At 40.7% G+C, this 1,075,278-nt stretch overlaps 162 protein-coding genes, 30 long non-coding RNA genes, 1 other non-coding gene and 2 pseudogenes across 285 annotated transcripts; 108 read left to right on the top strand and 87 right to left on the bottom strand.

The window, feature by feature from the left end:
- Positions 1-19,371: 19,371 nt before the first annotated feature.
- On the top strand, positions 19,372-29,404 carry LOC130686459 (uncharacterized). 2 transcript variants are annotated; one of them, XM_057509596.2, is made up of 8 exons: positions 19,372-19,551; positions 23,292-23,549; positions 23,920-23,977; positions 26,022-26,156; positions 26,252-26,468; positions 27,958-28,169; positions 28,249-29,230; positions 29,308-29,404. In XM_057509596.2, exons 2-8 carry the CDS (start codon positions 23,385-23,387, stop codon positions 29,348-29,350), a joined length of 1,812 nt encoding a protein of 603 aa, XP_057365579.1. In that variant the 5' UTR covers positions 19,372-19,551; positions 23,292-23,384; the 3' UTR covers positions 29,351-29,404. The 2 variants fall into 2 exon arrangements, with proteins under 2 accessions (XP_057365579.1, XP_057365578.1); XM_057509595.2 differs by lacking the exon at positions 19,372-19,551 and adding an exon at positions 20,996-21,321.
- A 3,628-nt stretch (positions 29,405-33,032) lies between these two features.
- LOC130686498 (biogenesis of lysosome-related organelles complex 1 subunit 1-like) lies at positions 33,033-33,645 on the top strand. Its single transcript, XM_057509641.2, has 3 exons — positions 33,033-33,165; positions 33,226-33,298; positions 33,367-33,645. Exons 1-3 carry the CDS (start codon positions 33,039-33,041, stop codon positions 33,602-33,604), a joined length of 438 nt encoding a protein of 145 aa, XP_057365624.2. The 5' UTR covers positions 33,033-33,038; the 3' UTR covers positions 33,605-33,645.
- Positions 33,600-34,589, bottom strand: LOC130686482 (partner of Y14 and mago-like). The gene is made up of 3 exons (XM_057509623.2): positions 34,432-34,589; positions 34,261-34,357; positions 33,600-34,196 (listed from the first exon to the last, which is right to left on the bottom strand). The coding sequence occupies exons 1-3, from the start codon at positions 34,550-34,552 to the stop codon at positions 33,695-33,697; spliced, it is 720 nt and encodes a 239-aa protein (XP_057365606.2). The 5' UTR covers positions 34,553-34,589; the 3' UTR covers positions 33,600-33,694.
- Positions 34,590-40,290: 5,701 nt separating this feature from the next.
- Positions 40,291-42,160, top strand: LOC130686470 (actin, clone 403-like). Its single transcript, XM_057509608.2, has 4 exons — positions 40,291-40,437; positions 40,805-41,000; positions 41,065-41,304; positions 41,394-42,160. Exons 2-4 carry the CDS (start codon positions 40,875-40,877, stop codon positions 42,156-42,158), a joined length of 1,131 nt encoding a protein of 376 aa, XP_057365591.1. The 5' UTR covers positions 40,291-40,437; positions 40,805-40,874; the 3' UTR covers positions 42,159-42,160.
- A 1,011-nt stretch (positions 42,161-43,171) lies between these two features.
- LOC130686462 (male-specific lethal 1 homolog) lies at positions 43,172-45,906 on the bottom strand. Its single transcript, XM_057509599.2, has 5 exons — positions 45,354-45,906; positions 44,471-45,220; positions 44,279-44,403; positions 43,814-44,056; positions 43,172-43,481 (listed from the first exon to the last, which is right to left on the bottom strand). The coding sequence occupies exons 1-5, from the start codon at positions 45,753-45,755 to the stop codon at positions 43,388-43,390; spliced, it is 1,614 nt and encodes a 537-aa protein (XP_057365582.1). The 5' UTR covers positions 45,756-45,906; the 3' UTR covers positions 43,172-43,387.
- Positions 45,907-46,557: 651 nt separating this feature from the next.
- LOC130686518 (uncharacterized) lies at positions 46,558-48,077 on the top strand. The gene is made up of 4 exons (XR_008999902.2): positions 46,558-47,463; positions 47,521-47,615; positions 47,876-47,938; positions 48,036-48,077. It is a non-coding gene; the product is annotated as an uncharacterized LOC130686518 (long non-coding RNA).
- A 919-nt stretch (positions 48,078-48,996) lies between these two features.
- On the top strand, positions 48,997-55,207 carry LOC130686449 (neprilysin-1-like). The gene is made up of 8 exons (XM_057509578.2): positions 48,997-49,612; positions 50,593-50,646; positions 51,317-51,478; positions 51,632-51,715; positions 52,134-52,351; positions 52,598-53,614; positions 53,672-53,975; positions 54,073-55,207. Exons 1-8 carry the CDS (start codon positions 49,048-49,050, stop codon positions 54,294-54,296), a joined length of 2,628 nt encoding a protein of 875 aa, XP_057365561.1. The 5' UTR covers positions 48,997-49,047; the 3' UTR covers positions 54,297-55,207.
- On the bottom strand, positions 55,020-67,964 carry LOC130686438 (uncharacterized). Its single transcript, XM_059494155.1, has 15 exons — positions 65,311-67,964; positions 65,015-65,249; positions 64,776-64,939; positions 64,296-64,478; positions 60,020-60,204; positions 59,431-59,954; positions 58,549-59,227; positions 58,281-58,482; positions 57,851-58,217; positions 57,587-57,791; positions 57,260-57,519; positions 57,027-57,189; positions 56,847-56,963; positions 56,682-56,769; positions 55,020-55,806 (listed from the first exon to the last, which is right to left on the bottom strand). Exons 1-15 carry the CDS (start codon positions 67,922-67,924, stop codon positions 55,589-55,591), a joined length of 6,204 nt encoding a protein of 2,067 aa, XP_059350138.1. The 5' UTR covers positions 67,925-67,964; the 3' UTR covers positions 55,020-55,588.
- Positions 56,009-56,853, top strand: LOC130686516 (uncharacterized). The gene is made up of 3 exons (XR_008999901.2): positions 56,009-56,143; positions 56,221-56,449; positions 56,655-56,853. It is a non-coding gene; the product is annotated as an uncharacterized LOC130686516 (long non-coding RNA).
- LOC132087769 (uncharacterized) lies at positions 60,108-75,143 on the top strand. 2 transcript variants are annotated; one of them, XR_009420552.1, is made up of 15 exons: positions 60,108-60,232; positions 60,362-61,731; positions 61,819-62,286; positions 62,376-62,442; positions 62,519-62,724; positions 62,783-62,893; positions 64,018-64,123; positions 69,352-69,784; positions 71,383-71,616; positions 71,903-72,427; positions 72,488-72,775; positions 73,064-73,314; positions 73,383-73,509; positions 73,595-73,904; positions 74,355-75,143. It is a non-coding gene; the product is annotated as an uncharacterized LOC132087769 (long non-coding RNA). The 2 variants fall into 2 exon arrangements; XR_009420551.1 differs by lacking the exon at positions 74,355-75,143 and having other exon boundaries at positions 73,383-73,530; positions 73,595-74,340.
- Positions 75,144-75,708: 565 nt separating this feature from the next.
- On the top strand, positions 75,709-79,163 carry LOC130686454 (thioredoxin reductase 1, cytoplasmic-like). 2 transcript variants are annotated; one of them, XM_057509585.2, is made up of 13 exons: positions 75,709-75,866; positions 76,067-76,283; positions 76,341-76,401; positions 76,638-76,885; positions 76,942-77,134; positions 77,200-77,342; positions 77,403-77,636; positions 77,716-77,862; positions 77,926-78,053; positions 78,113-78,242; positions 78,311-78,541; positions 78,605-78,739; positions 78,806-79,163. In XM_057509585.2, exons 1-13 carry the CDS (start codon positions 75,769-75,771, stop codon positions 78,866-78,868), a joined length of 2,028 nt encoding a protein of 675 aa, XP_057365568.1. In that variant the 5' UTR covers positions 75,709-75,768; the 3' UTR covers positions 78,869-79,163. The 2 variants fall into 2 exon arrangements, with proteins under 2 accessions (XP_057365568.1, XP_057365569.1); XM_057509586.2 differs by having other exon boundaries at positions 75,737-75,760.
- Positions 79,150-80,491, bottom strand: LOC130686478 (polyglutamine-binding protein 1-like). The gene is made up of 7 exons (XM_057509619.2): positions 80,276-80,491; positions 80,129-80,211; positions 79,895-80,070; positions 79,775-79,830; positions 79,608-79,705; positions 79,380-79,549; positions 79,150-79,318 (listed from the first exon to the last, which is right to left on the bottom strand). The coding sequence occupies exons 1-7, from the start codon at positions 80,382-80,384 to the stop codon at positions 79,177-79,179; spliced, it is 834 nt and encodes a 277-aa protein (XP_057365602.1). The 5' UTR covers positions 80,385-80,491; the 3' UTR covers positions 79,150-79,176.
- A 1,576-nt stretch (positions 80,492-82,067) lies between these two features.
- LOC130686485 (BCL2/adenovirus E1B 19 kDa protein-interacting protein 3-like) lies at positions 82,068-84,375 on the top strand. 2 transcript variants are annotated; one of them, XM_059494153.1, is made up of 6 exons: positions 82,068-82,389; positions 83,051-83,225; positions 83,330-83,417; positions 83,491-83,564; positions 83,627-83,791; positions 83,862-84,375. In XM_059494153.1, exons 1-6 carry the CDS (start codon positions 82,344-82,346, stop codon positions 83,911-83,913), a joined length of 600 nt encoding a protein of 199 aa, XP_059350136.1. In that variant the 5' UTR covers positions 82,068-82,343; the 3' UTR covers positions 83,914-84,375. The 2 variants fall into 2 exon arrangements, with proteins under 2 accessions (XP_059350136.1, XP_057365612.1); XM_057509629.2 differs by having other exon boundaries at positions 82,070-82,389; positions 83,039-83,225.
- LOC130686484 (nuclear receptor-binding factor 2-like) lies at positions 84,297-85,395 on the bottom strand. Its single transcript, XM_057509628.2, has 4 exons — positions 85,353-85,395; positions 85,170-85,265; positions 84,790-85,112; positions 84,297-84,729 (listed from the first exon to the last, which is right to left on the bottom strand). Exons 2-4 carry the CDS (start codon positions 85,191-85,193, stop codon positions 84,414-84,416), a joined length of 663 nt encoding a protein of 220 aa, XP_057365611.1. The 5' UTR covers positions 85,194-85,265; positions 85,353-85,395; the 3' UTR covers positions 84,297-84,413.
- A 710-nt stretch (positions 85,396-86,105) lies between these two features.
- Positions 86,106-87,180, bottom strand: LOC130686496 (uncharacterized). 2 transcript variants are annotated; one of them, XM_059497686.1, is made up of 6 exons: positions 87,135-87,180; positions 86,660-86,969; positions 86,527-86,589; positions 86,356-86,445; positions 86,236-86,301; positions 86,106-86,166 (listed from the first exon to the last, which is right to left on the bottom strand). In XM_059497686.1, exons 2-6 carry the CDS (start codon positions 86,963-86,965, stop codon positions 86,137-86,139), a joined length of 555 nt encoding a protein of 184 aa, XP_059353669.1. In that variant the 5' UTR covers positions 86,966-86,969; positions 87,135-87,180; the 3' UTR covers positions 86,106-86,136. The 2 variants fall into 2 exon arrangements, with proteins under 2 accessions (XP_059353669.1, XP_057365622.2); XM_057509639.2 differs by lacking the exon at positions 87,135-87,180 and having other exon boundaries at positions 86,660-87,053.
- Positions 87,181-87,767: 587 nt separating this feature from the next.
- Positions 87,768-89,355, bottom strand: LOC130686947 (uncharacterized protein UU046-like). The gene is made up of 5 exons (XM_057510107.2): positions 89,128-89,355; positions 88,238-89,049; positions 88,116-88,178; positions 87,977-88,045; positions 87,768-87,905 (listed from the first exon to the last, which is right to left on the bottom strand). The coding sequence occupies exons 1-5, from the start codon at positions 89,339-89,341 to the stop codon at positions 87,831-87,833; spliced, it is 1,233 nt and encodes a 410-aa protein (XP_057366090.1). The 5' UTR covers positions 89,342-89,355; the 3' UTR covers positions 87,768-87,830.
- On the top strand, positions 89,325-89,905 carry LOC132087770 (uncharacterized). The gene is made up of 3 exons (XR_009420553.1): positions 89,325-89,449; positions 89,613-89,750; positions 89,834-89,905. It is a non-coding gene; the product is annotated as an uncharacterized LOC132087770 (long non-coding RNA).
- A 961-nt stretch (positions 89,906-90,866) lies between these two features.
- Positions 90,867-93,846, top strand: LOC130686453 (TBC1 domain family member 12-like). 2 transcript variants are annotated; one of them, XM_057509584.2, is made up of 5 exons: positions 90,867-91,175; positions 91,247-92,345; positions 92,406-92,825; positions 92,895-93,231; positions 93,302-93,846. In XM_057509584.2, the coding sequence occupies exons 2-5, from the start codon at positions 91,257-91,259 to the stop codon at positions 93,493-93,495; spliced, it is 2,040 nt and encodes a 679-aa protein (XP_057365567.1). In that variant the 5' UTR covers positions 90,867-91,175; positions 91,247-91,256; the 3' UTR covers positions 93,496-93,846. The 2 variants fall into 2 exon arrangements, with proteins under 2 accessions (XP_057365567.1, XP_059353577.1); XM_059497594.1 differs by having other exon boundaries at positions 90,868-91,175; positions 91,251-92,345.
- Positions 93,847-94,232: 386 nt separating this feature from the next.
- LOC130686465 (V-type proton ATPase subunit B) lies at positions 94,233-96,273 on the top strand. The gene is made up of 7 exons (XM_057509603.2): positions 94,233-94,469; positions 94,559-94,713; positions 94,783-94,954; positions 95,013-95,152; positions 95,211-95,688; positions 95,747-95,934; positions 96,001-96,273. Exons 1-7 carry the CDS (start codon positions 94,376-94,378, stop codon positions 96,271-96,273), a joined length of 1,500 nt encoding a protein of 499 aa, XP_057365586.1. The 5' UTR covers positions 94,233-94,375.
- A 902-nt stretch (positions 96,274-97,175) lies between these two features.
- Positions 97,176-99,148, top strand: LOC130686512 (uncharacterized). Its single transcript, XR_008999897.2, has 5 exons — positions 97,176-97,764; positions 97,823-98,197; positions 98,381-98,527; positions 98,637-98,758; positions 98,824-99,148. It is a non-coding gene; the product is annotated as an uncharacterized LOC130686512 (long non-coding RNA).
- Positions 99,149-101,434: 2,286 nt separating this feature from the next.
- On the bottom strand, positions 101,435-102,003 carry LOC130686514 (uncharacterized). Its single transcript, XR_008999899.1, has 3 exons — positions 101,872-102,003; positions 101,634-101,710; positions 101,435-101,554 (listed from the first exon to the last, which is right to left on the bottom strand). It is a non-coding gene; the product is annotated as an uncharacterized LOC130686514 (long non-coding RNA).
- A 13,680-nt stretch (positions 102,004-115,683) lies between these two features.
- Positions 115,684-117,827, bottom strand: LOC130686520 (uncharacterized). The gene is made up of 4 exons (XR_008999904.2): positions 116,856-117,827; positions 116,110-116,715; positions 115,919-116,027; positions 115,684-115,793 (listed from the first exon to the last, which is right to left on the bottom strand). It is a non-coding gene; the product is annotated as an uncharacterized LOC130686520 (long non-coding RNA).
- Positions 117,828-118,964: 1,137 nt separating this feature from the next.
- On the bottom strand, positions 118,965-131,741 carry LOC130686456 (early growth response protein 4-like). Of its 2 annotated transcripts, XR_008999884.2 has the most exons (3): positions 131,530-131,741; positions 130,391-130,717; positions 120,610-120,747 (listed from the first exon to the last, which is right to left on the bottom strand). XR_008999884.2 is itself a non-coding variant. In XM_057509588.2 (2 exons), the coding sequence occupies exons 1-2, from the start codon at positions 123,037-123,039 to the stop codon at positions 118,997-118,999; spliced, it is 1,998 nt and encodes a 665-aa protein (XP_057365571.2). In that variant the 5' UTR covers positions 123,040-123,299; the 3' UTR covers positions 118,965-118,996. The 2 variants fall into 2 exon arrangements, 1 of the variants encoding a protein (XP_057365571.2); XM_057509588.2 differs by lacking the exons at positions 130,391-130,717; positions 131,530-131,741 and adding an exon at positions 122,793-123,299 and having other exon boundaries at positions 118,965-120,747.
- A 1,665-nt stretch (positions 131,742-133,406) lies between these two features.
- On the bottom strand, positions 133,407-137,556 carry LOC130686452 (KAT8 regulatory NSL complex subunit 3-like). 3 transcript variants are annotated; one of them, XR_009420550.1, is made up of 14 exons: positions 137,396-137,556; positions 137,201-137,322; positions 136,941-137,139; positions 136,436-136,881; positions 136,137-136,368; positions 135,828-136,069; positions 135,522-135,767; positions 135,374-135,457; positions 135,248-135,300; positions 135,058-135,185; positions 134,910-134,979; positions 134,661-134,840; positions 134,400-134,587; positions 133,407-133,998 (listed from the first exon to the last, which is right to left on the bottom strand). XR_009420550.1 is itself a non-coding variant. In XM_057509581.2 (13 exons), the coding sequence occupies exons 1-13, from the start codon at positions 137,462-137,464 to the stop codon at positions 134,487-134,489; spliced, it is 2,172 nt and encodes a 723-aa protein (XP_057365564.1). In that variant the 5' UTR covers positions 137,465-137,556; the 3' UTR covers positions 134,187-134,486. The 3 variants fall into 3 exon arrangements, 2 of the variants coding, with proteins under 2 accessions (XP_057365564.1, XP_057365565.1); XM_057509581.2 differs by lacking the exon at positions 133,407-133,998 and having other exon boundaries at positions 134,187-134,587; positions 134,661-134,844; positions 134,914-134,979; XM_057509582.2 differs by lacking the exon at positions 133,407-133,998 and having other exon boundaries at positions 134,187-134,587.
- Positions 137,557-138,871: 1,315 nt separating this feature from the next.
- LOC130686483 (interferon-inducible double-stranded RNA-dependent protein kinase activator A homolog) lies at positions 138,872-142,155 on the bottom strand. Of its 2 annotated transcripts, XM_057509626.2 has the most exons (10): positions 141,891-142,155; positions 141,658-141,796; positions 141,399-141,595; positions 141,142-141,335; positions 140,799-141,038; positions 140,546-140,721; positions 140,302-140,475; positions 140,198-140,243; positions 139,231-140,130; positions 138,872-139,161 (listed from the first exon to the last, which is right to left on the bottom strand). In XM_057509626.2, the coding sequence occupies exons 1-4, from the start codon at positions 142,138-142,140 to the stop codon at positions 141,253-141,255; spliced, it is 669 nt and encodes a 222-aa protein (XP_057365609.1). In that variant the 5' UTR covers positions 142,141-142,155; the 3' UTR covers positions 138,872-139,161; positions 139,231-140,130; positions 140,198-140,243; positions 140,302-140,475; positions 140,546-140,721; positions 140,799-141,038; positions 141,142-141,252. The 2 variants fall into 2 exon arrangements, with proteins under 2 accessions (XP_057365609.1, XP_059350135.1); XM_059494152.1 differs by having other exon boundaries at positions 140,198-140,475; positions 140,782-141,038.
- On the top strand, positions 140,168-141,058 carry LOC130686948 (protein obstructor-E-like). The gene is made up of 5 exons (XM_057510108.1): positions 140,168-140,210; positions 140,283-140,507; positions 140,572-140,718; positions 140,777-140,871; positions 140,930-141,058. Exons 1-5 carry the CDS (start codon positions 140,168-140,170, stop codon positions 141,056-141,058), a joined length of 639 nt encoding a protein of 212 aa, XP_057366091.1.
- Positions 142,156-142,792: 637 nt separating the features above from the next.
- Positions 142,793-143,675, bottom strand: LOC130686494 (bolA-like protein DDB_G0274169). The gene is made up of 4 exons (XM_057509637.2): positions 143,523-143,675; positions 143,164-143,439; positions 143,024-143,092; positions 142,793-142,954 (listed from the first exon to the last, which is right to left on the bottom strand). The coding sequence occupies exons 2-4, from the start codon at positions 143,422-143,424 to the stop codon at positions 142,874-142,876; spliced, it is 411 nt and encodes a 136-aa protein (XP_057365620.1). The 5' UTR covers positions 143,425-143,439; positions 143,523-143,675; the 3' UTR covers positions 142,793-142,873.
- A 486-nt stretch (positions 143,676-144,161) lies between these two features.
- LOC130686501 (lysosomal alpha-mannosidase-like) lies at positions 144,162-149,484 on the top strand. Its single transcript, XM_057509645.2, has 24 exons — positions 144,162-144,372; positions 144,481-144,529; positions 144,603-144,656; positions 144,731-144,812; positions 144,894-144,929; positions 145,003-145,152; positions 145,222-145,324; positions 145,400-145,502; positions 145,576-145,712; positions 145,769-145,865; positions 145,958-146,211; positions 146,289-146,391; positions 146,461-146,499; positions 146,563-146,626; positions 146,697-146,890; positions 146,985-147,232; positions 147,343-147,562; positions 147,768-147,885; positions 147,938-148,223; positions 148,292-148,316; positions 148,390-148,452; positions 148,537-148,691; positions 148,832-148,981; positions 149,106-149,484. Exons 1-24 carry the CDS (start codon positions 144,265-144,267, stop codon positions 149,322-149,324), a joined length of 3,057 nt encoding a protein of 1,018 aa, XP_057365628.1. The 5' UTR covers positions 144,162-144,264; the 3' UTR covers positions 149,325-149,484.
- A 10,324-nt stretch (positions 149,485-159,808) lies between these two features.
- On the bottom strand, positions 159,809-175,106 carry LOC130686441 (uncharacterized). Of its 2 annotated transcripts, none has more exons than XM_057509559.2 (4): positions 174,958-175,106; positions 169,653-171,823; positions 169,400-169,564; positions 159,809-162,355 (listed from the first exon to the last, which is right to left on the bottom strand). In XM_057509559.2, exons 2-4 carry the CDS (start codon positions 171,798-171,800, stop codon positions 159,815-159,817), a joined length of 4,854 nt encoding a protein of 1,617 aa, XP_057365542.1. In that variant the 5' UTR covers positions 171,801-171,823; positions 174,958-175,106; the 3' UTR covers positions 159,809-159,814. The 2 variants fall into 2 exon arrangements, with proteins under 2 accessions (XP_057365542.1, XP_057365543.1); XM_057509560.2 differs by lacking the exon at positions 174,958-175,106 and adding an exon at positions 173,614-173,649.
- A 16,921-nt stretch (positions 175,107-192,027) lies between these two features.
- LOC130686491 (uncharacterized) lies at positions 192,028-193,136 on the bottom strand. The gene is made up of 3 exons (XM_057509633.2): positions 192,948-193,136; positions 192,673-192,855; positions 192,028-192,603 (listed from the first exon to the last, which is right to left on the bottom strand). Exons 1-3 carry the CDS (start codon positions 193,021-193,023, stop codon positions 192,383-192,385), a joined length of 480 nt encoding a protein of 159 aa, XP_057365616.1. The 5' UTR covers positions 193,024-193,136; the 3' UTR covers positions 192,028-192,382.
- Positions 193,137-193,378: 242 nt separating this feature from the next.
- Positions 193,379-194,268, bottom strand: LOC130686492 (uncharacterized). The gene is made up of 2 exons (XM_057509634.1): positions 194,161-194,268; positions 193,379-193,947 (listed from the first exon to the last, which is right to left on the bottom strand). The coding sequence occupies exons 1-2, from the start codon at positions 194,228-194,230 to the stop codon at positions 193,553-193,555; spliced, it is 465 nt and encodes a 154-aa protein (XP_057365617.1). The 5' UTR covers positions 194,231-194,268; the 3' UTR covers positions 193,379-193,552.
- Positions 194,269-194,433: 165 nt separating this feature from the next.
- LOC130686458 (ring canal kelch homolog) lies at positions 194,434-197,886 on the top strand. 4 transcript variants are annotated; one of them, XM_057509593.2, is made up of 14 exons: positions 194,434-194,681; positions 194,743-194,850; positions 194,918-195,061; positions 195,125-195,353; positions 195,446-195,621; positions 195,688-195,784; positions 195,848-196,004; positions 196,067-196,176; positions 196,261-196,373; positions 196,445-196,622; positions 196,691-196,831; positions 196,896-196,988; positions 197,045-197,207; positions 197,358-197,886. In XM_057509593.2, the coding sequence occupies exons 2-14, from the start codon at positions 194,792-194,794 to the stop codon at positions 197,528-197,530; spliced, it is 1,833 nt and encodes a 610-aa protein (XP_057365576.1). In that variant the 5' UTR covers positions 194,434-194,681; positions 194,743-194,791; the 3' UTR covers positions 197,531-197,886. The 4 variants fall into 4 exon arrangements, with proteins under 4 accessions (XP_057365576.1, XP_057365575.1, XP_057365577.1 ...); XM_057509592.2 differs by having other exon boundaries at positions 194,746-194,850; XM_057509594.2 differs by having other exon boundaries at positions 194,746-194,838.
- A 244-nt stretch (positions 197,887-198,130) lies between these two features.
- On the top strand, positions 198,131-211,354 carry LOC130686436 (ankyrin repeat and KH domain-containing protein 1-like). 5 transcript variants are annotated; one of them, XM_059494148.1, is made up of 16 exons: positions 198,131-198,726; positions 199,939-200,146; positions 200,209-200,365; positions 200,702-201,479; positions 201,541-201,792; positions 201,864-202,099; positions 202,171-204,242; positions 204,315-204,607; positions 204,673-204,844; positions 204,904-205,203; positions 205,272-206,554; positions 206,618-206,995; positions 207,121-209,639; positions 209,718-210,019; positions 210,097-210,896; positions 210,984-211,354. In XM_059494148.1, the coding sequence occupies exons 1-16, from the start codon at positions 198,331-198,333 to the stop codon at positions 211,008-211,010; spliced, it is 10,173 nt and encodes a 3,390-aa protein (XP_059350131.1). In that variant the 5' UTR covers positions 198,131-198,330; the 3' UTR covers positions 211,011-211,354. The 5 variants fall into 5 exon arrangements, with proteins under 5 accessions (XP_059350131.1, XP_059350132.1, XP_057365536.1 ...); XM_059494149.1 differs by having other exon boundaries at positions 209,721-210,019; XM_057509553.2 differs by having other exon boundaries at positions 207,121-210,019.
- A 3,274-nt stretch (positions 211,355-214,628) lies between these two features.
- On the top strand, positions 214,629-218,716 carry LOC130686469 (progestin and adipoQ receptor family member 3-like). The gene is made up of 9 exons (XM_057509607.1): positions 214,629-214,854; positions 214,939-215,064; positions 215,151-215,953; positions 216,744-216,909; positions 216,982-217,134; positions 217,739-217,936; positions 218,001-218,091; positions 218,168-218,199; positions 218,302-218,716. The coding sequence occupies exons 3-9, from the start codon at positions 215,568-215,570 to the stop codon at positions 218,470-218,472; spliced, it is 1,197 nt and encodes a 398-aa protein (XP_057365590.1). The 5' UTR covers positions 214,629-214,854; positions 214,939-215,064; positions 215,151-215,567; the 3' UTR covers positions 218,473-218,716.
- Positions 218,717-219,143: 427 nt separating this feature from the next.
- LOC130686526 (uncharacterized) lies at positions 219,144-220,404 on the top strand. The gene is made up of 5 exons (XR_008999911.2): positions 219,144-219,208; positions 219,262-219,531; positions 219,602-219,774; positions 219,835-220,179; positions 220,283-220,404. It is a non-coding gene; the product is annotated as an uncharacterized LOC130686526 (long non-coding RNA).
- A 2,886-nt stretch (positions 220,405-223,290) lies between these two features.
- Positions 223,291-224,915, bottom strand: LOC130686521 (uncharacterized). 2 transcript variants are annotated; one of them, XR_008999906.2, is made up of 3 exons: positions 224,059-224,915; positions 223,637-223,995; positions 223,291-223,561 (listed from the first exon to the last, which is right to left on the bottom strand). It is a non-coding gene; the product is annotated as an uncharacterized LOC130686521 (long non-coding RNA). The 2 variants fall into 2 exon arrangements; XR_008999905.2 differs by having other exon boundaries at positions 223,625-223,995.
- Positions 224,916-225,585: 670 nt separating this feature from the next.
- On the top strand, positions 225,586-225,935 carry LOC130686533 (uncharacterized). The gene is made up of 3 exons (XR_008999918.1): positions 225,586-225,686; positions 225,773-225,798; positions 225,856-225,935. It is a non-coding gene; the product is annotated as an uncharacterized LOC130686533 (long non-coding RNA).
- A 74-nt stretch (positions 225,936-226,009) lies between these two features.
- Positions 226,010-226,613, top strand: LOC130686519 (DNA polymerase delta catalytic subunit-like). Its single transcript, XM_059494154.1, has 3 exons — positions 226,010-226,133; positions 226,195-226,331; positions 226,397-226,613. Exons 1-3 carry the CDS (start codon positions 226,095-226,097, stop codon positions 226,458-226,460), a joined length of 240 nt encoding a protein of 79 aa, XP_059350137.1. The 5' UTR covers positions 226,010-226,094; the 3' UTR covers positions 226,461-226,613.
- Positions 226,614-227,405: 792 nt separating this feature from the next.
- Positions 227,406-228,791, top strand: LOC132087772 (uncharacterized). 2 transcript variants are annotated; one of them, XR_009420557.1, is made up of 3 exons: positions 227,406-228,023; positions 228,087-228,457; positions 228,521-228,791. It is a non-coding gene; the product is annotated as an uncharacterized LOC132087772 (long non-coding RNA). The 2 variants fall into 2 exon arrangements; XR_009420556.1 differs by having other exon boundaries at positions 228,087-228,445.
- A 2,917-nt stretch (positions 228,792-231,708) lies between these two features.
- LOC130686525 (uncharacterized) lies at positions 231,709-232,480 on the bottom strand. Its single transcript, XR_008999910.2, has 3 exons — positions 232,340-232,480; positions 231,934-232,278; positions 231,709-231,830 (listed from the first exon to the last, which is right to left on the bottom strand). It is a non-coding gene; the product is annotated as an uncharacterized LOC130686525 (long non-coding RNA).
- Positions 232,481-233,622: 1,142 nt separating this feature from the next.
- Positions 233,623-236,586, bottom strand: LOC130686474 (D-beta-hydroxybutyrate dehydrogenase, mitochondrial-like). Of its 2 annotated transcripts, XM_059494151.1 has the most exons (11): positions 236,427-236,586; positions 236,219-236,362; positions 235,371-235,540; positions 235,169-235,253; positions 234,929-235,107; positions 234,786-234,866; positions 234,619-234,721; positions 234,446-234,549; positions 234,282-234,377; positions 234,129-234,209; positions 233,623-234,063 (listed from the first exon to the last, which is right to left on the bottom strand). In XM_059494151.1, exons 3-11 carry the CDS (start codon positions 235,533-235,535, stop codon positions 233,908-233,910), a joined length of 1,050 nt encoding a protein of 349 aa, XP_059350134.1. In that variant the 5' UTR covers positions 235,536-235,540; positions 236,219-236,362; positions 236,427-236,586; the 3' UTR covers positions 233,623-233,907. The 2 variants fall into 2 exon arrangements, with proteins under 2 accessions (XP_059350134.1, XP_057365598.1); XM_057509615.2 differs by lacking the exons at positions 236,219-236,362; positions 236,427-236,586 and adding an exon at positions 235,961-236,100.
- Positions 236,587-237,584: 998 nt separating this feature from the next.
- LOC130686500 (midasin-like) lies at positions 237,585-264,805 on the bottom strand. The gene is made up of 18 exons (XM_057509643.2): positions 264,343-264,805; positions 263,884-264,280; positions 263,735-263,818; positions 263,559-263,676; positions 263,320-263,492; positions 262,037-263,264; positions 261,666-261,976; positions 258,276-261,602; positions 257,775-257,903; positions 244,451-248,369; positions 240,251-244,098; positions 239,815-240,184; positions 239,584-239,750; positions 239,395-239,517; positions 239,177-239,325; positions 238,947-239,111; positions 238,100-238,883; positions 237,585-238,010 (listed from the first exon to the last, which is right to left on the bottom strand). Exons 1-17 carry the CDS (start codon positions 264,708-264,710, stop codon positions 238,436-238,438), a joined length of 15,324 nt encoding a protein of 5,107 aa, XP_057365626.1. The 5' UTR covers positions 264,711-264,805; the 3' UTR covers positions 237,585-238,010; positions 238,100-238,435.
- On the top strand, positions 251,248-258,202 carry LOC130686467 (uncharacterized). Its single transcript, XM_057509605.2, has 5 exons — positions 251,248-252,070; positions 253,928-254,225; positions 254,988-255,322; positions 255,783-256,401; positions 257,138-258,202. Exons 1-4 carry the CDS (start codon positions 251,889-251,891, stop codon positions 256,393-256,395), a joined length of 1,428 nt encoding a protein of 475 aa, XP_057365588.1. The 5' UTR covers positions 251,248-251,888; the 3' UTR covers positions 256,396-256,401; positions 257,138-258,202.
- A 295-nt stretch (positions 264,806-265,100) lies between the features above and the next one.
- On the top strand, positions 265,101-268,287 carry LOC130686503 (polypeptide N-acetylgalactosaminyltransferase 1-like). The gene is made up of 8 exons (XM_057509647.2): positions 265,101-266,332; positions 266,442-266,678; positions 266,746-266,791; positions 266,859-267,005; positions 267,074-267,306; positions 267,366-267,479; positions 267,545-267,688; positions 267,771-268,287. Exons 1-8 carry the CDS (start codon positions 265,505-265,507, stop codon positions 267,903-267,905), a joined length of 1,884 nt encoding a protein of 627 aa, XP_057365630.1. The 5' UTR covers positions 265,101-265,504; the 3' UTR covers positions 267,906-268,287.
- Positions 268,074-291,980, bottom strand: LOC130686447 (integral membrane protein GPR155-like). Of its 5 annotated transcripts, XM_059494150.1 has the most exons (14): positions 272,816-272,946; positions 272,256-272,407; positions 271,619-271,747; positions 270,918-271,530; positions 270,729-270,850; positions 270,337-270,658; positions 270,183-270,266; positions 269,769-270,120; positions 269,537-269,704; positions 269,358-269,469; positions 269,104-269,296; positions 268,880-269,040; positions 268,678-268,818; positions 268,074-268,608 (listed from the first exon to the last, which is right to left on the bottom strand). In XM_059494150.1, the coding sequence occupies exons 3-14, from the start codon at positions 271,723-271,725 to the stop codon at positions 268,386-268,388; spliced, it is 2,598 nt and encodes an 865-aa protein (XP_059350133.1). In that variant the 5' UTR covers positions 271,726-271,747; positions 272,256-272,407; positions 272,816-272,946; the 3' UTR covers positions 268,074-268,385. The 5 variants fall into 5 exon arrangements, with proteins under 5 accessions (XP_059350133.1, XP_057365559.1, XP_057365555.1 ...); XM_057509576.1 differs by lacking the exons at positions 272,256-272,407; positions 272,816-272,946 and adding an exon at positions 291,976-291,980; XM_057509572.2 differs by lacking the exon at positions 272,256-272,407 and having other exon boundaries at positions 272,816-272,944.
- On the top strand, positions 272,924-274,298 carry LOC132087771 (uncharacterized). The gene is made up of 3 exons (XR_009420555.1): positions 272,924-273,032; positions 273,685-274,022; positions 274,083-274,298. It is a non-coding gene; the product is annotated as an uncharacterized LOC132087771 (long non-coding RNA).
- LOC130686466 (transcriptional adapter 2-alpha-like) lies at positions 275,242-277,239 on the bottom strand. Its single transcript, XM_057509604.2, has 3 exons — positions 277,120-277,239; positions 276,813-277,007; positions 275,242-276,636 (listed from the first exon to the last, which is right to left on the bottom strand). Exons 2-3 carry the CDS (start codon positions 276,877-276,879, stop codon positions 275,264-275,266), a joined length of 1,440 nt encoding a protein of 479 aa, XP_057365587.1. The 5' UTR covers positions 276,880-277,007; positions 277,120-277,239; the 3' UTR covers positions 275,242-275,263.
- LOC130686446 (high affinity cGMP-specific 3',5'-cyclic phosphodiesterase 9A-like) lies at positions 284,138-295,671 on the top strand. The gene is made up of 12 exons (XM_057509571.2): positions 284,138-284,425; positions 287,102-287,254; positions 287,371-287,419; positions 287,539-287,639; positions 288,399-288,525; positions 288,594-288,831; positions 289,551-289,673; positions 290,107-290,370; positions 292,165-292,416; positions 292,493-292,755; positions 294,237-294,457; positions 294,586-295,671. The coding sequence occupies exons 1-12, from the start codon at positions 284,167-284,169 to the stop codon at positions 295,311-295,313; spliced, it is 2,778 nt and encodes a 925-aa protein (XP_057365554.1). The 5' UTR covers positions 284,138-284,166; the 3' UTR covers positions 295,314-295,671.
- An 82-nt stretch (positions 295,672-295,753) lies between these two features.
- Positions 295,754-323,944, bottom strand: LOC130686443 (uncharacterized). 5 transcript variants are annotated; one of them, XR_008999882.2, is made up of 20 exons: positions 320,851-321,059; positions 315,595-315,686; positions 315,107-315,454; positions 314,892-315,027; positions 310,674-310,783; positions 310,340-310,397; positions 309,246-309,382; positions 307,122-307,798; positions 301,729-301,880; positions 301,200-301,594; positions 300,986-301,108; positions 300,392-300,680; positions 300,078-300,301; positions 299,337-299,642; positions 298,809-299,266; positions 298,576-298,721; positions 298,320-298,481; positions 297,910-298,223; positions 297,484-297,814; positions 295,754-296,949 (listed from the first exon to the last, which is right to left on the bottom strand). XR_008999882.2 is itself a non-coding variant. In XM_057509565.2 (20 exons), the coding sequence occupies exons 3-20, from the start codon at positions 315,640-315,642 to the stop codon at positions 297,617-297,619; spliced, it is 4,281 nt and encodes a 1,426-aa protein (XP_057365548.1). In that variant the 5' UTR covers positions 315,643-315,683; positions 323,109-323,232; positions 323,915-323,944; the 3' UTR covers positions 295,754-297,616. The 5 variants fall into 5 exon arrangements, 4 of the variants coding, with proteins under 4 accessions (XP_057365548.1, XP_057365545.1, XP_057365544.1 ...); XM_057509565.2 differs by lacking the exon at positions 320,851-321,059 and adding exons at positions 323,109-323,232; positions 323,915-323,944 and having other exon boundaries at positions 295,754-297,814; positions 315,595-315,683; XM_057509562.2 differs by lacking the exon at positions 320,851-321,059 and adding exons at positions 323,109-323,232; positions 323,915-323,944 and having other exon boundaries at positions 295,754-297,814.
- On the bottom strand, positions 323,387-324,155 carry LOC130686949 (uncharacterized; annotated as a pseudogene).
- A 93-nt stretch (positions 324,156-324,248) lies between these two features.
- Positions 324,249-326,416, top strand: LOC130686476 (uncharacterized). Its single transcript, XM_057509617.2, has 7 exons — positions 324,249-324,465; positions 324,544-324,621; positions 324,714-324,985; positions 325,097-325,172; positions 325,517-325,747; positions 325,814-325,900; positions 326,004-326,416. The coding sequence occupies exons 1-7, from the start codon at positions 324,411-324,413 to the stop codon at positions 326,087-326,089; spliced, it is 885 nt and encodes a 294-aa protein (XP_057365600.1). The 5' UTR covers positions 324,249-324,410; the 3' UTR covers positions 326,090-326,416.
- Positions 326,417-326,636: 220 nt separating this feature from the next.
- Positions 326,637-330,203, bottom strand: LOC130686461 (homeobox protein SIX3-like). The gene is made up of 5 exons (XM_057509598.2): positions 329,603-330,203; positions 329,288-329,536; positions 329,021-329,221; positions 328,238-328,521; positions 326,637-327,596 (listed from the first exon to the last, which is right to left on the bottom strand). The coding sequence occupies exons 1-5, from the start codon at positions 330,086-330,088 to the stop codon at positions 327,143-327,145; spliced, it is 1,674 nt and encodes a 557-aa protein (XP_057365581.1). The 5' UTR covers positions 330,089-330,203; the 3' UTR covers positions 326,637-327,142.
- A 5,267-nt stretch (positions 330,204-335,470) lies between these two features.
- On the top strand, positions 335,471-337,605 carry LOC130686505 (uncharacterized). Its single transcript, XR_008999887.2, has 3 exons — positions 335,471-335,615; positions 335,977-336,652; positions 336,717-337,605. It is a non-coding gene; the product is annotated as an uncharacterized LOC130686505 (long non-coding RNA).
- Positions 337,534-340,413, bottom strand: LOC130686464 (5'-AMP-activated protein kinase catalytic subunit alpha-2-like). The gene is made up of 14 exons (XM_057509602.2): positions 340,280-340,413; positions 340,005-340,165; positions 339,803-339,944; positions 339,615-339,708; positions 339,388-339,532; positions 339,118-339,324; positions 338,942-339,047; positions 338,772-338,877; positions 338,569-338,704; positions 338,400-338,501; positions 338,244-338,324; positions 338,086-338,156; positions 337,850-338,012; positions 337,534-337,763 (listed from the first exon to the last, which is right to left on the bottom strand). Exons 2-14 carry the CDS (start codon positions 340,120-340,122, stop codon positions 337,663-337,665), a joined length of 1,572 nt encoding a protein of 523 aa, XP_057365585.1. The 5' UTR covers positions 340,123-340,165; positions 340,280-340,413; the 3' UTR covers positions 337,534-337,662.
- A 221-nt stretch (positions 340,414-340,634) lies between these two features.
- On the top strand, positions 340,635-342,285 carry LOC130686475 (ubiquitin-like-conjugating enzyme ATG3). Its single transcript, XM_057509616.2, has 7 exons — positions 340,635-340,848; positions 340,940-341,128; positions 341,195-341,323; positions 341,383-341,514; positions 341,571-341,723; positions 341,818-341,945; positions 342,019-342,285. Exons 1-7 carry the CDS (start codon positions 340,777-340,779, stop codon positions 342,167-342,169), a joined length of 954 nt encoding a protein of 317 aa, XP_057365599.1. The 5' UTR covers positions 340,635-340,776; the 3' UTR covers positions 342,170-342,285.
- A 304-nt stretch (positions 342,286-342,589) lies between these two features.
- LOC130686477 (large ribosomal subunit protein mL46-like) lies at positions 342,590-343,772 on the top strand. The gene is made up of 4 exons (XM_057509618.2): positions 342,590-342,770; positions 342,825-343,029; positions 343,093-343,229; positions 343,288-343,772. Exons 1-4 carry the CDS (start codon positions 342,683-342,685, stop codon positions 343,713-343,715), a joined length of 858 nt encoding a protein of 285 aa, XP_057365601.1. The 5' UTR covers positions 342,590-342,682; the 3' UTR covers positions 343,716-343,772.
- Positions 343,773-343,827: 55 nt separating this feature from the next.
- On the bottom strand, positions 343,828-346,636 carry LOC130686504 (growth factor receptor-bound protein 2). The gene is made up of 5 exons (XM_057509648.2): positions 346,515-346,636; positions 346,328-346,425; positions 346,140-346,259; positions 344,731-344,896; positions 343,828-344,639 (listed from the first exon to the last, which is right to left on the bottom strand). Exons 1-5 carry the CDS (start codon positions 346,590-346,592, stop codon positions 344,466-344,468), a joined length of 636 nt encoding a protein of 211 aa, XP_057365631.1. The 5' UTR covers positions 346,593-346,636; the 3' UTR covers positions 343,828-344,465.
- Positions 346,637-347,285: 649 nt separating this feature from the next.
- Positions 347,286-350,089, top strand: LOC130686457 (protein brambleberry-like). Of its 2 annotated transcripts, XM_057509591.2 has the most exons (11): positions 347,286-347,663; positions 347,743-347,871; positions 347,935-348,120; positions 348,177-348,328; positions 348,389-348,576; positions 348,634-348,801; positions 348,862-348,933; positions 349,023-349,157; positions 349,226-349,637; positions 349,709-349,847; positions 349,958-350,089. In XM_057509591.2, exons 1-10 carry the CDS (start codon positions 347,355-347,357, stop codon positions 349,824-349,826), a joined length of 1,869 nt encoding a protein of 622 aa, XP_057365574.1. In that variant the 5' UTR covers positions 347,286-347,354; the 3' UTR covers positions 349,827-349,847; positions 349,958-350,089. The 2 variants fall into 2 exon arrangements, with proteins under 2 accessions (XP_057365574.1, XP_057365573.1); XM_057509590.2 differs by lacking the exon at positions 349,958-350,089 and having other exon boundaries at positions 347,287-347,663; positions 349,709-349,945.
- Positions 350,090-350,467: 378 nt separating this feature from the next.
- LOC130686950 (beta-1 adrenergic receptor-like) lies at positions 350,468-351,490 on the bottom strand. Its single transcript, XM_057510109.1, has one exon. The coding sequence runs from the start codon at positions 351,488-351,490 to the stop codon at positions 350,468-350,470; it is 1,023 nt and encodes a 340-aa protein (XP_057366092.1).
- A 368-nt stretch (positions 351,491-351,858) lies between these two features.
- LOC130686440 (probable chitinase 10) lies at positions 351,859-359,390 on the bottom strand. 2 transcript variants are annotated; one of them, XM_059494176.1, is made up of 15 exons: positions 358,887-359,390; positions 358,460-358,642; positions 358,167-358,370; positions 356,779-357,864; positions 356,494-356,697; positions 355,725-356,420; positions 355,281-355,649; positions 354,791-355,201; positions 354,418-354,723; positions 354,176-354,340; positions 353,713-354,113; positions 353,179-353,643; positions 352,814-353,111; positions 352,544-352,731; positions 351,859-352,452 (listed from the first exon to the last, which is right to left on the bottom strand). In XM_059494176.1, exons 1-15 carry the CDS (start codon positions 359,338-359,340, stop codon positions 352,405-352,407), a joined length of 5,478 nt encoding a protein of 1,825 aa, XP_059350159.1. In that variant the 5' UTR covers positions 359,341-359,390; the 3' UTR covers positions 351,859-352,404. The 2 variants fall into 2 exon arrangements, with proteins under 2 accessions (XP_059350159.1, XP_057365541.1); XM_057509558.2 differs by having other exon boundaries at positions 352,544-352,728; positions 354,176-354,349; positions 358,887-359,389.
- Positions 359,391-370,581: 11,191 nt separating this feature from the next.
- LOC130686488 (uncharacterized) lies at positions 370,582-371,934 on the top strand. The gene is made up of 2 exons (XM_057509632.2): positions 370,582-370,938; positions 371,148-371,934. Exons 1-2 carry the CDS (start codon positions 370,813-370,815, stop codon positions 371,532-371,534), a joined length of 513 nt encoding a protein of 170 aa, XP_057365615.1. The 5' UTR covers positions 370,582-370,812; the 3' UTR covers positions 371,535-371,934.
- A 2,535-nt stretch (positions 371,935-374,469) lies between these two features.
- Positions 374,470-379,165, top strand: LOC130686502 (dynamin-like 120 kDa protein, mitochondrial). The gene is made up of 19 exons (XM_057509646.2): positions 374,470-374,893; positions 375,074-375,218; positions 375,278-375,394; positions 375,521-375,655; positions 375,722-375,879; positions 375,942-376,105; positions 376,165-376,303; positions 376,367-376,492; positions 376,562-376,697; positions 376,762-376,856; positions 376,931-377,076; positions 377,148-377,312; positions 377,382-377,569; positions 377,626-377,840; positions 377,910-378,167; positions 378,240-378,440; positions 378,518-378,617; positions 378,783-378,893; positions 378,969-379,165. The coding sequence occupies exons 1-19, from the start codon at positions 374,582-374,584 to the stop codon at positions 379,031-379,033; spliced, it is 2,976 nt and encodes a 991-aa protein (XP_057365629.1). The 5' UTR covers positions 374,470-374,581; the 3' UTR covers positions 379,034-379,165.
- Positions 379,166-379,297: 132 nt separating this feature from the next.
- Positions 379,298-383,579, top strand: LOC130686481 (protein hairy-like). The gene is made up of 3 exons (XM_057509622.2): positions 379,298-382,455; positions 382,538-382,624; positions 382,719-383,579. Exons 1-3 carry the CDS (start codon positions 382,402-382,404, stop codon positions 383,274-383,276), a joined length of 699 nt encoding a protein of 232 aa, XP_057365605.1. The 5' UTR covers positions 379,298-382,401; the 3' UTR covers positions 383,277-383,579.
- A 1,702-nt stretch (positions 383,580-385,281) lies between these two features.
- Positions 385,282-387,228, top strand: LOC132087749 (solute carrier family 4 member 11-like; annotated as a pseudogene).
- Positions 387,229-387,612: 384 nt separating this feature from the next.
- LOC132087743 (uncharacterized) lies at positions 387,613-389,964 on the top strand. Of its 2 annotated transcripts, XR_009422088.1 has the most exons (6): positions 387,613-388,152; positions 388,236-388,434; positions 388,504-388,602; positions 388,666-388,968; positions 389,054-389,356; positions 389,526-389,964. It is a non-coding gene; the product is annotated as an uncharacterized LOC132087743 (long non-coding RNA). The 2 variants fall into 2 exon arrangements; XR_009422087.1 differs by having other exon boundaries at positions 389,054-389,964.
- Positions 389,965-391,368: 1,404 nt separating this feature from the next.
- LOC130686952 (uncharacterized) lies at positions 391,369-394,600 on the top strand. Its single transcript, XM_059494133.1, has 10 exons — positions 391,369-391,404; positions 391,584-391,659; positions 391,717-391,789; positions 391,848-391,923; positions 391,984-392,204; positions 392,274-392,357; positions 392,421-392,502; positions 392,563-392,814; positions 393,288-393,477; positions 393,546-394,600. The coding sequence occupies exons 1-8, from the start codon at positions 391,369-391,371 to the stop codon at positions 392,602-392,604; spliced, it is 690 nt and encodes a 229-aa protein (XP_059350116.1). The 3' UTR covers positions 392,605-392,814; positions 393,288-393,477; positions 393,546-394,600.
- A 2,828-nt stretch (positions 394,601-397,428) lies between these two features.
- Positions 397,429-400,872, bottom strand: LOC130686953 (uncharacterized). The gene is made up of 10 exons (XM_059494134.1): positions 400,837-400,872; positions 400,582-400,657; positions 400,452-400,524; positions 400,318-400,393; positions 400,037-400,257; positions 399,884-399,967; positions 399,739-399,820; positions 399,429-399,678; positions 398,766-398,955; positions 397,429-398,697 (listed from the first exon to the last, which is right to left on the bottom strand). The coding sequence occupies exons 1-8, from the start codon at positions 400,870-400,872 to the stop codon at positions 399,637-399,639; spliced, it is 690 nt and encodes a 229-aa protein (XP_059350117.1). The 3' UTR covers positions 397,429-398,697; positions 398,766-398,955; positions 399,429-399,636.
- Positions 400,873-402,279: 1,407 nt separating this feature from the next.
- LOC130686509 (uncharacterized) lies at positions 402,280-403,972 on the bottom strand. 3 transcript variants are annotated; one of them, XR_008999892.2, is made up of 6 exons: positions 403,873-403,972; positions 403,636-403,782; positions 403,443-403,502; positions 403,279-403,382; positions 402,888-403,200; positions 402,280-402,718 (listed from the first exon to the last, which is right to left on the bottom strand). It is a non-coding gene; the product is annotated as an uncharacterized LOC130686509 (long non-coding RNA). The 3 variants fall into 3 exon arrangements; XR_009420554.1 differs by having other exon boundaries at positions 402,280-403,200; positions 403,279-403,348; XR_008999891.2 differs by having other exon boundaries at positions 402,280-403,200.
- Positions 403,973-404,040: 68 nt separating this feature from the next.
- On the bottom strand, positions 404,041-405,475 carry LOC130686511 (uncharacterized). Its single transcript, XR_008999896.2, has 5 exons — positions 405,296-405,475; positions 405,033-405,159; positions 404,606-404,974; positions 404,288-404,422; positions 404,041-404,165 (listed from the first exon to the last, which is right to left on the bottom strand). It is a non-coding gene; the product is annotated as an uncharacterized LOC130686511 (long non-coding RNA).
- A 1,078-nt stretch (positions 405,476-406,553) lies between these two features.
- LOC130686439 (cadherin-23-like) lies at positions 406,554-421,665 on the bottom strand. 2 transcript variants are annotated; one of them, XM_057509557.2, is made up of 26 exons: positions 421,070-421,665; positions 416,410-416,805; positions 416,181-416,273; positions 415,855-415,980; positions 413,862-414,551; positions 412,792-413,058; positions 412,398-412,654; positions 412,072-412,220; positions 411,874-412,006; positions 411,208-411,800; positions 410,935-411,123; positions 410,700-410,864; positions 410,470-410,633; positions 410,320-410,398; positions 410,161-410,249; positions 409,934-410,091; positions 409,263-409,854; positions 409,054-409,186; positions 408,830-408,987; positions 408,593-408,770; positions 408,265-408,521; positions 408,020-408,156; positions 407,760-407,958; positions 407,346-407,674; positions 407,151-407,282; positions 406,554-407,078 (listed from the first exon to the last, which is right to left on the bottom strand). In XM_057509557.2, the coding sequence occupies exons 2-26, from the start codon at positions 416,707-416,709 to the stop codon at positions 406,832-406,834; spliced, it is 5,814 nt and encodes a 1,937-aa protein (XP_057365540.1). In that variant the 5' UTR covers positions 416,710-416,805; positions 421,070-421,665; the 3' UTR covers positions 406,554-406,831. The 2 variants fall into 2 exon arrangements, with proteins under 2 accessions (XP_057365540.1, XP_057365539.1); XM_057509556.2 differs by having other exon boundaries at positions 407,151-407,285.
- Positions 421,666-428,513: 6,848 nt separating this feature from the next.
- LOC130687144 (uncharacterized) lies at positions 428,514-433,919 on the top strand. Of its 2 annotated transcripts, XM_057510295.1 has the most exons (7): positions 428,514-429,476; positions 429,931-430,188; positions 430,611-430,781; positions 430,908-431,111; positions 431,291-431,365; positions 431,867-431,935; positions 433,730-433,919. In XM_057510295.1, the coding sequence occupies exons 1-7, from the start codon at positions 429,356-429,358 to the stop codon at positions 433,900-433,902; spliced, it is 1,071 nt and encodes a 356-aa protein (XP_057366278.1). In that variant the 5' UTR covers positions 428,514-429,355; the 3' UTR covers positions 433,903-433,919. The 2 variants fall into 2 exon arrangements, with proteins under 2 accessions (XP_057366278.1, XP_059353603.1); XM_059497620.1 differs by lacking the exon at positions 431,867-431,935.
- Positions 433,920-434,927: 1,008 nt separating this feature from the next.
- LOC130687149 (apolipoprotein D-like) lies at positions 434,928-436,382 on the top strand. The gene is made up of 5 exons (XM_057510298.2): positions 434,928-435,122; positions 435,591-435,718; positions 435,789-435,877; positions 435,962-436,057; positions 436,117-436,382. Exons 1-5 carry the CDS (start codon positions 434,988-434,990, stop codon positions 436,242-436,244), a joined length of 576 nt encoding a protein of 191 aa, XP_057366281.1. The 5' UTR covers positions 434,928-434,987; the 3' UTR covers positions 436,245-436,382.
- A 2,125-nt stretch (positions 436,383-438,507) lies between these two features.
- LOC130687145 (apolipoprotein D-like) lies at positions 438,508-439,600 on the top strand. The gene is made up of 6 exons (XM_057510296.2): positions 438,508-438,677; positions 438,739-438,866; positions 438,949-439,034; positions 439,123-439,147; positions 439,216-439,286; positions 439,365-439,600. Exons 1-6 carry the CDS (start codon positions 438,543-438,545, stop codon positions 439,514-439,516), a joined length of 597 nt encoding a protein of 198 aa, XP_057366279.1. The 5' UTR covers positions 438,508-438,542; the 3' UTR covers positions 439,517-439,600.
- Positions 439,601-439,912: 312 nt separating this feature from the next.
- LOC130686954 (lazarillo protein-like) lies at positions 439,913-440,897 on the top strand. Its single transcript, XM_057510111.2, has 4 exons — positions 439,913-440,064; positions 440,291-440,418; positions 440,491-440,672; positions 440,735-440,897. Exons 1-4 carry the CDS (start codon positions 439,930-439,932, stop codon positions 440,869-440,871), a joined length of 582 nt encoding a protein of 193 aa, XP_057366094.1. The 5' UTR covers positions 439,913-439,929; the 3' UTR covers positions 440,872-440,897.
- An 829-nt stretch (positions 440,898-441,726) lies between these two features.
- On the top strand, positions 441,727-445,861 carry LOC130687150 (apolipoprotein D-like). Its single transcript, XM_059494168.1, has 6 exons — positions 441,727-441,844; positions 444,908-445,035; positions 445,131-445,213; positions 445,451-445,469; positions 445,559-445,629; positions 445,710-445,861. The coding sequence occupies exons 1-6, from the start codon at positions 441,752-441,754 to the stop codon at positions 445,844-445,846; spliced, it is 531 nt and encodes a 176-aa protein (XP_059350151.1). The 5' UTR covers positions 441,727-441,751; the 3' UTR covers positions 445,847-445,861.
- Positions 445,862-448,276: 2,415 nt separating this feature from the next.
- Positions 448,277-450,503, top strand: LOC130687151 (uncharacterized). Of its 4 annotated transcripts, none has more exons than XR_009000059.2 (7): positions 448,277-448,862; positions 448,927-449,060; positions 449,136-449,275; positions 449,358-449,434; positions 449,538-449,697; positions 449,762-450,284; positions 450,353-450,503. It is a non-coding gene; the product is annotated as an uncharacterized LOC130687151 (long non-coding RNA). The 4 variants fall into 4 exon arrangements; XR_009000060.2 differs by having other exon boundaries at positions 448,927-449,046; XR_009000061.2 differs by having other exon boundaries at positions 448,927-449,046; positions 449,136-449,212; positions 449,354-449,434.
- A 5,185-nt stretch (positions 450,504-455,688) lies between these two features.
- LOC130687152 (uncharacterized) lies at positions 455,689-457,098 on the bottom strand. Its single transcript, XR_009420538.1, has 4 exons — positions 457,025-457,098; positions 456,703-456,971; positions 456,449-456,632; positions 455,689-456,386 (listed from the first exon to the last, which is right to left on the bottom strand). It is a non-coding gene; the product is annotated as an uncharacterized LOC130687152 (long non-coding RNA).
- Positions 457,099-460,446: 3,348 nt separating this feature from the next.
- LOC130687148 (lazarillo protein-like) lies at positions 460,447-461,672 on the top strand. The gene is made up of 5 exons (XM_057510297.2): positions 460,447-460,632; positions 460,948-461,075; positions 461,149-461,234; positions 461,310-461,411; positions 461,472-461,672. The coding sequence occupies exons 1-5, from the start codon at positions 460,498-460,500 to the stop codon at positions 461,597-461,599; spliced, it is 579 nt and encodes a 192-aa protein (XP_057366280.1). The 5' UTR covers positions 460,447-460,497; the 3' UTR covers positions 461,600-461,672.
- Positions 461,673-463,266: 1,594 nt separating this feature from the next.
- Positions 463,267-464,350, top strand: LOC130687064 (apolipoprotein D-like). Its single transcript, XM_057510229.2, has 5 exons — positions 463,267-463,490; positions 463,586-463,719; positions 463,828-463,913; positions 463,980-464,075; positions 464,152-464,350. The coding sequence occupies exons 1-5, from the start codon at positions 463,362-463,364 to the stop codon at positions 464,277-464,279; spliced, it is 573 nt and encodes a 190-aa protein (XP_057366212.1). The 5' UTR covers positions 463,267-463,361; the 3' UTR covers positions 464,280-464,350.
- A 589-nt stretch (positions 464,351-464,939) lies between these two features.
- On the bottom strand, positions 464,940-465,696 carry LOC130686537 (uncharacterized). The gene is made up of 3 exons (XR_008999922.1): positions 465,581-465,696; positions 465,278-465,390; positions 464,940-465,045 (listed from the first exon to the last, which is right to left on the bottom strand). It is a non-coding gene; the product is annotated as an uncharacterized LOC130686537 (long non-coding RNA).
- Positions 465,697-465,844: 148 nt separating this feature from the next.
- On the bottom strand, positions 465,845-472,105 carry LOC130687137 (dosage compensation regulator-like). 2 transcript variants are annotated; one of them, XM_057510288.2, is made up of 16 exons: positions 471,975-472,105; positions 471,798-471,896; positions 470,872-471,027; positions 470,760-470,798; positions 470,529-470,699; positions 470,282-470,474; positions 470,093-470,133; positions 469,796-470,025; positions 469,227-469,403; positions 468,975-469,172; positions 468,650-468,910; positions 468,275-468,577; positions 467,551-468,221; positions 467,063-467,492; positions 466,462-467,001; positions 465,845-466,380 (listed from the first exon to the last, which is right to left on the bottom strand). In XM_057510288.2, exons 3-16 carry the CDS (start codon positions 470,957-470,959, stop codon positions 466,153-466,155), a joined length of 3,570 nt encoding a protein of 1,189 aa, XP_057366271.1. In that variant the 5' UTR covers positions 470,960-471,027; positions 471,798-471,896; positions 471,975-472,105; the 3' UTR covers positions 465,845-466,152. The 2 variants fall into 2 exon arrangements, with proteins under 2 accessions (XP_057366271.1, XP_057366272.1); XM_057510289.2 differs by lacking the exons at positions 471,798-471,896; positions 471,975-472,105 and having other exon boundaries at positions 470,872-471,143.
- Positions 469,585-469,701, top strand: LOC130687156 (U4atac minor spliceosomal RNA). The gene has a single exon (XR_009000066.1). It is a non-coding gene; the product is annotated as a U4atac minor spliceosomal RNA (small nuclear RNA).
- A 629-nt stretch (positions 472,106-472,734) lies between the features above and the next one.
- On the top strand, positions 472,735-474,841 carry LOC130686749 (26S proteasome regulatory subunit 4). The gene is made up of 6 exons (XM_057509907.2): positions 472,735-472,886; positions 473,207-473,496; positions 473,559-473,700; positions 473,759-474,109; positions 474,168-474,365; positions 474,431-474,841. Exons 1-6 carry the CDS (start codon positions 472,884-472,886, stop codon positions 474,773-474,775), a joined length of 1,329 nt encoding a protein of 442 aa, XP_057365890.1. The 5' UTR covers positions 472,735-472,883; the 3' UTR covers positions 474,776-474,841.
- A 311-nt stretch (positions 474,842-475,152) lies between these two features.
- LOC130686770 (transcription factor CP2-like) lies at positions 475,153-486,598 on the bottom strand. 3 transcript variants are annotated; one of them, XM_059494160.1, is made up of 14 exons: positions 486,457-486,598; positions 483,655-485,152; positions 482,890-482,968; positions 482,301-482,445; positions 478,332-478,406; positions 477,876-478,265; positions 477,634-477,778; positions 477,203-477,568; positions 477,017-477,127; positions 476,788-476,948; positions 476,637-476,703; positions 476,335-476,570; positions 476,022-476,266; positions 475,153-475,956 (listed from the first exon to the last, which is right to left on the bottom strand). In XM_059494160.1, the coding sequence occupies exons 2-14, from the start codon at positions 484,432-484,434 to the stop codon at positions 475,904-475,906; spliced, it is 2,853 nt and encodes a 950-aa protein (XP_059350143.1). In that variant the 5' UTR covers positions 484,435-485,152; positions 486,457-486,598; the 3' UTR covers positions 475,153-475,903. The 3 variants fall into 3 exon arrangements, with proteins under 3 accessions (XP_059350143.1, XP_057365918.1, XP_059350144.1); XM_057509935.2 differs by having other exon boundaries at positions 476,637-476,715; positions 486,457-486,597; XM_059494161.1 differs by lacking the exons at positions 482,301-482,445; positions 482,890-482,968; positions 483,655-485,152; positions 486,457-486,598 and adding an exon at positions 479,003-479,689 and having other exon boundaries at positions 476,637-476,715.
- Positions 485,452-535,013, top strand: LOC130686725 (probable serine/threonine-protein kinase dyrk2). 2 transcript variants are annotated; one of them, XM_059494159.1, is made up of 10 exons: positions 485,452-485,455; positions 528,513-530,292; positions 531,312-531,390; positions 531,935-532,007; positions 532,286-532,399; positions 532,532-532,622; positions 532,700-532,870; positions 533,231-533,360; positions 533,440-533,584; positions 533,662-535,013. In XM_059494159.1, the coding sequence occupies exons 2-10, from the start codon at positions 528,607-528,609 to the stop codon at positions 533,960-533,962; spliced, it is 2,790 nt and encodes a 929-aa protein (XP_059350142.1). In that variant the 5' UTR covers positions 485,452-485,455; positions 528,513-528,606; the 3' UTR covers positions 533,963-535,013. The 2 variants fall into 2 exon arrangements, with proteins under 2 accessions (XP_059350142.1, XP_057365850.1); XM_057509867.2 differs by lacking the exon at positions 485,452-485,455 and having other exon boundaries at positions 528,076-530,292.
- Positions 487,103-489,019, bottom strand: LOC130686753 (carnosine N-methyltransferase-like). The gene is made up of 8 exons (XM_057509911.2): positions 488,651-489,019; positions 488,383-488,581; positions 488,164-488,324; positions 487,961-488,101; positions 487,730-487,892; positions 487,546-487,654; positions 487,363-487,487; positions 487,103-487,293 (listed from the first exon to the last, which is right to left on the bottom strand). The coding sequence occupies exons 1-8, from the start codon at positions 488,728-488,730 to the stop codon at positions 487,195-487,197; spliced, it is 1,077 nt and encodes a 358-aa protein (XP_057365894.1). The 5' UTR covers positions 488,731-489,019; the 3' UTR covers positions 487,103-487,194.
- LOC130686756 (protein quiver-like) lies at positions 489,479-491,235 on the top strand. Of its 2 annotated transcripts, XM_057509915.2 has the most exons (4): positions 489,479-489,675; positions 490,138-490,182; positions 490,254-490,406; positions 490,474-491,234. In XM_057509915.2, the coding sequence occupies exons 1-4, from the start codon at positions 489,621-489,623 to the stop codon at positions 490,713-490,715; spliced, it is 495 nt and encodes a 164-aa protein (XP_057365898.1). In that variant the 5' UTR covers positions 489,479-489,620; the 3' UTR covers positions 490,716-491,234. The 2 variants fall into 2 exon arrangements, with proteins under 2 accessions (XP_057365898.1, XP_057365897.1); XM_057509914.2 differs by having other exon boundaries at positions 489,483-490,182; positions 490,474-491,235.
- LOC130686729 (probable nuclear hormone receptor HR3) lies at positions 493,493-507,942 on the bottom strand. Of its 5 annotated transcripts, none has more exons than XM_059494164.1 (11): positions 507,812-507,942; positions 498,161-498,388; positions 496,610-496,778; positions 496,101-496,369; positions 495,162-495,413; positions 494,848-494,934; positions 494,553-494,692; positions 494,238-494,370; positions 493,941-494,165; positions 493,682-493,835; positions 493,493-493,617 (listed from the first exon to the last, which is right to left on the bottom strand). In XM_059494164.1, the coding sequence occupies exons 1-11, from the start codon at positions 507,828-507,830 to the stop codon at positions 493,512-493,514; spliced, it is 1,782 nt and encodes a 593-aa protein (XP_059350147.1). In that variant the 5' UTR covers positions 507,831-507,942; the 3' UTR covers positions 493,493-493,511. The 5 variants fall into 5 exon arrangements, with proteins under 5 accessions (XP_059350147.1, XP_059350145.1, XP_057365858.1 ...); XM_059494162.1 differs by lacking the exon at positions 507,812-507,942 and adding an exon at positions 504,068-504,669; XM_057509875.2 differs by lacking the exon at positions 507,812-507,942 and adding an exon at positions 498,728-499,262.
- LOC130686773 (uncharacterized) lies at positions 510,726-517,159 on the top strand. The gene is made up of 15 exons (XM_059494169.1): positions 510,726-510,925; positions 510,995-511,076; positions 511,259-511,448; positions 511,519-511,872; positions 511,959-512,029; positions 512,101-512,592; positions 512,670-512,783; positions 513,960-514,112; positions 514,179-514,435; positions 514,501-514,647; positions 514,711-515,205; positions 515,272-515,733; positions 515,819-516,199; positions 516,266-516,506; positions 516,596-517,159. The coding sequence occupies exons 1-15, from the start codon at positions 510,865-510,867 to the stop codon at positions 517,104-517,106; spliced, it is 4,011 nt and encodes a 1,336-aa protein (XP_059350152.1). The 5' UTR covers positions 510,726-510,864; the 3' UTR covers positions 517,107-517,159.
- On the top strand, positions 518,522-560,179 carry LOC130686735 (TAF5-like RNA polymerase II p300/CBP-associated factor-associated factor 65 kDa subunit 5L). 2 transcript variants are annotated; one of them, XM_057509889.2, is made up of 9 exons: positions 518,522-518,526; positions 557,321-557,429; positions 557,492-557,634; positions 557,696-557,905; positions 557,965-558,133; positions 558,203-558,814; positions 558,878-559,046; positions 559,125-559,421; positions 559,945-560,179. In XM_057509889.2, exons 2-8 carry the CDS (start codon positions 557,328-557,330, stop codon positions 559,412-559,414), a joined length of 1,695 nt encoding a protein of 564 aa, XP_057365872.1. In that variant the 5' UTR covers positions 518,522-518,526; positions 557,321-557,327; the 3' UTR covers positions 559,415-559,421; positions 559,945-560,179. The 2 variants fall into 2 exon arrangements, with proteins under 2 accessions (XP_057365872.1, XP_059350149.1); XM_059494166.1 differs by having other exon boundaries at positions 559,125-560,179.
- On the top strand, positions 521,423-566,073 carry LOC130686759 (uncharacterized). Its single transcript, XM_057509919.2, has 3 exons — positions 521,423-521,430; positions 565,315-565,414; positions 565,475-566,073. The coding sequence occupies exons 2-3, from the start codon at positions 565,333-565,335 to the stop codon at positions 566,020-566,022; spliced, it is 630 nt and encodes a 209-aa protein (XP_057365902.1). The 5' UTR covers positions 521,423-521,430; positions 565,315-565,332; the 3' UTR covers positions 566,023-566,073.
- Positions 536,553-542,033, top strand: LOC130686748 (uncharacterized). 2 transcript variants are annotated; one of them, XM_057509906.2, is made up of 5 exons: positions 536,553-536,766; positions 537,803-537,952; positions 539,974-541,056; positions 541,269-541,417; positions 541,691-542,033. In XM_057509906.2, exons 2-5 carry the CDS (start codon positions 537,928-537,930, stop codon positions 541,799-541,801), a joined length of 1,368 nt encoding a protein of 455 aa, XP_057365889.1. In that variant the 5' UTR covers positions 536,553-536,766; positions 537,803-537,927; the 3' UTR covers positions 541,802-542,033. The 2 variants fall into 2 exon arrangements, with proteins under 2 accessions (XP_057365889.1, XP_057365888.1); XM_057509905.2 differs by having other exon boundaries at positions 536,554-536,766; positions 541,688-542,033.
- Positions 542,800-543,939, bottom strand: LOC130686758 (glycolipid transfer protein-like). Its single transcript, XM_057509918.2, has 5 exons — positions 543,691-543,939; positions 543,573-543,628; positions 543,352-543,470; positions 543,133-543,283; positions 542,800-543,064 (listed from the first exon to the last, which is right to left on the bottom strand). Exons 1-5 carry the CDS (start codon positions 543,815-543,817, stop codon positions 542,882-542,884), a joined length of 636 nt encoding a protein of 211 aa, XP_057365901.1. The 5' UTR covers positions 543,818-543,939; the 3' UTR covers positions 542,800-542,881.
- Positions 544,741-550,469, top strand: LOC130686956 (uncharacterized). Its single transcript, XM_057510113.2, has 8 exons — positions 544,741-547,288; positions 547,356-548,396; positions 548,454-548,767; positions 548,834-549,143; positions 549,210-549,386; positions 549,447-550,009; positions 550,096-550,262; positions 550,324-550,469. Exons 1-8 carry the CDS (start codon positions 545,123-545,125, stop codon positions 550,467-550,469), a joined length of 4,884 nt encoding a protein of 1,627 aa, XP_057366096.1. The 5' UTR covers positions 544,741-545,122.
- LOC130686774 (atos homolog protein A-like) lies at positions 550,688-557,074 on the bottom strand. 2 transcript variants are annotated; one of them, XM_057509938.2, is made up of 8 exons: positions 557,017-557,074; positions 553,736-554,314; positions 553,536-553,657; positions 553,124-553,355; positions 552,281-553,057; positions 552,012-552,208; positions 551,735-551,944; positions 550,688-551,663 (listed from the first exon to the last, which is right to left on the bottom strand). In XM_057509938.2, the coding sequence occupies exons 2-8, from the start codon at positions 554,060-554,062 to the stop codon at positions 551,498-551,500; spliced, it is 2,031 nt and encodes a 676-aa protein (XP_057365921.1). In that variant the 5' UTR covers positions 554,063-554,314; positions 557,017-557,074; the 3' UTR covers positions 550,688-551,497. The 2 variants fall into 2 exon arrangements, with proteins under 2 accessions (XP_057365921.1, XP_059350148.1); XM_059494165.1 differs by lacking the exon at positions 557,017-557,074 and having other exon boundaries at positions 553,736-554,471.
- Positions 559,668-562,108, bottom strand: LOC130686742 (transcription elongation factor B polypeptide 3-like). Its single transcript, XM_057509899.2, has 7 exons — positions 561,783-562,108; positions 560,858-561,708; positions 560,699-560,793; positions 560,425-560,624; positions 560,216-560,359; positions 559,973-560,144; positions 559,668-559,900 (listed from the first exon to the last, which is right to left on the bottom strand). The coding sequence occupies exons 1-7, from the start codon at positions 561,849-561,851 to the stop codon at positions 559,824-559,826; spliced, it is 1,608 nt and encodes a 535-aa protein (XP_057365882.1). The 5' UTR covers positions 561,852-562,108; the 3' UTR covers positions 559,668-559,823.
- On the top strand, positions 562,801-564,602 carry LOC130686750 (protein disulfide-isomerase A6 homolog). Its single transcript, XM_057509908.2, has 4 exons — positions 562,801-562,959; positions 563,023-563,228; positions 563,289-564,040; positions 564,124-564,602. Exons 1-4 carry the CDS (start codon positions 562,947-562,949, stop codon positions 564,446-564,448), a joined length of 1,296 nt encoding a protein of 431 aa, XP_057365891.1. The 5' UTR covers positions 562,801-562,946; the 3' UTR covers positions 564,449-564,602.
- LOC130686762 (UPF0488 protein CG14286-like) lies at positions 566,062-567,010 on the bottom strand. Of its 2 annotated transcripts, none has more exons than XM_057509924.2 (4): positions 566,736-567,010; positions 566,505-566,670; positions 566,301-566,435; positions 566,062-566,235 (listed from the first exon to the last, which is right to left on the bottom strand). In XM_057509924.2, exons 1-4 carry the CDS (start codon positions 566,754-566,756, stop codon positions 566,081-566,083), a joined length of 477 nt encoding a protein of 158 aa, XP_057365907.1. In that variant the 5' UTR covers positions 566,757-567,010; the 3' UTR covers positions 566,062-566,080. The 2 variants fall into 2 exon arrangements, with proteins under 2 accessions (XP_057365907.1, XP_057365906.1); XM_057509923.2 differs by having other exon boundaries at positions 566,727-567,007.
- Positions 567,011-567,485: 475 nt separating this feature from the next.
- LOC130686765 (uncharacterized) lies at positions 567,486-568,194 on the top strand. Its single transcript, XM_057509926.2, has 4 exons — positions 567,486-567,607; positions 567,666-567,805; positions 567,876-568,059; positions 568,122-568,194. Exons 1-4 carry the CDS (start codon positions 567,544-567,546, stop codon positions 568,184-568,186), a joined length of 453 nt encoding a protein of 150 aa, XP_057365909.1. The 5' UTR covers positions 567,486-567,543; the 3' UTR covers positions 568,187-568,194.
- A 2,647-nt stretch (positions 568,195-570,841) lies between these two features.
- LOC130686776 (uncharacterized) lies at positions 570,842-571,819 on the bottom strand. Its single transcript, XR_008999971.2, has 5 exons — positions 571,675-571,819; positions 571,361-571,529; positions 571,228-571,298; positions 571,054-571,140; positions 570,842-570,995 (listed from the first exon to the last, which is right to left on the bottom strand). It is a non-coding gene; the product is annotated as an uncharacterized LOC130686776 (long non-coding RNA).
- A 4,462-nt stretch (positions 571,820-576,281) lies between these two features.
- Positions 576,282-579,598, bottom strand: LOC130686732 (uncharacterized). 3 transcript variants are annotated; one of them, XM_057509884.2, is made up of 9 exons: positions 579,324-579,598; positions 578,517-578,822; positions 578,366-578,440; positions 578,104-578,295; positions 577,960-578,046; positions 577,661-577,888; positions 577,421-577,599; positions 576,895-577,360; positions 576,282-576,836 (listed from the first exon to the last, which is right to left on the bottom strand). In XM_057509884.2, the coding sequence occupies exons 1-9, from the start codon at positions 579,334-579,336 to the stop codon at positions 576,562-576,564; spliced, it is 1,821 nt and encodes a 606-aa protein (XP_057365867.1). In that variant the 5' UTR covers positions 579,337-579,598; the 3' UTR covers positions 576,282-576,561. The 3 variants fall into 3 exon arrangements, with proteins under 3 accessions (XP_057365867.1, XP_057365864.2, XP_057365866.2); XM_057509881.2 differs by lacking the exon at positions 579,324-579,598 and having other exon boundaries at positions 578,104-578,292; positions 578,517-578,848; XM_057509883.2 differs by lacking the exon at positions 579,324-579,598 and having other exon boundaries at positions 576,895-577,357; positions 578,517-578,848.
- Positions 579,599-579,980: 382 nt separating this feature from the next.
- Positions 579,981-583,554, bottom strand: LOC130686738 (plexin domain-containing protein 2-like). Of its 3 annotated transcripts, none has more exons than XM_059494167.1 (11): positions 583,352-583,554; positions 582,931-583,150; positions 582,723-582,875; positions 582,498-582,597; positions 582,167-582,433; positions 581,965-582,100; positions 581,549-581,888; positions 581,408-581,490; positions 581,251-581,322; positions 581,004-581,146; positions 579,981-580,934 (listed from the first exon to the last, which is right to left on the bottom strand). In XM_059494167.1, exons 1-11 carry the CDS (start codon positions 583,431-583,433, stop codon positions 580,866-580,868), a joined length of 1,665 nt encoding a protein of 554 aa, XP_059350150.1. In that variant the 5' UTR covers positions 583,434-583,554; the 3' UTR covers positions 579,981-580,865. The 3 variants fall into 3 exon arrangements, with proteins under 3 accessions (XP_059350150.1, XP_057365875.1, XP_057365876.1); XM_057509892.2 differs by having other exon boundaries at positions 582,723-582,885; positions 582,938-583,150; positions 583,352-583,553; XM_057509893.2 differs by lacking the exon at positions 581,251-581,322 and having other exon boundaries at positions 582,723-582,885; positions 582,938-583,150.
- A 253-nt stretch (positions 583,555-583,807) lies between these two features.
- Positions 583,808-585,020, bottom strand: LOC130686760 (uncharacterized). Of its 2 annotated transcripts, none has more exons than XM_057509920.2 (5): positions 584,839-585,020; positions 584,560-584,706; positions 584,404-584,501; positions 584,221-584,342; positions 583,808-584,162 (listed from the first exon to the last, which is right to left on the bottom strand). In XM_057509920.2, exons 1-5 carry the CDS (start codon positions 584,912-584,914, stop codon positions 584,009-584,011), a joined length of 597 nt encoding a protein of 198 aa, XP_057365903.1. In that variant the 5' UTR covers positions 584,915-585,020; the 3' UTR covers positions 583,808-584,008. The 2 variants fall into 2 exon arrangements, with proteins under 2 accessions (XP_057365903.1, XP_057365904.1); XM_057509921.2 differs by having other exon boundaries at positions 584,777-584,890.
- Positions 585,021-585,302: 282 nt separating this feature from the next.
- Positions 585,303-586,674, bottom strand: LOC130686757 (E3 SUMO-protein ligase NSE2-like). 2 transcript variants are annotated; one of them, XM_057509917.2, is made up of 4 exons: positions 586,539-586,674; positions 586,322-586,471; positions 586,079-586,257; positions 585,303-585,988 (listed from the first exon to the last, which is right to left on the bottom strand). In XM_057509917.2, exons 2-4 carry the CDS (start codon positions 586,431-586,433, stop codon positions 585,590-585,592), a joined length of 690 nt encoding a protein of 229 aa, XP_057365900.1. In that variant the 5' UTR covers positions 586,434-586,471; positions 586,539-586,674; the 3' UTR covers positions 585,303-585,589. The 2 variants fall into 2 exon arrangements, with proteins under 2 accessions (XP_057365900.1, XP_059353587.1); XM_059497604.1 differs by having other exon boundaries at positions 586,551-586,659.
- Positions 586,675-586,802: 128 nt separating this feature from the next.
- LOC130686751 (vacuolar protein sorting-associated protein 72 homolog) lies at positions 586,803-588,461 on the top strand. The gene is made up of 5 exons (XM_057509909.2): positions 586,803-587,077; positions 587,133-587,262; positions 587,318-587,577; positions 587,636-588,037; positions 588,104-588,461. Exons 1-5 carry the CDS (start codon positions 586,935-586,937, stop codon positions 588,405-588,407), a joined length of 1,239 nt encoding a protein of 412 aa, XP_057365892.1. The 5' UTR covers positions 586,803-586,934; the 3' UTR covers positions 588,408-588,461.
- Positions 588,462-588,605: 144 nt separating this feature from the next.
- LOC130686761 (uncharacterized) lies at positions 588,606-589,609 on the top strand. Its single transcript, XM_057509922.2, has 2 exons — positions 588,606-588,826; positions 588,921-589,609. The coding sequence occupies exons 1-2, from the start codon at positions 588,709-588,711 to the stop codon at positions 589,292-589,294; spliced, it is 492 nt and encodes a 163-aa protein (XP_057365905.1). The 5' UTR covers positions 588,606-588,708; the 3' UTR covers positions 589,295-589,609.
- A 181-nt stretch (positions 589,610-589,790) lies between these two features.
- LOC130686723 (uncharacterized) lies at positions 589,791-597,962 on the top strand. 4 transcript variants are annotated; one of them, XM_059494156.1, is made up of 7 exons: positions 589,791-590,137; positions 593,518-593,960; positions 594,282-594,570; positions 594,650-596,419; positions 596,484-596,726; positions 596,785-596,890; positions 596,957-597,962. In XM_059494156.1, the coding sequence occupies exons 1-7, from the start codon at positions 590,059-590,061 to the stop codon at positions 597,603-597,605; spliced, it is 3,579 nt and encodes a 1,192-aa protein (XP_059350139.1). In that variant the 5' UTR covers positions 589,791-590,058; the 3' UTR covers positions 597,606-597,962. The 4 variants fall into 4 exon arrangements, with proteins under 4 accessions (XP_059350139.1, XP_059350140.1, XP_057365848.1 ...); XM_059494157.1 differs by lacking the exon at positions 589,791-590,137 and adding an exon at positions 590,513-590,807; XM_057509865.2 differs by lacking the exon at positions 589,791-590,137 and adding an exon at positions 592,427-592,580.
- Positions 597,963-598,299: 337 nt separating this feature from the next.
- LOC130686747 (XK-related protein 4-like) lies at positions 598,300-600,292 on the bottom strand. The gene is made up of 5 exons (XM_057509904.2): positions 599,697-600,292; positions 599,408-599,628; positions 599,198-599,353; positions 598,893-599,128; positions 598,300-598,834 (listed from the first exon to the last, which is right to left on the bottom strand). The coding sequence occupies exons 1-5, from the start codon at positions 600,146-600,148 to the stop codon at positions 598,505-598,507; spliced, it is 1,395 nt and encodes a 464-aa protein (XP_057365887.1). The 5' UTR covers positions 600,149-600,292; the 3' UTR covers positions 598,300-598,504.
- A 100-nt stretch (positions 600,293-600,392) lies between these two features.
- Positions 600,393-603,427, top strand: LOC130686772 (glycine--tRNA ligase-like). The gene is made up of 9 exons (XM_057509936.2): positions 600,393-600,725; positions 600,825-601,171; positions 601,230-601,608; positions 601,670-601,837; positions 601,898-602,140; positions 602,204-602,653; positions 602,740-602,833; positions 602,903-603,090; positions 603,170-603,427. The coding sequence occupies exons 1-9, from the start codon at positions 600,453-600,455 to the stop codon at positions 603,275-603,277; spliced, it is 2,250 nt and encodes a 749-aa protein (XP_057365919.1). The 5' UTR covers positions 600,393-600,452; the 3' UTR covers positions 603,278-603,427.
- A 1,188-nt stretch (positions 603,428-604,615) lies between these two features.
- LOC130686769 (unconventional myosin-Id-like) lies at positions 604,616-612,650 on the top strand. The gene is made up of 17 exons (XM_057509934.2): positions 604,616-605,759; positions 606,799-606,905; positions 606,994-607,189; positions 608,236-608,455; positions 608,671-608,886; positions 608,989-609,192; positions 609,260-609,461; positions 609,534-609,813; positions 609,888-610,038; positions 610,314-610,472; positions 610,532-610,617; positions 610,676-610,838; positions 610,898-611,064; positions 611,131-611,296; positions 611,365-611,643; positions 611,706-611,860; positions 611,924-612,650. The coding sequence occupies exons 1-17, from the start codon at positions 605,671-605,673 to the stop codon at positions 612,135-612,137; spliced, it is 3,054 nt and encodes a 1,017-aa protein (XP_057365917.1). The 5' UTR covers positions 604,616-605,670; the 3' UTR covers positions 612,138-612,650.
- Positions 612,651-613,685: 1,035 nt separating this feature from the next.
- Positions 613,686-614,862, top strand: LOC130686766 (uncharacterized). Of its 2 annotated transcripts, XM_057509930.2 has the most exons (7): positions 613,686-613,745; positions 613,798-613,869; positions 613,928-614,067; positions 614,138-614,321; positions 614,384-614,477; positions 614,588-614,615; positions 614,720-614,862. In XM_057509930.2, exons 1-5 carry the CDS (start codon positions 613,718-613,720, stop codon positions 614,389-614,391), a joined length of 432 nt encoding a protein of 143 aa, XP_057365913.1. In that variant the 5' UTR covers positions 613,686-613,717; the 3' UTR covers positions 614,392-614,477; positions 614,588-614,615; positions 614,720-614,862. The 2 variants fall into 2 exon arrangements, with proteins under 2 accessions (XP_057365913.1, XP_057365912.1); XM_057509929.2 differs by having other exon boundaries at positions 614,384-614,615.
- Positions 614,863-616,911: 2,049 nt separating this feature from the next.
- Positions 616,912-618,088, bottom strand: LOC130686767 (uncharacterized). Its single transcript, XM_057509932.2, has 7 exons — positions 618,029-618,088; positions 617,905-617,976; positions 617,707-617,846; positions 617,453-617,636; positions 617,297-617,390; positions 617,159-617,186; positions 616,912-617,054 (listed from the first exon to the last, which is right to left on the bottom strand). Exons 1-5 carry the CDS (start codon positions 618,054-618,056, stop codon positions 617,383-617,385), a joined length of 432 nt encoding a protein of 143 aa, XP_057365915.1. The 5' UTR covers positions 618,057-618,088; the 3' UTR covers positions 616,912-617,054; positions 617,159-617,186; positions 617,297-617,382.
- Positions 618,089-619,346: 1,258 nt separating this feature from the next.
- On the bottom strand, positions 619,347-624,118 carry LOC130686721 (protein transport protein Sec31A-like). Its single transcript, XM_057509864.2, is given in 9 exon segments — positions 619,347-619,721; positions 619,790-619,861; positions 619,925-621,211; positions 621,296-622,285; positions 622,287-622,661; positions 622,717-622,911; positions 622,984-623,407; positions 623,467-623,677; positions 623,975-624,118. Coding segments are annotated over 8 exon segments (3,735 nt in total). The 5' UTR covers positions 623,670-623,677; positions 623,975-624,118; the 3' UTR covers positions 619,347-619,532.
- A 1,165-nt stretch (positions 624,119-625,283) lies between these two features.
- LOC130686740 (cytochrome P450 4c3-like) lies at positions 625,284-631,217 on the bottom strand. Of its 2 annotated transcripts, none has more exons than XM_057509897.2 (11): positions 630,947-631,217; positions 629,589-629,819; positions 629,060-629,175; positions 627,569-627,863; positions 627,418-627,487; positions 627,210-627,336; positions 626,725-626,839; positions 626,541-626,647; positions 626,229-626,466; positions 625,963-626,142; positions 625,284-625,760 (listed from the first exon to the last, which is right to left on the bottom strand). In XM_057509897.2, the coding sequence occupies exons 2-11, from the start codon at positions 629,788-629,790 to the stop codon at positions 625,570-625,572; spliced, it is 1,641 nt and encodes a 546-aa protein (XP_057365880.1). In that variant the 5' UTR covers positions 629,791-629,819; positions 630,947-631,217; the 3' UTR covers positions 625,284-625,569. The 2 variants fall into 2 exon arrangements, with proteins under 2 accessions (XP_057365880.1, XP_057365879.1); XM_057509896.2 differs by having other exon boundaries at positions 630,716-631,217.
- A 1,642-nt stretch (positions 631,218-632,859) lies between these two features.
- On the bottom strand, positions 632,860-733,951 carry LOC130686741 (cytochrome P450 4c3-like). Of its 2 annotated transcripts, XM_057509898.2 has the most exons (13): positions 637,143-637,318; positions 636,989-637,076; positions 636,810-636,922; positions 636,555-636,645; positions 636,309-636,491; positions 636,183-636,252; positions 635,631-635,757; positions 635,473-635,566; positions 635,293-635,399; positions 635,162-635,230; positions 634,928-635,096; positions 634,678-634,857; positions 632,860-634,614 (listed from the first exon to the last, which is right to left on the bottom strand). In XM_057509898.2, exons 1-13 carry the CDS (start codon positions 637,293-637,295, stop codon positions 634,448-634,450), a joined length of 1,611 nt encoding a protein of 536 aa, XP_057365881.1. In that variant the 5' UTR covers positions 637,296-637,318; the 3' UTR covers positions 632,860-634,447. The 2 variants fall into 2 exon arrangements, with proteins under 2 accessions (XP_057365881.1, XP_059350183.1); XM_059494200.1 differs by lacking the exons at positions 636,989-637,076; positions 637,143-637,318 and adding an exon at positions 733,948-733,951.
- LOC130686744 (cytochrome P450 4C1-like) lies at positions 639,723-642,643 on the bottom strand. The gene is made up of 14 exons (XM_057509901.2): positions 642,507-642,643; positions 642,355-642,442; positions 642,180-642,292; positions 642,031-642,121; positions 641,705-641,887; positions 641,558-641,627; positions 641,372-641,498; positions 640,955-641,045; positions 640,768-640,874; positions 640,635-640,703; positions 640,400-640,568; positions 640,156-640,335; positions 639,881-640,092; positions 639,723-639,799 (listed from the first exon to the last, which is right to left on the bottom strand). The coding sequence occupies exons 1-13, from the start codon at positions 642,612-642,614 to the stop codon at positions 639,932-639,934; spliced, it is 1,557 nt and encodes a 518-aa protein (XP_057365884.1). The 5' UTR covers positions 642,615-642,643; the 3' UTR covers positions 639,723-639,799; positions 639,881-639,931.
- Positions 643,203-646,017, bottom strand: LOC130686739 (cytochrome P450 4C1-like). The gene is made up of 14 exons (XM_057509895.2): positions 645,887-646,017; positions 645,742-645,829; positions 645,549-645,661; positions 645,377-645,467; positions 645,122-645,304; positions 644,988-645,057; positions 644,588-644,714; positions 644,433-644,526; positions 644,241-644,347; positions 644,105-644,173; positions 643,866-644,034; positions 643,621-643,800; positions 643,387-643,557; positions 643,203-643,310 (listed from the first exon to the last, which is right to left on the bottom strand). Exons 1-13 carry the CDS (start codon positions 646,007-646,009, stop codon positions 643,388-643,390), a joined length of 1,584 nt encoding a protein of 527 aa, XP_057365878.2. The 5' UTR covers positions 646,010-646,017; the 3' UTR covers positions 643,203-643,310; position 643,387.
- On the top strand, positions 657,910-673,738 carry LOC130686726 (uncharacterized). Its single transcript, XM_057509869.2, has 8 exons — positions 657,910-658,519; positions 660,817-661,142; positions 668,612-670,392; positions 670,485-670,583; positions 670,734-671,255; positions 671,351-671,479; positions 671,823-671,934; positions 672,342-673,738. Exons 2-8 carry the CDS (start codon positions 661,058-661,060, stop codon positions 672,617-672,619), a joined length of 3,006 nt encoding a protein of 1,001 aa, XP_057365852.1. The 5' UTR covers positions 657,910-658,519; positions 660,817-661,057; the 3' UTR covers positions 672,620-673,738.
- On the top strand, positions 674,751-680,469 carry LOC130686733 (cytochrome P450 3A24-like). The gene is made up of 7 exons (XM_057509887.2): positions 674,751-674,938; positions 675,882-675,970; positions 677,436-678,119; positions 678,184-678,702; positions 678,778-679,022; positions 679,091-679,228; positions 679,422-680,469. Exons 3-7 carry the CDS (start codon positions 677,610-677,612, stop codon positions 679,537-679,539), a joined length of 1,530 nt encoding a protein of 509 aa, XP_057365870.1. The 5' UTR covers positions 674,751-674,938; positions 675,882-675,970; positions 677,436-677,609; the 3' UTR covers positions 679,540-680,469.
- LOC130686731 (protein Dok-7-like) lies at positions 680,573-684,117 on the bottom strand. Its single transcript, XM_057509878.2, has 6 exons — positions 684,006-684,117; positions 683,517-683,793; positions 683,301-683,451; positions 683,045-683,238; positions 682,016-682,983; positions 680,573-681,952 (listed from the first exon to the last, which is right to left on the bottom strand). Exons 1-6 carry the CDS (start codon positions 684,072-684,074, stop codon positions 681,581-681,583), a joined length of 2,031 nt encoding a protein of 676 aa, XP_057365861.1. The 5' UTR covers positions 684,075-684,117; the 3' UTR covers positions 680,573-681,580.
- On the top strand, positions 684,258-688,667 carry LOC130686728 (uncharacterized). The gene is made up of 10 exons (XM_057509874.2): positions 684,258-684,622; positions 685,452-685,640; positions 685,708-685,751; positions 685,818-685,890; positions 685,971-686,315; positions 686,397-686,708; positions 686,803-687,561; positions 687,662-687,877; positions 687,951-688,098; positions 688,168-688,667. The coding sequence occupies exons 1-10, from the start codon at positions 684,444-684,446 to the stop codon at positions 688,375-688,377; spliced, it is 2,475 nt and encodes an 824-aa protein (XP_057365857.1). The 5' UTR covers positions 684,258-684,443; the 3' UTR covers positions 688,378-688,667.
- On the top strand, positions 689,131-703,600 carry LOC130686734 (protein phosphatase 3 catalytic subunit alpha-like). 5 transcript variants are annotated; one of them, XM_057509888.2, is made up of 14 exons: positions 689,131-689,373; positions 695,542-695,745; positions 697,283-697,407; positions 697,816-697,927; positions 698,005-698,150; positions 698,253-698,392; positions 698,478-698,555; positions 698,656-698,876; positions 698,948-699,028; positions 699,719-699,739; positions 700,399-700,483; positions 700,576-700,673; positions 700,790-701,282; positions 701,362-703,600. In XM_057509888.2, exons 1-13 carry the CDS (start codon positions 689,325-689,327, stop codon positions 701,143-701,145), a joined length of 1,716 nt encoding a protein of 571 aa, XP_057365871.1. In that variant the 5' UTR covers positions 689,131-689,324; the 3' UTR covers positions 701,146-701,282; positions 701,362-703,600. The 5 variants fall into 5 exon arrangements, with proteins under 5 accessions (XP_057365871.1, XP_059350179.1, XP_059350180.1 ...); XM_059494196.1 differs by having other exon boundaries at positions 701,365-703,600; XM_059494197.1 differs by having other exon boundaries at positions 700,408-700,483; positions 701,365-703,600.
- LOC130686743 (cytochrome P450 4c3-like) lies at positions 704,939-707,490 on the top strand. Its single transcript, XM_057509900.2, has 13 exons — positions 704,939-705,160; positions 705,225-705,283; positions 705,345-705,466; positions 705,529-705,619; positions 705,675-705,863; positions 705,926-705,995; positions 706,056-706,182; positions 706,247-706,337; positions 706,404-706,510; positions 706,604-706,672; positions 706,740-706,908; positions 706,968-707,147; positions 707,221-707,490. The coding sequence occupies exons 1-13, from the start codon at positions 705,018-705,020 to the stop codon at positions 707,385-707,387; spliced, it is 1,584 nt and encodes a 527-aa protein (XP_057365883.1). The 5' UTR covers positions 704,939-705,017; the 3' UTR covers positions 707,388-707,490.
- On the top strand, positions 707,929-718,136 carry LOC130686720 (phospholipid-transporting ATPase ABCA1-like). The gene is made up of 45 exons (XM_059494180.1): positions 707,929-707,943; positions 708,022-708,134; positions 708,203-708,264; positions 708,342-708,373; positions 708,458-708,593; positions 708,656-708,920; positions 709,002-709,178; positions 709,257-709,384; positions 709,452-709,625; positions 709,687-709,836; positions 709,907-710,164; positions 710,226-710,286; positions 710,349-710,515; positions 710,574-710,948; positions 711,011-711,080; positions 711,148-711,369; positions 711,433-711,637; positions 711,708-711,818; positions 711,899-712,073; positions 712,131-712,262; positions 712,340-712,531; positions 712,593-712,678; positions 712,747-712,937; positions 713,001-713,255; positions 713,336-713,402; positions 713,594-713,656; positions 713,790-713,953; positions 714,052-714,278; positions 714,334-714,564; positions 714,625-714,811; positions 714,871-715,040; positions 715,102-715,279; positions 715,358-715,473; positions 715,548-715,692; positions 715,763-715,886; positions 715,956-716,101; positions 716,180-716,293; positions 716,365-716,478; positions 716,538-716,631; positions 716,696-716,799; positions 716,859-716,993; positions 717,063-717,259; positions 717,318-717,519; positions 717,601-717,703; positions 717,811-718,136. Exons 2-45 carry the CDS (start codon positions 708,066-708,068, stop codon positions 717,897-717,899), a joined length of 6,663 nt encoding a protein of 2,220 aa, XP_059350163.1. The 5' UTR covers positions 707,929-707,943; positions 708,022-708,065; the 3' UTR covers positions 717,900-718,136.
- Positions 718,792-728,042, top strand: LOC130686719 (retinal-specific phospholipid-transporting ATPase ABCA4-like). 2 transcript variants are annotated; one of them, XM_059494182.1, is made up of 41 exons: positions 718,792-718,854; positions 718,927-719,016; positions 719,085-719,178; positions 719,252-719,390; positions 719,450-719,510; positions 719,599-719,900; positions 719,974-720,153; positions 720,221-720,361; positions 720,436-720,675; positions 720,739-720,799; positions 720,866-721,035; positions 721,102-721,549; positions 721,608-721,829; positions 721,894-722,098; positions 722,158-722,265; positions 722,339-722,519; positions 722,582-722,713; positions 722,789-722,980; positions 723,042-723,127; positions 723,194-723,390; positions 723,454-723,708; positions 723,764-723,833; positions 723,910-724,070; positions 724,135-724,364; positions 724,469-724,705; positions 724,813-724,882; positions 724,962-725,125; positions 725,198-725,375; positions 725,443-725,558; positions 725,624-725,768; positions 725,832-725,955; positions 726,025-726,170; positions 726,245-726,358; positions 726,422-726,535; positions 726,602-726,695; positions 726,760-726,863; positions 726,926-727,060; positions 727,125-727,321; positions 727,392-727,593; positions 727,675-727,768; positions 727,835-728,042. In XM_059494182.1, the coding sequence occupies exons 2-41, from the start codon at positions 718,954-718,956 to the stop codon at positions 727,915-727,917; spliced, it is 6,255 nt and encodes a 2,084-aa protein (XP_059350165.1). In that variant the 5' UTR covers positions 718,792-718,854; positions 718,927-718,953; the 3' UTR covers positions 727,918-728,042. The 2 variants fall into 2 exon arrangements, with proteins under 2 accessions (XP_059350165.1, XP_059350164.1); XM_059494181.1 differs by having other exon boundaries at positions 723,907-724,070; positions 727,835-728,040.
- On the top strand, positions 728,072-737,864 carry LOC132087708 (serine-rich adhesin for platelets-like). 3 transcript variants are annotated; one of them, XM_059494179.1, is made up of 10 exons: positions 728,076-728,574; positions 728,661-729,574; positions 729,644-730,154; positions 730,233-730,463; positions 730,536-730,661; positions 730,723-730,866; positions 730,941-736,205; positions 736,271-736,462; positions 736,518-736,625; positions 736,686-737,864. In XM_059494179.1, exons 1-10 carry the CDS (start codon positions 728,328-728,330, stop codon positions 737,807-737,809), a joined length of 8,862 nt encoding a protein of 2,953 aa, XP_059350162.1. In that variant the 5' UTR covers positions 728,076-728,327; the 3' UTR covers positions 737,810-737,864. The 3 variants fall into 3 exon arrangements, with proteins under 3 accessions (XP_059350161.1, XP_059350160.1, XP_059350162.1); XM_059494178.1 differs by having other exon boundaries at positions 728,072-728,574; positions 736,524-737,864; XM_059494177.1 differs by having other exon boundaries at positions 728,074-728,574; positions 736,518-737,864.
- Positions 737,865-738,001: 137 nt separating this feature from the next.
- LOC130686755 (uncharacterized) lies at positions 738,002-743,182 on the top strand. Its single transcript, XM_057509913.2, has 6 exons — positions 738,002-739,121; positions 741,778-741,941; positions 742,009-742,111; positions 742,181-742,428; positions 742,491-742,672; positions 742,742-743,182. The coding sequence occupies exons 2-6, from the start codon at positions 741,792-741,794 to the stop codon at positions 742,866-742,868; spliced, it is 810 nt and encodes a 269-aa protein (XP_057365896.1). The 5' UTR covers positions 738,002-739,121; positions 741,778-741,791; the 3' UTR covers positions 742,869-743,182.
- Positions 740,261-741,696, top strand: LOC130686754 (uncharacterized). The gene is made up of 4 exons (XM_057509912.2): positions 740,261-740,683; positions 740,754-740,986; positions 741,080-741,261; positions 741,332-741,696. Exons 1-4 carry the CDS (start codon positions 740,305-740,307, stop codon positions 741,474-741,476), a joined length of 939 nt encoding a protein of 312 aa, XP_057365895.1. The 5' UTR covers positions 740,261-740,304; the 3' UTR covers positions 741,477-741,696.
- Positions 743,183-743,594: 412 nt separating the features above from the next.
- On the top strand, positions 743,595-745,713 carry LOC130686746 (keratin, type II cytoskeletal 6B-like). 2 transcript variants are annotated; one of them, XM_057509902.2, is made up of 7 exons: positions 743,595-743,737; positions 743,815-743,944; positions 744,027-744,179; positions 744,242-744,374; positions 744,465-744,963; positions 745,014-745,432; positions 745,493-745,713. In XM_057509902.2, the coding sequence occupies exons 1-7, from the start codon at positions 743,717-743,719 to the stop codon at positions 745,632-745,634; spliced, it is 1,497 nt and encodes a 498-aa protein (XP_057365885.1). In that variant the 5' UTR covers positions 743,595-743,716; the 3' UTR covers positions 745,635-745,713. The 2 variants fall into 2 exon arrangements, with proteins under 2 accessions (XP_057365885.1, XP_057365886.1); XM_057509903.2 differs by having other exon boundaries at positions 744,465-744,957.
- A 796-nt stretch (positions 745,714-746,509) lies between these two features.
- Positions 746,510-751,586, top strand: LOC130686736 (6-phosphofructo-2-kinase/fructose-2,6-bisphosphatase 1-like). Of its 2 annotated transcripts, none has more exons than XM_057509891.2 (11): positions 746,510-747,390; positions 748,999-749,059; positions 749,136-749,200; positions 749,354-749,511; positions 749,572-749,860; positions 749,928-750,031; positions 750,113-750,331; positions 750,400-750,499; positions 750,569-750,703; positions 750,777-750,904; positions 750,976-751,586. In XM_057509891.2, the coding sequence occupies exons 1-11, from the start codon at positions 747,279-747,281 to the stop codon at positions 751,057-751,059; spliced, it is 1,455 nt and encodes a 484-aa protein (XP_057365874.1). In that variant the 5' UTR covers positions 746,510-747,278; the 3' UTR covers positions 751,060-751,586. The 2 variants fall into 2 exon arrangements, with proteins under 2 accessions (XP_057365874.1, XP_057365873.1); XM_057509890.2 differs by lacking the exon at positions 746,510-747,390 and adding an exon at positions 747,886-748,369.
- Positions 751,587-752,262: 676 nt separating this feature from the next.
- On the top strand, positions 752,263-757,732 carry LOC130686727 (ATP-dependent 6-phosphofructokinase-like). 5 transcript variants are annotated; one of them, XM_057509873.2, is made up of 20 exons: positions 752,263-752,380; positions 752,748-752,888; positions 752,956-753,107; positions 753,162-753,351; positions 753,410-753,507; positions 753,569-753,681; positions 753,953-754,061; positions 754,678-754,773; positions 754,842-754,934; positions 755,005-755,195; positions 755,294-755,378; positions 755,466-755,483; positions 755,604-755,624; positions 755,729-755,875; positions 755,933-756,091; positions 756,156-756,244; positions 756,306-756,369; positions 756,456-756,685; positions 756,756-756,853; positions 756,920-757,732. In XM_057509873.2, exons 2-20 carry the CDS (start codon positions 752,771-752,773, stop codon positions 757,279-757,281), a joined length of 2,433 nt encoding a protein of 810 aa, XP_057365856.1. In that variant the 5' UTR covers positions 752,263-752,380; positions 752,748-752,770; the 3' UTR covers positions 757,282-757,732. The 5 variants fall into 5 exon arrangements, with proteins under 5 accessions (XP_057365856.1, XP_057365855.1, XP_057365853.1 ...); XM_057509872.1 differs by having other exon boundaries at positions 752,309-752,468; XM_057509870.2 differs by having other exon boundaries at positions 752,312-752,547.
- A 463-nt stretch (positions 757,733-758,195) lies between these two features.
- On the top strand, positions 758,196-763,913 carry LOC130686957 (CREB-regulated transcription coactivator 1-like). 4 transcript variants are annotated; one of them, XM_059494189.1, is made up of 15 exons: positions 758,197-758,608; positions 759,046-759,159; positions 759,320-759,734; positions 759,807-759,933; positions 759,991-760,147; positions 760,224-760,463; positions 760,692-760,748; positions 760,896-761,045; positions 761,295-761,378; positions 761,473-761,643; positions 761,721-761,810; positions 761,945-762,010; positions 762,216-762,360; positions 762,432-762,545; positions 762,618-763,913. In XM_059494189.1, exons 1-15 carry the CDS (start codon positions 758,486-758,488, stop codon positions 762,719-762,721), a joined length of 2,157 nt encoding a protein of 718 aa, XP_059350172.1. In that variant the 5' UTR covers positions 758,197-758,485; the 3' UTR covers positions 762,722-763,913. The 4 variants fall into 4 exon arrangements, with proteins under 4 accessions (XP_059350174.1, XP_059350172.1, XP_059350173.1 ...); XM_057510114.2 differs by having other exon boundaries at positions 758,199-758,608; positions 760,227-760,463; XM_059494191.1 differs by lacking the exon at positions 761,945-762,010 and having other exon boundaries at positions 758,196-758,608.
- Positions 763,914-764,036: 123 nt separating this feature from the next.
- On the bottom strand, positions 764,037-769,299 carry LOC130686768 (histone-lysine N-methyltransferase EHMT2-like). Its single transcript, XM_057509933.1, has 13 exons — positions 767,633-769,299; positions 767,382-767,569; positions 767,117-767,311; positions 766,966-767,036; positions 766,667-766,896; positions 766,430-766,599; positions 766,207-766,365; positions 765,928-766,137; positions 765,717-765,861; positions 765,542-765,650; positions 765,291-765,462; positions 765,150-765,228; positions 764,037-765,077 (listed from the first exon to the last, which is right to left on the bottom strand). Exons 1-13 carry the CDS (start codon positions 769,115-769,117, stop codon positions 764,736-764,738), a joined length of 3,555 nt encoding a protein of 1,184 aa, XP_057365916.1. The 5' UTR covers positions 769,118-769,299; the 3' UTR covers positions 764,037-764,735.
- On the top strand, positions 764,931-766,162 carry LOC130686775 (uncharacterized). Its single transcript, XR_008999970.2, has 3 exons — positions 764,931-765,377; positions 765,501-765,654; positions 766,068-766,162. It is a non-coding gene; the product is annotated as an uncharacterized LOC130686775 (long non-coding RNA).
- A 236-nt stretch (positions 769,300-769,535) lies between the features above and the next one.
- LOC130686724 (vacuolar protein sorting-associated protein 11 homolog) lies at positions 769,536-774,586 on the top strand. Its single transcript, XM_057509866.2, has 17 exons — positions 769,536-769,694; positions 769,895-769,963; positions 770,045-770,218; positions 770,296-770,494; positions 770,579-770,835; positions 770,892-771,229; positions 771,291-771,591; positions 771,649-771,840; positions 771,908-772,015; positions 772,106-772,186; positions 772,261-772,544; positions 772,606-772,709; positions 772,777-772,978; positions 773,051-773,146; positions 773,212-773,299; positions 773,366-773,615; positions 773,760-774,586. The coding sequence occupies exons 1-17, from the start codon at positions 769,680-769,682 to the stop codon at positions 774,263-774,265; spliced, it is 3,264 nt and encodes a 1,087-aa protein (XP_057365849.1). The 5' UTR covers positions 769,536-769,679; the 3' UTR covers positions 774,266-774,586.
- Positions 774,587-775,040: 454 nt separating this feature from the next.
- Positions 775,041-776,372, top strand: LOC130686764 (transcription initiation factor TFIID subunit 10-like). Its single transcript, XM_057509925.1, has 4 exons — positions 775,041-775,164; positions 775,447-775,656; positions 775,783-775,847; positions 775,914-776,372. The coding sequence occupies exons 2-4, from the start codon at positions 775,459-775,461 to the stop codon at positions 776,119-776,121; spliced, it is 471 nt and encodes a 156-aa protein (XP_057365908.1). The 5' UTR covers positions 775,041-775,164; positions 775,447-775,458; the 3' UTR covers positions 776,122-776,372.
- Positions 776,373-777,499: 1,127 nt separating this feature from the next.
- On the top strand, positions 777,500-779,866 carry LOC130686752 (6-phosphofructo-2-kinase/fructose-2,6-bisphosphatase-like). Its single transcript, XM_057509910.2, has 6 exons — positions 777,500-777,733; positions 777,812-777,936; positions 778,277-778,464; positions 778,534-778,812; positions 778,886-779,479; positions 779,541-779,866. Exons 2-6 carry the CDS (start codon positions 777,867-777,869, stop codon positions 779,598-779,600), a joined length of 1,191 nt encoding a protein of 396 aa, XP_057365893.1. The 5' UTR covers positions 777,500-777,733; positions 777,812-777,866; the 3' UTR covers positions 779,601-779,866.
- A 1,021-nt stretch (positions 779,867-780,887) lies between these two features.
- Positions 780,888-782,632, top strand: LOC130687055 (FMR1-interacting protein NUFIP1-like). Its single transcript, XM_057510217.2, has 6 exons — positions 780,888-781,467; positions 781,526-781,623; positions 781,678-781,878; positions 781,965-782,102; positions 782,173-782,351; positions 782,416-782,632. The coding sequence occupies exons 1-6, from the start codon at positions 781,025-781,027 to the stop codon at positions 782,515-782,517; spliced, it is 1,161 nt and encodes a 386-aa protein (XP_057366200.1). The 5' UTR covers positions 780,888-781,024; the 3' UTR covers positions 782,518-782,632.
- On the bottom strand, positions 782,353-783,224 carry LOC130687056 (uncharacterized). The gene is made up of 4 exons (XR_009000023.1): positions 783,104-783,224; positions 782,941-782,998; positions 782,610-782,846; positions 782,353-782,545 (listed from the first exon to the last, which is right to left on the bottom strand). It is a non-coding gene; the product is annotated as an uncharacterized LOC130687056 (long non-coding RNA).
- A 68-nt stretch (positions 783,225-783,292) lies between these two features.
- On the top strand, positions 783,293-784,146 carry LOC130687141 (uncharacterized). The gene is made up of 5 exons (XR_009000056.1): positions 783,293-783,383; positions 783,437-783,508; positions 783,560-783,716; positions 783,787-783,970; positions 784,033-784,146. It is a non-coding gene; the product is annotated as an uncharacterized LOC130687141 (long non-coding RNA).
- A 3,880-nt stretch (positions 784,147-788,026) lies between these two features.
- LOC130687154 (uncharacterized) lies at positions 788,027-788,917 on the bottom strand. Its single transcript, XR_009000064.2, has 3 exons — positions 788,825-788,917; positions 788,656-788,761; positions 788,027-788,580 (listed from the first exon to the last, which is right to left on the bottom strand). It is a non-coding gene; the product is annotated as an uncharacterized LOC130687154 (long non-coding RNA).
- Positions 788,918-789,110: 193 nt separating this feature from the next.
- On the bottom strand, positions 789,111-790,348 carry LOC130687142 (uncharacterized). 2 transcript variants are annotated; one of them, XR_009420540.1, is made up of 3 exons: positions 789,919-790,348; positions 789,699-789,852; positions 789,111-789,292 (listed from the first exon to the last, which is right to left on the bottom strand). It is a non-coding gene; the product is annotated as an uncharacterized LOC130687142 (long non-coding RNA). The 2 variants fall into 2 exon arrangements; XR_009000057.2 differs by lacking the exon at positions 789,111-789,292 and adding an exon at positions 789,529-789,635.
- Positions 790,349-793,374: 3,026 nt separating this feature from the next.
- Positions 793,375-797,884, top strand: LOC130686936 (sarcalumenin-like). Its single transcript, XM_057510096.2, has 10 exons — positions 793,375-793,536; positions 794,093-794,204; positions 794,267-794,360; positions 794,429-794,483; positions 796,188-796,328; positions 796,402-796,564; positions 796,671-796,767; positions 796,844-797,027; positions 797,089-797,222; positions 797,285-797,884. The coding sequence occupies exons 1-10, from the start codon at positions 793,419-793,421 to the stop codon at positions 797,534-797,536; spliced, it is 1,350 nt and encodes a 449-aa protein (XP_057366079.1). The 5' UTR covers positions 793,375-793,418; the 3' UTR covers positions 797,537-797,884.
- Positions 797,885-797,906: 22 nt separating this feature from the next.
- On the bottom strand, positions 797,907-800,066 carry LOC130686958 (bumetanide-sensitive sodium-(potassium)-chloride cotransporter-like). Its single transcript, XM_057510115.1, has 9 exons — positions 799,988-800,066; positions 799,704-799,915; positions 799,403-799,644; positions 799,147-799,328; positions 798,939-799,083; positions 798,648-798,872; positions 798,420-798,580; positions 798,242-798,353; positions 797,907-798,169 (listed from the first exon to the last, which is right to left on the bottom strand). Exons 1-9 carry the CDS (start codon positions 800,064-800,066, stop codon positions 798,034-798,036), a joined length of 1,494 nt encoding a protein of 497 aa, XP_057366098.1. The 3' UTR covers positions 797,907-798,033.
- Positions 800,067-802,078: 2,012 nt separating this feature from the next.
- LOC130687155 (uncharacterized) lies at positions 802,079-802,930 on the top strand. The gene is made up of 3 exons (XR_009000065.2): positions 802,079-802,258; positions 802,321-802,665; positions 802,770-802,930. It is a non-coding gene; the product is annotated as an uncharacterized LOC130687155 (long non-coding RNA).
- A 4,568-nt stretch (positions 802,931-807,498) lies between these two features.
- LOC130686944 (adhesive plaque matrix protein-like) lies at positions 807,499-811,625 on the bottom strand. Its single transcript, XM_057510104.2, has 6 exons — positions 811,465-811,625; positions 811,206-811,380; positions 809,341-809,476; positions 808,669-808,839; positions 807,867-808,586; positions 807,499-807,783 (listed from the first exon to the last, which is right to left on the bottom strand). The coding sequence occupies exons 2-6, from the start codon at positions 811,367-811,369 to the stop codon at positions 807,667-807,669; spliced, it is 1,308 nt and encodes a 435-aa protein (XP_057366087.1). The 5' UTR covers positions 811,370-811,380; positions 811,465-811,625; the 3' UTR covers positions 807,499-807,666.
- A 4,812-nt stretch (positions 811,626-816,437) lies between these two features.
- On the bottom strand, positions 816,438-823,126 carry LOC130687143 (uncharacterized). The gene is given in 4 exon segments (XM_057510294.1): positions 816,438-816,853; positions 816,994-819,106; positions 819,109-820,669; positions 822,596-823,126. Coding segments are annotated over 4 exon segments (4,356 nt in total). The 5' UTR covers positions 822,895-823,126; the 3' UTR covers positions 816,438-816,470.
- Positions 823,127-835,454: 12,328 nt separating this feature from the next.
- Positions 835,455-838,615, bottom strand: LOC130687054 (scm-like with four MBT domains protein 1). Its single transcript, XM_057510216.2, has 4 exons — positions 838,472-838,615; positions 838,325-838,404; positions 838,115-838,230; positions 835,455-837,927 (listed from the first exon to the last, which is right to left on the bottom strand). The coding sequence occupies exons 1-4, from the start codon at positions 838,485-838,487 to the stop codon at positions 835,587-835,589; spliced, it is 2,553 nt and encodes an 850-aa protein (XP_057366199.1). The 5' UTR covers positions 838,488-838,615; the 3' UTR covers positions 835,455-835,586.
- Positions 838,616-838,847: 232 nt separating this feature from the next.
- Positions 838,848-841,029, bottom strand: LOC130687003 (ester hydrolase C11orf54 homolog). The gene is made up of 5 exons (XM_057510158.2): positions 840,630-841,029; positions 839,785-840,240; positions 839,632-839,671; positions 839,417-839,543; positions 838,848-839,273 (listed from the first exon to the last, which is right to left on the bottom strand). Exons 1-5 carry the CDS (start codon positions 840,811-840,813, stop codon positions 839,100-839,102), a joined length of 981 nt encoding a protein of 326 aa, XP_057366141.1. The 5' UTR covers positions 840,814-841,029; the 3' UTR covers positions 838,848-839,099.
- Positions 841,030-841,225: 196 nt separating this feature from the next.
- Positions 841,226-859,506, bottom strand: LOC130686924 (neuropeptide CCHamide-1 receptor-like). Of its 3 annotated transcripts, none has more exons than XM_057510084.1 (10): positions 859,367-859,506; positions 848,271-848,431; positions 848,124-848,206; positions 847,862-848,060; positions 847,614-847,753; positions 845,549-846,238; positions 844,604-845,019; positions 844,448-844,529; positions 842,541-842,621; positions 841,226-842,238 (listed from the first exon to the last, which is right to left on the bottom strand). In XM_057510084.1, exons 6-10 carry the CDS (start codon positions 845,894-845,896, stop codon positions 841,840-841,842), a joined length of 1,326 nt encoding a protein of 441 aa, XP_057366067.1. In that variant the 5' UTR covers positions 845,897-846,238; positions 847,614-847,753; positions 847,862-848,060; positions 848,124-848,206; positions 848,271-848,431; positions 859,367-859,506; the 3' UTR covers positions 841,226-841,839. The 3 variants fall into 3 exon arrangements, with proteins under 3 accessions (XP_057366067.1, XP_057366065.1, XP_057366066.1); XM_057510082.2 differs by having other exon boundaries at positions 841,226-842,352; XM_057510083.2 differs by lacking the exon at positions 859,367-859,506 and adding an exon at positions 848,549-848,937 and having other exon boundaries at positions 841,226-842,352.
- LOC130686961 (N66 matrix protein-like) lies at positions 852,595-853,805 on the top strand. Its single transcript, XM_057510120.1, has 3 exons — positions 852,595-852,616; positions 852,692-852,980; positions 853,028-853,805. The coding sequence occupies exons 1-3, from the start codon at positions 852,595-852,597 to the stop codon at positions 853,803-853,805; spliced, it is 1,089 nt and encodes a 362-aa protein (XP_057366103.1).
- LOC130686962 (uncharacterized) lies at positions 854,684-855,333 on the top strand. The gene is made up of 2 exons (XM_057510121.1): positions 854,684-854,764; positions 854,844-855,333. The coding sequence occupies exon 2, from the start codon at positions 854,851-854,853 to the stop codon at positions 855,331-855,333; it is 483 nt and encodes a 160-aa protein (XP_057366104.1). The 5' UTR covers positions 854,684-854,764; positions 854,844-854,850.
- Positions 856,497-860,927, top strand: LOC130686921 (sucrase-isomaltase, intestinal-like). The gene is made up of 18 exons (XM_057510078.2): positions 856,497-856,804; positions 857,115-857,218; positions 857,275-857,439; positions 857,516-857,679; positions 857,752-857,800; positions 857,871-857,993; positions 858,069-858,165; positions 858,224-858,462; positions 858,545-858,805; positions 858,862-858,978; positions 859,051-859,144; positions 859,201-859,342; positions 859,409-859,545; positions 859,623-859,923; positions 859,980-860,121; positions 860,196-860,317; positions 860,383-860,521; positions 860,600-860,927. The coding sequence occupies exons 1-18, from the start codon at positions 856,642-856,644 to the stop codon at positions 860,837-860,839; spliced, it is 2,799 nt and encodes a 932-aa protein (XP_057366061.1). The 5' UTR covers positions 856,497-856,641; the 3' UTR covers positions 860,840-860,927.
- A 517-nt stretch (positions 860,928-861,444) lies between these two features.
- LOC130686963 (maltase-glucoamylase-like) lies at positions 861,445-865,598 on the top strand. The gene is made up of 19 exons (XM_057510122.2): positions 861,445-861,719; positions 861,784-861,887; positions 861,956-862,120; positions 862,183-862,349; positions 862,409-862,457; positions 862,515-862,641; positions 862,718-862,810; positions 862,867-863,105; positions 863,189-863,342; positions 863,447-863,562; positions 863,637-863,759; positions 863,822-863,906; positions 863,975-864,113; positions 864,186-864,322; positions 864,387-864,687; positions 864,766-864,907; positions 864,981-865,102; positions 865,162-865,300; positions 865,361-865,598. The coding sequence occupies exons 1-19, from the start codon at positions 861,464-861,466 to the stop codon at positions 865,586-865,588; spliced, it is 2,886 nt and encodes a 961-aa protein (XP_057366105.2). The 5' UTR covers positions 861,445-861,463; the 3' UTR covers positions 865,589-865,598.
- Positions 865,599-867,018: 1,420 nt separating this feature from the next.
- Positions 867,019-871,066, top strand: LOC130686920 (maltase-glucoamylase-like). Its single transcript, XM_057510077.2, has 16 exons — positions 867,019-867,318; positions 867,442-867,588; positions 867,663-867,832; positions 867,909-868,080; positions 868,136-868,232; positions 868,301-868,445; positions 868,510-868,603; positions 868,663-868,959; positions 869,032-869,148; positions 869,210-869,333; positions 869,406-869,544; positions 869,628-869,761; positions 869,828-870,125; positions 870,210-870,476; positions 870,537-870,693; positions 870,766-871,066. The coding sequence occupies exons 1-16, from the start codon at positions 867,049-867,051 to the stop codon at positions 870,985-870,987; spliced, it is 2,850 nt and encodes a 949-aa protein (XP_057366060.1). The 5' UTR covers positions 867,019-867,048; the 3' UTR covers positions 870,988-871,066.
- A 1,581-nt stretch (positions 871,067-872,647) lies between these two features.
- On the top strand, positions 872,648-875,833 carry LOC130686927 (uncharacterized). The gene is made up of 5 exons (XM_057510088.2): positions 872,648-872,684; positions 872,766-874,369; positions 874,430-874,555; positions 874,617-874,943; positions 875,017-875,833. The coding sequence occupies exons 1-5, from the start codon at positions 872,675-872,677 to the stop codon at positions 875,668-875,670; spliced, it is 2,721 nt and encodes a 906-aa protein (XP_057366071.2). The 5' UTR covers positions 872,648-872,674; the 3' UTR covers positions 875,671-875,833.
- Positions 875,834-876,089: 256 nt separating this feature from the next.
- Positions 876,090-876,916, bottom strand: LOC130686932 (uncharacterized). The gene is made up of 3 exons (XM_057510093.2): positions 876,805-876,916; positions 876,431-876,559; positions 876,090-876,370 (listed from the first exon to the last, which is right to left on the bottom strand). Exons 1-3 carry the CDS (start codon positions 876,849-876,851, stop codon positions 876,232-876,234), a joined length of 315 nt encoding a protein of 104 aa, XP_057366076.1. The 5' UTR covers positions 876,852-876,916; the 3' UTR covers positions 876,090-876,231.
- On the top strand, positions 876,910-878,390 carry LOC130686929 (ORM1-like protein 3). The gene is made up of 4 exons (XM_057510089.2): positions 876,910-877,133; positions 877,321-877,506; positions 877,567-877,718; positions 877,788-878,390. The coding sequence occupies exons 1-4, from the start codon at positions 877,002-877,004 to the stop codon at positions 877,927-877,929; spliced, it is 612 nt and encodes a 203-aa protein (XP_057366072.1). The 5' UTR covers positions 876,910-877,001; the 3' UTR covers positions 877,930-878,390.
- A 1,708-nt stretch (positions 878,391-880,098) lies between these two features.
- LOC132088592 (uncharacterized) lies at positions 880,099-881,088 on the bottom strand. The gene is made up of 3 exons (XR_009422094.1): positions 881,009-881,088; positions 880,526-880,926; positions 880,099-880,463 (listed from the first exon to the last, which is right to left on the bottom strand). It is a non-coding gene; the product is annotated as an uncharacterized LOC132088592 (long non-coding RNA).
- A 127-nt stretch (positions 881,089-881,215) lies between these two features.
- On the bottom strand, positions 881,216-915,947 carry LOC130686935 (uncharacterized). The gene is made up of 4 exons (XR_009000006.2): positions 915,780-915,947; positions 915,443-915,493; positions 888,641-888,763; positions 881,216-881,335 (listed from the first exon to the last, which is right to left on the bottom strand). It is a non-coding gene; the product is annotated as an uncharacterized LOC130686935 (long non-coding RNA).
- LOC130686930 (actin-binding Rho-activating protein-like) lies at positions 886,194-888,776 on the top strand. Its single transcript, XM_057510090.2, has 5 exons — positions 886,194-886,679; positions 887,937-887,968; positions 888,053-888,171; positions 888,294-888,386; positions 888,662-888,776. The coding sequence occupies exons 1-5, from the start codon at positions 886,465-886,467 to the stop codon at positions 888,773-888,775; spliced, it is 573 nt and encodes a 190-aa protein (XP_057366073.1). The 5' UTR covers positions 886,194-886,464; the 3' UTR covers position 888,776.
- LOC130686922 (5-hydroxytryptamine receptor-like) lies at positions 898,365-912,308 on the top strand. The gene is made up of 6 exons (XM_057510079.2): positions 898,365-898,747; positions 906,580-906,952; positions 908,890-909,023; positions 909,786-909,895; positions 910,479-910,542; positions 910,625-912,308. The coding sequence occupies exons 2-6, from the start codon at positions 906,652-906,654 to the stop codon at positions 911,552-911,554; spliced, it is 1,539 nt and encodes a 512-aa protein (XP_057366062.1). The 5' UTR covers positions 898,365-898,747; positions 906,580-906,651; the 3' UTR covers positions 911,555-912,308.
- Positions 915,948-917,133: 1,186 nt separating the features above from the next.
- On the bottom strand, positions 917,134-925,689 carry LOC130686923 (5-hydroxytryptamine receptor-like). The gene is made up of 4 exons (XM_057510081.2): positions 925,239-925,689; positions 919,982-920,225; positions 918,709-918,898; positions 917,134-918,271 (listed from the first exon to the last, which is right to left on the bottom strand). Exons 1-4 carry the CDS (start codon positions 925,462-925,464, stop codon positions 917,408-917,410), a joined length of 1,524 nt encoding a protein of 507 aa, XP_057366064.1. The 5' UTR covers positions 925,465-925,689; the 3' UTR covers positions 917,134-917,407.
- Positions 925,690-927,073: 1,384 nt separating this feature from the next.
- Positions 927,074-929,559, bottom strand: LOC130686925 (glycylpeptide N-tetradecanoyltransferase 2-like). The gene is made up of 9 exons (XM_057510085.2): positions 929,364-929,559; positions 929,131-929,233; positions 928,948-929,068; positions 928,761-928,885; positions 928,600-928,691; positions 928,421-928,537; positions 928,185-928,355; positions 927,927-928,107; positions 927,074-927,720 (listed from the first exon to the last, which is right to left on the bottom strand). Exons 1-9 carry the CDS (start codon positions 929,459-929,461, stop codon positions 927,298-927,300), a joined length of 1,431 nt encoding a protein of 476 aa, XP_057366068.1. The 5' UTR covers positions 929,462-929,559; the 3' UTR covers positions 927,074-927,297.
- A 91-nt stretch (positions 929,560-929,650) lies between these two features.
- On the top strand, positions 929,651-932,581 carry LOC130686933 (uncharacterized). Its single transcript, XM_057510094.2, is given in 11 exon segments — positions 929,651-930,007; positions 930,067-930,230; positions 930,297-930,517; positions 930,576-930,691; positions 930,755-930,816; positions 931,479-931,561; positions 931,616-931,743; positions 931,807-931,904; positions 931,966-932,112; positions 932,179-932,291; positions 932,356-932,581. Coding segments are annotated over 11 exon segments (1,617 nt in total). The 5' UTR covers positions 929,651-929,700; the 3' UTR covers positions 932,534-932,581.
- Positions 932,582-933,068: 487 nt separating this feature from the next.
- LOC130686934 (serine/threonine-protein kinase grp-like) lies at positions 933,069-935,138 on the top strand. Its single transcript, XM_059494202.1, has 6 exons — positions 933,069-933,220; positions 933,300-933,417; positions 933,480-933,703; positions 933,763-934,287; positions 934,370-934,794; positions 934,856-935,138. The coding sequence occupies exons 2-6, from the start codon at positions 933,317-933,319 to the stop codon at positions 935,072-935,074; spliced, it is 1,494 nt and encodes a 497-aa protein (XP_059350185.1). The 5' UTR covers positions 933,069-933,220; positions 933,300-933,316; the 3' UTR covers positions 935,075-935,138.
- On the bottom strand, positions 935,125-936,019 carry LOC130686931 (histone H2A-like). The gene is made up of 3 exons (XM_057510091.1): positions 935,859-936,019; positions 935,543-935,750; positions 935,125-935,482 (listed from the first exon to the last, which is right to left on the bottom strand). The coding sequence occupies exons 1-3, from the start codon at positions 935,878-935,880 to the stop codon at positions 935,287-935,289; spliced, it is 426 nt and encodes a 141-aa protein (XP_057366074.1). The 5' UTR covers positions 935,881-936,019; the 3' UTR covers positions 935,125-935,286.
- A 2,091-nt stretch (positions 936,020-938,110) lies between these two features.
- Positions 938,111-941,632, top strand: LOC130686926 (tyrosine aminotransferase-like). Of its 2 annotated transcripts, none has more exons than XM_057510087.2 (12): positions 938,111-938,240; positions 938,515-938,682; positions 939,209-939,313; positions 939,663-939,730; positions 939,790-939,948; positions 940,031-940,222; positions 940,291-940,373; positions 940,436-940,505; positions 940,582-940,710; positions 940,790-940,873; positions 940,955-941,053; positions 941,114-941,632. In XM_057510087.2, exons 1-12 carry the CDS (start codon positions 938,231-938,233, stop codon positions 941,309-941,311), a joined length of 1,365 nt encoding a protein of 454 aa, XP_057366070.1. In that variant the 5' UTR covers positions 938,111-938,230; the 3' UTR covers positions 941,312-941,632. The 2 variants fall into 2 exon arrangements, with proteins under 2 accessions (XP_057366070.1, XP_059350186.1); XM_059494203.1 differs by lacking the exon at positions 938,111-938,240 and adding an exon at positions 938,296-938,426.
- Positions 941,633-942,360: 728 nt separating this feature from the next.
- On the bottom strand, positions 942,361-945,016 carry LOC130686964 (putative uncharacterized protein DDB_G0291608). The gene is made up of 4 exons (XM_057510124.2): positions 943,445-945,016; positions 942,963-943,382; positions 942,707-942,883; positions 942,361-942,642 (listed from the first exon to the last, which is right to left on the bottom strand). Exons 1-4 carry the CDS (start codon positions 944,805-944,807, stop codon positions 942,386-942,388), a joined length of 2,217 nt encoding a protein of 738 aa, XP_057366107.1. The 5' UTR covers positions 944,808-945,016; the 3' UTR covers positions 942,361-942,385.
- Positions 945,017-945,414: 398 nt separating this feature from the next.
- LOC130686790 (NADH dehydrogenase (ubiquinone) complex I, assembly factor 6-like) lies at positions 945,415-946,624 on the top strand. 2 transcript variants are annotated; one of them, XM_059494204.1, is made up of 4 exons: positions 945,415-945,571; positions 945,645-946,081; positions 946,157-946,263; positions 946,335-946,624. In XM_059494204.1, exons 1-4 carry the CDS (start codon positions 945,438-945,440, stop codon positions 946,518-946,520), a joined length of 864 nt encoding a protein of 287 aa, XP_059350187.1. In that variant the 5' UTR covers positions 945,415-945,437; the 3' UTR covers positions 946,521-946,624. The 2 variants fall into 2 exon arrangements, with proteins under 2 accessions (XP_059350187.1, XP_057365934.1); XM_057509951.2 differs by having other exon boundaries at positions 945,645-946,263.
- LOC130686801 (trafficking protein particle complex subunit 6b-like) lies at positions 946,578-947,397 on the bottom strand. The gene is made up of 4 exons (XM_057509963.2): positions 947,189-947,397; positions 947,068-947,129; positions 946,802-947,003; positions 946,578-946,738 (listed from the first exon to the last, which is right to left on the bottom strand). Exons 1-4 carry the CDS (start codon positions 947,273-947,275, stop codon positions 946,613-946,615), a joined length of 477 nt encoding a protein of 158 aa, XP_057365946.1. The 5' UTR covers positions 947,276-947,397; the 3' UTR covers positions 946,578-946,612.
- Positions 947,398-947,640: 243 nt separating this feature from the next.
- On the top strand, positions 947,641-954,665 carry LOC130686781 (golgin subfamily A member 4-like). The gene is given in 19 exon segments (XM_057509940.1): positions 947,641-947,802; positions 948,003-948,107; positions 948,361-948,642; positions 948,705-948,902; positions 948,967-949,122; positions 949,183-949,333; positions 949,402-949,547; positions 949,637-949,835; positions 949,900-950,003; positions 950,072-950,187; positions 950,245-950,413; positions 950,480-950,654; positions 950,657-950,717; positions 950,801-953,183; positions 953,250-953,480; positions 953,548-953,627; positions 953,691-953,865; positions 953,927-954,016; positions 954,344-954,665. Coding segments are annotated over 19 exon segments (4,935 nt in total). The 5' UTR covers positions 947,641-947,712; the 3' UTR covers positions 954,368-954,665.
- On the bottom strand, positions 954,648-958,161 carry LOC130686799 (NADH-ubiquinone oxidoreductase 75 kDa subunit, mitochondrial-like). The gene is made up of 13 exons (XM_057509961.1): positions 958,041-958,161; positions 957,511-957,663; positions 957,337-957,444; positions 957,051-957,274; positions 956,844-956,985; positions 956,563-956,784; positions 956,287-956,496; positions 956,096-956,225; positions 955,881-956,032; positions 955,441-955,819; positions 955,210-955,385; positions 954,999-955,133; positions 954,648-954,935 (listed from the first exon to the last, which is right to left on the bottom strand). The coding sequence occupies exons 2-13, from the start codon at positions 957,661-957,663 to the stop codon at positions 954,786-954,788; spliced, it is 2,181 nt and encodes a 726-aa protein (XP_057365944.1). The 5' UTR covers positions 958,041-958,161; the 3' UTR covers positions 954,648-954,785.
- A 136-nt stretch (positions 958,162-958,297) lies between these two features.
- LOC130686792 (transmembrane protein 47-like) lies at positions 958,298-962,462 on the top strand. 2 transcript variants are annotated; one of them, XM_059494205.1, is made up of 8 exons: positions 958,298-958,584; positions 959,480-959,547; positions 959,636-959,705; positions 959,784-959,970; positions 960,038-960,109; positions 960,174-960,251; positions 961,068-961,159; positions 961,232-962,462. In XM_059494205.1, the coding sequence occupies exons 3-8, from the start codon at positions 959,655-959,657 to the stop codon at positions 961,364-961,366; spliced, it is 615 nt and encodes a 204-aa protein (XP_059350188.1). In that variant the 5' UTR covers positions 958,298-958,584; positions 959,480-959,547; positions 959,636-959,654; the 3' UTR covers positions 961,367-962,462. The 2 variants fall into 2 exon arrangements, with proteins under 2 accessions (XP_059350188.1, XP_057365936.1); XM_057509953.1 differs by lacking the exon at positions 959,480-959,547 and having other exon boundaries at positions 958,299-958,584.
- A 3,303-nt stretch (positions 962,463-965,765) lies between these two features.
- Positions 965,766-969,883, top strand: LOC130686782 (aromatic-L-amino-acid decarboxylase-like). Its single transcript, XM_057509941.2, has 11 exons — positions 965,766-966,064; positions 966,311-966,543; positions 966,796-966,909; positions 967,854-967,905; positions 967,972-968,042; positions 968,117-968,353; positions 968,419-968,518; positions 968,582-968,753; positions 968,827-968,917; positions 968,978-969,151; positions 969,223-969,883. The coding sequence occupies exons 2-11, from the start codon at positions 966,343-966,345 to the stop codon at positions 969,880-969,882; spliced, it is 1,872 nt and encodes a 623-aa protein (XP_057365924.1). The 5' UTR covers positions 965,766-966,064; positions 966,311-966,342; the 3' UTR covers position 969,883.
- Positions 969,884-969,892: 9 nt separating this feature from the next.
- Positions 969,893-971,359, top strand: LOC132087776 (uncharacterized). The gene is made up of 3 exons (XM_059494206.1): positions 969,893-970,895; positions 970,978-971,052; positions 971,126-971,359. The coding sequence occupies exons 1-3, from the start codon at positions 970,786-970,788 to the stop codon at positions 971,265-971,267; spliced, it is 327 nt and encodes a 108-aa protein (XP_059350189.1). The 5' UTR covers positions 969,893-970,785; the 3' UTR covers positions 971,268-971,359.
- On the bottom strand, positions 971,296-972,736 carry LOC130686791 (glyoxal reductase-like). The gene is made up of 6 exons (XM_057509952.2): positions 972,592-972,736; positions 972,401-972,481; positions 972,223-972,330; positions 971,876-972,156; positions 971,588-971,798; positions 971,296-971,511 (listed from the first exon to the last, which is right to left on the bottom strand). Exons 1-6 carry the CDS (start codon positions 972,635-972,637, stop codon positions 971,369-971,371), a joined length of 870 nt encoding a protein of 289 aa, XP_057365935.1. The 5' UTR covers positions 972,638-972,736; the 3' UTR covers positions 971,296-971,368.
- A 259-nt stretch (positions 972,737-972,995) lies between these two features.
- On the top strand, positions 972,996-974,092 carry LOC130686795 (translocon-associated protein subunit gamma-like). Its single transcript, XM_057509955.2, has 6 exons — positions 972,996-973,108; positions 973,177-973,327; positions 973,408-973,535; positions 973,594-973,685; positions 973,746-973,877; positions 973,942-974,092. The coding sequence occupies exons 2-6, from the start codon at positions 973,198-973,200 to the stop codon at positions 974,006-974,008; spliced, it is 549 nt and encodes a 182-aa protein (XP_057365938.1). The 5' UTR covers positions 972,996-973,108; positions 973,177-973,197; the 3' UTR covers positions 974,009-974,092.
- A 6,430-nt stretch (positions 974,093-980,522) lies between these two features.
- LOC130686788 (transmembrane protein 19-like) lies at positions 980,523-982,593 on the bottom strand. 2 transcript variants are annotated; one of them, XM_057509948.2, is made up of 8 exons: positions 982,441-982,593; positions 982,152-982,334; positions 981,971-982,081; positions 981,399-981,536; positions 981,190-981,339; positions 981,031-981,135; positions 980,755-980,970; positions 980,523-980,696 (listed from the first exon to the last, which is right to left on the bottom strand). In XM_057509948.2, exons 2-8 carry the CDS (start codon positions 982,288-982,290, stop codon positions 980,536-980,538), a joined length of 1,020 nt encoding a protein of 339 aa, XP_057365931.1. In that variant the 5' UTR covers positions 982,291-982,334; positions 982,441-982,593; the 3' UTR covers positions 980,523-980,535. The 2 variants fall into 2 exon arrangements, with proteins under 2 accessions (XP_057365931.1, XP_057365932.1); XM_057509949.2 differs by having other exon boundaries at positions 982,415-982,545.
- Positions 982,594-982,895: 302 nt separating this feature from the next.
- On the top strand, positions 982,896-984,905 carry LOC130686789 (2-amino-3-carboxymuconate-6-semialdehyde decarboxylase-like). The gene is made up of 7 exons (XM_057509950.1): positions 982,896-983,040; positions 983,140-983,574; positions 983,632-983,720; positions 983,779-983,921; positions 983,981-984,114; positions 984,175-984,270; positions 984,332-984,905. The coding sequence occupies exons 1-7, from the start codon at positions 982,984-982,986 to the stop codon at positions 984,395-984,397; spliced, it is 1,020 nt and encodes a 339-aa protein (XP_057365933.1). The 5' UTR covers positions 982,896-982,983; the 3' UTR covers positions 984,398-984,905.
- On the bottom strand, positions 984,473-986,254 carry LOC130686786 (GTP-binding protein 10-like). The gene is made up of 7 exons (XM_057509944.2): positions 986,115-986,254; positions 985,965-986,052; positions 985,858-985,905; positions 985,626-985,790; positions 985,333-985,551; positions 984,907-985,269; positions 984,473-984,839 (listed from the first exon to the last, which is right to left on the bottom strand). Exons 1-7 carry the CDS (start codon positions 986,151-986,153, stop codon positions 984,580-984,582), a joined length of 1,182 nt encoding a protein of 393 aa, XP_057365927.1. The 5' UTR covers positions 986,154-986,254; the 3' UTR covers positions 984,473-984,579.
- Positions 986,255-986,543: 289 nt separating this feature from the next.
- LOC130686793 (NECAP-like protein CG9132) lies at positions 986,544-988,295 on the top strand. The gene is made up of 5 exons (XM_057509954.2): positions 986,544-986,752; positions 987,164-987,569; positions 987,641-987,755; positions 987,816-987,912; positions 987,984-988,295. Exons 1-5 carry the CDS (start codon positions 986,667-986,669, stop codon positions 988,015-988,017), a joined length of 738 nt encoding a protein of 245 aa, XP_057365937.1. The 5' UTR covers positions 986,544-986,666; the 3' UTR covers positions 988,018-988,295.
- A 41-nt stretch (positions 988,296-988,336) lies between these two features.
- Positions 988,337-991,155, bottom strand: LOC130686800 (rac GTPase-activating protein 1-like). The gene is made up of 11 exons (XM_059494193.1): positions 991,130-991,155; positions 990,855-990,949; positions 990,590-990,792; positions 990,202-990,525; positions 989,917-990,127; positions 989,635-989,854; positions 989,288-989,561; positions 988,981-989,231; positions 988,778-988,910; positions 988,594-988,715; positions 988,337-988,524 (listed from the first exon to the last, which is right to left on the bottom strand). The coding sequence occupies exons 1-11, from the start codon at positions 991,138-991,140 to the stop codon at positions 988,473-988,475; spliced, it is 1,896 nt and encodes a 631-aa protein (XP_059350176.1). The 5' UTR covers positions 991,141-991,155; the 3' UTR covers positions 988,337-988,472.
- A 2,447-nt stretch (positions 991,156-993,602) lies between these two features.
- LOC130686797 (calmodulin-binding transcription activator 2-like) lies at positions 993,603-1,031,965 on the bottom strand. 4 transcript variants are annotated; one of them, XR_009420565.1, is made up of 28 exons: positions 1,031,602-1,031,965; positions 1,029,166-1,029,383; positions 1,025,257-1,025,366; positions 1,024,539-1,024,606; positions 1,024,271-1,024,406; positions 1,018,622-1,018,693; positions 1,018,194-1,018,335; positions 1,018,022-1,018,068; positions 1,016,977-1,017,369; positions 1,016,386-1,016,894; positions 1,015,832-1,016,318; positions 1,015,627-1,015,759; positions 1,015,318-1,015,550; positions 1,014,504-1,015,210; positions 1,014,290-1,014,429; positions 1,012,649-1,012,809; positions 1,012,407-1,012,576; positions 1,012,206-1,012,338; positions 1,011,626-1,011,820; positions 1,010,698-1,010,951; positions 1,009,309-1,009,383; positions 1,008,640-1,008,664; positions 1,008,286-1,008,477; positions 1,004,751-1,004,919; positions 1,004,517-1,004,684; positions 1,004,298-1,004,358; positions 994,452-994,991; positions 993,603-994,313 (listed from the first exon to the last, which is right to left on the bottom strand). XR_009420565.1 is itself a non-coding variant. In XM_059494183.1 (24 exons), exons 2-23 carry the CDS (start codon positions 1,029,305-1,029,307, stop codon positions 1,008,304-1,008,306), a joined length of 4,506 nt encoding a protein of 1,501 aa, XP_059350166.1. In that variant the 5' UTR covers positions 1,029,308-1,029,383; positions 1,031,602-1,031,965; the 3' UTR covers positions 1,005,102-1,007,668; positions 1,008,286-1,008,303. The 4 variants fall into 4 exon arrangements, 1 of the variants encoding a protein (XP_059350166.1); XR_009420564.1 differs by having other exon boundaries at positions 994,452-994,624; positions 994,750-994,991; positions 1,004,298-1,004,684; XR_009420563.1 differs by having other exon boundaries at positions 1,004,298-1,004,684.
- LOC130686796 (ly6/PLAUR domain-containing protein 6B-like) lies at positions 997,387-1,004,820 on the top strand. 2 transcript variants are annotated; one of them, XM_057509956.2, is made up of 4 exons: positions 997,387-997,943; positions 1,002,528-1,002,608; positions 1,002,752-1,002,888; positions 1,003,226-1,004,820. In XM_057509956.2, exons 1-4 carry the CDS (start codon positions 997,802-997,804, stop codon positions 1,003,403-1,003,405), a joined length of 540 nt encoding a protein of 179 aa, XP_057365939.1. In that variant the 5' UTR covers positions 997,387-997,801; the 3' UTR covers positions 1,003,406-1,004,820. The 2 variants fall into 2 exon arrangements, with proteins under 2 accessions (XP_057365939.1, XP_057365940.1); XM_057509957.2 differs by having other exon boundaries at positions 1,002,755-1,002,888.
- A 1,184-nt stretch (positions 1,031,966-1,033,149) lies between the features above and the next one.
- On the bottom strand, positions 1,033,150-1,035,396 carry LOC130686785 (AP-2 complex subunit mu). The gene is made up of 8 exons (XM_057509943.2): positions 1,035,260-1,035,396; positions 1,034,699-1,034,902; positions 1,034,457-1,034,619; positions 1,034,276-1,034,391; positions 1,033,840-1,034,207; positions 1,033,531-1,033,764; positions 1,033,349-1,033,460; positions 1,033,150-1,033,287 (listed from the first exon to the last, which is right to left on the bottom strand). The coding sequence occupies exons 2-8, from the start codon at positions 1,034,873-1,034,875 to the stop codon at positions 1,033,153-1,033,155; spliced, it is 1,305 nt and encodes a 434-aa protein (XP_057365926.1). The 5' UTR covers positions 1,034,876-1,034,902; positions 1,035,260-1,035,396; the 3' UTR covers positions 1,033,150-1,033,152.
- Positions 1,035,397-1,035,732: 336 nt separating this feature from the next.
- LOC130686798 (polyhomeotic-like protein 2) lies at positions 1,035,733-1,043,569 on the bottom strand. Its single transcript, XM_057509960.2, has 16 exons — positions 1,043,237-1,043,569; positions 1,041,664-1,041,878; positions 1,040,705-1,041,058; positions 1,040,518-1,040,640; positions 1,040,200-1,040,226; positions 1,039,980-1,040,070; positions 1,039,754-1,039,914; positions 1,039,434-1,039,685; positions 1,039,206-1,039,374; positions 1,038,920-1,039,137; positions 1,038,644-1,038,859; positions 1,038,295-1,038,584; positions 1,036,978-1,038,233; positions 1,036,697-1,036,907; positions 1,036,235-1,036,631; positions 1,035,733-1,036,171 (listed from the first exon to the last, which is right to left on the bottom strand). The coding sequence occupies exons 2-16, from the start codon at positions 1,041,838-1,041,840 to the stop codon at positions 1,035,944-1,035,946; spliced, it is 4,170 nt and encodes a 1,389-aa protein (XP_057365943.1). The 5' UTR covers positions 1,041,841-1,041,878; positions 1,043,237-1,043,569; the 3' UTR covers positions 1,035,733-1,035,943.
- Positions 1,043,570-1,046,232: 2,663 nt separating this feature from the next.
- On the top strand, positions 1,046,233-1,049,153 carry LOC130686783 (solute carrier family 28 member 3-like). Its single transcript, XM_057509942.2, has 10 exons — positions 1,046,233-1,046,656; positions 1,047,182-1,047,335; positions 1,047,395-1,047,613; positions 1,047,672-1,047,833; positions 1,047,893-1,047,986; positions 1,048,062-1,048,221; positions 1,048,305-1,048,473; positions 1,048,544-1,048,702; positions 1,048,771-1,048,951; positions 1,049,058-1,049,153. The coding sequence occupies exons 1-10, from the start codon at positions 1,046,298-1,046,300 to the stop codon at positions 1,049,084-1,049,086; spliced, it is 1,686 nt and encodes a 561-aa protein (XP_057365925.1). The 5' UTR covers positions 1,046,233-1,046,297; the 3' UTR covers positions 1,049,087-1,049,153.
- An 89-nt stretch (positions 1,049,154-1,049,242) lies between these two features.
- LOC130686787 (rac GTPase-activating protein 1-like) lies at positions 1,049,243-1,051,107 on the bottom strand. Its single transcript, XM_057509945.2, has 7 exons — positions 1,050,988-1,051,107; positions 1,050,653-1,050,745; positions 1,050,390-1,050,592; positions 1,049,975-1,050,334; positions 1,049,678-1,049,895; positions 1,049,456-1,049,599; positions 1,049,243-1,049,398 (listed from the first exon to the last, which is right to left on the bottom strand). Exons 2-7 carry the CDS (start codon positions 1,050,735-1,050,737, stop codon positions 1,049,356-1,049,358), a joined length of 1,053 nt encoding a protein of 350 aa, XP_057365928.1. The 5' UTR covers positions 1,050,738-1,050,745; positions 1,050,988-1,051,107; the 3' UTR covers positions 1,049,243-1,049,355.
- Positions 1,051,108-1,051,320: 213 nt separating this feature from the next.
- On the top strand, positions 1,051,321-1,054,342 carry LOC130687139 (rac GTPase-activating protein 1-like). The gene is made up of 10 exons (XM_057510292.2): positions 1,051,321-1,051,424; positions 1,051,653-1,051,772; positions 1,051,850-1,052,052; positions 1,052,117-1,052,437; positions 1,052,495-1,052,723; positions 1,052,788-1,053,016; positions 1,053,090-1,053,363; positions 1,053,433-1,053,686; positions 1,053,751-1,053,883; positions 1,053,947-1,054,342. The coding sequence occupies exons 2-10, from the start codon at positions 1,051,694-1,051,696 to the stop codon at positions 1,054,007-1,054,009; spliced, it is 1,785 nt and encodes a 594-aa protein (XP_057366275.1). The 5' UTR covers positions 1,051,321-1,051,424; positions 1,051,653-1,051,693; the 3' UTR covers positions 1,054,010-1,054,342.
- Positions 1,054,343-1,054,674: 332 nt separating this feature from the next.
- LOC130687138 (solute carrier family 28 member 3-like) lies at positions 1,054,675-1,058,523 on the top strand. Its single transcript, XM_057510291.2, has 11 exons — positions 1,054,675-1,054,999; positions 1,055,840-1,056,381; positions 1,056,457-1,056,610; positions 1,056,669-1,056,887; positions 1,056,949-1,057,110; positions 1,057,172-1,057,265; positions 1,057,324-1,057,483; positions 1,057,546-1,057,714; positions 1,057,776-1,057,934; positions 1,057,998-1,058,178; positions 1,058,258-1,058,523. Exons 2-11 carry the CDS (start codon positions 1,055,852-1,055,854, stop codon positions 1,058,350-1,058,352), a joined length of 1,923 nt encoding a protein of 640 aa, XP_057366274.1. The 5' UTR covers positions 1,054,675-1,054,999; positions 1,055,840-1,055,851; the 3' UTR covers positions 1,058,353-1,058,523.
- A 1,258-nt stretch (positions 1,058,524-1,059,781) lies between these two features.
- LOC130686965 (glutamate receptor ionotropic, kainate 2-like) lies at positions 1,059,782-1,061,789 on the bottom strand. Its single transcript, XM_057510125.1, has 11 exons — positions 1,061,734-1,061,789; positions 1,061,529-1,061,667; positions 1,061,358-1,061,464; positions 1,061,210-1,061,300; positions 1,060,991-1,061,149; positions 1,060,791-1,060,935; positions 1,060,513-1,060,730; positions 1,060,421-1,060,454; positions 1,060,276-1,060,367; positions 1,060,069-1,060,217; positions 1,059,782-1,060,010 (listed from the first exon to the last, which is right to left on the bottom strand). The coding sequence occupies exons 1-11, from the start codon at positions 1,061,787-1,061,789 to the stop codon at positions 1,059,782-1,059,784; spliced, it is 1,419 nt and encodes a 472-aa protein (XP_057366108.1).
- Positions 1,061,790-1,064,116: 2,327 nt separating this feature from the next.
- Positions 1,064,117-1,066,577, bottom strand: LOC130687135 (uncharacterized transporter YutK-like). Its single transcript, XM_057510287.2, has 10 exons — positions 1,066,072-1,066,577; positions 1,065,851-1,066,004; positions 1,065,566-1,065,784; positions 1,065,329-1,065,490; positions 1,065,165-1,065,258; positions 1,064,948-1,065,107; positions 1,064,718-1,064,886; positions 1,064,496-1,064,654; positions 1,064,258-1,064,438; positions 1,064,117-1,064,203 (listed from the first exon to the last, which is right to left on the bottom strand). The coding sequence occupies exons 1-10, from the start codon at positions 1,066,536-1,066,538 to the stop codon at positions 1,064,151-1,064,153; spliced, it is 1,818 nt and encodes a 605-aa protein (XP_057366270.1). The 5' UTR covers positions 1,066,539-1,066,577; the 3' UTR covers positions 1,064,117-1,064,150.
- Positions 1,066,578-1,067,066: 489 nt separating this feature from the next.
- On the bottom strand, positions 1,067,067-1,067,732 carry LOC130687136 (uncharacterized). Its single transcript, XR_009000055.2, has 3 exons — positions 1,067,595-1,067,732; positions 1,067,424-1,067,526; positions 1,067,067-1,067,361 (listed from the first exon to the last, which is right to left on the bottom strand). It is a non-coding gene; the product is annotated as an uncharacterized LOC130687136 (long non-coding RNA).
- Positions 1,067,733-1,068,142: 410 nt separating this feature from the next.
- On the bottom strand, positions 1,068,143-1,071,969 carry LOC130687133 (solute carrier family 28 member 3-like). Of its 2 annotated transcripts, none has more exons than XM_057510286.2 (11): positions 1,071,825-1,071,969; positions 1,070,198-1,070,745; positions 1,069,984-1,070,137; positions 1,069,706-1,069,924; positions 1,069,474-1,069,635; positions 1,069,313-1,069,406; positions 1,069,091-1,069,250; positions 1,068,863-1,069,031; positions 1,068,641-1,068,799; positions 1,068,403-1,068,583; positions 1,068,143-1,068,331 (listed from the first exon to the last, which is right to left on the bottom strand). In XM_057510286.2, exons 2-11 carry the CDS (start codon positions 1,070,701-1,070,703, stop codon positions 1,068,225-1,068,227), a joined length of 1,911 nt encoding a protein of 636 aa, XP_057366269.1. In that variant the 5' UTR covers positions 1,070,704-1,070,745; positions 1,071,825-1,071,969; the 3' UTR covers positions 1,068,143-1,068,224. The 2 variants fall into 2 exon arrangements, with proteins under 2 accessions (XP_057366269.1, XP_057366268.1); XM_057510285.1 differs by lacking the exon at positions 1,071,825-1,071,969 and adding an exon at positions 1,071,132-1,071,198.
- Positions 1,071,970-1,075,278: the final 3,309 nt, after the last annotated feature.

The following is a 1,075,278-nucleotide window of genomic DNA, read 5'->3' on the forward strand; positions in this document are numbered from 1 at the left end:
ATCAAACGCAAATAAATACGACCCAAGAACAGCCTTCGTTTTGCCGAATAAAAGTTTCCGAGGAGATCGAATGAGCGCCGCTCATAAAAAAAATATATAAATAAATACGAGAAGCCCCAGGAAATTCGAATCGTCTGGTCTTCCCTCCTTTTTTTTTTTTGGTCAGAATTCACAGAGTTCGTCGAAAAAGAAAGGCACAACCCGCAGCAGCCATGTCTAAGGAAATCTTTTATGTCGAATGCGTATGTCGGACGCCAGTCCGGATATACAGTACATAACGCACAGTCGAGTGGGGAATCCACCCGCCAACGTTTAAAGCTTGCGGGAGGGGGAGAAAGCACCACAGAAATAAATAAAAAAAAAATACATATCCTACCGCTACATAGCCGTCCATTGTGTTATTCTATCACGCCAATCTGTCCCCCCTCCCCTCTCCACTCTATAGGGAATCGAGACGGAAGAAAACATTTAAAAAAAAAAAAAAAAAAAAAGTACAAAGATGCGGGGCGAAAATCAAAACTCCAATGTGTCGATATCCATAAGGAAATCAAAATGAGATGTGGAAGAGTGTTTACCGATGGTGGCCGGTTCGACATATAGGGGACCGCAAAGGACGTTGGGGAGGGAACGGTCACCCAGCGCATGTGTTGATAATTACAAACACACAAGAAAAAACTGTGTGTGTGGATGACGCCAGCCGGATGCGAAGTTATACGAAATGAGGGTCGTTAGATGTGTATATAACGTAGAGTGGGAGCAGGAGCAAGCCGAATTTTATTTTCTCTCTCTTATTTTTCTGTGTGTCTGGTTCAAGGATAGAGAACGTGAAAGAAAAAACGGGCGGCGCCGTTTGCGTTGTCTACGGTAAACAAAAAAAGAAAACGCTCCCAATGGGAACACGGACGCTCAACAAATAACGAAACAAAACGCCGCCAACCTTTTTTTTATGTTTTAGTTTTTGTTTTTCCGCTAGCGCTTCTGTTCCCTCTTTCTTCAGTTCGACTGTCCAGATAAAATGCCTATACATCGCAAACGCTGATAGGTAATTTTTTGTTTTCCTTCTTTTCATGTGTTCCAGCTCCTACCGACTTCCTGTGTCCATTCGTAACGTAAAAAAAAAAAAAAAAAAAAAAAAGAGAAAGAAAAAGCGAAGTTGAAAAATGTTTGACCACAACGCGTGGGCGGCGGCCTTTCATTTCGATACGTAGTGTCTCCTCTATGTGTGGAATTATTGCCGCCTGTCATTGTATCCCTCTACTGCAATTGCCTCAACTCAACTGTTGAAAATTTTCAGGGATTGTACCGAAAAAAAAAAAAAGATTCAACCGACCGTGTAATAGTTCGCTTCTTTTCTCTTTCTAAAAGAAAAAAAAAACTGGGGAAACGATAAACAAGCGCTCGACCGTCAATGGATGAGCACTTGGTGAGGACGGGGCGAGGGGAGAGAGAGAGTTATAACACGCGCTCCTGCAAGTCTTTTTCTATTTCACCAAGGATTATTATCTACCGGACGAAATCTACTAGCCACCGAAGGGAAAAAAAAAAAAAAAAAAAAAAAATATGAGAAACGGAAGAGACATGAAAAATAAAATTAATTGTTTTTGAAAATAAAAAAGTTCGGCCTTGTTTAATGCGCTACGGTTTAGCAGTGGGGTTATACAGTTGCTGGATTATCGATCGCCTGTTGTGATAACCGAAGGGAAAAAAAAGTGTGTGTGTGTGTGTAACGGGCGAATTGCCCAAAAAAATAGTCCGGCAGGTCCAAAAAGGCACGGCCAGTTCTTGGCCAGTTGACGATAATTAGACGCAACGAAGCATCAAGAGAAACAGATCGGACTCGATCAGCAAAAAGAAAAAAAAAAAAAAAAAATCCTCAACATTTTGATCTCAGAGGAAACCCCCCCCCCCCCCCTCATCGGTTCTCTTTTCTCTTCCCCAAAAAAGTAAAGGGAAAAGTGGACAGAAAAATATTAAACCCAATACTTATTGGCATTAAGTCAACAAAAGATCTGATTACAATCAGCTGCCAGAAAACATTCCAAACAACCAAACGGAAATGTTTATTCTCTCTTCCCTTTTTTTTTTTTCATTTCCTCTTTTCTTCCCCCCCCCCCCTTTTTTTGTCACCCTCCAAAAATACACCACTAGGTGGTGTCTTTGACGGCCATAAGTCCGTTAACACGACCTTAATTAACCCCAGGACCCAACAAAAAACAAAAAAAAAAAACATTTCAAAATAATAATAAAAAATGGAAGGAAGACCCAGTAGAAGAAACGGCTTGACTTCGGGATCGTCACGCGCTAGCCGCAAAGAGGTTAACTGCGTGTGAGCAAATGATTCATTGCTTTGGCGATACGCCGGCAGGGGTTGCGCACTTACACGCGCGGGAAAAGATTTACACTCAATTTAAAAACCAACAAAAAAAAAGAAGAAATAGCGACCTTCATTATTTCGAAAAACATGAAAACGCAGCCTATAAGCCAAGATGATCGTCTATTTCTTTTGAAAAGAAAAAAAAAAAATAACTGGATACTTTACGGCTGTGTATATTATGCAACGAAGAAAAGAAGAATGGGGAGATCGCGACGTAAAACGATTAGGAGCGGGACTCGCGAGTTGTTAAGTTTGTTCATGTTACCGATAAAGTTCCATTAATCAAGAATAACGAGAGTTGGCAGAGAAGCTGAGGGACTACGTCAACTGCGACGAACGAACGAGGTGTGTCCTCTCACGTTCAGCAAAAATGGAAGGGGAAAAAAGGGGACAGGCAAATACATAAAAAATATAATAATAAAAAAAAAAGAGCGAAAGAGATCGTATTTCGAAACGCTTTGGCGTCCATAGAGAGGCCACTGCGGCCGTTCATTAATCTCTTTCGTAACATGGGAGTCGCACAGACAGAAAATGGAGAGACCTCTCCAGGACGAACTTCATTATTCTTCATGAAATAGTTCCAAGTCATCAATTCAATCAATTTGATTGCCAGCAGCTCTTTACACAAAACATTTCCATCCACTTCTGTTCTTCTCTCTCCCTATTTTTCAAACAGCCTACACACACACATCACAATTTCTGATGGCATTATTCGAAATGCGCATAAAAACAATAGAAATATCTTTTTGACACGCCTACATCCTCATCTCTGATATTCCCCCCCCCCCAAAAAAAATGTATAAAAATAAAAGACTACTGATAAATCAAGAGGATTAAACGACGAGTTGAGAGGAGAATTGCATCTAAGAAAAAAAAAAGAAGAAAAGTCTATGACGGACGTCTTCCTCTTTCTCGTCAGTAAAAGAAAAAAACGTCTTACATAATTCAAGCATAGACACATCATTGGACGTGTTCGTTTCCCTTTTTCCTACCTCCTACACTGTGTTCAAGTTTCTCTTCAGCCACTGACAAGCTTTTAAAAACCGAGGTCGATGCATTAACAAAACGATTTGACCATCTGGAAAAAGAAAGAAGTACTCGCTGCACTGCAACCCCTCGAAGATGAGAGGGTGCAGTTAAGACTTGTGTTACGAAAAAAAGAAATAAGGGAAATTTCAAATGTAATATACAGACGAACCCTCCGACTTGCACACCCCCATTTTTCGTGTCCCTTATCCTGCACGATCAAGATACCACAAAATATATGTTAATGCGACTGACAGGAGAACAACAATCGGATGCGCCAGAGACTGACGAAAGCCATAAATGTGTTTCGTTTACTGTATTACAATACTTAAACGTATCCGACGTGAACGACAGCGACAGTCAGAGGGCGCCACCAATTTCCATTCACCCTCCCCATTACTCAATTCAAAATAAAAAAAAAAACACTATCCCTCCCCCCCTCACACTGAGAGAAAAAACGAAAGGAAATCCTGCTTTCGAGAGTCACTTGTTTTTTTTTTTACATCTCTATTCATCCCCCCTTCTCTTCTCTTTATTACATCTGACTCGTGTGTAACATCTAATTGAAACATTCCTAGTTTTGTAAGCAGGTGAAAGAGGGTCGGCGGGAAATAGAGAATGAAAATTTAAAAAAAAAAAATTGTTTTTGATGTACACAATTATATACTAGTCATTTTTAGGGGGCGCGGTCAAACACACACACATGTACAGAGAATTGGAACTTGATGAGTTCCACCTTTTTCTTGTTTATGGCCCGTGCCCGGTGCGTATCGAACGAGCACCGGAACTCTGCAAACGGCAGCTTGCGGGATAGAGTGAACGAAGGGGGGGGGGGTTGCTATTGGCTTGGTGATCCATCAAGTGTTTCCTAATGTTCAGCCAAACTCTTCTTTCTATCTTATTTTTTTTTTTTTTTTTTTTAAGAGTTGCAAGTAAGAAAAGAAGCAGGAGGCTATCGCAATCTCGACAGGACGAAAAGGAAGAAAAGATACACGACCAACATAAATAGAGCGTCCATTTTATCTTTTAGGCTACGCACCAAAGAGTCAAGTTATGCTATTCTTTCTTCTTTAAAAGTTTCCTTCTTTTTTCTCTCTCTACTCTCGAATGGATTGGAAGCCCACACACGGAAACTCGCCTCCCTTCCGGTTGAACAAGAATCGCTCGATACGTAGCGTTTGGCGTCGAATCGACGATCGTTTCCTATCTGCGCAGCCAACCCCTTTACGTCAAGCCAGAACAAATAGATCAACCTCATCAAGTCAAACTCATTAATCTCATCATACACTCCCCCCCCCCCCCACCTTCTTTTTTTCTATCCCAATTTTCTAGTTCACCAGTTTCAAAAAGATTCATGTTCTTCTTCATAAAAAAAAAAAAAAAAAAAAATCAAAATTCAAACTCATAAATTATACGCCTGTCTCTAACTTTCATAGTCCTTTTGATCGTCTCCAGTTTCCCGCTAGGTACAGGGATGTGCGCCTCGTCGATCCGAGGCCGTTTGACGTCAATGACTGGTGACACATTCCGCGGAAGTTCCGTCGGCCCTGCGAAGCGCTGGAACGCGATGACACTTTTTTTTTAGTGGGGGAGATTGTGAGACTAACGAAGCGAAATGCCCTCTCATCGGTAGGTATACAAACGCACCCCGGGACGGTAAACATGACGCCGTTGCTTGGGATAAACCGATGTCGAAATACAAACTTGGTAGATCGAAAAGAAAGACACCCCTCATGATGACAAGTTATTTACAAAAAAAAAAAAAAAGGAGAGCGAGAGGAAGAAAAAGGGTTTGTGTCAACAAGCTCCAGTTTCTGTTGATTGACAACAGTATAAAGATTAAATTCAAAAATCGAGAGGAAAAAAAAAAAAAAAAAAGGAAATTTTACAAAATTCAGCACGATTCAAAAGCCTATAGACGAGTGTTCATGGGAGTTTCGATCAAGTTTCTAATTAGTAACAGGCTGAACAGCCAACAGGGAATAAAGCGAGACTTCCTTTTTTTGTTAAAGAAGCAGCAGCAGCGGCTGAAGCTCACAAAATGTAAGGCTTCATTAGCGTTGCTGGTCCCTGTCGATGATTAAAATCCTCCAAGGCGTGTACCAACAACGGAAACGGGAGTCAGTAGTCAAGGAAACAGGGGCAGAGAAAGAAAGAAAAAAAAAAAAGGGAAACACGCGCGCATACACAAATTGATGTCTAGCGATATAAATATACAGTGCGCTTTCAATCAAGTCAAAGAAGCCAAAGTTATTCTCGTTTCATTAAGAATAAATAGGAAACACATCAACAACCGACCCATCGTTGCACACGAAAAAAAAAAATAAATAAATAAAAAATAAAAATACAAAGTCCCGCACTTTGATCCGGCACTCCCGAGGGCGGTTCCGGTAGTGTTCGGGCGGATGAGGAGGGGGTGGAGTAAAGAAGAAGGAAAGAAAAAAAAAATGACATGATGGCAAGCGGAAGAGGTTTTAAGCCTCTAGTGCACCTTATCTTTCGAGCCAAAGAGCTGTGCCATAGATTGTGTGTGAGTAAGCAGTAGCAGAAGAAGATGACTCATTGGGAACGAATAGGAGGAGCATTGACGAAGCCCAGCCACTCCACCTTCTTGAGCCGCAGTGAGCCGTACAACATTTCTTTCTTAATCCACTCTACTTAAAAGATTACCGAGCCATGTGTCGATTCTGTCCTTAAGACTGTCGACGTCGTTGCCAAAGCGACGAGGAAAGAGGCAATTGATGGGTAATTTTATAAGCTGATCATCAGTTTATATCCGCATTAGCCAAAACGACGGACGCATTCCCCCCTTCTCCTCTTTAGCCCGGGAACACGTGCGTTCGAGCCTGAGACAAGATCAAATTTCTCTTTTTTTATTATTATTATTTTTTCTTGATCGACGGCAACAAAATGGCGAATCGTATTTTCTCCTTTTTAAAAAAATCAATCAAGGAAATCTACTCTGGCGCCAGGATGACATCAAAACGAAATGAATCAGCAGCGTTAAGCCCGACGTTTGCCGAGGACGATTCAATTAAACAAATCCCTCGTTTCCCGTTGTGCCTTAGGCATAAACGGAACTGTGAACGGTACAAAATTCAATCCAACTCATCCTGCTTGAAAAAGGGAAAAAAAAAAAACGACAAACAAATGCTCGAAAAAGCATACATGACTCGATTGGAACGACTTTTCCCGATTGAGGTGTTGAAGGGATTCAAACACAAATAACAAAAAAAAAAAACATGGAAAGAAACGGAAACGCGTTACGGCTTCCTTAAACATTAGAAAATAGTGATAATAAGGATAACCAGAGTTCGGTGCCATAATTAAATACAGGACGCCTCGTGTTACATGGCACGCTCAAACCCACCGTAACGAACAAAAAAAAAACATACGTTGGGTATTCACAGTTTTCAAGGGGCGGAAAGAAAAACGATTTCTTGACTTTGAACGCAAAAATTTCTAAGTTCTCTTTCGACGCGGGCATTAAGTACAAGAAATTGTTAGTCTTTTTTTCTTTCTTTTGATTTTTCGAGTTGATGTAAGAGCCGGTGCAACGGAAGACGCTTGTGGTTAACGAAAGACAACTACTGGGGGCGAGGGGGATGTCGGAAGCAGCATAACTGCTTCATTTAAGCACTTGGTGCTACTTCTTATTGAAGGGTCGACTAAATGAGAAATTCACTTAGCTAAGCGGTCAATCCCCTTGTTATTATTATTCGATCAACTTTTGCCCCTGTCCCTTTCGACAAGTCCCGTCACGTCTGACGTACGTGACATCAACGACGAAGTTTCACGGCCACTTCCGTTTTATTTCGAGATCCTGATTCTGATCAGGTACACTAGAACTTTGTTTTCACATCGAGCTTCCCAAAGAAAGAACAGAAACTCAATTCTTTGGTTTCTGAAGAAAAAGCAAAAAAAAAAGGACGTTTCCTTACCGAGACTAGGAAAAGACTAGTTCAAACATCGCAAGGTGGCAGCACGAGCCAAAAGAAATTTTTACAAAAATGCTGTGCATGATTGAAAAAGAAATTCCCCGCCAACATTCAAACGATTTCCTTCAAAATTAAATCACAGGACGAAGGAAAACTGATAAACTAATAGTACAATTCATGTACTGATTTAAAGAAGGTTACTTCATTTCACAGATTTGCAAGATGAAGGCTGAAAAAGTTGCCTACCTACGTCAAGATGTAAAATAAGGTACATTTGGTAAAGATTGTGGTTGTGGATCATTAGGCAAGCTTTATCTACCGTGAAATGGCATTGGTTAGGATTTGCTGTTTGCATCTTACCTTGTGTGTTGTCTTCTGGTTCCCATTTTTTGGTATTCAATGACACGAAAGCAGAATGGAATTGTTCTGACCACATGATGACTCTTTCAGAAGGAGAAGGACAAGCAAAGCAAGGGCAATGCCGAAGGCGGTCATCAGTTTGACGAGCACGTTGAATTACAGTCTCCATAATCACTTGCACAAATAGAAATATTCAATTCTTCCTGCCAATCAATACAATACAAAAGAAAACCAATTAGAAACTGAATAGGATTAAACCAGGGTAATTGGATACAAATGAACAAATGAAAGCTTACCTCACACACTAATGCACGAATGCCTACGTGTGAACAAGATCGTAAGAGACTAAAATCTAATTGGGGGCTCGACGACTGATAATGAAAAATGGAGGGAAAAGAAGGGGTACAGAGTTGCCGTCCATTAAACATTTTGCAAAAAAAAACCTTTTTTTTGCAAAAATGTAATTTAATTAATTGAAAAAATTGCCACTGTAAATACGTTGATTTTTCTGTTAATATGAAAAATAAAATGGATAAAAAATTTAAAAAAAAAATTATAATTCGAATTTCACTCGAGATAATGCAACAGCTCTCAGTTCCGTCCAATTGTGTGAAATTTTTTTACCACACCTCCAGGTTATTAGCTGATCACCGTAATGGCGGCCATATTTCGACACTAGAAGTATAGTTAACAAAACCCCCATCAAGCCATTCGTTTCATCACTATCAATTCTTTTGGTATTGGAGAATAATTAAAACCATGCATGATCAATGGCGTGAGTGAACCATGTATAGCATACTAAAAAAAAAAGATTTCTGAATTGTACTTTCGTTTTTGTTTGCATGGCCCAGAGGGTAAATAATGATTATACCAGTGTCTTGTGGCAATTATTTGTCTGCGCTTTTACTTCTCGATAACTTTTGGAAACCCTTTTGGCGAAAAGAAAATCACTGTGAGTTTTCGTTAAAATCTTTTGCCTAAGTATTCCACAATTACAGATATCATTCAAATTTTTAGTATTACCCTTCTTCATCTGCATAATCGTTGTAGAAGTGGTCTTGCGTCGTCCTATTACATCCATGCACTCCAGTTTCACACACGATCGCCATTGGCAAGAAGAAACTAAGCAGATGACCAAACAACGTGATTTCATGATGGCCTGGTAAACAGTGAGCCAAGATGAGACTGCCCTCTTACACAATCTTAAACGTCTTCTTGACATGTATTTATCTCCACAACGATTGAAATTCATTTCTCAAAAGTTAAACAACCATTCTTTCACAATGTTTAGACTCATTTCGCGAATATGAATTACAAAATTAGAAAAATACTGAGAATTGTCTGCTCGCCAGCAGTGCTCCAACCGGCCATTTCGCTAACTAGAAACGCTTTTTCATGGATCTGCAGAGACTTAAAATTCCTTCTGCTCAAAACTGGTAAACAAATCCGCTCATCAATAATTCCTCACCACTTGAATCAAACGTCGACCAGCTGACAAAACAAAATGGGCTTGTTGAAAAAGGATAAATACTATTCCAGCACAAAAAGCTACAGCTTGAATCGTAGGGCTAAGAAACCCTTCAAGTCTATGTCCTACCGCAATTTCGCCAAAAGAAACAATGGAGCTTCATTACTTCTCTCACTTGTCAAGAGCTTAAAGCGACGTGCAACCCCCCAGCTGCCAGATGGTACTCAACAGATAGATTTCCCTGCTGGAACTCGGATAATGTTCGAGACGTCTGAAATCCCGCTAATGCCAGATGCCGTCGAGGCTTACTCGGATCCGGATCGTATGCCACTCAAGATACACGATCATAATTACCAGTCTTGTCCCCTATTTTTCTCCGGATTACACAAGTATCCATGGGATGATGAAGCCGCAATCGCGTCGCGATTGGCAGACGGTATGTGGCAACCTGTCCGCCAAGAGATTCCAGATGTTGAGATCTCTAAAAATGCCGCGAAACCAGAATTAGCTTTTCTTCCATCTCGTCGTCGTAAGACGTGGTTCGTTGAAGCTGGACGAGTGGTCAGACAAGTCAATCTGCCCAACTGGGCACATGGCGAATCTACCAAATATGTTGATGAGGTTCCTCACTGCGAGCTGCGCCTAAAGGAGACAATCGAATCAGAACGGAAAGATACAAGAAAACATGACCGTAAGAAATGGGTACTCGACTTGATACCTGGTTCACAAAGTCCAGTGGAACTGCCCAATTGGGCGAGAGCCAAGTCAAGCCAGTTTGTCCGTTGTGTCAAACCAGCTGGCCAAAAAGATGGAATCGGATTGTTCGGTGTACATTCGCAATCAGCCATCAAACCTTTTCGAGCCAGTCCTGTTCCAGCCACCACCTACAAAGCTTCTCTACCTGTAGCAATGAAACGCCACCAGTCACCAAGAGAAAAGGTCAAGGCAGACATGATCACGGGGATGTTGGAATCGAAACCTTTCCGGGCCCAGTCCTGCTCTCCCTCAGCACTTTTCAAACCCTTTCCGCGTCGATAAGAGAAGGCCGTCATTGGTGACGAGGATCCCCCCCTGTCAACCTATAAAAACATAATCGGAAAAAAATAAGTTAATCTTCAAAAAAGACTTGAATCCTTGACCGTATTTCGAACGCAATTTTCTTTAAATTCTCATTTAAAATTTTGAAATGATTAACTGTTTGGTTTTGTTGTTGCATCAAAATTCGTTTCATACACAAATTTTTTACGCAAAATTTCTTTTTTCGTTGTTCACAATTATTCATAAAGTCAGGCAGCCCAGCACTGTTAATAAAGCAGATTGCGATGGTATCTCATTTTGGAGAATCGTTTTCGCTGAAGGCGATTGGCATCGGCCAGCTAGACGACGAGACACTTAAAACATTTCAGAGATGAGAACAGAAAGGGAAAACGATTGTCTCGCCTTTAAAGACACAGCACACTTGTAAAAAAAAAATGTGATGGCGCCAAACTTTCGTTGGTACTACCATGTTTCGCCGAAAGCTATTCATTTCCAAGGTATAGTTTTTGTTTTTTCTTTTGTTTCACCTGGTCGTATTTTTTCGGAGAACTGTATCCACTTTTACAAAACAAATAGTGTGGTTTTATTTCACGTGAAATATATTCTTTAAAAAATTATTTAAAAAAGGCCCATCAATTCAGACGTATACCCAGGGTCTTGGTTACATCCCTGCAGACCTACTGGCCCTCGCCACCCTCTTGTGGTTGAATGAAGTTATTGACAAGAGGATTGAGAACAAAGTAAAGGCCGAGTCAAACGAAAAAAAAAAAGAAAAAACAAGAAACAAAATATGCGTTTTACACAACACACATTTGGCAAAGATTAGGTACATGTCAAGAAATGCGCGAAGGGCGCGCATAATTCTCCATTGAATTAACGAATGGTACGAGGACGCGAACGGAAGGCCGATTGAAAATTGAGAACCATGGGGACATTGTCACTAAAAAAATCGTGTCTGCGGTTTAGGTCTTTTTCTTGTTTTGTTTATCTAAAAAAATATATATATATATATATGTCGATTGTCTGTAGGGGATTGTGTTCCAGTTATACACTGTTTTGTTTGTTTTTTTGCGTCCTCGCATTTTAAACTAAAAAGGGAACGTCGCATAATGGATTGTTTTTGATGCAAATCTTTTTTTGTTTTTTTGTTAAGAAAAAAAAGGAGGGCGCCTGAGGAGCAAGTCATCAATCTTCGATTGACTTGTGAAATTTGCCAAAAGACATGATATGTGCGGACAGACGACGTTATCGACATAACGCAACACGCAGATTCGCAACCAAATGAGTCGGTTGAAAAAGGCATTGGGTTACCAAATGGGAACAATGTTGTACAACAGCTGCGCGAGGTTATTATTAGAGGCAGAAAAAAAAAATAAAATAAAAAGTAGATGCCAGAAAAAAAGTGGTCCACTCCACAAAAGGGAGTAACCAATAAATCACGTGCAACACGATGTAGTTATCACGCGCACGTTGAAAATCTTGAGAATTACGAGTCCATCTCACGAATGAATGATTTCTTTCAGTGGCATGACAAGAATTCATGAACAAGTTCAAGAAAAGGGCAATTATTATTCGAAATAAAAATATATCATCCATACTCCACAATTACAATATGTTAAAATATGCAATGGGCTTCACTGGAGGTGAATAACCGGGCGTTGCATTTACCTTGACATCGAAATCTCATGATCCGATCGAGTTTACAAAATCTGTTGTGCGTCGTTTGGAAATTCAGTGAGTGTCCCTAGCAACCTTAACAGCTTCTAGTTTAACAGCGTTTTTTTTCAAAAGAAAAAAAATTTGTGTTCTTTTAAACATTTTACTTTTCCCTTGTTTTGATTTCACAATGACGTACATGGACTGAAGCAATTGCTTAAGCAACACTGGCCCTCATGTCGAAATGTTTTTTAAACCCATTTTGAACTTGTAGCACATTAAGATTGGAACTTCCACTTGTATTTACTCTGATGCGTCGTTCATGTCAACCGGACCTTTCCCTTCTCCGCGATTGATTCCCAAACAAAAGAATAAAAACATCGATTGCCTAATGAAAATTGACTAACAGACTCTCTAACAAGACAACCTAATAGGATTGGATAGAAAGCAATCGCAGCTCTCGTTTCTCAGATAATCACTGGCATAATAAAGTGTTGGACCGGTTTTCTTAAAACAAAAACGATTTCGAGTTTAGACATTTAAACGGCGATGTCAGGGTGTCGGCCATTGAAATTTCGGGCAAGGATTTCCCAGTCCCTTCGCTCTGATGTTTACATTGACACGGGTCTATAATTTTTTCTCCTATTTAAAATGCGAAACGGTGGAAATAAGGACGACGAACCCAAGAAGAAAGACATTAATATTATCTCAAAATCAGAAAAAACGTATATACATCGGAGGTCGCACATCAGAATATACAAGCCGCTTTCGTCGCCGATAGGGAATTAGAAATCCAAGGTATGGGCGCTGTCAAACCGGCTGGGACGGTAGTGATCCATTGCTCCCGAGTCTATCGATAAAGATCATTGATGTATTCGTTGCGGAATGTAGGTTGAACGTTACGCTTGGCCAGACAACGAGAGCTCCGAATCTATTTTCCAAACCAAAATAAAAAGGAAAAAAAAAAATGAGGATTCTTCTCGTGTTCCATGGCCGTTAAATGCAATCGTAGCTCACGCACTTTCACTGTTGGACAACAGTTATGGCCTAAAGGTGTGTTCGGTATGCTAACTTGGACATGCGCATTATGAAATATTTAAAACTAACGAAAGATCTACCGGTTTGGGCCTAACGCACAGTTATCATTGTTGATTGGAACACACGTGATGTTAAATCGAATCGTGAAACATTTAACATCAAGGATGACGACCGTCATTGCACCACGTCTTCCATGTTAAACGACGGCCCGCCTGACGTCATTGTTTGACGGTCAACTTAACTCTTAACGCACGACTGCACGACAAACTGTAAAGGCCTTAATTGTAACGAGGTGTGTCGTTAATGAAACGGGGAAAAAAAAATAGCGGACAAGTTACGTACGTTTTTCAAAGCTATTAAATCCTATTTCTTGATGCACAAGTTCATCCAACTTTCACTTTTGTTCTCTAATTACTGGAATCCCTAAGCCTTTTGGTTTTTTTTTTCGTTTTTTTTTTTAAGGCCGATACCTTCTCGGAAATGTATGAAAAATATTTGTTAAACGTTGGTGAACTTACAGGGTGTCACGTAGGCAAAGAGAAAACATTCCGCTTTCACCAAGGGGTTTTCTTTTTCTTTTTTCTCTTTGTTTTGCTGTTGTTTTTAGTTCGCTTTGTCGCTCGGGATTATGTTGGTTAAACTTCCATTCGTCCGTGAAAAAAATTTAAATGAGTCATTAAAAATAGTCGCATGTACATTTCCCTGACTCGTTCAAAAAAAAAAAGAACTGTTGTAATTCTTTCGACCTTGTTCGGATTGACCTTAATTATCATTTCAAAAGGAAGGGAAAATCAAGTGCAACATTATCTCCAAATGCAATTTAAAAAACGTCCAGGGCACATACGTGACCACAACAATTGCTGTTGAGCGCTTTTTAAAAAATAGATTCATTTATCTAGGTAAGTCAATTACGGTAAAAAAAAAAAAAAAATATGCAAACGATGTGCAGTAGGTCAATGTTAAATGCTTAACATTTTTTCGTGATATAAACAACGACGAGGAAATTGAAAAATGATCCGGCCTAAATCGATCGTTCACGACAAACATCAAATGTCTACACCAGACGGATTACATTCAACCTAGAAGAACACGCAACAAATTGAACAGATCATAAGATGTTAGAAAAAAAAAGGGGGGCACACGTGAGGTAATATAACCATCGACCAAGTTCATCTACACATTGTGATGTGGAAGGCGAGCGCAAACAACGCGGAACATTCCGGCGCATAAATTGATTGAAGGGCGCGTAGTCTACAAGGCTAATTGCTGGCCTCGTTCCGGAAAAAAATAAAATAAAATTCGGAACAGTTGCTCCAAGTTCTTTCTTGTGCGTGTTCAAGCCCTAGAAATTTCGTGAAACGGGAAGACTTCCTCAGCCACTACACAAAAAAAAGATGATGAAGTATTAAAAAAAAAAAAAAAAAAAAAAAAAGAATTCCATTTCTTTCTTCTTCTTTTTTTCAAGACCATTAAAAAGTAAGATGGAAAAAGAAAATGCTCACGACGCAGAGAGTAGGTTAATCTGCTGTCTTGAAGCGGTACTCCCGCTGCGTCGGGACTCATCGTCCTTGCCGCCGGTTAGTTCCCCAGTTTTCGACGGAGGTAAAGAATAACAATTACGAAAAGGCGAAATAATAAAAGCATGATGTGTTTCTCTTCCCTTTTTAAAAAAAAAATCCCCTTTGCTCATAGAAGCGAGACCCTCACAAAAAAGAAAAAGATGGTTCGTATGAAATTAAAAAAAAAATAAGAAGCCTAATAAGCGACGTGATTCGAGATAAGGAAGTCAAGGTCGGTAACATCGCTCCTATTTTGTTTTCCTCTGCAAGTCTACCTTTTGCGGTTGATGTCACGATTTCTCATGGATACCATTTTGTTTTTTCAACGGAACAAACTGAGGATGAACTCTATAAAAAAAAAAAACCACACGTTCTAAAAAGAAATGGGCCAGTCACGATGACGGCCGATTTCCTTCATTTAAATTAAACCGCTTTATCGTTACTTCAATTACGATGAGTCAGCAACTGGTTCGATTATTCAATGCAAATGATCAGTCGACGTGCATATTCTTGCCAAGGATTTAAAAAAAAGAAACTATTAATGAACAACCCGGTTTGATCATACGGAACTGTTATCATAACCTTAAAGACAATGCAACAGCAAAAATGCAAACCAGTTTGTTACAAAGAAAGAAAATAAAAGCGAGGGGGAATGCTACGTGCCACCGGATTTCCCACTGTTCTACATTAACTTCCCTTTCCTTGCTCCGACGTGTTCACTGCTGGCGTTTGGCATTCTACACGAAACATTCCGCATTACACCAGACACCTCCCCTTGAAAGAAATGGAAAATAAACGATCGTCGGGAATTTAACGAAAGGGAAATTGGGTGAAGGTCACACTTTCGATAGCGCTGGCCATAATTCCATATCAACATGTTGCGCGCGCGCGCGTTCCGTGTTTCGAATTTTGTTGGGGTTCCTCTACTCTCCGCCTTAGCGAAGACCGTGTAACGCTAGAGTAAGCACTTGAGCCAATTCACGCTAATGAAATTTAGATCAAAGGCTAGCGGCAATGTATTTCACGTCCGGTATGATTTGTGTTTCATCTCGCCTGATATCCGCCTTTGAAATGACATTGTTTTAAACTCTTTTTCTTAACACGTCGATTAGATTTACTGTTGTATATGTTCCAGTGGCTAGTTGTCGACTTTCTAAATCAAGCTGATCAATTTAATGAGCCAATAGCAATTAACACTGATTTCTCTTATTCGTTGCGCGCTTGTCCGACACCCGTTGCCAGTCCCAGAATTTGAATCTTCCAGAAAGAGAGAGGCAACATGGTTTTTTGTTTTGCAATAAACGACTAAAACAAAACAAAACAAAAAACGACATAGACACAATTTCTCTTTCTTTACGAGCGCGATCTATTGCACAACATCTTCGTCCCGTTCACGTTCGTACAACTAAAAGCGACATCTTCATTGGATCTTGTCTTTTTACAAGACGTGTTCCAGTGATATGCGCACAATCAAGCATTGGGTGGTAAGAGCCAATTAAACAGTTAAAATGAATCTCGAATGTAGTTAGTGTATCGTCAACACCTGCGATCTGGGCAGCCAACTGTAATTAAACTTGATTGGGAATGAGGTGTGCGTAAATCAAGTCGCCTCGGGTTAGAAATCAATGGATGACTTTCTCTCATAGATTTTTTTTTTAGGGTCCCTACTTCTTTCTCTCACTCTCCCTTTAGGTGCAAACAAAAAACAAAAAATGATTAAGCGAGAGAAAGAACGAGACACTCAAATTAACAATCATTCCTGGAAAGTTACAACAACAAAAAAATAAAGTCTCAAAAAAAAAAAAATAATAATAATAAAAAGAGAAGCAACCAGTAGAGGTGAGCAGAGATTATCCCCAACGGGAGAAAGAAAATGAAAGTAAAAAAAAAAAAACTTAACAACCATAGACATTTTGTTTCTCGTCTTGTTTTTTTTTTTTTTTTTGCTTTGTTTTTTGTTTTAACGCGTCGTGTGCCAATCACGTAACGTTTTCTTTCGGGAAAAGGTTCAGTTGTCCCATCTGCTAGACGCGTACCGAAAAAAAGAGATTTACTTTCATAGGAGCTTCTTATGTGTCAAAATCATTTAACGCAGCAGCATCAGAAAGTTCTTTTAGTTGGGGCAAATGACTTTCGCTTGTGCGATGTTATTTATCTGGTTGTAGCGCTCCAATCTTTATTTTTTAACGATTCACACACATCATGCTGACCAATGTTTTATTTTCTCTCATTTCAACCCGTTTAACGTTAGCTCTCTTCCACTAGTTAGAATTCATTAGGTCTTTGACCAGCAAACGAAAAATGAAATTAAAAAAAAAAAAAAAAAAAGAGGAAACTTTCGAAAATGAAAAATCCTAACGCCCATCTACGGATGCCACTCTCCTCATCTTCGATCTGACAAACAAGTGGGTCTCCATCAGGAATAACTCTGCCCTTTGCCACATTTGATATTTCCCCGCCCGCCTTCTTCAAAAACGTGATTCACGTAACGACAAATCGAAGGGAAGAAGAAGGAAAAGAGACGATGAGGAACAAGACAGTAGCCAGTTTTCATACGTGTTTTAAGAAGAACGTCAAAGAGTGCGAGTCATTCTTGTTCCCAAACGCAATGTTTTTACCTTGGCCTACATTTGTTTGTTTTTTTCTGGCATGGCGTTCCGCTAGTGTTGCACGATAGCGCCCCCTGACAAGGACGATCAGACGCAGTAGCCTCCAACAGAGAAGCAAAAAAAAAAAACACATACAGACGCGTTTACTCACGACCGTGTCCGATCTAAACAAACCGATCGATATTTAGCTCCTCCCAGCTGCCCATTTTTTTTTACATCCTGCTTTGCATTATCTCAAGGCATTTTTTTAAAACGTGAATCTGTATTATTGTCTGCCTTGAAATCTTTGAAAGATAACAAACAATCAGTCAGATGTTAAAGACAGGCGATGGTCAACCCACTGCGGAAATTGAAACTGAATGTCGGTCAAACGTATCGCGCGAAAAATTCCTGCGTTGAAACCCATTTTTAGTGAGAATAACGGTCGAAAACAAAAATGTTAAGCGTTTTGAAAAGTGTCAAGTACAATCCGGAACAGTTTTCGATTTGTCCTACTTCTTTGTCTTTTCCGCTTCTCTTGCCATGTCCGGGGAGAAACTGGTTTTCGAGAAAGGAATAATATTTGACCCATTTCCTCAATTGCCTACCCGTTCGCTTATGAAGTTCAGTGCACATCGTTTTAGATGAACGTTAAGTCTTAACTACGTATTTGGCTGATATTTGGCACGTACATTGTTGCGTCGTTTAACAGATGAAACATATTTTGTTTTAAAAGGGACATGAAATCAAACTATTACAAGTCGATTAACTCCCCATTTTCAGTTTGAATATTGAATAACTTTGAAAAAGAAAAAATTGTGAATGTTCCAGTAATAAAACAAAAAATGGGAATACATAAAGATGAATTAAAAAAAAAAAGATGCAAATATTAGCCAATGACGTAGATACTTATTGGAACCGGGCCGGAATCTTGGCCTTCAACGGGACTTTCACTAGGCAACTGGCCGCCCATTTTTGCTTTTTTTTTTTTAAATGGTAATATAATAATAAAAAATAAACTGCAGCAGCAAATTCATTTCACTTGGATTTTCTCTTTATTATGTTTCATTCGTCAACCATTTCCCTTCGGCCTCCTGATATTTTTCCCAATCAAACACAGAGCTCCAAAATAACAAAACATTTCGTTCGATACGTGACGTTTACTGGCCATTCAAAATTCATTTTGATTTTCTCCTCGACTAAGTTTGAATAAAAACTTTATAGCAAAAAACAAAAAAATATCAAACGTTCGGAAACGACTTGGTGCGGATAAAGCACACACACACACACACGCCCGTTATTATCAAAAGCAATTGGAGTGGCAAAACAGGAGCGAACAAGGAACCGCAATTGAAAAGAAATGGATTGTTTGATTGATACTTACGATAAAAACAAATAACACAATCGAGTATTGTCATGCCTTTCTCCTTGATAAGCACGTAGGCACTGATCACGCAAACTGACATTTCACCGATTTCGCGAGTCCCGAAAATGACGAATAGCAAATTGCGCACGAAAAATTTAATGTTTCATTAAACCTCAATACGGAAATATCCTTGTAAAAAAAAAAAACTGACTGTTCCGGTGAATAATTTAAATAATTCAATTCCTATTATTCCATGCCACACCACACCGCTCTTATTATTTTTTCCTATTCAAATTGGTTTAATTCTTATTCTTTCTCAATACAAACATAACAGCGGGGGGTGTCAAGTTCCGCCCCTCGGTAAACTTTAAAAAAAAAAACCTCCCACACACACACGTACATGTTTTCTTTTTTTTTTTTTTTTTCTTTAACACGAAAGGAAGAAAGAAGGGAAAAAAATCACCTTGCCTTCGATAGGCAGTGGCAGCTTCATTCCGCTTTGGGGATGACCTTGCCAGAGTGGTGGTACCAGTTTGATTCCCTCCACCTTCTTTTGCTCAGGTGTAAGGCTCCGGTAGTGAGGAGAGTTTTTCGGGTGGGAGGACAAGTGGGGGAGAGCAACACCACACATCCAATCGTCCGTCTAGAAAGACTCGCAACGAAACAAGGCAAAGAAAAAGGGGGAAGAAGAAGAAGAAAAAGAAAAAAAAGAACCTCAACCGACAAACCGACGGGCCAACCCACCTGGGAGAGACCTCTAAACTTCGGGCTCTCCTTAAGGTCTCTCTCTCTCTCTCTTTTTTTTTTCCTTTCGTCTCCTTGCTGCCTGTTTTACTTCTCTTCCCCATATTAGAGGCCGGTAGTGACATTGCCGAGCTCAGTCTCGATAAACTCGTCGTCCCGGATTGTTTAACTCGACCCGTTGTCGGAGCTCGTTCCACACACCGGCTCATTTTCTTTCAATTTAAAAAACATTGCCTAATTTTTTTTTTTGAAAAACCCCACAAATATTTTAAGGGAAAACAAAAAGTGAATTGCCATTTTTGGACAATTTTTTTTATTTCGTGATTGTCTTTGACGAGTGCAACTTTAAACATAAACAAATAGGAGAAAATAACACGTGGACTTCTCGTACACAACGTAAGTTTTGTTTCTTCTTTCATTTTGCGCGTTCTTCACAAAAAAACAAACAGAATATTACATGACATTCTAACGGGGTTTTTATCGTGCAAAAACGGTTAACGTGCACCGTATTTGAAACAAGAAAACAATTCATTCTTTATTGGATTTATTTAAAAAACGAACCCGAAACTCTGACCCACATCTCGGCGGTTTGTAAAAAAATAACGGAAACGGACTGTCATTTTCACTTTCGTTTGATCCACTTGACGACGAAGAATAGACTCGCGTTGCTAACGTTATACATTGTGTTCTGCCTGCTGTGCCAGTTCGTCAATAGGCATCAAACCGCTAAGCCAGCAGTTGCTCGTTTTTATTCTCGTATTTTGAAATATTAAAAACAACATCGATGCGAGTGAGAGTTAACATCACCCAAAAATGGTGTCAACTTTCGTTTTTCATTGGAAGCTCAGTGGAGCATAATCAGATTGGTATAGAGTAATAGGAAAAGTGAGGATGGATATTTGCATCCAATTGTTTTTTGTTTTTTTTTCTCTCTCTGATTTTTTTTATTTCGATACGGCCAAGAGCGAAACAAGAGCAAACGCCCTTTTTATTAGATTGTTTTTAAACAAGCCTGGCACCTCCATCCTTTTCTAGATGTGCGTGATTCGTTTCGACTTTCATCTCTCGTTGATTGCACAAGACCCACTGTCACCTCATCGGTTCGATAGGGAAAAGATCCATTTCGTTGTTCTAGTTATGGATTAGCATCTCGCCGACCTTCGATTCAATGTCAACGGCACACCTTTAACCTTTATCTCATTATTTCTTTATTGCTTCATTTCCGAATTAATTTTAGACAGGTTTATTCAACGACCTCCAGTCTTTTTCAGAATCAAATAGCGGGAAAAATAAAACCATCATCCAAGGATGATGACGTAAGTGCGGGGGGGAAAAAAAATTACAAGATGGGGACACCGGTACAACATTTGCTGATGAGTCAGCTAACCCGTTCTTTTTCTTAAATTCAAACGCGGATCTGACGTACACCTTCGGGAGTTTTAAAAAAACCCGCACGTTCGTGCGCTTCTCTTAGACAAAGTCGACAAAAATTACAACCCAGAAAAAAAAGTGTTATAGCATTTAAAAAGTCGGTCATATTCTGGCATAGTCCCCCCCCCCCCATTTTTTCTTTCCCCTTTCTCTCTTTCGCATTATAATCGCGCTTTTCCCTTTTTTTTTTCCTGGCCATTTTCTCTGGATATATATTTATACCTTTGCACACAGTTGCTATCTAAAAAACAAAAAAAAAAGCTAGCAGTAACGGAGCACCCTAGCGGTGGAGCCTGACTTCTTCGACAAATTCCGGTCAGCTGAACCAGCCAGTTGCAAGTCAGCCTTCGGCTCGCTTTCAAGTCTTTTTCCTTAACTCTCGTTTTTCTCTGTGTTTAATGTGTATGTGTGTGATCTTTTTCGACGTTTCGTGGTAGACTGATATTAACTTCATCTTCAGAAAGTCACCAATTCGTAGTTGACATTTTTGGGGTTTTTTTATAGGAATTTTGTTCTTTTTCAAATTGGTGACTTTGAGAGTGAAACAAATTTTTTAAAAAGGGAAAACAAAAAAGATTTTGATGTGATGTGGATAATCGTCGGCTTTGATGTGATAGAATCTGCCGTCGTCGTGACGTGCGATTCGACTCGCTGAGATGGCTTCATCACCAAGCGACAACAACAAAAACATTTCCTTCCGGATAGTCTCGTTCGCCAGAAAATCGTCTGCTAGTGGTAAACATCTCAATTCAATTCAACTCCCCCTCCCCTCCCTTCGAACTCTTATTCATTTTTTCTGATGTAATTCCTTTTATTTTCTGTGTTTATTAATTTAGCCAATGAAAACGCTAAGAATTCCCCTTTTTAAAAAAAAAATGTCTGAGAAAATTGTCACTTTCCGCTTTCGGTCAAATTCGTTTAGAACTTCCTTCATTCTCCTTTCGGTTCGTGGCAGCACGACACACAGCCTCAGGCAAGAAGTGAAAAGAGATTTCGGGTCCCGATGACTTGAGCTGAACGAAAGGGGCGACGAGAACAAGAGAGTCCAGGAGAAAGTTCCAAGCCGAAAGAGAAAGAGAAATATCATCTTTTGTTTGGGCTGCAGAAAGAAACAACTCTGTTCGGGAAACAACCAAATGCCCGCAGGCCTCCAAAAAATCAAGGGTTAAAAAAAAAAAATGGTTTGAAAAAAGAAAAGAATTCACGTACTAATGGAAGCAAAAGATAGACGTCGTGCGCCAATGACCTGGAGTCACGCAGACATGTTTTTTTAAGATATGCATACATGTCTGGATGATTTTTCAATCCAAAAGATGAGGGCTTCTTAAAAAAAAAAACATTCGGGAAAAAGAGAAAGTCGTTTGGAGAAGAACTCGGCCACTATTGAATGATAACGGGTTTAGCAGCGACGTGAGTGGGGCTACACACGAGTCGTTCAATTTCATTTTTTTTTCTCCCTCTAGAATTAAAATGACATGAATTTTCTTTTTATGTCCAAACCCAGACGACATACGTGAACGCTAGAAATCACCTGATGCTCAACTAACATTTTCTCCAAACATAACGAGACGTTCTTTGTTTATTCTATTCAGGACGCAGGTCTTTCTCAATTTGATTTGCGTTAGAATATACGCCAAATATTTTAAAGATTCAAGACGAACGAAAATAAAAGAAAATGGTTTAACAATTTTGGCCAAAAGTCCTTGGTAAGGGCCTTTCGGGCCATGCATAATCCTTAGCATTTATTGTAATCCCTCCTTGTATTTTTCGCCCTCGTGTAAACACTAATTCATTCGGGGTTACATCAGCTCATCCCGCATTACGAGATTCCATCAGGATGATCAAACGTCGAAAACACGACAGCTTAACCTTCACGTCATCCCACCCTCGTTTGGTTAACGAATTAAATCGTGCGACAGCTGTTTACCTTAACAATTACGCCTTCGTAGCCATTAACAGGTGTAGGCGGCCGGCCACACCCAACATCCGCATTTTTTTTTTAAGACTTGAGCTTCGTTCATCACGCTCGAATTCGTTTAACGACAGCTTCGCCAATCCTTTTGAAAGATTGTTCCGGGTTCAACAAAATCCCAAACAGAAACGTCATTGAAACGTTTACTTTGAAATAAGAAAAATCCTTAAACAAAAAGGTGGGCCGTCGAACGATGGCGGCGGGGGAATTCTAAACACAAGACAAAGAACATCTCGTATAGTCAACGTGGGCAGAAACCATTTGCCCAGCAGAGGTTAAAGCAAAATAAAAGGGGGAGGATATTCCTTCCATTCAACGGGGTCATCCTGTCGCTTTGACGTTAGGGAATACGGATAATTATTGAGTCGCACAAATAGGAAAACTGTCAGAAGGGCTAGAAATCGGCGAGTATCCTGTCGCAACTTGGAATCCGCTTAACGGCATTTCCAAACACATTTTTTTCAGAGAGGGGGGGGGACTGTGCTTGCTCTCGATCTTTTAAGAAACTAGTACCAAAAATGGTCAAAGGTAAATGGACACAATGAAGCAATGGTTAACAATTCGTCTTGGATATCTTCCCCCCCCCGCGCGCTCCGAAATCTATTTCGATTTAGTTTAACAAGGATATTTGAAGAAAATCGTCAAGGAAACATCCATGACGTGATTCTTTTTTTTTTTTTTTTTTGGTTACAATTGTTTAATTTGCCTAATTCTTTTTTTTCGTTTCGTGCAGCCGGTTGACAAGCAATTCACGACCCGTTAAACTCGAGTGGAGTATCAAAGCTACAAGATTAACGTGACGGCCACAAAAATTGCGCATCAAAAAATGAAAGGCTGGTTCGATGCGTTTCGCCACGACGGTGGACCAACACTTTACGACCGCGCCAACCGGACGGCCGTGACTGGCGATTATTCCACCATCACATTTTGCGTCATCTTCATCACTCTCTTTGTGGCCTTCCTCATCATTTTGCCCGGCATTCGTAAAGAGGTAAGTTCCTACCAACCAAGAAAGTGTGGCCGTGCGCACTAGACGCGTCCGTCATGTTGCACGCGGGACGCACACACACACAAAAAAAAAAACGGTCAGCCTCACGATGGCCACCACCAATGATCTTGTCAAACCCTCCACTTTCCCTAGACGATCGTGCAGTCGCAAAACCCTCCCTGAAGAAACGGCGTCCCCCTTTTTTTTTTTGGCGGCGTCGTGTGACGGCTAGACATTTTGGTTATTGCTAATGTCTTTAAAGACGAAAAAAAAAAAATGTATGAAATAACTCTCGTATTACATCATCGTCCATAATATTTCTGCTTGATAAATTCTCGCGAGAAAAAACTCATTTGAATTTTTTTGTTTTTAGCGCTTTACCACATTCACGAGCGTCACCATCAGCCTGTTTGTCGGTGCCGTCATACTCGGTAAGGCAAACATTTTCTTCTTTTATTTCGACACCTTTACATCACACCAACATTTTTGTTTTGAAGAAAAAAAAAAGAAAATATCCCGTTGCGAGACGATTATGCGGATTAGAGCGGCTGTTGCATAGAGAAAGTCCCGACTCATCTGAATTAATAAATAGGATGCGGTCGTATTTGATTTTCGTTGTCGCGGGAAAAATGAAACCCGAATTTAAATTGAAAAAATACTAAGCTCATCTGATGCAAGGCTCTTAAATCGCTCCCCAGTGAAAATTCATTTATTTTTAACGTCGCTTATTTTCGCATGCAGTCGAGCTAAACCGATCAATTCCTTTTGTGTTAAACATAGCATTTTTTTTTTTTTTTTTTTTTTTTGAGAGAGGGGGGAACTAGTTCCATGGTGTGTAGAGATAATAACGCAATGTAGATAGGGCAGATCGTTCCTTTCGTTTTCTCGGGGCTGTTTGTTTTCATTCCGCAGTTCTGCTCAACGATTTCCCGATTATTGCGTCACTTCCCAGGAAAGAAATACGAAAATTATCCGAGGGCAAAAAAAATGGGGGTTCTTTAAACTCGCATTGGCACGGTTGGCAAGATCCCAACACTGCGGTGTGTAATGAGTATTTGCACGTGCCCAATCTCATAATAAAGTTCTTAAACAATTTCGAAAAAAAAATACGGATGACCAGCCAACTCTTAAGTAGGCCATTTCCTACATCTTTTTTTTTTGTTTTTTTGTTTGTTTCTCATGCTTAATTTCGCTATTATTAAACAAAAAAGAAAAATTATGGATTTACTCGATTAAATCAAACAAATAAAAGTCGGGACCCGTTTAAAACGCATTACACGCAGGGGGGCTGGCCCTCGTCGTAGCTAATGGAACCCACCGTTCGTGAACACAACATTTCGTGCAAAACTCTCAAGAACAATAAGCCTTTCGCCCTTATCTGTCGGTAATCATTTTTATTTTTTCAAGTTTATGCCGAGTTTCTTGTCATTTGTTTAGCTTCCCTAGACCGGAAAACGCGAATTTTCCCTTTTTTTTCACCCAAAAAGGCGTTAATTTACTGTACATTTCTGAAATCGAAACAAAATTCTACTTTCACTAAACAGTAGCTTATACAGTAAGAGAGAGTCGCTTTGCTGTACAACTGGTCGTACCTCTAAATGACGTGAATATCAAGACAGGTTGAAGAAGAAAAAAAAAGGGAGGGTGGACTAAAACGCATGTTTTAAGCGCAAGTGTACGTACCAAAAAAAAAAATAATAAGGTACTTGGCCTCGAATCAAAATTATAACACAAAAAATAAAGAATGGTCAACTGTGCCTCTTGGCACACGTTTGGATGAGCCAAACCTTTTAAGAGTCTGTTATTCAAGAGTGAGCTATTGTCCAATCTGTTGCTTTTTTACCTATTGAACACGAAATTATGTAAAGGGAGAAGTTGGTAAATACATTCCAACTAGTTGGCCTCGACAAAACTTGGGCACAATAACACAAAACAAGGAACCTGGTTGTTTGCCGTTGCCGGGGCCTCAAGCTTCAAAAAAAAAATCTCTTTTTTATTTTTTAAAGGCAACAAGAACGACCGACGCGGCCTTCGAAAGGTGTAACATAGGCCCAAGTATTATGAGAAAAGGGGGAAGAGGTTGTGTGGGGGGGGGGGGGACAGGAGGAAAATAACGGAGGAGATAGTCCGACATGGTATACAAGATATATACAGACACAAGAGGCCGCTTTTTTTTCGAAAATGAAAAGAGAACTTTCAAGGTCGTGCTCGCTCCCGTCCCGTCAAAATTTACCTTGAAATCGAATATAAACACCTTCTCTAGGCCAGCGCGTTAGGCCGATGCCTCCCCACTAGCAGCAACGCTGCTCAAAATGTAGGATACAAAAGAAAACAATCACCTGCGACCCGAGGTCCCTGCACTGCCATAACTAATTTGCGCGTCAGCAATCATGCGTGACTCCCCTCCGTTCCAAAAAAACCCGGATCTTCCAAAGACAATTTCAATCATCCGCATTTCTTTTGTTTGGGGCACAGTGAGCAGTAACGGTTGCGGATGGCACACAGCAGAAGAACAAATAATAAGCAGTTATCGAGCCTTCTCGAGCGAAAAAATTGTCGCCAGACTGGGCATTCACATCGGATTCAATCATGTCAATGTCACCCTCCGCTGTAAGTCTTTTTTAAAGTTCAACACTCCCTAGCGAAATCGAATTGTGAAAAACAAAATGAAAAAAAAACAAACAAAATGTCTTTTAATTGTACAGCTTCGGGCGTGTTCAATATGAGCGACCGTATCGATTACAACGAACGATTCGGCTGGAAAGGCCCAGACGATATGGTCGAAGGATACGAGGCTGCATTACGAAAAGGTTTACCGTATCCAATATTAACGGTGGCCGAATACCTCAGCTTGAACGACGAAGGTTTCGGATGGGGAAGAACTTACCGCAAAGCCGGTTACTACAGCTGCATCGCCTTGTGGTAAGTGCAACCATCGTTCACGTTCGAATATTTTCACCTGTCTATCTCTCACTCCCGTTCCCCCTATGTTTCTTTTTGTGGTCTTTTACGATCCTTTCTTTTACGACGTCCAATCCCACCTGTAAGTCATTATTCGCAATCGGCATTACAATCCCAGAAGAATGTCGGTTATACCCATCGTTAAAGAAATCCCACAAAATTGCTTTGTTTGTGACTCAATCGCAGACAGTCTATAATTTCAACCAACCAGCCGTACATACCTTAGCAACAAGCCTCAAAGTTTGAAAACAAAACAAAAAACATACGCGGAAAGAATATTGAAAAATTTGCACCATCCCAGGTGCACGAAATGTCTGGAACAAAGAAATGTTATCCGCCCCTACAGCGCACGCATACTCTCTCTCTCCGGCGTGCATGACGTGAATTGGGGTCGTTTATAAACTGCTGACCGACTCGTGATCGAATCCATCAAAATGTTTGACATTTAACCAGGAAATGAAAATTTCGTTGCCTCAAGGGCTCGTTGGTTCTTTAACGTAATGGTTAAAGACGTCAACCTGTGCCAAGTTTTTTTTATTTTTTTGCACGCAAATGGCGATGTTTAACTTTAAACGCACAGTTTACTTAGGGGAATGTAAACAGAGTTTTTAAAAAAGAAATAAACAAACGACGTGCGAAAAAAAAACTTGGTTCACTTTCTAACAGCCGGCGGCCGCCATGAGCCATTTTCACCTGTCCCCCCACCCCCTCTTTAAAAATAATGAAAACAAAAATCTTAGAACAGCAATTTTTTTTTTAGACTGTCTCGTTATTCTTTTGATAATTTGCGAATCGCTGGGAAATACTGGCAAGCTCAAATGATTAAAAAAAAAAAAAGTTCTTTCATCATTTCGGAATTCGTTTAACGAAAAATGGTTTGGTGTTCAACACCACCCGTAATGTCGATGCGCTGCAACAAGCGGAAAAAGAGTTTCGCTTTTTTGTTTTTTACACGGTGGTTTAAATAGATGGTGTATCACATTTCATTGAGTCGACGGAAAGTTATTATGAATCCGCAAATAAAAAAGCGAACATATTCCAAGAAAGGAAAGCGTATAGTAGTTTTTGTTTAGACTCCTTCGTTTTCATTAGCATTTCCGTAGCAACGAGAGTTAATGCGGATTATTCGGATGACCACTCTCGAAAGGGAAATTGTCTGTTGTTGAAAATGATCCAGCCGCAACTGAACCACAAAGCCCGCCCACCCCCCGTTCACCACCTTGTTTTATTCCCAGCATATTTATCCCTTCCTCTTTTCGGAAATGAACTTCCCTCCCCCTCCTCAAAACAATATACCACCGAAACTGTGGCTTTCGTGAAAACGCAGCCCGTTTTCTTTTCTCACCTGCTTAACAAACGAATGTGTTCCACTCTCACTCTCCGTTATCTCTCACTGACAAGTTACACCATTTTTCAAAACGGGCTTGGCCCACATTCGTTTCTCACGCAGGGCGGCATTTGCTGCGTGGCTTTTGATGAACATCATGTTGGTCACCGTACCCGTTTACGGAGGCTACATGATGCTCTGCACTGGCGGCCTTATGCTGTTAACCAATCTACTGTACTACATGAACATCCCAAGTCGGCCGCTCGTCATCCGCTTCGAAGACTCCATCATCAGTTTCAGCTTCGGTTGGAGCTTCTGGCTCGTCCTTGCCGCAGGTCATTTTTTTCTTCTACTTAAAAAAAGAAGTCCTTTCGATCTTTCCTTCAATTCTATTTTTTTTTCCCCTCCCTACAGGGTTAGTTGTCTCAATTTTCGGATTGGTCATCACCTTAGTGGAAATAGCCTTCCCGCACAAATTCTCAACCGTCATCGAACTGGATTATGACACGCCCTACGACCGTCACATCATCATCGAGGAAAGTCGCGACACCAAAGTTGGGAAAAGACGATCGAGATTCGAAGAGCCAATCAGCAATTTCGGATCGAGAATCTTCCGCCGCTTCTCCAAACGTCTCAACGGCGGAATGGACGGCCCCAACAACGACACCAAATTCGGTTTAGATAACCCATCCATGGAACTTGACCCACCGAAATCACCGTGGAGGTACCCGCACCGAACGTTCAGCAATGGCCCGACGAGACCAACATCGCGATCCGAATCTCGAAAATCGACGAAATCAGTCGGATTCCGCGACGTCAACGTCTACGGCAACACGTTACATCCATCGAGCGCTGCCTTAGGGCCGTCGTTAGACACATCAGAAGTGGAAACGATTCCAGATGTCCACATGACGCCAGAGCCACCTATTATCAAAACATCTATAGCAGAACCGGCTTGGGAATCGGATCCTTCATCGTCCAGTGAAGATGAAGGTGAAGAAATCGAGCGGGTGCAGAACATTCCAATTACGACGATCAATTTCCGGACGTCGGCGTCGCGGCAAAATTCACACGAATCGCGTTTCAGCCGGAACAGTTCGTTGCGGCAATCGCAAAGAGACGCGCTCGAAGATTGGGACGAACCAGAGCGGCCGGAGCGGACGAGTATCGTCAGCATCATCAAATCGGCTCTTCACATGGGTCCATCGTCGGCCAGCGGTTCAGCCCCGTCCACCTCGACGACAGGCAGCTCAGGTGCTTCGACACCAATGAGACGGATATCAAATGAAGAAGCCGATGCCATCCATCTGGATAGGACGGGCAGCTACATGCAACGATCTGCATTAGCCACCGTTTCGGCCAAAATCAGTGCAGCGGCTGAGGCCGATCGTTCCAGGTAACGCATTTTTTTAAAATTTAATTAGAAAAAAAAAATTTATGGTTTTTTCAAATGGCATTTTTCTCTATTCGTAGACATTCTAGCAACGATGACGTTCATCGTGTAGATTTGTGGTAAACGTACCCTCGAGGTTTCTGCAACCCAAACCCTCCCTGCCTTCCTAATTGAAAACAATGAGATAAAAACACACAAAATGCCTAGCTTCAAGATTTTCTAAATCGACTGGGCGTCGCGCGCGCAATTCGAAAAACTTGGCCGCAGTCGTTCGAAAGAACAATCTAAAAGAATTTTGTTAGTAATTTTATTACAGTGTGTACACCAAATGGACTTCTCGTCGACCAACCCGGAAAAAGAGAATTGCGGCTACATGGAAATTAAAACGAAAAGTCGGCCATTGGTCTTGATTGCTAGTGTTCGTGTGCTTTGTGTACATTTCTTTACTACTGCGAGTTCTTTTATTTTTTTTTTTTTTGTACGTACTGTTTTTTTTTTTACTTTTAATTAAATGCACTTTGTGGCAATCTTGTTTTCCCCTCCCTTTTACGTATGTTTGTAATTAATTAAAAGAAAGCTGTTTTGAGTTGAGCCAATTGGTATTGGCTACTTTCCTTTCGAAATTCGGGAATTTAAACTACGAAAAAAAAAAAACGTGATGGTTCTTCATTGTTTCATAATTCTATTCGGGTCTTCGTTCTATGAAGTTTTGACCGCTATATCTCTTGTGTTTTCTCCCCCTTTTTCTCCAAGTGTTGCTAATTTCAGAGGGACTTCTTAACGATTGACATGTATAACATAATTATTGAATTTTTTTTGTAATTGGAATAAGGGCTAACCAGCCATGTTTCGTCAGTTGTGATTCTATTTTCAATAAAAGATGGTGTTTTTTACATGATCATCAATTCTTTTTCTTTTTTTTCTTTAAAAAAAAAAACAACCTTTGATTTCATTAAAAAATTATTCGAATGAAAACAATTCAACAAAAAAAAAAGCCTGACATTTGCGAGCATGGAAATAAACAATCAATGAACTGAATTTTCGGTTTTATTTCCCCGCATAATAAAACTGAAAATAGCCAAGAGTCAAAAGGATACCCATATTTGATGCTTCAAAAAATTCAAACGCAATAAAACGGGCACAAAATGGTTGCCTCAGTGAAACTGGAAACACAAAACTTCCCCAACGCAAATGGTTTTTCAAGACAAAAATTGGGCGTCGTAAATTGCCGATGCAACGTGCCAGACCAACAAGTGAATGCAGAACAAACAGAGCCTTACGTGGGAATTCAACAGTTTCAGAAAAATCAATTGCCGGATATTAAGAAAGAATCTAAAAAACAATCCTACTATTTAAGCAAAATCGTTTTAAATGGCGCAATTCAGCAACGGATGGCAGAGATTTGAAGCGATAACAAAAGCCATCAACGCGGCGAGCGCCAAGAAACATGAGACTCAAGGATACCAATCCACGTTACTCCAATTAATCAAGCGAGACACGAAAATTAGACAAAACGTTGGCAAATGAAAACTCCCACAAATTGAAAACAACAAGGGAAAACCTTGCGTGTAAGAGTTTTCAGATTCACAAATTCAAGGGTAATCAGCTTCAACAAGAAAAGAAAAGCAACATGGTCGAAAAGAAATTAGCAAATGCCCGAACGTTGTTATTTGAGCTGCGGCAGGTGCTAGCAAGTAAATTACATCTCAAATGAGACATTCAATCAGTTAGTTCCCTTTCCCTATTGCCTAATCAAAGAGTATGTGGGTAATTAACGAGGACGCACAACGGCGAATGCCAGCAAAATTCAACCGCCACGATAAAAAATTTCATTCCTTGGGGACATCAGAACACGACATTCGACGCACCGAATGCAGACAAGCATGGAAAAAAAAATATAATAAATAACTAACCTGGAATGGCAGGTAGTCTCACGCTGATGACGACGTAATAAAAAAGGATTTCGGCACACGTGTCTTCGGTTCATCATGGCCGTGCTCTTTCCCTGCTTGCCGCCTCGCTGTGAAGGACACGTAACAGCCATCTCGTTTTTCCACTCCGCACCAATGTTCTCTCAAGTTCAAATAATAATGCAATCGAGCAATATCACAAATTTATTCGTGTCAGTTCAAAAGTAGTAGTTCTTCTCCATCATAGTTAATGAGTTCACCGTAAATGAAGCAAAAAGAAACTCAGAAACAAAAGGATCTACTTCAGATGTTCTGGCCATCAATGACCACCATCATAGCGAGCGAAGTGACGATTAGATAATGGCGCCTAAAATGTTCTAGATCAATAGACCTTATCCGATTCCCGTCCCAGTTCAAGGATACGACCTACCCCTCTCCAGTTATGTTGCCAAATTTTCATTATTTTACACGGAATAAAACCACACCAAAAAATAAAAAACAATTAAAAATTCAAGTTGAAAAACAATTGCATTTTGTTGTTGAACAAAATTTGATAATTTTGTTGAAATTTCTGCTTTTATTTTTACAGGCAATTGCAATAACAAATAGTTTCGTTTGGAAATGAGAGCATGAAAAAATTGCCAAAGATTTTTCTGTGCAACCTGGCAAACGTAAACGTTCATGCTCGAAATGGCTTTCACACTCGAGACACTACAGACCAACAAAATCTAATCTCAATCTTTTGATTTCATGAGATTTCAGGTGGCTGAATTAAACGAAAGACAAAACCTTGAATCACACAATCTTAGCAAGGAAGAGCATGCTTCAAGATGCTCTGTCGTTATTCCAAGTCATTAAGCATACATAACGCAGATGGTTACTCATAACATAGCCATTATTCTGAACAAAGGAGACGATTTCACATAAATTACGTCTTTTGTACTATCAGTTGCCTAAGAAGGATGAAGCAAAAGGTTTTTAATGGGGAGAATTTTTAAACATGAACGAAAGGTAATTGTTATTCTTTCCAGGAAGTCGCTGGATAGCCGCTTAGTAACGAAAATGTGGCATTTTGAATCGAATGCTACTTGACCGACCTGGTGACCATGAACCTAACTTTTAGTTCTTCACGTCACTTGACCACCCGCCAAAACCACCTTGAATAAAAATAAAAAAACCCAATTGCTTATCATCGTATTTCCGCATGTACGCTTAAAGTGAAAAATTTTTCTATTGATGTGGGAGCGTTCATCAATTTGACACGCTCCAACAGATTGTTTCCTGGCAGCAGACCGTGGCCTTTCATGGGCTAATTAGCAAGCACATAAAGAGTGCCAGCATCTACCCAGGGCTAAACAAATTGCAGTTTCAGAATCACGAAATTTTAAAATTCACTATTAAAACTTCCCGAGTAGAAAAATAGGCTATTATAAGCTGACCATGGTACTTGCCAAATTTAACACCTGTCGTATGTAGTTGGTAAGCCAAAGGCCAGCAATCTCTCTCCTTGCAGTAGAGGAAGCAATTGTGAAAGTCCTTGAAAATTTGTCAGCAGTAGAGCTTTCACATGTAATTAATCTCTTTCTTTACTAGAGCTTTTGTAGAAATTTAGAATAAAGTAGTCAAGGTGAACAAACGCAAAACTGTTATTAGACTTTTCATTATCTCAGAAGGGTTTCTAGTTGTACGTGTATATAGCCTAATTACCGCTATTAGGATTGGACAGGCATGCATCCAAGCTGACTATTGCTCACTTCCGCAAAAGGAATAGATGCGCAACAGCAATCAAATGCATTGTTTCGTATTTTTTCTTTCCGGCGATTCTTTTCACTGATAAGTGCCCTGTGTAAGCGGGCTTCCCCGCCAAACTTTGAAATAATAATCAGTTTTGTCGTCGCTAGATGACGTTGCTATTCAAGATCCTGTTGGAAAGAAGACGTACACAAAACAAAGTCATTTTTAGAAAAATGCTCTCCAGTTTGCTGAAAGAACATCAGGCAAAACAAGCGGTAAAAAAAGAAACGAGAGGTAAACATAACTTATAATCTGAACTAGACAAAACATACCTAAATTTACGTTTTTCTAAAGAGGAGTTGAGAAAAGAAGCGCTTACAGCTGCGGGTAATCTGACAGATGCATTAGTCGATCATCTGAACGTTGGGTACATAATCCTGATTTCAAACAAAACTGTTGGATTTCTCAAATGACTCACATGACAGTTTTTTCCAGTGTTGCTCAGGCTTATCTGAATGAGAAGAAATTGGACCATGAAGCCCGTCAGTTGCAAAGCAATGCTGCAAATTTTTCCAAACAAGCTCAGCAGTGGCTGCAGCTTGTGGAGAACTTTAGCTCTGCATTGAAGGAGGTTGGTGATGTAGACAACTGGGCTAGGAGCATTGAAAAAGATCTCAAAATTGCTGAAACAGCACTGGAATATGCATATAAAGTTGGTCCTAGCAATCCTTGAGTTGTGTTTGTGTATTTCTTGTTAATAAAATGATCAACAATTGGCTTTGCACAAAGGTGTCTTGAGAATTGCCATGTCCAATATCGAACATCACTTTATTAGTTTTTCGGTTTCCTTAATTTCTTTAACAACATCCTTTTTTCGCTTGATTTTCTCTGTCTGGTCTTTGTCAGGATTTTTCAATTCACCACTTTTAATTTTGGCTTCAAGGGCTTCGATTTCCTTAAGCTTTTTCTTAAGGTTTTTCAGCCTCTTGGCTGGATCTGCAGTACTAGGTGGTTCTGAGGTGGTTTCGGCTATAGTAGGTTTAGGCTCTTTAGGTGCACGAGTAGGAGCTGGGACACCAAAGTTTGGTTCCTGGATGGTAAAACCTGCAAGTTTTCCTGTTACCTCTTTGATTTCTGTCTCTGGTTTAGCTTTCTTTTTTTTTTTCTTGGCAGCCTGCTGGGCTGCTGGAGGTAGTCCTGGTATTAAAGGTTGTTCACTTTTCCCAGATTTATTCTGTGCTGCTTGGGCAGCAATCAGTGCAGGACTCATACCCACAGGATAGGTAGGTTGGGATTTAGCCCATTGTTTCCCCTTACTTTCATAGCTAGAAAACATATGCAAGATATTAGAGGGTACATTCAGTTACTGAATCAGTATATATACAGTACACAGGGACTTCTTCTTGTGGGACATAACCTTCCTTCACCCTTCTCGGTTTCCTCCAAGTGCCATCGGGCCGTCGTGATGCGGGTAAGAATAAATCACCTGCAAGATAAGGATGGAAGGAAGTTTTTGTTAGTCACTAGATATATTTTATTAATTTAGATATTTAAAAAAACCTGTTGTGTCATCCCTAACGGGCTGAAATTCCCCCGCAGCCGCCATTAAAAACAGACTAACAACATTAGACATTCGAATAATAGATGGCGCGAAATTATGTAGCACAGAATCTAGCGTCATCTACCGCCTATAAAATTAAGCTTCTCATTCAAGAAAAAGGGCGCCGCTTTTATGATGATGAGCCTGACACATATTGAGCAACGTGAAGATCGTTAAGCACATACGCACGTTCTGAGCGACGCATTTCCGTCCAAATGAAAAGCATCACGAACGTACTACGTTTGCTGGATTTTAAAATGCTCTCGGTTGATCGTCACTGAAGAAAGTTTTAATTTTTTTTGTCTGTAAGGGTGAGAGGCGAGGGCTTTTGTGCATAGCGCCTGTTTTGGTCTTGTACGAGCCGGTGCACGCGAGGTCATAGAGAGAAAGGTTTTCTCTACAGAGCAAAAAAAAATACAGATCCATAATAAGACCGAACAATGCCGCGCCTGACGTGAAATCTCTCTTTCGCACAAGTCAACAATGATTCCAAAAGTTCCGTTTATTGAGAAAACTATTTTCACTAATAATAATTACTATAACGGTAAAAAGTTCAAGCTTTCTATATTTATTTTTGTAAGTCAGTCGAATATCATGTCGAAGAATCTGTTAACCCCCTATCGAAATAGCAGACGACTTTGGTCAAGCGACACGATTCTTACCCTGTATGGAAGTTCCTCCTTTTCTTTCTCTTTTTTTGGAGGGGTTTTGAGGAGGAACTCTTTTTTCTGTAGACCAAAACAAGAGAAAAATGGGCTCCTTTTCGAAAGACCCTTTCACCCCAATATATGTGTGTCTGACAGCAGATTGTGAGTCAAATAGATTTTCCTTCCCAAGACTATCTGGTTGTTGTTCTTCCACGTGGAGAAGTATCTCTTGACGTTGCGTGTATGGCAGAAAAAGAGAGAGGACTAGTTGGTTTTCTTTTTTTTTCCACGAGCAACCAGTGGAGGAATCCTTGTAAGGTAATCTACAGGGCGCGCGCGCGCGTTCGCGTCAGCCACTTTCTCGCTCGTTTTCGACGGTGCTGCATATTGTAGACACCGGCGTTCCAAAAAGTCTCCATAGAGATTCGTTTTTTTTCTTTCGTGGCCCTTTATGGTCAACCTAACGAAACAGAGAGAAAAGAGTTTTCTTTTAGAGAGAGAGAGACGAAGAAATCATGATGACTTGACGTCTCGCCCTTTTTAGGATCTAACTCACTTCTTTTGACGAATAAATACAATAAACAAATAGAAAAGAGTTAAAAAGAAGGTAAAAATAACAACAGGGTAGTGTTCACCTTGACGAGGGATTTCCTCTAACTTATTTTGGAAACCTCCATCAACCAACGAATGTTAGTCTGTGTGTTACCACCAAATTCAGTCATGTCTTATGATATATTTTTTGTTTTTCCCCTACTCAATCGTTTATGGAATGAATGCATTCGCCCATTTTTATTTTTTGCCGATTCAAATATCTTTTAACTATGGAACGAGGACAGCCGTCACGGAATCCCGTATCAGGTAACGTTGCTGTGTCATTCGATCACGACTCGATCGCCAGGCGAACTTTGGATCATGAAAGGTGGTTGGGTGGTGGAATAATAGTATAAGGACTCCCGACCGATGAAGAAACGAGAGATGACCATATAAGGCAAGTAGAACTTTATACGGTAAACAAAAATACTGAACGAGAGATGCCCGTTCGTGAACCATCGTCTTTCGTATGTGTGCAAAGGCTGCCAGGCAGAAAATGCCCTATCCTGTTGGCAGCCTCTTCGGGCCGCGTGTGCAGTGGCCTCGTCCTACTTTTTGTTCTCATTTTTTGTTGAAAAAAAAAAAGATCACGGGCTCATCCATCTGTGATGTGAATCTTCACGAGCCCAGGTTGCGGGCATCACATGGTGTAGTGGCCGATACACAGTCAAATGTTCTGTTATAACAACTCGCTCATGGCCATTGGGATGATCAGCCAGGTGTTTGTTCTTTTTAGTCTTTCAGGTCGCGTCAGCAATCTGTCGCGTTATTAACAATAGCTACCTGTACTTAGTTGTTCCTGTAAGTCGATTGGAACGGATCATTCAGTTCCATCAGCATAAATTGTTTCGAGCAAAACCTCGACACGGTAATTGGCAGCAGTTCGGCAGCTAGGAAACTGACGTTTGAGTACATCAACTGCTGCAAGTCTCACGCACGAAAAATCCTCTATTTCAAGGTCACGTGACTTTGTGTGTCAAATGTGGGCCATCCCGAATGGAGGTGTGGCCTTCTTTTATGATTTTTTCTTTCTATGTCGTATATACATACGCACCCAGTACGAGAAAACAAAACAAAAAAACTCTGTTACCTTATATGGTCAAGCGACGCGGCGTGGGAGCCGGCGTGAAAAACGACTGCAGCGCCACACCGTCTCGCCTCGTTACCTACATTTCTTATTTGGCCACCTGGACAATTCGTCTGCTAAGTGTTTTTTTGGCTTCTTGGCAGCAATATCTAAGATACGATACAACAATTAAATTCTTGCAATTCGTTGTGCAATGGATTTACTTAATTTCAAACGGAAGTGACGTCACTCGCCGGCCTCTTAGTCCTTGATGACTCATGTCAGATTATTGACATCACCCACGATGGCCACCAGACCCAACAGAATCGATATCTTCATATTTCCGACTGTTGGCTTTTAAGTGGGCATGAAATGTTGACAGGACATTTCAAAAGATAATAATAGTTATTCATCTGTTTCGTTAGTGCATGTCTAATGTTGATATCTTAGTCATTATGAAATGCCTGGATCTTCTAACGATTGTGTCGAAAACTATCTCAAGGCAGAACATTGAGGATCTCACGAAGGAGCTGGAAGGAAAACGTTCACAAGAGAAAAAAACTGAAACCGGTGCCCGCGCTTTCTTTCGTCTCCTTACGTCGGACAAACACGAAGTTGACCATATTAAGTCACGTTCTTCTTCTTCTCAACGCACCACCAAAGTCGGACTGTTTTTTCTCCTGCTGTTTTCCCCTAGTTTTAAAAATAATGATTTTAAAATATAAACTCTTTGAAAAATGATTCTCATGTTTCCAACGGCCGTTTTGAACTTTGTTTTAAACCAGATTAACAACACAATAAACGTTCTTTTTTCTCTCAAAGACTTTGATAAGAACAAGCCTTTGCTTCATGTTCTGCTAGACGACGAAATCTCTTTAGTTCAAAGTGTGAGTGGGGAACAAAAAAGAAAAATAAACATGTCCTTACATGGTGTTACAGAGTGCATCCAGATCCCCATAGTCCCAAAGACCAAGGTCAATTTCATTTATTTCTTAAGTTGATAAAAGAAAAAGGTTTTGGTCTCACGCTCACTTTATGATCTTGATATGTGCGTCAACCCATTTTCAAAATGGCGTACTGAAAATGGCCCTTTTTTTTTCCCCATTGCCAAGTCTTGGAAAAATAACAAAAAAAATTCATTATTAGTCTTCGACAGTTATTCGACAGCTGGACAGTTTATTTACAAGAAAAAATAAAAAAAACTATCCGGACATGAAGATGACCTGAAGCCATACACTACCCCTCGTCAAATTACCACACAAGAGTGTGTGTGTGTGACGTGTACACGAACTACCAAAGAAAAAAATGGCCGTTGTTGTCGGTCGGGAAAAAAAAAACAAGGAATTGTCGGAAAGCGTCTAAATAGTGAAAATTTCTTGAAGCGTAAAAATAACGAAACAAAAACTTTTAGATTTTCTCCTGGAGGACATACAAAAGAGCCGGCCACGACCGTTTTAATTCGTTTTTCGCCAAAAAAAAGATTCGGTTGTTGCTCTCTTTCATCGCTTCTGGCTGCCACATAGTAAACTCGAACGGAGATTTTTTTTTTTTTTTTTTAAACACATTGGCCGGAACACAACAATGAACATCCCGGCCATTTTGACGGGTGAACCAACATCCATGTGGTCGGTCAGTCACATTTTAGTTGTTTTAAGAGGGGGAAAAAAGTTGATGATGTACATTAGTCGAACAGGAAGGAAGAAACGAATCATGTCCTTGGCAAAACGGGACAGTTGTCTATCGTTCTTAAATTCTTCTTTAACAGAGCGTGATTCAAGATAAACATTTTTTTTTTCTGTATGTGACACAGAGAGATAGTCAAATTAACATGGTACGAACTCGTTCTGTCTGTAACCAATGCGACCAAGTGATGGGAACTTGTCATACGTAAAATCCACCTGTCCCACACGATTAGCCTCACTGCCGAAAGAATAATGAGAGAAATTGGTTCCGAAGAATAATTAAGGACGAAAAGAAGAAGATCGAGAAGGAGAACTCTTGCCAGACGACGTGAATTTAGTCTGTGCGTCCGCCGTTGGGGGTTTCAACAAGCTGTTGTTATAATCAAAGAACAAAAAAAAAAGATGGACATTTGAGTCGAACAAAAAACACACACAATTCATTTCTGCTTTAAGGTATGGAAAAAAAAGCCAAGCTGAGGCCATCGAAACGTAACGAGTTGTAACGACTCTAATGATCAAATATTTCAAAACAGTAGCAATAATCGTCCATCAACGAGAATTCGTACAAGTTTCAAAAATATAAATCATGTGACCAATATTCGGTTGAATGACCAGCCATCTTGCTTTGTAGTTGTAAATAAAAATATTACCACTAAAACGTGAAAGAAAAAAGACCATTTTTAGAGAGAAAAAAGCAAAGCAGCGGGCACTCCAGTCAGTGTGAGAAGAAACGCCACCTGACGGATTGAACCGGCTTTTTCTTGGCTTTTGGGAAGAGGGGGGAAGCCGGTCGGATTGCCTTTTATGGTCATGTACTCTCTGATTGGCTGAGAGAGAGCTTTACAGACGGGAGAGCAAAAAAAAAGAAAAAAAAAAGGCCCACCATCGGAATGCCGAATAGAATATGATAAAATAAAAAAAAAAAAACAGTTCGAGTGGAGGGGGAAAAAGAAGGAAATGATGATGACGGGGGGAAGAGGGAGGAATAAGATGAAACAAGGGGAAGAGTCCCGAGCTCGAAAAAGTTCAGCCATTTTCTCTTATTTTCCCTCCAAAGTCTTAACCCCCCCCCCCCTCAAACCTTTTGTTGTAATCAATTCAGGTGAACTTTCTCTTCGTCGCGCCAAAAAGATGTATAACACACGAGCCATCTTCTTGATGATTAAACTTAATTTTAAGGATATTTAAAAACTATTATACCGAAGTAGTCAGTCTAATAAATCTAAAGGGATGTAAAAAAAACCGTTGAAAAACCTCAAAGCTTTTTTTCCCGTTCGTGTACATTATACTTTTTTTCCTCAGTCTCTCTCCCCTCTCCCCTAACAAAATCAAAATGGCCGCTCTCAGGTGAAGCACCGAGCACGATCGGCGACAACAACCTGTTGCGTGTGTATTTTTTTTTCTTTTTTTCTTCTAGAACGAAAACGACTCGTCTGCTTTTTGCTCATCATCCCGGCGGGCCACCTCAATTTCAAAATGGCGATTAAATTCATTCAGGTCAAATGAGAATAAAATATACGAAAAACATTCGTGTAGTGGAGCTTCTCAATTTGGCTACTCGTCATGTCCTTATCTGGGTTATTTCGCAGATGATAAGCAGTAAGATAAGAAGATAATCATATAATTGAAATAAGGAGAAAAAAACCAAGAGATGATTGCTCAAACCCACGGAAGGATTTGATTGCGAATATCAATAAATACGAAGAAGTGTCCGTTCTTGTCTCATTGTGACGTCACACATTTTCAGAGGGCTGATTCAGGACCATATCTGTGTAGCGTGTAAAAGTCTTTCCCGATATGGGCAAACTGTAGTGGCTGTGTGTGACTGCCATAGCTTTAGCCCCCACACGCCAGTGGGGCAGGTCTCTGTCTGACTCTGCTGCGGATTTTGATAGCAGCGCCCCCTATATAAAGCCGGCAGCCGGTGGTGAGCGAGCGCATTAGCACCGGCACCCCGGCACGGAATAGTTCGATACCAAGGTGGGTCCTCTCTTCTCTTTTGAGAACAACTCGATTCTTCTTTTTTTTCCTTTTTTAAAAAACTTATTCACATTCTGTCCAACATTTTCTGTACAGAATTGTCAGACGCGTACAGTTCATTTTTCGATTTCTTTGAAACAAAATTTTTAATATTCATTTTGTCAATTCAACGGAATCGTCGAAGTGTGCCTTCACAAGTGAATAGTAAAGGGAGAATTGTTAAAAAAAAAAAAAAAAAAAAAAGAATTGGGTGTGAATCGAGCCAACAAGTGGTTGCACGAGGGGCGTTAACCGAGTGCGCGTCATTTTGAACTTCTTTTGTTTTACGTTTCCCTATATCTAACCATTCTGTTTTATTTTCATATAGGGATCCCCTCCGTCGAATCCTTTTTTACTTTTACGTCTCGTCCGTCTCAAGAAATCCACAAAAAAACAAAATGTGCGACGATGAAGTAGCAGCGTTGGTTGTTGACAACGGATCCGGTATGTGCAAGGCTGGATTCGCCGGAGATGACGCCCCTCGCGCCGTCTTCCCATCCATTGTCGGTCGCCCCCGTTACCAGGTAAAATACTCGATTAAATTGTGTCAATCTTTTAGTTCGGTGAGCTAATGCATTTCCATATTAGGGCATCATGGTGGGTATGGGCCAGAAGGACTCGTACGTCGGTGATGAGGCCCAATCCAAACGTGGTATCTTGACCGTCAAGTACCCGATCGAGCACGGCATCGTCACCAACTGGGATGACATGGAGAAGATCTGGCACCACACCTTCTACAATGAGTTGCGTGTCGCCCCCGAGGAACACCCCGTCCTCCTTACCGAGGCCCCCCTCAACCCTAAGGCCAACCGTGAGAAGATGACCCAGGTATGTTTCATTCTTCGGTGTTAAATTCCATCTTACCCTACAATTTAACGTTTTTTTTCTTTTTACCTGTTATGAAACACAATAAACAGATCATGTTCGAGACCTTCAACACACCGGCCATGTACGTCGCCATCCAGGCCGTGCTCTCCCTGTACGCCTCTGGTCGTACCACCGGTATCGTGCTCGATTCCGGCGATGGTGTCTCCCACACTGTCCCCATCTACGAAGGTTACGCCCTTCCTCACGCTATTTTGCGTCTGGATCTCGCTGGCCGCGATCTGACTGACTACCTGATGAAGATCCTGACTGAGCGCGGTTACTCTTTCACCACCACTGCCGAGCGTGAAATCGTTCGTGACATCAAGGAGAAACTCTGCTACGTCGCTCTGGATTTCGAACAGGAGATGGCTACTGCCGCTTCTTCCACTTCATTGGAGAAGTCGTACGAGCTTCCCGACGGTCAGGTCATCACCATCGGCAATGAGCGGTTCCGTTGCCCCGAGGCCCTCTTCCAGCCCAGCTTCTTGGGTATGGAATCTTGCGGCATCCACGAGACCACTTACAACTCGATCATGAAGTGCGACGTCGACATCCGTAAGGATCTGTACGCCAACACTGTCTTGTCTGGAGGCACCACCATGTACCCAGGCATCGCTGACCGCATGCAGAAGGAGATCACTGCTTTGGCTCCATCCACCATGAAGATCAAGATCATCGCTCCCCCCGAGCGCAAATACTCCGTCTGGATCGGTGGCTCCATCTTGGCCTCCCTCTCCACCTTCCAGCAGATGTGGATTTCCAAACAAGAGTACGACGAGTCCGGACCTTCCATCGTCCACAGGAAATGCTTTTAAACGGCAGCAGCAGCAACAACTGCGGCACCGAAACAGCAGAATTAAGAGCAGCATCAACGGCCAATCAACGCTTCCGCCGGATGATTTACTATTCTGTCTTATATCTACTGTTTTCTTTCTAATAATAACCCCTGGTATGGAATGTTGCGTTTCTTTTTTACATTAAAAAAAAACGCAACATTCCTTAATATTAATAAAAAAACGCAACATTCCATGCCGCGGGTTGCCTTACACCACCACCACCACCCTTATTTTTTGTTTTTTTTTGCGATAATTATGAAAAAGAAAGATTTACAAAAAAAAAATTGCTATTTGGCCTCATTTTTCGCTCTCAATTTCTTTCTGCCCTTTTACAGCTAATAATTCGCTTTCTTTTCGATTGGGAATTCTTTATGTGTCTCTCTGTCCACGCTTTTCCTTTCCCCGTCTGGACCGCTGCTGACGTGAGTTACCCATTGGATGTGGTGACAACACAAGGACACCCCAACACCTGGAATGGTCAAACAGGCCAAGGTAAAAATGAATTTTTAGCCACCGCATTCAATCGCCGTAACTCACCTCACTTGCCAGTACGAGAAAAAGAAATGTGACGCAAACAAGACTTAATGCTAGGTGCCTTCTCTATACCAATTTTCAAAAATAAAAATGAAAAAAAAAATTTAAAAAAGATTTCGGAAAAAAGGAAATATCCCGGAGGAAACGGGGACAATTTTGAAAAGAACAAGAACAAGTGTAACTTATTGTGATGGAGAATATGAGGACGGACACGAAATACACCAAAATCGTTTCCACAAAAACATTCGTCATTTCTTTCTTGTTTTCAAAAATGAAATAATTCATTCAAGTTTGGCAATTTAAAAAAAAAAAAAAAAAAAAAATGAAGTGAAAAAAATATCAAAGGTAAGAAAGAAAACAATGGAAAATGAAATTTCAACAAAAAAAAAAACGTTAGGCATTTTAAATGTAAGAAAAGAGAACCCCAAAAGTTTAAGCAAAATGTTGGGTGTTGTGTGAATACGAAAATAGGTAGACCGTAAAATTCACAGACTTTGTCAAAGAAGAAAGATCTTTTACTTTTAACGAATTTTCGAAATGTACGTGTGAGATTGAGCCTGTCGTTATTTATTTTTTAATTTTAAATGATCATGTTGTGTGTATGTAATCTTATAAGTGGAACAACAATTCAACGATCGGTGCTTGAGAGGAAGATGAATATTCTTCTTTTGTTTTCAGTCTGCTTTATAGGAACGTCGCTGACGTCGTTTGGTTAATGGTTCTTGTAGATCGCCGGACCGACTGCTACTCCATGGCAATTGAAACTCTCTAAAAATAAATAAAACACAAAAATTAATAAATAAAATTGTTTGTTTGTTGTTTTCTTCTAGATGAGACGTCACGCTTTATGGCCTAGGCTTCCACGTCAATTATTCAAATGCATTCTTAGCGTGATGTCACCGATCAGCAAGAAACAACTTCTAGCGTTCATTTTCTTTCCAAATGCGAGACTGACCGGGCGGCTTTCTCAACTATGTACAAAAATTTTGTCCTTTTAAGGTTACATCAGATTTCCCCCCGCACATTTTCTTCCCGTCGGGTTAGGGTGGACCGGTCATTTAATTGGTTAGAAAGGATCAACGCCGTCTGGGCAAACTCACGCTGGCGCGATGTTTGGTAAGGGAGCACCAAAAACGGAGACCGGTAGCCATGGCTCCACCTGGACATGGGTGACATCTTCCGGTCCGGCCCAGAGTGTACTACAACTGGCGCCAAGGCACGAGGACGAAGAGACTTCTACGGGAGCATGAGTTCGGACACGGTCCTGGGACCGATCTTCGCCCTCGTAACGTGCACGCAATTTCTCGTACCGACGCTGTTCGCGGAACCTTTGCAGATCCCATCTATAAATCAAAGGTAATAAAAAGATTTAAAAAGCTCTATGGACTTTAAAGCACCAAAAGTTTGCCAGACTTTAAGGGCCCATAAATTAAGGGATGTTCGTGTGGTTAATCGTCACTTGACGTGGTGTGAAATCAATGGGACACAAGCGAGGAGTTACTATCTACACGATTATGTTTTCGTAACACGCATGCAATTTAATCTATTTTTATTAGTGTTTGTACCGTTTTCTCCTTTTCTCGTCCGTTTCGTGCTTCTGATGGCGTTTGGAAAAGACTTCATCATCCAAGTTTTCGATTCCATGGGTTGAGGTCCGTCCGGAAAGCGGTTTGATAACCCAACGAGGAACCTGTATAGTTAACAAGGAATTTGATTACATTCAACTGATGGCATTGGTGATTCGGCTAGTATACTACCTCCACTTGAGCTTCATTAGTTAAAACTTCCGGTTGGTTAAACCATTCCCCGAGATGGGTTAAATAGGGTTCTTCGGTTGTTAATAATGCTTCTTTTTTCAGATGGGCGGATTCACGAAGAGGAGGTTTTTGAGACAGGCATTCCTGAATTCGCTTGTGTTCTGAATGAATAGGAGCCTCCAATACATTAGGTTCTGCGGGAGTCGATTCAATTGCGCCAATGGGTGATAAGGCAGGTAGAGAACAGGGTTCCAAAACAACTTTTGCTTCAATAATATGGTCACTGGGAACATTTGTGTCGGTCAGGTTGATGATGGCGCCTTCTTCGACGGCTTGGTTAATTAAATCATCTAGGATGTTATCATCGAGATGCGTTGTATGTTTCTGATCTTCTTCCGTTTCTAATGATTTTGCCGTTCTTCGCCGTTTCGCCGGAGGTGGACTTGGGCAGGATTTTGTTCGCACTGGCAACAATGTTTTGATACGTTTTCGGGGGATTTCTTCAACTGCTGAAATTTTGTCACAGTTGGGGGAGGATTGCTGTTCAGGTATGTGAAATGAAGAACTACCTGAAACTTTGGACTGTGTTTGTGTAGCAACACTGTTACCCACAATTACACTACCACCCTGAGGTAGAGAGGTGTCTGTAATTTTGCCATATGCATGGTTCTCCTCAACAGGTATGTCATTCTTTTGTTTCGTATTCTGCATTTGCACTCTTCTTTCCATTCTTTCCAACTTTTGCCGCAACTAAAAAAGAAAAAAACATTTATTTTTGAATTCCTGTCAGAAAACATTACTTTTGCTTAATTGGCAAAATGGGAAACGAGAACTTCCCCGTTAGTGTATGTAAGAGGTGAATATGAACCTAAACCTCCATTACCATTTCATTTTCATGTCGCAGAGCAGAAAGTTGCTTGTCTTTTGCTGCATTGCATTCAGATTGTTGTTGAATGAGATCCAAATGGAAGAGAACCAATTCTTTTAGGTGTGCAACTTCATTGGCAAGTTCCTGATACTTGCTGGAGTCGTCAGCAAAGTTGGTGTGGTACATGTGATCAGTTTCACAAGGAAGTCCAACATATTTGATAGCCTTGTCTTCCGATGGCGACTGAGACTTAAAATTATCACTTGGTGTATTATTATTCTTGTTAGCCGGCGTGTTTTTGTTTGTTTTTCGAAAATTTGTTCCTGTATGCACTACAGAAGCTGATGATCGAGACACCGCATCGACAGATTCGGCCATAACTTTCAAATCAGATGCTGCTCCACGCATGAGTAGCATGCCGTGATTAATTTTAATACTTAGGAAAACAGGGCGAGTTCACAAAAGAACATGGGTTTTGAAATTATTTGAACGAAAATTGATTTGGCAAAATAAAGTGAAGCCAACTATTACTGGAGCTATAAAGAGATGGTGCGTATGTCAACACGAGATTGCGTTTTTCGCCATCTGTCAACGGAATTGTAAGCATTCTGAGCATTCCATTTGGTATCTAGCTGGTATTTAGCTTTTTTTAAATTCTCTAAGCAGTAACTACCTAAAACGAAAAAAAATATGACTACAAGTACCACTGGGCAGATATCAGTTTAATAACTGTTTCAGCTAAGCAAAAATTTACTAATTAGTGCCATTCAATGAAGAACACATACGATGGCTTAAAAATCGTAAGGGTACTGAATACGTTTCTGAAAGCACACTGAAGTTATAATCGACTTAAGAATATTTTTTAAAAAATTTTCTCGACGACAATCCAATTGTGAAATATAGTCCGTTATGTCGGAGTGCATAGGGTTTTCTACTTACAGCCAACAATGGCGAACGACTTTGTAAGAGTTCAGTACATCCACGAGGGTTTCTCAATGACACACCTAAACCTAAGTATCACCAAGAATACGAGTTCTCGAAAGATATGCATAGAGCCATGATTATATAATTTTATTGTTGAAGCAGCTCAAAACACACTAAAACAAATAGTTTTCAGTCATTTTATGTAACAAATAGCAGGGACGAGTGTTATTTTTCATTTAATTACTCTTTCAGTTATCCCAATATTCCAAGTGATCAGTCAAAACCATCAGCAACGTTGCACAACTTCAAAATTACAGACGTATTTTTTTTTTAAAATTTATTTCTCGAGATGAAATGTTGCCATGTGAATGTACTGACATGATTGCATTACTTTTGACCCATTGTGCATTAAGCCCATCATTCAGGAACGTGCCACGTTGTGTTAATGGTCATGTACTACATTACTTTGACAGCTTAAGGAGGAAGTGCCTCGCCAGACGTGAAACGAGTACGTGAAACATCCACATCAGTCGTCAGACCAAAGTTTTTCGTGAAGATGGCCCCCATCAAAAGTGGAGCCTTCATCCATCACTTTGAGATCTTTCTTCGAGGCGGACAGAGAGGGATGTATACTGTAAACACTCTCATCAGTCGGTTGTGAACAACAAATAAGGAAGATCGTTGCTTGGCTTTGATCATAGCAACAACAACACAAAATGCAATCTCCATTGAGTGTTACAAGTTTTAGTTTTTTTGCCAGTCTGATGGATATTGCAAAGTACGGCATAGAACTAAATCGAACATTCCAAGTGTTGTTGATGAATACGTAATGAGATGTTTTGAATATCCAAGGAATATGGATGAGGAATATGTGCTCACGTATGGAGTCAAGATGTTATCTATATAAAGGCGGATGCATGAGAGAGATTTGTCGAGGCGTATGATATGCAAATGATGAGCCCAAGACTTTCTGACTTGTCTTTGTCTCTAGACGGAATCAAACGAGATGCTATAAACATCTGACGTTTTGTGGTTTTCAAAGTTGGAGATCGAACAGACCGAAAACAGGAAACTGAAAGGTGAAGGACAAACGTCACCGTCAATCACATCGTTTTTCGTTCAGCCATCCACCCGAAAACTTGTTGGTGAATGACAAAAATCCAAGATTGAATTTCAAAAGAAAAGAAGAAAAGCCCATACGGTATTTTAACAAATTTAATTCTTTATTTTCATTTTCAAATTCCGGTGTCATTTTCAGTTTGGTCTTTGCAATCCACTCGACCGGAATTCACGTTCCTCTACACAAACGATTGCTATCTCTCGTTTTTGCCCAACACAACATCAGGATAAAAGGTATATAGTAAACAAACAAATCACAAAAAAGCTACCCAATCTGGTTTTTGTTGACACACAATGTAACAACAAGTCATCTGATACTATACGCCATAGTCGTACACCCAACCCCAACTATATACACATGGCGTTGTGTGTTTAGAGAGATGACTATATTCTCTGTTTACTTAATACCTTAAAGCTTTATGTTCTCGTGTTATGAACAACATCTAGACGGATACACGCATCGGTATTGATTGCCTCTTTTTTTTCGTTCCCAGGCTAGAGGAACTCGGGATAGCATTAGACCGGAAGTCCACCAGTAACTTTTTAGGACATTACAAGTAAGAAACAGATTGAATAGTAGAAATAATTCGAGTTTGATTACAGCTTTTTTTCCCCTCTGTGTGTGTATTGACAATCTTATTATTATTATTTCAGCTATCAAAACAGAGAGGATGTCCGACTCGATCATCCGGTAAGTTTTTTTTCCTGATCTTGTTTGAACAAGAACTAAAAAGCATCCAAGTAGTACAGGGGAAAAAAAAGGTCAAACCTTTGAACAGAAATCGATTACCCATTGAATCACGTAGATATGTACACTGTGTACGCTTTATAAGCTCCATACTTGCTGCTGTGTATATGTACCTAACAAGATTACTAGTTATCTGCAACATTTTTCTTCTTTTGAATAACGGCCGTGAAGAAAGAAAACCCTAAGGGAGTCGACAGGGGGAAAAAAAGATGAAAAAACTAATAAAAAAAAAAAATAAAATAATAAAAGGCCAACCGGATAAAAAAAAAAGAAAAGGGAAAATCGACCCAACATCATCTCAGGTTTCTATAAATAATTTTATTTTCTGTTCAATGATATCTCTAACGGTGTATCCATATTACAGGTAAAAATTGAAGTGATACATCTAAATAACTAATCACCAATTGTTAACAAAGTTGAAAAGAATGATCAGAAGGTAAACAAAATTGTGCGAATACAAGTTTTAGTTGATTAAGCGATTAAGAAAGCAACCAGTGGATTCCAACGTGATTGTTAAAGAAATCTTGTTTTTCATGTTTATTCAGGCGAAAGAATGCTACACCAATTGCCCACGTCCGTGTCACGGGGACATTTTTTTTTTTCTTTTGCCCGATGAAGACCGAAGATAGCGACAAGCAAGGCAAAAATACTTCAACCAGGGCACCCAAAAGAATAAAAAAAGGCGGAGTTGAATCCAGTTGGCTCACGCTCCATACCGAAACATGGGTAAGAAAAAAGTTTGCCTCTGTATACACTCTCTACTACTACACATACCATACAGATACACTCACAATACGTCTACACACACACACACACACACACACACACACACACACACACACACGCAGAGAGAAGAAGACGGGACTCTAGGCGCCTTGTGTAGTAAAAGCGTCAGTCGTTCAGCGAGTCTTGGATACGATGGCTGCTCCGCTTTTGGTTCCCGCAGCTCAGTCGATCCCGGCTCCTCCTCCATTGATAGTCGTGTCGATGGACAGTGTCGACGACGGTATCATCCAAGAAGAAGAAACGGTGAACGATGCCCTGCTACCCAAAACGTTGAATGTCGTTGCAATTCCGCCCACTAATGTGGCCGATGGCGGATGTGCAGCCAGTAATTCATCGCCCAACAGCCATCCTCCTGTAGCTCGTCGCTGGTGGGACGGATGGTTGCGGACGGATCCACCAGAAGCGATCAGTGATGTGACGCAACAAAACGGGCCCAAAAATCACAGTAAAAAGAGAAGCAAGAAAAAATCATCCGAAGTTCGAGTTGTTAATCATCAAAACAATTACGTGGCTGTGACGCTATCGGAAAACGATCCGGCAGCGGCAACAGCCGAGCCGTGTCCATCACCTACATCGTCGTCACAGCAGCCAAGAAGAAGAATATGCTGGTGGTTCCTCTTTTTGCTGTTACTCGTTACCGTGGCTTGCCTTGCTTTTGTCGCAGTTTCACTCGTCTCTTTACTCCGCAACGGACAAGGTAATCACATTCTATTTTTTGCCATTTTTTTCTTATCTCCGTGAATGCACGGTGAGCTAGTTCGGTTCCACAACATCTGACTTGAAGCGTTTGGAGAACGTCACAACTCGTTTTCGAGTGCAACTGCTGGAATGGAAGGGCTTCCGCCCCTTTCTCTCGCTCTTTTCAGGCCATGGATCTTACCGTCCTACTCTTAGCCCGTCATTCATTTGCTTCGTAAATTTTTTGTGAAGGGCACCTCCGAAAAAGAAAAACTGTTTTTAAACAGTGAGTGAGTTTTGGGTTGGTTACATGACGTGGATGTGTATACAACGAGCGTGAGCGTATACACACAACTGATTGAGTAGCTTATAATACCCACCTTGATCCAAGGTTGAACACTTCCTGTCTTTGCTTAATGAAAACAAAGTTTTTGCCGAACGAAAATCGATAGAAAATCCAATTTGAGGTTTACGAAGAGATAAAGCCCTTTTTCTTTTGTCCAGAGACAAAAACAAAGGGCAGATCACGAAGCAAAGCAAACGAAATAAATAAAGTAAAAACGCGTTCGTTCCATCAGAGATTTCAATACGCTGGTCACGTACTGTCCAAAGCATCTCCTTCTTGATGTGTCCACTCTGATAGATCGGGGCAACCGGACATGGGAGTGCGTATTGCTGTTTTATTGTGGCCCGTTCGGATAGAAACCTTTTTCTTTTCGGGGCTTCAAACTTTCTCCAACGACAAGAACAGAAAATTGGGTACGCGTGGAATTAGCAGATGCGTTCCTACATGTATTTGCAATGACCTTCCCATTTCGGGACGGCCCCCCCCCCTTTTTTTTGACATTGAAGGATTCCTCCTTGTGTCCAAGTATATTTTCGTATTCTGAAAATGGTCATTCAACAATCGAAAGAATGAAAACAATAGAAAATAACCGCTGCCGTGGGCTTTTAATTTCCGAAATAAATGTTTGTTTGTTTTTAAATTTCGATTTGTAGGTCCATTGACAACTGATCCGACGGTTTGCTTCACAGAGGAATGCGTCCGTACAGGTATGTTTGATTAAACCCTTACCTACACCACCAAATATTTAAGAGGTGACATCTCCTCTGGCACTTTCTAACTGTAAGCTATAGAACCAAATCGCAGTGCAAAACGTAAGTGAAAAGCGAGAAAAAAGACCGTGATTGTGCGTGGACTCTCTCTTTCCCAGTTGTCGCGCCCTTCCTTTTCAATTCGTCGTCTTTATACGGACGGGCGTGTTGTCACGCTCTTAAGTTTTTGGTGTATATCCTTGGCCAAGGTCCTATGTAAATCATTCGTCTTTTCTCTCGACAGTGCAACTTTTAACAAGACATTTTTTTTCTTTTTCTTTGGGAGTTTTCTGTTCATGTTGTTTTGATTCGCCAAAAAAGAAAAAGAAAAACGAAAATCCACTACTACACTTCTCTCTCTTTTTCCTTTTTGTCCGGTTGTCCCGCTTTCGACTTGATTTACTTTGGCATTGGCTCTGGAAAAGTACCAAATGGTACAAGTTAACTGCGTCATAATATTCTCTCTTTTTAAAAAAGTAAAATTAAGCCGATTACATAGTCCCCTTAGTTAAAGAAAATTTGACTTCAATATTAACTTCCATATTTGTAAAGCATTAAAAAAATGTAATTGGATGGTTTAACGAGGTTGATTTTTTGTTTTTTATATTAACGATGTGAACGTACACAGCCGCCTCGTTATTATTGGCCATGAACCGGTCGGCCGACCCGTGCCAGGATTTCTTCCAATTTGCCTGTGGCACGTGGAATAAGAAGCACCTGATCCCGGAGGATCGATCCAGTATTAGCACTTTTGAAGTCCTATCTGACCAGCTGCAAATCATCCTGAAAGGTAGTCCCAAACGTTTATTATCGTGCAATCGTGTTCATGATTTATTGGCATTTTCACGCCGCGTGAATGTTTCACATTCCCTCGCGCCCGTGTGTAAATGTTCAAAAGGGATACAGAACAATCCAATCATCGCGCTTGATTATTTTATTATAGATTTACTTCAGGAGGAGACGATCCCCGAGGACAACGAGACTACCATCAAAGCCAAATTATTCTACAGTTCGTGCATGAACACAAGTGAGTACCAGACCTCATCTATTAGGCCCATCTGTATGTATGTACGTTTTTTTTTTTTTCCTGTTAAAGCCGACATGGTGTCGGTGTGTGTGTGTCTTTTTCTTCACCTAAAAGGGAAATAGTGTGCGGAAAGGCTGAACGGGCTTTTTGGCTGCTGTTGCTGGCTTATTGATTTATTGATCCTCTTGGCCTCACTCTCTTTTGCCTTCCCCCTCTTGACTGTCATCGTTCAGCCCCTCCAGTGCGTGACTTAATCTCCTTTGGGATACACGCAGACACACAGCCTATAAGCCTTTTTTGTGGGGAGGGGAAGGGAACGCTGTCTTAGATATTGTTGTGTCTATGTTAACCAGATGGCCTAGCGAAATGATGTGCTAAAAAAAAAACACAGATTTTCATCACATTCTGAAAAACAAAGGTCATATCAGATCGACAGGCGATACCGTCCTCCGCGAAACGCTGCGATCCCTGGGCGGATGGCCCGTCCTCGACATGGGCTGGTCCACCGGTCAAGGTGCCAGTTTAGAATCGGTGGAAAATCTGCTCGGTCGACTTAGAGGGGACCTCAACCAAGGAGTCTTGATCGAACAATGGGTCGGTCCCGACGATAAGAACTCATCCGTCAACATTATCCAGGTAAATTTTTATTATCGCTGCGTATTAAGAGAGACACGTACTATATCTGTGATTATTAATTCAGTGAGAAACTCGATACTCGCTGTTGCTAATAAGCTGTTCGTCAAAACTTGTCTGGCTGCAAAGAAACAAAAATTTCGCTCTCTGTAGACATAGAAAATTAATTGGATCAACGTATTCTTTTTTTTTTTACGTTGTCACGCACGTATTTTCAAAACATCTTGGATTTGCCACTATTTTTTGAAGCTCGACCAAATGCAATTAGGCCTACCCGGTCGCGATTATTACCTGAAATCCAGCAGCGCTCGCGACTTGAAAGCCTATCATCGCTACATGACCGAAGTGGCCGTCTTGCTGGGCGCCGATAAACGCTACGCATCGGATGAAATGAAAAAAGTCCTCCATTTCGAGACTCTTCTGGCCAACATTTCCACTCCGGAAGCGGACCGGCAAGACACGGGAGCCATCTACGATCAGCTGACTTTAGTCGAGCTGGAACGTCGCGTTCCAGAGATTCGTTGGCGTGAATATTTGAACGCTTTCCTTCCCAATTTAACAGTCGAAGATTCGGAACCGATTGTCAGCTACGCTATGAGTTATTTCGAAGAACTGGGCAAACTTCTAATGCGGACGGAGCGTCGCATCGTTCAAAACTACGCTCTTTGGCGTCTGATCATGGAACTGGTACCTCACCTGTCTGATGATTACCTGGAGAAGAGGGCCGAATTCCGGCGGGTGCTGACCGGTGTTTTGAGCGAGCGCAACCGTTGGAACCAATGCGTCGACTGGACCAATAAGAAACTGGGCATGGCCGTCGGCGCCATGTTCATTCGCGACAACTTCAACCAGGAAAGTAAAGCTGTGGCCCTAGAGATGATTCACACTCTTCGAGAGGCTTTCATTGACATTCTGGACGAGATTGAGTGGATGGACGGCGACACTCGTCAAGTTGCCCGTCAGAAAGCCCTGGCCATGAACGAGCGCATCGGTTATCCGGAGCTGCTGACCAAAGCGGACGCCCTAGATGAAGAGTACGCTTCTCTCAATGTCAGCGACGGACATTTCCAAAACATTCTCAGTGTCAAGCGCTACGAAGCCCAGTATAACCTGCACAAACTGCGCCAGACCGTTTCCAAAGATAAATGGTCAACAGAGCCGGCCGTCGTCAACGCCTTCTACAATCCAAACATGAACGACATCGTCTTCCCGGCCGGAATTTTGCAACCTCTTTTCTACAGCAGCCAATTCCCGAAGTCTCTCAACGTAAGTGACATATTTTTTCAAAATAAATCATAAAAATAACTTGTTTCCCACGATTAGTATGGCGGGATCGGCGTGGTGATCGGTCACGAAATCACGCACGGATTCGACGACAAAGGCCGGCAATTCGACAAAGACGGGAACCTGAAGCAGTGGTGGAATAATGCAACGGTGCAGGCCTTCCGGCAGCGCACTCAGTGCATTATCGACCAATACTCAAACTATAAACTAGATGATGTCGGACTTCACATTAACGGGCGGATGACACAAGGAGAAAACATCGCTGATAACGGTGGCCTCAAGCAAGCCTATCGAGCGTATCGCAAATGGGTCGGACGTCATGGCGAAGAGCCTCTGCTACCAGGTTTGTTACTCTGATCTATGCGCCTTCATCCTATTGAGGTGCACACGCGAGCTTGATATTTTATGGATAAAGAGCAATCGCATCAATACATTAACAGGTCTGAATCTGAGCCACGATCAGCTCTTCTTTCTCAACTACGCCCAGATTTGGTGTGGCACTATGAGGCCGGAAGATGCTTTGACCAAAATCCGATCATCGGTACACTCACCGGGGCCCATACGGGTCCTCGGTCCGTTATCCAACTCGCCCGAGTTCGCTAAAGCCTATCAGTGTCCACTCGGCTCTCCGATGAATCCGCATCATAAATGTTCCGTATGGTGAACATTTTTGGGTTCGTTTTTATTATTATTATTTTCTTAATCCGCACACAGTGTCCTCTATTCTTCTTTTATTTGTCTCTTGATTTTTTTTTTGATTTTTTTCCACCGAAATCGTTTTGGTGAAAGTTCGAGGGGGAAACAAGAACAAATTAACAACAAGAAAAAAGAATATTTTATACAGGCTCGACGTAGAATGCGAACCCAATGAATTTTTTTCAGAAATTATTTTTGTACATAGAAGTGATAGCGGATACATTTTTTGTTTATTGGAGGAAAAAACAAAACGGGGAGGAAATGAAGTAATGTGAATTTTCTAGCTACGCCATTTCTTAGCACCAAAAAAAAAAGAAATTAACAAACGTCCCTTTTTCCTCCGTAATATTTGGCAATGGCGTGCGAACTTTGCTTTCACAGGACCCACTAAAAGTGCCGTACGTCTCTCTTTTCCTGTTCTTATTATGTATTCTTTATGACAATGTTGTGACTCTTTCTTTTGCAAAACCAAAAAAAAACAACAAAAAACTAATCAAGAAAAAAAGATTATTCACACACAATTGAGAAGAAAGGAAATGAGATTTGCCCTCCAACCCTTTTTTATTCTATCATATGTTCACGTACCGACACACAATTCGTCCAATTTTTTATAACTCAAATAATAATTCAAAAAAAATTGAAAAAAAAATTCTATATAAGAAGTTAATAACCAAACCTTTCGGCAAGTATGTATAACAATACACGTCGCGTTGTTTATTATTTCATCACATATCTGACAAACACACTCGGCTCTTTTGCTCGCTTTGCCTCTCGGTAAGGATAATATGAAAATATTCACAGACGTACACAAATACATTTCTAAAAAAACATTTCCAGCCTCTAGCAGAAACAAATTATAGCTTTACAGTGTATATAGCGCGAAATCAGAAAAAGAATGCATCAATTATAATTGGTCTAAACGATTTAAAAAGTATTTAGAGAGGGATAAAAAATGAGATGTTAACAATCTCTTGAAGTAGTTAGTAACTCTGATTAGTGGTTTTCTTGCATTATGGATTTTCGTCTGCTATTTACACACACACACGTAAAACAGTAATTTAGAGATATGATTTTTTTTTGTAAATACAGTTGACAATTCCTTTTGACTGATGGATATACAAAAATAAAACCAATGAAAAAAATAAGGAATATGCTGAAAAGCCCCGTCTGATAAAGAAAAACAGACAAAAATGAAAAAAAAGACGTAAACGTTGATTTACAGCTATTAGTGTCACAACCGATATCAGCAACATGTTTCATTCATTCGTTAAGAATAATGCTGGATTTTTTACTCTTTCTTTTATTTTCTTCCTTGTCTTTACGAGCTTGTTCCTCGATAAAGTTGCCAGATAGCGCCAGCAATCTGTAGCGTTGACGTAGATTACGCGCTCGAACGTGAGATGAGGCGATTTCCACTGTGTAGTTGCCCGGGAACCAGCCGCGCTGATCGTCTCGCATCCGTTCGCCTTGATACCAACCTAATATATAGGGGCATTGAGTGGTAGGGAAGGGCAATCAAAAAGAGAAAAAAAAAGTGTCAATGTCTCCATAGGCAATTACAGAAAGAGAAAAAAAGAAAACGTTGGAAAATTTTGAAACAAAGAAAGAAAAACCAAATCGAGAAAAGCATCGAGCACGTGGGCAAGCAAACGCCATCTACAAAGAAATCCGCGCCTTAAATTTAGTTGAAAGTGAACTCGCACACTAAAAAGGTGAAACCAAAATGGCTTAATGGTAATAACCCTTTTTTTTCTTTCTGTTGTGACCATAGGGAAAAGAAAAGAAAATCAAACTCCAGCCCCATACACCACACAGGTACATAGAATGGGATTTTCCACAGAAAGAAAATGATTATTACATCATAATTTACCAATGTGTTTCTTAAACCACAGGCTGTGAACATTCACCTGCTTTGCTTTTTAAAAATGGTGAGTGGAAAAACAATTAGATGAATGAGGCATGCACACATTCTGATGCATGCAGTCAAAAGCTGGTTAATAATACCTAAATGGAGTTAATCGGTCACTATACAAGTTTCCCTGCTGTGTGTTACCCATCTCAAAGCGCAGTCATTTCAGCAGAGCCATCATCTTCCTCATCTACACAACCAAACCATCACAGGTATTTACATATCCAAAAATTAATACCAGTTTCCAGTACTCCCATAACACACCCACAATATTCGATATCCAAAAGTGTTAATAAAATTTGAATGTTAATGTTGGTTAATCAAAAATATTGTTAATACCACATATCAATGTTATCTGTAATTAAAGCCAACACTATTCACTGGAATAACTTACAAACAACAAATAATTTTCTTTAGAATTCAAAACTTGGTGTGTGACATTACCGTCTGCCATTTTACGTAGGACGTTGACTACGTCAGCGACTTCCAGAGACAGTTCATCCGGCTGAGTGGCAACATAAGGATGAATGACCTGAAAACAGAAACAGAACTCGTTAATATAAGAACAGCTTCATGCGAGCGAGCTATTCATCAAACTGAAGGTTTCACCTGAACTTGGGGGCAATCCCACTCTTCGTAAATCTTCTCCTCTGGATTGTCTGACGTCCGCGGAGTTACGGCTTCCAGCCATCGAGTCCGATCGGATTCAGACGAGCAAGAGAGAATCTGTTTACAAGTAAGAACAAAATTTTACAACCAACTCGCCTTACATAACCCAAATCAAATTACCATTTCTACTGTTTTGTTTTCATGGTTTTGCAGCATTGTCAAGAGGATCAAATTCTTGCCCAGCTCGGATCCTGGTTTCCCAATGGGTTTTTCCGTACGCATGTGTTCATCCACTTGAACCATATTTCGAGGGCAGTAATCCAGCACGGCGTAAGAATCCTCTCTGTAAGTTTTACGACATCAATTTGGTTGTGAAAATTGAAGCCATTAAAATATTTATGCTTACGAATTACCCTTTCTTTTTAGTGATGACCAAGAGATCTGTGAACAAGAAAACGTAGACCGTCTGCTTGTGGATTTTTCGGCCGAACGTGAGACGAGCGTCAATGTCTCGCCACATGAGACGCTGCATCTCACCTTTCTTGACCAACCAGCGTGAAGCGGACATGATCGAAATGGCCTTGACGTCGGCGAAATCCAGCTGATTAGATACGACCAGCATCTCGTGGATGCGTTCGGCCTTGCGCGCCCCTTCGTTGCACTCTTGCACAATCTACTCATCGTAAACAAGAAACTAAATTATTATATGGCTCTTCGCAAACAATTCAAGCAAGTCTGACCTTGTTCAAGGTGGCGAGAGTCATCCGACAGCGTTCAAACTCTGCCGAGCCGCTGTCTAGTCGATGAAAAATGGCGTCGACGAGCAATGGCAATCGAGTGATTCGCTGCATTGGCAACATGAGGAAACTGTGCATGGCTAATGACTGGCACACGGGACTGGCCTCTAACCGACGCAGACAGTCAACAAACATTGGCTTGGTCTCCCTGGAAAAGGAGACGAAGAAGAATGATTAATTGGCATCTAAATTTCGTGAACACGTTACTTGAGCTCCCTCAGCATGCGCTCCTGATAGAGCTGATTGGTGCAGTACTTGATGTAGACTTCGAAATGTTTGGAAGCGTGTTCCAAAAGGATGTCGCAAATCTCGCGAATGAAGACATTCTCTTGCCAGCGCCGCTCCAAGTCGGCTAGAAGAGCTTCTGAGCATTCGCGTACCGGCACAATATCGGAGAAAAGAGTGTGGCGCTCCAGACGAGTGAGCAATGCTTCGCCGGCCGTTTCTCCGGAAAATTCACAACTCTGTATAAAGTGGGTCGTCAACACATTCAGCGATCGCAGGTACGAAGCTTCTGACGTAATCAATTCAAATTTGGCTTCTTGAAGTTTGCGCTGTTGCGGTGAAATGGTTTCTAATAACAAAAAATAATTATCACCATCTTTCTTTTGCTACGTTTAGGGTTTATGTAGCTCACCTAAAAGGCCACTGTTGATGACTTGAGGTAATTCACACCACAGAGTTCTCCGACCGCTTGATGGCATCACCAGTTCCATGGCTGTCGGCAATTTGGCATTGTATCCCTTAATGTCTTGATGTTCGTCCTCTTTGCGGCGATGTTCACCAATGACTTCGTAGTCATCCTCTTCACTTCCATCCCCTTGGTTTTGCGTGGCACGCTGAATTTTTAAAAGGACAACAATGACAGTAAGAAATGAAATTCAAGACATGCTTTCACGAATTACCTCAATAATGGCAGCTGTGTAAAATTGATACAGGGGCTCGTCGGCGAAATGACTACTGATATACAATTCCTCCGACTCGATTGGCGATTGCAGATCCAGATAATTGCGGACATTGTCCTGTTGTGTTGAACGCTCTGGCGCAGAAGCCAAATCACCGACGCCCATATAAGTTTCGCTGGAATGGCGCGAAGAAGTCACGCTAGCCATGGACAGTCGGCTGTAAGGTGTGCTCAACGAGGTAAGTGGAGCACTGCTTTCGTCTTTGGACCTCTGTCCATGTGTAACGAAAGCAATGTCGCTATAATTCATCGATTGATCCATTAACAGGGATCGTTCAGCGGCTATCCGGCTCTCACTGAAGGCCGTTGGCAGCCTCGAAAGAGGCTTTTTAGCTGGAACGCTGGCCAGCGGAGGAGGTGATGCTGCCAAGGCAGATTCGGCCGCCGCATGTTGTTGCCATACCGGAGATTTAACTGGTGGAGCAGGTGGAGCAGTTTTAGGTCGAACGGTTGATTGATATTGTGGACCAATAGAGAAGGCGGAAGATATCCTCTTTGGTCGAACGGGCACTTTGGAAGAATCGGGAGACTGAGGACTTATCAATGGTGGCACTGGACTGGGCGTCGACACCGGTTCGGGACTGGACGCCTCGCTGACTGCAGGACTTTTGTTATTGGTTCTGTAATTTTAGAAAAACAAAATAATAAGGTCATCATATTTTTGCCTCTTAAAAACCTTTGATTAAAAAAAAAAAAAGATATGGTGAGTGACAAGTTATTCTAGTTGATAAATTCCTTATTTTTTGTTTTCAAAACAGGTTTTTCTTTTTCTAAACAGGAGAAACGACACATGTCTTTTGGTGTGGAGGGAAGCAGCACGTACTTGACTGGTGTCGTTGGCTGCTCGATAGTCAACGTCAGATAGAAAGTCGAAGCTTTTTCTTTGTTTCCAGTGACACCATAAGTGGGTGACACGATAGTCATCCGCCGTCGAATTTGGCGCATCGCCCATGTGCCTTTCTTCTTGTGGTCACTGCTGTTTGGACGAACCTCCGGATGTCCTGGAGAAGTTGGCGATGATGGCGAATAGATTGGCTCTTTATTGGCTGCTCCATTGTTACTCTTATCCGGAGACATTTCCCGCCTCGAAGCGGATGGTTTAAAGACTTCACTCAGATCTGCTACGCTTGCCGTGCTCTTCTTTTTGATGCGCGTGATGGATTTACCAATGTCCGTCTTGGTCGTAGTCCAGTTACGACGCAGTCGGCGCATTTGCTCACCAGCCAAATCAGCGAATCGACCGATTTTCACTTGACCCGACCGTAACGATGGATCTTCGCTCTCTTTGGACCGTTCCGATCCGGATCTCGATCCAGGACGTTCTCTCGATGTATCCGATGTTGCATCCTTTTTTTGTTAAATATTTAAATAAATTTTATTTTCATAAAATAGATATGGATGAAAGTACATACCAGTCCTCGTACGACGACCTCTTCGAAAGCGTCATCCGAATCGAATGAATCGTCGAAGCTGTCGTCGTGATGATCCAAAAGTGTCACAGAAGCCGCGGCTCCCATTGATGTCAATCGCGGATTAATAACTTCGTAAAGGGCCTCGTAGTGATGGTCGTCCGCCAGATCATCGCCATCGCTTTCACCTGGATCCAGCGATTTAATCAAAAAGAGGTAAATATGTGAAAGACGTGGTAGGTAACAACAAAGGGATATAAACAGTAAAGAGTCATTGGTCCCGTTTTGTTCGTTCGCTTTCCCCCTTAAATTTTTAAAGAGCTATCCTCTTTTTCTACTTATCAGATGGTCACGGATACAAACGGAGATCCCCCGGAAGAGGAGAAAGTTCTAGGACGAACAAAAATTCTTTTTCTTCGTGACCGCAGAATTGCGAAAGATGATGTCCGCCTGCGTGCGAAGAGAAACAAAAGAGGACAAACCTTCCAACCAGCAAGCTACTGACTGCATTTCTATCGTGTCTTCAACTGTGACATTCCTCATCGCTTGAATGTTATTCCTACCACCGGAAGGCGGCAGGGGGGCTGGTGGACGACATCCGTCCAACTTGGGAGCAACTGGCTCGACTAGACCTTCAAGGGAATTGGCCAGGCAAATACGTGACGTGGACGACACGTACACTTGATACGGATCGTTGTCCTTTTGGCTGCGGGATCGATCCGTTTTCACGTTCCTCATCAACGCTCCTTGGAACTCTGAAAGCTGAGCAGGGAGTGGCTGATGGCTGATGGAGCGGAGACGAGCCGGGAGTGGCGGTCGGGCCGGAGGCGGCCGCTTCTTGACAGAATGTTGGCCAGCGCCATCGTTACGGACAGACTTGGCGACGGGTTTTTCCGTCTCTTTACGCTCCAATAGAGCGGCGGCGCTGCTGGCGTGTCGACGCAACAACATGATCTGTTGCGGAGACATGTGATCCCGATGGATGTAAATCTACGCCACGCTGCCGTTGTTCGCAATTGTAGCTGCAGCGACCCGTCTCCAATGTCGAATTATGAGCGACGAAATGAAACATTACAACCGATCAGGTCCGGCAGCGAACACAACGACGACCTTGGTGGGCAACACAAAAAAATTCTGCCTGCCAGCCAACACCGACAAATTCTTATCCTATGGCAACCATAGTACGCACGGTATACTTTCACTCTAACACAAAAAAAAACTCTCTTTTTACTGTTCTCCAGACATGAGTCAACTTTTAGAGGTTCTGAAACCACGATGAACCATCGGAGGAATGGAAAAAGGGCACCATCTGCTTTCTTAAAAACTATTGTTTTTCGGCTGATGGTAAAGACAAATCGGATATTACGATGGCTACATTTAATTACAAGAACATCCAGAGAAACACACAAAAGGATGGTCACACTGGAAGGACACGACCAAAACAGAACGGAGGTAAATTTTTTTAAGACTTTGTTTTGTTTTTCGTTGCTTGTGTGTGTTGAGCGAACGAAAAACTTTCGCTTCGGCTCTGGCGCCGAGTTAGAAACTCTCTGAGAGTGAGACACACACAAACATACGTCCTGGCCACCAATCTCTCGGCTCACATACGTAAAAAGAAAACTTTCACTCCCGACGCTATCGCCATCTCTTGTGTGGAACTGACAATTCGATGGAAAAATTGCCTAGGACCTCCTGTCCGCGCACACATTCCTTTCGTAGGCACATTGTTTTTTAGAATGTATATTATTATTATTAATATGATTATTATTATTGCGTGGGTTTTGAAACAAAAAAAAAAAAAGAAGGACTCTATGGCAGACTGACGTCACCCGCCTTTGTGGAAAAAAGAAAGACCTTGGTGATGGCGCCGGCGGAATTGATTAGAAAAACAGATGATGGGCAAGCAAGAGGCAACCAAACCAGTATATGCCATCTACACACCGACCCTGCAAAAGTAACCCAAAAACCGTGTGTGTACCTTTGACTTAGACAACGTCCCTGTGTGCAAAATAACCCTGCGGGCTCTCTTGTGTTATAAGCCGAGATGTTATTTTATTTTGCCTGGCGCACCTTTTTCTACCTCATTTCTTGCCTCTCTTGTATACGTGTCATTTAAACCAACTCGTTTTCCTTTTTATTTTTATTTTTCCTCCTGGAACACTCCCAACCGGAGCCGCGGATGAAACCAGACCCCCCTCAAGCTATTACAGCTATCAGTTGGGAAATCGCTCGAACGAAAATCTCCGAAAAACGTTTAAAGAAAAGAAGGCGTAAGGAAGTTTATGTTCTTAACACGAATCGCATTGTGTTCAAATCTAAAATTATTTTGTCCCTAACTAAATTATTATTTGTTTTCCAGGCAAACGACAAAGTACAGGATAATCAATAATTGCGGAATCGTCCTTGGAAAGTTCAAAATCAACCGAGTAAGACACAACAGCTGGCCATACTAAAATGCCCGGTTAGTACTACGCAATTACGCATTTCTTTATGATTATTCAGGAAGATTCAATGCTGTGAAAACACCCGCACGTTCTTGAAAAACGAGAGGGAAAAAAATTGCGGTGGGAAGTAATATGGTAACTTCCGGTGGACGCCATCACCATAGTTTTTATCTACGAGAGAACAGGAATCCCACATGTCCGCATCTTGTTTTGTTTTTTTACCACGCAAAAATGAAAATGCTCCACCAATTTATTTTGGTTCAGGTATCCATTAATATTTTCGAGGTTTATTATTATGATTTCTGACGCTTTCGTTCTTTAGTTTTATAGTTCATTCACGATCTGAGCTGCGTGATGATGCGAGAGCTCCTATGACTGATTTCGACATTCTCAGCTTTTTATGGCGAGCTTTCAACTTGGAAAAGGTGAACAGGTAAACATTTTTTTTTTTTTTTACCTTTCTGAGTGAGAAAAAATTAAAGAAAAAGGTGCGTGTAAAGAGGGGCCGTGAAAGAACTTTTATCTCTTCCGAGTGTTATTGCGGTTCGGCTTGGCAATCGCTGATGACCTAGATGACTGTGAGTAATGAGTCCGTTTGTTTCTTTTTGATGATTACGGCTGCATTACGTGCTTACTGCTATTACAGCTAAAATTAGACTTTGCAAAGCTGTTTTTGAAATATAAAAAGAAAGATGAAGTCGCGTGAGGCAAAAGGGATACTCGCAATCTCACGATAAAAATATTCGTTATCGTTTGTTGAATGGGGAAAATTCTTACAGGGGATTCCATTGTGTCAAGCGATTTTGATTTAGTGCTTGTCTTATCTGAAAGATGTAATACGACGATGTTAATGACGAAAGGTAGGGCAAGACGAGAGAAATTTGATCGGCACTTCCGGATGCGCGCTGTAACGCATTTTTAACTTTTACAATCGCATCCGCATTTGACGCAATACGTCCTCGTTATTATGTTAATATTTCATGCGTCATCTTTCGAAAACGATAGTTAGAGCCATCTATCGACAGTTGATTATAACTAAAGCGAACAGGTGAAGGGAACGGAGAAAAACAAAATCGAACCGGAAATGAACCAATCACAAAAAAATACAAGTTTTTTTTGTGGTTTTGGGCGTGGATTCTTGCGAGAACAGGCTTTTTCTTTCTTTTGTTTGTCTTTTTGATTGCGGTCTTTGTCTTTCCCGACCAAGATTCAGTGACAGATACGCCGATTGTTTTATTTGCAACCGGTTGGTCACGGCCGCCTAGTCACACTTTCCCGAACCGGCTGAAAGCCACGAACGCAGAGGCAAACAAAAGAACAAACACACAAACAAAAAGGGAGTGATGTCATAATATCAAAAATTGACGGTGCATGATTTTTTTTTGTTTTCATTCGCCCAAGGAGCCACGACATTTTCTGCTCTTTTCCCTACTGTTCAACTTTCAAAAGGACAAATGATTGGAGCTCCTTGCCCACCGTTTCCTTCAAATTGCCAATGCCTTTCAGTATCGAATCAATCAATAACCATTTTTCTTTTCTTTTTTTTTGCTTGTTTAGTTTCGTCATTCAACGAATGCCGCGGCTTCTAATGGCCTTCGACAATATCTCACGCAACACACCTGACTGTTGTTGGACAAAGCTGTGCAGCACGTTTTGGATAGACGTGAGTACCTAACCCAAAGTAATTATAAACTAAGAAAAAAAAACCTTCGAAAGCTATAACTAATTAACTGCATAGTAGCAGTTGAACGCTCCCACTAACGGCGCGGGAATGTGAAGGGGGAAAAGAAAAATAGCTAAACGCCAAAAGTATTAGTCAAATAAATTAAACTAACCGTAGTCCTCCCACGTTTGGCTGCTGCCCGTTCCACTGGCCTCCGTTTCGGCTGAGGGTAGCCGCCTGGCCGACGACTTTGTCATATGAACAGCCGACGTAGCAAACGTATCTGCATTGCTTGTTTCGGCAACGGCTACAGATGGCTTTAATTTGCCGGCCCGCTGTACTTGATGCCGCACATCTTTGCCGACCCGCTGTACTTGATGCCGCACATCTTTGCCGACCCGCTGTACTTGATGCCGCACATCTTTGCCAGTCCGCTGTACTTGCTGCCGCACATCTTTGCCGGCCCGCTGTACTTGCTGCCGCACATCTTTGCTGGCATGCTGTACTTGCTGTTGCATATCTTTGCCGACCAGCTGTACTTGCTGCTGCACATCTTTGCCGACCCGCTGTACTTGCTGCTGCACATCTTTGCCGACCCGCTGCACTTGATGCTGCACATCTTTGCCGGTCTGCTGTACTTGCTGCTGCACACCTTTGCCGACCTGCTGTACATCTTTGCCGGCCCGCTTGGAAAGCGTCGTCGCTTTGTTGAATCCATTTTTGACTAGGGTGCGCATTGTTTGCGACCATGATTGCTGACCACTTGCCTTTGGAATGGACAGTTTACGCCGGCTGGCTCGATGCCCTCGACGCACGCTGAAAAAACGGACATTTAAAAAAAAAATTCCCATCGTTAAAAACAAAAAAAAATTGAGTTGTTGATTAACTCACAAAGAAGCGTTGGTCACTTCGTGCCTTTGTCGAATCCGCGTTACCGTCCAGGCCGGCTCTTCTGGATCGCTAATATCTATCCATTCGTCACTCGTTTCGCTACGCCTTTCCGTTCCCGTCCGTGTTGATGTCGATGTTCCGGCTAAACTAGGCGCCGGAGAATCTGGAACTGCACCGCTGCCCATCTGGGTCAATTTGTAGGAGCATACTTCGTGCACGCCCTCCACCGATGAGTCTGTTTAAAAACAGGAAATGCAAATCACGGCCATTCAAAATTATTCATAACGGAATCTTACCTGACAGTGTGTCGCTAGACTTGTCGTTTTGACCGACCAATGAGGAAGACATGGAAGAAGGTGAAGAATTTAATCCACCCATTTTACTGGTGGCTTCACCCAGGTGGGCATAAATGGGCTCGTAGGAATGATTGGAACCGCTATAACATCCGCCATAGCCTCTGCTGTTCCTTCCCAAATCGACGGTGCGGATGTCGTCGTAAAGGTAGCTGATGCTATCCAGCTGATCTTCGCACACGATAGCGGGCATAGCTGTCACTGTGACGACGGATGAAGATGCCTGCCCAGAAGGGGATCCGCATTCTTCGTAACGCAACGTACTTCCGTCTTCGTCTTCCGTCTGTTCGGCTTCCGGTGGCAAGATTCTTTCGTATCCCAACGCGGAACTACTGCCCGGATCGATGTACCCGCCGGAAGAGGTGGTGGATAGAGGCGATCGCATCAGCTCGTCGTAGCCGTTGGATTGTCTCCGGCCCGTGAGGTAGGACAGCTCGTCGTAAGTTACGCAGTTGGGCGTCAGTTTCACGTCGTCGTACTTGACGGATGTGGCCGCATCGGACGGATTCGACGTCAAACTGCAAGGCGATTGGATTTCGTCGTATCCACTGGATGAAGACGACGATGATTTGCTCTGATTTCGATGATGAAGCGTGTCGTAAGCGTTCGATTGTCGGGAGCGCAGCGTGTCGTATTTGCTGCTGCCCATTTCGTAATAATCGCAAGGCTCGGCGTTCGTCCGCGTCGTTCCGCAAACGGCCGCCGTTGTCGCCACTCGTTCGTTGAAACTAGTCGCTTCGTAGATCAAACTCTGCATACTCTTCTGATCCCGCCACAGGAAGGAATTGTTTGGCTCGATTCCTTCCGGAATAACGGCCGTCGGTTCTTGATAGTGAACCGAACATGAAGAGGCAACCAACTGACCATCCACACCAGCCGCCGGAGCCGATGGATGGCCACTAGTTGGATGGCCACTAGTTGGATCGCAACCCACCACTTTGCCATCCTCGAATTTCTCAAACTTGCGAATGGCTTGTTTGACGATGCTCATCACCGTTCCGTAGACACTTGCACCGTTCTTCAACGAAGAAGATCCGGCCGGATCTGAAGGCAACGGCCTGGCTACCGAGTGAAACCTTCCACCATAAGGTTGAGAGAGATCGTGGCTCTTCCGCCGCGCTTTATCGACGCTGCTCGACTTGTTGTCCGACTCTTCTGGCGGCGGATCGAGGATTTCCGGAATCGTATCGATCGGCCGGCTTCGTCCAACATTTGACGTCAAGTTATTTCGCTTGGGGCCTATGCTGACGGATTCGCAAGAGACGGTGGGTGCAACCAAACGCCAAGACCACGTAGAGGAAATTGGGCGCTGATTGGGCGCCGGAATTCCCCCCGTATCGGCCGCAATCGGTTGACCGACGCTATCTGATGATTTATTATCCCGTCCATCGCCTGTGACGTTCGTATTGTTATTGTTATGATTAGCGGTGATCGAAGCGGTGGCGCTAGTGTTGCCCTGCCGTCGACTTTCGTTGATGAGCGAGTTGAATTTCGAGGCCAAAATAGCTACTTTGCTGGGGGGTATGGCCATCGAGACGCTAAAGCCGGGAACTTTTTTATGGAACGATGATGACGAAGGTCGCCGCCGGACGCTGCGGGGCCGCTGAGCAATAAAACCCGCGCCGCCGCTGGACAAGTTGGTGGACAAAGACGGAGTCGATCCGGAAGAGGATGCCGACTTGGTGCTGGAAGCGATGCTCGTCGCATCTGCAACGTCGGCCTGTTTGCATCTGCGCTGAGATGAGCGTTTCGAGTTGCGATGCAGACGACTGTTGAAACTGTTCTTACGTGACGTCATCACCGACGATGTGGCCGATGAGCAGCAAGAAGAACCGGAAGGAGGCGCCAAGGTCACACGGAGACTGGCCCTCGTCCCGTCCCGCCCGATCAGCTCAATCAAACCGCCGTCCATCACTCCGTTGGCGTCCAGCAGCTGGACCAGCTCGGGTAGCAAATCCAACGCTACTGACGTTGATGAAGCTGGCGGTTCTGTTGCAAGAAGCGGAGGAGGAGGGGAAGGCTGTTCCGCTCGGCTAGATCGCGAGTCAAGGCCGACGGCCTCTTCGTCGTCTAGCAAACTATGCAGAAAATTATTTTTGGCCGACTCGAGCGCCCGAGTGTCGTGTCCGGCACTTTGTTCCACACCTTCGCGTTTCGTGAGTGCCCGGTTGACGACATTCTTGCGGAATAAATTCTGGTTGGCGTTGCAATCGAGCGCAGGTGGAGATCGCCGAGACTGCTGGGCGCCACCGTAGACTGTGTGTAAGAAGGACTTCCTCTGTTGGACGGGTTGTTTGGTTTCGGCCGCACTGTGCACCTTGTTGTTGCCGACTATGACGGCCGAGTATTCGACACTACTCGCCTTGTTCGCACTTATCGTTGCGTGACTACTATCCGCTTCCAAACCGGCCAAGCTGCTCACGCTGTCCACGCCACTGTCCTCTGTGTCGTAATCCCACGGACGGGAATTTACCCGCAATTGCTGATTATGTCTTTGGCCTTGGGCCATTTCGGGACTGGACGTTGGACCTGCCGACGTCTTTTCGATCAAATGCATTTTTCTTCTCAATCAAATAGCGGCAATCACCAAGAAGATTGTGGCCGTCTGACGCTTCAATGGCTGTGTACACGATGCTAGGCCATCCGGACTCGGTGAACGCGCCACCTGCCGCAAGCAATTAAAGAAGAAATAAAGAAAAATTCTGTCGTGAATTTCTCAACTTGTAAAGTAATAGTAAAGATGACGTGCCAGGAAAGGTATGGGAAACGAAGATAGCAGTACGACAGATGATGAGTGCGTAATAATGGAAGTGATTATGAACGTCTCGGTTGTATACAGCGTTCGCTGCCAGGAATTTTTTTGTGGCGGCAATAAGGGACGGGGTACGGTCGAGAGCAATCTACGTGAAAACAATGCCAAGAGCTCTCTGAAAAGGTCAGATCGTGAGTAACATTGGGGAAGAAGAAGGAATGACAAGAAGAAATTGAGGACGTAATAACATCCATCACGACGTTGGTACTTTGGTCGGTAGCTGGTGTTTTATTCGGACAATTGCCCGCAAGAAATGTGCGTACAAAGAGCCAAAATAAAAACGAAAAGAGTCCCAGCCAACGTTTTTTACGGAATTAGAATGGAATATTCCACGAAAAGAACAAACAAGACACTATCGTAAAGACAGCGGTACATTTAACAACTAAAAAAAACCATCAAGAAATCCGCTAAATGTTTTAAAAGGGAAGATTTCAAGTTGGGAGCTTTCCGCACAGTAAACCGATGTTATGAGATTCACGGCGCTACGTACAACTTATCAACAACACCTGTGCTCTGGACTGAGATTCTTCGGCGGGCCAAGAAAAGAGACTGGACCCGTTTGTCAGCTCGCCCGCTCGTTTTGAATTCCACGGCCGCCCCTTTTTTTTTTTTTTTTTCCACAGTGCTCTGTGAAGTTTTTCTTGTTCTAAATATTTTAAGAGCGACAATAGTTTTCGTACAAAGACGTTTTGTATGACCGGACAGAGAAAAGAGAGAGTTTATGTATTTAGCCGCCATGACTCCCCGGAAATCAAAGCGGCCAGTTACTAAGGGCATGTTAACGTAACAAACAACAGATGCGAAAAGAAACAAAAAAAAAACAACATTTGTTTTCTGTTATCTCTCGTAGAAAAAAAAAACAGTTATTATATCGTGCTCATTTTTTTGTTGGGAGGGTTTCCCTGTAGGTCACCACCTTTTCACGAGGGGGGTACGTTAAGTGACCTCCATTGACCTCATGGGAACTAGAGGTCATTTACCTGTTGTATGGGAATATACATTCCTGCGATTTCCATCTGAAACAACCGGTCAACCCAAATATTTTTTTTTCTTTTGGTCATCCCGTTGTTTTTCTGTATAATTATTTCTACAAGTCAAATGACTTAATTTTAATATAGCGGTTTTCTTCTTCCATCTAACTCGTTTTTTTTTCATTTTTTTTTTATCTCTAGAGAAGGATGACAATCGTACTGGTAAAACAACTGGAGCTCTCCGGAATTTGTATAGTTGAACCGATGTGGCGACCTTGGATTGGTGCGAAAAGATTTTTTCGAAGACGACAATGTACCGAAAAAGGAAACCAAGCCGTCACTAACGACGTCGTTGGAAACAATCAACAGGGAATGACTGCCTCGTTAAACCACAGATGCGTAAGAGCTACCGACAACAGGATAACTGGGTGGAGTGAAAACCGAAAATGCACCACAAGGAAGAAAAACGAGGACTGGATCACGCGCTAACGAGGAATGATACGGTCGGTAGGAGATGGAAAAAAAGAAGAAGATTTAGTTCCCACGATTGTGCCAACCAACTTTTTTTGTCGACGTGTGCGGCGCTTCAGTTTTTAGCTTTTTTGGAAATGGATGAAAAACGGGAACGCACAAGGTAAGGACACCCGATCTTTTATTTGCCGAACAATATTATATTATAAAGGTATTTTTTTTCACGCGTGAGACAAGTTAGATTTCACATTCACGCCGCGGGTTATTTTGAAAACAATTTATATTTTTTTTTTTTTAGAAAATGAAATTGTACGTGAAAAGCTTCGTTTTCCGCTTTTCCATAGTAGCAACCTTTGACCCGCTCCGCATGTTTAGGTTGTTCATTTCCCAACATATCTGACACATAACAAATAGCAAAAGAGGATTCTATTATATAAAAAAAAAGGCCGTGATACCGTTGGCTTGTCATCCACGCCTACAATCCTTCCGATTTTCATTTTTTTTGTTTTCCCTAGCACAAAATGCGATCTTGAAGAAGAAGAGTTTTGGGATTTTTTCATTCTCTTCCTACACGAACCCACACTGTGAGAACAGGTGAACGTAATCTGATGCCAGACACATACTGGCTTTTTTTTTGTACGTCGACGGGTCATCATTCTTCGTTTACAATTCGAGTCAGACTTTTTGCATTTTTCTATGCTTAAAAAAAAAAAAAAAATTTTTTTAAATGGACGTGCTTGGGCTGTATTTGCTGCATTCACAGAGGGGGGGAGTAGGAGGTTCGTTATGTTTCTCTTCTTGCTACTTTTATGTACATGAATATCCGCGTACAGCTCTCGGGAAGGTCATCTGACCAACAACAACAACAAAAATCTATAAATCCGCGGATTTGTCCGGTTCGCTTCTTGCAATTTATGAACGCAGGTGCTGCTGCCCTTGTCGGCCACACAAGCGCGTGTATCGCCGTGAATTTCGAATGAGTATCGTCGGCAACTCGCTCTTTTGCTGTTCGCTTCATTTTTCTTTTTCCCAATTTTGGTTCCATTCGCCAAAATGGCACGTCTTTGACAAGACACGTAGTGGCAGAGAGACTACATCTCAATGGATGTGTAATAACAGCCCGTCCGGGAAACCCAACCAGCTTTTAATCTATGCCGTTAAAAAAGGAATGGACGCGAACACTTTGGACTTTGTTCTCGAAATATACAAATGAAAAAAACGTGTTTCTTATCACGAAAAGATGATGGACAAAAACGATGATAATCACGAAGGTCAAAACGATCTAGAAAGAAAAAAAAAAGAATTGATCGAAAAGACGCTGCCGTATGTGCTACAACGTTTATGCACCACGGATTTCAAGAAGTAAACAGCCACCTGATCGCCCTCTGGCCGTATCTTGTTTTGCATATATTTTTTTTTTCTTACCCGTAGCTCATTCAACATTTATGACCGCAGCCAGTACTTACTAAAAGCGCAATAGTAGTATAGTGTGTGTGTGTGTGTACGCACTGCGCATAGCAAAAGAAAGGCCCGTCCCGCGTGAACAACTCTCACGCCGCAGGTCAATAAGACTCAACATTCTTGAGCGATGACGCCATCCGTCTATAGACAGACATCTTATTTGCCACAACGATGACACAAAAGCTCCGTTCTTTCTTTTCTGCCAATGTCACTCGATTCCGATTTGTATTATCTGCTATCGTGTTGTAGCGCTCACGTTTGACCGTCTCTCGTTCTTCTTTTTTACTCCCGTTTTTCTAGTAGCTACAAGCTGCGCATATGCCTAAAAATGGATTGTTTCACGGCAGAGTGGTCCACAGCGATTTACAACGTCCCACGATCGAACATCAAACGAGAACTGGTTCGTTGTTTTCCATTCTCGTTCACGAAGAGGTGCAGCCGAATTGTTTTTAAACTGCATCCCGTTCAAAGGTCAACGGCCAGCATTCGAATGAGTTAGAAAGAGAACCAACAGCAAATCTTAGGCGGACCAAGGTAAAAGGCCATTGTTTATGTGTGTCGTGTTAACACCAGCGCTGCAGGACCAACATGCGTACGGTTGCGTGCGTTCATTTCTTTTAATTGTATCTTTTTTTTCTGGCCAGAATTTTATTTTTTTTTTTTTTGGGTAAAGTGTGGTTAGAGAAGAAAAATTGAGCTAATAAAACGAGGAAAGGATGTGTAATGGGAACCCGGACGTTCCTGATCGAGAAAAAGCAATCGACGTTGTTATTACAAAAATTTCAAAAATTTTTCTCTTTTCTTTTCCCTGTAAAAATAGATGACGTCAGAGAGGCTATTCGGGGAAACAAAAACAAAAGGAATTGCTGAAAGAGGAAAAAAAAAAGCGACCACCCTCGTGTTATGCGGAACTACCGTACGCTGGAGAGAAAGAGAAATTGGCTAATCAGTATCAGCTGTATCGAATTCCAAACAACAAGAGTGAGATGATGGCCTCCCCATTTTTTTTTATGTTGTTATCTATTCTATACTTTCAAGGTTCTTCTAATAATGCTATTATTTATTATTCCCCTGTTTATTCAAGAGCGTATCCGCCACACAAGGCGGAACAAGCGCTTACGAATGTTGGCCAGATTGTCATATCCAACGGCCGGCTATTGCTGCGAGCCAAATTACATTTCCAGGAATTAGTGAAACATATTTGATCTCTTATCATTAAATTTTTCTTTTCTTTTTATTCATATGCAATCTTTTACACATGTCAACGTTTCCTAACGGATAGTGCGACCCAACTAAGCCACCACGAAAGTTGAGGAAAAGACAAGAAAACTCGGGAAACAGGAAGGTATATAGTTTTTAATCGGTTATTTTTCATCTATTATTCTCCTATTTTTCTGGTTTTTAGAAAAATGGTGGGATGGCGTGTTGAGCTTTAGAAGCGGAGAAAAAAAAAAACTGGTTGCTGGCCCTATCTTCATGGATGACCTTCTTAGGGTTTGCCGCTGTTGCACTTGGCATCTTATATCTTTAGCATTTTTATTCAATGGGAAAAATGGAAAGAAAAAGGAAACAAACTTACCTTGCTGGTCGAATCACGTCAGCCAACACTCGATGGGAATGTTCAACTGGAAGAATGTTCATTTTTCACACACACACTAAAACACGGCGGTGCAGCAAAACGAGAAAGATCCAAGTGAGAAACCTTAATGTTTTTTTTTTTTAGGAAAATTGTTCCCTCTCAATATATTTGTGGTATATCGGATCGATAAGAAGCGCAACAGGATTTCGCACGGTGACACACACCTGTTCTTTTTTTCTATTTCGTTTTTCCTCTTTCTCTTAATTTCTTTTGGTTAAAAAAAAAAACTAATAAAAAAGGATCCCGCACTGGACGCTAATCAGCAGAATCTGATGATGACATTGAACTTGAATTCCGAAAAGAATTGGAAAATCGTCCTATTTCTTTTTCTTTCCGCTTTAGATATCTTCCAGGAGACGAACGTGAATGGCAGTCAGCTTCTTTTACACGAAAGGAGATGTATAAGCAGGTTGAACGCCAGCCACACACACACGCGGTTATCGCTGTCAAGGTGAAGTCATTTCATTTGCAGTCCCAACTATAGAAACGGACCGGCTCTTCTGCCTCGGTGTGTCGTGTTTTTTTTATAACACATTCGAGCGACACACAACACTGTGAGATGGGTTCCGACTCAAGAAAGGGCATGAAACCATGTACGTATGCACGTCCCACTCCACCCACTACAAACAGCACTTAAGATACAGCCTCTTATTTTTTACAGGGTCTTTGCTCCTGACGACCAGGCGTCTGACAAATCTTTCGGGCACAGTGTTTCTTGGGAGATCCCGTCAGCTGATGTGGGATGTTGTTGTCTATTGGAATGTCACAATTTGGAGCGCAGTCTCGTCGTGCTGGAACAGTTTTGCGAAGTAAATAATAATAGGTGAGTAACGAAAACGAGTCATTACTTGGTTTGTTATTTTTCTTTTTTAGTACCAACCAAAATTTCGGATAGAAGCGCTGCCCAACCAACCGCCCGCTTCACCTCCTCTTGGTCGACTGTTGATGGCCACAAGACGTGCGCTTAGTGTTGAGCTGGCCAACGGGTGAGGCTGCTATCCCCTTCTCTTCGAGGAAAAAGAAGGAAAAAAAAAGAGAGGTTTACTGAAAGACGGAAAGAAAATGCAAAGGGAATCGAATAAAACGTACACAAGGCGAAAGAAGGAGAAGCAAAAAGGAGGAACTTCGTCCCAAAGTCGAGGTAGACGCTCTTTGGCTGGCCAGCTCTTTTCCATCTTTCAAGGTAAAGCAGGAGATACGCCTGGAGGTTCTTTCCATTAAGCAAAAGCACAGATATATATATATATATACGTATTTTTATTTTTCTCTTCTTCTCCTCATCTTCCTTCTTTTTTATTCTTCTTTTTCGCCTTGACACGATGCCATTTTTCTCTTTTGATTCAACTTGTCTGTTAAATCCCGTTTCGGGTTCTCGCATATATTGTTGTTGTTCGTGGCCGTTTCACAATATGTACTACCTATTGCCCCAGCAATTGCCTGCCAGGTCACTTGTAACACCACTTTATTTGTAAACATTTTCTTTGTATTTTGCTTTCTTCACCTCTTTTTTAACCGCCGTTTCGTCATCGTTAGAAATCGATAGCACAGTTGCATTTCGCCTAATTATTACCAAGTCAAAAACGAAACTCACTTGCCCAATTTCCCCCCTTTTTTGTTTCTCGTTCGTTTATAGAAGCTGTGGGATACCAAAATGATGCATCCCGCTCGGCCAGGGTCAACTTGATTTTCCTTTTTTTTTAAATTATTATTTACATTTGTGGCTGCCTTTTTTTTTTCGGCTCGTGTGTAATCGCCCACACGTTCGGGCGACCAAGAATCCGATACGAAAAATTCGCGATATTGAATGGCGTGCCCTGATCATAACTTTGGCGGACGCCTAGTCGGCCGGGCAAGAGGACGGAAGAGGTGATGGCGAGCGATACGGCAAGATGCTGGTTTACAATGGCAAAGGTCGCATCGCAATAGTGTTGTATTATAAAATGCTCGATGGGGATATTTTTTTATGACTGGGGCCGTCGCTGTTGTTGAATTATTCATCTACTCTGCCCTCTATAAATGTACGAGGTGAAAAGTGGGCGATCATCAAAATATACCCAAAAATACTTAGGTTTATTTTTGTGTTTTTACGATGGGGACGTCGCTTAAGGTTGAGATGCTTTTGCACGATCTTGTAGATGGCCGACAAAGCTCGTGGAAACGCACTCACCTGGCTCCATTCAAATATTTTTCCATACGTGCGCTGTCATAATGGCATATCGACCGAATCTTAGCCTCCTGACAACAACAATAATTTTGAAACAATTCTCGCCAAAGTGATCGTTTCATAGGCGGGTAAAAAATAAGTAAACTAAGTCGATTCGGATGAGAAATTCTCCGAGAAAGTTAACGAATGTATTACAATGACAGTAGACACTGTATAAAATCACGCTTTTTCCTTTATTGCATAAGTTGGCCGAGGAAAATGGGAACGCAAATTTTTGGTTCAGATTTTTGTTTTTTATGTTATTTATTTTTTCACCATTTAGGTTTTAAATGGGACGAAAGTAGCTGAAAATACAGTTATTACGACAAATTTACGACAACTGTTTTAGTTTACTTACCGGGTAGCTAGCATTTTTGCCAAGTCTTGAGAAGTATGGCTGTAGTTTCGAAGTGAAAGGTGAAATTAAGAATAGTAATCAGTGTGCTCTCGAGAATTTAACAGCAGAAGTCAACCGTGAAAAAGAGAGCAAAAAACATTATATAAAATTTTTGTATTTAAAACTCTTAGATGTATTGTTGGACCTGTTTGGTTTTCTTATCTAACCAGGAGTTTTTTTTCGCGTAGATAGAATGCACCAGTGAATTATTTATTATTTATTTAATCAGCAAATGGTTTTGATGATTTTTAAGAAACAGGTTGTAATTGGAGATTTGGCAGCCTAGATAAATCTCTCGAAATTTCGAGGTCGTCTGCTAAAACTTTACCCAACGACTCGACGAACGAGCATTGGGAGTGAAAGTTGCTCTGTCATGCTCGTTGCAACAAGTGAAAAAGTAACGCCTACGATTTCCAGAATGTGGTAGGAAAAAAAAAAGGTAGGGAAATGTCTACTCGTTCACTTTTACCCCAGTTTTTTTGCGCTGTCGAACGACGCCTGACGCTCGGAATAGCGCACCGAACAAGTTGTACCAAAGCCGTCATGTGAGTTGACATTATCTATCAATATCAACTCGTCATCAGCATGATCTGCTACTTGTCAACGATATTAAACTAGTGACCTATTTTTAATTGCATTTTCTTCAATTTATGTTCAAATCTAGTTAAATTAAATTTATACTTTTGTATCTTATGTAAAGTGTGAAACTAAATAATGAAGGTGTGTTTTTTAATTATTTTTTTAGAAGGCGAGTTTCATACTTAAAGCAGAAATCAGTAATTGCTTTAACTAGAAGACACCTTGTATCTGATATACAGGGTTTTATCCCCTGTCAGAGATATACAACTAGTACTATGGCTCCAGTTATTCCTAAAGGAGACCCCATCCAAATTATAGATAATTTGATAAAAAACAATAGAATTGCTATATTCAGCAAAACAACATGCCCTTTCTGTCTTAAGGTAGTTGGTTAAATATCTTCAAACCTGTTCCTTTCTCTAATGACTTTATCATTTCAGGTGAAAGAACTCTTTAGTTCATTGAATTTAGAAGTTGCTGTGATTGAACTTGATACCAGAGGTAAGAAAACATAGTCAGAAATTCAAATCACAGTTGAGTTTTGGTAGCCATTGTAGAGGTGGTGCTGCTGAAGTATTGATCGAATTCTTTGTTGACACTTCACAGCTTGTTGCTAGGGTATCAGTAGTAAAAAAAAATGAAAGATGGGTAGTGGTTGTTTAGGACATCACTTAGGTTTTAACCACAGATAAAGAGCTTTGCTTAATAGTGTATCTGTCCCTTGTTCATATTTGCAGAGGATGGAGGTGCCATTCAGGACGCCTTATTGCAGAAAACGGGACAGAAAACGGTACCCAATGTTTTCGTGAGTGGTCAGCACGTTGGTGGTTGTGATAGTACCATTGCAGCCCATCGCAATGGAAGCCTAGAATTTCTATTAAGTAAATCAGATGCCGGTCCAAAAGCCGAAATGCCTGATGAAGTTAAGTATGATTATGATCTTGTTGTGATTGGCGGTGGATCTGGCGGCCTGGCGGCTTCTAAGGTATTATCATATTTACATTTTAACAGCACAAAAATCACGATGACCTGTATCTGTAGGAAGCTGCATTGCTTGGAGCTAAAGTGGCTGTATGTGACTTCGTCGTTCCGACGCCAATCGGCACGACGTGGGGTCTTGGCGGTACTTGTGTCAATGTTGGATGCATTCCCAAAAAATTGATGCATCAGGCTGCCATTTTAGGCCAATCAATCAGTGATGCCAAAAAATTTGGATGGGAAGTAGACGATTCTGGTTCGTGAACTCCTCTTGCACATCTAAAAGCCCAATTGAACATTGAGCCTATGTATTTGATATAGCAAAACACAACTGGCACACAATGGTGGAAGGCATTCAGGCTCACATTGGTTCCCTGAATTGGGGCTACCGCGTTGCCTTGAGAGAGAAGAAAGTGAACTATTTGAATGCATACGCCGAGTTTGTAGACCCACACACCCTGAAGGTAAAGCCTTTCAATGCGTCTACTTTATTCTAGTTTCGCAATTTTTTATTTTGCTCTTAGACTACCGATAAGAAGAAGAAAGAAACTACAATCACGTCTAAATACATCCTGCTTGCCACCGGTGGTCGCCCACGCTATCCCGACATTCCAGGTGCTCGAGAGTTTGGCATCACATCAGACGATATCTTTTCGTTGCCACATCATCCGGGCAAAACTTTACTTGTTGGTGCTTCTTACATCGCTCTCGAATGTGCTGGATTCCTCGCCGGCATTGGTGTCGATTCGACGGTCATGGTAAACATGTTTTTTATCAAAATAATTATGAATGTGCTATAATTGATATTGTCCATGTTCTCTGACAAATGTATAAAAGGTTCGTTCGATTCTCTTGAGAGGATTTGATCAGCAAATCGCTGAGCTTATTGGATCATATATGGCAAAACATGGCATTCGATTTCAGCGAGGATACATACCGATTAAGTTGGAGCGCATTGAAGAAGGTTCGCCTGGACGAATTAAGGTAGTACTTCACTGTGCCGCTATTAAAACTTAAATTTGTTAATGCTCCCTCTTGCATCTCTAGGTGACATCGCAAAATGAACAAGGTGAATTGTTGGAAGAGGAATACAATACTGTTCTCTTTGCAATTGGTCGTGACGCTTGCACGAATAACATTGGAATCGAAAAAGCCAATGTTATGCTTAACCCGAAGTATTATATTATTCCATGACTGCCTTAAATCTATATTTACACGAACGTTTGAAATTCAGGAATGGAAAAGTGATCTGTGACGAGAAAGAGCAAACTAACGTTCCTCATATCTATGCAATTGGAGATATTTTGGATGGTAAACTGGAACTAACCCCTGTTGCCATTCAGGCTGGTCGTCTGCTAGCTAAGGTGGTGTGATTTATATGTAACTATAAATAGCAAAATTCAATTAATTTGCATTTTTTATGGGGGTTTAGCGTTTGTTTGGAGGAGGAACCCTGATTACAGATTACGTCAACGTACCAACTACGGTCTTCACTCCACTCGAGTACGGCTCTGTTGGTCTTTCGGAAGAGGATGCTATTGCTAAATACGGCGCTGACGACATTGAAGTTTACCATTCCTTCTTGACACCACTTGAAGTTACTGTACCTAAGCGTGACGATAATACGGGATACGCTAAGCTGATCTGCGTTAAATCGTTGAATGTAATTAGATTGTAATTCATTTCTTCCGTCGCCGAATCTAACCCGATTTCTATTACGTCACAGGAAAAAGTGGTTGGGTTTCATATTTTATCACCGAATGCGGGCGAGATAACGCAAGGTTTTGCGATCGGCCTTAAGCTTGGAGCCACCAAAGCGGATTTCGATAATTTGATTGGAATTCATCCTACAATTGCAGAAGTAAGGCACTGTTTTCCCCATTTTCGATGAAATGTTGTTTTACTAAAACATGCTTTCTTGTGATAGGTATTTACTACATTGAGTGCAACGAAGAGTTCGGGAGTTGACGTTCTCCAGAAGGGTTGCTGAGGTTAAGTTCTGCTGTAGCGTTGTCAAAGCACATCTCTAACTGAGTATTCTCGTACGATGTAAAGAGAAGTCTAGACAATCCGCAGCAGCCGTTTTCATCGATTTGAATTGAATGTCTTGTAGAGGAAACAAAAAGCGTATGCGTCGAATCTTCTCATTATGATGGACTTGTTCCTTAAACCAATGTTTTTTGGCGGAACAGTTCTGATGTTGGCATTTCTAATCGAATCACTAATCTTAATTATTATAATATAATGTAGAATATGCTAGTAACAAATAAATATCGAAAATTCTATTTTATTGTATCGTTAATCTTTTGCATTGCCATTAGCACGTAATACAGCGCCGGGATTAGGATACGGTCTCATTTGGAATAAAGGACCACTTGCTGTAGCATCTACACCAGATTTTGCTTCATCGCCGGTGGCCAAGCCAGTGGACCAACTTCCCCTTTATAACAAGAATAAAGCTTATCGAAGACGACTCGTTTCTAAGCCAGTAAGTAAATTACCTTGGGATGTCTGAATAGGAGGCAGGGTCCATTGGGTCCAAATCATTGAATTTGACTCTGCCTTTGCCCTTGGTTTTGTTTCGGTCCTCCTGCTGTTTGTCACGTAAATCCTTTACAAAGTTTGGGGGTTTCCGTGAAGGTTCCATATCTCTCACCTCGTTGTCGCACCCCTAGGAAGAATATTATTGTAATTAAATTAAAGAAAAACAAACTTATCTGAAATCCCACCATTTCAACATCTGTGTCTTTTTCTTGGCTATTGTTCTGGTTACTTATATTTTCTCTAACTTTGGCAGCTGCAACAACTGGGCATGATTTTGGGTGGCCTTGATTCATCAATTTATTATTGATAAATTAGATTTTAAATTTAACATGTAGACCCATAATATAATTACCAGGAGGGAACCAAGAGACTTTATCTGATTCTAAACACCAGTAATAGTGTCTTGCCCTAAAAATTATGTTAAGTTAGATTTTTTTTTTTTTTTTGTAAACAGAGAATAATCACTACTTACGTTCCTGCGTCATAAATATCTTGCCAGCCATCTGGTAAGGGATATATCATCAACATTTTCTGTCTTCGTCTTTCATATTCTGGATCTGGCACACTTTTACCCTCACCCCATTTTTCATTGCAGAAAGGTGTGCACGAATGATATGGATTCCACTTATTTGGGCAGCCGTCATAACCCTTCCAACACAATCAGAATGATTCATATGAAAATGTTATGTGAACTAGCATTTCTTACTTTCAATTTAATTTCTAATAATTTTTCTTCTTTCTCTTTTATTGCCGCTGTTTCCTCTGCCAATTTAGCTTCTGACTCTCGAGCTGCAACAAACAGTTGTTATGAAATGTGTAAGTCTAAGGCGCTAAGATTTAAATGAATGCATACTTTCGGCAGATTTCGTGGCTGTTTTCGCGGCCGTGCTTGCATTAGTGTCGGCCTGCTGTAAAATACCTCGTTTTGCTAACTTGGCCGCAAGTGCTGGGGGAAGAGGCATTTTTGTTAAAAGTAAATTTTAGTACTGAGCGTTGCTTCTTTTTGTTTATACGTAACAATTCACAAACAATCTTAGATGTCACAATGATCAATGGAACGTCGTCTGCAATGAAAATGTTTTGAAGTGCGCTGGTAGATGGCTTTTCACTCTACTTTTATCCAAGAGTTATTTGCTATTTCATACCAAACAGAGTTAGCAATTTAAAAAAATGTGAAGTGTAATTTTGAAAAATCTTAAAGTGCTTTGGCTTACTGCTTCTTATACAAATTTTTATTTTTCCCTTTTCTAGATTTGGCACCGCTGTCTGGAGTGGCGTGATGTGACGTCATTATACATAAACAGGCCTGTACACTCACTACCAAAAGACTAGGTTCTCTTTACAAGTTATCTTACCTGGACGTGGATCTCAATGTCCTTGCACAGAGGCCCCCAACGTAATCGTAACAGGTTCCTCAAGGTTCCTGATTTCTGGTTTTCTTGTTTAGTTGTTCAGCATTTAAATTAGGTATGGGCTTAAGTTATTTAAAACTCAAGTAAAGAAACCACCTTTTTACAGGAATCTTAATCTAATGATAACCATGTTCATTCTTTTGATTATGTCAGTTTTGCCGTGAGACAAATACTCTTGAATTTTTGTAGAAATTCCACTCTCCATAAAAAAAAACCTGATGACTAGTCAATTCATGACGATTCTTGCAATGTCACGATTCAATTACGCTGCATATCGATTAAATTTAGATACACATTTCAAGTCATATTTGGGAAAACGGCTCATTTTCAATCATGCAATATTTGGGGGCTAATATCAGTAAAATATCCATAAGCTTGTGTGGCAAAATTTTATGTAACACATACAGTATGTTCGAATACTGCGCATGCAGTTCTGGCTTCACTTTGGGCCTTACAATTACGAGCTGCCAACAATTTAATGCACACACCCCATTGTCGGTAACCGGTTTTGAAGGCAAGCCGTCGAACGCGACTGTTTCGTCGTTCGTGAATTCGGCGCCCATTTCATTATTGTTTGCTTAAACAACTTAGTTGCGAATTTGAATATTACAATCAAATCATATAGAACTACATTTCTTGCTCCAATACGATGCTTAGACCTACACAACTAGTAAAACGTGAGTGCTTCTGTTTGTTATTCAGAATTTCCAGCGTACAAAAGGAACAACATCGAATTCTGCTATAACTGATCCTACTTTCCCAAGCGATTCCTGATTCTATGATTTTCACACTCTCCTGGGGATGCAATCAATTATATGAAAAATTTCGAAATTTGTGCTGATTGAAAGAGTTTCTGCATTTACGTAAAGGTCTAGGATTTAGATCTTGATAATAACCGGTGGCTCAGTTCACAATACTTATCATTTTTTAAAAACGGATCAGCTACTTTTTTTATCGCAGTTGAATACAGTGGAGCAATCTTTGTTGTTCTTTGGACTAGTTTATTGAACTAGCGATTTTCTCTGTATCTTTCTGATCTTTAAAACAAGTTTGGATAGGTTATTACTGACGTCACAAATCACTCAAAGGACGATTGGAAAGCTCAAAAAGGAAAGCTACAGTTGCGCCACTAGCGGAGTTTTTAAAAGAAGGTTGGTGGACAAGTTGTTGGTGCTCTGGCCTTTTATTTCTATGTTTCACAACACACTAGAGCATTGGGGTTTTCTGTTGACATCGCTGGTGGAACGTCAACAGAACAACGCCACATCTCACCAGTCAGTTGCTGCATCGAGATCCTTGCACTACAGATAGCCTTTCTCTTGCTTTGCAAAAGAATTACATGTCTTTCAATTTCATTTTTTGCGAACTTGTCCAATTTTGATTGACTGTCAGTCCTGTCATTCAAAATCACCTATTTCATATTTTTCGAGCGAAGACGCGAAAGTATTTTCAGTATATTGCCAAACCAGAACTGCTCGATTGGCTGTTTCCTCAAGTGATACAATAAAAATGGCCAGTCTCCGTCTGCTCGCCGATGATGGTCCCGTTTTGGGAGGTAAGTAGGCAATTGCATGACTTGGATTTTTTGCGTTTTACTCATTTTTTGATGCATCAGACGTTGTGCTTTTATGTTCTAGACTTAAAAGTCTTTTGTTTCTTTGTTGGCTCGAGTGTTTTGCCAAGGCTGTCACGTATCAGATTTAATACGCACTAGCGAATACCTAAAGGCTGTAACAATCGGGCATGTTAAGCTGCCAAATACGCATCCTTGATTTTGCTGAATTTGAAATACGATAGAAAACCTTATTTTTTCGAAGCCCTTTGACGTACAGTTTATTTTTAGGCTTTCGTTTCGATGTCACTGAACTATTGGCATCCAACGTACGCATTGCGTGCGTCTATGTTTAACTTTTGAGAAGTAACTTTGTGTGGTAGGGGCGGGTAAAACGTTGTCATGAAAATAAACAAGACACTTTCTGTCGTAAGTGTCACGCTTTTGGCCTTGGGATTACGCAACGGCTTTTCACAATTTTTCAGCGAGAGAAGTAGGGGCGAGGGTAGGGAGGAGGGAGGATATATTGACTACTTCCTGGTGGCGTAAAAAATATACGCCTGTTGAAATTATAATGACATTCGTTGACGATTAATATTCGGCTTTTTGTGGTTCTTTGTTTTCTTTGGGAATTTTTGAAATGATCATCAAGAAATTGTTGCAGAGTCATGGGTTGAAGTATCGGATCCGCCAACGAGTCCAACTCCCGAGCGTACTACTCATCTCCCCCATGGGTCTGAAGATTATCTTAGATTGCTAAGAGAAGCCCAACGCGATAGCAATCAGTCCTCTGCCCTCGTCTCCTTGGCTTCTACGCGCAAAAATTCACCACATAGCTCGTAAGTAACCAAATGGTGAAACCACAGTTTCGATTCTATCAATTTTTTTTTACGTATTTTTACACGTACGCTCTGCCTCTTACTCACCGCTGACAATGAAAAAGACCTAAGTCACCTCCAAATAGTCCCAATACGGAACCAGTTGGCGAAGGAGAGGAACTGAAAGGATTCTACATCAATTATTGCACTAAAGTATGCACACGTATTGAAGATTTCAGTGAACTGAAATGCCCAATCGTTTATTTTTTTTATATTCTTCCATTAGGAAGGCACAAGTCTTGAGACTAACACTGACTGGGTTTGGGACTGGTCCAGTCGTCCTGAGCAGCAAGCGCCAAAGTGAGTCTCCGTGTCATTCGTTTCTCAACGGATGTTATTTTACGTTTCTTTGTTAATATCAGAGAATGGAAGTTTATACACCCGGAAGGTCGCATTCCGATGAAGAAGCCCTACGGCTACAGCATCCGCTTTGCCAAAGTTGGGGGTACCAGTGTTTTTTCTAGACAAGTTTTGTATACAATGGTCCTCACCAACTTGGTGACGCTTCTGCTCGGCACCGGCATTGGGTAATTCTTTAGTTACAAAAATTCTAAAAACACTGTTTCTCAGTGTTTTATCTTGCACCACCATTTACAGATTCTGGCTAAGTCGGCGCAGTAACGACGTCTTACAACTGAACTTGGACTAAAACGGATATTGGCAAGTTTCATCTTGGCAACCGCCGGCGACCTGAAAGCGAATGATACATACATGTACAGCTAATGTCCGTTTAAGCATAGAGAGGCTTGGCTGTGACGTTCTTCTTTTTTATTGCATTCTACCTTTTTGCTTCATATTCTCCGAAATTTTGTCTTTCTGGCACTATGCCTAATAATCGTAAATTGATTTAAGGTTTCTTTCGTTTCATTCTTTGAACGTTTGAAAAAAAGCTTCCATTGATTTCTGATATTTAAAAAATAAGGAAGAAGACAAAGCGGAAGCGAAATTTATCTTAAACAAAAAAGAAGTGGGTTTTTTTATATCAGGCACGTACAACAAGCAATCATTTTTTTTCGGAGTGTTGGTCAAATGTTTCGTCCCGTATTCACAGTTTACGTTAAACAATACATTTGCGTCATATTCATACAATTAAAATTCTCTATGGATTAAACCCTAACACGAAATCAAATCAAATATCATCTTCAAACGTTACATCGGAAGCATAGAAAAATCAAAATGAGGAACCTCGAGGGGTGCAAGTGCGGGCAGTTCTGTTTCCAAGTCATTCGATCCCTTTTCTGTTTCTGGGGAGATGGACTGAGACGATTGTGCGAACTCATCGATAGGTTCAATGGCTTCTAGTTGTAGGTCTGTAGTTGTATCCGACTCTCGGCTAAACTGAAACAGCTGCTCTAGCTGCTGCCTCATTTTTTGAAGGCACTCAATCACCTGGTTGAGGTGTGGGTCCATACTTGTGCATGTATCGGCATGCAAATGCAAGGCTGCATCAGCTTCTGATAATGTCCTTTGACATTTGAAAAACATCAGGTATATTCCATTCCAGTCATAAAATCATCATATTTACCTCAGAATTTCCATTTGTGTGACTTTAAGCTGCTGCTGTGTTTCCTGTTGACTTTCCACTGAGCACGAAACTGATCCTATCTTACCACCTGAGCTATTCATTTTCTTTTTGTATTTTTCCAGTTGGGCAATCTTAGATTGAAGAAGCCACACTTGACGAATATGATATTCTTTTTGACAAAGCAGTGATTGTTTAACTGTTGTTAAATCACTCAAAGTCATTGCAGAAGATAGCAGTGTAGAGGCCTTTTCGTGACACTCAATGGCATCATCAAGCTTTCCCTGTCGGACCAATTGCTCTGCTCTTCTGGTCTCATAATGTGCCTATAAAAGGAAATGAAATTATAGTTTGGTTTTGGCTTTATATATAACTAAACCTACCTGGTTTAAACTTGAATCTTCCATATCAGCTGCTGCACCATGTTCATTTTAAAACAATTCAACGGTTATCTTTCAAACTGTGATCCTTTCCAGAACCTTATGTTTGATATAAAAAATGAAATGAATTTTTATTAGTAATCAGGTAAAAACAAGGGAGAGATCTGTTTTGTGCAGTTATTTTACCTTTTTGTAATATAACACTTGAAGTTGTCAAAACTGAGCACTGAATTAGAGATTGAGAAACCGCCAGTTTTCGGCCATAGATGGAGTCCATGTCTGAAGTACCCTCCTCCATTGGTATTCAAAGCAAAGCATGGCTCGCAGCATGCTTGCTGTTTCTTAAGTTAGTTCTCACCCTCGGTGAAAAACCATGGCGTAACAAAGATGGCAAGGTTTCTGCCAATGAATCTTAATGAAATTCTAGCCATGTGAGGGAACGTATCAATGCATTCATGAGTAAACATGAAGCTGAATGATAACTGTAGCTCACCAAATGTGTTTTCCAGTTTTGCTAGTGTTCTTTCTTACCAGCTGATATAATGCAGATGGCATCCCTTAACCAGAGAAGACTACTGGGCCATGGTGATGAGTTACTGTCAAGGTTAGCAAACATTTTCATTTTCTTATTCAACCAATGAAAATTCTATCCCTGTGTGAGGTAACCATTCGGTGGGATTCACTCCCGTTTTCGTAACACGTAATGATAGCCTGCACGTTTCTCTGGTCGACAGTTTATCGATTGGAAGGAAAATGTGTTGTGCATATTTTTTGCAAGAAAGAAAATCAAGGGGGGGGGGGGCTAAATTGGTAGATGTTGAAAAGGATAAGGTTTGCATGGAACCTTACACAGTATTTTACCAAAGAATAAGAAATATTAGCGTATTTTAAATTTGCAAGATGGGAGAGGAAATGGCTGCCAATAAGTTTTCATTTTTTTCGCATAATATAAAAAAGGGGCGTTTTCAGTTCACGGTCGCTTAGGCCTAGCATATGGATCCTGTTGAAGAAAGAAATTATGTTATCGAGTCAAGATAAATTATCACTTAATATCTGTTTTAGTGCTTACTTCGAAGTCCAACCTCTGAATTCTGATTTGATAAATTACTAAGCCTTCAGCTCCCATGTCGTCGACCTTGAAAAGAAGATATTTACAAAATGAATGCGATCATTGAATTTTAAATTTTACTTCCGTAGTTAGGAATTGCGCTCTAGTGGCTTCCACTGGCATATTTATGCTATCCCTCCACGCGCACTCTTCTTCAAGTTGTTGCGAAGCCTGTCGAACAAATAGGGCACGGTTAATCAATTTTCCACTGGAAAGGCCCCCGAAGAAAGACAAAATATTATATTTTTTTACATTTGTAATGGCTCTTTCTATCTTTCTTGCGGTGGTAAGTGTAGCGACGTCATTGTCACCTGCCTTTAAAAGAAAAATATGTTAATTTTAGCATTTCTGTCTTACGTTTTTAAATGTTGTGGAGTATTCTTACTGGCTGTGGAGCATTGGCGGTTGTTCTACGAAATATTGTGGTAAGATTCTGGACCGTGTTCTTGCAATTGAGATTTACGTTCTGTAAGCGATTTGCGTCCGGAGCTGCAGTATTACGTTTGTACCTCTTGACTTCTTTGCACCATTCCTCCATCTCGTTGAAACGGGGAGAAATGCCTGATGTTATGCCAACTTTTTCTATTACATTGATCTCCTTAGTTTCAACTTGATAACATAAAGTTGATGTAACAAAGAAAAACAACGCCACTAGAAACGTACTCCGCATCGCCAAAGAAGATTCCATCATGAATCTATAGGTTAATCAAACAATATTAGCAATTAAACTTTGAAACATAATACCGAGAGCAATTCTAAAATCCATTTTACTAATTGCTTTGGAGAAAATTATCGCAAAGCACAATAGGGATTCATCGCTAAAGTTTTGCATTAAATGGACGAAGAAAATTTTTCTTTACCTGCTTTTACTGTCAGCGCACTACAGTTTAATGAACAGCTTCTGACTTTCCGTGATTGCTTCATTTACGTTTTCCGGTAACATCCACGTTGGTCGTTGGGGGTGTATCGATATTTGAGAAGGCAAAGCCACCTCATCATTCCGTGACAAATCGAAAGATTTCTAAGCATGTCATACAATCCTTTAGTTTAAACGTGATTTGTTCTTCCTACTGACTGGAAATAATTATATCTGATACGTTTGTGCGACGCGTCCTTGGTATGAAATCTATACACTCTAATTGTGTCAAAACATCGCAGTTAAAAGAATTTTTTGTTTACCCAAAGTTGCACTACAAAATCTCTATTTACACGAGCATCATTTTGTATAGCAATTGGAGAAAAATGAGAGAAACCAAGATTTGTCACCGGAATTTTAATCTATTATTAATTAAATTTTGGTTTATCCCATCAGCGTGTTTATTACGAACATTGAATTAACTTGTTTATACGAAGCGTTTTTCCCGTTTCCGGAGAAAAAGTATAGCGCAGAACAGAATTGATTATTTGCATCGAAAATAAAAACAAAACTTATGTAAACTGAATTAGGCAGATCAGTGTATTTTTTGGGCTATGTACTATTGCCGTTCACTTTATTGGATTAATATATTTAAATTTGTATTAGATGTAGGGAAGAGAAGCCTCCTGTTCCATGGATACTATGGGAGTGCGTAATCTATAGTTTGAATTCCAATTTGGTAAATTATCATACCACCATCTGCCGTATGCTCGACCTAAATCATTGACAAATAATTGATATTTTGAATCATTACAGAAAAAAATTGGATTAACAATCGAGCCTTACTTCTGTGGACAACCATTTTGTCCTACCGATGTCGACCTTCGAACAATCATCAAAAAGTTTACTTGCAGCCTATTGAAAAGTAAGTGATTAGTTGCTGATTAAAAAGTCATCTTTTAGTTGGTCTAGTATTCCAAAATACCTCATCAATAAAGTGTCCAATTTTTTTTTCTGCTGATCTTGTCGCATTGTCGTGCATGCTTACCTACAGTAGATAATGTTAACTCTATAAGCTACGATATAATGCAAATGAACATTTCCTACCGGTCTCGGAACTCCAGCATGCTGCTGAAGGTACACTCCAGCAAGCTTGTGTAATCGATGGCCACAGGTTAATTGATCATTCTGTACATTTTGCAATTGCTTTTGCGCTGCCTGTATTTCTATTATTCCCGGAGCTACATACCGAGCAGGCTCCGATACTGGAATTGGGATAGTTTTTTCCGTTGTCACCTGGGTTATTGTGTTCGATGTTATTTCTTCCGGAGTAACATTATTAACTCCGGTACTTAATATTGATTGAATTGTAACGTTTTGTTTTTCCGGTGGTGTTGTTGCTACAAGTACGATAGGTTGCACGACAGGAACAGGTTGCGGGGTAGTGACAGGTTCCGAGACAGCAACAGTTTGCACCATAGGATCAGTTTGCACGACCGGGACAGGTTGTGGCACAGGAATAGGTTGCGGATCAGGGACAGGTTGCGGGACAGAGACTGTTTGTACCACAGGATAAGTTTGCACGACTGGGACAGGTTGTGGAACAGGGACGGGTTGCGGGACAAGGATAGGTTGCGGGACAGGTTGCATGACAGGGGTAGATTGCGTGATGGGGACAGGCTGTGTTACAGGAACAGTTTGCACGACTGGGACAGGTACGTTTAGTGGAACGGCCTGTGCCTTGCCTGGCGAAAATGCTGTGCATTCTTGGTCGCACTGCTCTTTTGTTTTAAAATTGTTTTTTGTACCACTACAGCTTCCGTAGGGTGATATTGCGCATTGTTCAGTTTGTATGTTGTAATACCAAGCTGTTTCCGTCTTGATGCATCCTGGAACCTCGTGCGTTACATTACATTTACCTGCAAGGCAATAAAATCAATAGGAAAAATAACAATAGAGAATCCAGCGACATACGTAAACCTATGTTGATTGCTTACCGTTCCATATTTCTTCTTCTCCTGCTACGTAATTCAGATAGCCCACGGGGTTCATTCTACCGCGAGCTTCTGGAGGGGAACCAAATCTACTCACCGGATATAGAGTTCTGTTGACGTACCACTGCTCGTAGGGAACCTTTGATTGACATAAACTTGGGGTGACCAAAAGCAACAGAAGACCTAGCGTCGTGCTTCCCAATGTAAATTCCATCATGGATCTTGCTGCTCGTTGAACAAGTAAAGCACAACAATATAAAAAAAAATGGAGGAAGTTCAAATTATGCTTTTTTGTTTGTGCAACTGAAAAGGTGGAGCGGAAAAGGTATACATGACGAAAAGTTCTACTTTTTTGTACTTACAAGTTTTCCTTGTTCAAGTGCCTTAGTCTCCAGTCAAACAGCTTATGACTGCTTTCTTAAGGTTTCTGCCTGTTTAATATCTTTAACCAATAATTATTTTGTAAATTTTTTATTTGATTAATTTAGATAAACAACGTCAGCAATAACGTGACAACTAGAATTTTTTTAACGAAATGTATCGCGTGTGAACGTGATTTTTTTTCTTCTTCTTGACCTGAAACCGTTGCAAGTGGTATGACGTCAGTGGTGTCAAAAACTTGCGAGGTCGGTAGAATTGCTTTTTACTTATGGTTTCGTAAAAATTTTCAAATATATCTCGCAGAGGTTTATTGCCCGCATTCTAATAGGAACACCTTGAAAATGATTTCGCTACCCGTGAGCAGGTGATTCTGACTTAGGTTTCAGTAAGCTACGTGGTAGGAACAGATAATCGGAATACGCAAATCTTATTCCGTCGCTTTTATTCCGCCCCTGACATCATCCAGCAACCATATTTTCCTTATATCGCAGCAAGCTGACTGTTTACCTTTGGCCACGGCCTGCAGAAAAAGACCAAAGGAAACAGGTATGATGCCCACATAGATACGTTATTGAATCTTCCAATTCTTCGACTAATTATGCGTTCATTTCTAACTTCTTTAAACATTTTTTTTTACTGGGCATTAACTTCGGCTGTACCGCCCCGACATTTTACCTTAGTCTGGCAACTCACTAGACTAATAAGATGGGTATAGAAACCCTTTCCAATTAAGATTTCATTAGTTGGAAAAGGAGGGCAACTTTGTTGCGTTCGTTAAACTGGGAAAAGTGTATAGATAATTCCACCATGTACTTTCTTCCGTTTTATTTTGAAGAAAGAAAATTTTTAGCTTTCTCATGAAAAAAAAACAAAAAAACTTTCACGTATTTTGTGGTACCGTTACTCAAATCCTGTGTGATTGAAGTCTCCAGCAATGGACTTTGCAAGAAACTTTCTAAGAGTATTGACTGGAAATTTTAAAGTAAATCTATAATAGAAAATGGCTGCCTTCGGAACTCATATATTCAGTAAATGTCGTAGCTTCTGTTTGCAATAATTTTTTAGTGTCTCAACCCAAGGAATCGTTCGAGATCTACCTTAAGTTAAAACCAAAATTAATTTTGTTACAAATTTGTTAACAATTGCTAATTTTGTTTGCAAAATGAAAAATGTTTTCTTTGTTTCTTTAGTGTAAAAAAATATCTGATTGTTGGTTACTGATCTTCCATAATGTAAGTATGGAGGTGGCGGATGGCCTACTTATTTATTTGTTTTTATATGTTTTTTAATAATTTTGTTTCTTTTATTTTTCTCTTTTTGTTTTATTTTTATGTTCAACCAGAGTCAGCACTCAGCAGTCAGGTACGGCGAAAAAATGCGAATGAATGTATGGCAGAACGGCAATGTGGCACGATGGTGGTTTAGTTATTGAGTGGGCGTGACCCAAATCTTCGTATCAGGAGACGTTTCTGACACCAAAAAGAGTGATATTTTCAATCAAAAGAAAGCTAAACTCATTACAGCTTTAAGTGAGGCACCCTTGTGTGCAGGTATCTAGGTTTCACCAGAAGCCTCCCTCTTAAGATTTTCGGCGGGACTTTAGTAGTGCTACCAATACCAACATGCCTCATCTTTGTTTATAGTCGCATTTCATCGATCGTGTCGCGCAGGTGCCCTATATTCCTTCTGCTATAAAGTTTATTTTATTAAGTGTGGAAGTGTATTTATTGTTAATTTTTAGTTAGTTTGAAATGGAAGAAGAAAATGGATACTCAACTAATACCCAAATTTATGAAATTTGCCATACTTGCAACAACCAGAAGAAGAAAGGTGAATATCAACTCGTCATTCAAGAGTCAACTGAATCAGGTGTAGCCCAAGGCCAAACAATTAACAAAGAAAAGGTTAAAGCAAGCTTAACAAATCCGTTTAGCAACAAATTGCACAATTTCAAACAGATCTTCGAAAGCACCAAAAACAACAGCTCTAGCACAGAATGCCTGGAAAAGAAAGGGCTCTTGCAAAGGATGCACAGCCTCTCTCTAATCAAGTCTAAGGAAAAAATAACATGTCCAGTTAGTCAAAAGCTTCCAATATGTCAATGTGACAGTGGGATAGCTGAAAATACTGACACAAGGTTTCACACTTGGCCGGAAAGAGGGAGGGACAAAGTGAAAAGTCCTAAGAAGACTTCAGTAGAAACTCACAAAGAAGTAGAAGATTGCATTCCGGATGATGTTTTCCAGGAAGAATTGCCAGTTCTACAGGAGCCCTACTCTAAACAACTAAAATTTATTCAAACTGAAGTGATTAAGGATGAACAACTCTTCAAGAAAGATATGGGACATAGAAGACAACCTAGCTTGCTTAGTACTGTAAGCAGCACAGGAAGTGAAGCTCATTTGCCATTGATGCCATTGAATAGCAACCCTCATTCACACACAAGTTTGTCAAGCTTGAGTAACTATAGCTCATCCACTGACTTTACTGAACACACAAATTCTTTGGAACGTTCTTGCGAACCTCCCCGATTTGGACTTGCTTCATTTTGGCAGCGGGCATTTAATCGCAAATCAGAGAGCGATAACTCGGCGTCGTGGAAACTCTTTAGCCGAACAAGTTTTTTCCAAAAGTCGCGGAGTGGCCAGAGCAGTTGCAGTAGTCTCAACAGCGGTAGCAGCCCGACTTTGAAGGCAAGAAGTATTGGTTCTACTGGCTTAATTCTACATAGCCGTCCTTCGTTCCTGCCGGCAAAATGCCCAGAAGAGGAGCTTCATCACCAGTTCTTACATCATAAACTGTTAGAAGAATCCCAGCGTAGAGAACAAACAAAGATTCAAGTACGGTAGCGCTCCATCTTTTATGACCATATTGTGTGTTTTATTTATTGACTTGATCAGGAAGAAGAAAAGCGGTTAGAAGAACTGTCCAAACAAGAAGAGCAAGTTGCCGCTGCCACTAAAGTCTGGACAACAGAAATTCTGCCACAATGGGAGGTTGCCCGTAAATTGCGCAAAACCCGAGACCTTTGGTGGCAAGGACTTCCACCTTCCGTTCGGGGGCAGGTGTGGAAGGTCTCCATTGGCAATGACCTTAACGTTACTCCTGAACTGTTCTCGCTATGTCTTGAACGGGCGAAAGAGAAACTGATCCATTCGGACGGCGTAGGGTTAGAGAGCAGTGTTGAAGGGATCAAATTAGATTTGTCCAGGACTTTCCCTCATTTAGGTATATTTCAAAAAGGAGGGCCCTACCATCACGTTCTTGGCGATCTGCTGAGCGCTTACGTTTGCTTTCGACCAGATATTGGATACGTTCAAGTATATTAGTACAGTTGTATTGGTTATTATCTGTTTGTTCTTGGTTGACATACTTCTCATTATTTTTAGGGGATGTCCTATCTTGCTGCGACGCTCTTGCTCAATCTTGAAGTTTCAGATGCCTTCATCAGTTTTTCCAACCTCCTCAACCGTCCGCTGTTGCATGCTTTCTTCCGTCTGGATCATGCTAAAATGGCTGATTTCTACGCCGGTTTTGAAACCCTGCTCAAAACTCAGCTGCCCAAAATCCATTCGCACTTTCTAACGCTGAACCTCACACCAGATCTGTACCTCCAAGAATGGATTTACACTCTCTACTCTCGTTCATTGCCCCTTGATCTTGCCTCTAGAGTCTGGGATGTATATTGTAGAGATGGAGACGACGTGATATTCCGAATAGCAATTGGTATATTTCTCATTGGGAAATTCATGTTTGGAACATTCGCGTAATTGTGTATTATACTTTCATTTTGTAGGAATATTGAAGTTGTACGAGTCTACGTTACTGGACTCGGACTTTATCCATTCCGCACAGTTACTGACCAATCTACCTGAAGACATAGATGGGATCAAGCTCTTCAAAACAATCGAACAAATAAGTGCTTGCCAAGAAAAATCTCGTTTTACACAAATACTAACTCATCACTTTAAAGTGAAAGGGCATACGTAATTCAAATAACGTCACAACCTCAAGAGATTGGTAATGCTAAGCTTGTACTCAAATTAGTGTCTTCCGTCAAATACTCTATGATTGACGTTGAAAATACTATAAATGTCAATCGTTCAACTGTAAAAAATGTTATTTTTCAGAAGTGTTTATGTTTGTATCAATTCGCTTGAATTTTTTAAATGTAACGTTTGTACTGATATACGATCATGTTGCGTCAACAGCTATGATCGGCAATGGGTTTTAGACAGCAACTGTCTCTATAGGCCATTCAAAATCCTGGTCGGGCATACCATTAAGATGGGTTGGTTTTCTGTCCGGTCTATTTACCTAATACATGAATTTCATCACCTATTGCCTATGTAAAATATTATTATCGACCACTGAATCACTACGCGGCTTGCTATACAGAAAAAGTGCCTTACAACGACAAAGAAGGAGATTCACTGGGAATTTAACAAAAATATTTTATAGTGCTCGGAAATCGTTAGGTATATATTTTACTATTATGCAGTTTTTGTTCCGTTCATTTTTCAAGTTTAGTACGCAACACAGCATAGAAATCCATAAATCTATTTGACACCAGTGCAACTTCAACGTTATAAGGATGTTCTGCGCTTTCCGTTTACTTTACGATTTGAGTATTTATATTTCGCGGGTTTGGCTTGAATCGATTCTTAGTCATCGGTTGTTCCCACGATGCGATATCTTATATTCGATAACGATAATAAAGTCTGTCATATGACTGACAGAACCCGTGACTCGAGCCCTATTCGTTTTAGAAGTTCGTCTCTCGACTCCCGAACGAGTTCTTTTCAGGTTCTGCCGAAGTTCAGTACTTGATTTCCGTATTTCCAATAAGTCTGGAAAACCGAAACAGAAAATGGCTCATAGAACGGGTACATTAAATGAAGCCCAGGCTCGTCTTGAGCATAAAATGGCTGTTAATCGCGACTACATTTTCCAGCCGCGAATGTGTAAGTAAATTAGTGGTAGCAAGATTTCCTTATCTTCATATATATAGTTAAGAATTATACTAACTAATATTTATTGGTGTATGTCGTAGCATACAGGACTGTCTCTGGTGTAAATGGTCCATTGGTCATCTTGGATGATGTGAAATTTCCAAAGTATGCCGAAATTGTGAACCTGCGTCTCCATGATGGTACCATCAGATCTGGACAAGTGTTGGAAGTCAGTGGAAGCAAAGCTGTAGTTCAGGTAATTAAGCTGCTTCTTTTTATTTGAAATGAAATGAAATGTGAATCAATGTACAATGTATGTCTATAGGTCTTTGAGGGAACTTCTGGTATTGATGCGAAAAACACAGTGTGCGAGTTCACTGGAGACATTTTGAGGACACCTGTCTCTGAAGATATGCTTGGTCGTGTCTTCAACGGCTCTGGCAAGCCAATTGATAAAGGACCCACAGTATTGGCTGAAGACTTTTTAGATATTCAAGGTAATGTTAACCTAATATGTACATTTAGAACTGTTGTGCAAATTTTGATTGTTAACAGGTCAACCAATCAACCCCCATTCTCGTATTTACCCAGAGGAAATGATTCAGACTGGTATCTCTGCTATTGACATCATGAACTCGATTGCTCGAGGCCAAAAGATTCCCATTTTCTCGGCTGCTGGTCTCCCCCATAACGAGGTATTTTAAAACTGAAATTTTCTTAATTGCGTTAATATTATAAAACTGATGTTTACAGATTGCCGCTCAGATCTGTCGTCAAGGTGGCTTGGTCAAAGTTCCTGGCAAATCCGTTCTTGACGATCACGATGATAACTTTGCCATTGTGTTCGCCGCTATGGGTGTCAACATGGAGACTGCCCGCTTCTTCAAACAGGATTTCGAAGAAAACGGATCCATGGAAAATGTGTGCCTCTTCTTGAACTTGGCAAACGATCCCACTATCGAGCGTATCATCACTCCTCGTCTGGCTTTGACTGCGGCCGAGTTTTTGGCCTACCAATGCGAGAAACACGTCTTGGTCATTTTGACTGACATGTCTTCGTACGCTGAAGCTTTGCGTGAAGTTTCTGCCGCCCGTGAAGAAGTACCGGGTCGTCGTGGTTTCCCCGGTTACATGTACACCGATTTGGCCACAATTTACGAGCGAGCTGGTCGTGTAGAAGGGCGCAATGGTTCCATCACCCAAATTCCCATCTTGACTATGCCCAACGACGGTATGCACAATTCTTATGAGTCCGGAATCTTGTCTAAAGTTATTTGTCCCATCGACAGATATCACTCACCCTATTCCCGATTTGACGGGTTACATTACTGAGGGTCAAATCTACGTTGATCGTCAACTGCACAACAGACAAATCTATCCTCCCATCAACGTACTTCCATCTCTTTCACGTTTGATGAAGTCCGCTATCGGTGAAGACATGACCCGAAAAGACCATTCTGACGTTTCCAATCAATTGGTAATAATTACTTTGTCTTTATTTATTTTTCTTGCAATCATTGTGTATTTAATACTACGAATTTAGTATGCTTGCTATGCCATTGGTAAAGACGTCCAAGCCATGAAGGCTGTCGTCGGTGAGGAAGCTCTTACACCCGACGATCTGTTGTACCTCGAGTTCTTGACCAAATTCGAAAAGAACTTCATCGCCCAAGGAAACTACGAAAACCGTACCGTCTTTGAGTCTCTGGATATTGGTTGGCAGCTGTTACGTATCTTCCCCAAGGAAATGCTTAAGCGTATTCCTGCTAGCGTGTTGGCTGAGTTCTACCCTCGCGATGCCCGCCAAGGCAAATAAGCAAAAGAAGTCAGTATCCCCGAAGTGGCGCTGGCTGGCTAGATAATGATTCCCTATCCGCAATCGCGTCCTTTCAATAATTCCATTCTTTAATTGTACTGATCGGTGGGAATTTTTTCATTAATCCATTGAAAGTAGCGAACAATTTGGTGTTCAGTTCTAGTTTTGAGATGGACTTGTTGCCAATGTGAAACCTTGATGTGCTCTGGAAAGTTTGTCCTGTTTTTTTTTTTGTGTTTTATTATTTTCTTTTTTTTTTGTTAAATACATTAAATGTCTATCCATCTTTAGAATTCTCTTTTATCTAATTTCGAATAATTTTAGAAATCGACAATTTTAGTATACTTTGATTATATTTAATCAAACAGGTACATTAACATGCAAGGAAAGAGGGAAGAAAAAACCGAAGACTACAGCGTTCTAGACATGACTCGGTTTTTAGATTTTAGAAATCACGAAAATGGATTTTGTTCTTCCGTGGAATTCATGTTTTTTTAATAATCTTAAAGATTTTTAAGCCCGTGTTCTTTGGTTAATTTTGAATCAGAATCATGTATAGTTATCTAGATTTCATGATATTATTTTTTAATAGGACAAAATTTTAGGCCCGACAAAATAAGCCCAATAAAATAAGCCCGACTTTTAGTGTTCACGGTTAATTCAAAAACTGTATGCCCAATGTCAAAATAAACATGATATTCGTAATCAGCGATGAATTCTGAATCGATATAACGTATTTTTAACCAAATCTAGAATTTGACAAAAATTGAAAAAGCAAGAAGGCTATAGCCTTCTCACTTTTTCAATTTTTGTCAAAATTTCAAATTTGGCTTAAAATACGCATGTCCCGAAAGAAACTAACAAATCCAATGAGGAACGAACAGCCCACAGGGTGTCGAAGAGGAACACGTAGTCAAGCCAATCGTTCTCGCCGATCAACCATATAAGGATAGTCGTCTTAAAAGTTCCTGGTTTACTAAATCCAAAGTTGGTAAAAGACTGAAAGATTTAGTTTCTTTTTCAATAATGACGGTCTGCCAAGAAGCAAGGCTCAGTGACATCGGGGACGAAAAGGCTAAAAACCATCAACTTGTTGAAAAAAAAACAGACAACTTAGACAAGTTTCAGGGGCATGTTAGATCGCTCATGCGGATAGTGGAAGGATACACTGCTCATCTTTTCAAGTATTTGAAACTCCATGGTGGTCATGCACAAAAAAGCAATAAATAAGGTAACTACATATATTATACATGTTGCATATTGTGCATACTGTTGCACGATGAAGAACTCTGATGGAGAAGCTACATGTTACCAATCAGTTGCTGAAATAGGAGAAACTTTGATGAATGGTTTTTGTCATCAAGCTGTTGGTAATTGAGCTAAGGACATTCAAAGTGCTGCTGTTTTCTAATTTGTACCATAGGACTTTCCACACCAGCTTCTGGTCTTCCTATTCTATAAGTCTGGCTGATAGGATGGTAGAAACAGCAAGTAAGCAACCAAGTTTTTAATATTGTACTTCAAAAAAGTATTGAAACAAATCTTTTAGGAAACAGTGTGTTGAGTGTAGTGGCTAAGAACCTTTTCAACCATGGGGTGATAACTGGGATGTCATAAGTGTACTGTGTCAACTCTCGACCTGATTTTTCATTGCTGATTTCCATGTTTGGATCTGGATGAGCTAGTCGCTTAGCCAAGCCTTTCTCTTCATCCATAACTTTTAAGGAAATTTTGTCTCCAAACCAAATAGGTTTTTCTAGGTATGCAATGTGGCTTCATTACATAACCTGGTATTATGTTGTCCAAAAAGAAGCCTAGTACTCCTGCTGTGCTCATGCTCATGAGAACAGTGACTATCTAACTGAAGATATGCAATCGCCTGTAAAACCGTCAAGATGGGCTTTCATCCATTGTGAACGGGAAGGTATGGAAACGATCTTCTCTGAAGTTTATCAGTAACACCATGATTTTATTTTAGTGAGAATTCTTTCATCAGATAAATTTTTCAACTCTAACTTCTACCGTTTATTCATTATTAGTTTTTCTTTATTACTGTTAATTTTTCCTTTGATTATGCCATAATAGTTTTCTTTCATTTGCATTGTAGGAAAGTGAACTATCATGGGGTGTGATCTTCATATCAAGGGATGCTGTGTGTGTCCTCTCAGTGACCCTAGATCAATACTGAGGGGATCTAATAAAGGGCTGTATAATGGTTGCAGAAAAACGAGCCATTTGCTACAATTACGTGCAGGTTATCTTAACAGCATTTTTCCATTGGAATTTCGGCCCATATTGTCTAGGTCGAACACATGGCTGGTTACCTGATGCTTGATAAATTAATTTCTTTATCTGTTGCACAGGAATTGTGGATATCAAAAGACAGCTGCTGAATGTATCTGTAAGATGTGGCCTAGTACTTACCACATTCATATCATATTGATCCTTACTTTACTAATAGCATTAATGGACAGTTGGATCAGATGTAAGGCAAGCAATGTTACAGGAATTTTTTCTTATAGGATGAATTTCAATTTTTTTCTTTTACAGAAGTGTTGATCAAAGTTATCTCGTTGACTTTGTGGAACATTCGGGTTTGACGTTAAACTTATCCGAAGCGAGTGTGATTAAGAACAAGAAAATCACGGGCAAGAAAGATTGTGCAGCATGCAATGGCTTATTAGCAGATTTCTTTCGATACCGTTGTCTTTTACCGTCGTTTTTATACCGTCATGTAGTTATTAACTCTGCTGTTGCCCGGTTTCGGAATTTTATAGCACGTCGTTCCCTGTCGAAATTGTCTGCTTCGTGCTGAGAACCTGTATTCGCGAAAAATACCTTGTCATCGTTGTTTTGTCATAGGTAGTTGTGTAGAAAGGGCATGTAGGTAACGAAATATTTTAGAAATAATATTATTACCCGGATACAAGTTAAATTATATTCGTCAATTTGAAAAATTTTTTATGATGCTTGATACCAAATTAACATGATTTCCAAGAATAATTTGTATTTCCATGCAGAAGTACCAGAGTAATGTGACAAACATTCACAACGGTGATTACTCTTCACAGAGCTAACATTTAGTATGCTACTATTATATGTTTTATAAATTTAGTTATAATTTAATTCAGCTTTTTATTTAGTGGAATATAATTTATTTCAGTTTTTCTGATGCAGTTTGGAAGCCACTTGGAGTAAACTTTTCGTCAGGTACTCACAAAAACAGATTGGCAAATCTAACAAAAGGTATGCAATGGGTAACAATTTTATTACAGTTAGAATTAGTTTTTCCTAACATACATTTCGAACTCATTTTTGACACAGTTAACATATACTCGCATTACATGAGGATGGGTGAGATTTTGTTCCAGGAATTTCAGGCGTTGCGACTGAAAGATTGGCGAGCCAAAGGACGCCCTGCCCTGTTTACCACAGCGTTGAAGGATTGATGTATCCACTGCCAAATCGCCACAGCTGGAACGTTTGTATCGGCGACAAGCACCCACCAGCAGCAGACGAAATCCGAAGTGTGTGTACGTGCGCGTGTGACTCGTTTGACAACATCGTAACTCTCGAGCGAAAAGCGAGTATTTCGAGATTATTGTTGAAGTTGTGGGCAGTTCTTGGTCCATGTGTGATTCAACGTAAAGGTATGTGCAGCTTTCAATCGCCCAGTTTCTTGCTTTCCCATATTTCTTTTAACAGTTTGACACTTTCGACGTAAACACCCCGAGGAAAAGACGTCTTGCATTAAGTTGTTGAAAGTGTGGGTGAAGGACCGATTTTTGTAGCGTCATCCAAAGCTATTAGCAATGCTGTTGGATGTCAGAATCATTTACCTTATTGCCTAGACTTTCATTGCCTTCTAAAATCGTCTGCTCGACGAAACTCTATTTGCAAAAATGCTTAAGTATCTTTCAGTGTTACTCCTGTTGAAGCCGAGGCGAATAGCTGAAACGCAAGTATCATTTCATCTCTTTTTTGCCTCATCATTGTACGGAAACTATGTTGGTAACTCTTTGTTTTGCGTTTTTGTGTTTTGTTAAAACTTCACATATCATTTTCAAGTGAAATTTTTATTTGTTTTTAGGTAGCTGTACGGATGTGTAAAGAATGGTGGTTGCAGGTCATGAGAGCCATTCCTTTATACAATACCTTTCCATTTTTATTGCTTTAATTTTTGTCATTTTAGCCGCTGAATGTAGCTGGAACAGAACACATTGGAATTTTAACGTCAAGACATCTGGCTGGTTGGACGATTAAACATCCCTCTGTGGGGACACAGACATTGCGTCTAGTTTTTATCTGTAGATTATTTCTGAGATAATAACTTTGTCACCAACACCGTGACTTTGATAACCAGCAGTTGAACAGCCTTTCAATTCCAAACAAAAGGAGTCATGGTAATTGTATGTTTTGTATACATTTCTGTATAAACTATCACTTATCTAGATTTACTCAATTGACATGACACTATATGGCTGGCATTGGAGTAGATAATGCTGTTCATATGCAGAATATGTCACTGAGAAGGGGTTCTATTATGGTAGGAGTACCATGTTTTACTACAGGCTGACCAGAATCACAAACACATTGATTGAAAACTATCATCAGTTTCAACAATTGGTACGTAAAATAGTAATAATACAAAATTGTAATAATATTCAAATTGTTGTTATTATTGTTGGGAAAAAACGACAATTTATAATATAAATTATTATTTTTTTAACAGGTTAAAAACCATTTTCTAGGATGCTTAAAGTATATTATATATAGTTATGAATTCATGTTATCCCACCAAATTGAAAATAATTGTACTAATTTTTATCTACCTTTGTCGAAGCTTTGTAAACGATAGGTTATTATAGACATAGACAAACATACACAGACTGACACTGTAGCTTCGATAACTAGCAGTTGAACAGCTTCTCAATTTAATCGACAGGAGTTGCGGTAATTATGTTTTGTACACTTTTCTGCATAACCTGTCATTTATCTAGATTAATTTATTGCCAACATTTTATATGGCTGGTGTTGGAGTGATGCTGTACAAAGTATTGTGTTTTAGGATAGACTGACCAGAATCAAAAAGAAGTAGATTCACATATGCAGGTAATACGTTAAAATAGTGTTTTGCAGGTACAAGAATTACACATACATATTTAAACTTTATTGATAAGATTTTCGATGTTTAATAATTTCTATTTACATTCAGAAGTAACCGTTTAGTAATGTGAATTAAAGGACATGACTATATGATGAATACCAGCAGTGATGAAACCTAAGAGTAGCAACAAACATAAAAAGTATGGTACTATAAATTTTTTAATTAATTAGTGGTACTTAACAAATTTCAATACCTCATTTGAATCAGTTTGAAAGGCAGCCAGAGTAACCACGCCAGCACCTACTCACTCATGGATTGAAAGGGTCGTTCCTAAAAGAAATGGAATGCTATTGGTAACAGTTTGATTTAATTAAGAATTAGTTTACTAACATAGATTTACAACTAATTTAATCGAAGTAGAGATAGAGATATCCTCTAACTTTCTACAATTAAAGAAGACAATGAAGCTAGTTAGCATAAATTCAGTTTACCTGATAAGCGAATCGATCGACGATGGTGATATAGTTGTGGTACATTTGTAGAGGCAAGACTCCGTACGAATGTTAATATCTAGCGTCTAGACGACGCCTTAAATACTCGCAGACACGTGTCACATTATTGCTTTCCCGGAAGTAGAGCGTAGGGTAGAGGGACCTAATTCTGAAGGTCGATAGGTTGAAGGGCAAATTTTTATTTCCAGGTGAGCCCGAGGTTATAGCCATTCCCCATCGATTGACCCTAGGTTACTTGGTTTTTTTTATTTTCTTTTCTTTTTTTTTTTTTTTTTTTGCATTTTTCTTGTTTCTTTCCAAGTGCCTAAAACAGATGAAGAACCTCGGGCATACACAAAAAAGGCGAGGGGAGGGGGGATGAAGCAAAAAAGAAGCTAGAAGCTCAGTAGCTCAGTAGCTCTTTCACCTGCACGCGGTGCACTAGTGTACATTTGTTGCTTGAAATCCACGTCTAATTATTCTTAGAACTTTCGCACGTGCAGCCAGCTTTCGCAATTTGTAGATTCATCAATTACGCATCAATAACGCACTGCATCAGCACCTGGGTTAGCCTCTGCACTGGATTTGTTTAGTTGGGTAGTACGATAAGTCTAGATGAAATAGATAAACGTAGATTAAGTTAAGGATAAGTAGGTCTAAAGTTAAGTTAAGAGTAAGGCTACTTTAAGTAAGGCGTAAGCGTAGTCCACCTCAATTCGTTACCTTTGCACAACACTATCTCAGCCACTTTCTTTCACTTTTTTATGCAATTATGAACCGTAGTCGTTGTTCGCAAACCATTTTCTTACTAAAAATCGTACATTTCAACTTTTTCACACAATTTCCACATGAACTGCCAATCCAAACAACCTCCTGATCATTATCGAACGATTAATAACCAATTTATTTTCAGGAAATTTTTATCCAATGTAACTGTAATTTGTGTATCTGATCCTGTTAGAATTAAGATGACACTTATTGCTGATGAAATATTCAAAAGAAAAATGTTTTTTTTTCTCTTTTGTACAATCAGGAGGGTAATCTCTGGGGCCGAAGAGGACACTGGACAATGAGGATCGCCGTCGCAGCCACTCTAATATAGCCAAGGATTTTGAGGTATTTATTTAAAAATTCAGTATCTAACCATTTATTTTTATTTATTTATACCGATCTGGGAAGGCAACGTCTCTACCGAAGAGGACCTTTGGACAACGGGGGTTATCGGCAGGATATCCGCCCAAAATTCCAAGGTATTTCAAAAATTGAAGTTCCTTACCATGTTCATTGTATTAATCTGTGTATAGGAGGGCTGGCAACACTACCGAGAAGGATTACTCGACGTCAGGGGATCGCCGCCGAAGTCGCCAATAATTGCCAGGTATAACTTAAATAATTGTAAGTGTTTAATCGTGTTTTTTTTTATGTATTTAGGATGGTCCACATCAACACCGCGGTGGGCTACTGGACAACGAGGTTCGCTGTCGGAGCCACCAGGAACAGTCGCCAAAAATTGTGAAGTATTTATTTGAAAGTCTTTGGTTGTGAACTATGATTTAATTTTTTTTATGTATTTAGGAGGGCTTCACCGCCATCGAAGAGGATGCTGGACATCGAGGATTGTTGCTGGAGTAAGAAGATGGTCGCAATGGATGTATCAGGTATATGTTATACACGTTAAGTAATCGTGTTTTTATTTATGTATTTAGGATGGTCCACATCACCATCGAAGAGGGCAACTGGATAGCGACGCTCGCCGACGGAACCACCAGGATGATGGCCTTAAGTTATCAAGTATTTCATTGAAAGTTTAACCATCATTTCATTCACCGTTAGTTTATTTTGTTTTTTTTATGTGTTTAGGAGGGTGTCATCATTGCCGAAGATGACCACTGGACAACGTGGTTCGCAGGTCGTATCCACCAGGATTATCGCCCAAACTTGTCAAGTATTTAATTGAAATTTGTATGTTTTACACCATTTTATTTTGTTTTTGTATGTATTTAGGAGGGCTCCACCACCATCGAAGAGCATACTGAGCATCGAGGATCGCCGCTGTAGCGACGAGATTGTCGGCACGGGTATTGAGGTTTTTTTAAAATACGTCTAAGTGTTAAATCACGTGTTTTTTTTTTTTATGTATCCGAAAGGGCTTCACCACCACCAAAGAGGACGCTGGAGCACCGATATCGTACCGTGGATGTTTCAGGTACATCATTTACTCGTTTAATTGTCTAGTCATTTTTTAAAATGTATTTAGGAGGGCTCCATCATCGCCGAAGAGGATCACTAGACAAGGAGGTTCGCCGTCGGAGCTACAAGGATCGTCGCCCAATATTGTCAAGTATTTCATTGAAAGTTTTACGTCTTACACCATTAATTTATTTTGTTTTTGTGTGTTTACGAGGGCGCCATCGTCGCCGAAGAGGAATATTGGGCAGCGTGGTTCGCTGTAGGAGTCACCAGTATTGTCACCCAAAATCGTCAGGTATTTCATTCAAAGTTATAAGTTTTACACTATGATCTCATCTTGTTTTAATGTATTTAGGAGCGCGGCATCACCATCTGAGAGGATGCTGGACATCGAGGATCGCCGCTGGAGCAACGAGATTGTCGCAATGGATGTTTCAGGTATATTTCTTTACATGTTTATTTGCCTAACCATGTTTTTTGAATGTATTTAGGAGGTCTCCGTCGTCGCTGAATAGGACCACCGGACGTCGTGGAGTGTCGTTGGAGCAACGGAAATCGCCGCCCATTCCGTCGTACACGCCCATTAGGTCGATGGGGGGAAAAAAAATAGTACGGTTGAGTATTGCCTAATTGGCATTTTTCTACTTTATTCCATGTTACTCGTGTGTTTTACAAATGTGTTGCTCTTGTCCTTTGTTCCTTACCGTTATTTTTCCTTACGCATTACAGCTTATAGTTTTAACTTTCACTTAGCAAGCAAATTCACTACACCTGTACCCCACGGTTCACTCACGGTTTGTTTGCATTTTTGCACCGGGTTGGGATTAGCTAATCAGGTAATGTAGGCCTGCTTACATTGGTTTCAGGCCAAGGATTTAGTTGGTACAGGTTACTAACACTTTCTACTTCTAAAAAAAAAATAAAAAAAAAAATCTATTTTATGTCTGCATACTCTTCTTTTTGGGTATGGTTTAGTGGCTTCAGTAACATAAATAAAATAATAATCGCGTGCGACCGGGTTGCAAACCCCGATTTGACAACCCGACAAAAACGTGATGGGCCAGTATCCAACCTGTCCCGTAGGCAAGAATGAACAATCCGCTGGACAAGAAACCGGTTCGAGCGATACGGGTTTGTGGGGTTGATTGGTCTCAGTTTTACTCAACGAAATGGATGTGTTGCAACGCTGTCTCAAACGTCTGCACAGGAGTCCTTACCTCAGTTTTTTCTGAGGATACAGGTACATATTTGACAATTTCCCGATTCTTTATTTAGCATTTAATTCAGCTTTGTTTGTTTTAGAATATAGAAGACTGGAAGGGAACGCGAAGATATAGCAAAACCAAACACAATTCACGATGATTGGCCGCAGGGTTAAAATGGTAGTGAGGTATAGTACACCATGCGACTATAGAATACTAATATGTAAAGCCTTGACTACAAAATCAACGGAGTCTTAGCAATCCTCCTTGATCGCAAAATTCAGACCAGGATCGTGAGTTGCATTTCATTTAATTAATTTCATATAAAAAAAAAATAAGCTCAGTAGCTGGTTCACCTGCAAACGATATGCATTAATGTAGATCATCGCTTCAAAAGACGGTGTAGTGATTCAGGGAATTTTCATACGTTTATGTAGTTTTCGTCTACAAGCTGAATATGTTCTTTTGTTTTTTTTTCTGTTTTTGTTTTTTGTGTACAAACTGACTAGAATAACAAAGCGTGTGGGGAATTGTATATTGGAAAGTGGAGCATGTTTTGCTTGATTCAAAATTAATGCTCAACGAAGAAAAATGTTAGGGAATGATTTTTAAGAAAGGAAATTATTCACAAAATAAATTTATCGGGTTGTCTATTTAATACACCAGCCCACGGGAAAGGAAATGGTACTGCAAAAAATAATATAAATAATCAATGGAAAATATATAGCACTTCTAAGGAGCAGGATGGGAATATTGAGACTTCATTAATTAATCGTTGATTGTTTTAAGAAAAAAATTGTAAAGAATGATTACTTCAGTTGTACAATAATGATAATTGTTTTAAAATAAGGATGTAGTTACGTCATTTCACTGTTTAATAATTGAACTGTATAAATAATTATTTAAAAAATTATTTTACATAATATGACAAATGTTATTAGTAATGTTAATATGATTGTCTGAATACTAATCGCTTTCAAAGCATCATTGCTTGTGATCACATGTCTGATAAAAATGAATATGGGGCTAATAAAAAATAACTTATTACTCGCTACATAAATTGTGATTCAAGCCGTGGTGCTTGTACATTTTGTGGGGTTTTTCCCTCGTTGAATTTATTGTTTTTTTATTTTTTCTGCTGTCTGTAATGTTGTATGTGTTGTGTTTTGTTGTCTCCTTTTTCCTAGCGTTTGATTAGCGAAAGGTTAGTAAGTTTTAATGTAATGACGATTATATTGTGATTTAACCTCGTGTATATTAGAAGTACCGATTTAAGTTTTCGTTTATAGTCTGTATTTTTATTACCAGGGAAACATATACATATTCATTTTACACAATTTATTATAACTGAAACATTTACACAAATGACACTACATACAACAACTATACACAATTTGACACCCATTGAATTTTCCGTAACTCTGTGGTATTGAACCCTAATATTCGGCGTAGCTTGCCGATGCTCAACCATTGAGCTATAGTCACTTACAATTTCAAGGTTTTATACCTTGAGTCAACGCACGAAAATATTGTATAGTTAATGTTTTAATCTTGCTATACTATTTGTCAGTCTGACCAGTAAGTGTATGTGTATCATGGCGTATGTGTAGAGGTTCCAATTACGGTGTGAGAAGTTTGAGGTTCAAATCCAGTAAGGTATAGAAATAACAAAAAAGCATTAATTAAACGTAACAAATTTTTACTGTTACTTATATTTAACCTTGCTATAGCATTTACACTTTGCTATACTAATTGGCAGTCTGACCAATTAATATATATGTTTCATGGCATGTCTGTAGAGGGTCCGGCTACCATGTCAGAAGACAAAGGTTCAACTCCATTAAGGGGTTAAAATAAAAATCGAAAATTGAATAAGATATATTATATTTTAACTCCCACTCAAATTTTTGAAAATGTGTAAAAGATGACGCTTCGCTATACCATTGGTTAGTCTGACCATACATTTCCAAAATGTTATAGCTTATGTGTAGAGAATCCGGCTACGGTATGAGAAGACTAGGTTTCAAATCGTAGGCATTGTTAAAGTTGCATGCATTAAATACATTTATGTTTATTATATTATATTTATTGAATATGTGTAATAGGTTGTCTAAAGATGACTTGCAAAAATGGTTGTCAGCAGAATGTGACTCATGGCTCAATGGTAGAGCATTGGCTTCGTAAGTCGAATGATTTGGGATCGATCCCCAAAAGAGTTCAATCCTAAAATAAATGATTCAAATGAACGAATAGTATCTTCAAAGTTTTCTGAAATTGCAATTGCTATGCGACAATCCCAAAAGTAAAATACATGATATAAAATGAATTTCTATACAATGCATAAGTTTTCTAACGTTCATTTACTATCATCTGTCTATACAGAGGACAATGGCTACGGTTAAAATCCGTTGTAAATTATACAAATTTCTAGATACTCTATAAAGAGTGACATATCATATTTACTATGCTACGGTTAAAAACCATTATAAATTATACAAATTTCTATATACTCAATAAAGAGTAACATACCATATTTATTGAAATTTTTTCCTTTTTTCGAGATTAACATTTGGTAAAATATCCGTTCGCGTGCTTCGCACGAAGTTACCCAACTCGACTGGCCCCGTGGAATCGTGACACCTGGGAAGGTAGGAAGACTGTGGAATCGGAGACCTGACTGGGAATCGAACCAGGAAGCTTCGAGTTGGGAAGCGGACGCTTTGCCTTTCTGGCATCTGCCCCCCTATATCCCCCCACTAGGGTAAGGTTTTCTATTGACTTGCGCGCACTGTTCTGTTACGTAAGTGTTAAAGACTTAAACTTTCCTGAAGTGTCACAAGTATCTTAATGGTAGAGCATAGACATAGTTATATGGGATTTGAACCCACGCAATTCAACTATGTTCGTTGTGCAGAAAGGAAAATTTAATAATGGTTTTTGCATTTAGATTGCTGCATATATATTGCAATATTTGAATCATTTGATAGAATTCTAAACATCATGATGGTTTCTGCACTTGGAATTGTTGCATAGCAGTTGCAGTTTTAGAAACCTTGTGCAATGTATAGAATTTAATACATCGTTCATTTGAATTATTTTAAGATTAAACTCTTTTGGGGATCGATCCCAAATCATTCGACTTACGAAGCCAATGCTCTACCATTGAGCCATGAGTCACATTCTGCTGACAACCATTTTTGCAAGTCATCTTTAGACAACCTATTACACATATTCAATAAATATAATATAATAAACATAAAAGTATTTAATGCATGTATTCCCATAACTTTAGCAATGCCTACGATTTGAAACCTAGTCTTCTCATACCGTAGCCGGATTCTCTACACATAAGCTATAACATTTTGGAAATGTATTGTCAGACTAACCAATGGTATAGCGAAGCGTCATCTTTTACACATTTTCAAAAATTTGAGTGGGAGTTAAAATATAATATATCTTATTCAATTTTCGATTTTTATTTTAACCCCTTAATGGAGTTGAACCTTTGTCTTCGACATCGTAGCCGGACCCTCTACAGACATGCCATGATACATATACGTTAGTTGGTCAGACTGCCAAATACTATAGCAAGGTTAAAATATAAGTAACAGTAAAAATTTGTTACGTTTAATTAATGCTTTTTTGTTATTTCTATACCTTACTGGATTTGAACTTCAAACTTCTCACATCGTAATTGGAACCTCTACATATACGCCATGATACACATACACTTACTGGTCAGACTGACAAATAGTATAGCAAGATTAAAACATTAACTATACATTATTTTCGTGCGTTGACTCAAGGTATAAAACATTGAAATTGTAAGTGACTACAGCTCAATGGTTGAGCATCGGCAAGCTACGCCGAATATTAGGGTTCAATACCCCATAGTTACGGAAAATTCAATGGGTGTCAAATAGTGTATAGTTGTTGTATGTAGTGTAAATGTTTCAGTTATAATAAATTGTGTAAAGTGAATATGTATATGTTTCCCTGGTGATAAAAATACAGACTATAAACGAAAACTTAAATCGATACTTCTAATATACACGAGGTTAAATCACAATATAATCGTCATTACATTAAAACTTTCTAACCTTTCGCAAATCAAACACTAGTACAAAGATGACAACAAAACACATACAGCATTACAGACAGCAGAAAAAATAAAAAAACAATAAATTTAACGAGTGACAAATCTCACAAAATTTTTTACCCCCCCCAAAAAGTTTTTATCACCTAGTTTTTCTATGAAGAATTTCTTTGCACAAGACAGTGTACATTTGTTGACGTCACACAGTTCCATTTGTTGCAAGATAAGTTTAATTTTTTTTACTGATATTATAACATTACATTTTGACAGTTATGTAATGTTAAACCTTAGTACAAGGTTTGCCACAGTTTAACAACTTTCTGCAATGTCACGGATAAGATTTAGCTGCTTCATGTGAAACATGTTTAACAGCGTTGTAAAATATCTAATTTTTCTAGTAAAACCACCCGGCTTGGAACACAATTTGTGTAGCGAGTAATGAGCTGTTTTTTATTATCTCCATGTTCATTTTTATCGGACACGTAACCCGAACACAAGCGATGATTTGTTTTGAAAGCGATTAATATTCATACAATTACATTAATATAGTATTAAGCGTCATTACTATTAACGTTTCTCATATTCTATTTGATTTTTAATCCATTTTCAATAAGCTAAACACCTATAATTTTTTAAATACTGATTTATACGGTTAAACTATTAAACAGATATTATACTTATATACTTATCATTAATCAATAATCAGACAACGACTAATGAAATACCAATGTTCCCCATCCCACTCGTTAGAAGTGCTATATATTTTCCATCGATTATTTGTATTATTTTTAGCAATATCATTTCGCCCCTGGGCTAGTGTATTAAATAAACCCAATCAGAAAGATATATTTTGTGAATAATTTCCTTTCTTAATAATCTTTCCCTAATATCTTTCTTCGTTGAACATTAATTTTAAATCCAGCAAAACATGCCCCACTTTCCAATATACAAATTCCTAGTTCATTTAACAGCATCGTCATTCTAGCCAGTTTGTACACAAAAAAAAAAGAACATATCCAGCTTGTAGACGAAAACTACATGGGCGTATGAAATTCTCTGAATCACTACACCGTCTTTTGCCGCGATGATCTCCATTAATGCATATCGTTTGCAGGTAAACTATCTACTGAACTTATTTTTTTTTAAATGAAATGAATTAAATGAAATGCAACTCACGATTCTGGTCTGAATTCCGCGATCAAGGAGGATTTCTAAGACTCCGATGATTTCTGTGGTCAAGGCTTTACATATTAGTATTGTATAGTCGCATGCTGAACTATACCGCACTACCATTTTAACCCTGCGGCCAGTCATCGTGAATCGTTTGATTCTGCTATATCTTCCCGTTCGCTTCAAGTCTTTTATATTCTAAAACAAAAAAAGCTGAATTAAATGCTAAATAAAGAATCGAAAAATTATCAAATATGTTCCTGTATCCTTGGTTTGAATAACTTTCTGCACTCAAAAAAAGTTGAGGTGAGAAGCTTCATGTGCAGACATGTTTGTGAGACAGCGTTGCAAAGCAACCACTTCCTTCTCTCATCTCCGCGTTCGTCTTAAGTCTCCAATATTCTAAAACAATCAAAGTTAAGTTAAATGCCAAATAAATAATCGTTAAATGGAAACTGTCAAATATGTACCGATATCCTTGGTTTGCATAACTTTCTTCACTGCACTAAAAAAAACTGAGGTGAGGACTCGTGTGCAGACGTTTGTGAGACAGCGTTGCAACACATCCGTTGAGGAAAACGGAGACCAATCAGCCCCACAAACCCGTATCGCTCGAACCGATTTCTTGTTCAGCGGGTTTTTCATTCTTGCCTATGCGACAGGTTGGAACGGTTGCTGCCCCGTCACGTTTTTGTCGGATTGCCAAATCGGGGTTTACAACCCGATCGCACGCGATTATTATTTTATTTATATATTACTCAAGTCAAGAAACCATACTCAAAAGAAGAGTATGAAGACATAAAATAGATTTATTTTGTTTTACTTTTTATTTTAGAAGTAGTAAGTGTTAGTAAACCTGCACCAACTAAATCCTTGGCCTGAAACCAACGTGAGCAGGCCTACATTACCTGATACGCTAACCCCAACCCGGTGCAAAAAAGCGAACAAACCGTGAGTGAACCGTCGGGTACAGGTGTAGTGAATTTGCGTGCTCAGTCAAAGTTAAAACTAAGCCGTCATGCGTAAGGAAAAATAAAGGTAAGGAATATAGGACAAGAGCAACATATTTGTAAAACACACGAGTAACATGGAATAAAGTAGAAAAATGCCAATTAGGCAATACTCAACCGTACCATCTTTTTTTCCCGACCTAATGGGCGTGTACGACGGGATGGGCAGCGATTTCCGTTGCTCCAACGACACCCTACGACGTACAGTGATCCTATTCGACAACGACGGAGCCCTCCTAAATACATAAAAAAACATGGTAGGCAAATAAACATGTAAAGAAATATACCTGAAACATCCATTGCGATAACCTCGTTGCTCCAGCGGCGATCCTCGATGTCCAGCATCCTCTCAGATGGTGGTAAGGCCCTCCTAAATACATAACAAGATGAGATCATAGTGTAAAACGTATAACTTTGAATGAAATACTTGACGATTTTGGGTGACGATACTGGTGCCTCCTACGGCAAACCACGCTGGCCAGTGATCCTCTTCGGCGATGATGCCGCCCTCGTAAACACATAAAAAAACAAAATAAATTAGTGGTGTAAGACTTAAGACTTTCAATGAAATACTTGACAATGTTGGGCGACGATCCTGGTAGCTCCGACGACGAACCTCGTAGTCTAGTAATCCTCTTCGGCGATGATGGAACCCTCCTAATTACAAAACAAAAACATGAATACACAATTATACGACTAAATGATATACCTGAAACATCCACGGCGACGATATCGATGCTCCAGCGTCCTTTTTGGTGGTGGTGAAGCCCTCTTCGAAGCCCAAAAAACACGATTAAACACTTAGCGTTAATTTTTAAAAAACCCACAATACCCATGCCGACAATGTCGTTGCTACAGCGGCGAATCTCGATGTCCAGCATCCTCTCTTATGATGGTGCGGCCCTCCTAAATACATAAAAACAAAATGAGATCATAATGTAAAACTTATAACTTTGAATTAAATACTTGACCATTTTGGGCGATCATCCTGGTGAATCCGACGGCGAAACACGTTGTCCAATGGTCCTCCTCGGCGATGATGGCGCCCTCCTAAATACATAAAAACAAATTAAATTAATGGTTAATGAATTGACAGTAAAAATTTTCGATAAAATACGTGACAATTTTGAGCGACGATCCTGGTGGCTCCAACGGCGTACTTCGTTGTCCAGTTACCCTCTTCGGTGATGATGTGGGCCATCCTAAATACATTTAAAAAACATGTTTAGACACTTAAACATGTAAAACATACCTGAAATATCCATTGCGACGATCTTGTTACTCCAGCGGCGATCCACGATGTCCAACATCATTTTCGATGATGGTGAGGCCCTCCTAAATACATAAAAACAAAATAAAATCATAGATCACACAACCTAAGACTTTCAGTTAAATACTTCACAATTTTGGGCGATAATTCCAGGAGTCTTCGAAAGCGAACCTCGTTGTCGAGTGGCCCACCTCGGAGATGATGTGGACCGTCCTAAATACATAAAGAAACACGATTAAACACTTAAAATTGTGAAAGTAATACCTGGCAATCCTTGGCGGCTCCAGCGGTGATCCCCGACGTCCAGTAATCCTCATCGGTAGCGTTGCCAATCTTCCTATACACAAATTACTACATAGAATAGTAATGCACTTCAATTTTTTGAATACCTTGGAATTTTGGATTAGAATCCTGGTGATGACCTTCGTTGTCCAAAGGTCCTCTTCAGTGGAGCTATGGCCTTCCTAGGCACATAAAATTTAAAGAAAAAATCATGATGAGATACCGAGTTTTTAAATATATACCTCAGAATCCTGGGCGGTATTCCAATGGCTGCGACGGCGATCTTCGTTGCCCTTCAGCCCCAGAGATTACCCTGCTGATTGTACAGAAACGAGAAAAAAAAATTTTGTTTTAACATTTTAACAGCAACAAATTTCATCTTAATTTTAACAGACATCAGGTACACGAATTAGTTACATGGAGAAAAAAAACTTTAAAAAATATTGGCCGGATTGGCGGTTCATGTGTAAATTGTGAAAGAAGTTCAAATGTACAATTGTTTGTAAAAAAAAAATAAAAAAATGGTTTGCGAACGACCACTACGGTTAATAATTGCATAAAACAGTGAAAGAAAATGGCTTAGATAGTGTTGTGCAAAGGTAACGAATTGAGGTGGACTACGCTTACGCCTTACTTAAAGTAGCCTTACTCTTTACTTAACTTTAGACCTACTTATCCTTAACTTAATCTACGTTTATCTATTTCATCTAGACTTATCGTACTACCCAACTAAACAAGTCCAGTGCAGAGGCTAACCCAGGTGCTGATGCAGTGCGTTATTGATGCGTAATTGATGAATCTACAAATTGCGAAAGCTGGCTGCACGTGCGAAAGTTCTAAGAATAATTAGACGTGGATTTCAAGCAACAAATGTACACTAGTGCACCGCGTGCAGGTGAAAGAGCTACTGAGCTTCTAGCTTCTTTTTTGCTTCATGTCCCCTCCCCTCGCCTTTTTTGTGTATGCCCGAGGTTCTTCATCTGTTTTAGGCACTTGGAAACAAACAAGAAAAATGCAAAAAAAAAAAAAAAAAGAAAATCAAAAAAACCAAGTAACCTAGGGTCAATCGATGGGGAATGGCTATAACCTCGGGCTCACCTGGAAATAAAATTTGCCCTTCAACCTATCGACCTTCAGAATTAGGTCTCTACCTTACACTCTACTTTCGGGAAAGCGATAATGTGACACGTGTCTGCGAGTATTTAAGGCATCGTCTAGACACTAGATGTTCACATTCGTACGGGGTCTTGCCACTATAAATATACCACGACTATAACAGCATCGATATCATCGTCGATCGATTCGCCTGTCAGGTAAGTTGAAGTTATGTTAACTGGCTTCATTGTCTTCTTTAATTGTAGAAAGTATGCAGATGTCAACTTTGATTAAATTAGTTCTAAATCTATGTTAGCCAACTAAATCTTAATTAAATCAAACTTTTACCAATAATATTCCAATTCTTTAGGAAACGACCATTTTTCAATCCATGTGTGAGTAGGTGCTGGCGTGTTTACTCTGGCTGCCTTTCAAACTGCATCAAATGAGGTATTGAAATTTGTTAAATACCACTAATTATTTAAAATTTTGTAGTACCATACTATATGTTCATTGTGTCACCTCAGCAGCATTGTGTCACCACCGCAGCTAAGAATACAAAATTTGACAATATGAATGGTGTTGTATAAAAGAATGGCTCTTCTGCCCTGCAACCTAATGTAGAAAACTAAATATTTACCGCCAGATGTCAGCAACAGCGGGGGAATAAAACTCGAGCGAAGTTCGATCGTATCCTCCCACTTCCGGCCCTAAAGCGGGGAGTTAAAGAGGGTGGTATACCACCACACACGCGTACACTGGCGTGCTTGTCTATGCCTGTGCGTGCAATCCCATTACATGGGAGAATCCTCGACAGGTGGTGAGGGCCCTTAGAAAACATTAATACCTCCCTACTTTCTTCTTCCTCTTAAACACCATCATCGTCATAAGGCTTACTGTAACGATAGGCTTTCCAATCCCAACAACTACATAATTAAAAGAAATCGATACAGTAATGCTTCACACATAGCTGTGGCCGGCCATAAGCGAACGCTCCCTCATTTGCTAATATTTAATGACCGAAAAAAAAAAGAACAAACAAACAGCTTCTGCTTACCACCTTCTTCTTCTGTGACGCAGCTCACACAATTATCGTGCTGCAACAGTTTGCCATTGTACTACTATGTGCATATGAAAGAAACAATGCCATCCCTCCCCTCTACGACACTCTGTAAATTGACGTATACACGAGCTCACATACTGTCAAGGCCTGTTATTGAACCACCCCTGCTGCCAGACGGAGCAGCAGAAGCAGTAAAAATGAGGCAGGGCGGGAGGGGAGACTGACCGGATTTTACGCACACGCTCAGGCAAATACATGACACAGACGTAAACGCACTGGTCAAAGCCCGTGTAAACTGCAAACACGAGGCGAGACCATTGACGTAATGACCCAGTCCCGTCCATGAACGTTCTCACACGCAACCCCCCCCCTCCTCTCCATCTAAATGCATAGCGGGAGTACCTTGAACGCTTGAGGTGTATTTTTGTCTCATGCCGATAAATCAATTACGAGGCGTGAGGGGATACCATATTACTAACCTCAGAGTAAAAAACTGTAAAGCTGGCTGTGTGTCATACGGCTGAATAGAGCTTGATGGCTTGACCTGAATCAACGACGTTATCAAGTGGGTCGATACGTTGAACGTCAATTCAGCATTTGATTAAAACGAAAAGTATAACGCTTTAAGAAACAAAAAAGGAGAAGAAAAGCGAAATAGAAAAGACTTACAGATTGCGACCAAGGAGCCGTTTCTATAAAGGCAAGTTAAGCACAGGCGTGGGCGGCAGCAACAGGTTCATCCATCGGATTGGAAGTTAGGCTCTTCATTACGCTAGACCTATAAATATGTTGTCATGAATAGGATAAGTCGATCCCCCATCGAAAATAGGGATCAACCGTCAATGTCTACGTTTTCTTACCTCCTCGCTATACATTCACCAGTGTATAAGGATTGTCGACGTTCCTGGTATGCATCGTGTGCGTCTTTCTTCCTTTTCTTTTTTCTTTTTTTTTTTCCTCTCTTTCCGCTCGGCGGAAATGACGTCAAAAGAGGCTGGTGTAGAGCCAGGTTCTTCTCATATCCTACGACCTCTATCGCCACCCAATCTCCCCTTTCCCGCCACCCTCCACTTAATGCATCGCTTCTGTGCCCTACACTGCAAATCGCGCCTTCGAGTCGCAGTTCGTCGCCATGTTTGTTCTAGCGAACGCGACGCATCGACGTCAGATGTATTGATTGTCGGCGGCGTCTGCGCAGAGACATAGAAGTACCGCGGGACTCACGCCGACCGGATCCCTCCCTTCCCAGCGAGTTTCATTCATAAAATTCGAGGGGGATCCTCTCATCTTCTGGGCGAATCGACCATCGGAGTCATCATCGTACCGATCAACCAACGCGGCCAACTACGTCCCTCGCACACACACACACACACACACAGACAACGGCAGCTAAAGTCATTCATCATCAAAACAAATCGTTTGATGTAGTTGATTGATACCCAAACCCTTCAACAGTTAATCCTATCCTAGAAACACAAAACAAAAGTCAAAATGAAAGAAAGCAGACAAACAAACGTAGGCGAGGACAGCAAAAAAAAAAAAAAAAAAAAAAATAGAAAAAAGAAATACGAAAAAAAAAGAAAAATTGAAATTGATAAGTGATTACCTTCTATTTCAGATTAGATTAACCTTCAGGAACAAAAGGTTGTGCGGTCTGTGTAGTTAGTACATACGGCGTGGCAATGACACTATGGACGCCATGACTGGCCCTTTTTTTTTTTTTCTATTGATCTTCTGCCTGTATGAGAAGAGCATAGTGAGAAGACTCTGGATTCTTTCTGATAAAGCAATGCATTTTGCCTCTTGTTTCCCTTTTGAAGCAGAGCCAAATAAATAAGAATTCAGACAAAAGTGGATAAATATGGGAAATCATATTTTTCCACGATGTATCCTAGTGTTGCTGTACATGATATTACGAAAATAAATAGCAAAACGAGAATTTGCTTTCGATCGAGAGGAGCCGACCAAGATTCTCTTTGGTTTGTTTTATTTTTTTCTTTTTCTTTTCAAAGATTGAAATGTTCGGCTCCTCGTACACTTTATTTGTATCAATGTGGTACTCACTTTTTCATTTGGCCATCAAAACGTACAAAAGTGGCTCATTCATTCGAACAGACACGAACACACACACACACACACACACACATACCAGCACTGCCAGACGCAAAGCAGACGAAAAAAGGAAGATGGTTGAAATAACACGACTTACAAAACAAACGACAATCGTTTTTAACGCCTTGAAACATTGAGAAAATTGGCGATCGCACAACTTCATTATTTGAGAGAACTTTTTGCAAAGAAAACAACAATTCAACAGTTTCTTAAAATATGAAAAGGACCAATATGCACCAGTGAGTTGTTGCCATATTTTTTTTTTAGTGTGTACTTTCGAGCTCTGTTGCAAGACGTATCACTAAATCATCGTCATTCAGTCATTTTGTTTGAAATAATTGTTAAAATTATGACAAGGATTCTTCTCGTGTAAAATGTTTTATCAAAAAATCTAACAGATCAAAGAGAAAACACGACCGTTGTGCACACTATCTGATTTTCCATTTCCTTTTGTACAAAATAATATTCAAAGTCCAAACTTTGATAATTAAAAAAAAAAAAAACACAAAAAAGAACAAAATCGAAGAAAAAGAAATGAACAAGATTTCATTGAATGAAGCCAAAATAATCAGAAAACAACATCAACAGGTAAATATAGATTTATGTGTAGAAAAATGGATAGCATGTGAGTATAAATTTTTCTTTATGATTACCATTCACGCCTTTTTTTGTTTTGTTTTTGTTTTAACGGGACAGGGACGAGGTCCGGCTCAAAGCCGGATGACGTATTTTTGCTTCAAAATAGCTCAGGACATTTAATATCAATGGTTAAAAATTTTGTAAATTAGCAAAAGCCCCAAAAATACATCGTATCAAAATCTGAATTGTTATAAATTTTCTTCTTCTTCTCTTTCAACCATTAACACAAAGTGTGCGGAGCCGTCCTCCGCCTTCTTTTGAACTTTTGAACAACAACAACAACTCGATCAATAAAACAGGAAAAAAAAAAGGGAAAGCAATGTAGTGTACGGTGTAGAGAGGAGGAGGGTGAGGCTAATCGAAAACCAACATAAAGGGAAAAGGGTGGGGGGGGCAGTCACGCTGTGGATGCCACTGAATGAAAATGAGGAACGAGGAGCTAGTTAAATACCAAATCGATGGCACTGAGGTCTGTTTCAATTTTTTGTGAACCCCCCTAAAAAAAAGGTAAACAAAAACAATCCCCGTTTAAAAAAAAAAAAAATCTCAGAAAAAAAAAAATCAACAAGCCAAAGAAAAAACAAAAACACATTTTCTCTGCTGTTGTGTGTGTGTGCGACTTTGTGACGATGCAGCAAAAACAAAATCAAAAATGAGGGACCAAGTAGGAAAAGACACAATAGACAAATATGTAATACAATAATAATATCAGCGATAAAACTAAAAAAAAAAAAAAAAAAACAGGTGACGTTTAGATGCCCCGTTTTGTGCAAACATTTTAAATAGTCAGTTAACGTTAAAGCATTTCGGCTGGTTGTACAATCAACAAAAAAAAAGAAAAAAAAAGAAAAAAAAAAAAAACACATTTTGGCTTTCTCCTCGTAGTTGCGCGTGTTGTGTGCGTTACGTAGTTTTGTCTTATGAACGCGCTAACAATTGATTAGCGTTTGATGATGAAAGAGGGGGGGGGGGCGAACGATGAAAATGTGTGTGTCGTTACATAAGATTATGAGCTAGGGACGATGGCACTGAGATCACATCCGACGGGGAGGATACAGCGCTCCGGCTGGTCGATGGAGTTTGCGCTGCGCTCCTGGCCCCACCCAATTGGCCCATCGTCGTCGTTGAATTGGACGAGGACGAATGGGCCGACGTGGCGGCGTTGCTGAGCCGGTGCGACGACTCGCGTTTGACCCGCTGCTTCAAATGAACTTTGGCGTGCCGTTTCTTCTCGTCGGAGCGGGCAAACTTGCGTCCGCACTGGTCGCAGGCGAACGGCTTCTCGCCCGTGTGCGTCCGGATGTGCGTCGTCAAGTGGTCGGAGCGCGAGAAGCCGCGCATACAGATCCGGCACTGGAACGGTTTCTGTCCAGTGTGGATCCGGATGTGACGCGTCAACTCGTCCGATCGAGAAAACCGCCGGTCGCAAGAGTCCACCGGACAGGCGTACGGACGCTCGTGAACGGGCGTCTTGCTCGGGCGCACCGGGTAGCGGCGGGCTTTGACCGGAACGAGCCGGATCGGTCCGCTGCCCGCTCCGCTCGCGCCCTGTTGCTGATAGACTTGCGACAGGATCTCGTGCCCTTTACTCGTCGATGGCGTGTAATCGGCCAAGCGGACCTGGCCGGCAGATCCGGCCGTGCTGGACGCCGAACTGCCGGAATAATTGCCGCCAGCGTCGCTGCTGCCGCCCGGATAAGCTCCTCCGCCGCTGAGCGTCGTCAACGGCTCCTGTTTGGGGATGAGCGGCTGGGCGGCGGCCGAAGCGCCGTAGTCGTTGGCGACGGACGGCGGCGGAGGTGAAAAGCCGGACCATTGGTACTTGGGCGGAGGCTGATGTTGCGGCGATGGATTGGAAGGTGCCGACGCGTACGACTCGTCTCCCGCCGTCTGCTGGAACGAGTTCGAATGTTTGCTCATTTCAATCGACTGACTGTCGTAGTTGATTTGCTGGACCAGCTGCGTCATCTCCTGGCCGCCGTGCTGCGACGTGTCAAAGTGATGGTGGTGATGGTGCTGCTGCTGCTGATGGTGATGTTGGTGCGCACTGGACGATTTGTCGGCCGTCTGCTGTTCCGGCTGATGAGGGCCGTTGCCGAAGAAGAAGAGCGGGTTCAGGAGGGAAGGTTTCGAGTCTGGTCCGGATCCCGCGGCCGCCGCAGTGTTCAAGATCCAGTTGATGGAAGCCAGTCCCGTATTGGGGGAGAGGATGTCTGGCGTGCTGGGCATTGGGCCGGGCAGGGACAAAAGGTGTCCAGCTGAATGTCCGTGACTTCCTCCCGACGCGGCCGGGCTGCTGTTGGCCGTCGAGCTGAACACACCGCGATAGCTCATCAGCCTGCTTTGCTGGGCAGACACCTGAGCGTGCGGATGGATGCCGTCCGTCGGGTACATCTCGATCGACGTCTCGTCGTCGTCGTCGATCGCCTCTTCCGCCCTCCTTCGAGGACTGTGGCTGTCGTTGCCGCCTTCCGGCCTGACTGGACTGTCGATGGCCACGTCCAGATCCTCGTCGACTGGAATAATTCCGGCCGGACTGCCAGCCACGCTCGCCGGATTGCTGCTGCACGTCGAACTCGACGAGCTGCTGCTGCTCGAACTGCTGCTACTGCTCGAACTGGAGTTGCTGGAACTTGCGTTCGTCGAACTGCTGCTACTTCTGCTTCCGCAATTCGATCCGATTTCAACTTGTTGCAGTTCAGCCGCCGTTGGTTCGTCCAGACATAAATCAGAATCCAGTACCGTTCCTGTTTCGATTAAAACAATAACAAACAATTCAATCGTTAATTGAGACATATTTAATCGCAATTGAGAAACGATTTTATCAAAACGGAGGTGGTACACACGTAAAAAAGAAGAACGCCAAACATTTTAACCTTGAACGGAAAAGAACGTGAAAAAAACAAAATCATAGCGGATGAATCATTTTTTTTTCCCGTTCTTCTGTTGCAATTGTTTGTTTATGTTTTTTGGCAGAGACTATAGCGATCGATTCACTTCCGGTCCGCTATATATATATATATATTTTTTTTTTCTCCTTCGAGACAGAGGCAGTGGTATAAGAGTAAGAAAAGAAAAGTACAGAAGAGGAAACATGGAAATAAAAAAAAAAGGAAAGAGAATTCCGCTTTGTATTGATCGGATAGCCCTGTACGACATGCACGGTTTATAAAGCGCGCGCGCCGGGCAAAGAGCCCAGCAGCAGTCGCCGAGCGGTTTCGTTATTTGGTTCCGGAGCAACCGAAGCGGCAGGAGGGGGGGGGGAGGTGGGGGAGGGAGGCGTGCGCCAACGGTTGACGGCGGCGGCAGTACCGTCACACACACGCATAGACATCGAACAATAAATCAATATAAACGCGAATCGATCGACTATCTCTCGTCGTTTTCATTTTGCTGTTTCTTCTATAGACCGAAACTCGTAACATATATATATATATATTTTTTTTTTATCCATCGCCCCCGCTGCAATGCAAAAACGCATGTCGAAATGAAAGCCATTGCACAGATGGCGCGTGGATGCTATAGAAATTCAGAAATCAAGAAATCAAAAATCGAATCACCTTTTGATTTTTGAAAGAAAAAAAGAAAAAAAAAAATGGCTTTCACGATCACGCAGCGTTGCCATGGAAAATAAGCTTCTTGGTAAGGAACAACTAGCAGATCGTTTTTGAAAAACCCCAAAAATAAACAAAAGAAAATAATAATAATAAAAAAAAAAAAGCGAGGAAACCTGTTGTCTTGCGGGAATAAATACCACATTGGGCGACAAGCTCGATATAGCGCTCCCCACCCCTGCCTCCCGGTTTCTCCCAGCTCTCCCTCCCGCATGTCGAGAAATGAGAGGATGGATGTTGCGGCGTCGGGGCAAACTGCTATAGTGGCCCGTGCTGCTTAACAACACTCTGCTGGCAACCAATAGCCGAACGGCTGAATGACGTCAAGAGATAAAACAGACAATGACATCACGCACTCCAGCCAAAGATAGGATAGAGGCCCCCGCTCGTAACACACACACACACACACACTCCCATTCTCCTTGTCCGCCCTTTTTTTTTTTTTTTTTTGAATTTTTTGATTCTCATTTTTGTGTGTGTGTGTTTCTCCCTACTCCACCTTTTCGTACGAAGCGGCTTCTGAAGCTCGGGACCGTCCCGTCGTTGGCCAAGTATGTGCATAAGATCTACAAGGTCCAGCGCGCAGATTAGAAATCACGCGCTAGATAAAGAAAAAAAAAAAAAAGACAGGAACAACACGTTCCGATTTAGCGCAGGTCCACTATAAAAATAACAAAAAAAAAAAAAATGTATAATATGGTAATGAAAAGAAAAAAAAAAGACAGATGACGTGAGCTGGAGGAGAATAATCAAAACAGGGATGACATCACACTTGAAAATATTTTCGCGTGTTTTTGTCTGTCTTTGACCCGTCTGTCTGTCTGTCTGTCTCTCTCTCTCTCTCTCTCTTTTCTTTCTTTTTTGTTTTTTTTAACAACAAAAAGAGACCGATCAAGTTATCTGGCGCACGGTGAGCTGATGTTTCGCGCAAATTTTCATTGGAAAAAAAATGGAGATGATGAGACCCCAACGGCCTTTCTAATCGCCTGAGGCGCGGGGGTTTACCTGGTGACGTCACAACGATGACGTTCACGTCTGGAACGTTGCAGACCATAACACATACAAAAAAAAAAAAAAAAAAAAAAAGGAGGGAGACCCAGCAATAGCGTAAGTACCGGTAAACGTCATAAAATGAATTTTATATCGAACGTTCCTATTTGTTTCTATATCCGTCTTACCGCTGAAAACGGAAGGAAGCGTCGGCAGGACGACGGACGGTCCGAAAAAAATGGGCAAATCCATAAAATTGGAAATGCCGGGCGTGTTGAGGCTGTCGTTGACGTTGTTGGTCTCCGTCCGCCGCTCCATGGCGGCCACGTTGGCCGAATCGTCGGGCATTTCGGCTTTGAACGTGTCAAAGTTGAGCAGGTGATGGAAGTGGACGTTGGCCTCGGCGAACGACATTTCTAATCCTTCCATGATCATGGCTGATTCCGTCAGTGGATCGCTCGGCTGGACAATCGAATGTTGGCTACCGGTCGCTGTTCGTTCGGCTCCCGCAACTAGTCCGATGGACGCGTGAGGAGACTCTGGACCAGTCTGTGCCGGTGGGGCTCCTCCGCCAACCGCCGAAGCACTGAGCGACTGGTCGCTACCCGATGACGGGTCAATGATTGACAATTCAAGCCAATCGAAACAACACGTGCACTACCGAATGTCGTCAGAATGGATCATCGAGCGGGCGTGTCTACGTGTCGTCCCGTATTCGTTTGTGCCGTTAGGCGCGAGCGTGTTTTCCTTTTTTGTCTTTCCCGCCACGAAATAGATTTTTGTTTAAAAAAAAACCGCCTTGTTTTTCGGCGTGAAATGTGAGAAACAATAAGGGCACGTGCTGATGTCGCTTGTTTTTCTTCGAGGATTTAAAACAAAACACAAGACGATTGAACGTGGCCGGTTGAAAATGAATTGAAATTCGAAACGTTTCAAAAATTCCAACCGGTGGTTGACGGGGGGTTAAGATGCAAAGTGCAAGGAAAATCGAAGACGTTGGGGAAACCGATGGGGGAGAAGAAAAAAAAAACAAAACAAAAAACAAAACGAACACGTGAATCTTGAACAAAGTCTGGCGGGAGACTGAGGACGAAAGCCGTCCACTCACGGCTCTATGAATGAACGAACCGGAAAAGCCAAGCTCCGCCCCTAGTAGCGACCGGGACTCGCACGGCGCAGCACCGGGGTGACGTCACCTATGCTGCATTCCGTGACGTCACGTCATTCACGCTATAGGCTACAAAGTACACACACACACACATACACACATACACACACACAGAGAAAGAGCTTATCTATACCGAATGGGACTCCGTTCTTTCTGAAGATTTTTCTTTTTCTTTTTATTTGTTGTGTGTTTTCCGAGAAAAAGTCCGCGCCGGCGCTTTCAAATCTCCCACCTCCTAGTCCTCCCACCGCCACCACCTTATGTTTATTATTTTATTTCCTTTTTTTTTTCTTTCGTTTTCAAATAATAAAAAGAAATTCACGTTCTATCCGATGAGGGTGCACACGGGCACGCGTGAATGTCTGCCACCGCTGCAGTATAAAAAAAACATCCATGCCCATATAAGGTCATTCGCACTTAAAAAAAAAAAAAAAGAAGAAGAAAGAAGCCATTTTCATTTTTGCTATACTACTACACGCTGACGGTTAGATTTACTGTAAATGGTAGAGGAACTTAAAAGGCGTGACTAAGACGATGACGACTTAAAAATTAGCACCGAAAATCGGGAAAACGATGACGCAAGAATTTTTTTTAGCAAACATTTTTTTTTTTTTTTCTTTTCGCGTTCTTTCCCAGATGGCGCTTACGACCATGACCACAAAAAACTAATACGGCCAATCATCGTTTGGTCATCGGTGACGTGTTTATGTCTTTGAAATTCCATGACGTCACTTGCTACTTGTTTTCTTTTTTTTTTTTTTGTTCGAATTGACTATCAGCTGTCGGGCTATTTCGGAAAATATCGTTGGATTGGACGGGTTGGTATTCGATGCGCTTTATTCACCTGTCGCACGGCGCGCACTCCCGCCCGCCCATTTTCTTTCATATTTCCCCACCTTTTTCTTCTTCACCTGTTGAATCCGCTGATGGAAAACTCTTTAGGGAATTCTCTTTCACGAATTTTCGATTTTTTTTCTTTTAAATTGTTGCAAAGTGAAAATAAATATTTCGTTAATAGTTCATCCGCCAAACTTGAACGTGGGCCGATTCCGGCGTGACATTTCCACCCCCCCCCCCCATCTGTGCAAAACTTCGTTTTTTTGTTTTTTGTTTCTTTTTAGCCACGATAGAATATGGCGTATGAATGAAATGTTTTCTTCTTCCGGGAAATAGGTTCATTCTCTCTCTCTCTCTGTGGCGCTCGTTTTCTCTCATCAACGGGGTTGCCCATGGTTACCCTTTTCGTAAAGGTTAAGGTGTTCCGGATGTGACGGATTATCGATACAAAATTCTAGGGAAGACGCTGCCCGTGCAAGCGGCTTTACGGCCGGATCTTTTCAATAAATAATGCCTTTAGCACAACCAGTATGATACAGAGGACTAGATAAGAAAAATCATTCAAGACATTTGTAAACGAAATAAGAAGATAATGGGAGCCGAGCGGAACCACTTATCGCTCCCGCGCAAAGGTAACCCCATTTTTTTTTTTTTTTTGTTGTTACATTTCAATCTTTGACCCTTTCCATACTCAATTTGTTTGAATCTAATCAACGGCCGGCACTTCTGCAATCGTGTAACAGCTTAAAATAAACTTGTTGTAACAAAAAAAAAAAAAAAAAAAAAAAAAAAATGGGGGGGGGGGGGGGGGGGGGGGGGAAAGGGCATCTTCCCCACTTCCGACCGGGCATTTTTTCATGTGCTCTATCTTTTCTTACGTTTCTCACGCGCTTTAAAATGTTAGGAGAGATAGGAAAAGTGAGTAAGGAAAGAACGAGGTATTTATACGAGCGGGAAACAATTAACGAATGCCGCGTACAGGTAGAGAGGAAAGCAAAAGAACAGTCTCAAAAATTGAACTGAATAAAATTGAATTCCACGAAACGCCACCACTTCAGAAAGTCCCTTTGTCATGAGGTCCCGCAGGGGAAATGTCAACCGGAACCGGAAGCGGTGCGCGAACGCCATCTAACGCGGCCGTGCGCAGAGAATAGGAACGGCACAGAATCGGCAAAAGTTGCGCGATGAGGTCGGCCGTAAAAAAAAAACATTCAAACCCCCCCCCCCCAAAAAAAAAAAAACATTCGGGATACCAAGAATTCACATGACTCACGCTAGAGTTGTTCCCCGTTCCTTGAGGGCTTCTCCCGCCGTTTCCGATCTCATTGTCTGCACATTCTAACCCATCATCTTCGCGAACAGCCTCCCCGACACATCGATGACTAACAAGCCAAGTGAAACTAACTTGAATAAATCAACAAACAAACAAAAAAACAACTCTTTGTTGCAACTCCGTTTCGCCATTCTGTTCGTTTCATTACGCAACTGGACGATGAGTAAATGTAGACAGTGTCCCGCAGCATCCGCGCATAGCTTCATCACATCGACATGAGGACCAAGTCATATCTTTACTGGCCACGGGTCGGGATTGCCGCTTAATTAAACCGCGCTCCACGGAAAGCCGATCCATCAGGGACAAGGACACACCCACAGTTAAGGCGTCAGAATAGAAAGAAGTAAAAAAAAAAAACAAAAAAAAAAACAGAAACAATCGAATAATTTGAAACGAACGTCGAGACAGTTTAGTACTTTGGTGCGTGTCTAGCTAAGTATTATATCAACAACGTAATTTGCCTAACGAATTTTAACGGATTTCTTCCTTTTTTTTTTGGTGCCTTAAGGTAGAAAGTAGAAAACGCCATCTAACGGTCGGTGGACAAACTCGATTACAAATTTTGAACGTCGTGCGAACTAAGCGGGACTCGTGCGATCCAACGTGTTTCAGGCTACGTGAAAAAGAACAAGAAAAAAAGGCGCCACTCTAAAAATAGTGGATGACGTCATGTGACGGGCTTTTTTCGTTTGTGTACACGAGAGTATAACAATAAAGAACTGTAAATAAAACAAGAATGGCAATCGTCCAATGAGGCGTTGGTGACGTAATCGACAACCAATCCAATACCACTTTGAGGTAGGCGCCGTCAAAAAAAACAAAACAAAAACCGTCTAATGGAAAAGCGTAGAACTCCCGTTTTGCGGGAAAAACAAAACGGAAAGAAAACCCTTTTTTTTTTTTTTTTTTTTTTTTTTTTACCCAAAAAAGGGGAGAAAATTGAACGACTATAGGAGGTACCCAGAAGTGGGAAATCAATATTCAAAAAATTTTCTTTTTTTTTTTTCCTTCCCCCCATCTCATCGCTCTGTCTTGCACCTTGCTAATTTTTTTTTTCCTTCCCCTTTGCGCTGCGATGAATAGCGGCCCGCGTGATCGTGAACTCCTCTTAATGGCAAATTAGGGACAGCCAGACGGATGATGAAAAGTTCTCCTTTTCTTTTTTTTTCGCCTGCTCGTGAGGGACTGTTTGAGAACTCACCGCGGCTGGCAATACACAGACAGACAGGTAAAAAAAAAAAGAAAAGAAAAAAAAAAGGTGGTGGTGCCGTCTTGATGGAGGATCTCGCCTAATAAGGTATACACCAATACCTTGCGTCTGCGCGTTCCCTTCCGAGTCATTTTAAGACGAGGGAGGTGACGTCATTTTTGTTTTTTTTTTTCTTTGCTTGTTGTTGTTTTCTTAAAATCTTCTCCTTACGGGACGCCCAAGAGGAGGAACAGCACAACCGCAAATTCTGGCTTCTCTTCTCCCCCCCCCCCCCCCGCCTCATTTCCACCCAAGAAAACGGCAGTAATGTTTACGCCCAACTCGCACCCAAAAGAAATCCTCTCTCTCTCTCTCTCTTTATTTTTTCTTCGGATAAAGAAGAAATAAATAATTCCGGTGATATGTAAATCAAACACAACAGTCACACCCATCGATCACAACGTGCAATGGCAGGTGCAATTTGAACGTGAATAGGAGAGAAGAGACGGAATCAAAAAAAAAAACAAAAAAAAGGAGAATGGATACACGCTATAAAAAGATGTCGGCTCTTTCTTTCTATTCCTCAAAAAAAAACAAAAAAAAAAAACAAGTTTTTTTTTTTTGGCTCCTCATTTCCCCCCACCCCCTTCTCTTTCTCTGTCTCTCACTGCCCGGCTAATAAAATAAGACAAAAAAAAATTTATTCCTCCATAAGGTTCAGATTTGATTTTTTTTTTTGGGCGCGGACGGCACGGATAGATCACGACGAAAAAAAAAAAAAGCTAATTTTTTAGTTGTTTTTTTTTTTGTGTGTGTGTGTAAACCGTGGCTTTTTCACGGACAGTCCCGTCCGCCCGAACATATTTTTTTTTTTTGTATCTTGTTGTTTTTCTTTGCCTTTGCTTTTTGCCATCATTATATGCAAATTAAACCTGCCGAGAATCTGACAAGCGCGCGCTTTCCTCTCTTTCATCTTCATCATCACATCTTTCCGAGCTTCTTCTTCTTCCTTTCCTTCACCAAAAAGACAGAAAACAAAAGAACAGAAAAAAAAAAAAAAAAAAAAAATTGAATGTCGGTAGGATCCGACTTTTCTTTTGGGCTGTGCTGTTTTGATTCAACAGTCACATCACACATAGACAGACGGACACACACACAAGTTCTTCGACTGATGACTTTGAAATGATGTGACGTCATTCTCTCGGCATACAACACACACACACAGACAGAGAGCGAGAGAGAGAGAGAATGTGATGATCAACCAAGATCCGGGTTATGTATGTGTGTGTGTGTGTGTGTGTGTGTATCTGCGTGCCATACTGTTACCCAGTCTCTATGTCTGTGTATGTGTGTGTGGTGCCTAATTAAATATCGATTGGGGTTGATGCTCAATTCCTCCTCATTTTCATGTTGTTGTTCGACGGTTTCTTCGTTTCGGGATTCGTCCGTTTAGAATCAAAATATGAAGAGAAAACGAAAAGAAAGAAAGAAAAAATCTGCTGATTCGATTGAGGATCGAGTACACAGCAGCCCGTTGAACTTTCCGGGTAACAGCGAGCGGCCAAAGTGGAGGAATTTTTCTAAACAATCTCTGGCAAGAGCCGCATTCCGAGAAACGATGGAAAAGAAAAAGGCAAGAGAATGGGCAGAGCCATCAAATGGAAATCATTCATAAAAAGAGACGGACAATTCTATCTGTCTAGCAAAATGAATTAATGAAACTCTTCGCTTCGCTAGGCGTTGATGGGAACCGAAACGTGATGACGATTTCAAACAGTTCAAATGGTCTTCATTGAAAACAATAGAACTTAACAATTTTCTTTTTCCAGAATTCCCGCGATGAACGAAAATAATTATAAAAAAAAAAAAAAAAATGACCATCCACGAACGAAACCTAATTTCCGATTAAGATTTCAAAAGAGGGGGAAACACAAAAAGGAAAACGAAATGACGGTCAACTTGGATTGCAATGATTCCGAGAACGATGTCGGACACCGTTCAATCGAAACGCGCTCACGGGAAAAAACACCTTGACGTAAAAAAAAAAAAAAAAAATAATAATACAAGAGAAAATTTCAGCGACCGGGACCGGGTTTCTTATTCAAAATTCCCCCCCCCCCCCGCTCTCATTTGTTTGTTGCTCTTCTTTTGTTTTTATCTTTTTCAAAAAAGGCAACGGAGCAAAAGGATAGCAAACAAATAACACGATATAGAACTCGAAGACTATATCCAACCACAGCACGGATGACTCTCAGTTGCGCATTCCGTTTCATCGAAGACGCAAAAACAAGAAATTATTCTTCTCTTCTCTTCTCTTCCCTTTTCTTTTTTTTTTCTTAACGGAAAATTGTTGCGTTCGGAAAAGCACATCAAGACGATGCAAGAAGACGAGGAAAACAATCATTCAACTTTGTTTTTGAATTTCCATAGCTGCTGCTTTGCGAGTTTGTGGCCTCCATCCGATAGAGATCCACACGACTAAAACAAGAGATGTTGAAAAAAAAAGGAGAAGAGAATAGACGCATAGGACGAGCGTTTAAAACAACAAGCGCCGTAGCTTTCAAAATGAAAAGAAAAAAAAAGAGCGCTAACAAAAGGGACAACAAAACAGTTGCACGTGATGAGCCGATCGCGCGTTCAAATCCCGCGTGAATCTTTTGGAAATGACCTCGTTTTTCCAACCTCAACCCTATAGCCACATTCTACTCTTTTGCTGGCACACTAACGCGAGCAAAATAATAATAAAAAAAGAAACCCCCTTTTTGTACAAACTCAATCGCGTTCGGGCCATTGAAATGATTTTCACGAATAGCTTCAGCCAAAACAAAAAGGTAAAAAAAAAAACAAAAAACAACAAGGCGAATGAAGAGATCACGAGGGCACGAGCCCTGATCTGAATGAATGGGGGAGGCTGGCAGGAGGATACCAATGAATTAGGAAAACGCAACAAACGCCGACTTTAGATGCGAATCGCCATCATCCCGAAGAAAAAAAAAAGGGCGAAGACACACAAAAAGAATTTTTCCCAAAAAAAAAAAAAGGGGCACGAAAGATCGTCTGAAAAACACATCGTGAGCGTGAATAATCAACGGCGGGAAACCATATGTATATATAGAAATATAAATAAATATTATCTATACGGAAAGCGGGGAAGAAGAAGAAAACCGGCGAATAAAAAAAAAAGAAGAATAGAAATGAAGAGGACCACTCCTTGTCCCATCCGTTACGATCCGAGAAAGAGAGAGAGAGTGAGGCTTACCTGTCAAAGGTTGCCGTCAGTCTTGACTGAAGCGTGTCTGCTGAACGTGAGCGTGTAGAAGGAGCAGCAGCAGCAACACGGCAAGATCCATAGAGACGCACAACGGCACTTTTCTTTCCAACTGGCCCCACAGTTGAGAGAAAGAACAACAACAAAAAAAACGCGGACACAGCGGGAACGGCCGGTACGTCGAAACACGTGTGCGGCGGTGCTGTGCGGCCAATCAGATGTGGGCTGTCCTCCTTCATTTACCGCTGGACGGTCGGCAAAAGTCTTTTGCCGTTTCACGGCCACCGCAATCTTTTTTTTTTCTTTTTTCTTCTTCTTCTGCGAGTCAAAATGAATGGGTTCATCAATCAAAACAAAAGCCAAAACAATGGAGCGCACTATCTGCCGATAAAAGTGTCAATAATGCCGAAAATAGAGAGAAGCGGCTATTTTCAATAAGAGGCTATCGAAGGTCGAATCAACAACAACAACAACAAAAAAAATTAAGAGAAAAAAAGGGCGTGAAAATTGGCGCGGGACTTTTTTTTTTTTTTTTTTTTACGACCGGATTCTCCACGTTTTTACAAGTGCAAATAGGTGAGAGAGAGAGAGAGAGAGAGAGAGAGAAAATACTCTGCGTCCCGGTCTGATCACGGCCGGCAACTGAGCAGCCGCCGGGTCCCGCAGGCAGCCAACACAGCATCCCGTGGCAGCTTAACACAACAGCTTATTTTTTTTTTTTTTTTTTTTTACAGTGAGAGCCTCCCTTCCATCACGCGGCGGCTGCAGACCTTATTCTATCTGCCTTTTTTTTTTTCATCCTCTCTCTTTTTTTTTTTTTTTTTTTTATCTGTTGCCTTTTAAATATGTCCATTACGGGTCGTCCCAACTCAACACACAGAACCAAAGGACACACCACCCATTTTTTTTTTTCTCGCCCAGCCATGGCTCAATTCCGTTCACGTCACCACGACAGATCAAAATGGGAGAAAAAGGAACCCGCAAAACAAAACAAAACAAAACAAAACAAAAAAAAATAAATAAATAAACATAAACAGTGCGCGTTTGATCGTCTCACCATTCGCTGCGAGCATCCCAAAAAGAAAGAGGGAAGACTAATGTAGAGATATCAACAAAAAATCTATACACACCTGATGGCAATGTTTGATGGGCGAGAATAAAGAAGCTATTGATGGCAGCTCTCTTCTTTTATTATTATTATTTTTGAATTCCGGAACAGAAGCTGGATTTCCTGGCCGTGTTTTCATGGCGAACACCCGCTGACCCGAATCGACCGCATTCCCATCACCATGTGCAGGAGCACCATCTAGTAACAGCACGGAATCATTGAATGGGAAATCGAAGGAGAGGATCAATGAAAATAAACCCTCCCCCCCCCCTTTTTTTTTCTCGCAACAAAACAACAACAACAACAACAACAACAACGCTCGTCTGTATACGACTGCATAATGCAAATCTCATTTCCAATCGAGCGTAATTCCCCACCTCTTTATTCATTGCCGTCCATTTTACAGTACCCCGAATTTGGCGGGATAGCTACCCGTCGACTAGGAGGAGCAGCGGCGACAATCATTCAACAGTTGAATTAACGGGAATAGACGCACTGACAGAAAACGAACATAAGAATAAAAGAAAAACGAATTGAATAGAGGCCCATAGTTATAGCTGGCTAGCTGTTACGACAGTCTCTATACGGCGAGTTCACTGTGAACGAAAAAGGGCTGCTATTGGCGTCGCTTCGCACACACACACACACACAATTCGAATTACCATCCTTTCTCTCGACTACTGGAACACCATAAAAAAAAAAAAAAAAAACAATAACAACACAAAGTCATTCATTCGAAAATAGCTGCGAATCACTCGGCCGTCCGGGACTGTCGTTTCTTCTTCCAAGTTTTTTTTTTTAATTATTCCCAGAAATCTGACTCTTGTATTGGCGACATTTCCAATTTTTTTTTTTTTTTTTTTTTTTTGCGTTCAAAGAAATAAGAGAAAACGGTAACGACATGACATTTCGTTATTTTCATTTTTTTTTTTTTTTTGCCCTCCCCAAAGAAATGGAATTCACGGTAATGAATTTGTTCAAACGACGTGAAACGGCTTTGACCCGCTAAAGATGGGCGGGGAGGGAGAAAAATAAATCAATTCTCGCCAAAAATATAAAAAATAAAAATAAACTATTTATAGCCGATTGTCAATCGAAAAAATGCCATGGAAGGCAAAAAAGAAATGCAGTGGCGCGCGACTCTCATTTGTGCGTGAGCGGCGCGAGTGCGTCTTTTTTAATGAAAAGTCAACACGCGTTCTCGTCACACGCACGCGTCGACCCGCATTTTCTCCCTCATTTTCTCGACGAGAATGTCTCACGATTTTACGACTCTAAGGACGGACGACGACAACAACAACAACAAAACAAAAACAAAAAAAGAGAAGAGTGAAAAGGGAAAAAAAAAAAATCATCATCGTCAAGAATGAAGAAGACTCACAAGCGCAGTCTGGATTCAATCTGCAAGTTGTGTACGTACGTGTGTGTGCCCACGTTTTGTTTTTTCGAGTCGACGGAATGATGGATGATGATTTCCTTTTTTTTTTTTTCTCTCTCCTTGACACACCGTAGAAAACTACGAGACTCTTCACTACTGCCCTAAAAATACGATTTGTCAATCAAAGGAGTGGACTTAACAGGGAAGGTCGCACCGCCTAATGAACCCTTGCGGTGCTGACCAATTATTGATCATCCATCTCATTTTCCCTCTCTCCATTAGCCATTGGGACCAATCAATTTGACAATCATCGCCATGAAAATAGATCGAACTTATTCATCGAAATTAATAAAGAGACTCATCTTACCTCTATTTCTTTGTCGTCCAAATGTTCCAGCTTGAAATTTCTTTTCCCATCAATCAGGATGGAGACGGACTCGGCACCATCCTATTATTCCGATAGACGGGTAGTTTGGATGAGATATGGAAGAAAGCCGGGACTGATGCGGCGTTCGCCGCACCGGGCAAAGGGATCCGGTGCAAGGAGTGACACATATGGCTTTTAGAATGTTTGAAGACAGTAGAGACAGCGCCGACGAAGAAAACTGTTGCGTGAAGACGGACGAACGCATCAGCTTAGTAGTCTTGGATGTACAGCTTGCATATAGCCCTTGCTAATGAGTGTTCGCCGGCGAGCCAGAGAAAACAGTGACACCTCATCAGCAGCGTTGCGGGGGTCAAAAATATACACCCCGTCAATGATTGCGCCCGTTTGGGAGAAAGAGAGCACACTAAGTTGCATTAGCTGCTCACTAGCATCACCAAAAACTAATGTATGCATCTTATCCATTTCTGCCCCCTTTTTTTTTCTTTTCTTTTCTTTCTTTTGGTTTTCAAAAAGCAAACAGACTTCTTGTTTGGCTTTTTTTTTTCCCTCCACTGTGTAAAATGGTTGCGCATGAGAAAGGCAAGAACTTTTTCCCATCAGCCAGAGCGGGATCTATTACAGCTGGGTTGGCCATCTTCGTTGTGATTTTCTTGCGACGATGACATGACACGATTCTCTCTTAATGTGTTACCTCTTTTCCTATCTCTCAACGCCGGCCGAGACTCCTAAATTTAGACATTCAAAAACTCAATCAAACTCGAAAGCTATTTACTGAACTGGAATTGCCACACAATGACACCACAACAAAAAGATTCGGTGCAATGTTACCCAAAATAGCCCAAAATGGACGAAAAGAAAAACTTGTTTTTTTTTTTTTTCGTGGGGAAAATTGTGACAACTTCAAAAACAAGGGTAACAATTTTCTTGTTTTGTACTGGTCTCTTGACTATAAATAATTCATTTCTAAAGAGAAGAACACTTCCCTTATACATCCAATGCTTCCATTGAAGTAACGAAGCCTCAAACAATTTCGAGACTTCGTTATTCTGACAGAAATGTTTTTGCATGATCTGATTAGGACATGAAAAAACGAAAATACTAGTTTAAGAAAAAAAGGGATAATTACAAATTTCACCGAAGGACTCATTTCGAAACGTCTGCCCGTCCGAGAGAGGCAGGTGAGTGATACATGTGATAAATATGATGTGCTAATCTATTCCGGCGTCACCGCAGGTGCGTTCTTGCTGTTTTGATTTCGGTTTCGATTTTCTGCACTGAGTCGTCGGCAAACGTCGACTAGAGGTAAGTCATCAGCTATGGAAACAACATATTGAATTAGTTTAAACATTCAAATTAAATCAACGACTAATTCGGAATCAATTTTTACCCTCGTCACCGGAATATTTGAGGCAGAAATCATCTTCTTGCATGCTTCCATCCTCTTGTTTTTGAGGCACTTGGCTCTGCTGCTGCTTACTCATAAATTCATTGCAAAAACGCAGGTCTTCCATAATCTCGTCGTCGTCATCGGCGGGCGGTGCCGATTCAGTCTCAGAGCTGTCTCCGCCTCCCTAAATGAGTTATTATTTTCATTATTTTTTCTTCTTCTAGAATAAAAAAAAATATTAATAAAAACTTGCTTTGCATTCCATGAGCGGATGCGTTCCTTCCTCTTTTGGTGACCCTTGAGAACTGCCAACACTTGACTGATAATGAAAAGAACAAAACGAAAAAAAAAGGTAAGCGGGGAAAGGTGCATTTGAATTATTTCCACAATCGGTTACCTTGCAATCAATTTCCACGTTGTCTAAAGGATTTGACGTGTTTGCTCGCTGTGCCAGTCCACGAGACGGTAAAATGTCAGCGGGGCTTGGTTGCGAACGATACGTGCTGACAGAACGTGCAATTCGACCTAAAAGTGGCGAGTAAAGTGTTACGCAGCAATTACTTTATAACAAAATCTGTTAAACAAACCTTTTGGAGTAGATGGTGATATTTCGGAGGTTGCTCTTTGATATGGAATTTTGCTACAAGAAAAATGAAAAACATTTGAAAGGATTTCTTAGAAAAAAAAAACACAAAATAATGATGAATAGAAACCTTGAATGTCCAGGCCCTGCCCGGCCACCTCGCACGCGAAGCCCAGTCCCGCTACGACCTTTCCACGGCGGGGCAAAGGGAGTGCTGGGGAAAGAAGTAAGAGAAATTGACAGGGGAACTGGTAGAATAACATTGGCGATTGAGTTACCTTTGAGAATAATTATGGCCGCTCAAGGCCGCATGCGTCGAATCTTCCATGTCAACAGGATGCCGTGGTCTTTTAGTTGGTCCTCCGGCTAAAGGCGTTCCATCAGGTTTACGTTCCGGTGTGCTCTTTTTGCCTGCAGTTGCAGCAGCTGCTTGGGTTAGAACTGTTGAAAAAAATGTTGAAATTTCCTCCAAAATGCAAGCATCCACCATAGACTGGGTCACATTCTGTAGCTTTCTCTTCCATCTAAAATTAACGTTTACTGAATCGGTTTCGTCAAGTAACAGAGAGGATGGCGTGGATTACTTAAGCATTCGCAAAGAGTCCACAGCACCGTCTACTACTATGAGGGACGATTCCGCTTTCATTCGATGCCGGAGTTGTTCAATTCCATCTACTGTGCACGTCGACGAAGACTGACCAACCACTAACATCGTTGGACATTTGATGTCCAGAATGAAATCATCCGGTTCACCTCGCTTACCGTCGACGCAGAAAAGTGGAAAGCCTAAACATAGTAATGCCGTAACAGGCTCCAAATAGGCGACCTGCAGACAGATGTACCGGAATCCAATGTACTGACACACAGTTACCAGCGTACAAAAATTATTTTACCTGAGCGGCTATTAGTGCTCCCTGCTGAAGCCCAGCAAGAACGATAGGGCGATTCGGGCAACCTGCTTTTAGCTCCTGTACTTTCTGTAAAGTTGCATTGATGATGGATTCCACAAGCACGGGCAAAGACAGGGTATGTAGCGAAGGAGTGGCCTGGAGGGAAACCGTTGTTACTCTTCCTAAAGTCTGTAGAAGGTTATGCCACGTCTGGAAGCGTCTTGATCCGCTAAGACTATAAAATGTAAGAGCTTCGTGATTTTAACTTTCTCTGCTACAAATTTTGAAGAAAATGTTTTTACCTAGACAAAGAGTTATAGTTGTTGGTTCCTGAAGGTACCATGATGATTAATGGTGCCATAGGTGGACCTTTGGCATTTGGCAAAGTACTAGGATTTAATGCAGGCTCCCAAGGTTTGCCAACAACAAAGTTCAAAATTTGGTTGTTTAACGAAGACAGCTTGCTATTGGTTAGTGGGGTGCTCAATATTCTATCGACCAACGTAGGCACTCTGCTCTGAAGCACTTGTAAGATGTTTATGTAACACAACAAATAATCCCGACTGAGGTGTTCAATAAGCGTCAAGTGTAGCCATTGGGTAATTTTAACATCCCATGCCACGGATGACAAAATGATTCTCAATTTTTTGGCTGATCCTTCAACATTAATTTTCTTCTGGATGGCTTCGTTTTCAAGTTGTTCTGTAGCTAGTCTAGCCATGTTGTCTGCAACGAGCAGCTTTACCACCTTTCAAACCAAAAGAAAAGTTTCTTTCTTTGTTATGCAGAATTTAAGAAAACACAGACCTTATTGAAAATCCTGTTTTGTAATGGTGTCCAACCATCTCGTTTCACAGTTTCTTCCCAATCAGAAGAGGTTTCCTCAGTTAAAAGAAGATTGAATTTTTGGTTCGACTCCATATAATTTTTTTCTGTCATCTCCCTATTTAATATTGGGTGATGTTTTGGATTCGGAGTAACTTCAACATCTATGACATCATCACCGCTAGAAAGATAATAAGAAAAATCAATTACAAGAACCACAATACAGGGTATACCCTACATACCCGACAGGGAAATTTTCCTCTGCAAAGAGAATTCGGGCGGGTTTGCAATGGGCCATTTCTTGCCGCCAATTCCATGGTTTTGCATAACAATGATCAAGTTGCACTGGGTTCTGCTCGCCACCCTTAACACATAGCGCAAAAACTTTAAATAACGAAGAGAAATAGCCGATACAAAATCTTGAAAACATTATTTACCGGTCCATTTGAGAAATTTCTATTTGCAACCGAAGCCTCCCGACTTTCTTCCATTGCTTTAACTACCATTTAGTTGTTGAAATCGAAGAGCACGCGACCACGCGACTTAAGGCGACGCCAGATTGTTTGTTATTAAGAAATTCAATAAGTTCCATAGTTACTTGCCTACTGCCAGATGGCGTCAGTGCATGCTTTCACAAAAAGCGAGGGAATTGTGGATAGAACAAGAAAGGTCTGTAAAATCATGACATAGCCTTGTATATTGTGCCAGTGGTAAAATCTTTTCGCCTTGATTTGGTAATTGGAGGGTTTACTTGCCATCAATCCTTTCTCTAAATCTACTAAGGAACACAGGTTAAAAAGTGGTTAAATTGGAGTTCACCTGTACGCCTTCATTGTCTGGTTTTAACAGAACGTTTCAATCGATTAAGTCGACTGCTTTTTTTTGACGGGGGGGGGGGGGGCAAATTATGTCTAAAGCAAATATGGCAAGCAGGTAATTTGTATAAATGTAATACATTTTTATTGTCGTAACCAAACCTCGTATTTTGCAACCTTCATTTTGTGGTCTGCTGATTATACCTTCCTTACTTCACACCAACCAGTAGAATCAGTCTATAACCAATAAACATCTCATACCTTCTAAGTGGAGTATCAAAATTAATACGATTTGTCAAGATACTTGTTATTCTCATAAATTTCGCGTTTTTAAGAATGATTACTTAATTTACCGTAATAGATTGCCCTAGTTTTTTGGCCTATAATCCTGTTAGGGCACTTAGGTAAAGGAAAACCCCAATGCCCGTAGAAAGCTAACATCAAAACTAGCACTATAAATAGCATGGAATCATTGGCTAAGGTTTGGTGGCTTAAAACCAATTAGCTTATCACGTGCCATTAGAGTATTATTATTAATTGGTCACGGTGATCAACAAAAGACCTGTCGTTTCTATTACCTTTCAATGTCGTCTGTAAAACCTAGGTTGGTTTATCTCAGCAATTCAATGTGTAAAACCAGATCTACTGTATGTCCTTTTTTTTTGTTCATGTTTGTTTACCCGATGGATAGACAGACAATACCTGTTGTTTTCGTGTGGATATAAACCACAGCCTGCACGTCGTCGTCAACGATATTTTGCTGATGCCAATATGGTCAATGACTCCAAACCTCTTCTAGATGTTAAGCTTCTAGATCTGTTCAAGGAGAATCCGGTTTTGTAACCTACTTAGCACAATGCACAAGTATTCTATTAATGATCGTAACTCTAACACAGAGTAGAAAAACAAATCATATCAGCCAACACAAAGTCGATGGGTCAAACTGGTTTGAAAACGCGCAACAAGCTTACCGATCCGAAGAAAAATGCCAATCACGTCTGAGCTTTTCTACAAAAACGAAACTTTAAAAAAAGCATACTACTGCATGCCTTCACCGTTGGAAACAGCGGCCTAGATTTACAAAAGAATTTAGTCGGCTGGATTCAACCGGTTCGCTGTATTCAGAAGCTTGATGAAACAGTTAACATGAAAGACTGCTAGTGAGTTTAAAACATACACATTTTATACAAATTTAACGTAGGCTTACGTGCGGATTGACACAACGGCGATAATGGAAATAGGATTTCGAATGCACAGTGTTGAGAATCAAATATCGTTAAGCAAAATGCTTCGTCATCTAGTAGTTACCAGCATCGGGTAGGACTAAACACTGAACTTCAGTCTGGTAAAATTTTGGCGTGGCCTTCAGGCATATGTCAAAAACTCACCTATTCAAGCAGAAACGGTTAGCAACACAACTTTTGTCAATTGAGTACCTTAAACATTATATACTTTACAGCATTTAACGGAGAAACAAGGAAGACAATACGAGCGAATGCACGGTTGTTATTTGCCCAGCAGATTAGACAAATCAGCACCAGCAAACCACACCAAGCTACAAAATGAAACATTGCTAAGAAAACTGAAAAAAGCCATGAAAGCATTATGGCAATGGTAAACGCACAACTGACTTGGATTCGCGCTCGGTGGAACCCACTTTATATGAAGGCACGCGGTAGACGGGAAAAACTTTTCAAAGCTCTAGAGCTCCAGGCACTAAAAGGAGGTGCTAACAAAGCTTTCCTTACTGAGAACAACGTGCACAACCTAACCTGAACAATAAGGATGGTACGTTCTGCGGTGGTAAGTAGAAAGGTACGTTACAAATTATTGCCGCAGGTTCCACGATCTTTTGCCTTATGCAAGAAAAGTATCTTAATGACTATTCAATTCGAAAGTGAAAGCTTCTCTTGCGGGAAAAACAGAAAGCAAGTACTGTACGTGGAAATCGAAATCTAACTGGACGAGACGAATCGTGATTGCTAGAAGTGTTGGCATCTTACACTCTGCCCTCAAGGACCAGCGGTATTTCCAAGAATGTACATCTGGTCGTTACGTAAACTTAATACGGGCGAGGATTGCATTACACTTTACAGATAACTTCTATCGGAAAATTGATAATCTATGCAAAACAATGGTCATCAAGAGAAAGAAAATATGCAGAGACATGTACCTTGAAAAAAAGAAACTTACTCCTGGACGTCCTAGTACCAAAACAAAACAACGGCCTTGGTTTCAGTAGTCGTACAGTCAGCGTGTTAGTCCAGAATGTGGGTTCATGAAATAGATAAGCAAAGTTCCTCCTCAGTAGCCAGCATGATGACGTATACCATAATCACGTAAAGAACACTGTGTAGCTGTACCAATCAAATTTTCATTGTTGTGTGGTAAACCATGGATAGTAGAGTTGTAATACTGTATTACCTTGTGGTTGCAGGTTGGTTTCCTAGCATACGATTGTATCATAACACTGAAACATGAAAACTCTTATTCCTGACTATACAAAATGTTTTCCTGGTTAAAATTACCTGTGACCCAGTGCGACCATGTCGAAGCAAACGGTTTTCTTACTCGATTGCAGATTCGGAACAATGCGACCAATTCTACAGGTGCAGGAATGGTGAAATGACTGAAGAACTCTGTCCAGACGGGCAGGTCTATGAACCTGGAAGTCAATCTTGTTTCATGCCTCAGCGAGTTATCTGCGGCAAGAGAAAACATTTACGTAAAAGAAATATAAGTTTAGCGAGAGGTACAGCAACGCTGACGTACATTTTTGAATGTTATGGAAGCGCCACGGAGAAACGTTGTGTGTCCAAGACTTTTAGGAAGACTCACTCCAACGGACTCTGCTTTTAAAAATGATCGCTTCGGAGGTTTAATTTTCGATGAGGATCAAGCGGTTTGTGAGTTTCCCGATATGGCAAACCACGCAGAATGCTCAGGTGCTATAAATAAAAAAAATTTAAAGTTTAGTTTGACTTATTTTAAAACTTTTGGAAGCTTACAAAATTTTGAACTTCACTTATCCGTACGGATCAAACGTACAGTCAGACAATGTTGTTCTGTTCTTTGGTGATCATGAACGCTTCCCTAAAGTGAGAATTACGTTTAGTAAATATTCTAAATCAATTATAATGTGAAGCGGTCGGATAGAAGGAGGATTGTCAGCATTTCTTCATGTGTTTGAAAAGTGGTCGACCTCGCCAAGGGGGATGTCCAATAGCATCAGCCTACAACCCGAACACTTTCCTTTGCGATAAACCTGCAAACGTTCCTGGATAGTAAGTAACTTTGGTATTGAAGGAGATGTGTAAAACGAAGTTACAAAATCGCCAGTACTTGAATTTCAATAAAAAATTAATTACATTTTCGTAACGGTGAAAATTCATACAAGGATTGATAGGCATCATTTCAAAGAATAAAGTTTCCTGATATCTTCCCCTCTCTGGCAATTTCTTTTTACATTTTGAATCATTCTAAACTGGGAATTGATGCTGAAGGAGTAATAACATTTGTTCTGCTGCTATATTTTTGCAGATTTTTTTGGATTTTCCTTCTCCTGTTTCGAAAATTGCATTACTATTTCACGATGTGTAGAACTATCAATATTAATAAATCTTACCACGGGTAACGTGTTCGTACATTTTGCAGGTCATAACAAATTGTCTAAAATGAGAAGGACCTGTAATGCTAACAACTTCATATTCAGGAAGGTTAAGATGTCGTGTTAAAGCAAAACTTGTCAGCATTCCAGCTGAATTTTTTGTTTCTGCTGTTTGCTGCACCACATCTTCATTTAGAAATTCAAATGTTTTCATCCTGTAGAACACATGCTTCTGTTGACAACAAATTAAACTATACATAGAATAAATTTCACAAACCATTCAAAGCATTTCACTAAAATGTCTTGAGTGATACTATTAAGTGTTCCTCCACTTTGGGTAGTTTTTTTTAACAGCATCATCATTTTGTATGCTGCATCGTGTTTTGCCTGCATTTTTGTTTTGGCTTTTCCAACCACTAGAAACACAAAATAATCACATGATCATTTTTAGCTTTCTTCAGGCTGATACAGATGGAAAGAAAAAAATGTATTTAATAAGATATCACATACCTGAAATACCCAATTTCCAAACTGTTAAGCTTATTCGGAAATTTTTCTGGTGAGCTTCCCCTGATTCTTCTACTAAATCATACATGGGCATACCAAAACCAAATTTTGTGCAAAGCTCATGAAATAAACTAACATATGTCTTTTGAGCAACTGCAACTTCATTAGATGAATCTCCCAATCCTTCGTCGGAGCCAATCCTGAGTTTGGAGATTGCTTCAACGTTAACGCTTCCAGCTTTAGTGATATCCATTGCTATTCACAATTCTGCATTTAGTACAAAAAGGTTATGAAGATATGTGGTTAACTTTTCTTTAAACATTGCAACGCAACACCTGTTGCAATACCAATATCTTCAATCTACGCTATCACTCGCTACACCACCACATGACAGTTCTTAGAACCCAATAAGCATGGTTGTCTAAGAATCGATCAACTGAATCGCTCGTGAATAATTTAGCTGGTTTATGGCAAACGACTCTGATATATATTCATGGGTTAAGACTTGGTTAGAAAAATAATATATATATATAAAAATATATGTATAAAACATGAGATATTCAAAGGCAGAGCCGAGATGTCATTTCGGCCTTTTCGGTCTGGTTAGCTTTCGCCTTCATGTGTAGTTTTTTATGTCTCGCTGAACGTCAACAACAGTTCATCTACACAGAACTTTTGGTCTGTTTCAAACGTGCCAGAAGATGAATAACATTCGATCTCGGTTTATCGCACACAGCCGTTGCGATTAAAGAAGCTAAAAGTTGTTAACAGAAAGAACGATGTTTCGTGGACCGACTCCTTTCTTTTGCCAGATTTAAATTTCAGTTTCGTGCTACCTATTCTCTCTCCAATCTTGCAACTGTAAAACAACCATGAATAACTGTTTTATATTCATAGAGCAGCAATAAAAAAAGGCAAGACAAATGGATGTTTACTATTATTCAAAATATCGTGAGAACACTGTACAAATGTCACTTAATAAAAAATCATCTGCCAAAGCCACCTTTACAAGCTGGGCTTTTTTCAGTAACTTTGGAAGAGTCCTGCCACTGTGAGGGTGTTTTTGCCTAATTGTTTGAAGGGAAGGGAAAAATAAACTATCACACCACCAATTTTAAAAACAAAAATTTACTTACAACAATTGACAAGGCATGGACTCCATTTTTCAATTCATCCTGCAGTACTTCATTGACTAACCTGTGCCTCTACAAGTAAATGATATTATGACAAATACAAATAATCTATGATATACATTTTTTGTTAGTTTCTCATGTACCTGTAACAAGGAAGTGCTTTCAAACTTGTCTGAAACAACTACTACTTTGAAGTGGGTTTCACTTCCTTTTGGTACATTATGCATATAAGATTCGTTTATGATGTCCAAGTGCACCGGGGAAAACTGTTTCACGAGTTTATCGCGAATCAGCAATTCGATTGAATTACCATTTTTGACTGGGATTGTGGCCATGGTTTTTGATCCGGGAAAAAAATATGCTGGATGATACAACCCAAAAACCCGCAAAGAACGAACTAACATGACAGCTCCCACAAACTGCAAAAGAATTCTGAGATTTACAACATGCTTCAATGCCAAATTAGCTTAAACAATTCTAAATAGATATATGATAAACTTACGAATTGGATTCGTGTAAACTATGAAGTAGCAGACGAATTATTTAGTTCTAGCAGAGGCGCCAAATCGCATTTTGGCCAAGAATTAATGCATGCAGAGCAATCCCATGAGAATTTAGTTCAACTCAGTTACTAGAAAATAGATAATTATTGTAAGAAATAAAAGGCATTTGCAATCAATAGAACTATTTCTTGCCATATGAAACTTGCTACAGTTACATAAAAGAACTTGCCCCACTATCTGTCATTCCTCGTTCGACGTTCACTTATCTAGAAAACTATCTTGAAATTCTTGTCGAGAGAGCTAAAATTAACAAATATTTACATTGTGACTTTACGGGTTACTAGCCAAGACATGGCACCATAGTAAAGCATAAAAAACTTGTTCAGTAATCTCGTGCTCGTTGCTAAAATGTTATTTGGTTTGCTTCTGGCAAAGCAACATTTCGTATGGCAACAGCAGCGAAGTCATAGAACCCAGTTCTTGACTCTGACTTTTGTTTCAAAATCATGACGATTTTCAAATCAGAGCTTTGCCACTCGGTAATTTTAGTGAACCAGCATTTTTATCGGAACAAGACGACCCATGGATCCATCGGCGATTAGATAAATCGACCAATGTGTAGACTCCCGAGTCAAAGTAAAGAGATATCTAGCAAACAAACTCAGAGCTGAAGCTGAGGTTTATTGCCAGACGTCTCTGTCACATCAGTGCTGAAACCCATCAGCATTTTCAGCCAAGAAGATGAAGTTACCCCATATCGGCATATCTTTGCTACTAGTCTTTGGTTGCTGTTGGATCACGTCCGACGCTGCCCCAAAGTCGCAACGAGCCTCTTCTTGTGGTTATGCTGTAAACAAAAAATCTTTTTTTTAAATGTTATTATAGTATGTGTATCTGTAAATAGAGTACGCCCTGAATTGAATGCGTCTGATTTATTTCGTTTTTTTTTTATTACAGAGTTGTACGCCGAGTAAACCAGGAGTGATCAACGTCCACGTCGTTCCTCGTATGAATAAATTCCGTTAGATTGCACGTTTCAAGTATGTCAAATTAATCACGTTGCCAAACATTCTCCACAGATACTCACGATGATGTCGGATGGTTGAAGACGGTTGACCAGTACTACTATGGCTGTAAGAAAAACGTAAACTTCAAACGAAAATATTTTGAAATTTATTGACGCTTTGCTGTGTTTCTCTTTTTGAAGCAAGAACCGGTTACCAGAGAGCAGGCGTACAGTACATAATTGATTCAGTGATCAAGGAATTGGTGAAAGACCCAAAAAGAAGGTTGAAAAATCAAATTTCTTTTCTTATAATTGGATATTATACTAATTGACTACTGGACCGTGACCGTATTTGGTCATTTAGATTCATCTATGTGGAAATGGCCTTTTTTTCGCAATGGTAGGCTATTATTTCTCCTTTTAACCGTTAAAAGGGATCTAATTAAACCAGCTATTGAAAAAAAAAAAAAAAGGTGGCAGGAGCAGACAGAAGAGAAAAAGGCTGTCGTCAAGCAATTAGTTGAAGAAGGCCGTCTAGAATTTATAAATGGCGGCTGGTGCATGAACGACGAAGCAGCGACGCACTATCAAGATATTATCGACCAAATGACTTGGGGAATGAGGTACACATGAAATTTGACGTGCTACTCTGAAGGGTTGAAGACTGAACAAACGATTACGCACATTTACAGGTTCCTAAACGACACTTTTGGGGAGTGTGGCCGACCCAGAATCGCCTGGCAAATTGATCCTTTCGGCCACTCCAGGGAGCAAGCATCCATTTTTGCTTCGATGGTAATTGAAATGCGATCCCGTCCAAAGAGGCTTTGATTAGTTTCTGTTTCATCGTGTTGCTCTATAACGGTCTAGGGTTACGATGGCGTTTTCTACGGCAGGATCGACCATGTTGATAGGACTCACCGGAAAGCTAGTAAGGAAATGGAGATGATCTGGCAAACTAGCAACAGCCCTGGTAATTAAACAAGGATTCTCGTGTCCCCCTCTCTTCGTATAGCATTTTAAATCGTTTGGCAAATTGATAACAGGTGAACACAGTTCCATTTTCACTGGCATCTTCTACGACCATTACTCGGCTCCCAATGGCTTTTGCTTTGATGTCGTCTGCAAAGACGAGCCGTTTATAGACAACCCAAAATCTGCCGATTACAACGTCGTTAGAAAGGTAGCCAAGTGAAATTGAGGCAAAAGGATTAAGTTACTAATTGTAATTAAAACAAGGTGAACGATTTGGTGGCTCACATCAAAGCCAAGGCTCTCAGCTATGCCACAAGTAATATCATGCTGACAATGGGTGACGACTTCAACTACATGTCAGGTAAATTGTCCTCTTATTACCACCAAACAATGTTACAATGCTAGTCTTGCAGAAGAATTTAACAAGCAGGTTTTCTTTTTCTTTTTCAAAAGCTGATATGAACTTTAAGAATATGGATAAAATGATACGGTACACTAACGAGCTGGGCTCCGGGGTCAACCTGTTTTACTCGACACCCAGCTGTTACGTCAAGGCTATCAACGACGAGGCCGGAAGCAGGCCATGGCCGACCAAGACTGATGATTTTTTCCCCTACTCCAATGATAATCACGCTTACTGGACGGGTTACTTCACTTCTCGTCCAGCCTACAAAGGCACCGTGCGCAAAGCCAACACGTTCCTCCAGGTATAACGTTCCACCAGGTGTGTGAAAAAACAAAACAAAATACATAAAAAAAAACAAAAAAAAACAAATTCGTCTAGAGTTGCAAACAACTGCACTCCCTGGCTGGTGCCGATTCGTCCGCCGATGGCCAACACTTGATTGATAGTCTAAGACGCAGCATGGGAGAGGCCCAACATCACGGTACATATTATCGTCTATTCTCTTTTTACACCATATGGGTTATTAACGGAGATTATTCTTTTGTTAAAGATGCTGTGGCTGGCACTGAAAAAGAACACGTTTCACAAGGTATTTAAAAATGAACTAGCGAATTATCGAGCGTTACATTGATGGCAATTCTTTAACGTGCAGATTACAGACTAAGATTGCACGATAGTGTTGTCGATTGCCAGCAGGATGTGAGCAATTCTTTCAGGTGAAATTGATCATTGTTTCTTTTTAATATTTCCATTACTCAATTATGAAAACCAAAAATGATACGACAGTAAAATGCTACCGATTGGCACTCAACCATTGCCACAACAAGAATTTTGCCTCCATTTGAATGTGAGCCAATGTGCCATTACTGAATCTTCGTCTCGTTTTACCGTAACGGCCTATAATCCTCGCTCACACGAAGTGACGACGTATGTTCGCTTACCGGTTACAAATGGATTCTACACGGTTCTCGATCCCGACGGTAAGTACGCACGCAATAAACACATAAAAATGAATTAAAAAAAAAAAAATGGTCTCGCCATAATGACGCCATTGTTTTGATGGATTGCAAACAGGTAGTGAGCTGATTATCCAGCTAGTGCCGCTGGTCGCCCTCCAATCAATCGACGCTGAAAGACCCAAATCGACAGCCACGCACGAACTCCTCTTCCAGGCGGCCAAGATTCCTCCACTTGGCCACAAAACATTCTACGTCCTCAAAACAAGTGCTGGGCGCGACCAGCATTCCGCCATCCGCGAAAAGCAGCAGTCAACAACTGTTCGAACGGCGAAAACCGGTGAAAAAATCGCCGTCAGCAATGGGGTAATCTAAAACAACAATCATTCATCACAGATATGCCTCGAATCGAGTGGAACCCTGTACTTTTTTGTTTTTCCTTATGTTTTTCTTGGGGTGCAATTTTGAACGTTAAGAAACTGTCGGTCAATTTCGATGGCAACGGCCTCATCGAGAGCATCGTCGTTGATGGCGAAACGGTGACGATGAGCCAAAATCTGATGTGGTACGCTGCGATGAATGAAGGAAACTCCAACAGTATCTTTGACGATCGCCCGTCGGGTGCGTACGTCTTCCGTCCAAATGGCACTGACGCCACACCCATCGCTATGCAAGCTACTCTTATCGTTCAAACAGGTTAGTACCCAGACAGTCAACATTTAAAAAAAAAAAAAAAAAAAAAAAAAAAAAAAAGAGAGACGGGCACAAAAGCGAGAAAAAAAAAGCACGCGCATGTATCCTTTGAATCGATAAAATGGCCGGCCCTTTTTTTTTTTTTTTTTTATAAAAAAGAAAGTAACAAGAACAAAAAAAATAAAAAACTGGCTACGAATTTATCTAGGTGCTTTGGTAAGCGAGGTTTATCAACAATTCAGCGACTGGGCCAGCCAAGTGGTGCGCGTCTACAAGGGTCAGAGTGATGTGGAGATTGAGTGGACGGTGGGACCTATCCCCGTCGGGTACGATCGTAACTTTGCCGGCATGATGAAAGAATTCTATTTCGAAAATCAGGGACGGAGTTGGAAAGGAGATTGTGAGTCGAGTGATGACACAAATACCTACTGGAGGTCGTTTCTATACCGACTCTAACGGCCGTCAGACATTGCTGCGCCGGCGAGATTTCCGTCCTACTTGGACAATGGTCGACGTGACAGAACCTGTCGCCGGAAACTACTACCCCATCAATTCACACATTTACGTAACGGACGACGAAGGAAATGCCAATACGGTCGTAGCCCTTGTCAATGACCGATCGCAAGGTGGGACAAGTCTTCAAGACGGCCAAATTGAATTGATGGTGGGACATTAACATTTTTACGTAATATTAAAACAAAAATATGCTAATTTCTTTTTTAAATTATGCAGGTTCATCGTCGACTCTTGTACGATGGTAAGTCAAATAAAAAACTTGTGAATTAAAAAAAAAAAAATGAACCTTTTTTCTGTGACCGAAAAAAAAAAAGATCATTTTGGAGTGGGCGAGCCACTTAACGAACCGGGCGATGGGCCAGGTCTTGTTGTCAGGGGTACGTATTCAGCCAATGGTTTAATGATCATTTGCGTTAGCCATCAGTAGTCTTACCTGTAATTTATAATGACGGTGCTAATAGGTACGCATTATTTATTGGTCAACCCGTCTCTGGCTGGAATGCATCCCATTTCATTGGTCCGTCCGTTGGCCCAGCAAACGTTCATGCGACCGTGGCTCTCTTTTAGCGACACCAGCTTGTCGTTCACCGATTGGAAAAACAATTTCCACATGCAGGTTATACATACATAATAAATAAGTAAAAAAAAAAAAGAAAAAGAAAAGCTAAACAAAGCAAAACAAATGCCAACCTTGTTTTTCCCCGCACCAAGCGGCGATGTTAATAAGCTTTTGAAAATGTTTGATGTTGTCAACAGAAATCTGGATTGAGGGCACCGTTACCGGACAACGTGCACATGCTAACGCTCGAGCCGTGGCGTGATGGCACTCATCTCTTGCGCTTAGAACACATCTACGATATCGGTGAACACTCGACTCTGTCCGAGCCCGTTACGCTCATCTTGGACGTGAGTTTTAGCGTGTGTTTGCTATCTCCATGTCGACTAGTTTACAAAAAAAAAAAAAAAAAAAAGAAGAAAAAACCGGTCAATAACGGCACATTTTTTTTGTTTTGGGGATACGTACTTTCAGGATTTATTAGTCGATTACACGATCACCTCGGCCGTGGAAACAACCTTGGGAGCTAATCAGTGGGCATCGGAGGTGTCTCGTTTACCTTGGACCACGGCGGATGACCATCAGCAGCCCTTGAAGGTGTCCACCAAATTTCAGCCGGTTGGCAAAACATCTGTGACTCTGTTACCAATGGAAATTAGAACGTTCATCATTCAGATGACCCCAAATTACTAGTTGTTTTTTTTTTTCCCTTTTTTTTTTTTAAATTCCCGAACTGGCGTTCGACCCCAATAGATGGCCACACTTGTATACCAAGTGAAATGTGGTCAACCTTGTTTCGATTTCTTCGTTGTAGATTTTGAAACAAAGTAGAATAAAAACAGTATACACAAAGCTTTTTTCATTTTTTCATTTATGGAAAAAAAGTTGTATTGTTCCATATCACGTGCCAACAAAAACCATGCACTTTTTTAGTCGAAGGAATTGGCAGTTAGGTTTGGTTGGTCAAATTTTGGTGTACACAAACCCAAATAAAAACGCAAAAAGGAAAGAAATTTTTCATGTTCTCCTCACTAAACAAAAAAATCGTCTCTTTTTGTCGAATCTGCTGGATTGATTTAATTTTTGCTTGTTGATTCGTCTCTTGGTGTGTGTGTGTCTGTGTGTAACTCGGGTTACAGAAAATCCCCACGATAATGTCAATTTCTTTGTTTGAGATGTCCAATTTTTTTTTTTTTTTTTGTTTTGTTTTCGGTTGCGCAGCGGACATGAGCGTGTCTTTCACGAACGAAACACAACAACATTTGAGGGGCGAAGAGTGAATCGTATTTTTTTCAATTTATATTCGTAACATGTTCAAATTTCAGAATTAACAGCCGCCGAAACAAATGTTTAAAAAAGAACGAATCGATAGGATATAATAACTGTGTCCGAATAGAAAAAAAAAAAAGAATACATTTTGACCGGGAGGAGGAGGAGGGGGAAATTTGTTTGCCAGAAAACATTCAAAAATCAAATTTTAGGGAGGGAGGGAGGGAGGAAGGTGGGCAAAGTCAGATATGATTTTTAAAAATTGAATTGTTTTCATCACGTAAGAGTTGAGAAACATAGAGAGTTTTTTTTGGGGGGGGGGGCGGCAGGAGGAGGAGGAAAGGAGGGTGAGGACATGATCTTCTCGGGCCGGTTTTGACTGAATTCTAACGAGACAGAGAGAGAGAGAGAGAGAGTTGCGATTGTTTTTTAAAAAAAAAAACAGCTTTTCTTGCAAGTGAGATGATGTTATTTCAACAAAAAAATAAATGTGGCAAGTTTATTCGGTTGGTGGGAGAGGATCTTCGAAAAAAAATGTTTTTCACTTAACTTAAAAATAAAAAATGAACTGAAAAAAAAAAAAAAAAAGAAAAATCATTTTACTAGTGGCGACAGCGATTCCGAAAAGGGAAAAAAAAATAAATTTTGGACGATAACAGGCCAAATATTCAAGAATTTCTTTAAAAAAAAAAAAAAAAAAAATTATTTCAAGATTCTTTCAATGCCAAACAAGAATCCAGAATAAAGGTTTTTAGCACGCCGGTCTTTTTTCTTTTTTTTTTTAATACCAAAATGAAAAAAAGAAAAAAAAAACAGACCGGACGTTATACAAGACAACAGAAGTTGAATAGTTTTCAATCAACAATTTTTTCTTGAAGTTTTTTTCTTTTCTTCGTCATTCAGAATAACGACAAAATTCTTTCGGGTAGCCGGGAGCACCTCATTCGATAGGCTTAGCCCTTCGTGAGTGTGGCATCCTCGTTAACACATTTTTTTTTTTTTTTCGATCGTGAATTTAAAAAAAAAAAAAACGACGTATGAAAGAGAACACGAAACATTTCCGAAATCAAAAAAGCCGAAAATTGTTAAATCATTTTTGGCAGATACCCTTATTTTTTTTTTTTTTTTCTTATCAAAAAATGAAATGAACGAACACGTTAATTTCACGTAGAGGCCAAAAACAAGTGAATTTTTGTTGTCACTCTGAACGACGTTGTCAACGAACATTAGAAAAGAAAAACCAGTTCCTTTTTCTTTTTTTTGAAGAAAAGAACGCACAATATGTTTTCCGCGTCAATATAATCATTTTTTTTTTCATAAAATGTGTTTGTTTTTAGATTCCGAGAGCTTTTTGATTCTCTAATTTTTGAAACATCAAATTCCGAAACGATGTCCGAAAATCTCGAGCTCTATTTTTGGGTTTTCTTCAGAAAACTAACAAAATAACAACAAATGTCAATCCATTTTTTTTTTTTCTTATTTCGTTAATTTTGTTTACTTTCTTTTGCGCGCACACTAGGAAATAGGCACTTGGCAAGCCGAAAGAGAGATCCCTTTGGGAACACGAAAAATCATTCTAAACCAAATTAAAAAAAAAAAAAAAAAAAAAGGAGAGAATTTTTTAGTTTTATTATTTTTTTTTTTTTGAATAACACTCGCACACACACGCAACATGACTCCCGCTCAGCAATCGCTGTTTAAAATTTCACGAAAACAGGACTAATGTTCTCCTTGGCAAAAAAAAAAAAAAGATAAAATAATAGCAATCATAATATTAATCTAATTTTTGGGGTTTCCCTCCGGGATGGCAACCAATTTCTTTTTGCTTCTAAATTAATTTAATTTAATTTTCCTCTTTTTAAGGCCAATTGTTCCAAAAAAAAAAAAAAAAAATCAATCCAATAAAACGATCTTTTTCATATTAAAATTTAAAAAAAAAAAAAAAAGAATCCTCTTTCGCGGAAGGCCCAAACAAGATCCAGAGATGTGGAGAGATTTAAAAAATTTGAGAACACTTTAGGGTGGGGTGGGGAGGAGGGGTTAAAAAAAAAAAAAAACGATTTAAATTTTTATGTTAAAAAAAGTCAAAGTTCCTTTTTTCTTTTTGAGTCGAAACGCAAAAGGTGAGTCTTTGACAGTGATGACAAATTATTGTTTTTCTTGGTAATGGTGGTTTTTTTTTCCTTTCCTGTCGATATTCCCTTTTTTTTTTTTTTTCAAAATCAAAAAATTTAAAACAAATTGTCTGATGGGGATGGGGTGGTGGGGGGGATTTTTTGTGGGTGGATGGCGGGTGGGTATTTTTTGCTGGTTTTTGTTTGCTGCTGTTTTGTTTTTTTTTTCCTCTGGTGGACCGGGCTATGGAACTGCATGGGTTGTTTAGAATAATATGGAAGTAGTTTTTATTTTATTTTATTTTTTTTGAAAAGCAAAGATTTTCTTTTGTAGAGCTGAAGAGAAATAATCAAACGAACAACAACAAAAAAAAAAAAAAAAAATTTGGAACCCAAGAGAAGAAAATTTAAAGCAAAAGTGAGAAAAGTTTGAAAGAGAGAAAAAAACACGGAAAAAGAAATGCCACTACAATTAGAATACAGACGGAGATACCGCCGTCCATTTCTTTCGGGAGAAAATGGACGTTGAACGGCGTGTTGGGGGGGGGGGGGGATGTTCACTATCGGATAGAAACACAGACCAAAGAAAGGGATTTCAAAAGAACACGGTTAAGAATTGAAATAAAAAATAAAAAAAAAACACCAAGAGTAATCCAATTGTCTTCACGATGAAAAGACAATCGAAAACCATTTCTAATTATTACTTGATGACGTGAAGAAACCCTCGTGTGGGTGGGATTTCGACCGCCTACGGCAAAACACCTACGACAGATATATGCTAATTGCAAAAAAAAATAACGAAAAAGCTTAGGGAAAGATGGTAGAAAATGAAAAGAAGAGCTAAAAAAGAGAGGGGGGAGGGGAGAAAAATGGTCACTTTGACGGGGTGGTTTGTAACTGTTCTACTCTTTTTTTATTGTTATTATTATTATTGTTTTTACTGCGTGATTTCCTTTTCAAAATGTTGCAATGGGGGGGGGGAGTCACGCTGACCTGTGTTGTAAAGGGGAAAATATGCTAATACGATCTACCAACAAACTGTGTTACCTACGATTGACGATCAAAAAAACTAATGGTTATTCGTTAACCTAACACGGAACCGGGGCGGGGCAAAAACAGAGAGTGAATGATTTTCACTCGACACAATCATTTTCTACTGGATTATTATTATTTATTTTTTTTTTTTGTATGTTTTTTAAAATGTTTTTGTGTAACTGTGTTGAATCACCAAACAGACGATTACGTAAAAAATAAATGACAATAAAAGAGAAGGGAAAAAAAAAAAAAAATGTGTGTGTGTGTGTGAACCAGGTGTTGATTTCCGCTTGACGGGCGGTAGAGTCTCAGCCCGGAAGGGGAGCGGTTTTGTGTGTGTTTGGGTTTTTTTTTTGTTTTGTTTTTCACCACCGAAAGCGACAATAAAAACGAAAGAGGAAAACTGAGCAAATAATAATTAAAAAAAAAATATGTAAGAGGGAAATGTAAATTTTTTTTTTGTTGCTACGTTGCCAGAAAAAAAAAATTTGGATGGGGGGGGGGGAGAGGGATAGAGAGAGAAAAGCAATTGAAAACATTGAATTACAAAATTCAATCGATAAAACAGTGAGGGGTTTTGCAGAAAAAAAAAAATTTTGCTGTGATCAGAGAAAAAAAAAAATAATTCGGAGCGGGTATGCACGCTCGGAATATTTTTCTTTTTTTTTTTTCCCGAATTAAAAATTTCGCAAAATGTTTGACAACAAATTTCAACAGGGAATTTTGTAAAAAAAAAAAAAGTCTTGTTCAATTTAAAATTCGTACCAGCGACGAATCAATTGAATTCGGTTGTTTGTTTTTTGTTATTGAGAGAGACGACCTGGAAAAAAACCAAAAAAAAAACATAGCGGAAGTTCCGGAGTGGATCAACGGATGCGACATTCCGCTTTATATGACAATTTTCCGGGTTGGTGGATGGGCGTTGGGTGGCGCGGGGGAGGTCTCTGCACAGGTTTTCTTTTTATTTAAATCAAGGTGTAGCTGTTCCTATTCAGTTTTTGCTTTTTTCTTGTGTCAAATTCGGGGCGTTGAACGCGTCTTTCGACGCATTTCGTCTTTGTTTAACGAGAGATGAATTCGTTATCGGTTGAAGTCATTAAGAGGTCATCAGATGTCACTGAAAAATGAACTCTCACTGGGTTTGTTTGTTTGTTTGTTTTTTCATGTTCTTTTCCATTCAAATGGGAGATTGGGGGCGGGGCGAAAGAGGGTAGGCGAAAAGAGAAACAAAAATTTGACCAATAACCTAAAAATTCCGTCATCTTTTTTTTTTTCGTTTAAAAATTCATTTTTTTTCTTTTTTTTTTTTGGAAAATTAATAATAAAAAAAAAAAAAAGCCGCGCGGGTTCCTACACCATCATGGCCTGGCTCTGACACGCTCAATGTGATCAAATACAAACATCTCTTTTTTTCTTTTTTTGTTTTCTTTTTTAAAATTCTTAAATGGACATTGGGAAAAATATAAAGAGGGCAAGTTCCAGATATAAAAAAAAAACAAACAAACGGGAAAACATGATTTAAAAAAAAAAAAAAAAAAGTGTGTACACACACACACACACGAGTTGACACACAACATGAAAATGTCGCTGGAAATAAATTTCAAAAAATGAATTCGACCAGGCGCAAATTTAAAACTCGCGCGCGCGTGTGTTTGTGTGTGTATTGGTAAAAACTTTTTTCTTTTCTTTTCTTGTATTATCATCTAACATGTCATCGAAACAACTCCGCTGGATTTAAAAAGGAAAAAAAAAAAAAAAAAAACAAACGAACCGGTCACGCGGGAAGAATGAGTGTGTGTTCTCCTGGGGCCAGGTTTTTTTTTTTTTTTTTTCTTTTTAAAATCACTGGAGTACATCAAAGATAATTAAGACGGCGAGGATTCGATCCTAACTCGTTTTTTTTTGCTCTTTTTTTCCCTCTTTTCAAAAAAGAAAAAAAGCGACATTTGTAAGCGCACGGGGGGGGGAAGTCAATCAGAGGCGGGGGGGGGGAGGGACGAACAAATTTCTAATTAAAAAAAACTTGACACGAAAAATCGACATGTAAACTCTTGAAAGCGCACACTACTACAGAGAAAAATGATTATTTTTTACACGGGGTCAGAGAAAGAGAGAGAGAGAGAGAGAGAGGATTACAAAGTAGATTCAAATTTGCCGCCTTTTGAAATTTCAAAAACAAAATGTTCATTCGCAATGGGATTTGTTTTAGAGTGACGTTGATTGCGCCACTATTTCCTAACTGCCTCGTTCATAAAAAAACGAAGAGAAAAATAAAAAGGAGAGATTGAGGGGGAGGGGAATAAGAAACGAATCACGGCGCAAAATCACCTCGGCGTTCTGAACGCAGACGAAGGCAATTGACGGCGTGAAAATCAAAAGAAATGAACACGTTGACACAAAACACTCGCGCGCAACATCCGCACTTTTCTCTCTCTTTTTTTTGTTTTGTTTTAACGTCGACCACACACGCATACCGGTTGCTGATTTTCTCCCGAAAACAAAAATAAAAAACAAAAAATAAAACGATCAAAAGACCTCCCTCCCTTTTGATTCTACTGAAAATGTGTCGAATGAGTTTCGCAATTTTTTTTTTTCGATAGCACATATTTTGAATGCCCTTTGGGCTGATTCCATAAATATCAATTCTTTTTTTCAATGATAATAATATTACATTTTTTTAAATGTGATTAACCGCGAGAGACATTCAATGTGGGCAAAAAACATTTTTGTGTTTGAGCCCAGGGCACTCGTTCACGACAATCCAATTGATATAGGCCATAGCATTTTTTTTTTTTTTGCTTGAATTTGATTTTCGAAAAAAAATTCCCCCCCCCCCCCCAAAAAAAAAAGAATCCGAATTTTTTTCTTTTTTCTTTTCCCTCTTTTTTTCTCTCATTTCATGATTTGAATATCACAGTACCAAAAACACCGCTATGCTGCACGACGCAATCTCTCCGCACACTTTTTGTTTTGTTTCAACGCCTAAAAAAATTGACGACCAATTGATCTCGAATCGGAAATCTTGAAATAAATAATAATAAAAAAAAAAAAACTCGAAACGGGAATTTTCTTTTTTTTTTTTTGCTGCTATACCATTTTCGTTCAAAATAATGATCAAGGCGGGGAAGGGAAAAAAACTCGCTAAAAAGGTCTCAAAAATTTGGCAAACGAGAAAAATTCTAAAAGCAAAAAAAAAAAAAAAAAAAAAAAAAAAAAAGAAAAATCTAAGAAAAAAAAATCACGAGATTAGAGTGCCGTGATGCACTTTGTGTGGCAAAATTTTCCTTTTTGTTTCGAAACACGCAAGACAGGCAATTTTTTTTTTTTTTTGTCTTGAATAAACAATAGCCAAGAGAATTGTGAACACACGTCGCTGGTTGATTTAAATTCCCCGCCCTTTTTTTTTTTTTCCAAATTTCCCCATAAAAGAAGAATCCCGTTGATACATTAAGAGCCAAAAATTGTGTCTGACACTGTGATGTCGGACGAGGACGGGCAGAAGTATCTGTGATGGATTTTCCATGTCGATCGTTTCCTCCCTTCCCTTTTCTTTTTTTTTTTTTTCAAATTTTGCGCGCTCACACAATTTTATACGAGAGGGAGCCAAATTTTGAAAAAAAAAACAAAAACAAAAGCAAAAAACCAATACAAAATAGCATTTTTGTTTTCCTACTTTCTCGTAAATCACTTAATGGCGGGCTACATCAAAAGGCAATTAAAAACCCATTATGATTTCCATCATCGTTGAATTGATCAAATCGAATCCACAAAAATTTCGAATCAAAAAAAGAGATCGCAAATTGGCTAGCACTTTGACCAATTATTCATCGTCCGATTAAAAACAAAACACGTACGCACAAAAAAAAAAAAAAAATGATGAATTTGAAAAAAAAAAAAAGAGAGAGAGAGAGAGAGAGAGAGAGAGAGGTTTTCTGGCTCGTTTGAACGAAAAACATTCCATCGTTTCTTGCGGTTTTCCATAACATTTCACGTTTTTAAAAAACGATTTGTTTTTTGTTTGTTTTTTTTTCAATTTTTTTTTGTTTTTAGCATTTTCAAAAATTGTGGGAGACGAAATAACGGGGAAAAGGGGCGGGAGAGAAATGTTCAAATTTCGCACAAAGAGAAGACGAAAAAGGCCGTGACTTTTGATTTGACAATGAATGGATGGTCGCAACATGGATCGATATTTTCTTCATTTTTCTTTACCCTCCATATATCGAAAAATGTGAATTTGAAAGAAACCAAAGAAATTTGTTTTTGAACTAGTCCAAAAAAAAAAAAAAAATTTCAATTCCCTTTCAATGAAAATAAGAAATCAAAAGAGAGAGAGAGAGAAAGAACCGCTAGGCAGCAAATAGCTCAAACGTTTGGACGTGACACACGAAATGCTTTTTTTTTTTTCAAACAATTTTTGTTTGTTTTTTTGATGTCCAAAAAAAGGCCTAAATTGGAGAGAAAACTCCTCGATAAATCCCATTTTTTTTCAACTTCAACGGGGAATATTTTCACAAAGACCCCCCCCCCTCCCCCCACAAAAAAAAAAAAAAAATATATATATAACGGGAGTAGAGGGAGGGGGGCGGGAGGAGGCTACCTCTCATCAGAAAAAAATGTGTTCTAGCTTCAAACATTTTTTTTTTTTTTGAGCACTCTCAACGAGTCGAAGTTGAAATTGTTGGGTGAATTTCAACATTTGAAGTAAGAAAAAGGGACACGAACGAATCTAAAGAGAAATTCGACATACACGCATACACAACAAACAGATATACTGACGAAACGGCTGACATTGAATTGGGACAAACATAATTCAAAACACGTGTTGGGGCTGGGCAAACTAATTATTTAGCTGATTTGAAAAAAAAAAAAACAATTGGGAAAGAGAGAGAGAAAAAAAAATGGGGGGGGGGGATTGGAGCACACCTGTGTCAGGTGAGTAGAACGGTGCATTTAGCCGATCTTTTGGATCCAGCGGCTGGATTTGAAAAAGGTTTAAAACCTTTTTGTTTTTTGTTTTTTTGTAATGCAAAAATGATGTGTTTGTTTTGTTTTTTTCATATTCTTGATTGCTGATGCAATTTTGTTTTGCTTCTTTTTGTTTTTCCTTTGAGGTTGGATGGGATTATTTTCTTCATGTTGGATGTGTCAAACACGCACTCACGCACACACGACAAATAAAACGCGCACATTTGCCCCGTGTCTTTATTTTGAAAACAATTTCATTTTCTTCTATTTTGAGCTGGGCTTTTTTTCAAAAATTGGCAGCATAAATAGACGCACTGCTCGATTAGATCGAATTTTTCAAACACTTTCCGCAAAATCACACCGACAATGTTCCATATTAAAAAAAAAAAAAAAAATGAATAATAATTTTTGTTTTTCCTCCTTGTAAAATTTCAATTTCAAAAATAGGCCTAAAAACATGTTAAAAACGTTTTTGTTTTGTTTGTTTGTTTTTTTTTTCAAATTTATCACAGCCACAACGTGTTGTCGGTGTTTTTTGAGTTGTAAAAACATTTTTCTGGGTTTGTTTCGGATGTATCACCTAAAAGCTTTTTTTTTCTTTCACCGGGATGGGGGGGAGGGGGGCTGTTGGGTTTAAATCCAAAAGTAAATCATTTCAAAAGTCTTCATTTTTTTTGATGTCCAATTGGCGTGTTGAGTTTTTTTTTTTTTTTTAACGTCTGCTTGACACTTGGATTGTGCGGATGATGATTCCTTGTGTTTTTGTTTTCGCTGAATGTTCTTCAATGTCTAAATCGAATTGGATTCGTTTTGCGTGTGTGAGTTTGCCAAAAATTTCGAAAGCTCTTTTGCAAAAAGCTCTCCGCATTTCCGTTAATTTTTGTTTCGTTCCGAAATCAAGGTTTTAAGATAATTTTCGTAATTTCCAAAAGTATTATCCGAAAAAAAAAGAAAGAAAGTTTTCATCACAGTCCGTTGCGTGGATCAAAACATTTTGGGGCTAGGCCGAAAAATCGATTTTTAAGAATTTTTCCAAAAAACAAAAAAATGGGAGGGCGGGTTTAAATTTTTCCGAAATGGATTCGATCCTCAATCCCGAAGTTTCTTTTAAAGAGAGAACTTTCAATGGGAGTCGGGTCAAACAATAAAAACGTGAACGTTCAAATGCCAAAACATGGGGGGGATGGGAGTTTTTCTTTTTTTTTTTTTTAGAACCAGGCACAACAAACAACTTGGTTGAAAAATTTGTTTTGAAAAATGGTGGAGGGCACGTAATCAACCGCGATTTTCAAAAAAAAAATCTTGTTTTTTTTTTATCACCGGGAAAGAGCGAGAGAAAGAAAGAAAAAAAAAAATGCGCCAATGAAATTTGAATTTCTTTTTTGTTTTTGTAGGAGAATCATTTTTCAAAAAATTCCCCCGCTGGCTCAAAGCTCAAAACACGCAATCCAAAAACTTTAAATTTAAAAAGCTCTTAAAGAGACTTGAGAAGAAATTGTCTTCAATTTGAAAATGGGGCAATAAAAAAAAAAATTGTCGTGTCGACCGGGGACTTTCAGCCAAAATTATCAACAAAAAAAGGAAAAAAATTTTTGAATTTTGAAAAAAAAAAACGGTGCGTGTAGAAATAATCCCATCGTTCAGGATTTGAAAAAAAAAAAAAAAAAAAGAATTGCAAATGATGTGTGGGTCTTATCGGATTGAGACATTGCGGAAGGCAAGGTTGCCGCATTTCTTTTGTTTTGTTGTGTGTTGTTGTTGTTGTTGTTGATTGTTGGGAGTCGTGTGTGTGTCACGGGTTCAGACGAGATGAGTGGACAGGTGTTTGGAGAGATAATCGGCTCGAGCAAATGTTTTACCGCAGGCGTCGCATCGGTAGGGCCGTTCGCCCGTGTGAATCCGCAAGTGACGGTTCATGTCGCTCTTGCCGCCAAAGGCTCGGCCGCAGAATTCGCACTCGAACGGACGCTCGCCCGTGTGCTTGCGGATGTGGAGCTTCAAGTTCTCTTTAGCCCGGAAGCCCTTGCCGCAGAACGGGCACAAATGCGGACGGCCTGGATCGTATTCGGGCGGCGGTCCAGTCATGCCGGCCACTCCCGGCACCACAGCGGCGCCAGACGTGGCCGAATTGACCAACGAGGGCCGGCTGGTGGAGGCAACGGCGGCCGCAGCTGCTGCCGCCGCCGCCGCCGAACTGAAATCGCGGATGAGATTGTGCAGGAAAGGTCCGGGACCACCTCCTCCTGCTCCTCCTCCTCCGCCGGCAGCAGCGCCTGCTGCCGTTGGCGGAGTGGTTTTCCTTCCGGACCCTTTATTGCTCGTCTCACCGTCGTCGGAACCTTCCCTATCTGACTGACCTTCTTCCGACTGGGTCGGAGCGTGTCCCGATGGATCCGATGCCGTCGATTGCTGCTGCGGTTGAAGCCGTTCCAGTCCCGGCGGAGGAGGCATGGCGGCCGCCACGGCCGCCGCCGCTGCCGCCGCGTTCCCGGCTCCTCGAGCGGCTAGGAAGTTGGCCGCCATGAGGGCCGCTTGGTGCTGGGCCACTTGGTGTTGCCTCTGCAGCTGCAACGCTCCTTGGAGGAACGACGAAGCCGGACTAGCGGCTGGACTTCCGGCCGTGAATTTGGCGTGCTGCATCAGCAGCTGCCGGTTCTGGTGCTGCTGCTGCGACAAGTGGTGTCCGTGGTGCGGATGCGACAAATGTTGGCCGGCCGAGGCCGATCGTCCGGCAGCAGCCGACGCAAATTGCTGTTGGTGCTGCTGGGCCGCGACGGCCTCTTCTTGGCTCATGAGCCGGTCGCTCGTCGTCTCGTCGTCCATCATGTTATCTTGCTCGTCGCCGGAAGAGACGACTTCCACTTCGGATTTGATGTGAGCGCTGCCCAGCCGCTGATCGCTGGACGGACTGGACGATCGTCTACCGTCGGCGTTGCCGCTCGACGTCGTGTTCCCTCCGGCTCCGTGCAGTCGGGCCCTCGCTTCCGCTTGGCTTCCGGAGGCAGACGAGCCGGACAGGCCGTCCCCTCGGCTACTCCGGTGGTGGTGATGGTGGTGGTGATGCTGAGGCCTGGCCAGCATTTCCAAAACGCTGCGCTCCTCCATCATGTTGACGCCCATGAATCCAGCCAGCGATCCGGCCGCCATGGCCGCCCCGCCTCCGCCGGGCATCGACATGGATCGAACGTTGCCCGGGTAGACGTGCAGCCGCTCGACAGCGTGATTGAGCCGGTGTTTCTTGAAGGATTTGAGATATTTGAACTGCATTCCGCAGATTTCGCAGCGGAACGGCTTCTCGCCGGGCAAGCGGGCCGTGTGATTTTGCTCCTTGTGTTTGGTGAAGGCCGACAGGTACTTGTAGCACTGGCCGCACTGCTCGCACTTGTACGGTTTCTCGCGCGAGCCGAGCGTGAAGCCGACGCCCACGTGAGATTCAATCAGCGAGATGGACGTCGGAAATGGGAAGCCGGATGCGACCACGGCCCTCGTCGAAGCGGAAGACGATGACGGAGAGTCGCGGCACACGCCCACATCGCTGGCCGTGCTACTGGCACCGCTGCGCTGCGATCCGGGCCCGCCGGCGCCCGACTCTTCTCCATCCGCCGCATTGTGTTGTTGCTGTTGCTGCTGTTGCTGTTTTGATTGTTGTTGTTGTTGTTGTTGTTGTTGTAACTGATGGGAGGAAGACGATGAGGAAGATGGTCCGGGTCGGGGCGTATTGTTACCCGACCGACTAGCTGCACCAGAGGCGTTACTGTTACTACTCCGGTAATGGGATGGATTGATTCCGGCAAAGGGCATGGCCAACGGCATGCCGGCGAAGCGCATGCCAAAGTCGAATTGCGGCACCACCATCGGCAAAATGGACGACAGGAAATTGGACGAAGACGACGTTTCGTTCGCTGCCGACGCGCTCCCGCCCGCTCCCGAACGGCTGACGACAACCGAGACCTCGTCGCGGTAATCACTTCCTCCTCCTCCGCCGCCCTTCTGACCCCGTCCGCCGCTGACGCCGCCTGCAGACGAGTGATGCGCAGAGCCTTCGGCGACAGAGGCGGCTCCTTCCGGGAACGAGAGGAACCTTTTGGGTCGGCCGGCCGGATGAATGCTGCTTCCGGCGGCGGCGTTGGCGCTACTGCTGCGATGTTGCTGTTGTTGTTGATGGTGGTTGGCCAGATCGCCACCAGACGCTGTTTTATGGCTGTGATGGCTCTTCCTTCCGCCTCCGCCGCCGTGCCTCATCCTTAGTCCGCTAGAGGCTCCTCCTCCGCTGCCGGAGAAGTTGAGATACTCGCCCTCTTCGATCACCACCTCGGCCGTCGGCATCTGGCCGTCAGAGAACTAGAAATATAAAACAAACATAAGACGTTGCAATGAAATTAACGCCATTCGCAATTTGCTTAATGAACAAAATTATTTCGATTGGGGTTATTGAGGATCTTTCAATCCGAATCTAGGCCGTTCTCTGGTTGGTTTTTATTGCAGGAAAATTTCTACTCGACGGTTGAATTAAAAACGAAGACATTCGCAAATGAGGAAAAAAAAAAACTGAAATAACTGCCAATTGTGTGGTGCAATTAGCGCGTCTTCGTACTTTCGCCCATCAACCACACCGTATTCACCAGTTGACAGACCAAACGAGGAAAAACAAAAACACAATTCCTTATTTATTTTATTTTTTTTTTTTTTTTTGTTTGTTTGTTTCAATTTAAATACGAAAGGATTGACCGCCATTGTCGATACGCATTTTTACACGCCGGCTGTAAACGGTTGCTAACCCCACACACATCAAAGTTCGATGATGAACGACAACTACAACACTCGCACATTCAATCGCAGACGTATCGAATTTAAAACTAGCCCTCCGGCGTTTCTGGAAATAGGGATTTTTTTTTTTTTAAAGAATGGTGTTACAGACCCGAATGAAAAGCAGCGCATTAATTCCGCTACTGTCGGTCACCGCGGGTGCAACGACAACCAAACGCCACACAAACGGGATCGTCCAAATGGATTCTTCCGGCAGATGGCCGATGCTGTTGCCGTTGCATGATCACCTTCTTCTTTCTTTTTTTTTTTTTTTTTTTGCCTATCCGATCTCACACGATAAATCTCCGCCGAAATGATTTTTTAAACACAATTTTCTTTCAATTTCAAATTTAAAAAAAAAAAAAAAAGGCTTCCGCACTTCCGCCAACACGCGCACTCACTCACGCCAACAATTTAAATAAGTTTGTTATCCTGTAGTTAAAGGCATTTTTTTTTTTTGTTTGTTTGTTTTGAATTTTTCTTTAAATTTTCAACAACAACAACAAAAAAAGAAAAGAAAAGAAAAGGGAAGGGCGGGATGATTTGGAGAAAAGCGTCGGTCGGACGCACGATCGCCGCGTCTTTTGGCGTCGTCCCGCGCGAATCGAGCGACCTACTCTTCCACTTTTGCATCTACCTCCACCGTTTTCCCCTCCCCCCATTTCCTCCCTCCCCAACCCCCTTCTCGTGCGATTCCATTTGTTTTCGCGTATGTTACCTCCCTTCTCGCAACCCCACCCCGTTTTTCGCTATTCATTCAATCAACCCCGGCGTGTAGACACACACACACACACACACACAAGTAGTATGTGTCCTGCATATCATTTCTCCCCTCCTCTTCTTCCGTTTCCGCACTCGACGCTTTTTAGCTCTTCCACGCCCCTCGTTCCCTCTCCTTTTAAAACTCTTACGCGCCAAAAAACAAAAGACCCTCTCTCTCACTTTTGCAATATTCATCCGGAAACTCCCGTTTCCCACCCCTCTCTCCATTCTCCATGGCTACACGCTCTCGCCAATCCGCCTGATTTTCTTCCTCTTTTTTTTTTTTTTAGCTGCTTTCCTTATGTTCTCTCGGCCAAAAGATCAGATTTCCTCGTCCATCATCCCCTCCCTGGCTCTTCCGTCGTTCATCAAAAGATCTTGTAAAGGATATTAAGATAGTCCTATAAGAAAAAAAAAAAAAAGGAGAGAGATCCTCTTTCCCTCCCTCCCCTTGCGTTTCACCCAACATGTTCGATTGGCTCTCTCCCGCATATCCGATTTTATTCTTTTTCAAACACAGTCGCGAAAATAATAAAATAAAAAATGTAGAGGGGGGGGGGGGTGTAGGCGGGAACTACGACTGCGCATAACTGTTTTTTATGTGCGGTTTTGGAAAAGCAAAAAAAAAAAAACGAATTTTAAAAAACAATGACGCGCTTCCGTTTTTCATCGGTTTTCAAGAAAATGTTGGGGGGGGGGGGTAAAGAATCGATTCGCTTACTCGTTCATGGCTGTCACGTAATTATCTATCGAGTTTGATACGCTGCAACTACTTTGCGTTCTTTATGAGGATAGGAAAAGATGCTGAAAACGTCTTTTTTTTTTTTGGCTTTAAAAAGCACGTCATTAATAATAAATCCCATCCTCCCTGGATGGCATTTACGAATGTGAAGCGATGGCTCGGAAATACTTTTACCTCTCAAAAAAACAAAAAAAAAAAAACAATTCAATTTCAGTGTTTTGTTTCGTTTCATTATTGGCATTTAATAATGAAAAAACCAAACAAACAAAAATATCTCTAGAGACAGTCACTCGTTCATTTATACAAAAAAAAAAAAAAAAAAACGCAATTATTTTCAAACGTCCCGCTTTGAAAAAAAAAGGAAAAAAAAAGTTTGCAGACGACAAAGCTAGACGCTTGGTATTGATCTGATACAAATCCCGCAACCGTGCCGGACATTTTTTTTTTTTATTTTTTCTTATTATTATTTATAGCCTTTCGCCTCACAGACACACAGACACACACACATCTCTAAATCAGTCTATTGAATGACGTCATTCCTGCTGGGCCTAGGAAACAAACAAACAAACAAAACAAAAAAATGTCCTTCAACCAGCAGACAATTTATAATGCAGCTCAAGGTTTGGGCAAAACGGCCGCCGGCCTACCTAAAAATCTCGCATATACGCGTCTTAACGTGACTGGCCCGTCCATGTAACATTTCTAAAAAAAAAAAAAAAAAAAAACGAGGATAGGACTAGACGTAGTGTCTGTACATACAACACGATGTGTGTGTTTGTGTGTGTGTATAAGAACAGAAATAAAACTTGCGCGCGTTCGTTCGTGTTGTATCAAATGCAGAAGAAAGGTCGGCCTTGATGTCGACATATAAATAGGCTGGGGGTTCACCGGGCAGCAGCCGGATGGGGGCCGTCATTCCCTCAAGGGGCGTTGTTGAATAAGAGAAAGCATAACTGGGCAAACACAAGTTTCAAAGTCTCAAATTCATCTCTCTTTTTCTTTCTAAAACGCAGACAACTGGCAAAGGAAAAAAAAAAAAATAAAATAAAATACCGTCTGCGTGAGAGAGGGAAAGGGTTTTAAAAGAGTTTTTTTTTTTTTTTTTTTTTACTTCTCTAGTTGCGAGTTTCACCCAAAAAAAAAGGGGGAAGGGGGGTGAGTTTATTCACGTTGAAAGATGTGAGAGTAACGGTCAAGCTCTCGTTTTTTTTTGTGTGTGTGTGTGTGTGTTAAATTTTATTTCCCCCCTCTTCTTTTCTTTCACTAGTGAATCCACACAAATCCATTCCCCCCCATCTATTTTTTTTTTTCTTTTTTGAATCCACGCTTTAAAATTTATTTTTGAAAATACACACCCAATTTTTTTTTTATAGGTGGGGTTCGTGTTTTTTTTTTTTTTTTTTTTGTGCGCGGGTAACAACTGCTGCTGCCACCGAAAGTAGACTTTGAATATTTAACCGAATATGTATATAAAAAAAAAAGGGGGGGGGGATTTGAGAAACCAAGCGTCGTCCAGGCAAAAAAAAAAAAAAACGGAGTAAGCTTTAGACTACTAGTAAGAGAATTACGATTATAATACCAAGGCCCCGCATAATCTCTTTTGGAAAAGAAAAAAAAAAGGGTTGAAAATAAGAAAGGGACGCCATTGGTTGCCTTGCGCCCGTTTCGTATTCGGACCAGCAGAATGTTGTTATCCGACCTGTTCTTTTTTTTTTTTTTTTTTTTTTTCTTGCACACAGACAAAAAAAAAAATATATATATATTTAAAAAGGAGAAAGAAAAAAGAATTCTTAGCCCTCCTTTTAATTTTTTGTTTGTTGTATCTTTTCGGTTCACGAAAAAAAAAAAAAAAGAGACATAAGACAGTCAAGGTATCAGTTAGCTCCATCGGAGCAATCGGAATGATGGATCAGATGGACGAAAAAAACTCGTTTTAATGGCAAAACTGGTCGGGCAACAAAAAAAAAAAAAAAAAATCAATGTCGACTCTCTTCGACCAAATAAAGGAACTATGCCGTTTATTTCGTCAAGTTCTTATTTTTTTATTTTTTTTCATGGCCGTTGTCTGCGTTCGGGACCCGAAGACCTTGAAAATCCCGCATAGAACCGGCACACACACGCTATGTGCAAGATGGCGTAGTATTTTTTTTTTATTATTATTATTCGAGGCTACAGCCTTTTCACGAGATGATAACAAAAATTTCGATATTTTTTTTTTTTTGTATTCGCTTTTTTTTTTCCGATGTATTTTTGAATTAAATTCAAAAAAAAAAAAAATGGAAAGGAAAAGAATACAAGAGATCAAAAAAACAATTGAAATGATGATTTTAAAGAATCTAACAAACAACGTTCTTTTCAAACTACAATTCGTTTTTAAATATGACTGATTTTGAGTAATAGGAAAATCATAGTGTGTGTATGGGTTATCGTTATCCGCCTCTTTTTGCCCCCCTTTTACATAACATTCCTTTAAAATATGCTAATTTTTCGTTTTGACTCCGATAATAAATATCACCCCATTAGTTGCATCGAATCTCTTTCGTCTCCTGTCCCAGTTTTCAACTACTACAAACATTTTCTATCACAGTTGCGTGTGCAGAGTTTTAAGCTGCGACTGCATTTAGCGTTTCAAAATAAAAATCGTGTCAATCTCCAACCAAAATTCAAAAACGAAGAGGGGAGAAAGTGAAAAAGGTCCATCTAAGATGACGCCATAACAGCTGGACGATGCAAAAAGACTAGGGGAGGAAACGTCAGTAACTCTTTTAAAACCATTTTTTTTTTCTTTCTAGGGTTTCCCAGTTTTTCCATGTCACTCTCCACTGATGATGACGCATCAATTTAAAACCCAGAACTTAAGACATAAAAAAAAAAAAAAAAAAAAATCTAATTAAAAAAAAAAAAAAAAAAAAAAGGGGGCTCTACATGTGGGCCGAACTTCCGTCGTCCGTAATCAACTGGAAATCACTTTTTGTTTCTAAAAACCTGTTCAACCCATATTTCGTCTGTCAGCTGGCCTATTAAAAAAAAAAAAAAACCCGAGGGGTGGAGGAAATGCGCACACAAGTGTGCGAGTGAAGAACGCTCGCGAGTTCTGTGGGTGGAACTCGAGTCCTGCACGCAGACACTACACCCTGATGATGATGACGGACAACAATCCTTCTCATTTCACTCTGCCAACTTCTTTTGTTCTTGACCATCCGACAAGAAAATACGGGCTCTAATTTTTTTTTTTTTTTTTTTTTCAACTACTACTAGGCTTTTCAAAATGCATCTAGGCTAAAGACTCACGCAATAAGCCCACCCTCGGAGGGAGAGAACCCAAACTACCCTCCACGACGTTTAGAACACACACACACACACACACACACACAGCTGTGTGTGTGACGATTTTAATCAACTAGAATCGATGACACACACTGGTGGCAGTGCATTATTTTTTCAAAAGGAAATGAAACAAAAGGCTCGTGAGACTTTCAAAAACCCTAGCGGCGAAAATGCGAAACAAGTTTCAAATCAAAATCACAGATCACACAGCCCAACAACAAAATGTTTAGGAACTTTAACTCGAATTTTTCAAACAGGCGGAGGTGGTGGATGGAGTCGCTCGGCTTTGGGCAAATGAGTCTTTTCGTGAGCTTTAAGGATGGTGGATCGTGAAAAGGTTTTGCCGCAGAGTTGACAAGGAAACGGACGTTCGCCCGTGTGGACTCGACAGTGATCCTTCATGTGATGACGCAATTTAAAAGCTTTGCCGCAATAATCGCAACGGAACGGCCTCTGCTGTTGCGGCGGCTCAGACAGCTGGGCCGCGTCGCCGGCCGCCACGCCGAACGCGGGCAAAACAATCGGAGAGTGGACGCTCTGCGACGGTGCGGAATAAGAAGATCCAGGTAAATGAATCAATTGGCTATTGGCCGATGACGACGTCATTTCCAAAGCCGACGGCGCGAAAGACGGACAGCAACGATCGATGGCCGTCATGGACGCAATGGCGGCCGCGCTAAACATGCCGGCCACCAAGTGGCTATTGCTGCTGCCGCTAGCGCCCTGTTCTAAATGAGCACGCGGATGGAAGTGATCCGGAAGGCCGTCACCGCTGCTGTGATGGCGGTGCCGGACATGGCCAGCAGCGGGATTGGCATCTAGATCGGCAACAACGTGCGGCGGAGGTGGATGATGAAACAAGATGCCGGAAGCGGCGGCTGCAATGGCGGCGAAATTGGGTGGCATGAGACCGGCGGACAAGTGACGCTGTCGCTTCATCCCGCGTGATAATAGCAACAAAGGAGAGGGACGCGATGCGGGTTCCTCCGGAACTGTTGCCGACGCATCCGGCGCAGAACTCAGAGTAACCGATATCAAACTATTGTCCACGGCTGCTGCCGAAGACACCTCTTCCATCGTCGCTTCCGGCAATCGTTTGGCGGCAGCCTGCAAACAAGAACAGACAGACAAGAAGAGAAAAAAAAAAGACAACCCCCAACAAGATAGAACTATATCAACTTCTTGTTCCAGAATTTTTTTTTATTTTTTAATTAAATTTTCCCGCCATCCCATTTTTTCAAAAAAAAATTAGGATTTTTTTTTTTTTAAATAAATCAAAAGGAAATAAAAATAAACAAGAAGTTGACGTTCATATTGTCAGGTCTTTTTTTTTTCTCTCTATCTCTCTTTGTGTTCCTATTTGCATAAAATTTGAGATTTTTTTTTTGTGTAAAAACAAGTGCGATCGGAAAGATTCGAAAAAAATTGGCCGCCTGCGTGTTGTGTGTAACATTGAAATCGCAGGATTTCAGTTTGTTGACAAATGTGTCGTTTGTTTTCTATTAAACAGACGCACGTTCTTCTTAACACACAAATAAAAAAATAAAAAAAGACCCAAACGAAGGTCAACTTCTGGCTTCGAAGGTCCCGTACTTTTTTTTTGTCTTGTGTGCGACCCCCCGATTTAAAAAAAAAAAAAAAAAAAATGTCGGCAGAACAAAAAAAATGGCGACGCGATCCCGCAATTTTCACGAACGCTCTTTTTCAAAATTCTAAAAAAAAAAAAAGAAAATGTTTGCAATTCCTACCTGATCGGCGTCGGCGTTGCGTTCGTAATCGGAACTGTTGGAAGAAAACGAGCCAGGTGAACGAAGTGAATCTACTCCGGCCGTGCTAGCTCCCGCTGAACCGGAAGCTTCCGGTAAATTGGCCGCCGAATCGTTCCAATCTCCCGCTTCCTTTTTCATCAACGACTGCACGCAAAAAATTAAAAATCAATTTGAAATTAAAAAAAAAAAAAAAAAAAACGTACAGAAATGATGCAAAAATCGATTGGCTTACCATTGGAAGATGCTGAGGCGAACCGATGGATAGATTTGAAGGCGGATGATGATGAGCATTCGATGCGGAAGTGTTGTGACTACGACTTGTACCCTGTCGACGATTTTCCATAAACATTTTATCCTCAACGTCCTCGTCTTCCACCTCGTCGCCACTCTCGTCGCTCTCCTCCTCCATCATCCAGTGACGGAAGCGATGGTGCGGATGGGCCGCACAAGCGCCGCCCGACGTGGCGGCGCCACCGGCTGCAGCGTCAGTTGGGAGGAGAGGCGGCGAGGACGACGACGGAGACAATTGAAGCGGCGAATGCGGAGGCATCCGGCGGAGATCTTGAGCCGTGCCGCAATCTTGAGCCATCGAATCCGCATGAGATTCTTGGCCGTCGAGTGCGGCATCGTTGGCGTCTTCCGGCGGCCCACCACCGCCGCTTTTAAAGCGATGATTGTGATCGCCGTCGTCCGGATGGCGGATGGCCGACGCGTTGCCGGAAGCATTTGCGGATGGCGGCGGATCGTTGTTGCGATGCTGCGTCTTATTGTGGTGGTGGTGGTTGTGTTGATGATTGGACTTGAGAGACGGTTTGAGCTGCCTCCGCGGCGGATGCTGGAGTTGGCCCGGAGGCTTCCAATCGGCCGGCAGGACGTGATTGGCCTGAGGAGTCGTGTTGTTATTCCGCCTAGAGTGGTGAGCGCGTCGATCGACGGAGGAAGCGGCGTTGGAAGAGAGATCTTGAATCACTTCCGGATGGATGAGATCCAGCGGAACTATAGAATCATCGTCGTCGTCGTTGACGATGCCCCGTCGCTTGATGTGGTGCTGGTAATGGACGCCGCCGCCGCCGCCGCCGCCACCACCGGCGCCCTGTTGTACTAGTCGGTGATGATTGGCCAGCGATTCGCCATCGAGGCCCGATCGTCCGGAAGCTTTCACTTGGTGATTCGGATGCGATTGCAACAGAGATCGTCGATAAGGATTGCTCAGGTTGTGCAAATGATGTCGACGCCGTTGGCGTCGCTGCATCCGCCCGACCGAGTCCGTCAGAGAAGACAATCCGGAAGCCAGGGCGTTGCGTTCAATCACGATCGGGTTGTCGTCCATCTCTTCGTCAAACATGTCCTCCTCATCTTCTTCCTCTTCGTCCTCGTCTTCTTCCTCTTCTTCCTCTTCGTCCAATTCGTCCGCTTTCTTCGGCTGGCTGGTGGCGGCCGCAGCGGCTGCCGCCGCCGTCGTCGTGACGTCGGCCAATCCTTTGACGCGCAGATTTTCGGCCGTCTTGAGCAAAGTGGCCAGTTGTCCGTACTCGACGGAAACTTCGCCCTTGTACATGAACTGGAGGAGCGACTGGAGTTCGGTAAACTTTGTGTCTTTGAGGATGACGATCGGATGACGCTGGTCAGAGTGCGTGACAAAGAGCGTCCGGAAGAAGCTGGAACAGGCCGAGAGGACCATTTTGTGAGCTCGGAGAGAACGGCCCTCGGCGGCCAGCGTCACGTCGACCAGCGACTCGTCTCGAAGGAGCTGGGCAAAGACGCCCAGCACGTGACTACCGTGATTGGTCCAGCGCAAGCAATAATGATCCTGCAGTGGTTGTTGTTGTTGTTGTTCGCCTTCTTTCGCCGATGGATCGACCAACGGACTGGCTGGCCTGCTGGGCGTCGATTTCCTATCGACGTCCATGCCGTCATCGTCGTCCGACTCTTCCGACGTCTGCATCGTTCGATTCAAGCGACTCGGAGTCACGACGACTTCCGGCCGCGGCAGTGACGTCACCACTTCGTCCGCAATCGTCCGCTCCTCTTCTTCTTCGACGGCCGGCGGCGGCGACGTCGCTTTGCGGAGCGGCTGATGCTCGGCTTTCCATCTGCGTCCGCCGTGTTTGCCATTGGCTCTCTTGCTGGCAGCGGTGGCGCTGCTATGATTCTCGCTCGATGCGCTCGAACTGCTACCACTGCTCGTGCTACCTGTGCTGCCCGTCGTGCTACTCGGGCTGCTGTTGCCACTCCGGCCAGCCTCTTCGTTATTATTGGCGGCTAACGTCGGCGGCGGATCGACAGTCGCCGCATCTTCGTCGTGATGTGTGGCAGGACCACCGTCAGGCGGTCCTGAGCCGGGTCCAGGCTCTGTGGCCGCCTCATTCGGGCTGCCCATGCTGTTCCAGCCCTCGCCCAAGTCTATTTACAGAAATAGATGGGAAGAAAAAAAAAAAAACGAATAAAATTATTTGTTTCATTCAGAACATGATTTTTTTGGTTTTTCGATACATACGCAAGACAAACACGTCGCATTGTTGCCAAATAAATTTCAAAAACAATGACACCAATGTCATCTGAAGCCATTACATTCAAATATAAAAAAAAAAGGATTCCATTGCCAAAGAGGACGCGTGACTCATCAATACTCTTTTTCTAAATATTTTGGGCAAAAAGAAAAAATATAATTTTTAGGAAACGGGATCTGTAAAGCCGTTCGGTTAGAAACCCCTCAGGCCGCATGAAAAAAAAACCGCAAGAAAAAAAAAATTTGTCATTTCTGTTTTCGCCGAAAAAAAGAGTCTCTAGTCCGCACGATGTCGCAACGTCACACACACATGGAAAGAATTAGATGCAGAAAAAAAAAAAACGTTGCGTGAGTGTGTCCACACGGCCTTGATAGCGCATTCCATAATGGCAACGCCGCGTGTTGCCATTGCCCTCATTTTTCTTTTTTTACACAATATTTTTTATTTAGGAAAAAAAAAAAAAAAGGAGGACCAATGTCAACCAGAGCACCGGTCATCCGGGTGTGTGTAACACACGCGCACGCAGCTGCGGATCTCCCCCCCCCCCCTCTCATCACAGACTCTTTGCCGATGCTAATCGATCAATACGGCGAAAACTGTGCGATCCCGCGGAGAAAATCCGCAGGGCATCCAGTGAGTGTGTGTGTCCCCCTCCTCCCCACTCTTCGTATCGCCAATTAAATTCTCTCTCTCTCCTCCCTCATCCATCGGTAAGCAAAAACCGGAGCAGCAGGAACAAGAAATTTTTCGAGGGGAGGGCAGCCACCCTCCCCAAAATGGCCGACCTTTCTGAAACTTACGACTTTTTTTTTTTTTTTTTTCAAATAAAAATTTTTCGAAAAACGAAATAAAAAAAAAAACCGGTTTGACTCGTTCCATCCAGCCCCAAAATGTCCTTGCACAGATGTACAAAAAAGAAAAAAAAAAATGGCGAGACTCCACCCAAAGGCCTAGAGGGTCCAACTTGCGAGAAAATTGTACATAATTCGAATAAGATTTCATTTTTCAAAGAAAAAGACAATTTAAATTTTTAAAAAACCTGCCCATTTTAAGAGCGCAAGTTTGAAATTAATGGAGTGAGGGACAGTTGGGAGTAAAGCGTGGAGCAAACTATCCGCGTGATTAAGGGGAATAGATGAAAACTCGTGTGTGTCAGGGGGGCTGTTAATGATTCGTGCTCCTTTTGTCCCGTCAAAATCACATTAACAAGACAATGATAATGGCACACATCTCCTCGTGTCCTTTAGGAGTAGCTTTTTCATAATGAACTGTCCGCTGCATGTTCTCTTCTATTTGACTTCAATTACAAAAAAAAAACTCGAAACTTTTTTTAATTCGTTTTTTTTGTTTTGTTTTAAGGTTTGTTGGATCGATAGAAACGCAGCCATTCGGACATGTCTTGTTTTTTATAGCACAACAACTCACGGTATAGACGCAAAAACGTTATAGGTAATTGCCATCAAAAATATGTGGGGCTTAGTGACACGCGATAGTTGAATGCAAAAGACGTTCGATATTTGACAAGTCCCTGACAAACATTCACCCCTTTAACATTTTCGTTTAAGACTTTTTGTGGGGGATGAAATCAAAGGGGGGGGGGTAGCAACAGAGTCACGAAAACGTGAAATTTTTCGAAAACTGAAATGCGTGAAAGTGTTGCGAAGGAATAAAAGAAAAACTCACATTGACTGGTAAGTGATTGATGATGCTGCAGACCACACACACAGAGCACCGGTCACACAAACACACACACACAAAAAGGGGGGAATGTTCGGCGGGACGGTTCACGAATAAGAAAATTCACACAATTGAAAAATATATATCGAAATATTTTAAAAACAAAATAACCAGTTCAATTTTCTCGGCGGCGCAAAAAAAAAAAAAAACTTAGAAAAATGAAACAAAAAGCAAATTGCGGCAATCGATTCACAAAACAATAGTTTGCGTGAAGCCGGTCGGCCGAGGTCGAACAGGCTGAGCTGCGGCCGTGCGCGGCTGCCGCTGCAGCCACATGAGACACCGCCTAGTCGGGGCCGTGGTGCGCGCCATTCTGCGGGCCCAAAATGGCGGAAATTCGCAGTACCCACAACAGTCACGGCGACTTACTCTGAAAGCACAAGAAACTTCTCAAACAACCGACTCCTCTCTCTCTCTCTCTCTTGTCTCTCACATACCAAACTTTTGCCGAGGGGAAGGAGGAGGGAGAGGCAAAGTAGGAGCAAGCGCGAGACTCGCTCCCGCGAAAAAAAAAAAAAAAATTAAAATCCCATTTTTTTTTTTTTTTTATTTATTCCCGAAAAAAAAAAAATCGGAGGGAGAGAAAGAACCCTTGGCTACTCTTTCGCAGAGAAATAAAAAAAAAGGGAGGGGAAGGCGCGCATTTTTTTTTTTTTTTTAACATGTGCCCTTCGTGCGTGCTCGCCAAAGCTGCACTCACGCGACGGGGTGGTGGGAGTTCCTCCCGTTTTTTTTTTTTTTCTTAAGGGAGGCGGATTGGACTCGGTTTTTTGTGTCTCGGTCTAATGTCTAAACCCCCTCTGCTGTATACAACCAGTTTTTCTGGTTTTTTTCAACGTACAAGGGACATGACAGTGCTGCGCTCTACCCAAACAGTGGTATAACCTTCAAATTATATATTTTGGCTGAATGTTTTTTTTTGTATTTTTTTTTTGTACATTTCCTTCTTATCGCGACCCGTCGTTTTTTTGTTTTTTTCTTGTGAAAAAAAAAATTAGTTTTGGGAGGAGCCTAGAAACCGGTTGATCTCTTTTTTTTCGGGGAGGGTGGGGAGGATGTTTTTTTTTCAGTTTTACTTTTCACGTCGTTTGGACAGCACACAAGGCAATTGAAAAAAAAAAAAAAACGCGTGTCAAACAAAGATGGCGATGACAACTCAGACATTTAAAGAGGCCTCTTTTTTTTTTTTTTTACCACAACATTCGTGACCCGCGTGGCATTCGTAAACAGACAAACGAAGAAACTTGGAGGGAAAAAAGAAATAAAAACAAAATGAGAGCAAAAACTTACCGTGTTACATTCGACACGAGCGGGAGCCAGATTGGCGGATTTTTGGCCAACTTTTTTTCTTTTTTTTTCGGTCGCGTTCGGTTTTCCCGGTTTTCTTCTTCTCGTTGGACGAGATCAAAAAAAACCGCACACACTTGCAAATAAAATCAACGAATTTCCTCCTCTTCAAATTTTCAATGTTGCCTTTTTTGATTTCAAATTTAACGTCAATGGTTGACGACTGTGTTTGCACATCAAATTGATTTCGCCATCCGAAAACAAAAGCAGAACGAAGACAAAACACGAAAAATCAACGAATTTTTCGTCGTCGTTGGATGGACAACATTTGAGAGAGGCCTAGTGGCGCCACCGCCGCAACCCCGGGGAACGAGATAATTCTCTCTACTGATTGGCTAGCTGCTGCTGCCTTGTGTTGTTTCTTGTTGCTCCCGACCGACCCATGTGTGTCGTCGCCGTGCGGGAGTCGACTCTTTTTAAAACAGCCTCACAGACACACACACACACAGACGCACTCACTCACACTGGCCGATAAAATTGGCAGACATAACCCAAAAAAAAAAAAAAGAATTCGAAATAAAATTTTCGCAGACACACGCAGACACACTCGGCGAAAATAAAATCCTTGAGACAAAAAAACGCACCAAATCACTCACACACGCCGGTGGTGGTGATGGTGGTCACACACACACACACACACACACACACACAATAGAAGGTGAAATAATCACACACTCGAAATTTCTTTCTTGGCAATTCTTCAAAAATCACATGGCAAAAAAACGAAAAAAAAAAAAAGAAAGAAAATGATGTTGTTCTTCTTTCTTTTTTTAGGGGGACAAGTTTTCGCACACACTCGTTTTAAAATTAAAACAATTGATAAACCACGTTTTTTCTTTTTCTTGTCACGTCTCGTGTGTGTGTGTGTGTGTGTGCTGTGTATTCACGTTCTTGTGGCGTCTGCGTGTGTCTGTTGCAGCAGAGTTGACACGACACGACTTTTTTGTTTCTGTCCCGCACTCTCTCACCACCGGCCGAGTTTTTCGTTGAGACTGACGAGGCCGCCCGTCGACCGACCGGAGAAAAAGGCGTGCGGCGGTGGCGGCAATGGCGATTCTCCCGCCCATCTTTCCCAACCCGGCCCCCCCCCTTTCCTCTTTCTCACTTGAAAAAAAAAAAAAATAAAGTTTTTTGGCAGTGCTGTAATGGCAACCCTACCAACCCACCTCCTTCTTCAAACCACCCTCCTTTTTTTTTTTTTTTGAAGTGTTCGGGCCTGTGCAGGGGCAAAAAGGGGTGGTAGAGGCTCTGCCACCAGGCGGCAGCATTTGCGGCTCGAGATTTTTTCATCCCATCAAACAAATTTGGGAAAAGGAGGCGGAGTCTGCAAAACAGGGTTCTTGCCTTGCCTCTGTTTCTCAGTTCGTTTTTCACGCTCATCAGTTCTTTTGCCGTTTTCGCTTTTCAATCCTTTTTTTATTTTTCAGCATCATCGGGCATCGTGAAAAAAAGGATTATTCAAACGAAAGGAAGTGGAGATGAAACGATGCCCTAGGCCAAAAATGGCAACACGGGAAGCCTCACGCATAGGCCCAGCAACAGACTGTGGAACTATACACAACATTCAAACGTGAGACACACGAAACACACACTCGCGAATAAAAATGGCGGGTGGGGCTATCATTTTTCAAAAAAATAAAGCAACAAATAAAATTAAATAAAAACAAAAATGCAAATAAAAAACAAAACCGAGTTGGGTTCGAGTTGCAAACCGCTGCAAGGCGTGATTGAGGTTCATGTGGTTTGTTTCGTGCTGCAACTATTTGGTAAGAGGAAAAAAAAACAAATGCTTCACTAGGCCGACAATATCGTTATCTTTTCGAATCCAATGCATTCGAATTTATCCGTTTGTTCACCAACAACGTGTTACGCAATCCATTTTTTGTTCATTGTTGATTACATTTTTTTGCCGCCAAAATGTTCAGTAGCAGACATCTTTGGAGTGCTCTCTCGCTTAGACAGTAAGGCCATGCTTGATTTTTTCGAACGAATATTTTTCTGAAGAAATATTTAAATTAAAAGCTGCCTTGGAAACACGACTACCGACCGGACGGGCAAGTCAAGAAGTGTGTGCACGCGGGAATAGAAGACGTGTGTTGCCAAGGGAGGAGAAATAAAGAGAGACCGACGGATACACTTTTCGTTTACACAATTCTTTCAGAAAAAAAATGGAATTAAAATTTTATTTTTTTGCAACTGTTTATATTTTTAGAGTATCGATTCGTGTATCAATACATCGATTATTAACACGAGCACCGTTGTGGCAGATCAAAATTTAGCAAATTCAATTTCGCTACCAGAGGGTATTAAAATTCATTTCTTGAAATGAAATCGTCATAACTGTTGATATACAATTTCAATGGGCCCTCTAAAGAATCAACGTTAGTTAAGGGAGGTAAAATCCAAAGGCTTGGAGAGTCCCACTTGTTCAAATTCCACGAAAGTTTCGAATACACGTGAAGAACCGGTCGATCAGTCACTGGAAACGAACACAAAATTACAATAAAAAAATAGAAATTGTTGGTGTAACGATTCGTGCGTGTCATCACACAGACGAGTGGCACAGCAAAATTAGGCCTAACAGTTACGATAATTTGTTTTTAGAAATTAGGAAAAGAAAGAGGAGAATTGAACGCCATTTCTCTGCCGGGGGTAAACATGTCGAGACGCGTTTTGTCACATTTGACCTTGACAACCCAACACGAAGAAATTTGAAAAAGAACCAGAAAAAACACGTGTCATATGGGAAAAAGTGTCAGGCCTTCATAATAAAACTGCAGTAAAAGTTTATGGTAATTAATCAGGTGGCCGACTTTCGATTTTCTTCTCATTTGAATATGCCTACTTAAAACGATTTTTTTTGGTGAAGATGTTGTTGACATTTGTTTACCATGCCCCTTTCACTTCATCATGTCAAGGCTGTTGGTTACCCCTTCCTATGTAATTTAAATATTTTTTGTTTTTCAAGATGAAAAATGTTTTAATTTTGGCGGGTAAAAAAAGAAAGGAGAAATCATCCCACCCCTTTCACTGTTGGTGGTTGTATATAAAAACAAAAAAACAAGATACATACACAGCATTTCCGCCATTCTTTTGTTTCCCATGTCAATCACGGTCGGGTCAGAGGGGGCCTCCCGCTTGATTGCCAACTGCTACCGAAGAGAAAGTTGAGCTCCATATAACTCTTTTTTTCATTTGAAGTAACCCTAAATTTGTTTTGTTTTAATTTCAATAGCTCGAAATGATGACTTCCTTTCGTATGCATCACGGAAGCAACGACAAAATTTTTTTTTTTAATGAATTCTATTTTCTTTAAAAAATCTTTGATTTTTCTACTTCTATTAAAATGCTGTTTTCTTGAAAAGAAAATGGACGGGGTACGAAACGACCATCATAAAAAGTATACCAATAACACACAGCCGCCGCTGTGTAAATAATGGCCCTTAAATTTTTTTTCCTAAAAAACAGAAAAGAAAAAAAATTTACTTTCACGCAAAATCTTGCCCAACATTTTAGTTGATAGGGCAGTCGATTTCTTTCATGCTAATAACCCAAATAAATTAAAGAAAACAGGATGAAATCTGTACGAAATCAGGTCACACGCGGGGGATTTGCGACCAACATCAACCGGACGAAAAAAGAAAGATCTAAGAAAATTAGAATTCATAAAATAAAATGCGGGTTAAAGGAAGAAGGTCACGTGTGCCGCGTGATCGCCATCAGGCCTGTTTGCCAGTTTTTTTAATAATCATTTTTATCTCTTCATTTTTTTTTTCTAACCTTGAAAACCATTTCTATCACTTTTCCCTTTTTAGCAAAAACAAATTTTGATCCAAAATTCATTTCACTAAACAGGGACATCGAGAGGTTAGATAAGGAAAACAGATTTTTTTTTCAGGTTTATTTTCGCTAAATTATTCGTTTTTTTTCAAAGAGGGGAACTGGTTAGAAAAGAAACAGGCACAAAAATTGTTTGAAAAGACAAAAAAAGGGAGTGCCAGCGGGAGCGACCTCTGAGTGCAAAAAAAAGCCACAACCAAGAAAAAAAAAAGGAGAGAAAAAAAGACAGTGTCCTTTTAAAGTCAAATAAACATGTGCACGTAGTCCACACACACGCAATCTGCGTCTGCTATTGGCGAAAAAAAAGAACAGCCCAGGCTGTCTGAGGAAGAACACAAAAACGGTGGAAAAACTTTGGACTTTAGTGACACGATTGCATCAGAAGACTTTCAAACGATCTGATGCTAATCAGCTCAAAATGTATTTAAAAGATTGAGATGAAGAGAGGGAAAAAAAAATGTATATTGTGAACGAAGAAGCAAGAGGAGGAGAAAGGGGAATCAAGTTTCGTCTGCTCGACAGCTGCCGTTGTCCAGGAACCCAAAACAAAAAAATTGAAACTATTTCTTTTTTTTTTTTTGCTTTTGTAGGCTACTATATTTATACCGCGCACAGATATTTGAGTAGGCAAACGTAAATTTCAAAAAAGAGGTATTTTTAATTAATTAATTTTGTTTGAATCACCATACGAAATAGGCTAATTCAGTTCCCTTTTGTGGGATGGCGAGGTTCAATACGAAATGTCAAAGATTGTCAGACTTTTCCTTAAGGATTATGTCATTGCATTAAGGATAAAAAAGATTATACATTTCCTAAAGGTAAACACACAAAAAAATAACGGCAATAAAGAAATAGAAAACAATGCGAAAATCAAAAAGGGGCCGGCCATGTCCACTAGCAAAGTGACTTCTTTTTTTGGCAAATACAGAAAAAGGAAAATAAAAAAAAAAGTCCTTTCTTTTTTTTTAAATTCCCAATTTGGTTAGCACTTTTGCAGATTTTTTCCCTGGGCTTGGTCCTGTTTTCTACCTGGACAGCCTATATAACCTCAGGGTAACTAAAATAAATCTAAAACAAACGAAAAAATTATTTATTGGATCATTTCCCACAAATAAAATGTTAAAGAATGTTACCTTTAATGCCGATATATATATATATATATATAATAATATAGGCATTTCTTTTTTTTCACATTTTTTTGGGATAAAGATTTCTGAGCCTGGACGCCGGTTGGCTGTTGCTGGGCGAATTCACTGCCAGAGGCGCTCTCCTTTTTTTTTTCCTTTTTTTTTCCTTTTCCTACGTGTGTGTTACAAGTATGACTCCGCCCTCTACAATTCCCAACGGACAAGACGACGGCCTTGTTATATAAGTTTTATAAGACAATCAGGGCAAACACAGCAAGCCCTTCTAACGGAACATCACACAGCAGAAGACAACAACAAAAAGACATTGCATTATTTTTTTTTTTTACTTCAAAATAAAATCGAGAAAAAAAAACTGTTAAGACTCGATCTATTGGTTCATTTGCATATAATTTGAATACGCATTCCCACGCAACAATATAAATGAACCCTCCATCCGACAGTAGATGAAGAAAAAAAATCAGTGGGAACAGGCGATCAGTTTTTTTTTGGTGGGGGGGTAATATAAAAGACTCAACTTGCATAAAATACCCCCCAAAAAAATTAGCAAAAAAAAAAAGAAAAAAAAACTGTAAAAAGAGCTGTACCCGGAATACATTAGTCTGTTCTACGTGCATAATGATGAGGGAGGGGGCAAAAGGGTTGCATGGGTAAATGCAATATAAGAAAGAGAGAAAGACGAACGCACTTTTTTCCTTTTTTTACATGGCGTCTAGTCGTGTTATTGTCATCTGCGCGCTCGTTATTATTTATTTGGCTCAAGAAAGGAGAATACCATGCAGATTATAATGACAGTTAGCGTATCCATATACATCCCCCCTCTTTTCCTCGCATGCATTTTTTCTTTTTAAAGTGACCCTCTCTAATTTTTTTGCTGCTATAATTTAAATATCAAGGCGCATATAAAAAATAGGATGAAAATTGAAAAAAAAAAAAAAAGAGTTGTATAAATGTATAAGAGAAAATGATGCTCTTACTACATACCACGCAAATGTAACAACCATTATAATAAAAAAAAAGGGGGGGGGGGGGAAGAGAAGAAACACAAAAGATCGGCGGATTGTTGGCCTAAATATACCGCACAGAGGCAGCAGCAGCAGCAGCCGGTATATAGAGTATACATATTTTTTTTGCTTGCTTCCTGCTGTATATTTATATATACATGTGTGTGTGTGTTAGTGGATACACTGCTATATATATGACCGCGTGAATGAGAAGCCAAGCTCGGCCAACTGGGAGCCAAACAAGCGGGGGGTTGAGTCATCGTCGTGGCATAATAAGCATTTTCATGACGCAACCACTCACACACACGTAATCAATTTATATACAACTATTATTTTCATTTGGCAAGAGATGATTTTCCTAGTGAATTGTTCGCACTTCGAATGTTGTTCTTTTGCAAAATCTCGTTGTGAAATATTAAACTTTTATTTTGTTGAAGTCTTTTGTTTTGTTTTATGTTGACGACCTGTTGGCAATTTCTTTTTTCGCAAAAAAGAAAAGCTGTAAATGTTTTTTTTTTTAGCCATTAAAAAAAAACAGCAAACAATAATCGTAATATACGGTCTGTCGTTTCAAATAAATTTGCAAGCATTTTTAAAAGGACAACAAAGAATGGCCTGTGTGTTATATGGCCACACACAAAGTCTAGCCTATATGCACACAATGTATAATTTTTACGTTGATGTGTACACACTCGCTTATATATGTATACAAAAAAAATTACATTTTTCTGCCAGTCTTTTATGCGTTTAATTTTTTTAACCTAAAAAAAGGCGAGTTTATGTAGGCCTTCATTCATTCGTTATCGGATGGAGGACGTCGGTTGACGTCCAATCTCCCTGGCAATGTCACGTAACGATTTATTATCCTTTCTTTTGTTCCTTCTTTTTCTCGCTATATTACCTAACCTTGTCTCCATCTCTTGGTGAGTCTACTTCTAATCTCAATAAATCTATCAAACTTTTTTTTTTTGTTCACTTTTATTGCTGCTATATTCTCTACTAGTTGGAAATGGACACTTGCAATTTCAAATGTCGTCCATTTGTTTATTTCCGCCGTTTATTTTTTACATTTCAGTCGCCACACGTCAACAATGTTATGAATAATCAAAAAGGCGTGTAGAAAAAAAAAAAATATTGACAGAAAAAATTTTCTTTTGAGGTAAGGGGGTATAGAATTCCGGAACTGCGTTTAACCGCCACGTGAGACAACCGGAAGGTTCTATTGAATTATTCGATCAACAATGGCGGTAAAATATTTAAATGTTAAACCCGAGAACGCCGCTTTTTTTTCTTTTTTGTTTATAAGGAAAATAAAAAAAAAAAAATATATGACAAACGAACAACTGGATGGTCGTGTATAGAAGGAGAAGAGAACTTTATCCGTTGAAATCGCATTCCATGTCCCTCCTTTTTTTTTAATTCTAAATTGCGCTCGGCATTTTTTTTTTTTATGAATAAAAAAAAAGCTTTTCACGAAAAGACGCGTTCGATTTTTTGTTTGTTGCTCCCTTTTTCGGATCCATGTTGTTCTCTTCAAATGAGAGGGGGATGGACCCTTCAAAGTTTTTCTCGTAATTCTTTATAATCAAAAAGAAAAGGGGTGGCCAAGGATTGGATATATACTCCTACTTTTTTAATGGAACATTCCATAGACGACATTTCATTTTCAAAAACTGGAACTGAATACCTTTCCCCTCCTCACTCCTCTTACCCCTTGCGATGGAAAAAGCGACGGACACGATATAAGAGAGAAAAAAAAACACAAGAAGACTTTGTTCTTTTGACGAAAGCGGAAGAAGAAAATTCTTTTGGCCCTCATTTGAAAATTTGAATATTCAACCTATTGTTCTGTCTAACGACTAAAACGATTTTCTATCAAAAAAAAATTTTGGGAGTTACGAAGAGGGGAACGGCTGTGAGATGAACATCAGAGAAACTGGTCCACCTTTTTCCGTTTTTAATCACGCGTGTAATCATCAATAGAAAAAATATATGTACAGGGAGGGCGCGACTATAGACCTATTATAAGACCGGTTTTGCATATGCCGGACTAGTAGACCTATCTAGTCCGGCCTATTGTTGTTTATTCCCCCCTCCGTTGGGCATGTAATGCGCAACCACCACGTTAACGGTGGGTTACTCTTTTGATGGCTCTTTTTTTTTCAATTGTGCATACAGAGGCTCAGCTTCAATAATTTTTTTAGAAGACGGACAATGAACAATCAAGTTTCATACGGCGTAAAATTTGTATTGCCCATGTCCATCTCATGATGGTCGAATTAAAGTGTTGCGTAACCCCTCGTGTGAATGGTGACTGTTGGACATTGATGAAAAACAGGTTTTGCAGCTTGGCAACGCTGGATTTGAATAAAAAATGAATAGGCGTACTGCTGTGAATTAACATCTGAAACCATTTTCGCGCGAATAAATAATATTATTAAATTTTCTTGGTACAAAAAAAACGAAAATTCATGGAATTGGCAGCGTTGGGCGTTCATCTTTTTTGACGACATTTTTAAGTGTCTGCCTTTTTATTCAAGGTGATCCAGTTTTGTTAATTGCCCTTTTCCGTTCGGTTTGATGTAAATAAATTTTCCAAGAAATTAGTGATTTTTACCTCCCCCAGACAGACGAAATTGCGAAAATCAAAAAAAAAAATAGAATGTTATCGTCTGGCAATGTCTCTGCGCAGAAATGACGGAATCCAATTTTGAATATCAATTTGCTCTAGCAAACCACCCCCCTCCAAAAAAAACGTCATCACACAATTTCTTCGTATTACTTGGAAAGGCGTTTGTTCTATCCAAAGTCATCTGCGTATGTTAAACAGACATTGAATCACTTGTTTTTTATCGTTACGAAAAAGAAAAAAGGCACAAAACTACGCTGTGTGTATATATAAATACAATAGAATACTATATATGTCCAAATACCAAAAAAAAATGTTCTATTCTAAATAAGCAAATGGAAAACAAGTGGGCGAATAAATAAAACAAGCACGGTATTTGGCTAAACAGCACTAATAAGGTGATTGGGATGTCGTCAAGGTCGATTTTTCTTTTCTTCACGTGCATAAACTACCAGCATCGCGGTCGAAGGCTGTGCATGCTACCATTATCAGTTTCTTCCCAAATGCGGACATGAAAAAAAAAAAAACGAATGACGAAAATAAAAATAAAAAATAAAACAAATTTTGAAAAAATGACAACGCCGCACAACAATTTTCACGAATGGCGGGATGAATATTTAAAGAAAGAAACTAAAAATGAGGTAACGATTCGTAAAATTTAAATTAAATACATTTCGCTTGGTTTATTTAGTTGTGGGGACAACGAAAAATGCCGGTAAAATAAATCTGCCGGTTGCCAACTGAGAGGAAATAAAATCAAACAGATAAGAGGGGGCAGCAGCAGCAGTACATAGGAAAAGACGAAAAAAAAGGCCCATAAAAATGTCCAGCTCTAACTGCACACACTCGAATGTCTCGAACGCAAAAAAAAAAGATGGTGGTGGTATATAGTGGTCGATATCGCCGTTGCTATTGCGTCAGAGTCGACAAAATCTTCTATATCCGCCATTTGCTGAGTGTGTGTGTGTGTGTCGTCCTCGTTGCGTCTCCTTTTTTTTTTGCAATTCCCTTTTTTTCCCTGCTATTTCCTTCCCCTAATTTTCTTTTTTTTTCGTGAGTGTGTGTCCCTCCCTTCTAGCCCGGCAACCACAAACGCCTGTATAAGTTGCTGGCCGAGATGTTTTAGCTCCTCCCTTCCCCGTGTGTGTGTGTTATCCCCGTCGGTCCATATCCTATTCGCAGCAGTCGACGACACATCGATCGGCTGATAAATAAATTCCGCAACTGATGCAGCCGCAGAGCCCATGCATTTATAGCTCTCCCCTCCCCCCCGCTTCCTTGTGTCGCTCTCTCTCTCTCTCTTATATAGCTCTATATACATATACATAAAATGAGAAAAAGGAGGGGGGGGGATATTTTTCTTTTTTTTTCCCAGGGACTGGTGATGTAGACATACTTCGGGAGAGTGGGTTTTATATATAAGGACCGCACAAAGTCAGTTGCAGCATCCATCCATTCAACCGCCCGATAAATGGCCTGCGAAAAAAAAATGGCCGACTGCGAGAGAGTAAGTTCATCGAGTCCAAAACTGTTTCTTACGTCTACTATGGTTGGAAATATATATTTTTTTTGTTTTAAGAAAAAGAAAATATTCATTTCTTTTTTGTTGGATAGCCCATGGCGCTATTTGCCCGTGTGATGTCATATACGATAACAATAGACTAGAGTATGCTGTTTGCTTTATAGATCCCTTTCTGTGTTTAGATCACTTTTGAATAGACCCACGAGAAAAATAATAAAAGAACATTGATCTTGGCATTATATTCTATTGGCATGTCTACATCAGAATTGCATTCGTTTGCATATTGGGTGTATGGCGTGGCTTTTTACCTAGGCAACAACGCTACCGTTGTATGCCGATCTCTTTCGCTTATAAGCAGGTATCGATTTCAGCGAAATTTTTCTACGAATTGTTTTTTTTTAGAAGAAAAAAAAAGAAAATTGAATCGCTCTGCAGTTGATTTAGTCTCCCCATTCTCTGAACAAAAATGGGTATTCAAGAAATACATTCGGTATTCATAGCTCTAAAATCCAGAAAAAAAGCACACACAAAGTAGAAATGGAGAAAAGGAGCTTTTTTTCTTTTCCTTGAATAGAGAATCATTTCGTCTGCGTTGCGTGGCTATCCCCTTTACTGAGCTCGTCATCTATTTGAATGATTTCACATCGAAGGACGAGAGCCTCTTTTTATTTATGACTCTCATTGCTGAGACGCCTCACTTTATATCGTTTCTATGCAGCATCGATAAAAAAACATTTGCACTGTTTGCCCTAGATGGCCAAAAGCAACGCTGATGGATATAGGCTATACATATCACACGAGGGAGAAAAGAAGTGGGGAATCCATACAGACGGCAACGTCATTGGCTGCTTTTTCTTTTTTTTTGACGATAAATGCGTTATTTATTTGCTGGCCAAAAAGATACAAATCTTCGTGCAGGACAGAGCCTGGGGGATGCACATAGCAACCGGTAATACATGTGCTGACGTGATTGGCAAGAAAGGGAAAGAAAAAACGATTTTGCGAATTTGATGGTCGGCCATTTTTTTCTGATAACTGGGCGAAAGAAATGAAAATGTCAGCTCTCATGACGACCTATGTTTAATTCGTGATCTTGAATGAATCATCACTTATTGAATGATTTCTTCAATCAAAAAATAAAAACGGTAGCTGTGTATTTTTTGTTTTGTGTTAAAGAAGAAAAGAGCTTGTTAGGAAATACTGTCGAAAGAGGGTTATAGCCTATAATGTATACCATGACAACAAGGACGCACGTACAGTTTCTTTCAATGACGCAATTGCAAAGAAACAATAAAATAAAGAGGAGAAAAAAAAAGATTTTTTTTCTTCCCTTTTTTTGGCGAAACAGCACCAGCCGCCGCTGTTGCGACATTAAATTCGTATATGCAAATGACGGCGTCAGTACCCAAGTGGGCTGATATGCGCATACGTTTTTACTTCCTTTTCGACTTTATGGATGTATACGTATTTATTTATTTTTTTTTCTCATAAGTTTTATTTTTCGCCAGTCTGCAGTTTCGCCGGTTGACACGGTCTGAGTAAAATGATTGAGATACACATCACTGAAGGTTTTTATTAAAATTTTGCTCTAAAAAACGTTGTTCGTCATTTATGCAAATAATGTTGAATATTTTGAATATTTTTCATTCGTTCTAGAAATATTTAAATCAAAGTATGTAGATCTTTTCTCAAATTTCTAACCCGTTCCCTTTTTGTAGGGATGATTTTAAATAATTTCCAAGGCCAGGCACTTTCCTCACCCATCCTCCGCAGAATTCGAAATTTTTCGATAATTCCCTTGTGGGGACTGACAATAATGGCGGCCGTGGTGCTTTCCTGTAAGTGCCACAAATGCAGCAAAGTTGATGCGATCTTTACTTATTTTAAGTTACAAGCCTTCAACTTCTATTCATATCATAATAAGATGGTAACTTAGTCGGTATCGGTAACTTGGTAGACATGGGATTAGGAGTGTAAAGTTCGATTCCCGCCACTTTCGTCGAATTTCGTTTTACCTTGCCAACCGCAAAAAAAACAAAAATTTTTGGCGCCATTCAAACAAAGAATTTGCAGACGCCATTTCACACAAAATATGTTTGCAAATTTAATATTTGGTTTTTTCAGTTTCAGGTAATCTTTTATTCATAAATTTCACATACATTTATTTTTAAATGCTGTAGGCCTAAACAGTAATTATTTAGAAGCAATAATGTCTTACCGTCGTAACATCACATAAAATTTTCCTTTCTTTTTTCGTCTGCTAGTTTTGCGCAAATATTAGTACACACGTCACATGTGAGGTGAAACGTATATAGAAAGAAGGCGAGGCAAAGATACGTGAATGGATTTCCAAAAGGCAATTTTACATCTCAACACGAGTGCACGAACGATACACACCCTTCGGGCAAGTAAATTTTTTTTGCAGCAGTATTACATTTAATTCGTGTTATGTATTATCTTACACATGCGCCAGACTCGTGTGATGCCAACGTTTTCAATGGCGGACTACGTGGCCCGTGTAGACTAGAAATTCATTGCGTTGTGTGTGTGTCTTTTGTTGTGGCTTCAATTATAGACTTACTTCTCTGTGCAAACATGTGTTTCGTCATAGCCGCAGGAATAGTAGGAATAATGTTACATGGGAGCAAGTCATAAGTTATCCAATTCGAGTCAACTAACAGAAACATTTTGTTCCTCTAGTTTAACAAATGGATCTGTAAAACGAGAGAAACTGCTTTTTCTTGTTCGTGATTCGAACGTTATTCATGTTAGTGCAAAGAAGTAATTTTGGAGAATACTGGTGGGCGTAATTATTTACTCATTTCAGCCATCAATCATGTGTATTCAGTTAAATCGATTTACGAGGCCTGAAAAATAGCAAAAACTTGCCAGGAATCAAAGCAATTTCTTCGTTTAAATCTCAGAATTGATTCAAAATTTATTATTTGGATACATTTCTTAGTTAGGCTTTGATCCCAGATGAACTATGATGCAACCAATTTCATCTCTCGTTCGTCCTTTGAATTTCTTTGGCTTTCAACAATGCTGATTTGCAGCCCACATTAATTTTTATCTAGTTGTCAGGGCAAAATAAGAAACCCGGGTAGCAAAATATCATTCTGTCCTTCTCCCACACTTCCGGTTCATTGAATTCATCGGTCGCCTTGACTACACGCGTCAGGCGTTCACCTACACCTTAGATACTCGCGATCGTTTATAAATGACGCCCTTAAAAAATGTTTTTTTAGCCATCTACTATTTGCAAAATATCAAACTAAAAGGCCAAAGTGACAGCGTTTTGTGAACCCTCATTCCGGCCTCGCTCATATCTCATATTCACACACACTAGTACTATATAGTTCTCCTTCCTTTTTTTTTTTTAAACTCGTCTATAAATCGTTGGTTTATTCGTGTGCCACTGTGTCCATATAATCTACACTCGACTGATTTTCGCTGTTGGCTGCCCCTTGCCTCTCTAGTTTTGCATATACTCCCTCGAGTGTGTGTTTGTTTGAGCACACACACACACACCCCTGCGTAGAAGAGAGAGAGAGCTCTAACAAACTTTGCGATCACGCTGTACTCCCGTACTCGTAGACGTAGACGCTTTTTCTCCCTTCAACCCCCCCCCACCCCCTCTCACCGCCGCCTCCCTTTTGCGCTCGGTGCCAATCATGTGATGCTCCACTCAGCCAGCACACTCGACCGTATTTATTCAATACTTGCGGGATATGTGTTTGCTGTGTGAACATGCACACCAACGTCTATAACGCCCTCCACCCCCATGAATTACTTTTATTACGAATTTTTTTTTTTCTTTTTTAATTCTCTTAAAAATTAAAAATAATTCGCAAAAGACAGGGAAATTAACCCGCCTATACATGTAACGATTGTTATCTTCACCTAGTATGCAATAATCAGCGAGGAAGAAAGGAAGATGAGGGGGCTTGTAGCACCACGCCCCTTCGGTTTATATTTGCTAGGCTACTTCTAATAGGTATCACTCGACCTGCAAAGATTCACGTGATGCCTTTCATTCCATCTCCCTTTAGGGAGGGGGATCACTCCCGTCCGCTCCAACTCTTGCACAAACGAAAGGAAGAGGACGAATGATGGGGAAGGGGGGGGGGCAGTCATTAAAGAACATCAAACAGGTCCAACGTCCGCTGCCGACATAGATGCTTTGCTAGTGGGTATTTAGCCGGGATTGAAATTTCGATGGCAAAGGTCTTATGATGTGCATACCGCCCCGCATCACATGAAAATCGCCAACAGTCCACTTGGCACAGAGGAAATTAATTGCCGCGACGCCGATCGATTTTGCACGGACCCAAATTTTGAGGGACAGCCGTGAGCAATCATCTCGCTATATGCATAGAGTGGGAGGACGAGAAGGGGGGAAGAGGGTGGGCTTTCATTTGTCCGGCAAATGATGGCGTTATAAGCTTAGCTGACTTGATTTCAGCGTAGGCGAGACTATTAAACAGAGCCCCTTTTGGACGGCATATTAGGCAAATGATGAGCCTCAACACGACCGACGCTATAAATAGACATGTGTAGACTAATGTAGTGGATTGAATTGATCCACTTGGCCGAGTGATTAAACGCCGTGGTGGATAATAGGCCTTATAGTTGTTCATTTGATTTGTTCATTGACACAGACAATTACTGATGTGCGCGTATCGATTGAGATTGTTTGTACGCCGTATAAAGCGAATAGATGCGTCGATACTCGAGCTGTTTCTCAACAATCAATTATAAACAAATCGATTAAAGAGCTATAACATTTAAAGCGGGTGGTGCTCTTTTGTGCACTACATTTATCAATAATAAAAAATATAGCTTTCTCCAAGTAGAAACAAACGAACGTTGAACATGACGCACGATATCCCTCTTGTATGGATCGCGAACGAAAGTTGAGACCGAAAGCTCTCCATCATCCGCACGGCTATAGTAAAAAGCCCATCCGTCTCCCACCTATTCGGGGTTTGAAACTATATAGCTAGATCTATGATGGTTTTTTTTTTCTTCTTTGCCCTGTACGTAACGTGGAAAGAAGAAGGATATACGTTACATGTGCGTTATGTACACGCTAGCGCATCCGAGTTCCGGAAAGTTTCGCGAGTGGAATAAAGCGTTTGCCCCTCTTTTTATTTTTCCCTCTTCCCCCTTTTTTTTTTTTTTTAAACTAGAGTTTCGCATATCCGCAAACTATCTGAACAGTGTAGAAGATAATGATATTAATATATATAATGGGCATTTGACTATGTAGACTAGGTTACAAGTGTGCAATACGAACTATCTCCAATTTCCTATGTATTACAATACAGTCAAGGATATGCATGTACTTGATAAATTGTCCTGCGTAGTGCAACTCCATGTCGGGGAGCGTCTAAATAGTGGACTCTGTTCAAGTTGTAATAAACGAGTCAATGGTCTTTGACTTTCGTCACATCATAACAATAAAGAAAAAAGGGGGAAAAAAGAATAAAGATTTTGAGGAAATCTTTTTTGTTTTGAGAATAGGCAAATAAAACAACTGACACCTTTTTCGAGACGCCTATATTTGGTTGTATAATTCAGTATGTGTTTTTATTGGTCGTCGGTGGTGGTCGCTCCATGGCGCAGATAAACTAAGCGAAAAAAATTAATGCAATTCGTTATAAAATTTTTGGAAAGCTCGTATTCAAATCTAAAATGGAAGAAGCATTTTTTCTTTCGAATTGCATTTCTACTGTTTTTAACGTTTCTAGAGGTTGAACAAAATAACGTAACAACTCGGCGTATCAGTAAAGGGAATAGTCTAGTAGTTTCTGTCTTGATGTCAGCTTTTGCTGTGGTTGCTAGGGCGGCCCTCCAGGAAACATACGCTCACGTAACCATTGAAAAAAAAAAAAGGGATTTCACGTCAGCTAAAATACATAGCAGTTAGTCCACCCCACCCCCCTCCGTGAGAGTGTATGCCAAACCAAACCTTTCCTGTAAATGTGTTGAAGACGGAAGTGAAGGCTATATAGCAACCGAATATACACACACAACCTCTACATGTTTCTCTTCATCGCAAACTCGGTCCTGCTTTTTCTCACTTTTTTTCCCTTCTTGCCGAAATAGAAGGGGAGATCCTGCTGCTGTTTGCGTGTGAATACAAACCTGTTCTTCTTCTCCCCACCGAAGAGGGGGGAAAGAATGAAACACTGACGAGAGAGAGAGAAAAAAGGGAGAGAGGAAGAAGAAAGTTGAGGTAACTTTTTTTTTTCCCTTTTTCCTACCCCCGTGAGTTGTGTGTAAATAGACTATAAAAGGAAGCTTTAGCGAATATAGGGTCTGGGAGATGCGCAAACATCAGAGTGAAAGAAGAGGGGTCAAAGAAGACAGGAAATAAAAACAGTAAAAAAAAAAAAGTTTTTTCGACGTTTCTTTTGCCGTACACAACAACAGCTTTGCTGGGGGTGTACTAACCCTTATTTGTAAAGAAAAGAAGCCAAAGGGCCGTCGAAAAGAAAAAAAATTCTGTTGCAAATGTTTAGTGAGACTACATGATATCAAGATGCTACTGCTGACTCCCTTTTAGAACTACATATGCTTGTTCCTTTTCGTTGTCGAGGAAAGAAAGAGTAAGAAATACCGGAAAAAAGCTTCCTTCTTTTACGACGACGAGCTCTCAGCGACTTTATTTTTCTTTCTTCCTTGCAATACTTTTTTTATATTTTTAAAGATTTCCAGGCTGCTTAGGGTCTCTTGGCAGAAACGGGGATCTCGCTGCAACGTTGACACACATAGTCAACACCGTGTGTGTGATGTATCGCAGTTTCCTTCCCTTGCCTCGCCTAGTTTTGGGAAGGTACATGTAGCCAATCATGACCAAACATCAACTGGGGCTCCCTTTTCATTTATTATTTTCAAGATCATGTCGTTATATAAACATAGAAACCTGCAGTATCCAGTAAAAAAGACACAGGAAAAAGATCATGTAGTTATTTGCCAGAAGAAGCGACTTTTCCTCGCTCTCTGTCATGAAAAACAAAGCAAAAAAGGACGGATTTGTTACACATCTTTTGTTGCTGGACGGATATACGTGTTGGTAACGTAACACTAAAAGTGGCTGTACTTTTTCTTTAAAAAAGGTGTCTAACAGGTAACTACCTACCAGATCAGACCAAAAAGGCACTGTTTGAAACATTAAGATGGAAATATTTGCATAAAGTGAGAAAATATGCCTGGGACGATACTACCATGCATACTGTTTTGTGAATATGGAAATGATGATGGGAACAAGCAATGAGGAAAGGGCTGTAGAGATCTGACTGCCTCCATTGCAGCCATCTTGAGCGCAATAGCACTCTTCCCAGTAAACACCATTTTCTTTCACTCCCCAGTTACACACGCCTGTCACACCTGTGTCGGCAACTGAAGCACAGCGCCTGATAACCTGTCTCCAACGTCCATCCCCTAAATAGACAGAACACCAAAATGATGTTTACAGTTCAGAAAATGATAGTAAATTAGATTCAGTCTTACAAACAAAACTTCTGGGGCCCTGTTGTGTGATTTTGACACAAAATGTGCCTGGTGTGACAGATTCATCGCTGTTGCAGTCTACTGGAATGCTTTTCCTTGTGTCAAATAGTTTATAGGCACCACAGTTATCCTGCCCCTTTGGATCTTGGCTTGAAGAACACTGGTGGCATTTTATTGAAAAACCTATGATTATAAAAGGGATAAATTTCTTCAATGAAAATGAGATGCACTACAGCACGCTCAACACAGTAAAATGATTTGCGTCCATTTCGTACCAGAGTGAACAAATAAGGTGAAAAGAAACAATTTGATTAACAGGCAATGGGTAGCCATTGATGAATTAAAGGACATTCACTCTATATTTAAAAATAATTTGTTCTTATTTAAAGAGATTGCATTTAATAATAAAAGTGGACAAAACGACACCGCCCAAAACAACTTTTCTGTTGGGGAACTTTCAAGCCGCACAGTTGCCAGATTTGGATTTTGCTCTTGTTGGAAAAGATGCTTTTAAGGTAAAAAAATTATTAGGTCTATAAATTGATTGAAAACTAAGCAAATAAAGTCTTTTCTATTTTAATAAAACCAGGCATCCCGTTCATGTTCGTCAACACAACTGAATGAACAACATAATCCATAGAGTAAACAGGAAATTTCTCGTTTTCTTCTCTAGAAGGTCAGCAAGTGAGCGACGAAAAACAATAAATCAGCACATAAAAACAATCGTTTATTTTCTACAGGTGTGTAGTCATTTCACTGATAAAAAGGCACTTTACGGACGGCGTAAAAATTCAAGAGGTTGGACGGCTTGAATGGAATGAATAAAAAGGGCTGAGATTCATTTTACTATGATGTTGACAAACCAGATTGATTACACACATTACAACCTTTTGAGGTACTGGACGGCTAAAAGTGAGGGAATTAATGCTGCTGTCATGAGATTGCAAGGTAATAGTGAGCTCGCAGCATTACAACCATCTTTGCTGTTGCAGGTACAGCTTTCAATGTGAATGTTAAAAGTCCCAGATCTCTGGAGACAATAACGTTCATCACCACCAATACCAGGCTCTCCAAGCCTGGCACAAGATCGGATGTATCTCCACTCTCCATTCACCTTCTGTCGAATTTTCCTGCACATAGTTGCCTTCACCCCGGGTAGGTGAGTAACTTCAGGAAAGGTAGCACAGTCGAAAAAGGGTGTGGATGTGTTGTCAAAAGGATCAGCACATTTTGGGTCTTCTAGTGATCTGCATACCCAGCATTTGATGCCAGAGCCTGGATGAAAAAAGTGAAAATATGTTAAGTCTATTCCTGACGTGCGTCCTACCAGAAATATCATAAGCATTTCGTAGTGTTATGGACGCTGACAAGTGTCAAAAACAAAAACAGTTCAAAATGGCTTATTATTATGTTAGTATTATTTTGGAAACATGGTAAAACAATATAAATAGCATATTTTTCTAATAATTAATAAAACTAATGTCATACCTTCCTTTACAGCAAATAAATAAAATATAACAATGCCGAAGAACACGCCCAAGGATCGAATCGGCGCCATTCCTTGAATTTTTATTTCAATGAAAGCAGCGTTGCGAGCTTGCGAAGTCAAAACCCGCCATTCTTCACAAGCTTCTTAAGCTACCAGCAGATGGCGATACTTTCCCGACAGAGTGTCTTTTTGAAAAACCGCTTAAATGCTCCAAATTCCTTTTGGACCTTTCTTTCAGTTATGGAAATTGAGCTATTTTTCAAAACTGCAATTTCATCGGTAGAACAATCTGTAACCTTCAAATTACGCAATGAAATGTGACTGCTGAGGACTAATACTGAAGCCATAAAGAAAGGCCTTGAATAAAATCAACGTCGGCTGCTACAGCTTAACGGAAATCTAAGGACAACAACAAAACAAAGTGACCGTTGTTGAACTTGAACGGAACTAGTCGAAATTTCTTATCGTTAGATATTTGAAACTTCTGCTGTTTGAAATTCTGCATGACTGCTGAAAAAAAGTAGTAAAAATCAGTAAAATTCGTGTGGTATAATCCTTAGAACATCACTTTATTTGAAAAGCAGTTCTGCGTCATAGCTTGGCTGATGCTACTTCGTAGTTCGACGAGCGATGTCGACTAGTTCTAATAGTTCATCTTCTAGAGATTTCGCTGAACAGTTAAGTGCCCAGTAATAATGCAAATGACTTTTAACCTTTGATATATGGCTGCTAAATCAAATTATTTTGGCCTAACAGCAAACTGCTTCTCCGCCATGCAAGTCAAAATTCCCTTGATGAAAGCTCTCAGAAAGAGTCCAGCCAATCTTCACCTGAAAGACCATTTTATCACAACTTACAGCATTTTTCCAAGGCATTTTCCAAGTTCAACATGATGAGAAAGTACAGTATAGTTTCTCCTGATTATCCAAATATAATGTAATGTTTTCAACTTTGCATTTAAAGAGAAAAATTTCTCTGTGATGTTGTCCTAATAACTACAAATCAAGAGGAGTTTCCGGCACATAAGGCAGTCCTGGCTTCTTGCAGCCCTTACTTCCATGCTATGTTTAGTTGCTTTGAGGAAAGTAACCAGAAGAGAATAGTTCTTCAAGATGTGGACCCAAAAGCCCTAAGCCTTCTGTTAGACTATGTCTATTCTTCAGAAATTCAAGTCAACGAAGATAATGTTCAGGTTATTAAAATAGGAAGGAAAAAGAAACTAAAACTAAAACACAGTGAAAAAACTTATTTTCTATTTGATTCCAAAAAACAATTTCGTTTTAGACTTTGTTGCCGGCCGCCAATCTTTTGCAAATGTTTGACGTCAAAGAAGCCTGTAGTGAGTTTTTGGTAACTCAGTTACATCCTTCTAACTGTCTCGGAATTCGGGCATTTGCCGATCTCCATGGTTGCATAGATTTCTTAAAGTTAGCCGACAACTATACTGCCCAGCATTTTAGGTATAATCCAGTTTACTTTATTTTATCATTCAACGCCTAATTTTAATAACGTATGTTTGTTTGTAGCGACGTGGTGGATGGAGAAGAATTTGCCAGTTTACAGTGCCAAGATGTGATACGAATAATTAGCAGCGATAAATTGACTGTATCGTCCGAAGAGAAGGTTTCAAATTATTTAAAAAAAGGCATGGAATTTCCCCTTTGTTCTACAGCTTTTCTTGTTTAGGTGTATGAAGCTGTGATGAACTGGGTAAATGCCAACGTTGACAACAGAAGTGTCGAGTTATCTCAACTAATGGAGTACGTTCGTCTTCCACTTCTCCCTCAAGACTATCTTTTGCAGCATGTCGAAACCAACACTTTGATGCGATCTAATGCTCACTGTAGGCGTTGTCGCTAAAGGTTAATGATCAAATAACTGAACTGTTTCCTAACTTTTCTACAGGCAAGGACCTCTTGATTGAAGCCCTTAAATATCATTTGCTCAAACCTGAACAAAAGAGAATTTATCAAACTTCTAGAACCCGTCCGAGATTACCGATAGGCATGCCAAAAGTATATTGACACTTTAGCTGACTATAATTTTATTCTCAAGCAACGATCGCTTAATATGAAATTCGAATTCTTAAATGTTCCAAGGTTCTACTTGTCGTGGGCGGCCAAAGCCCAAAAGCGATTCGCGGAGTTGAGTGTTACGATTTTGAAACACAAAAATGGAACCCCTTAGCAGAAATGCCTACCAGACGGTGCAGGTAGATATAAAATGAACAAAAATATATACAATAAATACAAAAATTCAATATAATTTTTTATCCTTTAATAGGGCAGGCTTAGCTTCTGTTTGTGGACGCATTTATGCAATCGGGGGTTTCAATGGATCCCTGCGTGTGCGCACGGTTGATCTCTATGAACCGAATTTGGATCAGTGGTTTCCCGCTCCCGATATGGAAACGCGCAGATCTACGTTGGGTGTTGCTGTATTGAATAATTGCATCTACGCTGTAAGACGGATGAAAACAAGACGACAATAGCACTGATTAGTTAAAAAATGGCCCCTTTGTTTTCCAAGGTTGGGGGATTTGATGGTTCAACTGGACTCAAATCCGCTGAAAAATTTGATCCAGCAACACAAGAATGGCGTGCAGTGGCATCTATGACAACGCGTCGCAGTAGCGTAGGAGTAGGTGTTTTGAATGGCCTCTTGTATGCGGTAATTGCTCGGAACAAAATTTCAGATTTAAAACATTGGACCAAGTTCAGTTTTTTTTTATTAGGTTGGCGGGTATGATGGGGCTTCTCGGCATTGCCTGGCATCCGTTGAATGCTACTCACCTGAAACAGATACGTGGAGTTTAATTAGCGAAATGGTACATTACACTAGTGTTTCTTAGAAAGAGTTTTCATTTTGCCTTTGTCTTTGTAGGCTTGCCGGCGAAGCGGAGCCGGTGTCGGAGTATTGAATGGTCACCTTTACGCCATTGGCGGTCATGATGGACCCATGGTACGGCGGTCGGTCGAGAGATTTGATACTACGACTAAAACGTGGACTTCCATTGCGGACATGTCACTTTGTCGAAGAAATGCTGGTAAAAATCTGAAAGCCGATAAACAGTTTTATTCTATTGATATCGTATTTGTTTGATTCATTTTGATCTTTCGCTACATGACTGCGCATGTAGCTTTATTGCCTTAAGTTCTACGTTTTCTCTTATATATTATTATTATTGTTTATGTAGGAGTGGTGACACATGATGGTTTACTCTACGTCGTAGGAGGTGATGATGGAACAACTAATTTAAATTCAGTTGAAGTGTATGATCCCACAGCGAACAGCTGGTCAATGTTGTCCGCCTGTATGGGTATTGGCCGAAGTTATGCTGGAATCGCTGTAATCAATCGACCATCTTGAACATATGTCAGCCAGCCATACAGCCAAGTCATTGGATGTTCTCATTTTGTTCTAAAACGTATCAATCCAAACCTGACAGCAGAGAGCCTGCATTTTCAAATGTGATGTACGACGTTTGAATCAGAATCCCCTCATTAGATGTTTTTTTTTCGGTATTTTTGTTGCCAAAAGCGCTTCTCGGGGTATCCGTGCATTTTCTTACCCGTTCCTTTGATGAAAAAAAAAACAAAAAACGAAAAAAAAAAAAAAAAAAACAAAGCGCTAGCGAAAACTTCGAGTCCAAACTCTAATACGTCTGCGCTTTGTAAAACCGAACCTTATGATATTTCGAATAAATCTGGGCAATTTGAATTCTAGCTTCATAGTTCATTTAATATGTGACATATTACTGTTACGCTCAATTCAAACCAAGTAAGAGATAAAGATCATAAATTATTGGTTTTCTTTTCGGTATTACAGGGTCGTAAATTTATTCAACTTTGTGCTTGTTGAATAGTGTTTAATTCTATCCATAGATGTCATTGGCTAGTCCACCGGTTGTAGTAAGGTTGTATTCGCGCATTACAGATGGCGGGGAGAGACATCCGGCCTTTTTAGCCATTGGCTGTACGAAATAACGTAGACAAATGGCGGCTGTGTAGGTCAGTGGAGAGTTTGTCGTCGTTGCAATACACCCAAAAGGCTCATCGACAAGTCCCCATTTTTGGATCAAAGAAAAGTCTCCTTAATTGAAGAAGCTCGCCGGCGCCCAAAGACGGCTGAGTGGCCCATGTATCCGTCAATTGCCCACTTTGTTGAAGATGCAGAATGTGGTACAGAATTCTGCTTCTGAAAGTGTAGGGAACTGCGTGAAACAGCACGAGGTCGGGCATCGTGCATTGGCCAACCCAGCAGCAGCAGCCACCCCTGCGACGTCCGCTGCCAGTGCAAAGCCGAGCAAGCCTAGCCAAGGCAATTCCGTCCCGAAGAGCAATCACAACGCGGGCAGAAGCAACAACCACCCAACATCAACTCAACTTCATCATCAGCCTCCACCTCCCAATCTGAATCACAAGACTGTTACTGTGACAGACCTAGCCAACTCTTGTTCAACAGCCCTAGCTACAGAGATAGCTATCCAGCAAGTCAAGCAGAGCCGATCATATCATCAATATATGCCTGACTCTTCTGATAGTGACAGTGACGACGTCCTTTCGGTAAGTTGATGCCTGAAAGGCAAAGGAAGAGTATTTTCTTCTCAACAAAATCAGTTTACCAATCTAGACGACAACTCCTCCCAGTTTTAGTGGAAGCTTGTCAATGAAAATGCCAAACGGTTCAGTTCCATCTTGTGTTACCAACCTTTGCATCAGTGTATCGGAATCAGGATAGATGCTAATTGTGTTTGTGATGCTTATGTTTGGTATATTAATGATTTCCTCAGCGAATAGGCCCTAGACTCTGGAAGCTTGTTTTCGTGGCTTACTTAACTGCTCTACTTAGAAGGCCTTTTTATTTTTACTACAGTTTTTAACTTCTGGATAGTACCAGTTGATTGGTCTGTTAATCTGATTGTCAAGCAACAATCATCGTTTAACACCAGCAGAGTTTATCATATCGGCAGTTTTTTTTTTGCCCCTGTCTCATCCTTCCGTGTTTGGCGTGGGGTTTATTCAGGGTACAAGTAGTCTAGGTTCTGCATGATGGCAAATCAGATGGTTGGACTTGGGGGACAACTAGAGGTTGAAAGAGAAAGGAAGGAGGGGGACCTTTTTCAAGGGATTTGGCCAAAAAGAATGCAGAGAAAAAAAAAGGGAGGCAAAGATTATGTAGGGGGAATACGGTGGGGGAGCGTCGAAGCCTTTTCTTTCGGATTCCGGTGGTTCGTTGCCCCCCTCTTCCCCGATTTGCAAAATATTTTGGACTGGTATTGTGGAACACCTATTTTCCAAAATTATAAAGCTTATAGCGTTGGCCCGATCCCCTTGGAAACGTGGTGAAACAGTTCCGGCTGCAAACTGTGGAAACATGTCAAGCTAAGGGGAAAGTAAATCACCAAGTTGAAATGCAGAGCACTGTTCCACTTTAGTCCAAATCGTTCCAGCTAGATGCGATTCGGCTGTCATTATTTTTATTTTAGTTACGTTTCGTGCAACATGACAAGCACCTGTTGTCAAGCCTGAAACGAATGAAGGGCCCCACCGTTATTTAAAGCAACTTTAGGTGCGTCTGGGTACCGATTTGGCTCTGCCTTTCGGATACTAGAGCTCGTTCAATGGCGGTCGCAATAACTAGGAATCCAAAACTTCGTTTGCTAAACAAAAAGGAATAGTTGGAACATTGTTACTCTTGGCCAATTTGAGTCTTTCTCTCCCCTTTCGGCAACCGCTCGTCGTTGTTTGTCAGTGTAAATGGGAATTGACCTGTAGGTGGAATCTTTTTTTGTGGAGGAGTCGGAAGTGGAGGGCTGCGCGGACGACTGCCGATGCCCCTCGACTTCGGCCTCGTCGCTGGACGCGCCGCGATTCCTGCTGGCCGCCGCCGCCGCCGCTCAACACGACGGCCATAGCATCGGCGAACTACCCCGCATCGATCCCGACACTCAAGCCAGGATCGAAGCTCTCCTCGAGGCTGCAGGTACTTTACATTAGCAATATAGATTAAACATATTTTTATCGTCTATTCTGAAAAAAATTAAGGAATCGGCAAGCTGACTGGAGGAGACAGCAAACGACTCGGTGATCAAGAAGTACTCAGTCGATTAACTTCGAGCGTCTCTTGTGCGCTAGACGAAGCCGCCGCCGCCCTAACTCGTATGCGCTCTGAAAACTCGAGCAATTTTCATCAAGAAGCCCGGTAAGGAAGAAGGATTTTATTGGTTAACATTTCGTAAAGGGTTCGCACATGACGACAGATGAATATTTTGCTGATCATGTCGTCTACGACGAACTTTACCCAACAGGGTCAAAACATTCATTCACGGAGGTTAGCTGATAAAAATAGTTGAAGCCAACGGCTTTTTATCACGCTGAAAGGATGCAGTTATATAAGATAGATTAAAAGATTTAAAGTAGCTCAGTTTATAGCCATAATCTAAAAAATCTTGTACGAGAATTTGCTCCTTATAAAAGGCACGTTGGAATGTTTCTGTTTATTTCTTATTATTTTTTTATTTGTGTTTTTAAATTGCAGGTCGTTGGTGGAGGCCTGCACGGACGGCGACGTTTCCGCCGTGCGGCGTTTGCTAGACGAAGGACGTAGCGTTCACGAAACCACGGAGGAAGGCGAGTCATTGTTGTCGCTGGCCTGTTCGGCCGGCTACTACGAACTGGCGCAGGTGTTGCTGGCCATGCGGGCCAACGTGGAAGACCGGGGCGTCAAGGGCGACTGTACGCCGCTGATGGAGGCGGCTTCGGCTGGTAACGCGGACATTGTCCGCCTGCTGCTGGAGCACGGTGCCGAAGTCAACGCCCAGTCGTCTTCGGGCAACACGCCGTTAATGTACGCCTGCGCCGGTGGCCACGAGGAGGTAGTTACCCTCTTACTGGAGGCCAGCGCCAACGTCGAGGACCATAACGAGAACGGGCACACGCCGCTGATGGAGGCCGCCTCGGCCGGCCACGTTGGCGTGGCCAAGATCCTCCTGAACCACGGTGCTGGCATCAACACGCACTCTAACGAGTTCAAAGAGTCGGCCCTGACGCTGGCCTGCTACAAGGGCCACCTGGAGATGGTCCGATTCCTCCTGGAAGCCGGTGCCGATCAGGAACACAAAACTGACGAGATGCACACGGCCCTTATGGAAGCCTCGATGGACGGCCACGTCGAGGTCGCCCGGCTCCTACTAGACTCAGGAGCTCAGGTCAACATGCCGGCCGACAGTTTCGAGTCTCCCCTGACGCTGGCCGCTTGCGGTGGCCACGTCGAGCTAGCCATGCTTCTCCTGGAACGCGGAGCCAACATCGAAGAAGTAATGACATATTTTACCATTTGCTTCCGTTTTCTTATTTCAAATTGTTTGGTTTGCACAGGTCAACGATGAAGGCTACACGCCTTTGATGGAGGCTGCCCGAGAGGGACACGAGGAAATGGTTGCGCTGCTTCTTAGTCAGGGCGCCGATATCAACGCACAGACTGAGGAGACGCAAGAGACGGCCTTGACTCTAGCCTGTTGCGGAGGCTTCTCCGAAGTGGCCGATTTCCTCATCAAGGCCGGTGCTGACATCGAACTCGGCGCTTCTACACCACTCATGGAAGCAGCGCAAGAAGGCCACCTTGATCTGGTGTGTATTGTTAAGAATAAAATCATTCATATGTTACAAATTCCTAATGTCGGTGGGTCTTTGTTTGTTAGGTCCGTTATCTTCTAGAAGCTGGCGCCAATGTTCACGCTCAAACGGGAACAGGGGATACTGCTTTGACTTACGCGTGTGAGAACGGACATACGGACGTGGCTGAGTTGCTTCTGCAGTACGGCGCCGATTTGGAACATGCGTCTGAAGGAGGCCGTACACCTCTTATGAAAGCCGCCAGGGCTGGTCACCTCTGCACCGTTCAATTTCTCATTGCTAAAGGAGCTGACGTTCATAGGTGAAATTAATTTATAATGCTCACACTTTTAATTCAATTCTGAATCGTATTGATTTCTTTCTTCGGTGCAGGCAAACTACCAACAATGATCACACCCCGCTCTCTCTGGCTTGTGCCGGCGGTCATTTGGCCGTGGTGGAGTTGTTGCTCCTCCACGGAGCCAACCCGTTCCACCGCTTAAAGGACAACTCTACGATGATCATAGAAGCGGCCAAGAGCGGGCACACTCAAGTGGTGCAGTTGCTGCTCGACTATCCCAGTTCCATCCTGGTGACACCCGATCAAGCCCAACTACCACCGGGCATGAACTCAAGTGGCCAAGTGGTCCCTATCGCATCGGAGGATTCGATTGTTCCATCACCTGCAGTAGTCACAGATTCAGTTCCTACGCCGGCGCCGCGAGTGCCGCCCGTTGGAGGAGTGGCCACCACGACGGCCCCTGCACTGGGAGGACGACCTGAACCACAGGGAGCAGTTGCCGCTGCCTTAACCAGCCTTCTTCCGCCCAATACCTCGCTGCCGGCCATCGCAGCATCTCTGACGCCTCTCCCCGCATCGTCCAACAACCCAAATCCGAGTGCGGGAGCAGGAAACCATTCAATCTCTACACTGGCGGCGGCCGCTCAGAAAATGCTGACCAAGAAGCCGCTTGAAACATCCTCCTCCTCTGCCCCCGTCGCTGCCGAATCTGAACACCAACCTTCGGCAGGGACGAAGAACGCCGCACCACCTTCCTGTGAGCATCCATCTGGGGCCGTCACCTCGACGGCCAGTATTTCCTCAGAAAGTAAACTGTTACCGGTCCGCTTCCCTCTATCAGCCGAGGGGCTTTCATTTGAGAAATCACAATTGGTAGAAGAATTAGAGAAGATCGAACGTGAATTGCGAGAGAGAGCCCAATGGTCATCACAGGCCGGTAGCACGTCTGGCTCTCAGTCGAGTCATAGTGCGGCTCTCAGCCCGGCAACGGCTGCTGCATTGACGCAGATGCTCAATATGGATGTTGAATTAAATCGACCCGGCGGGAGTGGAATGGGTGGCAGCACTCTACTGGGTCTGACCACACCGACACCCGTTAATTTGGAAGACATTGTTAAACTCCTTGAAGAGCTCCCTCCTCTTGAATTTGAATCTACCCGACCTTCACTCGCCCCACCTACATCTGTGCCCAACCAGACTACGCCTTCCCCTTCAGTTCCTTCGATCCTTCCACAGCCGGTGCAGCAGCAGCCGAGAGAGAGCGTCATAGTCACGAACCCCAACGTTGTCGTCAGTAGCAGTTCCGCGCCCAGCACAAACGTCTCGAATGCTGCGACGCCGGGTGCTGCCATCTCACCGGCTTCACTACCCCCAGCCGAAAGACCCAAAGCCAAAGCAGTGAAGAAAGAAAACAAAATTCTCAAGAAGCAGCAACAACAACAGCAGCAGCAGCAGCAGCAGCAGCAGCAACAACAACAACAACAACAGCAGCAGCAGCAGCAGCAGCAGCAGCAGCCAGTTCCCCAACAACAACAACAGCAACAGCCGCAACAGGCATCCCAAATTCAACAAGCACATCAACAGCACTGGCTAGTTCCCGCTAATGCTGTCCAACAGCAACAACAACAACAACAATGCCAGCAATTGCAGCAACTACAGCAACTCCAACAGCTTCAGCAGCTCCAGCAACTGAACCAACACCTTCAGCAGCAAGTGATGCAACAGAGGCATTTGAAGCAGCAAAACCAGGCCACTTTGGCCGCCCTGCAACAGAACGCCTTGCAGAACCAGGCGCAGTTGGCTGCGCTTCAGCAAAATGTGGCGCAGCTTCAGCAGCTGGAGCAGCAAGTCTTGGCTCCGGCCTACACCGCCGGCGCCGCCCAGGGTCCATCGGCGGCCGCGGCCACGGCTCAATTCCAGCAGTGTGTCCAGCAGATTCTCCAGCAAAAGCAGCAGCTCCAACAGCAGATCCGCCAGTTTCAGCTCCAAGTTGAACAGCAGCTGGCCTTCCCTCAGCAGCAAATCCCTCCTTTGTCTGCCGGGGCTGGTGGTGGAAGTGTTCAACCGACTACCGCCAGTCGAGTCGAAAGAAACAACCTCGATGGCGAAGTTATCGCGGACACGGCAGCCATTGCAAAATTTCCACCTTATGACGATGTTAACGGTAGTTTTATTCAAAAGTTTTGATGTGTCATCATGTGTTAATCATTATATTTTTTTTTGTGAAAATGTTTAGGCGATGAAGTGAAGTCTCCTGTCCGAGCCGAGAAACGCCCCATTGACAACTCATCGAGTGACGACTCGTCGAGCAGCTCGACAACTGGCGGCCTACAAGTGACTGGAGCGCCGGTGCCCCTCTTTGCGACTCAAGATGTCTCTGTGGCCGCCGCAAATATCGGCATCCAAGTCCAGAGCGCAGCGTTGCCCAACGGCTCGACGGCTCAATGCGTCACGGGAATCACCTTTCAACCCCTTTCTGGAACCAATGTCTCTATACCTTGTTCCGCCTATCCAGGTTCGAACGCGCAGGTAAAACCAAATGAAATTTTACCTGTTTCAAAACAGCTTTGTAATGGATAAAATTTAACAAGTAGATTGGAAATGGATCACCTTCGACCACGTTGATTCACTATCAACAACTTCAGTCTGGAACGACGACCAACGTCCAGACAGGGCCCGTTTCTGCGTCCGGTCTTCAAGTAGTCACTTCTCAAACACCAAGTTTGGCAATTCACCAGCAAATACGGTTGCAGTCGCTACAAATGCGTAAGTTTCAGAATCAATATATATATATATGTCATTCGTATTTCATCGCTCTTTTACAGCGACAGGTCAACCAGCTCTCGAGCCAATGGTTTCTGCCGGCCCTACTTCTGTCGCTGCACCGGGCACTTTGGACACGAAATGGTCGGGATTTAATATGGGAACGTTTACGGTTCCACATCCGCCAGCAACAACCGGCGATCAGCAACAGCAACCTCAGATTGCTGGAGGTTCGCTTCCCGTTTCCGTCCAATTGGCCAGCTCCTCAACGGATAAAAAAACAAAAACTGGTAAAAAATCGAAAGTCGCATCCACGGCAACGCAACAGCAAATGTACTCTGCTCCTGCCACTGATGCAAGCGGTAAGTTATCATTCGATCCTTGTTTTCCATCCTCCATTTTAAACTGAACACGTGTTCTTATCTCTTAGGACTAGCCATCGGAGGAATGGGACTAACTGGTGTCAATGGCGTAGTTCAAACTGGACAGGCGACTTTCGATCCTGATTTTGTGGATTACGCTGACTACAATCCCGACTATTCTTCCTTCCTACCTGGTGTTGTACCGCCTGGAACGACATCTGTCAATCCAGGGTCTATGGCAGCCTCGATACCTTCAGCGCACTATGCAAACATGCCTGCAGGTGCTGCTGGGATGACGTCTGCCGGTGGTCTTCCAGTTCCTGCTTCCGTTCCGCCGTCTGGAGCATCAGTGGTGGCAGGAGGAGCAGCTGTCCCTGGCGCCACATCGGCCAGCCAATACAGTCAACCTTTGCTACCCATGCTGGACCTGGACTCTGAGACGGACTCTAACCACGACACTGCGCTGACATTGGCGTGCACCGGGGGCCACGAAGAACTTGTGGAGCTGCTCTTGTCCAGGAACGCCAATATCGAACACCGCGACAAGAAAGGCTTTACCCCGCTGATCCTGGCCGCCACGGCCGGTCACGAGAAGGTGGTGGAGGTGTTGCTCAATCACGGCGCCAACATTGAAGCCCAGTCTGAGCGAACCAAGGACACGGCACTCTCCCTAGCGTGTTCGGGCGGTCGCTACGAAGTGGTGGAGCTCCTCCTCACCCGAGGAGCCAACAAGGAGCACCGCAACGTCTCTGACTACACGCCTCTCTCGCTGGCCGCCTCTGGTGGCTATGTCAACATCATCCGGCTCTTGCTGGCCCACGCCGCTGAGATCAACTCGCGCACGGGCTCTAAGTTGGGCATCTCGCCCCTAATGCTGGCCGCCATGAACGGACACGTTGCCGCTGTCAAGACGCTGCTGGAAATGGGCAGCGACATCAACGCCCAGATCGAGACGAACAGGAACACGGCGCTAACTCTAGCGTGTTTCCAAGGAAGACACGAGGTCGTGCAACTTCTCCTGGAGAAAAAGGCCAATGTGGAACACCGTGCCAAGACTGGATTAACTCCTTTGATGGAGGCAGCCAGCGGTGGTTACGTTGAAGTCGGCCGAGTACTCCTGGACTATGGCGCTGACGTCAATGCGCCTCCCGTACCCTCTTCGCGCGACACTGCGCTCACCATTGCCTCCGACAAGGGTCATGTCGACTTTGTGGAACTTTTACTGCAACGGGGTGCCCAGGCGGATGTCAAAAATAAGAAAGGCAATTCACCTCTGTGGCTCTCCGCAAATGGTGGACACCTAGAAGTGGTAGAATTGCTGTACAAAGCCAAGGCAGACATCGATTCGCAGGTAAGTTTATTTATTTATGTTGTTTTTGTTTAGATTTCTGACTGAATTATGTTTCGCTATTAGGACAACCGCAAAGTGTCTTGCCTGATGGCAGCTTTCCGCAAAGGCCACGTCAAAGTGGTCAAGTGGATGGTGAAGCGCGTGACTCAATTCCCCTCTGACCAGGAAATGACGCGTTTCATTTCGACGGCCGTCGACAAGGACCTGCTCAAAAAGTGCCACCATTGCATGGAGGTGATCCGAGCGGCCAAAGACCACCAGGCGGCCGAGGCCAACAAGAACGCGGCCAATCTGCTCGACGAGCTCGACATGGAAAAGATCCGAGAGGACTTGAAACGCGCCGCTGCGGCTCGCAAACGCGAGAAGAAGAAGCGCAAGAAGCAGGAGAAGAAACAAGAGAAGAGACGGGCAGAGAGCGACGACCTCGATAACGATTCACAGGTCTGACCGCAGCGTTTCCGGTCTCATTTATTATTTGTGTTTAGTTAGTTCGCCAAAATAATGTGCTATTTAGTCAAAACTGTACTCGTATTTCAGTTCCAATAAGTTCGTGATTTCTTTTTTAGGAAAATGGCAACGATAATGACGATGATAAAGATGGCGAGAACGGAGAGGATGCAATGAGCGAAACAGGTGATGTTGCTGATTTTGTAGAACCTCCAACGAATAACAACAAGGAAGTGGAAGAGAAGCAATCTTCCAAAGCCAAGAAGAGTAAGAAAGGCGCCAAAACAGCCGCACCAGATACCGCCATCAGCGTGGAAGATGCTGTCGTTGAAGTTCCGAAAAGAAAGGAGAAAGAAACGGAGACGGAGAATCAACAGTTTACCAAGAAAACATCTCCTCCACCACTGGTCACTACCAGCACCTTCGAAGATTCGTCTCAATTGACGAGCCGGGCCAGCAAACGGAAGAAGGAAAACGTGTTGTTGGATACTTTGATTATCACAACCGACAAATCGGCCAAGATGCCTACCCCTCCAAGTCAACAGCAGCAACGTAACGGGCCGGAATTGGACACACTGAAAGAAATGAATAATCTTCCATCGGCTCTGAAATCTTTGTCGCCCACTTCTCTGACGAGTCCCAAACGGCCCGTCAAGAGGGAAGAAGGATGGAAAGAAGTTGTACGTCGAGGGCCAGTCAGCAGTCGGGAGAATTCCAGCTCGAATTTGGGCTCTGGAGCCGGAGCCAAGAAGAGTCAGTCGAGCGACCGATCCTCGGGCACTTTGTCCGTCATCCAGAGCTCTGAACGGTCCAAGAAAGTGACTGTCCCTTCGAACGCCATCAGCCGTGTCATTGGCCGTGCCGGATGCAACATCAACGCCATCCGCGAGATCTCTGGTGCTCACATTGAAATCGAAAAGCAAGGAAAAGGTCAAGGTGATCGTACGGTTTTGATAAAAGGTCTAGCAGAATCCATCCGCCAAGCACAGCAACTCATCAGCGCATTGATCAAAGAACCTGAAAAAGAGTTTAACGAGTTAATGGCCAAATTCCGAGCCGCCAATGCAGCGGCTAAAGCAGGAGCTTCCGCCACAGGCGCCGGAGTGAAATCCGCGGCCGCAACGACTGCATCTGCTGCATCTCAGCCTAAAGTAACCCGATCCGCCACGACAATAGCTTCCAGTAAGCCCACAACAACTGCCCCAGTGTCTGGCCAGCCTGCGCCTGTTCCAAGTACTGTTGCATGGGGAGCTATCAATACTCTGATTGTGGCTGCATCTTCGCCCAAAAAGGTAGTGTCTACCTCGGGATCGAAGACCCCACCCGTTACGTCGGCTCCTTTACTCGTTCAGCAGCCGCAACAACAACAGCAAAAGAGCGGAGCTGTGCGTCAATTGTTTCCAGAAGCGAATCCGGCAGTGATCGCACCCGCAGCAAAGAAAGCCAATGCCAGCGTTCCAGCTGCTACTACATCCTCTGCAGCGATGAAGCCAGTTGTGTCTTACACCGTGGCCGGTAGCAGCGCGTCAGTTCCAACTACCAGTGGTTCAGCCTCGACGCGCACTACCCCGGTCATTTCGGGTCAAAGCCCAGCACCACCGGCCAAACTGTCTCCACAGCAAATCGCTCCTCAGGCGCAATCTAAGGCGTCGGATAAAACATCTCCTCTCATGTCTGCCTCTCTAGCGACAAGTCAACAACAGCAAATTTCAGTCCAACAGCCGCCGCAGCCTGCGACCTCGCAAGCGCAGATGAACCAATTGGGTCCCGTCTGCAGTGGCCAAGCCCAACACGTTTCTGGTCCATGTTCGGTCTCTGTTCCCAATTCAAACAGCTTGGTTTCTTCAAGACCCAATTCTGCCAGCCCTGTTCAAGATTATTCGCCATTTAACAATCTCTTCAGCAAAGTGGCGCAACAAACCATGTGGGCCAGAGAGCTCCAGCAACAACAGCAGGGTTCGAAATCATCGTCAAAGAATTTCGCCAGCGTGGCTGCTGCGGGAGTCAGTCCCATACCATCTAAGACTCCCACGTCCTTGTCTAACTCCTTAACCGGCCACCAGGCGGACCTTGGACCATCTCTTCACGTTGTGGATGCAGCGAAAGCACCTGGCTATCGCGGGAATTTAACAGCCTCCAACCAATCGCAGAGTGAAATGTCTTCGATGGAATTACCGACCTCTTTGGCGTCGAGCGCTCCCGGAACACCTATTCCCAGCTCTTGTCCCATTCGAGCTCCGGTCGGCAGTCGCCTGCATCCATTGACGCCTCCGCCAAGGATTGGGACGCCTCCGCTCTTTAACCCGACACCGATTCAACCTTTAGGTCCAGTCGGAGCTCGCAACATGCAATCGAACCAGCAGCCATCGGGCGGTCCGCCAGATTCGCACATGATGCCTCCGCCACCAGCTGCTTCGCTGGCTCCTGGCGGTCCATCGGCCACCGTGCGGATGCGGCCCGCCACGGCGACAAGTCGAATGCAGCACGAGCCTGCCCAGCAGCAGTCTCAGTTCGACGGGTTGCCAATGCCCAATTTCTACGGAATCACGAGGCCAACAGGACCCATGGGCGGCGGAGGAGAGAATATGCGACAGGCACCATCATTCCCCCTAGCGCCCGGAATGGGCGGACCCCCGAGGTATAACAACCCTTCCTTATCAACCACGTTCTCGGCGTCGACGAAATTGAATCCCAACGCTCCGGATTTCGCTACCAGCAGGGGAGGAGGTGGCAGTGGACCACAGCAGCAAGGCTATCCGGCCCAAATGTACGGCGTTGGCAATCGAATCTCTTTCCCTCCGTCTGGCTATGGCCTCGGTTCAGCCAACGGCGGTGATATGAAACAACATCAGCACATGCCAACCCAGACGTTCGGGACCGACTACCCTCCACCTATTGGCACACCGTTTGGCGCTTCGGCCAATGACCTTCATCGTATGATGGGATACCCCGGACCTGGGGTAGCCAACAGGATGTCTGGTCCGCCTCCTTCCACCCAAACGGGTGGGGGATTGCTAGGTAAGATTTGTACTATTTCATATTTGAATTCATTTTCTGAATAACCCAATTTCTTGCCTTTTAAATTGTTCCTATAGATGGTAATTCAGGAGGACAAAATCACGACGCGTACGGTGCTTCGGGAGGACCTCCCCAACACCAACAGCACCAGCACCCGCAACATCGTTCCATGCAGGACGATCAACGCAAACTGCTGAGACCTATCGGCACCGAGCGCAACATGACTCGTCGGACTCCTGGACCTCCTCACGGGACTGGGGTCGGTTTCTCACCTGCCGACCTCGGCTTGTGGGGCTTCCACACGGCTCCTGGTGCCGATATGAATGCCAGTGGCGCTGGACCCATGGCACCTCCTCTGTCCGCAATGAATCCATCGACTTTGCCCCCTGGCCTCAGTCCCAATGATTGGATGGCACTTTCAGGACTCCATGGACCAAATGTGTCTGTTCCGGCGCCCAACGCCAATGACGACGGCGGCCTGTCTTATCTGCAACAAAAGCAAGGAATGGGCCACCATCACCACCAGCACCATCACCATCACGCTCTGCTGCAGCGCCAGATGGAGGGCATGTCGGATGGAAATGAATCTCTTGAAATGCAATTCTCTGCCCAGTCGGGGGTCGGAATGAACGGAGGACCTAACTCGAATGCGCCGTATCACCAACACCACGGAGCCGCTTTTATGAATGGCATGCCTCCACCGGGCATGCCTGGCGGACCAATGGGACCGATGTTCGCAGGTGGACCTGCAGAACAACACGGGGTTGATAGTGTTAACGGAATGTGGATTGGACCTGGCTCCAACATGAAGGGTAAAGGGAGTGGGCCGTCGCCCAACTCTATTGTGGGTGACCAGCAACTCTCTGATGCTGGCATGGTAAGCTTTCGTTTTTATGATTTCACTTTTCTTTTTTTTAAATGATTTTTTAAAAAATCAAGTGTGACATTTTCTCTTAAATTTTAGGTTTGGTTGAAATGGAGCCAGCAATAAAGACACGATAACAAATGATCGTAAAGACAATGATACAAAAAAAAAGCAAAGAAGACAGCCATTAAAAGGCAACTTCATCATAAAAAATAACAGTTGGGATATTCATTGTATCTGGAAGGAAAGAGTCGACAAAATGAGGCAATGGAATCTGAAGATATTTCCCAATCATGTGTATGTGTATTTTTTTTTTTTTAATTTTTTTTTTTCCTTTTTTTTAATTTTCATTTTTCCTTTTGCCGTACGACCTATTCATGAGCGCGACTCTCGGAATTTTTTTGACCCAATTGTCATCTGTTAGAATGTAGATATGATTCTTTGGGTTTAGATTAAACATACACAACCAACCAAAACAAAACAACCGAAAGAGCCAAAAAAAAAAAACAAGAAAAAATTCGAAACTTCGAAAGATGAATCATATGAAGGGTGCGCTAGTGTCGGGCGAATTGCGTCGGATCTTTTTTTTTTTTAATTTATAATTTTTTTTTTTGAATGCACCTAGAAGACGATACAACGTGCTAGAGGTACTTACGTAGATGGAACTCGAAAAGAGTGTTGGACGTGACCAGCCATATATTGGGTAGGGAAGCTTATATAGACCTCCCCCTTTCCCTTATCCCGAAAATTTGGTTGTCCGTCTTCCAACCCTTCCCTCTTGCATTTGCCTTTGGCATTCTCTTGATTGTTTTCGATTTTGCAAGCAAAACGTGCAAACAAAAAAGTGAGGATCGTTTTCTTTGTCAGATCGAATTTTGTGAATCCATTTTTGCGACATTAGTTTTTTTCCTTCTATCTTTCCCAAGTTAATTTACCCTCTTTGCACCTCCATTTCTCTATTATCTCTTGTTTTTCATTTTTTGATATAAATAACACGAGGTTGACGATGTCATTGGGATTGCTGCGAGCGAATTGTGAATGTAGTTTGTTGGGTGTATTATTATTATCCCCCTTTCTTTGCCTTGTTACATGCACTTTATCTCTATGGTCTTCTCACTGACTTCTCTTATGCTTCTCCATACGAGTCTTTTTTTTTTTTTGTTGGATGTCGTCAATTTCGTAAGCGAGATGGGGATACGCATCGTGTAGGCTTATGTTTTGTTTTTTTTCTTCCCCATTTCATTTTTGTCTCGTACCCTTATTTTTTTCTTAATTTTTTTGGTCCCATAATGCCTTGATCCAATTCCTTTTTTATTTTTGCCTTACAATTTCGTTGAAAGACGGGATCATGAAATCCGTGTTGTATGAAAACCGGCTGCTAGACCCTCCCCGCTCCCCCCATTGCTCGTTTTTGCCCTCCTCTATTCAATTTTTTTTTTTCACCTATGATTTGTACCAAGTGGAGGGTTGAGTAAAATAAAACAAAAATATTGCAATGCCAGGAGGAACTCCCTATTAGGCCGTCTAGGGATGATCTGGAAGTAATCCAAGCAGTGAGGAACACATTCCAACGGCGATGATGGTCCAAGCATGGTATTCACGTTTTATGCGTGTTGCTAGCTGCTGAGCCGTTGTCAATGTGCGAAGTAAAATCACGAGCGTTCAATGTTGCTCCCCTAACAGATGGCGGTAATATTGCGTATCAGGCTTGGTGACCCATTTAACTTGCTGTTTTTGTTTACAGGCATTTTTTCAATTGTTCTATTTCAAAACGCAGTTAAGTAATGGGCGTATCAGGGGAATATCAGATATTGTTTTCTCCCGCTCCAAGCTCGATCAGCAAATATTAAAAATTCGGGAAGGGCAGAGTCCCGTGACCGCGACATGCCAAATCAAATGTGGCTGAATCTAGGCAGAAAATGAAGTGTTAAAAATATGTAGGGTTAAAGATCTTGTGGGATGTTATGGCACGTTGTTCAATCGCAATTCGTTGCCCCCGGAGACCGGACCACAAGGTGGGTTGGTTATAAATCGATTTACATAAATTGCTTGCTTACTACGTTGTTTTTGCAGGAGATACCGGTACTGGGTCAAATTCCAGTTTCAAGGCTATGTAAACAACTAATAGAAGTCAATATCGCGTGAAAATGTGGTTACCTGGTTCTGGTTATCCAAGCATCCTGGACAAGTATTTATCGCGTCACCAGGTAAAAAGAGAAAAAAAAAAGCTTGCTGTGGAACGCATTGCGAATTTAACTTAACATTTTCATTAGGCATTTAGAAAAACAAACATTTCTAATATTGCCATGGCGAAGTGACGTGTGAACGAGTGAAAGTACGACATAGTACCGAACGACGCTGTAGCGTTACATGGTTTCGAAATTTGAAGAGAGGTTCAAGCGCCTTAAAGATGATTTGGCACGAATTCGCGAATATAAATAAATCGTACTGTAGAAGCTTGAAAACCGAGTTGGCAACTCGTTTGTAGATTGACCGCCCGTAGAAACAAGTATTTCGTGGCATACCGAGACAGACTTTGGAGAGCCAACGTTCGCGCTCTTTTTAAAAATTTTAAAAATAGGTCTTTTGAAAAGCCTCACAGGCCATCCTTGAGTCGTTGAAGACAACTAAAAAAAGAAACTCGGGAACTTAACGACGTCTGCAGCATGCAACGTACCTTTATTCAAGGTAAGAGAAATTTTGTTTTTGAGAGAGGAATATCGGCGTTAAAAACTTTTAGCCTTTGAGTTTAAACTGTTGAACTTGGACTTGAAAGGATTTGAATACTAGGACATTGCTGGCGAGGTCTTGTGACGTCACAAAGATCGTACGATGGATCAAAACAACACCGAAAGCGAAAGTCTCGATGGACCTTACTTGGCCGCCATAAGGCGTCGACGTCTCGACGGGCAAAATTCCTTCCCAGCCGGCAGATATTTTTCAACGGCCTATTTTTTTTTTCATGATGAAACTCTTTCTGGTGATTATTTCGTTTCGAAACCAACATTTCGCTACTCTACTTTTTATTTTTATTTTTTACTTATTTCTTAATTTTTCCTTTTAGAAAGCCAATAGAAACGTTCCATGCTGTGTCTGCAACTGAGCCGTCACAGTCTAGAAAGATCGAAATGAAACGTGAGCTTGGGCGATTTCGGGAGTAAGTGGTTTCTACAAGTCATTTTGGTGAGTCCAAATCGGTATTTATTTTCTGTCAATTTGATGACTATATTAAATGTTCTTGCGTGTTACCGACTTGAAAGACGGATAGACGGCCGAATTTTAGCTTTGCGAATGTTCAGATGCTTTTAAAATATTTGCTAATTTTTTTCGGGGGTCCGCTTACCCGTGCGAATGTTAGATATTCCACCATCTTATCATTTTTAGAAGGTTTAGCCTTTTGAAAAGCATAATTTCAATGTGCCGTCTTCCGTGCGGCTGTATTTACTCATGCACGTGTCACCCCCATCGTTTCTTCCACACACGTGGAGGAAATGATTCACGAATTGATCCGTTCTTCGGGAAATGGTGAAAAATGATTGCTGTAGCATCCAGGAAATCGGTTCTTGTCGCATTGTTTCCGCTAGTATTTTTCTCCTGTAACGAATTCGAAAACATTTTATTGTATTGTAAAAACAAACAAAAAAATAAGGACACAAAGCCAACCATCCAGTTTAATTGGCATTGAAATTCTCGTATTTCGCCGAAAGCAACGAAAATCAGTAAAAAAAAATCAGCTGTATTCAGATTTCAGAAGCAGACGATCTTGCCCGAAACTCGTTGTTGACTGTCTCGTTCTGCCGACGAAAAAGCTAAATCATGGTCACGATCAGAAGTCGTGACCTTCTGCCAGACGAATCCTAAACGGAATAGACCAGCCCCTTTCCACCTACCAACCATACGAGAAGCGTCCAATCGCCCGGTTCATTCGTCATTGTTCATTGACGTTTCCCTATGTAGTACTGCACTCAAGGTAAAACTTGGAAATTATTCCCCATTTTGAAAGCCGAAGGCCTAAGTGAAAGCGTATGAATGATGCATGGAAATTTCCTGTTAGACGATACGGCGTGTGAATCCCAGAAAAACCGAGCCGAACTCGAGCCTGTTCCGAGTGGAGTGATCGCGCGATAGAAAGTGAGAAACTCTACTCGTCACGCCCTTTTTTGTTTTTTCTCTTTTCAAGGTAAACGTTTTAGTGTTTTCTTCCTCCTTAAGAAATCAATGGCACTGTCTTAATAAAATATTTTGCGCATAATATATCTGTGACAGGATTTGGAGGCCACATCGTCTCGAGAGAATAGCATTACACGTTTTATTCGCAATGCCACGGGCCAACATTCAAACGATCCTAATAGGGGTCGGCTAGATGCCTGTTGCATCTTTTGGATTGAATACCCTACGACCACGAAGAGAAAAGAGGCCGCAGCTGCTATCAGAATGAAAAAAATAGCCCGCGGAGAACGCGCCACCATGCGGTTAAGAGAGTACATTGAATTGGTGTGCAGCACGCTCTGCCCGGCGAGCCAAGCCAGTCGGTAACCGAGATTGGGCAGGTGCAGATGCATGAATTTGAACAGGACTGAAAAGCGGTCCTATCCTTTTTGGAAACGTCGTTCCCGCCTTATTCATCGGCTCACCGTTGCAGTTGCTAGGGGGATTTTCATCTGATTCGAAACGTCTAATACCATGCCGCCGCACTCGGAAGTGGAGAGCGATCCTTTCGTGGATGTCAGACTCCGCAGGCGGAAGCGTAGCCGTTCCGTTTCGCCCCGTCATTTACGGAAGACGTCGGAAACGTACGAACCCAACAACAATCGAAGCAAGTGGTGGCCTAACAAACCTGCGTCTGCGGCCAGCACCAGCAGCAGTCGGAGCAGTAGCGTGTCGAGCGAGGTGCGTTTGCTAAAGGCTGAATCGAATACTTCGATCGTCGCAACACCAACTCCAACGACTGCGGTCATTCCGCAACCGGTTGTGGTCAATTTTCACGAAGCCCCAAGTTTTCTCCAGTTCAACCCGTTCATCTATAGAGGCTACCGCACTAATTTGTGCACCGTTACGTGCATTAGAAGGTAAAGCAAAACCCGACACCACCAAAAAGCATAAAATTTTATTGTTAGCTTCATTTCGCAAAAAAACAAAAACGCGTACGATTCTTTCATGTGTTAAAACGCATCAATCGCTAATACGCCAATGTTAATGCGCGAAAAGTCACGATGACAGGCAGAATTTTTTTACGTATTTGCTTCTTTCTTTTTTCAAATGCGTCATTTTGGCTAAACGAAAAACTTTCGCTTTTTCACTCCACATGGCAGTAGTAGTCTTCAAAAACCCGTAGATTGTTTCTTTATTTTTATTATTTTTTTTAGGACAATCTCTATATTGAACGTATATCTCAGCCAATGGGTAGAAACTTTCACTTTCGCTTTGGGGTTTTGTCTGGGCCAGAGTTGAACGGCTGCCAGACCACGTGACGCGCGATGCAAGGAAATTGTTAAAAACTTCGAAGCAAAACAAAGAAAAATCACATTCTAATTAAAACTACATGCTCACGCATTAACCTTAATGTGATTTGCCTTTACAAGTGTGTGAGTCTATGCAAGCTGGAAGTAAAAATAGACAGTCTGGTCTGAGTACTCCCCAAAGTGGCGAACAGTTCTGCATCGGGGAACTTATGAAAGTTATTGATCAACAACGGATACAGTGACAGACGGATTGCAATTTAAACCGTAAAACTCAAAACTTTCTTAACCGGTTGGTTGTATCGTAAACATTTTCCAATCGCACAGCAATAAGACGATAGAATGTGAATTTCACAACAATCTGTTAAAAAATGTCCTTTCGTTTTCTGTGTCGTTTTAGCCTGTTTTGGTGGACAAATGAGACGCTGAATGCTTGGACCCACTTGCTCGGATGGATTTATTTCGCTTACTTCACCGTAGATGAAATCATCCAGCTAGTCAACAGCAGTGGCCCTTCCACATGGCAAGACAGCGCCATCAGCCTCTTGATAGTTTCCTGTTTCCAGGTTCGTGTGACCAGTTTTTGATCGATCCCTTCGCTTACCAAGTCAAGCACTAATTATTTGTTATTCTCGTAGATTTGCATGGCCATGTCGACTGGCTATCACACTTTTTGCTGTCACTCGAAAGATTTTTACCATTGTTGGTTGTCGTATGACCTTTGCGGCATTTCCTTCAGTCTTCTGGCCATTTACACCACAGGAATCTATTACGCCTTCTGGTGTCAAAACGTAAGACACTTGGGATTTTTTGATCTATTTTATATCCCTTTCACCGTAGGTGTATCTTCCAAGGACTACAGCTTCGATTTTCATTTCCTTGATACCGATTTAAGATGTCCGTCTAGGGAACTTAGGACATTACCCCTCCAACGGTCGCTTTATTTTGGTTATCCAAAACCGTTTCTTTATCTATTGCAGTTCATTGAGCACCTGCAAACAAACAAACAAACAACACCAACTGATATAGTGTACTGTTATAGCCTAAAGTTAATGGACCATTAAGTTCTTACATTTTAGAAGTGCTACACACCGAAATATGTTGCCATATGGTGAATGAAATCGAAATCGAAAGTTAAAGTAGGTCAAAGTCACAACATGGCCGTCCTTGAACTATATCAACACCAGTTGGAGTAGATCCGTGTTATGTGTGTGAAGACAAAAAGAGAAAACGAACGTTGAAGTGGACGATAGCTTTGCATCCGGTATAACAACGGTTCTTATGCCCATCGCTTCAAGATGAAACGATGCTACAACAAGAATCAATTATACTTAACGCATCCATTGATGAGACTATTGAAATCAAACTTTTTCTTCTTTTTGCAATTATTCACAGGAAATCAGAACAATCTACATCACCATAAGCGGAACCCTATTTGTGGTGGCCTTGGTCCTCCAAACAACACCCAAATTTCTGACGGACGATTACAGCCTCACTCGCTTGATCTTTTTTGTTTCGTGGAGTTGTTTTGGATTCCTTCCTTGCCTCCACTGGATTTGGCAGAATGGTGGATTTAGTACCCCAAATGTGTTTGTATGTCTTTGACGTCATTCTTTATTATTCCACGACTATCAACTAACATTTTTTTATTTCGCAGGATTTGGTTAGCCAGATTGGTATCATGTACCTGATTTGTGGCTTAGCTTTATTCTTCTATGTCACCAAAGTACCCGAAATTTGGTTCCCAGGTGAGGATATTTGTGCGTATATTGTTTGATTATATTTTCATACTAATTACCGCTTAACATTCCTTGAAATCAACAGGTTCCGTTGACTTCATTGGCAGTTCACATCAGGTGAGTTGCGAATTTAATCCGGCTTACATTGCTGCCCGATATCAGGATTTAAACATTTTATGTGCAAAACTTCCTTCTATTTCCCGTTTTCTTCTGTTGCAGTGGTGGCACGTCATCATTTTTCTGGCTTTCTATCACTGGCAGACAGTCGGCAAGTATTTTGCCAACATGCGATCCCATCACGGATGCTTTGAGTTTGATCAAATGGCAATGTCGTCTTCATCGGTCTTCAACGTCACAGTCGAAAACGTTCCCCGTGGCACCATATTTTAGTGGTCAGATTTATAGGAATATTAGACGCAAGGCTATCCTGTTGTATTGGTAAAACTTGTGTTGTCTGGGATGCAATGGCTCAAACGTCGATTCGTCGATTCGATTTGTAAATTTGTTGCATTGTCATGATATGTACTTTCATTTTTATTTCACCATTCTTGATCATCGTCGCAGGCCTTATAATAATATCTATTGTTCTAAACTCTACACATTTAAAAAGAAATAAAAACAATATTTAAGTAAATTATAATTCTTTACAAAACAGTCAATTGTATTTCTTTGTTATCAGCTGCAGTTGCAGTTACTTAAAGACAACTTTTCCTCGTGCGTTACAAACTTTATTTCTTTAAATAGGGCGTTAAGAAGGCTCCGTTTGGCAATAAGAAGACAGAATGTATCAAGCTAGCGCGCCAGTACGCTACAGCGCTAGCGTGACGCACCAAACTTCTTTGGTTATTCAGAAACTATAGACTCTACGTGAAAAAAATTTCATTATCGTGTTCTTTATGGCAATCCGTTTTACATAAAAAAAAAAAAAAAAATGTCGGAAAAAAAAAATCGCACTTTTTTCTTTTTTTCCGACACGTAGCCATCTACCGCTCAGACTCGTTATTACTGGCGTAGGTAATTTCAGTCCATTGGATGCCATTCGCAGTTAGTTCAGTAGCGTGGATGGAGAATAACCCGTGGCTGGAGGAACATTGAAAAATGGATAAGATAATACAACAAAAGGATGGTAAGTATAAACATTATTATATTGGTTTTCAATTATTAATTATTGTTCATTAGATCAAATTATGAAGCTGCAGGCCCAGTTATTGGAACAACACAAAATATTAGATAACAACAAAGCTAAGGATCGTAGGCCTAATACGTAATGATTCTATTTATTTGCTTTTATTTATTCGTGTTTTGTAGCTCAAATTTTGAGTCTACAAGCTCAGCTAGAGGAAAAGAACAAATTGGAACGGAACAGTTTCCAAACAGTGAAGGAGGTTTTTCAAAACTCATCCCTAACTGAACGTGAGGATGAGTTGGCATTAGGCGAACACAGATAGTGTACCTAAACTTTTCAAATAAGAATTCAAAATAAGTATAGAATTTTAACAAACAATTATTTATTGTTTAGTTATTCAGCCCACCACCTGACAGTGTGTTAAAGTTAAATTCTGTTAGTGCTGCACTAAAAGAATTGTTAGTAATAAGTCCATGCAGCGAAGGAAGTGAAGAATTGTGGGACCGTATTTGGGCTGAAAACGGAAACCCAGAAATAGCACGAGTTCAACATAAAACATGAATTAGGTACTTTTCGGTTTTTGTCTATTGAAAAAGTATTTTAATGCTATTATTTTGCATTCACAGAATTTTAATGGGGGATCAAGTCAAGTCTGGAAGTGTTACAGGATGGAAGAGTGAGCCTACAGTTGAAAAACACTGAAAGTGCATTACCATTAAGGTATGAGGTAAAGTAATAGAGTATGCAAATTGTCTAATGAGAAGTACCATCTTATGTGAATGAATCCTGTGTAACAGCAATCCTTTATAGTTCTGTCACAGCTAGAAGCCTCAAATAATTCTGCTTCTCTTGCTAAAGAACAAGATGTCCTTTACTTTCAGAGTGTTGGTGAAGCTGGGTACTTAAATTGCCCTAAAGATGTTTCATTTCTTTGGCATTGCAGCGATGAACATCATACATGGACTTTTTAGGTATGAAAGGAATTTTCTTGAAAATTTTTTGAATTTATGACAAAGCATTTCTCCTGCTTTTTGCCAACCATGTCTAATCTAAAAAAAAAAATTTATCCAATAGGAAAATTTTCAGCATACTGGGAACACAACTATCAACAATGCAACATCCTAGGGGTGCTATTTTATCATTCAAGAGCCTTATACAATGATTTTCATCTGCAATTTGTATGGCCTTTCCCAAGCTTCTACCAGAAGTTGAATCTATAACTCATGTAAGTCACATGAGCAACAATTGAGATGCTTAATGATGTTGTTTTTCTTTTCTCAGCATAGGTTAATAGTAACATGGATTTAAAAGATTCTTGGTTGGGGCAAGACACATAATAAATTGCAATGATTGAATGGATGACATGACATTTCTATACTTATTCTGGATTCCCGAGACGGTATTTTAAATTTAAAAAATTGAAGTGTATATCTGGGCTCCCTTCCTTTCCGTAGCCCCGTTTCCCCTTGACTCGTAATAAGCCCGTAGGGGGTCATGCCCCTACTGTACGGTATATATAAAAACAACATATACCGAGGTTTGGAGGGCTCTGGCCGGAAAGGGGACGTGGATGTCCGCTTAGTCCGATGATGTGTTCACGGAGGGCGACGTGGCTACCCACAAATCCGAATTAAAGGTTAATCGCTCCAGTAAAAATGTTCCAAATCTTCGGCTTTTCTTCCGGCTTCTCTTAGCCAATCACCGGGTAATCTCCCCGGTGGGTCAACAAGGCAGTGTCTCCCCCTGCCTGGGTTGACGGCAACTTTTGAAAGGGCTATTGTGCCTTTTTAAAGTTGCAAAAATAATTGTATTATGCAGAGAATTGTCAATAAAAAATTTTTTTAGACCTTATTTTTGAAAATATGAATTTGTGATTGACTTGGTGTTTACATGTGCATGATGTTCTCATACTCCTATCTATCGCTAGACTTTTTTCCTACTTAACATTTTATTCTGGCCGACGTTACTATTCATTTGACTAGACTGGGATTCGGGGATTTGAACCACAGACTTCTTGCATCATCAGCCACCATGCTACTGTTATGCCATAGCCGTCTTGAAAGTATTGTTTAGGATTGTGATATGTATATAGATATGCAATTCACATTAGCTTATTATTGAATGCATATTAGTTGTCTATAAGTTCATGGTTGGTATAATGGTAAAGCATGTGATAGTCACGCTAGAATATTAGGGTTCGATCCCCATGTCAGTTAGTGTATAGCTAAATAATAAATACAAAAGTAAATAATATAAAAACAGTTTTTATTGTCCCTCCTTCCACCCACAATTCCACCACTATTACATACATTTCAAAATACAGTACACAACATACAATACATACACAGATACACTTAACTAACACGTTGGCTGCCACGCCACCTATCTACAATCGCTACTGTCGCTATCCTAGGGATAGCGACCAAGGGGGCCGGGTAGGCCGGGCTGACACGGCGATGAGACCTTTTTGGGAACGCACACCCCCGGTCTCATCAGCCGCATCGAACAAGGGGACTTCCCTATGGTGCGTTGCCTTTGGGCCATTCGGCCAATCTTGGGCAGTTGCGCTGCTCCACCCCATGGCAGATAGACCATGGAGCAGAACAGCGCGGCCCGTCCCTGTCAAGCTACAAAAAAAAGGGGATCAAAGGTGGTGGGTGGCAGCCAACGGGTTAATTGCAAGACATAATACAAAACTAAACAAAACGATACCACGACGATGGGGCGACCACGACGGGGTGATAGGAGACCTGACCACGAAGCGACGACGGGCGAAGCGACGACGGGACGACGGCCGAAGCGACGACGGGACGACGACCGAAGCGACGACGGGACGACGGACCGAAGCGACGACGGGACGACGACGCCGAAGCGACGACGGCCCGAAGCGAAGACGACGGGGATGACTGGCGAGGTGATGACGCGCGTGGCGAAGACGAAGAAGGCTTTGTTCTAAATCGTAAAACTAAAGAAAAAGAACTAGTCAGTGGGAAATATAAGGTTGTTGTTGTAACAAAACGTTAGAAAGCAATTTGACTTACTTCTGTTGTCCGAAGGCTAGAAAGACTGTAGGGCCAGCAAATAGGGAGCAGATGTCAAAGAGTGGGCAGTTCTATGGTTGAATGTTCAATTTAAATAAAAAAAAGGCAAACTATATAAGGCATACAAAAAATTTAAAATACCAATAGAAATTGTGTTGAGATACATGTCTATGTTCGTTGCTAGGCTAAGTAGAGATTACAACTGCCGAAATGACTGTTGTTACAGTTGGCACTGTAACTAAGATGAATATGGTGCACCACTCAGATCACGATTGGCAGGAGACCATGAGTGGTTCAAGAGTAGAAGAATGATACTATGGTATTCCTACCCACAGGTTTTGCATCTTTGATGACATTCCTCAACGGGTAGTATTATGTACAAATGAAGTTTCATGAGCTAAACCTTAAAAGCAAAATCTGTCAATTAGATTCTGATAACAAAACATTAGTCTTATACTTCTCAATGAGCACTGGTATAGTTTGATGAATGCAATGTAGTAGGTTGCTAATAGTTTTCTGGTTTGACAGTTGACACAGGTGATTACAAGACACGTACCATAAACACCAAGCATTCTGTGGGCTTTACTTCCAAAACACACTCAGGGATGAAAACGAACAGAAGCACCATTAGATTTTCTTGAGTTTTCCATTGGAATATGACATATTTAACAGAAACTTTCAAACACAGCTTTCACTACTCCCACATAATCAGCAAGTAAATAGTGGCACAGAAGCGTCATCTTGTTTTCCAATTAACAACCGAAAAATTAATAAAAATTGAAAATCTTGTTTTTTTGAGACGGGAACTGCACTGATGTGAAGTCTTTAAACTTACTTCAAGACAGTGAATCCCCCCACCCGTCCCCATATTTGGCTACTATCATTTCAATTTTATTTTAACAAATGCAGCGACCAAAACCACGAACAGCATTTTTAAAATATAGCGATTTAACATGTGTTTGAGCCCGATTTTTTCTCTGTCTGTTATTTATTTATCCGAAAACCTAGATATTTCTAGGAAAATACACGATTTGGGTTACAACAAACGATACACAGTTCAACAAAGATTTGATTGCGCTTCACACACATCTAGAAATTTCGCAAGTTGACGTATCTCTGGATTGTTAGCTAGTCAACATCTGTATGATAATACAATTTCCTTTTTTTTAAACAGCTGCAATGCTATTTCGGTCATAAGTTCCACGGAAAAATTTCTCCTTTGGGACAAGAACGCCATTGTGCGTTATCTTGAGCCTATTTTCAATTAAATGGATACGCCGTCACTTTTCTGCTCGGAAGAGCTCACTTTGGCCTGAAATTTTGTTTTGAATAGTGTAATTAGTATACATTGCATACATTACATTTGATCAATTACTTTTTAGCATACGTTCTTTAATTGTGTGAGGCTGTCAAATCGTCGACAGGCGGTATCAAAAGGAGAAAATCAGCTATGAGATTGCGGACTCATCAATAAACGCAAAACGATTAGAAAATTATAAAGCTAGCCTGAAACCAAATTGTAAAGAAAATTAATTTCAGTTTCCAGCACTTCAACACAGACATCGTCAACGTGGGCACAGGTGATTTTTCCATGTTTTTTGTTTCAGGTCACCAACTTCTACTAGATGAGTCAAGATGAAGTGAGGTGAGTAAAATACACCACACCACATCACAACTGTTAAAACTGTCAGAACATTCACCAACCATGCAAAACATTTTCTGATTCATTAATCTTCATTACCTAGCCTATAACAAAAAAACCAAACACAATTAGTGCAGAACATTTTGCTGATGAAAGTTAACATATACCTGACAAATTTACTGCAGACCAACAATTCCTGTTGGACTCCCACACAAAATTCCAGACAAACAAAACAGTGGTAATTCCTAAACAAACATCTTGCAATAGTGGTAAATATAATGCAGTAACTGGTACATATAACATCTGAAATGACAACAAATGTGGACGGAACCATTTGAAATTGAAGTAAACAATTTCAAAAATGAATTTGCACAAAAAGGATTTTAACTAAAAAACTACCAGAGAACAAAGTTTTTCCTTCCACCTTTTCCTAATTTAAATCAATTAAAAGAAACATAATTGTTAAGCAAATCTCTCTGTGTACCTTTTTGTTGGTTGAATTTGGAAATGGCTTACTAGTTGGAATAAGTTTTTTTTCTTTTACCCCAAATTTGCTTTTCGGGCAGCGCACTTCCAACCTTCTCTATTGATCACAGTATCTGCATGACCCGCTGCAGAATTATCACAGGTGAAGAGGAAATCGGGTCACAGATACAAAGGGGCCCAGGTATTGAACACCTTTATTTTCTTTAAATACCATAACGCGTGAAATAAACGAATCCGAAGAGCTTCGGTCATCATGCCAACTACCATAATTTTTTTGGCACTGAGCTTCCGTCAGCTTTCTTTCCCAATTCTTTATAATAACGAATCTGCCTTTAGAAAAATAAAACAAGAATCAGTATAAATTTCTTGTCAATTGAATTACGTAAAACTGTGGAATCCTAGAGACATAATATTTTGCAAACTCTTCGAATCCCTTGAAAGCAGAAAACTTTCTGCTAAAAGATCCATGTAAGCCATATACAGGTCAACTGGTACTTCCTTTTCGACTGGCATTGGCAGTGATAAATAACAAGTAGGATCAAATGCAACTGAGACCCCTATTGGACCCCCAGACACACCAAAGCCAATTTCAATACCCAACTAAAGAGATCTACTACTACAGAATCTTTCTGTATTCTACTTATGATAAAATACCCAACATTCATGTGCAGCTTCCCGAAAAATAAAATGAGTTGGAACACAATCGAACCTTACTAATAAAAAAAATTAGCTATTTCACCTATATTTTGTCAGTGTCCATCGATGCAAGACTTCTTCAAAATCGGATTCAGATGTTCGTCTAAGCACCCCAAAACAACGTAGAGTAGTTCTCGCGAAGTAGGATGCTGGTTGGTTACGCATGTATGGCAATCCGTTTTACCCAAAATAAAAATAAAAAATTATGGCCTTTTTTTCTGTTTTACTGCTATTGCCATCTACCGGTCACATTTTCTAGTTAATTTAGTCAACGAAAAACCATCATACTCCATTTTGGAATAAACTAAAGGAAAGAAGCAAGAAATTAAAGTGTGTTTCCCCAAGTATAACGCTTTTTTCTTTTTTTTAAGTTAAATCTTGATTTGGATGATTACTTTAAATTTGTTAAAAAACATTTAATTTGTGACGGATAAAGTTTCTCGTAATGACCTTTGCGTACACAAGAGGCGCCTTAAACCATGGCTTATCGGGCAGTTGTTTTTGCAGCCATATTTCTAGATTGGCTTACCTTCCTCGCTCGATTTTGCTTCTTGACCTCGTGGCTTTGGCGATTTTTGGCGTTTAATTTACTCATTTTTCAACGCTTTTCAAGGTACGCTAATAGATAATAATTAATAGCTGATACTAATGTTTGAATAATTTTGAGTTGGACAAATTTTGTTGTCTTCGAAAGATTAGGTGGTGGAAGTCGTACTTGCCATGAGGTAAGAAAAATAAAAATACTATTCGGGTTAGTACATTCTAGTCTGGCTATTCCATAGCTGTTAAACAGTTTGGAAAAGGACATTTTTCCATGGCATGCCCACAAGGACGAGGTGGGAGTCGAGCATGTAGGTGTTGTAAGGTGAATATGAAGATGAACATCACATTTATTTGCTTGACATAGTTGAATCGTTTGTATTCCGTATTGTAGATGGTTACCATACCCGGACACCTTAGTTGTTACTTCAAAAATTGGTGGATTGGCTAGCCTTACCACACGCAAATCCACTTGTGTTGGATGCAAAACCGTCCTTCTAGACGAGAGTGCTGTATGCAAGTAAGTCTAATTTCTGCCTAACTCGGCAATGTTTGTAAAAATTACTGTTCCAATTAAACAGATTTTGCAAGCCGAAAGAATCCGAGTTCAACGAGAGGGACTTGGCCAACTTTATGCTCACGAAGAGAAGTTTAATCGTTTAGGGACAGAATGTCAACGGGGCCAGGGAAATCTCAACGAAGAGATTCTTTATTCCAAGTAAATAGTTTGAGTGATATCATGATCATGTTACTTACTTAATACTAATCATTTGTCACATTTAGCCGAGATTGCCCCATCTTTAATATGAGGACAAAAGTTAGAAAAGATCTCACGGAAACAGGATAAACTTATGAAAAGATTCGGCCTACCCTGACAACCTACCGCTCTAATCAATGATGGTGCATACAGGTAATGGTTTGGCTTCTGTAAAATAGATTGTAAACAATAAATTACATGACTCGTTGTTTAGTAAGTTCCCATAACCAAAAGATTTTAATAAAAATTGTGTATAGCGTCGTAAGAGTCTTGGAGGGAGTAGGCGGTAGAATGCGTTATGACATGTAATTCCATATTTTGAACTAACGCACATTGAATTAATTAGATTAAGTTCTTAGTCTTTCTGTTTTTGGTTTTTTGGTTTTTTTTAGGTGTTTATTTCAATATCTAGATTTTTTTCTTCCCATCCCATTTAAAAAAATTTTTTCATTGGCAACAAATTTTACTTCCATTTATTTATTTTTTTTCCTTCTTTTTTTTTATGTTTATTGCTGCCACCCGCGAAAGATGTAGCAAATTTGCGATAGATTAAATTCATCAATTTCGTTTTTTAATTCAGTAATTAATTCATTTGTAATTTAATTTAACATTTTAGGAAGTGCTCATTTATACAAACTCATTATTCTTAACGCCCAGTTAAAGTCGTATTTGTCAAACAAAATATTTGCTTTAGTCTCGTAGGGGGCTAGTCGCAGTCCTTCCTTTTTGTAGGTGAAATACAAGGGAGGAGCGGCAAATGGTCGGCGCCATCTTGTACGAACTCAGTTGCATTTGATCCTACTTGTTATTTATCACTGCCAATGCCAGTCGAAAAGGAAGTACCAGTTGACCTGTATATGGCTTACATGGATCTTTTAGCAGAAAGTTTTCTGCTTTCAAGGGATTCGAAGAGTTTGCAAAATATTATGTCTCTAGGATTCCACAGTTTTACGTAATTCAATTGACAAGAAATTTATACTGATTCTTGTTTTATTTTTCTAAAGGCAGATTCGTTATTATAAAGAATTGGGAAAGAAAGCTGACGGAAGCTCAGTGCCAAAAAAATTATGGTAGTTGGCATGATGACCGAAGCTCTTCGGATTCGCTTATTTCACGCGTTATGGTATTTAAAGAAAATAAAGGTGTTCAATACCTGGGCCCCTTTGTATCTGTGACCCGATTTCCTCTTCACCTGTGATAATTCTGCAGCGGGTCATGCAGATACTGTGATCAATAGAGAAGGTTGGAAGTGCGCTGCCCGAAAAGCAAATTTGGGGTAAAAGAAAAAAAACTTATTCCAACTAGTAAGCCATTTCCAAATTCAACCAACAAAAAGGTACACAGAGAGATTTGCTTAACAATTATGTTTCTTTTAATTGATTTAAATTAGGAAAAGGTGGAAGGAAAAACTTTGTTCTCTGGTAGTTTTTTAGTTAAAATCCTTTTTGTGCAAATTCATTTTTGAAATTGTTTACTTCAATTTCAAATGGTTCCGTCCACATTTGTTGTCATTTCAGATGTTATATGTACCAGTTACTGCATTATATTTACCACTATTGCAAGATGTTTGTTTAGGAATTACCACTGTTTTGTTTGTCTGGAATTTTGTGTGGGAGTCCAACAGGAATTGTTGGTCTGCAGTAAATTTGTCAGGTATATGTTAACTTTCATCAGCAAAATGTTCTGCACTAATTGTGTTTGGTTTTTTTGTTATAGGCTAGGTAATGAAGATTAATGAATCAGAAAATGTTTTGCATGGTTGGTGAATGTTCTGACAGTTTTAACAGTTGTGATGTGGTGTGGTGTATTTTACTCACCTCACTTCATCTTGACTCATCTAGTAGAAGTTGGTGACCTGAAACAAAAAACATGGAAAAATCACCTGTGCCCACGTTGACGATGTCTGTGTTGAAGTGCTGGAAACTGAAATTAATTTTCTTTACAATTTGGTTTCAGGCTAGCTTTATAATTTTCTAATCGTTTTGCGTTTATTGATGAGTCCGCAATCTCATAGCTGATTTTCTCCTTTTGATACCGCCTGTCGACGATTTGACAGCCTCACACAATTAAAGAACGTATGCTAAAAAGTAATTGATCAAATGTAATGTATGCAATGTATACTAATTACACTATTCAAAACAAAATTTCAGGCCAAAGTGAGCTCTTCCGAGCAGAAAAGTGACGGCGTATCCATTTAATTGAAAATAGGCTCAAGATAACGCACAATGGCGTTCTTGTCCCAAAGGAGAAATTTTTCCGTGGAACTTATGACCGAAATAGCATTGCAGCTGTTTAAAAAAAAGGAAATTGTATTATCATACAGATGTTGACTAGCTAACAATCCAGAGATACGTCAACTTGCGAAATTTCTAGATGTGTGTGAAGCGCAATCAAATCTTTGTTGAACTGTGTATCGTTTGTTGTAACCCAAATCGTGTATTTTCCTAGAAATATCTAGGTTTTCGGATAAATAAATAACAGACAGAGAAAAAATCGGGCTCAAACACATGTTAAATCGCTATATTTTAAAAATGCTGTTCGTGGTTTTGGTCGCTGCATTTGTTAAAATAAAATTGAAATGATAGTAGCCAAATATGGGGACGGGTGGGGGGATTCACTGTCTTGAAGTAAGTTTAAAGACTTCACATCAGTGCAGTTCCCGTCTCAAAAAAACAAGATTTTCAATTTTTATTAATTTTTCGGTTGTTAATTGGAAAACAAGATGACGCTTCTGTGCCACTATTTACTTGCTGATTATGTGGGAGTAGTGAAAGCTGTGTTTGAAAGTTTCTGTTAAATATGTCATATTCCAATGGAAAACTCAAGAAAATCTAATGGTGCTTCTGTTCGTTTTCATCCCTGAGTGTGTTTTGGAAGTAAAGCCCACAGAATGCTTGGTGTTTATGGTACGTGTCTTGTAATCACCTGTGTCAACTGTCAAACCAGAAAACTATTAGCAACCTACTACATTGCATTCATCAAACTATACCAGTGCTCATTGAGAAGTATAAGACTAATGTTTTGTTATCAGAATCTAATTGACAGATTTTGCTTTTAAGGTTTAGCTCATGAAACTTCATTTGTACATAATACTACCCGTTGAGGAATGTCATCAAAGATGCAAAACCTGTGGGTAGGAATACCATAGTATCATTCTTCTACTCTTGAACCACTCATGGTCTCCTGCCAATCGTGATCTGAGTGGTGCACCATATTCATCTTAGTTACAGTGCCAACTGTAACAACAGTCATTTCGGCAGTTGTAATCTCTACTTAGCCTAGCAACGAACATAGACATGTATCTCAACACAATTTCTATTGGTATTTTAAATTTTTTGTATGCCTTATATAGTTTGCCTTTTTTTTATTTAAATTGAACATTCAACCATAGAACTGCCCACTCTTTGACATCTGCTCCCTATTTGCTGGCCCTACAGTCTTTCTAGCCTTCGGACAACAGAAGTAAGTCAAATTGCTTTCTAACGTTTTGTTACAACAACAACCTTATATTTCCCACTGACTAGTTCTTTTTCTTTAGTTTTACGATTTAGAACAAAGCCTTCTTCGTCTTCGCCACGCGCGTCATCACCTCGCCAGTCATCCCGTCTTCGCTTCGGCCGTCGTCGCTTCGGCCGTCGTCCCGTCGTCGCTTCGGCCGTCGTCCCGTCGTCGCTTCGGCCGTCGTCCCGTCGTCGCTTCGGCCGTCGTCCCGTCGTCCCGTCGTCGCTTCGGCCGTCGTCCCGTCGTCCCGTCGTCGCTTCGCCCGTCGTCGCTTCGTGGTCAGGTCTCCTATCACCCCGTCGTGGTCGCCCCATCGTCGTGGTATCGTTTTGTTTAGTTTTGTATTATGTCTTGCAATTAACCCGTTGGCTGCCACCCACCACCTTTGATCCCCTTTTTTTTGTAGCTTGACAGGGACGGGCCGCGCTGTTCTGCTCCATGGTCTATCTGCCATGGGGTGGAGCAGCGCAACTGCCCAAGATTGGCCGAATGGCCCAAAGGCAACGCACCATAGGGAAGTCCCCTTGTTCGATGCGGCTGATGAGACCGGGGGTGTGCGTTCCCAAAAAGGTCTCATCGCCGTGTCAGCCCGGCCTACCCGGCCCCCTTGGTCGCTATCCCTAGGATAGCGACAGTAGCGATTGTAGATAGGTGGCGTGGCAGCCAACGTGTTAGTTAAGTGTATCTGTGTATGTATTGTATGTTGTGTACTGTATTTTGAAATGTATGTAATAGTGGTGGAATTGTGGGTGGAAGGAGGGACAATAAAAACTGTTTTTATATTATTTACTTTTGTATTTATTATTTAGCTATACACTAACTGACATGGGGATCGAACCCTAATATTCTAGCGTGACTATCACATGCTTTACCATTATACCAACCATGAACTTATAGACAACTAATATGCATTCAATAATAAGCTAATGTGAATTGCATATCTATATACATATCACAATCCTAAACAATACTTTCAAGACGGCTATGGCATAACAGTAGCATGGTGGCTGATGATGCAAGAAGTCTGTGGTTCAAATCCCCGAATCCCAGTCTAGTCAAATGAATAGTAACGTCGGCCAGAATAAAATGTTAAGTAGGAAAAAAGTCTAGCGATAGATAGGAGTATGAGAACATCATGCACATGTAAACACCAAGTCAATCACAAATTCATATTTTCAAAAATAAGGTTTAAAAAAAATTTTTATTGACAATTCTCTGCATAATACAATTATTTTTGCAACTTTAAAAAGGCACAATAGCCCTTTCAAAAGTTGCCGTCAACCCAGGCAGGGGGAGACACTGCCTTGTTGACCCACCGGGGAGATTACCCGGTGATTGGCTAAGAGAAGCCGGAAGAAAAGCCGAAGATTTGGAACATTTTTACTGGAGCGATTAACCTTTAATTCGGATTTGTGGGTAGCCACGTCGCCCTCCGTGAACACATCATCGGACTAAGCGGACATCCACGTCCCCTTTCCGGCCAGAGCCCTCCAAACCTCGGTATATGTTGTTTTTATATATACCGTACAGTAGGGGCATGACCCCCTACGGGCTTATTACGAGTCAAGGGGAAACGGGGCTACGGAAAGGAAGGGAGCCCAGATATACACTTCAATTTTTTAAATTTAAAATACCGTCTCGGGAATCCAGAATAAGTATAGAAATGTCATGTCATCCATTCAATCATTGCAATTTATTATGTGTCTTGCCCCAACCAAGAATCTTTTAAATCCATGTTACTATTAACCTATGCTGAGAAAAGAAAAACAACATCATTAAGCATCTCAATTGTTGCTCATGTGACTTACATGAGTTATAGATTCAACTTCTGGTAGAAGCTTGGGAAAGGCCATACAAATTGCAGATGAAAATCATTGTATAAGGCTCTTGAATGATAAAATAGCACCCCTAGGATGTTGCATTGTTGATAGTTGTGTTCCCAGTATGCTGAAAATTTTCCTATTGGATAAATTTTTTTTTTTAGATTAGACATGGTTGGCAAAAAGCAGGAGAAATGCTTTGTCATAAATTCAAAAAATTTTCAAGAAAATTCCTTTCATACCTAAAAAGTCCATGTATGATGTTCATCGCTGCAATGCCAAAGAAATGAAACATCTTTAGGGCAATTTAAGTACCCAGCTTCACCAACACTCTGAAAGTAAAGGACATCTTGTTCTTTAGCAAGAGAAGCAGAATTATTTGAGGCTTCTAGCTGTGACAGAACTATAAAGGATTGCTGTTACACAGGATTCATTCACATAAGATGGTACTTCTCATTAGACAATTTGCATACTCTATTACTTTACCTCATACCTTAATGGTAATGCACTTTCAGTGTTTTTCAACTGTAGGCTCACTCTTCCATCCTGTAACACTTCCAGACTTGACTTGATCCCCCATTAAAATTCTGTGAATGCAAAATAATAGCATTAAAATACTTTTTCAATAGACAAAAAACCGAAAAGTACCTAATTCATGTTTTATGTTGAACTCGTGCTATTTCTGGGTTTCCGTTTTCAGCCCAAATACGGTCCCACAATTCTTCACTTCCTTCGCTGCATGGACTTATTACTAACAATTCTTTTAGTGCAGCACTAACAGAATTTAACTTTAACACACTGTCAGGTGGTGGGCTGAATAACTAAACAATAAATAATTGTTTGTTAAAATTCTATACTTATTTTGAATTCTTATTTGAAAAGTTTAGGTACACTATCTGTGTTCGCCTAATGCCAACTCATCCTCACGTTCAATTAGGGATGAGTTTTGAAAAACCTCCTTCACTGTTTGGAAACTGTTCCGTTCCAATTTGTTCTTTTCCTCTAGCTGAGCTTGTAGACTCAAAATTTGAGCTACAAAACACGAATGAATAAAAGCAAATAAATAGAATCATTACGTATTAGGCCTACGATCCTTAGCTTTGTTGTTATCTAAGATTTTGTGTTGTTCCAATAACTGGGCCTGCAGCTTCATAATTTGATCTACAACTAACTACTAAACAATAATTAATAATTGAAAACCAATATAATAATGTTTATACCTTACCATTTTTTTGTTTTATTATCTTATCCATTTTTCAATTGTTCCTCCAGCCACGCGCTATTCTCCATCCACGCTACTGAACTAACTGCGAATGGAATCCAATGGACTGAAATTGCCTATGCCAGTAATAACGAGTCTGAGCGGTAGATGGCTACATGTCGGAAAAAAGAAAAAAGTGCTATTTTTTTCCGACTTTTTTTTTTTTTTTATGTAAAACGGATTGCCATTGTTCTTTGTTAAATTTTGAATCAGAATCATGTATAATTATCTAGATTTAATGATATTATTTTGTAATAGGACAAATTTTAAGCTCGACAAAATAAGCTCAAAACAATAGGCCCGACTTTTAGTTTTTTACGGTTAATTCAAAAACTATAAGTCCATAGTCAAAATAAACATGATTTTCGTAATCAGCGATCACTTTCGAATCAAAATAATGTATTTTTAACCAAATCTAGAATTTGACGAAAATTGAAAAATTGAGAAGGCTATAGCCTTCCTACTTTTTCATATTTGGCCAAATTTCAAAATTGGCTGAAAATACATGATTTCCATGCAGAATGGAATGCTTATCACGAATATAAAGTTTATTTTTTAATTGGCCTTATAGTTATTGAATTAAACGAAAAAAACCAGGCCGGGATTTATTTATTTATACCGTCATTGCAGCAACAGCTGGTGTGACGAGAAAATAAATATTTTCCTCAAATCAGCGTTATATTTGGTGTATTACGTGTCATTTTCATCGAATTTCACCGGAATCAGGGATTGCCAATGCAAATATTGGAGTGTTCTTGTAGGAGTCTATATTCTAATCTGTTTCATGCACTATTAGAATTTTTAAACCTCCTCTTTAAGGACGGCAACATCTCTATAACATCTTAATTTGACTTTTTGCAAACCCATTGTACACTTTCTGCATGTTCGTTATTGATATTTTTTTGCATGTAGTAACTTTTTCAGCCACTAAAACAGATGAACATTTAAACAAAATCTAGAGAAACAAGGCATCAAACACAAATTCCGGAAGGTGAGTTGCAACAAATATCTTGAAATATTCGTACGCTGCCATTGGTTGATAGCGACAGCGGGGATAGACACGGATCACAGCATCTGTCATGGCATCAACCACGGGCGAAATGTCAGATACCTAGTCACGTAATTTAAACGTAATTAAAAATAAGTGTATGGGCGAGTCAGTTTAACTTTTCTTACTCCGGCTGTGGTGTAGGAGAGCATAACTTCGGTCTTCTTATCAAAGTATTCCTGACCGTAAGCATTACGTATTTCGTCACTCTACATGAAATTATCATTCCAAGTTACAAGGGAGTCAGTAAAGTAACAATTCTTATCTGCGAAGACCCTTACCATGCCATCCCACATTTTTTTCGATTGAGCTTTGACAACGTCAGCATTATACAAAGAAGTACCGGCGATAAAATTTCCTGGTTCAATTACTGCCACCTGAAGTTAATCAAATTTGAATTTAGGTAAGCGCGCCCTACAGTAGGACCAAAAAGCTTTTCACTAACATCAACATTGAATTTTTTCATCTCAAAGCGCAGACAATCGGAGACGGCTTCGACTCCGAATTTGGTGGCGCAATAAGGTGAGCGTCCGTAAGCTCCCATCCGTCCTATATCAAAAGTTTTAATGAATTTCGCGCACGAAGTTTGTTGCAATTTTTCGAAGCTATATTTCTTACCAAGCATTGAGGCAACATTCACCACACGACCTTGAGCTTCACGGATCAACGGAAGAAATCCTTTTGTGACTCGGATCAACCCAAAGAGATTAATGGAGGCCACCTAAAATATGTCAGGTACAAATTGTTTTAGATTTCAGATCGCCCAAAACTAGTAAGCAACTTACCATTTCGTAAACTGGGAGGGCAACCCATTCCATTTCACCGAAAGTGGAAAAACCAGCATTGTTGACAACAGCCCATAGGCCCTGTATCCAAAGAAACGTTCATTGACATCGCAAAGCGATAACTTATCAAACTTTGATCTTACTTTAATAGAAGACGGTAGCTTAGCCCTGACAGTTTCAACGGCAGCTGCAACTTGATCATCAGACGTAACGTTTAGCTGTACGGTAATCAAGCGACCCGTGCTTTTTCCTGCTTCGTCAAGCTGCTTCACACCATCTGCACCCTGATCTTTCATAAGGCATCCAGCGAATACGACGAAACCTGTAATAGACAGCTACCATATCATCAATCACTTACAACTCAAACATAGTTTTACGATTACCTAAATCATGAAGATGCAAAGCCAGGGCATGTCCGAATCCGGAGTCACATCCGGTTACCAAAACGGCTTTGGTGCTGGGATCAACCTTAACAAATAAATGAATAAAATATAAATAATAAAAATATATATATATATATATATATATAATTTGCGATATGATTTGACATTTCAATATGCACCTAATTTTAATTGCCATTCTTACATTCATGAAAGAGTAGATACCAACTGCCGGCAAGGCGATAATAGCCAGGAAGGCAAATAACTGTAGAGAGCAGCATCCTGAGACGAAACCAATAACTGCGCTAGCTAACCAGCACACCACTGCAGCTTGAAGACCTCGTTGCGATAAACCGTAAGGAATAGTCATGATTTCTGCGTAATTAAAGAGTAAAAATTAAAATACTTATAACAAAGAGCGCTTGTGATTATTGATTAGAAAACAGTGACAAGATCTATGAATGGGATCGATCGATGAAATGTATGGGTTACAACTATATGGGCAATGATCAATGACTGTAACTGACCATAGGTGGCGTAAAAGCAACAACGAAAAAAGAAAACGACACGCCTTTCTTAGATTCTATAGAAGCATGCAGGAAACGAAACGAGAAAGGTGGGCTATAAATGGCTGCGGAAATCTCAGTTGTTCTAAAAAGCTTTGTGTGTTTTTACATTTCAAACAGTTAATTAACCCTTCAATTGTAAAGGAACAACATTTAATTTCGGTCGATATAGCTAAAAGCGTCTGCAATTAATTGTTTACTATCAAAACACAATGAGGATGCAACTTGCTTTCTTGCCTCTGCCCAAAGCTTACGTCGTACACAACAGAGAAACTTGAAATTACTACTTCCGCAGATCGATACGAACTAGGACAAACACCAACGCGCACAAAACTTTTCAAAGGAAAAGGTTTCAAATCAAGGATTCGATCAATTTTGATTACAGAAACCCCTCAAGACCTTTCATCCATTATTCGTATGAAAGGCTTGGTAGGCACTGATAACTCGAAAAAGGTAAATCAAAACAGAAAAGAAAATGCTTGCTCACATAGTTGGCAGGACGGAGACTGAACGTCAGACTGCGTTGAACGCTGTCGTGGAAATCTGGCAAAGTTTGGTTGAACACACGGGAAGTTGTAGCGTGTGAGTGAAAGGCGTCAGCAAACCCGACTTTATTGTGTACACCGCAGATCTAAAAAGAAAAAGAAAATTGGACTGAGTTTGTGTTTACGGCGAGCAGACGGAGGGCGTCATACCGTCGTCTTGCTCGGCAGCGCTCCAGCCATTTGGCATCGTCCCAACCGATACGGACATGTGGCCACCGGTTAAATGGCAGCGCTGCTGGCTTTATAAGGAATCGAACAAAATAGGGCGCGAAAGCTACACGGCGAACGTCAGCAGACGTAAGTTTCAAGTTCTTCTACCTTCCACGTCTTCCATTGGTTGCAAGTCCATGTTTTATTCCTTCGTTTTTTCTTTCGATCACATTGCTGATGAAAATGATCAGTTTAAAAGGGGAGGTGCTTTACTGCAATGCTTCATTGCACTTCATTGGCATACGTGCCGACTGAACACGATGACTTGCATTTTCATGAAATTCCTTTTGACATAACCTAATAACCTTGATTAGCTAAGCAGTTTGACAAGCTAGCCTTTATGAATGGCCTTGCCGTCCATACCACGCCTTAGACCGGTAAGCAGCGTACAAACAAACTCATACATGGGCTTGCATGTGATTACCACGTCCGCATTTCTGGCTGTTTAGATTACCCAGCCAGACTGGACTACAAAAGGCGTACCTGCAATTGAAAAAATGTATCGACAAAGTTTGCCGTATACAATGACTAAACTCGATCCACGTGGCGAAGAAGGAAAACGCTTTGCAAACAAACTTCGAACACGTAGATCCCATTGTTCTATTTTCGAACGTGATGGAACGATGCCAAACATTTGCGCGACGGTGGTAGACACAAGCCAGCATTGACGTCAAACCTGGCAAGAAAAAGGTTAAATGTTTCAATCATTAGAATAATTAGTGGTTTAAAAATAAATGTCGAGAACAGTCTACCTTAATGTTTTCTTCCACTCGTTATATGGTCCAATGAATATCTTCAAGTCCCCATAACAAGGCAATCATTTTTCCGATTTAGGAATAAAAAAGTCTAAAAATTAATTTCTAGAAAAGTATAACCCTTAATCATATCATGCATCGTAATCAACGAGTGAGAGACTTGAAGTCTAGTCATGTGCAAAAAAAAAAAAAAAAGATATCGACCAACATGGAAAACCTGACGTCAGAAGACATTAAAGTACGTCCATAAATAAGACAAGTCCGGGTGGATATGAAGAGGAGGAAAAAATAAATAAATACGAAATAAAATAAAAACAAAATAAAATAAAAAAATAAATATAAATAAAGAGAAAAAACATGCTATAACAAGTTAAGATTCCTTATTCTAAAAATGGCGTGTCGTGCATTAGCCAAAATTAAACAGCGTACGTGCCCTGGAAAACTTCCATGAAGGTGTATACTCACGATCTTTTCTATGACGAAGAAGAATTTTTTATTTTGTAGTCTTGTTCAGAATAATCTACGTTATTCCTTTCATCACGAAAAATAATCCTGGCTGGCACGTACGAGGTAATGACCGGCAATAAGTTGAGGGTCGATTACGATGCTCTCGCTCCGTGAATATTAAAAAAAAAAAAGCTGGCGCTCAGGAAAACTTCAAAGGACGCATACATTTACAAGTCAAGTGGCATGATATTTTCGATAACTCCAGTTCAAATGGCATAATTCGTGACGTGGATAGTTGTTGAATTATGTAATGCGGGTCCTCCTGTAACATAAAATACACCAAACTGATCAATCGATCGCATTTCCAAGGAAACGTAAAGACATGAAAACCAAGAAAAATTCCATGCTTACCCGAAATGCGATAAAAGTCCGGTGCGGCCGCATTGACGCGTAATGCGGATATTTGGAAAAAGAATTTAAAAAAAGAATTCGTGAGCCTGCACGAATGCTACATTAGGTACACAAAAAGTTGTTTGCCTTGTCGGCAACAGCTGTTTCGCAGACGACCGATCCCTTTCGACTGATTAAACAAATACACAGTGCTAGCGACAGAAGTGCGAAGAGGAAAGAATGAACGACAGTTTGTTGTATTCCAAGTTTTGGAACAACAAAAAAAAAAAAAGAAAAAGAAAACTGGGAAGAATATTTGGGATTTAATAGGGAAACAAACAAATACAAACCATTGTCTTATATGGTGGAGGAAGACGTGACCAATTCGAACCATTGACGAAGAGCGTCGCTCAAAACGATGGGCAGCGTCTGAATATCTCGGAGGATGACATAAAAAGGAAAGGGGAAACTGTCCAGGTAGGGCTTAATGCCCTGAAGTTTGCCATTCGACGGATCGAAGACGGGCACGCGAATGTCGAGAATGGAATCTTTACCTTCCGGATTGTCGAGAATGACAAATACCATAAAGAGACCGGCCTGTTTAGCCCGCCGGATGGCTTGGTGAACGCATTCGGATCCCTCGCTAAACAGACCCCGACCGTCAGATACAATCAACAAAAGTTGGGCCGTCGATGACAACTGAGCCGAAGACGTCGAGCGAGCTTGGCTCATTAACGCCGTTACGAAATCCACAAGTTCAGAGATCTTCGTTTTCTTCTGCTCGAAAGTGAACTGTTGCAAGATCCTGTCAAACAAAAGGTAAGCGGTCATGTTTTTTCTTTCAAACGACAATATTCTGTTTAATTACTTTGGTCCACTCGTGTCATTAAAAGTTTCATGAAGTGGGTGGAGCAGTTGAACGCTTTCTCCAAATGACACGACTCCAAGTTGGCCGGCCTCCAATAAAGAGAGCGCTTTGCTGATTAACGCCACCGATTCGAAAGCCAATTCTTTGGAACGATTATCAGCCATACTAATAAATGAAAGACATTTTTTGTTATGACGTTTCCAGTTCAACAGATTTTTAAAAAATGAAACCTGGACGAATCGTCGACAGCCAAAACAATTTGATAATTCCTTTGGGCGGGTTTGGTGCGCCGTAACCAGATGCGATCCTTTCTGAACTGACTAGCAATATACGGGATCACTTTACGCATATTCAGACGTTTGCCCGTCCGGTAGTCCCCCTACACCACGATATTCAAAACAGCCGGTGATAAACGTGTTAAAGCTTTATCGTCAGATTTAAATAATACCTTCAGTCTGGAAGCCTGTGACGGTTCCAGGATCAGCCGGAGCTGTTCGCACAAATCTTGAGCTAGACCTGATGTCACCATTTCCAATTTTCGCCAAGTATCCTGACCCTCTGAGTCATCGATCTAATCAATAAATAAATAACTGAAAGCAAATCAAAACGATATGTTTAAATAACGTGTAGGACGTACGTGTGTTGTTGACCATGTAGCCAGTCGCTGTTCTAGATCACACCTGAGTTCTTCCACCGTTTCCATGGATACGACCGATTCGGGAAGTGCCATTAATTCCGGCTGAGTCATGAAACTGGACTCGGGTCCCCGTTGGGCAGTCAATGTCGGAACAATTTCACCTTCGACTTTGAGACGTGAAATAACATACATAAATCATCATCCGAAAATCAAAGAAATTAAAAGCCTTACTTTGTATGAGGTTTTCATCCACGTCTTGTTCCATGCCCTGAGCTTCGCCTCGTTTACGGCCTTTTTTCTTGGAATCGGGTACTTTCTCTGCATCCCGCTGCTCGATGGAACTTTCATCTTCGTCGATATCTTCATCTTTCATCGCTACATCTTCATCCATTTCATCTTTTAATTCTTCCTCCTCTTTCTTCTGCAAAACAGACATCTGTTCTTTAGCCTGCTCTTCGGTTGCAGCGTCTTTGGCGAGCGCGTCATAGAGCTGGTCCACTTTCTTGACATGTTCGAAGAGGTTGTCTTCGTTAGCAGCGTTTTCGTCTTGCTCGGGACCTTCGTCTTCATCTTGCTGCGATTTTTTCTCAGTCGTGTGAACCTTTCAAATCAAACGCGACATAGATTAAAACGCTTCCTTCTAATTTAAATGACATGCCTAACTCACCTGAAGGACTCGCTCTTTACGTTGATCTGCTAGAGCTCTGTTGGGATCCGATTGTCCGGGCTTCCTCGGTTTGCCTTTCCCCTTTTCCTCCTCATCCTCATCCTTGGCCGTTTTTCGATTGACTTTCGATTGCTCTTCGCCTTCGTGGCCCTGACTCTGCCGCGACTCGGCCATGCCGATGCCCTCGACATCCTCGTTATCGGCCTCTTGATTTTGCCCGCCATCCTCTTCGGGCTTATTATCAGCCGTGTCTTTGCGGGCCGTTTTGTCCTGAGAGCCTTTCACCGACTCTTCCGTGGCAGGCTGCGCTTCGGTTTCGGACGGCTGATCCATGGACGGAACAGCCTGATCGGGGGCGTCTGCCTTTTGCGGATCATCGCCTTCGGCCGATTCTTCCATCTCCTTTTCATTGCTCTCTTCTCCACCGTCTTCCTCTTCGTCGCCATCTTTAGGTCTTTGGTCGTTCTCTTTCGGTTCGGCAGTGTCTTCACCTTCTTCGGCCCCGTCTGGAACGGGTTGGTCCTCTTTCTTGGCATCCTCATCTTCTCCATCCTTTTCTTCCAATTCCTGTTCGTTTTTCATGGCGTCAATGTCGAAAGGATTTTCTTCCGCATCCAGCTCTTCCTCGTCTTTATCTTTGGGATTGCCTCCGTCAAGATTGAGATCATCGGGCACGTCGAGCGGTTCCGGTTCCGGCGGAGGTTCGTGCGACGTGTGATACGGGTCGATCTGATCATCATTGATATTCTCATCGTCTTCATCGTCGATATCTTTGGGCTTATCCTTCTTCTTCTCGGGCCCTTTGTCGTCCTCGCCATCTTCCTGCTGCTCGTCATCATCGCCCTGTTTGGCAGTCATTTCCGATTCCGTTTTTTGGCCGTCTCCCTGACCTTCGTCTTGATCCTGATCGTCATTGTCTTCCTCTTCGTCGCTACCCCACACTTTCTCCTCCAATTGATCGGCATCCTCGCCCGTATCGCCCATTTCCTTGTCCAGTTTGTCTTCGTCCTCGTCGTCCTCGTTGCCGCTATCCTCGTCACCATCGGCATCCTCCTTCTTCTCGCGATCCTGCAGATCGGCGTCAAAGTCTTCGCTCATCTCGATACCGTTCTCTTCTTCTTTCGGTCCGTTTTTATCATCTTTCTCTTCGCTCTCTTCTTCCTTGCCTTGCTGACGGGCAGAGTCCAGCTGATCTTCGTCCTGGATTTGATCCGAAACGTCTTTCGCTCCTTCGCCATCGCCCAGGCCGCCAGACTCGTTGTCCTCGAATTTCGTTCCAGCACCGCCTTCTTTGGAATCGTCCAGCTCCGAGGGTAGACAGAAACCCTTTTCCAGCAGTTGGTTAAACACGTTCAAGAGGACGGATAGCAATTTAGACGAAGCGCGGAGTGTGGCCAGCTGCGAGCTCAAGTAGTACTCGACGACGAAGACGTACTGATCGAACACGGGAGCGCATTGTGACAAGAGACGGGCGTGATGGCTATCGTATTTGACCATTTCAACGAGACGTGACATCTCGGCCATCGTTCCATCCAGCCTCAGCATTTTGGACAAGTCCGTTTCCATTTCCGATATCAATTTCGATGTCAAGTGATCCACTTCGAAGTCATCGTCTTCTTCGGCTTTCGGTTCGTCCGTCTCGTTGTATTTCTTGTAGATTTCTTGAATTCCATGAAGGACGGACTGACAGAGTTTGTCCACATCCGCTGCTTCGATCCTGGAATCCCTACTCGGTCTGGAGATGTTCTGCGATTGAAAGCCTTGAACGGCGGCGTTGAACCTGCGTCTAAGATGTTCCAGCGAAGAGCCAAAGTTCTGCGGACCTGCAACCGCAACCATCTGTTCCAGTAGACTCTGCGTTTCGTCGATCGTTTTGAAGCCACGGATGATGCAATGCCACTGATCGCTGCTGAACAGCCACGAAGAGGTGGATGCGATCCGGTACAGATGAAACTGTTTCTCCAGGTCTTGACGCACTACCATCATCTTGCTGGCCAGCTGGGCTTTTAAAGACAAAAGAGATGAGGCCACCTCCTTCGTCACAGGTTTAGTAGTACCATCTTCGAGCCGAAGCTGAACGACGTCGAATACTCCAGACGGACACGCTTTCATCAACGATTCAAATTCTTCCAGGACGGCTAGCGCATCCACTACGAGCTGCCAGAGATGATCCAGGTCGTTCACGACCACACAAGATTCTGGAACAGGCTCAACAGAAGACCGGAAGCCGTTCAATTGAGCCGTTAGCATGCGCAAGTGGACCAGTTTGTCCAGCGTTTCGGAGCATTTCGTCCACTGGTCTTGTACGACGTTCATAAATTGCGCCGCGAATCCTTTGAGGCGTTCCACGGTGGACGGGCCAAGTTCAGACGATGGCTTCTCCAGCAATCTGGCCGAAATGGCCAAACGCGCAAGACAACGCGTGTAGTAATGCGGCCCTTTATTCCACGCGTTTCGAATGGCGCAATGAGATGGGCGTTCCGGCAAGTGTTCTAAGCTGGCCTCCACGTCCAGGATGGGCAAGACGATCTCGAGAGATGACAATCCTTTGTCTTGACTAAAGAGAAACGTGCCTTTGCGATAGGAAACGCCCAGCTGCTGCAAGGTGCGGAAGAGCTGGAACAGAGACTTCCTCTTCCGCATGCTGATGGCTTTGGCTTCGTTCTTCTGGCGCTCCTTGTCCGCCCCGCTGCTGATGATCTTCAATCGTTGCAGCTGATTGACGGAGCTGATGACCGTTCCGACTAAATCGTCCACGGCCTGGATTCGCCGCTGGAACGGCGATTTGCGTAGAGTCTTGCCGCACAGATTCAAACTCTTGGCGTAAAGGCTGGGCAGCCGAGAAAGGACTAAATGTTCGGCCAGCGGTACAGCATCAAAGCCGGCCATCGACTGGGCGTTGCCAATGAAAGGCTCCACAGCAATAGGTACGAGCGCTGGAACATTTTCTGCTTCCAGTTCGACGCCCGGCTCGCTCAGCACGGTTCTGGCGGGCTGTTCCAGCACGTCGCGCCACTCCTTCATGTGCTTGTGCAGAGTGCCGTGCGCTTTGTGGACGGCTTCTTTGAGCGCGTAATAATTGATATCGTTCCAGCGCATAATCTTGATGAAATCTTTGACTTTCTTATCGATGGGTTGTCGTAGGGAAGTCTTCCGTTTCACAACGAGCGGCAAGAATTGGCCGTAAAAGAGGACGGCGTGCCATAATAGGCGCAAAAGCGGATCGTGCCGGCCAGAGAGAGCGACGTGACACGCGAACGCTCTCAGCATCCGCAAGCGCATGTCATATTGGCCGAGCGTGGCGCTTTCCATGAACTGGCGCAACGTCGATTGGATGGGTGTCAAGTCGGCCATGGCCGTATCGTCATTCAGCAACGACGTGATGGTCGAATAGAGATGGAACCAATACTTGCACGCCGTACCTGCCGCCCGCTTCTCAACGTTGTCGAGGCACAACTTCCAGCCGTCGAGCTCGAGGGTCCGCCAGCGTAATATGAGACGCGACAGGGCGTGAATATCTTCGCTGATGGAGACACCTCGATGGGCATTGGCTTCCCATTCGTGGCATTTGGTGAGCAACATCTCCAGGCCCGTCACCAGTTTCATGATGGGACTGTCGACGGCGAACGAGAGGATCCGATCGATCAATTTCGACACGTCCAGCAGCGTCGCGTGGCCCGGCCACTGGTTCAGGAGGTCGGCGATCCTTAATCGCAAGTGTTCCAGGACGGGTCGGCATTGGACGGCTTCGTCGACGCGCGGATCGTAGTAAAAGTCGAATTTGTCGCTAGAACCACCTTCTGTTTGTCCGTTCCTCAGCACATGTTCCAAAAAGATCAGATGGGCTCCTAAACAAAAAAATATTTATCATCATTAAGGACACCCGAAAGAATCCAGTTTCACACTCGTCCACGTTCCAAAAAAAAAAAGTTTGTACGAGAACAACCCACGCTCTGCCATTTGCATTTGCATTGGCCACAATAGCATCTCATTGCGGGAGCTTTTAATCCGCACGCTTAAAGCAACTAAACTAGCCAAACTTTTGCACCGACACTAGGGGAGGGGAATGTATTCTGTACAATTGAGTCTAAATTGTAAGAGAAAGAGAGAGAAAAGTTGAAAATAGGGCCTCACGCGTTTAGCTGGAACACGCGCAAGTTTGCAACCGCTGTATATATAAATGCCCTGAAAGTTTCTTACCGATTAGCCGACGATCGAATTGCGTACTCAAACAGGGCTCAAGAGTTGCCGTAATGCGGCCCAGCAGTGGGTAACGCATCGAAAAGCCTCCGGCGGACGAAGGTGAGGCGGCCGACTCCGCGTCCGACGCGCTCACGAAGATGGAACGCGCCCAGCTGAGTAACAAGGACACGTGTCGTTCGCAGATGAAATGCTGGTCTTGCGGAGTGAGCTGGAAATCGTGCAAATCACCCTCCTCCTGCTGGTCCGTTTCCATGGCAACGGCCCCCCCACCATTGTCCTCGTTGAATTCCGACTCGTAAGACGGGAAAAACTGTTCCAGGGCCCGTTTCTCCGCCTCGGCATCGTTGACTTCTCCTTCATGGTGCACCGTCCGGCTCTTGTAGAGGCTCTCTTTTTCCAGCTCGCGCTGCTTCCGGCGCTCTTCCGCGGCGGCCCAAGACGACACGAGCGCGTCGAGGATGGCCGTCTGCGTGCTCCAGGCTTGCCGATCGATCCGCCGGGCGTGGAAAGTGTAGCGTTCAATGTCTTTCAGAGCGGAGAAGAGTAACGTCTTCTTGTTCTCGTTCCGCTCCGACGCATTCTCAAACACAAAGTCAAAGAGGCGGCCGACTCCGGCCGACGTGCAGAGCTGCGCTAGGGCCACCACGCCAGCGGGCTGTTCGGCCGCCAGCCGAGACGGCCGATCGAAAAGGTCGGCAATCGAATCGCTCCAATCGGGATTGTCGTCACCAAAGTCCGTCCTCCAGGCTGCGGCTTTCACGTTCCTCACGAGCAACTCGGCGCCGTGCATCATTTGCGCGATGCCGGCCAAGACGGGAACGATCATATCGGGATAGTCAACGTATTTATTCTTGAGCGATTGATAAAAACTGCGCTGGGCAGCCAGCCACAATTCGGCTTGAGAAATGATCATGGCGGACGCGTCGCGGCCGCTTTGAAATTCACGCAGTTTGTCGTGAAGGGCCGTGACCGACTGCGGCGAGGCTACCGAGTTCACGTAGTGGCGAATGTCTTTGACAAGTTGCTGAAACAGCGATAACTCAGGACGCCACGTGGGTTTACGCGTCCGCTCTTCTTCCAGTTTGACGTCCAGCCGTTCTTTAAGGCCGGCAAAGTGGCGGACGTGCGGGTGTTGAGTATCGATCATCAACTCACCGCCAACGATCAGTTGATGGTGCAATCCGTGAACTCGTAAAAATTGATGGACTCTGTCCGCTTGCCGGCGTCTGAGCGCCGCCTTGAGTTTGCGCTTCTCCACCGGATCCACTTGGTCGCCCGCCGACAAAAGCAAACAACGGGCCAGGCCTTGCACGAGCCAAAGCGATCCCACGTCGCACGGGTTTTCGACGTAATCGCTGGCCCGTTTCACTATTTCAACGACTGACGAATGGACTCCCGACCCGTTCCAGGAGTTCACGTCGGTCGATACGGCAACGCGCAGCGCGTGACACACGCCTTCAATCAGCTGTTGAATGGATTGGACGGCCAGACGATGATCGTTCAACATCGGATCGAAGTCGGGCCTTTGCAGCTTGTCAGCGTTGATCCACAAGACTTCTTTCAGCATCTTCAATCGAGCCCGTTTCTCTTCCGACTGGCCGAGAGCAACTTGTCCGTCTCCTTCAATCACGTTGGCAGCCGTGGCAGAAAAGAGGGGCGAAACGGCCTGACATTGTTGGCGACGGCTCCACGACATCCTCGTTACAATTTCCCAATGGGCCAGATGCGACTCGATCCACGGTAGAGGGCCGGCCTGGAATAATGCCGCGCTTCCGCTCCCTCCAGCTGATACCAATCCGCAGAGCGTGTCGCCGGGCTGGCGATAATGTCCCAACATGGCGACGTGATCCACCAGTGACAGAACGTGTAATTGAGCAGCGTCATCTGTCTTCACCGCTTCCAGCGAAATGCGATTCAATTCACGTTCCAGTTGCGCCAACGCGTCAATATCGCCTTCGCGAATGAGACGGCCAACGCCGCGCACTAACTGCGAACCTTGGGCGGACACGACAACGGCTGGCAGACAGCAACTTGCCAAAATGGATGCAATTAGACGCGCTCTCCGTGAATGATCCTCGTCCACAAACGGTTCAACGCGCTGATCCAGCCAACGTCGCAAACGACGAGATAGCACGACGGCTTGGCTGCGCTCCACTTCGACGGGCACGTCCAACGAAGCCACGGGGAAACGTTGAAGCAAAGCCGAAATGACGGGCACTGTCCGTTTCAACAGCCACGACCAGTACTGAGCTATGCGAGATAGAGTCGTTTCCAGCTCGTCGCCATCGACAGAGAGCGCCTCAACGTCCAGCATGTGTCGTCTCATTTCGACGGCCTCCATTAAATCTGCCCAGTCTTTGTTGGTGAGTTGAACTTGGGCGGAGGAGAGCAGCCGCTGAACGACTTCATCCAGCCGACTTAAGAACCGCGGAATGGACACTAAAATCTGATCCGGCGCAGCTTCTTCGGCCAGCGTTCCAGCCTCGATGGCACGGCTGAGTGCGGCTAACGTACGCCCTTGCGTATGAGCAATCTCGTTCCTGGACGCGTTCCAGGCTGCCCAAAACAAAGCCAGGGATGTTCGATTGCTGTGAAGAGCTTGCCCGTCTTCTACGCTGACGTCCACGTTGAAATGATGCCGACAGATGTTGCCGAACCAGCGAGGATCCCACGGAAGTTCGGAGGAGTTCGTTATCTGTGCGCGGAGTATTTCTGCAAGCCGGACGCTGAGCGTGTCAGGGGACGTCGTGTTTCCGACGCAGTCCGTCCGCCAGTCAACGTCTTTCCCGCTGGCCGTCAAATAGAGGAACAAAACAGCGTCTTGACGGGCATCCGTATGGGCAAGTTGCTGAACCAATAACGAAGCTTGCCTGACACGAGCCAACACGGACGACAGTTGAATATGTCGTGTCGATAAGGCACTAGGAGCCGGGCAATTGCCGGTCTGCGTTTCTCCGGCGAAGGCGCTTTGAAGTAGGGTCGACAGTACGAGACGGGCAGCTTCCTTGTCGTCCGGCGAGCGAATATTCTTGATGTACACCTCGACGCACGTGTCATCGAGGCACGAAAGCGGATTAGACGTTGTAAACATCTCCAACCGCTGGGCGGCCAACGAGGCGGCTTGAACCAATTCCGTCAGAGTGGGCCGGTCGCCGACGGGCAACAAATCGCGGCAGAGCCACTGATGGAAGTGAAGTAGAATCTGTTGGAGTAAAAGGTTCGTCAATCCGGCTGAGCAAAGGACCGAGGCCAGGTCGTTATCAGAAAATTCTTCTTCTTCCGAGCCGGGCAAGTAGAGTTCAATTCCGCGATTTCGCATGGCACGTGATATCTCGCCGTGACGCGGATCCATGGCTAAAAAGAGCCGGAAATCCGGATGAGGTTTGACGATGGGGATGTTGCCATCGATGACACCTCTTTCGCTCAGGGCTAAATGTCCGCCAGGTTCCAGCAATCCGTTCAGTCGATCCAGCACTGAGGAGCTGCATAAATTGACGTTATCGACCAGCAGCCAATGTCCGTGACGTAGAGCTTTGACCAGCATGCTGTCTACCCATTCGAAACATCCTCCGCTGCTGCTCACGCCGACACCTCGGACGGCTTGCTGGACAACCTTGTCCAACTTTGATTTTATCTGCGCCGCGCTGGCCGACAGTTCATCGAAGTTGTCGTCCAAGAGTTGTTCCAGTACGTTCTCCAGCAGCTGTGCGCGTCGTTGCACGTGCTGGGCTTCATCGACGGTGGTGCGGACAACTTCTTGGCCGGCAATCGATAATTTCTTGTAAGATTCCCACGATTCGAGTAGCGAAACAACAGCCGGATTATTCACAGACTGTGCGAGCCGATGGCGGACAGCTTGACGGACGAGCCCATCCACATGCGCAGCCAATTCTTCCAGCGTGCGATTGACATCTCCCTATCAAACAGATAAGGCAGAACTTCATTAGCAACGGCTGGCAAACATTCTCAGCAAAACATGAATGTTTGAACAATGTCCCGGCTTTCTTAGTTAAAGCGAACGGTTGGGCCAATCAATACAACAAGGTCACAACAAGCAAAAGTCAATGAATAAAAGAAAAACAAACATATCCAGCGCCCTAAATAAAATAAGAAACGCGAGACCGTAGATGTCAAGAGGTGATACGGCAATCAAGAATTGATGGACGAAAGGACATCAATTCTCGTCCAGCACATCAGAGAAAGAAGGAAAGTTAGGTCTCTCTATAAAGCAAAAACCCATCGAAAGGAGAATCACCGGCGCGTACAATCGCAGATAACGACCTCTATCTCGTCGAAAGAAACAACAACAAAAGAGGCCAAAAAAAAAAAAAAGACAAACAAGCACACGGGCATCATCATCATCGTTTTTATATCCCAGCAAAAAAAAAAAAAAAAAAATACCCACAATGAATAACTAATAAAAAAAAAAAAAAGAAGAGGAAAAAGTTAAAACAAGAAGCAAGAAGCTTCCTGCAGGCGGCTCAAGTAAGGGGTGGGTAACACACGAGCTAATCTATATTAACGAGTGTGTGCAGCAGCTGAAGAGATTTTCGGCCGTCTTCAGTCGGCGCTCGTCAACTGTGCCACTACACAGAAGAGGATTATCATTTGATTAGAACGGCCAACATCTCTCCAGCTCGTAGACAACGCAAAATAATATTGTTTAAAAGTAGCACACGAAATAATGGAAAGATAAAAGAGAATTCGATCGTCTTTTTTCTTCTTTCTTTTTGCCTTATCAAAACATATGAGATAAAAGAGTATAGCCTTAAATCACGCAACAGGGGGAAGTGAAGGGGAAAAAAAAAAAAGAAATCTGGCGGCTCCGGATAGATCTAAAAAAAAACCCGCCATCCTTCAGAGAATCAAGTAGGAATTAAAAAAAAACATATTTTTCTGTTCTCTTTGTCTGAGGCATAAGGCGAGTGTGGCCAAAATAAGCTGGGGGGGGGGGGGGTATTGTCGCAAGTCTTCAATCTGATGGCTGGACATGGGCGGAGCCATGCCAGCGCTGTGACGTTGGCCATGGCGGATAGTATGACCAGGATTGATCCAGCTATGAGAGTTGCCTACTTAAAGAAGACACACAGACAAGAAGCTGCGAAAAAAAAAAAAGAAAAAATACGTAACACAAAAAATTGGATGTCGAAAGGTAAGATGCCTAGCCATGAAAAAAAAAAAAGAGAAAAATAATAAAATGATGTTCATCATCTTCGTTATCATCACCGTGGCAACGTCTGTTGTGACATATAGCTCCGCAGTAACCCCCGGGAGTAAAGGAGGATACGATAAAAAGCCAACCCGGGGTAACCGGAATCTAAAAGCTTTCAAGTCTTTTTCTCGACGGCACAAGGCCGGAGGAAGAGACAACAATCCGCATCTTATCCAGCAGATGGGTAAAAGAGTAGTGCGACAGTTCCCTAACGAAAAAAAAAGTATAGCCCCATTATTTGGGGACCGGAAGGAAAGACGAATTTCAATGAAAAACGCAAAGAAAAAAAAAAAAAAAAAAAAAAAGGGAGGGGACGCGTTAAAAATGGAAAAGTTAACGGGAAGATCCTGGAACGTGTTTCGAATAGATTTGCATTTTACCGCCCTGACGTCGCAGTCCACGGGCGGGCCAATGCACCCAATAAACATACACTTTTTTTTTTTTTTTTTTTTTTTTTTTTTTAAATACATTGGCTGTCGGCGTGCGCGTGAACGAGAACGAAGAGAAGAAGGCGAACATGTGAAATCGATTAGCCAACTTCCATCTACTCGAAAAAAAAAAAAAAAAAATAAGCCATTGAAATAGATGAAATAGACCAATGGGGGAAATAAGGGTCCGTGGAGATGTGTGTGTAAGAAGAGTGCGCAGAGAGCAATAGCGGTAGGCGAATGTATATGGTACGTGAAGTGCAAAGAAGAACGGCTCCAACGAGCTCGAAAAATGGGCAACAATATCTCGGCAACGCGAAAAGATACAAACGCACACATCGAGAAAAGAGGGGAGGAGGAGGAGGAATATAACAAAGAAAATGATCTACGATGGCAGACGAGAGACATCGCCGATCCTTATAGCGCTCTGCCTAGTCGCAACTACTTTGAGCTACATCAACGAAGGAAAAAAAAAAACACAAACAAAAAAATTTCCAAAAGATTGCGCGCCCGTAACATTGTCAAATTGGAGAGCGATAAATAAAAATAAAGACAGACAGCCAGGGCCCGTAGTTGGCAGTGCTGGAATGGCGCAAGAAAAAGCAATAGTTTCCCCGAGACTAAGAGCAATCTCGAAGAGTATTCAAAATTGCAATCGAAATACATCAACACTGCTTGGCTACACATTCGAGATAGCGCTCTCTCTCTCCACCCCCCTTTTTTTTTTAAGGAGGAGACGTAAGCACATATAAATCCCTTTGCGGATCCTTCCGGCAGCGACTTGCCGCCTTTCTATTGTGTACATGTCATTAACAGCCAAATGCGAATTTTCTTTTCGTCAACATTTCATCTTTATATACTTTCAATTCTCTCTCTCTCTTTTTTTTTTAGCTTAAGCATCGTTGCCGCACACTGGATGGAAAGAAGAAAAAAAAAAAAGGGACGGAAGAGAAGCGAAAGATGGGAGCGCGCGCGCCGAATAGCGATGGATGGATGGGTTCCGTCCATGAGGCACATGCGCCTGCAACCTACCAGATTCTTCTTTCTACAAACTCTGTGTATGTGTTGCGTGTACGTGTAATGTTTTAGTATGTTGTGTGTTGTCGACAAACGACCCCAATCCGCCATCCAGAAACGATACGGCTCTCGATCCAGCCGCTCTACAAACTCCCCAGCGCCTCACTATCTGCCCCCCCCCCCCCAACTTGTGCGTTTGTGTGTTGTTTTGTTTTTTTACATTCACAGTCGGATTATCACCACACCACCACCAACAGTGCAAACTCTTGCATAATTAAAACGACAAAAATTGGATAAAATGGACGACCCGAATTGCTGAGCTGGAAAGGTTTTTTTTTTCCATTTCGAAAGCTCTTCACGTTTTGGATATAAATTGCGACGCAAAGTGTCAGTTTTTTTTTTTTTTTTTTGTTCGAATAGTGAAGCCATACAATATTATCCGGCGCTGCGTTCGCACGCAACATGTTTCGTGACTAATTCGACCCATCCATCAAGGGGGATTCTTCTCTTTAATTACTCGCTCTGATTTAGTGTCTTACATCTCATTTTTTGTTTTTTCTTTCTGTCGTTCACATAACGGTAAGCGGTAAGCAAGCTCTTGACACCTGATCTCACATTTGGCTGGGCCTTTTCATCACGCGTTTAATTACTGGAGCATAACAAGTGAACAATAAAGCTTAACAAGAAATTAAGGAGCGTAGATGCAAAGAAATCAACGCAGAAAAGAGCGAACTGAATTGAAAAAAAAAAAATAATAATAATAAATTCAAATTAGAAAATGATTATCGGGGCCAATTTGAGATTTGGTGGGGGTGGCGGAACAACCAACGGAACGAGAACGTTCAACTGTCCGGCAAGCAGTTCGACAGAGGCCAGCCTATTGTATCTCATCGCCATTCTGGGCGTTGTGACCAACGTGGTCGTTATGTTGCTCATTCTAGGACGGGCGACGCTTAGAAGGTTATTCTTATTCTATTTCTTTTCTATTGACAAATTTTTTGTTTTCGTTCTGCTAACAAAAATATTTAAGGATACCTCTCGTCCATCCGCCCATCAATTAAATTAAGAACGAAACCAAATTTAAAAAAAAGGGAGGCAAATACAAAAGAAGAATGAAATTAGATTGGTCGAGAAAACCTCCGCTTTCTCCAGGAAATAAAGAAGAAGAAGAAAAAAAAATGCGGCGGGGAATATACTAGTTCTTTATTGACTTATTAATGATGCTTTCTCCTCGGTCACTACACAAGGACCATGTGGAAATAACTCGGGACTTTTTTTTCCCCTCCCAGAAATTCCTGCGATCGCATTTGATTCTGGTTGGCGTGGCAACTAGCGCTCAAAAAAAAAAAATGCCTTTTCACAAACGTCTTTGTTGGTATTCACATATCGTTTTGGATAACGTCTAGCAAGAAACTGAATTGCCTCCCCACCGAGTTCGGACATTGTCACACAATTCCCTTTAGTTCTCTGTCCGTTTAGGCCACCAAAAGAGAAAAACAAAAAACAAAAAATTCCTTAAGTTATAGGACTGCCATCGATCGATACAAGCGAAAGAAAAAAAAACAAAAAAAAAACCTGTCTTTTAGTTGTAGCGACAAAACAATTGGAAAGATAACTCGGAAAAAAGAAAGAAACGAAAGTGATCGATAGTGTCACTAGAAACCGGGCAACAGCCGTCATCCGCTATGACTGGTTGACCACTTACACCAGCGTGTCTCACCGCCCAACGAAAACACGATGACAAAACGGCCCCTCGGAAAAAATACATGTCCAGCAATAAAAAGCTCACAAACTGTCGCAATTCCAACCGCAATACTTTGTTAGCTACACGTGCCCGTTGACATTCAATCAACGTAAAGAAAAAAAAAAAAAAAAATAAAATAGAATAGAAGGACATCATCGAACACAAAATAATTTTCACATGGTTAACAAATCCAAAAAGGACTGCCGTCTGTAGCTCACGTGGATTACGCGCGTCAAGACGGCGGGCGACGCCCGTGACTTTAATAGGCCCGAATGGGTGCGCACTTTCCGAAAAGGCTCAATGTCAACGCGTTTCTTCTCTGGCCGCATCATTTTTTATTCACGACTTAACGTGTCTTATTCCGCTCGTAAATCCACACGAAAAGCCACAACGACAAAGCTCCCACCGGAAAAAAAAAACTGCACCTCATTCCATATGCAGGGTCCTCACAAGGAAAACGTTGGACAAATCCCTTCTTCTTTTGCTTCGCTCAATTTTTTCTTTGAAAAAAAAAAAAAAGAGACCTAGAGCTACTTGAATACATTATAGGATAACAATTTGAATTAAGTATTAGCGTCCTGAATAACGCAGACCATTTCAGGCCGGTGGAAGCCGAAAAGAAAAATCAATCCAATCGCTAGACTACAATGGCGTAGTGCAACACAATAGCAAGACAAAGTGTAGCGGACGTACGGACGTCCAGGTTGTCAATAATAATCGTAAAAGAGGATGGTAGGCAAAAAAAAAAAAAAAAAAAAAACGAGAGAGAAAGTGATGAAAAGAAACATTGGAAAAGGGCGACCCGTAGTCTTTTGAAAAAGTTACTTATCGGGACGAATCACGCGGGATTCCCTCACACCACCGGTGTGCAACAATACGAAACGAGACACAAAGAGATGCCTGCCTACCCTTTTTTTTTTTTTTTTGTTCGCCACTCACGACTTAAATACAATCAACTACGCAAATCAGAGATAATAAAAAAAGAAAAGAAAGGCCAAGCGCTAAAATGAACTGAAATGTATACGCAGCGAGTAATTGTTAACGCAATACGTTTCTCTTGTCGTGCGGGACAGATGGTCGCAGGGTTTGATATTCCACCAGGCGGCGGTGGATTGCACGAGAGCGACGATGCTGTTACCGCTGGCCTTGAGCCATCATTTTTGCCGGCCCGTCGCCCAGTGTTCCATCTTCGAGACCGTCTTCCTACTGCTGGCCACCGTGTCGGCCGTCAACCTTCTGACCACCGTTCTCAACGACACGCCGCTCATGCCCGACGACGACGGTATCGACATCGACTGGCTCGTCAACTCGCCCGACACGTCCCACTGGCTTCAAGACGATGTCGACGACGACCAGGAAAACCCCACCAAGGTAAGAAACTCTTCCACCATCTTCTATTTTCCAGCTTTCTTTTAGTTCTATATATATAATTTCTTTATCCATCTCAGTTTCGTTGTAACTGCCAATTTCTTTTTTTTTTTTCCTTTGCTTCTACCGAGAGTGGCTTGAAAGGCTTTCGCCATTCAGTCTATCAGAGTCGATCGCCCTTGATGGCTCCATAGGGTCGTTGATTACCCCCCCCTCCCACGTCCGAAAGCAGCAAATGCCTTGAGAAAACATTGGCCGTGTCAAAAGAAAAAAAAAAGGGAACGCAGAGCCTTGTGTTCGCTGCCGCCCAACTAACAACGGGATCGATAGACAATGGCCCGAAAACTCTTGCGAGAGCTATATAGCGAAAAAAAAAAGAAGAAAAAAACCAATGCCAACGGCAAATAAATAAAAGGCTTCCACATTTCTTCTTATCTCTGGCCCGGTTTTTTCCTCGTTCACTTCTGACTTTTTGTTTCTTTTTGATTTGCCTTTATCCGCGGCTGTCGATAGATGAAGACACGACAACAACTGCCAATGTGTACGTTTCGATAAAAGCGTGGGACCGAAGGCGCCAGACTGGAACTAGCGCGCAACTCATTGATGGACCAATCTATTCTTTCTTCGCTCAAGATGCACAACCATCTTCTTCTTATGCATGTTAAATGTCTCGAGGGCAGGGCAGCAATCACAAGAGAATCTTAGGGGCCAATAATTAGCCCCCGTGATAACAGTTTTTCCTTTTTGATTGACTCGATTACACAGCATCCGGTGGCGGCCGACGGCGGATTCAGCGCCAACGTAGGCGCCAGACTCCTGGACGCTCCGCATTGCGTCCTCTTCGGCATCACCATGATATGGTTCGCAGCCATCACCGTCAATCTCGGGCCGACCTTCATCACGGGCGCGTTGGCCAACCACGTCGAAACGACGCCGCTCCACCCGGCCTGCCCGCTCATCCAGACGCCCTATCGCCACTACATCGTCAATTTGTTGTGGGTCGTCGTCAATTCACTCTGTCTCGTCCTCACCGTCACCCATCTCTACCGGCTCCATCGCGACCTCATACGGTCACGAAAACAGGCCGTCCGCGTCACCGGGTATCGTCTCAGTTCTTTACTTTCCTTATTTCCCGCACTGTTATTACTATGACAAGTGCGTAACGTTTCTTTGACAACGGTCCAGAAAGAATTTTTTATTTTTTTGTTTTTTGTTTTAAAGAAAAAAAAAAAAAAAAAAATGATGCAAATGACTGTAGAAGAGCGGACGTGATATCATTCAAATGAGTTGGCGCATCTTGAAAAAAAAGCCCTCCGCATATGGTCAATCAATTTTCAAGACAGCACAAACTGCCATCTCTCGAATTCTTTCTGCAGATTTAATCGTTGCGAATCGTCAACAACTTAAAACAAAAAATGATTTCCCTTTAACTTGGCGCAATGCCAATTGCCCTTCTTCTTAAACATTTTTCTTTTTTATGCAATACGAAAAAAAAAATATATATATATAAAAATGCTGGATACAATGGTGGGGGATTGAAACAACAACAACAATCGACAGAGTTGTGGCGACAGTGGCCAGCCCGGCAGTGGCGGGCAATGCAGACGACGATAGCAACTTTCACAAACTGCTGAGGCGGCTAGAGTGCGAGGGTTTGCAGCGCATCCGCATGTTCACCACCATCTGCATTGTTTACGCTCTATTCTGGGGGCCGCTCTTTTTGGTCGTGGCATTTGGAAGCCGGGCCAGCGAAGAAGGACGAGGCCTGGCCTCTGTAGGCCCGCCCAAAGACCCCGCCTCCCACCAGGTCACGCTCTACATCTGTTTCGCTCACGCCTTCGTCAACCCGACCGTCTTCCTCCTACTGCACTCGGGTCTCAGAGAGGCGGCCTGCTCCGTCCTGGCCTGCTGTTTCGGCCGCGAATGCCGGAGCGGACATCATTCGCCCGACCCTTCCAGCCACTACGGCGATGGTATGGCGGGATCGTTTGACCATCGCAGCCATCGTTTGCAGCCGCAACGACGGCCTCCGGCCACGCTAACGGGGCTCGTTGATTACGATCGAATTATGAATTTCAACGGAGGGCCGAGTTTCCTATCGCCGGTGCACACGTTCTCGCCCACCTTGACCGCACCGTCTTCTTCAACAGCGGCGGATTCTCGGCCAATGTGAGTCGTCGTGAGTGAATTTTACTTATTTACATACCCGAGACGAATTTCGGTTTAAAAGAAAAATAAAGTTTTAAAAAAAAAAAAGAGGAAAAAGGATTTAGAAATGCTGAGCGAGAGCAAGCAAACGATCGATAGAGTCAAGACTGCCACCAAAGCCGCCGCAGGAACCCCGGCGTTTTTTGCCATCTTGAATTTATACATATACAAAATAATAATAAAAGAAAATAAAAAAAAATATGCCTAAATAGAGAGGAGAGCGGGCCCCATTGCGGCAAAGACGAGAGCCGTGTCGCCCGTCAAGACATTTGATGTAAAAAAAAAAGCTATTCTATATACGAAAAGTTTGAATCATCGAACTGTAAAACGGGCAAACTCGATTCTTGAAAAATTGCTCAAACATATATTTACACAGATGCATGCACGCATGCAAGACGCTGACGTCTATATGGTTTGTGTGCTTGCCCATTTATCGTGCCCAACGGTGAAAGTCAATACTTGGAATGAGGCCTCTCCGCTGAGAGTTGAAGACCGTACAACGCGCCGCAGAAAAGGGAAAACTTGACAATCCGACATTCGAACTTATTACGAAATTAAATTTGATAAGAGAAAAGCGGAAAAAAAGGTGGCGCCTCGATTCTTGATCAACTCAAATTAGACAAAAATAAATCCTTCTTCCTCTCTTTCTGCTTCCCAATTTCTTGTGTTAAAAATGGCTATTCTACCTGTGTTTATGTCGTGTGTAGGGAAACGGTCATTTGACAGTCAAGATGAAGCGACCGTGGAAAACAACATCATCTTCGTTTTACGAAATAAAAGAACAAAAAAAAAAAAAAATGATCTTCAAAAACAGAATATGTGCTGCGAGAGGCCGGCCCAAGTGTGTTCCTTTTGACTTTCTTCTTTCGATATTTCTTTCCCTTCATCGTATTTTAAGATCTTTATGCCATGTACGCCAAAACGGGGAGAAAAACAGAGGGCAAACTAGGTCTTAAAAAAAAAGGCAGTGACGGTCTGACGGACCGTTTTTTTTGTTTCTCCCCCGATGCGAGCAAAGATCCTGGCATGTTTGTCTTTATTTAGTGATACATAGATATCGGAGCCAAGAGCAGTGCTAAGGGCCAAAAGCAAATCATCCAGAAAGCCTTTCCAATTTGTAAAAAAAAAAAATGAAAAAAAAATGGGGGGTTACGAAAGAGATTCAATTCCTGCGCAACACAGTAGCCTCTCTATCTCTCTCTCTCTCTCTCTTTTTCGCTATCTCTCTCTCTCTACGTAGCTGCCTTCCTAGTCCTCACAATTTCGTATAACGGCTGCGCACTCATCCGACAGTAACCAACAAAGAAAAGGAACCATTTTGATTCCGAGAAAATGCAATCTTACTTGTTCAAAGCCTCCTAAAAGTTCGGTTGTATCCATCGCCGAGTTGGTATTCAGGACGTCGAGGGGATGGCCAGTCAGCTGGGCTACCAAACGCACCAGGCTCGTTTTCCCACTAGCCCTCGGGCCAACCTAGTTAGAATATTTCATTGAAACTGTTACTTCAGCTGTCAAGATCGATATAATTTCAGGATAACTTAAATTTAATAAAAAAAAAAAAAACAGTTAAAAAAAATGTAGCATAGGCCATGTCAACAAATGAACCTTTCCATTCTGTTAACACATAATCCATAATTAGATATGTGCTTATTCGAGCTTTTTCGATGTAATTTAAACAGCCAAACCTGTTGAGAGCATTGTGTGGGGTATAACTTTTTAATTACTTTTCTCTGCTGATGATTCCCGAAACTTGTAAAACTCAAAACTAATACATTTAAATGCTCCAACGTATTCAAATGCTACCTCTTCTATTACTACACAGCGATTACATGTCTTGGCACTTACCATGATCGTCATCCAATTGAGAGCGATGCAATGCATCAATGACTCGAGGGGTCTCAAGTTTCTTTGAAGAATCAACAGTTCCTGGCAACCGATTAAGTCACCGCTGTGGCCCCCTCGAGCTAAAACGGCACTTCCAACTTGGATCCAACTTTCGGTGAGGTACACGTGAAGGTCCTGACCGCGAGGGATCGGAAATTCGCTTCCAAAAATGCGCTCGTACATGTGCATCATTGTTTCACGGTCTTGAAGACTCCGCATCCGGTCGGCATAGATCAAACCAACAAACTGGCCCGGATTGGTCGATCGGTTCGCTTGAATCGCTTCGCACCAGCGGAAAACATCGCGCAAATTAAATTCCCACGGACCACCTCGCAAACCCCATTGGCCCGATTGAGTCACTTCTTTGACAAGTTGTTCGTTGAAATCGACCATTTTAACGATGACGACCGGATCGATTTGCGGATAAACAGCGCGGGCAATAAATTGGAGATCTTCTTCCGATAGCGGATCGACGTAGACTTGGGTGAATCGATTGAGAAACGATCTGGGGAGGCCTTTACGAGCTCCCCCTTGTTTTAGCGGATTTTGGCAAGCAAACAATTTAGTCATCTGCGGTCGGACGTGAAAGCTACGACCCAACTCGGGAATGTAAAGTTCTCCGCGATGATCTAGAACTGCATTCAAGCCTTCGAGGACGGATTGTGATGCCAAATTGAGTTCGTCTAGTACGATCCATTGACCTTCTTTAAGGGCACGCAATAGCGGTCCGTCTCTCCATTCAAATCTGCCGCCCGTTTCAGATCCTTCGACAGGCAAGTCGGCTCCAAAGAGATCAGATACATCCGTCTGTTCAGACAAGTTGATACGCACAAGTTCGTGTCCAGTGGCCTCAGCCAGGGCGGCCACCAAGCTCGTCTTTCCAACTCCAGGACTACCTTCAAGTAGGAGTGGTTTCTTTAGTTGCAAAGCTCTCAGAAGACGGATTAGGTTTGCCGATGTGCTAGGCGCTTGAAATGTGAATGAGCTTCGACTCGGCGATTTAAATCCGATTTCAATGAAAAATGGATCGATGCCAAACAGTCCTTGATCAAGTTTCACGATAGACCCCGAAACAGAGCGGCCCATCAAAGCCGCAATGTTTACTTGGCTGCTAAAAGGTGCTGCCAGACGTCGGATGGCTTCTTCCACGACGGCCCGGTTCCCGAGGGAGTCGAGGAACACGAGACAAGCTCCGTGAACGTAAGCTGCGGCCGGATCGAGTTGGACAGCGTTGATAAATTGAACCCACGATAGAATATCGCGGATGCTGACAGTAGACTTCCTGCCCGTCTCCGATTTGGAGAACCACTCGACAAAGTCGACAATGCAAATGGCGATGCTTAAATTCTTGCCGCCTTCTGTTGTGATCCATTTCCGAGTCAGATTGTGATCGGCGATGTCAATAATGTCCTGCCTGTCCCTTGACATTGGGCACCAAATTTCAGTCAAGCGATTTCGAAGTGCAGGCGACAACTCTTTCTTGCCGTAGTCCCCACCGGGGTTCATCGTGCCCAGGAAACGGAATCGATCAGCAGCTTTGATCACTTCAGGCTCGCCGGATCCTGCCTTCTCCGACAACAAAAGGCTGCGTTCCGGCTCCAGGACAGAGTTGAGACGCTCCAGCACGCTGTCGTCGGCCAGCGATATTTCATCGGCCAAAAAGTAATGGCCACCAACGAGGGAGAGCACCAGCGGTCCGTCAACCCACTCGAAGAGACGATCTACGGCCCCGCTTTCCGACTGTTGGTCTTGGAGGTTACGGACGGGTCTTAATCCTCCGAGAAAATCCGATCCTTCGCTGTACTGATGGCAATTTATCGTCATTAGTTGACAGCTCTTTTGTGCCGCAAGGTATTGGCACACGCTCGTCTTACCGCATCCAGTGTCACCTACCAAAAGGACGGGTTCGACAAACCGGAGCGATTGCGCTACCAGGACAGCTAAGCGCCTTAACGCATACGTCCAGACTAGGTGATCAAATCCTTCCAGACACTGGAGCGATTCCAAGATGGGTCGCGTAACTGGTGAAGTTTTGTCTGACAACGTGAAGAGATGTTGCGGATCCACCGTTCTTTTGAAATGTTTGCCCAACACTTCGCGGATGACGAGCGCTTCTTCTTCTTTGCGCACACGTCCGGCCAGCACTAAATAGCCTTCATCGGCTAAATGCTGATCCCAATCATAAAACGTTGCCGAACGGTCTGTGGTTGCCAAACGGTAACGCTCGGCCCATCTAAACAGGTCGCGCAACGTCATAAAGCCTTGTTTTCCGGCAAAAGCGGCGCTTCCTCTTCGGCGGAGCTGCAATTCGCCCATGACGGCCACGCAGCGCTTGCAGTACGAGGGCGGCATGTCGCATCGACGATGCAAGATGGTCTCCAGCTCTTGAGGAGGAATATCGTTGAAGTGCAACTCGACGAAACGGTTGCGGAAGGCACGTGACAGCAGCTTCCGGCCGCCATAATTGCCACCGGGAGGATTTTGTGTCGCAAATAATAAGAAGCGCGGGTGGGCTTTAACCGTTTCTTGCGTTTCGGCGATGAAAAGCTCACGGTTGTCGTCCAGCAGGCGGTTAAGGGCTTCCAATACTTCGCTGGGAGCCAGGTTCAGCTCATCGAGTATGAGCCAATAACCTTGGCGCATAGCATCGACCAAAACGCCCTCGCGGAAAATCAATTTCCCCGTTGTGGGATCGGCCGTGTACGAGCCAACGTACTCTTGGAGGTCGGTGTGTTCGTGATTATTAACGCGAACGCATTTGTTTCCTGTTAGCTGGGCCAAATATCCGATTAGAGAAGTTTTGCCGACCGAAGTTTCACCCTGTAGGAGAACGGGCAGGCGGCCGAGCGATACGACTCGCACCAAATCTTTCAGGTTCAGGCGGACAGAATCCGTCAGAATGTAGTTCTTGGGCTCGTTGGGCTCCAGGTCGCCTTTGGGTATCCAATAGCCTTCGACTTGAATGGATTCCGTTTGGCCATTCCACAAAGCTTTGGGTTGAATGAGGGTCTGGCCCATGACCGACTTCAAGTTCTTATTGCCGACAACGTGCCGGACAACCAGTTTCTCGACGATGGGGTGAGACGATCGGTCCAGCTGCGTCAAGAAGCTCAAACAAAAGGCTTCATAAAGGGAACGGGCCACGGTTGCACAGGGATTTGAAGCGGCCACGACCAGGGCCCGGCACAGCGTACGAAGACTGAAATGTGGCTGGCGGCCAGTTCCATCTGCAAGACTACGTAACGCCTCCCCACGGATTTCGGTATAAAAGCGAACGATCCCTTCGATCTACCAAAGCGATACTTAATTAAATTGAAGTAGTTATTACAATCACTTTGACCAGATGTTTACCTGAACGGCTGTCAGATTCAATTCCCTTAAGTAGTCACCGATCAGTGTTGCCAGGTCATGTGGGCTAGTGATCTCATCAACGATAAACTCGGTAAAGCGAGAGCGGAGTCCAGTCGGCAATCGCTTCTTGCCGACGTCCGTCGCCGGGTTCATGGCGGCAAAAAGGCGGAAGCCCGGGTTGCGCTTCACAGGCTCCCGATCGCCTCGTTCCAGCAAGAACAGTGATCCTTGATGACTTTCTAGCAGACCAGAGAGACATTCCAGCGTCTCAGCAGTGGCCAAATTGATTTCGTCGAGTAAAACCCAGTCGCCTGTAGCGTTAACAAGTCATTAGAATGTCATTATTTAAGGTAAATTTATAATTGGGTTACCTTGTTTTAGTGCTTTGACCAGACTTCCTTCGACGAAAGAAAAGGCCAGGGCGCTATCAGCATGGCGAATTTGCAATCGAAGCTGTTGCAACTGAAAACCGAGCTGTTCCCATGCAGGTAGCAATTCTGCAGTACAACGCTTAATAGCCGATTGTTGGCTGTGCGTCATGAGTCGGAGCAAATCGCCCCATCGTCGGTTAGCGAAACAAGTTGAAATGTGCGACAAGAACTTGGTGTTTTGCTGAAGGCTGAAAGTCTCTTGAAACAGCTTCTCGAACTCGTGTCGGATTGGTGATATCTTCCACTTCAGATCGACAGGTTTGTAGCCGCCAAGGAGATCGGCACTGTCGCTCTGTTGGTTTAAATTAATGACAAGGAGCCGGTGGCCCAGTAATTGAGCGAGGTATTGCACGGTAGAAGTCTTTCCCGTGCCCGTCTCTCCGACCAACAAGACAGATTCCAGCTGTCGAACGCAAGCAGCTAAGCGTTCTAAAAGTACAGAAGAGTTCCTTGTCCACGAAAAAGTTGATTTGGCAACTGTGTCGTGTGTCTTGAAACGTTTAAGAGATACTCGTCCGATACCAACTGTCTCGTCGGATATGTTGAAAACCGGTTTGTACGAATGGCAGTAAAATTCTGCCTTGGCTTTTATCATATTCAGTTTGGCACCGATGTCTTCTGCCAATTGTAGTCGTCGCTCTCCGTTGAAGACGCAGGCGACGAAACAGTCGAGCGCGTCTTGAAAGATGGAGAGCTGTGATGTGATTGATGTTAGCGAGGTGTTGTCTAGTCGGAATTCCGCCGCAATACGTTGGCACCATTTGAAGAAGTCGCGAGGAGACAGAGAACGGTCGTTAACCGTCATCCGAGTATTTGCTTGATCTTCGCTGAGCAAGTAATAAGCGTCCAGTAATTTATCGGTGAGAGGACTCAGTGATGGAAAGCGGCAGTCTATGACGGTTTGAAGTTCGCTGCGTGAAAGCGGTTCGACGGCGATACGTCGCCACATCTTCTTAAGCATCGTAGCAGCGTTAACGGCATGCCCGTCAAACTGCCCGTGAGTCCGCTGAGTTGCAAATAGTTGGAAACCGGGAGCCGCTCGAATAACGTCACCATGTCCTGGAACATTAAGTGTTGATGATTCTACAACAGGAAGCAGCATGGACACGACATCCATTGGCGCGTAGTCAATATCTTCCAAAAGTAGCCAGCGGCCTTCACGCACAGCCTAAAAAACATCGAAATTAGTTGCCGTAATGAAATTAATTGCCATGAATTTTTACCTGAGTGAGTACACCAGCAGTCCAGACAAATTCACCAGGTATATCAGTTGAATGGTATGTACCTAGAAGCACTTTGGAATCTGTTTGATCGCCTAGCTGAACTTTCAAAAGCCCCTGATTATGGATGGTTCGACCAGTGAGTGCAGCCACGTGTTCAACTAAGGTCGTTTTCCCTAGATTAGATAAAGTGAAATCGGTAATGAGAGAATGAAATCATAATTGTCAATGAGCAAACTTACCACATCCGACCGGGCCAGTTATAAGGACTGGTAAACTGGACGTGATTGCAAGGGCCAAGTTCTGTAGGTGACTGCGTGTCGAAGTCACCGGGACGACCGTCTCACCTTTACACTGGTCCTATTTATTCAACAAATTGTTAATTACCTGCATGTACTAGGCAATAAAATGGAATTACCTGTGAGAAACAGGGTAGCAGAACACCTTCGACATCAACGATCGCTTTTGACAGAATGCTTTTACTAATTTCACTCGTAATTCTCTGCAAACAATATATTAAAATATTATGCAAACTATAATTAATAGAAAACCTATAGTATATTATACATCATCTTTCACAGGGTGCCTGGAATCTTCTTGAAAATTGTTTTCATTGGTAAAATACTTCAAGCTGAATATTCTGTTTTGCTCTCCAGAAACACTTTGCATGACAAGTCTGAGCTTTTCCAATTCAGGTAAATTACTCAATTTAGCCAACGACTGACACACCAGCCATCTGATTTCGGGATCAGAAGAGTTTGAAAATTTCTTGATAAAACAAGACCAATCCCACATTTCTTTAAAATGCTCTGGAGCTGCTTGGAGTAGGTTATAGCTTGCCAAACAAAGCTCTAGCTCTGACACACCACATGATTTTTCTGTTTTGGGTTTCTTCTGTGGTGGTTCTAACTCAGACTTATACTGGAATGGCGAAGGATTGTTTCTGAAGTATTGCATTATGAATCTATAAAAGAAAGTTGAAATTAATTCATAAAACAACAAAAGATTGATAGAAAAACTTCTTACTGTAAAACCCCCTTATTTCTGATGATGAGTTTCCCAAATAAAGCACACATCAGATGGTGCTTCAGTTCAGGTGATATCTCGATGCATGATGCTCGTTGTACTAGTTCAATTAGAATGGGGGAAAATATGCAAACAATGTCATAAAAAAATCCAGTCTTATCAAATAGCAGCAGATGAGCCACGTCATCCAAACATTTTTCTGCCACGAACGGGGTCCACTTTTGCATACCCAAATAACTGTTTAATTTAGCTATTTCAGAACTGGTAGATCCGAGGTCTACCAATTGCCGCAACGCCACAGATACAGAAAATTTGGTTAGTTTTTCCATATCAGTGCAATTTGCGGACTCATCTGAAGAAACCCCCATTTCAAAATGTCCCAATGAGACAGCAACGCAAACTGTACAATTTGTGCAAAATATTGTAATTCGTAGGAAGTAAGAAACCACGACTTGACAAATCCAAATTCAAGACTGAAAACTTGCGGGCAATTCGTTCGAGCACGTGTGTTTAACATTTCGTCTGCTCATCATTGGTAAAAATGTTTCGCTGCTGAAGGCCCAACGTGCACTAATATACTAATCGTATTCATATCAAATAAGTTTTTGCTTTTTATAATTGCTAAACCTTTTAAGTTCTAACGATTTATCCAGTACTTGATGATGGAATAGATTTCATTTTTAGGCTGATTCTAATTTATTTTGTTTGAAAGATAGGTGGCGCTGACGTGGAACTATTTTAGGAAAATGTTTCCTGAGGGGCCTCTGTTAAGACAGGTGCGACACATTACCTGTGTACGGTTATAGGGAATTGAAAGTAGAAAAACACTATTAAAAAATAAATGTGTGCGTGAAGTCCTTGAACCGTGTATGTATGTGTCTGGCGACATATTGCCAGAAGTCCGGAACGATCGGACGCAGGCATTTGCCACGTTGCAGTCGATTTCTCAGGTTGTTTACTGAACGTCTTTCGTTCCTGATGTTTTCGAGGCAGTGGCTAAAACGTCGATCAAATTATTTTCGTGTTTTCCCATTGAGTGTTGATTGCTGTCTAACGTAGCTACAGACGACGCTTTGCCCTTGCCACCTGTAAGACTGAAAACAAGTTCACAAACCATATTTTGTTCTGTGGTTGGCAGTTTGGTTTTTGTGGTATAAAAATCATGATCAGAATGTTGCGAGCCAGAAGAAAGATTTGGAAATATCTTGTTTTCCTTGCTATATTTGGTTTGATAGTTTTTGGCATACGCCAAACACAGCATGATGGATCTGGCAGTTCAGGAAATCATCAAAAGTTCCCTGCCGAACCAGCAATCAATGATGGTGGCTTGGAAAAATTCAATGAGATACAAAAACACATCATTCAAGGTTTGGAGGTAACACCTCCCCAAGTCGTTGTGGTGAAGCAGCCCAAAATTGAAAGCAACCAAGAAAAAGAAGTGCCACTAAAACCAATTAAAGGACCTGCTAACAAATATGACTTAGAAATTGCTGCTGATCTTCGGAAGATTGAAAGTGATCTTGGTGCTGGTGGAAAGGCAGTCAAACTTTTTGGCTCTGAGCTTCAGGAAGCTGAGGAAATTATGAAAAAAGAAGCCTTCAATCTTTTTGTCAGTGACAGGATTTCGTACAATAGAACACTGCCGGACGTTCGCGATTCGATGTGCAAAGACCTTACCTATGACAGGATATTACCTAGCGCCAGCGTCATAATTATTTTCACTAATGAAGCCTGGTCTCCTTTGATACGGACTATTTGGAGCGTCATCAACCGATCTCCAGCTCAACATCTAAAAGAAATTTTGTTAATCGATGATTTTAGCGATCGCATTGACCTCCAAGGTAAACTGGAGAGGTACATCGAAACGCGACTTCCCTCCAAAGTTAGACTAGTCAGACTTAAGGAGAGACAAGGGCTCATTAGAGCAAGGTTAGCTGGTGCAAAAGAAGCAATTGGAGACGTCATTATATTCCTCGATTCGCATTGTGAAGTAATTAAATCTTTTTTTCCCATCGGAATTTCTTGACCAGTCAAGCATAAGAGAACTAACTATGAATTCACTTTTTTATTTTTTGCTTTCATTTTTTTTTAATATCTAGGCTACTCTAGGATGGCTAGAACCGTTGCTACAGCGCATTAAAGAAGACAAACGTGCAGTTCTGGTACCGATTATTGACGTCATTGACGACAAAACGTTGGAATATTACCACGGCTCTCCGGAAAGCTTTCAAATTGGCAGTTTTACGTGGTCTGGTCATTTCACATGGATGGACATTCCCAAACGAGAGATCAAGCGCAGAGGAAGCCGTGTGGCACCCACTAATAGCCCAACGATGGTGCAATAAAAAAAATGCTATTTTTAAAACCAAACTCTCCCTTTAAAATTAGTTTTCTCTTTTCTAGGCAGGGGGCCTCTTTGCTATTGACAGGCAATATTTCTGGGATTTAGGTAAATTCGGATGTTAATGTAATCGCGAAGAAAACAAATCATGTCCAATTAAAATTTATCGTTTCAGGGTCGTACGATGAAGGGATGGACGTGTGGGGAGGCGAAAACTTGGAAATGTCTTTTAGAATTTGGATGTGTGGAGGAAGCCTTGAAACGATTCCATGCAGTCGCGTGGGTCACATCTTTAGATCATTTCACCCATATACATTCCCTGGTATGTGAAACGAGAAATGTTTCCCAACAACCAAAGTGACCAGCTTTGCCTTTTTTCGTTGACTATAGGAAACAAGGATACTCATGGAATCAACACCGCGCGCGTAGTGGAAGTTTGGATGGACGAGTACAAAGAACTTTTCTATATGCACCGAGGCGATCTGAAAACGGTCGATATCGGCGACACCACATCGCGCAAAAAATTACGTAAACAGCTTAAATGTAAAAGCTTCAAATGGTATCTCGAAAATATTCTACCAGACAAATTCATCATGACTGAACATTCCAACGGCTACGGCAGGGTATAAACAAATCTTAACTTATAAAATTTTCAGTTAATTTGCAATTACATTCTCGCCAGGTAATGAACGAAGCTTTCGGGAAAAAATTGTGTCTCGACAATTTGCAGCATAACGAAGATCAACCGTACAATTTGGGACAGTACCCTTGTCATGCGCAAATGGCCATGAGCCAAGTAAATGAGATTATCAGAGAAAAGCCAATCGGCGCACTTACCAAATTCTACCTTTCTTTCATAAGGTATTCGCCTTGAGCAAACGGGGCCAGTTACGCCGTGAAGAATCTTGCGCCGAGGTACAAGACAACATTTCTGCTGAGGGGCCAGTTAAGATGGTGGGCTGTCAGTTGGATCCGTCTGAAGACCAAAAATGGACGTTGTCCGAGGTACTTTCACTTTTGCCAATAGATCTAAGCCATTTTGCCTAATGAATATTTTGTTTCCTCTCTGTTTCTCCAATAATGGCAGAACGGTGAAATTATTCACCTGCTAACAGGCAAGTGCTTAGATAGAGGAAACAACATGGGACAGTCGGACGTGACGGTTCGCGAATGCAACAATGGTCCCTCGCAAATCTGGAAGTTTGATCATTTTTACAAATAATGAAAGCTCTCAAAATTTAGAAGAATTGACCATTCTTTACCTCTCGGGAACGGCGCTCGCATTTGAACATGAGAAAAAAATCCATCTAAGTCATGCGACAGCGAAATTCCAACTGAATTCCAAATTTACACAATGTTACCATGTTGAACCCTTTCCCCTTTTCCAACAGATTTTTAAAATTTTATTCATTGAACAGGTAAATCGGTATTTTCGTAAACCAACTTATTTTTCAAAATTGGACTTGAAATAACTGCCGAACCTTTTTTTCGATGGTGCATTTTCCATCGCTCAAAGTGGCCTTCAATCGTGTTAACAAAAAAATGTTGTTTGATTTCCCATATTTAAATTGGTATATAATAATAAACATATCACTAAACGTCAAGTAGCGATTTTTCCTTGCTTCCACGCGATTTTACATTTTCGTTTGTTAAATGTTTCCTTCGCTCGTTACGTTAAGATTCAAGTCCCATAAATTTACAGTTAACTGGAGACATTACCATTGGTGTTGGCCGTTTGGAAAGTATAAAAATACGGTTGATCGTGGAAGTGATATTCACTCTTAATATGCCTTATCAGACGGCCGTCAACCAAATGACGTCCATACCGCAATGCCTCTAGCCTGTCATGGGCAAGACCAACCAAGATTAACCAGTTGACCAGCTCTGTTCCAAGGAAGACTTTGCGGTATGTTTTGAGCCGTCTCCTGTAATCAACAAAGGGAGGTGTTACGTGCGCATACGCTCCACAGTCGAAAGATTTTTCTAAATATTACCGTTTGTCTCGGACGAGATCTGCAATGCATTTGCTCATGTGATATGTGCGGAACTGCTCGCAAATTAATTTTGTTTCAGGACTAAGGGCATCCGTATGAGGCAGTCCCAAAGATTTGGCTCCATCCCAGAAATGACGCCATCTGTGACGAAGATAATTTGGATTTAATGAATTTGCTTATAATAATCACAATACACCCGTACTTCTTCATCAGTGGTGAGACGATCAACTTGTTATCAAAACCAAAGATCATGCAGACCAAAAAGCCTTGTCCATAATTGAGAACCCCGTCGAAGAAGAGCAACTCAAGATAAATTCCACTGACTCCCTCCACAATGATGGTCCATATGCAAAGCGCGATACCCTATTAAAAAAAAAACACATTGAAGAAATATCATGGATAGCTTTGGAAACTGCTTACGCTTACCACAAACATCGAGCAGGAAAGAATAAGCAAAAGCACAATATGCCGTAGTATTTGATATTCTTCATTTGGATCGTTAAGAATCAAAGCTTCCTCTGGCTCTGTGGGTGTTGAGTTGTATCGCTTTACTATTTGTACGCACTGTTGTTGCCGCGTGACGTCACAGTTCGGCGAGGAACAGAACTCCGTCGCATTCCTAATTATAAGACAATAACCTTAGGAAAACGAATTTGAAGCAATTTTTTAGGCTAACGAACCCTTCCGTGTCATTGGCTGCATACAAATCAGCAGAGGATTCGTTGGGTAAATCCTCTTCTGCGCTTGTTTCAGCTAAAAGGGCTGCCGTCTCCTCTCGTTGCCTTGTACGGGCTAAAGCGGATCAAACCAGGGGATTACTTAGATGTACGCCGTCTAGAATACATTATGGAAAGTTTACCATTTCTCGTCAAAATATTTCCAAAATCCTCTATGTCTAAGACGGATGGGTTTGATGGTGTTGGTCCTGGATCATTGGCGTGATCTGATTCGTCGTCTACACGCACGGATTGGTACTCGTTGTATTTCTTCCCGTATCGTTGCTGCATGATAAGGCACGTCACAGTAACTGCAACACCAATTGAACATAGAATAAAAAAACATATTTGAATAGTATTGAAAAGAAAAGATACCTAGAAATGATGAAATAAGAACCACCACGGCTACAATGGCTTGTGTTTGGCCATACTGGAAATTTGGATCCGATTTCTGTGCGTGATCAGTTTCCGAATCAACAGTTGAGAGTAGCACGGTGGCTATAACAGCGGGGATACCCCAGCCAATGCCAACAAACCACGGACGTAGTTTAAGGACAAAGCATAAGCTGCGAGTGCGGAGGAAGTAGAGCGACAGGGCCAAAAGAGCAGTCCACAAACGTGAACCAAAAACTCCCAAAGCGATAAAGACAAACTGTAGATACAGTTGCCATGTTTTGTCGCAACAACCGAGGGAAGACCATAAAATCACGCCGAAGCATCCCAGAAACTAAAAACAGATGGGAAAACATAAGCCTTTTGAATATCAGAAACTTTTATATTATTGTTTACTTGAGAAATAACTAAACAGAGAGTGAAGAAATGAGGAATCTTCTTCCATTTTCGGCCAACGGTGAAAATACCTATTACCCATGCCTGTTGAAAACAAATTCCATATAAAAAATGAAAAAAAAAAGGAAGACTTCTGAAATCAAAATTCGTGTACCGTAGCAATGACGCTGATGATACTGATATCGAAGAGGAAGGCATCTAAATCTTCGATATAGTTGGATGGGTTTAAATTTGTGAGAGTCAGCATCTTGGCAGAAATGAACATAAGAGGTGCGGACAAAAAAGTTCCGGCAGTTACTGCACTGGCAACTAGATCAACATTCACTCCAAAATGTGTTGCGTAGACAAATACTCCGGGAGCCGTGGGAAAAGTACCGTAGAGGAAGCCAAAATTAGAAAGGTCTACCGTTTCATTGGCATCAGCTCCCGCGTTAAGGACGGTTACAAATTCTCTGGTGACTATGGGTAGTACCAAACTTTAGAACATAAATACAGAATTATTAATATAGATTTCTGCAAAGTGCTACTCTCCAATTTTCATCATACCATTTAACGCAAATTAAGATGCAAGGTATAACGAGATTGGCGCCTTGTAGCTGATGCATTTGGCCAACCATTCGTAATCCAAGAAGGAAGAGAGCCGCAGCAGAAAAAGCACTACCGAACACCTGAAAAAATTAAAAAGTAGTTTTATCAATTTCCACTGGCATGCAATTGCAGATTTTTTTTTAATACCTTCAAAATTCCTTCCAGAATTATTGGTAATTGTTGGTGGAAAACCAGGTTTCCAACTATGCCAAGAGTCGTCATGAAAACAACGGGATTGAAAAGGACTTTGGCTAAAATGTTTAAAAATAAGTAACTTGTCGACTCTGTTTTTGGAAGTTCTCTGTTATTGGGAATCAAGGAATTGTCTATCGATGTTGATGCGTCAATTCTGCGCTTCCCGATTTCCATGAAGAGGAATGCTATAGGGTTTAAGATAACCAATGATATTGGAGCCATAAGGTACAGATAACTAGGGTATGCAGGATGTGATTTGCTGTAAAGGGCTGCTACAATAGGGAATCCTAATGCAAAATCATTAGACTGGGTGCAGAAAATGGCAAACAGCCCAGATTTTGACATGTCAACAGGTCTTGTTACAAGTAACGTTATTACAAGGACTGCTATAAAAATTGAAGCTTTGGCTAACAAAACTGCAAGTAAGAACTGCCAGTTAACTGAACTCAGATCGAGTGTGGCCATTGACATGAAAATCAATGAAGGCAGAGCAAAAGTGCCAACAAATGTGTTCAACCCTTTGGCTTCTGTAGCTGAAATTATGTTTAACCTCCCAGCCACATACCTGGCACAAAAACAATACAATTAAGCTGACTAAAATACAAATACAATATAAACTGACAATACAAATACAAATTTAAAAAAATACATACCCGCAAAGAATAACAGCAAAACATTCTATCAGAGCGGGATACAAGTTGTCAAATGAAACATCTCCACCTGAAGGACTTTCGGTTGGTACCGTAGCAGTGGATAACATTTCAAAACGAAGCCACGCGTACCTGAGAAGATTAAACAAGACAGCTTTTAACTGTAAACAATAGTTGTCTGGATAGGTATGCTTTCCCGTCTCGTGAATTAGTCAAAAGTTCGCAGTCCCTAGTTTCACCTACCTGTAGATTACGAAGATTTACTTCCCACGAAATTACAAGTACGCAATCAGGCTTTACTTTTCTACGTGACATAGGCTGCCATAATAACAGATCACCCTACCGATCTGATGACGCGTGAAAAGAGATACGGGCAAAACAGTTAAGATCACTAAAGCAACCCAATGTAAACAAAACTCGCTTCGGGAGTCGGGAACAAGTCATCTATCGGACGACCTTGGCGGTAACCTAATATCCTACTCACGTTTTAAAACCGTGTCTTTAAAGCTAGGGTTCTTAAGAATTAACATTTTCTCTATTCAGAGTAAACACAATTAGAAAATCGGTTTAAAAGGCGCCATGTCTTGGTATAAATAAGTTCTTAGTTGCATAACACCGAATAAAAATGTGACGTACTTACTGGTTTCGCCGAAATGGATTGCGTTTGTTGACACGAAATTCAGCGAATTGAAGTTCTATATGAGGAAATCTTATCACGCCTGAATGGGATGCGATGAAAGCGTCGTTAAAACACGAGGCGATCTTTCCAACTCCTTTCGGTTAGTCGAACATCTAGAATAGAAATTTTCCTCCCATCATTCCCAGATTTTTGGATTTCACATAATTTATCATGTTTAACTATCAAGGCATGTGACCCAAAAAAATATTACACTTGGTCACTTTGTTGTTACTCCATGAGTCAAAAGAACAAGTGTCGTGACGTAATATTAGTTAAACCCAAATAGCTGATGACGCATTCTTGACAAATGACTAGGTCCTAGAGCGAATGAATAACTACCTGAAAACAGAAAAATACAAGTATGCCCGATAAGGTGATGAACATTGCAAAACTTTAAGTCAACACAAATTAACGATAACGTGGATTGTCCTAGAAGGTTTCACCTGGTTTTAGCAGGTTAATAAGAGAACAAAACGACATGCGACCACGAGCTACTGAGCATATACATTTAATTTACGTACCTTGTCATAAAGATAACCTTGGTAGAACGAGTTGAAAGACTAGAAGAACGACGTAATTAGGAGGCAAAACCGGATGATATATCGCGCCATTGCAATACCTAAGTCGTTTGATTCTGGCTCACCAATGGAAACAGAACACATTTAGGAAATAAACGGGGGTTCATCGAGCACGATCACGTTGCAAACTGCTGTCTATATAGGCGTGACGGATATCGAAGTAGGTGGCCCATAAATTTTTCCACTAGTCATTCGACAGTGCAGTTTTCAAAGTCGATACTTCACGAAAGTCTAAGTGAACGCCACTTACAAGGACCTCGATTGCTTTTAATGAGTGGCGTAGTTTAAGTGATTTGGAGCGCAAATAGATCGTCGATACGGTCGACTGGTGGCATCAGGCAACCAAATGACGAGCCCATTTATTTCTCCCACCTATACTCAATATTTGGCAATAATAAAGTAATAAACTGAATTACCCTCGACGACTCTCGAAAAAGCACGTGAACCTTGTCGACGATAAACTAGCAGACGAAAAGCCAAAACATCCTACCTACTTCTCGTCGGCTGCAAATAAAAAGGTTTTGCGGTGCTTTTCGGTACAATTTATAGTCAGGACTGTAAATTACGATAGCCTGGTAATGTCATGGCTCATTCGATCAAAGAGTACAGCTTCATTAAAATATTCTTGTCCCTGTGGATCTCAATACAGGCAAACTATGACAAAATCAATCCACTTGATTGCAAGGGCAAAACGATGATTTTGACAGCGTAAGCTTTCCTGAATATGGAAAAGGAAAATTTTCATCGCTTTCCTTTCAAGGTAATAGAATGGACAGGCTAATGGCCTTTCTAGACAAGTTACTTATTCCTAGAAACTTAAGATTCAACTTTTACCTGGCAACTCCGACAAATTACCTGACATCAAAACAGACACTAACCGACATGCATCGATGTTGGCTCTTTTCCAAGTCAGTGGATCCCCCTGGTTCAGGTATCTAATCATGTGAGTGGATGAGCCGACGGGACGAGACCTATCTTTGCCTTCAGAGAATCTAATTAAAATGCAGCATGGTAAACCACGTATTTTTCCCGAAATCCTCGGCAAAATTGTACCTCATTACCTGGTTTGGATACTCATTCACGGCGCATGTGGATCCAGTTTTCTTTTTGAATTCAATATGTTACACGAGACTTTATTTTCCGCTTTGTGGTAAGCCAAAGTTATCGATCAGTCGCGGATGTCTCGGAACATACTTTCTTCATAACTTAGGTGGTAGTCTGCGGTTGGCATGGCAACTGTTCCTAATAAATGAGATCGACGAGGGACCACTGAGATATGGTAAAGCAAAGGAAACGTGAGAGCCGTGATGAGACCAGTAGAGTTCCGGCTGCAATTGCATTCGCAGTGTAAAATTAAATCAAGAGGTTTTAAGTGAGATCAACCGAACGACTACTTTCATCAACTCTATCTGCCTACTCACTGACGCACGCACACGGTGCTTTCAATGGTACTCTTGAATTTTTCGTCCTTGAATAGAAGAAGAAAAAAATTTCTGATAAAATCAAAAGTTTGAAAAGAAATTTGTAATGAGACAAAAAAAAAAGGTAGGAATTTCGAGTGTTTCTGTCCAGATTAGTCGACCGCGGTCAATATTGGAAACTTCGCTTCGTCTGTATGTCTTCCAATATCTGTCGAAGCTCTTCGTCTTCAAATCGGCCTTCAAGACTGCGGCAAAACCCCACCAAAAAAGGATATATATTAAAAAATTCGTTACCTCCATCAACCGGTTAAGCTGAATTTTACCTGGGAATGAGAGATTTGGCTTCTTCTGGACTTTCTGGGCATAGATTGGCAAGGGCCGCCAATTCAAATTTATGTAATTTCTTCTGCATAAGCAAACTGCATTTAAAAATGAAAGAGGAATAGTGTTGGATCATTCGTTAACACTGAGAACAACCACTTAAAAAAAAACCAAAGAGAAAACAAACATATTAACCTTCGGATGGCGGCAATGGTTTCTCGATTCTTGAATTTGCTAAAACGCTGGGTGTAGTTGAGCGTCTTCATAAAAACTTCCGAGAGTTCCTGCTCGTCTTCGGCACTTTCATTCTGTAATTTACGGTGGTCCAGCAACATGTGCACTTCGGAAATCAGCAACGTTTCCGCATTCTCGAACTCTGCATTAATGAGGAAGAAAGAAATGAAAACCGCATTAGGGCATTGTTTACTAACCAAAAACTTGCAACTGCACATATGTCGTCTTTTCTTTAAATCGTTTTTTCCCTCTTATCCGAAAGCCCTACATGAGCTGTCCGGATAAAACCAGGTAATACTAAACGATTTCAACACGCTAGAACGACATCAGAGTGACTGTAATGCAAGTTTATTGCTCATCTCCTCTTCCCCTTTCCATCTGCCCTGTACAAAATTATTACAAGTGGTGCCATATATCAAGCGGGGAAGTAGATCAGTTTCTCTTCCAGTAGAAAGTCAAAGATCTTGCGCGTCTTGTTCACATCGATCTTGATCAGCGTTCTGGCCTGGGCTAGTCGAATGCCCTTGCGGTTACGGCACTCTGTGATGAGAATGTTGCGAAATTCCAAATAAGATTCAGGAACGAGACGTGAAACGGAGCACAGTTGCCTTTCGCCCTCGTTCAATTTGTCGTAGCCGGGCAGACCGACAATGTCCAGCGGAGGTGCACTTCTTCGCTGTTGTGGGAAGTGGCCAGTGGAGGCCAGCAAAGCGTTGCCATTGCTTCCTTGAAGCAGAGCCGATGCCACCAGCTGTTGGTGCTGATGTGGCACGGGAAAAGCGGCATGCAAATTGGCAGCAAATTGCTTCCATTGTTTCATCTGTTTCTCGCGACGTATCTGCAGCTGCTTGTAAATCTTGGCCGCTGCTAATGTCTTGATTCCCAAGTGGCGGTACTTTTGCAGTTGTTGTATTCGCTGTCGCAATTCGGCGTGACCGTGCAAACCTTCGAAGAGCATGCAGTGGTCTTGGAATTTCAACACCTGGGAAAACACAGAAAGACGCTCACACACGCGATGCGTTAGCGTAGAGTCATAGCGGTAACGAGCCGCTAAATGTCGATGGAAATTGATCAAACCATGCTCCTGGATGATGCGTTTCTTTCGAAATCGTTCACGCAATTTATCGTTATACACTTGTACGACGGCAATAGTCAATGCACGCTCTAGTTCTAAATCCTCTTCGTCAATCTCTTCATCCGCTTCCGGCTTAGTTTCGTCCTGTAACGATGCCACATCTAATTCTGCACTCTGAAAAGGTTCCACTTGAAAATCGCCACGAGCAGCGCAGTAACCAGCCATGTCTCTATGGTAAACACTTCCTGGCACCGGTCGAGGTGGGTCGTGTGTCCCCGTTCTGTAGACGATTGGCAGAGGTCGATAAAGTCGCTCTGGGCTTTTCGGCCGAGGCAGGACGTCCACAGGGTCTTCCAGATACCACTTGTTGTAATGGTGTGCACATTCTTCTGGGGTGGCTTTAAAACGTTTGGCCACTTCTATCCAATTTGATGGACCGTGGAAAGATAACTGATCGAGCAAAGTGAGCTCTTGACGTGCTGTCCAGCCATCAAAAAGAGGGAAGTCATCCCTGATGACTCTGTAGCTGTGATTGTTCAAATGCTCTTTGCTTTCTCTTCCTTTGGCAAAGCAAGCTGGACAGATATCGACCCTGACACATTCTTCGCACCTGATGAAAATCCCAGTCAGGGGTTTCAAACAAATGAAACACACTTCAGAGTTGGACTCTGTTGTAGGCCATCGAGAACTGCCACAGGACTCTGGCGACATTTCTGGAAATTCGTTGCAAATGAGTTAAACTCTTCACGCGTCTCGTTCGTTGGTCAAGATAGAAGTAACAGCAGTAAACTGTATACAGTGTAACTGCTCTTGACACGATACGTGCTCTAGCCTAGCACAGCACGAAATTCAGACAAATGGGAAAGGGAATAAAAATCACATGTTTTACCTTTAGGAAACTGCAAGACAGCGGCGTCTTCATCCGTTATTTCTTGTGCGGAGCTGTGAGCGGCCATTTTCCAAACAAACTCTCGACGTTGCCAGACTTGTCATCAACTGGGCTTGACAGAAATCAAATTTTCAAAAAACACCAGCTTTTTCAAAACTAGTTTTCTCCAGCTTTAATTCGATTTGTTGCACAATACTAAAAGAGGGAAAAAATAAATATTAACAAAATCTGAGATGTTAGGTCCCATGATTCGTCATCCAGCACACTGAATTATTATTCCCATATATAACTCTACAAGGGCGCTTACATTCGTTGGTTTTCATTCCTAGTTCTTCGAATTTTCTTCATCCAGACTGAACACTGTTCAGCATGAACAATTGGATTATGCAATATCCCGGATTCGCTATAGCACTGGGATCACTTCGGACTGAAAACGTACAAAAAGACAGCATGAATAAAACAGATGGCAGAGCGATACACACGGATTTAGGAAAACATGCGAATGTCTATTCTACTATGTACGAAATGGGTTTTTTCCCTCCTAGGTTTTCACTCGTAGCTGCTACGAAAATTTGAGAAAGTGATTCAGGAAAGGATTTACAAGGACTACACAAAACCTATGACTTTTCCTTTGGAATAAAAGACAAATGAGTGCAATACGCCATGACTACTACTGCTATCTACGTCATTAACTTAAAGCCTTTTTCTGAAATTGTTCTTAGATGAAAAACACAACGAGGCAAAAGTACAATTTAAAATTAAATTACCCACTAGCCTCGCACAACTTCCGTTTCAATGAAAGTACATTTCTTTTCACTAAATCCCTAGTCGTGTTACGTAAAAACTTTACACTATACGGAAGTTGCCAACAAGTTTTCACCATGGCGCTCTTTCAACAAAAAAAAGAAAAGAAAAGGGCACCTGTTGGCTAGACACGTTACGTATTTCCACGCCCACAATCCGTTCAGAGGTTGTGAATCATCGGACTTGATGTAATCCTCGCCGAGTCGTATACCGCACGACGTAATCCCAATGTTATTAAAGGATGATTGTGAGTGTCTAGTAATCCGCGCTCCAAAAATTCCGCAATCCAGTACACCGCGCATTACGTAAAAACCTTTTTTGCATTTTCACCATCCAACATTTTCTTTTTTTCTCAATTAAGAAAATACTTAAGTACGATTATCCAATAGCGATAAACGTGATCATCTAGTGAACGGGTTTTCATTAGTTGATTATGCACGCCCGGCTCTGAATGCGAAAATCACTTTGTTTCATCGATTCGGCAATAGACACTCAATTAAGTGGAACGTAGCGCTATTTAAAGCACAACGAAAAATCGACAACGATTTGAGCTAATAACAACCAAAGAATTCAGTCCGCTTCGCGACTTAATCTCTTCTTCTGCTTCGCTGGCAGACTGGTCGTCAATAATGGGGCGATGTTCACGGATTACGCCTTCTTTTCTAATAAATAATATATTGGTTGAGCACGGTCTTAAACAATGCCATCTACGGAATGGAGAAAAATAGAAAGAAATCGTGCTTTATTAGCACGAGACGGAGAAAGAAATAGAAAAAAATGACAACGATGCAATTCTCCGCATATTGTTTTCTCCAGGAAATGTTTGAAGGGTACTGCCACACTCATCACGATCCCAAACTTGACGACAGCCAAAAGAAATATTTGTTAAAAAAAAAAAAAAAAAGTTGTAACAAGTCCCCGCGTCGGTACAAAAGTTAACTTTAACTGCGACACTGACGCAAAAAGGTGAACGATAAAAAAAGGGCAACATAGGAGGGTGTGTAGATCGCCGACAGGTTCCCATCATCCCACCTCCCGATACAAGTTTTCTCCCCTTTCGAAAAGAAAATGAAATTGATTGACGTGTTACGAACAACAACAACAAAAAAAAAAATAAGCAGATAAATCAGCACAGCGTTCGGCTGACGTCAATAGCTTTTCCCCCTTACATTGCTTCATTTGCGAATTGATGTCGGACATGTTTTTTCGAAACGATCCCAGGTATAAATACAGACCAGCTCACCTTCGTTCACGCTATTCAATAGAAACAAAAGCCTTTGCTATTACATGATATTCTTTGTTGGCCAGTCGTCTTTTTTCCCACTGTTGCAAACCGAGTATAGTAGTATTGATTGGTCGGTAGCAGCTCCACACACACACACACACACACACACACACACACACAGAGGGAGAGAGACAGAGAGAGAGCAATAGGCTATGATGCTGGCCCCAATCTTCCGCCGGCGCACTAGTCGTTGTTTTTTTTTTTTCTAAAGAAAACGGGGGGCACGAAAATGAGATGATGGAGGAACGTTTGTTGCAAAAAGGATGTGGACACAAACACATAGACGATGGGCATATAATACTAAAGCAAAAACGAAGCACCGGGTTTCAATCAGTTGAGAAAACAGAGCTCAACAATGAGCCGAGGTCTTGTGTACATGAGCTCTGCATATATATATATAGAGAGAGAGGGAGAGACTATACCAATTGATGAGTACAGACTGTTGCTCCCTATTGCTTCCGCTTTGATCCAGGCCCCAATCAGTTCTTTTGTACGGGGCAACAATTTTTCCCCGTATTTTTCTTGTATCGATTTTTCTCCTATTCCCCCCCCCCCCCCCCCCCCCCCCCCCCCCCCCAGTTTTAGACCCTGCCAAAAAACCAGAAATTTTTAGTTTTCTTCGTAACGATCGCATCCGTTTATTGACCACACATCGAACTGACCGCTACGATCGACAATGTCCGTAGAGCGAAGGTCTAATAAAAGTCACCTTTAAAATATCATAATTCAGAAAAAAAAAAACAATAGAAAGTCGTAAAAAAATATATATATATATCAAATGCTCTTTCAAAAAAAAAAAAAAATAAATAAACATTCGACGTTCACGTTGTTATGGCCGTTTATCGTCGCTCGGCAGAGAAACCCCTTATTCACTTATTGATGCGACCCTATTTCCCCCGGCCACGGCGTCGTAGATACACGAGCCCTTTAATACAATATAAACGAATGTGGCAGCGGCGTGAACGAGTGGCGTATAAAAAGACTGCAAAAGAGTCGTAAAGCGTCGCTAGGAAAAGCGACGCCGATCCATCTTGGATCACTCCCACACACAACCACACACACACAGAACGCGTACCCTTTATATTTCCTCCCCATTCGATTTAAGGAAAAGGCGCCCTTATGCCACTATTATGTCCATATGGAAGAGACTTTGTCCTTGCAGTTGTTACGTAACACGCACAAAATGTACTGCTGCAGCCACGAGGAGCAAAACCACAAAAATGGATAAAAGCCATTTCGCCCGATTGGTTGCGATACATAAATAAAAATAACCGGCAACGTTCAGCTATATAGAAGATAAATATTCGCGTGATGGGGACGGCACATCGCCCCAATCAAACACGTAACAATTCATTGGTTTATGACGCAAGATCTTTGTAAAAAGAAATACAACAACAATAAGAAAAAATTACATATAAGACGGTCGTTCCTACGAAGGGGAGAGACGCGCGCGTCGAATTTCGTGTCGCGAATATAAAATTCTTTGAATTTCCGCCATCTTTTTTTGATTTGTTTGTATTGGCGATTATTCGTATTGATTTTGGATGGGAGGTGTTCTTCGACAGCAGCTTCGCTTTGTAATTCAACGAACCGGGTGGGGTACGATGCGGCGATACGTTCAAACGTTTGACATTTTGCCAACAAAAATGATCTCAAAATAAAAAATAATTCACTAGAATTATTTTTGTGGGGAGGAAAATATTATTATTGGCACATATCTGACGCCAGTTCAACGAATGCAAATTATAGCTTTTTGTTATCACCTTGAAAACAAAGGGAAACAATCTCCTATTCTTTTTTTTTATCACCTTTCTCGATTCTCGTGTTTGTCTCTGTTTTGCTTTTTTCACATCACATTCTCGGAAATTGACATTAGAGGGAGGGACAGCGATAAGACAATCCCACACGCATTGCCGTCCTTGTCCCCGTGCGGCATTCGTCCGCTTTTAACCCACGTTCTCGATGACCGGTATTTATATCCTGGCCATATCTTCATGCATGCAACTTACGCTAAAAGAAACAACACCATCCATTATATTTAATAATTCAATTGAATGAAAAAAATAATTTAAAGGGAGAAGGGAGGACTGGATGACGTTAAAGATCAGCAGCTGTCAAATGGTGGTAGGGAACTCTTTAAACGCAACAGCCAATCGCCGTATTTATTCACGAGATGATCCCCCCTCCATCGAAACATCACGTGGCCCGTCTCAAGAGCCACAAAGAATTTCCATTCTTGCCTATATTGGTTTTTTACACGTTTTAGCCACTTGTCTGCCGGAGCTTTCGAGAGAGAAGAAAAAGAAAAACACTCGAGAGCTACACGAATAGTCTACAACAAGCTTCTGGGCCATAAATTATCCGGCAGGCTGTGACAATAAAAAAAAGAAAATTTAGAAAAAAGAAACAGCATTTTCAAAACTACTGTTGCTGTGGGATCCGCTCAGTCAGAAAATAAAGCAAAAAAAAAAAAAAAAAAAAATGCACAAGTCCTTTGAACTTTAAACCCCATCAGTGTGTCTGTGTGTGTGTAAGACATGCGATACGTATCGTGAGCGTGACCCGGGTCATCTATACACACTATATGAGAAGAAGGCGAAAGAGAAAAAAAGGGAGGAGAACAAATAAAGACCTGGCCATTTAAGGTGGAATTGAAGGGGGGGGGGATACGACATCTATGCAAATGATGCCAATTCTCTTGCTATAGACGTGTGACTCTTGTGGCACACGGCCGCGTGCAAACACGCGATTCTTGCAATTCATTTTTTTTTTTTTACTTTGTTTTAAAGGGAGAATTAAAAAAAATTCAATTCCTTGATAAGGGGGGGGGAGGTGAACATTTTGTTGTCGGGTGGAATGGGAAAAAACGGGATTGCGTTTTAATCGGCCATCTCCATGTAGAGAGATGGGGAGACAAGAGGAGAGTCAAGTGATGGAAATGCGAGCAATCAAAACAAACTAAAGCAAACAAGAACGGCTCGTATTCTAATGACGTGCTAACGATTCTATTTATAGATATTGGCGATCATGCATCTACTTGTAAGCTGTATGTATCGATAAAAATCACGCGACCCCACACGCTTTTCGCAGGATACCCAAATAGAGCTGATCAAGTCCCTCCCAAACTTCTTCCCGTTTTTTTTTTCCCATTTCTTTCTTTTTTTTTTTTAAACTTGACTTTTCAAGGTTCGAAGCGAACGAATCAATTTTCAATCAACCGAATCCCATTTTGGATTTCGCACTAGTTCTTTTATGCTTACGCTACATGTTATTTTCATTACTTTTAAAGTAAACATTTCATTTTTTTTTTTTTAAAGAAAGAGAATTTATTTTCTTTTTCGTGCAAGTTTTGCTTTCCATCACCAGTTTGGCTGACATAAGGAATAGCGTAACCAACTACACATACGTCGGTCAATAACCTTCAATCAGGACGATCCGATATGCATATACCCCACTTCCATAAGAGAATATACAGTTGCACGGGTTCAACTATTTCAAGGACACTAGCCCAAAGAAAACAAAAACAAGCCAATAAAAACAAACGAATTTCGGAGAGAATCACCACATCAAATTATCAGCCAAAATGAAGAGGAACAGGTGCGTGAGCCACTAAAAAAAAAAAAAAAAAAAAAAAAAAAAATTCAACAATTTAAAACAAAATCTGCAATCGTTAAAGAAAATTCCAGAACAAAACTCTATTCAACCTAACCCCCCTTTTTTATTCATTAAAAAAATATATATATAACCCCATCAAATATATGTAAGGATAAGAAGCAAGAATTTCGATACCGTCCCATTGGCACGGTCCGATGACTGTTGCCTGCGTGCGGAATATTGATCTCTCCCAACAGGCCACACAGCCTCTACAGTTCCCGTATGGATGTCATAGAGACGAACTCTACACGACTGCCTCTAGCCCTGCCATCTTTTTTTTTTTTTTTTTTTTTTTTGCTTTCCTTATTGCCCGTTGAGCACGTTTTCCCCTCTTTCGAGAGAATAAAAAAAAAAAAAAATGTTCGTGAGATATCCGTGTCACGTTCGTTTCGTTCGAAAAACAAAACATGCGGTAGACTTTGGTGGCGGAATGAAGACGATAGGGGAAAAATTCAAACGTTTTTTTTTTTGCAGGCCCCGCAGTGAGTGACGCACATATAAATGTTGAGACTTGATGATAGTTAACAATCAGCTGGATGTCTGGCTTTAAAAAAAAAAAGGGGGGGATTTTCTTGATTCTTTGATCCCTTTGTTTTTCATACGTTTTTAGTAAACCATTCGTCTCGGCGTGATCAAAAGAGTGCGGATAACAAACTCGAAGTTTCTGCACACTCACCTGACCTTACTAACACATTCTATACACGAAGTTAATGAACCCAAAAGATACGAAATTTTTTTTTTTTCAAATCTAAGAAAATTCGATTCACAATTCTCTCTTCCCTTTTTTTTTTCATTACTACGGAGATCAAATGGCATTTGCTTGTCGGTGACGATGAATATTTAATAATGCCCCATGAACTTGGAGAAAGAGATGAGAGGCGAGCTATAACTCCATTACCTTCACTCGTATGGGCAGCAACTCTTTTCTTCACCCATATAAGTTTTTATTTTGTTGTCCAATATCCCTCGAGTATAAAGTCCACTATCGAAAAAAAAAAAAAAAAAAGAAAAATTCTTGGGGGCGGAGGTTTGCCCTTATGTCAATGCTGCAACGGCGATTTAAAATGATTATCATCATCATCATAGAGGGAGCGAAAATAGAGAGGGAAAGCCAACGATAGAGTTGTACACACCGCGTTATATAGTGCTGGCCAAAGAGAAAGAAAGAGCCTCTGTTGGCTCAACGGCAGACTCAGTCGCGTCCCGACATTCGGACGGTGAACATCCCCCAAGCCAAACACGTAACACTTCGCATGGAAAAATCCGAAAAAAAACCAAAACAAATTATGTTTCACTGTGCCCGTCAAAAATTACGACTCAGTTACGTTATTTAACTTGTAGTGAAATCCCAATCTCGAAATGTAAAACAACAGAAAATCAAACAAAGTGAACAAATTCGTGAGTGCCAAGTGTAAAAACGGCTCGTGATCAATCGCCAAAACAGCCAAAATAAATAGAAACAAAGAGTTTTCCCTTATACAAAAAGAATTGTAACTGACGCGATTTGTTGTGCTCTTAACCTACGATGAATGATGTTGTGTAGCAACGACTTATTGTCTTGTCGAGACAGCAGTTGACCAAAGAAGGGGGCCGTGCCTGCGTTCAGCCGATATGGCGCATGCGGAACTTGATGCCACGACAATTAAGAGTAGCCATTCAAGCAATTCATTGTCTTATTCACTAGCGATCCTCAAGAGTGGGCAACAGTTACAACAAGAGCCGAGCCAAATAGCGGCCCTATCCATCGGCAGCGTTGCCGATGCACCGCGCATCAATCAACAACAGCGAAGGAAAACCGTCTATTTCACCGTCGGCCAGCGTAAAGAAGTGGCCATCTTCGAAGATTTTACGCCTTCTGAAGAGATTAAAAGTAAGTGGACAAACAAAAACAAAAAAAAAAAAACCTTCCCTCCCACCAAAAAGAAATTCCATATTTATTAGTGTGATGTTAGCAGTCGTCAATAGTGACGTAATCGTCGTCAAATGCTCGTCACCTTGCCCATTGTCTTGTGAAAGAAAAACATGAAAATCCTGATGGGCATCGTCGTTAACACCCGGGCAAAGAATACAAACAAAAAAAAAAAAAAAAAAAAAAATGAAAAACTGCGCAGTAAATAATATCCCGCCCACCCAGACACGTCTGTCTTGAAAAGAAAAAAAAATTTATAATATTTTCTTTTAAACCGGACTTCATCACGTTGTTGGCTTCAAAATCACCTCAGCTGCTTACTAATGTATACACAGAATCTATATAGACCCGGCCCCCGTTTTTTTTCTTTTTTATTCTTTATAAATAAACTCGCACCGACCCTTCAATCGACTAATAGTAGTTTAAGGTTCCATGTAGTTGCTCAGCCTGTTGTTGGCAGGTTCCCTCCCCTCCTCCCTTTTGGTATTGAATACAGAAAATAATAAAAAAAAAAGAAGTGACCACTCGAGAAACTGTTCGAGAGCATCACCGTCTAAAGACAGACTCTAATTAGAGAGCTCTTAAACGGCGATGCTTTCGATTCCTAGTACCGGTGTTAGCAATCGAGAGTGATCATGTGTGCGTTTGTAATTAGAAAAAATGAAAAGGAATGAATTAATTAAAATGCGATATTGTTTTTGAATTAATCAAGAGAAGAAATATCAATAACCATACATCAATTTGTTGTTTCGATTTAAGAAACAAAAAAATGGAAAAGATATTGATCGATTTCGATCGACTTTCAATCTTTACATCTTCTCCCGTTTTCGTCCTTAATGATTGGAACAGGCAAGCCTTGGACGACGTCATCGTGTACACGTTTACCCAAAATAAAATTTTATAAAAAGAGCAGATTTTCCCCTCTTTGTGTCTTGATGCGCCCGAGTCATAATAAACTCTGCGCTTGTTAGCAGCGCGCCATATACAATGCCATACGATTGTCTGATGAAACAGAAAAAAAAGGCATCCCCCTCCCCCCCATCTTAATTTACGATCGCATATTTCTTGATTGGCTACAAAAATAACGGACGTTAAAATAACTGTCTTTCAACCCCCGCAAGCGAAACAAAAATATCAACTTCCTCCTATAAAAATATAAAAAGATGGAGATCTTTTTTTTTTGTTTAATGAAAAATTTCTTGAAAGGGCGTGACTCTGCAACCAAAAAGCCAATTGGCCATTCTTGGGGATGGCTGCATGTAACACGACCTTGCGTGTTGACTCGTAACGGCCTTCCATTTTTAACGAACGTAATAACGAGGTCGATATCATTTGCTGAGAGCGCGTCATCCCAACTACAGACGGGCCAGACACGTCTACAGTCTATAGCCGGGCCAGCGCGCGATGGTCTATAACAATGCTGGCGAACTCCGCAGGCTCAAACGCTTGCCCGCCAACCACATCCTTTTAACAATGTGTAACAAAAAGCGGAACCGCAATTTGTCTGCTAGCGGCTCTAAAGCAACCCCCCCCCCACCACCCACCCACCCAAAAAGAAAAGATTAAAACTCAAGTGGAGGAACATATTTTTTTGTATAAGGTTCTAAATTCAGACTAAGATGATTTGCATATGATTTTTTTTTTGTTAAAATAAAAAGAAGGAGACGTTGAGAGTAGTTTGTCTTATCCGTTTCAATTACACGCTGTTTTATCCACTCTAGACAACTATGCAAAATAGAGGCGGGATGCGTTGCTTTTGAGAGAAAAGAAAATATAATTTATGCAGCTTTGATACGACGACACTCATGAATCACCAAAGAGCTGTTACTATGGCAACGTGACACGCAAAAAAAAAACCTTGTAAATATGATTTCTATTTTTTTTTTATCCATTCCCTGCTCAACTTTCTGTCAGTCTCTCGCACCTTCCCCTCCGAAAAAGGGAATCACAAGGAACGAGGAATGATGTCAATTCATGCAGAGAACAAGTAGTGGAATAACTCGATCGATTTATCTCTTCCACTTTTTTCTTTTTTCGTGATAAGAAAAGAAAATTTTTATTTTTATTTTTATTTTTTTTTTGAAATCAATAAGATTTGAAACAAGAGGCCTGTCGTATCAACTGGTTATTTGACCAAGTTGGTACTAGACAACGTCGTCTGCCGTAACCAAATGGAAACAATACAACACAAGAAATGCAATCGAATGGAGTAAGAAAAAAAACAAAAAACAAACAAACGAACAAAATTCCCCGAAAATTGTTGTCTGAGGTTGTTTTTATTGATTCGCGTGTCGTGACAAGAGGAATCAAGTTCAAACTGTCTGTGTTAGAAGCGCACGGCAAAAGACTATGTTGCCAGGCGAGAAGAATTCATTAATGACCTTCGCGTGCCAATCAGAAATGACATCTAGCGTCATTGTCTAACTCGTTTCCTTTTTGTTTTCACTCTCTTTTCTAGTGGTTCTTGTGTGTATGCCCTTGGTTTTGCCTATACAAATCTCTTGACAACCCCCCCCCCTACCTTGACAGGTGGAATTTAATAACTCGTTCTTTTTTGACAGCACCTTTAAAGAATTGTTGTTAAAAAAAATTTAAAAAAAAAGAATTCAAGACATTTCTCTGTGTGTGTATCCACAGGTTTGTTTAGTAGCGCGGCAGAAGCGGGTCCGCACGACATTTTGAAGATGTACACACCGGAGGGATCATTGGTTAACATTTCCAACCGACTTGAAAGTAACCGGCCTGATACTCCGTATCGACTTGAACTGGTCGCTGCCCATTTTAACAAAGGTTCTTCTTCTTCTTTTTGTTTTCGAAAAGAGGCCTAACAATTTAACCGTTCAAGATTTCAAAAAAAAAGAAAGCTATTTGAATATTTCTAAAGAAATAAATTCCATTTCACGTAGGATCGTTACCGGAACAGCTGAGAGCCGAACTTGCACTGCTGGATGAAAGGTATACAAGAAAAAAAAGGAATAGAAGAAAGTAAAAAAAAAAAAAAAAAGAAAAAAAGGAAACAAGAGTAAAAATGATTGAATTTGTTTCCTTTTTTTTTTCGGATGGCGCAAAATAAGGGTCTCGGATTTGGAGCGGCGAATGCACGACCTGGCCTCGCTCTACCCGCAGGACGTCCAAGCGATGCGGGACGAATTGGAACAGCACAAACAAATTCTCGGTAATGCAGAGAGGCGCGCGCGCGCGACGCCGCCAATTGCAAAGTACAACTCTCGCATGTACCTCATATGTTGTACCCACACTCGGCTTTTTACATCGCCCTAGGTGTTCTGTTTTGCATTCGTCAGGCAAAAAAAAAAAAAAATTAGACAGGAGTGCATGTGCCTCGAAAATAATAAGGAAAAAAAAAACAAAAAAAAACAAAAGAGAAACGAGGATAGCGTTCGCTTTGTTGACGAGAAGGGAAACCCAAGTGTTGTGGTTGAATATGGCGATTTGCGGCAACGGGCTTCCGTGAAATAATGAGATCCCATATAACAGAGGCTTCTTATTATATCAGACGTCATTATTATACGAAAACGTGTGTGTGTGTGTGTGTGTGTGCGCGCGTGGTGGTATATCTATTGTCTTTCCAGCAGCTGCTGGGCGACAAATGTACTATTGCGGGTCGTTTGCTCATTGTTTTTATTTTGATTTTCTCCATATTTTTTTTTCCAGGAGGGTTTAGTTGTTTCCCCCCTAGCACCAGGGCCTTTTTTTTTTCCTCGCAAAAAATGTACCCGCATCTGGCCGTAATTGCCATGTAGTCAATAGATGCAACCCGCTCCCGAAAGGCCCTTTTTTTTCTGCATGTTAAAAAAAGAAGGCAAATATATGTCGCTTTTTTTCCCCTCTTTGACTTTAATTGAATGACAACGGGGCAAAAAACAAACAAAGAAAAAATGGTAAAAATAATCAACATGCGTGAATTATGCAACAGGTTTGTGTCGGGCCGGAACGACTTTCCGACACAGTGGAATGGGCCGTCCTTACTGGAACCGGCACAAAGCGCGTCGGAAATCCGAATCTGAGAAACGGCTCGTCTGCGAGAAATATCTGCGCATTAGGTGATAAAAAAAATTCGAATTTAACTTTCCCATCAAGAGAAAAAGAACATGCCCCATTTTGAAAACAGTACAATGACGTTGACGGAAGAGATCCGGCGATGTCTGCGGATGCCGACGTTCGATAACTGGCAGTGGGAAGACGAGGAGATCCTGTTGCTCTTGCAGCAAATGTACGTCGACCTGGATCTGGCCCGCAAGTTCGACATCGACCTGGACGTTTTACGAAAGTTCCTCTGTCAGGTTTACATGAACTACAACGAGGTTCCCTTCCACAATTTCCAGCACTGTTTCACCGTCAGCCAAATGGTAAGCGAATCGACCGTCCTTGCCCTATCAAGTCTTTCTCTTTGCCATCGATCGAAAACGAAATGATGCCAACTCGTGTCAAGCGCGCTAACAAACAAAAAAAAGCTGATCTCTTCAGACAGATCGTATCGATTAACCGAAACACTGAAACTCAATAAGACAGTGGCAAAGTTCAAGAGTCTCCAAAGTCAAACAGCTGCGTGAAATGTCACTTCTTTTTTTTTTTTGCGCACAATTATGAGAGATAATGCAACAATGCAAGTTGACACATAGGGCCAACTTTTTTTTCTTTCTTTAAATTTAAAAAAAAAAATGTAATTGAACATCCAAGTCTCGACAGCCAACGCGTTTCAAAAGCCAATTTCACGAGAAACGTCCAACGATTAAGTAAAACATTCAAAGCTCTCTAGTTACATTTGATCTAATGATCGAAAGTGAGTCTGCATTGAAAAATATGTCCGCCAGCAAATTTCGTTTCTCCTTCATGTGACAGAACAGAAGGGAGGAGGATGATAGATATCTATAGCTGTCAAATTGCATAATCTAGTAGGGATAGATGACGCTAGTTGTGCGCTTTGCATTTCAAAGAAGAGCTCTTCGTTGCATCAATCACGTGATCAGCGTGTACGACGCAAAAGTTCAAAAGGCTATAAATGGACACGAAGATTAGCACATCAAGTGAGAATTTAATGAGGTCTTCTTTTTTTTTATTCGATTAGATGTACGGGATCATATGGTGTTTGGATCTACCGGACAAGATTGGCGACCTGGAAACGCTGATCCTTCTCACTTCCTGCATTTGTCACGATCTCGATCATCCCGGATTCAACAACATCTACCAGGTCTGCCATTACAGTTTCTGAATATTTCAATCTGGCTCTGCCATTTAGAAGTAATGACATGTCAAATTAGAATTGCTGCAAAGGCCACATATTTATAGTCATTAGGAAAGCAAGCGAAAGAGAAAGAGGGAGAAGTGTGCCCGAGTTGCGAAGAAACATTACAGCGACACGCAGTCAAAGTCTGGGACGGGCGGGAGGGCTTCATTAATTAGTACGCAAGCTGCTTGGACGTTGTTTGTTTCGCTTTGATGCCAGTCTAATCGATTCTTTGGGAGGGTGTGCAAGAGAATCTATCGCCTACGGGTTTCTTCGCATTAATAAAAAACAACATGAATATAAAAAGCTTATTAAAGGGTATCATAGAGTAGGGAGGGATAGAGTTTTATCCAGTAATGTGATTATACATCATTGCCACTCCTGTGTTACTAAACAGATTAACGCGAGGACAGAGTTGGCCCTGCGCTACAATGACATTTCGCCGCTGGAGAATCATCACTGTTCGGTCGCGTTCAACATCTTGGAAGATCCAACGGCAAATCTCTTCCGATCCTTCCCTCCCGATGTCTACAAGAGCGTCCGCGAAGGCATTATACGATGCATCCTGGCCACGGACATGGCCCGTCACAACGAGATCCTCAACCAGTTCAATCAAATAGCCCCCGAATTCGACTACAACAACCGTGCCCACATCAATCTGGTAAGTTTCATTTCTTGGTATTTGTGGGAGGCACGAACAAGGAAAAACAAAACAAAACTGGTCCTACCTGTTTTGGTTCCCTGCAAGCTTCTGCAAAATGGCCAGCAATGTGAAAGATGATTAGAGTGAACGTGACACTTGTAAAGTCGCCTTGAAATTGATACCGTGTTCTAGGATAGTGCAGCTCACGCAGTAAAAAGTTTAGCACTTGAGTAGTGAATGGAATCGTTTGGGCGCCATTGACTGTCATGCACTCTCTGACGTCAAACCAACATGCCTTGATTAATGCACAATTCAGGGGGAACTTCCGGAAGCACTAGAACATATGGCACGTTAATAAAACGATGTAAAATGTACTTCTCTACCTTCGTGGCGCCATTTCAACTTTGTTTCTCTTACTGACTGAAAAGTCACATCCGACTAGATGAAATTTTCAAGGGGCAAAGTAGACGTTGCCGATTATGCAGCAAAAACTACCTCGTATTTTTCGTAAATAAATAAAATTCACTTTAAAAAAAAAGAAATAGAAAATAAGACACTGCTGTAATTTCGTTTTCCACAAAATTCAAATTCCATGCCAACAAAAATTTGTTAGGATTCCAAGAAGTTGCAATTTCGTTTGTGGAACAACAGACGACGCCCGTTTCACATGTTCAAGTGGCGAGTTGCTCGATCAATGAATGCAGGGCACATCATTTAGGGAAACTCGTTGTGACCATGAAAAAGAAGCTCTCTCAACTTCCTGTTCGTTTTACTTGCATATCTCGAGCTTTCAAACTTTTCGAAACAACAAGTACAGTTGACACAAAGTGGAAAAAACTACGTAAATAATCATATTTCGAGTAGCACAGCTTCACTACTCACCAGAGATTCCCAAAACTTTTGCCAGCAAACAAACGACAACGAATAGAAATGTAACGTATCATTGAAAGTATTAGTTGGGCCTTGTATCGTTTTACAGCAGTGGCGTCCTATGTATACGCTATAATCATTTTTCGTTTCTAAAAGAATAAAAAAAAAAAAAGAGAGTTTCAACAATGGCGAGGGGTGGCCCTGATAAAGTTTGCCAGTAGACACTCGAGCGGAAATTGTTTCCCGCGACAAGTGGATGATGAAACGGCTTTTCTGATCGTATGTGACATCAAATGAACGAGACAAGCAAAGAAACAAAATTCGGTCATATCTGTTCCATCTGAACAAATATCTCGCCATGAATTCATTTCTATTGCTTTTAATTTAAGAAATTTCATTTTTGTGCTTAGAAATGCATGATCATCCAAAACCTTGATTGACAAAAACAGCTGTTGAGCTATTCACATTATTTTTTTTTTTTTGGAATCAATTATTCCTGCTGTGCGTGACGTGATCGACTTTGAAATCAGACAGCCAGGAAATTCAGTTTGCGGAATCCTGTCAAAAACCGAAGTCGGCACTTAAAATATCGCGTCCAAAAGAATCGCTCACTTAAAGGATTTCATTTTCTTTACACATAAAGCTCCCCGACTTTCTTTCTCCCAAACGCTGTCGTCTAATGCCTTTACGTTGTTGATTTTTGTTTTGTTTTTTTCGTATTCTAGATGACACGCATCTTCGTTTTTGTCTCACTTTCCACGAAACAATTTCGTGCCCTATTGATTTTCTTTTCTTGTTCTTCTCCATGTACAAAAACGAGGGGGACTACATTCAGATGCTTCAGAGATCTCTCTGTCCTTTCCTCCCCAAAAAATAATTATGGAATGTAAACTTAATTCTTTTTTTTTTTCTTCTTATTTTGGAAAAAAAAAAAAAAAACAGCTTTGTATGGTTCTGATCAAAGTTTCGGACATATCGAACGAAGCCAGACCGATGGATGTTGCAGAACCCTGGCTGGACTGTCTTCTTCAAGAATTCTTCGAACAAAGCGATCGTGAAAAGATGGAAGGATTGCCGGTGACGCCGTTCATGGACCGCGACAAGATCACCAAACCATCGTCGCAGTGTTCCTTCATTGGATTCGTTTTATTGCCATTATTCGAGGCTATTGGCCGTCTTTATCCCGAGCTGGACGTAAATATCTCCCCTATCACTTACTCGCATCAAATCAACTTAAAGACAAACATTGTCCATCGAAAAAAAAAAAAAGACCTTAATAGTCAATCCAGTTCGAGAGGCCCTGGATTATTACCGCAAACTGAACGAGGCTTCTCGTCGCAATCTGGAACAGCCGGCCAGTCCAACGCCGGCAGTCAACGAACAAAAGGAAACCACCGCATCGATTGCGGATTCGAGTAGCATCAAATCGTCGGAACAACAAGCTGGCCAGCACCTGTTGGATAATGAAGGCAAAACTATGGATCATCCAACTATAGTTGGAGCTACTCCAACCACCCCCATCAGCCGAGAAAGGTATCCCATATTCATTTACCTGCATGATGCACTTGAGTAACATAAACAACTCACGTTACCTGCATATTTTTGTGTGTGGGGGAGAAGGAATTCAACATGTTTTTGCGGATACGGGGAAACTGAGAGGCCGGTGGTCAATTTTTTAGCTAGCCACAGGTCTTTTCACCGATATACATATTATGTTTTAGCCTTGGACGAAATGTAAACCTCATCAACGAAGCAGAGGGCGTACTGAGTTTCCAAGAGGATGTGAAGTCTATAGTATCAGACATAGTCCCCACGCGCGATCGATAATGCTCCCGAACAAAGTTGCTGACAGCTTCCCTTATTTCCAGGGGGTGTACACACCGTGCGCCGTGTATAACGGAAGAACAGGATGAGCAACAACTATCGCATTTTCTTTTCTAAAAAGGAAGAATTTGTAAGGTACCTTTTGTTTAACTCCGACATGGACTGTTGGGGAAAAGATGGATGCGTTGCACGTTGAGATAAGACGATTCTAGAAAAAACAAAAACAAAAAAACAGACAGTAAAAAATGAAAACTAATTATCTCAAATTGGAGAGAAGCAACAAAACGAAAATGACGTTTAGCTTTCGCTATATATGGACGTAGCAATCATCAATAGTAGGGCCCTCCCATTTTTTTTATAGCGGGACTATCAAAACGGGCCGAATATTAAAAGCCATAAAAATTTATTCCCCAAATTGAATGACTATAGACACGAATTGAAGGTGTAACTTACCAATGCCACTATCCATCTTCAAAATATAATTTTCTGCCAAATTCCTCTTAAAAAAAAAAAAAAAAAAAAAAAAAAAATTTTACTCCCGCCTGAAATCGATTCATTGATTAATTTCGTCCGACGCGACAAACTTCGCATTCAGACAGTTGTTTAAAAAAAAAAAAAAAAAAAAAAAGAGATACGTGTAAAAAGAAAACGGGAAAAATTGCGGCAAAAGGAAATCCTTGTAAGACGCCGTTCCCTCGTGAGTGGCTCTCAGTGTCTTTTCCTAGTCGTGTTAAATTTTGTTTGCAACGCTACAGTAAGACACACTCTCTCCTTCTTCATCATGATGACGTGAACAAAAACAAAAACAAAAAAGATGTCTGATACATTTTTTTGTTTATCCGCCAAACATGGGAAGGGCACATGAGCGGATTTGAGTGTGTACTAGTCGCAACGGGATTTGTTTGTCAAAAGCTCGTACTCGCCGACGGCCGGGATGGTCTAAATAATACACTAGCTAGATAATATGATATATAAATAGAGATTTAAAAAAAAAATACATAAATAAAAACTTCCCTTTCGCGCCACGTATCTTATACGTCGAAAGGATTTTGTACGGCCGGCTTATACTGGGCAAAAAAAAAAAAAAAAAAATTCTATACAGTGCTACTACGCCTTAACTTAACTTTTTTGCTATTTTTAAAAAATAAGATATTTATGCTTGTGTTACTTGCCTTTTCGATGGCCGACAGGTCGCTGTCGCAGGAAGAGGAAATCCGGCGTTTCTCCTTCGGTCTCGATCCCGACACGTTTACTGAAGTGGAAGTGTGCGAGAAGACTTTCTCTTTCAAGATCAGCACGGACATTAGGCCGTTGCCCGGCTGGAGCAATAACAGCGCAGGCAATGCTACTTACAACGGAAGACAGCCGCCATCCACCTTCCGGCGAGCTTCGCTTGCTGTCATGTCAGCCTGTAAGTTTTTTTGTATTTGACCCCTTTTGCCATCGTCTATATCTGGCATGTGCAATCAAAACATGACGACGTCTATTTATTTTGTCCGTCCACTGTGTGTGTGTGTGTCTGTGTGTGTGTTTCAACAGCTCTTGCGGAATCGGCTCGCATTCTCGCCGGAGGGACGGTTCGCAGCGCCACCACCAGCCCGACGCAATCAGCTCCGGGTACGCATCGTGGCGCCGTCATCCAGGAAGAGGAGGATGAAATCACGTTGGACATGCCAACGGTGGCGACAGCATCGACTCGCAACGGCGTCGTCCTCGACATGCACAAGGAGACGTCGGAATCACTCGATTTGCAACACAATGGCCAGCAAAAAGGACGGACTGAAATCACGGCGCCATTGGCATCGGTTGAAGACGTGACCGATTCGGTGGCGGCTGTGGCTGGCGTTGCGACCGCACGCCAGCCGAGTCGTGACAATCCGCTGCTGATTCGATTGCGTCAATGGACCGACCGATTCGGTTTGAATCCCGTGCGATCAGCGTCGGCCGAGCCGCCGGAGAACGGAGTGGCTGACGTGCCCAAATCGCCGAAACTGCTCGGCTCGCGCAAAATTGTATCCAGCAGTTTGTCGCGTCTCTTTAGCCGTTCGTCGTCCAATAAATCAGGCCAGCAACAGCAATCAACGGCTAATTCGGTTGCTAGTCCAGAGTCGAATCATCTACCGATGCCGGCCACGTCCGCCAGTAGCCGCCGACGTTCGAAAACAATCATCAGCGCCACGGAAATGTCCCGCAGTTTAGACGACGTTCCTGCCGCCCACATGATTACCGATTCGACCAATCATCCATCCCCAAAACGCTTAGATTAAATGTCAGACATGTTTACACGCGTCTGTGTATACGTATTTCAATCATATTTATAATTACCTTCTTTTTTGTTTTCTTTACCTCCTCCCACTGTCAGCTTCTTCATTGTTCGCAAAACACGTTTCGTCTCGTCTTTCAGTTTGATTGTTGCTGTCGAATTTAGTTTTCCATCACACCAACTGTTTCATTCAAATTATTACGTTAAAAAAGGAATCCACATTTCATCGATTTGCTAAAAAAAAAAAAAAAAAAAATGTCAATGTCGAAAATCAACCCCCCCCCCCCGATGTATTCTTGGCCAACATACAACCATATCCTCCTCTCCGCTGTTGACCCCGTTGGAAAAAAAAAAAATCAAGATACATATATATATATATATATAAATTTATATATATACCTATTACTAAAGAGGAGTGAAAAAAAAAAATATTAAAAAGAGAAATTGAAATTCTCATTCTCGTCAGTGTATGTATAGAATAACCATTCAAAGTGACAGTCAATTTCTCGTCAATGGTATGCAGATTGGACCAAAAAAAAAAAAAAATTGGGATGAATTATTTTTTTTTGTGTGTGTTTAAACTAAATATAGAACAGGACAAAAAAAAAATATGTGTGGAAATGGGATGGAAATAGAATTATTGGGAATTTTCGGGACGCACGAAAAGAACTTGTTTGGCCAATCAGTCGCAAAAAGGAAACAAACCAAAACAAAGAAAGAGTTTCTAAATCCGCACACGAAAAATGGTGAGGACAAAGAGAGTCGAAAAAAAAACAAGAAGGGAAGATGATGGGCACAAACAGGTTATTTTAAGTTGTTCTAAAAAAAGATCTCGTGAACGGGGGGAAAGGGAGAAATCGCAATATATAGCGCAAATAAAAGATCAACAAACTTTACAGGATGCGTGTGGTTTTGTGTTCCCCACAGAAAAACATTTTTTCAAAAGAAAACTCGCACAAAAATTTTTTTTTTTTCAAAAATGGGGGGAAAGAAAAACTGAATTTTTCACGAACGAAAAAAAAACACACGCGGGAGCCACAGGAAAAAAAAAAAAAGACCTACACATTAATTCTGTACACGACGGTTGGTAGTGATAGAAATATAAAGACGAAAGATGGGCGGGGGGGGGGGGGTGGCGCCTGGTAGAGGAAACACATTTTTTTTTTTTGTTAATTTTCCATTGGTTATCTTAATCGATTTGAAAGATGTCAAGCGGAGAAACGAAAAGCTGATGAAAAATCATGGGAGTAAGAGCCAAAAAAAAAAAAAAAAAAGAACATTATTTTGGGGCGAGGGGACATTCAAAATAGATTGTATGTTTATATATATATATAATATATACGATATTTGCTAGAACAACAGGGGGGGGGGGCTAGAAAAAAAAATTTATTATCAACATTTTTTTTTTTTGCGTTTCTTAATCAAAGTGATTGGTAAGTGAAAATCTGTAGAGAGGGCTTGGGGGGGGGGATTATCACTACGTCGATAGAAATACTATTTATGTTGTCTTTTCTTTACTTTAATTTTTTGAAATCCTTTTTTTTTTATTATTTTTAATGCCCGCTGTTGCCCGTCTCGGGTTACGCGCCGTGCGAACTCTTGAGCAAAAATATTTGACCGATTTTTCTCTTTTCTCGCGTCTAAAAAAAAAAAATAAAATAAAGAAAATGGCTCCAACTTGCCTTTATCGACAACTCAATTTTTGAAAGAAAAAAATCGTCTGCTGGGAGGGGGGGGAGGTGCGAAATGTCAATTATTCCGTCAAAAGTAAAGGCCATAAGACGAAAGAGAACCAAAAAAAATCAACGTCCGAAAAAAAGGGGAAAGAAAAAAATTTTTTGTTTTGCACATTAAAGAAAAAATGAATAATTAATTTGATTAGCTCCTCGACGTACGACTCTCCCTATGATCTAAGTTTCATCCATAGCCCGGTTACAGCTGACGGGCGGGAGGATTTTTTTTTTTTTTTTCTCACGGGATCTCGTTCACCAAAAAAAAATACGAAAGGGTCTAATATATATTTACTGTATATATAAATATATATATATGGGTGACGCACACGTTCGCCCCGTCTCTAAATTTAAAGGGGTCCGGGAGCGCAATGTAGGAAAAACAGCGACGGACGATTTTTTACGGTTCAAAGGAGGGATGGGTTTTAATTATTTTTTGTTTACCTTTTTCTCTCTCTGTCGTCTAATGGAATTCTTTTAAATCTTGTAAAGGGGGGGGGGGGGAAAGATAAAGTATGGAAGAAGGGCAGCTCTTTCGCCTCGAGAAGGTTGTCCTGCTGATGCGCGGGCTTTTTTCTCATTTGTGATCGTTGCTGTTACGGTCGAGCCACACAACGGGCACCCATTGCGGTTCGCGCTCCAATCGATTCACTTCGCTAACCAATTGGCTGTAAGTTCGCTCTTCTTCGCCGTTCACGATGACCATATCGAAAAAATGGCCATAGACATCCTCCATTTCGCGAGCCTTTTCGATGATCTCTTTCAAATCCTCGTCCTGTTTTTAACATTTTGAATTGCATTACGAATGGAAATTTCAAATTGGAAAAAAGAAAATCGAAATTAAAAAAAAAAAAAAAAAAAAAAATGGACCTTGACTGTTTCGCCCTTGTCGCGTTTCTTGGCACGCAACTTCTCCAGTGAAGGTGGCGCCACGAAAACGACGAAAGGCATCAAGTTGGATTCTTTGAGAATCTTGAGAGATTGCGGGTGCAGATTGAGGACGCAAAACTTGCCGGCCGAGACGACGGCCCGAATGGCATCAAGTGTAGTCCCGTAATAAGCCTTCTCGTATTCGCCGTGCTCGACGAATCTGCGGTTGACAATATCGGCTTCAAACTGGGCCCGAGAGATAAAGTGGTAATCTTGGCCGTTAATCTCGGAATCCTTTTTCGTCCGGCTCGTATCTGTATGTTGTCCATAAAAACAAGCCCACAATTTAAAAGAGATTTCACATTTCGTTTTAAAATTTACTTATTTGAATTTGAAATTTGTTTACTTACGCGGAACGGCGGGAGCAAAACGTTCGGAATCCTGCATCAACATTTCGCGCAATTCTTTGCGGCCGATGTTGGGCGGACCGATAAGAACAATGGGCCGTTTGTGATTGGCACGAGGGTAATACAGTCCCACTTCTTCATAAGTCAAGATTTCTTCGCTTTCTTCTATGAAAACCATTTGAAATCAAACAAAACCATTAATTTTTTTTTTTCTTTCATTTTTTGTAAAATTAAAGAGTTAAGAAATAAAGAGATGTACCTTTGCCGTAGTTGGACCGGAAACTTGTCCTCTTCTTCTTCTTGTGTTGCTTTTTGGCACAGAGTAAGGTGCCGGCCTTGGAGCGCGACGTGATCTCATTTTCGGTCGTGTCAATGACCATGGCCTGTTTTACCGCCTCTCGCCTACTTTGATCAAAGACGATTAGTTCATCCATTTATCCCATTTCAATTCGATTATAAAGAAATGAAACAAAATTTCAAAATGAATCTCACTGTTGCTGAAAGGAGCGACTGGGAATGAGACCGGCCAATGTCTGATCTTCCTCGCCTTCGCGGAACGCCTGCCACCAATTGGCGTCCTCCTGTGAAATGACGTGCAGGATGTCGCCCTTCATAAAACTGATGCCGAGCTCCTTGCAGGGGATGTATAGATCATCCTCAGGGTCGTAGTCAAAGTGGGCCTTGAGATGAACGACCGGATTGGGTGGGAGGACGCCGGCCGGCGATTTGGTGCTAGAGCCGCTTCCCACGGGGACGATGAGGAAAGTTATAGTGCCCGTCATCGATCCGACGAGATCGCAAACGTCGTTGATGGACTTGCCGCGCACTTCGACGCCGTTCACTTCCAGGATCTCGTCGCCCTCGTGAAGCAAACCGGAACGCTCAGCCACGCCGCCTCGGACGATCCGGCCGACAACAACCGCTTCACCGTCATTCCTCACCGTGGCGCCCTATTTGAAAAATACTCACATTTAATAAACCTTTCTATTCAACATCAAAATTTGCATCTCATTTGCATACCAGAGGTTCGTTTGATTTTTCCAGGGATATGACTTTAAAAGTCCTGTCTTGATGATGTTGCGAAGAGCCGCTGGCCGAATGAGCGGGTGAATGAGCCGACAGATGCGATGAGATGAAAGCCGACTCGGGCATGGCGTCCATGTCGTCCCCACTGAGGTTTGAATCGTTCAGCGGGGCGGTACTGATCGTGCTCACTTCTGCAATTCGATCGTGGGCGTAGAGGAGACCTTCCATTTCGTAACGACCGAGCAACGACACTAGCTCCACCGCCTCTGGCCGACCGCACTGCTGTAATCCGGTCAGACACTGAACACACGCGGACGAGACGGACAAAAAAAAAAAAACAAAAAAAAAAAAAATCAAATCAACATTTGCATACAACTCGAAAAGGCTAATGCATGCGGAAGTATTCGACTTTCACGCGACACAATATCAAGACTATTTTTTTTTTTACATTCGATTAGATTTTTGATTACGTGTAAAGTGCGTGCAAACAAATCGACCAATCACGACGACGGGTTGTCTCCGAATGTTAAAAATCTTTTGCCACGGGGTAAGAAGAATTCCATTGACATCAACAGAAAGGGAGTGGAAAGTTGGCCGTTTATCTCATTGGCCCGCACGATGTTTTCTTCGTTTTCAATAGTGGGGGAATAGTAGAGTGGAAAGGCTACACGGGCCGATTGGCCCGCGTGACTGGACGTGAAACGGGGAGGAAGGGCTAATGTGCCATTGCTTTACCTCGGTGACAAGTTGCTGGACGTTGTGATGAGACGACAATGTCGGCTGGCCGCAGCACCACACTTCTTGCACCTTCGAATGGATTGTCAGAGCCGAGCGGAAGGCCGGTGACAGCAAGAGACTCTGCACAGCGGCCAAATCCGCCTCCACGCCCTGTCCAGCATGTCCATTCTTCTTCAATTGCTGCTGGACTCGTTGGAGAGCAGCAGTCACATCTTGCAATCCTGCAAAAAAAAAAAAAAAATAAATCATTTAAATACACACCTCCAACTTCAATATATATATATATAAAAAAAATTAATTATGCAAATTACCAATGATCTTCTGCATGCCACTGTTGAGCAGGTAATTATTCTGCGCCAGGGCGGCCCAAGCAAGGCCGGCGTTGGCGAAACCCGGATCGTTAACGTCGTCGTCCTCGTCGTCGTCGTCATGGCCCGTATAGGCGATGTTGACCACGCCGGTAGCGGACGGCGGCGGCTGAGACTTGGTGCAACTTTCTTCGAGTGCTTGGAGCTTGCGCGATCCGCGTAGCGACGAGCGTAGAAACTCTTCCTCGCGGGCCATCCGCTCCTCCTTCTCGCGTCGCTTTCGTTCATCCTCCTTTTAAATAAATAAAAGGAAAAAAAGTTTGTGATGAAGAGAGTAGTAAAAAAAAAAAAAAAAGAAAGAGAAGCGGATGCCCCCCCCCGCACAATAGCGAATTTGCATGCCAAGTTGTTACATAAACGAATCATTGTCTCCAGAGTAACAACGGGCTCTGCCGAGCCAGACGGCCAACATCAATTCACAATGTCAAGCGGTACGAACTCGAAATACATTCACAACTTTTAAAAGTTACACGAATCAAACTCTCTTTCAAATGTTTTTTTATTGAATTTTTTTTTTTTTTTTTTTTTTTTTTTTACCTGATACTTTCGTATTCTCTCCATTTGCTCGGCGCTGAGTACATCCACTTCGACGCCCACCGCCTTCGCCGGAACGGCTGTCTGTTGTTCCGATTGAGTTGCAGGATGAAGTCGTGTTGAATTCTATCGGATCATTTGAATCGAATTTAAAAAAAAAAAAAATGGCACGTTTTAATTCGAAAAAAAAAAAAAAAAAAGAAAAGGGGAAACGAACCTGAGCAGAGGGAGCCGCGTGATTAACGACAAACGTTCGTCCGTCTTCCTCCGTGCGCAAATGATCACGCGACGGAGGAGCCGGTTTCATGATGCCGCTCACCATGCCGTTGGAAGCCACTTGATTGGCCTGGGCCGTCACCACCTTCTTCCGCAATCCGGGCGAATTGTTGTTGACGGCCACTGGAGCGTTGGCCACCACGGCCGGCGGATTGCTCGGCTTCGGGGGCGGATAACGAGGCGGCGTCTTGGTGCGTCCGACAAACGACTCGGGCACGTCGACGGCCATTTCTCGGTGTGGACCCGTATCGTGACTCGCCCAGTCGCTGCCTCCTTCGCTGCTGTGACTGGTGCTGCCACCGCCTACACTCCTTCCGCTCGTTCCCCGGCTGCTACCTGCAAAAAAACAAAAACAAACAAAAAAAAAAAGGTTAAACCAATTATACAAAATCAAGTTTCAAGGTACGAAACGATGGGATTTAAAAAAAAAAAAAAAAAAAGAAAAGAAAAAAAATGTTATGGAACTGTACCTGCGCCGGTGCTACTCCGCATGGATGGATTGCCATTCATAGCACCCATGGCGAAGGTTGTCGATGTTGCTTGATCCACCGGTTCACTGCTGCCCCATTGGCTGGCGCCTTTGATGCTTTCTCGACTACCAAACGGCTTGCCCGATTTTAACCTGCAAACAACGTTCGCGCGAAGAGAAAACGACAATCGATTAGCTACCGAACGCATCAAAAAAGTGGAAGGTGACACACACCAAACAGTTTTTTCAAAAGAAAACTTTCAAAAGAGGAATTGAGTGCGAATCCCTGCTGGCGTAATTTAAACTAAGAAGTTCGTCATCCAAAAAAAAAAGAAAAATCATTTGCTAAAACAAAACAAAAAAGCGAGAAAATGAGATGAAGCCACGTAAAACAAGAGCGTGACGTCATGTGTTTGCCTGACACGAGAGAAGCTCATATTCACTCACACACACACAGACACACACACACAGACACGTTATGTACATGAATCAATTCCCATCCGTTGACCTTAATACAAGTAGAGATAAGATTACCGGTATAGATACCCTATCCTCTGGAATGTTTTCGATTCGGCAAAAACAACCACACACTCACAAAAAAAAAAAAAAAAAAATCGTAATAATAAAAAAGAAAACGTGAAAATTATAGGACGCGCGGGAATCTTATTGACTTTGATACGTTTGCGTAGGAAAGCCGCAAAAGAATGGCCAGAATAAACAGTAAACTTTAACGATATAAAAGTTATGCGTGCGCTGTTTGGACAAGACACAGACACGATCACGTTCCAAAAGACTGGTCACGTCCACAACGGGAAACTTCACGGGGCCCTAAAATTACACAAAGGATGGAGGAAGAGAGAAAGAGAGAGATCCGGCGCTCTCTTCATCTTGTTTTCCGGAACACGTACGTAATACAAAACAAAAATAAAAAAAAAACGTACGGGAAAGAATAAAGAAACGATATTCGATTTCGTTGATAATGTGCATCTACCCTGCCCAACCCGGAAGTGAAAATAAATATAAAAAGAAGAATCAACCAAGCGTACAGAGTCTGATCATAATAAAGTTAATATCCGCCCAGAGATTTTGCCTTCTCTTCCCAATTGTTTGCGTTCTCCCGCTAGAATTGCTTGTTCACAAATAAATAACACACACACACACACATAAGGAAATAACACGTACAAAAAAAAACAAAAAAAAAACAACCAATGAAGCCTCTCGTGTTACCACGATAGCGGGGGCCCCCGAAAGTGTGTGCGCAGATTGATTGAGTGTACCCAACGTGAACAAACGAAACAAGCACAAATTTCTCGTGGGGTTTATGTTTTTTTTTTTGGCCGGAATTCCAATGCACTTCAAATTAAAAAAAAAAAAAAAAAAAGCTAAATGTTTTTTGTTTTTTTTGCTTCGTTGTGGTTACCGTTGGGTAAATCGACGGACAGCTGATTCCGCCATTTTCTCTTCTTCTTTTCAAGAAACTTCCGCCATCGAATTTTGGAAAATCTTTTTTTTTTCTTTGAATTGAAACAAACGAATTTTTAAACTTTAGGTGAATGCCTTCCGTTGTGAGGTCAAGTTAAGTTAACTAACTAAAAATAGATAAGAAAAAAAACAAACAAATGAGTTAAGAACGAAAAATGTTCAATAAAAAGATCAGATTGAGATTCTTTTAGTCACGAGACAGAAACGAAAAAAAAAAAGAGAGAGAGACAATAAATTCCGCAGCTGCGTGAGTTGTTACAAACTTCTTTCGTGTCAAGGATTTCTGGTGAGATGACGGGAGGGCAAACTTTATTTTTTCCTTTTCAAGGACAAACTTTCCCTCCGCCGGTGCTGCCTCCCGGTAAACGTTCGTGCGGCTATCGAACCATCGCACAACCCATGAAACCGTCAACAAGATGGAGGAGTTTTTTTTTTTAAGAAAAAAAAAAACAAAAAACATTCAACGAGGGTAGATAAAAAATTTCTTTGGCGAACGAAACACAAAAATCATTCGGAGGCAATAGAAAAAAAAAAACAGCAGCAGATGGAAATGGGCTCTGTATGGTGATTGCTCTCATAAAAAAAAAAGGAAATTCATGTTTTTACCGGTAGAGAAAAACGAATCCCGATATTCATTTTCAAAAACGAAAGAAATTTCTTATAATGTGCACTTAACATTCCCCCCCCCCCACCAATTTTTTTTTCCTACTTTTCGTTCCGGTTCAACCTGAATGTGAACATGCAAAAAAAAAAAAAAAAAAAAAAAAAAGAGGTTTGGAACGATGCCGAACCGAAACCAAACCGGACATTAATTGATGTTTTTTTTTTTTTTTTCTCTCCCGACCGACATTCCTTCTTTTTTTCTCTCTCTCTCTCTCTCTTGGAAGTTTATCTCAAGAAAGTTGTTCTACAACTTGAAGAACACCCCACCCCCTCCCTTCCCTTTAAAACAGCGAAAAGAAATTGAACTTTTTCTTTTTTTTTTCTACCTGCTAACTTTTGCAGATCTAGTTCTTTTGGTTCCTTATTCGTTATCATACCTGTTACAGAAGAAAAATATACAAATACTGACCAATCAGCCCATCGACTTTTCATCGCCTGATTTAAATTATTCTGCGGGTGGCACTAATAACAATACATCCAACAAAGAAGACGTCCCCGATTACCGGTCAGAGTTGACATGGTTTTCTTTTTCCATGGACCAGAAAAATCGAACACTCCCCCCCCCCCCCGTCCCCCCACGCATTCGACTAGTTTTTACTTCTTTTCTTCCTACTTTTTTTTTTTTTTAAAGTGAAATAATACACCTGAAATAAGACCACCACCGCAGAGGAAAAAAAGAGCTCCGATGAGACCGCACCTGTTTAGGGTTGGCTAATCCACCACTAACAAATACACACGCGGCGTAAGAAGAGGGGGGAGAGCTTTTTTTTTGTGTGTATCTTAACACACGCACAAAAAAAAAAAAACCTTGAATGGACAATGAGATTTCATCAAGAAGAACGAAAAAAAAAAAAGGAAGTCTTAAAAATTGAGAAAAAATCTTGCAGAAACACTTGACTCACTTTGAAAATATTTTGTAAGAAGACGAGTCACACGAGATATCGTGACACTGTCCGACACAACACTAATGCCACACAATTTCCTGTTCTTTTTTTGTTTGTTTCACCAATCGAATTTTGGCTAAACTTGGACGAAAGGGGCCATCAGGCCACCCAAACTGGAAAAAGTAAGTCGCAAATATGCAAATGTATGTCTCCTTTTTTTGTGTGTGTGAAAAAAAACAAAAAAAAAATTCAATTTCGAAACCCTCCCTTTGAAAAAAAAAAAATAAAATAAAATACACACACAACAATGGCCGCCAAAGCAAACTCGAGTCGGTTTTCAGGGTTTTCACAAACTAAAGTCGCTTCTTTAGTTTAAAGTTGCACCATTAATTTGTCTATTCTTCTCCACTGCAAATGCCACCGAAAGGTTTCGCTTGTTGTAACTTTCTCGATATCGAAAACACCACACCTTTTGCTACGCAATGAGAGAAAAAAGACACAACACACACACACACACACACAAAGATCAGGTGGAGAACACACCTGATGGTGGATGGAACGCTATTGCTGAGGGCCAGGAAGAAGAGAGGACGCGAACACACGGCTCAGAGTGAAGCTGCCAAATATTTCACTGGGTATTTCTCATTTGCTTTTCGGTTTGAAAATGGAGAAAAGAAAAAAAAAAACCTCCCCTCCCCAAGTCCAGACGTAGACGAATGAAGGTGAAAAGCGGGCCAGAGCTGATAAAAAGCAAAGCTAAAGAGTAGGGAAAAGAATGCCAACCACACGGCCCGTCCACAAACACACACAAGGTGATTTCCCTTCCTACGAAAAAAAAAAAGAAGTCTATACCTGCCGGGAGCAGGTAGGGGAGGGATTAAAATTATCCCCCCCCCCCAAAAAAAAGGGCAGGTAGATATGATGCCAACACCATCTGGCGGTCGATTTAATAACCCCTCATTACAACAGCATCTATACCCCCAATTTATTTTTTTTTTTTTAATGACATTAAGCCAACGACGACTTAATAGCAAATGTGAAGGTCCATTTAACTAAAAGCCACGAGGGAAACGAGGGGGAATTTTTCCTGATCTCCCATGTGTCATCGCAGAAAGCACAAAATGAGCCATTTTTCACTTAGGGTCGAGCTATTGGAATGGGGAATGCTTGTTCGCAGGAACTCGGAATAGTAACACGACGCCCCGACTGCTTCCCCTCATTCTCTACATCTCCATTTACTAAAAGTGCGCTCTGCTACACACACAATACAGGAGAGACAAGAAATGTATAACGGCGTGTTAAACGACAGGGAAACCCATTTCCACTCTCTCTCTCTCTCTCTTGTTGTTTTGTTTTTACGTGTCTCCCTCTCACTGTCAAAGAGAAAAAAAAAAAAACAAAAGCAGAAAATGTGTATGTGTGTGTAGAGAACATCTAGAAATGTTTTCCGAACCCCCCCTGTGTCTTTCAACGTGGAAAAAGATGGGCCACTCGATCCGCTGGCTCCATTCCTTTTGGAACATTGCAGGAGGGCAGCAAAAAAAAAAAGACGAACCGAGACCCAGCAGGCCAGACACACAGGACCTCTTATCCAATAATAACATACAAAGAAAAACAGGCGAGACTGAAAAGCAACAACAACAAAAAAAAAAAAAAAATAAAAAATAAAATGGCGTCGAGGCTGGACCGAGGCCAAACATTTCACAAAAGGCAAAAACAAAAAAAAAACAAAAAACATTGTACGATAGTCAAGTGAGTCACGAACAGGTCACGACCGTCGTGAGATCGTGGGGAGCTTCTTCTAAATCTCATCATTTTTTTTTTTTTTTCTTTCGTGTTATGGCCTTGGGTTCTAAACATGGCGTTAAAATCCGTGACGACATTCATTATCACGCGTTCGCCATGGAGCAGAAACGACCGGCGTTCATCATCGTCTTATTTCCGGTGAAAATAGGAAGGAGAACTACTTTCACGTATGAGTGATAGCTTTGAATAGTAATAAAACAAAAAAGCTTGATACGATCCCCTCCTCTCTTTGAATATTAAATTCGTGTTTTGGCTTTGTGCATTTTCATTTGATTTATATCAGAGAGGATTCACTCTGATTTGCGTAACTCGATCAACTTTGGAGGGTTTTGTTTTGTTTACTATTCAAAGTTTTCTCTCCTCCTATTTCCACTTTGTTCTACGTCTCATATACGAATTCGAAATATCGCATCAATTCTGTTCGTATTTTCTTTTCTTTCCTTCCCCCCCCTTAAAAAAAAAAAAGGGCGAAGAAAATAACATAAAATCTTAGCATTTTTTTTTGGGCTTCATCTTCTAGGAGAATAGAAAAAGAAAAAAAAAAAACGAATGTACTTACGTGGATTCTTCCTGAGTGATGGCGTGTTCCACTTGAACGGCAGTGACGTGCAAACGTTCTGCACCGGCGGCGGATTTGTTAGCAGACGACGGTGCGGCATTGGATGAAACGGGCAATCGGGACGTCGTTACCAGCAATTCACTCTGGTCACGATCTCCCGCCTCTTTATCGTCGCCATCATCTCCATCATCGTCGGCATCGGCACCGACCGCTTCCGGTTGGTGGTGGTTCCTTCGCGAAACACCACCACTCGATGAGTCTGGCGTCAAGACGATGGCGTCAACTCTGACTTGAGTCACGTGATCGCCGTTGATGTGAACATTTCCTCCTCCTCCTCCTGCTGCTGGTGGTGCAGCTGCGTCCGTGCCACTCGCATCTCGGCCAGCGGCGCCCATCCAGCCGCTGGGCGAACCGAAAGGCGAAATGACCGACACAGAGGCCGGCGGCGAAAGGGCGCCGGCAAAGGCCGGCGGTGGCGACGTCACCGACAGCCGGACACCGCCGTCCCTTTTCGGGACGGTGGGCGTCGATGGCGGTGGTGTTCTGCTGTTACTCCGATGTCCTTGGCTGATGACCTCGTCCTCCTCATCATCGTCATCTTTATCACCGTCATCCATCTTCGTCCCGGCTACTGCTGCCCGGTTAGATGGCGTCGCTGATCCACCGTCGTGACTCAACTGTCAAACGGAATAACACAAAAAAAAAATGGCGGAGTAAGACACACACACACGCGAAAGAAAAAAAAAAAACAAGTGACAGACACCGGGCTTCATCCATCAAAACAAAACGAAAACTCTTGAAATCTTTCAAAAAATGCAAACGTCACGAATCAAAAGAAATCAACGAAAATGGAAATCGTTTTCTTTCTTACTCCTGAAAAATTCCTTTAAAAAAAAAAAAAAATAAAAATAAAGAGACTTGGCAGATGTGTGACTGGAACATATGGCAAGACACGGCGGCCGTCACGAAAAAAAAAAAAAAAAAGACACAATTTTCGAGTTTTTAACTATCGGATATTATTCCGGTTTAAGATGCGCCCCCCCCCCCCGTTTACACCCTACGAATAAACCGGGCCGTGTTCCAGATCACGTGATGTAGTTCTAATAGAAGAGAGCGCGCCCTATATAACACAAACCGCGTACGACAATAAATAAACTCCTTTTTTTTTTTTTCTTAAACAGACAGAAGCTAAAGATAAAAACGAAAATACAACGAAGAACGAGGATTACAAGACCGTGAATCTCCGTCATTTCTAAATAGAAAAAAAAAAAGAAGAAAACACCAAAAAAAATATGTGGGACTCCCATTTTTGGAGGAGACGGCAAACAACAGAATCTGCGTGTTGGATGTATTAGACATAAAAAAAAAAAAAAAAAAAAAAAAAAGAAAAGAGAGGCAAGTCTGGAAATAACTCATGCCCATAGTTCTCTCTTTTTTACCCATCAGCCCAATGTCTATATTTTCCCAGCTCTCCAACTTTATATTATTCTGCTGGCCCAAAAGAAGTTTTGAGCATCGAACAGACGACTGGACAAGTCGGTTGCTTCTTCTATCTAGTCGAGACGAACTGCGTGTATGTGTGTGTGTGTGTGTGTGTGTGTGTGCACGGTTACATGAATTATTGATTGGCAGACAAGAAAATTCTGCCTTCTTTTCTTTCTTCGTTGCTTCAAACAAGACGACCGATCGATAACGCCCTCTCTTTGCTTCTCATTCGCCCTCGCTTCACTAGTCGCTGAGTGGACCAGAGAAGATGAAAAAAAAAAACCATTTCTGGGAGAGGCGCACAAAATTGGGCAATGCGGGAATACGTTGATTACGATCTCGGTATGCACGTTTGAAACGTGCACAATCATCGAAATTCAAATTTCTTTTATTTTTTTGTTTCCCATCGCAAAACAAATTCCCTCACACCCCGCCCCAAAAAAAAGGGATTTCGTGTTTGTCGTTTGATCTGATTTGACACGGTTCGATTTTAAAAGGGTTACCCTCAAATCATTTGTGTGTGACCAGAATAAACGAGAATATGTTAATAAAATTAAAAAAAAAAAACAAGCCAAAAAAAAAATAGGGTGGCCAAAAAAAAAAAAAAAAAATAAAATAAAATAAACAAACGGTTAATACCTGTTGAGAGAGTTTGGTCATGTCGACCGGTTTAATCTTCTTCAACGCCGACAACCTTTCAAGCCGCTCACGGGCTTGTTTTTCCACAGCGATAACAAAGGCGTCTTGCACGTTACTATTGGCCGCCAAATCTTGGGCTAAAAATGTTCAAATAAATTCATTATTTAGAATTTCAATTAAACATCATTTAAAAATAAAAAAAAAAAAAAAAAAAAGAACACACAGAAATAAAATAAAATATCAAGCGGGATCGAATAAGGAAATAGAAATCTACTGGAAGAATCCACAGAGGCCGATATGGAATTCGAAGACGACGAATAACTTGAGAGGGGTGGCGGAGGTAAAAGTAAAACCCTTCGTCTAATCGGCGGAGTGTCAACATCTCCAATGCCGCGATTGCGCCAATAGCCGGGCGTGTCGGGCTGGTCGTCTTTGGCCGCGTGTTCCAAAACTTTTTCCAGCGAATCGTCCGATACGGAAGAAGCGGGTGCCTCTTCTTCGATCGACGTTAAAGGGAAACCGGCAGACGAACACGCGGCCACTTTGGAATTGGGGCACATTTGCGAACCACTTCGAACACATCCAGCGCGGCCATCTCGCCGGCTACGTTTATTCCTCGATCCCAGAGGCTTCCGGCCAGCGCAGGATAAGCACAATCTGAGCGAATCCATGCCGAAGCACCGACTAAAAAAAATAATATTTTCTTTTTCTTTTTTTTTCTCTCTCTCTCTCTGGAACTACTACCATGTCCACCTTGTTCTTCTTTTACGGATCAGTGCGCCGTTTCTAAATTAAGACGCCTTTACATTCGCCCTTTGCAAGCGCTCTTTCCCTCCCTCTCCCCCCCCCCCCATCTCATCCGCAACGCGTGTTCGACATTCAACGAAAATAGAAGTGGCTAGAAATTCCGGTGGCCAGATGGCGCTCAAAACATTCCGCTCAGAAATTTCAAGCAAAAGTAAACCGAAAAATGTCCCCGAAAAAATAATTTTAACAAACGACGAATACAAAAAAAAAAAAAAAAAAAAAAATTAACTTCCGTTCAAAAATCAACGTGTTTCGAATACCATCGCCGTTACAATGAAAGAACTCACCTAATTTGTTGCCGCTCTTCCGCTTCACTCGCAGGCAGATCGTCCTCGACCGGATGCACTAAATCATGAATAAATAAAAACATTTGTTTACAATTTTTTGGCGGGCTGATTTAAAAAAAAAAGAAAAGAAAATCAATAGCAATTAACTTAATCCCCTTAAAAAAAAAAAAATAAATAAAAACTTTTGACCGTCTCTTAAATAGTTTGGCCACTTTCTCGAGAGTAGGCCCTCACCCATTACAAACTTTGGACTTCCACGTCAACAAAAATTTAAAAAAAAAAAAAAGAGTTTGAAAAAATAAATAAATAAATAAATAAAAATGTTATGAAAGACCTGGTGGATGTGAGAGATGACTTCAGTGTGAGTTGCGCCATCCAACGACTTGCCATTGACCTCAAGGATCTCATCGCCAATCTCCAGATCCGCCTTGTCTGCGGGGGATCCTATACGAAAAGGAAGCCAAAGTTAGAAATCGAACACACATAAAAAAAAAAAAAAGGGAGGGATAGACCCATGATTTATTGGCAAGTTTCGAGCGTTCCCTTTGACCCATTATTTCGTCCACCATCATTTGAACGGCAGCAAAAAATAAATAAATAAATAAGAGCCGTGGGTTTTAGGGTTCGTCCATTAACACATCGACACAATTCCTTAACGAAAAGTCACGTACGGGATGCGTTCCCTAGAAGACAAGAAAATATCCCCTCCGTATAATTCATTCCCCCCCCCTCCCCGCGCTTTCATTGCCTCGTTCGTGACTCGCAATCGAACAAAACGTCATGTGCTACAAAAAAACGTACACGATCCAATCGAATGGCGAGTTTTTAGTCAGCAAACGTCGATCGATGTTTGTCTATCCCAAACTATTCGATCTAATGATCCATCAAGTTTTTTTCGGTATTTTCTAAAGAGGGCAACCCTAGTTCAAATACCCCCCCCCCTCTCTCTCTCTCTCTCTTTCTCTGCCATTTAGCGGTTTATCAAACTAAAAAAAAAAAAAAAAAAAAAAGAGGAAGAAGAAAATAACCTTTTTCTTTATGCATTCAAACTGCGTAATCGTAAAGGTTCTACAAACGTCGTCTTCGTCGTCGTTCGTCTTAAGAGATGATGGGAAGATACGTTGACTTCCAGCCCGCCTTCTCACTTTCTCTCTTTCTCCTTTTTCATCCGCCTCCTCGCCAAACCTTCTCTCTCCCTCACCCACCCCCTTTCTCCTCCACCCAAGCCTTTCGGGGGATCCCAATCAATACTTGGCCTCCGCGCCACGCAGCATCCTTGCTTCTCGATGGCGCAGCTCCCACACATACCGCACGCAAAAGACACGTTATTCGGACAAGGGTAAGGGTGTGTGTCTGTGTCTGTGTCTACATTGTCGAACGTCGAAAACACATTTTTTTTTTTTTTTTAGACTTTATGGGATTCGATTTTCTTTTTTTTTTTTAATGAAACACTTTGGATGTGTTTTTTTATAAGGGTGGAATTATTTTTTTAAAACTGGGGTTTGCACGAAATATCAATGGCCAGCAGAGGTCAAGTGAGAACGAACGAGGACGCATTTTTTTTTTTTTTTTTTTACCTGATGGAAGCCAACGGGAGGGAAACACTCGGGTCGAACTGTGATTGTTTTTTAAACGTTTCGTACTCCCTGTATTTATTTCTTGTTGCCCGCTATAACTGAAGACTATTTAAAAAAAAAACATAAAAATGTTCTATTCAAATCATTTTGAAATTTGAAATCTTTAGGAAAAAATAAAAAAAAAAGAAATGAAGAAAGAAAACTTTTGCAAACTGAAATCTAAAATGGAAAACCCACATCATCAGCCAAGTTTGACGTTCCCCGTGACACACATACCTCTTCCTCCTCGTTGGCTTGACCCAGCCCATATTCCCCCCTCTTTTTTTTTTCGTGCGCAAACGAACGACAATAAACAAGCGGGTCGAGATCGTACGTTATACAAGATAAGGATAAGAAAAAAAAAAAAAGGAGGTGGGAGTAAATAGTGGGCGTCGGGTAAATCCTTGATGTGTATACGTGGAAAATGGAGGAGAGAGTCGGCGATAAACACAACCAGCACATCGCTACGCGAGCACACACAAACACACAGCAGAAAACGAATAAACGCAAAGGGCAAAATGAAAAACGAAATTAGAAAACGAGGGTCATAAAAAAAAAAAAAAAAAAAGACTTGGAAATTTATGAATAGACTTGAAAAGAGAAAAAAAAAAAAAATTGGTGGTTAGCCATCAGACACACACACACAAAATGTGAATGTAACAAGTACCGTAAAGTTTAATCTTTTGGTCTCTCGTCTCGACCAAAATGATGACGTAACCGCCTAGATCGACCATGTCGCCGAGCGCTCGAGAAAAACAAAAGATCGACGACTGATGATGGTCGTAATTGAGAAACACTCGTCCCACTAATTATCCGCCGGCCACAGATTGCGACGGATGGATGGATCGTTACAAACACGCATTTCTTTTTTCTCTTTTTGGCCACTGCCGGCCAAAAAAAACGCAGCTAGTCGTTTCGTAACGTACACATCACTAAGTGAAAAAGAGAAAAAATCCTGTAGGCCAAAGTTTCACGATTCCATCACTTCTTCTTCAAACAACATCCATTTTGGTTGCAGATGCGCGCAAGTAGATTCGAGAAATCAAGTTTGCCCCCCCCCCCTCGCCCTTCTCCGCACTTGTAATAATTCACTTGGAAAAATAAAATAATAAACTTGGAAAACGTTTAGGAAAAAGTTTAGAAAAAAAAAAGAAGCTTCTTGGTATACGATCGTGATCGATATATAGGTAAATATAAAAATAAAAAAAACGAAAATCCAAAAAAAAAAAAGGGGGGGAAGGGGGGAAACGGAAGGACACTGGCAGGAATGGGGTGGAAGAACGTCGTCGATCCACGTCCTGTTTTCCTGCGTACGCGCCTCACTGTGCGGCTGAGCGGCAACGATCTTGCGGAATATAGGAGGCAAAAGACACGGGATGGCAGGAAAGGTCTCCATGGCGACTCTCTACAGCATCTCGGGCGCTCTCTTCCGCGCAGGATCTTTTCCTCTTTTTATTTTTTTTTCGTTCCTTCCTCCTCCTCCCCCCTTTTTTTATATATATATATATATATTTTTTTTTTTTTTTTTTTTTTTTCTCTCTCTTTCATAGATATCTTTTTCCTCTTCTCTACCATTCGCTGGGCTTATAGTCGTTTCTGATGTACTGGTACGACATCCATGAAAAGAGATAGAGCACTAGCCGGGATCACCTAGTACACACAGAAGGAGAGAGCGAGAGAGAGAGAGCGAGATATCCGGCGTGAAATACCTACACCAAGTTTCGTGCGCGTCTCTTTTAACTACTAAAGACATCCATCGATCCACGACTGCCAAAAAAGGACGTTGCCGCACAGTTTGCCCCCGGCTAAAGTAGCGCCAATTACCCGCACAAAGCAACAACAAAAAAAAAAAACAAAAAAAAAAAAAATTGATACAAGAAAATGAAGAATTTTTGAATACCGTGATCATTTCATCGTGAAAAGAGACGGAGAAATTAGTGCGAGCATGTCATTATGCAATTTGATTGCCCGCTATGAAAGAAAATAAAATAAAAGCTAATTAGCTTCTTTATCCTTGATTCTATTAAAAGTGGTAAACAGAACCAAAAAAAAAAAAAAAAAAAAAAAAAAAAAAAGTAGGAACATTCTCAACCGCAAACCCCTTCCCCCTTCCGGCCCTCCTAACTGATTTCATTTTCCGGATGAATACCGGAACTGATCCGACCGTGTACAGTGTACAGCGCTGGTCAATTAACAGGCCAGCAAGAGAGCGAGAGAGAGAGAGACGTACGAAAGATCGATTGCAATCGACCGACTGTTGGATAGAAACCAGAGCTCCTGCTGATACACACACACACACACACACACTTCATTTCTTAGTATCCAACACGACCAAAAAGCGGAAGAGGGAAAAGAAAAAAAAAAAATCTTACACTGCATATGTGGTATAAAAAAAAATAAAATCAATAGACATGACGGACGGGTATAAATAAAGGTGTGGCTGCGTGAAGATCCCATCCCTTCCCTCCTCAAGGGTCTACTTTTCTTTCGTTCCCCCTCTTTGGTTTTCCTTTTTTTTTTTTGCTCATATCTTTATGTCTAACGTTCGGCAAACACTCCCGATGTAGAAGCATATCGAATGTGCTTTATCTTTTTCTACCATGGCAACCCAACCGGTGCGACATCTTTCCACCTGCGAAAATCATTGACGCTTGGAAATGGAGAAAAGAGAAACGTTTGCGTCCAACGAACTTGATAATCAGCTGACATTTAAACGGGAAAAAGAAAAAATGGCGGAAGTCCTTACGGGAGGGGGGGGGGGGAGAGACGATAGGTAGCAGTGATGCTAATCCACTTAGTTCGAAAAGGTAGACGGAATCCCATGAAGGCGGGTAAGGATAAATGGGTATAACACACACACACACACACGCGCGCGCAAAAGGGGGGCACAGTTTGAAATCCAATTTAAAAAAAAAAAAAAAATTAGAATTTGGTACCTGGTGCAATTTCATCGATACGAGGCGGGAAACCTTCCTCTAACCCGCCCACGACGGAGAAGCCGAAACGACGGTCGTTATGACCCAGCGTCACTTGGACGATATCGGGATCGTCAACGTCGTTGTCATGTCCGTTCTAAGTTTAAAAGAAATAAGAACATGTTGAAAAAAAAAAAAAAAAAAAAAAAAAATTATCTTTAAAAAAAGGAAAATACCAAAGGCGATTGGCGTGGCGTTTGAAGTGGATGAAGAACGAAATCGGTGGATTGGCCCAGCGAGCGTGAATGGCCGTGAGTGGGGGTCACGCCGGCAGGGAGCGCTAGTTTGGCGCCGCTTTTCACATTGTTCGTTTGACTTCTGTATTTGGAGTCGTCTTCAATCAGCGACTTTGAATGGGCGTGGTGGTGCGAAGCGCCACCGCCGGAAGACGAAGAAGAAGAAGAAGATGATGACGACGACGAAGAAGAAGAAGAAGAGCTACTAGACGAAGATCCGGGTAGCGACGGGTGACGTGGAAATGTTTGGAAACTCGACAAACTCCTCGGATTCCAGCCGTCGTCGCTCTTTTGTTTTGTTTTCGTTTTTTTATTGTTTCCGTTTTGTTATTGTTGAAAGTGAAACATAAGAGAAAGAGAAAGAGAAAGAGAAAAAAATAAAAAAAAAAACTGCGTGAGTAAGAGTATAAAAAAAAATAGACACGTACCATGGCGTTCCAGGCGAGCGGCTGCTGTTGCTGCTGATGAAGCATCATCGTACTAGCAAAAACACTGGCTCACCAACAACACCAGCAATCTGCTGAATATGAAAAAAAAAAGGAATTCACGATCAATAACATTTGAATACAAGCAACAAAAATCTGATGAACGACAATGCGATAGAACTACAACCGCCAAGGCTGTTTCTTTATTGTTTTGTTATCATCGAAGGGATTCACGCATGTTTCTAAACGTTCATTTCTCTTCACGGAAAAAGGCAAGAGACACACTTGTATTATTGCCATGATGTTACAACCCAAGCCTATCGTCGTCTTTTTCCTGTTCTCACGACGCCGATCCGTCTCTCTGTGTGTGTTTGCGCTCCCCGGGGCATTTGCGATTGGATTCCCGCGTGACGATGTGCGTGTTTCAGGGGTCCAATAATAAGATCAGTCGACGAAAAAGAATAAGACCTCTGGTGGCACCACACCCCATCTCAAAACGATTATAAATCGAACAATTTTTTTTTTTTTTTTTTTGCTATTTCTTTGTAGCTGAACGGCCATCGTAAAAAAAGCAAAACACGCACACACGCAATAACCAGCTGTGAGGATGTGGGAAAAATTCAAAGTCAATGTCCTTGGGTGTACAACAATCGGAACAAATTGAAAACGAAAAAAAAAAAAAAAAATAAGAAAAAAATTGCGCAGCACCAAAAGAAGAAATTGCTGATTTTTCTTTCATTCATCGTCGGTCATTCACGTCAAAAAATGTTAATCCAATTTCGTTTAAATGGATAGTTCTCGTGCGCGTATGTTCTGCAGCACAGAAGAAATTCGCGATAATAAAAAAAAAAAAAAAAAGAATCTGGAAAATGCTAGAGGGCAAATGAACCGATTACCAGGTTAAAAACGTCCATCACACTAACAAAAGAGTGAATGCCCTCTCTGGTACATAATTTTGAAAGAAAGAGTTTTTTTTTTCTTTTTTATTTTTCACGGTTTAAAAAAAAAAAAAAAACGTCCGGCGGCGGAGGGTCTTTAAAAAAAAAAAAGGCGGCTTCCGCTACTCACGGCTTGCATATGCATAACGGTAAAATTACTGGCTGCTCTTTTTTATTTAAAGAAAACAAGATTGGAATGTTACTACCATCAAAGAGGATGATATCCTCCTCGTAACACGGGACCACCGTGTGTTTTTTTTTCTTCTCTATTTTGAGTCAATGTTTCGTCGTTTCCGACATCCGACCTCTTGTCCCTCCACCCACTACCCCCTACTGTGAATAATGCCTTTCAACGAAAGAGAGAGAGAGAACATTAGATAACAATAAAATAATGCATTGATTCTCCCCCACTTCTTGTTCGCTCAAACATAAAAGCTCATAAAAGAAACAAAATGTGTCTACCATAAACATTCTTGCCTTAACCAATTTCCATTTTGTTTTTTGTTTTTTTCCAAATTTTGCTGAAATATGCAACGGAATGTGTTTCTTCTTTTGTTTTTTGTTAGTTCAGGAAATATCTGCACACAATCCAACACGAAAGATGGAAATGAAGCAACAACGCTCCCGACAACTGTAAATACAAAAAAAAAAAATAGCTAACGGGGCATATTTTGTTTTAACGCAATGCAAATCCCATCTCATTTGAATATTCGGCGACATGTTTGATTTTGTTGTTAGGACGACAATATTTTTCTTTTAAGGAGTTTGTGGAATGTTTTCTTTGGCTCAGGATGAACGCGTGTAGCCACACCTTCGTCTTCAATTTTCACGGCCTGTTTACGTGATCGTTTGGCGTTTCAGGGTGAACACTTTCGGGTTTAAAAATAAAACGCAAAAAAAAAAAAGAGAAACTGGGGGGAAAAAAATCTTTGACGCGAAACCTTTCTGCGTGTTGTTTCGATAAAGAAGTAAAATTAAGAAAAATGATGATTACGACGTCGTCACGCTCGACACACGGAGGGAAACGCCACGTTTGGCTTCAGCAAAACATTGGCTGAATTCAAATGTCGAAAATTGCTCAAATTGTTTGTCATTGACACACATATTCTATAGCGTGGCTCCGAAAACACAAAATAAATTTGCACATCAATAACTGCATTCAATTGTGCCGAATAAAATATAGGAAAAACGTGAAAATGGGACAACCAAAAAAGAAAATAAAATAAAGAAAACCGTTTGAATAATAATTTAATTACCGCGGGTTGAGCATCCATCATGCGTCTGAGCACTATACCGAAACAAAATTGTACGACAATAATAAAAGACAAAGAAAGCTCTCGAAGGCCGACACTATAATTTAATGTCGCCCTAAAACTAAAGAATTTGGACGGCGGAAAGTAACGACCGACTCGGAAAATGACAACTTCCCTACTATTTTCACGCATCGACTCTCGTAGACGACATCGTCTTTCATATTTGATTTGTAATTCTCCACCGGAATGGCTTCCCCTTCCATTTTTTCTCTTAATACCATCACGAAAAAAAAAAAAAAAAAAAAAAAAAAAACTAAATAAAAAGACAGCGCCAGTGCGCGGGTTCGTTTCACGTTCAGGGGGCGGGTGGAGGTCCCTGTACATCATCGGCGTTTATTCGGGAGTGGACTAGACAGTAGAGACACATGAACGCCATGCATACATAACTAAGACGAGTTATTTTTCTTGTTTAATATATTACACAAGCACAAAAAAAAAAAAGAGGGACCGCATTATATAGCCACGCCAAAAATCGAAGACGAACTCGAACGGAAAAATCAAACCTGTCCTTTTTCTCACAACATCACGTCACATTGAAACGGTAGCCGGTACCTGTGACCGACATACCAAAAAGATACAAAAAAAACAAAAAAAAAAACTACGCGTGATCGAAAAAGGAATGCAACCGAATCAATTCAGGAATTTTAATTTCTTTTGAGACATTAAAAAAAAAAAAAACCGCTCAAAGACCTACGAGTGTCACGAAACATGTGACGGACGCACCGTGTCACTCGCAGCGATCTGCAATCGAATCACGACAATTAGGTTGTTGTGGTGCCATCGCCGATACGAAAAAGAGAGAAAACCAGTCACGCTCGAATAGAAACAAGAACGAAAGCTCCGCAGGACATAAGGAAACCCCATCGATTCTAAGTTGACTCGTTTTCTTCGTTTGTTACGTTACGAGACCGCAGAATCATTACAACATTGACCGTATTGAGACAGTTAATAAGGCTCACTCTAGGTGAGCTATTGTTGTTTGTTATTACTGCCCTAGTTTTTCCTCTTTTTTTTTTTTAAAGCTACTGTTTGAAATTTTAAAAAAAGAAAACAGTTGCTCAATCCTGTAGCAAACGTGCCACTCCCAAACATTCCACGTGCTCCCGAAACGAGAAAAGACGGGGTCATGCCTCTTTAAAAGGCATTAGCATATACGGTGTTGGCACTAAATCTTTAAAAACAACAAGAGAATCTTCCCGAAAAAAAAAAAAAAATAAAATCACCGACTATAATAAAACGAATTGAATTGTTCGTGCTCTACTTTTTCCTCTAGACATTCAATTCTCGTCGTACGGGAAAGTTTTTTTTTGTTTTTTTTTTTTCAATTTCTACACCGTTGGAGTGGAAAATGAAAATTTCGTGAGTTCCCTTTTGATGTTGAGGGGCGGGTCGTTTGATGATTCCAAAAATCTACTCCTAGATTCACAAAAGTCACGCTCTTTCTAATTTCGCCAGCATAATCTTCACAATCTCTGTCAGCAGCAGAACAACAAAAAAAATAAAATAATGCGGAACAGGTGGTTGATTGCAAACTTCCATCTAGGACGTGCCCATTGTTATACTGGAAGTGTGTCCCACATCTTCGCTCGTTCGGGGGCTTCATCATTCGAAATGATTAACTTCTTATGAATTAAAACAAGATGTTGGGCACAAAATCGACGCTAGAAATACTGCACAAAATAAATGGCCCAAAGCAAAACGAAAAAAAAAAAAATGCCGGCATATGTTGTCGCATCGATACGAACGGAGAGAAAAGAAGAAGAAAAAAAAAACCGCCATCGTTTAATTTTTTTACGATTGTCGATATTCCCACCCTACTGGTATACATGTGTGTGTCTATTTCAATGATAATGACGAGCCCCGAGCGATTGAATACATGAGAAGAGCATAGAATTGTTGCTCGATTCAATTTCCCTTCACGACTAAAAGGAAAAACATTTTTGTTTTCTCACACAATTAAGAAGAAAAAAAAATGAATTTTAGTTTTTTCTTCTTGTTTCCTATCCGCGTGTAATAACACACTCGGCCCGTCCGTGTGAGCATTTGCGTCATAAAGACGAAGGACGATGAACATTTGTCTGCGATAGCTGCTGGATTTCCCTTTTTCCACCTTAAAAAGACAAAACCCACCCACCTTTCTATGATTCGTCATTAAAATATACAGCCCGTTCTTCCCTTTTCATCAAATTGAATCTTTTTAACTATAAACAAAAAAATAATAATGGATGAATGCCATTATGAGCACAAGAGGCATCCATCAACACACAAAAAGTGAATCTGTCATTCCAGTTGTTTCTTCTCTTTTGTCCGCATGACGTCATCCAACGCACGTTTCAAACCTCCCCACAACAATTGGCTTATCCAGTTCACAACCCGTGTCTTCATGTGTTGCATGACTCGAGCCTATCTCTTATTTTCAATAGCCCACGTCGAACTTTTCAATACAATTCGGCTCTAAACTCCCCCCCCCCCAGTGTAACTTTACAAAGCCATTCCCTTTTTTGGGGAGCTCTTCTATCTGTGAGAGACAGAAAATAGTGATGGCTATAGAGAAGTGAGGGTATATAATAATACCGGAATATTTAAACAATTCCAATGAGATGCTAGAGGGGGGAAATACAAGAGACAAAAAAAAAACAAATGATTTTTTTTCCCTCTGTTGTTGTTCTTCCCATGAAAGAATAAATGGGTGTTTTTTTTTTCTCTCAAGACTTTCGAGGGGGGGGGGCGTCGGAGGTCAACACACATTCCTCAAAGAAAAAATAACCGCGAAAAAGAGAGAAAAAGATCTACGCTAGTCTCAAGAAAAAAAAAATGGAGGGGGGGGGTCATATCTATTAAAACTTTTCGAAGCCCCCCACTCCATTTCTTCTGAAAAGAGAAATCGAACACCGTACTATATTTTCCCTCCCAATAGTCAATCCAAATTTTCAAAAAGACCTCGAAAAAAAAAAAAAAAAAGAAAAGCAGGCTATTTGTTTTTCTCTAGAAATACAAAAGTCACTTGCCTTGGTAAAAGGTAAAAAAATGTCCAAAAATCCAGGTGAGAGTGAAAGGTGTTTGTTATGAGACTCCACTTTCGAGTGGCAATTAAATCCTACATCAAGTTCGATTGGATATGGCGATATTTTTAACGTGCAAAGTGGTTGTCTTTGAATCACACACACACACACACACACACACACTACATTGGTGGCAAATCAAGTTTCAAACCAAAAAATAAGAAATCACGCCCCCCAAAAAAATGTATGGGTTAACGTGAAAACGTGTCACTGACGGGCTACACGCACACACAAACCGATTAAAAAAGATCACCAACTGCCGGACTGTCGCACTGCAAAGCCAAGATCACACTGAAGACTTAAAGACTTGGAGTTGCATACAAGAAGGATAAAGAAACGAAGAAGAAAAACCGCCGGCAGTTTCTCGTGCCTTTGTGCGTGCGTTGTTATTTTTCTCTCTTTCTCTCACCTTTCCATTCTTCCAATTTTTTTTTTTCTTCTTCTGCTTTCCTTCGCAAAGGAACAGGTAAGAAGAGAGAAAAAAAAAGGATAAGAGATAAAACAGAAAGAACTTTTCGGAAGGTGGTAGGTAGGTATACAAGGTGTTCTACGCCCTGAGGCAACACACGGGGCACACCAAAAAAAGGGGGGGGAGAGGACCAAACAAGTTGAACCTCTCAACAAAATGACGAACACTATACGCGAACATTCCATCAAGTCGGCCCCCCCCCCCCTTAACAGTCTACTAGAAACTCAGGAAGAGTACACGGCCAAATAATAGATACGGTACTCGTTCGGGGAAATGTTTTGTGATGACACCACTAATAAAACAAAACACACAAAAAAAGAAACGGATGATTTTTTCTTTGACGAGTTTTCCGGTTGTTCGGGCAAGTTAAAAAAAAAAGAGAGACAAAGGTGATGCGTCATAATCGTGACTTTTATCGTCTGCTTTTTTTTTTCGTTCAATCGGAAAACTATCTCGTGGCAACACCCCAACATTTTCTAGTTAATCAAATCAAGCAAGGATTAAAAAAAAAAAAAACGTTTTGAAAAGACTGGAATTCTTTTATGATGAGACAAATAAGCTTTAAACAATGTACCGCTTGATTAATTATCAAAAAAAAAAAAGGAAAACGCTTTTCGCTTGGGATCTTTTTCGACATTGGTTACCATCCCATTTCGTTTTGTGTGTTCAATGACCCCTTAGGTAAAAGAAGAGGAAGCCACGGGTGTAGTTTTCTCTTTTTGAATGTTTGTACCCGGTAAAGGAAAAATAAATAAAGGTTTCACAAGAGTTAAAAAGAAATACCGTGGACCCCGAACGCCAAAACGCTCGAGACCCGTGCTTGGAGATGTTACGTTCGCTAGGAGCAAAAACAGAAAGGAATACAAGAAAAAGGGATGATGATCACGATGCCATCATCTCATTTTTCAGGTAACCCAACCGTCCGTAATGAGGTTTGAAAACAGTCAAAGAAAACACACCGGTTCAATGATGATGATAAGCGGACTGCTGCTGGGCTAAAGAAATAGGTACGCTATTCTTTTTCTTTTCTATTCTTCTAATGTTCAAGTGTAGCAGACGAACGTTAATGAAGGTGACTGGCTCGTTTTCTTTATCTCTCTCTTTCTCGGATTTTTACGACAACTGCTTGGAAAATGTACTATATCCTTTTTCTCACACGTACCGTGTCCAACCTTGAATAGGCCGCAAACCTGACACCGCAACTACCGGCCCTCCCGATTTTCACGCGCCCCTTATTCCTCGATAAGGAAATTGGCCGTTCTTTTGTCTTTTATTCTTTTCCTTTTGCTTCTTTCCGTTCCGTCTCCGATGAAAGAATCTGAATTGCCAACGGCCAATGTCCCCCGTGTGATTGATGGCTATTAATCCGTTCCTTCCATCCAGAAAAAGAAATAAAATTCTTGTCTTTGAATATTCACGGGCGGAAACATCACGTGTCTCAACATCCTATAGGAATCGCTTTGCGTGACCGCTACGCTTCTTCAAAGATCATCTCTTAAATGCCTGGCGGCATTAGACGGCGCCTCGTCAGAGCCATCTATCGACGCCCATATTCACAGACATTCCAAACCGCCCGTTTTGAATCGGCACATTCATCAGTCAAACGTGATGCCAAAAATACCGACAGCAACAAAAGGGAGGAAAACAGCTAATCAGGACAGACATGAAATTCATCCTCATCTATAGCATGAGCTCTGGTCATCAAATCAAACATTAGATAATTCCTCGGACGTACCTGTATTTATGGGACAATGATGGCGAGTCGTTCACGATCTCCTCGTTCAGAAATGCCCGCCTCCTTCGACAACATCAGGTAAAACGTGGATGCCCATTATCTTCCACATTTTTCCTCCTTTTACCTGTAATCATATTCAATGAAAAATGTTAAACTTGTGGGAAAGAAAATCAATTTAGGTACGTTCCTCAGAGCCAGACACAATAGATTTGAAAATGGTGAAGAACTGCAGATCATTATGTTGCATATTGATTGCATTACTCATTAGATGTCTATAACTAGCCAAGGCATGCTTGCTGTTGAGGAAACACACAACTACGTGGAAATGTGAAACAGAAAGGTTGATCCTACGGGGTCAAAGGCTGAGCAACCCAAGTGCTGAAAATTTCACACACATTGTCAAGTGATGAAGAATCAATCCATCAAGAAAATGAAAGGATGTACAATTGCAGCCAAATTCACAGCAACACTTTCAAGAACGATTATATCTTTTTGCTACGAACACTACTACAGTGATGAGCAAAATTGCAGGAGAGGACACAGTCAGTGAATATGAAGAATGGTGCAGAAAACCACAGCATGCTAAGGTAAATAATCCCCCTTGAGCCAGTTTCAATACTAAATCATGTTCGTTCCACGTGGTCGAACATGCTGGAAAAGGCTCGTATCTCTCTCTCGCCTTAGCGGATTCTTGTTACGACAACTTACGACGTACAACCACCTATAATGTCATTAAACGTGGTTTTCCACGTGTAACTGCTTACAATCAAGGTAATTCACATGCAAACATGTGAATATATATTTACCTCCATACGCAGATAACTTTTCAACGTGTCTTCGCAACAGCAACCTCGACGACGTGTGTCGCCGGACTCGGCGCCAAAACTACCCAAAGGCAGCAGCGCCAATTTTCCTTATTGGATTTTCAACCTCTATAAATTTATGTAACTGTTTATACTTTGTTCTCCTTTATTCAAAAGAATCGTATAACGGTAGAACAAAAATTACTTTTTTTAGCATCGGCGATTTATGCAAAATAAATTTCATTTTGTATGTGTGTGTGCCACATATTTCATCGGACATCGCAGCATCCGTAGGCATGCGCCATTGAAATGCATTTTCTCCCCCCTCCTCCTCCTTATTTTTTTTTTCTCTCCTGAGTTGTTGAACTGCTGCGTATTATTGATCTGGTCCATCCCAAAACAGCAGATGGCTCCAACGGCTGAATGATCTGTGTAACGCCCAGTGGGGTTCGCCGTGTCTCTCTCTGTCTCGAACTATTTCGAAAATACGACTTTCATCATGGAAAGCCAACACATTATTTACATCTTTGGTCAATGTCTTATTGTGCTTCAAGGTAAGTTTACATCGAGTATCCTTCTAGTATACCATACACTTATTTATGTGTAGACCTGACTTCTCCTGTTATTTGCAGCCATTTTTTTCCTCAGCATGGTCGACGCAGCAGCCGACATGTCGACAACCCTTCCACCAAATTTTGTCCCCGTGATCGGTAAATATGTCGACGTCTTCGTCATAACTGTACAAACTCCTTTTTTTTTTTAAATTTCTTTGGGTGGGATATAATTTCGTTTTCTAAATTAGATGGCGCAGTAACAGAGAGACCAGCTGACCTGCCCGAAATTCTGGCCGTTCCTGACGCCAAGGGCCTGATCTGCACGTTAGCCAGTTTGGAGGCGACCGTCGTGATCTGGCCAGAAGGGGACGAATCACGCGAGGTGCGAATCGAAATGCCTGATCGCGACGTGAACGTCTCGACCGTTCAAAATTGCTTCAACAATCCATCGTCATCGGTCAAACCACTTTTGGTAGTCACGTGGTCGTCGTCCTTTCAACTATGCTTCTACATCTCAAAAGTAAGTACCAATGTAAATAATGCGATTCAGCCACGTAATCCCGCCATCTATTTGTGTTATTCAAGATTTTCAAAATTGAATTTTGATTATATCTGTTTGTTTCCATTTGAGGACGAAACCAACTGGAATCTAGATCAAATCGTCTTCGCATTCAACACTTCAGAAGTTCCGCTCGGCTTCGCCAAAAGTACGCAGAATAAGTATAACTACACAAAGTCTTGTTAGAAAACTTCTGTTATTTGTTCTTTTTTATGCCCCCTCCGCCCTTTGCTTGTTTCTGTTTTTTCCCCTGTGAATACTTTACCTCCCTTAATGTCCTTTTTTTGTTTCACGCTCGAGGAGTATGTTGACCAGACGATTAGCGGCCGCAGCACGCCACTGTCTAGGCTGGCCGAGATAGTTTGTCATGCTGTCCGGGCGTAACTTACTGAGTAGCCTCGGCGTGCTGTAGTTCTCTAGTTAGAACAGGTTGATTTTGACGGATGACGTGAGTTTTCTAATAAATTTGTTTGTCTCATCACGCGTGAACAGGTGAATTGAGGACGTTTGGAAGCGAGGCGAATGCTCTGTCAGAACTGCAAGCCCCGCTTGGATCCTCCTATCGTTGTCTCTCTCCCAAGCAGTTCTCTTTACTACCGTTAGGTGGGAGCAGAGTTGTATTGGGCCAAAATAAGAATCAAAATGTCCCAGACAAAGCTACTCTTCGTCTCGATAATTTCCAATTTCAGCCATTTCTCGGTGATCTGAAAGTATTTGGAGAAGGTCAGTGTATTTCATATTAATTTGACCATTGCTGTCTTGTGTTTAACTTTTTTTACTTTTTCTCAGAGGTTGTCTGCCGTGAAGATTTGATAACCCGACGTCATCGCCGTCGTCGAGATTCTAGCGTGACGATTGCGGTTGGCAGTTCCTTAGGTACGTTTTGTTGACAAACAAGCAAACCAACATCGAAACTAATGTATCCTTTGCATTGTTTGGTTGATGGCTCGCTTCCTGGACATTCTGCATGCAAAATTAGCTGTCATTTCCGTCGTGACCGTGATGGGCTACGCCATTTTCCGTTACGTCAAGGTCAAGGCTGTCGGTTATGATACCATGCAATAATTGATTTAGTTCACAGAAAATAGTCAACAGCATCAGAACGCCATAGAGCTTCAGAAAAAGAGACAGTTTGATCAGCAGATCATTTTTTAAAAATGTTTTAAGTATTCGAAAGTTAAAAAGAGAATTACATATCATTTGTAATAATCAGATGTGCCACTCAGCAGTTAACCCAAGTCTTCCATGATCCGTATTAATTTTTAAGTAAATTAAATGTAATGTCCTGAAGTATTTACGCCTGGCCCATCCTATTTTGAATAGTTTTTTTTATAGGCTTTCCTCGTATTCTCTATCCTCGTATACGTTGCAGTGTGTATTGAAACGTCTAGACTGAATTCATACAAATTGTCATTACATGTATCACATGGATCGTCGTATTAATCGCATATGTTTAAGTGGATATAGTAGGCTCTATAGAAATTACAAATTTTTTTTTTATGATTTTGTTTTCCTCCCACTGCACATAGTCTCACCCCTTTATGCCAGAGTCTACAAATAATTTGATTTTCTTACCTCAAATTCTCGTTTTCCTTGTCCAAGTTTTGCTTAGTTTCCAATTTAATGGGATTCTTTTTTATCACATTGAGATCGTCGCGCGAATGAGTGGACGAACGGAATATCCATGAAAAATGAGTATAACACCAAGAAGAGTTATATAGTGAAAAAGAGAGACAAGTTACAACGTCTTAAACACCTCAGACACTGATGGAATCCATCAGCGACAATAGAAAAGAGCTATTGCCGGGGGGTAACTAGTACACAATAATAAATTGGAGAAAAGTTTTCAAATCAAGAATGAACAACACGCACACACAATGATCCTGATATACAAAAACCCCCCGTCCATCAAGTTCACAAACAATTACACATATTTAAAACGAAAACAGGTGAAATTTTAGGCGAGTAAAACATAAAACCCATTTGACTGCACATAGAAAAAAAAAATTATAATAAAAGAAACATTATAATATTTGACTGGGATTTGTTTAGAAATATTTTTGCCATTTTGTTGTTGTAATTTTCCCATGTTGGGATAATTAAAAAATGCATAAATAATCAAGCATGAGAGAAAGCTTGATCTCTGTGGCCATGGTAGAGCGAAGACGGTTGTACTACGTGTTGGTGGGCAACGTGGAGGTTAGCTAACGTGGCTACCGATCCGGAATCGTAGCCGTGGCCTCCGGATGGATGGTAACTGGCAAAAGCTGTCGATGGAAGGTGTAAGAGGCTGCCGGTAGCGACGTGAGAATCTTTGCCCCCACCGACGAATTGCGATGCCATCAGCGAACTCATGCTCCTCGATGCAGCCATTAATCCGCTGCTTCCGGATGGATTGTGAACAACATCGTCGAACAGCATTTTATTGCCGCCCATGGCAAAACTGTTGGGCTTCAATTCGCTCAGCAAGTCATTGCCGCCGTGGTGGTGGTGTAGGCCAATTCCGGATGAAGACGATGATCCGTTAACCGGAGTCGTAGGTAATCCGTTATCACTACCCATGCAATCATCACTGTTAATTCAATTAAAAGAAAAATAATTTGTTTTAGATTTAATGAGAAAAATCACGTAGGATAAACAAAAGATCTTATCTAATATCTATATGATGTTACAACGACACGAGTAAAGCACCATTTTCAAGAATTACAGCGTCTTTTACTCCACCCTCGGAATTTTTTCTTCAACTGGTGGGGGGGGGGGGAGAAAACTACCCCGGAACCATTTGGTTGGTAGTAGGAAAAAAAAACGAATCGTGGGAACACACATGTTTTATGCTTATCCTTTGGAAGGTTGTTACGGTTGCCTTCACTTCGTTTCTTGCGACCAAGTTAAATAAAAAATAATGTTCACTTTTTTTTTTCTTGCTTATCCATTAAGCGTGGCCAGTTACATAGACTCCGGAGAGAGAGAGAGAGAGGCTGTCATCGATAAATCCGTCTGTGCCGTTCGTTTTGTGTGACACACAAGTTCATGATCGTCAAAGGTCAGTCTTCATAAACTTGCCTCCCAAAAAACCCAATCATTTAAAACAAAAAAATTGAACTAAAATCAGTTTCTCTTTTTTTCCCATGAACTGGTGTGACCTTTCGTTGTACCCCCCTCGGACCGACGTTTGTCATCATCCATCATCAAAGATCACACAAAGAATCGTACCTTCTTTGCTGCTGGGGTGGAGTCCGGTCGCGTTGACGTCGGTTCTTGAACCAATTGGAGACTTGGGTCAGCGTCAATCCCGTCTTTTTGGCCAGTGTGCGCTTCTCGTCGGGCGTCGGGTATCGATTGAGTCGGTAGCAATCTTTGAGGGCGGCGCGGGATTTCTCTTTGAAGCAGTAGATCGTTTCCTCTCCGTCCCAGATCGTCTTCGGCAGCGGGTACTTGCGACGGAGCCGGTACTTGTCCACGGCTCCTAGCGCCCTGTTCCTCACCTTTTCGGCCTCCTAATTTTGGAAAAAAACAAAAATGTTTAATTTATTCTGTTTTAAAAAAACACAGATTTTACAGGCCTTTTGAGAAAAACAAAAGGACTGCGACATTTACGCGACATCTGTTTCAAAATAAACCAGAACGATTGTGTGAAGGAGGGGGGCCTTTCTTTGTGTGTGTAGAGGGGGGTCGTTTCGAGTGATTTTTTTGGTTGAAGTGCCATTAAGAAAATGAGGGCGGCCACCATTTCCAGCACCCAAAAAGAAAAAAACACTGGATACAAGACGAAAGGAAAAAACAAAAGCTATATAACTGAGGCACCCATTTCCGAAACAGCTTGAAAACATCTAACTTTTTTTTTTATTTTTATTATAAGGGGTTAACACAAACGTTTCGAAGAACTGTTCCAGTTTATCTTTTATTGCCTCCCATAATTTCTGCGCACATGTGCGCGTACGAGAAAAAATCAACGGCCCTTAAAGAAAACTGTGTATAAAATCTCAAAACGCGTACCTTGTAGTGGGCGCCGTACCAAATGTTCTGCAGCTCTTGGTGGTACTGGGAACTGAAACTGTGAGACTCGAGCAGGTTGTAGAGTTCGCGGTAGTTGCCGCGATGGAAGGCGACGGCGACCCGGGCTCGGAGCACCGACTCGCTGCTGGCGCTGCCGCTCAATTCCGACGCGGGAAGAGACCACAAAAATCGCGACAAGCGCTAAAAATACATTTGACATCTTGAATTAATTTCTCCTTAAGTTAAATGTGAAGTTAACGAATGTACCTCCATATCGCCGGACTGTTGAAGAGCTTCGCAAACGCAAGCGACTTGGTCCGTGCTGAATGCCATGGTCATCGAAGACGACCCAGACGGGCCGTTCATCGGTTTGTTGTTGTTGTTGTTGTTGTTGTTATTGTTGTTGTGTCCCAAAGATGAAGAAGATGTCGAAGAGGCAGATGAGGGCCCGTTATGATGCAAATCGAGACGATCGCCACCGGAAGACGAATGACGCGGATCTTCGCCGTAAGACAACTGCGATGTTCACCGATGTTAATTTGGATTTGCAAATGAGGTAAATTAGAATATTTTAAAACTTACATTGGCGCTATCGAGTAGTTCCAAACTACTCGTCTGATCCAAACTGTTGTGTTGAGGTTGTTCGCTTTTCAGCGTCAACGCGACGTGATGGTGTTGATCCGCACCGCCGGAAGACGATACGGAACTGCACCGTGAATCTGTTCCGCCTACGGCACTGGTCGATGCCACCGGATAATGTTGATTCAAATCGTACGGATTCTCCAGATGCTGTGGCTGTTGTTGAAGATGATGATGATGCTGGATATGATGGTGTGGATGAAGCGGAAGGTGATACGGCTGATACAGCCGATGCTGTTGATGATGTCGTTCGTTCTTCGTCACCAACCGATGGCTCAACAGCGGATGATTTCCAGTGGCCGGCTCTAGCGTGTGGTGGCCCGACGGCGGAGGACTCACGCTGCCCGTCGACGCCGTTTCATTCACCGACGATCCGGCACCGAACGGATGAAGTAAAGACGCACTACTACTAAGACTACCACTTGCCATTTTTCTTTTAATCGACTAGATGCAAAACAAAAAGAAAAAGGTCAGCAGCACTTCACTTTGATCAGAGAGGCTCCTTGATATTTGGGCTCGAAGGGTCAAAAGCAGTTTATGAAAACAGCATCCGAATGCGAACACTTGTTGGAGGTGAATAATCGAAAACTCTTTGGCTCGCCTCTGCCATTCGAGTTTGTCGGCTCACGCAGTTTTTCCTGAACTCGGGTGAGCAAGCTCCTCCCTTCTCGAACATCGGGCCAGCCATTGGTTCCGTCCGTCCCACGTTCCCGACCAATGTCGATTTTTTTTTTGTCAGTCCGTCCTTTTCTCTCCTCCCCTCCGTCAGGTTGTTTCACACACACGGCTTGCTCCGCCGGTCCGGCCAAAGCGAAGAGAGGGGGGACGGACCTGTTGCTGTGTGTAAAAAGGAAGTTTAATATGTGCTCAAGTCCGTCGTCGACTTGTTAATGACTCATCGAGCCGCTAATGAAATCCGAATGTCCAAGAAAAAACAGCTGTATGCAGAGACATTGCCGATCCATTTGAAATTTTTATATGCGTCACGTGCGACAACAAGACGAGAGTGTTCATTATTGTGGTATCTTTTTTCCTATTGAAAATGATTCGAATTTTTATAGCGCTTTGTATTCGATCGAAGAATCTTATCTGTCACGCTGTATAATAACGATGAACTTGATTACATTATGATAGAAGCAATATTATGAGCTCCTCCAATCTCGAGCTGTATCGTCTGACATGTATTTCGTGTTGACCCTGGGTTGCATTTCAGATGGGGCTAAGTAGATGAAAGATGGCCAAAGATATCGATGGCATGCTCCTATGTTCATTGTTGAACGGCATATGTTTATCGTGTACATAGGCGCGGATAATCTTGCACAGCTATGCGCATTGTTCTGCGGATGTAAATCAGATGAGCATTCTTCCTCGCGCGCGAGCTCTCTCGTTTAATCTTCTCCATTAAGATATACCTGTCCAACTTAACATACCACCTGTACACACACACACCTATCATCCTTAAGAAATATTTAAACAATGAGAGGGTCAACTATTTGGGCATTCTTGTGGCCAAAACATTTCTTGGTTAAAGCGCATAGGTTTTAACTTGGCTGTGTGTTTATCATCCTGTTTGCATTAATTAAATGTAGAAGAAAAAAGAAAGGCTTTGGAATTTCCCAGAAAATTTAGATTGCGTCATGGAAAGACGATGGCGGTGTTATACTAGACGCTTTCGTTGCGCGGATTCCTAGTATTCGAAGCCAATAAGACATTTCAAATGGATCAATGGGTCAAAATATCTAGACACGTGGCGGATGTGTCTGGAAATGACGTGCTAATTTTTTCTTTACGCAACTTCTTTCCTCCTGTACGGGAACGGGAAATGGCCACGTCGTATAACTCTTTACGTAGTGTCATAAAGAATAATAGTTGTGTGCCCAACTTTTTTTTTAGCCATATACGATAAGAACTTATCAAAAAGCTCTGGATAGCTGTGCCGGATTGAAATCCGAGCTCCAATTGCAGCATATATAGAAGTCTCATCGAATAAAAATCCAACGCAGAGTCTTGCTATACTGCAGCTGGCTTCTATACGTTCTTTTTTTTTTTTGGCTCTTTGAACCTCTGTTTCAGCACAAATAAAAAAAAAAAAAAAGAAAACGTTCTTGAAACCAGCAGCGGCCATCTTCGCCATCGCTCCTCCGTCCATGAAACGCTGGTGATGTGTAACCCGAATCATCGCCCCAAAGTTCTAACGGTCTATTGTTTCAAAGAGGATGGCAAGAAAGCAAATAAAAAAAGAAAAGCGATCCGGAGAAAACAGTTGGGCGGAGTTATCACGATCCTCTCCTTCAAAAAAAAAAAAATAAATGTGCTGAGACGATACTCTTATGGCGCAGCATGCGTGAAAACGATAGAATGTTAGCTATAACTGAATTCCCCCTTAAATAAAGAATTAGAATATATATTAATTGTAAATGCTGCAAGTCCACACAGTAGATGTTACAAGTGGGTAGAAGGACTGTATATAATAGAAAAAAGAAAAAGGCAGTCGGATAGAGCAATCCGATCCGGTGCTGGGCTATATAGCTCAGAGTCAATTAAACCGGATCGAATGGCCTCTCCCCCAACGCATTTCACATCAACTTGGCCCTCTGCTATTTGTCGTGCCAAGAGTCTTTTTTTGTTTTTTGTTTTTTTCTTGCACGATGAATGTTGAAGCGCGTTCACATTCAGAAAATGAAAAGCGCTTTTATTTTTAGTGGGTAGAGAGTGGGTCGATCTACGTGACATTCGATGAAATAAGAATTTATTCTTTTCTTATATTCTCTTTGAAGTGCGTCATGCAGTAGGAGCTATGCGCATAATAAAAAAAAGAAAAAGGCCACTTGTTTCACTGGTACGAAATACGAGATTCTATGTTTGCATGTTATATATTTAATCTAAACGATATATAACGTAGCGAGCTTGTCGAACGTGCACGAACGTTTTAATCGAAACATTTTTAGATCGACAAATTTTAATGAAGCCTCGAGAGAGTTTTGCCTTGATGATATTCAATCAAACCCTACTGGATAACAGAAGGCTAACTAACATTATTCATTTTTGCTCATTAGTGCAACGCTTCAAAAGAAAGGGAACTCACCCTCTCCTTCTGCCCTAATATTCTATATAAGAAGAATAAGAAATAGCTGCTTGCTGATGATACATAAATTCAGACGAACGCCCTTGCAACGCATTTGTGAAAAAAAAAATGGGGTGGTGGCAGAAGTGCGCAATGACCGGCTTCGTGTTACCATTTCCTATATTCTATAGCGTAGGGCCCTATATTCGAACGCGGGTTCGGTCACACCCCGCCCGCTACGACATTTTTTACTGTCTTTATTAGAATAGCAAGCGCTATGTGTTGTAACCGTTTGTATAAAGCGATGGCCTTTTTTCTCCCTTTAAATCTTCTTTTCGCTTGATGCCAAAAGGGGCCTCAACGTATTCACACCCCCTCAGATTTGTGTGTGTGTGTGTGTAATATTCCCTAAACTCATCTCAAATCAGTTGTGTGTGTATGTGAGTCTATTTTATAACAGACGAGCTGAGATTCGAATTTCAGTCCGGAACCCCCTCCGCCTTAGCAACGGCTTTTTTCTTTCGCACCTCTGGATAAAAGCGGACGTTGTTCACATCTCAGTTCTCCCAATCGCGTGTTTTAAAAATATACTTTAAATGTAATAGCGAATCATTTTAATGTACAGGTATAACACCGTGTGATCCGCAATTTGTGTTCGGTTGAACGGCCAACGACCTTTCCACCTGAAAGTGAAAGGATTGTTTCCCTCCGGCCTTGGATGGTCCTTTTTTTTTCATCCGTACAATAGAAAACAAAACTCACCCCTTCCGTACAATTTCCGAAAAAACAAGCGCACAACAAGATGTTCTTCCGCGGTCTCCCCATTTTTTTTTTGAAAAATCCCTTTCAGTCTAAGACTATCAATAGAGAACAATAAAAGAATGAAAACTGGACAAGAATCGCACCCTGGCATCGATTGTGTCTACACATCATACAGAGCGGAAGAAGTGGGGGTCGCATCCATCATCAACTGTTTTTTCTTTCTCATCCGCAAGGGCCTTTTAAACGGTCGCAGACGGACAATAAAAATAAAAGAGATAAGCAAAAATCTGCATGTTTTCACTTTCAATTGAATTGAATGTAAGTGTCTGGGCAAAAATCGCGGAAGAAAGGCGTCATATTAAAGATGATGATGATGCGAATAATGGGCCCGGCGGAAGCTGCCAATTATCTCTGACAACTCCCTTGCATTTGCTACGTGTTGCTGCCCCCCCATACGGTTAGCCGAACAACAATCTATATACTAGCTACGTCTGCGTAATTGAATGATTGGTCAATTCCGTTTCGACCTTTACACGGTTATTCGATATACACATCAGGTGATGCCATCGATCGACTGCTGATGGGTGGATGCTGGGAAATTACAAACGAGCAGCTAAACCAACCGAAACGAAAAAAGTAAAAGTGGCAAAAGAAATAAATGGTTTACAATTGCACATTTTGGTTCATGGAGTGACCATGAATTTTTTTTATGTTTGATACTTCGCGATCGTCTCCGATTGCTTTTCTCGTTACAAGGCCATTAGCAATGAATGTTAGAATCAAGCTCTTGATAACAAAGTGTACACTTGGAAAAAAACGTATTGGCTTTTGTGTTTATTGAAACGTGGACTCATCTTTTGACGGAGACTATGGGTGTAGGGATGGAAAAAGAACAACTGGACACTCGGAATCGATTAAGATGAATTACTCCCGGTTCGTTTTACACACGTTTTTTTCCAGCTCGGATATGTGAAACAAGGTCGTTAAAAATGCGACACACACACACTGAGCGCACACTCATTAACAGCACAGTGTGCGTAGGAGGAAAAGGGGAGGTGGGCTGGCAGTTGGTCATCAGTTTGCCCTAAAAAAAAAAAAAGAAAATTGAAAGAAAAACGACTAGTAGGTGAACATCAGCGTTGCTACGGTCAAAGAGAAACTCTTCGTCCGCCTCGGTTCTTCCGCCATGTTTGATGCTGTGTGAAATGTGAGATATCTCTTCCAGAGCCGGAGAGATGAAGGAACACACAAAAAAAAGGACTGTAAGTACGTTGGAAGGAGGGTTCAGTCGCAACCATATATATTGATGGATTCTTTTGCTCTACTTTTGAAAGCCTCCACCCCCACATTTGCATCAGTACCGTTAAACTTGAGTCATTTATGATAATAGTTTACTGTTCAAATACAAAATCCAGATGTGGATGAAGATTTTTATGCTTTCGAACAACATGAACATTTCAGAAAAAAAAAATTTAACTGTGATTTCCTTTACTGATCCAGTCAGGATGCTGTAGTAGTTTATCTTCATGATCGAACCGGAACTTGTGGCGGTACAGCAGTGAAAAGAAACACAAAAAGAAGGAAGTTACAAGACAAGGAAAGGGATGATGGCCATCATCACAAATTGTCTGTTTTTTTTTTTCTATAGAGCCTATTCTTCTTTATTTCATTGTCGCTCCTCACACATGATTTCCATCTCAAATATGTGTGGATATATAGCTGTCATCTTACTCTATATCGATATGGCGATCGGAAAAGTGTCATTTCCCTATCATATTCGAGCTATGGAGAACACAAGTATTATAGTTTTTATTGGTTTCATCGTCCGAGTCTGATGATAGCCTGTTTATTTCGAATCAGATTCTTCTCTTGTCATATCGATTTGCTCAATAAAACACAAGAGCTTTTATGGACGCAATTTAAGTGATCAATTGGCAACGCTGTTAAATTGTATTCTCTAGTACGTAAAAACAGCTGCAACTCGATTCAGGTGTGTGTGCCTTTTTGTGCTCCCCTCTTCTTTGTAATCTGTTCTCTTGTCGTAATCCGTTCAGTTCTGCTCACGTGTTGGCCGAGAGACAAAAGGAAACATTTCACTCCCATTCGGATACAAGCAGATCGAGATAATCAGTACGTATTCAGTGAAACCCAATCTAGGAATGGGGGGTCTTTATCATGTCCACGAGAGAAATCTTTTAGGTGTCGACAGGACACAAGTTGATGACGAAATTTTTGTTTTCCACATCATTTGGCGTCGTTTAAATTCTTGGCGTTTTTCAGTGTGCAACATTCTAAGTCCCATCATTCACACTCACATAGTTCACCACCCTTACATGTCATTTGAGAGCAGCCATTACCACCCAGGGCCTATCTTTTCTCTTCATCTGATTTTTTTTTAGTTTTTCCAGTACTATCGGATTTTTTCTTTGCTCTCGTTTTTTTTCCCTTTTTCGTCGATGGAATTTTATCAGTTTTTACTTCCTTTACACAGAGATACGGGCGTTTGTGTTACTGGTTACACACCTACACACAGAAGACTTGGTTCGATGAAGCAGACTGAAAAAAGGGACTTTGGAATGCTACTGCTGCTGTAAGTGTCATGTTCTTCATCATCGTTGTTATTAGATAGCGGGAAATGGTAACGCATTGAGTCAACGATATTCAAGATATTTGATGACGAATGATGAGCAACATCATCGATGCTGCACAGCATTGGTTTTGTCTCATTTATTGTTTTTCTGCTGAATTTTGCATCTCATGTCTCGACAAGTCCGTTTGTCAAAAATGCAGCACGAAAGACAATACGATCGGTCCATAAATCTCTGGCATCGCCGACGGCACTTACAGTACGTCAGTTTTTATATTATATGAATGGATTCAAATCTCCGATTACGTACCAACGAGTTCGTGTCGTAAACTCATGAAAAACAATTTTCCTCATGTAACCACGTTCGTAACAAGTACAAAACAGGATTCGAATTCGGGAAATATTTAGACACACTCACGACTACTAGTATTGCCAAGTTGGGGGTTGGGTGAACGATGAATTGCCACTAAAACAAACAAATCGTCAACCAACTGCATAAATATTACTAGTCGTTACGTTACTATCGAAAAGAAAAAAACATAAACAGAACCAATAATTTATCACCCACTGAAAAATGACGGTATGTCGAAACATTCTTCTCAATGTCAATAACAAAACTAACTCAATTTTTATTTTCTCATCAGATCTGTTGAACAACAGATGATGATCGGAAGAGTTGCTCAAATGTCTATAACATCCAAGTGCACACACAGAAATAATAGGCCTGTATTACTCGGACGATGCCGACGGACCAAGTCGTAGGCGAGTATCGAATTGCGACAAGTCGGTGAAACACGACCGCTTCTCTTTTTCCTCTTGGGCAGCAGGCAACAAACTGTTTCCAAGAAAGCTCCGTTGAGCAAAAATTAATAAAAAAAAAAAAAAGGGAAAAGAGAGAAATAGAGAAAACACAGTACTTGAATCGCACATGGAACAAGTCATATTATCTTTGATTAGGATTCGATATCAACAACTTCCTTCTTCTCCGCCTCCCCAAGTTTATTAATAAACTCTTGTTTCTTGATGGAAGAATATGAAGACGCTTCACTGGCGCCTTATTACCAACCCCTTTCTCTTTTGTCTTCTCTCTCAATGCCCTTTTTTTTGTTCCATCTTTATGGTGAAGTCCGTATCACGTGTCGTGTCATTTCCATCATCGCGTCAGAGGGTAACGAGGTAATGACCGGGGCGGTAACCAGAGCTTAATCACTGCTCTTCTCGCTGGCAGTTCTAGATGCATTTTTCGATGGGGGGTTGTCTAAAGAGTGAATGCAATATTTTTTCCTTCCCCTTTTGTTTTTTTTTTATATTTTTGCACTCCAGTTGTCTGACCATCAGACGAGTTCTAATGTTTTACAATTCAAGAAGGAATAAAGACAGATAGTGTGGATGGGTATGAGAAAGGTCTTTAACGTGACCTCTCTTTAAATGAGGTATCATGACTAGTTATAACGATGAATCTACGATGAAAGCGAATGAGATTATAATAAGAAGGGGAGACGAGAAACAATTAGTAAAATTAATTAAGAAAAACGATTGCTATGTAATAGTGGCGTATGGACAATCTTCGCGTTTGGCGGACGGTTTTGATCAACGGGCCAACTGCGTAATTAAAGCAGCACACATTTCGAAAAACTCCATCGTTGGGTGTCCTCCACCAATCGACAGCTGAGATTGCGACACGTCTGGATCTATACATTTAAAAAAATTGCGTTGCCATGAAGTAATCGTTGAATTTAAAAAAGAAATGATGATAGAATATTCGCAATGGACTTACTGGAGCTTAGTTGTTCGTTTTCTTCTGTGCTGAGGCTCTTAAAATCTAACAGGTACGATTTGTAATCGACTTGGTAGAGTTGCAGCGACATTTTTGCGTATCGACCATTTACCGGGTTCTTGCTACGTACGCGAACATGAAAGGGATTCACCGTTCTCCATTCCTGAAATGTAGGTTACATTACGGAATTCAATACAAATCACTTTTCTCTAGACAAATCGATAGAAAAAACTCACGAAATCCAAAGTCTTCATGGCTCTGTAAACCTCGTACATGATGTCATGAGGCTTACTTTGTGATCTGATGCCTGTAAACAAGTATCAAATCAACATGAGGGACGCAAAGTTCATAGAAAAAGAGCAAAAAAACAATATCATGGACGCGTATGTAGTACCTAAATGCCATTTGGCTCGTTTCATTGGGGTCTTTTGTGCAGTTCGTTCGCCGGCACTGGCTGCTCGTTCACGGAACGCAGCTGTGTTTGATTAGAAAGACAATATAGTTCGTTAGAAGATGATGTCATGGGATGCAATAGGATGTTTCAAATTACGCGCGATACGCTCCGGATGAGGTTTTATCCCTCCCGATGGTGTGGGGCTAGAGTCGCCAGGGCTGAAGGCAGCTGGGGGAGGACTACCCGCAATGTAAAAGTCTGATAGAAAACAAACAAGACTTAATTCAGAGGGAACAGTAATGGGCTTTTTACTATTTTGTTTTACCTCGCAGTTCGGCTTTGGCGGCTTCATCTGCGATGCGCTTATTATCCACAATAAGGTGGTATGCGATAGCCAACTGATCGTGCGGATCTCCACTTAAAAGGGCACTGTGCACTTCTTGCTCACGCACCCCGAATTTCTATGTGAAAGTAGTGAAATGGATTCTGTATCCACTGAGTTTTGATCTAATATTTTTTCTTTCTCACCTCACAAACTTCAGAGACTGCATCCGTATCGATCACAGACGTATCCTGTTCAACCGGGGAAGGAAACAAGTAGGCAGGCAAATCCTTGGCAAACCAGTCATGCTTCCTGGTAAATGAACATAAAACATAATGGATATTGAAGAGAAAGGCATTTGGAAGGACTAAATTACTTGACATCGTCTATCGTGGCCCTCTTCATGGGGTCCACCTGGAGCATATGGCACAGTAAGTTCACAACTGATTTGTTTAGATAGTCTGGTATTGGAAACACTCCAGCTATAAAAAAAAATATGCAAAAAATCATTAGTAGCTCTACGAGGAAGATAACTTTTAAAAAATTTGGTACATTTAATTTTGCGAAAGAGTGTTGGGACGTGCTCGTCATCAAACGGCAAGGTGCCGCAAAGTAACGCGTAAAGGATGACACCACAAGACCATACATCTACTTCTGGGCCAGCATACAATTTTCCCGAAATAACTTCTGGTGCTGCGTAGTTTGGAGATCCACAGCTGGTACGCAAGAATTCGCCGTCCATCATCATGTTACTGAGACCTAAATGAGATACCTTGATAACTCTTACTAAAAAAAAATGACTCGGGCTTTGAGGAAACTTACCGAAATCTGCGATTTTCACATGAAGATTAGAGTCTAGTAAAAGATTTTCTGGTTTCAAATCTCTGTGCACAACCATATGACGATGGCAATAATCTACTCCAGAAATGATCTGCTGAAAGAAACGCCTGGCTTCATGCTCCTTCAGCTGTATAGGTAAGGTAAATTAAATATAATTGTTTTGCATAGTGTATTATTAATGAAATGTGTTCACTGAATTTGAGAATTACTTTTCCATGTTTAACAATGTAGTCAAAAAGTTCTCCTCCTGAAACATACTCCATAATCATGAAAATATCTGTTGGAGTGCTAATTACTTGGTACCTAGAGTGATCAATATGCATATTAGAATATACAAAGTATGTCAATAATAGAAGTATGTTGATAATAATTTAAACATATCAATAGATTTTATTACAATTTGATAATGTGTGGATGGCGAAATAGTTTCAAATTTTGAATCTCTCTCCGAATCTTTCCAACAACATCCAGATTTTTTATTTTTTGGCGATTAAGAATCTTTATTGCAACTTTGTGGCCAGTAAGTTGATGTTCACCAACTACAGAAAATTCACGTTGATAAATGAATACAAAAAAAACAATATAGAGTCAATGTTTACTTTTGACTTTTCCAAAAGTGCCAACTCCCAATGTTTCTCCCAAAACATAATGTCCAATTTTTACAAGAGGCTTTTCTTGCGAAAGTAAAGCCGAGGCGATCGCAGGGCGTTCGGCCATTTTCCAGCTTGATTAAAAATCACCGAGTGAAAAGAAACAACCCCTAAAAAAGGAATTAAACGTAACGAAATAACTTAAAGTATTTCTTTGAACATTAGCCAGAGGAATACGCAACTTAATAAGACTAACATATGAAAGGTAACGCTAATTAAAATACCTCTAGAATGATTCCCAAATATGAAGTGTTTACAAAATATGAACACACAAATTTTTGTCACGTACACTTTACGTCGCACTGCGATGCAGTGGTCTGCTAACAAATCTGCTAACACAACAACTAAACAATTTCCAGTGGTTGGCATGTGACAGCAACGGACCCTATTATAATTTTGTAAAGAGTTAGTGAAAATGATATTAAAGTGTACGCTACTTCATTTTGCTTAATAGTTACGTTATTTTTTATTGGCTTAAGTATATTGCTATCTTTCAGTTTCAGTTGAACCCGTATCGAGAATGCATTTTAAATTCCAGAAAAGGATCCATGAGTGCTCAATAGATGTCTCTGTGTTAACCAACATAGATACAGTGACAGGTGACAGCGTGTTTTCCGCTTCTGTAGATGTGAAAATCGAACAGGAATAGCAATTTTTGAAAAAGCCCTAGTCGTGATTTTTTTCAGCGAAAGGGTACTGCCGAGTGTTCGAACGTATAGTCATGCAAAACGTAATTAACACAGTGAAAGGTACGGCGCTTGGAGTTGCAGAATATCTTACACCAGTGCTTAAAGTACGTACCACGTCGAAATCAACGTTGTAGTTTTTAGTTTTATTTTAACGATATTTATCTATAAATGTGGTTAACCTTTTTTTTTTTACAGGATTCAAAATTTAAAGAAACTGGAGTTTTAACCCCAGAAGAATTTGTTAAAGCTGGTGATCATTTGGTTCATCATTGCCCTACATGGCAGTGGGCAACTGGTGATGAATCTAAAATAAAACCTTATCTCCCAAAAAATAAACAATTTTTACTCACAAGGAATGTTCCTTGCTATAAGCGTTGCAAACAAGTATAATAATACCGTAAACTTCATATTTATTACTTGCCAATAGTAAAAAAAGTTTCTTATTTTTAGTTGGAATACACTGAGCAAGAAAAAATAGTTCAGCCAGAGGATGGTGAAGGTGGATGGGTTGATACACACCCTGCCAATGAAAACTCAACTGAAGGATCTGCAACAGCAGAAATGTCAAGCGAAGAAAAGGTAAACCATCTTTTCTTTCGATATAATATACAAATATACTTTATGTTGTATGTCTGTAGAGTGATATGGAAGAGGCTGATGATATGCAAAATAATTTGGGGAATGCCATAGCTGATCTTGCCCTTGCTGATGATGATGATGGTGAGGCTGCTGTGATGGAAGACAGTGATCTAGAAGATGAGGATGATGAAGTTAGTAATAAAGCTACCGATTTAAGATGCATATCATTTCCCGTTTTACGTAATAGGCAGAAGTCAAGCCAACCTTTGACCGCGAAAAAGTAAAACCGAAATTAACTGAGCCAAGTGGAGAAATTATTCAAACTAGAACGTACGACCTAAACATAACATACGATAAATACTATCAAACGCCTCGCCTGTGGGTTTCCGGTCACGACGAGGTATCACGAGATGTCGAAAATATGTTTCTTCATCAACAAAAATTTTGTTGCACCATTTTACCCAGCGCTAATATCGAATTTACATCGTGCACAGAATCGTCATCCGTTATCAGTCGAACAAATGTACGAGGACGTCAGCCAGGATCACGCCAAAAGGACAGTAACAATGGAGACTCACCCGCACATACCAGGCCCCCCTATGGCTTCTGTTCATCCGTGCAGGTATAACGTTACTGCAATTATATTCATGAACTGTCAACTACACAATAATAACATTAAAAAATCTTACATAAAGGCATGCTGAAGTCATGAAGTTCTTTATCCAAACTGTTACAGAAGGTGGAAGAGAGTTAGGTGTACATATGTACTTGATCATCTTTCTGAAGTTTGTTCAAGCCGTTATTCCTACTATTGAATACGATTACACACAGAACTTCACAATGTAATCAAATATGGAGGAATCTTTAAGCCATTTCTTGTTTGATTTTTTCTTAAAGAATCTTGTCATACAACCTGATGCATAGGCTATTGTTTTTAGATTAAAATACACCTTGTATTTGCATTTTCGAGAACCCGCGACCAGGTGCCACGACATTTGAAAGTATCGCATGATGTTGATAAGGTCATGCACTTTTACTCCTAGGTTCCCAACTACAAAGATATGCCAAGGGATGTTGAAGAATTCATAATGTAATGACCAATACCGTACTCTAGTTTTTATTTTAAGAAGATAGACTTAAAATTTTTTTGTCTGGAGTTAAAATTTTCTATGGCCAAAAATTTGGGACTGTTAATATTCGATACGGTAATGTCAAGTGCGGCAACTGTGGAAGTAGCAGAAGAATCTGCTGTTGTGAATTTTGCATGAAATTTTAGTTACAAGTTGTGCACTGAGCTGGTTTTGCGGCTTAATTGTTCACAGAATTAAGATAGTATTTGAATACGCAACAATAGAAAAAATGTTATCCTTTCGATTTCGTGCCATAGCTAACCTATCAACAGTGAAGAATGGTGTTTCTTTAAGCAACGTGTGTCAAAACACACAAAGTAAGCCATTGGTACATTGTTCAACCGGATTTTTTAAATAAGTAATTTCTACAGGCTCCTCAAGAATGTTGTATGATACCTTATCTACCACAAACCCTTCTCCAAAGTGGCAACTCCTTAGTGCAGTTTGTCTCGAAAGAACACCAATAATAATGCCTCCAATGGCGAAAATTGAAGAAGAAATGGCAGAAATATTTGAGAAGCTTGATACCACGAAAAGCCTCAAATCAGATCATGAACTAAAACAAGATGAAGACAAGTACCAAAACCAGAAAATTATGTTACATAGTTTTACTTCATTGACATTTTTTTTTTACCTCAGAAAAGTAAGTGCAAGTCTTGTAGATGGAAATCAAGATGAGAATAATCCAGATGCAGCAACAAGACAGACCGCTCAAGATTTTGAGGATGCATGTAATGAAGAACTTAATAAATTCATACCTTCTCCCAGGATAACAGGTACCTCCTTGATTTAAAAAAAGGGAAATATAATTGTTTATACAAATGTTTTACCTAGCTGAAGATTTGAGTGGAGATCGAAAATCTACAAATAGAAAACTGGACAAGCACCTATTGTTTGTTGTTCAAGAAAAAAATGAAGGCAAGAAAATTTGGAAGCTTCCCCAAGCTCAATGGATAAACGGAGAGACGCTACGTGAAACAGCAGAACGAGCCTTAAAGGAACATGTTAAAACACCCGATACGTCAGTGAGAGTGCTAGGAAACGCTCCATGGGGTGTGCACACCATCAAGTATCCTTCGGCGACTCGGGAAAAGGTAGGCTTTACTGGTGCAAAGATCTTCTTCTTCAAAGCACAACTTCTTTCTGGGTGCACGACTTGTTCAAACACAGAATACCATTGGCTGGGCAGAAACGAGCTTACAGAATATTTTGATCCGCAATACTTGCGTAGCGTCCAAAAATTTCTTATTGATGAAGATTAGTACGGTTAAACGTAGGATTTGTTAGACAAGTCATAAAATACATCATTTTGTCTCCCATTTCCGTTTCCATAACGGATATCCCCATCCCATTTAAGCTAAGTGAAGAAGTAGATTGGTTTGCACATTATATTTTCATCAATCAAGATACTGTTCGATGTACAAGTATAGCATGGTCTCAAGCTAGTTCATAAGAATGAGAGTTATGAAGAAGTTATCAAAAAAAAAAGATAGAGAAAACGAAATTTACTTTAAAATGTCGACAAAAAGGAAAAGAAAGAACCGATTAGATAAGAAAAAGCAACTTAACTGATGGCCAAACTTGCAATAGCCCAGTGATTGTTTTCGACATTACAAATCAAGTTAACTTATTTTTCAGCTATCGTACCACAAAATGTTCCAACGTGACTATTCGATGGCCAAGTCCCGAAAGCTATATGCTTGAAGGAAACACAGTCGAAAAGCGAGGTTAGAACAAAGATTGAAAAGGAAAAGTGAACGAAAGCAATTTTACAAACTGTTTCTAAATGAGAAATGAGATGCAATCCTGTAAATCTTAGCTGTTCATTACTTCAAATGTCCTGCTATAGAAGTTAGTAGTGTGTTTTAGGTTTTGAAGTCGGTAAAATAACTTGAGTTTTAAGAACGGACGCACCACTTTAATACAAGAAAAAAACAAAAATAATCAAGAAAGTTATGAAGGGAAAGATAAGGGCAAAGGAAAAAAACAAAAACAAACGGCATTGTCGCTTTTTAAGTATGATACGGAGCAACGTAAGTGGCAGGAAATAGGCCGCGGCGGGGGCCAATTTCACCGGTCCACCAATGCTGATCAGAACGGTCGGTCACAGTGATGACGTCACCTCGTTTGAATTCCAACTCACCTGGTTCTTGAGGGGTGAAATCGTACAGTGCCTGCACCAAAAACTGTCGGGAAATTCATACGAGAAAGTATTACTCAATCGTTGGCCTAAAGGTAGAAAAAATACACGCAGATGTGTACTACTAACAAACTTACCTCTTCAGGCACCATGTCTCTCAATTTGATATCCTGAGACCGAGAAACAGATGTGGAGCGATGGTAGTCGACCAGTTCGTTGAGCGAGTTGAATTTCACAACCCACAGAAAGAATTTGCCCTGGGCGTCGCGAAGTACCTTAAAATGCTGAACACCGTCGCCGCATCTGCAGGACAAAAAAGAAGAAAAATTAGAACATCCAACATGGAATTTTCATGGTTAAACACAATGTAGATCTGGAAAACATTAAACTACAAGAAGTTGGACTGTCGAGCTGATGGCTTCCTTGTCCATAAAGAAAAAGTACTCATCACCGCCAGCTAAGCGGATAGGAACCTTAACGCAGATTAGGCGGGCATCACAAGAAGGTGCAAGAGAATTGAAGAAAAATTTATAAAAAACGAAGAACGATGCCAAGTTCCTGTTTCGTCATACATAGCTGCTCGAGTGGTGGTTCAATTAGCAAAGAAAGACAAATTGGCTATCGATCTAACTTAGAAAAATGCACATTTTACCGACTAACAAGTTTTAGGGATGCACCACCAAAGGGTAAAATTAATTCCCAAAACACAGTGGAACTGAAGATTCAAACATGACGTAGCAAACAGGTCATCATTCTACAAATTCAAATGTTATACGCAATCCGTCTTTGTTTCTTGGGGAAAAATGACAATTCAAGCCCATTCCACAGTGAAAAGTAGATGTGAATGGAATTGGACAGATGGAATGTAAACGGATGTTGCGTCATCGACCAACTCACGCACTGCGTTTCAGAAAACCTTTGCGTGATGAACTTAAAGCTACACAGAAAACCAGCTAACCGGATTGAACACTGGTTCATTAATTTTCTATTCAAAGTGGTCTTCCCTGTATGGCAAACGAATATGCCATACACAGCCTGGTGGCTCGATCGTACAATGTCTGATCTCATATAAATGATAGCCGTATGTCTGAAATTCTTTCACGCTCCAAGCATACTCGTGGTGCCAGGAAGGGAAGACATTCTGGTTGTTTGAGTGCTAAGTTTTCCCCGGTTACACACGCAAAACAAACAAAACAAAAACACTGGAATAATTAAGCTAGATGAATCTTGGCGGGACTTAAAATAAGGTTTTGCTCTTAAGAGTTTCTCAACAAATAGTTAGACATTTAGCTATAACCAGAATCAGGCATTCAGGACAGTAACTTATTTCCTTTACATATAACTTTTTTTTACATATTACATACTAAGAATAAATTTTCAGCCAATTATACTGGGCAAAGCATATAGGTTTCTCCTACCAATATTACATTGTCCAATAAAATTGTTAAACTTTTTTTAGTCTCGACTAATTGGAAAAATATTGCTGTTTGATTGTTATATGTAAAGGCAGGCAGTGGTATTTATTTTATAATTAAAATCCGCATACTTGACAGAAAGGGAAAAATCTCCAGGTGAGCTCTCGCTGACTCTAACAACAAAGGCACCTTCATGTTTGTTGCCTAGTAATTTCTCAGCATCAGCTCTTGTTATTCTTCCATAGTACCAGCTGTGAATGTGAAAATAAATATGTTATAAATAACTTAACGTCTTCACATTTTTTCATGCTAGGCTTACTCATGATTTTTCATTTCGATGTAGTTGCTGGGAATCAACCCCTCTTTTCCTTCCAACTCTGCTCTATACCAGTTCAGATCATCTTCCATGTTCAGAATCTATATATTGGTAAAAAACAAAACAAATCATAACATACTCATGACTAAAACTTCATGAATTTGCCAAAAGCATCATTTTCTAAGGTTACCTTGAGAACCTGTCCTTTTTTAAAACTAAGCTCATCTTCAGCAGTGGCATTGAAGTCATGTTTAGCAATGGCCTCCATTTCCAAAGTAATAACAACAGTTTACAAAATCACAGATGATTAAAGTATTTTCTTGGCAAAACAACGTTGTGAGAAGGAATTTCCTTTTCAAGGCTAGGCCGGATGTGCACCACGGCGAAGTTTTCTCAAGAGAAACTAATATTGGCCAATCACTTAGACGGTTTAGCTGTGTGCAACGTCGAATTACACTTCTCGAAACTCAAAAACGAATAGCATTTCTCACAAATATTTAACAATATTGACTATCAACTGACGTTTCCACGATTGTTTGATTAACTTGACACCGTAGTTTTCAGGGCGCTACGAAAGTCAGACAGCCATAATTTTGGGAACCCTAGTTCAACATTTACACACCAGTCTTTTTTTAACCAATGGAATTTTCGAAAGGACATTTGTTTAAAATATTTCATTAATATGAGATATCATTTTTGAAAATCGTGAATAACTAATATAGAAAGGTAACAAACGAAGTCTCTGTTTTGGTTGCTCGTCAAATCTGAATTTTAACAGCTTTTTGAATACCATGCAATGCGAAAAAGCTGGCAACGTCGAATTCCGAAGGTTCATTTGAATAAAGCTCATTTGAAAAGCCCCTTTGAGAATTCTACGACGTGTTTAGACCTGCTCAAAGAAAGTAATCCAGTGTGCAAATTTTTACCTTGATATTTTAGAATTCCTGTCCCACAAATGGTAGAAAATCAGTAACATTTACCACATATATAATTTTCCTCAAAATTATTATAGATTTTATTTTTATCGAAAATGAAATTTATTCTGTACTTTATGGCTGTAATTGTACTGGGCACCAGTAGTCAGTCTAGTTTAGTGGGGTGGATTTTAGGCAGGGATAGCTCTCCTTTTAATATATTGAATAGTGAAAAACAATTTGACAAACTTATGACTGCAACAAATGAAGAACATAAGATAGAAGCATATGACCCAAATGAGAATGCCATGGAAGCGAAATCTGATATTCCATTTGAGCTTAGTGTGGCAGATGAGAAGTTCATTGCAGATGCACAAAAATACACTGATCTAAGTCTAAGTGAGCTGGATGTCTGCCAACATAAAGTAAGGATTTTGTTTTGTGTTTTATGGAGTGTTTAAAGCAAGTTTTGCTATAAAATAACAATGGTTAATGCCTTAACAGTTGATCCTCCAACTGAAACAAGACTGTAATGATCTATCAGAGGAGGATCTATCGAAGTTGGGAGTTAACCTTCTGAACTGCCAGTCAAGGCTCGAAGGAAGAAAGGTCTTTCCATGCACATCTTTAATGGTAACATCATTTAAACAGTATTTGAATTAACAGCTTAAACTGAAATTTTGGTTTTGGTTCCAGTCCTTGAAAGAATGCACTAGTGAAATGGACTCTGACACATGGAATGCATACCATATTCTTTCAAATAGAGCAAGATCAGTTTGCTATGGAGCCAGGCAACAACAATTCCGAGCCTTGACTCAAATGACAGTCAACAAACTTATGGCTAGTTCGAGCCAACAGTTGGGATTTATCAGAGAACTCAAGGTTTGTTTCATTATTAAGTAACCAAGTTTAAAGCTTGTTAAATGATTTATTACCAGGCTGAGCAAGAGGAACTAGGATCATTGGCTGCAGATACTTTGACATCTTTAACCAAAGGTCAAGAGCAGCTATTGGAGCAGCAAGAGCACCTAAAAGCCACCCAGCAGATAGCTTCACAACAGTTAAGCAGCACAATTAGAGAACTGTCAAGGTAATGTTTCCTTTATTGTTACTGTTAGTTTCAAATTGACATGGTTTTCATTACCTACAGAGAGCGCGCTGCTGCCTATGCAGGTCAGCGCCAACTTTCCGCCCTAAGTGATTCGTTAAAAGAAACTTTGGATCAAGCCGCGCAGTTGGCGATGGAACAAGAAAACGAACGAAAGGTAGCACAACAACAACTCCTGAATTCTTTGATGAATATTGAAGGACACGTAGGCGAAGTTTGGAACCAATTAGGTATTAGTATACTCTCATAGCTCTGTGGCACGACTATAACAACTTTTAACGTTTTAGAGGAAAGCGTAAATAAATTACTAACTCAACAAGATCATGCAGCGCAAATGCAAACAGAAACTATAGAAACGCTACAGCGACTAAACCATACTTTTCAGTTTTTGTTGAGCGTATCCGAGAACAGCCGAGAACAACTGAATTGGATTCAAAGCTTGGTTGCTAATACTGGTAATTGCTATTGTGTAAGTTTCTTATTTTATTTTCAATTTTAATGAGAGTTGAAAACAGAAAAAAAGGTCGGGAAGCTGTCGACCTGGGTTCTCCACGTCTGCTATTTCCTCTTGGGCATGTTGTTGTTAGGTAAAATTCGCATCATTAGCGGTGAAAAAGTGTGATTCGTTCTTCCTAAACACATTCTTTTTTTTTTTTTTTTTCGTATTATCATTTAGCATTCGTACAAGCCCCATCGTACATGCGGTGGATATTTTTGTTCTTGGTTCCTATTAATTTATCAATGGACCTTCAGCAAGGTGTTGCAATGGATGCTCCGGCCCTCGTAGGCCTTCTTTTTGTCGTTTCTACTGGTAGTTTTGTTTTTCTTTAGTTTTATGTAACTCCGCGTTATTGACTTGTGTTATTATTTTCAAAATAGGTTATCGAGTATTCTTGTATTTGAAATCCCGCTGCAAGCCTATTCCGCGCTCTGTTGATAAGCCTCAGGAGATCCAATATCGTTCTTCTACTCCAGATGCGAAAGAGTTTGCGACGAGCATTACGGACAATACGGTGGAAGACCTGCTCGAGGGCTGCACTTTGCTGAATGACACATTCGATGGAGATCGTAGCAGCACGCCGCTGCCTTCCCCCTCGTTCGAAATGTTCATTTCGCAACAGAAACATAAAAGCGTTCGTTCACTTCTACAAGACAGCAAGCTTGGTGATACAAGTTTTGGAAGCGCTATTCATCGTCGCAGCCCTAGGAGAGCGAACACTTCGAATTCGTTCAGGGAGCCTTCCCCTACTCGATCTGTAGCTTCAAACATCTCGATCAATCAGTCGAGAAGGTACTATAATGCATATATAGATGTAAAAATTCATTATTTATTAAATTCTTTTTTAAAATTGTAAATAATAGTGGTACACCGCGTCGACCGGCTACTCCTCGCCGCAATTGCTCTGGAACATGCGTAGACGGCTCTAGTTGCCGTAACGCATGCATGAGGGATTCCGTATTTTGCTGGCAGCACAAATGAATTACTTCTTCAATAACTTGGGTGATTTTTTTTCATCTTATCCTTATACAAAATTTATATGCTTTTAACTCCTTCCTTTCCAACTTATTCTGTGAAAAAATACACGACTTAATTCATGATTGAATTTTTAGATTCAATATGTGTGCTTATTAAAGCAACGACGAAGGATGGCACCTGCGGCTCCAATTCAAGGTAGGGCCCAATTATCCTCTCACTTCTTATGCATGAGCACGTGTTTTGAGGGAAACGAACGAGTTCTTTTATCACCATCGAAATTTTTTGGCTTTGACAACAATAATCGACAGTCTCAGCGTAGGATTTTTTTTTAAAATTCCTTTCTCTTCCGATTTTTTGATTTGCAATTGCACAGTTTTGAATAAGGTTCTACTACCTTCAATTGCAAAAAAAAAGAGGAAGAAATGAAACTGCGTTTATGAAAAAGTGTACACTGTAATATGCGTCTTGAGTATTTTGCGGGCTGTTTTTTATTATTATTTACAATAATAACACGAATGGTTCAATCTCGGCGTCTTGGCGTAGTCTGGATGTGAATAGGCTCTGATTATATTTGTTTCCGGCGCAGGGTGAAGTGATGTATGAATCGGAATAGTAGAACAAACGTTTTTTCTTCAGATAGTTGTCTAGGTAACATTTGCGTCATATAGACAACATTTACGCTTAACGGCTGAGGAAAACTCGTGGCTGCGCCAGATGTACATGATTGGATTGTAAACGGTGTGAACGAGAACAAGCTCCCGAAAATATGGAATCATCCAAGTTACGGCCGTACAATCGTCGTAGACGTGACCGCAATAGAAGGCTCCTAACCATACAATAAATATCGGTGAAGAAATGATAGCCAGCGATGTGACACCTTGCGCTAATGTCCACGCGGCTTCTATTTCGAGTTTACTAATTGCGTTGCTACCGACGTGGACGAAAAATTCTGGGGATTTTGTCGTTTCTTGTTCGGGGACATCCATTCGGTTTTGCATGCGATCTGCTTGTGATAATGAGCCCATCGATTGACATCGGCCTTCCCTGTGTCGGAGGAAATACGTTTTTGTCTTCAAATAAATGACGATTTGAGCAATGAAGCAACTAGTAACGAGTACAGTTAATGTAAAGACAATGATTTTTCCGTGCGGCTCGTTTTGATTGCAACTGACGTTTTTCGGAATTCCGTACCAAAAATACGGTGTTTTAAAGAGGATGGAAAGAAGGACGACTCCCGTTAACTGCCCAGCGATGATGAGTTTGACGGACACTTTGTTTTTGTGCCAAAGAGGGTAGGTGATGGCGACGAAACGATCAATCAAGCCCAGCAGTAGATTTAAGAGCAAACTTGCGTAGGGGATGCCAACGAGAAGAAAAAATATCCAGCAGGCCGTTTTGCTTTCGGGCATCAGGTAGAAGACGATGAGTTCGTTGACGCTCACCGATTGGGCAAACAAATTGGAAAAGGTTACACCTAACCAAGAGATGTGACGAGGCTTGTGCAATCGCCGTTGCACGATAATAACAACGGCGATCAACAGGTTGAGTGGTGCACCGACCGAAACACAAGTGATGATGGCCAGCGGCAGCAAGGCAAAGACGGTAACCGGTTCCGTCTTGTTCGTTCCATCGAACACGATTTCGCTGGAAAGTGGGATGGAAGACATGCTCGTTTCGATTTACATTGATAAATGGCCGTTCATCACTGAATTGTTGACTTAATATGTATATTTTCCGTGGAAAGGATATGTGGAGTACTCGGGCGCTTGCGCACACCGCAACAATTTGTCTTCATTTTGAACGATCATTCCTCTTTTGAATATTTTATCTCTTTTGTGCTCACGCATTGCTTTTGCCCTTCAATGTACTCAGAACTTCGTAAAGATGTATTCTCAAAATTAAACAATTAATTTCCAGTCTTTATGTCGGCTTACCGCGGTCGCTAATCCTATTCGCAATAGGAAAGTTTGAATAGAATTAAAATGCATTTTCGGCATGCTTCTAAAGAAGTCATCATGTAATTTCAGCGGATCAGTAATTTGTATCCCCTTCCACTGGAGATAGGGAATCGTGTATTGTCATGGCAACAAATCCCACCAACAAACAATTTGAGTAAAAAACGATACAGACAAATGGAGGCATACCCGATTCTTTTCTTATTGAATCCCGTCGTCTTAATCAGTAAATGGAGGAATTCTTTTGAAATAATACGCTGGCCATTTATGCAGTTTGTGGTAACCACGACAAGCTGAATGAAATGGGTCAGTACTCTGTTTGTTCTAATGGGTTCAAAAGAACCGCATTCATTTTTAAAAACGGACCTATAATAGGCTACTTTGATTTGAGGAATCCATTAGAAAAGAGAAAAACGTATCAACGATTTCCCTCGACATCTGGCAAAACGTTGCAACGTACATCATATTCCCACCACAATTTTTTTTAAAACTACAATGTAAAAAATCCATTTCACTATCCCATGATAGATTGAAAGCACCACACGACCAACCAGGAAAAAAAAGGAGCAAAAAAGATGCCGAATTTTTAAAAAACAAATACAGCAATTTTAAATGATATTAGCCGTTTAAGCCGCCGACCCGCATTTCGTGTTGAAAGACCAATCACAGTGGCTCTGAAATTAAAAAAAAAAATTAATAATAATATGAATTGTTTGAGATTTGTTTTTAAAATTTCGGAATTTTTGTTGTTATTGTTGTACTTACTCGATTCCAGTACAACCCTCCGGGGCACCTGGCTTCGGCCCATTGTCCATTCACGCACTGATAATAGCTAGTACAAGCGGATTCATGCGGCCGGAAGGATCCGCTCGTGCAGCTAGTTCCTTTACCCGAAATGGGAGCCCAAATACTTACACTTTCCGAACTGTCGTTGTTGTCATTACCGCCATCTACTTGATGTTTTTTAAAGAAACGAAAATGTTTCATTGGTGGAAAAATTGTTTTGCATTTTTTTTGTTTTTTTTGTCAACTCACATTTCATTGGTGAATTGGCGCACGTTTCTCCCGATGCTGGGTAATTGCGTAGTACGCGGTTGATAGTCTTGAGCAGTGGGTATGTTTCGCATCCGCACCGGTTGCGGAAATCGTCCAAGTCTAGCGCCCAGATCATAGCGCCGCCGAGTTTCATTGTGCGAACGAGATCGGATTTTCTACGGACAATGTCCACGTCGTCGAAAGAAACCCATTGATCCCCGCGGTAGGCATATGGCCCCATGGCTCCTTCTTCATCTTGTACAACTGTCCATCCGCTTCCTTTGACTTGTTTGCAAATCTGTTTGATCCATTGAAATGAGAAATTGACGTTTTAAACTTAAGAAATGAATGAAACGAATTTAAACCTCGTAATAGGCAAGGAATCCAGCTTGACGCGTAAATTCTCCTTGCTGGCCGGTTCCTTTAGCCGGAGCGTTAAGTCCGTTGACGCTGGGATTTTGCAGTGTGAATGACTGGCCGTAGAGCGGAACCCCGAGAATGAGTTTAGCCGGATCAGCTCCAAGTTGAATCCAGTAATTGAGCGTGTAGTTCGTGTTGAAGTAAGCAACATCAGCTTCCGAGTGGAGACTGAAAGGGGCGACGTGTCCAGTCTTTTTGTCCCAGTGTCCGTGATAGTCGTACGTCATGACGCCGATCCAGTCGAAATCTCGTGAAAGTGATGGCACGTCGTAGCCAGCATCGATAACGGCCTTGGACGGCGAGACGGCTGCTGACAATAGCCAACCTCGCGGAGTGAATGCGGCTCTCAATTCGCTTACCAAAGATGCGAAAGCCGGTTTGTCCGATGCGGGACCAGCATTGCAATCCACCTGCGTATTTTTTTTTTTAAAGATTACGTTATCTCACGTAAATTCATTTTGTTTCCGATTGCTTTATACCTGCCAACATTTCGGATACTCCCAGTCGAGATCGAGTCCGTCAAATCCGTACTTTTCAATAAAGATAATGGCGTTATCGATGAAACGCTTCCTGGCTGCTGGATCGTTGACCATGCGGCTGTACTTGTTGCCCAGCGAATCATTCCAACCACCGAGAGCGATGAGAACCTTAATGCCGGAGCTCTTGAGGGCTACTACTTTAGCGTAAAGTTTCGGTCCGTATTCGTCAGTGTCTGACCATGAGTCGAATACGCGCATGGTCAATTGGGTGGGGTCTAACGTGGCAAAGCCGTAAAGGATGTGAGTGCACAGGTCGACATCGATGTCAGCTGGGGAGTATTTGGCTTCACCGGGGCGATACCAAGACCAGTTGGTATAATAGCAGATCACCTTGTATTCACCTGGCATTTGAAAATATGTCGTTCAGAACTTTTTATAAAATCTTTTTTTTTGCATATTGTACCTGGTTTGGATGGTTTTGTAGGCCCTGCTGGTCTGGTCGTAGTTGTAGGTCTTGTTGGCCTCGTTGTTTCTGTTGGTCTTGATGGCCTCGTTGTTGTTGATGGCCTCGTCGGTCTACCTGTTGTGGCTACTAATGAGGGCGTCGTTTGGGATCCACCCGGGACAACTGGAGATTCTTTTTTTTCAAACAAATATTTGATTGAATTAAGCGTGAAATGTTGTGGCAAGGAATTGAGGTCTTACGGCCGTTGAATGGGCAGTTTGCGTTGGCTGGCCAGTCGCACACTTTTATTTGTTGATTCCAATGCAGTCCAGGTTGGCAACCTTGTTCGATTAGCTGTCCGTTGACGCACCATTGATAGGCAGAACAATCGGGCCCCCTTTGACTGTATTGTCCTTCTTGACATTGTTCAATAACCGGTTCGATGGCTGGTGGAGGTGGTGGCCGTGTCGTAGGTCTGGGTGTAGGTCTGGATGCTTCCGTAAAGCTGATCGTCGGTACAAAGGGGGTAGTAGAACGTGTGGGGGCTGAAGTGGGTGGCAAGGTAACTGTAAAAAATCATAGCGTCAGATGAAACTGTTGATTTGATTTTGATATTTTTTTTTTTTAACGTACTTTGATCGTCTGATTGGCAATTGACTCTTTCGGGCCAATCGCAAAGCGTTTCGTCGTTGTTCCAGTACAGCCCGGGTGAGCATTTGTTCTTCTTCAAAACGCCCATGACGCATCTAGCAAAAGAAGTGCAATCGCCCGGCACAGGGTAATATTGGCCGTTGATGCAATTTGTTTGAGTCGGTGGCTCAGTCGGTGGTTGGGTTGGGGGTCGTGTTGGAGGTCGTGTCGGTGGTCGTGTCGGTGGTCGTGTCGGTGGTTGGGTTGGCGGGCGAGTAGGTGGACGAGTAGATGGTCGGGTTGGCGGCGGGGTTGGTGGACGGGTTGGCGGCGGGGTTGGTGGACGGGTTGGCGGGCGGGTTGGCGGTTGAGTTGTTGGGCGAGTAGGTGGCCGAGTTGACGGTGTAGTTGGAACTGAAAATTCCACAAAAGACGAGTTTCATTTTACTTTTTAAATAGCCGGGCACAAATGTTGTAATATTCAAATTTTTACTCATTGGGAATGTGGATGGAGTGGTAGGCCTTGTACTCATGCCCGAATCGAAACCAGTTGTGATGGCCAGCGGGGGTGGGGTGACTGGTGGTGGTGGACGTTGGCAGTTGATTCCAGGTGTTGGCTGTGGATCCGTGCGGATGCCAAGGGCTCTTGCGATAGCTTTTGTCAAAGGGAAAGCTTCTGTGCAGCACGTATTTTTGAAATCGTCCATGTCAATGGAGAAGACCATCGCACCGCCAAAGCCCTCTCTTTTGATGTAGTTAGCTTTACGACGGACCGAATCGACGTTATCGTAACCAACCCATTGATTACCCCTGAAGGCGAACGGGGAATCGTTGCTCACCTCGGTCCAAACACCTTGACGCACTGTTAATCAATTAATCAATGGCCATTTTTATCATTGGCAAAGAATTATACGGGAAGGTTGGCACTTTGACTTACCTTGATGACAGATTTCGTAATAAGCCAACATGCCCGCTTGTTGGGTGTAAGGGCCAGGGAATCCAGCTCCTTTGGCCTTGACACCGATGGCCGCTTGATCCCTTGTTGTAGCCGGAACGGCTAACGTGAAACTCTGGCCGTAGAAAGGAATACCAACGATAAGTTTAGCCGTCGGTATGCCCTGTCTACTCCAGTAGTTCATGCTAGCTTCGACACTGTCTGAATCGCCGCTCCCTTGAAGTGGAGCTGTGTGTCCCGTCATGCCCTCCCAGCTGCCGTGAAAATCGAACGTTGGCACCGTGATGAAATCGGCGTATCGTCCGAGTGCGGCTCCGTCGAAAGCCGTCACAGCGACGTTCTTGTAACCGGCCACGTTAACGCCCAGCAAAAGATCGTTTCTGCTAAATTCACGGCTCAATTCTTGTATTAAAATGGGGTAGTTTGTTCGGTCGAACGCGGGTCCTTTGGAACAATCAGCTTGCCAGCAAACCGGGTACTGCCAGTCGAGGTGCAAACCGTCGAATCCGTACGTTTTGAGGAAAGCCACTGCGTGAACGGCAAACAAGGAACGCGCCCTGGCGTCGGATACGAGCCGACTGTAAGCGTCGTCCCGCGATTCCGTCCATCCGCCCATTACCAACATGATTTTCATACTAGGATTCATTTGTTTCAGCGAAATAATCCTGGCGTACATTCCTGCGTGAAACATTTTTCAGAATTTTTTATTTCAATTGGGTATTTTAAAAGCATTTTTTTTTTCTAAATTTACTGTTGCTGATGTCCGTCCAGATGTCATTGCTCTTGATGAGCAAAGTTTTCGGATCTAGCCCCGCGTAGGCGTACAAAACGTGAGTGCAGCTGGATGACAACACGTTCTCTGGAACGAATTCGGCATCACCGCGTCTCAGCCATGCCCAGCTGCTGTAGTAGCAGACGACCTTATAGTCATTATTCTTTTGCAATCGCCGTTCTGCTATTTTTATTTATTTTTTTTTTTTTAAGAAAACAGGTTAATTGAAGGGATTTCTAAGAATTAAATCGTAATGGGCTTTACCGCTTGTTCTGGAATTCTTTGAATTGCACTGGACGTTCTCCGGCCAGTCGCATACAAAGATGCTTGGGTTGAACAGTAAACCAGCTGGGCAGTTGAAGAAATAAGCGTTCGGTCCAACGCAACGGTAGAACTGACTGCAATCCCCGGGATGGGGGAAAAAGCTGTCCCCTTTTATCAGACAGTTTGGATCGAATCCGTTTGAAGGAGCAGCTGTCGTTGGTGCGGGAGGAATGATTGGGATGGGCTGTAGCGGAGCAAAAGTAGACAGTTCAACTGGACCGGATGTCGTAGGCCGCGATGTCGTCGTCGGACGAGGCGGGGCCGTTGTTGTGGGTCGAGGTGTAACAGCTGTCGGTGTTTGTCCATTTCGACCTAATCCATCGTTGATTGCGCCTAACAAAGGCCTTTGAGGTCCACAATCTCCTTTGATGTCGTCCAGTCCCACTGCCCAGATCATTGCCCCTCCCAGTCCGGTCCGTCTGATGTAATCCATTTTCGCTGCGACCGACTCCACCGTGTCGTAACCAATCCATTGATCTCCTTTGACGATGTACGGACTTCCAGCCGGATCTTGCAATTCTTGCCATCCGCCATCTTGCAGCCATCTGCAAATTTCGAAGTAGGCAACGAAACCGGCCTCCTTGGTGTAGGGACCGACCATTCCAGCACCGGCGATCGGTGCCCGGGGTTGCGAATTGCTCGGATTGGCCAGTCGGAAATTGCGTCCGTAAAACGGAATTCCGAAAATGATTTTTGAAGCCGGGGCTCCTTTAGAGATCCAGTAAGACAAAGCGCCGTCAGAGTGCAGGTTTTGCGTAGCGCCCGTATCGAACGGACGCCTCGATAGCGGGGCGTGGTGATCGGCGTAATTGTCCCACGTGCCGTGAAGATCGTACGTCATGACGTTAATGAAATCCAACGATTTGGCAAGTCGCGGCACATCGTAGCCTTCATTGATCCGGAAGGTAGCTGCTGGAACAGCCGCCGTCAAGAGCCAATTGCGTGGCTGGAAGACGGCGGACATTTCCTCCACCAACAAAGCGAAATTCTCTTTGTCAGCCCATCTACCGTCGCGATCCGTTGCACCTTTTGATTTTCAAGTATGAACAATTAAAGAGTGCGGTGTCTAATTGAATTGCATCCCGCCCCTGGGTTAAATTCGCGCCGGTCTACTTTTCAGTGGGAATTTTGGAACAAACGTTGAAAGGGATAATCATCAAGAAGATGCTCTCTGTTTTCGTACTTTGATCTTTTGCATCTTTCGTTTCTTAACGAGCTTTTGATCTGCTGACGTTCGAGCCCTATTTTTTTTTTTTTTTTTCAAAAATCGTTTCCCTCCCTTCATTTATCACAAAATCCAATGGAATTGAATTAAAAAGTTTGCGTACCTGGATACTCCCAGTCGAGATCGAATCCGTCAAATTTCCACTTTTCCATAAAGACGACGACGGAATCGATGAACTTTGACCGGCTGGCTTTGCTGGAGACCATCTGCGAGTACTGTTTACCTCCTTCGGACCAGCCGCCGATGGCAATCATGACTTGTAGGTCAGGGTTGATGTTCTTGAGGGCCAGCGCCGCTCTAAAACCGCCTGCGTCATTGAAAATTCAAATTTCATTCACACAACGTGTTTTTCTTTGTTTTAAATGGGAGGTGGGAGGGTGGGGGGGGGGTGATTACCCCTGATGACTTCGTAGTCTGGATCGAGGATAGTGACGGTCAGCGATGTCTTGTCAAGTCCGACGAACGAATAGATGACGTGAGTGCATCCGAATGGATCCACATCGGCCGGGCTGGTCGTCATCGGCTCTTCACGATAGATGGCCCATGATTCGTAGTAGCACACGACCTTGTAATCCTCTCCTGCACATCATTAAATACGTCGTCATATCGATTTCAGATCACACGTATAGAAAATTTTAAAAACACGTTCCCATTTTCACGTAAAAGGGCATCGGAATAAATTAACAGCACGAAAGAACAAAAAAAAAACTCAAAAGATGTTCAACTCGTCTCTGAAAGGCGTGTCTGATATTTGTCTGCGACCTATAACTCTTTCTCATCTTCGTAAAGGCCCGAAACGATCGAGTCCTAACGGGGATCTTACCATTTCTAGTGTCTGATAACGGATCGATTGGCACCGGATCGACGGGTCGCTCCAATTCGTCGACGACGGGCGCTTCATTTTGATACGAATGACCGTTGAATCCTTTGTAACTCTCCGGATAAGACTGTTGCTCTTCCACGTAAATCGTGTTGTCCCGAATTCGGTTGCGTTCATCATGGGCCGGCTGGTCGTGCTGGCTCGTGTCTTTGGTTTGGCTGAGGATTTCGAGCTCCATGAACCGTCCGCGGGTGTACTGCGATTGCTGTCGGCGGATGTCGTCGGAATTTGGCCGATGCTCGATAGCACCCCGGTTAAATCCGACGACCGGTTCCACGGCTACTAGCGTCCGTTCATTAGCATAGTCTCGCTCGACACCATCCATCAACTCTTCTCCACCGGCTTGCGCGCCGATGAGAAACGTCACAACCAACGCGAGGCACCACCGCAGTTTCATTGTTCCGTCTCAACGTTGTTCTCTGTGTGTGGGCGGATTAAGCAGAAAATCTAAAAACAAAAGAGACAGAAAAACAATTTTTTCCCTAATCCCTTTCGATCAAAGTCAAACGTGCACATTATTTATAACGAAGGCAATGTTTAATAATTTGTTTGGCTTCATTATTGGGAATGCCGTCCAATTTTTGTTTGTGTTTGCATGGGGGGTGGCAGACCTACCGCGGCGGCTTATATTTAGCTTCTTATTTATTATGAAATCCCCCGTTGCCTTCTGGCGTATGCGATAATGTGTGTTGACTTGCTAATGAGGACGTGGCCCACGCGCTCATCCGTCATCATCACTTTTCAAAACTTCCGACAAATGAACTCAAAATCGGCGGAGAAAAAGGCACAACGACTCGTACCGTGATGAGTATTAGAATAAGCGTGTCGTGAAAGGTAGCTGCAGGGCATCTGTTCGATGGTCAAACGCATCTCATTGAAAACTCCCTGAAAAAAAGAAAGGCTCCACGCAATCGCGTAGTTGATGGCTTCCGATCTCAAAGACGTACTATCAAGAGGTCAACGTCTCGCCATGCAAATTCTTTTGGCTAAAGGAATAGGGAATTTGAAAGAAAAAAGAAACCTGATTTATTTACTCTAGTCTCTTACGTCCAAATGAGATATCTGTAAATTCTATAGTCTTTGCTGGCCAACGTGTTCCCTTGTATGGTTTGATTTCGTGTGAAAATTGAAAAACAAAATGACACGAATTTTATTTGAAAAACGTCGCATCCGTCTGAAAATGTAGGGGAGGGGGGTATATCGTGATAGGCAGTTGAGGTTTTATAGCGTATCATGAAAAATGACGAGCATGTCACTTCCGTACATTACGACATGTTCAAAATGAAATATGTGTTTCTCGTTATCAGTTTAAAAAACCCAAACGATTTTTGATAATATATGGTAGACGACCAAAATGAAGACGTTGGGAATTGTTTCCGAGAAAACGGGTTTTGCTCGTTTTTATTGAATTCAAATTCGAACTGCGAAGAATGTTAGCGGGAAAAAGAGGAGCGCACTCGTGAGTTCAAGGATGCCAAAATAAACACCATTTTTATGTATCGCGGTAGAGTTGTTTAAGGATCATACTTTTTTTTTTGCGGCCAGCTGCAATATATTTTTTTTTTGCTTCAAAACTTCGTATGGGCTCTACGTGCAAAACCTGTTTCAGCTTCGGGCTTGGGCGTGGTGCTATATTCAAAAATAATTTTTTTTCTGCGTTCTTTTGCATTCGTTGTTTATCTTGAACTCTTCAACTTGATACATCCTTCTTCCTTTGTTTTGTTTTGTATTTCTTTTTATATTCCTGAAGCCAAATGGAGATTGCAAAGTCGTCCAACACGTATGGTAATTACGTTCATTTTTTTTTTCTCGTGCAACTCTGGACGTGCGCCATTTTCGACCGCTGGCCATGCAGTCCTCCACTCCCTTTTTAAGACAGTTTGACGGGTTCGTTGGACGAAGAAGCATCACCAAAAAGCTTCTTCTATACAGAAATAAGACACCTGCAATTTTTCTTCTTCTTTCATTCGGTCGACTATTAAAATAAATCCATTTTCTTATCCCCACCTTACACGTCGGCTATTCAATCGGCATCCGATTGCAAAAGAAAAGAAAAAAATGTGCCCAATGTCAATGATATGCGCGTTCCTTCTTTTCTAACGTCCAACACACAAAATGTTTATGATTGTTATTAGACATGTGATAGGTGATGGGAAAATTGCACTTCAAGGACGACCTTGATCTTGAAAAAATGAAAAAAAAAAAAAAAAATAGTCTCAATGGGGACGGCCTTGTCGTCGTTTGCCAAGAGGAGGTAACGCGACCGCCCGGCGTGAGTCTAATTTGAAAAAGAAAAATGAAACGTCCCGTGAACGGCCGTGAGTTCCATTTATTTCGTCCCCCATCTATTTGCTGAAATTTCGTTTGCAAACCGGTGTCACATCCTCCTCTTTATAGCGCATACCAAACCACTTTTTGTCCTTCCTTCTTCCTATCGCACTCCCTTTTTCTTTTTCAAACAGGTGGGAAAATGTGTGAAACATTCCCGATAAGATTTCTGTTTTGCGATTCTACTAGAAAGATAAGAGTGGGGAGGTCTAAACAAACGCGAAAGGTTTGGCCGATGCAATGCTAATCTGTCAACACCTGAGATTTGTTGTCACCTGTCGGATGCACTTGAAGGGAAAAAGAGGGGGTAGGCTTATTATTTTGTTTACCTACGTCCAAATATTGCCACCCTTTCGTTTTCTTCCCACAGTTTTAGTTCCAAAAAACACTGGACGAACGGGGTCGTCCTTTGTTTGCGCTCTACCGGACACCTATTTCATACATTTTTCTTATTATCCTTTCCCTTTTTTTTTTCATTTTACTTGTTGTTTACCTGGGCCAGCTTAAAAGAAGTCAGCGGCTTCTTTAATTTGTTTACTCAATTCTTGCTTCTTAAACAAGGAAGGGGGTGCGCTTTTTTACGTGTTATCTTTCCGCTTGCCAGGACTTCACTCAACAATAACAACTAAAGAAGCTAAAGGGGGGTCTCGTTGGGAAGCAACAGCGTGAAGGGGAATTTTTTAAAGGAAAGTTTTTATTCCTCCATCGATTCTCGAATTTCGTTGGTTTTTTTTTTGAAAGATAAACTAAGAAAAAAAAAACTCAACAAAGCAAAACAATTGAATAAAATGACATTTGATGCTTCAAAACGAGTCCCACGCCCAAAAGAGCTGTGATGGGTCCTAATGTGTCAACGGTCATTTTTCGATTCCCCTTTTCCACCCCCTTCGCTGTGTGGCATAATCGGTACGCTAGAGAAGATACCCTCACTATCGTCTACCTGAAAGGTGAAGGGGGGGGGGGGACGAGTAACGTCGTGTGGGGGGGAGGGGTTAAAAAAAAAAGAAGAAGAAGACTGTACACTTTAAAAAAAAATCTTGTCAGAAATAACAAGTTGGAGAAGTGATCGGCAAAGGTTTTTTGACTTGTCACAATGGAATGGACAACGGCAGGAAGACCCCTCTCTTCCGGAGGGGTTACTTATGCCGACAAGGGTGGTAATACATATAGGATATAGGATGACTGTTAAAGTTTTAGGGTTCGAACTTACCGCGCTCCTTTTTGCTTGACAATCCTGTTGTCGTGCGCTGTGTGATGCGAACGGGCCAGATAACCGTGAAGACAAGTAACGCGCACAAAAACGTGTCCTCCGTCCAAGGGTTTTTCTTTTTCTTTTCTTTTTTTTTTGTGTTGTTGCGTTGACAATAAATCACGGATGCGATACTGAAAAATCCAAAAGAGGGAAAGTCTTTTTTTTTTTTTTTTCCCGACCCTCGAGAATAGATTTTTGGATTTGAAACACACGGGGCGGAATGAACTTTTGGTGGGCTATGTTCGACCCCTTCGGAAAAATGCGTAGAAAAACAATCCGAAAATAAATATTTAAAAAAACAAACAAAAAGAATTCCTTTTGGTTAGATTGTGTAGCGAACGGTTTGGAAGGGGGGTTTCAAAAAAACAACAACAAAAAAACAAAATCAATTCAAATCTTGTCGGTGATGATATGAAAACCCACAAAGGGTGGTCCCCTCTTCGTCTTCAACAACGGGGAGAAAAAGAAAAATTCGAATTGTTTTTTTCTCCTATGTTTGTTTGTGTGTTTACCCAAAAAAAGTTGTTGGTTCGGACGGGCGGGGTTTTCAAACTCGACTGTCAGCCGGTACTCGTCCAGCAGAGCCTTTTTATACAGGCAACAGAGTGGCGTTAGCGACTGACTCGACCACTTCCCGCAGGCCAAAATACGATGTTTCGTCTTGGGCTTCTTTTTTTTTTTCCTCTTTTTTTTTTTTAAATATTCCTCTTCTTCTATCGTTGTTGTTTTGTTTTATTTGTTACTCTCCAACGTTTGTTTTTGTTTTCTATGTATATATCTATATATTTTTTGTTCTATAAGAAAGAGGGGGGCATCTTCTGTAGTTTTTCTTCTATTTTAATTCTTTTTTTTTCTTCTTTTGTTTCGACTTTGCACTTTCGAGTGACAAGCGAAAGAAACAAAACAACTTGTTTCTTCCTCTTATGCCAATTCCCGGCTTCTTGTTGCACACACGCTCATTTGGGAGGCGGGAAGTGGGGGGCAGACCAATTTTAGAAGGGGTCTCTTCGCAAGAACCTTCGGTCATCATCATCATTCCCGATGGGTCGTCTGTGCGTGCGTCTCTAATAAGAAACAAAAACAAAAAAAAACAAGCAAACCTGCCAGCGTGCAAACAGAGAGAGTGGCGTGAAACCCCGCCCGACCCGCACATGCATCTGTGAAGCGCGAAAAATTCCTATGAGCCCAAGCGAATTTCGCTTATATGCGCACACACCCGCATATGCACAAAACGTACGCGTAGATTATGTGTGACAAACCTTAAGAAGAAAAATCTCAATGTCGTGAGTTTCGAAAAAAAAAGAAAATAGAAAATTTTTTATTTTCGGGACAGGAATAAAATCAATTCGCTGAAGATGAAAAGATGTTTTCGGTAGGTTGGAGTCAAGGTTGAACCGCTTTTATCACGAAAGTCCGGCCCAGAATAATTTCTTGTTGCGCGACCGTTTGAATTCAAACCGGAATACTAGTTTTTTTTGTTTCAAAAAAAAAAAAAAAAAAAAAGAGAAAGGATCATGTCGTTAGTGGCCATCCAATTGACTTGCGTCACCGCTAAAGAGGAGGACGATCTCGGTGGGTGTATCCCGACGCCAAACTGAATTTTTTTTTTCTTACTTTGGCGTACGCAAATTTTCGGGAAAAGAAATGATGAAGAGGCGACGGAAATGACGGCCTCTTTCACCATCGTTTTGCTTCGGCAATTTAAAAGCCATCACGACGCCTTTTTATCTTTCTATTCTGTGTACATCTTTATGGTATTTTTGTTATCATTATTTATCTGTTTCGTTGCTTTCCGAGAAAGAAAAATGAGTTGCCAAAGCGTTTTTTTTTCCGACCCCTCGAGCCTAGCATTTGCATGGGCAAGTCGTTTTGAACCGTTTGAACTCAACGAGAAAGTGGGCCTGTTTTTTGTACCTTCAATACAAACCACCCACTCGTCTGTTATGGCTTTTTCTCTTCCTCGCATGACTTCATTTCACGGTTTCGGGATTCCCAGATTCTTTCAGCTTTTTATGTCTAATAGCCGCTACGGGTACAACGATAGCCGCTATAACTTATGTCACCGCGCGTTCCTCCAACCCCCTCCCCCCACCCTCTTTGGCCCTTTACCACATTTCCATCTCTGAGGAGATCTGTTCTATAGGCAAATGAGACCATAACTTAATATCAAAGCAGAGTTTATTTTTTCTCTGTCTCTTGTGATTGTCGGCTGGAGATGATGATTCGGACAATGAAACAAGAGTCTATGAATAATACAGGAGAAACCAATCGACCTCCTCATAAATTCTGTTGCCTAGGCATAATGGAATTTGTGGGAGAAAATAAGGTTCCATCACGGGTTCTAGATTTCCTCCTCCATGATATTCCATCCTCTCATTCTGTCGTTCATATGTACATATTTATATACCCCGTTTTACGACCTCTTTGGCCACAGTTCGCTCCGCTCTATTGTGAAAGGGATGGTCCCTTTGCCACGACAGGGCGCTAAAGATTTTTTCCTTTTTTATTCTTGAAGGAAAAAAAAAAAATAAACAAATCATATTCTTTATATCTTCCCGATGGAACGCATTATTGCACAATTTATACACGGAACGTGTGTGATTTTCTTATGAGCGCTTCTAGAATGTTTGGGGGCAGGAGGTAGAAGAACGTAGTCACCTCACATACTACGCACCTTGCACTTTTGCAGTTATTCGTGATTTCTCCCGTTTCTATCGTGAATTCTTTTGCTAACCTGTCACACCAACGGTTTGCGGTCGACTCATTGGTGTTCATATTTTATTCAGGTATTCGCGATTGGCTTTTTTTTGTATTTCTTTCAGAGTTTATCGACGGCTTTATTTTTGGCCAGTACATCAATCAAATATTGTCTTCTTTTTTTAGCGCAATCAAACCCACTCCGATTGTGCGGAATATCCGTTTCGCACTAGATCGTGCCATCCCATAATCATCAGATCCATTTCTCTTTTTTTCTTTATTTTACACTTACGGTATAAAAAGCATTGGATTTGGGCAAAGCCCAGAATTGGATGCGACGTACCGTGTGTCTTTGGGAAAACATTTTATTCATAAAGCGTCGGATGTCTAAAAAAAAACAATTGTTTGCACGCGTATTTGAATTCCTTTTTTCTTTGGGAATGAGGGTAAGCGATCGAAAGGTGCGACCGGTGAATAGAAATGGCGATAACAGGATTCGATAAACAGCCGCGTATATTCGGAGTGTATTTTTTATTCGATTTTTTAACCACACAGTCGACCTTAGAAAGTGCATACGCTCATACTGGTATCGGATTTATTTTTAAAAGAAAAAGAAATAAGAAAAGAAAAGCTTCCTCACTCATCGTAGTTTACTGCAATATTTTTGCTACCTTTTACTCTCCCCACCCCCTTTTCTTTTTGTTCTTTTACGTCTCACTTGTTTTTGTTTTTGTTTTCCTTTTTCGCCTGCGTTAAAGGGATTGATATCCTAAGTGTTTCTTAATGTGAGTTGTGCAGCGAAGAAACACAAATTCTGCTTGCTTTTTGAATGGTTCTAATCCGACATTACGATGCAATATCGCAAACGTGACAGTCTTCGCATTTTTATTTTCGATGAAAAACAATTTTTCCTCGTTTTCATTTACCCCCGCTAAACAAGATACAGAAAAAGGAAACATTTATTTGAATAAAAAGCATTCCCCCTTTTTTTTTTTTTTTTTTTTTTTTTTTTTTGGCTGAGCATATCTTTTCTAATGGCGTCACATAGCGTCCCCATGAAAAGACAGGGCGTGGCTAACGTTGTTATGTGAAATAAATCGACCAGCTCCTGAAATGGAGTTAACATAAACATCTCCGTTGCAAAATTCGAAACATTTCTTCTTTGCTTCCGGAGAGCTAATTGATTTGGTAATGTGTTTTTTCTGAAGGCCCGCACGTAGAACAATGACGCTGATGTAATAAAAAAAAAACACGGATGTAGTTGTTTCCAAGTATGTAATGAAGCAAACACAAACATTTCCGGGTAATGAGAATTTCAGCTCATCGTTCACAGATCCTGTTGATTTTTGTTGTTGTTGTTGTTGTGTTATGAGAACCGTTTTCATAAGACATTTGAAAATCATGCCGGAATCCTTGGGTGCAAGAATTGCGGACGTAGCGCTAATTTCACCTCAGGCTATACGCCGTATCGAATGCGAGTTGTTAATGCATAGTAGAAGGATGGCATCTTTTCGGTTCAACATTTTTTTCCCCCTTTTTCTTTTATGTTGGTATCTTTCTTTTTTCAAAGAGCTTCTCCTTGTTGTTTTGTTTTTTCGCGGACGGAAATGTTGTGCGCAATAGCGAAGCCCTTGGGAAAGGGCAATTACCTCCGTACTGGCTCCGGACTGACCGAATGCTCCTCCTTTGACTCCTCTTGTATTATGTTTATTTATTCTTTTTAGCTTTCTAGCTTTCCCAGATTTTTGTTGTTTAATAGAATAGGAACCGATGTATTGAACATCCTATCAATCTAAAGCGCTAGTAGATGGAATTGCGATTCAAAGGGGAGAGAAGCGAGATAGAGAGAGAGGTGGTTTGCAAGCAGCGCATGAATGCGCAAAATAACACATCGATCTGTTACAAGAAGAAACAGAAATCTCAAATTCACGATCGCAAAACAAAGACAAGACGTGTCTTCATTTACATCCGCTTGATTTAGCCATCGTGACTTGCTATCATGATTCAAAGGGGGGGAGGGCATTCTTTTCCTAACAATATAGAGGGGAATTTTTTTTTTCAAATCGATGTATTAAAAATCGGTATTTTAATTTTTTTTTATGTTAAACGAAAATTGTACGGTTGGAGATAAGAAAATAAAATGAGAAAGAAATGGCAAAATGGAAAGGCGCAGGTAGAACCCGCATCATTTCTTACCATATCATTTTTTTTTTACGCTGGATTGGTGTACCGCCAATCTATTCGTCTGACCCAAATAAAAAGATGGTGTCTCGTCTGACCTTTCGCCATTTTTGACACTGACGCCCAGTGAATTTCAAATTGATATCATCAAAAACTATATGATAAACTCTGTTGTTAAAGTACTGGACAACAAAAAAATAAAACGAAACGGTTGGAGTACATCATCCATCAAACAAAATGCCTGATGTACATGTACGTAGGTGTCGACCGCAAAAAAGAATCGCGTCCGAATTCTTACGTTGTTCTCTGTTTTTTTTGTTTTTCTTCGTCATTTCCCCAGTGGCGTAACGCAGTAAATTAACTGCTTACAATTTGCGTGTTCCTTTACCCAGCTTCCTTATTGCCGCATCTCCTCGGCAACAAGTCCATTGAATTGGAGCCCTTTTTTCTTCAGTAATAACTGCGCAATAGTATAAAAGCAATATCTCATCATAAAATCGTCAAAGGGCTGAAAACAGTTCTATTGATAAACGATGTCTAGCTACCAACTGCTTGATCTCGAAGACGTTGCCTCAGAGAGCCACGTCGCAACTGTTGAACCATTACCGTACGCCATATATCCGTCGACCAAATCTGATTATGTTACACTAGAGAACGTCTTCTCGTGAATAGAAACAAAAACCACTTGATTATTTACTTCTTTTATTTAATTTCCTTATTTGATTGCAATCGTAGCGTCAAGAGAACCAGATCGTTATTCTTCTACTATGGCCATGTGCCCCGACGGGCACATGAATAGCATCGAAAATCTATTGTTCTCTCAAATGTTTCGTTGCTACTCTTCTATGGATTTGAAAACTAGTTCCAAATGTTTGGGCGCGGTCGTAGGGATGGACACCTTAACAGCAGAGTTCACATTACCAAAACGTGTTGCACATGTCGTTTGCACGTATTGTGTATGCAAATAATCAATGGCGAGTGTCAAATCGGAGGAGGGCATTGAGCGCGACGAATGCACACGCGTTACTAATCAGCTTAAGTTTTGAATGCTTAACCAGAGCTCATGGCAACCTATGTGATGTCTTTGCTCGTGGCGTTTGCTCTTATTCTTTATGATCGAAACGTAAGAAGAGAAACGGGACGGTAGCAAATGCATCCAAAAACTTGGCCATTTAATATTGAGTAGATGAGAGGACTGTGCGCATTAGTGGACGCGTGAGTGTGGCCAGTTCGTCTAAGTATAGACGTGACCTTTAGAGACGCAACAGCTTTACGGGGTGGCTTTAAGCGAATTGCAGTGGCCACAGTTCCCGACGGTATGTTGCAAATTTGATTGGTGACGATGACCATCAACAATGGAAATGTAGAAACAGGCTGGCGCTACGTGATTGCCGGTGGCAACACTTGGTCACGCCGATTTCGCTGGCATTATGTTACGTGTTTGGACTTCTCCTTCGAAAATTGTCGCTTGACACCGACATCAAAGACCCCGGGAAAAGAAAAGAGGAAGGAAAAAAAAAACAATTGGTTTTTTGTCGACTTCAAAAGAATAGACTTTTGATTCGTTTCGTGTAGGCTTACGTCATTCACGACCGGAGTTAACGCGGGAGTACAAAGTTTTCTCAACGATCCATCCTTTTGATGTTGATCGAAGGAACTCGCATTTTCATTTTTTTTTTTTTTTTTCTTTTTTTAAATTTTGAACTTGCATTTAATTTTTAATGATTTTGGTTCTTCAGTTTCGCCCCGCACGTAGGTACATCTACAGGTGCAATGTACCCTTGGTATTGCTGAAGAACGTAGTAGAACGGCCTATTAGATGTATAGATAGTTTTGATGTGAAGCTTAATTATGCGTATATATCTTCGATGAGTATGCGATCGATACGGTCGGTCCACTTAAGCACAAATTGATGCGTACAGCACACACGCACACACACAGTGGATGCTATACGATACATCTACATAACAACCATATTAAGGACTTGTTTTTGTAATTGGCAACCCCCGCCCCCCCTACTCGATGTACCTTGTTGAACAGACAGGCTACGTCTATAAAAATGGGTTTATAGTTAAAAATCTATACGAATATGCATAAACTTTAATATGTAAACGAACGGGGGTTCCGTATTCACGGAAATCAGCCTGTTGTAGAGTGCGTAAACAGATAACATGTGTTTGTTTTTACGAACTGTACTTAATTGTATGTACATATAGATTCAATGTGGGTTATTTCATTACCTTTACAGGTCGTTGTCACTGTCTAGACTCGTTACATTTGCATTTTTCACTGTTTGATTATTCCATGAAAAGGAGGAAGATAGGGTTCTTTGGCTTGCTGTTATAGTTTTATAGTTATTGATGATCGTAAAAAAAAAGTATGTACATAGGTAAACACCCTTATTATTTTGTCACCTGAAACCGTTGACCTTCCGCCCAAGTTACTAAACTCAGCACGACGATATTAGTCTTATGGCTAACAACAAACTATGTTTTGTCACCTAAGGAGACTTTACCTTTCGCTCAATCGTAAACAAGTTTGAAGTTGAGCTGCTTTCATTGTGCGCTACTTTGAAATAAGGGATTTATTTTGCATCTTGTCTCCGCTAGCGTTGAAGTAGATTTACCCTCCCCCCTCATTTTTCCGCTGATGTGCCCCAAATCTAAATTGAAAAGCTCGTCTTAATCGTGCGACATCAAGCGCGTCTTGTTGTGTTAAATCACGCGCTTGTTACATCTGTCACGAACAGACGCGCCAACTTGAAAAGAAGGAGCTCCCGCCCCACGTAGTTCATATTTACCCAACGTATTGATGCGAATTCAAAAGAAGGCGACTGTGTTAATTTGAACTGAAGAACAAGTGCCGCGCGTTTAATTAATTAATGACCGAAAAACCAAAAGATCGGGGCCTTAAACAAAATCGGAGAGATTCGAGCGTGTAATGCCTTGGGAAAAAAAGGGACAAGTCTAACGCGTACATTGCGCTCTTCCACGTGTCCTTTGTGACACTTGCATAAAATCTATGAAAAGAGGATCCTGCGCGCGCGTGGGTTGTAGGGCATTCAGGAACGCTTCAAGGAGGCTACGCCGACATTTAAGCGGGCTAGTGTTCCAAACGTATAAAAGGCCCGACGTCCGCACAGGTGTGACGCATCAGTTGTACGGTGTCAACGCTGTTCGTTCCTACGCATCATCCGCCTTACCGATTGATATTAATCAAAAACGCGTTGTTTTGAAATTTATCTTGGTATATTTTTTTAGTCATTGAGCCATTCCTCCGGACGGGGGATTCTCCCGTGAACATTGTTAGAAGCAAAGTTTTTTTCGAAAAAAACAAATCGTACACACCTACGCGGTAGATATTTGGACCTTTCAACTCCGGAAAGCAAAACGAGGAAAACAAAAACAAAAAATGCATCAGCTGTCAGCTAAAGTATCGCATTTTTCGATTGCCGTGTTCGTCTTGTTCGTTTCGTTGAGTATGGACGTCGAATCGGCACCCGCAGCAACGTCTTCCATTAACCGACCGGAAGCACAGGTATTTTTCCGAATGTCTCGGCGTTTGTAATGCGATGGAATTCACGACACTCCCTTTATCTTAAACATCCACCTTGTCATAAAAAAACAAAACGGAATACTTTTTGTCCTTAAAAAAAAAAAATGAAAGACTTATGGCTATAATGAAATAATAATATGTATCTATAATTTCCGGGCTCGTCTTTTGTTCTTTTCACGTTGACCTAAAAGCTGTCCGTTCAGGAAGTGGAGAAATTTCTTGAGGGCCTGACCCGGTATTTGCATAGACAACGCTTGGATCAGCAACGAATGCATCAGCCAAAGTCGCCCATGTCGGAAGAGGCCACCTACGATCCGGATGCTATCGACCGTGCCATCCTCGGCGAGATGGCGGCTCCGTTAGATGCGGAAAGATCTCCTTCTAGCGAATTGGCCAATAACTCCATGTCTCATGCACGTCCGCCGATCGCCACCAACAACAAATGGCCGTGGTCGTTGAGTAACTTTGAACGGATTGAAGATCAGGATGTTAAGCAACGGCAACCTTACGGCAAACGCAATTCCGAATTGATCAACTCGCTGCTGGGCTTACCCCGTTTCATGAAAGTCGTCGGATAAATATCTGGAAAAAAAAAACAAATTTGATTGAAATAGATAAAAAAAAAATAATAATTGGAGTACAGGGGGAAGGGGGCATGTTTTTCATCATATCTTATGTGTTGACAAGAAAAAAAAAGAAAAATAAAATCTTACACATTTAATTATATAACGTATACTTTAATATATGCATGCTACTAGACCTTAGTAGTTCCATCTCTTCCGCTTTCCGCAAACGCTGTCCAAATGAAAACTAAGCGTTTGCCAAATCGTTTTGAGTATCTTAAGCATTATGTGTAGTTGACCACGGACAATTAATATGTTATTGTTCCCATTATTCGATGGCGCACCTAAGTATTAAATCAATCCCATTGATCAACTAAAAAAATAAATAAATAAACGATTAACTGTTTTTCGACTATTCTATACATTTGATGCTATGCACATTTGATTCGTTTTAAACGGGGAACTCGCCGTTCCCCATCGTTTCTTTTTTTGCAGGCTGTTCATCAAGTTCTCGTAACATTTGAAATGCGTTGAAAATTTTTTGATTTCAGGCGTTCCAGGACGGAAGGCCAGTTTTTTTTCCAGTTGATGGCCTCTGTACGTCAGCTGGGCGACCTTTTTTTTTTGCTGTACAATCTCATTTCCCAAGGCCAACAGTTTTGCAACTACCGCAACCACATCGGATCAATTTTAAATAATCGCTGTTAAAAGAAGAAGAAGAAAAAAAATTCTCGTCTTGTGTCAGTATTTTTTATCCTTAGATTGTCTTTCTTTTTTTGCTGTTGTTGTAATCGGATGGTCTTTAATGGGGCGTCTTGTTCGTAGGAAATGAAATATTTGCGGGTTCGCATTCGCGACGGATAACGAGCCCGCATGATTGAACGCTGCCTTGTAAAGACGTTTGACAAGCCATCAGCCGACATGAAAATCGTGAACAGCGCCGCCTGCTCGTTGATCTCCCGGCCCTTTTGATTACATCGTTCTCCATGCTCCCTTCACAGATCTACTCCCATCTGCTTCAATTAAACCGAGACCAGGTGAAAGGAATGAAAAGGCTGGAACAAATGTTTCATCACCCTCGTTACGCAAAGCAGCACACGAAGATATTCGATGTCAGATCAGGTGCAAGGCACGATCGTCCTTACCATTAGGTAAGGAGAAATGGAACACTTGTTCAGTATTTAGTACCTAATTATTTAGCCGCAAGTTTTTGTTTTATCCACGTAGGAGAGCCTGGTTTTTATGACAATTAGCGTTGGACATAATAGCGGCAGGTAACAACAATGTAGCAACAGCGGTGATCAATAATCTTCAAAGTTGCATATTCACAAAAGAATTTGCATGCGCACGTAATTGGCTCAAACAAAACAAAAACCGCTGCCATTACAATCGAGAGCCGGCTGTTCGCATCCGGTTAAAATAAAGAACCCGCGAACAATAACATCAACAACGAAATCCTCCCCGCAGCGTAACACTTAAATAGCAAACTTGCTAATGCTAAAAAAAAAAATAAATAAAGGGATCCCGCCAACATCGATGGCAGACCTGTAGAGTGAATTAGGGGGAAAAACACATGTGGGCCGTGCTTAATTTCTCATTTCTATGGATTGCGCACAAACATTTGGCAGTTTTTTTGTTTTTTTTTTTGTCTTTATGTGCTATTACATTTTGGTTTGAGCCCATCGGCGATCAACGACCTGATACTAAAGATTGCGATAATAAGGCCACAATTTTCTTGTACGTGGTACGTAATCACGCGAATTGATTAGATGGCGGCTGCAGCAAGTTATCACACCTTCAAGGAATCTCAGTTTAATATTAGTGTTAATAAAAAAAAATGCCATTGCCATCGAATGCTGCGTTTGATTCTATGTTTGGGTTCTATTAAATTTTGCAATGAGAAAATTGCCATCCGTGAATTATTGATAGCAAATTCGATCACTGGGGATGAATGGAACACGTCTTTTTTCTGCTTTTATCTGTGATTGCCAGATGACGAAAAGTATTTCTCGGTAGCGACAATATGATGAGCGTGAACAAAAAAGAAGGGAACTTTCTACGGCCTACAAAATAAATAGGTAATGCCTGTCTTTCTCAGGCTTGCACAGCTTTGCAGCCGGAAACTGCTATTTGATTGTGATGGTGAAGAAATATTTATGAAAGTAACAGACTGACTTAAAAGGGAAAGAAGTCTTGCCACATGGGTTGGTGATTAAGATAGAGATAGGTTGTTTTTTTTTTCGCGAGAAAGCTTGGCTGCAGCAGAACAACCCAACTGTGTTTTAGCACAGCCTTATGCCGGTGTATACTTTGAAAGGGGCGGACAATGCTTTCAACAACACATCAGCTCAGAAGACATTCATGGGTGTGATATTTAATTATTAAGGTGTTGGAGCCATTATGTGCAGCGGCTGTCTAAACACGTCCAAACAACTTAGAGCGATGGGAGAAATCATCTGTGCAAGTAAAAAGGCATGCCATAGTCGAAAGGTATTACAGACTTACATTTAACTGGAAACGATTGGGATAAAGTTTCTTTTGTTTCTCGGTATGGTAGCATTCCACAGTGTTCTCGATGATTCAAAATGGCATCCAATCCAGAGGTTTTGTGACTTTGATAAAACAGAGAAATCTTTCACTGTTGGCCTGAAATTGCAAGGCCACGCCGCCATCATTCGTCAAGTTCGAGTAAAAAAAGCACGACAAGAACATGAAAAAAAAAGAAAGATACGTTCACAATATGGAGTGTGGGCAACTATTTTTTTTCTGCGTAACAGATACCAATAATTGATTGGGGTGACATGAAACTGTCAGTTTTAAAATATAGAATATCTATGTTTTGTGTTAAAATTGGAATAGGACACATTGTCTAACCTGTTCTTGATGACGTCACAGTTCGGAGCTTGTACCGAGGGCGCTCCAACGGAAAATGCTTTCAGAGCAACTCCAGTGCTAACGTATCACGTGACGATCATATCATGGTGGCTAACATGCCGGTGATGTTTTGAAAATAACAGTCGGTCCTTACGTACCTTTCAGTCGTGAAATTATACGTCTTAAAGATGATTTCAACTGTGAATAAACTTAAAAAGACAGGTATGTTCTTAAGACCGATGGTTTCTTTCTCGGCTGGAGCCAGCGGCGCTCCCACGATGGTCAAATACAGAAATTACCAAACGCTGACCATAAACTACCGGCATCGAGGAATATTGTCACGATATTCGCCATTAAATCGATCAGTCCCCTTCCAAAACCCAACTGTGTATCAAACGAGAAACATTGGATTTTTGGTTGGGAGAATTCTTAAAGGAGCATTGAAAATTCGATACTTGCTCCTCGGGGGAGCAGTTGGTGGGGGGATTTCCCTCCAAAGAGTAAGTCCATAAAGTTTCTATTAGTAAAATGATGTGTATGATTATAGTTTAGAGCTATGTACTATTTGTTCCTCAGCAATCCTACAAGTAGCTAAGCCACATTTTCGTACACTTAAAAGCAGCCTTCGAACAAAGAAGCTATTGTACATATAATAATTATTTATTTATTATTCTTTACAGTCATATGAAGAATGGAAAAATTCTTTGCCAGATTCTAAATGGTTAGAAGATTTGTTTCCTTCTTCTGAAAAAGTTGATTCCTTTCGAGGTTCCTTGATGGAACTCTCATCAAAGTTCAGAGATTCGTTGGAAAACTTGGATATAGGTAATCTTAGGTCTGCGAAATTTGTATTTTTATGATCCACATGTTCCTTTGTCGTATAGATCCGAGACTGAAGGTGTTTGGAGACCGTAAAATCAGCGAATTACGAGCTTGGTTTGACAGCAGGCTTGAAGACGCCATTCAAGCGGTAGAAGAAGAAGAAAAAGTCGCCGTCCAAGGTAAAATCTCTTATCCTTTTTTTTTTTTTGCTAGCTACTTATTTTTTTCTGCTTTAGCATTTCCTTGTCAAAGGTTTGGTTTTTTTTTCAATGTGTGCTTTCTATGTCTGTTATAATGTTATATAGGGCTCAACAATGGACTGAAATTGTTCTATCTTGCTGCAGATAGTGTATCAGATGCGACCTCGACCGTCGTGCATGCAGAGTCTTTTGTCAGGGCTACCGGCAGCGAGAAGCATCAAGAAGAAAGGAAGAAAACAGGTATTTCTCAAGGACAAACGACTGTTTGCCAGAATTTGAATTGACTGATTACTTAATCAATTGCAGAGAACATGCAACAGAAGATTGAGAAAATGCAGGAGGAGCTCATGAAAGTGCAACTCAAGTATCAGAAGGAGCTAGAAAAGCTGGAAAGAGACAATAAGGAATTGCGTAAGCAACTCCTGCTCAGAGGTCATAGTGGGTCGGCCAATCGCAAAATCAAGGTATATGTGTCCGTTACCAGTGTTGAGTCATTCATTAACAATTTCCTCTTTCCACCGTACAGAAGTCTTTGATTGACATGTATTCGGAGGTCCTCGACGAACTTTGTGATTACGATGTGGGCTACAGTACTCATGACCATCTGCCACGTGTCGTCGTCGTTGGAGATCAAAGTTCGGGCAAAACTTCAGTGCTAGAAATGATTGCACAGGCTCGTATATTTCCTCGGTATTGCTATAGTGACACATTTGAGTCCGTCCAATCGTTTTCAAGTATAACATTGATAGGGGTGCGGGCGAAATGATGACGAGAGCTCCGGTGAAGGTGACCCTTAGTGAAGGGCCTTATCACATCGCCCAGTTCAAGGATTCATCGCGCGAATTCGACCTTTCTAAAGAATCCGATTTGGCCGATCTTCGCAAAGAGGTGAGTCCGATTTTTACCGCAATTACGCCGTCAGCATAACTTTTTCTGTTAACTATTCGCCAGGTCGAGTTGAGAATGCTAAATAGCGTTAAACATGGCAAAACCGTGAGTTCGGAGGTTATCTCGATGACTGTTAAAGGCCCCGGATTACAACGCATGGTTCTTGTGGATCTACCAGGCATCATTAGCGTAATTAGTTTATTTCTCGATACTGATTTACAGCCAGACACCATTTAGCATACTTTGCCATATTACCAGACCCAAACTACTGAAATGGAGTCTGGGACGCGGGAAGCCATCCGCCAGATGACGCAAACCTACATGTCGAACCCGAATGCTATCATTTTATGCATCCAAGACGGAGCCGTCGATGCCGAACGTAGCAATGTTACAGGTTTTTTTTATTTCGACAACTTGAATATTATGAAATATTTCTAAAAGAAAGTTTGAAATCGTAGATTTGGTAGCCCAAATGGATCCACAAGGTAAACGCACCATATTTGTCCTTACCAAGGTAGATTTGGCCGAAGAAAATCTCACCAAACCCGATCGGGTAAGACCTAGATTGTCCACTGGTAACTTTTAAGACCTGGTAGTTTTATCAAGTTTTCCCCCTTTCATTTTTAGATTCGCAAGATTTTGTCTGGAAAACTTTTTCCCATGCGTGCTCTTGGATATTTTGCCGTCGTAACGGGTCGCGGAAACAAAGATGATTCCATCGCTACCATCAAACAATACGAAGAAAATTTCTTCTCGACGTCAAAACTGTTTAAGTAAGAAATTAAACGTGCAATCTGATCCAATGATTTAATAATTTATCACATCTGTGTTGGGCAAAAACTAGCAGAGAAGGATTGGTTCCCTCCACACAAGTAACGACCAAAAATTTGAGTTTGGCAGTTTCAGAGTGCTTTTGGAAAATGGTACGTGAAACGGTCGAACAGCAAGCCGATGCGTTCAAAGCTACTCGTTTCAATTTGGAAACGGAATGGAAAAATAACTTTCCGAGGTGAATCTTCTTGAATTTCAAACAGCATTTTTTTTTTAACGTTACATGTTTTTCTTTGTGCCATAAAAGACTTAGGGAACTCGATCGAACTGAACTTTTCGAAAAAGCTCGTGGCGAAATCCTCGACGAAGTGGTCAATCTCAGTCTGGTGTCGCCCAAAGAGTGGGAAGAAGCTTTGATGAAGAAGCTATGGGAGAAAGTAGCAACTCACGTCTTCGAAAACCTTTACCTACCGGCTGCCCAGAGCGATTCATCAGGTTGGTTTTTACAATGTCGTCAGTTGACTTGTATTAACCGCGCCTTTAACATTTAGGTACTTTCAACACGAAAATAGACATCCGCTTGAAGCAGTGGGCTGATCAGCAGTTACCTCGTAAAAGTGTAGAGTGCGCTTGGGAAACGCTGAAGGAAGAGTTTGGCCGGCTGGTAGAAAAGGCAAAGTTGTCGAAAGATCACGATAACATCTTCGACCAGCTGAAAGCCGCAGTAGTCGATGAAGCCATGAGGAAACATCAATGGGAAGATAAGGTACGTACTCTACATGCAACTGTTTTTACTTTTAGAGTACTAAACCAGATACTTTAAAATGACATGTAGGCAGCCGAGGTGTTGCGTGTCATCCAACTCAATACGCTGGAGGATCGCTCAGTTCACGACAAGCAACAATGGGACTCTGCTGTGCAGTTTGTAGAGCGTTCCGTGATTGAAAAACTTCAGGTCACCGAAGCAAACCTCAACAACCTGGTCGGTCCCAGTCGAACCCAACAGTGGTTGCGCTGGACTAATGCAACACCAGAACAAAAACAACACGCTTCTGTGAAGAACGAGTTGGAACGGCTTCTTTTTGCCGAGCGGGTAATCCAAAATCTTTTTATCGACCACGTTTTTTTAACCACAATAAATCAAAGCGTTGTATTATTCCAACAGAACCATCCACCAACTCTGTCGTACGAAGAGTTGACGGCAGCTAGACGCAATTTGCAAACGAACGGAGTCGACGTCGACAACGAGTTCATTCGGCAGACGTGGCATCATGTTTATCGTCGCCATTTCCTCCGTAAAAGCCTCTCGAGAGCTTACGAATGCCGTAAAGGCTTCTGGATGTACCACCAAGGACTCGAAAACGAGGTGAGTTTGAATCGTCATAAAACAATGAATTTTTTCCCCCTTGAAGTAGATCATTTGATGATGTAATACCTTTAAAGCAGGTGGTGGACTGCAACGACGTAGTTCTGTTCTGGAGAATTCAACAGATGTTGAAGGTCACCGCCAATGCTTTACGTCAGCAAATCATGAATCGAGAGGGTAAGTTCCACCTTATTGATATTTCGTAGCTGCGTCACAAAACTAGGGGATTCATAAGAAGTTTGTGTCCCTGATTCGGCGATAGTTCTTTGAAGCGTTCGGCATCAGCTTTCAGAATGAAAGACACAGTCTAACAGCAAAATATGTATCTTTTTGAACTATTAGCCCGTCGCTTTGAGAAAGAAATCAAGGAGGTCTTGGAGGTCTACTCACAAGATCGGGACAAGAAGGAGCAACTGCTGACTGGGCGAAGAGTGCACTTGGCCGAGGAACTAAGTAAATATTTGTCAACTTTAATTCATCTATCAATCGTTGATGGTTGTTTGTTTTTTTTTCTTTCTCCGAATTCAGAACGCGTGCGTCAGATTCAAGAGAAACTGGAAGAGTTTATCAAGTCGCTTAACGCAGAAAAGTGATACAACTTTATTTAATCGGTGGTATATCTTACGTGCTGAATGTACATGAAATCCCTTTTTTTGCATCCTATTTACTAGTCGCGCGCCCTGTTTCAAGAATTAAAATAAGATAACTTCGGAGGTGAAACCTAATCGTGCCAGGAGATTTTCCTTTTTTTTTTTTCCTTCGGGGTATGAAAAGAATTTGATGGCGGTTGTCGATTCGTCCGGAATGCCATGCCGAGTTTACACTTTCCGGACGGCAACGTGAAATAAATCAAAGAACACTCGAGTGTTTGCGCGACCGTGAAAAGAGAAAAACAAAACAAAAAAAGGCTTGCCTTCCTCACTAGAAACTGGCGTCACCGATCCAGTCATGCAGAATTGACTATCACCAAAGATTGGCGGATGAGGGGGGGGGGATAAAAAAAAATAAAAAGAACAAAATAGGGACTGGAGCTTTGCGAGGGAAAAAAAAGAGAAAATCCTGTTTCCCTTTTGCTTCTTATGCTGGTTCGACTTCACGCTCGATTGAATAGGCAAGTGCCAATCTGGCTTAACCATCTAACCCCCATAAACTGGAGACGCAACAAGTTTTGCTTTTCGAGTTTCTTTGCCAAGAGGGGCAAAAGAGTTGCATTCAACAGCATCGTAACATCGTGGCACCCCTTTTTCATTTCGTTTGCGTCTTTTCCAACAGCAAAAAAATTGACCCATTGAAAATTGTCTGACAGCTTCCAGCGGATTAGACATTGAGGGAACAATGGGTACGCGTACAAGGAGGACACGAATTCAAACAGGTTGAATAACTCTGGAGGCAGGGTGAAGCAACAGGGTGGATGCTTACAAATCGATTAAAGAAGGGTAGTCCCCCCTCTTTTCGTTTATAAGAAAAGAAGTTTCCTATTTCCAGTGAATTTTTTTTGTTGTTCACAGGAAAACACGGTATTTGTACAGGATCTGATAATGTCCTTTTCATTCCATCCCTTCGTTGCCCCCATCGTTCTTCTTCCTCCCCACCTCTCCGTGCCAAAGGATTACAGACGTGAATCGATCAGACCGGCACGGATGGGCGGTCCTGAATTCCGATCGTTTTTCTCTTGAGCGCGTTCCGCGTTCAGAGACACGCACGGTGCTCGCGCGATTGACGTTTTACAACTCTCTTCGAAAAAAAAGGGGGGGGATAAAATCAAGCTTTTTATTTTGCGTTTTTTTTTTTTTTTTTTTTGCTTCGACACCCTTCGTCCTTCCCGTCTTTGCCGTGCATCTCCACCCTTTTTCCGCTGGTAAATAAGACATATCCTTCTGCTTCTTTTTCCAGTGCCGTCTTCTTTACATCCAATTCGATTCGGATGTGGAAACACGTTTCCCCCCTTCCTTCGTGGCACGGATAGAATGGGAAAGGGGGGAGAGAAAATATCTATAAAGTTGCAACACCGCCTTCAAAGATTTATTATTATGCGGCCCGAGCCTTTATTATTATTATTTTTTTCTCTTCGTTTTCTTCATTCTTCCCTTTTCCTGCTTTATTACCAGTCCGAGATGATATGACCATCGCTGCTGTTGCTGCCTTTTTTTTTTTTTTTTTTTTGCTGCTGTTGATGCCGACCGGCGGCCACTTGTGTGGTCAACATTCTTCATGGTCCACTGCGCGCTTGGCTTTTGATTTTTCTTTCTTTTCTCAAAGCGAAATCGTAATGGTTCGTCGTACAACCAGCTACTGATTAACGGTCGATATGTCAGGTTTTTTTTTTTTTTAGCCCAATGGGAAGGTACGACAAACAGTAGATCTTCGATCCCACGTTAACATTTGCTTTTGGTCGGTCAAACGAGGATGAAGGACCACCACCAGTATTCAAACATCGCGGCATAGTTACCATTTTCGATTGTTTCGATATTCGATGAAATCCATTTGCGTTCGTCATGCAGTAAAATCAACGTTGGCGGCGGTGATCTGCCGCTCCTTATCGAGTGGCTGCGGAACAAAAGGACAAAAAATTACGACATTAATGAATCCTTTTTGCTGTATCATTCCCGTTCTCTTTGTGTGTTTTGCTAAGTTTTTTGTGAATTCAATATGCCAAGCGGGAGGAAAAACCACCGCCGTCGGTTCCCTTTTCACTGATGGCGTGTGCCGGGCGCACGGGCCAGGTGATCATCACCGTAACCGTTGCCTTGTTCATCACAGGCTTCTAGAGAACACACAGATCGAACGTGAGGATAACATTTTTTTCTTCTCCCTCATATTTTTCTTTTGGAGGGGGGGCTATTTAAATACTGGAATCTTTACTTCCGAATTTCAAAAAAGGCTCAGTTGAGGATAACAAGAGAGGGAAAAAAATCCATCAACAAAAAGATCGTTGAATTCATCTCGTCTATTGGGAAGACGTGGAAACGTGACCCTCAGTCCTTGGAGCCGGCTTATACTTGTATACACAGCGCGCATGCCACTGTAATCTTTACGTCTCTATGTCTGTGTCACACTTTTTTTTTTTTAATTTTTACTTTCCTGAGTTCGAAAAATCAGCTATTTCCCAATGGCATTAAACTTGGCACTGAAGAAACGCCCGTGATTACTCTAGAACAGTGTATTGGCCAAAAAATCGCAATCCAAAAAGGCAACAGGTGTCTATTTTTGTTTTAATTCGTTGGGGCTTGTTTTGGGTAAAAACTTGTTGTGTCCGGACACGAGCAAACAGAACGGATTGCACACGATGTACGCATCTAGAAAATTATTTGGAAAAAAAACAGAAACAAAAAATTCAGGATGGAGGATATTTGAAAACAAGATCGTGGGGCGTTGTCCTGTCTTTTTTAGGACGGAGTTCGTATGAGCATTCAAATGTACCCAAATCGGACTCATGGGCATGGCCGGCTGTCAAACCGTCAGCCGAAAACAACATCTGATAGACCCCCGAATTGGAACGATAAGCAATCGAATGTTTCTTAAATCTTGGTTTATTTTTAATTTTTAAATTTATTATTTGTGTTTTTGTTTATTTATCATCTATTTATGTTTTTCTTGCCGCTTTTGAGCTGAATCGGAGTTCAACCGGTGGGGGTATGAGAAGCCACGCGCCGGGTCCACGCGCCTTTTTTCATTGGCTCTCGCTGGCTAATCACGTGATCTCTATCCAGAGAAAAGCTATACCAGTCTTTCTCTGCTCTTTCTCGTTTTACAGAAGAAAGAGGAAGAGGGACCTGCCTCTCCCTATTTTTTTTTATTTTCTGAAAAGGGAAGATTTTTTTTTTTCCATAAGGGCTAGTTTTTGCGTGATTAAATTGCTCCAGTCGTCTCGGATTCGTGGTCGGGAACGGTCGCGTGTTCTCGCACGTCGTCTGTGAAATACAACAAGAAGAATTCGGGAAAGAAAAAAAAGGAAACCACCATGACAGCCAAAAGTGACAAGAATCTGAAAAGCAGTCGTAGTGATAAGCGGCGGGTATGCAAATTTCTCTTCTGATTCCAATCAAGTTTTAACATTGTTGACATTCCATTTTAATCCGATCAATCGATCCGTTTAGACCAACAAGCCGTTGATGGAAAAGCGACGCCGAGCGCGGATTAATCACAGCCTGTCCGTTCTTAAGAGTCTTATCATCAAGGACGATGTAAGTTTTGTTTAGATTTACACTTCTTAAGGTCGACTTATTTAAATGAATTTATTCTTCTTTTAAAATCCTCAATCGCTGGGGATCGCTAAAGGCCAACAGTTCGAACCCCACTTCACAATCACGACTTGAAAAGGCGGACATTCTAGAACTGACAGTCATGCATCTGCGCGCGCTGGAGAAGCAGAAAGAGGAGCATTTGCAGCAGCAACAACAGTCCGAACTCGTTGAAAAAGAAAGCAACAGTAGTGTCGACAGTGACGTCAAATCGTATCGTCTTGGGTATCAAGCGTGCTGCCACGACATCGGACGCTTCTTGGACGGACCGGTCCTCGACTTGACAAAGGAACGACTGATGGAGCATCTCCTAGAAAAGAAGCAAAAACTATTCCAGCTCAGCAACAGTGGCGATCCGTCGGATGCAAATCTGGTCACTCCAACGCGTTTGTCGGACGGACGGTTGGCCCTCATTTTCTCCTCGACTTGTTCTTGGCTCTCGGGCGGAATAGATCTCCCAGCTTCTTCTTCTGCGTCGTCTTCGTCATTCCATTCAAATCTCGCTCCTGCCACTCCACCGTCTTCTCCGGATCAACAAGTTGTTGTCCAACCGCTGCCAGACTCAGTCGGCAACGTGTGGCGGCCATGGTTTTAAGGGTAAAAATGGGCCGTTGTCATTGCAACTCCAATCTTTCATTCGTTATCAAAGTCCCTCTTGTACATAAATGCTAATGATCCATTGAAATGTGTCGAAGCGGATTAAACGCTAATATCTCTGGATGGCGATCTCTTCTCTGATCTCCGCTTTCGAGATTCCGATCTGTGGGTCTTACCATGGACATACAAACATGGAATGGGTACTGTAAATGGTGCGATATCGGAGCCGAATTCGCGAAATGATTAGCATTCCACCCTCCAAGACTGTTTTGACTACAATAAGGAAGTATCGTATTACGCATTTCATTGAACTTAGTTACTGTCAATCATACAAATCAAATGTGCATGGTTTTTAGAAAAAAAAAGCAACCAAGTGCATAAAAACTGCTCGGAAAGGAAGGTTTTTGTCGGCAGTTCTTTTTGGCAGGAAAATGGAAATCGGAATTCTCATGTTTAACGATCTCGTAAAAACAGCAAGGTGGGTGAAACTGCGCTTACGCACTGGCGGCCACATGGCGTGGATTGGTTTCTTTAATGACGCTCAAACTGAGAGTCCACAAGTTCTTAGCGCACTCTACGCCATGTCACCAAAAACCTTTAGTTTATCTGCTCGTAGTGTGGGGTTGATTGGTTTTGTTATCCTCACACAATCCTTCTGTTTAGTATGCAGTAAACTTTAATGCTAATGTGAACTCAAGAATTTTGGCGCGTCTAAGAAGCAGTGCCATCTGTGGATAACATTTCAAGCCTTCACCGAGAGCATTAATCGCTGATCATAAAAATAGGGTATATTTTTATACAGGGATTATAGTTTTTGAATTAACCGTAAAAAACTAAAAGTCGGGCTTATTTTATCGGGCTCAAAATTTGTCCTATTAAAAATTTATATCATTAAATCTCGATAAGTATATATGATTCTGATTCAAAATTTAACAAGGAACACAAAAATGGAAGTTGTTTTTATGTAGAGTCTATAGTCAGTGATGAATTTTTTAAGGAGACGTCTGGAATTGGGCCTTAAATTTCTATCGTACTTCTATTTGTATTTTAAATAACTCGAAAGCCATGAATTCTACATAAAAACAAATTTAATTTTATGATTCTCATTAAATTTAGAATCTAAATAACATATAGTTATCTAGTTTTATTGATATAATTTTTTTAGGTAAAATTCGGGCTTATTGCTTTGTCGGGCCTTAAATTTCTATCGTACCTACTTTTATATTTGATGTAACTCAGAAACCATGAAGTCTACATAAAAACAGTTGTATTTTCGTGATCCTTTTTAAATTTAGAATCTTAATCATATATAGTAATCTAGCTTTATTGATATTAATTTTTTTCTGTGGCTGAAGAAGCTAAAAATATCCTCTTTACACATAATGCTGGTATGTAGATAAACCATTAAATGCAGTGCAATTTGGAGCAGGGCCTTGGTTATAATGTGTTCTCGCATTCAAGCCTCAAGTAGAACAACTCAGGCTATATACAGCCCCAAAGACAAATTAAATGCCAATTTTGCCTACGATGAATCTTGGATTTGCTTGGTGTAAGTAACTTTGTTCTTGTTAATATTGAACCCAAAAATACCAGGGATAATTTTCTTTAGTGGCAATATTCCTTCACCTGTGCAGCAGCACATGGCCATCAAGCATCCAACGAAGATGGGAACGAGTTGCAGTGATCTCCAACTTTTTGTGCTCATACTCTGTCCAGCTAAAGAGCTAATGGCATCAAACGAGTTATATTGTATATTCTGTGAATCAAAAGTACTTTGCACACAGCAAATGGTAGAAAGGAACAAAGAATGCATTGGAGACGGGGTGTACATTCGCTGCATTGTTTATCATCTACGCCGTCAACTGGTGGAAGTAGCTACAGAAGAAGAATTCAAGCAGCTGACTTTCAATCGAACGCGAGAATTGATAAAGGAACAGCATCAGAGTCGTTCAGCCGTTTCTATCTAATTGAACGCCCTCGTTGAACCACCCAAAAGCACCGCAATGAGTAACGTGGGTTTTGCATTTCGATATGGTTCGTTCACAGACATTTCTTGTGCAGCTAATTATATTCCGTTATATATCAGAGAATCGGGAGACTTGTCAGTCTGAGCAAGGCATCCGTGAGGATCTTTCACGTCGACTACCGCATTATGTATCGGACTACGTCGATGGCATAGTTGGAGTCAAGACGCCACAAAAGGTTCTTTCTACCACTTTTTTCTTCTATTTTGCCTGTTGACATCCGGCCATTGCGTTTGGAGTCCTCAACGATCACAACACCACGGCAAAATTGGTAAATTAAATGAAAGAAACCCAAAACTTCATGATTTTAACATTGTTCTTCTATTAGGTGTCAAAAAGGTGATCATGGGGCAAACGATTGGTGGCCCCCTTTTTTGCTGTATTTGGCGGCCAGCCACTGTTAATTCCTTTAACTACTGCACCTCTAGCACTCTACGTAAAAGGTTTCCCATTTTTCAATGGATAATTAGGTTTTGATCGTCATTTAAGCGTTTATTTTTTGACATCAGCTATTTCCAACATCTGTGATGATTTCCAGTTGGATTTCTACGCAATGTATGGCTGCGTTGGCCTTTGGTGTGCTTTTTCCTTTTGCTCTTTTCGCTTTTCAACGTCTCACGATTGATGCGTTGGTGTACCCGTTCAACGGAGGACATTTTTGGCATTTTCTTTTCGATTGCATTTTGCGTTGATGCTTTTCGGGACACTGCTAAAAGTAAATAATTATGATAATCATTTTTAGAGTATATTTCCTATGTATGATTTAATTTTTTCAGATTTAAAAAAAAAATTTCAGTTCTCCCCAAAATGTTTTGGCGATGTGAACATGACGGAAGGCATCAAACTTCGTTGACTTATTACTTTGTGAAGGAAAATAAAACAAACAGCTTAACGGCAGAAACACTTGTTGCGGCCATCGAAGAGCCAATGACGATTGTATGCAACCAGGCCAGCTCACTGCTGTTTCTTTTATTAATGTTCGGCACCGTCTGACTAGGCGTTTCCATCTTTAATTTCAAGAAAACGTATGGACGCATGATTTCGATGCAGAAATCATTACAAATTGATTAAATCTATTGGATTTTCCAAGGAATTTGCTCTCCGCTGGAAAACGGGAAACCCTGGCAGATTATGCATTGCCTATCGCCGTTGTCACGATAAGTTTTGTTGGTTCTTATCTCTTCCAAAACATCAAAGGTAATTTGATTATCATTTCAGCAATAATCGTCCAACCAGTTATGTCTTCTATTTCATTACAGTTGAGTCATTCCGTTATGATGACAGTGAAAATGTATTCTCTTTGACACCGTTGAATCGCCTTCCTGGACTGGCCATCGTCGGAGCAATGGGTTTGAGTTTTGCCTTTTCGCTGCTAATTTTGATGGACCAAAATATTTCATCGGTGATGGTGAACACGCCACTAAACAAGTAACACTGCGGCAGTTGTTTCATTTCGCGCCTTTTACGTATAATCCTGTTTTTCAATCTCTCCCACCAGTTTAAGAAAGGACCGGCACATCTCTTGTCAGCCAAAATGAAGCACGGCATTCAAAAGGGCAGTTTCGTCTGTCAGTTAACAGCCAGCATAAGCAAGGTGAGCTTAAAAATGTGGATCTTTTGTCACTGTTTATGAATGATTTGAATTGGTTATGTCTGTCACAGGGTGTGGGGCTTTGTTTCCCATTTGTGGACTGGTATTATTCATGTACAGTGAAAACATAAATTAGGATGGAGAGAGTTGCATGGGTTGTGATCACTCTGGTCTAGTTGGCTAAAATTTAAAAATATTGCAATTTCTAAGTTTTGTTGGTTTAATGTTTTTCATAATGCACCACAACATAAGTTATTGACCAAACAAAAGACCAGATATGGTTGCAGAGAAACGAGCCATTTGCTGCACTTGCATTCAGGTTTCTTAGCAGCGTTTTATTGGAATTTCATTGTATTGTTCATTTTATTGTATTTACATGCAAAAGTACCAGAATAATATGACAAATATTGACAATGATAATTATTCTTCACAGGTAACATTGATTTGCCAACGCCATCTCTAGAGTAACATGAGTAGCATTTGCAGGCGTTACTACTGGTATACTTAATAACTGAAATGTACTGGCGATTTAGTACTGAACAGCCTGTGCTGGTATACTTTTTGCTTAAATTTAGAGAACTTACAGTCCATCATATTCCCATTTATTTATTACTTATATTCTAATCAGAACTAATTTAATTGCCTTAAATTCAATTCACTAAACGTTCATTTGGGCCCTTACATGTAAAAATTTTACAACAGGGCGATGTTTATAACAATTCCGCCTATTGGGCTTCCTCTCTTCTGATTGCCAGTGAACGGCCAATCATCAACGACCTTCTGTGTACTGAACTACAGGCGTCTGCAAAATTCCATACGGTGTGGAACGAAGAAAGTGCTTGTGTTGGAGGTGTAAAAAGCCGTAACAATAATTTCTCATTTTCTTTTTTTTTTTTTCGTTATGCGAGTGAGCATAGATTTTTATCTTTTACCACGTTTTTGAACTGTTGGTATATTGGTATGCAAGATGAAACTTAATTGAAAACATTTTCTACTGTGTTTCCCATGCTGGTTCCAGTGTCTTCAGTTGACCCCTAGAATCCGGGAATTAGTCACGCACATCTAATCTGACTTGAATCTTTCAGGTTGCGTGGAAGGATATTACGAAAAAGACTTAACTTTAGCCGTAGCCTTCCCAATCCAAGTGATTTTTGTCTTGCCTGAAATAGTGAAGGAAAAAAGGTGTCAAATCAGGCTTCATCTCCACTCAGTGACATGGACAATGAAGAATACATTGTTGGGAAAATTCTCGGGCTGAGGTTAGTTTGGAAATTTATCTAACTAATACATTGATATAGATTGGCCGCTTGTGATTATAACTTAATCTGAAATATCATATTAGGAGAAGGATGGTGAAGTTGGGCATGTGCTGATAGGGATTGGTGTTTAAAACAATGGTAATAATTGGGATCCCAAGAAAATCTTTATTGTAATAATTTGATTGCAGCATTTGAAAGCAAATGTCTATCGTTGACTAAGAATCCTGAAAACAAGCTAAGCCAAGAGAAGAAAATTGTGAAGAAAAAAGAACTAAAGCACAGGTTTGTTTCAAATTCGTAACTAGAAGCAATCAATATCAAGATGTGGTCAGTAAATCTATAGTTTTCTAGATGTCATTATGGATGCCCAGTCTTCCAACAGGATTTGATCGAAATGTAGAGGCGGAGAAAATTTTAGGAGTGAGCGATGACGGTGGCGAAACTATATAGGTAACCGTTTCGTTTTGTGTTTTATTAAAACTTGCCCATGTCATTTTCAGATTTTTTTTTTAGATACTTGTATGGATGTGTAAAGAATGATGATTGCAGGGCATAATTTTCTTTTATACAATACTTTTCTATTTTTATTGTTATAAATTTTGTCTTTTTAGCCGTTGAATGTAGCTGGAACAGAACACATTCGATTGCAGCATCAGGATATCTGGCTTGCCGGACGATTAAACGTCCCTGTGTGGATACAGATATTGTGTCTCGTTTTTACCCTAAATTTTTTCTGGGATAATAACTTTACTACTAATACCATGAATTAGATGAATAGCAATTGAACAGCTTTTCAGGTTCTAACAAACGGTCATGGTAATTCTGTTTTTGTATACATTTGTTTATAGTCTATCACAAATGTAAATTAATTGATTGTCATGCTTTATATGTGTCATTCCAGAGTAGGTAATGCTATTATGCAGAATGTGATTTAGTGCTTTAGCCTTTTGAAAAGATTGGCGAGTCAAAGGACGCCCTGTTTACCACAGCGTTGAAGGATTGATGGATCTCCTGCCAAATCGCCACAGGTGGAACATTTGTATCGGCGACAAGCACCCACCAGCAGCAGACGAAATCCAAAGTGTGTGTTCGTGCGCCTGTGACTCGTTTGACAACATCGTAACTTTTGAGCGAAAAGCGAGTATTTCGAGATTATTTTTGAAAATGTGGGCAGTTCTTGGTTCGCGTGTGAATCAACGTAAAGGTATGTGCAGCATGTAATCGCCCAGTTTCCTTCCCGTTTTGCTTTTTTGGTCTTACAATTTGACATTTTGACGGTCGTGGAAATGTTTAATTATCTTTTAATGACACTCCTGTTAAAGCATAGGTGTATAGTTGAATCTCATTTCATCTTCTTTTACCCTCTTCATTAGGTGAATAGCTGAATCTCATTACATCTTCTTTTACCCTCTTCATTGTATGGAAATTATGTCGGTAACTATTTTGCTCTGTGTATTTGTTAAAACTGCCCCATAGCATTTCAAGTGAAATTTTTATTTGTTTTTAGGTAATAGTTTAAATGTGTAAAAAGTGTTGGTGGTAGGTAATGAGAGCTATTCCTTTATGCACTGGCTTTCCACTTTTATTGTAATAAATGTCTTTCTAGCTGTTGAAAGTAGCTGTAACAGGATGATGACAAATTGCAGCACTAGGATGTTTGGTTTGCTGGATGATAAAATGTTTCTGTGTGAGGATCCAGACATTGTGTCTAGAACTTCGTCTAGAACAATTTATTTATCTTCATTTAATATCCCTAGATTTCTGGGATAATAAATATGCTACTAACACTATGAATTAGAAGACTAGCAGTTGAGCAACTTTTATATTTCAAACAAAAGGTAATTGTTAGTATGTATATATTTTTTTTAGCATATTACTATAGTAAATTTGTTGACTGAGTAAAGTACAGGTTTGACTGAATTCATTAATATATTGATATAAATTAACATATTTAACATTTGGTAAGTGTAATTATAGTTATAAAAAGTATGTCAATGTGTTCTTACCAAATGTAAAATAATTGTATTAATATTTTTAATAACTAGTGGTACTTAACAATTTTCAATTGCTCATTTGATGCAGTTTGAAAGACGGTCCGGGCAAACTCTTCAGCGCCTATTCACACACGACTGGAAAATTGTCGCTCGTTAAAGAAATGGAATAGTAATGGTAAGAGTTTGAATTAATTCAATATTAGTTTGCTAACAGATTTAGAGCTAATTTAATAGAAGTTGAGATATCTTCTTACTTTCTACAATTAAAAGGATAATGAAGCGAGTTAGCATAAATTCAACTTACCTGACGGGGAATCGATCGACGAGGGTGTTTTAGTTGTGGTACATTTGTAGAGACAAGACTGCGTACGAATGTGATTATCTAGCGTCTAGACGACGCCTTAAATACTCGCAGACACGTGCCACATTATTGCTTTCCCTGAAGTAGAGTGTAGGGTAGAGGGACCTAATTCTGAAGGTCGATAGGTAGAAGAACAAATTTTTATTTCCAAGTGAGCCCGAGGTTATAGCCATTCCCCATCGTTTAACCCTACGGTACTTTGATTTTCTTTTTTTTTTCTGCTTTTTTTTGTTTGTTTCCAAGTACCTAAAACAGATGAAGAACCTCTGGCATACACAAAAAAGGATAGGGGGGGGGGGGGGGAGAAAAAAAGAAGCTAGAAGTTCAGTAGCTCTTTTACCTGCACGCGGTGCACTAGTGTAGATTTGTTGCTTGCAATCCACGTCTAATTATTCTTAGAACTTTCGCACGTGCGCCCAGCGTTCGCAATTTGTAGATTCATCAATTACGCATCAATAACGCACTGCATCAGCACCTGGGTTAGCCTCTGCACTGGCCTTGTTTAGTTGGGTAGTATAAGTCTAGATAGACATAGATTAAGTTAAGGATAAGTAGGTCTAAAGTTAAGAGTAAGACTACTTTAAGTAAGGCGTAAGCGTAGCCCACCTAAATTCGTTACGTTTGCACAACACTATCTTAGCCATTTTCATTCACTGTTTTATGCAATTATTAACCGTAGTCGTCGCTCGCAAACCGTTTTCTTACTACAAACCGTACATTTCGACTTTTTCACACAATTTCCACATGAACCGCCAATCCAAACAACCTGATCATTATCGAACGATTAATAACCAATTTATTTTCAGGAAAGTTTTATCCAGTGTAACTGTAATTTGTGTACCTAATCCTGTTAGAATTAAGATGACACTCGTTGCTGTTCAAATATTCAAAAGCTTTGTTTGTTTGTTTTTCTCGCTTCTGTACAATCAGGAGGGTAACCTGAGGCCGAAGAGGACACTGTGCAACGAGAATCGCCGTCGCAGCCACTGGAATATCGCCTAGGATTCTGAGGTATATATTCAAAAATTCAGTATCTCGCCATGTTTTTTTTTGTTTTTTTCTTATATTGTTTCTAGGAAGGCTACATCTCCACCGAAGAGGATCGTTGGTCAACGAGAGTTATAGCCAGGCTCGTAGCCCAAAATTTGCAAGGTATATATAAAAAACTTTAAGTGTCTTGTCATGTTCTATGTATTAATCTGTGTATAGGAGGGTTGGCAACAGCACCGAGGAGGATTACTGGACGTCGAGAATCGCCGCCAAAGTCGCCAAGGAATGCCAGGTAACTTTAACAATTTTAAGTGCCTAATCGTGTTTTTTAAAATATGTATTTGGGATAGTCTACATCATCACCGAGGTGGGTCACTAGACAACGAGGTTCGGCGTCGATCAGGAATTGTCGCCCAAAATTGTGAAGTATTTAATTGAAAGTCTTGGGTTTTGATTTATGATTCTATTTGTTTTTATGTTTTTTAGGGCCTCACCACCATAGAAGAGGATGCTGGATGTCGAGGATCGCCGCTGGAGCAACAAGATCGTCGCAATGGATATTACAGGTATATGTTTTACACGTTTAAGTGTCTAATCATGTTTTTTTTTTTAATGTACTTAGGATGGTCCATATCACCACCGAAGAGGGCAACTGGACAACGAGGTTCGCCGTCGGAGCCACCAGGATCGTCGCCTAAAATTGTCAAGTATTTCCTTGATAATTTTTATCATTAATTCATAGACCATTGCTTTATGTTGTTTTTTTATGTGTTTAGGAAGGTGTCATTGTCGCCGAAGAGGATCATTGGACAACGTGGTTCGCTGTCGGATCAACCAGGGTTGTCGCTTAAAATTATCAAGTATTTCATTGAAAGTTGTAAGTTTTACACTATGATTTTATTTATTTTTTTGTGTATTTATAGGAGGGCGTCACCACCATCGAAGAGGACGCTGGACATCAAGGATAGCTGTCGGAGCTACAAGGATTGTTGCCCAAATAGTCCAGTGATTAATTCAAAGTTTGAAGTTTTACGCTATGATTTAATTTTGTTTTTGTGCATTTAGGAGGGCCTTACCACCAGCCAAGAGGGTGCTGCGTATCGATGATTGGCGTTGGAGCAACAAGATCGTCGCCATGGATGTTTCAGGTGTATTTTTTACACGTTTATCTAATCAATGTTTTTTTTTTTTTTTATATATTTCGCAGGGTCCGTTTTCGCCCAAGAGGGTTACTAAATGTGGCTCGTCGTTGGAGCAACGGGAATTGGCGTCCATCCCTGAGATTCGCGCCCTTAGGTCGATGGAAAAATTAAGCTGGTACGGTTGAGTATTGCCTATTGGCATTTTTCTACTTTATTCCGTGTTATTCGTGTGAGATATAAATGTGTTGCCCTTGTCCTTAATTCCTTACCGTTATTTTCCTCTAAGCATTATGACTTATCGTTCTAACTTTCACTCAGCACGCAAATTCACTACACCTGTATAGCACTTTACTGTGTTTTTTGCACCGGGTTGGGATTAGTGTATCAGGTAATGTAGCCCAGCTTACATTGGTTTCATGCTAAGTATTTAGTTGGCGCAGGTTTTCTAACACTAATTGCTTCTAAAACAACTAGTAAAACATTATTAATATATCACTGCGTACTCATTTCTTTTGAGTATGGTCTAGTGACTCGAATAATATCTGAGTACAAAAATAATTAATCGCGTGTGATAGGGTTGCTAAACGGTAACACCGACAACCCGATAAAAACGTGATGGCGCAGTAACCCCTCCAACCTGTTCCATAGATAAGAACGAACAACCCGCTGTGCAAGCAACCGGCTAGAGCAATACGGGTTTGTGGGGCTAACTCTGATCCTACAGTATTCCTCAACGAATTGGATGTATTGCAACATTATCTCACAAATATGTCTGAACATGGAGCTCTTCACAGCAGTTTTTTCTGAGTGCAGAAAGTTAGGCAAACCAAAGATACCGGTACATATTTAACAATTTCATGTTAACGATTCTTTATTCAGCATTTAATTCAGCTTTGATTATTTTAGAATATTGAAGACGTGAAGTGAACGCAAATCAAACAAATCATCATTGACTTGCCGCAGGGTTAAAATGTTAGTGGGGTATAATACAGCATGCGACTATAAGGTATCAATATATAAAGCCTTGACCATAGAAGGGAAAATCAAGGGTATAGTAGAAATCCTTGGTCGGGAAAATCAGACCCGAACCGTAAGTTGTAGTTCATTCCATTAATTTCACTTAAAAAAGAAAAAGAAAATCACAGTAGTTCGTTCACCTGCAAGCGATATGCATTAGTGTAGGTCATTGCTTGAAATGATGGTGCAGTAATTCAGAGAATTTGAATCTTCTCCAAGCTGGATATGTTTTATTATTATTTTTTTTTATACAAACTGGCTAGGATAACAGCTGTTAAATGAACTGGGGATTTGTAAATAATATAAACAACCGATGTAAAATATAAAGCACTTCTAATGTGCCGGATGGGGAATATTGGTATTAGATTAAATAATCGTTGACGGTCATTGTAAGAAAGAAGATTGTAACTATGTTACTTGAGTTGTTCTATAATGATAGTAATTATTTATGAGAAATCTGTACCTTAATTATTTAAGTGTTGAATATTTTTTAATTATTAAAAATATTTAGAAAAAATAAACATTGGGGTTTAGGTTATTGGAAATAGGTTACGAACATTAATAATAATCGCGCTTGGTATTTAGTTGATGTAGTTTTATTAATAACGATTGCGTTCAAAACACGCTAGTCGCTTGTGATCGGATTACATATCCAAGAAAAATTGACGGGGCTAATAAAACAACAGCCCGTTATCTGCTCCGTAAATTATGACAACCCGATCGAATCAAATAAGTAAGTATAAATAAATATGTAAATAATAAATAATGAATTTAAGTCGGGCGGTTTCCCTTAGCAATATTAGATACTTTGCAACGCTGTTAAAATGTTTGTACATGAAAATGCTCAGTCTCGTCCGTGACCTTGTCAACTCTGTCACAATGTCATGTTCTAAAATCAGTAAACAGGCTGAGCTAATCTTGCAACAAATGAGACTTCATCTTGGATTTACACTGTCTTGAACAAAAGATACTCTTTTTAGTGACTGTTCAAACACTGAAATTCATGGATAAATCGAATGATGGAACTTTTCTATTTTTTGATGTTATTGTACTTTTTGTTGTTTTTATTACTTAATTTTTTATTTAATTAATTTAATATTTTATTTACTCTGGTGTCTACTCTCTCCCGCGTGAAAGGATTGTTTGTATTAATTTAGTGACGATTATACTTTGATTTAACACAATGCAGACTAGAAGAACCGATTTATGTTTTATTGTTTAATTTTCTGTATTTTGAATATCTGGGAAACATTTACACATTCATTATACACAATTTATTACTACTGAAACACAACACTATTGACACTACATACAACAACTATACACAATTGTACATGCTCTGAATTTTCAGTAACTATGGGGTATTGAACCCTAATATTCGGCGTAGCTTGCAGATGCTCAACCATTGAGCTGTAGTCACTTACAATTTCAATGTTTTATACCTTGAGTCAACGCACGAAAATATTGTATAGTTAATGTTTTAATCTTGCTATACTATTTGTCAGTCTGACCAGTAAGTGTATGTGTATCATGGCGTATATGTAGAGGATCCAATTACGGTGTGAGAAGTTTGAGGTTCAAATCCAGTAAGGTATAGAAATAACAAAAAAGCATTAATTAAACGTAACAATTTTTTACTTCTTCTTCATATTTTAACCTTGCTATAGTATTTGGCAGTCTGACCAATTGATGTACATGTAACATGGCATGTCTGTAGAGGGTCCGGCTACGATGTAAGAAGATTAAGGTTCAAATCCATTAAGGGGTAAAAAAAAAATCGACAATTGAATAATATATCTTATGTTTTAACTGTCACTCAAATTTTTGAAAATGTGTAAAAGATGACGTTTCGCTATACCATTGGTTAGTCTGACCATACATTTTACAAGTGTTATAGCTTATGTGTAGAGAATCCGGCTACGGTATTAGAAGACTAGGTTTCAAATCATAGGCATTGCTAAAGTTATCGAATAACATGCATTAAATACTTTTATGTTTATTATATTATATTTATTGAATATGTGTAATAGGTTGTCTAAAGATGACTTGCAAAAATGGTTGTCAGCAGAATGTGACTCATGGCTCAATGGTAGAGCATTGGCTTCGTAAGTCGAATGATTTGGGATCGATCCCCAAAAGAGTTCAATCCTAAAATAAATGATTCAAATGAACGAATAGTATCTTCAAAGTTTTCTGAAATTTCAATTGCTATGCAACAATTCCAAAAGTAAAAGACATGATATGTGTCTCTGGCTACGGTTAAGATCCGTTGTAAATTATACAAATTTCTAGATACTCTATAAAGAGTGACATATCATATTTACTATGCTACGATTAAAAACCATTGTAAATTATACAAATTTCTATATACTCAATAAAGAGTAACATACCATATTTTTTGAAAATTTTTACCTTTTTCGAGATTAACATTTGGTAAAATATCCGTTCGCGTGCTTCGCACGAAGTTACCCAACTCGACTGGCCCCGTGGAATCGTGACACCTGGGAAGGTAGGAAGACTGTGGAATCGGAGACCTGACTGGGAATCGAACCAGGAAGCTTCGAGTTGTGAAGCGGACGCTTTGCCTTTCTGGCATCTGCCCCCCTATATCCCCCCATTGGGGTAAGGTTTTCTATTGACTTGCGCGCACTGTTCTGTTACGTAAGTGTTAAGGACTTAAACTTTCCTGAAGTGTCACAAGTATCTCAATGGTAGAGCATAGACATAGTTATATTTACAACGGATTTGAACCAGAGACACGCAGTCTTTCAATTTTTGAATTCGTTGCAATGCATTTGAAAGGAAAATTTGAAATAATTAGTTCATTTGCATGAATTATTTTAGATTGAACTCTTTTGGGGATCGATCCCAAATCATTCGACTTTGCAATATTTGAATCATTTTTGATCTTTAGACAACCTATTAACATATTCAATAAATATAATATAATAAACATAAAAGTATTTCCATGTTACGATTCTACGATTTGAAACCTAGTCTTCTCATACCGTAGCCGAATTCTCTTCACATATGCTATAACATTTTTGAAATGTATGGTCAGACTAACCAATGGTATAGCGAAACGTCATCTTTTACACATTTTCAAAAATTTGAGTGACAGTTAAAACATAAGATATATTATTCAATTGTCGATTTTTTTTTTACCCCTTAATGGATTTGAACCTTAATCTTCTTACATCGTAGCCGGACCCTCTACAGACATGCCATGTTACATGTACATCAATTGGTCAGACTGCCAAATACTATAGCAAGGTTAAAATATGAAGAAGAAGTAAAAAATTGTTACGTTTAATTAATGCTTTTTTGTTATTTCTATACCTTACTGGATTTGAACCTCAAACTTCTCACACCGTAATTGGATCCTCTACATATACGCCATGATACACATACACTTACTGGTCAGACTGACAAATAGTATAGCAAGATTAAAACATTAACTATACAATATTTTCGTGCGTTGACTCAAGGTATAAAACATTGAAATTGTAAGTGACTACAGCTCAATGGTTGAGCATCTGCAAGCTACGCCGAATATTAGGGTTCAATACCCCATAGTTACTGAAAATTCAGAGCATGTACAATTGTGTATAGTTGTTGTATGTAGTGTCAATAGTGTTGTGTTTCAGTAGTAATAAATTGTGTATAATGAATGTGTAAATGTTTCCCAGATATTCAAAATACAGAAAATTAAACAATAAAACATAAATCGGTTCTTCTAGTCTGCATTGTGTTAAATCAAAGTATAATCGTCACTAAATTAATACAAACAATCCTTTCACGCGGGAGAGAGTAGACACCAGAGTAAATAAAATATTAAATTAATTAAATAAAAAATTAAGTAATAAAAACAACAAAAAGTACAATAACATCAAAAAATAGAAAAGTTCCATCATTCGATTTATCCATGAATTTCAGTGTTTGAACAGTCATTAAAAAGAGTATCTTTTGTTCAAGACAGTGTAAATCCAAGATGAAGTCTCATTTGTTGCAAGATTAGCTCAGCCTGTTTACTGATTTTAGAACATGACATTGTGACAGAGTTGACAAGGTCACGGACGAGACTGAGCATTTTCATGTACAAACATTTTAACAGCGTTGCAAAGTATCTAATATTGCTAAGGGAAACCGCCCGACTTAAATTCATTATTTATTATTTACATATTTATTTATACTTACTTATTTGATTCGATCGGGTTGTCATAATTTACGGAGCAGATAACGGGCTGTTGTTTTATTAGCCCCGTCAATTTTTCTTGGATATGTAATCCGATCACAAGCGACTAGCGTGTTTTGAACGCAATCGTTATTAATAAAACTACATCAACTAAATACCAAGCGCGATTATTATTAATGTTCGTAACCTATTTCCAATAACCTAAACCCCAATGTTTATTTTTTCTAAATATTTTTAATAATTAAAAAATATTCAACACTTAAATAATTAAGGTACAGATTTCTCATAAATAATTACTATCATTATAGAACAACTCAAGTAACATAGTTACAATCTTCTTTCTTACAATGACCGTCAACGATTATTTAATCTAATACCAATATTCCCCATCCGGCACATTAGAAGTGCTTTATATTTTACATCGGTTGTTTATATTATTTACAAATCCCCAGTTCATTTAACAGCTGTTATCCTAGCCAGTTTGTATAAAAAAAAATAATAATAAAACATATCCAGCTTGGAGAAGATTCAAATTCTCCGAATTACTGCACCATCATTTCAAGCAATGACCTACACTAATGCATATCGCTTGCAGGTGAACGAACTACTGTGATTTTCTTTTTCTTTTTTAAGTGAAATTAATGGAATGAACTACAACTTACGGTTCGGGTCTGATTTTCCCGACCAAGGATTTCTACTATACCCTTGATTTTCCCTTCTATGGTCAAGGCTTTATATATTGATACCTTATAGTCGCATGCTGTATTATACCCCACTAACATTTTAACCCTGCGGCAAGTCAATGATGATTTGTTTGATTTGCGTTCACTTCACGTCTTCAATATTCTAAAATAATCAAAGCTGAATTAAATGCTGAATAAAGAATCGTTAACATGAAATTGTTAAATATGTACCGGTATCTTTGGTTTGCCTAACTTTCTGCACTCAGAAAAAACTGCTGTGAAGAGCTCCATGTTCAGACATATTTGTGAGATAATGTTGCAATACATCCAATTCGTTGAGGAATACTGTAGGACCAGAGTCAGCCCCACAAACCCGTATTGCTCGAGCCGGTTGCTTGCACAGCGGGTTGTTCGTTCTTATCTATGGAACAGGTTGGAGGGGTTACTGCCCCATCACGTTTTTATCGGGTTGTCGGTGTTACCGTTTAGCAACCCTATCACACGCGATTAATTATTTTTGTACTCAGATATTATTCGAGTCACTAGACCATACTCAAAAGAAATGAGTACGCAGTGATATATTAATAATGTTTTACTAGTTGTTTTAGAAGCAATTAGTGTTAGAAAACCTGCGCCAACTAAATACTTAGCATGAAACCAATGTAAGCTGGGCTACATTACCTGATACACTAATCCCAACCCGGTGCAAAAAACACAGTAAAGTGCTATACAGGTGTAGTGAATTTGCGTGCTGAGTGAAAGTTAGAACGATAAGTCATAATGCTTAGAGGAAAATAACGGTAAGGAATTAAGGACAAGGGCAACACATTTATATCTCACACGAATAACACGGAATAAAGTAGAAAAATGCCAATAGGCAATACTCAACCGTACCAGCTTAATTTTTCCATCGACCTAAGGGCGCGAATCTCAGGGATGGACGCCAATTCCCGTTGCTCCAACGACGAGCCACATTTAGTAACCCTCTTGGGCGAAAACGGACCCTGCGAAATATATAAAAAAAAAAAAACATTGATTAGATAAACGTGTAAAAAATACACCTGAAACATCCATGGCGACGATCTTGTTGCTCCAACGCCAATCATCGATACGCAGCACCCTCTTGGCTGGTGGTAAGGCCCTCCTAAATGCACAAAAACAAAATTAAATCATAGCGTAAAACTTCAAACTTTGAATTAATCACTGGACTATTTGGGCAACAATCCTTGTAGCTCCGACAGCTATCCTTGATGTCCAGCGTCCTCTTCGATGGTGGTGACGCCCTCCTATAAATACACAAAAAAATAAATAAAATCATAGTGTAAAACTTACAACTTTCAATGAAATACTTGATAATTTTAAGCGACAACCCTGGTTGATCCGACAGCGAACCACGTTGTCCAATGATCCTCTTCGGCGACAATGACACCTTCCTAAACACATAAAAAAACAACATAAAGCAATGGTCTATGAATTAATGATAAAAATTATCAAGGAAATACTTGACAATTTTAGGCGACGATCCTGGTGGCTCCGACGGCGAACCTCGTTGTCCAGTTGCCCTCTTCGGTGGTGATATGGACCATCCTAAGTACATTAAAAAAAAAAACATGATTAGACACTTAAACGTGTAAAACATATACCTGTAATATCCATTGCGACGATCTTGTTGCTCCAGCGGCGATCCTCGACATCCAGCATCCTCTTCTATGGTGGTGAGGCCCTAAAAAACATAAAAACAAATAGAATCATAAATCAAAACCCAAGACTTTCAATTAAATACTTCACAATTTTGGGCGACAATTCCTGATCGACGCCGAACCTCGTTGTCTAGTGACCCACCTCGGTGATGATGTAGACTATCCCAAATACATATTTTAAAAAACACGATTAGGCACTTAAAATTGTTAAAGTTACCTGGCATTCCTTGGCGACTTTGGCGGCGATTCTCGACGTCCAGTAATCCTCCTCGGTGCTGTTGCCAACCCTCCTATACACAGATTAATACATAGAACATGACAAGACACTTAAAGTTTTTTATATATACCTTGCAAATTTTGGGCTACGAGCCTGGCTATAACTCTCGTTGACCAACGATCCTCTTCGGTGGAGATGTAGCCTTCCTAGAAACAATATAAGAAAAAAACAAAAAAAAACATGGCGAGATACTGAATTTTTGAATATATACCTCAGAATCCTAGGCGATATTCCAGTGGCTGCGACGGCGATTCTCGTTGCACAGTGTCCTCTTCGGCCTCAGGTTACCCTCCTGATTGTACAGAAGCGAGAAAAACAAACAAACAAAGCTTTTGAATATTTGAACAGCAACGAGTGTCATCTTAATTCTAACAGGATTAGGTACACAAATTACAGTTACACTGGATAAAACTTTCCTGAAAATAAATTGGTTATTAATCGTTCGATAATGATCAGGTTGTTTGGATTGGCGGTTCATGTGGAAATTGTGTGAAAAAGTCGAAATGTACGGTTTGTAGTAAGAAAACGGTTTGCGAGCGACGACTACGGTTAATAATTGCATAAAACAGTGAATGAAAATGGCTAAGATAGTGTTGTGCAAACGTAACGAATTTAGGTGGGCTACGCTTACGCCTTACTTAAAGTAGTCTTACTCTTAACTTTAGACCTACTTATCCTTAACTTAATCTATGTCTATCTAGACTTATACTACCCAACTAAACAAGGCCAGTGCAGAGGCTAACCCAGGTGCTGATGCAGTGCGTTATTGATGCGTAATTGATGAATCTACAAATTGCGAACGCTGGGCGCACGTGCGAAAGTTCTAAGAATAATTAGACGTGGATTGCAAGCAACAAATCTACACTAGTGCACCGCGTGCAGGTAAAAGAGCTACTGAACTTCTAGCTTCTTTTTTTCTCTCCCCCCCCCCCCTATCCTTTTTTGTGTATGCCAGAGGTTCTTCATCTGTTTTAGGTACTTGGAAACAAACAAAAAAAAGCAGAAAAAAAAAAAAAGAAAATCAAAGTACCGTAGGGTTAAACGATGGGGAATGGCTATAACCTCGGGCTCACTTGGAAATAAAAATTTGTTCTTCTACCTATCGACCTTCAGAATTAGGTCCCTCTACCCTACACTCTACTTCAGGGAAAGCAATAATGTGGCACGTGTCTGCGAGTATTTAAGGCGTCGTCTAGACGCTAGATAATCACATTCGTACGCAGTCTTGTCTCTACAAATGTACCACAACTAAAACACCCTCGTCGATCGATTCCCCGTCAGGTAAGTTGAATTTATGCTAACTCGCTTCATTATCCTTTTAATTGTAGAAAGTAAGAAGATATCTCAACTTCTATTAAATTAGCTCTAAATCTGTTAGCAAACTAATATTGAATTAATTCAAACTCTTACCATTACTATTCCATTTCTTTAACGAGCGACAATTTTCCAGTCGTGTGTGAATAGGCGCTGAAGAGTTTGCCCGGACCGTCTTTCAAACTGCATCAAATGAGCAATTGAAAATTGTTAAGTACCACTAGTTATTAAAAATATTAATACAATTATTTTACATTTGGTAAGAACACATTGACATACTTTTTATAACTATAATTACACTTACCAAATGTTAAATATGTTAATTTATATCAATATATTAATGAATTCAGTCAAACCTGTACTTTACTCAGTCAACAAATTTACTATAGTAATATGCTAAAAAAAAATATATACATACTAACAATTACCTTTTGTTTGAAATATAAAAGTTGCTCAACTGCTAGTCTTCTAATTCATAGTGTTAGTAGCATATTTATTATCCCAGAAATCTAGGGATATTAAATGAAGATAAATAAATTGTTCTAGACGAAGTTCTAGACACAATGTCTGGATCCTCACACAGAAACATTTTATCATCCAGCAAACCAAACATCCTAGTGCTGCAATTTGTCATCATCCTGTTACAGCTACTTTCAACAGCTAGAAAGACATTTATTACAATAAAAGTGGAAAGCCAGTGCATAAAGGAATAGCTCTCATTACCTACCACCAACACTTTTTACACATTTAAACTATTACCTAAAAACAAATAAAAATTTCACTTGAAATGCTATGGGGCAGTTTTAACAAATACACAGAGCAAAATAGTTACCGACATAATTTCCATACAATGAAGAGGGTAAAAGAAGATGTAATGAGATTCAGCTATTCACCTAATGAAGAGGGTAAAAGAAGATGAAATGAGATTCAACTATACACCTATGCTTTAACAGGAGTGTCATTAAAAGATAATTAAACATTTCCACGACCGTCAAAATGTCAAATTGTAAGACCAAAAAAGCAAAACGGGAAGGAAACTGGGCGATTACATGCTGCACATACCTTTACGTTGATTCACACGCGAACCAAGAACTGCCCACATTTTCAAAAATAATCTCGAAATACTCGCTTTTCGCTCAAAAGTTACGATGTTGTCAAACGAGTCACAGGCGCACGAACACACACTTTGGATTTCGTCTGCTGCTGGTGGGTGCTTGTCGCCGATACAAATGTTCCACCTGTGGCGATTTGGCAGGAGATCCATCAATCCTTCAACGCTGTGGTAAACAGGGCGTCCTTTGACTCGCCATTCTTTCAGTCGCAACACCTGAAATTCCTGGAACAAAATCTCACATGTGATGCAAGTGTATGTTACCTGTGTTAAAAATGAGTTCGAAATGTATGTTAGGAAAAACTATTTCCAACTGTAATAAAACTATTACCAAATGCATACCAATTGTTAGATTTGCCAATCTGTTTTTTGTGAGTACCTGACGAAAAGTTTACTCCAAGTGGCTTCCAAACTGCATCAGAAAAACTGAAATAAATTATATTCCACTAAATAAAAAGCTGAATTAAATTATAACTAAATTTATAAAACATATAATAGTAGCATACTAAATGTTAGCTGTGTGAAGAGTCACCGTTGTGAATGTTTGTCACATTACCCTGGTACTTCTGCATGGAAATACAAATTATTCTTGGAAATTATGTTAATTTGGTATCAAACATAATAAAAAATTTGTCAATTTGATGAATATAATTCTACTTGTATCCGGGTAATAATATTATTACTAAAATGTTTCGTTACCTACATGCCCATTCCACACAACTACCTATGACAAAACAACAATGACAAGGTATTTTTCGCGAATACAGGTTCTCAGCACGAAGAAGACAATTTCGACAGAACGATGTGCAATAAAATTCCGAAACTGGGCAACAGCAGAGTTAATAACTATATGACGGTATAAAAACGACTGTAAACGACAACGGTATCGAAAGAAATCTGCTAATAAGCCATTGCATGCTGCACAATCTTTCTTACCCGTGCTTTTCTTGTTCTTAATCACACTCGCTTCTGATAAGTTTAACGTCAAACCCGAATGTTCCACAAAGTCAACGAGATAACTTTGATCAACACTTCTGTAAAAGAAAAAAATTTAAATTCATCCAATAAGAAAAAATTCCTGAAACATTGCTTGCCTTATATCTGATCCAACTGTCCATTAATGCCATTAGTAAAGTAAAGATCAATATGATATGAATGTAGTAAGTGCAAGGCCACATCTTACAGATACATCAACAGCTGTGTTTTGATATCCCAAGTATCCACAATTCCTGTGCAACAAATAAAGAAATTAATTTATCAAGCATCAGGTAACCAGCCATCATGTGTTCGAGCTAGTCAATATGGGCCGAAATTCCAATGGAAGAATGCTGTTAAGATAACCTGCACGTACTTGCAGCAAATGGCTCGTTTTTCTGCAACCATTACAGCCCTTTATTAGATCCCCTCAGTATTGATCTAGGGTCACTGAGAGGACACGCACAGCATCCATCGATATGAAGATCACACCCGATGATAGTTCACTTTCCTACAATGCAAATGAAAGAAAACTATTATGGCATAATCAAAGGAAAAATTAACAGTAATAAAGAAAAACTAATAGTGAATAAACGGTAGAAGTTAGAGTTGAAAAATTTATCTGATGAAAGAATTCTCACTAAAATAAAATCATGGTGTTACTGATAAACTTCAGAGAAGATTGTTTCCATACCTTCCCATTCACAATGGATGAAAGCCCATCTTGATGTTTACAGGCGATTGCATATCTTCGGTTAGATAGTCACTGTTCTCATGAGCATGAGCACAGCAGGAGTACTAGGCTTCTTTTTGGACAACATAATCTCCAGGTAATGTAATGAAGCCACATTGCATACCTAGAAAAACCTATTTGGTTTGGAGACAAAAATTTCTTTAAAAGTTATGGATGAAGAGAAAGCTAAGCGACTAGCTCATCCAGGTCCAAACATGAAAATCAGCAATGAAAAATCAGGTCGAGAGTTGACACAGTACACTTATGACATCCCAGTCATCACTCCATGGTTGAAAAGGTTCTTAGTCACTACATTCAACACACCATTTCCTAAAAGATTTGCTTCAACATTTTTTTTAAGTACAATATTAAAAACTTGGTTGGTTACTTGCTGTCTCTGCCATCCTATCAGCCAGACTTATAGAATAGGAAGACCAGAAGCTAGTGTGGAAAGTCGTAAGGTACAAATTGGAAAACAGCAGCACTTTGAATGTCCTTAGCTCAGTTACCAACAGCTTGATGACAAAAACAATTTATCAAAGTTTCTCCTATTTCAGCAACTGGTTGCTAACATGTAGCTTCTCCATCAGAGTTCTTCATCGTGCAACAGTATGCACAATATGCAACAACATGTATGATATATGTAATTACCTTATTTATTGCTTTTTCGTGCATGACCTCCATGGAGTTTCAAATACTTGAATACCAACTTTGAATTTAGTAAACCAGGAATTTTAAGACGACTATCCTTATATGGTTGATCGGCGAGAACGATTGGCTTGACTACGTGTTCCTCTTCGACACCCTGTCGGCTGTTCGTTCCTCATTGGATTTGTTAGTTTCTTTCAGGCATGGCCTACTATAATAACGGCCAGCAAGCGCGCAATACCCCCTGCGCCTAAAAACTAAATTGCCAGAGGGGCCTAATACCCCAAACCGAGCTCCACTTTCCACTGTTTGGTAACTAATACCAGAATTGAAATGAGAGGAAAAACCAGTGGAAAGTGCAATTCTGTTTGAGGTACTACGACAGTAGTACCTCTCCACCATTGCTAATCAGTGGAAAAAGTAAAAGAAATAGGAATGGGTGGGATGAAGCTGTAGAAAGTGGACTTCGATTTGAGGTATTAGGCCCCTCTGGCAATTCAGTTTTAGGCGCAGGGGGTATTGAGCGCTTGCTGGCCGTTATTATAGTAGGCCATGCTTTCAGGACATGCGTATTTTAAGCCAAATTTGAAATTTGGCCAAAAATGAAGAAGCAAGAAGGCCTTCTAATGTATTTTTAACCAAATCTAGAATTTGATGAAAATTGAAAAAGTGAGAAGGCCTTCCTACTTTTTCATTTTTGGCCAAATTTCAAAATTGGCTGAAAATACATGATTTCGATGCAGAATGAAATGCTAATCACGATTATAAAGTTTATTTTTTAATTGGTTTTATAGTTTTTTAATTAAACAAAAAAACGGAAAGTCGGGCTTATTTTTTCGGGCTTATTTTGTTGGGCTTAATTTTTTTCCCTATTAAAAAATAATATCATTAAATCTAGATAACTATACATGATTTTGATTCAAAATTCACCAAGGAACACGAAAATAGAATTTGTTTTTACGTAGGGTTTATAGTTTTTGAATAATCTAAAATATTGATATGTCACGCTAGCGCTGGGGCGTACTGGCGCGCCAGTTAGTTTTCGATTCGGTATATTCCTAAAACGGTTGGTTTTATGAAAAAAGTAATAATTTCTCGGAATCAGCATTTTATTTTGAGTATATCCTGTGATGTTTACCCAATTCCAGGGAGGGTCAGTTTTTGCAAGTTTTGGAGGTAAAATTCCCACGGTCATTTAAAATTTGAAGCTTAAAATTTGGGTTTGGATTTTGATGAAGCCCTACCTAATGATTAGATGAACTTCGTTTTTATAATGTTTATTCAACAAGATCTTTGTACAACATTAAACAAAGAAAAACTTTGCATAAGGTTCTCTAAGGGATTTAAAACATAGATAATGTTGGTCTCTGCCATTTTCCGTTGCATTTTTATCGTTTCATCGTAATACAAAATCGAAATTGACTATTATCACACGGCGAACGTAAAGCTGTAAAAACCCACAGACTTTCCTATTTCTTTTGCAGCGAGCTGTTTTCATTTTAGCTGTGAGGAATCGAGGAGTCGATGACGCTGTACAATCTAAAGTTCAGTGGTTTCCAGTTTTCTTGGTGACAGGAAAGTAGTACTGCTACTTGTGCTGCCCTTGTCCTGCTGAAACACAGGATATCCAAAATGGTACACGTTCCTCTGATACAGACCTTTGCCCACAGTTATTTCACAATCCTCTTCCTTGACCTCACCAATTTCGCACTCTTTTTCGCTAAGCGTAACGTTTCCAACAGATTTATTAGATCGAATGGAGTTGGCATTTCGCTGTAGGATACTCCTATAATAAATATTTGTGCGGATGTTACCAATAGCTTTTTAAGAATTTTACACGAAACGTAGAAAAACAAACCTGTTAAATGCTTCGGTTGTAGTGGACTTTAGGCTGGCCGTGTTCGCGTCGCTTGAGTTTCTCGATGTCGGCGGCGCATTCCCCAAAATTGCGTTGACATCCAACGAATCTAGGCCGTCACTTTCACCGGATCTGCTACATACGTACACCAATCTCAGTTGCCAATACAGCAACAATTAACGTATAACGTCTTACCTGTAGATATCCTCATGTTTAAACCATTCAGGTTCTAATTCACTCCGCCAAACGGGATTCGATCCTTCGACAGTGTGCTGGTTCGTGTTTGGTACTTGGTTGCTAGTACGGTTGACGTTTGACTGCGAACCAAAAGCCGTGGCGGACGCAGCTTTCAGCTTGCGCATCAAAATAAAACGCTGCGAAACGCATAATCCCAAAACGAGGAGAAGGATCATGGCAAGGAATACTGCTGTCCCACTGGCCCACAGCAGTGAGAAGTTTTGCGGGCTGCTTGTCAATGCATCACCTAGTGGTTCTGCTGCAGAGGTATCCAGTACATTGTAATCCTAAAGAACGAGGGAAAAACAAGAATAATAAATAAAAAGATATGGAAAGAGAGTCCACTAGTTAAAGCCGAATTCAATCGAGTACCTTAAAGAGTTGATCTAACGATTCAACGTTGGCGTCTATTAGTCGCAATACAGCATCCACTTCCATAACTGAGTTATCATTGGCATTGACAAAATGCAAGTAGGCGTCCGTTCGAGTCTTGTCAAGTTGCCCGTCCTCATTAGAATGTACTTTCAGCTCATCCACGTTGACGATTGCTCCAGTAATATTTCCTAGTGCCCTTCGGATTCAATTGCCGATTTAATTAATGCAATTAATAAATTTTTGATGATGAAACCTACTCTTTAAATTGGTCTATGCGTGTTCGAAGAAACTGGGGATGTTGCCTCAACACGAACTTGACTCGTTGATCGTGACGTAAAAGATAAACCAACACTCGGGCACTATCACTATAGCCATCAGAATCGTTGACATATACCTAGGATTAGAATAAAGTTAAAGGGATAAATTTAAAGGTCCATCTATTACAGAATGCGTGGCTTTCAAAATAAACATTATTTGTATGCGTGAAATAACGAGAAAATACCTCCATGTCAAAATAACCCTTCATGTCTCTTTGCGGGTCGAAATTGAGTGAAACGATCCCAGTTTCTCGATCGATGACAAACGGATTAACACCAATATGCTCTTCTTGACCATTACGTGACAACAGCGTCGACTTAACGGGTTTGCGAATACTGTAACTTAGTTTGGCATTGAGACCGACGTCTGGATCGGTGGCAATAACTCTTACAACTTCGGATCCAAAATCTGCATCAGTCGTCAGTCCGGCTGTAAACACCTCTGTAAAAACATAAGCACATCAGTTAAGTAGCCGATTCCGGCTAAACGAATCCATGGAATTGCTGTCGTACTTCTCTCAAACGTAGGTGGATTATCATTAATGTCTTTTAAATTGACAACGACTTTCAGTAACGAATCGTCAGCTGGATCGAAGGAATCGATCACATCCGGATCAAGATCGCAATTTTCGCTGGCTTTAACGACGATTATATGCGAGGCTTGCTCTTCACGATCCAATGTCTTTTCAACCTGAAATTAGAGGCTTAGTGCTTGTTGTTTACGTCAGAACTTTGAGGAATAAGCCTTACTGTTAAAGTGTGCTGAAAGCGGTCAAGGCTAAATGCGCCCTGTTGGTTGCCCCCAACGATGTAATAACAGACGGGATCTCGAGCACTAAGCAGTTCATCCGGTTCATCTAAATCAACCGTTTCCGGCAATTGGATGGGATCGGTCGATGGATCATGTTCTAGAAAAAAAAAAAAAAAAGCAATGAATACTGATGGACGTTTAACAGATTTGTGCTTCTTAATACCAGTAATGTTGATCTGGAAGATATCCAATGGGAATTGCGGTTGATGGTCGTTAATATTGCGAACGTAAATAGTCAAATCCAAATCCGTCGAAAGCCAAGTTGGAATTCCCGAATCTCGGGCCTCGATTCTTATCTTTAGAAATAAAAAAACAAACGATTAATTTCGATGTCGCTATGACAACTACACGATATCTTAGAAGTGACATTACTTGAAGAAGTTTTTGTTTTTCGCGATCAAGAGGCTGCAGCAACGTAATTTCACCCGTAACGCTGTCTATTCCAAACCACTTCCAATTGCCAACGAGTCGTATTGAATAGCGCACTTGACTATTCAGTCCGGCATCTTCATCAATGGCTGATACAGAAGTGATGATCGAACCGACCGTAGTGTTCTCATAGACGCGGAATGTAGTATTGTTCTGTTCCGGTCGGACAAACACAGGAGCGTGATCGTTGTAATCGCTCACGCAGAGCTCCACATCCTGAAAGGCGACGTTGGGCACTGGGCCTCGATCTTGAGCTCTTACTCGCAACGTATAATTGCCGTGATGTCCAACCAAGGGTTGAACTGCAATTAGTCGGGCGCTGCTGTGGTCGATGCTGCTGACGCTAAACAGGCCTCTGCCATTCCCTTCTTGGATGGAGAAGACAATATGGCCGTTTGGAGTGGTCGGGTCGTCACGATCGCTAGCGTGAATGGTAGTTAAAGGAACACGGGCATCGTGAAACTCGGTAACGCTAACGCAACCAGAACGAGCCTCGAAAACCGGTGTTTCGTCATTTTCGTCCATTACTTGCACGCTAGAACAATCCGTGGAAAATAAGTGAATGAATGGTTAAGAGTCTGCGAACGAGGTAGGAAAACAGTCAGTGAACTCACGTCACTTGCTGGAACGCGTTACGACTTTCACCGGCGGAATAGCCCACGCGATAATTGTCCCACGCTTCCAAGATCAGCGTGTAACTCTGTTGCTCTTCTCGATCCAGCGGTTCCGTCACCATAATGACACCCGTTTCCGGATCGACAGAGAATCGCCCCTATGGAATTTTTAGAAGGCATTATTGTGAAGTACTTTTTCTCAGATAGCGGTTTTGTTTCGCAAGTACTTTGGACGAGCGACGATCCATTAAATAGGTGACATGACCGAAATCGCCAGCGTCCACATCAAAGGCTTGAACTGTTCCGATCACAGTGCCTACAAACAACGATTGTTACTCAAACATAAAATCTTTAATGGTTTAGAAAGTCTAGTTATGTTTACTGACCAGGTGGAGAGTTTTCTCGTACTGAAAAGTTGCCTGGAACACTAGCAAATTGTGGGTTGTTATCGTTTTCGTCCAAAACCTAAACAAAGATTTTTATGTTTAGATAGATAATTAGTTTAAACGCGATTTAAAAAAACAAGCATCATTTACCTGGATGAAAACTGGAACGAAGCTGGAACGTCGCGGCATTCCAGAATCGGAAGCTTTCGCCGTGAGATTCATCCAGGCGAAGCGTTCGCGGTCAATTTTCCCCGAGACGACCACCTCGCCCGTCTCGCTATTCAGATGGATGAGTTCCAATAAATCGGCGGGGCCTGTGTGCAAAATAGAGATAAGCGCTGTAACAGCAAACTATTGCAGTAAAAATAAAAGGCATATACCATCAAGTGAATAAGTAATGGAACGATTAAGGTCGGCATCGTCAGCCGACAGAGTTAAAATGGGTGCTCCTCGCTTGCTGTTCTCCGCAACTGAACGGCGATAAAACGGCTGAATAAATATCGGATCATGATCGTTTACATCCTCCAAAATGATCGTCATTGTTCCTGCATTCATTTGCATCAAAGATTAGCCTGTAAGTCATTGCCAGTCTTTTTTCATTATCGTCTTTCGAACCTGAAGCGGTCTGGCCGATTGTGGCCGCAGCGACATCTTCTGCCCTAATGGCTAAACGGATTGTCTCCGCCTTTTCGCGGTCCATCTGCCGGACGACACGGATGCGGCCATCGTTGGTGTTGATTTCAAACCAGGATGTAACATTCTCGTCGCGGACTAGGAAACCCATTTCGTTACGCCCTTCGCTCGCTAGTAAAAAAAAACAAACAAAACAAACATCATCGTTGAAAAAGATTTCACAGATAAGGGGTAGGTTTATTAAAGCCATCATACCCGCATGGTCAATCCAGTATCGTATTATGGGCCGTTCGTCAGGGTCTGTTGCAGTGAGTTGAGTTAGAACAACGCCTACTGGAACGTTTTCTTGCACCCGAACAACGCCCGGCTCTACCAAGACGGGAGGCTTGTTATTGACATCAGCGACAGAGATCATGACTGTAACGGAGGCGTGCAGTTGGCGACTGCCTACACCCCCGTCTAGCGCCAAAATTTCCAGCTGGTAGCGGACGGTGCGGGGATGAGTCTGATCCGGGTCCAGCGTGGCCCCGAGAGCGACGCTCACAATGCCTGTCGTCGAATCTATGACGAACTTGTCGCGGGCTCCACTTTGAATGCGATAAGCGACGACATTGTTTGGCGAAGATCCATCCATATCCAAAGCTTGGACTTGTAATATCGACGAGTCTGGTGCAGCATCCTCCGCTACGGCCACCGAGTAAGACGGCCTGGTGAATGTTGGGGCAAAATCGTTGACGTCATGTACGAAAATGACAACGCGCGTGTCCGTGTGCAGCGGCGGAGTGCCCATATCGGACGCCCGCACAGTTAAATTGATCGGTCGAACGTGCCCCAATCCTTTTGTATCCCTTTAAAAAAAAAATGATAATAAAATTTATGTTAAGTGCACTGCGTATTTATAAAAACAAAATGGGCACTAACAACATTGATGGTGCCAAGAGTTCAAAGTCCAGCGGATGAACGACGCTCAATTCTCCCGTAACGCGGTGTATCGAGAAATTAGACTGTAGATCTCCGTCGATAATTGAATATCGAATGCGACTATTGTCTGAGTCTGTAAACAAGACGTAACTATTAATTTTTAAAATTTCTTTTGCATTTAAAATGGAATTATGTAACCGTTGAGATCTCGATCGAAAGCTTCGACAGTGAACGTGTATGGGAAATTCAGTTCGTTTTCATTGATGTAAATTTCAAAGTGGCTCTGGATGAAAACGGGGGCGTTGTCGTTGACGTCTTCCAATTCCAGAGTGAATTGCACCGTATTCCTTCAAAACGGATTGTAAACCTCAAGTCATAAAAAAAAAAATAAAAATAAAAGCGAAATGGGAGGTAAATGGGGGATCAACGACGAGCTGTTACGAAAAAAAGGGGGGCATGACAAGCTTTCACCATTGAAGAAGAGTAATTCGCCATTTTGGGGTTGCGAAGGTTTCTATCTTTACCGATTTCCCAAACCGAGCGAGTCGCGCGCTTCGACCATCACAATCAGTTGGCTGACTTTCTCCCTATCCAGCAGGCCGGAAGCGCCTCTGCCGATGGAAACCGCACCGCTCAACGGATCGATCTCTAGAGCGTCTGCAATTGAGCCAGGCAACAGACTGTAGCGGATGCCATCAGTGCCCAATTGGCCGGAATCTGCATCTGTGGCTACCACCGAGCCAATGATCGTTCCTACGGCAGCATTCTCACGCACTTGGACCTATTACATAGTAGATCAAATCACGAAAAAAGAAACGGTGAATCACAACATTTGGACAACTGACACACAAAAAAAATAAATAAACAAATAAATAAACACAGACGCATAAAAGACTACAAGTTTTTCTCGTTACATACCTGATAAGACGGTCGCGTGAATTGGGGTATGTGATCGTTGACGTCACGGATCCGAATGGAGACGGACACAGTGGTGGTTTTGGCCTCTTTGGCCACGGCTTCTCTGGCTGTAATGGTGCAATTGGTGCCCGTCAACTCTTCGTAGTCCAGTGCCAGATGGCTCTTGACCCGGATGCTGAAAAGAGCCTCGTTGACCACGACGCCGGGGCTGATGTCAAATAGGTCGTCGTCGCATCGAATAGTCAAGTAGAAAGTCCCGTTTTTCCCCTAGAAAAATCAACGACAACAACATACGGCAGACGACATTTTTTTTTTTTAATTTTCAAAACTCTTTTCCATCACCTTTCCTGCATAATTGAATAGCATTCTCAGGGAGGGCACTAATTAGAGGGACACGGTCTTGTATTTTTTTTGTCCGTCATATCTCTGGATCTGAACGGTAAAAAAACCGGATGCATTTGAACGTTAGAGCTGTCGTGCAGCTGATGCAGTACGAAATACAACGACCTTCGGGACACGAGCCTCGAAATAATCGTCGTGGATATATTTCGTTTCTTAATCTGGAAATCTTTCAAGTGAACAACCAGCTGCATCTAGTCAAGACCAGTCCAATCAAATGCAAAGGGGGGGGGGGGGGGGATTTTTTTTTTTTTTTTTTTTTTTCGTTGTTATTATTACACAGCTGGTTTGAGTAGCCGGCTTGCCCTTTGAGCTTCTGAGTGGGGTTTCGCTTCGAATTCATAATGTCTGATTCTAGTTCAAGAGTCACACATACGTATTTAGTTTTTTTCTTTTTAAAATAAAGCCGATTTCATTTCTGGAATGAAAAAAAAAAAAAAAAGGGAGCGGGATGGGGGGGGGGGGGGGGTGAATGTCATTATTATATCCGGACTTGTTTGGGTTTCTGTGTTTTTTGTTTTTTTTTACAGTTAGATACAATTTCTGAAGACGTAGTTAATCCTTCAAAAATGGGCACAGGTATTCGAAAACTGAGAGATATTCGACACTCGTTTAAGGAGATCTTACAAGTTTTGGTAACCAAATTGAAGAAAACAAAACAAAAAACTGACCTGGTCATAATCGTAGACTTCGGGTAAAGATTCCGATCCCAAAAAGGTGACGGGCACATTGGCCGGTGCATTCTCGTCGACTTCTGCTACGTAAGGGCCGCTAGTGCGGAAGGCCGGCGCTTGGTCATTGACATCGAGGACGAGAATGGTCACCTCAGTGGTGACACTAGGTCGAAGTGGAGAATCTTCCGTGGCCGTGATAATGAGCATCAAGGCGCCGTTGACCACGTTGGGATCCTCGCGGTCCAATTGCTGAATCAGGTAGACAACGCCATCTTTCGGATCGATGGCGAAATACTGATTGGACGGATCTAGCGAATAGATGATGCGCTGATTCACGCCTCTGTCGCCATCGATGGCCTTGACACGCAAGACGGACGTTCCCGGCTGAGCATCTTCCGCTACGCGGGTCACAGACGGTACGGTAATAAATTCCGGTCCTTGGTCGTCTTCGTCGATGAGCCGGACGAGTAGACCGGCCGTGGCCGTGTTGATGCGTCCCTGGTCACTGGCTTGATCCTTGGCCAAGATTCGCAGTTGGTACCACGACCGTCGTTCGTAATCGAGAGGCGTCAAGCATCGCAAGATGCCCTTGCCGCCAACGGTCGTGATGGAGAACGGCATCCCGGCAACGGCTGTTTCCTCGTCGATGCCGTCTTCACCTTCCATGCCTTCCAAGCTGTAGACCACCTGATCGAGAGCGGGGGAGGGAGATAGTACGTCAATTACAAATGCATTTACTTGGCCTTGCGTTTGCTTGCCACGAACTTTCTCTCACGAACCGGTAGGCAGGTCACGTGGTAAGTGGGTCGAATGGGTCACACTATATTGCGCCACCCACCACAAACGCAGTTAACAATAAAGACATTTTGTTTTTTTTTTTTTTTTTTTTTTTTGTTTTCGACTATAAACTAACCAGACAATGCGACAACGATTCGCCAATAGATTTTTCGCCATCTTCCTTTTTGTCGCAAACGGATTCAAAACTCGCATCGCCCAGATGATGGGAAAAAAAAAATAGCAATGATTCAATTGTGTTTGACTCATCGGTTGGAGGTGTTTCTCAATTTCTCATTCACAGAAGCCCGAACATAATGGAAAGAAAAAGAAAAACTGATTGTTCGATTGTAATTTGCATTCGGCCAAAAAAGATTTCCCTGACTTTCCCGCACTGGTGTATCATCACACGGCCTGACAATCGAGCAATTGTTCACGAATTTCGAAAACAGAAAAAAAAAATGCTGATGTTGTCTCTTTTTTCCCCTAGAATGGTGGCTAATGACTATCATTGCAATCTCTCTACGCTGCCTATATCATTACAACGCGTTAAACACAAAAATGGGAAATACCAAAAAAAAAAAAAAAAGAAACGATTACGGATGCAGCGCTAGCTACCATACAACTCTCTCGTGAGGTCTAATCTCTCTCTTTTTTTCTTCCTCGATGGATCTGACCCGAAAAAAGAAAAAGAAAAACATGGAACCGCGGAATGATGCGATTGTGTCACAAGGGCTGACATATTTCACTAGCGCGTTTAAACAAGTAGACGTACAAGAAGAGCACCGTGTAAAGACGCGTGTTCATTATGAAAGCTTCTCATGTGTGATCACACACTGAATGGCAGATGAACAATGGCTGCGAGCAACTCTCTCTTCCACCTCCTGTCTCTCTTCCCAACCCTCCAGTCTGTGTTGTGTTAATTGACGTTGAATAATGAAACGAAAAGGTGTGCATAACCCAACTGGTGCACAACCATATAATCTAAAGAAGCCTACTGCCATATAACAATGAGGAATAAGAAAGAAAGGAAAAGAAAGCAGAACCCCACCCCACCCCCTCTCTTAAATAAAATGCAGGTGTAGGTAATATTTATGTACCTCCAACTGGGCATGCGAGGAATGGAAAAAAAAATAAAAGAGAACTCGAGGGAAAAAAAAAAATAAAATAAAATAAAAGAAGTAGAAAGAATAGAGAGCAAAGTACGGTATGTTACCTGTCCGTAGACACCTTGGTCGCGGTCTGTGGCCTCTACCGTCAAGATGACAGCGGGTGGGGCGTTCTCGCGCAGCATCAGCGTGTTAGCAAAAGGCTGGAAGACGGGACGGTTGTCGTTGACGTCCTTTTTGGTTGTTCCATTTTTTTTTTTTTTTTTTTTTTTTTTTTGTTTCGGTAGGAAGTTGGTGATGTTGGGTTTCGGTCGACCAATTACGAATGAAATGTTTTCGTATTTTTTTTAGGACATCCAGGAAGAGGTAAAAAGAAAAGGAGGTAAACATTTTGAACTAGAAAATAAAATGATTCGAATGTAGTGTGTTTTACCTCAACGATAATCAAAAGGCTTTGTCTGATGGCCTGGCCGGCGCCTATCTTGCCGTCTGTCACCGTCAGCACCAGCGAATATTCTTCTTCCGTCTTTCAAAAAAAAAACAAAAAAAAAAAAACAATAAATAAATAACAATCACCCACGTATGGCGGACATTGTTTAATTAACGAATTAACATATTATCTCTAAATCAACTGCTAATGGTATTTTTTGTTGATTTTTTACCTCTCTGTCCAGTTCTTTGATTAACTGAAGGTCGGCTTCGTTACGGCTGACGGGCTGGATGCGTAGCAGCTCGTTAGCCACGTGACCCTGCAGTCCAAACTGGAGGGCGTCACCGTCGGCATCGGAAGCTTTGATGCGATAGATGACGCTTCCGACGGGCGTTCCTTCGGCGCCTTCTTTCAACTTGAGGACAATTTCGCCGCCGCTCTCGTCCGTCACCTCGAATCGCGGCGGTTGGTTAGCGGCCACCAAGGCCGCTAAGGCCATCAGAATCGAAACGATCCTCGCTGGGCACGCCATTTATGTGACGATGAGATAAGACTCTTAGCTGCTACAAACCTTCTTCTCCTTTAACGACCCATGCCGGATGAGATCACCAGCAGCTTCTAAATGGCCCTGTTGTGTGTGTACACAGTCAGATGGGCAAAAGAAAGAGAACAACAAAAAGAAAAAAAAAAAAAAACACTGTTAGTAGATGGAGGGGGGACTTTGTGAATAACTCGTAACGAGATATGCAGAGCATAGCCAGCTGTGCGTGAGAACTAGAAAAGTCAATCTCAGCTTGGCTCACATTTCAGTCTAATACGTAAGACGAGAGAGAGAGAGCTAGCGAAAAAAAAAAAAAAAAAAATATGAACATCCACGCGGATAAACGTTTTAATAAGCGGATCAAAAAAAAAAAAAAAAGGAAACATTTCTTCTTTTTTTTTCACGCAAAACAGCGAATGATAAATATCAGCACGTGGAATAGCCCACCTCGTTTGTTATTTTGTTTTGTTTTTTATGCTAATATAAAACGAATGGAATGTGTTGCTCTTAAAGTCTTAATAGTTTTCGAAATGTTTCGCGAAACCAGCGCGGCACACGCTGGTGCCACAGTTTGACCTTGTTCACCTTATACGCGTTTTATTTTTGGGGAGGAGGCCGACGATGATTGAGACATCAACGTAACGGTATACATCACGTAGATTTATTCCGGTGGTTCACAAGTGAACGTAACCATTTCAAAGGTGTGGTTTCAAACAAAAATAGTTGGTGGTAGATTGAGAGCGCGAAAGCCATTAGAGTCGACGAAACGGTTTTGCCTTAATGTTTTTCTTTTTGTTTTGTTTTGTTCCAAGAAGGGAAAAATGAAGAGGGTTCCCTTGTGTGCTCTTTTCCAGAGTGATTTCCACGTAAAAAAAAAAAAAAAAAACGAAAACGGTTGTTTCCGTGATCATCTGGCGCTTCTTTAATCAGCAGGAGGCGAGAGAGCAAGAAGAAAAATAAATTTCTCGACAAGAAACGTTGAATGATTTGACTTGAATGTTGAATGAGTGGCGTAGAAACGAATTAAGCAGGCAAGTAGGAAGAAATGACTTTGAAGAGAGGCGGGAAGTTTCAAAAACTAGCGTTTTATTTGAGATAGAATAGCTGCGATTTCTATGTGGTTCGAGGTGCTTCATCGCTTGTGCCAGTTCGTGAGTGAAAAGGGGAAAAAAAAGAAAAAGAAAAGAGAAAAACAAGCAGTCAGTGAAAATCAACAAGGAGGGAATAGGGAAATCAAAAGAGACGATGATGGAACGATGAAACACGGGGGCTGGCTCACTTCAAATGGGCGCTGGGTCATGTGTTTTTTATACACACAGCCAAAGAGTAGCTAAGTCGGCAGGCGCAAAATAAAGATTCACGAAACGGACGTGAATCACGTAGGAGTGTCTAACGCCCCTCTTCTCAACTTTTTTTTTTTCTTTCTTTCTCCACCTTTTCTACGTCGTCTTAAAGAAAGAAAAAAAAAAAAACTGCTAAATTGTCTTGCCCGCGTGTGTGTGTGTGTGTGTGTGTGCGGAACGCGCACGCCGAGCATCCTCTGTCTCACTCTTTCAAAAGCGTGAAATGTTCTCCAAGCCGAGGTCATTGACACTCTTTAGTCTCTCTTCTCCTCCTGCAACCTTAGCCGTTAAATTTTTTTTTTTTTTTTTTTTTCAAAATGAAAATTTAATTTGCATATATTTTCAAAATAAAAAGGATTGCTTGTTCTTTTTTTTTTTTTTTTTTTTTCGTGTTCTCATTAAAACGTGTCTTGTTTTTTTTTTTTTTGTAGTAGAACTGATTCACCACCATGTCGCCCTAATTGCACGCCATCCAATCGTGATGGACTGATAAAAATCAATGGCGGTCGGTCGAGATTGTAACGGGTACGCAAATATTTCCTGGTCGTTCATTAATGAGAAAGAAAAAGAAAAAGAAAAAAAAAAAACAAAAAAACTGGGGAATGAACACAATGACAAGAATTTTTCATCCGATCGTGTTGATTGGTTGAATAGATAATCTCGTCAAGAAAGAAGGGGAGGGAAAAGAAAAAAAGCGAAATAAAAGAAACATTCCGCAAAGGATATGCAAACGAGACAAGGAGCACCACAACTTCTACCTGTTTTTTGGTTTTTTTTTTCTTATTTTATTTTATTGTACGAAAGAATTCGGATATTAATCGGCGATTATGTGGGACTCTGCTTCACAATGACAAGCGATTAAATACCACAGTCGGGCCCATTGCTAGTCGATCGACCCTAACTGGCAATCGTAATAAAACACTCCTCGAGGCAAAGGTCAGTTTCTATCCTTTTTTTTTTCCTTCTTCAATCATAAAAAAATAATTCAAAAAAAAAAAAAAAAAAAAAAAAAAAAGAAGAAGAAGAAGAAGAAGAAGAAAACCGCGGGTTCTTCCTTTTTTTTTTTCTTTCAACATCGACTTCATAACGGAACCGCATTTCAAATCAACAATTCCATCTCATCCAGGTCAGAGGTGAACTCTACCGCCCTCATGAGCGCCTCGCGTCGGCTTCAGCCGGCCCTGAGAGGAAGAGAAGGCATTTGTTGTAGGAGTGGCCATCAAGTCGTTAAAGTCCATTTTTTTTTTTTTATTTGATTTAAGTGCTAGCATCCGCTGTTCCTTCTTCTTTCCTCCCCCCGCTAACCTACACACACACACACACACACATTCGGATCTGTCTATCTTACACCATCGTGGCGCCTGCTCAAATAAAACATCTTTGACCAATTGATAGTCGAGTCAGTGACACAGAGGAAGGGCGAATAGTAAAGTGGCCGTATCCCTTTCGCTTTTGAATATATACATTTTATTATATATATATATATATATATTAAAGGCGGGCGGCTTGGGAGCTTCTATTTGTTCACCAATTTTGAAAAAAAAAAAAAAAAAAAACAAGACAAAAGGAGGGTTCGAATGAAAATGATCAAGTCATTTAAAAAAGAATGTGCCTCAGAAGAAAAAAGCCAAAGATTTTCATTTTGCCTCCGCTTCTATACCTGTTCCAAACAAACGCTGAAAGGAGAGGGGGCTTGTTCCAGTTTTAAAAAAAACATGTGCACTTTTCACAAAGTTCCCACTGGTAAAATGAAAAGAAAAAGAGTGAGGCCTGCATTTGGTGCTCGACCTTATCAAAATATATTTCGCCCGTGTTTCTGTTCTCCTCTTTTTGGTGAGTGCGGATGTTTTAGTTTTTCTTTTGCCTGAACAAGGGAGGGGGTCCGTGTTCTGTGTGTGTGTGTGTGTACGTTGTTAAACCATCCAACTGATGTACTTGTACGATGTACACCGGACTGAAACACAGGGGAAGACTAAGCGAGGGTGAAAATCAAAAAAAAAAAAGGAAGGGAGAGTTGGCTCAGTCTCCCTAGAAACACACCGGCCGGAAATGGCCGCAGCACATCTGCACCCCCCCTCTCTCTCTTTCGTTTTTTTTTTTTTTTTTTTTGTACGAACAACAAAGAACCGAAAGAAAATGGTTGGGGGGGAGAAGCCAAAAAGACAGGATCTATTCAGCCGGTGGTAAAATATATATATATTTTTTTTAAAGCCCTTGTCTTCCTTTTGCTCTTTTTTGTTTATCAACATGTTATAATGTAATACAAATAAAATAACACAGAAACTAAAAAAAAAAAATCAAGTTTTTTTCTTCTACCGTTACAATACGAGTTGTGGAAGTTTGATAAAGGAAGCAAAGGGGATTCGGTAACTGGGTGACATTTCAGATTGGCAGCGAGATTGACGCACGACTCGGCTAGTCGGGAGCAATCCGTTTCTAACGTTACACGTCACTTATGGACATAAGCCGAGATTTTTTTTCGCGCAAAACTAAGCTAAACAAAAGATGTGTTTCGTTCCCATTTCGACATCGGCAAAACGAAATACGAATCCGCAACGACGGTATTATTAACGATGTGCCCTTCTTCATTGTTATCACTTTATAAGACAAGCTGGACTAAGAAAGAACAAAACAAGTTTTCTTTTTGCCAAGCGCAAAACGAGATACATTCACGTGGAATTCAAGGTGTTCCAAAAAAAAAAAAAAATAAAAAAATAAACACAACAAGACTTGGTTAGCCCGCCTTCCGCGTACGTTTTCGGTACTCGTGACGTAACAACAGAGAGAACAAAAGGGAATGAAAATTGGAAACATTGGCTGTTTTCTTTTTTTTTTTTTTCTTTCTTGTTGTTAAAAATGAATAACGAACGTGTATAGTAAGATGCGGGACTCGGTTTCACGTTGGAAAGAAAAAGGGAAATGAGATATTTTAAGCTGTTAGATGAAAATGTGGATCAGTCACGGACCGAATGAATATTTCGTGCGCCCGGAGGAAGCCCAAAATTCACCTGTGAGTCGATGCGGATGTCATGACGCGCGCTCCGTGTTTCAAGTCCGTTTTATTTTATTTTATTTTTGTTTTTGTTTAACTCTCTTCCGGCGGGTATTTTTTTTTTTTTTTTTTTTTTTTTGAAATATTTCACTTCAATTCCAGATATCGGATGTCGATCTTGTTCATCCAAAACGAAATTCGACGAAAAGAGGCTGCAATTTAATATCCGAACACGATTTGAGCCCGTCTTGAACTCGTCACACAAAATGTTCGTTGGCCGTCCAAATAAAAAAAAATAACACGCAAGATCGCAGCCAAAACAAAATCACCACCGTCTGAGACTGACGTTTAAAAAACAAACGCAGGGCATTGGAAATGATGTCGATTTAATTCCACTCGACTAATGGTCTGTTTTGTCTTGATTTTGCAAGGTCGTTTTAACCGACGCACAACGACGAATAGAAAGAAAACTGATGAATCAATGAACTCGCTCACTGACAAAGTCACGCTCTACTAGAGGAGGCAAAACAAGAAGTCACGCGGAGAGAGCAGGCGGATGTGTGTCGAGCAAGGAGAACCGCTCGAAACGAACTGGTAGCCGTTCACGTGTCGACAGACGATCTCTATACGCTGGCGTTTTGTATTTTCTTTCTTTCCTTTTTTTGTTTTATTTTTGGTGGCCATGGTAGTCGGGGCTTCCTCTGCCACCTAACTCCCCCCCCCCACCGCCCACCTTGCTTGTTTCGCTCGATGTTTACTATACTACGCTTCTCGGAATAAACAGACCCCAACAGTGGGAGTTCGTCATGCAAGGCCATCTAGCGGCGAAATGTCGAAAAAAACAACAACATAAAAGCAAAAGAAGACAATAGAACAAGCTGATGGAAAGAAAGAAATTCAAAACCACAAAGTCGTTTTCTTTCTTTTCGAATCGAGTGATGAGAGAGAAAAGCGATTGAAGCGCGATGGGAAAATAAAAGAAAAAAAAAAAACGAGGCAACACATTTCGGAGGCTCGTTATAACAGCGTCAAAGCGCTTGATTTAGGAAAGACGGAAGAAGCAAAAAAAAAAAAAAAAAAAATTTTTTAAACATTTAGAAAATCGGAAACAATGAAACTTTCTATTCGTACAATTGACGAAAATCCGTAAGTTCATTGTTGTGTCACATAAAAATCAGTCACTCATTCAAAGAGGCCAAATCGAAGTCATTTTCCACGAAAGACAAGAGAATAAGAAGTGGCCCCTCCGAGGACCTACAGATTTCGATTCCCTCTCTTTCGACATGCCATAGCCAAACGAAGGACAGAACAAGAGACGGTCGTGCCGATTCACCACCTACGCCGGAACTGTGCGAATGAATGAAAAATGGGGACATTGTTGGATGGTATAAACTCCTTTTTTTTTTTTTTTTTTTTCATGAACCCCATTCGGCCGTTACGTGGCAAAGACAAATCGATCAAATTAGCACAAAGAACCAGGAGGTCTAAACAACCAACGCCGGTCACCGTGTCCGTTTCCCTTTCACGATTTTCTTTTCATTTGTGCTGAAAGAAAAGGAGAAAAAAAAAAAAACCAAAAAAAAATGTCCAGCTCCTTTCAGATCAAGGACCTGTGCGTGTGTGTCACAAAGCAAACAAAAACTCCCGTCGCGTCTAATCGATGATTTTTTCTTAGCAGCACCCCCCCCCCCTCGCGCTCCAATTAAGAAAGAAAAAAACAATAGAAGCCAAAAAGAAAAAGAAAAAAAAAAAAATCTGATTTTTTGATTACGTTCTCACGTACCCGAGATTGACTTAACAGACCGTGGTCATACCGTACAAGTAGCGCCGCTACTCCAACAGCCCTTTTTTTTTATTTACGAGTTTCTTTTCCCGATCGAATTCATTGCTGCGTATCCTTTTTCTCTAATCTGTCCTCTTTTTCATTTTTTTTTTTTTTTTTTTTTTTTTAAAGCTATCGCGCTACTTTTGTTTTTTAAAGTTCCGAGGACCACTTGTCGGATGTCGGCGGTCTGAACGTGAAACCATCTGCGCGTGCGCGCTGGCCATGTTTCGTTTGTATACAACTTTTGTGGCTAACGACGGGTCGTCAGCCGAGCGTTACGGACGACTGGAACACAAGTAACAACAAGGGCAATCGAAGAAGAGAACTCATCTGGACTACGTCATGTCTCCCTATCTCTTACACACCCTTACGTAGCGCCGCAGTGCAGAGGGCCTATGGTAAAACACACAAACAGACTTTACTACGTACATGTGCGGTTCGTATTTTTTTTTTTTTTTTTTTCAAAAATAAAAGAGAGGAAGTTAACCCGAAAGTTCCAGTTGAGTGACAAACCGAGGCGGAAATAAAAACTCCCCTGGTCTTCTTATTTTTTTGGTTATTGTTGTAGGGGATAGAAGGTCTCTCCCCCCTCCCCTCCAGAGGAATAAGGTGGTCAACGGATGGCAACTCCGGAAGTAATCGTACATATAAAATTAGATGGAAATGCGTAGATTAAGCACGAGATCTAGCAAACGAAAAAAAAAAAAAAATACATATATATTTGTGTTGGACTAGCGCAAGAGTTGGGAAGAGGATTCAAGCCGCAGTGAACACGACTGGAACATTTTTTTTTTTAATGTAAAACGCACTGACCATCCAGCCCAATTCTTGATTCATCCGCTTGCAGTCTACGTAGAATAACGGAATTTTCAATCTTTGGACGGCCGAGAAATATTGGGACATAAACCGTTTGCGGCTGGATTTAAACTACATGGACAGTTTCTCTCCAAAAAGAAAAAGTTGATTTCGATTTTAGTGCGTGTCGCTTAATTATCGTTTTAAATTGCCTTGGCTACTTTTAACTTTTTACTTGAAAGAAATTTCTATTTTTTTTTTTTTTTCGCAAAGGGGAAAGTCAAAAATAATATTAAAAAAAAAAAAAAAAAAATTGCTGCCAAACATAAGGAACGGAACTCATAAGGCAAATAATGACCTGCCATCTGTTTTCTTAGTCGACCCGCCACGGCCACGAATTTTTTGTTTTGTTTGTCAAGTGCTAGGGAAAACACCGCCGTCACTAACAGCAGGAGCCGTCAAATTAACAAGTAAACCTCCTCCCTCTTCCTCTACTCTCTTTCTCTTTTTTCTTTGACTTCGCAACAACAAATGACCATCAGGAAGAAAGAGAGGAAGTATTAAGAGTGTTGAACGCCATTTTCCTTTAAATCGCTGCAAAACAACACAAAACAAACAAAGGCATTCTTGGCCCTCATTTCCCCGTTTAAAAAAAAAAAAAAAAAAAAGAGGCACGCAGCTAAATGAGACGGAAGCGAATTGCATTTTTTTTCTTCTCTCCTTTTAATTTTTTTTTTTTTTACTTCAAGTTCAAGGTTCGCCTGTTGCGCAACTCTTATTTATGGAGTCCAATCTACAGCCCAGACTGTTTTGCGACATTAAATATATATTTTTTTTTAAACTTCAAAGAAAAAAAAAAAAAAAAAAAAGAGCTCGTTAAGACACGGGTTCAACGTAGACCTCATTACAGCGGGGGATGACACCAAGTCCATAGACATGCAAATAAACTTAGCGGAGGGCACCCAAAATACGGGGCAGGTGAGGTACGTATAAGAGCCAACGTACATTTTCCCCTTTTTTTTTCTTTCTTTCTAAATACATGAGGGCCATAAACATTTTTTTCTTCTTCTTTTAATAAATAAAAGAGAATAAACAAAAGAAACGAAGCCGTAGGGGTTCCAGCTTCAGTTGCTTATTTGTGCGCTTCCGTTCCATTAAAAGTTCTTTTTTTTTTTTTTTTTTTTTTTTTTTCGTGATGCTTTTTTGTTTTTTTGTTTTCTTTTATTTTGTCAAATAGGCAAGGCGAAAACGTGGTTAAGATGGAAGAGCGTGAGCGGGGACGGAATGAAGAAGAGTCACGTTTCATGAGCTGGGAGAAGCAGAGAGGGGGGCCATCACGATCGCTTTCGGGTTGCCTAACCTACGCTTCTCTAAACCAAACAATAGCAGCAGGTTCACAGAAGTGAACGGCCAAGAAATCGGGTCAACGGTGACGAGACACCGGGCAGTAAATCACAAAAAAGTAATTGAAGGTGCAAATAAAAAAAAAAAAAAAAAACACAAAAAAAAAAAAATCAAAAAAAAAAAATAATTCAAACGAAAATGAGCCCACGCAGATAAATTGGTTCTTTAAAAAAATTAAAAAAAAATAAAAATATTTTGTTGTTGCCCAACAATGATTGTATTCACCGGCGCAAATCAGCGCGCTTGATTACTTCTTTTTGTTTCCGTGACCGATGGGTGTCGACCGTGAAACCCCTATTTTCCAATCATCAATTCCGACGCGCGTGGGATGCAACAAGACAACACAATTCAAATAAAAAGAAAGTTTCATTCCGTTGCGGTAAAATGAAGATGAACAAAAAAAAAAAAACCAGCAAAGTGGCACAAAGATCATTGCAAGACTTTAGGAAAAAGAAAGAAAGAAAATGATCATTTGTAATTTTTTACTTTCTTTACGCCATCTAGCGGCTGCACCATGAAACACACGCGTTCATGAGCAACAACACAAATCTTTCCCATTGAATTTGCTTCGGAAAGAGCCTCCCACCTTTTCCTTTTGATGAGCGGCTTAAAATTCAAATCAGGCACAAAGATCTCTGATCTCGAGTTAAATCCTGTTCGTATTCAATGCACTCGACGCACTTCCTCTGCACCTACGAAAATTCAATCTGGCCATCGCAAATTAATCATAGAAAAAAAAAAAAAAGAAAAAGAAAAGAACTGCCAAGGTTTTTTGGTTGCTTACGGATACACACCCAACGAATGAAATGAGCTTGGAAACCTTCAACAACAGCTGGATCAAAATGATTGCAAGTCCATAAACCATTCAGCGCTCGCAAACTTTGTGTTTCGCTAATTGAAAATGCCACCCCGAAAAACGGGAACCCCATTTATATTTTTGGCAGGCCAAGAAAGGCAAGTTTTACCTATGTCTTGCTTTCTCTCTCTTTCTTAGCCATGAATTCAGAGTGTCTTATACCACTCAATCAATACGGGGGGGGGGGGGGGGGGGGGGGGGGGGGGGGAAACAAAAAACAAAGAAACGAAAAGCTCCGCCCTGCCAAAGTCAAGTCGCACTTTCTTTCTAGTCGGGATATTGTCGTCGAGTACAAAACACCGGTCGACCATATCCTTCCCATTTCTTTCTCTGGCGCGCTCTATGTGGGGTATACACAACATATCCATTGAATACATAAATATGTATCTTCAACCGAGCGCGAAAAGAATCCCTCCCTCAAAGCTTTTACACCCATCGAAATAGATCTCCCCTTTTTTTTTTTATTCGCTATACGCCTGCCGAAAAAATAAAAAATAAAATAAAAAGGGAGACAAAAACCAATAGAGACACATCAAGCGAAACGTCGTGAAAAAAGGAAAAAGCAAAGCTCTTGTTTGCCATCTCCATCAGTGCGCATCGCGAAACAGCATATAATATCGAATTGATTGAGACGAATGGCGACGTCACACGAAAAGATGGGTCCGCACACCACGCCCAAATGGCACAACAACAGCAACTGAACGCAGGAACGGAGATGGCCAACAATAAGAAGAGGACGCGTCAGACGTTTTACACATCTCCGAACTTTGAATGAAAAGAGCGATGCCAACTTTATGGGGGGGGGGGGGGGGGGGGGGGGGGGGGGGGGGGGGGAACGGAAAAGCCTTTTACCTGCCTCGTATTCACGTCGTCATTTAACGATCAAGTATAACGACACAAATTTATTTTCTTTTTAGATAAAAGAAGTCGTAATACGAAATGCTGTTCATTTGAGATTGATGCCGTTCTCGGAATCTAATCTGCGCACCAAAAGAAAAGAAAGTTGGGGGGGCCGTGCCAAATTGTTCGCTCAGCTGGAGCTAAGCTCTTTCTAAGACTCTCCTCTCTCTCTCTCTCTCTCTCCACGTCATTTTGAAAATTGACAATCACGCAAGTATATCCCGCCTTGTCAGACATCATTAGTTTCTATTTCAAAAAGTGTGTGCGTGTTTTTTTTTTGTTTTTTTTATCAAGTCGTTTTTGCATCGATAGACAAATGATGGCAATGTTCGTGAAATTCGCTCACGAAAATGATCCAATTTCGAAATCTTGAATTCGAAATAACGAAGCGCGTTTGTGAATAATCAAATCAGTAGAGTAGAAGAAGAGAAAAACGGATGAAATTGTTAAAGACATTTCGCCAAAATGATTCCGCTTTCTTTCCTCCAACAACTGCAAATTATATTTAAACGTGTCGCATAAAAAAAAAAACTAAATCTTCCCATTAAACAATAAGAAAACTGTCAACAATTCTGAAGAGGATTGCGGGCTCGAGTTGATTTAGTCACAAAACCAACAACCTCCTCGTGATCCGTAATAATTGGGGTCAAACGCATTTCGGATGCGCGTTCCCGCAGACCACTCCCCCTCCCCACTCATCTCGCCACAGTGGGGGGGGGGGGGGTGCAACATAACGAGCACCGTTTGAAACAAATCACCCAATCTTCGTAGCGTCGTCATGCTTTTCGAACCATCAACTCGTATTCATTCCACCCAGTGGACTTGATCATCAAAAATTTGATACAACCTCTTTAAATAAATAAATAAATAAAAAAAAAAAAAAAAGGAAAGAAGGAAGGAAAGACGATCGATAAGATCTACGTGTACCGACACAATGTAAAAAAAAAAAAAAAAAGTCACGCGGTCAAAATAATCTTACGGTAGACAAAGAGGATTTTAACGTACAACCGAATTATTCACGTTTCAAAAAGGAAAAGCGAGTTCACCAAGTCCACAAAAGGTACGACGACATGTTTGATCGTTCGGTAAACGCATCGGGAGTAACAAGTGATTTCCCTAACCCGCTTCCCCTCTTCTCCCGCACATTCAATAACTGTCCACATGCAGCCATCGTTCCTACCCACAAAACCAAATAAAGATTTTATTTTTTTTTTTGAAGAAAGAAACAAAACGTAATAACGAAACGTGAAAAACGCATCTAGATTTCAAATCGTGTGTACTGTGTGTGTCCGCATTAAAACAGAAAAAAAACCTGAGCATCTAAGAGCTTTGCCTCTATAGATCGTAAGACGGTGTGTATGTGTGAGTGTGTCTTATGTGCGTTGTCGTGTTACGGCCTACACGGTTGCTGTGTGTGTATATGCGTGTGAGTTGCTGCTGCTGTTACTCGCGTTTTAGTATTGATTGGCGAAGACCAAAGAGGCGGGACTTGACTCTCTCTCTCTCTCTCCCTCTCCCCTCTCTTCACTCTCTCAGTCCCTCCACCCGACTCTCCCTCATTTTGACGAGCCGAGGAATACACACACACACACACACACACACACACACACAGAGTGAAGGATAGAAGTAAAAGAAGAAGTCGGAAAAGAAGTAGAGATGCTTCTCTACCACCGACCGTAACGGACCGCTCTCTCATTTTCTCCCCGGTATCGAAGGCGGGTGGGGGCTCCTTGTTAACACAAATATAGACACCGGTAACACAGACAAGAGTAGGGAAACTACACGCATAGTTTCTGTTTTAAAAAGAGTTCGGCCAAAAAGTTATGCGGTGGATGGCAAATGTGTGATCGTGCGTGTTGACGTAACTAGTGCACCATACCACGTTGTTTGTGTTTCAACTCGTTTTTTTTTGGTCTCTAACGTGCCAGTGTGGAAGGCGCGATCGTGTTATTCAATTCTACCTGAAAATTCAAATCAACAAAATTTGCCTACCGTCGCAAAAAAAAAAAATAATAATAATAATAACAAATTTCCAAGCAAACACGGTGAATGCAAATCAAACATCATTGAATCTTCGCAGAAAGAAAAAAAAAAAAAAAGGACGTGCAAGCGTCGCAGATGCGAGCCAGCGTCTCCAATTTCATTTGGATTCCTCTCTGTTGGATTTGCCCTTTTTAGATATTTTCAGCGATTCGACTATTGCGGACGGCTGGGGCCGCTAAGTTAGTATTGATCCAAAACATTCTCGGTATAGTCAACCAACTACAGACGGGCAGCTTGAACTATAGGCCACAAAATACGCAACCCGCTGTCTTTTATTCCGGATGAATCGTTAAGACACACGTATCATCAACGGTGAGGGGAAAGAAAAGAAAAAAAAAAAGGCCGACAAAACAAAATCGAATCAGCGGCCATGAGACAATTAGGTTCGCCGATGTGCTAGTGAAACGAGCGCGCCGCATTCGAAGTAAATAGGTTCAAGCCATCGGAAGGGAAGAAGAAGCGAAACATAAAGTTCGAAGATGCGGCCGTCTTCCAGTTTCTGGCTTTTATTGCTGTTGCGTTTATGCAACTGGGCTAGCGGGTCTTCCATCATGGGGCGCGATCACCAACAGCCGAGGATAATCCATCCCAATCAATCAGGTACATCATCCACATCATGTCGGACAAGGCACCGAAAAACGAAGAAAAAAAAAAAAATAAAGAGCCTAACACACAAGTGCAGTTCCTCTCGACTCACTCGATCATTGACTCGTACGTAAAAAGACAATCAATTCAACTCAAAACCAAGATGAAAAAAAAAAAAAAAAATACATAGAAACATGCTCGAGGCATCTTCAAAAATAGAAAGAGATGTGTAGCTTTCAGAGAACATTGATCGATGTTTGTAATTAACTGGGCAAATTTTTGGATCGAGTCCCTCCCATATAATAAAGAGCTACTCCGTTGTGCGAATCTTTCCGCTCTATTACCCTTTGACTAAATCATTTTCTTTTTTTGTGTGTTTCATTTCATTTCCTTTTTGTTTCCTTCCCCCCCCCCCCTTTTTTTTTTCTTCTTCTCTCCCCGCGCATCGATCCTTCCCCGACATGAAAAGATACCACGGCCGGATCATCATCATCATCATCATCATCTAGATGGTTATCGACTTGGACGGTGCACGAGGGCCAGACCCGGGAAACGGTTCCAGTGATCAAGTCGATCAAAAGTCGGGGCTTCCTCGTTGGCGATTTCTGCGACGACACTGACCAATGCAATCCCGGCCTACCGCACACCGTCTGCAACGCCATGTCTCAACGATGCGAATGCGACCCGGACTTCCCTATCATCGTAGACAACTCTATTTGCGTCCCACGTATGTACTGCACATAACATACAAGATCCCCCCTCCCCCTTTAATTTATATATTAATTTTTTTTTATATCGTGGAAACAGAAACCTAATTTTAGCTTTAATCCCTTCCCACGCGATCAGATGGGGGAGTCCCCTAAGAAATTCAAATGGTCAGAGAGCCACGTCCTTCACGTTTTATTTTTCACCTCATTCACAGTTGCGTGCGTTATTCTACAAATTTCGTTTCTATCTAACCGTGTCACATTTCTCCCTCTTTTTTTTTTTTTTTTTTACGTCCGCGCCAGTGCGCGCTGTCACGCGAAAGAAAAGAGAAAAAAGAAAAAAAGGGGGGTAATTTCAAAGAAAAGCTTAACACGGATATGTTTCTCTCTTCTTTTTTTTTTTTTTGTGGTGGGTATTCTGTTGGCCTTCTGGCTGGAGCAGCTTTGAAGCTGGGCGAACTTTGCCTGTACGACCAGTCGTGCCAGTACTTTGACCGCAATTCTGTCTGCGCAATGTCAGACGAAGGCAACGCACACGAGTGTCGTTGCCGGGCGGCATTTCGGCCGTCCATCACTCTCGAATCCATTTCGCGAACCAGCCTTTGCATCCCAGGTTAGTAACGACCGTTTTCTTTTTCTTTTTATTTCCCCAGCCATAAGTTATTGTTTCGCTCATTAAAAAAAAAAAAAAAAATTAATCAAATTCGAAGAAGAAAATGACGAATTTCATTTGTTTTAGAGCCTCACGGTCCCTGGTTGAAATCGGACGTGCCGACCGTCATCGGACTGGGTGTTGGCATGTCCATCTTCATGGCGCTGACTTGCCTCGTTCTCAAACTCTTCAGCAGGGCCCGGTTCGCTCAGGATCAGGCCAGAGGATACGGCAACGCCCATCTGGCCCCGCCGACTAGCGCCAGCACCACCATGAACCACACTCACACAGGTACTTCTCCTTTGCCGCCACCCCCCTTCTATTTTTTTTTGCCCTCTCATGACGAGACCTACGCAACACATCATTATTTTTAGAAACATATTGCCCCCCCCCCCTTCTCCTCGTGTGTGTGTGCCTACAGAGTCATTCCCGAGCGACGGTTATTGATTTTGACTTGAATTTCATTCCAGATGGAAAACATCCGCCACGACCCAACAATCACCGACAGGTATCCATCACCGATTCCGAGACAGCTGCACCCACAGGTACGTGATCTCATCTACTTAATGGGAAGGGGGGGGGCCAAAGACAAAAGAACATAAAAGAGAAAAGAAAAGAAAAAAGGAACCCATATTTCTAGCGTTCAATATCGGGAGCAACAACAACGCGCCGTTAGCAACAGCTGTGTCAACAGCGTGATCCGTCCTTTCCTATAGAGCTCCATAAAAGAAGAAACAAAATAAAAAAAAAAAAAACAAAAAAACTAAACAACAGATGATGTTGGTGGAACGTTTGCTTGCGCACTACTCCAACCCAAAATCGTCTTATTTTGTTTATTTTTTGCCCCCTCCCCCCTTTTTTTATTTTATTTTTTATCATTTTAAATTCTTCGTTTAACCAGAAGATTTTTGTTTTAAAAACATACAAAAAACAAGTAAATGTTTTTCTACATAATTAGATATAAAGCCCCCCCTTTTTTTTCGTATGTGTTCACTTCGCTGCACATTTGTCCCCCCTCCTCCAACGTCCAACATGGTTTCCTATAGATATCGTGACGCGTAGGACTAACTCGATCAACAACGGCGGTCATCACCATTCGCGCGGATCTTTCTATGGTACGTTTACTATGACGTGTGATCTGCGAGCTCACTCTTTCCATCTCTCTCTCTCTCTCTCTCTCTTTCTCTCTTTTCTCTTTTTTTCCTGTCCATCAACTTCACTCTTCGCTGATTTGTGTAGATGGCTAGATTCTCCCGGCAAAACGAAAATCCGGCATGGAATAGTAGCAGCCTATAGACGTTTAAGAAATACGACGACAAGTAGCCTATTGATCGATTTTCCAATCAACCCACTCACACAACACGTGGGCTCATGGAAAACGAAAATACAACACAAAAAAAAAAAAAAAAAAAAGAAAGAAAGAAAAGAAGGGGAGAGAACCTTCTTTTTTGATTTGATCAAACACTTTCCCCCTGTCTCTTTTTCATTTCCTGTTGCCGGTTAGAAGGAAACCCGGAATACGATCCGGGGGAAATGTTTTTTTTTTTTTTTTTTTTGTTTCATTGGACCTGAAACGTTTTATTTTCCGCACGATAAAAAAAAAAATAAAAATAAAAAAATAGGAGAAATAAGGGCCAAATGGAGTACACATGGGCATCCATTAACTTTCATCAACGTCTCCTCTTTAGCAAGTTGATGACGCGCGACTAAAAACCTAATAACCCGTGTCGCTCTTTCTCTTTCCGATGCCCTCCTCTTCAATTTCACCGCACATTCGCAATTGATGCCGACACAACCAAAGAGCTTCCCATTTATATTGTTTCCTCTTTTTTCTTCTTCTTCTTCTTAACTACACGCTCCGCTGTTGGCCAAGTTTCAGACGATTTATTAGACGAAATCAATCACTCCGTCCATAAAAAATAAATAAATAAAAGGCGCTCAACTACTGGGGGAAGACAACACGGTGATCAGAAGTTCGTTTTTTTTTTCGTAATCTCTCGTGAGAATTTGGCCAAGCGAAAAGAGCAAGTCGATGGAGGACGCGTTGCTTGAAAGTTTTCTCTGGCAACACGTTCCACGCAGTCATCGACAAAATAGCGCATTGTGAGGTCAACGCGCTCAGAACTCCGAAAAGTATTAGACGAAAATTCGTTTCCCGATCCATCATCAACATAAAAAAAAAACAAAAAAAACATGGTGACGCTAAGTAGTAATCTCAAATGGCTTTTTCGGCTGTTCCGATGCAACGTTGTAGTGGACCAATCCGTGGTTTTAAAAATAGAAAGAAAGAAAGAAAGAAAGAAAGAAACGTACAACTTGAAGTAGAAAAGAACTCAAAATGTCAGGATGCAAATTTCTCGAAAAGCTTCAACTCGGTGAAAAACTAGAAGGGGACAAGTATCCACGCATCGATAATGAAATGGACCGTTTCACCTTCAAGTGGCGTACATCCGAAAATGCTCCCGCACATCTGCGAAGCCGCGACTGCATGATTAGCGAATGCATATCTCTCTCTCTCTCTCTCCCTTCTCCATTTTACTGATCAATTTCGGCACTATTTAAAAATCTATACTAGTAGTAAAACCTTTTGAAAAATCATGGGCCATCCCTTTATATCGATCGGCCGGATGGGTAAACTGCACAAGGCATCAAGGGGGTAAAAGGCGGTACGTTTTGAAAGCGCTTTCAAAGCTGAGCAAATCGCACGAAATGCAATTGAGCATTATCGCAACAGCACATAGCATGGTGGACGCAAATTGAAAACGATGCACGCTAATAGTGTCTAGAAATAGAATAGAATAGCATTTTTTTCCTACCTTTAGTTCGGCTTTTCCATGGGCCGTTTTTTTTTCTTTCTCGTTATCTTCTTATCCATTGCCAATCGGATTTTTTTTTCTTTTAATGAGCAGGTAGAAGGCAGAGCAATCATTCGGCAACGTACGAAGCCAGGAGTCCCATGAGGAGCCACAGGAGTGATGCATCCGCAAACCGCGATTCCATCAGCGCTCAAGCGGATACTGAAGATCGAACGCCGGCTCCGCTTCACCAATCCAACAATTCGATACGCTCTAGTCTAGAATGAAAGAAATGAAAACAAAACTCAATTATTATTGATAAGCAATTTTCAGAAAAAAAAAATAGTGCGAAATATCAGCCAAATGATTTCAACCTCACCTTTTACCATTTAGAATTTAAAGGAAAAAAAAGGAAAACTGCTCTTTCTATTTTTCTTTTGTCTCTCTCGCCTATTAGATTTCTAATTGACTCGCACTTAATACGTCGCATTTCTGAGACTTCTCATTAAAGATGAATTTGAAAAAAAAAAGAAACTATTGTGGAATTCACTACCAAAAAAAAAAAAAAAAAAAAAAAAAAGAAAAGAAAAAGAGAATGACCAACAATGATTTCTCTCTCAATGTTTTCAACGGTGCTGTGTACCCCCCCCCCCCTTTCCTTGAGCCCACGTTCAGAGGCATTAAATGGTCGGCATTCTCGTGAAATAACATGATTTATGTCAAAAAACAAAACAAAACAAAACAAAAACAATATCGATATTATATGGAATGTGTGTTAATATCATTTACGTGTACGTGATTGTGGAATTCGTTTCGTTCCCAGCTTTTCCCCCTTCTCACTTCAAGATAAACCTTCAACGTCTTTTCCCTCAACAAATATTTGATGTCATATTACATAATAAACAATTTTCTATACATGAACATATTTACTCGCTCGGGTCTCAACGCTATTAATTTATTCAACAGGCACACCGGTAATAAGTATGCAAATAAAAACAGCATGCGTCAAAGAAAAAAAAAAAAAAAAAAAGGCCAACCATTAATCAAGAGTTGTAGACATTTCCGTCTTTTTAAAACCATTCTATTCGAAATGGTAGGGAATAAAACAAGAGGAAGGAAGAACTCACGTCCAGGTCAGCTGATGACGGGTGGAAAAAAAAAAAAAAAAAGACCCATGGCTAAAGCTAACGGTTGTTTGACTACGACCTTTTTTATTTTTCCATTGCATCGTGCCTTATTCAGAAAACGCATGTAAGGTACTTTGAGACGGCAGACAGTAAATGCGTGCGAGGGGGACGGATCAGTCCCGCCCAGGTACGAGGCGAGTGTAGAAGCAAAACGTCGTCTCGCGAAATCAAAACCAACAAGAAAAATGCTGAACCGTTCAAAGCTGTGGCTTTTCTTAGTAATTGCAACGGGATGCTATCAAGCGCAGGTGAACGCTCAGGTGTTCTCAATTGGACCTTGCCCAAGTGTCAACGTCGTCTCTAACCTTGATATTGATCGAGTAAGTAAACACATTTGAATACTTGAGTACTGATTCAATTTAAGGTGAAAGAGAACAAGTCAAACCAATTCTTAATTCGTATGCGAAATGATGATGCAGAATGGCATCTACTGTTACGTGTCATTTAGACATTAAAAGTTACTGTGGGTTTTCATCAAATTGGGAAAAAAAAATAGAAACAAATTATATTGTCACCATAAAAAGAAAATGGGACAATTTTCGGCGTGATGCAAACGACGGGTAACGCGTACGCCGTTGTAATATTACATCGATAAAAGTAAAAGCGTCAAAAAGATAAGGTTTCATTGCACCGCATAAAATTCAACTATGCGCATTGCGCATAGTCAAACGATGCAATCGCTTCAAACAGGAAAAACTTCACGAACTTCTTAATCTAATTTATTTCACTTTTGAATTCCGATGCGAAATTCGTCATCGGCTGAAATCGTGTCCGTAAAACACCGAAAGTACGTGGGCAAATGGTACGAGAATCGCAACTACTTTGCCATCTTCCAGGCTGGACTCGATTGCGTAACGGCGGAGTACGCGAAAGAGGGAGATAAGGTCAGCGTGAAAAACGTCGGAAGAAAAAAAATGTAAGTATTTAAAAAGGAAAATTGCCAACATTTTAGAATAATCAAACGGCCGTCAATTTTCTTTCATTAGCATTCGAACGCAATCAACCGTAATTGGAACAGCTCGCCAATTAGAACCTCCCAATGGCAAACTTGGAGTGACTTTTTCCGGTATTCCATGTAAGAGATTCGTTTAACCTTATTTGCTAAAAAAATACAAATTAATTACGCCAACGTTTCCCTTCTCTCCTCCACAAAAAATAGTTGCACCGGCCGACGCACCTTATTGGGTATTGGGCACTGATTACGATAAATATGCCGTGGTATGGAGCTGCACCAGTCGCGGATTTTTCAATTCACGTAACGTACAAGGAAAGCGATTTCATTGCATCAGCTTCATGTTTTGTTTTCCATTATAGAAATTGCTTGGATTCTAACTCGTGATCAATTTCCGTCCACCACAACAATCAACACCGCATTGGCCGTGATGGCGTCAAACGGAATCGATCAGAGCAAACTGCAGATAACGAATCAGAAAAAATGCTGATCGCGAAATCTTAATTCATCGATCAATTCGCTAGCCAGTCAACAACGAGCCTAAAAATCCCGCATGGTTCTTGAAAATTGCCCAATTTTTATTTGCATTATTTAAAAAAGAAAAAAAGTCGCTATTTGATTTAATTAATTTAATCGCACAGTTGTGAAAATTAAAAGTAGTATCTTTGCAAAAAAAAAAAAAAAATGTTACAACTCTTTAAATATTGAATGGTAGTCCCACATACCCTAGATTAGTAAGCCCGCAAGAGGGGGGGGGGAGACTTCCTGGAAAATAACTAAACAACAAACTTTTTTTTAGAGAGGGCGGCAAACAGATACTAGCGTTGCGAGGCGGTTTGATGTGCTACTCCTGTTCCGTAGAGTCATAAACCCAACGGGTCTCACAAATTAAAAAGGCGAATATTTTGTTAGTTTCAACTTTTGTAGGTTAGCTTCTCATACAAAGAACAAAGTTCGAGCCATCAAACTTTGTTTTTCGTGCACGGGCTTTTAAGGCATCCCATTCAAATACGTCCTCATGTTCGTGCACTTGGAAGTGCGGGGTGGTAGTAGACGAGGTGTTTCGTTACTCAACGGGTTCTCTAACGTTACGCCTTCATTAATGCGGGGAGGAGGTTACGTCGACCTGAATAGAAGTGCGCTGCGATTTGCTTTAAGGCTGTAGATAACGATGATTGCGGTACCGCATACATCATAGAATCAACATTTGCAATTTTCCTCCCTTGAGGAAGATGCATTCGAAATGATTTTCGAATGAAATTCATTTGCTACGATTGCGGCGTTTGAAAACAAGGGCACGTTCGCAAACTAAGGCAAGGTTCAATGGTCTAAATGCCCGGCATCGCTTCCCGAACTTTTAGAGTACACCATCAAACCCCATCAATCTACAATTGCCTGTCGCCTGATGAACGAATAGAAATAAGAGTTTGACCGATGGGCAATGAGGTTGATTCAAAGGTCACCCCGTGCAACATTGCGTAAGGAACAGGCAATCAAGATCTTTGATTGTCACGGCTATTGTTTTTCACCCGAAAACCAAATTTCTTTGAAAAAGTAAAAAGGATTTTGGTTGCCAAGGGGTCAGGCACGTGCCTGGCTGGCCAAGTAGCCCAATCCTTTTGTCCCCATGCTGGACAATATCGTCGTGCTATCGAAAAATGTAGACTTTATTTATTGGCTGCGGTGAGTTGGTGCGTCACACGCGGGGCACTGGGTTCTTGTCAACACGTCAGTGTCGTTACCCACTTCAAAAGACAAGGGTAAATATCGACCGATGAGAGTTGACCACATTTTTTTTTTTCAAGTTATGTAAAAATTGTTTGAACATTTTCATATTTGAACGACGGACAGTGAAAGCTTTAGGATTAACGCATAATAATTGTCAAAATGTCATCCCCTTTGCATTCTCTTTAAGGACAATTTACAACGTGACAAACACTTTCATTTATACTGCGTGTCGTAAACAAAACGAAGACAAATCTTGTGCTTAGTCACGCGTTTAAGCCTCGTTCACGCCACTGATACGAGCTTAGCTCTTCCCTTTTTAAAAACGCTCTAAGCTTCAGGGACACCAGGACGTCCGTGCTCCAATGAAACGCCCACTGCTTTAGTTTTCTAGATTTTTTATTCTTAAAAACAGAATTTTAAAACGCGTTCCTAAAACCTGCTTTTCCATTGCAACGTAAGGTGTCTCTGCCTTTGTGCGCTCCAAACAATTTGCTTCATAAAATCTTTTACTTAGGAATTTGAAAAAAATAGTTTTATTCTGGTGTCAATTAGGCTCAACATGAATGGTAACGTAAATCTCTAGAGGCAAAGCACGAATGTAAACAAACTTTCGCGTAAAGACGCCTTCGTAATCTCAATTACGGGTATGCACATCGACTCTTCACAATGGTGTACACTGATTCAATTGGGATAAGTATCCATCAGCCAGACACAAACTCGTATTAACGAAGCAGAATGGCCAATTTCCTAGCAACAAGCAACGATTTCATGGCCATTGAAAAAAAAGGGTGAAAATCAGCCAAGATGAAACGCAAGTTTCACATAATTGTTTCACATTGGTATGGCCTGATGATACATGTCCATTGTGCCGAGTCACAGCACACGTGCCGACAACGCAACCTGATTCCCTAACGGTTCTTTTTCTCTGTTTTTTTTCTCGACATCTTTACGTTTATAAAAAGTAGTGGGGTATTCAAATGCTTGCACAAGCGAGATGGGGTCAGTAGCACGGGAACGGTAACAAAGCTCACGTCTCTCAGCGCGCATGTTTGTTTTTTAAATGGCATCAACATTTGCGAAATGTTTTATTTTTGTATTAGCTGCGCTTGCACAGACCTCATGCATAAACACTCAAGTGCTTAGCCCTGGTTCCTGCCCAAATCCTACCGCCGTTTCCGATTTCAAAATCGACGAGGTTAGTTTTTAAACGTTCTTTTATAATGAATTTTTAGACAAAAAATTTGGATATCAAAAAGTATTTAGGTAAATGGTACAGCAACCGAAATTATTTTTCAGTTCTGCAAACGGGCCAAGATTGTGTAACGGTTGAATACACAAAGGTCGGAGGCCGCATTATCGTCAAAAACGGAGGTTTAGAATTGATGTAAAATGAATTTACTTTGATTAGGAAGAAGCTGGCCAAAAAGTTTAGAAATTCGTTTAAATTTTCCTCCACACTTTTTCAGCACTAGAAAGAAATTAACGACAATAGCGAAAGCAAGCGTTGTGTCATCCGGGAAACTCAACGTATCATTCATTACGACTAACGTTTGTAAGTAGCGCAAATTTAAATTTGAATAAACCCACGAAATTAATTTCTCCATGTTTGAACCAATAATTGTTTCGGTGGAATACTCAAGTTAACTTGGGCGCTGAAAACTACTGGTATAACTGTCAAAACAATAATTTGCAAATGACTCAATTACTTGTTCTAATTCGAATTTGATTGAAAGGGTTCTGGGAACAGATTACGATTCTTACGCCGTTGGATGGAGTTGTTTACCATTTGGAATTTTCCATTTCAGTATACGCCAAATTATGATACGATTGCCCGTGGTTACATAAACGTTACGTAATAACACGCATGTTTTATCGCATGCAGAAACGGCCTGGATACTGACCCGTGACCAAAACCCTAGCGATGCGACAATAGACGCAGCGTTAGCCGTATTCGAAAAGAACGGCATCGACCAGAAAAAATTGAAATTGATTAATCAAGAAAATTGCGTGGAAGCCGACAAGCCAGTTGAATAATCCCTTCAAAAATATGAACCATTCAACAACAAGGCGATTCGCTCAGTAGGTCAACAAGAAATAGCAAATCATCACGCACCCTCATTTTGTTTTAAGATGTTTTCCGCAATGTGGGTACACACTATTTGCATATTTCTGATGGTCAGTATGAAAAAGCAGTGCCCTCAAGCTATTTGAAAACTTGCTTTCCTGTATATAGTTTCAAATAGAAAATACTCCGCTTGTGGCTCGATCGTTCTTTCTTTCTCCGACACGCTACGAACAGGTTCTTAAAAGGAAGCAACGATGGCGCAAAACCGGTAGAACGGAGACTTCTAGAAGTCAATGGAAGATGACCGTACACTGACGAGCTTCAGTTGAACACTGACAGCTGGGACATATAGTTTCTGTATATTTTCAGGGCCTTAAAAACAATGGCGGGAGATTCAAAACGCTGGGTTTCACTGTTGGTAATAGTAGGATATTTCTTAACAATAACGCAAGCTCAAGTGTGGGTAAGAGGTTCTTGTCCAAACGTTACCGTCGTCTCTGATTTCAACCTCGACCAAGTAAGTTATTTTAGATCAACTTTATGCCATCAATTAAAATGGGATGGCAAAACTCGTTTGATTAGCGTCTTCAACCAAAACTAGGGTCTTGTTATTATTAAAAACGTCAAATACGAATAATTTTTTTTAAATCAAAGACGAAAATTCAGTTACTGAAATTCCAAATTTTTTTTTTTTAAATTCGAATATCTAATGCTTTACAGAAAAAAAATTATTTCATTCAAAGTATTTAGGCAAGTGGTTTGCAAACCGTAACTACTATGACAGATCCCAAGCCGGATTGGATTGCGTAACGGTCGAGTACACTCAAAATGGAGAAGAAATTGCCTTCAAAAAAGAAGGAATTGAACAAGTGTAAAAATGCGCCAACAAATCAACCAAACGATTTCTAATCAATGAAAGCTTTTTTTTCTCCTGCAATTCCAGAACAAGAAGAAAAACAGTGTCCATCGGAAGCGCTCGCCTCATCCAACCCGGAAAACTTGCCGTTTCTTATAGTGACAACCCTCCCGCTAAATCGGCAAATGCAAATTATTTGGTGATCGGCACCGACTACAAATCTTACTCTGTTGTGTGGAATTGCTCTGAACGGGGTCCCATGAGTTCACGTGAGAAAACAAAAATCCAACATAACCCGGATGAAAATTAATGACACTTGCATACTTTACAGATACTGCGCGGGTGTTAACGCGTGAACAAGAACCATCAATATCAACAATCGACAAAGTTTACGCAGTGCTAAGACGGAACGGCCTCGATAGCAGCAGATTAAGATTAGTAAATCAGAAAAATTGCACAAGGCGCTGAAGAAAAGTGGCATGCAGCCATCGAATAAAGAACTTCTGTAACTGAACACAGCTAATAAATAAAGTATCCGTTGGCGAGATGATTGAGAATGAGTCAATATGGATAAATGAGATATGAAATAAATTATTAAGCAATGGATGCATTGCACAAGGTTTTATTTCATTCTGTCCTTTACCACTCGAATCAACTTTAAATGAAAACTACGCCTTATGTTTGTGATTTCAAAATGAGCAGAGCCGCACGAGTAAATATAAGAACGAAACCGACATCATTAAAAAATTAAATGGGAAGCTTGACCATTTAAGTACAGAAAAATGTAATACGATGTTTGTTCCAGTCAGAACACACCCACCAAAAGCCTGAAGAGGGCAACGACCCCTGCCTAACCTATCTTGCGTAGACAATCAGTCGCTCAATTTTTTGAAGTACAAGAAAAGTAATTCAGAAAATTTAGACTTGTTCCACAAAACGGGAACCTTCACGTAAAACGGTCAACACAACTCGGTTTGAATAAAGTCGTTTTGCAAATCGATCGGGTTTGAGATTCACTTTAAACGAAAGAAATTGTGCGCTGCATTTCAACAGGATTATTTTCAACAAATCCCTGACCAACAGGTTTCGATACTGGGGGCTACGCCAGCAGGAAAACAATATCAAGTTGAGGACATTACAATGATAGAGTTAACGGTAATTTGACTCGTTTTGGTTTGGTTTTATTTTGCTCGCTACCACCAGCCATTCACGCGAGCTTTTTTAATGAGAATGCTCGATGAATAGGATTGAAAGAGAAGTCGCACAAGAACAAAATGAGCTCAGTCGCATTCAAACTCGGTTAGGAATGTTGTCATGTTGTGCGCTATGTTGGGTTTTTCTATTAGTTATGGTGGGACTTTCCAAAAATACAAATGCGCAAATATTCACACTCGGTTCCTGCCCCAATCCCAGTGTCGTTTCCGACTTTAAAGCTGATCAGGTCAGTTTCCTCAACACTAACAGTTAAATTCAAAAGAATACTTTTTTTTTTAAGTTTTTGGCATAATATTAACAACAAGATCGTTTGACATTAACCACTCAGTAGCGGAAACGAACACGTTTTAAAATTTTTGTTTCCATTCTAATATGTTTAAATGTTTTTATCATCAAACTCATCTTGTTGAAAATATTCAAAGTACTTGGGAAAATGGTACAACAACCGCAACTATTTTTCGATATTTCAAACCGGCCTCGATTGCCCTACAGTTGAGTACACAATGAACGAAGACGAAATCACCATCAGAAACGAGGGATTTAGCATCACGTAAAACACCTTCAGCCAGTTAAAAAAAAAAAAAACATTGACAGATTTTTGAATGTCTGAATTTCAGAAACGGGAAGAAAAAAACTGCATTCGGAAAAGCGCGCGTAGTGGCACCCGGCAAGCTCACTGTATCGTCTATCATCAGTAATCCTTGTAAGCATTAACACGTTCAAGTACATTACGTATTTATTCCCCCCCCCCATTTATCTCCCCTAATGGCATTAATATTGTCTTGTTTGTTTTGTTTTTTAATCAAGTTACGCAAGGGGCCGAAAATTACTGGTAAATCTTAATAAAAAATAATTCGTTTGCTGATACTTTAAAATGATTTTATACTTCGCAAATGTATGATAAGGATACTGGACACCGACTACACTTCTTACGCAGTTGTCTGGAGCTGTTTGCCATTCGGACTTATCAATTCAAGTGAGATTTCAAAAAATCTGAAGTAAATCGCCAAATCAGAGGTGAAACACCAACAAAAGATTCTTCGTTACAGGCACAGCGTGGATCCTAACCCGTGAACCCAATCCCTCAAATGCCACAATCGATTTGGCATTAGCTGTATTCGAGAAGAATGACATCAATCAGACGAAATTAAAAGTAATCAATCAACAGGATTGTGGATAAGGGCAGGGCGATGAAAACGTCAAGCACATTGCAATTTAAGTTATAACCAGCGCAGCAAAACGTGAGAATTAACTGTAATTTCTGCTGAACTCGTCTGACCCTCGCAAAGTTGGAAGATAATAAATAAATAAAATGCAGCGAACGACATCAATGTGTAACTCGTTTTCAGATAAAGCAGTAAAAAAAAACATCCCATCATGCCAGTAGGAACAAATGTGTAAACCAGTTTATGGTTGTTTGACAGTTCGACTGGTACACGAAGCCCAACGCAAACCGACAACAAAGAAAAATACTATCACTGGTTTACCCTAAATGGATAATTCTGAATTCAAAACAATTTCAACTAGAAATTTCAAAAAAAAAAATCAGATTTTAAAAACATTGAAAAGTAAAGCAACGTTTTTTAATCTGCAAGTTTAAAAAAATTGGTGGTGAAAAAAAAATGCTATCGAGGTCTGTCTGAAAAAATTGGCTGTTTCCGATATCCGATTGTAATGAGAATGTTTTTCATTCTATCACGCCTCGAGATCCGCAACAAACAAAAGAAAAACGAAAAAGAGGCCTGACGAAAAACATTTCGAGATCAACATTGAAATTTGAAGAGATCGCCAACGATCATCGACTAGATCTATCCGTACCCCATTCTTTTTTAAAATGGAAACTAATAATATTATGGATGATTCCTACCTTGTTGCTGGTGAGATGATCTATTTCCTTCAATTGTGCACTCAGGACACGGGAGAATCACTCGGAACTTGAACTCAAGCGGCCAATATGATGACACCTCCGCGTTGCTAGGTAACTGTCTGCAGCCCAGTTCGCTGCCCTGAAAAGAGAAATAATCGGGTTCAGTATCGATTTCAAACTCAAGAAGATAAATCTATTTTACGATTAAATGTTCTTTTAAACAGCACAAACACTATGGACGATTTGTACCTTGTTGCTGGTGAGATTCGCTTCATGCGTCGCCATTGATTGCGCTCCCCGGACATGGAACAATCAATCAAAGGAACTTCAACCCGAACAGCGAATACGATGTAACCTCAGCCTTGCTGTGCTACTGTCTGCTGCCGGATTCACTGCCCTGGAAAAATAAGATATAATCAAACTCAATATCGATTTCAAATTCGAACAAAATAAATCTATTTTAAGTTTAACACGGCCTTTTTGGATAGTACGGCGGTAAACTAAATTCTTATCCTCCAAACATGTGCAGTCTTGGGCAAGAAGGCCAACCAACGATTGTTTACTTGCTTAACCTGTATACATTTCACAGTGTAATTCGGAGTGGTTTAAAAAAATCCTGAACTTCTATCATCCCCAGCGGACCCGTATAAAAAAATTCTAATCTTTCGTCAAATTTAGAGATGAATAACCAAAAACGACAACGTTACAAGTACAGAAACCTGACTCGTGTATCTCGAATGCCCGAACAGTCACCTGCGAATAATGCCTCAAATGCTTCCGAAATTGACGTGCAACCGGCCAACAGACTTTGGCAACTATTCGAAGGATTGTTTTGAAATTCAGGTACGTATTCAATCCTCGTTCACTTAATAATAACGGGGATTAAGAAAAAAAATAAAAAAATAAAAAAATAAAATGCCCTGCTCTGACACTAACAAGTTTTAAGTGAAACACTGATGAAGCAGTCAGGAAATACTATCATACCTGTAGGGACAAGTATATACATGAAATAACGGTTCTTTGACTTTTCGATTGGTGCGACAACGAGAAGGTCTTTCACAATGGGACGTAAAAGAATAAGGCTGGCAGTCTAAGAAGAACGTCCAAGGGACAAAGTCGCATCCGAATATGTTTTCAAATCTCGTAAAATGTTGGATGTTTTTGTTTGCGGCCATGCAATGGTACAAGACAGCGGTAAATGGCCAAGTGTTTGAATTAGGCGCGTGCCCAAAACCAACAGTCGTCTCCAATTTCGATGAGTCCCGTGTAAGTATTTTCTTTATAAATAATTTTAATACTTCTATAAATAAAATTCGACAGTCAGCATCTATTTCCATGCAACTAACTCAATAATCTTCACGTCTTTTTTTTCCATTTACCCAACGACAAACTGATTTTTTGTGCATCCGCAACCTTTTGAAGTATTTGGGAAAATGGTACAACAACCGCAATTACTTCGCCATCTTTCAAGCTACATTGGACTGTATAACGGCCGTCTACACAAAGACATCAACTGGTATTAGTGTAACCAACGAAGGCTACAACGTCATGTAAATATGAATTAAAAAATTAAAGATGAAAACAAATTTCTAAAAATCGAAATGTATACAATTTCTTTATGTGTTGTCTGGGGGAAATCTTTCAGTACGAGACAGAGAAGCACTGCGATCGGAATTGCTACGGTAATAGAGCCAGGCAAACTTGGGGTTTCCTTCTCCGACACACCAGGTATCGTAATTAAGTGCATGGAAATAATGAGGGGCTAAAAACTACTAGTTCCAAGTGAAATTATTTAATGCGAATTCTGCCTTCATTTTGTTAAGTTGATAAATCAGCAATTTCAAGCAAAAAATGAAAAATCTTCAATAATTAAAAGCCCCTCACCTTCATTTAAAGAATTTTACAAAATATATTATCCCGACTCGGAATCTAATATTATTTTGCCTATTTTAAAATTTCAAATAGCTACGGCAGCCAATTATTGGTAAGTAATGGCAACTATTCTGTCTACTTTTTCTCGAAATCGCTCGAAATTATGCGACTTGTTTTTCTCAAACGACAATTTAATTATAGGGTGCTGGACACCGATTACGACAATTACGCTGTGGTTTGGAGTTGTACAGGACTTGGCCCAGTCCGCATAAGTATTAAACAAAAAATAATATTACAGTTTTCTCTACATCCAGATACAAATTAGAATGCAATCAAATTAATGTTTCTACAGGTTTCGCATGGGTTCTAACACGAGCTGCAGAGCCTAGTACTACCGTAATTGACACGGCTTTAGCAGTATTCAATACAACTGGCATCAACACAACGCCACTGAGGGTAACGAATCAAAAGAACTGCCCAGCACGCTGAACAAGTAATCAGAAAATTCAAAAAGAACAATGATTTCCAACTTTCAACGAAGTTACGCTGGCATTAGATTCACATGCCCCTGAAAATATAATATTTAAATACTTCTCCCCTTTTTAACTAAAATGGTTTTGTTTTCGGGCAATCTTGTCAACTTCTTGACCTCAATAGATGTAAATTCAACAAAATGAGTGCCAAAATTATTCTAAATCGTCGAGTTCTTCCTGGCAAGTGGGTATTGCACATATCTGAATAGGACAGCAATCTATCCCTTCAATATATCTCAAACGACGGACGATATGTTCCACCTACCCATATTTTAAAAAAGACGCGCAAAAGAAAAAGAAAACACATTCTTGTGTACGTGTTTTTTTTTTCCTCCTACCGTTAATGAACAAGTAGGGATATATAAAGCGGCCTGACAAACGATGCTTCGATTCCGTAACAAAGCTCGGATACTAAATAGAATGGTATGAGCATTTCTTACCTTGGTGCTGATGAGAATCTCTTCGTCCGTATTGAAGGCATTTTCCCTTTTGCAGCTTGGACAGAATGCAAGCGTTGCTTGTACTGAACATCTTGTAAGTGACGAGATACTGCTTGCTATCCAACTAATCCTGAAAAACAAATAATTCAAATTCAATTTCGATGTAAAATTCTTGGCGGAAAGGCCTTTAAGATCAGAACAGCCTTGCCAAAAATACGATTGTAAATTGAACTGTTAAATTGCAAAACTTGTCATTATGGTTCTCTAAAAGGCAACGGCAATTCGAATTTTACCTGTGAAATTCCCAGTCTGATGTGAGAAAGGGAAGGGTACTTTGTATCTGGGTCGACTCTTGCCTCTCCTAGAGATTATGACAACATAACTTCAGTTATGTGTTGCAGCCATTATATTATCTGTTTGTTACAACAAAGATTTAAAAGTAAACATGCATCATCATCTATAGCTATGTTTTAGCTTTATTCTTGTTATACACCAACATAGATAACTGAATTACCTCTGGACAGAAAATAGGTAACTGAAAGGAGAAAGAGACGACATACTGAGTTACTTCCTACGTACAAACATAGGGTAATAACCTATAAGAAAAAAATATATATAAAAGATTAGTGCTATTTGCCAGCTCCAAACAAACAGTAATTTAATCCCCAAAAACCATCAAGAGGGAAACAAAATTAAAGTACAAAAATCCCTGTGACATATTATGACTAAATCAATGTAAAATTTTATATAGTTGGTGTAGTACACAACTTTGGTGAGAATACATATCAATTGACTAGGAATGATCCTCGAAGGCAACAGAAGTTCCTGTGAAGCTATTTGTAACAATATTTGGTATGTATTAGACATTAATAACACTAAGGAAGCACTACACTTCTGTAACTTACCATGAGGTGTTGAAACAGATAAAACTAATTTCTCACTGTTCACGTACAGTAGAGGTTAACATTTTAAATGTGAATGCAAACTCGTATACTCCACGAGCAGCTTAAATACATGTCAGCAGTTGTTTCTGTAATACTTCTCATATTTAGAGCAAATAATGCCTCGAACAAAGTATCATAAACCAGCAAGAGTCCTCATGCTTCAACAGCAAAAAATATTTAGAAAAACATTGTTGAACAGTATTGCTTGCTCAACAAAAAAGATATGATGCAATGAAATGCATGGGCTGCTACAATAAAGTTTTGCAAACTCATTATATAAAAGATTTCTATTAAAAGTTTTTAAACTGCCTTATCTTACAATCTTAGATGGAAGCTGGCCAAGTTTGTACTGAAATCCTCGACGATCGCGCCAAAATGATCTGTTCTGGTAGAGGTCGGTTTCTTGTGCAAGATGGCGGCAACAGGATATGGCGCGAAAACGGCCGTTGCCTTTCATCTAACATTTTAAATAAATGTGAATATGTCATCCTGCAAATGCAATTCATATAGTTACATGTAAAGCACTATAACACGACACACATGGAAAGCGATATATGAGTCCTCCATTAAAACTACTTACAAGCTTAACCTAGAAATAGCGATCCAAGTGAAAAACAGTGTTGCACGTTTCTAGAGAAACGTGATCATTTTAACATGTTGGTATAAAAATTTGTCATGTATAGATTTTAACTATGTGGTGGCACTTATCTACTTGGTGTTGAGTAACTACAAACAAGACACATTGTTGGCTCATAGACGGATTTACTAAATAAGATGTACAAATATTAAATTGTAACTTCAACGAGATCGGGGATTCCAATGAAGGACAACGATAGTGAAAAGTCCTTATCTAATCTGTCTTGAAATGCCCGATAGGTGGCGAAAACAAGCTGTATTTTTTACCACGCGATGACGCTGCTGTTGATAGTGCCAAATCACGAGAGCCTATATAAAGAGTGCTACCGTAATATTGCGTTCTTTTGAATTGCGATTTCCGGCGGTGGTGCATGTAAGTATATGTATTCGTATTCTTCTAGGGAAAAGTATATGTAAAAAGTCTTTGACATTAATTTTTAGTATGCGTTAGTTTGTTTTTAGTTGGGTAGATGTAGACGTGTTCAATTTTTCTTATTTTGCTGGAGATCGTCTCAGAATTAATTACACGATGTTTGTCAAATCTTCGGTTGAATAGTGTTCTATCAATTTATAGTTATTAAGAGATACCTAATATGTGTGTGTTTCGAGATTGAATTACAATTTGAAATGAAGTTACTGGTATGGTGAGAATTTTTTTAGTGGGTTTCTAGTTCAGTAGTTATCACTGATATAAGTATTATGATGGTGGACAATTCATGTACAACATTGAATGTTGTGGAAGTTATCAAATTATATTTTTCTAGCAGAATCTGATGTATATGCTATGGATTCTGTGATTGTTAGTTTTGTCTCTAATCTCTAAACATGAATTAGTTAAAAGTATGTCATATAGATACATTGTGGTGTAGCAGCTTGGTGGCATGTTGGAAGGATATTCAATGTAAAGTTAAACTGTTAAACCAAGTGGTAAACTTCTTCAGGTATGATTGTGGTGAGTTTTTAATATGTATTTAATTGAAATGTTATGGAGCAATTGAATCATACTTTTCTAGTAGATGCAGTGGTATGTGATATGGAACCTGTAATCCTTAATTTGGTCCTGATATCCAAAGATGAATTATTTCAAAAGCATTGGACTGATGCCATGATAAGATGTTAAATTTTATTTCACTCTGGTAAACTTCTGTAGGTGTGATTGCCTAGAAGAATGTTTTCTGTAGTGCTATGGTTTGCAAATATATGTTAACTCCTGTTTTCTTTTTAGGTTTTGGTTGCAATGTTCAAAGGACATTATTTTGTTGATTCTATTGGAGTTGGTTACTGTGGATCGATTCATTTCAGGTACACTGTTTTTGAATCTTGTGTTTCATTCAAATACTGAAAGTGCAACTGGTGTATAGGCAAGTTCATTTTTCTCTTATTTAAATTATAACTATGATCACATCATATGAACTAAATTTGCATCTTCTCTTTCTATCTCAGGCAGGCTGGTGTCTGCAAATTTTCCCATTGTGAGGATCCTGGTGCAGTGTATTTGCTGAATTTATTTTTTGTGGGGTTATGGTAATTAAGCTGTATAACCATTAGAAAAATTATTATTTAGGTTATAGATCTGACGAGCTCTAATCGTACACAAGTCTCTTAGAATTAAATATATTATTTTCAGAATGTCCAAGCTAGTTGAATTGCCTTCAGTGTCGACATCAACGATGGGGAAATAGCTATTCGTGGAACTAGAATGTTGAATGAGTGAAATTTTGTTTAAGCTCTTGCACAGTCCATATCTGAGTCTGTGCATCAAGCCGGCTGTTGTCTCCGTGTGACAGGTATAGCTGATTTACTAATCTTTCTCTATTTGGTGTATATCGCCTGTTAATCTGATTTTTATAGCTTAGGTTTTTGGTATGGCCAGCTAGTTAGCTAGGAGTTTCAATGGAAGTTCGTGAAACGTTTCTGAAATTCACCTTTGTATACTATCCTTTTTGGTCGTTGGTGTATTATAATGACTTGTTCAATATCTCCGAATGTGTTTGAATTCCTCTTGTTTCATGCAGGTGACGGCTGTGATGCATCTGAACCTGGGTTTAATTGATTTTGGAGTTTGCTTCTATGGGTAAACCAATTCATAATAGGTTAATGGGCAAATTGTAAATCTGTTGAAGGTAACATTTCTCGGATTGGGGTGCCAGACGTCCGAACGGTGGAATTGGTGGTTACTCGAGTTCTTAAATAATTTCATTGTTGAATACATCTTATATTTTTGTTCAAGAAAACCACCAATGATGGCGAAAATATGAGCTTCAGTTTCTTAGCAACCTATCATTTACCTGTTTTCGCTCTTGTGTTCATTTGTAAGCTTTGTACAAATCTTACAGGATTGGAATTTCTTCTGGCGAATATCACAATTGACAAGGTAAGTCGTTACGGTGAATAAATATAGTAGCAAATAAATTTAACTAACATGTTTTATTTTTCGTTCAGGACGAATGAGAGCGCATTTTTCTGGTACTTTCGTTATGTGATGACGCTGTTGGAAGAGTTTTGGAAATTACCCTTCAACTAAATTTTTGTCACGTGTTTTTATTAAGTAATTTATATCCTGTTTCTTTGTTTCCCCTTGACTTGTGATAAACTTGTGGCGAAAATGAATTTTCAATAAAAACAAATTTCGAGTAATTCCATTTTTCATTATTGCGCTAATTATTTTACGATAAATTATTACGGATGAATTTTTTTTCCAATATTTTTGGATTTTTTATTTTTTGGAAATTTATTTTGCTTTTCCGGAAATTTTTTTTTTGTTTTTTTGGAAAATTTTTCCGAAAAAAATTTTTTGCCAGAAAATTTTTATTTTACGCTAAATTTCGTCAAAAATCAATAAAATAGAACGAAAATCAATAACATTTCGTCGTCCACTACATGGGAGTCGATCCCTGGACCTTCGCCTTGCTATGCCGCCGCTCTACCATTGAGCTACGACACTCACTATATTACTGTTTGATTCTTCCTCATTTGCTAGAATATGTCTAGACCCTTAGAATATTCTTCAAACGTCGTTTTGTGGATATAGAGGCCACTCATGGCCCAAAGGACGACCCTATTGCCTTCTTGCCACTTGTCAATGCATCTCTCGGATGCCTGCCTGCGTACCCTACTTCAAATGGCCGAGCCGTTGGCTACGGAACCTGCCTCAGCTCGATGATGTATTCGCTGGAATCCCTGCCAGGTTCCCCACTCCTTGAGGTCACATGGTAGTCTTGGAAACCAGGCCCACCTGTATTCGCTTAAATCCCTGCCAGGTACCCCACTCCTTGAGGTCACATGGTAGTCTTGGCCACCATCTTATCCACCTACTCTCACGGAGTTTACCGCAAGATGCCTCTGTGCATATGTCAAAGCAATATTTTAGAAATCACAACGATAACAATTGTTAATCGACTCTTACAGGAATTGAACCCTGTGCTTCCGGCGTAACATATCGATGCTCTACCATTGATATACGAGTCATATAACATATCGCGCCATTTTTTCTTATGATTTTAAGACAACCTTTAACACTTGAGAATATTTTGTAATGATAAGCTCAATCTCAAAGGAATGCCATACATGAAAGACAACTCACAATTCTCGTTGCGATAGTTTTGGATTTTAACAGAACTTGATCTCTTACTGTAAATAAGGAAATGATGCTGTATGCGACGATTAGAAAGATAAAGCACCAACAACTAAAAGGTTTTGCAAAGAATTTGTCGGAAAAAAATCTGTATTTTCAATTCTACACACAGTACAATGATTTGCAACTTTTGAAGGGCAAAATAATCCGTTCAAAAATTTCCTGTAACCAAGGCAGGACGAGACTGCCTCAGTTAATCACCGAGAGCTTTCTAAAATGTTCATTTAGAGCAAAAGATATAGCTGACATTATGGAAACTTGCCTCAATTACCCACATCTTTATTAGTGCTAAGCCAATAAACCTGATTCAACAATATTGTCGAAACAACCTATTAACATTTTATTACAAACTATTAATGGTTGTTTCACATCCAACAATGAATGGGCTAAAAATGTGGAGTAACAACAAACAATAAAAAAGGAAACAAATGGTGTTGTAACTAACTTACAGGAAAGGATCCAAGAAACATATCATACTGCAAAATTTCAAATGTGGTCTGTATGGAACTCATAAGTTACTGCACCTTCTCAGATTAATTCCAACCAGAAGTTCACAGGGTGCTAGTCCTTTAAGTATGAAATCACTTACACTGGAGTCAAAAACGTATTGAATTTAGATAGTTTCACAATCACTGCAAATACTTTCAGAATAACTGAGTTTACCGTTGTACAAGAATTCATGGTTCTAATGTCACAACATTGAATCACACAAAACTATAGCAACTGACAAGTTCAATATCCCACAAGCACAAATGTGTTGAACCTGTGAAAGAAATTGCATTTGATTTCAGATGTAGCTAACAATCAAATGCAGCATGTTTGTTATTACCAACAGAGTAGTTCGATAACCGCATACTTGGATTTGTTTTACTTATGGCAATCCGTTTTACCACAAAAAAAAAATATCGGTCTTTTTTTCTGTTTCACTGCTATTGCCATCTACCGGTCGATAGTAGTAAAACAAAAAGAAAGGCCGCTATTATTTTTTTTGGGGGGGGGGGGGGGGGGGGGTAAAACGGATTGCCATAGATTGCATCAAACTTACCCATTCGGCAACCCAAGTGTGCACATGTTTTTCTTCGATAATTATTTTATTTTGCTAGTATATTTGGTAAACTGCAATCGTGCCCAATATTTTTGCCTTTGCATTTTAGGTCAACCCTTAGGTGATCTATACCTGATCCTGTGTTTTAAAGTGATCTGCTTTCACAGCTACATTTCTGTGTTCTTTTCCGTTGGTCTATGGTTCTGAATTGAGGCAAGTATATCTATTATGCTATGTCACTAAGTACTATAGGCAAAAGAATAACTGAAGTTGATTGAGATCTATTCTGATTCTCCTGATATCCATCTCAACAGGTTTTTATTTGCTTTTCAACATCCATTTCATAGTGGTACATGTGGCTTTGATTAATATTACCATAAAGACTGCCAAAAATGGGTGTGTACGGAAACCCAGAAATGGCATGAGTTCAACATCAAACATGGATTAGGTACTTTTCGGTTTTTTGTCTATCGAAAAAGTATTTTTAATGCTATTATTTTGCATTCACAGAAGTTTAGTGGGGGATCAAGTCAAGTCTGGAAGTGTTACAGGATGGAAGAGTGAGCCTACATTGTAAAAACACTGAAAGTGCATTACCATTAAGGTATGAGGTAAAGTAATAGAGTATGCAAATTGTCTAATGAGAAGTACCATCTTGTGTGAATGAATCCTGTGTAACAGCAATCCTTTATAGTTCTGTCACAGCTAGAAGCCTCAAATAATTCTGCTTCTCTTGCTAAAGAACAACTTGTCCTTTATGTTCACAGTGTTGGTAAAGCTGGGTACTTAAATGGCCCTAAAGATGTTTTAATTTTGCTGCTGTTGCAGAGATGAACATCATACATAGACTCTTTAGGTATGAAAGGAATTTTCTTCAAATAATTTTGAATTTATGACGAAGAATTTCTCTTCCTTTTTGCCAACCAGGTGTAATCTACAAAAAAAAAATTTATCCAATAGGAAAGGATTTTCAGCATACTGGGAACACAACTATCAACAATGCAACATTCTAGGGGTGCTATTTTATCATTCAAGAGCCTTATACAATGATTTTCATCTGCAATTTGTATGGCCTTTCCCAAGCTTCTGCCAGAAGTTGAATCTATAAGTCATGTAAGTCACATGAGCAACAATTGAGATGCTTAATGGTGTTGTTTTTCCTTTCTCGGCATAGGTTAATAGTAACATTGGATCTGAAAAGATTCTTGGTTGGGGCAAGACACTGAATAAATTGTAATGATTGAATGGATGACATGACATTTCTATACTTCATTCGGATTCCCGAGACGGTATTTTATATTTAAAAAATTGAAGTGCATATCTGGGCTCCCTTCCTTTCCGTAGCCCCGTTTCCCCTTGACTCGTAATAAGCCCGTAGGGGGTCATGCCCCTACTGTACGGTATATATAAAAACAACATATACCGAGGTTTGGAGGGCTCTGGCCGGAAAGGGGACGTGGATGTCCGCTTAGTCCGATGATGTGTTCACGGAGGGCTCTGTGGCTACCCACAAATCCGAACTAAAGGTTAATCGCTCCTGTAAAAATGTTCCAAATCTTCAGCTCTTCTTCCGGCTTCTCTTAGCCAATCACCGGGTAATCTCCCCGGTGGGTCAACAAGGCAGTGTCTCCCCCTGCCTGGGTTGACGGCAACTTTTGAAAGGGCTATTGTGCCTTTTTAAAGTTGCAAAAGTAATTGTAATGTGCAGAGAATTGTCAATAAATTTTTTTTAATAAAAAATTTTTTGCAAAATTTGTCTCTTTCATTATCTGTGTTCGCTGTGTTCACACATTACATATATCGCCTTTTTTTTTATTTAGCTTGCTCAATTGACCTATATTGTTTTATGCCAGCTTTGTTGGTAAGCATTGTTTCCATTGGTTTATCCTTTATCTGTAAGCATTTAATTATTATCCAGGGATCGAACGCTGGATGTTTGGCATACCGCGCCGATGCTCTACCAATGAGCCATGAATCATATGATGTCAAGTTGGCTTTTTTCTAGTCACTTGCGGACTTGCATTTACACTTTGAATAAAACTGAAATGCATTAATGAAATATTCTTTTCTTCATTTAGATGTAGATCTTTATACATCTAGTAAGGTTTGAACCCAGGGTAACAGTTATCGCAGCTGAATGCTCTACCACAGAGCTATGGACCTTACGTAAGCAATAGAAAGATAAACATATAGTTGTGAAAGACTGCATAAACATCCTAGACGATAACATATTATATGCGATAAGAAGATCTTAAATATATCTCGTGGCTTAATGTTAGAGCATCGGCGTTGCACGCTGAATGTCTGGGGATCGATTCCCATGCCAGTAAAACAATATATAATTACAAAATTACTTCAGAAAATATCCAGGTATTACACGTTGTTCCTTGTCTAAGTTCAAGAATTCAAAAAGTGTAATAATAATAATTGAATACTTACAGATAAACGATACAACGGTGTCAAAAACAATAAAGATGAATTGAGCAAGCTAAATAAAAAAAAAATGGTAATTGTAATGTGTGAACAAAGCGAACACAGACAATGAAAGAGACAAATTTTGCAAAAAATATTTTATGAAAAAAAAAATTTATTGACAATTCTCTGCACATTACAATTATTTTTGCAACTTTAAAAAGGCAAAATAGCCCTTTCAAAAGTTGCCGTCAACCCAGGCAGGGGGAGACACTGCCTTGTTGACCCACCGGGGAGATTACCCGGTGATTGGCTAAGAGAAGCCGGAAGAAGAGCTGAAGATTTGGAACATTTTTACAGGAGCGATTAACCTTTAGTTCGGATTTGTGGGTAGCCACAGAGCCCTCCGTGAACACATCATCGGACTAAGCGGACATCCACGTCCCCTTTCCGGCCAGAGCCCTCCAAACCTCGGTATATGTTGTTTTTATATATACCGTACAGTAGGGGCATGACCCCCTACGGGCTTATTACGAGTCAAGGGGAAACGGGGCTACGGAAAGGAAGGGAGCCCAGATATGCACTTCAATTTTTTAAATATAAAATACCGTCTCGGGAATCCAAATGAAGTATAGAAATGTCATGTCATCCATTCAATCATTACAATTTATTCAGTGTCTTGCCCCAACCAAGAATCTTTTCAGATCCAATGTTACTATTAACCTATGCCGAGAAAGGAAAAACAACACCATTAAGCATCTCAATTGTTGCTCATGTGACTTACATGACTTATAGATTCAACTTCTGGCAGAAGCTTGGGAAAGGCCATACAAATTGCAGATGAAAATCATTGTATAAGGCTCTTGAATGATAAAATAAAACCCCTAGAATGTTGCATTGTTGATAGTTGTGTTCCCAGTATGCTGAAAATCCTTTCCTATTGGATAATTTTTTTTTTGTAGATTAGACATGGTTGGCAAAAAGGAGGAGAAAAGCTTTATCATAAATTCAAAAAATTTTCAAGAAAATTCCTTTCATACCTAAAGAGTCTATGTATGATGTTCATCGCTGCAATGCCAGTGAAGTGAAACATCTTTAGGGCCATTTAAGTACCCAGCTTCACCAACACTGAGCGTAAAGGACAAGTTGTTCTTTAGCAAGGGAAGCAGAATTATTTGAGGCTTCTAGCTGTGACAGAACTATAAAGGATTGCTGTTATACAGGATTCATTCACACAAGATGGTACTTCTCATTAGACAATGTGCATACCCTATTACTTTACCTCATACCTTAATGGTAATGCACTCTCAGTGTTTTTTTCAACTGTAGGCTGACTCTTCCATCCTGTAACACTTCCAGACTTGACTTGATCCCCTGCTAAAATTCTGTGAATGCAAAATAATAGCATTAAAAATACTTTTTCGATAGACAAAAAACCGAAAAGTACCTAATCCATGTTTCATGTTGAACTTGTGCCATTTCTGGGTTTCTGTACCACACCCATTTTCAGCCCAAATACAGTCCCACAATTGTTCAGTTCCTTCACTGCATGGGCTTATTACTAACAATTCTTTTAGTGCAGCACTAACAGAATTTAACTTTAACACACTGTCAGGTAGTGGACTGAATAACTAAACAATAAATAATTGTTTTTTAAAATTCTATACTTATTTTGAATTCTTATTTGAAAAGTTTAGGTACCTGGCTGTGTTCACCTAATGCCAACTCATCCTCACGTTCAGTTAGGGATGAGTTTTGAAAAACCTCCTTCACTGTTTGGAAACTGTTTCGTTCCAATTTGTTCTTTTACCCTAGCTGAGCTTGTAGACTCAAAATTTGAGCTACAAAACACGAATGAATAAAAGCAAATAAATAGAATCATTACGTATTAGGCCTACGATCCTTAGCTTTGTTGTTATCTAATATTTTGTGTTGTTCCAATAACTGGGCCTGCAGCTTCATAATTTGATCTAATAAACAATAATTAATAATTGAAAACCAATATAATAATGTTTATACTTACCATTTTTTTGTTTTATTATCTTATCCATTTTTCAATTGTTCCTCCAGCCACGCGTTATTCTCCATCCACGCTACTGAACTAACTGCGAATGGAATCCAATGGACTGAAATTGCCTACGCCAGTCATAACGAGTCTGAGCGGTAGATGGCTACGTGTCGGAAAAAAATGAAAAAAGTGTGATTTTTTTTTTTTTTTGGCGAAATTTTTTTTTTTTTGTGTAAAACGGATTGCCATATAACTGTGTCTTACCCAGTAAATGTTTGGTCAACCACTATGGCAATCCGTTTTACCCAAAATAAAAATAAAAAATATTGGCCTTTTTTCTGCTTTACTGCTATCGACATCTACTGGTCACATTTCTAGTTACTTCTCTACATACACTGACCGAAAAAATTTTTGAGCCCGACTAGATAAGCCCGATTTTTCTCGGTCGGGCTTTAAAAAATTTTCGGTACGAACTGACACTCATCGGAATTGGTTGAATTTCACAGGATATATTCAAAATTGAATGCTGATTCCGGGAAAATTGCTATTTTTTTATTAAGGTAAACGTTTTTGAAACACACCGAATATTTGACGCAATGCTAGCGCGATGCAGTAGAAATACTAGGTGTGTGTATGTTGAGAATTAACTAAAAGTGACCGCTAGATGGTGATAGCAGTAAAACAGAAAAAAAAAAAATATATTTTTTTTGGGGGGAGGGGTAAAACGGATTGCCATACACCTAGCATGAGGCGGAGTACCCTCTGCAATAACTTGAGCTACGCACGTTAAACTGAAGAAGCATTACAAATCACAAGCACGCTCTATTTGACCTATCGACCCGCCAGAGTGCCCTGGTAAATTGGGGTGTTTCCCAATGCCATCTGGGGAGCTTAATATGCACAGCTCAAGCTATTCCGTGCAAAGTGTACTCCCGTTACTACCTCTGGCATGGTGTACTAGGAAGATGGGACAACTCTCCTTGTACACCATGCTTCTGACTAGGGCTCGGCCCCGATCGTCTTTGATCGGTGCAAACCGCGGTTTTTCATTTAAAAATCGTCAAACCGTCGGTTCGGTTTGGCCATTTTTGACTGCGGTTTGGTTTTCGGTTTGCAACTGGGCAAAACCGGTTTGAACCGCCATTAAATATTTTTCTTTGAAATTTTGCTGAAATTCCAAATCAAGTAATTATCACTAATTGTTGTAAGCGTAATGGCGGTCAGCAACTTGTTATGAATCAAATTTCCGATCACACTTGAAGGCATCGCGATCGAAAATTGGTCGATCTTCCCGCCATCTAGCGACAAAATCTGTTACTGCTTTTTTGTTGAATGCAAACCGTAAAACCGCAATCTGTTTGAAAAAAATCGGTTTGTCCTTTTAAAAAAAAAGCCAAAATCGTGCCCGATCTGCTAGTGGCAACGCTGTTGAATCGCATTTTGCTCTCTAGCAATGTCTTTCACTCGGTTATGATAGAATATGAAGTGATTGATTACAGGAATAACCACGAAATGATTTTTAGTTAGAAGCAGTCATTATTGTAGCACATTAAAAGATCACGAAGGAAGCTAAATAGTTTTGTCTTTATGAGCAAATCGACCGGTGTAGCCACTTTGTATACCACCAGATTCGCCAAGATTTTCTTAGCGCTACACCTCCCAGTTCTAAAAAAACAATCGAAACATTTAGGCCCTACAAAAAAAGCCCTTGCAAGCACCATTTAAGGAAATCTTCGTCACTTGTAACAGCCATGAAATTGCAAATATTTTGTTGAGCCATTGAAACATTACAGTGGTCTATTTGTTCAACAAGCGGATAAATCCCATGGTCGACTTCTTCAAAGCCACTATAATCCGACAACGTTTCGTGGCTGCAGGCGAGCGTTGGGTAGTACGTTTGGTAACCCGTCCGAAAGACTAGACGCCCAATCCACGTCAGCAGCGTAGGACGCAAAGTTGCTTTATGGTTCGTCAATCGGTTGGGTGTGGATAACCTTTACCACGTTGTGCCCGGTACACGCTAAATTACAGTCAAAGGCATCTTCAACTGACCAAGAAAAGAGTGGATGTAAAAGCGCTTCAGCTTTTATACTGGTAACAGGCACCCATGTCTGAAAAATTAAAGAAGAAAGGGAAAATAATGACACTGATTAAAAGTTTGAAGCAATTTATGGCTTCAGGGCTAAAAATTATTAAGCTATTTTGGCGAGGAAAAACGTATCGAAATCTGGAAGAGTAGATTACAAAATGTAGGGTGGTCCCAATCGAAAAATGATGTGCATGGTACTAATTTACACTTGCAAAAGCGGAAAAAAATAAGTCTTATTGCTTACCTCAGTTGGCCAGATCTAATATTATATTCGCTATCCATCAATGCAAGAAATGCCCACGGTGCGGAAATGCAAGTGAATTTACGCATCCCCGGTTTTCGTGATGAAGGCGCTGTATAATATGGTGTGTTTCCAAAGGTTACAAATATAAATGCAACCGTTATCCGTTCCACTGAATGAAAAGAAGAAAAAATCGCCTTTGACTGTGAAACAAGGAAAAAAATATCAAACAAATGTCTTTTATGCTTTACCAAGCAAAAATAAAGTTTTCTGTTGACCAAATCTGCAGTGGAAAGTTTTTTTGAAATGAACTGGAAGTTCTTGTCAACAGGTTGACGCCATTTCAAACCGTATATGGGGCGCAACCTTGATGGATCCACCGGATGAAAAGTGGAAGGAGTTCAAACGCGACAACCTAACGTTCAACTGCATTTGTCAACTGAAAAAGCCCGAGGGTTTCACCTAATCTAACAAAGTAATTTAAAAACCACCTCTATTATCACTATCGTTTTATTTTATTTCTCACCTGCTTTATGGTTCCGAATATCAGACTTAATCTGTTTACCATAGTTATCCTACTGGAACGAACAAGGTAATTAAAATGCTAAGCGTAGATAAAATATATGTTAATACCAAGAAACAAATGCCACTATGAATTGTATGATTTTACCTGAACAGTTACAAACAAGAATACTTCCGAAAATGGGAAAATCAGCGATGACTGGGCAGCTCACAAGCATCTTTTCTTTTTTCGAGATATGGAATAACTTGTAAGTTAACGCCTGGCCGACATCAAATGCTTACTCGGGCAAGCATAAATTTGTTCTTCACACCAAAGACTAATTTCCTTTTTCGCTGAAAAAAAAAAAGATAATAAACAAATGCTACTGCAGGTGAGAGACAAGCTTCACGGTTTACGAGGAAACGTGAACCCTATACCTGTCGTTCAACATATGCCGCACGTGCCCTTTTTGTTTAACGGTAGTTTGACTTTGAAATTAAGTACTTGTTTTGTTTCGATTCGGAAAACCTGAATAGTTAGCTTTATAAGCTCTGGTACGGTCTAAGCGTTATAAACATAACCAGAAATAAAGACCAGTCGCTTTCATCGAAGGAAGCAGTGAAGAAGCTATTACAATCTCTTTCTCGATCCCGACAATGTTAAACCATTTGAAATTTTTTTGTTCTTTATTGATAATGATGTCTTGCTATCGACCGGTGGCGCATGGACAAGTTTACGCACTGGGTTCTTGTCCCAATCTCAACGTCGTCTCCGACTTCAAAATCGATCAGGTACGATTCCCCCGATTTTTTTGTCTTCCTTATTCGTCCATCAAGATAAAAGCATTAAATCCAAATACGTAAATTACGTAACACTATGAATCATATTTTCACTCAATAACGTGCCAAGTTTGGAAATGTGGCTTATCGCGCAACCATCCCGTCTAGCACCATTTCAAGGATATTATTAGATTTTCCAAAGCTTTAAAGTTTCAAATTTGAAAATAAAAGAAAAGAAAAGTGTAGATTTAACCATGGATAAGACACACACGTGCAACTCTTCTTTTTCTTTTGATTCCCGAAACATCTAAACACCAAATTCGGAAGTATTTGGGTAAATGGTACAGCAACCGCAGCTATTTCCCATTTTCCCAGTCTGGATTGGAATGTATAACAGCCGAATACGTAAAAAATGGAGCAAAGATAACCATGAAAAATGTCGGAATTAAAAAAATGTCAGTAAATAATTTTATACCGTCTTCGATTAAGTTACAAATAACTCATGAAATTTCGGTAACAAACTTTTAGAACGAGAACGAGATCGACGACGTCAGGTACTCTACGCCACGTACAGCCTCCCAACGGCAAACTAAGCGTGTCATTTTTCGGCGATCGTAAATATTTTTAGCAAATGCAGTATCTCGCAACTAACTTTCTAAATGGCAATATAATTTTTTCTTTCTGCAAAGCTACACAAGGGAACGCGAATTATTGGGTGCTGGACACGGATTACACTTCGTATTCTGTTGTATGGAGCTGCATGCACTTTGGAATTGAGCCCATCAATACACGTAAACAGCTTAATTATTTAAGGCCAGCTCACAAAATACGAATATCTATTATTGATACAGGAATTGTGTGGATCCTAACTCGCGAGCAGCATCCCTCAAACGCTACAGTGAACGCTGCATTGACGGTACTTAGGAAAAATGGGATCGATCAAAGTAAATTGCGGTTGACGAATCAACAGGACTGCTAGCCGTGCAACTGAAACTCATTTGGTACAATCTTGGTGGGATGGGGTGTTCAAATTGGTAAAAGAAAACGTTTTATTATTATTTTTTTTTAACCCAAGGGTATTTAAATGGTCATTCTGGAAAAGTTCTTTTATATTCCTGGAGGAAATTGTATGATGCAAAATGTTAATTTTGAAAGTTCAAATGTACCTTGTTTAACGTTATTTTTTTAAAATCCTGTGTTAACTACTAAGCCACCCCTTTAATGAAGATTTTCTGCACCTATGTAACTATAACATAAGTGTAAAAACCCAATCAGTTAATACATAAAATACGGGTATAGATGACGCAGTGGTCAGTTAACGGTTGTTTGATGGTAACAAGTTTCATCAGTGAAAGGCAGGTTATTCGGGAAATCGTTAAGTGCATATAGGGATAAATGTGGGGGTCAATTAACGGGTGCTAGGGTTATCTGGAGGCTCCTTTATTTGTGTTTTCTTAAATGAATTTTGAAGACACTTGGAAGAGATTGAAAGACCGATTGAAAAGCGTCATCACACAACTCCTGAACAACCGCATTTCCCTACAAAGCCCAATTATACTCCGAAATTGTACATGGTAAATGAAACTGTTCGATCGTGTACGAAAATACGAAATTCGAAAAATAGTCAGCGTCGTGCCAACACGAGCAGAGGCGTGAAAAATAAACTAGGGTGGGAACAAGGGGATTTGATTGAAATCGTAACTAAACATTTGCCTTATACCACAATGGAGCGCTTAGAACGCGAGTGCTAGAGAATCGGAAAGAAGACACAGAAGATTAAATATAAATGATTGCGAAAGATTCCTACCTTACTCTGTCGCTTCCACGCCTTTCATTATGCTTTCATAACAGGCAGTTGTCGCGGAAACACTCATTCAGGGAAACACGAACCAATCGTCGCAGACCACGAACCAATCGTTGCTGGGCGATTGTCTGCTGTGAGCCTTAAATAGAACAGTAATCGAATACCATATCGATTTCCATTTCTAGAGAATGCACACCTACATTTGCACCAAAATGAAATTTTCAATATAATAATGAATATAATAATAATGAAATTTTTACTTGGAATATAGCCTTAATTCCTTTAAAACGTACATTCCATATCCGTAGTAGCTAATGCGTTCCTGACCTAAAAAAAAGAAAACACCGTCAGTAATAAAATTAAGTTTAACTTAGTTGTTTGCATAAGTTTAACACCGTGAGCTCATGTTTGTTTAGTGATTAGCCAACTTTCAAAATAAAGGCTAAGAAAGTAGGCAACATAAGAAAATGCGGCCGTTTCGAATATTAAGAGATGAGGAAGAATTACTTTAGGGACTCAAAGCCTCTCCTAGCGTATGTTTGAAATTGTCGGTCAAAACGCAGCCATCTGATTTGGCACATCTTGAATGACCGACATAGATTCCTCTTGAATGATAAAAATGCAAAACATGTAGAACCCAATTGCCAGAATCATCTGAAGATAGAAAACCGGTATTGCCGTTCCCATATATGTTGGTGATTAACGGTTGTTTCTACTCAACCTTAAAACATCTTCTCTTTTTCTCTAAGCAAGCAACGTCACAGGAAAAAAAGTCATTCATATTGAAATAAGAAATAACCCCAATATGAAAGAATCCTACTTCATAAAAGGTATGAACGGTGTAACGGTCAGTCGACGACGGAATTTCTGCAGAGACAGACACCGCAGAAAATTTAAATTTTCGATTAACGTTTTTTAAAACTTATTTAGTGACGAAATGGTTAATTACTTCCCTATTTGGCTTCTGTTCACCGCCGCGTGCTACCATACATTTATACAGGCGCAGTTGTTTGAACGTGGTAATTGTCCGGATGTAAAAGCTGTCCCTGATTTCAAACTAAGTGAGGTAAGTCCCGCAGCCCATGGCAGGAAGTTAATATTAGTGCAAATTTTCTTTTTTTTCTTTAACTAACTTAAACGGATTACCTCATTTGACCAAAGTACACTGGGAAATGGTACGAAAATAGAAAAACCATTTCCAGGTTTCAAAACAGCATGGCACAAAGCTGTGCGACTGTCACGTTCAACGAAACGGATGGAAAACTGGTCGTCCAAAACAGGGGATTACAAAGACTGTAAGCCTGAATTGGATTAATTTTAAGTCAATCATTTGATTAAGATATTTAGAAAATGAAAGCAGCAAATTGGATAACTAACAACGCATTCTGTTTTCACGGTGTAAGGACCAGGAGAAATATCGTACTAAACGGAAAAGCACGTCATCCTAATCCTTCGAAGGGCGAGTTTGTAGTCAACTTCCTTGGAAATGGTAATTATGATCTATAAAGAATGAAGTTTAAAATGTCTACGATTGTAAAACTTTTTAAATCGCTAGCTTCCTACGGGGACGAAACGTTGATGATTTTAGGGACCGACTACAATTCATACTCTGTTTCTTGGAGTTGTGTTGGCGCAGGGCCAATGCATCTTTGTAAGAAGGATTACAGTAGTGGTTTTCTGCTGGAAGAAAAGTTAATTGATTAGAAATTGTATCATACCATTTTCAGATACACTTTGGGTTCACACTCGTGATCCAAATCCATCCAGAGAGACAGTAGATTTGGCGTTGGATGTAGTGAAGAGAAATGCCCTGGACGAAACTAAGTTGCTGATGACCAACCGTCGGAATTGTTAAACTACGTTTACATGGTAGAAACTCTTCATAGAACCTGCGGACGAAGAAAAACAACGTAATGTAATTAATTATTAAATGTTATTGTGTATCACTAAAGAAACATTAGTAAGATTTGAGCTATGAAAATGAATGTAACTCGCAAATATTATTTCACGTAGTAAAATATGCATTTTATGGCTCTTGCAAGGTTTTAGTTAATTAAAGAGAAGGTAATAAAGCTTAGAACGTCAAATCATTTCGTAATACACCTAGCTCTTAAACATATGAATACAATTCAATTTCACATATCAACGTTGTGCCCTTTATCTGGAAAAGGCGAACGTCTTCGTCGGGAGAGTAGAAACATATTTTTAGGTGCATATCATTGACCCAAAAACTATTGTTAATTTTTGGGAGGGCTTTCCCCCCTTAAGCAAGCGAGATAACCCTCTTACAGCTATATGTCATTCCACTAACATACTGCAGATTTGCATCTTTGCAGTATAACGAAGAGGAGATGTGAACTACTTTAAAAGAAATAATTTTTCTGTGTCCCCAAGTTGACTAGGATTCAGGCATCTTAAACAGGTTGTTTGTACGTCTAATAGATGTTGGTTACAAAATTTGTCAGAGACCCCTTACAAGAAAAAAGTACCTCAAGATGATGTCAGAAAATTTTCAGTCTCCGCCATTTCCAATTTGGGTTTCTGTTTATAGAGGAATCTTTGTGGAATCGTCAATGTCAATGGCTTCAACATCCCTTTACTGGCTAAATCCACTGAACATACTATAAAGCAAAAGAATTGACAGTGAAAATGTAAACCAAGGAACAAGAATAACAAGGTGAAAAGCAATTACTATAGAACATGTTTGCAAGTTGGTGCCTGATTTCAAGTATCAGATAATAGTATTATCTAATTAAAAGTAAACTTGGGCAAGCATCATTTATTTATTAACAAACTAGAGAAATACTTGAAGTGTTTGTATAACACAATAGAAGTTTTGAAAAGAATGATTACCTGGCTCTTAAATACAGTGGAAACTTTGTCACAATCCTTTCCTCAATTTTAGCTTAAGAAGCAAGAAAGCAAGTGTAAAAAGGTCAAGCCCTATGTACATGTCATCTGTAAAACTGTACAAAACAAATTAATCAACATGGAAAACAATTAAGTCCTTCCGTAACGAACAATCTTTCGCGTTTGCAATTAAAGTCCACGAGCTCATCAGCTTACTTTATTGGGCTGATCGTATCTTTCGCGTTTTTTTTTTACGAAAAGGTAGCATATATAGTAACATGAAAGACCGTAAACGTTTATGCTTACCTGGAAGCTGTATGACTTTAGGCACGTGGTGAAACAAGAAACAAAAGCCATAGAACAAAAGGATCAAAATTTAGGTTACAATTCGTCTCAGAACGATTTGTAGGTATTCACTAAACATGTGCTCGGCAGGAACTAAAACACGTGCAAGTGTGCAACTAAAAATGTGATGTAACGCGCGCCAAAATGAACATCCAAGAACAGCCATCTGGCGCCCGCGATGTGATGTAACAATCCAACGGCGCCAAATGGGTAAAAATTCAAACATTGTTTTCTTTGACCAATCTGAGTTGGTCGTTGTATTTGAGTAAGAGGATTTTGCAAAAGTTAGTACACAGCAACTTGTTTAACTTACTGAATTTCATTGATGCATTAATATCATATGAGGTACTGAAGAAACGTACACTAGATTTTGTCTTAGTTTACCGAGATCCAAAAATGAATTTCAACAGAAACATCTGTTTCACAAGGTTATCAAGTAAACACAAAGTCAAATGATTCTTTTAGGCAGCAAGGCTCCCACACATTCTTGGTGTTGACCTTTGAGAATCGTATCTGTTGCGCTTCTTGCGCTTTTAAAAACTATCCTGCTTGCGTACATACTCAGGAGTTGCGCGCCAATTTCCATTTACTCCCCGCTGACCAGCGTATCCAGGTGCATTCGGTTTAGAATATGTCGATTCGTTCCTACGCGATGAGTTATTTTGACTTATAGGAGAAGGACGGTAGCAAGCAGCACGGTTCTCGAAGCGGCCAAATTTCACCTCACTGTCGGATCCTTCGTCTGATGGACGTTTGTAATTCTATTTAAAAATTTTGAAAATTTACTATTAATAACAAGTTGATATTTACAAATGTGAATTTTTTAGAAATAACAATTTTACCTGACTGGCTGGCGAGCTAGGATATTCGGCGGCATGGAATTCACACAATCGGGAGATCATGTTAACAAGTGGACTCTGCATAAAATCGGGAACGGATTCGGGATCAGCAGATATTCTGGCAATGACTTCATCAAGAGCAGGTTTCAAAACCAACATATTCGCTACGGTTTGTGGATTTATCTGAAGATTAATCCACCCATCAAGGCGTACTAAACACATTCCTGATTCTGGAATGATCTGAACCCGTTTAGCGCCAAACAGAATCAAATGAAGTGGTGTGACTAACGTCACGTTCTTGCAAACGACTGTTCCAGCACGTATTTTTTCGCTGAAAACAAAAAATGGCAACGGAAATTCAATTTCATCTGATGAGCCGATGCAGTTGACGGAAGACTTATGGATCAGCGAAGGTCCTAAGCGCGCCTCGGCCATTTGTACTTTTCGTTTTTCTCTGTGGACGCATATGTTGGGGTAATGCCCGATTCCGATAAGGCCTATCACCGTATCTAATTCAGGATCATTGCCGTTCACCCTATAAGCCTTTAAAACAAAATGTTTCGTGAGTGGTTGTAAATGAACACTGCCAGAAATATAAGAATACCTTTGGAGTAAGACATGATTTAGGGAAGCCGAAACCGAGTAAAATGTCACGAAGTTGGCAGCGAGCATCGTGCAAGGCGCGGAGTGTTGAGTAGGACAGGCCTTTGGCTTCACAAAAGGCATGCAGTGAGCGAGGACCAGATTCGATCCGTACTTGATCGTAGGCGTAGAATGCAGCGAGCATGGCTACATGATCAGAACAACGGTTACCGGTAAACGATCGCTGAGTATTGTTGAGTCGTTTGTTAAGACCGAGGTAGAAAACATCAGCACTGACGGACTCACTAGCAGCAAGAACACACATTGCATCTCCGTGGCCGAAAAGGGCTCCAACGATAATCATTTTGGCGAGAGATGGTTCTACAGGAATTCGAGCCACTAACCTACCAAGGGCAGTTAATTCCTCTTGTGCGTTCAGGCACTTCATCTCTCTAAAAAAAAAGAAGAGCCCTTAATTACTTTTCCATTTTGAAATTTGATATATCATACCTGAGCATAACTTCAGCTTCTATAATTGCATCTATCGGAGGTGGCTCTAAAGCTTTACTTAAGAAATGAGCGATTGAGCCGAGACGAAGAAGTTTAATGGCTAGTGCGGTTTCATGAAGCGGTGAGCGGAGGATTTCAGCCTTTAAACTTTTTTCCAAAAGTTGAAAACGACTATAGCTGCATAATCGAAAAGCATATCCTGGACGGACTCGGCCGGCTCGACCACGTCTCTGCTCCAGATTGTCTTGAGCTGCCCAGACAGTTGCATAATTGTGCATATTGTTGTGCGAAGTAAAATGTTTGACATTGGCGCGACAAGAATCGATGACGAAGACTACATCATCGATGGTGATGGAAGATTCAGCAATGTTGGTGGCCAATATGACTTTCATTCTCCGCTCGGGGGCAGGTTGAAAGACACGTCGTTGATCTTCTCGCGGCAACATCGAGTGCAATGGCAGTAGGAGATAATCACTAGCATATCGGCTTTGTTGCAAATGACGTAACAATGCGAAAATGGTACTCCACCCAGGAAGGAATATAAGAACAGCCCCAGGAATTTTCATTTGCCTTATGTGAATAAGTAATTCTTCAACCAATTCGAGACAAATTTCTTTCTCATTCAATAGAGCCATAGTTTTTTTAGTTTCGGGTGAATATTTTCCAATCACCTAAAAGATAGCTTATTAGTTTCATCTAAAATAAAGGGCACAACAGATTTCACCTTCAAATTCATATTTTCCTCTTCTTCCTCTTCTTTACGCTGGTAGTTCTTTTTAACCTCCTGTCTTGGCCGAAAGCGAAGCATTTCGACGCAGTCCTCCAAGTAATACAGTTGAACAGGGTGAACTCTACCGGGAATGTCGACTACTGGGCACCTGCCAAAGTAGCGGCTAAAGAGCGATGTATCAATTGTGGCTGACATTAAAATGACGCGAAGTTCTGGATGCCGGTTCACCAAATCCCGCAGCATTATCAATAAGAAGTCGGTGTTGGTATCACGCTCGTGTACCTCATCAACGATAACCTAATAAGTTTTATTGGTTCACAGATTAAGTCCGATCTCTCTAATTGACTTTTAAATAGTCATATAAATTACGTGCGATACACCATGAAGGCCACGTTCTAATCTCCGGAGAAGTACCCCAACCGTGCAGAAAAGAATTGCACCATAAGGACGGGGTAACGTACTTTCAAACCGAACGCTGAAACCAACAGATTCGCCCACCTCCTCACGTCGTTCTGATGCGACACGTTCAGCCACGGATATTGCCGAGATTCTACGAGGTTGTGTCACAATCACAGAACACTGTGCACCCTCCTTCCATCGTAAATAGTCGTCTAGAATATATTGACAGACCTGTAAAAAGAAGACAGGAAAAGGTTAGAGTCCATTGGAGCTAATGTTTTCCATGGGGGCTTACCTGTGTAGATTTGCCGGAACCGGTGTTGCCACGGATTACGACGACCGAATGGTTATACAGGGCATCCATAACAGCGTTTTTGAAGGCGTAGATTGGTAAAGATTTACGCTCTTCTAATGCCTTCTGAAGACTGACATCGGATTGTATGCGACGCTCTTGCCTTTGCCATAAGTCTTTGCTTATCGTATCCATTGACGTCTAAAAATAAAATGTTTAATTTGGTTCAATAAAACTTATTAACTCTTTAAATACCGTAGCAAAATATCCGCGTTCAATAGTACTAGCGGTCCAGGTGTTCCAGTTGGCAGAGGGAGGAGACCATGGAATGTCAATTGAGCTACAACGTGAATCGCCTTCATCCCCGAGGCGCATCGCTTTCGGTGCAAGTCGCTCATCCAACAGAGTTTGTGGTTCTATTGGATTTCTCCTCTAAAAATAAATTCAAAAGGAAAAATGAACACCGTTCCGTCCGATAGCTGCTCGCATTTAGAGGGACTATAACTAAAGTGGAGCACAAAACAAACTAAAGCTGCTTCATTAAATGTCAAAACATTCGCAAATGCTGTTTTTACATTTGAAAGTATAAAGGCTTCGTATGGTACGAACACTAATTGTCCTTATCAAGTGGGAGCTCAATACTCAAGGATCGTCTGGTGAGAGTATTGATGCTGAAACCATATTAAATCACCGTACCCGGCATTACGTCCGTGGTACAATTTTTGGAAGGCCCTCCTTACTTTACAGGAGGGCAAGCAAATATTTCATTCTAAAATTTAAAAGTTAGCAGCTATTTACAATAATTTAAATAAAGAAATACGTACCACAATGTTGGGTAACAAACGATGTTCCATTATTGTTCTATTTAATTCTTTTTCCAATTCGTCGCGAAGAATTACGGGAAAAGGTTTCGTTTCCACTTGCACTTTTTTGCTACTCACAGTAGTTCCAGCCGGGCCGATGAATTTCATTTCATATAACTGTCTTACAATCGACAGGGCACACGATTTGGAGGCGAGAGCCTTTGTCCACCCTTTTTCTCGTGCGTATATCTCTAGAGCATAAAATCATTCTTTTTAAGTATGTAACGGAATACGGGACAAAATTATTGATTATCTTACCTCTACCACGAAAAATAAAACTCATTTCGGCAAAGAAGTTCCTGTGAAAAAATTCAATCATGTTTTAATAAAAATTCAATCATGTTTTAAGAGTTCTAAATATGATTGTCTAGGTTAAAATTAATGTGTCGAAATCTATCCTACTATCAAACTGAATGACAAAAATGGGGGTTAAATACACAAATTTACTTTTGATGATCCGGGCCGTATGATTCGTAAACATAATCTGCTTTAATTCTATTTTCCATCAGAAACGGGTGCAGTTTAGCCTTGGCATTTTCAACCGAGTATCCTCCAACGCTGGATGGAGCAGGTTCTCTGCATAATTGCGAATATTCATCCGTTTGATGGACGAATCTTCCAGTAGTGGCAGTGTCATTACCTATTTTTAGAAAATTGGAGAAATCTGTCAGCATAGTTCTATGGCATGTTTTACCTGAACTACAATGTAGACCCATTTGTCTCACTATGCTTGCGGCATTTCTATTGGGAATCTCTTCTGCTTTCATGGCTCCCTTGTAAACCAAATGAGCAACAAAGCTGTTGGCTGCATTGGCTTGTGCATTCCTTTTTGAAGTTGATCTTCCAGTTGCAACATAATGAAATCCTAAAAAACCGACAATAAACAGTGATGTTTGAACAAAATCAATACAGTTGGAACACTCACCATTTACACGTAATTCACAGTAATAGCCATTTTGATCTCCTAAAGCACCAAACAGGATCATAGAATAAACTGAACTTCACAGTTAGAAAAAAAACGTAAGATTTCTTGATACCTAGGGACTTGACATCATAAACTGGCGGAATTCTGTAATTTTTCATCAAAAAGGCATACAAGAACTCTTTGATATCTCGCTCTCCCATTTCGACGCCCTTACGAAATGGGAAAGCTGTTCTATAAACCGTAGGTCACTTTATGTCGTTTGGTTATCCTAAGATTTGATGTTATTATAAGTAATAACAAGAAATATGTGCAGAATTCTTTTCTGTGGAAAATGTTTAACTGTCAGGACTGAAATGCTTTGAGCTGTTTCCTACATTCGTCTGCAAAGGAGTAAATCAATGGTAGGACTAAACAGACGGCATCAAGGATGGAAAATAAATTACTCTCAAAAGTTTGAATAGATCGAAATATTACTGCCTAGGAGAGAGCATGACTAGACTTTGTCGTGTTAGGGACTTCAACTAACCTCAATAGAACAATGAGATAACCATAGAGAGGAGTCATTCACTGGGTTTCGTTAAAAATTACGTTATGCTTGATTGCGCAGTCTGTCATAACCTCATGATGTTTCCCTGTAAGGTACTAACAAAGTGGTAAGCTCCCACGTCTATTCTACTACTCTTTTACACCAGGTGGTCAGATATTATGGGTTCAACACGCGATACAAGATAAACGATGTTAAAGGCTGAGATTCAAACGGCACTTCTTAGCAAATCAAAATCTTCCATGACTATGTTCGTGACTATGTCCGTACTATGTTTTTAATAGCAAACGTTGGTAGCGAGGAAATACAGCATAGTCGGGGAGAAGATCGATAATCGTGAACCGGTTTACTTTGGGAATGAGTTGTGCAACTTGCTTGGCAATTTTTTGCATATCTTTAACACCTATTGAGGGCTTCTCATTTCTATGCATATTAACTGGAAGTCCTGCTAAACTTGAAGCTAATTACTATTGGTTCCCCATTTCTTTAATTACCTTGAGAATTTTTAGAAGCAAAGCTACTAGAAGTAGACCTGGTAGATAGATTTCCATTGTACAATTGAGACAAATTTCATCTTAGATGATGTTCAGGTTCTATGATGTGAATTGAAGTATAAGAAATGTTATAAGGTAGTAAAGAAAGCACTGTAGGGACAAATGAAATTTGTTTACTTGTGCAATATAATTTTTCAGAATGGCCTGCTGGAAAAGACCTATCATTGGTTCAGTGTTCCCATTTCTTGTCAATGTTACACTTGTTGTGGAGACGAATGTTTAAATTTGATATGAAACATTTGTGGCATTGTGTTGACCTGTAAATTTTCCAAAATAATAGTTGAACCTGTGACAGATTCCTTGATTTCAAAACAGAGCTACAATATAACCTGAAACAACAGCTATGTTGCTGGTTTTATTACCAAATGGTTATGAATTTCCTTACTAATCAAACTTGTTAGGGCTAAAACGGTTAATGAGGACTTGAGGCAAAGAAACCAAAACGTGCTTCTTTATGAGTAGACGACTGTCCACGTTTAGTTGTAGAAAATCTGATAATTCGCTACACGAAAATGGAACAACATACTTTTTGCTGCTTGCATTTTGAGAGACACATCGGATTCATAATTGCGAACTATGAATACCAATCTACGGTTGTATTGTGGCTAATGAAAAGAACGATGAAAAAGGACGAGTGTGCTCGTATTTGAAAACAAAGAAGAAACAAAAACCGCAGGAAAACGCAAACAGCGAGAGTGCCTAACTTCTTTAAATTGAGCACTATAAGAAACAAAACGCACAAGGGGTAAAAATTTCTTTATGCGAAAAAAATCACATTTTACATTATTTTTTTGGCATTTCTAGACAATTTTTGTAAAACAAAGAAATTAAAAAGTTCTACTTGTGATTTTCAGATACTGTTTAGCATTAGAGTCCTGCATGACACTGCGGACTTTGCCGAGAAGGAAAAGCGACAAGGTTTTCCTACTCAATAAAATTTTTAAAATTTTATTGTCACTCGTTAGTAATTGAAGCAGCAAAGAAGCAATAAATTAATATTGCGTCATTGAGTAAATAAGCAAAAGAATGGTGAGTAATATTCCATAATTGGCATCTAACTTTTTTCTGTAATATTTCATTAATCTAAGTGGTTTTCGTTAGACGTTTTCGAATATTTGCAAAACACCGACGGGTTAGATACCTAGCTTCTTCATTTCCAATTAAAGCGTAACGTTGTTAAGCCTATAACGTTTGTGAATCGTTGCGAAACTGGTTGTATAGCTTTCCCTGTTTGCACCCATTTCCAATGCATCATAGTAGCAATGGAATCCATTACCATTAGAACAAATTATATTAAAAAATGGTTCATTGAAAATGTTTGATGATGAATCCTTATGAATTAATTGCAGGGTCAAAACCAATCGGGTGCCGGAGGAGGTGGAGCTGGGGGTGACAAGAAAGAAGACAAAGATAGAAAGAAGAAGTATGAACCTCCCATTCCAACCCGAGTTGGCAAGAAAAGGAAGAAGGTCAAGGGACCAGAAGCTGCAACAAAGCTTCCTCAAGTTACCCCACATACAAGATGCCGCCTAAAGTTGCTCAAAATGGAGAGAATAAAAGATTACTTGTTGATGGAGGAAGAGTTCATTCGTAATCAAGAGAGACTCAAACCCCAAGAGGAGCGTAATGAAGAAGAGAGGTTTGTTATACAAGATATTTGCCAGGTGTGTGGTGTAACTTATTACCTGATTTGCTTAATAGGTCTAAGGTGGATGATCTGAGAGGAACACCCATGTCTGTGGGCACCTTAGAAGAAATTATTGACGATACCCATGCTATCGTCTCTACGTCAGTTGGCAGCGAACATTACGTCAGCATTCTCTCGTTCGTGGACAAAGACCAGGTAAAATGGCATCTTTTCCCTCATAAGGTAGTGAAAAATGAATACATTTTCATTTCAGTTGGAGCCTGGTTGTTCAGTGTTACTGAACCACAAAGTCCATGCCATTGTCGGTGTTCTCAGTGACGACACGGATCCTATGGTAACTGTAATGAAGCTGGAGAAAGCTCCTCAAGAAACGTATGCGGACATTGGTGGACTTGACACCCAGATCCAAGAAATTAAGGAATCTGTTGAACTACCTCTGACCCATCCGGAGTATTATGAGGAAATGGGAATCAAGCCCCCCAAGGGAGTCATTCTTTATGGTGCCCCCGGTACCGGCAAGACATTGTTGGCTAAAGCAGTTGCCAACCAAACTTCAGCTACTTTCTTGCGAGTTGTCGGCTCTGAGTTGATCCAAAAATACCTCGTAAGTTTGACTGCAACTAGTGAAAGAGCGTAGAATCATAACTTTGTCTTGTTTCTAGGGCGATGGTCCCAAGTTGGTTCGAGAACTCTTCCGAGTTGCCGAAGAACACTCCCCTTCGATCGTCTTCATCGACGAAATTGACGCCATCGGTACTAAACGTTACGACTCGAATTCTGGTGGTGAACGCGAGATCCAGCGTACCATGTTGGAGCTATTGAACCAGTTAGATGGTTTCGATTCCCGAGGTGACGTCAAGGTAAATTTTAATATGGAAAAACATCTTGAAGGAAAGAAAATCGTAATAAATAAATACTTCTTTAGGTCGTCATGGCAACCAACCGAATTGAAACTCTGGATCCCGCTCTCATCCGTCCTGGCCGTATCGACCGAAAAATAGAATTCCCCTTGCCCGATGAGAAAACTAAGAGACGCATCTTCCAGATCCACACTGGTCGCATGACGTTAGCCGAAGATGTCAACTTGGAAGATTTGATCATGTCCAAGGACGACTTGTCGGGTGCTGATATCAAAGCCATTTGTACCGAAGCCGGTTTGATGGCATTGCGAGAGCGGAGGATGAAAGTTACCAACGAGGACTTTAAGAAATCGAAAGAAAATGTTCTGTACCGCAAGAAAGAAGGCACACCAGAAGGTCTTTATCTCTAATTGTGACTGGAATTTGTATGGTAAAAGTACCACGGTTAAACTTGGAATAAATACGAAAAATTTGAACAATTTAGAAGTTACCAATTTTGCAATCTTCTACGTACAGGTCTCTCTGCTCTACTTTCACCAATATGCGTCAAGTTTGCTGCATTTTGTATTTCTGGGCTCTTTCCTGAGACAAGTTAAAAATTGTGCTACCGAACTAAGCGATAGGCTGGCATTAAGATGGGTGGAGGAAGGGAAAAAAACGTTACATATCACATGAAAAGATTCAAGAGGAAATGAAGGTGTACATGTCCGACTGACATGTTCTATAAACGAACAACCCCTATGTTAAATTCGTTTATTTTTGGGGGGCAAAATTTCCAAAAAGGAGATAACGAGATCTTGGCCATGTATTCTTATTTACTTTGCAAAGATTGTGTTTGATAACCCACCCAACGAAGAAGTAGATTTGTTTTTTGTAAAAAAGATAAAGGGGGGAGGAAGTAAGACAAGTATTACAAGTCAACGACAAATCATCAACCGCTTCGACTATATCATCAATCATGGTCAAGATACGGATAAACCCTCTCCCCGTGAGACACAAACAAGATGATAAAAAAAAAGGAAATCAACAGTGCTGGCGAGAACGATAACAGGAGAATTGTGTTAAATGGTTTGTTTTTATCTCCTTTTGTTTTGCTACTGAACAACGGGAATGACACATGCGTGTAAAATGAAAATGTGTTTTGTGTGTGTGTGGGTACACGTTTAAGAAATGGAGTCTGTAAAGAGGGGAAAGGATGAGCAAAACAAAATGAACAATGATCATCATGACAAAAGTCAGCAAGTACGACATTTGATAAAGGCACTTACGAGGGGGATAGGGTCTGTTGGACCTATAATGCGTAGGAAACAAGAATCTATCTCTCGGCAAATATTTTCGTGGAGACTTCCAGGCAAAAAGAAAACAACTTGTCAACCATGATTTTTGCTCTAGCTAAGCAAGTAAAATTTAAACAACAGAAGAATTGGGGGAGGAAAGTGATGAAGAAATGGCGAAAACAAAATTGTAAGTTTTTTTTTTTAGCTTGTGGTGTTGGTTTTCTGTCAACTTACCTGCAGGGTAGGTTTGCAATACAAAACCTAATGAGGTGAAGTCGACTTAAGCAGCAGTCGATACCGGTCGCTAGTTTGATCTGAAAAAGAAAAGATGTTTTTAAGAACCACTGGATATTGTAGATCGTGACGTCATTGGTGTTACCAGGTAGTAGTTCGACAGTGTACATAGATTCGTCCTTCATGTTTTGAACGACTTCGTCAGTGACGAGGACGTGGATTCCGCAAGGTCCTTCGATGTAAACGTCCAAGACGTGCTGGGACGACAATTGCACAAGGGCGGCTAGTTTGTTTCCGATCTCGACGCAGGACAAGTTTTCTAAAAATATGGCATGGAACACCTGGCTCTGATCCTGCGTCAAGTAGAGGGTCAGCCTCGGCGCCAAGGCTCTATTTAAAAACAATAAACGATTCATAAATCAATCACTGTTGAGAGAAAAACAATCAACTCGACATACTTGGCGTGAAGAGCGTTGAAAAGTCGGATACCGTCGGCCAGACCACAAATTTGAATAAGGTCGTCGCGTGTCAACCTGAGAATGTCGGCTCCGGCAAAGCGAGAAAATGTGCGGGCGTGGCTTGAGAATCTGTTCGTTTGCAGCCACTGGGCCGTCTGCTGAGCGCTTGCCTCGGCGCTTAACGGCTGTAGGTAATACTGGTAAACGGCACTATTACCACTTCCGATCATAGATGTCTATTGATACATAAATATGATAATAAAAACATAATCATGAACATCTCGCAAGCGAATTTGACTTACAGGGCTTTCGACATTGTCTGTATCGTGTCCAAGAGGACTTTCACTCGGGCATCCTTCACTGGTAAAACTTTGTGATTTGCTGCGATTAGGAACGTCATTTTAAATCATTAATAGATGTTGAAAAAAATAAATAAATAAAAAGCGCTCTTACTGTAATTCAGTAGGGCTGTACGTTCGACTGGCCAAAACAGCCGGTGGAGTAACCACAGTGGTTGCGACAGCCACCACTTGAGTCGTCTGGCTGCTGCTACCGTTGCTGGTTGCCGTGCCTACGGGCACGATTGCTGACGTATAAACTAATTCCAGCGGTATCTATTGATACAAAATAAACATTTATGAATAATCTAAATTCATACATGGTAGAAATATGAAGGACTTACTTCTGCTAAAATGGTGCATTCACAAGATGGTTGGTACTTTTCCTGTTCGGCCATCGGTCGCTTATAAATCTTTTCTCTGTCTTGTTTATGTTTTCGATCCGCTCCTTTCAACTACAATTGCAATTTAAAAACCAAGAGTCATTAATCATGTAATTAAAAAAAATAATAAAATAAAAAACGCAATACCTTAAAAACTTTAATCTGGCAACCTGCAACGTGCAGACGCTTCGGGGTGCCATCGCCATCACCGTGAGAATACGTTTCCACTTGAATGCGGAATGGAACACCCTTCTCACCGCCGTGTTTCTTTGGCGTGAACTCTGTGCTGATGCAATTAACTTTGATGTAGACGCCCACTTCCTTGGTGGGATCCCAAGCAAATTCGACGACATTCAAGTTGCTATTGTCCTGGACGACTTCGTAAATGCCGTAGGATAAGGGCACGTCTATCTCGACGATGCGATCGCCCGGCCGCGACATCCTCCACGCAGCGATCTGTTCACGTTCCATGTACTGCAGTCTGCGTTCGTGAAAACACAAACGTACGACGCTCTAAAACATAATTCAATTAGAAATTGTGGAATTTTTGGAAAATTAAATTTCAAAAGAAAACTTACTCTGAGCAATTTTCCTCTAAAGTTGGACAGATCGCCCAGCTTCTTCATTTTAATCTCGTAGGGTTGCCCCTGGTTCAAATAAGTCAGAGACTCTTCGTTGACCTTGGTGGCAATCGACGTCGCAGCAGCCAACACGTACTGGAATCTAAACGTAATTCAGGTCAATTAGAATCAGACTTTCCAAACTTGATAAATCATTCATGAAGTGGAAATGACGAAGGGGACGGGGGAATTTTTCCAACCTGTTGTCGGCATTAGCGTCGGCCTCGTTGAGTCGATCGTATTTGTACTTTTCTCCGTGATAATTGGTAGCTCCGACGCCAGTTGAACCTCCTTGCTGATGGAGTCCACCAGAAGAGGACATGCCTTCGTTGGATGATGATGACGTCAGGCTGGAAGCGCTACCCGTACCAACACCGCCCGTGATGGGCCCAGCTCCTCCAACGGCTCCACCGCCTACTCCGCCGTCCTGACCACTCCAGCTCGAATGTTGGTGCAACATGTGCTGGAACGGATGCGAATAGCCGCTCTGGTCGCCACCGTGCCCGTGTCCAGTCAGATGCGTCACGGTACGGCCTTCGCTGGATGCCCTTTCCGTCGTTTGCGGAGGCGACGGATTGGCTCCGACCCTTCTGTCATGTGAAAAATAAATTAAATGATGTCTCCAAAAAATTTTAAAATCCTCTTAGAAAACATACCCATGATCTCCATTGGGAGGTGACGGCGCCTCTTGTTTGAATCCAGTCAATGTAGGGAGGGCCAGCAACGCCTCACTAGAAAAAGAATTAAATTTATTTAAGTCGCGTACCGATACGACAAAAACTATCAATTACAATAAAAAAAATTTCAAGAGAAGAAGAGGGAAAATATTTTCTGAGAAAATACGCCGAATAAAAAAATCAAGAGACACACAGAGAGAGAGAGGGCTCCAATAAGAGCGGAGCATGTGATATCGAATACGACTAGCTTCATTTTCCATGCATTTCACACAGGCAGCGGGTCGAAAAGAGAGGCCCGAATCGTGGCCGGGAATGAAAAACTATACATCACACATAATCAAGTGGATAAATAAAAAGGTCTGCAACGGCACGGTGGGGCCAAAAAAAAAATTAAATAAAAAAAAAAAACTCGTCCCGAAAAGTTCGGCGATCGTAATTGGACGTCTACTCTCTTCACTACTTTTTTTCTCTCTTTCCCCGATAGCCATTGGAAATTCGGTTCACACCAGTTTTGCCTCCCCCCATTTTTTGTATGCAAACTGTGTTTGGATAAGACGGAAAAAAAAAAAATTGATGACGTGATTCGAATGCCCTCAATTTCTTCCCACACCACACGCAAAAATTGAAGTTGATGGTACATGTCGCTATACCCTTCCATTTCCCATGGCGATGGCGAAGTGGATCTCCACGAGGACGACACGGGACTCGACCGTGAAATCATCTTGCGCCGTGTCAGCTCGAGAGCAGACGGTGACGAAGAAGGGGCCGGATAGTGGGCGTAGGCCGAAGACGAGCAAGCAGACGATGTCGGATGATGTCCGTTGGTGGTGGCCGAACCGCCGTTGCAGCCAGCGCTACTGCCGTTGCTGCTGTAATTGTACGAGTAAGGATGGTAAGCCGTATTGGAAGTGGCAAAGTGATGGTGGTGATGGTGGTGGTAAGCTGCAGCTGCTGCGGCCGCCGCAGCGGCTGCCACGGCCACCGACGGATGGCCCGAGTAGTGATGGGGCGAAGAAGAGGATGAATACGGCGCCGGAGAGTTACTGGCGCAAATGGAATTCGACGACGAATTGAGGGTGGACGACGTGCCACACAGGGGGGCAGCACCACCGCCTACACCACCATCAGCCACGTGATGAACGTGGTGATACGGCGTGTAATGGTGCAGCGGCCCTGCCGTACCGCTGGCGCTGTTGCCGGCCAGTCCAACGCCGGCTGATGACGATGCGAATGAAGACGTTAATGAACCGGGCGGCCCGCACGGCATAGGGGCCACCGGCGGGTACGGTGAAGGTATCGGAGCCACAATTGAAACTAATCAAAACACACACACCTCCTCTTTTCGCTAATTTTCTTTCGAGTTTCACGCAGATTATTCGGACTTTTTTTCTTTCACTAAATGGCGAACTCTTCACTTGAAAATTTCTTAACGCCACATCGTTTTTAAAAAAACTGCGCGTTTCAATTTCAAAGGGTTGAAATGTCTAATGGTCAAAATGGATTTTCCTCAGTTTTTAACCCGAACTGTGTGGCGCTGTAAAATGAAAGCAGAGAGCCGATCGCCGTGGTCAGGCACGTTCGGAAGTCAGGTAAAGACTAACAGACAATCTAAAGGACTGGCAGTGCCTTTCTCCCTCAAGCCTTGCACCACACGTACGTACACATGTAGACGACCACAACTACATCAAAACAAAAGCTAGTTAAAAATAAAAAAAAGGGCAAATGAGCTCGTCCCCTTTTCAACATCCGACTCCTTCATGAGAAGAAGAAGAAAAAATTAAAACGAAAGGAGCTTCTTCAGGACTCTATCGATGTAAGCCATCACCTGTTGATTGGCATGGGTATCAGTGCTGTGTGAGGGGGGAGGATGGGTCGAACCTTAAGGCCATTAAATCGATTTTAAAATTTAAAACGAAATCATTTAACGACTTCATTACAAGAAACAAATAGACAAAAGCTCAAACGATTTGAATTGAAACACACGGTGGAAATGAGATGCTGATGCGATTAGATGAATTAATCCCTACGCCCTATGCTGACAAACCGGAAGTCCAGCGTGATCCGGTGTAAACAAGATATTCCGACGATTGTGTCACCTCAGTAAAAAAAAAAATATCAAGAAGTTTTGAAATTCAAGATGTTGAAAAAGAAGAGAAAAACGTCCAGAATACGTAATGCGAAAATCGTTAACAAACTCGAAAATCCTATCGAAAAATGAGTACTAATAACAAACTAAACAGAAGATAAAATAAAACAAACGTCTGGACCTCGTAGAGAGAAAGTTTCACGTAAAATAGACGAATAAAAAAATTCATTTAAGAGACTTGATTAGCTAATGAAATAGCGAGCGCACAGCTTCCTGATGGAAGTATATTAAGGAACTTGGAAAAAAAATATATATATAAATACAACTCATTAAATACCACAATGAGTCGGGATCTCTTTTACGAACGAACGAAGCGCCTCTGAAAAACAAAAAATTAATTTATTTGAAACAGAAGGCTCGGCTGACCAGACCCGGTGAGAGAGGTAGTCTCGGGACCGACGCAATTAAGAAGTCGGCCAGCCGGTAACGAGCCTCGGATAAATCATATACGTTTTGCTGCCTGGCCCGTTCACCATTAAAAAAAAAAAAAAGAATTTTCAAGAAATATCCCCACAAAAAAAAAAATCCCTCATTTGTGAAGGATATATTTTAACGTTTCCGGTCGGGATAGCCCGTTAGTGTAACTCAACCAAAAAGAAAGAAAAAACTTCAATGGAGTTTTGATCGAATAATTTTGTTGTCCCTGAACGTACGTAAAGGTCCGTCCTGCGTGAGGAAGTTGTAGCTTCCAAATTTTCGTATCATTAGCTGCGCGGACTTCAATTAGGGAAACGAATCGAAACTGGCGATAGAACAAAGAAAAACAAGGCGCTGCAAAAGCGACAAAATGTGTCCCGACATTTCGATTTTCTCATTACCAGAGACAGGGAAAATGAGGGAGAACAACAACTGGAAACTGTTGTGCAGAAAGGAGATGACACGCGGACTGGATAATAAACCTTTTTGCGGCTCTTGCTGTTATCCTGTTGGCCGTCTCCAATTTCAATTTCGGCTCATTACGGAAGCGAAAATAATCAAAACAAAAAAAAACTGGAAGGAAAAGCGGGGACCGTGTGCAACAAGAAAACGCAGTAAAAATCAGATCTCTGCCCTTTGCCAGGGGTTTCAAATGATTTGGCCCCTTTTTCTTAACCGACATCTCGTTAGTGGCTCATTAAAAGAAAATAGACTCGAAAAGAAAATGAAAGGGCGTCATCTTTGAGGGCCACAGACGTACGGTAGGCAATGAATAAAAACGACAACGCCTTCCTCCACCCTACTACCCCCTTTGTGAAAACAAGAAAAGTCCCTTCACAACATTCACAACTCGAAAAAAAAAAGGGTTTACTATCAATGACTTCATTTGTTATTCATTTTTCCTCGTAAAAGAGCCAACTTCCTCCCCTCCCCTTGTCAACGAGTATGGCCGTGTCGAATCATAACATGTTCGATTTCTTTCTTTTTCCGAAAGCCAAATGCGTCGTGATTATGGCGTTCATTAGTCAAACTATCGTTCAAGAGAGAAAAACGTGCCATCCCACCGTGAAAATCTAAAAATCGGAGGAATTCAGTAGCACTTTTCAAATCGACCGTATCTTATTGCCGTGTGTGATGTTTAAAGATATACTACTACGAATAAATCAAACATGTTGCTGCTCATTTAGAAGAAAAAAAAAATGCTGAGATCATTTTCTGGATAGAGCTAAAAATGGGGGGGGGGGGCCTTTTCGTCTAATGAACAAGTGTTATCTGCACGGACTATCAATTTTCGTCTTTCAACAGACGACGAAACTAACCAATGAAGCTCACAATGGATTGAGGTGTAGGGTGGGAAAGAAAAGAAATGACTTTGGAAGACTGACCTCATGTTGTACGATGCGACGCTGAGATCAACTCCCAGGCCGGATAGGCTACCGTCAAAATCAGCCGCTAGGTTGTCGTCAATATCTTCTAATCTCCAGCCGGCCACTCGGTTGTTCATCGACGTCCCATGAAAATGTCGTTCACCTGCACATAAAAACAATTGCACAAAATTGGAATAAAAACTGTTTCGAAATTACTTTGAAACTAAACAAAAAAAACAAAAACAAAAAAAAAATCAAAATTGCAACAGGCGACACCAGCGCCAACAACATTAGCGGCGAGGTTATGAACTAAATGAATTACAAGTCAAACTATCAAATCTGATGTGTGTTTTGAAGTTTTATCGTTAGACATACCAAACACGACCCGTCTATTTTTTCCTGCTTTTATTTTATCTTTTTCTTCTCAGAATCGAAGACGATGACTTTCATATGGTGAACATCTCTACCATTGTGTGATTAGTAAAGCACGACAGGTACGAATCATAAAGTTAACCAAAAAAACTAAAATAAGGGTGGACGCGAGTAAAAAAAAAAGGAGGGGGGAAAGGTAAAAGAACAAAACGTCATTAGGGACATTTATAATTACCCGACATGTGCAATGGCGGCGTATCGCGGCAAGACGCGCTGGCCCGGTTTCGAATTTCCATCACGTCCGAAGCGTGCACCTACGCAGCACAAAATAAATAACAATGAAATTGATTTCTTTTTTTTTTTTGTTTAAATTCAATTCAACACTTTGGAAAGTTCAAAGATTACAATATTATCGACCCCCCTCTACAAACGCCAAATAGACCGCTGTACAAAAGGGTAAAAAAATAAAACAGGAGAAAGAAAAGGAAAATGCGCGTTTGATTTTTTATCACGACGCGTTTATCCTGGACGTAATCTCGCGATACAAATATTAGCCAACTCGTGTGATAAACGCATCAGATAATTAACCTCTTTATTTGCTTGTTAAAATATGGACGATAAGCTATCACCATCGCCGACGTGAATTAACTTGAGATTCCACCAACGCTACCAGTCACCCAAGGTTTGTTAAAGATTATGACGTACCCAACAAAACAAAACAAAAAACGAGATCATTTAAATGGACCATCCAGCGCCATATAGTTAACAACGAACGGCCGCAATCTGTTCCCGTCATAAAATCATTCGAAAACGTTCGGAAATTTGGTAATTTCGTCAGGCCCGTCCGCTCTCAACGGCACACGGTGGCGTCTTAACACTCAAGGACGAACATGCAACGATTGCGTCAGGTATCTCGCCCCCCCCCCCAAAAAGGTGTCCATTTTTTTTTTTACAAATGACTACATTAAAAAATTAAAATAAATATGAAAAAATCACTCACGTCCACGGGTGGTGCTGGCGTTGCCAAGTTGCCGTCATCGGGCAGGTCCGGAGGATGGCCGCAAGCGGAATCTGCCGTGCTGCTGCACAGGCTCTCGGTGCTGCCGCCACCCGAGCAGGAAGGCGGCCCGAAAGAGCGCGATTGATAGAACGAGAAGCTGGGCACGTAATTGGAGGCGGCCGAGAAACTGATTCCTGCCGACAACGCGCTGCTGCTCGTCGAGGTTAACGTCCGCGAGGAAGTCGAAGTCGTTCCAGTTGCAACTGTCACCGCTGGAGGGGCAGTGGTAGGAACGCCGGCGTGATTCGTCGGCTGAATGGAAGCCGAGGGACGGGCCTGTCCCACTAATCCCATATGACGCATGTCTGACAGTGATATGGTGTTGCTTCCGCCCGAATTGGCCGCATTCTCCGGCAACAGAAACTGTTCCAAAAGCTTCCTCTTGCGCGACGCCGCGCTTCCAGTTTGGCTCTGCGTCAGACGGGAATTGGCCGTCATCGACAAGGCCGAAGAACCGCTATCACTGCGGGCCAAGTGCCTCTCCACGCCAGTGGTCGTCCATTGAAACAGATCCGAATTGTCGGACGCGTTATCGCTGGACGAATCCGGGCTGGGCGAGGCGGGTGCGATGCAATTGGCCGATTTGGCCGGACGCGGTCCGCGCAAACTGCTGCTGCTACTACTTCCTCCTCCTCCTCCACTAGTCGTCCCACCACCAGCCACGGTGGATGAGCCCATAGCGTGCAAACTGCTGGATGCCGATGAGACACGTCGAGGCATTATTGTGACCACGGAATGGATGGTTGCTGAACCCGTTCTCCAATTAACAAATTTTTTTTTTTGTACAACAGCGAAAAAGAAGCAAAAAAAAAAAAGATGGGATTTCACTTTGTCCTCACTTTGTCCAACTGTTTACAACACATTATTTCCAGTTTTTTACGGTAATTGTCTTCTTCCGATTTTTTGGCGTCCGCCCGTTCGAAAAAAAAATGAATGACGCAATAACGGGTGGAGTGGCGCTAAAAAAAAGGCAGCGAATAAACGCAGCCTTTATGGTAGCGATGAAAGAAGATTAGGATGGAGAACAAAGAGAAGTGGGAAAGAAAGAGGCGAAGGCGGACGCGCAGATGACGCCGGGACGGAAGGGCAATTCAGGAGCGGCCCAGCGGAGATGGGTGGTGAGCCCGGGCCGCGAGTCCTGAACATCCGGCGTGTCGTCGACGTCGCCTTCGACGGCGTTCGCACAACAACTCTGACCCGCAGAAGAACCGCACATCACGGCCGGATTTGCACTTTTTCGATTCTCAAGCCACACACTTGCGGCGTGTTGCTCCTTATTTTCTTTTCTCTTCAAAACACTAAACGATCGGCACACTCACGAAGGAAAAAAAAACGATATAAAGAAAAAAGGGGGAGGAAAACGAAATGCGGGAATTTCTGATGGATGACACCCCCTCAAAAAAAAAAAGTCCTTATCGGCTGCTGGTCAATAGATAATCTGTAAAAATATCAAACAAAAAATGGGGTTTTAATACGTCAACTGCAGAAAATGGGTGTGTAGATACATGTGCGTAAACGGTCACAGATTTGCAACAATCATGGCCGACGACATTGATAAGAAAAACGCACCACTTGCTGGATAGCAACAGAGGCAGACAAGAAACATGCAACAAACTAAAGCAGCAAGTTCTTTTTTGTCTTCTATTGTTTTAGAAAATGGGCGAAGGGTTTCCCCCAACGCCTCGGGCGCGTTCGTGCCACGAAGCGGGCTGATACGGTTCCCCGTGGGAACGGGTCAGACGTGAAAGTCCCTTGATTTTCAATTCAAAACCATTTTATGCAAAAATCTACAAAAAATCGCGGGAAAGATGGGGAGGGGGAATTAAATTCCCATCCATTTTTCTTACTTTACAAAATCAGGTTTAGTGGTTTTTAATTGGTTTAAGAGAACAAAGTGAATTCAAAACGTGTCCTCTACATTTACCTTCGGGAGTCGGGCAAACTTACGTCCGAATGCGAGAATCGACTGACAGACTGTGAAATGAATTTTTCGTTATGTCGACACCTTCCGAGAAGAGCATCGACTATACATACTACTAGATATCGACAGAAATGTATTGGTGCTAGTGTGCGTTGGACGTGAAGGATGGGAGGGGGGGGGGGAGGTGGCCTTTGTCAAGTAATCAGCACACGTCATCTGACCCGCAGAGAAGAAGGTGTCCATTTCGATGGCCAACCATTCGATATAGGACCTTCTTTTTCTACTCTTAAAAAACCTTTTTCTTTATGTAACTTTGAAAGTTTTAGCTGTGGAAATCAATGGTTGTCTAGAAACAGAGACTGTGTGTGTGTGTGTGCGACGAGGGTCGATTAAAATAAACAAAATAGAAGACATGGGCAGTCCCCACCGCATTTTTGGTCTTCCCCCAAGCAATTTTGTTTTCAAACTTCTTATATACCTGTTTTTTTTTTCTTATTTAGATTTTTCTTTTTTGTTATTTTCGAAAAAAACACACGAGCTTGTTGCTAGGGCTCCTACGAGACATTGAAAATGGTTATGTACAATGGGGAGGAGACTGAAATGGGAGCCATTTTCTTCCAGGAAATATTTTGCTACTTGTTTCTAGTACGTGTGCAAAATTGTGACGTTCATTCGGCCAGATGTTCAATGTTTCAAGTTATGGAAGAAACGAATCGACACTCAACACACACACACACACAATGGCTGACGATCAAAACATGGTTTGCCTAGTCTGACTGAATTGTTTGGTGTAGGAAAAAAAATGGCGTAGAAATTCTTACCGTTTTGGATCGAGCATGCAACGATGAGCAGTGAAACTGTAATGTTGGCGGAAAAAAACAGAAAAGATCAAGTTGGACCGTGTGACTTATCGAGGCCAGCAGACCCGCGAAACGGGAGAGGGATATGCACGTCCCTTCGTCTAAGCGAAACTTTTGCTCCATGCCAACAACGTTGCCGTTTTCCATTTCGTTTTTGATAATCATTTTTTTCAGAAAATAAAATATTCAGACAAATTACAGCGTTTCCAGTTTTCACTCATGAAATTATCGAATTACAATTCAGTCAAAAAAGAAGCTTTTAAATTTGATTTATTATTGAATTATTAATGAGAAATTATATTCATAAAAATATCAATTGTTAGCCGAACTACGAGGATGTCATTACCTAATGTGGTTTAGCCTACAAAAAGCGGAATTAGGCTCGAGACTTACCAATGCAAGTTAAAAAGCTTCTCAAATGCCTTTGCCCTCTGCTTTCAAACAAAAGACTAAAGAAATTCTGGGTTATCAAATAAACAAACAAAGCCTAGCAACAGACATCCGGCGAAGTGTCACATGTTCTCAGCAGTCCTTGATGTAGCTGTAACATTTTTTTTTTATATCACCACATAACAAAGAATTAGGAACCGAACATCACCTTGCAAAATGGTGTAAAAATCTGAGGCATGTATTAAAAAAAAAATTTGTCACAAGGTACACTGAAGAGTGACCAAAACTTTATTCCAAAAAGAAGTTTTTTCAAGGCTTCCGGCAGACGAAAAAGACGCTCTCGTATTCATATTTGAGCATGGAACGGACGTTTTGAGAATAAGTGGTCTTAACTCCCGTTCGTTCCTTCTGTGAAAGCAGTTAACAGAAATGAATGTCAGTTATGAACGAATGTGAATGTTTTGTTCGATAAGCTACCTCAATGATAAAGCCAAGGCCTTGCACGATTTCTCTGACCATTTCGTAGGTGGGCTCGATTGAGTTCTCGCCCGGAATGTCTGAATAATGATAGAGTAATGGACCCAAATTGATCCAAACGCCACCTGTTTCGAAATCGAGGGATTAAATTGTTACAGATGCATGACTACAAGCAAAACGAACCATTCTTCAATATTTTGTAAATGGTTTCGATGAAACTAACGATATTATTCGCGCAGTCTATGAAGAAACATGTAGCAATGCAGTCCCAAGTATTAGCTTCAGTATAAACCTATGTGGTAAAACGAAAATTTATTACGTAGTTGATTTTTTTTTAAATGGGGACAAACGATAATGATTGATGTACTTCGAGAAAATCGCCAGCAGCCATAGAAAACTGAGCGTGGCGTGGTAGTGACGATGGATCAAGATCAGGGAAGGAAGACCCTCTAGTTACATCAGCAGCTGATAAGGTATTGACGAACTGTTGCGTCCACGGGTAAACACGAAACGTCTCGACCCCCTGACATCTACAAGAGTGAAGCGAAATAAAGCATAAACACTGGCCATCTTATTGAACCCACATCCGTGTCCGTACTTGTTTAGGACGAAGTTTGACGCAAAAAGCATGAAGAGGCTGAACTCGTTGCCTTGACAGCTGTAACCTCGTTTAGCTATCTCGAACGCTAGCCGGCCAAGCCCCGCTCCGGGAACTAGAATTTGTACTTGCTCTAGGGCCCTAGGATACCAATGAATATTAACACAATACTTTCACAATCCTCTTGCCACTGATAGACAAACCTCTCGCTAGGTGGGAATTTCTGTTCAATTTCTTCAATGATAGGGTCATAACATGCAGCTCTTTCTTGTTCACCATCCTTGCTCCAATCCCTGACAATCTGTTTCAATGTTGATTGGACCTTCTCCATATCGCTCATGGTGGGATGAACTTTAGACTTGACCTATGTTTACTGTACAAGGAGAAAAATGATTTTTCAAGCTAGTTTATGGAAAACATACTTGGCCAGCATCATGTTTCACATTTTCAAACAAGGTGGCTACATCAGCTGTGATGAGCTTAATAATTTCATAGTTGTGCTCGACACAAGTCCGAATGTCTTCCAAATGAGAACGATAACTTGTCAGTAACTTTTGGTGTTGCTGGGGGAGTGTAGAGACATACGTTTCTGAGGCAGCAAGACGTTGTAACGAGAAAGACCTAAAAGAAAAACGTGAGACACCAGATGCACGAAGTAAAGCTCACAGAACCATGAAAGGCTGTTCTAACCTGTAGTAACGAAAGGCATTGACGATCCTCTGAAAATGTTCTTTTTCTTCGACATCATCAGCAGGCCCGTTATTCCCCATAATGCAACGATAAGATTGCTGTCGCTTGCTATGACAGCAATCCTTCAATTCAAATCAAAACTCTATGTTTTATGTAATATTTCAAAGTTATCCAAGTCTTTTCAAGCGAATCTGAAGTAGGCGAGATTCTAATTCAACGTTGTCATATCGTTTTTGAATTTGCTGTTGTTTTCCCTCTCCTTCTTCTCTCGTAAATCAATAATGACTCATACCTCAGACGACAACATGCTTTATCTTTGTTTTAACATTTATTAAAGAGACAAGTGTTACATGTGATTGTCGTCTCTAGCTGCCCAAGGAATGGTGGGACTTTGTTGACCATGCGCAATGGAATAAGGAGGCACGAAACTGCAGGAAGACCATCGATTCAATACGGTTTAGCAGTTGCAGGACACGCACTCTGGCTTTCTCTGCAGCCGGGGCTTGTCGCAGTGTCCCGGCTGCTTTTGATGCATTGCGGAGCTTTGACTCTCGAGTCAGGTACACAGACAGACACAGTCGTTACATAGCGTCGCCTTGTAGCGTAAACAAGCCCCAAAAAACCGAGTGTTGTGTGTAACAGAGAAAGTCATCTAAACAATTCAACAATAGCAAACCATTGTGAAAGAACAACAACAAGAATCGATGCTTTGTTGGCGATGCAATTATAAAGTGTCTTCCCGACTGCTTTGGCCTATAACACAACACACAATTGTGACTCGGTAGTGGTTTATTTTGGATGTGTTGCCAGTTGAGAGAAACAGTGGCAACCTCTCATTTTTTCCTTCCAGTGTGACATGTGAAAAGAAGAAAAGAAAAGCCCCCGTGCGTCGTGTGTGTTTGAGTTTTCGTTTTTGTTTTTCACTTTTTACCTCCACTTTGTTTGCTGCTGCTGCTGTTCTTACCAAACGATGCGGGATCGCAATTTAATTGGGTTCCTTTCCGTCTTCTTTTCCATCACTTTGGGTTTGCTCATTTTTTAAAATTTTTCGTTTGTTGTTTTGGTCGATGAATTCGTTCAACGAGACTTGCTAAAGGGCTTGCCCACAGACTTGTAAGTGGCCATAGAAAATGGGCGCCAATTGATGATCAAAATTGAGCTCCTATATATAAACACGAGCATTTTTGATGATGCGCGCGCCTCTTCGTCTCTCCTAACGACTGGGTACAACGATCCTATAAATAGGAGCGGTTCCAGAGGACCTGTTTTTTTTCTTTTCGTTTTTTTCACAACGGGCAAAAAAGGCGACTCTGCTAGTTGTCACGTGACCGGAGATCCCAGCCAACGAAACAATTACTTAACATATTATTTTATTTTTCTCTCCCGACTCTCTTTTTATTTCTCGCATTTTGTTGTGTGTGTCGGGAATGTCGAGATGATTAAAAAGTCCATCTTGCAGTGGGTCTTACCCTTTTTTGTTTTCATAGTTTGTCTGCAGGCCAACAGCATCTCGGCCGAAGAGGAATGCATAAGTACTGCCAACCATTTCAATTTTTATCTCTCTCTTTTTCATTATTAAAAAAAAAAATTGTTTTCATTACAGATCGTTCCGGCCGCACAATTTTGTGTTACGATTGCGACAGTTATCATAATCCTCTTTGCAAACATATCAATGAATCTGCTCCGGCCAATGAACAGCCTCCGTTCAAGACGTGCAAAGGATGTTGCGTCAAAATAGTTGAACACCGCTATTCTCGTAAGTTAATTCATCCAATTCTAAATTTAAAAACGAAATAATCCATTCATAATTTTACCTGAATCAGCCAAGGAACGCGTGAGGAGGATGTGCACGGAGCAGCTGATTGTCAACTACTTTATCGTCGATCACGTTTGTTTGAAGGAAGGAAACAAACGCAAGGGAATGACTTGTTTTTGCGAAGAGGATTTTTGCAATTCGGCGATCTCAACACAAAGGCATCAACGTCGCGATCTCTTCTGGTGCTTGGGCATCGTCGCTGTTATCCACCTCATTTTAGAAGAATGGGCCATCTTGCGATGGTGGTGACGATTTTTTTCGCTTCATCAATTTTTGCCGTCACGTTTCTCTTTTGCATATGATTTGAAATGCCACCCAACTAAAGGAAAATACCCGCCATCTATCCGCGTAACATCGTTAGACGAAAGCCTTTAAGCGCTCAAAAAAAAAAAAAAAGACACAAAAATTCCGGACAAATGGCTTTGTACGTTCGGCTTTACCCACCTCTTTCTCTAAAAAAAAATTCTCATTTTTTATAAAAATTCAAAGTAGAGAAGATGAAAAACAAAAAGTTCGTGTGTGCACCGTCAAGAATCAGTCGCCAAGCAAACAATCACGCCCAGCTGATCACCATTTTTTCCTTTCTCTATTTGTCCGTTTTCAATAGCAATTTTTATGGCTGCAAGATCAATAATCTTTTGAATCTTTTTTATTATTTTTTTGTGTGTCCATTTCATTTTTGTGTTGTCGTTCTACCCATTTAACAAGCCACATTTTAAACCGGCTCGTCATTCAAAAACCATCAAATACATGCTAACGATAACTCTGAAAAAAATTACATTTTGAAATTAAATTAGAATGATTTCGCATTTCTGTTCTCGTGTGGGATGATCTCGATGATCATTCCCTTTGTTTTGTCTCTTTCAAAATTCGAAAATACCTTCATTGAGTTTTAATGAAATTAATTTAAGTTCTTTTTGTTGTTGTCTTTTTTTTTTTGGAAGAAAAATGAGAGAAAATGAGAGACATCGCGGATTATATCAATAAATAAAAATCTTCCTTCCAAAAAAAAAAAAGTGATAATAATAAAAACACGGCAAATTAAAAAATAAGAGGAGAGGATTTCTGAATAATGAAGTGTGTGTGTGGGGGGGGGGGAGTTTGAAAGATCAAAAGAAAGGAGAAAAATAATTGAAAAAAAAAATTATGAAAAAAAAAATCAATTACACACAATGCCACAGTAACTGAAATTAATAATTTTGGGTGGGAGAGGCGGGTTTTTTTGTATAACAAAAAAAAAAAATTAAAAAATAAAACACTCACGCGCATGATTCGAAAAAAAAAAAAAGATAGAACTACTACGAAAAAAAAAAAAAAAAAGAGAATTTGTTTTTTTTTTCTTTTCCTATGAGGGAGCCGTGGGAAATACTACACACAAACATATTCTGGATAGAGAAAGCGCAAAAAAAAAAAATTAAACAATAATAACCCCACACCAAATTTGTAATCTTGTGAAACATTTATCCGCTTCTTTTTTTTTTTTTAGCTTTTTCAAGAAAGGGAAAAATAAAGAATTCAAGAAAACTGCCAGTCTCAACATTTATATATATATATGTATATATATATAACGGTAGTAGTAGTAGTAGTAGTAGTAGTAGTAGATAGTAATTAATAGCGGATGAGGAAGGTCTGGAACAGTGCGGAAACAAGAAGGGGGCGGGGCGAATTTCATCATAATGTCTCACATTGAAAAATAACAACCATTGAATGAATTTTTCTCTTTTCGACGAAATTTTTAAAAGAATTTTCTTTTTTCACAAAAAAAAGGAGGAATTATATAATAATAATTAAAAAAAAAAATTCAGAAAACTTTTTTTGGGGGGAATTCTTTTTTTATAGTTTTCGCGAGAAAAACAAAAAAACGAGGCGGAGGCGAAGGCAGCGTATTACAGAATTTGCGTTGTAACAACGAGATAGTGGTGGTGGTGGTAGTAGTTTTTGTGTGTGTGTGTGTGTGTGTTCCTTTCCTCTAGCTAAAAACAAAAACGAAATTTAAGAAAACAAAAACGAGAAGAGAGAAAAAAGTAAAACAAATGAACGTTTGTTTTTCCTTTTTCTCACCTTCCCATTGTTTTTGTTTTGTTTTTCGCCAATAATTCAAAAAAAAAAAAAAAAATACCTGGTCGTCTAACATTACATATATATATACTGAATACATTGATGATTGGCGGGATTCGCGCGGGAATATTTGAAATCAAAAACATTTTTAAGAAAAACTGATTCCAAAAAAATTAGTCCTGCTTTTGTTGCCCAATTGCGTTTGATAATGAGAGGCGCTTTCAATTTTTAAAATAATAATAATTTTTTTTATCTTTTCTTTTTTTTTTTTTTTTTTTTTTTTTGCCTTTTCAAAGATGAAATCCGAAAAAAATAACACACCCATTTATAAGAGAGATAGGGGAGATAAAGAGGGGAAACAGAGCTAAGAGGGGGGGAATGATTTCATTTAAAAAGCCATGAAAAATGAAAAAAAAAAAAGAGCAAATATAGATCCTGAATTTTTGTCTTTTTTCTTGTCTGTTGTCCGATAAAATTGTAAAAGGAGGGAAAGGGGGAAAGTTGAAAATAAAAATATTTGTCGCCAAAAGAAACCCGAAAATGTGGCTCTAAAAACGGTGGCCTGTCGGCAAACCCACACACACACACACACACACGCGGGAGGGAGATGTTTCAAAACAATCAAATAAAAACATGATACATAAAAGATTTTTTGTTTTTGTTTTTTTCTTAAGAGAAGAAATCCGGTGGTTTCACAATTTGTTTTTTTTTTCTCAATCCATTCCCACGTTTACATCTTCTTTCTTCTTCACGTCTTCTTTCTCTCTCTCTCTCTACGTTCAATTTGTATGTATGTATGTGTGTGTGTGTGTGTGTGTGTGTGTCCTGACGTGCGCTATCGACATTTCCCGCGCGTTCACTTTAAAATCATAATAATAAAACACAGTTAGTTATGATTCCCCCTTATTTAAAATGTGTGACAAAAAAATATTAATTGAAAAATAAATTCCAATAATGTACCTGGACTCTTTGAGGTCGTGTTTCGTCTTAACTGTCGACAGAAAAGAGTTCCTTGTGCAGGGCGGGGAATTCCAGGTGAGGCGTGGCTCGTTTAAACCTGGCCAGCGCCTCCATGTGAAGTCCGGAGATTTCCCTAAAAACATTGTGGGGATTAAATGAGAGTGTCACATTTAAATTAAGTGAGTACATTAACATACCTAAGAGCCGGAAGTCTGGCGGCCAGGGAATCGGCCACGGAGATGTCGCCTTTCAAAGGAGTTCGATGCGTGCGAGACAATTCAAGACGCAGCGCCCGCAAAACGGCCTGGCCCAGCCGTTGGATCTCCAGCGTACCTCTCAGTCCCATTCGATCTGCTTTCGCCAAAAAAAAAAAAATAAAAATAAAAGACAATTGGTATCAATAATTTGAACGAAACATCGTAAAACAAAATGGAGATAGACATGTCAAGAACTGACCACTGGAGAGGAGGACGAAGGCGGAGTAGAGTGCCAGCTGGATTTCACTGAGCTTGAGCTCGGCTAAGCTTTTGGCAAAATCGAAAACGGAAGAGACCAGTTTGGCCTCGACCGAATCGGGTGTCAGAAAAGCCTCGACCGGCAGGAGCGTATCGCCGAACAGCACCGCGTTCTGGCTCAGGTCGTAGTAGCGACTCATCCGCAAAACGGCCAATTCGAAGCTCCCTGTTTGATTTTCCAAAACAATTTCTTATTAAAAAAAAATGAATCAAAATAGGTGATTGAATACAAAGTTACCTGTTTTCAGAAGAACAATCTGATCATCCTGAGAAAGTTTCATGAATCCGGGAACCATTTTGGCAAATTCGATAATTTGCTGAATAACAGCTGTCAATCTTTGCGCGCACTCCAACCAGAGCTCTTCTTGTGCCTTTTTTTTTAATGTGGCCGATAATCCAAGTGGAAAAAAAAAGACAGAAATAAATGAATAAGATTTAAAAAAAAAAAATGAATAATTTAATTTAAAAAAAAAAACTGTAATTAAAAAATTGCGATTATTTTAGCGATGACCCCCCACACGAAGGGAATAAATAAAATCAAACAACAACTGACCATGTTTTTGTAATAATGCACTTTAGAAATATCCTGCGGTTTGCGCAACATGTCGGCGATGTGCTCCCCGCTGAAGAGACACGTCCGGCTGTGAGCGTCGCCGATGGTCTTGGCCAACAGTTCTGAGATCTGAACGGGATCTATTTCCAATGCGGATGTTTTTGCAACAAAACATTAACATTTTATTTTCATTTCATTTTCAAAAATTAATTAATTCAACTAATTTTTTTTTAAATTTCTTATCGCTGTCCATTTCCAATATTTTTTTTTCTCTTTGTCTTTCTCTCTCTCTTACTCGGTTCAAAGTACTCTTCGTCATCGTCAGTCGATGTGGTCGCGACCTTGCCGACGTTACTGCTCCCAGCCACCACCATCAGTGCGCCTTTGTTTTTAAATAGTTTGACCGAAGAGGTTAAAGTTGTTATGTCATCAGAAATACAAGTGTAAAGTGAGAGAAAACATCCACCAAAAAAAAAAAATAAAAGAAAAAAAAAAAACAAGTTAATTGTTGTAACACAATCACCGAAGAATTCTTTAAAAAGATCAGGAAAATTGAATTAAAATTTAAAAAAGTTTGTTTTATAGATGGGTGGGGCTGAACGAGCCTACCAGAAGGAGGAAGAGGAGGAGGCCTTGGGTAAGAAGTTTGTTGTTGATGAGAGGCAGACGATGATCGGTCGTTCAGATGAACTTGACCGAGACTAGTGTTACCACCACCACCACCACCGAGGACGACCGATTGAGGAGGAGGAGGAGGTCCATTGGCACGACCTCCACCAGGATCGGGACCCGGCCGAGGATTCTTGGCCGGAAAGAGTGTTACTCCGCCCGGATAGTCGGACATCATCATTTTTGAAGAGCCTACACACAACAAACCCTCGGGCTGTCTTGTTTTTATTGTGTCTCAATTTTTTTTTTTTTTTTCTTTTTCGTGTGTCTTTTTTTTTTTCACGCGTTCAATTTTACGTCAGTTCTCCCGAAGGGGGAGGGGGGGGGAAGAAAAGTGTGTTAAAAGTTAAAAAGAGGGAGGGAGTGCATTAAGAATCCCGTTACCATTTCATAAGAAATCGAACACGACGTTATCAAGAGTGAAACTTTGAACCCGAAAAAAAAAGATTGTGTTTGTTTTTCGTAATAGAAAAAGATTGACATTTGAAACTCGATTTTTCTTTTTAAATAACTAATAAAGAGATCCCCCCCCCCCACTCTCAAGTTGTCAGCGTATTTTGATTCATATCTCTGTCATTCCCCTATTTTTTTTTTTTTATATTTCAGAGCTGCCGATTGAGTTTTGCAATATTCAAAATGAATTTCAAGGAAAAGATTTAAAAAAAAAATCAATTCAAGGTCTTCCCCCCTCCCAAAATTGTTATGCGAATTATAACTGAATTTCCAAAGGCTTTTTCTCAAACGAAAAAAAAAAAAAAAAAAAATTTAAAGTTTGAAATATGAATCTTATAAGAATAAACTTAAAAAGACGAATATAAAATGGCGCGTTTGGTAAATGTGTTGATTTGTTTTTCTTAATGCAAATGACGTTAGTGTTACCGGTGGAAACGACGGGCGAAACCAGATTGCTGTCCGGCAACGGCTCGATGGGCGTCTGTCGTGGGTCGAAGGTTGTGCTGTCCACATAATCCGTCGTGCCGCTAATATCGTAACCTCCACTACTCATGCTGCTACCTCCGCCGCCAGTCCCTCCGCCGGCTCCTCCACCACTGCCTCCACCAGGTACTGGTTGATTGGTGTGGGGCGTCGGTGTGAAACCGTAACCGGACGGCGTGTAGGGGCTCATGTCACCGCCGTAACTGGAATACCTAAAAAAAATACAACAACAAAAAAATTGTATTAAAAAAAAAATAATAAATTGTGCGGAGTACGTGTGTGGGTGTAGGAAGCCAGAGGTCATTGCACTCGGTTTTTTTTATATCCTCTTGTTACACACACGTCACGAAAGATCGATTTTTCGATGTTGATATTTTTTTTTTTTTTTTTGAAGATGATGTAATAAATATTTGGAGAAGTGCCATCTTGCGTTGAAAAAAATTGTTCCTTACCCGCCGGTGTAGGGCGCCAGTTGGTCGGACGATGACGGCTGTTGGTTATCGAAGACGCTGCTGTCGGGTGACGTTTCAGCCTGCTGGGCTTTCATCTGCGCCCGATGGTAGCGCACTTCATCCTCGACCTTTTCGCGTTGTTTCTTCGACATCCGACCGAATTTCACCGCTGAACAATTGAAAAACAGAAAACGAAAGTGAATCAAATTACTCTGACCGTTTTATTACTAAACAACTCAACCATTCTTATTCATTTCACCCCCAATTGTTGTTGTACTAAGCTCGAAAAAGCAATAAGGTGTACAATTTCCCGACACACACACATTTTCTCGAGCTTCTTTCACGAGAAAAAAAAAAAAAAACGAAAATTGACGGACGCGAGCGCGTGTGTGTGCAATACACACATACAATAATGTCGACGTGAGCCAAGACGATACACACAAGGGTTTACTAGCGGTCATTGGCCCACAAAAAAAAAAAAAGCCCCAGCTGTGTGTAGCAAACGGGTCCCGAACGCGGCTCTTTGCTATCTCTCTCTCTCTCCTCCCGACTACGTCATCGTCTAGTCTGGTCGGCTATCATCGTTTCAATGATTTCTTCTCTTTCTCCCTATCACCATCATTAAAAAAAGAAGGAGGCAAAAAGAAAAACAAAACGAAAGAATTCCATTTGGTCAAATCAACTCGTACCGTCACATTACCAACGTGAATTCTGCACAAAACAAAAAAAGAGAGTCAAAAATAGATGACTATGCTAAAGGATTGAAGTGGCAAAGGCAACGTTTGAAAATAGATATGAAAAACTCGGAGAAAGAAAAAAAAAAAAGGATCCTAAACTGCTGCATACAATGTCGTCAACAAGAAGAAGAAGAAGAAGAAGAAGGGAGCCCAGCTCTTTTTTTTTTTTTTTTTTTTTTTTTTCTTCCTCCTCCCACTGAGAGAACTTTTTGGCTCTGGGATCCGTTCGTCCGTCTCTCAAGTGAGTACAATCCTCCCGGGCTAAGGTCGGTCGTTCACCCCAACAAAAAAAAAAAACTGGCGGGCGCGCGCGCTTGGCTCAAAGTCCCGTTAGGAGGCGGAAAAAAGGGCGGTGACTGGTGGGGTCAGGCGCGATGAGAAGCGTCGTTCAAAAAAAAAGGGGGGAAGAAGGCAGTGAGTGTGTGTATACAACTAGTACCGCTATCTTTTTTCTTTTTTTTTTTTTTCTCTATAGCACACCCTTATATTCATCCTTTTTTTTCTTATTTTTTTAAGATGCACACACACACAGTGTCGGGTGTGAGAAATATATACACAGGGTCCATCGACCGTGTCAGGTGAAGTCTACGGTGATTGGCCCATACCTGGAGGCGGCTTCCCATCTACAGAGCCCGCCCCATATGGCTAAGAAAAGGGCCTTACTTTTAAAAGAAAAAAAAAGGGGGAGGGGGAATTAAATATTTTTTTTTTTTTTTTTTTTTTTTTTTGGGAGACGACTGACCTCCAGCCGGCGGGCCTTTAAGCTTCCGTGATTTTCCGGCGTGATGGTGTTAAAAAAGAAAAAGAAAATTACCATCTCTGGACATGCCGAGTGCCAGACATTTTTGTAGCCGACAGTACTGGCATCGGTTGCGGTTGACGCGATCGACGACGCAATTCTTTTGGCGCGGGCATTGGTAGTTGACGACGGAACTCTGCGAGCGCCGGAAGAAGCCCTTGCAGCCTTCGCAGGTGATGACTCCATAATGGACGCCCGAACTCTTGTCGCCGCACACCTTGCACGGGATGATCTCGATTTGCGCTAGAAAAAAAAAAGAAAAATCACAAAATTTGTTTATTAATTTGAATTTTTAGTTTGAAACAGCGTTGCATTTATTTTTTATTTTTCGATAAACCAGGTAAAAAAAAAAAAAAAAAATATCTTCCGGGGTCTCAAAAGGTCAATAGCCTTCGTCTCTTCAACATATAGGGGGAAGGGAGTGAACAAAAACGTCATGTTTTCTTCACCCCTCTAAAATAAAAAATACCTCGAGGGTAACAACACAAGAAAAAAAAATCACATGTTCTCTCTCTCTCTCTCTCTCTTTCTCTCTTTGTCGAAATTTCCAAAGAGGGAAAGCGATAGAGAATCAAAACAAACCTCGGATGGAATTGTTACTATTTCTTCTGGGCGGCGGAGTCGTCGTGTCGGCGGCGAAATCAGATCCCGACTTGCTGTGGAGGTTGTTGTGGTTGTTGTGTTCGTGCTCGCTAATGTCTTGCGCTTCGTTGTCATTGTCGTCGACGACGCTGCTCGTCTCCTGACTGCTCGGAGCAGCCGGAGAGAAGCACGACTCGACCGTGGTCGAGTGTTGGCTCAACGTCGGGCCGGGAGTGAGGCACGTCGGCGGATGTTGTTGTTGTTGTTGTTGGTGGTGGTGGATCGATTGGAGGGGCGGCGGGGCAGTTGCAGGTGCCGATTCGGAACAGCCACCTTTGCGACGCACCGCCAAATCGGTCCGTGAATCGACACCGCCACTCACCACTAACAATCGTTGTTGGCTGTCGGCTCCCGGCTGCCCAGCCGACCATTCACTACCGAAAATCTCATCGAGAATATCCATCGAATGATGCGGATTGGCCACCGGGACGGCCGGAGCTTCCATCATCGCGAGATCGCGGCTTTTTTTTTTTTTTTTTTCGAAAACAATAGAAGATCGTCTAACACTCACAAACGCACACACGCAAAATAAGACAACGACACCACAAATTTGTTTTTGTTTGGATTGTTCTTCAAAAAACAAAAAAAATTTCGCCAAATTGGAAAAGAGGGTCCGTTGTTGGGGGGGGGTGGGAGCTCAACCCGAGCTGGGCAAGTCGGGCCAAAAAAAAAAAAAGAATAACGGAAGATTATTTTTCGTATTCTTTTAATTTCTTCCCTTTCACCCTCTTCCTTCCCAACACAAAAAAAAAAAGCACCTGCTCTTTTTCTTCCTTCAGCTTCCAAGTGATTTTTTCTTTTCTTTCTCTTTCCAATACACACACACACACACACACACAACTCGTACAGGTGCGCGCGCGCGCTTGTAAAGCTCTGGGCCAGCCCCACCCCGAGAACGGACGGATCACCCCCCCCTTTCCGAGAAATGTGTTCACCCGACAGGATTCATTGCCGTTGTTGGGGTTTCCAGGTGATTTTCGATGCCGGTAGTGATGAAGAGTCGAGCTCCCTTTGAACGACGATCAAGTCCATCGACCTTTTGTTTTTTATTTTTTTTTTTCCCATTTGAGAGAGACAGAAATAATTTGTATTATTTCAAATAAAGATGATGTAATAATTTGTTTTTAACTCTGTTTCGTTAAAGAAAAAGCTCGATCGCAAAGATGGTTGAATACAATTTCATTTTGTGTGTCTAACGGGTGTGTGTCAACCTGCGGCTATTATAAAAGAAACGGTACAACGATACGGTAGACGAAAAAAAAAACGGAATATACATAAAAGATGTACAGTAGAAGAAGAACCGGTCGAACGAACATGGGGGAAAAAAAAAAGAAATGCCTCCGAGCTGGAGGACATTTTTTTTTTTTTTCTACGGGCGAATACCGTTAGATTTCTTAAAGGAGAGAGGGGGGAACATTGTCGGAGGGACTGTATTTTTTTTTTTTCTAGCTAAACCTGTATAATTTCTTGTAGGGAAGAAAGAAATAAAAAAGACGAAATTATTTATTATTCGAAGAAAAAAAAAAATCACCGTTAAGTTTTTATCCCCTCACCACTTTTTTTTTTCGATGATGGAAAGACGTCAACCAGGTGTCTGGCCCTTCCCAAATGACACATGTTTCATTTCTCTAACGGGATCTCTTTTTTTTTTTTCTTCAAAATTAAAACCGAAGATTACCTTTTGTTATCAAAGACGGTGGCATTTTTCTTTTAAAAAAAAAAAAAATTCGAACACCATTTTGAAAATTTCAGGTCTTTCAGATTTTTTCTTTTCCAACGAAATAAAAAAGAAAACTATTCAAATGTTGGTGGATTGAGAAAACAAAGAAGAAGAAAAAAAAAATGGCTAGAGAGATAAGGCTCGACTAGCGAGCTGAGCTCGGGTTTGGCCCGCCACCAACCACACTGTGAAAGGAAAGAGAGAAAAAAAAAAAGAACTCGAGGGTTCAATGACCGGCCGCTAGTGCATACACACCATACAACTAACTCCGTGTCTCTGTAGGGACCCCAACTCTATCTCACTCCTGACATGGAACACACATACAAAAAAATGAATAAATCAAATCTTTTTACCATTCCTAAAGATTACAATGTGTTTGTCTTTTCAAGTTAAACATTTTTAGGCGATTGGTCTAACGAGATACTGGCAAATTCGATTGCAATATGAATTTTTCTTTTTTTTTAACGTCTAAACAGAAGAAAAATGGAATGCCAACACGTCGTGTGCTGCCGTTGCCAAGGTAACCCGCCCGAAACGTTCCCGAGTTTTTTCAGATACACACACACACACACACCACTACTGCTGAGACGTACACACTGGGCCAGGCAGGAAATCACCCCCACACACTCACACACACACACACACACAGTTCGATGAACTCTCCTTCGCTCGGGTTCGGCTACTTCGGCGCGGCAACAAGAAATGTGTGTGACTATTTCTTCATTTTTTGTTTTTTGTTTTTCTACTTCTTTTTTAATTTTACTAATCGTTTGAAGAAGAGGAGGCAGAGTAACGAAACAAATCAATCGATCTATAAATTATTTGACTGTACGACTGGTTCAACCATCTTGTTTTTTTTCTGCCTCGTGTTTGATCAGACTGCTTTAACGAAACAGAGCCAAATTTAAAAAAAAAAATGTGTGAAAATCAAGAGGATACCGTACTTGGATGGTGTTGGGAACAATTTTGTTCGTGTGTGAGTGAATGGGGAGGAGGGGTGGAAAAAAAAAAGATGACGAATCAATCGAATTTTTCACGCCCAGACAAGTTTGGGGCTCACAAGAAAACCGAAGAAACAATCACCACCATTGAATGGGGCGATATTTTTCGTTTCACAAACACACTTCACTAGTTTTTTATTTTTCCTTTTCTGTCTCAAAGACACAGTCACCACGCACACACCACGCACACGAGAATTTCGGTTGGGTTGAATAACCTCAAACGTGTTTTGCCAAACTTAAAGTTAAAAACATGAGGGTGGTTGAAATTAAAAAAAAAAAAAAAAAGGGAGGAAAAACAAAAAAAAAAAAGAAGAATAAAAAATAAAAAAAATAAAAAAAAATGTCGAAAAAAAGGAGGAGGTGAACACGAGTGGCACACGCACAAAACGATGCGACCCCGTCGACGGTCGGACACCAACTGAACAGGAGGGCGGAGTGTGCGTGTCCTACGCGGCTGGGCCTGGTGGTGGCAGGCCGAAGTTTTACAACGGGCACTGCCGTCGTCCGACCTTCGCCTCTTCACCACCAACCCACCCGACCACCGCCTTCTCCCGAATAGCGGGATTTTTAGGTATTTCGTGTGTGTGTGTGTGTGTGGTGTGTTTGTGTGTGTATATACTGTACATAAGGTATAGGATATACTGTACGATGAATCCTATAAGCATCATTTCCTTCTTTCGATTCCCTTTTGAAGAGGGTGGGGAGGGGAAGGGTATCGGTCGTTGGGGCCTATCTACGCCTCTAGGCTTGTATGGACAAAAACTGAAGACAATGAAACAAATAAAACCTTTTTTCTTTTTGTTTCAAGTGGTTCGTAATAAACATAATATTAATTCCAAAACAAAAACACACAAAAAAAAATGGGAAATAAAGCTAAGAAAAAACAAGAAAAACAGTCGAACATGACCTGGCGAAATTGGTTGTGCTACGTCTGCTAGACCTTTGTATATAGTTTGTGTGGGCCCACCTGTTTCAATCACTTTCAGATACTTCGCCATTTTGTATTCTTTCCCAAATGGTTCGCGGAACACTTTTCATCGACTTTCTGTTGCCGTTCATCATTTGCTTTCTTTCTTTTGTCTTTCTTTCGTTTGATGATTTTCGCATTTCTTCGTCTTGTCCATTTGCTTTGACAAATGATCCTCCCGTCGTGCGGTTGAGGACATTGCCGTAAGATGGCGTTGCCGAAGATACCGTTACTTCGTTCAGAAAAAAAAAAAAGGAGAGAGAACGAATAAGAAAAAAAAGAGAGAGGAAAATGGGTCACTGTGTAGTTTGGCTCGGATCCAGCGGTCAATGACTCGTTCGCTGTTGTTCATGTACCTTCTCTTCGCTAGTGTCTCGAGTCGGCGTCTTCCACCAGACTTTTTTCAGAAAGAGTTTTCGCATACATGTTCTTTCAATTCTTTCACTTCAAAAAAATAATAATAATAATTAATAATGAAAACGTATTTTTTTTTTATATTAACCAGCGTTGCCAGTCTATCAACCTCCTCAAACCTCATCAGCTATTGCCACCAGACAAACCAACAAAAAGTAAACAAATTCAGAGTTGCCAATCGCCACCGCTACGTCAAAAAAAAAAAAAAAGGGGGACTGCGCGGGAAATTTTGAAAAACATAAAAATACAACTAGAGAAATCCCATTTCTGGGAACAAACCCAAGAGGCACTATAGAGAGCATATCCTAGCATCGAGATAGGGTTTTTTTTTTAATTTTTATAATTCCCTTGCACTTTTTTCTTCCATTTATTTTTAATGTACAGACACAAGAGCCGTTGAAAAAAGACGGGGGGGACAAGGATATTTCGTTTTTCTTGGAATTGAAAGAGAAAAGCTCTAGCCAACTTTCACTCCAAGTATGAACGCGCGAGCTGACTTTGGGGCTTGCATCTATACAAGTATAAGAAAAAAAGAGAGAAAAGAGAAAAGGTTTTCCCTTTTTTTTTTTTTCCCCTTCTTTTCGCATGCTCCGTCCGTCTCTCCCGAATAATCATCGCCCACCATCGTCTGTGTTTTTCATTTCGAAAATATATTTAAAAAAAAAAAGAGAGGAATATATGCAAAAATAAACACGTCTCGAATGTAGAGATCCCTTCGGTTGGATAACATTTCAAATCGCTCGTTCCTTTTTTCTATCCACATACGAAAAGAACAAATAAAATTGCAATTGATGGAGTTTCTGTGCGGATCGAAAAGAGAGAGAGAGAGAGAGAGAGAGGGACCAGGTGAGTGAACGGAACGGGTCCTTATACCACTTCAAGGTGGAGTAGTATGTAGTGCTACTAGAGAGACTTTCTCTTTTGCTGCTGAAGAAAAGAAAAACAAAACATACACGAACTTTTTTTTTTCCTTTTGGGTGTGGATCGCGTACATACGCACAGGGAGTGGCGGTAAGAAGAAAAAAGAAAAAAATAAATTGTAATACAAACTTGTGGAAAAAAAAAAAAACCTTTCTCTCTTTCGTCAGAGTGTACGACATTAAAAGCCAAAAAGAAAAAAAAATAGATTTTCTGTTTTTTGTTTGATTCCTGATTTTTTTTTTTTGATTTTTTTTTACCTTTGATGGAGCCGATGGCGGAGGGCGAGAGAGCGTGAGAGAGATCGTTGTGTTCGGCAAGAGCCGCGTGATTGGACGACGCGGACGCGTCGTTGTTATCGTCTTCGTTGGCATCTTCGGCCGTGCTGTTGTCGTCGTTGTTGTTGGTCGCAACAGGTCGGCCGTTGTTGTTGTTGTTGTTGCTACTGTTAGCGCTACTACTACCACTACTACTACTCGTATTCCACAGGTTGAGCATGGAGACGACCGGAGGACCCGCGACGCCATTTTTCATCGCCACCTGATGGTGAGCGTGTTGCTCGTCGGGATGATTGGCGTGCTGGTGATGGCCATCCGAACCTCCATGATGATGCAAATGATGTTGATGGTGGCCAGGATGATCCGCCCAGGACGAGTAGAGACTCGGCTCGCTGGGCGAAGACAGTCGACTCGGTTTCACCATTTCGCACGCTGAACGAACGTCTTCGATTGGTTGCAAGTTTGTGTTTCTATTCTTCCTTTTCAGAAAATTGCCAAAGCGAGAAAACGCACGACAAATCACATCCGCACAGGCCAATCCAAAAAGGCAGAGGGAACTTTTTTTTTTTTTTTTTTTTCAATAATCGAGCGAAGAAAAAAAATGAAACGAAAACGCGCACTCGAGTCCGCAGACTTCCACTTTCACGACGATCCGCGCGGCTACTGAAAGCGCTGGAGAATGCCCCCCTCTCTCTCTCTCTCTACAACACACACACACACGCACATAAGCAAAATCTTTCGTTGTGTATTCTCCCTCTAGCGTTATTTTTCAAGTTTTTGGTCGTGTCGTCGTCGTGCAGTTCTCAGTTAGCCGATGTGTTTTTTTTTTGTTTTTTTTTATTTCAGCGACTTTCACTTTCCAAACCGAAAGAGCTTACACGAAGAAGAAGAAGAGGATGGCGAATAGAATAAAGAGAAAAAAAAAAGGGAGAGAGAGAGAGAAATTGAAAGCACCGGTCACTTGTATCTTGCAAGTAATCGAATCAATTTCGAACGAAAAAAAAAAAAACAAAAAAAAAAAAGGAAATATTCACGACCGATAGGTTTGGCGGTTGTGATCGTTCTGAGATCGGCAAAGGGGAACACACAAAAATAAAAAAAAATAAAAAAGGAAATGATTACACGGGGAGACGGGTGTAATATATCTCTTTTCACTATTCGGTTCGTAGCGGCGCATTGACTTTGTGTCACATCGACACCCACCTCCTTTCCTAAATAATATTACCATACCAGAGAACTGGGTGGGTGGTTTGAGGGTTGCTGGCCTCATATATAATAAAAAAAAAAAAAAAAAAGCCAGTCGATATTACGCGCTAAAAAACTGTTTTTTTTTTTTTTTTTCTAATAAAAATATATAAGAAGAGAGGGGGGGGGGAGTGGAAAAGGAGTGAAAAACGTCCAGGAGCGTCGAATTTCCGCGTCCGCGCGCGCTTCTCCGCAACCGACGACAGGGTGCGTGCACGACTCACGAGAGAGAGAGAGAAAAAAAAAAAAAAAAAAAAAAGACATCACCGGATATTTGTCAGCGGTTCCGTTTTTTTTTTTTTTTTTTTTTATTTGATACCGGCATCACCAGTCGTATAATAAAAATGTAGGACGAACGAGAGTCTATTAACCCTGGCCCTCACTCCATTTCTTTTTTTTTTTTCCTTTTGCTCTCATTTGTTATCGTTTTTCTTTTTTGACGATGATGAGCAATTCCTCGATTTTTATTTGTTTCCTCCGCAAAATATTTCTTTTTTTTTTTTTTCAACCCACCATCAACTTTGTTTCTTTTTTTTTTATTTTGGCACGATAATAAATAAATATTCGCGTGAACTTTTCTGCCGCTTCGTTCGGTTTGAATTCAAACGGAAACAAATTACAAGATTTCAATTTTTTTTTGAAAATAAAAAATACATGATTCCCTGGAAGCCTATCGTACTTCATTTGTGCTGATTGGATGAATGTAAAAAAAAAAAAAAATAGTAAAGAAAAAAAAAAAAGAAAGGGGGCGGTGCTGAAAAAAAAAAGAGAAATAATTGAAACGGAATCGCAGGCAATGGAAGAAAGAAAATAAAATACAACAGGTGGTTGAACATGAAAAGAATTAATGAAGAAAAAAAAAAAAAAAAAAGAGATTCCGGGTCGGGTTATGGTGACCCAGTCCCCTCGTGCCGTTCGTTCGTGAGTTGTACCGCAATGTCTTCTCCGTTCCCTTCCTCCGCTAGCAACGGTATATTTAAATCGAACAAAAAAAGATATAGAGTGAGAGAAAAAAAAAGGCAACGCGTTGCTGGCTCATTTCAAGGTGTGTGCATCGCTGTGACGTCACAGCGAACGGTAAAAAAAAAAAAAAAAAAAGAATATTCAAAACGCCTGAGGGAACGGAATCTCTTCCATCTGCGGCATTGTCGCTCCATTGCCAAAGTTAACAGCAGCTTTATAGTAGTCGTAGTTGTTGTTTTGTTTTTTTTTTTCTTTCGTGATTTAGCCTAAAGGGAAGAACGAGGAGAATAACTTGGTGAAAGACTAACGGGACATGCACTCACGCACCGCGAACGAACGAAGACAAAAAGAATTGTTTGAACTGTTAAGGTGCAATAACGTGAAACGGGCTCTATAGTAGTGCCGGGCAGATAAAAGAAAAAAAAAAAAAATAAATCCTTGGGGCGTATATATATATATATATACCGTACGCGCTCACATGTCCCACTAATGTACATGTACAGTGAAAAACAAAATGTAACATGAACTAAACGACACGATGATGGTGGAATCACTTCTTCCGCTTTCAATCTTCCAATCAACCGTTTTAAAAATCAAATTGAAAGGGTCCAGTTTTTTTTTTTTTTTTTTTTTTTTTTTTTTTTTGAATGATGAAATCCATCGGTTGGGTTCGATTTGTTTTGAAAGCTATAAAAAATAAAAAAAGAATGCCGTCTTCTTCGAATTGAAAATCGACACGGAAGATGAATTTCAATTGGGCAGCTCAGAGTCGACGAAGCGCGTTTTATATAAAATAAGTTAAACCGTTTTAATCCTTTTTTTTTTCCTATTTATCGGTCAGAAATACAAAAGTGTCGAAGAATATACTCTTATATAATTCCAGGTAAGGGGAAAAAAAAAGGGGGGGGGGGAGGGGAAGAGCCGTATATAACAGCTCGAGCACGTCCTCGGGAGTCCTACTGACCGCGGACGAGCCAGCGGTTATTCACCTCCCGCGTTCAATTTTTTTTTTCTCTCTGTGTGTGTGTCTATATGTTATTTTTCTTCTTCTTCTTCTTCTTCTTGGTTCTTATCCCGGTTTGTACCGCTAGGCCAACTGTTGGTTTCGGCAACCAGTTTGAGGCATTTATTGCAACCGGCTTTTCCATCGTGTAGAGTGTTGGACACGGCGGGTTAGTAATCGGCTATTATAACTGTACAATCGTTTCTTTTCTTCTTTTTTTTTCGAATGTTATTCGTGTGTAGACACGATAAAAAAAAAAAAAAAGCCACCACAAAAACACAAGACATTTTTGTGTGCGTCTCTATAGGATAATCGTCAAGGCCTCACCTTGGAATCAAGAAAAGAAGCCTCACATATCGGACAGGATTATCGTACAATTTAAAGGCAATGGGGGAATATAGATTCTTGGCTATTTTTTTTTTTTCGATATATACCACGAAATCGCGTAGATTGGCCGTCATCTATCGATGCAAATAATAAAAAGGCCAAAATCGAAAAATGTTCGAAATCCTTACCTCTGATGGTGCTTGGCATCACTCCCAGGTCATTTGGCCAAGCCGAACAATCTATGTTTCTTTCAAGAAGATGAATTGTTTCTTGTTTTCTTCCTCTTCCGGCCGGATCTTGTAGAAGAATGTTGTTCAAGCACTTAAATGTGTGTTTTGTTGTTAATGAAAGTCGAATTTTTTTTTTTTTTTTATCCAAAAAAACACGAGGGAAGAAGATGACACTAAGATCGAGAAAAACTAATAAACAAACGATGAGCAGCAAATGATGAAAATGTTGGTTGAACTCATGAAGCGCTCGTTCCGGTCAGTAGCACTGATGATGTCGATGTTAATACAACAAATGACGAATCCATTGCGCGCGAAAGCTTCCGATTTTTCCCTTTTTTTTTTTTTTTTTTTTTTAATTTTTCTTCAAAGAGAATCGAAGCGACTAGACACAAAAAAAGGTGGAGGGAGAAACAAGTCAGAAACGGTCGGTGATGTAGTCGAATGTCGTTGATGTTGTCGAGGAGAAATAAATACGAAGAGAGTCCTGGAAGACCTGTTGCCTCTGTGTCGCCACAAGTCTAACTGTCTGTCTTACTGTGCGTGTGCCGATCTCGGTGTGTGTGTGTGTGTGTGTGTGTGTGTGTGTGTGAGCCGCAAGAACTTGAACCAACAACGGGCTTTAGCGCAGCACAGCAAAATGTAATATATTTTTGAAAGCCAAAGAAGAAGAAGAAGAAGAAGAGGAAGAAGAAGAGAAAGAAGAGGAGGAAAAAACAAAACAAAAAATACGAAGCGAAAAAGAAAAATGCACTTGCGAGCTCCTCCTACCTGGAACCTTTACCTTTCAAGCTGCTGGCGAAAGGTACCGTTGCGTCGAACCTTTTGCTACATAGCCTTGCTGTGGTGTCCCAGACTTTTTTTTTTTTTTTAGCGCCCAAATGCACACCGTCCTTTATGTGTAAAGAGTATAGGCCAAATAAATAAAAATTAATTTTTATTTTTTATTTTTTATTTTTTTCTTGCCATTACCCCCCCCCCCCCCACGTTGCCAGTTTTTCTTTTGTGCGATTTTCGTTTCAAAGGGATTGAAAATGTCGTTTTCAAAATGAATATGACGTCATAAATGTGTGGACTGTGTGCAAAGGCAAGGCGAAGAAGGGCTTCGAGAATAGTCACGCGTGACCTCACGCTTTAGGCGATCTTTTTTTTTTCTTAAATCTTTTTCTTCCGTTTAATGCAAAAAAAAAAAAAATAGTAAATCCTTTACACGGTGTATCTGCTTTTTTTTTTTTTTGCTGGCGGTAGGATAGGAAGACTGTACAGACATTAAAAAACAAATAAATATATAAACCTGTGCACGGAATGCATAAGTCCAACGTTTGGCAAAATGCCACAGCATGAAGAGTGCTGATGAAGCCCCTTCTGCGTTCATTATTCTAGCCAACCAACAACAACAGACGCCAATAATGTCCATGCAGACATATAGTCAGTCTCTCTCTCTATGTGTGTCTAGTTTTATACACATACCCAATTCCTTGTTGTTGTTTTTTCTTTCCTCTATGGCCCAGTAACCTGCAGACAACAGCTGATTTTTTTGTTTTCCCCATTTTTTTTTAAAGAAGAAAAATAAAATAATACGAGTTGGGTAAAAAAAAAAAAAAAAAAAAAATACAAGGCACAATCGTTTACGTAATCGCCTCTTCGCGCTCCAATGCCGTTTCGTTATTGTGTTGGCAACGTCTTGCGGTTAACCGCGACACTCTTCGGGTTTTTTTCTTCGTCTTCTTCGTTGCCTCTCTGCGAACGTCTACCAGCGAAACGATCTTTGAATTCGTACACAATAGCCAAATGGGTAGGCGAGATGGTGACATTGTATTATATATTTATTATTATTTTTTTTAATTCCTTTTTTCTCGGACGAGAAATAAATAACGGGTTTTTCTAGTTATTTCGAATCTTAATGGACGCATCGAAAATAAGAAGCAACGGGCGTGTTACGCAGATAAATGAAATGGTCGGTCCGATAAATTATTCTCGTTATTTTGCTGATTGAGACTAGGGTGATGTAGCTTATGTATCTCTACGACGTGTATTGAATTACCATTTTTTTTTTTTTTTTTTTTTTTGGAGGAAAGAAAAGGATCTGCAATGAAAGGGCAACAGAGAAATAAGAAAAAAAAAAAAGAAATGGGTTATCACGCGCGGAAGCAACCGACTTTGACATTCTGGTAATGTGGCCATTACCAAAGAGATAAATGAAGATGAGCTCGGGCTTCCTTTCGGAGAGGATATGTACGTGCGTATACTACTACCACTACCATGTGATACACAGCCAAGAGATGGATAATATTCTCGTTCGATTTCGGCGCAGCTGATATTGCGATACAGTCGTATATAACGCCATTTACGTGGCTTTCTTTAGTAGGTCAGTTAGCTTCGACTAGCACTTTGGCCGAACGGGACAGCCTTCGTGACTTTGCCGGCCATGGATTTCGGGGAAAAATAGCCGCTTTTGCGCTTCGTCCGAAGATCGTACGGAATTTTAAACTAAACAAGAAGTTTCAGTCTATGGCCACCAGATGTCTTTTAAGGAATGGATTATTCGCAGTGCTAACTATAAAACCCAACATACGAGTTTTAAAATCTTGGCTAACACTTCTTTTTTATTTTATTTCAATGTTCCACAGTTGCATAGAATATGTACGTTTTAAATCAGGTTTGCGTGCCAACTACGATCAAGTACCCTTGAAGTAAACAGAGGTACGAAACTGTTGGCAGAAGGAGTTAAGATGGCTGCCAACTGGTGGCTGCAAAGTAAAGCTCTTCTTGGGACGGGAAATTCGCTGTATCTTGAAATTAGTTCTTGATTCGGCTACTACGGCGCTAAAGGCTATAAACTAAATAAAGTTTCCTTCCTGCTGATCTGTATTTGTTTCTGCCAGTCACATGACAGAAGGTCGGGAAATCAGCCGTCTTCAGATCCCGTGATCTGACACAACTGACGGTTTCAGTTCTTTGCAGCTTTGTCGATTTGACGACAATTTGACTGTAAAAGTTAAGCAAAAAGCACCATGCCTGATAGCAAAATTGATTCCATGTTGATGAAATTGCCTGATGAGACAGGCAAAGGAGGTATGTTCAACTTCTTGTTTTACCATTAAACAGTTTAACAACAACAATGGCTTTTATGTTTAATTGAAGATGTTATGGCTGCCACTAGTGTTTTGCAGCAAAGGGCCAATGAGATCAGGAATAATTCCATCAATTGGCAGTCGTACCTCCAGTAAGTTGCTGATGAATTTTGACATGTTCCTTGCGTGGTGCTGTAAGAGCTTGATAAGTAGTACCCGATTTTTGCCAGTATTATGATAGTAATCACATTTTACAGTAAACAAAGTCAACATTAGTCAGTTTTGATGCATCAGTTTTTGAAAACTGCTAAATAGGTCTCTTATTTAATTTCAGGTCTCAGATGATTGGTGATGATGACTACCGCTTCATCACTGAATTCCTGTCATCTGATGGAAGCAAGAGAGACTCGTTGCTTCAGAACCAGAGAACACAATGTGCCAAGACCTTCCTGAGTCTCCTAGAGCACATTTCTAAAGATCAGACTGTTCAGTACATCCTTACAATTATGGATGACATGCTTCAGGTAAGATTAATATCCACCATGTTCTTTGCAGTCCATCTCTGAACTTGCACCTTTGGCCCTTTAAATACAGGAAGACATGAACAGGGTTGAGATTATCCGAGAATACGCCAAGAAGAAGCGTGAAAACGTTTGGTCTCCCTTTCTGAATCTGTTGAATCGCCCTGATACCTTTATTCAAAACATGACCTCCCGAATCATAGCTAAACTTGCTTGTTGGTCACGCGATCCAATGGAGGGCTCTGATTTAACCTTCTATTTGACTTGGTTGAAGGATCAACTTCAAACTCCGGGTAACGAGTATGTTCAAACCACAGCCCGCTGTCTTCAGATGATGCTTCGGGATGAAAAGTACCGCCTAGTATTTGCTGGTATGGAAGGTGTTTCCGTTCTGGCAAATATCTTGTCTGGACGTATCAACTTTCAGGTGAAACTCTTACACATTTATCTGTTTTGCTCTAGACACACTGTTTCCCTTTAATGAACAATCTGTTTTCCTTTCTCCGTGAACAGATTCAATACCAGCTATCTTTTTGCTTGTGGGTGATGACATTCAGCCCGCAACTAGTGGAACAAATGAACAAGTATGTGGTTGAAAAGGTCTAAGTGCCCGAAGAACGTAAGTTTTGAACGCGTTGTATTCTTCTATCTTTAGACACAAAATCATTCCCATTCTCGGCGACATCCTAAATGATAGTGTCAAAGATAAGGTCACTCGTATTATCCTAGCCGTCTTCCGCAATATGATCGAGAAACCCGAAGACGCCTCAATGGTCAAAGAGAACTGTGTAGCCATGGTCCAGGCTAAGGTGCTGAAGCAGCTGTCTATCTTGCAACAGCACAAATTCGACGATGAAGACATCATGGCCGACATTGAGTTCCTCACTGAGAAACTTCTCGCCTCTATCCAAGATTTGAGCTCCTTTGACGAATACTCGACCGAAGTCAAATCTGGTCGGCTTGAATGGAGCCCCGTGCACAAATCGGAGCGTTTCTGGCGTGAAAACGCTCCACGTCTCATTGAGAAGAACTACGAGCTGTTGAAAATGCTGGTTCACCTCCTTGAGACCAGCCGTGACACCCTGGTGCTCGCCGTTGCCTCCTACGACATTGGCGAGTTTGTCCGACACTATCCCAGAGGAAAGAGGTGATTTAAATTTAATAATTAATATCCATATATTTTTGCGTCCCCATAACGTTAGTTTCGTACTCTACAACCTCCAGCATCATAGAACAGCTTGGTGGCAAGCAGATGGTTATGCAATTGCTGGCCCATGAAGACCCAAATGTTCGCTACGAGGCTCTCCTAGCCGTTCAGAAGCTAATGGTTCACAATTGGTTCGTAAAAACTGATAAAGCTGTTAATTTAAAAGCAATTGAAAAGCCTTTTTAACGTTCGCATTATTATTCTACGCAGGGAATATTTGGGCAAACAATTGAAGAAGGATCCCACGTCTGAAAGTTCATCCACGGGCGTGAAAACTAAAGGATAAAAGTTGTAATAAAACTTGGTGACATTGGCATGTCGTTCCCAAATTGTTGATTTATCACCTTGGTCATTCCTCTTTAACTTGTGTTAATTTTGTCGATTACGTAGCGATTGGTGTTATTTAGGTATTGCCATTTAAAATATAGAAAAAATTGTTCCGTGATAAATCATCCAATGCCCAACACCGACTCATAGCATTCTAGCCGTAGCTTCAAAAACGTGCAGCTTCCAATTCGTGGAATGAATTTGTGATAGAAAGACGCAGTAGTTAAATAGACCGCGCTGTACCTATCGATTCACTGCGCATTGTGAATTTGTTTGCCTGTTGCGTTCATACGTCCTAAATTCAAAGAACAGGGTACGGTCGCCACCTATTTAAAATGCAGGGGCCAGGTATTTTTGTTTTTGTACTGCGGCAATGTAAACCATATCGGAACAAGCTTGGCGAGGGACAATACAGTAAGGACACCGTGCGGCACACGGACGAACTGGAGACTGGACCCGTGGGAGTTCATTTCGGTTTTATGTAAGCAAAAATGCAACCAAAAATCGGGAAATTTTTCGAGTTTCATCATTACTTTATCTCAAGAGCATTTTCTAATAAAAAAGAAACTGGAAAATTTTTACAAAATCTATATTGGAAGTCTTCTAATTCTCTAGTTACACAAGTCACAATACCACATGACGTGGTGGCGCTACCGATATCACCTGTGAAAAGGCAGGTACTTGTTTGTGCGGAGATTTGAAGGTGTGTATAGAGACTAGACCTTGTTTAGTAGAGGAGTACAATGTTACTATGTTGCAGTGTTGACGCTTTACTTGCTACAACAAAATAGTAGTTTGACAGGAAACTCCTCCCTTCATGTTACGGATACACTGTCACTGTGCGAATTCTTTATTGTTCCATTTGTTTAGTTAAGCAATTAAACAACAGGGACGTGATTCCTTCGTGAATACGACACTTGCTTTAGCAGTGGAATGGACGGAGGATGTTTACCGTCAGGGTAATGTGACTCATCGTTCAGGGTCGATTGCTTGGCAAAAATGCAAGAGGACGAATCCAGTCAGGAAAATTTGGAAGCTGGGTTAATGTTCCAAAGTATTTTAGGATTAATTTTTGGATCAACAGTTATCATTCTGGCTCTGCTGCTGTGTGCGTGCTTCAAAAAAACAAGGGGGTGAGTGCCTTCTTAAATTCATGCTGAAGTTAGTCAACTGTTGCATGACCGATGATCTAATTGTAGGAATGCTGATCCAGAAGAACATAAGAATGGAAATATCTTTGGGTCATCAAGACATTCAGCCACTCTTGATACTGAGTTTGACGAAGAAGGCCTTAAAGGAGCTAGAGCGACAAGTCACAGAAGGTTACCTGATCTACCAGATCCTCTACTCAATGGATCAGAAAACCCTGTTGCTCGTCACAGCAGTGTAAGAAGTAGTCAAGACACCTCTTCGGAACTGTATGCTCAGGTTGAAATTGGAGCAATTGCAAACTCATGTATGTCAGCTAAAATATCAGTAACCATAACAGATTTATAAGACCTGTTTTCTTCCCTAATATAGTCCCAGTGAATACTAATTTAAATGAAGATTTGGAAGCTTTGAGACTTTCTACGACGACTTTTATCACTCAGACGGAAGAAGTACCGGAAAATCACCCGTATGACAAAGTTAAATCTAATCACGGGTACTCCAAAATTAAAAAGAAAGGTATTAGAAACAGCTTTGGGTAGATGGCGTGGCCTTATTGAGTTTATGTTTTTCGTTGAGTAGCTGAAAATCCTTACGCTAAGGTAAAGCGTAGCGATACTATGGAGAGTGAACCTGCCGAGGCTGATGAGAACGAGACGGATACAGACAACTACGATGTTGTTTACACAATGCATTCTGTTGATGAAACGAGAAAAACCGAGTCTTCTCCTAATGGAACAGCTATAATTGGAGCCAACAACGACAGTGCGCCTCCCCCCTTACCTCTTCCTCTTCGAGGCTCTCATAGTAGTTTGGCTAGCGGTGGTGAATCAAGCAGCCATGGCCCTCGACCACCCCCTCGAGGCAGACGTGGTCACAGCATCATTTTGAGCCATACGTCCTCGAATGGAAACACTCACAGACCCAATAGTCTGATCTCAAGTGATCAGGATGTAGCTGAACCTGATTCTATCGATGGCGCCGCAGTTGTTCAAGACGACGTCCTTCCCGAAGTACGCGGAACCGGCGTGGCGCAAGTTCATTTCAGTGGCGATTCTCAAACGTCTCAGGATTCTAGTAAGCTAGAATTGCATCTTTTATCATGATTTTATTAGCATGCATAAAAATTATGATTTTACGTAGAGGGTTATTCAAGTATAAGCGTCCGCGAGCCATTGGCCAACTTAAAGGCGTCGAATCCTGGAGTTCAGGTGGGTAGGCAGAGGACTGGATCTTCCTCACAACAGCATCGCCATACAGATTCTTTGGATCCTCATTATGCCACCGTTTCGGATGCCGAAGATTCGGATGAGATGTATGCCGCCATCGCTGAGTTACAGCCAATATATGACGGAGGCGCTGGCTCTGATACCTACGCCAAAATCAACGAGCGTTCAGAAGCTGTTTCCGCTGCATCAAATAGCGGAACTGTTGCGCCTGTCGTATCTACTGCCACTGCTGTTTTAACTCTTCCAAGCCCCGCCAGCCCTACAGTCCAGTACTTTCCATCTGAAACGGAGCGAATCAGTCCGTCACCGGTCCCTCCCACGCCTCCCAGCGTTGTGTCTCTCAAACAGTTATCAACTGGGTCGAGTAGATTACACGGTAAGATTTAGACATACTGACATTGTAAGAAACAAAAACAAAAAAATAGTTAATGACTTTTAAATGTTTCTTTCTTTCCAAATAGCGTCTACATTGAGCATTGCCAGTCAAACATCCATCATGGGATCTCCAAAACCGGAAAAGCGACAAGCGAATTCGCCCTTACCACCTCCACCAGTCCCGTTAGATTTGAGCGATAACCTCGATCGGTCTAGAAAATCTATGAATGTTGAAGAGATGTACGCCAAAGTTATGAAAAAGAAGGGTTTCTCCGTTCACCCGTGGACGGTAGGAGTCGGAGAAACGGGAGCTGGCAAAATGCAAGCCCATCGGGGGTCCGTCGACCTTGGATTCTTAGTTTCCAGAGAAGGAGAATCGCTTTCGCATAACCCAAGCCGCCGAAATTCCGCAGACTCAACACCTCAGTCGTTGAGCATGGATGTTAATGACAATGGACATCAAGGTTGTATTTAAGAGCAGTTTGAGCACATGTTCAGGCCGCTAATAAAATTGAATTGCTCTGGTTGCTTAGTTGGTGAGGCTCCTGTTCAAGAAATCGTTGCACCCGTTGTTGAGGAAGACGACGACGACGAAGATGATTTTCGGTACGAAATGCTTCCCGCACCGAGGACGAAGCGAGTCTCTGAAACGGACCCGGGTTACGAAAAGATACAACTCAAAAGTGGCGATTCATTTAACGACCCTCGCTATGAGCGGATTCATTTAAGAAACGATGGAGAAACAGAACCAAACTACGAAGTTGTTGGATTCCGGTAATTATCTTAATGATGCGCCACACGTCGTGCAGCGAACGCCTTATTTATTTGTCATTGTTTTCAATTTTCTTTTTCTTCAACAATAGTAGGATGAGGTTAAGCGAGTCTAGTGAACCCGGTTATGAAATTGTCGAATTGCACCAGAACCCAAGTCCAGGATTCAGCCGACAAGATCCAAATTATGAAAGTTTGCATTATTCCGTCCACCACGTCATTTCCGATCCACCATACGCCAGTATTGCAATCCGAGATGACGATTTGAAGGAAGGAGAACTGGAAGTTATGACGGAAGAGGTCACGGCTGAGCTAGTCGTCAATAATAACACGGTCGGTATTCCCGTTTATGCTCAGGTGATCAAATCGAAGAAAGTGATGGCGCAAACCAACGTCGTCTCGGTTATGGAATCTCCCTTAACATCGCCAGATGAGGTGAATCCATCACCACCAATAAGCATTGAAAATCAAGATTATTCCGTTAGCAGTAGTAGCAAGAATACGACAATCATTCGAATCAGTACTGACAGCCGGCCTCCTATTCGTTACTTTACCGAAGAGGATAGTTTCGGAGTCGAGTTCGGCGAGCCCGAACAAGTATAGCCTCAATTAACTTTATGTATTTTTATGAACAGATGAGACGGAAACAAACGTAACAAGTCGAAGAATTAATTATGAACAAATGTGATTGGGCCTTATATGTTTGTTTAAGATTACTTTGATACCTAGTGTACAGATTTGGCACAATCGCAGTGCCATTGTTACATTCGCAATTTATCAAAATTTCGATGCATCGCTCTTATTTTTTATTTTTATCTATTCCAAAACGAAAACAATACTTTTCCTTTTTATTCAGGTAACTATATATTTTCTACGTGAAATCGGTTGACCATGTATTTTTTGAGAGTAAAAAAATCCGGTTCTTTATCAATACACTTTTCAAATGTTTTTGTTACTCCAAAAATTTCTGTTGGAAAGTTTTGGCTCCTCATTTTTCTTTTGTTGATTGTATGGATGGTTACATCATCAGGCCAGTGAAAGTATGGTGAAAGAAAGTATAAAGTATAGCATTCGAACCTCAAAGCTCGAGCGACCATGTCAAATACGTTTCATCTAAATGATTTAACATCCTTGTCATCGACAAATCTGATGAAATGACAAGAAAAAGTTATTATCTTGGGTGTACTGGTATTCATAACCGAGGATGCCAAACTGTTTTTTCTTTTGCTATAAAAAAAAAAATGACTGGAACAAATGCTCTAAACCATGAAGATAACAAACGAGCTCGTGTGCAAGAGTCTTCATACTTATTCAAATCGCGATCGTTAACCAGGAGCCCACAGTAAAACCATTTTGCTTAGTTTATTTAACGGGTATTAAAAAATGCCAATTAAGAAGGAAAAGTTGTTCAGGTTGTAGTTTGAACCAGACTATTTCGAGATGATTAACGTTACCAATGTAACTTGCAACCACTGGCTTATGACGTATGTTCGGCATTAACGACTTCCGACTGGATTGGCGCCAAACTAGTTTGCTCTGGGTGGAACCCATTGTCTAAGAGTTGAGATTGTGAAGTCATTTGAGTGTCATGATGATACCATTGAATGTTTATGTGCTGCATGAACCGAGCCTTATTTGGACTTGTTTTTAATTTATTTTTATCGTAGTTTAAGAGAAACTCTTTTACTTGGTGCAAACATTTTACAACAAAGAAAAAACTGCGTCATTATGTCACTAAAGCATTCCACTACATTATTTGGTAACTGACAGGGGTGTCTGACTGTAAAAAAAGTGCAACACATCAAGACAGCAGCATGCCCAGTTTTGCTGTACCCTTTTCTGGTATTTTATAGGCATTTGTTTCTATTGTCTCAAACCCTTTGTTTTCTCAGCAATGCAATTTCACTCCTGATTTGAGTTGCATATTGTGAGATCATCGCAACATCGTATCACTTCCGATTTATATCGCAGTAAAAGAAAAAAAAAGCATTAATCTGAACGTGACGACTAGTTTGTAGTGTCTGTGAAACCGACATTTCCCCTCATTCCTCGCTGTTCAAAAGGAAACGAATTAGGCAAAGAATACTTAATGACACTTGGCAACACCACACACATTGGACAGTGGATGAAAGCGTCAAACTCTAGAAAATGCCTGTTTTCATTGCGATGCCGTAGATGAATTATTTCTAGAAACGCAAGGAAATCAGTCACTGTGGACTTTCTCTGGAATACATTAAATCTCATTCGTTCGGTCAATGTGAGTTTTCGTTTGCATCTTTACTGATCCGTGATTGGCATGCCGTAAGCAGACGCCATATTTAAGCTTGTAAAATAAGTTGTAGTCTAATTCTTGGAGAAATCACATTCTGACATCTTGATTTTGAGAAAAAAATCTTGACATTGATTTGTTCCAACCAAACCTATATTTCAGATGCCGCGTTCTAGGTATTGCAAATCCAGATCCAGAAGCAGATCCAGATCACCCAGATCCAGGTCACGATCATGGGACAGAGGTAGAGATCGTGACAGGAAAGAAAGACAAGAAAGGAGCCAGAGGAGGAAGAGCTCTTACAGGTATGTTTAAATGCCATATCCTTTCTATCTTTTCTTTTTAATGCAACATGTTAGTTCCTGTGAGAGTAGCAGTGTAATGCTGCAATGGTTTTCGTGTGACTCTGATGTCATAGACACCACTTCTGTGTCATGCCTATTGCCATACTCATCGTGAAGGTTACCGTACCTACAAAGGTTACTCCTTAATGGTTTTCTCATTGTGTACGCTTCAGGCTTGTTTTACTATCTCCTCACTTGTACCTTGTCAGCTGGTGAGTCATATTTCATTCTGTGCTTACTGAAGAAACACAGTGGCATAACATACTCATTAGGGATTGTTACCAGCATCTTCTTTTTACATAGGCGAAGCAAACATGTTTGGTGCTACCAACACTGGGCTGGTATTTCAGTTACTTTCATTCATCAAAAGCATTGTAATTACAGAAGATAATGGCTTCAGATTTTTGCAAACTTTGAAACGCATTTTACAGATACGCGGAAATGATCGAAAAGCGTTAGCTTTTTCTTTTTTTACGATTTCGGCGGTCGTCTTCTTGAACGTTATAAGATGGCGTTGCGTGTTGAATAGTGATATTCCATCAGCGAAGGATACTAGGTACGCAAAACTAGCCGCACGAATCGGTCTTCTTACTGTTCACGAAATGGACATTGATTTTTTTATTTTTTACCATTTTGTAGCAGTCGCAATGCTACGTACGTCTATCGATTCTTATTATTAGAGCCCTTGAGAATGCTAACGAGAGAGACAAGATGCGAATCGATAAGTAAACAGCAGTAACAGCAAAACACGACATGTAATAGAGCCGTTTCAAAAATAGCCATTTCCTCCTTGTGCCAGTTTCATTGAAAATGGGGTGGGCGTCCATTTAGCCGAAAGAAAAAAAAATTCGCATGCCTTATTCGTTATTCCGCATGATTTTCAAGGTAGCGCCCTCCACCTTCCTTTTGACTGGTTTGGTCATGAAAACTTAGAGAAACTATGGACAACACGTAGCACGAGAGAAAGTCAAACGGGGGGTGGGTTCACATCGGTTGAAAAGCGTGAGAGATCCTTTTGGTGGTGTGTGTACAGTCATAACGTGCGAGCAGCTGGCATTGACCTACTTAAAACGTAAGAGCACTAAAGCAAGTAAACGAGCAAGTGCGAAGGAGCCCAGTGTTGACCGTGATTAATATTAGCAGATAACTGCGAGAGAAATAAAGGCGACGTGACATGTAAAGGCAACCTGAACGAAGGGATGTGGAGGGTTGGGGTAAAAAGAAAAGCGTGTGTTTCGTCACACACACACGCAGAGGACACCTCCCGGATCAGACCGCCTTCTTTTTTTGCATCTTATCGGCTAATCCTTTGACACCTCACCGTGTCTTTTGTGTCCAACATTCGATTTCGCCGTACTTGACCCGTTTCGTAGATGACAGCGCCACCTTTTATGGGAAATGATTTAACATATTGTTTCGTAAACATCTTGCGTCGTAAAAGAAGTTTTTGTCGTTTGAGCACAATAGATGCGGCCCCTTCTCCGCCAAACAATGAAAGATTCACTTGATTCGTGACTTTAGGACGCATCGTCTATGTGTCCCCTAGGCATTTTCTATCAATACGAAATGATGTCGCGGTCGCATCAATAATAATGGTGAATCGCTGCAGCAGCCTCCTCCTCATCGTCCGGCGGGGATACCGCAGTCGCACATAAATTAAAGCGATAGATGTATGTGTTACGGTGTTTTGCGGGGCCCGTAATGGTCTCCCCTCTTGTGTTAGCGATTCTATCCAATTGTCGGTCTCGTTGTTGTGATATATTTCCCGTTCCGAGTTTACTGGAGCTAGACAACGGGGTCGACACGCAACAAGACGTGCCTACTACCCGCCCCATCGTATCATTTAGACTCTTGTACAAACATACGCCAGACATATTTCACCTACATTTTCCGTATTCACGTTTCTTTCTTTTTTGTGTCATACCTCTTAGCTGGCGAACCGCATCCCGTAACATGCACCGTATCGTTTCTTTTGTTACGTTCCATAAAAAAGAAAAAAGAATTTCTTTAAGTTTAAAAGCACCCTAAAGCTCAACTTGGATCGTCCGTTTAATTTTGTTTGTTGTTGACTGTTGCCTGGATGCGGTTCTTCCGAATAAAAAAATAAGAGAAAATAAATAAAAACCCTGGTGAGGCCAAGGGCATCATAAGAAAATAGGGGATGTGTCATAATGCCTTGCCCGAGTATCCATCAACATCCATCACGGCATCCGTGAGCGAGTAGGTCTAGTTAACACTGGACAGTCGGGACCCTTTTCGGAAGATGGAGGCAATAGTTTCCAATTACCGAAAGGTTGAATAAAAAAAAAAGGGAGTTGTCTTTTTGCGCCAGGTGCGCGCGGTCAGCAAGCTTATTTTTGTTGATGTGATCGATTCGTCACGAGCCAAAAGTAGTTTTCATACCATCACGAATGAGGAAGCCCTGAACATTTTTGTTTCATTTTGTCGGCGATATCCTTGAGACAGAGGCAGTACTCCGAGTAGAAAATCAAGTGTGGTAGTAGTAGCGGCAGCAGCAAAATAGCCGTTTTGGCACATTTCCCGTTTCGCTTTATGGGGTCTTACGTGTTCGTTTCAATAGGCGGGGGGTCCCAATTATAAATAAAATAGACGGGATCTCTGACTCATTTTATTTTTATTTTTTTTTGCCAAAATTCAAAAAGAAAATGAGTTGCAGATGAATAATCCGATGATTAACCCTGACCGTCTTTTTTCTTCCGTTTTTCTTTTTTTTTTTTCGGCCGATCTTCACTGCCTTGTACTTTTTCTTCCGGTGTCAGACGATTGATTATTTTTTTTTTTTAAACGGGGGGCCCCCTGAGCGAAAGGTGAGAAGCCCCTGACAGAGTCATAAAAAAACGCCATCAATTTTTTTTTCTTGTTGTGTGATGATCCTTTAATTTATTCGCAACCATCAAACAATCCGTCGATATTTACAACATTCCATACGGTTTTTTACACGATAACAACGATGCAATCTTATCTTTTCCTCATCTCTTTTCGACACGGACGCTCTTGAGCCGCATGTTTTATTTACCACTTTGTAGGAAAAGGAATGTTTTGGTTTTTATTTGATTTTATTTAAATTTTAAGTCCCTACCCCCTCCCCTAGACTATGACCAAACACGGTGTTGGGAGAAGAAAGAGAGACCCTCTGTGGAAGATGTTCTCCTTCATCCTCCATGGTTTTTAATGTTTTTACCCTTGAGGCAGAATTTACAATACCACCTCTAGAGAAGCACAAGTTTGTGTTGTAGTCGATGCAAATATGACGTACGATCATTTATTATTCTTCTACAATTTGTTTAATGTTATTGTCAAGTTCAAGGCACACGTAAATCGCAAAAAAAAACAAAAATTCTTATTTATTTTGAATCGTCTAATACTTTTTCGGGATTCAGAAACAGCACGCCGACAATATTTTCGTTGTCATTTGTTTTGAAAAAAAAAAAAAGAAATGGTTGCTAATGCAAATAGGGATTCCCTCCTAAACCTGTTCCCTCGCGGCAAGATTTGAATCTCTTTCGACTTGAACTTGCACATCTGGAAAACGTTGGCGGACACTTTCACTCCCGTAAAGATTCAAACGCACAGGCAAGACACACAACACGCACACATACAAGCGTCCAGGTGTTGTCGAGTCCCGCCTCCTCGAAACAGCCGAAGACCAATAGCCGCTGCCCAAGAAGGAGAGTCCGGGGCCACGCCAGGTGCCTTTGGGGTAGACGGTGGGTTGTAGTGATAGCCGAGTCGCTACGTCGATATCGTTCCATTCGGACGTGTTCACTCCCGAATGAAGAACGAACTCGACGCATTATTTTTTTGCATCCATGTTGACGGACAAAGTACCGCAAAGTTGGCCGAAAAAATATCCGTCAAAACAAAGTGCAACCCGTTACGATTTTTTGTTATTATCGAGTGAACCCATTTCATCCCGCCTGCAAAATCAAATCGCACGATGGTGACTTCATCACTGACTGTACTGACCGTAGCCATGGGGGTACTTAACATGTGAGTCTTTTATTTTAAATCTCGTTTTCTCCAGCCCACGGAATATTAGGCAATTTTTTGTATGTTTGTGTGTCTTCATTTTTTTTTTTTTTTATTTCATTTGAATTGGCTTGGAAAACCAACACATTCTAGCGGCTATTACGAAATGTGTTCTCTCTGCCCGCGTGTTTCCCCCCTCTTCAATCTCCTACTTTTTTTTTTCCGCTTGTTTCGACATGGAAAATAATTTTTTTTTCGGGATGTTGTGGTTTATTTTTTCTTATCCGATTGATATGAAACAGTAGGTTAGGAATGCGATGTTAAAATCGAAAGAGATTCGGAATGTTCGATGTCGTTTCAGTCTTGGTCTGTTTTTGAATGGGAATCACGTGTACTGATTGGCAGGCCGTAGGTTTCGATTGCATGGGATCATGTTTATCGGTCGACCGGGACCAGTACCGCCCGCGGTCTCAACTGTCCGACACCACCGGTCGCTACTTTATCAGGTGACAAAACAAAAAAACAAAAATTGCAGACAAGAAAAGTTGTCTTGTTACAACGTAGCGATGACGGGGCGCCAGTGTGAGGTGCGATAAATGAAAGGGGGGACAATCGATTGACGGGATTTATATTCACTTCTTTTTGATTGGTGTTTTTAAGTTGAAGGCCATCCTCGTTCCAGGACATGTGTTTTGTCAAGCCATGTTTGTGTGCCGTTGGGTGTTGTCTCTATTTTTTTTTTTTTTTTTTTTTTTTTTTTTGAAAAAGAAAAATAACTCGATGCCTTGGTGTCGAGAAGAGACACCCAAAAGAGTTCGCTTTTTGATGTTATTTTGGCTATCCAAAAGAAAAAAAAAAAAATTGTGTTGCTCTTTTGGTTCGTTTATTCTGCATTGGCTCGAAGGTCGAGGAGAGAGGGCCCCCAACTTTATTTTTGTTTGATTGCGATGACGATTGGGATCATCCAAGGGCGCGCGAATATGTTAAATGCTTTCCTTTCATCCAGATTCAATAGAAAACGGGCGAATAATAGAATTTATTGAGGCCCATTTATCGAGAAGAAAATGAAAAGAAATTTTTGTTTAAAAGCGAGTTCTTTTTTTTAAATATTTAATTCACAGCTTTCATTCTTCATCCACTCACCTTGAATCGGAATTAGATTTAACGTTTAAAAAAAAAAACAAGCCGTCTTCTTGCGTAAGAGAGACTGGTTTCTCGTCTGTTTCACTTGTCGGGATGGCTTTTAATCTCGTGAAGAAAAAAAAAAAGAGGTCCCGAAAAAAAAATATATATATTCAGGAGGGGAGTAATTGCGTGAAAAGAGACAACGCCGCCGTAATGTCGCTTTGTAGCTCTCACTTTTTTTTTCTTCTTCTTTAAGGAGAGAATTGTTTATGAAAGGATTTTTTTTTTAAAGACCGTGACACGTCACAAAATCCAAATCTTGTTGAATTTGAATATTGAGAGCAGAAGAATTGACCGAATTTCCCTTCTGCTGTCAGTCGAATTTGTTTTTGAAAAAAAAAAAAAAAAGAATCTGTTGATGTGAACAAGGTTGTTCCCGTTTTCCTATTGGGGGTAGTAACTGGGTGCAGTAAAAGATGGTGGACTTTTTTTTTTTTTTTTTTTTATGTAAGTCACTAATAAATTCATTGAAAAGAGAGAAAGGCATGGCTGACTCGCACGCCCCGTGTCCAGCTTTTGAACACGAGCTCTTTTTAAAGGCATAAAGGTGCTCCTTATACCTTGCGGCTAGTATTCACGATCTACGGTTTTCACTTCTACGGTGCGCCGTAAAATACCCGTCGGTCATTTTTTGTTTTTTATCCTTTCAGCTTTTGCCTTATTTAGCGAGCGTAGAGACGATCGCTCGTTAAATGACTCAACCCAACGTTTTTTCTTTGTTGTTTGTAGAGGAATCTTTTTTTTTTTTTTTTTTTTTTTTTTTTTTTTTTATAAAGAAATATGCGAAAAGAAACGATGTAATGTTGCATCGAACCAACCGTGAATATTCGTCCGGTTTGGTCCGGTCGATTGAAATCCCCCCACGTTTCAATTTCGACAGAAGGCTGACGGGTCATTGATTTTGACTGAAAGGGGACCGCCGGCTCTTAACCAATTCAATTCAGTCGTCATTAAGGAGATAGCCAAACGATTGGCGGTCATAGTTTGGAACAATCTCGTTGCGTCCGGTGTCGAAGAAAAAAACAAACAAACAAGGCTTTTAAGAAGAGAGTTAAAAATAACAAAAAAAAAAAGGGGGGGGGGGGGGGAGAGGGAAATCATAAATATGAAGTAGATGATAATTTTGAAAAAAAAAGAGATTTCAAAATGAACTGGTTTTGCAGCTTTAGTGCAATTTAAATGTTGTGTGGTTGACCGGTGTTATGGTTACATCGATTTTTTCGGGACGGGTGGTGGTTGGACGGGTTTCGTCAAAAATGGACACGCGATACCAGACAATTTTCGTTTGTGTTTTTCGATATCGGCTACATCTATCAGCACTGCCCTTCCATCATAAAAAAAAAACAACAACCTCCTCGTCTACGTGGAAATGTTCGAAAACAACTGATGTCTCTTCATCAAAAAATAACCAAGGCCAATGCTAAATCGGGAATAACGAGCCAATGACACAGCCAACTTCTCACTTGCCAGTTTATTATTTTTTTTTTTTTTTTTTTGGTTTTCTATTTTCAAACGTGATGGATAGCATCTCTCCAATCGTATCACAAAGAATTTCAGAAGAAAAACAACAATCGTTGTGAACCCCTTTTCATTTTGACATTGTTTTTTTTTTGTGATTTGATTGCAGTGGTAGCCGACATCAGAAGCGCCACGATAATCGAGACAGCAGTTTGGGCAGTTCTTTTCGTCGCAAACATTCTACGAGATCGCCGTCGACTGGCGAAGCCGGCGGGACCGGAACGGCCGGCTCGGAAAGGCGAAGGGAACGGAGGCAGCGGAGAGAGCGCAAACCACTGGAACAGCAACCGGTGGCCACGACGGCCGTCCACCGTCGATCTCCCTACAACGCCTCACCCATCCAGGTGGGTTTTCTCTTTTCAAATCTTTTTTTTTTTTTTTTCTTTTTTCTTTGTTTGGCTTTTGTTTTGTTTTTGCTGTCAAACGTTCAATTAGTTAATTGGATTAAAAATAAGAAACGATTCCATCATGCAATCTTCGACTTGTCCGAGAACTGGGTCACCTTTGCCAACACGCACCTAATTGAAACGTGTTTAACTTTCAAAATTAAATGCTTTTTTTTTTTTTTTGTGTCCGTTCGTTCCGCCTACATTGCATTGTAAAAGACATCAGGATGTAATCTGTTGGACAGGGAGAGAGAGAGAGAGAGTCGTGGATCAAGGTTTCCCTTTTTTTAATGTTTCGCGCTCTCTATTTTCGGCTTGTTATTATTATTTTTTTTTTTTATCTTTGTTCACTATTATTGTTTGGCAAAACGTATTGTCTAGTAACGTGTATACATTTCCAATCGTGAGTTTTGGGAGGAGTTTTTCATCTTGTCGGGATCAGGTTCCTTTTCTATGGGCTATTGTGATCAATGGCAGAGTATAGTCTATCTAATCTTTTGGTCCATCTTGGCTAACGTACGGCATCGATGGGTGGACCGGTATTTAAAAAAACAAAACAAAAACAGCTGTGTTCAATGACCAAACAAGGGATTTTGTGGTTTGGACATTTTCTATTTGTTTAAACGTTAGAATCCCGAAAAAAAAACAACAAAAAAAAAAAAACAGTTTCAATTTGAAAAATTGGCCAGTTCTCGGAGAAGGTGTCTGATGATTTGCATATGGATGTCGACGTCGTTTTGATGAAGGGTAAGTTGTACCTCGTGTCATTAACCTACCCCCACAACGCACACACACTATACCAAAGAGATTAGACGCCATTGGCTAATTATACCTCTTGTTTTGGCGGCGCGTGTTTGTACGTGAGTTGAACTTGCGTCACCATCTGCACAAGATGGTGGTCAAACTTTGTTCCAGAACGCGGCAAAAAAAAAAAAAAAAAAAAAAAAAAAAAGAAATGGCATTGATACACTACGGTTACAAAAAAAGATAGCGAGTAGCTTTTTTCCCGAAGGCGACGCTATGTGAGAAAGAAAAAAAAAAAAAAAAAAGCGCCGGGTGAGCATTCTAATCTTAGCACTGGAACACCTTTCAGTCCTGGGATGCGCGCATGAACGTTTGGGTAAGGAAAAAAAAAAAAAAAAGAGGAGGGGAAACGGTTAGCGGGGTGGTTTTAAATTTAGAACTCGTGAAGGGAACGGGAAAAATGAGTAAGAGTTTTTTTGGGTGAAGCTGGAACGGCCCAGAGATTGAGGAGAAGAAGAAGAAAAACAAAAAAAAAAAACAAAAAAAAATTGGGGGGGGGGGAGGGAAAGGGGGAGGGGAAGACTGTATTCCGCTGCGGAGTTTTTTGGGTTTGCGTATAACACATACAAACACATAGAACGTACACCCCTCCGCCCCATCTCCCGCGGATTGCGAGACTCGCTCGTCCGTCCCTGTGGCCAGTAGCGTCCTGCTAACCGTCCCAGACGCACACACACGCACGCAAGAAAGGAACAGTGCTGGACAAGAGAATCTGTTTGTGTCGACTTACTTGAACGCAGACCAATTTTTTTTTGAAAGTGTGTGCGGGCACGTCGGAAGTGCTGGCCGAGTGGTGCGGGGAGGGAGGGGGTCAATAACAAGGCCCACTTTCAAAAGTGTTCTATTCCTCATCCGGCAATAGCCGGAAGGGAGAGAAGGGAATGTTTTGTTTTGGTATCGAAAAATTCAAGCCCATCTGCGACGGGATTCTTTGAATTGTTTTGGCCTGTTGAGTGAAGGAGGGCGTTAGTGGCGGCTTCCCAATGAGGAGAGTGTTCCAGTTTCCGGAGTGAAGGGGTGGGGGGGGGGCACTGAAAGTTTTTAGGGGAATCCAAATTTGAACTTGTATTTTTTGAAGAAAAAAAAAACAAAGAAAACAAAGAAAACATCGAAAAAAAGAAAAAGAACGCACCTGGAAACCCCTTTTGCTACATATCTGAAGGAAACATAACGTCTGGAACATGTCCGCCTCCCGGCGGCGTCACTCTGAACAATTGCCTTTGCAGCGACCACTGCCGGATGAAGTGGAACCTAGCGCCATCCGTCATGGAGCAGAACAGGCGAATCATCGCGTCCATCGTTCGAACGTTCAGCCGCAGCCACTGATGCGGACGCGCAGCTCTGCTCATTTGTTTCTCGGCCAACTGACGGGAACGTGTTCCAGCCTCTTTCGACGCTTGTCTGTTAAAGTGCGTTACTTGTCCCTGTCGCTCATCCCCGGTTCGTCCGGCTCGCGATCCAGTTCGGCCACTGGCGCAATCGGATCGTCTAGGCCGTCCAGCCCCGGCCAAAGAAATCGGCCGCGTTCGGCCGACAGGGTCGTCGAAGACGTCGGAGCCGGCCAAAAAATCCGTCCTCGACGCCACACGACGACCGTCTGCACGACGATGGACGAGTCTACTCCCGTAGCCAATCACGGCCCTGTCAGTTCGGGATTTCTCAACGACTACCGGAGGGCTCGGCGTTCGCCCAGTCCCGGATCGGACAGCGAAGCCACTCCGACGCCCAGCCCTTGTACGTTTTCCATGCCGACGGCCACCGTTGAGGACACGGTGTACACGGCTGGCCAGCAACACCTCAGGGCCGACGATTACCCAACGCTGAAAGGATCGAGCCGTCGTAGGCGGCGCCACCATCACCACAGCAGCAGCGGCAGTAACGGCAATGGTAGCCACAACAACAACAACAACAACAACCAACATAATCGACATCAACGTCATAACCGGAAGAGTCAGACGGAAGCATGTACAGGTCGTGCGAGCCCATTGACGATGGCGGACGACGACGACGACGACGTCGTTGTTGGTCCGCCGAACAGCTGCGCCGCGGCAGCAGACGACAACGACGACCACCAGTTGTTGAACGAGTCGACTGGAACACCTTTGGCACTGGACCAATGTTTTGCGCTGGGCCTAAATTTAACCAGTTTGGCTCCAAAGTCGGCCAAGTCGACGGATACATTTTTGGCCGGCGACCAACCCAACGACGAAGATGAGGAGGAGGACGAGGAGGAGGAGGAGGAAGACGATGGAGAAGAAGACGAAAAGGACGACGTTGCCATTGCAGCCGCATCGTCTGCTTGCCAGTCTGAGCAAGTAGAATGCGAGTTGTTGTCCAGTCACGACAGCACCGCTTTGGCCAATCCCTATTTTGATTGGTTTCTATCGTGCAATTTGCAAGACGACGAAGAGGAGGACAAGTTGGGCGCCAACGCGTCGCTGGCCGAAAGGAGGCCGTCCTCGAAAGTGTCTCACAGACCGGTGACGTCCGTCCGTCAAGAGGAGGACGAAGAGGAAGAAGAGCATTTACATCCGTCGCTCGAAGATTTGCCTTACCCCATTTTGCTGGACGATTGGATTTCGCCGCCTTCGCCACCGGCCGTCCCGTTGGAACACGACCGTCCGCCCGGTGCCAGTTCGATGGATCGCGATCCGTTGACGGCGTTGCGCCACCACTCGAACTGGTTCGAAGATTACGCCTATCCGGCCTATTCGAGCAAGTCGAGTCAGGCGGGCGGCGCTGGGGGCAGTAGCAGCAAATCATCGAATCGATTGTCCGCTAACGCTGGAACGCTGGCCGCCACGTCGGTCGGCAGCAGCCGCATGATGGCCGAAAAGGCCTACCCGTACGTGTCGTCTCCGGCCGCAGCGTCGCGACACAGCAACACGAAATACCATCAAGGCACGACGTCGTCCTATCACCTCGATCCGTACGATGCGCTCTACGACGAAGCGGCCTATCAGGTGCCGGACGCTGGATCGGGAAGCAAACTTGCATCGTCTACTGCTACTGGCAAGCCCTCTACGTCGAATATCATTCCGGTGCCATTATCATCGTCGGCGTCGTCGTCGTCTGGCAATAATAACAGCGAACGCGGAGTCCATCCGGGACCCGAATCCTTTCCTGGCGTGGAGCCCGGCACGCGCCCTACCGGTTGCCATGGATACGGCACAACGTCTACCGCTACTACCACCACCACCAGCGCAACTGGTAGTAGCAAGATACCACTGGCGTCTTCGACGACGGCCGTTGGCCAATCGTCTGCTAATTCATCGAACCTCATTACCCGAACGGTTAGAACGAGACGGTCCCAGCGCGTTGGTCCAGCCCGGCATCTCGCATTTTTTTTTTTTTTTTTTTTTGTTTAAATTGCGCACACCTTATTGCTCTGCAGCCGCATGGATTATTCATCAGTTTTAAAAAATGACATTTTCTTTAAATGTTACTAACTCACCAAAGCGCCATTGCGGAAATCATAGGCATGTTGTTTTATTTAAACCCTTTTAAAATTGGTATGCGCGTCTGCATTGGCGACATGAGCGAAACAGGGGGGTGGGGTGTTGTATCTTCATTTTCTTGTTGATGATGATCATCGAGAAAAAGGGAGAATCGGTTGCTCGATTTCTCAAACTGCGGGCAGCCGAGAATAACACGCCGTCAGATGACAAAAGATGAGGACGAATTTAGAGCATAGTTTGGCCGTTTGCCCGTCCTCGAACCCAACTCTCTGTCCTACTGTCTCACCTTGTCTGCGCGTGTGTGTGTGTGTTGTGTGCGTGCGTAAATGACGTTTCTTTTATTTTTGATCTCAATTGTTTTGTTTTGTTTTCTTTTCTTTTTGTTTTTATATTACTATTAGTGTTATGGTGCAAGTTGTTATTTTTAGTCATTTGCGCATGATCCGCTAGACTTGTGCTTCTTGTATGGTAGTTTTAAAACATTAGCGTATCAAATAAGTTTAAGTAGCTTAAGAAAACGAGCAAAAAAAAAAAAAAATCCTGTAAAAAGGAAAAAAAACAAAACAAAAAAAAACAAATATCGAGGACGAGATCGCCATTGTCTTTGGTCTGTTTCTCCTTCCTCTATGGGTCTCTCTCGTTGCCTCGTCCGTCCATCCATCCGCCCAATCTGTTGAACACACTGGGCTGCGCGCGCCATTCCAATCGGGGTTCCGTTTTGCCGCCGCCTCGCTCTGGCTCTTCCTGTACGCACGTCGATGAAATTGTTGATCGGACGGCGGTTTCCTTGATATCGGTGCTCGATGGGCTGCCCCCGTGGTTCCTGTTGCCGACTCCCGACTGCCATCGAGTAGAGTTCCCGTGCCCCGTCGGTGGAGGACGACGAAGACGGACATCTTCTTTACCGAAATGGCGACATCCTGCAGAATCGATGTTCGTTTGCCATTGCTACACACACACAAACAAAAATCAAAAAACAATTAACACACTACCACAAAAAGACAGACTTTTCAAATGTTTTTTATTTGATTATTTTCAATGTAGAAAAGTAGAAAAAAAAAAAAAAAAAAAAAAAAAAATCAAACCGAGAGGGGAGATAGGAAACAACTGAATTCAAGTTTTGTTTTTAGTTGTTTTTATTTTGATTTTGTCTTTTTTTTTTTTTTTTCTTTTATTTTTGAGTAATTTGTTTTTCAACTAAATAATTGATTGCTGGGGTTTCCCAAATTTCGTGTATAAAAACAGAGAGAGAGAGAGAGAGAGAGAGAAACGATAGAAACTAGAAAAAGTTTGGCATTTGGAAAAAACAAAAAAGTGCTGTTTTTTTTTTTTTTTTTAAGTCTTAAAATTCAAAAGATTTGAAAAGAGTTTTAAAGTTGTTTTTTTTTTGTTACGACACTTGTATTCAATTGCATCTCTAAATTCTAACAAACAAACAAAAAAAAAACACTTTTGTTTTGTTTATGTCACCTTGCAGATCGAGTGCTGGCCACCCTGGGCGAAGGCACCTTTGGTAAAGTTGTCAAAGTCAAAGACGTGACCAAAATCAGGTAGATTCTTCTAAACGTTTTTCATTTCTCTTTTCTTTTTTTTTTCAAATTTGAAATTTTCATATTCGTTTGATTCCCACCAACTCGACTTGGTCAACATCCGTTTTCTTATGTTCGACTTTGTTTCCCCTTGTGTTTTGTTGTTGAAATTTATTACCGACAGTCCACTGTGTTATTAGTTGCTATAACAACTAACGATCTTTTGTTTCTTTTCCTCAAACAAAAAACGAAAACAAACCTCTTTTTTTTCTTCTTTTTAAACCTTGAACTAAATATAGGGATGAGAGCTTCGCCTTAAAGATCATCAAGAACGTGGAGAAATACCGAGAGGCAGCCAAACTGGAGATCAACGTGCTGGAGAAATTGGATCGTAAGGATCCCGAAGGCAAATTGTAAGTGGTTCCCCCTTTTTTTTTTTTTATTATTTAAAGTATCTCTAATGGTTTATCTCGTTTATTTATTTTTACGTCATTGGGTTTTTTTTTTACGTTTTTTTCTTTTTTTTTCTTTTTTTGTGTGTATAGCTTGTGCGTCAAGATGCTGGACTGGTTCGATTATCACGGCCATATGTGCATCGCCTTTGAAATGCTCGGCCTTTCCGTTTTCGATTTTCTGGTCAGTGGCATTCTCTATCGATTTGAACGAAGAAATCTTAATATTTTATTATTCAATGACGTCAAAAAAAAAAACAGAAGGACAACAATTATCAGCCGTACTCGTTGGACCAGGTGCGTCACATTGGCTACCAATTGTCCTACGCCGTGCGATTCCTACACGACAACAAGTTGACTCACACCGACTTGAAGCCCGAAAACATTCTCTTCGTCGACTCGGATTTCGACATCTCCTACAACCCAAAAAAGGTGATTTTGCAATTTCCCCCCCTTTTTTTTGTGTTCTCTTTTTTACGAATGCCATGTGAATAACTCTGATTGGCGGCACTGTGTTTTTGCCCGTCTGTTGTCAAGTGACGGGGTTAGTACCAATGCGATGCATTGCAAATGGAATCGTTCAAGTGCTGGGGCGTCGTGACGGCGACGGCCCTGATTTCTAATCTTTTTTTTGGCTCTCGTCCCGGCGACGCCATTCACCTTCACTTTTTTTTTTTTTTTCAATTTTCATTTTTATTCTTTTACGCTGTTATTATGTTGTTTATTTATATATATACATATAATGTCCCTCTTTTTTTTTTTTTCTTTTTGTGTGTTACCTTGACTGTGCAGAAAAGGGATTACCGACGAGTGAAAAGAACGGACGTGCGGCTGATCGATTTTGGTAGCGCCACATTTGACCACGAGCATCACAGCACCATCGTCTCTACGCGCCACTACCGAGCTCCCGAAGTGATACTGGGTAATTTTTCAAGTGATTTGCCATTCTTTTGGCCATAATTAATGATGGGTTTTTTTTTTTTTTTGCTACCCGCGTGTAGAATTGGGTTGGACGCAGCCTTGCGATGTCTGGTCGATTGGATGCATCCTTTTTGAACTCTACTTGGGCGTCACTCTCTTTCAGACCCACGATAATCGTGAACATCTGGCCATGATGGAGCGCATTCTCGGTCCCATTCCGTACAGGTAGGCTACCTATTTCACCTGCTGTTATTGTTTTGTTTTTTTTGTTTTTTTTTAAATACGTCGAATTGAAATGACAGGATGGGCAGGAAGACAAAGACCAAGTACTTTTACCACGGCCGGCTCGACTGGGACGAGAAGAGCTCGGCGGGTCGCTACGTCCGCGAGAACTGCAAACCGCTGAAGCGCTACCAGGTGTCGGACGAAGAGGATCACGTCCTCCTCTTCGACGTCATCCAGCGGATGCTCGAGTACGAGCCTTCGCAGCGGATCACGCTGACGGAAGCGCTGAAACATCCGTTTTTCGACAAGATACCGCCACACCTACGGCTCGGCGCCGACCGAGTCGACCGCGAGCGCAGTCATTCACTCTCCAGATGACTGACGATGTCATCCGTGTGATGTGGAGAAAAAATTTATTGAAAATCATTTTTGCCCTTTATAAACTACCCAACCCCCCACCCCCTTACCTTTTTCTTTGACCTATTTCCGCCCCTCTCCGTCGTCTACGTCTCTCTAAATAATAATAATTTTTATTATTTTTTTTTTTTTTTATGTTTCGGTCTGCGTTGTCTATCGTTCATCACTTTGGTAAGCTGGACAACGGGTTGGAATTACACAGATAAAAAGGAGGCTTACGAAATGCTTAGCAAAAAAAAAAACAAGAGACGCAATGAAAAAAATTAATGTTTATTCCTTTTTGGACCTTGAATTCTTTCCCCCCACATCTTTTTCTTGTTTAGGAAACACAATGAGTTTTTTTTTTTAAATTAATTATTTGCAAATGCATCGTCAAAATGGCGACGTTTGTTTCCGTGTGTGTGCGTGCGTGTGTGTGTGTAAAAGCCCCGACGAGCCAAACGCGACAATGAAAGGACATCATACAAGAAAATGATGATTCGAATAGTTCGGAAAAAGAAGAAGAAAATGAACTCCTTGTCTTGGCCTTGTTTGCGCGTATCTCTCGTCGATATGCTGGGTAGGAGAGAACGCCTTCCTCGACGTGGATATCGTGTTTCCTCCTTCACTTGCCCTCTTCCATCCCTTCGTACAACTAAAAGAAAAATATCGAAATGACTACTCGTCTTTCTACCAAATTCTTATTAGCACTTCTTTCACTTATATTGTGTTTTTTTTTTTTTTCCTTGCCAGTCCTTGATTTAGTCATGAACTGTAGCTAATTAGATAATGCCACTTCCAAAACTTTTGTTTATTATTTTGTTTTCTTACCTTTTTGGTTCTGCGCTGGAAAGAAAAAAAAAAAAGATGTTCACTGACGTTGTTTTCCTTATTATCATTTTCTTTTTTTGTTTCTTTCCTCGCGTGTTTGTGTCACGTCATCTTACAACTTCCCCATGCTGTTTCCTCGTCGACGACTATGAATAATAACTGAGCAAACATTTGATGAATAAATACATGGAAAATCGAATGATTCGGCCTTTACTGCGTAAACTTTGTTCAGACCTCGGCCTACTTGACGTCACTCACCCAATCTCGTTGTGTTCACTGGAGCACAAACAACAAAGATAGAAAGATTTTTCCGTTTTTAGTTCGCTCCATCGAGTTACCATGCCGGAAGAAAACATTTCTTTTCGTGTGTGTGTGTGTGTATGTGGAAACCTCGACTTAACGTGATGACCATTTAAAAACAAAGTTTAAGGTCAAAACAGCTTTCTCCCTGGATAAGTAGCATCTTTTTTTTTTTTTTTTTTACTTTATGCAGTTATGATTATTGTTAGAATATTTACCTTTCATTCGAGAAACATTTTCCTTTTCACGAAACATTTGACAACGATGACATGGCACCGCGTGTGTGTCTGCACATGCAGACCTTGGTGTACCCAGGTGCTGCAGCGTTTCTGGAATGTACGTATTTTTTGTTTTGTTTTTTTTTTTATAAAAGGAGTTCGTTGAATTTAGTATCAGCTTACCTGTAGTTATTTGTATGTTGAATTCTTTCTGTAGTCCTTTTTTTTTTTTTCTTCTCTATGTCCTTGAATGTGAAAAGCGTTAGTATCAATGTCAGGTGAGCGGTGAGTGAGTCAACGTCCCGCCAGTTTTTTCTTCAAAATCATCTATCCCTGTGGCCACAACTGAAAGTGGAAGAAAGAAGGTTATTACTCATTTACAAGATTGCACATAGAGACGAAAGATTTTCTGTCTGGTTATTGTTGAAAATCACGTTAGTCAAAACAACGAAATACCTGTCTTGCGAAACAACACAAATGTGACGAGATAGCCAGACGTGGAGGGAGGAATAATCATTAATCTTGCAGTGAATACCGGTGATAAGGACAAGGGGAAGATTCCCGACAAGTCGGCCATCGTTATTAAAAACGTGATGAGCAGCAGTGACGAACAAGAAAAGCAAAAAAAAAAAAAAAAAAACGAGAAAAGCAGAGCTTACTCGAGAGATGTTTCTCCCACGAAAGCATCATGGCTGCCTTGCAATTCTGGTCGTCTTCTGTGCGTTTCGATCGGTTATCGATCCGAGATGATCACGACCAAAATAAAAATAAAATTCTTTTTGAAAAGCCGGATGTTTGGATATTCGCTCAAACTAACCTCATGGGCATCGTTTTTCATTCTTAGTCTTGACGTAGAAATAACCCCTGATTCATGCGAGATGGATGACAAGCATGGGTTCGATCACCCATGACAGTCTTTTTGGAAATTGATCGATTAACAAACAGTAAACTTTCACAAAATTTTGACTCTAGGTAAAAAAAAAAAAAAAAAAAAAAAAAAATCTGTCTTTACCGGGCCAAGGTCTTTTCGGTCGTTTCGTACTTTAACGTCGTGTGGACCGTGATTTTGCAAAATTCTTTTAAAACGTTTTTTCTATTTTCATTTTCAGTCCTTGAACGAGTTTTTAAAATGACCGCTAGATGGCTCTATCCAATTTTGCCGCGCACCGCTCGTTTCTCTAGTCAAATCGATGGACTGCTACACATGGGGAAGTCGTCCCTGTGCTGCTGAGATGGTAGTTCCTCGTTCGCAGTGTTTCCGTCAACTTGTTCCTATGCAGTTGAGTATTTATTCATTCCCCGTACCTTTTGCTGCGTGCATTGAAATTATACATTGTGTGGCTGCCTCCTATTTATACTGACTGACGTCCGGTGTTGTGTGCAGAACAGGAAAAGGACGAAACAAAAAAACAACGTGAAGCATAAACTCTAGTGAAAGTAAGTGCAATTTCATTTCCTCGACCCCGACACAGAGAACTGTGTCGAATTCTTTTTTATGTTTCGACTTCCATCTGAAATGTAAGGAATGCCGGCAGGCCAGAGGTTTTCACCCCCGTCCCCTTCTTTCAGAGGCAAAAGGTTTTCACCTGCCCTTTCTGTTGTTTCCCCTCGTTGTACCTTTTTTTTTTCTCTCTCTCTCTTTCTCTTGTGGTAACCTTGGCAACCTCGATGGCAGGAGGGTTGGGAAAAGGACAAGAGAAACCTTTCTACGTTTTCTCTTCCAAGAATTGAAGAGACGTTATGAACCATATAAAAAGGGGAGGGTGGGGGAGGGATAGAATTTGGCAGAGAGGGAGAAAACACGTAATTGGATCGGGAATTGGGCATGCGCCGTGTGTCACCGTAAACCATCTGCCTCTTTCTCCTCAAATTTTGGGATTTCTTTTTTTTTTTTTTTGTTTTCGACGACAGTGTATCGAGGACGTAGAAATGTATGTGCCAAAGAGGTATCGATTAAGCCGATCACTAATTTGTCTCTGGCCATTGGTTGCAACTGACTGTTGCAATAGCCAAAAAAATCAGCGGTGCGTGAAGGGGAAGTCGATACAGCGCACGCACCGGTCGAGTCACGCGTCTATTATTTTCTCCTTCTGTTTTTTTGTTTTTTTTTTATGATATTAGATGTGTGGATATATACACACGATACGCTATATAGTATCCCTAGTAACTAACGACAGTTGCGTCTATACTCTTGGACGGCGCCAGGTGGTCGAAAAGAAACACACGAAAAAAAACATTGATGTTTATTCGAGAGAAACCATCCAAAACTCCCCCTCCTTTATTTTTTGCTCGTATTATTTAACAGACAACGACTCTGTTGTCAGTATGTAGTGTGACTCAGCCGTGGTGACTAGTCATTTGCTCGTGTGAAAATAATCACATCTTTCAATCAGACAAAACACGTCGTTTGTTGTAAACGAAACTGCTTAACTGTTTATTTTTCTTTTCTTTGGGAATTGTTAAACAAAAAAAGTGTCGGATTTCGATGGAATGGCGTGCGGCAACTGAAATATTCTGCAACATCCGGCGTTCGTGAAATGATTCCTGGACAACGATCGGCACTTTTCTGAACATCTTCCGACGTGATCATTGCAATCGATGGCATTTCAAATCATCATTTTATGTAAGTTGATTTTTTCTTTCAAATTCAATTGTTTTTTATTTTTCTTCGGCAACGATGCAGAAATTCGAATCAACCGATTTTCTAGCTCCCCCCTTTTTTTTTTGTTTTTGTTCTCTGCATCAATGGACGATGGTTGTGAAGTTGTGTTGGGTTTCCGGATGAAAAAGAAAAAAGAAAAACGATTCCGGTGCGCTTGAAAGATCCTAAAAACGTTACAGAGAAAGTAGGCGCCAACTTTTTCCGCAAGAGCTGCTCATTAAAAGGAGTTAAAGCGTCTTTTGGTAATTAGAACCGCCGTCTACGAAAAAGAAGAAAAAAAAAAAAACATTTAGTTTTTCATTTTTAACTGGACATTTTCGTAAAGAGGTACATAATAGGAGCACGATCAAAAAGAGGAGGGAGGATTTTTAAAGTGGTCCTCTTGGCACAGCTGTTTGTTTCCATCAAAAGACGCTGCCTCAAAGTAGTAGTTTGAATTTAATTTCATCTAATGTAGACAGTTGGGAAAAAGAAAAACAACAAACGTTGCGGCGATTTCTCTTCTCATCTCTTTCAGTTAAGAAGCTCTTTAAACGACAGTTTCAACGATCGTTCAACAAGAAAAGAAACATCATCAGTTGTACACCGCAAAAAAAAAAAACGACGACCGAGTTTATAAAAAAAGATGGTAGATACTTCGTTTAATTTAAAAAAAAAAGAAAGATGCGCTCGGTTTGGCAAGTGGGAAGCGCCCACCTACACGAAAAACAGTTGGGCCATCGTTGCCAGTCACGCCCCGTTCGTTCTGTAGAGCTGTAATTGGATTTCGAGGGCTTGTCCAGGTAAAAAGAAAAAGAAAAGAGCTTGGTTTTTCAAAAAAAGAAGAAATAGGAAGTTTGCGTGGTTTCGTCATCACCTTAATTTTCGCATGATTGCGGATTGAATGAAAAAAAAAAATAGCAATTCTAATGCAGTAAAGATAATAATCATTCCCCCGGAATTGGTTTTACTTGAAATAGCTTACAACAGCCATATCGTAAAAGCAATTGCAAAGAATCCTACCTGCAACATCCCAAGGACGTTTTGATGTTAAATTGTTTTCTTCGCCTACCCACCTTTCAACACGTTCCAGATTATCCCTCGTTCGTCAAGGGCATTAGGAATATTAAACATCAAGGGCAAAAATGTTGTTTTTCCTTATTCATTTGGGAAAAATGCAAACGTGTACTTTTATAGGCATGTACGTGGACGAATTTTTTTTTTTATTCTCTTAACTCGATCAGTAGTTGTCGTGGCAGTTCCAAAATACGAACAGTAAGGCCTAAAACTATATCCATCTACATCCCACAAGTACAAAGGCTTCTAAAACATTTAAAGGTCTCTTGTAACCGCAGGGCCCATTCGTCTTTGTTTCGAAATGTGAGGCTTGTTTATTTTTTTTTATTTTTTGAAGACAAGAAGCCTCACGTTTCGGCGCCTTCCTCGCTTAGGTTTCAGGTACGCACATACAAGAAAAAAAAAAACATTCCACACAGACAAAAAAGAAAACAGGATCCCAAGGTCTTGGATATTGAAAGAAAAAAGATGGCGAGTAATTGATGAAGCTTTCCATTTAATTGGACTGTGGTGATCTCTTGTGACATTGATTGTTTTCCAGCTTTCTTGCCATAAAAAAATCATCATTATACCCGCTAAAGGAATCCCTCGAGCTGAATGATTTGTTGTTCTAGCGAGAAGGAGGGGGGGGGGGGGAGAGAAAATAGGTTTCCATAGCGATATTAATTTCCTTGTTCGGTTGAGGGTATCTGCCGTCTTATCACAGTTCAGCAGTTTTCTTTGCCTTGTAGGTCGATCTAGAATTTCTAATCGTACACAATGAAAGTCGACATCAAGATTCATGGGGATATTACACGGTTGTTAAACCACTCAGCGGCCAATCCCATTTCAAAATGTCATCAACAAAATCAAGAGAGAAACAGAGCATTAATTCTTTCATTCAATTCCTTTTTCAGCGCTAATGAACAATTATTTTCTCGTTACAGACTCGTTGTTGCTCGTCTCAGCGAGGGGATCGCGGCCGTCTGCAAGAGATTTAGCTGTACGTGACGAATGGCCTGAATCATCATTAGCTGGGCCAAATGATGAACGAATCGATGCGCTGAAAGAGCGACACGAAAAGTCTCTAATCACGTTATCCGACCTTGAAGAGGAACACGAAAAAGGACGAAAGGCAAGCAGCGTGTCTGACGTAATATTTGCCGGTCGAACCATTTCAACGGTGGCTGCAACAGGAAGAGGAAGACGACGATGGATGAAACGAGCGGCGGAAATCCTAGCCGGCACGAGCGTCAAACATCAGGTGGCCAGCGTATCCTCCCCCTCCGTTCCAGCGCCGGAAACGACGATGTCAACACCGATGGCCGCGTCTAATACGACCCACGTCCCAGATTCAACGTCGGCAGAGACCAGCTCCGAACCTACGACGCTTCTCTCGTCATCCACCACCGTTGCCACTACATCGATTGAAACGATGGCGTCGGTCACTCGTATGGACGTCGTATCATCCACTTCCATTGTGCCCGAATCACAAGATGAATCGGTCCAGTCAAATCAGACGATTAACACGGTCGTTATAACTCAAAGTTCTACCACTCAGTTCAGCCCTGCGATACACGAAAATGCGGATGAATATTTTGCCGATGATGCGTCCAGTTCGCCGTCTGCCACCGACGCTAATTTCGACGACGAGGAGACGACCGTAATGATGGACAAAATCACTGGAGCGCCATCGTCTGTTCAACATCCCGAAGCTGATTCGGGACATGCCAACACATCACCTCTATGGGCGGATGAACTTAATCCGACGTCCGTTCCCGACACTTCGCCGAGGCCCTTTCTGGCTGTGTCGTCTGTCGTGGCGATTGGACGAGCTCTGTCGCAGGAAGAGAGCGTTCCGTGGCCGGAAGCGAAATCAACCAAAGTGATTGGTACCATCATCGAAGACATTCACGGACCTTTTAGTGACGGCGTTTCGTCCGTCAGTACAATCAGTCCGGATGTCCTTACAGGCAGCGGGATCGTCGCTATTGCCATGTGCATTTTCCTGGTTCTAGTGACCACAGCCGGTGAGTCAAAATAAAAAAAATAAAAAAAATTCTATTTCGTAGTTACGTACAGTACACGATTCGAAAAGCATAAAATCTTTTAAGATTTGATGGCGGCGTCAGGTGGCCGCTTGATATAAAAAAAAAAGGGCCTTTTTTTAGGGGCCATATCACGGTATTGCATACACGAATAAGACTAATGTGAGAGACTATCTTTTTTGTTGTGACGACAGGTGCCAGTGGATATTGGTGGTACCGTCGGCGTTATCTGCTGAACCGTCCCGAAACTCTGAGCGAACGTTACGCGCCGTCCGAGACGGGCCTCGGGGCGGGCGACGACATTTTCCGCGTCGGATACGTCCACAGTCCCGAACTTCCGAGGGTAGGTCTTTAAAAAAAAAAAAAAATAATTTTTTTTTTTTTTTTGTTCTTTCCGCCGTATAATTAATTAGTTACTATTCTTTTACCGCGCCGCCATTGCGGTTATTCAACTTCACAGTTACTTACCTTTTCTTTTTTGCAACACATTTTTTTTATTTCCGAGAGTTGATTGGCAGCTATGGAAAACCGTGACGAGTCCCTTAATCTCATTTAAGAAAAGAATTCATGACCTACTTTTTCTTTTCTTTTTTTTTTCTCTCTCATCGTGTAGCAGGATAGTTCCGAGGAGATGTATTCACTTGATAACGACTCTTTCCTGACGAGCTTGGAAGCCATGACGATACCGACCTACTGGACGGAGACCATCAAACACACTAAACTGTAAAAGTTTTATACATGGTTTACTCTTCTGCGCCTTGGAGTTCCCTTTGACTGGCCTACAGACGGCATCATGGGAAAGAACGCAAACAAATAATCTTTTTGTTGACCGCATTCGAAAAGCAACAAAATTCCATGCGGCTTGGCTTATAGGAGCCAAATGATGACTGCGCGGATATACTGCCGGTATTGATTATCATCGAGCGGTGTTATGTGTGTGTGTGCGTGTGAATGTGTGTGTGTGTGTATAGAGAAAAGCGGGACAGGCACAATTTATACGGTGCCTGCGATAGGGACGCCTGCCCATGTTTTACGTTGATATCGGATGAGTTATGCTGTTACGCGTACACCACACGTCGGCAGCACTACACTCAATCGGTTATGTAAGTAAAGTAGTTGTATTTAATTAACGCGATTCTATCCGAATTGCAGGCACTCTCCTTTTCACTACCTTTGGCCTGAAATTTGCTGTATCCTGCCCACACATAATATCGTAGGTAATTAGCCAGGAAATGTATATGCAGTGTATACTTAACTATAGCCCATTTTACAAAAAAATTTTTACATTCAATTACCTGTGTCTTAAAGTACGTTCGACTGTATAGATTTACGATTCGAGCGAGTCGAAAATGGGCCATTTCTTCCTAACGATAATACGAGAAAAACTCGTCTTTTATTATTGCCAGGAATTAATGACTGGTTTTCTTTCTCTTGGCTGTTCCGAGTAATAAACTTTTATCTAATAGACCTCTGAATAGGAAAGTTTCGGCTGGAAATTCTTTTTATATATATATATACGATATATATATTTACATATAAACATTATATTAACATAATCGCTCACCATCCATTCTTGTTTTTATGTACCATTTCCCTCCAACTGTGGTCCCTCGTCTTATTATTGCGCGTCTCCTGATCTCGTTGTGTGCATTATGTTTTGTTCGTTTTTATTCTGTTCAGTTTCCTTTGTAATCTGCAATACACATGTACCGCATATCGATAACATAATGCGGAGTGTTTTTATATTTCAAATTACTTCTGACGCTTTTCAGGAACATTACGATCAGGCATGATGTCATTACACAACCTAAACTTTGACCTCAGCGTCCAAATTGTACTGTGAATACAACTGATTAATTATGGCAACGTTTTTCTTTAGATTCACAAGTACTTCTTCCATTTGCGCTAGTATGGTAGGCTCCATGTCCGTCTCTCCAAGAGCTAAACTGGCTAGGAGATCTCGCCTCGACGGGCATGCTCGAGATACAAGCTGCCGTGTGGTATGCAAACGACACGACATTTAGAAAGGAAAACTGTAGTTCATTTATCTAGACTTACATAAAAAATCTGTTGCACCATCCAACCATGATACTTTTCCAATGTTTTTTCATATGCTTGAAGACAAAGAGGTCTCAGATCCTCGTTAGCTGAGCCATTTTTCGTATCACACACAATGCCATCGATGAAGAGCATGGTGAACTCAAGTGCACTGCAGGGAAGAAAGATTTACTAGATCGACCAAAGGGCACTTCACAGAACAACAGACATTCTTCATACCGTTTCAACCAAAGAAGTGCATCAATGGAAATCGACCGAGTAGCACCAGCCTCCATCAAAATGATATCATTTACGTAGACTACTTTTCCTGGATTCTCCTCTATAAACTGTGTGAGTTTCTATTACACAAAATGTTTTCATAAGAACACAGGATGGAAAACAAAAAAACTTTATCAAGCAACTAAAAAATCTGGTAAAATTATACTAGCAATTTTACATACTTTAACATTTCCTGATATGTCTGATTGAACAGGAGTAAAGATGGTTCCAAGCATCCCTATAGTAAGAAAATATATGGCATTAAGAACAGTCCCATTTTTAAAAAAAAATTTAAAAAACCAAAAAACTGGGCGAGGTGGTTTGATGCCGATAAAAATTCATTTGCCCTGATTTTTTCGTCCAAGGTGGGCTCAGGAAATGGCGAATGGGCTTTGGTAAAGAACGTTTCCTTGTCTGCATTAGTCATTGTAATTTCCGTAAATAAGACTATGCGCTGAGTTTTCCTTTAGAACTACCTTTTACGATAGATAGTGCCCATCGATAAGCTTAATGACTATGTAAATATCAACTGTCAGCCCAAGCAAAGTTTATTTTTCGTAATAAGCTACTAAAAGAGTATAGATGCTGCCCTAATACTCTAATTTGATACGTAAGAAACAAGCACAACTTTGCGACCAAAAAAACAATTTAACCCGTCTTATTTTTGTAATTACGAAGATGGTTTTTAGTTACAACATCCTACAATTCACATCAATTACAACAAAATGTTTGTAAAACAAAAAAATGTACAAATATGGCTTTACACAAGTAACATCAAAATTATTTCTTGACCGGCTCAGCGCTGTAAAAGATCTCAAGTTCTTAACGACGAATTGCCGATAAATCAACGGAGATCTCCTCGCTGAACCGTAACTGCGTAAATTAGGAGAGAAAAAGTAATGTGACGTGAAAAAGCAACTACCTAAGACGAATCGATTCATTCGCTATATCACTTTGAAATCAGTTTGTTTCAGCCTCCAATTTCGTGGCGGTAAATGTCATCATTGCTTTACTTCCGCTTTGTGAAGGCGGGAAAAAATATATGTATTTATGGTAAGGGTGTTGTAGCAACCAAGCAGTAAATGTGCTAAACGAATCGTTCCTGTTGTGTCATCCAAACGACTAGGCGAATTATTTCTGCTTTAGGTTATTTTAGTGAAATTCTTCTTTTCCCTTTTCGGTTATTAATGTCGTTTAGTGAACTAGAAAATGTTCGATGGTACATTATTCTTCGAAGTCGTGTGAATAACAATGAATGTTAACAAGGGTTTCTCAGAGGCAATTATTAGTTTCACATCTGCCTCTAGGGGGCTTTCCCTGTTTTTTTGACGATTTGTCCGCCATCTTTGAGTCAAAATTTCCATGTCGTGTCCCTATCCCCCACATAGCGACTCGCAACGCAACGCGAACAGTGACGCCAGCCTTTAGTCACCGACTGAACATTATTAATTCGAACAGAAAATCTCGATTCTGCGTCTGTCTATCACCTGTGATCCAAACCGTGTACTAAAAGCAATGCCGATTCTCACTTTATTTTGAACTCAACATTATAAATAAGAACGTGTTGATACATTTACTTGAAAGTCGCTTTCGGTTCAGTAAATTTGACACTTCGTAAAAGTTCTATAAGCAAAAATGAAGAATACGATGTCAATATTTATGTGACATTGGCTTTGTTTCAGATGGTCATCATGGCTATATGAATCAATGAAACAAAACTTTGTGGTGCAGTATGGAACAAGCTGTCATTGCAGAACCTGAAGTTGTAGAGAACAACTCAGAGGTTGAAACTAACCAGCTACCAGATGTTGTGCAGTCTAACACCTTGCAATCTGATGAAATATTAGTGCCAAATGTCAGCAGTGATGTTGCGTCAACTGGTGATGTTAGTATGGCTGCCACCGATGAAAACCTATCTGAAAATACACCCAACGAAGAAAGAGAAGGTTGTAGTCAAGGTGCTGATTTAGATCAAGTTTCTAGCTCAACAGAAACATCTGCTGGGCAATGCAGAGATGTTCTGCCTTCAGTAAACCATCAAATGGGTGTCATTCCAAATATGGAACCATACCTGGAAGATGGCTCTTTAGATGGAACATCCAAAGAAGTTCAAGACCCAACATCAACTAATGGAAACCTATCAACTGAAGATACCTCAAACCCGGAACCCATGTTGAACCATTTTGTTTCAACAGAGCCAGAGATACACACCCCACAAGCAAATGGGGAAGAACAGTTGAATTTGGTTTCTGAAACTTGTCATACAGAAGAGCAGCCTGGAGAAGTTGTCCTTTCTGAGGCTATTGAAGAAACTCCTAATGCCACAGTGGAAAGCGATCAAGTGGCTAGCTGTAGTGATCAGCTCATTGAAGAATCAACAACAGCAGTATGTGGTGGTACAGCTTCTATAGCAAATTCTGAACATTGTCAGACAGAAACAATACCAATAACCAGTGAAGAGGTTGTGCCCGAAGACGAAAACGTCTATCCACAATCGGGAACTGCCAATGTTGAACCTGTTATGGAAGAAGCGGAACAGATATGCCAATTTGAAAGTCTTCAAGGAAACGCAAGCCATTTTGCTGCAGATAACACCTGTGTGGAAGGTGATATCGCTAGCGCAGACCAAACCCTAGTGACGTCGTTGACCACAGCGGACATGGCATCCCATTCTGAAGTATCCGAAAGTGGTGCAGTTTTTACAACATCCAATGAAGCAAGCAACGAAACGGAGCAAGATCAGAATGGCCCCGAATCTGCATACGAGCTGGTAGAAACAAACGAACCAGTGGGAGAAACAGCCGTCTTTAGAAATGATTTCGCCGATTCCAGCACGCTGGAAATGGAAGAAAGTGGATTGGGGGCTACGGAACCCGATGATTCGATGATTCCACAAGATTTGCAGAGCATGCCTTATCAAGAACCAACCGAATCTTCCCCAATTGACGAGGCAGGACATCAGGACAATGGAAGAACTACCGAAACTGAAACTGTCGATTCGAGCGTGGATGTCCAGCCGCAAACTGGCCATATACCGGAGGAAGGCACTCTCGACGCTGAAGAATACCAAAGAGAATGCGCTGAGAGCGAACCCATTGTCGACGCAAATCTTGGAATTGACCAGGTTGATAGTGGTACCATACAAAGTGATTTTGTTGATGATGGAGTCGCGGAATCCGGTTTAGCTGATGAAGAAGCCATGGAAACTGGTCAAATCCTCAGCGGTACAGCAGATAATGATTTCGTAATTGTTGCAGCTGACCCTGTCAATGCAGAACCCGGTGAATCTGCTGGTAGCCAAAGTATTATCCCTGACAATGCTGTAGCAACAACAGAAGGGGAAGTAAGTTATGACGATCCAGTTGGAAGCGGAACCATTGAGGAAGAAGCTAACGATGCACAATCCGTTGAAACACACTTAATAGCATCGCATAACATGGAAACTCAACTCGTTGAGAACATTGAGCCTCAGACGGTCGATGAAGGAGTTGATTCTAGTTACTATATGAATTCAGCTGACATTGAACAGCAAGATGGGACTATCGCCGAAGGGGTGGATGCATCGACAGACATCGACAACCCGACATCTTCCCACCTGGATCAACAGTTTGAGAATAACGAAGTGGATAATCAGGAATTGATCAACATGGATACGAACTTGTCTAACCCAACGGCTGTCTGCGAAGCTGATAGTTCTGCCGCCGGAATGGAAGATTCTGCGTACGAGACGCAACAAATGGTTGATACGCAGAACGTTTATGTAATGGAAGATGACGGCCGGCTGACTCTTAATTCCGTCGAGCCATCCAATTCTATGAATAATTATCACAATCCGGAGAATGCCATGCTAGTAGAGATGGCTCCACTTTCTACAGATGGATCTTACGTCGACTCTCAGGTATGTATAATTATGTCTTATCGTATGATGCTGAGCTATTCATTCAACGATTTTAATTATCGAACAGGTAAGTTACGTAGATGCCGGACAAGAAGGGATGATTACAGATGCACAAGCTGCTGAGCTTTTAATGCGAGTCAGTGAACAGAGACCCATGTCTCTCCAGTCACTTCAACAAGATTCTGCGTCGTCTTCCGGCCCCTACGTCCAAGTTCAACTTGCCCAAACTGTGGAAGGAATTACTCATCTTGTCGAAGTTCCTGTTTCTGCTCTTGCCGGTTATTGCTTGCCATCGTCACTTGTCTACTCAACGTCAGGTGGAGGCACTTCGACGAGTGGGGGCTCGGAGATGACCTGGGTCCAAATGCACGACAATTCTCCTGGCAATATTGATCAGCATCACCTCCGAACGGAGAACAAGTTCTCGGATATTGTTTCTGCATCCATTGAAGCAATCGGTTTCCCAGAGTCTTCCACCCCAGGGGCAAACATTCTATCTCAAGCAGAACAGATCTTGATTGCCTCGGAGAATGCCGCTCAAGAATCTGCAGCGGCAGCAGCAGCGTCAAGCAATTTTGAATTTGATGAAAGTTCTAATTCTTCCATTACGTTAATGAATGACAAAGCCACCACTTCTTACCCAAGACCAAAGAGGGAAAGCATTGAATCAAGAATCCATAAATTGCTCCGAGGTGCCAGTGCTCCAGGTCTAGAAGTTGTTGATGAACCTATGCATTTGCCAGGAAAGGCGTCACCCAGGAACGTCAAACCTGGTCCCGTACAACCGGCGAAGCCTACTGTGTCGTCTGCTGCTTCCACAGCAGCCACAGTAACGTTGAGCTTGAGTCCAAATCAAACCAAAAGACCTGGTCGACTGGTTACAGCCACCACTTCAATGGGGCGTACCGTTACGATTCCTACAGTTTTCACTGCGACAAATCAATCAGCAAATAAGCCCCCTGTGTCTGCATTACCACCTGGGAGTGTCGACTATTTCATGCCTCGAGGAGTCAGTAAACGCAAAGCACAAACCTTTAAAGCTTCCAAAGTTAACGCTTCCAATCCGAATTCCATCGATGTGGAACCGGCGCCACCTGAAGAGACGCAGGTAATACGATGTCTTTCATTTTTAATTTCGTGAAAACTGTAAAATTTATTGGGATAGGTTAAACTGGCAATGGGAGGTGACACGGTAGAAGATGACGATCTGCATAAGGATGATGACGATTTCAATCGAGCCGTTCTATTACAAGCCCGGCAACGCCTACAGTCAGAACAAGGCACGAATTATAGGTTTGCAGGTCGTTCATCCTCTTCAGTCCATCTCTCATTACCGGCAGGAGCGGCGAAGGGAGACGAAGAAGATGTTACTCCTGCAAAGAGAGTTCGGCTATCCTTTCCCCCTGAAAAATACGCCAATTTAGAGAGCATCAGTTCATCGTACATGGCCGAACTTCAAACCCCCAAATTGACTTACACGTACTATAAATAATTAATCAATGCCTAGTCAAGTCTTTAAACAAAATCTTTTGAATTTTTCCTAAGGATTCCTCGAACTCGGCAAGTTCGACCGAAAATCATGAAGGAGGCAGTTAGTATTGACAATGCGCCTAAACCAGAAAAAGAAATAACTGTTCGTCTGCCATGGATGGATGAAGAAGAAGACCTGAAACGAAAACGCACGCCTCCACGCATCATCCGCCAAACGGTTGCGGCGGAACCGAAACCCAAAGAAGTTGATTTATCAGCGTACGACCTAGACCCAGACACGGAACAGTCTGATCAAGTGATCGTTATCGGACTGGATGAAACCGGTCAGCAACCATCTGAAGAACAGCTGACGGCCATTATTCAGGTACATTTTTCTTTCAGAAATTGCTATCGCTTTAACAACAACTCATATTACTCTTTTTTTGCGCAGGCGGCGATGACCAAACGTGAAAATATGGGCTCAGATCGGCCGGCTTCTTCTCAATCAACGCACCGGTCATCAAATAGTTCCGTAGCGAGTAGCAATATTCACAAAACCTACGCTATGAAGCGTAAAGCAGAAGAAGAGAACGGTGTTGAAACTGAGGAAAATGGTGTCCGACTCAAGGTATTTCTTATTCTAGTTCTTTCTTAATAAATAAGTGAAATAAAATGTTATCGGATGCAGGTCATTCGGACGTATGACCGTGGTCTTGGCGCACCGCGTAAGAGGCCGCCTCGTTCAAAGAAGCTTTCAACGTACCTTGAAATCTTCGAATTCGAAGAAGATGAGGAGGAAGAAGAAGATGAAGAGGAAGTAGATGATCTGGAACGTTTCTCACAGGCCCTGGTCGATGAGGAAAATGCCATAAGAGAAAAGGAAAAGACGGTCTATTCAAAAAAGCCAAATATGTCACCATCTAATAACATCGATGCTTCAACCTCGGCTTTCTCTCGTGGTCGAGGAAGAGGCAGAGGTCGTGCCATAAGCCATGGTAGTTCACTGCGCCAAATGCAGGATGGGCCCGGCACCGCTGTCTCTCCGACAATTAGAGGAGCGCGTTCACGAGGAAGACCGCCCCGTGGGTCAAAGATTTCCTTACGTAAAGGAACAGATTCTACAGATAACAATGACGCCACTAAAGAGGCATCCTCGGAAGATGATTATGGCGCCTTCGAGGACGACGATGATGATTACAAGCCTAGAGGACGTGGCCGTGGTCGAGGCAGAGGTCAGAGCCGTGGAAGACGGTAATAAATAAGTTTCATTATCTATGCGCAGTTAGAGATATGCCTGGAAGAAATTCTTATGATAATTGGTTTCGAAATATTTCCAGGGGTCGGCCTCGATCGGTATCGAAAGAAGAACCGATTGACGCTCAAGACGAAGAAGAGGAAGAAGAGGAAGCTATGGTTCCTGGCATGCCTTCCAAACCTTGTCCGCTGTGTGAAGAACGGTTTACCACCCGGGAGGGATTCCTGGAGCACATTGTTATTCATTCAAGTAAAGTTATCTCGATGAGGCTATTCTGTATATGTCTATATCTTTTGCTTTTAAATGTCAGGTGCCAAGTGTTTGATGGAACTTTGCGAATGGACGAATCCAATTGCAAAGGAGAAGACGCGCATGAATCGGGAACAGTTGAAGCAACACATGTTGAATGCCCACACCGAGTCCATCCCGACAGCTCGCACCGCTGCCGCTCACTGAAAAGAGTGGTGTGCAATTTGTACAAAATGAGCCAACTTTTAGTTCTCATCCATGCAAGCCATACCGCCTTTTTCCTGCTACTCTTTATAGGGAGGTATATCGTAATCTCTCATTCTTCAGTGTAGCTATCTCTAATTTTGTTTTCAGGTTTGAGTTTGTTTCCCTTTTGTTTGGTGACGTGGATAATTATTATTTTTCTTCTGACCCTTCTCCTCACATGAAGCGCAATCAATTTTATGAGGTTGAAACAGTTACTACTAATACACACCCAAGTCAAATGAAGAAACCAGAGGTAAATAGAAGTTCGTAAGATTTCGGATCGGGTTGTCAGTGCAAGAAAATATTCAGCAGGTATTTGTCTAATCAAATTTTTTGTTTAAACAGTCTAGTGTGTATAGTCCACATTTTACATTCCTTTTTTTGTTTCCTAAAAGTAAAATAACCCACACGTTTCAGTAGAGGGGAAAATCAGACGTAACCGAAAAGAAAGCGCAGAAAAAGAAAAAGGGCGTATTGCATCAAAGTCAAACGGATTGGTTTGACGCATACGCAATAGAGTTGGGAAAGAGAAAGAAGAGTGACTAGCCCAAACAGCTACATTGCTTACTCTTTTCCCCCACACTAGTTCGATTTCTACTCAAAAGAAACATCCACCAGACAGAAAGACGAGAGAAAGGGGAGAAGAATACAAAGGCTTTTTGCCTTCTGATCCGTCGTCACGCCCTTCCACATTATAAACGATAAAAATCTTCATTTTCTCTAAATATAGAATTCGTCTTGACGAGCGACGGAAAGGTATTAATTACAACAACAGGGGAACAACGTGAAAGACAAGAGAGTCCAGTTAGCCACAAGAAGGAGAAAGAAAAAAAAACTGATTTGGTCTCGCAGCCACCCGAGACAAGATATCACAGCTGACCGAAACACACACACACACACAATGTTGCAGACAAATTTTTGCATGACATAATTGCGATAGATTTTTTTTTCTTTTTTTTGTAGGAGACAATATTTCTCGAAGTATTATTTTAGCGGCTGGAGAAGCGTGGGCTGGACGGGCCGCGCGTAAACGACTTCCATTCGTAAGAGCTCTCGGCAATATGTGCCGAGGCCGTGTCGACATCCGACTTGCGCAGTACAATCATACGAATGTCAGTGTGCAAGTGGATTCGACCGGACTTTGAACTGCGGAACCTGATGAAGTGGTAAAATATTATTATTTAACCAGGATTGATTTTTTATTAATTGATAAGTGAGCTGGATACCTGAGATGAATGAGGTAGCGGAGCCATTTGGCGGACACGGGAGATGCATCCGTCTCGTGTGATGGCATGAAAAAGGTCCGCTGGCGAAGAAATGTCTCTGAATTGGGAGGCATTTCTGTGAGGTCAAAGAGAATGACAAACATCTTCACAACCGTTCCCTGTGGATTGAACAGTGTCAGCTGCACAGTTCCCCTTCTCGGCACTTGGTATCTGCAGGTAACAAACGAAATTGTTTAATTCATTTGATCTCCGGGTACTTGTTGATAATAATTTATACCCTTTAGCGCCTAGATTTAAATGGGCCAAATATGGAGAAGCGGATTTATCCGATTCGCCAAGACCTCCAATATTGTAGAAGAAAACGCTGACGGGTAGCAGTTCGTGAGACGGACAAAACGAGCCGCTAGCGCCCAGTTCAGCGCCGAATCCTTCCACAGTTGACATGGGTTCCAGTCGTCCGTTTAACAAACATTCCTGGTGTACGAAACATGGAAAATGATGGTACATAACAGTACACGGATGCCACGATAAGAAATTATTTCTAACCTCAAAGCTGCCAAGAAGAGGCGACGAAGACATACGTAGCGGAGGTGATCGGAGGAATTTGTTGAGCGGAAATCGTTGGCCTAGTCGGGGAGTTTTGGAATCAGTTCCGGAGGTACATGTCGTCGTATGGAACAGCAAAGAAGCCGCAGAGTTAAGCGACCGCTGAAAACGCAGTTTGTCATCCGTTGTTGGCACATTCTTTCCTGCCTGAAGAACTGGAGCCATTTCCGGCTCTTTTGACTCCGCTTCAATAAGTAATTTATCAGCAAAACAGTCTTTACGAGACCGTCGACTCCGGCCTCGTTCAGTCGGCCCGGGTTCTCGATCCAGTCCACGTCGCCCTCGCTCCAAGTCATGGCCCCATCGATCACCGTGACCCGCCGGCAACTTCAAATCGACCACGTCGACGTCCTCTTTGCCACATTTGCAGTCGTGTTTCCCGATTCGGTTGCAATCGATACGCATCCGATCGTCCAGTAGTTTCTTTGTACTGCCATTAGAGGGCGGCTGCGGTGGTGCCCTGTACGCCGGATGGAGAAGTCTGATGGATCCGAAAGACGGCGAACTGGATCGCGAACGGGAACGCTGGAGGCGTTGGAGGCGTAATTGCGCTGGAGGCATATCGAGGAGACCTTCGCCCAGACAACTGCTGCTGTCCTGTTTTGGTTGCAACTGTCGCTGGCCCACATCCGCATTCTGCTTGGGCGTGATAAAACGGCACTTGCCGCAATGAACATGCGGAATTACATCCGTCCTAGGAAGCGAGCTGACGGAAACCTACAGGAAGAAAATTATTACGATGGTTAATTCAGTTCCGGAAACAAGAAAAACAGAAGAACGGACTTTGATTGCATGTGTGGCTAGTCGGCCAACGTGTGCCAAGGGGAAGTGATGCTCGACTGGTTTGGATGCGAATTTGGAGGCAAAAGCCTGGCCGGGCATAGTCACCCGATAGAGCAGCTGCTGGGGACGAGATCCGCTGCTCTTATTCAACCAGGCACTCAATTGCGAAAAATGGAGAAAAGAGCGGACGGCCTGGACCAAACAGATGCCAGCAATGCTTGCTTCCCCATCTCTGATTTCACAAACCAAGACAAAAGTAAGCCAAGTGAACTGGACATATCCGAACGATTCAGTTAAATGCGCGTAATGGTAGCAAATCAGCGAAAGCTTTTGTGATTCTACGCTTAGCTGTTTTTACAACCAACGTCGTCAAGTATCGTGATTGGAATAGAGAAAACGTGCGAGAGCATACTTTTTTGGCGAGCACGTGACGGTCCAACGTTCCAGGAGGAGAAAGTCTGGATCGGGCGTGCACGTTACTTCAACTTGTTTGGCTCGTTGAGAACCGTGGCAACATTCAGGCCCCACCAAAACCTGCAAGGTCAGAGATCATTTTTCTTTTTCGTCCCTCAAACTTATTTAAAAACCAAGTTTCTTTTTATGTTATCGTACCTCGACGCACAGTGGCACGCCGTTCTTGCCCAGCAAGGATGCGTGTTTGCGAAGATGTTGGAATCGCTGACAGTGTAGCTTGTCGGGCGAGCAGACATGCTGGCCGGGCCGGCTTCCATTATTGTTGTGATGATTGTTGTTGTTGTTGTTGTTTGTATTGCTGCTGAGCTGGGCGTGACTGAAGTAAGGTGGGCAATGGGGGCCCTCTCCGTAACCGCGCCCGCTATCTCCGCGCCCGGGCACTCGCGCTTCTAATATGAGCGTGCCCAGGTCGCAAAAGACGTCCAACGGATCCGGCTCGTTCTCTTCAGCCAGCCTGGCATGCATTCTCGTATCGCAAAACTTTCCCGTTTCTCTCTCGATCAACTTTCCACCAAAAACAGAAAAAGAAAACAAAAGTCTCTGTGTCTAATCCGCAATCACTACTCGGTTGGACAGTTCACACGATCGACTGGCCGATGGATAGATGTTGAAACAGCCGCAATCGAGACCAGTCACGTTGTCGTCAAGTCTGGACGACAACGAAAACCTCCGAGAACAAATGACCAGGTTGCCGAAATCCATACATGACCAATCCACCTGTAAACGAAACCAGACCGTTATTACGTGATCACAGAAGAGAATCCCTGCAGACATGAACAATCATTGGAGCCACACTGTGATCACGTGGTTTTCGCAACATCATAATTGTTTTACTTCTATTTGCTTTTTTTTTTTTTAATGTTCGCTTATCTAGGTGCCATAAGCAGGTGAAGCCAACGACCTCAAATTTTTTTTATCTCTTACAAAAAATTGCAATTTGCAGCTGGTAAAAAAAAAAAAAAAAAAAAAAGAAAATTATGTATTCATTCAATGTTTTCTTTTTCTTATTTTAACAGAGGAGGAAAGTTCCGGGCCTAAGGTATCAACTGTCGACGCAACCAAAAACTGTTTTGGATGACGTCCAAGTTTTTGGCTGACGTCATCGCTTAGCTCTACACTTGCTGATGCACGCCCACGTAGGAGCCATGGCGTTCAGGTCTGTCGTAATTGCAGAAATATGATACGGGGAGAACGAAGAAAAACATCCGGTTAACTGTGCCAATTTTTCACTTCTAAATTGTCAGTTATTGCTGTTTTTTTTTTCTTTGTTTGTAGATGGCAATCGTGAATACTACAGGAACAGCAGCAGGATATGCTTTAATAGGATGGAAATGAGACGACCGCTAGGTGGCCTGAACTCTATCAAATAACGACGTCCATGGACGCTCCAGTGACGTAACTCTCTCTTGTTCCTATCGCGTTATCCTTAATATTTCCATCCATTTCTTTTTTCTCTCTCTTTCCCTCTCTCTATTTCTCGTTCAGGTTGGAAAGAAAGTCGCATCTGTTATCTGTGGCCGGGCGGAAACCAGCACCTTTTCGTAGTCGTGTCGACAACCGAAAAGAAAGGGAGAGAGACAAACCTAATTTCACCGTACTTTTTGGCACAAAGCAATCATTCTTGCTCTCCTCTCTCTTTGGTCTTTCAATTCGTTCCCTTCTTTCAACCGTTCAAGGCTTTCATCAGCCGTTGCTTGCTACCGACCATTCGTCGGTCGACTATTTTAGGTTCGTCCTCGTCTCTCTTTTTCCTTCTTTTCCTTTCTTAAACGAGAAAAAAAGAAAGGCTGTGGGATCCCGTTCGCGTTCTCGGCCTCTCTACAGAGCGTACAGAATCTAGGGAACAAAATAAAGTGTGGGTTTGCGTTTTAGCGTGCAGCTGCTGTTGGCAAACAGTAGGCCTCCACCTTTCCCCCTTCAAGTTGAACGAACCTGATGCCAACAACTCACGTGATTCTATCGCACGCCCCTCTATCATTGCTGTTTTGTTTTCGATTCTAAAGCTCGACAGCTCCGCCTCTTTTGGAATACGAAAGGCTGAAAGGCGGGGCTCGAAGATCTGGTCGGTAGCTCAGGTCGCGATTACCTAACCCAGTCCCGAGGCCAGAACAAAAACGAGTCGAGCTTCGTCAACAAGAAAAATGAAAACAAAAATACGGCGTGAGAGCCACGTGAACAGAATTTTATCTACTTGGATAACAAAGACCCGGACATTTGGTAAACATTAAATCTTTGAAAAGTTTTCGATTCAACAATTCCCGAACATCTCCAATGAGCGTCAAGAGAGAGCTACTAAATAAGGCAAAGAAAAATGGTTTCATTTTTTTCGAAATCAAAACTTTCTCTCAACCCCGACTTGCAAGTAAAATCGACTATTCATGAGTTAACCAACTAACCCTCAATTGTTTTGAAGCAAAGGATACTTAAAAAGAGTCTGAGAAAAGGTGTCAGTCCGCATGTAACGGTAATTTGGTCGCCTTAGCAACTGCGGTCCTTGTATCCGGCATTGATAATAGGCCATTGATTTTTTTTTTTTTTTTGTCTTTCCTTCTTTTCCCCTTTTCTCGTTGGGTTTTTAAAGAGCAAAGAAAGAGGATGGCAGGAAACGCACAATAGCTCATGGCTGATGTCCTCGACTCTGTTTGGTTTGGGGGGCCTCGACGATGAAGCAAGAGATCAGTTGGGTCCACAACGGCTCGGGGCGAAATAACTGGCCCTGCATGCGGCACGGGGGCAAGAAACAAAGAGAGGGCAGCAACAGCGGATCAGCTGATGCGCACCTCGTCATCGTCGTTTAAAGGGAAAAAGGCTTTTTTCGGGGGAGGTCTCCATGTGCCAGCTGCCAAAACTAGTTCTTTGTTACTGAGGGGGTCGAACCGAAAGTTTAACTAAAAGGGAATATATACAGGTTGAACCAAATAAAAGTACCAACGTCACAGATATTCAAAGTGGGTCTTTGCTGGTATTGATTCTTTTTATCAATTGGTGGGTGAAAAAGGGGTTTGTCGTGCATTTTATTTCGGGATAAACAGTTGCGCACAGGCTCTTTGTCACTCGACGAAACGTCAATACTGAAACAGAGTGAGAAAACTATGATAATTTTGAAAGATTACACTCCGATATGTTCTTTTACAACGTCTGTGGGTTTTTTAAGCACTTTCATAGTTTAAAGAAACGTCGACTTCAATATCCAAGGTTATATACTCCCGATCGTATGCCTTCCCTTCAAAGCTCGAGCAGGTTCTCACTTTAAAAGACAAACGTTGGCAAAAGAGATCCATCAAACAAAGAACAAATATTGATGCTAACTATTTTCAATAGATCTACGAGTCTACCCCTAATGCTGATGCAAGTCGCAATCGATAAAAAAGATAGAAAATCTACTTAAAATAGGTAAAATGTATACAAAGGACTCTTACTGCGCTTTCGTCCGTACACGTCTGGAACTTCCAACTTTGTCCGTGTCTTGAATCGCACTGACCTGTTTCTAAGAGCAGACGATAGGTATCCAAATCGATTACCATTACTTGAAAAGTTAGAACAAATTTTACCGCGTGGACTTCTTTTTATATAATAACGATTTACAAAAAGTCTAATAGTTTTATAGATATTTTGTTTTGTTTGTCTCGCGGAAATATCAAAGTTTATTTATGTATTGCTAAATGGCACCTTCGTCGGAGGTTGTCATAGGAACGTAGTGCAATGTTGTTTTGGTTGTTGGAGGGAGAACATGGAGCAGACTTGTTCCATTTTTGGAGGAAACATGAAAAGATCTAAATACGAAAGCATTATTAATGCTGCCGGTAGACATCTTTCAAAGCGGAATTGCACAGTATCTGATCCATCCTGTTTTCTTCTTTACTCTGATGGCTGACACTGTGTTTCTCTATACAGGATTCTGATGTTCTTAAAAAGAGCAAGTTAAAGTTGAAGCAGACCGCCGAACAATTTGAAAACTCAGCAATATGGAGTCAGAAGATCATTTCCATACAAAATTTCAGCCTAACTGAACAAGAAGCAGATCTTCAATTCTCAAAGTAATATAATTCTGGAAATTTTATATGGTTTATTTCTAATCTTGTATGGGATATGTTTTAGACTGAAGGCATGGGTGGAATCTCTAGATGATGGTGCTCGAATTGAAATAGATGAAATTCTTTTTCCTGCATTTATTTCACTATATAGAAAACTTAATGTCAGTGGCAACACAAGCGGAGCAAGAGGGTTTTACACCCGCAACCAGTCAAACTTTTTCAAAGTGCCTGAACTCCGGAAAATGGCTGAAAGATTTTGTTCTGAAAATACAAGGTAAAATGCAATTTTCACAGTATTTACCTGCTAACTTTTCTACATGACTACTTTTTCAGTCATTTTATTCTGGAGTTGTCCCAAGAACCATATGAAATACTTCATAGTTATATTGGAAGCAATGAACACCCGTTTTTGCAACAACTACTAAACACCACCTTGGAGATCAACATCATGAAAACGAAAATCGACTCGAGCGATCCCTCTCAAACAATTTCGAAGTCACAGGTAAGCAATTTTTCTTTAGTATTTCAAGTTCATGTTCATTTAGGAATCACTAACTCTAATTAAAAATAGGAGGACTCGTCAAATATGGAAGAAGTGCAGGATTTGATGGCTGCCATTTCTCGATTGGAAGAACTTCCACCCACTGCCCCGTTATTGAAGTTATATTCCATCGACACAGGACAAAGGAGAATGAGTGCAGCCTCTGCTTCACCTTGCCAAGGCTATCTCTCCTGTGGGTTTCAAGATTCATCCGTGGCAATCTGGGATGTTAAAGAACTCCGATCTCTGTCCGTCTCGAATGTTAATCGATCAAATCTCTCTGAATCCTGCGCCATCGGCCTTTATCATCCCGTTGCTTCGCCATTAACATTCCCACTGGAACCGGATTCTTCCCTTTCTATATGTTTGGGACATTCTGGTCCTGTGTATGCCACGCAGTTCACGCCTAATAACACTCACATGCTTAGCTGTAGCGATGACACGACGTTAAGGCTTTGGGATATGTCATCCATGGAAAATGCAGTAGTGTATCGAGGACACACTTACCCCGTGTGGGCCATGGATATCTCGCAACAGAGCCAGTACTTTGCGTCTGCATCCCAAGATCGTACTGCCAAAATTTGGATGTTTGATCGCACTTTCCCCTTGCGGATTCTAGCCGGCCATACTGCCGATGTTGATGTATAATCGTTTTTTTTCTTTAAATTTTTTATGTGAAACTAATTTTCCATGTTTTTCTTACAGTGTGTGACTTTCCATCCAAATGGACTTTACTTGGCTACGGGTTCTGCTGATAGTTCCGTCCGTATGTGGCATGTCACAGAAGGCAAAACAGTTCGCATATTGGTTGGCCACCGTGGCACAGTTTTAGCCGTTGCTTTCAGTCCTTGTGGAAAGTTGTTAGCTTCAGCTGGTAGTCTTATAGATGCTATCACTATCCTGTGCTTATTCATTTGCTTTCTGTCATGTTCTTTTTTCGTTTTTTATTTAGGTGAGGATCATCGCGTTAAGGTTTGGGATGTTGCTGCTGGGTCTATCCTTCATGACTATGCTGGCCATCACGATGTCATCCATGGATTAGTCTGGATCTCTGAGAGTGTTCTTGCGTCATACAGTGCTGACGGTAACATACGGGTCTGGAATGTTACCCAGCATTCCGTTCCTTCATCGCAACTATCACAGCAAGAGATTGCATCGTATTCAGTGTCGTCACCCACGAAAATCGTACACCTTGGTCGTGGTAACCAATCAACTTTGGTCTGCATCGCTGCTTCGGATTAAGCTACCTGTAAATATTTATCTTCTTATATTTTTTCTCGGTTTAGTGTTTTTAGTGTCCCAGAAATTCATCAAACACAGTTAATTTCTGTGGAAGTTTATTCTCGTATCCGATGAAAAGTTCATTTATTTTTTCATGTCCTGCTACAGTAAAGCACCCTATACCTTGATAATTAATGGGTTGGTGGGTGGCTATAAAAACTTTTCGACGCTCGGTTTTTTACACGCGCACGCACAAGTGAAAGAAAACAAGGGGTATCCTCAAACATGTATAACACAGTCCCAATGACAGTTTTGTTTTTCGACTCGGGCAAAAATGATGAAATTTCTATCAAGTCGTTGACATCCTTTAACTGACTGTTGCACAGTTTCGACGCCTGAAAAAGAACTTCCAAAAATCCCTAAAAATGACTTATCGACGATAGCGATTTTTCAGAGCTTTCAAGGTCTTTTGCATCAATGGTGCAACCTTTGGTTTCTTGGCCGCAGCTTAAAGGAAGAAAATAAATATTAATCTTATGTCATGTTCTGAGCTTTTAAAACTAGGAGGCTGTATCTTACATGATGAGCTGGACGAGCTGGAAGATCGTGGTGCAGACGACTGCGCCATTTTGACTACTTCTGCCACTGCAGTACTTCCGTTTGCAGCATGATTAGTGGAGGCTTCAAATGGGCGAGCTCCAGACTTGGCATTTGTCATACTTGCGAGAACTGCGGAAGACCCTGGTTTAACCTTCACGTAATTTGAACCATCATTTATGATTTTCAGAAGGAAGAACTCCGAATTTTCAATAACTGACATACCTGACCCAGTTTGCCTCGCGGAGCTTTAGCCACACTTTCAACGTAAGCCAACTTGGTGGTGCGCTGGGGTGTAGCTTTCGCCATGGATTGCTTGTGATTTATCGTTAGACTCTTTAATCGTGCTTCACGTTCCTCGTGACATCTCTGTCGAGCCCCCAAATTCATAAATAGAAAATTTGTAAAGAAAAAAATACGAGTAGGTAACGGACCACGTATAAATCCCGCCAAGTTTCCATTTCTTCTCGAACTGCTTTCCTGTATTCCTTTTGACAAAGAACCTTCCATAGCTCGTCAGTGTCATCCAACAAATATGCATTGTGATGTTCAAGTAAGTATAACTGCTGAGAATTAGCCCTTTCAAGTACGGGTCGGATAAGTTCGTATGGGACTCCTCCTGTGTACTCCAGTGCTGAGGAAGTACGAAAACACAACTTTAAACGAAACATAAAAAAAATTGTGATAAGCTATCTTTAACAATGTTACCGTCTATATTTTGTTGCAGAACCCTGATGCAGCTATCGAACAAACTAGGAACATAAGCCAGACCACTAGAACGATTCCCTGAGAATACTTTCGTTCTACAGATACAAAATAAGTAAATATTAAATTCTTAGACGAGACAAAAAATGAAACTGGACGTACCTATTTCCTTTTTGCGAAAAACTAAGTGCACTAGTTAAAGCTTCCTCCGAACTTTTTGCTCTGTCTTTGAATGAGGGTAAAGGATCTGCAGCAAATTTAAGTGGCAGCGGTTTGTAGTGAGGAGAAATTTCGAAATCCGTTGGCCGAATATCCAGAGACTTGGGGGGTGCAAAAATTGGTTTCGATACTATCGATGATTCAGGAATCGGCGGCGGCACAAAAGAACTATTTTTCCTCTCTGAACTACGTTTTTCCTTATCTTTACTTTTTTTCTTTTTACTGATAGTTTTAATGCTACCGAGAACATCAGCAAAGCTCTGCGTTGGGGTTTCATCACCGTCTTCATCTTCTGCTGTGCTGTTAGAGTCTTCCTGTGAGTGATGTCTCTTTCGGGATGATTTGGAGCTTGACTTTGATGATTCACCATCCTTAGAATCCCTATGTTTTTCGGATACCTTGGTTGATTTAGAGGTATGTTTTTCATTTGATTTTTCTTTTGATGAACTACTTTTGCTTTTTGATGTTGGAATAGGTTCATCTTTAGATTTGTCCTTATGAGATTCCTTTTTTTTCACATCCTTGTCTTTTTTATGCTCATTGGGTGACATGTTTAGATTGTCATTTGTTGCTTCTAACTGGTGATGGCTGCTTTCTTCTTCTTGATGATCGGAATCACTTTTATCTTCTGCTGCAACTATTTCTTTCCATTTACTGACAAGAGAGCGAGCTTCTTCTCCCACAGCTCCTTCTGCTTTCCTCATGCCATTGATTGTCCGCCCAATACCAGTTGCTTGAAGATGTTCAACCCCAATAGGTAGTTTTGTCAATTTGTTCAAACAATGAAGCATCACCTTTAAGTTTAAAATAAATTAATTATCATTAATTTTAAGATTAGGTGAATGAATGCAACAATTTTTCAACTTACTTTGGAATCTGAACCATACTTCAGGATTTTTCTCTGATAATGCAAGATCTCCTCATTGGTAGATGACATTGTAGTTCGTAGAACGCAATATGCAACGGTGACTACTTGATTTGCGCTTTTTGATAGACTGGATTGCAAGATTTTCTGCAGTTAGATGGTTATTGTTAACAAACGATCATTAATTTCCGGTGCTGACTACTTCTGCATGCGAGAGAGACAAAAAAAAATCTAACTAACGTGTTAAAGAGGTCGGGAAGAAGACAGAAAGAAAGAACTAGAGAAGGGTAAAAGAGTATTTTCGATGTTTCACCGTTATGAGGCTCGTTGTTTAGGAACGACCCTCAGTATGGCAACTGAACGATAGCCATCTTGTAGCCATGGTCCTTATTAATATTATGGAGTTGGACCCGAGCTTTACAGTTCCACCACAATTAAACGCAAAGTAGTCAAGATGCATAGGCGAACGTTAGGAACAACACACTGCTGCCACGAAGAAAAAGTTACAGTGAATAAATAACAGTTTTGCGTCGTAAAAAGGGACAAATGGCCATTAAATACCATAAAGATTAAGTCACATTACTGGCAAAGAATATGGCTGATCAAATCAAGAAAATGGTATTAATGAAACTATGAGTTTATTTTTGAACGGCCAAGCACTTCATGAATACATTTTCTGCGTGAGAAGAAATAGCCGTCAAGTTTTGGAGAAGTCTTGAAACCTAATGAGTGAATATAGCTGGAATTTTTATTAAACATGATAAATGCGTTAACAATATCAAACTGCTAGGTTTTGTTTGTTTTTTTCTTTGGTTTCCGAATTGGATGGACGCGAAAACGTTGTAACTAATTTATAAGAAAACGAAAGATAAAGTGCAGTTTGAAGAAATGGATTGCATTACTCTGCAACCTCAAAATAGTGTGCTATACAACTACTGCGCCAATTCTGAGGTAGGCTACCATAGTCGATTTCAAGCAGACCGCCTTTTTGGTGTTGACCAATGGCATTATCATACGTGTTTAGGGGGAGCGACTACGTGTCAAAATCTCCAAGAGTTCTCAGACGACGATGCTTTGATTTCAGGTCGGTCGCTAACCGGCAGTTTTACTTCATTTCTCGTCTTCTAAGTACACAAATTTACGCGTGGTAGAAATATACGTACGGAGATGATTAAAATAGGTAGTGTATTCTATGTCATGCGTTTCTGAACATTTTTTACTAACTACCAATTTTACATAATAGCTTTCTACTGGCTTGCCATTTGTTTTGTGAGCTTGGCTCACGCTTTGTATCCTTCCAGTTCAGAAGTCATTGAACTTACACCGGGCAATATTAATAAGCTTGTTATCAACAGTGATGAAGTGTGGGTTGTGGAATTCTATGCTCCATGGTGCGGTCATTGCAAATCACTCGTACCCGAGTACACAAAAGCTGCTTCAGCATTAAAGGTGTAGATGCCTATTTAACAAGTATTATTGAATCAACTTACTTAATGTTTATTTGCATAGGGTGTTGTTAAAGTTGGAGCAGTTGATGCTGATGAACACAAGTCTTTGGGTGGTCAGTATGGTGTTCGAGGCTTTCCTACCATTAAAATATTTGGAAGCAACAAAAACAAACCAGATGACTTTAATGGCCAAAGAACAGCTCAGGGTATTGTGGAAGCTGCCTTAAAAGCTGCCAAAGAGAAAGTTGAGGGACAAATGGGAGGAAAAAAGAAAACTTCAAGCTCAAGCAAGGATGATGTAATTGAACTGACAGATGATAACTTCGACAAACTAGTCCTGAAATCAGATGACATCTGGTTGGTAGAATTCTATGCCCCTTGGTGTGGTCATTGCAAAAATTTGGCTCCCCATTGGGCTCAAGCAGCAACAGAGCTGAAAGGAAAAGTTAAATTAGGTGCCCTTGATGCAACTGTCCACACAGCAAAGGCTAGTCAGTATGGTATTCAGGGTTTCCCCACAATCAAGTTCTTTCCAGCTGGACCCAAAACCGTTTCTTCAGCGGAAGAATATGATGGAGGCCGGACAGCCAGTGATATAGTCACTTGGGCGTCCAACAAAGCTGCCGAAAATATTCCTGCACCAGAAATCAAGCAGTTGACTAGCGAAGATGTGATGAAATCTAACTGCGTCGAACATCCTCTTTGCATCGTTGCAATTCTACCCAACATTTTGGATTGCCAGTCAGATTGTCGTAATGGTTACCTGAAAACTTTGACTGCTCTTGGTGACAAGTACAAGCAGAAGATGTGGGGGTAAGCGTTTTATAAATTTTTAACGTTATCCCCGCATTGTGCATGTACTGTAATGAGTTTTTTTTTGTTTCATTGTTTGATAGGTGGGTCTGGTCGGAGGCTGGTGCACTGCCGGAATTAGAAGATGCTCTAGGTTTAGGTGGCTTTGGTTATCCTGCCATGTCCGTGTTCAGCTCGAAAAAGCTGAAATATTCCATACTGCGAGGATCGTTCGGGTATGACGGAATCAACGAGTATTTGCGAGACTTGTCTTATGGACGAGGTTCAACGTTCCCTGTCAAGGGAGCTGCTATACCTACCGTACAAACAATTCCTCCATGGGATGGAAAGGATGGACAGCTTGAAGTAGAAGAAGAAATCGATCTATCCGATGTTGACTTAGACGATTTAAGCAAAGACGAACTTTGAAAGTCTCAGCATGCACATCGGTGCATCCTTTACTCGAATCCCATTTTCACGACCTCGGTGGGAGATGCTTGTTGAATCCTGATCGTAATTATGTTTCAAATTGATTTGTCATTCTTAAAATACATGTCATTTTTTTGACATTTGTCGCCATTAACTGCGGTAAGTCACATTTTTAAACAAATAAAGTTGGAAGAAAATCATTGGCTAACCTTCTAGTCCATAGGCACTTCAGCGTACGTAAATGACAATATCGTATCTCATGACGTCGTGGATAACATATCATGTTAGAAGCGTCGAGCGTCCTTTTTGTATGTGTAGCAAAAGTAGGAAACATTTTATCAGAAAGAACTACGAAGCCACATGGCGCCTAAGCAATGTCGCAATTAAGACGTCAATTTTAAATTGAGAACTTTGGATGTTTAAGAAGAATTTTTTGTCAATATGCTGTGATGTGGGTACCTAGAAGGACACCGGAAATGGTAACTTATAGTGAAAAAGTACTTATAGTAAGAGAAAAATATCGTGATGGCAAAACATGAATAACATCAAGGAATTAAAAAAATTGGGGGCTGTCTTGTAGATGTCCGCAAAAGTATTGAAAAAAAACATTCTTGGGAATCCAAAATTCATTGAAGTGATTCAGTAAATTTGTCTATCGGGGATCTTACATGCGACTAGATCTCTCGTAGAACGTCTACTTCAATCGATTATCCCAACTACAAGTCGACGACAGCCTTGTTTGGTAGCAGACGAACAATACAATTATTGTTTTACGTGGAAGTATGTTTTAAGTGTAGTCACTACTACTTCATGACACCATACCATTAGAAGGAATTCGTATATTCTGACCGGGAAAGGAAAAAAAGGCAGGAAAGAAATCAGTGATGATGCTCCGCAATGTTTTTAACGTCGGCAGGTTTCTGTCTAGCACTCATTGTCGGCCAATTCGCCCATTACTTTCCATGAGTAAGTTTTAACATTTCTACTGTGACTTTGCCAAAAATTATCTCAAAACACTTCCCATAGGGTGTCTTTCTATGCAACAATGTGGATCTCCAAACATTTTTGGGCAAATAACTCCAAACCTCCTTGTCCCACTGATGCCGAAAATAAGCCCAACCACCTATGAAAAAAATGAAGGAAAAAATATTCTTGACTTATGGAAAGTGCCTCAGCATCTACCAACATCATCATCATCATCATCATCACCAATTAGTAGCCCAGATAAACCACAGGTGGAAAAGCAAGCTGCACGGATGATCGTTATTAGACGGAGGAAAATGAAAAAGCACAAGCTGAAGAAGCTAAGAAAAGTGAGGAAATTTGAATACAGAAGAATGGCTCTGAAACGAAAAACCAAAAAAGAAAAAGAATTTCAGATGAAACTAATGGCACAGGTCAAAGAAGCTGACAAATTTGAAGCCAAATCACATGTGGAGAGCATCATCAGGATAGCAAAAGAAGATCTGTTTAAAAAACAGCAACCTCATCCTACTTTCAAGAGAAACCCATCATTGTATGACGAAAATGGTAACAGAATCCTTTTGAATAAACATTTATATGGAAGGAAATGACAGATGCCTTTATAGATTTAAAAATTGGTAATAAACTAGTTTGATGTGCAACTTTTATTCATTCTTTTTTATCCCTATCAAAATTGAATCTAAAACTATTTTCTGGCAGCTGAAAGTTGAGTTTTTGTTTCTCCTCTGCAACAGCTGGGTGGGATTTCCTCATAAACTTTCCAGTACTTGTTGAAACCGTTGCAATAGCAGCATTTTCTAAACCTAAAATTGAATGCTGTTTAAGAAGACTTCCCCACGTTAACTAAACATGATGACTCTGAATATACCTAAAGGAATTTTTCTTTTTTCTAATTCCATTTTTTTTCGATAATCTCCAAGACTGATTTTCATAATACATCTTTTTTTCACTAATAACTCATGGGGATTTTCAAGGATAGCAACATCCTTTCTAATTGCATCCACTGAAAAACAAAATGATTTTTATTTTTTAGCTTGTTGAAACAGCTTGAAAATAGAACAAAAGAATCAACTTTGTTTGGATGTCAGCTTCTTGGCATTTAAGGACAATTTGAGTTGGTGAATACACCAAGCTAATTCTTCGTCATTTATTCTAGTCTGTTCGTCAGACATGGATGAACTTGGCACCGGAGTTTCTACAACCTGCCTTGCAAGTGCAGGAGGCTTTTTACCCACTGCCTTTAACATTGTAATGGAAATAACATTAAGAAGCTAAGAGGAAAGACACAAAATACCTCGCGTACTGGCAATCGTTTAGGCGGCATGATCGTCTTGGTTCTATTCGCCTATTTCGGTTTTTTAATTTCCCAATAGGGACTATGACGAGATAGAAAAGCAACGCTTTCGGATAATTAAAGCTTTTCTCTTGACCCTTACAAATTTGTGAGATTTTTAGCAGCTTCTCTTCAGAGTACCTCGTTATCCTTGTTGAAAACTTCTAATCAAGCTGATATTAATTTATAGCAGGTAAGGTTGCAGATAATTTCATTTTCGACTTTCGTGTTTACAAATATTACAATAGCGTTTCTGTGTAAAACAGCTGAAATGAACATCAATGATGCGGTTTCCCCCAATAGATGGCAATCCATTATGCCCCCCCCCACCCAAAAATAAAAAATCGGCCTTCGCTCTGCAGAAATATTCGGTGAGGTGCATCTAGACAATTAATTAGAAATGTGACCGGTAGATGGAGAAAACAGGAAAAAATTTTTTAGGGTATAACGGATAGCCATACGCCTATGGCAATCCGTTTTATATGGCAATCCGTTTTACATAAAAAAAAAAAAAAAATGGCGGAAAAAAAATAAAAAATCGCACTTTTTTCTTTTTTTCCGACACGTAGCCATCTACCGCTCAGACTCATTATTTCTGGCGTAGGCAATTTCATTCCATTGGATGCCATTCGCAGTTAGTTCAGTAGCGTGGATGGAGAATAACGCGTGGCTGGAGGAACAATTGAAAAATGGATAAGATAATACAACAAAAGGATGGTAAGTATAAACATTATTATATTTGTTTTGAATTATTAATTATTGTTTATGAGATCAAATTATGGACCAGCAGGCTCAATTATTGCAACAGCACAAAATATTAGATAACAGCAAAGCTAAGGATGGTAAGGCCTAATACATAATGATTCTATTTATTTGCTTTTATTCATTTGTGTTTTGTAGCTCAAAGTTTGAGTCTACAAGCTCAGCTAGGGGAAAAGAACAAATTGGAACGGAACAGTTTCCAAACAGTGAAGGAGGTTTTTCCAAACTCAAACCTAACTGAACATGAGGATGAATTGGCATTAGGCGAACACAGTCAGGTACCTAAACTTTTCAAATAAGAATTCAAAATAAGTATAGAATTTTAACGAACAATTATTTATTGTTTAGTTATTCAGTCTACCACCTGACAGTGTGTTAAATTTAAATTCTGTTAGTGCTGCACAAAAAGAATCGTTAGTAATAAGCCCATGCAGTGAAGGAAGTGAACAATTGTGGGACCGTATTTGGGCCGAAAATGGGTGTGGTACGGAAACCAAGATATGGCACAAGTTCAACATGAAACATGGATTAGGTACTTTTCGATTTTATGTCTATTGAAAAAGTATTTTTAATGCTATTATTTTGCATTCACAGAATTTAATGGGGGATCAAATCAAGTCTGGAAGTGTTACAGGATGGAAGAGTCAGCCTACAGATGAAAAAACACTGGGAGTGCATTACCATTAAGGTATGAGGTAAAGTAATAGAGTATGCACATTGTCTAATGTGTTTATTTTATTAACAATTCAAAAGATTAATCCTAGTTTCAGCCAAACATGAAATAATCCAGAGAAGTACCATTTTGTGTTAATAAATCCAGTACAACAGCAATCCTTTATAGTTCTGTCACAGCTAGAAACCTCAAATAATTCTGTTTCTCTGTCTAAAGAACAACTTGTCCTTTACGTTCAGAGTGTTGGGGAAACTGGGTACTTAAATGGCCCTAAAGATGTTTTAATTTTGCTGCCATTGCAGAGATGAACATCATACATGGACTCTTTAGGTATGAAAGGATTTTTCTTCAAATAATTTTGAATTTATGACGAAGAATTTCTCCTCCTTTTTGCCAACCAGGTCTAATCTACCAAAAAAAAATTTATCCAATAGGAAAGGATTTTCATGTACTGGGAACACAACTATCAACAATGCAACATTGTACAGGTGCTAGTTTATCATTCAAGAGCCTTATACAATGATGTTAATCTGCAATTTGTATGTCCTTCCCCAAGCTTCCACCAGAAGTTGAATCTATGAGTCATGTAAGTTACATGATCAACAGTTGATATGTTTAATGGTGTTGTTTTTCTTTTCTCAATATAGGTTAATAGTAACATTGGATCTGAAAAAATTCTTGGTTGGGGCAAGACACTGAATAAATTGTATTGATTGGATGGATGACATGACATTTCTATACTTAATTTGGATTCCCCAGACGGTATTTGATATTAAAAAAATTGAAGTGCATATCTGGGCTCCCTTCTTTTCTGAAGCCCCGTTTCCCCTTGACTCGTAATAAGCCCGTAGGGGGTCATGCCCCTACTGTACGGTATATATAAAAACATCATATACCGAGGTTTGGAGGGCTCTGGCCGGAAAGGGGACGTGGGGTGCCGCTTAGTCCGATGATGTGTTCACGGAGGGCGATGTGGCTACCCACAAATCCGAACTAAAGGTTAATCGCTCCTGTAAAAATGTTCCAAATCTTCAGCTCTTCTTCCGGCTTCTCTTAGCCAATCACCGGGTAATCTCCCCGGTGGGTCAACAAGGCAGTGTCTCCCCCTGCCTGGGTTGACGGCAACTTTTGAAAGGGCTATTGTGCCTTTTTAAAGTTGCAAAAATAATTGTGATGTGCAGAGAATTGTCAATAAATTTTTTTTTATAAAATTTTTGTGCAAAATTTGTTGCCTTCATTGTCTGTGTCATACATCACTACATTCATTACATTTCTCAACTTTTTTTTTATTCAGCTTGCTCAATTCACCTTTATTGTTTTGGCCACCTTTGATGGTAAGTATTGTTTCCATTGGTTTATCGTTTATCTGTAAGTATTCAATTATTAATTATTACACTCTTTGAATTCTTCAACTTAGATTCAAGGAACATAGTGTTTTCTAATTTTCTGAAGTATTTTTGTATTTGTTTTATTTTACTCGCATGGGAACTGATCCCCAGACTTTCAGCGTGCAACGCCGATGCTCTAACATTGAGCCACGAGATATATCTAAATCTTCTTATTATCCCATATACTGTGTTATCGTCTAGGCTGTTTGTGCAGTCTTGCACAACTATATGCTTATCTTTCTACATTTTTCATAAGGTCCATAGATCTGTGGTAGGGTGTTTAGGTGCGATGCCTGTTACCCTGGGTTCAAACCTCAAAAGATGTAAATAATTACAACAGATTGAATGTGGAAAAGAATATTGCAGAATTGCATTTCAATTTTATTCTAAGTGTAAATGTAAGTCCGTAGGTAACAAGAAATATTCGTTAGTTCCTTATGAGTTCATGGTTGGAATAATGGTAAAGCATGTGGGTGTCATGCTGGAATACTAGGGTTCGATCCCCATGTCAGTTAATGTGTGGTTAAACAATAAATACAAAACTAAATAGTGTAAAATAGTTTTTATTGTCCCTCCTTCCACCCACATATCCACCACTTTACATACATTTTAATACAATATACAAAATACAATACATACACAAATACATACAACTAACTCGTTGGCTGCCACGCCACCATATTCTACAGTTGCTACTGTCGCTATCGAAGGGATAGCGACCAAGGGGGCCGGGTAGGCCGGGCTGAAACGACGATGAGACCTTTCCGGGAATGCACACCCCAGGTCTACATCGCCGTCTCGTTCAAGGGAATTCCCTATGGTGCATTGCCTAAAGGGCCGTTCGGCCAATCTTGGGCAGTGGCGCTGCTCCACCCCATGGCAGATAGACCATGGAGCAGAACAGCGCGGCCCGTCCCTGTCAAGCTACAAAAAAAAAGGGGATCAAGGTGGGTGGGTGGCAGCCAACGAGTTAATTAGATTAGCATTACATAATACGAAACAAAACAAAACAATACCACGACGAGGTGAACACGAGGTGACGAAGGGGTGGTAGGAGAGGCGAAGACGGCGCGACCACGAGGCGATGACGGAGCGACGGGCAAGGCGAAGACGGGGCGACGGGCGAAGCGAAGACGGGACGACGGACGAGGCGAAGACGGGGCGATGGGCGAGGCGATGGCGGGATGACGGGCGAGGCGAAGACGGGTCGACAGGCGAGGCGAAGACGGGTCGACAGGCGAGGCGAAGGCGGGGCGACGGGCAAGGCGAAGACGGCGCGAACACGAGGCGAAGACGGGCCATATAACAACATTTTGCACGATGTTCCACGATGATCTCCTACAGGCCGCTGCTTATTTACTATTCGGCATTCCATCACTTTTTTTCATTTTGCTGTCATGGCGTTACCTAAATAACAAACAACGATATTACAATATTACACTTGAACGGGCAAATGGAAACTTACTTTTAGATGGCTTGAGAGAGTTAATACTCAGAGATCAGAATCTTGAAGATCTTTTTACATGGGAAAGAAAAGGAAAATGCCCTAGCTCTAAACGATAGAAGTAAAACCAACTGTTAATTTTTGGAAATAAAACATTGTTGGTGAAACTATAACAGATATGGCTATTTGACTTACAGCTGTTACTCGAAGACTAAAAAGATAGTGGGGCCAGGAATTACGATGAAGAAAGTAAAGACTTGGCAGTCCTACAAAAGGATATTAAATGTAAAGAAAAGTCATATTAGACTAAGAAAGAAACTTAAAATACCACAAGAAAATGGTTTTGGGGTCCATGTCTATGTGTGTTGGTTTGTTAGGTAGGAATGGCAGGAAGACGCTGGATGCTGAAACGGTGGTAATTTTTGTTGGCCACACGACACAGAGGTATAAACCACCTTTGCCAGATCCGAACTGATAGTTGCTGAATGGATAAAGTGCTGCAAAATCAGACGAAGATATTCAAATGATAACACTTTTGCCACTGTCACAACCTCTGTACTTTGTAAATAAAGTTTCATGAGCTATTCCTTGAAAGTAGAATCATACTAATTGGATTCTAGTATCAAAATGTAAGCCTTATACCTTTAAATGAGTAATCTTATCACATGATTGAACGCAAAAGCCAGAATATGCTGCCAGGCTTTGTGTTTGACAGCTGGCATAGCTGATCTCGTTAAAAATAAGAAATCTATTTCATCTGGTTGACTTCCAAAACACAATCAAAACACTTCACCGTCGGTAGCATAACGTTTTTCGAATCTTCTGTTGTATATTAACACAGTTAACAAACATTCGGCCGGATTTCACTTATCATGCGTTCTAACTGAACAAATTAATTGCACAGCAGCGTCATCTTGTTTTTTAATTTAGAATCAAGACGCGAATTTTCTTAAGAATTCACTTATTTTTTTAATGCGTGAAAAAAAATACTGCTGTGAACACGTCCATTCTGTTTCTAAAGCGAAAATTCACGTCCTTCCACCCCCAACAAGTGTGACTAGTACTTGTAGGCTGCGGCTTTTTAGACGAGGATAGCGATTCTACATTTTTTCTCTAAAATTAGAATTACCATTTCTTACCTGCTGTTTTTGCATATAAAGAACCGCACAAACTCACCACATCGTTCTCTTCCGATTTGAAAATGAATAATACAAAATGGGAAAATTAAGTAAAAAAACACATAACACCAGATAATCAATTGGCAGCCGTATAATATGATTCAAAAGCATTCACAACAGCATCCGCGCACATAATAAGTACGCTAATGTGTATGCCTGTTTGCTGTTAGTGTCAATGACCATTTCACGAAGAAAATTTGAAAACAACGGTCGACACAGAAATCTCTTAAATGGGTTAACACAATCAAACGATTGTGGGCAAAGGAAAATTAAAAGGCGCTAAATTAGCCAAAAAAGTGAATGTTAAGATGTGGGAGACAATGCAAAATATTACGGGTTTCAATGAAAGTTACAACGTTCAGAAAAGCGGAAGACAAATAGAGCGAATCAATTGAACGTTTCTGTGATTTACGTTGGTGTCCGTGATAAGATAAGACATTTTCAAATCGATCGAAAAAGCCAAATTCATCTTTGATTGTAACGGAAAACTGCATATGTAGCGAACTTAAGAAATTTTTTAGCTACAATTTGGGAAAGCTATTCACATCTATCATACACAATACTACCTTCACATACTTGAATTATTTTTGCAACTTTAAAAAGGCACAATCGCCCTTTCAAAAGTTGCCGTCAACCCAGGCAGGGGGAGACACTGCCTTGTTGACCCACCGGGGAGATTACCCGGTGATTGGCTAAGAGAAGCCGGAAGAAGAGCCGAAGATTTGGAACATTTTTACTGGAGCGATTAACCTTTAGTTCGGATCTGTGGGTAGCCACGTCGCCCTCCGTGAACACATCATCGGACTAAGCGGCACCCCACGTCCCCTTTCCGGCCAGAGCCCTCCAAACCTCGGTATATGTTGTTTTTATATATACCGTACAGTAGGGGCATGACCCCCTACGGGCTTATTACGAGTCAAGGGGAAACGGGGCTACGGAAAGGAAGGGAGCCCAGATATGCACTTCAAATTTTAAATAATTAATACCATAATACGCGGGAATACACAGGCGACTGATGGAGGAAAATTCAATTCCGTACTTCAAATTATTACAGCTTTTCGTCATCACATCCCAACCAGAAACCTTCGCAGGTTCACTATTGCTATTAATCTAAATTAAGAAAATAAAACATAGATAAGCATAAAACATTCTTATTCATATAGCTTACTTGGTACATAATTCATCGTCTGCCATATTCCTGTAGATTCCTGGCAGGAGCTGCTAAAAGGCTATGCAGTTGCAAATGATCACCATGGCCAAAACTTGAATACGAAAGTTTGGAAGAATTCTTCGTGTTGGCCACAGAGATCTTCCATGGGCTTTCCGATTGGACGTTCCATGCACCATAAAAAACAGAAAGGTTACAAAGTTGGTTGTTTTGATCACTAAACGTTAAGGTAAACAATGTACCTGGTCTCGGCAGTCTTGACAACAATTTCCAATATAACCTCATATCATCTTACTTTATGAAAAATGAATTTGGTAGGCATCAGTTCTAAATAAAAATTATTGCATTCAAATCTTTTGACAGGTGGGATTTAGGAATGTTGCCTTAGGGAGTGCAAACCACAATTTTCAAAACCATTAAATACTGTTAGCCATTGAAAGATTACTGCCTGACACAGGCATTCGTTTGGGACATGACTAATGAGCTGCTTCATGGATACAGCTCTTTTCTTTTTTAGTCATCTTCGTGATGACATGAATTCCAGCATGTCCTACACATGTATCAGCTTTTAGCAATATATCAATTAAAACAATTAAAATAGTACCACTTTTTAATGTTTTTGACTCCATGATTCATCTTTGTTGCAATTGGGAAGGCAAGGCAACTGATCTATGGTGATTTATTCATCACACTTGCCGTAACCGTTGTCCCAATGTATCAGCTTTTCTGTCAACAGTAGTTTGCTAATACGACATTGAAGATTAAAATTTGAAAACTAAACAACGATTAAAATTAGAAAACTAAACAAACTCAGCGGAAAAGCATCACGAGGGGGGTAACATCTTGCATGTTGACGAAGAATCCTAGGTTTATCATGTACATGGCAGAATATCCACATTGCCTGGATGGCGCAATACTTTGCGTAATCACACAAATGATAAGTAAAACATATTGAATTGAAACCAAATTTAACTGAAGTTTTACCAAACAACCGGCTAGCACCTCGGAATTCCAAAAGTACGCTTACACATTCGTATCAAGCTTTTCCAGCATGTCTCACCTTTGCAATTTGTTTGCTTTTTGCTGGCAGTTGTTTCGGTTGCTGTCACCATCTACCGACCGGTAGATGGTGATGAAGTATATTTGACTTTTCTTTTTAAAAATTAAATCATTAAATCTAGATTACTATAAATGATTTAAATCAAAATTTAACAAGGAACACGAAAATGACAGTTGTTTTTACGTAGAGTTTATAGTTTTGAGTAATCTAAATATAAAATTTGTGTGTGTGCGAATCGAAATCATTACTAGCGCGCCAGTACGCTACAGCGCTAGCATGACACATCAAATTTCTTTGATTATTCCAAAACCATAAAGTCTACGTAAAAACTAATTTCATTTTCGTCTGCCTTGTTAAATTTTGAACCATAATCATACATAGTTACTTGATCTAATGATATTATTTTTTAAGGAAAAAAAATTTAAGCCCGACAAAATAAGCCCGGCCTTGTTTTTTTTTTGTTTAATTCAAAAACTATAAGGCCAATTAAAAAATAAACTTTATATTCGTGCTTAGCATTCTATTTTGCATTGAAATCATGTATTTTAAGCCAAATTTGAAATTTGGCCAAAAATAAAAAAGTAAGAAGGCCAGCCTTCCTACTTTTTCAAATTTCGTCAAACTCTAGATTTAATTTAAAATATGTTATTCCGATTCAGAATTCATCGCTGATCACGAAAATGTGGTATATTTTTATATTGAACTTATAGTTTTTGAATTAACCGTAGAAAACTAAAAGTCGGGCTTTTGTCAGGCTTATTTTGTCGGGCTTAAAATTTTTTCCTATTAAAAAATAATATCATTAAATCTAATTAACTATACATAATTCTGATTCAAAATTTAACAAGGAACACGAAAATGTTATTTGTTTTTACGTAGAGCTTATGGTTTAAGAGTAATCTAAAATATAAAAATAGGTAAGATAGGAATTTAAGCCCGACAAAAAAATAAGCCAGAGTTTTCCTTGTAAAAAATAATATCATTAAATCTAGATTACTATACATGATTTAAATCAAAATTTAACAAGGATCACGCAAATGAACTCGGTCTTTACGTAGTCCCACTTTTTAAATATTCGTCAAATTCTACTTGCAGGACATGAGAGTTCCTCAAACGTCCGCAACGAACGCCATGTGTGGTGTGGCCCGTATAGAACGCGTAGCGCTAAGACAACAACGTTAACCAGCAAAGGTTGCCACCAAACTGCTGATTACTAGAAAACTCTAAATTTCTGATATTATTCGTTAAATGCTTAGATTAAATAATAGTAATCTTGGTACCAGAGTGCTCGTCATTTCCGGGGTGCTCAATAAGCTTGTACACAACCTTCACGCATTTTCACAAGAATAGTACTTCACCACGTTTGTCCTAACTCCTCTCACTATTCCCATTGCTGAGTCACCAGTATTAGCTTAAATTTAAAGACGTAAATGCCGCTACCAATACGGTGCCACGATAAAAAAAAAAAAAAACACCGTATACTGTAGTCTGAACGCCGACTTGACTCCTACCCTGCGATACCATTGCTGCACCTATCGTAGATTTACACCATTGCCAAACGGGACTCAAGTGCCATTCAAGGCGTAACATAATCTCGACGTTCAAACGCATTCTATAAACAACAACAGATATCACGGGTTCTGCCTACTTGCCAAGAGCGAAACTCGTACGTAATGCGCAAATGACAAGCAAAATATGTTTGACTAATCCGCGGTTAAAATATAATCGAGTAGCCTGAAAATATAGTCCAACTGTTAAAGAATATTAAACACCCAGAACAGAAAAATAAGGCAAATTGTTAACAGACATCTTAAACATTAAGAATAAATAAAAAGGCATCAGATTCGGATTAAAACTTGGTTATACTTATCCACGCACAGGAGAAAAAGGAAAAATAGTTTGTCACGTAATATTCATCAACATACAAGAAAAAAATCTGGATTGCCTATTCTGGCGAGGCTAAGAACATAAGAATAAGAGAGCGCTTCAAAATTCTGAAAAGTAAAAAAAAATAATAAGAAAAAATAATAATAATCATAAAAAATTAAAGGCAACAATTCTTGATGTATCATTAACCACCACGCAGAATGAAAATAGAAACTTGTTTAACTAAGCTGGGATAATCAAATCCGTTTCCCTCGTCGAGATCTTAATGCTTTTTGTTTAAGCCGTTCACGATATTCTGCCAGCTTTTGTGTGCAGTGCTTTAGGTGTTCGTAAGGTTCCCACGTATTGTCTTCTTCGCCATAACCTTCCCATGAAACGAGGTATTCATAGTCTTCCTCCTGTGGGTTAGAGTCTTCAACTTTGTAAAGCAATCGTCGATCTAAAATTTTTCCCACAACGAATTCATTGTCACTCAAGGCCTCATCCGTAGTTGCATTATTTTCCCACACATCTGTTAAATCAAACAGGATTAATTGCAAATATATTTGACAACGTGCAATGCAATTTACCAGAGGTGTTATCTAGGTTTTCAAAACCTTTAGCTGCTTCTGCGAGTAAGTCGACATCAGGCACTTCTCTGACAAAGCGGTCCAGTTCATAATCCATTTCAGGTGTAAAATCGACTCCACTGTCTGGTATGGGGTTCGTAATTGAGTCGTCTCTGCTTCGTGTCATGCCAGGGACTGCAATCATGTCCCTGCCATGATGAGATACTGGCGTCACATCTATACCGTGTTCTGACACCGGTGTTTCGGGCGTAAAATGATAGCGGGGGGTGTTACTCGTTTCGTCAAGTTCCCCGACGAGTCCTCGAATGGCAATATCTGTTTCGGTGTCTTTTCGCGAGTTTGCATTACATGATCTTAAACGAGTCCTTTTTCTTTGCGAGCTACAAGGTTGGTCTGATTTAGCCGCTTTTGGTTCCGATGTTGATTGATCAGTGTCTGATTCAACTATAGAACGCTTTTTTGCCTGCTGGGTGTTACAGAAAAAGTCAGTTATTCATCAATAAAGGTTACGAAGTAGCAAACATACCTTAGACTTCTGTGTTCTGACACGATGAAGTTCATTGCCGACAGCGTTTGCAACCCATTTGCGAGAAACGATGGCTACGGCAGCTCGAATAAAGATTTCGCGACATTTCAGCATAGTATCAAAAGAACCTGCAAACCAGAGTTCATCCAGCTCGTTGTGCAAATGTTCCTCATGTTGCACTAAAAATCAAAGAAACTGTCAGGGTATTGGAGGTTTTTTTTAAACATTATAATAACATACTTAGGTTTTGACTGATTGGTTGATTTTTCAACTGTTTCAAAAAAACTTCCTTCCATAATGAGCGGGCTAGCTGATCCATAGCAGCTTGGTCCATTTTCTGTTTGAGTTCGACCCGTGGTGGTGCGCAGCAGGTTTGAATATGCAGTTGAAATGGGGGTATATGGTGGAAGAGCTCAAGGCAGTAATTGCATATTAGCAATGGGGAACTGCGCGCGTAGTCCAGACAGCCTTAAAGGTTAAAAGAACAAGATGGGAAATTTGGTGGTTGTAGCACAAATAAATATAACTGCCCGTTTTACTTTTAAGTGTGTCTATGTCTAACATGCCACGGATTTCCTTCTCGCCTGCTTGCCCAAAGCCACTAAAAACATTTTGGAACGCCTCGTCTTGAAGAATTAATCAATTAAACAAGGTAAACCAGATAATAATACAAAAGAACGTACCGATCTCATCTTCGTTAGGTTCTTGCAATGGCATGACCTCCGACGTCCTTGTTAAAATGGTCTCAGTTCGAATCGAATTTTGCTCGTTGGTTGAACACCTTTCATTGTAACTAGTGGTGGGCGTGGCCATCAGTTGGTCTTGACCAATCAACGATACGCCGGCTCTGTTACCAATATCCAACAGTGTTACTGCTAGATAAAAAAATTTCGTCCTTTTTGGAACTCTGAAAGTAAACAAGAAAATCTTATACATGAAATATACCGGGGTTTTTTGTGCCATCTTCACATTGTCTCATCTGATTACTGCAATCGAGGAGAGTTCCATTTATAGGTGCATCTACAACAACATGTCCTATTAGATGTCGAACGGCTGCAAAAAAAATAAAATAAATAAATAAATTATTGTACCATACCCCAATCTGAAGATCGAAAACTTTGGTTCTCGCTGACGGGCTGATGTTCCGAATTCGGTTCAAGAGGAGTATTCGATAACTGATTCATATCAAATACGACTTCTCCATTATGATTTAGCAAATTGTAGATCTCGTTAACTTGGCCGGTAGAGTTCCGACAAAACTCATCCAATCCAGGCAATGAGGGTAAGCTAGTCCCATCAAGTAAGACACTAGCATCAGCACCAGCTAGACTCATTACATCATCTGGAAACATGGTGCATGAACTGGATTCCTTATCCAGGTTGCTGTCAGTCACTGCGAACACTGAAGAACTCATGATGAATCATATAGCGACTGTGGACCACATATATAGAAAAATCAGCAAACACTTCAGTTACCATCAGGCCTTTCAGTTTTACTCATGCCTTATATGTATTCATGCTTCAAGCATTATATCGTCTTTTATTAAGGCACTGTTGCCTTCATCAAATCTTCACACATTTCATTAAACTTAACAAACTGGTTTTTAGTTTACTGGAAACAACTATGGAGACCTACGTGCAAGAGATTACCTATAAGCCACCAAAATTTGTTTTTCTTGACAACGTAGTTGTTAAAATTCAAACAATCATGTTTCCAAGGAGTAAATGAATTCATTTCATGAATTCAAGGAGAAAAAAATTTAGTTTCCATGCCAAGTTCATGAACTCTGAAACAAAGGAGTGTCGTAATCGCTAATGCTTTACACGTTCGAAATTTACGTTGAAAATAAACAAGCATCGGTTGAAAGCACAGCCTGAAAAAGAAAACTTAACAAATGTTTACCTTTTACTTTCATAGGTCACTCGATGAGACGCCAATAAACAAGTTGAAAGCAACAATGAATACTGCCACCAACTAACGGTTAGTTCAAAACAAGTCAAACCACGTGTCGACTGATCTTCGTCACTTTAAAAGATTGAATATCTTGAAGTAATGTCCAGATAATCCATGAAATTATCTTAATTGTTCGGAATCTAGAATACAGTTTTATGTTTTAGAATACTTCGAATTTCATATTTTCAGTGCAACCGACATAACTGTTCTCATGCTGTCTACTATTTCTGTTGCTGGCGGCATTCTGACTTTGTCATAAAGAGGGGGCGAGCATCACATGCAAGGGGTATGGGTATTCTGCATTCTTTTTCAGCACGACCCAAGAGCGCTGTTGCAATCCTTTAATAAATATAATCTACTGTTAAATGGCAATAATTCTGTTATTTTGGTTACGGTTTAAATTCACGCTTAAAATATTTCGCTGTTTATAGAAGTTTAATTAGTTTACGTTGCTTAAGTTTAAAAAAAGATGACCAATCTTTTTGTCCAGTGCGGCAATCCATCAAACAGTCAACATTTACGAATTACATCATTAGTTTTCGTGCTTTTACCAAGTAAATGGATAAAAATTGAATAGCATGAATAGACATCTCGTATGGAACTGGCTAAGAGTTTTCTGTGTATTCGCATTTTAATAAACACAAAGAAAAACTGCCACTTGTTAGAATGTCTCGAATTGGGGAAACAAAAATAAAGTGAAGCTCCCCTTCGAACAAGGCACACTCATATGATTGGTAAAGATCAAAATGCCGGAAAGAAACAAACAGAGAGCAACATGATAAAATAAAGGCCCTAAATAAAGAAGGGTAGAGTGAAGGCCCATCGACAGGGGGAAAAAATTCTATAAAAAATGATAGAACTCGCAATTGAAAGAATATCCAGGTGTAGCAATTGGAGGCTGATGTTAGAATAACGAGAGTTACTATATACACTACCCAACTATCACATACCGGCAATTTTTGCTGAGAGAAAAACAAAATAAAAGAAAAAAATAATTAAACTTGCTGCCTAAAATTGAAGGTATTGTGAATAAGAAAGGGGAAGACGAAGTAAAACAACCAATTGAAATGTGCACGCTTCTCGCCCCTCCCCCCCCCCCCCCCCCCAAGATTGGAGATGGATCTTAGCCAACAAGTTTACCCATCATAAGACAGATTTTTTGTAACATATATAAGTATGCATAAATTGTTCCCCTCCCCAGTGTAAGGCATCAAATTTTATATTTCGATTTGTTCAACCAGCCGGTGTTAAAAATAGAAAAAAACGAAAGAGGTCTAGTGTGCATACAATTACAACATGCACGACACTCCAATGGAGGGCAGGGTGAAATAAGGAAATGATGATTAATTTGGGTTCTTCTTATTGCCAACGCTGATGGCAATGGTTCGTCTGACATAAGACATCCCAGGTGAAAGTCGGGGCTAGCAGTGAATGGGTGCGCATAATCTGAAGGCAACCTGTATAGTACAAGGCAGGACTCGATGTTTTCATTTACATATGAATTGCAGCAGCGGTGTAGTGAGCCTCTCCGGATCTCCATCTCCACTGGGCAGGGCGATACTGCCAAAGCCAAGTCACAGATTTGAAACATAAAAATTTTGATGGGTTTGTTTGACTTTGATTAAATACCCGAATGAAGCATTGTCCTGATGATGTATGGGGGTTTCTATAAGCGTAAAATATCCACCCTCCTAGACCTAGAACTATTGCGACCAAGAAGAGGATGCCAACAACAGATGAAACATTGGAAGCAGTGGCATCTTCAAGGGCATCTACAATACAAAAGAAAAATTATGATAAGATACAAATTCACAAAATGACACAAGATTTATAGAACAGAATTATTTAAAACCCACAGAATTATTAATCACCATACCATTAGTGTTAGCTCGGGCTTCAGAAATTGGAAGAGATAACGAAGTAGAAGTCGAAGTGGTTACTACGGGAACTTTTAGTGAAGGAAAATAAGATTTGTTCGGTATTGTTAAAAGCTCGGTTAAGGCCAGGAGTTTCAGAAATACTAGAATGGTTACCATTTGTCACAAGGCTGGCTGATGGATCGGAATCATCCCAAGGTTTAGGAGTTGACATAACCGTGGTAGCAGTAGGTGGAAATCTGCGATACAAAAAGATATATAATGATCCTGAGCCCAATCTTCTCGCAATTTAGATACTTGGTAGGCACAGGAGTAGGCAATGTGGTTTCCGCTGGTGGAGGCACCGTAGATGACGGGATGTTAACAGGTAGGCTACAGATTGTTGTGTTATCTATGAATAACTTGTCACAACCCTTTACAAGCCAGTCTTGTCGAAAACGGTCCATGCCATCTGAGCAACGCTCAGCTGTGGAACACCAAACACATTCAAAACCAATGGTATTTGAGATGCAAGTATCGCAAGAACTGAATGCAACGCATGTAGGCAGAGCGGTGAAATAGATAGCTGAACCATTGGTGACTTCTTCTGTTTTCTTATCTATCTTATGATACTCATAAATTGTCTTGCGGCGAACAACTACAGAAAAAAACACGAAAATTTTTATGATTTAGAGCGACTAAATTCAAACAGGAAATCGGAAACCCAAACTCACAAAAGATGGTTCGGTCAATGATGTAAGCGTCAGAAACGCCCACTTTGACAGGATGAGCTTCATCGCCAATTGTCGTGACGGCAATGGGAATGTCTTTATACGCGAAGATAATATCACCAGATTTTAATAAAGTTGCCTGAAATCCAAAAGGTCCGAATACATTAGATGTTTCCTGCTTAAAACGCAAAGTTTGTTATTTTACCTGGAATGAAAAGGTCCCGTCATCGGGGCGATCCTGGAGGGCTACCTTGTCCCACTGAACTGAAAACGCCGTGCCATTGTCCATATACTTGATAGTGGAGTAGTTACTCATGCTGGTGTCGAAATTTGCCATCAGCGGAGCAATGTATTGGGTAGCAGCCAACCACGAGTGTACGTAGTCCCCGGTATACAGGAAACCTCCAGTGGCGATGGTTATGTTACGCACCCAATGTCCGTAGAAGGGGAAATCGAACGAGAGCGCCACTGTCTAAAATTTCATAATGACTCCTTAGCTAATCAAGAAACATCTACTCCAGAATTTAAAAACCTACAGCGGCACGACGGTGTGACTGAGAGAGCATGTCATGAATTGACGCATTTTCTTTGTCGAAATCAATCCAAAATTGCATTCCTTGTTGTGAATATGTAGAGCTATTAAGAGGTTAAAAAAGTAATAATAATAATAAGTAAATTTTTAAGCTTTCTGTTATTCTATCATGGAATTCTATCCAAAAGGTTTTGGTTACAAGTAATTATCACTACAACAACTTCCATACCTGTTATAATATTTATGGTAGTCTTGGGTAACATTTGTTACAGTGATATTATCACCATTGTAGTCTACTTTTGGTAGCTCTTCTGTTTGGAGTGATATTGTAAATGCTGCTGTAGAAGTTGGAGCAGGAATTGTTGTTGTGTCTGTGTTAATGCTTTCTGAAACTGAAAATAGAACTTGTTATATGTAACCTATAAAATAAATAATACAGCTTACTGTTTCCTTGTTGCATATCAGCAACTTCACTTGCATCATTAACTAATTTTTGATTTGTTGAATTTCCTGGACTTGAGTTTGATTGACGTTTCATAAAAACTGGTTTTTTGGTGCTCTCTGTAATGTCCACAACCTGTCTTTTATTTAGCAGCTTTATCACAGGCTCTATATGCAAACTAGGAAGCTCGTCTGATTCGTAAGGAAAATAGTCATCTGTCAAAAAGATAGAACATAAAACATGAAATGAATAAATGGTTACCCAACCATGCAATGCTAAATTCCCTATAATTAATGATACACTTTCTATAAAGGTAACCTGTCATTTAGTTCAACGCAATTTTTTGCTCGAACTCGTTAAAGTTAACAGTGCCATATCATACAATTACTAAACATCACAATGGGGTTTTTATATACCAGCCGAGCAATTGCCGATGAAAGCGAGAATAGCGAACACAGCACACCAGTTCTTCAAGTAAAATTTTTTGCTTGATGCCATTCTCCGTTTCTTTTTACGACTGACACTATGAGTAGACACTTGTTCCACTCAACTTTTACAGACCACTTGTTGTAGACAGCTGAGCTTCGTCAAATCAGCCTTTCCCTGCTCACCATGGAGTTTGATACGGCAACAGCGTTGCCGAATATGTAAACGCTCCCTGAAATAGCAAAAACCTTCGTCATCCTTTCCGGCTCAATTGTTATTGCTTAATTCTGTGACAATTTTTAATCACTTGTTAATTACCCATAGAAAGAAACCCATTTTAATAAATCAGTTAACCACATAACGCTTTAGCCTATTTGACGTCAGGTAGAAGAATATGAATAATGCTCGCATTTTTCAAATGTTTATTTCATGAATAAGCGGTGATGTAATGAAAATCAATGTTTTATTCTCTCGATTTCGCAACAAATAAAACTGTACAGCATCTATATGTTTCAGAGGAACTGCCTTGCATGACAGATAACCTTATCGTATGTTAAAGCTTTAACGGATGGATTTCGAAAAGCGCTGTTAATTTTCTGAATTGCACTTGATAAGACATGAGCATGCTTTACACCAATGTCTAATATTTAAAGTTCTATACGTGTAGGTGATTTTCTTGGTCTAATGTCGGACGGCTTGAAAACGACTACGTTTGGAGCTTTCACAGTTGACCTTAAATGAGTCGGTACATCCTTTCCAGAAGGATCCGGATCGGCTAAGCTGATACTGGACATGGCAGATCTGGAAAGAAATCCTTATGAAAAGTTTTAATAGCTGAAACAATTATATTAAAACTTACACTTTGAAAGTTTTTGTATCTTTGTTCGTCAAATCGCATTCTAGTGCGAAAGCTCCGTCTCCAGGCATAATGAGCTCTTTATCGTGCTGGAGAATCAATGTAATTTGAAATTTCTCTCCATTCTGAAAAAAAACAAAATAGTTAAAATATCTAAAAGACTACCAGAATGCTTAATGGTCTTACATCCTCAACGTTACATTCATCGTATGGTATCCTAAGCCGGAAACGACGCCCACCGTTAGCATCTAAAAAGCATGGTGGCTTCCGTGAATAAAAGCTACCTAAACGCCAGAAAAAAGTGAATGTTTGTCTCCACAAAAGATATTTTTATTGTTTTACCTCTGGTATATAGTACTCCCTTGAAATCTGCTTGTGTCTCAATGACAACTTGGAAGTTATTGCTCCCACAATCCAGTCGGATCTGGTCAAATCCTGATGCTGTTACACCAATGTTCATTCGTCCAGTCACATCTCCCCTCCATAGTTCTGAAATCAGAAGAAATCAAAACGAATTATTATCTAAACATAGCAGCTAGCAGTGTATCTATAACATTACAGAAAATGACTTTGGATTGTGTTGGCTAGAGGCCAAGAAAGGAAAAACGCTTGGTGATTCACCTTCGGCCAACGATGTTAAAGTACACAACAGCAACCATGCCAGACACAAAAACAGTGAATAAAGATGAAAAAACATTTTAACACCACAGTCTCTTAATAATTTCAATACTAAGATGGTACTAGACTAGGCTACGTATAAAAAAATTATGTCGGTGTATGTAAGAAACACCTGCTGAATTCTCACTGTATCGATTGCTACCTAGCGAGTTTTCATCTGTCAAAAAGTTTCCCAATTAGCCTGAGGTGGTCCTCAACCTGTGATGCTTTGTGCAAAGCCAACTTCTATGCGGCAGCGTAATTTGTAAATTTTTTTTTCGGAAAAGAAAAATTATATCTGGAACATTGTGAGCGAAAACAACAGAAAGATAAACCTATTTATATGCTTCGAATCTGGCGCGACATTAATTAGTAATACTTTCTTGCATCCTTAAAAGGGATCAGCTATTTTAGAAACATACAAGGCCTAAATTTTCATAACATGTATTTTTCATTTAGTGTAATAGTTTGTTGTTGTACAATGAAAGTTCCCTGACATAGTAATTTAGGAAAAAAGATAGAAGACACTGAAAAGGCCGTGGCGAAACCAGTGATTAATTTGTATTTCTATAAATTATCACGATTCGTTTATTGACTCAGGATGACCTATTCAAGTATCTTATTTCGAAAAAAAAAAATGTGATGTACATATACAAAACAGGATATTTCATTTGATCTGGGGTCGATTCAAAGGAATCCCAACGACAATGTAAGATTATATAGCAGCTCTAGCTTTCATACGGGTAATATGACGTTTGAGTTCGTCGTCCGGAACAAGATCATCGGCTCTAATCGGCACACGGTTATTGCACCCCATCCAATAACATTTTGTATTTTTGTTTGCAGCCATCAAACTTTGAATGATCTCCTTTTCATAGGAATGTTTACATCTTGAATTCTTCACAGGTTCAGAAAATTCCTTTTTAGAATAGGGATCTATTGTCTGAATGGTTTCTCCTGTAACCGCTAATCCATCCTCATTATCCATTTCTTGGTCTTCTATATTACTGGTTTCAGTCTCATTGAAGTCCTTCATGGTGACATATAAAGGATCTCTTTCCAAGAAACCTTCCGGATGTTTTTCTAGTTCTTTTGACATGGTATTTTTTAACAACTACATAGAAAAGTATTAAAAAAAAAAAAAAAAAAAAAAACTAATGTGATAAGTTTAAACATGATATGCTTTCAGCAAGACATTTCTTACTTGATTTATTTCTTCATGTGATGTTGAACACTTCCTGCCATCACAGATTTCTCTTTCAGCCTTCTCTGTGCATAACTGAATTACTTTCTGTTTGCTTGTTTTGAGATCTTGATGCCTCATATCAAGCATAATATAATCTTTCATTGCATTTCGAAGTCCATCCAATAAGCCAGGAATCTCTAAATTCAAAAGCAATAGGTTCAAAAGGGCTAATGCTTGTATGCAAAGATGAATTTATTATACCTTCGTTCAGACAGAAATTAGGAAGCATGTCATAAACCTGGATGATCTTATCTTTGCCTTTTTTTATGTTGTCAGTAATCTCTGAATTAGAGACTGGAAACCTTTGTGCCATCTTCTTGTTCAAAATGCTGTCGCAACGTCGGCATTGGCCTACAGCGTTCGCGTATACAAAATGTATTGAACTTTATCAATAGAAAGCTCAACATAAAACATTTACCCTAGTCGCCACCTGCAGATAAAAAATCAAATAATAAAAGGAATGTCACACAGGCAATAAATTGGGATGTTTTTTTTATAGCAAGTGTTAAACGTGCTTAACAGATTTTAAATACGCAACGCAACGCTCAATCTCAAATAAACATTCCATGCTGGAGGCGCCTTTGAACCAAGCCATCTACTGGAAACAAACTTAGCTAATCAAAATCCTCGCGATCGTAGATGACGCTGAAATGCGGCGTCTGCTTGCTATTGGATTGTTAAAACTAGAAATTAAACTTTGAGGTTTACCTTTTTTGTCTATTATATACTCCTAGTTCTTAAGCAAAATAATTACTTACGAGTATATTACCTTTTCGATGAAAAAAAAGTTCTGTGTTGACTACGAAATATCAAAATGTCACTTCAGCGTGAACGGCGTGTTAATGCTGGCAATCGTCTGTCAAAATTACTCGAAGAAGAAGAACAAGACGATGATTTCTATAAAAGCACCTATGGTGGATTCAATGACGAAGAAGACGACAATGAATTTATTTTCAAGTATTGGTTTTTAAGTTTAATTATCATATGGCCATAAAACCTTTTACTAAAATAGGGCTGAAGAGGACCAAGATGATATTGTAGACTCAGATTTCAGTATTGATGAAAATGATGAACCTATATCTGATCAAGAAGATGAGGGTACCAAACGAAAACGTGGTGTAGTCAATACCAAAGCATATAAGGTAAAATTTTTTAGAAAACTTATTATATAATCATTTAATTCAAAGACTTATATAGGAGCCAAAAGCTACCACAAGTAAGCATTTAAAAGGTGATAAAAATATTGATGAAATGACAGAAAGGATTGCACAAGCTGGAGAAAAAGTGGATGATTCTTCAGAAGTTCCAAAAGCTAGATCGAAATATGCCAGAAAGACAAGAATTCCTTCTCAAGCCAGAGAAAAGAAAGCAGTACGTCAAACTACTGCACTCAAATCAGCTGAAACCGTTCAGAGACTCAGAGAAAGAGAAACAAGAGGAAAAAGGAAACATAATAGGTTGATATAAAATATGATTTATGTGTAACATAACTAATGTATTCTTGGAATCACATAGGAGAGACAATGGTGAAAAATTAACTCAACAACAACTTCTGGAAGAGGCAAAGGAAACCGAGTTACTTAACATACAGTCACTCGAAAAATATCATCAGCTTGAACTGGAGAAAAAAAAAACGAGGGTTGTGAAAAAGGCTCCCACTGGACCAACCATTCGCTATCTCTCAACCTCCATGCCGCTCATACAGGAATTAAATGCAGAGCCGGAACGAATCAATGTCGAAGAAGATGAGGATAAAGAAGAAAATTTAGTTAACCAGACCGGCATTTCAGCGCTAGTCGACAGCAAATCATGCTGTGAAAGAACGTTCATCACCTTTTCAACTGACAGTCTCGTGGAGGCTAATTTCAGTCGGAAAAAAGTCAATCCACCTCAAAAGAATGTTTGCCCTATCACCAGGTCGGTTTGACTGATGGTATCTGATATGAAAGGAAAAATATCGTTTATCTACAATCTATCTTTCAGGCAAAGAGCCAAATATTTTGATCCGGTGACTCAGCTACCCTACTCCACCGTTCAGGCCTTCCGGATTCTACGCGAGGCCTATTGCCAGCAGCTAGAGGTGAAAGGAGACGCCAACGATGCAGAGATCGCCCGTTGGATTGAATGGCGACAAAAGTACCGCCAAGCCCGACTCGCCGCTCTGGCTGCCGCTCGCGCCCAACAGGCCAACGCACAGGGAAACGCTGTACCGACATCGACACAGCAATCGACACCATCTTCAGCAGTGAAACCTTCTAATACAAACAACTCAACTACAACGATATAAACGAAATCTCCACTCCATTTCAATTGCCCTAGTTAATAAATTTTTTTCTTTTTATTTTCCATTAAGGTTATCATCCATGTTTCTCTTCGTCAACCCACTGTTGTCGAGGAATTGTCCAGTTTTTAAGGTTTCGAATAATTTGAATACCGATTCAATTTCCATCCGTACTCCATACACGAATCACATGCTATGCGCGTCTGCGATGAATAATGCATGAATATAATTCTCAAAAGCATCTAGCTTCCGGTTAGCAAATAGAGATGCCATTTATGGTGTCGCTAGCTACCGATAAAGTCGCACTATGTTCGACGTTCGTCTCTATTACTGTGCTGCTCTTCTAAGTCAATTGGCGACAATCAATTGTCAACTGGTCCCGTATAGCGGAGCAACTCGATTTGTTCCCAATTGGTGGATGGCAGGTAAATACATCACACGAATTAAAGAATCCAAGTTAATCTTGGGTCTTTCCTTTTTTTTTTGTTTTTTTTAAGCTACTGTTATCTTTTTATCCAGTTCACCAGGCTGTGGGAGAGTGTCGGAATTCAGGGGACTGCTCTGAAGGCGAGTGCTGTGTCCGCTCTACGGGATCAAGGCAACACCTTTTTTGTTTACCGTTACGCCATTTAGGCGAAGCATGCCGACTTCGTCAAACTTTCACAGAGCAGTCGAATCGCATCTATTTGAATTTGTGCCCTTGTGGCAAAGGCCTCATTTGTCGTGAATCGTACACGGGATGGGTAGACGCCGAATGTGTTTCTTTACGCAATCCAGCTGAGCTACTTCGCAATTCTTTCTTGCAAGCGATCCTTAAGGCCTTGGAAGAGCAGAGACAGCATAATTGGCAGACGAAAAAACGCAAAATCCCTAACAGTTGGGTTTCAAATTAGGTTGATATGACGTTGACCTTTTCACCGATTCCGGGTGTTGGAAAGGAAAAAATGCCATGGTGTTTCGTTTGATTTTTCCTTCTCCCGGCATTGTCTCACGATTCGTAACCTATTGTACATATAGAAATGAAATGTTATACAACGGAAATAACCACTCCCTTTTGTAAGGGCTCTACCCAAAAAACAGGAGCGTGTGGACGAGTTGCGGTTTCGTGTTGACAACCCAGTACGTAAATCATCTGGGCGAGCAACGTTCGTGCAACAACCCGGCCATCGCTGTCCCACAAAACCCGTTATTATTACAAGTGTTTCTTTAACTGCTGCGTCCTTAATGTAATTTGAGAAAGCTTTGCAACTTGGTAAAAAAAAAAGTTGGATTCTATGCGCATGAACACGGGCGACAGACAATTTGACGGATGTGCTTTTATTCGGATCATGCGCGTTGTAACGTGATCAATACAGTAGAAAGTTCTGTTGTAACGACGGGATTGTATACACTCAAAGCGTCTTGGAAAGTTCGGCGAGTTCCACGATACCTTATCTTCACCAGCGTTTTGATCAAAATAGATTGTAAATGTAGAGCTGGAATTTCTACCTGTGTACGAACTGTTAGTGACATCACTTTTCGAGGCGGTTTGCTTTATCATAACTCCCATCGCCACTCAATGTGAGATACCGACAAGAATCCCAGCTGGGGAATTTTCGAGGAGGATCCTCGAGTCAGCGCAGCTATAGCTACACGAGTACTGTAGTGAACGTCAAAGATGGCCGACGACGACGACGACTACCAGCTTGAATCACCGCCACAAGTTTCGTCCTGGACTTCGTCTTCTGCCTCTGCCGGTATGTACGTCTTAAAAAAATTCTGTCGACTCTTCCGATTCGGTTCAATCCGTCATTTTCACAACTGCCGATCGTATAGAATGCCCGTGTCAAACAGCCTCTTGCCCGACGCCGATTGACATCATAGTCTTGAGCCAAGAATGTTAGTAGCAACCGCGCCATGCCTAAACCGGACCCGCCCTATCAGCAGCTGGCGGCCACCCGCCTTCTTCCGCCGCATCCACGACTTTCCCTCTCTCTCCTCCTTAATTATTTATAGCTAGCCAGTAAGAAAAAAGCGTTAATAAAATAAGCGAAAAAAAAAAAGAAAACGAGCGGTCGCGCCTTTCGCCGATGCGCCAAAGCGCTCACGTTCCTGCACAGCTGCCAGTTTCGCAAAGGCTTCACTTTGTTTCTCTTCTTCGTCGTTGTTGAGTGTTTGCAAATTTAGCGCCTATTGATTACTGGCCTTGCTAAAGCGTCTACATTTGTTGTTGTAGTTCATCTGTAGTCCCGTAGTTTGTAGTTATCGTAGAGCCGTAGCAATTCGGTAATGGCAATTGGAGTACAGTTGTACGCATTAGCAGTGTGCGTTAGTCGATTAACTACCGGTTCGTGATGCTTCTATCGTTGATTTGGTTCCTTTCCAATCGTCCATGGAACAAACCAACAGCGGCAAATCTCCCATCTAGTAAGTGTTCTTTGTTTACTTTGCCAGTTCCCGTATTTGAGAGTTCAACCGACAAATCTATCTTTCAATGGAAAGAAAAATCCGGTTGTTAATCATGTGCCAGATCATGTATAACAGATACTAACTGTAGCAACCGATTAAAAGAAGAAACTGGATGTTGTTAACTGCAAACAAAAATTGATCGGCTCTACAGTCTTTGCCATACATTCCATTTCTAAGAAAAAAAAGTTAGGATCGAATAGTTGAAACATCTGGAAACCATCGTTTTTTTTTATGTTTCTCACTCTGTGGGTGCAAGTTGAGAAAATAGTGGAGACGGAAACTGTGATGGATCGAGTCTTGACAGAGGATAAACAAAGCCCAGCAGCCAGTCGTGTTGTTCTTGTTATTGTTTTGCTAAATTCTTTTTAAGCCGTTGCTTCGTTCCTTTGTTTCTCATCTACGAACAAAAACAAACAAAAAAAAAGTAGGGGAAGAACTAACAGGACATTTTTTCATTGATGGCCATGTCAATTCAAAATCAAAAACTGAAAACAAAAGAAAAAAACAAACCTGTGGTTCGAATCGGGCCAACAAGTAACGCCAACAAGAAAGAATGAAAAAGAACTAAAACAAGAAAATTTTTCCATGGACGAGTTTATAAATAACCTAACGTGTGTCTCGTGTGACGAGCTTGTGTTATCGGAAAGAAGTTGTACGACGTGCTGCTCGCACGTAGATACAACACGAATCAGCTGGCAGGTCCCTGTGACAGAGCCCCAATTTCGCATAGTTGCGATATATCCATGTAAAATGAAAACGACGTCCGTTTCACTCAACAATAGTGATTTATGAATAATGTACCAATGTAGTTTAGACCTGTCGAATTCGTTAAAAACAAATAAAGTCCTTTTTGGAATGATTTTCTGTTGCTACTTGAAATGTACACAAGAAAACATTTTGGGGCAGAAGTGTGGGTGTCTTCCCAGCTGAACTAATAGGGGAAAAAGACGAGACACATCGATCAGTTTAGAGCACGAAAGAAAAAGTGCTTCGTTTTTCTGCTGGCCTTTCGTCTAAAAACTATTTTTGACTCACGAAAAGTAAGGGGGGACGTGAATCTCTGCACGTTCTCCCCTTACTCATTTGGATGCAGTCACCCTCTTTTTCCACTTGAGTATAAAGAGAGAGTGAAAGAGGGAGAGATCACATGAAAGTCGGAAGAGGTTCACAACCCTCCGGTCGCACTCTGTCAGTCGTCGGTGGGGACACATATCCCTTCCTCCCTATTTTATTCTGTTCCTCTGTGCACCGCCTGCCTGCGCCGTCGGGCGTTGTTTCACTGTACGTCGGCGCCCCGTTATATCGTTACACGGTCCGCTCTATTATCAGTCAAGAGCCGGCCAGGGCCGCGTTTGGTTATTGCCACTACACATCAGTGAACGATGGGAAATTGAGTGTGCACTCTCGGCTATCAAGTGTGTCGTGCTGCATTGCTCTATGATTTTTTTTTGTTTTTTTTTTTGTATGTGTTGGTTATAGGGAATAGGGAAAAAAGTGTGGGCCGTGTGTGTGGTTTCGTGTTGTTATTTTCCCCAAAGTGGCTTACATTTTAACTATTCTGGAAATTTACTGAAAAAAAACAAACAAAAAGGGCAGAGGTGTGGTTTCCACTGCGGAAGCGGTGATATCCTTTACTTATCTGCACATTGTTCAGGATTTCATTAATGTTTACTCCTATGCTCCTGGCAACTTTTGTTATCATCTACTTTGCTTTGGATATCAGTATCAAAGGTCTGTGGAATGAATTTTTCCTGGAACAAAGGGAGAGCTTACCTTATTCAACAGGGCTGAAGGAAATTATGCACTTGTGGAACTTTAGAAAGTTTTATAATTAGAAATCACAGCAGCAGCAATGTGACAATGACAATACGAATCTTCATGTGGCTTTTCGAAAGTCGTTTTTCAATTGTTTCTTTCTTTTTAATCAAAGCAGACGATATTTTCTTGTTAAATTTGTTATTGACGTTTTGAGAACATCAAGGTTTCCGGTGCGGTTTGTCGCTTGGCCGAAGCTTTAACTCTTGTACTAAAAAAATAATTTTTTTCAAGAAAAAAGGATAACACCACACAGGCAGGACGAGCAATGACTCATATGTGAATAGAAAGAAGGAAAGGGGAGTAGACTGCGTGCGTCTGGGGGAGGGAGAGGAGCTACAGTGTCGGATTACTTGGAGGCGCCATGTTGATTACGTAGAAGGGGAGAGGGAAAAAACTTTCCGTCCCACTCTCTCTCTCTCACACACGCAGTCTCCCCCCTCTTTTTCTATCTGATGTGGAGAACCCAACTGCTGTTGATGTTTGACAGTCTTTAGAGCAGGATGGGCTGACTGCGAGCTGCATTCCAAGTTCTCAGTCTGCCTCGATCACTCCATTCTACTGTGTGGGTGTTGTTTGCCTTTTTGTCGATTTGACCCAATGGCTCTACCGTGGCATTACCACCTAGCAGGTTGTGATTCTCAAACGTTAAATCTTATTCATTCGAATGTGCATATTACTCTTGTGCTCTTCAGTGTTTGAATAGTTTGTTCAATCAGACGCGTGCGCCATGTCGGCCAATTAGCGATCGATCAATCGCAAACCCTATCCTGTCACTTGCAAAGACAACGTGCACGTCCCCACTGATTGGCAAATGATCGTATTGTTGTTTTCTTTGCTCGTGTATTTTTAGGTCTAAAGCGAGGTTCCAGGGCAGCGGACACGCCATCTCGAGTCGGCAGAGTAACGCAACACGATTCCAATTCTAACCCTATCAGTCCCGTTCCAACTGGACCGGAGGACGAGGAGGCGGAGGAAGACGAAGAAGAGGTGATAGAAACAGTGACTACGACAAGCCTGGACCACTGTCAGAGCGAGTCGTACCATTGGTGTGAAGAGGACGATCTAACGAGCAGCGAGGCGGCCACGTCGACGGACAAAACAATCGGTTCGTCCGGCGAGCCGGATCATTCGGCCGAGGAGTACGCTGAAATGGCCAAGAAAGTGGACCAGAATCTCGCCCATATCGATATGGAGAACTTCAAGTCGGCCGATCTCTTCCAGACGGAGCAAATCCGCTCCCTACTCATCGAGTACAACCGGCCCATCATGCGCAGCCAGTCGCCACTCTCGCAGGTTCGTCTACTAGAACTCTAGGACTCATGCCAAGGAGGTTGCTAAGAATAGTTACACTAATATTTTATGTCTGTGTGTGTGTGCGTGTGTGTGTGTGTGTGTGGGTGAGTTGTGTTGTGGGCTTGCCCAAGTCGTGGGAGAGGGGGATGGCGGCGGAGGCAAAGCTAACGCACACACACGAGCCAAGGTCATTCCATTCCGATCTCGTTGGATAACGATGGGGAAAAAAATGATACAGCTGCTGCCATCTATCAGATCCAGCAACTTGAAAAAAGGATTTTTTTTTATGTCGTTTATAATCCGACTTTTGTTCTCGTACAGGACGATTCCAGTTTGACTGATTGTGGGTCGTTGTGTAAATCCGGTCCGCTATTCTCTCCTCAACGGGCTGTTCCTGGTGTTTGTGGAGTAGGAGGAGGCAAAGGAATCAGCCCGTCGGATTGCAGCATTGATTCGTTAAATATGGCAGAACGTGATGAGTGTTGGCTGCTGGAGGAGGCCGGCGACGGTGCCAGCCAACTTCTCTGCCGCACTAATATGACAAACTACACTCTGGCCTGGAGCTCTTCTGCTTCCGGAACCGATCAGGATCTCGATTATAACGAACCCGGTAATGATGCGAAATAAATTCATCTTTCCTATGTCCGTCTCCTTCAGACTCTTACGTTGATTGTTAATAATTTCCATAGGTACGAGTAGTTCGGGATCGGAGCAGAGTCACTGGTCCTCCTCCGGAAGCGGGGGTCATCAGCGGGCACCACCTATTCCACCATGGCCGGTGGCTTCTCGTCAGCAATTCTCTGGATTAAGGAACGATCAGCCTCCGCGGAAGTTGCAGTGCTGGGCTGGTCAGCCAACAAATCAGCCCGAGGCACCCAAACCCAACGTGAAGAAAACGCCGGAACCAATGCAAAAATCGCACAAAGAAGAGGTCCATCAACAGGAAATGCGTCGGACGGAATTAATTAATTTCCAGTCAATCGCTAAGACGGAAGACAGTCCCAGTTTGTCTGATATGGATAACGGCAATGGAAGAACAACGTCGAAGGATAACCGAACGAGACAGCGGCCCGTTTTCACCAAGACGGAAACGAAAGCAACCACTCCGCCATCATCGTCGACTGGGTTATCATTGTTGCAGATCTACATGCGGCAACGATCGCAGACGAGCATGGAACGTGAAAGTAACAAGAAATCGGACGACATCATCGCTTCCGGCGGAGGCGAAGGCTGGGTGGAGGACTATCCGAGCAGTGCGGATGAAAAACTCGGCCTGGAATCGATCTCTAGCTCCCTTGCGGACGAAGACGATGACGACAGTGAGGAAGACGATGATAGCGAGGAGGAGGAAGACGAAGATGAGTTGTGCCAAAATAATCGTTCGTTGACGTTGACGGATGTTAGTGACATCGAGCAAACATCGATCCAAATCGATGCCGTGCCGTTCAATACAACAGCGGCAACGTCAAGCTTAGACAAGTTGATTGCCAAAATCAAGCCATTTGAATTGGGCCTGTCGCCAGCTTCCATGGAAGAACACTGGAACTTTGAGAGCCGGATGCGGCTGGCTGCCCCAATTCCAGAAGCCAACGTCGGATTGATGGATAAGAGTTGCCAAGTGGCCATCAATCCGCCTTCTTCGGCCACTCAGGAAGAAAGTACTTTGACGGATCCCGTCAAACCTCAGGCCTACCTCATCTTCCCCAGTTACAGCCTGCCGGATTTGAGTTTCCTCAAGAAGCACGACTACACCTGGATCGGCGATGTGCTCCTATCGCCTCAGAACTTGCCCGCTTCGGCACGCAAACCCGAACCAAGTGCAAAACAGACAACGCAGCGGACGTTCGACGACATCAAACGTCGCCAGATGGGTCATGTTAAAGATTGGGAATCCTTGAAGATTTTATTGCCGGAAGAAATACGTCAACAGATCAACAACATTAAACCGTCACCAGTCAACCGAAATAGCCGGCCAAGACCGAAGAGTTGTGAGCAAGCTGTCATTCTCCGCAACGCAAAGAAGACTGTGCCACGACCAGTTACGTGCCGAGGTTCAGTGGCATGGCCGGACGCACCCGCTGGATACATGTTGCCCACAGTCCCACAATCCCCTACCGGCGGAACGGATGGCGGACCTCCGCCTTTGCCGAAGAGAACAGCCTCCCTTCCACACAGTCCAGCAGCCACCAGACAACGTCGCACCTTTGGATTACCTACTGAATCTGTTAAATCGTCCGCCAATAAACGGAATCCTCCGCTGAGTGGGTTGGTCAATAAAACTTCATTTGGTTACACGATGCGCAAAACGGTTAGTTTCGGCGAACACTTGAGCGGTGGTTTCTTGAAAATGGCCAGCCAGAGAAGACCACTTTCATTATCTCACTGGTCGGGCGGTGGATCGCTTGATATGGACTCACCGACGGATGAAGATCTAGCCGTTAACTTGGAACAAAAACAAGGTATTGTTATGAAAGTAATGAATTACATGTTTGTGCTAACATTTTTTTCCTATAAATTCGATAGAACTCGTAAAAGCCGTTTCGGTAGCCTGCTCTCAGTTATGCAAATTAATGAGTCAACCAATGAACACAAATGACGAGGATAGTTGTGTCAATCACTCCAAGTCAGTAGCCAGGTGTCTGACTAGTCAACTCAGTCCGGCTATCTACCAAATATTATCGGATGGCCTTCTATCCAACGTCAATACTTTCTTTGGTCAAGTGAACAATTCTGTTTGGAGAGTGGTTGAAGCTTCCGTTAAAAAAGGTACTCTCTTTTCTCCACAAGCAAGTGATTTAAAACTTTAAAATAATTATTGATCTAGGCCCTGGATTGCCATGGATCGAAGAATTGGTTTTTTGTTTAAATAGTGAAGAGAGTCTACCTGAAGGACCGGTTAGGTTCGGCGTTTTCATCACCGAACTTGTCAAGTAAGAAAAAAAAAATGGTAACATTTGTTAGAATTTATGTAATCGAATGACCTATTTTTTCCGTAGCATGGGAGGTTTGGACTGGTGGCTGGACAATTTATCAGCCAAGGAAACGATTTTACGGCGCCATTACGCCCCGCACGGCTTCCTCTATTTGTGTCACACATCTACCCGACCGCTAATGGACGAAATGCAGAGCTACCTGCGACCGTTGGCTGCGTTGCCATTTGATAATAGCCTACCATTACCGCCCCCCAAGAAGCCAATTAGCCCAATTAACAAGCCAACAAATACTCACGTGGGTACGTCAAGCCCGGCGAAGCCAACGACACCGACAAAAACCATTTTGAAGTCTCCGACACGGTCTAAAACCCAACGGCCCCTGTCGTACGTGCAAAACAGTCCCAGCAAGACAAGCCCGAAACCCCAATACCGGCGCACTCAGTCGCAACATTCTGGCCTCTCGCCAAAAAAGTCAAATGTCGCACAGCAACAGGAGAACAACAAGACGGAGACGAAGGTTGAAGAATTCTCGTCGCTAAAACAAAAATGGGAATCCTTGTGCGGTGATAGACCGAAAAAACCGAATGAAACCTCAACCGGTGGTAACAAGAGCAATGCTGCCGCCATTCCAGCTCCGGTTACGGCAACCGCTGGTGAAACGAGTCCTCTGAAATCAAGGATTCCGCGACCGGTATTCCGGTTTAGCAAGTAAGAAAAATTATTTGATCCCTTTTTTTTTTCCTTCTCTTCTTGCCTCACTCTTGTTCTCTCTTTCACCCCTTTGCTCGGTGTGACAATTAATGTTTCACAAAGAAACCTATACGTCTTACGGCATAAATTATATACATATATACGATATGATTTGATACAAAAATGGTTTGCTTTGATTCGTTCTCAAGCCAACATCTTCCAGTTAACACAGCCTCTTCAAAACAAAGAGGGGAAAAATTATTATAATTTTTTTTTTCGATCGTAGAATTGCAAAAACTCAGTTTTCATGACTTATAATCAAGCTGGCCGGTTAATGGTAGACGGTCCTGAATCGCGGTATACATTGTTCCTGTTTTCACGGCCGAGTTGTGTGTGTATTATTGCTTGTTCGCTTCATGTTCAACAAAAGCAATGAGTGACTATGAGGCACATCGTATCTTTCTGCTAGTCGTTTATTCAAATATGACGGTTGATTCTTAGTGCCGTTTATCTTTTTGGAAACAATTGCCATTCACATTCGATATCGGCCAGTACATGACACGCCGATATGTATTATTAATAACATATTCTCAGTGTACACTTCAATACATACATGACAAAAAATGTAAACGCTGTAATTATAGTATCAAACATACCTAAATTCTCGTAAAATTTAGCATTTTACTTTTTGAAGAAAACACAATGACGCTGTAAAAAAAAAGAATGTGTATTTTGAATAGGAAATTGTGCGTAAAGTGCGCTGACTTATCACAAAACAATAAGCAGAAAGAATGGCAAAGTGCAGATCAAGATCAATTCCTGACTTACATAGTTGAATATATACATATCGTTTGTCAAGCCATAGGAAAGTGTTACATTTTGGTTCACAAGAATATCTCGTTGAGGAAGAGAGCAGAGATTCTACACTTCAGGTTGGGCTTCCTGTTGAATAATGTCAAGTCGGCCCATTCGAGCGGGACTAGTACGAGGAGAAGGAACGCCATTGACAATAGGAGGTTGAACATCACTTAAGCACAAAGTGGTCCCATTTTTACTACAGATGCCAACGTTTGGCAGTAACAAGTTGGGATGGAGACTCTTATAATAGAAGCCAAGCAGTGCGATACTCAAAGCAAAAGATCCAAACTGTCCGACAAGCGCCGGATAATGAAACCACGGACGGGTTGGACCGTAATCAGCCACCTTTAGCCACCATAGTACCATAAGGGTGGTATTCTCAAAGAAACAAACCTGTCAAATATCGAAATGGATAAGATATGAAGTTCTTAATTCAAAGTGAAACACTTACGATATAATAGAAGGCATAGCGGAATCTTGTTCGATCGGGTTTAACGTTGAAGAACGTGAAAACATGTATAATGGCCAAAATAAGGCAAAAGAAAAATTCTTCTGTACGGGTTGAACACGCGGCCGTTCGTTGTAACCATAGCCAAATGGCCATTAAGATCCAATGGCCAAGGCAAACAGCCCAAACGAACCATCCATATTCGGAGGCAAAGAAGCTAAGGGCGATGACGCGAGCAACTAAATAAATGTTTAATAATAAACATTTATTTTTAGGCAAAGAAATTTTTTATTAGCGCTAAAACTTACTGATCCCGAAAAGGTGAGCAAAGAAGAGAATGCAGGTACCAAGTAAATGAATGTTTTCCTTATCTACTTGAGCGAAACGGAGCGATCTGTTATAGGTTGTTAATGCCCATGCGAGGCTAATAACTGAGGTGACAACAGAGGCAGCCTGGAAAGTCACTACAGAAAAATATGTTTACATATTGGACAACAAGCTCGATATGAAATAATTACCTGCTAAAGGATCAGTTCCAAAATCGAGTTTGGTTTTTGCTATTATGTACAACTGTAACACAAGCTGTGGTGCAGATTCCATGAAACATTCAAACAGTCGTAGGAATGTAGCATCAGCATCTTCATAAGCCATTCTGGCATAGCACTGGCCCATCTTTCTGTAGTCTTTCCTTTTCTTTGCTCTTCGGCTTTGCAGTCCATAGCGAAGGGTATCAACATACCTGAGGAGGAGAAATATGGTTACATTTGTTCTCTACGTGCAAAGGCTAGTACTAGTGAATACAGGTACCTAGCAACTGGAGAAAGGAAAAAGATTAGGCAAAAAATCCTAAATGCCCAAATGCACTTTGAAACTGGAGGAAAATTTTGGTTGTTCTGATCTTTGATGTACCACTTGGTACTCAAGCCAGACATGGTAAAGGCAGGGATGGCCACAAACGCCAATGTAAATCCAAAATACCAATAATGCCCCATATTAAAATATGTGGCTGCCATAAATCCATCAGTGATAAGGTCAGCGACATAGCTGCATATCGAAACAACGATACAAACGACATCAAGCCAGTTGAAATTTGCCTTTCCTCGTAGGCCATCCACTTCGTCAAACTCTAAATGACTTGATTCCACTAAAGACTTCTCTTGACATTTGTCTTTCTCATTCTCAGAAGATATACGTTCGTGGCATGCCCTTGGTAACAGTTTGCTTGGTGAGGATACTATGCTACCAGTGATGTTATCCATTTCTTGGGCTCGTTTCTATGGAATCACTTTTGATGGATGTTCAAACGCGAGCCGTTGAAGCACGCACACCTGCGTGCTGACTGTAATTTGAAAACGTTTTTTGTGCCGTCTGCCGACCGCAATAACAGGTAAGATTATTTGTAGGTGGCAGTGAAGTCGGTGGGAGGCTAGTAGCGATTCTACATCAATCCGGTAGAGGCGCTGATAACAACTATGAAATATCTGGCAGCCCTGGCAGACGATAATAGCAGGCGGTATTCACGGGGCCGGGGTAGTGCCACGTTCTTTCGCTATAGAATTGCTGATGAAATTCGCCTTTGTTGTTAAGACTGTTGCCTCCGTAGTCTTAAGTAGAAAGTTAGTTTGCAATCATTCTTGCCCAGGCAAGGCAGTACCGTTCCTAATAACACGGAACCTTCAAGTTCTCTCCTCTTTGAGATCTCAACCAGAAGCACCCGCTTGGGGTTCTAAAAAACATAAAAACAAGCAGAAAATCAAGATTCAATTCATTAACATAATGGCTGATCCAAAGATTGAAGAAATTTTAGCACCTTTCCGTGCCGCTGTCAAAGAACAGGTAACTTTCGTTCGTTCCACCATGTAGCTTTAAAAATGCTCATATTTGTGTTGAGCTCTTTGAAAGTCGTAATTTATTTTGTGATGTAACTTGTTTTAGGGTGATAAGGTTCGCCAATTGAAAGAATCAGGTGCTCTGGAGATTGATTTGAAAAAAGCTGTTGCTGAACTGAAAGCTCGAAAGAAGATTCTGGAAGACAAGGAGTTGGAACTAACTCCTGTAGAGGCATCCTTTGATCGTGCTAAAATGGAAGATTTGCTAAAGCGGAGATTCTTTTTCGATCAATCTTTTGCCATTTATGGAGGTATAACTGGTCAGTTTGATTTTGGCCCTATGGGATGTGCCATGAAAGCCAACATGCTCAGCACATGGAGAAGTTTCTTTATCCTTGAAGAGCAAATGCTTGAAGTTGATTGTTCAATCCTGACACCGGAACCTGTGCTTAAGTAAGTTGTTGGTAAAGCCTGTTGGGTTGTATCTTTTTATATCCGTGTCAATTACTAGAGCTTCTGGTCACGTTGATCGTTTTGCTGACCTGATGGTGAAGGACGACAAAAACGGGGAATGTTTCCGACTTGATCATTTGATCAAAGCCCATTTGGAGAAGGTCAAGTCTGACAAAAAGACAACCGCCGAAGTAAAAGTGGAGTGCGAAGATATTGTGATCAAGCTTGACGGCATGAACAAAGAAGAGATGCGTGTCATTCTCAGGAAATTCGAGATGAAAGCACCATTGACCAACAACGAATTGAGCGATCCCATGGAATTCAACCTGATGTTCAGCACTTCCATTGGTCCCACTGGCCTTGTTAAAGGCTACCTGCGACCTGAAACTGCCCAGGGTATCTTTGTCAACTTTAAGCGTCTTTTGGAATTCAATCAGGTATGATTCTTATCTTCTTTCGCAACGAATATTTTTCGAATGAAAGTGTTATTTTGATTAGGGGAAACTCCCCTTTGCAGCGGCCCAGATTGGTAACTCATTTCGCAATGAAATTTCTCCTCGTTCTGGTTTGATCCGCGTACGCGAGTTCACGATGGCAGAAATTGAACATTTCTGTGATCCGTCCGATAAGTCTCATCCTAAATTTGATGAAGTTCGACATGTGCAAGTAAGATGCTGATTCATGGCTATGCATAAGAAAGTCTTTAATGCCAAATGGAATCCATAGGTTCTATTGTATTCTGCCTGCAACCAAATGGATGGCAAAGCAGCTGAACTTGTCACCATTGGCAAAGCGGTTGATGAGCGAATTATCGCCAATGAGACTTTGGCTTATTTCATGGCCCGCATCCAACAATATATGACCAAGGTCGGAGTTGACCCGAAGAAGCTTCGATTCCGTCAACACATGAACAACGAAATGGCTCACTATGCATGCGATTGCTGGGATGCCGAATGTCTCACTTCCTACGTAAGTGGGTTTCAATTAATTACTGAAAGGGTAAATTTTAATTTTAAAACTATACTTTAAAAGGGATGGGTGGAGTGTGTCGGCTGTGCCGATCGATCTGCCTACGATTTGTCCCAGCACACGAAGTCTACTGGTGTTCGTCTAGTGGCAGAAAAGAAATTGCCGGAGCCTAAGACAATTGACGTCGTTGAGGTTGTAGCAGTGAAGGGTGCTGTTGGCAAATCGTTCAAAAAAGAGGCCAAAGAGATTATGGAAGCTCTTTCTAAGCTGGAGCCAGCAACCGTTGCTGAGGTTGAAGAATCTTTGAAAACGAACGGAAAATATTTACTCGAGATCGGCACCAATTCATACAGTTTAACGACTGACATGCTGGAAGTCAAACGATACCAGAAGACTACTTACGTCGAAGAATATGTTCCGAATGTTATTGAGCCTTCATTTGGTATCGGTCGCATCATGTATGCTATCTTTGAGCATAATTTTAAAGTTCGAAGCGATGATGGGCAACGCACGGTTAGTACAATTCTCCCGGATTAAAGGCCATGTTCGCAAGAAATTTCTAACCTTTCTTCCTTTGTGATTTGAATGGTGTTTCTTAGTATTTCTCGCTACCTCCGGTGATTGCCCCATTGAAATGCTCGGTACTTCCGTTGAGCAACAATGCGGATTTCGTTCCTTACATCCGTCAACTGTGTAAGTAGTTTCCCATAACATGCGAGGCGCTTTCAATATTATTTCACACGATTTCTCTTTTTTTTCTAGCTCGTGACCTCACGATTGCTGACGTGTCTTACCGAGTTGACGACTCGAGCGGATCTATTGGACGCCGTTATGCCCGCACGGATGAAATCGCCATCCCGTTCGGTATCACCATTGATTTTGATTCTCTCAAAGAGCCCCACAGTGCAACTCTCCGTGAACGTGACTCAATGGGTCAAGTTCGTATTCCGGTAATAAATATGACATCATTTGAAAAGAATGAAAGTTTCAAAAGTAAACAAAACATTTCCATTGGTTTTACCCCAATAGCTGAAGGAGATTGCCGGCGTTGTCAGGGATCTAACGTACGGCAAAACCACTTGGACGGATGTTGAAGCCAAATACCCGAAATTCGAACAACAGGAAACTAAATCGTGAACGGGTTAAAGCCTTGGATCCTCCCCAATTGGGTGAGGCGAATGCTTCCGGGCATAACCGTTTTTCTTTTGCACACGATGTGTAATAGCATTGGTGTCGGGTACACACACCCCAGTGGCTTTCTGAAAGTAAATCTTGTCCAGTTACTCTTTAATTCATTTTTGGTTTTTTACACGTTTTTTTTATTTATTTATTTTTCTCACACTGGCGTATGTAACAGAATACGCTGCATTTTTATGTCACGCAACATCACCGTTTTATACTGTAACGCCTTCGGCCGGCTGCGGCCCCTGTAGAATTGTCGCCGTATTACCTATTCCGATGCAAAACAGCGTGTCGGAAGGAAAACGAAAAAGAAAGGAGTCGAGTTAAGGACCCTACAAGAAGTGTCGTGTGCTGCTGCCATCTAGAGTATAATTAAGTAAGTATCGATATTGTAAACAGTCACGCTGACACGTCGCTCGTTTCAACCTACTGCCGATTATACGAATACTTAGCAAGCGGGCGGAAACTCGTGTACGGGAGTGGAATGAGGGTGGGGTTTTTCGTCTTTTAACATAAAGATATTACGTGTTTTACTATTGATATTTTTTAAAAGTCAGTTTTATAGCATTTTTTCGTTTTCGTAATGCTTCCGGCTCGTTAAGTTTACGTCATGACATAACTTTGATAGGTGATCATTAACCAACCGTTTCCTTTGGGCCTTGTTGAATTCATCCCGTTAAAATAGTTTTGTTGTGCCATCGATCGTTCTACGGAGAAGCAGTATTTTTCTTTTATCACATCAAACAAAAGGAATCAGTTTTTTCAAAAAGAAAAAATTTCAGCTCACGAGAAAAAAAAAGGAATTTTGTGTGCCGTACGTTCGTGACACGAATTTAATCTGCTAGAACTGTAATAAGATTAAAGGGTCTTTTCAATTCTTTGTTATCGTCTTCCTGACGTCAGTCGTCGTAAATAACGGAAACGTAGCAAAACAGAAACCGACGCCCTAACAGAGGAAGTGGAGCCGGCGAGAAAGGTGTGGCCGTAAATGCGCGATAGACAACCAAACACGGTCACAAAATGAAAAGAAAGAAACACTTGAGTTGCCAAAAGCTCCATGTTTATGTCTAACGGGCAATAGCAAGAATTATAAAGAGTAAGCAGACGACGCAAACCGCTGGTCGTTTTCTTTCCTTCAGTCACTAAGACAAATGTTAATAGCTAATAGGTAACCGTCCAACTGCTGCTTTTTCTTTGAAGGAAGTGACAAATATTGAGGTAGGAAAAACGAAACAAAAATTGTGAAACCATGAGCATATTAGCTAGACGACCGTGGGGTTCTTCCCGGCTCTTTTTGGTATAAGTGCAAGTGGAATTTAAGGTTTTCATCCGCCTAGAGCGATCTGAGCTCTGGTCTTTTTGGGGTTTAAGTCACCGCCTTCACACGAGACGAAAGTGCTTAGGCAACTGGAACGCTATCTCCTCGTGGAACTCGAACCTAATGTTGTTGCCTAAACCTATTTTCAAGTTCCCTCCCCAAGTCCCAACCTTCAGCCTCACCTGAAATCATCATACTCGGCAACATCGCAGCTCTGAAATTTCCACACGTAGATGCACAGCATACACTGCAGCACGTACAAAAAAAAAAGAAAAAGTTTTCGAGGGTTGGGCCCATTGAATATTTAATTCCGTCAAAAGTCCTGCCATTTTGTTCAGTTTCCTTTCCGTACTATCTTAGTGGAACAAACGCAGTGGGAGGATGGTGACTAATACAACCGGAATTGTGTACGATGGGTGACAGCATTCACCGATGCTTGCGTTTTTTGAATAACCGACAGAAACATACAAACTTTGACGTTTCGTGCCCTACAGAAGAAAAAAAAAAAACTCCTCCCGGACTGGGGTTTAGTGCAGCGTGTCGTGTGCCATAGTCAGTCGGCTGCTAGCTTCTGCATCGAAAGGTTGTGTCGTTGTTCGTGTGGCTTCTGTGCTTCACAACAACAGACACACATTTTGCCACTTGTGTCTGTTTTGCCTTTTTTTTTTTTTTTTTTTTATTTCTTTTTCAACAATATCTTTTCCTTTGAAAGGATAAAACGACAACACCTGAAATAGGCTAGTGTATCTGTGTTGAAGCGAAAGCTCTCTTCATTCACGGTTTATTCACGATTGTGGACAACAACGGCGACGTGAAAGTATAGTTATCTCTTCTCGTGGCCGGCTTTTGGCGAACCGCGATATCCTATATGACTGAGTGAAGACAAACTGCACAGAGAGAGAGAGAGAGAAAGACTACGAAAGAAAAAGAAAAGGAGAGAAAGCCGCTGAAAAGGTTTACTCATTGTTGTTACGTGTGTGCGTGAGTCTGCGTGGGGGGAGACTGCCTTGTGCTAGTGCGTGTGCTCACCATGATGAATCACGAAGAGATCGGTCGGGGAGACTTTGTTCTGCTCGACGAAATCTCGACGGAAAGTTTCATCCACAATCTGCGAATCAGGTGATATTTTTGTCGTGTTTACTAACAGCAATACGTTCAATGGTTTTTATATTCTTTTGCTGGACGTGAGATTCTTAGTGGAAGAATCTCTGTGGGGGCAAACGACCAAATAGCTAGCCGGGGGGCAATGTTTTAGATGTCATAAATTTTTGTGTAGTTAATGTGTGTTGTGTACTTGGGAAAAGGCGTAACAAAATCGAGATTTCCGTGAGAATTTTTCTGGGATTCAATCGTTTAGGGTGAAAATCCCCAGTATGACTGACGTTGGCTTAAAGATGAAACCGTAGAGAATTTTTGTACGCTGGAAGAAAACTGAAAATTCCAACTCATAACAAACAAAAAAAAAAGACATGGCCCATAAGATTAATATACCGCTGCTGCCAACCCTGGGAGCAGTATATAATAAGATTTTGGCTTCTCTTCACACTCTCGCTCAGTATTGATGATTGGACCGCCTGTCTGTCCACAAGACTCAGGGAACGTAAAAAAATGTATGACGTCTATTTTCTTATCAGGGGTGGCGAAATGTATTTACGTTTTATAGTGCTGTAGAAAGATAGCTCTTAATGATGGACAGCTTGTTCCCCTCTTATCTGCTAAATATAAGCTGTTTCTTATTTGCTTACTTGGTTTCAATCCCCATTCGTTTGCACGTTTTCACCTCTGGCCAGTAATTACAGAGTAAGCAGATGGCATCTTAGTCTGTCATTTTGCATGGTCTATTACTCTACTTGAAAAGGGAAAAAAAAACTACGAAGGTTTTAAGTTAGTTAAAAAACCAAACGCACCAGGACCGATTGAGCATCTATCAGACATTTTCTATGCCTTGGATGAATAACGACCACTTGAAACGGCCATATGCCACATCGTGAATCAACACCGTTATCTAATCTTTTTCTATCTCGGCTTATTTTTTTTTTTTTTATTATTTTTTTTAAAGCTCTTGCTATTTTAGCCATTACAATGCCACTATAACCTCGTCAAGCATATCAGTAATAAATTCTTTATTTTAATCTAATATATGTTGAACAATTAATAGATTTAATGGAGGTAAATTTTACACCTACATCGGCGAAGTATGCGTCTCAGTCAACCCGTATAGAACACTGAATATTTATGGACCGGATTATGTTAGCCAGTATAAAGGTAAAAAAAAAACGTTCAGTTTAACATCCTATATCGATAAAAACTAACGATCGGAATGTTCATTGTTTCAACGTGTTTTTTATGACAGGTAGAGAAATCTTCGAACGACCGCCGCATATATTCGCCATCGGTGACGCGGCCTACAAGACGATGAAGAGAAATGGCAAGGACACTTGCATCGTCATTAGCGGCGAGTCCGGCAGCGGTAAAACCGAGGCTTCGAAAATCATCATGCGTTACCTTGCGGCCGTAACGAACCTCAGCGGCCAGCAAGAAATCGAACGGTACGACCCGTCTACTTTTACATATTTCTTTTTAAAATGTCATAGAAAAAAGTCGATAGTCAGCACCGCCGAATCGATCCAGTGGTAGGTAGAACATAAGGGAATTAAAGGAAGGTCCATAGCCTCTGCTATTCACGCCCTTTTTTAATCTACATGATTATTAAGCTACTAATCCAATGAAGTCCTTCAACGTCTCTGGGGCTGTACTCTCATCTTGTAGCTGAGCTTGGGATTCCAGTTTGCACTGCCCCGTAGTAGAAAATTGAATTTTGAACAAAACTTGGTTTGCAAGTGAAGTTGTGCATGTAAATTTGTCCGGTCGAGACTTTTATAGACATATTTTCTCCTTTCCTGTTTCAAAATAAGCACAGCTGTTTGCCAACACGCGTCCATGCATGTGTGACGTCACCAGCCAGGGTGCTCACGCTCAACCCCCTTTAGTCGGGAATTTTTTTTCTGGAAATAGATTCGATGCTGACATTTTTTTTTCTAGCATATTCAAAATTATCGTAGTAGCACAGTAGAGTTTGTTTTAGGGACTGGGATTTAAAGTAGCAACCGTTCCCTAGCGGCATATCCGTTCTGCTCTTGTAGGTTAAAGGTATGCGGGAGCCCATATGCGTCTAAATACGAGCTCTTTAAATTAAAATTAGGTTTTCCCTACTGTATTTATTTTTGTGTATTTTTCGGGTTTTGCGATAATTTTAAGTATGTCGCGGAAATTCGATCCAAACGATAGAAACACGGGGTCAGGATCCGGATACCTGAGACGGCATTTTTTTTGCCATCGGTTGGTAACATGAATTTGAACGTGACGGCGGTTACATGATTGGCTTCTCTGGTTGTACCTCCCTTCTCCACCCTAAATACTACACAGCTCCCTCCTGGTTTTCTCGTGAATTTCGGTGTCTGTGATAAAGGGAACGACGCTAACGTTAGAGCTCAATTCAAGCTACATGCCTTTTCGTTTCTGAAATTCGCGGAACAGTCATTCGAAGTGACGATGGCAAAAAAATAAATGATTATTCTTTCTTGTTCCGTTACAGAGTGAAAAATATCCTTCTTCAGTCTAATGCAATCCTGGAAACGTTCGGCAACGCCAAGACAAATCGCAATGACAATTCTTCCAGATTCGGCAAGTACATGGATATTCACTTTGACTTTAAAGGCGACCCCATCGGAGGCCACATTAACAACTATCTTCTGGAGAAGTCGCGTGTCATTGTTCAACAAGCCGGCGAACGCAATTTCCATTCGTTTTACCAGGTACCATTTACATCATGCATAATTGAGTGTATTTTATGTAGTCATTAGTGTGCTATCTCATTATGAAATTTCTCCGCAATTATTTGTTATTATTTTTGAAATCTATTTTCTTTTTTTTGTTGTTGTTTTGTTTGGCATTCCGCTCTTGGCGCACATCGTTAATCATCTCACGTATTTTCTCGTTTGTTTTGCTTTTTATTTCTGGATAAACGAAGTTGCTGTTTGGGGCACCCGACAATGAAGCGGCCAAACTACAGCTGAAACGTGATCCGACGTTCTATCACTTTTTGCGTCAAGGAGGCGTAGCCAAAGTTGATTCCATTAGCGACCGAACTGATTACAAAAACGTTTCGTCTGCTTTCCGCGCCTTAAATTTTGATCCCGCATCCGTGGAGACCATCTGGAAAATCGTGGCGGCCGTTTTGCATCTGGTACTACAATACCAAATATTAGTTGATTCGATCGCTTTTTAACGACTGCATTCTTGTACTCATCGCTGGATTGTTTCTTTTTTTTTTTTTAAACTTGTACAGGGAAACGCAGAATTCAAATCGGATGGCGACAAGACTCGACTGGCCCAGTCGACGACGCTATCAACCGTGGCGTCGCTTTTATGCGTCGACCCCAATGAGCTGAACCGAGCTCTATGCCATCGCGTGATTGCCGCTAATGGCGAACTAATGGAAAAAGGTCATACCACATCTGAGGCCACTTACGGCAGAGATGCCTTCGCTAAGGTACTGTTATGCGACCCTTTCTTAATTGACGCCAGTTTTTTCACGAACTAATTGTTGATTGTCCCAGGCATTATACGATCGTCTCTTTAGTTGGATTGTAGAACGAGTAAACAGCGCCATCGAAGTGCAAAGAGCAGACAGAAGCTATAACGTTCCCGGTACTGTTATTGGCGTACTTGATATTTATGGTTTCGAGATATTTGACATCAATAGTTTCGAGCAATTTTGTATCAACTATTGCAACGAGAAATTGCAACAACTGTTTATCGGTAACATTATAGCAAAACAGTTATTTGAAATCTAGGAAGTCAACGGTAACAAACAATTGTTTGTCATTTTAGAATTGGTGCTGAAACAAGAGCAAGAAGAGTATCGTCGTGAAGGAATCGCTTGGCAGAACATTGATTATTTCAACAACCAAATAATCTGCGATCTCGTTGAGCAGCAGCACAAAGGAATCCTTGCCATTATGGACGAGGCTTGCTTGAATGTTGGAAAGGTTACTGACCAAATGCTTTTAGAAGCTTTGGATCAGAAACTATCACAGCACAAGCATTATACTAGTCGCAAGTTAAGTCCACTTGATAAGGAGTTACGACATGGCTCTGATTTTCGCATTCGGTAATAACATTATTTGATTGTCATAAAATCAATTTGCAAACTTATTAGGAGAAATATCGTTTCTGATTATGAAGGCATTACGCTGGTGATGTCGTCTACGATGTCAGTGGATTCCTGGATAAAAATAAGGACACATTATTCCAAGATTTTAAGCGGCTCCTCTACAGTTCCAAGGACCCCAACATCCGCCATATGTGGCCTGAAGGAGCCCAAGACATCCACAAGGTAAACTAAAGTTCCTGTTTTGTATTTTTTTTTTCTAGGAAAAAAATTGAAATCGCTTCGCTTGACTGCAGCGACAAGCAGTTTTTTAGAGCCCTCTTAAAAAAAAAAAAGCAAAACGGGTTGACAGGCCATCTGTTATTCCGTCCTTGGCTTTTACTCTAAAGCGGAAAATCACACAGTATTACTATTTCGTAGAAAAAAAGAAATCAGATAGATAAAAATAAAATGGAACAGACAACACCAATAAATAATAATTATAATGTTTTTCTCCTCAGACAACCAAGAGGCCGCTGACAGCTGGAACGCTTTTCAAGAATTCCATGATCGCTCTGGTAAAGAACCTGACGTCCAAGGAGCCTTACTATGTCCGGTGTATTAAACCCAACGACCAAAAATCCCCAGTGCTCTTTGACGAAGAACGCGTTCGACACCAAGTAATGTTAACAAAATATGGCGGATTTTCCATTTGAAAAACCTGTATTCGATTTTCCAGGTCAGTTACTTGGGCCTTATTGAGAATGTGCGCGTTCGCCGAGCCGGTTTTGCTTACAGACAGAGTTACGATCGCTTCTTAAGAAGGTAAGCAGGTTTTAAGGGTTTAACGTCTAAGTTTCTTTATGTAATTGGAAACCTTTAGATACAAGATGGTCTCGCAATACACTTGGCCAAATTTTCGGGGCGGAGCCGATCGTGATGGAGTCCGCATTCTTATACAACAACAAAATTTTGAGGAAGACGTTGTCTATGGCAAAACCAAAATCTTTGTTCGATCACCGCAGACACTCTTCATGTTGGAACAAGTACGTTAACCTAATTAGACATGTCAATATCTAGTTTAAACTGTTCCCTTCTTCCGTAGGCTCGCGCTCGATTAATTCCGGGGATAGTCATATTTCTTCAAAAACTCTGGAGGGGATCTGTTTGCCGGCGTCGCTACAAGAAGATACTAGCTGCCAAGAGGATTATTGGAGCTTATCGCCGATATAAGATGCGAGCATACTTGAGACTGCTCGTTAGTCCACTTCGGTAATATACGTCTGCACATGATTGAATTTTCGTAAATATTTTCATATTTTCTCTTGTACGATTTAGCAATGCCAAACAGTTGCGAGACTATGGTTTGTCTGTTCGATGGCCATCACCACCGCATATAATCGCAAAGTTAGTAGCCAAGTTTTATGCGGCTTTTCATCGCTGGCGGGCTTGGATGGTTATCCAAGCTATTCCCTCTCAAGACTGGCCACAACTTCGTCTTAAAGTATTTATGATATATTGTACTATGAAGCTTTTAATTAAAGCTCCATACGATTTTTTTTTAATATATAGATTGCCGCTGCTGACGTATTGCAGGGGCAACGTTCTGGCTATGGGTTGAATCGACGATGGGAGGGAAATTACGTGAGAGATGAGCTGAATGCTCCTACGGCTCTGGTTACGCTGAAAACAAAAGACAGAATTCAGCAAATCCTGTTTGCGTGTCGAATCCGCAAGTATAACAAATGTTTTAAGTCGAGCGAACGAGCTCTTCTCATTACTGAAGCTTCCGTATACAAGCTGGACGGGAAAACTTTCAAACCCATGAAGAATAAAACCCCCTTGGTCGAGGTAGAATTCCGTTGCATTGAATGAAAATTGACTTAATTTAAATCCTGTGTAACTCAACGTAGATCACGGCGTTGAGCGTCAGTACCGAGGATGACCACCTTCTCGTTATTCATCTACGAAGTAACAACGATTTTGTAGTTTCTTTACAGCCGGATGATCGCACTGGAAGTAGTAGGGTTGGTGAAGCAGTCGCGATCCTCCTACAGCAATGCCAGAAGTATAACATTTTAAATGTCAATCAACAGTATTTTTAAAAACAATTTCTGTGTTTTTTTTTTAGATTGAACGATAACCCGCTGACAGTCAAAACCGGTTCCCGAATCCAGTGTATGCTTGGACGCAAGCCACGTACTATACAAATCGATTCAAACAATGCTTCCATTAGTGCCATCAACTTCGTCAAGCAATCCAAGACGGATATTCTTTACCAATCACCTCCATATTCAGTTTCCACGAAAGGAGTTGCGACCAATGGTCAAAATGGATACCACTGAAGTGGTCACTAACGATCCTTCGCGAGCCTACAGCAAGGTGTGCTGTATAACACATTTTTTTTTTCTCTTCTTAAAAGAACCTGCGGTTCCATCGGGTCTTAATTAAAAAGGTATAAAGAGCCAATATTAACAGTTTCTTATGTGTGTGTCAAATTTATGGTGTTATCATATCGTGCCATTTTTATTCTTGTAATTTTACTGTTGTTTCCCTCTGGCTAACGCCACTGCTGGGACTTCGATATCGGTGTAAAATTTTTGGATTTTCACGGCTTAGCAAAACCAAAACGCTGTATTCGTGTATACATCACATTCTATTCTATTTTCTTCAAGTCGCCATTTCCCTCCCGACACAAAAATTCTTTTTGGAATCGTAGCATTCAAGCGGCTCGATGTAGAGATTCGTGATTTTATTCGCCTTCTGACCTATCAAAAGAGTCAATTATATATGCGGCAGTCAAATAGTTCGATTGTAGAATGGTATTTTATTATTCAATACACTGCTTGCAAGATTTTCATTAACTGTAGCCGCGTCCAAGGTGATTTTGCTTCATACATACTAAGTACTTCGGGACGTCGTTTAACCCACTTTCTTAAGGGCAACTTTTGTCCCAATAGTAGAGTGTTTATTTCGAAAATTAATGGATAATTGGATAGATACCTGGATATGACGTAGAGCGTCTGCTTAACACATTAAAAGTCCTGTGTTTAAGCCTCATGTAGTCTTCGAAGAAACAATAACTTTAAAGGGGACTTCCCCGGAGGAGTCCCTTAATTTTGCCTTCAAGTATGCCCCAAAACAATAAACCGCATAGAATTTGACGAGAATAACACGTTATACTCCAAATTTAACGCTGATTTCGGAACACATATTCTTTTTCTCGTCACATTAGCCGTTGCTGAAATAAACAAAGAAAATGACCGTGGGAATTTTACCCCCAAAACTTGCAAAAACTGACCCTCACAGGAATCGGTTAAAAATCACAGGATGTACTAAAAATTAAATGCTGATTCCGATAAAATTATTACTTTTTTCATAAAAACAACCGTTTTGGAAATATAGCGAAATGAAAACTGACTAGCGCGCCAGTACGCTACAGCGCTAGCGTGACACATCAATTTTTTAGATTATCCAAAAACTATAAGCTCTACGTAAAAACAACTGTCATTTTCGTGTTCCTTGTTAAAGTCTGAATCAGAATAATACATATTTATCTAGATTTAATGATATTGTTTTTTAATAGGAAAAAATTTAAGCCCGACAAAATCAGCTCGACCTTCTGTTTTTTACGGTTTATTCAAAAAGTATAAGCCCAATATAAAAATAAACCAGATTTTCGTGATTAGCAATCAATTTCGAATCAAAATAATGTATTTTTTATGGCAATCCGTTTTACATTTAAAAAAAAAAAAATATCGGAAAAAAAAAATCGCACTTTTTTCTTTTTTTCCGACACGTAGCCATCTACCGCTCAGACTCGTTATTACTGGCGTAGGCAATTTCAGTCCATTGGATGCCATTCGCAGATGGTTCAGTAGCGTGGATGGAGAGAATAACGCGGGGCTGGAGGAACAATTGGAAAATGGATAAGATAATACAACAAAAGGATGGTAAGTATAAACTTATTATATTGGTTTTCAATTATTAATTATTGTTTATGAGATCAAATTATGAAGCTGCAGGCCCAATTATTGGAACAACACAAAATATTAGATAACAGCAAAGCTAAGGATGGTAAGGCCTAATACGTAATGATTCTATTTATTTGCTTTTATTCATTTGTGTTTTGTAGCTCAAATTTTGAGTCTACAAGCTCAGCCAGGGGAAAAGAACAAATTGGAACGGAACAGTTTCCAAACAGTGAAGGAGGTTTTTCCAAACTCATCCCTAACTGAACATGAGGATGAATTGGCATTAGGCGAACACAGTCAGGTACCTAAACTTTTCAAATAAGAATTCAAAATAAGTATAGAATTTTAACAAACAATTATTTACTGTTTAGTTATTCAGTCCACCACCTTACAGTGTGTTAAAGTTAAATTCTGTTAGTGCTGCACTAAAAGAATTGTTAGTAATAAGTCCATGCAGCGAAGGAAGTGAAGAATTGTTGGACCGTATTTGGGCCGAATATGGGTGTGGTACGGAAACCCAGAAATGGCATGAGTTCAACATAAAACATGGATTAGGTACTTTTCGGTTTTTTGTCTATTGAAAAAGTATTTTTAATGCTGTTATTTTGCATTTACAGAATTTTAGCGGGGGTTCAAGTAAAACCTGGAAGTGTGACAGGATTGAAGAGTGAGCCTACAGTTGAAAAACACTGAAAGTGCATTACGATTAAGGTATGAGCTGCTTCTCTTGCTTAAGAACAACTTGTCCTTTACGTTCAGAGTGTTGGTGAAGCTGGGTACTTAAATGGCTCTAAAGATGTTTCACTTTGCTGGCATTGCAGCGATGAACATCATACATGGACTCTTTAGGTATGAAAGGAATTTCCTTGAAAATTTTTTGAATTTATGACGAAGCATTTCTCCTCCTTTTTGCCACCCATGTCTAATCTACAAAAAAAAAATTTATCCAATAGGAAAGGATTTTCAGCATACTGGGAACACAACTATCAACAATGCAACATTCTAGGGGTGCTATTTTATCATTCAAGAGCCTTATACAATGATTTTCATCTGCAATTTGTATGGCCTTTCCCAAGCTTCTGCCAGAATTTGAATCTATGAGTCATGTAAGTCACATGAGCAACAATTGAGATGCTTAATGGTGATGTTTTTCTTTTCTCAGCATAGGTTAATAGTAACATTGGATCTGAAAAAATTCTTGGTTGGGGCATGACACTGAATAAATTGTAATGATTGGATGGATGACATGATATTTTCTATACTTCATTCGGATTCCCGAGACGGTATTTTATATTTAAAAAATTGAAGTGCATATCTGGGCTCCCTTCCTTTCCGTAGCCCCGTTTCCCCTTGACTCGTAATAAGCCCGTAGGGGGTCATGCCCCTACTGTACGGTATATATAAAAACAACATATACCGAGGTTTGGAGGGCTCTGGCCGGAAAGGGGACGTGGGGGTCCGCATGGTTCGATGAAGTGTTCATGGAGGGCTGTGTGGCTACCCGCAAATCCGAATTAAAGGTTAATCGCTCCTGTAAAAATGTTCCATTTCTTCGGCTCTTCTTCCGGCTTCTCTTAGCCAATCACCGGGTAATCTCCCCGGTGGGTCAACAAGGCAGTGTCTCCCCCTGCCTGGGTTGACGGCAACTTTTGAAAGGGCTATTGTGCCTTTTTAAAGTTGCAAAAATAATTGTAATGTGCAGAGAATTGTCAATAAATTTTTTTTTATAAAATGTTTTTTGCAAAATTTGTTTTTCATTATCTGTGTTCGCTTTGTTCACACATTACATTTATCAACATTTTTGCTTGCTCAATTCATCTTTATTGTTTTTGCCACCGTTGTATCGTTTATCTGTAAGTATTCTATTATTATTTATTACACTTTTTGAATACTTGAACTTACACAAGGAACAACGTGTAATACCTGGATATTTTCTGAAGTAATTTTGTAATTGTATATTGTTTTACTGGTATGGGAATCGATCCCCAGACATTCAGCGTGCAACGCCGATGCTCTAACATTGAGCCACGAGATATATATAAAATTTTTATTATCGCATATCATATGTTATTGTCTAGGATGTTTATGCAGTCTTTCACAACTATATGTTGATCTTTCTATCGATTTCATAAGGTCCATAGCTGTGTGGTAGAGCATTCAGCTGCGATAACTGTTACCCTGGGTTCAAACCTTAGTAGATGTATGAAGATCTACATCTAAATATAGAAAAGAATATTATAGTATTGCATTTCAGTTTTATTCAAAGTGTAAATGCAAGTCCGCAAGTGACTAGAAAAAAGCCAACTTAATATCATATGAATCTTGGCTCATTGGTAGAGCATCGGCGTGGTATGCCGAACATGCAGGGTTCGATCCCTGGATAATAATTGAATGCTTACAGATAAACGATAAACCTACGATAAGCTAAATAAAAAAAAAATGTTGATAAATGTAATGTGTTAACAAAGCGAACACAGATAATGAAAGAAACAAATTTTGCAAAAAACATTTTATAAAAAAAAAATTTATTGACAATTCTCTGCACATTACAATTATTTTTGCAACTTTAAAAAGGCACAATAGCCCTTTCAAAAGTTGCCGTCAACCCAGGCAGGGGGAGACACTGCCTTGTTGACCCACCGGGGAGATTACCCGGTGATTGGCTAAGAGAAGCCGGAAGAAGAGCCGAAGAAATGGAACATTTTTACAGGAGCGATTAACCTTTAATTCGGATTTGCGGGTAGCCACACAGCCCTCCATGAACACTTCATCGAACCATGCGGACCCCCACGTCCCCTTTCCGGCCAGAGCCCTCCAAACCTCGGTATATGTTGTTTTTATATATACCGTACAGTAGGGGCATGACCCCCTACGGGCTTATTACGAGTCAAGGGGAAACGGGGCTACGGAAAGGAAGGGAGCCCAGATATGCACTTCAATTTTTTAAATATAAAATACCGTCTCGGGAATCCGAATGAAGTATAGAAAATATCATGTCATCCATCCAATCATTACAATTTATTCAGTGTCATGCCCCAACCAAGAATTTTTTCAGATCCAATGTTACTATTAACCTATGCTGAGAAAAGAAAAACATCACCATTAAGCATCTCAATTGTTGCTCATGTGACTTACATGACTCATAGATTCAAATTCTGGCAGAAGCTTGGGAAAGGCCATACAAATTGCAGATGAAAATCATTGTATAAGGCTCTTGAATGATAAAATAGCACCCCTAGAATGTTGCATTGTTGATAGTTGTGTTCCCAGTATGCTGAAAATCCTTTCCTATTGGATAAATTTTTTTTTTGTAGATTAGACATGGGTGGCAAAAAGGAGGAGAAATGCTTCGTCATAAATTCAAAAAATTTTCAAGGAAATTCCTTTCATACCTAAAGAGTCCATGTATGATGTTCATCGCTGCAATGCCAGCAAAGTGAAACATCTTTAGAGCCATTTAAGTACCCAGCTTCACCAACACTCTGAACGTAAAGGACAAGTTGTTCTTTAGCAAGAGAAGCAGCTCATACCTTAATCGTAATGCACTTTCAGTGTTTTTCAACTGTAGGCTCACTCTTCAATCCTGTCACACTTCCAGGTTTTACTTGAACCCCCGCTAAAATTCTGTAAATGCAAAATAACAGCATTAAAAATACTTTTTCAATAGACAAAAAACCGAAAAGTACCTAATCCATGTTTTATGTTGAACTCATGCCATTTCTGGGTTTCCGTACCACACCCATATTCGGCCCAAATACGGTCCAACAATTCTTCACTTCCTTCGCTGCATGGACTTATTACTAACAATTCTTTTAGTGCAGCACTAACAGAATTTAACTTTAACACACTGTAAGGTGGTGGACTGAATAACTAAACAGTAAATAATTGTTTGTTAAAATTCTATACTTATTTTGAATTCTTATTTGAAAAGTTTAGGTACCTGACTGTGTTCGCCTAATGCCAATTCATCCTCATGTTCAGTTAGGGATGAGTTTGGAAAAACCTCCTTCACTGTTTGGAAACTGTTCCGTTCCAATTTGTTCTTTTCCCCTGGCTGAGCTTGTAGACTCAAAATTTGAGCTACAAAACACAAATGAATAAAAGCAAATAAATAGAATCATTACGTATTAGGCCTTACCATCCTTAGCTTTGCTGTTATCTAATATTTTGTGTTGTTCCAATAATTGGGCCTGCAGCTTCATAATTTGATCTCATAAACAATAATTAATAATTGAAAACCAATATAATAAGTTTATACTTACCATCCTTTTGTTGTATTATCTTATCCATTTTCCAATTGTTCCTCCAGCCCCGCGTTATTCTCTCCATCCACGCTACTGAACCATCTGCGAATGGCATCCAATGGACTGAAATTGCCTACGCCAGTAATAACGAGTCTGAGCGGTAGATGGCTACGTGTCGGAAAAAAAGAAAAAAGTGCGATTTTTTTTTTCCGATATTTTTTTTTTTAAATGTAAAACGGATTGCCATAAAAAATACATTATTTTGATTCGAAATTGATTGCTAATCACGAAAATCTGGTTTATTTTTATATTGGGCTTATACTTTTTGAATAAACCGTAAAAAACAGAAGGTCGAGCTGATTTTGTCGGGCTTAAATTTTTTCCTATTAAAAAACAATATCATTAAATCTAGATAAATATGTATTATTCTGATTCAGACTTTAACAAGGAACACGAAAATGACAGTTGTTTTTACGTAGAGCTTATAGTTTTTGGATAATCTAAAAAATTGATGTGTCACGCTAGCGCTGTAGCGTACTGGCGCGCTAGTCAGTTTTCATTTCGCTATATTTCCAAAACGGTTGGTTTTATGAAAAAAGTAATAATTTTATCGGAATCAGCATTTAATTTTTAGTACATCCTGTGATTTTTAACCGATTCCTGTGAGGGTCAGTTTTTGCAAGTTTTGGGGGTAAAATTCCCACGGTCATTTTCTTTGTTTATTTCAGCAACGGCTAATGTGACGAGAAAAAGAATATGTGTTCCGAAATCAGCGTTAAATTTGGAGTATAACGTGTTATTCTCGTCAAATTCTATGCGGTTTATTGTTTTGGGGCATACTTGAAGGCAAAATTAAGGGACTCCTCCGGGGAAGTCCCCTTTAAAGTTATTGTTTCTTCGAAGACTACATGAGGCTTAAACACAGGACTTTTAATGTGTTAAGCAGACGCTCTACGTCATATCCAGGTATCTATCTAATTATCCATTAATTTGCGAATGAAAAACTCTACTATGGAACAAAAGTTGTCTTTAAAAAGGTGGGTCAAACGACGTTCCGTATAATCACACGCCTTTACTTTCATGTCTCGGTATTACACCCAGTTTTCATATAACTCTTTATTATTTACCTTTTTATGGCATTCTTATGGTTATGGGAAACCTAACTTATACCACTAATCGTTTACATCTAATTTTTGGTTTAACTCCATATCAATACATAAGTTTCGAATCTATGAGGAGCAATTAGGTAGACGTTTTTCTTGGTTGTTTCTTTTTCTTTCGAGTCAATAAGATTTTTTTTCCACAGGCCACACCTTAGCGGATTACTGAACCACTGTAAATAGCATAGATTTTAATGAATTCTCTGATTAAAGAAAAAAAAAGAAAAAGGCTATTAACTACACACATCAAATGAAACGAGGTGCGAAGCCACGAAGCCAACTTTTCTGCCTAACTTGCAGGCAGAAATCAAACGCTACACATCTTATCTCATAGAAAAACGTTTCTGGTTTCTCCAGTGTTGCTATTGATATTGGACTCCCAGCTGCTGAGCCATCTGGAGAAGCACTTTCAAACCAGATATAAACGATCCGATTTCAGTGAAGGGCGTATTGACCACCACCTGGGAGTGTAAACTCAAACTGGTCGCGTAATCGAACGCCTGAACAGCTTGCACAATCTGGTGTAAGCCTAAGAGGGTAGGGCTCAACAGCTAAAATGATTTTGTCAAAAACAAAGTAAGTTTCGAACGATTATGCCATTTATGGATTCATTAGTTACCATATTTTTGCGCAAAAGATCATCCAGGCACTCCAGCTTCTTCCCAACATCATCTAGCTTTCTCTTCAGTTGCTACATTACAAATACAAAACGTTTATGCGAACATAATATGTATAATTCTACAAATTTACTTACCGCATTTGTGGCTAGCGCAGCGCATTTGTTTTTTAATGTGTGGAATACATCGTGAATAATTTGGTGTTCGTTTGGAATCGGCAGCAAAGCTTGAGCTGGCTGGACAGGAATTGGCTCGGGAGCGTAGCTTTGGTTTTGAGTGGGTTCCACAGGAGAAGTCATTCCTGGATTGTATAATCCGTCGAACGGCTGAATGATGGGAACAGCCGGTTGTTCAACTATACCCATGGGGTGATTTATGGTTTCTACAGTTGTTGGCTCAGCTTTCACTTTCGCAAACGAGGTTAGAGGAGGTGGATCATTCCAACCAGGAGGTGCGCTAGTGGCCGGAAGAAGGGGCACAGATGACATGAGATTAGAAGCCGGTGGAGGAGTTATTGAAGGAGGAGCATCGAATGTTGATGGCTGCATGAACGCGCTTTGTTGCTGTGGCGCTTGAACGTGGTCCAATGGCGTGTAAAGAGAAGTAGGTTGTTGTACATTATCCATTCCAATGCCATTGGCCAACTGTCCGCTTTGAAGCTGGAATGATCCAGGAGAGGGCGGAATAGGCTGATTGAATTGATTTCCAGGAAAATTGCCTTGTTGCGCATATGGTGACGGACTGGTAAACTGACCACTGGGTTGGAACATGGCCGAGTTGGATTGCGGTTGCTGTTGCATGTAACCCATTTGGTTAACTTGCTGGAATTGTGAATTTGATGCCGAATTGTAATATCCACCAGGACGACCACTTGAAACGCTAGGATCCTGGACGTACACCCTATTGCGTTGATTTAGAGATCCCAAACGCGACACGTTTCCTGTTGTTGGGGGCGGTGCAACTGATGATGCAGGTGGTGGTGGTGGCGTGGGCTGATGGAACTGCGGCGAAGGTTGAGCATTCAGAGGCTGCGAGCTCAGAGGCTGATAAAACTGTTGCAACGGCTGAGCAGCTGGAGGTGGAGCCGGTGTACTCAGCATTGGTGGCATAGAGGGCGCCGCTTGTGGTGAGTTGAAAGTGTTGGTTGGTGGGGCCCAGCTATTGCTTTGAAATGGAGTTGTAGGTTTCGGAGGATAGGATGGCATTGCAGGCGCTGAACTGAATTGATCCTGATGACCATAGTAACTGTTTGTGGGAGTAGAAGATCTGTTTAATCCAACTGAAGGGTATCGCTGCGCTGGCCCAGCCTTTTGCTGGTGCGAAGCGAAATTGTAAGCACCGTTGGCCATTCCGGTTGAAACCTTGCGTTCGTTAGGATTCAATGAACGTTTCAGTCTGTCTTTCAATTCTACCATCGAATCATCCTATTGAAAAACATAAAAATCATTAAGGAACTTGTACTGCGTCGTCTAAAGTGACATAGAAATTCTCTTGACGTTGCTCGTTACCTGTGACATATCAAGATAAGTAAGAGCAGCTTCCAGGCTGCCCTGTCCGGCCAAGAGCCCAGCATAACGACATAGTTGCTGGGTAAGATGTCCCGAGTTAACAGCCACCGGCTGACGACCCCAATGCTGCTGAGCCTGACGAAGAACCATAACTTGTTCTACCATCTCTTGTAGAGATGTGGTTGAATCATCGGCGACTCGCAGCCAGCAGTCGACTACTTTCTCCATGTTGCCAGCACAAATGTAACAAAGAACAGCTTCGTTTGTGGCACCCATTTCGGCTTCGAGCCTCTGGCCGATCGTTTGGCAGAGGTTTGCGAATTGCGCGTCTTCCGCATAGGTCAGCGTAGCCGCTAAAGCTTCTTTCCAGTTGCCCATGTCGCAATGTTGAACTATCTTTTCCCAGTCACGGGTAACAACGGCTTGGATTAGACGTGGCACGTCACCCTGCATTAAACGGAAATAGCGGTCCCTCGTAGCTGTCAGTAATTCGGGTGGTCCAGTCATTGCTAACACAATGGCATCTGCGTATCGTTTGTCGTTGAAGCAAAGCTCCACGGCTGCAGCAAGGTTCCCAGTTATTAAGGCCTTACTAATCTTGCCGTCTACAGATTGGTCGGTTGGAATTGTGAAGGTTTTCACTTCGGCTGCGATGGAATCGAATGTGTCCGACACTCCTAGACCATCGAATGAATCGGCCACACCAACCTCAGAAATACTATGCGGTTCGTAGTTTAATAGATGCAATAGCTGCTGTCGCGGCGCCGGGCTAAAATTGGCTGCTAGGAAGTTCCAGGCTTCCTTGTGTTCCTCACTAGATTCAATTTTTTTGACGCAAAACTCCGCCAAATTGCCGGTGCTCAATGCACTTTCTAACTCCTTAGAACGCAGCGTTAGCTCATTTTCGGTAACAACTTGGCTAATATGCACTTGGGGCGTGGCGCTCGGTGCAGATCCGGCTGCATCCAAGCCAAAAGTGACCAACTTTCCCGCCAAAAGCGAAAGAAGCGCCACAGATGGGGCGGATCCACTTGGGTGCTTTCCTAAGTTGTTCATGGATGACAATCTGCTGTTGTGGTGCTTGTAAAGCTGGCGCGGATTCCATTCCAGGAAAAGAATCGGCAATCATATTGACTGGAGGCTGAACAGCTGTTTCTCGGCCTCCCATGATCGAGTGAACTCGTACATGGCCGTCAAAACTGGCTGTGGCGATGCAGGAAGGATTTCGTGGACACCATGCCGTGTCGAAACACCATTGGCTGCTCGTACTCAGCTCACAAAGTAGTTCGCCACGAGGTACTGGACTATTAGGATTCCAAATAAGCACTCTGTTGTCCTTTCCACAGCTTAGCAGTAGATCAGGGTCCTGTACATTAAACTGCCTTAGTTATTGCTAATTTGAAATTTATTAAAAATCCAACCTGTGGGCACCAATCCATAGCCAGAATACCCCTCTGATGACCCTCAAACGTATTCACAGGAGCTGTCGCTTGTCTCAGATCCCACAATTGAATAACAGGTAATTGATCTTCTTCGGATGCTAGGCAAAGTTGGGTGGCAACCTTGGGATGCCAAGCAACCGCCTTACAACGCATTCTTGAAGTACTGTCACTAACCTATTAACCACACGATAAGTGTTACTAGAAAAAAAGAACTTAAATTTTATTGGATGGGCGTAGCTAACTCACTTTAATAATGGGTTCATTCTTCCTCAAATCCCATACAACACAGCGCGTAGCAAAAGTTGATGCCAAAATATGCTGCACTTGTCTATTCCAAGCAAGGCACGTAACATCATCGGGTGGCTGAGAAAGCGTACCAGGAGTCATTGGAGCAGCAGGGCTATTCAAATCCCAGATGTAAATTTCTGACTGTGCTGCTCCCGACGCAAGTAAGTTAAGCTGAAACGGATTGAAATCGAGAGCCTTGACGGCTCCACTATGTTTTTTGCTATCCGCTAACAAGTATCCGCCGGTTTCATCATTTTTGCCCAGCAATAACTTTTCTGCATCAAATAACAGGATGTGACCCTGGTCTGCACCACCAACTATAACACCACCGGGGTTTTCACCACTGCTGATTCCCTGTGAACCCCACACAAGCTTGTGAAACCTGAAGACAAGTAACTGCTATAGACTTCAGAACTGTTAACATATTTAATATTGGCATACCTTTGTTTGGTGGATATGGATGCTTTTAATCCCATACCCAGACCAGGTTCATTTAGATCCAAAGAATACAGATCTATCTGTGAAGTGGTGCTGAACGAGGCGTCAAGCTGTTGAGCTGCTGTACCGGTAGCCAGATATATTGGATATTGTGAAGCAGGAGACCATGCTATATTAGCAGTCTGTTCAACTTCCTTGACTTTCATTTTTTAGCCTAGAACATGTGATAAACCATCAAACATTAAACAACGTGAAGCTACGTTTATCAATAGTTGAGATATTAGAAAATTATTTTCAAATAACAATGTGCAAATAACAAAAGAACAGTATTTTAATATTCTTCTTGAATTCACAACTAAGGAAGTGCAATTAGAACTCCAAATTAAAATTGTAGAGGCACAGATTTACAAGACTGGCACACTCCCTCCTACAACCAGGAAGTCTCATGACATGTAGTAGAAAAGGGACCAAAAAACTGATTTTAATTCTACATAAACTTTTAACAACTCACCTTGTGAGAATAGTGGACAGATGAAAATCTATGATATCAAACTAATTAAAGATTTGATTAATATTGCCGGTTAAGAGAAGCAGTTTTGTCCGCAATGTTGTCACTTGGCTGACGTGGCCCGACCGTAATCAAGAAAAGTTTCGAGACAACTACTACCACCTAGAGGCGGAATTAAGCATTATCGTATGTTCAAATCAGCCATCAGATGGCTCTCGAGTTTGGCGCTAAATTCAATTATGGATTTAGAAAACATAACTGGCCATTCTACTTTTACCCTTTAACTTCAAATGATATTCAATAAATCATTTGACAGCACCTGTTATTTTTGGAACTATAATAGAGCTACACTGTATTTTTGCTGGTCACTACCCATTTACTTTTTTTCACATAATTTAGGACTGCTTCCTTTTGTCTGACAAAGAAAGGGTTACGACTTTTGCAGGAATAACAAAATCACGGACGTGGAAGACAGGTGCTCACACGTGCTCACGTTGAAAATTAAAATTTTTTTGAATCAATGCATACGCATTAAGTTCCCCGTGCGAACACATCAGTATGCTTAACGATGCATCGCAGGTTGTCACGATTGCTATTTGTCTAGACCTTTGCACGCAAAAATTTACAACCATTTTACTGACGCGGTAGTTATGCAAAAAAAATATTTGTGAAGTCGTAAACAGTCATGTGGAAAGCTTTCGTTTTTGCCATTTCAATTGTATGATTTGTGTATTCGGACTCTGGAAAGGAAAAAAACTGATGAAAAGATAATTTTGTTGAAATTTCAGTAGATGATTTATGGAATGAGATCATAATAAAGGCAAGCTTTTAAAAAGGGGAACTTCTCATTCTGTATAAAGTGAAAACTAAATCTGGTAAAAAGCCAGTGCATGTCGGAAATTCTCGATGTTGAAGAAATAATTGCACACGATGAAGTTGTGAAAAAAGAGGGAAAGTGGCATGGCTTAAAAAAAATGTTAAAGAAAGAAAGCCTTATTTAGAATCTTTGAGTTTAAGGTCTGGGTTAGTACGATGGCGTGCAGAAGCTAACAAATCGAAAGTGGTCAAAAATATCGCAACAAGTGCACGCAGCGTTCACTTTCTATATATACAGTTCCATAGCTGAAAGGCCGATTAATTTTCTTGTACCCAATTTATGGCTCATCGAACAGTCAGCAGGAGGCGTTTTCCCTTCAATCGACTATAGCTATACCAACGGGGGGTTCTTAAACATAGGGAAAAAAAAATTAGCGAAAAATAAAGCTCTTTCGGTCTTTCGTAAAAAAACATCCCGGGTTGATTATGTCTTAAAAAAAAACTCAGTGTATTGAACCTTTTGATCACGCGGCTAGCATTCTCCGGCTCTCTCCCTGTCAATTACGGAAACCCTGGAACACAAAGAAACGCTACATACAGAGACAATTACTTCTATAGGAGAAGAAAGGAACCTCGTGGGTGTTACCCAACTTACGACACTTAACAAAAACGTAATTTTCTCGAAATGAAATGAAAAGGGAAAGCAATATGAAAAAAAAAGTGGGGGGCTGGTTCGCGTTCGCATGGATATGTACTATATATAATGTCTGCGGTCGCTACGATCAGCACGACGATGGGCAGTTCGAAGGCGTAATTGGCTTGGGCGTCAAACGTACTTGAACACCGTCTCGTGGTCGCAGTACAAGCTCTCCAATCAAGACGAGATCTTCACGCTTCTCCAAAGACTCGAGATGAAAGTTTCTGAGAACGGTAGCCAACACAACTTTTTCCTCCATCACGGCGTATTTTTGGCCTAGAAACGAGAAGGCCAACAAAACAAGTTTGCCTCTTTGTTAACGTGAATTGCAAGCTAACGGTACACCAAAGGACGTACTCAACAAAACAAACGCTGACAAAACCATACGCCTTGAAAGCATGACTAGGCGGAGACGTTAAAGACGCTATTCATCTGACGTCTACTAATCTCTATGACCTAATGACAAAAGTGTTATTACCGATGCAGTTGCGCGGTCCAGCGCTAAATGGCACGTAGGCATACGGGTGTCTGCTACGTTTGTTGTCACCCCAAAAACGGTCTGGGTTGAAACACTCCGGATCGGGAAATTGCTGCGGATCTCTGTGAAGTGAGTAAGGAATGACGGCGACGGTCGAACCGGCTGGTACCACGTACCCATCTGTGTCACGAAACGAAAAATGAATTAAAAGACCTGGCCGGATAATATGGTAGTAATTTAATGCATAGATCAGATGTGAGACATACGGATGATTGCATCCTCGCTCAACGTGCGCCCATACATGGCTACGCTAGGGTAGAGTCTCAGTGCTTCTTTGATGCAGCATTCCAGATATTTCAGCTGAAGAATGTCTGCCATCGTGATCGGCCTATCTGAGGTACCAAAAACGAGATTGAGCTCTTCGCTGACACGGTCTTGCACCTCCGGATGGCTTCCGATCAAATACAAACACCAACTGACGGCAGCTGCTGTCGTATCTTGTCCCTAAACAATCGTCAACATAAATGAATTACAAAAAAAGGAAAACAAATATGTATGAATTGATTTTCTAAACAAACCTCAAACATAAAAGTATCGACTTCTTCCCGGATGTCCAAATCACTCAGAAGCGTTCCGTCCTGCGAGGCTTCAATCAAGAGATCCAAGAATGCCAAACGAGGTTTTTCTACAAGAGATGAAAGGAAAACATTGAATGCGTAATAGCGTGTCAACAAGTAACATCTCATTTGACGAAATATTTACTTATCAAATCGACATTGTCATCAACGTTTGACGGCGATGGCAAGTTTTTGTTTTCTTTCCGGGCCAATTCCTCCGCTTTGCGTATACGATGTTCAGCTTTCCGCTCTTGTAACACCTAAGGGAAAAGTTGAAAACAAACATACCCATTGACATGTCTGCGTGTTTAGCAAGAACAGCATTTTAGATGAATCCGGGACTAGGCTCTTTTTTTCTTTAATATTAGAATTCTATCCCTTATAAGGCGTCTCCTTTGGCGGTCGACAACTTGTAAACATCCTGGTTCGTCGTTCCCCATCTGTTGGAAAATTCCCCTCCAAGAAACCCGTTCCCTATTTTCGTTGTCTGACACAAAAATAACACGGAACTTGTGTGGCTAAACCAGACTCTATTGTCTATGTCTTCATAGCGAATTATAAGCTACCGTCCTAACTGCTAAATGAAAAGGCACGTGGCACAAAAGCTGTTACTTCAAAATCATTACTCACCTTGTCTGTGAAACCGTGAAGAATATCTAGACATTTCTGCTGGGTTTTGGCCATCGGATGGCATTGGAAAAGCAGTTCCGGCTGCAGCCACGGTTGTGCCTGTCTTGTCTGAACAATCCGTCCAATTCTGTGCAAATCATCGCCGCAAAAAAAGAAAAGAAAATTTGAACCAAAAATTGAAAGTCTGGGGCTTTGGAAAATGACTCACGTGCAAACCGCTTTAACGTATTCAGAGTCGTTATTCAGCTGAGCATCGACGTGACGACCCATGGCAGTTTCTGTCCGTTTCAATCAAAATGAAGCAATCAATACCAAACTCACCACTAATCACAGGTGGAAAACAGGAGGGAAATACGAACCGCAAATGATGTCGAGCGTGCAGCGAGCAACGTAAGGGAACAGGTTGATTCTGTCTCCATTTTTGGCCAGCATATCCTGATGAGCCTCTCGTAATTTCTGGACCAGCACGACACTCTGCTTATTGAAAATGTCGATGAAATCCTCCAGAATTTTGAAGTGAAATGTCGGCGTCAGCATTTTACGTCTGCCATGCCATTTGGTGCCGGTGCTCGTGAGTAGTCCCGTGTTCAGCCATGGGTGGAGATATTGATATTCACGGGATTTGTCGATTAATTTGTTACTGCCCAGCAAAGCCTTTTTCGTACAAAATATAAAATACTATTTAGGTCAAAGAGTCTGTCAGAAAAAGAAAATTTTCAGAATTCGTCATCGCGTTATTTTTTTTTCCGAGGTCGAAAACAAAAATCCAATTATCTTGCGCATAATTCAATTCAACCAGCTGTGTAATCATTTTGTGTTTAGACTCGGAAGAACGCGCTTTTTTTTTTCTCCGCTATTTTATAAACAAAAATGATGCCTATTTCCGCGCTGTTGAATTTTAAGGAGAAAAAAACGCAAAGGAATATAAGATTCTGTTGGAGAAACGAGGAATCAGCGAAGCGCCACCGCAGACCTAATAGCGATTTTTCTCGTCCTCGCTTTTCTGTTCGGACATCCCGACAATCTTTAATGTTGACACCACTTTCTTTTCATTCTTTCTTCGTTTAGTGGTCGGTGGGCAGCGCGGAAAAACTATCTGGGAAGCAGTTAATTAGGACGGCCATAAAAAAAAAATGCCGAGCGCTGAATTTGCGGCAGCAGTTAGGTATTTTACTGCTCTCTTTTCGTAAACCATGCAGTGTTTACTAACACCCTGGAGATGTCTGGAGCGGTAGGGAGCATCAGACTGAGAATTGGACTTCTGAAATCAGATGTCGACTGTGAGGGAAAGTGTGACGCTATTCATCCTCAACCATGAATTGCGAATCTAATCGCGTGAAAAGTGAAAAACACAAAATTCTAGATGGGACGGGAAAAAAAAAATAATAATAGCAGCTGGTTACATTTTAGTTCGCCACCGAAATAGAAAGTGTCACACGAATGGACTTCTTTGTCTTCTTACGTGATGCAATGATATAAACGTACAAGATAATGGTAGGGGGTAAGAAAAAAAAATGGTTTCCTTTAATTCACTCGGTTGTTTGAACCGACTGAAAGAGAAGCGCTTCGTTTGTACAAGTAATTTCTCGTTTCACGATTTGAGGCAACTACGAAAGTGAAAGGCCTACAATGTGTACCGTAGGTCGTGATTCGACGATTCGAGTGGGAAAGGTGGTCAAGCTGTTCGTGCACTTTCTCCTAGTTCATCCTGTTTCATGGATTATGTGTGTGTGTGTGCAACAATATGAAAGATGACTACAATCGCTCCGGAGGCATAACTATCATTTTCAAATAGTTCGCCTTTGGTTGCATTTCACGACCGAACGAAAAGAGAAGTTTCTCGTATTTACCTCAGTACCCTCAGGTGTGTAAAGAAGAAAAATAGGAAAAGGGCCAAGCCAGAAGCGCAAAATCGGGAAGTGCTGGCGCCATTCGTGTAGGTAGTCGATGAGAAACTGGAACAGTTCTATGGAATCGCCAGGTGGAAAAAAACATAAGTTAATAGCTAGCCAGAAATGTGAACGTTGATCTCACATCAGAATGAGCTTAAGAAAACAACTTAATCGGCCAACGAGAATTCGACATTTTTGCTAATGGCAAAATGATAAAAAGGGTAGAGTCAACTATCAATCAAAATATGTCTGCAAGTTATCGTTGTAATTAAATATGATTATTCATTTTGCCCGTCAGATGTTAACTGTTATCAATGCTACATGAGGCCCGGAAGGACCTTTCAACTCCACAATTAATAATAGGTATTAAACAATCGTTCAATTTACGCGGACTAATCATGGATATTTTTATCAATGGTGATCTTAAAAAAACATTTTCAGTCTATCCAAATATTCAAATTTTGTATCTTTTTGCTCATAAAATTACCGTCAGGATCTCGCAATAACTCCAATGCATTTCCCAGAAGAGGAAGTGGTGCCGGTGGTCCAGGAATGCTGTTGCAATGCTCGACGAAAGCTAAACGCTTTTTGGTGAAAACACAGATGGCCACGATCGTGAAAAATGTCGCCATCCAAACGGTGAACGTTGATGGCATCCATCGGTCCACTTTGAGATTTTCGTCCAGCATCTTCGAATCATGCAAAGCAGTTGCTCAATCTGCATTTTTTTAAAACACGATGATTTCTAGTATACAACAATAGCCACTTGGTAGCACTTTACAGGAGACCGTCACTGGAAATTGGTTTAGGAAACAAGTGAACTTTCTCCAGGAGGGATCTTTTAGGTAAAAACAATAAACAAACTCTTCCTTAACAAAATACGATAGCCGAATCGAAAAATACGATAGACAATCCGCTCAAAGCGGATTGTTTTTTTTTGTACCCTAGCAGTTAAACCCAATGAACTTGCAAAAACCTGTTCGTTTACTTCTCGTTGAACGTTATGAGTTGCACTTAAAAAAAAACTGGTTATGTCTACGTACACTGCAATTTGCCTTGTCATAATATGACGTTTGGAAACCGGAAAGCATATTCAACGTTTGTTTTTTTTCTTAGAAAAAAAAAGCAAACAAGGAGAGCCAAATTTATCGTTTACCACAAGTTCCTCCTTAATTAACACGGCAATCATCGAGCATTCAAAAATTTCCTCTAAAATCCCAAATTTTATGTAGCTTCCCGTCTAGTCTATACTTAAACAAAGGCCCGTGGCCATACCAAATCGGAGACTTGTCTGTTACTTACGGCTATGGTTTTAAACGAAAATCGAAATCATATTGCGCAGCTGTTACACGAAATTGTTTCAGAAAACGTTACCGGTTGCTACGCTATAGTCCTATCGTTTATTATTGCTGCCCTGGCCAATTGTTTGATGAAACCCATCTTCAAGGTACCTGACAATAAAGCCTTACCCCTTTTTTTCGTGATTTCTCAAGAGAAAGAAGGAAACGCTTTCCCCAGATTAGTCTTTCGAGAAAAGAAATGAATACCGTTAAGTCACTTTTTCCTCTTTGTTTTTCACTCGGCTGCAAAGCCTGTTCAAATTGTTGTTGTTACCTGATAATGGAAGGGATCTTTCTTAAGCCAGATGCAACGCAATGAAGAGTGAGGGATGAAGACACTACGCAAGTTGGTTGATAAAGCGACTGAATGAAAATGGGAGCGATTCGGGGTCTATTTATACACAGGCCTGGAAGGAGACTGTGAAGGGGGTAGTGCAAACCGACGATGTCTAGGCGTGCGGAAAGTCATTTTTTGGTTGCTTCTTGTTCTAGATATTCTACGTACCTTTGAATAGATAGAGGTGGGGAAAACTGGGAATACTATCAACCCACGTGCTAAATAGCTCCACCTTTTTCGTACACCATCACAGCCGATTTCCTTTTTTCATTTTTTTCCAGTCGTAGCTCTCGTCTCCTATTCCCATCTTCCCTCTCTCTTTCGTTCGCATGCAGGCCAGTACTCTCCACTTCAATTGAATACTTTTTTTTTCTTCTTGCAGCAGCCTTTCTCTTCCTAGTGAAAACAAAAGTTCCGTTTCCATCCTATGGCGTCGTGTCTATATGCTCGATTGAACAATGATGGATCAGGAGAGATGCTCGATCATCAAAACTTAAACACGGTTACCTTACAAGCGATGGTTGTACCTATGGTGAAATTTCCGTGAAATCACGAGAATCTTCACGTAGATTCACGTATTTTTTTCGTATTTCTCCGTCTGCGGGTCTGTGGTTGATTATAGTTGCTTTGATCCTTTTCTCTTGTGGCCATTGAATTTGGCTTCAAGGGGTTAGCTACAAAAGAATAAATTGATTAAATATGTTGTCTGAGTTCCTGCGTTACTTAATGACACCCACATGTTACAGTGGCTGAGTCTTGGGATAGGTTTGGGTTTCTAGGATATACAACAACCTCTTCTCCGTGACTCGTCATCGTCATTTGCTCGTGAATAACAATACGGATGCAACAAGGCCTCAACAAGACGAATGCTGGAGGGAACGCATTTGATAAAAAAGATACAATTGTAGCAAAAGAAAAGCACGTTGCCTTCAGGGTCTCTGTAGGCCTAGTTCTGAACTTGAGGGCTGAATTTTTCTTTTTAAAAACGGTACGTCGCATATTTGGGCCACAGAAAAAATCCAAATGTGAAAGCTAATAAAAACATTAATCCTGATCATGAAATGACGATCAAAACTAGAGAAACTACATTCGTCAAAAGGGAACGCACTACAAATAGGGATTCGGAGTACTGTCATTTTTTAAGGTTCACGACTGACATCTGAAGGTTAGATAACTGACTGGGGCGTTAGTGCTCGTGTCAGTCGACAGGTGAAACTATGAACACCGAGTTGCCATTTGTAAAATGTCGAAATATTTCGCATAGTCGTCATGGATGAACAGTTAAATTCCATTCTGTCGAATCTTGTAAAAACAAAATTCTTAGAAAGGAGTGGCGAAGTAATGTTGAAATCCAGCTGCATACTTGTGTAATTCTATAATTATTTATATCCTTGACGGAAAAGCAAAGATAGACCGGTAGATATACAAGAATAAAGGTTGAATGAAATTTTTAATTCAGCCGAATAGAATGCAAACATTATGTGGCAAGCGTTTCGCCCCACCCTTCCTTTTCTATTTTTTTTTTCTTTTTTTTTTTTAATAAAGAAAAATTATGATTTTGCTTTCACGGGGAAATGTTGATTTTTACCAACATCCTTTCCTAACGACACCATTTATTTCTATAAGGTCTGCTATGAAGCAAACGAAAAGTTTTATAAAAACATTAATTGAAACGATAAAAAGGGGACATGGACCACCTGCTTTACTTTCCCTCATTCGTTATTATCATGCCGCCTTTGTGAAAATAGTGATGTCGTTCAGCATGTAGTCCCAGCTTCTTTCTCCCTACACGCTCTCTCTCTTCTTCTTCTGTTTTCCTGGAGAAATACAACTGTTATGGCGGTAGGCTCCTAGTGAACTCGATCCCTTTTTCCACATCAGTAGCCAACTGCCAGAATGGCCTTGTTAATCTACACACACTGTTTCAATCATAATTTCATTTGGAATTTTAAATTGAAACTATGGTGGTATTAACGGCAACCCGAATAGAAAAAACTCGGGTAAAATGTCCCTACCGTGGAATTATTATTCCACGTTGCAGGGAAGAGCATTCACGTGCGCACTGCGAAAATAAAAACAGCTATGATTTGATTAGAATACATTAATAGCCTAACCCCATGCTGACAGTATTTGTTGCGTGACAGTGAAACTAGTTATGCAAACTCTGCAGGTTGTGCAGTCCGACGAGTAGTTGGTTTAACACGCTGCCATTAAAAACAAGTTATTTGTTGAGCACAAGGAACAATAGGTTAGGCAATCCTTTGCAAAGCTTACAAATTTTAACAGGATGTAACAAAAAATAATATTCAAAATAGAAAAAAAAAGAAGTTCCTAACGATTGCAGTCAATGTCGACTCCTTTCACTCATCACGAATTCAATGGAGCCAGGTAACCGGGAAAAGGAAACAAAACACGAATGATGGAACCACGTAGGCTTTTTTTTTTTTTTACCGTTAGTTGGTTTTTCTCATAGCCTAGACAATCGGGGTAAGTGGGGAAATTTTTATAAAACGAAAGTAAGTGAAGGCACAACGTCGTGATGTTTCGTGAAAATCCGTTGAATTAGGAAATTCCTTTCACTCTCCCGGCTCAAATAGTGCATCACTTTAGCACGTAGACCAATTGTACGAATTAAATCAGTGAAAAAGATATAGAAACTACATAAAACCTGATAAACGAGACGAATTTTTACAGAAGAGTAACCCTTTGTTAAAAGCAAATAGGATTAAACAGTTTTAGAACAAGTCCACAATTTACCTTTTCGTAATTTCGTAAGCAGTCCATGCATTGAAATGAATAAAGCTGAAGCATTCGCACGTTTTTTTACTGCGTCAAAGACTTTTCAGGATGTAACTGACCGACAAATGCATGAAGACAAAACAATAGGGGTCAAGTAGAGGCAAATTATAGTTCTTTGTACGGTGTAATGCCAGAAAACGGTGCCCTACGTTTCACTGAATACTCAACCGTGTGTGATCAATCAACGCTTTTAACAGTAAAAAGGTATTTCTTTTCTACGGAAAGGCTATCCGTTAGACTATCCACCATTACTTTCTTTTTATATTTCTAAGGGGCTTGGCTAATGAAACTATTTTTGGCATAAACGTTTCCTAAGTTATTCACAGCTCTTGCAAATGCCAAACACTCGTCGCATCTCTTTTGCCAACGTTTTGTTTTCCGAATGTGTTCGTCTGCTCCAGCCTTCAAAATAAAGAATTTCTGACATTGATTGTTGCTCAAATTTTCAATTGATTCCTAATGCTCTGTGACAAACGATGTACATGTTTTCTAACGGACCCTAATGTCGGTTCGGGAAAATAGTAACGCGAAAGTTTTGGGCAAACAGTCTTCTTTTTCTAGTTACTATACAAAAAAAAAAAATAAAAAATATGGGAAAAACTACTGTAGTTCCAGCTGTTAAACCCAGGCTAGTAAGGGCAGTATTCAAGCTGTTGTGTCGTAAAATAGCCATTAAGTGCTATATTTAGACTTTGGAATTTACTTTCACCTACTGTACAGGCTATATCTGCACTCATTTTACGACCACTAGCTGCGCATTTGCTTATTGATTACAGCGGTAGTTAGCTATCATTTTGGGAACGGAATGCATTGAAACAATTAATTTCATTTCAGAAATATTTAAAGAAATTATATGTTACTTATTAGCAATTACGTGAACTTTTTCTCGGTAAGATGCATTCGAATTCCATCGCGGGGTCGAAGGATCAATTCGGTTAAAATGGGAAGACCTTCCGGTTTGTCTAGGGCCTTGACGTGAAAACGACGCAAGACGGAAGCGAGGATAACCTTTTCTTCCATCATGGCAAACTTTTGTCCTGTTAAAAATCCGTAAATTAAAAGCTCTAAAAGAATTAAACTAGGTCGTAGAGTCAAATCACCGATGCAGTTACGTGGCCCCGCACTGAAAGGGACGTAAGCGTATGGATGTCGTCCCCGTATATTCTCCGGGAAGAAACGTTCCGGTTTAAAACGTTCAGGCTCTGGGAAGTGGGTAGGATCCCGATGTATGAGGAAAGGTGCGGCTAATACTGTAGCTCCACTTGGAAGATCGTATCCACCTGGGAAACAATTGAAACGTCAAGATTGCAGTAAAGAAAAGCATTTTGTTTTTTTAGCATCTAGTCATACAAATGTTGGTATCTTCCGTCAGCTGTCTGGCGAGGAGTGGAACACTTGGATAAAGACGAAGGGCTTCTTTGATGCAGCATTCGAGATATTTCAGCTCATTCAAATCAGCCATAGTAATTGGACGATCAGAGTTACCAAACACACGAACGAGTTCCTCACTCACTTGCTCCTGTACAATCAAATACATAATTCCATATGCTGCTGAAAAGAATTCAATTCGTATTATTAACTCACCTGCACTTCGGGGTAGTTGCCTAGAAGGAAAAGGGACCAGTTAATAGCAGCGGCCGTCGTATCATGACCCTGATTTGAGTAATGTGAAATAATACAATACAATCAAACAATTACATAGCCCAGAAATTTACTTCAAACATGAAGGTATCCACTTCTTCACGAATGTCGAGGTCGCTGAGAGCTTTACCGTCTTGCGAAGCTTCGATCAGGAGATCAAGAAAAGCTAAATTGCGTTTTTCTATGCAAGATAATTAGATTTAGAAATTGAAACTAAGGTACAACTTAATTATTCATGTGACATAGTTTTTTACTTGAAATAAACTCGTCCTCTTTGACTCCTGTCTTTTCCTCTGTTTCTTTTTGAGCTTTCAGAAGCTTCTGCTCGATTTTCCTTTCGCGGATAACCTTAATGCGTCAAGAAGGCTGGTCTTTTTAAAGAGAATTTGATATCTAGGTTAAAATAAATTACCTGATCGGTGAATCCGTGTAGAATGGACAGGCATTTTTGTTGCTCTGATGCGTAGGGGAAAAAATTAAACAGCCAATCAGGTTGAAGCCAAGGCCGGATCTGTCTTATTTGAATAATGTGGCTCATGCTACCGATTGGGGTATAGAGAAAAAGCAGATTGAAGATTCTAGTTTAACATTTGTAAATTGTCCAAAAACAACTGCAATCTATGAAATATTCCCATTCTTTCTCCATTTCCTCAATCCTCTTCAGATAACTGGTTTCTGGTAAGCTATTAACATCCGGTCTACATGAGGTACAACATGTAGGCAAAAACGTTCTGTTGGTTAATCTTAATATCCATCATTGTTTTCAAACAATAAAAGAGCGTAAAAACTAGATTAACGTGACAGGTATCTACTTTTACGCAGGTTAACAATAACATTCGATAAGAAAATTGTAAAGGTCAACCCACAAAATGTGGTTTCATCAAGTCTTACAAAGCATTCTACAATTTTCCCACGAGACTCGTTGATAAGTTAAGAGTTTGTAAATACCAAACTGGAGTCTTACCTGTAAACAGCCTGGACGTACTCGGAATCACTTTTACTTTGCGCGTTGACGTGACGTCCCATAGCCGTTTCTGTAACACAAACTTGTTATGACCAACTTCATTTGCTAATGACACGACAGCTTTACCGCAAATGACATCAAGTGTGCACCGAGTGATGAAAGGGAAAATGTCAAAATCCTGGCCAACTTTTGTGGTTAGCTTTTCAACGAGTACCTTACTCTGCTCGTTGAAGACGTGGACAAAATCTTCGAGAATTTTGAAATGAAAGGTCGGTGTCAACATTTTGCGACGCATGTGCCATTTGCTGCCTACGATGTGCATCCAGTTTTTATCACATGTAGATTAATCGTTTAAATTGTTGAATGACATACCTGTACTTGTTAAAAGTCCTGTAGCCAGCCATGGTTGAATATAATCATACTCTCTGCTCTTGTCAATTAACTTGTTGCTACTGAGAACCACCTTCATAAAAGAGAGAATGATATCGAACATTAGGAAAGATCGTCAATGGGTTGACAACTTTGCGTAAAGTGGGGAAAGATATGAAAAAATTCAGAAGGCAAGGAACGATGTTACTGTACCGTTCCCTACCTGGATTTTTTCAATTGCCAACACGTTAATTATACCTCTGCGCTTTCAGCGGCGCCAAGGAAAAACCACGGAAGAGGACCCATCCAAACTCGTAGTACTGATCGTTTATTCCACTTGTAATATAAATTCGTGAAGTGGGGCATAATTTCTGAAAAAAAGAAAGAAAGAATAATTAGTACACGTTATAGTTTAATTGTTTCCAATAAGTTTTTACGATCGGCATCGACAAACAGTTCGGTGAAGCTTCCAACAAGCGGAATCTGAACTGGCGGTCCAGGAACTTTGTTGCATTCTTGCACAAACTGGAGAACAATAAGATGCCATAATCATATAAGCTTTGTAATTAATTGGCTATATTCATTTTATACCTTGTAACGTCGGAGTAGAGCTGATCCAACGGTGAAAAAAACAAGGCAAGCAAGGCTAAAAGTAACAGTTAATCTACTTGGAATTAAATCGTACAAATGTTCAGGAATTATCTCAACGGCCATGATGAACTGGTGACTATCATACGCTGACATAAACTGATACGCATGCGGTTGATCAACGTCTACTAAACCGCCAATACATGGATAGCATTAAATTTTCACGTATCTTTAAGAAGGAATACCATCGAGTGACTTTGAACTATTCAGGACGCTCTTTTGATGACGAACGCTATCAACTGTGGGTTTGTTTTTTTCGATCTTTAAACTTACACGACTTGTTTGTTTGTTTTTTTTTTCACTGCGCCCTGCTGTAAGTACGATCAAGCTCTGGATAACATCTAACAAACATTGCAAGTGGATTTTTATCTGAGCTGTTTAATATCGCACATTTGCTAAATAAACTTTATCTCGCCACAGAATTCAAACCCAAGATGTTGTTCTTTGCTCCGAAGGTCTTGTCTTGTATCAAATCTATTGTAAACAATTCTCTTTGAACCGTGAATTATTATTCATATTTTTAAAAAATTTTGCTGTTAAATCCCAATCTCTTTCTAGTGTTCAACTGATCTTTTGCCAAATTTCAATGTACGTTATCTTTCCACACACATAAATTCGAGGAAATCAACAGACTATTTAATAATCTACGCACATCAAGTAGCTTAATCAGGCATGCCCAATGTGACCATCATAACACTACCACCCCGTTTTCAAATGATACAGATCGCTCGATTACGCGGAACGAGAAAGTGAAACTCTCTTCAGCATAAATTTTGATTTATTGGTTAGTATATATTTTTTTTCCGCTAAATTTAGCCTCAACCATGAAACGCCCGCCGTTTTGTCTGACGACGCGGATACACTTTCACTAAAAAAAAAAAAAAAAAAAAAAAATGTCGCTGCTTAACGTAAGTTATACGATTTTTTGGCTTTCTTTTTCTCGCAAACTCCTAACCAGGACTTCCTAGAAAACAATTTAGTTTGCGGCCTATTTTGCTAGTTTTGGTGGGGAAAAAAAAATGTGCCGCTTCCGAAACAAAACTATGTTAGACTGCATTGTGGTAAGCTACATAGTTGGAACGAAAGCAATACGCCATTCTTATGGAGTGGAAAAATCTAATCAGTCTCACACGCAGGTTTGCATGTCAATGACCTGTCAAAAACTTGCCGGCTTGGAGACCAACCGAGGTCGAATTCTGTACCAATAAATGAGAATTTTTACGAGTAGCAAACACATTGAGCAAAACGAATTTGTCTTTAACATTTTACTGAATAATTAATAACTACTAAGCGAAGTGACCGCACTTCAAAGGCAGAGGTATCGTATTTTATCGTCATGATTCGTTGCCAGTTGCTTTTATCACATCAAATTTAAGTGCAATGTGCAATTTAACTCTCGGTAGAGGATGCAGTATTGCCACAACGATGTTAGCTATTTTTGTTCCAGGTTGTTTTACGGTGTCTAGTCTGGTCACTTATTTTCCTGTTCACGATAACAACTACATCATATCACGTTACAGCGGTAAACTTATACCCTAACCGTTATCTTCTATTAACGACTGCCAAAGGGAAGGTCGGACTGCGCAAGACCTTTGAATTTCGCAATGGAAGTTTCTTCTTATCACCAAAACAACAAACCTTTCGAAAAACAACAAAAAAAAAACGCCTTAACATAAAGAGTCACTTTGCGTTTCGGCGTACGTAACAATCCGTGGCTGTTACTAGAATAAACCAAACATGCATTTCGGAAATAAAAACGAGGCAATGCGTCTTTTTTAGTAGCAAATTATCCAAAATATGAACAGCGCGATAGATTGAAAATCGGCCTTAATGTACTCCATAGTACTGCAAAACAACGCAAAGGTTTAGCAAAGACGCTTGCGCTGTACAGTTAATATCGGATTAAGTATAATTGACTAAAAGACTAATCTGGCTGTCAAACAAACAAAACAATAACAAATCGCTAAAGCTTTCAAGAAGTGGAACAGGAGCAGATGGTGCGGCCATTTTTATTCCATCCTTCCATAAACCGAACGCAAGTCGTCAAATTTCGTAGTTTATCGTCGCCCATACGAGTGGTCTGGCTTATAAACCAATCACGCATTTGTTAAATTAGCATGCAGTGTTGAAATAAAATCGTCCCAAAAAAATCAACAAAATTATTCATGTCACGCAGTACGACAAGCGCATTCGAAATCGGTTTAAAGAATTATCTGGGCGAGTCTGCGTGTCGAAAGATATGTTGCAACAGAAAACTAAATAAACTTCTTTGACTGACACGATATTTTCGACAACCTTTCCTCTTATCAGATTTGTTTACTGCGATCAAAGCGCCTGACTAGTTTTGTCCTCTGACACGTGCAGTAGTCGCAGCGGTCGTTCTATTTCTATTTGGCTGACAAAACAAGATTGGAGCCCTCTATCTCTCAATTCGCGTGGAGAAAACGTAGATTTATAAATCCGCGAATAAAATGCCCTAATTATGGTTTTTTGCAAATTTCTTAACCAAAAATTTCTCCTTACCTGTGGGAAAATTCAGCGAATTTCGACGGTTTAAGGTCCACTGCCGAGAGACGGCGGTACGTGGTTCCCCTGTGCACCTGAAAACAAAATTATTAGATGTGTTCCCATCGCTACAAGATCACGCAATCTAAATAAATTTTTGAATTCAAATTTATTACCCAATTTCGAGTGGTTTATGAATATACGGGGAAAAACTGTCATTTAGTACGTCAACAACGTCTGGTCAGTCGTACTCGAATCGCGTCAAGCGGTCGTAGGATCAGTTCAGTCACGACAGGTAAGTCAGTTGGTTTGTCCAAGGCTTTAACATGAAAGCGACGAAACACAGACGCGAGAATAACTTTCTCTTCCATCATAGCAAATTTTTGCCCTATTAAAATTCAAGAATCCGCTTACGACAGAATTCTATGAAATGCTGATAGCAATAAATTACCGATGCAGTTGCGTGGTCCCGCGCTGAACGGAACGTATGCATAAGGATGCCGACCACGAGCGTTTTCGGGGAAGAAGCGATCAGGTTGGAAACGTTCGGGATCCGGGAAATAGGTAGGATCTCGATGTATGACGTAAGACATGGCTACGAGCGAAGCCCCGGCTGGGATATCGTAACCACCTGGAAAAAGAATGGCAAATAAATGCAATTCTTGTGCGGACAGACGTCTGCGTGATTGACGTACAAATGGTGGTGTCTTCTTTGACGAGCCGGCTAAAAAATGGCACGCTCGGATATAACCGAAGGGCTTCTTTGATGCAGCATTCGAGATATTTCAGTTCACTTAAATCGGCCATTGTTACTGGACGATCAGAATTGCCAAACACCCGATCGAGTTCCTCATTCACTTTCTCCTGGAACACCCAAAACAAGCAGAATTGTCGGTACCAAATAAGGAGGAAATCAAACTGTTAACTCACCTGAACTTCAGGATGATTACCTATGAGAAATAGAGACCAGTTGATGGCGGCAGCAGTTGTGTCATGACCCTAATGCCAAAACAAACAAATAACGATAGATTCGAATAAATTAATTGCGTAAGATTTAACGTACTTCAAACATAAAGGTATCGACTTCTTCGCGGATATCTAGGTCGGTGAGAACTTTGCCATTTTGAGAGGCTTCAATTAAAAGATCGAGCAATGCTAAACGGGTTTTCTCTAGGGCAAACCAAGAACATAACATCGAGTCACGTTATTTGAAGATGAGGTAAACTTTTGCATAAACTATGTAATCATACTTGGCATACATTCTTCTCCATCTGGTGACTCCACCTTCTGTTGTTGCTGGGCAGTACGTTGTTTGTGTTTAATTTTTCGCTCACGAATCACCTGGAAGAGGCCAGTAAACAAGCCAAAAAAATACGTTAATGGTACGATGTGCAATACGTGAGTTTCGCGAAGCACTCACTGAGCTTTCAAGAATTATAGATAATAGTCTTTAAATCAACATCAAGGTGGGTGGATATGACTCAAGAGGCTTTCCAAATAGTATTTTTTTTTTTTTTTTTTTTTTTTGCAATTTTAGCCACTAAGCTTTTAGTTTGCCATTGTGTCGGGGTACGAAAGCAGAAATTATGAGAAAGAAAAAAAAAAGTTGTTCCTTTTTAACCACTGGAAAGTTTGGTTTTCCCTTTGGCTTTCGTAAAGAGCTGTACCTGATCAGTGAAACCATGAAGAATTGACAAGCATCTCTTCTGTTCGAATCCGTATGGAAATAGCCGAAAGAGCCAATCTGGTTGGAGCCAAGGTTGCGTTTGTCTCGACTGGATGATGTGGCTCATGCTAGTATGTCAACACAGATTATCATGATGGCTAGAAATAGCAAACAAATCATGCCATACTTATAAAGAGCTTTGACGTAATCAGAATCACTCTGATTTTGTGCATTCACATGGAGACCCATGGCCGTTTCTTAATGCCCGTGCAAAAATTGCATGAAAAATACCCAATAAAAAAACTGGACAATTTCATTGAAAGTAAATTGTTACCGCAAATCACATCCAGTGTGCACAACGTGATGAACGGGAATACGTCGAAATCCTGATTGACTTTCTTGTGCAGCCTTTCGACGAGTATGGCACTCTGTTCGTTAAAAACGTGGACAAAGTCCTCGAGAATCTTGAAGTGAAATGTCGGTGTCAGCAATTTACGCCGTTGGTGCCACTTGCTGCCTGTCGTTTAACGGAAATAGGAATGACGTCACACACAGGCGTATGCAAGAATTAGATTTTTTAGGGGAAGAGTTTAAAGGACAAAAGGTCATTTCATTATTATTCTTTTTTTTAGAAAGAAGCTACAGCAAACAGAGACGTACCAGTGCTTGTCAATAAGCCTGTAGCTAGCCATGGGCGGATATAATCATACTCGGGGCCTTTATCGATAAGCTTAGTACTGCTAAGCACCGTCTTCACGAAACAATAGATTTTTTTAGATAAGAAGGATGAATTCGGTAATGCTACTTACCTCCGCACTCTCCGCCGATCCGAGTGCAAACCAGGGTTGAGGCCCTATCCAGATTCGAATGAGTGATTTCTTGTTATATTTTTTGTATAATTCCATGATATGCGGCAAGATTTCTGAATATAACAAGAATACATAAAAAATTAATTTATAATTTGGAAAATTAAACGTTGAGTACTTTCAGGTGGAAGAAAAAATTCAGTGGCGCTCCCGAAAAGCGGAATCTGGGCAGGCGGTCCGGGTACTTTTTCGCATCGTTGGTAATACTACATGTCAATTTTTAAAAAAATTAAAAAATTAAATAGTGTAACATAAATTTTTTAGTTTAACCTTGTAACGGCGAAGCAACGCACTTCCAACAGCGACTAGAACTACGCAAGCGACTGAAAAAACAAGCATTAATTCGTTAGGAATCAAATTATTTAGATCAATGACCATGGTGATAGGATAACGAGCAAAGCAATAACTGAGCTCTAAGGCTGTGATCTAAGATTATTTATAAAATAAAAAACCTTAACACGTGCCGTCCGGATAGCAACCGAAGAAAACAAAATTCTTATCTTAGGGAGTGTAAGATTATAGTCTATGCAAAAAACGACGATTCAACGATTGGAAAACATTTAAAATATCATTTTTTTTCGTCACTTCCGTAGAGAAAAAATCAACAGAACTTGCAGTCGACAACTATGACCCTTCAGTGTAAACCTTCTTATCAATGGTTGAATGATAACCATGGCAACGTCTGTTTCCTGAACTTCTGAATTCACGCTGGATTATTTTTAAGCCTTACCTACAAACGTGTCATCGTGGGTGGCCTATAATTCAGTGGATTCAAAAACGTAGAAGCCGTTGCTATTTGAAAGTTACCAGTTGAGGTACTCGGTTACTCCAACCAGCTTGACAATGAGCGACAAGCTGGCCTTAAATTTGCCTTCGAGAAGTTGCCCGATGATTGAGATATACAACGTTCAGGAAAGACAACAGCTGTCGAAAAACATGATGAATAATCGACTGACGTTGTAAACATCAGGTGAAAGTCTATTTTCCGCAAACATTGGCAAAAATCTGATTGTGCATAAATTGTATGCTTTGCATTTTTGGCACGTGAACGTGATTGAACGCCGGAAGCTACATCTTCACTCGAGACAGAGCGATTCAAAAGCAAATTATTTTAAATATTAGAGCATAGACTTTTGAGCAAAGAACGTACCTCAATTAGGCCGTGTTTTAGGACTTAACTGTAGTCGAATTCCATCGCGTGGCCTCAGGATCAACTCCGACAGCAGGTATATATCTTCCGGCTTGTCCAACGCTTTTACATGAAAGCGACGTAAAACTGATGCAAGAATAATCTTCTCTTCCATCATGGCAAACTTTTGTCCTGTAAAAATCCATAAGGCTTCAATGATATGAAACTTTCTTTAAACAGCCAAAAGCAAAATACCAATGCAATTACGTGGTCCAGCGCTGAAGGGAATATAAGCATATGGATGTCGACCCTGGACATTTTCTGAGAAGAAACGCTCAGGTTTGAAACTCTCTGGATCCGGGAAGTACCTGGGATCTCGGTGGAATAGAAACGGACTGACTGTGATGGTAGCTCCTCCAGGTAGATTGTATCCACCTGGAAAATATACGTAGTGTAAATGCTGCTCGATGTGATGATCGTTCAGTGTAATGATTTATTACAGATATCGGTATCTTCCGTTAGTTCCCTGGCGATTACTGGGACGCTCGGATAGAGTCGCAGTGCTTCTTTGATGCAGCATTCCAAGTATTTCACTTCATTTAGATCAGCAATAGTGAATGGACGATCGGAATCTCCAAATACCCGATTTAACTCTTCATTTACTTTTTCCTAGATCGTCACATATAGAACTGTTTGAACAACCCAGCAAATCTTGCCCGATTTTTTCTTTATTTTTTACCTGCACTTCGGGGTAGTTGCCAATAAGGAAAAGAGAGAAATTTATGGCCGCTGCTGTCGTGTCGTGACCCTTTATAACGTAAAAATTAAAGATACTGTTACTCTGGATGAACAAAAGCTGTGAATGATTAACTAACTTCAAACATGAAGGTGTCAACTTCTTCACGAATGTCAAGGTCGCTGAGAACTTTTCCGTCTTGAGAAGCTTCGATCAACAGATCCAGGAAAGCTAGACGAGGTTTCTCTGCGTAAAATCAATTAAATGGTGGTAACAACAGTAGTTCCAGTTGTGTGAATATAGAAAGCAATAAATTATATAAAGGTCGTACCGGAATTAAACTCATCTTTCATATTCTGTGAGTCTGATTTTTGGTGTTGCTGAGCCATGCGTTGCTCGTATTCGATTTTTCGCTCACGAACTACCTAGAAAATTTAACCGGTTTAATGGGTGATTGCCAGTCTTCATTGCAGGTAATTCTATTACCTGATCAGTGAAACCATGAAGAATTGAGAGACATCGTTTTTGTTCTGCTCCAATAGGAAGAAGTCGAAATAACCATTCGATTTGTAATAATGGCTGCATCTGTCTTCGGTGGGTTATGCCGGTCATTCTGCAATTAGCATAAAAAGAGAATTAAATTTGTCAATACGCTGTGTTCGTTTGGCTGTTATCCTAGCTCTTATTGTTTTTATTTTCTACACGTGACTGTTGTTTTTTTTTCCCTAAACCCAACTCTAACCTTATCTCTATGAGATGAATGATTAGATAGCATAACTGTCGTCAGCTGGGCCCTAAAAGGACATTATGGTTACTTGCACTTGAAATTCTTAGACGAAATAAATCATCAGAGTAAAAAAACAATATAAGAACAAATAAGGGTTACTTGTAAACAGCTTGGACGTAATCCGAATCACTTTCGCTTTGGGCGTTCAGCTGACGTCCCATTGCAGTTTCTAGAAATTTTTGAAACGCCATATGCCAGTCAGACTTATCTGTTTCGGGGGTGTCTATAATTACCGCAAATGATATCGAGCGTGCATCGTGTGATGAATGGGAAAATATCAAATTGTTGGTTAACTGTCACGTCGAGCTTCTCGATGAGTACGGCACTCTGTTCATTGAACACGCGGATGAATTCCTCCAGGATTTTAAAGTGGAAAGTTGGTGTTAGCATTTTGCGTCGCTGGTGCCATTTGCTGCCTGCAAATATGCCGGTACATTTAAAGAAATATATTAGAGAGAAAAAATAATTATGATTAACATATGCTGTACCTGTGCTCGTCAAAAGTCCAGTGCCTAACCAAGGCTGAATGAAATTATATTCTCGGCTTTTATCGATGATTTTGGTACTGCTTAGCACCACCTTGACGGAATTTAAAGTGGGATGTTAAGAAACAAAAAATTTTTGAACAACAGATACAGAGATGTAGATGTAACGAAATACCTCTGCGCCTTCAGCGCCACCGACAGAGAACATGGCCAATGGTCCTACCCAAAGCCGTGAGACCGGGTACTTGTTCCATGTTTCGTAGAGCTTCAGAAAGTATGGCAAAATTTCTTGAACAAATAAAGATGGAAATAAAAGAAAAAACACATGTGCAGCAAGCAAGGATTTTCCAACATGAAACGCGAATTACCTTCAGGTTTAATTAGAAACTCAGTGAAGCTCCCAACAAAGGGAATCTGCGCCGGTGGTCCAGGAATTTTATTGCATCGTTGAAAATACTAGCAAAAGTAGATGTTTTTAATATCTTTTCAATTTACTTCTCAAAATTCTCTTACCTTGTAATGCCGATACAACGCTGCTACGATAATGGACGCAATGACAAACACAATGGATGAAAAAACTGTAAAAGAATTTGGAAACGAAGAATAAAATTCAGAGAGGATAATGTTTACGGCCATTATGATAAACGATGTTGCTAGAAGCAGAGCTACCTAGCTGATATCCGTTCAGTACAGTAAATTTTGCAGCAATTCCAACCAGGAGATTGTAAGTGCTACTGTACTGACAACTTTATCAGCATCCTTTTCGTTGTCTAGCATTTGGCTAAGTTTCGTTGATTGTAATGTTTTGTTTTTTATGGAGATAACCATTTTTCGTACCTAAAATGATCGTACAGCGTGCAGTCAAGTCAAAATGAGCTCTGCAATAGAAACTCAATCGAGGTCCAATGAATGTCAGTCAAAACATTTAGTTCGATGACTGTTTCGCTTTTAATTGATTGCACGCCATTTTGTAATAGCATGCTCTCTTTGCTCATGGTACCCGATACTGCCAGGAATTGGCAACTAATTTTCGATATTTTAGCCGACAGCTATTGAGTTTATCGCCCCTTGACTGTTTGCCTGCGTGTATCATCATTTGTATCTGCAAATCCATAACGAACTTGTCCGTTTAGTAAAGGTAATTAGCAATTTAGTTACACCTATGTTTTACCCCTTTATGAAGTGCTTCGTCCGGGAAAGAAGCATAGTGAGAAAGCCACACATACCATCTAGCGGGAAAATGGTGCAGCGGAGAAGTCTAAATATCTTCGCTAGCTGGCTGCAACGAAAAAGATGTCGTTGCATGACGTCCAAAACTGCCTTTCGCAATTCTTTCCGCAAAAACAGCGTCTTCATCTGTCCTGAAATTCTTATCCCTAGTTTAACAATGCATCATCATACATATTCAACATGAATGAAGATAAAAACAAAGTACTATTGATAAGCGATCTGAGTAGGAGTCCATTTGCTTCATGATTACTTTAATATTGCCTCATGTGTAGAACTGGTGTGCTGATTGTTGAAATACCAGCCAAGTGGAAAGGTCTGTCCTAAAAAATTTCAACAATGTTTTCTAGAAGTTGTAAATGTGATTCAAGTTGTGAAATTAACTAAAAAAAAAAAAAAAGTGTAATAGGTTGTTTGCCACCGACATGCAATGGTAAGAGTAAAAACAAGAAAACTTTTCCAACTGGATAACCTTTTGTGGTTTCAGTTACTATTTGCCAAAACACAATCTCCCTAGACTGTTGGTTTATGGTTACATAAACTTTTTTTTACCCATATTTTCAAATGAATTGCAGCCTTTGAAAGCCCAGAATTCACACATTTCAATCCCCAATTCATTTAACATTTTTGTTATTCTGGTCACTCTGTAAAAAAAAAACATTCTCAAACATGCATAGATATAAAGGTGCGTTTGCTTTTACCTTAAACACCATTACACGAAGTGAACTTGAAGTATTACGCGATGGGTACTGCATGCGACAACAGATTTGCACGATGTTCATAAGCAGAAATGGCGCCATCAGTTCGATCGATCTGTTTTTGGTTATCGTGATCGATTCCTGCAGTTTAGAAATCGAGATCAAATGGGATTTAATCGATTCCATTGGCGAGGGCCAGCCATCTATGTGTGCGTCGAATCATCTAACAGTAACATAAATACGGTAAAGGTTGAAAATAATAACGACTCAATCTGGAAATAGAACCAGCGTTCAACATTATTATGTAAATTCGTACCAGCTGCAAGAACGGTGACCAAGACGAACAATCCACAAAATGCTTTTACAATAATTGTGTTCAAACTGTTTATAATACTTACTTCTTTGCAAAGTTTACTTTTTTTGGCAGTTCTTTGCACACTATCAGTATTGGTTTGTGGCTATTCAATTCTGTTAGTCAGATTACCTTTGTTGTCAACTGCATATATACGCAAGGGCAAGGGTTTAAATATGACACCTTTACAAACTGGATAATCCATCAGGGTTTCTTCTCATATCCATTGTTTTCTTTCCTTAAAAACTGAATTTGTTATCATAATTAGCTGACAAACTGCAAACAATATTTCTGTGCTACTGGTCTAAGGTTATTTTTTTTCTCTTACCAGTTTCTTCAAATATATGGATGTATGCCCCATCCTCCTACATATTGATTCCCAGTTAATTCAACATCTTTGTTATCCTGGTCAGCTAATAAAAAAAAGCAAAACAAAAATATGTAATATTATACCAAAATGTGTTCATACATTTATGGAAATAAATGGGTGTTTGCAGATACCTTAACACCATTACACAGAGCTGAAATTGAAGTATCAATGAATTATTGCTGCATGTAGAAAAAAGGTTTCAAGGATATTCTTAGGTTTCCTTCTGGATACCGAACTGATTCGCGATTCTTGAACTCCGTGCAGATTCCCAGCGTAGTCACTTGAAACAAATTTAGAAACGGGTAATCAGGAAAACATTTTTTAAGGAAAATGTCAAACAATGCGATTGGTGCATCCTCCTGCCTACTTGACCCAAGCTGGAATCAAGTGAATATTAGATTTAGTTACCAAAATTAACTCCTAGTGCCCTTTTGCTGCCATTACCGATAGCGTCTGCTTGTAGCTTTGAAAAAGTATTAAAACTGTACGGCTGATGGCAGCACATTGGTAGACGGGACGTGCCGGTAGGATAAAGTGGTGATCATGTTCGTCCTACAGTTATGACGCGTTGGTTAATATCAAGTTGTCATTTTCACACCCACAGTCCCGCGTGATAGATTAGAAAATATAAAAAAGTAGAAACTGTGAGAAAATGGAAAACACTTGAAAACACGATTGTTAACATATCCTGTTTGGCTCTGACAGAAATCGAGAAAAGGCGGCGATGACATGCAACCAAAGCACATCAGAGGTTGCACTGCCATACACGAAAATTACTTTGATTTCGAAAAGCGTCCCGGCATCTTCTACATCAATTATCTCCCTAGAAAATTAAGGCCAACGCATAATTTATATCTCGAGTGCGAAAGTAACCATTGGATTACAGGTGTTGAACAGGAGGGCGGAAACACATTGTACGATTCGAAACAAAAGAAGAAGAACACTCTCTTCTCAAACCGCAAAGAGAGAAAAGACATCCATAGCTGGCAATTGTTTTTACGTTCACGGATGCTTACGATGTTGTATAGAGAGAGGATGCGGTGTAGGGGGGAAAAGAAGAACAATAAGAGTGATGGCACAGGTGAAAGTCATCTATTCATTTCAACCTAAAGATTAGGATTTTCTGTTTCGATTCCAAATTAGCGTATGATTGTTTGAAAGAAAGTTCCCAAATAATTGCGGTACCCATTTATTTTGCTTCACATGAATTTGAAATTTAATGATCTCGCAAGTCGGGCACATGTCCCCATATTTCCATTGACGACATATCGGCTGGACTTTCTCGCTTCCATCACATCAAAACAAGTGTCCCTGACGAATGATTAATGGTCGACGTGTATAATATACAGGTATAATATAGCTGTAATGAAATCTCTCACGGAGTCTGGGAGAAAAAAAAACCAATCACGAACGTGCCAGTTCACTTTCCAGGCACGAAAGAATCGGCGGACCTTGTCGACATGCACAGCTGACCAAAAGCTTTTTGGGGAAGAAAAAAATTTGAATAATGAAAACAAGAACCGGCGAAAGTTTGACGAGATTCTAATCGATGCGACCGTGAGCCCCTTCTCGAAAAAAAAAACACGCGTGACTCTCCTCCCGCTATATAGAAGATGAGCTACCCCTAAGGGGTTGTCCCTCGCAGCTGGAGTGTACGTGTGCTGACCCCCTGGACATGCGGCGCACTTGTACAGCGATGGTTATTGTATGTTTTAAGATACACGAAACGACAACAAGAGAAATGCAATAACGGATGGAAAAATCCAAATGAATCGTGACATGCGGCGTAGAGTCCCCTGCAATAGTCCATAGGATTGATTTCGAGTACTATAGTATTCTTTAAAAAAAAAATAAAACGATGTTGGGTTTGGCGGTGTTTACAAATGCAGTCAAATTCGCAGTTTTAGCTGACGAGAAAGTCAAACAATGCGGATGAATAATAGTATAGAAAAATTTATTTTGCTATTGAAAATATGCTCAAACGTTCACTTTCTAACAAAAGCCTTCGAGTTCAAACATTTGTAATTTATAGTTAGAAATTTGTTTCTTTTTGGCTATAGAAAGGGATGGGCCAAACAGGTCCGGTGTTCACCGGAGGCGTGTGATGACTATGCGTCGATTCCGTCAAGCTCTCTCACTCTCACAAAAATCTTTTTTTTTAAACTATTTTTGTTTCGTCATTGAGTTTCGTTGTCATTTTTCTACTCGGATGACTGTGAGAGAGTCGTGAGAATAAAACAGGATAATAACAATAAATAGGAGCACCGGACGAGAAAGATTTATTTAGTCTAAAAAAAAACATTTCTTAAAGTAAATAATTGTTTGGTGTCCTAATGTCCGTGTAACAACTCACTTTCCAATATCTAGCCGCTATGCGAAATTTCATTCATTGGCAACGTGTAATTTTGTGTATATAGCAGCGGGGCGAAAGGAGAAACAAGTGGAGCATATTGACCAATTCATTCGGCCTTCAGTAAACGTTCAAAAAAATTGAGTTATTGTTTACAACTTCTTCTATAACATTTCACTTTTTTTTTTACACCGACAGTGATTCTCTCACCTTGGATCATCTTTCGCACATTTGTCATCCTCCCCCTATTGAATTTGTGGTCTGCCAAACTATAAGTTCCTCCACAAAGAGAGATGGGTAAAGAAATTCAGCCAATACACAAAAAAGAATTGCATATAGCCTGAAGCTGTTGAAGAACATTTTTTTTTTAAACTGCAATAAATTATGCATGTAAGATAGAGAAGAAGATGATTATTTTTATGCCCCAGCAATATACGAAGACTAATAATGGTTCTCATCACACGACTGGCTTTTCAGCAGGACTGAAAGGGGTTAACAACAATCGAGCCTTTAATTGTTTGTAACGCACACACTAGCATCAATTATTCAGCCGAATTCTTTGTGTATTTATACACAGAAAGAGAGAGAGCTCATAAAACTTTTTGCATTTGAAAAATACTCGTCTAAGAAACCGGGCGGGTTTGGGACTTTAAATGGCAACAGTGAACCAACTGGAGGTAATCAAAAATAGAAGAAAATGAGGAGAGAGTCTTCTTTCCCGAACACATTTGTAATAGTCTACACTTTCAACATATAGTTAATACAGAAGCAATTTTATTTTTTTTTTAAGACTTCCATTTTACGCGAAATTGAAGGGAACACGTTTAAAGTGTTATTATAGATTACCTGATGGAATGTCTTGGCGCGAAATTCGTTTCTCTAAACTTTCTTTCTGACTCTTTCATCGATCTGGTTCGAAAATAGCTACAACATTCAATGAGCTGTGATGCAAGGAAACAAAGCAAATGCTGGAGGTTGATGCTGGGTATGCATTCCGGTAAATGACATCAGGTTTTGGGCCGTACTCGATCAATAAAGAAGGTGAAAATTTATACGGCAGACGTAAAACAATGGTATGTATGTTTTCTTTTTCCTTAACGACAAGTTGTTTCATTTTTCTCCTTATTATTCCTTTTCTAAAATAGCATCTTAGTAGGCCGGACATCTGTTCAAAACCTGTTGCTGGCCTACTTATTTCTTTGACCGGGCCGTGGTGTGAGGCAAAGAAAAGCTCGTCGGAATTGATTCATTAACAAGCGATCGTTATTCACGTTTTTTTTTCAAAGCGGAATGACAACAAAATTAATACTGTCCTTTTTATGTCTTTAGATTTATTTGATTGCAAAAATTGCTAATCCAAAAGCTTTTCTAGTGTCACTCTGAATCAGCGTACATAAAGAATGCAATTAGATGGCAGTGTGTCAAGAATTTCTGAAATCTACAATTAATGAAAAATAAATCAACTTTCCACGTACGGTTCACTAACTTTGTTTTTGAAAATGTAATTGGACGGGTGTTTTGCATTTTGATCTCAAAAAATTTCTCTTTTTCTCTAGATCTTAGATTTCTAACTGTAGAATGTCTGTAGAAACTATGTACAGGTAGATGGAATGGATACAACCAATCGAATCAGTCTATGTCGATCCATCCGGAGATATGGAATCGATTGGGTGGAAGGCACTTCTTTTCTCCCCTTCGATTATGATGTTTATCATTTCAGATTTTTTCCCAAAAAACTTTCTCTTTGAACAAGAGCGTTCGGAGAAAGATAATATTAAATCAAAAAATCGGAATTACATTTCACGCCTAGAGCTGTTGATATAATATACCAGCATCAATTAGTACATCAAACTGACGTACATAAATCACACGAAAATTCAGTTATTTCAACCCCTATGAATTCGAATTTGGCGCCAGTTTGTTGGCCATATTTTCAATTTAACCTTTTAGCGTGAAAGAAAACTCCGCTTAAAAGTTAATACGATAATTTTTTGAATCCCGAAAAGAGTATGGTGACACACATTCTTTTTTTGCTTCGTCTTATGTCGTGGATCAAGTTTTTCCTCCTACTCTTCATTGACGGTAACGGTTTCTTCCAGTAAGGCGGTTTAACCGACCTGAAATGATACAGCTGCCCAATTCTCTCAAGTAACAGCCAGGGAATAGGAGCAAGACGACAAACGAATTAAAGGACTTAAAAATAAAAAAGAGTATCGTAATTTCTGTAAGAGTAGCGTCCGGCATATGGCGTTGTTAACAAGGACAACTTGTACCGTTGGTTACATGTACAACGTGTATACGATACTAACCATTTTCAGAGAAAGACCACCTGTGTTGTTAAGAATGTTATGCTCCATGCCCTACAGTGTATTAACATGTGATGTAAGGTGCGATTAAACTGTGCAGCTTGTTGTTGTCCGAGTGACACAAAGGCTCGTGTCGTTGGTCTACACAATAATTTAAAAAAAATAACTAATGTACTTGATGTTCATGATTAAAGTGTATCTAATTTAAGTTTAGGTTTATTTTAGTTAGATGATTCATCGATGCATAATTAGACTAGTGTGTATGTCTTTTGCCACGTGTAGAAAAAATAATATGATGAAAAATATGCAAAAAAGAGGCAGGGTAAGAAAAGGAAAGAAAAAAACAAGTTGTCCTGACCATGGAAATTATTTGGGGTAGGGAGAGAAAAGTAGTATTTGAATAGTATTCCATAGGGAATCAGTTGCAATATCTTCAACTGAAAACAAAATAATCCAAGGTCAACGACTTTCAGCCAAGGAGGTAGGGTACGCAAATTGTAAGACGAAAACAATATTTAAATTGGTCATGTCCATCCAAAAACAACTTTTTAAAATTATGCAAACTTTACATGCTTGACTATTGCAATAATGAAGTAAACAATATTTAAATTTTTTCAAGTTTCGACATAGGCCCCTGTTCGAATCCCTCCACAGCCTAATCTTCCCCACCCCCCACATTCATAACACTTAAAGCATATTTAAAATTTAATCGGGTAATTATGTTTCTTAATAAATTTATTCAAGATGTAATTCGTGAATATCAATATTTAAAAGTGGTGACCTTCATTTTTGCCAATCATGAATGGTTTTAAGTCGGTAATTTATTTTTGACTTAGTTTTTTAATATAACATACATCATTGTGCCATGCCAAACTCACGCCGAATTAGAATGGTGAGCTGATTGTAATCACGACTGTATCTATTGGATAAAATTCGTGAAATGTTCGCACAGAAAAAAGAAAATGACTCCCGGTTTTGTTCTGCTTTATTTAAATTTTTCTTTTCCATAATGGATTTGTGTGGGTAGACTAGTAGTAGGTCGGACATAATACCAAGAATAATCACCGTATCTGCGAATACGCAAATAAATTTAAACGGGAGAAAAAGAGAGGGGTGTCGGACACTATCCCGCGGTTATCTTTGCGATTCCCGGTTTTCCCGCGGTTATTTTCTGCACCACTATGTGACCATTATCAATTTTTACCACTAGTCCAACAATTTTTTGTCGGGCGTAAAATATAAGCAGAACAACCATCAAAATCACATTATTGAATACAACATACTCGAAATTCGATAAGAATCCAATCAAAACAAAGGTAGGGCTGCAAATGAAGAAAAAGGAGACTAATTTCGATCGAAATTAGTGTCACACTCTCGTAATGAAGAAAAAAAAACATTTAAATTTATGCCATCGTTATTTTCTAAGTACAGGTAATATTGCCAACGTTTTCCCATCAAGAAAGAAAAAAACTTTTGTAATTTCGGCAATTATGTATACGTGTTAGCCAAAAGAATCATTTCAGACATACAAGGTGGGGGGTGAAACTATCGTCGAAAAGAATGGCGAATAAAGTGCATAGCCACTACCTTCATTGTCTTCATGTCTCTGCGTGAGAATCGTGCGCTCTACAGTGCGTGAATGATGGCAACGGTGTGATTTTCTCAAAGTCTCCCAAGAACAATAATAATAATAAAAAAAAAAGAAGGTAGAATGTACAATAACTATAGGCTCTGTTATTATATAAATATTTTTTTTCCAGAGACCAGCTGTCGGTTACACTTCGAAAAAAGTTAATTTATCGTGCGTTCCTGTTTTCTTCGTGGGCAAATGAGGTAACGTCCCTCCATCGTGTGAATTCTAACGAAAACGCAGTGGACAACGAAGCAAAACTAAAAAAACTGGTCAAATTGGCCACTACTTGCATTTTGCCCGTTGCGTTTTTTTTAAATACCGTAAAGTTTATTACTAACCTGCATTCTCTCAACCGTCGAGATTTACAATGTTGGGCCATTTATGGATACCGAATTTCGCTGAATATTTCGTATTCTTTTAACATACGGAAGTCGGGCAGTGATGGCCCCTTCAACATTTTAGATGAAACAAGCTGCTACCATAATCAAGAGTCATAAAACATCAGCTGGTCGAGAAACAGAGAGAGAGTCGGCCATCTTTAACAGAAGCGTCTGCTTGGATCACCATCATCACGTCGTCAAAAGTGTTTCTTTTTTGTGTGAGAGTTTAAGAGAAAAAAGGGGCTCTAGAAGAAAAAGGAGGTGAAGTTGTCGTCACGCAGATTGGCAGCCGACAGACTTAGAAAAAGAAAATAGCAATGAATGGAAGATGGCCACAGAAGGAGAAAAGACTTTCGAAAAAAAGGGAAAGAAAACTGCCTAAGAAAACGATGTTCGTCTTTCACGTGAAAGCTTTCATTCTTGAAAGGGTAACAATGAACGGGATTCTACGTGCCGATGTCCACCTGTCGTGCTCATTTCATATTCTTTCTTCCTGTCAAGGGTCAAACTGAATTACATTAAATAAGATTTGTCCAATTCATCAAGACACTTCAGTATGTAGCACAACTGTGCACGCTTCCACAATCTACACCCAACAAACTGTACACACACGGGGTCATTAAATACAAAGATAAGATTTCTTCTGTAGGAGTCAACAATAACGTACCCATAGTGTCGGCTATTGAGTTTTCTATTTGACGTGTATCCATTAAACTGCCGCCATTGACGTCACGGGAAGGAAAACCGAATAATTTTTTCATAAAACGCCAGTTCATCAGTGACAACGGTGGACATTTTCTGCTGGAAAAAGAAAACCAAACAATTAAATTCCAGACTTACGGAACACCGCGTGTCGAATGCCTATCGGCGTCATTTACAAGGTAAGTTCGAATCCAATTTTTTTCTGATCATGTTCCCCGGAAAACGATTTTCAGTCGATTTAGGAAAATGTACACAATAGCCTTGGATTAGAAATGTCGATTCACTGTGCTACGTTTAAACGAGAGCTCTTGTTTTCTTATAAGACTGGAGGCTAATGCCCAACGACCTCGACGGATTGGCCTGCACGTAATGTGTTTAGGTCTATTCAAATTTCTGATTTTTTTTTTTTTCCTGCCGACCGCAATAACCTTGAATGAAACACACAGGTTTTTAATATTACCATATAAAGGATAGATACATACATATTCAATGGCCGTGAGTGTGTGAATCGTGGGCATCGTTTCATACCGTCAGCCGGGAAATAAAGGACCAAATACATTGTGTTTCAGTGTGATGGGTGTGTATCAAAAACCGTCCATCATTCGCCTGAAGCTTGGAGAAAGTGATGAACATTTAATTGTTCTTAATCCTGGAAGAAAATTAGAAAAAAAAACAAGTCAAAAGTGCATCAACATTTCGTGAAATACATTATTGAGGGCAAAAATGTTTGAAATAACGGGAGAGAGAGCAAGTAAAATACTTTCAATGACACGGTGTGCATCCCTCGTTAGACTCGAGCCGAATATCGTCGACGATAGCGATAACAGGTGATTGAGAAGATAAGAAAAACATTGGAACCCGCAGTCAAGTTAATCATCGTGCGGTTTTACCACATTTCTAAGGCTGTGTAGCCGTCCGGTCCGGATTCCGAATGAGCCACCTGTTCATCCACTCCGTGAGTGATGACGTATGAAAATGTAATGAGTTTTCACCGCTTTGAACTCCGGGTTCAAACAGCTTTGCTTGAACTCTTTTAAAATAAGAAAAATCGAATTCTTCGCCGGGGGGTAGCCCAAACAAATGAACACACTTGATAGATGGTGTGTGGTTACAAGCTATGAAAGCGAGTGAAAACGTTTACGATTTGTTTCTTTTTTCACTCTGATTTTTCTTCTTTCCCGCAGAGGCTCCACTTCCTGCGACCGCCACACACGATGAATCTCGTTTTCCTCCTTTACCATGGCCATTTTATAACAAGATGACCTCCATACGTCACCGATTACTCACCGCGTGTTGGGCCTCTGCTAAAATGGGCGCCTAGTTCCTGGAAGAAGACATTGAAACCTACTAAACAGCATCCCTATTTCATTACCGGACAATGATAAAGTTAAATTGTTTTCCGGGCTCAAATTTCTTATTATCCATTCTGTTTTTTGTGCTTTTTTTTTGCAGATAGGTTTTCATTTATTTACTGACAAAATTTATGCTGATCATTCCTTCGCAGTTGGCGATTGCAACATCGAAATTTGTCAACATGGCGTGGTGTCTGTTTCATTCCCAGCCACTGATTTATGGCCATGGTCGAACGACTAATGCCCTCCCTCGAAAAGAAAAAGGACATTTCTCTTTTTTCCTCGATAGTCAATTGCTTAGACGTGTCCTCTGTCAAACCATCGTTCGTAACAAGAAAAGAGAAAACAACAATAGACGTGAAACAAACAGACGAAATCAGTGCCCTACGAAACGGATGAGTGAGACCAGCCCACGCCGTCAACCGCCGATTGTTTCTAAACTGCGAAAGTCATTCTAAACTCTATCCATGCGGAACGGTAACAGGAAAAGAAGAGCACAAAGAACAACAATCTACGGGAAAGAAAGAAAAAGTGAATTTTAAAAAGTAAATGAGAGAGAGAGAGTCGTGATTGAAATGGTCGTGATGGCGATCGGCATCCCCCTGACGGAAGAAAAGTGCGAAAAAAAATGAAGAACCCACAGGAAATGCTGCACGCCAACATTCAATGATCCTCTGAGGGGTTGAATTAGCAAAAAAAAAAAAAGAAAAGAAAATGAGTATGTTTCTGTCATCATCGTCAGCGGTCACGATTTTCGCCCTGCTGTTGAACGGAAACGATTGTAAAGTTGAAGTGAGCCGAACGAAAGTTTTCCTAGCTGCTGCAACAATTGCCAAGACGAGAAGAAAGGAATAAAAAAAAATCGAGATATTAGCAGCCACTATAGACTACCGTGCCATTTTCACCGGAATTCCTTATAGACTGAAGCATTTTATCCTCAGGGTATCTGCAAAATCTCAGTTTTTTTTTTGTTAAGATGTTTATTTTGACGCAAAGCCCACTCCAACATTTCAGCCAATCGTCAAAGAATTCATTGAATTTGCAAGAGAAGAAGATTGGAAGCTGAGCAGCACGCGGACGTTCTCGTTTAGCATGTGCAAGAAAATGCATGAACCATTGACCTGTGCAACTTTCAAAACTGCCCAAAACTGTCAGCAAAAGAAAAAAGAGTTAGAGAGAGTGTTTTTCTCATATGTTCTGGACGTTGTCATCCAATTTAGGGAAGAGACCCTCAAATGCTGCCCGTATGTATGCACACCCATGTTTGTTTACTGTTTTCTCTCGAAAGAGAAAGAAACTGAGAGAAAGGCCAAAAGAAGATTGTCTATCCGGCCATTGAGGAGTTGCCGGGAGAAATCGAGGTGAATACGGCAACGTTGCGCCCGCCTCTTCGACCCACCAAGTTCTGTAGGAAAAAGAACACAAATGCCTTGGGGTTCCATTACCTTACCTTTCCTCTCGTGTTCAAGTTTTAGTTGGGACTTGTTGGTCGCCGAATGAAGACTAGTCGTCGGTGCGTGCGTGTGTTTCCTCGTGAAATATGACTGTGAATCACGCCGTATTTAAAACTAACCCACTCCAAATTGTTAACTGTGTCTTAAGTGTAAACACGTGGTGAATTTTGCAACATCCATACGGAAACTTGTTAAATCACGTGAATTCCAATCTTGCCAATTATTTCGGCATCGTTTAATCGTGAATCCATCGGTAGAAAAAAGAAATATCCGGAAAAAATTTAACGACATCAACTGATTTCAACGATATTATTCGATTCGGGTAAGATGAGCCATTTTTTTCCCTCCAAAGTTAGCCTCTTGTTCACGCATTCAAAATGGAACCTTATTATGCCCATACACGTTTCCATAGAGGACAGAGAGAGAAGAGAGAGATGATTTGTCCTTGGATTTTAAGGTTTTCTTTTTAAATGTGTACATTTCCAACCGTATATGTGTTGGATGTCGAGCCTCGTGTGTTTCTCTTTCTACTTGTCGCGCCATCTTTAATTTTTAAAGACGCTCATTAGCTAAGAGGTGATGATCCGTGTCAATAGGAAAAATAAAGTAGGCACCCCTTGTTTTCTCTCCCCCGTGGACATGTCACGTAGCTGAAGATTAACAACCAAACAAAAGGACCTTTTCACATTTTTTTTATGTAATCAAACCCTTGGATGGTTATAGGGACGCCTAGTCGTAACAAGGGATTCATTATGGGGGGGGGGGAGTCTGTTGTTGCATGTTCCATTGGGACGGGTAACCCTTCCCATTTTATTTTTAAATCTGTCGTTGTGGAAAATTGTGGTCATAATCGTTCATCAAAAGGCGTCAGCTGAAATATCATCAGGTTATTAACCAGTCGTTGAAAAAAAGGGGGACGAAAGTTGCAGCGGGAGTTTATTGTAGAGCCAAGTCAAGCGGGAAGGGGCATCCAATGGGAATCAAAGAGAAAGACAAGAAGCGGAGGACGATGGCACCAAACTGAAGAGACTAGGAGAGAGGTTTCGTACGAGAAAGAACAACAAAAAAAAAATATAGGTCAGAAAGCCATTGCTACTAGTGTGTGTGTGTATACACATTCGGGGCTGTGTTGCCACTAGTCACCGTAAAGACAACATACTAAATAAAGGAGGGTTGGGTACATAAATAATTGTACTTCTTTTTTTTTTTTTCTTTTTTTTTTATAATTTGTATTAGATTTAATTTATGAGGGAGGAAAAAAGCGATCAGTCAAATGAGTTGGGACTTTCTTTCTTTCGCCATTCAGGAAACAACTCTTTTTTTTTTTGTTGGGTCTATCCTGTTGTCAAAAAAAAAAAAAGAAAATGGTGAAATAATCGAAACTCGAATGGTGCCAATCGATTGGTTCGTTAAACAGACAATTGATTATTCATTAAGGTTGGGCGCCTCCGGTTTGCAACGCGTTATGAAAGAGATCCCTACGTCTTTTCGTAATAATTTTCTTATGGCTGCACCCGTCTTTTTCAAAAAATTTTCGTAGTTAGTTAGTTTCCTCAGTGATCTTTCACTTTTTCAAATGTCTTCGGAAAGGGCACAGGTGATATTGGTTCATTCTCTTTCAACATTTTCTTCCAAAGAATTGGGGAAAGTCGGGGACGGAAGTAGTTTGAACTTTACGTTAAACATTCAAAATCAGAGATTTTTTTTTAATGAAAAAAAAAAAAAACGATACGGGAGGGGGTTTGAACCTGAAGCGCCTACGGACGAAATGACTACCATTTTAATTAGGTCAATGGGATTGTTGTATTGAAGTCACGCCGCGTGATTAACAAAAAAAAAAAAGGCGGTCATGTTAGAAATAGTTTGAATCGTTAGTCTACATAACCGCGATCGATTCCACACCAACAATTTTTAATTAGCGAAATGCATTTAAATCTGTTAAGGTTGTAAAAAAAATTGGGGCTCAAATGATAGAGTAATCTGTTGAAGGAGAGAAAGGTACGGCAACAAATGTGTAGGTTTTTGCACATCGACGTGCAGAGAAAATGGCCTATGCAGCTCATTTTCCTGTCGAAAAAGCTTTCACTTGCTCTCTTCTCCTTGTTTCATAGAGCGTGTGGGCTTTTAACTTTCAAGTCGCTCAGGGGGGATAGAAGGAAAAAAAACGAGTGACTTAAAAAAAAAGAATAATAATAATTTTTCAAGTGTGGAAAACAACAACAAAAAATGTAGTCCGTGCTTCCTTCTTTTTTTTCCGCTAAGAGAGAAAAGGTTTTCCTTTGACGATCACACATACGAAAAAAGAGCGATATATACGGAATCGGTAGAAGAAAAGCTAAAAGGATAGGCAAACAAGCAGGTCGGCGACCTCATTCTGCCTTACATCTCCCCTTCACCTGAAACTCGTTCTTCTTCTTGTTTCTATAATTTTTTTCTTACTTACCGCAATTCCTTGAAAATAACTGCGTTGTTATCCAACTCGTTTTTTTGCGTTCTTTTTGCTCTTTTTTTAAAATTTAAATCAAATATTTCTCCGATCGTGTTACACACCTGAAAGAACCGGTTATTATTTTTTTTTTGTATGATTAACAAATTTTTCCGTTTGTTTTATACTTTCAGGTCATGTCGATCAGATTCTACTAACGGATAAGCAATCGACAAGAAGCTTCACACGAAATCTAAATTATTTCGATTTTCAAAAGGAACAACGGATTTTTTGAGGAAATTGAACTTTTCTCTTCGACTATTGACCTCGCAATTTTTTTTAGTTGTCCTGGAGATCCAGGCGTTAAAGAAAAAAAACAATATTCGTACGAGAAACACCAAACAGACAGGGGGTTCCATCAACGATGATGTTGTGATGGCCCGCGTGGATCTAGCCGCCGGGCTCCTCTTCTTGTCGTCGTCGCTTGTTCTCGTCTCTGCCCATCCACCACACGCCTCAGGTGAGTGTCTTTCTTTTTTTTTTTTTTTACATTTTGAATCGTTATCCAACATTTGTTTGGGGATTTGTTGTTACCTTTTTTTCTTTTTGGAGTGTTGATAACACGCAAAAACCGACACGTTCGAAAAGGTAAAGAAATTGCGTCGTTTTGTGGCTCGTCTTGTCCGCCCTTTTAACCCAAGTCCTTAAATGGACGTCGTAGAGGTCAGGCGCACCTTTCCGCGAACGCTCGCGGGACGGCACACGAAAAAAAAACATAGGGGAAATGGTCGGCTCTTGTACCCCACAGCAAACAAATAAAAAAAAAGTTGTCGTTATTTCAGAGAGTTGCGTGACTCGTCGGACTCTCGAGTTCCCTTTTTTCAAAGATGATCGTTATTTGAATGCCATTTTTCTTATTTACGTTTGTTTACTATTGGCAATGGCCTTTTGTTGTTGTTAAGCTACTTGGGTTCGCATTGATTCTTCCAACTATATAGACGCATTGTTGCCATTCTTTCTTCTTTACTTGTTCTCCTTACACGAAGTGTGTGAGCATCTTTGGAGGTCATTGCAGAGTCACGAATCTACCCCGTTTCGCACGAAAAGGATCCTCCTTTATTCTTTCTTTTGTTGCCGTTCAATGGCCACGCGGAATGTGGCCATCATTATCTCTCTGATGTTCTCTCCAAATATTTGCTGCATTGCTTCGCCGATGCATTGGCATGCGTGTCAAGTGCTGACCTCTTCGCTTCTCACAACATGGAGAAGAAGCGAGTGCATTTGTAGATTGTAGAACTGTTGATTCACGCCGTTGGGTTCCTTCTTCTTTAACCGCAAGCGAAAAGTACTGGAATTACCGTCGTCATTATAATCACAGTGTAGAGAAACGCACAACAACTCGACGCAACAGCTGGCTTGATGAAACGATACGAATCTCGCGATTGAAATCTTTTTTTTTCCCTCTTTCTGACATGACGAAATATATTTTTTTAATAAGAGAAATATCTTCATCGTAGGCCGGATTTCAGATGAATTTTTTTTAAACTTAAATTAGAAAAAAAAAAAACCTGTTTTCCTCTATGTGACTGTTTACCTTGACCACAGAACCGTGTGCAACAGTCAGCGTTTCCTTCCTCTCCAAGGTTATTTTACACCTCCTATCTCTCTTGTTTTCTTAGCTCTACCTATATATAGCCGAATGATTTTTTTTTTTCAAAGTAAAATGCAATCAAAAAAAAGCCTTCGTCTTCAATGTTTGACGTTGTAGAGATACGGTCGGGGAAAAAGAAGACGGGGACGGCCTTTTTGGAAGACGATGTTTGAACGATTGCGTTGCGTCCACCCGTTGACGAAGTTGAAGATGTTTAATCTAAAATGGAGATGATATCAAAAGTGATTCATTCGTAAAGCCGAGATAGGGCACGACTAGAGAGTTCTTCCACCCAAGACCTTGAGCGCGGATGTCTGCAGAAAAACGCTCCCGGCGAGAAGATGTTCCCGTGCGTGCATCCGCTCATTTGCAATTCAGATTTCTTGTACAATGTTTATTTATTTTTTTTTAAATTTTACACTTTGCGTTTAGATAATGTCGTCTACGTTGCGCCACCTTTTTCACGAATGGGCTCGTTAAATGTCCAGTTTTCAATGACGTCTGATATTGAGAGTTTCAAAGGCGTGTTATTAAAACGCAGGTGTATCAGAGCAATAGAAACAAAACATCAGACAGCCTCTAGCGCAAGACGTGCAATTTCGAAGAGCTCTGATGTTTGTGTTTGTTTCGCATTTCCTGATTGATATGCAAACGAGGGCATCTTGGCAACCAGTAAAAATGGGAACATGATTTCCCCACACTCTGCGTCGGTTATTTTTTTTGGGGTACCCATCCCTTAAAAAAAAATAACAAGGAAAAATAAAATTTGAGACTCTTTTTATTTGACGATACTGCACCTGGTAATTATTTGAAAGCCGCATTTTTTTTTGGGGGGGGGGGTTTAATTCGTTTTAATTACTGGCCGGGAATGGTGGGAGCTTCTTTTTAACTGGGCCACACACATTGCGTTAATTTGCTATTCGATCTATTTTTGGAGAAACATCGAAAAAAACAAAAAACATTCCAGGTGCACGTCATCTTTATTTTTTTTGCGCTTCTTCTTTTTACCTGATGGTCGAAATCTTTTTCTTACCTGTTGCGGTTTGATGATCACGCACGATTCTTTATTTTTTTTGCGCATATCATATCCTTGAATTTTGTTTTTAACGTTTTTACGTGCCATAAAGCGGAACTCTGGCGTACGTGTCTTCCCCTTATTGGTCTTAAATATTCGTGTAGTTATTAAAGGGAATTTCCGGCTGTGTTGCATCGCTCGTAACACGATGGAGTCTGACGGTCGCATTCTTTTTTTTTTGGCCGTCCCTCTTTTGTTTTTCTCCTTTCAGATCATTCGATGGGCAGTGGGCAGATTATTACTGTCGATTCTCTGCGCCGAAGGGGGTCTTCTTCTTTTTTATTTATTTATATTTTTCTTTTCCCACAAAGAAGACGTAGAAAAATGTGTTTGAGGTTCGTTTCTGTGTGTTGACCCACTTCTTTGCCAGGCGCCTTAATGGGCCTGCACAAACAGCCGCCGAAGCGTCTTCTTCTCGAAATGGAAATTATTTTAGGAAGGTCTTTCAAAAGAATCTTTACGAAACGGGACGTAACTTAATGCTGGACACTGAGAGAAAATCCGACGATTGGCGATTAGCATAAAAATGAGATAAACAACACTGAAATCCGATTTACACAGCGCGTGTTCCAATTTTTGGAATTTTTTTATATTCTATTCTCTCTCTCTCTCTCTCTCTCTCTCTCTCCATTCTTTGATTACATTACTTCGTCCCTCCGTTTCGATCAGCTGGACACACGAGGAAAACCTTGGGCTCTATTTTCGGTAGATAATCGTGAACGCACGCACATTGTTTTTGTTTTTTTTCTATTTTGCAATATTCCACCTGCTATATATCGGTGGATATGGGACAGCCTCGTTGTTCAATCCAGCGAAGAAGAACTTTTAAAAAAAAAACGACACCTTTTCACCGTCCCCAATAATCATCATCGCTACGCTTTTTTTTTTTAAATCAACTCTTTCAATTTTTTTTTTTTTTTTTTCATAATCTTCGGTTCGTTTGCAATCACGCCGTTGTCTTACCATCCGTTAAAGTCCACGTTTATTCGAGCGTGTCGCAAAACAAAAGTTCTTTTAGCGGTTACCTGACCAGCGAGAAAAACGTGTTGAACGTTATTAGTTTTTTTCTTTTGTTTTTCACCTGTTGTTTCTTGCCTTCGTTCGCATCTCTCGGACGAATGGGCTCTCCCCTCCCTGAGAAAAATGCAAGTCAGATCAATCATTCTCCCATTTCAGGAATTCTACGGTAGGACGGAGCGGCTTCGTCTAGAGGCTCACGCACAAAAATAAAAAGGAACGGCCGCCACATACTAAAATTTTCTCGAAGAGATGGAAGTGGGGGGGGATTCCTGTCTGTGTTAGTGAAAGTTTGTGTATTATTCTAAGGGGGGAAGGGACGTGAGCTGTTGGGAAAAAAAAAAATTTCTTCTTCTTTTAATTTTCTGGCAGTCGAAGAAGGATATTTCTCATAACACATGGGCGACCATGAAGACCATTGGCCAGGTGAAAACTGTCCAGTTGAAATGTACGTGCCCACTTACTATTGCAGCCGTATATGGCGTTTGGAAGGATAAAAAAAAAAAAAAACAAGCTTTCTAATCCCATTAACGTTAGGTCCTTAAATTTTGTTTTAATATATCCTTATTTTTATATTGGTTACATGGCAATTTATTGTCTTGTATGGGGAGGGTTACGCCGTGAATTGACGTCCTTAATGCTCTAATTTTTCGATTGTTACGAAAAAAACAGATGGGACGGCATTGAAGTTGTTTTTTGTACGGTGTTCGTACGTCCTCTACGTCGAAAACGAATGCCGTCATTTAGATGAAGCTTACAGTGACCGTGACAAGAGCCTCGGGGCTGTACTATTGGCTTGAAATATGTTCGAAATTAATTTCAATTCAACCTCGTTTTTAGCCGAAATTTTCGAGGGGTCCCCATTTCCTTGAAACACCAGGGGTGACACAATCGAAAACCTTGGCTAAATCAACAACGAAAAAATGGCGTTCAATTTGTTTTCGAACGCATTAAACTTCATTTTTTCCCTCTCTCTCCTTCCTATGTTTGATATTTCATTAACAATGGACATAGGAACCACCGGTGGGGGAAAGGGAGGGGGGAAAACCCACGGGAAGTTGCATGAAGAGTACAAGTCACGAAGTACTTCTTTATTGCTTTTTGCTGCGCATGCGTGTCATCGCGGGAGCGTGAGAAATCAAAAGGAATCCTCCACTTTAACCTCCGTCCAATTGGCCGGGACACGCCAAGGCAATTCGCGCGCATTTCAGGACATGGCGTTTTTGTGGAGAATTGAGACATTTAATTTCGAGTAGATTTAAGTTTGTTTGTTTTTTTTTTTTTTTTTTTCGGGAAAAAATTGCGCATCGACTACACGAACATTTTCGTTCGGCGTACAAGTAGCGGGGAATTACGTTTGAAAATGTGACGCGTATCGCACGAGACCTTCACCCATAAAAAGTAGGGAGAAAACAAAAGAACCCACGACTTGCGTATGGGATATAAAAAACAAAACAAATGTAATAAACCAAAAAGTCTGAAATGGGATAAAAGAATGTCGTGCGTTCAAATTCTACGAAGAGTTGCGCAGTAACGAACAACTACCGTCAGTGGCCGACTTTTGTTTTTTTATTATTAGAAAAAAAAAAAAATCCCTTGGGTTTATTGACTTTTTTTTTTTTATCAGATGGCATGAAAATGCTGGGAATTTCAAGTCATTTAAATCTAATACTTTTCAAAATTTCGCATATGCTTTATCATCATCGTTTTTTTTGTCATTGGGTGCGGGATTATTCCTCGTAACGCTCACGCGAAGGGAACCTGATAGAAACGTTAAATACGATCGTGATTGTACCTCGTCCCGGTTTATTTTACATTGGCCGCGCAGTGCACGGACGCCGTGAGTTTTCCTTTCAACATTCGCCTACAACCTGTTTGAAAATTGTGGGTTTTTTTTCTCCTTAAAGTAACGTATTATGTACGTTATGTCAATTGAACCGTTCATTTTCATAACGAGCAAGGGATATGCACGAACATTTATGGGTTCGCGGTAAAAGCGTGATGAAAGTTAACGAGATCTAAATCTGTGAAACTTGTCACTTGTTTTTTTTTTATTGTGTTTCTTTTTTCCCCCCTCGTACTGTAGTAAAGAAAAGGGTTGTGTTTTCTTTTTATGGTAATTTCTAACGACCTGATAACGTCGTAACATCAAAACGACAGCTAGAAAAAGAAAGAAAAAAAAAGTAGCAGGTGAAAGCCGAACCGGAGTCGTACAGTGACGACAGCATATAATTATTCAACAGAATAGAAGCGCTTCAGGTCACACACAAAAAAAAAAGATAAAGGGATTTAAAACTATCAGATGGACAAAGCCGAAAAAGACAAACGTAGAAAGGATTGAGCAGCAGGCAAATGAATAATAATAAAGATAATAATAATCAAAGAGAAAATTCCGAACAATAAACCTTATTAAACGCTGAGCCCCCCCTCCCTCCCGGAAAAAAAAGAGCTCATTAGGTCATTAAAATGTCGTGATAACACAACAGCCGCGTTTGTGTTTTTATGAGAGAACCCACGGACTCAACTTCCCGCTATGTAAAAAGATAAAAAAAAAAAATAAATAAATAGAAGAAGAAAAAGAGCTACGAATATGCCGACATGGGTCGGGATCGATAGTCGTGTAACAAATGCTGTTGGAGAAAACACTCTGGGGGCTTTCACCTGTAAATTTTCAGCTCTACGCCAAAAAGACTTGATTTGCTACCTTCTTTTTTTTTTTATTTCACTTGATGATGTTGGGCTGTGTTTCCACCTGTACGTTTTTCTTGATGGATGATGTAACTCTTTTCTTCCTACGTGTCGTATTTAAACGAACACGTATTTTTACCCCGTCTTTCTATGCACACACACACACAAAAAAAAAAAAAACATTTCAACATTTCCTTATTGCCAAACAGAGGGCGCCTTTGGCAATAGCAGTTACGACACCTGAAAAAGAACCGGTTTACCTTTCGGGAGTGGGGGGGGGGGGGGGGGTTCTTGTTTCACCATGTTCGGCGTGTTTGTTTTCCCTTCCTGAACTTCAACTGAACGTCCCATTGTCCGGCTAACCCATATTTTCAGGTCAACTAACCGGTCGCTGTGTGTGTGTGTGTGTTGTACAAATTCAAACGCTGTTTGCGAAATTTGCGCGCATGACAACAATACGTAACACAGCACACATTTTTTTTTCTCTCCCGCAGTCCTTGCGACAAGCGATGGGTCAGTCACGCACTTGTGAAATGGAATTACCTTTCTTTTATAACTCTGCACGAATTTTTTTGTTTGTTCAAATACTTGGAATCCATTTAATTCGATTTAAAAAAAATCGTAACGCGTAACGAATTGTGTTTACATACAGGGGCGGATGCTGTATAGTATTTGCGTGTTTACCTGATTCCGATTCGTAGAAAAAAAAAACAACCAAATTTGATAGAATCGAAACCCCCACGGGGCATTTAACCCAGTCCCGTATTCAATCGTGAGACATTGTCGGTTGTTGGTTACACGCAATTGAAATAATTGTGTGCGCTTGCTCATTGTATTTTTCTCGGTACGTAATAATATTATTCCCCGCGTGATCCGGTCCGGCTCCTCTGGTTCGAACAGAATATTTACGTGGGACGGGTCATCCAACCATCACATAATTTTTGCGTGCGCAATAGAAAACAAACATATACCTACAATTGAATTTCAACCAAAAAAAAAAAAATGATTTGCTTTTGAGTATTCTCAACAGCTGTCTATCATTTTTGTATCATCTGTTGTGTGTGGGTGGCGCGTAAGGAGGGCGACGTCGTGACGAATCATGAAATGTCGATGGGTCGGTAACTACCGACGTTGGGCCTTTCTCTTTCACAGAGACATGGAGAGGACGACGACTTCGCCGTGGGTGGCCTCGTTTTATTTCTTTAACCCCCTTAACCGCCATCTTGCGTCGTCCCTAAGAGAGTGAGAGAGATAGAGAGAGTCGCAATCGTCTGCCAGTAATTGTATGGAACATGATTAGAAAAGAAGTACCGTCATCGTTATTTTAACGACCGGTTGAAGAGCGCAACGTTAAGCAGCCAAGTCGAGTGTTGTTAATTGCGTGCGCGCAATAATTGATAATCAACTTTCGTTTCATGTAGCAACCACTAGATGACAGTGTTCGGCTCGCTCTAAATAGAATCTACTGTTAATGAAGAATAAAATATAATGTTTGAATGTGTTTTTTTTTTTTTTTTTTAAATGACGTTTCATTTTCTTTTTCTTTAACAATTAACAGCCGGAACGGCAGGATCATTTAAACAAGGCCGAACGGAGTTTGATCCATGGCGCCGTCACGGGGAGCAGTTTGATGACCATGTCGATCCAGTTCAAGACGATTGGTCGGCCGGATTCGGGCGGCGATTGTCGGTCATCCAGCGCAGACAAGGATCGCTCTCGCAACAGACGCCCGACCAATTGAGAGCGCAGTTAAGGGCCAGAGCGGAAGTGTCTAGCACGACCTCAACAACAACAACAACAACAGCAACACCATCGACAACAGCAATTCCCAGCGTTAACAAAGCGGAAGCCAGTGCTAGTATCATCCGGCTGATTCGCAAACGGCTGCCTGAAAATCGGTCGCCACCGACTTCCGACGCTATCGGCAAATTAGCCAACGGAACGCTCGTCAACGAAACTGTCCAGCCGGCGCTCGGCGAGGTCACTGAAGAATCGTTCATCTCGGCCGAGACGGCCATCGTCGAACTGCGCGAAATCGGATCGGCCAACATTCATTTAACGCCTACGGCCAACGTGACGGAAGCTCCACCTACCCCATCGACCAGGTCCACCAGCGTGGCCGCAACGTCGTCGTCGACTGCGGCCGCTTCACCATCGACGACCACAACAACAGCAACGACGACGGCGACGGCGACGTTATCTTCGTCGAATAAACCGCCGTGGAGGGTGCGCATGGAGCAGAATCAGAGCAACCGTCGCGGCCAATCGACCACGGCCAGGCCGGCCGTCGAGGCTGTCGCCTCTTGGTCGCCGCTTCCGCAGCCATCGATCAGCACGACGACGACGACGCTTCCGACGGTTCAGAAACAAGAGTTATCACCGGATGCGAGGATAAATTCATCCAGCCGAGCGGAGGTTGTCGCGGTGCCGGCCGTTCCGGCCTTGCAATCGAGCCAGAACGAGAACGCAGTGTCATCGTCGGCTGTCCTTGCGGCGGTGATTGCGACCGTCGTTACCAACAGCCGACCCATCCAATCCAGCCGCATTACGGTGGCCAGCAGTCTCAGTCCTCCTCCTCCGCCGCCCGCCGTGCTTTGGACACCGATCGTTCGGCTTCCCGTGACCGGATCGAGGAACATTCCGTCCGGAACGCTCAAGATTCAAATCACGTCGACTCGACTTCCGCCTTTGCCTGTCACCTCATCGACTCCCAATCCGAAGCTGATGGAATCTGAAGAATTAGACGATGGCGGATCGCAAGAAGAGGAAGACAATGTCGTGAAAACGGCCTCGTCCAGCAGCAGCACGACATCCGGAAGGATTTACACGACATCTACAACGAAGATGTCGACTACCACGACGACGACAACAACGACAACGGAAGCGCCTACGACCATCAAAGCGTCGACTGTGACGACCCGCAAAGCTCTTCCGCCGACGCCAGTCATGCACTCGCTGGAAGACATCCTCCAGCGTCTAGTTCCGGCCAGAGATCACGATCATTTCGGCAGCAATCCGTTTCTGGCCGTGCCGGCCGCTCACCGTCCGACGCCCGTCGTGCCGCCAACGACGTCGGAAGATGCCAACGAAATCGTTTCCGCCGGCGATCCGGTGCTGCGCGCCAGCGTGGGCATATCGAGGGCGGGCACGATCAGCGACTTGTCACGCAGCGATCGAAATCAGTCGACTAGCGGAAGCAACAACTGGACGGCCGATTCGAGTAATAAAGAAAATCAAGCGGCCACCACGTCCATCTACGTCGTGGGCGTCGTGGCCGTCATTCCCTTGGCCGGTTTAATTTTGTGGATCGTCCGCGTTCAGCTCCACAAGCGACGCGAGGTAAAAAAAAATCAAATAAAATCAAATAAAATCGACGGGTCGTGTTATGCTAATTGATTTTGTTTTGTTGTTGTTGTGTTGGCGGTTTGCAGAGATTGAACGAGTCGGAAACGTCATCCGAAACGGGTTTCCGTAAGAGATTGCCACCTGTGGCTTTGACTCCATCTAAACACGCCCGTCTCTTTTACGGGGTAAGTGGTTTGACGGATTAATCCATCACTTAAGAATTCATGATGTTATTTCAGAAAAGCAAAAAAAAAAAAAAATTTGTGCAAAGGTGTTTGATCGATGAGCCCGTACGTGTTTTTATTAAAATTTTATTTGATTCGTGACGGAACTAGGCCAACGATAAAGAAGATTTAGTGTCGGGCTCGGTGTCTGCCGGCGGCAACGGCGGACCGGCGGGAGGCAAATCTGCTTCATCTGCATCGCCGTGGGAATTCACACGATCTCGGCTGCGGTTGCAGACGCTTATAGGCGAAGGGAATTTCGGCCAGGTGTGGAAGGCCGAAGCAGAGGACATATGCGGCTGTCAAGGGACTCTCCTTGTAGCTGTCAAGACGGTCAAGGACGGAGCGGCTGCCAAGGAGAAGCAAGAGTTACTGCGCGAAATGAGGATCATGCAACAAGTCGGCCCTCATCCTAACGTCGTAGCTCTTCTCGGATGTTGCACCGAACAAGAGCCCTTCCTGCTCATCATGGAGTACGTCATGTACGGCCGGTTGTTGACGTTTTTGAGGGACCACAGGAGCCACCAGACGTACTACAATTACTCGACGGACAGCGAGGCCTTGACTTCGAGAGATTTGACGACCTTCGCCTATTGCGTCGCTAAAGGCATGGAGTACATCTACAGCAAAGGGGTAGGCATTCAAATAAAATCGAAAAATATTTGTTTTGCGTATCGACGGGAAATTTCATATGTGGGTCAACGCGCAAAAAAATGCATTATTATCAGGTGGTTCACCGGGATCTAGCCGCCCGCAACGTACTGGTCGACCACAACAAATTGTGCAAAGTAGCCGATTTTGGTCTGTCGCGCTCCGTCAGAGACACGGCCGGAGAGATGTACGAGCAAAGGGTCAAGGTAAGAACCTTCTATACACTTCAAAGCAAATGTTTACCTATTTCGCATTGCATCGGTCCCTCATCACGTGACACTGTCGGTTGATATTACTGTTGGATTAAAAATGAAATCGCATGTTTAATCAATCTGACAAAGTTGGTGTACGTGGTGGCACGTTGCTAAGCCTCTGGTCTTATCTGACGCCAATCAAAACGTTGAATTTCGTTCGAAGGCTGATAAAGATCCACCAATCATAAATGAATTGTCTATACATCCGGGGGCGAATTTCTTTTGTTGGTTTTTGTAATAAAAATGTTACGTAACGTTTAATTAATTAATTAATATTTTTTTTATGTTGAATTAGGGCGCATTACCCATCCGTTGGATGGCTCCCGAGTCGCTGATCCAGAGCGTCTTTACCCAAAAATCGGACGTCTGGAGTTTCGGCATCCTGGTCTGGGAAATAGTCACATTAGGTATGTTTCATTTCTATTGTTTAGTTTTTTTTTTTTTTTTTAAAGCCCATATGTCACAAACAAGTACGGACGGCTGCTTATCGTTACTCAGCTGTTTGTTAAAATATTCGTGCCACGTTGAAAAAAAAAAAATGCTGCACAAATAATGGGAAAGAATTGGGAACGTGACATGTTGGACGTAGATAATCTTCCTGAATTCTCCCTCCCACACTGAATAAACGAGTGATCTCATCCCGTGATTGTTGAAAACAACTGGGACAAACATCTCCCCTTTGACCTTTGGAACCAAGTCCTTGAATTGTCCGTTACTTCCACGTGACGGGATGACATCATAATTGGTTTTTTTGTTTTTTTTCCTCGCAAAAATTTAATTTAATTTTTGAAATTTGTGCTTCTTATGCAAAAAGGGTCTACGCCTTATCCGGGCATGGAAGCCCGCGAAGTGATGCGTCGGGTCAAGGACGGACACCGACTGGAGCGGCCAAGCCACTGCCGGCCGGAATTCTACCGACTAATGTCGCGCTGTTGGCATTCGGACCCGCAGAGACGGCCGGATTTCGGGGAACTCAAAGCCGAGCTCGGCCAACTGTTGGACGACGCCGACGGTTACATCGATCTGGACAATTTCCAAGAGTCCATCTACGTGCCGCTAGAGTCGCCTAGCGACGAAAGCGAAAAAGTCTGAGTCAACAAACATTACGCACATTTGCATTTTCACGTTTTTTTTTTTTCCTTCTGTGGTTTGCTCATCATCATTTCATTTCCGCCTCCCCTTTTATTCATTTTTCTTTTAAAAAGGGAGTTCACACATTTTTGACTCGATTTCCCCCATCGTCCCACAGTTAATTTCCTTTTAAAAAAAAAAATAATAATAATTTGATCTATTAACGAGCCGCGCGAAATCCAAACTTGGCAGGCCGATTGCAGCGCTTTTGTTGAATATTTAAACCTCTTCCCCCCCCCCTTTTTTTTAACAGTTTCTTTTAATTATTAATACCCGTTTTTTTTTTTTTTTTCGTACCTTTGCATTCCGCAATTTGTTCGCGTCCTCCGCAATGGTGGGAGAAAAAAAAAAACATAAAAACAGGAAACAAAGAAAAACACAAATTGGAATAGCTCAAAGGAAACAAAAGTAGAATGTGAAATAGGTTTTTTTTTTCCCTCTCGATTGTTACATACCGGATACCGCCAAAATTTTTTTTTTTTTTTAAAGTGTGTTAATCGGCTCATTAAAAAGAATTGTTAAAAAAAAAAAAAATGGATCGACCTAAAAGAGTGGCACACAAAGAGGACGACAAACATTTGCTGGTAATTTACATGGAATTTTGAAAAAAAAAAAAAAAAAAACGTTTAATGTTTTTTTTTTTTTTTTTTCAAATTTCCCACCATGTAGCAAAGAAACAATAATTTCTTTTGTCGGTGTATAAAAGAAAATTATTTTATACTCCCGGCGGAATTTTTTTTTTGTTGCCTACTATTTTCCCATTGCCACCCATTATCTGTAGGCCTATTTTTTTGCTACTTGCTCTGTATGTTGTACATAATATAATATCGTATATCTCATTTCTTTTCCTCTCTCTCTCTCTCTCTCTTTCTCTTACACATTTTTTTTTAAATTCTAAAGAATGTTTGCCATTTTTATCATTACACCAGGTCTCGTGATTGATTGCATAATTTTTTTTTCTTCGTTCGCTAGCCTACAGTACGAAAAAGACTACCCCATGCCTTTTTAAACATTTCCATTTCAAACCGTAAACAAAAGAGAGATTCAAGTTAAATACATCAGTTTTTTTTTCTCGTGTAATTGTTGAAATGTTTCGTTTTTAAGTGACGTCATTTTTCCTACAGTTGTTGCCGCGCTAGTTGCATATCACTAGCGAGGCTTCAACCCAAAGGATAAATATATTGCTAATGTGTTTTTCAGCTACATTGCGCTAATGTTTCATCTGGTCATCGCATATAAATCAGTACATACAAAAAAAAAACGAGTGTTCCAAAAAGCCCCCCTACACCCTAAGCCCAAAGATTATTTTTGAAGAGAGAGAGAGAGAGGGGGGCATAGAAAAAATGGGGTCATAGTTCCATGGACTCTAAAAAGTTGTTGCATAGGAGGGGGGACGTATAAGAAAAAAAAAGCGACGTAACGTTGATGGTGTGTGCTGGAACAAGAAGGAAGGGAAAAAGAAGAGGGGAGGGATGACCTACTTTGACGTAATGGCTAAAAAAGAGAAAGCTGGAAGTAGAGAGAGAGGGGGGGGGGAGGCTTTGCTTGTTTCTTGCGGATGGCGAATTCGAGTAAGAGCAGTGGGAGGGACTCCACGTGTGCGAAAATAAAATCCGGAGTAGTAGAGAGAGAGAGAGAGAGGGGAGGGATAAGAAGGGAGGGTTCAACCAGAAACGCTTGTGGCGCAACGGTCGAAGCTATGCAACACTTGACCTAGATCCTATTCCCTAAAAAGAAGAAGAGTGCGTGTGTGTGTCTATACGGTGAGCCAGCAGCAGCTGGATAGGGTACGTGTACCCGGTATTGGAAAAAGAAGAGGGGGGTGTTTTTGGGGGCCCCCCTTCATTCTTGACGTAACCCACATTATTATACAGGAAAAGTCTCCGTTTTTCTTCGGAGAGGGGGAAGAAAGAAGCAGAAAAAAAAGGGAGAGGGAGAAAACGCAATGTTTCCCTCTCTTTTTTTTTTTTTTTTTTTTTTTTTTCGTCCGGAATTATTGTGGCGATTCAGTTGAGGAGCGAACAGCGAGCAAAGCGGCACTCTTTTCTGTGAACGCCCGCACTCGTTTTTTATTTTTTTTTATTTTTTTTTAATTTTAAATTTCTTTGAAAAATCAAGTGCGATTCAAAAATGTAGTGCAGTGTAAGTTGAAAGAAACGAACAGTTTCGGGTGGAGGAGCGAAATGCAACTCCTCCACCCGGAAGACGGAGGGATTGCGACGTGAAAAATAACGAATCGATTTGGATGGAGCTACCATTGGCCATTGCTTTTCTCCTCCGGTAAGTTTGAAACAATCTTTTATTTCGACTTCAAATTTGACCCACTTTTATTCATTGCCAATTATGTCAAGATAAGCTTCGATCCATCTGTTCTTACTTGCCTCTGCCCGTCATATTTTTCGCTGGACTTTAACCGATGCGCCCGTTTTTTTTTTTTTTTTCCCCCGACTTCTTTCATATCGCATTTCTTAGAGCCAAAGAAAAACAGCAGTTTAATGACCTACGCGTGTGAGGTACAATGGAGAATAACAACTCCTGTTTGTTGGTCACCTTTCTCAAGTGGACCGTCCCTCCTTTCGAGATTAATCCACTTCATTTTTCACCTACACCTGAGATTATATTTGAAAAAAAAAAAAAAGGAATTTTGAGATTTAAAATTGGCGGGTTATACTTTTTAAACAACCTCACAAGCGAAATGTTTCAAATAACATTTTGGCAACGGAAAAATCCATCCCGCCAAAAGAGTAGGAAAAGCTCTTTCTGTAACTTTGTTCGAAATTGCTTTCTCTCACGTCCCATCACCTTTTTTTTTTCTTTCTCCATTCGCAAGATCGGCTAACGATGGGTTTAGTAGGTTTTTTGAAAAAAAAAAAAAAAAAAAAAGGGGGATTTTCTCAGGTCATATTTTCGCACAAAACAACAAAAGCGATCCGTTCGTATTGAGGGCAAGTAGGGACAGGTAAAATAGCCAAAGGCCTTTAGGGGGAGGGGGGGTTCAGATACCTGACTGCAATTGAAATCGAATTTATTATTATTTATTTTTTTTTTTTTGGCCAATACGGAAAAAACGTAACGGTTTACGTGAGGGTAAAAGGAGGTGAAGAACGTGCACGATATTTTGAACTTTGTTTGTAGGAACAAAGTTCATTTTTGAATATTTGAATTTGTAGTCAGGGCTTAATTCATCAAAAAAAAACGTGTTTTCTGTTTTTCTTGTGTGCAGAGACAAACTTCGAAATCTTCCCGATTGACGTCAATGGCTATCCGCATTAACGGCTTATCGGATGCGACGATTAAAACCGGCTGAAACAGGTGAGAAAAAAAAAAATAACATTTATGTTTTACTTAAGCACATAAAGCCATGCGAAAAGGACCTTGATTGAAACCCGCGCGCGGCGCTCGCGTCTGTTCAAATATCCCAACTATTCCAAGATGCTTTGCGGATTAAGCGATTAGTCCACGTAGGAATGCGGACAAAGCAATAAAATAAATGCCACAACATTTTCTCTTAGCGGCGGATAAGCAAAATTAAAATCGTAGGTCATAAAGATAATCTGTTTCAAAAAAAACATTGACGTCAATGGACTGAATCAAAGTGCAGAGGGCCGTGCCACTTGCACTAGCGATACCGCAGACATTTCGTGCACGTTGTCATGTCTCTTTTTTTTTTCTCTCGATAAGACGGCTACGTTGCTACCTTACGTGACTCCCCCACTTTCACGTTTCGACCGCGTGCCATCGCTCCTTGCGGGAAAGATTAGATTTTTCGTCGATTATTCTGTTGGCCAACCTATCAATCAAAAATGCAGTTCAGTAATGTGCTTGTTTGTCAAATCGCTAATCAAACACCCAATCATTTCGGATAGTATCGGCTTGAGCTTTTGGGATTTCCAAGCCGTGTGACAATTTGATGTGTTTCTGCCGCCGTCTTTATTTTTGTTGCCATAGAAACTGTGCACCTTGTTATTTCGTTTCTAGAATTATGGAGAGGGGCAAGAAAGAAAAAGGTGGCTTTGACATACATCCATCACACGAGCAGGTTGCAATCATCAAAGTCCGGGTTCCAAAGGGTATCGTCAGGCTCCAACGACAATCAAGCCCGCCCGCCAATGTTTGAACAAACACAAGAAAGAACTGTCCAATAAACAATCAGAATCGTATAATCTCGAAGGGGGGCATATCACGTTAGACAAATAGGGAAGGGAAAAAAAAAACGAAATACAAGACAAAAACAATGTGAGAGACAGGAGAACTTTGTCAAAAACACGTCAATATTTTTTTTTTCTGCGATAACGACCAATCCCGCACGCACGCTTTTCTCTCTATCTTTGATTAAAAGGATGGGACCATGCACCTGATAGTAAACCCTCCTCCACCGCCCCCAATCGAATTTCATCTTCAATCTCTAAAGCCTGGCACGTATAAAAGAAAAACACGATTGCGAACACAGAGCATTCAGTTTCATGTTTCAGTCGTCCGATGAACACACTTCAACTGAAATTAGTTATATAACATTTTGAAAATACATTTTTGTTCTATTTCCTTTTAAAAAAATATCTGACTGCACAATCATGAACCTGCAGAACAGTCCCAAAGCTCCTCATGGGGTTCAGGTAAATTAGTTTTCGGCTTAATTAATTATGTAAGACGTCCATCGAACGTTGACTGTCCTTTTTAGCGCTTGTCATTCTTTTGTGTTCACTCACTTCGACAAGTAGTTGTTAACATGGTGACTGACGTTGTCTTTCTTTCGCGTCTTTTCGTATTTAATCTACAGATCACTCTTGTTGTCGGTTTGGTTGTATTCTTGGACGGAATCCTGCACGTCATCGCATCGCAGCTGTCGTCATGGATCTTCTTGCGGGAGACGTGGGTCATCGGCAAACGGTGGCCGTTTCTAGCCAACTGGAATGTGACCCATCATTTGCTGGCCGTCGGACTCGCTCTCCTCATGGCATCGCTCTTTCACAGCTACACGTACCGCCGTCGGGCTCACCAGTTTTTCCGCCGGCTTGGCATTCCCGGCCCGCAACCGCATCTCATCAAGGGCAATTGCGACAAGATGCGCAACCCATCCTTGGTGGCCATCGATGTCATGGATCAATGGCAAGCCCAATTCGGAGATGTCTACGGCTATTTCATCGGGTTGAAACCTTACGTGGTGGTCGGAGATCTCGACATGGTTCAACAAGTTCTCATCCGCGATTTCCACAAGTTTGTCAACCGACCGGCGATGGGCATCGAAATTCGACCCGTCATCAACACGCTGGTCGGATTGCGCAGCCACAGGTGGAAGGAGGTGCGACGAGTCATTTCGCCCACGTTTTCCACGCGCAAAATGCGCCAGATCAACTCCATCATCAATCGGTGTGTTGATATCCTGGTGGAAGTGGTCGGCCAACACGCTGAAACTCAGAGCGAAATCGATTTTTACGGTGTCTTCCAAGGTCTAACTTGCCAGGTAAATTTTAAACTCAATTTATTCCTTTTTTAAGAGCCAATTTTTAAAACTCGTTTGATCCCAGGTGATTGGTGAATGCGCATTGAACACTAAAGTTGATTGCCAACGACAGCCTCAAGATGAATTCCTTAATTCGTTGCGGCAATTCTTGAGACAAGCCAATAATCCCATCATCGATTTGGCCATTTATTTCCCGCTCGTCAGAGAAATCTTGGCCGTCGTGTGTCGTGTGGCTTCGCCGTGCGGTCAGTTCACGCAGTCGATCATCGATAAAGTCCAGGGTGTCATCAACGAACGCAGAGAGGATCGTCTGACCGGTACGTCGGCCCCCAATCACGGTGACATTTTGCAGCTGTTGATGGAAGCCTCTGAGAATCGCCAAGAGGACGCGTACGATACGGACGGATGCGTCCGTCCGACGCATCAATTGCTCACCGACGATGAAATCATTGCCAATGCTTGGGTTTTCCTCCTGGGTGGTTTTGAAACCACTGCCAACGCTCTCACCTACTGCGCATACTTGCTGGCCACTCATCCCGATGTCCAGGAGAAACTGTACGAGGAACTAAGGGATTACCTTGGGGTAAGAACATCTTTAGGTGTTTAATTTGGAAATCTACGTGAAATGCTTTAATGTTTGTGGTTTGTTTTTATTTAGGAAAGTTCTGGCGATCTCGAAACAGATTACAATACAATTAGCCAGTTAACTTACCTGGACAAGGTATTTTGCGAAGCCCTGAGGCTCTTCCCACCTGTGGTGTTGTTCGTGACACGCGAGGCGGCCGAAGATGCCCAACTGGGTGATTTTCACATCCCTGCCGGTACGAACGTTCAGATTCCCATTTGGCAAATCCATCACGATCCCAAATTGTGGCCGAATCCTTACCAATTTGATCCTGAACGGTAATTTTGTCTTTGAATATTTGATTTAATGAAGCGTGTACTATAACGTTATGGAATTTCTTCAACAGATTTGAACCTGAATTGAAGAAAAACCGACATCCGATGGCATGGATTCCGTTCGGCTCTGGACCTAGAGCTTGTCTTGGAATCCGCTTTGCAATGCTGGAAGCCAAAATTGCCTTGGCTAAGCTTCTCATGAACTATCGGTAAGTGAAAGCAACAAGATTAAACGCTTGATTGAGCTACTGTTATGTTACAAGCACAAAATGCCTATGTATTTGATCTTTGTCTAATCTTATTGATAATGATCAACTGCGCTTTGATCTCTTGGATGTAAAGCGTCGGCTATCGTTTGTCGTTTGAACAACGTTTTGAAAACGATTCATTTGTTTGCTGCAGACTGGTGCCGTGTGAACGTACAGAAGAAAAGCTGACGCTCGTCGTCCCGACGGTGACTCTCAATCCAAAATCAGGCGTGTGGTTAAAAGCTGAAAAAAGAGAACAGACATCGGCATGACAGGTGAAAAAAAAAAAGGGAAAAACACACACACAAAAAAATTGAATCATCCATCGCTCTTCATACATCATGCGTTCTTTAATCGGGTAGTAGAAAATGTTTAGTCCGACTTTCGTATACGTGTCTCATTTCCTTTGAAATTCGTGATTGTGCTTAGAATTTTATAGAGCGATAGATTTACTGCGTAATAATGTGATCCAAGGTATTTGAGAAGGAAAGAGATTCCGCTTTGCATGCTCCTGTGCAGCATCGGATCTAAACGATGATGACGCACCGGTGATTAGCTTCTGTTCCCCCTAATGGACTCTGATGGGCTCTTTAAAAAAAAAACATGTCGTGTTTGCTGATGATGAATGTTTTTCAAGCCAATTTTTCTCTTTTGATCTTGTTTTCTTTTAAATTTCTTTTCTCCACACGTGACTGCTTTTTTAAGTATTGGCTTAATCTCTTATCCTTTTTCTCTCAACCGTACGTTTGTGTTTTGAAACGTGCATCATTCAGCAGCCGATCCATCATTGTCCAAGGGAACCAGCTCTTGACTTGACGTTCGTCAGTGTCAAACAGCAAATGTTTTTTTTTTTTGCTTTAAGTTTTTTCAGGGACTCCTATTTTTACTGACATATTTTTTTTCAATGCACAATTTTATGAATTGTGTCATTTGAATTATTCTGATGTTTTTTCCCACATTTTTTTCTTTGAACATGTCGCTAAATTGTTGGAACCCTTTCTCTCTGTTCCTTGTTTGATCTCTATGGCATATCTCTCATGCCATGGGTCACTTCAAACAAAAGAAAAAAGAAATGAAATATTGTCCTATTATCTCTAGAACAAATATTTCATTTTTCTTGTGCATGTTGCGACTCTACTCAGTGCTCAACCTATATCTCTGTTGATATCATTTTTTTTTCCTTTAAGTTGCATCCATTTTTTTTTCTCAACTTTTCTAAATTCATGTTTTCTGTACTTTTACATTTTCTAACAAAATTTTCTTATTTCTTTTTGCGGACCATTACACGAACTTGATTTTAAAACATTTTCATTTTGATATAATTGGGATAGGTATTCCTAATTTATTAAGAGACGCACGCAATTGGAGGACAAAAAAATATATATCATTGCGATTACAAATAAGGGGAATATGTAAAACAGATAAATTCATTGATATTGTTTTTTGGTGGGTTCAGCTTCTTTTGCGAGTTCTGTGCCAACGAAACGTTTGCCTTTGATGTTTTGTGCTTAAATTTTGACCCGATTGATCAATAGAAAAAACAAAACAACAACCCTGTAGGCATTTGCATGATAAACAGATCATCGATGAGATGTGCGACAGAGTGATATACAAGTACATTTTTTTTTTTCATTAATAATCGCGAGCGATTTTCTTAAAATATAAAAATTCCACTTTTTGACCATAAAAATTATGTAGAGCTTTTTCTTTTCCATATTAAAAACAATTCACTGAGTTGATTTTTAAACTGCCGGAGGAAAAATAACGCGAATGTTTACACGAGTGTTGTAGGAAATGATGATAGTGAGGAACGGGCGGGCGCGCACGGAAGACTAGCATACCCCGAACGAACGCGCACCTATTGTTTTTTTTTTTTCAATTTCTACACGGATCGCAATCGATAATTATTTGCAAAAATTTTTTTTAAAAAAAAGATTAGGAGAAATGATAAATTTTGAGATTCAGTATTTTCGACTTCTTTGGCTAATGCAGTGCGCTGCTCGCAATAGGTAGAGAGCTCGCTGACCAGAAGATAGGGTAGAGATACATAGATATACACACAACACTAATAGTTAAATCAATATTATGAACGACAGTTTACCGCTATTTTTTTTTGCCGCATTCGCTTTCTCGTTGTGTTTTGCTTTCTTTTTCGTTCGACCCAGGTACTATTACTTTACGTATTGTTTTGTGGCTGTCGATGAATCGTCTCGCTGAACGATGGCAAGATTTACAGTGTAAAAAAAAAAAAGACGGGCGGTTTGTGCTGTTCGGGGAAAATTAAAAAAAACAAAAACATTTCCTTTCTTTTTTTCAAACGCAAGTTTCGTAACCTATAGAAGCCACCGAGAGCGTATCTAGGCGGTCTAAGATGTTAGACAAACTACTGCTATTACTTTGGCAATTACTGCCGTCGGCTAAGATACCGTTGGGTGTGGGCGTAGTGGTTGCTAGGGCAGCCGAAAGGGTAGTGACCGCAGCTGGATTACGTGACGTCGTATCGGCCCACAGCTGAGCGTTCAGCGTTTGTTGAGCTGTGACATGCGGTCGCGGTAGAGACCAGTGACGGGACATAAGCAGATGGTGATGATGGCGGACACAACCAGCCATAGATGCCTGATGGGAAAGCGAATCGGCCGTTACGCTCACGCCGGAGTCTGTTGAATCGGATGAATCGCGATTGCCCTGATGGTGGAAAAATTGAATTCAGAATTGTTGGGACTTGAAAAGATGCTCCAGCAAACTGACCTGGCGACAAGCCGCTGCTGGCATACTGGCTGACCGTCGTAATCGAAGCGGAACGGCATCGTTGTTGGCGTGAGTTGCCGAACGCGAATGGAGCAACGGCAGAGTACAGTGAGGATAGCACGGCTTGGTGTAGAGGCAACGGAAGGTTATTGGATTCTGGTAGTTTATGGCGGCCCCTTCGGCCTGTAACTGCAGCCACGACGAGTTCTGATACACCTGATTGGACCACAGCTCCTTATCTCTGCTGCCGTTTTTGCAACAGGGTCCACCGCATTGCTCGGCTGGAGCTAAACAACGTTGTCGTTGAAGTAAGGTGGCAGGACTGCAGGGAAGGGACTGCATCTGTACGTATTCCTCCTGCTGATTCCACTGATTTTGTCCACGTTGCATAACCAAATAGCCTTGCACTTCTACCGGCACTGCAGCTTTCTTCGCTTCACCATCGCTGGCACTTGGATCGACGGGTTTCTTAGCTTTCTTTGACTTGGTGACGGTGGCGTAGAGCGAGCTGATTCCACCCGGTACTTCCAAGGTGTTTCCATTTGGTTGAGAAATCGATTGAGTATTTGTATCCGAAACGGGTTGGCCGAGGTTCTGTAATACTCTTCGGGGTGTATCGTAATGACTTGTCGGCAAAGTAGAACTGGGTCGCGATTCGCTATTTCCGCCTCCGCAGACTTCGTAGACGGCTTGTGACATTGTGGCATTCAGTGAACGGGGTTTGTCGTAGAGCAGCTCAGGATCGGAACGTTGCAAAGCTGAGCTGAGCCTTGTACCACTTGATATGCTGCTGGTACGACTGTGTTGTTGCGAATAGGAACGTGTGTGTCGTGCGCAGGGAGGGCTCAAACAGAATTCTTGCGCCCGTCTTTGGCTACCCAGTAATGGTGTGTTGGGCTTGCTCATTGTCTGTGATGGGCAACGAGAGTTGACGCTTAATCGATGTCGCATCATTGGAGTTAATAAGCCTAAAAATAACGAAACGTGGTTTGTTTTTCATGGCACTGATTATTTAACAACTGAGTTTACCATTCAAAGTGGATGATGGGTGAATGCGAGTACGCTGGGATTCGGAAAGGCGGCCGCGAACAGAGAATTCAAATTTATTTGCTATTTCATGACTTTGATTGGAGCCCAGAACGAATATCCCCTCGAATCCTCTAGACGAACAACGAGAACCACCCTCGAAGCAGAATCTCCGGTCATCCACCGCTCCGAAACGTCTACAATTTTATCGATAGTTTACATTTGACTCGCTAAAAACGCCCAATAGTTATCTATTCACCTTAAATCGGCCATGTTCCAGTAGCCTATCAGTCGCGGGGGTATTCCCTGGGTTAATGCAAACTGCCAATCTCTGATATGTAGTACAGCAGAGCTGCTAGTGATTTCCAACTTGCCTGGGACACTTAGAAGTTGGACTTCAAACCTTTCACCTGATGGAAAAAACATTGCAATAATTAGCTTTTAAAAATTTGATGGAAATCTTGAAAAAACATACTATGGCCAAGTATTTCTGCTATTTGTGCTTGCCATTCCAGGAGCATTTCTCGACTTTCGAAGGCAAAAACACTGACAAAATTTCGACACACAATGGCCAAAGTTTGTGACTCTTTTTGCAGGAGGAAGCAGCTTTCAAAGCCCAGGAGATGTTCCAAGTTTAGTGAGGATTTGGACTGTGATCCTTTGCCCTTGCTCAATGACTTTTTGTAAAACTGCATTATCAGTGAGTTCGCCACAGGAGAGAGTCTCCGGACGACACACCACCGCCGCTTCCACTGCAAAAATTAACAAAAATTATAATAAATAAAATTTAACGTTTGACGCAGTTTTAGACGAATTAAAGGTTCTGCTTTGACGATCACCAAGAAGACCAAGGAAAAACAATTAACACATAAAAATAACAAGGGTCAACGCGAATATAAGAAAATCAATGCGAACAGTGCAGGCACAACTATAAACACTACATGTAAAACAAAAGATTGCGTACTGTTTTCTTTTCTCTGAATTTTACGTGCCCCTCCAGGACGGAGCTGTCAAAATTCTTAAACTCCGCCATGTTGTTGTCTAAAATAGCAAATGCCTTCAGAATAAGCGGCCCTACTGTCATTAATACGAATGGGGCCCCATTTTCCAAAAAAAAGGCGGGGTTGTCAGTTTTGCCGGTGTTTACGGACATGGCGCGCTACGGTTTCTAATTGGTTCCAGATGAAACCAGCCGTCAGGTGGCTCTAGCATCGTTCGTCTGCAGATCGGCTTGAAAAGGAAAACACTCTCACTGTGTCCGCCTTTCCGTTTCATTTGCCTTACATTTTAGTTTTTTGAGTTTCACATTCTCCCTCTCTGTAGTGTGCAATTGCAAATCATGTAGGAAGGAACTGACCTTAAAGATTCCGAGCACACATTCTCGTAAATTTCTTCCGATGTCATGGCTTTAATCAACAAACTTATTCCTAGACAATTTCGGAATAGTTCGTCCTTGAACAGTAAATCCGACACATGTTTGTTGACTAAGAAACAGGGTGGAAAGCCGCGCGGCGTTCTCTTGGAGGCAGTAAAAAATCAGAGAAATTCCGAGAAAATCTGCACAAATGGAGACAGTATTGGGTAAGTGGCTTTCTCATATAACTCAAGAGTCATGTATGGTAATCAGATTATCACTGCATTCTCTGTATATCTTTAGCTGATTTTGTATCATGATCATTTTTTTTTTTTTTTACCAAGAAGGTGTCTATTGAACATGATCTCTTTTCCGACAATCTAGACTGGCTTCTATTTCAAATACTGTGCATGCTGCATGAAGCCAAATTGCACTGACACATGCTGAGAGGAATTTTCCCAGTGGGCACTCAGCAATCTAAAAAGTATCAGAATCTGTAGATAGTCCGAGCTGTTTTCATCAGCCCCAAATCAAGCACATTTTGCTTCATTGTGCCAAGATACATGCTTATGTAAGCTTTGCAATTCTCAGTATTTGTTGGGGTGAGGACAATCATGTGCTTTCAATAGTTGGCAATCACATCTGTTTCTTGCTGCATCAAACAAGAGACAAACAATTTGTTGATTTTAAACCGGCGCCAAAATTTCAAACTTGCGTCCACCTCATCTATAAATAGTTTTGTGTCCCGCATTTCTAAAGTCATGTGTTCCGCCCTAGATATTTCTTACGTAGTACGTAGTCACGCGGAATTCCCACTCCCTTGCCGTGACTGCTGAATAGACCCATGCCAACGTTTTATAATAGTAGCGTAGCGAAAACAACAAACTCGATGGGGAGGAAGGCTGACGCACATCACGTAGCAAACTGTTTTTTTCTCTCTAGCATAATTTTGTCTGGAAAATGTCAAAGGGAATTCAAACGTATTTTTTCCTTGCATAATGTTTTTTGCTAATTTTTAAAATTCCATGTTATTTATTCTGAAAACACAAAATGCAGCTCTAATCAACCGCAAACTTCCGCTCGTGTTCGATTGTTGCTCTTCCGTGAGTGCGAAGTCCGTGGCCGGCGACTGATCTTTGATTCAGGGGGCGGAGGTGGACCGTGGCATCAGTTCAAGGATGAATTTCAAGAACTCCAACTAATGAAAGACATGGTTTTCGGTTCGGCAACTCTAAAATACTCAGGGTACTTTAAAAAATAAAATTATACATTAGTGAATGCTATTATTATTAATGGCCATTTATTAACACAGGGATAATTTTCGTGTCCACGATTTCACGCCTGTATCATGGAAAGGTTTGATTGCGTCCAAGAATTTGTGATTACCATTAATTACGCAATGTATTGCGTTATTCTCGTCAGGTTATGAAATAATGCTCAGCAAGGTTTTCCTCATTCCACCGTTAGCCCAGCAACCGTCGAGGATTGTAAATAGGTACATTCCGTGACATCAGTATTTTTCTGTTTAGTCTCTGACGTAATCCTCTTCATTGGCGTAAAAACTGTCGTAAATAGAAACAAAATGTCAGCCAACACTGTGAATGAAGCAGACAAATTGGCGAATGCCCCCAAAGATAGTGGCTACGTCGAGACATGGGCGGAAGGAGGCGGTAGCAACAACAGCGCGTGTTGGAGCAGTGGGATCAGCTTGGCAACGAGCGGAGGCTCTTCGCGAACGAGTTTTGCTTCAGGCTCTTTGGTCATCCCGCGCATCGCATCCGGTCGCAAAACAGTATCCGATTCGTTGCTAAATAATAGCAACCAGGGCTCATCGCATGACCACCAACCGCAAAATCGTAACCACAAAACTCGGCTGGCCATGGCCCTCCTTTTTCCACCCACCGAAGAGCTTAAAGAAATGCAAGTTTACGTTTTTTTTAAAGTTTAATAACAATTACAATAAAAAGTATTCTTTTTTTTTTTTTTTAATACTTGCAACAGTTCGACACGTGAAGTCGTCTTTGGTCCGAATGCCTCTCTCGTAGAGCATTTCGTCCAGCGTTTACAGCTGGGCGTTTTAAGAGCTTATGCTAGTCGCACAAACTTCCACAATTTTATTCAAGAGGCCATCAGTCAATTCGAGAAAGACATGGCTCGTTTAGTGAACGCTTGGAAATGCACAGCAATTCCTACCTGCTCCATGGCCCTGGATGCCGATTCATCTGCCATTTGCAATCGCCAGCAAATGGCCCAGCGCTTTATGACCAACTGGGAATCGATCGTCACCGAGACCGACACAAAATTGACTCGCTTGTGAGAATAACTGGGAGACCATAAACATAGCATGTTATAGCATCGCTTTTGATCACTCACATGGAATGTTCTATTTTTCGTTGGATGTCTCTAGTTTCTGGAGCTCGTTACTCTCGGCTTTGCTCACGTACCACGTCAATTGGCTGTATTCCTTTGTCACGGAGCCTGCAGAGTTTTTCGATTGCGGCACCCGCGTGCTCGTCTTGAGCAAGGACAGCAACCTGGCGCGAAGACTCCTCAACGTTCTGGGCTATTTTGTCAGAGTGAGCGCTCCGGCAGTCCATCAGCCGGGGGAGGTGACATTAGCCGATCATTCCCCTAGGCTGAATGGCAATAGCCCGAAATTACCAGCAGAAGAGTGTTCCACCGAATGTCCGACGCAAATTTGCCATTCAAAAAGCATGTTCCAGCTGGGATATGCGGATGGTGCTTCCAACTCATCTCCGGACATGTTACGGATGAGGAGAAATGGTTCCAGTTCCCTGGAAAGACGTACAACCCTTGAACAATTGCCCCACCGCCGAAGTAGCCAGCAGCTGGAAAACACTCGCTATCTCAGGAATTACTACGATGTGCGCTTCCAGCTCTCGCCGGACACTATCGCCAAGCGTGATCCCACCAAAGCTTTTGCCAATCTTATCTCCTCTATCGCCAAAAACGGGTTCCACGAGTTTTACACGGAAGAATTAGCCACAACGCCCGAGAACAACAAGCCTGTCTCGTGCGCTTTCTTTGTTGGCAGTATTCCGGATAAAACCAGTTCACATGAAGAATCTCCTTCCCTGACGGGCAATGAGCCAGGAGGAAACTCTACTGCCACCTCAGTGCGACCTGTTCAAGTACAAATGCCGAGGTATTTCCTTTTCGTTCGAATTTTCTAGTTTGCCTGTCTGACAATTTCTATTTTGCCCTTGTCTCGTTTCATTCATTCAATTTTTTTACGTTTCGAATAGTGTGTCTGCCAAAATCCCAGTCAACGAACAAACACGTCCGCCATCGTGGAATTGGATGTACGGTACGGAATTGCAGGACGAGTATCAAGCTGGAAAAACGCTCCAGTCTTGTGATCCCAGCCAAAAGGATTGGCTGAGCAATTTGCAACTTGATCTGCGAGCTGCTTCAGCCCGCCGGAAAAGCGTCCACTGCATCGTGGCCAACACGGACACCTGGTAGAAATGAAACATCCTGATGGTTATGCCTCAATTTTTTTATTTTTTTATTTCATTGTTCGTTTTGAAATAGGGAAGTTCAAGTGTTGACCTGCGTCGAAGAAGAAGTTATTCCTCCACGTACGAAACAATATTGGGTGCCCGTAACCATGTCTGGACAAGTGGCTGCACTGGTCGAATCCACCCAACTGCTTTGGTTAATGATGCGCGATGCAGAGCAGGTCTGAATTAAAAAAAAAAAAAATAAAGAATTTTTAAAGTTATGCACTCGTAAAATTTTGTTTGTCCAGTGCCTGGATCATATTGAAAGCCGTTTGCGCTTCCTGTGCCAAAAGAGCGAAGACCTTGGTGCCTTGCTCTCGACGTCAATCCAATCGTGGAACATTGACCGTGTAAGTCGCCTTCTGGATATCGAAAATCAAGATCTTCCATTGTTGATGGCCGCATGTTCCGTACACAGCCCGGCTGTGAACTCCATGGGTGGCGTGACGATATTGTGATTGAGGACTGTTGTGTTTGTTGGCTAGTTGGTTTTTTCCCCCTTTTTTTTCATTTCTTTTTTTTTTTGATGAGTGTGTTTAATGTTACCCGCCTCTCAAAATTTTCCATTTTTCGTCGATTTATCAATTTGAGCTGATTTATTCTATTCTTTGAGTCGGTAACATTGAGCTTGTTTCGGTGTTTCATTTTCATTCTTGCCTTGGAATTTATCTGTGAGAAAGTTACTGATCATGAAGTGTGCGCGCGTCCGTGTAGCAACAAAATATAAATCAAAGTTTATTTTCCCAAAGTGTCTAGTTCTAAAATGTTTAGGAACTGGAATAGAAAATGAGGCAGTTTAAGCGGCTGGAACGTTGAAATGTGTCAATTCCAGTGATGGATGTCCCAAATTAAATAGATTTTTCGGTTGACTTACCCTCCGGTTTCCTTGTCCATTTATGTTTGCCTTGTTTGTTTTTTCGTGAATCTTGATTTATCGTTGCAGGGATCAAGTATTCTTTTTTTTTTTATGTCTGCGTGTATGTGTGTGGTCTATTGATCGTGTAAGGCAAAGCACAAAGATATAGAAGAAGGGAAAATGTGAGCTTATGAAGGAATAGGGTATTGCGGGTCGATCGTGTATCGCCTTAAATATTACATAAAAGCATGTAGTTCCTAATCGTGACCATAGGTGGCGTTGGCAATGGGCTGATCTCTTTATTTGCCATCAGTCGTCAGCCCGCCCTCCTGCTCGGAACCCCTTAACGTCCAGGCCGATCTCAGTTGCAGTTCAGAACGAAGGGACTTCGGGAACGCCTGTCCCGTGCTGTGTTGAAATAAACGACGAGTATACGGACGTTCGTTTTGTTGTACATTTTCCCCTTTCATTTTCATCCGGTGAAATCGTGATTTTGTTGGACCATCGGGTGGATGTAGTAGGTGTATCGAATTCCCCGGATTACCTGCAATGTCATCCAACAATCAGAAAATCTCCACCACGGAGCGTGTGATTAAAAGTAAGGTTAACATAAAGAGTGAATGAATAAAAATACGTCCCTGACTTGTGTTCAGAGTAAACGTTGAAAATTCCCCACAATCTTTCAATCCACGAATCGTGTATTTCGACTTCGTTTTTTTTTTTTTGAGGCCGAGAACACCATTTTTGGAAAACCTCTTTTTCGTCTTGTTGAAAAACCTGAATATTTTCTAATTTTTCGAGTCGCCATTTGTTTTTTTTCGTCGTCCCTCGAATTGAACACGATAAGATAGGGGTTTTATACATTTATGTGTTTTTCTTTGCCGACTCTTTCAGTTCGATATTTATCGCCCGTATTGGCACCATATTTTTATGTAGGGGTCTGCCATTTTTCACCGAAAAGAAAATTAGCTTTCCATTTTTGAGTAGTGTTTCATTTTGTTTCGTTTTTGTGTGTGTGTGTGTGTGTGTGTGTGTGGACGAGAAAGCTTTTGTGTGTCTGTTGAATTGCATAGAGTGCCATTTCATTACGCTGTTTGTGGTGGTGGCGGTTCTTATTCTGGCATTCTTTATATATTCATTTCGTATGTAGCCTAAAGGCTCGACCACCATAACATAAAAAAAAAAAAGAAAATCCTTTTCTTTTTCTTTTTTTTTACCTTAAAATTCACATGTCTGTAGGGATATAACCGTAAATGTAACCAATTTTTACGTCAATTATTTTTACTTGAGGGTATTTAGGCATTATCAGGAAAACCAGTTTTTCCCGCGCATTCGCCCCACCTTCATAACCTCAGGTGTGTTTTTTTTGGGGGGGGGGACTGCACTTGTATACGACTCTTTTTCTTCTTGCTCTTTAAACCTCAATGTCGTTTTTAAATTCATTATCTTCTTTTGTGCTACCCCCCACCCAAAAAAGCCCCACCAATTGTGTGTCTGCCGTTTGCGTGTTTTGTCTAACTGGATTTTCGAAGAGAAAAAGAAAATCGGATCGAACAGAAATTTCGAGTTGACGGGAGCGAGAGAGGACGACTTCTCTGTGTGTGGGTGTAAATCCCGTGCGGTGTACGACATCGTCGGTGCCTGCGCCCCGCAAAAAGAGAGAGATTGTAAGAGAGAGAGAGGGGAGACTATGGCAGACAGAGAAAGAGAGACGAAGCGTTTGTATTGATCGAGGGAGCTACTGCCCCGAGAGGTTGGGGAGGGGTCTGCAGCACGGAAGGCTTTCCTTCCCCCGTGAACGGGATTTCACCAGGTTGGCAACTCCATAAGGTGGGGTTGGGTGGACCTGATTGGGTAAAAAAAAAAAAAAAAAAAAAAAAAAAATTTTTTTTTTTCTTTTTCTCTTATGTTGAGATCAAAAAGGAGCTGCTGTTATAGTCACGGGGATGTATACGACCAGTAGCCCCTGGATTATAGAGCTCCTCGTTTTTTCTTTTTCTTTTTTGCCTTCATCATGTCTTCACGATGTCTCCTAGGTGACCAACTCTCTACAGAAAATACTAAATTTTCATCTTGTTGCAAGCTCGTTGTAGTTAGAAATCAAGGAACCAGTTTCGTTAGTACCGCCCGTAGCTTGGTAGAATTATTTCGGGATCGTTTTTTTTCTTTCTTTTTTGTCAAGAAGAGAAGAAATTGAAAACATTTCTAAATCTAGTCGAGCTCTGTCGTGTGTGCAGGCCCCCGTTTTTATTTCTTTTGTATGAACCAAATAGGATTGTATCGTGACCTTGTTTTGCCAGTGCGTAATGGCTGAACAACAAGTTTTTTGCTTTCCGAGGATTCGATCAATAAAAAGTCTAAACCCGTTCGATTGTCAACCTCCACATTTACGAAATGGACCTTTTCTTAAAGTAGACGACACCTGTGTATTGAAGAAAAACATTGAAACAAAAAAAAAAAAAATGCCCTTTTTCTAATTGGATTTAATTTTTGTGATATTATTGGGAGTGTTCTTTGGGTGCGGTCCAAATCCCCCCACTACCGGTCCACGAGTGCGTTTTGAAATGCCATTGTTAAGGTCGACACAGTCGATAAGCTTTTCTTTCTCGCTGGACAATTTTTTAAGGTTTCTGTTTGCAAAGTCGAAAATCGTTAATTTATCTTTCTACTTTTGAATAGAAAACAAACAAAAAAGTATTAAGTTATTTGAAGCTGTTGGTGCAATCAGCTTTTTGCCTCTGTTGTTTGGTAAGGCGAAGAATAGTTGAACACACGAGAATGTTGTGCGGTCCAGATTCAATAATAGATCCGGACGAGAAAAAGTATAAGGAAGCGCGGGGCTGATGTAGCGTCGGTACGAGGCTTTTTTCACGAGAGTCCCGCGAGGTTTATTTCGGGATCTCTTGTATCCCCCTTTTCGAAAAAAAAAAAAAAAAATGACAGTAAAGAAATATTTTGTCTACTAGCTCGAATGGGTTTTCTCTTTGGTGCTGGACTACGAAGACGGAAAATTGGGCGGAGAAGCAAATGAAAAAGATCTCTGTATGTGTGTGTAGGCGTAAGACTATATCGATTTTTTTTATGTGTGCTTTCAGAGAGGCTCACAGAAGCTTCTTTTGTGTGTGTGTGTGTATGACATCGAGAGTGGACCAAAAGTCTGAATCTGGGGTCCATTGATTTTTTTTTTTTTAGTGTGTCATTTTATTCTTTGAAAGAGGAGGTCGATGGCAGCACAGCTTTTTTCACTGTGTGTAATAATCATCAAACTAATGAAACGATAATTAGTAATCGTAAAATCGATCCTCGTACGGGACGAAAATGGCGGGCTCCCCTCTATTACCCTCCTTTTACAATCACAACTAATTGTCGTCGTTGCACGCAACGGTGATGGAAGTGCCGGCCAGACGATCGGGTCAAACGGGCGTTTTTCTTCTTATTCCGTTTTTTTTTTTTTTTTTTTTTTTTTCCTTTTTATTTCGGCTAGTAAAGAGAATGAAAGATCGTTCCATACATTCCCATTAGAATTGGGTCGTCTTCTCCCGTTCGAAAAGGAAAATCCCGCGGGATCAAGTCTCGATCTCTCTCTCTCTCTCTTTTTTTTTATTATTATTCCTCCCAAGTTGGTGATGGCTTTAGATACTGTACACAACTCTTCCCGGCCAACAAGAAAAAAAAAAAAAAAGATGTAAGCTTTTGGGTTTTTTTTATTATTATTGTGGTCGAGGAAAGAGAATGCGGCAGTAGCGGGGAACTACCAATGACTCCCGACATTGCGGATCTTTTCACGCGCTCGATACGGAAGCGAAGGATCTCCTATAGTTTGTGTTTGAGCGCAAAGATGATGAAGAGAAGGCGGAGTCTAGGGAGATGGCCGTGTCTCTCTCTCTCTCTCTGCGAGGATATGATGATGGCGCTAGCTCTAAAAGAATGGCCGACAGGGAAAAGTCCCGCAATAAGAAGATGGAAAAGAGATGTAGCACGCACACGGGCCCCATGGACTCACTCACTCTCTCTCTCTCTTTCGCCGCAGTCTTCCCTATTGATCCGAGCCTATTCTCTTTCCAGTTATCCCGTTTCCTATCTAACCCATCCCATCCTCCTTTTTTTTTCCTGTCGTGCCGTTTTCACGCTTGGTCAGATGCAACATCGTCTTGCGAAAAATATATGTATATATATTTTTTCTTTACCTTTGGCGCGTAGGGAAATATGGTCGTGTCACACCTTTTATGCCGTGTGACGGTGGTGGTGGTCGAGTTTGATCGATCCTAGGTGCAATTTTCTCACCTTTACACGACAGATCGTTCATGTTGAAACTAATCCCACCTGGGTCAAAAAAAGGAAAGTTTTTCCTTCTTTTTTTTTCCTAGAATTTAGGGAGGTGTTGCATGTACTTGAACACATCAAAATGGAGGGTTTAAAAAAAAAAGGGGGACACATATGGCCACAGGGAGTAGTGATGATGATGATGTGCATGTCGTGACACGAAGCGTTGACTGAAAACTTTCATTTTCGCTGCTAAAAACCTTTACGTCGCCGTTTTATTTATTTTTTTTTTTTGGGAGAAGAGAAAATGAGAGAGAACCCTCTCGCACCATTCCCCCCGCAGGTGTGTTCTATAGCGTGCGTGTCGTTTGAACGAGCTCGGGAGGACGATCGATCAAATATACACGCTCACGATTCTGTGAAAGTGGAATGGGTGGGGGAGGTGGGGGAAGTAATGTTAGAAATTCTTGTTGATTCAACGGGTGCGAGAGTTCTATTCGATTTGAGAAAGGGGGGGGGGAATGACATGCCAATAGTGGACTGGCCGAGCCAAGAGGGTGTGGCCCACAATGGAAACCTGTCAATCCTATTAAGCCTGTTGGCTAATGAGGGGCTTATCATTTTGTTTTGTAAAAATGTGTTTATTGGAAAAAATTTTAATTTTGAATTCTGTTTGGGCAAAAAGGGAGAATGGAGTTAATCAATGGAATTGGTGGTAAAAGAAAAATAGAAAAAAAAAGTGGGGGGGGGGGCTTAGCCATTTTGCACAACAACATTGATCCATCCTCCACCCCATCTCATGGGAAATTAATGGGTCAGATCACGACAATTGTTGTCGTATGTCTGGCTGGCAGATAGTATTGTGCGCATGCGCTACGCACAATTCACGCGTTATCAATTGGGAGATACGTTTGTTTCATTGCTCTGGAGGCGGACCCTGTAAAAAAAAAGCCCTTCTTTTTAAAATATGTTTTCTAAATATTTTTGTTTTTACATAAAGTTCAAGAAAAAAAAAATGAAACTCTAGAAAGTAAGGTGCACTCGATGATGTGATTATGGAGACTTTTACTTTGGCCTTGTGTGTTTTGAACGAAAAAGAAAATAACTTTTGGGGGAATGTAACAGGGAGCTCTCAGAAGTGAGGCAGACAGGAAAAGCTTTTAATGTTTTCTTGTGTCTTTGGGGCCTTCTGAGCGTCTTGTAACATCCCTTCCTTTTTTTTTTTTTTTTTTTTTCTTAGAGAGGGGAGGGTGGTGGGTTTGCGCATGTGGGATCTATTGATTTTCGCTGGCTGGCAGTTATGACCAGCTTTAGGGAAAAAGAGAGGCAAGTTGCAATGTTTAGAAGAAAAAAAAAGAAGTAGCGTGAAACCCTTCTGTACCGTTTCGCTCACGGTGGGCTCAAGGGAAAATTGGACAGGAAAACAAAAAAAAAAAAAAAAAGAAAATGTGAGAACCCCAAAAGCAAAGCCGCGGGATCCGCCCGAAAACGTTACCGTTATTTTCTTTTTATAATGTATGCCGTGTGTACATACACACATATACTCAAAAAGTTGTGAATGTCATTCCGATCCCCACTATATATTTTTTTTTGGGGGGGGAGGAGGTGGAGGAGAAGGGGGGGGGGGACTTCTTCTCGTACGTTATCGATGTGCCACCGGGTTCTCTCGCACTTTGTATGTCATGGCACTCCTCCTCCTTTTTTTTTTTTATTATTATTATTGTCGTATTGCCGAGTGTATAGATGGCGGTATATGCACTAGCGTGACACGCCAACCTGTGTGTACCGAAAAGAAAACGAGGTTTATCGCGTTACGTCGATAATTCACACATTTTTTTTTTTCTTTTCGTTTCTTCATGTTTGATGACTGCCCCTTATTTCTCCTCTTTGACGTTGTTAAATAATCAAAAAGAGTGGGGCCTTAGCGTAGCGATGACGAACGAGGGGAGGCCAAAAAGAACGAGATTGGTCTCCACCTTCGGGGTACATACGAATGCGTTTTTATTCGGCGTGCCAAACAAAAAGGTTTCGTTTCTTTTTTCGTGGGATAATGAGCTACTTGGATTTTCAAGTTGTTGAAATCAAACTGAGCCAACGTGAACTTTGGTCTGTTTTTCGTGTTTTTTTTGGCCGGTTTGAAAAGTTTTTTGTTCGGCAACGTTGGACGGTCTCCTTTTGACGTTTGGTTTGTTTTATTTATTTTGTATAAAGAATTGTCGGTAAGAGTTAAACGACTATTTGACTTTGGGAAATCAAAGGATCATAAAACTTTGTGTCACATGCCACCGTATCGTTTGCAAATGGCGGCTCGTATAAACGATCGGGTACCGGACGGTACCCTAATGGAACTTTCCAAGAAAACGAGTTTCGATTTCTCGGTCTGGACCCGAAAGCCAGTGTGGGATCAGGGGCAGATTGTTGTGCAACTATAAATGTATCTTACCCGAATTAATTAAAAACGCAAAAAAAAAAAAAATTAATTGTTTTTTTTATTGTTTTTAAGGTGTGCCGTTCCCGCCGAGTCGCAAGTTGTCGGTGGCCGAGGTGTTTGACACGAAGACGGGCAAACCGCGTCCGGATGTCCTCAAGCAGCATTTCATTTTGGAGGGGCGGATCGAGGAGGCGGCCGCACTCCGCATCATCAACGAGGGCGCCGCTCTACTCCGCCAGGAGAAGACCATGATCGACATTGAAGCGCCCGTCACAGGTTCGCTAAACATTTTTTTGTTTTTGTTTTTATCTCTTAAGACGGAAATGAAAACAAGGGCGTTAGGGAAACGAGGTAATGGAGTGGTAACCAACTGTCATGCACTACCGTGAAACAACATCCGCATCATGATGGATACTAACCCCCTCGAGCTACTCAACCTTTCCGGAATGCTGATTGGCTGTGTTAATGCGAAGAAGAGCAACGTGCAAGAAGAAAGGATCTTTTTTTTTTTGCTGTTGTTGTTGTTGCTGCTTCGCTTTCAAAGGCTAATCTGCATACACACTGCAAGTGTGTGTATACACATACTTTAAGGCGCGTTTGTGTGTGTGCTTGCCTTTTAGCCATCGGGAGCTTTTGAATTGATAATGAGAGTCAGAGAACGAGAGGGGGGGGGGGAGAAGAAGGAATATATCTATTTAAAAAAAAAAAAGAGATTGCCCGGGATTTTGGGCTATTGAACTAGAACTTGTGCCCGCCAGTGTTGCATGTTCGTCAAGTCCACTTTGATAAAGTTGAGCCATACCAAAGTTAGCCGTCCATCGTTGCTTGTATATAAAGAAGAAAGAAAAAGGGAGAAATAGATAACAGAGTCCAACATCGATTGAAAAAGGAGAAAGGGAAATGAAATAATGGGAGCATTGATCAAAAATAGACTGTAGAACATGGATCGATTCTTCACTATATAATTAAAAAAGAAAATCTAGACGTCTAGTTCTATCTCCCCCTACCTTTTTTTTTTTTTTTAATATTTAAAATAAATTCTAGTTTTAATAGCAAAACTCGTGACCCTGATTACATATACCCGCTTTTTTTTTTCTTTTCTCAAAACACCGCACACTATCCTAAACCACCGCCAGCATATATATATATATATAGTTGTCTATTCGTCCACTCTACAGGTGTCTGGCGAGTTGTCTCTATTTCTCTCTCTTTCTTTTTTTCTTTGTTTGTTCCGTTTTTACTGTAGAAAAGGAACGAAGGGAAAAAAAATCATGTATTTTTTTATTTTTTTGGACTTGGCCGTCTAGACAGGTCCTAGTTTTGATGTTTTTATTGTCGTCATTGTCGTTCCAAAACGCGATCGTTGTTGTTTCGGGCCTGGGGAGAAGGAAAAAAGAAATCTTTGGAGTAAGTAGGGGGTGGTAGGTGAGTGGGAGAAGGCTTTTTATTTATTTCTTTTTTATTATTTTTTTTTTTTTAAGCCTCTCTCTGTGCATGTGTGTGTGTACGTTATCGATTAGGCAGGGCTGGGCAAATAGAGGAACGCTGACGATATTATATTATGTATATGTGTGCATGTCTAGTGAAGGGAGGAAGTTAAGAGGCTTTTTTTTGTGTGTTATTTTCGTGGCGAGAGCCATCTAGCGTTAGTAATAACAACTAAGAGTGCGTACCGCTAGTGCCATGGATCGATTTCAGAAGGCTTGGTGACTTTCTATTTATAAATATCGTTTCTTTTTTTTTCTTTCTTTTTTGTGATTCATGTTTGGTTGGTTGCTGGTGATGAATTCGAAATGAAAAAAAAAATGAACAGTTTGCGGCGACATCCACGGACAGTTTTACGATCTGATGAAACTGTTTGAAGTGGGCGGATCGCCGGCCAATACCAAGTATCTCTTCCTTGGCGATTACGTCGACAGAGGATACTTTAGCATAGAGGTAAGACAAAACAAAACAAAAAAAAGAAAATTAAATTCATTTCCTTTTCTAAATCTTCTGACGGGCGAGTGAATACATTTCAATTGTTCTCTCTGGTCGCATTCGCATGCACAAAACTGGACTCGAAAAGCGCATTGTCGCCATCTGTCAGTGATGTCATTGTGTGTGTCGAGTTGGAAAGACCATTTGTCTTGGTGTAACGCCAACTGTTCTTTTTATTATTATTTATTTTTCATCATTTTTTTTCTGAATGCGCACGCAATCGCCCGTCTCTGTTATCTAACAATTGCCTTAGAAAAAACACACACACACGTCCACCCGTGGCATCTAATCAATTCCTTTATGATTTTTGTGCCTTTTTTGTACGGTGATGGCGTCGCCATTGTTTATCTTTTTGGGCCTCAACAGTGCGTCCTCTACTTGTGGGCGCTGAAAATTTGCTACCCGACCACCCTGTACCTGTTGCGGGGCAACCACGAATGCCGGCATCTGACGGAATACTTTACCTTCAAACAAGAATGTGAGTTTCTTTTTTATTATTATTATTTATTTTTTGAATCGTTGTTGTGAGTGACGTAATTCATTGTGACGGGTTAGGTAAAATCAAGTATTCGGAGCGCGTCTATGACGCTTGCATGGAGGCGTTCGACTGCCTTCCACTCGCCGCCCTGATGAACCAGCAGTTCCTCTGCGTCCACGGCGGTCTCTCCCCCGAGATCCATTCGCTCGACGACGTGCGAAAGGTATACGACCTTTGTTTTTTGTTTTTTTCTGCTGATATAACTAATTCTGTGTTTTAATGACATGTGTATTCATTTATTATTATTTTTTTTTTTAATGTCTAGTTGGATCGGTTCAAGGAGCCGCCAGCGTTCGGTCCGATGTGCGACCTCCTCTGGTCTGACCCGCTAGAAGACTTCGGCAACGAGAAGAATGCCGAACACTTTTCACACAACTCTGTCCGGGGTTGTTCCTACTTCTATAGGTAGACAGAAACAAAACAAAAAAGTTAATTGAAAATATTTTGTTTTACTGATGAAATACTTTCATTTATCTCTCGGATCAAACAGCTATGCAGCCTGTTGTGAATTTCTTCAACAGAACAATCTCCTTTCAATTATCCGAGCGCACGAAGCTCAAGATGCTGGGTATATTAGACTTTCTATAAGAAATTGTCGATTCAGTTTTTTCAAATGAGTTTAATTGTATATATATATTTTTTTTTCTGTTAACCACGTGATTAACCAGATACCGGATGTATCGGAAAAGTCAAACGACCGGTTTCCCCTCGTTGATAACCATATTTAGCGCTCCTAATTATCTGGACGTGTATAATAACAAGGCGGCCGTTCTGAAATACGAGAATAATGTGATGAATATCCGGCAGTTTAACTGCTCGCCTCACCCTTACTGGCTACCCAACTTCATGGACGTCTTTACCTGGTCTCTACCCTTTGTTGGAGAGAAAGGTTCTCTGAAATAGAACAACTCAAATTTAAATGCCGCAATGAAAACAATTCTATTCGTGTTCTTTTTACAGTGACGGAAATGCTGGTCAACGTCTTGAACATTTGCTCCGACGATGAACTCGTCTCCGAGGGCGAGGAGAGTATCGAAGACGGTGAGTATTATTGCGCCAATCGCTATTCTTTTTTTTCTTTTTCTGTTTATATTTTCTGGCCCAACCACTCAATCCCAAACTGTTCATCCTCTTCGTGTTTCTCCTTCCTTTTAATTTTATTTCTCCTCCTCCCTCAAAGACCTTAAAATATTTAGTTTTATTTTTTTAAGAGTTACGCCCAGAACTTCTTACCTCTTTGTTTTTATTTTATCCGCAATCCCGACAGAATCAAATCCGCCCCTTCAGTAAAAAGAAAAAAGAAATGATGTCTTTTAATGTAAATCAGCCATTTAATTTTTTTTTTTATTCATTTTGATTTCAAATTTTTATTCGTTTGTCTCTCGTTTTTCCTACTACGCCCTTTCGCGCACACACCTAAATAGAGGGCGGGGCTTTTTACGGTTCATTAATAGATAATCGGTTATTGATTTTTTTTCTTTCATAGAAAACATTTCAATTGGTTAGTGTGTTTTTAGATATCCAGGTGGTTCTCGTAAGAATTTTTTTTTTAATCCTTAGAAACTGTCAGTGGTCACTTTGTTAAAAAAAAAAAAAAAATATTTTCTTTCACCCCATTACTTTCATTTCTCTCTGTCTGTCTCTCTCTCTTTTCTATTTCTTGTCGTTCACTCACACACACACACAAATTCCCCGCCTGTCCGTCTGGTCCGTCCGTTGGCTGGTACCTAGGCGGCAAATTGGAACTTACCGGTGAGTAGTTTGGATGAAATTTCCCTCCGCGGCAACTCCTCCTCCTCCTCCCCCCGTCCGCCACATTTGAAAACGAAAAGAAAATGAGGAATTTTACTTATTCCTGTAGCTCAACAGTTATTGTTATTATTATTTTTTTTTTTTTTTTTTTTGAAAATTATTATTATTGTACGAGGCTACTTCCAGGGAATTCTCATTCCAGAAATTCGAAAAGCATGGCTTTTTTTCCTTCTTAAAAAAAAAAAAAAAAGAAAAGAAAATGTAAACTTGTGATAATGTGGAACCATTGGGCAAGTCAGTGTGTGTGTGTGTGTGTGTGCGCGTGAATTTATTTCTTTTCACATTTTTTTTTTGAATTTTTTGCCCGCCTAGTTGTCGATTTTTTTTTTCACGTTTGTGTGGTCTTGCATCAGGTTTGGTCTTGGGCCTGCAAAAAAATCGTGTCATAGTCACCCTCTTGTTTATTTGATTGCCTCCAAACTTTGCCCTCTTTTTCTTATTTCTTCCACCTATCCAACGTATTTTCTTTCTTTTTTTTTTTTTTTTTTTTTTTTAATTCTGTCCTCCCCCGATTGAATTTTTAAAATTTTATTTTGTGTGGCATTCGATTCAATTCGAGTGTTGCGTTCTCACACAAACTGATCACGTTCTCTGGTAAGGGGAAGCAGCTGCCGTCCGCAAAGAGGTTATCCGAAACAAGATTCGAGCCATCGGCAAAATGGCCCGTGTCTTCTCCGTCTTGAGGTAATAAACGATGATTCGTTTTTTTTTTTTTTTGTTGTTGCTAGTAATAGATTTTAATGACCCATTTCTCTCACACCCCGGCCCACCAACAGGGAAGAGAGCGAGAGTGTGCTCCAACTCAAGGGGCTGACCCCCACCGGCTCCCTACCGCTCGGCGCCCTCTCCGGAGGCAAAGCGACGCTAAGGAACGGTAAAAGACATTCTAATAAAATGTTTTATGACGTCGATATATTTTCACTTAATATTTTGACATGTTTTCTCTCACTACGCCCCCCCCCCCCCCCCCCCCCCCCCCCCACCTAATAGCTTTGCAAGGATTCTCTCCGACCCACAAAATTACGTCGTTCGAAGAGGCCAAAGGCTTGGACGCCATCAACGAGCGTATGCCACCGCGCAACGACGCTCCTCCGCCGCTTCACGCGTCGTCCAACTCGTCGGGCGTGTCGCCTGTATCGTCGAATCCGATTGCAGCGGCGGCCGCCGCCGTAGTGGCCGAAGCGGCCAGTGCCAACTCGCATGTGCCCAGCGTCAGCGTCAACAACAACAGCAGCGGCGGCGGTGGCAGTGGCGGCGCAGGGAGCAACAACGTCAACAGCCATTCGAAAAGTAACTCGCACGTCCCGACCGGAAGTGGAGCTGGTGGTGGCCACGGTCACTCCTGAGCCAGTCGGCAGTGATTTTGTTGATGATGTTGGTTTTTTTTCTTTTCTTTTTTTTTTTTACCTCCCCTTTTTCTTTCTTTATTTTTTGTCGATTGTAATTCCCGACGCCACCGCAAGTTCAGCCTGGACGCGACCCGGTATATTTTCAAAAATATTTTTAACGTCTATTCCTCTCCGTATAATTGATTTATTCGTCTCGATTGAAACAATGAAAAGTAGGTCGGTCCCGTCCCGTCTCGTTTTGTTTGTTTGTTTTTTTCGACGGAAGATTGGAGACAAAAATTGCAGATGGAGACACTAGGGAAACGGAACATGATGACATCACGCGTGTGGAAGAACGTGAATTTTTTGCTACCGCTGTTCAGTTTCCTCACTCCCTTTTCTATTTTGCAATCTTCTTTCATCCACTTTTTTTTTTTTTCGTCCGTGTGTGTGTTGTCCCTCCGGTTTCTCTTTAGCCAACATCACACTTATCTCTCTCTCTCTCTCTCTCTCTCTCCTCGTCCCGAAAAAGAAAGAAAAAAAAAAGCAAAACAAACAAAAAAAGAAATACTATTGTGTGTGAGTGCGTGTGCGTGTGAGCATTACGATTTCTTCATATATATTCCTTCCTCTCCCAAATTCTCCTCTCATCCAATCACTACGCTCTTATTATTATTTTTTAAATTAAATAATTATCCCGAGTCCCTATTTCTCCTTGTCTGTTGATCATATTTCATCGCTTTATTATTTGTTTTGTTTGTTTTTTTTTCCTCCCTCCCTCCCTTCCAATCTTTAATTGTCCCACTACTATATTATTATTTTGTGTGTTCGTGGGTGTCTTTGGGGTGGGACTTGCGCGCGTTTTTCGAAATATTTTTCATAGTTTTTTTTTTTTTTTTTTTTTTTTTGGTTTTGATTTATTTTTTGTTTAAAATTTTTTGTTTCGCGATAATGATGAATGCTTTTTTTTCCCCGCCATCTTCCCCACAATTTTTGCCTCTCGTCGGCTCTCTCTCTCTCTTAATTTTGCTCCCACGAAACTGGAAAAAAAAAAAGAAAAGTCACTTGATTATTATTACAATTAAAATCCATGACAAAGCAAAATAATACCCATTTGTTTTGTAAAAAAAAAAAAAAAAGAAAGAAAGAAACAAAACGCTTTTTTTTTTGTGATTTATGGATATCTGGGTTTTGTACGAATTGCTGATGGGGAAGAGGCAAATTGCGGTGGAATCGTCACAAAAAAATGCGTCACGTTCTTTTTTCGGTGGAGGAAAGAAAGACCGGAAGAAATAAAACGGCCCAGTCGATTTGTTGCTGGACAACTAGTCACTGCATAATGCCACCCAATGGGGAAAGGAGTAGAGAGAAAAGACTTTTAAATAATCGGGAAATTTATGTTTTTTATTAATTGGTCTTTTTTTCGATTCACACCTAACAAAAAAAAAAAAAATGTTGTGTTTTATTATTTTATATTTTTAAACAATTTAATTTTTTTTTGTTAATCGTTTAAATTCGGGAAAATGGGCTTTTGTGTGTTTATCTTCTTGCTTTTCGACTCCCACCCAATCCAAACGTTTTTCTATCGTTTAAAATTACTACCACCATTTTTTTTTATTATATTTTATTTATTTTTTTTTTTTTTTTTTAGCTGTTGTCTTAGATGCATTATTTTTCCAGCTTTAGTTTAACATAGTTTATAAATGTGTGTGTTATTATTTTTTTTTTTTATGGCTAAAGGCCCAGGGAACCTTTTTTTTTTTTTGTGTGTGTGCGTGTCGTTTTGAAACGACTCTTTTCCTTCGAGTCTCGTTTGGGTACATTATTTCTTTTTTAAGTATTATTGTCTAACCTTTTGCCGAGCCCTTTTTTGCCTTTATAATGCGTGTATTTTTATTGTAATATATAATATTAGGAATTATTATTCATTACATCGCCCCCCCCCCCTCCACACACACGGAGAAATCGCAAGGCAAGAAAGAACTGGGGACAAAAAAAAAAAAGAACACGTGTACTCGTATCAAAAGAATTTAAATTCTTTGATCAAATGTTTGTAACCCCTTGCTAGAAAAAAAAATGATTTACTTTGAACTTTGACACCGTATTATCTCCCTCTCTCTCTCTCTCGAAAATCTTAATTTTTGCCATAAAATTGAGGTGGAATCAAACCAGTGTTTTATATATTTACATTTATTCATTTTTCATTGAAGAAAAAAAGAAGAAATTTTAATCCCAGTCCATTAATGAAGAAAAAAAAAGAAAGATTAGCAGGAAATTAAAGAGAGCCGTCGGGATGATATTTTGTTTGTCTCCTTCTCCTCCCAACCACTACCGCCACTACCCAGATTGTGTCGAATTTTTTGACCTTTTTATTCTATATATTTCACTTGAGCCATTCTTATTTTACTTTGGTCCTTTTTGTAAAATTTTTCTCTGATACATATTTAAGGAAAAAACCACAAAAAAAAACACATCTTTTTATTCAATGACAAGACGTGAGTAAATCGTGAATATTTTTTATTTTATTTTGTGATTGTGCAAGCTCTTTTATTTAACATTTTATTGATATAATGATAACTTTATCTCTCTTTTTTCGCCCAGTCCTTACCTGTTGAATGCGTTGACGTGTATTTGAATTTTTTAAAACATTTTTTTTTTTCAAGAAATCCCATTACATGAATTCCCCCATTTAAAAAAAAAAGTAAGTTCTCTCTCTCTCTCTCTCTCTCTCTTTCTTCATTGTGGAAAAAGAAAAATTTTTACCTAAAATTTTCTCATCATGTTGTGTATGAAAAAAAAACAACAAAATGTCGCGTCTGATTTCTCCCTATCTATTCTATTCTCCGGTATACAACACAAGAAAAACTTAAAAAAAAAAAAAAATATTACGTTATTTGATAGTTTCATTTAAATAGCCAGGGAGTGGGTTTAAATTTTTAAAGGAACCTTTTTCCGACCCTTTCCTCTATGACGGACACACGTCTCAAGTTTTATCTCATTTTATAGTTGGTTGTTTACCAGTTGCCTATCTCGTCTTCAACGTGGACACACATCGGGGAAGTTGTTCGAAAGGCAAAACAAAAATTTTTTATACTCAACTTTGATTTATTTAAACTATTAGGTTGTGGGATTCTTAATGTCATGTCATTTCGCTTCTTGGCTGACGACGTGAACATGTAGATTTGCTGATTGCCTTCTTCTTTCTAATACCAATTTGCTCTGCTCTTATCTTACGTCATTGACGTTTTCGGTTATCGAGCAACTCTGGTTTTGTAGGTCTAGTAAAAAAACAAAAAAACAGCCGAGCCAAAAGGGACCGCGTCATCCCAAATGTCTGATAATAATAACTCAACCTACGATAAGAAATGCAGTAGGTAGCTCACTCGATTGCGACTAATCCTACTTAACAATTAAACTAGTTTGTAGCATCATTGATCAACAAATCGATCCTCCTTTCTTTGCGTACCATCATCATTCCTTAGTTTGATTTATCCTGTCTCCCGATTGAAAAAAAAAAAAAAACTTATAGCAAAATAACAAAAATTTTCAACAACGTATTGCATTTCACGCCAAATTTTTCCTGTGCATCTTTGTGTTGTATCGTGTTATCAGAGGCCATTACAGTTTACAGAATCCTTTCTGTTGGGTTGCCTCTCTGTTTGCATGTTAGCATTAAGTTATCGCTCTCTGACACGTGGACGCTTGATGGAAACCAAAACATCCAAAGTTTGTCAATATCTTTATCGGGATTCGATAGTGAACTGAAGGTCATGGTTTGATCTGAACAGAAATCTTCAAACTGAGCTTGGATGCCAAGTCTGACGCACTAAGCTTTAAAAAAAAAACGGTTTAAAATAATCCATATTTGATCTAGTGTTTTTACCTTCAGCATGGATGTAACGAGCGGAGGAGAATCGTCCGTTTGGATTAGCAGCTTTTCCATCTACACCGTGACTACAATTTTGGCTACGCTCGTAGTCCTGGCTGTCGTGAAACGCTACAATTTCATGCAGCGATGCAATAAAGTGCTCGGGTATTAATCAAATATGATTTTTTCCCCCTAATTTTGTAAGAGTTAAGGTAAACTTCCTTTGCAGATCGCCAACGGAAATTCCATTGTTTGGTGGTGGCTCCATGATCTTTGTCCCACCAGAGGGTAAAACAATAATTTTTTTAATCGATACTTAACAAATATAAAATATGATTCAATCATTTAGAAATTATGAACCTTCTTCTGCTGTTACACGTTGTCTTTGGTCGGATATCCCCTAGCGGAATCATCCGCGCTTGGATCGGTCCGTTGCCAATGTTTTTCGCAACCACAGCGGAGGCAGTTGAGGTACGTAAATCCTAAAAAACAAAGGACAGGTTAAATAGTCTACCTTTGCGTGTTTGTTCTAGGCGGTACTCAGCAGTAATAAAATCATTACAAAGAGCCGAGAGTACGACTTTCTTCATCCTTGGTTAAACACCGGCCTTTTGACGAGCACAGGTTTGTTTTATGGCTGGTCATCGTCGTTTGGAGTTACCTTAAATTCTTGTGGTAGGTAGCAAGTGGCAAACCCGCCGTAAATTGCTGACACCGGCGTTCCATTTTAAAATCCTCGAGGACTTTGTTCACGTTTTCAACGAGCAAAGTCGCATTCTGGTCAACAAGTTGAACCAAGCAGTGGCCAAAGACAGGGATCTTAACATTTTTCCATTCGTGACGCTCTGCACACTCGACATTATTTGCGGTGAGTGTTGGCAGTATTTGCATAACGGGATGGTTTCTTTAAATTAAAATTCGTATTTGAAGAAACGGCTATGGGAAGAAATGTTGAAGCTCAGAGTAAAAAAGATTCAGCTTATGTTCAAGCCGTTTACAAGTAAGTTCTTTTTTTAATTTTATTTACCTGTATGGTTTTTTTTAATGTTTTCGGTTGAAGCATGAGTCAGCTTATTCAACATCGTCAAGTCCGATTCTATCTTTGGGCGGATTGGATGTTTAAACTGAGCTCATTTTGGCCAGAGCAACGCAAAGCTTTGGATATTCTGCATGGATTTACCAACAAGGTTAAATGTAAATTCAATTGTTATAGGAAAACATACCTAAAGTTATTTTTAAACTGTTGAACAGGTGATTCAAGAGCGGAAAGCCGAGCACCGAAAGCAAAGCTCTGACATTGTTGAACCTTCCAAAGATGTAACAGAGGATGCCGTCTTTTCTAGTAAGAAGATCGTTACGTAATGCTACGAATGTGATTATCTTTAAAGCTTACTTTTATTCCTTAAAGAGCGACGTCGGCTAGCATTTTTGGATCTATTGATTGAAGCTTCTCAAGGAGGCACCGTACTAAGTGATTCTGACATTCGCGAAGAGGTGGACACCTTCATGTTTGAGGTAATCTATAGTACTGTATTCATTTGCATAGCTACCTGCATTTGTGTACCACTTAAATTTCTTTATGGCTGCCGTTCGTTTCGTGTCTTACAGGGTCATGACACGACTTCTGCAGCCATCAGTTGGTCTATTTTCTTGATTGGATGTCACCCAGAAGTGCAGGTAAATTCCTAAACTTTTTAATAAATAGAAGTGAGATCCAGTAATCGTAAAACGTTAATTTACTAAGGAAACGGTGAACGAAGAATTGGATCGAGTTTTCGGTGATTCTGACCGGCCCGCTACAATGGCCGATTTGAATGAATTGAAGTACCTAGAATGCTGCATCAAGGAAGCTCTTCGACTGTATCCAAGCGTTCCAATTATTAGTCGCACCTGCGTTGAAGATACCGTGATAGGTTTTTAAGTGATCTTAAATAATATAAAATTCGTGGTAAATGAAATTCGATTTACGTAGGAGGTGATGAGATTCCGGCGGGGACATCAGTTTCCATCTGCTCGTATTACCTTCACCGTGATCCAAAATATTTTCCCGATCCGGAACTTTATCAGCCAAAACGTTTTCTAGCTGAGCATGCAGAAAGGCGCCATCCGTATTCTTACGTGCCTTTCAGTGCTGGACCACGTAATTGTATTGGTAATTGAATACTATATGATAATGAAATGTCAAAGGATTTATGTATAACCAGATGATTTCTTTTTACTTTCAGGTCAACGCTTTGCATTAATGGAAGAGAAAGCCGTGCTGTCGGCCATCTTGAGAAACTTCCATGTCCAATCACTGGATAAAAGAGAAGAAATAGTTTTATTGGCAGAATTGATTCTACGCCCTCGTGATGGTATCAGAGTTCGTCTCGAACCAAAAAAGAAGCAATAATCGATTACGACAAAGTTTTAAAAAATAATGAAAACATTAGGGGCGATATTCTTTCAAGATAAAATCGTTTTAATTATGTTAAACTGTGCAGCTACTAGAAAACATGTCGGAATTCAAGAATAAAGTGCAAAGACATACTTGATTTTACAGTTTGAGCAAATTTCCTTGTGCAACAGTGCCGATTGTTCATAAATAAAATTTATTTTTCAAAATCAATATCGAAATTTTAAAACTTTAAACAATTGCTGTTAGATGTCGCATCGTTGCATTATTTACATATTTTTTACTTATTCAAGGTTTTTCTGGGCGGGAAGGTGCAGAGGAAGGGTTTACCAAGTGTTTCCTCGGCAGATATATGGCAGGCGCGAAACCAGTTGTAAACTAGAATCTCATAAGTCATTATCACTTGCTTATTTTTATTGTGGTGCACAAGTGAAAGGGTGTGCAATCGTCATGGCTTTTAAGCTTCTTTCACCACCATGCACTCGTTTGTCATAAAAGTTGCAATCGGCAAGTTGCCAGTCCCGGTGTTTTTGTCCCAGGGACTTTTTGTTACGTAAGTCTCGATTAAAAGTTATGATCCACTGAACATTTTGGTCTTTTTATATTGGGACCAACATATTTTCATTTTTAGAGTTCAGTTTTGTCTTTGCATTCAACTTTGTGGTGCAATTCAAGATGAAAATGTTTTGGATGCAACTAAGACAGTTGATGTGGAAAAACTTATTGATTAGATCCAGATCTAAGGTATATATGAGATTTTTATATTAGCCCTCTTTACGTTTGTAAATGACCAAGTACACATGAAATTTTAGCTCAGAGTTATCACCGAACTTGTCTGGCCTATTATTCTGTTTGTCATATTAGCCCTTGTTAGGTAAATAATCTTTGAAGGATCTGTATTATCCGGTTTCTTTGTTATTAATGATCTGTTTGATATTTCCCTCACTTCAGGACCAAAGGTTTAAAGGACTACAAAAATGAATGTAATTTATTAAAGTTCCGTGATTTTTCTTCTTTGCTTTGTGAAAAAAATCCAATTTCTTGCATGCTTTCTTTTTCTCTTCAAGGTTTTCTTGAAGAGAAAGCTTTACCATCTGCTGGATCTTTGCAATTCCTACAAAGTTTAATTTGTACTTTCGACAATAATTGCCACAATGTTCCGCCATCGACTGCTCGTTTTAGTGAAGAATTTAATTTCCAAACGTAAGTTGATACAATTTAAAGTTTATTTTTCGAATTTCCACATCGTTTTATTTTTGTCGTAGCATTAGAAATCTTGTTCGCGACTTGACAGACGTTTCCAAAAGGAGGATTACTGATGAGGAAGTAGTCAAAGGGTCTGGAGTTGCAATTGACGTCGCCGCTGCTGTAGCCTTCGCTTTCAAGTTATTGGCTGGTGGGTCTACACCTAAAGTATATTTCCCTCTAAAAAACATCGTCAACTGGGATGCTTTTCAGCGACTCGTAAGCTTAAAAAATGCAACATCAACATCGGCATTAAATGAGTTGATGGTGCACGTTCCATCGGTGGTAAGAGCAAAAAAATGCTTATCCTTCTACTTAAAGAAAAGTGCACTGCTGTATTATTTACATCGAAAGAAATTTCTACAGGATGTATTAAAAAATAATACAGAAAACCCACAGCAAGTATTTTGTGATGCTACCGTTTTGAAATCATGGATCAGTGCCCCAGATGAGTCGACTCTGCAAACTTTTAGCCAAATTCTGTGCCAGTCTTCTACTGCTGAAATATTGCGCGTTGTCAACGGAACCTTAATAATCAACCAAGTAACAAATCTTTCCCCTTTGAAGTGTTGCTTCATTAATGCTGAAGTTAAATCGCTTTTTCATCCTTGATTGTTGTAGATCCAGCAAATTGTGGAAGACAATTTACAGCAACCTCTACACTTGGGAGACTGGGCCAATCTTGGTCGTCTATTGAATACCATTGTTTTGGATATTCGAGATTTGAATTCCCTCTCCATGATATTCAAGTAAAAATGTTGATCTTTAAAGAATTTTCTAACCATTTAATTAACCGTGAGTATCTTTTTTACGTAGCGAATTTAACAACACGACACTAGGAAAGTTATCTAACCAATTGTGGAAATCAAGGGACGTAGAGATAGGGAACATGACATCAACCATGGCGTTTTTTAATTCAACTGCAAACATTCTATGCGGGAAGAATTCTTTGATTCGAGGAAAAAAATCAGATTTTCCTGATGGACCCCAGTAAGGTGTATAGGAATTTTTCTTTTTATTGTGTAATTTTCTAGAATTCCTACGTTCGTAGGTCAAATCAATTTAGACAAAGACTTTTCAAATCCCAAAGTACTAATATAACTCGATCGGGCCTTACGGCATCGTGCGCACAGCTTTTTATCGGCTTGCAGCAAAATCCGTTGACGCGTCTGGTTCTCCAGTTGTTTTATCCATTTATTCGGTAATTCAAAACTTTGTTTTTGTTTCGTTTCTAGTAGAATTATTGGTGATTGTGAAAATTCCCTTTCCAGGGGAAAGATTATCTATGCCCCCAAAACTCCGGCGTTTGACAGCGTCATTCATCTAGTCAATGAGACATTCCAAGATTTAAGGATTGTACAGCGTTCCGCAGAGAGATGGTTGACTGAAATTTCACCTTCCATCAAGCGTTTTCTTGACCAATTGGATCCTGGAATGATCAAAAACATTACCGAAGTCATTACTGAACGCTTTCCTGTCGTAGCTAATCTAACATCTTCAATAACAAATACTTCCGATCAAATCATATTGTAAGTTAAATCCAAAAAGATTTTTACTGCCTTCCATTTATTTGGTTTGTTTGTTTTACAGAATAAGGAAAACGTTAGTCAAGCTGGATTTGGTCGCTAATTTAATCATTACTTATGTAGAAGTAAGTTTACTACTTAAAAGCTTTATTAGCAGATAATTGATTTGGTGTTTTTGTTGGCAAAGTGCTACGAGTTCGATAAATTTGAAGGCTTCGATACTGAAAAAGAGGCCGTCGAACGTGGAATGGATTTGATAGACACCGGTGGATTGTGGGCAGTATTAGTATTCAAAAATCAGAACGTGGATCTCGCATCACAAAACCTTCCACACAACATAACTTACAAATTACGGTAATTAAGCACTTTTAAACTTTCCCATCTTGGTTCTCATTTAGTTCCCTTCTTGTAGCATGGACAGTTCTAAAATCGATAGCACAAAACGGTTACGGGATTTCTTTGAAACGCCAATGCCACGGACGAGTCCCACAAGGGACATGAAATATTTCACGTCTGGGTACATTTTCCTGCAGGATAAGATAGAACAGGCTATTATCAAGCTGCAGACAAATCGAACCCAATTGCCCGGAATGTATATGCAACAATTTCCGAGTCCTTGCTACACCTACGATACGTTCTTTATGGCGATTGCGGGCCTGTTTCCGCTTTTTATGGTACTCTCTTTCGTTTATACCTGCGCAATGATTGTCAAATCCATTGTTCGTGAGAAAGAGCGGCGTCTCAAAGAAACCATGAAAACAATGGGTCTCGGAAACGGCGTTCATTGGTAACATTTGTCCTTTAGTTAATAACGTACTAAGAACTCATACAGCATTAATAATTTCGCAGGATGGCCTGGTTTATCGATAGCATGTCATTTATGCTTATTTCCTGCGTACTGCTCTCGATGATCCTAGTGGTAATTTCTTTTTCTAAGTGTTGCGTGGTATATCCTTTAATTTCTAATTCAATTTTTGTAATTGCAGTTTGGCCGAGTGTTAGAGAATTCAAATTTTCTCGTGGTGTTCATTTTCGTTTTGAGTTTCAGCATTGCCACAGTCTGCTTCAGCTTCTTAGTCTCAACCTTCTTTAGCCGGGCAAACCTTGCTGCTGCCTGCGGTGGATTCTTCTTCTTCGCCTGTTTCCTTCCATACAACTTTCTCAACTTAAACGGTCAAGACTATAGCCTCTCGACTTTGGTCCTAGCGGTAATTTCAAGTATACAAGTACTCGCTTGGTATTCTGGTAAAATCATTATTGTTGTTCTTTAGAGTTTATTTTCCGATGTGTCCTTCGGGATTGGATGCTGGTATTTTGCAAGTCACGAACAAAGTGGAGAGGGTGCACAATGGAGTAATATCGCTGTCAGTCCCAAGGATGGCGATGCATATTCTTTGTTGGGATGTATCTTGATGATGCTGTTCGACGCTGTTCTCTACCTAGTGCTGACGTGGTACATTGAAACTGTGTTTCCAGGTTCGAATCGTTCTACGCATTGGCCCAAAGTATTTATAATCAAATGAAATTTTTCTTGTTTCTGCTCAAGGCCAGTATGGTATTCCCAAACCGTGGTATTTCATGTTTCAGCCTTCCTACTGGTGTTCAGAAAAGCGCCGAAATAGTACGGTTGGGATTGTTCAAGCACATGCCGAAAGGGGTTCGATGATAGAAATATTTATTGTCATAAAAGTTAACACAATATTACGGTTAATTTCTTTTTCTTTTGAAAAATGTTAGATACCGAGCTTCTTGAAGTGGAGTCGAGGGATCTGATGGCTGGAGTCAGCATCCGTCATCTCGGAAAAACGTATGCCAACGGAAAGGTCGCGCTTTCTAATCTTAATCTGGATTTTTACGAAGATCAAATTACTTCCTTTCTTGGACACAATGGAGCAGGGAAAACAACAACCATGTAAGCGTTTTGCGCTAACTACTCATTTATTATTTTCTTCATCAAGGCATTTTGCAGTTCTATTTTGACGGGACTTTTTACTCCGTCTTTTGGCACCGCAACAATCAACGGATTGGATATTCGTTATCAAATGGATGAAATTCGCCACCAGCTTGGAGTATGCCCACAACATAATGTTCTATTTGACCAGTGAGATTGTTTCCTTCAATAACAAATATTTCGTTATAGAACAAATTCAACAATGAATATTGTATGTTGCAATTCAGGCTAACAGTGGAGGAACATTTGCGCTTCTATGCGAATTTAAAGACGGGGGAGCAGATTGAATCACGGAAAGAAATTGACAAGATGATCGAAGATTTAGGGTTGTCTCATAAAAGGCATGATATATCAGAACACCTTTCCGGTGGAATGAAAAGAAAACTATCAATTGGAGCCGCTTTCATTGGAAATTCAAAGTGAGTACATTTTCACAAACTTCTTTTTGATTCAGTTGTTTAACTGTCAATTAAACTACAGAACGGTGATCTTGGACGAACCCACAGCAGGAGTAGATCCTTATTCTCGGCGGTCTATTTGGGACATTCTTTTAAAATATAAAGAAGGTATAATCCAGATTGCTTCATTGCATTAACGTTTCCTCTAAGAGTCTTGTAATATGTTCACTTCATAGGCCGAACGATTATTTTAACAACTCACTTCATGGATGAAGCTGATCTATTAGGAGACCGTATAGCGATCATTTCGCAAGGACAGTTGAAGTGTTGCGGCTCTTCCCTCTTTCTTAAGCAAAAGCTTGGATCCGGTTACTACCTTACGGTCGTGAAGAAAGATGGGCAAAACGTTTCAGTAGGCAACGCTCCGGTATACTAGGAAAATTGACTGTTGATATTCAACAATGAAGAAGTAAATTTTAACTCGTCGTAGGCAACTGGAATTCCAATTTCCCAAAATTCAACTGAAACTGACGTGGAAAGAATTGTGAATGCGGTGAAACGAGACATCCAGAATGCAAGCGTAGTGGAGAATGTAGGGTCTGATATTGTGTTTTGCCTTCCCGAGTTTGACAATGCAGGACATCGCCAGCGCGATAAGTTTCCTCGCCTTTTTGACAACTTAGATTTGAATATGGAACAGCTTCAAGTGGATAGCTATGGCGTTTCTGATACAACACTTGAAGAGGTAGCATACCCTGCACTGATGCTTGTTAAATTATTGACCGTTTTTCTTAAATAATTCCTGGAATCTCATTTTATATTCAGATATTTCTGAAGGTAGCAAATGACCCATCAGAAGATAATGCTACTACCGCACTGGAAACAAATCAAGGTAACTATTCAAAAATTCTTTTCTTCGTGTTTTTATTTGAGTGATGTGTTGAAGTTTTTTTTTTTTTTTTTTTTTTTTATTCGTGTACCCTACGTAAACTATCGTATTTTGATTGCGATACCGGGTGTTTTGATGTATGTTTGTTGCGTTTGTTGCTTGCTTTTACCCTTTGCACAATTTTTACCTCGCAGTTACGTCCGGTGCTCTACCTGTGTTGAAGTCTTTGCAAAGAATAGGAACTCGGGAGTGTGTATGTGAGTATTTCGTTATCATTGTTCTTTTTTTTTGTTCTTAACGTCTTGTTTTGTCGCTTAAGGAACTATACTTGTATTTAGTTTGTTTATTTAACTGATTCTAGTTAGTAACATCTTTCTTCATGCATTTTAGATGAGGAAGTGCCTCAGATAGAAGGAAATGATACTTCTGATACCTTCAACCTTCTTTCCTCAGAAAAATTAACGGGATCGGTATTGATTTGTCAACAGTTTATCGCTTTGTACGTGAAGAGATTCTGCAACTCAAAACGAAACTTGAAAGGATTTTTTTGCGAGGTAATTTTCTACGAAATATGTACACTTGCCTTACAGTTTGATCGCCCGTCTTTCATTTATACTTGTGGACTAACGGGGTACGAATGCTTTTTATCTAGATTGTGCTGCCTGCATTATTAATCATTATCAACCAATTGACCACCATGTCCTTGAGTGCCATTTCGCCTGAGCCGGCTCTTGAACTTTCCCCGTGGCTATATGGGAAATCAAATGTTGCATTTTACGCAAATGAAAATCCCAACGAAGTTTGGCCAGCACGTTACATAAAGAATATGGTAAATGAAACTGGCATGGGTGCTTTTTGCAAAAACGACGATATGAATAGGTATACATTTTCCCAACATTTTCGTGAAGAGAGTAACTAACGTTTTGGTTACTAGGCTACAATGTCACAGTAACATAACAAAGTTACTTAATCCGCTCGTAAATCCAGCCGATTATCAAGATTTCCAATGCCCTTGTAGCATGGGTATTGCTTCCTGTCCCAAAAATTTGACATCGACAGAATTACCGAGATACAGGTCCGTTTCAGCTGACGACTTCATCGATGTTACAGGGAAAGATATATCCCTTTGGATAATTCGAACCTACAAGAAATTTAAAAAGTTTAGGTAGGTTTGTTCGCTTACAACAATATTTCCGCTTCTCATTTCCCTATTTATTTTAATCAGGTTTGGTGGATTCGAATTTGGGCTTCAAAATCCGTTTGGCAATTTAAATTTAACCTTGTTTTCACAAGATGTACAAAATCTACTGGGCGCTTTGAGATTTCCATTACCTCTTCAAGCAAACGCATCTGGCGAAATCCTCAATTTTGAAAATCTTGCACAGCTCCGCGGGAGTTTTGATAAAGTTAAAGTAAGGTGATATTAAATTTTTCTATTTTCGTGGGTCTAAAGAAGAAATATTGTCAATAGGTTTGGTACGACAACAAAGCTTGGGCGTCGTCCGTTTCATATTTGAACGCAATAAATAACGTAATTTTACGTTCATCGTTGCCATCGTCGAAGAATGCTACGTTCTATAGTATAACCGCTATAAACCATCCTATGAATTACTCATTTAAACAGCTGGAAGACAGATTTTCGTAACTATGCCCTCTTTTAAAAAGATTCAATGGTGGTGGAATAATATGCGTTATTTTGTAGGAGACAAGTGGGCATCAGCGTTCTACACGCGATATCAGTCATATTCTCCATGAGTTTCGTTCCAGCCTCGTTTGTCATTTTTTTGGTGGAAGAACGTAAATCCAAAGCAAAACACTTGCAATTTGTGTCCGGAGTCAAACCCATAACATTTTGGGTTGCAGCCTACACTTGGGATATGGTTTGTTCTATCAGTTTTTATTACCTTCTATATCTTAAGTCAGTAATCGAATTCTACCACTTTGTGTCACCGTTTCAGATCAACTATTTGATCCCATGCATATTGGTCATCTTAATTTTTGTGGGGTTTGATCAGCAAGCATATATTGGCCCCAAGAATATCCAAGGGATGATTCTGTTATTGGTCCTCTATGGGTAATTATAATTAAAACATCCTCAGTAAAATTTTGGCTAGTAATAAATGAATTTGTGGTGTTTTCTTTTAATAGCCTCTCAGCTATCCCTCTAATGTATCCAGCCAGTTTGATCTTTTCCGTTTCAAGCTCCGCCTTTGTGGGTTTGGCGTGCGCTAACCTTTTCATTGGAGTAACCACTACTATTTCGTCTTTCGTTCTCCAACTTTTCGACGATGTGGTAATACCTTAATATTTTTACGAGATTCAAAAAGTAGTGGTTCATCTGAATTCTTAACATTTATTTGCAGGAATTGAAACTGATTGGAAGTATACTTAATGAGGTTTATCTCATCTTTCCTCATTATTGTCTCGGTCGTGGTATGATTGACATGGCACAAGTTCACTTCACTACCGAAAGGCTTGCGCTTCTAGGTATCTATTTTTTCTGTCCTTCAGAACCATACGAGTAAACTTAAATTTACTCTTTTTCTTATGCAATAGGAGTCAATTACCAGAGAAACATCTTCGAGTGGGATTATCTTGGTCGCTACTTCTTGTCCATGGTTGTTCAGGCTACTCTCTTTTTCACTTTTACAGTGATGTTGCACTATCAGGTGCTCCCGGAACGTGTTGTACGATATTTTCAGGTATTGTTGCTTTATGATTTTATTTTTCTATTTGTTCACAATATTTCGTAAGGGTCCGGTTTGTCTTTTACATGATAGACAGTACAACTTCCTCCATTACACCTTGAAGATGAAGATGTCGCCCGTGAACGTGAGCGTGTAGAACGGAATGACGATTCAACAGACGAACTACGATTATTACGACTAACCAAGGTGAAACGTTATTCTTAATTCGAAGGAGTATTGGACAGATAATGATTTGAATTAATTTTTTAAAAATTTAGTTATATGGTCGTAGTAAAGAGCCAGCTACGAACAGGTTGTCTTTCGGGCTGAGGAGAGGCGAATGTTTTGGGCTTTTAGGCGTTAACGGTGCTGGAAAATCAACAACTTTTAAGGTGAGTTGTTGCTTATTTGGGTTTAGACATTACGCGTGTATCAATAACATTTGAAACAGATGCTGACCGGTGATGAAACGGTTACCAGTGGTAATGCCTTTGTTGGTGGCCATAGTATACTGTCAGACCTGAGAGAAGCGCAACAAAATTTAGGTTCGTCTTTATTAGATTAAGTAATTTAAAGTAGTGCATTTACAATTTAATTAAACATTAATAGGTTATTGTCCTCAAGAAGATGCTCTGTTATCCTTGCTTACTGGCACTGAGCATTTGAAATTATTTGCTATGCTTCGTGGAGTTCCAAGGAGACATATGAACAAGGTAAATACTTCTCCGAGATACTTCGAACACGGGAAATGTACTTTCATGCGTTTTATCAGGTTATTACGGATAGTTTAAAGAAACTAGGTCTTCTTCCTTACAAGAATCGTTGCGCTGGCACCTACTCTGGAGGTAATAAACGAAAGCTGTCGACCGCTATCGCTTTAATCGGCAATCCTGCTGTAGTTTTCCTGGTAAGTTTCGCAGAACCAATTGCTAAAGATAAGTGCAGGTTAGTAACTGTTGGTTCTTTTCTGTTTTAGGATGAGCCGTCAAGCGGGATGGACCCTAAAGCACGTCGTTCATTATGGTCAGCTATTATTGACGCTTTGAAAGATTCGCGTTCTATCCTATTGACTTCACACTCAATGGAAGAGTGTCAAGTTCTCTGCACTCGCCTGGCCATTATGGTTAATGGGACGCTACGTTGCCTGGGCTCGGCTCAGCACCTGAAAAATCGGTATAGCTGATATTGTTTCATCTGTGGAAGCTGATACATACATTTAAACACTTTTCAGATTTGGCAACGGCTACATGATCAGTGCACGGTGTGAGGTTGAACATATAAGTGACGTTCTGCAGCATGTCCAGTTAGCCATACCGGAGGCACGTTTGCGCGAACGACGATCCCGTCAATTGATTTGGCATATACAACCCAACGTACTTTCCATATCGGCCTTGTTCAACAAAATGGAGGCTGCGCGAGAAACAACCAACATGGTAAGTGGTTATTTCCTATCCCTTTTTTTGAGAGTAATAGGCATCTATGCTAATCTTCTGGCATGCCGTTTTCGTCCAAAGGTGGACTATTCTATTACTCAAACTACTCTGGATGATGTGTTTGTTCGATTTGCACGACTTCAACGGGAAACGAATGAGGAATCAGAGGAGAATTGTGAACAAGGTCCGTGAATGAAAGTTTATTCAAAAGTTGATCGACAACTAAACTTTATGGATTTTTCTTTCCTTTTTTTATCTTTCATTCACTTTACGGCATACGGATTTTCGTAGGGTTTGACGATTTACCCTTGCATTCTCGGAATGTGGCTGGCCTAGCTAATCAAGAGTTGTATGCAGTCTCGGTCAGCTCGGAATTGTGAAGTATTTCAAAAATAAGCGTCGCAATCAAAAATTTCTTTCTCATTTTCACTTCCTCGGTGTTCGTTTATTCTTCTAATCAATTTTTAAAGTTCGTGGTCTTTTATCCATTCGTTTACCCACGCCCTATTTAAATTTTAATATCTTCATTACCTAATGTTGTCGAACTTGTTCCTACCCTATAAGCGCCCATAGACCAATTTCCAGTGAAACAAAGGATAAATATTAATAGGATCTTATACCAACGTTAACGTTGTGGTTTTATCGCGTTTATTAAATTGAAGACAATTTCAAGATTTAAGCAAAGATTGTCGTGCTTCTACTGGTAACCTGTCAAATAGCAACGCCTTCCGCTTCATTTTTACACGGCAAACTTGTTGCAATGTCCATACCTAGGCGGTAGGATGATACATTGCTTATCTCTGCCACGAAAAGTGAGTGATGGTAAGCGATCGCACGGACAACTGTAGCCGTCACACGTGAATTTCAGCCAATACCACCATTGATTATATTATTATTAGAAGACTGTGACAAAGATGTTATTTAACATCTGAAGCAAACATTGACTGATGGTCTGGATTTTAAAGCAAACTTTAGACTAGAGACGAAGTCTTAATATTTTTCCTTTTTATCTTAAACTTTTTGATAATATGATGATCAAAATGTTACGAGACTATGCCCTCCCTGCCGCCATCTGTTCTAGTGACATATTTGGAATTTCGTTTTGTTTTACTACGTTCTGGTGGCGATTATCATGCTCTTTTGTAATACGTAACGCATCGAACTAAAAGAGATTGTTTATCGCATATTGCCAAGAACGGATATAATTCAGATAATAACGTTGGGCATGATGTAGATGCGTGCTTACTTGTTTGTAGTCTCAAACCAAGTACGTTCAAACCCTGAGCTATCACTTCTATCGTGGACCCTGTCTCGACTAGTAGTGCAAAACGTTCGGTAAGATTTGATTGGAAAACGTCACGCGGCTTTTGCGATTACGCTAATAGTTCCTTTAATTTTCTATTGCAGTACTAACCGGTACGAGCCCGCTCCAGAATGTTTTTTTTACAACTTCGTCAGTTAATGTGGAAAAATTACCTTGTGAGAATCCGATCAAAAGTAAGACACCGTAAAAAATGTTTAAAGTGGATTTAACTATTAATGCGTTCTTTTATTGTTTTTATTAGGCACGAGTAATCGCAGAAATTATCTGGCCTTTGGCTATATTTATCATACTGGCTCTTGTCCGACTGGAAGGTCTAAAGCAATACCAAAAAGAATGTAATTAAAAATAATTTGCATTTTAATTGTTGAGCATTTCAAAACATTTGTTTCTTTATGTGTTTGAATGCAGGTTATTTGAAAGAAAAAGCTTTGCCTTCAGCGGGCTCCGTTCGATTTTACAAAAGCCTCATCTGCACACCTATGAACTGGTGTTACAATGATTACCAAAATTACACTGATCTCTTTGATGAAACTGTGGAGTTCGAACGGTAACTAGAAGATGATGAGGCGTTTTCATTATTTTGTTCTTATCGATTTTGTGTCACAGGGCCAGGAAGCTGATTAGTCAAATGGAAAATGTCCTGATAAAGGGATCCGCAGACGCTGAGGTATCTATTTAAGATAAAGTTTACGTTTCCATATGTGTTTGACTCATCGTTGACGTATACCTTTGCGCTTATGTGTATCTCTGCGAAGGCTGTAGGCAATTTAGGTTATTCTTCCGCTCTAAAACAGTTATCTGTATGGGGCTCTGATGGTGCCTACGTAGGAAGTTACGAAAATGGACAATCGCCGATTTCTACCAACTCTTTACTGCAAAACTTTACTATGGATATTCTTCCATCACCAGATAGCAAAGGAATTTTTGACGCAGTAAAGAGGAATGCAACTCTATCGACAATAGGGAAATTCAATTTCTCGAGTGGGATATCTGTCGTATCTCTTGACAACCTAAACGCCGAATTTCAACGTTTGGATTCAACATTTTCAATTTTTAAGTGAGTTCCATCCTTTTTTTAAGGTTTGCCTAATTCATAATTGGTTTTTTTTTTTTTTTTTTTTTTATAATAGGGAAATTTCCAATTCAGAAATAGGAAAGTTTGCTGAAAGACTATGGGTTTCAAGAGATAAAAGTAACATCGACAATGAATCAAACTCGACTTCCATTGTACCTGTCCTTACAACAGTATGTGGTGCTAATCCGCTACCTCCGAGTTTCTACAGCTCAAGAGCAACGCCAAGACTTTCCAAGTACATGCAGTGAATTATGTTTTTGCATACGCGAGGGTTCTTTTATCCAAAATTAACCTTCATACAGGAAAAGACCGAATAATTTTGAAAGAAACTCTCCCTTGAAAACGGAAGACAATCTCCCGCAGATTTGCACTGATCTGTTTGCAACTTTGCAGAACAATTCGCAAACTGAAGCACTGTTTGAGTACATCTATCCGTTTATTAGGTAAATGTTACATTCAATTCTTCTTAAAGTAACAACGAGCCAAAAATGCTGTAATGTTTTATTTCATTTTGTAGGGGGAGACTCGTTTACGCACCCAATACACCTGCGTTTGCTCGTTTGGTTGAAAAGGTGAACACTACTTTCCAGGATATAAAAACTATTCAAAACTTGGCTAACGGTTGGCTGGAAATTTCACCCAACATAAGTTCTATGTTGAACAACCTCGAAGAGACCATTATTGAAGCCATGGATAACTTTGAAAATTCTACGGAGATTGTTGCAGTTTTAGAAGAGGCCCTTAAACGGGTTCAGAGGTAAAATCTTGGTGTTCACTATTTTAAATATGTTGTAATGTTTCGATTGGTCGTTGTTTGCAGCATCCAAACCACTTTACTGCAACTAGACGCCCTCGCCAGATTTTTTAGCGTGTATATAGAGGTAAGGGAAAATTTACTTCTTGCAGCAAACTTCTTCCTCCTCATCTTAATCCCTAACTCTGCTTAGTGTTACGAGTTCGATAAATTTGAAGGGTACTCTACCGAAGAAGAAGCAGTCGTTCGCGGCCTCAATTTGTTGAACGAGAATCAATTATGGGCTGTCATTATATTCGACAGCGCCGACTCCAATTTCACATCAGAGGATGAACTACCTAAACACATATCATACAAGATAAGGTGTGAATATCCCTGTAAATTAGTTAAGTACCATAGAACTCACTTTTTCTCTTGGTACCACATCAGAATGGACAAATTTGTTATCGACACAACCGAAAGGATAAGGGATTATGTGGAAACACCATTACCACGAAATGATCCTCGCGCTGGACATATAAAATATTTTACCTCGGGCTTTATATACTTACAGGATAAGATTGAGCACTCAATTGCTGCACTCCAATCTATGAGTGAAACTTTTCCTGGGATGTTTATGCAACAATTTCCGGGTCCTTGTTTTGTCTTCGACACATTTCTTTTCGCTATTGGACCTAGCTTTCCACTCTACATGAATCTAGCATTCGTCTTCACTTGTGCCATGATTATCAAATCAGTTGTTTATGAAAAAGAGCGCCGGCTCAAGGAAACCATGAGGACAATGGGACTGAGTAACGGAGTCCATTGGCTTGCGTGGTTTATCGACAGCCTTCTCATTTTGCTCTTCGCCTGTATCCTGCTTCCACTTATTATCTACGTGAGTATTTTCTTTTTTCCTCTGTTTTCGTCCACTAACAACTACTCGTTTTCTGCAGTATGGAAACCTTTTGGAAAAAACGAATCCGTTCGTCGTTTTTGTTTTCCTCCTAAGTTTTAGCATCGCGACCATTTGTTTTAGCTTTTTGGTTTCAACTTTCTTCAGTCGAGCTAATCTTGCTGCAGCATCGGGAGCTTTTATCTATTTTCTTTGTTACCAACCAGCTAGTCTCCTCGACTTGGGATTCGAAACCTCATCATATGCGGCAAATCTTCTATTGGTAAGAACCATTGTTGTCGAATCGACAACGTACATAAATTTTCTAAAATTTCCTGTTTTTACAGAGTTTGTTTTCAAACGTTGCATTTGGAATCGGCAATGCTTACTTAATTGGGCTTGAAGAAAATGGAGAAGGTGCTCAGTGGAGTAACATTGGAACAAGTCCCAGAGAAGGGGATTCTTTCTCTCTGTTGGAGTGCATCTTAATGTTGCTACTAGATTCCGTCGTTTATTTAATATTGACTTGGTACATTGAAACCGTCTTTCCAGGTTTGAAATGAGTTCATACATCACTGAAGAAGAAAATTGTAACATGTGCATTTGTATAGGACAATATGGTATCCCGAAACCATGGTATTTTATGTTTCAGTCTTCCTATTGGTTTTCAAGTAAAGACAATTCCAATATCGTGACATTTGGCCCACGGACTGGAGCAGGTTAGTTTCTAGAAAGTAAGAAGAGTTGACGTATAGATTATTACCTAATTATTTTTTCGCTTACGCTCTCTAGAGAACTCGGATCTCATCGAAGACGAATCCAATAGAAATCTGATGGTTGGAGTTAGTATCCGTAATCTTGGAAAAACATATTCTAACGGCAAAGAAGCACTTCGAAATCTCAATATTGATTTCTATGAGGACCAAATTACTTCCTTTCTTGGACACAATGGAGCCGGGAAAACCACTACAATGTATGGACATTTTATTTTCTAAATAAGGATCTTTCACTTAAATGTTTACGCATTCCTTACAGTTCTATCTTGACCGGACTCTTTCCTCCATCGAGTGGCACTGCATCAATCAACGGCTTAGATATCCGTTATCAAATAGACGATATTCGGCATCAGCTTGGTGTATGTCCGCAACACAACGTCCTTTTCGATCTGTAAGGACCTCGTACATTTATGCTCACGTATAATTAACTTAACTGAAGTATATAATTCTGAATTTACCAACGCAGACTTACAGTGGAGGAGCATTTGCGCTTCTTTGCAAATCTGAAAACCGGAGAACTAGTTGAGTCTCGAAAAGAAATTGACAAAATGATTGAAGACTTGGGGTTGTCGCACAAAAGGCACGACATATCAGAACACCTATCCGGTGGAATGAAAAGAAAACTATCAATTGGAGCCGCTTTCATTGGAAATTCAAAGTGAGTGGATTTTTACAAACTTCGTTTTGATCCAGTTGATTAATTATATATCAAACTACAGAACGGTGATTCTAGACGAACCCACAGCAGGAGTAGATCCTTACTCTCGGCGATCCATCTGGGATATTCTTTTGAAATACAAAGCAGGTACGTTGCCGATAATGTTCGTTGTGTAATTACCATTCTTAATATGTTTACGTTTTCATATTGCAGGCCGAACCATCATCTTAACTACCCATTTTATGGATGAAGCTGATATACTGGGAGACCGTATAGCAATCATTTCACAAGGACAATTGAAATGTTGCGGCTCTTCTCTCTTTCTTAAGCAAAAGCTTGGATCTGGCTACTACCTGACTGTCGTCAGAAAAGATAATGCTAGTCGCGACGGCCCGATAAACAACGGTCAAGTGCGTTCGATAGAATACTTTCTAACAACAACAAAAAAGAAATTATTTTTATGTCAATTATAGGCAAATGAAAACCAAATCCCTCAAAATACAATGGAAATTGATACGGAAAGGATTGTGACCTTGGTGAAGCAACAGATTCCCAATGCAACTATTGTTGAAAATGTAGGATCTGATATCGTGTTTTGCCTTCCCGAGTTTGATGAAGCAGGACTTCGCCAGCGAAACAAGTTTCCTCACCTTTTTGATGATATAGACTTGAATATGGAACAACTTCGTGTCGATAGCTATGGCGTTTCGGACACCACTCTTGAAGAGGTAGGTTTTCTCTACTGCTAGCTGCGTGGACAACACTAACCACATTGCTCAATAGATTTTTTTAAGGGTGGCCGATGATCCTTCCGCTGATTTGAATTTCCCACAGGCCAGCGTTTCTGATCTTGGTATGAAAATCCTCAAACATCTCTCACTACTGGTGATCCAGAACTTTACATTTTTTTCATCTTCAATTTTAAGGAGACGAAAACCCATACAGGGAGGAAAATGGAGGTTCTGATTCCTTTAATTTGGAGTCAAATGAAAAATTGAAAGGAAAAAAATTAGTAGCTCAACAGATGAAAGCAATGTATATTAAAAGATTCAGCAACTCCAAAAGAAATGTAAAAGGATTCTTCTGTGAGGTATGCATAGCAGATGATTGGGACGATTTGAATAATGAACAGTGGTAAAATTTTGGCATCCTAGATTGTGTTGCCGTGTATCCTAGTCATCATTGGTGAGCTATTCTCATTGACTCTAGACCTGGAAACTCCTCAGCCAGCTTTAGTTCTTTCACCTTGGCTATACGGAGATGTTAACCAAGTATTCTATTCGAATCACGAACCCGATGGAAAATGGGCCAACGCATACGTGCATAATATGTTGAATGAAACGGGAATGGGAGTCAGATGCCTCGATGGTGAGCCATTGCTTGGGTAAGCACAGTTTATTTTTTGTTTGTTTTCGTTTTTTGCTTTTAGAACAAATGTTTTATTGCTTTTTTTATCCGGTTTTAATCTATGCTTTACAAATTGCACAGATTAAATTGTTCTCTATATAATATCGGACTACTCAACCCCACTGCTAATCCGGAAATTTATCAAGATATCACCTGCCCCTGCAATGACTTTGGCGCTCCAATCTGCCCAGCAAATGCCACACAACAAGGGGAGTTATTCCACTATGGCTCTGTTTCGTACGATGAATTTTATGACCTAGAGGATAAAAACATATCTACTTGGATTCTTCGGACGCACGAAGAGTTGAACAAAATCAGGTATGTTTAGTGAAATTGCATCTGAGTTTAAGGCTAAACAGATAAGACTATTCATTTTATCTGTCCTCATTTGTACTTAACATTCATATGAATTGTGATAAAAAAAGAATCGGTGGTTTCGAATTCGGCGTACATCAGGATCCCCCCCTACAAAATGCTTCTAAAAATAACGTGAGGGTATGTTCAAATGCAAGAGATCATAATTTGAATTTTACGTAATTGAATCTATTTCGCACCCTTTTTCTTCCCTAACCAGGTGTGGTTTGATAACAAAGCTTGGGCTTCCTCTGTATCCTATTTGAACGCGATCAATAATGTCATCTTGCGTTCATCTTTACCACCATCAAAAGATCCATTCCTATACGGGATCACTGTGATCAATCACCCAATGGAATTCTCTTCCAGAGAAGTCGTTGACAAGTAAGGCAACCCCTCATTCTTAAAATTAAGATAATCTGGAAATGATCCTTTGAAATAATTGTCCGATTTCAGCGAACAAGTTGCGGTCAGCCTTGCCTACGCGCTTACGGTTTTATTTGCCTTGAGCTTCGTACCCGCTTCATTCGTCATTTTCTTGGTAGAGGAACGGACTTCCAAAGCTAAGCATCTGCAGTTTGTCTCCGGTGTGAAACCGACAACCTTTTGGGTAGCATCGTACACTTGGGATCTGGTAAATAATTTTGAAAATTGAAAAGAACCAAAATCCCAATTTTGACTAACACATTATGGAATTCTAGGTCAACTATTTGATTCCATGTATTCTAGTAATCCTGATATTCCTCGCCTTCGGTCAATGGGAATATGTCGGAGAAACAAGCATCGGTGGTTTTATCCTTTTGCTAGTACTTTTTGGGTGAGTCTCCTGGCTTTCTTTCATAAATTTTATTATGCTACTTTATTCAATCAATGTTTTTGTAGGGTTTCCGCAATCCCGCTGATGTATCCGACAAGCTTTGTTTTTTCAGTACCGAGCACGGCCTTTGTTGGCCTGGCATGTGCCAATTTATTCGTTGCTATTGTCACAGTGATTTCGTCTTACGTTCTTCAGCTTTTTGACGATGAGGTAATTATTGCACGAATTAAATTGCTCTTCCAACAATTGATTTTGATCAATTTTTCATGGCAGCACTTGACCGCAGTTGGTGAAATCCTTGACCAGGTTTTTCTCATATTCCCGCACTTCTGTTTTGGTAGAGGTCTTATAGATTTAGCTGAAACCTATTTCACAGCAAAGAATTTCGAATTGATTGGTAAAAGATCAAACTCTTAAATTATCAAGTATTCAGTGCTTTTAAATGATTGCAATTTATGATAATCAGGTGTTGTTTACGAAAGAAACATATTTGACTGGAATTATCTAGGCCGCTACTTTGTGTGCTTCATATTGCAAGCCATCGTCTTCTTCGCATTTAACCTGATGTTACATTACCCTTTTTTCCCTAAATTGATTGCGCGCTATTATCAGGTAATTGTTAAACAAATACTTTTATCATCGGCTTCTTTGTTTACGTTCCCTGATTTTATAATTGAAAATTCCAGAAAAAGAGTTTGTCACCTTTAGGACCTGAAGATGCAGATGTCGCGCGCGAACGCGCTAGAGTTGAAAAAAGCGATGGTTATATGGATGAGTTGCTCCTACAACGACTGACGAAGGTGCGCACACATAAAATGTGTTGATGAAACGTTATCAATTGTAATTCTTTTTAATCTTTGAAGGTTTACAACGGACAGAAGAATCCAGCTACGGATAGGTTATCTTTCGGCGTAAAGAAAGGAGAATGCTTTGGATTACTTGGGGTCAATGGCGCTGGAAAGTCCACGACGTTCAAGGTAATTTTACAATCTAATAGTTTCATATTTCTCGCATTTCTCAGCGACATTATACATTTATACTAGATGTTAACTGGAGATGAAACTGTAACGAATGGAAACGCCTTTGTCGGTGGATCGTCTATCCTCACGGACTTGAGCGAAGCGCAGCAAAATTTGGGTTAGTTCATCAACTGTAAATGAATTTTTTGCTTCTTAATTCACCTTAAATTACTCGTAACAAGGTTATTGTCCACAAGAAGACGCACTTCTGCCTTTGCTGACAGGCGTTGAGCATCTAGAGCTTTTCGCAAGGCTTCGTGGAGTTCCGAAACAGCATATCAATAAGGTGAAAGAACTGATCCGTTCACTGAAATTTTCTTTTAACTGAGTTTTCTTTTATTTGTTTAGCTCGTCAACGATAATCTGAGAAAATTGAGCCTTATTCCTTACAAAGACCGGTGTGCGGGAACTTACTCTGGAGGAAACAAACGAAAGCTATCGACAGCTATAGCCTTGGTGGGCAACCCTGCGGTCGTATTCCTTGTAAGCACAAAGTTCGGATTGAATGTCCAGAATTGTAATTATATCTAATTGAGTGTCTTTACAGGACGAACCTTCCAGCGGTATGGACCCAAGAGCTCGACGATCTCTTTGGCAAGCTGTGATTGACGCTATTAAAGATAAGCGTTCTGTTTTGCTTACATCGCATTCGATGGAGGAGTGTCAAGTTCTGTGCACACGTCTAGCGATCATGGTCAACGGAACGCTCCGATGTTTAGGCTCGGCACAACATCTAAAAAATAGGTTTGATTTCAAAACTCGTTTGTCTTAATTTATTGTTTATACTGACTGTAATTTGTTGATAAATTTAAAGGTTTGGCGACGGTTACATGATTAACGTACGTTGCGAAGTGGAGACCATAAGCGAAGTGTTGCAATGCGTTGAATCGCTCATTCCCGAAGCTCGACTGCGTGAACGGCGTTCACGTCAACTCATTTGGCACGTCCAACCTAACCTGTTGCAGATTTCAACATTATTCCAGCGAATGGAAGACGCTCGAACAGCTACACCTATGGTAAGTGCTTCTATTTATTAAACCAGGTTTTTATAACATTTAAATGCAATGGGATTGCTGTGGTTCTTTAAATAACCAAAGGTCGACTATTCGATTACCCAAACTACACTGGACGATGTATTTGTCCGCTTTGCACGTCTGCAACGAGAAGTTCTCGACGACGGAGCTAGCGAAGGTTCTTTCTAAAATTATTGTTTGTAGTTACAGCTGCTAATGGGTCATTTATTATGTGACAATGCAGAACCCGAATTTGACTTGTCAACGCTTTCTGGAACACATAATAACAGTATTTCAACGGATGACGATCTACTTACCGCCCTCTAAAGAAAAATCCGTCGAAACTCTTTTAAAGTATATATTTCTAATTTATACTCATATTGGACTATGATTGTAGGATTCTGTCACCGCAAAAAAACGAAATTCGATGAGACTAAACGGTTGACGTTGTGAAATGGGTTGCGACCTATTTAAAATTTATTGACTGTATTGGAGTTTCAGTTTGCAGGAGCGAATAGCCATAACCTAAATATGTGTTGGTGCAATCCGGCGATTTGATGCCGTGTGGTCTTCGCCATTTAGCTCACAGTGAGCCGGGCAGAGCCGCCCGTTTTGCCTACTTGTGTTTCGCTAAGGTTCGCATTCGCGCCAAATAATTCGTCACGCGATGAGTGTGGTGTGCATGGATATTACTTCGTCTACACGATCTTCAATTGGTTAAAAGTCTCTCGCCCCAGATGATCTGGTTTCCGTTTTTTTTATTCCAACCCTCCTCATTTCCCTTCGAACTTTCTATATCAAAGACATTGAGCCTGATCTTGCCAGTTCGTTTTCGCAGTTTCCCAGAGACGCTTGCGATGGTGTGCCTCCGCCGACTCGTCGGATTCACGTTCATTCTACTTGTGTTTAAAGCCAATGGAGTTCAAACTGGGGTCAGTGGACCACTGTTAGCTTGCCATGTTCCATTGGAAGTGAAAATTTTCGGTATGTTTGTACTTACGTTATTCTTTAAATTGATGGATTTTTAGCGTCTGTTCAATATTAATGATTGATAATTTTAATCCATTTAGCTGATTCATCCTATCAAGCTTCATCGGCTGATTTGAAACCGTGCACGCACATCATTCTGAGCAGTGCCAACGCACTTTTCCTGCCCAGCAGCAACGCCTCTTTAGCATCTATCCTGGTTAGTGAAAAACGCAGCTTAGAATTACTCAAGCAACAAACTCCCGAAGCCGAATTCAGTTTCAGCCTTCGGTCCAGCAACACGGTGCCCGCAACGAGACACCTGAAAACAATTTTCAATGGGACATCATCCGTTGCCCTGTTGGTCGAATTTTTGCGAATCAATAAGCTCAAGAGCTTCGACATTGCTTGGGACTTGATTCAATCTGCTCCAGACTATGGTCCACAGTTGAAAAGCTTGAGAACTACCCTAGGAAAAGAAGGATTCAGTTTGACTACTACGATCGGTGTGGAAGTTGATCGCATCGACGCATTCAATGTGACTAAGATCGCCTCCATCGTGGACCGTATCTTTCTCGTGTCCTCTTACAATCGTCACTACAGTGGTAGTCAATATCCTTTAACCGAAAAAAAGGTAGAACAGCCGTTCGATGCCCTAGAACTAAACGAAGGAACGTTCTTGAAACTCTACTCTACATTAAATTTGAGCTGGAAAAAGATCGTCGTTGGGTTATCCCTGAAAACGCTTGTGTGGAAACTCAACTTGGGGACGATAGCAGGCACGCAGTTTAGCCAGTACCAAGCTGTTCTGCAACTCCAGAACTACTATGAATCATGCAAAACAGTCAATAGCAGCTGGCGACTTCAACAGCAACCAACAAGTCCATTTTATCAACTTGCTGTAGCTCCCAATAATGATCAATGGATGATCCATATCGATCCTTTGACGCTGGGCAGGCGTGTGGACCTATTGAAGCAATATGGTTTCGGTGGAGTGGCTCTCTACGATTACTATCAGGCAAGTTTATCTCAGCTGACAGTTTTGGGTGTTCACGATCTTATTTATTCTGTTGATCACGTGATTTAGGATGATTTCGCAGGTATCTGCAACCCCAAGGGAAAGATTTACCCTATGATTGAACAGGCCGGCCGAAGCATTCGTAACGGCAATTTGACAAAGCCCTTTCCGAAGATTGACGTAAATAATGGATTCTGCATTCCATTTCTCGGACTGACCAGTGAATGCAATGGGGCCTTCAACTTGGGAACGCCAGAAATAAGTACCACGTCGTTGGAATTAACTAGCACTTCTACGTCATCTACTGTTCCAGTTACAAGAACCACGTTTCCGGTCGTGAATAATACGCCTACACGTGAATCGTATGCGGCAGAAACTGGTGTTACGGTGCCAAGTTCTTCAACAAGTGGTGCCACTATTGCTATGGCTTCTTCCTGGGCTCAGGTGGCGGATGCTGAACATCTGGTTCGCACTAGAAGGAGTTCAGTTTCATCAAGCGACTTGGGAACAGAGCCTTCATTTTCCTATTTGAGGCCTCCTGGCTTTGATTTGGTGGACATTGCACCCAGTCTTTCGTCATGTGAGTAATACGCTGTTATTCTATGCTTTGGAAACTTCTTATGTTTCATTAATAATTAATGATTCTTGTGTCGTATAGCAAATAGCAACGTAGGATCACCTGCTTCGAAATCTTCTACTACAACAAATGTTACTCGAAATATAGTAACGAAAGCTTCCAAAGGGAAAGTTGAGCCATCCCATGATAATCAGACAAACTTGTCAGATGCTGTCACAACTACGATCAGCCAAACGCTTGAATTGCCTACAACAGCTGGGAACCAGGCAATGCTAGCGATTCAAGAAACTACACAGTCAACCACGGATATTGGTATGCAAGAGAATATAGAGCAGTCCCCCGAACTATTAACATTTTAACCCATGCATTTCCCTATATCATCAGTGTCTTCTAAAGTATCATCATGGAAGTTTGAAATTCCGACTGCCGCCCCGTCCTTTTCCAATCCGCTATCAGAGTTGGATACATTTGCAGAAAACGAACCTCGGATCGGCACACCTTTACGGAGCTGTAATCCTATCAAATAAAATTTGGATCATGGACCATAAGAACTAATTATTTTATCCGACAGCCATCGAGAATGGAGCACCCGCTGTATCACCGACTTCTACATCTGAAATTGATCGGACGACGGATTCTACCATTGTTTCAACCGTTCCGTCATCTCAGGCGGTTATGACGTCATTTCAAACTGAAGTGGAACCCTCGAACAACTGTAACTAGATTCTTATGTTCAACGTAACACGACCTCTTACTGGACTCTTTCCTATTTTCTCTTTTCTTGTTTAGTTGAGGCCACCACTGAAGTCATAATGTACGTTTCAGATAGCACAGAGAACACTGTACCTCCATCAAAGGCTGAATTAGATTTACATTATAGTTCGACAACCAGACCTCAAGCTGCAATAGATCAAGATCCAACAGCTCCAAGTCAGTATTCTGGGTTTACAGGTGAACCGATGGAGCAAATCACACCTGAGCTTTCGACCTTAGCTGATAACAATCTGGAATCGCCCAGTAATGTCCCAATGCACTCGGCAATAACGGATGTTGAGTATGAGGCGCCAGTGCTTCAAGAGCTTGTTGCTCCGTCAGTACAACAAGTAAAGGAAGATGACGAAAGCACCTCTGCGTTCACGATGTCGACAGAATATCCAAGTTCGACCCTTTTATCAACAGCAAGTTTAATGTCTAACGAAGATGCACCATCTTCGTTGGGTATGGATTTTTCAACGCCGCATGTAACACCTATTGCGGAGGAAGATGTTGGCGAAGTGGAATCGGAGAAGATTGTCTCATCGGAAAACACATTTTCAGTTGAGGAATGGCACACATCCGAAGGAAGCTTTAGCAGTGAAACTCCTTTGATACATTCTACTGTCTTCAATATGTTATCTGTCAAAGAAAGTCTTCCAGAAGACACAGGAATCACATGGACGGAGGACCCTAGTACTGCCTTTGCAGACGTGTCTATTACCAAAGAAGTGGCATCAGTTCTTGAAGAAGGGCCCGTGGAAAGCAATCTTCCATCTCAAATATTCTTCTCGAATATTGAACCACTCTTTCCTATGATGGATGATGATTTAACATCATTAATGCCTGACATGACAGAAATATCTACGAAGTATTCCAGTTCCAGTCCCACAGATTCGATTACTCCCATTGAAGAAACGTCGTTTTTTATTCATTTGGATATTTCGACGACCCAGACGCCTATCGTTTTCGACGCTAGTACTGTTGCTATTGCATCAACAGATAATGATTTTGTGAAACCAGATCCTGTCTTTGGTAAATCTCAGTCTGAAACGACGTTGGTAACAGATTTCAATGAAATTGAATTTACCGAGCCATTCCAAGAAACTTTCTCTGGTGAATCAGCTGTGCCTACCACATCGATCGATGTCGAAATGGCAGAGACATCCACTGAAGACGAAATTAATTTACCTGCAGTTTCACTTAACGAGAAGATAACTTCCATTGAAATTGCGCCAACAACTCTGCAAACATCCACGGAAAGTAGTTTTCCTATTTTTGACGAGAGTTCTTCGACGATTGAATCGATTCCACCTTTCACCTTTGCGGATTCCTCTTCCACGTATTTAAATCCAAATATCATGGAATCGTCTACCCAGAAGCAGTATTTTGATTCTAGTCTATCAGATCCTGAAAATGCTGAAGAAATACAATCGTCTAATGACCTTTCGACACCTGATGATTCCACTGTTGTGGATATTACCAGTACCGAAAACAATCCGTCTTCTGCGACGAATCTCTCATTGGAACTCGAAGATTCTGAAGGTAGTTCATCGGGGACTGAATTGAACTCGCACGAAGTTTTCACAGAGTCAGAGCCACTGTTTTCTACATCCACTGACATTGAAATAATGGACGTTCAGACAGTTAGTAACAAAGAAATTGCTGATCTTTCATCCACAACTCTATTTGCTGAAGAGCTTGTAATCAGCGAACTTTCGTCTGTATCCATGGAAACCTCGGCCGAAGTTAATCCTTCAGTCTCTAACGAAGTGTCTTCGACATTTGAACCAATCCCACATTCCGACTTGAGAGATACGTCTTCCACGCCCCTTTACAATATCGTGGACCTTTTAACTACAAATTCTCCAAGTCTGCGTGACGTTATCACTGCGGAAACTAAACTAGTGGACGAGAAAAATGAATTCGTCTCTTCTACGACAAACAGTCTCTACCTGGAAGATTCCCAAACAAACCTTTCAACCGACGTCGTGGTTTCATCACGTATTTCATTCGCTGCCGATGAAAACAACAATGTCGATACTACTCTTTCCTTAGATACGGCAGAGCCAACAGAAAGTGTTCCAGTTTCTACAATAGAAGATGACTCACACATAGCTGGAGAAGGTCGTTTTTCAAGCACGATCTATGCATCCCTGGAACAAACGTCAATGCCCTTGGAAACAAATCCTTCAGTATTAATGACTGTTTCCACTGATCCTTCGTTGTTGCATTCTACATCTATGGAGATAACGAGCAGTTCGGAAGGTTATGAATTATCTACTCCTGTAACCGTAGCGTCCTCTAACGAGGACTTTGCCATCGTCGAATTATCACCAATTGAAACTGGAACATCGACCGAAGGTTCTTCTTTAATTGCTGACGAATTTTCTGGGACATCTGAACTGCCATCTAACTTTGTAGATACTTCCCCATTTTCTATCCCCGCTGAATTGCCCACGGCTCGTCTGAATTTCCTTACTGAAAATTCAATAACGTTCAGCCAAGATGCACAAATTCTTACTGCAGATGAGTTTCAAACCTTACCTATTTTGCACGAAGTAACCAATTATGGTACTGCATTAATGGACAAGGAAGATGACGGCGTCTCATCTACAACAAGCCTTGACGTGGAAGATTACCAGCCAAACATTCCAACACTTTCTTCAGTCATTCCCATCGATATGTCTGACTCTTTCAGTGGTTCCTTCGAAGATACCGTGGCATCATTCGAAACAAATCCTTCCGTCTTAATGACTGACTCGCCTACCAGTGCATCATTTCAATCGTTTGACACATTAGACGAACAGTCCGGAGATTTCCCTACTTTTGAGCCATCGTTGTCCACCACGAGTCCTCCAATCTCAGGTGAAGTTCAACCGTTCGGAACAGACTTGACAACATCAGACGAAGAATTGACAGAAACTTCGACCCCGACATTAATTTTTGAAAACGAAAGTTTGGAAGATCACTCGTTCTTAACCCAGAATGAGGATGGAAGCGGAACCTCAGAACTAATTTCTACTGACCAACCACATGAAACTGTCAGCATCCCCGAAATTGCTGTAACGGCTAGTCCAATCACGATACTCCCTTCTTCGCTTGCCGGTGTACATCTCAAACTTGACGAGGACTTATTTACTAGCAGTTTTGCATCGATACAAATTTCTGATACTTCAGAATCTTCAACTATCAGCGATATTTCGTCAACTGATGTGACATTTGAAAGTACGGCATTCCCAATTGCTACCTCTGCCGAATCGATTGTTGATACGACAGTTTTCCCTTCACAACCCGCAACTTACAGCCCAATTGAATTAAGTACGCCTTCGGTGCTGCCACTGGATTATGATGTGATGGCTAGCTCTACAACTGTATTGGATAACAATATTTCGGAAGGCTCTGGATATTTCCTCGGTTCCAGTCGCCCGTTGGTAGACTCATTCGTGGATACCTTTTCCACCGATCCATCGCTACCGTATACGTTAGAAAACCTGGAGGTAACAAGCATTCCGGAAAATGTTGAAGGATCTGCTATTTCAGCTGTAACGTCTTCAGAGGAGCAGTTTGCCGTTAGCAAATCTTCACCAAGTATTTTGGAAGTATCAACCGAAGGCGCTACGTTAATGTCCGATGAATTTTCTGGAGCATCTGAACTGCCCCATGGCCTTGCACACACTTCGACATTTTTCATGCCGTCCGAATTGTCAACCAATCATCTCAATTTTATTTCTGAAAATCCATTGACGCTCAGCACAAATATGCAAAATCTTATCGAAGAGAAGCTTTCATCTTCTGTTTTACCTATTTTATCGGAAATTACGACTTCTGGCACTGAACCGTTGGACATCGAAAACAGCCATGTATCACCTACGACCAGCCTCATGAAAGATTTCCAATCAAACGTACCATCTGAGGAAACTCGATCTTCGCCCATCCCTTTTGATATGTCAGTCTCTTTTAGTGGTTCATTCGAACCAGTAATGACCGATTCACTTACCACTGCATCATTGCTGCCTGTTGACATATCAGACGAATTATCTGAAAATTTCGTTTCTTTTGGCCCAACAGCTTCAAATTCGTTAAATGAGTTTCAACAACTGGCAGATTTTACGACGTCTGGTGAAAGAGTTTCGACCGTGGTACCAATTTTCGAAAACGAAGGCTCTGCTGAAAACTCGATCTTAACTGTAGAAGACGAAGGCTCTGCCGAAAACTCGATCTTAACTCTTGAAGACGAAGGAAGTGGAACAGTAACGTTAGGTTTTTTAAATGCAACTGCCGAACCAAGTCAAACTCCGGATATCATTTCTGAAATTGATTTGACTACAAATGGAGTTAGTTTACCATTTTCTTCGCCAGCTGCCAGCATCTGGGAAACACTTCACACCTTCGATGGAACATCCGCGTTTAATGTTGAAAGTACGTCAGCAAGCGGAGTATCAGACAATCTGATCGAGCAAGAACTTCCAAGTGATTCATTTGCGGCTATTGGAACTACTAATGTCAGTCCGTTGAGTAGTTCTTCTGAAATGGCAATCGCCCTCACATTGCCAACAACTAGCGATAATTTATCACCTGAAAATCCATCGAGTCAGTTGCCTATGAGTGTTACAGGTTCTGCTGGATCACAGTCTTCATTAGAGTTAACAACGCCTCTGCCATCTTTTACGCCGAATGTTCTACATCTTTCCAGTCCAATCTTCGATGCGGTGACTGTGTCATTAAAACCCCCTTCAGCTTACAACATGATTGCTAGTTCGACAGGAGTCTGGAACAACCCTTCATCAGTGAGTTCTGACTCACCTTTGGATAGTTTCAGTGGTTCGTCATACTCGCCATCCACTTCTACTACAGACGTGAACACACCTGACATTTCAACGTATTCGTTCAATTCGTTTCCTGTAACGTTTGGGGCTTCATGGACTTCTCCGGTATCGACCGCCTCATCCGAATTTCCACCTTCAACAACTTCTGGTTCAGCAACGGTGCCTTCTTCTTCTTCGTCTACTATTGTAGAGTCGACGACCTCCTCTAATCCAGTGCCTTCGTCTTCAACGAACTCTGCAATCGTGATGTCAATCTCTCCAAATGCTTCAGAAATTCCAACAACTGTTCCTCCAATCATAAACCTATGGAATTTATTAATCGGAAAGATAACCACAGCCGATAGAATCCTTTTTTTAACAAAAAATGTGACGTCAATCTCTCCGCTGACCGATGGCATCACTTCCTTTTTACATAAAGGAGAGCTTGAAGGTTCATCAACATCTTCAATGCCTAGCCCAAATGAAAACTCAGGTAAATATCAATTTATAATTTTATTGCTTACGACATAACTCAAAAACTCATTTTAAATCCCATAGAAAATTCCGACTTTGTAACTCGTCCGTTTTGGCTGGTAAATCGTCCCAATGGAAATTCACCTTTTGTATTATCAACCAGCCAAACATTTTCGAAAGACAGCACGCCGACATCTGTTGCTATGTCTCGCACAACGACACCTAACGCTGAGCCTTCCGTGCGGACGTCAACGATTGACTCTTTTACACACTCAGGTATACATTAATAGGATGTAAACAATGCAAACACCTCAACTCTTGTCTATTTCAGTTGCAGATCTCTTTTTGACTCGTCCGGTTTGGTTACAAAATAATAGCACGAAGCTGTCAAAGTTAACAACCACACGTCCATCCAGCCCAACAACATCGTCCACCGAAGGTAGGGTTTCTATTATTATTACCTATCAGTACAAGCCATCAAAGTTCAATGAATTGTCAGTACTTCACGACGTCACTTCTGAATCGACACCATCAACAATGATGCCTCTGCCAATAACTTCGTCTCCGTTGAATTTGTCGACTAATGCGAATCTAATCGTCAACGGCCATGCCTACATTAAGAACTGCACAGAACATGTAGTGCATTCGTCTTCTTCCGTCACTTCTGTTACCGATGACGTCGTCAAGAAAGTTATCTTCCAAATGAACATGACAGCTGACATGGCAAATCAACTGAATTCTTCGTTTCATTTCGAGAAATGGTCAGAAGCACTGAATCAATTTCTCAGTTCACATTTGAAAATTCAGCAGAAAGAAATCCAATCATCAATCATTTGTGAGGCTGCTGAAGATTCAATACTTCTTAAATCTCTATTATGTTTCAACCAATCACCCAAAGGAGAACATTTCCAGAATCTTATGCAACTCATTAAACACTTAGCTCCGGCAATTATTGCTAACTTGACAACGGCTATGAATCAAACAGAAATTCAGAACTCTGTCAATGTAACTGACTTCGAAATTAACCACTCCAGTATGACACCAAGTGGTAAAGAAACTAGCACTGAATCAACTGTCCCCATATCCACTGAAAGTACCACAATGTCAACTCTTCTGATGCAGCACTTTACAGAATCTTTCCTTCTAAACTTAACAACTTCTTTCAGCAACAGACCTCCTTTACCGACAGTGTTAAACATTAGTTTAGAATCGTTAATGGAAAATCTAACAGAACAGCTGAAGGATACTCAACTGACAGATGTCATATCAGCAGTTAACCGTCTCAGCCAAAATATTCCTGAAAGTTTCCTGGAAAATATTATTCAGAACAATAATTCGAACAGTGACACGTTTTTCGGACAACCTGTTAGTTTTGAAAGTGTAAAAGATGTGATTATCCCCCAAGAACAAACGTCAACAACGATGCCTACAACAGAAGCACATAACGTTCTTGAAAAAGATTTTTGGAAAACAAACAGACGAAATCCTTTCAAAACGTTACAGCGTGTGGCAGGTGCGGGTCGTGTTATCCCACCATCTATTGGCCTGTCTTGGCGGCGCACAATGAAACCCGTCTCAAGTATTTTTCGTTCTTTCGCCAAACCTGCAGTTGTTCGTCTGTAGGTTTGGTGGGTTTTCTGGCGCCAAGTACTAATATATTAAATCCATTTCCTTTTTATTTCTATTCTGTTTTTCCGTTTTCTTCGTGCCAATCTTTGAATTTTTTTTATAACCGTTGCCTGATGGATTAAAATCAAAAGGGAAGAATTTTACAGAGGATTACCCGATTTCAAACGTTACTTTAAACGGATGGTAGATTTAATTTTAGATGTAAAATAATCGAAAAATTCATGACTTGGTTAACTGTATTGCAATGAATTCCTAAGCGTTTCTTTTTTCCCACTAATTTTAATCTATAAGGAAGTTTCTTTGTTTTTGTTTTTTTCACAATTGACAGTCGACCCAAAAATCAAGTGTAGAGTTAAGCAGAAATAGTCCCGTTGGCCTCTTTTGAACGACATTGTTAATCTGTCTTGCGCAGGTTGCTATTGAATTGTTTCCTTTTCGAATTGCCTTCTTCTTTTTCGTATCGCATTTCCTTATTTGCATCTGTTTGAATCAGCCCTTTGTCACATTTTTTTTTATGGTTTCTTAACAGTAATTAATTACTTAACATGTAATGACAATCGTGAGAAGTGCATTTATTCCTGCTAGGAATTGCACTCTTATTAGATGGATGAGGTTCATCATTCCTGTTATCCGTCAAGAGGAAAAAGCAATCCAGCAGGAAAATAAAGAAACGAGGTCAACGGGACATTCTAAATTGCATTGTGGATCGTAATATTCTACACGGCAGTAAAACTTTTGTTTACTAAAATATTGGTTCAACACGTTTTCAGTCCTTAATGAATTGATTCATCCATCGGAAGTGCAAATTGAGATTTTCCTCTATTTTATTTTGGTAAAGTAACGGCTATTTTTATCGTGATTTTACCCAACCTTATTCATTTTATTAATCCGATCGGATTTGTTGATTATTACTAACCGTTGAATTGCTAGAGGCGCACACTTGCTATCCGCGTACCGTTGGCAATTAACAAGTGTTTACCATCGCAAGTCGGAGGTAAAAACTGGACATGGCCCACGTTGGTTCTACAACCCGGTAAAAATATCAAACACATTGCTGGTGGATCGGCCAGCCCCTTGGTTACGGTAGCTTCACGCTTGTCGTGAACGTGTTCGGGTACTTGACGACCTCCCGGACTACCAACTATATAAGAAACCACGCATGCCCAGTCACCTTTATCAGTTCCATCTCGTATCTTCCAGCCAGCACTGCCATACGTTTACTGCAAGCATCTGACGGAGACAAACGTAAACAACATCGAAATTTCATCCGACACCTGCATCAATTCATTCAATTCTGGAAAGAAAGGTAAGCCCAATTTTCTTTAATTATTTATTAAGTCGGTAGTTTTATTATTACCTTTCTTAGCGTAGTACCTCATTTGAATTGTTTTTAAACGATGTGGTAGCAGATCGTGTGGCTTCTATTTTTAGGAGTTGAATTTGCCAAGAAAACGTTCTGTAAATTTCGTGTTGTCAGTGTGAAATTGTTTTGGTACAACCGCACTAGCGAGTCGCGTGCGTGTGTTTGCTTGTTTGTTGTTGTCCGTCAATTACCGTGCGCCTCAAATGGACATGGAGCTCCTCCTCTTTAGATTGTCGAGTTGCGACAACAATGCTGATATGTTATCTTCCTTCCGCGTGACCGGTAGCCTACCACCTGTTGTCAAACAGTCTTACATGCGTTCACGTTAGTGTAGCCTCATCATTTCAGGTTTCCTTGTTGCAATTACGATACCATATATTTATAGATATCCGGTAGGAAAATGCTGTAAATTGAGCTCCGAATAATCCCGCTGATTACCCAATGCTTTTGTCTTTTGCAATTAGTTCTTTTTCCTGCTTGTCATATCGCGTGAGCATCTCGTTAGGTAAATAGTAGTGATTGATGAGGGATAGAAAGAACAGCTGCTTTTATTACAATTGAAGTTGTCTGCGTTACTTAGCTTTCCTTCTCGTAATACCTTCGAGCGGAAAGACAATTTTGAGATGGATTACCTCCCCGTGTCACAGTAATAAAGTCCCCGGTTGAATTGCATTTGCAATTAGTTTGCCAACTCATGGATGTTTTTTTTTTTTTTTTTTCCCCATTCCTATTTTTGTTGAAAGCTATATAAGGAGAATAGCGTCGCGTAACGGCTACGTTACTCTATTACAGTAGTGCACGACTGACAGAAACAAGAGACATTAACGACAGCTGTGGTTATTTTAATTATTTATACGATGTCTTCCTTCCTGTAAGTCGGAACAAAAAAAAAAGATTGTCGAAGCAACGGTATTCTTTGTCTTTGCGGGTCATTTACCCGACCAAGACATGTATTGCACTAGTGAGTGCAGCACGCACATGTCGTGTGATGGGACGGACATAAAAAGCCAGGCTTGTTGAGAAACCAGCATCAGTCGACAAGTTGCTTTCATACAGTGAATACAGTAGTCGTTTCGATACTGATAGCATTAAAGAAAATTCCCCTTTTAATTATTCAGAATTTGTAATGGCCGTCTACGAAAAAATCGCGATAGTTTTGTTGTTGACAGTGTCGATGATTGTGGCCAACCAGCAAGAGTTCATTCAGAGCCCTCAACCTTATCGATCAGTTGATCGTCAAGACAAGTTCAACGGTAACTACAATGAAGCTATGGACAATTTAAGTTCTGGCAATGCCAAGCGGCTCCGCGGATCGGCTCCATCCGATCCGGAGGGCCCAACTAGCGACACTCATTCCAGTTACCGTAGCCAAAGTAACCAAGCTCGTCAATATCCATCAGCTTCTAGCCGACAATACGAAGTCCCATCAGTAGATTACGATATCAATCGTAATGGTGATCCGGCTTATTATAGCGAACCCAGTACATTTGTTCAAACTCCCGCTAGTAAGTAAAAAACAAATATTTTAAAAATGTAACCATCCGAAATGGAATAACTAACGTCGAGGATAAATAGATCGCAAGACATTTGCAGCCGGCAAATCCAGTAATTTAGCTTTGGTGGTATCTCCCTTGGCCGGCATTGCTTTCGTTGCTGCTGCGGCCGCAGTGGCCATCAGCCCGGTCTACTTGACATTATCCTCGTCATTGTTGTCTGGTCGTAAGAAACGCGATCTTGCTTCCATGATGGATGCAACTATGGCTGACAAGATCACACCCGAAATGATGCAAAAAATTCAAGAGCTCCAGGTATCCTAGTTTTTTTTCCCGTTTGGCAAGTCACGTATTCCCGCAACTCATTCCTTTGTGCGCATTTTTTGGCGTACGTACATGTGCGAATAGACGCTGGAGAAATTTTTGGCTTCAATCCCAAAAGAGACCGACTATCAGCAACAGATCATGTCGATGTACCTCTCTTGCTCCGGTTACACTCGCGAAGGCAACGTTTGCCTCGATCGCATTTTCTGCGAATACGGCAATGCCGAGTCGAAGATTTCCGAAGAAGAACGTGACGTCCTATCCATGTAGATATTCCAAAGCATCAAATGGATCTTTACATTTTTAACTAACACATTTTTTTTTTTAATCGATCAGCGTGCTATACAACATTATGTCCAACACGTTTATCCCGATCGAGTACAAGCAACGATTGAGGTCGGCCGCACGCATTGGTCGTGATTTCCAGCAATGCAACAGATACGACTGTCCCGCTCTGAGCGATGCTACTTCTAGTTACTAAAAACAACGGACTATTTTTTCTTTCTCGTTTTTAATCTTAATCTCGGCGAAAAGGACAACGGCAACACAATTGGGAAATCACGCAATTCGCAATAATGCATCACGATATTAACTAATAATTTAAATTAAGCTCTTCATCATGAAAATCAAACAATTTATCTGAACTGCTATTCGTTAACGACTTTGTTCTTTAGGTTTCAAATACACTCGTTATTCCTTAAGTTTTTAACTTTGTATTATTTTTTAAGCTTTCTATCAATTTCTAAGTGAATAAAGTTTAATTTTTAATCTTTTTTCTTTAGAATTTTGAGCTACCATGATTTCTTCGCACATGATCGTCTTGATGATTGTAATGGCCATGGTGGCCGTGAACGCCGAGAGCTTCTTTTCACGACGCCGTAACGCCCAGCAACCGTTCCAGCGTTTCAATACCAACTCGAATTTCCGACAGCGACTCGGCACTCAAGTAAATTGACTTTAGAACCGTTACAAAACTATTGTTCTATACATGGGTTCTATTTATCTAAAACAAGGGTGCCAACAACTACCCTTTGGCAAGCCCTCTGCAACAACCTCAAAGCACCGGTAGCAACCGTGACCTGGCTACGACAAACTACGCGGGAACTGCAGCTTACGGTATTTTAGCACTAGTGTAAATTAAAACGATTGAAAATGACAATGAATATGTGGTTAAAAAAATAAAAGATGGCCACACAAGCAATTATGGAACTGGTTACGAAAACCGTGATGGCACTATCAATCCGCTAACGGCCCTTGTGGCCCCTCTGGCTGCCTTGGCGCTGTTGGGTGCCGCTGGAGCCGTTGCTAGCAATCCGGTGCTGATGACCCTAGCCGTTTTGTCTAGTGGCCGTAAGCGTCGAGCTGTCGATATGGAAAAGATCGGGCGAGATGACCTCACTGCTGAATTACAATCCAAATTGCAAGAAATGGAGGTAATCAAAGATTCATTATGACTAGTAATCCAGCATGCTTAAGTTGTTTTGTTATTACTTAGACGTTGGAAAAGTACATTGTTCAGGTACCTGAACAGGAGAAGCAACAAAAGAAGCTTATGGCAACCTATCTTTCTTGTTCTGGGTTCACTGAATCCAGCAATTCGTGCTTGGATCGAGTCGTTTGTGACTATTCGATTCGACCAGGCAAAATGACCGTTCTTGAGCAGGACGTCATTTCCATGTAAGTTTCCTTTGAATTTCGAATGGAATTCTTTCATTTGGATGCTCATTCTATTTTTGTTTGACATAGTATTTTGTACAACATCATGTCCAATGGCTACGTTTCTCAAGAATATAAAGAACGTCTACGAACAGCAGCCCAGTACGGCCGTTCTCGAGGACAATGTAGTGCCTTCATATGCGATCAACTCCATTAAAAAAAAAGAAATCGATAGCTTATTATTCCGTCATTATTTGATAACAAAAAAAAAAGACAATTTTCTGTAGCGAATTTGTTATGCACAATTTAACCTATTAGACTGCAGTGATGTACATGCGTGTCATTGTAACACACTTTAGTTATCTCACTTACTGAAATTCAACAATCGAAATGTACATATACTTTCAACGCACAAACGTAACCAATTTGTTGTTAAGATTTAGAAACCTTCTTGCTAATTCCATTGTTACTGCAAAAGTTCCACACTTTGTTATTAGACAACATTAATACACGTATCCAGTTGCATCCGAATCCCTAGTTTTCACCTACATTTCTATTACTTCCCACGGTTTATCTAACAACATTCCTCAAGGTGTCACACCATGCAAAACCCTGAAACCAGTAGTAACTGTAGCTCACAGCTTCCGTATCGCATTCTTACTTGCTTCGGTGAACATCTTTCAGCAATCTCTCGGCAATTTACGGCTTCAATTACCAAAAAGAAAAAAACGCTGTTCCGTTTTCTTTCCTCTCTCATTGTTGTTAATCATCGGATCGCACGTTCTAGATTCTCAATCAACGAGGTAGCCGTTAATAACAATTGAAATTTTAAACCCTACCGTAGCTTTTCTTGCTTGTTTCTTTCATTTTACGTGACACAGCATTCGCCCTGACCGCTACAAGCACTGGACCGAATCCAGTTCTTCTTATAGTCTAATTCTTTTTCGAATTCAGTGTTTGGTGAACTTGATCCATTCACTAATCTGCAGCTAGAATGTTAAAAGCGTATAAATACTTGACTGCAATGTCATGTCGCGTTCAGACTGACATACTCTTCAGCAAGAAATGGTTATCGAAAACCAGCAAGTAAGTTTTTTTCTGATTATGGAATACAGTTTCGTTCGTAAGACATCGTACAGCATAACAAATGCTCATTTTTGTAGGGACGTCGACGACGTCAATTTTTGGTGCTTTGGACTCTTTTCTGTTTGGCTCTAGAATGTGAGAATATCGACGCTCTCGGATTATCGAGAAATCCATTGTTCAACGGCATGTTGAATAGGAGAAACGCAAGTAATATAATATTTACGAATCGAATTTTTTAAATTCACAGCTCTTGTGAGAAAAGAGAGATTCAACTTTTTAAATTGGTCAGTTCCAACTGCGAGTATCGGCAACCTGCATCACAACCAACAGCTTTTTAAACATCAGCAAAATTACCACCAGTTGTTACATCAGAACAATCAGCCACTAGTTCCGGCTGCTTCGTCCCCACCAGTAGCAGCAGCAAGTAGTTTAACTAATCACGGTAAATCACTGTCTCTAAATCTAGCATTTTACATTAATCAAATTGATGTATTTCACCTGCAGTTGATCCTTATATAAGTGGGTCTAATTCTTTGGACAAAGCAGTTCCTGAAAATCCCGAATTAGATCAAATTGCAGCTGACGTCCAGGCTGAACAGAAGTCGAATAACTTGGCCGCTTCAGCATCCAGTACAAGGTTTGGATCTGTTATATAAGCCTATCATTGGATATAGATTGGAATGATATTGAATTATGAGTCATGTCTGTTGTAAAAAATAACCTGCAGCTATACTTCCGCCGTCAGTGGAGGCTACGGGGCAGACACTGGTAGTTCGCTTGGAAGCTATGGATCCGGTGGCTCGGTCGGAAGCTATGGAAGTGGATCAGTTAGTTCCGGCGGAGGATATGGAGGAGGATCTGGCGGCGCAGGCGCAGTATACGGAAGTTCATCTGTCGGAGCAATCGGAAGCTATGATTCAACAGGATCTATTGGAAGTTATGGATCAAGCGGAAGCTATGGAGGAAGCACCGCTGGAGTTGGTTCAACTTACGGTGGACTCACAGGCGGCAGCTACGGAGGATCTACAGGAGCAAGTAGTTTCGGAGCAGGATCTACTGGACTAAGCAGTTACGGAACAGGATCCACTGGAACAGGTAGTTTCGGTTCAGGTGGAAGCAGTTATAATTTTGGTGGCAGCTCAGGCAGTAGCTACGGCCTGAACAGTGGATCTTCATCATACAGTGTACCACCATATGGCGGTGGAACTCCATCCTACTCCGTAATAGTTCTAAAACATGAGTTGCGGAATGTTATAAACATCTTATTCCTGTCTAGGTATCTTATCCAGCTCAACAGGGAGCCACAAAAGCAGACACTATTCATCTTCTAAGTTCGCTTGCACCTTCCCTTTTGCTCAGTTCATTGTTGATACCCCTAGCTCTGGCTTTATTGACCAACACTACCAGTTCGCTAATTGGAAGAAAGAAACGTGATCTGTATAATGATTATGATGATGACTTGCAGTTTTCGTTGAGCGGAGATATTTTAGACGCTGACATTACGTTATTGGACGCCCATTTTTTCCCAACAATGGATGCCATGCTAGAGTCTTACTCACCTGACGATGGCGAGAGACTAGCTGACTTTGTGCGTCAGTGGGGCTTGCTTGACACTCAAAATCCTTGTCTAGAGAAGTTGGCGTGTCTGGCTGCGACCACTAATAGCAAGTTTAAACGATATGACAATCTGAAAAAGTATTTTTAAATTTTCGTAAATATCTGTACTTAAATGACAGTCTGGTTTCCCCTTTACAGAGCTATACGGCTGCTGGAGAAAACTGTAGATCCAGGTATAAAGAAACGTTTACAAGATGGATCTTCCGTGGGTGCAACCAAAGAACGAAACTGCTTGACCACATTCATTTGCAAAAGCACGAAATCGGATGTTCCGTCTTAAACGCCAGCGTTTAAAACGTCCGAATTCTCTATGAAAATATTTATTGAATGTGAAATTTTAATTAAATTCATTTACCTATTATTATACGTCAAATACACACCTGGTTGTTTGATTTGATATGCTTTTGTGGCGAATATGGCGATTAAAAACATTCGGAGAACGATCGCAGCAAACCAAAAAAGATGCTGTTTAGCCTTTCCTGAGTAGTTAGACAGTTAAGTCTTTTGCAAGCAGTTGATGTGGTTGGTTTTGTTTCTTTGCAATGGCATGGAAATAGTAAATGTAAAGATCGACTGATAATGTGGGGAAAACCAGAGTGAAAAAATTTTATATTTGACTTAACAAGTTACCAGTGACGAGTAATGAAACTGGTTCTAATCCACTTTCCATCTTTGGTGAGTTTCATACGTAGTTAATAGACTTAGAAGTACTTCGTTGTGTTAAACATAGTTCTTCAGTGGCGTCATAAAATTATTTTTGTGGTCTTATTTCCCTTTAGAAGAGTCGCTTCGTCCAATGAATAGATCACTCCATGATCTTTTCTCTTGCAACTATTTGTGCAACAGTAAAGCAGAAAGATGACGCCTTTTGATGACTTCATGTTCCTGATCAACTCAATTCTTCTTGGAGAAGAACCAGTAAGTATATAGAAAAATAATAAGTAGATGTATTGATGCTGATTGCAGTTTTTCTCAGACCATTGAAGATTTCATTCTCCTAGTTGGCACATTTGTGGCATTTGTAGCATTTGTGTTATGGTGCTGTTTCCCAATAGCTCCAAAAGAAATGGGAACACCTCCTGGTTTGTATGAAAATCGTTACACTCAATATCGAAGAGCAGATGGGACTGATACAGATTAAAAAATAGTTTTGAATCAGGTCTGAACCTATTGTATCTCTTCATGGTTCCTTTAACCAAAAGAGCTGTGTTGTTCCAACATTTTCTTGAGTTTTTACCAGTCTTATGCTGTAAAAAATTTTCCTCATTAATGTTCTTGTGCCTTTTTGTCTCATCTGTTTTCATGTTTTTTAAGCTGGTTGCAGTATCAGCTTGAAGCTTTTTTTAGCGCCTGATCTGCCACAGTGGTACACATAAAATCTGAATATCCATGCATTTACATGTCCTATAGTATCTCAAATTTTAATGATCTCATCAGTCATATTTTAGTCTTCACAGGTGCTAGTCAGTTATAATTGTCTTTAGCCGTGTTCTTGCCTCGATGTTTAATGTGAAACTCGTGACAATAACTATTGTTTTTTTGGTTGTGTTCGTTGTCATTTGGCACCATGGAATACTGTCGTCGTACTTTGTCTCTTCCTTATCGTGCAAGTTCTCTCTTATATGTACGCACATGTTGAGGTTTTATGTTGATTGGATTTTTGCCAAAATCACATTTCAGTTGAAAGCATTACATACTTATCCGCTGTATGTCGCTGGAGAGTGAGTTTTCTATTTTAGTCCCCATACCACAGACCTTGTCCTTTCGTTCAGTAAGTAACGATGGAGCCAAACACGAGTTGCTTGAAACAGCTCCAACTTTTGCGTTACAAGTTGGATAGGGTAAAACCATTCAGTCTTGTTGTTTTGTCGTGGTAAGTCTCATTTTGCAAGAGACAAAACGACAGGGAAAAAGTAACGCGCAAATGCAGAGGCAGCTCAGCACTTCTTTTCACGGGGGATCGGAGGAAGACCGACAGCTAGTGATTCTCTTGCCGAGGCATCCACTTGGACATCGTATGATTCATCCAGGAAGAGGTAACATGTGGCAACTTACTGGCAACGTAAATCATTAATCGTAGTGTAGACAATAGCATTTAGAAAAACAACGCAAGGAGGGATTATTTTTAAAGTATTTTTGCATAAAGCTTATGGCTTTGAATTTCTCAAGCAATTGTTCTATTTAAAACCAAAATTAAAACAAACTGTTCGCTCTATACGCTACGTATCGATCGAGCAGCAATCGATGTATAACGAAAGCGCATGCTTGAAACATGAAATAGGACTATAGGAGCGCGTATGTGGGCGTCAAAAGCATAGCCTAGTCTCGGCTTTTAAATTTTGGGGGAACGATACCCTGAAAGCTAGAGGTGGTTTTCACTTTTCAAGAATACGAGTAAATGGTCGTTGGTGCTCCTGTACTCGTACTTCATGCTTGGAAGTTGGCATTGGAGCGGCTGACGATATTAGATTCTGACCCGCCCACATCCCGCCCACTCTGTTCGTTGACCTCCTAGCGGAGCGATTGCGAGAAACTTTGCATTTAGGCGCGCGGGTTCCCACAGTGGTGATCAGTGAGCACATTTATCTGCGTTCGGTTACATCATCGCCTGTTGACAGTTCGCTTGATACGTTAAGCTTTCCTAGTTCTTTATTAAATTCAACAGTTAGCCACGTAACATGCCAAGTGGAGCATTGAACGAATTCGAGTGCGCCGTCGATGGAGCCAACACCCATCAATCTCATTTCCAACAGTCATCCATTGGAGATGTTTGCTGGAAATTGCAACAGGATTCGCGACCTCAGAGCCCTGTTAGGTGCAGTGTCACCGGTAACGATTCTAACAGCAGCAGTGACCCTTCAACAGAGCCGGTACTGAAAAGTGATGATGGTGATACTCTCCATGGCAACGTCAGAGGCAACAAAGATGAGCTAGCCAAAATAAGAGAAGGCTTTGATGCTTGGTTAGCTGCTTTCCGAAAATCGCGACCCCATCGTGACGTCATTTGGCGCGTTGGTAAGCAAATAAAAGAATGCAGTGTGACGGGAGAGGAAGTCAAGAGAATTCTCAGGCAACACATTTTTTTTTTTACCATCTGTCGAGTGTCATCGTTCTAAATTTATTTGCTCGACATTGTAGATTTTTTTATAGAAAATGGATATGAGTGTCGTGGCACTGCGAACTGCCATTGTGGTAATGGTAAAGTGAAAGTGCTTTGACAAACATGATTTCGCAGACACTTGGCAATAGCTCGTTTCGCAACAGATCATTTCTTAACGTTGTATACGATGAACGATCATACGAGTATCAAAAGAAGCATTCTTTATGGACAAAAGAATGAGTACCTTAGGCTAACTGTTATTTAATTGCTAGCCCTGGGCAATACCGTCATCCGGGATGACGTTGCCGAAAGGAATTTGAACCTTCAGTTTGAGAGAAATAAGTACTTTTAAACTGCCCAATTCTGATACTTGTGTCCTCCCCATCCATTAAGATACCGAGAGAATTGTGAGAAATGCGGTGATCACGTGATCATCACGTGGTCGTTGTTCACGTGCAACCAGGATGGCCAAAAATTTTCTTGCCCTAGGTCTCTGAAATTCAACTTGTTTAATGCGTCTTTAATGGGCATTGCCAATTTACAGGAGAACGAGCCAATTATGTCAACACCCCGCACGTTATTGCAATGTGTGGTCTTCCAGCTAGGTAATTTACTCGAGTTTGATACATTTTTATAACTCAGATAACATTATATTTAAATATTTTTCTATATTTTCACCAGAGGTAAAACTTATATTGCCAAGAAGCTTTCGAGGTACCTTAACTGGATTGGGATCAATACTAAAGGTAACGAACTGTTTGAAAAATGAAACAAGATTTACACTGAAATCGATTTTGCGAATCACAAGAAACCTTGTTTCGGTTACTTTGTGAGAACAAAAATTGGCACGATGGATCGATATATTTTGTTGATTTTTCTATCTTCTGGTTTGGGCGCAGTTTTCAATTTAGGAGAGTACCGTCGAATGGCAACACCGTTGAAGAGCCACCACTTTTTCAAACAGGAAAACGTAGAGGCCATGTCGGTAAGAGCGCAATGCGCTCTGGATGCGCTGGAAGACGTTTGCAAATGGCTCGAGGCTGGTGGTGAAGTCGGGGTAAATCATAATCTTGATCTAAATTGCAGTCCACTTTCAGCATTTTAATTTACCTTACAGGTTTTCGATGCAACTAATACGACTTTTGAACGTCGACAGCTGATTCGCGAAATTATCGTCGACAAGATGGGTTATAAACTCTTTTTTGTTGAATCTGTCTGTGATGATCCGTCCATTATTGAATCTAATATCCGTCAAGTGAAGATCACCAGTCCCGACTATGCTAATATGGACAAGGAAGCTGCCGTGGAAGATTTTTTACAGCGTATTGATCACTACCATGATCAGTACCAAACTCTCGACGAAGTAGAAGAGGATTGCCTTAGTTTTATGAAAATATTTAATACAGGTACAACAACAAGCTTCTTAATACTGTTGCAGTCCCAGCCAATTTCATGATTTTGGTCTCTTACTAGGCGAGAAAGTCTTGGTCCACAAGCACGAAGGCCACATCCAGTCGCGCATCGTCTATTACCTGATGAACATTCATATCACGCCGAGGACAATTTATCTGACTCGAGTAAGATAGGAGTTGCAATGGGTCTACTGTTTCTTTTGTTCTAATAGCATAAGATTATGGGCACAAATCCAATGACAATAGCATGGAGAGAGCGCGAACAACCTTCGTGGCCACATCGGAGGCGATTCAGATTTGTCGCCACGCGGCCGCCAGTATGCTGCCGAATTAGGTCGTTTCATCGAAAACCAGAAAATCCCGCATTTGCGCGTTTGGACGTCGTGGATGAAGCGGACTATCCAAACAGCCCGTGATATTGACGCACCACAAGAAAGATGGCGAGCACTCAATGAAATTGATGCAGTAAGTCCGATGCGCAACATGATGACTCTTTCTATTGGTTATTTTACCTTCTAACTCCTTTGTCGTAGGGGATTTGCGAAGAGTTGACTTACGAAGAAATTCTACAAAAATACCCTGAAGATTTTAAAGCCCGTGATACTGACAAGTTTCATTATCGATATCCTAGAGGTAATACCAATAATCTGTATCTACATATACTTTACTGCAACACCAAATTCAACGTTACGTCATAAATAGGAGAATCCTATGAAGACCTCGTAGCTAGGCTAGAACCTGTGATTATGGAATTGGAACGCCAAGAGAATGTCATTGTCGTTGGGCACCAGGCTGTGATTCGTTGTCTGCTGGCCTACTTTTTGGATAAGAGTGCTGGTATGGCAATGATTTCAGTTGATCCAGTGCCACAGGCTCTACAAATTCAATTCAACTGCATCTTTATTTACAGATGAACTTCCTTATATTCATGTTCCTCTTCACACCGTCATCAAGCTCACTCCAGTTGCGTATGGTTGCAAAGTGGAAATGATTCCGATTGGCATTGAAGCAGTTGATACGCATCGGCCAAAGCCAGAGGTATAGCAGTAAATTCATTTTACTCTTAGACATTCTAAATTTATAATGTGCTTTCCACTGTCGTATCGCAGGTACCCGGGCACCTAGAGGAAAAGTTTCGCCGTCCAAACGTCATTCAAGCTGCTGACGCAATCGCCCAAAGAAGCACTGACTAATGCAAAAGCCCTTAGGCGTATTTTCAAAGAAAACTAGGCCAATTTTCCATTTTAAAAACAACAAAATATTATAGGAGACAGATCTGTTCATTGATCTGTGCAACGAGAGTGGGTTTTCCATTCATCGCTTTCTCTTCTCGCTAAATGATATAGATCTTTCTATTCTAAAAGTATAGTATCTCACACTGTGTGTGGGGACTAGTTGTGACAACTTGTTGTAATTTGTCTTAAATTCTTCAAACCTTGCGGATATATATTTATATTTTTCGCTTTCAAAAATGAACTGGAAGTTACTTAACGAGTCTCTGATGAATTAATTCTTTGCAAAGCCCTTCACTATAAAAAAATATATATTCCTCTGAAGTCCCTAATGAGCTACAGGGAAGTACTGTACCAAGCGAAGCTTTGAGAAATCGGGACGAATTTGTAACGACCACTGTTGTCTTCGAGTTTTTCATCTCTTTTTGCTGCTCTTACTCAGATCACTGTCTTCTTGAGAAAACATGATAAATCCAATGTGAACTTTACTTTTTGTGTATTTTTTTAAATAATCTCAACCATTAGAGCATGGCAACCTTAACGTAGTCAACCTCAATGAAATAATAACACTGTAGATCTATTGGCTTGGTTTATGGATAAAACTGCTGCTTCAGAAAACGATGATAAAAAACCATTATGATAAAGTAGTAGGAAGTCAGTAGTATTTTTACTTACGCTTTTGGAGACAAGCGCGAAAAAAATTAAGCGTAGCTTTGCATGCAGTCGATGCGTGGTCAAATATCGTCTGCACGAAACTAGTGTTTTTAAATTGGTGTTAACACACCGGTTTTTGCCAATTAAAAATAAGAAATGAAGATTCATAATTTGTCCCAATTACGCCGAAAGATTTATGATATTTTAATATAGTAATATATAATTTTCATCGTAGTTTTAAACTATTGAAGCAATCAATGAATTTAGAGTTTATTTTAGTCATAACCACTGCCTCCCGGATCCCGCCTGAAAGTCACCTTGAAACAGAGGTGACTTGTCTGCAAAGTCTGCTATAAACTAAATACGACACTATTAAAGATAGGCCACATTCCATGTTGTGTTTTTGCTACGCCATCTGCACTTGAGAAACAACATGGAGCTAGCTTTCCGTCCTTTACCATGGAAAATCCAGTGCCTTCACTAGTGGCACACCAGAAAAATAATTCTGGTTCTGCGCGGTGAGTCCGATCTATACTTTACCTAGATCTATGTTCTAGGATTTTATTCAGTCGCTAGCCCAACATTTGCCCGCTGCAGGACTGCAAGGACTACTGGGTGTATGGTTGTGGTAAGATCTAGTCCCATTTACGTGACGTGAGTGGAATTCATCAAGTCTTCACCCATCATTTCTTCAAGCGGATTTATTAAAAAATCAGGTGAGAAAGTCATTTCAGTTCGGCAGATTTGAGATGTTGGTTGACGTTATCGAGACTGAGCAATTCAATGTCTTTGCTGGTAAGGCTGCCCTTCATACAAAACCGTGTGATGAATTTTTGCCTTGTCCCGCAAGCTAAGTATTTTTTTTTTCTCTTGTCTATTTATTTAATAGTTTGTTCCTTTCAGAAACTGTATTTGTACTTTATAAGTAGGGTAACATTCAAAGGTAGTGGACAGCTTTGTGCATAAATAAATCTTTTCCAAATTTTCTCATACAGACGAAGTATATATTCCATCAGCAATGGAAGGACAAAGAACAGCAGCCAACCATACGGAGGCAGAAAAAGAGAACACGGTTCATAGAGGACATTACAAGGACAAGGGAATTGCAGTTTTCACTAGTGGAGGAGATGCACAAGGTAGAAAGAAGGGGTATTGAAGCATTTGTTAGGTATTTTACTAATCCCAATGTTTGATCACCTAAAGGTATGAATGCAGCTGTAAGAGCTGTTGTAAGGATGGGTATCTACCTTGGAGCCAAGGTGTACTTCATTAGGGAAGGTTATCAGGGCATGGTGGATGGTGGAGACAACATTGTTGAAGCCAACTGGTCCTCTGTCTCTGGAATCATTCACAAGGTTTGTTTTGATACATAATGCTCTCTTGCTTCATGATACTCATCATCTGTCTAGGGAGGCACCATTATTGGCTCCTCACGCTGCAAAGAATTTCGTGAGCGTGCCGGCCGGCTTAAAGCTGCCAAGAACCTTATTTTGAAGGGCATCTCGAATTTGGTTGTCATAGGCGGTGATGGTTCACTGACCGGTGCCAATTTGTTCCGTCAAGATTGGCCCGAACTAGTTGCTGAGCTTGCTTCGAAAGGTAATCTTTCTCTATTTATTATGACCTTGGGTATTGTTATAGCCCCGAGTTGAATTAGGTGAAATTACACCTGAGCAGGCGACAAAGTTTAGCCATTTGAACATTGTTGGCATGGTTGGTTCGATTGACAACGATTTTTGTGGTACCGACATGACGGTAACTTTATTAAAAGTAATTAAACAGATAAAAACTGTTTTCATGAATTTGTTATTTACAGATTGGAACGGATTCCGCTTTGCATCGCATTATCGAAGCTGTGGATGCAATTGCAGCCACAGCTTATTCTCACCAGAGGACATTTATTATGGAAGTCATGGGACGACACTGTGGGTAATGCTAACGTTAAACTCTTGCTTAAAAAGTGCCTAAAACGCAAATTATTAGACTTATAAACGTAAAACCAATTACAGTATGGAAATATTTTGAAAATAGGATGGATAGCATAGGCAGGCAAAGTAATTTGTTCTATTAGAAGTGTCCCAGAGCAATTTTTTTTTTATTTACTTATTTTCATAATATAGTTTTATAAAGCGACTTTTCTAAAATATAATTTCGTACGGGGAACTAGCTTAATCTTGCGTTCCAACCTCATCAATCATAGGTATTTAGCCGTAGTGACTGCGTTAACCACCGAGGCCGATTACGTTTTCTATCCTGAAAATCCACCTCCTGTCGACTGGCCTGAAAAAATTTGCAAGAAACTTTCTCAGGTTCAAAATCTTCGTGAAAACTATTATGGGCGTTGACTAGAATTTGCATAACCTGCTCGCATGTTTTTCGCTTTTTCAGAATATGTTTTCCAGTCTTAGCGTCCAACATATCATTTCGTTTTTGTTTTTTTTTCAATTGTGCTTATCTGCCTGTGAACCTTCCTTATTTAAAGAATGGTTGACTTTCCTGCATGTTTTTCTGACCAGCTAATGTTTTTTTTTATCATTTTATTTAATTTTGTTCCTGTGTTTTTTGTTTTGATGTAACATAGCTATTTGGGTTTGGTAGCAGCGCTAGCCTGTGAAGCTGATTTCGTCTTCATTCCTGAATGGCCACCTGAAGTGGAATGGCCAGAAGTTCTTTGCAAGAAACTCAAACAGGCAAGACAACTTCAGGTCTTCTCAAGTTTCCGGCAAACGAAATGTCTTGGCTAATGCTGATTAGCCTCCACATGCCTGTTGTACAGTTTGCATCCAAGTTTGACATCACCTCAACCCTGTTGTGTTTGAGAAAAATTTCGTTTGCCTGTGATTGCTGATTATGGTTTTTTAAACATATTTTCAGCATTTACCTATACAAAGGTCTTTCTAACGATTTATATGTTAAACTCCCTAGGAACGCGAGTCCGGTCAGCGCTTGAATATCATTATTGTCAGCGAAGGCGCCATAGATCGTGAAGGTAACCCCATTACTGCAGAAATGATCCGCGAGGTATATTTGATCATTTTTACTTCCATCCCCACGTTCTTTATAGTAAAAAACTCTTTCATTTTGTAAAGGTTGTTGTAACCAATTTAAAGCAAGACACGAGGATTACCGTTCTTGGTCATGTTCAACGAGGTGGTAGTCCATCCGCTTTCGACCGTGTGTTGGTAAAACCTGTTGCAAACTCGTACATGGATTGGTGTTCTGACAATTCAAAAATCCGAAATTAATATTTAGGGCTGTCGAATGGGAGCTGAAGCTGTAATGGCCGTTCTGGAAGCAACCCCTGAAACTGAAGCGTGTGTGGTATCGCTAGACGGTAATCAAGCTGTTAGACTACCACTGATGGCATGCGTCGAGAAGACTCAGGCTGTCGCCAAAGCTATGGCGGACAAACAGTGGGAATTGGCGGTACAGCTACGTGGCAGGTATTTAACTGTTGCTCAGACGTGTACTATACATTTTTTGCGATAAAGTTAAACAGAATGAAATAACAAAATATTAAAATTTGTTTCCGAATTTCTAGGAGCTTCGCTCGTAACGTAGAGACCTACAAGATGCTTACACGCCTGAAGCCACCTAAAATGACACCGGAGATGGCTACGCATGCGGTAAGAACTTGATATAAATAACACAGACTAAGTAGGGATAATAAATATCGTGGAATTATACTATCGCATTGCCGCTAATATTTCAAGAAAGGACGTCTGTTGAAGGTAAGTTTAGTCGCCAAACAGGATTGCGCATAGCACATTGGTTTCAGCCTATTCCAAGCACTGAACAGTTAATTTAATTTGGTTCTTTTTCTTATTTTAATCACTATCAAACATACATAGCAAGAAACTATGTGGATGCAGGTATATTTCAATGAATGGGTGTTTAAATTTTTAACTTTTATTAAGAAATAGCATATGATTGTGCAAAGTTGAAATGGATATCATAACGCTCTTGTTTCCCTTAGAGCGGCTATACTTTGGGAGTGATGCACGTTGGAGCTCCAGCATGCGGTATGAATGCTGCCGTTCGATCTTTCGTCCGAAATTGCATCTACCGCGGCGATACTGTCATTGGAATCCATGATGGCGTCGAAGGACTTATCGAAGGAAACGTGCGTCTTATTGACTTTTCATCTTATAGACGTGTTTCTAACCGTTCCGTGCAATAGATTCAACCCTTGGGCTGGTCGGATGTAACTGGATGGGTTGGACAAGGTGGCGCTTTTTTGGGTACCAAGCGTACCTTACCTGAGGGAAAATTCCCTGAAGTAGCCGCCAGCCTCCGTAAACACAACATACAAGCTCTTCTTTTGATTGGTGGCTTCGAGGTATCTTGATCTCTTGAAATGTGCGATTATTGATTGGATATTAATAGTATTTTGTTTAAAAAAGGCTTACCAAACCGTGCTACAGTTAGCCGAGAACCGCGATAAATATCCGGAATTCTGCATTCCTATGGCCATTGTCCCATCCACCATCAGGTTGGTACTTACAAATTCATGTTCTTTTCATCTGTATAGATAATTATTACCACCTTACTAGTAACAACGTTCCAGGAACTGATTTCACTCTTGGTGCTGATACTGCGTTGAACGAAATTACCGAGGTGAGAAAGCTCAGCTGCTACAAAATGTTTTTGATCTGAATTGACATTTCTCATGCCTTTTTTTAATTATTATTTTTGGTTTCAAGATTTGCGACAGGATCCGCCAATCTGCGCAGGGAACGAAGCGTCGAGTATTCGTCATTGAAACGATGGGTGGTTTCTGTGGCTATCTTGCTACTCTGGCTGGCGTTGCAGGAGGAGCCGATGCGGCCTACATCTATGAAGAACCTTTTAATGTGCAGAATCTGAAGATGGACGTTGAACATATGAAATCTAAAATGTCTATGGAAGGAGTGGAACGTGGACTCGTTCTCAGGTAAGAAACATTTTATTGAAGGTTTTAAAGAATGTTAATCTATTGTTTCTTTTGTTTTGCTTTTATCCAGAAACGAGAAAGCAAATGAGAACTACACCACCGATTTTATATACAAGCTGTTTTCCGAGGAAGGTAAAGGAGTGTTCAGCGCCAGGATGAACGTTCTCGGTAAATTTTGCACTTGATCCATTCCAAAAATATTTCATTATACGTCTTTTTACGTGTTTCTCGCAGGACACATGCAACAAGGTGGTTCACCAACACCTTTTGACCGCAACATGGGAACTAAGCTAGCTGCCAAAGCCGTTGAATGGATGGTTGAGCAACTGACTCAAGCTACACAACCGGATGGTACAGTATGCGCTAACAAACCCGATTCAGCCGTCATGCTGGGTATCGTCAAACGTTATTATGCGTACACACCGGTTCAAGAACTGAAGGCCCAGACCGACTTCAAGCATCGTTTACCTAAAACCCAATGGTGGCTTAAGATGCGTCCTTTGCTTCGTATTTTGGCAAAACATGATTCTACGTACGAAGAAGAAGGCTCCTATATCGCAGTCGAAGAAGAAAGCGATAATCAAATCATAAATTAGGAAATATTGACCTTGAAGAAGCGAACAAGGATAGGAACATCATGGATTCTGTGCGAGAAACCTTAGCTAAACTTAGTTATGTTATTATTATGATTACCAACCCTTGATATTGTTGTAGGTTGTGTTTTCCTTGATTAAACTAGTCGACTTGATGTGGTTGCCATGCTACATGAACCCAGAATTGTTTTAATGCAGGAACTACTGAAGTAGTTTTTGAAAAACTTCATAAAAACTGTTATTCTTTTCTCCCTATAATTATGTTTTGGCTTCTATGTTCTGCCTTTGTTATTAATATTGTTAACTGTTTAAAAGCGAATTGCGTAAGATGGCGGGCTTATCGTACGTCATCTTTCGAAATTTGCTACATTTTCCCTCTCCCTCTTATCTCTTTATTGGTTGTGAAAGTGTTCTAGGGCTGCTGTACTAAACCTACTACACCAGTTCTCAAGTCTTTCTGTCTATTTTCATTTTCAGATAATATTTCATGGTCTGGTGGTTGTGCTTGGTTCTTTTCTTCCTGTCAAGTTGTCTTCCTGTTACGCTGACTATCTTTCGCGCTTTTGGTTTTTCTAACCTGTGATTCATAACATTTAAACATTTGCTTAAATGATTTCGAAACTCAGCAAGGAATGACGGTTAAATTTTGACAGCCACGGCCAAATAATTGCGATAGCGATTACGAAAATATTTGTTGGAGAAAAGTTCCCACCTGGCATCGGTGTCGAGTTCCATCGACGTCGCATGCCTCAGATTCTGAAACAAAAAGAAAAAACAAACAAGATATACAGGCAAACGCAGTGCAAAGTTATTTGGATGTCGAATAATGTGAGTGACTGCATGTGATTGTGCTGTGTCAACTGCGTACACTTGCAACGTCTGTAAGTCAGCAGGATGTCAAAATAATGTACGTCTGTGAACCTTTCGTTTAGGTAAAGCAGCTTCCGTGGTTTCTAATTGGTAAACCACCACTAACTTCAGTCAGTAGTGGCATTCTTTGACGTAAATCCAATCATAGTTTTGCTGGATGCGTTCAGTGCAACTTGTAAAAATGCTCTTGGCCTTGTAGAGCTCAAGGCCAGAACACGTGCGTATGGATTTTAGTTTACAACGCAGAGTCCTCTGTAGTGTTTTTTTAGTACCAGCTGATGACTTGGCCTTTGTAAACATTGTGATAAGAAGTCACAACAAGAAGTAGCGTTTAAACATGGCGTCGAATCCGCGAAAATTCAGCGAAAAAATTGCTTTGCACAATCAAAAGCAGCAAGCGGAAACGGAGGATTTCGAAAAAATCATGAAGGAAGTTCGAAGCGCCAAACCTAATCAAAAAGTGAGTATTGGTGTTTCCCTACTGTTTACGGTTTATGGGCGCCACACGCCTTAGCTGTCTTTGGCTAGACATGCTGAATTAACAATGTTCTTTGATAAAATTGTTACCTGTTTTGACGCAGACCGCCACTAGTGAAAGAACGTGTGCAATTCCAATGCATGAAAAGATAATGGATAAATTTTTAATAACATATAACATTTCATCTTTTAACTGACGTTAAGGGTTTTCACCTGTTGCCAAAGTTATTTCTTCTTCTACGATATAAAATGCATACTTAATGGGCCTTTAAAAAAACAGCAAATTTCACAAACTGTTTTATAGGGGTTTATGGTGCTCTCAATGCTAGCCATCTTCCTTAGAACCATATTGTCTTGGCGAATCTATCTCTTTTACTGATATTGACTATCTTTGCTTACGGGTGGTTTTCTTCTCAACAGAATGGTGATTGTAGCCCCTCTCATCTAGTCATCAGCCCTAGTTCACAATTCAAGGCTGTCTCGTTGCCTAATGTAAACTCTCCCTCCACCAATTCCACATCAATTGATCTTCAGGTATCAAATTATCTATCCACTTTGCTTAACATGTTAAAATCAGCTTCTTGTACCTTCCTCATATGTGAACATTAAACCATGTGTTCCATAACTCTGGTCTGCTGCACCAATTTGGATAATTTATTCTATCAATAATTGTTTATGTTTGATACTGTTGCAGAGTGCTTTGAGTAATCTCGAGGATATGCGAGCAGGACGAGAGAGTGGCTGTCGAGATCGACGACCTACAGGTCCAGGAGGAGGAGGATATAGTCCTGGATCTAGCCTCGGTTCCGTCCGCCCATCCCGCCGCTCTGACCAAACAACCTCGTCAAACCCACACTCGTATCAGATGCATCCGAGTGGGGGCTTGGTTCAAGCACCACAGATTTCTGGATCTGTGGGATCACCCAGTCTTTCTCACAGCACTGGCACAGATAGTAGTGGCAACGGAGGGTTATCTACCAACGTCGCCTACCTCTCTCCTCCTTTGGATCCCTGCTGGAGGAGACATTCAGACTCGGCATTACACCAAGCAGCGATGGTTTCAGGCGAAGGGGTCACCGGAAATGCCTCAACAAACTTGTCCCGAAGAGGTATCAAGCAATTTCATTAAATGAAATCATCGCATGATCCTTTTTATATCGTAAACCGATTCATTCTTCCAGGACAAGATGGGAACAATTACTTAAACAGTATGGATCCCAATAATTCTTCTGTCCATCTTGGGATTAGCGCCACTGGCGATGGACGACCCAAATCCTGTTGTGACGTTTCGCGAGTACCTGGAATCAAGTACATATCCATTTCTCTCGTGCTCTGAATACTGCTAATAGCCCTTTCAATTTCTAGCATTTGCCCCGGCCCGGAGCCCAATGGAATTCAAATTCCGATTGGGAATAACACGGGATCGTTGCCTGATCTGACCAACTTACAGTTTGCCTCGCCGTTATCCGATCCTATTGATGGAGACGACAGTTCTTTTCAAACTCATCCACTCTATTCAACTGTAAGTACTAAAATTTAAAGTTATCAAGCCTTTTACCACATCCTGTTTTCCGTCGTGTTTTTTTTCTGTTACAAAGCAGAGTCCTAACGTGGTTAGCCCAAGTTATGGCGCGAATGGTCTGAATGACCACAGTCACCCCCTCAACTCGCTTAACATGGGTTTGAACCCTGGCCCACCGGGGGGCTCCAGTAGGGGATCATCCCCTGGCCCCTCACCCAGTCAGCGGCGGCGTCCTCACCACCAACTGGTGAATCTGCAGTTGCGCTCACCCTCACACGCGCATTCGTCGCAGAATCATTCGCATAACCACTCCTCCGTAAGCGTTATCTTTTGGTATTTAAAGTTATGACTGAAATCACACTAAAATATCTCCCAACGGCGAAGCATGGTATTATGGTAAAGTATAACATAGTTTGTTCATTGTACTTTGTCGATGTTTGGCTTCGTTCTTTTCGTATTTTATTTATTATTTTTTGCTGTTGTTTTGTACCTTTTTTTTTTTTTTGTGTGTGTCTTGTGCTTGCTGTCGTGCCTTTTGTACCAGAACCTTTTAACCGTGCCTTCAGCCTCCATGAACCCAAGGCTTCTGCATTCCTCAAAGGTACACAAAATAAGAGGGGAAGATGATGCATTTTCCCACCAAAGCGAAAAACTTCACAGTTGCCATCCAACCTGAGCTTCTGGCGTCATAAAAAATTTGTTGTTGTTTTATTAACGTAGACTTTATTTTTTGGGACGGTAAATTTAGGGAATCGCCTTGGATCCCAGCGGTATGTCGGTGCCTAGTTACCAATCGTATCTCTATCAGAACAGCAGCGGCGGAGTCGACTATGGCCAGCCTGTCAGTCCAGCTCATAGTCCTACTCACATGATGTCGCCCTCCCAGCCTATTCCGACGGTACAGTTCTTTTTCTCTTATATGTTCACCTAGTATTTGTGAAAATGTTCGAAAACAACTGGGAACTGTTTTCAGCATCAGCTTTTCTTTTTCATACTTGTAGCATGATGAAACGGCACACTCTGACTAAGTTGCGGTTTCTTGTTTGTCAGCACCTGTGAATTATTCATTTGATTTGCATGATTCGATTTTATTTTATTTTTTGTTTGTTTTGTCCCATGTAAAAAAAATGATAATATAAAACCACAGCATGGAGGCTTTCTAACGGCATATCGAAATCCCCAACCGATTCTCAGACCCAGTCCGATCAGTTCACCTACCTTGGTTGTGCCCGTAAGTTTCAATATTCGTCTTGCCAGCCCAAACGGGGTCTTCTTGTCTTTGCAGAGCTGTCTAATCGAATAATTTTTATCTTTATTTCTTTTAGGGTAATATGAACTACCGGACAAATAGTCCAGGTGATGGTACAAATTGCGCAAGTAGTGCACCACCTAGCCCTGTGTCGCAAAGCCTATCTCCGGCCAGTTCACCTGGTCTAGCCGCATCCCCCGCCTCCCCATTTGCTGACCAAATAAGCAGCATGAACTGTCAAAACCAGGTACTTTGTCTTTTCTACAGAGTTCACCGCCGGATGGTAATCTGCATTCCACTCATGTTTGAAATTTATTTTTATAGATGGGATCAGGTAGCGGTGGTAATCTTAACCAGATGTCGTTTTATCCCAATCAATCGAATGTGCTCAACCAATTCGAGCAATTCAATATGGTAAGCCTAACGAATGTAAATTATGTAGAAGCATGCAGTATTTTTCGTTTCTTTTTGTGTTATTTATATATTTTTTTTCTTAATGGAGCATGGGTTTTTAGTTTGCTTGATTTTAATTTCGCCTTTCCCTCCAGATGGATTCTAGCTCCGATCAGACGCTTCAAAATTATGGGAACTACAAAACGAATCATTATGGACAGGTTAAAAATATTTTGGTTTCAGAATGCTTTTAATTTAAGTTCATATGTAGTTAGTTGTGCTTTAAAAATGCAAAACGCTTTCAAGTGTTTATGTATCACATTTGCTATCTCAGTTCATGGCACTAATATTTAAAACAATTTTTACATTATCGAGTGATAGTGAATTTTCAACTAAATGAACCTTGTGGATTGTGCTGTAATATAGGCGAACATCAGTATGGACATATCACTGGATCCTTTTTACAGTCAGCCATCGCAGTTCATGTTCGGTGGTAGGTTAGAACTGAACCAGCAAACTGCACCACAAACTCCGCAAACACCATCTAGTATTCCGGATATTGTCCTGCAAGGTATTAGAGATTACGTGAATATTTCCAAATAGCTGACTATCACGCGTTGCTTTCGTACGGGTACGTTTCAGATTTTTCCTGCACACCGGAAGAGCTTGCGCGACATAATTCCCATGATCTTAGTTCAGCCATGGGGTCTTCATTTGATGGCGTCGATTTCTATCCTACCGACGATGCCCTTAGAGGTTGTCATGCCCCACAATATTTACCCTTAGGTAACATATGAATGTGCTAATATGTGATATCCTTTGTTACAGATGGACTCGACCCGATTGACTTTGACGGTTTGCAGATATTGACGAACTCTACTTTGGTAACCGATCCCTCGACCGAAGACCATTTCAGGCTGGATCGTATGTGAAGGTGTACTCATTCAATTTTTATTCACCATCACTCTCCTTTTCGGCAATTTCTCACGCTCTCTTTCCCCTTCTCGACTAACAGTCCATGGTTTTTCAAGTCTACATGTAAGCCCACAAATCACCGTTATGATCTCAGCATTGTCTTGCATTTATAAAAGTGGAAAAACATCTTTGGGATGGAATGGCAGAGCAGAGATTCATAGCTCATTTTATTAGTTATTCAAGCATCCCCGATATCCCTATTTTGTCATTTCCGCTCTTTGATATTAAGGTGGGGGTTTTGTGCTCACCTTCCAGGTAATTTTAGGTTTTGTCCAAGTCAAACACAATTTGCTCTTCACTTACAATTTCCCAAATCACGTGAAATATTCCTCATAATCCGTAAGTGAAACGTTATCTATTTCTTACGTAGAGACGGTTCAGATTGATGACGTAATTTGGAGCCACGCACAATAGTTTTATAGACCTTTTTAACCGATTTTTACTAAGGAGAATTCGCAGCTGATTCGGCGCGTAAATGATTTTTTCTGACATGACAGCCAGTTATTAGGCTAACATATTTCTAAACAATAGCTTTAACAAAAACATAGTTTCAAAAAAAAAACAGTTTTTGTTTTTGTTTCAGATTTCCTTTTTTTTTTTCTCTAAAACTTGTTGAGATTTTATTTGAATTTTTATTGGTGGTCAAAGCGGATGAATCATTGTATCATATTCTTTGGTTGTAATTCGTGCATTTTTTGGGGAAGTTGGAAGCCAGGTCACTAGGTGTTTGTGCCATTTTCATTTATTTAGCCTAGGCCCACGGGCCCTCACGCATTGTTACTGCACCTTTCTTTGTCAAAGTATCATACCAACATTTCATTGGTATTGATTGTTCCAACTGAGTGTTACTTACGCCTAATCTCTCCTTGACTTCTCCCTACCCGTTTATACCCAGAGAATTCTCACTTATTCGTTTAACTTTGTTCTTCCTGACTAGATCGACATGTTGCGCATTGTTATCACATCACTGTCATAATCATTATGGTTATACTAATATTCAGGTGGTGTAGTTTGACAAGCAGTTTTCGTGTATGTTGATGACCATTTCTTCTATTTTTTTTTGTTGGCAGAAAAGTTTTGCGTCGGTGTTATCGTTTTTTTTCCCGAGGTGTTTCATTTGTCGTGCAATATTACACAACCAGCCCGTTATTCGCGCTTGTCCAAGGAAACAAGTCTAAATTTTAGATCATGTTCGAATTAATCTAAAGAAATCTGTGTCAATTCTAGGAGACCGACGGACGCGAATCGAATTCGATGTAGGACAAGAATGGCTACGCGAAACGAGGTATATTTTTGCCAACGTGACAAGTACAGGAGAGGAAATTGCAAGACGAGACTTGGACAGAAATTCAGGTGAGATTTATTTACAAAAGAGAAGGGGAAATCACTCACGAATCAGTTGAATCAAATAGTGTTACCCATTTAAAGTAGAGCTACCATTGACATTAAAAAGGGCAGTAGAAATAAGGGACATTCGCGATCTTACTATTTAAAAAAACAAAAAACATTAGACTAGGACAAAAACAGATTGCACTTACTGATCGAAATGTAGCTACATTAGGATTCTTGATATACGCAAATTTATTTTGACGCGCATGATTAAGAATCCTAAAGTTGCTTTTGAACAAAGAATAATTCATTAGGATACAAGTATTTTGAAATTAAGTAGTCGGGAAATGGTAAACGCATTTGTCAAAATTTTACCGAATTGAGTTCATTAATGTTTCGCAGGTATTTAAAGTAAACTTGCGGCTAGGATAGGAGCAGGATTGTAAGGGAAGTGGTGGAGGTAAGGTTTTGAGTAATGTTGAATCTAAGTTGCATTTTCGTAAATCAATTAACAGTTCTTTTTTTTTTACATAACTTTAAAACAGTGTGAGACAAATATTGAAATTGGGAAGAGTAATGTCAAGTCGGAGAATGCATGCATAACTTGGAGAAATCGGGGATTTCTTTTTTTGAAAACTATAGTTAGGAGTGCTGGTAGCCGTTTTCGAGTTCCTGAAGTTGCAGACACCGCCGATACTCCTCTACAGTCCGATGAATAGTTTGCTGCGAGTACTTACATTTTGGCGAGAGACACGAACAGGTAAACGTTTTATACTTAATTATCCAGAACTTGTCCCCATAATCAAAAGCTAATTCTTCATTCGCTTCAATATCTCGGGAGGCGAAAAACGCGATACGCGGGAACTTCAAATCGTGGTGATCAATATAAGCCTTAACTGGAATCAAGTTAGGATCGCAAGAATGATTGATGAAGCGGGCTATATTGCCGTAACGCCGGGCGTCAATGCAGTATGTTTCTCCATCCTTTAGGAAGTATTGTAAAAAAATTCTTTTAAGCTCTTCGTGATTTCCGTAGTTCTCTATTCATGCAATTACCTTATTATCCAAATCGAAAAGATAAGAATCATCTTCACGTTGGTCAGCTTCAAAGTCAGTGATGATTTCTCCAATGTACCTAGCAAACGACAATAGGAAATCAACAGTGAATCACGTCGTCAGAAAGCTCTTCACACTTACTCGCAGACGTAGGAGCCTTTTGCAATAGTTTGGGCGGCTCTGACTCCCCAGCCTTTGTTTTCGATACGGAAGAGAACTAACCGTGAGGTAATTCCATGTTGAACTAAACGATTATTGCACGACCCTCGATGACACTGGCAAGCACGATTGCATTCGAACAACATTGGGGGATCTGTGTCAGTTAGTATTAAACAAACGTATCCATTACAGGTTCTTTAAAGAAGTTTAAAAGTATTACTAGAATGACTTGCCTGCAAAATTGAAGTCGGATAGGAGTTTGCCTTCGTCGTCGTACCAGCAGCGAAAACTGAGACTCGAACAATTGCAACCGACTGAGCAGTCCCCGACGCACTCGCAAAACTAGGTAATAAAATCAATATTGGTGCCAATTTGATATTCGATTAAGTGACCAAAATCAAATATTACGGTAAGTGAGTTAATGGTGCGATCGACGTGCAACGGGCTCGTGAAGCAATTTTCTGTGATGTATATAAAATCTTGTGGTTTTGGCTCGTCGTCATATCCATTTACGCATTGAATAGGGTTGGCCTCTTTTCCTTTGGTGATGTCACTGTACATAATCAGGGAACGGACACTTAAAAACCTAATTAAAATTGTTTCTGTTTCCTGTGTATACTTTGAGAGTAGTTTTTCGGATTCGGTGCATGGTGTTTGGGTGAATTGTTGGAGTTTCATGTTGAGCGCCAAAAGCAGCGCTGAGTGACAATGCTTATCTGGACAAACTTCTAAAGCTAATTGATTCTCTTTATTCCGTAGGTCAAAACGTCCACCTCTAGTTATCAGAAGCAAAGCGCATTCACAGTTGTCACGACGACTTGCAGTATGCCTTCAGAATGACAAACACGCATTAAGTAAGTAAGTACCAATGGAAATTCAATTGTTTCTATGAACTCACAATGGCGTGTCGCCATGTACGTTTGCAGCGTTCACATCACACCCTTGATCAAGCAGAAGTGCAACTATATCGACTGACCCAGAGTAAGCTGCCCAATGCAAAGCGACGTTCTGCTCTGCATCACGCACATTAGGATCTGCCTTACACTGAAGTAAATACCTAAAATAGAATGGATTCTTAATATTGGTTTGGACGTGCATTTTAATCACAGATTCGAAATTACTTGACTATGTCTACGCGCTGATGTTCACATCCCCACACCAGCGGCGTCCAACCACCATCATCTTGTGCATTAATGAAACTTCTCCCGTTTCCCAGGGTCATGATATAATGGCAAGCTTCTAAATTGCCGTTTTTGCACGCCAAGTGAAGGGCAGTCATCCCGCCTTCCCCCTGTAAGGTAAAACAGAAATAACGTCAAAGGCGCAATACCGAATGACGATGTCTGGTGAAACCCGACCTTGAGCGATGTACACGATCCAGCTATGGCAAGGTATTTGACAGTTTCATTATGACCTTGGATCAGGGCCAAGCTTAAGGGTGTATTTTGCGACCGATCCAGCTTGTCGAGTGCCGCTCCGCTCTGCAAAATGATGTGGACCAATGCCAAATGGCCACCATAAGCTGCGGCATGTAGTGCCGTTTGGCCTTCTCCATCCTGGTAGGTAGTATTCACATTCTGTCCTTGTCCTGTAATAGCAACAGTTCCTGATTAATTGCAAACCAAATTTTCTTTTAAAACCATTTTGTTTTTCTTACTTAAGCACTCGACGACCCGCTCGATATCGCCGTTTTTCGCCGCTACGTAAAGACTCTTGTTGCTTGACGAACTGAATGAAATAAGGGCAAATGTCCCATTAAGGTAAATGTATAAACATGTTTTGCATCGTCGCTTTGTTATATCACGTACCTTTTGCCAGTGGTTTCAAATGACTTCAAAATGCGTTGTAGCATTTCTTTGTTAAGAGACGGAGGAATACTATTAGCATCAATTACTTTGCCTGACGGTAAGACAAGTTGAGAAGAGAGATAGCGGGGACATGATGTCTCTGAAACGATTCTGGGAATTTCCCGTGATGGTAGGCGGGAAATCTTTGCGGTCGGACTGAAAAACAAAGATTTTGAAACGGTAAAAGCAATATTTTTTTGGACAAAATATAAATTGAAAATGTTACATTGTTTTTAACAATTTTGCATCATTGCAGAATACAGGTACAGCGCAAGTTTTCATCTGTAAGCGAATTTCGGTAAGAGCGGAATCACACTGGCAGTGTAAGCATGACTTCTTTTGACCCGCTCGTTGGCAGTCGGCATGAAAGAAATGAGTAGAACCTTCTAAGGCTCTACATTGAAGAAAAGTTCCCTATTATTAAACAAAAATCAGTTAGCGCACTGTTAACAGAACATTTGATATAGAGTCACTTGCCTGAGTGCAAAATAGGCCGCAGCCAGGACAGCAAAAATGTTTCCGAATACGATCCCGGTGTGAGTCGCAAAGAATCATAAACGGTATCTTTTTGGATGGCCGATAGAAGCGCTTTCTATTAGCCACCAAGCAGCAGCCGACCAATTTTCCTCCAACTGAATCAACAGCTTGACAATATAAAGTGGCAGCTGGTGGAACAGTAGCCACTGGAGGATGGTTCTCTACACAAGAACATGTAAAGATGGTTTTCTCGACAAGCAGGGAGGCACTTCCGTTAACTTGTAGAGGAGTATGACGATCGCCTACTTGCTTCCCTTGTTCTTCAACAATAGATAATTCAACTTCATTTTCCAGAGAATTTCCGACTAGAATCGATTCATCTGCCAACGACGTATGACTGATATTGTTTTTGGCTGATGTTTCCCGCACAAGATTGTCGGACGACAGCGAGATATCCACACCCGAGGAAGTATGCAGCGTTTCATTTTCGGCAGTAGAATTGGTTTTGGTGGGCAACACTTCGGTCCGCAACTTTTTGCATGCTGGGCGCGATTCTACGCATAAGAGATTAGCACCGTCCAAACAAGAAACAACTTCAGATTGATGAACTGCAGTATCTGGACTTGATTTACTCTGTAAACCCAGTGAAGCCATATGCTCCATTTTGGAGACATCTTCCACGACAGTATCCTCACTCACTTCAACGGTAATGTTTTCGGTTTTCGGTTCGATCGGAACTGCACCCTTACATGGTCTACCACGTTTTCTTGGAAGATCTATTGGTTTGACTAATTCAGGCTCTAGGGGTGATGTGGTCTTTTTGATTGGCCGGGTTTCAGAGAGGCCTTTCAACAATTCTGTTGCTGATGTACGGCTAATATTGGTTCTTTGAGATCTTCTTGTAGTAATGATGCCCGGAACTCCTGTGGTTGAATCACTCCTTTCTGAACCAGCCTCACTGCTTGAATCCAGTTCATTCCTAATGAGTTCACCTTCAGTTTTTAAAACATCAATGGCTATCTGCTGAGGCTTATCTGTCTGGGTTGTTCTTGGTGGCCTTCCTCTTCCTCTTGAGTTCTTTGGTGTTTCTGATTTACTAACCATTTCAGCAGAATCTTCTTCATTTTCAAAGTTTTGACGTTTGAACTTAGATTTTGATCGATGTGGGCCTCTTCTGTTAGCTTGCTCAAATGCCATTTCCTCCTCAGGATTGGTATTGAATTGAGACTTCATGCCTTCCAAGATCTTCTTTCTAACATCCTTGGGATTTCCTTCAGTAATTGTGATCTTACTGTCATTTTCTCCAGATCTGCTGGAGGAAATGGACATTGGAGGTGTAGGTTCTTTTGAGGGCACTTGTAGGGTGATGAGAGCATTAGCAGCTTCGGCTAGAGATATTCCTTTTTGCGGTTGAGACACTTCGATTTCAATCAAAACTTCCGAGTCTTCTGCCATAGTAGAAGAAACTTCTGGTAGTGAATCCATATTCCTTACAGATTTGAATATTTCTATTGAACCTCAGGGCCCCAACATTCAATCCTGATACTCTATTGTCCGCGAAAAATGGACATGATGAAAAAACGAGTTAGATTCTGTGAAGGAGATTCCTTTCAAACAAATAAAGCCGTAAAAATAAATCCAAAGATTTTTTTAGCCGCAAAACGCGAGCCCGATGCTCCAGCACCATCTATGAACGATAGCTAAATCGAGTAAACTTTGTGTTCAAAACAAACAAAACGTCTATTTATTCAGAATTGTTTTATCACTTATAGAACCCGCAGCCATATTGTTTGACTTTCATTTTATTTCAAACTAGTTTTTTCCTCCTCATTTTTCCAATTTTTCTACAATTCAATTTTTTTCGTTCTTCATTTTGCCAGCCCCTCTATTTTGTTAGGTGGCACCATCATCGATCCAGCTGAAGTCAAAGTCAACATCAGACCAGACGATTTTTCTGGTCGACAATATTTCTGTTTGACATATGATATGCATAAATTATAGTATTATTTAGAGCTGATGCTTCTTCGATCCATATTCATCTGTACCAATGGCTTTCTTCCAGGTGTGTTAATTCAGTTAATTAGATGTGTTATTGTCTCGATTTCCTAAACTGAAAGTTGTCAGTTTATGAGGTTTTAGCTTTTACCGTTCATTAACTGGTCCATCCGCCCACTTCATTGCACAGTTTTTTCTCATTAGTCAAATCGAGGTTGGCGGAATTGTACATTTGATTAACCTACCTATGCTTCTTTTTCTTTACAGTGGAGAAGGTTTAATTTTTTTGAGTTACTGAAGGAAACAGACAATGGTACTTTGGACAGGTCATTCAAGGTAAGGGATTGCTTCAAATATCCATAAATAATTCAAATGGTTAATATGTACTTATGTGACTATAATGTATTTCATTTTAAGGATGTGATAATAACCTGTAGTTCCAGTGGTAGAGGACATCTCATTCTTGGAGACAACTTGGGCCTGGTCCATCTCTTTGACAGACAATATCAACGAGAATCCTTTAAGGCATATAATGTGAATACTAGCCATGTGCTTCAGCTTAAACAGTCATCATTCCTTGGCACTGTTGGTGTAAGTTATCTAGTGGTTTGGATATTATGATTTGGATGATTTGTGTTGATTAAACATTTCTTATTTTATTATTAAAGGAGGATGATCCAGGAATTAACCCAGTCATAAAAATATGGAACATGGAAAAGAAGGACACTCATGGATGCCCAGTATGTGTTCACCTAGTCCGTGCTCTACCAGGCAACCGACCAGTTCCAGTCACAGCTTTCGCTATTGATGAACAAATGCATTTGATGGCTGCTGGATTTGCGGATGGTTCAGTAGTTCTCTACAGAGGTAAGTTTATTGTAAATTATGAAAGGCAAATGTCAATGAAATAAATATTGATTTAGTTATTATTTAATAAACGTTTTTCTGCAGGTGATTTAAGTCGTGAACGTCACAGCAAACAGAAGTTTCTACAGGCTGGAACAAGTCTTATCTCTGGACTTTGTTTACGGACTACCCAGAAAATGTCACATTTATATGTTGCAACACTATCAACAGTAGTGATGTACACAATAGTTTCTAAAGACAAAGAGCAACTTGCCCAACTCGATACAGTGGGTTGCTCTCCTGGCTGTTTTGCCTTTGCCGACTCAAAGCAGGGCCAACATTTCATGATCGCAAGAAATGATGTAAGTTTATAGCAGTGTTTGGAGATGTTTTGATGCCTCATATGTTTTTTCTTTAGGCTGTTTATTGTTATACAATGGAAGGAAAAGGACCCTGTTATGCATTTGAGGGGGAGAAGCTTGACTTACATTGGTTTCGTGGTTACCTAATAATCGTATCTAAAATTGCCGGAAAGGGCGAAGCAGACAGCGACAAGACCACTGTAACCATCTTTGACGTCAATAACAAGTTTATTGCATTTACAGCACCAATCGCCAAAGCTTACCGAGTTATTTCAGAATGGGGATCTCTGCTTGTCCTAACCAAGGATAAAAAGATTCATCAGTTAATGGAAAAAGACTTGCATACAAAACTAGACATTCTTTTCAAAAAGAACCTTTATGACGTTGCAATCAGGTAGTAAATCCTCCACCCTCTAAACGAAATGCCAATAATGTTACTTATCTATTGTTTACAGAGTTGCCAAGAGCCAACAGTATGATATTGAAGGCCTGGTGGAAATATTCAAATTGTACGGGGACCACTTGTACGCCAAGGGAAACCACTCTGGAGCGATGGAGCAGTATTTGAAAACGATCGGTCGTTTAGAGCCGTCATACGTAATAAAAAAATTTTTAGATGCTCAGCGCATCCATCAACTGACAGCCTACTTGCAAGAACTACACAAACAAGGCTTGGCTAGCGAAGATCACACCACGTTACTTCTAAATTGCTATACCAAACTGAGAGATACAGATCGCTTAAACCAGTTTCTAAATGTAATAGTGAATTTTATCGTTAAACCTTTCCTTTTAATGAAATTTTATGTGTTGCAGACTAAAGATCAGCGGAGCGAATTCGATGTCGAAACAGCTATTCGTGTTTGTCGACAAGCGGGCTATTTCGAACAGGCGTTACGCCTTGCTCAAGACCGAGAAAAACATGAATGGCACCTCAAAATACTTTTGGAAGATCTATCCGACTACCGGCAAGCGCTGAAATACATTCAAAATTTGCCTCCAGATTTAGTTGGTTACAAAGTCATGACAATCATTTGTTTCTAAAGACAGCTGTCAGTTTCACTTTATTTGGCAGGCCAAAATAAATCTGCAGGAGTACGGCAATGCCCTACTTGAAGAACTTCCCGACGAAACTACGAAACTGCTATTAGATTTATGTTGCAGCAAGAGCAACAATAACGAAGTAAGAAACTATTTAACTTTGACTTGAGATCGCGATCTTCTTGGAATTTTTATGTAACAAAAAACATGCATTATTTTTTTTTTTGTCTAGGTGTGTAATCCAGAAGAATTTCTGTTGCTTTTCATCAACCGTAACGAAAAATTGGTAGAGTTTCTACAAAACGTATTACAGGTTATTTTCTTTTATCTAGTTTCTAATTACTCGCAATTTTATGTAGAACGATTCGTCTCTATGATTACCTCTAGGTCCACCCTAATTCAAACAGTTCATTGCATTTTGCACTGCTTGAGCAATACCTTTTGATGTGGACGAAAAATATTGCCAACCCGGAGTTGGAAAAGAAAATTACGCTTCTTTTGCAGAATTCTTCCGTCTTGGGTGCCGCAGATCGCGCTCTTTTTCTTTGTCAAACGCATAAATTTCGTCCCGGAATTCTATTCATCTTTGAAAAAACAAAACTTTATGGGGAATTACTCCACTTTTATGCAAACGAGAATAATTTTGAGAGTGTCATTTCAACTTGCAGAAGGTAAAATATGCCCGGGACAATGCAATGGGTAAGATGCTGAATATTTGATTGTGTTTTGTAGGTTCGGTCAGCAAGAACCATCTCTGTGGGTGAGGGCTTTAACATTATCGACTGCAAACGACAAGGTAACTACTGAATGTTTGGCGGAAATCTTGGCGTCCATAGGTAAGACAATTAAATAGTTGTTATGATACTTTTGGAAACCATGTTAATTGGCGCCTGAAAATTGCAGAGAAACTCAAACTTCTTCCTGCCCTTAGAGTGATTGAAATGCTAGGTCGTTCTCCTAACGCTACTTTGGGTCTCGCACGGGATTACTTGATTCGTACTCTTCAGTCAGATCAGTCGAACATCAGTGAAGACGAGAGACTTATCCAGCAATATCGTCAAGAAACTGAAGCAGTCAGGGAAAAAATTAAGGACATAAAGACTAGGTTTATTTTGCAATGACAAGCAATTTGCGAGTTCGCTATTCATAATATTTTTATTTTCATTTTCTCTTGCAGTGCTTTAGTATTTCAAGGTTCTAAATGCAATGTATGTAACCAGCCACTGGAACTGCCGTCAGTCCATTTCCTTTGTCTGCATTCATTCCATCAACAGTAAAAAAAAAAACCTACAATCAATACTATATTCATTAATTTTTATAATTTTTATAATTTTTTAGTTGCTTTGATAGCTATGCTGATAATGAGAATGAATGTCCAGCCTGCCATACGGAAAACAAAAGGATTTTGGACATTGTCCGGGCACAGGCAAGCTATGCGAAATAGTTTACTTGTATTTCCAGTTTAAATTGCCACTCTTTGGCTTTTATTTAGGAGCAGAGCAAAGATCTTCATGAAGCTTTCCATGGGCAACTGGAAAAAGCTGATGACCCGTTTACGGTACTTGCCGACTATTTTGGACGCGGAGTCTTCAACAGCTTACCATCCTGGGAGACGGCTATGTCGGGTCATCAAGGTATTCGTACCGATTTGTCATCTGTTTCTTGGGGGCCACAAAATGCTGGTCCAGGTTTTGAAGCTAAGCTGCGTAAAAGTGAAGGCAAAAGCTCTGCGAATCTTTCAGGTGAATATCTAAATGGAATTTGTTTGTGAATTTTTTTCTGCGTTATTAAACAAAATATATATAATTAAGTTTAGCATATTTGCTGTTGTTAGAGTAAATAAAAGAACCATAAATCTAGGCTGAATGCGGCTTTTCTCTTGTCAGGATTCACAAATGAAGGTCGTGTGAGATTGCAAGAAAATTCTTCGATCCGACCTACACGAATCGATGTGACTGAAGGTCGGTTACGCAACACTGAAGTGATTGGAGCTGCGGAGCGAGTTGCATCGAGCACCGCTGCAGCTACAACTTCTGAAGCAAGACATCGACTTCAGGAAGGCACAAACGCGAAAACTTTTCTAACAATACCGGTAGAAATTCCCCGCCAAACCGTGGTAACGCAGTCGGCTACGAGCGTTCCAAACTATGTAGGAGTGGTTAAAGCGGTTGGCGCTTCCGGTTCATCTGATTTCAGTACGTCACTCAGAAAATCCTCTAATTTATCCCTGCGTAAAGCATACGGCATCCAAGCGAATACAGAACCGGAAAATCCCTTTAAGGAAGACACTTATGACGAAGCAAAAAATCCATTTGCAGATGAACAATCTTCGAATCCCTTCGGTGATGACGAGGATGACTATAATGATAGTCTAAACCCTTTCACTGAATAATATAACTTCTCATCTCAAGTTGATTTAACACAATGTATGCTCTATGCTGTATCCCTCAAGTCTACTTTCCATTATGTTGACTTTATGAAATTAATGCTAAATAGACACGTGAAACAGAATACTAATTGTCATTATTGTTGAACTGTAATTTCGGCAATGGTGGTAGTGATTTTTTCCGTGCTGTTTTTCTTTAGTCTAATGACTAACCTTCTAGCCGCACTACTGTACGTCCTACTGGTGTTAGACACAACAAAAACTAAATAAGCCCGACCTTTCTTATTTTTTGCACGAATATTCGGTGTAATTTAATAACAAACGGCTAACTTGACAAGAAAACGAGTGTATTTTTCTGAATCAGTGTTAAATTTTGAATATACTGTATGATTTTAATGGAATTCTAGATGTCATTTTTGGCCGATTTTACAAAAGTGGTAAGGCCTTTTACTTTTGTTGGTAATAGCCTTTGCACTTTTTATTTTTGGTTAAATTTTAGACTTCGCTTAAAATACATGACTTCGATTAAGAATTGAATGCTTATCACGGAAATCAAACTTATTTTTTAATAGGCCTTATGGTTTTTTAAGTAAATATACGCTCGCCAGTACGCTACAGCGTTAGTAATTTTTAGTCGTAATTTTTTTTTTTTTTTTGGGGGGGGGGGGGGGGGGAACGGATAGATATTTTTTTGGGTGTGTGTAAAACGGATTGCCATAGTTACGAAGGTTCAAAAAATAATAAATGAATAGCAGCGCGCCTGCTGGTCACTTACTGCACTGTACAAGTAAGGTTTCTGGAGTCCTGTCACGTCTGCTGTAGTGTTGTAGTTAAAACAGACAACTCGAAATTTTTAATCGTTCTCCAATCTAAAAAAATACGCACGTTGTACATTTAAGCATAAGGTTAAGGAACTTATATCAAAATTCAACTTTTTAATGTACAAGATTATTATATTACACAAAAACCGTGTAAATGAAACAAGCGTGAAAGTGTTAAGTTTGGTAAAGACGAGTACACTGACCATTGTTGTGGATGATTTATTTCGATTGGTGTTACGTATTTAAAAGATGATTTGATAGAATTAATATTTTTTCACGTGGCATTCTGGGTTTAAAAAATAGCAGAACGCATTGTTTAGAAACACAGTGTTACTGGAATGATGGAATTTTGTTTTTTCTCTTTAGCCATATTGAAAAATGGATGATCAGGATGCACCAGAGTTCATGGATGATGATTCACAGGAAGCAAATTCTCCGGTAGCGGAAAATGATCAAACAGTGTATGAAGATTTGGCTACTGGTCCAAATTTGGAATCGGTGGAAGTTAGTAATACAAGGACATTAGGACAACCACTATCAGATTTCCTTATGACTTTAGAAGATTATACACCTACAGTGAGTAAAATGATAACTATAAGTTGTGAAGGTTTGCCATCAAACAAAACATCTCATTATTTGTATAATAGTTTTTTTTATTTTGATTAATATATAATTTTTATATACTTATTCGTCATTTTCCAGATACCTGATGCCGTTACATGTTCTTACCTGGCCTCATCTGGCTTTGAAGCTTCCGACCCCAGAATGTAAGTTTTCTTTTATTCTTTCCTCCCATTATTCTGCTGCCATAAGACTGTTCTTTTCTGTTGCAGTGTTCGTCTGGTGTCAATTGCTGCTCAGAAGTTCATCTCTGACATAGTAAATGATGCTCTTCAACACTGCAAGATGAGAGGTGCGAACACTGTCCAATCCTCTAAGAACAAGGCAAAAGATAAAAGATATGTCCTAACAATGGAAGATCTTGCCCCTGCCCTTGCAGAATATGGAATTCAAATTCGCAAACCTCCCTATTATTCATAAGGTCTTTAAATTCATCTTACCATTTAAAGCACCATTTTTTCGTATCTTTTAATAAAACCTAATCTTCGGAATCTAATCGTCAAATAGTAGGCCATTTACTTCAAGTCATATCAAGTTATTTATCATTGATGAAAACCAAACTCGTTGAGAAAATCTTTTTGGGTATCACCCTTATGCCGCCTTATCTGCGTAGTACGTTGATCCTTCTGTCCAGGTCAAAATTATATCGCAAATTGAAACTGGTACGCATTCATTCGCAGCAATTCGATCCTCGGCTTAATGTTTCAACCCATCCTGATGGTATCACGCCATTCGTGCCGGATTAACATGGTCTACTACTCTGAAATCAAAGGACACTTCGAAGCCAATCGTCAACCTTGATGAAGATTCGTAGTTTTCTTTAAATTTTACATGACCTAAATCGCCTCAAATTATCGAAAAGCGAATGGCCTTTATCGATGCTTATTCAAGGAATTATAGAACATAGTTTTGTGTAGCAGTCAAAGTGGCCTTGCATTTACGGGCGTCTTGAGGACCTTGAAATACTATAACGTTCATGAAACCGGAACTTCAGAACGGTGAAGTTCATGAAGGCCTATAAAGCGGAATTTTGTAAAAACAAAAAACTGTGTGTGTTTAGAATTGTTTGGTAATAACAACGAATGTTTCAATGTACAAACACCGCACATACGATATCTAACGTGCTTTTTTGGTAAATTTCCGCATAGATAACGTAACACCCTGTGGCCACTGGAACCGAAACTTTCCACATCACTCCTCCTCTCACTATTCATCAGGACCCCGCCCCATCCTGAAACTTGTTTACTAGAAAACTCAGGCATGACACAAAACACAAAAAAACACACGCAGGAAGACGTGCTCAGCTTAACATATAAACAACCCATCACCCAAAGTCTTGGCTCCAGTCCTGTTTGATCAGTCAAACAACATTTTACTCCTATCCTTACTTCGTTTCGAAAATCTACTAGCCAGGGGAATAACAGGTGAGGTCTTGAGTTGCCATTACTTTTCAAAAGCGGCCTACGTGATATTTCCACCATCTAAAAACATGTCATAGCTTGGCGTTTGGCCAATACTTATTTATATGTATAGTTGTACGTGATCAACTCGCCAGAGCATAAAAAGGGTATCGATGACGAACCGAATGAATCTCCTTAAAATTTGTTTGTGTTTTCCTTGGACATTTATGGTACAACTAATATCTCTCGACGCATATGTCAGAGAAGTTTTTTATTCTAAAACTTTTGCTTTTTACCAATTCTTTCTTCCTCCCAATATTCATCGCCGTTCTTTCAATGTATTGGTTTATTCGCCCACTTTGTTGACATCGATTCAGCCACGAGTGGCCGCAAGGCTGCGCGCTACGCTGCGCGCGTGTTTGGTACACTGCGCCCCCCTATCTACGTATGTGCTTCCCCTTCACTCGACCTCAAGTCTGTAGCCAGGAAAGTCGCGAGTGCCGCTCGAGCGTCTCTGATAAAAACACCCACACGAGAGTGACTTTCTTATAGTTATCTTTTGATTTTCTAACCAACACTTTTTAAATTACTGAATGCTCCAAGTATGTCCTTGGTTTTGCAAAAGTTATCAGGTGTGATTGGATTGGATCACTGACGATAAAGATTTTTCGATTGTTAATTCAAAAATTTTTTTGGCTATTATTTTTTAGTTACTACAGCATTTTGTGAAGACAGTGTTTCGTATTGCTTCAACTTTAACCCTGCATGATGCTTGTCATTTTAACGGAAAGACTTGCACAAATCCTCGAGTGGCTCAAAAGCGTCGCTGGATATAGTAAGTCGTAGTAACGTTTGTTTGTTTTGTTCGCTTTTTTTATGTTTTTGAATCCATCATTTTTGTGTTTGTTTTTTTAATCATTTGAAATTTTTGACGTGTGGCCTCAAAATTTTAACGTTGGAAAGTGAAATGAATTACTTTGTTTGAAACATTGAAGCCATATGTGCGTTTCAGAGAATACCTTTATCCACCCCTTGCTCGAAATGCAACTGAAAAAAGGGAGAAAAAGCACGTTTGGAAACCTGTTTCTGGCAAGAACATTTCGCCGCCGAGGGAAACAACCTTTTGGGATTTGAAACTAATCTTTCACCATTTCGTTTATATCTTTTTTTCGTAGGTGTGGTCGAATCGAATTCGAAGGCTCTAAACGTTTCTCGTACCCAACGGGGTAAGGATCGACCCCCTCTAGATTGTTTTCCACGGATGAATCATTCCCTTAGGCTGGCTGTTGGTCAGTCATCGTCTCTATCGGAACTTTCCACACAAGCAGATGACTGTATTTTGGTGGATGGAAAAAACGTTTCTGTGAGTTTTTTCGCGATTTGAATTTTCGATTTTTTATTAACGATCTACTCATTTTTTTTTCACCTGCAGTTCTTAAAGCTTTCTGACTTGTCCGGAGACTCCAAAAAGGATTTGTGCAGAAGATTGGTGGCTTCCAATGGCCAGGATGTGTTCCTCATGGGTATCTCATACAGCGAAGCACAATCTCTTACGAATTGCCGAGATTTCCCAAAGACCAGCAGCCAAACCTTGCCTCGTTGTCGGAGTTACCGATTGCGCAAAACCCAACTAATGGCTGATCCATTTGATACACTTTCTTCAGTCGTTAATCAAGTAAACAACAAAAATCGCACACTCTACTTTAGCCGGGTAATTATTAAATTTATGTTTTTGACGAAAAGAAAAGAAATGAGAAGAGTTAATGTGCAATAATTTTTTTCAGCATGGTGAGAGTGAATATAACGTTCTGGGCAAAGTTGGAGGTGATGCAGATCTTTCCTCACGCGGCCGCCAATACGCCGATTGCTTGGCCGAATACGTCAATAGCACCTTGGGGTCTATTCCGGGATTCAAATTGTGGACCTCTTGTCTGAAACGCACAATTCAAACGGCCAAAAACATCAAGGCACCTCAAGAGCACATGGAGGCGCTGAACGAGTTAGACACTGGCGTTTGTGATGGACTCACTTATGAGGAAATCGCCGAGCGCTATCCAATCGAATTTGCTGCTCGTGACGACGACAAATTTCACTACCGTTATCCAGAAGGCGAGTCCTATTTTGACCTGCTACTTCGCGTCCAACCAGTTCTGAACCGTCTGAAGGTCGAGGACAATGTTATGGTGATCGCACACCAGGCGGTTCTGCGTTGCCTGCTGGCAGCGTTGCTCAACAAGGATGAAAAAGAATTGCCGTATATCCATACACCCCTCCACACGGTAATGCGGCTGTCATTTAAACCGGACGATGGAGGTCGCCATTTGGATCTTATACCGCTAAGCATCGAGTGCGTTGAAACACACAGGGCCAAACCTGAGGTACATCCACAATCTAGTTCTTACAATTTAGAAATATTTATAAAGTTTTATTCATTTGTAGAATTGTAGTCTCACGCGTACTGCCGAGGAGGCGCTTATAACCGTTCCTGCACATTTCTGAAAATATGCCTGCATCCAATAAAATCCTATGGCATAAAACCCACGCGAAAGATTGATAAACAATGGGGTTCAACATGTACGGTCGGTTTTTCTCAATCTTGGTTCTTTCCATATTGTAACCTTTTTTATATATCTGTGATTATACTCGCATAATGTACCGAATGCTTGAAGAATTTAAAACTATATTTGAGGGGATCTTGATTTTTTTTAATTAGAAAAAACTGGAATACAACGCTGGTATTTGGCTCCCAAATGAGCCTTCGACTAGCCAAATATTTCACCAAAATCGGTACGTTTAATTACCACCGCTGTGTTAGACTATTTTTAACACCGGACCAAAAAGAAGACAAAACAGAAACTCTAAAATGATTTTTCCCCGAGAAATCCCTGTTTTATTTTCGAACGCTGCGACCGATTTGTCTTGTTTGAGCCGAACTACTACGGCATTCGATTTCATCCCAAAAACTAGTACTTTGTTCTTTAAAAATACTTTCTAGAACCACATAACGTCGCCTTCTTGTGGAATCGATATACTTGATAATGAATTAACATACACAACTTGCGGTTTGTTTATTTTAATCATGCGAATAGTGTCTACATAATGACTTGCAAGCGCTTACCGCAAGCTGTTGGCAGTTTTGATACTCATATGGCCTGGGGTAGTAAAATTACAAAGTTATTCTTGTAAAATGGGTCATAATAGTTGATTTGACGAAGAACTGGAACTATTCCAAGTCGCACGGTGACGGAAGCCAGTGTAAATAGAGCATCTAAGAATGCTAGAAAAGAAAATATCTGAGGAACCGTAAAAAACCATTGCTTAACAAAATGTGGTTCTTGGATGCTTAAAGCGCCGGCCTGGATCCGAATTTGCATTTTTTCCGTTGGACGTCCGTTTGGGCGAAAGGAAGACCTTTTTCACTTAAATACCAATACTTCCATCATCTAGTAAAAGATGTCCAAATTTCCAGATTTTCAATTTTCCATTCCATTTTTATTTCCAGCATCCAAGATCCAGTCATCTGGCAGGGTAGTACATTTTATGGTCTGTGCTCCGTGTTAAAACCCCTAAAAAAAGCCACACCCCCTTGCATTTCAGCAAGCCAAATTTTTAAGGAGTTACTCGGGCTTACTCCGACCGAATGATCCACACCATGCGGAGATTTCATGTATTAAAACACAAAGTGCCAGTTCGACATCAACTAGGATGTCGGTGAATGATGTTTAATGTTATGGCAACGTTGCAAAAGTACATTTAGTAGCAGACTACAATTTAATATATTTTAGATGATTTAAAGAGCTGGAGTACATGTGGTCTTCGAAATTTTTTTCTGACTCTTGTGCGTTAGTTCCAAAATCATTAAATTTAACTTGTTGATGAAGCTTTTAATGTTTCAAAACCGTGTAAGCTCTTTATGATTTCAAATGGCATTACCTAATCCTTTTGCTTGTGGCACACTTCATAAACCAAGTTTTACCCCTGTTTCATCACACAAAAATACAAATTTAAATCCTGGCCCAGGATTACCACACGCACCTCAACCTCAGTATAGTGGCGATAGTATGGCAAGAATGCTTCAAAGTGATGCGAAACAAAAGACGTTTGAGCTCCAAAAAAACAACTTTCAAAGCTCACAGTTTCAATCTTTCTCATGTGATCGTTGTGATCGTTCATTTAGATCTCATGAACTCTTAAACATTCATATATCTGAACACATTCACTGTGGAATAAATGGATGCCCATTTGTAGCACATCCTAAAATCGTGGAGAAGCACATACAAATGCAGCATGAGACGGGCCTTGCTGAACAAATAATGCGGCTAAACACCCCAGAGGAAATTCAAAAATGGAGAGAAGAAAGACGGAAGTATTTTAAACAATGGCCATTCCATTTAAATATTATTGCAATTAATTCTTTCTTGTAGCCGATTTCCCTCTACTGCCAATGTTGCACGTCGACAAGCTGAGCAGAAAGAAAGATTAGAAAGAGGAGAACTTCTATATGAACCTAAAAAAAAGTTTGGTATGAAGTGGCAGTAGAATACTTTTTAGTTTCATTATTAAATCAATTTTGCAGCCAGTAATAGAAAACAGCAAGAGAAAGGAGATAGGGGAGGAGGTTGGGATGCAAGAAGAAATAAGAACAGGAAGAATAATGGTAAAACAGAAAAAAAAAGTAATAACATACCACATCAACAATTCAAACCTGAATTTTCACAAAATGTTTCAATACCACATGAAACGAAGCCCTTTAACAGTATGGAAACACCAGAATCAAGTAGAGGTTTTATCTAAATTTGCCTGAACATGGTTTATAACACAATTTACCTTTATGATGGGCTTATTTACAATTTGTGTTTTTAGTAAATATTAAACAGGACTTGAACGATGGTGAAATAATATCGGACAATAAGGAAAAAATTTACTCAGGGGTACAACCTGTTAGTAGTGCGTTGGCCAATTTGATAAGCTATGCCTCTGATTCTGAAGACAACATGGCAGGTGAAGGAAGTGAAAACGCAGCTAAGGTCTTATTCATATGTGCTTATCTTCTTTGTCGCCCATGTTCCAGATACAAAGAAAGCGAAATTAATTCAAAAAGAAGCAGAAAACCCTGCCATGAACTGCCCGAAGGAAAGTCACCCAAAACCCACTAAGCGTAGGAAGAAGGGGAAAACCCAAAAAAGTGCTGTAACTGTACCAGCTCTTAAAGAGCTTGTTCGCCCAAAGAGACTGACACTCCTGCAAAAGGTTTTATTTAAAAAATTTATTTGCCTGTAACCTTAGATTAAACCAAGATTAAATTTTTTTACAGCTGTTGCAAGGTGAAATTTTGCATGAACGTAATATTATTCTCCAGTGTGTGCATTTTATTGTTCAGCAGAATTTCTTCGGTATGAATCAAGGAACAGTTTGAGTGGTAACAGCAGAAGCAGATGCAGTAACTAAAACAATGAGGGAAATATCCATGGAAAAGTATTGAATTTTTTACATACTTGATTTAAGTACCTCAATCTTGTATATGATCTGTGTGGTTAATTTGTTGGCACTCTCCATATGGATAAGTGTTGATTAAATATGTAATCAAAAGTTAATCCCATCTTGTTTCCTTTTCAAAAAGCTTGGGCATGACAACAGTTTGTGATGAAAGATATTTTAAAAAATTGTGACCATGACTTCTCTTAGAAGACCGGATTTATCGTACAAATAGTATGATACAGGTAGGTGGCCCTAATACTTTTTCGTCTTCAAGTAAAATTTTTTATTTGGTTAAAGATAAATGGTCTCGATAAACAACTAAATGAATGTCTCTAGAAATGCAGTAAAAAACTATAAGTACCCTGATATGAAAAGGCAAAATTCCTTTAGGATTTCCAGTAGTAACTTTATAGCAGTGTCTGCCACAAAAAAAAACAAAACAAAGATAATTAGTCTTGAACTGCTTAATACTGAATGATTTGGAGGGTGGACATAGCCTCCCCAGATAGGCTAAAAATTTTTACCTTTTTGTCCACTACCATGTAAGATCTTTCTTTAACCACTGTTATATGGCAATCCGTTTTACCCAAAAAAAAAAAAAAAAAACATTTCGGAAAAAAAAATCACACTTTTTTCTTTTTTCCGACCTGTAGCCATCTACCGCTGAGATTCGTTATTATAGGCATGTAGGTAATTTGAGTCCATTGGATCCCATTGGCAGTTAGGTGAGTAGCGTGGCTGGAGAAAAACGCGTGGCTGGAGAAAAATATTTAAAAATGAATAAGAAAATTAAAGATAAGGATGGTAAGTACAAAGATTATTATATTAGTTTTCAATTATTAATTATTGTTTTTTAGCTCTAATTATGAACCTGCAGGCTCAATTATAGCAACAGCAGAAAATATTAGGTGACAACAAAACTATGGATGGTAATATGTAATGATTGTATTTGTGTTCTTTTATTCATTTTTGTTTTTTAGCTCAAACTTTCAGTCTACAAGCTCAGTTACTAGTTTACTCAGTTACAGGAAAAAAAACAAGTTACAACGGGACACTTTCCAAACAGTGAAGGAGGTTTTTCCAAACTCATCCCTAACTGAACGTGAGGATGAGTTGGCATTAGGCGTACACAGTCAGGTACCTAAACTTTTCAAATAAGAATGCAAAATAAGCATAGAATTTTAACAAGCAATGATTTATTGTTAAGTTATTCAGTCCACCATCAGACAGTGTGTTAAATTTAAATTCTGTTAGTGCTGCACTAAAAGAATTGTTCGTAATCAGTCCATGCAACGATGGAACTGAACAATTGTGGGACCGTATTTGGGCCAAAAATGGGTGTGGTACGGAAACCCAGAAATGGCACGAGTTCAACCTAAAACATGGATTAGGTACTTCCCGGTTCTTTGTCTATCGAAAAAGTATTTTCAATGCTATTATTTTGCATTCACAGAATTTTAGCGGGGGATCAAGTCAAGTCTGGAAGTGTTACAGGATGGAAGAGTCAGCCTGTAGTTGAAAAAACACTGAGAGTACATTGCCGTTAAGGTGTGAGGTGAAGTAATAGTGATGCAAATTGTCTAATGAGAAGTACCATCTTGTGTTAATGAATATGATACAACAGCAATCCTTTATAGTTCTGTCACAGCTAGAAGCCTGAAATAATTCTGCTTCTCTGGCTAAAGAACAACTTGTCCTTTATGTTCACAGTGTTGGTGAAACTGGGTACTTAAATGGCCCTAAAGATGTTTTAATTTTGCTGCCGTTGCAGAGATGAACATCATACATGGACTCTTTAGGTATGAAAGGAATTTTCTTCAAATAATTTTGAATTTATGACAAAGAATTTCTCTTCCTTTTTGCCAACCAGGTCTTATCTACAAAAAAAAATTTTATCCAATAGGAAAGGATTTTCATATACTGGGAACACAACTATCAACAATGCAACATTCTACGGGTGCTAGTTTATCATTCAAGAGCCTTATACAATGATGTTAATCTGCAATTTGTATGTCCTTTCCCAAGCTTCCACCAGAAGTTGAATCTATGAGTCATGTAAGTTCCATGATCAACAATTGATGTGTTTAACGGTGTTGTTTTTCTTTTCTCAATATAGGTTAATAGTAACATTGGATCTGAAAAGATTCTTGGTTGGGGCAAGACACTGAATAAATTGTATTGATTGGATGGATGACATGACATTTCTATACTTAATTCGGATTCCCCAGACGGTATTTGATATTAAAAAAATTGAAGTGCATATCTGGGCTCCCTTCTTTTCTGAAGCCCCGTTTCCCCTTGACTCATAATAAGCCCGTAGGGGGTCATGCCCCTACTGTACGGTATATATAAAAACAACATATACCGAGGTTTGGAGGGCTCTGGCCGGAAAGGGGACGTGGGGTGCCGCTTCGTCCGATGATGTGTTCACGGAGGGTGACGTGGCTGCCCACAAATCCGAACTAAAGGTTAATCGCTCCTGTAAAAATGTTCCAAATCTTCAGCTCTTCTTCCGGCTTCTCTTAGCCAATCACCGGGTAATCTCCCCGGTGGGTCAACAAGGCAGTGTCTCCCCCTGCCTGGGTTGACAGCAACTTTTGAAAGGGCTATTGTGCCTTTTTAAAGTTGCAAAAATAATTGTAATGTGCAGAGAATTGTCAATAAAAATTTTTTTATAAAATATTATTTGCAAAATTTGTTTCTTTCATTGTCTATGTTCACACATTACATTTGTCAACTTTTTTTTTTATTTAGCTTGATCAATTCACCTTTATTGTTTTTGCCACCTTTGATGTTGAACATTGTTTCCATTGGTTTATCGTTTATCTGTAAGTATTTAATTATCATCTATTATACTCTTTGAATTCTTCAGTTTAGATTCGAGGAACATAGTATATTGCCGATTTTGTTTTCTGAAGAAATTTTGTATTTGTATTATATTTTACTCGTATGGGAACCGATCCCCAGACCTTCAGTGTGCAACGCCGATGCTCTAACATTGAGCCACGAGATATGTTTAAATTTTCTTATTATCCCATATACTGTGTTATCGTCTAGGCCGTTTGTGCAGTCTTGCACAAGTATATGCTTATCTTTCTTCAGTTTTCATAAGGTCTATAGCTCTGTGGTAGAGCCTCTAGCTGCGATACCTGTTATCCTGGGTTCAAACCTCATCAGATGTATATAACTGAAGCAGAATAAATGTGGAAAAGAATATAGCAGCATTGCATTTCAATTTTATTCTAAGTGTAAATGTAAGTCCGTAGGAAATATAATAGGAAATATTCGTTAATTGCTTATAAGTTCATGGTTGGAATCATGGTAACGCATGTGGTTGTCATGCTGGAATACTAGGGTTCGTTCCCCATGTCAGTTAATGTGTAATTAAATAATGAATACAAAAGTATATAGAGTAAAAGTTTTTATTGTCCCTCCTTCCACCCACATATCCACCACTTTACATACATTTTAATACAATATACAAAATACAATACACACACAAATACATACAACTAACTCGTTGGCTGCCACGCCACCATATTCTACAGTTGCTACTGTCGCTATCGAAGGGATAGCGACCAACGGGGCCGGGTAGGCCGGGCTGAAACTGACGATGAGACCTTTCCGGGAATGCACACCCCAGGTCTACATCGCCGTCTCGTTCAAGGGAATTCCCTATGGTGCATTGCCTAAAGGGCCGTTCGGCCAATCTTGGGCAGTGGCGCTGCTCCACCCCATGGCAGATAGACCATGGAGCAGAACAGCGCGGCCCGTCCCTGTCAAGCTACAAAAAAAAGGGGATAAAAGTGTGTGGGTGGCAGCCAACGGGTTAATTTGCAAGACCTAATACAACATAAAACAAAACACAACCATACCACGAAGACGAGGCGACCACGAGGTGACGAAGGGGCGATAGGGGAGGTGAAGACGGGGCGATGGGCGAGGCTGAGATGGGACGACGGGCGAGGCGAAGACGGGCGACTGGCGAGGCGAAGTCGGGACGACAGGCGATGCGAAGACGGGACGACGGGCGAGGCGAAGTCGGGATGACGGGCGATGCAAAGTCGGGACGACGGGCGAAGCGAAGACGGGGCGACGGGCGAAGCGAAGACGGGGCGACGGGCGAAGCGAAGACGGGACGACGGGCGAAGCGAAGACGGGACGACGGGCGAAGCGAAGACGGGACGACGGGCGAAGCGAAGACGGGACGACGGGCGAAGCGAAGACGGGACGACGGGCGAAGCGAAGACGGGATGACGGGCGAGGTGACGACGGGTGCGGCGAAGACGAAGAAGGTTTTGTTCTAAATTGTAAAAGTAAAGATAAAGAACTAGTTAGTGGGAAATATAAGATTGTTGTTGTAACCAAACGTTGAAAGCAATTTGACTTACTTCTGCTGTCCGATGGCTAGAAAGACTGTAGGGCCAGCAAATAGGCAGCAGACGGCTAAGAGTTGGCAATTCTATGGTTGAATGTTCAATTTAAATAAAAAAGCAAACTATATGAGGCATAAGAAAAATTCTAAATGCCAATAGAAATTGTGTTGAGGTACATGTCTGTGTCCGTTGGTAGGCTAAGTAGAGATTACAACTGCCTAAATGACTGTCATTACAGTTGACACTGCAACGAAGATGAATATGGTGCATCACTCAGATCACGATTGACAGGAGACCACGAGTGGTTAAAGAGTAGAAGAACGATATTATGGTATTCCTACCCATAGGATTTGCATCTTTGGTGACATTCCTCAACGGGAAGTATTCTTTACAAATGAAGTTTCATGAGCTAAACCTTAAAAGCAAAATCCGTCAATGAGATTCTGATAACAAAACATTAGTCTTATACCTCTCAATGAGCGTTGGTATAGTTTGATGAATGCAACGTAGTAGGTTGCTAATAGTTTTCTGGTTTGACAGCTGACACAGGTGACTACAAGACATGTACCACAAACACCAAGCATTCTGTGGGCTTCACTTCTAAAACACACTCAGGGATGAAAACGTACAGAAGCACCATTAGATTTTCTTAAGTTTTCCATTGGAATATGACATATTTAACAGAAACTTTCGAACACAGCTTTCACCGCTCCCACATAGTCAGCAAGTAAATAGTGGCACAGCAGCGTCATCTTGTTTTCTAATTAACAACCAAAAAATTCATAAAAATTGATAATCTTGCTTTTTTGAGACGGGAGCTGCACTGATGTGAACTCTTTAAACATACTTTTAGAGCGTGAATCCCCCCCCCCACCCCTATATTTGTCTATTACCATTTTAATTTTATTTTTACAAATGCAGCGACCAAGACAACGAACGGCATTTTTAAAATATAGCGATTTAACATGTTTTTGAGCCCGATTTTTTCACTGCCTTTTATTTATTTATCCAAAAAACCTAAATATTTCTAGGAAAATACATGATTTGGGTTCACAGTTCACCAAGGATGTTGATTGCGTTTCACTCACATCTAAAAATTTCGCACGTTGACATATCTCTAGATTGTTAGCTAGTCAACATCTGTATGATAATACAATTTTCTTTTTTTTAACAGCTGCAATGGTTTTTCGATAATAAGTTCCACGGAAAAATTTCTCCATTGTGACAAGGACGCCAATTGTGCGTTATCTTGTGCCTATTTTCAATTAAATGGATACGCCGTCACTTTTCTGCTCGGAAGAGCTCACTTTAGCCTGGAATATTGTTTTGAATGGTGTAATTAGTATACATTGCATACATTAGATCGGATCTATTACTTTTTGGCATACGATCTTTAATTGTGTGAGGCTGTCAAATCGTCGACAGGCGGTATCTAAAGGAGGAAAACAGCTAAGAGGTTGCGGACTCATCAATAAACGCAAAACTATTACAAAATTATAAAGATAGCGTGAAACCAAAGCGTAAAGAAAATTAATTTTTGTTTCCAGCACTTCAGTACAGGTATCATCGTCAGCGTGGGCACAGGTGATTTTTCCATGTTCATTGTTTCAGGTCACCAACTTCTACTAGATGCGTCAAGAGGAAATGAGGTTACACGAACAGAAAATTAACCATACAATTCAACTGATAGATAAAAATACCATGATGCGTGGAAGTGAAACACACCACATCACAACTGTTAAAACTGTCAGAACATTCACCACCCATGCAAAACATTTTCTGATTCATTAATCTTCATCACCTAGCCTATACCAAGAAAACCAAACACAAGTAGTGCAGAACATTTTGCCGCTGAAAGTTAACATATACCTGACAAATTTACTGCAGACCAGCAATTCCTGATGGACTCCTACACAACATTCCAGATAAACAAAACAGTAGTAATTCCTAAACAAACATCTTACAATAGCGGTAAATATAACTTCTCACATGAACAATAAATATGAACGTTGGTTTGTTGGTTGAATTTGGAAATGGCTTACTAGTTGGAATAAGTTTTTTTTCTTTTACCCCAAATTTGCTTTCCGGGCAGCGCACTTCCAACCTTCTGTGCTGATTACAGTATCTGCATGACCCGCTGCAGAATTATCACAAGTGAAGAGGAAATCGGGTCACAGAAACAAAGGGGCCCAGGTACACATTTATTTTCTTTAAGTACCATAACGCGTGAAATAAACGAATCCGAGGAGCTTCGGTCATCATTCCAACTACCATAATTTTTTTGGCACTGAGCCTCCGTCAATTTTCTTTCCCAATTCTTTATAATTACGAATCTTCCTTTAGAAAAATAAAACAAGAATTAGTATAAATTTCTTGCCAATTGAATCACATAAAACTGTGGAATCCTAGAGACATAATATTTTGCAAACTCTTCGAATCCCTTGAAAGCAGAAAACTTTCTGCTAAAAGATCCATGTAAGCCAGATACAGGTCAACTGGTACTTCCTTTTCGACTGGCATTGGCAGTGATAAATAACAAGTAGGAACAAATGCAACCGAGACCTCATCCGACCCCAGACACACCAAAGCCAAGTTCAATACCCAACTAAAGAGACCTACTACTACAGAATCTTTCTGTATTCTACTTATGATAAAATACCCAACATTCATGTGCAGCTTCCTGAAAAATAAAATGAGTTGGAACACAAATGAACCTTGTTAATAAAAAAAATTAGCTATTCACCTATATTTTGTCAGTGTCCATCGATGCAAGACTTCTTCAAAATCGGATTCAGATGTTCGTCTAAGTCCCCGAGAACAACGTAGAGTAGTTCTCGCGAAGCAGGGTGCTGGTATCCTGAAAATTGCGGAGCAAATCTACCGACTTGCAACTTACCCTATTTAAAACCGTTATGATGCACAAGTTAAAAACCTAGCTTTTACAAAGCAAGTAAATGGTATACCTTAAATACATTCAAAGGTAATGCATGGTCACCTTGGCAAGGTGTTCGCCAGACCACATCGTTCGTACAAGACGGCGACGAACATTTGCAGTTCTTCCCTTGAATTTCACCTACAAAAAGCAAGGTCTGCCACGTTCGGCTGCCGTGATATAACCAGCCGCTACGACGCTATGTTAAACGTGGCCATCAGCAGCTCAGCTCAGCACAGCACCTGGGCCACCTAGCGACTAGCCCACTACAAGACTAAAGCAAATATTTTGTTTGACAAATAAGACTTTAATTGGGTGTTGAGAATAATGAGTTTCTATAAATTAGCACTTCCTAAAAAGTTAAATTAAATTACAAATGAAGTAATTACTAAATTTTAAAAAAATAATTAATGAATTTAGTCTATTGCAAATTTGCCCATTTTCGGCCAAAACACGGTCCCACAATTGTTCAATTCCTTCGCTGCATGGACTTATTACTAACCATTCTTTTAGTGCAGCACTAACAGAATTTAAATTTAACACACTGTCACGTGGTGGACTGAATAACTAAACAATAAATCATTGCTTGTTAAAATTCTGACTAATACTAACCTAACCTAAAATACTAACCTAACAATTCTTTTAGTGCAGCACTAACAGAATTTAACTTTAACACACTGTCAGGTGGTAGACTGAATAACTAAGTAATAAATAATTGTTTGTTAAAATTCTATACTTATTTTGAATTCTTATTTGAAAAGTTTAGGTACCTGACTGTGTTCGCCTAATGCCAACTCATCCTCACATTCAGTTAGGGAAGTTTTGAAAAACCTCCTTCACTGTTTGGAAACTGTTCCATTCCAATTTGTTTTTTTCCCCTAGCCGAGCTTGTAGACTCAAAATTTGAGCTACAAAACACAAATGAATAAAAGCAAATAAATAGAATCATTACGTATTAGGCCTTACCATCCTTAGCTTTGCTGTTATCTAATATTTTGTTGTTCCAATAATTGGGCCTGCAGCTTCATAATTTGATCTAATAAACAATAATTCATAATTGAAAACCAATATAATAATCTTTATACTTACCATCCTTTTGTTGTATTATCTTATCCATTTTTCATTTGTTCCTCCAACCACGCTACTGAACTAGTGTTGGCGACTATCAAACCTCAAAACGATATATCGATATTTTTAGATAGTTTTTTGGCGAGTATCGATACAAATGTCATGAAATTCAATATTTTTATCGTCTGCTTTACTTTACAAGTCTTAACAGATAATTTTAGTCATACATATCAGTGTTGCCTTATGAAATATAATAGATTTTTGTTGAAATTTGTATTACATGAACATAAAATGTAGAGAAAATAATAATTTACCATTGCACAAATGTATTTATCGTCAGGATATAAAAATATGTATTTCAAATTTAAAAAAAAATCTTGCAGACGGATTCGAACTTCTGTACTACGTATTGCGAGCGCGGAATTGATCCACAACGCTAACTCTCCACAATTTGTGTGTGTCAGGCAATAAGTCCAACGTTTGGTGCCGAGTATCGATACTAATTTCAGAAGCAACTGTTACTTACCGTCATCTGCTTTATCAACGATGCTAAACAGAATACTATTTTGCTATGAAAATCTGTTACATTTATAAATTACAAATCTTATTTTATTAGTATCGTAAACGCCTCAGTTAACAGAGAGCGATTATCCTAAATTTTTATTACTCAGATACGTTTAAAATATAATGTCTAGCAGATTGTAAAAAAAAATAGATAACTAGACCTAAACCCCTAAACAGATTTGAACTCGAGAATTCCGAATCCCAATCGCAGTACTTATCCACAGCGCTACTCCCTCATGACATATGATAGCAAAGCAATACATAATAATAGTGTTAACGAGTATCGATACAAATTGCAGACTACACATCGAAATTCGTCGTCTGTTTTACGTAGGGCTAAACAGTATGTTGCAAAGGCAATGAAAACAAATATTTTCAGGTTTCTTCTCTCATTTACATTTTGATTTCTTTGAATTCTTAATGTCCCACTATGCAATTAATAAAAAATTTTGATTGTGAAATTACGGAGTGCGTAAAATAGCGCGTAAAAAATACATTGCAATACTCTTTCAAGAAAGCAAAATTCCCAAATGAGGATTCGAACTCCGATACTTTACATCACGAAGCTTGCGCTTTAACCACAACGATACACTTATTTATTTATTATAATTATTTAATTATTTGTGTTCCTTTGTTTATGTGTTGCGTATAGAAGAAAATACAACTGCTACCATGATCTTCTAAATTCTGTGTCTTATGTTTTATGGCAATTAAATGCTATGCTTTATAACATTTTAGTTCTGTCAAATAAGTATTTTCCAGAAATGTAAGGTATCCAATAAAAAATGCCATATGCTGGGATCGAACACGGTTCTATTTTGTGGCGTGCTGTATCTTAAACCACTGGACCACTTCGATATTGCATAATCGACAAATTCAAAAGAATTAATTGTTATCGGGTAGTATCGATACAAATTGCAGACGAAAATCTAACATTACTGTCGTCTGCAACGATTTAGATTGAAGATTTGTTTACTATTGATATCAGGGTTGCCACCGCAAATTAATAGTATTCTTATACAGCAAATTTACTTTTATTAACGGCACAATATTTATATAAGACTGTAATGCAAAATATTTGTGAATTCCCGTTAATAACCATCTACAACATATTTTTGCAATAATTAAAAATAGTTAAAAACTATGTCTCCTATGAGGGTTGAACTCCGTACCTTTATATCCTGAGCCACATCTTCTTCCACATAGCCATGACGTTCTTGGAAAATTTGTAACCAGCAAGGTGGTATTGGTGTGGGATAGTATCGATACAAATTGCAGACGAATATCTAATTTTATCGTCGTCTGCTCAATTTTACGAAGCTGCGCAGTGAAATTTTTCAATGTTAGGGGGTGTTGCCATAAATTTATCAGTGCTTTAAGTTTCGTAATATAATATTATAAATATTTTAAAAAAGGACAAATGCTACCGCTGCTAAAAAACCTTCTTGTAGAAACATATATGCAATTTTTCTCACAAAACCACCTAGCGTTGCTACACACTATACAGCGTACCTAGCGTTGAACTCGGAACCATTGGGCCACATGCGCTGACTATAACCACAGCGCTGTGACATTTGTTATTGAATACGATGGTTGTCGCATAAGGTTATTGTTTAGAATTATCGATACAAACCTGATAAACTAACCCCTATCATTTCTGCAGTGCTATTTTTGGCCGGTAGATGGGGGTTATTAGATATTTTATCGATAATCGTATCGTTATCTAAAAGGGGCGTAGATAATTTTTATCTAGCAGAACTTAGATAATCGCCAACACTACTTCTAGTGTTCCCTTAGACTTTCTAATTTGATAAGTAAATTTCACTCTGAAATTTCATGTTCTCTCTTTCTGTTTATAGTTTTTCAGATCTTTTTGCTTGCTGGACAGTTGGTTTTGTCATGTCTGGAAGAGTCAAACGTCAAGGTGGTTCTAGTGCAGCTCTGGAGCAAGCAACTCTCTCCATCAATGAAAGGATTTTGAAAGAATGTCATACACTCTACACAGATCCTGATAAAGGTATGTACTGCAATATATAAATGGCTGGAAAGACATAAAAGAATAAATAGTTAAGTTTGATAGACACATTTGGATTTTATGGTTTGAATAGAAAACTAATATGTAGCATCCTGGACAGTAGCGTCAGAGTAACATATAGCAAATAACTAGTTCAAAATTGAATAAAGCAACCTGGGGTTGGATAGTAATAATTCTTGAACAACAAAATAGTTGGGTTCTTTCTATGTGACAAGGATTTCATATCTAACTCTTGCACACAGAATGGTTCATTATACATCCTCTTAACAGAACTGAAATCAGCAAGTTGTTATCATGTATACTACAGATGCTCTTAACCTCTAGGCAAAGGTTTTTAACGCAGGGATACGAAACGGGCATGGAAAGTCGAGGGGAGATTAGACCAACGAAAACAAAATATCATATTTCATCACCTTATCTGTTAAATTTCATCCTCATTTATCGGGATTATATTTCTGCATTTTAGAGAGAAAATCAAATATTCTACTTTAGGAAACAAAGTTTAGTACTTTTATAATAAAGTTATCTTTTTTCTTAGGCCTTGTACGCATTGCTGAAGAAGCCGGTTTGAATTTACTTGCTCCTCGGAAAAAAATCACCGTAATTCTTATTGGCAACCATTCTGCTGGCAAATCATCGTTTATAAACTGGTAACTATAATCTTTACGAAAGATTATAAACCATCTTTTATACTCTTATTTCTTTCTTCAAGGTACATCGAAGAACATGTTCAGCGCACAGGTGTGGCCATTGAAACGCAAGGCTTTACCTTCGTTTCGAGCGGACGCAAGCGGGAATCACTAACAGTATAATTAATGTGTCACTACCGCCAAAGTTTAAATGATTCAAAATCCATCTTTTCTTAATTTACCAGGGCAATGCCACTCTGCATTCATATCCGCATTTCAAACCGCTGCAAGAAATCCCTGGTAAGAATTTACAGATAAGGAAAAAGACTCGTCACTTTAAAGGTTCAAGGTAGCACGGGTTAACGACAAACTATGTAGACGTTATTGATCGGCAGCATCAACAAGATCCAATTTATTTTGAAAAAAGCAGTGTTAGGATATCTTTTACGGAGGTTGTGGTCGGTGTGCAACCGGATCAGTGTTCTTTGGCGGTCTAAGAGGTTTCCTCTGCTATTTCGTTCCTACCGCAAACTTCCAGGACGCAGCTGTTCTGCACTGCGGTGTTATTCCCTTTTCAACTAAGCACTTCGTTTTGAACCGCCTCGGTACTTCGCTTTATTCAGTAGTCTCTCCCACCCATGCTATATCCACTACATATCCTGACTGTTCGATAAACGGTTAGCGCAGTATCGATAGCCCGATCCAATTCCCTTATCAGCAGTAGCCAACCGCTTCCTTTTAGGAAGGGCTTCCTTGCCCTACTCCGCCCACCCTCCTCTCCCCTTTTTTTCTTTTCACACGCTGTAGCGGTCCCCACTCCGATTCTCGCTGTACATAGAAGTACTTTATAAATACCAGACCGCTAACCCGACTTTATTTCATTCTCTTGCCGACAGCAAAACCGTCAGCTTGGGAAAATGGCTTCTATTTTTCGAGTAACTTTCCTATTCTATCCTAGTAGTTGTTTCATGTCAAAAGTTTCTGACGTTTTCTTTGAATTACCTTCGTTTTAATGCCCGTTGCAGTGGTAGCAATTGCCTATTTAGTTTGTCCCTGTACAGTGCGGGTCCACTTATAGGACCACCCACTTATAGGACCAAACCGGTTATCGGACCGAGGTCAGACTCGCACACTGAGTAGGGGAGCGAGCGCCACTAGGGTGGATGTAATGAAGCATTTTTTTAGAACCGGGGCGCGCAAAGAGCGTTCCATATAAAGATGTCCCTTCATTGAAAAAGAAGCTGCTTAAAATATGGATGCGTTGCGGTAGATGCAATAATATCCGATACTACATTATATGACTTCGTTTCAAAAACTAAAGAAAATTTGTCTTAAGTAGATGCGTATGTTAAACACAAATTTATTATTTGTCAGCATTGATAAGCTTAATTTTTCTTTAAACAATTTTACGTTATTCTGTTTAACTTCGCTTACGTTTCATGTGTGTTTAAAGTAAAGGTTTCAAATGTAGATTTCTTTTTCTCTTTCTATACGAGTAAACGTAGCGTACATTTCAAATGTATTTTTAATTGATCTGTAATTTGCTCGTTACCAAAAAGTTTGCGGCACAGCGTATAAGCTTAGGTTATATACTATTATTCGTTTCTGTAAGTTAATTCAATTATTATAAAGCTTATCTAGATAAGTAAGTACAGAGAACCAGTCGATACGAGCAGAGCATTAGGCATTATTATGAATGAGCGCGACGAGATGGCGCTGACCGCAGTCGAGCCGCTTTTCGGACCATCCGCTTATCGGACCACTGCACAGGGTGGTCCGATAAGTGGAGCCGTACTGTATTGGGTCGGTCCTTCCCGGGGCACCTTGCCGTTAAGTAGTTGAGCACGCGAGCTGCCCAGTGAAGGGCTTTCCGAATCAAGAGAATGACCACCGTTTCGTTTGAGGCTGTTTTATTCTTGTCATTATTCTTGACACGTTATTATTTGGAAGGCTAAAGTAATGTTGTTGTTTTTTTGTTTTTTTTCAATTCACGTGTTTTAACAGGTGTGGTGGATTACCTCACTACCGAAATCTCTACTTCTAAGCAGAAGAAATTTAGCCTGGTGACTTTTGTTGACACTCCCGGCCTGGTTGATGGTGACATGAAATATCCATTCGATGTCAACAAATCAATCGAATGGCTTGGTAAGCTTTGCATTGATGACTTCATTTTCCTGCCTGACTAATCACTTGTTTCATTTCATATTTTTTTTTCCAGGCGAACTAGCGGATTTAATCTTTGTTTTCTTTGACCCAATCGGCCAAGCGCTGTGCAAGCGAACGCTCAATCTCGTTGAGCAGTTGAACATCCGTCACCCAGAACGCCTTCGGTTTTATCTTTCGAAAGCGGATGAAGCTGGAACGGAATCCGATAGGCAGAGGTTAGTTTTCTTTTCATTATTCTCTTTAATGCACTGGATAGCGTTAACAAGCTGTATCCTCTTTTTAAAATTGTTATTTATCTAATACTTATTTTTAAAAATAAAGAGTCATGATGCAGATCGTTCAGGAATTGTGTAAACGCCCTGGCCTCAACAAAACGGGTTTTGACATGCCCACAATCTATATCCCTAACCCTAACAAGGTTAAATGGCGTTTTAAATTTAAGCTCGCAGAAAAGATTCTGCTCCTTATTTCTAAGTAATGCTTTTAATCAACAGCTTGTCCGCTGCGTCAACCAAATCGAGGATGTCTGTAAAGATATTGAAAAGACTATCAACCAGACGATTCAAAATACGCTAAACACGTTGGAGAAAGATTGCGAAAAGATTGCTCAAATTGTCGATAAGCAGATTGAGGATGATAACAATGCTAAATCGTACAATCTGAGGGCCTCTGGAAAAGGTGAGTGAGCTTAAACTGCAAATTAAAGAATCCCTTTTTTAAAATGTTTATTTGGCTTTAGGGATTATGTTCATGTTGTTGAGCCTCATCATACCAGTAATGCTCATCATCAATTTTATGGTTTCTAACGCATCCCGCGAGTTGCTTGTCTCTTTACTTGGAGAAAATGGTGCCGATATGCTTCGTCTCTACCTGGTAACAGTTTCGTCTTGTTTCATGGCTGAAATTCGAGATTTCATTTGTTTTTCTTCTACTAGTCGCCGATTCGTCAGTTTTGGGATCTTGTTCCTGAAGAATCCCATCTGACAACCTTAATGGTTCTCATCGGCTTGTCATTGGTGCTACTTGGATTGGCTCCTTGGTCAACCCGTCTGAAGCCGACACTTTCACGCAGTCAAAAACGGCGTTTAGCCGATCACCGTGAATTTGTACAGACGGTTGTCAAAGCTAAAAAGAAGACTCTGTATCAAGACTACCTTCAGCAAAGTGTTGCAGAGCATGATCTTTGAATTTCATCATAGATATTATTGTTAACCATAATTGTGGTTGGACAGCTCATCACTAGACTTTGTATTCATCGACCCTCTATGACAGTCTGTGCCTTCCAAAAAATTTTCGTGAACAAAGGCACATCTTGCATAATATGCGTCATGGTTCCCTTCACTCCTCTTTAGATCGTGCATTCCCCCGAAAATTGTTTTTCCTAAATTTTGAATGCCAATTTATCCTGTTAGTAAAAAAAAAAGAATGGCCCCTTTATTCCATCAAAACCTTGTGATGTTTAACCACCTATTTTCTTCTGGAGATTGCGATCCCTCTATATCTTGCGTGAAATACAATTTAGTTGATGCGGTGAAAAAAAAAATAGAATAATGCAAATAATTTTATATCGCGCATTTGTTGGAACGCCCAAGAAAAATGTACAACAGGTAAGTGAAACTAACTTTTTAACACATTAAAAGATATAAAAGAAAACACATGAGTTCATTTTTAAAATATTTATAGATCAAGAATAAAAAGTGAGGACAGATGTGTGGTTGCCACGGACTAGGAGGAAAGGTGGCATGTTGGCTGTCAGCGTTTCCAACCAACTCATGTAAAGTGGGCCGCTAACTGTTCCTTTTTGTGGTACCGGCAGCGTCCTGGTAAGGAAATAAAGTTTAATTACTCAATTTGTTTTTGTTTTATGTTTAACTTTCAAAGCAACAACTTACATGACAATGAGATTTGCCTGAGTGGAATGCTGCAACAGCAACTCCCTCAACCTCATGAAATTGAAGGTTTTGGGCTTCTCAGCTATCAGCTCCGACTCTTTGATGACTGGTGCTGATTGTTGGTAAAGGAAAACATTAAAGCAAGTGAATCCTTTAGACATGCTGAACTTATAACTACCATTGCAATTTTGCATGCTGGACTCGTCATCTTTACGTACGAATTCGTGCGTCAGAGCGTCGAACCAGGCCTTCGTTTGCGTAGAGGGAGTCTCTGTTAAGTCGGGAATCACGACCACATCCGAAACGAGTATGCGGAATTTACTCAACAATAGTCGCATGCTGAACGAAATCAAAGATATTTACAATTTATGTGTCTGACACGTTGTTTTATAGATAACGATCGTACCTTTCTTTCTTGTGGCTTTGCTCCTCATTGACATCTGCCAGGCAGAAAACGCGTAACTTGGAATCGGCCCAGGTAGAACGTGTTGTCAATATGTGGGGCAATAACATAGATAGTCCACCGTCATCGTAGAGCCACCACACATCGATGGTGCCCCGTTTTTGCCTCATACGGAAACGATAGATGCTGTTTTGCACATCAGGAGACAACTCGTTTCCTTGAGGATCCCTGAGTTTTCACAACGTGAATTATAGTGATACTTTGAAATCAACGTAGCAACTCGTTTGTACTTACTTGAACATAACTCGTGTTTTCTTCATATGTTTTTTCTGTGCAGCGGAAATGGCATCACCAGACAAAGATATTTCATTAGGCTGTTGGGGTTTCCTATTTTCCACTGACTCGTCTGTTAGCCCAGTGTCTATGCTTCCGCTAATTACTGTAAAAAGAAAGTTACGAAACCCTGAAGACTGAGTACAGAACATTAAAATAATATTATTACCGAATGGTTTTGAAGAAAGACTGCCGTCAGGTGAATCTGCAAATGAAGGATTGTCAACGCCTTCGCCATTTGTTTTTTTGCTAGCAGAATTGTTCATGTCGTAGTCCCGAATAATTCCCTCGTAATCGAGTCCTTCTTGAACGCGAAGAATGGCCACGGCAACGTGCATTTCCAAAGCCGTACTACCGAAATAAGAAAAACAGCAACGCTTGAGTTTTAGTTAAATTAAACAATCAATAAAGGCTAGTCAACTAACTTGATGGCGACGAAATAGCTTTCAATCTCTTCGTTGTTGCTAGTACGCCACTCGCTTTGATAGCCAAGCAAAAGGATGTTGGGTCTCATTTTTCCCACTCCTGTAGCCTGTAACAAGGCTCCTACCCCGTTGGCAAACGATAAATTGTCCACCAGTGAATAAAATGCCTTTGTCTTGTGGGCTCGAAGCCAGTGCAAGGATTTTTTGATGCGATACGAACGATCCTTATGACTTTGGCGCTCCTAGACAGAATAAAAACATGGACACAATCAGAAACTTGGAAATGGCAAAACATAAATACCTTGAGGACATCGCCGCACACCATCAATGAATTGTTTTTACAGAGAAGATAGGCAAAGTCGACGAGAGAGGGCCTCATGTTGGGAAGCCCAGTCATAACAAGAATTTGTGGCGTGTAAGTCTTAGTGTGATCGTCGATATTGCAAAATTGCTGAGCATTAGTAAGTGCCGTTTTGTAAACCTGCACCTGTGTCGACGAACCCCAGTTGACGTCTGAAAAAATTAGGCGTTCTCGTGAAACAATGCCACATCAAAGAGAATAATCAGTACAAGTAAATCCATTACCTGGTTTACGGTATCTGACTATAAAAAAGAAGGTGAACACTAAGGCACATGTCACGAGAGCTGTTGGCCAACTACACATGGCCGCCACAGAGAGACAACTACAGATCGATTTTTAGCCTGGCAAGGCTATTTTTGCCAATTTTAGGCTGGCAAGGCTTTTTTTGGTGTGCCATTTAGCCCCTTTATAGTACGCATGGCCCTTCTTTTTTCTCTTTTCTTTTCTCTCTTCTTTTTTTCTTTCTTCTTGTTTTCTCTCTTGAAGGCGTAGAATCTTGCGTCTTGATCTGTTGTAGAAGCTTGCGGAATCCGATGAATCTTGCGTATCTTCAATGAAGATTTGGAGGGAAAGGGAGGGGGGAAATTGGCGGTGTCGGGACTTGAACCCGGGGCCTTCAGAATGCGAAGCGAAGGTGGTAACCACTGGGCCAGGACCGCACATCTCAAACAAATTTATTTTTCATCGACCTTCGTTCTAATACCGGAACTATATAATATGTGACTAATAGTAGTATCGCGCTGTGGTAGGGCGCTGTGGTATAGCACTGAGATCATACGTCGACTGTCCGTGTTCGGTTCTTATAGACGCCATTGCTTCAAAAAATTTTTATTTATTTTTATAAATGTAAATAAAAAAATAAAATAACCCATTTTATTTATTTTAGAACAGTATTAAATCGAACACATTTTTAAAGTAATTAACCAGTGCCCGTCAAAGCCAAACAAGTTACCAGAAAAATTTAAATTGGCTATGGAAATAAAACCATCGGATTGCCCCATCATATTTGTTTAGTTAAGTAATAAAGATATGGTTTTTTCCAAAAATAATTGTCATCGAACTTTCAACGTTATAAAGCCTCAAGAGAATCACAGCGTTTCCCAATGAACAGTGTGTTGCTCACCTAGATAACAAAATTGTGTGAGAGGCCTCGGGTTCATCATGTCGGATGGATGACATGACATTTCTATACTTAATGCGGATTCCCCAGACGGTATTTGATATTTTAAAAATTGAAGTGCATATCTGGGCTCCCTTCTTTTCTGTAGCCCCGTTTCCCCTTGACTCATAATAAGCCCGTAGTGGGTCATGCCCCTACTGTACGGTATATATAAAAATAACATATACCGAGGTTTGGAGGGCTCTGTGCCGGAAAGGGGACGTGGGGGTCCGCTTAGTCCGATGATGTGTTCACGGAGGGCGACGTGGCTACCCACAAATCCGAATTAAAGGTTAATCGCTCCAGTAAAAATGTTCCAAATCTTCAGCTCTTCTTCCGGCTTCTCTTAGTCAATCACCGGGTAATCTCCCTGGTGGGTCAACAAGGCAGTGTCTCCCCCTGCCTGGGTTGATGGCAACTTTGGAAGGGCTATTATGCCTTTTTAAAGTTGCAAAAATATTTGTATTGTGCAGAGAATTGTCAATAAATTCTTTTTATAAAATTTTTTTTTGCAAAAGGTTGTTTCTTTCATTGTCTGTTTTATCCGTTTTACACAAAAAAAAAAAATGTCGGAAAAAAAAAAATCGCACTTTTTTCTTTTTTTCCGACACGTAGCCATCTACCGCTCAGACTCGTTACTGGCGTAGGCAATTTCAGTCCATTGGATGCCATTCGCAGTTAGTTCAGTAGCGTGGATGGAGAATAACGCGTGGCTGGAGGAACAATTGAAAAATGGATAAGATAACACAACAAAAGGATGGTAAGTATAAACATTATTATATTGGTTTTCAATTATTAATTATTGTTTATTAGATCAAATTATGAAGCTGCAGGCCCAATTATTGGAACAACACAAAAAAAAGATAACAGCAAAGCTAAGGATGGTAAGGCCTAATACGTAATGATTCTATTTATTTGCTTTTATTCATTTGTATTTTGTAGCTCAAATTTTGAGTCTACAAGCTCAGCTAGGGGAAAAGAACAAATTGGAATGGAACAGTTTCCAAACAGTGAAGGAGGTTTTTCCAAACTCATCCCTAACTGAACATGAGGATGAATTGGCATTAGGCGAACACAGCCAGGTACCTAAACTTTTCAAATAAGAATTCAAAATAAGTATAGAATTTTAACAAACAATTATTTATTACTTAGTTATTCAGTCTACCACCTGACAGTGTGTTAAAGTTAAATTCTGTTAGTGCTGCACTAAAAGAATTGTTAGTAATAAGTCCATGCAGCGAAGGAATTGAACAATTGTGGGACCGTATTTGGGCTGAAAATGGGTGTGGTATGGAAACCCAGAAATAGCACGAGTTCAACATAAAACATGGATTAGGTACTTTTCGGTTTTTTGTCTATCGAAACAGTATTTTTAATGCTATTATTTTGCATTCACAGAATTCTAGTGGGGGATCAAGTCAAGTCTAGAAGTGTTACAGGATGGAAGAGTGAGCCTACAGTTGAAAAACGCTGAAAGTGCATTACCATTAAGGTATGAGGTAAAGTAATAGAGTATGCAAATTGTCTAATGAGAAGTACCATCTTGTGTGAATGAATCCTGTGTAACAGCAATCCTTTATAGTTCTGTTATAGCTAGAAGCCTCAAATAATTCTGCTTCTCTTGCTAAAGAACAACTTGTCCTTTACACTCAGAGTGTTGGTGAAGCTGGGTACTTAAATGGCCCTAAAGATGTTTCACTTCACTGGCATTGCAGCGATGAACATCATACATGGACTCTTTAGGTATGAAAGGAATTTTCTTTCAAAAATTTTTGAATTTATGATGAAGCTTTTCTCCTCCTTTTTGCCAACCATGTCTAATCTACAAAAAAAAATTTATCCAATAGGAAAGGATTTTCAGCATACTGGGAACACAACTATCAACAATGCAATATTCTAGGGGTGTTATTTTATCCTTCAAGAGCCTTATACAATGATTTTCATCTACAATTTGTATGGCCTTTCCCGAGCTTCTGCCAGAAGTTGAATCTATGAGTCATGTAAGTCACATGAGCAACAACTGAGATGCTTAATGGTGTTGTTTTTCTTTTCTCAGTGTAGGTTAATAGTAACATTGGATCTGAAAAAATTCTTGGTTGGGGCATGACACTGAATAAATTGTAATGATTGGATGGATGACATGATATTTCTATACTTCATTCGGATTCCCGAGACGGTATTTGATATTTAAAAAATTGAAGTGCATATCTGGGCTCCCTTCCTTTCCGTAGCCCCGTTTCCCCTTGACTCGTAATAAGCCCGTAGGGGGTCATGCCCCTACTGTACGGTATATATAAAAATAACATATACCGAGGTTTGGAGGGCTCTGGCCGGAAAGGGGACGTGGGGGTCCGCTTAGTCCGATGATGTGTTCACGGAGGGCGACGTGGCTATCCACAAATCCGAACTAAAGGTTAATCGCTCCAGTAAAAATGTTCCATATCTTCGGCTCTTCTTCCGGCTTCTCTTAGCCAATCACCGGGTAATCTCCCCGGTGGGTCAACAAGGCAGTGTCTCCCCCTGCCTGGGTTGACGGCAACTTTTGAAAGGGCCATTGTGCCTTTTTAAAGTTGCAAAAATAATTGTAATGTGCAGAGAATTGTCAATAAAATTTTTTTTATAAAATATTTTTTGCAAAATTCGTTTCTTTCATTGTCTGTATTCGCTGTGTTCACACGTTACACTTTTTATATTTAGCTTGCTTAATTCACCTTTATTGTTTTTGTCACCTTTGATGGTAAGCATTGTTTCCATTGGTTTATCGTTTATCTGTAAGTATTATTTATTACACTCTTTGAATTCTTCAACTTAGATTCAAGGAACTATCTGGATATTTTATGAAGTAATGTTGTATTTTGTTTTACTCGTATGGGAACCGATCCCCAAACATTCAGCGTGCAACGCCGATGCTCTAACATTGAGCCACGAGATATATCTAAATATTTTATTATCGCATATCATATGTTATCGTCTAGGATGTTTATGCAGTCTTTCACAAGTATATGTTTATCTTTCTATTGCTTTTATAAGGTTCTTAGTTCTGTGGTAGAGCTTTTATCTGCGATACCTGTTACCCTGGGTTCAAACCTCAGTAGATGGGTAAAAATGAAGTAGAATAATGTAGAAGAGTATAATGCAGAATTGCATTTCAGTTTTATAAGTGTAAATGCAAGTCCACAAGTGACTAGAAAAAAAAGCCAACGTAAAATCATATGATTCGTGGCTCATTGGTAGAGCATCGGCGAGGTATGCCGAACATCCAGGGTTCGATCCCTGGATAATAATAGAATGCTTACAGATAAACGATAAACCAATACCCGTCACCTTACCATCAAATGTGACAAAGACAAATAAAGCAAAGACAGAAAAAAAATTGATAAATGCAATGTGTGAACAAAGCTAACACAGACAATGAAAGAAACGAATTTTGCAAAAAACATTTCATAAAAAAAATTTTATTGCCAATTCTCTGCACATTACAATTATTTTTGCAACTTTAAAAAGGCACAATAGCCCTTTCAAAAGTTGCTGTCAACCCAGGCAGGGGGAGACACTGCCTTGTTGACCCACCGGGGAGATTACCCGGTGATTGGCTAAGAGAAGCCGGAAGAAGAGCTGAAGATTTGGAACATTTTTACAGGAGCGATTAACCTTTAGTTCGGATTTGTGGGCAGCCACGTCACCCTCCGTGAACACATCATCGGACGAAGCGGCACCCCACGTCCCCTTTCCGGCCAGAGCCCTCCAAACCTCGGTATATGTTGTTTTTATATATACCGTACAGTAGGGGCATGACCCCCTACGGGCTTATTATGAGTCAAGGGGAAACGGGGCTTCAGAAAAGAAGGGAGCCCAGATATGCACTTCAATTTTTTTAATATCAAATACCGTCTGGGGAATCCGAATTAAGTATAGCAATGTCATGTCATCCATCCAATCAATACAATTTATTCAGTGTCTTGCCCCAACCAAGAATCTTTTCAGATCCAATGTTACTATTAATCTATATTGAGAAAAGAAAAACAACACCGTTAAACACATCAATTGTTGATCATGGAACTTACATGACTCATAGATTCAACTTCTGGTGGAAGCTTGGGAAAGGACATACAAATTGCAGATTAACTTCATTGTATAAGGCTCTTGAATGATAAACTAGCACCTGTAGAATGTTGCATTGTTGATAGTTGTGTTCCCAGTACATGAGAATCCTTTCCTATTGGATAAAATTTTTTTTGGTAGATAAGACCTGGTTGGCAAAAAGGAGGAGAAATTCTTCGTCATAAATTCAAAATTATTTGAAGAAAAATCCTTTCATACCTAAAGAGTCCATGTATGATGTTCATCTCTGCAATAGCAGCAAAATGAAAACATCTTTAGGGCCATTTAAGTACCCAGTTTCCCCAACACTCTGAACGTAAAGGACAAGTTTTTCTTTAGACAGAGAAGCAGAATTATTTGAGGCTTCTAGCTGTGACAGAACTATAAAGGATTGCTGTTGTACTGGATTCATTAACACAAGATGGTACTTCTCATTAGGCAATTTGCATTACTCTATTAATTTACCTCACACCTTACGGTAATGCACTCTCAGTGTTTTTTCATCTGTAGGCTCACTCTTCCATCCTGTAACACTTCCAGACTTGATTTGATCCCCCGTTAAAATCTGTGAATGCAAAATAATAGCATTAAAAATACTGTTTCGATAGACAAAAAACCGAAAAGTACCTAATCCATGTTTCATGTTGAACTTGTGCCATTTCTGGGTTTCTGTACCACACCCATTTTCGGCCCAAATACGTTCCCACAATTGTTTAGTTCCTTCACTGCATGAGCTTATTACTAACGATTCTTTTAGTGCAGCACTAACAGAATTTAAATTTAACACACTGTCAGGTGTTGGACTGAATAACTTAACAATAAATAATTGTTTTTTAAAATTCTATACTTATTTTGAATTCTTATTTGAAAACTTTAGGTACCTGGCTGTGTTCGCCTAATGCCAACTCATCCTTACGTTCAGTTAGAGATGAGTTTTGAAAAACCTCCTTCACTGTTTGGAAACTGTTCCGTTCCAATTTGTTCTTTTCCCCTAGCTGAGCTTGAAGACTCAAAATTTGAGCTACAAAACACGAATGAATAAAAGCAAATAAATAGAGTCATTACGTGTTAGGCCTACGATCCTTAGCTTTGTTATCTAATATTTTGTGTTGTTCCAATAACTGGGCCTGCAGCTTCATAATTTGATCTAATAAACAATAATTAATAATTGAAAACCAATATAATAATGTTTATACTTACCATTTTTTTGTTTTATTATCTTATCCATTTTTCAATTGTTCCTTCAGCCACGCGTTGTTCTCCAGCCACGCTACTCAATTAACTGCTAATGGTATACAATTAACTCAAATTGCTTACATGCCTGTAATAACGAAACCGACTGATAGATGGCTACGGGTAGAAAAAAGAGAAAAAAGTGCGATTTTGTTTTTTTTTTTCCGCCATTTTTTTTTTTTTCATGTAAAACGGATTGCCATACAAAATGGTTACAATTTGGCTCAATTGCCGTAATCGTAAAAAAAAAAGAAATGAAGTTGGTGCGCCAACAGCACTTTTTCTTTTATTTAAAAAAAGGCTTCTTTTCGGACAAAACAAATAACTAATTCGAAACCAGCGTTCAATTAAGATTATACCCTGTGATTTGCGCCAAATTCCAAGAGATGTCCCTTTTCGATGATTTTCGTGAAAATGATAAGGCTTTCTCACTTTTTCAATTTTCGTCAAATTCTAGATTTGGTTAAAAATACATTATTTTGATTGAAAATTGATTGCTGATCACGAAAATCGGCTATATATTTGTATTGGGCTCATAGATTTTGAGTTAACCGTAAATAACTAAAAACGGTTTTTTTTTTGTTCGGCTTAAAATTTTTCCCTATTAAAAAACAATATCAGTAAATCTAGATAACTATACATGATTCTGATTCAAAATTCAACAAGGAACACGACAGTGAAATTTGTTTTTACGTAGACTTAATAGTTTTTGAATAATCAAAGAAGTTTGATGTGTCACGCTAGCGCTGTAGCGTACTGGCGCGCTAGTAATGGTTTCGATTCGCCCCTAATTTTATATTTTAGATTACTCAAAAACTATAAACTCTACGTAAAAATAAATTCCATTTTCGTTTTTCTTGGCCAAAGCCTTTTCATTATTATTTAGTGGCTTTCCTCTTACACAGAAAAGACATCTCCAAAAAGCCTCGTTCTCCTGTTTTCAGTTAAATATAAAGCATACGTGGCTCGCGTATGTGGTAGCATTGTTTCACTTCTTGTTGGTTGGTTACTTAAGTTGTGGGTTGTAACGATATTGTTGTTGGTTGCCGAATAAATCAGTTGCTAACAACGTTCTGTTTTTACGAGCAGATGTCATTGGAATCTTCTTTGGCGACAACGTTCCCAAAACATTACCTGTTGTATCAATCTAAATATCTGATTGCTCCGCTTGCCCTTATTTTAGCTTCAATATTTTTACTTTTCATGGAATCCGATCCTATTTCACCAAACCTGTTTTGTGAATGAAGACGAAAGAGTTATATTTCTTTGCAAAATCACGAAAGATATATCCCATATTGCTTTAGAACATACATATGTCAATACGGATAGATGGTGCTATTCATCAGTAATTGAACAAGTGCTAGGAAAATAAGGAAAAACTTTTAAATATAGTATTAATGATGATGTCACTTAAATACATCGGACGTTGAACCACCAATCACAAGTCTGCGATTCCACGTCGAATATTGTGCCTAGCGGACATAAAAAGGAGTCCTGGCGACCATCATCGTGACACGTATGGAACACCTAGGCGATCACACCGAATACAAATTACATAGAAATGTATGAATATCACAAAAGTTAATTGACGTATATTCATCGCTACATACCTGACATCCAGAGTCCCTATCCGAAAACATGTAACTGAAATCGGCGTTCTTGAAATTTAGACAATCAAAAGATGTCTCTGGAATGGCGGTGTAATTGGGATAGTCTTCTCCAGGAGTACCAGGAATGTGACTGGGGCGATAATTTGGCGTGGTGTACTTGTCAGCGTACGCGTTGGATTTGAGGGCTAAGCTGGGCTTCAACAGTACCACCTCCTTCGGGTAGGTAGGGCGTGGTTTGTACGGTTTGGGGACGGCTGGTTTATATGGCTTAGGTGCAACGGGTTTCACAGGCTCATAATCATCGTATTGCGGCGGTGGGGGGACGTAGGGTTTCTGTTCTTGATGCTGATCGTATCCGTCGTAGCCATCAGGTTTCTGATTGCCAGCACCGTAAAAATTGATATCAAAATCGATGGGTTTAAAAAATGGAATGTCTGCGTCATCAAATGTCGGTTTGTAATTGTCTTGTTCAATTGGTTTGTAGTCGTCCTCGTAGAGCGGTGTGTCCTCGTACGACGGTTTGTAACCATCTTGATAAGGTGGTTTATGATCGTCTTGATAATTCGGCTTGTAATCGTCTTCGTATGGCGGTCTCTCTTCATCGTGGTAGGTTGGTTTGTACTCGTCTTCGTAAGATGGTTTATAGTCTTGCTGGTAGACAGGTTTGTCGCCATAATTCGAAGGATAATCAACGTCTTGGTTAGGTGGTTGATAGTTGTCCTAATCAGTCGTTCATTAAGTCTCGTGTGTCAATCGGGTCAAAAGCTATTGCCGTCTGACCATCACCGTCATGATCGCTTACCTGATAGGTTGGCCTGTAATTGTCTTGAGTATCTGGTCGATAACTGTCCTCGTATGGTGGTTGATGGCCGTCCTCCTGCGGTTGGTAGTAACCCTGATTGCTACCAGCTGGCCGTTTAGCCTTTTTCAAATGGTCGACCTCGTCGCGAAAGATCTGGCGACGTTCACCGTCCTTGAAACAGAAATCCATTTCATTATTTTTACCCTGACAAGAAAAGGATGACGAGTAGCCATCCGTCTTACGCTAAGGACAGTGCTGCAGGAGAATAAAGAGCGGATCTATTTTACGCATCTACCAAGTGCTTTTTGCACACATAAATCCAAAAAGTCCATCCCGAAGACCGGGAAAACTCTTCTCAGCGCGCGCCACGTGAACCAGTTTCGCAAGACATCGATTTGTCTTTTGGACGTTTCTCTTGTTTAGCTCTTGCCGCAGATGGCACACAAGATACATATTGTTTTATTACATATTCAGGCGGTTATGCAACACAGCCAAGTGAAAGCAAAACAAAGGGAACACTACTTAAAATAGGCAATAGAAAAAATAATGAATTAATTAGTTATTTGTTAATGTTAATGAGAGCGAACAAAAATAGTAGCCGTATTGCCCCAAAGATTGATGAAAATAAAATCAATGAAATAGGGAGGTGAAAAAAAGCCAAACAATGCTTACTTCTAATTTTGTTTGACGCCTCGTTGGTTCAGCGGCGAAGGCAACGGCTAGCCAACTGATGCAGACCAGCAGCGTGAAGTGTAACGCGGTCATCTCGGAGCAGAGTGATGCACAGTAGCGCAAACCTCCAAACAAACTAAAAAACAAACGAATCTCGGGAATTAGAAACACGCGAGCTTAGACGGTGATCTAGACAGTTGAGGAAATGAATGCAAACTGAATGTAAAAAAACGTTTGTGATTTCCCGCATCGACAACTACGACACTAGAGAGAGTCGGGAGTCTAACCGAAAAAAAAAAAAAAGCCCTTAAGAATGGTAAAAAGAGGACAGGGAGAGAGACCACACCCTTGTGAATGTGCTACCGCGTTAAATAGCTATACACGAAAAGCAGAACGAAACGAAAAGTTGAACCTAGAATTCAGAAAGGCATTTCGAAAGGGAAATCACCGGATGGGTCCGTGTGCTCTAATTTTCTTTACGTTCAAATTCGGTGAGGGGCAACACTACGTTTTTCAGCTCATTCGAATGCATTGGGTGGGACAGTTGCATTAAAAAAAAAAAAAAAGGCATATTATTAATCTATAATAAGGAGTCGTTTATTGGCCTTCGTGAATTGGCCTTCTCCCTAATTACCCTTCACCGCGATGAAGAGCGACGACCAACGTGATGGGCGTGGATTGAGAGTAAAAAATATAAGGTGGGTGAACGGTCAAACAAAAAAAAATTCTTTTTTAATCAAGGCGTGGCGCGTTCCGTTGAAACTTGGGCCACGGTCCAGCGTCCTCGACACCAATTCCAAGTCCACATTGGTCACAGACAACCCCAACCGTCGGTTGCCTTTAGGAACTCACAAACATAGGCCGCAAAACAAAAAATTCTAGGGCCAGATTTACGAGGGTCGAACGAGTATCTCGCGTCAGAGACGCGCGTGAAACCAGTGCGTGCGCACGACAGAGACACCACCATCAGTTAAAAGCGACTTGGTGTGGTCGTCTCAATGCCAAACGGTTCATTTATTATCGTGTTGATTGGCTAAGCGCTTTCCAATCGTTAGTAAAAGCTCGTTATTTTGCAATCGTCTTTTCCTTTTTTTTTTGTGGGGTGTAGCGCGTCTGCAACAGTTGCGATAAACTCTGCTTTGCTACTGTCGCACAAATAGATTAAACCCTCCCACTCCCTGTTGAAAGAACGAGGAAAAAAAAAAAATATAATTAAATCATGAAAACAAAGAAACATTGTGTCGTAAAAACATGACGGTTTCGTAGCAACCAGAAAGCCTGTTCTGATTTCATATGAGTTAGCGGTATGTAACACGCAGAGTGGAGTGTGTGCGACCTATTCCACATAAGGACAAGTTGGCAAAGGACTGGCATTCGTCATTACGATGCAATAAAAAAACGCGTAGCGCATTCTAATTCATTTTTAGTGATTAGGGGAACTACGTTCAGGTTCTCTTCTCTCGTCAAACAGATTTGCTGCAAAAAAAAAAAAAAAGAAAAAAAAAAGAACAGACGCTAGAAGCGTGTAATATTGCAAATGGGAGCAATATCTAGCGTGGTAACGAGATTCTCCTGAGGGTCGATAAACCACGTTTCCCCGTACGATATCTACGTAAAACTGTTATCCCGCCCGCTCCCTCCAAGTAAATGTGTTTTTTTTTTTCCCCCTTTTCCACGAGAGATTTGGCGAATAACGAACGAGAAAATGCGACGCCCGAAATCCTGCGGAATGAACTTGTGCCCTTAATGAATGCGACTAACTCAGAGCGTAACGAACAAAAGGGACGCATCGACACATCGTTAGTACAAATATTCAATATTAAGAAAAAGAAAAAAGTAGAAAGCAAAACGGCGGTTCAACTTACTGAATAAGCCACGGGCCTTCCTTCCTGTTCGGTGTTGAAACTCGTAGACCAGAGGCGGCAGCAGCAGCAGCAGCAAAGAAAAACGAACGGAAACGTGAAATTTCGGTGAGGAAAAAACGAAGAAACCCGCGCGCTACGAAGGATGATGGTCGACTGGTGGCCATTCAGCAGTGCCCTGAATAAAGAGGATTTCGAGAAAAGAAAACATAAACCGGAGAAAATGTAGACCATATGTTGTATATCTGTGTACAACGCACACGTCTTTACGTGTATAACGTGAGACTACTGCCCTCCATTCTCCTCTTGTGCTCACCGTTATGAGCTTCACACCATTTTCTTCGTCCCGCAGCGGAAAAATGGGCCATCAGACGCGTGTGAAGATGCGTTCATCACTTCGTTGTTTGCGGGGCTTTCCGTCCAGCTGCATGTTATCACTTGATTGTTTGCCTTTTCATCGTTTTCTGCTACCTAAATAATCAAGCAGAATAGGTGGAGACGGATTGCAATGATTGAATAATAAGAATACAGCGGAAAAACAAAATCTATGGCAACTTTCGTCGTAAACCATCCGAGAGAAACGTGCGTTTCACGTTTGTACTTTCCAGTCCAGTTATTTCTCTATATTTTTGCCCTATCAATTCACGATGAATAAATAAAAGAAAAAAAAAATATAGTGGGGAGCCCATCTTCTCCTACATATGACGGCAACCAAAAAAAAAAAAAAAAAAAAAAAAAGAAAAAGCGCAAAAATCTGATTTCTGAGGCTATCGTGTCACGAAACGATTGGGTACAAATTCACTTGAGTTCTACCCATCCGCTTTCTAGAACGGCAAAGGAGAAGGAGTTGCACAGCACGCATCACGGCGAGATCGATTGAATACAGCCCCTCTCGTCAAAACCACCGGGGGATCGGGCGAAAACAATTCGCACGAACGAGAGCAGTTTCGCGTGAATGGCAGACTCTTCACCATCTTTCCCCAAATAGGTTATATGAGAAATTCAATAAACGCCCGACAGTCCCATTCAATTTTAACTTTCAATCACTGAAGAGAATTCATCCTGATTTCGTATTGGCACAGTGAATGGAGGGAAACGAAGAGCGTTTCCCCTTGTACGAGTTATATCATCGACTATTGCTGCACGCGCGTAAATTGCTCACAGCAAAAGCAATTTTGGATACAGAAATATTATTGCCTCTAGCTCCATTGCATTCCCATGTGGCGCCGGCGACGCCAAGAAGCGCCGCTCGTACATTTCCACAGCTGATAGCGCTACAATAAAAAAAAAAAAATAAGGAAATCAAAAAGAAAGCAAAGAAAAAACGTATTCAACTAACAGAAAAGAACCCCGTTTTTTTTTGTAAAATGAAGAAACGACCAGACATGCAAACATCGAAAAATCCTGGATGTGAATTGAATTTTAGAATAAGAAATCAACTACTGACCGATCGCTAAAGAAATATTTTTTTTTTAATCTAAGGGGAGAAATGGTTGCGACGCAGATCGTGTCATCCATCAGATTAACTGACTTCCTCTTTTGATTTTTAGCCAAGCTTTATTTTTCGTTTTTTTTTCCACACTCCCATCGGAGAAAATGCAAGACCATCCTACGTCACACGAAACTCAATCACAAAGGACATCGGCGGAGCGATCGATACTACAAGACAACGCATGCAGTTAAAAAAAAAAAAAAAAAAAAGATATAAAATAAACGAAAAGAGCGACGATTTTAGCCGCTGTGGACGTGCTCTTGGCACAAGATAGATATTGCTGTATATAGTCGTTTTGATGGCTTTTACACATGATGTTAAAAAGGGAAGTAAAAAAGAAAATTATTATCTGCGCATAAGCAAGCAATTCCCCCCCCCCCCGTGTCTTGTTTACACTTTAACAAATATAACAGACCCTCCGCGCAAACTAGATTATTTTAGATAGAAGCGTTTGCCTTGCAAACACTTGAAATCGGCACAGCCTCACGTACGGGCAATTACGGGCACGGATAAGGAGGGATTGGCGGACCACTAGCCGGTCCAAAAGCTATCTTTCGATTTCGTAGGAATAACAGAATAAACACTGAAGAATAATGGAGGGGAAAGAAGAAAAAAAAATACAAAATTCAACAAACTTTGTATGTTTTTTTTTTAGGAAGAGACAAAATAAACCGCAAAGGACACGTAGTACGCTCTAGATAAGTTATCAACGCTGCTATTTCTATACGTCGCACGCTACGGTTTCTTGAATACGATAGCTAATCGATATGCGTCGTCCTTTCACTGATGTCTTCTACGACTTCCTCTTCTTCGATGCCAAGTAAGAAAAGAAAAAGAAGGGGAACGGCAAAAGGAAAAATTTGAAAAACAAAACGGAAATTGCCTTTAAATTCGGTAATTCGATCGCGCACGTTGAATTCGGCACAACTCATTAAAATGGAAGCCTATTTCGGACGGTGTGCGGTTCGCCTCGAACTAGGGCAACACAGCCAAGATTCGATAATGAGTTACGGTAGTTGTTATGCAAAAGTTCCAAATCCAGTTGCAGTCAAGGGACTTGGTTGGCGGGACAGATGGTGTACAGAGCGATATGGTTCGACAGACAAGACAAAAAGAATTCACGTATGGCCAAATGAAAAAACTTTTCATTCTGCCCCGCAGTCAGTCAGCTGCTGCTTGCACAACTAACAAATAGCTGGTAGTTTTTTTGTAAGTTCTTTGCTAGTATGCATGTTTGCGAAGCAAAGCATTCTCTCATGCCATGCAAAATGGGAAATTGGTGTACCACTTTTGCTGCTTCTTAGCTTCTTTTCTTTTTAAGGGGGGGGGGGGGGGAAGAAAGCGAAGAAAAGGAAAACTGAATCAGCTTAGTGCTAGGGCGTTAAAAACACAACCTAAAATTAACTCGCATTGCTGATTTTCACTAAAAAGAGAAGCGCGGGAAACGAAAGGTAATGAGCTTCGCCTTAGTAATTAATAAAGTAATAAAAGCAACGGCTCTCATCACACAAAGACGGAAAGTTAAAGAAAAAAAAAATCAACAGTAACTTGGATCGTGTCATTACTTTACCTGTAGCTTCAGCATAATTGGTTTCATTCCCACGCAGTTTCTCGCGAACGGTACCGAAGAAATAAGCGAGTTCATTCCTTAAAAGAGAAACAATAATTAATTCGTTTTATAACATTTGTACAAAAGAAATTGCTTCTCACCGAACATGCCAATCCAGTTTTTAATTGTCTTGCTTACGCTGCTGAATTCCCCTTGTCCTCCTCTACAGCAGTGGACGTCAACATCAAATGATGTTCCAAATTCTTGTTATCTATTTCCATTATGACTCACGAGTGTCAGCCGATGATCGGGTAGAAACGCTCGCCGTTCGTCTGCTAATTCACTTGTTTGGATGCAATTTTGAAAGTGATGGTTCTTGAAATCTGCAAGTCAGATTGAGAAAAGGGTTAAATCAGAGCAGACGATTGAAAAAGAGATTATCATTCTGTCCTTTTCTATCATGCTCCTTCTTCGCTGAAATGAAGACTCCCTGTCAGCTGACATTCGCTTAACGTACATCTTTCGGGCATACTGCATCAACTTGTGTCGAAAACTAGATGTGTATGTGCGTGTACTCGTCATAAGGGCTTTGCATTTCAACAAAGGACAGCCCAAAGCAAGGGGAAGAGCCTATTACTGTCTTTCATCTAGCAAATTGGCAATAGTATCACCAACGGCGTCACTCGATATAATCTATTTAATGGGTTCATCAGGAAACCAAATTTGGCTTGAACTTTTGCTTTGAAGCCTGACAGTACACCATAGCTTCAATGGTGGGTACGAGTAGCAGCCTGTACCAATAGTTTAAGCCATTAGCACATCATTAAACATCTAAACACAACCCTGAGAAAACTGACTGTTGCAATCATAAGGGTCTCTCCATCATAAAGGTCACCCCAATCTAAATTCTGTATGGCTTTTTCCAGAGCACAAGAAATCTCAAGGACAGGCTGATCGAAAGGTCGAAACATGCCCTACATACGCATTTCAAATTCTGGGGGCCTCCATGGCACTTATTATCCGTGCATAATATATACAGCTTCAAGGGATTGAACGAAGCCAGATATAGCATGAAAGGTGAGTGGGCCCCTTGAGGATGATGCAGCAGACGTTGACAAAGCCTGAAGTTGTCCTGAACAAGGGGGTCAAAATATATCAAAAACATAATTACCTCGTCTATGCTGGAATGTTGGATGGAATATAACGGTACTCGGCTCGCACGAAGGCAGTAAATCAAAGCCAGTTTCCTACAGCGTTTGAACACAAAACCACTTTCAGACTTCAAACGAGCACACCACTTGAATCGTGAACAGGTTGTCTGCTCGTGTGAAGCTGCCACCTGGCGACCAGGTGGCGAAGTGTAAAAAAAATTTAAAGAAGACGAGACGACTAAAGATTTTTTAAAATAACTAAATAAAAACAAAACAAAATTCAGAGTACCTCAGTTGATCTAAAGATTATTTCGGAATATTTTTAATGGCGCACATGGGGGAATCTTATATAAGAGTGATGGGTCCTGAGACATTCACGTGGCCAACCAACAGAATTCTGCATAAGAGTCAATAATCCCGTTACAAATTCCTGAGCGTGAGTCAAAGCTTCATCCAATTTGTCCGTCCTCGAATCTTTTGACATGTTCAAAGCGCGGAATTTTTATCACATCTTCGACAGGAATCAGAGCGAAATGAGTTTCATATGTATTGCATGGAGATAGTAGGTCCGTTATATATGCAATAAAAAAAATTGTATACAAACATCATTCTGTACAATAAAAACTGTCAAACATAAGAGGGAAAAAAAACATTAAAAAAAAATCTGCTAAAGGAAAATGTCTGATTTCTTTTCTGTTTATCATTTGATTTTCTTTTTTTTTTTCTTTTTTTTTTTTTTGCATATACGATTAAAGAAAAATGGGACGTCGAACGGAAGCATGAAAGTGTTTTAACCTTTTCTTAAAAAGCCTTTTAATTTTCCACCATATGAAACATTCACCATTTTGCAAACACAAGCTTCTTCCTTTTCTTTTTTTCTTTTTTTTTTTTTTGATTGGCTACAGGCACTTGATGCGCAATCATCGCAATCTACACGTTCCTCTTTGATATCTAAAATTACACACAGAAAAGCTATTAATGGAAGACCGGTATTCATTTTTTTTTTTTTTTATGTTAAAAAAAAAAAAAATTGGGGAATTGGGGAGGGAATAAAATATTGAAATGTAATCGCCACGTTAGTGATGGCGCTGTTGGGGCGTCCTGTGCATCATGACGACATCCGTCGTCGGTGATGCCAACTTATAAAACTGATGATGATGGTGGTAGTCGTGCTGTTGCCTCGACGAGAAGACTTGGCTTGGCTTCTGCTGCAACAGCTGCGCCTGGTGGTGGTGGTGCCAGGTTGCAACCGACGGTGGCGTCGGCGTCGATTTGGCGACGGAAGGCTGGCCCGAAGGATGGCCAGCCATGTGGTGTACACCGCGTCCGCCGTGAGCGAAATCCCATCGGTAGTTATCCGATTGCATCTTGTTGTTCGACATCGAAGACGTCGACGAAGACGCTGCAGATGTTGGCAACACTCGATGTCCAGACGGCTGTCCTGCTCCATAAAATCGACCTGAATTTTGAGACATTTTTAAATTTCAATTTCAACGGCCATTGAACACACTTAACAATCAAATGTAAAAAAAAAAAAACAAAAAAAAAAACGATCATCTATCACGCGCTAATTACTGGAACATTTTGCGCCAAACTAACCGGGAGATGCAATCAGTTGCTGCTGATGGAGGCGAGGACTGCGGAAGTCGTGATATTCACGACGCTCTTGACGGTATTCGCTCAGCTCTTGGGTCATCACTTTATTGCCGCCGTTGCTCGGGTTGCCGTTCGCGTTACTGACTACGTGCTGGGCAGCGGCGGCTGCGGCGGACGATGAAGGCACTCTGGAATGCGCGGCAGCTCCCACCGACGGCGGCTGTTGTTGTTGCTTATTCATTGCGGACGCATTGCTGCTGGCCGATCGGGCCATTAGCGACGAGACGGGAGGTGGCGAAGAGATGCTCTCCTCTTCCGATGTGATTTCGGCCAATCGTCGGTAGATGTTGCTGTTTGATTTCTTTTTCTGCTGGGCAGCAACAACCGCAGCTGTACTGTTGTTGTTGTTGATGTTATTATGACCACCGCGATCGGCATTGTTGTTGGCGCGGGTCTGCCGATCGGGAAATCGGCCGGCATCTGATGATACGGCGGACGGATTTGCAGATGGGGTGGAGGGCGTGGCGGCCGATCGTGAACGTGAACTGTTTATGACTTCCCGACGGTAATCCATTTGCGGCTGATGGGTCTTCTTTTTCGGCGAGTCGACAACGTCATCCGACCGGATATTGCTCGACGCGCTGCGATTGTTCCGCAGCTGCTGCAGGGCCGATGAAGACGTCGCTGCCGGCGGAGTTGATTCCTTCCGCTTGTCTCGCGTTTCGGCTTCCGCCAGACGCGCATTGGCCGACTTCTTGACGGGCATCGATTGCTGTTGGATCGGAAGTTCGTCGCTGGATGTGCGGTGGTGCGAGATGGACGAAGGAGCTCCTTCCGGATCCAGCCGGGCGATTCGTTGCTGCTGGTGGTGCTGTTGTTGCTGCAAGAGCATCAACTGCTCTTGATGTTTGTAATGATCGAGCTGGAGGACCCGGAGTTGCTGGCGGATGTTGGCCTTCTCTCGAGCCCTCTTCCGCTGGAACTCCTCCTCCACTCGTTGCATGGCTTGCATTTCTTGCAGACGCTTCCGCTCCTTCAGCTCCGCCTCTCTCGACAGCTTCTCTTCCAGCAAACGTTTCTCGTGCACCCGCACCGTTGACTGGAATGTGAATTTCTTGTTGGGCGAGTGGCCGTGGCCGTGGCCGTGGCCGAACAGCCGCTGGCCGACGCTCTGCTTTTTCGCTTCCAGGAAGACGGCGTCGGCCGAACGCGCCCGCCGCATCATGTCCGTCTGATCCATGGAGGCGGGCCGGCCGAGCCGCGGCTGGCGCTGATGGGCCGACACCATCCGCGAGTCGTACTGCGGCAAATAGACGATCCTCTGCGTCAGGACGGACGGTTGACTGTAAGCCGGATACTGCTGGCCAAGCTGGCCGAACCCGTGATGCTGCTGGGCTAAGAGGTCGGCTTCCGAACGGCTCTGCAGTTTGCGGATGGACGGGTACGACCCGTCGTCGTCCCCACCGGACCCGTTCAGGACCGAGTTGGGGGCGCTGCGGCTCAGCATCCAATTCCCATCGTCGCAATGATGGCCGGACGCGTGATGGCTGTTCCGGCGCATGTTGGTTTCGTCCTCGTTGTCGTCGTCGGAAGGCGAGCACTTGCCGCGGCGGAAAGCCGTGGCGAACGCCCCGGAAACGGACCGTTTCAGTTTGCGGAGGCTGTTGTACTTTTGCGGGATGCAGTGCGCTCCGGCGCCCGGCGCTCCTTCGTCCCCAGTCCGGCTGCTGCTGCCGCCCGTCTCGTTGCGTTTGCGATACTTGCGCCCGCCTTTCGACATGGAAGAGGAGCGCGAATCGGCCGTCTGGTCCGTCATCGAAGAGTCGTTGAACATCTGCGATTTCGGGATGATCTTGGGCGGCGTCGGATCGGCCGTCGAAGGGTGTCGTTTGCTGGCCCGGAAGCAGGACGAACCTCCGCCGCGAGAACGACGTTGAACGTTGTGGCCGGCCTCGTCCTCGCTGCTGCCGTTGTTGCTACTGTCGTCGTCCAGCAGGTCCTGCTGGGGTGTCCAATTATTTTGCAACTGATTGCGCTGCTGTTGAGGGGGCACCGGCGAAGACATGGCCAGCGGCTTGTCGCGTCCGCTAGCGCCGCCACCGCTGGCCACCATGGCCGAGCCGCATCCGGACTTCCAGCATCGCCGGAGATGCCCGAATCGGCGGATTTCTCGTTGGAAATGCGCGGCGGATGCGGCGCTACAGGTCGGAGCGCGTTCTTGGCTATCCGCTCTTCCATGACGTCCTCGTCTTCGTCCTCTTCGTCGCTCAGATCCATGGCGCTCATGTCGCTGGCTTTGCTGCTGGACGCGTTGAGTTTGCTGCTACTCGACCGAGGGTAGTGATCCGACGACTGGCCGAGCGCCCTCCAGGCCGCCGACGGTGAGAAGCGCGGCAACTGTTGCGGCTTTTTCGGTAACGTCGGTCTCAGGCTGAGGGCGATATCCTGGTCGTCTTCGTCGTCGTGATCCAGCTGATCTTCGTGCAAGGTGGCCCGACGCGTGCTCGAATGATGGCGGATGACGGGCGGAGGTGTGGACGAATGGCGTCGACGCTGATCGGACGATGCGCTGCTGCTGGTGCTCTTGGCCGGCCGCCTGATTGACTGTCGAAGACGGCCTCCATCTTCCTTCTCCTCGGTTTCAGACTTGCGATCGATGACGCTCTTGTTCTCGGCCAGCACGGCGTCGAATTCCTCCATGACACGTCGACTCTCTTCGTCGAGATCGACCGACTGGCTGGCCGCGGCGGCTGGAACGCCGGTCGGCGGCGCACTCACGTCACCCGGCGCCATGCCAAAATAGAACTGTTGGGGCTTGCTGTTGTTGTTGTTGTGGTTGTTGTTGTGGTTGTTGTTGTTGCCGGAGCTGCTGCTGCTGCTGGCCGGCTGTTCCGATTGAGGCGGCACTCTCGAGAAGGAAGAAGACTCCGGATGCATCTCCTCCCAGTCGTCGTCGTCCGTCATCGTGCCGTTCAATTTCTTCTGGCTGCTAAACACCGTGACCGGCCCGTTTCTGATGAAGGCCAGCAGAGATTCATCGCCGGAAAGATCTTCGCGGCTCGTGTTGTGACGGCCGCCTCGACGCACTTCCTGCGTCTCGTCGGCCACGTCGGCCCGCAAGTACTCCATGCTGCGCGCGCGGATGCGTCCGCTCTCCGAATCGGCCGCTTTGCCGTCCGTCGATTTCGTTTTGAACAGCCTCAATTTGCCGCGCCCGCTCGACTTGCTGCCTCCGGCCGGCTGCTGTTGTTCCTGATCGACTCGGCTGCTGCTGCCGGACTTGGCCGAAGCGGCCGGCGTCGATGGCGCCGTGTTGGGCGCTTTGGCTTTCGAGTTCCTCTTGCTCTTGGACGGTTTCCTGCTGCCGCTGGACGAGCGCTGCTTGTTGTTGGCGTCGTAGTCGGGCGTCGGGCTGCGCATCTCGTCCGCACCGTTGCCGATCAGCGTCGCGACGATGGGCGGCTCGCAATTGGCGGCCATCAGGTTGTGATTCAACTCGTTCAACTTGCGATTAGCCACGTGAAGAGTGCCCACTTTTTGCAACGCCAGACCATTATCGGTGGCTCTCAACTTGACGGCGTTCACGGCCGCATTGCCAGTAGCGCCGTTGGCCGCCATCGGCAGTACTCGAATCTTTTTGGCTTGCTGGACAGGAGCTTCGCCGACTCCCGGACCGTATCTGTGATGAAATACAATGAGAAAAACGTCATCATCGCCTTCTTCTTGTTTTTCCACACAATATGTTTCGTTTCGCTTTCTAATCTTTTTTTTTTTCTATGTTCTGTCAACTTCCTCCTCCTCCTCCTCCTCCTCCTTCTTCTTCTTCTTCTTCTTCTTTTCGAATCAAATTGGAAGGGAAAAATAAAAATCTCGCCAATTCGTGGGAAGAGACGGGAGGAGAAAGGGGCCCGTTTTTTCCACAATAGCCATCAGGTACGATTGGTCTTTCGATTGCTATAAGAGCCATTGAAATTGCCGGAATAAAAAAAGGGAGAGCTTGTCCCGAAGGCAATTTGCGCGTGCTGACGAGCACATTTGCTGACTGATTGCGCGAAAAAAAAAAAAAAAAAATGTTAGAGTGAGTTCTGTCCAATAAAACGCGCAACAGCACTTTAACGAAGTAAATACATTTGATAAAAAAAAAAAAAATAAATAAATAAATACGAAATTTGTTCAGCGATACAAAAGTAAAATGGCAGCCAAAGCAGCCCAACGTTTTTACTTCAATAGCTACTTGGCCATCGACATTATTGACGCTTTAAAAAATGGGGCCCAATCTCTTAATGTTCAACAAAAGAAATTCTGCTGGGGTCGGGATGAGAAAAAAAAAAATAAATAATAATAAATAAATAAAAGCGACAGATCAAAGTGACGCTGTATAACAGTCAAGGCAAATTCGGGGCTATAGCATTGTTGTCGATCACGGGCTGAACTCAATAGATGTCCATAAAAAATCAATAACGAATAGGAAAGAAAGAGTCTTGTGTCCCCGATTTCCAATGGATTATACTAGATTATACGACCCACAAAAAAGGGATAGAAAAAAAAAAAAAAAAAGGGGCATCGCTTTCTCGTTTGTAGACACAATGTTCCAAAACGCTAGTTAAGTCCTTTTACCCCCGGAATGGCTGTAGCGGGAGAGATTATCGATACTACTAAATGTTTTAACGGCCGTCTGTTGACCTCCTTTTTTTTTTTTTTTTTTTTCTTTTTCCCGGATTTACTTAGTAGTGTGTGTCTACACACACACACACTCCAGCTAAAAGAGAGGCATATGGAGGGGGGGGGGGGCGGTTGTTGTTGCAACTTGTGTTATTATTTTAGCTTGTGTATAACGACGTTAGCCGGGGATAGACGGTATAACGGAGACGCTCCTCAGAACTAAAGTGAGTAGCATAATGCTAATGACATTTAGATGAAGGGAGGGGGGCGGGGGATATCATTAAAGTACACACGACCTCAAAAAGGACGGAAGCTCTCGACCAAGTTCAATCGACTCGGCTTACGTCCTTTTATCCCCACGAAACAAAAGGACAAGATCATTTTCTTTTTCAAAGGTATAAAATCATGGAAACATAAATTTGTGTACAAACAAAAGGTAAGACAACCGTAAAAACGGTATTTTTTTTTTTTATTTATTTATTTTTTTTTAAATTTTGAAACCGACCCAATCGTCTGAGGTTCTTTCGGACAAAAAACGGCTGGAACGGAAAAATAGTTAAATCGGTAAGCTACATTAAATATAGAAGGAACTCGCGGCGGGGCGGTTTGGACGCACCAATCAGCTGTTTCGTTTAGATGCACGCACAGCTCGCTTAAGTCTGCAATCATTCGAATGATAAACGATGACAACGTTTAATACCCCTGCCCCCCCCCTCCCAACTAAAATACTAGCCAGCCATCCAACCGCAAGAGTCCCGCAAAACCCAAACGAAAATTTGTTTCTTCCTTAACGACCCACAACATCAAAAAAATAAAAGGGGAATAATATCATAGTCTACGATCCTCATCCTACCATTATGTAAGTCAAAAGAAAATGTTTTTTTTTTTTTTTTTTTTTTTTTTTTTTTTTTTTTTTTAAATGAAATAAATAATAATGACGCACCTGGCGAACCGTAGCGGCTGTTGATCCGATAGTTTCGACTGCTGCTGCTGCTGGTGCTGGATGCATTCCTGCTCGAATTGACCGTAGTGCGCGTTCAGATGTCCGTTGACCATGACGTTGGCACCTGACGAAGGATAGCCGCTCAAATGTTTCGATGGATTGGGCTGCTGAGCGTGTTGCTGCCAGGCCGATCGGTTGCGTTCGCGCTCAACTTTCGGATAGCTGTTGCTCCAAGTGTGATCCAGCGCCGGATCGGGACTGCGCGATCGGTAGCGCGGCGACGAATTGGTGTTGCCCATTTTTTGTTTTGTTTTTTTCCTTTTCTGGTGAAAGTTTGACGTCACACACACACACACACACACACACACACACACCCCAAAACAAAACAATTGCGTCGATGCGGTCGTCTGCGTGTCTCGGTTACACGAACCGTAGACGGACGACACTGCACGACGGAGAAATGTGAGAAACCACTGCAAGTTTTCCGGCCGCAAAAATATGGGCGTTGTTGTATTTTGAATTTTCCCTCACCTGCAACACACAGAAAAAAAAAATTTGGTTATTCAAAGATATAAATCAAAAAAAAAAAAAAAAAAAAAAAAAAAAAGAGAAAACAAAAACAAAACAAAATCCAATCAAAAATGAAAGGAAAGTCTGCGGAAATTCGAGGGAAAGGGATAATCAAACTACACGGAACGTACTGGCGATTGTAATATCGATGTTGCGCAAGAAGAAAAAAAAAATCAGGAAGGGGGAAGGAAGGAAGTAAGTTTCAAGAAACGGAAATCCAAAAACGACGGAAATGTTTTGACCAGCCTGTCCCTTCCTCCCCCCCCCCCCTCTCAAAAAATTATAGCTACCGGGGGGAGGGGAAGGAAATCGATTTTGACCGAAAACGAGGAGAGACTATACCTAATAAAAAAAAAAAACTGGGGTCGGTTACACGGGCGTTAACAACCAAACAAACATTTCCTTTTCTTAAAAAAAAAAAAAAAGCGGAACTAGGCAAGTGTGAAACGCTTGAGCAGCACTTTGTTGGCCGGCGGGCAGGAACAGGACGCACCAAACGCGGCACGAAACGATAATAAGACGACTATTTAAATAGAAAAAAAAAAAAATATATATATAAAATCTAAAAATATGAAACAAGAAATGCGAGAAGAGTTGAAGGAAGGAAGCACCAAAGGTCTGCGCGCTAGCCACAAGTCGTTCTCAACTTCCGGCCAATCTTTCTTTCCAAAAAAAAAAAAAAAAATTTTGGTTACCATTTCACAAGAAACTTTGTTTACATTTAATACCTCCACCCTAATTTTTTCTCACGAAGAAATTAAAAATAGTTCCGTCCTGCTCGTCTCCGCTGACCGTGGGCAAAATTCAATAGGTCGACATTCCTTTTTTTCTTCACTATTTTAATGTAATAATGAAAGGCTTGCGTTTTTTTCTTTTCGTATCGATTTTGGCTTCGTTTCAAAATGGCCGAACGGAAATCATTATAAACGGTGCATGGGAAACCAAACAAAAGAAGAACAAGGACTTTTAAATCCATAAGAAATGATGAGGTACTTCTTTGTTCGAGTCTCGCTTTTCTCTTGTAACAGCAGAAACACACGAAATAAAAACTCGACATTCGTTTAAGCTTGTTGCTATACTCTGATCTCGTTTGCCTTACTTTTTGTTTTTCTCTATCGACGTCGAAGGGGTGAAAACACTTTTCAAAATTGCAGTCCCTTTCTATTTTTCTTATGTCATTTAACACAATAGAAATCAAGAAGCCTTGACAAAAAAGAAAAAGAAAAGGGGCAGCTAAAGAAAAGAACATAAATGACAATCGTGTCCCACCCTAAAGCAAAGCGAATATTCAAAGAGAAGTAAAAATACACCTGGAATAAATAAACGAAGCACACGACCCTGTAGATACAATTACGAATTAAAAAAAAAAAAAAAAAAAAGAAATTGCGAGAGAGAGAGAGAGAGAGAGGAAAAAAAAAAAAGGATTTGACTTCCTCTGCTAAAAGTACAAAGGCCAAGTTGGTGCAATTTGTTATTAGGGTGGAGGTCGAAACAGCGGGGGAAAAATGTAGGCCAATTGCGCCGAAAGTCGTATTCGATATCACGAACGCGAGGCAAATCCTTGCCAACAGGAACAACAATCATCCGTCACGAAACGATGAAAACAAAAAAAAAAAAACGGGCCTTTTTTTCTTCGCAATTCTCAAAGAAACAAAAAAAAAAAAAAAAAAAAAAATCAAAATCGAAAATAAAGGCAAACTTGTTAAGATGGTTCTCCTGTGGCCATGTTATAAAACTTACAAATGCCCAATCAAAAACAAACGGCACGATGATGTTATCACGTGTGACGTCACTCGGCCATCATTCTAATCTTGCTCATCAAGTTCTATGCATTTTTCCCGTGTGCGTTCAATCAACTGAAATTCAATAGAACAAGTTTCTTTTTTTTTCAAATGTCAAAATGTTAACTCACGAATTAAAAAAAAAAGGGGGGGGGGGGAGATTTCATCCTGATTGACACGTGAACAACATGTCCATCTATGCAAAAACAGGCTTGTCAAAAAAAAAAAAAAAAAAACTAAAGAAATCTTTAAAAATAAAAACCAAAAAATGTTAAGAGCAGCACGGCCTCAGACGTTGGTTAACAGCCCAAAAGGTGTGGCACAGTTCACGCAATTTTTTTTTTTTTGATTTGAAATATCATTTCGGCCTGAGCTTTGCGTTAGTCCAACAGCTGCTTGGCCTCGTGAGTTTGTTCCCATCTCTCGGCCTGGGAAATAAATGCCAGACAAGTTTTTTTTTTTTTTTTTTTTTTTATGTTTCATTTACACGATCATAAAAAACAAAGGGGTTTTCGCGAACCAGGGGATTCTTTTCTTGTTTTTCCTTGTAGACCTTGTATCCAGGTGGTCAATCAAGCGCACAAACAGGTAACTGGATTAATTGATAATCCTTCCCTAACAACATCATCTATTAATCAGCACGCTAATGTCCGCATGCTATTTTGATCGCTACGTCCACAATGCGTTCCAAACGATTGGCTCGTACAAACTGCCTCTCCATGTTTCTTTTCTTTCTTTTGCCAAAAAAGAAAAAATTGCACAATTCGTTTGTGTTGGCCATATTTTTTATTTTTATTTTTTATTGCCTTTAGGTGCGTCGCACGGCCACAACACTTTGTCCGCCTGTTGCTGCCTTCGTTCATTAAACTCTGGCCGAGAGAAAGGGACGGGCAACGGTTTTGGGTTATTGGACACTTGCGTCAACAACATCATCACCGACGGAGCGAAACGCGCACGGGAGTGGGGGCACATTCACCGAATAAGAAAAAAAAAGAACCTGGACGATGCAATAGAGTTTGCCCAGCTGGTCCAGTCTACGTTTCGTGCGCCATATCCACTTTCATTTTCAGCGAGATCAGCTGGGCGTAACGCTTTTTTTTTTTTTTTCGAAGCAACACATTTGAAAAAAAACCCAAAAACAAAACAAACGCGCATCGTTGCAGAACCGAATTTGTGTGGCCGACAGGTAAGACCGCGAGATGTAAAACAAAACACACACGCACGCACGCACGTAAAATATAATCAATGAATTAATGAGGGGAAAAGAAAAAACAAAACAAAACAAATTTAGCTTACACATTAAACGATGGCGAATGAAAAATTTCGATTACGTTTCGTGGGATTTGGTTGGAAATTCCAAATTAGGATTGATCGGTTTAAAATTTCACTCGTTTTAAAATGGTGAGCACATTTTAAAGGAGAAATTGCGATGGGTAGGTTATGCGTTACACGTCTCTTAGTAGCCAATGCTGGAAAGCGAATAAGAAATCACGAGCCGGGCCTGCCCAGCTGAACTCTCCTGGCAGCCCTTCAGACGGGAAAAAAAAAAAAAGCGAACCTGCTGAGTTCTGTCTCCATTTTCCCGCTTTGCCCTTGACCATTTAAAAGAAAAAAAAAAGCGTTGTTTTTTTCCTTCCTTCATCTTTGTGAAAAATGCTGCGCACGTAATTATACAATCACATTTCTCTAAGGCAAAAAAGAATAAACCATCAAAGTAACGAACGAAAGGAAAGAAAAAAAAAAATACGGTGCAACATTGGCACATAAAATAACACGCTTCAAACAAAAAAAAAAAATTTAGTATTCCAAGGATGCTGGATCCGCATCCACGTCTCATTAGAATAACGTCCTTTATTTTCATTTTTTTTTTTTTTCTTCGGACAACGCGTTGGCGAATGCTGTTGCTGCTGCGGGGGAGTCAAATAAAATGTTTGATGATCGTTACAGCCATCGAGAGAGCCTTTCCCTTTTTTTGTTTTCGCGTTACAAGTGAAAACTTGCCTTTTCAATTTAATGAATAGTTGTATCGCGTTGTGTTGCACGCATCGTGGAACGGACATTCGCAGCCCAGCGGACACTGCAACGCACTAAAAGAAGCCATGTTAAAAAAAAAAAAAAAAGGACGTCGTGAAAGATACGAAAAGGACGTCGAGATAAGAGCAAGAAAAACAAGTTAAGGAGTGCTGCAACCATAATGGGTTAGGCCACGACCCTCTGATGCAATAAATGAAGCTGGAAGGGAGCATGAGGCCACAACAAACTGCGTGAAAAAAAAAAGGGGGTGAAGGCGATGGAGCGTAGCCAACTACGTATATCTTTTTTTTTTTTTTTTATAAAGTAAAAGTATTTTTTTTTTTTTCGCTTTTGCTGGGAAACAAATAAAATTTCGACAAAAAAAAAAAAAATCTTGCCAAGAAAAAACTGTTTTGCCTCGGCCCTTATTTCTATTTCAATTTTTTTTTTTTTTTAGTTTTACTGCTATCAGCTATTTCGCGTCGTGACACACGTTTTTTCTCGGTTCCGAAGAGAGGCCATATCGTGTGTTCCGCTTCGTCAAGGGAAAATAAAAAATGGCAAACTTTATTTCTCAACGTCAAAAAAAAAAAAAAAAAAAAGCAAAAACAAAAGAAAGAAAGTCAAATATCTTTTGAATGTCGAAGATAAAAGAGACAAAACAAAAATCGTGTGTTTTATCCTTTTCCCATTTGTTCACAACACATGATTTCAGGTTCTCGATTTGCATGGGAAATCGATCTATCTCTGCTGTAGATCTATCCCAGAAATTGGACGTGACGTTGTATGGGAAAAAAAATAAAAACAAAAAAAAAAAAAAAAAAAAAATTCCGTTAAGAAAAAATTGAAGGGTGGAATAAAAAAAAAAAAAAACAGGAAAAAGAAAAAAGAAAAAAAAAAAAAAAGGCCGTTCCCTTAAGAACCGGACGTGGTCCATCGCTTTGTTCAGGCGCCTTGTTGCCTTGGCGTCGTTCAATATTCAACGCACAAATTCATCGTTCCCACCTGTAAGGTAGTAGAAGTCGATGCGAGGAGGGAAGTTGGCGTAGTGTATCGATTACGAGAGCTCTCCAAAATGTGTAATGCACGCACCTGCTAAACGCCTAAATATGCCATGACGTCAACGCAACGCACAGCGCCAGTTGGCCGCGACGTGCAGCTATTCCCGCGGCGCTGGCAATGACTAACAACCGTTGATGATGAATTCAAACGACAAATAAAATAATACCAAGGAAAACGGAATTCTGCGTTCGATCGATAGGGCGCTGCCACACGTCCGGCTGAGTCGGACAGGAAGGAAGCGCACAGAGCGCGAAAATTCAAATGAAAAATGGCTCGCTGTCAAAGTTGAAGACGATGTTGTGTGTAAGCTGTGCGTGTGTGTGGCGGCTTCTTTTCTTTTTTTTTTTTACAAGTTTTGGGTAGAGAGAATGTAATTACGAGGGAAGAGCATCACAAAAACATGGGAGGGGAGGGGAGGGGTTGTCAGTAAGTAGTACTATATTCGCTGTCAAATGCATCGGGAGAAGAAGTGCTTCGCGTGGTTGTATTACGGGTTGTTCGAGTTCACCAAAGTCTCACGAACTGAATGTGAGAACTGCTCGCATACACACACACACACAATCATTTTTTTTTTTTTTGAAGGGGAAAAAAAAAAAAAAGAGAAACTTTTGTGAGTGACTGAGTCACCCCGTCACAACAAGAAAAAATTAAAACTTTGCTCTTTTCAACCCTGTGAACTCAATCCGCTAACTTTCGTCCCCTTCTATTTTTTTTTTTTTTTTCGAAATCTATTTAACGAATTCATTCCCTTCTAGAATTGGCCGAGCTAACTTTCATTTGCAACGATGTCAAATGCTATTAAGCAAAAAAAAAAAAAAAATGAAAAGGGGAAAACTATCGACCAATAGTCACCTACACGCCCACACTCAAAAATTAGCAATTCAATTCAAAGTCCGGCAGAACGAACGTGAAACGAGCAGAGAACAATAGCCGAAGAACTCACGTTCAATCAACAGGTTACCCACTGCAATTCGTGAACGTTACAAAACTAAGTACGAAATAGAAGGGGAAAAAAAAAACAAAAAAAAAACATAAAAAGCAAAACACACGAATGTCGGTAGAACGTTCGCATTAAAGAACCCCCCCCCCCCAAAAAAAAAAAAAATTGATCGCATCAAATTATGATTTTTCCAAATAAAAATGTTTTTGAATTTGTAATGCGAGAGGATTGTTCGTGAGTTCGCCTCTTTTTGTTTTGAACTTGGAACGCGAAATTTCAAGTAAAAAAAAAAATATATATATATATATAAAAATAAATAAATACACAAAGAATGTCTATCCCCGCAGCTCTCTTCGTTCCGGTTCCCATTGTTGCGAAAAGGAATCTGAACTTCCTTAACGACCGATGTCCAACATTATTTTATTTTATTTTATTTTTCTTTCGTCGTTGGCCATTGGAGACGCTCGACTATAAAGAATCTCTACACAAAAATCAATGGGGGGTAGCGTTTTTAGGAAAAAAGGATGAAAACGGACGCAATTCACGTCGTGAAAAAAAAAAAAAAAAAAAGCCTTACGGTCAGCCACCGCCTAAAGCTGTTCAGTTTTTGTGTGTGGAAGAGCTTTTTATGTGGACCAAAAGAGAAAAACAAAACAAGAACGCGGTTGTTTTAGCTCATAATGGCTAGACGAAATGTTAAGAAAAAAAGACCAGCATTTGCTATACGTCTGGGGGTAATTACACAAGAGTTGGTTATTATATTGCGCAGTAATCAAATAGCAAAACGAAGAACCTCAAAAACCTTTTTTTTTCTTTTCCAAGAAAAAAAAAAAAAAAAAAAAGAAACCACAACGAAAAAAAAAATAAAATAAAAAAAATAAAAATAAAGGAGGGGATCTATCATGAATTGCATACCACCATCACCACCTTCCAAGGTTTGGTAAAGCTCTTTTTCCCGTCTACCAAGCCATTCCCAAAATGATACACACAAAAAATACACACTCCCATCGGTGGCTAGACACTTTTCCTAACCGACTGAACTTGATCAACAAACCATATTTCATTCCACACGCGTGGTGATGGTCATCCGGAAACCCCCCCCCCCCCCCAAAAAAAAAATCTACCGGACAACATCAAATACGAAATCTCAGCACTTCATTTCTTCACGTTATTCGGCTCTCAATCATTGATTCTAAAAACGTAAAATGCTGAAAAAAAAAAATAAATAAAACAACATCAAAAGTATATGACCTGGCTAGTTATTTTACTATTGTAGCAGACGTCATCGACACACCGGCAAAGAAAAAAAAAAAACAAAAAAAAAAAACGGTATCTTAACCATTTTCCTTACATGGTTGGGAAAGACCTACGTAGCTCAACATTTCCCCTTTTGAAAAAAAAAACTAAACAAAAAACAACTACAGAGGGCAACAACAAAATAAATGGAAGAGAAAAGAGAACTTCCTGTGTGTCCCCAATAACATACACACACACACACACACACCACGTACTGTTATATAGGTATAGCTAACACGAAGAGAAGAGGACGCCCTTTTTTTCTTTTTTCCCAACGGTGAACTCTCCTGTGCTTTTTTGAAAGGGCGCGCGCGCGCGCGCGCGTTGTAACACAAGAGTCGATCGTCGTGAGTCCTTCTTTTTTTTTTTCGCTTCCCATTCTACCCATATCGGGCGTGAGAAACGGAGGAGTAAAAAAGAAGGATAAGAGAGAAAAGAAAAGAGAGGATGATAGCGCACATAGACACACACACACACACAGACACGTAAATATGTAAGGCGGCCTCATTTTCCAGGTCGGGGGAATGAAGAGTCTATAAAGAAGAAGAAGAAGAAGAAGAAGAAGCAACGGTACCTTTGGCGAGTAGTTGAACGCGGGAATTTCGAAATGAATCACATAAAAAAAAAAAAAAAAAAAAAAAAAGAGGAATCCAAAATGGAAGATCAGGTCATGACGACAACCGACGATGGCCAATAGATTGGCGCTAATGTCTTTTCCTCGAAAGAAACGGAAACTACCAATCAGAAAATTGACAGTTTGGATTGAACGAAAAAAAAACAAACAAAAAAAAACAAACGCTGTTCAACACACGTCCAGTTACGCAAATGAACCAGCGCAAAAAAAAAAATCAAACAATGTCGTCGATGTATATCCTTCGACGAAATAATGCTGGCACGGACACTCAAAAGTTCAAAAGGTGCTGGTACAAGACGAGCGGAGGGGGGGGGGGGGGGGCGACGCAAGTCACATGAGACAGGGGGGGGGGTTACACACCTGTCCAATCTCGAAAGAAGGTCTTCGTATGTCTTTTTTTTTTTTTCCCCCCACTGACACGAGGAGATAGGGGGGGGGGATGATTTAGCAAACACACTCACTGAAACACGGAACACGCACACACACACACACACACATACAGAAAAGATTGTGTGTGTGGAGGACACGAAAAAAAAAAAATATGGATGGAGGCACTACTAATCCGCGGCGAAGTTGGATTCCGACTGGCACAACACAAAACAACACGGCCGCTATACAACCACACGACCACCGCCGCCACCTTTCCTCCTTTATTTTTCCCTCCCCCCCTCTCTCTCTCTCTCTCTACTTTTCGCCTCACGGCGGCTCACATGCCGTGTTATTCACCGGGGCGGTCCTTCCTTCTCTCTCTCTCTTTCTCTCTTTGTGAATAACGTATACACACACACACACACATACCCTCACTGACTAACCCAACACAACTCCACCTTCTTTTTTTTTTTTTTTTTTTTTTTTTTTTTGAAATAAAAAGAAATGCCTCAGGGCATATTGCCGTGCTTACCTTTTGGATGTGCGCGCTTGTAGTAACCAACCACGGCGGAGCTCGTAGTTCAGGTATTCGTCCGATCGAACAGACACTGGAAACACCACTATACCACTATGCGTAATAGGGCAACCAGACGACACATCATAACCTGTCTCTTGTCCATCCTTTTTTTTCGATACAAGAGTAGCGGTTACTATCGAAAGAATGACGACAATGAAATTTAATAACTTACCTTAAGGGTATATATAATATTTCTTCTTCTATGGAGGAAGGACCTTTTTTGTGTGTGTGTGTGTGTGTTCTTATTATTCTCGTCTGTTCCAGTCGTTTTTCTTCTTTTTGGCATTTTTTTTTTTTTGTCCTATAGGAAAAATTCAAAAAAAAAATATGGTCGTCATCGTTTACATTCTCCTAGTGAAATTCCGGCCTGTTCTTTTTTACATTTTTTTTTTGAAGACGAAAGAACAGAAAAAAAAAAAAAAAAAAAATGAGGATGAAAGCGCCACTGGGCAAACTGTCAGCACAGGTGCGCTATATTTATACATACGCACGCACACACGAAAGAGAGAGAGAGAGAGAGAGAGAAAGGAGGCGGGCATTCCAGGTGGATGAACGGAAAAAAAAAAGTCAGGGGGGAAGGAAGAGAATAGAAATGTGAAGGAAAGAAGAGACTTGAAGAAAAAAAAAAAAAAAAAAAAAAGAAAAAATATGCACGAAAATAAAAAAGAAAAAATTACCCAGGTAATTTCAGCCGTCGTCTATGGGCAAAGAAACTTGGCTTTCCATGTTTTTTCCTTCTTCTTTTTGAAACAAAATAAAGGCAGCCACGGTCATTATTACGAGGCGGCATGCTTCCATGAAAAGAGCAAAAAAAAAAAAAAAAAAATAAAAAATAAGCAAGCCATTGACATTGCATAGTTCTGCAAACCGAAAATAAAGACGTCAGGTATTGGATCGTAAGTAGGGAAAAGAAGTTTTTCAACTCGATTAGTTCAATCAAACACGTCGATTAAAAAAACGATCGCATTCATGAACGCTTTCTTTTTTTTTAAATTTTTTTAAGTGCCGAGGTCGAATTGTCGTAATAAACCTCGTTATTTTTAGATCGTACAATCAGCGCGCAAATGAATGAAAGAAAGCACAAAAAAAAAAAAAAATGAAATGGGAAAGAGAGAGATGAGAGGTACTACTGTTCGTTTACCTGTTGTGGGCGGGTAGTCCTACAATGGATGGCAATCACGCGAGGAACACACACACAAGACGCAAAAAGAAAACGTGACGAGAATCTGAGATCTGAAAAGAAGAACGATTTGAAATGGTGCAGGGGCCATTTATTTATTATCTAAAAGTAGAAACATTAGGAAAAATAAAAAAATAAAATACCTGGCGGGCCACACGGCTCATTGAACTGGGCAGCGGAGTGATGAATTGTCCGTTGTTTTCGCCGTGACCACGAGCTTAATAAAGGCCGGACCAATCCAAAGCTGCTAATTGAATACGGCCCGTCTCCTTCTTCCACGATTGTTTTCATCATCAATTTTCATCACCATCATTTCAAAACGAAAGGGAAATACAAAATCTTTCTTCAGTTTTACCACGCACACAATTAGATGTAAGTGAAAGTCGGCAGTGAGTCGAAACTCATTTCAAGAGGCTTAGCGATTTTCGATGCAGATCTCCGACCACCTAAATAAATAAAAAAACAAAAGAAGATCGCGTTCCAAAGAGACACACAATTAATAAATGACATTACGTGGAAGGGATCCGACGATTCTAACGTAATCCACAGATGAGTAGCGCTGGATTTCGAATCCCCGGCCAAAAATCGACCACCCACCGAGGATGTTTTCTCCATTTTGAAAAGAGATCCATTTGATTTTCACCTGAAAAAAAAAAAAATAATAATAAAAAGGAAATTTCTCTTCTCTAGAAGACTAGTCAATAACAGTAAAGTACCGAAATCCAATTTCGATGTGTTTCTTCTGTCTGACCTTCTCGACGTCACGCGTTTGTTTCTTTCTCGCTTCTTCTTCGTCGCCATCGACCTGATTGGATTGGATCGATCGTGTCCACATTGAGAGAGACAGTCCTTTTTTTTTTTGTTTGTTTTTTTCTTTTTCTTCTACGAGATTGACATGGGAGCAAAACGAAAAAAATGGACCCGGTCCACACTGCACGCGTTCACGTACCGACGTCATTTTTCTTCAAATGTTTAGGCGTCCCCTTCGGGTACGGAAAATGTGCGCATTCCATAGAAAGGCCATTTTTCTTTTTTTTTCTTGCATTCGAGTTGCTAAAAAATTACATTTTTCAAAACCCTTTTTTTTTCCTCCTCTTTTTCGTTTTCTTTCTTTGCTGTATTTTTCGACACGACAGATCAAAAAAAAAAAAAAAAAAAAGGGTAGGAGGAAAACGAGATAATGTTTGAATAGAAAAACGTTTGAAATCATTTGACGCCAAAAAAAAAAAAAAAAGAGACTGAACGCTCATTTTCGCCTCGTTCTTTTCCGTCTTTGTCTGGCAAACAACAAAAATCACGAACATCCGCCGCTCACGCGTTTCAAGGACATTTCGCTTATTTATTTTTTTTTCTTTCTTTTTCAGACACCCAAAATTCTTGTGCCGTAATTTTCAAACGAACAATCACGGCCAGAAAAGTCGGGGAAAAAAAACAAAACAAAACAAGGGAGAGACCATACGAAAATTTAAATTGGAAATTAAGTGGATACTTTTTTTTTTTTTTTTTTTCATGTGATGAGGAAATGGATCAAAAAAGAAAAAATTGCAAGACACACGAAGGAAATTCCAGAGAATCAAGTAAGGATTTTTTTTTTTTTGAAATAGTGGCTGCCAACACGCAGAGACGTCGCGTAATTTTTTCGCTTGTAAAACGTATTCCGGGGCACCGGAAGGGAGGGAACGGTGTAGGAGGGAAACGACATGGAAATGAGAGAAAAAAAAAAAAGACGTCTATCAACGTACACATACAGACAGACACACAAACCTCAAGGTGAAATGAATCATAGCCTTTTCAAATAGACGGGGAGGATGGCAACATTTTTCGTGCTAATCAGCGTATTTCTGCACGACTTTCTCTTTTTTTTCCCCATCGCCTTCGTTAACATTAATGTACTCTCTCCCCCCCCCCCCCTTCGACAAATAAACAACACAACATCATGGAAGAAGTTCTTTTCTACGACGCCATCGGTGAAAAAAGAGAAAACGCTTAAGAGAGAGAGAGAGAGAGAGAGGGGGGGGGGGGGTTAGGTGAATGATTTGTGTTTCCTCTCTCGAAACATCGTCGGGTCCCGGCCTCTTTTTTGGAACATTCCAAAGAAGACGCCAGAGGAGGTAAAAAAAAAAAAAAAAAAAAAATCAAAAGATTTAAAAAAAGAAATAATAATAAATCATTATTATTATTTTCTTTTAATCTTTTCAAAAGGCAGAAGAAGAAGACGAAAAGGAGAAAGTAGGTTGCGGAGAAAGGATAAGATGATGGATAAATGAGTGACCCCACTCTATTGTTAAAAACTAAATAGGAGAAATGACTAACAAAACAAAAGGGAAACGGTGAAAGGACAGCACGCAAAGCGAGTACCCGCAGCGAATGGAACGGCGCCGGCCTAACTACACAACAAAACTTAACCCCAAAAAAATGAAAAATGAAAAATGAAAAATGAAAAATGAAAAAAATCTTTTGTAATGTCGGATGGGCGGAGTTTCGATATGTCATCGTAAAAAAAAAAAAAAAAAAGAAAGAAAAAAAAAAAAAAAACAAAACAAATCGTGAGGTCCGGCTCACCAATCTTTTAGGAAGCTCGCTGGGCCGTCTTGGGAGCAGGTGATTTGGCCACGTCGTTACTGGCGCCAGCGTCGATGGCAGTCAACGTCTTTGACGTAGGAGACGTAGTCGCTGAGTAGGTCAGTCGAAGACAACCGATAAGATGGCACAGCCTCAGGGCCAGCTCCCAATTGAGCGTCACATAGTCCATGATGTCGGCCGGCTGCAGTAAAAGAAGTGACGGGCCGTCCACTTCGTATTGCAGGAGGCGATCGGCTAATGGTCGACAATCGGTCGATTGGAGAAAGCGCCAAACGTCGCCAGGCCGCCAGCGATCCGGCGGCGGATCGGCAAGATCCAACCGGCGAAAGGCTGGGAAATTCATCGCAGGGAAAGGCTTCTCGCCGACGGCTGCAACAGCACTTTGCGGCGGATGTGAAACTTGGCTCGGCCGACGATCTTCATCCGCAATGATGTGATCCGAGCTGGCCAACGGAACGGGATTCTTCCTCGGCCGTCCGCGCCTCTTCTTGGCCGCCGGTTCTTCCGAATCGCCGCTTTGTTGCGGTTGCTGTTGTTGCGACGCATCGCCGGCCGCGTCAGAGTCTTCCTCGTCGCTGTGTTCGCCCGATTCGATGGCCGCCAGCGACGCCGGGCCGGATTTGTTGGATCCGCCGTGTTGCTGAAGCTCGGCGCCGCCCACCGGATCCAAGCCGGGCAGGCTCTTGAGAATATCGACAAAACGTCTATGGCGCCAGTTGGGGGCCTTCTTCTTGTGCTGCCATACCGTTTTCGCCAGGATGCAGCATCGATGCGGACAAGGATCGCCAACGAGTTCCGGAGCAAACAAATAAGGACAGCACTGAAGCTTGTCGCAGACCCAGCGGCAATAATTCGGGACGTCGGCGGCTGTTGAAGCCATCGGGACCGTCCCGCGATATGTAGTTTGTCTATACTTGGCTTTCAGCGGCTCCAGTTGCGTTCCAGGTGGAAGCGGATCACCCGGTTCACCTTGTAATTGCTTCAGTACGCTTCCCGGCTTGTAAGCGCCGTTGAGTAACAGCGACAAGACTTCTTTCATCATCAAACTGATGGGGCCGGGACCGACGCTGCGCGGAAGAGCCGCAACCCGGATGCGACTCAGTAATGGCCCGGAGAAACAGCGGAAATTGAAGTAGATTTTCGGACACCAATACGAGATTCCGGGCAACGCCGCAGTTCCAGGGGCACTAGTTTCTGACGGTTCCGGAATCTGTTCAGTTGCATTTGGCTCGGGGCCTTTCTCTTCCACTTCCATTGGGTTTCCTTCGGAAGGGATTGGCGGCTGTTCTGACGATGATGAAGGAACGACGGGCGGAGCCCGCAACGGCCAACTATTGTCATCACACCAGCCAATTGGAAACAAATCTTGGCTGGAGACGGGCGCTAGAAATTCCGTCGGATGGCCGTCATCGGATACGGGTTTCTCCAGGCGGATGCGGAGGAGCGTAGCTGATCGTTCAACGTTTGTCACAACACCCACACATACTTCCGCTGGTTTCCATGGGTTGGCCGCCTCCAAGGCCATGCCACGTGTGAAACCAGATTCATTTTCGACGTCATTCGACGGGCAGGAATCGTCTGCCTCTGGCCGGAAAACGGTAAAGCAGACGAAGTGAAATGGCGCTTCCGTTCCTTGGGTATTCGACTCGAGCTCGAAACGGATCACCACTCGTTGAGGATCTACCACTTCAATGACTGTTGCTGGTCGCAGTGCGAGAGGATTGGATGGATCTAGAGCTTCGATACGATCGCCAACGCTGCAACCGTGAACCGGAACTTCTTGTTCGAATTGCCATTGTTTCCCACTCATCGTGCGAAATTCAGATGACATAGTAGCTAAGCTGTCGTCTTGAAACAGAGAACGGATTTTCATTGGGGGACTGTAATTCCATGAAGTTGATTGCGAAACGGCCCATCCTTGCCAATGTAATCGTGGAGATAGGCAAAACAACCATTCGTGATGTACACCGTCTTCGTTATTATCGACCGGAATGCTGGTTGGGAGGGAGTACTTGAGCAACAACCTGCCGCCAACGTTGCGCACTATGGTGGCTGGCCAAACAGTACGGGGTTCGTGTAAGTCTTCCACTTCCAGTATCATGCCAGGCTTCATTTGCTGAGCCGGGCTGAGCAAAGATGCTTCACAGTCGACGGCTTTGTGCTCCTCTAGCAGAGAGGTAATAGCTCCTGATCTCAGTGGTTTCAGATCGGCTGGCGGTTCTAACGGCCATCCTCGACTGCTGCTGTAGCCCACAGGGTGGATTTCCACTGACGAAGGATCAGTCCATATTTCATGGGTAGGGTCTTCTCTCCCAACATGCTTTAATCTGAACAACGTAAACATGACTCTACTGCATCACTTTGATTGATTTTTAGCTCACGTAAAGTGACAGCTTTTTATGGTTAATGATGCAGGAAGAGAGCTTAGAACCTCGAATCAATCCAAAATACCACAAACATGCACAACAATTAGGTAGCCCACGCTATGAAAAAGTGTGTTTGACAACGACTTACCGAAGAAATGGACCACATTTCAAGGTAACATTGGCGAGCCAGAATCTTGGGCGTTGACTAGTCTGAACCTCCACCATCATTCCCTCCTCAAGTAGACTTTGCTGGCATTTGTCAATCTAGACAATTATAGGATTTAAATCTTAGTTTAACAAGTTACAACTTTTACAATTATTCGGTAAGAGAATGAAACAAAGTGGGAGATCAACTCACATGATGGAACGCAAAATTTGGCGCCGATTCAAGCTCCTTGCTTTCTAGATACCGGTCCCAATCGAATTTATCCTTAGTATCTACGTCACAGAACATGAAACTATTCAGCATCGCAAAGCGAAAATAGCTAAAAAGTTTAATATTTACCAGGCAAGACATGCATGATTACAAAATTCAGCTGGCCATAAAGCGAGACAGATTTCAAAATTAATTATATATTCAAGCCAAAAGTTTCTCCCACAACACACAGCCAAACAGAAGATCGTTTTTCATATATCGTCTGCGTGACGTTGCCAAATCTGGAAATTAATTTCTTCATCATGCGGTTTTCTCTTTGAATTTTCCTTTCTTTTGATCGAATCGACGATTTCTATTGGAATTTTTATGCATGCCAATCACCTAAATAAGGCATTAGAAATTTTCTAGCCTTAGGAACAAAATGTTTTGAAATTACGCATACTACCATGCGAGAAGAGCAGAAATAATTGACACATACGCACGAAAAGAAATCGCAAATATGGTCTTTTGTTCTTTACATATATATATTTTTCCAATCCATCATAGTTTTCCTTAGAAAACACATTATTACATTATTACTTTCCCCTTTATTGCAATGCCTCAGAGGACAAAAGAAAGGCGATCGCTAATTGTATCCAAGGACGAACATACCATTTCGATTCTTGTACGAAAAAAACAACGTGTTACGGCCATCTGCGTTTCACTAGCTTTGTCTTAAGGCCGACAACGTCGTTATACAAATCCGAATAGCCTGATATCAATCACGACCAACGTGGTGGGTCTCTGACGGCCGATCAATGCGGAAGAGGCGCTCAGCGGGCGTAAAGTAACCCTCGTATACGACCTGTTCGGGAGTGACGTCTTCGTGGTAGTGGCCGCCTTCTCCGTGAGTAGAAAAGCAATGAGTGTGCTCGACTCGTAAATCCATTCCCTGTGGAAAATCCAACAGCAGAGAATTTAATAATAAACTTAAATCAAAAGGCGTCAAGAGTAGCGAGATATACTCTAACAAGAATCGGCCAACTAGAAAACCCTTTGCCCCTCTTAACTTGGCAACCCGTTTCGAATGCTTACGGGGTCGTGAGAGATGAAAACGCTAAGGTTAATCAATGGCCCAGTGGCGTTATAGAAGTGAAGCCAGTTGTTCACATCGGCATCCGTCTGCAACGGACACGGCGAGAAGTCGGGCATGATGTGTAACCTGTTTGGCACGCCATAATCAATGGGCTTTTGTAGACGATGCTCTATGCATACAAATTGACATAACTTTTGACTGCTATATATACTACCTGGCTTGGCCATTTTCCAACATGAATACGCCCCCAATACCTGCATTCGAAGATTTAGAGACGATTTTTATAAGCAAGGCTGTACTATCATGGAACAACAAAAAAAAAAAAAAAAAAAAAAAACATAAAATAAAATAAGAAATCTTTTCTAACCGACTGGTTTATCGCCGTAATGCTGTGCAACAGTGTTTCGCATGCACGTAACGAAGTTGTTCGACCCGGTGCGTTTTTGGCAACGAATTCGAAGGACGGGCGTATTGGGTAGTCCGCGGGAGATCAACAGGTTGTTGAGGAGCGAGCAACGAGTTTGTTCGGGCGGTAAAACATGCAGCATTCGATGGCCAGCTGGATCAACCGTGGCTAATCGCGTACCGTTGACGATGTTATTTTTTCCTTCATCGAGAGTTAACGACAGATTAGTCATCATTTCGCAATTGGTATTAAGATGTTGCCAAGGCCCGGCTCCCGCTCCAATCATCAGAATCGTGCCACCCTTAACGTTCATTAGGCCCGGCAAATCGGCAAGATCGTAGGTACGATCACGTTGAGCTGTCGGTACCAAGTAAGGAACGCCTCCCAAATCGACCAAACATGGCTCGCCACCTAAACCTAGATTGGGGAAACAAAGATCGAATCAGACGTGCAATCGATAATGTTGCCAACCTTTGGCCACACTGAGTCAAGCACATGACTGAGGATGGGAAAGTTTGCGAGCTCCATATGTTTTTATCAATTCAACGAATTGTTATTAGTGTGGTGCGTTAGGTAAAAACGGGCGATCATTGACAAATGAACAATAGAACAATCAGAAAGCATTATGAGAGTGGAATCAATTTGATTCACTCGTTGCCAAATGGCAATTTGCTGAGCCTATGTACCTGCCTGATAACGAAGAGATGTTAAAGCATTTTAATCAAATGGCATGGCATTGTTTTCTGGAAGTTGAAGCATTTAATAAACTGTTTAATAAACGTCAGATCTTGCACACATTCTATTACCAGGTGCAGCCAGGTGGAAAGGTGGTGAGCTCAAATCTGGGCAGTCGACTACTTCTACTGTCACGTGGACGAAATGTGATTCGAGGCCTTGGCGAAGAACATCGGCCAGTTCACTTAGAGGTGGCACGTGCAGCTGGCGATTTTCCAAAGGCCAACACTTTTTGTCCATGTCGTCATCGCCCATTTTTCTCGCCGAATTCGATGATCGATTGGATTGGGGTTGAACGCAGTACGCAATACAACACACACAAAACTCTGGCAAACTAAACAACGATAAAAAAAAGATAGTGCCAAGTTAGGCAGACGTTTCGAATGGATTCAATCCACGACAGGCTATTGCTTCACTAGTGATAAATGTCACAAAAATCCCTTTGTGATCGGCCTTTGTCGTCTGCGTCACATGCCATCACCGTATGGCATGCATATCTCTTAAAACCTGGGGGAAAAACCAAAGATACCAGTTATCAACAGCAACCAACGTCTCCCTCTATCTGTTTGTTGAGAAAGCTTTCTTCAAAACAAAAAGAAAAGCCAAAAAACTATTGATTTATTTTGATATTTTATAATATAAACCTGCTTCAAGAAATAAGAAGCTCAAGTGTTTATGTAGACGTCGTGGCCGCGTTCTACCGTTTATTTGTTATTGTCTCTTTCGTTAGGTGTATGGGGGTTGTTACAACAATAACAATAGGAAAGAAAAATCAAAAGGGGTCGCACTGGTGAAGAACGAACTCGAATACACAATTGAAAATCTAAATAAAAACATTACTGTCTGCTCTTGATCGAAACACTAACACAGAACCCGACAAATTTGTGTGGTTCTTAACCACAGAGAGATGCTCCAAGGGAGTGGAGTGGTGACAGCTCAGGAGGTTATACAGCAAGCAGAAACCAATAAACAAAAAAGATTCAAGGATCAAACAGAAAATATTACACAGGTCCTGTTCTAGATCAATGTGATGAAAGTTCAGAATTCGATTTTAAAAGATTAAAAGAGATAAACAAACAAAAATATTAATAATCTGCAGCTCGCCCGTGACAACATTACACGTTTATGTGAGGAAGCATTCCGTCAACCAATGGAAAAGAAATTGTGTGATGGGACCTGTGTGAAATGTGTACGACAAACATCATACAAATTGCAAAGGCGCCAAATTTGATTCCCTCCTCCAAAAAAAAAAATGCATTCAGATCTATCGGATTCCGTAAATCAACAACTAGATTGTGTGCGCACTGCCGTTGGCTGATGGAGTTGACGTTGCAACTCGTTGAGCGGATAATCGCCATCGACATTTTTTAGATTTTCAGCCTGCGGATGTCGACGGCTGACTGATGTGAGCATAGTATTTTGTCGCCGACTACTCGAGTGACGAGTGAAGGCTGTAGGATCGTCCGTTACAGCCGTAGCGCCGGCACGGCTGTAGCTAGCCGCGTTGCCCGCGCACATCGAGCCACCGCAATAGCTGGCTGGGCCCGAGTGGTTGCCGGCCTGATCTGCCCCGCAACAGCAGAGTAATCGGTTGAAATGTTTGCGGAAGCTCGTGCTAACGCAGTAGAGCGCGATGGGATTGATGCACGAATTCGTGTACGCCAGGACAAATCCGAATATCTTTAATGCGTGCCAAAAAGCGTTGTACTCAGCCTCCGAGTTCGGGTTGAAGTAGAACCACATGAAGTAGACGTGAATCGGCAAGAAACAGACGGCAAACAGAACGACAAAAGACTAGAACAGCAAACCGGAATTCCCCGTCCATGTCGACCGTAGCAAATGAACGAAAAAAAAAAGCAAAGCAAAAAAACAAACGAGTACAGAAATAAGTATGGAAGGGAATTGCTGTAAAAAATAATGACGTAATCGACGTGTATATAACACACACGCAAGACTGAAGGCAAGTGTTGAAAGATACTTACCAGCACCATCTTTGCGAGTTTGCGACGTGCTCGATTCTGATTCGGCTGCTGTTGTGGCTGGAGTAAAACGGTTGGCTCAGACTGTGCCTCAGCGTCACATCAACCAATTAGCAGAACGGAGGCAAAGAAACAAGATTAAAAAAAAAAAAAACAGTTATATAAGACGAATAGAGTGATGCGTCATTTACAATAGCAAAATATAAGTTTTGAAATAGTACGAAACTCTTGTCTTGAAATCGTGAAGAATATTACAGCGGATGCGTCGTTAATGCTATTCCGGGAAAAAAGGGTTCATATTAAGAACATTTTCCTAGGAGCAATGAAACGATGCGTGAAACGACTTAGCAAGTAAGTTGTAGACACACAGACAGAGAAAAATCTAAGTCTATGTATACGTAAGCTTCATAACGAGTTTGACGAAGCGGATTGCTGAGGCCGGCAACTTTGAAAACAGGCCCCGATTGCAAGTGATGGGCTTTTGGCGCAACTGTCATCTCGCATCTCAAGATTTGAACAGATGGAGACAAAGTGAAGAATATGATCTTGCCAGCGTTGATGATTAAAGTTCTATTGTAAAGGTTAGCGAGGCCTATAGTGCTTTAAATGTTCGCTTCGTTTCATTGCTGCCGCGAAATGGGCTGTTGAGTCCTCATGGCCAAAACCAACTTACTACAGTTGTTAAAAAAGAAAAAGTTTACAGAGTTTGGCACCTTTAAACAAGACGCTACATAAAACATTCAGCTGTTGAGGACTCGATTTATCTACAGCTTCTCCTCCGATGTATTTTGGTTCCAACCTTTTTTTTTTATTGGAGAAAGGGACGGAAAAGAAGAAAAATGTCGACCATATGGTACCGTACGGTTCGATCCGGCTTGTCCGCCCTAGCGTATTCACGTCCTACCATCACATTTGTAAAAGAAGAAGAAAGAAAAAAAAAAAAAAAAAAAAATAACCCAAAGAGAGTGGATTGCAACCCGTCCGTTAAGGGCCGAAAAAGAAAATACGACAGAGGCTTTACAGTGGCGTTACTTGAATTTACTGCAAGTCTTTCACGCAACAACTGCATCTTTTAAAAAGGAGGGGAGTAACGCAAGGCGTTAAAAGCCTCGCAGATGCAACACCCAATTCAAAGTTATTAGGTTTGGTTGTGAGTGTCACCTCAGATTTCTTTCCCACCTTTTGTTTAGACCATTCGGGCCGTAGAAGAAGATGAATGAGCGCAGTAGGTGAGAGATATATGCCATGTACAAGACCCGTCTAACTTGTAAATATACTCATTTTTTTTCTCAAAAACATGAAAGATAATGAAGGGGGGCCCGTTTCGGGAAAATCCCTGACTCGTATTGCTTTAGGCTAAGTTACCTCCCGCATCAAGTTTTCTTGAGTAAAACGTACACGTCTATCATCGCCTTTGCTATTCGCCTATTTTCAGATGAGAGATCTTTTCAAACAACTCGCCCCCTGGACTTCAAAAGGAGTTTCCTCGTACGGCTTTTACATTCGCTGGAGATGGACGCTCTTCTTTTGTGTTCCAGAGTCTTTCCGACGCTTTTTTTTTCAAAGGCAAGCAAAACGGGGCATTTCGTAATCACGCGACGCTTAGGGGGCATCGTTGGTTTGTTCGTACGCCAGGTACAATAGTCCATCTCAAGCTTACAATAGCCCTACGTCCGGGGAGTTCGACGGACAATTGGGACACGTCCCGGGTTTCTTATATCCCCCCTCCATTTTTATTTTATATGATAAAATTCATGTTATACACACCACTGTGTGCGTAGTAGATATGAAAGCCTTTATCAACTGCAAAGAGCTACATATGAATTATTCAGAGCCAAATGCAAACATTTGGGCCGTCTGTCTCTAAATCATTTTTGACATGACAAATATGACTTAATGCTTTAATGCACCTGATTAGATGAAGAGGCTTCTGTCTGGTATCGATGACGCGCAGATGTTGTCAACATGGCCTGGCCTGGGATATTTTGAACGCTGCCAAAATAAAAGCAAACACAAAGTTTCGTTAAGTTGAACCTCTCAAAAAAAAATGGATGAGATCAATCTACCTGCGCAGGAGATGGTGGGCCATGATTGCGTAGAACGTGCCTATAGTGATGAGGGGTAGGAAATAATGAAGAAGAAAGCGGAGGAGGATGACCATTCTCGGATAGTCTGGTCCGAATTCTTGGGGGAAAGGATAGCAAATGTGAATTTCCCTATGGGTGGGGCCAATCATTGTTCCATTAGCATCGACTTCCCGCTCCGAGTCCGGAATGCGCTCGCCGGGATGCTTGAGCAAATGCGAGAAGAAGACGGCCGGCAGTGCGAGCACCAACGACGCCAGCCAGATGACCGCGAGACAAACGATGACCAATTTGGACCTGGGGCCACTGACAAACGACTGGACGGGTCGTACAATCGCCGTGTACCGATCGAAGCTGAGCGCCGTCAGCGTGAAAACGGAAACGCCTACTGACGTATCCTACACTCACGCATTCGAAAAAGAAAAATATGTCGTTAAAAAACAAACAAACAGACGCCACATACTTTGGAATTTATTGACTCCCTTCCAAGAACTCTGGATTTTCCATTTATCTTGAAAACAGTCCCAGAAATAAGAAAAAAAAAAAAAAAAAATTAAATAAACTGCGACTAAATCTTCCGTGTCGAACGCGGACTTCTAGGTCCCCGGGAAAAAGAAACAAACTATTTCTGATTATGTACAGCCATGGGTTGGTATTATTTACGATGATGTTGTGCCTATATCCATCGTTGGAGACACACCAACACAGCAGCAATAACCACTGAAAAGACTTAGACTATAAAAGACTCTTAGTTATGAGTCGTTTTCATGGCTTTGTGTGTGCGATATGCAACAGCAACAAACCAGGTGGTACATAATCGTTTCTCTTTTTTTTTTTTTTGTGAGTGTCTCTGAACGACTGAACATCGGCATAACATTAACAAAGAAAAAGGTTGGCTCCTGCCTTGGGATTATATTTAGTTCTTACCTTGGCAAATTCAGAGGCTTTACAGACAAACTCGCCGTAGGGCCAAGAGTCGAGCGTGTAAATGGTGGAAGTGAAGGGGACGGTGCAGATGAGAATGAGGAGGTCGCCGACGGCCAAGTTAAAGATGAACGTGTTGGGCACGCTGCGCATCGATTTGTGGCGACACAGGACGTATATGAGGCTGCCATTGCCGATGACACCCACTAAGAAGATGATACCGAACACTACGGGCACGATGTACGTCTCGAGTCGTTCACTGTACGCCACATAACCATCGCTGAGTTCATCGTCTTCGTCCATCGCCGACCAATGCGAATCGTTGGCGACATCGTCGGGCATCATTGACATGGCGACCTTTTTATACACGAACTCTATGCTTTTCTGATTGCATTCACAATTTTTCGTGAAAAGTTTCAAATGTAAACGACGAGTGATGTCGGACAATATCTTGAATTAGTAAACCCCTTTTTTTTTATCCCGACGTATTGTTGATGCTAGTCGAATTCTGAAAGTTTTTACATGTTCTTTTTTTTTTTTTTAAATTGGAGTTGAAGGACGTGCTACGGCAACGGTATTGTATGCTTGTCCGTCACGTGCTGTTCACAAGCAATCTATTAACGAGACGACTGCCATCTCCGACATGAAGCTTTTTTTTTTTTGGCTGGCTTGACGGCCAAAGCAATCGGTATCCTATAATTTAGAAAAGAATATAAATACATTACATTAGACGAGAGAAAAGAAAAGACCTCGCTCGTAAAATAGATGCGATCGCGGTCGTAAATAAATAGAAAAAGAAAAACAGATACGGTCGTCGTCATTTCTCTTTCTCCAATTTTCTTATTAATATACATTTTTTTTTTGGGTGGGGAGGGGATTTGAATATAGGATGAAATCAAAATGGCGTGCGATGTTGACTAATTTTTTTCTTCTTCTTTCACTCCGGGGGAGATAACCTTTAATTTGTCTTTCCAGTTCGTCGAATGCTATAGAAGATGGCTTCCAAAATGATGTAAAAATTTTCACATCATTGACAAGGCAAAACTAATGGAAAATAACGGGGAATTGCCAATGACTCGTTTTGAAAAATGCAAAGCAGAACTATGAAAGAAAGGGGGGGGGGGATGATTTGAGTGCAAGCGCATATCTATTATTACGACCTGGATCGTTCACCACAGACGCGCACGTCACAAGCGAAGTTAAACTAACGTCGGTTTCCCTTCCCTCCTGTTTATGTTTTCTGTATAATATCCGCGTTCTGAATCACTGATTTTCAATTTCAAATTCAGGGGGATATCCAACAACGAACGACGTGTTTGTAAGGCAGACTGCCAATCATTTCAGGTCATTCATTAAATATGCGATTTTTCAATGCACGTTCCCCTCCAATCTTCCTGACCTGGTACGCAATTACCCTTTGGTATTTTTACCCGCCATTAAATGGAATGGCACAATGCAAGATAAATGTCACGAAAAAAAGAAACATCAAAAGAGCTTTTTAATGTGGCCATTACACTTGAATTGCTACCCCGGTGCGATTATTCTTCTGTTAAGCTGGATTAGCCAGGCAAAATCATGATTAGTGTGGAGGACGTCAACTTGGAAAGAAATAAAGCTGTCAGTGCGTACTTTTAACTCGGCTAGGAGTCACCACACAACAAAGTGAATTTAAAACCCTGAAGCAAAATCATTTACAAAAAACCATTGTTAATTGTGCCTTTTATATTAAAAGCAACGTTGTTCTCTTCGCTATTAATCACGTCGGGGCGGTTTTGAAATTTCTAAGGCAATTTCCTTCCCGTTCGAAAAGAATAGAAACGATCAGACGAGGACGAATGGAAGCAAGACTGAACTTGGCTAGATAACAACCAACGATGAACAAAAATCAATTCATTTTCGCAATTTAATTCGACCACGTATCGGGTTATCCCCGTGAATCCCTCCCGACGTTAAAAAATTCCTGTTCTTACAGACCCTATATTTCACTTTGTGCGACATAAATCGCAACGCCGACGACAAGGACAAATAACAGCAATTAAAAATAGAAAGGAATGACAAAAAGACTTACCAATGAAAAAAGGAAGATCCTCCGGCAGCTGACGGATGCTCTCGGCCCCCGTCTACTAAACGTCCAATTTCCAGCAACAGTCGTTTGTAACAAACGAAAGAAAAAAACAAAAATGTTTGACCGGCTCCCGTGACGACAATCTAATAAATAGACGATGCGAAGAGAGAAGATGGAGAAAGAACTCAGAAAACAAAGGACTAAATTGGCTGTCTAGTGTTCCAAAAAAAAAAAAAAAAAAAAAAACTGACCGTGGAAGATGTAGCCCAAGAGACTATGGCTGCACATCCATTGGATACGAAAGACGGCCAGACACTGAATGCTGTGGGAATCGGCGTCGTGTTTGTTCGGCGTCTCTCTTTCCAACATCGGACAGTCTCACTCCGGCATGTCTAGTGGAATCTAGCGGCTGCGTCTGCGTCATCTAATCCTGCAGTGGCTGTGCGTGCACTAGACTTCCAACACGTAATTGACATTAAAGACGCTACTGGTTCGTTTATTCCTCGCATTTACCATCAGTCAAGTTGAAGCCGCGCGGTTATCCGCATTCTTTTCGTTCTTAACGATCTTTCGAATAAATTCTCCAACCCGCATACCTGAAAATTCATAACAAAAATCAATCATTGAAATTGATAACGGCAGTTGAACGTCGCAAAATACCCTGATCATCCTTTATAACCTTTCCATATAAGGATCCGGTCGGTAGTTGATGCAGATGGGGAATGAATAACATCGATGACAAATCTGGAATTCCAAAGGCTGGAGTCACGTGATTTCACATCAATCGCCTTTTCAACAGTTCCAATCCGAAGGGGGACGACCTGGACAGAAAAACCAACATGTAGTTAAGTTATGTACATATTTAAAATAAATAAATAAATAAATAAAAATTGGACAGTTGTATCTCTTTCCAAGTGAGAAAAAAAAGAGGAACTAACCCATACAAACAAGACATACGGTGGAGCAGACGCACAGTACATATCTCAACTCTATGGCACACACGCAACTTGATTGCGCGTTGCTGGATACATTACGGATGCGTCGCACATGTTGGCCGTGTCGTTTTTCTTTTTTTGGCTGAAGGGCGAAACGAAGGGAAGTGTATGCGTAAAGACTAAACACACCAACCCGAACACCCAGCGCAACTATAGATCCTGTCCGTCCGTGACACTTTTGTTTGCTTAGGTGACAACCCAGCGCTCTTTTTTTTTCATTTATCGCTACAAAATAGTACGACTTGTGTATTACATAAAAATATTTAGATCTATGCCGGACGTCAGCTGAGTTATAATTTATTGAATAGTCGGCAATCGAGTGGGACGAAACAGATGCCGATCGGTATCATCTGAAATAGTCTATTAAAGAGAAACAGAGTCAGTTTTGAAAAGGTGTCTCTCTGCGGCTTCGTCTGGAATGAGACGGCCGAAATTTTATCCCTTAGTGAAAGAGAAGACGCTGTCGAGATAAGACAGGACAACCTTCACGATACGATGTTCGTAACTGCTGAATACGCGCGAGATGGGAGGAGATAAGGTGGGATTTATTCAACAATGTCTTTAAGCGGACAGAGTGAAGTGGCTTACGAATTATTTGTATAATGCAGGGTACAAAAGGCAAATGGGGGAACATCGGTAGAGGTAATGTCAATCTTGCTCAGCAGATTTCACAATTAGACTACAGTCAATAAGACAAATATCACGAGATAAAAATCAAACCAATGAAATGTTACCAATAAAAAATATATGGTGCGTGTCGCTTGTCACGGAAGAGAGGCACTTAGATATAGTCACGAAACAAAGGCATGGCCCACTATTGCAACATAAAAAAAGTTTTGGAAAATGCCAAGGATCATTTACTTTAAATCTTATCAGTTGAATTTAGAAAATGCCCTTCATACAGAGCCGAGCATTGTTTTTTGAAACTGCATTTGCACAAAACCTTGGGAGCGCGTGGAGCCTGTATCCGAGTGATAGAAATGAGTTTGACTGATTTGTATGCAGATGAGGCTGTTCATGCGTCACAAAGTCCCATTTGGTCTAAAACCTCGTACTAATCCCGCCGTACAATTCTAGTCTTTCAACTTCTTGATTGGTAGGATCCCCTCCCGAGGAGGGACTTTATGCCCGTCTTTGGCATTACAGAAACAAAAGATGGACTCTTGGTTATACGAAATGCTGCGAAAACATCTGCACGTGCTCAAACAATGACCGTCATCCTCAGCAAACTCGGCGGTTAATTCCAAATCGGTCAAGGCAGACATTGCGCTATGTGTGTAAAGACAAATTAATATCGGTCAGTGGCCACACACTACGCGTCCAATTTCTTTTGCGATTAATAACGGTTATGTCTAAAACAATTCGCGAGGCCCTCTCCCTCGATTAAGATTTTTGCTTACCGGACCGCCAATATTAGTATGCCCGTCAATGACTATCTCTGCCTGCCGATGACGTATTTAATCGCAGAACGAAACGTCCATTGTCTAATTTTGACAGCCAAACAAGGAAAAACGTATTGCCTCGGTGGCATTACAACGCACTACTGTCAAATTTCTGACATGAGTTATTTTGCTGACACAAGACTTTGAGGAAAATTTGAAATTCAAACTGAATTTTGGACTACAGGGAAAATGGTGTTAAAGCAAATAAGGCAGGAGTTCCCGATCGTTCTTAACTTAACGAGCACTTCAAACAAAAAAAAAACATCCTGGACTGATGATTGGCAACTGATTAAAGTCCGAGTGCACGGCGCCATTTTTTTCCAACGAGAAACAACTCCGTGTTTTGATTTGCATTAAACGACTTCGACATTCGATCAACCTATTGCATTTTTTTTACTGCTTTTAAACTGTTTGGAGGTCGCCACCAGACGTCCATAAAAACTGCGTCAACTCCGTACCATAAAATCCATCGCTCCAACTTTCTGTTTTTTTTAACAATGAGCAACATCTTGTATGTATGTAAACGACGTCGCTCTTAGATATGCAGATATTGACTATACTGTACGGTTGTAATAACACAGTCTATGTTTGCGTACGGCCTATTTCGTGCAGCTGGGTTTCTAAGGTCGTAAATTGTATCACTGAGAGAACATGACCGGCATATTCAAGACGTTGACGAAGAGTGCGGATTACTAGTACCACGTGATCCGATGACTCACGGTAATCCACGGCCATATCTTTGCGCACTTGGGCATAAGACTTGGCTTCGCCTCAATAGATTCTTTCATGTTCTTACTGGATTACGAGTGGCGGAATAGATTAGATGGCATAACCTCCCCCTACATGTAGAGTTCATTAAGCGACATGAAAACTAAAATCACAATAGATTAATGTAATTGCCTCTACGGATTTCGTCTCGCATAATGACAATCGAATGAGCTCTGACAAATTTAGGTGCCGCAAAAAAAGGGGAGAGAAATCAGTAGATAAAGAACGAAAATCGTTGTAACCTTCGCGATCAGACTTTGGACTTCTTGTTATTGTGAAATACGTTTACTCATCAGCGTCACTAGTTGTTTCGAAATCTCTAGTTTACGGTATACCGATCGACTAAGCTGATTGACTTTTGAACAGAGTCAAGGTGTGTTAGCAAACAACTTAAACATTACCACATCTCCCGGATAGGCAATTTTGTACTTAAATAAAAAACTGACGTCAATGCTAATAATATTAGTCAAAAGCGGTTTGATAGATGAAAACTTAATCAAAATGATGAAGATTTAAAAAAATTGATCTTTAAACAATGAGAAACAATTTCTATACGAAATCCTGTCAATGCTTTACGCGCTGCGTCGAGTAAGGAATGCCACTTGAATCGATTACGACATCGGCCCGAAAAGCCACCGTCATTTTTGAGATAAAGAAATGAAAAAAAAATAAAAAAAATTTTAAAAATGCAGTGTTTAAAGCAAATATGACAATGCGGCGTCAGAAGGGGAAAAATAATGAAACTTTTGCCACGCTCGTTCGCTAGGCACGGCAGACGTTATCCAGTTATCTATGTTTGAACGTTAAAAATAGTGGCATGAGAAGCTCACCAGATTTTACGTATCAGATGTATGATGCTAATGTTACGATATATTGACATTCAAGGATTCTTATTGGATGCAAGTTGTAATTTTTTTAGAGGGTTTTTGTATTCCCCAAACCCGGTTTGCAATAAGAGGAAAAGCGCTTTATAAACATCGTTTTGAAGGTGACGCATAAAAATCAGGACTATGTTAAAATGGTAACCATTTAGCGATCATTTACTGTTTTCCTGCCATGATCCACGATGTAATGGCCACATGTAATTTTTTACGGAAGTTAATATTCGAGGAAACAATCAAATTTAAGGAATGATAGTAATTCAACTAAAACGCATCACTCGGCAACAGCCTCGATTTTTTCTGGACTTTGTTATAAAAATATCAAGATCGACGCGCGCGCTTCTTCAGAAATCATTAGATTGATTTAATGGGTAATCGAACGCTAGAAAAGCCGTTGCGGTTACAGCATTCAGTGTCACAGCTGCTCAGCTAGCTGTCACACTATCAGTAAATAGAATTGGATTGCACAAGCAAAGGAGGCTGGAAATTTCAAGTAGAAAACAAGTAAATGAAAACCCATTGATAAAAACGTAGAATGCGAGATTTACGCAAAGCGTACACATTGCAATGTACGGAGTTTTTACAATTCAAAATTTTGAATAATCACACCTTTCAACTGATTGAAAATAACAATCTTCAAAGAATTAGCGGACATCCGATGTTACGGCGTAACTTTGCAGCACATAAAAACAACTAATTTTTGGGGTCGGGCTTGTCATTTGCCTATATTCTTGTTCAAAAAATGAAAATCTAGCACAAGTTTGTCGCAGTACAAAATGAAGGGAGAACAATAAGCTGTTTTATCAGGCTTTAGCCGATGCCAATGTGAAGTAGGGCAGGGTTGAACTGATAAGAATACAAAAGTATATGGTATAAAAAGGTCATTTTGTCTAAACGAATGCGCTATTCGAAGCTTGTTGGTGAGTATCTGACGTGGTCTACCTACTCTAGCAGTCTTTTTACTGTAAAATTCATTTTGATTAACTGACTTTAAGTTACTTGTGCCATGGGTTTCGTCAGTTGGTTAAAAGGTCTCGAATTATGGGCTAAGATTCTTTTGGGCGTGTTCACCGTTGGTGTTGTCGTTACGGTCATCACAGTACCAATTGTTGTGACGGCGAATAATAACACAACTACAGCGTCACCCACGACAACTACACCGTCACCCACGACAACTAAACCAATTACCACGACAACTACACCAACTACCACGACAACTACACCAACTACCACGACAACTACACCAACTACCACGACAACTACACCGACTACCACGACAACTACGCCGACTACCACGACAACTACGCCGACTACAACAACCCCTTCTTCAGGTTCAACGGATTTAACGTCAACGGCAGCGCCGCCAACGGAATCAACAGCAGCGCCGCCAACGGAATCAACGGCAGCGCCGCCAACGGAATCAACGGCGGCACCGCCAACCGAGTCAACGGCAGCGCCGCCAACAGAATCAACGGCAGCACCGCCAACGGAATCAACGGCGGCACCGCCAACCGAGTCAACGGCGGCACCGCCAACCGAGTCAACGGCAGCACCGCCAACGGAGTCAACGGCAGCGCCGCCAACCGAGTCAACGGCAGCACCACCAACCGAGTCCACGGCAGCACCGCCAACGGAGTCAACGGCGGCACCGCCAACGGAATCAACGGCGGCACCGCCAACCGAGTCAACGGCAGCACCGCCAACCGAGTCAACGGCAGCACCGCCAACCGAGTCAACGGCAGCACCGCCAACCGAGTCAACGGCGGCACCGCCAACGGAATCAACGGCGGCACCGCCAACCGAGTCAACGGCAGCACCGCCAACCGAGTCAACGGCAGCACCGCCAACGGAATCAACGGCAGCACCGCCAACGGAATCAACGGCGGCACCGCCAACCGAGTCAACGGCAGCACCGCCAACCGAGTCAACGGCGGCACCGCCAACGGAATCAACGGCAGCACCGCCAACGGAATCAACGGCGGCACCGCCAACCGAGTCAACGGCGGCACCGCCAACCGAGTCAACGGCGGCACAACCAACGGAATCAACGGCTGCAACAACACAGCTTCTACAATTCAAACTGCTAGACGAAGGATCGTTGTCGAATGAAATTATATGGAAAGCCCTCAAAACTGCCAAACAAAGAGATTAAACTAGAATAAAAAAAGCGATGCGTTTTTGTTTGTTTTCTTTCAAAATGCTTGATCACTGAATGGAATTCCGGGGACAGTGCTGCAGTTTTATAGAATATGTGAAGCTTCCAATTGTTATTAATTTCCTAAATCAACATTCGTTATGTTTTAATGCTCTACAAACGCAACAAAAAATAAATAAATTTGGTGATGCATAAAACCGTGAATCATTTTTTATTACCGCCAATATAAAAAATATTTCAGACCAATCTGACGACGTGAAACTCGAAAAGTTTAGTAGGCCCATCAACGTATCTTTACCCGATATTAACCACTTAGTGCAAGATAAAAAAAAAAAAAAAGTGAAAAGAAAAACCAACAAAAAAGAAACTTCAAATAATAATGTCCTCGATCCCAATAGATTAAGGCATTCGCGCTAAACAAAGAAGACGGCTAACTAAGGTTATGCCACTTAGAACGGTTATCAGTTTTTCATCAGCATTTTGCTCTGCCTTTCAAGAACGGGTAAAACATACCTGTTAAACTGTTCTAAATGCCCGCCAAACGAAACACCTCGGGAAAAAACGGGGCGTGGTTTGTCCTTCACTTAAAGCAAAAAAAAATTTTTAAGGAAAAGATGAAATAATCCCCGGGCCCCCAAAACTGATTTTGGAGTTTTAAATGGCGTGAGGCTATGCAATAGCTTTATTTGTTTTGTGAATCATCCGACAAATGCCCAAAAGCTCGAAAACGATACGACTCGTTCACGCAACAAATAACATTGGCCCATCTGGTGAAAATGCCAAAATAATGCCATACGGATAAAACGTCAATCACCAGAAGGTGACTAAAACAGTCCGCAGATAAAAATGGCATAAAAGAAGTCATTAGCCTAAAGAGGTGCATCATTTCAAAATCTATTTTCCGTTGGGTTAGGTGAGTCTCAATCTCTTGTAAAAACGAATCTGGATAAGCTTTCACCCAAAATAACCAAACGTTTTGCATCGACTTTCAGTTCAACCATGGGTTTCGTCAAATGGCTCAAGGACCTCGAATTGTGGGCAAAGATACTACTGGGCTTGCTGGTAGTTGGCGTCGTCGTTACTGTCATCACCGTCCCAATCGTCGTGACTAATAACAACAAAGATTCGTCTAATAACACGGAACCCGTTATTACCACGACGATCGAACCGCTAACTGATTCTACCACCGTAACCGATTTAATGTCATCGACGGATTCTACAACAGATAGCGCGACATCAACTGATCTCACAACAGATCCGGCGTCATCTACAACGGATTCTTCAACAGAATCATCGAGCACGTCCCTCTCTACTACAGATGATACAACGGTCTCTGTTATGACAACAGAAGATACGTCAACTACATCGGAAACGAACGGCGAAACGCTAGAGAAGCTCTTCAGAATTGCTAATAAATTCAACAGGAAGGGAATGGAGATGCCATCAGATTACCAGGAGAAGCAATTAATTCGTCCCGGATAATTCCATTGCCTAATCTGTGTTTTTAAAATTCGATTCGATTAATAGAACGTAAGTTTTCAGGTTCAAATAAAATGGAATTGGATGTCGCAATGTCATCTACATTTCGTACGTCACGTCAACAATAAAGTGTCTTTTGGGGAATGTTATCATTTAATAGTTCAATTCAAGTAGATGGGAGTGTGCAGTAGGCTTCGATTGCCTCGTGAATTGTTGCATAGAAATTTATTTTGATCAAGGGGCGCAATTAGGAGCTATTGCTTTGATTAAGGGTATTACGGATGCTAACACTGCCATTTGCAAAATCAAAGTTTAATTCACGTTCTCCGCAGAACATCTTACAAGGCCCATCTAACAGCGATGGATGTCGGGGCAAGGCCTTTCACGAATCTCTATTCAAGTGAAATGCAACAGGCAGCAGTCACGCATAATCAAATCAAAATATAAAAAAGTCAGATTTTTTTCAAACACAAGTAAAACGGGAAAGTTCCAAGTGGAAATGAGCTTTCCATACGCAACAATGGTTTAATCGTTTTAAAATCACACTGGATCTAATTTTTCGTGGCAGGCGACGAAGTGGCCATATGCCACCAAAACCAAACGACACGCACGTTTTTCTTCCCCTGCCTAACCGAGAATGACTAATGATAATATACCTGATTACCAATAGGAAAGGTTCCTATTGCTCAACAAAATGAATGGAGTATTACACATGGCAAAGGGCGACGAAAAAGAATGACGTACCAATAGATTATTTCTTTAAAATCAACAAGGCAAGATAAAAAAAGCAAGTTGCTATTAGATTGTCCTCGCAATCAACCTGGTTTGATAGTTATCTCAAAGCCCTGACTCATCGATCCGCCCTTAAGCTTCTGAACAGTCCCTGAGATTCAAACAGCATCACACAGTTCGTTAAGCAGTTGGACATCATTAATAAAAAACAACAACATACTCTAAGCTTAATGTCTAAAAAATTTTATCGTTCCATACAGTCACAAACGGCTTTGACCACTGTCAATCAAACCGAGTGCCATATTTGCTTTGAACGAGATAAAACAACTGTCACTTGCTTTCAAACAAAACACAATTTTTTTATCTTTAGGATAGCAAGCTGGCCCCAATGGAATATGTTCAATATCGAACTCAATTGCCTGTCAAAAGTAAAAGAAAACAAGCACCAGTGTCGAACAGCAGCTTGGTGTCGGCTGTATCGAATTTTGACACACTAAAAACAGTGTCCAGTTTTATTCAATTAAAGTATTTTTGTTTTGTTTTGTTCTCCGAGAAACATAAGAAAAGGATACAGAAGCAATGGCGCCATCAGCATCAACCAAGAAGAAACGAGCCATCTTTATTGGGATTGGTGTCACGCTGATGCTAGTTGTCATCATCGTTCCCATTTCAATTGAACTGTCGCAAGAGAAGAATGCGGCTCGATCGACATTCAACAATCGCATTGAATGTTTCCCTTTCAGTAAGTAATATAAATCAATTCACCTGAATCGTTGAAATCCCTATTCAAAAAATTGTTGGGTTGTCGTGACTTGCTTTAGTCGCTGTATTTCAAAAGATTGCGTAACTGAATTTAACCTTTCATCCCTATGACTATGGACCATGGCATATGTAACATTGGTCTAAAATCGGACCTGACGGCTTTTGTATAGATAATTTCGTGTCTACTTCTGATAAAAAATGAAGTAAAAATGGCCGAGTGAAAAAAAATATGATTTTCAATCATTCGAATTTTGGTTTCTAATATTCAATTTAAAAAAAAACTAATTTAGAAAACATGACGTCGGACACGTGCACGGAGGCCGGTTGCCTTTGGGAAGTGGTTAGCGGACAACCATCCTGTTTTCTTCCGGATTCCAGCGTCTACGGTTACGAGGTTTGAAAATCGACGTTGATTGAATGGGACTTTGATTAATTATTCTGATTTTTCAGGTCAATGGACCCATAACCAATATTCCCAATAACAAAGGATTCAGCGTCGAGTTGCGACGGCGTCGGTCAGCTGACGGTACACCGCTGTTTTCACTCTACGGGAACGATGTAGATGAAATCACTTTCGAAGTCAATTATCATACGGATAATTCACTTGGAATGGCGGTATGACTAAGAAAAACGAATGCAAAACTACCAGATTTCCCACTTTAATCCTTCCCCCTATTTTTTCCCAACATAGTTTTATCCTAAAGGAGCGAATCTAGATCAACTCCGACCGCCCGTTGCAATTACGATACCCTCAGCTACGATAAGTGACCAACGCTACGAAGCCAAACTTGTCAACACCGGCATCGGAGAACCATTCGACTTCCAAATCATCCGCAAAAGCTCCGGAATTGTTATGTAAATCAACGCAAAGAAACAAAAAAACGGTGTGACTTTTAATTACATCAATTCTTTTGATTACTCGAACAGCTTCGATACTTCGATGGGCGGCCTGACAGTGTCCAAACAATTTCTTATGGTACATTACTCAAGAGTTAAAGTTAATATCAAAAACGATTTCATTAAAAACAGAACATTACTCATTTTAGATCAGCACGACGTTGCCGTCCAAATATCTTTACGGATTTGGTGAAAATACTCACGACACGTTCCTTCACGATATGAACTACAGGATGTGGCCTATTTTCACACGTGATATCTCGCCAATTGATGTGAGATTTTTATCAGATCAAAAAGAAAAGATTTTTTTTTAACCCACATTTTAATTTCTACCCAATGCTCTGCAGGAAGACGTCAATCTCTACGGCGCCCATCCCTTTTACATGGTGTGCGAAAATGATGGAGCTTCCCACGGAGTTTTCTTTTACAACAGCCACTCTATCGGTACATGTGCTAACGCTTAAGAGTCTTCCAATAAATCATAACTCGCATTTCATTTCAGATGTAACTACGATGCCCAATCCTGGTCTCACGTTGCGCACCATCGGTGGCATGTTGGAGTTCTTCGTTTTCCTCGGACCCGAGCCAGAATCCGTTGTGAAACAGTACAGCGACGTCATCGGACGCACTTTCATGCCTCCTTACTTCGCACTCGGCTTCCAACTCAGCCGTTGGGGATACAAAAATACTGAAGAGATTCAACAAGTCATTGACCGTACTCGAGCGGTGCAAATCCCACATGTAAAAAAACACCATCAAGATAAAATTCAAAATCGCCCTCTACGTTTTTAACTGAAAAAATTTTTCAAATTGCCTATCGTAGGATATTCAATATGCAGATATCGACTACATGAATGGACAGAGAGATTTCACCATCGACCCGATCAATTTTGGGGGTCTACCTACACTGGTAGACGACGTGAAAAAAGATGGACTGAGATTTGTTATCATCTTGGACCCGGCCATTGCTAACGATTACGTGACTTACGAGCGAGGCGTGGCATTATCGGTTTATGCGGAGTGGGCAAATGAGACTCTCAAACCGGAAGACCAACCCACCGAAAATAACATCATCATCGGAAACGTATAAGATAAATTGAATCACTAAGGAATTTTGAATCACGTTATTTTCGGTTATAGGTTTGGCCGGACAACAAAACTGCATTTCCAGATTTTTTCAGAGGTTCTACCAAACAATGGTGGACAGAAGAAATTCGGCTTTTCTACGAACGCCTTAAGTTTGATGCTTTATGGATCGTATGAAATTCAAAATTCACAAAATGAAAGATCCAAAAAATGAGAAAAAATTTTTTTTCGTTCATTTTACAGGACATGAACGAAGTCGCTAATTTTGACACCAACCAGTACAGCGATAAATTGTACTGCCCGCCAAACCAATGGGACGACCCACCTTACGAAACCAGTACGGTACTCACAATCAATTTTTAAAAAATCAATATTGACCTGTTGAATCAATAGTGGCTGCCCACACTGGACCAACTAACAGACTCTCGGACAAAACCATTTGCATGGTGGCCAAATTCGGAGAGAAAACCGACGAACGACTTAACTACGAAGTTCACAATTTGTACGGCTATTCGCAAGCAATCGCCACCCAAGAGTAAGTGAAAAACTAGCACAGTACCTTTCTTTTTAAAGGTGATTACAGTCGCCTTCTCAACTCCAGGGCAGTGCGGCAAGTCTTAACTGGAAAGCGATCCATGATTCTTTCACGCTCCACATTCGCCGGAAGCGGTAAATATACCGGTCATTGGCTGGGCGATAATTTCTCAAACTGGAAAAATATGGCCGACTCCATCATCGGTAATTTTGCCACCTAAATAAAAAAAGAAATAAATGTTAATAATGCAATTTCAATCATTTGGAATCGATAAATTTAGGCATGATGGAATTCAACATGTTTGGGATCCCCTATATCGGAGCTGATATTTGCGGATTCGTTTTAAATACGACGGAAGAACTGTGCGAACGGTGGATGGAAATCGGCGCCTTCTATCCGTTTTCCAGAAACCATAACGTCAAAGACGCTATAGATCAGGATCCTGGCGTATGGCCAGACACGGTGGCTGCATCCGGCCGTAAAGCTCTCAACATCCGCTATCGTCTCCTGCCCTACCTGTACACCCTTTTCTACGACAGTCACACAACGGGATCCACCGTCGTCCGACCTCTCTATCACGAGTGAGTTATTACCTTATCGTTTGATAAGGCAATTATTAAAATTAATTTATATCCAGGTTTCCCGAAGATCGAAAAGCTCGTTTAGTAGACAAGCAATTCATGTGGGGATCGGCGCTCTTAATTTCACCTGTGCTCCAAGAGGGTAAAATCTCTGTCGACGTCTACTTCCCCGAAGACGTCTGGTATGACTACTACACCGTAAGTGGAATAAGCGCTGATAAATGTTTGATAAAATAAAAAATATGATAAAATTCGTGCGATTTCGAAAATAGGGAAGTCGAGTAACTGTTCTTGGAAGCACAACCCTCTTTGCCCCTAGGGATCACATTAATTTGCATTTGCGCGGTGGCTATATATTACCAGCCCAGAAACCCGATCTTAACACAATGCTCAGGTTTTGTTCATTTCAAAATGTGGCTAATGCTTAATACTAACATTTTTTTGTATCCCCCCTTTTAGCCGGCAAAACAATTTTGAACTGCTGGTGGCACTAAACGATCAAAATTCAGCCAGCGGCAAAATGTTCTGGGATGACGGAGAAAGCGCCAACACGATTGAAGACGGCCTCTATCAGATCAACAAATTCGAGCTTAGCAATGTAATTGAACGAAGCGTTTTTTTTTTAAATCAAATTGAATCAATTTCGTTAGACTAAAACGATTGTTTTTTTCGTTAGAACGTTTTGACGATCACGGTGGAAAAGGAAACCGGTTCCAGCTGGCCGGGTATCGTTCAAAAGCTGGACATAATCGAATTCATGGGTTGGCCAAGCGCACCGTTGAAAATTACGGTGCAAAGCAATGGAGCTGATGACATCGTCGATTCAGATAAATACTTTTATGTAGCCGAGACAAAGAGGCTTACGCTGCTGTATGAGTTCGCCATGAATCAAACTTATACTGCCAAATTTGAATAGGTGATCTCGCCAACTGTTTGCTGTTGCAAAACCAATAAGCACGACATTCACGATTATTTGGTTGTTACATTAAAAAAAATGAACGAAATATTCGGTCTTATTGTTTAAAAACTCTGTTAAGAATTTACGGGCATAAACAACAGCCTTTATTCATGGATCTTTAATTCAAGGCAAGTGAAGGAAGCTTGTTTCCAAAGCAATAACAATAATCATCAAATTCGGGACTGTGACGAATGGTTTTTATCTTTAAAGATCAACAGCGATGCAACTAGTAAATAACGTGTCACAAATAACGGACGCTTAAGCACGTCATTCAGATTGAACATCGTCCAATATGTCTCAAAATGCCGATCTGTTTGAAATTAACTGTCAAAAATAGAAGCCACGAAAACGTTGAATTTCGTATGAAGTTTACAGTTCCCCAATAAGTGACGTAACGAAGATGTCCAAAAGAACGTCACGTGTCGTTTATCTGGTCCATATCTTTCTATTATTATTTACTGTAGCGAGATCACGATCTAGTGTGATTTCAAGATAAGCGATTCTCAATGCGTCCCTTTGCTAAGACGTGCACGATTGACAATCCATTAACAGTTGCACGTCGAGGCACACAAATCCCCTGTAATGAGTCTTACGGTGAAGTTGAAAAAATCCCCCAAATGGATCAAATTTATTCTCGGCTTTGTCTTGATTGCCATTATTATTACCGCTATCGTAGTGCCTATCGTGCTACCCGTACCGGATAATTCGACTACGGGCACCGGGACAACATCTACATCACTCACCACACCAACTACGACGACGGTAACTAACCCCACGTCGGCCGCAACAACAGTCCCACCATCCGTCAACAATAATCGATTAGAATGTTATCCGTTCAGTAAGCGCGTTTGCCATACACACATCAAAGTTGAGTATTTAAATTAATGGAATCTATTCTCAAGAAAACATGGTCGAAGAGAACTGCACTGCCAGCGGATGTCTATGGGACTCTGCTAATGGATACCCTAATTGTTACCTTCCCGATTCTAGCGTCTACGGTTACGAGGTGCTTTAAAAGACAATCGATTTCGCCTATTAATGAGCCTATACTTACAACGGATTTGCATGTTACAGATTGACGGAGAGTTAATGAATCTCCCTGATGAGGCGGGATTCAAGATCGATATCCGCCGACGCCGAAATGAAGATGAGTCTATCATATTCTCACTTTACGGAGGCGATTTCGATCAAGTCACGTTTGAAGTCAATTATTACAGTGATAGCACGTTAGGATTTGCCGTAAGTTAAGCACAAGCAAATGAAATGTTTCGCAACGGCAGGGATTGCTATTTTTCGCACAGTTTTATCCGAAAAACGAGGACCGGTTTGGATTACGACCCCCCGTATCGGTGACACCACCCACAACAAGTGTCACTGAAAACATCCTGTACGAAGTCCAATTAATTTCTAATGAGAAGGGCCAGCCTTTCAATTTCCAAATCATTCGTAAAAAATCCGGAGCTGTTATGTAAGTACAACAGCACAACTGACCATTTAAATCAATTCATGATTTTTGAACGTTTGCAGTTTCGATACATCAATGGGCGGCCTAACGATCGCTGAACAGTTTCTTATGGTAAATAGAAAAACAAAATTAAAAAGAAATAACGTAATCATTAAAATGCCTTGTCAGATAAGCACAAAGTTGCCTACCCATTATCTTTACGGATTTGGTGAAAATACTCACGACACCTTACTGCACGACATGAATTACAGAATATGGCCCATTTTTTCTAGAGGCCAAGCTCCAGGCATGGCAAGTTCGATATTTTAATGATTACTATTTTTTTTTTTTTAATTGGCATCCCACCCATTGCTTTCCCACTATACAGAAAGATTTGAACGTCTACGGAGCTCAGCCTTTTTACATGGCTAGTGAAGAAGACGGCTTGTCTCACGGAGTTTTCTTACTCAACAGTCACGCCATGGGTAAAATTCAAAAAGCTTACGGACAATGTCCTCGTTCGCTTTAGTATATTCTTTAGATATCACAACCATGCCCAACCCGGGTATCACGTTCCGAGCCATCGGTGGCATGTTGGAGTTCTTCGTTTTCCTCGGACCCGAGCCAGAATCCGTTGTGAAACAGTACAGCGATGTCATCGGACGTACTTTCATGCCTCCTTACTTTGCACTCGGCTTCCAGCTCAGCCGTTGGGGATACAAGAACACGAGCGAAATACGTGATGCTATCGACCGCACTCGAGCCGTTGAAATCCCTCACGTAAATACCATGATTTCTTTAAGCTTTCAATTCAAATGTGTTGGAAGTCAAAATGAAAAAAAAAATTGGTATGAAAAAAAAAGGACGTTCAATATGCGGATATTGATTACATGGATGGACGGAGAGATTTCACCATCGATCCGGTTAATTTTGCGGATTTGCCTGCGTTGGTGGACGAAGTGAAAAAAGACGGCCTAAGGTTTGGAATTATCTTAGATCCCGCTATCGCACACGAGTGTAAGTATTTAAACAAGCAGTTCTTAACGGGTAAATAAACTGCTAGTGTAAAATGCAAATATTGGATGACTCGAAAGAATCATAACATCAAATTTGATTGCTAGCGTTTCGTTATCCACCGTTCACTCGAGGTGACAATGACAAGGTATTCGTGCAATGGGCAAATTCAACGTACAAACCGGATGACCAGGCTGCCAATGACAACAACCTGTACGGTCGCGTAAGTTTTTTAATTTTTTTTTAAACTAAAAATACAAGAAGCTCAATATTTTTTTTTTTTGAAAAATAAAAAAGGTATGGCCGAGAAGACAAACTGCCTTCCCAGATTTTTTGAAAAACGCAACAAAACGATGGTGGACAGAGGAAATTCGTCTTTTCCGCGAAGAACAAAAACTGAATTTCGATATTCTTTGGATCGTGAGATAACCTTTCACATTATGGCCTGGCATATTGTTCCTAAACGTTTAATTTCGACGCAGGATATGAATGAACCTTCAAACTTTCTGACTGGAACTTTACTGAAATGTCCGCCTAATCGTTGGGATGACCCACCCTATGAAACAAGTAAAATCCATTAAGCCCATAAATTCGCAATACGATGCTTTAATGTGTTGTCACGAAAATTCGAAAAGTGGCTGCTAATGTTGGCGCGACTGGAAGGCTCTCGGAAAAGACCATTTGCATGGCGTCACTCTTTGGTGAGGAAGATGAATTCCTCCATTATGAAGTTCATAGTCTCTACGGCCATTCCCATGCCATGGCAACCCAAAGGTATCCTTTGAAACGCTGTTCTCTGCAATGAGTTATGAAAGATATCACTAATTTTCGAATCTCCCTCCAAAGTGCTGTACGTCAAGTTTTAACTAGAAAACGATCCATGGTTTTATCGCGTTCCACTTTTGCTGGAAGCGGCAAATACGCGGGCCATTGGCTGGGCGACAATTACTCGACATGGAAACAAATGGCTAACTCTATCATCGGTAAAAAAAATTTATTTCTATTTTTAAAATCAAATAGTTTAGCCATTTTGTGTTTGAAAAACAGGCATGTTGGAATTTAACATGTTCAATATTCCTTATGTCGGGGCCGACATTTGCGGATTCATCTTAAACGCCGACGAGGAATTGTGCGAGCGCTGGATGGAACTAGGTGCTTTTTACACTTTCTCCCGCAATCACAACGCCATCGTTTTCAGACCACAAGATCCCGGCCAATGGCCTGACACGGTTGCCGTTTCTAGTCGCAAAGCTCTTAACATTCGCTACCGCCTCCTGCCTTACCTTTACACGCTCTTCTACGACAGTCATACTGTTGGAGGCACTGTCGCCCGACCTCTTTATCACGAGTTAGCCCCAAAATCATGACCTATTTTTTTTTTCTGAATCTACTAAGTGCACAATGCTTACATCTTTTTTCGCTATAGATACCCTAAGGATATCTACGCCCGTTCAATCGACAAGCAATTCATGTGGGGACCGGCATTATTGATTTCACCTGTACTACGACAAGGAGAAACTTCAGTTGATGTTTACCTTCCCGATGATGTTTGGTACGATTATTACACGGTGAGCGGCACGAAATGCGTATTTTAAAACGTTTCCAAAATTGCTTTACAATTCACGTTTTTGGCTACAACAGGGAATTCGAATAACAGTTTCAGGTAGCACAACATTCTCTGCTCCTCGCGATTACATAAATTTACACCTGCGCGGTGGCTATATTCTTCCCGCTCAAAAACCTGCCCTCAACACTATGATCAGGTTAGTTGATTTCCTTTTAAAAAATCGCATGTGTTAACAAGTGTTAAAATTTGTTTTAGCCGGGAAAATAATTTTGAACTGTTGGTGGCACTCAATGAAAACAATTACGCCATCGGTAAATTGTTTTGGGACGATGGGGAGAGCGTCAACACGATTGAAGATGGTCGTTATCAGATCAATACGTTCGAATTGAACAGGGTAAGATGACAATCAAACAACAGATGGATTATTCCTAATGATTCAACATCATCGTTACAGGAAACGTTGAATATTAAAGTAGAAAATGGATCGGCTGATGCTTGGAATGGGATCCCCCAGCTTTTGGATACGGTTCAATTCATGGGATGGTCGAGCGAACCGACAAAGATTTCCGTAAATGGGGTAGATGTCGAAACGACCAGTTACGAGTACAACGAGACAAGCAAAAATTTATTTTTGTTTTACAATTTTTCTATGAATGAAGACTATGTTGTGGTATTCGATTAATGGCCCGAATAAACCAAGTATCAGATTCCCATATTCGAAAATATTTTTTGTTTTCCAAATGTTTACTGTGTCTTTAACTATACGAAGAAACGAGTGTCGCCCTGAGGTTGGTAACCCTTTAAACAAAAAGGCAGGGTTAGAAACGAAAACAAAAACCCGTCCAGACCGTGGGAAATCATGAGGGGACAGCAAAATGTTTGAAAAAATATTCCTCAGGGCATCAGCTGCGATTTTCAACATGACGAACGCAACGTTTTCCAAGAAAGGCAAAAAGAGGTAAGGGAAGGAAACCTTAGTGGCCAATGAAATGCGCAGTTAACAAATGTTAAACAAAAACGCAACCATAAAATGAACAATACCTAAAAGATTACGGTCACGGACGAGTGTGGCGTCGGTAAAACTTGTGTTAGGAACTTTCGTTTCAAGTGGCTCTAAGTGAAACCTCCTCCACCCAATTTTCGTTAGTGTTTGGCTTTTAATTATCGTTCAAATATCGCGTACCCTAACTTGTGCGGAACGACACGCACGATATCGTAACTTGGCAGCAATGTCCGCCTACGTCGTACCAAAATACATCCCCCGCTGTTTCATAAAATGTGACGTCGTATTGTGCCAAAGCTACCGTAAATGTAAGATGAAAAGGGATGAATATTGATACAAGAAAAACCTCAGTCTGGTTTAATTTCGCTCAACGAAAACAACAGCTTACCGACGGCTGTTATCTAGACAATCATTCGACTGAACAGGTACAGATAACAAGATTCCAACTAGTCATAAATTTGAAAGCCAGAGCTAGTTTTATCAAGTACACGACAATACAGTCAACTCATAAAATAACTTTTTGGACCAAATTCTTTTTTAAACACGAAATGCAAACAAGAAGCTAATAATTTCAATTATAACCTTTGCAGGAATCATATGAAGCCACAACCATATCCATGTTTCAAGCATCAAAGCTAAGGAATGCAGGTGAGACAGCCCGACAAAAAAAAAATGAAAACTTAACAAAAGTAAACAAGTTTGCTATCGATCTGACATTGTTATCCAAGACGACTGTACGTACTGATTAAAAAATGACTCAGTGTTTTAAAATATGGAGGGTCAATGGCAAAAAAAAAAAAATATATGAAAAATTGCTCGCGTAAGACATTTTCCCACATCATCCTATTTTAGAATTAATAGTCGTCCCAATTAGGTAACTCGTCCCAATTTAACATTCGAACATACTGACCATTAAAAAAAAGGTGCAAAACTCCCCCCCCCCCAAAGTACAGTTTACATAAGATGCTGGACAATGGCGATAAGATTGTGTGATTCCAATGTGCTTGAGCGATAAGTTCCCACTGAAAAAGAAAACGAGCCCTAAATCATTGAACAGCGAGTTACTCGAGTCACTTGCAAGGCGTGAAAGCTGAGTGTAGTAGAGTTGCGGCTCTTTGAATTGAAAAGTTAAAGAAAAAATGCCAAAATTTAAAATACGAAAAGAAATTTTGTGGACGCTATTGATAGTGGTTCTGATTGCTGCCGTCATCATACCCATCATCATCGTGTACGCACAAGCCGAACAGGACCTCGGCAATAGGATCGCCTGTTTCCCGTTAATGGAAATTGAGAATGACGAGAAACTAGACAGCGCATTCTGCCAATCAAAAGGCTGCATTTATGACGACGCCGGCGAAAACGTCAAATGTTACTTGCCTTTAGACGGTTCAAAATCGTATGGCTACCAGGTATTTTTTTTTTTACATTAAAAGTCAAATTCAATCCCCACAACAATTGAAAATCTTATTGGAAGAAAAAAAAACTATTTAAATTCAATTAGAATTAATTATCCTTTCCTTTTTTTTTTCAAGCACAATTCGACCGTTTACGCAGGAGATGGAACGTACATTGAACACCAACTTCAAAGACGCCAAGAAACCCCTTCTTTGTACGGCGGTGATTATGAAAAAGTTAAATTTAAGGTCACTTTTTACGGGGACAAAATGCTTCGCTTTTCAGTAAGTATAGCCATTCAAATACGCCTTTCTTCAAAAGTTTGTCATGTCTGTGTAACACATGTTTCGATTTAAAGTTTTACCAAGACGGAAGTTCCATCGAAAGCAATCAACCTCCAGTGGGACTGAACTTGCCAATACCGTCAGCGCCATCTGATACGAGCGATTACATCGTTAAAATATCGGACAGCACCGAGGGAGGGCCTTTTGATTTCGCAATCACAAGACGTTCAACTGATCAAATCATGTAAAGCAAAACACCACAAATTTACGCAAGAAAGAGCGATTTTAATTTGACGGGGAATTTTACATTTTATCGACAGTTTAGACACGAAATTAGGAGGACTCACAATCGCCAAACAGTTTCTCATGATTACGTTTGCCCTGCCAAGTGAACACCTGTACGGTATCGGAGAAAATACCCACGACTCGTTCGCACACAACATGAACTACAAAATGCATCCCATTTTTGCTCGCGATCAGCCACCAGGAGACGTAAGTTTGCAACACACATTGTTATTCGAATATTTTCTAATCTGTTTTTTAAAAGGGCGAAATGAATTTGTATGGATCACATCCGTTTTACATGGTGAGCGAAGACGATGGGTCATCTCATGGTGTCTTTTTCTACAATAGTCACGCTATTGGTGAGTTAATTTTTAAAATACAAGGAAAAATGGACATGTCACAAAATGGCAATCGTTTTGAATTTTAGACGTAACAACCCTCCCTTATCCTGGCCTGACTTACCGCACTATCGGCGGTGGCTTGGACTTCTTTGTTTTCCTCGGTCCAAAACCCGAATATGTTGTTAAACAGTACACAGGAGTTATCGGTCGAACAATGATGCCCGCTTACTGGTATTGCCCTCTGTCGTTTAGTTACTTTACATCAACGGCTGATGTAATTTTTCTTTACCCGCAGGTCATTGGGATTTCAAATATGTCGTTACGGTTACACTGGAACAGACGAGATTCGCGAAGTGGTAGAAAGGACACGCAACGCAGGAATTCCACAAGTAATTTTGGGATAGCTAGTAGTGTTAAATAACGAAAAACAAATAATTATTTGTTTTAGGATGTTCAATACGCCGATATTGACCATATGGACAATCAAGCTGATTTTACATTGGGCCCCACTTTCATCGACTTGCCTATTTTTGTGACAGAGCAGGCAGCTGAGGGATTGCGCTTTATTCCTATTCTCGATCCCGCTATCAACACTGAAAAAACTAACATGGATTATCCCCCTCACACCAACGCTATGCTAGCAGGAGCGTACATCACGTGGTTCAACGATACATTACAACCAAACAGCGACTGCAGTTCAAGTCCAGGAGACTGCCAGCCACTGGATAACGTAATGCTGGGTTACGTAAGTTTTAAATGAAAAAAACATGCCTAGCTATTTAGACGACAAAGAAGTGAAAGCAACAAATGTTAACAGGTGTGGCCGGATGGAAGAACGGCGTTCCCCGATTTTTTCAAAAATGAAACCCAGGTCTGGTGGAAGAAGGAAATGAAAACGTTCTATGAGTTGTTACCCTACGATGGAATTTGGATTGTAAGAAATGACAAAAAAAAAAAGATACAAGTGAACTCTGTTAACTTCCCATTGCTCTTAGGATATGAACGAGCCAGCTGCCTTTGATACCAACAAGGAAAAACCATTCAATTACCCACCAGAGAAACACCCATGGAATTTAATTTGCCCCGTCAACGAATGGGATGATCCACCTTACATCACACGTAATTCCGACATGACTTTGAGAGCAGTTAATTCTTGTACAAAAATGATTTTAATCGAAACTATTATTTAAGTGGCTGCCTCCCGCTCCGACACGAAACGTTTGTCTGACAAAACCATTTGCATGGTGGGTCGCCAGGGACAAAATAACGAACACCTTCACTACGCTGTTCACAATCTTTTTGGATGGAGTCAAACGAAGCCAACTTACGAGTAACAATTTTACCAATGCTCATTTGCCATGACTACTAATCATAACGCTTTTTGTTTATGTTTCATAACCATGGAAACCAAAGAGGATTGCAAGAAGCTACAAGTAAAAGAGGTGTCGTCATCACCCGATCCACATTTCCAAGTTCTGGGAAACATGCCGGCCATTGGTTAGGGGACAATACGGCACGGTGGAAGGATTTGCATAGTTCCATTATTGGTAAATGAAGCTTGCATTTTATTAACTGAAGAAATAACGCATTATGCATTATACGTCTTTCAACAGGAAGTCTCGAGTTCAACCTTTTCGGCATACCCTACATCGGTGCAGATATTTGTGGCTTCTTTGGCAATACAACCGAAGAACTGTGCGAACGCTGGATGGAACTTGGCGCTTTCTATCCTTTCTCACGAAATCACAACACGATCGGAATGGCACCCCAAGATCCAGCTGTCTGGCCATCCGTTGCTAGCGCATCAAGAACCGCCCTCAACATCCGATATCGTCTTCTACCTTATCTTTACACGCTGTTCTATCATAGCCACACAACGGGATCAACTGTTGTTCGACCTCTCTACCATGAGTACGAATCTCTCTTCTCCAAGCAATATTTTCCAAAATTTTTAATTCTTACAAGCAACTGGAAATCAATTAATTAAAAACGCAGGTACCCAACTGATATGCGAGCTAAATCAATTGATGGCCAATTTCTTTGGGGACCTGCCTTGCTCATTTCCCCTGTGCTGACCGCAAGTACAACTGAACTAGGAGCTTACTTGCCAGCCGATACCTGGTACGACTATTACACAGGAAAAAGAGAAGAGACATCGGGTACAGATGTCACTTGGAACACTCCGCTTGACAAGATCAATCTTCATGTGAGGGGAGGTTACATTTTACCGCAGCAATTGGAAGCGTTAAACACCAAGCTCAGGTGAGAATGCATTATTATCGATCAACTAGAGCAACAGTAAACAATTTTCTAAACAATTAGTCGTCAAAATAACTTTACGATGATCGTGGCATTGGACTCGGACAAAACAGCTGCTGGGGATTTGTTTTGGGATGACGGTGAAACAATCGATACAATTTCGACTAGCCAATACCATTACATCCGTTTTAGTTACACTGAAAAAAACGTCAATGGTGCTGTAAGTTACAAGACTACATCTTTGCCAATTTGAACATCTAAGTCACCAAAAACTTTCTACTTGATTCAACAGGCTACTGAAGGTGTTTTGAACATGCAAGTACAAGTTAATTCATCTCGTTCAAATGGTTTGGAAAAACTCAAAATGGATTCTGCCTTGATTTATGGGCTGGAAAATTCTCCAAAAACCATTAATGGAGGAATTTTCGATTACGACGCCGATACCAAAGTGGCAAAACTTTTCAACCTTGCTCGGTCGATGACATCTAATTGGGACATTGTTCTGACTTTCTAACAGACCGTATTTTGTTTGCAAAATCAACAACTGATGTTTAGGATGAATGAAGGGAAATGTTTACAAACTGCAAAGACAATTTTGTTTTTTGTTAATATTGCTAGTGGCCTACTCCCAGCTATAACTGTGAATCAGTTTGTCAACGTTGGCACAATACAACTGGTGGAATGTTACATTTCACATTAAACCATAATCAAGAACTGTTCCTACCTCCAAACAGGCGAGAAGAAGATCCATGCTGGGCAGCAAAGGGGATAAACATCCATCCTGAGTTGATAGACCTAGCCAAATAACAACTGTTTATTACAAAAGGACCATTTCCACGTCAAAAAATGTCATGGAAGTCTTACTTACATCGTTTACATCATGTCGTTAGATATCAGCAGCTATCGAACACGTGCTCCTAAGTCCTGCTTCGTCCTCACATTTGTAGACAGCAAAGGATGGTACACAATTTATGAAAGCTATCAAGTCATGGCTGCCACAGATTTATGTCGTGGTTTGTCTCGACGTCTGTAGACAGCAAGAGGCGATATTCAATTTGTAAAAGCTACCAAGTAATGGCTGCCACAGATTTTTGGCCGTAAAATAGTTCAGAGCACAGTCTACGTTCAGCACTTTCAAACTGAAGATTGAGCGCGCATCCATAGTGCCCAAGTTTTTATACCGATGGAGAGTGGTGTGAGAGCGCGGAGCAGTGTTGCGAAATCGGTTGCAATGCATGCCAAAATACTAATATTTTATTTTATTATTTTATTATTAATCTTTTTTAGAATTCTTTTCAATTTTTTACTTAGTCAAATATGATATCAAGTACAATTCAAATCGATTATTAGAACTCCAGAAAGTATTTGATAAAAATAGATCGTTCGTCGGTAAATTCCTTTGTTTTGCTTGTTTTGAAGGTTTTGAAAATGAGAGAAGATCTTGCACATGGCGCCATTTCTAGTTTCCTAGCTTCTGCTTTTATCATTACCATTTATGTCCAACCGAGTATGAAAACTATCCATGACCTACCCCCCAAAATATATAAACTATTCTTTTGTTGCCAAGGTCAAGGTTTCGACCTAAATAAAGTGTCTCATTCCTTTTAGTGTCGGAAAAATTGTGCGTTTTAGGTTGGGTAGAGAACCAGCGACATTGAATAGAAACAAATTTTCTTACTCTATCTTCGCTATATTTTTTTTGTTTTGAAATATTACCTCGTCTTACCTGATTCTGCAATTTCTGAATAAGACGGAACGAAACAATAGCTGAAAGAAGATCACATATGGTAATTGCCATTTTACTTTATTAATGTATTTTTTTTATCCCAATGTCTAATGCTTAGTATTAACCACTGTTACTTATCACTTTGGCCAAATATTTGTTTGTTTCTTTTGGTAAAATATAATGATTACAAAGATAAATTTATGGTTCGTAAAAACTTGTTCGTAGTCGAATCTTGCAATTAAAATTTTTTAAAGACAAAAAGGGAAACTTGTTTAGTGCTTTTATAACGAACATGCAACCCAGCTGCCGTTTTCAAAGCAGTAGGAAACTTTTAATCGTAGTGAAAGATGCGGCGCGAGAAGGGATTGAAACATCAAAATACGTTATTTCGATTTTATCATCTATTTTAAGTAACGTACCTGTTGTGAAATATAAATTGCTCCATAACACTTAAAATTTTTTTCATTGGTACAAAATGTCCTGCTGTGTGACCAATATTGCATGTTATGAAAGTAACAACATAAACATACTAACTTGTTTCTTTCTCTTTTGTCTGGTTTACATAGGTTGTACATATTACGGTGGAAGTGGAACTTCTTTTTTAAACATGGCTTCCAATAATTCATACAGTTTGTCAGGCAAGAACAGAAAGAAGCATGAAATGTCTAGTCAATCCCGTGTGACAAGCTTTTTCAAACCAAGCCCTGAAACTTCTGGTTCAAGAAAAAATAGAGAAACAGAACCAAGTGACCACATTGCGAAATTTAGAGCAGTTGGTGTAAAGAAGAGATTTCAAGAATCACCAGTTAGAGGTGTATCACATACTTCGCAAGTCTCACCCATAAAGAAAAGTTGTGAAGTGCTTTCCAGCGATTCTGTTTCAAGTCAACATATGAGAAAACAAGTTGTCCAAGCTACACCCATGAAAGAAAGATCACCAGTACACAGGCATGAAGTGATTGCAATTGACATGGATTCTTCTGATGGCACTTTAAATTTGGATATAGACATATTTTCTTCTCCTGAAAAGAAAAAAAGAATTGCAAGAGTTGTCAAGAAGCCTCTAGAAAGCCAAATTAGTACCCCTCCAAGAAATTTAAAAGTGTTTGATTCTTCACAAAAAAAAGTTGGCCTTGCTATGCGCTCACCAAATAAATCATCTATCCGAGATAATATCCCTACACGTATGGCATTGGAAGACAAGAAAAATTTGAACCGAGATAAACGTCCTGTGGCTCCTGACACGGAATTTGACGCCTTAAACAGTTCCCCCATCCACAGATTAAAACGCACCCATTCCGTAAGTAGCTCCCAAGAAGATTCCATTAACGGTAATGAGGGTCAACCCAGGATGAAACGCTGTACCATAGTCCTTGAAAAATTAGAAGCTGATGTCCATAGTCAAAAGCAGGCAAAGGATGAAAACAAATCAAGAAAGAAAGATGTTGTTACAGAAAATTTGAATTTCGCGGGAAAAATTGACGCTATTAAAAGGTCGCAAACAACTAGAATTCCAAACCCTTTAGAAACCTCGACTGAGATGGATGGCGCATCGTTGCGGCGGTCTGAAAAAAAGCAACTTATTCCTCCTGATTTTGCCGAAAAGCTAAATAATAATACAAAAGTAAAATCCACCGAGCTATGCACCCAATCAGCAATTTCGATTACTCGAAAGAAGTCTAGGCTAGAAAAACCAACTTTCACTTCGTTTGATGTTAACAAAACTCCCCTTGACACGATATCCACGACTCCTGCGAAATCAAAAGCTACACAGTCTGAAGTATCAGAAGTTGTACAGAAAGTTTCCCAACGTCGCATTTTGCGCCGCAGTACACTCCATTCAGCTGAGAAAAATGGGCTATCAATTACGTCGAAAATTACAGTGGGACTCGAAGAAATCAACGCGGGGGTCGTTGTTGCTTTCAAGCAAACTTATAAAGATGTTGAAACCTTGCTGAATTTCAAGTTAGATGTTATGATCTGTCCAGATTTCAAGAAGGCTTTGCAAACCCCAAAACGAATTCTTCCCAACAGCTACCATAAAAACTTCAATTTTTATATGAAACGTAAACCTGTGGAACACATCGAAGCGCTGCGTTCACAGCACATTGATTGCAATCGGTATCCCCACGCTATTGACTTGCATACAGTCATTTACGGGATTTTAATGGTAATTTCTTTTTTTGAAAGTTAATATATTGCTTTAAGAATACCTGTTGTGATTCCATAGGAAGCAAAGGAGCATGTTGTGTTACATCGCGCACAGGCATTGATTTATACGACTTTAGGCCTACATCCATCTGGTGATGCTGCAATGAGAAAATATTACTGGTCCATCCTATCCCGCCGTTTCGATGTAAACTATTTTGCTATCTAGAAAATTTGTTGGCTTTCGAAGTGATTGTTTTACTCCATAGGATGCGGATTCCTGCAGTCGTTGGGAAAATCTTCGATGCCTTTTGGAAGAGGTTTTAAACGCCGATGGTGAGGATGCTGCGAGGATGTACGTTGATCCCTCCATGCCACCGTCAAAGCTTGAATGCAACAGAGCTGCGCTAGCCGTTATCATTCACGTCTTGAGCGAAGATTTGCGTTGCTGGATTAGTTTAGCCACACAGCCGTCAGCTCAGTTGCGTGACCGAAATGCATTGCCGCTGGTAGCCCGTCTTCTTTGGCCACAAACCACGATTCCGCATGTCAGTATGGCTTGTCGGGAATTGATTCGCTATCACATAGCAGCTGTGGTAAGCAGAGGAAATCATTTCGTAATTAGTAAAAAGAAAATTTACCTGGAAAACATTTGTTTTCCCTTTTCAGAAATCTTCAAATCCTTTAAATGTGTCGTACACCGGACCGCTTGTGAAAATGATGGCTGTAGTGACCCAGCTGAGTGATCTCCATCTGCCTTTGAAAATTCGTAAACCCAGCTACCATATGATGAATTTGGCAAGGGAAATTGTGCTCCACTCAGACAATGTGATTCATAATAGCTCGTGCTCTTTTTACAGCAGCTTTGGGTCACCAGAGCTAGAGCTTCTGTTACCTCTCACTATTCTCAGCAGTCTGAAGCCACAGATATGCATTCCAGAAGGAGAGCATCTTAATTTAACCTGGATGTTGAACTCCTTTCTTGAGATTCATACCCAGCCAAGTCGTGAAGATGTGGTGGCACTTTTTCGGTCCAAGCCACGAACTGAGAGGGATGCTTTCTTGACAGCTCTTGGCACGTATTTTAAATTGTTTGGTTCCTTTAAAACCTGGTTTCACATGCGTTCAAAGTACCGTAGTTCAGCTTCACGTTCCAGTCCTATTCCAGGGCAATCTTCGGCTGAACCCCTTTCCCTTAATATGTATTCACATTCGTTTACTCCGAGTCACTTAATGGATGATCTGCGCCAAACAAAGTATTTACTGGAGATTAAGAAGGAATCAGACGAGGGCTCCTTTTACTCTCGTTTAAGTTGGCGATAGTTTGACTTTTTCGATGATCTGTTCCAGCCTTTTAAAGTTCCATTTCTTGTTCGTCCTTCTGTGTCAAACCTGTTTACCACGGGAAAACATACGGAAATTCTTGTTTGTTTGAAGTTCAATTGCATCTAACCAAGGTTTATGAAAATATATCAAGTTGCTCAAATTTCAAAAATGTTCCAATAGTTCCACTTTACAAGTATAATTTTTCACAAACGTCTATGAGAGGAACATCAGTAATTGGAGCAATTCCTTTGCCTGCACTGAATGTAGCATTTTCATCGGTTACTGTTCTGAAATCATTTAATGGAGGTGTTATTAACAGATTTATACTAGGATAAATCACAAAACCAAAGAGCAAAAATCCTAAAAAAATGTAGGCTGGGATGGCAACAGCCCAGTATTTTTGTGGCCAATATGTCAGTCCAAATACATGAAGCCATTCTTCTGGGACAAATGCCCACACTATATAAATAATCAAGAACACATATGATATTATCCAGAGAACAAAACCATAAATAGCCCTGTAGGGTGCAGGCGTATTTCTGGTTTCACTGGGCCCACTTAAATCTTTAAGGGACATTCTTTAACTTTGAAATCCAGAGGTGCAAACTCATCTACTGCCTTTGAGACTAGGATTAGTAAATCAAGAAATGAATTTACAGCAGTTCTCAATTGCCGGGTATCTCCGGATGTAAACGATCTAATAAAAATAGTGAACATTACAACAGCAAAACCCCTGAAATAAAATTTAAAAACTTACACTTTTAGAATATTAGCTTCTAATGAGAGAACTTTGGTTGTTGTACTTCGTTTTGGTTCTTTGTCAACTCTCAACGAGTTATATGCTACAGCCGCTAGATCAGCAGACGGGAAAGGAATATGGAGCTCTCTGTGAAAAATTATACCAGATACACAATTAGAAAAATACACTACAACCACAGGGTAGCAGTGGGTACACAGTGCATGCTATGTGCTAATTCACATCTGATAAAGCCTGCCCCCCTCCCCCACATTTGTCATGAAGAACATAAAGTACTGTTACTTTACAAAAAAAAAACTAAGAAGGAACGCGAAAACTTTTCGGAAATTAAATTCAAGATAGGTGGAAAAATCAAATCGACTACTTTCACTCACGCAGATACAGGAGAACAATTCAAACTATCTTTTGAAACGGTATCCATTCTTTTTTCATAAAATCAATCCACGCTTGCAGACTACATAACTGCAGACGACGGATACGTCATCGCGGCTAGCCTTGGGCAAGTATAACGTCGTGCATTTTTCTCCGAAAGAGTTTACGGGAAAGAAGTGTCAGTTTATTGATATCCCTTATGCTAAAACTATTTTCGACATTTATAGAGTGTTGTAAAAAAGTAACCATATCAGAGTCCCAAGGACTTTGCTTCAAAACATCAAGAAGAGCGAAAGAAGGGAAACATTCGCATATTTCATCGCTATTGCCGGTAGTGTATTTTTGCGATTTCTTATGCCAAATGAAAGCTAAGCTCTGGTTCGAGACCGATGCGAAATTTAAGAGCTATTTGTGTGTTAAGAACTTCAATGTCAACAAATTTTAAAAACATCTTTAAGAAGTTGAATTAATGTATTTTTACATCATTACATCTTCGATTTCCCATTATATTCTACTAGTTAACTTCTTTTGAGATGATTGTTGGAGGACATGGAGACGTCAACCCCAATAGTTCTTGGTTAAATGGAAAAGGCTTCTGGCTTTCTTACGGGCTTGCTGTTTTACTACTCCACTTGATCTTGCTATGCCTTCCATTCATCTCTACAGCAGTTGCTTGGACACTTACGAACCTCATCCACAATTTGGTACATAGTTTTTACCATTTTAGACTACTTTCCACATCTAACTGTTTGTTGTTATTCTAGTTCATGTTGATATTCCTGCACATAGTCAAAGGAGCACCATTTGAACCTCTTGATCAGGGGAAAACTCGTTCTCTAACACATTGGGAGCAAATAGATTATGGAAAGCGTTTTACAGTCACGCGCAAATTTCTAACGGTCGTGCCCGTCATACTGTAATTAAAACATTTTATACGAGTGGTGTGCGTATTCGTCTAATTGGTTACTTGTTTCTTTTGTTATAGGTTCGTCTTAACCAGCTTTTATACCAAGTATGACACGACTCACTTTATTATTAATATAATGGCCCTGATTGCTGTTCTGCTCCCGAAACTACCCCATTTTCATCGAGTCTGGCTGTTCGACTCGAACGATCATTCTTATTGAAAACGAAAAAGCATGCCTAAATACCAGTTCGGCATTAATGCCGCATCGTATCGTTTAGATTTCATTGTACATAGATGCATGAAGTGACATATCGCGTCATCAGTACTATCACTATTTATAACAAAACCCCTGAATAGTGCTACTCTGACTTATCGGATGTCGTGTTAGATCTATTTGCTATATTTCTCCATCAAATTAAAAAAAATTCTTTTGTTAATTTGCGCTTCTCTCCTCGCAGACTTGTTGTCGTTCATTCGGTGTATTGCGTGGCGATCGTTTTTCTGGGTGTTAGCATATTCGCGTTGTAAGATTTCGGGTTTGTATCATATTATAATACCCTTCATTTCTAACTAGAACTCAGCTAGCGAATCCGAAATAAGGTATTGCTTATAGTATAAGAGAAAAAAGAATTTGCCTAATTAACCAATTATTGCTGTCTAATAAATACTTCTGAAGAGCAATCTAGCATGCTTGAATTTTGTATTTGATTTACCGCGGTTTTTTTTTTCGCTCGAATGTTCTGTCTCGCTCATCGTCTTAACGTATCTTAAGCCCTCGTGACAACTCACGGATTGCGCACGTAGCAGAAAAGAAAAAGGACGACGATCGCATCGTGCACTGAGATAGCGAACGCTCGCGACCGTAAAATAACTTGGTTGCTGCCTGGCAAACTTGTTTGTGCAAACAAATTGCGGTCTTTGATGTGGCAGTGCTGAATCCAATCTCTAAAAGGCTGTGTGAATTCCTAATAGGATTCCTTTGCCTTCATGCATCAGTGGTCATCAAACGTAACACAAATGTCCTACCGCTCATTGATTCGAGTGAATGTGTAGAATGAGATGCTTACTTTTGAAGATGGCAACAAGAAATATGTCAGAAAACGTTTTCTTTAAAATGGGTTTTGAACCACGCGATCGATACAGACCAAAAACTAATGATTGTTTTAAAAGATCTAAAAAAGAACGAAATCTTTCGTTCCATTCGTTACTGGCTCTCAACGATATCAACCCACATAGTTGATCTCCACAATATATTAAGGTAACAGTCGCCCAGAATATAGATAACGTGACAGTAAGGAAGCTGAGAACGTAGACTACTAAAACTGGCCATTACTTTGCCAGCCAACAACTCCACTCTGCTAATAAAGCACCGCTAAGAGAAAGAAACGGATGTAGGTTGTGGATTATTTGCTACAACGGTGAAGTAGGTTCTGCAGTAAAGGAGAAGAACTGAACGAGCATCTACAGAAAAGGACGGACTTACTCGGCGAAGGAGCTGGACAAAGAGTGGGTTTTAAATAAAGAGGTTGATAGCGACCTTTTCCAAGGAACACACTCTCTCGCCTTGCTACCGACATGCGGGGATCACGTAGTAAAACACATGCACATTAGGGCAGACGGTGGAGTAACTTGCCACTTAGTACAATGTAATTATTAACTTTATGCTACATACAACTCAACCATTTGGAATACCTGAAATGCGACGATAATGACTGAATTGAAACCGGCATTGCAACAGGATTCCGTTGGATTAACTTTCAAATTTTGTAAATGGATGTGTAAAGATATATCTAAGCTGAAATCCGACGGTTGAAGAATGTTTAATCAGCACTATCTTTAATAACTTACAAAGGTAACACAGATAAGTTAAAGAACAAGGAAACGGAGGCTCTAAATCATGGCTATACAACTTACATTTAATGAAATAGCTTAAGAGTCCATAAGCATGGACAAAGTCGTAGGTTATTTAGTGCACACGTTGCCAATTAAGAGATGGTCAAAGACAACGAGATGTGACACTAAAAACAGAAAATTCAGCAGTCGACAGTTATTCCGCACCCTTCCTGCTTTTCCGACGAAATTGTATAAGAGCGCCCCTAGTGACTGATTTCCGAAAACCGAAAGCATAGCGGCGGTAGTTTTAAACAATAAAGTCTTTGCTCGTTTACTGTTGTTAGCACTGCACTAACTTTGTTTTTCAAAATCGCCGCTACGAACGCCACCATCGATTTCCCTGAAAAACGAAAAAATAGCAATGGGTCGACTGCAGACTTTTCCCATTAAACGTGTCCCTTCTGTTTATCTCTGGAGACTGCACGCGCATTCTCAATAAACCTTCATGATAAATCAGTGATAAGGGATCAACCTTATCACGGAGAGACTTAAGGTATAGCTTATTTTCGCTGTTTATTCCTCATAGAAAAAAAAAGACAGATTCGGAAATGTTGCCATTGTACCAAGAAAATTGCAAGATAAACATTTGAGCGAAAAACTTCATTTGACAGCAGCCTGTTTACCTTCATGCTTCAACTGTTCTTTACTAGACAGCTTCTGCTTCGTCACGTTGTATATCGGGCTTAGTGATAGTATACTAGCTATTTCCAGGACTATTCGCTTTGCAGGCCGTTCTTTGTGCCAACTCGACAGGACGTCTGATGGGTTTTTATTCAAACGGAAAAGAGCCTTCAGTTTAAGTATTCAAACAAAAATTTATACGCAGTCAATCTATTTCAGCGCATAAGGAAATGGCACGTGCTTAAAGAAAACAACATGAATAAAAGAATAAGAAAGTTTGTGGGAAAAAAAAGCAAACCCACTTTCAACATTAGACTATTGTTGATGAATAACACCACAACGAAAGATGGGGCCAAGTGAATAAAGAAGGCAGCTGTTTTGGGGCTTTACGATCCTAACAGCAAGTCGTAAGGTAAAGCCTGTCAAGGCCAATTATCTAACAATAGTTTTGCTCGTTGCTTCGCTTGTTTGGAATTCATTTTTCTCGTTTCTTTTTTTGGGGTTAGAATCAGCAACTTTCTTGCTATCTCTGCATTACTTTCTCCGATTGAAAATTTTTTCTTCCCATGAATATTTTTCTTCCTTTTTTCGCTGATGCACTCAAACATGAATTACACGGTTGTGCGGTCGTCTCACGAATTCTTGAATTTCTTTTCACTGTAGCGCTGACCATCGATCATCACACCAGACCATAATTCCAAAACTACAAAAGAAAATAGTTTTTTTTTTATGGCGATCAAACATTAAGAGAAACAAAAATACGAATTAAATAAAAAAATATATACATTTACAGTGTGAATCACTCGTCCTCTAACGACGTCCATTTTTCATTTTAGTTCTGCCCCACACGGTGACGCATTCATCAAAAAATCCTAAAAGAGAACTTTTTCCACATACAAAAAAAACGTACAGTTACATTCAACAATTCTAAATTGAAATAAATGAATAAAAAAAATATTACGTCAGCGCTAATCATTCATTCTTGCTTTGGCCTCCTTATTTTTGCAACACTTCTGTTTCACGTGGCACGTAATACATTTACGACTGGCAGAAAACGGGGGGAAATTCGATAACGCCAGCTTTTAAACTCTTATGTTTTTGGCAGGAAACTCCTAAAAACAAAACGAAATACCAAAGGTATGTACGTCAGAAAATCCCGCCCTCGGTACGACAAACTTAGGAATGCAATTTAACAAGTAATAAGCACGACCAGGTGAGTCAGCAGCTGTTTCGATCGTTTTCTCAAACTCTGAAATAGTGGCACTTATTAATCAATCGAGTCTGTCAACTGCAGGTCCTTTTGCGACCGTGTTGAGAACACGTTTTTATTTTTTGCTCTCCAGATGAAAACGACCAAATCCTCATTTTCATCACAACCAATTAACCTTTACACGTTCGAATGACAACGTCATTTTCGCTACGTATACATTTCCTCGGTTAAAGGTGCGAAATTTCCCAAATTAAAACACCAGCGCGGAAATTAAACTTCCGTTTGGCGCTTGTGCTTGTCAGTGGATCATTACGAGACTATCGATTTACATGTTCATAAATTATCGATCACAAGTCGCACCCAGACGGCAGACATTTGGTTTTTTTTTTTTTTTTTTTTTTGGAGGGGGGCAGGGAAAGTATGAGGGCCAATTTTTAATAGAAACATCTAGTAATCGGAATTGGATTATTGCCACAAGGTAGACACACAGAGTTTGGGCCGGGAATGATAACAAGCCCCAGTTTCATCATTTCCGGCATCCAGGGCCGTCGACCCTGTCCGGCTCGTCATTCATACCCAGAGGAACTTGTTGGAATAAGGTTATTTCTTTCATCGATTATTACCGGCTGTAAATCTCGCACGCCCCTAATTCGTTAGTTTCGCTGTCACCTCGTCCTTTTGATTTCTTTCTGACTGGTGGTGGCTCGCCACGGAATAGAACACGCCAAACTGAAAACATTTCAAGAATTTCGTATTTTTTTCTCCTTACGTTTCTTTTCTTTTTGTGTGTGTCTGTGTTTTTGTTAACTTGATAGAATTGGGAGGAGGGAAAAAAAAAAAAAAAGAAGTTGCAGAATTAAAGCGGATGTTTGGCTATTGGCCTGGTCGTCGTTCTTGGCAAAGAATGGAAGTTACTCTTCATTTGGCATTTGAAAGAAAACGGAAAAAATGTATTTATATAAGGCGGGTTCGGCCAAGTTCGATTACATCTTCCTTCCGATTCAGGTCGGGATTTATAAGAAAAGCAAAAAAAAAATAATTCACCTCCATCTCTTTCGTTCCATTCAATGCAACGACGTGGAAAACGAGTATACGTCGCACGGGTCAATCTTTTCTGTGTCTGCAAGAACGATGGTAGACCTTTTGCCAACTCATTTCCGTGTGTACCGACCTGCCTCTATAACCGAAATAGGCGTATCTTTGAAAAAGCGAGTAGACTGTCCAATATCTATCGTATGTGTATAATAGCTGGGCAAACAAAAATTCAATAAAAAAAAAACCGGACCAATAGCAGAATCGACGGGAAAACGTCTTTTATTATTCAATTTTCTTGAATCTAATAAATCTATAATGTTTATACTGCGGACTTCAAAGGCCAATGAATGCTACTAGACTAAACTTTCCCGAAAAAAAAGGGGGAGCTCTAGACTAGCCAATAATAATAATTTCTTCTGCTCGCGCTTCTTAAATACAAATGTCGTCCAGCTGATTTATAGTTTAAAATGAGACAGGCAACAAAAAAAAAAAAAAAAAACTGATTAAAACGCTAGCAAAGAACAAACAACATTAACAGCAACACAAAGAGCGCAAGGAAGTGGTGGACGAGCGTGACACGAGACAAAGTAACTCGCACATGGAAGTGAACGCTTCTCTTTTCCCGTTACTTCAGAGCGAGTTGGTTAAAATAAACACGAGTCCGCTGACTTGAACTATGCTGCACAAAATGACCCCGCCTGTTCCAAATTTATTATTTTTTTAATCTATGCAATTCTTTTCGGGTGATCTGAACTCGTTACGCAAAAGAAAGAAAAAACGGACATTGAAAGTGTGGGATGAAACCGGACCGGATGCGCTGCGTGAATTTTGTTTTTTTCACGCTGTTTGATGGGATTACAATGAAGCTCGGGCTTTCTCTTTTTCTTCGAAATCTTTCAAAGGGCAAAAAAAAAAAAAAATGGATCAAGAAGAGAATTGAAATTTTGGGTGGTCTCCATTTTGTTCTTTAAAAGAAAGAACAAAAACAAAATAGCCGAATGCTTTTCCATCACGATCCGCATTGGGCATGACGTGATTCAGCTGTACGAAAAAAAAAAATTCTTTTCAAACTTTTGTTCTCGATTTTTACCGCTCTGGAAATTAAAAAGTCCAGCAATTTCTTAATAAGAATAAAAAAAATAAATAAATAAAATTTTGCCAATTATTTTAGAACATTTTTTCTTTCACCAATGTTCTCGAATGCAGTTTTGGCAAAATTCGATCTTGCGATGCGCTATTTCGTCTCTGACGTCATTCCAATTCCTGAGGGGGGGGGGGGCAGCAAAATGGCGTTATCCTGGAATACATCTCAGACAAAAACAAGAAACAACACGCACGCGAAGTAAAACAAGAAAGCAGCCGACAATATTCATTTGATTATATGTACCATGGTGCGAGAACTGTCTGCTAACACAGCTGATACAACCAGATGAAAAGAAAGCAAAAAAAAAAAAGGTATCCAATTCCAAAAGTCCCGCTCGTGCAACTTTGTCTTGATAACATTCATCAGTCACACACGACAACGGGTTTCTTTTATTTGATTTTTTTTTCTTTTTCCCGCAAACTGTTCGGCGATTGAAGATGAAAAAGAATAGGGGGGAGACTCAACAAAATGGAGAAAAGAGAACTCGTACCAACAAAGACGTGTAATGTCCCCGGCCATAAGCGATTCGACACGCCTCGTTCGTTCCAATCGATAAACGTTTTTTTTTTTTTAAGATGTGGTTATTTTGCCCAAAAGTTTTAGTGTAGGTCATCAACAGGAATGTTTTTTTTTTCTTTCTTTTTGTACACGGACATTTTAAACGTACGCCGCACATAAATGAACAGACTGTAAAACATTATAAACATCCCGCTACGTTAGTCCGCGCGGCACTACTTGCGTGCGAAAATCGTAAAAAAATAAAAAAAAAATGTACAATAAAAGATGATATAATATTCACCGTTAGGCGATAGTTTTCGACCTAGAAGATTTGCGTCCATTCAGGCGAAAGAAGAAAACAAAAACAAAAAGAAACGAACATAAAATTCATTCTTTTGGGAGAGATGGAAATGTTCACCTGTGCAGAAACCCGTTTCTTTGCAGGCAGTTCCAAAAAAAAAAAACGTGATATATCGAAAAGGGCCGTCGGGGTAGTTCTCTGTAAAATTGGTATTTGCACGATTGATTGTGAAAAGAAGACGGAGAAAGGCATTAAGAGAGCGTGAGGAGACAGGAATCTAATAAGGTTGTACATGGTGAACGGTGCAAAAAAAAAAAAAAAAGGGAAATGGAACAAAAGAGAACAGAGCCTATAAGGGTAAAATCCAATCATAACTAGATTGAGTATGGCCAGACGACACGCCCGAATTGACTCAAACAAGAAAACGAAAAAAAAAAAAAAAAGATCTCTTTTTCCACCGCGCATTGTTTTCGTTTTTTTAAAAACGCTAAAAGCAGATTCAACTATGTATTTCTTGAAACAGCTAAATAAGATTCTAATATAATAGAGGCTCCAGATTTGCAAACGAAATAAATCAAATAACGTGAGAGATTTTCCGGTTAACGCTGCGGAGCGTGTCGCCCGAATATTCAATCTGGACGATAACGTTGACCACGCTCAAAAAACATCAGATATGAAATGATGATGCGGCTGCTGCGTCCATAATAGCGGTACTTCTTCTATTAAAGAGCAACAGATGGTTGGCACGTAGCGTTTCTTTTAACTTTCTTTTTGTGCGTATCATTCGTCTTTTTTTTTTTTTTCTCTGAAAAATTCGGACACGCCATAACAGAGCCGCCCAGTCTACATATCCCCAGCCAAGCGAGCTGTGAGAATGCTCAAACAGCACCATCTTTCTTTTTCATTTGGCCTTTCCTTGTTTTTTTGTTTTTTTTTCTTTAGGTTCGCATTTTGCGGTAGGTGCTGCTTGCGGTGGTCCACTATGTGAATCAGCTGCTGGGATAAATTTAAAGCTTCTTCTCAACTTCCGCTGACGTCAAACCCCCTCTTCCCAAAACAAAACAAAAAAAAAACAAAAAACAAAAAAACGGGAAGCGAATCAAAAATGTGGTGCGGCATATCGTCCCGTGGTAGAAGCGCATCGGTACAAAAAAATCACCCGCCATGTGCAGTGCGGTGTGTGTGTGTGTGTTCGGGTACGGGAGCACTTACGTCTGCGAAGTCTTTCAAATGCTCTTTTTTAAAAAGAAATTTTTAAAAATGGACCTTCGCTTTTCAAAGCAAACCATTTTTTTTTTTTTTTTTTTTATTAGTATTTCCGTCCGTTCATACACAACCGGTCGTACCTTTTTCTCTCTCTCTCTCTCTCCACACATACAGAAATGCATAAAAATATTTAAAAATAAATCTGCACCCGGATGATGACGTCCATTTTGCCCCATTCTTATTTCTAAAAAAATCGTCTAATTTATATTTTTTGAAAAAAAAAAAAAAAAAAAAAAAAAACGGGCGGGATTTCTTTTATACTGTGTACATTTCGCCGTTACGCTGCGAGGTGGGTGGGTTAGTGAAGAACCTCCTTTTTGGCTCGTCACACTATACTGCTACCGGTCGGTCGGCCGACCGTGTTGTGAAAAGCAGCAACGTGAGTGGAAGGGCAAAAAGAAAAGAAGAAAAAAAAAAGGCTGACGGCTGCCGTGCTGTTCTTTCCCGTCGCCTCGATAAACTGCCAAAGTGGATCAGTAAGTCGTCGGATCCGAAACCATTCGGAACACACGGGGAAAAAGACTTTTCTTCAAAAAACTATCCGCACCAACAACAACAACAACAAAAATCAATTTCGAATTTACGAAATCCAATTGGTTGTTTCTCACTGCGGCCAAAAAAAAAAAAACAAAAAACGACGAAACAAAATTATTATTTATTTTTTCGGTCTGTGTGTTTCTAGTGCCGGTGCGTTTTTTTTTTCTTCTTCTACAACCGTGTCCCGTGTGTTGTTTCTTTAAACGCGTGAATTTCACAAAGAAGAAAAGCGAATCAAAACCGGGGTGAGATGTCGGTACGGAGGAAATCAGCTGATGTAGCGCCAGTGGCGCCGGCAGTTCCCCGACAGCGACGCGGTTCCGACCTGTCCGACAAGGTGGCCATGTTCAACAAGAAATTTCAAGACCATCACGAGAAGCAGCTGTCGAATCCCTTCTCCGACGTCGAGCGGCCCGACGGCTACCAAGCCACCAAACTGGACGTCAACGACCCTAATTACGGCCGGTATGATTTTTATATTTAGAAAAAAGAAAAAATCTCTCGTGTTCCATGCAAGAAAAAAAAAAAAAAAAAAAAAAGCGTAGTCACTACTGGACTATATAGAGGCAATTTTGGTTTTTAAATCCCCGCAACGCGCACCATTTTTGGACACGAACACGAAGTGAATCATTTCTTGTTGGAAAATAATTTATTTCGTCTATTTGGCTCGCGTCTGAAATTCGCAACTACGTAACACGTTAACTTTCTACATTTTTCGGGTGTATCGTTGTCGTCCCTGCAAAAAGCAAAAGAAAAAAAAAAAAAAAACCAGACGGCAAGCTTGTAGGGCAAACAAGGGTCCCTGTGTTTCCAATAACCTTGACATCATTCGGCCTATCGCTTTTTCAGACTTGGGGCACAACAAACGGTTGCACGGAACGCGGGATTTCGTAAGAACACAAACATCCCTATTTTTAGGACATTTATTTCCCACCCTTTTATTTTTTTTTTTCCTTCTTCAATCTCCTGTTGAAAATAAACAAAAACCGGATCCGACGCATATCCGGTTAAGTATATTAATTAGACGTCCGGTTGCGTCACCTATGGAATTTTTTACGATTTCTTTCAGGGCGGAGAGCAGCAAAAAAAAAAAAAAAAAAAAGAAAAGAAAAAGTTGTTGAATGTCAAGTTCGTAGACGATATGGTCACATTGGTGGGCAATGAATTTGAATGTACGGCCATCAATGAATGATTCAGAAAAAAACTTGGAAAGGCCGTGAATGTTTCCCTTCTTTTTGCGTTGAAAGGGAACATTCTATGCACGCACGTTAAAATGGGGGGGGGGGGGGGAGAGGGGAGGGGTAGAGGATAGCAAGCATCTGTCTGTGTCGCTCTGGCGAGATCTATATGCGTGCCTGTTACGGGACTAAAAAGAGGCAAAAACAAAAAGCGCACACCGTGGGGCTAGAGGGCGCGTGAAATGCAAGTTTTTCAGTGTGACGTCAACCGCATACCAGTCGACTTATTATTGGCCTGGCCAACAGATTTTTCTTCTTCTTTTCGCTTCATGATATTTTCTTTTTTTTTTTTGGCGTGCGTGCTCCAACAGTATCCATCCAAACCAACATCCGGTCTAATGACGCCACTCCAACTTTTTTTTTATATTTTGTTTATGAAATTCTTTTAGCTCCTTTTAAAAAAAAAAAAAAAATAAAAATCTTTACTTTCTTTTACACATTTAACTTTTTTTTTATTACTTCTTTTCATTGGGGCATTTCGCAGGCCACCGGCCGGATCCATGACGGAATTGAGAGGTAAGCACTACAAAAATGCCAGACTATCCAATAGAAAGAAATAAATAAATTTAACCATTTATTTATTCTTCTCCTTTTCTCCAGGCAAAAAAGCCAACCAACACATGAGGAAAGAATGGAGGACGCTTTGCGAAACCATCTACGACTGCGGCTACCGGTTTCCCGACGGAACTGCCATCATCCGCTTCGGCGATCTCTTCAACGTAAGTCTTTTTTGTTTTTAAAATAAAACAAAAACACAGTCGCATTTCTCTCTTAAATAATAATACCGGCTAAATTGTTATCACGAAAAAAAAAAAAAAAATAAATAAATAATTGATTGCAGATCTACAACACGATCTCTGACAAGTGCGTGGGCAACCTGCTGAGCGCGCGGAAACACGGTTTCGTCTCCTTCGAAGGCGAAATGCTCTATCAGGTAAGTCACTCTCCAAAACCCTTTTGGGGCTCGTCAATTCATTCATTATTTCAAAGTAAAAATGTTAGCCCGCTAACGAATGGACCCTCCTTTCTTTCTCTCTTTATATTTTTCACGCCGGGAACGAACGCAACGGCTTCATAAAATGCTGCGGTTTTCCCGCTTGGTGGTTACTTTGCTCCGCGGTTTGTGTGTGTGTGTGTGTGTGTGTGTGCGGGAACTTTGTTTTTTACGACAATGGAAATACAACTGACCTGTTAATTGGACGGTGACAGAGGCGCGACGAAGACACGGAAATCACATTAGCCAAGCCTATTGAGGAAATTGTCAAATTACTGCCCATTGTGTTCGATCCGAATCAACACCTGTTGGATAACCTGCAAGAATAAACAATCACATTATCAATCTTTTATGGCAGAGCAAAAACAGATACGAAACAACTGGGGCATATAATCATTTCTATACATCTATTTTATAGTTTATACGTACGATGATATTTAAAAAAAAAAAGGCCAAGTAAAGAATTGAGTCGTCATTGAGACGGACGAATCAATTGGGAGCAATTGGGGATTGTAGGTTAAATAATGAAGAGAAATAATTCAATGTGCCTGCTATTTTGCAATTAAATTTTTTTTTATTTTGTTTGCTACTGCTGGTAATTGTTATAACAGGAAATTTCATTGGGATTTATCCGCAAGTATTTGATTTAAGGCAAAAATGTTTAACAATCTTCTTTTCGGTATTGTCAATGCTGTTGATATTTTTAGGCAAATCATTTATCCCTCCTCCTCCCTGCCAATTAAATTGTCATTGCCTTCCCAGAGATCCTCCGATGATTACGTCTCGATAATATTTAAGCAAAAAGAAATCCCTCCAACAGTCGTGTGCAGCATGAAAGTCTCATCCGCAATGCTAATAATAATATATTTTCCTGTATACTTTGATGCAATCTTAGGGCGCATGGTGTCACAAAACACAACAAGCAAAAAAAAAAAAAAACCAGAAATATGTGTATAAAAATTTTCAAAAGCCAATTCTTTGAAAAAAAAAAAAAAAAAAAAAACAGACGACATTGGGAAATAAAAAAAAATTCTAAACAAAATTGAGTTTAAATTTAATTTCTGTGAAAAAAAATTATTTGGAGATGTTTTGAATAGAACAAAAACTGAAAAACGTTGGGATGCTCCCAACCAAATGCACACGCGACACGAATGATGTTTATGGATGAAAGTAATTAGATCCGGCCGGATTGATCATCACACGCATACATACACACACATCAGAAATGAATATTAATAAGAAAAGTACGCAACGTTAAAGACGAGGACTCTCTTATTCCAATTTTCTAGAGCACGACCACCATTTCCGCTCCAGTCTGACGATCGTCAAGCGATTTGCCTCTTTCCCCTCGTTATTTTTTTTTTTTTTTTGTGGAACCAATCAATCCGCCATCTGATTTTTCGGTGCGTCAATTTCAAATTCATCGCAAAAGCAGATCAAAGTCACGCAAATTTTTTTGGAAAACAGGCTCGATCTCTCGTGAATATATGTTCGTTCAAGTGTCATCGATTGGGTTCCCTTTGTAAAATCAGATATTCAAAACAGTTAAAAAGAGTAAAACGTTCAAGTATGGGCTCCCCCCCCCCCCCTGTTCGAGAACGTACTCTTTTATCCGGCGCCATCCCTTCATCACCTTGCGTGAAAAATCACGCACGCTCTTCTCTAGAAATCTATTACTCGTCTGCGTGTCTTTTTTTCAACGATTTCTATTGGCTGTATTCCCCCTCCATCCCGATATCTATGCACTTGTAATGGCCGCCTAGCGGATTTTCTTGTTTCTCTTCTTGTTCTTTTCTTCTTTCTTTTTTTTTTTTGCACACGTCGTTGAACGAAGGAACTGTCGTCTACGTGACATCCTTCATGCCACTACCCCTCCAAAAAAAAAAAAAAAATTAATAAATAAATTATTTATTTATAGCAAACAAACGGAGCCACAACTATGGCGAATAACCTTGCGTGAGTTCCAACACGGCTGTGTATTTGGCACTTTTTCACGGTCAAACAATGCCCTTCCTCCCGCTCCAAACAAACAAACAAAAATTTGAACAAATTAGAGCAGTAAAACCGACGTTTTTCTTCTTTCAAGTTTGAACGTCAGCCAGAAAAAAAAAAATAAATAAAAAATAAGATACCGTTTGCAAAACATACCAAGCGCAACCTCATCAGTTGCGAATGGCTGCCCGCTGGCGAAGATATTTATTGCCAGGAGAACGGAGAGGGGGGAGAAGAGAGGAAACCATTAGAAATGTTTTTAGTCTCTCTCCGCGAGTATTCTTCTAGTTATTTTTTTTTTGTCCGCAGAGAGTGAACATCCACAGACGCATATTCTCTTAAGATATTTATAGATTTTTTTTTTTTTCAAAGATTTAGTCGAGTCTTGTGTGTAGAGAGATCCAACGGCCTTGGTTAGTTTCGTTGCCAACTGGGCTCCACAAACGCCAGGACCCAAGTAGGAAAATAATTTCCAAACAAAATGTAAAAAAAACAAAAAACATGGGGTTCCGTACTGACGGACGAATTGAAGAAGGATTTGCATGGATTCCAGAAGCGACAAAGTTCCAGCATTTTCGTTTGTTCGCAGACAAAAGACGACGGATGTCTAAAATCACGTGCCCTTACGAATCAAAAGAGCCCAGTTTCTCATTGTTTAACTAAAATTCACGAAATGATCTGTTGACACGACAGAGAGAGAGAGAGAGAGAGAGAAAAAAATGGACCATGAGATGTCACTGTTCAAGAGGCCATTGCTTAAACATATAACGTCATTTCGACTGATCTTCGTGTATCGCATTGATGTTTTATATTTATATGATTGATATATATATATATATATATATATATATATCTAGAGGCTAGTCTGAGAACAAAAAAAAAACAACTCAGGAGGAGGGGTATGTATAATACCTTATACATAAATCATATCGACGAATGTCAAATAGACACGCCCGGCTGCATTGGCCGTGCACCGTCAGCTGGAAAACATTTGCAACGAAAATAAAAAGTGGAAAACGTGAGAGATATTATTGATATTACATACAGCGAACAAGAAACAAGAAACGATAAAAATAAAATATTATTCTTTAAAAAAAAAAAAAAAAGGAGTAGAAGAAATCAATAAAGACGTGTGCGTGTCGATATGCAAAAAAAGCGAGCCCGAAAAATCACGAATCAAAAGAATAAATCTTTTTTCAGGATCGGATTTGTTTAACTGTTAAACATATTCAAATAAAAAGAATTTAGCGAGCGAATAACACGTTTGAAAAAAAATACGAACGGTTGGCTCGTAACTATGTCGAAAAGAAATGCTATCAAAAACAAGGAGCTCTCGATTTTTTTTTTTTATAGCGAGCCAATTATGCATACAAATTACTTCAAAATAAAACTGAAAATAAAATACAAAGTTCGTCTCGAGTCGGATAGATTTCGCATCGCTAGCGGACAAGCGCTTGATTGGGACGTCGCAGGCAAACAAGCTTCCGACACTTTGATGCAACAAGACCTTCCCTGTCCCGTTAAGGTTGGCATCGTCCCACGCGAACGGAAATCAAACACTGAGAGAAACAATCTAACGAAATGGATACACATACATATCAAAGAGTCAATATTGAATCCGTCGCTTTGCCTGTATCCGTTCCCGTCATTAGCATCCAGTTTCCCGTCTTTTTATGTATACATGCATATCCTTTTTTATTATTTTCAAACATCCTGTCTTCACAAAAATTCCTTCCTCTTTATAAAAAAAAAAAAATAAAAAAAAAAAAAAATAAAAATGGTCTACCATGAGCGGATGATTGAATCAAAATTTATTCGATGAAACTTTGATCGCGAAGGTAATAAAAGGATGTCTTCAAATCAATTTACGTCATCCGAATTTTCACCCGGCCCATTTTCAAGGCACACGGTAATGTCATCATCTGTTTCGGGAGCCAGCCTCTTTGCATTTCGTAACACACGCGGTATCAACTTTAATATCATAAAGGCCCCTTTAAAAAAAAAAAAAAAATAGTAAATCTGACTCGCAAAGTAGACTCAAATCGCTATTGCATAGTGCCGCTTAGAGTTAACAACAATAGATTTACATTCACGATTCAGTCTAAGCGGCAAGTTTGAATAATTAAAAAGCTTGGGCCTCGAGTTTCTCGCATTCGCATAAGTTGGCAGGTCTTTCGTGAATGGCAAACTATTATTCACGAGAAAATGGGAAACCTTGCAGTTAAGAACAATAACAAAACTCTGATTTAACTTTGGCCGTTTCAAAGGTGGAAAAAGAAAAGCGGTTGTGAAATTATCAAGTGAAAGTTTGAATATTTCGAGATCTTTAGTCTAAGAATAGAAAATCCGTGCGTCTGTCGCAGTTTGCATTTATGACAGAAGCAAACTTTTGCTCGACAAACTTGAATGGTTCAATGCGGCCTTCTTATGTATTTATTTTGCGGCTTACGCAATAAACCACGACTCAATTTCTACTTTATTATTAAATACGCGCGTCTGCGTAACGGCACCAATAAATCAACATGTTCATTAGGACGCAAAGCGGAGAACTTCCCCGTGTCTGCTGTTAACTAAGAGAGCACATTGACGCCGTCAAAGTGGGCACAGCAAACTTGTAGTTTCACCGTTCGTCTACGAAGTATTTCAATTATTAACTGCTACTTGCGCGTGAGCGTCATTGTTTGCGTGGGACGATTACGTTTAAAAACAAACCAAAAAACAAAAATCATGAATTCCATTTTAACTGGACCATCTCCAATTACTGAGATAAACAAAATTCATTTCCGCATTTTTCTTCCGTTGCGGTTCAAGCCAAAGATGAACAACGTTGCCGCGTCTGGCTCGTTGTGTCAATCGAAATGGCTAATGAAGAGACACGCACACGTCACCGGACTATTTTGGCCCGTTTTTATTTTTTGAAGGGAAGAGCTTCACAACCTGATGGCTCATCACATGAGCCCACACAAACGGGGAGGTTAGAAATGTTAATTACCAACCCTAATGGAGAATGAACGCTTGCCAATAATTTTGTTTTTGAGAAATGTTTTCAGTGGGCGGTCAAGGTTGAATGTCACACAGTGACGTCTTAAAAACAAAAAACAAAAAAAAAAACGACAAAACAAAATTGCAGACGAAAGATAGACGCATTTTGCTAGACATCGCTGTTCCAAAAAAAATCGTCTACAAGTTTTTTCTCTTTTTTTTTTTTTGTTGTGAAGACAGGAAATTCAATGTCACGACAGGAAACGTCAAAGTCGTATCGAAAATTAATTGACGTTCAAGGATTCAATCACGCCCAGACGCGAGTGAAAAGATTACGTAAAACATTTAAAGGGCGAAACGCAATTCGTTTGATTTAAACACGCGCCAATCATTGCCTTTGTACTTTCAAAACAATTCGATAACACTGTCAATAATACGCCCGTATTTATGAATGACATTGTAAACATCAAGTAAGACTATATATACCAAAAAAAAAAAAAAAATGAAGAAGAAAAACAGACGTCTCCTTATACGAGCGACTATTAGCTTCTAATTGGGTCAACTGATATCGAATACTATTTACGACGGCTTCTTCCATAAGACACTGTTACGTTATGGGTATATAGTTCAGCAGCCGACATTCGTGTCTATACGTAAACATATTCCGTTCAACTTGGATAATAAAAGTCCTCCATGACCCCTCCCCGTCTTTAATAACTTGCTCACCAAACGCAAACTCGATTGAACTTTTTTCATAACCAAATAAAAGTTTACCAACGACGTTCACAATTCGGGACCAAAACATTAATAAACACATTAGCAATAATTTTTTTTTTTAATCCAACGACTATTAATAAAAAAATGAATTTTTTAAAGTTAATAGCTGTTAATGAGGTTACCATTGGCTCCCGATAAATAAAACAAACGATCTACCATAGTTATCTACAACGACATTCTTTTTTTATGCGACAGAAAAACATGATGAACCATTCCGATTTGGCTCAACAAAAGGAAGAAAATATCCTTCTTTTTTTTTTTTTTGCGGTCGACCGGCCCCTTGACTGCGGGATATCTCGTGACGACCCTTTGCCCAAAGATCCCCTCTTTAAGAACCCCCCTTCAAAAAAAAAATATACCGGATTTAACGACAGAAGGAAACTTGCTACTACTAGACTTGTACTAAAGGATTACGACCGTCAGTCTAATCACACAGCATCACAGATACGACCCTCTTTGCTACGGACTCCCGTTCCCCCCCCCCCCCCCCTTCTTTTTTTTTCTTCTTTTCTCTATGCGACTGTTTCACGGTGAAGGCTTTCCGCCTAGTGCCAAATGATGAACTCGGCGGATAACGAGAGGGATAGTAGGCAAAAAGGGGGGGGGGGGGAGATGCTTTTGTGTTAACAGAGGAAACGAAAAGGAGAAGAGACAAAAGCTCTTGCTTGATCAAGTCGGGGGGGGGGGGCTATTGTCAACGTGATGATGTTGTCTCATCCTCTCTGACGTTTCCCTCTCTCGATCGGCTTTATATTTTAGTCCAACGAGTAAAGCTGCTGGCTCTCTGTGTTAAGCGAAAATGGGGAAGAATTCATCAAGCTAATTGAAACTGTAATTCCCCCCTCAAATTATTTTTTTGTTTCTAATAGACAAGAGGCACACATTAAGATTCAATCGATCGATGAATATTAAACGCTAATAAGCACCCATTTTCAATTCCTTGATTTTTTCTTAAGAAATAAGGCCCTGCCTTTTTTCTTTCTTACTCACATCGATAACATTTATGAAATGTTGATCTTGATCCCGTGGGCGAAAAAAAAAAAAAAAAAAAAAAACAAGCAAGAAAAGCAATGAGCTTTATTTATGGGGGAAGATGATGGAAAATTATGCCGTCTATCGGCGTGATGAAATTTGATTGGCATTCATCCAAACGAAAAAAAAAAAAAAAAACAGGATCACATACAAGAAATGGAAATAAAATTAAGAGACAAAAAAACAAACGCCTACGCTCGTTGTAGCTAAATACGGCCATGTTACTCTGCGTTAGTGATCGTATCATTGAAGATTATCCCCGACTGATAGTATCTCATCAATTTTTTATTAGATCATAATTCAGATTTTCTTTCCCATCTTTTTTTTTATTCGACGGCAAAAATGCACCAATTAACCCCGACGATCCCCATCAAGTCTACTACACTGCAATAACTCATTTAATTGATTTCAAACTTTTCACGAATAATCCACGAAATTCTTTTGCTCTTCAGATTAGAAAACAAAAATAATCGTTTTTGCTTGATTTATCGATCTGCGTCAATGTTTCACGATTGAAATAAACGGGTTTTCATCATCGAGATGCAAAACAAAAAAGGAGGGAGGCTCTTAATAAAAGAAAACATCTTTTTTTTTGTTGATAACGAGAACTAGCAAAAACATCAGAGATCAATGATTGAAAACATCAAGAAAAACGAAACTACGACCCAAACCGAAGGCAGGCATCCTTCGAATATGCCTTTAATTTCCTGCATCCTCTTTTTTACTTACATGTTTTACTTGTTTCCATCAATTAGACATCACTGCAGTGAACTCAGAGTTACCACGACGACATGTTTTAACCCACCCCCTCTTTTTGTTGATTCCTACAGCTCCTCTGCGTATGACATCCCTCCGTACATTTTGTTTTTCCCAGCATTGAAGAGAAAAAAAAAACATGATGAATGGCAAACAAGTCAAACCTACTCCGATGTAGCCAATCAAAAAAAAAAAAAAACTTTACGTCAAAGAAACAAAAAAAGAGGCTCATATTTCCTTCACGTCACACACGTGAAAAGACAATTAGAAACAAAAGGGGGGGGGGCGCGAGCCTTTTCTATTATTACGACGCATTATGCGCAACATTTTTAATTAACAGAACGGTTAGTCGTGCGCATAACGTGTCTAAATACAACCGACATTCGAATAGATTTTAAAGGAAAATTCCCTAGGAGATGGCAAAGTGCTGTAGTAGATCACATTTATCTCAAATTCTATCGCCTCCCTCATTTTCGCCACTACCACAAAACATTAAAAAACATCTCCAGTCTACAATGGTTTATTGACTTTAAGACTACGCCGTGCCTCTTGTGCAACACTAACAGGCTACTAATTAATCTCTTGTGTTGAGCCGCTATTTCGCCCTGGGTAGATGTACAAAGTAGATCTATCTACACACACACACACACACACAGATATGCTGTTAGTTGTAGATACATTATATACATCTTCATTATAATTGGCTGGTGATGCGGTGGAACCGCTAGAGAGATAGAAAGTCGGAAGCGAGTGGGCTGATATATACTTATTATACAAACAGATTAATGGCAGTCGGGGAAACTGCTTTAGTTACTGCTGTATATATAAGCATATTAAATAGAAAAAAGAGATCAACATTCATTCACCATAGGCACAGGAGAAAAAAAAACGGGTAGTGGGGGGCGTTGTGATTAATACGATTGGGGGGATTTAAGAAAAAAAACGGGCGAAAAACAATCGCATTTGTTATTGTATAAAACTACGCCATGTATGCAACTACACACTCTTAATTAGTGTGTATTTAGGGCTTCAAGTCAACAACCCCTTCAGCCTGAAAAAAAAAGGGATACAATCGAGTGCTTATGTGCGTATAATGAGCAGCGCCTTGCATTCTCAGCTGTTTGCCTTTTTGCTTGTGGTGCAAATAAAGGATTTTCTTTTTGTTTTTATCCTTCCTCTTTTTTTTTATTGGGATGCATTAAAAACAAACAGGAAAAAACGGCACAAGCGACCGCACGACACTGTAAGCCCCTCGGGGGTTATAAACGCTATACACACTTTGCGGCCTGCGGGATTAACGCTACCCCCAAGACAGTCAAGAAAACATCCCGAGATTTTTTTTCCCCCTCAATTTTCTACCCAGAAAATATATTAAGTATTTACAAAAATTAAAGATTCTACCAAACTCTGAGAAAATCGATAATCTCGTAGCATCTCAAAACCATCACCTGTAGCTATATTGAAATACTCCCGTCAATAAGATTAATAGTTTCCCAGTTAATCAATAGAGGGCGTTTTCCCTTATCCTACACGTACGTTTTCAACAGATATATCGATATGGGGAGCTGTACTTCAATTGAAATCGAGAGTACATCGCACGAAAAAAACAAAAAAAAAGAAAAATAGAATTTGTTTTAAAGAGTGTAAGTACCCACAGGGCTTTTTACAATAATAATAATAACACTATATTCCTTTTTAGGGGGATAAGTGTGTGCCTGCCAGCCTGTTGGATAGGGTTTTTTTTTTTCTTCTTTCTTCTAGCCTCTGCGGGAGTCACGCAGCGGGCGGATTGTAATATACACCGGCTAACAAAGGTTCGGCGACCTTTTCACGCGAAGAAACCGACAACGTGATTGCAAACGATTTAAAATGCGCAGCTACGACAACGGTTCTTTTTAACGAGAAAATAATAAAACCCATTTACCTATTAATAATATCGATCAAACATGACCCTCTGTGTCCCGTTTAATTTCACAAAAAGGGTGCCAAAGAGAACGCCAACAGCATTTTTTTATTTTGCCGATCCATAAAAATGAACGATTCGATAATCAGCTGCTGTCAAACCACTTCACGAAGGGCCAACACGTCCGACCCTTTTTCCACAATAAACTGGTGCCAAAATACTTGAACCAAAAGGGGATTTAAAAAGAAAGAAAACAAGTCACGTGTCTTTGCCGGACGTACTGAGCGTTTAACCCGCTCACAAAGTTTTCTTTAAAGAAAAAAAAAAAAGGGGGGGGGGGGGGTGCGAGTTGAAGAATTGCAGCATTTCATAGCGAAAAACTATCAGTTGTGTGCGCGCAGGTCAAATGCGATATGTAGACGGACAAGGGGACGAAACGGGCCCATTCTATACGCAGAACACTTGATACCATGATACCTGTTTCGGGATGCTTGAGCTCGGCAGCCGTTCAGTCTGTCGACGGAATCCTAACGGATCTCTCTCCTCCCACATCCGCTCGTCCCGCAAATTCCCAAATTTTTTAGTTTGACAAATGAATTCCATTCGATTTTGAACTTTGAACAATTGCTAAACGAGCTGGGCTTCGAGACGTGGATTTGTTTTGTGTTAAAAAACTTTTGAAATCAAACAAAAGGCGCGAAAAGATTTAAGAAAATGGCCTACACGCGGCTACCGGATTTGTTTTCTCCTGTTCAATGTGCACTAAAAACTTTACAAGTGTGAAAAAACAAAAACTTTGAAAACGAATCTGTGCTTCTACAAACGTCAATCTTCTTTGATTTAATCGCAGAAAATCACGGTAAGATTTTTTTTTTTTTGTTTCCAAATTCAAACATCTGCTAGTCACGAAGAAAAAGATGTCAACAACTTTGCTCGTTAAATGTTATAAGATTTATCTCGGTGCGACGTTGGGAATAAAGAAAACACAATGGTGGCAAGTACCGACGGCGGCAACTCACGTCGCATTCCAAGTGTCTACGCAAACATGAGAGCCGCACCCACTTTTGCAGCGTAAACTTTTACACAATGATATGATGGCCTCTCCTCTGCTATTGTGCAATTGCCAGTTGTTGACTTATTCTCTCCCGCGTGCAAAAAAGTCTTTTCTTATTCTGTCTTTTCGGAACGCCAACAACCAGATCCTTTTTACGGCCCGAGGGCAATCGAGGTCTTGGCGGGTTGTTTGAAAAATAACACCCACGCACGCAGCCCAGACGACAAATGTTGTATAAAAGGGGAGGAAAGTGAAACGACCGAAACTCTTGTAGAATAACATATACACACGCACGCACGCAGCGAAAAAGAAAAAAAAAATTAAGGCCCTATGTGTCGCTGCTGCCGTTGATGGTGAAGAATCGCAACAGCTCGAGAATAAAAGAGAAAGGGGCAACATCACATATAGAAAAAAAAGAGAGAGAGATGAACCGTTTGAAAGAGAAAAGAGGCAATCTCGGTAAGTGTATATATATATATATATTTATATATAGGGGATATAGATGGCCTTCCGCTTCTAGGTTATAGGTTACAAACAAGTAAAAGAAAACAAAAGATTAACCCGTGCAACAAACCCCAAAGAGTCGATGTGTAAAACAAAAAAAAAAACGGTGCAAAATGGTGTGAACGGTTGAAGGGCAATTGTCTTGAAACGCGCCACGGTTGTGGCAATCGTGAGGAAAACGGGTGCACAGTTTCCACTTGAATCGTAATCATTTTGATCTTTTTTTCTTTCAACAAAAAAAAAAAAAAAAAAAAAAAAAAAATGGAATTTAAAAAACGGAAGGGAAAAACAAAATGTGTCCTTCCTTTTTTGCATTTTTTCCTTCCCCCCTCTGGTTATTATTTCCTACTCATTATTATCATCCGCTTAGTAGTCTGCTTCATTATTGGAGAGCAGACGAAACTGATGACGTGACTCTCGGAGACGACACGAAAACGCAGCGTGTCAAACGGCGCTGATAGACGTCCCTCATTATCATTTCAGTCGATATTTGTGCAAACTCGACAGCACCAGACCAAATCGATAATCCAAATTAAAATCAAAACGATACAAAATCCATCCCTCCGTAGCATTTTTCTTTTTTTTTTCGTGAGCGTCAGTTACATCGTCTGCGACCGTCTTTTGTTTCAGTTAACTAACGAGATCGTATTCTCATTTCGTTGAGGTCGTTTTTTTACACCGTTTTTATTCTAAATGGAAATAAATTTTAAAAAAAAGGAAAAATCAAAATAGATAACAAGTGTAAAGAAAAACTGCAAAGACATGGCGGAAACGATGTCTTTGCGTGTACACGGATCGTTCGTGAAAATGGGCCAAATCAAGACAAGCTGCACGGAGAAGACCCAATCAGAAGCAGCCAAACTCACGCGCCAAATACAACAAAATGAGTTTACAACAAAATGAGTTCACAAAAAAAAAAAAAAAATTCTCTTGTTATCAATAAGAAAAATAAATAAACGATTATGAAGAGCTTCCGCGTTGATTTGCATGTTAATCAATTCCTGTTCATCTAGCGGGAAAAAAAAAACGGGATAAATCATCTTCAACTGTACGGCCTATGTAAAATTTTATAGATTCCCTCGGTCTATGATAAGAAGATATGCGCATCAGATTCACCGCACACAAGCCACTGGCAGCATTGACAGATGGCGTGTGTCTGTATGTGACAGGCGAGGAGGAAAGAAAGAAAAAAACTGGCAAGGAGCTGCCAGGAGCTGGAGTGGGCCAATCTTTTGTCAAGGAGTCGAGTGTGTGTCAGAGTCTTCGAAGAAGAGAGAGTGGCAGCATCTGACTTATCTCCCCCCCCCCCCACAATTCTTTATTTGTTGTCTATGATGACGTCAGTTTTTTTTTTCGTGATGATAAGGGAGCCCAAAAAAGGTGCGCATCTTGATCTACAAAGCGAAGATGGATATCGTCTAATTTTGTCAAAACTAGGAAGGAAAATCATCATTGGCTCTTGACGTGTCAAATTCCACGGAATCACAAAAAGAATACGAAAAAAAAAATGCATTCGGTCTTGTATTTTAATGAAGACGTGCGGCATATTTCACACCATAGGTTATTTTTAAAAGAGGGCAGAAAAAATAAATTCTAAAGGGGTCGTTCTACGCATTTTCTTTAGATTTTTATTTTTCCCTGCCTCTACCCGTTCTCGCTTTTCACGGTGTATTGATCCGGCAAGCAAGCGCAAACATCATACATCCTTCTCCTCCCACTCTGTTGTTAGACTTCCGTCTCTTTCGATCCTACCCACTCTCTCGGCATTCGCCGATTGATTTCATCCCCTTTTTTTTCAAACATTTTTTTTTTGTTGTTGTTGTTTCAGTTTTCTTTCCCCCGACTGTTTGACTATACAGTAAAAGTGGGTGTCGATGAATGAAAAAAGGGATGAAAGTCAATGACAAAAGATCTAATATTTGACAAAGCCAAACACAATAATTCCGCTATTCTCAATCCTGTATCGAAAAAAAAAATGGCATTTATTTAATATCAAAGGCGTCCTCCGATTGTGTTTGTTATAGACACAGACTTGAAGGCCCCCTTCCTTCTTTTTAGACAAATGGATTTGAGATGACAAGATCACGCACAAAAAGCTTTTTCTTTTCCGCCGTAGTTTATTAACTCGCATGTATCGTCACGTTTGCTCGCAATCGATTTAGATTCTTATCGCGCCCTTCTTTTTTTTAAATGACACCAACAATACAAGTAAAAAATTCGATTAAAACTTTAGTATCTTTTTTTTACCTAGAATCATTCAGCCATTATTCACAGCTGGCTGATCTCTTGGCTCCCCCCCCCATCGTTAACTATCGAAAACATATTGAGCTTCGCTAACAATATAAAAACGATTGTCTATTGACAATCCTTACGAAATGGCTCGAAAAAAAAGTTCTGTTTCGACACAGACGATTTGCAGACGTTTTCCTTTGCCAAAAAAAAATATATATTGTTTTCCCATACAAAATGGGTTGGCCAACTTCCTTCCGCACACAACCGGAAATATTATTTACATGCTGCACCGTTTCCTTTCGATTTTCTTGTGTGGCTTTGCAATTCGTACGAAAATCGTGAAATCAATAAACTTTTTTTGACGGGCTGGCATCGATGAACAGCCGCCACACAAGCAAAAAAAAAAAAAATATTGTATGCACCGTGATGGGATAAGAAGGGATAAAGAGCGCAAGAAAAGAAGAAAAGCCCAGACAACAGCATCAGAGAGTAGGAGGGAGGTAGTAGAAGGAGGGCAACGGAGCGTGATGATATATACCACCTGACACGAACAGACTGTGTGGCTCTTCCCTTTATCCATTTTTATTCTCAAATAAAAAATTATTTTTTTATATACACACACACACACACAAAATATGAAATTTATTGGAAAAAGTAGGTCGACAAAGTATTGACCAGAACGGCTAACTTTTTTCCCTCTCTTTACACGAGTCTTCTTTTTTATCACAGCCATCCGAGCGGGAATAATGGCTCCTGTTACAAAAAGAAAAACGGCCGATCCGCATATTGACTTCACGTTTTTTATTTCGTGAACGCTCCGTTTATTTAAAAAATGGGCAGTAATCGGATGGAAATTGAGAACGCATGAGAGAAGTAGACAGATTTGAAACGGATGGAATACAACGCTTCATCGCATTTGCATCGATGATGAGCGTGTGACCACTGGAACCGGAAACTCCATCACGAATTCCTTTGAAGGAACATCATCTTTTGGCATAGCGCATAAAATACGAGATTTTCATGCTGGCAGACTCCTCCATGCAAAAAAGAAAAAAACGGCTTCCGAGTCAGCAAAAGCAACGAGTTTCAAATCAGACCATTAATGTCATTGTTTCAACTGGCAACGCTAAAGAGAAAACGCTCGTTAAGTGCGCGCGCCCTCTGCTAGCAATTGCAAAACCCTCTCGGTTTTTTTTTTTGTTTTGTATGCAGTGGATCAAACGAAACGTGTTGAATAATGAACGCGTACGAGAGAGCTTTATGAATTCCTCCGGTGCGCTGAAGACGAACAAGAGATTTTCTCAAAAACGGAATTGACTTTTCTTATTCTTTACCCGACACACGCCCTATCAACATCCGTCTGTAAACAGCACCAACGAAGAGAGGGAATCTTCCGCCTTGTCCTCCTTCAACCCCTGCCCGCCCCTGGAGGGAGGGGGGGGGGTTAAACCGAAAGCAGAGCACGTACACAGACATACGCATAGAAAATTGATCATTAAAAATGGCTGATTTGGCTGCAACTATTAACGTCTATAATTCTCTCGGAAATATATCGCAACACATTACAGCTGAAACGTATCGTCATTAAAACAATCCCATTTGAAAAGGCTTCAACAGGCCCCGTATTATTTCGATGATTTTTTGCAAGGGGCGAGGACGGATTTCAAATCCTTCAAAAAGCTCGACGGCTGCCATCTTATGGAAATTGGTTCTCTTAATGATCCTACTCGACCCGACCACTTTTACCCGTCGCTAGTCACGCGTCTTCCAATACCGTCACGAGTTCAAGCTTCAAATGAAAGATGACGAATCCCGAAAAAAAATTGGTACTCTTCGCCATGACATCCATCGAGAAAAACATTTTTCTAAATGGCGATAAATTTAAAAACACACAAACCAGAAAGTAAAAATAATTTTTTAAGTGTAGCGCAAAAACATTTTTGATTAAAAATCGTGAAAAAAAAGGGGGTCTGGTAATGGAGCGTTTTTCGAATTGCGCACGACGCCGCACAATCTTGTCCGCGTTTTCCATCTCAGATACAAAACAATAACTTTTCGAGAAAAAAAAAAAAAAAAAAACCCATCAAGAACAAAGGGAGCAGACGATGGATGTGGTAGACGTTGCTATTGAAGGGTGGCTAAGGCCACAAAGTGCGTTTGCCCAACATAAGGGATATCGGTTGAATTCTGAAAAGAAGGGAAGCGTGTTATGGCATAAAGAACACCCAAGTAAAAGGATATATTTATAGAGCTGTGTGTTTGCCAGTATACTAAGCAACAGACACACAAGTCCATAGATAAATATCAATAACTCATCGTTGTGGTGGTTTCGGCGTTAGCCTCAGGAGGGAAAAAAAAAAAAAAAAAAAAAAAAGGACCATCGCAATAGACAAAGAATAAGGGGCTGGAAGTGTATTCGAAGCAACACGAAGCGGCGCCAGAGACAGAAAGAGAATGATTGGGATGAGCTGTGTATAATTGAATTGCAACTGCGATCTATACGCGCAAGAAGTTTTCTTCGTCTTCTTCCCTCCTCCCCCCCCCCCTTCATAGACACTCAATAGAGTTCGTGTAATGAATGTCGTGCATCCGAGCAATTCCAGTCGAGTAAACACAACGTTCAAAAAAACAAGAACGGCTATTTTGTTTAGCCACAATCGCTAAAAAGCAAACGGCTAATAGAATTGTTATCAAAGAGAAAAGGGAACACCAAGAAAAGAAATATCAACAGCAACGACACATTCGTTTCTTTTTCTTACTCAAAAAAGGGCAAGCTTCTCGTATAGACTGCGATCTTACTGCCAATTCTTTTTCGTTGTGTGAAAGGCGGATCAGCAGTCGGCTGTCAGTCAAGGGGTCGTTCAAACTTCCTTTTAAGGAGTTACACGAACAATAAGAAACGACGAGCTTATGTTCGGGGACTGTTTGTGTGTGTACTAGATGACCTTTCCCTCTCGAAACCACCAAACTCGTTCATCATACCTCCGCGAAAAAAAGAAATAGAAAATTAGAACTGCAATTTCGCGTGACTACAATGATTGTGATGTGCGTATTGTTGGGCTCTTTAAACTCTAGTGGATTTAATTTCGCTAGAATCGCAGCCGGAAATGAGATCTCCTGTGTTCGACGTGACGTTATAATAATAAAATACTTTTACTAACGAATGCTCTTTTTTTTTTCACCCTAAATAAAATTCACGGAGGAAAAGCCAACATGAAGAGAGGGTACGAGAAAAGTTGTGATTAATGTTGCAAATCAAGTGAAGTAACAAGTTCCATTGGAGCAAAAGTGTCTGAAAACCAGTAGTTAATTCATCACCGCCTCAATATTTATAGGAAAAATCAATCGATAGACAGATGACCCCCCCCCTCCCCCAGAATCCAAGAAAAACGGAAAACCTTTTCTTACGAACCCGATACTTTGTCTCTCCCAAAACTTTTAATTTATTACTACAACCATTTTTTTGCATGGACAACTTCGAAAATGGTCATGTATCGACGTTATTTCATGACCCGCTAATTTAAAGGGAAGCCCCCCCAAAACCTCAGTAAAATGATTCAACTCGAAATGTTTTAAAAATAGGACAAGTTTTCAATAAAGAAAAAAAGATGATAAAAAAAAAGTTTTAGTAATTGGTGCGATGGGGTACATGGTTCCTTATTAGACGCAGGTTGTCGTACCAACGGGCGACCCTTCCCATTTGCTTTGATAGCCAACGTATTCAAATTACAAACATATTACTAATCAAACAAGCAATTACGTTGGATTCCCCTGTCTTCATTGATCTCTTTCGAAAAAATTGCAGACGGCCCACTAGAAAAAAAAAAAATACCGCAATAGTTTCAATTAATAAATTTCACTTGGGCAACAATACAAACAGCATCGCTTTAATAAATATGTCAATTTTCAGAGACAGCAGATCAAAGTGACGCAAACAAAAATGGGAAATGAAAAAACAGATTCTCAAAAAAAAACAGATTCAAAAAACAGAAAAAACAGATTCTCGTACAACGGGTCACGTTCATTGAAAATATTAAAAATAGAAAAACATTTCATCGTGATGGGATGAAAATTTTTCGTGAATAAGGGGATACGACCATTTGGCGAAGTCTAAAAGCATCGTACAGTGTGACCCCAGGCAGAGCTTCGTTTGCTAACAAGGTCCCACCAGATTTTACGTAACCCAATATCTAATCGGCGGAATGTACTCTGCGTAATGGCATTTAAAAGCATTTTCCACACATGTTGGTTAAATCTGAACATATTTTTTTTTTTTTTAATGGGAGAGAATAATTTCGCTTTGAATTGCAAGAAAATAAAGATGGCGGCAAAAAGAGTGCAATCATTTTCAGGGCTTTTTTTTTTTTCATCAGGTAATGAGATGCGCTTCAGTTAACTCAATGTTCGAAATTTAACTGCAGAGCAGCTATTAGACCTTGTCGCCTATCACTTTTCCTTTGATCATTTTCCATTTTTATTTAAATCGATTTAAATTAGAATGCTACATCATCAACGAACATTTCTTTTGTTTTCCTCTAAAGAAACAACTTTCGTTAAATGGTAAATTGAAACAAAATTGGAATTCAATTTCTGAATGAAAAATATTTCATTCGCCAAATTGAAAATACAAAAAAAAAAAAGAATCCATAATCAAAAAATTTGCTCACGTGAAAACAACGCGAGCCAAAACAAAATCAAATTACTCGCAGAAACGACTATTGATTAAAAGATGAACCTCAAATTCAATACGATAACACTAAACGCAATCGCATTCTTATTCAACGCCCGTAACTACTCTCATCTTTACACAAGTGATCCTATTGTTAAACGCTTTTTTCTAATCAAAAACAAATACAAAACGTCCATTATCAAGTACTAACATGTCTCTCTTGTGCATGCAGGAAACGTCCACAAACAAAAAAAGAAAAAAAGAAAAAAAGACGGGAAGCCCGGAAGGGCCCTGGGTAATCAACATGGCGGCAAGATGGAATCAAAACGTCTCAGCCGGACAAGAATATCTAAACTTCTCGACGTGGCCGTTAGATTCGTACTACAACTACTTATTGCACTATTGCAACAACAACACGGCCAGCGTCTGCTGTCAATGGAATAACTGCACTGATGTCTCAACATACATCTTAGAAGGCACCAACAGCAGCAACGCAACCGATTATTGGATCAACTCGACAAACCCACAGAGGCCAGAAGACAATCTGATATTTACCAGCTTGACTTCAGCCATCTTGGGAGTTCTCATACTGGCCACTATTATTGGTAAAAAAAAAAAAAAAAAAAAACAGAAATCCAAAAAAACCCTTTTTTCTACGTGTCACATTACTCGTCTTAAGTGCAATGCCCCCCCATCAGAGTACGATCGATAAATGAAAGAGCGGCAATATGATAGTGACCATCAACGTCGTATCGAATGAACGGGACTTGCCTACTAAAGACTGTAGAAACGTCACACCGATACGATTATACTGTCCTTGGCCAACAGTTGGTTCATTGAATATCCCCGTTGAAACACGCGACGATTGACGTTTCGTGAATAAAACCATTAGATTATTACAAGCGCTTTCACCTCGCACGGCTATTTCTCACTTGTCATTAAAACGCAAAAAAAAAAAAAAAAAAAAAACAAAGATGAATATGTGAAGAGAGTGCACGAGTGGCGTCGCAACTGCACGGCACCTAGCGGGAAAGTACCCCTCGAATAACTGTTAAAAACGCGAAAATGAAGCCATCACTTCGTAAATGACGAATGCTTGAATAGAATCGCCCCCTTTCCATCTTTGCAAACATTTACATCCAAAAGAGAATTTCATCATAGGGTTTTTAATGTGTGTGTGACAAGTGAACTCGATTGAGAAAGCCCATAAACAAATCCCATCTGCACATAAACACATATTGCGGCAGCAATCTAGACACACTTTGTGTGTGTGTGTGTGTGTGTGGCATCGTCCAAATAGCTGCGACGGGTCTTGTATAATGCAAGTTTCAGTGCGAATTGCAGCGAGAGAAAATCAAAACATAAAGAGTGCAACCAACGTCATAGAATCCATTTTCATGAATTCTCGATTGCTATGCATGGCCTTCCTACGGCTTCTTATTAATCGACAACGAGTACGTACCTCGTCGAGGTAGACATGCAACTTTGATATACACACACACACCCCCCCCCCACCCAACTAAAATAAGCCAAAACTTTTTCGTCCGGCTGATTTTTTTTTTCGCCCAACGCGTTCACCACCTTTTTTCGACGTCCACACAAATTAATGGCTACTCAGAAGATGAAGAGCTTCGTCAAGGAAACCATAAAAACAAGTTATCATCGGTCAATAACCATCACACGGAAAGAAACTCGATCGTGGGGGAAAAGAAAAAAATGATAAACAGGAACTTTTTTTTTAATCCAACACTGGGCAAAGTTTGTCAGGTCGGAAAATGAGCCCATTGGTCGAGTTACCAAGTTTTGGCTAAAGAAAAGTCCATCGTAAAATCACGAATTATTTCGGCGAGGGAATGCGCTTTAACATTTTGCGTCCATGTGCACCAACATCTGTTGGCATGGAGAATCAATAAATGCGCAGCAGAATGCAGCGCCATTTCTCTCTTGTCATCTTCAATCTCCATACGCTCTGACATGTTAAAGGCATTCCGTTAAATTGAATTTTCATGCGCAACCCGCCAAGTTCTCGGACCATTTCCATTTTTCAAAAAAAAAAAAAAAAAAAAAATGAAAAATAAAGAAGAGGCAAAATACAAATACGTTCTCGACGTTTCCAAGTGTTTGAAACATGCGCCATCATCGACATAGCCAAAAAAAGAAGAAGGCGGAGCGCGTGTTACACACACGCTGATGATTGCGTCCGTTACAAAGAGGCAGGTCAATATGGAATCAAGCGGTTTTAGACACGTACACGCACAATGTCTCCCCCCCCCTTTTTGTTTAGATTCTTCTTAAAAAGAGCGAGTTCAATCATACACAGCAGAGGACCAAAATTCGATTTTTCTTTGGGAGGAAGAATGAGAAGTTGGTAGACGGGCACGAACGCACGACATCCGACACTTGTTGCCACGGCAATAGTGCGGATCACAACAACAAAGTTAAAACGATTTCGCAATCTTCTTGGAAGACAACACTTAAGCGAACGCACGTTTCACATTTCTGCACTTGAGATTTAAATTGAAAAATTGTGTCGATCCAATAGGTAATGTCTTCGTTATTGCTGCCATTCTTCTGGAGCGACACCTGCACTCGGTTGCCAATTACCTGATCGTCTCTCTGGCTGTGGCCGACCTCCTTGTTGCCTGTTTGGTGATGCCACTAGGTGCCGTCTACGAGGTAATCAATTATTCAATTACAAAAAATCAAAGATGTGTTTGGCGTAAAAGATTCAAATTCTTTCAAATGAAAACAAAAATATTGTCCCACGTGACACGCGCCCCAATAGAATTGCAAAATCGTATTAAAAAACAAACAAAACGACCACCGACAACATAAAAACTAATTGACGTCATACCCCCCACTGCTGCAGAATCTAACTTTTGCTTCCGTTTGGCTTCAATTAACACGCCAAACCATCTGCGCTTCACCCAACTGAGCTTTTAATTCTTTATTCAGACACAGTAATCCCACCGTTGCTCAAGTCGGAGCAAAAGCCTCTATATAATATACTGTAGCAATACAAGTCTCGCCTCTTTCTTTAATACGATCCACGCCCTCCCTCTTTTTAATGTCAGCACGCACACCACAAGTATTAACAATATATACACGCACACACAGACAACGAGACGGGGTAGAAAAAATCCCGAGAAGAGATTTGACACTCCTTTTCGCTACCCATTAGAATGGAGGTACCCAAAAGAGCAGAGTTTTCTACGCCTTTGCAACAATAAGCAAGTGAAAACTTTTTCCTTTTGAAAGATTGCATCGCATTTTCCCAACAAGGGTTGCATGAATAATGTGTTCTGGTTAACACAACAAAGCAAGACAGAATAATATTTAAAAAATAATAATGGAAAAGCGTCTAGGCTGGTGCATCGTCCATCTAATCTATGATGTACAAATGTGTTCTTCAAAAATAAAATAAAATAAATAAAACAGATTAGCCAAAGATGGATTCTGGGACCGGAATTATGCGACATGTGGACATCATCCGACGTGCTCTGTTGCACCGCATCTATTCTTCACTTGGTTGCCATAGCAACCGACAGGTAAATGAACATCAACTACATTTTTCAGTGTGCAAATCCCCACGGACGAGATGACCCGACATCAAATATTACCACCCCAGAAACGATATCACGTTCAGTAACAAACCCAACAAAAGACAAGAGGAAAACAAATTGAATCATAAACACATCGGACCACAATGAGAAACGAGTTCGCTATACGACTGCTCATGATTCGATTTTTTTTCCGCCTTTACTTGCCTAACGTCGACACAAAAGAAAAAGCTTTCACTTTGCCCCCCCCCCCCTTCAAAATATAGTTACCGGTGTAAGTATATCCACTTCAAAGAGAAACCTAGTCCGTCTACATTAAACGTACTGTAAAGAAGCGCATCACACGCTCCGATAGGGATGCAACATCAGCTGTAATAGGCATAGATGTGTGTGTCCATTACTTAGATGTTGCTATCCTCTCTATAAACTAATCCCATCCGCGCTGCCCAGCCCTCCGCTTTTGCCTATTTCCTTTGAAGTATCCCTGGTCATCTGACGGCAAAGGCTCATCATTATCCTCGTTTCATACTAACTTTCTCTCTGTATTATTTCCTTTGGCTTTGATTAAAAGATACTGGGCCGTGACTAATCTCGACTACATCCACAATCGGAACGTCAGCCGCATCGGGACGATGGTAACAAACAATACTTTTGTTACTTGCGGGACAAACTCATTTTTTAAATCTTCCAAAATGCGGGGGATAAAAAAAACAATAGATCTTCCTCGTCTGGGCGGTGGCATTGGTCGTGTCCGTCGCGCCGCTTTTTGGCTGGAAAGACGCGGAATTTCTGGACAGAGTCAACATCCAACAGCGTTGCCTCATTAGTCAAGATGTCTCTTATCAAATTTTCGCCACATGCGCCACGTTCTACGTTCCGTTGGCTGTCATCCTTATCGTTTACTGGAAGATCTTCCAGACGGCCAGACGAAGGATAAGGAAGCGCGTCAATCAACAACAAGGCCAGCAGCTGGACCATTCGCACCTCAACCGCGATCGCAAAATGATTCGACGCTGGTTCAAGTGCGCGGCAGCCTCTTCGTCGGCCGAAGAATCCGAACACATCAAAGAAGACGAGCCCCAAGCCCGAACGAGTAGCGACAACGTCATGGCCGTCGGTCAAGACGAGCATATCGCTGCCGATCAGCAAACGACGGCCTTCACGATCGAAATTCCCGAAATGACGCCGTCAATCACGTCGGAAAATGTCGTACCCGTTGCAGTCAATCGACAATCGCCACTCAACGGTTCGACGGTGGCCCTGAGCAGCCCAGTCATTAAAACAATGGCGCCAGCGACGACTAACATGGCCAAAACAACGGAGAACGCGGTTCGAAAGAAAAGAGAAACGCTCGAAGCCAAACGCGAACGCAAAGCAGCCAAGACGTTAGCCATCATAACGGGTGCATTTGTTATGTGTTGGCTGCCATTCTTTGTCTGCGCGCTGCTGATGCCTTTAAGACCCGATTGGGTCTTTGACGAGACAATGCTCTCCGTCTTCCTTTGGCTCGGCTATTTCAATTCCACGCTCAACCCCATTATCTACACCATCTTCAGTCCAGAGTTTCGGCAGGCGTTCAAACGGCTACTTTGCGGCAAGTCGGCCGTCAACGGAACCTCAGCTTATCGGCCGCGTAAACTTCGTTGAAAAAAGAAAAAATTTCCAAAAACAAAAACGATCCGAATTTTTAACGACGGTTCAAACAATGCACGTATACGACCGAAACGCGTTGCCTACACACAAAAAAGAACCATGCGTATTTTTTGTTTATTATCCGATGGAAACGAAGCGATTCGGTGAAAGGACTTTGTTGTTGAATTTGCCACGTTTTTCCCCCAAAATTAAAAAAAAAAAAATTGATATATCATTAAACGTTCCAATCCCTCCGTATCACGTTATGTACCGTTTCGCTTCTCATCATTAAATATTAAAAAAAAAGCCAGTGAAACTTCTCGTTTGTGTCATCTAAAATGTTATTTGTTATTTGCGGCAGACGACAAAAACTCCATGAAAACAAACAGTGTAATATTTTAAAAATATATATATTATTCCTTTCTTTCCTATTTATCAAATATTATGGCTGTCACGATGTACGATCACCTGTTCGTGTTCCCTCTGGTAAATGCGACAAAAATTGAATCGATAAAACGTTGCATTGCAACACACGGATGTGAACAGATTTGCAAGAGCAGAAAGAGATTTAAAAGAGGGAGAGTGTGCGTGATGCATGTTTTGCTGTCGAGCGATGAATGTGTTTTTTTTTTAAGCGTGCATGTGCGATTTGCGTGTACCATTGTTGTTAATTTTCCCTTTTCGCGTGTTTTCCTTTCGATGGCCAAAAATGTTGTACATAACAACTTGAAAATTCATGTGTAACAAATAAACTCAAATAAGAGCAAAATACTTCGTTTCAAAATTTAATTCCACAAGAAATTAAAATTTTTTTACAAAGGAAAATTCTTTTCGTACTTTTCTAAGCTAAATTATTCATTTGTTGCTCATTTATTTCACGCTGTGGTCGAGGGTATATGAGTCAGATTCTACGAGTTTCTCCATCAACAAGATTATTAATATTCAGAAGTCATAAAAATTTTTGACATGAAAAAGGCCGAGAGCAATTTAAAGAATGGAATTTCTTCCAAAATTAGAATTCCGCACACCTGATTCCCCACTCCTTTTGTACTTTGATTTTCGTTAAATTGCCACCGATTTTTTTTCATACGAATATATCAAGTTTTGTTTGACGCCATCTAGCGGACAGTTCCTCAGTAAAACAAAAAAATACGAAAAAAATATCGGATTCCGACAAAATATCTTCATCCCATCAAAAATAATCGGTCGGAAGAAATACAAAGGGCAGAAACAGTTAAGCTTTCGCTCATAATGCCACTTTTTCTTGCTTCCGGTGACCGGTGATTACGTAGGTCAATCAGTACACTATACATTGGAAAAAAAAGGACGCCATCTATTATTACGCTTTTTGGTGCGCACGTACCCATGAATGAAAAAAAATCTATTTCCCACCCACCACTCTCTTTTTTAATATTTTGGCTCTACAGTACTAACACTACTACAATACAGTTCCCCATAGTATTTGGGTTCGTCACAAACGAGTAGTAATGAACACGCCCCGGTAGGAGTCAGTCCACAAATCTGTGCCTAGGGGGAGACGGGGAAATCTATGGAGGAATCTGGACAAGAACAAATGAGATTGATTGTGTCCTACTCCTACACCTATCTCTTGGTCAAACGAAAGAAAATGGCGAGGGAGGGTAGGGAAGATGAAGCGTTCTCATCTTCTCTGAAAACTCATCGCCATTTTCATTGATTTTCCCTTATATTCCATGTGCTTCCATCAAACAGAGCGGAAGGCTCAACTTATCTCAGTCCCCTCCCCCTCCCTCTACTTTCTCTTCTTCGCGCATTAGATAACGTGGATTTTTCTCTTCTGTCGTCGTTATCCAGTTGGGTTAACATCAGAAACATAAATAACAAAAAAAAAAAAGGACGAAATCTCGGACACGGAAGGAAGACCCCCCCCCCCCCCAAACGCTTCACATCATCCAGACGGAAAAGGAACTCCCGCGTTTTTTCCCTACTCAAAACTTGGGTCATTATACCATACTTATACCATGCATCTTTCCATCCACTTTTCTCGTGTTTTCGTCTTTTTGAACAACTCTCCCATAATAAGCGAAAAAAAAAATCGCAAAAACAAAAGCTTGAAGGACTAAAAAAAATGGCTGTGGCGATCCAAAAGAAAAGGAAGGAAGCGATAAGGAATTCTGCACACGATTTTCTACATCGTACATTTCTACTGGGCTAACACCAGCGTGAATGTCACAAAATTCAGGAACATGTCACAAATCTCAAATCCCCACTCTCCAGCAAAATCCTGCACAATAACTGTGAGCAACTGAGTCTTTAATCGACCACTAGATGGCGAAAACTTTACGTAAGAGAGAAAAAAAGAGCATTTTTTTAAACAAAATAAAAAGGTCAACAGTTTTGAATGGCATAATGAAATGTCACGGTACAAAAAAACATGTCTGAACGCGTCAAAATTGATCACTTGGCCAGTCTGTTCAATCTATGGCCGCCGGTCAATGACACTAACAACATAAAAAATGTGAAAAATCATTTCACAACAACAAAGTGATGCTAGGGAAAACCCCTTCAAAAAGTCTATTTATTAAGAGAGTATTTAATAAAACATAAATAAATGGCGCCTCGTGATGATGTTACCGTGGCGTGACTAGTTTAGCGTCAAATGGGGTAGTCGAAAAAGCCTCAGACTCCGTGTTTGTTGTACCCCCCCCCCCCTTTTTTTTTTTAAGAGTTTAACGTAACTGAAAGGATACGGTGGTCAATCGCATCCAATCCACGCGGTGTCGCGATTTGTGCCTAGCAACGGCAATTGTATCCCCCCGCCTCTCTTTCTGAAAACGGTTCATACCCTTCCCATTTTTACACCCAATCTCTCAGCACGTCTTCGGATACACACGTGGCCCTCGTTTGATTGTGGAAAGACGTAATAAATGAATTATCACGTCTTTTTTACTACAAGATCCAACTACAAAGTCACTGCAATCCGTCACTTAACAACCGCCGAATCAGTAAAAACCTATGCACGTGCTGAAGGGATTAAACAGCTATTCATCGCTAACACTAAAAAATAAAGGAAGAGACGCAAAAATGGGGGGATAGGTCGTTACGGTCCAGCCAATCGATCGGTGGGACAAAAATAAATAGGCAAGCAATGGCCTTTCGTTGGCAGCCAACCGAATCACTTCAACACGTGCGTCAGTACATTAGCTACAAGAATCTTGGGGGATTTAGAAGGGTAAAGCTGATTAATTTAAGAAGCAAGTTGTAATTTGATTACGGGGTGCAATCAAATTAAAACTTTTTAAGTGGAAGAAAAAGATGAGCAAAAAAAGAAGTTTCAGACAATACCAAAACATTTTAGTCATTGTCTATCTTTCAAGAATTTTGAAAAAACAAACGCTTTTGTTCGAGAAATAAATTTTTCTGAAAACGTTTAAAAACCAACATTTTAGAAAATAAAAAGGATCAGCTGGAACGCGTCAAAAAAAGCGAAACTGTTGAATCGATCCAAATTGCATAGGGAAAACGCTGAGAGACGAACAAAAAGGGACCATAGATAACAAAGATGGAGAATCCCCTTGTGAACAGAAATCGTGATGTAGCTAGTAAAACAAAACGGAAAAAAACAAGAACGATACTATCGAGAGGTTATTTAAAGAGGCGAACCCAACACGACAGAGTTTGAAAGCTTGTACCGTCCATCATCGGTTTCCTATTTCCAATAACACGTCAGTCCCTGAACTTGAGTCTCGTGTGGGACCTTTTACGGACTAATCGAAACAAGACGTCATAAATGAAAAAGCATCAACAAGCCTAACGTAGTTTGTTTGATTGAAGGATGACAAAAATCCATTGTATGTAATGCCACCCTCTTAATTTTACATACACGCTTCAGTGAAAATGGGAGATAAGGTATTGTTTTCCTACCTTGTAATCCTTGTTAATCCTAGCTTCATTTACGAGGATGAAATGTCAAACCTATATGTATAAGAACAAAAAAGATATTAATAGGTGATCAATGGAGGACAAATCTGAAGACACGGTACAATCTTAGGGATAGATTATCTTCCCACTAAGGTTTAACATGAAATTTTCACAGTCAAGCATGGTCACATTGTTAAGCTTCATTATTTTGAGTGCTGTGCAAATAAAAAATGCAATGATTAACATGGAAAGACAATTTTCTTTACACGAAACAGCCAAGGATGTTTTCCCAATTTAAAAGTGAATACCACTATGCGCGTAAAAATTATTGAAGGATTACCTCGTGAGCTTTATATGATATTATAGGCACTGGATTGACCGTAGGATATTTCTCCTTCCATAATGTCGTACTTTGCAGCTTTGCCTCGGGGTTCCATCACACTGTTTCATGGTTTTTGTTAAATATTCAATGTTTTCTAAGTAAATAGTTTGTTACCATTAAAGTATTTGCTGCCTAACACGCAGCGAAGCAAAAAATGTTAAGACACTCACACCGAAAACTTGAAACAATGAACGATGGAAAAAGATAAAAGAACAATGGTAAAAGCCACATTTCGCATTCGACCACGTCATTAGGTGCCTGAGAGACGTTTGAAAGTCGGATGCCTGCCACTAAAACGTTGTCAAATTAAATGAAAGAATGCAAAGCACCAATTTTTTTTTTTAATTAATTCATTTTTGGTCCCTTAAAAAATTTTCATATGATTCCGTAAACGTTTTTTTTTATTGTAAACGCGTATACAAGTGGATATTTAAAAAAATTTATATAAAGGAAAAGAATTGCAAAAATAAAAATCTAATTTATATATCGGGCAAACACGCCATGTGTCGCTAATACAAGTTTTTTTTACCCTCTCCCCAGCTTCCTGGACCTTCCTCCTTTTTTCATGGTTGGTCGTGCAGCCTATGGGCAAAAAAAATGGTGTAATGATGTATAAGAACGACAACGGCGTCGTGGGAATCAGTCCCAACAGCAAAACGAAAAAAAAAGAACTTTTAATATATTTTTACAGCCATTTAATGCGCCTTACAAGTTTTGCAGAAAGAATAAAGCCCCCCCCCCCCAAGAAAAAATGTATTGTAAAAAATCAAGAAAAAAGTCGAGCAGTGTTGATTGCTTTCTTTGTGCACGCCATCTATACAATATTTTTGGCATTAAGTCGTCTGATGAATATTTTTCTACCACTGATTTGCCCTTTTATCGGTCTGTGCTTTCTCTTTTGGAAGGAATAATGATGTATTGCAAATGATGAAATAAGATGATTAGATCTCACACACAACACAGCAGAAGGCAATTCCCGTTGGGCAGTTGATCCGACTTTTCCCAGCTTTTTTTTTTCTCTCTCTCTTCCGCGGTAGATATTGATTGGAATCACAGCCGGAAAAAATCAAGACAAACAAAAAGAAAAGAGACTTGTGTATCTGTAGAATAACAATAGGAGAATGGTGTGCACCGCTCGTTTGATTCATCATGAAAGGACACATCCAGCCAACAAAAATATGAAAATAAACAGTGGCTAACTCGTTAGTTTAAAAGTCTTTTTCTTTTCTTGTATTGCATACAATATTATTCCTCCATAGATACTTATGTACAATTTCGTATAAAACAAAAGAAACACGGAAAGATCAAATTTTATACACAACATTGTACAGAGATAGAAGAAGGGCAAAACAAAATGGAAATAATAATAATCTTCTTATATATCTGATATGAAACATCAACATGTTTTTTATGTCTGTACGTTATCACGTCGTCAGGAATGGGGGAGTCTCTATGTACAAATATGCAGGTCGTGTCACATTGACGTCAAAGGGTTTAAGTCATATAGTATCAAAAAATCTTTTATTCATTTATTTTTCCCCCTCCCCTCGATTAAAAACAAAAAAGGGGAGGGGAAGCGGAAACAACTAGCCGGAATAGTTGGACACGGCTGCGATACTTTGACGTTCCAGATCGTTGAACTTGTTGTTGTTGCCTCCCGTCGCCCCAGTTAACACGGTGGCATTAGGCCGGCTCATTTCTTTAGCCCGACTGGCGGCCATTCCGCCTCCGGAATGTGAGACGGTAGCAAGCTGACGCGGTGTCCTAATCCGCAGAAGTTTCTGGAAGGCGTTACGGAACTCTGGACTGAAGATGGTGTAGAGAATCGGATTGAGGGTCGAATTGAAGTAGCCGAGCCAGAGGAAGAAGGCCACCATGTTGTCGTCGTAGTAACAATGAGGCGACTGGCAGACGGGCATCAATAGCGCAATGACGAAGAACGGCAGCCAGCAAATGACGAAAGCCCCCGTGATGATGGCCAATGTTTTAGCCGCTTTACGTTCTCGTTTAGATTCCATATTGCGACGTCTATTGTTGTTGGAAGCCGCTGTCGACGCGGCCACCGATGTAATCCGTCGAGTTAATTTAGCCGGCGGTGTTGGAGGTGTGTCTACTGTTTGCTCGTCGACGACGTAGACATTCTCCACATCGACGGATGGCCTGCCCAGATTTAAAACGCCGACAGCAGCTGTCATGGCAGTGCAGGTCGTTCCGGTCGAGACGAACGAAATTCCCGTGCTGTTTGTCGTCGATATTGTCGGAGCTGCCGACGACACAGCGCCTCTCATGCTCAAACGTAGACCACCAGAGGCCGCTGAGGAGGAAGCACCATTGTTTTGCCTCGGCTCTTTCCGTCTCCTAATCCGCTTCTTAGCCGTCAAGAAAATTCTCCAATAAAGGAACAATATGATTGCCAGCGGCAAATAAAATGTCGACAGCGTTGCAAAGACCTGCAATTTGTTTTAGAGAAAAAGAAAAAAATTATTTCTTTTTTTAAAAATCACAGAAACTAAATGTGGCCTTTTTTTTTTAAATATAGCTATATAAGGTCTTAAACAGCAGACAGCTTTCTCTATCGATCGTTGAAATCGAACGCAGACGCCAGCGTTGGTCTCACGCTATTGAAATAGTTTGGCATGTCTTCCACAGCCAAGTTAAAAAAAAAAAAAGGAAAACATTAGCTCTCGAGTGGACTTTTGACTATAGCAGACAAACTTGACGATTGCCCACATTACAATTTTTTTTTTGGGAAATGTTACGTACACAAGTGACATAGTCGGATCCTATTGAGGTCGGATTGCTTTGGATCGATCCAATTCAACTCAACTTTTTTTTTGTAAAGAAATAAAACTATGAAATCATTGGAAAAGCGTATTGCAAATTTTACCTGATAGCCAACATCTTGGCTGATGAGACACTGTTGGTATTCGATCCGTTTGTGCCAATCATCGTCCTTCCATCCGAAAAGCGGGAAACAGGAGACGAGTAATGAAACTAGCCACACTGTAGCAATCATGATAGTAATCCGGCCGATCGTTCGCTGTTGGATGTAGTCGATACTCGTCACAGCCCAGTACCTGTGTGCATTCAAAAACAAATATCAATGCATGGACATTGAAGGAAAATTCAATTCTCCCCTTAAAAATAAAGTTTTGATCTCTCTGTCGAAACGTCTTTAAGACTTATGCGCGAAAGCAAAACAAACAATGACTACGTAAGTGATCAGTAGAATCGATCCGGTTGTACACACAAGACAACCAATAGGAATCCTTATTCCGCACGAGTCGTGATCGTATATTTAGTGCATTGCACAGACACACACAGACGTACACAAGGCCCTGTCTATGAGCAGGCAATCCACCTTCACCCCCTCCCCTTTTTTGCGGATGGTTGTGAATGATTCAACCGAGGCGTTTCTTTTTTATTTCCTTTATATTTTAAGGTCATGTAACACGACCTGAATATCACAATGGCGTGGCTAGAATAATAAATGTAGAAAATTTATGCTCCGATAACAAACCGATGGGAACATATCACGTGATGCACGCAGTGGGCAAAGAGTACAAGCCCTCCGTCTGTACATCGATTAATGTATGTATACTTATAATTTCAAACGTTTTCTCTCATCAGTTGAGAGGTGAGTACCATTTTTTTCTGTTTCCAATTGTTCATCGATATTACTTTTTGTTTACGTTCGTTAAATTTGCCTGGCTCAGGTCCAGCTCACCAGAATATTTACACACATTTGAGATGGGTTTTTTTCTAAATCAATATTCAATGTGGATTTGCTTACTGACCCTGGCCATACATAAAAAGGTTCTCTTCCCTTGTGGACATTTGTAAAGTCTCGTAAAAAAAGGGAAAAAATCTATAGGAAATGAAAGAATCACTGTGCGTAGTCCAGCCATCATTAAAGCATCCCAAAGGCGGTTTTATAAGGAACAAAAAATCTAATCAAATCCTGAAATTCTTTGCTCTGGGGCCATATAATTGTGTACACTAAGCCCCTCTCTTTTTTTATTCACGATTCTATAAAACCCAATATAAAAAAAATTGAGCCAATATTATTCGGCTCATGTTTCCGCTATACATCAAAATGTAAAACACAATTACGTTAGACAGAATCCATGGTTTAAAAATAAAGGTTAATGTATTGTTACCTGTCTGTAGCTATGGCGACCAGGTGCAAGATGGAAGCTGTGCAGCAGAGCACGTCGGACGAGGTCCACATGTCGCACAATTCCGGTCCCAGGAGCCATTTGCCCGTCACTTGATAGACGGCGCCGAGTGGCATGACGAGACAGGCGACTAAAAGATCAGCCACCGCCAACGATAGGATCAAATAGTTGGCCACTGATTGCAAATGTCTCTCCAGCAAAATGACCGCAATGACAAACACATTACCTGCGCGAAGAACAAAAATAATTTAAATCATATGCAATTTAAATGGAGCGTGACAAATTATGTAAACAGCCATCGCTCTATCGACCAGGTAATCAATTCTACTCAGCAACAGCAGCTAATTACTAGCTCAAAAAAAAAGGGGGGGGGGGGGCGGGAAACGAGCAGCTCGTGTTGCACATACCGAACGGACCTTGGCCAAGTTTCCTATTACACGTAACAAAAGAAAAATGTAATGTAACAAAAATTTTTGAAATAATACAGCCCCAACATTTCGTGATTTTCTTTCGTACGTGTAAAGTTTCGGTCGGGAGTGCATCCATTAGGTTTGTTGTGTATGCACATTGAAGTTGTTAACAATGGCACACACACACGATGAAAAGGCGGATACAATTTGAATAGTTTGGGCCCTAATGCGTTTGTTGTTACAAGCCTTTGGGGTCTCGCATTTTGAGAAACACATCTGGCGTATAAACAAAGATCACAAGAGCTCTTCTCCTAATCAAAATTACTTTGTAATTCCGCTAATCTGTCGGGTAATCTGATACTAAAAAAAAAAGAAACCCATCACGTTATTGGATAAATATAGCCCTAAATTATGAAAGACATAAAAAAAAGAGGGAGGACGTTGACAATGACACGACAAATGGATTCGTCTCATCACCCAAGAATACATAAAAGGAGATACACCGAATGACATTTAAGCCTTTAAGTTGATGAGCCCAAAAGAAACCGTATCCTTTTATGAATAAGGAAATTACGTGATATACTCTGCGTGTATATATCACGATACTTGGCTATTATAAAAGTCTGTCTCTCTTTTTTTTTTTTTTTCATTATTTCGAAGAGTGTGCGGCTGCGGGACAAAGATTGGATCGACCGAGAATGACGCGTGCTAACTACGGGGGGTCTCGATGTCAACTGATGTCTGCGTTATGTCTTTAGATCTTGTGAACTTATTATTTTTCGGGCACAAACCTATGAAAAAGAAGGCCGTTAAAAGTCGACGAGGCCCGTCTCAGAACACAACCTCTGCATTTGACAACCGTAAAAAGAAGTTGGTACACAACTGCGTGACTGTAGATACACTATAAAGCAATAGTTGATGTTTCCTTTCATAAAGTACGACACTAAAGTGTATATCTACAGAAAAATATAGACATGTCAATGCATGTACTTTCGCTAGAACTGCTGTTGGCATTGGATCGAAGGGGAAACTGGGATAGGCAATGGAAATTGATATTCTATTTGCTATACAATTGTGACGTCTATATATTCTGCAATACGAACATAAATAGAAGATTGCCATTAAGTTTAGACAACTGGAAATAAGATTTACTTTTTTTTTGCAACTCAAAAAGAAGAAATTGAGACGTGGTTATTATTTTTCGAGTGACAAAAAGGGGAGGACTTGGCCAAACGTCCGAGTATTTATAAACCCATGAATACATTTACTGTCTCATACTCGCTGAACTCTATGGGTACGACATTTATAAATGACGACGGAAAAGAAAGTTGGCCGATTACGGAGCCACACTTTGGTCAGCGACGGACGGAAACTAACGTCTATTACGAACATACATCATCCGAAAATTACTTAAAATGTGTGTCTGTAAATCATTCAAGATTTATGAAGGAGTGCTATGTATTCCGGCACTGATTGAGACACAAAACGAGTCTTTTGGGGTTAAAAAGAATGACGGTTGTCAACAAGTTGTGTCATCAATCAGCTGTTCAATTCATTTTCACTGATGGCGCTTGTTGCTTTCTTTAGAAGTTACGATAAAAGATATTTTTAGCGCCAAATTTGAATTTTCAAAAGGTACTGACTTTAAGTGGACGTAATAAATCGCAGTTAATATTGCCACCTGAAATTTGCATACAAAGCGGCATTAAGCAAGACCTCCATACTCCGCACTTTCCTAGAGTTGTGTCATCAAACTTCTCTCATTTCGCATTGGATCTCTACACACAAATCCAATATCAATAGAAAACTCCCGAGAGTAAGATATACTTCAGTGACGAGCTATAGAAATCAAAGAGTCCTAACAATCGGGGCCGTCACTCTATGCACTGTAGCGTGCGTGAAGTAAATTTTTTTTTTTTTTTACTACACACACAGTCCTCTCCCCCCCCCCCCCCTTTTTTTATTCCCGAAAGAGATGATGAAGCTCACCCAACTTTTTTTTCTGCTACCGGTCTCTTTTGTGATACCAGAGAGATGGGACCTCTTTTTTTTTAAGATCTCAGAAGGGAATCATTTATTAAAAGACATCAAAAATAAGAGTTACGGGGGAAACGAAGATGATTGGACCCCATCCTACTTTGTCAGCTATTATATCGTATTACAATAAAAAAAGATGGTAAGATTATTGAGTGGTTTCGGCTTTAACATTGAGAATAAATCACAATAAAAGTTATTCATAATCGTTGTTAATGTTGCACGTTTTCAGAAAAGATCCAGGAAATATTCAACAAAGTTTATGTAACATGTCCCAAATAATCAAAGCGTGCACACACCCACACAGCGTATATCATAATCATACAGACGCTGTCGGGCGCGCGAGAATGAAGACGTCGGGGGACGTACCATATTTATTGTAATTTGCCCTCAATGTAAAAGCATAACATTAGCTAATAGGTTTTCTAAACTTTTGTTAGACATCCGGCTGACGCACGCAGGTAAAAGAAAAACTAAATAGCAACAGGAGGTATGTCAATACATTTGAATACGTCCTTTTGCTGTATGGCAATTAGGAATTCGAAATGACAACGTTTCATGGCCAATGAAAACGGAACGAGACGTTCGTACTCGTTAACTCTTGTTCACCAACGACATTCCACGGATACTTTTTGAAATATGGCCATCATTTTGTAACGTGATGTGCACGGCTCAATAAGACGGTACACTTCGTCTTTTTTTTAATAAAAAGAACAAAATTTCCTATTAAAAAAATCACCTGCAGTTTGTTTAAACACAAGAGAAAAAAAACGCCCTACATGTTTCGAAAATAGCAACACGGGGAACATGTTTGATAGTAAATCACACTTCCCAAAAAGAACAACATGCGAATAATAAATCAAGATAGTTTTTACTAGGAAAACAGTTCGTTCTGTTACAAAGTCGTGTTAGTTTCCTTGAGAAACCTGACGGCTATTCAAAATGAAAAGAAGCAAAACTCCATCATTAAAAAAAAAAAAATACAAGTTGATGGTATTTCCAATTTTAGATCGCATTATTTGGCAGACGAAAGTCTGTGTATCGTCGCAAACAGCGTCTAGTTATTCAGAGGCCTGAAAAAAAAATGTTTAGATTGCGATATGTTGTAGACAAATAACAGACGGACGCAATTGGTCGACTTTAACGATCGCACGAGCAAAACACACGCGCACGACATAAATAGGAAAACATTGCCACACGGATACGTGTAGATTTCGTTCTCCAATTCGATATAAACAAGCCACTTTCGTTACGATCGCTCCGTCGCAAAAATGCAAACCTCCACCGACATAGAAATGAAAAATCTAATTTCGTTTTGACTGGAGAAACGTCGTATTTTTTATTGAACGATTGATGAGATTATTGCGGAGCTTCTATACGGAGGGAAAACTGATTGGGTGCACCGGTTCCATCAATTCAATCAAAGACATCAACGATTCTTTCATTTAAAAAAACCCGTTGCGGGCGAATCAATTCCCCGCATCTAAATTTCAACCTGTCGCTAACCTCGGCTCTTTTAAATACATCGAAACGATTAATTATGAAGCAAAGATTTCTTATTGAATTTTACGTCTTTTCGAACGGAAGGAAATAAAAAATGAGTTTGAAAAAGGAATCAAACGTCGACAGACACAACAGATACAAACATCCCTCTCTTCACGCCGCCGCAGTTGTGTATCAAATGGCAACCACGCACATCACATACAGCTGGCCAAAACTAATAAATACATTTCCCTCTTTTTTTCCTTCCCGTTTGATTCCGTACAAACATGCCGGACAAAAAAAAAGAGGTCCCTAGTCAAGTTTACAACATCAGATGGCAATCCTATCGCTCACAGTTATATTGTTCGGACATCCTTCTTGGTCCTGGTTTGTTGGCATCCGTGTCAGAATAGACGTTGCCCATCATGGGAGGGTCCCACCTCTTTTTATCGTTTCATATTTATTACCATGCACCCAAACACCTTCCTCAAACGCGACACGGTATGCGTGTTTAATAATAGCGTCGTGTGTTATACACAAACACGAGACGGGATTTGAAAGGAAATATTGGAAACGGACAAGAAGATTTTACGGAAAAGAAAAATTCCCCCCCCCCCCCGGTGGGAGTTGATCCCGACAGCTGTCCAACTATTTGGTTTAGGAACTAAAAGACGACGCCGAAAGTTTTTTTTTGACGTTGCAAATTTCGATCGATGCGTGTAGACAGCCGGTACACTACAATCGGTAAAAGATTAAAAAAACAAAACAAAAATAGAGCTCAAAAAGTGATAGATGCGTGAATCTTCCACTTGGGAACGCTATGTTGATAGCATCGCATTGTGATTCACGACACGAACGAAAGATTTTATTTCTGTTTTACAACGCAGACGTTCGTGCCTGTTAAGGTAAAGTACACACAAAGAGTATCAGCAATGTCTCGGATGGTTAGCCGAAACAAACAAACAACCTGAGCCTTTCCCCTACACACCCCCCGGCAATAAAAAACCGGATGTAAACACAATTTTTAAGAATTTGCTTTTATGACAATTATTTTTTTTTTGTTGGGAGGGGGAGTTAATTTTAGCTACCTATTCGAACTGACAAGAGAAACGTGCAAATTGATTTGCTCCACCAATCATCATCTCCCAGTGATGACAGACGATGGATGCCATCGGGAGCGTTTGGGTCCGCCCAGAAAACACATAAAAAGAAAAGGAGATCCTATAAATATAAATACTCTTTAACCGCACATAGATGAAGAGCCAACAGTTATCCATCTATGTGCGAAAGAGTATTTATTTTAATCCACTTACCAATGGCAGTGGTGAGAATAAGGATGACCAACACCATGGCAATGAGGACATTCATCAACGAATCAAGTGCATTGGTGGCTACTACGTCAGAGCTGTTGAAATAAGTGCTGATTGTGGACGAAGAATTGATGTATAATAACGTGGCGTTCAATTCTTCTTCACTCGAATACAACAATGTTGGAGCTGACGATGTCGTCCAATTCATATTTACAGCTATGACACTCATTTTCGAGGACCGCCGCAGGCAGTGTTTAACTGCGCGGCTACACAGACACAATACTACTCACAAAACTGAAACATGTTTCTTTTCCTTTTCAAGTATTTTTCTTTCCTTCTCTAAGACTTTTGTTTTCCTTTGTGTCTACACATAAAGATGAGAGAAAAAGGAAACCCCCAGCTGTTCACGAATGGTACGAAACTTTAGAATACATCGTGAAAACAAAAAAACTTGTGCGAATCACTAGAAAGACAGCGTGAAAACGTCTGACTGGCGTCCCAGTCGTCAGCCAAATGAACGCTAGAGCCTTTCGTCTTCACAACTTTGTGAACCACCCCCACCCCCCGCCACCCAGTATAGTTCAGACAACGTATATATTCAGAGTAACATTGCGTGTTTGGTAAAGGACCCTCCAACACTGCGTAATACCAACAATGAAGGGGAAAGTGCTTCTACACTTTGCTCGCTTCTCCCGTCTATTCGTTCACGGATGAATTCAAGTGACGATGTTCATAACCTTTAGGGAATATGCTACCTACTTTCTTCTTCGCACATTTGTCGTAAGGCGACGAGGGAAAAAAAATGGGGAACTGAAAGACGTTATAAAACCCAATCCTCGTGTCATCTCAGACATAATTGAATTATGTAACATTCTTTTTTTTAACGTGTTAAAACCAATTCGATTTGAGTAAGTTGCAATTCAACATGGAGGGTGGAAAAAGTGTTGCTTTCATCTATTTGATTACACGAGCTTTTCTAATTTCAACGAGTAGGGGTTTACTTCATTTGGAAGATGGTTTGAGTTAGTATGTCAGTACACAGTAGGGCTATAGCCTTTAGAATATGCGAGTACGATTTCCTTCCTAATCGATGATTTCGAGGGAGATTAGCGAATTCAAGCGTGTCGTCCACCGAGCACGATGGACTGACAAATTCTTGAACTTTACCAAAAAGATTAAGACTACGATTTCTCCCAGAGAATTTGCTAAATGTCAACAGCAGTTCATGTTCTACTACTACGAACCGACAGTTCTTTACTATAAAACAGGCAAAGCGTAAAAGAATTTGTCCATCAGGGATTCGACGAAATGTTGAAAAACAAAAATGGAGTTTTCTTACCTTGCAAAGAAATAAATGCCAGCCAACCGGATCAAGAAACGTACGTTTACAGACTGTTTAAGATTAAAGCAAACCGGCCGACAACTCAACGTGGTTTTAGGGTGGTGGGTGGTTGAAACAAAGGAAGGATTGGGGGGAAAAGTTGATACATTGTTGCAAATTTTGATTAATTGCATTTTGCACCATAATGCTGATGGCTATTTTGCGGTATTCATTTGTGGATTTTGGTGGTTAATCACGATATAAACAATAATCTCGGAATGAAAAGTGACTAGAAGATAAAAAGGAATTAACTAAAGTGCAGGACCATGGGTGTGCCCTGGGCCACGTCTAAGCCAGGAGCCTTTATATCTAAAATTAATTAATCACTGATTGCTTGGGGGGGTATTTCCGTCAACTCATTCACCGTTGTAGAAGGGATTTCATTAAATACAAAGCAAAAAGAAACAAGATGTTTAGTAAAAATTCCGTCGACACTGTTTGTTTTTATTAAGTCTTAATGATTTGTTTTTTTCAACAAAAGGGGAAATAACCTCTGGGTCGACAGGAAGAGACAAGCGCTCATAATCACACACAAACATATAAACGGAAAAAGAAAATGGGGGTTCCTTCTATTTCAAATATTCTCAAAAAAAAAAAAATCAAAAATAATAATAATTTTTTTTTTACCGACAGATTATTCGGTCATCCCGTGCCCTCCCCAACTACCTGTCAAATTGTTCGTTACTGGAGGACCAGGCCGACCGAAGAGGAGGGCATGTCCGGGCAGCGCCAGTTGTACAGATAATAGTGAAGATTACCGTCGCCGATGCCGAACTTGAGCGGCTCCAAAAAAGTCTTGTTCTCCATCAAATCGAGAGCGTTGAAAACGTCGAAACCGGCATTCTTGGCCGTGACCAGAGCGTCGCCCATCAGCTGGTTCCACGGTGTCGTCGTCGACGCGTTGTAGAACGAGTAAGCCGCTTTCAGGGACTTGTGGACAGGATGGTGCATCACCGTCGACGGCAGAGTGTAGTAGCTCACCATGTCAGTGATGACGCCGTCCTTCTCCACGACATAACAATCGACGATGCCGGGGCGCGGAAAGAACCAGTGGCGGAAATCCTCCTCGTCGAAACACGGTGCCAAGTGGAACTTGTTCAAATACTAAAGGGTAGGATCCATAGAGAAAAAAAAAAACACGTTCAAAGAGGGGAAAATCGATATCAATGTTTCAACACGAGCAATCCTTTCTAAGAAAAACTACTTCCTTTTTACCTCTACCATTTTTTTAAACATTGCTTTAGACGACTTATCAACGTTAGTCATCATTGGTAGCGTAACACAAGACGGCCATACTATTGGAGACTAACCGTGTTGAGCAATCGATATGCTTGCTCTATGTCCTTGAGTTCCAAGGTGCGGAAACCGGGAGTTTTGGTTTCCTCCGGCAAGCGGTAGAGCTTCAGTGTTCGCTGCATTGTCATGTTGCGCGCCAGATGCGAAAACTTGACATCTATCAGCTTCTTGGGGTTTAGCGAACGGTGCCAGTATCTGCATTTGGAGTCAAGATAAAGAGGCATACCGTAAGGGTACCTTACAAAATATTGGAAAACATAAAGAGCAAATACCTGCAAGTGCTGACCGGCTTAGGCAATACAACGCCGGCCGTGTAAACGGCTTGAAAAATTCCTTTTAGATGGACGCGTCGAGTAATCTCACGAATCAATACGGGTGCCACTCGTTTCGAGCGCAGCTTCTTGTGGACGCACAAAAAGTTAATCTCCACCATCTTCTGGGTACTTTAAATTGTAAACAAAAATTTAATATTAGTTGAATATACATGTAGAATATTGGCAAGGCTTACTGGTTATATATTCGAATGGTGGCTGGGATCGCAGATATGAAGCCTAAAAGCTTTCCCGATTTCTCTGCACGTACGCCACAGTGCCAATCCTTGTGCCAACCAGGGGGTTTCAAAGCCCTACAAATTCAAATTCACATTAATCGAGTCGTCTATCTACACATTATAAAATGTCAACCCACCATAAGAGAAAATCAGCCGAATAATCAAATCGAAACATATTGTCGTCATCTTCTACATAATTTTCGTTGAGAAGCTGATACAGCTCTTGCAACTTTGAAATTCAGATATGAGAAAAATAATGTTAATTTCAAGTAAAGGCAACTAAAATAATTATAGTTACTGTCTGCGGATTGTCTAATGACAAAGTATCCCAAACAAAACCCTGAGGTAAAGTATATGGTTCAGGACGAATCTCTGATGCAGGTGTGTCCTGTTCAATAGGTTCATTGGCAGTAATATCTTCATCTGAAGAATTTAAAAGTTACTCCATAATTCATATCATAACATATTATGTAAGTAAAATTTACTTATTTTCGGAACAGGTTGAGTGCTCCAGAATTCATACTGCTTAGCCATAGCATCTTCAGTCGTTTTAACAGCACCTTGACTGTGAGTCAACGAAAGCAACTCCATGGCTTTTTTCAAGTCCTATCCAATACAAAAAAATGGTAAGTTATATCATCAGCATTTTATAAGTCAAATAAACTCACTTGAAGATTAGCAGGTGGCAACATCATTTCTTCTCCATCGTCTTTGGATAAATGGTTTTTAATATTTTTCCCTTTTTTCTTTTTGTCTTTCAACTTCACACCACTAAGGGCACAAAAATTGAACATAAAAACGAGAGAAAGGGAAATTATTTATAAAAGGGCTTTGCCAAAAAATAAGCTGTTTCGTTGATTAACGGTCGCATTAGCATGTAAACGTGGAGCAGCAAACCTACCCCTCGTTAGAATGGTGGTGTCCATCGCAATGATCTCCACAGCCATTTGATGAGTCTGCATTCATTTTTCCTGTATTTGATTTAAAGTTATCTGCCATATTTCTTTAGGAATAAGAAGTAAAATCAATTCACACCCGTTTTTTTTTTCCAATGTATTGACGACAGATCAGCCCCACGGTGCGGCCTGCCCACTGAATCTAGTAGGGAGGGAAACAGGCTGTAGCAGACTTGTCACCGCCCGTGACTATGGCAACCAAGCTTCTATAATATATTGTTTTCAGTTGCCGTTGCTGCTGCACTAATTAAACCATAATTGTATACCGATCGACAATTCGGCATGTTCAAATTCAATTTCTCCTTGGAAAATCAGGATGAAACGGACACAATACCTGATGACCTAAAAAGTAGTGGCAAAACTTCTATTCAAGAAACAGATGGGCAAGAAATTGAAATATCTAATGATCATTTTCAGAAAATGAAACCCTATCGCGAAAGCGGTTCGCCTACGAGTCTCGTATGTGAATTTCATCTTGTTGATTTGAAGCACGTTGAAGAGCTTATCACATCACAAAAGAGTGGAGAATATGAATCTTTAAAGACTGCCATTCAAATGAATAGTGATGTTATAAGTGGAGTGTATGAAGGTAAAAAAAATTTACACCTCATTTTACAACAGAAATTTCAATACATTGCAACAAATTAGGTGGATTAAAAATATGGGAGTGCACCCTTGATCTTTTGGATTACTTGAATAAAGAATCGGTTCAATTTGATGGGTTGGATGTCCTTGATCTTGGATGTGGAGCAGGGCTCCTCGGCATGCATGCACTGAGAAAGGGAGCACAGACTGTCCATTTTCAGGACTATGTATATTACATATTACACCTTATTTTACTCATTCACCTTTCTTATAAGAATGTATTTTTGAATTAGAATGCTGAAGTGCTTTCCCTTTGCACCATTCCTAATGTGATTCTCAACAACAATCCAGATGTAAAGAGCAAAACAAAATTTTTTGCTGGAGATTGGGGCTCATTGCATCATAAACTCAAAAACTATGATATTATTCTTACTTCTGAGACTATTTACAATCCTGAAAATTATGGAAAATTAATTAAAATTTTTGAAGAGATGATCAAAGAAAATGGAGTCATGTAACTATAATTCCGTTTTTATTCCGTTCGTACTAACTAGCTCCATTTAAATTGTCAGCTACATAGCAGCGAAACATTTTTACTTTGGTGTTGGAGGTAACGTATACGAGTTCGAAAAACTGCTTCGACAAAACGAAAGATGGAGCACATCAATCTGTTTTTGCTCCACTGAAGGTATAAGCATTTTAATTTATGATTATACATTAACCAAAAGACCTATTTTTTGCAATTTGCTAGGTGTGAAGCGAGAAATCTTAAAAATTGTCCAATCTGCAGATCAGAACCACCAAAGTTAAAAGGTTTGGAAGTTCGAATGAAATGGGAATGTCAATATTGGTTTTTAAGGTGTTATGTGTAAAAATGAACTCTAAAATTTAAAAATATACATGGAAAGTATATGTATGCATGCAATTACGTAACATACTTGTGTACCCATGTCGAAGACATCTTGCACCTTGAGTTCTATTACGGTCGATTCAGCTAATGCTTGAATTTAGATAAGCCGAAGCATCAGTCATCTTTTACTATTAAGAATCATTAAAATTTACGCAAAACGTTGCGGAAAATCTAAGTATTCAAAACGATTTTCTAAGGGACATTTTTCACGGTTGTGACGATGCTAATCAAATTAATTTATAGCTAAACTTTTTTCTCCGTGAGTTTTCGGTTATAAGCCCTCTGCTACGCTACTTCAATGTTTATTCAGTAGACCGCCATTCTCGATCATACAAATTACAGTATAATTTAAACGTTGCCCGGTTTGTAACTGAAACAAATGAAGTCCTTCAGCCGCTTAACGTAGTCTGCTACAGCTTGAAACCGCTTGTCACTACAGAAGTTGACGATTTCACGAGTCATTCTTTCAATTACACGATGAGTTCTATTGGTACTGGGGTAAGAGGCGCCGTAGAATTTCTTGATTTAATACTTCTCCTTGATTTACTTAAATTTATTATTTCAGTACGATTTGTCAGCTTCCCAATTTTCTCCTGATGGCCGAGTGTTCCAGGTCGAGTATGCTATGAAAGCCGTCGAAAACAGCGGGTAAGGGTACATCTTTTTCTTTGGAAACATAATACTCACCTCTTACTTTGTCAGAACTGCTGTTGCCCTACGAGGTAAAGATGGTGTAGTATTTGCTGTGGAGAAACTGGTGACATCAAAACTGTATGAGGCTGGGGCAAATCGAAGAATTTTCAACATTGACACACATATCGGAATGGCAAGTCCTTAAATTCTCTATTTTTAGTAAAGTGAACAAATTGTTTAATTTTCTCCTGTCCAGGCAGTTGCTGGTCTACTAGCAGATTCTAGACAAATTGTTGAAACTGCAAGGACAGAAGCTTCAAACTATCGTGCTGAATATGGCGGCAACATCCCTGTCAAAGTATGATAAACATGCCAAAAATCAAAGTTTCTTCGCCAGTATCTCTAACTTTTTTTTGAAGTATTTGGCTGATCGTGTTGCCATGTACAAACATGCCTACACTCTGTATTCTGCTGTCAGACCCTTTGGCTGTGCTGTTGCACTTGGATCTTATGATGAAATTGATGGTCCTCAACTTTTTATGGTGGATCCATCTGGGGTTTCTTTTGTATGTTACTATTTTACAGTTTGACTCATCACATGTAGAGAATTTATAATTTGTCTTCTATTGTAGGGCTATCTTGGCTGTGCAATGGGTAAAGCAAGACAGGCTGCCAAAACGGAGATGGAAAAGCTTAAGCTTAAAGATATGACTTGTATGGAACTCCTAAAAGAAGCTGCAAAAATGTAAAATTTTTCTGTGCTACTTCTATTTTAATTGTATTCATAATTTCATGTTTTTTCCCCTTAGCATTTATATTGTCCATGATGAAGTCAAGGATAAACACTTTGAAATGGAGCTCAGCTGGGTAGGATCTGTCACCCAAGGCCGTCATCAGAAAGTCCCTCAGGACGTGTATACAGAAGTGGAGCGATACGCTAAATCCGCCCTTGAAGAAGATTCTGATTCTGGTAACGATGATATGTGAAGACCGGGAATGAAGAGGGTGACCGAGTTAATACACTTTGGAATACAATCGTCTTTAACGTTAACGTCAAATGTGACCATTTTATTTAAGCTCATTCTGCCTATTCTAGTGAGGAAAAATAATTGCAATGATTCAATCAGGACCGCACATCCCAACCAAATTTTGCTTTGGGTGTCACTCATATAAATAGGCAGCTTATATACTTGTACGTAGTAACGTATGGCGCCGTGGCATAGATCACGCCTGCCATGTGGCTTAAACGGGTTCGAGTCATTATTGATATATTATTTTAATATTTTTTTATTTGCGTTTAGCACCGCGCATACTCTCATCTCCCTTTTCGTTAAAGCGTACATTTTTTTTAACCACATGTTTTTTCTCAAATCGCAATCGTATTAATGGTGCATAAGGCGAACATGTGTGAATAAAGCGATTTATAAATAATATAGTTTTTGTCGCAACGTGTATCCAACACGTTTGCTATATGGTTTTACGAACGCGCCCTAAAACGCGGCAACTGCGGCAAACAAGAGAAGCCAAACAACAAGCCGACGATATATTCGAGTCAAAATGCCACCTGTTTTGTTAATGAAATCAATTGTGTGATCTCTGCTGCATGACTTCAATCCGTAGGTGGCTATTTATTTAACGGCATTAAAAAGCCATTGAAAAGACGCGGAAAAAGTGGTAATACGTGTAGCTTTTCATCGTTTATCTGCGTCCTGACGGTTTGTAGCTTTCGCACCAATTGTGACGTGTTGTAAAGAAAATATTTATCCGACAATGGAAGAAAAGAACAAAAAATACGAAGGAAAGAACAGTGTAATTGAATTTGTTGAAGGATGGGATATGATACAAACATTGGGTGAAGGAGCTTTTGGAGAGTATGTTTATTGTTAAATTTTTTAATAGTGACAAAAAAAACTATGTATATCTGTATTTGTAGGGTAAAACTACTGGTTAATGCCAAAACAGGGGAAGCAGTGGCAATGAAAGTAATTGATCTGAAGAAACATGCAAATGCTGCTGAAACAGTCAAGAAGGAAGTTTGTGTTCACAGGATGTTGAATGATCCACATATTATTCGATTTTATGGCAGACGGGAAAATGGCAATTTTGAATTCATTTTTTTAGAGTATGCATCTGGTGGAGAGCTCTTTGACAGAATAGGTAATACACTTTAATTTGTAATATTTGTGTTTAGATAAACTGTGATGTTTGTACTACAGAACCTGATGTGGGGATGCCTCAAATAGAAGCTCAGCGTTATTTTAAACAATTGATTGCTGGTGTGAATTACTTGCATAGCAGAGGGGTTGCTCATAGAGACATAAAACCTGAAAATTTGCTTTTGGATGCAAATGATAATTTGAAAATATCTGATTTTGGAATGGCGACAATCTTTCGATTTCAAGGTCGAGAACGACTTCTGGATAAACGTTGTGGAACTTTGCCTTACATAGCTCCTGAAGTGCTTTGTCGTAAGTACGCAGCAGAGCCAGCCGATATTTGGTCTTGTGGAGTCGTCCTTGTTGCCATGTTGGCTGGAGAATTACCTTGGGATGTCCCGTCTCCTGATTGTCCTCTCTATACTTCGTGGAAAGAATGCCAGATCACACGATTGCCTTGGACCAAAATCGACACACTTGCTTTGTCATTGTTGAGGAAGGTGCTGATGCCACTGCCGGGAAAACGTTATACAATCCAGCAAATAACCAATCATCAATGGTTTCAAAAGAAATTTAAAGTTTCAAGTATGGATTTGCGTTCTTATATTTTTTACCTTGCTATAACAATGGAATTGACATGCAACTAATGAGTCATTGTTAACTGAAGGTACATCTCTCAGAGCAGAAGAAAACACACCTGTATCGAAACGGATATGTTCTGACGCCGTGGACGCTGGTTTATCACCGTCTTCATCGGACGCCAGCCGTTTGTCATACTCTCAGCCTGGCTTGGGTTTCTTCTCCGGTTCCCAACCAGTACACCAAAACGACAACAATGATGATGAAGAACCAAATAATCTACCAGGCGCTGTGTTTAGCTTCTCTCAGCCAGCTCATATCGACGATATGCTTTTGAACTCGCAGCTTAACACACAGACTGCTTCTGGTTCTAGCATGAGTTCGCCACTGCAGAGATTGGTGAAACGTATGACTCGTTTGGTGGCTAAAGTCAGCTGTGAAGAAGCTATCAAACATCTCAGTCAACAGCTCGTCAAACTTGGTTACACGTGGAAAATACACACTCCAGGAGTGGTAAGAAAATTCGTGTTCCTTGAGATTATTCGGTTTATTTAATTATTTTGTACCTTCACAGGTTACTATATCAACACAAGATCGTCGCAAAATGCAATTGGTCTTCAAGGCAACAGTCTACGATATGCAGACCATGGTTTTACTCGATTTCCGGCTGTCAAGGGGTTGTGGACTCGATTTTAAAAGACATTTCCTAGCCATCAAGCAAAAGTTAGCAGATATTTTGTGCTCAGCACCAGTAACATGGTCAATAGCCACTGCTACTAACAGCATTCCTTGAACAAACTTTTTTTTAACTATCTTGTTTTATAAATGTTTAATTACACAGTGTTTTGTAGCATAAATTGCTTTTATTTTTTCCTGGATGACAAGGGACTTACAGGGGAATTTGATCAAAGTATTAAGACTTAAGCAAATAAAATGGAAAATTCAAAATTCCTGGAGGGCTGGAACACATTTAGAGATGAAAATCAAACTGGGACTCAGACAAACTTAGTACTCTTGAGAATTGGCCTTTCCTTTTGAGGCCCCCTTAGAGCCTCCAGCAGGCGCAGTTTCTGTTTTCTTAGGGAGGAGAACTGCTTGAATATTGGGCAACACACCACCTTGAGCAATGGTAACTCCAGACAGGAGTTTGTTCAATTCTTCGTCATTACGGATGGCCAACTGCAGATGTCTTGGAATGATCCTATTATTAAAAATGAAGATAAAATAAATTGTTGTCGAATTACTGCAGCACATTTCTTACCTAGTCTTTTTGTTGTCTCTGGCAGCATTACCAGCCAACTCAAGAACTTCAGCAGCCAAATACTCCATCACAGCAGCAAGGTAAACAGGGGCACCTGCACCAACACGCTCTGCATAATTACCCTTGCGAAGCATACGGTGGATACGACCTACTGGAAACTGAAGTCCAGCACGGCTGGAGCGGGACTTGGCCTTAGCCTTAACTTTGCCTGCAAAATGAGAATACGTTTTCATTCAACTTATTCAACAAAAATTGGTCGGTTTAACAATGCGGTATTCTAACCAGAACCAGACAATAAAACATGTTTTTTCTTTACCTCCCTTTCCACGGCCAGACATTATGTGTAGTTTAAGTTAAAACGAGAAGTCCAAATGGTAAGAACTAAAGATGAATTCAGTGCCCCAGCTAGTCGACAAACCTTCCGGAAATGACGTCGAACCAACCGTTTTCCTTTATTACATCGACTCTCCCTACTCTCCCCCACCCCTATATCAACTAGTACGCCATCTGCAAATCGATTTCTTTTTTCATGGCGCGAAAGCTGCAAACAAAAACATTCCATTTTTTAACTTTGAGAAAGACAAAAAGAAAATAGATAATGCTGAAAATCATTTAATACCAAAATGTAATGTTTACGATCATTCTTGCCATAACTTGTTGAGACAAAACAAGAATGGCAAACGTTTTTGGCCTAGGGCTCAAGCACGTGAAACACTGGAACACCACACACGTTGTGAACACCAACAACTACAACACCATAGGCATGTTTGGGATTTGTTAACTAGCTGGAAAATCAGTAGTATTTTGTTTTGTGATTGAAGGTACCAAAACCAAATTTGTAATACTGTTTACAGTATGCGTTTGTTTCTCTCAACGTGCCTTGTTAAAACTTCGGCCTTCAAGAAAAACGAAAGTGGTAAGTACGTTGCTAACAAAAACACGTGGATGAGACGCTGTATCCTGTGTGTCCTTTTTCGTAGATTGAAATGCCATGACGATTAACGTTCGTCGACTAATTACGTTACGTGTTCGAAGTTGAGACATTGCTTTGATCACCTTCACAACGAACAATTGTCGATGTAGTACCGTAAACGTTTGCTACGTGTTTTGCACGATCCAACTTGCAATCCAAGTGGTTCTTTTAAGGTATTGTACCAAAGTATCAGACTTGTAAAGAAAGGAAGGTCTTGTCAGCAGTTTTTTCTGGTTGGTATTTTTCATGAGCTTCCAAATCTGAACGGAAAAAAACAACAGGTTTTTGAAAGTCAGATGTATTTCGGCTTTAAATTTCGTAAAGGTAACAGAGCAATTTGCATAAAGGGGCGATTTGTTAACTTGGAAACACTGCGGAAATAACAAAACGTAGCTAACAATGGAAGGCTCCGCCTTTTTCATTCAAGGCTTATTTCTGGCAAAAAAATATCTTTATGATCTGTAGAGGCATAGACGTACCCGTTGAACGAGACCTTGCGGAATGTCAGGTAGCACACCAATCATTTCTTACATCACAGACTAGAGGACTTGGCAACAGCATGCAGATAGCTGTTCACAACAACAGAGAGGAGTTTGTATTTATTCCACCTTACATGGAACTAGTGGCTTTTCCAGTTTAGATGCTCTTGGAGTGGCACCACAGGCTTACGTGACGGTTATGAAGGCCAATGTCGGCATAACCAAAAGAGGGTATATAAAATAAGAGTGTAAATTAAGAAAAAATAAAAGCTATATTTTTGGCCTTTATTGTTCTGACCTTCTAGAAGAGTCTGGGATGATCACTTCTGGTTATAGATTTTCTACCTGTAATTTTCTACTGTTGCGCCATCAAGGACGTGGATGGGGCAGATACGCAATCTGCCCAAGAGCTTATCATCTCATCTCTGATGGTAAATTGGTTATGAATTCGCCTTAAGGTATAAATCAACTAACATTTTTCGATTCTTTATTTTTGGATTAGGTCACGATTCATGCAGATTTTTCGCCATGAAGGGAATTCAGTTATTAATGTGTCATTTTAGTTCCACTTCAATTTCGTACGTTCTTGATTTTGTACCGGTTTCAATGCTATCCAACTGTTCCCCAAAGGTATGTTTTGATTTTTTTTAAAACACATTAATCAATTACGATGCATACATGAATTTTGTTGACATTCAGTTTCGTCCCAAAGTGGAATCTCCAGAATATTAAACCTGATCGCTTGTTTTCCCTTGCGGAAATACTAAACCTGTTTTCCATCTCGCTTTCTCTAATCGTCTTGCCAACTGTGATCCCCCCCCCCTCAAATAACGTAGTTGAGGATTTCTTCATTGCACCATACATTGTGCTGTATTCTACCAAACAACTTTGAACAGAAAGGACCAGTAAGAAAAACAGGTATCTTACATTTTTGGTTATACTCCGTGTTAACTTTGCAAAATTAATTCAGCTTTCCATCAGTGCAGATTGACCAAGGCTGGCTATTGCAGACAAAAATATCAAATTTAAAAACTAAAGGATTTTAGTTTTCGAAGGTCTCTTTCTATAACATTTTTCGCTCTCTACCTTTTTTATGTCTACCTTTTGCCGACATAGGTGAACGAGATTTAAAAAGGTTAGGTGGTGGTAACTAAAAAATTTTGAGGCCCCTGCGGGAGAAAAACGCTGTCCACGGCCCCCAAGGAAAACGCGGGCAAGCCCATAACGAATCCACCAATGAGAGCAGGTAAAGGCTACTTCTCGACCAATCTCCAGGTGGATTCTGGAGTCGGTCCCCGTTTCTGTAGAATTTATTCAATTTTTTTCACTTTTTCGATAGTATATAGCAATCTGTAGTGTGTCGCATGTTGTATACTCGCTGTTGATCGTCGGAGGGCACCTTTTTGTGCGCGTTCAAATCTCTGTTTTTAAGGTTTTGGACTCGTTTAAATTAAGCACACGTGAAATATTTCATTCCTTACATTTGAGTGACGTGTCATTTCGAATATTTTCTTTTCTAGTTAGCTCCAGGTGTTTCAGTTTTGCATCCGCCAAAATGAAGTCTCGGCGGAGTTGGTCGGTGACTGCGTCAGATCTTGCCAAAAATACCTTTAACCCCATCCGTACGGTGGTCGAATCCATGAAATTGACACCTAATCCAGAGAAACCAATGATTGCCCTGTCCATAGGTGAGCATTTTTCTTATATTGACATGCTTTTTTTTTTTTAACACCTGACGATTTGCGCGTCTACTGCGCAGTTGTTTCCGAAAGCGACATTGTTAGCCTTCTGGTTGTAAAAACAAAAAACAAAAATGAATGCCGGCGGCATTGGCAAAGCACCAAAAACTATGCAAATTTCTGTAAACAAAATAATTTCTGTAACGGTTCAAGGTTCTACGTGATCCTCCCCCTTTTCTCTTTTTTTGTGCCATTAAAGTCTATTATAATAACGTTAAAGGTACGTTTGGTTTTACCCGTCCTTGCCATGTCTTGCCCTCTGGGAAGTTAGTCAAAACTTATGATTTTTCTTCTTCGTAAAAATATGTTAGTGAGAGGTAATTACGCAATTTCGCTTTGGGTTTTAACATCGTAGAAAATGCGTAAATATAAAAATCGTACTCGGTGATTCTTCGTTCTATTTCGAACCGGTTTCCTGTGCTTTTTTCTTTTTACAGTTTTATTCGTACTTGTGTTAATTTTTGCGCATTGGTAGGTGATCCGACGGTTTTTGGAAATTTGTGCCCGGCGGAAGAGATCATCGAGGCCGTCGTTGAAAGTGTTCGTTCGATGAAATACAACGGCTATGCACCAAGTACTGGTAAGTTATTGCGAAACAGTTGGGGCCTTGGCCTCCTAATTTCTTTCAAGTTAGGTTAGGTTATTGCGTTCATATGTAGATGAGGCACCCTGCATTCATTGGCTCACAAGCTTTGGGCCCCTCCCGAAGACTTGATTTGCAACATGTCTATGATATGGGGTCAGATATCGATTGAGGTCATCAGGTCAAAAGAAATAAAAAGAATCTCTGCTATGTCGAAGGGGAGTAGACATGGGTGAGAGACTAGGGTAGAATATCAATCCCCCTCGTCTTGAAAAACTTTCTCGTCCATTTGTTTCCCATTGATCTCATTTAGATAAATAACCTTCTCTTTCTATTTATGGTCCAGGCTATGAAGAAGCCCGCAAAATCGTAGCTTCTTATGTCTCAGTACCTGGAGCGACCGTTGAAGCTAAGGTATAAATCTCATTACCTGTTCTTTGAGACTTATTTTTAAATGTCAATTGGTATTCTAGGATATAATCTTATGTTCTGGCTGTTCTTGTGCCCTTGACTTGAGCATCTCTGTATTGGCAAATCCGGGACAAAATATTCTTGTGCCTCGCCCGGGGTTCCCACTCTACCGTACATTGGCAGAGGGATTGGGCATTCGAACCAAATTTTACGATCTGAAGGTTGTACAGCATTCTTCATGGTCATTGCCAATAGACTGTCTAGAATGAATCGTAGCTAATCCCAGCTTCCTTATCGTTGCAGCCTGAAAACGGATGGGAAGTCGACCTGGAACAACTTGAAGCGCAAATTGACGACCAAACAGCTGCCATCGTCGTTAATAATCCTTCTAATCCTTGTGGATCTGTCTACAATCGTTCGCATTTGAATGCAATTCTTCAAGTGGCCGCTCGCAATTTTGTGCCCATTATCGCAGATGAAATCTACGATTACTTCGTAAGTCTCGTTAATTTTATCCACTTTGATTATGTATTAATCGGAAAATATTCTTGTGATGCCTACAGGTATTTCCTGGTCACGAGTTTCATCCCCTGGCTTCACTGACAAATGAAGTTCCCATTCTGACATGCGGTGGGCTGACCAAAAGGTTTATCGACTACCTACTCTCGTTCGACTTGTGCCTTAACTCGTTTGTTTTCTAATGGATAGATATCTTATACCTGGCTGGAGAATGGGCTGGATTGTTGTTCACGATAGGAACGAAGCGCTTTCATTGGAGGTATTAAGAGTCAGCTACATGAGTTTTATCTGACAAACAATAATAGAATGCATTATGACTTGTTGACTGTCGTCAGGTCAGGAAAGGATTGCAGAGTCTAAGCCAAAGGATTATCGGTAGTAGTACCATCCTACAAGGGGCTCTGAGTCGTATTTTGACGCAAACACCGCCGGAATTCTTCCAGTCAACTATCGCGCAAGTTTACGCAAGTGTTATTCCAACTATTTTCTCTTTTTTTTTTCCCTTGGGTTCGGGTTATCTAATGATAGTGTGACCTACAACAGGATAACGCCCGACTGGCGCATCAACTGCTGTCTGGCTTGCCTGGAATGAGACCAATCATGCCTTCCGGGGCAATGTACATGATGGTAACAGACTGACAAATGTCTAGATTTCCCCTTTTTAAGTTATTTTTAACGGTGAAACAATTTTTGATCGACTGTTTTCAGGTTGGTGTAGACATGAGCAATTTCCCCGAGTTTGAAAACGACTTGCAATTTGTTGAACGTATGGTAACAGAGGAGTCGGTCTTTTGTCTGCCCGGAAGAGTAAGCATTTTAAAATTTGTATTATTCACCAATTTTAATTGTAACGAATTTATTTGTTAGTGCTTTGATTATCCCAACTACTTTCGTATCGTCCTAACTGTGCCTGAAATGCAATTACGCGAAGCCTGCCATCGTATTAGCCAATTTTGCACCGCTCACTATGTCGCGCCTCTCGCCTTGGGGAAGGAAGAGCAACTTTCCAATGGCCATATTCACCACGAGCTACACAACGGCATCGTCACTGTTATAGAGCCTTGACACTGGAAACAAAAAAAAAACAGATGATTTTGGAAGATATTTTTTAATCAGTAGTCCCTACCAGTAGGCGTTTCTGCATCGTGTTGGAGAAACCAGAATTTTTTGCCGTCCTTTCTCGCCCGGTACAATTTTTACACGGTTGCGGAAAAATAACAACTATCCGTCGTTAGGACAGTGTTATTCCCTTTTCAGAAGCGAAAGAGCAAAGGATTCAGTTTCGCGAGATATTGAGGTTTTAAATAATAATAGCTAATATTTTATACCCTTGTCGACTATGTACATGTTACGAAATGAAAAGCCAATACAATTTTTAAGACTAAACTTCCGTGTATTTATTTTTTATTTAAATATGACAGACCTAAAAAACACTCTTGAATAACATTGTTTGAGAAAAAAAAAAAAGATAAAATTTTTTTTTGCTTTTTGATGACACGCAAAAGGGGAAAAGTGGGGTAATAAGAGGATGGTAGTAGGAGCTGAAAAACGAAACAACGCTGGCTTTCGTGTGGGAAGTCGGATTGAGAATTGGGTTTTTTCTTATTTAACCTCTTTAAATATAATTTTTTTTTTCTTTAAATAATGTTATTTACAAATTGTGGTTTAAATGCAGCAGAAAAACCCATTCGCTGCTTGTTTGTGGGTTGTGGAATTACACAAGAAAAAAACGAAACTAGAGCAGCGTGAGAAGCTTTTTGTTTGTTTTGAATGATGACGTTTCAATGCATCAGTAATGACTTTGTGAGTAGACAAGAAAAAAAAAAGTCCATAAAGCGAATCGATTTGGCAACGATCCTTGAACTAGGGGCGAAGCGAAAATCTTCATCCAAAATGCCTAAGCTCAAGCTGCATCCAAGTTGCCCCCTCTTTGAAGATTCTCTGGAACAGCATTTCAAAAAAATAATAATAATAAATCCATCAATAATAATAAAAAAAAAAATTGAAGAGAGAAGAGATTATTTGAAAGGGTGGGATCTATCTGCCGACTTTGAGAGATGTTCACCACCATTTGGCCCACATTTCATGACCAGATTTTGTGTTGTGTATGTGTACGTGTTGCATGTGAAACGATTCCCACTAAGCGGGTGAGGGATTGATTATTTCATCGAACGTAATTTGTTGGCACTGAGTACCACGATGCCCAGATGCACCGCAGTTAAAACATGAATTGTTGCCCGGAATCGGACTAGGACCTCCACCAGATGACTGAGAGCCAGGAGGTGGTGGCCGACTGTAGTCCGTGGAACCGGTTTGGTCAGAACGAATGAATAACGCACCCGGCGGTAAGTACGGTATTTCCATTAACGATGGCCGTCCATTAGTGACACTGGACCCTATTTGAATGTTTGAAATTTAAATATCACACTTTGCCTTGTTGTATATGGAATTATCGCATACCGTGATGAGAACCAAGAGGTTGAGCGACGATTTGACCCTGCACTACATACGACTGGGGTGGATAAATCATGTCATGTGGACCTGGTGCTCGTGCATTGCCGGGAAGTCCAGCAGAGTTTGGCGGCGGACCAGAAATAAAAGTGAATGGGTGCTGGGGGAAGGGTGGTGTCCCATCTCCTGCGCAACATAAGAATGAAATAGTTGACAGAAATGAGTCATAGTTCTTTGTTACTTAAGACGGTTATAGCCAATTTACCGTTAGGCAAATGCAGGTATTGGTACGGGTAGACGGATAATGTCGGGGCAGGAGACTGCGCAGGCTGCTGTGTTTGGGCTACTACTGCTGCCTGAGCTTCCAGGTGAGGCGGAGGAGTGCTGCTATCAACAATGAAAGACGTGGCCTGTACTGGGGCCGAAGAAGGTTGGACGACCTGCTTTTGCTGTTGTTGGGCGGGTACCGCGTAAGAAAGACTGACGGGAAAGGACATTTCTCTGGGCTGTGATGCTGCTCTGCTTGTCGTCGTAGAGATTGGCTGCTGCTGCTGTTGTCGCATTGGGCCAGCAGAATTATTGCTAGTGGCGCCCATCGGTCGCGGAAAGCCAATGTTGTTGGCACCACGCAAAGGCGCGTTAGCTACCGTACCCGAAGACGGCAGACGAGTCTGTGGTCTTGTTCCTAGTTGAAGAGAGCAACGTACAATAGCTGTTTTACATGAAGTACTATTCTTATTAGATTACCTGGATTGAGAACCATCACACTCTGCGGAACTGGATAGTGTTTTCGATGATCTCTAGGAGCATTACTGCTCGAGTCTGTTGGGCTGCTCGGTGGGCTGCACGTTTCCAAGCTACTGCTGCCACTGCTTGATGATGACCCTGCACGATTGGTTAACGAATCTTGCTGCAACTGTTGTTGATGATTTTGTTGTTGATGATTTTGTTGTTGATGATGTTGTTGCTGGTGATGCTGCTGCTGTTGATATTGTTGTTGCTGCTGATAATGTTGCTGTGGTTGGTTTTCTATTGCTGCTGTCGTGATTCGCTGACTGTTTTTGAAGGCGGGCTGAACGTTAGGTGGGCCCATACAGGTTTTCACCAGGCTGGGCCGAGATGCTGTCGACGTAGTGGACTTGCTGTGGATTTGTTGAGCCACTTTGGTCTCTTCATTAGGAATTACCAGCCCGTTTGACTTGTGATTGTACTGATTCAGCACCTTTCGTAACTGGCTAACGAAGTTCAAACTGAGTCCACAACTAATGAAATCCTGGTCGCTATAACTCATAAGCTCGGTAAAAGAAACATTCTCAAATTGTCTCCAACCTTTCGGTAGTCGGTCTTTACCCAGCTGTTCTTTAAGCTGTGTCGTGAAAGGATCCATCATAGCAGATCCATTTGACTTGGGGCTGTTTCGGTTGCGACGGATTGTCGGCCGTTCATTCTGCACTGTCTTATTCCTACTGTTGCTATTGGTACTGTTATGGCTACTGCTACTGCTGCTGCTGCTACTGTTGGAGCCATTGTTGAGAGATCGTTCTGAGATATCTGGGGGACTGCTTTGAGGCTGCGGGCTAGGAGTTGAAGCAGGAACAGGGGATACACTGTCAGAGGTTGGCCTCAGCCCAGGTAAACGAGATTGCATGCATAGGTAGATATCTCCCAGCTTGTCCTTCTCCTCAAAAGTGAAACTGGGATGATGCAGAGCCATGGTAAATATCAAATTTAGTTCCAGGCTAGACTCGATGGTGATGTCTGGTCCAAACATGTTCATGTCGGAGAAAGTGCTGCACAAAATCCTGTAAATGGTGTTGGCTACAATCCGGTTACCAGCATGAAGCAAAGTAAGGGCCAAGATGAGTTTTCTGCGTGACCCCTCATCATGCAGGTCAACTTCATTCAACTGCAGGCAGTTCTTCTCCAGTGCAGCTAGGATTTCTGCATCTCTGGCTGAAGGTGTTTTGTTCCTAGCCAGAAAATCAACACAAGTGTTGAGGAATCGCAGCTCGAGCGGTAGACAGATAGAGGCCAAAGTGCAGAGGACGTCCAGCCTTTGGTGGCTGGGCTGACGCGAGAACCAAACGACTATCTCCTCCTTGCGCACCATTTCTCTTCTCGTCGGAAAGCCCGACCGTGCGCGGGTCCGAATTTATTAAAAACGCGCAAGCGACGTCAACACAGATTTCAAAAATTGTTTTCCTTTACTTCAAATGCTCACCGATAATGAAATGCATCGAATATGAAGCTAACGAATCGACCGAATTCCTCAGAATAAATGCAATAAAACCGACATCAGACAGCAGTATAGGGAGCTGAACGATATACGGTTGCCAGATATGTTTGAATTTGCATTGATACAAGCTAATTACATTTTCTCTTTTCTTTCTGCTGCAAATTATCAATATTAGTGAAAACTTAACAGAACTTTAAAACTTAATTTATTGTTTTAGGTATCATCCACCTATTTCGTAAAAAGTTTAACGTTCACAATCATTTCGTCTAATTTCATGACCTAAATAACGCAGGGTCAAGGAAGAGCAAATCAGACACTGAAAAGCAATGACTGTTAAAATAATTCTTTCCATGTGTGTTTTTTTTCATTTCACGTGAACATTAGATATGGCCTTATGTTTAAATATTTTAAGATTATCATCTAATGAAACTACTTTGTATGACAGCCATGGAACGTGTTGTTTTTTATTCCATAAAGAGGGCGCCCTTGACATAAACCAAACCAATGGCGATTCTCTGTTACCCGTCATTCGGACGCAATGTTTACAAAGTCCGTTTTTTCTTCGCCGATGCGAAAAAGCTCTCCTCAGATGTACAGAGTTCAAAAAATAGCTTTCTCTATTGCCAGGAACTAGTAAGGTAAATCTGGTTCAACATAACATAAAGGCGAAAATAGGAAATTATTATTAAGTGCGGAGTTTTTTTTTTGTAGGAAACACGATTATGAAAATTTCATAGCCGCTCTTTTGCTCCCACCTGGACCACGTCAGTCGACGATCGCCGTAAGAGCTTTCAACATATCCGTGGCGCAGGTTCAGGATCAAGTTTCTCAAGGATTAATTGGCCAAATGAGAATGAAATTCTGGTCAGACACATTAGAAGCTATATACCAAGATGCTCCACCAGCACAGCTAGTTGCTTTGCAGCTTCATGAAGCTGTTCGCCGACATAAATTGTCTAAAAGGTGGTTGAAGAGATTAATCTCCAGTCGTGAAAATCACTTGACCTCCAAAGCCTTTCAGTCTCTCTCAGCTGTAGAAGACTATGCTGAACACTCAGTTTCTTCTGTCCTGTACCTCACCCTTGAGTCTCTTAATGTTCGAACACTTGATGGTGATCATGCAGCTAGTCATGTTGGAAGAGCTCAAGGTATTGTGACATTTCTGCGAGCAATTCCCTACAACTCAAGAAGACAACAAGTCTATGTACCAATTGACCTATTAGTCCAACATAAGGTTTCACAAAATGACATCCTGAAAGGAATTGATGATAAAAGAATGAAAGATTTAATATTTGATGTAGCTAGTTCAGCCAATGCTCACATTGAGAAGGTAACTAGTTTTTATTTCCCCCTTTAATTTTTACCTATAATTTAAATTGAAAATTATGTATTTCATTTTAGGCAAGAACAATAATGCCAAAAATGACTTCAGAAGGTAGAGTGGCGCTAATACCGTTACTAACCGTGGTCTCGTACTTAGAGCAATTGAGGAAAGCGGATTTTAATGTTTTCGATGCGCAACTCTCTCAGAGAAACCCTCTTCTTCCTTGGAAAATGTGGTGGAATAAGTTTAGAGGTAAAATATAATATTTAGGGTTTTTTGCTACATTTGCAGTATTCTTATTGTTTATATGGTTTATTAAACAAGATAAAAAAAATGTATGCAATAAATTTATTGATTAAGCTCTTTGGAGATGAACTTGGAATTTGCAAGCTGGCATTGTGGTCACTTCAGCAGTAACAATGCAGGTTAGACCTAAAGAAGCCAAAGCACCTCTCAGCAAACCACAAGTAAAAACTAAATACTGAGAATTATAGAGAAGACAAATGTAGTGGTTACCATCCTAAAGGCTACAGTAGTATATTACCTTAGGTGCTAATTCAAGGTATTGCCTGCTGTTGGAAATTGATGCAAGGAACCTGAACTTGTTATCTTGCAGCACATATACACCTTGATGGTTTGTTCGCAGGTTATCAACTTGTTTCTTGAAAACTGCAGTCCAAAAATCTTTGCAGATTGCTTTCATCACTTCTAGCTCATCTTTAAACCTTGATAAATCCTTGGTCAGCCTAATGAAAACATTTATAGGCTGGTTAGGAAATGTGCCACAAACAAATCTGTTTCATTGATTGCCTTTCTATGAATCGATAACCAGTGGAATAACCAATCTGTTCTAATTTGGACATGGCTTCATCCTATAAATTTGCTACTTTAATTGAACTGAATATTCTATATTTATCAAAACAAAACTTACTCCATCTTGAAGTAGACCAGCATCGGATTTTGTTACATGGCTGACGATTTCCATATGTAGAAAATCAAACAACGCATCATCGGCCATTTCTATCACGATATAAAATTAACTCAGTACAAGAAAAACAATGGTACACTAAATAATTCGGTTATAATAATGGCCTAACTTAATCGCGTCGAAAAGAACTTTTTTCAATGTAAACAGTTTGTTAGCAGACGACTACAAATGCAAGAAAAACTAAAGCCGCCCCAGAATTCGAAAAAAATTCGGGGATTCAAGACCAAAATCCTGATTCACGAATCCCCTTCAAGAAAGGTTTCTAAAATAACCCTTGTTCCTAATAAACATACGCATTACTTGGGCATCAAACATAAATCCTTGGGTAATAGCATTTTTAAAATGCTTCCTTGAAATTTCATATGGTAAATTACCGTTTGAGCGCAGCACCGACAGAACTTCTTTAATGGCGGTGACGTCATAACAACTTTTGACAGGTGGAAAGTCTTGTTTCTATTTCTTCGATAATGTTCAAAAAATTAAAGGATAAAATAGCTGAGGAAGTTAAGCAATCTCCGCTACGATTGCCCACTTCTGTGCAACAGCATCTTTCTCAGGTAATATTTTAAAATATGTTATTCACGCGTGTACAAGAGTTATGGCTACCATCGTTTGATTATCAATCCAATGCGTTCCGGTTTAAGTGTTGATGGTGGGTTTGCGAGTTAAGGCATTTTTGTGGTTGTGGGGCATGGTCAACAAAGCTTTTAATCATGCTGCTTTCTGCTTTTACCCTGTTTGTGTTCATAATCTTCAGTATTCTCCTTTCACTCGGGATGCACAAAATGGTGATGTCACAGAAACCCACCAGAACCTTAACAGCCTAGACAATGGTGACTCAACAATCAAAAGAACACAGGAGGTAATTTAGTCCTTTATTTAGCTAGGGGTTCCCTTCTCAGAAATTAAAGTCAGTTGCATGCATTTATATGCTTTGGAATTTTATATTTTAGACTTTAATAATGTGATTTCCAGAAAAAAAAAAAATTAAATATATTCTGTTGGTTGCTTGCTTAGTTATCCATTGCTTCTGCATATGCTTCTTATATTTAAGCTTTTTGTAGTAAACTGATTATCAAAGACAAGTTGACTCATCGATGAATTGTTTGTACAAGACTTTAGTTGATATTGCCGAAGATTCAGCTGAAACGGTTCCAAGCGCATTTAGCATTGCTGATGGAGACAGCCGACCTTCAACACCAGCAGGTGCAACAAAAGAAGAAAATTTCCAACCTGTCAATTTAAATGAACCTAGGCGAGAAATGAACACCAGCACGCCCCAACCATCTAGCCACATTGGTCGGCTATCTCGCCAGTCGTCACTTAGTTCTGTTTTCAGTGATGTTTCGTTTCTTCCTGGATCGTCAGATTCTACTTATCATCCATATCAATTCCAAGTACGATCTTCTTAGTAAAACACAACACCAAAAAAGTCCAGCCTATCTAAAATTCTTTTCAGTCTGATCTAGAGTCTAATGTCAGTGAATTTGATGATTCTGCCAGCCAAAGTGGACAGCAAGCCCTTGATAGAATATCCAAGGAGCACGTTTATAACGCCTATCAGAAAATCAGGGTACGTTATCACAAGTATAAGGGCCGCTACTCTGACTTGGCGCGGCACTATAAGGAACTGGAACGAGATAGAGAGAAGGTTAAGGTAAGAGTATTGAATTTTATTTCCCCTTATGATTACCTATTCTCAACAAAAATGCTATGTTCAGCATGTACTAACTGAAACACAAGATCGGAGTCTGCGAAGGATATCGGAACTTAAAGAACAGTGTGTTCTAGAACAACAAGCCAAAGCTCATTTGGAAGAGATGTTACGATCGGATTTGGAAGAAAAAGACAACCTGATCACTGTTCTGCAAACGAAAGTAGTGTTGCAGAACCTTTCAGTTTTCTGAATAAGTGTTTTTACTATTCTTGATACCCAGGTCAAGCTTTTGGCTTCCCCGTCGTCCTCTGCATCCGAAGGAGCATTAATAGATTTAAGCAATTCCGAAAGTAGCAAGAAATCGTCTGATGAAACCGACAAGGATTCGAAAGAAGACCATATTACAGAAGGTGAAGTTCTGCTACTAAAAGGTAATTTCCTTCATTATAAGTAAGAGTAATGCCCCACCAGCGAAATGGTCTGGTACATTGTTTCTTAGAAAAACTTCAGCGCTTTGAGTCACTCCTTATGAAATGCAAAGAAAATATTAAGCATCACATCGAACGTAACGGTGAGCTGCAGGCGGAAAATGAAATTTTAAAGCAAACAGAAGCCCAGAAAAGCGAAGAAGCCGAAAATATCCAGGTAAAAAAAATCATAGCATTATTCAGAATGGACACGTTCATAATTTTCTGTAAATATATCATATTTATAAAACATGTGTATATTTGCAGAAAATGCATCGTGATCAACTAGCCCAACTTACAGAAAGTTTAAATATGGCCCGAACGGAAATTGAAACTCTACGACGTCAAGAACAAGAGGCTGCTTTAGCATCTGCTGAGACTAAGCAGAAAGTTCATGCTGAACTTCTGGAACAAGAAGAAAAAATGGTTCGACTGCGCAGCGAACGTGATCAACTTCATAATAAGGGTTGGTTACCTTTATTGTTATATATCGTATTAAGGATTTTGTTTTTAAAAAATTGTCTGTTTAGTTACTCAATTGGAAACTGAAATTGATACCATCAAAGAACAGACCGCAAAGCAGTTGGAAGAGACAGAAACAATCATTGAGATGGAAAAACAAAAGCTGCTTAAGGTATAATATGCAAGAAAAGTAGAAATAGAATCAGGAAAGAGACTCAGCATTTTTCTGCATTTACATAGGAACTTTCACGTGGTAAGACTGAGGCGCTCAAACTTATGGAGGAGGACATGACACAACGTATGGAAAATTTGAAGCAAGAGAAAGATGCACATTGGGAAGCTATCATGCAGAAAAGGTATAACTAAATATGACTAATTGGATTCCGAGTGGTAACCCGTAAAATTGTTGCTAGATTAAACGATGAGGTAGAAAACCACGCAAGAACGCTACGTCAAACCGAAGAGCACTATCGTTCAAGATTGGCTGAAATGCAGGAAGAAAAAGCTTTAGCCATAGAAGAAAAAGAACTGTATTGTGCCTCTCTTGTTTCTAAAGAACAGAATAATCAACAGGGGCTGCAGGTTGTTTCAGTATAAATTTGGAAGACTTTTGCCGCATTAACCTTATTATTTTCACCTATTAAACAGGATGAGATTGCGAACCTAAAACGAGAAATGGAAACCAAAGATAAAATTATTGAGAAGGTTCGGGAAGAGTGGCTAGAAGAGCGACGATCTTGGGTTCAGCAAATAGAAGAAAACCGACAGAGACATTTAGAGGAACTTCATTCTACAAATTTGCAAAACGAGAAGCTTATAGAAGAAAGAAAGAACGTCATCAAAATGCAATCGATACTGCAATCCTAGATCTAAAGCAGCAACATAGGTAACGTGCCTCATATACCTAACAGTGATGTGCGTCAAGCATATAATTTACCTTTTGTTTGTACGTTTTTCAATGGGATTTAGAATGGAATTGGATAAAATTCAACAACAACACGAAGAACTTCTTCAAGCAGCAAACGAGGATATGGAATCATCAGCCAGGAATCAAATTGATCAGCTTCGCGCTCTTTTGCGAGATAAAGAATCCGAGATATCGCATCATAACTCTGCTCATCAAGAATTACGAGATGCTCTGAACAGTAAAGACCTAAACATCACAGATCTTACAAGTCAAATCGGCAGTCTGCAAGATCGGCTTTCTTCTATGGATGCTTTGTCGATGCAATTAAATTCGGCATTAGAAAAGGCTAAATTACTCGAACCGTTGAATTTTGAACTTGAGAACACGAAAGAAGAGCTTGTATCCAGAAATTCGTACATCCTCCAGCTAGAAGAACAAATCGCAGCGCTGAAAACTGGAGCAGAAAACGATCAAGCTCAGGCCTCTCGGCTTCAACAACAACTAGCTGAAAACGAAAAAAAAGCAGAAATCCTGGAAGCTCAAGTGGAAGACCTAAATTCTATAGTAAAACAAAACAAGGAAGAATTAGCTTTGCTTGACGCAGTAAAGTTGGAAGTTTCCGAATTGAAAAACCAACTTGAACAGAAGGAGAAGTCAATCATCCAGTTGCAAACTGAGGTTAAAGAAGCAACTGCTTCAGTGGATACCAAACAATGCGAATGGCAAAAAACTGTTGAGGAGTTGACTAACCAATGCCAAATCGTACAGGCGGAATTGGCAGCTGCCAGATCGCTGATTGATACAAAAGATGATCAGATGATCCAATTACAAACAGCGTATGATCTTTTGGTGGCAGCTGAATCTCAACTAAAAACTATTACTCAGGAGAAGGACCTCTTATTAGCCTCAAGAGAATCTGAGCTTGACACCCTGAAATCGGCGTTCTCAGATCAGGGAAACCGTGTCACCAAAATGCTAGAAGAAAGGTCTCAGTCTGTACGCGAGAAAGAAGAAATCCATCAAAAGCTAATTGCGGTAGAAGCCGATTTATCAACTATTCATCAGACCAAAGACCAACGTATCGTAGAATTACAAGAAGAAATTAAACAAGCTGAATGCAACCTCAAGCTAAAAGAAACTGAATGGGAGGAAAAGGTACAAGTATCAACCAATAAAATGGAAGAAACACTGTCAGAGTTGCTTAAGCTTGGAACCTGCTTGGCTTCGAAAGAAGAAAAAATTCTTCAACTGGAACAGGCACAGAATAAGTGGGAAACTCAAAAATCTTCATTAAAATCGGCTGCGGAAGAAAGTGAAAGTCGTTTACGTGCTAGTGAAACAGAGTTACAACAGCTCAAAGAAATCGTAGACGTTAAAGAACAACGCATCACTGAGTTACATGAAGAACTTCAACAGACTAATCAAACCTTAAATGCTCAAGATTCTGATTTGAAGAAAGCAAACCTAGATTTGTCCGATTCCTTGAAAACTGCTCAGTCAGAATTAGATAACTTGAAAGCTAATCTCCTACAATCTAATTCGCTTTCAAGTGAATGGGAACAAAAAACAGTCGAATTGACTGATCAGCTAAATACTACCCGATCGGAGTTGCAAGAAGCAAAGTCTTCATTTGAAACTGATGCAAACGAAATTCAAAAATTAGAAAAAGTCATCAGTGAAATGCAATCCCTTATTGAGGAAGGTAAACAACAACTAGTTGAAAGAGAAATCCAATTGAATGCCACTAAACAGTTGCTCAATGACAAGGAAACGCAAGTTGCTGAGCTGAAAACCACTCATTCTAACTTAGAATGTTCTACTAATGAATCAGCACGCCAATTAGATTTGCTAAGCCATTCTTTAGCCGTCAAAGAAAGCGTCATCATTGATTTACAGAGCGAAGTTGCGCGAAATGGTGAACTAATGTCCGAAACTAACGCTTTAATTGAGGAACAACGACTGCAACTGGAGGTACTAAAACAGTCGCTGGCTGATAAAGAAAATTTGGCTGAACAATACAAAAACCAGCTTGCCTCTGGCGAAGCAGAATGGCATCTTAAATTAGAAGCTGTAAACGATCAATTGAACGTTGTTAAACGAAGTGAGGAGGAATCACGGGTTCAGCTTGCCTCAAAAGAAGACACGCTTCAAGAAAGGGAATTAAACTATCGCAATGAAATGGAAAAGACATCTCAACAACTTGCGGATGCATTAGTGACTACACAGTCACTGGAACTTGAATTTAAGAAGAAAGTGAATGAACTTGAAAATGTTGCAGCTCGTGCCATAGAATTGGAAATGAAACTCCAGTTGTCGACTGATCAACTTGTCCAAAAAGGAAATGAGCAAGAAACCCTTAAAGCAGAAAATATCAAGTTGAACATGGAGCTTGACAATGCAAAAAGCAAAACTGGCTCATTAGAGTTAATGGAAAGTCAAATTAAGGTATTTGTAGTTAGTTAACACAGTGATCTTATCACTAAAATTTATTTGGTGGTTTTTGTATTTTAGTCCTTAAATGACGAGCTCAGTACTTTGTCAGAGGAAAAAAATCGTCTGGAAATCCTGTGCAAACGATTCAAAGTGCAATTAGCGGATACGCGTAAGCTTCTTTCTGCAACCAAAACTACCGAGGCAACTGCATCAAAAGACATCGAAGTTGCCTGCCCAGCCAAAGAAGTCATGAGCGAAGCTAAGATAAACAACTTGATGCAAGCAGAATTAAACCAAAATGAACTCAAGGTACTTTATTGGACTTGTTAACTTACAGAAAAAAATTTATCTGTTATGAATTATTCCACATTTATAGGGCCATGACACAAAAGAATTACTGCAGCAGCAAATCGCAAATCTACAGAAAGAACTCGACATCGTCCGCCATCAACATCAGTTAGTTTAAATGCAAGAAATTCTTACTCTAACGTTTTAATCGTAATGGTTTTTAAACATTAGAGTGGAAGCAACCGAGCTGAGACGAATAATCGAACTAGGTAAAGCCTCGAACGTGGAAAGTAGCAGCAGTAGTAATGGGGTTGGCAGTGGCTTTCACGGTTCGCTGGAAGAAGCAACAGAGCTGGAGTATTTACGTAACATAATGTTCGAATACATGATGGGTCGTCAGCCAGCCGTAAGTGTTTGTAGATGGAAAAACTCCTAGGAGAGGTAACTCATTTTGACCTACTCTTTAGACGCTGTCCAAAGTGGTAGCTGCTATCGTCAAATTCACTCCTGAACAAACCAGAAAAATAGCTGAAAAAGAAGAACAACGTCAAAGTCTGGTAAGTTTTTTTGTTAAATAATCGAAAAGCCTCTCACAACGTGCTCTAAATTAACACTAGCTCTTCCATGATCTTTCATTACAATATCCTTTCTTTCATTCTTTTATCGACACTCGCATGTAATTTTGGAACTATCACATTTTTAATGCACTTTATATTTGTTATGACCGATTAGTAAGGCTGTTTCAAGTCTGAACTCACAAAGCTATATGAAACAAGCGTTTCACCTGGTCTCACATAGCTTCGTGTCTATAAAAACTCCCCCTTGGAAAGTCTTTAAAAATCGTAAAAAATCTATTTCTCTTTTTTTCTACTCATTTCCTTTAGCTCGGCCACCTTGGACTTGCCTGAATTGTTCTGGGGGAAAGATTGAATTGATTTCACGACAGCAAAAAAGAAAAAAAGGGCTAGTCAATTATTTTCAAGTACGAATTAATAGGAAATTTCAATTTTATACTGTTTTTTTTTAAGCCTTTAATGATTAGCCTTGATCGTGTAAATATTAATAGAGGAAAGGGTCGTTTATCGTGAAACTAACATTCCTCTAAACTTTAAATACATATATTGTGTTTGTGCTATAATTTTATGGGTCTATTGTTGGCACTTGTCTATGTTATTAGCTGGAAATGAATATATTTAACATCGTGTATTTGTTTCCTACTCAACATGATGCCTTTCATCAACATTGGCCTACGCAAGAGCAGCAGTATTCCTATACATGTACAATTTATTGGATTTTTTTTTCAAGAAAGTGAAAGAACACTCAGTGTCAATATTTAGATTGACGCTGCTTCTTCACAGCTTGTACGCATTTCGCCATGGTAGGGGATGCTCGACTGATGGAGTCTGTCATATAAAAATCTTCAAGTGTCTTTTGTCTGACATCCAACGGTGCACTACTGGGCTGAGCCTTAACAAGCTGGAAACAAGAAGCAATGATGAGTTAAAGTTTCTAATCTTATTTTACAGTCTTAACAATTACTTTAGATAGTTCAACTGCTTGGGCAAAGTAGTTAGCCGCTTCAACATCTCCATAGCGGGTCAAGTTGGGTGAAACTTCAGTCAGCCGAGCACGAACTTGCGTCAGTGTATCATACGGCAGTTTGACACCCACAACCTTTTGTTTGCATAGGTAAAATTTATCAGTTGTATAAAGAAAGAAGTTAATTGACAAAACTATTTATGTATACTACCTCCCCCAATGCACGTAGGATCTTCCAGTCTTCTCGGGCGAGACCAGGGGCAGTAATAGCCGTAAATGTTTGCTGAGCTCGACCCTCCATGTTGACGTAGGTGGCCGGCTTTTCTGTATAAGCAGCTCCAGGAAGCACAGCGTCAGCCATGGCAGCCCCACGATCTCCATGATGACCTAGAGAAAAAAGGTATTAGCTACCGTCAAAACAGAACGAATGCATTTAATATGCCTTGGTAAATAACGAAGCAATCTTTAGGCAAATCCTCACGACTGATGGCGCCTTCGTCGGCTCCCAGAAGGAAAAGAACTTTGGGTGGGTTTGAACGAATGGCATCGATTCCGGCTTTGTAGCCCAAATCTAAGGCGGCTACCTGAGATGCAACTCGCTGGAGGACATTAAGCACACGCCAGTCGTGACCAACATTGGAGGCAACTCGGGCATTCTGGGCTATCCTCTGGGTCAGCTGGAAAATAGCGGCGCCATCTGCTCTCTGCAAAGCTCCCGAACCGACGACAATCACGGGACGTTTAGCACCATTCAAAACTTTGGAGAAGGCGTGGCGACCCTCTGCCAAGTCTTTCAGTACTTGTACGGAATCTCCAAGATTCTATTTCAAGCGATTCATCATTCATTATATTACCATTAGAACAATGAAAATGCCAAATTACTTCCGTTTCGTAGGTCAAGTCAACTTTAGGACCGACAGTTGCAACTCGAAGATCGTTATTGATCCATGCTTTGCGAAGGCGGGCATTAAAAAGCGGTGCTTCGAATCGTGTATTGGTACCGATCAAGAGAACAACGTCCGCCTCTTCGACACCTTTAAAAACAAAAAAGATTTAGTTTGTACTACCATCCCAACGTACACTAGCGTTACACCTACCGGCAATAGTTGAATTAAGAAGGTAATTTGATCGCAGATCGGTTCCGGCACCATCCATTGGAAAAATTTCCTCAGTGCATAGCGATTCAGAACCCAAGGTATTTAACATATCTTTAAGAACGACAAGAGCCTGGATTTTGGGATTGAGAAATAGTTAATGTCGTTCGATTGATGTGTCCGTTTCGACTTACTTCGGCATCCGCAAATCCACCAACAATGGCAGCCAATTCATTTCCCTTTGCTGACTGCAGTGCTCTAGCAACAGCAACGAGGGCATCTTCCCATTCAACCATGACCAGTTTACCATTGCTGTCACGTACCATAGGCGAAACCAATCGTTGGCGTTTAAGTCCGTCACAAGCGAAACGGCTCTTGTCGGAAAGCCATTCCTCGTTAATTTCCTAAAACATGAAAGATTATGTCAAACGGATGGGCTAACGTAGATATGTCTCATCCCACTGTATTACCTCATGCGTGCGAGGTAATACTCGAAGCACCTCACCCGTTCGGTGGGTCACGAAGATGTTTGATCCAACTGCGTCCATCACATCAATAGAATCGGTTTTTCGAGTCTCCCATGGCCGAGCCATGAAGGCATAAGGTTTGGATGTTAGTGCACCAACAGGGCAGAGATCGATGACGTTACCACTCAGTTCTGAGAGGAACATTTTTTCTACATATGTTCCGACCTTAGATTGAACTGCTATGTAGATGTAGCTCAATGGAGTAGTGAAAAAGATTGCTATACCTGCATATCTCCACCGCGTCCAGTGGTACCTAGATCATCGACGCCAGCCACCTCAGAGGCGAAGCGGATACAACGTGTGCAATGAATACATCTCGTCATAATAGTTTTGATAAGAGGGCCGACATTCTTGTCTTCGACAGCTCTGAAACAGAAGCAGCCCGTTAGACATGGTTCCATTTGAAACAACGAACACGAAAACTTAATTACCTTTTCCCGCTGAACGCAATATCTGTAAAGCGACTGCGATCGCTACCGAAAGCCATGGATTGATCCTGAAGGTCGCATTCACCTCCTTGGTCACAAATGGGGCAATCGAGGGGATGATTGACCAAGAGAAACTCCATAACACCTTCACGAGCTTTGCGTGTCAGGTCAGAGTTGGTTTTGATTCGCCATCCTTTCATGACGGGCATAGCGCATGCAGCAACAGGCTGAATAAGACGGGAAAATTATTATCAATATACTAACAATTCAACAATGTAATTCTTAATACTTTTGCTGATTTTTCAACTTCAACCAAGCACATTCTGCAGTTGCCTGCCACAGAGAGCCTTTCATGGTAACAAAATCTGGGAATTTCAACTCCAACCATGGCAGCAGCCTAAAAGGTTAAAGACTTCATTTACTATTACTGAAGAAAAAGTTTGGTTTTTCATAATAGTTTTACCTGCAACACGGTAGTTCCTGGGTCCACAAGAACAGGTTGGCCATCAATGAAGACTTCCACTTTCTCTGGTGCTCCTGTAACAACAGTTCGGCCACCCAGGCTAACTGCCCTACTGACTTGTGGAATAGAGCGCAAGAAAGGTAAGCGCAACATCTGAAATATCAAAATACAATTAGTACCATTTAATCCTTGTTTACATAAAAATTCATGATGATGATCAGACTAAAACTTGAATTGTGGACTTCATACAAGCCAAACAATACCTTATAGAAAACCACTCAAAATACTGTTAAAACCAAAATTCAGTCAGTATAGTATTTATACAGTATTATACTAATCAAGTAGAGGTAAAAATACGAATCCGGCCTGTACAACACATTACAATCCGCTTACGGTGAGGCTTTGATATTAAATTTTTCTTTTTATGACGTGACGATAACAAAACAAAGACGCTGAATGAGGCGTAGAGAGATCAAATCAAGGAAACTGAATACAAAAATTCATTAAACCAAAAAACATATTGTTCTTACTTTGTTAAGGATGTTTTCCTCGGTTATGAGTTTTCTGTTCCGTCGGCCACAGTCTTCAGCTGTTAGAGTTTCAGCGTTGCAAAACCAAAACGTAATTTTTAAATTGAATTTTGTAATAGTATTGAATTCTTTACTGGATTAAAGTTTAAGCACTTAATTGTTTTAACCTTTATAACACACGTATTTTATACTTTACATTTATTTCTCATTTACAATTTCCGGCAACGTTTTATCGATTTTTTTTTACTAAACGCCATCTCTTGGGGTAAACTGAATGATGCTTGGAATTCCGCGTTACCTGCTGAAAGTTTGTTTATATCAAAATCGGCGTGTTTTCCTGTTTTCAATCATCATTTTTCAAGTATTCATTCTTCCGTGATCAGTTCGACCTCACTTACTGACCAGCATATTGCCTTATAACGATGAATGCACCGAATGGCCGTGGTTCAGTGATTGGCAATTTCAGCTTTGAAGGAGATTCGTTGCCAGAGTTTTCCGAATTTGAGGACACACCTAGCGAAGTTTTTGCCTACAAGAACGAAAGGTAATTATGTTCTACCTAGATTCACCGCATGCTACATTAGAAGCTGTTTGGGGCATGTCATAAGAATGAGTTTGGGAGAAAAGGAATTCACAAGATGTAGGGTGTAAGGTTACTGGGTCATAGTGTGCATATGATACGTAAAAAGGTGGGCCTGAAGACAGTCTATGCAGTAACATTACTGCTGTAGCAAAGACAAGTTGGAAAGTTTTTACTCTTATTGAGTTGGGCTATTTAAGTTGTTTGCAAAATTGTTGATTAGAAAATATAAGGTGAGACTAAGTTGAATTTTACCCATCAAAATAACCAACTTGTTTTAGAATTAGTTCTATTTATATTTCATAGATTTGTTTAGTAAGTGAATCATGCCACGAAATCCCAAACTCAGACTTTTGAAAGCGTAACAATTACTGAAGGTTTAGAAGAGCTTTGTTAAATATACCACACATATTTGCCATCACTAATAACAGTTTGGTAAAATAAATAACCTTGCCTCACCACAACAGCTCAGCTAGCATGTTAACAGTTAAATGTGTGTTCAACTGCCCCTGGCGATAAAATCGCCAGGAAACTCGGCCTACATTCGCGTCTAAGTCAAAATATTTGATTTAGGTCATTTTCAATTTCGCGTTTTCTGATTTAGCCTAATAATTCAAGGACCCATTGTACTGTTTGGTGTTTGCTACAAAATTTACTCTTTAAGATTGTGCACGGTTTACCTCATCTAGTCTCTAAACCTTGGGCAAATGAATCGCGGCTTCGCAATTGCTTTTCAAGGTTCAAATAAACGCCCTTTCTGCGCTCATGTGTGCTTCATACCTCTATCCCCCCCGAATCAAAATTTGGCTGCAGCATGCGACCTTTTAACTTACTGCCGTGGTTTTTCTCTATTAATCAGCTGCTAATCCGTCTCGGCATCGGTTGACGGACGATTGCTATAATCTCCCAACCCTCATAGAAGAAAAGGTACAAACAATTCCGGACTTATCCCCATGTACCTCTTCGACGAGTGCCAGCAATACTGATAAATCCCCCTTCCATTTTGCTTTTAAAGGAAACTTTCTGAAGGGAAGATGGCGCCGATTACTGTCATTGAAACCATCACCATTACCCGGCCTCTTAAGGTATCTCATTGGTTTAGATTTTGTAAATTGCATTGCTCATTGAAATTCCTTAATATACTACATGTTTTTATTACCCAGGTGATAGCCTTCTTGTGTGGTGCCCTGGCTCTGGCCTTGCTGGTTATGTCATTAGCGTCGACTGATTGGTTGCTAGCCCATGGCTGGCGTCAAGGACTGTTCCTCCACTGTGTCGATGAGATGGCCGAGAGGCCCTTACCTTTTGGCCTGGAAGAAAAAGTCGGATGCTACCGCGTTCGGGATGAATGTACTAAATGTTTTCTCCATGAGAGTTCCTCTCTTACCTCGTTATTCACTTCTTTTCTATTATGCAGACTATATTCAATTTACAGCTGCCCTTTGCATTCTTGCCTTGGCTACAGATGTCTTTGCTACGCTTCTCACAGGTAAGGAGGATAGTAGAACAGCGACATTGGCCTTAATAATCTAATTTTTTTTCCCTCAAAACAGGTTTGGGTCTGCAAAGCGGAGATCCGCTAAAGAAGCGGAAGTACTACCGCTTGGCCATCTCCGTCATGCTGGCTTCGCGTAAGACCTTCAATCTTGATTATTTATTTTTCACAGTAGAGGTCGATCCAGGTATAGATTAAGAGCACAGGGGAACTGTTTGCACACAAATTAGCATAGACTATGGAGTCAAACGCTTTTGAAGGCAGGCCATGAATTTGCATCTATCGAACCGGGACGTGGAATGTGGAAGTATTTTTAAGTGGGCAACCTTGCCCGAATAATTTCCTGTCGTCATAGTCCGTTAAAAACGCTTACGGGCTAAATAAAAGTAGACAATTGCCGGTCATCTTTTGCTGTAACAATTTCCAGCCAAAAAATGGCCTTGCAATGGATGAAAGATAGCGAGGCCAGTGTTCCTTTTACTAAAGAGAAAGGTACACACAGTTCGTATTGGGCCTCAATTGCGACTTACGTTTCGTCTTCAAATGTTTTATATCGCCTTTTTCTTTCAACGAACAACTACACCTTTCCTAACCAGCATTTCTTTCAAAGAGCAACTACACCTTTCCACCTCCATGAACTTAAAAAAGTTCATGGAGGTGTTGCAAGTCTTCGCACTAAGACAGACGAAGCTTTCCTCTGACTTAGGTTCGAGTACCGTTTGGGATAGTCATTACAGGATGTTTTAAATCAATGGCCTTGGGAAAGTTGACATTGTCGCTAGAGTGGATTTCCTAATCATTATTTCTCATTTTGTGTGGTAACTTTAATTTCGTAAGTGGATTTTACTTCAAAACAGCAGCTTTTAGGAAAAGTCGTATTTTACTTGGTGTACGTCTAAATTGATTTGAATGTTTGCTTTCCCGACTTGCGCCATTCGGTTGATTTACGCAGTGGTTTCGGCGTTGGTTGCCCTGGTTCTGTACCCAGTTTCGTTCGCCCGCGAATTACCGCAGGGAAACAGATCCGTATGGGAATTCGGCTGGGTAAATTTCAGCTTCATTATTTTATTTTTATTCAAAGAAAAACAAAATATTGAAGTCTGGTCAATTTTAAAGGCATACGGAGTGGCTTGGGGTGCAGCCATTTTCCTCTTCGGTGCCTGTGTACTCCTCATGTGCGATAAAGAGGCGGAAGAAGTGTACTACAAGGAGCGTGACGTACACCTGGCCGAGAAATCAGGCGGCAATTGAAATGATGGAATCTCCTAAACCTTACCAAATTTTTTTTTGTTCTTGCTCTCTTTTCGTACGTGTGTCGTGTGGTTTGCCTTTCCTTAAGTTAAGCCTAATCTTAAAACACTACCGTTTATACATAGACGTAGCGTTGTGTGCACACTCCCTTATGGTAGTTCAGCACTAGTTGCACTCGTTTCGTGGGGGAAAAAATCACGTACTCTCATATTGTATTACTTTGCTTGACAAAAACTTTATTCAAATGAAACTAGTGCCGATGACGAAGAATAAGAGATATTTTACAATAAGACAATGAGACATTGGATCCAATTCGGTGATTGTTGTGTTTTTTCACTCTCTGGATTAAATCGCACGATCGCGAGCGGCCTTGTCGTCTCCCTCCTTAATGCCCACTTCCCACCCACCAATTTGTCGAAGGACGTAGGCTACACACCTGTTTGTAATAGTAGGGAAATGCTCTCGTGAAGCTCTGCTTGTCTCCCTCTCTTTCCCAATTTTTTTTTGTCACACGCCCCATTCCTACTACTGTGTGAGTGTAATTCCCCTACCTCTTGTACGGGGTCGGCGTGTGCACGTTCCGGCCTAAAACATTAATATTCCTTTTCCCTCTTGTCAAAAAAAAAAAACCCAAAAATGGAAAAGGAAGCCTTCAATTTGTAATCTGAAGGTTACATCCCATTTTCCGTCTCTTTCTCTACATTTACTTTATGTAATCACATCTAGTCAGGGCGGGGGAAGATAATAACAATAACGGTTTAAAGATAATTACCATTTGACAGCAACCCTCCATATTTACGGAACAGAATTTCAAATACTCTTTTACAGTATTAAGACATTTATACAGTTTTTTTGGTTCCTTTATTTTGGTTTATTTATGGTGAATTTATAGTAGATTTAGTTGTGGGTGTGTCGTCATCCGTGTCGGAATTGTCGGATTACTGATCAATTACTTGTCCACGCACAGCTTTGACCATCACACTACACTCTCTTTATCTGTCTGTCATTATTTATTCCTTTCTTCTTGATATTCTGCACCAAAAAGCCTCTTTCACCTTTAATATCTCAATACATTTGAACTGATTTTGTTCCGAGAGTTCGGTCAAAAGTTCGATGTTTTATCTTCATTTTCAGGATCTTCGAATGTCCAATTTTGGACTTTTTGGCCGTGTTGTTTGTATACATTGCAACACCAAACAGTTGGATATGTACAGCAACAAAATGGCCGCATAGTAACGCAAAACTGTCTGCGCAAACTTGTTTGTAAAGCAGGTAGATTTCCGTTAAGGAATCCTTCCCTTTCTTGTCTCATTTTCATTTTAATTAATACGACGTACATTTTTTATCTCGTGTGTATCCTTGAGACACACTGTATTTTTATAATTTTAACTAGTTATCGCACTGTTTTTGGAACAAAACCCGTTTATTTTCCCCTGAAGCTTCTGCCGTTTTAAATGTGCATTGCTTTTCCGTTGTTTGTCTAGATTTTTCCCTTCTTTGCCCCATTTAATTCCGTCTTTCTAAAATATGAGCATCATGGAACAGACATTTGAAAGTTGGCCAATTGATGAAAGCAAGCTCTCCATTGGAATTCGACTATCGACTTACAAATTTATTCCTTAATATCACCCAATTTTATTTAGAAGGGTTTCTTATTTCACTTGTTTTACGATGTATTGCTTCAAGATTGTTCAATGTGAATGGAAAAATTCCATGTGTTTGACTACACTTTCGGATACCCTAAAGTAACTGAAAAGAAAGAAGATCGCAACACGTGTATGTTGACAGCCTTTGTATTGCGGCATGTTATCGTATTCACAGCTACTGGATGCCGACATTGCGGTTAGTTTGGTTTATTTGTCAATTTTATTTTAGTTTTTTTCGATTTTTTATTTGTATCTTTTTTCTCTTGTTGTCGTTCTAGAAAAACCAGAGTGATGCAAGGCTTCCCGAGCAGCCGATTAAGGTAATTTCGAGTTTCTGTATCACGTTTGTAATTTTTTCATCACTGTTGATTTAAAACTACAGATCAATGATAACCAAAAAGCTAAAGTGCAGCTCTTGTTCCTTTGTTTTCAGGCGTAAACTAACTGTCGGATCTGGATTAGAAATTACCTTTTCCAGAGATGCCTGATGATAAAAGTACAGGAAGAGTGTGGAAACCTACCGCGACATCCAGGATGAGGCTGATTGCATAAAGCAGGAAAGCCACGAGACTAAACGACTGGGATCAACGTCAACTGGTAAACTTTCATATTTCCAAATAAATTTGCCTTACACTAAAAATATCATTTGGCTATGTAAATAGATAAAAACCCTAATGATGAAATGTCGAAGGATAAAAAAAATATTGAACAATCCTCACCGCAAAAATAGCAATCCATCGTCTGACGGTCGCCGTGAGAAATCAATCGAGACTTTCACAGATCGTTTTCGGTTCATCAACGTGCCACTTTTGTTTGGATTTCGCCTAGTCACCGCCAAGAGCCGCTTTCACTTGGGTAAGTGTGACATAACATCTCAATTATATCGGACGTCGGTGAAAACTTAGCCTAAAACCGTCGTCACAGCGATTTGACAGTTTTTAGGTGCGTTCGTTAATGGTCGAATTGCGACTCAAATAGAACAAAAGAAGACTTTCGTAGGATTAACTAAAGGACAGTAAGAAGTAATGAGCTAACGCCCACTTGCCACTGAAAGCAACAGGGTTGAATCAGTCGGGGAAAACCGCAAAAGGGCTCGCGCAGAACAGGTCTGGCATTGATTCGCTTGATATCTCATCGCCAATGGCTAGCGGTTGCCATCTACGCAGAATAGAAATCGACCTAGCAAATCGAAAACAATGGGAGGCAAAAAATAGACGGACACAAAGGTCGGTTGATTGATGTTTTACAATCTATAAAAAAAAAAATGAATGGTTCAATCATCGCATTCCACGCATCGTTGTCTTACTGCTTCATACCGAAAGACCTACTCTAGGACACTGTACAATGGCCTTCGAATTAGGCGTGCGTTTTCTTCCAGCTACAAATCAGGTCAATGTCGGATGACGTTCCAGTACACTAACAGTCTACTAGTATATCAGGAAGCTTAGGCACTTGACGTTGGTGGCAGACCAAGAAACCCTTTTAATGACACAACCCCGGAATTGAATTTTAGCTGATTACTTTGAATGGAGGGGAAAAACGTTCAGCATCTTTTTGCTTAAGGCACGTCATGGTGAGACAAAGTAATTGCGGTTGCGGTTACTTAAGATCCTCTTTCGTCACAGGTTTGCCCCAAGGTCAACAAAATGAACGCAAGTCGCCAATAACGCGGAAAGATGTAGGCATTGAATTCTATTGAAATTTCGTTCATATCCTAACCCTCCATGTCGGATGGTTCTAGGAAACCAACTTGTTTAGCTCGTTGTTCTCATGTCTCCACGATGAGAAGGAGAAACGCCCTTAAATGGGTCTTGATTATCTCTCGGTTTTATGCGCATAAACGGGTCTAAAATGGGGATTTCCCCTTATCTGTTTTGTGCAACCCCAATCAAACAAATTTCCATCTAGGTAACCAACAGAGAAAACCTTTTGCGGCACATCTTTAAAAAAAAGTCAATAACGATGTCTTTGGATTCTCGTTGAATTAGTTCCTGGTGTAGTCGACATATTGGAATTAATTTTAACATTAAAAGACGTCCTTGAATGAGACCTACAGTAATCTTGTATAAGAGTAGGACCCGAACTAAGTGAAGGCGAAAAATCTGGAACATTTTCTTATTTTAAGAACAGAGAGCCCAGGGAGAAGAGGACACTTCTTTTATGACAGCCATTTAGTTAAGCCCAAGGACGCGTAGAAACAACAGAAAGATTAAACTTGACCTCTCCAATAGGCCAGCACTTGAGTCCGTCGCCAATATTCCCGTCATTCGTCTTTCGGTCAAGATTTTTAAAGATTAAACCAGCCGCTTTTCCCTTTCGGTTATTGACACGGGTTCTTGCTGTTCTCCTTGAAACGAAAAGTACTCGTAAAAACCAAAATCGCATTACAGTCAAAATACCATCAGACGAAGAAAAGAAGTTGGAAAACGTAAAGAAGGGGGCGATCTTTTTTTCCCTTTTCCCGTTTGTGCCTTTTTCTTTTTTTCTAATCAACAATTTCGTGCGTACGTACATACCCGGCGGATGTCGTTATGAACTGGTTTGTGACGTCAAGCAATCCTTGCTATCCGCCAGTCCAAAGAAAGAGCTTGTGGGTTATTATTTTACGCTTCTCTATTGTGCGATGTCGACTCCTCCTTCGTCACCGCCTTCTCACTCCTCCCTTTTATTCGTTTGATTTTCAATTTTTTGGATATGTACAACTTTAATTTTATTTCTCTTTCTTCCGCATAGGCCCCTCCTACTCTGGTTACCCTTCTCTCTTATTCTCTAGCTCCCCCCTCCGAATCCGCCGCCCCGTTCGAGGACGCTATAAAACCCTGGATTCCTCCACAAAAGAGCCAGTAGACGCCTAACGTCAGTTGTTGGCTTTAGAGGATCTCTCTCGAAACACACACCAGCTCCCTCTCTACATTTCCCTAATTCTCGTCGGTTGTTTGCCGTTCAGCGTGAGAGTCTAAGGATCCACAAGTCGATTTGCAGCCAGTGACACTCGGTGATTCCAACGCAGCGCACGAAGTCAACGTTTTATTATCTACTTTTCCCATTTCAAGTAAGTTTTAGTGTTGTTTTGCATCTCCTGAAAGAAGAGAAAGAAAAATAGGATGAGGGTGATGATTGCATTCCATCAACGCAATAATAGTCGAAATGGCTCCCTTAATCCATTTTTTTTAAAAGTAAAAGTGGGATCGGAATGCTCGACATTCCATGATCTGTTGTCCTCTTGCGTGCAATGGAGACGAAAAAAAAAATTTACGTGTCGATTGATTGAGAACATTCTTGGATTCATTCATAAAAGGTCAGAGCAAACGCATCCCCATCGCAAACAAAATGGACACCAAAGAATTCCGTCAACGCGGCCGCGAGATGGTCGATTACATCGCCGAATATATGGAATCGGTTGGTGAGAGGCGTGTGACTCCCGACGTGGAACCGGGTTACCTGCGCGACCTAATCCCGTCGACAGCTCCTTACGAAGGCGAAGGCTGGCCGGAGATCATGGCGGATGTGGAAACGAAAATTATGCCCGGTGTAAGATAATAGAAAACTCTCCTTTTGATTAGGGGGGGACTTTTTACTTTTATTGAGCATGGTGTTGATTTCATTCTTCTTTCATACAATCATTATTATGCAGATGATGCAACAATACCAACCATGTAATGAACACTTTCACTTTCAGTGTTTATTGTTCTTTCCCCCTCATTTGTTTTGCCTATCTGGATTATTATACTGTCCGCAAGTCTATTATTAACCAAAAAAAAAATTGCGATTGTCTTTGAACAGGTGACCCACTGGCAGCACCCGCGGTTTCACGCTTACTTCCCATCGGGCAACTCGTTCCCGTCCATTCTAGGCGACATGCTTTCTGACGGCATTGGAGCCATTGGTTTCTCCTGGGTAAGTGTAAATTCACTGTAATTATTGCCGCAACTGTTTGTGTCACATTGGCCCCCAGAAGCTCTTTCTTCTTTTCCCATCCAATTTTCACAGCCTCACGAGCTCGAAACCGAGCTTCCCATATTCTAAGTTTTCATCAGAAAGAAAACGAAATTTTGCGAGTTTTCATTTTCAGAACGATAAGACCGCGACGAGTAAATGGTTTTTACAGCCTCACTCTACGATTAACTATTACTACTGTTTGCCCATTTAAAATTTTTCCCACCCACGTTGAAACGGCTTCTGTCGCTTTTTATTTTCAAGGATTTCTATTTTTGAGACAGTAGAAGTAGAACACATTCAAAAGTGTGAAAACCCGCTATGCCCTAGTATTATATTTATTGATACTTTTTTGCCAACTGATTCCTTTTCCTAAAACAATTGCGATAGGTCGAAAAAGAATGTGGTCGTGCGTGTATATTTTCGACTCACGGCCAAATTAAGATGAGACCTGTTGAAAAGTAAAGCAAAATCTAGATTTTTTACCAATTATGTCGTGATTGTTCCACTCCCGAGGTAATCTATGTTTAAACGCAGTCTACCTTGAGTAGAGCTGGCCAAGGCCGCCAACAAAAACTAGATGAATGCTTGCCTACTACTAGCTTTTGCGGTCCCGCCGTTATTTTACTAGTGTAACGACGTGAGTGTTACATCGTGAGAAAGATTCTTCATCTACCTTGGTGTGACGTCAATTGAATCGTTTTTTTTATTGTGTCAAGGATGGCTAGAATTGTTCAATCACGTACTCTCTATTTGCTGTGTAAGGCAGAAGAAGCAGATCAATCAGATTACGGGTTTTCAGCCTTGAGGCTGTTTTCTATTTAAACCGGCATTATTACCCGCTTGTCAACAAATTGATCGATATGAATGCAATTTATTAAATTTTCTGCACTTTCCTAATCTAGGCTGCTAGTCCGGCTTGCACTGAACTAGAGACTATCGTCTTGGATTGGCTCGGTAAGTTAGCACTTTCGATTTGAAAATGTTTTAATTGATCCATAACTCTTACCTTCCTGCAAACAGGTCAAATGATTGGTCTCCCTCATGACTTTTTATCCTTTCCCGAGAACAGCATAGGCGGTGGTGTCATGCAGGTAAATTGTGTTGTACTTACATCAGTAACATAATGGATAATTATATATTTCGGTTCATTTGAATGTTACACTAGTCATCAGCCAGCGAATGCGTGTTGGTCTGCTTATTGGCTGCCCGTGCTCTGAAGATCAAGGAACTCAAAGCTCTCCACCCGTTTGTTGAGGAGGGTGTTCTACTCTCCAAGTTGGTCGCCTACTGTTCCAAGGAGGCTCATTCATGCGTCGAAAAAGCAGCCATGATTGCTTTCACGAAGCTTCGTATCCTCGACCCTGATGCAGATTTGGCCCTTCGCGGAGCCACGCTTGCACAGGTAGAATTTTGCACAGCTTGAGTCAGTTAAGTGGTTTTGTCACTAACTAGAAATACTTTTTCTAGGCCATTGAAGAAGACAAAGCTATGGGTTTGGTCCCTTTCTTCGTATCAGCCACTTTGGGAACCACGTCATGCGTTTCGTTTGATAATTTGGCTGAAATCGGTGAGAGCACACATGTTAGTTTGAAAGCGTTAGGGTGACTCATTGAATCTTTTTGCTCTTCAGGCCCAATTGCAGAGGCAGCTGGAACATGGCTCCATGTCGACGGAGCATACGCTGGTAATGCCATGATCTGCCCAGAATTCAAATATCTGATGAAGGGCATTGAACACGCCATGTCCTTCAATTGCAACCCCAACAAATGGTTGCTCACAAACTTTGATTGTTCCACCATGTGGTATGTGATTATCTTCTCTTTTTTTATGTTTTCAAATTGTTCCTTTATTTAAAGAATTGTGAATCCATTACAGGGTTCGCGATCGCTTCAAGCTGACTCAAGCCCTGGTCGTCGATCCACTGTATTTGCAGCACAGCCACTCTGGCAAATCCATCGACTACAGAGTAAAAACTAGATTTTAATTTTTTATTCTTGACTATTTAATTGATTTTCACATTATAAAGCATTGGGGAATTCCTTTGAGCCGTCGTTTCCGCGCTCTCAAACTCTGGTTTGTTATCCGTAACTACGGCGTGGCTGGTCTTCAGAAGTACATCCGTGAGCATTGCCGCCTGGCCAAGTGTTTCGAAGCCCTTGTCAGAGAGGATGACCGTTTTGAAGTCAGCAACATTGTCCGGGTATGACTGTTTTTAGCGAAAACAAAAACGATTGATAACTAATAAAAAGCTTCTTCCTTTCTACACTGTAGATGGGATTAGTGTGCTTCCGTCTCAAGGGCAACGACAATAACGAGCTGAACCAGAAGCTTCTGTCCAACATCAACGCTTCCGGAAAACTGCACATGGTGCCGGCTTCCGTTCACGGCCGATTCGTCATCCGTTTCTGCGTTTGCGCTCAGGATGCCAAGGATGCTGACATTGATTACGCGTGGGATGTCATCACCGACTTTGCCACCGAGCTGCTCGAAGCCGAGATCGTCAAGGAGAAATCGGGATTGCCATTGGATGTTCTGGAGAACAGCAACGAGGAGGTTGGTCAGGTCGCACACAAGGTGGAAATTTCGGAGCTGATGGATCTAATGGAACGCGTCCATATGCCTATTCAAAAGCAAAACAGTATTGCCAGTATTGGAAGGCAAGGCAGTCTGGCTAGTGTCGGAAGGCAACAAAGCCTTGCGATTATCGGAAGGCAACAGAGCCTTGCAAGCATTGGAAGGCAACAGAGCCTCGCCTATATCGGAGAGGTTGGCAACAACCTTTCGGATGGTGGAGAGCAAGAGATGGCCAACAAGCCAAGACAGAGACCAAGCCTTGCCAGGAGACTCACAAAGCGTCAGTTCAGTTTTACGGACACCATAGAATTCGTAGGGATGGTCAACACCGCTCAAGATGAGAGCATGAATCCTTGAAGAGATTTAAAAATACGATTTTCTTTAGCAATATCTCAACCATATGCAGTTTATACAGACATTTCTTACTTTTAAGTTTTCGTGGGAATTGACAGGAGCAAAAAGATACATCTGGGTAAATTAAATAGTGCAAGAGACTAACGAAAGAAACAAACTAATATTTATCTCGACTGTGGAATGGATGCTGACGATGTCATGAATTCTCTAAACAGTCGGTTTTATTGATTGGACTGACTAGATGGTACGAAAACAGATACTTTATGTAGGACTAACTTCGCAAAAAAAGCAATTTTGCAGTATACTTACTTTTATACTGTATCGATATATTGCGTAGTTAAATATTTTAAACAAGGGGTGGGGGATCGGGTTGCATCAAGTATTGTGATTTTACTTTCATTTTATTTCTTTTTCCTCTTTCATTTATCCCCCACCAAAAAATATTATTTCTCCAGTTTTCTCTCGATTCGGCTTATGTTTTCTTTGTTTTGTGTGTACATTCAACCGTTTTTACATTTTCTTTTTTCTTTTTTACTTCTTTCTTCGAATTTTGAGTTTCCTTTTGTTTTGACATTAATCTTGGTTCTATTCCTTGCAATTCAATGAACATTTCCCGAAAAATTTCGTTTTTTGTTTTTTATTTGCCTTCTTTCAGTTGTAGCTCATTTCGACCTTCATATGGGGTGAAGTGGTTGGAGGCTTAGCCTTTAAAAAGGGTTTGCCTAGGTTACCTATTCCTGTTGGTTACTCTCTAATAAGCTGACTTGATGAGGTTTCATGTCGGGTTCGGGGCAATTTCTTTTCTAGGTTTCAACGAATCCGAAATTGGCCGCAGCTGCTAGAAGAAGAGCCCTTCGCAGAAGTGTTGGAAACGACTTGGAGTACAAACGTTCTTTCTTTGTCCGCATGGTCAGTGATCCCAAAATGTATAACCCCAAAATCGTAGCGAACTTGTCCTACTACTCGGATTCTAATCCATTAACGGTTGCGTCAACCCAAGATAAAAAAGATACGCCGTAAGTATAAACGTCCAATCTTGGACTGTGTGCAATCAATCGTTTCGTAAATCATTCCTGAATTTCGTATTTTCCATTCAAGATCTTCTTGGATCAGCTGGCCACTGGGTCTTCTTCTGCAAGGGGTATTTGATGACCATTCGACCGCTAGACTTCGGTAATTATCACGAATAAAGTGAAGGACATTTTTTTTGCAACAGTTATCACTCACAGTTGCAACTGTTTGATAGTTTCCGCAATTGGGATACCAAAGTAACTCTGAAACCAACTGGATCGAATCATTACAACAGCACTCGACAAAGGTCAAAGTCTCCGTATCGAGATATTGATTCGACTGGTTCCAGCCGTTCTGAATCCCCCGAAAAATACTAGTAATTCAATAGAAAAGTTACTATTGCTGTTTAATCGTCGTAAATTTCCGTGTTTTATTCGAAAATGACAAATACAGGAAATCATAGAAAGTATATGGAATATTATATCACGATGCTTGGATCCCATGCATATTTGCATCGCGTATCCAGGGTATTCAGGCGATTTATTTCTTTTTCATCCAAAAGAAAGTCTAGTGCAATGTTTTCTTCAACATGAGCAGGATCAAGTGATTTGGGTAACACTCCTAAAACAAACAAGTATAACCACATTGAACTTCATACCAGTAATATAGAGTAAATCGTTGTGATTATTATTCTTACCAATTCCCTGTTGTGTTGCCCATCTTAAAAGGATCTGGGCAGGAGATTTGTTATGGTTTTTGGCAATTTCTTTAACCACTTCATCGTTTAACAATGGGTTACGGTTGTCATCTACTGTGGTACCCAAAGATGAGTAGGCCTGGTAATGAATATTGTGGTGGGCACAATATTCTACAAGTTCTGGTTGGACATAGTGTGGGTGGTGCTCAACCTGTTACGTAAAAAAATATATAAAGTGCAAGTGATATTCAGCTTTGCATTATTAGTAGCCCTAAAACTAGTTCATACCTGAAGCACATGGGGAAAAGTCCGAGCATAAGATTTCATTTCTTCTAGATGTTTCAAACAGTAATTGGACACTCCAATTGCTTTAATAAGGCCTTTATCATAGCAGTCTTCTAGTGCCTTCCAACTTTCTTGTCTCATTTGGATGTTAACCACATTATCTACTTTTTTCCCACCAGTCCCAGGCCAGTGAATTAAATACAAGTCCAAGTAGTTGGTTTTCAAAAGACCAAGAGACCTTTTCACTGAATCAATGCATGGCTGGTATCCTTGGTTTCGGGGGGCTGGTAAAAGCAATTACTGTTACATCTGGGAAGCTGCACAGAAAAAAGGAAAAGGTGTATTCTTACACAGTTTCGATGTTAGAAATAAATCAGTTCTTTGTAGTTTGAATTTGGGTAAAAGCTCTCCAAGGGCTGATCCAATGTCCTCTTCATTATGATAAATCACTGCAGAATCTATGATTCCCCACATAAGAAAGAGAAGTAAAACATGGGAAATTGAAACAAACCATGATATTTATAGCACCTATTAATCTATACCCTGCTTTTAATGCAGCATCAAGGCATTTTAAAATGGTCTCAGGTCCTTTGATTCTGAATGTACCAACTGAATAACAGAGGAAAATAAATCATAGTTGACTAAATAGAAATTAAAACGTAAGCTCTCGAAGTGAAGGACGATAACGATGTTGCAAAAACAGTGAATTATATTTTTACATCCAATTAACGGCATAGAAACTCCGTTTCTTAAATTAACAGCCATGCCTGCGCATTGCGTGATGTTTATTTACAGACAAATTTGGCACTTGGAGTGGTATTTGATATAAATAATAATGATATAGGAAATCAGAAACACAGTTAGCGTTCGATTGGCTGTGATCGGGCCGATCATGGCAATATTTTACACCTGTTGTGAGTTGGGAGCGGGTTGCACATCCAGACTGAAGCCCCACTGGGGTATGAGGCGCAAAAGACTGTCCGAAACCCGGCCGAGCCCACCACCGAAGACCCTAAGCCCAGTCGTACCAGAATAAACCTTACCCGATTGGCGTTAGCTCCAAGCCCCAAACATACTATACCAAACGCAAACAAATGAAAGGTGTGTTAAGGGATGCAACGAAAATTAAATAAAGTTGGTCAAAGTGAAAATATCTACACGTCAAGTTTCATTTGAATTTCAGCTGACAGGTGGCGTAGTTTTCAGCTTAGTTGTCACTTTTTTCTGCCTTTCCGGGTATGCTTTAAATTGCCGACATATTCTTACATTTGTTTCATAGAAGAACACATTTTATTTACTTGCAGACTTGTAATAATTCAGTGAAGATGACTCAGAAACAGAAAGCACTCTCGAAAGAAGAGGAAATACTTTTGCAAGATTTCAGCCGAAATGTCTCCACCAAATCAAATGCCTTGTTCTACGGCAATGCATTCATCGTTTCTGCAATTCCGATTTGTAAGTTAATCTCCAAGTTAATAAAAATACATTTACTAGGACATCAAAGAACTAAAATATCTTGTGTAACCACAATAAAGGGCTATTTTGGAGAATTCATTTCATGGACCTACTGACTTCTTCACCGTTGTTCCTCATCATCACATGCTTAAGCACTTACTTGGTTTCTTTTGCTTACAAGAAAACCAAATTTGTCTTGAAACACAAGGTAACTGAAATAGAAATATTTTTAACTGTTTCATGCCAACAAGTATTTTTCTGTAAAGGTGGCTGTTAAACGGGAAGATGCCATTAGCCGTGAAATCTCAAAGATGATAGCCGAAGACAAAAAAATGAATAAGAAAGAGAAGGATGAAAGGTTACTAAGCAGCACATTATTTTCATATGTTTGAGGCTGATATCTAAATATATTTCTTAGGGTTTTATGGAAAAAAAATGAAGTCTCTGACTATGAGGCCACTACTTTCTCCATTTTTTACAACAATGCACTTTTCCTTGCAGTTGTGATTGGACTAAGTTTTTTCCTTCTTAAATCATTTTCCCCTTCATTGTAAGTAAAATATTTCAGTTACTTGATAGCAATACCATTAACTTATTGCTTTTTACATTTACAGTAATTACATCTTGTCTGTGGGTCTCTCCAGTGGTCTTATTGCCCTGCTTTCCACAGGCACCAAGTAAAGATATCTGCCGGGAATATTAAACAGTCTGTATTTCGAGTAACACAAAGAATGCTTTGAAATACAGTTTAAAGTTACTTAATTACATACCATGCTTCTCATCTAATATAGAATTGCTATTAACTAGTATTAATATGCAGATAAAGATAGCACGGTGTTCGATATTTGGATATTAAAGCAGTTCAGGTAAATTTATTTTCTGGAAGGTACATGACCCAAGCAACTTTTTTTCCCTCAACAGGAATTTTTATAAGTTTAAGCCCAGTTCGAATTTTAATAAATCGTAAAGTCAAGCTCTCAATAAGATCTAAATTGAAAACGTACTTGATTTTCGTTTTCCGCTTATGAATTAAATACAAATACGGTTGATGGCTGTATATGGGTTTTAGAATTTAAAATTTAGAAGAAAAAATAGTGGTTATTTGTCGGCGTAAATTTTTTTGAAAGTGGTTGGAAGGCTATGTGTAGACTTTATAGTTTTTGAGTAATCTTAAATATAAATAAGGTGCGAATCGAAACCATTACTAGCGCGCCAGTACGCTACAGCGCTAGCGTGACACATCAAACTTTTTTGATTATTCAAAAACCATAAAGTCTACGTAAAACCTAATTTCGTTTTTCGTGTTCCTTGTTAAATTCTGAACCATAATCATATATAGTTATGTAGATCTAATGATATTATTTTTTAATAGGAAAAAAATTTAAGCCCGACAAAATCAGCCCGGCCTTCTGTTTTTTACGGTATATTCAAAAAGTATAAGCTTAATATAAAGATAAACCAGATTTTCGTGATCAGCGATCAATTTCGCATTGGAATAATGTACTTTTAAGTAAATCTAGAATTTGACGAAAATTGAAAAAGTGGGAAGGCTATAGCTTTCTTACTTTTTCAATTTTTGGACATTCTGTTTTTTACGGTTTATTCAAAAAGTATAAGCCTAATATAAAAATAAAATTTAATTTTGGCCAAATTTTTCATTTTGCTTAAAATATATGGCATATGGCAATCCGTTTTATATGGCAATCCGTTTTACATAAAAAAAAAAAATGGCGGAAAAAAAAATCGCACTTTTTTCTCTTTTTTCTACTCGTAGCCATCTATCAGTCGGTTTCGTTATTACAGGCATGTAAGCAATTTGAGTTAATTGTATCCCATTAGCAGTTAATTGAGTAGCGTGGCTGGAGAACAACGCGTGGCTGGAGGAACAATTGAAAAATGGATAAGATAATAAAACAAAAAAATGGTAAGTATAAACATTATTATATTGGTTTTCAATTATTAATTATTGTTTATTAGATCAAATTATGAAGCTGTAGGCCCAGTTATTGGAACAACACAAAATATTAGATAACAAAGCTAAGGATCGTAGGCCTAACACGTAATGATTCTATTTATTTGCTTTTATTCATTCGTGTTTTGTAGCTCAAATTTTGAGTCTTCAAGCTCAGCTAGGGGAAAAGAACAAATTGGAACGGAACAGTTTCCAAACAGTGAAGGAGGTTTTTCAAAACTCATCTCTAACTGAACGTAAGGATGAGTTGGCATTAGGCGAACACAGCCAGGTACCTAAAGTTTTCAAATAAGAATTCAAAATAAGTATAGAATTTTAAAAAACAATTATTTATTGTTTAGTTATTCAGTCCACCACCTGACAGTGTGTTAAATTTAAATTCTGTTAGTGCTGCACTAAAAGAATCGTTAGTAATAAGCTCATGCAGTGAAGGAAGTGAACAATTGTGGGACCGTATTTGGGCCGAAAATGGGTGTGGTACAGAAACCCAGAAATGGCACAAGTTCAACATGAAACATGGATTAGGTACTTTTCGGTTTTTTGTCTAGCGAAAAAGTATTTTTAATGCTATTATTTTGCATTCACAGATTTTAACGGGGGATCAGATCAAGTCTGGAAGTGTTACAGGATGGAAGAGTGAGCCTACAGATGAAAAAACACTGAGAGTGCATTACCGTAAGGTGTGAGGTAAATTAATAGAGTAATGCAAATTGCCTAATGAGAAGTACCATCTTGTGTTAATGAATCCAGTACAACAGCAATCCTTTATAGTTCTGTCACAGCTAGAAGCCTCAAATAATTCTGCTTCTCTGTCTAAAGAACAACTTGTCCTTTACGTTCAGAGTGTTGGGGAAACTGGGTACTTAAATGGCCCTAAAGATGTTTTAATTTTGCTGCTATTGCAGAGATGAACATCATACAGGGACTCTTTAGGTATGAAAGGATTTTTCTTCAAATAATTTTGAATTTATGACGAAGAATTTCTCCTCCTTTTTGCCAACCAGGTCTTATCTACCAAAAAAAATTTTATCCAATAGGAAAGGATTTTCATGTAATGGGAACACAACTATCAACAATGCAACATTCTACAGGTGCTAGTTTATCATTCAAGAGCCTTATACAATGAAGTTAATCTGCAATTTGTATGTCCTTTCCCAAGCTTCCACCAGAAGTTGAATCTATGAGTCATGTAAGTTCCATGATCAACAATTGATGTGTTTAACAGTGTTGTTTTTCTTTTCTCAATATAGGTTAATAGTAACATTGGATCTGAAAAGATTCTTGGTTGGGGCAAGACACTGAATAAATTGTATTGATTGGATGGATGACATGACATTTCTATACTTAATTCGGATTCCCCAGACGGTATTTGATATTAAAAAAATTGAAGTGCATATCTGGGCTCCCTTCTTTTCTGAAGCCCCGTTTCCCCTTGACTCATAATAAGCCCGTAGGGGGTCATGCCCCTACTGTACGGTATATATAAAAACAACATATACCGAGGTTTGGAGGGCTCTGGCCGGAAAGGGGACGTGGGGTGCCGCTTCGTCCGATGATGTGTTCACGGAGGGTGACGTGGCTGCCCACAAATCCGAACTAAAGGTTAATCGCTCCTGTAAAAATGTTCCAAATCTTCAGCTCTTCTTCCGGCTTCTCTTAGCCAATCACCGGGTAATCTCCCCGGTGGGTCAACAAGGCAGTGTCTCCCCCTGCCTGGGTTGACGGCAACTTTTGAAAGGGCTATTGTGCCTTTTTAAAGTTGCAAAAATAATTGTAATGTGCAGAGAATTGTCAATAAATTTTTTTTTATAAAATGTTTTTTGCAAAATTTTTTTCTTTCATTGTCTGTGTTCGCTTTGTTCACACATTACATTTATCAACTTTTTTTTTTATTTAGCTTGCTCAATTCATTTTTATGGTTTTTGCCACCGTTGTATCGCTTATCTGTTAGTATTCAATTAGTATTTATTACACTTCTTGAATTCTTGAACTTAGACAAGGAACAACGTGTATTACCTTGATATTTTCTGAAGTAATTTTATACTTGTACATTGTTTTACTGGTATGGGAATCGATCCCCAGACATTCAGCGTGCAACGCCGATGCTCTAACATTGAGCCACGAGATATATCTATCATATTATTTCTATTATCGCATATCATATGTTATAGTCTAGGATGTTTATGTAGTCTTTCACAAGTATATATTTATCTTTTTATAGCTTTCATAAGGTTCATAGCTCTTTGGTAGAGCATTCAGCTGCGGTAACTGTTACCCTGGGTTCAAACCTTAGTAGATGTATAAAGTTCTACGTTTCAATTTTATTCAAAGTGTAAATGCAAGTCCGCAAGTGACTAGAAAAAAGCTAACCTGACATCATATGATTCATGGCTCATTGGTATAGCATCGGCGCGGTATGCCGAACATCCAGGGTTCGATCCCTGGATAATAATTGAATGCTTCCAGATAAACTATGCTTACAGGAAACAATGCTTACCATTAAACGTGGCATAAACAATAAAGGAGAATTGAGAAAGATAAATAAAAAAAAAGATGATAAATGTAATGTGTGTAAACAGACAGTGAAAGAAATAAAATTTGCAAAAAAAATTTATAAAAACAAATTTATTGACAATTCTCTGCACATTACAATTATTTTTGCAACTTTAAAAAGGCACAATAGCCATTTCAAAAGTTGCCGTCAACCCAGGCAGGGGGAGACACTGCCTTGTTGACCCACCGGGGAGATTACCCGGTGATTGGCTAAGAGAAGCCGGAAGAAGAGCTGAAGATTTGGAACATTTTTACAGGAGCGATTAACCTTTAGTTCGGATTTGTGGGCAGCCACGTCACCCTCCGTGAACACATCATCGGACGAAGCGGCACCCCACGTCCCCTTTCCGGCCAGAGCCCTCCAAACCTCGGTATATGTTGTTTTTATATATACCGTACAGTAGGGGCATGACCCCCTACGGGCTTATTATGAGTCAAGGGGAAACGGGGCTACGGAAAGGAAGGGAGCCCAGATATGCACTTCAATTTTTTAAATATCAAATACCATCTGGGGAATCCGAATTAAGTATAGAAATGTCATGTCATCCATCCAATCAATACAATTTATTCAGTGTCTTGCCCCAACCAAGAATCTTTTCAGATCCAATGTTACTATTAACCTATGCTGAGAAAAGAAAAACACCATTAAGCATCTCAATTGTTGCTCATGTGACTTACATGACTCACAGATTCAATTTCTGGCAGAAGCTTGGGAAAGGCCATACAAATTGCAGATGAAAATCATTGTATAAGGCTCTTGAATGATAAAATAGCACCCATAGAATGTTGCATTGTTGATAGTTGTGTTCCCAGTATGCTGAAAATCCTTTCCTATTGGATAAATTTTTTTTTAGATTAGACATGGTTGGCAAAAAGCAGGAGAAATGCTTTGTCATAAATTCAAAAAATTTTCAAGAAAATTCCTTTCATACCTAAAAAGTCCATGTATGATGTTCATCGCTGCAATGCCAACGAAATGAAACATCTTTAGGGCCATTTAAGTACCCAGCTTCACCAACACTCTGAACATAAAGGACAAGTTGTTCTTTAGCAAGAGAAGCAAAATTATTTGAGGCTTCTAGCTGTGACAGAACTATAAAGGATTGCTGTTACACAGGATTCATTCACACAAGATGGTACTTCTCATTAGACAATTTGCATACTCTATTACTTTACCTCATACCTTAATAGTAATGCACTTTCAATGTTTTTCAACTGTAGGCTCACTCTTCCCTCCTGTAACACTTCCAGACTTGACTTGATCCCCCGCTAAAATTCTGTGAATGCAAAATAATAGCATTAAAAATACTTTTTCGATAGACAAAAAACCGAAAAGTACCTAATTCATGTTTTATGTTGAACTCGTGCTATTTCTGGGTTTCCGTACCACACCCATTTTAAGCCCAAATACGGTCCCACAATTGTTCAGTTCCTTCGCTGCATGGACTTATTACTAACAATTCTTTTAGTGCAGCACTAACAGAATTTAAATTTAACCACTGTCAGGTGGTAGACTGAATAACTAAACAATAAATAATTGTTTTTAAAATTCTATACTTATTTTGAATTCTTATTTGAAAAGTTTAGGCTCCTGACTGTGTTCTCCTCCTGCCAACTCATCCTCATGTTCAGTTATGGATGAGTTTTGAAAAACCTCCTTCACTGTTTGGAAACTGTTCCGTTCCAATTTGTTCTTTTCCCCTACTGAGCTTGAAGACTCAAAATTTGAGCTACAAAACACAAATGAATAAAAGCAAATAAATAGAATCATTACGTGTTAGGCCTTACCGATCCTTAGCTTTTTGTTATCTAATATTTTGTGTTGTTCCAATAACTGGGCCTACAGCTTCATAATTTGATCTAATAAACAATAATTAATAATTGAAAACCAATATAATAATGTTTATACTTACCATTTTTTTGTTTTATTATCTTATCCATTTTTCAATTGTTCCTCCAGCCACGCGTTATTCTCTCCATCCACGCTACAGAACTAACTGCGAATGGCATCCAATGGACTGAAATTGCCTAAGCCAGTAATAACGAGTCTGAGCGGTAGATGGCTACGTGTCGGAAAAAAAGAAAAAAGTGTGATCTTTTTTTTTTTTTTTGGCGAAATTTTTTTTTTTTTTGTGTAAAACGGATTGCCATATGCCATAGCTATTCACGAAAATAAGGTTTATTTTTGAGTTGGCCTTATGGTTTTTGACTTAAACAAAAAAAAAACAGAAAGTCGGTCTTATTTTGTCGGGCGTACAATCTTCTATCTAAAAGACTAATCGAAAAAAAAATTTGATTTCCATGATATTCATTCAACTTTGAATCTATGTCATGTATATTAATAATCATTGTATAAAAAGGTTTTTAAAAATGAAAAGTAGAGCTTATTTTGTCGGGTTAAAATTTGTTGCTACAAAAAATTCACTTGGAATTTGATATATATCACAGTTTATGCTCCAAAGTTTAATGCTGATTTCGGGAAAAAATAGTGATTTTCTCGTCGGACTAGCCTTTGTTGTACTAAAAGGTAATAACGTGCTGCTAATAAATATAAATTCAAACTTTTTAACAAAATATAACTTTATTTTCCAACAAACTACAGTAACGCAGGAGTTAAGATTATGGACTCCTTTAGTTTTATTAGAAATTAATTATTTCTTAATTAAAAAAAAAAATAAACTGCTTACTTTGGCCAGAAATAAATGGATATCCATGTAACAAAAAGGGCAGCTAAAAATGAAGAAATCAAGTTGACACTATGATTATCAAGCCAGGGAGACCCACTGACTTTTCTGACACCCGGACGTGGATATTCTACTATGATGCCGGTTTGCTCATCAACGCCTATGAATAATAAAGTTGTAGCAACTGCTGATTCTTGCAGACCCATGAAATATTTTACCAGAAAACTGACACGTAGCACCAAGAAAAGAATCGAGTAAACTTCCTATTAAGCCGCCAAAAAGCCCAGTTAACATTAGAGGCCATTGGCTGATGTTAACTTCAAGAATGTCGGCATCCAAACGTAAAAGAAGAGTAACATAATAGGCTACTCCTACCACAAGACCACCAAGCGCGCTCATTAAGATGCCTACCCAGGTAACACCTCCATTTGTACCTAATAAAGAAGAAATAATTGCCTAACTCGTAAGAAAAAATTGTTTTACTAATGGTTTACCACGGGGAACGTTCTTCCAATTTGTAATTAACCGGGGCGGAATGTCAGTCATAACTGTTCCAAACTCAGACGCCCATGTATCTCCGTTTGCGCAGGAAATTGTGCCTAGTGTTACAAGTAATAAAGTTTATATAATCAATAAAGAAATAACGGTAGTACTTAAAATCGCAATCGATAGCCAAGATTGCCTGTAGTGATGGTGGAAATCAATTGCATGTTCTCCAGATCCAGATTCGATAAAATATATTACACCAAGATATGCGGCAACCCCACCATTGCAAATGACCTGAACCCAATTTCTTTGTCCTCCTAAATGAAGGGAAAGAAATGTTTTGAAGCATTATTCTTGAGTTTACTGCACTAGGTACCTTTTCTAAAATCTTCCTCCAATGATTTTTTTTTTTCACTTCTAAATTTAGTGGCCCATGATGAAGAAAGAAAGAACATCATGAGACTTGCCAAGTAAGCATAGCTTGTTATAGTTAGAATAAATCCTACAAAGTATCCTGAATAAATTATTGTTTGTTAAATCCAATACCACCATTTCTATACTGTAGGCAACTAATAAATTTTATAGCTAATAGCCATTTGAATATGACAAAATGATACAGTATTGAAAACAATTTTTCAACTACCCCCTCGAGTAATGACAGGCCCAACTGAACTGATAATACCAAAGAACAAGTAGGGTTTGGCAAAAAAAAAACAATATCTGTATAGACTTATGTAATTGTATACATATGCTTATACTTATATTTATTTTATCTGTATGTGTACATGTACCTAAGTGCACATGTATATGTATATATGTTTATACATAAATGTATGAAAAACCCCTTCCATTCCATAATATCTTGCTAAAAAAATGTTTCAACAACCAAGCTGGCGGAATAAGAAAACCCGATGGAAATTGTATAATAGTAATACTTATAATCCTTACCTAGGAGAGCACCGGTTAGACTAAGGCTGTTTTTCTTGAGACCTCTATAAGAAATGATGGCCGGGACTAATGTTGCAATGAACCACCTAACAGGGGAAGTATCAGAGACATCTATGCAGCATTAATGGACAGGAAGGCATTAACCATATTACTAATTCAATTATTTCAAATATATTTTTACCATCTGCACTAAGATAATTAGACCGTATGGTGCCAAATACCCATAGTGTCAAGGAAATTGGCATAATAAGCAGGCCACCAATAATGGGTTTAAGTAGGGTTTTGGTTGGTACGTATTGGGTATGCTCCAAGTTATTCATTTTCTAACGGATTCTGGTCTTTCTGCAGGTTATTTCGAAGCAAACTACAGATGTTGAGTTTGCATCATGGTTTACGTGGTTGGAAAGAAGAAATTTAAATATTAATACCTTATTAATTATTTACCTAATATCAAGAATAGTTTCGATTACTTATCGAATGAGCACATGCCAGGCCATTTAACTGAAAAACAATACGTTGGAACTGGTTTGTTTAAACGCAGCCAAATGGGACGTCATAGCCACGAAATCGATAATTGGTAAATAGGGGTTATAAACACCCTGTTGGCTTTCCCATGCGTGATGATGAATTAAAACTTCTCTTTTTCGGCTGCATCCAACAATTGTCCGGCCTCAAGCGGTTAAAATCTGAAACTTTAAAAGTAGCAGCAAACCCATTTTTTCTCGTTTACCCCACTTAACATAATTATTAAAACATGAACAAAAATAAAAAATGAAAAAAAAATGTTTAACAACATTTTTCTCAGCAATTTTTTGTATGGCAACCAACGCTGATTGATAATGCATGGTAGTTTTCAGCAACGAGTTGCGAAAACCACCCGACAGAGTTAAAAGCCGAGAGCCTACAATACTACTGACTAGTGACTAACCAGGACCAGGACCATTCGTGATTGCGCCCTCGACGATTACGAACGCAAACAAAACAAAAGCGCTTGATTCAAATATAACAACATCATGAAAATCGATATTCATACCCACGTTTTACCGAAGACGTGGCCCAACTTAGCTGAGGTACTGTTTACAAAATTCTACAATAAAATATTTATTTAATTAATAATTTAAGTAAACTAACTCAACTAATGGAATGGAATTTTTTCTACCATTAATCAGCGCTATGGTTATGGTGGCTTTGTGCAATTGGAACACGATCCTGACAACAAAGATACTGCTAAAATGATGAAAGATGGAAAGCTTTTTAGAGTTGTGGAAAAAAACTGTTGGGACATGGAGTCTCGACTCGCCGATATGGAAAAATCCAAGGTTGCCGTGCAGGTGCTGTCCACAGTCCCCGTTATGTTCAGCTATTGGGCCAAGTCTGCTGATGCACTGGATCTATCAAAAATTCTCAATGATGACCTGGCTGGCAAGGTTAACAAATTTCCTTCAAAGTTTGCTGGCCTTGGGACTGTTCCTATGCAAGACCCTCTTCTGGCTGCAGAGGAAATAAAGAGATGTGTTGTGGACCTTGGACTGTCTGGAATTCAAATTGGTTCACATGTTAACAAATGGAACCTGGATGCTCCAGAATTGACTCCAATCTGGAAAGTAAGCAGTTTTATAATTTAGAATTACTATCGTTTGAATCATTTAATACTTCTCCAGACATGTGAAGATTTGAAGTGCTCTGTTTTTGTGCATCCTTGGGACATGCCCAGTCTGGATGGCAGACATAGTAAATATTGGATGCCTTGGTAACATAAATTTTGGTGTTAACTTTTCGTAATCTTTAGACAACATTAAAGTATTTAGGCTCGTTGGAATGCCAATGGAGACCACAACCGCGATATGTTGTATGGTTATGGGTGGTGTTCTTCAGAATTTTCCCTCCCTTAAAGTCTGTTTTGCCCACGGTGGCGGCGCCTATCCCTTCACTATAGGAAGGATAGAACATGGTATATTACGTATTGCAAGAGAACTTCGGGTCTTTTGAATTACCAGCACATTTTTGTAGGTTACAAAGTGAGGCCTGATCTATGTGCCACAAACTGTTCTCTTAGTCCACGAGAGTTCTGCGGCAAATTCTACACTGACTCCCTCGTCCATGATTCCAATGCCCTACGGATGCTTGTTGACGTGATTGGAAAAGTAAAACAATACCTTGTAACAATACTGTACATTTGGAATTAGAAACGATTGTAATTTTAGAGCCGCGTCATGCTTGGAACTGACTACCCTTTTCCACTGGGAGAATTGGAACCAGGCGCGTTAATTGAATCCATGGACGATCTAGGTTCCCTGAAAGTAATTCGAAGTCAGAGTTTTTAAATGATCACAAGTATATAAAAGATTTCTGATCCCACAGGATAAGCTACTTTACGAAAATGCCATGGAATTTCTGAATTTGGATTCTTCGAGATTTGAAAGCTAGAATCCAATCAATGATTGACAGTTTGCCGATGCAAAAGTATACTGGAAAGGCGTCTACAATGCTCAAACTTACCTAAGGGTAAAAGCTATATTTTATCTTCCACAGGATCATTAACATTTAACATGGTTAACGTTTAATTGCCTTCATTATGTTTAAAACATCTCTAATCGAAATACTTACAATCACATTAAATTTGAGGAACTGTGTTCTGTTAATTCATTTTGAATTTGGTGTCTTTGTTTCATGTCTTTAATACCGTCTGCTATCTGTTGGATTGGCAATTGACTTCTTTCGTAATCCGCATGAATGTCTAAATGATGTCGAAGCTTGAGAGCTAGCGTACGGACCGCTTCGGGATCTTGCTGAACAGATATACTCCAAATCTCGTCGAACGCTATCGGTTGTTGGGGTTGCATTACTTTTGGTAGTAGACGAATGTTCTCTACGATGTTTAGGTTCCATTACATTAGAATGCCAATAGTAAATAAAGCATATGTGAAAAGGTTTACCTTTGTAGTTACTAAGTAAATCTTTCAATTTCTTCCACTTTTCCTCCGCTCCTTCTGTATCCATTTTGTTGACAACAAGCAATGTCGGCTTAGAAAGAATATCTTTACCATAAAGTTCTAACTCTTTGTTCAGCAGAGCCACAGTCTCAAACGGCTGCCGGTGAGGATATTCATAACTTAGTTGGAAGCCATTTATGTCTACCATGAAGACTAGAAGCTTTGTTCGCTCGATGTGTTTAAGAAAGCGATAACCTAGACCCCGATTCTGGTGGGCACCCTCGATAAGCCCAGGTAAGTCGGCCATTGTTATTTGTCTGAAGTCGTCGTACGTGATAACACCCAGTTGAGGTTTCAGTGTGGTAACTTAAAAAAACAAACAAAGATTTAACTGAAAATACAAACAGAAAATAAAGTAGCGAAACTTACAAGGGTAGGCTGCAACACGAGGTTTCGCTCTGGATATGGATTTTAATAAGGATGATTTGCCTGCATTTGGGAAACCTACTAGACCAATATCAGCAATCAATTTCAAGTCAAGGACAACTTTTAGTTCCTCTCCTTTCAACCCATTGAATTGGGAAGCTGGTTGCCCTCCAAGTCCTCCTTTAGCAACTATTACTTGCTCATTAGCCTTATTTAAGTCTCCTGTTAATAATCAAATAAATGATTTAATAAAAGAATAATTTAGTAGGTAAAAAATGAAAGCAAAAATGTTTGACCAAGTTTAACACCAGTTGTAGAAAATACAGATATTCCTGTAGGAACTGGTAATATAAAATCGGCTCCATGGTCTCCACACAACCTGTGGGCATGGCTATTTTCTCCTTCTGCAGCCTTTACTAGTCTTGCAGGCACTTTGTGAAGTACTTTATTAAGGGTCATTTCTAGATGTATGTTTGCAAGATTTTTTAAAATTGGGTGTTCTATATTAGAAAACTATTTAACTACTACCTTCGTCAGCAACTAAAATGACATTTCCTCCTCTACCACCAACACCACCTTTAGAAGATTTAAAACTATTAATACCTAAAAGTCATTTCTGGTTTGTTAATTTGCACCATATTTCGGATGACCCATACCACCAGGTCCACCACGGACCACCAAGCGCAGCGAGTCAATGAATTTTCCACTGCCCTTTCCTCGTGCCTTTCGGAGAACAAAAAAAAATTTAGGAAAACATAAACATTTTAATTCAGATTTTTCATTACTTTCTTACTGCAAAACCTTAAAACTGTGCAGAACACCATAACGAGTATGTCGTAACTTGTCTTTAAGGAAATTTTTTTTCTTAACTGAGTATTTGAAATGTGTTTTGTTCGTTTGTAATTCCACGTTCTAGCAGACAATTGTCAACCACGGGGCAAGGAGGTTTTGCTAAACGGACAACATTAAACAAATGTCTTTTTCCTTTCAAAAAGTCCATGAATTTGTTTCATCAGAAAAAAATCCGATACAATCGTGTGGTAGGCCGTGTACTATAAACGAAATTAGTTCTAAATAAAAAATAAGTAAACACGATAAAAAAAAAGGTGATCTAAGAACTGGAAGCTGTTTAGCTTTATTTCCAAGTATCCGCCTCCAATCAGATGTTTGCTTTAGAGAGTCGACTGATAAAAGTCTGCTTCTCATACAGCTGTCAGTTTTTCATGAAATTTTTCCTTGGCAGCCTGTCATAAGATTGCTGAAGATCAAACTAGACATTTGTTATTTTTGATCGCTAGTTTGTTCTTAGTGTCAATTTTTTTTTAACTTGAAGAATTATGGAAGACTACGAAGCAATTTTACTCGTTAAGCAAGAAGTTTTTGTTTTTAAAATACCTCCACGTACATCTAATCGAGGATACAGGTAAATAAATTTAAGTTACATTTAGTAATGTAAAGGTTTTCCCCCTTCATTTGTCATATTAAGCGAAGTTATATTCTTATTCACACTTGCAATAGATAACTTGACCAATTTCTTCTTTGCTACACAACTACACCTGATAGTACTTTGATATTATGTCTCACAGTTGTTGACTTTGTTGCATGATTTAATTAGAATCATATTCTACGCGATATTTGACATCCATCTACAATTTTGGCAAACCTCTAAAAAAATCATTAAATCTGAAAACTTATAATTATAAAATTAATAAGAAAGTCATAATACAACCTGCAAAGGCAGCACCACTTTTTCTTTTGTAAAACTCGAAGTACCTTTATTAATTTATCTCACCTCCAAGTAAAACATGTGTTTCTAATATTGTGTCAAATGCAGAGCTGCAGATTGGAATCTATCTACTCCGGATTGGACGGGCCGGATGCGCCTATTAGCCAAAGGCACCGAGTGCATCCTAAAGTTGGAGGATAAGGTTAGCGGAGAACTTTTCGCCAAGTGTCCGGTAGATCAGTATCCTGGAATCGCCATCGAAGCAGTAAGCGACTCTTCGAGATACTTTGTGGTTCGAATTCAAGATGATTCTGGGCGAGCCGCGTTCATTGGTGTGGGCTTTGCCGATCGATCAGACAGCTTCGATTTGAACGTAGCCCTTCAAGATCACTTCAAATGGGTGAAACAAAGCCAAGAGATGGAAAAAGAAGGTACAACGGAGGAGGCTGCAAAACCCCGATTAGATCTCAGTTTCAAGGCCGGTGAGACCATCAAAATCAACATGAAAATTGGGGTATGGGTGCATGCTTCTGTAAATACTAGCCAAATGTTAAGCTAAATGTTTTTAAATTGAATAATGTTTAGAAAAAAGACGGAGATGGTGCTACCAAGCCTAAAACGAAACCATTGGGAGGGTTGCCTCCTCCGCCGGGTGCAGTACGCTTAGCCCCACCAGGAGGAATAAAACTTAATGTTGATGGTACGCGGAAAGAAATCGCTTGTTTTATAGTTATCTAATACCTACAACTTTAATCTGTAGGCGCTGACGGAGGATTAAAACAGCCAGAGCCATTGCAGCAAGAAATTTGGGGCGATTTCACAAGTGCTGGACCCAGTACTACCACCGCTCCCCCAAAGTAACTAGACTGGTTAGTTGGTTTTGTTAGCATATTATATTAATCATGTTTTTTTTTATCTCGTCTTACAGACCACCAGTGAGTTCCAATTGGGTCCAATTCTGAAAGGATCCATATCTACTGCGAAATTGATTTTGGACCCTTGAAACGAATCTGAAAAATAAATGGCCCAGAGCCGTTTATGGGAAATTTTTTTGTTCTCTCACATTCCTCCCTATTGTTGAATTATGCTGAATCTTGAATGTTAATTCAATCTATTATCAATTACTTACCATAACTCTCTACGAATAGGTTCGCGTTGTTGTAAGATTATTGATTGGGTATTATCGTAGTGCATGTTCGTGTTGCTACAGCCAGTCTCCTCATACAACGGTTACTTAAAACTTCCTGTTTTTTTCTTCAAATGGGGCAATTTTTTTTATTCCACTTAAACATTTTTGGCGAAGAAAAAAAAAGAAACAAGTGGTGTAGTTCAAAAAGAAAAGCAGATTATTAACATGTAAGAAGTTGATAGATTAACGAATTGAAATTTCGAAACGCAAAACTAGCGACACATGACCTTAGTTTATCATGTTGGGAGATGAGAAAAACGTAGGACCCCTTTTCACACTTCTACGCGAAATAGAAAATGAAAGACATTTAACTCTAGAACAAAATACTACGTGAGGAAAATAGACTTACTTGGCAATCGTTGCCACTCCTGGATGGCGTGAACTCACAGGAGTAGATGTAAAAGTTTCTGTCTCAGCGTCCACGTAGCGCGTCCAGTAATCGCTAGGGATGAGCAAAAGCCTCTCCATGGTCTATAAAATAACCCACATGACGTTACTGCAAATTTGAGACGATGACAATTGAAAAGTTTTACCAAGTGCTGTTTCTTGAGCTGCTTGAGTGCCATCTCCGGGAGTGGATCTGGGCACGAATATCCGATGATGGTAGGACCGAATATCTTGGCCAAATTCGTTATTGGCATCTTGCACATTTCAGCTTCTGCGACGCTATTTGACGACGCAAAAATTCGAGCAATTCAAACAAGTTGTTAACGAACGAAAACGGAAAAAGTTATACCGCTGAAGATGGAGAATAACGTATGCGAGCGTGTCTCGGTTGGGTTGCGGGAGATCAGGGATGAGTGAGTACACTGTTGTCTGTACATCCATCTCATCGTTAAGATCAGCGATGCGAACAAAACTGTCCCAGAGCGTGTAGGTGATGAGCGGCTCTTTAAGCGAGCGGAAGAAAAGCTTCAGAGTCCCAGTTACAACGTGAATATCAATCTGAGACAACGTCGGCTGACCCTTACCACGCAACAAACGTTCCTGTAAAACGAACATTTGATTACAACATACTAATTCAGTGCTAACTGTAAAGTTACCTTCATGTCCTTAATTTCTTTCTCAGAACCGTTGACACGATAGATGCCAACCTCTGTCAAGCCACGACGTTCGATTTCGTTGACACAGTGAATGACCAAGCCGGGAATCATGGGCGACATGTTGGGAGCGTAATCAGCAACTGTACCGACGAAGCCCTTGTTAGAAGGCGTTTGAACGGTTGGGACACACGGCATAGGCATACGCGACTTGCAATCCACGTGACAAGTTCCTCGACACTCGATACATTTCAAGGCAGGCTTCCCAAATTTAATCCTTTAAAACGGGAAAGTTGACTTGTTAGAGAGAACCCTGCCCACTTTTTTTGTAAGACGAAGTACAGGCTTACCGGTTACCGCATGGAAGACAGTTTTCTGGCTTAATGATTGTTTTCTGGCTAAAGGTGTGCTGCCGTTGATTGATTCGGCCCCCTGAAGCCATGGTGCGCAAATACGCAGTTCCGCCCAGTGTGTGAGTGGAATGAGCCGATGCTGATGGATTAGCACTCGGGCGTCGGATAGCAACGGGTGTCTTACCGTCGGGTAGTTCCCATGAAGATTCAATCAAATCTGCATGTTCAAACAAAGAATTAGTTAGCAATGCACGCTCCCAGTTAAAAGATAAAGCAAACACTTGCATTGTGGAGGAGCGTTTGGTATGATTCCAGGTTCGCTGGAGCTCCGCTTTCTTTGGTTTCTAGGGGTGACATGGCCGTCATCGCTTTCTTTGCCCACGTCGGGGCAATTTTCAATAATGGATGTGGCCGTGATTGGACCTCCTTTATTGACAGTTACTGTCGTTGTGGCGATCATGCGTTCATTGCCTGATACTTCCATAATATTCTTTGAGCCAAAATAGAAAATATATTTATGGCATTAGAAATCAGAAATCGGTGTGAAAACAGTCGTTGTCATACTTCACGGTTAGTTTTGTAGCGTTTTGAGCTGTCGAGATTGTAACACATTCCTTCTGATGGCCGTTTTGATCGGGGTGCTCTACTAGAACGCATTACTGACAACTCAAGTTCTTCTTCTGTGCGTTCGGTAGTGAGATCGAATGAAGCCAACAGTGAGCCGGTACTGTTCAGCTCGTTGATTGTGTTTAATCTGTCACCAGGCGACTCAAAATTTCCACGTGAATAGCGTCCAGTATTGCTAAGCATCGCCAGTTTTTCGCGGGTTTCATCTTTGATATCCTTCTCGGCCGACACTATCTCCCGAACAATGTACAGTTGTTTTTCCTATAACAGCCGTAATGTGCCATTAACCATTTCAGTATGAGAGGATCCAATTAACACAACCTACCAAAGATTTCTTTTCATCTGATACTTGTTTTCTGACTTTGATTTCATTTTTAAGTAGAACAGTAGCATGATGGTATTGCAGCTCAAGCTTGGAATTCATTTTGTTGACTTCATTCAACTGATTCTGCATCCGTCTCAGCTCTGCTTCAGCATCAAGCCATTTCTGACGACCCACTTCCTGGTTCACAGCAAACTTGAGGAACTCTAAAAGCGAAAGAAAGAATTGGTTAATGTCAGTAGTTGATCCATATTGAGTTACACAATACCTTTCTCGGAACTATTGATGAAGTAATTAAATCCTCTGCAGAGGTCATCATATTGAGCCAAGACAGACACCTGCTTGGCAGACATTGCTAGACACCTAAACTAAATAATAAAGATATCTCCATTACTAAAATTACTTCAGTTTGCCTTTTTTTTTAAACAGTGTCTAAACAACATAAATAAAGTATGAAAACTTGTAAGGTTAATGTGGCTTATCAGAAGAAAATTATTATATCTTAACAAACAGTAAAACTTGTGTTGGGTTTGGCAAGGAAACGTTGGCGTCATATCGAAACACTTGTTTGGGCGAAATTGGAAAAACACGAATTTGGAGCTCACAGAACTTTCAACCAAGTGAAAACTAATGGCATTTACATACCTAAAATAAAGCACACCCAGACAGATAAAAACCGCGTTTGAAATAACGAACTTTCAGCTGTACAAAACGTTTCACTTGTAGCTCACAGTTAGCATGACTTGTGAGCTGCGACAACCAACTTCAATCTGCAACGCTTGGATTTTTGAAAATGTTCCGTTGGGGTTGGGTGCGGCGTTGCCGATTTTCCGTAAATATCGTCCTCTTCCCCCTTGTCCACCTGACTCAAGATAACTCGACATCAGCAGATAGGGGCTTGCAATGATAGCCCTTTGAGGGATCGGGGAGGATTTATTATAGTATAACGATCGATACGGTGATGGCTCTATATTTATTTTCAATTATTCATTCCAAATATTATGCTGCGTGCATAACGATCGTGAGTAAACATGACATTGCAGCGCCATAGATGCATATTTTCGTCTGGATTGCGAACATGCTCCCATCGCACAGAAAGTGAAAGAAAAAAACTGCGGCCAACCCAAAATGTTGAATATGGAAATGTAAGCAATAAAAGTCAATCGTATTATGGAAATGGGGGATTCGGCAGCTATTCCTCCAGCTACCATGAACGTTTTCCATCGTCCAATGAGACATTAATCGCATTAAACCCACTTTTTCCTTTCGTTTATGTCCACCATATTTCTCTGCTCTCGAGCGTTTCTTTTTGTCTCTTTGCCCGCTGATCTTTGAAACCGAAGTTGGTCGGGTGGAAGGAAACGAGAGAAACGGTTATTTGCATGAAAGCAAAATAGTATAAGCAAAGTTTTGCGCGAGCCCTCATCTCGTAACTTGAATAATAATCCATCATCCATAGCTGCACGGCCACCACTATATCCATATACTACACCCTCTTTTCTTCATCTCGTCTTCGTATTTGTCTGCTTCTTCGTTTGAACTTGGCCTAGTGCTATATCTTTGGCACTCCTCGCGGGAGCTGGGTCTTTACACTATATGGCTTTAACTTGGAGAAACGACAGATATTGCCGTGCTGCATGCTTGATGTTGGATTTACACTGTCTAGATACGATATATCTACATTTAAAGAGCTTCGTTCAATATTTATTCTGAAGCTTCCTGGCTCCCATTTCTCCATGGCTTTCTTTCCCTCGTGCGAGGAGAAGCTGACATTCGATTAAAACGAAAGCTATTCAATAAAGAACAATTTCTCGTTTAAGTTGTTTTCTCTTTAGCTGAAGAACATGTATACTCGGTGAACCAAAAATCAGTGGAATCGACACCGCGACGGCTTGAAATATTCACAAAGTAAATTCTTCCTTTTTTTTTTTTTTTTTTTAGACTGGTAGCTTCTCACTGCTGTCTATACACGTATGTGTACCTCAACAAAAGTTTTGACTAGACACACTCGTACGAGTTTTTCAATACAATCAAGTATAGAGGTTGAAAGAAGGGAAAGGCACGTGCTGTTTGAATCTCCGATGATATTTCATGACTGCCACGATTTCTATACCTTCTTGTGCATTGTTCTCTGTTGACGGCGAGTAAAAGGGAAATTGAAAGAAACTCTTGAGATTCTCATTCAACTGATGGATTTCGCTTACGGAATAACCCTCCAAAAAAAAAATAACCCTTCCACTGTATCGATCTTTACGTGCCTATCTCTACGACGCCTGACGCCACATATCTCGCTATATGGGCCTCTTTAAAGCAATACTACAAAAGACTAAGCAGTTTCTTTTCAACACAAATCTTGGGTCAGCTATATCTTCCATCGAGAATTTTTATTTTGTTTACTAGAAAATAAAAAAAAAAAAATGCAGTCATTTCGTAGGCTATTCTTCTTCCGTATCCGAATGAAAAAAACAAAAAAACAATGGGCGTTGCTCCATATTCAGATTTAGATACAACGTCGGCTTATAAATTTGCCATTCGCTATTTGTTTTGGACACGGATTCATCCGTAAAACGAAAATCCCGAAGAGGAGTAAAATAAAAGATAGACTCAATAACACGTAAGGCTCTTCTTTCATACATACGGGTCCTTTGGCAAAGAATAATGATTTGTCTCTGCAGACTTGCCTGTATTTGCGTGTCCTACGTAAACACGAGCGGATGATGATGTGTGCTCTCCATTTTACCTCTTTCTTCTCGCATCTATGCGGTAGACTATGTGCGACTCTTTCTGATTGAGAGAGACGCACATATTCCGTACTCTGCATATCCACAAACGTGTGCATGTGAATATCTGAAGCATCTTTTACGACTAATGGAAAAGCCGTCACCCGGCTCGCTGTTTATATTTATCCCGTCGTGATGACATTTTAATCCGCAGAGTTGCGACAAGGAAAAAGATGGCGCAGATACGTACACAGACACACACATTTATAAGCATGCACTGGATATAAGAGCACCGCAAGAGAGAAGCTCATTTATTCGCACGACGGCAGCAACCAATCGATACGTATGAAAAGACTCGGCAACGTTGGATCCAGCTGCCAGGAAATTGAACAACACAACTGGCAGAGATGATGGCGTTCACTATTGTGTCCGGGAGAGTTCCTAGTCAGCAAAGCAAAGTGCTATGTACACAGAACAACAACAACAACAACAGCGGTTATTAACCAGGCATTAGTTCGAAGCTTCATTTCCTTCTAAAAATCAGCTTTAGAAAATTGGATGCTCTTTTTTCTTTAAAAATAAAATGAAAACGAAATTTAAAAAAAAATTGCAGGGAGAAAGTCGAAGGAGTAACGGAAGCCACCGGAAGCGGGCAAAGGAAAAAGAAAATATGACAAACGAAATGATATTGGAACTGTCGACAGCGATTTCTTCTTCCGGAAGACCGGGCACGGGGATTGCTAGTTTCACCTGTGTGGTAAGTGACCAATGAGCATAAATAGAAGAGAAATTCAACTCATGCAGAAAATAATTTGGTGAGCCAATTGTGTGGTTGCCGTTTTTTTTTTTTTTTTTTTGTCCGTTGAACTGCCCGTCTCAACATGACAGGCAACGATGGAATAAGGATCCGCAATTTCTCTTTTGAGTAAATTATACGTCAGAAAAATGACGAAATGCGAAGATCTTTTCATCCGATGCGTCACGCTTAAAGGCGAGGAAAATGTGTTCTGAAATGAAGAAAAGAAATACGACATGTGATCCGGTTAACCAAACATGTGGACAATGGTAAAGAAAAAAAAAATGATGCCACCATCAGAGAAATTGTGCGGGCTACTATAAATAAAAGAAATATAAGACGAGGGTACCTCGTAGAAGATGGACTTAATTGTTCACCACATTATATGAGAAAGCTGAGAAGCTAGTCGCTATATAAAGCGCTGCTATCCGTCAAGAGCTTCCAGAGAGAGTGATGGGTCATTCTTCTAGCTGCCAGACGATATTATAAGACGAACAGCTATCGGATTTCTGTCCGATTATCCTGAAAAGGAAGGCCTTGCAAATAAACCACAAGACGCATATAACTTATACACTGCTCTTTCTACCAGCAAATGGTTAATGTAATAGCGCCAATTAACTAACTGTCAAGTGGCATCCAAATCAAACCTTATTAAACGTTGATAAATTAAACGATTTTTGGTGAAAATGGCGTTTGAAGTTGAAGGCTGAAAGTCAGCGCATATCGTGCGGTCATCGTACGGACCCGTTGCCATCCGCTCTAAATAGATGAAAAGAACAGCGACACGATTGTTGTGGTGGGTCCCTGCATTGCCCAGTCTCTTGCTGAACTCATGCAAGTCGGAACCACCATACAACTTTCTCCTTTTGAAGTTCATCGAGTAGTGGTCCTGGTAGAAAAAAAAAAAAAATAAACAAAAACAATATAGTACACAGCAAAAATGATGGCCAATAGACAAACGTCAGCATTAAATAAATCATTATAATTTTTTTTCGAGCGAGAGATCAGTTTCGGATTTCTTCCAGTCACTACACAAACTAAACCATTCATAGTTTTTAATGCAACTAGTTTGAATTACTAATTTATTCCGTCTTAGAAAGGCGAATATAAAACAACGGTGCCCTTCTTTCGCAAATGACCCGGTAATCCCCTCTTCTTCGTACAGCGCCTGTCGCATTGATAGAATCTGACGACTTGTGCTTGTTATAAACTAAGCACACACAACAGACGTTGGCTGCAATAATACCGCACGACCCAAAACAAAAAAACAAAAAAACAAAAAAAAAACAAAAAACCAAACGTATGGCTTACAATAAGGGACGAGCAAGTCTGTGCCCTGAAACTGAGAATTAAAAGTTTCCCTCTTTCGCCTGTTCTGGGATTTACAGCGCAAAAAGGGCAGGCGGATATAGCACGAAATGCTGAGGAAATCAAGTTTTGGCACTTGTACAAACGCAACTTTCGTACGTCAAGTTAAAAAAGTTCCTTAATAATTTACCCGTCGTAATCCGAAATCAAAATGATTTTTGGCTTTCTTTTCTTTTTAGCATTAGGTTCTTTGAAGAGTAGTGGTCTGCAAGTGCGGGTTGCGCTGTCAATAACGTATAAGGTAGTTAGGGATAATCAGCCCACGCGTCTTGCGCCCAATCCGCAGCACCAAAAAGTGGGCGTTACGCTCGAACGGATCTGCGGAAAAGGAAAGAGAATGGCGATTGCTAAGGGCTTCCAAGTGACTCGTTACACACATATTATACGATATGCATGACGGCCAGCAACTGTCGATCGCTTATGCGTATGCAAAATACAAAGCAGGCGAGCGAGTGGGAAGAAAACGGAACTGATGAATTATTTTCGTCGACAAAGTAGAGCGAAGGAAACGAGGCAGATGTTTTGGATGCGTGAGAGTAGTTGCGGGATGAGCGTGATTAGGAAACGTCAGAAACAGGGCGGAGCGAAATGATGCTCGAGATAAGAGTCACACGGCTGATGGTGGAAGCAGTTCTCATTAGCGAGTAAAGGATGCAGGCAAAATATCAACCAGAGTGGCATACACAAGAAGCAACAGCGTAGGACCGACAGGGCGGACCGACTTCAATAAGACCAGAGACGGACCAAAAAAAAAAAAAAAGAAAGTGTAGGAAATGCTCATTTTCATTGGCGAAACATTTTCAATTAGATCTTTACGTATTCAAAAGGCCCGTCATATGTTGCAACCATTTAAGAGATACAGCCATTTCGATTTTCTGGGAATTTGACAGTGACGTTTAAATGTCAGCGCGTTTCATAGCTTTCAATGCAATTCGGCTGGAGAGAAACTCATACATAAATAAGAAGCATCTTTTCCTGGCATCCAACGAGATTGGCTGACTATTAATTTCAATAAAAACGGGGATACAAAAAAAAAAAGAAGAGGAGACGAGGGTCGAAACTAAACGGTCTTCATAAAAATCAAATTTCGCTGGAGAAGCGGAGCCTTTTAAATAAATAGCGAAGCGTCAGTGGTTCAGCGCAGATAGTCACTTAACGTCCTCCATTTTGAGGTGCTTACTTCCGTTTGGCTCAATTCCCTCGAATTTCTTTTGGGGTTGTTACACTATTCTAGCCTTTGCCGTGAAATCACACGTCGTCTCGGTAACGCCGGAAGGAAAGAATTGGCAAGCAAAACGTTGGGCTGTTCTCGGGAAATCGTAACGAATGAGGGTATATAAAATAATGGCTCCAACGGGGTGCTGATGCGTTTGCTTTTTCAAATACAACAAACAGCGAAATAGCAACACAAGAGGCAAGGGCAACTGACTTTAGAGTCCTTTCATTTTCCCTCCTATACGATGAGTTTGGCAACCGACAGCTTTGCTATGATTATTACAGCAATAGATAAACCTCCCCACCCCCCCACCCCCCCATCCATCGTATATTAGAGTTTGATCAGATTTCGGGCAAACCTTGAAAAATGGAGACAGTTAAAATCCGAGGTCCAACCGCAAGGGAAATGAGATTTTTTTTTCTCTCCGAGCACACCGAGAATCCATTTGCAACTTTTAGTAAATACACTGCAATAAGAACTTTAATCTAACACAACACAAACAGTGATTGAATTTGCGGTACGGATTCTGTTGCATACGCAGAAGAGAAAAAAATGACATAAGGAAATCAAATGCGAAGAGTAGAGCGTCGGCGTCGCGGTGAATGGTTTGCATAGCGCATGGTGCGGATGCTTCGTGGGCTAAAGCTCCAGACACAAAAGCCAGGAAGATACGCTCCGATCACCAGTTGGATGGTGGATAGCGAGGCGGTCACAACTCGTAGTCTTTTCCTTCCGATATTTCCCCCCCACCGATATTTCTACTGACCATTTTGTTTGTTTGTTTATTTTTTTTTTTCGTTGAGTGCGCCGTTGACGTTCCGTTTCCTTCAAATATCCGCCACCTAAGTCTATTCGACCTCCCCCCATTTATAGTGTGATATGATGGATAGGGTGTGTCTGTACATGTGAACTGAATCGTGTCCAAAACGATCGAGCGATGATGGATTAAAAGAAACTAACTCAAACACGCATTTTTTTTTTTTTTTTGCCTACAATTTTCGCTGTCGGCTTCGTTCTGATTCATCTCTGGCCGCTTTCCATCGGTGCATTCGGGACTAAGATCTTATCACTACGCTCTCCCCCCGGAAGGGGAAACGGATTCCGCAGTTGGCATCATGGATCATTGGGCAATATCGTCGACGATGGCCACCGTTTTCGCACTGGCCGCCTTGACCGCAATGCCCGGCTCAGCTCAAATGATGTCCATTGAAGAGGATAGATTCGGACATCTTTTCGACATCGATTCCGCCTCAGACGGTGAGTAGTAATGCGCCTGCCGTGCGTCGTGATATTTAACTCGGATGGCGAACGGTACAATTCAATTGCTTCCAAACAACTAGGCATCGATGTATTTTCTTAATTTTTAAGATGGATTCACGATAAACGTTCGGGAGCAAAACTTGACGATTCGTGATAATTAAATTGAAAAATCATTACAAAAGGAGGGAAAAACGAAAATCTAATTTGAATCTGGTGCCATTTATGACGTGCTACCTACTAGAGGGAAGGAAAAAAAAAGGCAATTTCAGATGGTCTGTTGTACTGTGATGTATGTGACGTCTATATCATCCTGCTTTCGATGGGGTACGTCCGTCAAGTCAAAGAGCTTTTAGACGTGATTTGAACGTCTCTCTCTCTCTCTCTTTTTGGCGAGCAACGCGACGCTATGTGTACATGCCTTCCAGTGGAATCGCTACTATTTCTAGTATTTATATTTTCAAATCATTTGGCCTACATCATTCAGAAGGAGCCGTAGAAAATGGATGACGGGACAAAAGGAAGGGCGGGGGGGAGGAATACGACAAAGATATGAAAAGAAAAAAAAATGAAAACAAACTGCCTCGAGCTAGGTTGGAGTATACAGTGTTCACTATCCTAGTAGTATGCTGCAGTCAAACAAATAATGCATAAAATACTCGTAGAGAGCACCACGAAACACATCAAAAATTGAGTAGAAAAAAACAAACAAAATAAAACGCGACCTACGTGAATTTTTAAACGCAATCGAAAACAAAGAAATCTACTAGTGGTGCGCGTCGTACATATTGTTATTGAAAAAAAAAAAAAAAATAAGATGTCGTGTCTCGTCTGTCAAATGCCCACCAAACAAAATGTCGGGGGCATTGCCTTTCCGCCTTAAATAAATCATGTAGACTGAAGCTACAGATTACCAATAGATCGGGAGGGATTGATAGCGTGAACATTGGCCGTTCAATAAAAAAAAAGAGAGGGGCGGAAGGATATACTTCCATCGGGCAATTAAGCGCTTAATCGTGATTGATTTCGTTGGCTATCGATCCGTGAAATCCTTTAGAAAATAGAAATTTGTAGTGGGCAAAAAAAAAAATCGCAGGATTGACGTCGAATGAAACAGACGCCAATCAGCGGCAATTTAATGCCGTTGATAACTCGATCATACTTTACTTTTAATCTGTCCCTCCTTTACAGCTGTTGCCCTCCTCTTCAGACATGGTGACGTAAGAGCCATGAATTGAGATCTGACGAGACGACAGATAAAAGAAAAAATCAAGCAAAACTTTATGAAACAAGATGATGATCGAAACTATTTGCAGATTATAGACTCGAAGAAGAATAAAAGAAGTGGGGGGGAACAAGCGTTCATTAACAAATCGTATCCAAGCACCCCCCAAGAAAATGGGGAAAAAAGGTGAGTTGATGTCGTTGTCGAACATGAATAGATCTCAACTCTGAAGACACGTACAAAAAAAAAATAAAAAAGTGTTTGGAACGCGTCACAAATCGCAAAGGGAGAGCATCCAGTACAATGAAGAAAAACACGAGGGTTAAAAAAAAAAAAAAAAAAAAAAGAAGTAGACTACTATTTACAAAGTATAAGGAAGACCACATTGTAAAGACCATCGAGTCAGTGTCGAAATCAATCACGCCATCCACACAGCTATTTTCTAATAACAGATACCAGCATCTTTTTGCACATTCCCTTTGACTTGTGCTCTCCGCTTTTTCCAAATGGCTTTCTGATTCACTAATGAACGTTAAAAAAAAAAAAAAACGCTGGCCCGCACTACAAAAATATTATTGGGGTAAAAAAAAAAAAAAAAATGGAGGTGATTGCTTTCAACATTCCCGCTATCCAACTTGTTTTGTTATTCCTTAAAAGCTTTGACAAAGAAAAAAGAAATCTGTAAGCCTATATTTGAAAAAAACAACTCAAATGCACCTCCTCCTAGCGCAAACAAAAATGGAAAGAATAGCGTATTCCCCAACATCAAAAAGAAAAGTGACGGGAAATGGAAAACAAGTCTGAAAAAAAAGAAGAAGAAAAGTATATCCCGCTGGGCCGTAATCCGACCGGAGTGCTAACCGTTAGGTGTACATTGTACACATCGTGCCCATCAGGCAACACGGCAAAAAGTATAGAACATGTAATTCCATACGACTTCTTTTTTTTTTTTTGTGCCCACATCATCAACCAACACGTCATAACCCATCGGCCGGATGCACGGAATACGTTTCTCCCATTATTCGATTTGCCCATCATTTGGTGCTTGTCAAGACACAGAACACGGGAGACGATTTAACAGATACATAACGATGACACTATGGCAACTGATTGCTTTTTTTTCCCCTACACCCCATGTCCTCATTAGTTAGTTATCCTTAGTCTTTATCATCATCATCATCATTGCTTTGATAATCTCCTGTCAAACTTTTCAATGGACGCCGTACGTTGCTGATGCGCGTATAGCGAAGCCACGCCCAAGACGTTCAATCTTCATCTGTTCGGTAAAGATCATTATTTCAGTGTGTGCACACACACAGATGAAGAAGGGTGGATATCTCGCGGGGAGATTGATGAACGCAAAGTCAAGCTACTTCTCGATATTACAATCTGCAATGTTGTCTGTGTGCGTACCAAGTTTATGGTCGAAAGGGGAGCAGATGCGAGGAGAAAAGCCATCATCGAGCGGGACGAATTGCGTAACAATAAACTAGCAGACTTTGCTATTGTCGAAGACGTTGATGGATTTCGCGGCGTGCAACATGTAACTGTATTGTTATACTATTACAAGTAGAAAAGCTCATCTTCTTTATTATTTTTTTCGAAATGGAAACTCGAGCAAAGTTCACGAATTGGCATCGGGACTTTACGATTTTTCTTTTTGTTTACCCCATCACGTTTGCCTAACGGCTTGCGCATCACGGCAATCTTATTGTGCGTGAGTGTTGGGGGGGGGATGCAAAGACCCTCGTCAGTAGGCTATTGTAACACGGTGGCAAATAGGGGCCAACGAAGCCGTATGCATAATAATTTCCGTGTGTGGGTGGAGGAGGGAAAATGAAACGATATCCTTGGCTCACCGATCAATAGATCTTCAACACGTATTGACACAAATCCTAGAAGCATATTTTTTTTTTCAAAAGAAAATAATAATAATAAAAAAAAAAGGGCGGTAACTGACCGTTTAATGGTTCTTGATTCGCTTTTCTTTACATTGTATAGGAGCTCTTAGAAGACGTTATACGGCAGGCTAAACACGTAACGGTGTGCGCTGAGCTGTACGACCACCCAACATATTTTCACAATGTTTTCTTTCTTTTGGGGAGAAAGGGAGGGGGGGGGGGGTCAAAATTCTTTTCTATTTGCCCATTAAGTGGAAGGACATCGGTTGGTTCTACATAGAAAAAAAAAAAAAAAAAAAGAAACTGTCGCATTGATGAAAATTTTCAAATGAAAATATGCTGCGCTATGAGGAAGATTAAACGGATCTCCTGCGCATCAATCAACGACTACACAGAGCATAAGCGGACCTTTACGTCGAAACGTAAAGCACATGGGTTTATAGTCGTAAAAAATGTGATGCAAAAAGAAAAAAACGACGCCTTTTTACAGCTTTGTCGAAGTAAAAGTGGATTGTAAACGGGCAAGGTCCAAGGAAAAAAACAAAAAAAAAAAAAGAAACGAATTTATAGGGTCCAAGAGATCAAACAAGATGGGAGAAGAAGATGTGTGTCCGACGAGTGTGTGTGGACTCGTCCCGAGGAACGACGACAGCGGCGGTGATCTTTTTCGATCGATCAATCCTTACAAAAATGTTTAGTATGTTCTTTCCCTATTTTTTTGAAACACGGGCTCTTCCCCTTTTTTTTTTGATTTTTCTGGCATGTATCGAGTGAAAAGGAAAAGGGATCACGTAAAAAAAGAAAAAGGAAGATGGATCCCAAAACCTTATTCCACTATTTAATCTAACCGGCAAAAGAAAAATATATATTTCGTAAAGTGTCCTGGAGTTTTAAAGTGGGAGGGTCAGCTGTGTAGCAGTAGGCAAACAGAAGGCGGACGCACGGACGTATGTTACGAGTGTTGAAAAGAAAAAAAAAAATAAATAAATACGCCGATTGACTTTGAGACGACGGCGGAATTGTGGGGTCGATAGTCAAGGACTTTTGACTTTAAAACGCCAGGGAAAAAGGCCAAAAAGTAGAGAAAAAGAGGCGAGTGGGACGTCAATTATCCACTAGCTTTTCACGGTTAATTTCGTTTCAAATCACGTAGACGGACAAGAAACGTGGACAGGAGGTCGTGCGCGCGTTTCTCAGTTTCAACAATGTATGAAGCCCCCTTTTTTTTTTCTTGGCTGAGACGGGCAGCCGGCCTCGTGACGTTTATTATGAAAGAGACAATGATGGTAGTCGACCGCAGCGGCCAATAGAAACGCTGCGTGCCTGATCGAATTCAATGGAATAATGGAGCACGGCGAGAATCTAATTAACCGCGCCAAGCTTTGACCTTATTTTTTAATCCAGCGCCATCACGATCCATTATAATTCTTTTGTTCCTTTTTCCTACCATTGTCGTAGAGATGGCCTGCTACTATTGCGTCAACGTGACTAGCAACGACATTTGCAACCGCTTCGCCATTGAAAGACCCTGCCCAACAGGTGACTATAAACGTTCAAATTTAATTAAACCGCCAAAAAAAAAAAAAATAAAAAATAAAACACAAAAGAGTTTGATTTTTCAAATATTTGAATGAAATTCATAACTGATTGATTGTTTTTATTTTTATTTTTTTTTTCCCAAGAAGATTTGAGCGTTTGCCACACACATCACGTGATGGACGGCCGAGGGAAAACGTTGGCCGTTACGAAAACGTGCGCTACTCCGCAAACATGTTTCTCGCAAGTCGGTTGCCGTCGAGATAAATCAACCAATCAGACGGTACGCTCTGCACGAAAAAGTTTTTTTTTTTTGTCTGACTTTTTGTTTGCGACGCTTCGCCAGATGGAGACTGTGTGTACACTTGCACTTTAGCCTCTCCTGTTACTCTTTTTTTTTTTCTTTTTCGGGGGAGATAGAAGTGGGTGAGATTTGAGAAACAGGAGAGCCGCCCGCGGTCGATTTTATTGATCGATCAACTGCCCATTGCCTTTATTTTAAAGAAAAAAAAAAAAAAAAAAATGAAATTTCTCCTTTTTTTGGATTTTTCGTTTTCAAAAATTATTCGATGACGTAACGTAATGAATTTTGTTTTGTTTTTTTAATTGAAAAAAAAAAGGTGTGCGTGAATTGCTGCGATTTGCATTACTGCAACGAAGAGGTGGCGTTCAACGCAAGTACGGCCATTTTTCACCGGTCAAACGACGATGGCACGGCCGCCTTTTCGTCAGCGACTCACGCGCTTACTGGAACGGCTCTCATACTCGGCCTATTCTTCCTGTTTTCGTCATTAACTTAAACCTCTCACTCAAAAAAAAAAAAAAAAATGAAAAATTCTGTGTAAATTTCTAGAGCCATATCAGGATGAAACCAAAAAAAAAAAAAAAAAAAAATTGGCGCGGGAAAAAAAAAAAATGAAAAATTCGAATTTTGTTTTGCTATTTCACGGGGCAAAATGAGAGATGGATCTAATTTTTTATTTTTATTTTGGAAGAGGCCCTGTACGTATTCGACTGGAATGTTATTGTGACTGCTGTTTTTCGATTCGACTTATCTTTCTCTCAACAATTCGCAAGACGGGAAAACAAAAAACGAATAGAGGGAAGCGCGAGAAAAAACTGTTGAAGCATTCCGGTTCCTGCCGACATGATAAGACCCCGAACGGCACTCGTCGTGCCTTATCAGCCGCCGTGCAGTTACACACACAAAAAAAAGAAAAAATTGTCACGAAAAAAAACAAAAACAAAAGACAGAGACGGAATACAAGAGAGAGTAACGTCGAGTTGCTGGGCACGACCACTACAAGTGTTTGATGAGGCGCTAGATTTGAACACGCTTCATGCTCGTCTGTATTAAAAAACAACGTTACGGCTATCAACCCCCCCACCCTCCTCTCTTCTAGTCGTTCATCTTTCACGCAACACTCACGACTCAGCAGCTACTTGAATTGATCTCAAGCTTTTCGTTTCCTCTTTTTTTTCGCCCTCCCCTCTTTAGGGCCGTGCTGCCGCATATTTCCTTATCCCCCCCCCCCCCCTTCTGTTCATCATCTGCGGATGTGAGACGATTTCAACAACACCGGATGGGAAAAACGATCGGCGCATACACGTACGGCCATATCAATGGATTGACGGATATTTTTCAACTGATTTAAAAAAAAAAAAATAAAAGATGTTGAGTGTTTGGCTTACCTTTGAGAAGTTCCGGTCGTTGTATGTCGCTGAAGGGGAAGATGCCCGGAAGGAGACGTCCCTTTGATTTCACGTTTCCTCGTGTCACGGACAACAACAAAAGGAGGGCCATTTTGAACCGGAAAAAAAAAATAGTGGGAGGAAAAAAATAAAATAAAAACAAACGAAAATTGAATTGCCAATGTCCAACCAAAACTGAAGCTATGATGGAAAACTCACCGTGATTGGTTCGTGTTGTCTTTTGCCATGCCGAAGGGGGGGATGAACAGGTTTCTATGTTTTCTCACTGATTGTCTATTTGTACGAAACACACACACACAGTGTGTGTGTATGTGTGTTCAAGAACAATATTTAACATGCCAATTGATATGCACACATGCAGTCGAACTAAAAAAAAACAAAAAAAAAAACATGAGACAGATATTATATTATATAACAATGGGCGATACATACCCCGTGTTGTTTCTCTTCAGAGGAATGGTAAGGAGAGACATTCCGGGCGGAATGAAATTGAAAATTGGGGGCAAGGGACCAGAGATTGATTTCTTCAATCTTTGGCGAATGACAGCCCCCTTTTTTTTTGTTTGCCCTTTCATTTGAATGAAGCCCGTCGACATCATTTCTGCATGTCATTAACTCATTTCGAGTTAAACAAAAAAAAAAAAGGAAAAAGAAATTAACGTTTCTGAATTTTTTTTTTTTTTTTTTCTGAATGTTCGGTCCGCGATGGAATATTTTAAATTCTTCATCGAAGATCGTTTCAACGTGTGTCTTGATTTTACATACACGAATGAAAAGACCATCTTTCCGGAAGTGTGTAATTTGCACAGGGAAATTATTCTTCCTTTTTCTTTTTGTATTTGAATACAACAGGGAATAAAAATTGCAAAAAGAGGGGGAGAGGAAAGAGAGACCTGTCCGAGTAGTGATATAATTTTTTTTTTGTAGTATGTATATGTATAATAATGATAATAATAAGGTGGAGATGTTATACATAGAGGAAAGAAAATCGCATCATTTAGAATCAAAAAGATGAAAGGGAAGAGTTCGAAAATGAAAAAAAAAAAAGAGAAGAGAAATAGAAAAAGACACGAGAGAAAGAGAAGAAAAATTTCAAGACTATTCAATTGTTAGAGGGGGGAGGGCGTAGTCGAATTTGAAGAGCGTTTTCTTTCTGCGTGAGCGTGTGTGTGTCTGTGTAAACGATTGAGAGGGAAATTGGGCGGTGAGGAAGGAGGACATTCGAGTCAAGTTTCTTTTCACGCGTGAATTATGGTACAATTGGCAAAATGGTTGACTTCGCACGAGGAGAATGAGGGGGGGGGGGGGGAGAGGGGGAGCAAGTGTGTCACGATGGGATTCTCCGAGCAACTCGGTGGCAGCAGATTGAACCAATGACTTTGTTTGACTGAATTCGATGGAGGGCAACAAGTATTTTCAAATTGAATTTCCCTCTTTTGTTTTTGAACGAGGTGAACCAAGAAAACCCCATGCAACGCAATTTGAAATGGGGGTCGGCAGTTTAATGGCGCGGTGTGACGTAATTTCATAGAAGGGAAAGAGGCGAAGGGAAAAAAAAAAACAAACAAATTGTATCATCACGAATAGAACGAACACGACTAATAAGATTTGGAGCATTTCCTTTTTTTGCTGAACATTTTGAGTTTGATAGAAAACGTGAACGAGAAAGAAAAAAAAAATTCAATTCGAAAAAATGGAAGCAGCAGAATTTGAAATACGCAAACTGTCGATGCAAAAGGAATAAAAGAACAAAAGAATCAAATTGATGGGCTTTTCCTTTTTCTCTTTTTTAAATCTATGAGGTATAATAATCATCAAAAAGGGGAGTTTATTTCATTTTTCTTTTTTGTTCTTCCCACTATTCTTTCAAAAACGGGGCGCTAGAGGCAGTCGAATCAATATCTTATTATTCCGCTTCCTTTTTTTCTTTTCCCAACTTCCTCTCACTGCCCCTCCCCCCCTTACCTCACTCAATTATATATACATTGGTTGAATACTTCGTCCACACAGCTGACGAAATTCGCAGCTTTTATCGGGTTTTTTTTTATTAAAAACTACGCATTTTTCGGGAGGGGTTTCCTTTTTTTTTTTATTATTATTATTAAAGATTCAAAAAAAAGGGGAGGAGCTAAACCCTGTCGATAGCGGAAACAAGAGAAGAAATAGAGAGCGTTTTAACTGCATTACGCAACGCGAATGATTTTCAGGTGTGAAAGAAAAGCATTTCCCAAACAGGAACGAACGCGGGAAAGAAAAAATTCGAAAATCGCACAACCAGCGGACGTGAAAAAACGTGAAAAAATTCTGAATGAAAAGATAAAAATGCACGAAAAAAAAAACAGAAATCATCACAGACTAGATGACATTTGAAAAAAAAAAAAAAATGGGGAGGGGGGGCTGTTTAAAGCCCTGTTACTATACTTTCTCTTTGCACACGCGCACTTGATTTGATTGCATTAAAAACAAAAAAGGAAAAAAGAAAACGATCGATTAGATAACACCGGTAGGGTTGATCAAAGAAACGTTACACGACTAAAAACAATGGCTCATAAATATAGTACACGCACTTGAGTACCGATCTTGATTATGTACAGAATTAAAAGTAAGGAGCAATCACACACGTTCACGCCGAGGACTATCGGCTCTCTCTCGTGAACAGCCCATCATTCTTTTGTTTTTGTTTTTCAAAAAAATAATACATTACATTATATATATAGGTATGGGGCCCTCTAAATGCCCTAACGCTATAACACACATCGTGCACGTCATTTGATCGAGTTTGATTGATTGTTTTATCTTTATAAAAAAAAAAAAAAAAAGGGAGGAAACAATGGGGACGAATAAAAACTTTTGTTTCGCTAGTTTCTAGTTCGTCCGCACCAAAATAAAGTTTGTTTGGAGGAATGTGATTGAAATCTTATAGAAAACAACACAAGCGTCAAAAAAAAAAAAAAAAAAAAAAAAAAAAAAAAGGAAAAGAAAATGCGGGTCGATTTCCATTTGCGCAAAATGTGGGAGGAGGGGCGGAGAGGATGAAGAAGAAGAAGAAATTCGAAGGATGTCCACAGAAGTTGAACGGACGGGAAATCGATGAGGTGTGTATCCTCCAGTTGGCTGAAGAAAAGAAGGTATTCCAGTTGAAATAGAAGAGATTGAATCAAGTGGGTAAGAAAATAGAAGAAAATTGGGATCGACCGTTGTGGAACAGCATACGAAACCGAATGAATTTCCAGCTTTTTTCAGCCGAAGTTGTTCCAGTTCCCACTTAAGCCGCAGAACGTTAAACTGTTGAATCCGATTGTTTTTGTTTTTGTTTTTGTTTTTTCATTTCTTGCTGTCGCTCTGCAAGTCTTTGAAATCATTAAAGAAAAAAAAAACGAAACAAAAAAAAAAAAAATGTTCCAGAAAAAAAGAGAAGAATTAGAATGTGATCATTAATAACGGACGCATAAAAGTTGAAGCTTTACAGTGAAAGGCAAATATAAAAAGGAGGCGCATAAGAAAAGCGGAAATGTTCGCAAACTGTTCTGGAGAGAATTGCTGGCCCAGGACTTATTTTCTTTCGATATTCCCTTTTTTTTCTTTTCGAAGACAGCTGGGCGTGTAATGGCCCAGCTGACGAGGAAAGAAGGTTCATAAAAAAAAAAAAAAATTGTAGCGCTCCAATAGGAAGGAAAAAAACAAAACAAAAGAGAGGCGCATGTGTCTGTACGTTCCGGCCGAGTTGGTGCGCATCGACATAATGCGAACGCCAGACGGGCAGTACTTTGCGTCTACGGGTAAGATGGGCCGGACGAAGCTTATGGCCCTGACCATTTACACAAACAGCTGTCACAACATCGTTTTCATCTTTGTCCCGTGTCCTTCCCCTCCCCCCCTCCATTGTCTGTAATGTTGTGTGTCCGGCTGTAATTAAGACTCGGATGGGACGGCGCGCGAATGAAAATAAAAATGAACTTGCAATTACCTTATTTTTGCCACGTGTTCAATTGAGACTGTGATAGGTCATGGAACTTCCGACGGATCCGCTACTACTGGAACTTGAATTGCTGGGGCTATTACCGCTACCGGGGCTCTGTGTTGTTGTTGTTGTTGAAGATCCACTGGCATCTCTGGATGAGACTCTGCCGCCCGCCGTAACGCCCTCTCTCTCTGCAACCTGAAACCAGCACGAAATACAAACGTGAATCAAATCGTTCTTTCAATTTTTCAAACGCGTTCACAATTCGATTAAGAAATTCAATCAAAATCTCTTAACTGGCCAACCGAGGAAGAAACTTAAATTGAAAAAAAAAAAGGTCGTACTACATTGCAACCTTACCGATTTCACGACAACGTCCAGAAGACTGAAGGAAGGTGTTAAGTGTTAGTTGTTGCACACAAGCGGCATGGTTAAAGAGGCAAGATAAAAGTGAAAAAGATTCATGAAAATTTTGATATACAGCGATCGGTGACAGCAATAACAAGAGAGGGGGGGGGATGTATGTTTAATAGCCTTTGCAACCGAGTTCTATTATCGAAGAGTAGGTGGGATCATCCATCACAAGGTGGATGACCCAAGGGGACCTCATTACTCCCTACACCCGCTTCACGACTGAAGCACACACACACACACACACACACACACACACAAAAAAAAATAAGAGGGAGGCTGGAATAAAAAAAGAAAAGAACACGATCTAGAAAAGAATTTTTCATCTGGTTGGCAAGGCGGGCGATGTGATTAAATTCCAAGCGGACAACTGGGGGTCAAATTAGATTGCTTTCCGCATTGATTTACAACATTTCGGAAGTAGCGATCCCTACACCCAACTCCCCGCAAAAAAAAAAAAAAAAAAAAAAAAAAAAAAAAACCTGATTGATTAGCCCCTCCCCCCCCCTCCATCGTGATTAATGGTTACAAACAAGAGAGAGTTGGATAACGATGAAAACATAACATTTCAACATGACGTTGATTTATTAAATTGAAAAAAAGAAAAAAAAAACTCACTTGTTTTTCGATTGGCGCATGAATTGCTGTATCTTCCTCGCTGCCTGATGTTGCCGACGCTGTGAATAGGTCCGCCTACATCAACAATGAAGCAGAACGATTAGTAGAACATTCAAAAAATACGCCATCTTTTTCCTATTATGTTCTGTCGATAACAGCCATGCCAACATCAGACTTGTTGAACTCGGCTATTCTACGTTAGATGATAGGCAAATGACCAATGCCAAATGCATCAATGGACACACAACGACGTAAACATGGTACCCCATTTCAAAAAAAAAAAATAATAATAACTAAAAGAAAATTGGATATGTTCCTTGTTTGACCGGCACTAAGATGAAGAAAGGAAGCATCTGGCCGTGATACGATAACAAGGCGATCGATAATACGCGTTCGGTTAAACGGAAATGAACGAAAATAAACAAGGCCGGCCCCGCCTTTCGTCCTGTCAATGGCCATTCGAGAAAAAACAACAAATCCCTTTTTACATTTTTTGTTTGTTTGTTTGGGAGGAGAGCACAGACGTTACGTTACGTTTTTGTTGTTTAATCATGGCATGCCAATCAAGCAGTCAGCGGACGAAAGTCCCGAAGGATCGGGAACCTGTTCAACAGTTTTTGCCATTTGCAATGAAGAACAGATCGAACGACCTGCTGAAACGATCCCCCCCTTTTTTTTTTTTTGAAAGCGAAAAACTTTGCGTTCCAACAGACGTAAGTTTTCGTTACGTGAAAAACTTCCTTATTACACATTTAATGTCCGTCAATTACGACCCTTTCTAAGTCCGTCTCTACGTCAGCAAAAACAGACGGGACGCTCTATTTGCCTGCCACCTACACACTTCCTTGTCCCGTCGTAATTGGACGGCGACAGACGTTGGCATCGGAAAATAAAAAATCGCTATTCGAGAAGCATTTAAAAAGGAAAGTGAGGAATTCAAAAAAAAAAAAAAAAAAAAAAAAAAGAAAAGAAAGCATCAAAGTGGTGCGTTTCCGCTACCACAAACAGTACGCTCGCATCTAGAGCCGATCCAATTCAATTAAGGAAACAAAACATTCAACGAGCAGTGAAAAGAGCAAAGAAGCGTATTGCAGAAACACAATGAAAAAAAAGGGCCAACGAAATCACGAGCGGATCTAATTTTTTTTTTTTTTTTTTTTTTTGTTCATCATAAAGATGAGTGAAAGAGCAAAAAAAGAACGCTCGAGCTTCAAAGGCTCTAAAGAGGGAGCCGGCGCGGAAGAACCGGCAGTGCGTGAAAAAGATCTTCGTCAAGAAGCTGAGGATCAGACAACGCCCTCCCCCCCCAAAATAAAAGAGGCTAATGCACAAACTGCACTTAAAAAAATAAAATAAAATAAAATAAAATAAATCGATTGTTTTCTTTACTTGAGCGCGGATGAGGTCGGAGTGCCTTCTCGACTCTGGCGGGCAGAGCTGGCCGTTAACGACGTTTCGCGGTAGTTGCGGTAAGCGGCGGCAACGGCGGCCGCCGAGGCTATTCCGGCGTTCCCCGCTCCATTGTTTGATGCGGATGTGGACGGCGACTCCATGTTCTTCTTGAAGCGTTTGTGTTCGTAGTAGGAGCGGAACTGGTTCTGGATGACGACGGCCGCTTTAGTCATCTGCTTCAGGTAGACGTACTGTCATAAAAATCAATAGTTGGCATTACTATAAGAACAAATTGCTGTTTGAATAAATATAAATAAAAGTGAGTTTTAAAAAGAGGGGTGGGAGTGTTATTTGTTTTGAAAAATATGTTTTGAAGAAAGTCTATTCTATAATGTTGTGTAAATCAACGCCATCTAAGAAGGACTATAGAAAATGTAACTAATAAAAACAAGTGAACAACAAAGAATGTGAAATTCTTGTTCACTTGTTGTCATGTAAATAAGGATTTTTTTTTTCTCCAATCTAAATATCAGTGCAAACAGGAAAAAAAAAGTTAAGATTAAATTTTTTTTTTCAGTAAAGAAAAAAAAAGTAGAAATCTGATGGATAAAAATCGCATTCGCGTCAATCATTTTGAAAAAAAAAAAAAAATATATATAATGAATGGAATAAAGAAGAAAATGACTGTGTTAATAGTTTCTCGATAAAGGATAGGATAAATAGTAATTGGAAATGTAAGAATTAAATTTTAAGGTAGAAAGAAAAGGTGTTTCAAGCCAAATGCAGAAAAGTTATTTTTCAAAAATAGTTGAATAAAAAATTTGGATTTTCCCCCAATCTTCTTCACAATTTGTTTTTGTTTTTATATGTTTTATGTCTCGTTATTTTTTTTTTTGTTTTGTTTTGTTTGTTTGTTTTTCAAAACCTGTTTGTAACGTCGGTAATAGTTCTGAATGATCACGGCAGCAGCCCGTTCCTTCTCCTGTTCCTCGGCCCTCTTCCGTCCTACGTAGGATCGATAGGCCTTTTGGATGGTCTTGGCCGCCTCGTAGAGTTCGCGTTGTTCGTGATCCGACAGCGTCAAGTTAGAAAAATCGCGAACAAATAAACTGGCAGAAGCCTGAAGAAGTAGTCGATCAAAGTCAACGAGAAACAAAAAACAAAAAAAACCATACCGATTCATCAAACTACAGCGGGATCGGGGACAGCTAAATAAAAAAAAACGAAACACAATCACATGAACAATAAATTACGTCTTTTGCAATTGCTTCTTTCTTTCTTTCTTTCTGTTTTTTTTTGTTTGTTTTGTTTTGCCCTATTTTTCTTAATAAAACATGCTCTCGCCATTCAAAAAAAAATGAAAATAGCCACACACACACACACAAAATAAATTCAAGCCAAGTATAAAAAATATGTGTGAAAATATTTTTTAAGATAAAAAAAAAAATATATAAAATGTGCACGAATGTAATTAAAGAAAAAAAAAAAACAAACAAAAAACTCACCTGGAGAAATTCACTGAAGTCGGCCGTGGTGGGCGGCGGCGACGGTGAATTCACCGAGAAGGAACACGGAGATTGAAGGCAGCTGGACGACGCTGGAGACAGACTTGAGCTGGGCGTCGCTGTCTCGCAGTACCTGGACCATTGTCATTTGTGAGCATTTCAATGATTCCTGACATGTATGCAAATCAGAGGGAGATTTACCTGTATTGTTGATCACTAAATTCGAACGTCAAATCATTGGCGTCGGGAGGCGCGTCGGCAATGATGGCCAAATCGATGGAACCTTCGATGCTTTGCACTTCGCTGACGACGCTGCTGATCTCCAGTTCCATGCACGGACTCCAGCCCACCACCATGTCTTCCGTTTCGTTCTATTTAGCAATAAACAAACAGAAAAATGATTGCGTGATTGAGATCCGTTTAAAAAAAATACAACGACGTACTTTGATGCGATCCGGAATGGCGGCGATGATTTGTTCGGCCAGCGTCAGGACGCGAGTGTTTTGCTCGATGCTCGTCAACGGCGACAGATGTTGCTGATGGAGGTCGATCGAGTTGATGCTCTCACGTCGGACGCCACTTCCTGCTGCTGATCGGGACCCGCCTGAAATGACAGCCAATCACGCCACCGGACGAAAGGGTCAAAAAAAAAAAAAAAAAGGAATAAAACATCCAAAAATAAGAACAACATTGTTTGAACTAACTGAATTCCTCTACAGTTATACAGTTAGTTTTAATTCGAGACATTTGGAGAAACGCCCTGGCGTCACGTTAAGAAATTATAAAAAAATAAAACAAATAGCTATTTTTCTTTTTTATCGTTGAAATAAAAAATAAAAAAAAGCACCGATCAAAAAGAAGCCATTGGCAATTCGTTTTTTTTTTTTTTTTTTGTGGTTCTCTTCATTGCCTTTCCTTGTAAATAGATTTCCAGCATTCCCGTGCAGCTGAATGGAATAAGAACTCCGTTCATCATGCTCCCAAGAGTCTAGCAAAACATGCGAACAACATGCAGCGTGAGCACAAACGAAGCTAAAAAAAAAAAAAAAAAAAACAATTGAAAAAATAAACCCCGACAGGTTGATCGGTCATTGCGTCGGTTCCCAGACGATTGTAATTCTTTTTTTTTGTGTGTGTGTGTGTGGGGTGGAGGATGGATTTGAAAAAGGAAATGGATAGCGGAGGTCGGGGGGCGGAGGGAGAAAGCAGCAGCAGCGCCAAGCTTACCTGCCGAGGAGGGAGCAGCTTGGGTTGAGGAGGAGCAAGACGAGTTGTCGACGAGCAATCCATCGTCGGACAAGCATTCGATGTCGACGTAAGGGCTGTAACATCGGGCGCCCAGGCCGTCCAGGCCGCCATCGTAGCTCGAGCCGCCGTTCAAAGAAGCTGCTCCCGCGCAATTCATTTGTTTTTTTTTTTGTTTTTTTAATTAAACATTTCCCTCTTTCTTTTTTTGTGCTTCAAAATATGTACAAATAATTGGCCGCACGCTCAATCGTGACGGCCCATCTCTCGCGTCTTTCATTTCTTTCTCGAAATTCGTGGTAAGGGGGAGTATTGTCATAACAAATTGAAGATGATGAAAAATAGTTTGAAAAAGTTAAAAAAAAATGGGAATGAAAAAACAAAACACAACCCAACAACAAACAAGAAAAAGAAAGTGTTCCAAAATTCCAAAAATTCCAAAAACCACTAGCATTTCAAGCGGAAAAACAAAAAGTTAAACGCTAGGTCGGTCGTTCGTGATTTCTCTCCTATTTTTTTTTTTTTAGTGAAAGTCAAATTCAAAAAAATTGGTCCGATGAAAAAAAAAAAAAAAAATGAAGGGAAGTTTGAAATCAAACCAGAGGGCAGCACAAGCACGATGCTTGAAAAAAAAAAGTGAAAACGTCCGGCTTTAACCAACCAGTTTACCTCACCCCCCAGAGTCTTTCCCGAATGTCCATCTCCCCCCCCCACCGATCCCCAATAGAAAAAAAAAAAAAAAGAACTATTCATATAAAAGTGTGTAGAAAGAAAATTGAAAAAGGAAAAGGAGGAAAAAAATTGAATAAAAAATAAAATAAACCAATGCAAACACTCACATGGATTCGATGAATCCATCGTGTGCGGCGAAGGCGACGGATCGTGAGCCAAGCACGACACGTTGCTGCCCGTGCTATTGCGGCCGCTTGGATAAGCCTGGCCAGCTCCGCCCAGTGGAAGCGAATAACTGCGATCGTCCCTGTTACAAAACATTTTTTTTTGACATAAGATTTAAAATCAATCGTCATAAATATCTGAAGAAAATTACGGTACCTGGAAAGCTTATGAGCTTTGGCCGCGTTGGGCCGTCTCCAGAATGCTTGGTGATTATTTCCGGCCGGCTCGTTGTTGTTGTTGTTATTGTTAGGCACCGAATCGACGGATGAGCGTTTGGCCAGCAACATCTGGCGAGCGGCCACCGACTCGACCGGTTTGCTGGTGGAATTCGATTTGTTGAGCTGGACGAGCGATGGCGGCGGAAGTGGAGGCTCGGCCGTTGAGCGTCGGACGGACAAGATCCTGCGCGTTTCCAGCTCTTCGGCCAGGGAGTGGTGGCCCCTTTGACGCGCGACGTCCCAGGCGGATTTGCCCGATCGGTCGTGGACGTTGAGGGCCGACGGATCCCATTGGGCCAGCAGAGCGACGACGTCGCGGTGGCCCTGGGCGCAAGCCCACATCAACGGAGTGTAACCTTGCTGGTCGTTGGCCAGCGGGCTCATTTCGCGTTCTAGCGCCGGCGACGAGTTCTCCAGTCGCCAATTGAGCAGAGTGCAGAGAACGCGCAACAAGCCCAAAGCGGCCGCCAGGTGGAGTAGGTTCATTTGCTGGTGATGCGTCCCGTTCGCATTGGACGACGTGGCATCTTCGCCCGGCTGCTGCGGGCTCACCCGCCAGCGTTTCGTCACCAACTGGCGACAGATGGACACCAACTGCTCTTCGGCGCTCTGTAATTCCACTTCGCCGCTCTCCAGATAGGCCCTCTGAATATTTTGGAAATTTAAAAACGTGCGTGAATGTGATGACGTTAGATCGATGGATACACGCGTTTTATTTTATTTTATTTTATTTTTTTTTTATTTTTTTTTACCAAGCTGCTAAACAGCTGATCGATGCCGCATCCTTGGACGTTCAAATGGGATCCAAGAAACTCCAGCCGGCCGACCAACAATGTCAGAAGCGAATTCGTCCATTGGGCGGTTGATCCTTCCGGATGACATGAACTCGAGACGGCAGATGTTTGACGGTATTCAAAGACGGCCGATTGCGTGATGGCTATTCCCTGACGGGCCACATGCATTTGCACTCTTCCAGGACTATGATCTAGCCAAAACAATATTAATTTAATCATTTTTGAACTATGAACAAAGTTTTAAATAGCGTCACTGATAATACTAACGGGGGCAAAAACAGCGAAGGACTCCCAACTGGACCCAAACGGCCGGGACTGCTATTCCATCGAAGACGACGCTGTAAGGGCCGCTCAATGTTGGCGAACAGAACGATCCTGTAATGAGCAGTTTGCTTCCACCCTTGAAAATTTAAAACAAAACGTCAAATTAAAATGCAATAATTCATTTTTTAAATCAACAAAAAATGTGCACCTCAGTCGGAGCCCATTCCGGAGAGAAATCCGTAATGGATGTCAGCATGGAATCACCGGACGTAGACAGGGTCGATGGAGAGGGTACATCTTTGAGCTGATGGATCCTGTCGTTCATGCCGTTCATGTCTTTGCCATCCGATCCGTCGGAAGGTGACCCGGAGGCTCGTCCTCCGCCTGCCGTGCCCGTCTGGATTGAGATGAGCGAGTCGATGGTGTCGTGGCAATCCAAATCCGAGAATTCCGTCAGCATGTCGAACGCGTCTAAATTGACTAGCAAATCATCTTCGGCCGTCGTTTCAACGGATCGGATCGATCTGCCTAATCCGCCGTCACTACAAGAGGCTCCGCCATCGTTGCTTGAGCCACCACCTCCGCCGCCACTACAGTGAAAAGCCGTTTCGTGACTCAAGTTGGCCGATAACGTTCGCTGGATGTCGTCCTGCGATAGGTCCAGCGTTTCATTGAACAGACAATCCATCGGCAACCTACTGGGAGATGAATAGACGTAAGATTAAATCTAATCATCCATCAAAATTCAAATGAATTAAAGACCTGTATCCATGGCCGGAAAGCATTTCGTCGGCCCGCCTGGTGGCGTTATTGGCGCTGACAAGCGAGTAGAACGAAGGGAACGTGTTGCCTTGATCGCCGCTCCCATGATCCATGAAATTCATCGCCGTCTGATTAATGGTGGGGACGGGAGCCGGTGTAGGAGGGGTAGGATGGGCAGTCGGCTGCTGCTGCTGCTGCTGTTGGCCAGCATTGTTGCAATTATTTGAAGAATAATAATAATTGGAATCGAGCGATTCCTGTTTGGCGCTGATCATCTGCTGCTGCTGCTGCTGATGTTGCAACTGATGATCCTGCTGTTGGCATTGCGGCGTCTCCGGGTGATGATGGATCTGCTCGGCGTGGAAAGATGGGACGGAAGAGGATGACGATGATGATGACGACGACGAAGGCATGGAGGTTGGCGTCGAACCACCTCTCCCCAGACCGAAATTGGCCGTCTCCGCCCTGGCAGACGGAACCGTCCGCCCAGCAGTATCTGCCGGCGTTGTCTACATACGGAAATGATTATGGTCAAACAAAAAACAAAATCAAAGTTTCAAAAAACGAAAACATGTTTGTTTTTTCACACACCGTCTGACGTTGCTGGATGTTGCTGGAATGTGATGCAGCGGGTCGTGGCTCTAATCGGATAAAGGAACTTGCTGGCCCGCCATTAGAGAGCCGCCTAAGGGAATGTGGAAGGCTATGGCCCGTCGCCAAATCGTTCAGACTCGACGCATCCGCACCAACTTTGTGATTATGGTGAACCTGTGCTTCCATGTTGGCCGATGTCCTGCTGTTGCCAACCCGACCTCCTCCACCACCTACACCCTGAAGTTGTTGCTGCTGCTGCTGCTGGCGTTGAGGTGCGTTCGAAATGTGTCCGTTGACGGCCACCGGAACGGCCCCAACGCTTCCACCAGTGCGGGCCAGTCTCTGTTTCTCCATCAGTTGGCTGACGATGGCTTCCACCGTTTCGGCCGTCTTAAAAAAAGTTCAACGTAAACAGAAATGAAAAAATCAAATCTCAATCCAAAACAAATAAGGAGAAATCACACGCGTCGATGGCATCGCTCAAACAATTTGCAATCATTTCGTTAAACAAAGGAGACACACACATCAAATGATTACGCGGTGGCATTAAATTGCCGGCATTGTTCGAGCGGAACCAACCGACCGGAAGGGATGACGTCACCTAAAAAGGCGGAAATCACTAGTCTCGTTCTTCTTCCGTAACAGAGGCAACGAATCCGAATATAAAAAAAAAAAAAAAATAAGGACTCACAAAAAACAGCTATGTGATATGGAGCGTGTTGTGCAAATGAAACGTCGTGCAACAAAAAAAAAAAAAATAAATAAATAAAAGATAAACGGGCGCTGATCCAAAGCATCTCTCGGATGGTTGGCTATAAGAATGCACTTAAGACCTTTATCCCTATAGCACTTTAGCCTGGCCGTTATTCGCCCATGCGAGAAATGGGTAGAATTAAAAAAAAAAAGAAAGTGGGGGGAGGCAACAAGGAATTTGAGAAACCAGCTGATCCCCATTACACACAGAGCCAATTATCAAAACAAAAACAAAAACAAAAAGATTTAAATGAAAGGTGGGTTAAAACATAAACGTATGCAAACTTACAGAGACTTCCAGTTCGTTGTTCAAATTGGGTTCGTCCTGGCTCAAAACTGTCCAAAAAAAAAAAAAAAAAAAAAAAAAAGGCGAAATGAATTTTAAAAAAATAGAACACGCAGACATTCAATTTTATAATCAATATTGATTTTTTTTTTTTTTTTTTTTTTTTTGTACTTACACATCGGTCTCAACTGCGAAATGAGCTCGTCCTTGCTCCATTCCTTGCGCTCGGCCCACAAGGACACGCTGGCAACTACCAACAGTTTGGCGTCGTCCGGATAGGGCACGTTCAGATAGTGCACCAGCACAATGTCCGGGTTCTAGTTCGTTCCGTCCATGTCATATAATAAAAAAACAAAACAAATGATTTCCATTTCCATCAGAGATTATACAATAGGAGGGGCCATAAAAGTCATCAGTCTTTAAATATGTGGGCAAAACAAATCAATCGATCGTCAAACTTGACATGCAAAACGCAAATCAACTCATTTTCGTGTGGACATTATTTTTGTTACAATGTTTTTTTTTTTTCTTTCACGAACTAGTGGTAATAATTGCAATTGCATTTTTTAAAATGTCAAACGAACAAGAAAGTTTTTTTTTTACCTGCAAAAGCCAATAACATCGTCGATGGAAAGTGGGCAGAATGGCCGAATGAACGTAACAGCCGTAAATGCACTGCGATATTAGAAAAAAAAAACAAGAACAAAAACAAAAAAACAATTTCAATAAACGCGTTTGTAAAATGAAAATGTTAACGTTATAAAACGCCAGCATCAACTGGGCCGTGACATTGCAATATCCCAGCTGGACATTGTTATTATTATTTTTTTTTTTTTCAGTCTGCCAGCCGTTTCATCAAATAAAACAGAAATTTGAAAAATCCCCTTTTCTCTCTCGGATGAACAGTTGCCAATGTTTTTTTTGTCATTTTCATTGGTCCGTGTTCCGTTGCTATTTCAAGCGCAAAACTAAAAAATGTCATCCTCTGTTTACAATTGTCTTTTTTTTTCTGACGCCATCCGCAGGGGGAGGACGAGGCGCTGCCAGAGGGATCTGACAATATCAAATAGGGGGCACAGCACACGGTCTTTTCTAAACGTGGGCGCCATTCATCAGAGACGAAAACAAATACAACGCAAGTAAACGGTATCATCACGAAAAGAAAACAAAAACATAAAAAATGGTGGAACTCCGTAGAATTCGGCGTATGGCATCCCCCTCATCCGGGGTCCACCAGCTATTTCCAGCACCTTTTTTTTTGTTGTTGTTGTTGTGTGTGTGTGTGTGTATATTAGAATGAGTTTTGGTGGGAGAGTTGGGACGTCGTTAACGTCTACCAAGAGTATATAAATATATATATATATATACAGTACAGGGTAGTGGTAGTAGAGGTAATACCCCCAACGTTCCTTTTGTTCTCATCATTGGACAGGCGAGTCACGACGGGACAACGGGAGTGCTGATTCAATCCTCCCGCCCTCGGACCCAAATATTTGTCAAGTCACACACACACACACACACACAGACACACCTCTGGGATCTCTATCTCTCTCTTTTTTTTTGTGTGTGTGTTACACGACTTTTTCGAACGTGTCACGTTGTTGTGTCTCTTCGCCGTGTCGTCCAGTTGTCACTGGAACGGCAGGGGGTAGTGGCCATTTGACAAGGTTACAGGGAAGAGAGCAGACGAGCTAACTTACTTTCTTGTTTACTTTTCCAGTCCCCGATGCCAATCGATCTATTTTTAATCTTTCGCCCCCTTTTTTTTTGTTCTTGTTTTTTTTTCTTTTTCATTTTACATCCGCCATTCGTTTTCATTTTCGACGAGAGACTCGATTCTCTCTTTTCGATTTTCTTTCAACGAAAGTCTCGTTCGTATGGCAATGCTGCAACTAGAATTCCTCAAAGGAATGTGTCTCGCCTGGACTTAAAACAACAACACACACACACACACACACACACACACACACAAAAAAAAGGAAGCCAGTCGAGTGTAGGAAAGGCACCGGGGGGGGGAGGTCATATAGTAGTCTGTGTACATACGAGCATATCTTGTTATTGGCATTGATTCAATGATATGTTCTTCGCGTGCAAACCCCCCTATGTAGACCCCCTCCGCCCGCCACCCACCCTCTCAAATCGTCCTGGCTAAGATCCTAATCATATGAAACAGACCCGATTATATACATATCTTTAATCTACATAGTGTGCCCTCCTTTCAAACAAAAAAAAAAAGCGGAATTCGTATATTCCGGTTTTCTTTTTTTTTTTGCATGACATAACATACACACACACACACACACACATGCACTAGAAACCGCTTTGACTGTTATACAACTAGACGAAGGCTACGATCGCAGATATCCTATGTTCCGGACAATCAATAACACAACTCAGAAAAAAAACAAGAAACAAAACAAAAAAAGGTAGACGTATGGGGTTCCAGGGGACGGCGGGGTCGGAATGATCTTTTAAGGCTTGCCCCACGAATAGGATTCTATGTTCTATATAGGATCCTGCGAGAGAGCATATAAGAAGGTGGGCTGAACGTTGGACTTTGTGTTGTTGCAAAGTTTTCAGATGAGTTTGGACGAGAGGAAAAAACAAAAAAAAGTAGAACAAAAGAGATCGTTACCGCTGCCCGGAGCTGAGAGCGTGTAAAAGGCCATAAAAATCCAGTTTCCGACAATGTCCGTATGCGTTATGTGTGTGTGTGTGTATCCCAGGAAAGACGGGGGAGGGGGAATAGGACGTTTGATCCGAACGGAGCAAAAACCAAGGGAGGGTTTGCGATGGGTAAAATTTAAAGGAAAAAAAAAAAAGATAAATAAATCCAAAAAAAAATAAAAAGAATAGATTCTAAACGGAGCAGAAAAGACCCCCGGCAGCTAAAAAGTTAAAAGGATGAAGATGGAGGAGCGAAGCAGCAAAAGTTTTTTCCTTTTTTTTTTTCAATCGATAACGACGTATACAAAGAGCCTACGTACAATATTTACTGGAATGTCTGTTCAAGACATACTCGTGAGGAAAAACAACTATTGCCAATACTCTTGGAATTATGTATGAAAAAAAAAACAAAAAACAAGCTCAGGAAGCGAATGCAAAGAACAACATTTCACAAAGTTCAAGTCGTCTATGTTGTTCTAGTAAGCCCTTTTTTTTTTTTTTTTTTTTTTTTTTTTTGCTCCAAAAAAAAAAAACGAATTCTTGGGAAAATCAAATTAAAAATGTAAATCCCTGGCTGTGCACGAGAGCGATGTAGAAATTTAATTACAACAACAATTGGGTTCCATTCCGAAGAAAAAACAAAACAAGACAAACAGAAAACTATTGTTTGTTGTTCATCGCAAAGTGGATCCGTCATAGAGACTTATACCTAGCGGTGGTACAACAACCCCCTCCTTATGCCATTTTCCTTTTCTTTTCTTTTTTTTTTTCAGAGTTAAAAGAAAATGCTCACAACTTTCATTTTAGTTTTTTTCTTTCTACTTTTATCCTTTAGTTAACTTTTTTTTTCCCCATTTATTTTTAAAAGGGAAAAGCAATGGGGGGGGGGGAATCTTATAACAAAAGCCAATTGAATTGCAAAAGGGTCTGGCCTTATTTTTCGAAGCGATATTTTACAATATCTTTTCATAGTGGACAACGGGGCCAAACTATAAAAGATAGTACAAAAAAAAAAAAAAAAAAAAAAAAAAAACTATACACGTCTCGAAAAGGTCAAGCGAACCCCCCCCCCTTCTGTAGGCGGAGGGACGTTTGTGAGCAAGAACGCTCGATGGAAACGCTTCGACGAGTTCAACAGACAGATGTAGAGGCAAACTGGCGAGTTTGTAACACGAACGGAAAACCTCTGATTGAGAAAGAGAAAGGAATAAAAAAAAAAAACAACAAGGAAACGAAACATTTCAAAGGCCGTGGCGTCCGAGACCGAGTGTCTGTATATGCACAGAAATAGAAAAAGAAAGCGAAGAAGAAGAAGACGGTGCTGAAACATGAAAGGAGCTCAAAATCCCTGACGACGACGTCGTGTTGTTGTCGCGTTGCAACTCGGCCGTCTAACAAAATTGAAACGGCAGTCGTTGAGGCAGTAAAATGGTGCAACTGTGTAACCCCCCCCCCCCCCGTCTCCGCCACGCTCCCATGTTTGTTGAAGCGATTCGCGCACAATCCCGCGCTTCCAATCCCGCCGGTTCTTCTCGACTTCCTTTCCATTTGATTGACACATTCCTCCCCCCCCCCCTTTTTTTTCAAACATTTTTTGCTCTTTCTTTGTGACAGACAAAAGTAGGATTTTGAAAATAAGAAATTTCGCCCTTTTTTTTTTTTTTTTTTTTTAGTTCCACATTATATGAAATCAATTGATGTACATGGAGGGTCGTGCGGTCGCACTGTAATTGCGGACGTGAGACTTCTCGCTCATAAACACGAAAAGAAACGGGAGTACCCAGATTCTTTTAATGCTCAGCAACTGGACATGATGAATGCTATTCTCCGCGGACAATTCTTGTTGGATTTTTTCCCTCCCTCCCAATGAAAATGGGCTATTACATAAACCATGCCACATGCTATCCCCCCTTCCCCCAGTAGTTGTAACACACACACAAAACCCTTCATCATCATGGCCCTAAAGGCAAGCAAAAGAAAACTTTTGATTCGTTAGCCTGGCCAAAGAAGAGGCCCCCGCTGGCTCCACATGGGGCGAAAAAGGGATTTTTTCTAACCTCCAAAAACTACACCCAATCCGAGAAATCCAAGTGAATAACTGATGATGTTCCGACAGAGAGAAAAGAGAAAAAAATAAAATAAAAGTTTTGTTGCTATTTGATGTTGTGCGCGGGGGATTTCGAAGACGAGCGATATCTACTAATAGTTAAATTCAACCAAGAGATATACACGGTCAATAGAGCGGCAAGTACACACTAAAAAATGGAGAAAATCGTCAATACAAAATGCCTATTGGGAAAACGAATTTGGGGCTGCCCCTCGTGTGTGTGTGTGTCTCTATGACGCTACGTCTTCGACAAACGTGTACATCCAGAATGGCAAGCCGAAAGATCCCCGAGACGGGGACGCCATGCATTTTAATGATGAAATTGAGTAGTAAGGAAGGAATAGGACGTCAAGAGCAGCATATCTTTAAACATGCGCGTTTGTTTTTTTTTTCCCTACTTCCTTCCTTCCTCTTCTTATTTTTTTTTTTTTTTTTTTTTTTTTTTTTTTTACTTATTCCCGTAACACCGTAACAGAGTCTTGTGTACATATATTCCGCACGCTTCCTATTCCCTCGACTACAACATCATCGATCGGCTGATTACAACCTCCCGTATCCTGCCCATCTCATCTCCTACCCCTGTACGTCTTGTCTGTGTGTGTGTGTTACTTTATAGTAAAGTAGTACATTAAACGAGCAGAACAAAGTCTTTCCTCTTTTTTTTTTCCGACTCTTGACCTTATTCCCTTTCATTTTTTGTTATTTATTTATATATATATATATTTTTTTTTTTTTCATCCCCACGGCCTATCCTCTAGCGGCACATCCTCGCTCTCGACTGTACCTCTCCCCCATAAGGTCTTCTGGGATATTAGATGTGTCTGTGTTATAATACCTAGCCTACTAGTTGTGTGTGTAGCTGTAGAAGAAGAAAAGTCCTGGAATCTTATCACCTTGCCGTAGATGAACACAAAAACACGCACCTTCAATACAAAAAGTTTTCCCTCTTTTTTTTTCTTTTTCTATATCTCGCGAAAGGAAAAAAAAAAAAAAAAACAAGAAAAGTTTGCGGGTGTCGAAGCAGTTCGAAAAGGAATTGACGACTATGGCAGACGAGATCAAACGACTATTCAAAAAAAAAAAAAAAAGAAGAAGAAAAACACGCTGCCACTAGTCCCAATTGCACGCTGAAAAGGATGTACACACCGAAAAAAAAAAAAATCGCGTTCTGATTGTTGTGCAGCGATAAACATCAGAATAGCTCCCTACGTGTCCCACACAAAAAGAGACGAGACATTTAAGTGGTTCGTTTCGCAAAAAAAAAAAAATAATAATAATAATAAGATTTAAAAAGAACGTAGGGTGTAGGGGGAGACCCCCACTCGCATAGGATCATCCAATCCTTTCTTAAAAATTCCCGTTAACCCTGAGGCGTCTGTCCCGTTCGTTTGGACAAACACATCCGACGAAAGGGAGAAAAAAAAAAAAAAAAAAAAAAAGAAGGAATAGAATAATAAAAAAAATAATAAATGTCTCACCTCTGTTCCTTGCACTTTGAGTTTCATGTGATCCTCTCGCGTCGTCTTGCCGTCCTTGCGCTTTTTCCAACAGTAGCCGTCGCGACGGTAGCGCACTTTCTTGCGCGAATATAACAACATCGAGCCACTTTTCGGTCTGAAAATTATACACCCAAATCAAAATAAAAGCACGATATTAAAACAAATATTTATCAAACTATCTGCCAATTTTTTAATTGAAAAAAAAAATAAATAAATAAATAAATGTTTTCATTGAGAAATAAATCACCTGATTTTGACTTCTTTGAAGAGCCATTCGGGATGACGTTCAAAGTTGATCAACACGGCGGCAATCTCCTGTACGATGTTATTCATTGTCCACGATGGCAGGGGATAGGCGGGGCAATCAACATAAAAAAAAAAAAAAAAAAGAATAAAGGAATTGAGTTTACGTTTTGTGACCAAACACTGACCGAATGGTCATCATTTTCGATCGCTATTGGACGACAGGCTGTTGAAGTGAGAAGGGGGGGGGAGAAGAAGTGTGTTAAATCCAGCGCTTTGAATGGACAAGCGAAGGCAGCAACTGCACACACCATGGAAAAAGGGAGGGGTAGGTTGACTAGGGTCATACTGTATATTGCATACAATGAAACAGGATAGAGGGGGGAGGAATGGGCCAATGTTCCATAACGGATGAAAAAAAAAATAAATATGTGAGAGGGACGCGTTAGAGCATGGCGCAAAGAGAGGGGAGGGAGTCAACCGGGTGTGTCCTTGTCCGGTATGCATATTATACAACAATGAAGCCATCAACCCTCCCTCCCCACTCCTCTCCATTCCGACACTTGAGAAGAAGTTCCAATGAGCTCGGAATGCGATTCATTGGAATTCTCCATCAAACGTTTTAACGAGTTTTCGGTTGTTGTTGTACTGAGAATGTTTAATGCGAGACCATTTTCTTCGGGGAGCGCGGATTTTAAAATAACAATAATGTAGGCACATACCTCATTGGTGTTCCAGCGATGCCTCTGTGTAGGGAAGTGTTCGGCCCTCGGTAGGCTCTCCAAGCTGGCGGGGAGATTGATGGGCGGATTCATCCCGTTGTCATCGCTCACTGTATAAACAAAACACAGGGAAAAATCAGTTTTCAAATTCAAATGAATTCATCACAATATATTTAAAAAAAAAAAAAAAAAATAATTAAAAAAAAAAAAAAAAAAAAAATTCGAAAGGATTAAAGATAAAAAGAAATGGGAAAAAAATCGTTTGAAACTCTTCTGCAAAGGGTTACGATCCCGACAGCGAACGCAAATGTTGTAACTTTCCAACGGTTTCGTGACAGTTGCAATGGCGAGTCCATTGTGCACGTTGTCGAACAACAACAACAAAGAGAGAGAAAAAAAAAAGAAATCAAAACGACTTCTTCCACCCTTTCGATTCTAATGTAAAAAGACAGTGACGGAATTTTCAGACAGATCGAAACAGACGGAAGGAAAAAAAAAACAAAACCAAAAACATACAACAACAACAACCCCCTTTCCCAGTAAAAAAAAAAAAAAAAAAAAAAAAAAATGAAAGAAAACAAGGGTCTTAACATTGAGAAATCCGGATCACAATGCGAATGGTGCGTGAGTTCACAACAATGTTTAGATTTTTGTTTCTTTTTTATTATTATTATTATTGTTCTTCCAGTTGTTCCGGCTGACTGAACCGTGTGAGTGGGGGCATCCCTTTTTTCTTTTTCTTTATTTAAAAAAAAAAAAAATACATTTCTCGTTTATTTTATTCTTTTTTTTTTCCTCCTTTTTCGTTTATTATTGATTTGCTAGTGAGAGTCTGAGGCTCTCCAACACGCACACGCCCTCCCCTCTCTCTCTTTCTTTCTCCCATCAAAGCTAACCCCGGAAACCCGCCCAGCTTATGTGTGGTGGTGGTAATAGTCTCAAACCCCCACAACCCGTCAAGGTATATAAATACTGGATACACATACTCACACACACACACAAAAACAAAAAACAAAACCTACATTCACCGCCCCTCCCTTTTGTCCACCTCCTCCTCCTTACCTTACTACTACAACCCAAAGAACAACAACTACCATTACTACTCGAGATGCCATCACGAAGAAGCCCAAGAATTATAACGAGAAAACGTGTGTCACGCGCTCAATGACATCGGGCCAAAAAAATTTTCAATTTCAACCTTATGCGACGTTGCCTCTTTTCGAAATCTACGGCCGGCGGTGACGACAACAACAACAACAACAAAAAATCAAACTTACAACGCGATTTGTTATTGTGATTGTGCAGTGCTGTTGCAGAAGCCGGTGATTTGTTGACAGCCGAACGTGGCAACGGGAAGTTTGACAACTTCATTCGGCTGTCGTCCCTCAGTTTACGTTGCGCCGTACGCGGAATCGTGAAAGACGAAAAACGATGTGCAACTAACGGGCACACATTGAACAAAAAACCGACACCGACAGAACACGTTCGACACTTTCAAAGCAACGCGCAATCGTTGTGTGTGTAAAGAAACAAGCACCGCTATGATTGTCTTGATTTCATAATCACGACAACCTCCTGGAATAAGAGCGTCGGTTCGCGCAAAACATAAGAAAAAAAAAAAAAGAAATTTAAAAGTTCCAAAACACGACGGCAAAGCAAAGAGTACCGTACCGGTCGGTGGTACCCGATCCAGTGCCTCGTTCCCGTCTCAACTTGTTTCGTTTCACGTTTACACACACAGACACACACACGCGCGCGCCCGGGGAGCTGGCGGAGGAATTGAAAGGAGGCCCATGCGCGGATCAGCGGGTGGGGTCTTCTTCGTTCCCAATAGACTACACACTGACACACACACACACACACACACACACACACACACACACACACACACATAGAGAGAAAGAGAAGCCTACTAGAGATGGAGGGATAGATGGGACGGCCCCAAATGGAAGAAAAGAAATCGAAATAAAAAAGTATGTAGAAGAAAAAAGGAGAGCCCAGCCATCGACTACTCTAAGACGACGGAGTGATCCGATTGCATTTGTTTCGAGTTGGCCACACACACACACACAAAAAAAACCCACAGATCTCCTTAGTTAGTTATTTACTTTCTTTTATTCTCATTCTCTGAAATTCACTTTTCTTTTGCCGGTCGGAAAGGCCATCCAACAAAAAAAAAAACTACACATGGCACAAGAAACGCTTGTGGCAACGCGGAAACGACTACCCACTCACAAAAGGCAAATGCCACATTTTTTTTCCACGTATTTCTGCATATCAAAAAGTGAGAACACACACACATTTTTTTTTTTTAAATCAATCGCGATATGCAATTGCAGCGTTCATTTTTCTTCCCCCCCCCTCCCACCGATATGGTGTGTGTTAGAAGAGCCTAAACGTGGATGACTTCGTTTCCTATTCTTCCGGCTGTGGGGTAAGAGCGAAAGGCGGGGCCGCACACGTCACAACTTGAAAGGGTTTCCAGCTTAATGGAGCAACCAAATAATAATAATAAAAAAAATAAATAAATAAACCGGAATCGAAGAAAAGGAGAGGCCTACACACAGCCCGCCTCGTTGACGGCTGGATAATTGCACGCATAGAAAATTTTCCAACCCGGCCGCCGTTGTTCCGCCATTTTCCCCTAATCCGTAAAAGCTCTACCAATGGCCACGAAGCCTTCCTCTGTAAGTGAAACTTTTTTTTTCCTCCTCCTCCAAAAAAAAAAAAAGAAAACGCAAATCTACTTTTAGTGAGCGGACTTTTAACCAGAAATCCCAAAACGAAAAAATACTAAAAGGATTAGAACAATAGAAAAAAAAAAATATTTGATAATAGCAAAAGGCGATTGATCAAACAAGTCAAAACAAATGGCGTCTTCTTTTGTTATTGGCAAAAAAAAAAAAAAGAAAAAAGAAAAGAGCGGAATGGAATATATAGAGAAAAGAGGAATTAAGCATTGAGACGATGTAATGGGAGAATCGGATTTACTTCCTGTCCAAGTACCTTGCTCCCCCCCCCTCCGTCCACGACCAAAGTGAAGAGGCTTCGAGCGTCAACAAATTAGACGCAATCGTGACTTTTAGTGTGAAGAAACCCCATGCGTTCCGCACCCGACAACAATAGGAGAACGAATGAAAAAGAAACTAACAAAGGCGAGAGATGACGACACACACACTTGAATCCCCCCCCCCCCCCCCCCCCCCCCCCCCCCCCCCCCCCCCCCCCCCCCCCCCCCCCCCCCCCCCCCCAGAAAAATACGAGAAATTAAAAACATCCTGCTGATTGTTGTGTGTGTGTGTGTGTGTCTGACAACAAATACAGAACACACCAAGTAATTAAATGGCGACAAAATAAATAAAGAATGGAGGAAAGGGAGGGATATAGCTAAGTGTAGTAGAATTGTGTGCCTCTCTCTCTCTCTCTCTCTCTATGTGTTGGAAGTGCGCGGAATAAATCAGGAGGGAACTTTATCCGCCAAGTAGTGCATTTCCTTTTTAAGAGGTGGAGGCAACAAAAAATAAAAAAAAAGCGGCCTGGAGAGAGAGAGACAGTAGAGAAACGGAACGCTGATGGAAGCCGACACGCAAACATCGCTTGTATGGTAATCGCGTGGTGGGTAGGAAAGGGAGAGACTACCCTCGTTCCGTGACGTGAGATTTATGATGACCGCCTCACCAATCAAAATGGCCGGATGGGGACGGGAGCTTCTATGTGTCTTTTCTGTCCACGCTCTCAACTCATTCCTCCATATTGCCCTAGCCTTTTCTACAATCGAGTATAACCCATCCGACACACACAACAATGTGCAGTGGATCCACATTACCATATAAACAAATTTTCGTTGGATTGAAAAAAACAAACAAACAAACAAACAAAAAAAAAAAAAATCAAAAAGGGGAAACCGACCTGATGGTTTGACGCCAACTGCTGGAGAACTGTCGACATCGTCCTGCGAGGATTGTCTGGAACACGATGGCTGTTCCACGATCTTGTTCTCAATGACTCCTTGTTCGCCAGTGTTCGATGGCTGCTGCTGGATCAGATTCATGTTTGGCGACGATAACTTCCCTCTTCTTCTTCTTGTCTAGTTTTGTGTATCACGCCATCTTCCAGCGACGCTCCATCTAAAAGCAAAAAAAAAATAAACATTGTCAGACCAAACAACCCCAATGTAACTTACAAAAATATGAATCAATAAAAAATGGCTGCCAACTACACAACAACATTTTCTAAGAATAACAAAATAAAATAAAAATCCCTCCCCTTTATTTTTTTTTTTTTCGTAAGGAAAGAGAGGGTGGATGACAGTTGTGCTAGGAAACGTCCAAACGTCAAGAGAAAAGCCTTCCAGCACGAAACACGCGTGATCTCTTGACTTCGATTTTTTTTTTTTTACTTCAGACCCTTTCTTCGTCACGAACGTCTTTCGTTCTTCCTCGTTTTCAATCAATTGGATGGGCCAAAAAAGAAACCCTACACTCTCATCAACCTCCCCTCTCTTGCCCACAGGATAAGGTGGAGGAAGAAGGCAATGGTTTTCCGAAGATACAAGAATCAATCGCGTTAACAGACACACACTTGTTCTTCCAACATTTCCGAATGGGAGTGACGGCCAGAAGTAACAACCAGAAAAAAAAAAAAAAAAAAAAAAAAAAAATGAGCCAAACCCATTGGCAAAAGTTTTTTGTTTTTGCCTCTTTTCCCCCTACCATAGACTTAAAAAAAAAAAAACACACAACATCGTTCGGAATGAGGTGATTCTTTTGTCTTTTTCCTCGAGTGCATTCAGCCATCCCCTCCCGCCGAGAAGATTGTTGTTGGTGTAGTTGATGATGGCCCTTGTATCAATAGAAAAAAAAAAAAGAAAATGGATCCTGCGAGAGAAAGAGAATGGCCAGTCGGTTTGTGTGTTTGTAAAAAAAAAAAAAAAAAAAGGGAAGGAGGGCACACACACACACGCGATTCGAAAATAGATTGATACATACGAGGTAGATATAGAGGCACTGTGCCAGGGAGCATCAGGCTTAAGCTATTTGTTTTATAAAAAAAAAAAAAATAATAATAAAAATAAAACGAAAATAAAAACATGGAGGTCGAGAATCATGTGGGCACTTAAGAAAGAAAGAAATAATGAATTAAAAGAATCTTTCGAGTGGGCGGGAATATCCGTCCATTTTGGTGGATGGGCGATATCACCTGTCACGGTCCAGTTGATTTGGATTCTTTGTGTCTCTTTAGGCGATCCGCGACGGAAACACAGTGGGGACGGGAACAAAAAAGAGTGACTACTTATTCTTCGCGAAAATCTAAACACGCTGAAGCAGTTGCAACGTATTTATAAAGAGTGTCTATTCAGGCGGGACCATTCAACCCAGGATTATGGCCGTTTGGTTAATCCTCATTGATTACTGGCCTATCTATTTTAACCGAATCCGGATCGATGGGCTCTACTATACAAGCACCTCCCACTGAGTGTGTCCTTGTGTGTGTGTGGCCACCTAAAGTTCCATATACTCTACGCTGAGAAAGAGATAAAGAGTCAGAGCGAGAGAGAGACGAGTAGCAGCAGCTAGCTCGCCGAGTAATGCAATTAACAAGCGGGGCAGCTGAATAAGACGGCGACGTCAGCAGCAGCACAGTGGCAACTCGTCTAACTTTTTTTTTACGGACACGAGTAAAACAGAACCAGTAAAAAGTCCCTCTCACACTTAGGTTATATTATAAGAGCGGTTTATATAGGGCTTGCCGGCTAGAAACGACCCATCACACGTTCCTGTAAGCGATTGCACGGCCAATGTTGAGTGGAGGATAACATGATCGATAAGCATGCAAGCACGAGTCCAAAAGCATGAGTACAATATAGAACGATACCACATAAAACATTTTTTCCCCTCCTTACCGTTCAAAAACTACTAGCATCAGCGGTTGTTTGATAAAACATAAGACCGAAGGCTACGAAATAACGATTTATGGCACTTGAGGGTCGTGCTGACGGGTTTCACCGTTCACAGCATCCAATTAGAATCCATAATATGGGCCAAACTGATGACACATATTAAAAGCCTATATCATTTGTTACACAGGCTTCAAACACTTCAAGTACTTGATTGAAGTTGAACTTGGGTCATGTTTGTACAAGTTGACACTATCGTTTTAAATTCTACCATGGCCAAATTCAACAATTTGTTACGATTAAAGTTCTCAGAGCCAATACACACCAGGAATCAGGTAACACATAATCAGGGAAGTAATCTAGAATGTGCTCTGTGACAATAACTGCGAACAAGTGCTTGCTGGAAATCGTGCAAAATGAAAGTTAGGTGCTAAAAGTCTTTTTCTTACCTGCTGATATGCTATTGTGTAATCAAACACTGCACTTCAATGAGGTCCTCTCGTTTTTTGCTTTTCAACAGATGACTCTCTTTTAAAACTCTGTCTCGTCTCGTCTCGACTACGACCTATCAGGCGGTGAATCGATCCACGTCTGTCTGTGAATATGAAATTATTTTCAGCCCACTCCGAGCATTCCGACTACAAAGAAGGGGGCCACAACATATACAAAAAAACAAGGTTCTATTTCTAACGGCTAAAAAGATCACACGCTCCACTTTTTTGTTTCAGTATTCTCTTTTTTACACTCGTCTTATCGACTGACAGATCGAGTTGGAATAAAATGGTAAATACACGTTGCGATTACAGCGCCAGAGAAGGCAACTAGCGGCAGACGATCGAAACACGACGGAAACATCCACACACCAAGACTCCAAGGGTAAATCAATAGTAGATTCAGCATTCTAGCCCAGTACAGAGGTTTTGTTCCCCAGTTTAGTCATATCTTTCATCCATTTCATGACAGGGACTCTTACGTTCTCGTTATAGGGGGAAGTCAATGGATTTGTGGGTAAAAGAGCCTTGTCCTAGTTCGACAAGAGGATCGATGGAGCGTTCCTCCCAGTCGACCAGAAAAACGAATATACGAGGAAGACGTTACGAAGCATGCATGAATGAACGATTGGGATGATTGAATTTTTTTTTTTTCTTTCTTTTAGCATCCAGTTATACATGTAGGTGAAAATTATTCTATTCGTGTCGTACGAAAGTTGAGGACCCAGTAAAACTCTTCTCTCGTGAAAGGAACAAAAGTTATATCTGGCAAATCTCGATTCGTCACCATTTATGGGTAACACGGACATGGTCCGACATGACATCACGCTCATATCTCTTTGGATTCCCGTCAACCACAACTTCTTGTCGACTCCCATTTTTTTTATTCATATTTCGCTTCTGGCTCGCCCTCCGCTTTCCCAAACGAAGAAGAGGCAAGCAAGCAACTCAAGTGACAGCTACGGTGGAGGCTCAGTTACTCATCCGCCTAATGTAATGTGCACAGACAAAAAAAAACTGGGTAAATCAAAACATGTAACATATAAATCACGCGCACACACAGAGAGAACGCGAACTGCTAATCCGGCAGTAACGCAATCCAGTCAAAACGACTATGCTGTGGGGTTAATGTTACTCTCTTCGCTCTAACAATAAAGGGAAAGGGAGGAGGGAAAAGATTTCCGACGACGTACTCGAAACGCACACTCAACACGGATGAAAAAGGAGGAGGGGGGATGAGAGTACAAGCGCTTGAATAAACCAAACAGAATTTGATCTTCATGATGCAGAAACTTAACAGACCGAGCTACTTTCCATTTGCAGGATTCATCTCGCACCGCTCAGCAGATGCAACATCGACCTAGTGTATAAGATGAGACTAACAAAGATCTTTCTTCTTCTTTTCTTCTTATGAACGAGCAGTAAATGATGGGTTAATTATGAGGGAGAAACAGATTGGAGATGAGTTTCATCTTCAACGAAATAAATCGGGCTTTTTTCTCGTCATTTTCAGCAACGCGTTTCGTAGAGGCCACTACGTCCGATGTAACGCACCCATTTGATAACGTCGTGGTCAGAATAGTTCAACTTGGGCTCAAAGACTTTCAAGTATCGGACTTTGAAGCCGGATGGTGCAAATGGAACCTACGACAAAAAATGCAAGCATGGATACAATCGAAAGCCTGTGACATATTTCAGAAAATACCTCAAAATTCATGGAAATAGGGGGTCGAGTCCACTTTTTCTTCGTATCGGTTTGCAAAAGCTCAATTTCAGCCGAAAGTTGTGATTCCTTCATACCACCCATCCGTTTGATCCTGTAAATATCAACACCAAAGTTTAATACCAACTCCCAACGTTTGATCTAAAGAGAAGTTTAAAACCGACTTCCAAACGATGGCGTTCTCAGAAGCTTTGTACTTGGCTTTGCCTTTCATGCACAACAGTTGAACGCCAGACGTGTTGAGCGGCGTTGGAATGCGTATTTCGATTTTCTGTGCCAATAACGAAGGTTTGAAGTTGGACTTGACAACCACTTTGACTTCCATCTTTGTCCGTCCCACTTCACGCACCAACGGGATAACTCGAAAAGGTAGCGAAATATCTTTGGTCGTTCGGTACCTGGAACAAAAAGGAAGAAAAGTTTCTTGTAAAATTCAAAGAAAAAGATCTTCTGCAAACAGAAAGGTCACTGACCTCATAAGCTCGAATTCTCCGTCAGGGGGGATAAAGCTAATCGAGTGCTCAGTCTCGAACTTTGACAACTTGACACACTGGTGAAACTGACAATCATCAATGACAATGGCCGTCTTGCCGGTGCGAGCAGCCGAGTCATCTGCCGATGGTTTGCCCTTGGCCTCCATGATGATTTTGTCGTTGATGCCAAATTTACATTCGGGCATGCCTGACAAGTATGATTTCATCACTACTTTGCCAGCCACATGGGCTGAAAGTACTTGACCTTGAGGTGACATCAGTAGGTTGACGTACTCCAGTACATCAAGGAAAAGCTCATTTCGTCGGTACTTGATTCCTTCGCGGCGCCAGCCAATTTGGCCTGTCACCTGTAATGTTTTCGATGTGTTAATTCTGATGCACTTTGGTAATTTTTTATTGAATAGTAACTCTCTACCTGAGATGTAATCTGGGCCTGTTCTTCTTTTGTTTGCGTCCGAATGCCTTGCTGAGTAATGAATGTCTTTAGTACACCAGTATCAGTATTTTGGGGATAGCCAAAGTCAAGAATTTCTTAATGTCATACAAGAGAATAAGTTATTACTCATCTTCTAAAAATATGATTGCTTTTTGCTTACCATCCAGAAGCTCATAAATCAGAACAAAATTGTTCTTGATATTTTCCTCTGACACCTTGCCAAAGTATGACTGCATGCAATCAGTAACCTTCAAGAGGAATTCGAAGACCATGGATGCATTGACATTCTGTTTTGTTACGGCTGCAACCCATATGTTGGCACGCTGTTCAACAATAGGAGACAGTACATTGAACTCTGGGCTTAAAACGTTAAAATATCTTTAGATATGAAATGAATTATACCTTGACATGGAAGAAAGATGTTCGGGCAATGTTAGTGACAGGTGATCTGACTTGCTGTCTTGCATGAATAACATTGACTCGGAAAGCATCTACTGCATTCCTGCCAATGTCATCACGGTAAACACGGGATATTAGGACCTCTCCTTTGTGATTGTAGATGAAAAGGCCTCCAATCATGATGAAATCTTGAAGTTTGCAACAAACCTATGAGGAGGAAAATAGCTATATAGTTATACATGTCAGACAACACAGCAGGTACACAAATAGATGATATATCTTTGATACAAGGGGATCTATCTTTGTCAATACAGAGTACATAAGAGGAACTAGACAACCCACTCTGAACACATCAGTTATCTAAGGTTGCCATGCACGCACGGATCTTTTGATTATTGCACAGGATATCCCGACTAAACACCGGTGGCCTTTGGTATTCCAAGCAACGCCTCCCAATCGACTCACGCATTACCCAATGGAACCACCGTTTTCAATTTCTTTTCTTACCTTGAATCAAGGCAATTTTTTGCCACAAAAAAAAAACAAAAGTGAATAGTATATTACCTCAAAGACGCGTCACCAGTCCGTTTTTCCTTGTCTCTGATTGAATATTAAATTTCGATTAATAGCAGACTTGTGCTGTCACTTCAGAGCGAAATGACAGTAACAGTACTAACAAGAAAGACGATCCATATGACAGAAAACAGCTGAAGTACGCAAAGCGCTTAGAGCGCCACATTCGAACGTTTGGTGGCAGAGTACTACAGAGCGAGCGAATTTCAAATTCGCGCTTTATTTCTTCGTTGCCTTACATGTTTATGTAATCTAATTACTTGTCGAGCGATTAGGAATAAATTTATGATTCAGTTCAATTTTAGTATATTTAAATTATTAATATAAGGTCGAATTACACTATAAACGAAGATTTTCTTTCCATAAGAAATTCAAAATTGTGTAGCTGTTGTTTTGTTAATATGAGCGTTGAGTATTTTCTGATCATGTAGTTGATATATATATATATACTTTGTTCAGTGATGGTCGTGAGAATTACTGTAATAGAGGTGCACCACCCAGAAAATACGTGATAAGAAATGACAAAGATTAACTTACTGTAAATCATCAACAAACTATAGACAGAAAAATACAATGAGTCAAATTACAGTCAGATTTTGGGCAAATATAACACATATCAAGTTCTGGTTGTATGAGAGATAAGCGAGATGAACTAATTCTAGAACATTTTCCGTGCTAATTTCCATTTGATTGGTTGCCGCCTTCCGCAGAGGATGCGCCGCGCATAGCATCGATCTTGGCGCAAATCTTCAACGCCGGTCCCAATTTCATGGACATGGCCGACATCAAATGATCTGCTTTCAACAACATAAGAGCTTGGCCATCAATTTCCTGCATGGCGAAATCCTCAGCGTAGTCAGCGCAACCAGTTAGACTCCGCACGAAATCAGCTACCTCGGTAACCTAATTCAATTGGCAAAAATGAATGTTTTGGTTTTTAAGTTTGCTATTGTACTAATAACTTACGCTCCATTTAGCAGGATTGGTTTTGCATTCCGGTTTCGGCTGTTGAGTTGGGGTTTGCGGAAGAGATGTTGTAGGGGAACGCGTTTGCTGTGCAGCTAGAGCCAACAACTCTGCGTCCAAACTGCTATCTTCCTTATCTCCTGAAGGTGCAAAATTAGTTGTCGGGGTTGTGCAAGGAGGAACTGTTGCAGCCGATGGAGGAGCCAATTTGTTTATGTCAATTGTTATTGAAGCAACTGGTGAATGTGTCGTTGATGTCGCTGTTGTCAGCAATCCACCACCACCGGCTGATTTTGCTCCCTGGCCGTTAGCAGTTGTCGTTGTCGAAACAGTTTCTTGTTGTTGCTGATATTGCGATTGTACGGTTACTACTGCCGGAGTAGCATTAATTGCAGGCCTATTATAAAAATTAATGAATAAGATAAATTCAAACAGCAAATGAGGCAAGTATGATGCAAGTACTTTTTCGCGCAAGCTGTGGAACAAAAGCGTTTTGAGCGGCGTGATTTGGCGACAAAATCCATTTTTCCACATCCCTCGCATGTTGCCATTGTAGCTCCTTTAGGAGTTGACATTTGCTGGAGTTCGTTGGTTATAGTTGTGGCAGGTGGCTGAGGTGCCAATGGCGGAGACTGATGGTTCTCTGTGGGTTGTTCCACATGGAGTTTTTTCTCTGTAAACAGGATAACGACGTCAGATTAATTAATAATGTCGACATAAACATCGGGAATCTATGTTCTTACTTGGAGGTTCTCCATCCAATTTGAAATTGTTTTCGTTATTTCGATGGCCATTGCAGCGTGTTAAAGATTCATTCGGATGGAATCGACCGACAGGGAAAGGTTCCGATGACTCTTGGATTACAAAATCACCCAAAACATGCGTCAGTATTTGGGGCCGGACAACTGCTTGAGGCAAATTGGGTTCCTTCTTCTCACGTAACGCTGGAGAATGATTCGTTATATGGTTTTCATTCTGTTGGCCGGTGCCATTCACTTGAGATGCTTCTTTTTTCGCCGGAACATCTTCCACAGATGAAGTTGGTGTAGGAGCGGAAGGAACGGGAATAGGCTCGGCTGGTGTCCGAGGAGATTGTTTCGGTTCTTCCACTTTTTCGGCCGTGCTGAGTAGAGGTGTCGATGGTTGGCGAGCGGGTGATGGAAGTGGAAATTGGGGTGCTGGAGATGCTGAAACGGTCACTGTAACTGGCTGTAAAGGAGGCATAGCCATTCGTGGTCCCTGAGTGGAAATGGTGATAGGAGACGATGATGGAGGTACTGCGTGAGTCATACTAGCCATAGCGGAAAGAGGTGCAGCTGGGCCAACGGTGATCAACCCACCTCCCAATGGGGCAGACATTCGGGATGCTGAAGTCACGGTTGGGTTGGTAATAAAACAAGTCGTAGACTGGCTGCTAGACATTGGCATATGAATATTTAATTGTCCTTGCTGATGTTGTGCAAGATCCCCATTCATCGTTTGGAAATTATTCATAGGCGTGGCGGATCGAATGTTATGCGTTCCTGTCATATTCATTGGATATACTGTAGATCCTACAGGAATAGTCAAGATTTGTGGATGTTGTTGATCCGTTTTCTCGTTCGAAGTCATATTGACTTGGTGGGGATGAGGTGCCATAGCTATTAAATTAGGAGGTTGGCCGGCATGATGCTGTTGTGGAGGCGCCGGGGCAATCGGTTTATAGCTGGAACGAACCGCATGCGTAGTTGTTGTTGTGGTGGTAATCGGGCCGAAGGATGCAGATGAAATACACGGAGGTATCTGCATCAATCCTGGCTGTTGTTGGGATTGTTGCGGGATCACCTGCTGGATCGTAGGTGCAACGTTTTGCATTGGCTGTTGGGTAGGCATTGGAGCAGGAGACATCATATTTTGTTGTTGTTGTTGCTGTTGCTGAGGGGCACTCTGCGTAGTGGTGGTTACGCTGTTAGAAGCAGCAGACGATGTGGCCGCCGAAGAAGCTACTGCCATGACTGGCCTGGAAATAAAAATGCGCATATTAAATAAAAGTTTCAATTAATTTGAAGTATTGATTTTACTTGTTCATTTGGTACTGAAGTTGCAGCTGATGTTGCTGATGTTGCTGTTGTTGTTGCTGCTGCTGCTGCTGCTGTTGTTGTTGTTGTTGCTGCTGCTGTTGTTGTTGCTGCTGCTGTTGGTGCTGTTGCTGAGCTTGCTGCTGGTCGTTGATGGCTTGCTGAAATTGAGCATGCTGATTTGCATCCAGAGTTTGTTGGGTCACTTGTTGAAAAGCTGGAAGTGACATGAGGGTCGGTTGCTGGTGCTGTTGCTGATACTGCTGAATCTGGAAGGAATTTTGCATCTGGAACTGTTTGACGAAAGACTAAATTTGATGGAAACCCTCGGGAAAATTGATTAATTTATTACCTGTTGAGCAATGAGTTGCTGAGAAACAGCATGCAGTTGTTGATGTTGTTGTTGCTGCTGCTGCTGCTGTTGTTGTTGCTGCTGTTGTTGAAGCTGAAGTTGCTGCTGTTGTTGTTGTTGCACCGGTTGTAGTAGAGTCTGCTGAGCTTGCACAACTGTAGGCGCTACTGGTCGCGGCTGATTTTGCGGAGGTCGTCCAACTTTCTTTGTCTTTCCCTGCAAAAACGAAAGTTGGTCATTACAGCCAAAAAAAATTATTCGAAAATAGTTACATACAGCAGGTCTAGGGTTTCCAGTTTGAGCACCAGTGGCCGTGCCTGTTGCAAAAGTCTGATTAGACATTGATGAGGCTGGACGAATCGGTGTCGGTGTCGTAGAAGTTCCAGACGAGGACGGTAATATCGTCGATAACGGTCGTGTACCGCCTGCTTTTGATGGAGTCTCAGTTCTTGGTTTAATAGCTGGGGTAAGGGCAGAAACAGGTTGCGGTGGCGCTATTGATTTTGAACAGAAAAAAGCCATCAATATTTAGAGCTAAAGTATCATTATCAAAGCAATATACCTGCTTGCGCAGTGATTGTTGGCTGAGGTGCGGCTTGAAAAAACATTCCGTCAGGCTGGCCATGTTGTCTGATTATTATAGGACCTTGTTGGCCTCCAATACCTCCTGAAGTCGCGAACTGGTAAAAATTCGGAGGTAAAAATCCTAAAGATTGTCCCATTTGCGAGCCCTTTGATGTTAAAAGAAATTATGAAAATGAACGTAAGGAATATTAGTATAATGGCTTACCTGCATTTGACTTATGATCTGCATTGGTTGCATAGGTCCACCAATTTGCATAGGTGCAGAGTTGGCTTGTGAGGTAACAATTTGTGGCTGTGGTAGCATATTAGTTGCCTGGCTTACTGAAACAGTTCCACCAGGCATATTATTTTTATTGACATTTCCAACTGTAGATGCCATGACTGGGGATTTTGGGGGCATGCCATTGACAACTTGAAAATATGGCTGTTGCTGTTGTTGCTGCTGTTGTTGATTCTGCTGATAATTTGTTTGGAAAAAAGTAAGAATAAAATTTTTCAATATTTTTGGCTTACATTTACACTTACTTTATTCATTTCATTTGGTTTTGTTTGTTGACCCTGCTGAGTGTAGTTGCCAGCTTGGGTGTTGGTGATCAACGGTCCAATAACCAAAGTTTGATTGTTTGATGTTGGAATGCAACCATTATTTCTTGCATTGTTGAAAAACTGAAGTATTGCATTGTTATCTAAGTTCAATATATCATTTGAAAATGAATCTGGAATGCAAGCACAACTACGGTAGAGTTTATACCATTCTGGTGACTTTTTATCATATTGTTGCCAGTAATCTGAAGGTGTGGAGTTAACTGTCCAGGCTGAAATGGTTTCCCAGCAGCAATTACCTAAATAAAAAATTTATATGAAACTTTAAAGAAAATTGTCACTTAAACCGTATGTCTTGTATGCCCATGCACGATTCAAAACTAAAGCGAAAAACCAGACCATAAATGACAATTGTGGGAAACACACACCTGAATAGGTTGTCCGAAATTGGTTGACTGAATGAGAATAGACAAAAGAAATTTGTCAAAATCGGCACAACATAAACACTGTCTTCTTATTTAATTTTCATGGATATTATTATTTTTGAAGATTCAAAAAGTCCCGTCGGTTAACGTTAACTTTGAGAAACTGGTTTGAAATCATTTGTCGCCAGATGGCTCTACATTCTTTTTCTGTTTTGTTTTTGTTGCTCCCCAATACAAGTCTGGTTCTGTTCCAGTCTTACCGCATTTCCCGCAACCCGTATCTACGTGATTCTTAAATCCATTTGTTCATGAAATAATTACCTGGATTGTCTGATTGACACCCGTCGGTTGCAAAGAAATGTTCCCGGGCATAAGGAATTGCTGTCCCTGGGCATTGCTGTACAACTGTTGTAAATAGGGTAGCTGCTGCTGAATAACCTGAACCTGTATGTGAATTATAGATGTTTTTTACGGCTTTCAAAGACGTCATTTCTATAGTGATTCAGACCTGAGGCATTGCTCCAGAGGACATAACCGGATGACCCATTGATTGTTGAAAGCCGGCAGCATTCATACTCGTCATCGTCATGCCGGCCATACCGTGGTTGGCCAGAGAAGGCATCATTGAGTTCATAGCCGACATATTGATCGTACTCATCGCTGACGGATTCATGGTCATGGCAGCATTCATACCGCCATTCATCGGAGAAGGGTTCGCTCCTCCCCCGGGTTGCGTTTGCGGGCCACCAGGAGACGGACCAGGTGTGTTCCCTCCCTGTTGTTGTTGCTGTTGAGGGCTGGCCATCAGCTGCTGCTGCTGTTGTTGTTGAGGACTAGCCATAATTTGTTGCTGGAACACGAACTAGACAAAACATCAAAGTATTAATACCATGTTCGTGAATTAGGAATATATTTTCCCTATATAACCATTCATTTCTATTTTTATTATGAAATAACTTATTTCAGAAATATGAAGTTCCAATGCAAATTATAGCCCCCGGGTAACTAAGAATCCCATGTTTCAAGTCTCAGGAAATCCATGTTTGAACATGTGATTTTTTTTTCTCCCTTTTATCCCACTCTCTTGATCAAACATTTCAAACTACTACGAATCTACTGCACGGACGCAAGAGGGTTTCAAATGTGGATACAATGGACAATGGCAAAGTTTAGTCCGGTGTCATGTGGATCCGTTCTCAGATTGGATTCAGTCGGAGAGAAAGAGAGTGAGCGCGCTATAGCGTAGCACAGGGCGTGCTGAGCGTACTCAATATAGCCGAGGCCCTCGCTACGTCTATACACAAAAGAGGGGTGCATAAATGTGCATCGAAGGGATGAAGGACTGAAGAAGGGAGGGGAAAAAAATTGGTTGGTAGGGGGCGCAATGTCTGTAGGCTTCGAGAAAGCCGAGTATAGAAAGAAAAGGCCGTTTTTGTGTGCATGTTATTTATGATATAGACTATATACTTGAGCGGGGATTTGTGTTGGACCCATGGGCGATTGCATGGCCTCGACAACGGAAGATGGCGCGGACTGGGCGGAACTTTGATTCGATCCAGGACCGACAGGCACCACCGTCGGGGTTCCGCTGGGAACAGCCGTTGTCGACGAAGATTCCGACTCGTTCTTGGTCGATTCACTCATTTTTATCCCTCCTTACTTAATCAGTCATTCAAAGATTCCTGTGGAAAATTTAAAAAAAGGAAACCAAATTATTAGTGAGTTTCAGCAACACTATAGTCGGTCCGCGGTTGCCGAACCCAATGTTCTAACGGTCGTGTGGGGTGGGGAAGCAGGCGAGTCGGGCAGTCGGGCTTCCCGCATATAGCCGCAAGGGCGAAAGACAGAGCAAAAGGGAGACGGATGATGAATACGTTGATGAAAAAGGCAAGATACTACACAGACACACACACAATACTCACACACATACACACGCACAAAACGCGAGGGGAGGGAAGGAGTTGGATGTAGGCCACCATTCGGGACAAGAAGGGACAAGAGACCCCCCCGACTGGAGGCCTTTTCGAATTCAGTCGGACCAATCACAAGCGAGAAGGGGTGGGAGCTATCTCTGCAGATGGCGCTAGTGTAGTGGCGCGACTGAAGGCACACACAAAAGAAAAAGCAGTAAAAGCAAAAAAACTTCGATCAATAGAGAGACGGGCCAATGACAGGCCAAGCGAGGGGCGGTCATTTTCCCCCCTTCATATCTTTCACTCCTGTCACACACATTCTACACCACGCTGCATTCTCTTCAGTCCACCACGCAGATTTTTATGAATGCTAATAAAAAACGGTTATTTTTCCCCCCCCCCCCGCTTTTTCGTGCGTATATTGCTTGGGATTGAAGTGCGAGATCGGAACAGCTGCGACATTGGCCCTCCCTCGACCCGAAAAAAAATGAAAAAGTTATTCAGTGTGAAAACAACAACAAAAAATGATGGGAGATTAAAGATAAATCCTCAGACTCGATGGTAAAAAAATTATAAAAAAAAACTCGATTATTAAACGAGAAAAAGAAGGGAAAAAATGGTGCCACAAAAAAATTTCTTTCCTTTTGTGTGCAACAAAAAGGAAAAAGAAGGGAAGATGAAAAGACGGAAGAAGAAGAAAGAAAGAGAAAAAAAGAAACCCTCTTGGGAGAAGCCGGAATAAGAAGGGAAAAGGAAAACATCCATGTCAAAAGAGCTCTAGCTCCCTCCTATTGGCTTGATTGCACTAACACACACACGCGCTGCCCCGTTTCCCTCGCTCAGCTACACCACGCGCCAGCAAGAATCAGTGCTCGCATTGGGGATTATTTTTAACTAGATGGCACTGGAATTAATGACATTCGATTTCTTTTCAACTAAATACACCGTGGTGGCCTATCGCTATTCCATCCATGTGGAAGCATAACATTAAAATGAAACATAACACCTCTCTAGACAGTGGTGCCTGATAGCAGTGGGGATCACTTAAAGAGCAGATAACACTCTGGTGTTTGTTTTTGACTGCCAAACTGCTGAGGGCGAAATGTTTCGATTTCAAAATAAATTACCTTGGTTACTGTGTGTATCCAGATGATGATAATCCGAATCGTATTGTTTTATAACTTGTGGAATAATTTCGTAGAAATAATAGTTTCAACGGTTCAGTAAATGTTAGCACTAAATCCCGGTTGCAATTTTGGCTTGATTCAGAGTATTTGTGTGAAGTCTCTGCGTAGCAGCGGTGGCGTTTGGTAACGTTTCTATTTTCAAGCCAAAGCAACGGCTACACACTGGGAGAGTCACTCAATGTCGTTAACACGCACAAGCAAACACACACAACTTGGATTCGACTGTAGCTGGGGGGCTGTGCTCCCTGGCTGTGCGGGGCCAAATGACTGTCTGACGGCCTTCGACGGACGCGACGGCGCTAGTGTCGTTGCGCGCAGGAAAAAAGCTCGATTCTCCAAAAACTGAAAGCCAATGGCAGGGCGCTCTTGGTGTACTCTGATTGGCGGACACACTGCTCAACTACCCGCCCATGGGAAAATGGGGAACAGTGAACGATTAAGAACTTCAGGGCGGGACTTGCTGTATAGAAGAGCCAAATGTGATAAAACTTTTTTTTTTCTCTCTCTCTCTCTCTTATCCTTTTTTGTTTTTCTGTTGCCCGTTCGTGCCTGTCTGCCATCGGGCTGTGCCTTCCTCTTTCTTCGAATGAAAAATGGGTTTTAAGGGCCGCGGTTTTAACACTGCCGCTGTCTGAAATGGAAAAAGAGGGGCCGGACTTTACATCAAAAGCATCTTATGGCTTCCTATGACCAAGAAGAGCCTGAGACAAAAGAACCCCTGTGGCTTTTCTCAAACAATAGTTTTACTTATCCCAACACATATTGAGAAAGTTTCTTTTTGTAGCGACCCTGGATCTTCGAATCGTCGTTGATCATGAATGAAATCTACGAAGCCATATTCATGTAAAAGAAAACGAAATTCGATACGTTGATCCTTAAGGATGTATAATATACTCGAATTCGACTGTCGAAGTAACTTAACACTTTTTGAACTGATGTGGCGTCATAAGGCTAGACGGTACAGTGTTCAAATTGATGTGGGGTGCAGGGGTGAGAAAAGAGGATGGTATTGAATGGATATGAAAAAAAAGAATCCAATAAGTCCGAGTTTTGGAGTGGCTCTGCTATTAAATGTGGGAGGGAGGAACCCCAATGTCTCCCTTTCTCTCGCTTGTCCCCCCATATTTCAATGGTTGGAAACCAATTATTTACCAACGGCCAATCGTAGGGCGACAGATGGGGCTGGTACCCGTTGCTTAGCAACCTTCGAGCAATTTTTTCGACTTTGCCGACTTTTCGATTTTTCTCGCTGAGCAGCTTTTTCTTTCTCTTATTTTTTCAAAAATCATCCCAACGACTGTTTTAAAAACGCCAAGAAACATAACGTTGGGTCGGATGCGCTATAAAACAACGGCTGTACGTGATAACCAAATCATTGAGAATTTCGCATAATTTTGAAGTTCCTATCATTACACACCATCTAACGGCAAAAAAAGAAAACGCTTTTCTTTGTGCATATTTTGAATCCCAAAGAAAATGGAGAAAAAGATGGGCAACGATAAACCACAACATTCGTGACACGTTTGCTTGAAACAACATTACTGTCATTCTAGGGAAATTAGGAGATCTCTATCTAAAGAGCAAAGATCGTTAAAAAAAAAAAAAACTTCAAAAAATACTGAAGGCAGAAGAATTTTAAAAAAGTAAACGAAAATTTCATAATTAAATACATCCGAAGTCCCTATCTCACGAATTTTAACACATTTTAGTAACTGATCAGTTTACTGTACGAAATCGTTAGCAAATCACGATTACAAATTAGTTAATAAAAAATTACTCTTTGATTCAAGAAGCGAGCAATTGGTATTAGGACGCGCGGACAGATGGCGTTTAGCGAAAATGGCGCCTGAATTTCTTTGTTTGGATATGCAAAGACATTTGAACTACTCGCGCATCATGGGCCATAATTAAAAAAAATAAGAATTGGTTTCGTTAAAAAGAAACGAATTATAAAACTGCGGCTTGCGTACTTGGATGTTCGAATTTGGAAGAAAAGGGGCTTTCCCTTTTTCCCACAACGGAAAAACCCAATCAGAATTGCAAAATGGAAAATAATAAATAAACTTAGGTCTACTTTGAAAGTTTCCATTTAACTGCCAACAATTCCGCTTACATAACAAAAAGTATATATCATATACTAAAGCACCAAGAGTAAAAAGAAATACATTAGTAGATAAAGACATAAGCGGAATAATTGGTCGCGAAACCCAAAAACAGGGTGTAATGGGAATCCCCATTAAATCCTTTGACTACCCATTGTAAACGCAATGAAAGTCTCTGGTAATACAGATCCAGCCTATTTGAAGTTCTCGCTATTACTTTAAACACCTTCACGCCACGCGCAAGTAATTTTCCAAAACAGCTGGTATCGTCGGAAAAAAAAATGTCAATTCAGTCGATGATCAATTGAATACTTCGAGATGCTTTTGAATTGAAATTAATCCCTTTGTTATTGTAAAATAAAAAAAATAAGGTGCTACTATGGACTGCTTTTCCATACCAACCCGATAAATAAAACACATTGCTACACACCAATGCGCTTCTTAATTATTCGTTCCCGCCTTTGAAAATGGCGGTAGACACTTGGCCTCCCAAAAATCGATTCATTGTAGAGCAGTATCGATCGTCAAGCTTCCTGTTGTCAAATACCCTCAAGGGCTATTAAACACAGCTAGCCCCGCCCAGTAAGGCATCCTATTGGTCCTTTTATTAAAAGGAAAGAAAAAAAATACGAAACGTGGTTTGTTCCAGCCGTGTTTTATTAATGAGCCCGAGTTGCCCCTTTTGCGTCTGGACGAATGAATAACTTAGAATAAATCGTGTCAGGAATGAAATTCTATCTGGTGCGTGACATTGACTATGAAACGTAGTAACAACATTCCATCACGTATTTCCTTTTCAACATGAAATTTGCTTCCCGTAAAAAATCTGCATTAAATGGACATACGATGGCATATACTGTTTACTGAATTTCCTTGCATCGATCAGTTCTACACCAAAAATGGATTTGGAATCTAGAACTCCTCAGGGTGAGGGAAAGTCTGATAGGAGTATTGTGGAAAGAGTTTGGAATGCAGTGCAAAATATTTCCAAAAGGCATCAGTTTAAACTTATCGTACTCTTACGCATTTTCGTAGCAATTTCTTACAATTGCTATTTTGCGGCGGCAGTCTACCACGCCCGTGTTGAGCGACTTGACATCGATTGGTGTGATGGTGTGGGCATGCTGATTATTCTCACCGTCATTGTCTATTGCGGGCTTTTCTATTACAAAATTTTCAAACCTCTCTGGGGCGATTGCGCATACACGAGAGTGATCCTTCCCCTAACCGTTTTCTTGGAACGATGCTGGAGTTATCGGTAAGCTAACACATTAGTTATTGATCGGCGAGAGGGGTGCTTAAGAACTCAAATGCCTATTTGCATACAACCAATAGGGTTGGGTTAAAAATGGCCACCAGAGTGCGCAGAATCGTCTAGATTTCTCATTGCAACTGCGCAGGCTCACGTCGAATGCTTTTTCTTAATTCGACTAGTGAAAATACCTAATCACCCAGTTCATGCAATAATAATGTATGTTGGTTACTTACGTTTTGCTATTTCCGATATGACCAGAAGCTTGTTGATTTGTTCCCCAAGGTTATGTAATCCATGGAACTCCTAACAAGTTGAAGAACACTAAGTTAATACGACCAATAACCCGAATCAAATTTAACCAGCAGCTCATGCAGCAAATTTAGCACATAAAATTAACCATATCTAGAAATTACGAAAGAAGTGTCGATTTTAAACAATGAGGAGAAAAGTTAACAGTTGATAAACTGACTAACAGATGGCTCTGCAAACAAAACTGTAAGAATTATCTTATTTTAATTCATGCCCAAGATATGTGCGCGGCCTTCTGATCCTTGGAGGGGCGATCGGTTTCATTGTGGGAATAGTATTTGACACGGAAGGTGACAGAGATAGATTATACTCACTCATTGGTTTGGCCGTCTTCCTCCTCTTTGGGTGGATCTTCTCTAAACATCCAGCAAAAGTAGGCAGTTCTCCCTAATTCGAAAACAAGATCATGTTGACTCTAAAATAATTTTGCAGATAAAATGGACACAAGTGATATGGGGGACAGTCTTACAATTTCTCTTCGGGTTAACCGTCTTACGTTGGGATACCGGCCAAAAGGTTTTTGCCTGCATGGGTGATCGCGTTTCCACTTTCTTAAAATACACCGATGCAGGCTCTGGATTAGTTTACGGCCATCTAGTCACCGACCAAAACCAATCTGGAATTGCGCTCGGCACCATCTTTGCTTTTAAAGTACAACAAATAAATTATACCTAATAGATTTTGAATAATATTACGGATACTTTGTAAGGCATTGTCAGTCATTTTCTTATTCAGCTTCATGGTCAGCATCCTGTACTATTACGGGGTGATGCAGTTTATCGTGCAGAAAGTCGGATGGATTCTTCAGGTGTCTCTGGGAACCACTGCGACTGAATCAATCAACTGCGCTGCCAACATTTTCCTCGGTCAGGTAATAAACAAAAAATCATTCAGTTGGGTACCTTTTTCCATTTCATGCATTATGAAAAGACCGAAGCTCCTTTGGCCATTCAGCCACTCTTACCACTGCTGACGAAATCAGAACTGCATGCAGTCATGACAAGCGGCTTCGCCACTATTTCTGGTTGACATATAATAAAAAAATTGATAAGTGAATGTTTTAGCCCAACCTAAAATAAACATCTCTTACGTTTTGAAGGATCGGTATTGTCTGCATACATCAGCTTTGGAATAAGTGCTTCACACTTGCTGAGTGCGTCAGTGATGTCCGCTCCAGCCGCTTTAGCATTCGCGAAATTGTTTTATCCGGAGTCCGAGGAATCGCAGACAAAGGCCGAAGACATTAAAGTTCCTAAAGGGTTTAAAGATCGATGCCTAAAATGACCTTTAATCTAACAGAATAATAAAAGATCATTGAACTCTTCCGTCTCTTTGTAAACAGGAAAGAAGCCAACGTATTAGATGCTGCATCACAAGGGGCGTCTAACGCAGTCTTCATGGTTATCAACATATGCGCCAATCTGATCGCGTTTCTAGCCTTTATTGCTTTTCTGAATGGAATTGTTTCATGGATGGGTGGACTTCTTGGAGCACCTTACATAACATTTGAAGTAAGTTAACCTTATACAAGTACCTTTTTAATAGCTGTTCTTAGACGTACAGAATGCCTTGTTTTGCAAGTATCTGGTGGGAAAATGCTTTATCCCACTAGCATGGGTTATGGGTGTTCCTGCAAAAGAATGTGATCAAATAGGACACGTGGTAGCACTCAAAACGATCGTCAATGAATTTGTTGCCTACCGAAAACTATCCGAATACATGGCTCAAGGACTCGTTTCGGTGAAATTCTCATACCTGTTCTTTCATCACTTTTTCAGTCTGTTGGATTAAATTAATTCTTCCAATAGAAACGATCCGAGACTATTGCCACCTACGCCCTATGCGGGTTTTCAAATCCGGGGTCCATTGGTATCCAGATAGCTGCCTTAGGGTCAATGGCTCCATCCAGACAACCTGACTTGGCCCAAGTCGCTTTCAGGGCTTTCATTTCAGGAAGCATAGCTTGTTTCATGACCGCCTGTGTTGCTGGTAAATATTGTAAATCATAGCAAACAATCAATATTTATGCAACTTGCCACATATTTGCTATTTTTTTAAAGTTAACGATGCTGCTAAAGCACATCTATTTTTCTAGGGGCGTTGATACCATCCTCGTCGTTATAGATCTCCTATGGTACAAAATGGAAGACTGATTAAATAGCTTAAAATATAATCATGCTTGAGATAGTAACACCTTAAATTTCCTACATTTATCATCGAGTTCAGAGTGCACACAATAAGTGACTAACTTTACGTAAACTACAAGTGAGGAGTTCACCAAAGAATTTTAAACTCTATTTAACTGTTACAGGAATTATTCAAAAGTAAGAATTTCGTTAAAAACTATTCTGAATCGAACAAATAAGATATACTGAGCGGGTTTACGATACGCATCACTTTTTCGTTGAGGGCGATGTGAAAAATCGCAAAACTTTCCTAATTAAAAACAATTATCAGAGGCGAGACCATGCAAGACATGCTATAATGGCTTACTTGTCCGACGAGGTTATTTCTCGACGTTTATCTCCTATTTCGGGATTCTGTGGATTACAACATGTCGGCATGGAGACTACGCAATCCATATGACAAATCAAGCCACAATCTATGCACCTCACTGCAGATTTGCCAAATTTGATCCTACCGGGGAAAAAGAACGTTAATTTACCACTGCGACTGCCTTAACACGAAAAAAATTTCAAGTGAACGGGATAGTACCGAAGACCACATGGGTTGCAGTTCTCTGTTTTGTTGACGATAACCTGCCGTTTCATTTGATGCTCTTTAATGACTTTCATATTATGAAATTCATCACTATTTGATCCTGGATTGCTTTCGATCATTGTACTGGCCACAGTTGTACCCGTTTGTATAGAAAACGAAACTGTAGTAGTTGCCACAATGCATTGCTTGTGTTCACCAATTGTTGTTATAGGCTAAATAATAAGCAGATACAAAATAATTGAGGTAAAAAAATCTATAATTCCCACTAGTACGGAACGACGGTTTACTTACGCCGACGTTCTTTGCGTGTTTTGAAGTCTGTTGTTCAGAAGTAGGAATATTGCTTGGCACCAATTCTGAGAATTTTTTATTCGAGCACTTGAGCTCTCTATGGGATCTTACTATACCGGACAGTTCAAGGTCGCTCTCAGTTTGCCCACTGCTGGATTTATCGCTTAAACCCATTAACGAATCAATTTCAGCGCTATTTACTTCAGTTATGGTATCCATCTTGTCTATGGGACGGGCAGCAGCGTTGGTCATCAAATGCGGATAGCGACCCACACTGAGACTGTGCAGTTTTTCTCTGAACTCATCTTTCAAATCACTTTCACTGGATAGGCAGTCACGAATCAAGTCAAACTGGCTATGCTGTATAAAAAATATCATACAATTTAAACATTTAGCTTTGTATAATTTAACTTACACATTCTCGAATATCCTCTTGAATAGCAGTTCTTACTTTGACTTCATCTTTCAACAACATAGTAACATGATGGTTAAGCAATTCCAATTTTGAAGTCAACTTTTGTGCTTCATTAATTTTGCTGTGCATAATTTGCACATTCCTTTCAGCTTCTAGCCACATATTTCGGCATTCATCTTGCCCAAGAGCAAATTCCAAAAACTCTATTTCCAAATAATGAGTGAAATTAATAAGCAAAATTTTTCTCTCATGTCCAACATTACCATTATCACATCCGTGAAGATCAAAATCTCTCATGCAGGCATCATCAAACTGGGCTAGTAATGACATATTACTATTGTTCTCCATGGTAAAGCCTAAATTAAATAAAAAAGAAAAGTTTTAAAAAGCTGAACTAATGAAAATGACTGATTACAATTGTAAAAACTGCGAGGCCAAAAGCAATACTGACTAATGTTCGTCTGACTACAACCTCATGCAACAAAAGGCGGGAAAAATTTTTCATGTGGTTTCATTGCTTTGTAATTTTAACTTGTATATGGCTATAATCATCTAAAGATTTATAAAAATACGGTAATCTTGCATATGGATACAAAACCTGTTAAACCGAAGAATACAAATGACGTTGCGTCCAAATCAACTAGAAAACTTTTCACAAGCTTAGAAATTTAGCTAAGTATGTGGAACGATCTCACTCGCAACCAGTAGGGAAAGGGTCACATTCGAGTATGCACACGTGTGCACCCTTGTTTGGTGCCTTCTCTTTTCCCCCAAGGGACCAAAATAACATGGAGGCCAACTATTTGAAATTAAATGCGGTTTTGTATTTTAAAGTAATTTTGCTACAAAGATAAACTTATTAAATCACATTTATTTTTTTTCAATGTTTTATTTATAAACAACTGCATAATTTGCACCAGTATAAATGGCATTCAGCATTAGGGGGTAGGGTCACCAACTGTGAGTCATCTTTCAGTTGATAGCAGACAGTAGGAGAGGCAGAAAGTCAGGTTGAAAGTGTGGAGGCGTGTAATAGTAAGTTAATTCAAAAGCAAACCCCATCATATTTAATTTCATTTCTAACAACCGTAGCTTCCAATTTCCTTGGAGAGAAGCTTTCGTTGCTTCGTCATTGCAACAATTAATTGTTCGTGAAAATTTTCTTCCATTTTGGTCATTTTTGTCGTGATCAGCTCTCGAAGGGCTTTTGACTTTATTTCATGCCAATTGTAACTGATAGATATTTATTTTTTTCCAATACAGACTAGCGTGGAAAAAGAGGGTTCTCATAACCCGGCAGTCAAATGGATAGCTCAACCCAAATTACTATGCTTGCTAGACAATTTGATGACCTATGCAAGGGTTTCACTAATCTCATTGAAGGTTATTATAAATTTCAAGTAACTATGTTTGGTTGAAGTAACTGATATTTTATATATCATTGTATTTTTATTTTTTAGATTTTAGAAGATATGCTCTGAATCAAGAAAACTGTCAAATAAAATGGCTTGAGGCTGAGGATGAAGTAAGACACTTAAAGAACCAACTAAGTGATGCCAACCAGATGAACTCCAAGTTGCAAGCTCAGTATCATCAAACAACTGCCTTGTTAAAAAATGAAGTTAAAGTGCGCACACATCTTCAAGAGGAAAAGAAAACTCTGGTAAATTATTAGTCTATATGCTTAAAAGACGGGACTGTGGCAGTAACTTTAATTATATCAATAGGAAAAGAAACTTAAATCATCAAAAGAAAGGAATCATTCAACAGAAAAAAATGAAAACAGCAATGAACCCACTAAGAAGAATCGTCATTCGATGCCAGGGATATGTCCATCCCGAGACTGGTTATGCAACGAAACTGATTCGAACAGCGTGGGGACACCATCTGTTATTTCTGAAATTTCAAATGAAGGCACAACTCGCGGAAATGAGCTGCCAACATCCAGTGCTCGATCAAGTCGGGCTTCCAGTCGTGGGAGCCGTCCTTCCAATATGGATTCCTTCATCACCAGCGACGGAGGTTTCAAACGGCGCTCTCGACGTGATGTAAGCAGATTAAGAATACAGATTATACTTAATAATGATTCCTGTTTTGTTTGTTAGGGGATACTTGATAATTCATGCAGCGAACGTCTGATCGCCACGACGACAGTTTCAATACCCATTAAAGGAGGTCCCATCACAGCAACGTCTGTAATCGAAACAAGTCCAGAAACAAATCAAATGACTGAAGAAATAAATACTTCTTTTGGTAAAAAACGAAGAGTGCGCATCGACAGTATTCAGCAGTTGGAAAACGAGCCTGATGTCGCCCCAAGTGCACCTTCTCAAAGTATGGTCAACTTGTAAGAAATCATTCTTGAAAGTACATTGTTTGTCATGTTTCTCTTTTGTAGGTTTGTTAGAACCACCTAAAAATAGGTTTATAATGAATGAAACCTCTCCTACAGTAAATGGAAGAAGGAGTACCAGTGTACCTGCAACGGCCCGCCTTTCTGAAGGCCAGGGGCCAGCTTATCTGCGACCCATGGCTTCTGGGGGACGGCTTTCTCTTAACCAACGCCGCCATAATTTTAGTCAAAAAACGATTATTAAATCAGAAAATTGTCTACCCTGTGGAAACAGGTCAGTCTTCATGGAAGAGCTTTCTTAATCTAAACTGATACCTAACAGTTTAATGGCCTTCGATCTGAAATAGAATCAAGTTTGGGAAGCTGGCTTTCAAGTGCTCCGATTGCCGGGCTACCTGTCACGTGGAATGCAAGACTCGCATGCCTCAAATTTGTGTTCCTACAACACAGGCCTCCATCAGCAGAGGACTTTCCGGAACCTTGGCTGACTTTGCTCCGCTGACGGTACCGATGATCCCAAGTTTGATTGTTCATTGCGTTAATGAAGTCGAGCGGCGAGGAATGAAAGAAGTAGCAATCTATCGGGTGAATGGTTCCGAAAAAGAGATAACCGATTTAAAGGTCTGTCCCTTATTTTCTTTTCCATTGTAAGTTCTCATGAGATTACAACTGTTTTATTTCCCTATACAGGATGAAATGGTGCGAGGCAAGATGCAACCCCAAAGGCTAGCGCAGATCAATATCCACGTCATTACTGGAGCATTGAAGCTATTTTTACGGACACTCAAAGAACCCCTCATCACTTTCACGCTGTGGAAAAGCTTTGTTGGCATTTGTGATCTCACTGAAGAGATGGATATTCAGACAGCATTATACGCCATGATTCCAGAGCTTCCACGTCCCAACAGAGACACACTTGCCTTTTTGATTCTTCATCTTCAAAAGTTAGCCAACATTTATGTTCGAAACGTTATGCTAATCTTCTAGCATATGATTATTTATTTTCAGGGTTGCTGATACTCCCGAATGCAAAATGCTGACATCCAGTCTAGCTAGGGTGTTTGGCCCAATTATTATAGGCCACTCCCGTCCTAATCCGGACGTCGAGTTGACTCTAAAGGAGACAAAAAAACAAGCTTGCGTAATGAAGTCATAGAAACCTACGACTAACAATCCTATTTAATCCTTTTAATCTTGGATCTAGACTATGGAGAAACTGTTGCAAATTCCGAGTGATTACTGGTGCCGCTTTATCGTGGACCATTAATATACTTGTCGCTGTTCCAACTGGTTCAAGACGTTTTCTTACGTTGCACTTGGATAAGTGTGCAGACTACACAAGTATTGTAAAAGGTAACTGCATGCTTAGAACTTTGTTATTACTATCGTTTATATTGCATTGAAGTTTCCCCTTCCCTGTTTTACAATCAAGTTAGAACTTCGAACTAAAATGTGACTAGACTTCACTAACCGTTTAGTTACTTGACTAAAACCTTTTTTTTTTTTTTACTGAAAAAATTCACATTGACGAATGATTGGTGTAAACCCACAGACAGTGTACGTTTGCATTATGCCTACAATTAAACAATGCATGACTGTTAACGTCGCAAATTGCTTTATGGCTCATCTAGCAAAAACTAGTTCAGTTCCACACCGTTTAACTAATCTGATGCATGCTCGAACTGCATGGGCTTTATAATTTTTTTCTTAGGTTCTTGATGGCTATGGCTTTTCTTCTCGAATTCTAACCATTTTTTTTTTTTTTTTGCATTCAAAATGTTTCTTTAGTTAAGCAAAAACATTTCTGAATGTGGACAGTATCTGGCTCTCACAAGATACGTTTGTCTCATTCTTGATAACGATCCTTTTTATTTTTTGTTTTTACATCGGATTTCTTGAAAAGGAATAGTACTTTAGAGATAGCGTGCCCATAAGCTATGGGCGAGAGGTCGTCGAATGCCATTCTATGCTCTTTAATGTTGGCTTGCTTAGCCGGAAGGCACAGCGGTTTTCAACCGACGACTACCATATTAGTCCGCCAAGGGGAATTCCGTTACTTGCATGAGGGGGAAAATTTGTTCAGTTGCTGACGTAAATGCGTAATATCAACATTGTGCTTTCGTGTGCTATTCAATAGTCTGATGACAGAACGTAGTGGAAGAACATCCGGCTCTTTAAAAAACTCTTCATTATTTTCCCGGTCCCGGCGGATACTGACGAGGATACAGCCACCGCTACTGAACCAGTCTAACAAAAGGTAATGAAAACACAACACTTTATATTCTTGACTGTGCTTTCGATTGCCGGGAGGGAAGTGTCCTGTAATTTTGAATTCTGCTCTGGGTTCACGCAAATTCATGTTGTTTACGCTTTTAGACGGCATGAAACGTTGAAGCCCATGTGGGGGAAAAACACATGGGAAAAATCTAGTATACGTGTTAGCTTGTAGTATTATGTGTGAGAACAGAAAATCCCATCGCTTTCTCCTTTTTAACCTTGAGCCACGTTTCTACGCCTACTGGTTTACGCAATTGTGTACACCTGGGAGAAAATCTCTGTTTACCTTCGTAGTCTATGCTTGGGTTCCAACATTCTTGTATGAGGGTGTTTTCAAGTCCAGCGAAAACGGGTTTTAACCGCCTAAAAGCCTAGGATCCAGCCCTAGGTTCAAATTAACACTTGATAAGTAAAGTCCAAGAGGCTGTAAAAGTTAGAAGTGATAGCGGTGCATGAAATGAGTGTTTCACGATGCTACAAATCGCCATGCCTAAATGTTTAGAACAAAAATGAGTTTTAAGTTGTCGTCTGTTGTACAATAGAAATTTATGGATAGCGATGGATATAGAAATTAATCCGGGAAAACAATGGGCTGTAGAGTTATATCAGTGGAATTTCTTATTTAAATTCATTATTTATTCATATTTTTGCAAAATATGCTAACTTCAATACCACCCACTTTTGCAGTTCTATAGATAAGATTGTTGGGACACTTGTTACTGTACTATAAATGGCTATGACAAATCCGTGATAATGCAATTTAAAAATGTCTTGTCAACATCTGTTAACTTTCCTTTATTCATTTACTTCGATTTTTCAGTTGAGAATCTTCATGGAACTGGGAAAAGTAAACGTCGGACTAGAGATTGATGAAGAACAAAGCCTTCCACTCGATTCACATGAATCAAATTACGGCACGCTACACATACCACATTTGACTATTCACCGTGATGACGACCACGCCAGTCTTTCGCGAAAAAAGGAAAAACCGAAGATTGTCATACCCGAAGAAACTGATGAAGAGGTTGATCAATCGTGCACCTTCATCGGAAACGCATTGGAAAAATTTTGGATCTACTTGAACGATTTTGCCACGAGAAGAGAGCAGTTGGTTCGCGGGTTAATCTACGTGATATTGGCCATTCTTTACAACGCATACTTTGTAGCCAGCGTCTATTATTCGATTAAAAATGGCATACCGATGGATTGGTGCGGAGGTGTTGGTTTGCTAATCATACTCACCGTCATCAGCTACGTGGGTCTCTTTTATTTTCAAATTGTCAAGAAATTCTGGGGCGAATCCATCGATCAAAAGGTTTTGCAACCCATTGATAGGTCGTTTGATCGCGTTTGGAAATACCGGTCAGCTTATCCTTTTTTTTTGTCTAAACTTTTTTAATGAGTGATAACAACATGTTTGATTTTAATTAAATTTAGGCTGGTCCAGTATGGAATTTACGTAGCAATAATAGCTGCATTGATTGTGTTCCTTGTTATTGATACGGCTGACGATCGATATCGACTCATCTCGTTTCTTGGTTTAATTATTTTCCTGCTTCTCGGTTGGATCTTTTCTAAACATCCGTCCAAAGTAAGTTCTGCATAATATTACTCCCATTGATAACGTGCATTGTGTTACCTGTTGACAGGTGAAATGGAGACATGTGACCTGGGGCGTGGCGCTTCAGTTCATTTTTGGTTTGATTGTGTTACGATGGGATTTTGGTCGCCAGGTCATTCAATGTCTAGGCGATAAAATCACCGTGTTCCTGGATTATTCCAATGCCGGATCAGGCTTTGTCTATGGCTATTTAGTAACCGACAGCAATATGGCGGGGATCACGCTAGGAACGGTCTTTGCCTTTCGAGTAATTTTTAAAAAGAAAAAGGAAATAGTATGGCATTCAAAACATTAATTTTTTTTTACAGATACTCTCTGTAATCTTCTTCTTTAGCTTCTTCGTCAGTATTCTCTACTACTACGGGATCATGCAGTGGGTGGTCCAGAAAATCGGATGGCTTTTGCAGATCTCTATCGGAACAACAGCCGCTGAGTCCATGAATGCTGCTGGAAACATTTTTCTAGGTCAGGTAAATAAATCGGTGAATTTTAAAATAACTCTGTAATTATTAAATTTGAATTTTCATTTAGACGGAAGCTCCATTGTTAATCAGGCCGCTTCTTCCTCAAATGACAAAATCTGAACTTCATGCCGTCATGACGGGCGGATTCGCTACCATAGCAGGTAGTTGTTAAATTGCAATAATTGTTTGTTTCTTCACTGAATTCAAACATAATTATAGGTGGAGTTCTCGCTGCATTTATTAGTTTCGGAATCAGCGCTTCCCATTTATTGTCGGCTTCCGTGATGTCTGCACCAGCCGCTTTGGCTTTTTCCAAACTGTTCTATCCTGAGTCGGAAAAATCGCAAACTAAAGCCGGAGATGTAAAAATCCCCAAAGGGTAAATCCATATTCTTTATCATCTAAAAAAACAAAAATCTTATCGCTAATTTGTACCTACAGAACAGAGGCCAACGCCCTTGATGCAGCAGCGCAGGGAGCTGCAAACGCAGTCTTTTTAGTACTTAATATCATAGGCAATCTTATAGCATTTTTAGCTTTTATCGCCTTCCTTAATGGAATCATATCTTGGTTCGGTGGTCTCCTCGGTGCTCCATACGTTACCTTTGAGGTAAAAATATTGTCTTAAATTCTTGATGAACACGATGAATTAATCACAATGATTTTCGTAGTACATAATGGGTAAAATCTTCATTCCTGTCGCCTGGTTGATGGGCGTTCCAGCAGCCGAATGTGATCTAGTCGCCAATCTTGTGGCACTCAAGACGATCGTAAATGAGTTTGCGGCATACAGCAAGTTATCCGAGTATATAGCGCAAGGAATCATATCGGTAATATTATTGGAAAATAGAATAGATCAATTTAGAATATTTGTTTGGCTTCGTGGTTCATAGAAAAGAGCCGAAACAATCTCCACGTATGCATTGTGTGGCTTCTCCAATCCTGGATCGATTGGAACACAGATTGCCGCATTGTCTACCATGGCTCCCGATCGACAGTCTGATCTGGCACAAGTTGCTTTCAGAGCTTTTGTAGCCGGTAGCGCTGCTTGTTTCATGACTGCCTGTATTGCAGGTAATTCTTTTTATTATAACGTTTTGCAGTTATAAATTCGCTATCAATTTGAATGCGTCATGTTTTCTTGTGGAAATAGGTACACTAATATCTTCTCCTTCAGACATTCCAGCAACAACTGCCTTCCCACCTTCCACCTTTTCATTTACACCCAACATGACGGCCCTATTGTGATGATTATTGGTTGTTTCCTTTTGGACAACGATCTATAGATCATGGTTGTATCTGATTTTGACGAAGGATTCGTAGTGTTAATTGCTCCACTAACGAAAGCCTTATCGACATTCATAATTAGCGTTGTCAACTGAGCAATCTGTATATGATATACAAGCTTTATTGATACAATATGATCATTCTTGTGTATCGTGCGAAACGACAGTAAGCAAATCGATACAAGAATTTAATATGGAAATGTCAGTGAAAGGACATCAAAATGATTTTGCTTATGGATGCCACTCATTTAATTCCATGACATGGAATGAATGGTCATCAAATATTCTGATCTTCATCTGACGTCTTATTGTCATCAATGGTATTATCCCACAGAAGCTAGTGCCTTAAACTTCGAATTAACTTCGAATGTAATTTTATTTTTCAGGTAAGCAATTTAAAATTAACTAACAACAATAATAAAATCTGTTTACAAGTGAAATTTATTCATTTTTAGGATTTTAATTAGTGCGCTTCCAACATTTCACAGATCAATCTATCAAATTATGCATTTTAAAATGAAAATTTAGGCAGCCGAATCGTTACAGGAGGGAATCGTCGTGTTAGGTTCTTGTCGTGAAAATGACGTTCTTTTACTTTATTTAGCCTCTGCAGCATCGTCCACCATTGCAGGTCTTGTAGATCAGATTACCAGCGCATTGAGTGCTGTTAGTGCATGAGGCTAAATCACCGCAAATAAAAAGGTACGTTTTTTTTTTCACTTCATTTTGAATCCTAACATTAAAAAACGAACTTACTAAGCCATCTGCAGAAAAAGAAGAATTGATCCTCTTCACCAGCAGTGGGTTCGTTTTCGGTGGGTGCAGAGTTCGTGTAAACGACGGCCACCACAGCCAAAACACAGACAAACAACTTAAAACGGAGGTAAATTCCACATTAGGATGTATTAACATTATGTTTGTAAATGATGTGGTACTTACGAAGAATTTCTGGAACATTTTGTTATCGCTGTAAATGCTGAACGACGACTGATGCTTACCCCAGTTAAACCCTAAGCTTTTTATACCCATTTCCAATTGCCTTGTATATGTGGAATAACCTCAATTCCCATTATCATACAGTCGCTATTGACTGAGAGTCATTTACAAGTGTCACACCGTACTTGTGACGAATTACGCGTACATATGTTAGTCTAAATGCCCACCGAATAACCAGAAAATAATTTGACTCATCGCCATATGTTACCCGTGTGTCATTTGCGGAGTCGTTTAATTGAACAGCTTCCCGGATTCAGTTTTGCCAAATGTGGCAGAAAAATGGACCTTACGGATGCAGCTGATATTACGTAACGCCAAAAGTGGATCAGGTAAACTCTAGAACAATTTTTATTAGTTTAAGTCGGTACCAATTTATGCGAAAGATTATTTTCTCTTTAAGATATCAAGTTACAAATGATTGAGAGAGGAGGAAAGCGTTCAATTAAGAAGATAATGAATGCTATTCCACTTCCAATGGCTAAAATGATGAAAGCTCCTTGCAAATCAATCAGACTGAGACTTTTGGGCCCGGATTGTTTAACTTTTCCGCATTTACCATCTGATGGCGGCCAATAAAGCTTCTTCCAGTAAATACCAAGACCGGCTTCCACCATCTGCAGAATCCTGTCAAAGAAATAATGAACGTTTATTTCGTAAAACAGGTACGTGAAAATCAATTTACTTTTTATCCATAAATGGTTTCAGAGGACTGTTTTTCGGGAAAGCGAATGCGACATTGATCTTGAAAAATTCTTGCTGGGCAATACTTAATCGGCAAATACCCGTACGAGTATAATCATCATACATTAGTGACTCGAGATTTGATTTTCCCTATTAGATGTATCAAAATGGAATGGTACAGGCGGATAGAAAAGAAACGCATTTATACCGCAATGTAAGCGTAGCTTCCACTTGTAACGTGATGGGCACCATCCTCGTTAACATTAATCAAGGATCCACGTTGGGGGTTCAATAATCCATCTGTTAAACGTAACGCAAACATAAAAATGCAGGATTATCTTAAGGGATTTTACCTCCGATAGTCTTGTACACTCCGGTTGTAGCTTCCTGTGTATAGGGAAAAGTGATGAAAAATGATATATTTAACTTTAACATGACTACTCACAAGAAAAAGGGTGTCCAAAGCTGTTCCTCTTTGTACAACCCATTTGAGATGAGATCCTGGAAGTTCTTCTAGTTGGTTGATGATGGGTAAGAGTTTAGGAAAACGTAGGAAAGACATGAGGATCCCAATGTAAGCACTTGCAAACACAACAGAATTCAAACACCAAATAGCACCAAGGGAACGTGAAGAAAATCCTACAGAGGGCAGTTTCTGTCCAGCTATACAACGGTCAAAAACATAAGAAGGGATGAAAGAAATTCTTATGATATCCATGTTACACTGGCCAATGAGGACTCCAAGGATGAACAAGTATTGCTTAGTCAATGTTGAACGTCTCTCTTGGTAATGAATGGCAAACAAATTTGAATAGTGCCAGAGGATGATGGGTAGAATAATCGCAAACGACAACAAGGTAAGCCAAGTCTAAATCCAATTCAATTACATTAAAAATAATTATTTTAATTAAAATATAGTTAACCTCTAGACGGAATGGTTTCGTGCAAGCGAGTAAACGGTTCTCTTCTGCTGCTGGTGGGATAAGGATAGCATTTCCATCTTCGTAGAATCCCACAGAAAAATCAACGACTTTAGATCGGGAGTGCGTGACAGAGAACGGACCTAGACCGATATCAACGACCTATAAAAAGTATTATTATATTCGTTAAAAAAATTAATAATTTTAATTGTTCTAGATCACCTGTTCAACGACCATTCCAATCATCCCATTCCAACTTCCATTCGGCATTTCCTTACCGAATGAATGATCGCTGGGCAGTATGAATTCATATCTGTTAATGAACACAGTTATTGGATTTGTAAGTAAATTGATCATAATGTAAACATACGTGAGGTTGTACATGGTTTGCAGTAAGCGGACTATTTCATAACAGTATCCTTTATACCCAATAATACTTCCGTTTGGATGACGTTCGAAAATCACAAAAGGTGGTTCCTTTTTGCGAATGATAAATTTAATAGGTAAGATAATTGGTTTTAATTTTATAAATATTAATTACTTCCAGTAAAGTCAATCGCAGCTTTTTTCCTAGGAGCAAGTCGACATCCTTTGAAGGATTAAAATTATTGACTAGATGATTAGATTGATTCCCTTCAAACTCATTTGTTTGAGTGCATTCATGGATTTCTCTAGTCAGACTATAAATAAAAATCAACACAAAGAAATCAATAATCTAATGCAACAACGTGGTAGGAAATTCTTGCCTGAAGTTTCTTTCAACCAGCAATTGTGTTTCTTTATCCATCAATGAATAGGACATCTTTTCTAGCCACACATTCAAAGAAAAAATGCCACAGAAGTCCCTGTAAGTTTCCTGAAAGAAGAGCAAATAATCCGATTGTTACGCAAAAGAAAAATGTCGGACTTGCATTCAGACGATAAAGTTGCAATCGTTCAGCTTTCAGTCCCGGTGTAGGAGATTGTGGACATGGAGAAAAATACAGACGGAGAATGGGTGCTATTGAAGACGATACAAAAGACTCGATGACGTCACCAATCACGCACGAAATGGTTGTTAGTACAAATCCCTCGAGTTCAGGATCCTCCCCAACAGCTGAGTAACGATTGAAATTAAAAATCAATCCGAAAGATTAATGGGAAATACGTACATGTTAGCAGGGTATCGAATGCAATCTCATCAGAAGATATTTCAATGTGCGTGACATTTATTTGCGATGAGAAATCAATGAAGTTATCAAAAACGACAGCAATCCATAATTCATCGTGACTCTTCGGCCGGAGTAAATTGAATCCTTCATGTATGAAAGCTGGCAAAAGCGAATGTAAACAGCAATTACCTTATACAATTCAATAATTTACCTAATTTGAAGCAGCAGGCATTCATCACGTGGATAATGATTAAAGAGAGCGTCAAAGTAATGCAATTCATTGCTATTCCAGTGACACAATAGAACTAGAAGTCGGTCTACCAAAGTCTTGTTGTTTAATGTCTCAAGTTTATTTAAACAATAACGATGTGAATGCGCAATAAAACTCGCCATAACGAAGACTTTATAGCCCATCATTATTTTAAAAAGCGTCTTAAACCATATGCTCTTTTTCCCATCGTTACGTTTGAATTTTTCTTTTCCGTTGCGATACGTCAAATCGATAATGGCGGTGTCCCTGATACGTGACGTAATAGAGTGATAAAGGGGAAGGGATATGGTAAAAGAAAACGTATACCCTCCCCTACTTTTAGTGCTGTTCCAGCCGCCTCCTGCATGTAGTTCTCAGAGGGAGATCCATTATTTCTAGGAAGCCCATGTACCGTCAAAGAATAATGGAGTAGGGTGTACATATTAGAGGGTTCTGTCCATGTAAATGGAGGGTACGTGTTTTTATGTAACCAAACCCAACAAGGGTACTGGTGTAGGGAGCCAAAATTTATGTATTTTCTTTTTACTATTTTATTCCTCGCTGCATAGTAGAATCATAACCTAATGTGAATTTATCCAAAAACTGTACTTATTATTATTGCACAATTTCGGATTTCCACAAATGATTCTCTGATGCGAACTATTTTTTTGCCTTAACGGAATTTTAGAAATATTTGCATTCACGCAGCTGAACACGAGAGATATTTGGACACCTGTTAAGCTTCTATTTATTTTATTAATTGGAACTCTGCGTCTACTGTGTTGACATATCGAACAACTGTCTGTCCGCCCAAGGACAAGCCCAAAATTTGATTGATACATGTTAGTCTGTGTAGAACATGTCCACCATTTTAAGCCTCCCCCGGATTCGTAAAGCCCCGACATTCACGAGCATGTCGTGATATCGATATTAAAGCCGATCGACTGTGTGCAAAGGAGGCACATGAATATGGAACACATGTCAACTGTAATGCGTCATCTTTAGAACACATACGCATTGAATTTAATCGTATTTACTATTACACAACTGATCTGGTGTCAACATGAACTAAATCAGGGGATGATACTCAACTAGGACTAGCCTTAATGTCAACAAATGGGCTCATTAGAGAAATGCCACATGCGTTACTACTGGAATAAGGCTATATATCCGCTTTTAATTGCCATACTATCCTTTTAATCAATACGTAATTAGTTCGACGGAATTAATATGCCCTAATTTGACCTGTTTTGTTAGGGATAAGGTGAAAATATGCCAAAACGTTATTGCCGTAATTTGAGAATAAGCAATCACTTTCATAAAATATCAAATAAATTTTGTGTAATTTTTACATATCATCGATTATTCTATTGGGATTTAATCAGTGAAAAAAAATTTGTTTTTCTCAAAAAGTAGTTGATTTGCATTTGAAAGAGAAAATATTGATCTTTCCCATGGGTACCCATAACGATTTCAACATTTTCACGTAAATTTTCAGAGGAGAGGTTGGATTCGTACCCTTCCTCCTTTACACGTGTCGTCATACTAATGGGTTGTCAAGGTCTCTCGGGTTTTCGCAATAATTAGTGACGCATCAATATTTCAAAAAGGACTGACCTTGGATTTTTCAACGCATGTGAAAAAAACAACTTGTCCTCATTTGGCGCCACGAATGTTACCCATTCTCTTACACGTGTATTTTTTATCTGAACAAAGAGAAACAGTAGACGCGGGTAATTGAAAGTAATGCAATTCTATTCGTTTATTTAAACAAATGATCGTTGATGGACATGCTGTCAGTTGAAATTAAAGCACCTAAGTACACAGAATTAGTAAATTAACATTTGATAGAAATCTGTTAAAACTGACCAGCAACACAGGCGTTCATGAAATTCGCCATACTTCCAGCAACGAATGCACGAAAAGCAACTTGAGCAAAATCTGATTGTCGTCCGGGAGCCATTGCAGATAAAGTGCCAATTTGGGCTCCAATCGAACCGGGATTTGCATAACCACATAAAGCAAAAGTAGCTATAGTTTCAGATCGTTTCTATAGAATATATATTTTAATTAGAATTGATGTTTTATTACTATATTTTTTCTTTACCGAGATGGCGCCCTGTGCAATATATTCAGAAAGTTTTCCATAAGCAGCGAATTCATTGACAACTGTTTTAATTGCCACCAGATTTGCAACGAGATAACATTCAGATGATGGAACACCCATCAACCAAGCTATTGGAATGAAGAGTTTACTCAGAATCCACTGTGTATAATCAATTCATTAATGCTTATAAATCCCATTTTAAAATCAATCGTACTCTTTTACTTCAAATGTTATGTAGGGTACTCCAAGAAGGTTACCGAACCAAGAGATAACTCCATTAAGGAAAGCAATAAACGCTAAGAAGGCAATTAAATTTGCGATCACGTGAGCTACCATTAACACTGCCATAGCAGCACCTTGTGCTGCTGCATCAAGAGCATTAGCTTCGGATCTACATTTTTCCCCAGTAAAAATAATGTAATAAATATTTAGAAAACACATTTTAAGCTAACCCTTTTGGCACTTTAATGTCACGAGCTTTCGTTTGCGATTTTTCTGTTTCAGGGTAGAGCAATTTAGATACAGCAAGAGCAGCCGGTGCGGCCATGACAGATGCACTGAGTAACTGCGAAGCACTAATTCCAAAAGCAGTGTACGCCGCCAAATCAGATCCTAGAAAGTTTAAATTGATTTGTTAGCACTGTAACAGATGTGTTGAAAGTGCTCAACCTGCTATTGTTGCGAATCCCGCTGTGAAAACGGCGTGAATTTCTGATTTCGTCATCTTGGAAAGAAAAGGTTTAATCAGGAGTGGAGCTTCCGTCTGTCGAAGAAAACAAAAGCAAGACGTTCAGAAAGCAGAAAAGCGAATGTTTGTGGGTGAGAAAGAATACCTGGCCTAAAAAGATATTGGCGGCCGCGTTCATCGACTCGGCGGCTGTTGTGCCAACTGAAATTTGTAGAAGCCATCCGAGTTTCTCTACTGTCCATTGCATTGCACCGTAATAATAGAGGAGGTTGATCAAGAAACTAAAAAAGTAGATGACCGACAAGATCTGCCAAGAGAAGGTACATACAGTTGAAATCTACAAATGTTTAATTATGATTGAATGTAACAGTGGAACGCATACTCTGAAAGCAAAAATGGTTCCCAACGCTATTCCGGAAGCATTTTGATCACTGGCGAGGTAGCCATAAACGAACTCTGATCCAGCAACGGAATAATCCAGAAGGAGAGAAAATTTGCTACCTAAACATTCAAATGTTCTCCGGCCGAAATCCCATCGTAAAACGATAAGACCAAAGATCAACTGCAGTGCCATGCCCCATACAACATGTCTCCAGATCACCTGTGCATCACAAACATTCGTGGAAGTAAGTCTGACAAGGAAAATTGAGAAGCTAAAATTTCTTACTCTAGATGGATATTTGGAGAAGATCCATCCAAGTAGCAAGAAGATAAGCAGTCCACCAAAGGATTGCAATCGAACTCGTTCATCCGCCGTGTCAAGAATTAAGAAGGTTAACAATCCAGCCAATAGGACGAGGTAAAAACCGTATCGAATCCAACTGTCATAATCAATTTAACTTCAATTTGTTTGCTAATTTTCAGAAGCTCTTAGTTACGAAAACTCACCTGTATTTCCATGCCCGGTCGAATGCCTTTCCTGCCGGCTTCATGACTGCTCGATTAAGTGATTTGCCCCAAAACTTCTTAACAATTTGAAAGTAAAACAGGCCTAAATAAACGGTGAGCGTAATGACGATAAGGAAACCGACTCCGTCGCACCAATCCATCGGGATGCCATTGTGGATGGAATAGTGAACACTGGCAACGAAGTAAACATTGTAAAGAATAGCGAAGATGATGTAGAAAATACTACGAGCAACAGCTGATCTTTCCGAGAAGAAATCGCCTAATGCAACCCACAATTTCTCCAAAGCATTTCCAACAAATTCACAGGATTCTTTTGGTAATTCGTCATCACTGGCCGCTGCATTCCACTGCGTGTCACTTTTTGCTGGTAATTCAAAGTCCTTGGCAGCAAACGTTGGCACATTGTCAACGTGGATCGGCGTCTTCGTATCCGAATCCCGTTCCATTTGTACATCAATAACGTCAGATATGCTTTCAATGGTCACTCTTTTCTTGCTATTAATTTTTACAAATAGAAATGGCCACTACTTACAATATCGCCAGCCCGATGTGTACATAGATCCTCTCATTGAAGCTGTGGTATCTTTTACCTAAAGTTAGATTGTGGACAACCGAAAAGCTGGTACAAAAGTCATTGTAAAGGTATTAATTAGACTAAGATAAATCGGTTAACTGATAAGGTTGTTGTTTGACTTCCATAATCAGCTTTGAACAACGATGAGCTTTGTTAAGAAAACGAAAATTATCGGTAGTGTCCTTATAAAGCAATCTTTTGATTGGGAAAATTGTTTAATCGCACTTTAAAACGATTGTTGAACTCCAAAATAATGTCTAAAAGTAATCGATTATTCATCTAAATATCTTACCCTTTTTCTAGAAGCAATTTCCAAATGGGATGGGTTCCGTACCCAGCCTCCTACATCGTTTTTCCCTCTTTTCTATAATCCTTCCAAACAAAACAAAGAAGATAAAAGGATGCTAATACTTTATTGTATTTCCAGTAGCGTTTTGAAACTGCTGACGAACAGAAGCAAATTGCACGTAACGGATCCCCACGTGTGTGAAACACTTTAGAAAATGGGGAAACTTAAAGGAAAAAGACGAAATAAATGTTTAAAGTGTCAATCAAGTGGTCGTCCTTATGCCTGGAATTTAAATAGTTCGATAAACCAAGTGTTTACAGGCAGCACTGTTTGCTGCCGAACAAGTTGCTGCGGCAAGTCTTGTAAATCAAGTTGCTGGCACAGTCCGTGCTGTTGAAGCAGGAAGCTGATCAACAAAATTCATCATCACAAAGGTAAGTGAAAATTTATGAACAATCTGTTACTTACAAAAGGGTTTGCAAAAGGTCTGATCAGTCTCTCCAGCATCCTCAGGGGTAGGTAGGCTGTTAGTGTAAACAATGGCAACCATAGCCAAAACAAAGGCAAAGAGCTAAACAAAATAGACGTTTTTTTTTAAAGCTTTTGAATTTCGGTAATTTTATGAGATAGGCTACTTACGAAGAGTTTCTGGAACATTTTTTAAGGTTTGTTGATGTAGATTTGTCTGACTGACAGTGATGCTTTTTCAGTGCAACAACTATGGCTTTATATAGTGAATCTGAGTACAGCATTTTAACAGGCCACGTATACAGTCGCGTTTGTATCATTTCATCAGGTGGTTCAACCAGTATGTGACCTATTTACTATAACAATATGCTGTTGTTGACATTAAGTCTAATTATTTTGGGTAAATAGTTTTGTCACTGACTAAATGCGCATCTTTTTGTAAGCCCGGCCACAGTATGGGGTCACATCTGTTGGAAAAACCTGGAATTCGTTGCATTGCATGTTGTTGAAGGCTTAATCAAATAACGTGACTCATTTGATTGGCTGCTGAAACCGAATGTGGTAAACAGAAATTTTTAGACCAGACAATTCGTGGCGCCACGATGGGTCTTTTGTGACAAATATTGATTAGACATACTTTTAGGAACGTGCGATGTATGCCTCAGGTGTTTTTGGCTACCAGTTGGCAATTCGTTTAGAACTAGGAGAGTCTTCTATGATTTTGTTTCATACAATAAAAATCCGTTTATTTCTCTTTGTTTTTTTGTTCGAACACGAATCTCAATTGTACATGACCGGTGACTAAGAATTGAAACCCATTATGGCGGTAATGTTTGGCGTAAAGGTGAGCGTTGAAGGTGCGTAGGTCGTCGATAAGGGCACGTTCGAGACCGTTGATATCAAAGTACCTATATTGTTTTTGCGTTTAGAAATGAAAAAAAAAATTAAATCGCTAATTGGAATTTATCTAATGACTGACCAGCAACGCAAGCGTTCATGAACGAGGCTGTACTGCCGGCAATAAAAGCTCGAAACGCAACTTGGGCCAGGTCTGATTGCCTATCGGGAGCCATAGTAGCAAGCGCAGCAATTTGAGTCCCGATTGAGCCGGGATTGGCAAATCCACACAAAGCAAACGTAGCAATTGTTTCGGATCGTTTCTAAAATAAAATCACGGGTCAGATTTTAACGTTTCAATTTTTAAAATTGGGTTTTACCGAAATGATCCCTTGAGCAATGTATTCGGATAATTTGCTGTATGCGGCAAATTCATTGACAATTGTTTTGAGCGCAATCAAGTTGGCAACAAGATAGCATTCTTCCGGTGCAACTCCCATTAAAAAGGCAACCGGGATGAATACTTTGCCCATAATCCACTAAATTAAATTCAAAATTTGTTTTTTTAGTAAATGAATGACGCGTAAAGTATTCGTATATACTTCAAAGGTAACGTAGGGCGCCCCGAGTAGATTTCCGTACCACGAGATGACTCCATTAAGAAAAGCGATAAACGCTAAAAAGGCAATTAAATTTGCGATAATGTTAGCCACTAAAAACACCGCGTTAGCCGCTCCTTGTGCTGCTGCGTCCAATGCGTTCGCTTCGGTTCTAGAAATTTTAAAAAGTTTAAATTAAATGCGGTAAAATCTTTTGAAATGTGTACTGACCCTTTAGGCACTTTGATGTCTCCAGCTTTTGTTTGAGATTTTTCCGTTTCTGGGTAAAACAATTTGGCAAGGGCGAGAGCAGCCGGTGCGGCCATAACAGATGCGCTGAGTAGCTGCGAGGCGCTGATTCCGAAGCTGATGTACGCCGCCAATACGGATCCTTTCCGATTGTTTGAATTTTTTTTTAACGCTATTTTTAATTGCATTAAGAAGCAAGTGAACCTGCTATTGTGGCAAACCCGCCGACCATCACTGCGTGAATTTCAGATTTCGTCATTTTTGGAAGGAATGGCCTGATGAGTAGCGGCGCTTCAGTCTAATGTCACAATTTAAAATTTAAAGTTGAAGATCTCAAATGTTTTTACGAGAAAGAGTAGAAAAACCTGGCCTAAAAAGATGTTGGCGGCCGCGTTCATCGATTCGGCTGCTGTCGTACCGACGGACACTTGCAATAGCCATCCGAGTTTTTGCACGACCCATTGCATAACACCGTAATAATACAAGATGTTGACGAAGAAGCTGAAAAAAAAGATGACCGACAAAATCTGTGGGAATGCAAGAATTATTTAAATTTTTTTGGGAGGAGGAGATTATAAATATATTGAGATAAGTTACTTTGAAGGCAAAAATTGTTCCCAATGCAATGCCAGAAGTGTTTTGATCAGTGACAAGATATCCGTAAACGAAACCCGAGCCCGCGTTTGTGTAATCGAGGAAAGTGGTAACTTTCTGTCCCAGACATTCGAAAACTCTGCGCCCAAAGTCCCATCGTAAAACGATTAGACCAAACATCAGTTGCAACGTTATGCCCCACATGACGTGTCTCCATATCACCTTTTTAAAAATCGAAATCAAAAACGAAGGTTTTGAATTAAGAGTTTAATCGGACTTACTCTGGATGGATATTTGGAAAAGATCCAACTGAGCAGCAAAAAAACGAGAAGACCTCCAAAGGATTGCAATCGAACTCGTTCATCCGCCGTATCGATAATTAAGAAGGTCAATAATCCAGCAATTAGGACGAGGTAAAAACCGTATCGAACCAAACTGGAACCAAATCAATTCAACTTTGAATTTGTTTGCTAAATTTTAATTACGAAAACTCACCTGTACTTCCAGGCTCGATCGAATGCCTTTCCGGCCGGTTTTATAACTGCTCGATTAAGTGATTTGCCCCAAAATTTCTTAACGATTTGGAAATAAAAGAGGCCTAGATAAATGATGCCCGTCAGGACGATAAGAAAACCGACTCCGTCGCACCAATCTATTGGAATGCCATTGCGGATGGAATAGTGAACACTAGCAACGAAGTAAACATTGTAAAGAATAGCGAAGATGATGTAGAAGATACTACGGGCAGCAGCTGATCTTTCCGAAAAGAAATCGCCCGACTTTGTCCAGAATTTCTCCAACGCATTTCCGATAAATTCACAGGATTGGTCAGGTGGCTCGTCATCACTGTCATGTTCATTCGACTGGGTGTCACTTTTTGATGATAAATCAAAGTCCTTGACGGCTAGTGTTGACAAATCTTCAATACGGATCGATCTCTTTTTTTCCAGACCACCTTCCATTTCAATATCCAAACCGGCGTTATCGACTCCCCGTTCCATTTTTCAAAGGCTATATTCCCAAGATTTCAGGAAATGGTTGACCTATTAAATTGAAATGGTCAATAATAAGTTACAGCCGTCTGATACTACAATGTCAATCCAATCTTGACGAGGACAAAAGTCAATTTTCTAGATATTCCGTCAGATGTCTGTAAACCAATTTCATAAAGAGGCTAAACAAAAAAAATGTCCGACTTGATAAACGATCCGCAAAAACTGGCGTTCAACTCTTAAAAGAAATCCCTTTCATTTTGCAACGCGGTTTTTTTACGAAAAGAAAACAAAGTGATAAACAACACGCCTTTCACAGAGAGAGAGTGCGCTGGGGAAAAAAACGAATTTTCTTCTCGTGTAACAAGAAATGAGGGCGCTATAAAGCAATGAAGCTTGTGGAAAGAGAAAATTCCAATTCAATCGGACTATATTACCTTTTGTAGAGAGTAGCAGACGGCCAAACCGTCTGTCCGCGACGAACCTTGGGCGGCTACTTAAATTCTGGCGGCGAGAGATGCGATATATTAAATCAAGAAAAAGAAACCCAACTTTGAACACATACAAGGCTGATTGAAATCGGTGCATATCAGTTTACCTGTCTATTTTTAAAAGTAAGAGGCAACCCATCGACACAAAAGAGAGCTATAGAGTGTTATCATTGGGGGGGGGGGGGAACATATTCCGGATCGAATGTCATGTTTATGGTTGGACAGGTAAAAAGATCAGCAGTGTTCTGATGCGTGATTGTGATGCCGAGTCAGCGTGTTGTTCAAACGTTCGAACTGCGTTATCTATCGACCTGCGCTCCCTCTCGTTTCAACATCATTTGCCTAGCACATGCATCGCTGATCAAACTTATCGAAGGAATTCATCCGAATATGATTGAAAATTAGGCACACATCACGAGCTGTCTCATTGAAAACCCCATAGGCCGATCGTTTAAAAAAATGTATACTGTCCCCAATTAGCAATTAAGTTTTTTTTTTTTAATTCACACACCGTTGCCATGAGCTGTGTCAATTTAAAAAAATGTTTTTGAACAATACGGCCTAAAAGGTGAAAGTGTCCACAATTTTTTTGTTGTTGTACGTAGTCAAGTAAAAAAAAAAAAATTCCGTTTTATTTACCTTGTATAGTTGGCTAGACAGTTGAAATCATTAGATTTTTTGCCATGATCGTTCTTTCTTTCACCCGGGGAAACACTAAAAAAAGAAAATGCAAAACAATTTTTTTTTCGACGCTGAAATTTTTGTTTCGCTGCGTTGGAACTTTATTATATCACTGGCAAGGAAAACCTGATGTGCGCCTCACTTTACAGTGGCTCCCAGGCAACCCACCTGGCTATGAGTCGTGGAAGAAAGTGTTTCTCGGCCTCAACTTTCTCTTTCCTTTAGAAGCAGGTCCTTTTGTACCTTTCATTTTCTTTTACATTTTTCGGTCGAGAGACTTCTTTCCTTGCGGCCATATGAATTGATTTCGATGGATATTGACTCCTACACGCGTTTTGAATTTTTTTTTTTTTTTAACAATGAAACGGATGCGAGCGGAGGTGGGCATTTTTTTCGACACATGGGATGTTAATATGCAATATCCTCTTTCCGGGATGCACTTCCGGTATCCGTTCCGTGTTAGTGCAACAAGATTAATTTAAGCGATCTGTCGGTTGGTTACGCATCAACATTGTTACATTGTCATTTTGATTTTTACTCGCCAATAGAGTGATGCCATCTAGCGGCCTAGAATTTAAACTATATCGATCCAGTAGGAATACCCTTTAGTAAAGACATCCTTTTTTTTGCGTAATAATATAGCTGTGGTAACAAAACATGCCGACATTTTTAATGTTAAAAAAAAAATTATGTTTACCCTCCTAGAAATCATAAAGTCAAAACCCGAAATAAAAAAATCCAGATAACCAAGCGATAGCAGTATTTGAATATGAAAAGAACGATGTTTCGGATGAGGAGCAACACAATTGGTAACAAAAAGACGTAAGAATTACGTGGAATATAACGGCTCATCATTCAGAAAAAAAGAAATGTCGCACCAGGGATTCCATAACACATGAGTGAAAAACTAGGACAACCAAAAAAAAAAAAAACAACATGTCCTTATCGATCCACGGCGAGAACACAAACTTTCTGATGTGTCATCCAATCCGTCCACTTTCAGTTTCGGCTGCTGCTGGATGGATCGATAATCCAATCTTCAAAAAAAAAAAAAAAATAAGAAAATCCAGGCGTAGTCTAATAGGGTTCCCGAAGGATATCAACCAAGTCGTGTCAAGAATACTGTTCATGCACGATGAAGTCACACGATCCAAACAATCACAGACAAGAGATCAAGTCAATTTCATATGAAAACAGGTTTTCTTTTTTTGTCTACATATATATTCTGCAGCTAAAAAAAAGGTTTAACCAGTCAGTTACCGGATACGGTCGTTCGTTTCCAGAAAAGGACAACACACATGGTGTTGTACGCATTCTTTATTCGTTTTTTTGGCCGACCTGAATCATCTGTTTACAGAGAATCAGATAAAACACAACGAGGGGCTGCACACACACACACATCCAGCGTTCTTTTATCCGCAACGTCTTGGGCCGCAGCGAATTAGGGACGCTAATGAACCGAGGAAAGTCGGGACGAAGGGCTTTTTTCTTTTGTTAATTGGATTGCTAAATTGAACGGGCCGCGAAAAATCTCGAGAAAAAATACGAAACATGTTTTCCTTTTTTTTTTACGATGGTTTTATCAGCATAGGCGTAATAATGCCATTGGATCCAGGTGGATTTACGATCCATGACACATTCGTAATATTTTCTTCCTAGAAAGAAAAAAAGCTTTTTGAGATTTCCTCGAGAGTTCAACCTGAACTGCATGTTAATTTTCGGCAATAAGGAAAATGGTGTTTTTTGAAAAAATATATGTCGACCCACACCCATTTTGGAATGGACGTCAATTAAATGGGGGGGGGGGGGTAAATAGCAGTTGGGAGCGGTTCTGTGTTGATTGTTATTCTAAAAGTCATCACACACGTTGAAAATTGAATGAAAAAAAAATGAAGAAAATTAGACATGGACTGGACACGAAAGTTGAATGCCTTCGAGCGGAACGGCCAACGGTTCACTGATTCGTTCAAATCGTGCTTGTACAGTACTACCCCGCTAACTTGAGAAACATACGCTTGATTGATTAGGAACGCTCTCTACTCACCAATGCTGTTGCTGTCGTCAAGATTCCAAATAATTTCGGGAGAGACGGTTGCCAAGTTGTCGTCCGGATCGTGCCCAGAAAGCACAAAAGAGAAAAAAAACTTTCTATGGGAACACAATGCATGTACGGATTACGTCTTGTTGGATTCACGCTCCCGGAAGACTGTGTGCTATAGTGGTTTTAACAAAAGTCGTGTAGAGTTTTTAAATATTCTATTTTTAAAGACCCTTTCAGTTGAGTGAATCTTTTTTTTTTTTTCAAAAATAGACCCGAAATCAATTAGCCACAGCAACGGTCAGCCGCGTGAAAGAAAACAAGTTAAATCAACTTTGGGGAGTTGTGCGTGCAGCAGCCAGTGTGTGTGATGTATCGGAAAAGTTGAACGATTTCTCTTGCATGACGCAATTCATCATATTCGAAACTCTCCGTCGTCTTTCGCTTTATTTCGTTTCACTTGTTTAACAAAGAGAAAGTCTTTGTTACGCCGGTCCTATTGTAATAATAAAAGAACGAGAATTGCGTATGCAGAATGATTATGGTAGGCTATGATTCGTTGCTTTCTTTGACGATACGATCTAAAATGAGTCTATAAAAAAATCGATGTATCCAATATTTACAAAAGAAGCTATTCGTGCCGTTTTACAATTCGTAGCCAAATGCAGTTGTTGAACGAGATTTCAATAAAAAATCGATTAGACGAGCATGGCACGCGCGTGCCTATGGAAAATGCGCAGCTTCGTGCTGCCGTGCTTTTTTGCATAATGAAAAACGCCATTTGACTTTTCTTTGACGTGTTATTTATTTGTAAACAGCTCTGTGTCTGTGTACACACAATCTTCATACGGTGTCGTTTGCATGCATCCAAGGCCGTTTTGGCAAAAGACATCCAGCCATTTTTGTTTATCGCCTCATTTGCCTATAAATTCTGTAGTACTACCACAAACGACTACCTTCAAACATTTTTACTATCTGTTTACTATCTACACTTCTAAGTGGCCTCCGGCGTTCGGGAAGACACACACGGACAACTTGTTATTACACAATCAGCTCTACAACTTCCGACTCTTTGGGAACATACCTTTTTTTCGGGAGGGGGGAAGAACATTTCAATGGATGATGGAAAAGATTCAACCGGAAATGATGGTGTATCTCTCCCCCTTTTAGAAAAACCGGATGGGGTTGTATACATACCTCAACCCCTCGTTCATAGAAAACAATTCACCCTCCCCCGTTCGGAACAGCTTGAGACAGACCGAACTAACAACAACAACAAACGTGTGGCCATACATGGGCCGCGCCTCTTGTGTCGCAAAAGGGCTCTATTTTTCTCTCTCTTGTTTTAGGTCAACACATTTTCCCTGTCAAGTC

Source organism: Daphnia carinata, chromosome 2 (genome assembly GCF_022539665.2).
Source record: "Daphnia carinata strain CSIRO-1 chromosome 2, CSIRO_AGI_Dcar_HiC_V3, whole genome shotgun sequence".
Lineage (NCBI taxonomy): Eukaryota > Metazoa > Arthropoda > Branchiopoda > Diplostraca > Daphniidae > Daphnia > Daphnia carinata.

Bases quoted from the DNA above. Each gene is read 5' to 3' on its own strand.
- LOC130686459 (XM_057509596.2), top strand. From the start codon at position 23,385: ATGAAAGGCTGGTTCGATGCGTTTCGCCACGACGGTGGACCAACACTT. The intron at 26,469-27,957 runs GTAAGTGCAACC...TTTCTCACGCAG, and splicing joins TACAGCTGCATCGCCTTGTG to GGCGGCATTTGCTGCGTGGC. The intron at 29,231-29,307 runs GTAACGCATTTT...CTCTATTCGTAG, and splicing joins GCTGAGGCCGATCGTTCCAG to ACATTCTAGCAACGATGACG.
- LOC130686498 (XM_057509641.2), top strand. From the start codon at position 33,039: ATGACGTTGCTATTCAAGATCCTGTTGGAAAGAAGACGTACACAAAAC. The intron at 33,166-33,225 runs GTAAACATAACT...GTTTTTCTAAAG, and splicing joins GGTAAAAAAAGAAACGAGAG to AGGAGTTGAGAAAAGAAGCG. The intron at 33,299-33,366 runs GTACATAATCCT...AGTTTTTTCCAG, and splicing joins GTCGATCATCTGAACGTTGG to TGTTGCTCAGGCTTATCTGA.
- LOC130686482 (XM_057509623.2), bottom strand. From the start codon at position 34,552: ATGACGCTAGATTCTGTGCTACATAATTTCGCGCCATCTATTATTCGA. The intron at 34,358-34,431 runs GTTTTTTTAAAT...CTTATCTTGCAG, and splicing joins CGTTAGGGATGACACAACAG to GTGATTTATTCTTACCCGCA. The intron at 34,197-34,260 runs GTACTGTATATA...TATGTTTTCTAG, and splicing joins CCACAAGAAGAAGTCCCTGT to CTATGAAAGTAAGGGGAAAC.
- LOC130686470 (XM_057509608.2), top strand. From the start codon at position 40,875: ATGTGCGACGATGAAGTAGCAGCGTTGGTTGTTGACAACGGATCCGGT. The intron at 41,001-41,064 runs GTAAAATACTCG...TTTCCATATTAG, and splicing joins TCGGTCGCCCCCGTTACCAG to GGCATCATGGTGGGTATGGG. The intron at 41,305-41,393 runs GTATGTTTCATT...CACAATAAACAG, and splicing joins ACCGTGAGAAGATGACCCAG to ATCATGTTCGAGACCTTCAA.
- LOC130686462 (XM_057509599.2), bottom strand. From the start codon at position 45,755: ATGCTACTCATGCGTGGAGCAGCATCTGATTTGAAAGTTATGGCCGAA. The intron at 44,404-44,470 runs GTAGTATACTAG...TTAACTATACAG, and splicing joins CTAATGAAGCTCAAGTGGAG to GTTCCTCGTTGGGTTATCAA. The intron at 43,482-43,813 runs GTGAGTTTGCCC...ATTTATTTTTAG, and splicing joins TTACCAAACATCGCGCCAGC to AGAGTTTCAATTGCCATGGA.
- LOC130686449 (XM_057509578.2), top strand. From the start codon at position 49,048: ATGGCTGCTCCGCTTTTGGTTCCCGCAGCTCAGTCGATCCCGGCTCCT. The intron at 52,352-52,597 runs GTAAATTTTTAT...TATTTTTTGAAG, and splicing joins CATCCGTCAACATTATCCAG to CTCGACCAAATGCAATTAGG. The intron at 53,615-53,671 runs GTAAGTGACATA...TCCCACGATTAG, and splicing joins AATTCCCGAAGTCTCTCAAC to TATGGCGGGATCGGCGTGGT.
- LOC130686438 (XM_059494155.1), bottom strand. From the start codon at position 67,924: ATGCATTTGATCGAAAAGACGTCGGCAGGTCCAACGTCCAGTCCCGAA. The intron at 65,250-65,310 runs GTAAGATTCCGT...GTTTTTAAACAG, and splicing joins GTCTAGCGACACACTGTCAG to ACTCATCGGTGGAGGGCGTG. The intron at 57,520-57,586 runs GTCAGACTTGCT...TACGATGAGTAG, and splicing joins CTCTCGCCACCTTGAACAAG to ATTGTGCAAGAGTGCAACGA.
- LOC130686454 (XM_057509585.2), top strand. From the start codon at position 75,769: ATGTCTACTCGTTCACTTTTACCCCAGTTTTTTTGCGCTGTCGAACGA. The intron at 76,402-76,637 runs GTAAGAAAACAT...TCATATTTGCAG, and splicing joins GATTGAACTTGATACCAGAG to AGGATGGAGGTGCCATTCAG. The intron at 78,542-78,604 runs GTAATTAGATTG...ATTACGTCACAG, and splicing joins TCTGCGTTAAATCGTTGAAT to GAAAAAGTGGTTGGGTTTCA.
- LOC130686478 (XM_057509619.2), bottom strand. From the start codon at position 80,384: ATGCCTCTTCCCCCAGCACTTGCGGCCAAGTTAGCAAAACGAGGTATT. The intron at 79,550-79,607 runs GTGGGATTTCAG...TATTCTTCCTAG, and splicing joins AAGACACAGATGTTGAAATG to GGGTGCGACAACGAGGTGAG. The intron at 79,319-79,379 runs GTAATTTACTTA...CTTGTTATAAAG, and splicing joins TCCTATTCAGACATCCCAAG to GGGAAGTTGGTCCACTGGCT.
- LOC130686485 (XM_057509629.2), top strand. From the start codon at position 82,344: ATGGCCAGTCTCCGTCTGCTCGCCGATGATGGTCCCGTTTTGGGAG. The intron at 83,565-83,626 runs GTGAGTCTCCGT...TGTTAATATCAG, and splicing joins CCTGAGCAGCAAGCGCCAAA to AGAATGGAAGTTTATACACC. The intron at 83,792-83,861 runs GTAATTCTTTAG...CACCATTTACAG, and splicing joins CTGCTCGGCACCGGCATTGG to ATTCTGGCTAAGTCGGCGCA.
- LOC130686484 (XM_057509628.2), bottom strand. From the start codon at position 85,193: ATGGAAGATTCAAGTTTAAACCAG. The intron at 85,113-85,169 runs GTAGGTTTAGTT...TTCCTTTTATAG, and splicing joins AAGATTCAAGTTTAAACCAG to GCACATTATGAGACCAGAAG. The intron at 84,730-84,789 runs GTAAATATGATG...CAAATGTCAAAG, and splicing joins ACACAAATGGAAATTCTGAG to GACATTATCAGAAGCTGATG.
- LOC130686496 (XM_059497686.1), bottom strand. From the start codon at position 86,965: ATGATGGAATCTTCTTTGGCGATGCGGAGTACGTTTCTAGTGGCGTTG. The intron at 86,446-86,526 runs GTAAAAAAATAT...TTTGTTCGACAG, and splicing joins TAGAAAGAGCCATTACAAAT to GCTTCGCAACAACTTGAAGA. The intron at 86,167-86,235 runs GTAAGCACTAAA...TTTCTTCAACAG, and splicing joins TTCAGAGGTTGGACTTCGAA to GATCCATATGCTAGGCCTAA.
- LOC130686947 (XM_057510107.2), bottom strand. From the start codon at position 89,341: ATGATGGAATTTACATTGGGAAGCACGACGCTAGGTCTTCTGTTGCTT. The intron at 88,179-88,237 runs GTAGGAAATGTT...TATCTACTGTAG, and splicing joins ATGCTGGAGTTCCGAGACCG to GTAAGCATGCACGACAATGC. The intron at 88,046-88,115 runs GTATTTTGGAAT...ACTTTTCAATAG, and splicing joins TTGGACACTTTATTGATGAG to GCTGCAAGTAAACTTTTTGA.
- LOC130686453 (XM_057509584.2), top strand. From the start codon at position 91,257: ATGGAAGAAGAAAATGGATACTCAACTAATACCCAAATTTATGAAATT. The intron at 92,346-92,405 runs GTACGGTAGCGC...TGACTTGATCAG, and splicing joins GAGAACAAACAAAGATTCAA to GAAGAAGAAAAGCGGTTAGA. The intron at 92,826-92,894 runs GTATATTAGTAC...CATTATTTTTAG, and splicing joins CAGATATTGGATACGTTCAA to GGGATGTCCTATCTTGCTGC.
- LOC130686465 (XM_057509603.2), top strand. From the start codon at position 94,376: ATGGCTCATAGAACGGGTACATTAAATGAAGCCCAGGCTCGTCTTGAG. The intron at 95,689-95,746 runs GTATGCACAATT...TCCCATCGACAG, and splicing joins CTTGACTATGCCCAACGACG to ATATCACTCACCCTATTCCC. The intron at 95,935-96,000 runs GTAATAATTACT...CTACGAATTTAG, and splicing joins CTGACGTTTCCAATCAATTG to TATGCTTGCTATGCCATTGG.
- LOC130686456 (XM_057509588.2), bottom strand. From the start codon at position 123,039: ATGATCATGGAAGGATTAGAAATGTCGTTCGCCGAGGCCAACGTCCAC. The intron at 120,748-122,792 runs GTAAGACGGATA...TAATCGAAACAG, and splicing joins GCTTCCTTCCGTTTTCAGCG to GAACGGTACTGGATTCTGAT.
- LOC130686452 (XM_057509581.2), bottom strand. From the start codon at position 137,464: ATGGTAGTTAAAGCAATGGAAGAAAGTCGGGAGGCTTCGGTTGCAAAT. The intron at 137,323-137,395 runs GTAAATAATGTT...CTATGTGTTAAG, and splicing joins GAAATTTCTCAAATGGACCG to GGTGGCGAGCAGAACCCAGT. The intron at 134,588-134,660 runs GTAAAAATTGAT...TTGTTTCCATAG, and splicing joins CAAATATTCCGGTGACGAGG to CTGATGACTTACCTCTAGTC.
- LOC130686948 (XM_057510108.1), top strand. From the start codon at position 140,168: ATGGATAGTAGAGTTGTAATACTGTATTACCTTGTGGTTGCAG. The intron at 140,508-140,571 runs ATATAAGTTTAG...TGGAAGCGCCAC, and splicing joins AAAACATTTACGTAAAAGAA to GGAGAAACGTTGTGTGTCCA. The intron at 140,719-140,776 runs GTGCTATAAATA...AACTTTTGGAAG, and splicing joins AAACCACGCAGAATGCTCAG to CTTACAAAATTTTGAACTTC.
- LOC130686483 (XM_057509626.2), bottom strand. From the start codon at position 142,140: ATGGATATCACTAAAGCTGGAAGCGTTAACGTTGAAGCAATCTCCAAA. The intron at 141,797-141,890 runs GTATGTGATATC...TTGTGTTTCTAG, and splicing joins TTGGAAATTGGGTATTTCAG to TGGTTGGAAAAGCCAAAACA. The intron at 141,596-141,657 runs GTTTGTGAAATT...TGTGTTCTACAG, and splicing joins TTAGTGAAATGCTTTGAATG to GATGAAAACATTTGAATTTC.
- LOC130686494 (XM_057509637.2), bottom strand. From the start codon at position 143,424: ATGTTAGTTCGTTCTTTGCGGGTTTTTGGGTTGTATCATCCAGCATAT. The intron at 143,093-143,163 runs GTACATGAGAAA...ATTTACTTGTAG, and splicing joins AAAGCACTTCCTTGTTACAG to AGGCACAGGTTAGTCAATGA. The intron at 142,955-143,023 runs GTAAGTAAATTT...TCAAACAATTAG, and splicing joins TCCATGCCTTGTCAATTGTT to GCAAAAACACCCTCACAGTG.
- LOC130686501 (XM_057509645.2), top strand. From the start codon at position 144,265: ATGAAGTTACCCCATATCGGCATATCTTTGCTACTAGTCTTTGGTTGC. The intron at 144,657-144,730 runs GTAAGAAAAACG...CTCTTTTTGAAG, and splicing joins TGACCAGTACTACTATGGCT to CAAGAACCGGTTACCAGAGA. The intron at 147,233-147,342 runs GTAATCTAAAAC...TTGAACGTTAAG, and splicing joins AAATCGCCGTCAGCAATGGG to AAACTGTCGGTCAATTTCGA.
- LOC130686441 (XM_057509559.2), bottom strand. From the start codon at position 171,800: ATGGGCAGCCCGAATGAGGCGGCCACAGAGCCTGGACCCGGCTCAGGA. The intron at 169,565-169,652 runs GTAAGCCAATCG...TTTTGCGTGCAG, and splicing joins CGCCTCAGCATCTTCCAATG to TCGTTGATGAAAAAGGAAGC. The intron at 162,356-169,399 runs GTAGGAATTGCA...TTATATTTCTAG, and splicing joins GCAACGCCGACGCCGATCAG to TTCTCTGACGGCCAGATGCC.
- LOC130686491 (XM_057509633.2), bottom strand. From the start codon at position 193,023: ATGTCCTTTAATTCATCAATGGCTACCCATTGCCTGTTAATCAAATTG. The intron at 192,856-192,947 runs GTACGAAATGGA...TTATAATCATAG, and splicing joins CACCTTATTTGTTCACTCTG to GTTTTTCAATAAAATGCCAC. The intron at 192,604-192,672 runs GTAAGACTGAAT...CTGTCTATTTAG, and splicing joins GGGCCCCAGAAGTTTTGTTT to GGGATGGACGTTGGAGACAG.
- LOC130686492 (XM_057509634.1), bottom strand. From the start codon at position 194,230: ATGGCGCCGATTCGATCCTTGGGCGTGTTCTTCGGCATTGTTATATTT. The intron at 193,948-194,160 runs GTATGACATTAG...TTTTTCATCCAG, and splicing joins TTTATTTGCTGTAAAGGAAG to GCTCTGGCATCAAATGCTGG.
- LOC130686458 (XM_057509593.2), top strand. From the start codon at position 194,792: ATGTCGACTAGTTCTAATAGTTCATCTTCTAGAGATTTCGCTGAACAG. The intron at 194,851-194,917 runs GTAATAATGCAA...TTGGCCTAACAG, and splicing joins GCTGAACAGTTAAGTGCCCA to CAAACTGCTTCTCCGCCATG. The intron at 196,989-197,044 runs GTACATTACACT...TTGTCTTTGTAG, and splicing joins GGAGTTTAATTAGCGAAATG to GCTTGCCGGCGAAGCGGAGC.
- LOC130686436 (XM_057509553.2), top strand. From the start codon at position 198,331: ATGCAGAATGTGGTACAGAATTCTGCTTCTGAAAGTGTAGGGAACTGC. The intron at 200,366-200,701 runs GTAAGGAAGAAG...TTTAAATTGCAG, and splicing joins AATTTTCATCAAGAAGCCCG to GTCGTTGGTGGAGGCCTGCA. The intron at 201,793-201,863 runs GTGTGTATTGTT...TTTGTTTGTTAG, and splicing joins AAGAAGGCCACCTTGATCTG to GTCCGTTATCTTCTAGAAGC.
- LOC130686469 (XM_057509607.1), top strand. From the start codon at position 215,568: ATGCCGCCGCACTCGGAAGTGGAGAGCGATCCTTTCGTGGATGTCAGA. The intron at 215,954-216,743 runs GTAAAGCAAAAC...GTGTCGTTTTAG, and splicing joins ACCGTTACGTGCATTAGAAG to CCTGTTTTGGTGGACAAATG. The intron at 217,135-217,738 runs GTAAGACACTTG...AATTATTCACAG, and splicing joins ACGCCTTCTGGTGTCAAAAC to GAAATCAGAACAATCTACAT.
- LOC130686519 (XM_059494154.1), top strand. From the start codon at position 226,095: ATGCAAAACCGTCCTTCTAGACGAGAGTGCTGTATGCAA. The intron at 226,134-226,194 runs GTAAGTCTAATT...CCAATTAAACAG, and splicing joins GACGAGAGTGCTGTATGCAA to ATTTTGCAAGCCGAAAGAAT. The intron at 226,332-226,396 runs GTAAATAGTTTG...TGTCACATTTAG, and splicing joins GAAGAGATTCTTTATTCCAA to CCGAGATTGCCCCATCTTTA.
- LOC130686474 (XM_059494151.1), bottom strand. From the start codon at position 235,535: ATGACTATTCCTTACGGTTTATCGCAACGAGGTCTTCAAGCTGCAGTG. The intron at 235,108-235,168 runs GTAATCGTAAAA...TGTCTATTACAG, and splicing joins TTTGCATCTTCATGATTTAG to GTTTCGTCGTATTCGCTGGA. The intron at 234,550-234,618 runs GTAAGAAATATA...CTTTTGATATAG, and splicing joins GAATGTTGCCTCAATGCTTG to GACGGATGGGAGCTTACGGA.
- LOC130686467 (XM_057509605.2), top strand. From the start codon at position 251,889: ATGATTATCGGGGCCAATTTGAGATTTGGTGGGGGTGGCGGAACAACC. The intron at 254,226-254,987 runs GTAAGAAACTCT...TCGATTACACAG, and splicing joins ACCAGGAAAACCCCACCAAG to CATCCGGTGGCGGCCGACGG. The intron at 255,323-255,782 runs GTATCGTCTCAG...AACAATCGACAG, and splicing joins CAGGCCGTCCGCGTCACCGG to AGTTGTGGCGACAGTGGCCA.
- LOC130686500 (XM_057509643.2), bottom strand. From the start codon at position 264,710: ATGGGGGTTTCTTCAGATGAGTCCGCAAATTGCACTGATATGGAAAAA. The intron at 263,819-263,883 runs GTATAATATACT...TATTGTTTGCAG, and splicing joins GGCACCCTGTGAAAGATGAT to AGAATTACGAGTGAAATTAG. The intron at 263,265-263,319 runs GTAAAAATTCAT...GATGTTTTTTAG, and splicing joins CTGCTGGTGTACTCACTCAG to GCTGTGCGTGAAGGCCGCTG.
- LOC130686503 (XM_057509647.2), top strand. From the start codon at position 265,505: ATGATCAGAATGTTGCGAGCCAGAAGAAAGATTTGGAAATATCTTGTT. The intron at 266,333-266,441 runs GTAATTAAATCT...TTTAATATCTAG, and splicing joins TCCTCGATTCGCATTGTGAA to GCTACTCTAGGATGGCTAGA. The intron at 267,689-267,770 runs GTACTTTCACTT...CAATAATGGCAG, and splicing joins AAAAATGGACGTTGTCCGAG to AACGGTGAAATTATTCACCT.
- LOC130686447 (XM_057509572.2), bottom strand. The intron at 270,121-270,182 runs GTAAACAATAAT...ATCTGTTTTTAG, and splicing joins TCTGTTTAGTTATTTCTCAA to TTTCTGGGATGCTTCGGCGT. The intron at 269,470-269,536 runs GTAAACTTTCCA...GATCCGCTTTAG, and splicing joins AAATATTTTGACGAGAAATG to CCCGTACAAGGCAACGAGAG.
- LOC130686466 (XM_057509604.2), bottom strand. From the start codon at position 276,879: ATGGCCGCTCACAGCTCCGCACAAGAAATAACGGATGAAGACGCCGCT. The intron at 276,637-276,812 runs GTAAAACATGTG...ACGAATTTCCAG, and splicing joins TGTCTTGCAGTTTCCTAAAG to AAATGTCGCCAGAGTCCTGT.
- LOC130686446 (XM_057509571.2), top strand. From the start codon at position 284,167: ATGGCGCATGCGGAACTTGATGCCACGACAATTAAGAGTAGCCATTCA. The intron at 287,420-287,538 runs GTATACAAGAAA...GCGCAAAATAAG, and splicing joins CTTGCACTGCTGGATGAAAG to GGTCTCGGATTTGGAGCGGC. The intron at 288,832-289,550 runs GTAAGCGAATCG...TTATTCGATTAG, and splicing joins GTTTCACCGTCAGCCAAATG to ATGTACGGGATCATATGGTG.
- LOC130686443 (XM_057509565.2), bottom strand. From the start codon at position 315,642: ATGATGCTTCATCAGCAGCAACAGCAGCCGCTCGCCTGGAACGCCATG. The intron at 310,398-310,673 runs GTCTTTCATAAC...TTCATGATTTAG, and splicing joins TCATCTCTCACATCCACCAG to TGCATCCGGTCGAGGACGAT. The intron at 298,482-298,575 runs GTACATCTCTTT...TGGTTTTCATAG, and splicing joins CCGGTCCAACTACGGCAAAG to AAGAAAGCGAAGAAATCTTG.
- LOC130686476 (XM_057509617.2), top strand. From the start codon at position 324,411: ATGGAAAGCCAACACATTATTTACATCTTTGGTCAATGTCTTATTGTG. The intron at 324,986-325,096 runs GTAAGTACCAAT...TTTCCATTTGAG, and splicing joins TATGCTTCTACATCTCAAAA to GACGAAACCAACTGGAATCT. The intron at 325,748-325,813 runs GTCAGTGTATTT...ACTTTTTCTCAG, and splicing joins TCTGAAAGTATTTGGAGAAG to AGGTTGTCTGCCGTGAAGAT.
- LOC130686461 (XM_057509598.2), bottom strand. From the start codon at position 330,088: ATGGCAAGTGGTAGTCTTAGTAGTAGTGCGTCTTTACTTCATCCGTTC. The intron at 329,537-329,602 runs GTAAGTTTTAAA...TGAACATCGCAG, and splicing joins AACTACTCGATAGCGCCAAT to TTGTCTTACGGCGAAGATCC. The intron at 328,522-329,020 runs GTACGCGTTTTG...TTCCAAAATTAG, and splicing joins GGTACGGCGCCCACTACAAG to GAGGCCGAAAAGGTGAGGAA.
- LOC130686464 (XM_057509602.2), bottom strand. From the start codon at position 340,122: ATGGCCGAACGCCCTGCGATCGCCTCGGCTTTACTTTCGCAAGAAAAG. The intron at 338,705-338,771 runs GTGAGAAAGAAA...ACTTTCACATAG, and splicing joins CAGTCTCTGAAGTTTGTGAG to AAATTCGGGGTGCGTGAGCA. The intron at 338,325-338,399 runs GTAATTTGAAAC...AATCAAACACAG, and splicing joins TCATCCGGAGCGTATCGCGC to CTGCGTTCCGTGAACGAGCA.
- LOC130686475 (XM_057509616.2), top strand. From the start codon at position 340,777: ATGCAAAACGTAATTAACACAGTGAAAGGTACGGCGCTTGGAGTTGCA. The intron at 340,849-340,939 runs GTACGTACCACG...TTTTTTTTACAG, and splicing joins ATCTTACACCAGTGCTTAAA to GATTCAAAATTTAAAGAAAC. The intron at 341,324-341,382 runs GTAAACCATCTT...GTATGTCTGTAG, and splicing joins AAATGTCAAGCGAAGAAAAG to AGTGATATGGAAGAGGCTGA.
- LOC130686477 (XM_057509618.2), top strand. From the start codon at position 342,683: ATGTTATCCTTTCGATTTCGTGCCATAGCTAACCTATCAACAGTGAAG. The intron at 342,771-342,824 runs GTAAGCCATTGG...TAATTTCTACAG, and splicing joins CGTGTGTCAAAACACACAAA to GCTCCTCAAGAATGTTGTAT. The intron at 343,030-343,092 runs GTACCAAAACCA...TTTTTACCTCAG, and splicing joins CTAAAACAAGATGAAGACAA to AAAAGTAAGTGCAAGTCTTG.
- LOC130686504 (XM_057509648.2), bottom strand. From the start codon at position 346,592: ATGGAGGCCATTGCTAAACATGACTTCAATGCCACTGCTGAAGATGAG. The intron at 346,426-346,514 runs GTAACCTTAGAA...ACCAATATATAG, and splicing joins AAAAAGGACAGGTTCTCAAG to ATTCTGAACATGGAAGATGA. The intron at 344,897-346,139 runs GTATGCGGATTT...TTTGTCCTGCAG, and splicing joins GATTTTTCCCTTTCTGTCAA to ATGCGGCGACGGTGTTCAGC.
- LOC130686457 (XM_057509591.2), top strand. From the start codon at position 347,355: ATGAAATTTATTCTGTACTTTATGGCTGTAATTGTACTGGGCACCAGT. The intron at 348,577-348,633 runs GTATTAGTATAC...TTAACGTTTTAG, and splicing joins CGAAGTTTGGAACCAATTAG to AGGAAAGCGTAAATAAATTA. The intron at 349,638-349,708 runs GTACTATAATGC...TGTAAATAATAG, and splicing joins TCGATCAATCAGTCGAGAAG to TGGTACACCGCGTCGACCGG.
- LOC130686950 (XM_057510109.1), bottom strand. From the start codon at position 351,490: ATGTCTTCCATCCCACTTTCCAGCGAAATCGTGTTCGATGGAACGAAC.
- LOC130686440 (XM_057509558.2), bottom strand. From the start codon at position 359,340: ATGAAACTGCGGTGGTGCCTCGCGTTGGTTGTGACGTTTCTCATCGGC. The intron at 358,371-358,459 runs GTAATCACCCCC...TCAATGACGCAG, and splicing joins AGACTACGAAGTCATCAGGG to GCGGTTTTAGAGCGGCGCTG. The intron at 355,202-355,280 runs GTAAAAATTTGA...TGGAATTTTCAG, and splicing joins TCCATCCACATTCCCAATGA to TTCCAACTACACCGTCAACT.
- LOC130686488 (XM_057509632.2), top strand. From the start codon at position 370,813: ATGCATCAGCTGTCAGCTAAAGTATCGCATTTTTCGATTGCCGTGTTC. The intron at 370,939-371,147 runs GTATTTTTCCGA...TTGACCTAAAAG, and splicing joins TTAACCGACCGGAAGCACAG to CTGTCCGTTCAGGAAGTGGA.
- LOC130686502 (XM_057509646.2), top strand. From the start codon at position 374,582: ATGATTTCAACTGTGAATAAACTTAAAAAGACAGGTATGTTCTTAAGA. The intron at 375,395-375,520 runs GTAAAATCTCTT...AATGTTATATAG, and splicing joins AGAAAAAGTCGCCGTCCAAG to GGCTCAACAATGGACTGAAA. The intron at 377,841-377,909 runs GTACGTACTCTA...AATGACATGTAG, and splicing joins AACATCAATGGGAAGATAAG to GCAGCCGAGGTGTTGCGTGT.
- LOC130686481 (XM_057509622.2), top strand. From the start codon at position 382,402: ATGACAGCCAAAAGTGACAAGAATCTGAAAAGCAGTCGTAGTGATAAG. The intron at 382,456-382,537 runs GTATGCAAATTT...CGATCCGTTTAG, and splicing joins GTCGTAGTGATAAGCGGCGG to ACCAACAAGCCGTTGATGGA. The intron at 382,625-382,718 runs GTAAGTTTTGTT...GGATCGCTAAAG, and splicing joins GTCTTATCATCAAGGACGAT to GCCAACAGTTCGAACCCCAC.
- LOC130686952 (XM_059494133.1), top strand. From the start codon at position 391,369: ATGACACTCGTTGCTGTTCAAATATTCAAAAGCTTT. The intron at 391,924-391,983 runs GTATTTAATTGA...TATGTTTTTTAG, and splicing joins TTGTCGCCCAAAATTGTGAA to GGCCTCACCACCATAGAAGA. The intron at 392,205-392,273 runs GTATTTCCTTGA...TTATGTGTTTAG, and splicing joins TCGTCGCCTAAAATTGTCAA to GAAGGTGTCATTGTCGCCGA.
- LOC130686953 (XM_059494134.1), bottom strand. From the start codon at position 400,872: ATGACACTCGTTGCTGTTCAAATATTCAAAAGCTTT. The intron at 400,525-400,581 runs GTATATATAAAA...ATCTGTGTATAG, and splicing joins CGTAGCCCAAAATTTGCAAG to GAGGGTTGGCAACAGCACCG. The intron at 400,258-400,317 runs GTATTTAATTGA...TATGTTTTTTAG, and splicing joins TTGTCGCCCAAAATTGTGAA to GGCCTCACCACCATAGAAGA.
- LOC130686439 (XM_057509556.2), bottom strand. From the start codon at position 416,709: ATGGCGTGCCCAGCGAGGATCGTTTCGATTCTGATGGCCTTAGCGGCC. The intron at 415,981-416,180 runs GTAAAACACACT...ACAACCAAAAAG, and splicing joins GCCTTTTGATTATCGTTGAG to GACGTCAACGACAACCGTCC. The intron at 408,988-409,053 runs GTATTAAGAAGC...TTTTTTTTCTAG, and splicing joins CTTCCAGATCAACATTACTG to AACATGATCCATCGACCGAT.
- LOC130687144 (XM_057510295.1), top strand. From the start codon at position 429,356: ATGCGGCCGTCTTCCAGTTTCTGGCTTTTATTGCTGTTGCGTTTATGC. The intron at 430,189-430,610 runs GTATGTACTGCA...TGGCTGGAGCAG, and splicing joins CAACTCTATTTGCGTCCCAC to CTTTGAAGCTGGGCGAACTT. The intron at 430,782-430,907 runs GTTAGTAACGAC...CATTTGTTTTAG, and splicing joins AACCAGCCTTTGCATCCCAG to AGCCTCACGGTCCCTGGTTG.
- LOC130687149 (XM_057510298.2), top strand. From the start codon at position 434,988: ATGCTGAACCGTTCAAAGCTGTGGCTTTTCTTAGTAATTGCAACGGGA. The intron at 435,123-435,590 runs GTAAGTAAACAC...AAACACCGAAAG, and splicing joins CTAACCTTGATATTGATCGA to TACGTGGGCAAATGGTACGA. The intron at 435,878-435,961 runs GTAAGAGATTCG...CACAAAAAATAG, and splicing joins GACTTTTTCCGGTATTCCAT to TTGCACCGGCCGACGCACCT.
- LOC130687145 (XM_057510296.2), top strand. From the start codon at position 438,543: ATGGCATCAACATTTGCGAAATGTTTTATTTTTGTATTAGCTGCGCTT. The intron at 438,867-438,948 runs GTAAAATGAATT...ACACTTTTTCAG, and splicing joins AACGGAGGTTTAGAATTGAT to CACTAGAAAGAAATTAACGA. The intron at 439,035-439,122 runs GTAAGTAGCGCA...GGAATACTCAAG, and splicing joins ATTCATTACGACTAACGTTT to TTAACTTGGGCGCTGAAAAC.
- LOC130686954 (XM_057510111.2), top strand. From the start codon at position 439,930: ATGGCGGGAGATTCAAAACGCTGGGTTTCACTGTTGGTAATAGTAGGA. The intron at 440,065-440,290 runs GTAAGTTATTTT...TTTCATTCAAAG, and splicing joins CTGATTTCAACCTCGACCAA to TATTTAGGCAAGTGGTTTGC. The intron at 440,673-440,734 runs GTGAGAAAACAA...CATACTTTACAG, and splicing joins ACGGGGTCCCATGAGTTCAC to ATACTGCGCGGGTGTTAACG.
- LOC130687150 (XM_059494168.1), top strand. From the start codon at position 441,752: ATGGTGGGACTTTCCAAAAATACAAATGCGCAAATATTCACACTCGGT. The intron at 441,845-444,907 runs GTCAGTTTCCTC...AACCTTTTGAAG, and splicing joins CCGACTTTAAAGCTGATCAG to TATTTGGGAAAATGGTACAA. The intron at 445,036-445,130 runs GTAAATATGAAT...GAAATCTTTCAG, and splicing joins AACGAAGGCTACAACGTCAT to TACGAGACAGAGAAGCACTG.
- LOC130687148 (XM_057510297.2), top strand. From the start codon at position 460,498: ATGTTAAACCATTTGAAATTTTTTTGTTCTTTATTGATAATGATGTCT. The intron at 461,076-461,148 runs GTCAGTAAATAA...ACAAACTTTTAG, and splicing joins AATGTCGGAATTAAAAAAAT to AACGAGAACGAGATCGACGA. The intron at 461,235-461,309 runs GTAAATATTTTT...CTTTCTGCAAAG, and splicing joins CGTGTCATTTTTCGGCGATC to CTACACAAGGGAACGCGAAT.
- LOC130687064 (XM_057510229.2), top strand. From the start codon at position 463,362: ATGGTTAATTACTTCCCTATTTGGCTTCTGTTCACCGCCGCGTGCTAC. The intron at 463,914-463,979 runs GTAATTATGATC...TTAAATCGCTAG, and splicing joins AGTCAACTTCCTTGGAAATG to CTTCCTACGGGGACGAAACG. The intron at 464,076-464,151 runs GTAAGAAGGATT...TACCATTTTCAG, and splicing joins CGCAGGGCCAATGCATCTTT to ATACACTTTGGGTTCACACT.
- LOC130687137 (XM_057510288.2), bottom strand. From the start codon at position 470,959: ATGGGAGAGCGAGATATCAAAGAGTTCTTGTATGCCTTTTTGATGAAA. The intron at 470,700-470,759 runs GTGAGTGTTCCA...TCGGTTTTTTAG, and splicing joins CTGTGAATTACGTGTAAATG to GATTTCATTATGTTGCAACT. The intron at 468,222-468,274 runs GTGAAATCTGTT...GCTATCTTTTAG, and splicing joins AGGAAAATATGAATTTGAAG to GTGATTGGAAAATATTCACC.
- LOC130686749 (XM_057509907.2), top strand. The intron at 474,110-474,167 runs GTAAGTTTGACT...TCTTGTTTCTAG, and splicing joins AGTTGATCCAAAAATACCTC to GGCGATGGTCCCAAGTTGGT. The intron at 474,366-474,430 runs GTAAATTTTAAT...ATACTTCTTTAG, and splicing joins ATTCCCGAGGTGACGTCAAG to GTCGTCATGGCAACCAACCG.
- LOC130686770 (XM_057509935.2), bottom strand. From the start codon at position 484,434: ATGCCTCGACGTGTCTCATCGGCATCCAGCAGTTTGCACGCTATGGGC. The intron at 482,969-483,654 runs GTGAGTGATTTT...TGTGCTGCGTAG, and splicing joins CGCCAGCACCACCCGTGGAC to GTGCACGCTTCGGACGTGAT. The intron at 482,446-482,889 runs GTAATTATAAAT...TTTTATGTGCAG, and splicing joins GCCGCCATTGCACATGTCGG to GTGAACGACATTTTCATGGG.
- LOC130686753 (XM_057509911.2), bottom strand. From the start codon at position 488,730: ATGGGGAATAACGGGCCTGCTGATGATGTCGAAGAAAAAGAACATTTT. The intron at 487,893-487,960 runs GTACGGACACGG...TCACTCTTGTAG, and splicing joins TCAAACTTCGTCCTAAACAA to ATGTCAGGGGGTCGAGACGT. The intron at 487,488-487,545 runs GTTCGTTTTGCT...ATTTCGAAACAG, and splicing joins TTACAAAATATTGAAGAATG to GTGGCGTTTGGATCAATTTG.
- LOC130686756 (XM_057509914.2), top strand. From the start codon at position 489,795: ATGATCAAAATTGAGCTCCTATATATAAACACGAGCATTTTTGATGAT. The intron at 490,183-490,253 runs GTACTGCCAACC...TTTTCATTACAG, and splicing joins GGCCGAAGAGGAATGCATAA to ATCGTTCCGGCCGCACAATT. The intron at 490,407-490,473 runs GTAAGTTAATTC...TACCTGAATCAG, and splicing joins AGTTGAACACCGCTATTCTC to CCAAGGAACGCGTGAGGAGG.
- LOC130686729 (XM_057509875.2), bottom strand. From the start codon at position 499,235: ATGATGGAAGCTCCGGCCGTCCCGGTGGCCAATCCGCATCATTCGATG. The intron at 496,370-496,609 runs GTAAGGAACAAT...TATTTTTTTTAG, and splicing joins CTGGCGCCCTACACCGGCGG to GTATTCCAGTTACGGCGGTG. The intron at 495,414-496,100 runs GTAACACTAACG...TGTTGTGTGTAG, and splicing joins TTCGCCCGTCGTTTCCACCG to GCTCTTCAAAAATGATGATG.
- LOC130686773 (XM_059494169.1), top strand. From the start codon at position 510,865: ATGCCTGATAGCAAAATTGATTCCATGTTGATGAAATTGCCTGATGAG. The intron at 511,873-511,958 runs GTGAAACTCTTA...CTCCGTGAACAG, and splicing joins CTGGACGTATCAACTTTCAG to ATTCAATACCAGCTATCTTT. The intron at 512,030-512,100 runs GTATGTGGTTGA...TTCTATCTTTAG, and splicing joins CTAGTGGAACAAATGAACAA to ACACAAAATCATTCCCATTC.
- LOC130686725 (XM_057509867.2), top strand. From the start codon at position 528,181: ATGTCCGCCTCCCGGCGGCGTCACTCTGAACAATTGCCTTTGCAGCGA. The intron at 532,623-532,699 runs GTCAGTGGCATT...AAAAAAAAACAG, and splicing joins TTTCCGTTTTCGATTTTCTG to AAGGACAACAATTATCAGCC. The intron at 533,361-533,439 runs GTAATTTTTCAA...ACCCGCGTGTAG, and splicing joins AGCTCCCGAAGTGATACTGG to AATTGGGTTGGACGCAGCCT.
- LOC130686748 (XM_057509905.2), top strand. From the start codon at position 537,928: ATGGCATTTCAAATCATCATTTTAT. The intron at 541,057-541,268 runs GTGAGTCAAAAT...TTGTGACGACAG, and splicing joins GGTTCTAGTGACCACAGCCG to GTGCCAGTGGATATTGGTGG. The intron at 541,418-541,687 runs GTAGGTCTTTAA...CTCATCGTGTAG, and splicing joins ACAGTCCCGAACTTCCGAGG to CAGGATAGTTCCGAGGAGAT.
- LOC130686758 (XM_057509918.2), bottom strand. From the start codon at position 543,817: ATGACTAATGCAGACAAGGAAACGTTCTTTACCAAAGCCCATTCGCCA. The intron at 543,471-543,572 runs GTATGTAAAATT...TTTGTGTAATAG, and splicing joins ACATATCAGGAAATGTTAAA to AAACTCACACAGTTTATAGA. The intron at 543,065-543,132 runs GTAAGTCTAGAT...ACCACACGGCAG, and splicing joins TGGTGCAACAGATTTTTTAT to CTTGTATCTCGAGCATGCCC.
- LOC130686956 (XM_057510113.2), top strand. From the start codon at position 545,123: ATGGAACAAGCTGTCATTGCAGAACCTGAAGTTGTAGAGAACAACTCA. The intron at 547,289-547,355 runs GTATGTATAATT...ATTATCGAACAG, and splicing joins GATCTTACGTCGACTCTCAG to GTAAGTTACGTAGATGCCGG. The intron at 550,263-550,323 runs GTAAAGTTATCT...TTTAAATGTCAG, and splicing joins GCACATTGTTATTCATTCAA to GTGCCAAGTGTTTGATGGAA.
- LOC130686774 (XM_057509938.2), bottom strand. From the start codon at position 554,062: ATGCATGCCAGGCTGGCTGAAGAGAACGAGCCGGATCCGTTGGACGTC. The intron at 553,658-553,735 runs GTACGATAACAT...CTGACCTTGCAG, and splicing joins GCGTGCCACTGTGCGTCGAG to GTTTTGGTGGGGCCTGAATG. The intron at 551,945-552,011 runs GTATAAATTATT...TGTTACCTGCAG, and splicing joins TTAAATCTAGGCGCTAAAGG to ATACCAAGTGCCGAGAAGGG.
- LOC130686735 (XM_059494166.1), top strand. From the start codon at position 557,328: ATGGAGCAGACTTGTTCCATTTTTGGAGGAAACATGAAAAGATCTAAA. The intron at 557,906-557,964 runs GTAAAATGCAAT...CTACTTTTTCAG, and splicing joins TTTTGTTCTGAAAATACAAG to TCATTTTATTCTGGAGTTGT. The intron at 558,134-558,202 runs GTAAGCAATTTT...AATTAAAAATAG, and splicing joins AAACAATTTCGAAGTCACAG to GAGGACTCGTCAAATATGGA.
- LOC130686742 (XM_057509899.2), bottom strand. From the start codon at position 561,851: ATGTCATCTACCAATGAGGAGATCTTGCATTATCAGAGAAAAATCCTG. The intron at 560,145-560,215 runs GTATGTCAGTTA...AATTACGTGAAG, and splicing joins CGCGAGGCAAACTGGGTCAG to GTTAAACCAGGGTCTTCCGC. The intron at 559,901-559,972 runs GTAAGATACAGC...TCTTCCTTTAAG, and splicing joins CAGCTCGTCCAGCTCATCAT to CTGCGGCCAAGAAACCAAAG.
- LOC130686750 (XM_057509908.2), top strand. The intron at 563,229-563,288 runs GTGTAGATGCCT...TTATTTGCATAG, and splicing joins AAGCTGCTTCAGCATTAAAG to GGTGTTGTTAAAGTTGGAGC. The intron at 564,041-564,123 runs GTAAGCGTTTTA...ATTGTTTGATAG, and splicing joins TACAAGCAGAAGATGTGGGG to GTGGGTCTGGTCGGAGGCTG.
- LOC130686759 (XM_057509919.2), top strand. From the start codon at position 565,333: ATGATGCTCCGCAATGTTTTTAACGTCGGCAGGTTTCTGTCTAGCACT. The intron at 565,415-565,474 runs GTAAGTTTTAAC...CACTTCCCATAG, and splicing joins TCGCCCATTACTTTCCATGA to GGTGTCTTTCTATGCAACAA.
- LOC130686762 (XM_057509923.2), bottom strand. From the start codon at position 566,756: ATGCCGCCTAAACGATTGCCAGTACGCGAG. The intron at 566,671-566,726 runs GTATTTTGTGTC...ACAATGTTAAAG, and splicing joins AACGATTGCCAGTACGCGAG to GCAGTGGGTAAAAAGCCTCC. The intron at 566,236-566,300 runs GTATATTCAGAG...ATTCAATTTTAG, and splicing joins AAAAAGAAAAATTCCTTTAG to GTTTAGAAAATGCTGCTATT.
- LOC130686765 (XM_057509926.2), top strand. From the start codon at position 567,544: ATGGACCAGCAGGCTCAATTATTGCAACAGCACAAAATATTAGATAAC. The intron at 567,608-567,665 runs GTAAGGCCTAAT...TGTGTTTTGTAG, and splicing joins TAACAGCAAAGCTAAGGATG to CTCAAAGTTTGAGTCTACAA. The intron at 568,060-568,121 runs GTACTTTTCGAT...TTGCATTCACAG, and splicing joins CAACATGAAACATGGATTAG to AATTTAATGGGGGATCAAAT.
- LOC130686732 (XM_057509884.2), bottom strand. The intron at 578,296-578,365 runs GTATATTTCATG...TTTTTTATCTAG, and splicing joins AGATGGCACAAAAAACCCCG to CAGTAACACTGTTGGATATT. The intron at 577,361-577,420 runs GTATGTTTGCTA...TGTAACACCCAG, and splicing joins TCAGAACACAGAAGTCTAAG to CAGGCAAAAAAGCGTTCTAT.
- LOC130686738 (XM_057509892.2), bottom strand. From the start codon at position 583,433: ATGGCATCAAGCAAAAAATTTTACTTGAAGAACTGGTGTGCTGTGTTC. The intron at 582,598-582,722 runs GTATGGAAGTTG...ACCTCTTAATAG, and splicing joins TACCATAAATATTATAACAG to CTCTACATATTCACAACAAG. The intron at 580,935-581,003 runs GTATTTAATCAA...TGGCTTTGGCAG, and splicing joins CAGGACAATGCTTCATTCGG to TATCGCCCTGCCCAGTGGAG.
- LOC130686760 (XM_057509920.2), bottom strand. From the start codon at position 584,914: ATGTTTTTTCATCTTTATTCACTGTTTTTGTGTCTGGCATGGTTGCTG. The intron at 584,502-584,559 runs GTAAAACAATAA...TCTGGCGTTTAG, and splicing joins GGGAGTACTATATACCAGAG to GTAGCTTTTATTCACGGAAG. The intron at 584,343-584,403 runs GTAAGACCATTA...GTTTTTTTTCAG, and splicing joins ATGAATGTAACGTTGAGGAT to AATGGAGAGAAATTTCAAAT.
- LOC130686757 (XM_057509917.2), bottom strand. From the start codon at position 586,433: ATGGCACAAAGGTTTCCAGTCTCTAATTCAGAGATTACTGACAACATA. The intron at 586,258-586,321 runs GTATAATAAATT...TTTTGAATTTAG, and splicing joins TAATTTCTGTCTGAACGAAG to AGATTCCTGGCTTATTGGAT. The intron at 585,989-586,078 runs GTAAGAAATGTC...TTTTCTATGTAG, and splicing joins CACATGAAGAAATAAATCAA to TTGTTAAAAAATACCATGTC.
- LOC130686751 (XM_057509909.2), top strand. From the start codon at position 586,935: ATGTCACTTCAGCGTGAACGGCGTGTTAATGCTGGCAATCGTCTGTCA. The intron at 587,078-587,132 runs GTATTGGTTTTT...TTACTAAAATAG, and splicing joins GACAATGAATTTATTTTCAA to GGCTGAAGAGGACCAAGATG. The intron at 587,578-587,635 runs GTTGATATAAAA...GGAATCACATAG, and splicing joins GGAAAAAGGAAACATAATAG to GAGAGACAATGGTGAAAAAT.
- LOC130686761 (XM_057509922.2), top strand. From the start codon at position 588,709: ATGTTCGACGTTCGTCTCTATTACTGTGCTGCTCTTCTAAGTCAATTG. The intron at 588,827-588,920 runs GTAAATACATCA...CTTTTTATCCAG, and splicing joins TCCCAATTGGTGGATGGCAG to TTCACCAGGCTGTGGGAGAG.
- LOC130686723 (XM_059494156.1), top strand. From the start codon at position 590,059: ATGGCCGACGACGACGACGACTACCAGCTTGAATCACCGCCACAAGTT. The intron at 593,961-594,281 runs GTTCGTCTACTA...GTTCTCGTACAG, and splicing joins GCCAGTCGCCACTCTCGCAG to GACGATTCCAGTTTGACTGA. The intron at 596,891-596,956 runs GTAAGAAAAAAA...TTTTTTCCGTAG, and splicing joins TTCATCACCGAACTTGTCAA to CATGGGAGGTTTGGACTGGT.
- LOC130686747 (XM_057509904.2), bottom strand. From the start codon at position 600,148: ATGGATAACATCACTGGTAGCATAGTATCCTCACCAAGCAAACTGTTA. The intron at 599,129-599,197 runs GTAAGTTTTAGC...ACATTTATTTAG, and splicing joins TGCTCACCTTTTCGGGATCA to TTGCTCGCGTCATCGCCCTT. The intron at 598,835-598,892 runs GTAAGTGTTTCA...GATATTTGACAG, and splicing joins GCTATGCCTTCTATTATATC to GTTTGTTTCTTTGAGAATAC.
- LOC130686772 (XM_057509936.2), top strand. From the start codon at position 600,453: ATGAAATTCGCCTTTGTTGTTAAGACTGTTGCCTCCGTAGTCTTAAGT. The intron at 601,609-601,669 runs GTATGATTCTTA...TATTTTGATTAG, and splicing joins GTCTTTTGGAATTCAATCAG to GGGAAACTCCCCTTTGCAGC. The intron at 603,091-603,169 runs GTAATAAATATG...TTACCCCAATAG, and splicing joins TGGGTCAAGTTCGTATTCCG to CTGAAGGAGATTGCCGGCGT.
- LOC130686769 (XM_057509934.2), top strand. From the start codon at position 605,671: ATGATGAATCACGAAGAGATCGGTCGGGGAGACTTTGTTCTGCTCGAC. The intron at 609,814-609,887 runs GTAATAACATTA...CTGATTATGAAG, and splicing joins GGCTCTGATTTTCGCATTCG to GCATTACGCTGGTGATGTCG. The intron at 611,297-611,364 runs GTATTTATGATA...TTTAATATATAG, and splicing joins GGCCACAACTTCGTCTTAAA to ATTGCCGCTGCTGACGTATT.
- LOC130686766 (XM_057509929.2), top strand. From the start codon at position 613,718: ATGGATAAGATAATACAACAAAAGGATG. The intron at 613,746-613,797 runs GTAAGTATAAAC...ATTGTTTATGAG, and splicing joins GATAATACAACAAAAGGATG to ATCAAATTATGAAGCTGCAG. The intron at 614,068-614,137 runs GTACCTAAACTT...TTTACTGTTTAG, and splicing joins CATTAGGCGAACACAGTCAG to TTATTCAGTCCACCACCTTA.
- LOC130686767 (XM_057509932.2), bottom strand. From the start codon at position 618,056: ATGGATAAGATAATACAACAAAAGGATG. The intron at 617,977-618,028 runs GTAAGTATAAAC...ATTGTTTATGAG, and splicing joins GATAATACAACAAAAGGATG to ATCAAATTATGAAGCTGCAG. The intron at 617,637-617,706 runs GTACCTAAACTT...TTTACTGTTTAG, and splicing joins CATTAGGCGAACACAGTCAG to TTATTCAGTCCACCACCTTA.
- LOC130686740 (XM_057509897.2), bottom strand. From the start codon at position 629,790: ATGCTGGACGAAAATCTCAAAGTGGACCGATGGATGCCATCAACGTTC. The intron at 626,840-627,209 runs GTGAGTAATGAT...CTTTTCCCTTAG, and splicing joins TTCACGGTTTCACAGACAAG to GTGTTACAAGAGCGGAAAGC. The intron at 626,648-626,724 runs GTAAATATTTCG...CATCTCTTGTAG, and splicing joins TGACAATGTCGATTTGATAA to AAAAACCTCGTTTGGCATTC.
- LOC130686741 (XM_057509898.2), bottom strand. From the start codon at position 637,295: ATGTCAGCGTATGATAGTCACCAGTTCATCATGGCCGTTGAGATAATT. The intron at 636,646-636,809 runs GTATAATTAACG...TCTTTTATGAAG, and splicing joins GCGCCGCTGAAAGCGCAGAG to GTGGTTCTCAGTAGCAACAA. The intron at 635,231-635,292 runs GTAAATTTCTGG...TACTCAAATCAG, and splicing joins TGGATACCTTCATGTTTGAA to GGTCATGATACGACGGCCGC.
- LOC130686744 (XM_057509901.2), bottom strand. From the start codon at position 642,614: ATGGTCATTGATCTAAATAATTTGATTCCTAACGAATTAATGCTTGTT. The intron at 640,569-640,634 runs GTGAGTTAACAG...TGGGTGTTCCAG, and splicing joins GTAATCATCCTGAAGTTCAG to GAGAAAGTGAATGAGGAACT. The intron at 640,093-640,155 runs GTAATTTATTGC...GAATTTTAATAG, and splicing joins GGGACCACGCAACTGCATCG to GGCAAAAATTTGCTATGATG.
- LOC130686739 (XM_057509895.2), bottom strand. From the start codon at position 646,009: ATGGCCGTAAACATTATCCTCTCTGAATTTTATTCTTCGTTTCCAAAT. The intron at 645,830-645,886 runs GTAAGAGAATTT...TACTTTTGCTAG, and splicing joins CGTTGTATCGGCATTACAAG to TATTTTCAACGATGCAATAA. The intron at 645,468-645,548 runs GTATTTCGTTAC...AATTCCGTCAAG, and splicing joins GTGGCGCTGAAGGCGCAGAG to GTGGTGCTAAGCAGTACCAA.
- LOC130686726 (XM_057509869.2), top strand. From the start codon at position 661,058: ATGGCCCGCGTGGATCTAGCCGCCGGGCTCCTCTTCTTGTCGTCGTCG. The intron at 661,143-668,611 runs GTGAGTGTCTTT...AACAATTAACAG, and splicing joins CCATCCACCACACGCCTCAG to CCGGAACGGCAGGATCATTT. The intron at 671,935-672,341 runs GTATGTTTCATT...TTATGCAAAAAG, and splicing joins CTGGGAAATAGTCACATTAG to GGTCTACGCCTTATCCGGGC.
- LOC130686733 (XM_057509887.2), top strand. From the start codon at position 677,610: ATGGCATCGCTCTTTCACAGCTACACGTACCGCCGTCGGGCTCACCAG. The intron at 678,703-678,777 runs GTAAGAACATCT...GTTTTTATTTAG, and splicing joins AACTAAGGGATTACCTTGGG to GAAAGTTCTGGCGATCTCGA. The intron at 679,229-679,421 runs GTAAGTGAAAGC...TGTTTGCTGCAG, and splicing joins AAGCTTCTCATGAACTATCG to ACTGGTGCCGTGTGAACGTA.
- LOC130686731 (XM_057509878.2), bottom strand. From the start codon at position 684,074: ATGGCGGAGTTTAAGAATTTTGACAGCTCCGTCCTGGAGGGGCACGTA. The intron at 683,452-683,516 runs GTATGTTTTTTC...TTTTTCCATCAG, and splicing joins AGCAGAAATACTTGGCCATA to GTGAAAGGTTTGAAGTCCAA. The intron at 682,984-683,044 runs GTAAACTCAGTT...CGTTATTTTTAG, and splicing joins CCCATCATCCACTTTGAATG to GCTTATTAACTCCAATGATG.
- LOC130686728 (XM_057509874.2), top strand. From the start codon at position 684,444: ATGGCTTTAATCAACAAACTTATTCCTAGACAATTTCGGAATAGTTCG. The intron at 687,562-687,661 runs GTATTTCCTTTT...CGTTTCGAATAG, and splicing joins GTTCAAGTACAAATGCCGAG to TGTGTCTGCCAAAATCCCAG. The intron at 688,099-688,167 runs GTCTGAATTAAA...TTGTTTGTCCAG, and splicing joins TGATGCGCGATGCAGAGCAG to TGCCTGGATCATATTGAAAG.
- LOC130686734 (XM_057509888.2), top strand. From the start codon at position 689,325: ATGTCATCCAACAATCAGAAAATCTCCACCACGGAGCGTGTGATTAAA. The intron at 689,374-695,541 runs GTAAGGTTAACA...ATTGTTTTTAAG, and splicing joins CACGGAGCGTGTGATTAAAA to GTGTGCCGTTCCCGCCGAGT. The intron at 697,928-698,004 runs GTGAGTTTCTTT...GTGACGGGTTAG, and splicing joins CTTTACCTTCAAACAAGAAT to GTAAAATCAAGTATTCGGAG.
- LOC130686743 (XM_057509900.2), top strand. From the start codon at position 705,018: ATGGATGTAACGAGCGGAGGAGAATCGTCCGTTTGGATTAGCAGCTTT. The intron at 705,864-705,925 runs GTGAGTGTTGGC...TCGTATTTGAAG, and splicing joins CACACTCGACATTATTTGCG to AAACGGCTATGGGAAGAAAT. The intron at 707,148-707,220 runs GTAATTGAATAC...TTTTACTTTCAG, and splicing joins TGGACCACGTAATTGTATTG to GTCAACGCTTTGCATTAATG.
- LOC130686720 (XM_059494180.1), top strand. From the start codon at position 708,066: ATGAAAATGTTTTGGATGCAACTAAGACAGTTGATGTGGAAAAACTTA. The intron at 710,165-710,225 runs GTAAGTTAAATC...TTTGTTTTACAG, and splicing joins ACTTCCGATCAAATCATATT to AATAAGGAAAACGTTAGTCA. The intron at 713,256-713,335 runs GTAGCATACCCT...TTTTATATTCAG, and splicing joins CTGATACAACACTTGAAGAG to ATATTTCTGAAGGTAGCAAA.
- LOC130686719 (XM_059494181.1), top strand. From the start codon at position 718,954: ATGTTTTTTTTACAACTTCGTCAGTTAATGTGGAAAAATTACCTTGTG. The intron at 721,550-721,607 runs GTGAGTATTTTC...CGTTTTCTGCAG, and splicing joins TGCTTCCACTTATTATCTAC to TATGGAAACCTTTTGGAAAA. The intron at 726,864-726,925 runs GTGAAAGAACTG...TTATTTGTTTAG, and splicing joins CGAAACAGCATATCAATAAG to CTCGTCAACGATAATCTGAG.
- LOC132087708 (XM_059494177.1), top strand. From the start codon at position 728,328: ATGATCTGGTTTCCGTTTTTTTTATTCCAACCCTCCTCATTTCCCTTC. The intron at 730,155-730,232 runs GTGAGTAATACG...TGTGTCGTATAG, and splicing joins TGCACCCAGTCTTTCGTCAT to CAAATAGCAACGTAGGATCA. The intron at 736,463-736,517 runs GTATACATTAAT...TGTCTATTTCAG, and splicing joins TGACTCTTTTACACACTCAG to TTGCAGATCTCTTTTTGACT.
- LOC130686754 (XM_057509912.2), top strand. From the start codon at position 740,305: ATGGCCGTCTACGAAAAAATCGCGATAGTTTTGTTGTTGACAGTGTCG. The intron at 740,987-741,079 runs GTATCCTAGTTT...ATGTGCGAATAG, and splicing joins AAAAAATTCAAGAGCTCCAG to ACGCTGGAGAAATTTTTGGC. The intron at 741,262-741,331 runs GTAGATATTCCA...TTAATCGATCAG, and splicing joins GAACGTGACGTCCTATCCAT to CGTGCTATACAACATTATGT.
- LOC130686755 (XM_057509913.2), top strand. From the start codon at position 741,792: ATGATTTCTTCGCACATGATCGTCTTGATGATTGTAATGGCCATGGTG. The intron at 742,112-742,180 runs GTATTTTAGCAC...AAAAAATAAAAG, and splicing joins CGCGGGAACTGCAGCTTACG to ATGGCCACACAAGCAATTAT. The intron at 742,673-742,741 runs GTAAGTTTCCTT...TGTTTGACATAG, and splicing joins GAGCAGGACGTCATTTCCAT to TATTTTGTACAACATCATGT.
- LOC130686746 (XM_057509902.2), top strand. From the start codon at position 743,717: ATGGTTATCGAAAACCAGCAA. The intron at 743,945-744,026 runs GTAATATAATAT...TAAATTGGTCAG, and splicing joins GTTGAATAGGAGAAACGCAA to TTCCAACTGCGAGTATCGGC. The intron at 745,433-745,492 runs GTATTTTTAAAT...TCCCCTTTACAG, and splicing joins CGATATGACAATCTGAAAAA to AGCTATACGGCTGCTGGAGA.
- LOC130686736 (XM_057509890.2), top strand. From the start codon at position 748,033: ATGCCAAGTGGAGCATTGAACGAATTCGAGTGCGCCGTCGATGGAGCC. The intron at 750,032-750,112 runs GTAAGATAGGAG...CAATGACAATAG, and splicing joins GGACAATTTATCTGACTCGA to CATGGAGAGAGCGCGAACAA. The intron at 750,905-750,975 runs GTATAGCAGTAA...GTCGTATCGCAG, and splicing joins CGCATCGGCCAAAGCCAGAG to GTACCCGGGCACCTAGAGGA.
- LOC130686727 (XM_057509870.2), top strand. From the start codon at position 752,502: ATGTTGGTTGACGTTATCGAGACTGAGCAATTCAATGTCTTTGCTG. The intron at 754,774-754,841 runs GTATATTTGATC...CATTTTGTAAAG, and splicing joins CTGCAGAAATGATCCGCGAG to GTTGTTGTAACCAATTTAAA. The intron at 756,686-756,755 runs GTAAGAAACATT...GCTTTTATCCAG, and splicing joins GAACGTGGACTCGTTCTCAG to AAACGAGAAAGCAAATGAGA.
- LOC130686957 (XM_059494189.1), top strand. From the start codon at position 758,486: ATGGCGTCGAATCCGCGAAAATTCAGCGAAAAAATTGCTTTGCACAAT. The intron at 759,160-759,319 runs GTATCAAATTAT...ATACTGTTGCAG, and splicing joins CCACATCAATTGATCTTCAG to AGTGCTTTGAGTAATCTCGA. The intron at 761,379-761,472 runs GTAAGTTTCAAT...TATTTCTTTTAG, and splicing joins CACCTACCTTGGTTGTGCCC to GGTAATATGAACTACCGGAC.
- LOC130686768 (XM_057509933.1), bottom strand. From the start codon at position 769,117: ATGGATTCACTACCAGAAGTTTCTTCTACTATGGCAGAAGACTCGGAA. The intron at 766,600-766,666 runs GTCGGGTTTCAC...TTTACCTTACAG, and splicing joins GATCGTGTACATCGCTCAAG to GGGGAAGGCGGGATGACTGC. The intron at 765,229-765,290 runs GTAAGTGTGAAG...GTCGTTTGCTAG, and splicing joins AAAGGCTCCTACGTCTGCGA to GTACATTGGAGAAATCATCA.
- LOC130686724 (XM_057509866.2), top strand. The intron at 771,230-771,290 runs GTAGTAAATCCT...TATTGTTTACAG, and splicing joins CTTTATGACGTTGCAATCAG to AGTTGCCAAGAGCCAACAGT. The intron at 773,147-773,211 runs GTAAAAAAAAAA...ATAATTTTTTAG, and splicing joins CTGCATTCATTCCATCAACA to TTGCTTTGATAGCTATGCTG.
- LOC130686764 (XM_057509925.1), top strand. From the start codon at position 775,459: ATGGATGATCAGGATGCACCAGAGTTCATGGATGATGATTCACAGGAA. The intron at 775,657-775,782 runs GTGAGTAAAATG...GTCATTTTCCAG, and splicing joins TAGAAGATTATACACCTACA to ATACCTGATGCCGTTACATG. The intron at 775,848-775,913 runs GTAAGTTTTCTT...TTTCTGTTGCAG, and splicing joins GAAGCTTCCGACCCCAGAAT to TGTTCGTCTGGTGTCAATTG.
- LOC130686752 (XM_057509910.2), top strand. From the start codon at position 777,867: ATGATGCTTGTCATTTTAACGGAAAGACTTGCACAAATCCTCGAGTGG. The intron at 778,465-778,533 runs GTGAGTTTTTTC...TTTCACCTGCAG, and splicing joins TGGATGGAAAAAACGTTTCT to TTCTTAAAGCTTTCTGACTT. The intron at 778,813-778,885 runs GTAATTATTAAA...AATTTTTTTCAG, and splicing joins GCACACTCTACTTTAGCCGG to CATGGTGAGAGTGAATATAA.
- LOC130687055 (XM_057510217.2), top strand. From the start codon at position 781,025: ATGGCATTACCTAATCCTTTTGCTTGTGGCACACTTCATAAACCAAGT. The intron at 781,624-781,677 runs GTATGAAGTGGC...TCAATTTTGCAG, and splicing joins TGAACCTAAAAAAAAGTTTG to CCAGTAATAGAAAACAGCAA. The intron at 782,103-782,172 runs GTGAAGGAAGTG...CCCATGTTCCAG, and splicing joins TTCTGAAGACAACATGGCAG to ATACAAAGAAAGCGAAATTA.
- LOC130686936 (XM_057510096.2), top strand. From the start codon at position 793,419: ATGTCTGGAAGAGTCAAACGTCAAGGTGGTTCTAGTGCAGCTCTGGAG. The intron at 794,361-794,428 runs GTATAATTAATG...TTAATTTACCAG, and splicing joins GCAAGCGGGAATCACTAACA to GGCAATGCCACTCTGCATTC. The intron at 796,565-796,670 runs GTTAGTTTTCTT...TTAAAAATAAAG, and splicing joins ACGGAATCCGATAGGCAGAG to AGTCATGATGCAGATCGTTC.
- LOC130686958 (XM_057510115.1), bottom strand. From the start codon at position 800,066: ATGTGTAGTTGGCCAACAGCTCTCGTGACATGTGCCTTAGTGTTCACC. The intron at 799,645-799,703 runs GTATTTATGTTT...TATTCTGTCTAG, and splicing joins TGTGCGGCGATGTCCTCAAG to GAGCGCCAAAGTCATAAGGA. The intron at 799,084-799,146 runs GTAATAATATTA...TTCTTTTTACAG, and splicing joins TCTTTCTTCAAAACCATTCG to TAATTAGCGGAAGCATAGAC.
- LOC130686944 (XM_057510104.2), bottom strand. From the start codon at position 811,369: ATGGCCACCAGTCGACCATCATCCTTCGTAGCGCGCGGGTTTCTTCGT. The intron at 808,587-808,668 runs GTAAGCGATCAT...ACGACTGATTAG, and splicing joins ATTACAGGCCAACCTATCAG to GACAACTATCAACCACCTAA. The intron at 807,784-807,866 runs GTATGTAGCGAT...GTGATCGCCTAG, and splicing joins ATAGGGACTCTGGATGTCAG to GTGTTCCATACGTGTCACGA.
- LOC130687054 (XM_057510216.2), bottom strand. The intron at 838,231-838,324 runs GTGAGTTGATCT...ATAATTGTCTAG, and splicing joins CAAATTTTGCGTTCCATCAT to ATTGACAAATGCCAGCAAAG. The intron at 837,928-838,114 runs GTAAGTCGTTGT...TACGTTGTTCAG, and splicing joins AAATGTGGTCCATTTCTTCG to ATTAAAGCATGTTGGGAGAG.
- LOC130687003 (XM_057510158.2), bottom strand. From the start codon at position 840,813: ATGGGCGATGACGACATGGACAAAAAGTGTTGGCCTTTGGAAAATCGC. The intron at 839,672-839,784 runs GTTAGAAAAGAT...CTTCGAATGCAG, and splicing joins TTACGGCGATAAACCAGTCG to GTATTGGGGGCGTATTCATG. The intron at 839,544-839,631 runs GTAGTATATATA...CGTGCCAAACAG, and splicing joins TTGGAAAATGGCCAAGCCAG to GTTACACATCATGCCCGACT.
- LOC130686924 (XM_057510082.2), bottom strand. From the start codon at position 845,896: ATGTCAATGATGCCCGACGATGTCGCCAACGATTCGCATTGGTCGGCG. The intron at 844,530-844,603 runs GTAGATTGATCT...TTATTTTGGCAG, and splicing joins GCCCACCATCTCCTGCGCAG to CGTTCAAAATATCCCAGGCC. The intron at 842,622-844,447 runs GTGCATTAAAGC...GCTGAGGCACAG, and splicing joins AAGCCTCTTCATCTAATCAG to TCTGAGCCAACCGTTTTACT.
- LOC130686961 (XM_057510120.1), top strand. From the start codon at position 852,595: ATGCGCTATTCGAAGCTTGTTG. The intron at 852,617-852,691 runs GTGAGTATCTGA...ACTGACTTTAAG, and splicing joins GCGCTATTCGAAGCTTGTTG to TTACTTGTGCCATGGGTTTC. The intron at 852,981-853,027 runs GCCGACTACCAC...CCCCTTCTTCAG, and splicing joins CCGACTACCACGACAACTAC to GTTCAACGGATTTAACGTCA.
- LOC130686962 (XM_057510121.1), top strand. From the start codon at position 854,851: ATGGGTTTCGTCAAATGGCTCAAGGACCTCGAATTGTGGGCAAAGATA.
- LOC130686921 (XM_057510078.2), top strand. From the start codon at position 856,642: ATGGCGCCATCAGCATCAACCAAGAAGAAACGAGCCATCTTTATTGGG. The intron at 857,994-858,068 runs GTGAGATTTTTA...AATGCTCTGCAG, and splicing joins GTGATATCTCGCCAATTGAT to GAAGACGTCAATCTCTACGG. The intron at 858,166-858,223 runs GTACATGTGCTA...ATTTCATTTCAG, and splicing joins TTACAACAGCCACTCTATCG to ATGTAACTACGATGCCCAAT.
- LOC130686963 (XM_057510122.2), top strand. From the start codon at position 861,464: ATGAGTCTTACGGTGAAGTTGAAAAAATCCCCCAAATGGATCAAATTT. The intron at 862,458-862,514 runs GTAAATAGAAAA...ATGCCTTGTCAG, and splicing joins TCGCTGAACAGTTTCTTATG to ATAAGCACAAAGTTGCCTAC. The intron at 864,114-864,185 runs GTATCCTTTGAA...CTCCCTCCAAAG, and splicing joins CATGCCATGGCAACCCAAAG to TGCTGTACGTCAAGTTTTAA.
- LOC130686920 (XM_057510077.2), top strand. From the start codon at position 867,049: ATGCCAAAATTTAAAATACGAAAAGAAATTTTGTGGACGCTATTGATA. The intron at 868,081-868,135 runs GTAAGTTTGCAA...GTTTTTTAAAAG, and splicing joins GCGATCAGCCACCAGGAGAC to GGCGAAATGAATTTGTATGG. The intron at 870,126-870,209 runs GTACGAATCTCT...TTAAAAACGCAG, and splicing joins GTTCGACCTCTCTACCATGA to GTACCCAACTGATATGCGAG.
- LOC130686927 (XM_057510088.2), top strand. The intron at 874,370-874,429 runs GTAATTTCTTTT...GTGATTCCATAG, and splicing joins TCATTTACGGGATTTTAATG to GAAGCAAAGGAGCATGTTGT. The intron at 874,944-875,016 runs GTAAGCAGAGGA...TTCCCTTTTCAG, and splicing joins GCTATCACATAGCAGCTGTG to AAATCTTCAAATCCTTTAAA.
- LOC130686932 (XM_057510093.2), bottom strand. From the start codon at position 876,851: ATGGATACCGTTTCAAAAGATAGTTTGAATTGTTCTCCTGTATCTGC. The intron at 876,560-876,804 runs GTGAGTGAAAGT...AATTTTTCACAG, and splicing joins AATTGTTCTCCTGTATCTGC to AGAGCTCCATATTCCTTTCC. The intron at 876,371-876,430 runs GTAAGTTTTTAA...TATTTTTATTAG, and splicing joins GAAGCTAATATTCTAAAAGT to ATCGTTTACATCCGGAGATA.
- LOC130686929 (XM_057510089.2), top strand. From the start codon at position 877,002: ATGCTAAAACTATTTTCGACATTTATAGAGTGTTGTAAAAAAGTAACC. The intron at 877,134-877,320 runs GTAGTGTATTTT...ATATTCTACTAG, and splicing joins ATATTTCATCGCTATTGCCG to TTAACTTCTTTTGAGATGAT. The intron at 877,507-877,566 runs GTACATAGTTTT...TTGTTATTCTAG, and splicing joins CGAACCTCATCCACAATTTG to TTCATGTTGATATTCCTGCA.
- LOC130686930 (XM_057510090.2), top strand. From the start codon at position 886,465: ATGTCGGTACGGAGGAAATCAGCTGATGTAGCGCCAGTGGCGCCGGCA. The intron at 886,680-887,936 runs GTATGATTTTTA...GGCATTTCGCAG, and splicing joins AACGACCCTAATTACGGCCG to GCCACCGGCCGGATCCATGA. The intron at 888,387-888,661 runs GTAAGTCACTCT...GGACGGTGACAG, and splicing joins AAGGCGAAATGCTCTATCAG to AGGCGCGACGAAGACACGGA.
- LOC130686922 (XM_057510079.2), top strand. From the start codon at position 906,652: ATGGCGGCAAGATGGAATCAAAACGTCTCAGCCGGACAAGAATATCTA. The intron at 906,953-908,889 runs GTAAAAAAAAAA...TCGATCCAATAG, and splicing joins CATACTGGCCACTATTATTG to GTAATGTCTTCGTTATTGCT. The intron at 909,024-909,785 runs GTAATCAATTAT...TAAATAAAACAG, and splicing joins CACTAGGTGCCGTCTACGAG to ATTAGCCAAAGATGGATTCT.
- LOC130686923 (XM_057510081.2), bottom strand. From the start codon at position 925,464: ATGAGTGTCATAGCTGTAAATATGAATTGGACGACATCGTCAGCTCCA. The intron at 920,226-925,238 runs GTAAGTGGATTA...TTCTTCGCGCAG, and splicing joins TATTCTCACCACTGCCATTG to GTAATGTGTTTGTCATTGCG. The intron at 918,899-919,981 runs GTAACAATACAT...GAATGCACACAG, and splicing joins GTCGCCATAGCTACAGACAG to GTACTGGGCTGTGACGAGTA.
- LOC130686925 (XM_057510085.2), bottom strand. From the start codon at position 929,461: ATGGCAGATAACTTTAAATCAAATACAGGAAAAATGAATGCAGACTCA. The intron at 928,886-928,947 runs GTAAATTTTACT...TAAATTCTTCAG, and splicing joins TCAACCTGTTCCGAAAATAA to ATGAAGATATTACTGCCAAT. The intron at 928,356-928,420 runs GTAAGCCTTGCC...TACAATTTAAAG, and splicing joins ACCATTCGAATATATAACCA to TACCCAGAAGATGGTGGAGA.
- LOC130686934 (XM_059494202.1), top strand. From the start codon at position 933,317: ATGGAAGAAAAGAACAAAAAATACGAAGGAAAGAACAGTGTAATTGAA. The intron at 933,704-933,762 runs GTAATACACTTT...TTTGTACTACAG, and splicing joins AGAGCTCTTTGACAGAATAG to AACCTGATGTGGGGATGCCT. The intron at 934,795-934,855 runs GTAAGAAAATTC...GTACCTTCACAG, and splicing joins AAATACACACTCCAGGAGTG to GTTACTATATCAACACAAGA.
- LOC130686931 (XM_057510091.1), bottom strand. From the start codon at position 935,880: ATGTCTGGCCGTGGAAAGGGAG. The intron at 935,751-935,858 runs GTAAAGAAAAAA...CTCATTTTGCAG, and splicing joins GTCTGGCCGTGGAAAGGGAG to GCAAAGTTAAGGCTAAGGCC. The intron at 935,483-935,542 runs GTAAGAAATGTG...TTTTAATAATAG, and splicing joins AGAGACAACAAAAAGACTAG to GATCATTCCAAGACATCTGC.
- LOC130686926 (XM_057510087.2), top strand. The intron at 939,314-939,662 runs GTAAGTTATTGC...TTTATGGTCCAG, and splicing joins CGGCTATGCACCAAGTACTG to GCTATGAAGAAGCCCGCAAA. The intron at 940,223-940,290 runs GTAAGTCTCGTT...TGATGCCTACAG, and splicing joins ATGAAATCTACGATTACTTC to GTATTTCCTGGTCACGAGTT.
- LOC130686964 (XM_057510124.2), bottom strand. From the start codon at position 944,807: ATGGTGCGCAAGGAGGAGATAGTCGTTTGGTTCTCGCGTCAGCCCAGC. The intron at 943,383-943,444 runs GTAATCTAATAA...CTCTTCAACTAG, and splicing joins TGTGATGGTTCTCAATCCAG to GAACAAGACCACAGACTCGT. The intron at 942,643-942,706 runs GTATGCGATAAT...ACATTCAAATAG, and splicing joins ACCTCTTGGTTCTCATCACG to GGTCCAGTGTCACTAATGGA.
- LOC130686790 (XM_057509951.2), top strand. From the start codon at position 945,438: ATGGCGATTCTCTGTTACCCGTCATTCGGACGCAATGTTTACAAAGTC. The intron at 945,572-945,644 runs GTAAATCTGGTT...TTTTTTTTGTAG, and splicing joins TATTGCCAGGAACTAGTAAG to GAAACACGATTATGAAAATT. The intron at 946,264-946,334 runs GTAACTAGTTTT...ATTTCATTTTAG, and splicing joins CCAATGCTCACATTGAGAAG to GCAAGAACAATAATGCCAAA.
- LOC130686801 (XM_057509963.2), bottom strand. From the start codon at position 947,275: ATGGCCGATGATGCGTTGTTTGATTTTCTACATATGGAAATCGTCAGC. The intron at 947,130-947,188 runs GTAAGTTTTGTT...GCAAATTTATAG, and splicing joins CTGGTCTACTTCAAGATGGA to GATGAAGCCATGTCCAAATT. The intron at 947,004-947,067 runs GCAATCAATGAA...TGTTTTCATTAG, and splicing joins GGTTATCGATTCATAGAAAG to GCTGACCAAGGATTTATCAA.
- LOC130686799 (XM_057509961.1), bottom strand. From the start codon at position 957,663: ATGTTGCGCTTACCTTTCTTGCGCTCTATTCCACAAGTCAGTAGGGCA. The intron at 957,275-957,336 runs GTATTAAGAATT...CGTCTTATTCAG, and splicing joins AAGTTGAAAAATCAGCAAAA to CCTGTTGCTGCATGCGCTAT. The intron at 955,820-955,880 runs GTAATTTGGCAT...CGCTTGAAATAG, and splicing joins ACTTGACCTACGAAACGGAA to AATCTTGGAGATTCCGTACA.
- LOC130686792 (XM_057509953.1), top strand. From the start codon at position 958,463: ATGAATGCACCGAATGGCCGTGGTTCAGTGATTGGCAATTTCAGCTTT. The intron at 959,706-959,783 runs GTATCTCATTGG...TTTATTACCCAG, and splicing joins CCATTACCCGGCCTCTTAAG to GTGATAGCCTTCTTGTGTGG. The intron at 961,160-961,231 runs GTAAATTTCAGC...TCAATTTTAAAG, and splicing joins CCGTATGGGAATTCGGCTGG to GCATACGGAGTGGCTTGGGG.
- LOC130686782 (XM_057509941.2), top strand. From the start codon at position 966,343: ATGGACACCAAAGAATTCCGTCAACGCGGCCGCGAGATGGTCGATTAC. The intron at 968,043-968,116 runs GTAAATTGTGTT...ATGTTACACTAG, and splicing joins TAGGCGGTGGTGTCATGCAG to TCATCAGCCAGCGAATGCGT. The intron at 968,918-968,977 runs GTAAAAACTAGA...CACATTATAAAG, and splicing joins GCAAATCCATCGACTACAGA to CATTGGGGAATTCCTTTGAG.
- LOC132087776 (XM_059494206.1), top strand. From the start codon at position 970,786: ATGGTCAGTGATCCCAAAATGTATAACCCCAAAATCGTAGCGAACTTG. The intron at 970,896-970,977 runs GTAAGTATAAAC...TTTCCATTCAAG, and splicing joins CAAGATAAAAAAGATACGCC to ATCTTCTTGGATCAGCTGGC. The intron at 971,053-971,125 runs GTAATTATCACG...ACTGTTTGATAG, and splicing joins CATTCGACCGCTAGACTTCG to TTTCCGCAATTGGGATACCA.
- LOC130686791 (XM_057509952.2), bottom strand. From the start codon at position 972,637: ATGGCTGTTAATTTAAGAAACGGAGTTTCTATGCCGTTAATTGGAT. The intron at 972,482-972,591 runs GTAAAAATATAA...TCTGTTATTCAG, and splicing joins TTCTATGCCGTTAATTGGAT to TTGGTACATTCAGAATCAAA. The intron at 972,157-972,222 runs GTAAGAATACAC...TGCTTTTACCAG, and splicing joins ATTTCTAACATCGAAACTGT to CCCCCCGAAACCAAGGATAC.
- LOC130686795 (XM_057509955.2), top strand. From the start codon at position 973,198: ATGACTCAGAAACAGAAAGCACTCTCGAAAGAAGAGGAAATACTTTTG. The intron at 973,686-973,745 runs GTTACTAAGCAG...TATATTTCTTAG, and splicing joins AAGAAAGAGAAGGATGAAAG to GGTTTTATGGAAAAAAAATG. The intron at 973,878-973,941 runs GTAAGTAAAATA...TTACATTTACAG, and splicing joins AAATCATTTTCCCCTTCATT to TAATTACATCTTGTCTGTGG.
- LOC130686788 (XM_057509948.2), bottom strand. From the start codon at position 982,290: ATGAATAACTTGGAGCATACCCAATACGTACCAACCAAAACCCTACTT. The intron at 981,537-981,970 runs GTAAGGATTATA...TAATTTATTCAG, and splicing joins TCTAACCGGTGCTCTCCTAG to GATACTTTGTAGGATTTATT. The intron at 980,971-981,030 runs GTAAACCATTAG...CTTCTTTATTAG, and splicing joins TTGGAAGAACGTTCCCCGTG to GTACAAATGGAGGTGTTACC.
- LOC130686789 (XM_057509950.1), top strand. From the start codon at position 982,984: ATGAAAATCGATATTCATACCCACGTTTTACCGAAGACGTGGCCCAAC. The intron at 983,575-983,631 runs GTAAGCAGTTTT...ATACTTCTCCAG, and splicing joins AATTGACTCCAATCTGGAAA to ACATGTGAAGATTTGAAGTG. The intron at 984,115-984,174 runs GTAAAACAATAC...TTGTAATTTTAG, and splicing joins TTGTTGACGTGATTGGAAAA to AGCCGCGTCATGCTTGGAAC.
- LOC130686786 (XM_057509944.2), bottom strand. From the start codon at position 986,153: ATGGTGTTCTGCACAGTTTTAAGGTTTTGCAGTAAGAAA. The intron at 986,053-986,114 runs GTAATGAAAAAT...GTTCTCCGAAAG, and splicing joins TAAGGTTTTGCAGTAAGAAA to GCACGAGGAAAGGGCAGTGG. The intron at 985,791-985,857 runs GTAGTAGTTAAA...ACATACATCTAG, and splicing joins CATTTTAGTTGCTGACGAAG to AAATGACCCTTAATAAAGTA.
- LOC130686793 (XM_057509954.2), top strand. From the start codon at position 986,667: ATGGAAGACTACGAAGCAATTTTACTCGTTAAGCAAGAAGTTTTTGTT. The intron at 986,753-987,163 runs GTAAATAAATTT...TGTCAAATGCAG, and splicing joins ACATCTAATCGAGGATACAG to AGCTGCAGATTGGAATCTAT. The intron at 987,756-987,815 runs GTACGCGGAAAG...TTTAATCTGTAG, and splicing joins AATAAAACTTAATGTTGATG to GCGCTGACGGAGGATTAAAA.
- LOC130686800 (XM_059494193.1), bottom strand. The intron at 990,793-990,854 runs GTATTGTGTAAC...TTTCGCTTTTAG, and splicing joins CATCAATAGTTCCGAGAAAG to AGTTCCTCAAGTTTGCTGTG. The intron at 990,526-990,589 runs GTAGGTTGTGTT...CGGCTGTTATAG, and splicing joins CAGATGAAAAGAAATCTTTG to GAAAAACAACTGTACATTGT.
- LOC130686796 (XM_057509956.2), top strand. From the start codon at position 997,802: ATGGATCATTGGGCAATATCGTCGACGATGGCCACCGTTTTCGCACTG. The intron at 997,944-1,002,527 runs GTGAGTAGTAAT...CCATTGTCGTAG, and splicing joins CATCGATTCCGCCTCAGACG to AGATGGCCTGCTACTATTGC. The intron at 1,002,889-1,003,225 runs GTACGCTCTGCA...GAAAAAAAAAAG, and splicing joins ATAAATCAACCAATCAGACG to GTGTGCGTGAATTGCTGCGA.
- LOC130686797 (XM_059494183.1), bottom strand. From the start codon at position 1,029,307: ATGAATCTGATCCAGCAGCAGCCATCGAACACTGGCGAACAAGGAGTC. The intron at 1,011,821-1,012,205 runs GTGAGTTTTTTG...CTACTTCTTCAG, and splicing joins ACTTCAGTGAATTTCTCCAG to GCTTCTGCCAGTTTATTTGT. The intron at 1,009,384-1,010,697 runs GTAAAGAAAACA...TTGTTGATGTAG, and splicing joins CCGACCTCATCCGCGCTCAA to GCGGACCTATTCACAGCGTC.
- LOC130686785 (XM_057509943.2), bottom strand. From the start codon at position 1,034,875: ATGATTGGAGGCCTTTTCATCTACAATCACAAAGGAGAGGTCCTAATA. The intron at 1,034,208-1,034,275 runs GTAGAGAGTTAC...AAAACATTACAG, and splicing joins AGGCCCAGATTACATCTCAG to GTGACAGGCCAAATTGGCTG. The intron at 1,033,765-1,033,839 runs GTCAGTGACCTT...TTTTTGTTCCAG, and splicing joins GGAGAATTCGAGCTTATGAG to GTACCGAACGACCAAAGATA.
- LOC130686798 (XM_057509960.2), bottom strand. From the start codon at position 1,041,840: ATGAGTGAATCGACCAAGAACGAGTCGGAATCTTCGTCGACAACGGCT. The intron at 1,038,860-1,038,919 runs GTATGTAACTAT...TCGTTTTTGCAG, and splicing joins CTGGAAACCCTAGACCTGCT to GGAAAGACAAAGAAAGTTGG. The intron at 1,038,585-1,038,643 runs GTAATAAATTAA...TTCGTCAAACAG, and splicing joins AGCAACTCATTGCTCAACAG to TTCCAGATGCAAAATTCCTT.
- LOC130686783 (XM_057509942.2), top strand. From the start codon at position 1,046,298: ATGGATTTGGAATCTAGAACTCCTCAGGGTGAGGGAAAGTCTGATAGG. The intron at 1,047,987-1,048,061 runs GTTGACATATAA...TACGTTTTGAAG, and splicing joins CGGCTTCGCCACTATTTCTG to GATCGGTATTGTCTGCATAC. The intron at 1,048,474-1,048,543 runs GTAAGTTAACCT...TTGTTTTGCAAG, and splicing joins CACCTTACATAACATTTGAA to TATCTGGTGGGAAAATGCTT.
- LOC130686787 (XM_057509945.2), bottom strand. From the start codon at position 1,050,737: ATGGAGAACAATAGTAATATGTCATTACTAGCCCAGTTTGATGATGCC. The intron at 1,050,593-1,050,652 runs GTAATGTTGGAC...ATTTGGAAATAG, and splicing joins TCTTCACGGATGTGATAATG to AGTTTTTGGAATTTGCTCTT. The intron at 1,049,896-1,049,974 runs GTAAGTAAACCG...CTTATTATTTAG, and splicing joins AACACGCAAAGAACGTCGGC to CCTATAACAACAATTGGTGA.
- LOC130687139 (XM_057510292.2), top strand. From the start codon at position 1,051,694: ATGGATAGCTCAACCCAAATTACTATGCTTGCTAGACAATTTGATGAC. The intron at 1,051,773-1,051,849 runs GTTATTATAAAT...TTTATTTTTTAG, and splicing joins TTTCACTAATCTCATTGAAG to ATTTTAGAAGATATGCTCTG. The intron at 1,052,438-1,052,494 runs GTAAGCAGATTA...TTTGTTTGTTAG, and splicing joins AACGGCGCTCTCGACGTGAT to GGGATACTTGATAATTCATG.
- LOC130687138 (XM_057510291.2), top strand. From the start codon at position 1,055,852: ATGGAACTGGGAAAAGTAAACGTCGGACTAGAGATTGATGAAGAACAA. The intron at 1,056,382-1,056,456 runs GTCAGCTTATCC...AATTAAATTTAG, and splicing joins GATCGCGTTTGGAAATACCG to GCTGGTCCAGTATGGAATTT. The intron at 1,057,715-1,057,775 runs GTAAAAATATTG...TGATTTTCGTAG, and splicing joins CTCCATACGTTACCTTTGAG to TACATAATGGGTAAAATCTT.
- LOC130686965 (XM_057510125.1), bottom strand. From the start codon at position 1,061,789: ATGTCCTATTCATTGATGGATAAAGAAACACAATTGCTGGTTGAAAGA. The intron at 1,061,668-1,061,733 runs GCAAGAATTTCC...TTTTATTTATAG, and splicing joins CTGGTTGAAAGAAACTTCAG to TCTGACTAGAGAAATCCATG. The intron at 1,061,301-1,061,357 runs GTATGTTTACAT...GTTCATTAACAG, and splicing joins CAAACCATGTACAACCTCAC to ATATGAATTCATACTGCCCA.
- LOC130687135 (XM_057510287.2), bottom strand. From the start codon at position 1,066,538: ATGGAACGGGATTCGGATACGAAGACGCCGATCCACGTTGACAATGTG. The intron at 1,066,005-1,066,071 runs GTGAGTTTTCGT...TGATTATGACAG, and splicing joins GACCGGGCATGGAAATACAG to TTGGATTCGATACGGTTTTT. The intron at 1,065,108-1,065,164 runs GTTGAGCACTTT...TAAACTTTCTAG, and splicing joins GGGATTCGCAACAATAGCAG to GATCTGATTTGGCGGCGTAC.
- LOC130687133 (XM_057510286.2), bottom strand. From the start codon at position 1,070,703: ATGGAACGGGGAGTCGATAACGCCGGTTTGGATATTGAAATGGAAGGT. The intron at 1,068,800-1,068,862 runs GTATATACGAAT...AATTTAATTTAG, and splicing joins CGCCCTACGTTACCTTTGAA to TGGATTATGGGCAAAGTATT. The intron at 1,068,584-1,068,640 runs GTAAAACCCAAT...ATTTTATTTTAG, and splicing joins TTGCTCAAGGGATCATTTCG to AAACGATCCGAAACAATTGC.